This window comes from Culex quinquefasciatus, chromosome 2 (genome assembly GCF_015732765.1).
Source record: "Culex quinquefasciatus strain JHB chromosome 2, VPISU_Cqui_1.0_pri_paternal, whole genome shotgun sequence".
Classification (NCBI taxonomy): Eukaryota; Metazoa; Arthropoda; class Insecta; order Diptera; family Culicidae; genus Culex; species Culex quinquefasciatus.
Genome location: NC_051862.1, coordinates 69,196,625 through 70,221,365, shown reverse-complemented (window position 1 = coordinate 70,221,365; position 1,024,741 = coordinate 69,196,625). Strand labels below are relative to the sequence as shown.

At 37.1% G+C, this 1,024,741-nt stretch overlaps 29 protein-coding genes, 2 long non-coding RNA genes, 12 other non-coding genes and 2 pseudogenes across 61 annotated transcripts; 24 read left to right on the top strand and 21 right to left on the bottom strand.

The window, feature by feature from the left end:
* Positions 1 to 7,195: 7,195 nt before the first annotated feature.
* On the bottom strand, positions 7,196 to 59,677 carry LOC6035933. Its single transcript, XM_038251205.1, has 10 exons — positions 58,851 to 59,677; positions 30,604 to 31,099; positions 29,425 to 29,539; positions 28,777 to 29,360; positions 28,492 to 28,719; positions 17,020 to 17,557; positions 16,825 to 16,946; positions 8,541 to 8,667; positions 8,254 to 8,474; positions 7,196 to 7,911 (listed from the first exon to the last, which is right to left on the bottom strand). The coding sequence occupies exons 1-10, from the start codon at positions 58,878 to 58,880 to the stop codon at positions 7,751 to 7,753; spliced, it is 2,622 nt and encodes an 873-aa protein (XP_038107133.1). The 5' UTR covers positions 58,881 to 59,677; the 3' UTR covers positions 7,196 to 7,750.
* LOC6035935 (ATP-dependent RNA helicase DHX33) lies at positions 10,633 to 13,378 on the bottom strand. Its single transcript, XM_038251206.1, has 2 exons — positions 12,863 to 13,378; positions 10,633 to 12,809 (listed from the first exon to the last, which is right to left on the bottom strand). The coding sequence occupies exon 2, from the start codon at positions 12,788 to 12,790 to the stop codon at positions 10,742 to 10,744; it is 2,049 nt and encodes a 682-aa protein (XP_038107134.1). The 5' UTR covers positions 12,791 to 12,809; positions 12,863 to 13,378; the 3' UTR covers positions 10,633 to 10,741.
* A 4,134-nt stretch (positions 59,678 to 63,811) lies between the features above and the next one.
* Positions 63,812 to 77,069, top strand: LOC6035932 (aquaporin-11). Its single transcript, XM_001845990.2, has 4 exons — positions 63,812 to 64,144; positions 64,219 to 64,341; positions 76,319 to 76,609; positions 76,672 to 77,069. Exons 1-4 carry the CDS (start codon positions 63,970 to 63,972, stop codon positions 76,866 to 76,868), a joined length of 786 nt encoding a protein of 261 aa, XP_001846042.1. The 5' UTR covers positions 63,812 to 63,969; the 3' UTR covers positions 76,869 to 77,069.
* A 3,015-nt stretch (positions 77,070 to 80,084) lies between these two features.
* LOC6035931 (sulfite oxidase, mitochondrial) lies at positions 80,085 to 91,830 on the top strand. The gene is made up of 4 exons (XM_001845989.2): positions 80,085 to 80,513; positions 84,813 to 85,009; positions 85,104 to 85,331; positions 90,532 to 91,830. The coding sequence occupies exons 1-4, from the start codon at positions 80,482 to 80,484 to the stop codon at positions 91,779 to 91,781; spliced, it is 1,707 nt and encodes a 568-aa protein (XP_001846041.2). The 5' UTR covers positions 80,085 to 80,481; the 3' UTR covers positions 91,782 to 91,830.
* Positions 91,831 to 91,907: 77 nt separating this feature from the next.
* On the bottom strand, positions 91,908 to 99,978 carry LOC6035930 (heat shock 70 kDa protein cognate 5). Its single transcript, XM_001845988.2, has 7 exons — positions 99,732 to 99,978; positions 99,412 to 99,449; positions 93,602 to 94,887; positions 93,333 to 93,542; positions 93,091 to 93,278; positions 92,892 to 93,032; positions 91,908 to 92,821 (listed from the first exon to the last, which is right to left on the bottom strand). The coding sequence occupies exons 1-7, from the start codon at positions 99,792 to 99,794 to the stop codon at positions 92,726 to 92,728; spliced, it is 2,022 nt and encodes a 673-aa protein (XP_001846040.1). The 5' UTR covers positions 99,795 to 99,978; the 3' UTR covers positions 91,908 to 92,725.
* Positions 99,979 to 105,604: 5,626 nt separating this feature from the next.
* On the top strand, positions 105,605 to 107,183 carry LOC6035926 (ras-related protein Rab-18A). The gene is made up of 4 exons (XM_001845984.2): positions 105,605 to 105,853; positions 106,165 to 106,332; positions 106,394 to 106,661; positions 106,720 to 107,183. Exons 1-4 carry the CDS (start codon positions 105,783 to 105,785, stop codon positions 106,813 to 106,815), a joined length of 603 nt encoding a protein of 200 aa, XP_001846036.2. The 5' UTR covers positions 105,605 to 105,782; the 3' UTR covers positions 106,816 to 107,183.
* Positions 107,184 to 107,433: 250 nt separating this feature from the next.
* Positions 107,434 to 120,177, top strand: LOC6035925. Of its 6 annotated transcripts, none has more exons than XM_038254895.1 (5): positions 107,441 to 107,591; positions 114,346 to 114,534; positions 114,868 to 115,452; positions 118,482 to 118,808; positions 118,866 to 120,177. In XM_038254895.1, exons 4-5 carry the CDS (start codon positions 118,498 to 118,500, stop codon positions 119,668 to 119,670), a joined length of 1,116 nt encoding a protein of 371 aa, XP_038110823.1. In that variant the 5' UTR covers positions 107,441 to 107,591; positions 114,346 to 114,534; positions 114,868 to 115,452; positions 118,482 to 118,497; the 3' UTR covers positions 119,671 to 120,177. The 6 variants fall into 6 exon arrangements, with proteins under 6 accessions (XP_001846035.1, XP_038110823.1, XP_038110822.1 ...); XM_038254894.1 differs by having other exon boundaries at positions 114,346 to 114,691; XM_038254893.1 differs by having other exon boundaries at positions 114,346 to 114,713; positions 114,871 to 115,452.
* Positions 120,178 to 130,065: 9,888 nt separating this feature from the next.
* On the bottom strand, positions 130,066 to 151,799 carry LOC6035924 (serine/threonine-protein kinase PAK 4). 2 transcript variants are annotated; one of them, XM_038253358.1, is made up of 6 exons: positions 151,627 to 151,799; positions 150,249 to 151,230; positions 132,410 to 133,094; positions 132,225 to 132,345; positions 131,894 to 132,165; positions 130,066 to 131,810 (listed from the first exon to the last, which is right to left on the bottom strand). In XM_038253358.1, exons 2-6 carry the CDS (start codon positions 151,055 to 151,057, stop codon positions 131,331 to 131,333), a joined length of 2,367 nt encoding a protein of 788 aa, XP_038109286.1. In that variant the 5' UTR covers positions 151,058 to 151,230; positions 151,627 to 151,799; the 3' UTR covers positions 130,066 to 131,330. The 2 variants fall into 2 exon arrangements, with proteins under 2 accessions (XP_038109286.1, XP_038109287.1); XM_038253359.1 differs by having other exon boundaries at positions 151,645 to 151,799.
* Positions 151,800 to 156,001: 4,202 nt separating this feature from the next.
* Positions 156,002 to 156,920, top strand: LOC119766051. The gene is made up of 3 exons (XM_038250418.1): positions 156,002 to 156,159; positions 156,471 to 156,522; positions 156,604 to 156,920. The coding sequence occupies exons 1-3, from the start codon at positions 156,002 to 156,004 to the stop codon at positions 156,838 to 156,840; spliced, it is 447 nt and encodes a 148-aa protein (XP_038106346.1). The 3' UTR covers positions 156,841 to 156,920.
* Positions 156,921 to 157,022: 102 nt separating this feature from the next.
* LOC6035922 lies at positions 157,023 to 159,553 on the bottom strand (annotated as a pseudogene).
* A 1,411-nt stretch (positions 159,554 to 160,964) lies between these two features.
* Positions 160,965 to 162,121, top strand: LOC6039125 (DNA polymerase subunit gamma-2, mitochondrial). The gene is made up of 2 exons (XM_038257330.1): positions 160,965 to 161,766; positions 161,824 to 162,121. Exons 1-2 carry the CDS (start codon positions 161,628 to 161,630, stop codon positions 162,105 to 162,107), a joined length of 423 nt encoding a protein of 140 aa, XP_038113258.1. The 5' UTR covers positions 160,965 to 161,627; the 3' UTR covers positions 162,108 to 162,121.
* Positions 162,122 to 162,139: 18 nt separating this feature from the next.
* Positions 162,140 to 163,732, bottom strand: LOC6035919 (annotated as a pseudogene).
* A 737-nt stretch (positions 163,733 to 164,469) lies between these two features.
* LOC119767663 (CWF19-like protein 2) lies at positions 164,470 to 166,343 on the top strand. Its single transcript, XM_038256729.1, has one exon. It carries the CDS (start codon positions 164,569 to 164,571, stop codon positions 166,309 to 166,311), a length of 1,743 nt encoding a protein of 580 aa, XP_038112657.1. The 5' UTR covers positions 164,470 to 164,568; the 3' UTR covers positions 166,312 to 166,343.
* Positions 166,344 to 166,415: 72 nt separating this feature from the next.
* LOC6041404 (cell division control protein 45 homolog) lies at positions 166,416 to 184,757 on the bottom strand. Its single transcript, XM_038253293.1, has 3 exons — positions 184,282 to 184,757; positions 184,042 to 184,215; positions 166,416 to 167,977 (listed from the first exon to the last, which is right to left on the bottom strand). Exons 1-3 carry the CDS (start codon positions 184,447 to 184,449, stop codon positions 166,607 to 166,609), a joined length of 1,713 nt encoding a protein of 570 aa, XP_038109221.1. The 5' UTR covers positions 184,450 to 184,757; the 3' UTR covers positions 166,416 to 166,606.
* Positions 184,758 to 184,901: 144 nt separating this feature from the next.
* On the top strand, positions 184,902 to 186,797 carry LOC6035913 (mitochondrial tRNA-specific 2-thiouridylase 1). The gene is made up of 2 exons (XM_038253592.1): positions 184,902 to 185,080; positions 185,718 to 186,797. Exons 1-2 carry the CDS (start codon positions 185,005 to 185,007, stop codon positions 186,770 to 186,772), a joined length of 1,131 nt encoding a protein of 376 aa, XP_038109520.1. The 5' UTR covers positions 184,902 to 185,004; the 3' UTR covers positions 186,773 to 186,797.
* Positions 186,798 to 186,804: 7 nt separating this feature from the next.
* LOC6035912 (transmembrane protein 165) lies at positions 186,805 to 198,556 on the bottom strand. The gene is made up of 5 exons (XM_038253591.1): positions 197,942 to 198,556; positions 197,010 to 197,423; positions 195,602 to 196,099; positions 187,522 to 187,810; positions 186,805 to 187,460 (listed from the first exon to the last, which is right to left on the bottom strand). Exons 1-5 carry the CDS (start codon positions 198,113 to 198,115, stop codon positions 187,372 to 187,374), a joined length of 1,464 nt encoding a protein of 487 aa, XP_038109519.1. The 5' UTR covers positions 198,116 to 198,556; the 3' UTR covers positions 186,805 to 187,371.
* A 3,072-nt stretch (positions 198,557 to 201,628) lies between these two features.
* On the top strand, positions 201,629 to 213,887 carry LOC6035916 (zinc finger protein 91). Its single transcript, XM_038252137.1, has 7 exons — positions 201,629 to 204,218; positions 210,386 to 211,036; positions 211,103 to 211,185; positions 211,245 to 212,188; positions 212,260 to 212,394; positions 212,458 to 212,557; positions 212,625 to 213,887. The coding sequence occupies exons 1-7, from the start codon at positions 201,834 to 201,836 to the stop codon at positions 212,668 to 212,670; spliced, it is 4,344 nt and encodes a 1,447-aa protein (XP_038108065.1). The 5' UTR covers positions 201,629 to 201,833; the 3' UTR covers positions 212,671 to 213,887.
* On the bottom strand, positions 208,975 to 209,965 carry LOC119766722. The gene is made up of 3 exons (XR_005277076.1): positions 209,887 to 209,965; positions 209,190 to 209,246; positions 208,975 to 209,118 (listed from the first exon to the last, which is right to left on the bottom strand). It is a non-coding gene; the product is annotated as an uncharacterized LOC119766722 (long non-coding RNA).
* A 1,549-nt stretch (positions 213,888 to 215,436) lies between the features above and the next one.
* Positions 215,437 to 216,791, bottom strand: LOC119766721. The gene is made up of 3 exons (XM_038252138.1): positions 216,358 to 216,791; positions 215,661 to 215,717; positions 215,437 to 215,590 (listed from the first exon to the last, which is right to left on the bottom strand). The coding sequence occupies exons 1-3, from the start codon at positions 216,772 to 216,774 to the stop codon at positions 215,495 to 215,497; spliced, it is 570 nt and encodes a 189-aa protein (XP_038108066.1). The 5' UTR covers positions 216,775 to 216,791; the 3' UTR covers positions 215,437 to 215,494.
* Positions 216,792 to 224,641: 7,850 nt separating this feature from the next.
* Positions 224,642 to 287,514, bottom strand: LOC119767962 (zinc finger protein Xfin-like). 2 transcript variants are annotated; one of them, XM_038258065.1, is made up of 4 exons: positions 287,288 to 287,514; positions 268,650 to 271,037; positions 224,883 to 224,939; positions 224,642 to 224,811 (listed from the first exon to the last, which is right to left on the bottom strand). In XM_038258065.1, the coding sequence occupies exons 2-4, from the start codon at positions 271,011 to 271,013 to the stop codon at positions 224,806 to 224,808; spliced, it is 2,427 nt and encodes an 808-aa protein (XP_038113993.1). In that variant the 5' UTR covers positions 271,014 to 271,037; positions 287,288 to 287,514; the 3' UTR covers positions 224,642 to 224,805. The 2 variants fall into 2 exon arrangements, with proteins under 2 accessions (XP_038113993.1, XP_038113992.1); XM_038258064.1 differs by having other exon boundaries at positions 287,293 to 287,514.
* Positions 226,830 to 233,368, top strand: LOC6035915. The gene is made up of 3 exons (XM_038258056.1): positions 226,830 to 227,739; positions 230,643 to 232,423; positions 232,493 to 233,368. Exons 1-3 carry the CDS (start codon positions 227,142 to 227,144, stop codon positions 232,814 to 232,816), a joined length of 2,703 nt encoding a protein of 900 aa, XP_038113984.1. The 5' UTR covers positions 226,830 to 227,141; the 3' UTR covers positions 232,817 to 233,368.
* Positions 235,857 to 236,987, bottom strand: LOC6035982 (nuclear pore glycoprotein p62). Its single transcript, XM_001845969.2, has one exon. The coding sequence runs from the start codon at positions 236,873 to 236,875 to the stop codon at positions 235,925 to 235,927; it is 951 nt and encodes a 316-aa protein (XP_001846021.1). The 5' UTR covers positions 236,876 to 236,987; the 3' UTR covers positions 235,857 to 235,924.
* Positions 241,649 to 286,582, top strand: LOC6050648 (kinesin-like protein KIF12). 6 transcript variants are annotated; one of them, XM_038258062.1, is made up of 11 exons: positions 241,649 to 241,934; positions 250,360 to 250,916; positions 274,398 to 274,578; positions 274,645 to 274,866; positions 274,932 to 275,072; positions 284,101 to 284,242; positions 284,341 to 285,160; positions 285,218 to 285,469; positions 285,525 to 285,698; positions 285,827 to 286,107; positions 286,337 to 286,582. In XM_038258062.1, the coding sequence occupies exons 2-10, from the start codon at positions 250,441 to 250,443 to the stop codon at positions 286,095 to 286,097; spliced, it is 2,679 nt and encodes an 892-aa protein (XP_038113990.1). In that variant the 5' UTR covers positions 241,649 to 241,934; positions 250,360 to 250,440; the 3' UTR covers positions 286,098 to 286,107; positions 286,337 to 286,582. The 6 variants fall into 6 exon arrangements, with proteins under 6 accessions (XP_038113990.1, XP_038113987.1, XP_038113989.1 ...); XM_038258059.1 differs by having other exon boundaries at positions 250,050 to 250,916; XM_038258061.1 differs by having other exon boundaries at positions 241,649 to 242,318.
* On the top strand, positions 278,825 to 280,083 carry LOC119767963. The gene is made up of 2 exons (XM_038258066.1): positions 278,825 to 279,300; positions 279,414 to 280,083. Exons 1-2 carry the CDS (start codon positions 279,130 to 279,132, stop codon positions 279,546 to 279,548), a joined length of 306 nt encoding a protein of 101 aa, XP_038113994.1. The 5' UTR covers positions 278,825 to 279,129; the 3' UTR covers positions 279,549 to 280,083.
* A 6,695-nt stretch (positions 287,515 to 294,209) lies between the features above and the next one.
* Positions 294,210 to 313,507, top strand: LOC6032357 (ubiquitin-like modifier-activating enzyme 1). The gene is made up of 6 exons (XM_001842930.2): positions 294,210 to 295,460; positions 303,014 to 304,066; positions 305,199 to 305,450; positions 305,521 to 305,829; positions 306,047 to 306,417; positions 312,143 to 313,507. The coding sequence occupies exons 1-6, from the start codon at positions 294,552 to 294,554 to the stop codon at positions 312,555 to 312,557; spliced, it is 3,309 nt and encodes a 1,102-aa protein (XP_001842982.1). The 5' UTR covers positions 294,210 to 294,551; the 3' UTR covers positions 312,558 to 313,507.
* Positions 313,508 to 316,838: 3,331 nt separating this feature from the next.
* On the top strand, positions 316,839 to 336,526 carry LOC6032361 (E3 ubiquitin-protein ligase sina). Of its 2 annotated transcripts, XM_038254562.1 has the most exons (4): positions 316,839 to 316,902; positions 316,975 to 317,054; positions 335,593 to 335,756; positions 335,818 to 336,526. In XM_038254562.1, exons 1-4 carry the CDS (start codon positions 316,863 to 316,865, stop codon positions 336,278 to 336,280), a joined length of 747 nt encoding a protein of 248 aa, XP_038110490.1. In that variant the 5' UTR covers positions 316,839 to 316,862; the 3' UTR covers positions 336,281 to 336,526. The 2 variants fall into 2 exon arrangements, with proteins under 2 accessions (XP_038110490.1, XP_038110491.1); XM_038254563.1 differs by lacking the exons at positions 316,839 to 316,902; positions 316,975 to 317,054 and adding an exon at positions 328,048 to 328,150.
* LOC6050642 lies at positions 327,170 to 327,974 on the top strand. Its single transcript, XM_038254564.1, has 2 exons — positions 327,170 to 327,360; positions 327,420 to 327,974. Exons 1-2 carry the CDS (start codon positions 327,185 to 327,187, stop codon positions 327,889 to 327,891), a joined length of 648 nt encoding a protein of 215 aa, XP_038110492.1. The 5' UTR covers positions 327,170 to 327,184; the 3' UTR covers positions 327,892 to 327,974.
* A 22-nt stretch (positions 336,527 to 336,548) lies between the features above and the next one.
* On the top strand, positions 336,549 to 339,979 carry LOC6050650 (E3 ubiquitin-protein ligase TRIM37). Its single transcript, XM_038254559.1, has 4 exons — positions 336,549 to 336,775; positions 336,877 to 337,513; positions 337,569 to 337,670; positions 339,473 to 339,979. The coding sequence occupies exons 1-4, from the start codon at positions 336,619 to 336,621 to the stop codon at positions 339,951 to 339,953; spliced, it is 1,377 nt and encodes a 458-aa protein (XP_038110487.1). The 5' UTR covers positions 336,549 to 336,618; the 3' UTR covers positions 339,954 to 339,979.
* Positions 339,980 to 347,709: 7,730 nt separating this feature from the next.
* On the top strand, positions 347,710 to 354,021 carry LOC6032363 (E3 ubiquitin-protein ligase Siah1). 2 transcript variants are annotated; one of them, XM_038254560.1, is made up of 4 exons: positions 347,710 to 348,174; positions 351,907 to 352,100; positions 352,163 to 352,988; positions 353,738 to 354,021. In XM_038254560.1, exons 1-4 carry the CDS (start codon positions 348,046 to 348,048, stop codon positions 353,948 to 353,950), a joined length of 1,362 nt encoding a protein of 453 aa, XP_038110488.1. In that variant the 5' UTR covers positions 347,710 to 348,045; the 3' UTR covers positions 353,951 to 354,021. The 2 variants fall into 2 exon arrangements, with proteins under 2 accessions (XP_038110488.1, XP_038110489.1); XM_038254561.1 differs by lacking the exon at positions 353,738 to 354,021 and adding an exon at positions 353,531 to 353,721.
* Positions 354,022 to 357,120: 3,099 nt separating this feature from the next.
* On the bottom strand, positions 357,121 to 913,307 carry LOC6032364 (matrix metalloproteinase-2). 2 transcript variants are annotated; one of them, XM_038251685.1, is made up of 6 exons: positions 912,181 to 913,307; positions 817,272 to 817,373; positions 817,005 to 817,213; positions 361,280 to 362,301; positions 361,061 to 361,220; positions 357,121 to 358,708 (listed from the first exon to the last, which is right to left on the bottom strand). In XM_038251685.1, exons 1-6 carry the CDS (start codon positions 912,412 to 912,414, stop codon positions 358,342 to 358,344), a joined length of 2,094 nt encoding a protein of 697 aa, XP_038107613.1. In that variant the 5' UTR covers positions 912,415 to 913,307; the 3' UTR covers positions 357,121 to 358,341. The 2 variants fall into 2 exon arrangements, with proteins under 2 accessions (XP_038107613.1, XP_038107614.1); XM_038251686.1 differs by lacking the exons at positions 817,005 to 817,213; positions 817,272 to 817,373; positions 912,181 to 913,307 and adding exons at positions 703,802 to 703,971; positions 765,834 to 766,625.
* On the top strand, positions 782,696 to 789,488 carry LOC119766638. Its single transcript, XR_005277025.1, has 3 exons — positions 782,696 to 782,855; positions 789,209 to 789,323; positions 789,386 to 789,488. It is a non-coding gene; the product is annotated as an uncharacterized LOC119766638 (long non-coding RNA).
* Trnar-acg lies at positions 817,431 to 817,503 on the bottom strand. Its single transcript has one exon. It is a non-coding gene; the product is annotated as a tRNA-Arg (tRNA).
* Trnal-uaa lies at positions 819,813 to 819,896 on the bottom strand. The gene has a single exon. It is a non-coding gene; the product is annotated as a tRNA-Leu (tRNA).
* Trnal-uaa lies at positions 833,528 to 833,611 on the top strand. Its single transcript has one exon. It is a non-coding gene; the product is annotated as a tRNA-Leu (tRNA).
* Positions 863,653 to 863,734, bottom strand: Trnas-cga. The gene has a single exon. It is a non-coding gene; the product is annotated as a tRNA-Ser (tRNA).
* On the top strand, positions 864,656 to 864,728 carry Trnar-ucg. The gene has a single exon. It is a non-coding gene; the product is annotated as a tRNA-Arg (tRNA).
* Positions 873,960 to 874,032, bottom strand: Trnar-acg. Its single transcript has one exon. It is a non-coding gene; the product is annotated as a tRNA-Arg (tRNA).
* Trnar-acg lies at positions 886,208 to 886,280 on the top strand. Its single transcript has one exon. It is a non-coding gene; the product is annotated as a tRNA-Arg (tRNA).
* Positions 913,308 to 914,751: 1,444 nt separating the features above from the next.
* On the top strand, positions 914,752 to 914,833 carry Trnas-cga. Its single transcript has one exon. It is a non-coding gene; the product is annotated as a tRNA-Ser (tRNA).
* A 203-nt stretch (positions 914,834 to 915,036) lies between these two features.
* On the top strand, positions 915,037 to 979,909 carry LOC6032379 (beta-glucuronidase). 4 transcript variants are annotated; one of them, XM_038253478.1, is made up of 9 exons: positions 915,037 to 915,225; positions 945,475 to 945,583; positions 949,731 to 950,025; positions 950,084 to 950,773; positions 950,836 to 951,008; positions 974,987 to 975,215; positions 975,503 to 975,679; positions 979,375 to 979,513; positions 979,580 to 979,909. In XM_038253478.1, the coding sequence occupies exons 1-9, from the start codon at positions 915,144 to 915,146 to the stop codon at positions 979,765 to 979,767; spliced, it is 2,082 nt and encodes a 693-aa protein (XP_038109406.1). In that variant the 5' UTR covers positions 915,037 to 915,143; the 3' UTR covers positions 979,768 to 979,909. The 4 variants fall into 4 exon arrangements, with proteins under 4 accessions (XP_038109406.1, XP_038109408.1, XP_038109405.1 ...); XM_038253480.1 differs by lacking the exon at positions 915,037 to 915,225 and adding an exon at positions 916,169 to 916,568; XM_038253477.1 differs by lacking the exon at positions 915,037 to 915,225 and adding an exon at positions 923,578 to 924,017.
* Positions 975,307 to 975,388, bottom strand: Trnas-cga. The gene has a single exon. It is a non-coding gene; the product is annotated as a tRNA-Ser (tRNA).
* LOC6032382 (zinc finger HIT domain-containing protein 3) lies at positions 979,827 to 983,620 on the bottom strand. The gene is made up of 3 exons (XM_038253481.1): positions 983,487 to 983,620; positions 980,162 to 980,319; positions 979,827 to 980,098 (listed from the first exon to the last, which is right to left on the bottom strand). Exons 1-3 carry the CDS (start codon positions 983,555 to 983,557, stop codon positions 979,893 to 979,895), a joined length of 435 nt encoding a protein of 144 aa, XP_038109409.1. The 5' UTR covers positions 983,558 to 983,620; the 3' UTR covers positions 979,827 to 979,892.
* Positions 983,621 to 984,510: 890 nt separating this feature from the next.
* Trnar-ccu lies at positions 984,511 to 984,583 on the top strand. Its single transcript has one exon. It is a non-coding gene; the product is annotated as a tRNA-Arg (tRNA).
* A 6,900-nt stretch (positions 984,584 to 991,483) lies between these two features.
* Trnap-cgg lies at positions 991,484 to 991,555 on the bottom strand. The gene has a single exon. It is a non-coding gene; the product is annotated as a tRNA-Pro (tRNA).
* An 18,910-nt stretch (positions 991,556 to 1,010,465) lies between these two features.
* Trnas-cga lies at positions 1,010,466 to 1,010,547 on the bottom strand. Its single transcript has one exon. It is a non-coding gene; the product is annotated as a tRNA-Ser (tRNA).
* Positions 1,010,548 to 1,024,741: the final 14,194 nt, after the last annotated feature.

Below are 1,024,741 nucleotides of genomic sequence, written 5' to 3'. Positions count from 1 at the left end.
AAATCTTTCCTTTTGAATTTCAAAAGATTCTTTCTTTTCCCCTGACATACACACATTACATTTTTGAAAATCCACACCAATATTTCTATCATCTCAAAAGATAGAAGTAATGTGTTGAATTTTTTTTTATTGATGTCTTTGTGAGGGGAGAGTCCAAATAGCTCTACATCCGCATTGACTATTTCTTATGGCTGATTTCTGTTCTTCTTTTGCTTTTCCTACCACCTGTCCCTTTTTTGTCCTTGTGAAGGGATCATCTATCCATCTGCATAGACATTCTTTCTTTTAATTTTTCTTCTTATTTTTTCATATTTTTCATTGTTTTTTCACACTTACTATCAGTCTTTGTGCACTCCATCCGCATTGACCTTTTCTCAGCTAGGAAAATATTTTAATTAGTAGTTAAAATCAAAGCCGGGTATCGGGGTATGCTACAGTGGCGGAGACTGGATGTGGATAGTGGTAAACCAGAACTGTAAAATAGTGTATTAATTGTACAATTCTCGAGGATTGTCTAATTACTACATATAATAACCTTAGTCTGGCAGCCGCTACATAGGTCATCCTTGTGGCCGAGTTGGTTATCTCATCAAATCAAATCAAACATTAATAGATTTTGATTAATGTTTGACTAAGTTTATCAAAAACAAGCCTTACCCGGCAAACTTCGTCCTGCCCTTGTTTGGTTTCCTGACGTTTCTTGCTTGTTTGCTAATTCAGACTCCTGCATTTTTTTTTTAATTTAATAGGCAATCAGCCAGTTAAATTTAACTAAAATGGGGTCGCAAAACTCGATTTTGATGTTAAAAGTAAGAAAATAAAAGAATCGAAAAACTTTTTTTTTGTTCATGATTCGATTATCCGAAGTTTCATACAAACCTTCGGATAATTGAGTCTGGTCTGTAGGGGAGAGTGGGGAGACTTGATCCCCTTTTTTTGTATCGCACATAACTCTTTTTCTTTTTGCATGAATTGAAAGCTTAAACATTCATCTATGTTTGGCTAGTAAGGGTATTTCATCAGATTAACTCTTCGAATCATGCCAAGCGTTTTAAAAAAATATTTTAAACCGGCATTTTAAAAATCTTAGGGGTAACTTGATCCCTCTTTCAACATTTTGAAGAAATCTTAAGCAAAATGTTTCTTATTCATCCAAACTTTTAATTTTCTATGAGTTTCAGCAATTTCACATAAAACCTGTAAACGTGTTCAAAATATAACAAGTTTAGTATGTAAAATATTTAAAACTTAAAATATTATTTTTTAGACCAAAATTAAGCATGTTTACAAAAGCTGGAAATTTTTGTTTACAAAACTTTTGAAAAAAGTTCTAACTGCAGAAAGTTATGTACAACTATTTTTTTTTTTTCATAAAATTATTTTTATTAGGTCCTTTTCGGTACTGGGACCTGGTTAGGACCGAGTCGGCTTTTGTAATTACAAAAAACTTAATAATTACAGAGGATCTTGAGTGTAAATGTTAGTGGGAGGGGAGCCGATTACCCGCGGCCTACTCGGGGTTAGTAGGGAAGGGATTGATGTTAAAGACAAGGCATGGGGTGGGAAGGGGGATTGTGTAGGGGTCTTGGTTGGCTCTGCTGGCCTTTGCGTTTTGTCCTCAGCCGCAACTCGGTGTCCAGCTGCTGGGGCGATCTTGCTTTGCTTCCGGTGCAACCAGAAACGACGGCTTTGTGTGAAGGCGAGTTATACTAACTGGAGGAAAACTAACTGAAGGAAAACTAACTGGAAGAAAACTAAATAGATATTTTGGAATCTGAGAGGAACTGATAGATAGGATAGAGAACATCAAGGTCTAGTTGAGATAGTGCGTCTCGCATCGGGATTTCTGGTGGTCTTCCTCGGGCCCTGAGGGTATCTTTCAACTTAATTCTGTGAGCCTGGTGATCTGGACACGCCCATACGAGATGGTCGATGTCCTGATAACCCTGCCCACAGTCGCATAAGTTCGTATCACTCATGTTGATACGGTAAAGATGAGCCTTGGACGAGTAATGGTTCGACATAAGGCGGGACATCGTTCTGATGAATCCACGCGTCAAGTCCATTCCCTTGAACCAGGCTTTTCTTTGCACCTTAGGTCGTATGGAATACATCCAACGTCCCTTGGTGTCGTCGTCCCATTGTTTTTGCCAATCCAGGAGCGCACGCTGCCTCGGCAAACCGTAGCATTCTTGTAGGCTAATTGGCCTTTCAAAAATGTCTCCACTCTCAGCACCCTTCTTGGCGAGCAAGTCCGCTTTCTCATTACCCGGAATCGAGCAATGAGCGCGGACCCACACCACCGTGAAGGACTGAGCCGCCAGGTTGTTTAAAGTCTTGCGTATTTCCGTGAGGAAAAACGCAGACTCCCTGGTCGGCTTCAGAGACCGGATAGCCTCAACAGAGCTAAAGCTATCGGTGAAGATGAAGTAGTGATCAGGTGGCATGGTCTCGATGATTCGCAGTGCGCAGTAAACCGCGGCTAACTCTGCGACGTAAACCGAACTCGGGTCCTTCAGCTTAAAGAACAGCTGATAAGATTCATGATAAACACCGAAGCCCGTACAGCCGTCGAGCTTGGAGCCATCGGTGAAGAATCTGTTGTTTGGAGGAACATGGTTGTACTTTGATGCGAAGATCGACGGTACAACTCCCCGCAGAAGATGGTTTGGGATACCGCGAGTATCGGCTTTCATGGACGTGTCGAAGCCAATCAGGTTGCTGCTGGTTAACGGAGGCGTGCGCTGTACCGTTGTGCTCGGGCTCCACTCCCACGATGACATAAAGTCATAGTATCATAGCATGCGCCGAGACTCAACGTGAAGGTTCAGCAACGTTTCAAAGTTGTCAATTACCAGTTTATTCCTGTAATCACACCGGATCAGGAACCGGTAAGACAGTTCGTAGTAACGAGTTCGCAGAGGCAATACTCCCGCCAAGACCTCGAGGGTCATGTTGTGAGTTGAGTGCATGCATCCCAAGACAATGCGAAGACTTCGGTACTGTATCCGCTGGAGAACCAACAAGCGTGATTTCGCAACTGACTGGAAGCAGAAACTGCCATATTCCAGCACCGAGAGTATCGTTGTCTTGTACAGTCGAAGCAGGTCAGAAGGATGAGCACCCCACCGGTTGCCAGAGACACTGCGCAGAAAATTAGTTCTTTGCAGGCACTTTTGCTTCAGGTAGTTAATGTGCTTCCCCCATGTTCCCTTTTGATCGAAGATGGTACCCATGTACATGAAGTGGTCCGACTGCTCGATAGTCTTTCCCGAGAGAGAAAGATTGAGCTGTGCCGGTTCATGCTTCCCTGTAAAAACGACCAGTTCCGTCTTCGCCGGAGAGAATTCAATACCCTTTTCAACTGCCCAATGGGCCAAGTTGTTCAGGGTATCTTGCAAGGGTTCTAGCAGATCGACTTCCTTCTTGGCAGCGATTGAAACCACTGCGTCATCTGCGTACTGTATAAGGGTGCAGTCTCCGGTCAAGCAATCATCGATGTCGCTGACGTAGAAGTTATACATGGATGGGCTAAGGCGTGAGCCTTGTGCCAAACCCATGTAACTTATCCGGGTGATTGCCAGATCACCTTGCACAAAGTGCATGTGTTTTTCTGACAACAGGTTGATGAGGAAGTTGCACATCGTCGGATTGAGACCGCTCCGCCGCAGCTTTACTCCCAACACATCGATGGAGACTGAATCGAATGCACCCTTGATGTCTAGAAAGACAGAAGCCATTTGCTGTTTCTTACCACGGGCTATGTCGATCCCTGTGGCCAGCAAGGCTAGACAGTCGCTTGTTCCCTTGCCTCTCCGGAAGCCATACTGCGTGTCAGACAGCAAGTGCTCTCGTTCCATCCATGGTTCGAGGCGGTCGAGGATCATCTTCTCCAGCAACTTGCGTAGACACGACAGCAAGCTGATTGGACGATACGAGTTGTGGTCGGACGCCGGCTTACCGGGCTTTTGAATGGCAACCACCCGGACCTGTCGCCATTCGTGTGGAATTACGTTCTGCTCCACCAACGTGTTGAACAGTTTCAACAGACGCTGCTTGGCGACGTCCGGAAGATTCTTCAGCAAGCTGAACTTGATCTTGTCCGACCAGGAGCAGTGTTGTTGCCCGTCAATAGTGCTATGGAGAGCTCTACCATCGAGAAGGGAGGATTAGAATCCCTCCCATCAACAACGTCGAATGATGGTTGTGTCGGCACCGAGTCCGGGCACACCTTCTTGGCGAAATCCAATATCCACTTGTCCGATTGTTCCACACTCGTTCGGAACGGAACCTCTACGCATGGCCCTCGCAACGCGCCACAGAGTGCTCATGGACGTATCTGCTGGTAGTCCTTCAACGAACTCCCGCCAGTACATTCGCTTCTTCCGCTTCAGAGTATTACTGTACCTGCGATCAAGAGCTCTATACCTTTGGAAGTTCGCTGGGGATCCACACTTGCAGAAGTCCACATAAGCTACAGACCTGGCCGTCGAGAGATCCGTACACTCCTTGTCTCACCAGGGAAGTGGAGGGCGCGTTCGGATGTATGGTCCCGGGACGGGTTTCGTCTGAGCTTGTACCGCACTGTCATAGATCATATTAGCCAGAAACGCATATTCTTCAAGCGGTGCCAACCCAGCTCGCAACTCAACTCCAATGGAGACTGCCTCCGCGTACTGTTTCCAGTCGATATTTCGCGTCAGATCGTAAGGCATCTCCACCGTTGTCGATTGTTGTGGGCCATGGCTAACCAGAATAGCGATCGGCAAATGATCACTGCCACGAGGATCTTGAAGCACGTTCCAGTCACAAAGAACTGCCAGACTGTTGGAACAGAGCGACAAGTCGATGGCACTCGCCTTCGTACCGGACGTAGTTGGCGTTGGTGGTGTTGCAATCCGCGTAACTTGCTTGTCCCTGTTTAGGAGGGTCTGTCTTGTGACTTCCCCACTCGGTGCTGTGAAGATTAAAGTCACCCAGAACCAGTCGCGGTGCCTGCAACAGCTCAAGCATATCCCACAACTTTTGTCGAGTTAACGACACCTGTGGGGGAACATAGACGGACACAATGCAAATGTCCAGTCCTCTGATCCTGGCCTGTACTGCGACTGCTTCGATTCCTCCTAGCTTCGGGAGCGTGACCTTTCTAAAAGTGTGGCATTTCCTGACACCAATCAGTACGCCTCCACCTCTATTTGGCCCTACCCTGCTCTCTGTGATGATGTTGTACCCCCGGAAAGCTGGCGTCTCATCTCCGATAAGAAACGTTTCGCTCAGCGCAAACACATCACAGTCTCGTTCGAATGCGAATTTTTGAAAATCGTTTAACTTGGGGGTTAAACTTCTACAATTCCATTGTAGGAAGGAGATGCCATTTTTCGTTTTTGGTGTATTACCCATCAAAGGAAATGAACGACAAGAGGGGCATCGTGGTAGCAAGCTGTTTCCCGATGTGTCTAGCGAGAGGCTCAAACCGCTTTATGATTAAACGCGTCGGTTCACTCACGAAAGAGCACAGCCATTCCACGATTGTGGAAAAAGGAAGGACTCCTTTGAAGGCATCGGTGATCGGATTCGGTTGAGGAACCGGTTTTAGGGGGATCTTTGGCAGCTTGGGAACGGGCTTCAGCGGCTTGAGAGGTATTGGTGCCGGCTTCGGAGCGGGCTTACCTGACGGACCGAAAGGAAAATCCTCCTCGAAGTTCAACGAGTCACTTTCCTTACCCTTGCCGCCAGCGGCTATGTACAACTATACTAAAGAAAACTATGTACGAAAACCCAGTCCAATTAATGAATCTTGAGGCTGATTCCAGTGACTGTAAAAAATGCAGGGATCAATTCTCCCTTAACGCACTTTTTTAAACAATTGCTTGTAAAAATAGTATGACGATAAATTTAACATCAAATGCGTAAGGGTTTTGGAGTTGATAAGTTTATCAAACAATTCATGTAAATAAAATATTTTTGTGAATAATTTTGAGTGTTTTCTATACCTATCAAAACAATGAAAAAAAGATCTCTTGGAAGTTTTTTGCAGCTCGTTTTAGAAAAATGTGTGTAACTGAATCTAAACATTTTTTTTTCTTTTTTTTCTACAATGAGTTTTAGTGAATTTCGCACAACTTTCTAGAACAAAGCTAATTTTTTACCCACATGCTGACGAGATACAGGCTTGGGATCAGGTGTCCCCGGGGATCAAGTCTCCCCACTCTCCCCTATTCCGTTTCATTGTGACTTTGGAAATAAAAAGTTTGTTTTAGTAAATATGAGTGAAGGTATAAAATGTAGATGAAGATTAATTTTCATGTATTGGAAACACTTTACATTCAAATCAAATCCAAACATTTTCTTGTGAAATAAAGAGAAAAATACTAAATTGTGGAAATGAAAAAAAGTAGAATACTTTAAAATAATTTTCAAGCATGAAAAACTTTTCAAAATTAGATGTTAAGCAATAATATTGACTTTTAGAATTAAATATTGAAATCCATTATATTGAAAAGAAAACCCTCATTTATGTCAAGATCAAGATCAAATTAATTGCACTTTTGATCAAAATTTCTATTTTGCGAGACAATTTCTCATCACTTTGATTGCTCAATTGCTAATTTGAAAAATAATCCCGAAACACGTAATTAATTTTCAAGCGCTGTAAAAAAAAAACAAACGCGCCGAGTCACTTGACGTTTATACCTATTCTAATCGAAGGCTGACGAAACCCAAGCGAGAAGCGAAGGCAAATAAAGAACAAAGGCTGGCCACCAACACCACCAGCAGCGCAGCCAGTGATGCCAGAAAACTTTCCCAATAAATGCCACTTTTCGTGAGTGTTCGCTTAAAATTTCGTCACAAATGGTAGGCAGACACAAAAGAGCGCTGGAAGAAAAAATAGCTCAGCCGTTAATAGACATTACGTGGGGCTCAGTGCATTCTCGTCAATGAATCGTTATTGATTTGAAACCATTCTTTGGATGAAATTTGTATTAATTTTGTAAACGTAATATTTCAGTCAGTTTTAGCATTTTTTCTATTTTAAAGGTAAAAATTATAGAAGATGCCTCTAAAGCCGGACTACCAAAACTAAACCAACTTGTTCGATTTTCGTCATTCTTGTGTCAAAGTTGAAAAAGAAAAGAAAAACACCTAAACTTTTACAGGACTTTCTTTCAAATTTATCAATGATGAGTTCAAGCGATTTTGTAATCATACTTTTTTCTGTGTTGGCTAGTCTTTTATTTTTGTTTTCATTTTCTTTGTTCACCTGCAGAACATGTTTTCTCAAGTGGCTTAACACTACACCGCTTAAAAATAGTGCTTAGGCGCGCAATCACCAGAGCGCTTACACGTACACTTTTGGTTGTTGTTGTTTTTTTTATTATTTTAATACCGTTTTGTTGCAGTTGTTTTTTGTTGTTGTTACATAGAAAAAATCAATGCTTATCGAGTAATTTTGTTTGTTTGTTTAACGCTACACGGTTTGTTATGTATATTTTTTTTTATTGGTATATATTTAATGCTAGGTAATAAAACGCAAACCAAAAAAAACAAACATTCATATCGTCATGAATAAAAAAGACATCGGACACATACCCAAAATCAAAATCAAGTGTTTTATCACGCGCGCGCACACACACATACACTTGAGAAAATCTTACACCTTATAAATTGCTGCTGTTGTGCCACGCCTACTAAGACAGCGGGCGTGGTCAACGCATGTGTGCTATTGTTCTCTCCTCCTCTTCCTTCTCGTCTAAGCCACACGTTCCATCGACGAGCTCAGCTTGCGGTCATCGCGCTGTGCCAACGTGTCCTGGAGAACGACGACGACGAGCGGGACACTGCCGAGGACCATGCACACGCCCATGCAGTAGAAACAGACCTCGTAACCACCGGACAAATCCCGCAGGAGACCTATTGTGTGTTTGGAGAGTTGTGGATGTGTTTGTGTGTTGAACAAGTGTGTCATTTTTTGTGTTTTGAGTGTGTGTTTTTTTTTTAAAAATAATTATTTTCATATGCAATTTTAAGGTTAGGTAGAAACGTGACGAGGTGAAGGCGGAAGACCACGGGCGAAGATGGCGGACGAACGGGCGAATACGGAACACGGAAAGAGAAAGAAAGAGAGAGAAAACACAACGATACAAATCTGCTCAAGTGCTGAAAAGGGAGAGGGTGTTCGATCGAAGACGGGACGTTCTTTTCCGTTTGAGAATTGAAATTGGTCCACGTCCGCGGATCGAAACGGTTAAAAACCTGCTAGTGGTGGCACCGAGATAGCACCAATACTCTGAAACATCCGCACCAGCCCGTAGCTCGAGCTGATCCGGTCCGTCCCGAAGAGGTCCGCCAGAAGCACCGGCATCAGCAGGTACCAGCTGCCCAGGCACAGTCCGTAACAGCCGGCGCTGACGGCGATCACGATCCACGCGTCGGACGAGGCGATCGTCAGCACGGCCGTGCCGGCTCCCAAAATACTGCAATCATTTATTTGAATACTTTAATGAGGAATAGGACAATAGGGAAAAATAGAATAACCTTACCAAACAATGTAAGCCTTCTTCCGGTCGAACAAATCCAAATCAGAAAGCCAGCCGAGCGTCAGGCGTCCTATCAAATCAAGTGCGGCACTCACCGCCACGAGATAGCCGGCCTCTGTTTTGGTGTTACCTAGGGAAAGAAATAAAACAAAATAGAAAGTTTAGTTGCACTCAAAATAGTGTTCCCCACATAGCAGCATGAAAATTCAGGTGGCAGTCAATGTTTGGTCCAAAACAACGTTTTACAGGAATCATGCAACTAACACAGTGCATTACCGTCAAACCGACTCGATTTCCATGCAGCCTACCCTCACACAACTACACGCAGAAAAATGTTTTGTAGAATCAGCCTGTACAAGGTTTGATTCAACAAAATATTTTGTTGAATATAATCAACAAAAACTTTGCATTGATTCAACTCTCGAATTTTGTTGTTTGAAATCGGTACATTTTGTTGAATTAAAGCGGTATTTTTGTTGAGTCTACTCTCATATTTGTTGATTAAATTTTGTCAGAAAGTGCGTTCAAATCCGATTTTTGTTGAAACAACGATGTTTTTTTTGTTGAAATAATTCCGATTTTTTTCAATTTAAGACTAGTGATCTATTTGAAACAACAACAAGAAATATATTGAAATAATTATTTGCATTATTTATTGTAATTTGTATTTTTGATGAGTATATATATGTTGCATGAAATTTCTGCCTGAAAATTTGAAGGCATGGTTTGCAGTCAGCTGTTTATTGGTTTGCATGAAATTCATGGAACACCCGAAGGGACCATCCACAAACCACGTGGACACTTTTTTGGAAATCGCAACCCCCCCCCCCCCTCGTGGACAATTGTCCATACAAAAAAAAACTTTTTGTATGGAGCGTGGACGCCATACCCCCTAAAGTGTCCACGTGGTTTATGGATGGTCCCGAAACTGAAAAACTGATACGGAAAAATTTCGCACACCTTTTCATGCAACAATGTGGTGAAAAGTTTGTTAGTGTTAGTTGAGATGATTGAGAGGTTACATGAATTTCCCGTCTGAAAATGTTTTCGAGACTTGCCGATCACAATATACGATATCTTACATGTTGAAGGAAACATCGGTAGACAAGCTACTACAAACGAGTATAAGTCGAGCCAAAACATATGCGCCAGCATTCTCGCGCCAGTATTCGAAGCTCAACTTGACAACTTGGCGACGAAGCGTCAAAAATCAATGCAGTGTGATTTGTTGGCGATTTTTCGGTTTAAAATTCATGCTGAATCGACATATTTACGAAGATGAAAATAACGTCCAGCCATAAAGTAAAACCTATACCTTTCTTTAGTAAGAAAGGCAAAAAGTAAATCGTTCTAAAAATTGTTCGGGATTGCCGATCGATGTCAAATTTGTTTCAGATGCTCACTCATGGTCTGTACTATGAATGTAGGAAGAAATTTCGGATAAAATTAGAAACGAAAAATGTTGGCGAAGGTCACCAGGTGGGCTTTTACCTTTTTTTAGAGATTTTTTTTTCTTATGTTAGGTTAATCAAACGGCCCTAACTCCAGAACCATTTTATGAATCTGGATGAAAATTTGGGAGGTTGTAGAGCTCGAAAAGCGCAATTTTTGAGATGTATAAAAGATATGAAAATGAAAAATTTGGAGCATATTTTCATTTGAAAACTGTGTATTTTATTGAAAAGTCTAGCCACATCCGAAAACAGATGGATATTTCGAAATTTGAGCGGCAACTCGCCCAGGTGCAGCACATTAGCTTTCATCTGCATTTTGAAGAATCAAAATCGGATTCAGGGGAGCTGAGAACGACGCGACACAAAAGTTGGCAAAATTTTACCACACACGAACATCACTCGATCTCCACGGAATTTATTTTCTCAAAATTCTAGGGTTGGAGATAGGCGAGTTCCGTCAAGATGAATCGATAGAGCGTCGAAAATCAATGCAGTGTGATTTTTTGGCGATTTTTCCGATTAATATTCATGCTGTATCGTCTTATTTACGAAGATGAAAGTGACGTCCAGCCATAAAGTAAAACCTATACTTTTATTTAGTAAGAAAGGCAAAAAAAAAACAAGAATATCAAAACGCATCCTTATGATCGAAAACAACTTTAGTTTTATTGCTACATTTTTAAATGTATGTATCCGCCGCACTTTTATCCTTGACATCAAATGCAAATAAAAAGATTAGTCCGCCCCTTCTCACGCCGTCCTTCCTCCTTGTGCCACCTCACTGTAACAGCTGCTACTGCCCCGGTTCCCTCCGCACGTGATCCGATCCAGGAAGGTACAGTGCGGCACCACTTCCCCCACCCACTCCGGTTCGATCTCGCTGATCGTTCGCAGGTAGTTCGTTCCGGTGGAGACCAGCTCGGTGAAGAGTAGATAGCCGGGTCGCGCTCGGCCGTGAATCACGCTGGCCGGGTGAATTCGGCACCGGGTGCGATTGGCCAGCGTAAGGTAGCTGTTGTCACGCTGCAGTTCGGCAATGTTGCGGTACAGCCCGGTCAGCAGACACTTGACTATGGGGACGGGATCGTTGCCGCAGGACGTGGGGGGGAGTCCAAGGGATCGGCAGATGTTGGCCAGCTGGGTTCGGACGGCAGCGGCGTGGCTGAGATTGCGCTCGAGCAGGAAGTTGTCGTGGCACCAGCGTTTGGGTTCGTCCTTGGTTTTGAACTCGTTGAACACGTTCAGAAGTGTGACGTGGTCGCCACATTTGGCGTGGAACTTGGCGTGGGCGGTCAGGACTTGTTCGCGCTTTTGGCTGGTGTTGTAGAAGACGTTTTCACCGGAGAGCATTGCGACGATCGTGAGAGCTTCTTCGAGGCAGCCGTAGTCGGTGGCGCTGAGCAGGATTTTGGCGTATTTTGGGTCGAGTGGGAGTTTGGACATTTTGCGACCGAGGGTGGTGAGGGCGGGTTGATCTACGGACATGATCGCGCCAAGAGCTTTGAGCTCCTGCATGGCACTGGTCAGTGCGTCGGCAGGAGGTTTGTCCAGGAAGTCAAAGTCGCGACAGTTGATGCCGAGGGCGAGCAGCTGGAGGGTTGACGAAACGACGCTGCAGCGGAGAATTTCCGGCGTGCTGGTAGCAGCCATTGCTTTGAAGTCTTCTTTCGAGTAGGTTCGGTAGCACTCGCCGTCCGCCGTACGACCGGCTCGACCCGTTCGCTGCCAAGCTTGGGCCCTGGAAATCCAGGTCACTTTGAGGGAATCGATTCCGGTGACCGGATCGAACGTTCGCACCTTCACCTTGCCACTGTCGACGACGTACTTTATGGCCGGGATGGTAATGGACGTTTCGGCAATATTCGTCGCCAAGACCACTTTCCGCGTGAAAGGCGGTGCCAGCGCAAACGGATCCTGCTGGCTGTTCTGGGACATAGCTCCGTACATTGGAACCACGAGCATTCGCGGCAGGTCACGATGGTTGATGGCCTTGGCCAGCCGGCGTACCAGGGCGGTCGCCGCTTCAATCTCCTCCTGACCCGTCAGGAACACCAAAATGTCCCCGTCGTCGTTGCAGTTTTCGTGAATCTGGAAAATCGTCGTAATGACCGCTTCCAGGTAGTTCGTATTGTCCATCGACTGATAGACCTTCACCTTGAAGTTGCTTCCTTGCAGGTGCATAACAGGGCATTTATTAAAATATTGTGAAAAATGGTCCACGTCCATCGTGGCCGACATCACAATCACCTTCAACGGTACCAGCATCTTCCGCCGGGTCTGCTGCGCCTTTTTCACGATCCCAAACAGCACATCCGTCGCAATCGTCCGCTCGTGTGCCTCGTCAAGCACAATTATGTTGTATTTCTTGAGCAGTTGATCGGATAACGCCTCCCGGAACAAAATTCCGTCCGTCAGATACTTTATCTGCGTGTTTGCCGACGTCGCGTCCTCAAAGCGAACCGCGTACCCAACCACATCCCCCACCGAACATTCCTGCTCCTGGGCAACCCGTTTCGCCACCGTAATCGCCGCCACCCGCCGGGGCTGCGTAATCCCAATCATTTTGCCCTCGCCCACACCGTCCTCGTACAAGTACTGCGGAATCTGGGTGCTCTTCCCGGAGCCCGTGTCACTCAGCAGAACGAGCGTTTGATTCTTCTGAACCGCTTCGACGATCTCGCGCCGGACGTTGGCGATCGGAAGCGACTGCCGTTGAGTGGCCAGACGGTTCGGCTGCTTGAAGCCACCGCCGCTGTTGTTGGAACTGTTTGGGCCGCTCCCGGGGTAGGCTCGTTTCATCGCGAAATTGGTGCTTATCCTGAGAAAGGGAATTGTTATACCAGCGGCCCTTCGTCGCGCAATAAAACTTACCTTCTCTCTCTTTAATCACGATGAAAATTTGTTAAATTTCGCACGAACATCGAAAAACACGACCGCCCCCGTCAGAACAATGAAAACAGATGAAAAGCATGGCACGCAATTTGACAGAAAAAAGAAAGTCAGAAAACGTTTTTACTGAAATCTGTCTAGTTTTGTTTCAGAGTGTAATCAATTAGTGCAAACACAAACACATTCGGTGGCGCCATCTAGCAGTTCAGCTGAGATTTTTTCTTTCCGATTCAGCAAAGACGCAATCGAGAAATGTTGCATGCAAGCATGTAACTTGTACGGAGTGAACAACCATCCGCCTCCATCGCATTTCACAGTGTTCCTGGAGACGGACATGATTTACAGCGTTAATCCAATGTTGGTGCAATGCTCGTCATTTTCCGCTTTTGTTAATACATAGTAATATTTTTCAAACGATTTTTGTCTAGTTTGCTTGAAAAATTGCGGGACCGTGGTGTAGGGGTAAGCGTGGTTGCCTTTCACCCAGTCGGCTTGGGTTCGATCCCAGACAGTCCCGGTGGCATTTTTCGAGACGAGATTTGTCTGACCACGCCTTCCGTCGGATGGGGAAGTAAATGTTGGCGCCGGTCTAACCTAAAGGGTTAGGTCGTTAGCTCAATCCAGGTGTAGGAGTCAGTTCGAATCCCGGGGTGGATGGAAGCTAAGGTGTCAAAAGAGGTTTGAAATTGCCTCAACAATCAAGCCTTCGGACACTTAGTTTCGAGTAGGAATCTCGCAATCGAGTGTAATTTGATTTGAACGCAAACGCGAATAATTTGATTTGATTTGAAGTGCAACCAGCTCAAATAAATTTTAAATGGCATTCCTTTGCGATTGAAATGTTGAGGTCTATTAAAAAATCATTTGAATTTCAGTCAATTTTTGAAGTACAGTACCACATTACTTAACTCCATGTTGCACGCACACACTCTCACTTTTAATTTCGCGATACCTTTTTTTTCGTTAAATCTTCCTTTTTTAAAAAACCTTGCATTTGCAATGATTTTTCCATTTAACATTTAATTGAGATTTTGAAATTCTGGCTTAAAATTTAAATTTTCATATTTTTTAGGAGTCTTGACCACGACCAGAGTTGAGGGAAAAACTTTATTTAAATATTTGCATCGCCCTTACCAAAACATATTTGTTTTCAGAAATATATGACACATTCTCCATTTTAATTATTTATTCGTTGTTTTATTGTTCCAATCGTCAATCACAGCTGGAATAACAATAAGAAATGTTTATTATAACTAAAACATTACTAAATCATTTTGCATGAAGACATAAAGGGTCGAAATTGATTTTTTTCACTCCGTTGCAACGTCCCGGAGAAATCGATGTGGCAAATGGAAAGTTCGACTTAACACATGTAGCCCCAACGGGGTCAAAAAAGTTGGAAATGCATTTTCACCGTCTCATACAACACTTGGAAAAAAAGTTGGAAATGCCTTTTTTATTATAACTTTAGTTAGACGCATCTGTTTTAAATCTACCTTGTTGGAGGTGATTTTTGACATTCTTCCGGATCGAATGCAACAAGAATCATCCAAATCGGTTGAGTTTTCGCCGAGATACAGCCGGATGAAGTTGCATTTCCAACTTTTTTGACCCCCTTGGTGCTTCGCGTAAGTTTTGACCCCGTTGGTGCTACAAGTGTTAAAGCGGGACCACGCGGTCGCTTCTTATAAATTGAGTTGTTTCCATGTATTTTAGATTTTGTATTCTATACATGCAAATAACTCGTATAGGCATTTGGACGGTGTTAGCTCTGCCGAGCTTCGGTGACCCATTTCTACGCAGGCTAGCCGTGCGCGAGGTACCTCAGCTTGAATCGACAAGCCCCGCCCTAAAGATCGTTTGCATCAATCGGATTCAACCGTTATTTTGAACAACCGAGCCCTTGTCAATTGTAATGCAGAAAAATTAATTGACAAGACAATATTTTTTCGATGGATCAACTATGGTCCCCTTGGAACGAGCTGTCCTTTCCTGTCAAGAAGGGCCGCAAACATATTTTTTTCAAAATTGATTTAACACTGGAACGCCCAACGCATGTCCAACTTACACGGACGCCCAAGCCTCCCAAAAAAGGTGGAACGGTAACTTCAACTCGCTGGTTCTCGGGCATTACTCAACCAATCGGGACGATTCTTGTTTCCAGTGATTTGTTAGAACTTCCTAGAACTTCGCAGAACTCAATTTGATCTAATCTGTAATTACTGCGACAGAAAACATCGTTCCACTTTTTTTAAAAACGACTGCCTCCGCGGAATTTTTGGCGATTTTTTTTACACTCGAAAAAAAAGTCGTTTTTGATCGCAAAAATTACAGATTTGATCAAATTAAGTTCTAGAATCATCTAGACATCCTAACAAATCACTGGAGAGAAGAATCATCTTGATTGGTTGAGTTAGGCCCGAGAACCAGCGAGTTGAAGTTACCGTTCCAACTTTTTTGGAGCCTTGGGCGTTGGAATGTTAAAAATCGATTTCAAATCCCTTGCGTCATTGTACTCAGAAAAATATGCTTTATCGTTGTGAACAATAATTTTCTGGTCAAGTCAAGTAAAATTCGTGTTCCTGAGTCAATTTCACAATGGAGCGCTTCCATTCGAGCAGTTTTTACTTTTTTCTACAATGTATTCCTTAGACTGGTTGCAACGCGGCTCTACTTTGTTCTATCTGTTTCATTTTTCTAATAGAACTGAAACAGACCACCCGCAACGCGGAGTTGCAGTTTTATTTTTCGAGCAGTATTTTGAAACCGGAATAAAACTGCTCGACGAGTTTGTTTCAAACGTGAGACGATTTGGAACTGGAATAGAACTCAGTTTCAAAAAAAATCAGATATATGGAGATATCCACGTATTCTTACACACACACTATGATGCTGTGTTGATAATCATACGCACACAATTAAAAGCATTTTTTTGAAACAACATTTAGATCAGCGCGTTGCGAGCACCGTGTTCTAGTTTCATTTCCGCCAGTTCTAAAAATTTAAAACTGCTCGCAATTTGAAACAATTATAAAACTTCGCGTTGCAACCAGTCTTATGGGAGAACTTTCATTTCTACCACTTGAATCGGGTGCTCCATTGAGCACCCGCAGTCGAGCAGTTTTTGACAGTTCGCTCCATAAGAAATACATTGTAGAAAAAAGCAAAAACTGCTCGAATGGAAGTGCTCCATTGAAGATTTTCTTTAACTTTTTTTTTAAAGGGTGTAAATGGATGAAAATAAACATTTTTATGCAAGTTTCTATTTGGGAATTGACTCAGGAACACGAATTTGATAAAATTATCACCAGAAAATGGGATCTAAGGGGTGCCCCGAGAAAAAAATACTCCCTAAAAAATCACAAAAGGGATGCCTCAGAGAGCATTCTTTAATTGCGTAACGAAGTTGGAGGGGAAGGTGTGGTCGGTCCATGTTTTTTTTTTTATTAATTTGTATGGAAATTTTGTAAGGAACCATCCACAAACCACGTGGAAACTTTTTTGGTAATCACAACCTTTTTGATTATTGGGTGTTTTTTAATAGCCCTGACTCAAGGCGGTTCCAAAACACCCAAAAAGCAAAAACTGGAAATTTGGTTTATTGGACCTTTAAAAAACTCCAGATATTGTTTCACTAAAATGCCATTAACTCCCTTCTGGTTGAACCTATTGGGATGTTTCACCCTTCATTTTGTTGCATTTTTCAGCCCTTCAAATGCATTTTGTGTTTTTAAATTTAATTTTCTTAGTTACAGCCATTTAAAGATTTTTGACGATTTTTGACCTTCAAACTTTGTGTCCCAATTTGCCCCACTTTCCATTGACCTAGAGTGGTCATATTTTGGCCAGATGCAGATGCTCCGCTTCAGGTAGTAGAGGTGGTCTCGCTCTTAAAAATAAAACCTTCTGACCATGTTTCCAGAACCCCAAAATCCCTCACTCACCTGCAGAGATCGCGTACGCCGGCAGGTAGTAAAGCATGTACGGACATCCGACCGACATCAGCCCTACCGACAGGCACATTAGGATGAACGTTGCATCCTGCAGTAGTGATATGTCCAGGTATCTGGAGCGGGAGCGGGAGAAGATGAAGCAATGTTAGTATGGCTGTAGTTCTAAAGTGTGCTCGGTATACTCACTGGCTAATCTTCGCCAGCAACCCATTGCCGTACTCCTCAAACTCCTCGTCCAGGATGTTGGACACGGGCGTCGGGATGATCATGCTCTTGCTCAGACCCCGGTTGTTGTTGTGGGACAGCGAGGAAAAGTTGTTGCTTCCGTTGCTGATGCTGCCGTTTGCGTTGTTTTCGATGGTTCCAGTGCTGCCAAAGTCACCCCCACCGATGGTCAAATCCAGCAGTCCAAGGCCACCCCCGGTCGGCACCAGCTGTTGCTCCGCAGGTTCGGTCTTGACCGGCGGCCTCGAGTCCTTGAGCGAAGACTGCTGCGGGTGGAACCGGTTCCGGTTGATCCGGCTGCCGCGGTGGGAATCGAAACCGCTGCCACTGGCACTGCCGCGGTTTCTGTACACGAACGTCGAATCGGTACTGAGATCTTCAACCGAGTGCAGAATGCTACAGCTTTTGATCGATGCGATCGGCTTGAGGAAGATCGCGTTCGACACGATATCTTTCAGTTCGTCTTCACTTTCTTGAAGCGTTTTGTCCATGACGTTCACTAGAAAAACGGAATGTTTGGGGCAAAGAGAGGGGGAAAGGGGCGCACCGGAAGCAGCGGCAGCATAAGAGGGGGTGGTGAGGGGACAAAACATTCGTAAGATTATCGACTCATTTGGGCTCAAAGTTCAAGAGTTCAGGTAGTTTTGGTTGGTTCTGTTTTTTTTTTTGCTCTACAGAGTTGAAACGCATAACGCGTAACGTTTTCTGAAAGCGGCGGGACTTGATTCGCGGGACAAATGTTCATCTTTTTTTTCACTGCCTGACCAAAGGAGGAATTGCATTGCTCTAGAAAGTATCCTTGGGAACACGTGTTCCTAGATGAGGCGCGCGACAAAAACTTTTACCCGAAACGATGTTTATCTGATCTTTTCCTTTTGTCGCGGACACTTAACGTCGAACGGACCAACGAAACCGACTTAACGATTTGACGACGAAGCGTGACTTATACCGGACCGAGTGTAAACGGCGACGTTCGATATTCCGAAGGGAAGGTTCCCGCTTCGCGCGGCATCAGGTCTTTTTAGGAACGCGACGTTCCGCGGCGAATTAACCGATTGAAAAACTTGCAAGTATTTATATAATATGGATTTCATGTGGTGATATTGAACTCAATAGGAAAATGAAACGGAAATGGTTGTGCATTTAAGGGTGTAAAATGACAAGAACTTAGGGTAGTTTAGAAAATTAACAGCATTTCAAGATTTAAGTAATGCAACTCTCATTTTTGCCAGTGTGTGTGCCAATATTTAAGAAATAAATTTGTAACTGGCAAATGTGCGAGCTTTACAAACATAATATAAATTATATTTTTTTGGTAAGAGTGCATCTTAAAGGGTGGCGTACTTTTGTTTTACTTTCCTGTTTGTTCAGATTCATTGGGATTTTCAAATTTATTCATCAAACAACTGCAAAATATTAACCCATTTTAAACAGCTGATTTAATTAAACACAAGTTATTCAAAAAAGTAACCTATCCTTAAATCATTTTCAAAATGGATAGAATTTCCAATGTCCATAGGTAAAGGTATTTTTTTTATTAACCGCAACTTTAATTATTTGGTTGTCGGTGCCTCTATATCTATAGGATACAAGCCTAACCCGACAAACTTTGTTCTGGCTTTTTTCGTTTGTTGACGTTTTAGCCTTTTTGCTTATTCAGTCTCCTTTGATCAAAATTTGGTTTTACTTAACTTTTTCCATACAATTAGCCTTTGCTCTGGAATCGGTTCCAGAGTGGCCAAAATGTAAATTACAGTCGACTCTCTGGTTGTCAATATCCAAGGGACCGTCGAGGAAGAGAATCATCAGTTTACAGAACGATGCAAAATGAAAACTCGATTGAAAATATGTTTTTCTTGGTACTCAGCTATGGAAGAGAATCATGGCAACGTCCAGCAAACAAAAACAAACTAATGTCAAATACCCTTCAAAACTTCGTTTCGCAAAGAAAAATGTCTATGCAAGCCATGAGATAGTGACAATATTGACAACCAGAAGAGATTTTTAAAGCAAACAGAATCCAAGGGACTGTCGAGGAAGAGATCCTTCAAGCAAGAGAAAATACCGAGGAATAAAGCCAATCGAAGTATGCAGTTTGAAGGGTCTGAAGAATTCATCGATAGATAGAGCAATATTGATATCGAGAAGATCGACAGCCAGAGAGTCGACTGTAGTTCGACGCCAACATTTCAAAAAGCATCATGTACAAACCATGCGTTTTGAGAAAACCGCATTTGAATGTTGAGCATCCATTTTCAATTCCCATTTTAATATAAAAGTAAAATAAGATGTTCTAATAAGAACAAACGATGAAAAACGTTGCTTTTATTGATATTTGATCATCCAAATTCAATAAAACATTATTTCCGTAATTTTATTTGAGAAAAACAAACATAACTTCTTTTGAAATCACCAACGTCTATATCACCCTGCTGTCATTGAGGGCCCCGCTTTGTTATGATTCGTTTTTCTTCGCCGAATGTACATGGCGCTTTTTTCTTGTTGCTTTTTTTTCGTCACGAGGTTCATGTAGTCTTTGACAGGTTGACAGGGCTATATAAACAGGGACTGCTGATGGCAGAGATTTTGTTTGTAACTTTATTTAAAATCATGATTAAACAGACTTAACTGAAGTAACTTTTGGTCATTTTTGGTGGAGAGATAGCTTATTAGGAGTACTTTCAGAATATGCAATAATCCAGAAAGTGTCAAAATGTACATGATGCCTTTTGAAATGTTACCGTCGAGTTAGCGTATAAACAATGCAGTAACAAGCGTACAGGGTGGCCACCTCGGGAAAAAACCGGGAAAACCGGGAAAAAACCGGGATTTTTATCAACCGGGAGAAAACCGGGAAAAACTCGGGAATTCGACTGAGAAACCGGGAAAATATTTTTAGTTTATATAAAAATTGACAAAAGCCTCTTTAACCTTCCTACGGTATTGGGGTCTTTTTCGGCCTTTTTGAAAATTAAATTTGCCATAACTTTTGCTATATACATGCTAAAGCCTTGAAATTTTCTGACATTAAATTTATAGTATAAATACACATTTCACAAAACAAACAAATCTTGGACGACCCCTAGGGGAGCGTCCATAAAAAAAGTTACTTTAAAGGTATTGGGGTCCTTTTCGACCCCAAATTTTAAAAAAATGTCAAAAATCCAGTTTTTGACCGATTCCGGTTCTTTTGGTCACACATGAAAGCTTAGAACGTCCCCTTTCCGAAACCGACCTGGAAACCCGGATTTGGTCACTGTGGCCACCGGGAACCGGCTACAACCGAAACATGACCTTTTTGAGACCCCAACTTTGACGACCTGTATCTCCGGCAAATTTCAACCAATCAGGATGCTCTGGGTTGCATTGGACAGGTATTTACCTGTACTTTGACCACAAATATTAATATCAGGGCCAGGTGACCTACCGGTTCCGGAAATCCGGAACATCCGAAAAGTTCATGTTTTACTGTTTTTCACATATATGTGATACCAATACTCTCATGATAGTTGAAATTGATCCATGAAACTTACTAAAAACACAATACACGATTGCCAGAACCACTCTGGAGTGTTAGTGGCCACTTGCGGGTAACCTGGAACCGGTTCCCGGGTACCCGATGAACGGCCAACTTGACTTTTTTGGTGAAAACCCATCATGTTGCACATCAAACTCCATGAAATTGAAAGATATGTCCATCTTTGGTAATACCGTTGTTCACTGACCCATTCTGGCCAATCTGGAGCCGGTTACCGGTGGCCCCTTGGGGACACTTCCGGAATATGAGAGAAACCCTATCATCCGACATATCAAACTTCATGAAATTGAAAGATATGTCAATCTACGGTCATGCCATTGTTCCCTGATCCATTCTGGCCATTCTGTAACTGGTTCCCGGTGGCCCTTTGGGGACATTCCCGGAATATGAGAGAAACCCTATCATCCGACATATCAAACTTCATAAAATTGAAAGATATGTCAATCTACGGTCATGCCGTTGCTCGCTGATCCATTCTGGCCAATCTGGAACTGGTTCCCGGTGGCCCCTTGGGGACATTCCCGGAATATGAGAGAAACCCTATCATCCGACATATCAAGCTTCATAAAATTGAAAGATATGACAATCAACGGTCATGCCGTTGTTCACTGACCCATCCTGGCCAATCTGGAGCCGGTTACCAGTGGTCCCTTGGGGACATTTCCGGAATATGAGACAAACCCTATCATCCGACATATCAAACTTCATGAAAATAAAAGATATGTCAATCTACGGTCATGCCATTGATCGCTTATCCATTCTGGCAATTCTAGAACTGGTTCCCGGTGGCCCCTTGGGGACATTCCCGGAATATGAGAGAAACCCTATCATCCGACATATCAAGCTTCATAAAATTGAAAGATATGTCAATCAACGGTCATGCCGTTGTTCACTGACCCATCCTGGCCAATCTGGAGCCGGTTACCAGTGGTCCCTTGGGGACATTTCCGGAATATGAGACAAACCCTATCATCCGACATATCAAACTTCATGAAAATAAAAGATATGTCAATCTACGGTCATGCCATTGATCGCTTATCCATTCTGGCAATTCTAGAACTGGTTCCCGGTGGCCCCTTGGGGACATTCCCGGAATATGAGAGAAACCCTATCATCTGACATATCAAACTTCATGGAATTGAAAGATATGTCAATCTACGGTCACGTCGTTGTTCCCTGATACATTCTGGCCATTCTGGAACTGGTTCCCGGTGGCCCCTTGGGGAAATTTCCGGAATGTGAGAGAAACCCTATCATCCGACATGTCAAACTTCATGAATTGAAAGATATGTCCATTTTTGGTAATGCCGTTGTTCCCTGAACCATTCTGGCCATTCTGGAACTGGTTCCCGGTGGCCCCTTGGGGACATTCCCGGAATATGAGAGAAACCCTATCATCCGACATATCAAACTTCATAAAATTGAAAGATATGTCAAGTTACGGTCATGTCGTTGTTCGCTAATCCATTTTGGAAATGGTTCCCGGTGGCCCCTTGGGGACAATCTCGGAATATGAGAGAAATCCTATCATCCGACATATCAAATTTTATGAAATTGATAGATATGTCAACCCAAGTAACATTTTTTCCAAAAGTTCTACAAGAGCTCTTCAAGATAGCTACAGTATAGCAGTTTGGTCCGCGGTAGGATAAAATTCTCTTCAAAACTTCTTCAGAAATTTGGAAGAGCACTTGAAGAGAGTTTTATCCTACCGCGGTCCAAACTGCTATGCTGTAGCTATCTTGAAGAGCTCTTGTAGAACTCCTGGAAAAAAATGTTACTTGGGAAGTTACGGTCATGCCGTTGTTCGCTGACCCATTCTGGCCATTCTGGAGCTGGTTACCGGTAGCCCCTTGGTGACACTTCCGGAAAATGAGAGAAACCCTACTATCCGACGAATCAAACTTCATGAGATTCATGAATATGTCAACCAAAGGTCAACGAACAATTGCATGACCGTAGGTTGACGTAGTTTTCAATTTCATGAAGTTTGATATGTCTGATGGTAGGGTTACTTTCATATTCCAGAAGTGTCCCCAAGGGGCCACTGGTAACCGGTTCCAAATTGGCCAAGATGGGTCAGCTAACAACAGCATGACCGTAGATTGACATATCTTTCAATTTCATGAAGCTTGATATGTCGGATGATAGGGTTTCTCTCATATTCCGGGAATGTCCCCAAGGGGCCTCCGGGAACCAGTTCCAGAATGGTCAGAATGGATCAGGGAACAACGGCATGACCGTAGATTGACATATCTTTCAATTTCATGAAGTTTGATATGTCGGATGATAGGGTTTCTCTCATATTCCGGAAGTGTTCCAAGGGGCCACCGGTAATCGGTTCCAGATTGGCCAGAATGGATCAGCGAGCAACGGCATGACCGTAGATTGACATATCTTTCAATTTCATGAAGTTTGATATGTCGGATGATAGGGTTTCTCTCATATTCCGGGAATGTCCCCAAAGTGCCACCGGGAACCAGTTACAGAATGGCCAGAATGGATCAGGGAACAATGGCATGACCGTAGATTGACATATCTTTCAATTTCATGAAGTTTGATATGTCGGATGATAGGGTTTCTCTCATATTCCGGAAGTGTCCCCAAGGGGCCACCGGTAACCGGCTCCAGATTGGCCAGAATGGGTCAGTGAACAACGGCATGACCATAGATTGACATATCTTTCAATTCCATGAAGTTTGATATGTCGGATGATAGGGTTTCTCTCATATTCCGGAAGTGTCCCCAAGGGGCCACCGGTAACCGGTTCCAGATTGGCCAGGATGGCTCAGCGAACAACGGTATTACCAAAGATGGACATATCTTTCAATTTCATGGAGTTTGATGTGCAACATGATGGGTTTTCACCAAAAAAGTCAAGTTGGCCGTTCATCGGGTACCCGGGAACCGGTTCCAGGTTACCCGGAAGTGGCCACTAACACTCCAGAGTGGTTCTGGCAATCGTGTATTGTGTTTTTAGTAAGTTTCATGGATCAATTTCAACTATCATGAGAGTATTGGTATCACATATATGTGAAAAACAGTAAAACATGAACTTTTCGGATGTTCCGGATTTCCGGAACCGGTAGGTCACCTGGCCCTGATATTAATATTTGTGGTCAAAGTACAGGTAAATACCTGTCCAATGCAACCCAGAGCATCCTGATTGGTTGAAATTTGCCGGAGATACAGGTCGTCAAAGTTGGGGTCTCAAAAAGGTCATGTTTCGGTTGTAGCCGATTCCCGGTGGCCACAGTGACCAAATCCGGGTTTCCAGGTCGGTTTCGAAAAGGAGACGTTCTAAGCTTTCATTTGTGACCAAAAGAACCGGAATCGGTCAAAAACTGGATTTTTGACAATTTTTTAATGTTTGGGGTCGAAAAGGACCCCAATACCTTATGTGTGATTTTTTTTTTAATATCAAGGGAAGGTTAATGTACTCAATATGTTCTTTTCTCAAATAGAATATTATTCCTGTTATTCTAAATGAAGACTTCGCGAAAACTATGTTTGAATTTGTGTAATAGATTGTGTATAGAATGCTTCTTGGTTATGGATGATTTTTCTTTTGTATCCTATGATATTTTTACATGTACATGTTACCCTGGGAGTACCACGAGCGGTTTCAGGTGGTCCGGAAGACAACCCCGTAATGGCGGACATATGTCCCAAACTAAATATTTAACAGACAAAAAATATAAAATTGATTTGAAGCAACAAACTAACAACCATATTTAGGGTGCAGTGAGTTACGGGTGAATTAAAAAATATTTAAATGATAAACCTATAATTTGCATTCGTTAAGCAATTTTAAGAATTTGAAGTAAAGTTTGTTGTTTTTTTTTTCTACGAATATTTGTTTCAAATTTACAAATTGTGCCAACTACCATATAGGTATTCAAAACATTCGAAATGTTAGTAAAAATATCTTATGTTTGAACGAAGTTGACTTTATAGCTGTCGGCAACCATTGCTGGTACCAATCACTAGCGTTTTCCTTTTATCTACAAGGAGCTTATGTTTTAAAATTTGGATATTCTCAATTCGACCTTTCTTTGCTAAAATATTAGTTTTGCATAAAATTCAAATCAGGATTTTTTTTTAAATTTAAAGATCAAGATTTTTCTTTCAAATAGTCACACAAAATACACTCTTTTAAATATTTTTCGTGGCCTCAGCAACAAAAGCATGGATCAAAAATGTTCAAAATTTAAAGCAGTTAAGAATTTTCTCAACCATTCTTTTTTTAGAGATAAAATAGAATTATTCTTTATTGAAAACAGCTACAACTTCTGAAAAGTACTATTAAGTAGAATGTTTAAATCTAAAAACAAAACAGTTCTTGAAAATCTTTTGAATGTATATTTTGAGCAGTTTAAAAAATCTCTGTTTCAAAAACAATTCGTCCGTCATCAGAAATTTACATTTAAAAAAAATAATATGGGATATGTATGTAGAAATGAAAAAGTCAATGAAAATTTGGTTTACAAAAGGAATATCTCTGAATTTATTGACATTTTAAGTAGATAGTTTAAAAGAAATAAAGAAATACATTTTATTTTGAAGATTTACTAAGAAAACCGATTTAAAGAAACGACGTTGTTTGGCCTATCCAGTACAAGTAAAAAAATTTTTTTTTTTTCAACAATATTTAATTTAGCATTGAAACACATTTTTAACGACATTTTAAATGCTTTATAAAATTCAGGTCTTAATCAAGCATCAATTGAAATTTTCACATCCGTGCAAAAAAATAAATAAAAAATATAAAAAAGCAATAGTCTCAACATTTGAATACAAAAAGTTTTTAAAATGCATTTTACACTAGTTCAGTTATTTGGCAATCATTAGTCTTCAAAAAATGTAAGATTTAAGGAAAACAAAAATGTCAAAGAAAAAAAACTTTTTAAGATACTAAAGATCGACCATTTTCAAAAATTCAAGAGACTACCCTAGTAACATTTTTAAACTTACTGGTTTTATCATGGTTCTGACAACCCTCATACGACCTAAATAGGCTTTTATGGCCTACTTAAAACCTAAAATGTTACTAGGGCATTAAATCAACCCAAACATGCTTAAAATGATTCTAAACGCAAAAGAATGCACTTTAAACAGATTTCAGCTGAATGCACTCAAATTTCCATTTTGATGTTTTTTGAAAAAATATGTTCAACTTCAACTTTCAAGGGGGGTACAAAAACTTTAAATAAAATTTGTATCAGCCTTATGTGTTGTTGAAAAAATCGCACAAAGGTAATTTTTTTTACGATTTTTAACATTTTGTGTTTGAGGTTTTATAGAACTTTTTTTCAGTAAAAATTATTTTCGAAAAATTCCAAATTTTATTTTTTTCCCATCAATGTATGTATGAATTTACCAAAGATAATAAATCGATAAAAAAAGTCTCAAGGTACTGATTTTTTTACATTTGTATAGCACTTTTCCTGCACTGCTGCCAAAGTGCATACATTTTTGTTTGGACTAATGAAGCGAAAAGACTTAAAAAAAAGTACTCACATAATATAAGCCAAAAAATAATAATTAATTAACAGAAATTGATAATTCTAGGAAGAATCTTTCTTCTTGAATTCACAAAAACTTTTTTCAAAGAAAATTTATGAGCATTTATATAAATGTTGATATCAATGTATTTTTGCAAATCTTTTCTTGTAAATTCCCTTTTCTGCTTTCTAATAATAATTCATGTTATTCTAAAAATAAAAACTTTTTTATTTTGAGTTTGTAAAATCTATAGAGCATGATGATGAAAAATCCCAATCATTAAGGAAATTAGAGGTTTGGATTGAAACAGATAAAAACGGCTTCGTTTACAACTTACTTTCTTTGTTCTCAAGATATTTGAAAGGAATTCTTTAGAAATTCAAACTTTGAAACAAATTTATGCGTTAAAAAAGTATGTTAATAATAACGTTAGCCTGAAAAACATTGAAATTTGGTTTAAAAACATTCCAGAAAATTTCTTCTGGTATCGGGAGAAAACCGGGAAAAAACCGGGAAATTGAAAATCGAAATCTAGTGGCCACCCTGAGCGTACCGATCCGTTGTTCCGTATTGAATTGATTCGCGTTCGAATCTCTTAGAGCAGGGATGCCAATTTTCCGTAGAAGGAATTTTTAAAAAGTGATTTTGTTTAATTTTGTTAGGGATTTTCGTGAGATTTTTTTCGGGAATACGTGTTGTTTAACTGGGCTGCTTTTTGACTGGGCCGTAGCCCAGTTAAAAAGCAGTAAAACGTCAAAAAACAAAACAAACCGAAACGACCGAGGGGTTAATGGATGCAAAAACCATGTTCAACAAATAAAAAATCTTTTTTCATACTTTTATTAAATATCATGTCATAATTAAAGAAATATAAAGGTGAGAATTGTAAATACATTTGAGTAACTTATTATTTTTTTATTTCATCTGAAAATATTATGCATCGGTGGTACCCTCGTTATTTTTCGTTCAGCTCAGTTAGCGAGCAACATTCGGTGACTGGGCTACTTTCTCAACCCAGTTACCAAACAAGTACTGTATTTTTAATTGAGTGATAAGATTATTTAATTCGTTGGCACTGAAGTGAATACCTCATTATTTTTTCCCTAATTTTTACTCTAAGAGGTTGTATTTCAGTAGCTGTAATTCCAAACTTTAACCATTTTGAAACAAAATTGAATGAAAATGTTCCGATAATATTTTATAAACTCATGTTATTTTATTTTTTTAATTGTTTTTGACATTGACTGTTGTCTCCAAATAAAATCCATTATCATTCAGTAACATTAATTGTGCCAACATTTCGAAGCATCTGAAGCATTCACGCATTGTAATCACCCTTTTTCGTATTTAAATTAAGATAAAGTATGTCAAAAAATATTGAAAAAATCTAGAAATTTATCACAAATTTTGTAGGTTCCTTAATTCTTTTTTTTCAATTCCAGTCTTTTGCACTTTTCAAGATTTTTTTATTTTTATTTCGAACTGATTAAAAAATAAATTAATGAAATGAAACTGATGCAAGTTGGTAAAGAAATCAAACCAAAACAAAACCAAAATAAATTGATTACAAAGTCAGAAAAATTTGGTAGTTACACACATGGTTCAAATCTCCCGCAAGCTGTATGCAACGCGATGCACATTCGGCAGATCGTTTATACCGATTTCATGTGTCTTTTTTATCTACTGTCGTTACGAACAGCCAAGATATTTGATCTGCAAAAAATCTAAAAAAATTATAAGCAATTTATTTTCAGCGAAAAAGGTGGGATACCCTTACTGGTATGAGTTTTTATTTGATTTTTGAATGATTTTTTTTGTACTGGACTTAACTCGAAAACGGCCGAAACTTTATCCCTAACCTGTTGTGAGAGGGGTGACTTGGGAGGACCTGCTTCCTTCCGGAAGGGAGAGGAACACAACCTGCTATATTGATTCCCGACTGTGCGTACCGCAACTCGAAATTAGGTGTAAGCTGGTGGAACTTAAAGAGTCTAACGTGGAACCAAGTAAACCTAACCAATCGCACGATGCAGATGAGGAGCTGATCACAGACTTAAAAGGTTGACTGAGAGCTAATCCTAACGGCAAATTGAACGAATCGAACTGAAGTTAATAAAGCAATCGCGACCTACACCTTGAAGAACTGTTCAGCTCTACCTTGTTTAGTGCTGCAACTGAAAGCCAATTGAATTACTCTAATCGATCTCGCCTATCATTTGGATGGTTGCTTTTTGAGGTCCACAAGAGATTAAGGCATACAGGGATCAAACACGGTAACGATGGTAAGAACACGACATTCACCACCCGAGAACCTTCAGAGTACCCCCAGGGGTGACCCCGACAGAGTTCCGGTGAGTGAGTGTTCTGCTTGCGGAACTTCCCGAACTTACCGAGCTTGCTGTCGATCGCGTTGGCGCGGTTCTTGTCACGGATCGCATCATCCAGGAACAGATCTTCCAGACAGCGACGGCTCAACTGATCCTCGGACGAGCTCAGGTGGCCGAGGTTCTCCTTAAAGTCAAACCGAGTGTCTCTGGATTGAGCGGGTTTCTTCTGAGCAGAGTCGTCCCAAGGGCGGTACAGGGCACCGGAGACGCAAACGTGCAGCATGCAACCACCTGAAATTTGAACTCGTAAGACATTGCTTCTTAAAGGGCAACCTTGTCCAAACTCACCCAGAATCAAAATGGTTCCATGGAATCCAAACGAATGGATGAGCCGTTCGATCAGCGTTGGGAAGATGAAACTCCCAGCGGCCGTCCCGGATATGGTGATCCCGTTGGCCAGGGCTCGTCGCTTCTCAAAGTATTGCGACACGATAACGATTCCCGGGGTCGTCGACAATCCTCCCCCAATCCCCGTCAACACTCCAAACGTGAACAGCAAATGTACCAAACTCGTTGCAAAGTAGCTCAATGCCAGACCCAGACTGCAAAAGACCCCGCCGGTGATGACGACCACCCGACAGGAGAACCGTTGACACAGCGCACTCGAGACCGGCGCCAGCGCCAAACACAGCGCGGACAAAATGGCCGGAATCCACGAGGCGGTCGTGGCCGACGAGTCGGGAAAGTTTTCCATAATCTCCACAAACAGCACGCCGTACGACTTGACCAGTCCCGCCACCCAAAACTGCACCGAAAAGGCCCCGAAAACGATGACCCATCCGTAGCCCCCGTCCGGCGGACCTTCCTCCTCTTCGTCCCTGCTGCTCGGTTCGGTGGTAACCCGTAGCTTGCGCTTCAGTTGTTGTTTCTCTCTGAAATGTAAATATCAAATCATCAAGAGTTCGATGCATCCACGTGGTCAAAAGTGGTACGCACCTCTTGCTTCTAATCTCACGTGACTTGGCGATCAACGGGCGGGCAGTTAAGCTCGACACAGTCAAAAGATTGTCGTTGTCGTCCTCGTCCAGTTCGGCGGATAGTTGCGGTTCAACTGCGGGAGGAAAACGTGGGTTAAAAACAAGAGATTGAGACTTCTACGAACATAATCCAACCATGACACCCCTTGCTTTTTCAAACGTGGGTGCGCATTAGCGTGGTTCACGTTTCTATGAAAAAGACAAAAGTTGTTATTTTGTCTTGCATCAACCGGAATTTCGTTCTTTTATGTCCCCAGAAGCACTCCTGAAAATTTGAGCCCATTTGGTAAGGTCTAGGAGCTCCAGTTTTAATTTGAAATTTATATGGGATTTTGATTTATTTTCCATGGGAAACTATCTTTTTTTACATTGTATTAGGATTTTTTTTTTATAAATCGATGAAATTACTTGATTCTTATAGTAGGAGATAGGTTTTGAACTGGGGAACAACTTTGTAGAACATACCAACATGCTAGGAAGTGACCCTTTAAAGATACAGATACTTTTAGATGGTGGCTGGCCCCTTCAAAAGCCACCATCTAAAAGTAACTGTATCTTTAAAGGGTCACTTCCTAGCATGTTGGTATGTTCTACAAAGTTGTTCCCCAGTTCAAAACCTATCTCCTACTATAAGAATCAAGTAATTTCATCGATTTATAAAAAAAAAATCCTAATACAATGTAAAAAAAGATAGTTTCCCATGGAAAATAAATCAAAATCCCATATAAATTTCAAATTAAAACTGGAGCTCCTAGACCTTACCAAATGGGCTCAAATTTTCAGGAGTGCTTCTGGGGACATAAAAGAACGAAATTCCGGTTGATGCAAGACAAAATAACAACTTTTGTCTTTTTCATAGAAACGTGAACCACGCTAGTGCGCATGGTTGCATAAGATGACTCCAAAGCATTTATAGGCGAAAAGGATAATCGGACTTCTTCTAAAAGTTTATGAACTCTGATTGTATATCGCAAAATACAATGTTTCTTCAATGATTTAGATGATTGGTGAAATTGACTTTGAAATTTCTAACAAAGATTTAGTTTATGGATGGCTCCCCAGTAATTGAAGAGTTTTAAAACAAACTTTAAACTAATCTGGGGAATGATAAATATCACGCAAAAAATTTCACACTTACTGCCATGTGGCTTGCTGGGCTGGTAGCAAAGGTCGAACGCCAACGACGAGGGTCGCAACAGGGTGTTGTTGTTGTCCTTGAGCCCACCCGCGCCCTGGCCCTGGGCAGTGTGCAACGGAGTGCAGATGAGCGTACTGCTGAGAACTCCCGTGCCCGGGTACGAGTCCCGTTGCTGCCGGTCCAGGAACGCATCCGGGGCGTTTCCGCCGCCACCGGCCGTAAGCAGCGTCCCGTTGGCTCCGATGCCACAGCCACCCACGCCGAGGACTCCACCGTCGACAATTCCTCCGACCGGGGCCGATTGGATCGAGAACAACGAGCCGCTGTTGTCGCACTCGGCCAGCAGGGCCGCGTTGAGTGGGGCCCGGCAGTGGTCCGGCATCGACGGGTGATACACGGCGTGCAGGAACTTGTTCTCGTACTTTGGCGCGATCTCAAGCTCGTCCGAGATGAGGCTGTGCGGCCTGTCGGGTTTGTCGAGACAGACCTCCGATGCCTGAGATTAGATGAAAAGAAAAGAAATTGAACATCATGAATTAATTGACAAACGATTGAAAGGTTTTGCAGCATTATAGAGCTATTCAAAAGCAAAAAAACACAGATTCTGATCTTTAAAAAAACATTGAAAATTTATCAGATTTCATTTTGAAAATTCTTTTAAAAAGTAAACGTAGATCTTAAAGAGTTCTTTTAAATTTCTATTTTTTCTAATTTATCCTCATTAAAACCCTCTACTTTTCTGAAGTCACTTAATCCCCTTCCCCCTTCCCTAGAAACAGATTTTCAACAATTCGGTATCCGGAATTCAGTACATTAAATTAACATTTAGCACCTTGCGTCTCCATCAAAATTTACTGGGATCTCATTTCGGTGCAGAAGCATGGTAGTTTTAGTTAGGTTGATATACCGAAATCAGATTTTTTTTTCGGTCGTATCTCAGAATCCTGTTGGGTCGGAGGACGTGTTACGTTCCATACAATTTTTTTTTTGAATAGTAACGACAAACATTCTGAAAAATCGTAGAAAAAAAAATTCAGCTGTGAGTTGGTCCCGAATGCTTGACATCAGCAAATGTGATTTTCTAATGATCTATAAGTGTATTCAGCTATTTTTTAGAATGGCTTAGTATTTTTCGTTAAAAGTCCAAATTGGTTCAATCGGTCCGGTGATATTAGCAGTTGAAAAAAAAATCCCAAAGATCTAAAAAATGGGCTATTTTTGGACCACTCTAATCACAAAAAAAATAAAAACAGTTTTTATTACCTATTTTGATCTGAACCCTACTGATTTGACGTGGAATCGCTGATTTATATTTCATGAAATCTGCTGATTTCACAGCAAATAGTTCTATTTATTAAATAGACTCGTAAAAAGTCTTTTAATAAAAAAAATTGCGCTTTGGTCACTGAAGCGTTTTTTGTTTTTAACATCATTGACGTTTAGGCAAATTTTCCCAGGCATATTCCCAAATCGCATTTAAAATTGAAATGCAAAGCGCCAGCTCCTGGTACGTCCAAATAAAGCTCAAATTTTGGATTTGAGCTCAGTACGCCCACCGGAACCAGCCCCTCTATGCCAGAAAAAAAGGTCATTTTAGTTACATCCTAATGTTTAAGCTTACAGTTACAACTCATGCAAAATACTCATTGAAATACCGTCAGTGGGGGTGACATTGGGTCTGGAGTGAGATTAGTATTTTTTACGGATTTTACCATTTCTCTGGTTCTTCTGAATTAAACTAAATTCTGTTGAAATTTAGGCACGTTTTTGGCCAAAAATGACCTACTGGAATTGCTCGCCAAAGTACCTAAATGTTTGAAATTTTTTACTTCAAACATTGTAGCGATTCTCTCGAACAAGAAACACTGTTGGATGACTTGTTATGACCCTATATTTGTATTTGTGCATCATTTTAGTTTCAATTTTCAGTTAGTCCATTTTCAAACGATTGGCATCTATGGTAGAGTTTATCAAATTCCACCATATTATGGGAAAATGTAAGTATGGCCGTTGCAATTTTTTTTGAAGGGGCATAACCTCTACTCTGACCAAAGTCAAGGGGGGGGGAGGGCAAAAAAATTAAAAAAGTATAAAAATTGAAATTACAAGCCATGGTTTCAACATTTTAATGAAAAAAGTGTTTTAAAATGCATTGTACACCTGTCCAGTTGCTTGGCATCATTAGTTTCCTAAATATCTAAGTATTGAAGAAAATTGATTTTTTTCGATTTTTTTTTTCATTTTCTACAAATTAGACAAAAACACAAAATCTATTGGAAATTAGAGAATTACTTTTAAACTTGCGTTTTGTTCGGCGTTTACAAAGCTTTGTTATGCCCCTCAAAATATTATGGATCTGTATGTATGATGCTTCAATTATGAAATTTGTGAAAAATATTTGGCAAAATTTAAAAATATATGTTTTTTACATGATTTACTATAGAATATTTAAAGGTGAGCATAAAATAAAATTGATTTTAAAAAATGGTTTTGTAATTTGATTTATGTTAACGGTGCATATCAACCAGGGCTTTTGCACCGAGATGTTACTAAAATTTTAGTATTTTGAAAACTACGAAAACTTCGTTAGTTCGACAATTTTGGAATAAGAAGACAACAACTTCCTTGGTTGCTGTGCACTCTTAAGCGGTGTATGCACATCGGAAGGAACCGGTCAAGAAAAATTTCAAATGGGCAGCAGCGGCAGCTAGAGCAAGCCAGAGAGGGTGAAGAAAAGCCCCAAGAAATCGCTCCCTCTCCTTTGTTCTGCTGTTCGTAAAGCCATTTCTTGACCCCTTTCCTTCCGATCAGCGTACTAGCCTTTAAATCGATTTTTCTGTATGACTGATTTACCAAATAATTGCATGCATTTTTTACATTCCAAAAGGATGGATCGCTTTCTCTTAATCATCGATTTCAATTACTCCAAGTCTGCAACCATCCTCCAACGAAGCCTGATGCTCTCCTGTCGGTATTATATGCAATTATCGATTAGTCTGCTGCTCCGTCAGGTTTCCAAACCCACCCTTTTCTCTCCCCATTTGGTTTGCAGGTGGGTGGTATGGTTGGCTAATGGTTTTGTTATTCCCTGCTTTTTTTAGGGAGCAACCTTGGCAGTGAAAAGTTTGTTTTCCCGTGTACCACCCCTTAACGGTACATAGTACATGCTATATGCTATATAACCATAAACTGTGAGAAGAAATCCAAGATAACACAGTGCTTTGGCAATTGTCCTGCTTGCCAGGACAGAACTCCTGTAGCGGAGTACAACTTCATGAACATTGTATTTGGTAACACTGAAACTGCAAATGACATTATCAGCATGGGTTTCCCTGCGTGTTATGCAACACAAAGCACGAGATTGTGAAATTGTCGTTTCAATTTTCCATCGAAGGTTGGATCTGACATTAAAAGTTTAATCAATATGTTTGATACGTCAATCCTATGAAATGTGTAAGGCGTGCAAGACAGATAGATTGTGCACGTGTGCTGTTGATTTTGCTTCGTGCTTTGCTGACTAAGGAAACTTTCTAAACTGTGAAATCAATAAAACCATTTTTTTCTGCTCATCATTCTCACGTTTGATCGATGAGGCATGCAAACTTTGGTTTGTTTTTTTTTTCTCTTCTCGCAGCTAAAACAAGTTTTTTCATCACAAAGTTTAAAAAATGTCATGCGAATGCACGTCAAGATATCAATCAGCTTCAAACAAAGTAAATGTTCTACTGAATAATGCAGCCCGGAGATTACCATCGTTGTTTTAGATTAGTCACAACTAAACAAATTCTTTTTATGCATTTCGGTCTTTCCCTTAATTCAAACAAGTCCAGGTCACGCCATCGGCATTTTTCATCCTTCCCACTGCTGTCGATTCATTTGCATGCCCCGATGCTTAATAATGTCGGCCAACTTTTGCGGTTATATTTGAGCAGACAGCCGCAGACAGGACCATAAAATCCTATTAGCGTGACGAGGCTTTCATTCAGATTCCGTTTCGTTTTTTTGCGCCGACTACATTCAAAGGAAAATGCCCAAAAGGCATTTAAAAAAGTGCGCTGATTTGTCACAATGGAATTCTTTTGTTGAATTCATGACAGATTATCTTGGGCCACCCTTTTGTTTGCTTGAGAGGGGCTTTTGCTTCAAATAGTTGAGGAAAAAGCTCATTATAATGAGCTTTTCATCGTGCTGGTCATGCAAATTCAAATGTCAAGTCAAAACATCACACAAAACCTGCAAAACCACCCGTCTCCATTAAAACACATTAATCTGTAAACATGTTTTATGCCAAACATTTAATCAGAAATTTGCTTTAATCAACAAATCTTAGCCTTGACCTTCCAGCAGGATGTGTATCTGGCGGCATTAGACAATCTTAGCATTTCGAATAAAAAAAAATGAGCATCACGTTCTTTTTCCGTCCGCTTTTGAACGGCCTAAGGGCAGAAGTAGCATGAAAGTAAAAGCCTACGCAAAGATTACTGATTTATTCACGTAACAGTTTAAATAGAATGAAACCAGTATATTTTTTAAATAATAAAACAGTATTGAAATACAGTATGTCAACAATGTCTTTATTTTCTTACAAAAAATTCAATTAAAAATAATAAATGTCACCACTATCTGGGACAAGTTTGGACAAATAGGCCAATAAGTATTCAAGACTAACATTTAATGCTCAAAAGTTTTGAGATATTTTTTAGTCTTTGTCAAATGTAAAATGTTAAAAGTTTGACAATATTTTTAGCAGAACAGTTTTAAAATTCCACAGAAGTCTAGTGAAAAAATGGACAAAGGTTGATTCGCAGCACAAAAGCCAATTAAGCAATTCTGTGAAATCGGCCGAGTTTGTGCATTTTTATTTTGGGACCATCCATAAACCACGCGGACACTACAGGGAGGGGGGGATGGTGATTATCCACGATCCATACAAAAAAAGTTTTTTTTTGCATGGACAATTGTCCACGAGGGGGGGGGGGGGTGGGTAACAGATTCCCAAAAATGTGTCCACGTGGTTTATGGATGGTCCCTTTTCGTAGTTTTTTATTTGGCTCAAACTTTTTGGGGGCCTTCCTTTTGATCAAAAATACCATTTTGTGTCATTGGTTCACCCATACAAGTCTCCATACATGAGAGCAACACAAAAATAGCAAGAAGCTTAAACAAAAACGACCTCACTCAGTTTGAAACATTGTAACATTTTAAAAGAAATGAAGTCCTACGTTACTTAATTGAATAAACAAACAAATATACCTTCGGAAACAGTAAAAGTAAAGTAAATCTTTCCCAGTTCCTGAGGGGAACACCCGTGAAGAGTATCGGGGTAGGCATTTACAAAGCGGATTCAGTGGCAGTTTTTAACTCAACTAATGTTAACATGTTAAGGTAAATGTTAACTAAGCAATCAAACCCAGAAGAGAAACGATCACCAGCTGTGTTGGTTCGAGCAGGGATTTGAACCCCGATCTAACGCTTACGAGGTGGAAGCGTTACCACTAGGCTACGTGACTCGGTTGGCGAAAACAGCATGAACAGCACGGTGCGGAGTCTTGCTTTTTCGAAAAATGTGGTTTTTGCGAAAATCGACTCAAACTACCATTGCGGAGTCATGCTTTTTCGAAAAATGTGGTTTTTGCGAAAATCGACTCAAACTACCATTTTTTGGACCACCTTAACACGGCGTTGGTCACCCTAACGGCCAAAAAAAATACGGGTCTAATTATTTTTTCGAATCATGTTGTTTTCGTGGGGAATTGCTGTATAATTTTGGCAGCTGTCCATACAAAATTGGTACGTAAATATTTGAAAATCTGTGTCTTTGAAGGAATGTTGAGATCGATTTGGAGTCTTCGATAAAGTTGTAGGTGTTAATAAGATGATTTAGAAAAAATGGTACAACTTTCATGTTTTCAAATAAACTATTTTTCACAAAAATTCAGGTTCTCAAAATCCATATTTTCAAAAAATTATATTTACCGTATTTGGTAAAGTTAACCGAGCTTTTAACTGCTGAACAGTTCGGAAAACTGAAAAATTTGTTACAGATTCAAATGGAGTATTGGCAATTGCCGGGTCCGGTGGTTTAGTGGTTAGCGTGGTAGCTTCCAAACCCCAGTATGGCCTGGGTTCAATCCCAGACGGACCCGGGGGCATTTTTCGAGACGAGATTTGCTTGACCACGCCTTCTATCGAATGGGGAAGTAAAACGTCAGTCCATTAGCGTAAAAGAGGTTTTGAGTGACTCACCACACATAACCTTCAAAAAAAAATTGCAAAATTGCATTCTTGTGCAAAGTCAAATTTTAGGAGGATCTGTCTAAAAGGGGAGGTCACAAACAGAAACTATTATTTTCACTTGCCTTGGTCATAACTCGAAAATTGTCTTTTTAAAGAGATTCAAACATGACTAATTTGAATGGTATTTTTTTGGGCAAAATGATATGCTGTCCCTTTGACTTGGGGTAGATTAGCCAAGGTTACGTCTTATTGAATAGTTATCTTAGAGTAAACAGATAACAACTCCTTTCATTTACTATCCGTTAAACAAGATTTTTGTATATTCCAAGAAACATCGCCATCAAAGAAGAGAAAGTATACAACAAACAGATAATCACGAAATACCATCTCCTTTATAAAGCCGAAAAAAGACGAAAGTCCGAAGACAAAACAAGCTTTTATGTTAACGCGATTTTTCCCCCAAAGTCGTCTGATTGCGCAATGAATATTTAATGCTGTTTGGCAAAGTTGCGTTGCAAACAAGACAGAATAAAACAAAACTGAATATAACAAAACCACTTCTCAGGCCATCGTCGGTTAAAGCTTGAAGTGAAAATCATTGCGACTCACCACCCAACGCCCACCCACGCCTGTCTTGGATATTACGTAATCCCAGTCCTTCCCTTTTTTTGTGCAGGTTGGATCAGCCCGCTAATATAAGCTGGTTTGCTTGTTCCTGATTGTCTGTCACCAGCGTCGTCGTTGGCAATGAAAACGTCGGCAGCAACAGTGTTCCAGTAAAAATAAACTATCTGGTTAGTGCCGTGGTTAGGTCTCTTACTGAAGCAAAATATTGAAAATATTAAAAGTTACGGCTCGATCGGAACATTTTATGGTCATTTCGAAGTGTATAAATAAGATGTGCCTAAGATGTATGCTCAATCCATTCAGGTTAAGCTGTAGACCTAGGATGGATTCATTTCTCGACTTGTTTGAAAAACGATGAAAATTTATCGAATTTTCAATTGTTAACCACAGTAAGCATTTTGAGTGCATAATAAAATTCGTAATATCCAACTTTGGAAATTAAAAAAAAGAAAACGAAAAAAACAATAATTATTCTTGATTTGATTATTTTGGAGCGAGGGGGGGGGGGACACAAAGTTTAAAGAATCAAAAACGTCAAGAAATTTTAAAAAAGCCTATGACTTAGGCAAAACTTAATTTAATTTAAAAAAATTAAAATGCATCTGAAAGGGCTTGAAAAATACAACAAAATCTTGGGATAAGCATCCCGATTGGTTAAATCTAAAGGGAGGGCAGCGAATGACCAAGAAGGTTAAAGCTGCCAGAAATAAAGGAATTAACAACAACAACAACAAAGGGGGTTGTCGGCATTTTAGTGAAAAAATAGCACAATTTTCAAACTCAAATAAAAAAGTATTCCATCCAGATATCAACTCGATTCGACCTGCAGCTTGTAGAGGACATCTGGGACAACCATCTTAGACTGAGAACGTAAAACGTTAAACATTTTTATGCATGTTTTTATTGTGAAATTGTCTCAGGAACACAAATTATCACCAGAATATGGGATCTGAAGGGTCCCTCGAGCAAAAATTTACAACCAAAAAATTCACTAAAAGTGTCTATTTAATATGTTGAACTGTCTTACCCAAAGCGTTCTTAGTCTCAGATGGTAGTCCCAGATGTCCCCTACAAGCTGCAGGTTGAACCGAGTTGATATCTGGATGGAACATTTTTTTATTTGAGTTTGAAAATTATGCTATTTTTTCACTAATATGCCAATAACTCCCTTTAGATTTAACCAATTGGAATGCTTCTCTCTGCATTTTTAAACCCTTTCGGATGCATTTTAGATTTTGAAATTTAATTGAATTTTGCTCAAGTTATAGCCTTTTTAAGATTTTTGACGTTTTTGAACCTTTAAACATTGTGTCCCGATTCGCCCCACTTCCCGTAGACCTAGAATGCTCATATTTTGGTCAGATGCTAGTTTCATATGTTCAAACAACCCCTGAATATTTCAGGCAGATTGCTGAGGTCGATGCGAGATGGGTATGCTAGATGGGTAGATTAAACAAATCCTGATGTCACAGTCTATGGTTAATAATCAACCAATGAAGTCCAATGGGACCTTGTGACCGTGTTCCATCAGTTTAACAATTCATGGCATGATCCCTGCCAAAGTAACGCGACACAGTCATCTTTTACTTTTTACGTTTTACCCTAGCTCTAGCCTTTGCCCGGAGCTTTATATAGGAAATTGAATCGATGAAGATTAGAGACTGTGCGTCGAAGTGAACGGAACCAGCTACACCCACAATTTTAGGAGAGAGTAACCTACTTTTGCTGATGGTAAACCATTAACGTTCAACATTCCAACAAGGACACTCAAATCAAAGATCCCAACCGGAATGGGTTCAATATAAAATAAATTTTCCCTTTTTCCGTTTTCCCGTCCAAGGTCAAGCCAATTGCGTCAACTGATAGGATCCACCATCATTACGGATGGATCCCATCGAATAAGCTCTATATAGCATTGCTGTGTCAATCGAATCGTTCGCCGACATTTCGATGCCACCCGAGCAGGACGACACCACCCACCAGGGCAGGACAATGAATCACTCGAGTTCCTGCAATAGGTCCTTCGTGAGCTATACATTGCGTTCCCATTTGATGAGGGTGAACCGTAAAAGAGCTCCTCTGAGCTGGAAATGTGAAATAGTGAAATAGTGTAGTCAGTATAATGTGATTATCTTGTTAGTTGGCGGAATTGGGTATGCGATTGCGTGCATTGGTGTTTACGGGTTTTCGTGGAATTGGAGCTAGCTCCGGACTGTATTGCCTTTCCGCTGGCTGACCTTTGGGCTGATTCGTGGGCCACGTTTGAACGACGCTTTGGTAACGGATTAGAGCTGACGCTATAAGGAGATTTGTTGAATCAAAATAAGTTATAAAAAGGAAATGGGAGCGTTAACTCGTTTCCTGTTTTGCATCTTCAAGTTCAAAATAGATTTATTTCTTCCTTTTGAGAATTGGGATAAGTTAATAAATTGTTGTCGCTACTTTCCTCAATTTATACAGCATTTTTATCCACAGAAACAACATATCCAGCCTTCAGAAGTTCTGAAAATTGTAATGTGTGCTTACAAAAACGTACCCTTAATACATACAGCAGGCCAAATTACAGGACTTGTTCTCAGAACGTGTTTTTTTTTCAGAAAAGTTTCCTTACAATGTCCTTAACATAATTCTTCATACAGAATTAAGTTACATTAATAACAATCTAAGAAATTGAAAAAAACAGTGCGAAATTACTCACTGTCAGACCACGTCTACTGACTACGAATTTTCACAAATATTTTAAAAAAAAGTATTCCAAGTTTTTGTACTCCCCTTTCAATATTGATCAATAAAAATCAAGTGACTACTAAAAATACAAATTTTCAGGAAAAAAAACTTTTACAATTTTTTATTATTTACTGTATCACGTTTTTTTTTTGCATGTGGGTCATTCTTCGCCAACTCACACAGCAGTTGCTCTAAACTCTCTTCGCTCTGTATGGAATTTTGCTCAAAGGGTTAATTTTGGTCTTTGATCTCGAATCCAGGGTCCATTTTTCGAAATCTCATGACGGAAGGGTGGTTCGACTACAGTTTGTCTAGGAAACAGTTTGGCCAATGTTTGACAGATCCAAACGCGCTGGACACCAACCGCCCTTTACGCCCAGCAAAACTGGCAGTGTTGCAAGCGCAAAACATACGTTGCCAGTGTCTATTTATTTTGCATCGGCCAGTCTGTTTCCCTTGGACAGTCTCTAGGTTCGACCCCTTCTTATTTTGAACATGTGAAAAAATGCATGTTTTTTTAATTTGCATCCTGAAATGGTGATAGAGGGTGACGATTCTCGAGATTTTAAATTTCCCGGGAAACGAGAGTTGAATTTGGCCATTTCCCGGGAATTCCCGGGACCCAGGAGTTTTTTTTTTCAAGCATGCCAATAGTGCTAACGATTTAAAAGGGAAAGGTCATAAATTTGTTTCTTTACAATGAATTCAGTTACAATTCATTCATACTTATTAAAAGAAACGTTTATTTAAGTAGTCTCATTATTTCAAGGAACTATTTCAACCTTTAGATTTTTTTCTGAATCTGCAAATACAAGATCGTTTTTTGAGCTTTTTGGGACTCAAAATTGTAGTTTAAAATGTTTACGAGTCTTGATTCGCACAGAGTGATTTTTCAAAAGTTGCACAAGCTTGTTGCATTAACTTGTTATTAGATTTAGCAAGTATCGGAATTTTTGCAAAATTATACATAACAACTCAAAACAACAATTTGAAATTGATTTTTTTTTCATGGTCAACTGAAAATATTCATTGAAGAAATATTTACCTTTATCAGGAAACCCCGAATGTTCACAATTGGCGGAACTTAACAAACATTAAGGCAGGGGTGACCAAAGTATGTGGCCCGCGGACCCATTTTGAACGATCATGTAAAATGGCCCGTTGACCACTTGTAAAGTGATTTTATACTTTTAATCTGTGAAACTAATAAATTTCGTCCAAACATTTCTTAAACATGTTTGGAAATGTTTAAAATACGTTTAAATTTGACGTAGGTAGAATTTGTAATAATTGCAAAAATATATGTTTTTCATATTAATTTGAAAGTACAAATAACCCTTTTAATGAACTGACCCTCAAACTAACTTTGTACAAAGAAACCTTCCCTCGGGATTTGAACTCTTGACAGTTGGACAACGAATCTGATAAATACCATCTGATTCAGGCAGACAAAATGATAAATTGGGGAAATAAGACTGTTGCAAATATTTTACAATGCTTTTGTCGACTATCCCTCCCTTTCCTACACTATGAAAAATTGGCTAAATAATAAGGGCAAAAACTATTTTTTCAAAATATTTTAAAATATTACTGAAATAGCTAAATTCAATTGAAATGCATGCTTCTGCGCTTAGAATCATTTTGAACATTCAAAACTAAATTTAATTTTAGTAAATTTTCGGTGAAGTTTTTTTTGATACATGTTTTGTTTCGTCGAATCTTACAATTTTTTGAAAATAATGATTTCAAATCAACTTGACGGATGTTTACAACATATTCTAACATTTTTCTCAGTGAAATGTTGAAATTCTTGCTCTCAACGATTATTATGTTGATACACCTAATTCAAAGATAAAATTACGCCGTTCTATAAATTGTTCAGATTACATGCCACCATTTAGGAAATATAAAAAAAAAACTTTGAAATTTTAGTGAAAACACAAAAACATTCAATCAATTTTTTATTTTCAAGTGCCTAAAACAATAAAAAATCAACAATAGTGATAGAAAACTGTTTTTTTAGTCTTTTAAATAAACATAATTTAATGTTATTAAATAACCTATTTTATGAATTTGGCCCGCAAACTCATTTGAGCTTCAAAATTGGCCCGGCTTCCAAAAACTTTGAGCACCCCTGCATTAAGGCCATCTTTACAAATTGCCAGAGATTTTTCTCACAATATATATTCTAATATTGAGGTTGATGCGAAACACCACATGACTTATTGACATCAAAAATGAAATTGCTATGCTCGAGAGAGGATATGGAAATTGAACTTTTAGAAAAGGGTTATTCCTATTACAAATAATAATAATAAAAAAAAGCTGTAACTGCTCAGTATGCTTTAAGGTAAAATTGAGGGTTTAAATTCTTGGGGCTTCTCTTTAGTTATTTGAACATTCGACAAGTTAACCTCCAATGTTTTAAACCATTTCGAATTTTTCGAATGTTTTTCTGATTAGTTTATAAAACTTTGCTTCGATATTTATAAGTATACAATTTCCCGGGACTCTCAACCAAATTTTCCGGGAAACGAGAGGTCCAAAAATTGTCGATTTTCCGGGAAATTTTTCCCGGGAATTCTCGCTCGATAAGGAAATTTGGTTTCAAAGGGATATGATATGCGTGCAGTGCGTGGCCGAATGGTTACGCTGTCCGCTTTGCAAGCGGATGATTCTGGGTTCGATTCCCATCTGCTACAACCTTCCATCGGATGAGGAAGTAAAAATGTCGGTCCCGGCCTTAGTTGTTAGGCCGTTAAGTCATTCCAGGTGTAGGAGTCGTCTCCGTGCCATAAGTACAAACAACACACCAAACCAAGCCTACTCCGGTGGAATCGCTGGCGGCGGTTGGACTCGCAATCTGAAGGTCGCCAGTTCAAACACCGGGGTGGAAGGTTCCTTGGAGTAGACAGAGGTTTGGGTGCTCTCCCCATTCAAGCCTTTGGACTCCTAGGTTCGAGCAGAAACTTGCAATAGAGACCACAAAAGACCCGGGGGTCGTTAATGTGTGGATGGTTTGATTTTGATTTTTTTGGATATGATATGAAATTGGATGCCGATTTGATGCCGCACTTAGAATTCAGGAAAAACGTATTTTTCATCGAAAAAAGTACACAAATATAGTACCAAAAACTCTGCAATTTTTCGTTGTAAAAATAAATGAGACATTTCATTTTATGGGAAATTTAATGTCCTTTTCGAATCGACAATAACCACTCTTGGTTATAATTAATTTTTTCATTCAGACCTTTTTTTTATTTTGAAATTTCGTATTTTGTAGAGTTATTTTTTTAGAGTGTAGAAATGTTCTGCAAAGTAGTACAAAAGTTTTAATGTGAAATTATAAGGGGTTTGAAGACGGAACAAAAGGAAGCGCAAAAAGTTACTCTTTCAAAACCTTTTTTTTTTGTAAATTCGCGATAACTCGTGATAGTTACAAGCAAACCCTTCAGTCACCCAATGTTTATACATCATTATTTATTGTAGTTGTCTGCTCTACAACTTTGTTAAACATAATTGCACTCTAAAAAATAACAATGCAAAGTTACAAAAAATGCAAAATTTATTTTTTTCAATTCAATTCAGTTTTTATTCAGTAGATAATCAATTTACAATGTGTTTAACTATTAAGCATAATAGAGTTTTGGAGGTCCTTTCAGCTATGTGTTGATATAATTTGTCTAGTGACACAATTGTTCATTACTAAAGGGCTAATCAAAGGTAGGAAAAAGTTCTAAAAAGGCACGAAAACGGGTTAACATTTCCCCCGCGAGAGCGAAAAACTCTGGCAGGGTAAAGAGGTCATCTCCGGACACCGCTGCTTGTTCCGGAACCGTACCACCGCTCGCCGCGGTCACGCTTGCGTAAGAACCTCCCCAGCCGGGAGGAAACGCTGGAATATTCCGGTCGGCCGCGCCTTGTCCAGTTGCAGGAACGGTTGGTCTTGATCTCGGAGGTGGCCGGGTCGCTGGATGCTTCTTTTTCTTCTTAGCCTGCTCCTCGAGGTAGGCCTTTCTCGCGGCACAGCCGCGGAAGTTTGCTGTATGGTTGCCATCGCAGTTCGCGCACTTGACACGAGACCGTTGCTGCTGAGCGTCGCTTTCACTCAGCCTTGCTTTCTGGGGAAGTTTGCACTTCTCCGTGAAATGCATTTCACCGCACTTAACGCAGCGCGGTTGGAGGTTGCAGTTTCTTGAGCCGTGGCCGAATTGCTGGCAACGGTGGCATTGGGCTGCGTCCGTCGAGTTCTTAGAAAAGTACCTCCAAGTCACCCAGAAGCCATCCAACGTTTTTATCCGCCGGAGGTCCTGAAGCTTAACGGTACCACGGTCGAAGTAGAGTAGGTACAGCACGTGAGTACCCGTCACCGTGGTCGTTCTTGAGAGCACCTTGATGTCCCGGGGGTGAACTTTAGCGTCGGCAAGGTGTCCAGCCAGTTGGTCCACTGGCCGATCCATATAGCCTTGCAGAACTATTTTTGTCGGAACTGTTTCAGCCGAGTCAAATGTAAAGTACTTCACGTTGTCACCATCAACACTTTATCATAATTAGCCCTTTCCAACGTGATCACCTGCACATTCCTCTTCCCGATCTTCAAACAGTAGGTTTGACCCTCCAATAGCTCGTCCACATGATCTGCTAATGTGTCGACGACAAATATAGGCGGAGGTCTTCTTCCCTTCGCCGCAGTTTTGCTGTTGGTTGTTTTCTTCGACCCGCGTGCTGGATCGTCGTCGTCGTCGTCATTACTGCTGGTGCTGCAGTCGTCTTCATTGTCCTCATCATCACCACTCAGCGGCTCGAACTCGTAGCGTGTGGGGACGGGGGTGACGGGGGGAACACCGGAGGCCTGCCGGCCTACCTTAGCTGTTTTCACACGTAGCTGGTACGGGCTGCGATAGTGTGGATGCAGCTTTGTTTTGTCAATGCCTTCCAACGCTGTCGCCGCGGTGGAAGGCTTGATTTGACTATTGGCCGGATTGTTTTTAGTAATCCGGCCAGGAGACGGGTTCCGCGAGGTCCCCGGTGCTGCACTCGAGTTGCCATGCCTAGCACCACGCTTGGGCATCTCCGGGCGGCAAGTTCGCGAAGAAACACTTCACCCGCGGCGTGAAAATCTCGAAAATTATACGGAGCACTGAAACTTTGTTATGGCTGGCTCCAACGTAGGTAGCCCGATGAAAATGCAAAATTTAAAAATGAAAAATTTTGTACCAAATGAAAAAAAAAATACCTTTCTGGGTTTATACAGATTCAAAAAGAACCGTTATGGTTGTGACTATGGGTCAAAAAACGATACACTTCACGTAATTTCTTAATAAAAAAAAACCGATTTAATATCAGCAGCGGTGAAATTGAGCCTTTCTTACAAAATGATGAAACTCTGACAAATATATTGGTGCAATTAATTTTTGAGAAACATAATGATACCACCCAGTGAGAATTTGACGTAAAACTTCGAAACTTTGTAGGCTTTGTTTTTGCATTTTGGGTGTTTTTTAATACCCCTGACTCAAATCGGTTTCAAAAACATCCAAAAAGCAAAAACTGGAAATTTTTTTTATTGGACCTTTTCAAAAAAAAAAAACTCCAGACTTTCACGCGCTGCGTAAAACGCGTAAGCGTAAATGTGCTGGAGTTTATACGTTTATCTTTCGAAGAAAAACGAGCCTTTTTGGTTAAAACTGAATTCTTTTAATTTTATTGTGTTATCTGTAAAATAGTCCAAAAAATACCTCTACAAATCTGCAATATAAAAATTGTGGGTTTTACGAGCGGTTTTCCAACGATGGAAGACACAATTTTGACAAAGAACTTTGTCCTAAGGTTTCTATACGTGGTGTCAATCCAAAATTTTCGCGAAGCGAAAACGTTACGTGACGAATTCCCCTCTCGGCAAATTTCCCCTCTTTTTGGTGCACGCTGGTTGGATGAACGAACGTTTCCCAATCAGTCAATCAAGAGACGTGAGATTGATGTATCTAAATTCACCCCCACTCCACCTCATAATTTTCGGATCGTCGACGAGCCAACAAAACGAGGCTCGGTCGGTCCCGAAAATTCATTCTATTGCTGGACGTCGACGAGAACACATCAGAAGCAGATGGCCTGGAGGTCCGAGAGCAGATGGCTTGGAGGCAAGGACCAGCTGAGACATGCCAGTCGCGGGAGTCGATCTTTGGAACTGGCCACCACCTGGACTGGAGTGGCCGGAGGCCCCAGGGATGTTCCGATGGGGGGACATTTTCCGGACCGTAAGAGTTGGGGCAATATGGGTATCAAACTTTATGGTTTTTGATACCGGACATGAAATTTGACATTTTGGCAGTAGTGGCCACAATCCGGAGTGGCCGAAGGCCCCGCGGATGTTCCGATGGAGGGACATTTGCCGGACCGTAAGAGTTGGGGCAATATGGGTATCAAACTGCATGGTTTTTGATACTGGACATGAAATTTGACATTTCGGCAGTAGTGGCCACAATCCGGAGTGGCCGAAGGCCCCGCGGATGTTCCGATGGGGGGACATTTGCCGGACCGTAAGAGTTGGGGCAATATGGGTATCAAACTTTATGGTTTTTGATACTGGATATGAAATTTGACATTTCGGCAGTAGTGGCCACAATCCGGAGTGGCCGAAGGCCCCGCGGATGTTCCGATGGAGGGACATTTGCCGGACCGTAAGAGTTGGGGCAATATGGGTATCAAACTTTATGGTTTTTGATACCGGACATGAAATTTGACATTTTGGCAGTAGTGGCCACAATCCGGAGTGGCCGAAGGCCCCGCGGATGTTCCGATGGAGGGACATTTGCCGGACCGTAAGAGTTGGGGCAATATGGGTATCAAACTGCATGGTTTTTGATACTGGACATGAAATTTGACATTTCGGCAGTAGTGGCCACAATCCGGAGTGGCCGAAGGCCCCGCGGATGTTCCGATGGGGGGACATTTGCCGGACCGTAAGAGTTGGGGCAATATGGGTATCAAACTTTATGGTTTTTGATACTGGATATGAAATTTGACATTTCGGCAGTAGTGGCCACAATCCGGAGTGGCCGAAGGCCCCGCGGATGTTCCGATGGAGGGACATTTGCCGGACCGTAAGAGTTGGGGCAATATGGGTATCAAACTTTATGGTTTTTGATACTGGACATGAAATTTGACATTTTGGCAGTAGTGGCCACAATCCGGAGTGGCCGAAGGCCCCGCGGATGTTCCGATGGAGGGACATTTGCCGGACCGTAAGAGTTGGGGCAATATGGGTATCAAACTTTATGGTTTTTGATACTGGACATGAAATTTGACATTTCGGCAGTAGTGGCCACAATCCGGAGTGGCCGAAGGCCCCGCGGATGTTCCGATGGGGGGACATTTGCCGGACCGTAAGAGTTGGGGCAATATGGGTATCAAACTTTATGGTTTTTGATACTGGATATGAAATTTGACATTTCGGCAGTAGTGGCCACAATCCGGAGTGGCCGAAGGCCCCGCGGATGTTCCGATGGAGGGACATTTGCCGGACCGTAAGAGTTGGGGCAATATGGGTATCAAACTTTATGGTTTTTGATACTGGACATGAAATTTGACATTTCGGCAGTAGTGGCCACAATCCGGAGTGGCCGAAGGCCCCGCGGATGTTCCGATGGGGGGACATTTGCCGGACCGTAAGAGTTGGGGCAATATGGGTATCAAACTGCATGGTTTTTGATACTGGACATGAAATTTGACATTTCGGCAGTAGTGGCCACAATCCGGAGTGGCCGAAGGCCCCGCGGATGTTCCGATGGAGGGACATTTGCCGGACCGTAAGAGTTGGGGCAATATGGGTATCAAACTTTATGGTTTTTGATACTGGACATGAAATTTGACATTTCGGCAGTAGTGGCCATAATCCGGAGTGGCCGGAGGCCCCGCGGATGTTCCGATGGGGGGACGTTTGCCGGACCGTAAGAGTTGGGGCAATATGGGTATCAAACTTTATGGTTTTTGATACTGGATATGAAATTTGACATTTCGGCAGTAGTGGCCACAATCCGGAGTGGCCGGAGGCCCCGCGGATGTTCCGATGGGGGGACGTTTGCCGGACCGTAAGAGTTAAGGCAATATGGGTATCAAACTTTATGGTTTTTGATACTGGACATGAAATTTGACATTTCGGCAGTAGTGGCCACAATCCGGAGTGGCCGGAGGCCCCGCGGATGTTCCGATGGGGGGACGTTTGCCGGACCGTAAGAGTTGGGGCAATATGGGTATCAAACTGCATGGTTTTTGATACTGGACATGAAATTTGACATTTCGGCAGTAGTGGCCACAATCCGGAGTGGCCGAAGGCCCCGCGGATGTTCCGATGGGGGGACATTTGCCGGACCGTAAGAGTTGGGGCAATATGGGTATCAAACTTTATGGTTTTTGATACTGGATATGAAATTTGACATTTCGGCAGTAGTGGCCACAATCCAGAGTGGCCGAAGGCCCGCGGATGTTCCGATGGAGGGACATTTGCCGGACCGTAAGAGTTGGGGCAATATGGGTATCAAACTTTATGGTTTTTGATACTGGACATGAAATTTGACATTTCGGCAGTAGTGGCCACAATCCGGAGTGGCCGAAGGCCACGCGGATGTTCCGATGGAGGGACATTTGCCGGACCGTAAGAGTTGGGGCAATATGGGTATCAAACTTTATGGTTTTTGATACTGGACATGAAATTTGACATTTCGGCAGTAGTGGCCACAATCCGGAGTGGCCGAAGGCCCCGCGGATGTTCCGATGGAGGGACATTTGCCGGACCGTAAGAGTTGGGGCAATATGGGTATCAAACTTTATGGTTTTTGATACTGGACATGAAATTTGACATTTCGGCAGTAGTGGCCACAATCCGGAGTGGCCGAAGGCCCCGCGGATGTTCCGATGGGGGGACATTTGCCGGACCGTAAGAGTTGGGGCAATATGGGTATCAAACTTTATGGTTTTTGATACTGGATATGAAATTTGACATTTCGGCAGTAGTGGCCACAATCCGGAGTGGCCGAAGGCCCCGCGGATGTTCCGATGGAGGGACATTTGCCGGACCGTAAGAGTTGGGGCAATATGGGTATCAAACTTTATGGTTTTTGATACTGGACATGAAATTTGACATTTCGGCAGTAGTGGCCACAATCCGGAGTGGCCGAAGGCCCCGCGGATGTTCCGATGGAGGGACATTTGCCGGACCGTAAGAGTTGGGGCAATATGGGTATCAAACTTTATGGTTTTTGATACTGGACATGAAATTTGACATTTCGGCAGTAGTGGCCACAATCCGGAGTGGCCGAAGGCCCCGCGGATGTTCCGATGGAGGGACATTTGCCGGACCGTAAGAGTTGGGGCAATATGGGTATCAAACTTTATGGTTTTTGATACTGGACATGAGATTTGATATTTCGGCAGTAGTGGCCACAATCCGGAGTGGCCGAAGGCCCCGCGGATGTTCCGATGGGGGGACATTTGCCGGACCGTAAGAGTTGGGGCAATATGGGTATCAAACTTTATGGTTTTTGATACTGGATATGAAATTTGACATTTCGGCAGTAGTGGCCACAATCCGGAGTGGCCGAAGGCCCCGCGGATGTTCCGATGGAGGGACATTTGCCGGACCGTAAGAGTTGGGGCAATATGGGTATCAAACTTTATGGTTTTTGATACTGGACATGAAATTTGACATTTCGGCAGTAGTGGCCACAATCCGGAGTGGCCGAAGGCCCCGCGGATGTTCCGATGGGGGACATTTGCCGGACCGTAAGAGTTGGGGCAATATGGGTATCAAACTTTATGGTTTTTGATACTGGACATGAAATTTGACATTTCGGCAGTAGTGGCCACAATCCGGAGTGGCCGAAGGCCCCGCGGATGTTCCGATGGAGGGACATTTGCCGGACCGTAAGAGTTGGGGCAATATGGGTATCAAACTTTATGGTTTTTGATACTGGACATGAAATTTGACATTTCGGCAGTAGTGGCCACAATCCGGAGTGGCCGGAGGCCCCGCGGATGTTCCGATGGGGGGACGTTTGCCGGACCGTAAGAGTTGGGGCAATATGGGTATCAAACTTTATGGTTTTTGATACTGGATATGAAATTTGACATTTCGGCAGTAGTGGCCACAATCCGGAGTGGCCGAAGGCCCCGCGGATGTTCCGATGGGGGGACATTTGCCGGACCGTAAGAGTTGGGGCAATATGGGTATCAAACTTTATGGTTTTTGATACTGGACATGAAATTTGACATTTCGGCAGTAGTGGCCACAATCCGGAGTGGCCGAAGGCCCCGCGGATGTTCCGATGGAGGGACATTTGCCGGACCGTAAGAGTTGGGGCAATATGGGTATCAAACTTTATGGTTTTTGATACTGGACATGAAATTTGACATTTCGGCAGTAGTGGCCACAATCCGGAGTGGCCGGAGGCCCCGCGGATGTTCCGATGGGGGGACGTTTGCCGGACCGTAAGAGTTGGGGCAATATGGGTATCAAACTTTATGGTTTTTGATACTGGACATGAAATTTGACATTTCGGCAGTAGTGGCCACAATCCGGAGTGGCCGAAGGCCCCGCGGATGTTCCGATGGAGGGACATTTGCCGGACCGTAAGAGTTGGGGCAATATGGGTATCAAACTTTATGGTTTTTGATACTGGACATGAAATTTGACATTTCGGCAGTAGTGGCCACAATCCGGAGTGGCCGAAGGCCCCGCGGATGTTCCGATGGGGGGACATTTGCCGGACCGTAAGAGTTGGGGCAATATGGGTATCAAACTTTATGGTTTTTGATACTGGATATGAAATTTGACATTTCGGCAGTAGTGGCCACAATCCGGAGTGGCCGAAGGCCCCGCGGATGTTCCGATGGAGGGACATTTGCCGGACCGTAAGAGTTGGGGCAATATGGGTATCAAACTTTATGGTTTTTGATACTGGACATGAAATTTGACATTTCGGCAGTAGTGGCCACAATCCGGAGTGGCCGAAGGCCCCGCGGATGTTCCGATGGGGGGACATTTGCCGGACCGTAAGAGTTGGGGCAATATGGGTATCAAACTGCATGGTTTTTGATACTGGACATGAAATTTGACATTTCGGCAGTAGTGGCCACAATCCGGAGTGGCCGAAGGCCCCGCGGATGTTCCGATGGAGGGACATTTGCCGGACCGTAAGAGTTGGGGCAATATGGGTATCAAACTTTATGGTTTTTGATACTGGACATGAAATTTGACATTTCGGCAGTAGTGGCCACAATCCGGAGTGGCCGGAGGCCCCGCGGATGTTCCGATGGGGGGACGTTTGCCGGACCGTAAGAGTTGGGGCAATATGGGTATCAAACTTTATGGTTTTTGATACTGGACATGAAATTTGACATTTCGGCAGTAGTGGCCACAATCCGGAGTGGCCGGAGGCCCCGCGGATGTTCCGATGGGGGGACGTTTGCCGGACCGTAAGAGTTAAGGCAATATGGGTATCAAACTTTATGGTTTTTGATACTGGACATGAAATTTGACATTTCGGCAGTAGTGGCTACAATCCGGAGTGGCCGGAGGCCCCGCGGATGTTCCGATGGGGGGACGTTTGCCGGACCGTAAGAGTTGGGGCAATATGGGTATCAAACTGCATGGTTTTTGATACTGGACATGAAATTTGACATTTCGGCAGTAGTGGCCACAATCCGGAGTGGCCGAAGGCCCCGCGGATGTTCCGATGGGGGGACATTTGCCGGACCGTAAGAGTTGGGGCAATATGGGTATCAAACTTTATGGTTTTTGATACTGGATATGAAATTTGACATTTCGGCAGTAGTGGCCACAATCCAGAGTGGCCGAAGGCCCCGCGGATGTTCCGATGGAGGGACATTTGCCGGACCGTAAGAGTTGGGGCAATATGGGTATCAAACTTTATGGTTTTTGATACTGGACATGAAATTTGACATTTCGGCAGTAGTGGCCACAATCCGGAGTGGCCGAAGGCCCCGCGGATGTTCCGATGGAGGGACATTTGCCGGACCGTAAGAGTTGGGGCAATATGGGTATCAAACTTTATGGTTTTTGATACTGGACATGAAATTTGACATTTCGGCAGTAGTGGCCACAATCCGGAGTGGCCGGAGGCCCCGCGGATGTTCCGATGGGGGGACATTTGCCGGACCGTAAGAGTTGGGGCAATATGGGTATCAAACTGCATGGTTTTTGATACTGGACATGAAATTTGACATTTCGGCAGTAGTGGCCACAATCCGGAGTGGCCGAAGGCCCCGCGGATGTTCCGATGGGGGGACATTTGCCGGACCGTAAGAGTTGGGGCAATATGGGTATCAAACTTTATGGTTTTTGATACTGGATATGAAATTTGACATTTCGGCAGTAGTGGCCACAATCCGGAGTGGCCGAAGGCCCCGCGGATGTTCCGATGGAGGGACATTTGCCGGACCGTAAGAGTTGGGGCAATATGGGTATCAAACTTTATGGTTTTTGATACTGGACATGAAATTTGACATTTCGGCAGTAGTGGCCACAATCCGGAGTGGCCGAAGGCCCCGCGGATGTTCCGATGGGGGGACATTTGCCGGACCGTAAGAGTTGGGGCAATATGGGTATCAAACTTTATGGTTTTTGATACTGGACATGAAATTTGACATTTCGGCAGTAGTGGCCACAATCCGGAGTGGCCGAAGGCCCCGCGGATGTTCCGATGGAGGGACATTTGCCGGACCGTAAGAGTTGGGGCAATATGGGTATCAAACTTTATGGTTTTTGATACCGGACATGAAATTTGACATTTTGGCAGTAGTGGCCACAATCCGGAGTGGCCGAAGGCCCCGCGGATGTTCCGATGGAGGGACATTTGCCGGACCGTAAGAGTTGGGGCAATATGGGTATCAAACTTTATGGTTTTTGATACTGGACATGAGATTTGATATTTCGGCAGTAGTGGCCACAATCCGGAGTGGCCGAAGGCCCCGCGGATGTTCCGATGGGGGGACATTTGCCGGACCGTAAGAGTTGGGGCAATATGGGTATCAAACTTTATGGTTTTTGATACTGGACATGAAATTTGACATTTCGGCAGTAGTGGCCACAATCCGGAGTGGCCGAAGGCCCCGCGGATGTTCCGATGGGGGGACATTTGCCGGACCGTAAGAGTTGGGGCAATATGGGTATCAAACTTTATGGTTTTTGATACTGGACATGAAATTTGACATTTCGGCAGTAGTGGCCACAATCCGGAGTGGCCGGAGGCCCCGCGGATGTTCCGATGGGGGGACGTTTGCCGGACCGTAAGAGTTGGGGCAATATGGGTATCAAACTTTATGGTTTTTGATACTGGACATGAAATTTGACATTTTGGCAGAAGTGGCCGAAGGCCCCGCGGATGTTCCGATGGAGGGACATTTGCCGGACCGTAAGAGTTGGGGCAATATGGGTATCAAACTTTATGGTTTTTGATACTGGATATGAAATTTGACATTTCGGCAGTAGTGGCCACAATCCGGAGTGGCCGAAGGCCCCGCGGATGTTCCGATGGGGGACATTTGCCGGACCGTAAGAGTTGGGGCAATATGGGTATCAAACTTTATGGTTTTTGATACTGGACATGAAATTTGACATTTCGGCAGTAGTGGCCACAATCCGGAGTGGCCGAAGGCCCCGCGGATGTTCCGATGGGGGGACATTTGCCGGACCGTAAGAGTTGGGGCAATATGGGTATCAAACTTTATGGTTTTTGATACTGGACATGAAATTTGACATTTCGGCAGTAGTGGCCACAATCCGGAGTGGCCGGAGGCCCCGCGGATGTTCCGATGGGGGGACATTTGCCGGACCGTAAGAGTTGGGGCAATATGGGTATCAAACTTTATGGTTTTTGATACTGGACATGAAATTTGACATTTTGGCAGTAGTGGCCACAATCCGGAGTGGCCGAAGGCCCCGGGATGTTCCGATGGAGGGACATTTGCCGGACCGTAAGAGTTGGGGCAATATGGGTATCAAACTGTATGGTTTTTGATACCGGACATGAAATTTGACATTTTGGCAGTAGTGGCCACAATCCGGAGTGGCCGAAGGCCCCGGGATGTTCCGATGGAGGGACATTTGCTGGACCGTAAGAGTTGGGGCAATATGGGTATCAAACTTACTGATTTTTGATACTGGACATAAAAAGTTGCATTTGGCCATTATCTGAAACTAAGCAGTTAAAATATATTGCTTATTAGGCAGGAAGTAATAAATAGATTACTGCGATGCACATTTTTTTGTGCCACTGCGAAAATCTGTTTCTGGAAATTTAAAATAACTATCTCGTAATCATTAAGAGCCCTGTAAGGGTAGTTTTTAATGTCTGCTGTTCAAATTTCCTTTACTGCCGCCGATTGCTTGCAACAGCCTTGCAAAAAAAATTCCCGCATCTTGGTAACTTTCGGGTGGTGAAGGAAAGTAAATTGATTTCACTTCGATTTCTATTTCAGCTCCACTTGCAATTTCCGTCCCCTTAGTTCGATAGGACGGTTATTATAAGGGGGAAATTTGGACCGGACATTCTAATCGAAAATTTCAACAAACATCTTGCAAAGTTCTTTGTCATACTGGTCATGTGTAACATAACCACCTGCACCTTTTTTAAGAGCGGATACAAACATCGTACAAGTATTTCAGAAAAAGAGCTCTCAAAAATTAGGCTTTTAGTTCCGGGTTTCGGGCCAAAATGCAATCCAAAGACCGCATCAAAACCTTCAAATTAGTACCTAAAAGGATTTTTTTCTGGGACGATTCCCCGCTGTGCACGATTGATTTTTTAAAGATTTCCTTAGACCTTAAACCTTTCTTTTGTAAGAAAGGCAAAAAACCACTTTAATAACGTCGAAAATCTTTTGACGTAAAATTGTTTTTAGAAAGTTTACTAACATTTTCCCAAAGTATGGTGGAATTTGATAAACTCTACCTTAAATGCCAATCCTTTAAAAAATTACCCAATCTCACCCGTTAGAGGGGGTGACATTGGGTCAAATGAAATATAAATTATGCTCAAATACAAAACAAAAACAAGTCACCCAACAGTATTTCTTGTTCGAGGGAATCGTGTTAACAATAGTTTTATCAGGGTTTTTTTCAGATACTTTTCGAGCAATTCCAACAATGTTAATTTTTCGAGAGGTCATTTTAGGTCAAAAACGTACCTCAACTTTAGACAGCTGCCAAAATGACGGGATTTGTTCTAGGAACGATATTTTTACAACTAAGTCATCTTACAACCCTTCCAACAGAATTTAGTTACATGGAGAAGAACCTGAGAAATGATAAAAACCGTAAAAATCACTTTGACCCAATTTCACCTCCAGCCCCACTAACGGAACATTAAATTTCAAAACAAAATGATATGTCCCAAAAATATACAGTTGCGTAACAAAAAATGGCAGAGATTTAAAAAAATGTGTTTTTTCGATGAAAAATGCGTTATTTCGGAATTTAAAGTACACAGAAAAAAATCAGTTTACATAATCGTGAATTTTGTTCATGAATTTGAGAATAACGAAAGAATTTATCCATGCGTATATTGCATTTGCACTAAAAACATCCTTCATGGTTATCAAATTCTTGAACACAATCCACGATTTCGATTCGATTTTGACTTGTATCCGTGTACACCATCAAATGTTCAAAACTAGAAAAGATCGAACCACTAACACTAACTCTTTACAAATGGAATTACTGTATAAATATGAAGGTTTCCAGCAAGAGCGTGTTTTGCGTACTAATGGAGACGCCTGGTACTAACAAAAATTTATTTAAAAGAAACTTTTTTTACAGTTTAGATAAATCTAGGGAATTGCAAAATATTTCGATTTTTTACATCCAATTTTCACCGATGTTGAATATCCCGTCCGTGTGGATCAATCGGACCGCGCACTGGACTCACAATCCAGAAGTTGATGGTTCGAATCCCGCAGAGAACGCTCTAAAAATTCTAAGTGTAAATATGGGTATCCGGCGCCGTCGTTCTGTGCCGTACTCAAGCACTTAGGAGCCCAGGGTGGCGATGTCCTTGTGGTTAAAAGGAAGACACTAGTGGTTGATACTGGTAATGGTGGCCGACAGCAATAAAGTCAATTTTGTCGTTTTTTGAATATCCTGAGGCATACTTTGTCTTTATCAGGACCTGGCTAATGTTTATGTCAGAAATAGGTTTAACTATGATGTTTTAAAATAGTATGCAAAAATAGTCAGAAATTGACCCGGAAAACTACTACTTCACAAGGTTATTTTTCAATTTCAATTCGGTTTTATTAGTGAATAATCATGTTACAATTAGTTCATTCGCAGTACATAACAGAGTTTTGGAGTTCCTTTCAGCTGTGTGTTAAATCTCAATCCATTTTGGAACGATTATTGCTTATGACTAAGAGATTACCAAAAGTAAGAAAAATTTTAGAAAAAACTTACTGAAATTGCAAAGGAAAGGGGATAGAAATAGAAAAAGCTTAAACTAGATCACAGTTTTTTTTATCTACGCTGAGTTGCCCGCTGGAACCGTACGCTGTCCAGCTGCAGGAACGGTTGCGCTCGTATTCCGCTGAGAAGGGTGGGATGCTGCTGCTTTCTTCTTCCTCTTTTCCTGCTCCTCGAGGTACGCCTTGCGCGCGACGCATCCGCGGTAATTACCGGTATGGTTGCCGTCACAGTTGGCGCACTTAATGCGCGCCTTGGTGTGCTCTGCCTTGTCCCCAAGTCCGCCTTGCACGGCAGTGCACACTTCTCCGAGAGGTGTGTTTCACCGCACTTCACGCAGCGGGGCGGAGGTTACAGTTCCGCGAGCCGTGGCCGAACTTCTGGCAACGGTGGCATTGCGCTACGTCCATTGGGTTTTTGGAGTAAAACCGCCAGTTTACCCAAAAACCGTCCAACGCCTTAGTCCGTCGCAGGTCTTGGATTTTGACGGTGCCGCGGTCGAAGTACAACAGGTACAGAGTGTGCGTACCTGTGACTGTTGTCTTGCGCGAGAGCACTTTTATCTCCCGTGGCGTCATTCCGGCACCCGAGAGGTGTTCCTTCAGGTCGGCGATTGGGCGGTCTTGGTAGCCCTGCAGGACTACCTTAACCGCGGTCTTCTCAACTGGATCGAATGTGTAGAACTTGAAGTTGCTACACTTCAGTTCTTTCACCACCAGGTCGAAATTCTTTTTGTTGAAAGTAATCACTTGTACTTTCGATTTTCCAATTTTCAGACTATATTGGAGGCCTTCCAGCAACTCGTCAACATCGTCCGCCAACGTATCCAAAACAAAAATTGGAGGTGGTCGCCGTTTCTTCGGAGAATTATCTTTTTTTGTCGTACTACCTTTTTTGCGTGCACGTCCATCGTCGTCGTCGTCGTCGGTAGTGGTGCTACCGTCGGTTTTGTTGTTGTTGGTTTCCTCGTCACTCAGTCTCGCGAACTTGTTACTGGTGGGAATGTTGGCGGATGTTGATGCGCCACCGGTCGACAGATTGCCGGAAGTACCTGAGCGGAGTCTGCTTCTTATAGGGCTGCGATCCTGGACACGGTAATTAGCGTGCAATAACTCCGGATTGAAACCATCAGCGCACACGCTCCCTGCGCGATGGCGGACGACGCGGCGGCGTTGTTTTGTTTACCTTTTTGCACTCGGCCGGTAGACGAACTTCGCGGGTTTTTCGAGGCCGCACTCGAACTGCCACGGCCACGGCCGGCCTTCGGCATGCTGGTGGAGCAAACTCACGGGTAATCACGGTCGATTGCGGCGGAAATTTCGAAAAAACTTTTAGAGCTCTGAGCACTTAACTGCTGCTTGCTCTGGAGGATACACGCAGAAATGATTCACAAGGTTATGAAATTATTTTGCCACGTGTTCTCAGCCCAGTCGTATTTATTATTTATCTTCCTTTTTTATCCAGATGCGCCTTTGCACAGAGATGTAATTTGGCTGAGTTCAACAACCAGAAGCATAAATTGACCTCTCGTCCGAAACCCCAAAAGCGGGACCAACCAGGAACCATACACACGGGAAGGGAATGTTATTTCCGCTGACGCTGGCTGACAAATCTAGGGCACCGCACACAAACAACGGCAGCCTGCAGCGCATTGCGACATGAGTTCGGAGTTACAATTCGAATTGCATTTCCTTTTTTTCTCTGAAAGTGTGCAGTTCATTACTTTGTTTGGTCGAGAACAATGGCTGGTTTTCAGAACGATGTTTTTCGTTTACGTTGAATAAATTTGAATTTTGGATTTTTTACTGCATGTTTTATTCATGTTGGTGTATTTGAATTTAATGGCAGAAGTTTGTATGTTTGATGCAATCTGATGAAATCTTTTCAAACATCTTGTAATGAATTCCACAAAAAGGGCCAGTCGGTCATGTGGCAGACCAATCCAGACAGAAAGCCACAGACAAAGACAGACAGATAATTTATACAAACTGTGCGCACAGGTCACAGATCTGCGATGCAGATGAAACCCATTTTCTCCAGTCACCTGACACGGTCTAACTATCTGCTCAAATAGTAATGCAAATTGACTTAGAAAACCTTGATGGAACCATTTTGTTATTTTGTACAATTTGTGCACGAAATTAATTTGTATTTTTGTTGTTGTTGCGGAGAACCCACTTACCTGGAGATTCCACTCTTTTGGCAAAGACATTTTTCATAGATTGATGTAGCGAACTTTCCGTTTTTGAAACTAGGTTTCATTGGATTGCTCTGTGGCGTGTGTCGTCTGCGGCCGAAATGTGTTGCAGGGGCACTTGCACCTCGGGATGGCACAATTCTCCGTGTGCGAGGGTGTGTGTGTTTGTAACTCTGCCTTCCCCTGAACTTATGCAATCACGCGTTCTTTGTCCGACGTACGACCGATCCTTGTTACTTTGAGTTGGGTGAATTTCTACTTTACAAACTAATTATTTTATGCTAGTTTGTGAGATTTTTGGTACCAAAATGGTACCAAAGTGACTTTTCTTCACGAAATACTAACACCTTTTGCTAAGTTATTTCCTTATTTCACTACCGACGAATACTGCTGCGACAATTGCTTATTAAACTCCTAGTAAAATTTGGTCTAGTTTTGTCCTATATAATAGGAAACAAATTGCGATGACTGCTCCCGACTTTGGCCACCCGTGTTACCCTTTTTATTATCGATTTTCCACCCGCAATGGTGTCGTCGCCTCGCACACACACACTCTTTTCTAATCTAGCTAAATTTTCCTAACTTTGCTGCGACGATTTCGGAAAGATACGGATCCCTCCCTGGATCCGGCGGTTCTTCGGCGAATTCAGCGGCTTAGGGAAAAAATCCCTTTCCGGAAAGGCCTTAGGTAACAGAGCACAAAAAGCTTTTCTTCCACACTTTTTTTTTAATCCCTAGCCTATTACAGAAGAGAGAAAAAGTTCGCTTGCGATGCAGCACTGACGGTGGCAGAAATGAAAATGGTCAATCGATGTGGCGACGAGAGAGCCTTCTCCAGGACGAGTTGGAATTTTCCGAGTGAGATGGAAAATTTGGACGGTTTTCCCGCGCGCTCCCACTCTGACTCACACGTGTTTGCAAGAAATGCATCGACTTGCGGGTCCTGCGCGTTGCGTTTGTTTTTGTCGACATTGGACGCGATTATAGCAGGCTGTGCCATAAAAAGTCCTACTGCACGAGGTGATTTCTGCTTGTAAACACAGCACACGTGCCCCTTTGTGCCACGTGAGCCGAGATCGACGACCTCGTTATCAAAAAGGAAAAGTAAAACTAACCCAAAGTCCCCCAACAAAACCTGAAACTTAACCTCAATCGCTCGGTTTTTCCACCGGTTACGCAACGGCAACCGCTTCCGGGTTGGGCAAGGTCGTTCCGGGGCAATGCATTTATAGCAAGCTCGCAGACGTAGAGGGGACATTGACCTCGGGTCGACCTTGACACAGTCTTGCGTAGATTGTTCTAAATTTCCACAACCTCCCCCCTAGGGTTATGTCGTGTATCGTAAGAGTTTGTTTCTTAGGATTTTTGTTTTATGTTTTTGGTCACATGATGCGTTTTGCTCAATGGGTGTTGCGTGCGTAGAATAGGTGGGCTTTTGCATGAGTTGTCGTATTATTGTAGTACGGCACGATGTGAACGGAAAATGACGCAATCAAAATAGAAAAATGCAGATTATCACATGTTGCCATGCGTCTCAAAATTTCAGATCAGATCTTGATGGAGGCGCGTGGTATTTTGTGATTTGATTGTCAACTATAGTCATAAAAATGCAAAAAAATATGTATTTCTGAAACTGTAACTGATGAATCGATTGTAAACTATTATGGATACATTGTACTTTGTTTGATTTGCAGTTAAGTGAGAGCAATTCTCTAGCTTCTCGCAAGAATTATCGGATGAAATTTTGTCCATCGATTCTTTAGTAGACATAAAAAATAGTAATTTTGCATAATTTGTTTCTCCATCTCCATACAAGTCTCCATACTCACTTGGAAGTTGTCCATACAAAAAGAAGGAAGGGAATATCAATGTAGTATTATCCTTTTCGATTTTCTTCACTTTTTATGTTTTTGAGGACCATATTTACCAACTATTGGGCTATACTACCCCTGTTCGCAAAAATGACCTATGAGCAATTATCTACGAAATCGATCTTTATTTTAGAATTTTAATTTTTGTAATTTTTAATCCGACTGAAACTTTTTTTTATTCAGATAAATTTGGAATTTGGTAATTAACTGACTCATGGCGGTTTCAAATACACCCAAAAACAAAAAAAAAATAATATTTGGGTAAATGGAGCTAGAACTCTAGAATTATTGACAAGTTTGAACTGAGGAAACCCGGAGTCAATGATCCGATTTACAATGTTAAAATATGAAAAATTCGGGAAATTTTCCGATCTTTTCGAAAACAATATTTTCAAAAATTTTAAATCGAGACTAACATTTTAAAGGGCCAAATATTCAATATTACGCCCTTTTTAAATATTAGACATATTGTTTTCGAAAAGATCGGAAAATTTCACGAATGTTTCATATTTTAACATTAATGAAACCAAGTAACCATCCAGCACTAAGTAAAGTCATTAATCAGCAGTATATTGGCACCGCGCTATTACTTATGAGTCATCCAACAGCATTTGTTAATGCAAATCAGCACTGATTCAACAGCACAGTCAATAGCTGTTATAATACTGATTTAGAGCTACGCCTAGCAACACTGTCAATATTATCAATCAAACTGGCAACAGGATTCTAATGTTGAGTGAAGAGTGAAAGAGATAGAGAACAAAGAAAAACAAACTTCTCGCTCACTCGTAGTCTTGTACGAAAGTTGCAGAAATTAGCAGCAAGTTTTTCTTTTTGGATAAGTTTTTACTCGTTTTTTCACAAGGTTTTTCATGTAAGTACTTGAAATAATTGGATGGATTAAAATTTTACAGAATTGCATTATTCATTTTCAGCATCTTTTAAACTCACCCGTCATCATGAGGAAGAATCTAAAGCAGCCGTTCCATGGAACTGTAGAAAACCAGCTACTAATTGTGGCAAGCACCCTCCGTAAGATCTTCAGCGTACTTATGATGGCCCGTGGGATGCCCGGAACCTGCAAAAGAGTCAAGAAGGGAAGTTTGAAGTTGCCCACAACATCGGATTCACCATCGAAAGCTGAGCCTCGCAGCGCGGCAAATACGACATGATCGACAAAGCGTTTGATCTTAATAAATTTGCCGCGAGGCTGTAGGTAATATTTGTAGATATTGTTTACATTAAGTAATTTGTTTAATATGAAATAAATAAATTTAAATGTGTATAATTAGTAAAGGAAGTAAATTGCGTCGAAGCAAACTAAAAAACGTTTTAATCATGATAAAGAACAAAATACACCGAAAAGACCTAGTCTGAAACAGTAAACACAAGATGCTTTAAAATCGCACTTGAAAATTGCTTCTTACTTAGCCGTGAGGATACGGGCTCAGGACCACCACCACAACAGCGATGTCAACTTCCATAAATACTCCTTTGCACGAGCATCCATCAAACCAACATCACAAAACAGGTCGGCAATGCAGTTAAAAACAATCCAAAACTAGAACTTTTGTTTTGCTCTCTGTTTTTGTTTTTTTTTTTTTTTTTTTGACATTTTCCGCAGGGGTGGACAGAAACAGTCGAGGCCAGCACTAAACCAGCCGATTAAAATCCAACTGTGGTCATTATTCAGCACTATAGTAGCTGTTAGTGCTGACGTTAAAACTGTTCAGCTTATACTCGCAGCTGTAACAGCGTATTAAATGCCGATGTGTGGCTGAGTTTAAGTGCTGGATAGTTACTTGGGTTGTAAATCGGCCCATTAGTTGCTGAGATATCGACATAAGAAAACGGTTGGTTGTTTGAATGAGTCTTAGAAAACATCAATTTCCCTGTTTTTAAACACTTGCATGACAATATCTCAGCTACTAAGGGCCGTATCAACAAAGTTCAAAAAAGCAAAATATAGAGAGTTTTCTCAGCACTTCAAAAATATATTTTTTAAACTGGGCAAACATGTACACTAATTCAAAAAAATGAAAAACTGCGACTATTTAAAAAAAAGTAACCTAAAAATGGCTTTAATTTGAAAACGGTGCACTTTATCAAAATTTCACTAAAGTACTTTTTGATTGCAACCTGTGCAATCGTGTGCATATTTTTCGGTTCACGAACTCACATCCAGACACGCGCACAGACATTTGGTCAGAATTTGATTCTGAGTCGATAGGTACATGTGAAGGTGGGTCTGCGAGGTCGAATAAAGAAGTTCATTTTTCGAGTGAAGGTGCGGTTTTAGTAATTTAAATTGAATTTGCAAATAATTGATCGAATTTCTGTAAGGAGATTTTTTTTCAATTCAATTTAAATAATAAAAATATTTTTATCAACAAGAAAAAATCTTCTTGGAAATACTATTTCAGTCTAGAAAATTGATATTTTGTGGTAGATTTTTTCAGAAAAATATTCAAAATCTTATTACAAATTTCTTTTTTTCAGTTTGAGCCTTTGCGCATCGCTCGAATATATGTCTGCGCAAAACACAATAATTTTTCTGTAGCTGACTACACGTGACTCTTCACGGGTTCTGTGCTGTACATACACAGAAAAAAATGTAAATTTGGAAGCTGTAATTTTGGAAGGTTGAATATTGCCTCTTTTATTATATAATTTTACCTTAATTTAGACTGAAAAAGTGACATTACACCAGAAAAGTGGTAAAATTACACATTTCCAGAGGTAAAATTACACCTTTTTTCGGACATAAAAGATGTACCCCTTCCCAGATGTAATATTACCATGATTTTTTTTTCTGTGTAAGACGATGCAAAAGACTTAAATTCCTCAATGGGCGCATATGTAAAACCAAACGGTCATACCACTTAAAGATAAATAAAAATAAACGCATGTTCTGAACATGTAAAGAGACAACAATATGAGTTCGCGAGTTAATTTGGTGTGCGTTTAAGCTTGGCCAAGGTGTTCTCTTGCGAGCATGTTCTCTCGCGATCATCAGAGAACGCGGCTCAAAATATGCGCACGATCGTCACTCGCCTGAGTATACGATCGCGACTTGCTGCGATTTATTTTTATTCGCGCTCAACTCGTTCAAAGTATCGGACTACTTAGTCCGCCCGTGGCTGGCTTGTGTCGCCAATCGACTTTTGATCTTTTCACTCAAATTATTTCGATTCCGAAATCCCGGACCATTCCGGAGTGCCACATTTCCGACGATGGCCATCGAACAGCTTGGCTTCAGCGTGTTCTTCATTGCGCTCACCTGCTTCCTGGCTTCGGCGGCACGTCGCCTCAACGACAAATTGTCCAAAGATGGTCTAGTGAAGGAGTTGATCTTTGAGGCCATTGCGGCCGCCGAACTTTGCGGCTGTTGCTTCGAGCTGATCATCGGTACATAGAAGCGCATCAACGTTGAAGAATTTGGTGAAGAATTTGTGCTAAATTGTGATCTGATCTTCTTCCAGTGGCGGATAACTTTGGCGTGGCCACGTACGCCGTGTTCCTTTTCACGCTGACCATTTGGTGGGGTCGACAGTGGGGCAATGCCACGGCCTGCCCTTACACCTATATGGAGCAGATCGTGCAAGGTATGTTTTCAATAAGGGGGGGGGGAGAGGTGTAGTTACACAACAATTTCGCAAACATGGTGAAGCAACGTGAAAGAATTTGAATTGTCAGTACGATTTGCGGAAACGGGATGTGAAGAAAGTGTAATAAAAATAGTACAGAATGAGAAGATTCTGAATTGCAAATTTGAGAGAATGAGAGAGATTTTCGCGTTGAGAGTTATAAAATTTTCTCTCTTACGAATTAACTTTAATTTAGTGTTGGTGCGCTACTGAAGCAATCATGATTGAGAGCAACATGTCAAGCGTGTAATTGTTGTTGTTATTGGAAAGATCTTAACAATTAATTGATAACAAGTGAAGAGCATTTTCCGTCAAGCGTGAAGCGAATCGAGACAGCTGTTTTACTCATGTTTTGAACAGTATATTGTTTATAGGTTTCGAATTGAACAGACACAGAACAACCACTATGTTGAAGGAACCAACAAACGTAAACCTAAACCTTTCAACAAACTGACTGGTTTAAGTCTCGGATTAGTTTTCAAAAAGCCGTAAGAGCCATTGGTAAACAAAGTCCTTTTTACATTGGTATTCGACCTACTTATGAAAAATTAATATCAAAAACGCTCGAGATTGTTCATCTACACGTCCTTCAAGTGCCCCAAACTAAAAATAATTGAAATTTTGTCTCATTTTCGAGAAAAACGAAAATTAGTGTAAGAGGTCACGGTGGCTCTTACGGCTTTTTGAAAACTCACCCGAGAAGTGAACTTTTTAATTAATAGATTGTATAAATATTAAAGGAGGAACAATGTGTCATTACATCGTACACCAGGCCTGCCCAACGTCCGGCCCGCGGGCCAGATCCGGCACGTGAAGCCATTTCATCCGGCCCGCGACGGCTTTTCAAAATAGTTCTATGACCGGCCCTTAAGGCTGTTCATGAAATATTAAATGAATAAATTAACTGTCTGAAATAAACAAAAAAAGCTCGAGATCAAATTTTAACATATTGATACAACATTCTTTATGTTTGAATTTAATTCTTATAATTTCTTTATTGATATTTTTAAACTGAAAACTTGTCCATTTCGTAAAATTGTGAAATTTATGAAAAAACTTGGATTGTTGTCTAAAAATGTACAAAAAGAAACTAAATTTAAATATTTTTCAGTTTTAACTGTGTTTTTTTTTTCAAATTGTAGTTGATTTCTATTTTCTATTTTTTAAATAAATATGTAAGCAAAAACTAATGTATTTTCCAGAACAACTTTTCAGTTTAAGAAAAGCTTTAAAATGCTAATTGTTCATACTGAATATAAAAAAATGTCTCAAAATGAGTCAAGCAATAAGGGAGCAAAAAATATATTTTTAATAAACTTTGAATTTGAAGGATAGCGAAAAAAAAATATTTCAAATGACTAAAAAAACACAAATTTCAAAAAGTAAAAAAATATAATCATTTATTTTTTTACTTTTTTAAATTTGTTTTTTTTAAATCATTTAATTTTTTTATTTGAATAAAGGTGCACAACAACGCGAAAAGTTTTTTTTTGTAAAGGATATTCGAATCCAAATTTCGTTTGAATAAATTTCACTATGTGTCATTATTTTTTTATATTGGAGTGTTGAGGAAATTAAAATTACAAAAAATGCAACGACCATAAAAATTACAATGTTTTTTTTTTTAAATACTATATCAAGGCATTTAATTGTACTATACAATTTTAAACAAACAAAAATTGAAATAAGTTAAATAAACACATTTTTGAAAGTTATCTTTGTTTTTCATTCTTTAAATCAAGATATATGAATCCTATTTGCAACACTAGTTCTTCTATTAATTTACTTTAAAAGAAAACTATTTTTTTCAACTTTTATCAAATATTAGTTCCGGCCCGCCACTGTTTTAGAAAAATCAGATCTGGCCCGCAAAGCTAAAAGGTTGGGCACCCCTGTCGTACACCAATTACACTGCCGCTCGAAGCTAGTCCGTCCCATATGTAATTTCATCAATTTTAAGGTAATGATGTAGTTTGGTTCGAAATCATGTAAACTATCAGAAACACCTATAAGATGTAGTACTTTAGAAAACCGGAGAAAATCCACTTTTTCGTGAAATTCTAACACGTAGCCTTATGGGCGGGACAAATTTAACAGGCGTTTTTCTCGGCATGCTGTTTTTACATATGGGACGGACTCGATTATAGCGGCAGTACAGCTCCTTAAAGGAGTTTCAAACTGAAATCGAGTGATACAAAGCTTAGTAGGAAATGAGCAAGCCAGTTCCATCAAATTAGTTGTTTAATTAGTGGAAATCGTCAAATTGGATGGATTAGAACCGATGCATGCATAAAAGTAATATTTGGAAAAAGTACTCTTCAGAAAAAAACGTATCCGTTCACACAAAAAAATGTTTTGTAGAATCAGCCTGTACAAGGTTTGATTCAACAAAATAATTTGTTGAATATGGGTAATTCAAAACTTGTTTTCGTAAAATCGCAATAACTCGTGATGTTTATAAGCAAACCCCTTATGTCTATAAATCAAATTTTTTGTAATTGTATGTTCTACAACTTTGTAGAATATTGTTATACTCTAAAAAATAACCCTGCAAAGTTAGAAAAAACACGAAGTTTTAAAATGAAAAATTTTGTTCTAAATGAAAAAATTACCCTTCTGGGTCAATGTAGATTTAAAAAGTACATTAAATTTCCCATAAAATGACATGTTCCCAATTTTTTTACAGTCGAGTAACGGAAAATGGGAGAATTTTTTAAACTTTTTTTGTGGTTTTTTCCATGAAAAATACGTTTTTTTCGGAATTCTGAGTACGCCACCAAATTTAGCATCTAATTTTAAATAAAAATCCCTTTGCCACCAAATTTCTATCTCATCACCGTTTCAGGCTGCAAATTATTTCGCATGTTCAAAAATGGAAGGGGCCGTCCGTCACGAGATATCAAAAAACGGACCTCGGATTCGTAATCAGGGACAAAAGTTACCCCTTAGAACAAAGTTTCACACAAATCGAAGAAGGGTCGGGGCAACTGCTGTGTGAGTTGGCGGAGAATTACCCGTATAATCAACAAAATTTTGCGTTGGGTCAAACCTTGGTCCTTCTCAATCAAAGTCTTTCGCTGTTATGAAAAAGGTGCATTGACAATTGGCGTTGAATTAACAAAAATCTTGTTTTTCAAATCAACAAAATGTTTTGTTGATTCAAACATGCCTTATTTTTCTGCGTGTTGATATTTTAGCATAACATGATTTTCAATATTTCGTGGTTCTCAAATGACGAAAAGGACTACTTTTCTCTACCACAAATAACAGAATCGAAAAGAAATACTTTTCGAGCAACAAGCGTGTTATTGTCTTTTTTATTTTATTATTCTTTATTAGATAAAGATTTTCAGCCGGCGGCTGGTTCAACTCTTTGTTATTGTCTTTTAGATACAAGGACTGGAATGGATACTGAAGAGTGAACTTTTTGGCACTTGTATCGAAAAGTAAAACTTTTATTGAAAAGTTATACTTTTCACCACTGTTTTGATTTTAACGGTGAATTTACTACACACTTAATTTTTTTACCGAATTCGGTAGTTGAAAAATCGGGAAAGTTTAAATCGGTAACCCATCTGTCAAAGTGAACAAATTTTTACCGAAAATCGGTTGTAGGATGAACAATAATGAACTTTATTACCGAATTTCGGTAAGTTTTTACCGAATTCGGTACTTTTCAGATTACCGAACTGTTCAGCAGTTGAAATTTCGGTAAACTTTACAAAATTGGGTAAAAAATCTATTTTTTTTTCAGCACTCGTCATATTGTTCCAACTCGGCGATCGTCGTTTGATAAATGTACCGTCAACTGGGGCGAAGCGGGACTACAAAGCTTCAAATTTGGAAAAGAATGCATACATTTTGTTGGTCTAACCGAAACCACTCAAAAACATCAAAATATTAGGCAGCAACAACATTGCTAAACCTGCTGTCCCAATTCACCCCAGATGAGGGTATAACTTGTGCTAAAAATAAACTTGCTTTTTGCAACTTGTTGCATAATTTACTATTGCATTGAAAACAAAATACCATCGGTTGTAAACAATTTAAAATGCATTGTTCAACACATAACATACGGGGAAAAGACGAATCACTTCAGAAAATAAAATATTCATAGAGTTTATTGATATTTTCTATTTTTTATCGTAGCAAAACTGTAAGTAACAATGTGCAAAGTTTATTATGATAAGTTTTTTTTTCAACATGTCGAAAATTTAGTTTTTGGATTACAAACAATTGACAAATGTCTCCATCATGTCGGTCCCGGCCTTGGTTGTTAGGCCGTTAAGTCATTCCAGGTGTAGGAGTTGTCTCCATGCTATAAGTACAAACAACACACCAAACCAAGCCTACTCCGGTGGAATCGCTGGCGGCGGTTGGACTCGCAATCCAAAGGTCGTCATTTCAAACACTGGGGTGGAAGGTTCCTTGGAGTAAAAAGAGGTTTGGGTGCTCCATTCAAGCCTTCGGACTCTTAGGTTCGAGCAGAAACTTGCAATAGAGACCACAAAAGACCCGGGGGTCGTTAATGTGGATGGTTTGATTTTTTTTTTGTTAAAACTGTCTTGTACACAGTGAAAAAAATGGTAATATTATACCTGGAAAGAGGTACATACTTTTATGACAGAAAAAAATGTGTAAAACCTCTGAAAATATGTTATTTTACTACTTTTCTGACATTACACGTAAACGGAAAATTACATCATAAAAGAGGTAATATTCAACCTTCCAATTTCAAACAATTTCGTACTGTGTATTACAAGAAAAAAAAATGTTACAGAATATTTAAATGGTTTAAAACAACAACTGTTTACTAGCCTGTCCCATTTTGAGGTCATGTCGAGGAATTTCAGGTGCTCACTTCTTAAATGATAGATTATGATGTTAGGAACAATGTTTTCTTAGACAAGAAAAAATAATAAAATACTTTCTCGCACCCCCTAGTCGATTTACTGAAAAAAGTCACTTTTTTGAACAAATTTTCTAAAATCGCTTGGAATCAATACAAAAACTGTTTCGATCAGGTGTGTATTATCTTCAAACGATAGGTTTTTGTCCATAGATTAAGATGCACTATCAATATTGGACCAAAATTTAAGTTTTTGGACTTTCCCAGGCGGATTTGTGTCGAAAAAATCGCATTTTTTCGAAACTTTTTTCAGAAATGTTCATTTAATTTAGGGTAGCATATTTTTCCCAGTAAAACCAATACATGCAGCTTGTAGGAAATTTCATGGCGAACATTTTTCCCTCTGAGAAAATGCAATTTCGACACTCCAGAGCCGAGATATTTGAGTTTTAGTGAGGAAAAAAGTGCAAATTTTCAAAATTTCTCAGAATTCAGAAGCAAGGCCTACTAATTACACGATGTAGCAAGCATATGTCTCAAAGGTCAGGGTATGCTTTTTTATAGTAATTTTGGCCGCTGAATCCGAATCTGAAATCAAATTTCGTGTAAACAGTGATGTTTTGGAGCTACACCCTTTTGGAATGCTATTTGCGTGTTTAAGAGGCAGTTTTTGTAAATGCTCGGTTTGTTCTAGAGGTCGTATCGAGGTGCTCCGATTTGGATGAAACTTTCAGCGTTTGTTTGTCTATACATGAGATGAACTCATGCCAAATATGAGCCCTCTACAACAAAGGAAGTGGGGTAAAACGGGCATTGAAGTTTGAATTTTCCGAGGATTTCGAATATGACAAAAGGAGACTAAAAAGTGCCGCTATGGATGCCTACAGGACAATAACTAACGTTGTAAAATGTTTATTATAGAAAAATCGAAAAACTATGCGAAAAACTGCGATTGGCCAAAAAGTTATTACCGTAGGCTTATAGTCCATGAAATTCCCTAACTTGGTGTTGCTGGCTGTTGCAAAAAGATATTGAGGTTTAAAAAACCATTTTTTACAGTAATTTGCAAAAGCTATGAGAAAAAGTCAAACCAATCCTGGATGTCTATGGCTCATTTTGAAGTGCTTCAAAAGACCTTTCGAATGCATCTAAGAGAGTTGGAATTGATGAAGTTTTACGGAAATGCGAGCAATTTTAAGATTTTTTATGTTTTTTTCGACCTCAAACTTCAAAGCCCGTTTTACCCCACTTCCCTTTGTTGTAGAGGGCTCATATTTGGCATGAGTTCATCTCATGTATAGACAAACAAACGCTGAAAGTTTCATCCAAATCGGAGCACCTCGATACGACCTCTAGAACAAACCGAGCATTTACAAAAACTGCCTCTTAAACACGCAAATAGCATTCCAAAAGGGTGTAGCTCCAAAACATCACTGTTTACACGAAATTTGATTTCAGATTCGGATTCAGCGGCCAAAATTACTATAAAAAAGCATACCCTGACCTTTGAGACATATGCTTGCTACATCGTGTAATTAGTAGGCCTTGCTTCTGAATTCTGTATCGGACCGAGTGTCCGAGCGGGATAACTGTGATATTATGCACTGGAAAGATAACACTTGCACATTGATTTTAACTGCTTTTATTTATTACATTGACACGAGTACTGACTGACACAAGCACAAGCACAAACCCAAGCACAGGACTATTGGCTGCACAACTGACAACAGAGCACAAGCATAAGGAACACTGACTAATGACTGCACAATACAAAAAAGACCCCGCGACTGAACAAGCTCAGGCCGTTAAATACTAAGATCACAGAACTGCGATCTACCAGTGCCCTAGGTCGTGGTCGAAAAATGTTATACAAAACATCAGGTGTCAAGCGTTACCGCTACCTGAATGTTTTGGATAACACACCGCGTGTGCTAGACCATTTACCGTTGTCGTGAACTTGACATTGTTCATGACAAACAATAACTGTAGTCTATGTAGGTAAGCGACTTAGGGACGCTACATCTCCCCTTCCTTAACAGCTTGAAATTAATCTTGAAGAGATTGATTTCAAGTAGATAGTTGTAGGTTTTTGGTAATATATTATAATTTTTCCTAACTTTACGTTGGTCCTTGCTACCTCAGGGATGACTTCTTGGATGTCTTCCGTCTCGCGATATGACTCTGGGGTGTCTTCGGGGATAATCACGGTTGTCCTGGCTGCTTCGATGATGTACGTCTGAGCTGTATTGACGATATTGACTCTGTTGTTCCAACCGTTGACTTTTCGCTGTTAAGTGTTCAATCTGTTGTTGATGCCATCTCTTGTTAAACTTTTCGTATCTCGATACGGTATGATTGAACTTCCATTAGTTCATTAGATCAATTCTGTCAAGGCAAACACTGCCAAAAATATGTTCATGCAACCATTGCCAAAATAAATGCAGTCTAAGTTCATTGCATAGCCGCTAATAACACTCCGGTTATTAATGAATAAGGCGCAATCTAGGAGCATCATCTCCCAGTCGCCGTCGTTTAAATCGTATGTTGATACCGTATATATTTGTCTTTCCAACGAGATTCCATCGATCTCTCATCTTGCCATTCTCCTTGCCACAATCTAGACCATCAGCTTCGTCAACATCCGTGGTAACACCATACAACATTGAGTAACATTGAAGATCACCAATTTCCATCATCTAGAGTAACGCCAAGGACCCTTCGTTGTCCTATCTTGAAGACCCTAGCGTCATTGATTGAGAAGATCACCACCATCTGGAGTAACGCCAAGGACCTTTCGTTGTCCTATCTTGAAGACCCCAGCGTCATTGATTGCGAATGTTGAAGTTTGAAGTTACCTCTGCTCCCTAGCAGAGTGGATTCCGCTCTCTGAGGACTGGCTCAAAATTCTAAACCCTAAGTTTTTTTTTGTTTTTATACTTTGAATTGCTAAGCTGCCTTTTTTTTTTAATTCGCAGAATTTTTTTTAAATATAATGATTATTTAAATATAATGATTATCTCTACGAATTGGCTAAGCCCCATATTTTATTTTTAGGTGGCATTTAATTTTGATTGACTCTCAATTTGTTTTTTTTTGAATATTTTATAAACAAAATGATTGGTTATTTTTAAACCATACTTATATTATTTTTTTTTTCAATCATTTTATTTATCGCTCTTCTCACAGACCTCTTACATTCATCTTGCATGCATACAGGTTTAAATTGAATGATATTAAATTTTGGTGAATAGAATAGTCCGAATCATTTACTGGCATCATTCAATTTATATACTTACATAAATGATCAGACCGATCATTCTCCCTATGACCCCGAAAAGTTGGTAGTAGGTGTGCTGAAAAGAAAAGTCTCAAGCAAAGGGAAATTCTCGCATTCAAGCATATTAGTATAAAATGCAATGTTTTTTTTATATTATTATTATTTTTTTAACATGATAAAACTCAAATTCTTCTTAAAAGTACTAAACGAATTTACATCGTAATCGTTTTCATTGACAGCGTACACATTGTTAGCGTGTGTGTCATCAAGTAAAAATATACTTTGAAGAGCATTTTGCTAACCCTTTTTTTTAGTAAAGGATTGAACCTAATGATGAAACCATCGATAGGCAAATCTTTAAAGGCATATTTCATTATGCGGGTGAGTTACCACAATACAGATTAATTTTTAAAATCCATATTGTGAACGTGATAATAAGAGTCCACATTCATGAATTAAGTTATAAAGAGCACTGCGCTTGAGCGACCATTATGTTTAATCAATCACTTCATTTTAAAATAAAATATCCTTTTAATTTCAATTTTCATTCGACATTTTTCGATAATGTGTCCAGTCCAAATTATCAAAACATATTTAGCTTCCTTTCATACGAAATCTTTTGAAATCTTCAAGCTTTTGTGAGGATTGCAATACATTTTGACAATTTAAACTTAAAGGTTTAATTTCTTCAATTGAATTTGAGTTCTCTTTTCTATCACCATAACTCAATGATGATATCGACCGAGAGTTGAATTTATCTGTATGATATTGTTTTATTTTTTTAAACGTTCTGACTTGTTCCAAGGCAATAGGTTTCGTTGTTTCAACCCATGCAATATCACTTTCTATGATCTCATTGGCATCTTTTGGATTCAATTGGCTTTCAAAAACGGTATCTTTTAAAGTATCAAATTCCAAGACAACAACTTGTTCTTGATGGACTCGATTTTGAATTTCCTCAGTCGTTTTCTGATTAAAAATCCATTGAGGAATAATTATGTTTGAATCGTTAGTCTCAGCATAAATCTTTGTTAAATCATAAATAATTTCTTTGTCATCTGATTTATTATATTCTTCTTTTAAATAATCAGACGAAGTTGCAACATCATCATTTATTTCATTTATTTGGGTCAACTGATCTAATTCTTCATTAACATTCAAAACTTGAACTTCAATTTCACTGTGTGTAGTATGTTCAACCGCAATATTCTCTTCAAATAGATTGTCACCTTTCCATGCCGCAGTAGTAAGCAGAAAACTCAAATTTTCACTCGATTGATCTGGTTCTGTATCTTCAGTTTCTAAATCAAATTCATATCTTGTTTCACTATTTTCAGCAAGTTCAATGTGCTCATCGTCATTTGAATTTGAAATATCTATTATATTTTTAGACTCATAGCTTTGATTAAAATCGTCAAGACTTTGCACTAGTTCTGACTCTTCTGTTACAAAAACTGAACAATTATCTGAATAATTTTGTGAATTATACTGATTGTCCATTTGTTGTTGACTGAAATTATCATTTCTGTTATCAAACCAGTCTGAACCATTAGTCTGGTTGTTAAAATTGCTATCATTAAAATTTTGAGACTGGTTTCTGTATTGCCAGTTTGGGCGATTTTCAAAATTTTGAAATTTGTTGTTTTTCCTCCCATGATAATATGATCTACTGTTTGAGTTTGAATTAGAACTATAGTTATAATGGCGTTTGTCAAATGATGTACATTCACCGTTAAAATCATCTGAGTGATAACGAATTGCATCATCGTAATTGTCATTTGTATAATTTTGTTTCATTGCTGAACTGGTATTAATTGCTTCAATATATTTGCACTTTTTGACTAATTCTGCAACTAAGTCTTCATAATCATCAGCTTGGATATTTGCTGCAAGTTTCACAACATTGTAATCTCTCAAACCTGAGATAAAATATAATTTGAATTGTCTATTTGCATAGACGTTATTCCCAAGCTTTTAATAGAAGCATGAATTTTGTCAGCCCTCTCTTTATAATCTTCAAAAGATTCATGATGCAATTGCTTTAAACTATAAACTTGCATGATAATCTGCTCCAGACTTAATTTATCTTCAAAGGCATTTTTCAAAGCTTGTTTGGTTTCATTCCAAGATTCTTTAATTATATTGTCAGCTTTATCTAGCGCTTTCCCATGAAACTTCATGCGAACTACTACAAGTAATTGATGTTCCCAATTAACGTTGGCATTATTTTCATTGCCGTGAGCAAAAATGTCTATAAATGCAATAAAATTTTGTAGATGGTCAGGAGATCCATCAAATTTTGGAATGCAAATTACTGCCTCTTTCAGATCAAACACCATTTTGTTATTTTAAAATTTAAAATTGAAATTTATATGCGATGCATAACAATGAACATTTTATTCAAACACTTTTACTCAACGAAATAGCTTTGAAGTACTGACTTCTCCATCAAATCATCAAACACTATTACTTTTTTCACAAAAATCAGAACATAAAACTAAAAAGTACTTACCATGTTATTAATAGAATGATGATCATCCTCTCGTGGTGGCCTGCCTCGCTTACGGATGAAATCGTCAAAGTCGTCGAAACAGCAACACACACATTCACGAAAAACGGTCAAAAACAATACTCAGTTCTGCGTGGTTCTAGAATTCACGAGTAGTACACCCACACACTTTTGCTTCCTTGTATCTACTAATCGAAATCGAGTGCTATATCAATTATTACTTAATTCAGTCAGAAATGGCGTTTTCCTTTTTCCTAGCGGTTAGTTTCCGCTGTCACCAGATGTATCGGACCGAGGGTCCGAGCGGGATAACTGTGATATTATGCACTGGAAAGATAACACTTGCTTATTGATTTTAACTACTTTTATTTATTACATTGACACGAGTACTGACTGACACAAGCACAAGCACAAACCCAAGCACAAGACTATTGGCTGCACCACTGACAACGGAGCACAAGTATAAGAAACACTGACTATTGACTGCACAATACAAGAAAAAAGAGACCCGACTGAACAAGCTCAGGCCGTTAAATACTAAGGTCACTGAACTGTGATCTACCAGTGCCCTAGGTCGTGGTCGAAAAATGTTATACTAAACATCAGGTGTCAAGCGTTACCGCTACCTGAATGTTTTGTATAACACACCGCGTGTGCTAGACCAGTTACCGTTGTCGTGAACTTGACATTGTTCATGACAAACAATAACTGTAGTCTATGTATATTAGGTAAGCGACTTAGGGTCGCTACAATTCTGAGAAATTTTGAAAATTGGCACTTTTTTCCTCACTAAAACTCAAATATCTCGGCTCTGGAGTGTCGAAATTGCATTTTCTCAGAGGGAAAAATGTTCGCCATGAAATTTCCTACAAGCTGCATGTATTGGTTTTACTGGGAAAAATATGCTACCCTAAATTAAATGAACATTTCTGAAAAAAGTTTCGAAAAAATGCGATTTTTTCGACACAAATCCGCCTGGGAAAGTCCAAAAACTTAAATTTTGGTCCAATATTGATAGTGCATCTTAATCTATGGACAAAAACCTATCGTTTGAAGATAATACACACCTGATCGAAACAGTTTTTGTATTGATTCCAAGCGATTTTAGAAAATTTGTTCAAAAAAGTGACTTTTTTCAGTAAATCGACTAGGGGGTGCGAGAAAGTATTTTATTATTTTTTCTTGTCTAAGAAAACATTGTTCCTAACATCATAATCTATCATTTAAGAAGTGAGCACCTGAAATTCCTCGACATGACCTCAAAATGGGACAGGCTACTGTTTACTTTCCCCACGCACAGGTGAGGTCAACTTCCGCGAGGCTGCCCTCAAGATCTGGGCCCAGCTGATGGGCGGATGCTGCGTGTACCGTTACGTGCAGCTGTACTGGTGGTTCGAGTTTGCCGAAACGCACGAGGGCCGTGCGTTCGAGGAGTGCGCCGCCGATCTTAAGGTGAACCTGTACCTGGGCGCGTTCATCGAAGGATTGGCCACCCTGTGCTGCCGGCTGGCGTCGAAGGTCATCTCGGAAAAGGACGCCAAGTTTGGAGCGTTCATCGATTCGTTCATCGGCACTAGCCTGGTCGTGTTGGGTAAAGACATTTGACAACAGTTTTGACGAACCTTTAGATAACTAAATTTCTTTAATTAACAGCCTTTAACTACTCCGGAGGATACTTCAACCCGGTGCTGGCCACTTCTCTGAAGTGGGGCTGCGCAGGAAACTCCGCCCTGGAGCACATCATCGTCTACTGGCTTGGATCGTGTGCTGGTGCCGTGATTTCGGTGCCCCTGTTCAAGATGGACAAGTTCCGTAGCATGTTCCTTGCGGATAAGGTTAAATCGGAGTAAGAGGTCCAGAAGCCGAGGATGAACTTACGAGTCGAAATTCTAGTCATCTCTGTCGATAATTATGTTCGAAACATTGTTTATTTATTTGAATTATCCTTCTGTAACAATCCCTTCCCTTTACGATGTGCATTTCCGTCCCTAGGTGTTAAATGTTGACGATTTTATCTTAATAAAGAGAACGATTCGAAAATTCGAAGAAAAGACAATCGTTTTTATTTACAATCACCAAGTTTACCGAGCCATCTATGTGAAGCATCTCGTTATTATTATTTTCTCTGTTTTTGTTGAAAGGATGAGATTTCGTAAAAAATAAAAAAATATTGAAATTACAAGCCAGAATTTCAACAGTTCAATGAAAAAACCATTGGAAAATGCTTTTTACACCCGTACAGTTGATATGCAATAATTAATTTTCAAAAAATTAAATATCTGACAAAAACAAATTTTTGCATCAGTTGATTGCCCTTAAATTTCCATTGAAAATGTGAACTTTTTTGAAAAAATTTGGATCGCTCAAAAATTCTGCAAATAATTTCCATCTGAATTATAAATTTATTGGAAACTAAGTACGCAAGTTTTTGGTATGAAACCAAAAAGGTTCAATTAAAATCTAGCCTCAAAAAGTATTGATAGAGTTGCCAGATCTTCGATTTTTTAGGCTTGTGTGGATGGTTTTCAATTTCGTATCCAACGATAGGTCGGATAAAAGATCCGGACACAGTTTTCGTTTAGATTTAAGTGAGTTCCGGGTTAAAAAAGGACATAATTGTCACTAAAATGGTCAAAACTCGAGACAGGGTTGCCTGATCTTCAATGTTTCAGATTCGTTGGCAAGGTTTTTCAATTACCCAACCAACGATGGGTTGGATAATGGATCCGGACGAAGTTTACATGCATTTAAGTGAGATCCGGCTTCAAAAAAGTAAATGAACACCACTTAAGTGGTCATCACGTGGGTCAGGGCAGGGTTGCCAGCTCTCCAATGTTTTGTACTCGTTGGAAAGGTCTTGCAGTTACCTATCAAATGGTATATAACATGATGATATTTGTAATGATTTCCGCCTATTTATCTAACATCCGGATATTTGCGAAAACACATTTTTATACATAACTTTTAAACTACTTATCGAAACTTATTTTTTTTGGAATGCGATCTATGGGACCCTATAAACCGAGTCAAACGCGACCGTTTTGACCTAAATCGGTTAAGCCAGTGCTTAGAAAATTGAGTGACAATTTAGGTAACACTCAGCCGGACAGACATTTCAGTAAAAACATTTCAAAAGGGCGAAACCTACGGTCCTGCCGTTTCGGGAAAATCAACATTCAAAATTTTGCAATTTCGATCAATTCCTATTTCCACAAAAAAAAACATGAAAACCATCAATTTTGTTCAAACGTAATAGAAAATAGCAATAATTTCATCATAGAGAGCAATTTGAAATTAATTAAGGTGTTTTTGCTATTAAAAATTGAGAAAAAGAAATTACGCCTTTTTGGAGAGCGTGCCTATATTTTCGCCCCACCGTATTCGCCACCCACTCAACCAAAACAAAGGTTTCGCCAGTCAAGTTACGCCACAAAGCAGAAGTAAACAACAGATTCGCCCTTTTGTGTTTTGTTCATTTTTCGGGTTTTTAAAGAAAAAAGTGGTGAAACAACTATTTTATCATTGTGAAACGTTACAGTCAGTGATAATACAGTGATATTTGCAACCTCAGTGATAAAAAGTTGGTCTAGAAAGCCTTTATAAGGAGTCCGATTCAGGCCAAGACTCGTTAAGTCCCCGCCGGAAGTGGGAGACATGGCAGCTGACGACTAGGCCACCCCGCGACGCCACCCTGCCTTCTCAATTTTTGCATAGCTTCAATGGTTACGGAGGCGATAATTTTGTACGGCATTCCTCCTAAATCTCCCTACACTAACTTTTTGTCCTGCAACTGCTCGACCCAGAATCCCCGGATGTTCCAAGAACCGGTGAAATTAAAATGTTATGTATTTAGGATCATACAAATCTGTGTTTCTTGTGGAATTGTGTTCAGAGACATCAGAAACATACATTTTTTTCACTAAATTATAACGAAAATTTAGTGTTTCTAAATATACGGAAACTCAATTTGGTTTGTTTTGATTGATGTTGTTGATTAGCCCTTTTGTTTTTTGCTTGTAAAACTACGAATTTTCGGAATTTTGAGATGATGGAGGGTGTTTTAGAATCAGTTTTGTTCGCTTAATATGATTCTGACAAAAACTCAGTTTTTTTTACATCTGAGGGTTTTGCTCTTTTGAAAAGTTGTCACTAATTTTTTCAGTTTTCGATTCTGTGACGATAGGTACACATGAAGGTGGGTCTATTAACTAAGTGAAGATGGAAAAGATGTATTCAATACTTTAACAAATCCTACGAAAGGCCAAAATCACGCTTAAGACCAGTCTCGTTTTATCAAAGCGTGAAACATGATTTTTTTTAAATATCAAAATTCAAAAAAAGCAAAAACTCGCATAAAAATTCCCATAAAAAATAATTGCTTTCCTTAATGTTAGGACTAAACCAGTGACTCTAATTTTGGAGAGTTGTTTAGGACCCCAAAAGGAACAGAAAGATTGCTGTGCTTGAAAAACGATTCTGACACCCTACTGTCGTTACAAGTAATGCTATGAACAACAACATAAATTAAATGAGAAAAAAAAGTTTGACATTTGTTTTAGATAAAACCCTGCGCAGAGGTGTTTTTGCCTTTTGAACGGTATGAATATTTTTGATATGTTCCTGCCGTATTCAACACGAAGAAACTAACACTAGTACTAAGCTCTGATTAGGCAGCACCTTACCATGAAACGTTGTCGGGTAACAGTAACATATTAATTTCTGCTAATTTATATGACCCAATCTCCCAATTTCACTTTCTAGAACAAAGGTCTCCCCTGTTGATGGTACTCTTATGATCTTTAAAGAATTTTATTTTATTTACTTAAACATTTGAAACGGTGAATACTGGACTTAAATTTGAGGTACCAATACAAATGTATTCTCAAGTGGAGCTTCCAGAAATAACGAATACTCTGTATAAACAAAATAATTAATTTATATAAAGTTGAACAATATTCCAAACATAACAAAAAATAAATAAGTTTTTTTTAAATTAAACATTTTGTGTTACCATTTCTGGTCGACCCATTCTCGAACTGTTGTCTTATCAAATCAACCAAGTGAAAGTCATTCGTTCGTCATATTTATCGCCGCTTGAGGTGTTCCTTTACCCAGCTGGCAGTAATCTTATCATATCTAGCTATTTTTACTTCGCGGATTTATCCCTTCTGACAAGTTCGATTGTACCTTCAATTTAAACATTCCATAACATCGGCTGATTGTGAATTTTTAAATTTTTGGAACATAATTGTGCCTTTACTGCGCATTTTCGCAGGCTTTTTTGCGGTCCAAGAACTGGTTTTCTGTTTTTAATGCTGAATTCGTCTTGATGCCGGGCACTGCCTGTCTTTGTGTTTGTTAAATTGATACGGTTCAGTTCAGCAAAAGCTAAATTTGTACGCGTAGAGTGGCCGTGGCCACAAACATCGATTCCAGTGTATTGCGAGAGGCCAGCAAGTGAAGATGTTGTCGCGAAGTGTGCTCCATTTGGCCAGGTAGGTTTGTTTTGTCGCACGTGTCCGGTTTCTCCGGGGGTATGGACTGATAGTCGAGGGAAGTCAAGTGATGTTTACCACACCATCGGGAGATAATCCACCTCGTTGAGTGCGTATATGTGAGCTTCGATGATGCAGCTAAATGTGTGAAGAAATTCGCGAAAAAAGCCGGATTGTGTTGAACAATGTTGTGTTTGGGCATTAGATAGACTGCTTACGCAAACCGAGGTCGTCACTATTTACGATCTTCAGAGAACCCTGCGAAGATCTTCAGTGATGCTAATAAATTTGCGCCGTTGCTGTTGTTCAACTGGAACATAAAGAAATTTAAAAAAAAACCTAAATAGTCGTTTCTTTGCTAGCAACAACTCGATGCGATTAGTTTTTTTACATGAAATATATTGCCCACTACTTCCTAATCCCGCCTCTAGACGGATCACGATCTATAATTTCTCCAAAAACAATTTATAAACCAATTAACCAATTAACGTTAACGTGAAGACTTCCATCATTGTTATGGTTTTTCGCTCAAAGATATAAATTTTGCGTCGCTTTCAATATTTTGACAAAATTCCTTCAACAAGTTGTTTGGGATAGTGCCCTACACATGCTGATTCCTTTTGGTAACGATTATCCCATTCCTTGTAAAGTTATGGAAATCGTCATTAATCAATGATTGCCAACTAGGACGTCAATGACTGTGCCACAAAATTATATAAATTTTGAAGCACAATTGATTTCGATCAAAAATTCCTTCAGTGGCTTCAAGATGGCAACAACCGGCAACCGGCATGCTAATTCATTTTGGTGCTGAAATTCGTTAAATTGAATTTAATACAGAATATTTTATAGTGATAATCAAATTTCTTTGAAAATGATCAACGGCTTCACCTTAAGCATGTATTGAAACAAGAAAAGTAAACTTTTTTGTTGAACAAAATGACCTCCTTATCATTAGATTTTTTTAATCGAAAAAAGGCATTAAATTGTTAATCTTGGAATGAATTTACCAAATGATCTTGGATTTAAAAAATAATAAATCACTTTCAAGTAGTTTAGGGACCATCCTAGAGCTAAAAAATAAAAAAAAATCGTGATTCGATTACACGAAGATTACATTATCCGTGATTTTTTTCCAAGATCTTCGTATTACACTGAAAGAAAGGCACATGGCAATATCACATGTTTTACACATGAATCTGCCCCATACGACTTGGCATATGAACGTCACGTGAGAATCAGATCGAAAACATCCATCGCGTAACACGGCGAATTCATATGAAAATCACGTTAACTTCAAGTGTCATCACACATGAGTATGAAAAGAAAATCTTATCCAAGTGTAATGAAAATCACGTTAGCTTCACGTGTTCCTTCACATCATTATTAAGTGAAATTTTTGTCTCTTTTTTTCTCGTCAATCTTAATAAATTGTGTTTACAAAATTATGTTTTTTTTTTAATATTTTTATTCAGTTTTATTTCACATTTCCGAGCCACTTACAATTTGGAAAACACAAATAAAAAAATCCAAAAACACTCTTGAAGTTGACAATTGACCTTGATTTGATTTCCCTGGAGTTAAATCCGCGCTGAGATCCAGCATTCATTGGTGAATTTCTGATTTCCTGTAAAAATATTAGAAATTATCTGTTAAAACATTGGTATTAGTGGATGACAATGTAGTTAATACTTACCATGATTTTTGGAACTCTTTTTATTTTTTTCGGTACAAACACTTTCTTTACAGCAAAATTTTAAAAGAACCTGAGAAATCTCAGACCGTTCTTCTTGCTTGTCGCCATCTTACTTTGTGATTTTTTTCGCCAAAGATGTCTAAAGCCATAACACGTAATTTTAAAGTGAACTCCACTTGAAAATCAAAGGATGAGTCGAATGGGGCAAATCGATGTTTATTTCATTTGAATCTAAAGTGAACATCATGCGAAAAAAGGATGGAAGGTTTTTCGCTAACGATCAGCTGATTTCAAATGATTTCCACATCTATCTGACATGAATAATATGTGTAGGTCAAAGGAAAAGCATGTGAATTTATCGTGTTGATTTTTTGAGACACTCACGTGAAATAACACTTGAGATTACTATGTTGGATTCTTTCAGTGTATACCGAGTCTGGACTGTGTTAGGGGAACTATACCCTTTCTCAGCCTATTTCTATTATCGGCCTATCAGCACTTTGATCATAAATTATAGCTTTCTTAAAATGTGTAATAAATAAGTAGTAAATAGCTCAAATGAAAGTGAGCAAGCAACTCTCCATTGTTGATACATTCGAAAATGTTGACATGCATACAAATCTGGAGTTTTTTTTTTAAAGGTCCAATAAACCAAATTTCCAGTTTTTGCTTTTTGGGTGTTTTTAGAACCGCCTTGAGTCAGGGGTATTAAAAAACACCCAAAAAGCAAAAACTGAAAATTTAGTTCATTGGTCCTTTTAAAAAAAACTCCAGAAATGTTTATTTTCATCCATTTAAGGCTCTGGAAGGCATCATTCCAAATCGGCCATTTGGCGGCCATGTTTGTTTTAGAAAAACATTCAAATCTTGATTCAGAATGTTTCAATAAAAAATGGGTTTCTATTTTTTCATTTCAATTTACTATTTCTGGACCCTGATTAAAGAACCATTATTGACAGTCATTGCCCCAAAAGTGAAGGACACCTTCTACGACCTTAAACCATTAAAAAAAATAAGTAAAAAAAAAATTAAGAAGCTGCCTAAGGAAACGAACATGGTTTTCAATAAATTTATTTAATTCGAAGATTTTTTTAACTTTTTTTTAAAGGGTTTAAATGGATGCAAATAAACCTTTGAATGCACGTTTCTATTGTGAAATTCACTCAGAAAATCGAATATGATAAAATTTTCACCGGAAAATTTGATCTAAGGGGTCTCCGAGCAAAAATGTACAACCGAAAAAATCACTCAAATAAAAGGTATCTATTTAATATGTTAAACTGCCTTACCCAAAGCGTTCTCAGTCTCAAATGGTAGTCCCAGATGTCCCCTACAAGATGCAGGTCGAACCGAGTTGATATCTGGATGGAACACTTTTTTATTTGAGTTTGTAAATTATGCTATTTTTTTCACTAAAATGCCAATAACTCCCTTTAGAATAAACCAATTCGGATGCTTCTCCCTGTATTTGGTTGCATTTTTTAAGCCCTTTAAGATGCATTTTGAATTTTGAAATTAAATTGAATTTTGCCTAAGTTATAGCCTTTTTAAGTTTTTTGACGTTTTCGAATCTTTAAACGTTGTGTCCCGATTTGCCCCCCTTCCCGTTAACCTACAGTGCTCATATTTTGGCCAGATCCTATTTTTATATGTACAAACAACCCCTGAAAATTTCAGGCAGATTAGTGAGGTCCAAACGACGTCCCATACAAAACGGTATGCCCTGTTCGTGGATTCGCTCTTAGAGTGATTCAAATGGATATAATTCCCCTTCCCCTAAAAAGTTATATTATGACTAAACTGCCGCTCTAATCGTGTCCGTCCCATATGTGAAAAAAGCAAGCCGAGAAAAACGCATGTCAAGTTTGTCCCGTCCATAAGGCTACGTGTTAGAATTTCACGAAAAAGTGGATTTTCTCCGGTTTTCTAAAACAAAGTACTAAATTTTATTGGGTTTTCTGATAGTTTACATGATTTTGAACCAAACTGCATCATTACCTCAAAATTGACGAAATTACATATGGGACGGACTTGATTTGAGCGGCAGTAAATGTTTCATAAATTCAGTATAATTTAAGGCCATTGCTAATTTTATTTTAAGTTTTTGTCCCTTCCCCCTGAAAAATCTTTTGTGCACTGTTTCAATTATTTACATTGTTTACCGTATAGTTTTATATTTTTAAATGAAATCTAGCTCTTTTAGACTTTTGGCAAATTTTGAATTTTTGGACTGCAGATACAGAAAACTTTATAAAACACTTGTTCATAAGTTAATAGATACATGTTTTGTATTAGTATGTATAATGCTGTAATATTGTATGAAGCATTCTGTGATACCTTTTGCTTTAAAATTTTTATTGTTGGGCTTGAAATTTGAAATTTAGTTTTAGACCTTGACCTGAGCCGAAGGACAAAACCCTTATATAAAGTTTTTAGCAGCCTAAATATTAATTTATTTTTGTAGTAACTTTGGCAAGATTATGAAGTGTTTTCAACAGCTTCGAAACAACTGAAACGATTACCAAAATTACAGACAAATGTTAGGTAACATGTTGCACGCCTGATTGATGCATTATATATTTGCGTTATTCTTTTCATTTCAGATTTCATCCTTCGAAATCGGTTACAAGTCGCGTGGTGCATCATAATTGGCTCAAAGTAAACATAAGGTCTGCTAGTTACGACCACGGTTCGAGCTCACGTAGCCAATCAGATAATGCTGGAGATGGCCATGCTTTTTCAACTGCCGCCACCGTTATCGGTGGATCCTTACTAACCTACCTCATTGTGAAGAAACTGAGTAAGTTCAATCTATCAACTCGCTGTAGAGCCTCATCTAAGAAACACTAACCCCTCAAATGACCTGCCCATAATCACCTCATTTTATTACGCAGAAGATGACTCGGCAAAAGTGTACGCCAAACAGGTGGTGTCCCCAACAAAAGACATTCACCAGGCGCACAACGAGCTGCGCAAAGACCTGCCCGTGTACGCGATGGAAGACATCCAGAAGCACAACTCGCCAGCCTCCGGTATTTGGGTGACGTACGGTATCGGCGTTTACGATATCAGCAGTTTTGTGCCAAAACATCCCGGCAGCGATAAGGTCATGCTGGCGGCAGGTAGGTTCTTTGTTTATTAGTTAAGCAGTAGGAACAGGCAAATATATGGTTTTTAAAGTTGTTTGCTGACCGAATCTTTGATTACATTTGCTGATCGAATTCTTGAGATCCCACACTGAATATTCACTACGTTTGAGTGTATCCCAGACATTTTGAAATTTAAATCTATCTCGAACCGGGGTCTTTTGAGATTTCATTTTAAACACTGAGCAATTCTCTACGAAATCGTTTTTTTTTTGTTCAATTTTAATTTTTGTATTTTATAATCCGACTGAAACTTTTTTGGTGCCTTCGGTATGCCCAAAAAAGCCAACATTGGTTTGTCCATATAATTGTCCATACAGATTTGGCAGCTGTCCATACAAAAACGATGTATGAAAATTAAAAATATATATCTTGAAGGTATTTTTTGATCTGTGTCTTCGGCAAAGTTGTAGGTATGGATACAGACTTCAATGGAAAAAAAATACACAGTGAATTTTTTTTGGTGATTTTTTATTTAACTTTTTGTCACTAAAACTTGATTTGCAAAAAAACACTAGTTTTTTTTTTATATGTTTTAGAGGACATCAAATCGACGTCGTCGTTATTTTTTACATTGGACTTAGGACAGTAGTCAATATGGAGACTTTTATGTAAAATTGTCTGGAGAATCGATTCCCGTATTCGGGTTTTGAAAATTTTGACGTTTAGAGGACTTTTCAAAAAAACAGTTTCAGTAAATGATTTTTGTATTTTTTTAGGTGAGATGCTCCATCCTGCATTTTTCATGAGTCTTTTTGTAACATCTTAGGCTATCTTCACAAAAATTTTGAACGAAAAAAAATCGTGGGCTCCCCCTCAAATTTTACTTTTAAACTTAAAAATCAAAAAATCTCATAAAAGTTGAGTGTTGTTTTCTTTCAGTGTATTTTTATCAAAAAGCCCGTCAAATTTCCTACAAGTTTGTCTTTGACCACTTTTTGATACGATGCAACGGCTTCGAGATACAGAAATATTTATATTCCGAATTACAAAAATATTTAAAACACTTACGCCCTTCTCAAATGTCATTATCGTGTGGTACTGGCTCCATATACATAAAAATGGCTTATATAAGCGTAGGATAACATGTCTACAAAGTTTCATTGAAATCGGAGAGGGTCGGGTACAACCGATTCCCTATTTGGTTGGATTTGCTCATATATAAAGTGACAAAAATGCACGGAGTTTTTTCGGTTTTTGTTGAATATCTCAGGATTGAAATCGAATTTTGGGGATCTGTGAAGGTCAAAAGGTGAGCCATTGTGAGCTGCACAACATGGCGTTCTTAACTCAATTTGGCCCAAAATGCACGTACGACAAGTTAGCACGATGGCGACGAAATGCCAACTTTTCAGAAATTTCCAGGTTGTGCAAAAAATCTTTGACCGAGTTATGATTTTTTTTTAATCAATGCTGTTTTTTCCAAAAATTGAAATATTGGTCGCAAAAAATATTCGACTTCATTTTTAGATGTAAAATCAAATTTTCAATTAAAAAGTATTCAAGTAAAATTTTGATAAATTGCACCGTTTCCATTTTTAGGTGACTTTTTTGAAAATAGTCGCAGTTTTTCATTTTTTTAAGTAAGTGCACATGTTTACTCACTTTTGAAAAAAAAAAATATTTTTGAAAGAGCTGAGAAAATTCTCTATATTTTGGTTTTTTGAACTTTGTTGATACGACCCTTAGTTGCTGAGATATTGCCATGCGAAGGTTTAAAAACAGGAAAATTGATGTTTTCTAAGTCTCACCTAAACAACCCACCATTTTTTAATGTCGATATCTCAGCAACTAATGGTTCGATTAACGATGTTCACACACCCAACACATGTCCAACTTACACGGATGCCCATGCCTCCAAAAAAAGATGGAACGGTAACTTCAACTCGCTGGTTCTCGGGCATAACTCAACCAATCGGGACGATTATTGTTTCCAGTGATTTGTATGAATGTCTAGATGATTCTAAAATTTTGCAGAACTTGATTTGAACAAATCACCTTTTTTAAAAAGACTGCCTCCGCGGAATTTTTGGCGAATTTTTTTTTACACGCGAAAAAATCATCTAGACATCCTAACAAATCACTGGAAAGAAGAATCACCTTGATTGACTGAGTTATGCCCGAGAACCAGCGAGTTGAAGTTACCGTTCCAACTTTTTTGAAGCCTTGGGCGTTGGAATGTTAAAATATGAAACATTCGTGAAATTTTCCGATCTTTCCGAAAAAAATATTTTTAAACCAAGACTAACATTTTAAAAGGGCGTAATATTGAATGTTTGGCCCTTTTGAAATGTTAGTCTTGCTTTAAAAATTTTGAAAATATTTTTTCGAAAAGCTCGGAAAATTTCACCAATGTTTCATATTTTAACATTGTAAATCAAACCATTAGTTGCTGAGATATCGACGTTAGAAAATAGTGGGTTGTTTGCGTGAGACTTGGAAAACATCAATTTTCCTGTTTTTAAACCTTTGCATGGCAATATCTCAGCAACTAAGGGTCATATCAACAAGTTTTAAAAAGCAATTTATAGAGAATTTTCTCAGATTTTCAAAAATATTTTTTTCAAAAGTGGACAAACATGTGCCACTAATTTAAAAAAAAATGAAAAAAAAACCTAAAAATGGCTATAACATAAAAACGGTGCATTTTATCAAAATTTCACTCAAGTAGGGGAGAGTGGGGAGACTTGATCCCCAGGGAGACTTGATCCCAAGCCTGTATCTCGTCATTGTAGAAAACAAAGAAAAAAATTAAAAAATGTTTGGATTGAGTTACACAAATTTTTCTAAGAAGTGCTGCAAAAAACTTCCAAGAGATCTTTTTTCTTTGTTTTGATAAGTATAGAAAACACTCAAAAATTATTCAAAAAAATATTTTTTATACATGAATTGTTTGATAAACATATCAACTCCAAAACCCTTACGCATTTGACGTTAAATTTATCGTCATACTATTTTTACAATCAATTGTTTAAAAAAGTGTGTTTAGGGAGACTTGATCCCTGCATTTTTACAGTCACTGGAATCAGCCTCAAGATTAAATAATTTGGCTGGGTTTTCGTACATAGTTTCCTTTAGTATAGTTGTACATAACTAACTGCAGTTTGGACCATTTTTCAAAAGTTTTGTAAACAAAAATTACCAGCTTTTGTAAACATGCTCAATTTTGGTCTAAAAAAAAAATTAAGTTTTTAAATATTTTACATGCTAAACTTGTTATATTTTGAACACAAACGTACAGGTTTAATGTGAAATTGCTGTATCTTATAGAAAATTAAAAGTTTGGATGAATAAGAAACAGAAACGCTTAAGATTTCTTCAAAATGTTGACAGGGGGATCAAATTACCCCCAACATTTTGAAAATGCCGGTTTAAAATATTTTTTTAAAAAGCTTGGCATTATTCGAAGAGTTTATCTGATGAAATACCCTTATCAACCAAACATAGTTGAATGTTTAAGCTTTCAAGTCATGCAAAAAGATCATAGTTTTGTGAGAAATTGACAGAGTTATGTGCGATACAAAAAAAGGGGATCAAGTCTTCCCACTCTCCCTTACTTTTTGATTGCGAATTTGATTTTACATTGAAAAATGAAGGGTGAAAAAATTTTGCGACCAATATTTCGATTTTTTTTAATCAGTATTGATTAAAAAAATTATAACTCGGTCTAAGATTTTTTGCACAACCTGTAAATTTCTGAAAAGTTCCCTAAAACATATCAGAAAATGAAAAAAAATTAAAATACTTTTTTTTGCAAATTAAGTTTTACCGACAAAAAGTAAAATAAAAAATCTCGAAAATCAAAAAATACGTATTATGGATACGTATTATGAGTTTTTGTAAAAAAAAAGTTAATTAAAAAATCGGCATTTTTTTCCGTGTACCAATTTTTTCTCAATAGTCCTCAACAATAGAGAGCCTATATGGAGAGGCGAAATGTTACTCTCAGGGTTCCAATCGAACTGTCAAATCGGGGTTCCAATCAAGTAACAAGATCATGCAAGAACAAGGTCAGAATCAATTTAGAATAATTTTGAGCAGAAAAATGAGATTAACAACATTCACAAACATTGTAAAACTGTTGTTTTTATTAAAATGATAGTTTTTGTTAAGTTTGTGCTAGTTCAGTACAACAAACGTGCCAGCACAAAAAATATACTACAAGTTTTTCAACCTTAAATTTGAATGACTTTGGGTGTTTAAAATTTCTCCCAGAACATTTCATTTCCCTATGTAGGTCCCTACTCAACAATACCTACAACTTCGCCCAAGACACCAAATTGATCAGAAAAATCCAGAGTCTCGGCCCGAAACTTCAAACACGAACAAAAGCAGCGAACCGAAGATTGGCAATGACGTTTTGGAATTTTGACAGTTTGGAACGCATGAATTACCCCATTATCGGTTTCCCACATGGGTGATGTGGAAATTGTTGCACATGGTTGAAGTTGGGAATTTTGCAACTGATTTTAATTTATGCTAAATTTCAAAATTTAAACACGAATCTACAGCAAATCGATGTGAAAACTAAAGATACATTAAAGGCACGATGATTTGATGTGCAATCTTAATTAGAATAGCGATAAAAGAGGTTTAAATTGAAAAAATAATAATAAAACAAATTCTGGTCTGGAATTCAACGAAATTTTGTCTGTTTTGGAAGACTTAATGTTATTGCACAATGGTTATAGATTTTTTTTACAAAAAAGTAAATTTTTCGGTTCGTCCACAAACAATCCCATGTTTGTAAACAAACGACGCCATATTGCCAATGTTGTTCGGTAGCTCATATCAGGCCATCGCCGGGGCCCTGGAAAAATCACTCAAAAGTTAGAGCTGTTTGAATATTTTCGTACCATTTTTGTATGGACAGCTGCCAAAATTTTATGGAGACTTGTATGGGTGAACCAATGACACAAAATAACTTCTTTGGTCATAGGGAAGGCCCCCACAAAGTTTAAGCCAAATTAAAAAAAAATACAAAAAAATCCATTTCCAGTTTTGGTAGAGAATTGCTCAGAAGAACCTTGCGTCTCCTTTGAAATATCGCCTTCTGAAGTAGGTAATCTATAGAGGTGCATGGTAGTTCAAATGAGCTTACCAGCTATATTATGGCTTGAATATTTCTATGTATATTTTCTGCAACTTAACTAATTCCCTTGAACCAATCTTCCAGGCAGTGCCATCGACCCATTTTGGCACATTTACCAGCAGCACAACACCAAGGAAGTGCTCACGCTGCTCGAGTCGTTCCGCATCGGAAACCTGAAGGAGGACGACGTGATCAGCACCAAGGACCAGGACAACCCGTGGGCTGGGGAACCGAAACGCCACCCGATCCTTCGGGCTGCCACCGAACGGCCCTTCAACGCAGAGCCCCCACCGTCCATGCTGGTGGACAGTTTCCTAACGCCGAACGAGCTGTTTTACGTGAGGAACCACCTGCCGGTGCCGGAGGTTGACATTAAGGAGTACGAACTGGACGTGGAGGTTGAGCTGAATGGGAAGAGCAAGTCGTTCAAGTATGAGGACCTGAAGAAGTTCCCGAAGGTCACCGTAACGGCGGCCATCATGTGCGGCGGAAATCGACGCGGCGAAATGATGGAGGTCAAGCCGATCAAGGGTTTGCCGTGGGGACCTGCGGCGGTAGGCAACGCCCAGTGGAGCGGGGTGAGACTGGTGGACGTGCTCAAAGCGATGGGTGTTGAGTCGGACGAAGTGAGCCACGTGCAGTTTGAGGGTTTGGACACGGATCCAACCCACACGCCCTACGGGGCGTCAATTCCCCTGTCGAAAGCGATGGATCCGCGCGGCGATGTGATCCTGGCGTACGAAATGAACGGCCAACCGTTGAACCGGGACCACGGCTACCCGGTGAGGGTCATCGTTCCGGGCGTCGTGGGCTCCCGTAACGTCAAGTGGCTCGGACGCATTATAGTCTCCAAGCAGGAGTCCGGCTCGCACTGGCAGCAAAATGACTACAAATCGTTCAGCCCAAGCACCGACTGGGACACGGTCGACTTCAAGAGTGCTCCGGCGATTCAGAACATGCCGGTCACGTCCGCGATCTGCAGCCCGGCCAGCGGAGAGAAAGTCAAGGCGGAGAACGGGTTCGTCACCGTTAAGGGGTACGCGTGGTCTGGCGGTGGCCAGGAGGTCATCCGGGTGGACCTTTCCGTGGACGGTGGAAACAGCTGGGTCGTGGCCGATTTGGACCAGGTCGAGAAGAATACCGGCCGAGGACGGCACTGGTCGTGGTCGCTGTGGACGGCGAAGATTCCGGTGAAGCCGGGGCAGAAGCTGGAGATTTGGTCCCGAGCGGTGGATGATAACTACAACGGGCAGCCGGAGACGTTCAAAAACATCTGGAACCTGCGGGGAGTTGTTGGTAACGCGTACAGTCGCGTGAAGGTCGAAGTGAAGTGAGATTTGTTGAATTGTGAAGTGATTTATTAAATTTTATTAATCATAAAGATGTTGTTTTTTTGTTTAAAGATAATCCGTGCAACTTCGTAGAGCTTCATTTTCTTTCTCAAATGAAAAATAGCTTTGTCGTGTTAATGTTTTAATCTTATTTTATTGCAATAAAACGACGATACCTCCTTCAGGCGACATTTTCCTTGTTCGTTCATGCGCCTCAGAGCAGTTATCTACAATATTCATTCACTTTACAATACATCATATTTTTCTTTTCTTTTTGAATCTTTTTTTCAAACGAGTAAATTCGTTTTTGTAATAAATCATTGGTTTTCAGAGTCGAAACATAATAAACACTATTCGATTAGCTTCTCTTACCTACCAAGCCGCAAAGTCCTGCTCTTGCGTGCCACCGACAGGATAGTGGGGAGATTTTCTAAAACGAGCCTTGTCTCCTCTGAGTCCTTCTCCCATCACCCACATAACTATCAATCGGGGGGAGCGGGGTTGAGAAAGTAAAGGGTTAACACGCGCGGAGTTGCCTTAATTGTGTCGGTTGTTCCTTTCTATCAAATGTTGTAAAACAAACACAATGTTACATTCGTTAAGTTTTGAATCAAGCTAGGGAGGGCTGGTTGAAAGCTGTCTCTTCTCTTTTGGGCTGGTACAAGGAGTAACTTAATCACTAAAGGCTTCCAAACAAACAACTCTTCCTACTACAAACTACTAGACTTGGTTTGTTGAATAGCAAAATCCAGTCAAAAATGACGTTTTCCTTCCGCGCGTTAGATGCATTCCGGTACTAGCGGCCACTAGTTCCAATTGTGTGTGTCTTTGTGGTTTAATGTGTAGTCTGGCGAAATTTAGCTAACACTATGATGTCTACAACTATTTTTACAGGGTTTTGTGTTTTTGTTATACTTGTAGAATTAAGAGGGGGGATGATGAGTTACTTAGTTCTTGTTCTCCTTCTCCTTCTTCTCGGCATCTTCGCTACTGCTGCTGCTGCTGCTGGAACTGCTACCGCTGCTTTCGCGCTCCGAAGCCATCTGCAAATAAACGTCGAGAGAGATAAGCTTCATGATGCTCCACTTCAAGCCAAACCTCGTTTTCACTCACCTTTTTGTACGCCATCTCGAACAGCTTCAGCGAGGACTGCTGCAGGGCACCGACGGTCTTGCGGATCTCCTCCGGATCGGCTTCGTCCTTGTTGGCCAGAATTTCCCGCACCTTGGTGATCTCCTCGCGCAGTTTGTCACACTGGAAGTTTCAAAAAGAAATCAGTAACGCTCTTGACAATAACTGCCATTCGACTCACCTCCTCCTTGGGCAGCTGATCCTTGAACTCCTCCATCTTGGATTCCGTGTCGTGCACGATTCCTTCCGCCTGGTTCACGGCCTCGATGCGGTCCTTCTTGAGCTTGTCGCTCGCGGCGTACTGTTCGGCGTTCTTGACCATGTTTTCGATTTCGTCCTTGCTCAGACCGCCGGAAGATTGAATCACAACTGAAAGAACTCGATTAGTCACCTGTTTTTCTTCCTAGTTGAGCCAAAACTTACTCTGCTGCTCCTTGCCGGTGCCCTTGTCCTTGGCCGAAACGTGAACGATACCGTTGGCGTCGATGTCAAACACGACCTCAATCTGGGGAACGCCACGCGGCGCCGGCGGGATTCCAACGAGCGTGAACGAACCAAGCATCTTGTTGTCCGAGGCCATCTCGCGCTCACCCTGGTGCACCTTGATCTCAACCTGGGTCTGACCATCGGCAGCTGTGGAATTGAAACGGGTTTAGAACAAACTTAGCTAGAAGAGCATTAAACCAACTCACCAGTCGAGAAGACCTGCGACTTCTTGGTGGGAATGGTCGTGTTACGGGTGATCAAACGGGTGAACACTCCGCCAAGGGTTTCAATTCCGAGCGACAGCGGCGTCACATCGAGCAGCAGCACGTCGGTAACGTCACCAGCCAGCACACCACCCTGAACAGCGGCACCAACGGCCACAGCCTCATCCGGATTCACGGCACGCGACGGCGTACGGCCAAAGATGTCCTGCACGGTCTGTTGAACCTTCGGCATACGGGACATTCCACCAACGAGCAGAACCTCTCCAATGTCCGACTTGGCCACCTCGGCATCCGACAGAGCCTTCTGGCACGGACCAATCGTGCGCTTGATCAAATCTCCAACCAGCTGCTCCAGCTTAGCCCGGGTGAACTTCAAGTTCAAATGTTTCGGTCCAGAAGCGTCCATCGTGATATAAGGCAAGTTGATATCCGTCTGCACCGACGACGAAAGCTCGCACTTGGCCTTCTCCGCCGCTTCCTTCAGCCGTTGCATCGCCATCGGATCCTTGGTAATGTCCACGCCCTGGTCCTTCTTGAACTCCTGCACCAGGTGATTCACAATGTGGTTGTCAAAGTCCTCGCCTCCCAGCAGCGTATCACCATTCGTAGACTTGACCTCGAACACGCCCTTCTGAATCTCCAGAATCGAAATATCAAAGGTGCCACCGCCCAAATCGTAAACGGCAATGATCTTGTCCTCGCTCTTGTCCATGCCGTAAGCCAACGCGGCCGCCGTCGGCTCGTTGATCACACGCAGCACGTTCAACCCGGCAATTTGCCCGGCATCCTTCGTAGCCTGACGCTGCGAATCGTTAAAGTAAGCCGGCACCGTAACCACGGCATTCTTCACGCTCGTGTTCAGATAAGCCTCCGCCGTCTCGCGCATCTTCATCAGCACAAACGCACCAATCTGGCTGGGCGAGTACACCTTACCATCACCGCCCTGGACCCAAGCGTCCCCATTGGAAGCCTTGGTCACCTTGTACGACAGATTCTTCAAGTCCTTCTTGATCTCAGCATCGTCGAAGCGACGACCGATCAACCGCTTCGTTGCGTAGAACGTGTTCGCCGAGTTGGTGACGGCCTGGCGTTTGGCCGGCATGCCCACCAGCCGCTCGCCGTCCTTGGTGAAGGCCACGTGCGACGGGGTGGTGCGCGCACCCTCCGCATTCTCGATCACCTTTGCGGCCTTGCCCTCCATCACGGCCACGCACGAGTTGGTCGTGCCCAGATCGATACCGATGACAGCGCCCTTGACCGTGTCAGACCTGTGCGCGGGGGAAAGAGTTTAGATAAGTATTATTTTTGGTTTAAAAAAATACAAAAACAGCTTGAGCGTGGTGGATCAACCCTACATTATTTAAATTACGTAGTTTTGAAACTACGGCCCAATTTTTATTTATTCTTGCTGAAAATACAGTACATGATTGGTAATTGGATCGAGAACGAAGCCCAGTTACCGAATGCTGATCGCTAACTAATATTTTTCAATAAATAATAAAAACAAGACCCTTTTGGTGTAGCTTCGCTAAGAATCAGTGAAATTTAACACATACAAGTTAAACCATAGCAAAATTACCATAATTTGCGGGTTCAGAAAACTTTAAATGCCAATTGATGCCCCAATCACAAAAATGTGCAGCCAACAGTTAAACAAAATAAGCTTTTACTAAATAAGCTAAAAAACTAAAGTAGTTGATGTCAGTAAACTTCTCTTCTTCAAAGTAATATCAAGTTTTAAATGAAATAAATCAGTAAAGTGTTTGGCATTGGCTCCAATATTAAATTATTATTTTATTTTAAAAAAAAACTCTCGACATTATTTGTAGAGTTTAAGTCTATCTGGATCAAAAATTTCATTCAGTTTACTTTATAATTTTTTATATTCTTTCACGTGATATTTACAGTTGACTCACAGAAGAGCAAAACTACTTTCAAATGCAGTTTTGTATAGTTATTTATCATGAATATTAGATTTGAAGCTAGTTTTTACCTTTTGGACAAAAGTCTAATAAAAAGTTTATTCATTAAAAATAGATAAAAATCATTTTGTGAGAAATGTCAACCGCAAAAAACTACAGTATAGTTTTGAGTCCCAGGTTTTGAGTCCCAAATAATGAACTTGCGTGGTCAATTCGGTAAGCTTATACAACAAGTATAAAAAAAACACAAAGTAATGAGAATCTCGATATGGTAAGTAAAATTTAAGTTTTATTGAACAACCATGACTAAATGTACTTGGGTTTGTTTTATTATTATAACAATATCAAGTTCCTTTCAAATTATTGGCAACACAGCAGGGCAATTCCAGCTCAAATCAGGATTTTTTCTGGTACTTTTGTACCCGTCCCTCTCCGATTTCAATGAAACTTTGTAGACATGTTATCCTAGGCCTATATATACCTTTTTTGTGTATATGGAGCAAATAGCACTCGAACATAACATTTGAGAAGGGCGTAAGTTATTTAAATATTTTTGTATTTGGCAATTTAAAAATTACTGTATCTCGAAGCCGTTGCATCGTATCAAAAAGTGGTCAAAGACAAACTTGTAGCAAATTGGACGGGCTTTTCACACTGAAACAAAAATACAAGCCACTTCTATAAGATTTTTTGATTTTTAGGGGTTGAAAATTAAATTTTAAGGGGATGTCACGATTTTTTTTATTCAGGTTTACGAGCTTCGTCGGAGGATGACAAGAGCAAACCTGCGCATCCTCTTGCGACAAAAAAGCTAAAAAAGAAGAAAAATCCAACGAGTTGGTCGTATCCCACAATTTCTCTGCCGGCCAGCGGGTATTGGATTGGACCACACACACATGTCACGATTTTTTTTTTTTTCATTCAATATCTTTGAGGAAATAGCCTAAGATGTTACAAAAAGGCTGACGAAAAATGCAGGATGGTATGTCTATCCTAAAAAAATACAAAGATCATTTACGCCGGGACCGTGGTGTAGGGGTAAGCGTGATTGCCTCTCACCCAGTCAGCCTGGGTTCGATCTCAGAAGGTCCCGGTGGCAAATTTTGAGACGAGATTTGTCTGATCACGCCTTCCGTCGGACGGGAAGTAAATATTGGCCCCGGACTAACCTAAAAAGGTTAGGTCGTTAGCTCAGTCCAGGTGTAGGAGTCGTCTCGCTGGGTCCTGTCCTGGTGGAGTCGCTGGTAGGCAGTTGGACTCACAATCCAAAGGTCGTCAGTTCGAATCCCGGGGTGGATGGAAACTAAAGTGTAAAAAGATGTTTGCAATTGCCTCAACAATCAAGTCTTTGGACACTTAGTTCCGAGTAGGAATCTCGCAATCCAGAACGCCAAGGCAATGCAGTAGAGCGAATAATTTGATTTTGATTTGATTTACTAAAAACGATAGTGGGAATCGATTCCCCAGACAATTTAACATAAAAGTCTCCATATCGACCATCCTTGTGAAGATACAGCGGTTTTAAAATTAAAAATGTTGAAAAAGGGTTTTTGGTGGTTTTTGGCGATTTCTATATGACAGACTTGATTTTTCAGTCTCGAAAATATTTTTACTGGAAAGCTCGTCCAATTTTCCACAAGTTTGTCTTTGACAGCATTTCAATTGGATGTATGGGCTTACAGATATAAGTATGAGTACATTTCTCATAACTGAAAATAGAATATTTTTTTCAGTGTGGTAGAAACCTGGATAGTAAATAAACTTACGTAAACAGTTTAAGTAAATGATGTTTGTATATTTTTAGGAGAGACATACCATCCTGCATTTTTCGTCAGTCTTTTTGTAACATCTTAGGGTATTTCCTCAAAAATTAAAAAATCTAATAAAAGTGGCGTGTATTTTTGTTTCAGTATATTTTTTTCCAGAAAGCCCGTCCAATTTCCTACAAGTTTGTCTTTGACCACTTTTTGATACGATGCAACGGCTTCAAGATAAAGTAATTTTTAAATTGCCAAATACAAAAATATTTAAATAACTTATATAAATAGCAAAATTCATCTCTCGATTTCCGGGAAATTGAAAATCTCCAGAATCTTCACTCTCTATTTGGGAGCGACTGGTTAAGCCCACGATTGGCATTAGGTGAATGAAATTTGTATGAAAATTACAATGGGAAACCTGTCATTTTTCCTTTTTGAATTTACAAAATTCATGTTTTATTATTTTATGAAACTCACACCCTAGAAACTCGTAGAAGTACATATAGAGCTGGACAACTCTTTCGAAGATGATATGATGATGCTAAAGTGCGTCACAAAAAAAGATACAGAGTTTTCAAAAGCGGTGTATTGAAATAATCAGTGCAACTCACATTTTTTATCAACATTGCCAGAGGAAACATGAAACACAAAACCAACATGATTGTTCTTATATTTTGATGAACCTTACTTTAAACCGTTATCAAGAAAAATTCAGAAGACATATTTAATTAAATTTCACTCCAATTTCTATTATTTATCATAGTTTTCGAAAGTTTCCGCTTGACTTGAGTGGGTTTGCATAAAAGTATGATTTTTACCGAGGATTTCGAATTGTCTCTCTTGAACGCTCTATAACTTCTGTAAGAAGCAATTTAACACCATACTGTTTTCGGGAGAGTTCCAGGGCTATACTTCTACGGTGTAAGTTTCATAAAATAATAAAACATGAATTTCCCAAGTTTCCCCATAGTAGCTTTCATGCACTTAAGACTGTGATATTCTGGTATTTTAATGATATTAAAATCAATCTTATTTCATCCTGTTCACGGGAGACATGCTCCATCTTTATTCGTCCAACACTGACTCACTCGTCTCACGCCAGCTGCGCACTACTACACTCTCAGCTATACACGCTTCCAGCGGTCTACCTAAACTGCACTAATATTTAGGATGCCACATCCTCCCCTTACTAAAATATTAGCAAATATAAAATATATAAACAACAGTTTAACAATTATATAAAATCCATTTTCGCTACCACATTCATTTGGAACCCCGCTCGTAGTTACAGGCTTCAAGTTCAAAGCGGGGTTCCAAATTACTGTGGGCTTAACCAATTGCTCCTGAATTTTGGGAGGTTGTTTGTGGCCCTAAAAGAGACCCAAAAAATGTGTTGCTGAAGAAATCAACTTTTAATTCCAGTCACCAGGAGCGGGTACTGCTCGAGAGGTTCCAAATCTGTTGCCATTGCCGTTGAATTAGCGGCAAAAAATTGCAGAGAATACAACACCTCCTGGCTCCAGTCAACCGAGGAAAAATCAACCAGCAGCAAAGGATGAAGGCAGTATTGACCTGTTTTCTCCACAAGAACTTATGAACATTTTCGTCAAGATGACAACAGCTTGAATTATTCAAATTAAAAATCTAGGAAAAAACCCATTTAAAAGGAATATTCTGATGGCAGGTGACTAGATTCAATAATTGCACTAAACAACTTACAATAAACTAATTATTCTTTCGACTTTTTACATCAATAACTTGTAATAATTGTCATAATTCAGCAATGATTAAAAATAACATAAAACCATTTTTCTTCCCTAAAGAAACCGTGATTTAAATAACATCACGCAATCTCTCTAGAACGCATGCGGCAGTCGACCTTGAAAACATGCTTTCTGCCTGCCGCAAGCATAGTAGCCAGAGATGGGGTGTTACATAAACCAACCATCGTCAGACTGAGAATCTTCATCGAACGAAACTTCTTGGCCGATCGCTCAAATGATGATAAAGATTCAACTCACAATCCTAAAGAACCACATTTCACAACCCACTATCAGCCGCTGTCTCTTGAAGTGATAATTTCCCAGTCATTTTCCCAGCAGGTACTTACTTGAGTCGGGCCTGCAGGCTGTTGCCAAGGACTCCTCCCTAGAGTAAAGAGAAAAAGAGACATTGCATTCATTATCGGTTCCGTGTAACATCCGACCCCGGGTTCAAAGTTTAACCCGGAAGCCCCTTCACACTGGAAAGTGCACGAAACATGGAAGCAACTCCCGAAAGTGAAGAAAGATTACACAAGAACTTGCGATTCCTAACCTCACTTTTGTACGGAGATTTACTTCCATGTTCCTCCAACTAGACCGGGGGAGAGGCCGATTTTCAGTTTCGGCCTAAACGGCGTAAATCAAACAGAAAGCCCTAGAAACTTACATTCTGCAGCAGCGACCGGTTCTCGGTCAGCGCTCGGGACACGAATTTGGCTGCCTTCAACATGGTGTTTGCACGGTTTCACGCGTTTTTCTTCACGAAATCACGTTTCTGGAAGGCTATGATGCAATTATTTGGAGAAACTGATGAAACTGGCCCGCAGCAGCACAGACTTTTTTGACAGCTCACGCCGCGCACACACACGCACAACCGATTCTCTCGAAAGTTCGGAACGAAGTGAAATGAATGAATGAAATTTGCTTGCTTGCCGGTGGTCTCTCGCGTCAGTGCTGTCAGACAGATTTTTCTTTTGCAGATTTGCTTTGCCCAGGTGGTATTTTTTGTACTATCCCTTGAGTGTCCTATAAACAAAAATAAATCAAAATTCATTTCAAGACTTTTTTTAATAGGTCCTATAAACAAATCTAGAGTTTTTTTTAAATTGCTATTGTTTTTCATATGTTTATAGGACCTATTCAAACAAAACTCTAGAAATGTTAACACTGAGTGTATCCACAGACAAAGTGTATCCCACTTACTCCGATGGACATTGACATAAGGTGTGAAAGGGATACACTTAATGTTTGCATTTGTTTATAGGACCTAATGAAAAAACGTTACTTAATCTACCTTTAATGCTGATATGCAGCTCGAAAAGAATGCGCTACTTTTCTTGACCGCGTTCCTTCCGTTCTGCATACCCTACTTTAAAAACTACTTGTACAGTAAAAGCATAGACTAATCAAAGACTAAACACTTCAAACAAAATTTAATCATTTAAAAAAGTATGAATCATGTGCTGTGAACACTTTATGGTTTTAGGCAGGAGGGCGACATCTCTATCTCACTACAGGCAGCTCGACCGCAGCCATCACAAGCTGTCAATTACGGCACCAGAACAAAAGGAAGCTGTCATTTACGGCACCAAAACAAAGCCAGAACAAAAGATCAGCTGTTCATTACGGAACCAAAACAAAGCAACTGCGCACATTGAAAAAAAAAGTACAAAAACTGCAGGCATAAAATGGAAAGAAACTGATTATTTTTTTGATGTAAAACTTTTACCAAAATTTAAATTTAAAAGTTGGTGTATGTTTTGAGGTGATTTTTTTTGCAATTTATGTGCAAAATAAACTACTAAAGTTAAGATCATTAAAAACACATCTAGCCAATGACCCCATTTAAAGTTGTACTTTTTAAATTGAATTGAAACGTTTAACTTAACTACTGTGTAATTTGGCAGTAATTCAAATTTTAGGTTATAAAAAATATTGAAATAAATATTACGCCTTCCAGCTATTCCTAGAGTTTTGTGTCAATCAACCGAGGCAGTTAAGTCATTGAGATTGTCTTTAAAGGTTCCTGGCTCGAATCTCGTAGTTGAAACTTTTGAGTTTTTTTGACGGGTTATTTTTTTCTAATGAGCTCGAGGGCATAATCAAAGAGTATTGAAAATAGAGCGCGGACTCGGAACAAATTTCCAATAAATTCATGGTACCAACCAAAGGTACAACCGTAACGCCTTTGATGAGGCGTTACGAGTTTGAGGCGTTATGGATTTTTTTTGTTGTGACTATTTTGATCTTAGCAATCCCACTTGATTTTTTCAAGTTGACAGTTCCCTTGGATTCGAGGAAAAAAACATTGTTTTATTTTGTACGACGACACGGGTGAATATCCGGGGAACCTTGCCGATACAGTTCTTTGTGAGCCAAGTTCTTTCGAGAACCGTCCGGGTACCCGGACAAACGATCCTCGGTGTTCACTGAAAAATCGGAAAAAAATCGTTGAAATTTGTGTCCAGTTGCCAGATTCGAGCCCGCGGTGACTCGATGCTGCTACGAGGCGCTCCATACGCTGGGCCACTTCTAGGCCCCGAAGAAGATCCAGGAGTCTAAATTGAACTGTATCTCGTGTAGGTGCTTGCTCGCCAACTACAGTAGATCATCATCCAGGAGGAAAAGATGAATTGTTGAGGATATTTCAAGAGTGATATTTTGACTAAAGTTGTTCCGTTTCTTTACCAGCTTCAGGTCAACACGAACGAGTCAATCGGCACATGAAGGTTGCCAAGCGCCATAGATGGCATCGATATAAAGGCGCCGTACAAGTGGTAATCGGGACAATTGTATGTTCCGGAGAAGTTTTTCGGCAAGCGAGTTCCATCCAGTTGCGTCTGCTGAACCGGCGGAGGTCATAAAGAATACGATCCAAATCTTGGGTTAACCCGATGTCCCCAATGTTGTTTTGGACATGTTGACAGTGAATCACACCCCTAACGAAGCGAACGGATTTTAACACAGTAAAATTCCGATGAATCCGCTTGAAATATAGAAAACCCATCTGAATTCAACCGAGTTTTATTATTTTTTTCTAAATTAACAGCCGAGTTTCAACGTTAAGATCGCCTTCAACTTATGCAAATTACGATATAATGCTTTATCAACCAGTCACCTATATTTGCCAATAAATCAAACTCTAGTTTTGTTCAAAACATCTAACTGGAATCTCGCTTAAGATTGCACGCAGCCAGAAAATCTTCCCACAAAGATCGTTTATTTGTTGTTATTTTTGTGAAGTGTCCAGTACAGCTAGAAAATTTCATGCCATATCAACATCTTCTTTCATGTTCGACTTGCTCATTGGAATAGTGTGGCAAAGCTTGGGCCAACGGTGTAGATTCCATCTGAAAAAAAAACTCCAAGAAGCGGCGAGCTGGTTCGTACATGAACTTGGGTCGAACCGTGGACTGCAAAATCTGGAGTCGATTCCTAGACTCGATGTTCTGTTGGCAGAGCACGTCAGAAGTTCAGGGAGGAGGATGTAACGTGCTGGCCACACGATCCTGAATGCCGAATTGCACAATTTCTGCTCGTGGACTTTGGTCTGGCGCAAGACATTAGCAGGCGACGGGACGTGCCGTTGAAGAAAGTGCCGGCTAAGGACCGGTGTTGACACTGGCGCTGGGGACGAGGGGAATCAGCAGGGTCGTGGCCCAGCAGAAGCAGATTAAGCTAGAAGCAGACAACCTGGAGAACTGTACAACACCGGCCGGTACGGAACCAAGCGGAACCGCCTGTGGTTTTCAAAACGTATTTGAAGCAATCCAACAAAGTTCTCGAATATTACCAAAGATCTCTACAGTTCGCTGGTCAAGTTGACTGTTTTGACAGTTCAATTTAAAGAGAGTGAAAAATTTTGACAGAGGGAAACGTCATCAAAACCGTAACGCCTCAAGTCACTGAACAAAAATTGGTAACTCTCATTTTAATTTTCCAGAATGCTGCGATGTGTACCGTGTGTACCGCGTTATGGGGTCAAAAATAAATAGCCAGTGTACCCTCTCATTTCCCTTCTCCCTGGCATAATTCTATCGGCCACTTCGAGCTGTGTTCGCTGAGTCCGTAAACGGTACCATTATTCTCACGGCTCGATGCCATGATTTTTTCGGACGATTGCTGCGAACATAACTACATCCCGGCACCGAAGACCAGAATTGGGTCCTAAAATGAAGCTTAGATTGCTGATATTATTGTTTACAGCGATAACGCTTATTTTTCTGAGTACAATGACCATTTGAACGACCACAAAGAGTTTAAAATGGATTTTTAAATCAATTTTGAAAAAATAACGTCGCGGTCCTTCTTGACAGAAAAGCTCCTACTTGACAGCTCGTTCCAAGGGGACCATAGTTGATCCATCGAAAAAATGTTGTCTTGTCAAAAAAAAAATTTGCATTAAAATGAAAAAAAGTGATCAGAAATGGTTTTTAATCGTGTTTTTTACCGTTGTACATACAAATTGACATAGGGCTTTAGTACCCAATTCCACAGCCGGAACAAGTCAAGTCCGGGTAGTCCCAGAAATGGCAAGATACTAGGTGTAAGAAGACAATTACGACTGCTTCTGGCTTCTGGAAATTCCCAATCTATTGAAGACGAAAATCATGATCTTTCTACCCAAACTACCCCTCCGCCGTCTAGAAGATGCATGCCATGAAACAATCTTTCTCAAGAATCATAAATATTGGCCGTGACCATCTGTTTCTTTCAGCTCGCTTATGTAAACGCCATAAATAAACTATTGTTGATGAATTAGCATTTGTTTCAAAATAACGTTGGAAATGATCATCTTACACAATCGTGAAAATTCCGACTGCTTCCAGTGGTAGTCATTAGCTAATAGCTTGTTTTGCCAATCCGTTACATGTCTTGTAAAGCTTTACAGGAGTTATCAACGCTGCTGGGCAGTCACGGAACAAATTCCCTTTTGGCTCTGTTTGGAAGCAGGATTTGACTCTGGAATAAATTATCAGCCATTTTTAAACGTCGAAGAAAGTAACACGCTACCAAATTAATAATTATACCCTCAATTTGACTGTGCCGGCATTACAACAGATTCCAACTTATCTGACTTTGAACGGTTTCCAACAGTTTCGACTTTACAAGAAATGAAAATCAACAAACAAAAGCAATATTTCTATGGTGTCGACTTGTAGTGTGAGGAAAACCACTGTGATAAAAAGATACTGTGATGAAAATATATGCGCAAGACGCTAGAGAAGTGCAAAATGCGCAATATAAAAAAAATAGTTTGTTTTTACTGTGCGAAGTTTGCGCACGATATCAACCCCCAAGATGGCTGCCTTTAGCATTCTTCTGGTTTTAGGCTTGGTTTTAGGACTAAATTATAAATTTTATAACATTATAAATTTTATAACATTTTTTAATCGGCGTGCCCTAAGGATCAGTGCTGAGCCCGACTCTCTACAACATCCTCACCTCCGACGTGCCGATGATCGATGGAGTGTCGTACGCATTCTTTGCGGATGACACTGCATACTTGGCATCGGATAAGGACCCGAAGATCGTCGTCACCCACCTCCAAGCGGCACAGAACAACCTCGAGGAGTTTCAGCGGAAGTGGCGCATCAAGCTGAACGCTGGGAAAACCCAGTCCATCTTCTTCACCAGGAGGCGTGCTGTTCGGCACCTTCCCCGCAGATCGATCAGCGTCAACGGCCAGCCTGCGACGTGGGACGATGAGGTCAGGTACCTGGGTGTGGTGCATGACAAGAAGCTGAAGTACGACAAGCACGTGAACAACATCATCGAGAAGGTGGATCGTTCCACCAAGGCGCTCTACTCCCTGCTTAATCGGCGGTCGAAGCTGAGTATTAAGAACAAGTCGCTCGTGGTCAAGTGCATCATCCGTCCAATGCTGACCTACGCTGCGGCGGTCTGGGGCAACTGCGCCAAATCGCACCGTAAGCGACTCCAGGTGAAGCAGAACAAGCTGCTCAAGATGGTGCACAACTTGGACCCGTGGTACCCGACCGACGATCTACACGAGCTGGCCGGCGTCGACACCATCGACGCAAGCATCGAAAAGGCAACGAGAACCTTCAGGACTTCCTGTGGGATGTCAACGAATCCGCTCATCGAAGCACTCCTCCGTCAACAACTGTGATATTAGTCTTAAGCCAAACATAGATCTAGGGTTTTTTCTCAAAATTTATTTTCCCTAAAAGAGCACGCAGCTAGCAACATCTAAACATAGAAACATGTACCCTCCCTGTAAAGGCTTATGAATTGATCTCAGTTGAAAGGTTCTCCAAATCTCTGAATTGCAAATGTAACATCCTGGAGCAGAACTGTGAAATTCTAATAAACACCAATTGAATTGAATTGAATAACATTTTTTAATAATGTTATGAATAAAATTTTTGAAACAAATCTGATTGTACGTTTTATCTGGTCACACTGCCATGACCCATGTGGCGAACTTTACGTTTGACATTTCACGGTCACTCACACACCTGGATGAACTCAGAGAGCGCATGAATTCGGTCTCTCACACCCACGATGAATCATTTGTTATTTATAAAAAACGTCAGAGCCCATCTGTGTGTGCGGATCGAGTTTGTGTTCTGAAGAAAAGACGGCACAAAAGTTTTTGAAAAAATCGTGTTTTTTAAGTTCTGTCGCGTAGTTAGATTCGTTGTAAAATAGTCCGTTCAATTAGTAGAAAAGCAAGTTCTGTGTGTTTGTCAAGATGCAGCAGGAAAATATTCTAGCGACGTTCAAAATTCTAATAATAGGAGAGAGCGGTGTCGGAAAATCTAGGTAAACATTCCGGAGGGAAAGATCATGTTTTTCTTATGCCTCGCGTTGCATGCTCCCGCTGGTATGATCCAGTTCTTTCTATTTTAAGAACTGCACGCATCGAGGAAGATGATTCGTTTGTGTTCCATCAGCTGATGCAATCCGGGAGCGTCGCAACACGCAATAATCGATCTTTATCGAAGAGACAAATCCGTCCTTGACAAAGTTCACTCTTCCGCGATGATGATGACATTGTGACGACGCAGTTTTGTTGATAGTTTTGATCATATTTGGAGCCGCTTCAACTCGCTCATCCATTTGCTGTGTTTCAGCTTAATGCTAAGGTTCACCGAGGACGATTTCGACAAAGATCAGGCTTTAACGATTGGAGTGGACTTCAAAACCAAAATCGTAGAAATTGACAACGTAAAAGTTAAGCTAGCCATCTGGGACACGGCAGGACAGGAACGGTTCCGGACACTGACCCCGAGTTATTACAGGTAATTTGAGAGGTCACGTGACTTTAAATGTTTGAACTAAATTTCATGGAATTCTTTTAAGAGATGCACAGGGCGCAATACTCGTGTACGACGTTACGAAAAAGGACACCTTCCAGAAGCTCGAGTCCTGGCTGAACGAGCTGGAAATCTACGGCACGCGGAACAACATGGCCAAGATGATTGTGGGCAATAAGATCGACTCGACGGACAGAGCGATAACGCGGGACGACGGCTTCCGGTTCGCCAAGAAGCACCGTACGATGTTCATCGAGACCTCGGCGCGAACGAACGAGGGCGTGCGGGACGCGTTCGAGGAGGTGGTTCGGAAGGTATTGCCACATTCAATATGTTGTAAGTTGGTGCTTAGGTCTCCTATTTTGATTGCAGATCATGGAAACGGACGGCCTTTGGGAGCGCAACGACTACGGTGATTCGCTAGATTTGAACAGGGGAGGAGGACAGCAATCCGGGTGCTCGTGTTAATGATACCGCGAACAAAAGTTTAATACCCGAAAAAACAGGAAAACCGGGGAACGGGCCATAAATATCCCCCTTTACTGGATTATTCCGAATCTATCATATTCGTAGAACTCGCCGGGGTTAAATGATGAAAAAATATGAGTGATTAGCGGAATGATTGATATTTTTTATATATCTAAAATGTATATCTAACAATGATTAGTGTAGAGTTTAACATAAAATAATTATTGATCAAAAGGTGTAGCTTAGTTTTATTTATTTGTAAAATGAAGCGGAAGTGTAGCCTATGCTTTACGACTACTATTGTGTACTCTGTAACAATCGGTTTTGTTGGTGAATAAAGTAAACCCGCAGCACTAAGCTTACTTCAATAGACAGTGTTTTGTATTATTCTAAAAAATTACATGGAGACGCATAGTCCTCAAAATATTATGAAACACCACGCGTCTCCACAACCATCTGTTTTGAGGACAGCATGAGAGAGAAACAGTGGAAAACTGCTCAATTCAAAAAAGGACAACAGAGAGTTTTTACCAAAGTTTTTACACACTTTCTCTCTCCCACTGTCTCTCGGTGAATCGTGCCGATGCCGAATCACCAAGAATTGAGTTGATACGAAAGTCAGTCAGTACCCTCCGAGACGTTACCAGCAACGGTGCATACATTATCACAGTACGGACCGGGAAAGTAGTGAAACCGCGGACAGTCAGGATTCGGTGAGAGAGTAGAGCGTAAAGAGAGGAATTTCCATCTGTGCTCTCGCCGGTCGGTGTGTGCGTGTAAGTGGCGAGAAATAGTCGTTTACATCGTACGATGGGGTAGATTTATGCTTAGGAAAATTGAACTGTTTTCCACTTGGCACCAATAAGAGGAAATTTTACCCATTTTAGGCCATCAAAAAATTCTCTATTTGGAGAGCATCTTTAGAAATTTTGTATGGATTAAAAAGCAAACATTCCTTGAAGTTTACTGTTTTTGAGAGCTGTATCGATTAGTTCGACTGAATTTTACGCATTCGACCAACCAGTTTTACTAAAATGGTGAATTATTAAAATATCCCGATCATATTTTGCGATCTGGACCACTGGGCAACAATTTCTTATTTCTGGAGCAACATTTGAAAGGGGCGGTACGACATTGCTCTTACGGCCTTTTATTACACGCGTTTATGCTAAATACGCACTTCGGAAGGAACCGGTCAAGAAAAATGTCAAATGGGCAGCAGCGACAGCGATAGCAAGCCAGAGAGGGTGAAGAAAAGTCCTAAGAAATCATTCCCTCTCATTTGTTCTGGTGTTCGTAAAGCTAATTCTTGACCCCTTTTCTTGGGAGGTGCGTATTGGCCCTTAAATGGGACGAAAGGCCGTAATAGCTCCAGATTTGACTATGATGATTAAAAAAGGAGAACAGCATATATTTCAAGTCCAGGGTTGTTACGGGAGAGTCGAAAAAAAATCCGCGCCAAATCCGCGCCGACCTAAATTCCGAAACCGCGCGAAATCCGCGCCATATAAAAAAATATCGCGATCAACATTAAAGAAATTTTATTTTTTAATGAGGAAAAACTAATACAGAAAGTATTTGATAAAAAAAAAAACTCGGTTTATGTTTAAAAGCTCCAAAAGAATGAAAACAATAAATCCATTTTTAAAAATACCTAAAGAGACGGTAGAAGCAAAGGTCATGAAAAAATCTTCAAAATAGAAAATACAATATTTAAAAACGTAAAAATTTAACTTCAAAAATATAAGCTCAAAAATAAATCCAAATCTAAAATTATAAGTAGATAAAATTTTAAATTTCGATAGTCTAAAAATTCAAAATCTACGAACTTTTATACAGTTTTCAATCCAGAATCCTCGCTAAAATTTCACTACGAAAGAAATTTAATTTCCGATATTTAAAATATTGTCTTCTCATCATTTCAAAATCTCTAACAGAAAAAATGACTTCAAAAATTGTGGCATTCAAGAATTTAAGAATTTAATTAAAAGCTTAAGAATACTAAAATTAGATTTTTTTGTTGTTTTCTATATTGTTTTGAATTTGTTATTTTTAGTTTTTAAATTTCAACTTTTTAATTTTGATTTTTTAATCTTCAAATTTTTGGTATTTTGAGTTTCAGATTTCTAAAATTTTGAATTTAGAAATTTCAGATTTTTAAATTGAAATTTTAGAAATTTCGAACAAAAATTAATATGTATTTTGATTTTTTGTTAAAATCGAAAGAACTTCAAAATTTTAATGAAAATAAAAGTCAAAGCAACTAAAAACAATCTAAAACGCATTTTCTGCATGTTTGTCAATACTTAGGTATTTTGGAAACTAATGATTGCAAAACAACTGGACAGGTGTATAATGCATTTTTAAACACTTTTTTCATTCAAATGTTCAAATCGTGGCTCGTAAATTCAATTTTAATTTCCCATTTTTTTTTGCCTCCCCCCTCGACTTTGGTCAGAGTTGAGGGACATAAACTTCAAAAATAATTGCAACGGCCTAAAAGTATTAAAACAAAAACAAGTTTCGATTGTTTGAATTTCAGAAGCTTTGAATGTTCTGATCTTTTTATTTTCGCCAAGAATGTTAAAATCTTGAAAAAAAAATATTTCTACGATTAAATTCCATCTAAAATTTTAAAGTGGAGGTCAGCTTCTGTTACGTTCAATCAAGCTCATATTTGGCGCCCACCAGAACAAGCCCCAAAAATAGTTTTGTTACACATTCTAATTTCTATATCTTCGGGAAAAGTTTGTAATATTTGATTTACAACGTTAAAAATTTAATAAATTCAGTATAAAATTAAAAATAAATAAGGTTCAAAATCATTACTCAAAACATAAAAGAAATGAAATATTCAGAGCCGGAGATGTTAAGAAATGACAAGAAACATATAAAAAATAATTTCTACATAATCTTCATCTTCATTTTTCCACGTTTCGTACTAAGAAAATACAAACAAACATTTTCAGAAGAAAATTCAATTAATAAAAAATATGAAATTCTTGCACTCAAAGGAAAAAACAAATTATCGTAATTCCTGACAATATTTTTCTTAATAACTTGAAAGAAATTCTATCTCTCTCAATTAATTTATTTATCAAAATTGCCATCCGCGCGAAATCCGCGCCTGAGCAAAATTAGCCAGCAAATCCGCGCCAGATCCGCGCTATCCGCGCGAAACGCGCCATCCGCGCGATCCGCGCCGTCCGTAACAACCCTGCAAGTCAACAGTTACAGATTTCAAAAAACTTTTTCAAAATACAAACAATTTGTTAAAAGTGGTTAGAAAATAAAGAAATAAAATCAAATAATTAAACTACCAAAGATACCGGTTGATTGACACAGAAATAAAAATAAACTTCAAAAACGTTTCCAGCTTTTCTGGCGCGTTTTACCTTATGAGCAATTTCAGCTCAAATCAGGAATCTTTGTACCCGACTCAAATCAGGAAACTTTGTACCCGACCCTCTCCCATTTCAATGAAACTTTTTAGACATGAAATCCTAGGCCCATACAAGCCATTTTTGAGTACATGCAGGATTGTTACGGAAAAGTCGAAAAAAAAATCCGCGCCAGATCCGCGCCGACCTCAAAACCCAATCCGCGCGAAATCCGCGCCATATAAAAAAAATCTCGACAAACATAGAAGAGAGTAACATAATGAATAAAATTTTAAACGAAAAAAGAATAATACAGAAAGCATTACTGATCCGTTGATCAGTTGTGGATTCATATCCCACCAGCACCAAGTGGAACCTTTTCTGCCATTTCTGAAACAATATTAACATTTTTTGTAACACTTTAAATATCGTTGCTTTAAAAACAAATTCAGGAAAAAAATTGAAATTCAAAAATTAAAAAAATTTAAAACCCTAAAATAAATAACCAAATTATAAAATCTAGGGATTTTGTACTTGATAATTCCCACCAAAATTTTACGCTGGAAAATCGAAACACGAAATTTATTTTATTTTCTTCTCTAAATTTCTCTAAACTAAAATACGACTCCGAAAATTTAATAATTTAATAATTTAATAATTTAATAATTTAATAATTAAAAAATTTAATAATTTAATAATTTAATAATTTAATAATTTAATAATTTAATAATTTAATAATTTAATAATTTAATAATTTAATAATTTAATAATTTAATAATTTAATAATTTAATAATTTAATAATTTAATAATTTAATAATTTAATAATTTAATAATTTAATAATTTAATAATTTAATAATTTAATAATGTTATAATGTAATAATTTAATAATTTAATAATTTAATAATTTAATAATTTAATAATTTAATAATTTAATAATTTAATAATTTAATAATTTAATAATTTAATAATTTAATAATTTAATAATTTAATAATTTAATAATTCAATTATTCAATTATTTAATTATTTAATAAATTAATAATTTAATTATTGATTAATTTAAAAATTCAATAATTTAAAAATTTAATAACTTAATAAATAAATAATTGAATAACTAAAGAACTTTCATAAAAAAATAAAAATTTAAGAATAAGAAAAAATCCATGTTATTTTTTTAAAAAAATTTCAATGTGAGAATTTAGGATCGTTTTTGAGTCTGCATGTTTTGACAATTTAAATTTATGAATTCTATTTTTTTTTTTTGTTTAATTGAATATGTAAATTCTGAAATTTTCAATTTTAGACAGAGATTTTAGCAGATTGCTAAGTGGATTTCGTCATGTTTTGATAATTGGGAGTAGAGCCAATTCCACCTAAATCAGAGTGGCAACAGAATCTTTGAATTTTTAATAAACCGCAAATTTCGAAATTTAAATATAAGATTGAAAAAACTTAAAAAATCTAAAAAGATCTAAAGCTTTTTGAAATTCTGAAATTTTTCGAATTTTGTAATTTTGAAATTGTAATTAATATAATCGCTCAATATTTATTGTTTGCTATATTAAAAAATGGCTTGGATACTTTGGAACCTGTACAGATCTAAAAAAAAATCTTAGGGTTAAATCCAATCCGGAACATACCCTAAGAATCATTTTTGTACATACTTATGTTAAAATCTTTGGAAAAAGTTTAAAATATGAGTCAGAAGATAAAAATTAAATGTATCGTGTGAATAATTATAGAAAAATATTTAAACCAGGTCAGCAAATCGACGTCGTCGTGCCATCTTGTCGCACCCGCCATTTTGACGTTCCGAGAAAAACGCGTTTTAATGTTTGACCTTGAATATACAAAAACGAGAGCACGCAATGTAAACAATAACAAACACGTTTTGTTTGGCTCACCATTCTGTGCATTGTCCCAAAGTTTGGTTGAAGTTGGTTGCTGGAGTCCCGAGTTATAATTACAAATGTTTACGGTAGTCTAGCATGTACGTGCGACAAACGCATCCTGACTTTCCTGGCCTGAAATCCCTTTGGCCTTTTGTCGCACTTACATCAATTTTCATGGAGTGACAAGATAGCACGACAAGATTGAAACTACTTTCATATATAAAGTGACAAAAATGCACGGAGTTTTTTCGGTTTTTGTTGAATATCTCAGGATTGTAATCGAATTTTGGGGATCTGTGAAGGTCAAAGGCATTGTGAGCTGCACAATATGGCGTTCTTAACTCAATTGTGTGTGTGTGTGTGTGTGTGTGTGTGTGTGTGTGTGTGTGTGTGTGTGCAACCAACCAAACGGGACCACGCGGTCGCTTCTTACAAATTGAGTTGTTTCCATGTATTTTAAGATCTACACATTCTATACATGCAAATAACTCGCATAGGCATTTGGAAGGTGTTAGCTCTGCCGAGCTTCGGTGACCCATTTCAACGCTGGCTAGCCGAGCGCGAGGTACTTCAGCTTTATCGACAAGCCCCGCCCTGAAGAACGTTTGCACCAATCGGGTTCAAACGTTATTTAGAACTTCCGAACCCTTGTCAAATGGACAAGGACCCAGCGCGTATATAGTTGATAGCAACAGTATACCTATTTCCAGTCATCGCTCACCAAGTCGTCGGTTAGCATTTTTGCTTACCAATTCAAAGGACGGGGGATCGACCCCGACTCGAGCGACTTTGATTTTTCGTTCATGTTCAGGGTTTCAAGATTTATATTTCCTATACTTTCTCGTTAGGAGCAGATGGGAATCGAACCCAGGACCATTCGCATACAAAGCGAACACCGTAACCAGTCAGCCACGGCCGCTCCTCATGGCGTTCTTAACTCAATTTGGCCCAAAATGCACGTACGACAAGTTAGCACGAGGGCGACGATATCCAATTACATCAAAATGAATTATAGTTCAAATCATAGTTGAAAGGAACTCCAAAACTCTATTAGCTTATAAGAAATACGGAATTGTAAATTGATTATTTACTAATAAAATAAATTGAATTGAATTGAATTGTACTCAAAAATGACATTTGAAAAGGGATTTTGTAATTTGAAAATGACTGTAACTCAAAGCTGTTGCATCGAAAAAGTGGTCAAAAACTAAGTTGTAGGAAGTTGGACGGGCTTTCTGAAAAAAATACAAGTCACTTCTATGAGATTTTTCAATTTTTAAGTTTAAAAATTAAATTTTAAGATGATATCGAGGAAATAGCCTAAGATGTTACAAAAAGACTCAATATAGAGACTTTTATGTAATAATGTCTGGGGAATCGATTCCTACTGTCGGCTTTTGAAAATTCTGACGTTTAGACCACTTTTCGAAAAAAAACAGTTTTAGTAAATGTTTTTTGTATTTTTTTAGTAGAGACATACCCTGCTGTTCGAAGCTAATCCGTCCCATATGTGTTTTCGTCAATTTTGAGGTAATGATGCGGTTTGTTTCAAAATCATGTAAACTATCAGAAAAACCAATGAAATTTAATACTTTGTTCTAGAAAATCGGAGAAAATCCACTTTTTCGAGAAATTCTAACACGTAGTCTTATGGGCGGGTCAAATTTTACATGCGTTTTTCTCGGTCTGTAGTTTTTACATATGGGACGGACTCGATTAGAGCGGCAGTACCATTCTGCATTTTTCGTGAGTTTGTTGAAACATCTTAGGCTACTTCCTCAAAAAATTTCAACAAAAAAAAATCGTGACATCATCTTAAAATTTATTTTTTAAACTTAAAAAATCAAAAAATCTAGTAGAAGTGGCGTGTATTTTTCTTTAAGTGTATTTTTTTTTTAGAAATCCCGTCCTACTTCCTACAAGTTTGTCTTTGACCACTTTTTGATACGACTTTGAGTTACAGTAATTATTTAAATTTTAAAATACAAAAATATTTAAATAACTTACGCCCTTCTTAAATGTCATTTTTGAGTATAATAGGCTCCATACACACCAAAATGGCTTGTATAGGCCTAGGATAACATGTCTAAAAAGTTTCATTGAAATCGGAGAGGGTCGGGTACAAAAGTACCCGAAAAATCTGATTTGAGCTGGAATTGATGTCTTATGAGAATTTGTCTTTGAGTTTCGGTCTGAATTTATGGATGAAATTTTAACTTCGACATTTAGCCCCAAACCATCACAATCGCCCCCCACAGTACGGTACATACCACCCCATAAGGAGCCATCATACGCCACTCTCTATATCGTAGAGCCGTGAAAAGGGAAAACTTTTTCCAGAGTTGATTCGTTCATACAGCAAGGCAGAATTAGTTCGTGCAGTCCATCCAGCGAGAAGGATGGCATAATATCGGCATCCAATTAAAAAGTGTCAAACAGGAAAATGAGTGAGCACTACTGCTCTCGTGTCTCGTATTATTGAAAGTTGTACAATAATTGAATTTCCGCTTCCGCCGTGGTGGAGGGTGAAGATAAAAGTGCAATTTTCCACGGAGATTTTTCCACGTCGTCTGTTTTAAGCATCGAAGTTTAGGAATTTTGAATGTAGATAGGATTGTGTGCATTCGTGAGTGTGTGTTTAAAATTGCGCAAGAATATCCTGGGGTGGCGTTTCGTATCGCGATTTCGTGTGCAATTTTTTGCGGAAAATCAGTGTGCGAGAGGAAAGGACGATTTTCCGTCATCCTTTTTTCCTCGACTGTTGCCATTTTGCATTCCAGCAGTGTCGTCGTGGCCAAAGTGGCGAGAACAAGTCCAAAAGTTCAAAAGTTGTGCTGCAACATTCGTGAAAAGTGTTTCTACCCCTTGAAAGTGGGTCAAATGTTGGATTTATACTCGGCGAGGAAGCTGTAACAACCGGATTCGCTAGATTTAAGTGCCCCCGGAGTGTATTTTTGTGTGCCTACAGAAAACGTGTCTGCATTAAAAATTTACCAGAGCAAACACACAGACACACACCATCCGCCCAGATTTCGACGTCGACGGACCATTTTCCAACCACCCAGACTCCATTAATTAGGTGAGGAAAAACCACCCTCTGCAACATCGCGCACACACACACACACAGAGAGAGACACACGTGTGCGCACGTTGGAACCTTCTCGGTCCTTGGGCTCCGACTTCAACAGGAGGAGGCACTTGCCAACAAGGATTGCCGGGCCGGCGGGTGAAGCAACAACAACAACAACAACAATTGCCTCCCCCTCTTACGTCTCGGGTGGAAATTTTCGGCCTGCAGCAGTACAAGTTCACGTTTGTTAGTGTACGTCAACAACTTCAACGGCAGCAAGGATAATAAGGACAAAGTAAGGCGTCATAAATAATTATTCTATGTTTTATTACAAAGCAAAAAAAAAGACGATATTTTTAGGAGAGATGAATGTGACTTGAAAGGGGATTTGCTTGCATTTAAATTTGAAAAAAATATTTATACTAGTTTTTTTCATTGCCAGATCCTTGCGCAAGTTTGGGTATACATAACATTGAAGTTTTGAGCACTTCTAAGCCCTAGTAAAAAAAGGTAGGCGTCACACCTCTTTGCGCCCCAGACGCCATTTGACACTTCGCATAGACGCCCTTACTCCCATCACGTCACTAAGAGTATAGAGCGTGTGTGTTTGGATGGCCGTACCGCCCTTTTTCAAATTTGATTCCACAATTCTTGCTAAAAATCAAATTTAGGTAGGATATTACGGTAAGACAATAAAGTAGGTATCTAAAATATCAAATTTCTTGTCGTCTGTTTGTCAACATCTAAACATTTCTTCCTGAGGGGTTTTAATTTGAATTGTCATCTTCCCAACTAACAGTTGGATACAATTTGATTTTAAATGTGATTTTGCGGATATGTTTCTTTTTGAGAAAATTCTACAGTTTTTCAGAGCTGACAGCAGAAAAGTGGTTGGAAATAGGATGGGGTAAATTTTCGGCCGAAATATTGATGTTTGGTCATATTTTAAACCCTTCTCGCCGAGAGCAAAATCGTGCTTTTTCGCTAAGTTTCAATTTTAAGCAAAAATGTAGTGGTGATCGGGTGCAACCATGGATACGGTTAAGTTTATCATTAAGTTAATCGTGATGTTTAAGTTATAATTTAAAGGTTGCTTTATTGGTCCCCTGAAACAATCAAGTACATCAAAAATAACAAAAATAAGGGATATGGTTTTGAGGAATCTACCTGTTGTGAAAAAAGTTGAATTAAAATGGGTATCGACCGGATTTAAAATCATCATATCGGTCAGAAAAAAACCCTTCCTTAGATAAAGATTTTCGAATATTTACATACAATTTTTGTATGGAAACTGGATAGCGGACAAAATTGTATGAAGAGTTTTATTTACGAACCGACGGTGTACTCTAAACGTAAACCAATACTCAAAGAGGTTATGAGTCGGAAGGAACGAAATTTCTGCATTTTTCATGTAAAATCAAATTTGTAATCAATATGATGTCTTCTCTTCTCTACGAAATCGGTCTTTTTTTATTAATTTTAATTTTTGTATTTTTTAATCCGGCTGAAACTTTTTTGCAAATCAAGTTTTAATGACAAAAAGTGAAATTAAATATCATCAAAAAAAATTTACCGTGTATCATTTTTTTTCAGTGTAATCCTTATCCATACCTACAACTTTGCCGAAGACACCAAATCGATCAAAAAATTCTTTAAAATTATTCAGATTTTTGAATTTAAATGCATCATTTTTCATCATCATCTGCCAAATTTGTATGAAAAAATATATTGACAAACTAATGATGCAAAATGGCTTCTATGAGCATACCGAAGGCACGGAAAAAGTGTTAAAAAAAATCATTCGGAAATTACTGAAAACTTTTTCTTAACGAAACATTTGGAATATAATGAATGACCTTGTGGTGTAATAAAAGAAGCAAGTTTAAGTTTTGAAAAAGTCCAATCTCTGGGTTTGAAGTTTCTCAAATTAAATTTATTAAAAAATACATTTCTTACACCCACAATAGAAGGCCGAGAGAGAATAGCTTTACCAAAATCAAATGGTAGAATAAAACTCTCACGGTCACGAGTGAACCACCACGAAATAGTGTTCCTATAGTTCATTGAAACAGTACATCCATGGCTTAGGGGGCGTTCTTTTATTATGTAACGCAAAAAAGTGAGATTTTCGACCCTCGTAACAAAATTTTCATACGCATTTCATAGATTTTTATGAAGCCGAACACATTATTCGGAATGTTGAAAACGCCACAAAATCGGCTGTCCAATTTTACACAAAAGTCCATTTTAAATCAAATTTCCAAATCACCGTTTCAGGCTGCAGATCAGGGTTTGGATCACAATTTGTGCATCCAGAATTCTTGGGTGCTCCGCTTTATGTGAAAACAGCGATTCTGGCTTGTTTTGGTAGTATCAACAGTTCCACCAAATTCAAGCATGACTAGAAAATAATGATTTCAATTTGGCACTTTTTAGAGGTGAAATGACCCTAGCATTAATACAAACCTCTTCAATTTGAAAGCTCTTCCTGGTAACCGACCTATAATGCCACCCTTCAGTGGTCTCCGCCCATTATAGTGTACAAGTGTCAACCTTAACCTTTACCCTTACCCTGAAAAGAGAGTGCAAACATAACCACCAGGCCTGTCTACCGACCGGCCACAGGCTCAGTGGTCCAAACCGAATATGAAACCCACCCACGCAAAATTGACTCACCGCGCCGGGACAATAAAAAAACACACAAGAACACACTGCGGTAAATCATTTGCACATGAAACGGCCATTAGCCTAGTTATTTGGCTTTTGCCACTTCCCCATCATCAGTCACCAACAACCATAGAGTGGTCGCGTGTGTGAATTTCTTTCCAATATATTTTTGCACACCTCCTTCCGGTGTGAATCCTCTGCAAACCATTCATCCCGAACGGTTCATCCTTGGATGTTGCATGTTGTTACCGTTTTAGCGACTATTTTTAGACCGAAACTTGTGGTGCGGTACTAAAATAAGCTGGAAGTGCTTTTGTCCAGGACAGCTCGTGCGGTAAACGGGAATGATTTAGAGTGGCAGCACAACCGTGGGATGGGGGTGACTTTGAAAAAAATAATCATTTGTGGTAAATGTTGAAAGAACCAACTTTGAAGTAAGATCGACACTTGTACTTTTGTAAAGATGGATCCAAAACGACTCTAATCAACAGTACATTGCGCAATTTGATGGTAATGAAACAGTACACTATTGTCGCGAATACTAGCACATTTACAGGCAGTTATGATGTTTGTGGCCTCCCACAACGCTGTCACATCCACGTTCAGAACAACCACGCTTATATCGATGTGTATTTAATTTTTTTTATTTCCCACCAGCTCAGCGTCCGCGCAAATGACGTCACCCAAGACTTGCCCGGCCATTGTCACCAGCAGCAGCAGCAGCAGCAACACGGCCAGTGCCAATCTCGTCGCCGCCAACAACTTCCAGCAGGGCGTTCCATCTGCCCTCACGGTATCGCATCGCATCCTGCGCTCGCCATCGCACGAGAGCTTCTCCACGGACCTGTCGCTGATTTCGATCTCCGTTTCGTCGATGGCGTCCGAGGCAACCAGCGTGCTGAACCGGTCCAGCTGCAGCCTGCTGACGAAGACGATGGAGGACAAGCTGGGCAATTTGTTGATCAAAGATGCCAAAAAGAATCGGTTCGTTGAACTTAAATTGGTGTGACTTGGTTCTTATTTGGTTTTTTTTTACTGCAGATCCTCTACCATAACCGAGCGCTGGACCGAGAGTAACGATCTGATCCGAAACTGTGCCACGTTGTCGGCCGCGCTTGGCATTCACAAGAGTTTCAGCACGACCGACATCTACCAGCTGCCGTCCGATCAGCATAACATTGGCGGGAGACTGTCGACCTCCGAGCTGGCCCTGACGTCATTCCAGAAGGCCGGCTACCTGTTCGATCATCCCCGGCTCGATCACACATCCCGTTCGTACTCGACCTGGGTGGCCGTGGGCGAGCTCGCTTCCACGTCGCAGTTGCCTTCGCCGCACGGTGGCCAGTCCTCGAACCAGGTTCCGACGATCTGCAACTCCACTCCGACGCCCAGCTTCACCGTCTCGGACCTGATCAGCTCGGTCAACAAGAAGATCCGCCAGAACTACATCCGGCGGCGACTCTACACGACCTACCGTGCCATCGAGCGGCTCTCCCAGAGCGAGTTCAACCTGGACCGACTCGAGGCAGCGGCTTTCGCCGCCAGCAATTTCAGCAATCCCGGCCCGACCGAACTGCTCGTCCCAACCACCCATGCCTCGGCGTCGCCCATTAGCGGTAAGTCGGCCAATGTCGAATCGAGCCCAGTTACGACCGGCTCGGCCAGTCCAGCTGCTGCAGGCACTTCATCGGCCGCCAAAAAGTCCAGCAGCAAATCCAAAAAGAACCTAACATTCCTGGACATCGAGAGCGAACGGGGCAAACCGCTGTCCAAGTACGAACGCCACATGCTGATCTTCAACTGGCTGCACACCATCGACGACGCACCGCTGGAGATCGAAAATTGATCAACACAAACGACGCAAACTCTTGATGTTTAAACTCTTCTTTACTGTTACCAATGAAAGTGAAAATTAAACCAAAAACAAATAAAAGTATTTGATACGCGCGCGCATACGTAGAGTAAATTATACCTAGTCGTACTTAGTATAGGATGAATTATATCCAAACCAAAAACAAACAATGAGAAAAGAAAAGCTTTTGACCTATCGCGGCTTGAACAGAACAAATTTAACAAAACAACAAAAAACGTAGTAACAAAGCGCTGGTTATTTTTCTATTGATTTAGTAGGTTAGGCGAAAACACTGCAAAACTGTTTGATGCTGTGTAACAATAGTATAGGATAAATCGTTCTATATTTATCTCATAATCATCAGCCATCAGTCGCCCCGTTTTTGAAAACAACAGCAAAAAAAAAAAAAAAACTTTTTAGAAGGGCCTACGCTTTTTAGGGAGTGACCTATTTTTGTATATCGATTGTTCGTGGAACTTGTGTTGAAAAGAAAATAACAACAACCAAAAAGAGAAAAAATATATGAACATGAGCTCGGTATAATACCGTTCATAAAAAAAGCAATTTTGTTGGAAAAAAACAATACCAGTATTCTAGAGATTATTTAAAAACAGTTATGAAATTCAAGTGCAATTTTTGCTGTAATCCAGTATTATGATAGTTTAGTTAAATCTCACCTATCAAAGTACTTTACAAACACCTGTAGAAGGACCAAAGTTTATTTGTTATTTAAAGTTAATTTATTCAAAATCCTTTCCAGTTTATCAAAATTCGTAATTTTTGTTGTCGGAATTTCAAAATACTAGAGCGCTAGGGACTCGCTTGAAAATTTGGGTTTTTTTTAATATTTTGTATGAGGGATAGTAACCCTATCAAAAGATGTGAGCACTTAGGAGATATTGAGTTACTTTATTGAGGCCAAATCTCAGATATTTTGATCTGATCAAACATGCTGAAATACTTACGGTGTTGTAAAGTAATGGGAATTTAAGTGAAATTTGTAGAAAAGGTTAGATTTGAGGTTAAGATAAGAATTTAGGATGCAACATAAATTACTGTTTGACGATGATTCAGGAGCTTTTTGCGGTGGGCGAACTGAGCCCAAATCCCAAATTTGAACTTGATTGGACGTAACAGAAGCTGGTCCTTTGCATTTAAATTTTAAGCGGATTACGCACTTCGGAAGGAACCGATCAAGAAAAAAAACAAATGGGCATCATCGGCAGCCCAAGCAAGTCAAAGAGGGCGAAGAAATCCCCAAGAAATCGCTCCCTCTCCTTTGTTCTGCTGTTCGTAAAGCTTTTTCTTGACCCCTTTCCTTCCGATCTGCATACTAGCCTTTAAGTGGGATTTAACCCGTAAAGATAAAGAAATTTTACCTTTAACATCACTGGCATTACATCATCATTATATGTAACTCTAGCTCAAATTTTCTGGCGAGTTTTTAGAATCATACTTAGTACAATAAAATTTCGGTTGATACGCAGAAAAAAATAAACATTCTAATTTTCTGTATAGAATCGTTAAAAAAAAGACTCGGTTAAAGAATCAAATTTGCATGGTTGCTCCTGACAGAAATAGAAAGTTGATTGAGAACTTCTCAATCAAAAGTATGCATAAAAATACAACGAACATCAGAAAAGAATAAATTTTTTTTTTTTTTTTTTTGGGAGGGTGATCCAGCCGCACATCGTTGATGTCGAAACCTCTAAACTGGGCCCTCGTCCTGTCACGTCCGTCAGTAGTCTTGTCGTACATTACAACTAGAATCAGATCTGCCAATGAATTAGTACACTTCGACCAAATAAACACTGACGCTGTATGGATCTGACTCTACAATAAATGCACAGTTGTGTGTTATTCATAAGTCCAAAATGTTCAATTATTCATATAAGTCCAAATTTTCATTTGCGGATAACTACCTAACTTGAATTGAATACAAGATTTAAAGCAACCTATTCGAAAGTTACTCTTATCTCAAATCCCCGACATTTTAATTATTAACCAAAAAACGTTTCTTTTAAAACCTGTCTGGCTTCTTTTAAAAAACAAAAAAAAAAAAATAACAGTTGTTATTTTACAAGTCGTGAATTGAAAAAGAGACGACCATTTGTTCGTCAGAATTCCAGTAGATCCTCGATTCGCAACAATGGTCGATACAATCATAATCCGACAACCGTTAGTTCAACAGATCAACGAATTTAGTCCGATATCATTTCACTATAGATTGATCGAGACTCTATGGAAATTTTGACAAATCAGGATGGTTTTTATGCTACTTGAATGAAAATCACCGATTCTGATAGAATTACTAAATTCACTGTTACTAATTTTGTCCCTAAATAACTAAATGCAAAGTAAAAAAAGTTGATATTTATAGTTTAAATCCTAAATTCTACAAACACTATTTTTTTTTAAACCCGCATCCTAACCTGACACCCACATTAAGATAGGGAAAAATCACATATGTAGCGGTTCATTGTACAAATGTGATATTTCCACTATCAGAGAACCTCCTTGTCTCGATGACAGCTTACCGGCCATCGATTAAGCCCTGAGACTACGCCAAAGTGGGTTCTCGCAGCATGAAGTGGTGTCCATGTGTAAAAATGGAAGCTTCAGCAATATACTGAACACTTCGATTTTAATTCCACATCGAATCAAATCATACTCTTTGCCAAACAAGCATCAAACCTATGACACTCATTATGACAAAGCCCAGGGAACATCAGAAAAGAATAAATTGAAATTCAAAACTATTTTTTTCAACGCTGAGCTTGTTTTTTTTTCATCTCAGGTCCATACTCAACCAAAGACTATGAATTATTAAATGTAATTCTAAATAATAATTTTATTTTATTTACGAGCACTCAAGTCTAACACTCCTTGTAAATGCAAAAAAAAACATTACTTGTTAACTTACATGGTTTTGCAGTAAACTAGAAAAACGTACAAATGCCAAAATAATCACATTTCAACTGTTCGAAAAGGGCCAAACACTTTCAAGTAATTGACAGTTTCCAGTTAGAGAACCAGATTCTTCCTTTCAAGTGCAACAAAACAGAAAAAAGATTTCTTATTTGTTTAATTTATAAAAGGTACACTACATACAGAAACATTGTAAAAAAATAAACAAATAAAAAAATCTTTATTTATTTTCAAACTCTGCTCTAAACTAATTCCAACAGAATACAAACAAGGAAAAAAAACATGTCAATAAAAAGCAAAACAACGCGTAAGTGTATTTTACGAAGCATCAGATCTAAACGTACTCACAAGTGTTCTGTCTCGAACTCGGTCACGAATTTGTGTAATTTTCTTGCAAATCAATGTGTTTGAAACATGTAAAATAAAACGAAGAAAGACTCCAAATAAGTATGGAAAAGCACGCAGTGAAAATATATAAATGTGGCTACAAATAGCGTCGACAATGACTTCCAAGTGAGCAGCAGCGGAAGGCCTACGAGTTTGGTAACAGGTTGAAAATTAACATGACGTCCGAGCAAAAGAAAAACAAAAAAGCAAGCAGCCATTTCTTTAGCAGAGCAGCATTAAATTATGCCGAACCTAACTGAAAGTCTATAAGAGGAGAAAAAAAACTTATTCTGATGGTGAAAATTATGGTATAATAAAATATGAAAAAAGTATGACTTGTTGATTTTTTGGTTGTATCACTTGCTTTTGGAGAATCGTTAAAGACTTCAATCTTCTTTACTTGGACGCTCGAAAATGTAAAGGTTCGTTTGCGTTTTCGGCAACCCCGTGATAATCATCGTCAACAACGATGCTTTAATGCTCACATTACGATCGTCACGATCGAAGTGACCGTCAAACGCACACGAAGTTGAATCGAACGAAACCAAGCTCAGCAATCTAGCAACCGCCCGCGACTCGAAGGCAAATATGCTCGCTCTTTCTTTCTCTATCCACCCCTTTCGTATGTTGTGTTGCGCGGATGCCAGCTCTGATTTACTATAGCGAGAGTCAAATGATTGTGTTAGTGAATTTGCGTTGCGTGCATTCGTGTGTGAATGCGAACGAAGCGAGATATCCACACGCGAGAGTGTGTTAGTTTGTAACAAAATTTACACGCAGACATAGGCAAATCGAGTAGAATGATTCGTCTGTCAAAATCAGCTGTGTCCTTTGTTCTACCACGAGCACGTGGTTAACAGCTGGTTTTTACAGACGATTGGTCTACTCGATTTGCCTATGTCTGCGTAAAAAAAGTGTAAACAAAATCAGCTGCTTGAAATTCAACCAATCACAATCGTTCAAAATCAAAACAATACTTCCAGAGCCGTACCTTGGGTCCACGGCGCCCTTGGCGAAGCATCAATTTGGCGCCCCTCCCAAATTTACAAGAAATTTGAAATTGAGGTTAATTTTCAATGATTGCTTCAATGAGTTTTGATTTTATAATTGCAATTGGAGACCTTAATATGGTTAAATTCAGAAACACAGTTATTTATTAATTTTTATGTTTAATTTTTAAATAATATTAGACAGGTTGATTTGAAAATTCATTGTGGGAATTGCGTTGACTGAATCTTTCTCAGATTTCAGAACACGATAATGAAAGCTAGGTTTTGTTTTTTATTAATTTATTTTTCAGATAAATGCACAGAATTTAACTATAAATGTTGCTTTAATTTGTTGGCAAATTTGATATTTTTTCTAAGCCTGTATAGATCTGATCTAGTATTAAATTTATTGTATAAGCAAAGAACTTTACCGGATTCGTAAAATAATTAGTTGATTTGGCTTTGGATTTCATTTTGGTGCAATTAGAAAAAAATTTGGCAAAAATATCAAGATAAGACATTTTCAAGAAATTTTTATTCATTTTAAGTGATTCGCCCATACGAGGCTTAAGAATATTTATCATAATTTTATATTTATAATTATATTTTGCATTGATTGTTTTGATCGGTATATTTTTAATTCATGATATTAACTTTTATGTTTCAGAAAATTATTTTTGTAAGAAAAGCTATATCAATGTTTTCAAACCTTGAAAAATTTTTTTTTTGTTTTTAACTGAAAAAAAAGAAGTTTGAATGGTTTCTCATTACCAAAGCTTTTCAGACGATTAAAAAAGTAAACAACACCGGTTAAGCTAAAACTGAAAAAGTGATGTTTAGAGCATTTTGTGTGCTCTGAAAAATATTTTTTTTCTTGAAAAATAATGTTGGTCTTATTAGTGAAAATTTAAAACAGTTTTCCTATTTCAAAACACTAGTATTTTGAAAAAAGCGTAGGCAAATTTCAATGCACGAATTTGCATTTAAAAGCGGTTTATGCACTTCGGAAGGAATCGGTCAAGAAAAATTTCAAATGGGCAGCAGCGGCAGCGAAAGCAAGCCAGAGAGGGTGAATAAGAGCCAAAAAAAAAACGCTCCTTTTCCTTTGTTCTGCTGTTCGTAAAGCTGGGGGGGGCGACATAAACTTTGAAAAATATTTGCAACGGCCTAAAATGTAAAAATAATTCCAATTTCAAAGAAGCTCGAAATATGACCATCATTTTTGGCTGATTGTGATTTACATCCAAATTAAAATAACATATAGTTGTAAATTTTTGTAGTCTGGAAGGTATTACTTAAACTTCTTTATACAATGTTCCAAACTTTAATGCTGTATTCATTTTGAGAAGCTCTTTTAGAACTCCTTGAACTTTCTGCCACTTGAGCGCCCCTTCCTTGATAAAAAAATAAATTTTCAAAAACACTTCGGTAGAAATATTCATATAATTGATTTTAACGCACCCAAATCATATTCTTTATATTTTAAACCAAATTATCTAGTTATTTATAGTTCTACTTTATAATTTGGCACCCATTCTGTTGCAAATACCTAATGAGAATGTTATAACTGACATGAAAATTTTGTACTATCATCGATTTCGGCGCCCCCCAAGGGCTGGCGCCCTTGGCGGTCGCCAACTGCGCCAACCCCTAGGTACGGCGCTGAATACTTCAAATACAAATACTAACACAGAATGATGGTGTGCGTAAGAGAAACCGTGGAGATCTCTATTCGCTACTAATGTCGAATAGAGTAATCTACGTGCGTATGTATTGCGTGTACGTACACGAAAAAAAAGTGAGGTTAAATTTTGTCCGGCCAGCAAAATCAAATGGTGCTCTAGTGTGCGTAAGTGAAACGTCATAAAGCTCTATTGTCAGAAGCCCTGGTTTGTTTGCTCATAGAGATCTCCACGGTTTCTCTCACGCACACCACGATTCTGTGTTAGTATTTGTATTTAAAGTATTGTTTTGGTTTTGATCGATTGTGATTGGCTGAATTCCAAGCAGCTGATTTTGTTTACACTATTTTTACGCAGACATAGGCAAATTGAGTAGACCAATCGTCTGTAAAACCAGCTGTTTACCACGTGCTCGTGGTATAACAAAGGACACAGCTGATTCTGACAGACGAATCATTCTACTCGATTTGCCTATGTCTGAGTGTAAATTTTGTTACAAACTAACACACTCTCGCGCGTGGATATCTCTATTGTGTACTTATTTTACAATTTTTAATCAATTTTCAATTTGTACCGGAAGAGTGCACGATTTTTAACACAAAAAAAATCTTTAGGTAGAAAAGTGCATGATGTTATGTTATAGGCATGACCAAAACGACAAATAAATTTGTTGCAGCAGTGGAGCAAGATCGATGGCCGATTGGATGAATTAAGAGGGTGAAGCATTGTGTGATTTTTCAGGATAACTCTTTTGTGATGGTGATTGTTTTTGAAAAACATAACTTAATCCACCCTGGTTGGAGCCTTCCTTACATTAGAGGTTAATGCTATCCAAAATAGACACAAAAGGGCGGATTGTTCAGAGTTCTATCAATTTGGCTGAATATTCATGCCATCAGATTGGGTAGTCAGATGTTCATAATCCAGGGCACTTATGTGCTTACAACTTATGATAGGGATGTCAGATCTCCAATCTTTTGGGCTCGTTATCCAAAGATACGTCGCATGATAGATCCAGACAACGTATGCATCAACATATCTGAGATCCGGCTTCCAAAAAGTGCTTAAATAACACTTGAGTGCTTATAACTTGCGATAGGGTTGTCAGATCTTCAATATGTTGAGCTCATTGGAAAGGTCTTTTGATTACCTATCCAACGACAGGTCGCATGACAGATCCGGACAACGTTTTCACCAAGCTTCCAAAAAGTGCATAAATAACACTTAAGTGCTAATAACTTGTGATAGGGTTGCCAGATCTTCGATCTTTTGAGCTCATTAAAAGGGTATTTTGAGAACCTTTCTGAAAATGTATAATATGGTGAATTCTTTCAAAAATCACCCTTTGTACCTGGGTGCTGAAAAGACAGAATGCGTAACGTGATTTCCGAATGATCCCCACTGCTCCTCACTAATACAACTGAACTACAGCTGTAAACATAAACAAAGTAGAAGGCTTTGTTCAAGCTCAAGCGTGACATTTTTTTTGCTGTTGAAGTGACTCGTTTTGAAACATTTTGGATCTGATGATACATATTAAAGTTTTCGCTGACAAATTAAGTTCTTCGTGCTTTTTTTGTAGACTAAACGATGGGTGGTTAAAAGAGTCCTTCTTTGTTTTTAACGTGATGAAATATTGCGTCAGAAGTGGGGGAATTTCGTGAATCAGAAAAGCAACCGGATGGAAGTTACGAGATTATGTATCTTTGAAGCGCAGTGATAATACAGGAGTAAGATTATTCAATGTTATTTGGCAGGTGTCATTCACAGTTACTGATAATTCGTCTTAAAAAATTTGTAAACATAGGTTTTGAGTGAGACATAGCGCTTATGGAAATGTTAGCAACGAATTAAGACAATCTCGATTTCATCTCTTTTCTTAAGACTGACTCAAAAGCTCGACGCCCTCGACTTTTTTATTCCTGACAAAATAAATTATAGATCGATTACAATACTTGCCAATTCATGGCATCATTTTCCAAACAGTAAATTGGTTCCGCTTTGACAGTTCTAAATTGAGGCCGCTTTGCGGACAACTATTCTGCACCCAGCTTTGTACAATCTTCCCAATTTTGATAAAATTGTTTTTTTAGCATAATTTTTGAAGTACTTAACTAAACTTTATAATTTTGAAAGGCGAGCGAAATCGGTTGAGCCAATAGAGATCTCCACGGTTTCTCTCACGCACACCACGATTCTGTGTTAGTATTTGTATTTAAAGTATTGTTTTGGTTTTGATCGATTGTGATTGGCTGAATTCCAAGCAGCTGATTTTGTTTACACTATTTTTACGCAGACATAGGCAAATTGAGTAGACCAATCGTCTGTAAAAACCAGCTGTTTACCACGTGCTCGTGGTATAACAAAGGACACAGCTGATTCTGACAGACGAATCATTCTACTCGATTTGCCTATGTCTGAGTGTAAATTTTGTTACAAACTAACACACTCTCGCGCGTGGATATCTCTATTGTGTACTTATTTTACAATTTTTAATCAATTTTCAATTTGTACCGGAAGAGTGCACGATTTTTAACACAAAAAAATCTTTAGGTAGAAAAGTGCATGATGTTATGTTATAGGCATGACCAAAACGACAAATAAATTTGTTGCAGCAGTGGAGCAAGATCGATGGCCGATTGGATGAATTAAGAGGGTGAAGCATTGTGTGATTTTTCAGGATAACTCTTTTGTGATGGTGATTGTTTTTGAAAAAACATAACTTAATCCACCCTGGTTGGAGCCTTCCTTACATTAGAGGTTAATGCTATCCAAAATAGACACAAAAGGGCGGATTGTTCAGAGTTCTATCAATTTGGCTGAATATTCATGCCATCAGATTGGGTAGTCAGATGTTCATAATCCAGGGCACTTATGTGCTTACAACTTATGATAGGGATGTCAGATCTCCAATCTTTTGGGCTCGTTATCCAAAGATACGTCGCATGATAGATCCAGACAACGTATGCATCAACATATCTGAGATCCGGCTTCCAAAAAGTGCTTAAATAACACTTGAGTGCTTATAACTTGCGATAGGGTTGTCAGATCTTCAATATGTTGAGCTCATTGGAAAGGTCTTTTGATTACCTATCCAACGACAGGTCGCATGACAGATCCGGACAACGTTTTCACCAAGCTTCCAAAAAGTGCATAAATAACACTTAAGTGCTAATAACTTGTGATAGGGTTGCCAGATCTTCGATCTTTTGAGCTCATTAAAAGGGTATTTTGAGAACCTTTCTGAAAATGTATAATATGGTGAATTCTTTCAAAAATCACCCTTTGTACCTGGGTGCTGAAAAGACAGAATGCGTAACGTGATTTCCGAATGATCCCCACTGCTCCTCACTAATACAACTGAACTACAGCTGTAAACATAAACAAAGTAGAAGGCTTTGTTCAAGCTCAAGCGTGACATTTTTTTTGCTGTTGAAGTGACTCGTTTTGAAACATTTTGGATCTGATGATACATATTAAAGTTTTCGCTGACAAATTAAGTTCTTCGTGCTTTTTTTGTAGACTAAACGATGGGTGGTTAAAAGAGTCCTTCTTTGTTTTTAACGTGATGAAATATTGCGTCAGAAGTGGGGGAATTTCGTGAATCAGAAAAGCAACCGGATGGAAGTTACGAGATTATGTATCTTTGAAGCGCAGTGATAATACAGGAGTAAGATTATTCAATGTTATTTGGCAGGTGTCATTCACAGTTACTGATAATTCGTCTTAAAAAATTTGTAAACATAGGTTTTGAGTGAGACATAGCGCTTATGGAAATGTTAGCAACGAATTAAGACAATCTCGATTTCATCTCTTTTCTTAAGACTGACTCAAAAGCTCGACGCCCTCGACTTTTTTATTCCTGACAAAATAAATTATAGATCGATTACAATACTTGCCAATTCATGGCATCATTTTCCAAACAGTAAATTGGTTCCGCTTTGACAGTTCTAAATTGAGGCCGCTTTGCGGACAACTATTCTGCACCCAGCTTTGTACAATCTTCCCAATTTTGATAAAATTGTTTTTTTAGCATAATTTTTGAAGTACTTAACTAAACTTTATAATTTTGAAAGGCGAGCGAAATCGGTTGAGCCAATGCCGAGAGAATCCAGGGCAATTTTTGATCAACATCCCAGACAGACATTTGCTCAGAATTTGATTACGTGAAGGTGGGTAGGTATTCAAATAAAGAATTTAATTTTTCGAGTGATTTTAAAGTTTTTTCTCATTGAAGTGAGGAAGGCAAAAAGCTATTTTGTTTGATTTCGAACTCTAAAATGATCTCATAGATTAGGCAAATCAATTATATTGTAATTTTTCTAAAAAGTTTAACCAGGATGGGTCATGTGAAAATAAGTGGAGTAGGATTGTGATATTTGAAAGAGAAATTCTCTACATAATTATTCTATATCCTTTATTTAAAAATCTTTCAAGATTTATGCAATACTAACATGTTTTAATGTAATAACTTTTTATAAATTTTGCAATCTTGAATGATTAGCGATTACCTTTTTACAGCCGCTAACGTTTAATCTGTAAAACTAGCTTTAGGTATATGCTAACTATTTTTGTAGGGTGGTCACGATATCCAGTGACTTTACTGCTTTTTTAACTAATTCGCAAATAAAACAGCAAAACTACGGGACATCCTTAATGACTCCCTCCGCATATTTGCTTAAGCTGTAACATGTAACTTTTATAGGCTTAAACATTTAAGTATTTTCAATACACCGTTTAATTCTTCGTTGAACTGATCTCTTTTAAATAAATTCTTTCGCTGCCATTCGGTTCCTGTGATTATGTTTAAATCTGTTTCTTTTCCATTGAAAATCAGTCCAATTGGTTTCTGTTTTGAGAGTACTTGAGAGTCTGGAAGTTAAAAGTGTTGCTCTGATATGGGCCTACACGTTGGAATAACTTTTGGAACACAATAAATACTAAAGGGGAGGGGGTTGAATGGTCTTTACGTTGCGAGACTAAAAGATAACTTAAATATTATCGTAAAATACGGCCAACCAGGCGGAGCTTGGATCATAATTAACGCTAAAGAATAATACTATGTTTCGCGTGTTTTAAAAACAGATAACGTTTACAACTTAAATGTGGGATTACACACAGTTAAAACAAATATAAATGGCAAACAAAAAATAGACCGTTTGCCCTTTGAAACTCTGCATCAGGTTGAACGTATGCAAGTGTTAAGTGGATTTCTACTAAATACTGCTGGAATGTTTCGTTAAGATTCATCAGTTTCGTAAGAAGCTAATGATTTCTGGTACGTGGGTGGTCGTGATAACCGCAACGGAATCACCGAAAAAGTGGAGAATTGGGGGTGAGTGCAACTATTTGCTAAAAAATGCTGTCAGATTCAAGGGCACTTTTTCTATACTAACTCTTTCTTTCTTCATAACATCTTCAGTTATTCTCTCTCTTAAGGCATACAAATTACGAGTAAGGCAAAAAAGCTTTGCTTGCAACATTTAACTGTTAGAGTAAAGTAGTTATTTATTCTCTTGTAAAATGCAAGCGTTTCGTTCGTTGGATCGAACGCGAGATTTGAATCCACACGATATGAGTAAAAATAGGGTCGTAGATTTTGTTTCGTTAGATTCGCTGACTTTTCGCCTTACCTATGTACACAAATCAAAATGGTCATGCTCACCCCTCAGCAATTGCTGTGCCTCGCGCCGCGCATCAACGGAACCAGCAGCGACGGCGGCCCCGCTTGACGCAGGAACGGATGCGCGAGCAGTTCCGCAGCGGTAGCCCGCTGTACGGGATCCCGCACGAGCATGCGGTCGAGGAAGTTCTGCAGCCGGCTCGACACCTTGTGCGAGTTCTTCAACTTTGGCGGCGGCATGTCCCGGATTCGGCGCATCGCCTGCAGCGGTGGCTCGTTGAAGAACGGCGGCTCGCCGTCGATCATCTCGATGACCATGATTCCAAGCGACCAGATGTCCACCTCAGGACCGTACGGAAGCCGCGAGATGACCTCGGGCGACATCCAGTACGGCGTGCCGACCAGCGATTTGCGCTTGGGCAGTTCCTGCGAAACTTGCGCGCAAAAGCCGAAATCGGACAGCTTCACCCGCCCATCCGAGGCCAGCAGGATCGAGTCCGATTTGATGTCCCGATGGATTACTCCCTTGATTTGCACAAGACATAGAACAAAGAGACACAAATAAACATCTTGCTATCGAACAACAGACACACAATCGCCAAACATACCTGTGAGTGCAGATAGGACAGCGCCTTCAGGCACTGCTTGCACACCGTTGCGATCTGCTCTTCGTCCATCCGCGAGTGGGTCACAATGTCGGTCAGCGCACCTCCCTCGAGGTACTCCATCACAACCCACAACTCGTCGTTCACGAGGAAGCTGCTGTACGTCTCGACGATGTTCGGGTGGTGGTAGTCTCGCATGATAACAACCTCATTGAACAACAACTCGCGGCGCTGCTGCTTCCGCAGGTCCATCTTCTTGACGGCCACTTGACGACCTGCCGGAAAAAGTTTCTTCAGTTCATGTCTCTACCTCATCAAAGAAATCGTCACTTACCAGTCGACTTATCCGTTGCGATGCAAACCGTACCGGTAGAACCTTCTCCGATCTTGGTAAAGTTCTCCAGGTTCTCCCGAGGATCCCCGGCGGAGACCACCATTTGCAATGCAGCGCGGAACTAAAATTACACAAAACGTCAGTAAATACATCTCTCCTAACCTCCAAGATCAAAGCCCCCTCACCTGCTCATGCGTCAACCGCTGCTCCGTCTTCGTAGACCCGGGTCCACCCTGCTGACTGCCGCCGCCCATCTGGACGGACGAGGTCGTACTTTGCGCCACCGAGATGTTGCCTCCGCTCGAGCTGGAGGCCCGCGAGTTGGCCTTTGTACTGGGATTAAGGTTGCTGTTGTTGTTCAAGCTATTTACACTCTGGTCGTTGTTCATGGAACCCGCGATCGAGGCAGGCGATGGCATCTTGTGGGGCATGTTGGGATGGTGGTGGTTCGGGAACTGGCCGGGGCCGTTCATGGGCGGATGGAGAGGACCGGGACCGCCGGGTGCTTGCTGATGATGGCCTGGGTGTTGCTGCTGCTGTTGTTGCATTCCCGGAGCTGGTCCACCCATGTGATTCGGATGGTGGTGGTGGTGGTGATGATGGCCAGCGGGATCCATATGGGGGGCTGTCATGCCGGGCTGGGGCTGTGGCATCTGGCCACCGTGCATACCCTGGTGGATGTGGTTGGTCACCGGCTGTTGGGCGCCGTTATTGAAGTTAGGCTTGTTGTGCAACGGGGGTGGACCATTGCCATGCTGTTGTTGTTGCTGCTGTTGTGGGGGGTGTCCTTGGGCTGGGAATTGTCCAGGGAAGCCTTGCTGCGGGTATCGCATTACGCCGTCCGATCCGGTGGGGGAGGATTTTTGTGATCTGCAAATAAATATTAGAGTTTAGTTTTAACTTTTATGATTCTGTAAAAGGAATTTTCGAAATGACCAATCGATTTGATGACAACTTTCACGACTCAATGTTCAATTCAAGTCACGTTCATTTCTTCTCCAACCTACATCGTCCAGTCATTTAGCATTCATGCGACGTAAAAATGCTTTTGCGTATTCGCCTGACCAACAACTGAATCCAAAAATGCCCAGTTAAGATTCAATTATTAGTAATATACCCATTTTAATGCCGCGTAACATTAGTCTTTGTAGAATTCCATCAAACCCAACGATTTGAGCCTGTAATGTAGGGCAAGTATGCGAAGAAATCTATTATAAAAAAAACTCTAGCAGTTTTTCCAGACCCAACCCCCATCAGTTGCTTCAAAAGGTAGCAAAAGAAGCTAAATGAGCTCAATTGTTTCGCCGCCCTCGTCGCGACTCGATTTTACAACTTTTTCTCTCGCTACATGACGACGACGACGACGAGCTTCGAAATCATTGAAGCGTGTGTCGTCTTTCTCGGCTTCAAAACTAACACCCGAGTTTGTTTGAAAACTTCCCCCCAGACGGCGAAACCGTAATATATTCAGAGTCAATTTTATCAATTATATTTCACTGTCACGTCAGGTGTGTGCACTGCCTGGAAGCACTGCTGCTGCTGTTGCTGCTTATGTAGGGCTTTAGGGTAACGAATTGTAATTTGAATGGTTGATCTAATTTGGGGGCACGCGATCTCTCGGTTTAATGTGCCGCGGCAGGTTTTCACTTTCGTGGAACGGAACTGTTTGGTACAGTTGGACGAAGTTTAAATCATGTATTATTTCAAGGTTGCCTTTAGATTCTCAAAAAAAAAAATCAAATTATTCGCTCTACATCATTGCCTTGGCGTTCTCGATTGCGAGATTCCTACTTGAAACTAGGTGTCCGAAGGCTTGATTGTTGAGGCAATTGCAAACCTCTTTTTACACCTAAGCTTCCATCCACCCCGGGATTCGAACTGACGACCTTTGTATTGTTAGTCCCGCTGCCTACCAGCGACTCCACCGAGGCAGGACCCAGGGAGACGACTCCTACACCTGGACTGAGCTAACGACCTAACCTTTTTAGGTTAGTCCGGGGCCAACATTTACTTCCCGTCCGATGGAAGGCGTGGTCAGACAAATCTCGTCTCAAAATTTGCCACCGGGACCTTCTGGGATCAAACCCAGGCCGACTGGGAACCGTTTAGTTTGATAACATTACTTCTTTTGCTTTCTTGTTCAGAATTTTTGCCATATTCCGGGTTTTCATCGTCAACGTTGGCGTTGATCAACGGTGTTTATTCTTTTTTTTTGGTTTTCTAGAGTTTTATGAAGAAAGAAAGCTTTTTTTTCATAAATTAATTAATTGGGAAACATCTTAAATAGATGTACACTCAAACCCCGATGGTTTGACACCAACTTAAACCCCGATGGTTTGACACCAACTGTTGTCAAACGAACGGGGTCACTTTTTAGTTTGACACCCCTTCTACACGGAGTTCACACACACTATCAAACGTTTGTTTTGCTAGTGTGCGTGAGCGCTGTGTAAAAAGTGACAGTTCGAGCTAAACATTTCATTAGGGCACAAAACCAAAAACCTCCAAAAAATCCTCAACTCTGCTTAAATGCTTCTTAATTTATGTTGATTTGTGCAATAAAATTCATAATTTAAAAAAAATCTCGTTATTGGGCCCTTTTAACTTTCCAACTGTTGTTCATAATGGGCCCTTTCTAAATGCAATTTCGAAGAGAACTCGAGCCAAACATTTCATTAGGGCACAAAACCAAAAAACGGGATTCGAGGAAATCGCTGGCAAAAAGTGGACAACTTGTTTCAATTCCTATTTAAAAAGAAAGCTTGACTGGTGGTATTTTTACTGATGATACGATAAAACACATCATTATCCTCAACTCTGCATTAATGCTTCTAAATTTATGTTGATTTTTGCAATAAAAATCATAATTTAAAAAAAATCTCGTTATTAGGCCCTTTTAGCTTTCCAACTGCTGTTCATAATGGGCCCTTTCTAAATGCAATTTCGAAGAGAATTAAAAGGGCACTAAAGCGCTGTCACCGGATTGTTGTTTTGAATGATGTTAACGGGCCCTTTTGTTTAGTAAGAAATAATGAGGAATTCAGTAGAAATTTTGATTATTGGTGAAGTTTTGTGATCGAATGGTGTAGATAAGGTATGTGAAACATAAAAATTCTTCAAAAGTGTACTGAACAGCAGCCGCGGGCCGTATTAAATATTGTATTTCGACGAATTTTTTTTCCTGCAGAAATCCTTGGTGAAACGTAAACCAAACTTTGTTTTGAAGTGAATTAGTCTTAAGAATGTATGAAAAGTTCACTTAATAACATAGAAAGTTCCTTAACCACGAAAAACTAACAAAAAAGAAAAGGGCACAATTGAACTTTTTTTCTGGTTTGGAGTGAACATTGTTATGTGCCCTTTTGTTTTTTTTTTTTGATTTTTTCAATAGGAAATTGTTTGCTATCAATCTGATTCTTGGAGGGCATGTAGGGAGTGTAATAATGAATGGAATAGTGGAATAATCCTAAATGTTTACGTTTTGGTTTTGTGCCCTAATGAAATGTTTTGCTCGAACTAAAAGGCCACTAAAGCGTTGTGAAAGTTGTTTTGAATGATATGGACCCTTTTGTTTAGCTAGAAATAATGAGAAATCCAGCGGAAATTTTGATAATTGGTGATGTTTTGTGATCGAATGGTGTAAATAAGGTATGTGAAACATAAAAATTCTTCAAAAGTGTACTGAACAGCAGCCGCGGGAACATAACAAATAATATTGTTTTTCGACGAAGATTTTTTCTGCAGAAATCTTTGGTGAAAAGTAAATCAAACTTTGTTTTGAAGTGAATCAGTGTTAAGAATTTATGAAAAGTTCAATTTATAGCATAAAAGTTCCTCAACTACGAAAAACTAACGAAAAAGAAAAGGGCACAATTGAACTTTTTGTCTAGTTTGGAGTGAACATTTTTATGTGCCCTTTTGTGTTTTTGATTTTTTCAATAGGAAATTGTTTGCTATCAATCTGAATCTTGGAGGGCATGTAGGGAGTGTACTAATGAATGGAATAGTGGAATAATCCCAAATGTTTACGTTTTGGCTTTGTGCCCTAATGAAATGTTTGGCTCGAAATGGCGACATTTCTCAAAGATCATGATTATTCGAAAATGTCTACGATAAACATATTAAATGATTTACAATAACAGTGAATATTATGGGTTTTATTTTCTTCGACATTCAGTTTTGGATGATCTTTTCACTAATTATAAAAGTATTGTTTAAATTGCAACAGAAACGTTTTTGAATCTTATTCAAAAAAGTTTTAAATATTTTTCATTGGCGCAAAGTTCAGTAGAAGGTTAAAACTTTAACCGTATCCAATAAAACCAACTTCCGTTTTGATGCAAACTCAAATGTATCATCGGCCCAACACCTAAAAAACAAAAACTTTGACAGGTCAAAGTTTGCGCCAAACCACCCCCTATTTGTCACAGCATCAATCTGAAAGTCTTCCACCCACGCGCGTGTGACGACAGCTGTTTTCACGTGTTTGTTTGCTTGCTTCCACATTTTTTTTTGTTGTTGTTGTGTGTGCGGTTTGTTTCGTTTTCATTCCCATGAGACTGGAATTCAACCGACAACAGTAAAGCGCAAATCTTATTTATGTTCTTCGTTAGGGTGGCTTTCTGTGAGGAATCGTATGACGATTTTTAGTGAAATGTTTTGTATACTATTTTTTTAATTGTTTCGTTAGCAAATTAAGCAATTTTCAACAAAATAACACTAATTTAAAAGAAGTTTCCTGAATACGTTCAAATTAGCAAGATCTTCCAAAAATTAGTATTTTGTACATACACCCTATAGTGGCAGCGGTTCCAACAGTTCAAGGTAGAGTGAAAGTGCACTGCTGCTGCTGCTGCTTGTACGTACTGTACGGCATTAAAAGGCAGCGATTAAACTTGAGCTTGGTCGAATCGTCACCATGGCAGTAGCAGGTTCGTGACTTCCACCTTCCATATAGTGTGGCTTTGGCTTGGGCACGGGGCTTTATTTGTGGGAACTGGCGCGGCTATTATAATATAAAATCAATCAACCGTTGATGTTTGGTATTGATGTTGAAAGGCCAGCAGCCACATTACAGTACACCACCAGAAGTCAGGTTGTTTGGTTCGGCGGGACAATAGTTTTGTGTTTTTGTGGAAGGGGAAAAGCCAACCAAGGGAAATGGCCCACAGGGAAGGAAATGAGAAAACGAAAATAAACCACGAAAATAATTATTTAGACGTGGGGCTCTGTGCGTAACAGAAGACGGTAGGGGGATCGTTCGTCAGGTTGGACACGGACGGCTCGGTTGGCTGGGCGGTATCGTTTGTCATGTTTTGACCGTAATGGGACGACAGATCCATTCAGCTAACCAACCGTTTCATTTTTCTTCGCTTCGTTTTCATTGGCTTGGCTTGTGGGGGCGGTATGGAATTTGATGTGAACTCACATAAATCTGAAATGTTTAGTTGGTTGTAAATCTTTCCGAATGAAAACGTGCATATTTGGGTGAGCGATGAATCCCAAAAATGTTAAAAACATTAGTTTGGAACTTTTGTCACGAGCATTAGGGTGATTCGTTTTGCGAAAAGTTTCAGGAATCGGTTTGTTTAATCCCTTTGTTTCGTTCATTTTAGATAGTCTGAGATAAAAAGCTAAAAAGTCTGAAATAATCGGTCTCAAACAGGTACCAAGCTTAATTTGGCTTATGGTCAAATCTTACACAATTAACATCTATTATATACGCGTCGATTTCCTAAAAATGAGTCATTTGAACCCAAGTCTGATACAAGTTATACTTTCCCCTAATTTCATTGTCGGCCAGCGGTAATGGTTACACTCACAATCTTTAGTATATTTTTTTTTTTATTTTTTATTCATAACTTATTTTTATTAGGTCCTTTAGGTGCTACGACCAGGTTAGGACCAAGGATCAGTTTAAAAGTAAAAAAAAACCATTACACTCCATACTTGGAGACCATGTAACTGACGAGGGTTATTTGGTCCAAGCGGGTCTTGCAGGTTTTGAACCTGCCGATGTACTCGGAGAAAATGCCCCACAGCTCAGCAGAACTGTAGAGCACCTTGGCTGCTTCCTGCGGGGCGAGGGCGATCCTTCGATTTTCCGTCCGGAATTGCGCCCGGCAGCGGAGGGAACTCGGCCGGTGTGAACGCCGGAACTGCTGGACTCTGCTTATCCGCCTTCCTTGCCGGCGGTTTCGGTTTCGACGCCTGCTGGCGCCTCTGGATGAAGTCCGCACGCTTGGGACAGCTGCGGTCCGTGAGCTCCACAGCAGTTGGCACACTGCTTCGACTCTGCTTCTTGAACTTTGCACTCGTCCGTCTTGTGGGGACTCCCACAGTTGTTGCACCTCCCCTTGAGGTGGCAGTTCCTGGTTCCATGACCCAGCTGCAAGCAGTTCCTGCACTGGGTCACGTTCGGCCGCTTGTTCCGGTAGGCCTCCCACCGGATGATAGTGCTTGCCACAACATTCATTGCAGAGAGCTTCTGCAGATTGGTGTATCCCTACAGATTGGTGTATCCACGGTGGACTTTTCCTTCCGCGTGATGACATGCACCTCCAGCGCGTCCAGCTTGAGATCTCTCTTTAGCAGGTACATGACCTTATCCGGTTTCAGTTCATCAGGCAAACCACGAAGAACCCGCTCCGTCGTTCGTGGGTGTAGGATTCCAGTTTCTTCCTCTTGAGGAGCTCCATCAACTTGTCAAAATCGTTGACAGCGAAGCAGGTCACCTTGCTTCCAAATCAGGTTAGTTTGTAAAACGGATCGAAACCAAATTTACAACTTTCCACTATCGCCACGAGCTTGTAAAAATCCGTGGTGTTCTTCACCAGGTGGTTTCTTTTGTTTACTTGCCGACTGGCCGGGTGCTGGAACCGCGTCTCCTCCTCCTGCTTGGCTGGCATTGTTGTTATTTTTGTTTTCCGCTAGCGGGCTGAACTTGTTGTTGAGCAGATTCTGCTCACCTTTCCTTTTCCGGCGACAGCTCCGGTGACCTCAGGGGACTTCTTCCGCTTCCGATTTCGTGGATGAGTTGAAAGTCATCCGTCTCGGAGGTCTCTTCCACCTCCATCTGTCAAACAACGCGAGGCACGCAACGTTGCCTTTAGCGCGCACGTCACAACACGTTTGCTCTGATCAAGCTGTCGGCGATGAATCCAAGATTCAGATTGATAGCAAACAATTTCCTATTGAAAAAAACAAAAACACAAAAGGGCACATAACAATGTTTACTCCAAACTAGATTCAATTGTGCCCTTTTCTTTTTCGTTAGTTTTTCGTAATTGAGGAACTTTCTATGTTATAAATTGAACTTTTCATACATTCTTAACATTAATTCACTTCAAAACAAAGTTTGATTTACGTTTCACCAAAGATTTCTGCAGAAAAAAACTTCGTCGAAATACTATAATAGTTACGGTCCCGCGGCTGCTGTTCAGTACACTTTTAAAGAATTTTTATGTTTCACATACCTTATCTACACCATTCGATCACAAAACTTCACCAACTATCAAAATTTCCGCTGGATTCCTCATTATTTCTAACTAAACAAAAGGGCCCATAACTATCATTCAAAACAACAATCGGGTGACAGCGCTTTAGTGCCCTTTTAGTTCTCTTCGAAATTGCATTCAGAAAGGGCCCATTATGAACAACTGTTGGAAAGTTAAAAGGGCCCAATAACGAGATTTTTTTAAATTATGAGTTTTATTGCGAAAATCAACATGAATTAGGAAGCATTCAAGCAGAGTTGAGGATAATGATGTGTTTTATCGTCAAAAAAAAACTTGTAAAAATACCATCAGTCAAGCTTCTTTTTTAAATAGGAATTGAAACAAGTTGTCCACTTTTTGCAAGCGATTTTCTCGAATCGCGGTTTTTGGTTTTGTGCCCTAATGAAATGTTTGGCTCGATTTCTTCTTGAATGTCGGCAAAACTTTGAGATTTTAACAAAATAGGATTTTATTAGTCAAACCTTAACCCAGATAACCCTAAACCGGAAGTGTCCTGGGGCGTGTGAAACCATTTCCAATCGTAAAAACACAATCAGTGAATCCGTTCCACTTAGTTTAAACGGGGACCCGCCGCCGTTGAAGTGTGCAACCTACCGTGAACAACATCTTCTGAGCTGCGCGATTGAAGATGTTTCAAATTTATAAAATTTTACTTCCGCTGACAACGCCGTGCACAACTCATCATCACCGCCAACAAATCAAATCATAAATCGTTATCTCGCGCCCAATCGAAATGAGTTGGCGTAAAGTTTTGATATTGGGATTTAACACGGTGTAGTTCTCGGTTTACATGAATTACGATGGACCCCCCCAGAGAGAGATCGTTCACACCTCGTCAAGCTGTCTGCAAGGTTTCGTCAAAGTTTGCGAGTTGCTGATCGTGTTGTGAGAATTTATCGCGTATCGCGTCAATATCTGGTTTACGGTTGTTGCGTCAGACCTTCGAATCGCTCATCATCATCATCAGGACAGGTTATTGAGCATTTCATTTGATAATCCGTGGCTGACCGCCAAGGTCGCACGCGATTTTATCAAAACAACAACAAAACGACTTTTAACAAAGTGCCAAAACATCATCCCCCTGAACCGCAGCAGCACGTTTTCGCCCAGATTGTGTTGGGTGATGGAAGCCTTGCAGGTGGAGGTATCCAAACAAAGCCTCGATTTGAGAAAACAGGTTTCCTTAGCCATCGACACGGCCAGACATCAGCGGACCCGCCGGGGGGGAAGCTAACGTAATCCACACACGAGGCCCTGCAAACATTTATTTTGCCAGCGAATGTGAGTGTTTGGGTTTGTGTTATGTTGTAACTTTGGAGCTCCACAAATGGATAGTTGTAGTATGTGGCCGAAGTAGCGTTGGATAAGAAAAACGTGAGAATTTCAGACCACCTGAGATGTAGGACGAAGTTTCGATTATATTCTATCTGAAATATTCAACTATTTCTTCGAAAGCTCTTTGTATGACATTGCAACTCGGAAGGCACAGCGACGATCTTCTTCATAGTATCGCAGCCGGGGAGGCATATGAACGACTACGAAGTAAATAAATCTGCAGAATTTCCATCAGAAAAATCTTACAAATGTCTGCTAACATGGAAATTTTCAAATCAATTCTCTGAAAAAGAGAGTCACACGAACCAACCTCTGATCTCCACAGTGAACTACATCTATTCATCAATGATTGAAAGTGTTCCACGACATACCATACGGACGCATCTCATCATAATGTATGCTATCAGCTCGAGTCAAGTGGCTCAGATAACAAGTTTGCATTCATAGCTACAGAGAGCTAGGCCCTTAGATAACAGTCTCTCAATCTGTGCGCTGCGTCGCCACGTCGACGAACAGGTATTCCACAAAGGCAAAGTCAACAGAAGGCAGGTACTGACGGGCCATAAAGAGGGCCCTCTCGCTGCCTGCAGAGAGGAAACAGGAAGTTGATATTTAAATTGTGCTATTTTCCGTTTTTTTTTTCTATGTCACTCTCGCTAGCCAATCGAGGGGGGCCCTACCCGAGTCTTGCCTCTGATATGTATAGCAAATCTTGGTGGCACGCCGTGGAGTGGGCTCTTTTTTTCTCTACTTGTAGTTTACAGCTATCTGCCGTTTTTTTTCTATTCACTTCCAGCGTGATGCACTTTTACCGGCGACTCCCTTCCTGTGCCGTCGCGTCCAGCTCTGGAAATAGTGTCGTTCGGTGGCATACTGTGGACAACTTGGAAGACTACTTAATGTTTTCTAGTTTCAAAAATTTCAATTTAAGATAAAACCGAATCCAAATGACTCACGAAACACACAAAAAAATCTAATTGAGTAGATTTTATCAAGGTACAAAATAAACTATGTCACCACAAAAAAAGAAGCAAACCAAAATAACTTTGGACGTTTCTTTTTGCTTCCACAACAAGCAGTTTTCCCCCTTTCCCCACAGTGAGTCTATAAACATTTGGCAATGGTAATTAAATTAGACAAGTTGGGTTTACGCACGACCGTAAAAAAAAACCGGAATGTTTGCCAATAGTTGAACTTCGCCGAAAAGGAGATTGAACTACAGGCTGTTTTACTATTAAACGTTCGTTGTGGGAAGTTTATTGCGTCTGCATTTGGGAAAGGGGTTTTTTTTTGTTATACGGCAATAAAATTAAATGAGCAACTCTCTACGAAATCGGCCGATTTCGACCATTTTTATTTTTTGTATTTTTTGATTTGACTCAAACTTTGTGGGGGCCTTCCCTATGACCAAATATGCTATTTTGTGTCATTGGTTCACCCATACAAGTCTCCATACAATTTTGGCTGCTGTCCATACAAAAATGGTACGTAAATATTTGAACAGCTGTAACTTTTGAGTGAATTTTCTGATCATTTGTGTCTTCGGCAAAGTTGTAGGTTGTTGAGGACTTTTGAGAAAAGGTACACGGAATTTGAGGATTTTTTATCAACTTTTTTCACTAACTCAATTTCCATATTTGATTTTTTGATATGTTTTAGGACAAAATCCGCCTTTTGAGCCATAGAAACATGGTCAAAATCTGCCGCCGAGTTAGAATTTTGAAATAGTGATTTTTGAAAAATCGAGTTTCATGCAAAAACAAATTTTAAATTATTTAATGCAAAATTATTTACAATCGAGCCATATTTTTGATAAAGGGCTCCGTTTTCTAGATATAACCGAAAGTTTTTTTAGCGAATATTTGCAGTTTTTCAATTTTTAAAAATAGTGACCATGAGTGACCATTTCTAAAAATATTTTTGAAAGTTCAGAAAATTTGCTATAAAATTGTCTAAGAGACATTGAAGATTGGACCTTGGTTGCTGAGATACAGCGGCTTAAAGAAACACGAAAATTGAAGTTTTCTAAGTCTCACCCTAACAGCCCACCATTTTCTAATGACGATATCTCAACAACTAATGGTCCGATTTTCAATGTTAATATATGAAACATTCGTGAAATTTTCCGATCTTTTCGAAAAAAATATTATGAAAATTTTTAAATCAAGACTAGCATTTTAAATAGGCGTAATATTCAATGTTTGGCCCTTTTAAAATGTTAGTCTTGATTTTAAAATTTTCAAAATATTTTTTTCGAAGAGATCGGAAAATTTCACGATTGTTTCATGTATTAACATTGAAAATCGGACCATTAATTGCTGAGATATCGTCATTAGAAAATGGTGGGCTGTTTGGGTGAGACTTAGAAAACTTCAATTTTCGTGTTTCTTTTTCTTTAAGCCGCTGTATCTCAGCAACCAGAGGTCCAATCTTCAATGTCTCTTAGACAATTTTATAGCAAATTTTCTGAACTTTTCAAAAAAATATTTTTAGAAATGGTCACTCATGGTCACTATTTTTAAAAATTGAAAAACTGCAAATATTTCGCTAAAATCAAACTTTCGGTGGCTATATCTAGAAAACGGAGCCCTTTATCAAAAAATATGTAATGTACTTTTCGATTGCAAATTCAATTTTGCATTAAAAAATAATGTCAAACTTGTTTTTGCATGAAACTTCAATTTTTTCCAAAAATCACTATTTTTTCAAAAATTCATAACTCGGCGGCAGATTTTTTGACCATGTTTCTCTATGGCTCAAAAGTTGCGGATTTTTGTCCCCTAAAACATATCAAAAATCTCGAAAATCAAAAATACGTATTTTGGGAAATTGAGTTTTGAGTGAAAAAGTTGATAAAAAATCCTCAAATTTTTTTCCGTGTACCTATTTTTCTCAAAAGTCCTCAACAATACCTACAACTTTGCCGAAGACACCAAATTGATCAGAAAATTCACTCAAAAGTTACAGCTGTTTGAATATTTACATACCATTTTTGTATGGACAGCAGCCAAAATTGTATGGAGACTTGTATGGGTGAACCAATGACACAAAATAGCATATTTGGGTATAGGGAAGGCCCCCACAAAGTTTGAGCCAAATAAAAAAATACAAATAAAATCCATTTCCGGTTTTGGTAGAGAATTGCTCAAATACCTTTTTGTAAGAAAAGGTGAAAAGGCTAGTCCAGTAAGAGTTGCTTAGATGGATGATTTAAGCATTTTAAACAGAATCGAAACTTAAGGAGTGTGAGAGTAGTAAACATCGCAGAGAGTAGAACGATAGTTTTATTAGGTTTTGTTCTCTGTTTTTATGCAGAGTGAACAAAAAGTTGACTTTATGTTAAGGGTATGGAATATAGCATGATCTGAAAGTAATTTTGGTATTCGTCAGAGGCGACTCGTCCACCTGTTCAACCTGTTCATTGAACAGGTAGCCAATTTCAAGCGGATATTTTTTTTTATTTATGTGCCGTGGTGCTTTTTTAACCAGCAACATACAATTTCCATTTTTTGTTTGAATATACGTTAACAAAATCAACGCCCTATGTTCAGCAGCGCTGCATGCACCGAAAAAGCTTTGGCCCGCCACCCTTTACTCTTTTACAACCCACCAATACCAAAGCGAGCCAGCCTAGCGGGCCACGCGTAAATGCTCGTCGCGTTCAACACCGACCCTTTGAACGTCTGGGAAAAAATCTCCATACAGAAAAAAATCAACACATGTAAAGAGCTTCCTATTCATACGCAGCGGCAGTATCGATGTGTTGGTAAATCTGGTTCAATCTGAGAGCGTGAACTGACAGCATTTTTGGGAGAGAGCGAAATGCCACCCCCACCCCAACCCCCAGCCGACTTAGCTCGCTCAGCTCTCCAGGGAGCTGCATGCAAAAGGTAAACAAGCCAGCGCGTTGAGAGCATGAATAAATGAGAGAGCGCGAGAGCACGACAGATATTGCTCTATATTTGGCGCACTTTTAGGCATCAGGCTGTTTTGCGCAGACTGGTGATGGCTTGTTTTAGAACTGGAATGTTCAACTGCGCGCGTTGAACCTTTTCGATCTTCTTGGTTACTAGTGGATTCTTGCTCTACTGGAATGTCATGTAATGTTAAGTTTAGATAGTGTGATTGATAGATTGAATTGAAACAATTGAAAGAAAAAAGTACTGTGCTTTTCCCAGCATTAAAATTAGAAGCATTAGGACACATTAGAAGAATTATGACAGTAGATCAGGGAAGGGTTTTAAGCACCTTGTTTTGCAAAATATCAAAGGTGCTGTGCTACTGAGTAGATTCAACGATGATCGTTATTTTATTTTTCGGATGGTTCTATTTAAAGCGGATGCAGTCCTAAAAAGTTTAAGATTTGATGCCATTAAATGCTCCAAAAACGACTGTGTTTATTCAGACTGTAGTCCCGGTTCACTCTAGTTGTATATATTATTAGAACGATTCTTAGCGAAGCTACACCAAAAAGTCACTTTTTTCAATTTCCAATTCGAATTTTTATATAAAAAATTTCATTTTTATTATGATTTGAAAATTGCAGTGTTCTTTAAATACGTTTTCTTACCCCAAACGCCAAAAATATTGACCAAATAAGGTCTGCAAGCCCATGAATAGGAGAGGACATTTTTTTCATAAAACTGCTCCTTTCGTAGTCCCGTCACGGAAAGAAATGGCTGGCAAAAACTCAAATTTCAACCAATTTGTTCAGTCCAAGGAGCAAAAGATTCGTTTTTCAATTTGTGATAATGTGTAGAAGAGCAAAAATTAAAAAATAATAAGCTAGCAAAACTGTAGCGATTTTCTTGGTGTGCCTTTTTAAAGTCCAGGTTTACGATGTTGTCCCGTCACGCAAACGGATATGTTTTTTTTTCTGAACATCCTGATGAATACTTTTAAAATTCAGTATAATATTCAATAACTTCCCTTGAATTTTGATAAGGATGGCAGAGCGATTGCTCTATTTTTCCACATTCCCCACGCTAATGATTAAGTCTTAAAAATACATTTTAACGAGATAAAAAAAGTCTTAAACATAATTTTAATAAATTATTTGCATAAACAGAAATTTATAATAGTATAAAAATAATAAAACGTAAAAATAAAAGCCATTCGAAAGAAAAAAGCTTTAAAATTTTTTTTAACATTGAACAGGTACTTCATTCGGGCACGAGTCGCCTCTGGTATTCGTCTAATCTTCGGATACTCCAATTTTATCATACCACACTCATACACATTTCTGCATTTTTTTATGATCCAATCCGTTTGCTGAGTTTACTTTTTTTTCATTTCAATGTATCTGGGAGTTTTTTGTGAACATTACAAAAGCCTAGAACGTCCAAATACTTTCTGGAATAAATACTTAGGTATATACTGCCACATCGCGTAAATGTCCCATATGCGTTTTCATTGAATTTGAGTTATTGATGCAGATTGATTCAAAATCGTATGCTCTTTCAAAAAAGCCTGCAACATCCAGTACTTTGTTCTAGAAATCAGGAGGAAATCCAGTTTTTTTTTTCGCGAAAGCTTAACACGTAGCCTTATGTGTGGGACAAACTTCAAATAATTTAATTTAATGGGTTTTCTCGGCTAGCTGATTTTGCATATGGAACATTTATGCAAACATGGGCAGTATACCGCAGTAGCATGCAAAAATCTACACTTACGGAGGTATTAGATTTTGGCAAACAAAAAAATGCACTTTTTGACAATTCAGGGTGGCCACCAGATTTTGATTTTCAATTTCCCGGTTTTTTCCCGGTTTTCTCCCGAGGCCAGAAGGAATTTTTCCATATAGTTTTAAATCAAATTACTATGTTTTTTATAGACTGACGTTAGTATCAAAATACTTTTTGAACGTATACACAACGTATACCTTTCGTTTTGAGAATTACATAAATTATTACTGGAAAGCAGGAAATAGGATTTACAATGTATCAAATAGGTAAAAAGATTTGCCACATTTATTGCAAATAAGTTATGCACGGACATAGAAAAAGAAAAAATAAACATGTTTTGATGTTTTAAAAAGTTTGAGCAACACAAAATGGTAAGAAATCAATTGACTGTGCTGCGATTTTCTGAACAACACAACCGAAACAGTCAAAATTGAGTTAATATTTTTTAATAAATTTTCAGATGAGAATTAAATAAAACCCAACAAAACTCAACTTTTATGTTGATGTAGTACCTATCCACATAAAAGTGACTGTTTGTATTGAAATGACTATTTTGCAGTAGAACTCTGAAAATATTGTAATTTTAAAATATCTGAAAATTTTATTTAAAATTTAAATTACAGTTTTAAAACAAATTTTGCAAGAAAGATATTTCAAGTGTTTTGAATTTGAACACAATTTGATAGGCATTTATCTGTTAAAAGATTCCCAAATAACTATATAAAAATATCTTAAATACCAAATATTTCCGACATTTTAAAATTATACAAAAGTACTCAAATCTGTTTTAATAACACAAAGACAATGTTTCATAGCAATTTGTCCTTAATAATTTGTTAGACTGAGAAAGCCAAAATCATCTTATAAAATACTACTAAAAACAGATTTTGAAATTCCACCAAATGTTTTACAGTAAAATTGTGTACAGTCCAGACTCGATTATCCGAAGTTTCGATTATCCGAAATATTATCGAGTCTGGACTATATTATTATTTTACGGCGCACATCAAGTAGAGCTTTTTGCACCACGCTTTTCGGATTTAAGTATCTTAAAAATTATGGGAACTATCGATATGATTTTTATTCATCCCCTGAAGTACTGTCTACAAAACAAATAAAGCAGATTTTTACAATTTTTACAATCATATTGTTGAAGGGTTAAATCCGTAAGTTTGACAATTTTGAAATAAGAAGGCAACAACTTCCTTGGCTGCTGTGCAACCTTAAGTTGATATTGAAATATATAATAAAATTAAACGGATGAATTTAGTCAATTGTTTATTGTGCTTATGGAATTCAATACTTATTGAAATAAGATTTCAAAAATCATACGGCTGAGTAAATTTTCTATTGACACGCGAAATTGATCGGAATATTGCAGCTTATCAAACATTTGTTTTTTAAATCGGGTCCGGTGGTTTTTTAAATCGTGGTTGCATTTCCCCAGTTGGCCCCGATGGCATTTTACGAGACGAGATTTGTCGGAATGAGGAAGTAAATGGCCCAGGCTTAACCAACTCACTGCCAAAGGTCGTCAGTTCGAATCCCGGGAGGATGGGAGCTTAGGTGGAAAAAGAGGTTTGGATTACCTCACTGTTTTAAGCCTTCAGACATCTTGTTTTGCCATAGCCATAGCGCCAAGTCTACAGCATGACCTTGAACAATTTATTTTATTTAAAAAGCAAGTTCACCGAAGAAAAATATCATGGAATACTCAACAGAAGAAAATAAAACCAAAGCCTAGTAGCTTGAGTCTATTACACAAAATAGTATAATATTCTAATAGAGAAAAGTATACATTGAATTCATTTAAGAGGAATTTGTCGAATTTTAACTAAACTTAAAATATTTTCCCGGTTTGTCAGTCAAATTCCCGAGTTTTTCCCGGTTTTCTCCCGATGGAATAAATTCCCGGGTTTTTCCCGGTTTTCCCGGTTTTTTCCCGAGGTGGCCACCCTGAATTCAGTAACAACATTTCAAAAGGGCGAAACCAACAATCCTGCCGTTTCGGGAAAATCAACATTCAAAATTTTGCAATTTTGATCAATTCCTATTTCCACAAAAAAAAACGTGAAAACTATCAATTTTGTCAAAACGTAATAGAAAATAGCAATAATTTCATCATAGAGAACAATTTGCAATTAATTAAGGTATTTTTTCTATTAAAAATTGAGAAAAAGAAATAACGCCTTGTCAAAGAGCGTGCCTACATTTTCGCCCCACGTTTGACCCAGAATCCCCGGATGTCCCAAGAACCGGTAAATTCCGTAGTAACAGTTCAATAGAGCTTTATGACGTTTCGCGTACGCACACTAGCGCACCATCTGATTTTGCTGGCCGGACAAAATTTAACCTCAATCTTTTTTGTGTACGTACACGCAATACATGCGCACGTAGAAACCTCTATAGGGCGAATCTGCGTTTGTAAACAAACAGTCTATCCCTTTTGCTCAAGTGACAGTTCACGTCAAGTAAGAGGGGGATAGACTGCTTGTTTACAAACGCAGATTCGCCCTATTAAACTGTTACTACGGAATTATGGACCTTCATGTCTAGATTGTGAAACCATACCAGGTCCGATACTACAATAATTGAAATTAAAAAGTTATGTATTTAGGATCGTGGTGTAGGGGTAAGCGTGATTGCCTCTCACCCAGTCGGCCTGGGTTCGATCCCAGACGGTCCTGGTGGCATTTTTCGAGACGAGATTTGTCTGATCACGCCTTCCGTCGGACGGGAAGTAAATGTTGGTCCCGGACTAACCTAAAAAAAGGTTAGGTCGTTAGCTCAGTCCAGGTGCAGGAGTCGTCTCCCTGGGTCCTGTCTCGGTGGAGTCGCTGGTAGGCAGTTGGACTAACAATCCAAAGGTCGTCAGTTCGAATCCCGGGGTGGATGGAAGCTAAGGTGTAAAAAGAGGTTTGCAATTGCCTCAACAATCAAGCCTTCGAACACCTAGTTTCGAGTAGGAATCTCGCAATCGAACACCTAGTTTCGAGTAGGAATCTCGCAATCGAGAACGCCAAGGCAATGCTGTAGAGCGAATAATTTGATTTGATTTTTTGTATTTAGGATCATACAAATCTGTGTTTGTTGTGGAATTGTGGTCAGAGACATCAGAAACATACATTTTGATCAATTTTGAGGAAAATTCACTAAATTAAAACGAAAACAGTAACAGATTCCCAAAAAAAGTGTCCACGTGGTTTATGGATGGTCCCTTATGTAAACTATCATTTGAGTGAAAGGGATACACTATTGTTTGCCCTTTTGAAATGTTGGCGCCATATACTTGGCTGGAGAGGTATACGATAATGAATTCCGCTTTACTATTTGAAATATTTGAAGCATTTTTACTAGCCAATGAGATTGATTTTTATAGCTTAGATTTTAAAGCTTGTCGTCGTCTTGCCGATAAAAGGTTCGATTGGTCTTTCAATTGTCTCACGTCTTCACGTCCGAAGACAAACTGTACCCCTCCAAAAACTTACCTGTTGTTATACAACATGCCCCCGTCCGTCATCACGTTCATCGGATTCGCGGGATGGTTTCCGTTGGTGCCGTTATTGCCAACCGGATTCGTTTGCTGCTGCTGTCCAGCCGTCGCAGGCGCCGTCACCACATTCCCATTCAAATGGTGATGGTTGTGCGACCCCACCGGCTGATGCGGATGCTGGTGGACGTGGTTCTGCTGGGGGTCGTAGTTGTTGTTGAGGTGGTTAAATGCTGCATTTTCCCCAAACGGCTGCTGCTGCTGCTGCTGCTGATGGTGGGGATGCGGGTGAGGATTTCCGGCGAAATGTTGCTTGGCGGGTACGGGAGGGAAGTTGTTGTTGGGTTGGGTTGGGAACGGCGATTGGCCGCCACCGAGGTGGAGCGGTTCTTCCGGGACGGAGGGTGGAACGTTGGTGTTGGCGCGCAGTTCACCACGGCGGACTCGCGGTGGACTGGAGCTTCGCAGCGAGTTTGAGCGTGCTACGCTGGAGGTTTTCGGCAGGACCAGTTTGCCTGGTTCACCCAGGCTGCCGGTGGTGGAAGCTGCGCTAGAGTTGGGGTTTTGACCGTGTGGCCGGACGATCGTTTTGAGGTCCAGGATTTCCGTGGGAGTGATTTCCGAGGGATCGATTAGGGGAAGGGGCCGATTGGTGGACTTGAGAATTTGATTGTTGCCCACGATTGAGGCCCACTGTAGCGGCAGACCCACATAGCGACCTTCGCGTTTGTCAAACCCGGTGTGGACACGATGCTCAAAGTTGCTCGGGAACGAAATTTGCGGCTTTTTCTTCTTTTTGGAAAACATTTTCAGACCATTCACGGTCGCACTTTAGTGGCAACGAATTTCTCGCTCTTTTCAAACACTGCCAACTGAACCAATTTTGACGACGAGCCCCATCCAGTGGCAACGACACGGCGCGACGCGTGTTGCGGTGACGGAATATCTTCGTTTCTCCGTTATTCGCCACTAGCTGAGAACTAAATTAAATCGATTAGCCACGCACAATGACAACACCTTCTACGCCGTTAGTTGCCAACTTGGGCTTCGTTTAATCACCAGGAGATTCTTTAAGACAACCAGGCATTAGCAACCGATTCGGAATTCTTCCAGCAGCTGCCGGATCACAACAACCGCGGGGCCACTCTTTGTTATTTTTTCGGTCAACACACTGCGCTGCTGCGATTCGCGTTTACTTTTTTTTTGTTTGCGCACCAATTTCCACCAACACAAGCGCACAAGCCAACAAGTTGTCAAACACTTGTCAACACACACACACGATCACAAGAAAGCAAAAAAAAGGGAGGAAAATCTTCAACTCAGCAAGCTGGCGATGGCCAACAGAAATTCCATCTTTTCGACCCCAAATCACGCACGATTCACGTAAATTCTACCCCAATCACGACCGCCGGACCGCCCGTGTCACCCGGAAGCACTTTTCCGCCCGAAACGCGATCTCTTTTGCGGGGAATTTCGTCGAAAACACGCAACGATTGGGACCGATGGACTTGATCCGCTCGCGACTGTGGCAGTTTTGAGTTTTATTTGCGATCTTCTTCTTCGGCTGTGCACGCCAGCGCCGACTTTTCACCTGATGGTCGGATTTGGAAGGGCAGTTGGCATTTCGGGGTTCCCGGTGAAAAAGTGATGGCGAGGAGTGGGACACGGAAAAAAAAATATTTTTTTATGGCTGAACGCTAATGATTTGAGAAAATCGAGAAAATGTTCTTTTCACTGGATCTAGAAAGCCTTATTAAATGTTTTTTAAATTTAAATTAAACTAGCATTCATAGCAAAACAATGCAAAAGGTACGTTTTGGGTTTGTAAACAAAGAGTGTGTCCTGCTCAGCCTGATCTACAATAGAGATCTCCACGGTTTCTCTCACGCACACCATCGTTCTGTGTTAGTATTTGTTTTTGAAGTATTGTTTTGGTTTTGAACGGTTGTGGTTGGCTGAATTCCAAGCAGCTGATATTGTTTACACTTTTTTACGCAGACATAAGGCTTTCTAGTCAGAAATTTACCAACACATTCAAAGTATGTTTACATGACAGCTGGACGTTTGTTTGCATCAGGTTTCCTATCTCTTTCTAGCAAAAGTTTTTTGTCAGGCGACTTCTAGCTGTTTTTTTTGACTGACTGCCCGATATGTCAGCTAACATACTTCGCAGGGCTGTGACAGCTACAGCTCGATCATTGTTTGCATCAGGACACTGTGACGAGGAGTTCGTCATTTTTGAGTTAATTTATATTTTTTTCACTGGGCCTAGAAAGCCTTATTCGCGATCAAAAGCTCAAAAATTCCGACAGATGGCGCAAAGCATCGAAGAATGACGATTCAAATTTTCGCTGTTCGGTTACATAGGAATGCAAACTTAAAATTGAATTTACAGCTCATAGAACAACTTTTGAGAAAAAAATCAAGTAGTACGATTGTTAACTCTTTGCCCTCTATAAATTAACGCAATAAAAAAAAATTGAAAAAAAATAATTTTGAAAAAATAATATTGTTTAAAATGATAGAGCATCAAAAGTTAACAAAGTATCAGCTCGAATTTTTGCTCAGAAGTTGTTTTGAACGCTGGAATTTAACAAAACAGAATTCGCATACATAACCTCAAAGGGCGGAAATTTCAATCGACATTCTTCGCTCTGTTCTGCTACTCAACACTAGGTGTCGCATGTCGTTTGGCTCTTGAACGGCAATAGGCAAATCGAGTAGATCAATCGTCTGTAAAAACCAGCTGTTTACCACGTGCTCGTGGTAGAACAAAGGACACAGCTGATTTTGACAGACGAATCATTTTACTTGATTTGCCTATGTCTGCGTGTAAATTTTGTTACAAACTAACACACTCTCGCGCGTGGATATCTCTATGGAAAATCTCAGAATAGAGTTATCTACGTGCGCATGTATTGCGTGTTTGTACACGAAGGGTTTTTAGGTTAAAATTTGTACCCGCCAGCAAAAACAAATGGTAAGCTAGTGTGCGTGAGATTGGGCTTAGATAGCTCTATAGAGATCCCCACGGTTTCTGTCACGCACACCATGATTCTGTGTTATCTCCGTCATCCCCACCGCTAGGGCAGCAAATTTGCCACCGAAACAAGCCCACCGCGGGGGGCAAATATGGGTTTTATCATTTTTTGCTCTCGTTTACCTTCAAGATCAATAATTATAATTATTGATTCATGCCTAGAAATGCTAAAAGTTTATTAAACTTTTCAATCCTATTGAAAATTTCAAAGAATTTCATTTTTCAAAAATGTCGAAAGTGCAATTTGCTACCCGATTTGATTCCCACCAAATTTGCTCTCGAGTTTGCCCCCAAGTCTCCCACTGCGCGTAGCAATGCAGGTATCAAATTTGATCTCAAGTTCATCTGTAGAAGAAAAATATGTGTCGGTACCTAGGTCGGTACCAGTCGGGTACTCATTTTCTGATACCCGACAAATACCGGCAAGCCGGGGGCAAAATTTTGAATGCATGTTTCGGAGATTTTTGTATGTCTGCTCTTGTGTATGATTCAAAAATTCAAAGATTCAAAAATTCAAAAATTCAAAAATTCAAAAATTCAAAAATTCAAAAAATTCAAAAATTAAAAAAATTTAAAAATTTAAAAGATTCAAAAATTCTTAAATTCAAAATTTTAAAATTCAAAAATTTTAAAATTTGAAAATTCTAAAATTTTAAAATTCTGAAATTTTAAAATTCTGAAATTCTAAAATTCTGAAATTCTAAAATTCTAAAATTCTATAATTCTAAAATTCTAAAATTCAAAAATTCAAAAATTTAAAAATTCAAAAATTTAAAAAATCCATAATTCCAAATTCAAAAATACAAAAAATGCGTTTTAAAACTTATAATTTCTTTTTGATTTTTTTTATTCTTTTTTTTTATTTTCAAGTTGTTTTTTTTTATTTTTATTTTATTGTTTTTAAAATATTTTTAATTTCTTTTATTTTACTTTTTTTTATTTTTTTTTGGTTTTTTTAATTTTTTGATTTTTTTTTAAATATTTTTTTTATTTTTTGAATTTTTTTTTAATTTTTTTTATTTTTTTTATCGTTTTATTTTTTTTATATTTTTTAATTTTTTTTTCATAAAAAAAAAACAAATCAAAAAAATGTTTTTTTTTCCGTGCATCATTCAAATTTCCGTGCATCATTCCATTTGGCACATTAGCAAACCAGCAGAATATTGTGAAGGCAGACAAAAATCAAAATACGAGCGCAACCTGTCAAAGCCTGTTGCGCCACGGGCTGATGTACACGCTTACGACAAACCATTCAATTATTATATGGCGCAACAGATTTTTTGCGGAACAGAAGAGATGCGCACTTCGGTTTGGTGGTGCGCGGATAATAGTGGGTAGCAAAAAGAAATTCCGAAGCACTGAGAGCAAATATGCTACCGCGACAGGTACCCCGTCGTCGGGTACCCCGGTGGGTTGACGTCGGGTGCAAATTTGATTTGCTTCGAACTGTCACTTTTTACACGGCGCTCACGCACACTATCAAAACAAACGTTTGATAGTGTGTGTGAACTCCGTGTAAAAGGGGTGTCAAACTAAAAAGTGACCCCGTTCGTTTGACAACAGTTGGTGTCAGACCATCGGGGTTTGAGTGTAGCTGTTACAGCCTCGGTTACTGCAATGCGAAGTATGTTGGCTGATATATATGTTGAATATGATATACCGGAAGGTCAGCAAAAAAACAGCTAGAAGTCGCCTGACCTCGCGCCTGACAAACAACTTTTTCTAGGGTTATGCAATGTTTGATAGATGATAGCTTGAAAAAAAAAAATCCGGAAATGATTATTTAACAATCTCATGAGAGCAACATTTGAAAGGGGTGGTACCTAGGGGGGTGACACTTCGGTGCTGCCGGGTCTGAAACCTTGAGCTCGGAGCCAGCACCGAGCTGGAACCTCGCCTGGAACTTTGGTACATAGTTTTAGCTTGAATCTGTTCAACCCATTTTTACGTGCACTGTGCTGTTCAACTGTAATTTAAAACCAAAACAAAACAAACGGGATTTCTTATGGCGGAATTCTCAAATAATTTTTCAACAATTTCACGTGGCGGCTTAGGAGGAAAATTTCTTCACAAACGATTTTTTTGGTCGGCACGGAACTCGGAACAACCTGGGCCTTCATCGACTAACTGGAGTTGGTGCCCCGCTGCCGCTGGATTCCCGATCCGGGCACTTTAGGAATAGGACCCGGAGATATTTTTGTTTTGAATCAGCTACCACCGGCAGCACCTCCGTAACCTGTTTTGTCCCAAGGGTGGAAAGCTTGGCCGAAACCAACGAGCAAGGATGACAACATTGACATCGTTTCGGAAATGAGCAACTCGTACATGGTTTCGTTGGAGGATGACAACAAAAAGGCATCACTCTGCCGCTTTTCAGTGCTTTTGTAATCCCGGCGACTAATCTTCGGTAAACCTTCTGGACGTGGTTCTGACCAGCATCAGCAGCATCCGTACTAAACCGGGAAGCGCACGCGGGACGAACACGGGAAGCGTACCTTAGACATCGGCACCACCACGCGCAGTCTCGGCCACGCCACGGCCTACGAATGAACCTGCACCGCCGTCAACGGCAATGATCTGCTGAAGGCGATCGCAGCTGTACGAAGTTCTTGCGTCTGCGAGAGCCACCCACGTCTTCAGTAGTAAGGGATCGCAAGAACATGTGGCTCACGTGGCGTGAGAGTTAAATTTTTGACATCTACCCGGAGCAGATGATCTACGATACGGAAGAAGATCCGCGAGTAAGCACCAAAAAGGACCAAGAACCCACTTCTTGGTGGCCCGAAACGTGCTGGCTACGGACGGTGTCCGGGTCAACCGTTGAACGGGTGGTTCCGCAGGAAGTTCCGGAAGTTGATGCGGTACTGAAGTATATTGAGAACGCAACTGAGGAACCCCAAGATTTCTCATTCCCCTTTTCTTCCGGCGAGCAGAACGCGATCCCACGAGCTCGTGGACATGGACAGAGACAGGAAACGGCGGCGGATGCGCCGAATAAAGAGACGGCATGCGGAAATGGTTTTAACAAAGGCGCGCAGGCTCGATGGTGCCCACTTTTGGGAATGTTCCGCCATTCTTGAGAAGAGAAGTTCCGGGAGAAGCGAGTTTTGCTGAAGAATTACGATCGAAAGAAGAGAAAAAAAGGAGACAATGGAGCAGGTCCGGAATGGGTACGTGAAGGCAAGAGGAGAGCAATAAAAGAGGGATACGAGAAGAAGCTACGTATCTGAAGGTAGAATAATCGGTAGTTTGTTGTAATAGTCTTTTTGGCTAAAAGTTCTCTTTAATAACAATTCTATTTTATTTTTTGCAGTTGATACTGACGGCGTCTGACGCTACTGATCTCGTCACTGTCCACGCAGGGTTCGCTAATCACCGTCGATATGCCTGTGCTAACTTCCTGTACGTGCAGAACTCGCGCTTGACACTGGAGATCGGCATGCTGCTGGACGTTCTGTTTGACGAACTACGACGACTACGAAGAAAGCGACGAGTTCTTCGCGAACCTGCAGATGAACGAACTGTACGCTTCCAAGTCAACTTATGGTAACTGGCACTGTGCCAAGTAATATTCCACCAGGCACTAAGATCTGAAGGTGCTGGAACCGCATCTGGTTTAGAATAGCAAGAGAGGGGCGGACACAAGCTGGAATTAACCGTTGCAGGATGTCGATGCAGGATATAAATAAAACAGGTTGGGTTTTTTGGGGATTGTTTTATTGAAATTTACACTCATAACAATACTAGTCATCACAATACTAGTCGCTCACTGCCGATTGTGTGACGCGTTTACTAAATTGATTCATCCCGCCAAGTTGCAGTTACACATTTTGATGACCTTTACATAAGCATAAGGGGAAGATGTTAAGCCACATTCCTTCCAGGTAGGTTGGTCCCTTGATCTTGGCATAGTACAGCAGATAGGCCAGAGATTCGCCCACGGCCTTACGTACTCCGTCGTGGAAGTAAAACTTCACCATGGACACCATTAGACGAACCACCTCTTTGGCGTAGTTGGCAAAACCGTCCTTCAGCTCGCTGGCGTAACAAACCGACATTTCTTTGTCCTCGATTCCGGCCGTGCGGATTCCTAACTACTGCTGTTCACCCAGATTCACAAACTGCCAGTTGTTGTCCCATTCCACGTTCTGCACCTCGTCGTTGTCTAGCAGGCCCATTTCAGTTTCGTCGAGGCCGTCCTCATGACCGGTCCCATCACCAGTGATAAATACTGCTCGAACTGTTTGTCCAATATCTTGCAGATTCGCGCCCAGGCTGAAATCAGATACGACGTCTGGAGATCATCGTCCGGCAGATCTCCCTCGGTGTGGGTCTTCAACAGCATGCCCATCACATTCGACGCATCGGACATTAAACTTTTCCGCACCCACAGCCAGTCAACCAACTAGACGCATTCGAAGGTCTTGTCACGTAGCACTACGGTAGCAGTCGCAAATCGCCGTTTTGTATGATCATCCGGTCATAATATCCGACGGAATCCTTCTCCACAGTGGTGGTCAGAATCGCCTCCATGTAACGCTCGCCCATGTAACGCACCACGTTTTCTTAGGACAACTTGGGACAATCCTAATCCTTGACCAGAGTCGCTCCGGCGTGAGCCTGCACTCGCGAATTTTGCACATCATCGAGAGCAGACGAGGGATGAATTGTTCGTGAAACTTCTTCTCGAAGACCGGCGCGAAGTCGGTGTCCAATCCTTGGTTTCCATCTGCTTGTGGCTACCCTAGCTAGCACAGCGTGCCGTTGCTTCCAGTCCGGACTATTCAACATGTTTGCAATGTTTCCGGCAATGTGCGGAAAAATGTCCACTCCGCCAATACCTACGCCAAGCGATCCTACGCTGACTTGCCTATCATATTGTTGTCACTCGTGTTATCATCGGCGGTCTCATTTGACACGGACCACTTTTCGTCGTCCTTGAGTCGTCATCTGCAGCACCAACGGAACCAACGACGTCAAGTACTTTTCCACCCTCTTGCGCACCGTATCCGGGGCATTCTCCAACAGTGAAACTATCACCTCGTCGATACTTTCGGCCGGAACCATAATCACCCGTGGCAACAAATCACCAAACTGACGATGAACGTTATCTTCCTTGTCGTGCAACAGAAAAAAACGCACCGACGGCGCAAACCGCCTGGAAGCGCACCTCTGGATCGGATGAATGGTCCAGTTATTTGACCAACATTTGCTTATCAGGCTGCAGATGCTGATCCTGCTGGTTGCTGAAGATTCCCGGCACCGACGAGAAGATTCGCTGAGCCGATTCCTGAAACTGGACTGTCGGGGCACTCCCACTCTGGAACGGAAAGTGCAGAAACTCTGGCCACGGGTTGCTACCGTTGTTGTCGATCAGGTTGCGTGCCACCTCGGCAACGACCTCACAAATCTTACGCAGCAGGTCAGTTAATTTTTTTTGTGCCAGGCGGCGTTTCTTGGCCACGAGCTTTTGAATTAAATTTTGATGTTTGGCAATTTTTCTTGATTCGACAAAAAAAAACAATAACAAACACCACTTTTCTGTCGCGACTTGGGTGACGTTCAATACGTCAAAATTTGTACACACTCAAAACCGATTACCAAGATTTTTGATAAAATTGGTTCGGAGCTCAAAGTTCTGGCACGGAGCCAGAACCGCGCCCGAAACCTTGAGTGGCACACTCTTGGGTGGTACGATATTGCTCTTAAGGCCTTTTTTATACCTGTTTAAATGGGACGAAAGCCGTAAAGGTAAGAACAAGATTGTCCGTCAGGACTGAACGCAAACGCAAAATTTTGCGCCTGTCATCATAGCCTGCCAGTCATCGACCATTGAACAAAGCAACCCCTGCAGATTGTTCGACTGACAGTTGATGGAAAAATCGAACTGGCACAGCGTTCTGCGTTCATCACTGCGTCGAACGGACAATCTTGCTCTTAGCTTAAGAGCAATGTCGTACCACCCCTTTCAAATATTGCTCTAGATCTATCCAGGTTTTTAAGCGAAGATGGCGTTCGAATAGAGTTATCTACGTGCGCATGTGTTGCGTGTACGTACACGAAAAAGATTGAGGTTAAATTTCGTACCGGCCAGCAAAAACAAATGGTAAGCTAGTGTGCGTGAGATCGGGCTTAGATAACTCTATGGTGAACGTCCCAAATGTCAAAATCGCGCAGTAGCACCAACATTAGAAAATAAAATGTGGATGTCATACATGGCACACTTTCTTCGTAATGTTGGCACCACTGCGTGATTTTGACATTTCGGGCGTTCATCATTCGAACTTCATTTTCGCTTAAAAATCTGGATAGCGATCTTTTATTGCCGATGTATTTTGATTATGCTAGAGAACTTTTATAAGGCTTTCTAGTCAGAAATTTACCAATACATTCAAAGTATGTTTACATGACAGCTGGACGTTTGTTGGCATCAGGATTCCTATCTCTTTCTAGCAAAAGTTTTTTGTCAGGCGACTTCTAGCTGGTTTTTTTGACTGGCTGCCCGAAATGTCAGCCAACATACTTCGCAGGGCTGTGACAGCTACAGCTCGATCATTGTTTGCATCAGGACACTGTGACGAGGAGTTCTAGAGTAAATTTTCAAAAGGTCCTATCTGCAAAATCCTCATTCTGAGAAATTTCACGTCGAAGTTTTGTTGAACATTTTTAAATCCCATTTAAACACGGTTGAGTATTTTTCAATTCTAAAAACGCCCAAATGGACCTAGCATGATGCTTTTTAAGTGTATTTAACAGGAATAATCAAAAGTCTAGTTTAAACTGATTTCTGAAGCAATTTGTTTCATACGACCTATGAGTGCACATAGGACACGTTTTATAGGTCAAATTTTGCACATAGGACTTAACACATTGGACCAAACTCGTGTAGTATTGCACATTGGACTTTTCAAGATTAAATTTAAATCCTGATTTAAAAATAACAACTTTTTTCAAATAAATATGATCACCCAATCCTCACGCAACGTGTAGGTAACAGCTGATTGATAGCATGAAATGTTTCAATGCTTCCAGTGCGAAAGAGAGAAACCGTTAGGACAGAAAAAACAACCAATCAGCGCTCTCGTCTGCATCTGTCAGATAGGTGCTGACAAATCAACCTATACGGCAATGTAAACATTCTTTGCCTGGGTGCGGATAGAACTTTGAATAGTTTTCAAGCTTTTGAATGTTTTTTTTAGATTATTTTCCAATGTGGGGCTAGATTCTTGTTGCAGAGTGATTAATTAGAGTTTAGGTGCTGGCCGGAACGAGAAGACGAGCTGGGGACTGCAGGAGTGTAAACAGAAAATGAGCAAGCAACCACTTGGCTGTCGCTGGTAAGTTGAATTTGTTGGATTGCGTGATTCGAGTTTCGAGTTAATTAGGAATTTTGGTTTTAGGTGTCCTGAAGGCGGTTCGCTGTGGCAGTCAAATGGGTAGAGACTCACTCGTCGTCAGTAGTGATGGAAGTAGCAGCAGTAGTAAGAAGGACAAGCACCGGTCGAATGGCGAGTGGTACGAGAATAAAGGCCGGAATCGGCACTCGATCCGCGATCCAGGGAAAAGGACCGTCATTGGTACAAGCACAGATCTTCGTCGGGTAAATCGTCGAGTGCGCTGTCCTCGAAGCACCACCGCAAGGAACGCCACCGAAGGCTGTCCCCTTGGCTGTCCCACTCTTCGTCGTCCTCGGATCGGTATCCGCACAGTGGAGCAATTAGCCGGCGAGAATCGTTCGCGAGTGTTACGGAGGACTGTCTGCGGCATCGTAAGCGTACCAGCTCCGGTGGTTCCGCCCGAAGAAGATAAGGTGTTAAGTTTTGACCAACATTTTTTTTTGCCAAATTTGGTATTGTTAGTTTAAAAAGATGTAAAATTTTTATTTCGGTAGTTACTAAATAAAACAGAAAAAGAAACAGATTTGGGAACATAGAATCAATAATTATTGAGAAAGGATTTATTGAGGAGCGATTTGCGAACGGGAAGGTTCCCTTGAATGATTCCTTGACCCTTAATCTGGACCAAGGTCACACGCTCTCCTGCCGATACATGATCAACCCGTCGACCTCCAGCGAGTTCATGTACTAGGTCCAACGTCAGCGCAAGATTTGGTGGATGCGGTACGTGTGTGATCCGGGCCGGTTCTTCATTTCGGACCCCCACCAGGACGCGGACACGCGCGTTTAATCCGTCGCCATCAAGAGTCGCCTTGGCGGAGAGGAACTCACGCTAGAACAGCTGGAACTCTTTCCGACGGACGCCGCCGCCCTCGAGGAAGACCTGGGGGACTTTCGAATCAAGGAGGGCCGAACCAGCAGTAAAAGGATACGGCCCAGTATGCTGCGGCTGCGTCAGTGCGTTGAAGTGGCCACGCTGCAGATCGTGTTGGATGCGTTTGAAAGTGGCGGCGATGCAAGCGTGAGGATTCACCGCAAGCTGACGCCGTTCAAGTGTGGCATCGTGTGTCTTTCCGACAGTAAGTACTGCGTTCTTGTTTCTGATTTGAGTTGTAACTGTCTTTCTCGCTTTCCAGACCCCGCCCTGATGCCGGAGTTGCGTGACCTGGCCAAACACCTGTGCAACGTGCTGCGCAAAGCGAACCTTCCCGTGCTCGACTGCTCCAAGCGTAACGGCGGTCGTTCCCCGGCCAAACAGCTGCACCACCTCGACTCGATAGCCGTCCCGTACTGCCTGCTGCTGCGCGACCAGTGTCTCCAGAATGGCCTCTTTCAGCTGCGGTCCCGCGACACCACCCTCAGCGAAATGATGCACATCTCGGATTTACCGCAATATTTATTGAAAATAGTAACAAGTTGAGTTTAATAAATACAAACACACGCAAGCGCAAGCTTAAAAGAAATCGCACAGGTATTGTCTCACGTTAAAGCCGACCATCTTGCCGATGTGCACGATAAAGGTCATTCGTACGGTGCACTGAAGTCGCGCACTGCCGTCCATGGCGGTTCCCTCGCCGGAGGCAAAGTTCAGGAACTTGAGATGAATAAGCGTTGAGATTTGCGCCAGCAAGTTGCACGTCAGGCCGACCTTCTCGTCCAGAATGGCGTAAAAGATGGCCAACAGCCGGTCGATGGTGAACGCCTTCGGTCCCAGCTGGGTGGCCATCTTCTCCGACACCTTGGCCTTTGCGTTGACCGACTGGAGGCGCTTCTACTGCTTGCCGTGATATTTCATAAACAGTCGTTTGTCCTCCTTGGCAGGGTTGTGACTCGCGAGGTACGCCGCAATCAGCAAGAACTTGGCGTAGAAGGGCAGTTCCAGGTTTTGCGCCAGCCGCTTCATCGTTTGCATCTACTCGACGGATTCCGAAGAAGTCTGGCCGTCGACGGTGATGGGACGTAGCATCTCCTGGTTGACGTTCCGCATGCGCATGAAGATTGTCCCGAGGGCAAGTTTCAAGGTTTTAGAAATATTCCGCCAAAGCCGGGTCACGTCGTCCGCGGCAATCGTCCCGTCCAGCATCGGTTCGCAGTACTTGTGGAAGCACTCGAGCGCAACCAGCTGCAGCTCCTTCAAGTCGCGACACACCTTGAAGAACACGTTCAGGAAGATGTTGAGGTAGTTTTCGAAGAAATCGGGCGTCAGCATCTCCACAATCTTCAGACGCTTATCAATTTCCTCCTCCGACAATTGGCATGCTTGTAGGACCTAAAAAGTACAACCAATCAGTATCACAAATCGCCCAAAAACATCCAAAATAACCCTTACTCCAACTCAATCCTTAATTGCTCCCGCACCGCCTCGAAATCGTTCATCAGAATCACCAGAATGTCCTTCTTGCTGTACTCGGCCACAAACAGCTTCACTACCGGCGCGAGCCCCGTCCTGACAAAGTACTTTTCAAACGGCAAATCCCACACGAGCACCACGCACACGTTCAGCCCGGTTACCTCCGGCAGTCGCAGCAACATTGGCAGCACGTTGTGGTCCATGTCGCGCACCCGTTCGGCGTTCTCCAGCACGACGATGTAGCTTCGCGAGGGCGACAGTCGCGCCAGATGGACCACAAAGTCCTTCATGGAATCGACGCTGGCCAGCGAGGCGTACCCGTTGGCCGCACACGGGACGTGACCGGTCAGCCGGTTCAGAATGGCCTTCGGCGAATCCTCGTCCCTACGGCGTCCTTTCGCACGATGCAGTTTCATCCCGGGCGCCACACATCTGGAATGAAATATGAAATTAAACGCAAGAAACTCTTTTTTAAATTTAATTATTAGCTGCCAAAACACAGTCATCACCTTGGTCATCACATTATTTTCTAGGAAAAACTTACCTGGACACAAGTATTCGGCTTATGTTAAGATTAAAGCACTTTTAAAACCAAAAAAGCAAATGTAAACAACTGAAAAGCCGCAAACATGAAAATTCCTATGTGAAAGATTGTTTACCTTGTCGGATAGGATGATTTTCCATGAACCTATCTGACAGATAAAAAAAGGAGCCGCCGGAAAAAAGGAGTTCGATTCACACAAGTCTGACAGATGCGTACGAGAGCGCTGATTGGTCGATGTTCTCTCCTAACGGTTTCTCTCTCTCGAACTGCAAGCATTGAAACATTTCATATTATCGATCAGCTGATGACTACACGTTGCGCATGGACTGTACAAACATGAAGATTGCAAAATATTTTTGTTTCAGAGTTTCATAAAAAACGACTTAACAAATTAAATAAAAATCATGCACCTTGGTAATTTTGATATGAGCGTATATGCATGATAATTGAAAAATGATATAAATGGATCATAAGTTGAATTGCTAAGGTTCTATGTGCACGTTTGACCCAAATGCACATAGGACTCCCACGTGGTAAAACGACCTATAATTATTTGGTGTAGAATTTATTGAGAATCGTTTTAGGTTGTTTTGTATTTTATCAATAACTGAAAAAATAAAAGGCTTTTAATAAATTGGATCAGCGGAAAGTGTTGTTTTCGGCTTGCAGAATTTCATGCAATAAATAACTCAGTTTGTTTACTTTTGTCGCATAGGACCTTTTGAAAATTTACTCTAGAGTTCGTCATTTTTTAGTTAATTTTTTTTTCACTGGGCCTAGAAAGCCTTATAGAGTCTGCAGATGTTTACCAATTCTGCAAAAGAAATTTCTGCTTGTCATTAAAATTTTCTTTTCCAGTGGGGCGCACTGTTTGACAGAAACTGATTTTTGTTTACCCCGCGGTTTGTTTGCATCGTTTGCCTTCGTTCGTTTTTTTTTCTGCATCCTGAACATCCGCAGCGATCACCGGGTTTTTCCCTCCTGAATATGGGTTCGTCCGACAGCGATGATTCCGACGAACGCCGGCGCCACAAGAAGCAACGCAAGAAGGAGAAAAAGTCCAAGAAGCCAAAGAAGGAAAAGAAACACAAGAAAAAGAAGTCCCACAAGAAGCGGGACCGCCGGAGCAGTGGCAGCAGCAGCAACAGCGAAAGTGACCGGTCCTTTGGAGGGCGTGATGAGTGGGTGGAGAAGGTGTTGCCGGTGGCGGAGTCGAAGCAGCTGGAGCAGCAGCCGAAGGTTGAGCGGGAGGATTGGATGAACTCGATGCTGATACCTACCTACAGCAAGGAGGTGAAAACGAAGGAGGACAAGAAGCCAACGGAGCAGTACGATCCGAAGACGAGCGTCCGGGAGTTGAACCCGCACTGGAGAGATGGCGGGAGTGGGTTGCCTAGCTTCAGGAGGCCGGTTGATGACGATGAGGACGATGATTATGGTGGAAGACAGGCGTTCGCGAGGGAATCGGCTCCGGGTAGGGATTCTGGAAGAAGTGGCGGTTGGCGGAAGCACCAGGAATCGCGAGATGTCGCTCCTCGGAAGGCTGAGGTTGATGTTGTGAAGCCTGCTGAAACGCCTTCGGGTAATGACGGGATGTTCCTAACGGATCAACAGCTCAATGATTTGGGTGCCAAAATTATAAAAGCAGAGATTATGGGTAACAATGAATTCGCCGCTAGTCTTAAAGATAAGCTAGAAAAGGCCAAAGCTTATAGAGCTCAGGTTAAAGACAAAGACAAGCACGAGCAAGGAAATGCACCCAAGAGAAAGGACGATCGGGAAGAACCGGAAGTGCACTTTACTGCTAACAAGAGAGAAAACGTCGGCCACAATAAGAAACAGCGGAAAATTGATCACCTTCTGCCGGGCGGAAACCTGGCGGACAAGTTCCGCTCGGAACGCTTCGAAAACGACAACATGGACGCGCAGTTCTTTAAAACCTCCGCCAAGCTCGATCGTGAAGCGAACAATCTGGAGAACATCTTTGACCACGGCAAAGCCAGTTCTTCGACCTCCGGTCAGTCCAACGAGGAAAAGATTGCCAGGGACATGAACAAACAGGCCCGCGTTCAAGCCGACTGCGAGCGGTGCTTAAATTCGTCCAAATTTTCACCAGATTTCGTCATCTCAATGGGAAAGAACGTATTTCTGGCCGTTCCAAGCTGGAAAGCCCTCCAACCCAAGCATTGCCTAATCGTCCCGGTTGGCCACTACGCCGCCCTAACCCTAATGGACGAAGACGTCTTTCAGGATCTCCTGGACACGTGCAAAGCCCTAAAACGCATGTTCGCCGACCACCGCCAGGAAGTGATCTTCTTCGAAACGGTCCGTTACATCAACCGAAGTCCGCACGCGTACGTGCAGTGCGTCCCAGCTGACAACTACGAAATGGCGCCGTTTTACTTCAAGAAGGCGATCCTCGAGTCGGAAACGGAATGGGCCATGAACAAGAAGCTGCACAACATGCAAGGCTTGGAGATTCGTCGAACCGTGCCGAAGGGGCTGCCCTACTTTTGGGTCAACTTCAATCTGGAAAGTGGCTTCGCGCACGTCATCGAGGATCAGGAGGAATTTCCGGTGACGTTTGCGTCGGAAACCATCGCCGGCATCTTGGGGTTGGACACGCGCGATTGGCGAAAGCCGGGCCGCGAGAACAATCCGAAGCAACGGGTGAAGGAGTTTCTCGAGTGGTGGAAGGAGTTTGATTGCTTGACGAGGACGAAGGAGTAGGTACCTACGAATAAATGTGGCGAATTGAAAAAGTTGAACTTTTAAATTCGATAGAAATGAAAGAACTTTCTCAATTTTTCATAGCACAACGGGAACTCTTGCTGTTTACCTAGATTTAATAACGCTATATTTTCTTCAGAAATTTTGTATATGTCGTGCGCACGGTGCAATTGGTTTATCGATAAATATTGTAAGTCAGGTGTAAAAATTGAAATTACTGGTAAAAACTAATCTCTAAACGTCAGTGTACCCTAAGCTTACATCTAAACTGTACTCATCCACACAACAAAACAGCTCAGCTCAACAGCACGGTCATCGCGTCCAGAAATTTAGTGCAGTCCGACTGGCGGATCTGGATGACGGACGTTTCGAAAAAGTCCTGGCTAATTGTGGACCCACTCTTTTTGGCCGCCTGGTCGAACGCCTTCCCGAAGAGGCTTTTGCTTTCCTCGCAGACAGGCGGAATTCCGACCAGCAGCGAGACGCCCCGGGCGAGATCGATGGGTGCGACCGCAATCAGCGGCAACTCGCGCGCTCTCCGGTTGCGCGACACGGCCACGTGACCGTTCAGCAGAAACCGGGCCAGCATGATGAGTCCGTAGGGGCAGGTGAAGAAGGGAATTTCCTCCTGCAGGATAAAGTACAGAAATGGTCCTGCGGAGTAGACGGCGTGCATCTCGAGCGAGCTCTGGACCTGCTTGAAGATCGTCGAGAGCAGCGTCTTGCAGATTTCAATTCCTTCGTCCAGAATTTCCTTGTTGCTTCGCGAGAGGGCGTCCATCGACTGTAGAAAGCACGTCTCTGGCGTGCGGTCCTTCTTGACCGACTCCAGGATGGCCAGCATCGAGTACACGTAGTCGGCGGCTGAGTATTTGTTCCGGTAGCCATACTGCAGGACGAACGAACCGTACACGATCTCCGGCAGATGGAACTTGTCGGCAAACTTTTCCATCTTGTCGTGAAACTCTTTCCGCAAAACTAAATCCATCGCGTTGAACGTTTGCTTGGCCTGCACCAACGGCAGTCCCATGTCGACCAGCAACTCATGCATCACCTTTTCGCCCTTGTACGTCCAAAGTTTCATCTTACACGCCGGATAGATTGAATACTTGAGCGAATCCAGCACGCTCCAGTGGCGGTAAAGCGCCAAATGCAGATCGTTCTCAAACAGAATCTTCACCGACGTCTGGATGGCCTGGTCGGTGGCTTTGTTCGTGAGTCGTGACACGTGCGGTCGCATCTTCTCCGTGAAAAACGTATAAGCTGCACTGTCAATCTTCCCCAGCAGCAACTGTTCCGTCACACCCACAATCGCCCACCACAGCAGATCGATCGAGTCTTTCGAAAGGTGCCAGGCCAGCTCGAAAATGTTCAGCGCCGAACTCGACCCGTAATAGCTAAACTGGGTGTAATCGAACAGCTTCTGATTTCGCTTCTCCTCCCACTCGCGACGCTGGCGCCGTTTCAGCAGCTGTCGCTCGATACGCTCGATGCGGTTCCGTTCCCGGCTGGCACCGGCGCCTCCGCCACCCTCCTCATCATCCTCGTCGCTGTTGTCCACCGCATCATCGTCTTCGTCGTCGTCGCCTTCGTCCTCGGAATCCTGGAAGCAGGTGTCAAAGTCTGGAATGCCCTCGTCGGGGTTCATCTCGCCGAGGATGCAAATCTATGGAAAGGGAAAGGGTATTGAATTTTCTAGAGTTGTTTTTTTTTTTTCTTTTTTTTTCCTATCTATGGGTAATTCTCGTATGTGTTGAGCAAAGTAGTTGTGGAGCTATAACCACAGAATAAAGTGTCCTGAGGATTTGTGAACCAAAACTTCTTAACATGGTGCCTTCTCTCTGATGGATAATTTGAATAATTTCCCAAAACGAAAACTCGGAGCTTAGAGAGTTATCTACGTGCGCATGTATTGCGTGTACGGTACGTACACATACACAACCCACTTCAACGAATCATCTCTCTGCGGTACAACTTTACGCAGTAGGCCTGGCCGCTTTAAATTTTTTTTTTAATTTTCACTTCAATTCAATTGGTGTTTATTAGAATTTAGCAGTTCTGCTCCAGGATGTTACATTTGCAATTCAGATATTTGGAGAACCTTTCAACTGAGATCAATTCATAAGCCTTTACAGGGAGGGTACATGTTTCTAAATTTAGATTTTGCTAGTTGCGTGCTCTTTTAGGGAAAATAAATTTTGAGAAAAAACCCTAGATCTATGTTTGGCTTAAAAACTAATATCACAGTCGTTGACGGAGGAGTGCTTCGATGAGCGGATTCGTTGACATCCCACAGGAAGTCCTGAAGGTACTCGTTGCCTTTTCGATGCTTGCGTCGATGGTGTCGACGCCGGCCAGCTCGTGTAGATCGTCGGTAGGATACCAGGGGTCCAGGTTATGCACCATCTTTAGCAGCATGTTCTGCTTCACCTGGAGGCGCTTGCGGTGCGATTTGGCGCAGTTGCCCCAGACCGCAGCAGCGCAGGTCAGTATTGGACGGATGATGCACTTGACCACGAGCGACTTGTTCTTGATGCTCAGCTTCGACCGCCGATTCAGCAGGGAGTAGAGCGCCTTGGTGGAACGATCCACCTTCTCGATGATGTTGTTCACGTGCTTGTCGTACTTCAGCTTCTTGTCATGCACCACACCCAGGTACCTGACCTCGTCGTCCCACGTCGCAGGCTGGCCGTTGACGCTGATCGATCTGCGGGGAAGGTGCTGTGCAGCACGCCTCCTGGTGAAGAAGATGGACTGGGTTTTCCCAGCATTCAGCTTGATGCGCCACTTCCGCTGAAACTCCTCGAGGTTGTTCTGTGCCGCTTGTAGGTGGGTGACGACGATCTTCGGGTCCTTATCCGATGCCAAGTATGCAGTGTCATCCGCAAAGAATGCGTACGACACTCCATCGATCATCGGCACGTCGGAGGTAAGGATGTTGTAGAGAGTCGGGCTCAGCACTGATCCTTGGGGCACGCCGAAGGGGATGTTGTGGACGGAGGAACGCTCGCTATTCACCGTTACCGTAAACGACCGATTTGTCAGGAACGACTCGACGATCTTGACCAGGAACGACTGGAGGTTCGAGCGGAAGAGCTTGTAGACCACGGCGTCCTGCCACACGGAGTCGTAGGCCTTTTCGACGTCAAGAAGGATCATGCCGGTCGACTTCCCCGCCAGGAAACCGCGCTTCACCATCTCCGAGATACGGGCGAGTTGGTGCACCGTTGAGTGCCCCGGCTTGAAGCCGAACTGCTCGTGTGGGATGAGTTGCTCCGTCTCCAGGTGACGGTTTATCCGGGCGAGGATCACCCGTTCCAGGAGTTTGCTCAGGCTGCTCAAAAGGCTGATCGGGCGGTAATTACCTGGGTTGGTTATGTCCTTGTTCGCCTTTCGGATGGCGATCAGCCTGGCCGCTTTAGTGCTTGGGATGTTGCAATGCATTGTAATGTCCAAATTTCTAAAATTTGAAGATCTAACCACTCGGTCAAAAGTTATTAGCACATTGTGGAGCCAAATTTGAGATATTTTGATGAAAATGATGTCCGGATCTTGGTCAGCGAACGACTGGACAACGCGTACCATAGGTACATTATGTACCGTAGGTATAAAATAGACCCACCAAGTGGTCCTTTAGCCTCTTGTCCTGTAACTCCGATACCCTGGCCTCCCCGCGGTGCTGGCCGGGATACTAGTAACCATTGCAGAGATCGGGTAACCAACCCCCGGTGGAAACTTTGGTAGTATGCTGACAGGGTAAGGGGGGCTCCACCCTCTTCGGAGGGTGAAGCTGTACCGTTAGGCTTCGAGACAAAAGCCCCGTTACGGTGTCGAGAGAAAACCGCAGCTGGGTCCCGGAAGCTGCAAGGTGGCAGCCCCACCCCGAGACTAGGTATTCGCAGCCCTGGTTAGGCGGCATACCGAAGCAAATCACCAACTCAGAAAAACGAAAGAAGAAATTCAGGACGGATTAATCGGCATCAGACCAGGCGATGTAAAAGGACAACGATTGGAAACTCGGTACTTGGAACGTTCGAACTCTCCAAGATCCTGCACGTGCTGGCCTTCTTGCCCGGGAGCTGCACAAGCTGAACGTGCATGTGGCCGCCATCCAGGAAGTTCGATGGCCCGGTCATGGAGAGCGAGAATTCACGGCGGTGGACCCCATCGCCAACACCTCTTTCAAGTACCACATCTACTACAGTGGCGGCGAAAAGGCGATGCACGGAGTCGGTTTCGTAGTGATTGGGGATCAGAAGAACCGAGTCATCAAGTGGAAGGTGGTGAATGACCGGATCTGCGTGTTGAGAATAAAGGGCAAATTCTTCAACTACAGCCTGATCAACATCTACGCTCCGACGAACGACAAGCCCGATGACGAGAAAGACGCTTTCTACGAGCGTCTTGACAAGACCTATGGAGAGTGCCCAAGACACGACGTGAAGATAGTCATCGGAGACGCAAACGCGCAGGTCGGAAGGGAAGCCTTCTTCCATCCTGTCATCGGCAAGGAGAGCCTTCATCCTCGCACGAATGACAACGGCCTACGTTTGGTCAATTTCGCCGCAGCCAGAGGAATGGCTATCTGTAGCACCTTCTTTGCGCGCATGAACATTCGGAAGCACACCTGGCGACACCCGAATGGCGAATCGTGCACACAAATCGATCACGTTTTGGTGGATGGTCGACACTTCTCGGACGTGATGGACGTCCGATCGTACAGAGGACCGAACATCGACTCTGATCACTTCCTGGTAGCGTGTAAAATCCGAGCTAGGCTGTCGAACGTGCTGACCCCGCGGACTGCGAGGATAGCGCGGTTGAACGTCCAGCGCCTCGCGAGCAGCGACGTTGCTGCAGAGTACAGTCGGAAGCTCGACGAGCGGATCAACGAGGACGCGCCTACGGGTAACCTGGACGAGCAATGGGAGCCCTCCAGAGCATCGTCAACACAACGGCTACCGAAGTGATCGGCACGACCAGAGGACGCAAACCCAAAGGGTGGTTTGATGCGGAGTGCCAGCGAGTGACGGACGAGAAGAACGAGGCCAGGAAGCGTATGCTCGTTAAGGGTACGCGCCGAAACTGTGAGCGATACAGTGAGTTGCGAAGAGCAGAGAAACGAATCCACCGCCGAAAAGAACGGGAGTACGACGAAACGGTACTTGCCGAAGCGGAAGCACAGTACAACGCGAACGATAAGCGGAGGTTTTACGCGACTGTCAACGGTGTAAGAAGGAAAACCACGCCTTCCCTGTGATGTGCAACGACACGGAAGGCAACCTGTTGACAGACAAGACTGCGGTGGCGGCTAGGTGGAAGGAGCACTTCCAGCAGCTGTTGAACGGTGAAGCACGAGAGGGAATCGTCGAGGACAGGATACACGTTGAGGAAGATGGAAAAGCTGTGGACCCGCCTACGTTGGAGGAAGTAGCTAAGGCTGTTAAAGAGCTCAAGAACGGGAAATCCGCGGGAAAGGACGGACTTCCGGCCGAACTTTTCAAGCACGGGAGTACGCGGATGACCGAGATTCTGCACCAAATCATCCTACGCATTTGGTGCGAAGAACAGCTTCCGACCGACTGGTTAGACGGGCTCGTCACCCCAATCTACAAGAAAGGGCAAAGACTCGATTGTGCCAACTATCGAGGCATCACAATCCTCAACGCAGCGTACAAAGTACTCTCCCGCATCCTGTGGAGCAAGCTGAGACCGATGACCGAGACCTTTGTCGGCGAATACCAGTGCGGTTTTCGAGCGGGTCGGTCAACGACGGATCAGATGTTCACACTGCGACAAATCCTCGACAAGTTCCGGGAGTACAACCTGCAAACACACCATTTGTTCATCGACTTCAAGGCGGCGTACGATTCGGTCAAAAGAAACGAACTTTGGAAGATTATGGTAGAACACGGCTTTCCGGCGAAGCTTATAAGACTGATTCGTGCAACGCTCGACGGAGCAAAATCAAGCGTGCGAATAGCCAACGAGACATCTGAAGCTTTCGTTACGTTGGATGGATTGAAGCAGGGCGATGCTCTCTCGAACTTACTGTTCATCATAGCGTTGGAGGGTGCTGCGCGAAGGGCAGGCGTGCAAAGAAACGGAACACTCATCACTAAATCGCACATGCTGCTTGGATACGCTGACGACATCGACATCATTGGTATCGACCGTCGTTCAGTGGAGGAGGCGTTCGTCCCTTTCAAGCGGGAAGCTGCGAAAATCGGACTGACCATCAACACTGCCAAGACCAAGTATCTGGTCGCTGGCAGAGCGCGTGGCAGTGCAGGTGATGGTGTTTCGGAGGTGGAAATAGATGGAGAAAGATATGAGGTGGTGGATGAATTTGTATATCTTGGTACACTCGTGACGTGCGACAACGATGTGAGCTGCGAAGTGAAACGGCGGATTAGTGCTGCAAACAGGGCCTTCTACGGTCTTCGTAGCCAGCTAAGGTCCCGCAGCCTAAGGACGCCTACGAAAATCACGCTGTACAGGACCTTGATACTCCCTGTAGCTCTTTACGGTCACGAGTCGTGGACGCTAAAGGAGGCTGACCAGAGAGCACTTGGGGTCTTCGAGCGGAGAATCCTGCGTTCTATCTTCGGCGGCAAGCAAGTAGGAGACCGGTGGCGCAGGCGCATGAACTTCGAGCTGTACCAAGACTACAAACATGCTGATATCGTAAAAGTCATCAAGCACGACAGGCTGAAGTGGGCTGGACATGTAGCCAGAATGTCGGACGAGCGGGCGGCTAAAACGATATTCAGTAGCGAACCTGGACGGGGTCGTCGGCTTCGTGGAAGGCCTCGTACGCGTTGGCTGTGTGCAGTCGACGAAGATGCAAGAGCGGCCAACATTGTGGGCGACTGGAGACGAGCGGCCCAAGATCGAGCATCCTGGAAATCTTCGATTAGTTCAGCGTTGGGTCGATAGACCTGTTGCTGATAAAGTAAAGTAAAGTAGATGTCCGGATCTAGCGTCAAAAATTATGAATACTAATACATACATACAAAAGTTCTCAAAATCAGACATGGAGTGGTCCCCACGTAGGGGATGCTCGTAAGGACTCTGATGCCAAATATCAGCGCATTTAGTTGAAAACTGTTCCAAGCGTAAAAACTTATCAACTGTCAATATTTTCTAATCTAATCTAATCTAATCAGACCCTAGCGCAGCCAATCTTTCGAAGGGATCCTGGAGAGTGCCTTACACAGAAAAAAATAATGTAAATTTGGAAGCTTTTATTTTGGAAGGTTGAATATTACCTCTTTTATGATGTAATTTTACCTCAATTTAGACTGAAAAAGTGACATTACACCAGAAAAGTGGTAAAATTACACATTTCCAGAGGTAAAATTACACCTTTTTTCTGACATAAAAGATGTACCCCTTCCCAGATGTAATATTACCATGATTTTTTTTCTGTGTAGGTTAGATGACGCCTAGCACTCTTCTTGTCATTTATTAACATTTGTAGTGCGCCATTGCATTGAAATGCGTTGAAACATCACAAGCGTTAAAGCGGCCAGGCCTACTGCGTAAAGCCGTATCGCAGAGATGACTCATAATTGGGTTGAGTTTGAGCACTGAGTGTTCGAACAACAACACAATTCTGAATCGACAGGGGAGGAAGAAGCGTGGGGACACACCACCATACGCTCCGAGATTTGATTGTATTCGTTGGGAGCACCATGCTAAGAAGGTTTGGTACACCGGGACCCTCTGGGATGGGACATTGTATGTATTCTCACGAATGCCCTGGACATTATTTGCCGTGGTTATAGCGCCACAACTCGCTCTCTGTAACAGTATTCCTAATTCCAGTCCACGCTCACCAAGTCGTGGTTAGCATTTTTGCTTACCAATCCAAAGGACGGAGGATCGAACCCCGCCTCGAGCGGCTTTGATTTTTCGTTCATATTCATAATTTCAAATTTATGTGTTCTAAACTTTCTCGTTGGGAGCAGATGGGAATCGAACCCAGAACCATTCGCTTACAAAGCAAACACCGTAACCAGTCAGCCACGGCCGCTCCCTTTATCAAATGTCAATATTTTCAAAAAAAAAAATTTCTTCAGCAGGTTGTTCATAATAGTACCCTACATTTTGGTAACGATTATCTCATTCCTTGTACTGTTATGCAAATCGTCATTAATATTATGCTGATTCATTTTTGTGCAGTTGAATTTAATACAGAGCATTTTAGAGTGATGGTCAATTTTCTTCGAAAATGATCAACAACGTCACTTTACTCGTTCCTACAACAACATGAATTAGCCAGAAATAAGGACATGTTCGTTGAGGGCCCTCGTAGCGCGGTGGTTAGCGGCTTCGGCTGCCGATCCCTAAGTTGCTAAGGGGCGCGGGATCGATTCCCGCCTTATCCTCCTGGCCTTCTATCGGATGAGGAAGTAAAACGTCGATCCATTTGCGTAAAAGAGGGTGACTCACCACACATAACCTTCGGACGCCCAGAAACTTGCAACAAAGACCACAAAAGACCCGGGGGTCGTTAAAGTGGATTACTTTGCTTTTTTTCGTAGGGGATGGTCCAGTGAACACATTCCAGAAGAAATTAGGTTTTTCCATTCAACCCTCAAGATTACCAAGACGAATCTTGATCTACCATTTTCTTGCCCTACTAACACAATTACCCCATTTCAAGTGATGCTTGAAAGAAATTCTGTATCGACAGGTATACTGCCGTTCTACGCATAATTGTCCCATGTAATTTTTGGGCGATTCTGACTTTTTTATCATTTTTAAGTTTAGTTTTACGTATATTTTCAGAAAAACACATAAAATATAGTACTTTGCTAAGAAAATCATTGAAAACAACTCCAAGTCTATTTGTCCTATCGTTGAACTTCTACGCATAATTGTCCCACCAAGTATTTTCTATCACACAAACATGAGTTTTACGCTAGGTTTTACGAAACATTTTATCTTGTTTGCCTGTCTACCTGCAAGAGGATTACGAGTAAGGGTGATAAAATGTTAACCGGGGTGATTAGGGACATATAGGGCGAATAGGGACCCACGGGACAATTATGCGTAGAAACACAGAAATCGATCGAAAAATTTCAATCGCGTTTTCTCAGTTGCCCTTTTTAGAACATGGGACATATATGCGTAGAACTGCAGTATAGAGCGATAAATTCGATGCCTGATGAGTCTGCAACTTCAAATATCGTACTAACATTCCTACCTGCAGGGTTGTTACGGAGAAGTCGAAAAAAAAATCCGCGCCGTCCGAAAACCCAATCCTCGCCATATTAACAAAAATAATTTCGCGACAAACATACAAGAGACTCTCTCTCTTGAAGAGAGTTTATTTTTTTTTATGAATTAAAAAAAAATATTTTGGAACAAAAATCAAGAGATCCATCAAAAGGAACACAACAATCACAAACGATTAAATAAAATTGTATTCAATAAATGCAATTTTATATCAAAAATAGCCGCATGAGGCCGAATCTCAGAACGTAGAATCTTGAAATGCCGAAAATTTTATGGACAAATTTATTATTGCTAAGATGAAGTAAACCAGAGGGAAAAGCCATAACTATAATTTTGGCAAAAAGAGAAATTCTAAATATGAATTGAAACATTTTGAAATATAAATATGAAAAATAAAAAAAAATCAAAAATTTCTGGAATGAAAATGATTATAAAATTTATACATTTCAAAATCTTAAAAAAATATAAATCTAAGAATTTGAAAATTTAAACACATCAGTTCGTACTTGATGATTCTCGCCAAAGAGTAACTCATAAAAATTGAACCACCAAATTTGTATTATTTTATTAAGAATTTAAGAAATTGAGAATTTAAGAATTTAAGAATTTAAGCATTTAAGAATTTAAGAATTCAAGAATTTAAGAATTTAGGAATTTAAGAATTTAAGAATTTAAGAATTTAAGAATTTAAGAATTTAAGAATTTAAGAATTTAAGAATTTAAGAATTTAAGAATTTAAGAATTTAAGAATTTAAGAATTTAAGAATTTAAGAATTTAAGAATTTGAGAATTTAAGAATTTAAGAATTTAATAATTAAAGCATGTATTATTTGTTGTTCTCTTGGTCGTTTTTAATTTTTAGAATTTATCATTTTTGACTCTTTAAAATTTCAAATTCTTAAATCAAATTTGAACTAATTTGTTTGAATTTTGAATTCCAACATTTTTCTAGTTTCGAATTTTATTTTTTTAATTATAAAATTTCGTATATTTGAATATTTGTATTCTAATTTTTAAATTTTCAGTAAAAAAGACTATAAAAAAACAAAAATATTTGTAATTTCCGAATCTTTGAGTTTTGAATATTGTAGCTTTCATTTTTGAATGTCTTGATCTTTTATTTTTTCCCCAAGAAATCTAGAAAAAAAAACCATTCGATGGGGTGGATTTTACTACAATTCAACGGCGAAGAGCCAGCATCCGCATTTGAGCACAGTACGGCCACGGAAACAAGCCCCAATAATCATTTTTCTTACATCCTGGTATATAACTTCGAGAAAAGTTTGAAAAATGATTCACATGATTGAAATCCTTTATAAAATAAACAATAAATAAGGTTAAAAAGAACGACACTCAAAACTCAAAAGATATATTCAAAGCCGGTAAAAATTAGTTGAGTGTAGTAATAAATTTGTTTAAGAAATCCTCATCAATACATTTAAAAAATAATCTCGTCATGAAGATTTTTTTTTTAAGTTTTTTACTAAGAAAATACAAACAAACATTTTCGGAAGAAAACTCAATTTTGTTTCAGTAACAGAAATTGAAGCAAATTAAAAACAATCCCTGATTCCCTGATAATACTTTTCTTTATTACTTGAAAGTAATTTTATCTCTCTCAATTATTTTCATTATTAACCAAATTTCACATCCGCGCGAAATCCGCGCCTAAGCAAAATGAGCCAGCAAATCCGCGCGAAACGCGCCATCCGCGCAATCCACGCCCTCCGTAACAACCCTGTAGAGACGAATTAAAAACGCGTGGACTGTAATTTGCGACTGGTTTATTCTCTTGCCGTCTCTAAACTGTACTGGTTGTTCGTGCTGTGTGTTAGTGTGAGTGTGTTGTAAAAGCGGAAATGCACTGAATCAAAATTTCTGTCTTCTAGCTGTCAATCGCTGCAGGGTTGCCAAATGCGTCCCAACATCCTCCCCCGCCAGTGGACATCCGGGAACCTCAACCGGCTGTCTTCTCCTCTGCTTCGTCGTCGAGTGGGAGCACCGCAACCTTTGCCGTCGACCGCTTGTAAACTCCTCCTGCTGTCTTTACCGTCACCACGCGAGTGACTCCGTCTTGCCCGGGGTGGACCTTCACAACTCGGCCGAGCCTCCACTGCAGCGCCGGAACGTTCTCCTCCTTGAGCAGCACCAAATCTCCTTCCTTGACGACAGTGTGCTGCTTGTTCCACTTCTGCCGCTGCTGCAGCTCGGACAGGTAGCCCGCCGACCAGCGTTTCCAGAAGTCAGCTCGCATCTTCTGCAGGTGCTGCCACCGTGTCAGCGTTCCAGGCTTGAGTTGATCGTACGCCGGCTCCGGGATCGCGTTGAATGGGCGGCCAATCAGCAAATGACCGGGCGTGATCACGTTGAGGTCACCCGGGTCCGCCGTCTACGGCACCAACGGCCGCGAGTTAAATATGCCTTCAATCTGCGTTAGTAGTGTGGACCATTCCTCTTCTGTCAGCTTCGTTTCACCTGCGTTCCGCTTGATCAGGTGCTTCGCCGACTTCACGCCGGCTTCCCACAAACCTCCTATGTGCGGCGACCGTGGTGGGATAAAATGCCAGCGAATTTCCTTGGGCAGACAAAACTCTTGAAGCGCATCCTTCGTCAGCTGCTGCGTCAGCAGCGCGTACAGTTCGTGGAGCTCCGAGCTGGCTCCAGCAAAGTTTGTGGCGTTGTCGCTGTAAACGTCGGAGGAAGGCCGCGACGAGCGACAAATCGGTGCAAGGCGGCAATGAAAGCATCCGTCGTTAAGTTTGACACCAGCTCGATGTGGATGCACTTCGTCACCATGCACACAAACAATGCCACGTACGCCTTGCAGTACACTGGTTTGCGCGGGTGCCCCTTGCGTACGTAGATTGGTCCAGCGAAGTCAACGCCCACTCGTTCAAATGGGTAGGCCTGGGTCACTCTGTAGCTGGGCAAGTCTCCCATGAACAGTTTGGTCTCCGATGGGTTCACCTTGAAGCACCGTACGCACTTCCGCAACCTTGCGCGGATCGCGTTTCGTCCGTTCAGGATCCAGTACCGTTGCCGCAGGACCGATAGAGTTCCGCTCGATCCGACGTGCAGATTCTCCTCGTGGACAGCTTGAACCAGGATCGCCGTTACTGGATGCTCGGCAGGCAGTATGGCCGGGCACCGCTGCTCGTACGACACGTTGGCGTACTTGATCCGTCCGTTGACTCGTAGAATGCCGTAGGTGTCGACCCACGGGTTCAAGCTTCGTAGTCGGCCAGTGTACCTCTCGTTCGGCTTGCCTTGCTTCTTCAGCACTTCTTGGATGTCTGTCTGCATTCGTTGCTGCTGGACCATGTACACAATCGAGCGCAGCGACGATCGTAGTTCGGGTATGGTTGGGTACTTGTCGTTGTCTCCGTACGTGGATCGCTTCCGGGTCTTGTTGCAAAAGCGAATCACGTAGGCTAGCACTCGTTGTAGTTTGCGGAACGAGCTGAACCGTGTGAAGATCCTGTTGTAGTCTTCTTCTTGTTCGTCGGTTATCACAACGGCTGCAACTCGTACTTCGGATAGTTCGACTACGATGGCCATCTCGTCTTCTTGGTAGTCGTTTTCTTCGAGGAACCCGCCATGGAACCAGAAGCGATTCCCAATCAGCGCTTCCGGAAAGAGTCCTCGTGAGACGAGGTCTGCGGGGTTGGCGCTGCTTCGCACGTACTTGTACTCGTAGTCGGCCCTCGGGGTAAGCTCGTGGATTTCGGCAACTCGGTTTGCCACGTACGTTTCGAGCTCGCTTGGGGACTTGGCCAACCATCCCAGTACAATCGTCGAGTCGCTGTACAGCACCTTCCGAGTGAATTTTACCTTGAGTGCTTTCATTACCCTGGACACCAACCTTGACATCAGCCGGAAGCCGCACAGTTCGAGTTTCGGGATCGTCTCTTTGGGCGCCAAGTGCGACTTGCTGCAAGTAGGCTACTGCTGTGTTGTCCGCCAGAATGTTACGCACGTAGACGCACGTGCCGTAAGCTTCCAGGGATGCGTCCGAAAATGCGTGCAGCTCCAGGGCCACCTTGTGTGGCACGATGACTCGGCGCTCGATCTGTACCTCCATCAGCGCTCGCAGTCCTCCACGAAATTTGTTCCATAGCACCTTGCACAGTTGCTTTTGTTGTAAGCACCTTGCACAGTTGCTCGTCCCAAGACACTTTCTTTCGCCAATACTGACGCAGGATCAATTTAGCGGTGACACAAACCGGTGCTTGCAGACCTAGCGGGTCAAAAGATCTGGCAACTTCCGACCGGATGCGACGTTTGGAAACCGGTTGAGTCAAGTCAGTGAGAGCGACGCGGAACAGCAGTTTGTCACTGGTGGGGTTCCACAGAATGCCGAGAGTCTTGATCATTTCGTTCACGCCACTCAATTCGAATGACACTTGCTTCTCTCGTCGTTCGTCTGGAATGGTGTCAAGAAACTCGGCGGAATTGGAGCACCACTTGTGGAGCTCGAAGCCTTTCTTCTCCAGCAGCTCCTCCAGTTCGTCGCGCGCCAGCAGCAACTCCTTCAGTGTATCAGCACCCGCAAGTGCGTCATCGATATAGAAATCGTTCTCCAAAATCTTGGCAGCGCGAGGGTAGGCTTGTCCTTCGTCTTGGGCGAGCTGTTTCAACGTGCGGGTCGCCAAGTATGGCGCTGATGCCGTCCCGTAAGTGACGGTCAACAGTTCGAGCGTTTTGAGTGACTCGGAAGGGTCCGTTCTCCAAAACACACGTTGAAACTTCGTGTGGTCGGGGTGCACCCGAACCATTCTGTACATCTTCGAGATGTCCGCCGTAAACACGTACGGGTACGTCCGGAATCGAAGGGCGATATCGAATAACGGATCTTGAATGGTTGGACCGACCATCAGGGTGTCGTTGAGCGAGAGTCCGGAACTCGTTTGTGCCGAGGCGTCAAAAACTGTGCGCAACTTGGTGGTGGACGAACTTGGCTTCAGTATGGCATGGTGGGGCAGGTAGTACCCACCATCTTCCTCCTTGGACGGGTCGATTTCGCGGCAGTGGCCGAGGCGCACGTATTCTTCCATGAAAGCGCAGTAGGCCGCCTTCAGGTCCGCGTTCTTGGCTAGTTTCTTCTCGAGGTACGAGAAGCGTTGTAGTGCGTGCTGCTTCGAGTCGCCGAGTTGACTCACGTTGCCACGGAAGGGAAGCATCACGACGTAGCGACCGCTCGGGTCACGGCTGTGGGTCTGCTCGTAGCACTGCTCGCATGCCGTCTCCTCCGACGACATCCTTGAAGCGGTCGGCACCGCCTCGGATTCCCAGAACCGTTCGACGAGGTCGTTCAGCTCAGCGTCTTGGACCGCCACGTTGCAGCGGGTCACTTCGTACTTCCAGCTCGTGGAGTCGGCCAGGCCACCGACTACCCATCCGAACACTGTCTCCTGCAAAAACGGCAGGCTCTCTGCCAGCTTGACCTTACCAGTTTTCAGGAGACCGAAGAATTGGCCGACGCCAATCAGCATGTTGAGGGCGGTAGAACTCCGGATCCGCTAGCTGCAGGCCGGCGGGTACCGGCCAGGTAGAGATGTCGATGTTCTTCGCAGGTATGGTTCCAGTGATACGGTTGATCACCAGACACTCCAAGTTGCTTGTGTAGACGTTGTCTCGGGACTGCACGTTGATGTGCACCAAGGCCGTAACCCTGGTCGTTGAACCATCCACACCTTTGACGTCGACGTTCACACTTCGTCGCTTCAGTCGCAGTAGCGACGCGACCTTCTCCGTACACAGATTCACTTGTGAACCGCAATCTAGCAGTACGCGGCAGGGCAGGGCCTTGCCACCGTCGTCGAGGATGTCCACAATCGCCGTGCAGAGAAGCGCCCGTTGCTGGTAGATCACACAGGAGGCTGTGACCGCCGTCGTTCCGGCTGGTCCTGCGCTCGGCGTAGCCGTCGTGGAGTTCTGCGTGGATCGTGCAAGTGGCTGCTCGACAGCGACACCCGTTTCGTTCAGATGTAGTGTAGAATGGTGCCGCTTCTTGCAGGCCTTGCACGTCTTCGTCGAGGAGCAGCGACGCGTAATGTGCCCCTTCTTTAAGCAATTGAAACAAACTCCAGTTTGCTTCGCCTTCTCGTAGCGCTCCTTCGGATCCAGCTTGAGATATTCGCCGCACTCGTGGTTCTGGTGCTCCTGTCCGCAAAATACGCACCGGTACTCGACCGACGCCGCCAGGGACGATGCCTTCAGTGCGGGAATCTTCGTTGTCTTTGCTGCGACAGGCTTCTTCTGCTTGTTGTCAGCAAGCTCGATGCGTTCCAAAACTTGACTCCGGGTTGTGAGAAACTTCACCGTGTCGGCGTAGTTCGGAATCTCGCCGTGCTCGATGCTTGTCTCCCACACTTTCCTCGTTTCGATGTCAAGCTTCGACGCCAAAATGTTGACCACCAGAATGTCCGCAAGGCCAGCCATCGGGAACTCGTGGAAGTTCAAAGCACTTACGTGCCGTTTGCACCCGTCCACCAGCTCACGGAGTTGTTTACCACTTTCAGATGTCATCGGTTTGAGGTTAAGTAAACCGCCGACGTGAATGTCAACGATCCTCCTCTTATTCTCGTATTGCTCGGTCAGTTCCGCCCAAGCAGCAGCAAAGTCGCTGTCGTTGATCGTTTGCTGGTCGATTGACCCAACGGCTTCTCCGACCAGGCACTTGTCCAAATGATAGAGCTTGGTTGCTTCTGACTCGCCGGGGTGCTTGCTCATGACATCCGTGAAAATGGCCTTGAATTTGTACCAGTTTTCTGGCTTCCCGTCGAAAGATGGCAGCGGCGTGTGGAGAGAAGATGTCGCTTGCACTCGCACGGGTTGGGCTGCTGCCGGAGGCTGGGGGTCCGGTTCTTGTTTGACCCCACGCAGTAACTGGCAGACCTTGGCCCGAACGAAATTGTAATCCGCTTCAAATTCGACATACTTCTTCTCCTGGTCATCCGCTTCCGCTGGCTTGGCCGCGTAGATCTTATTCTGGAAGTGGTTGAATTCCTCGTAGGCTGCGTCAATCGTCTTCAGCTGGGTGTGCAGGAGGAACTCATCCGGAATCGTTTGGTTTTGCGTGTGCTGGCCCAGCACGTTCTTAATCCGGGTGATTTTTCCTTTCACTGCACCACGTTGTTTCACCAAAATGTCGAACTCTTCCGCCATCTTTCTTCTCGATTGTTGCAGCTCTCCGATCGGCGTACTAAAAACTTCCAATAACGAACTGTCCGGATCTTTCACCGGAGTTGAGAGCATCTACGCCCATCCAATCGACCGGGTCCTTGTCCGTTCCTTTCGACCGAAACTACTACGAATATCCGGCGAAGTAGGACCAAAAAATGTAGAGACGAATTAAAAACGCGTGGACTGTAATTTGCGACTGGTTTATTCTCTTGCCGTCTCTAAACTGTACTGGTTGTTCGTGCTGTGTGTTAGTGTGAGTGTGTTGTAAAAGCGGAAATGCACTGAATCAAAATTTCTGTCTTCTAGCTGTCAATCGCTGCAGGGTTGCCAAATGCGTCCCAACAAACCCTGTACCTGCCACTGCAACTCCTTGGTAGGGCACCGGTATTGACTAAATCTTCAGAGATCTTCAGATTTTACACAGTGAAGATGATTAGCTCCCACTATTCATCTGTTGGTTCATTGTGTAAATGTGTAACCTCTGGTGATCCGTCAATAACGGAGTAGCAGCTCATTGGCAGTCATCCATGCTCATGTTCATGTTGGTTCTAAACATGTTATAAAAGTTTACCTAAAGAACCTTAGCAAAGTTTGTGTTATTCTTTTAATCATTCCACAAATTAAGTAAGGGCTCGAAACTCACTTGTACGAAGAAAATGTTGAAGATTAAAAACAATATACAATTCGAAATGTTCAGTGTAAGAACGGGCCTTGACCTATCTTAATGCACCAGGCTCCCGACGAACACGCACTGCCCTTACAACCTTGCTCTGAGTCAGTACGAGCAACACGCTAGAACACGCTTTGGGTGGGGTTCATTGGAAAACTGATTTCAGCTATATATTTTCATTCACAGCACTCTCCATATAATCTCTCCGGATCTTCGGGAGCTTTAAAGATTGGTATACTGCCCACCATTGAAAAAACGGCTAATATCCACTTTTGACAAAAACGAGTTTTTAGCACCAGGTGGTAGAGGATGTTCCAACGCATCTTCTGGAACTTGAATTTTACTGAAATAGTGTTCAAACCAAACTAGCCTAGCCGAAATAGCCTTGATGGGGATTTTGTGACAGACACTAAAACGCGTTTTTCTCGGAATACTTGATTTGGCATAATAGCCGAATTTTCAATTATGGGCAGTATAATAAGCGTACTCTAATCACTGGCACAACATGACGAGAATCATCCACACGAAATGCCATAAAAGAGGAGTTAGAGCAGATGCATGTCTGTTTGTGAGTCGGAATATGATTCAAAAGGCACAACTTATCAGTGATAAGAGAAGATCTGTCTCACCTGCTGATCGCTGTACACGTTGCAGATGTCGTACGGCCGGTGGGAGTCGCAAACGAAAAACACCACGTCCGGTTCCGGCTGCAACAGATCCACCAGATCGATGCAACCGCCGCAGTTGACCAGCAACACAAACTTGACGTCGTCCTTGTTCTCGTTGAATGCCCGCACCATACCCTGCATTATTGTATCGTATTGAATTTTTCAAGTCGATTTAAATGGTCAGCACTGATTGCCACCTACCATGATGCCCATGATGGGCACGATCGAGTACAGCATGTTGTCATACTTGAACAGGGCCTGCAGGATCTTGCTGGCGCAGATGGCATCGATGTCGTAGTTCACAATGACCAGGATGCGCTTGCCAATCAGCCGCTGGTAAAATTGTGTCCTCAGATCTTCCACGAACATGGTGGCGGCGCGGTACTCCGTTAGCGGTCCGAGCTGCACCTGCCTGCGAGGGGGGCACACGACAATGGTCCACACGCACAATAGTGGAGCAGCACACACTTGCACAATTCAATCACACACACGGAGACACATTTGGACGGGTCAAATTCAGCGCGCTACAGCGGCAACTTGAGCACACAACGATGGTTTACACTTTTATCTTACTTTTTACACTTAAAACTATTGATTTACAATAGAAAAATCCACTTTCCTCGAGGCAATAGAAGCGCAAAACTCGCCAAGCGCTTGTACGAAAAAAAAATATAAACAATCTGATCGCGCGCGCAATTTTGAAAGATTCAAACGTCAACGCGTGGTAACATGCGTTACTTGCGCTACGATTTGTCATAACGGTGGCAGTTGACCTAATCGAAAGTACCGTTTTTTGTTTACTCTCCTCACGCTTGACAGCTGTTTACTGTTGTGTAACAGTAGTTTGTGTACTCTCTGTAGCAGGATCGTTGTGATTGCGGTTGTATTCAAAATCCATGAATGGGTTTTACACCAGAATGAAAAATGTTTCGAAGGGTCGTGGTGGGTGTTTCCGGCGGTGTCGATAGTGCCGTTACGGCGTATTTGCTGAAGCGGAAAGGTTTGTGTAAAATTTAATTGTAATGTGAATGCAAATAATACATTAAAGAATATTGTGAAATAATTAAAGACTTCAGTATAAATTTCTAAAAGAACTAAATAACATTTCGAACTTTTTCTGGGAAAAATGTTTAAAATGGTAGTAGAGATAATGCCTTCAGGATGACCTAGACCAACCTGGAACAACTTGATAACCTAACTTGATAATTTTTTAATATATATAAAATTAGAATAAAAGTTTAGTTTTTAACAATTTGGAACTCTTTTGAGATATGTTGGACCCTCCAAAGTGTCCTGCAATTAAAAATCTTGGAATCTTCAATCGCAGAATTATGATTTTACTAGGATGTCAACACATTTTCATGTTTAGTGGGTCTCTTCGGCATCAATTGTTGACTATTTGAAATTGCTGAAATCTTTGAAAAACTTTCGACATGTTCTGGAAACTCCAGAGTGTTCTGGAATACAGATCTTGAAGTCTATTGACGTAATAACACGGCTTAACCAATATTTTGATTTTGGTTCACTTTATTAAATTTGCCATTTTAAAAAACTTTATTTTAAGACATAAAAACATTTTGAAAACATCATTGATTCAATAAAATTTATTCACCCTTTTAAAAAAAAATCCCACGCAGGTTTCGACGTTCGCGCCGCCTTCATGAAAAACTGGGACCTCATCGACGAGAACGGGTACTGTTCCGGCGAACAGGACTGGCTAGACGCGCAGAAGCTGTGCCGCCAGCTGGACATTCCCCTGGAGCAGGTCAACTTTGTCAAGGACTACTGGCTGGAGGTGTTTGGGAGCTTCCTGAAAGACTACAGCGCCGGGATAACGCCAAACCCGGACATACTGTGCAACCGACACATCAAGTTCAATCTGTTTTACAAGCACGCTCGCGAACGGATGGGCGCGGACGCGATCGCCACGGGTCACTATTGCCGAAGCAGCTTTGGGCCGTTTTTGGAGAATTACACCGAGCAGGACAGAGTACGACTGCTGACCGGCGTGGACGAGATCAAAGACCAGACGTTCTTTTTGTCCCAGATTGGGACGGAAGCGCTGCGTCGCACCATGTTCCCGATCGGTGGGATGATGAAGCGCGAGGTTAAGGCGTTGGCTGCGGAGGTTGGGCTGGAAGCGTTTGCGAAGAAGAAGGAGAGTATGGGCATTTGCTTTGTGGGGAAGCGGAGCTTCCAGGACTTTATCGGCGAGTACATCGAGAGTAAACCGGGTGGGTTTGTGGACTTTGAGACGGGACGGGTCGTGGGCGAGCACAAGGGACTGCACCACTGGACGGTTGGCCAGAAGGCCAAGATTGGAGGGTGCTTGAAGCCGTATTTTGTGTTTCGGAAGGATGTTGAAAGGAATGTTATCTATCTGGTGGCTGGAACGGATCATCCGCTGCTGCGGACGGACATGGTCTTCGCCGAGGATCCTGTTTGGTTGAATCGGCCGGACGATTGGGTGCGGGGAGGGGTTTTGAGGTGCCAGTTTAGATTTCAGCACACGAAGCCGTTGGTGGGCTGTAGCGTTATTGAAACGGACGGCCACAAAGTTTTTGTAAAGTTGGATGAACCCTTGAGGGCGATCACCCCCGGCCAGTATGCTGTTTTCTATCGAAATGAAGAGTGCTTTGGAAGTGCAAGAATTACGAAACCTGGTCCGTCCATGGTTTACAGCGATCGGTAGCATTTGAAATAAAGTCAAACTTAAACAAAAAATCAAATTTACCAATTATTTCTATATTTCACAATTTTATATCTTACATTCTGTTTCTAAGCACACAATCTTCAAAGAGCATTCAACTTGTTGGACTTCAAGACAAGAAACCGGCAATGATAAGTTTCCTTTCTTCGTTTCCTAACAGAGCTGTTCAAAAAATGGTCGAATTTCAGTCAGAATTGCTACTCAATTGTTTGTCCAAAAAACCTAAAAAACACGATTGATTCTAACTTTACTTTCCTTAAAATTCTGAACAACAGTTTCTACGAAGAAGCGGTTTACAAAAATGCGTGATTTACTCTAGCTTCTTGCTTCAAACTACGTCCCTGCTTTTATTTTATTTTTGACCAAAACTGAGGCTCTTTGAGTCAGTTCAGTCAAACACTTCTACCCTCCAAATCAAACAACTCCAATCAATTTGTGTGTGTGTTTTCAATAAGGTTCATTAAACTACGGCAACAAATGGATGGGTGGTAAACTATGCTTGAATAAAGGCGCGCGCCAAGATGAGGCATGGTACAGTGGAACGTTTTCTTCTTCAATAATCCAGGGGGGGAGGTCAAACCTTACGGAACGTTAACTGGTTCCTCTTCGGGGCTGAAAAACAGCGCACTCACGGCAAACAGTAGGAACACGACGCCACCGATGAGGGTCACTAAAATAAAACCATATTTTAAGTCAGCAAGTTTCAAAAACCAATTAAATATCCAACTCACCAGTCCTCACGGAGATCTTCTGCGCAATCATGCGCCCGCCGATGACGGCCAGCCCGGTGCAGATGGCGTGCCCAATCACACCGCCAATGATGACGCCGTACACGTTCTCACGGGCCGCCAGAATGATGGTGGTCAGCTGGGACCGGTCGCCCCACTCGGCGAGGAACGTCATCGTGAACGCCTGCATCAGGATTCGCAGCAGCAGGTTCCACGCGCTTCGTTGGTTTTTCTTGCGGATGATGCCCGTTTCGGCGTCCTGGATCAACGTGGCCGACGCTTCCTTTTCCATCTGCGGATGCAGTGGGAAGAAGAAAAAAACACAGTTTCGAACATTTAGTTAGAGCAGGCCGTTCAATTCGCTTGGGTTAGGCACGGATTGGCTCTACAGAAGGCTTGCGCGGATTAAACAAAACAAAACTTGTACAAAAGCACGTGGCAACTAAAAAGCAAACTTAAGTTGAACTAAACATTTGAAAAAGCACATGAAATAATAAAAAATTAAACTGAGGAAGGAGTTTAAATAGCGGCACCGGAAGTGTTTCAGCTGTTAATGTGAAGGAAGTGTGTGTCTGTGGTACGCGTGAGTGCATTGTGGTAGAGAATATAGCATAATAAAACATAAAACAAACAAAAAACAAATTAAGGTTTATTTTAAACATTTATATGCGAATCTTTTTTATTTTTTTGTTAATATAAAAACTTATGAAGTAACAATATGTTGATCCCCTTTTTAGGATACAAATAAACAGTTCAAAAAATTTCAATAATTAAACAAATTTCACACGTTTCAATCGTCAAAACTTTCATCAAACATTTTTGGAAATATTTAAAAAAACATTCAAGTTTGACTTAGGTAAAATTCTGTAATAGTTGCAAAAATATAAGTTTTCTTTATTAATTTGCAAATCATGATGACCCTTCTATGAATTGGTCCTCAAACTTTCATTGCACTTCCTTCGGGATTCGAACTCATTACAGTTAGATGACGAATCCGGTTGACTACCAACTGATTTAATCAAACAAAATGTGGAAATCGCAGGATCAAGTTTGTTGCAAATATTTTACAAAGCTTTCGTCGATCAACCCACCCCTCCCCTATTATTAAAAATTGGCTCGAAAAACCAGAAGCAAAAATATATTTTCAAAAACTTCAAAACTTAACTTACTTAAGTAAAATCAGCTGAAATTTATGAAATTATGTTTGTTTTGTGAGCATGTTTGGGTTTATTAAAAATAATTTGAATTTTAGTGAATTGATTTTTCATTAGCCACACTTAACTTATAGATAAAATTACGCCTTTAGATAAATTGTTCAATTGTAATTTCACCATTTTCGAAATATAAAAACAATTTTTTATTATTATTTTTTTAAACACAAATACATTCAGCTTAAAACTTTTTATTAAATGCCTGAAACAATAAAATCGGGATTGCCACAAAAGGCGATAACTCAAAAGGCGAAATCTCGAAAGGCGAAAATTCAAAAGGCGAAAAAGTAGACCCACCACGCTAGGCGAAATAGCACAAAAGGCGAAATGGCTCAAATGGCGAAAAAGTATTATTTGATTAGGATTCCTCCTTTCTTTCAGACAATGAAGTACGAAGTGTAAACAAAAAATTCATCTTGCTCGTTCGAGGATGGATTGTTTGTTTACACATCTACACTGAAATAAAAAAAAGTACGACATTGCTATTAGGGCCTTTGGTCCCATTTTAACGCGTGTAATGAAATGCCGTAAGAGCAATGTCGTACCGCCCCTTTCCAATGTGTTCCAGTTATTAAGTAATAAAAAAAACCCAATTACTAAATGAGGAAAGGAGCCAAAATTCCTAGAATTTAGGAATTTGGTACTTTTTTTTTATTTCAGTGTAGAGTATTTTTAAAAGGTTCTATAAGCTATTGGCTTTCATAGGTTTATTATGTTTATAATCGGATTGATAATTGGATGTAGACATTTAAAAATGCTCTAGACTTCGTATTTGAACTTTTACTTGGTTTGGTTGATCTATAGTTTTATTGTGTAATGTTTATGCATTTTTAATTCTGAATCTTGATCATTCGAGTATGGGCAACGAACACACGACCTCTGGAAGTCCAGTACGCTGCTAGTTGAAACCCCTACGGTCAGGATTTCGAGTGAGCACTTTGCTCTTTAAGGGAATCTGACTTTGACGTGCCAAATAGTAATCTAGAGGCTTTGTTTTGATCTAAAAAATTGTTGACAAATCTGTAATAGCTAATTTGAAAAAAGAACGGGAATATTTGAGGAAATGCTTTATAAAAAATACATTTAGCGAAAAAATACCCAAAGTACGCGACCCTCGGTGCACACGGCCACCTGGCGCGTACTTTGGGTATTTTTTCGCCAAATGTGGTTTTCGCCTTGTGTGGTTTTCGCCTTATGTGGTTTTCGCCTTTTGAAACATTTCGCCTAATGAATTTTCGCCTTTTGTGATTTCGCCTTTCGAGTCTTCGCCAAACGTAGGAGACTCAATAAAATCAACAATACCGACAAAAAACCCGATTTAATCCCACCAGGGGTGAGACAGAGCCTTTCTTACTAAAGAATATAACTTCTCTCAATTCACAACATCGACTTGATACAAAAAATCTTATGATGAAAGCAAGGTATTATTAATGATGTGTTTTCTAAAAGAAATTGAAAACACAATTTTCACCTATCGAATATTTTTAATCGTACAAATTCACACACACCGCGGTTTTGGTTTTCTAGTTTTGGTACGAGCCCAAAAACCGAACAAAGCAGGCGCAAAGCAAAACCGAGTTAACCGCACAGCCATTCAGCGTCTACGAAAGTGAGAGATTCAGAGATAGATATTTTTACAACCGCACCACTACACACTCAATCGCAATACCTTAGGTAGATAGCCATTGGCGTCGCGAGCATTGAAAACTTTGAAAACGATATAAAGCTTAGAAGCTTCGAAAGCTCCTATTGGAATCCAATGAACTCTGTTTAATAAAGCGACACGACAAATGAAGCCTACCTAAAGGCGATTTTAGGAGCAAACGGGAAACAAATTGATTGTACCCGGATGAATGTCCTATGTCAAAAAAGTTTGTGCATAAACATTGGACAGTTATGCAAAAACGGACAGAGCAAAAGAAACCGAAAAGCTACGATATCTTACATGTTGAAGGAAACATCGGTAGACAAGCTACTACGAACGAGTATAAGTCGAGCCGAAACATATGCGCCAGCATTCTCGCGCCAGTATTCGAAGCTCAACTTGACAACTTGTCGACTTGGCGACGAAGCGTCGAAAATCGATGCAGTGTGATTTTTTAGCGATTTTTCGTTTTAAAATTCATGCTGAATCGACATATTTACGAAGCTGGAAATGACGTCCTGGCTTAAAGTAAAACCTATACCTTTCTTTAGTAAGAAAGGCAAAAAGTAAATCGTTCTAAAATTGATCGGGATTGCCGATCGATGTCAAATTTGTTTCAGATGCTCACTCATGGTCTGTACTATGAATGTAGCAAGAAATTTCGAATAAAATCAGAAATGAAAAATGTTGGCGAAGGTCACCAGGTGGGCTTTACCTTTTTAGGCATTTTGTTTCTTATGGTAGGTCAATCAAACGGCTCTAACTCCAGAACCATATTATGAATCTGGATGAAAATTTGGGAGGTTGTAGAGCTCGAAAAATGCAATTTTTGAGATAAATAAAAGATATGAAAATGAAAAAATTGGACCATATTTTCATTTGGAAACTGTGTATTTTCTGGAAAAGTCTGGCCGCATCCGAAAACAGATGGATAATTCGAAATTTGCGCGGCAACTCGCCCGGGTTCAGCACACTAGCTTTCATCTGCATTTAGGAGAATCGAAATCAGATTTATGGGAGCTGAGAACGGCGCGACACAAAATTTTGCAAAATTTTACCACATACGAACATCACTCGACCTCCACGGAATTTATTTTCTCAAAATTCGAGGGTTCGAGATAGACGAGTTCTATCAAGGTGAATCGATAGAGCGTCGAAAATCGATGCAGTGTGATTTTTTAGCGATTTTTCGGTTTAAAATTCATGCTGAATCGACATATTTACGAAGCTGGAAATGACGTCCTGGCTTAAAGTAAAACCTATACCTTTCTTTAGTAAGAAAGGCAAAAACGTTATTTTGTGGATTCTATTATTTTGAATTGACATTTTTTTAAATTTATTTAATTAAATTAACGTTATTTATTCTTTTAAAAACCTTTTTTTTTGTAAATTTGGCCCCCAAGCTTATTTTAGCTTCAAATTTGGCTCGACCTCCAAAAACTTTGAGCACCCCTGAATATGTATGTAAAAAATATCTATTTCTGACTCTTTTGGTAAAAATAGAAACTATATAAATATGTTTTTATTGAAAAGACCTTTCCAACGAGTTCAGAAGATCAAGCAAGTTATTTATGCACTTTTCGGATGCCGAATTTCAGATATTTTGATGAAAACATTTTTCGGTTCTATAATTGGACCTGTCGTTTGATAGGTAATCAAAAGACCTTACATAAGTGCCCTGATTTATGAAGATCTGACTACCCAATCTGATAGTATGCAGGGTTGTTATGGGAAAGTTGAAAAAAAAATCCGCGCCAGATCCGCGCCGACCCAAAGCCTAATCCGCGCGAAATTTGCCCCATATAAAATAATAAATGCGCGCAAACATAGAAGAGAGTAACATATTGACTCATTTTTTTAAACGAAAAAAAAAAAATAACTCAGAAAGCATTTGGATCAGTACCGTTAATCAGTTGTGAATTCAAATCCCACCTGCACCAAGTGGAACTTTTTTCGCCATTTCTGAAAGATTACTAGCAGTTGTTGTAACACTTTAAATATCGTTGCTTTGAAAACAAATTCAAAAAAAAAATAAATTCAAAAATTTAAAAATTTAAAAACCATAAAACAAAAAAATAGCAAAATTTTAAAATCTATTGATTTTGTACTTGATAATTCTCGCCAAAATTTTACTCCGGAAAATCTTAACACGAAATTTCTATTATTTTCTTCTCTAAATTTCTCTAAACTAAAATATGACTCCGAAAATGATCCGAACTAAGAAAATGGTAAAAATTGAGGTATTTAATAATTTAATAAAACAATAATTTAATATTTCAGTTATTTCATAATTTAATAATTTAATAATTAAATAATTATATAATTAAATAATTAAATAATTAAATAATTAAATAATTAAATAATTAAATAATTAAATAATTAAATAATTAAATAATGAAATAATTAAATAATTAAATAATTTAATAATTAAATAATTAAATAATTTAATAATTTCATGATTTAATAATTTAATAATTTAATAATTTAATAATTTCATAATTTAATAATTTAATAATTTAATATTTTAATAATTTATTAATTTAATAATTTAATATTTTAATAATTTATTAGTTATTTATTAGTTATTTATTATTTATTTATCTTTATTAATGAGCTAACAGCCGAAGGCTGGTTCAGCTAGGAATTTATTAGTTTAATAATATAATAATTTAATAATTTAAGAACTTTCTTTAAAAAATAAGAATTTAAGAATTAAAAAAAAATCCATGTTATTTTTGTAATTTTTCAATGTGAGAATTCATATAACTTTTTGCGTTTTTGAGTTTGCAAGTTTTGGCAAATTATGAATTCTAATTTTTTTTAAATTGAATATGTAAATTTTGAAATTTTCAATTTTAGACGGAAATTTTAGCAGATTGCTAAGTGGATTTCGTCATGTTTTGATAATTGGGAGTAGAACCTATTCTTCCTGGATCAGAGTGGCAACAGAATCTTCCAATTTTTAATAAACCACAAATTTCAAAGTTTAAATTTTAGGTTGAAAAAAATTAAAAATTCTAAAAAGATCTAAAGCTTTTTGAAATTCTGTAATTTTTCGAATTTTGTAATTTTGAAATAGTATTTATTGTTTGCTATATGCCTTGGAACCTTTGAAAGCCTGTACCGATCTAAAAAAAAAAATCTAAGGGTTTAATCTAGTCCGGAACATACCCTAAGAATCATTTATGTACATCCTTATGTTTATATCTTTGGAAAAAGTTTAAACTATGAGTCAGAAGATAAAAATTAAATGTATCATGTGAATAATTATAGAAAAATATTATTTAAACCAGGTCAGCAAATGTTAAAAAAAATGAGTTGTAAAGTTATGTCAAAAAAATTAGAAATTGATGTTTTTGCACTCGACGAAAAAGATTGAATTCATTTAATTGCTTATAATATTTTCCTTTGTAACTTGAAAGAAATTCTATCGTTCTCAATTATTTTATTTATCAAAATTGGTATCTGCGCGAATTTCGCTCCTGAATAAAATTAGCCTGCAAATCCGCGCCTGCCGTAACAACCCTGGGTATGAATAATGTGTCAAATTGATAGAACACTGAAAGGTCCGCCCTTTTGTGTCTATTTTGGATAGCATTACCCTTTAAATGCGAGGAAGGCACCAACCACCTTTGGGTGGATAAAGTAACGTTTTTCGGGGAATATTGGTCAGATACACTTTGGCGGGACCGGTGGCATTTTCGAGACGAGATTTGTCTGATCGCGCCTTCCGTCGGACCGGGAAGTAAATTTTGGCCCGGTCGTCTCCCTGGGACCTGTCTCGGTTGCGTCCAACTGCCTGGTATGCAGTTGGACTCACATTCCAACGGCCGTCAGTTCGAATCCCGAGGAGGATGGACCTTTCCAACGACCCCAAAATATTGAAGATCTGACAAGCCTATCAAAAGTTATAAGCACTTAAGTGTTATTTATAATCTTTTTTGAAACCGGATCATAGATATTTTGATAAAAATATTGTCCGAACCTACCATGGATAAGTTATCAAAAGACCTTGCCTATGGGTCAGAAATATTGAAGATCTCAAGAGTTTTTTTTTCTGAAAAGGTTCTATAAGCTATTGTGTTTTATATGTTGAAATATCTTATATAAGCCTAAGATAACATGTCTACAAAGTTTCATTGAAATCGGAAGTACACTCAATGCCCTCAAGGATGTTCCGAAGGTTGGCCATTTACCGAAATGTGATACATAGTTTGGGCAAGATTCAGAGTTTTCGATGGCGGGAATGAAAATAACATTTTGACGGATGTGGCCACAACCAAGAATGACCGAGAGTGATGATACGCCTGGGGGGTATTCAGGGAACCATGCAAGTTAAGGCAATACTGGTATCGAAACGCGGGTGGTTTTCGATACCGAGCATGAAAGTTGACATTTTGCTGAAAATGGCTACAACCGAAAATCGCAACAGGGATGATTTGACGAAAGGACATTTACGGAACATTGTAAGTTCAAGCATCGCGGGTATTGAATGATTTTCGCTACTGAGTATTAAAGAAAATACATTACGACATAATTTTGTAAAACCAACGCCAAAGCGTTCTGGTCATGTCTGTAACATAAGCAATATTTCGTAGTTGGTGTGAAGGTGGGCGGTTCTTCGCTGCTGCAAACAAGTGAGAAATGCACGTCCTAATATTTTTGTACTGCACCAATCTTCGACTTTAATTGATGTCGAAGCAGTTTAGGATGATGCATGATTTTTTTTATAACATTTCTGCATAGTGTGCTGTGTAGGTGTTTACTAAAAGGTCCCAAGGAAGAACGGATTAATTCACAGACATTAACCCTTAAAGGTTGCACTATGAAAGGATATTATTTGATCGATGTAGCCTAAATGAGGACAAGATAAAAATGAATTCGTGCACAGTAAAAAGGGGTGAGAGAAAGAGCAATAAGCTGCAAATGCCAATAGAAATAGACAATTCCAATGTGTGTAGATCTATGAATGGTGTGTGTAAGAAGTGTCAATGCTTGAGGGGGACATGGTGGAGAACAAAAACAAAACAAAAATGATTCACTGCTGGGTGGGTGGAGTGGAGATAGAATCGAATGAAACATAAGAAAGGCGAACGCAACAACCAAAAATTCACACCGCGCGGGTTAGAAAAGAAGGAAGAACACATGTGGCTTGTGGTTGGTTGGTGTTTGGTGGTTGTCTACATCTAACTCTAGCTTTCGCTGAGCGCATTTAGTCTTCGCTAACCCGTTTGCTTGCGCCGTTCGAACCGGCCTCCGAGACGTCGTTCGCGCATCCTCCTTCGCCCGTGGTGATGGTTCCGTTGGCGGTGGCGCCCGCACCGACCGCTCCTCCGGCCACCCCAGACCGTGCCCGGGCCTGCTGTTGATCCATGACGATGGCGTTGAGACTTTTGGACGACGCATGCTTACTTCTAGTTAAACTATTAATACTTCTACTATCACTGAGATGATGACTAGCGAGATGGTGATGATTCGAGGAGCCGGCAGCGGCCGCGGCCGTGTGGTGGTTGAGCGCGGATGCCGATGCGGACATGCGAACGGTGGGTTGGTGGTGGGCCAGTTCGGTGGCCCCGTTCGAGACGAGCGAGTGGATCGATCCGTTGAGGGCGCTTCCGCCGCCGTTGGGTCCCATTGGGGAGGTGGTACCACCGCTGCCGAGGTGCTCGTTCAGCGGAACCAGTTCCACCGTTTCTTTGCGGCTTCCGTTGAGCGAGCGCATCAGCTGAACGACGACGCGTGGAGAAAACGAGTTCAGAGTGGTGTGGGAGGTGCGCGGAAGAACAGGTAAAAATAAAGTTTAACTTTGGTCATTTTGGCTGCTAGTGAGCTTTGGGGTGTGCTGAAGGATTCTTGGAACTGGGACGGAACTTATACGGGACAGAGGCTTTGAAGAACTGAATTTAAATAATTAGTAAAACAGGAAGACGAACCCAAATCCTAGAAAATGTCTTCAGACTGAAAGCAACAAATGAGGAAAACACAATTACAAAACATTTACCCAATTAGTTACAAAAACATTAACTTGATGACGAAACCATTTTATACACGATTTACAACTTTCATCAAATTGCTTCAAACATATCAAAGTCGGATTGACCAGCGCAGATTCTGTCCACGCGTGCCACCATTCTCGTCACTCTCATCGGCATTAGGCACTACAGCAACACAGTTAATTGTTCGATAACAGTTCGTCGATGATTCCCTCCTTTCCTCCACCGATTTTGCGCTACTTTACTATCTCACGTAGCGCGCGATTATATCAATGAAACACGAAATGTGATAGATTGGGCTGCAACACTTTATCAGCAACACGCTCTTATTTTTGGGACGCGCTTGACTCATCGTGGAATCATTTTAGAGACCCTTTTTTGCTGTTGCTTAGAAGGTACAATTTTGAAAAAAGGGACAGAAAGGGCACACAAAGCAACGGAAGTTAGAAAGAAAATATACAAAACAGGAAGAAGTCAAAAAATAAATCATTTAGCAAAACATAAAAGAAAATTTGGTTAGTCACAACGGAACGGAACAAAAGGAACCAGTCCTTAAAAGATAACGGGATGTCGGAGAGAGAGAGAAATAGGGGAAGGGAAGACGCAAGCAAAAAAGAAAACCAGAGTACAAAAAGGCCCTACCTCGTCCTCGCGTTTCCGCAGATCCGACTGCACCTCCTCCAGCTCTTCGGCCGCTTCCGTCGCCGACATGTAGTAGCCCTCCTTGAGCATCTTCAGCCCAAACAGGGCAAACAGCGCCGTCGAGATGTAGTACGTGTAAACGCGCGGAATGATGGTGGCGGCCATGCCGAACACCGCCGACAGCACTGTCATCAGGGCCAGGGCGGCGATCGCACCGGCAAACACCGTCAGCCGGGGATGCCGCATGGCCATGATCGCCGCGATGAAGAACGTCTTGTCGCCCAGCTCGGACACGATAATCACCGAGAAGGACGCGATGAAGGCGTGCATGAAGCCCACGTCCGACGAGAGGAGGCCGCCGCCGGCGGAGGACTTTTTCTCGCCCGGACTTCCACTGCTTTCGACGTTGGGGTTCTGGAAAGGAGCAATCGAGTGGAAACGGAGATCGTTAGAAAAAACATAGATAAAGTTTGTCGTGCTAAAGGTTAGTTTTGTGGTCTCTGATCTCAAATTCCAGATCCGTCCTCAAAAGGTTTAGGAAATCCATGGCGCATTGGTTGTTTTGAAAATGTAATCTAGATTTCAAAGATTTGTTTGATGTCGTATGCTCCCGCAGTCAAAGAATAATCTTTTCAATACAAAATCTGCTATCTCTGTTGGTCGACTAAGCAAGTACTCAAGAGAGTGCTTGTTTCCAAAGCAGTAATTTGTACTGATTTGTGCTGCTTTCATACCCGCAACACACTCATCACAATATCAAACAGAAGAGCTCTAACTCCTGTTCTGTTTGCCCATTGCTGCGTTCGTGACGCCAGCAGAAGCTTTATCTCAGGGGCATTGTCGTTCATTGTCGCCTGCCTGATGTCAACTACACCCTCTCCCCAATCTGCCGGAAGACCTTCATGTGAGGTGATAGTGGGCAACACACTTACGCTCAACTCCGTCACCATCGAGATGTCCTCCTCGGGCATCTTGTTCGCGCCGACCCCGGCCGTATCCAGCAGGCACAGAAGCATCAGGTAGAACACGCAAAAGTACGAGCAGCTGACCGCCGCCTGGACAATGTTCCGCAGCAAAAACTTGTTCATAATACTTTTGCCGGACATGATGACTTTTTTTGATTTATTGCTATATTTATTAACTTTATGTAACTAAACCGATCAATATCACAATTAGTGGGGGTGACTGCTTTACAAAAACACTGTCGTCGTGGGGGCTTTTGTTGCCAACAGCCCTTCTCCAGCCCAGTTGCACTTGCTCAAGGTGAAGGTGGTGGTTCGTCACTGGCTCAATCTTTGTATTCCGGAGGAGCCTCCTCCAAGTTTAGAACGATGACGCGAAACAAACGCACTATGTACACAAAACGACGGGTCGAATCTCTGTGGTGCTCGGAACTCCGGATTCCCGGCAACAACCGCGGCGGTCGACGTGTGGCAAGCGAATATTAAAAGTGCCTAATTTGCAGAAAAGTTTCTTGCTCCGTGTTCTGCACCAAGGCAAAAGTTGAAAAATGACGACGACGACAACATTCGCGCGATGACGTTTATCGATGCTCTGTTGACAGTTTCGGGTTACGGAGGGGGGTTTGTGGATTAGGTCAACTGCAGGCGTTACAGCGCGTTACAAAAATAGGTCACAAAGTGACTGAAAATAGGGTTTTTCCTCAAATTTTCTGATTGTTTACACCCTTACCAAAAATCATGATTTTCTGAGTTCAATATACCACTTTTCATACGATTTTTTGAGTTCAGGTACTACAATAATAAAAATGGTTATAAGGGTTGAACTCGATAAATCATATGAATAAAACATGATTTTCGGTGAGGGTGTACTGAGAAATTTAACGCACCGATCGGAATTTTTCAACCAGATTTTCATAAACCATCAGACTGATCGGTGCGTTACATTTCTCAGATTGTTTCTAGTCCCAACAGGCATGCCAGATTTTGAAGATTTTCGGGCACATCACAAAAACGCAACTTGATGGCAAAATAATATTTTACAAATCTGTCTTTGACAAAAGAAGCAAAACAATGTTATCTTTTTCATGAGTAATTCATTTAATTAAAAACCATCGAACAATACGTTTGAGCATTGAGCCTGTGCTCGAAAATCTTCAAATGTGGCTTCCCTGAGTCCCAATGTAAAATCTATGATTTTTAGTTCGAATACGAATAAATCGTAAAAGTAAGTTTTTTTATGTTTTTCCACGTAATTTTGCCTTGATTTTACCCGCTGAAGGCTAGTACGCTGATCGGAAGGAAAGGGGTCAAGAAATGGCTTTACGAACAGCAGAACAAAGGAGAGGGAGCGATTTCTTGGGGCTTTTCTTCTCCCTCTCTGGCTTGCTTAAGCTGCCGCTGCTGCCCATTTGATTTTTTTCTTGACCGGTTCCTTCCGAAGTGCGTATACCGCTTGAATCTGAATCTGCTCTCACAATTTAGCCAAAGTAGCAAATAATCGATTTGAGGTCATATTTTGAGCTTTATGTAAAGTTATCGTATTATTAATAATTTCGAGAAAAATTAGAATCCTGCGCTTCAATTAATCGCCGCAGAAAGATACCGTCGCAATGTAAAAACCTATCCAGATTTTTAAGCGAAAATGGCGTTCGAATGATGAACGCCCGAAATGTCAAAATCACGCAGTGGTGCCAACATTACGAAGAAAGTGTGCCATGTATGACATCCACATTTTATTTTCTAATGTTGGTGCTACTGCGCGATTTTGACATATGGGACGTTCACCATTCGAACGCCATCTTCGCATAAAAACCTGGATAGAGAAGGCATGAGAGTAGGCTTGGACAAAAAAAAATAAAACATGTTGATTGTCAATCTGAAAAAATCGTAGGAATGTTTGTTGCTGGCTTTCGATTGCTTGTAGATTTAAGCTGACTGATGTTCGGTGACGGAATCTGCGGTTCTGCAACCTTCGCGGCCGGCTCGGTGGTATCCGTACCTGTGCTGGAATCTGCGACCTTCGCAATAAGCTGTACCGTACCGTCGAATCGAGGCACTGCAGGTGTTGTAGGCTTCGTCGGGCAAAAAAAAATTTAAAAAAAAAACGAAAAACCATTTTTTGACACTTTTTTTAATAGGGTCCTAAAGCCTGATAAGGCTTACTAGGCCCAGTGAAAAAAATATAATTTTACCCAAAAATGACAAACTTCCCAAACAAAGCTCGAGCTGTCACAGCAGTGCGAAGTATGTTGGCTGACATATCGGGCGGTCATTAAAAAAAACAGCTAGAAGTCGCTTGACAAAAAAAAAATGCTAGAAAGAGATAGGCAAGCTGATGCAAACAAACGTCCAGCTGTAATGTAAACATACTTTGAATGTGTTGGTAAATTTCTTACTAGAATAAATAGGGCTTTCTAGCTTTTTAAGGCTAGTACGCAAATCGGAAGGAAAGGGGTCAAGAAACAGCTTTACGAACCGTTTATGTGCAGAAGAACTCTGAAAAAATCTATATGCAAAACAAATAGCATCAATCATGATATTTATTTCAGTGTAGGACTAGGTGTAGGACCTTTTCTGTCAAGAAGGACCGCAAGGTTTTTTTTTTTCAAAATGGAGCACCCGCAGTCGAGCAGTTTTTGACAGTTCGCTCCATAAGAAATACATACACACAAAGAAAAAATACTCATAATTTAAAAAGATCGTTCGTTGGATTAAAAGTTCGCGTTGGTGAATATTCGTAGAAAGTTCAAACTTTTTAATCTCTAACGCCACCAAACACCCAAGCTTTATTCTTACCCATTTCGGTCGTGAAACAGCTGCAGGTCCTGCAGGAAGCTGCAGCCATGGCCTTATCCTTTTGAAAACCAACTTTCCCCTAATCTCCCAACCTTGTTCCGCACCCGCACCCGAGCCCGCACCATCCTCTTTCGATGGTTTCCGCGTCCAAGTCCTGGCACCGGAATCACCAAAACGTTTGTTTACATTCTGGTTACACGAGAACGACAAAATGAAAGAAATTTTACAGTAGAATTAAAAGTGGAAACTTTTAAATCAGTGAGCAATGAGATTTTCAAAAACTGCAGCAGTAAAAGTTTTCATTTTCAAAACAAGAAAAAAACTTTTAATGTAGCAAATTTTAACAACTTTTTAATTCTAAAGTAAGTTACTTTTGTCATAACCGTAATATTTTTTTGTGTGAGTAGAAAAACACAAAAACTGCTCGAATGGAAATGCTCCATTGATTTAAAAATCCATGTTAAGCTCTTTGTTGTCGAACAAAGTGTCACTGTATTCTGAAAAATAGGCTTTATCGATGTAAACAAAAATACCAGCAATCTTAGCTTACTTTAAGAACCAATTGGGTCCTTAAATTAATCTTAAATTTGTGATATTATTGATCAGAACGATAAAGCATATTTTTCTGAGTACAATGACCCTACAGGCCAACAAAATTCAATTCTAATACTTTTGAAAATTTAATTTTCTTTTTTGCCACCATTTTGGTACCGCAGACAAATAACATCCTGCAGATTTCTGCAAAACTCTGCCATCCCAAAATCAGCAAAGACACAAACCCTCTGGATGGCGTTCTTTTGACAGCGCTGCACTTTCCCGCAGGGCAGCAGCAGCAAGCCGTCAAGCGTAGAAAAAAAGAAGAAGAAGACAATTCGCTGCTCGGCCATCAATTCTCTACCCCGCAAAAGTTTATAAGTTTTGTTCGGTGGAAAACGTGAAAATTGGCTTGTTTTTCGCGTTTTCCGGTGTTTTCGAGCCGATGTTCCGTCGCGGCCGCGTTCCCCGCCGGTGTTGAGCGTAAAATTCGGTGCTTTTCGCGCGCGCGTTCACCGTAAATCGTGTTTCGATGGAGCAACCCGAAATAGCCGCCGTCGATGATGCTCCTGCCCTCCCGCCCTCGTCCAACCGGAGCAATAGCACCAGCAGCTCCGAAAGCGGAAGCAGCAGTAGCGGTTCCAGTGAGTCGAGCCAGGAAGTGAACGACGATGGGGGACAGCAGGGAGAGGAGGGTGGAACGAATGGCCGGAGCAGTTCGGCTGATTATCCGGCTGTGATGCCGCCCCCGCCACCGGCCGTCAATACGCTGTGCAGGATTTGTATGTGCGATCCGGCCGAGGATGGTCGAATGCTGGAGTCGTTGTTCCGGACGACGGTCGACTCGAAGACGCTGTACGCGATGTTGGTGACCGTAGTTCCGCTGGGGCAGGGCAACAACGACGGAATGCCGGACAAGGTGTGTACGAGCTGTAAGGGGAAGTTGGTGCAGGCGTACAGGCTGTACGAGACCTGCGTCAAGAGTGACGAACGGTTGAGGAAGTTGTTGCAGCTGCAGAACAGTGCCGGAGGAGTGCTGATTAAGCAGGAGATTATCGATGAAGACGACGAGGACGTTGAGTTGGCCAATTTTCAGCTGTACTGCGATGCGCAGGTGAAGAAGGAGGACGAATATGACCAGGATTACCTGTTTGATGGAGGGTTTTATGGGGTTGGATTGGCCGCGGCGCATTACAACACACCGAATTTGCGCATTCAGTCGGTGCACAACGGGCCGGAAGTGTTGGTGCAGCTGCAGGAAGGTCTTGATGCGCCCTCGCAGCCAGCTGTGGAGTGGGACAAGTATGTGAAGGTGACCCCAAATGGCCATCACTGCATTCTGTGTGGAAAGGACTTTAAATACTTTAGCTACTTTAAGCAGCACGCGATCGCCCAACATGACCCGAGCAAGCCCCACAAATGCCACCAGTGCAAGTACACGTTCAAGACGGAACAGCGTCTGTTTCTACACATGCGAACCCATCTGGAACAACAAGCTGAAGAACTTCCTCTTGCCGTTGAGCACGCCGAACTGCCCGAACCGGAGCTGGAAATCGAAGGAACGCTCGATCTGGACCAGTCCGAGGATTCCATCGTTGACGACGAAAGCGTTTCCATTTCGATTAACCCGGACAATGGCGAGAAAATCTACACCTGCCTGATCTGCCAGAAGCAGCTGACCACGCTCCCTCTTTACCGGCGCCACCAAACGGTCCACACGGTCCGTGGCCGGCCATTTGAGTGTGAAATCTGCCACTACCGGTTCGCGATGAAGTTCAGCTACAACGCGCACATGCTGCGCCACGAACAGGGCAAAGACCCGGCCCAACCTGCGGCCTACAAGTGTGCCGAATGTCCGCAAACGTTCGTCCGGCGGAAGCTCCTCAATCTGCACGTCGCCGTGAACCACGAAAAACCAACCGTCTATCTCAACCGAACCGCCCCGGCAGCTATCCTGACGAGCAACATCTCCGAGGGACGCGGCGGCCACGCCTGCCCGATTTGCTCGGAAACCTTCAACCGCGAGTCGGTCCTCAACAATCACATGAAAATGCACGAACTCGAGGCGGCCCAACTCAAGCACTCGGAAGTGTGCTACATCTGCAACGTGTGCGGCGTCGAGTGCGAAACGCGCGATTCCTTCACCACCCACATCAAAACCCACGGCGACGACATTGCCCTCGAGCACCAGAACAACTCGATGGACGTGGACGACGATGACGACGATCCGGCCATGCCGCCGACGCCCCAAAACGGTGCCACCGATCCGCTCAGCACCAGCACACCCACCTCCAAGCCCGAACCCAAGTCCGGCGTGCGGTGCGAGCTCTGCTCCAAGACATTCCCGTATGCGTGCAACCTCAAACAGCACCGGATCATCCACCACTCGGAACTGAAGCCGCACGAATGCCACATCTGCCACTACCGGTTCGAGTACGAGGGCACCCTGATGCGCCACATGCAGAAACATTCCAAACAGGAATTGAGTGCTGCCGCGGCCGCCACCAACACCCCAACAACCATCCCGTCTCTTCCCCAACCCGAAGACCCGATCGTGGCCCCGGCCGGCGCTTCCCTCGTGTTCAAGTGCAAACTGTGCTCGGCACGCTTCCAGAAGCAGAAATCGATGACCTGGCATCTGAAAACGCACCGCTCGATCGTGGCCGCCGGCGAGGACAAAGAGGCGAGCCCCACCAAGGAGCTGGGCAGTCCGCTGTCGCCCAACTCGGCGGCCACGGCGTCTGCGAATGCGTTTGCGGCGCGGTTGGATTTGAAGCCACAGCAGCCCCAGCCGACGTCGTCCTCGTCGACGGCATTGCAGCAGATTCAGCAGCTTCAGCAGGCGGCATTGCGGGGAATGGCTGCTGCTGCTGCTGCTGGAGGAGCCAAGATGTACAAGTGTGGATACTGTCCGCAGGTGAGTTGGAACGAAGGAAAAAGGGTGTTTTTCTTTCATAAAATATTTTAAAATTAAAAAAAGCCTGAAAATTTCTAAAATTTTGAAGCAGAGTAAACCATAAAAAAATGTGCCATTGCAAATTTGAATTTGCTTGTAAAATTCTCGACTTTTTTATTAGGTCCTATAAACATATGAAAGACAATAGTTTATAGGACCTTTTCAAAAAAAAAACTCTGGAATTGATTTTTAAATTGGGTCCTAAAGCCTTATGTAAATGTTTATGTACAACGGTAAAAAACACGATTAAAACCCATTTCTGATTACTTTTTTTTCATTTTAATACAAAAAAATAAATTGACAAGACAACATTTTTTCGATGCGTAATATTGAATGTTTTTCCCTTTTGAAATCAAATGTTAGTCTTGATTTGAAAAATTTAAAAATATTGTTTTTGCAATTCTGTCGTGAAACTACTTACTTTTCCTGTCATTCTTGAACGACGAAATAGCCTACTTTTCTGTACTAAAAACAACAGAATCGAATAGCAACACTTTTCAAAATAAATGCTGAAAAGTTCTACTTTTCAGCACTGATATAGGTGCTGAAAAGTTGAACTTTTCAGCACTTGTTTCGAAAAGTAACACTTTTCAACATTTTATTGATTTAAACGATTTATTGACAAAATACATGAAAATTCGACTTAAAATTTCACTCAATGGGTGTTTTTTGAAATAGCGAAAAATGTTGTATGGAACTCGTTGCAAAACTTGATTTTTTCAGCACTCGTAGTATTTATCCAACTCGGTGAACCTCGTTGGATAAATGTTCGACTTGTGCTGTAAAAATCCTCTTTTTGCAACTTGTTGCATAAACTACTATTTCGAAAAGATCGGAAAATTTCTCAAATATTTGATATTTCAACATTGAAAATCGGACTATTCAGGGTTGTTACGGGAGAGTCGAAAAAAAATCCGCGCCGACCTAAAATCCGCGCAAAATCCATGCCATATAAAAAGAGAAGAAATTTTATTTTTTAATGAAGAAAAACTAATTCAAAAAGTATTTGATTAAAAAACTCGTTTTTTGGTTAAAGGCTCCAAAAGAATGAAAACAATAAATCCATTAAAAAAAATCCTCAAGAGACGGTCAAGGGTCATGAAAAAAAATCTTAAAAAAATATAATATTTAAAAACCTAAAAATTTAACTTCAAAAATATAACCTCAAAATTAAATCAAAATTTAAAATTATAATATGATAAAATTTTAAATTTCGAAAGTCTAAATATTCAAAATCTAAGAATTTTTATACAGTTTGTAATCCAAAATCCTCGCTAAAATTTCACTCCGAAAGAAATTTAATTTCCGATATTTTAAATAATGTCTTCTCACAATTGCAAAATCTTTTACATAAAATTAGACTTCAAAAATTGTGGAATTCAAGAATTTAAGAATTTAAGAATTTAAGAATTTAAGAATTTAAGAATTTAAGAATTTAAGAATTTAAGAATTTAAGAATTTAAGAACTTAAGAATTTAAGAATTTAAGAATTTAAGAATTTAAGAATTTAAGAATTTAAGAATTTAAGAATTTAAGAATTTAAGAATTTAAGAATTTAAGAATTTAAGAATTTAAGAATTTAAGAATTTAAGAATTTAAGAATTTAAGAATTTAAGAATTTAAGAATTTAAGAATTTAAGAATTTAGGAATTTATTAATTTAAGATTTTAAGAATTTTAGAATTTTAGAATTTTAGAATTGAAGATTTAAACAATTTAGGATTTTAGAATTTATAAGCTTAAGGATACTAAATTTTGGGAATTTTCTTTTCTACATTGTTTTAAATTTGATATTTTTTAGTTTTTAAATTTTGACTTTTTAATTTTGATTTTTTTTAAATCTTCAAATTTTCGATTACCCAAATTTTTGGTATTTTGAATTTTAGATTGCTAAAATTTTGAATTTCGAAATTTCAGATTTTTTAAATTACGATTTTAGAAATTTTGAACAAAAAACATTAGCATATATTTTGTTTTTTTTGTTATTATAAAAACTATTAAAATTTTTTTTTCGAATTTTTGAATTTCCGAAGCTTTGAATTTGGAATGTTCTGAGCATTTTATTTTCGCCAAGAATGTTTAAATTTAGAAAAAAAAAATATTTCTACCGATTAAATTCCATTCCAAAATTCGAGAGTGGATGCCATCTTCTATAACGTCCAATCAAGCTCATATTTGGCGCCCACCAGAATAAGCCACAATAATAGTTTTTGTTACACATTCTTATGTCTATTTCTTCGGGAAAAGTTTGTAATATTTGATTTACAAAATTAAAAATTGAATAAATCCAGTATAAAATTAAAAATAAATAAGGTTAAAAATCATTACTCAAAACTCAAAAGAAATTAAATATTCAGAGCCGGAGATGTTAAGAAATGACAAGAAACATATAAAAAATAACTTCTACATAATCTTTATCTTCATTTTTCGACGTTTCGTACTAAGAAAATACAAACAAACATTTTCAAAATTGCCATCCGCGCGAAATCCGCGCCGTCCGTAACAACCCTGAGTTGCTGAGATATCGACATTGAAAAATGGTGGGCTGTTTGGGTGAGACTTAGAAAACATCAATTTTCCTGTTTTTAAACCTTTTCATTGCAAATATCTCAGCAACTAAAGGTCGTATCAACAAAGCCCGAATAAGCAAAATATATAGAATTTTCTCAGCTTTTCAAAAATATTTTTTTCAAAAGTGGGCAAACATGTGCACTAATTTAAAAAAATGAAAAACTTCGACTATTTTCAAAAAAGTCACCTAAATATGGATTTAACTTGAAAACGGTGCACTTTATCAAAATTTCACTAAAGTACTTTTTTATTGCAAATTAGATTTTACATCGAAAAATGAAGTTAAAAAATTTTTTCGACCAAAATTTCGATTTTTGAAAAAATCAGTATTGATTAAAAAATTCATAACTCGGTCAATGATTTTTTGCACAACCTGGAAATTTCTGAAAAGTTGGCATTTTATGTCCTCTAAAACATATAAAAAAAAAAAAAAAAAATGTAGTGTTTTTTTGCAAATCAAGTTTTAATGGTAAAAAGTTAAATAAAAACGTTACTTAATCCACCTTTAGGTGATTGGTGCCTTCCTCACATTCATAAAGTAAAGACACTACACATCCTCAAAAAAGTGTATAAATAACACTTTTTTTTATCAAATTATCTGAGATCCGGCCTCAAAAAGGTGCATCAAAAACACTAAAGTACTCATAACTTTTAATAGGGTTGTCAGATCTTCAATCTTTTGGGCTTGTTGGAAAGGTCTTTGATTACCTATCCAACGATGGGTCGCATGATAGATCTGGACAACTTTTTCATCAAAATATTTGAGATCCGGCTTCAAAAAAGTCTATAAATAACACTTAAGTGCTAATAACTTTTGATGGGGTTGTCAGATCTCAATCTTTTTAACGCGTTGGAAAGGTCTTTCAAATACCTTTCTAATAATGTATAGCATGGTGGGTTTTCTTACAAAAACCACCCTTTTTACAATCTCCCAACGTTTAGCTAAAATCGTTTTTTTAACATTACTTTTGAAGTACTTTTCTAAACTTCATAATATTAACTAGGGTCTTGTGGGACCCCAAGACGGATCGAATGAGACCAAAACGGTCCAAATCGGTTCAGCCAGTCCGAAGAAAATCGTGTGCATATTTTTCGGTGCACGGACTCACATCCAGACACACGCACAGACATTTGTTCAGAATTTGATTCTGAGTCGATAGGTATACGTGAAGGTGGGTCTACGAGGTCAAATAAAGAAGTTCATTTTTTGAGTGATTTTAAAGCCTTTCCTCATTGAGGTGAGGAAGGCAAAAAATCACCAATTTTGTTTACCGTGTATCATTTTTTTCAGTTTAGTCCATATCCATACCTACAACTTTGCCGAAGACACCAAATCGATCAAAAAATTCCTTCAAAAGATACAGATTTTTGAATTTTCATACATAATTTTTGTATGGACAGCTGCCAAATTTGTATGGAAAATTATATAAACAAACTAATAATGCAAAATGGCTTCTTTGGGCATACCGAAGGCACCAAAAAAGTTTCAGTCGGATTAAAAAATACAAAAAAAAATTGAATGATCGAAATCCTAGAGAACTGCTCAGATGTAACCTTTTTTTTATACAAAAATATGAAAACGGTGCAATTTTCCATGATTATAAAAAAAAACCTTTTCGATTGCAAATTCAAAACCCGAATTTGCAGTATTTTTTTTATTATGATTTGTTTTTTTTTTTGCTGCGCAAAACTATAGGTCCCTACGCAAAACTTGTTTAGAAAAAAAGAAAAAAAAATAGAACCCGTGACAAATTTGGTTTTCAGTAATTTTTGGTTTTGAGTGGTTCAAAAAACTGAAATAAAAAAAAGTAACTTTTTTAAAGGTGCTAACAAATGTTTCAAAACTTTTTTGTTTTTACGTAAGTGAGAATGCTCTGTGTTAGTCGTTTAGGGAGTGTTCTTTTATTACGTAACGCGAAAAATATGACTTTTAGACCCCCTCTCCCCCCCCCCCTCGTAACAAAATTTCCATACAAATTTTAAAAATTTTGTATGGAGCGTAACACGGCCTCCGACCCCCTCCCCCTACTGCGTTACGTAATAAAAGAACGCTCCCTTAGTTTTGAATAAAAAAAAAGTAATTTCTTTCATTCTTTCCAAATAAAACTGTACTGTACTGTATATCGTTTACAAAAAATGTATTTCATTACAATAAATGCAAATTACAATTCATTAAAACAAAAACTTCATCTTCATGCTCCACCTGCTCCACCTCCGACAGCTCCAATCCGAACCTTGTCCTTCAATCTCCCGTAGAAGGACCGAATGAATCCGATAAGCAGCGATCAAATCTGAGGAAGATAAACGTAAAACAAATAGGTTAGAATAAATATTATCAAACCGTGTTACTTAATACAATTACCTCTGTGTTACCAAAAAGATTTGGTTTTCCAGTCCTGATAGGTGGCGAGGTTTCCATCTGAGGAAAAACAAACACAAAAATAAAAGAGAATAAAACCAGCTATAACAAACTAACAACAAACTACAAAGCTACGCAAAATTTTGAAAACATGCCAAAAATCTTACTAGACTACTTTTCAAACAGACTCAACAATAAAAAAAATAGCAACCAACGAACAAACGCAAAAACTAGTTAAATACTTTGAAAATACTGAAAATTTAGAATATCGCAATCTCAGCAACCGTGGTAAACCACGGTTACCGAGACTTTGACAGTTGCCAAAAGTTTCAACTTTGAAATTTGGATTAGCGGACAATTCCTCGGTTGGAATTGTCGCTGGATGTGCCAAAATAATGTTTTCAGGGAGAATTTCGATTCCCGATGGTAGATCCAGCGGAGTCGAATCCACCTCAGGTAGGTCCAAATCAATTTCAAGAGGAATTTTGATAGCCGAGGTTGGATTCGACTCCGGCGGATCAACCACGGGTTGGTCAAAATAGTTTTGATTTGGAATTTGGAAAACCCATGATGGACCCGGCAGTGCCGGATCCACCACGGATTCGATCGAATTGCTAGGAACGAAATAGTTAGTGAGTGAATTTTGATCTGAGAGTGATTCCGTTTCCAGAACCACCCCAGCAGGTCCGAAATAATAAACCTGATTAGAGGTCCAATCGTCGAGTGGTTCCGTAACCGGGATCGCTGCGAAAGCGAGTTCCGCTAGCGATCTCGGTTCGTGAACCACTGACGCGCGGTCTAGCTCGTTGAGCCGCTCGAAATAGGCCACTGCGAGTTCTGCCAGGTCATCGTCATCGTCCCGGATGCCCGATTCGACATCCGGGTCATAGGCCAGGGCTGGCCGGGGCCGCCAGACACCCATGCGGTGCGCTAGAAAGAGAGAAAAGAAATTGCGAATTAGAAATAGTAGAATACGACCGTACGCCGCCATCTCCAGTTTGGGAATGAGGGGTTTGGTAGGGGTGCACTCGGGTATATACCTTTTCGGCTTGTTGATTCGTTACCAAGGGGGGCGTTGCCAAGCGCGCGCGCAGCTATTTATGTTTTTCATTGCTCACGCATAGCAACGGGCGGTGCTTTGGTCGCGGTATGCGTTGCGCTGTGCGTTGAAATTTTGACGGGATTTTTTGGTTTTGCAGAAACTGGATTCGGAGGATGCTTACTACCAGCATTTGAAGGGTCATCGAGTCCGACCGGCGACCGACCCGCTCCAGCCGGATGAAGAAACGCCCCCGGCCAAGAAGAAACGGTCCTGGGTTCGTTCGGGCGAGCACCACAAGTGTCACCTCTGCCAGAAGGTGTTTACGTTCCGCAGCCAGCTGCAGCAGCACACGGCCCTACATCATCAGCCGGGCAAACCGTACGAGTGTGGCAAGTGCCACTACAGTTTCGTGCACAAGCTGAACCTCAAGCGGCACGAGCTGACCCATCTGGAAGAGGAGCGCGTGTCCGCCGAGGATGATCCGTCGATTCAGCTGCTCGAGGACGAAAGCTTCAACGCGGAGGAACTCGCCGAACCGGACGAGATGAGTCCGGCCGTAGTCGGACTGATGCCGGTGAATCGTGGCGGCGTCGGCAGCGAAGCCGGTGACAAACAGTCCGGCGAGGGCGTTGGTCCACCAAAGAGAAACAAGTGTGTCGTCTGCGCGGCCACCTTCCAGCGCGAGGACCAGCTGATCGAGCATCTCAAGACGCACATCGAGCGGATGAAGGTCACCAAGCAGGAGACGCAGTCCGCCAAGAAGATACTCACGGACGACAGCGACAAGAAGTGCAAACTGTGCGCGAAGGTAACTTCTTCATGTAGCTCTGGCTGACTAGGCGAGGTTCTCTAACGTTATTCTTTTTCAACTCAGGTGTTCAAGTTCTCGTGCCAGCTGAAGCAGCACATTCAGATGCATCACTCCAAGGATAAGCCGTTTGAGTGTAACATTTGCAGGTTGGTTTCGGGCGCGGTGCGTTGCGTTTCAGAGTCGCTAATTTAGCCCTTTCCCACAGGTATCGGTTCGAGTTCAAGGGTCACATGCTCCGTCACAAGGCCAACAACCACCCGGACGAGCTTGCAGCCGAAGAGGCCGACGCGGACGAGCTGCCGGCGAAGATCACGACACCGACGGTTAACCCAGATGGGTCCGAAGTGTACCAGTGTCCGGTATGTCCGATGAACTTTGTCAAGCAGCGCTCGCTCACCTGGCACCTGAAGACGCACAGTGGCGCCGGCAGCGGCCGGAAGATCAAACGGGAAGACGGCGGTGGTGGTGGCATTTACCCGTCGGCGTCGTCCTCCTCCTCGACGGGAGAAGTCTTCCAGTGCCGGGTTTGTACGCGGTTGTTTAACGATGCGTACGAACTGAAGGCGCACATGCTGACGCACGCTGGCAGTTCCACCAGCTCCAGTGGCCAGGTCATCGAGGCCGACCATTCGCTGTTTGGATCCGGGCTGGACATGATGCTGCAGGACTTCCCCGACACGATGGAGGACACCGATCCGCTGTTTGACGGCTCGAACCTGGAGTTGGTGCTGGAGGACAACTTTGACCATGATCTCGACTTTAGCATGCGCTACAACCAACCGCAAGACACGTCGTCGTCGCTTCCACAAACCAGGAGAAGTCTTCCGACCGGCGGCATTGCTAACGACAGTTCCGTTTACGACATGGCCGAACCGGGCGCCTCGACGACACCGGCCAAGGGCAAAATCGTGTGCGAGCTGTGCAAGAAGGATTTCCTGTACTCGTGCAACCTGAAGCAGCATATGCAGCTGCACCACGCCAAGGAGAAGCCGTTCGAGTGCAAGATTTGCTTCTACCGGTTCGAGTACAGCGGCCATCTGGTGCGCCACATCCGCACGAACCACGACAACCAGCAGGAGGACGCCATCGGGGACGCGATCGAGCGGAACTTTGTGTGCACCTTCTGTTCGGAGCTGTTTGAGCAGAAATGTAAGTGCCGCTGAACTAAACCCCGCATGTCTTGCTGTTTGTCACTAATTTTATTATTTCCTCCTGAACAGCACAACTTAACTCGCACATCCAGACCTATCACAGGGGCGAGAAGCAGTTCAAGTGTGACTTGTGTCCGGCGTCGTTTGCGTACAAGAAAACGTTTGAAAATCATCGCGAAGAGCACCACTCGATCAAGCCCGGTGGTAAGAGCTTTAAATCTTCAACAGACGCAAACCTTCATCTTCAAAAAAAAAAATCTCTTTCAGAACCATCTGCCGCTCCGTTTGTTGCTGCCGCAGTCGTTGCACCGCCGCCCAGTGTTGCCAGCGGTTCCGCCAACTTTTCGTGCAATTTATGCAAGAAGACGTAAGTTTCAACATTCTTTGGCGAACTCGTCCCACCACTAATCAATCTTCTTTTCAATTTTCCACAGGTTCAGCTCGGCACAAAAAGTGGACAACCACGTTTGCTTCCAGTGAGACGGCGCAGAAGGAAGCCTTACTCACATCCCAAAATCCCAGATTTAAAACCTTGCAAGAGAGATTGAATTGTTAACGTAACGTAATTACTCCCACTCACTCACACACAAAAAATTACAAAGAGATCCGTAGATTTGTAGCGCAGCAAGTTTGCTACCAAGTAACGTAAAATATTCACACTACAGAACAATTTTCTCAGTACGTTAGAACGCGCGTTAGCAAGCGCACCACCACCACAGATCAAGTTAGAAAGTCTCCCACAACCGCGTGTTGTTGAATAGTCGAATATTGGTAAGACAAACAGTGTTTAGTTGCTAGCAGGGAGGATCGTGCTATGAAACACTTTGAAAGGAAAAAAAAAAAACAAATCGATCGTCACCATCCTCCTGGAAGTACTCCTCGTTTAGGCATTAGTTGAGCAGGCAGAACAAAGCAAAGAAAAAAAAAACAAAGTTCTGTTTTACTAGTAAAACCCGTAGATCGTAAGCCATATTAGTGTTTATTAGTATGTATTTGATTTTATCTATAGATAAGTTGACTTGCATTGAACCCACATTTTACATGAAATTACTGCAGGCAACCCCTTCCGGCGGACCAGAGGCGTAGCAAAGTCGCAAAGTCTTTCCCAAACAAGTTGAGCCAGCCAAAATGACGGAGAAAAAGTTTAATTTATGTTTACGAACTTATCACAAACACACCCACGCAGAGTATTACGTCTAAGTTCATGCAACAAAATAAACCTTTTAATACATAAATACAAAACAAATAATGCTAATTTCCCACCACCCCCTCACCGTAGGTTCTAGGAGCAAACGTTCTGTCGCACACTGAAATCGTTATTTATATTCACCCAATCACAACAAAAACACACACACACACATTTTAACAACCCAGCTTCGAAAATTTAATTTAATGTCGAAACCGTAAACGAGTTACAAATTTTTAATTTAGACTCTTTGATTCGTTTCTTTTTAAAACAATGCGTTCTAATTTTAAGTTTTTATTCGCGCTACTGCACCATTCACATCAGTTGTAAGCTTTCGATTATAACTTATGGATAGCGAATTTGCAGAGAAGGAAAAAAAAGTAAAAAAAAAACATTTACGTTAAGGACAAATAAATATGCTATTACTACCTAAATACTGAACAACAACAACAGCAACAGCAAATTAACAAAATATAACATTAACCGTTGAAAATACACACTCTGACATCAAGATTATTAAGGCAAACAGATTAAACTATTATATAATATATATATAAATAAATCATTGTACGACAAAAAAACAGTGTGTTTTAATTTGAAAAGAACATTAAATTTTAATTGTTGATCAGACTATTGGATCAACACTCCTAAACTGGCACTTATTTTGAGTACAGTGCCATCCTTACTGCCATGCTTACTAAAAAATACACTCAAACCCCGATGGTTTGACACCAACTATTTAGTTTGACACACCTTTTACACGGAGTTCACACACACCACCAAACCGACGACCAAACTAGCGACCAAACGTTTGTTTTGATAGCGTGCGGTTTCGATCAACAATTTAGAAGAGAAATTAATGGTACGTTCGTTTGATGGCTAGTTCGGCACTGAGTGCCGCACTCAGAGCTGTCAAAGTGTTTTTTTTTTTTTTTTTTTTGAAGAAACTCGCGCTAGTTCCGCACGAGTTTCGCCGGCATCTTGGAACTGAAACTCTAGAGAGTTATCTCCGTGCGCATGTATTGCGTGTACGTACACGAAAAAAGTGAGGTTAAATTTTGTACCAGCCAGCAAAACAAATGGTGTGCTAGTGTGTGTGAGATCGGGCTTAGATAGCTCTAGTGTCGCACTCGATATTTTTTCAGTTTCATACGAGTTCCACGCACACTAACAAATGTCGTTCGTTTGAACCGAAACTGGCACCCGACGAGTGCGGCACTCGTCGGTGCCACTTGAAATAAAGTCGTGTTGCCAAAAGCGGGAGGGCACTGTAATAACAAAAATGACTCCAGAAACAATGAAAAACTATCAAACTTTTTTTTTTAAATCCAATTATTTTTGTTTAAGACATTTTATACGAGTATTATGTACCTTATCGATAAATAGTTGTGCTTCATTTTAAATTTTTCTATTTTTAATTAGGTGATCAAAATTTTCCATTTATAATATTGCAGATTGCAGCGATTATTAGACAATCGTGCAACTTGTGGAAAGCTCTATACAAAAGTGCACACCAGAACTACAGCAGAAAAAAACTATCTAAGACACACGCCCTAGTTTGAAACTGTTCTAAAGTGTTCGAAAGCAACAAAGCTCAGTCGAGACACGCACCACTCTAGGCGAGCGAGGGGGAGAAGGGGTAAGATTTCAAGTGTGCAAATATTTGGTGTGCAGTTATGATTTGCAAGGGTGGAGAATTTGGTGCAAAGTGTGCAATATTGAAAATACCAATAGTTTCCTAATTTGGTTGGCTAATTGGTGACACTTAAAGAAATTAATTTTCATCGATTCGGTTTCTTTATAAAAAAAAATGTTTTTTTTTTAATTATATCTAAACAAGATTTTACACCTTGAAAATTAACTTTTTGGTCCTTTAAAACTTTTGAAAATGGAAAATAAAAAAACTCAACAAAATTCAACTTTCAGTTATTGAAAAAATTGTTCTTATATGTACCTATTTTTTCCTGAAAAGTCCGAATCAGTCGTTTATTTTTGAATAAAAAAAGTAATTTCTTTCAGTCTTTCCAAATAAAAACTACTGTATATCGTTTACAAAAAATGTATTTCATTACAATAAATGCACATTACAATTCATTATAAACAAAAAAAAAATCATCTTCATGCTCCTCCTGCTCCACCTCCGACATCTTTAACCGAACCTCGTCCTTCAATCTCCCGTCGAGGACCGTATGAATCCGATAAGCAGCGACTGATCTGAGGAAGATAAACGTTCAAAAATAGGTTAGAATAAATATTACCAAACCGTGTTACTAAATACAATTACCTCTGTGTTACCAAAAAGATTTGGTTTTCCAGTCCTGATAGGTGGCGAGGTTTCCATCTGAGGAAAAACAAACACAAAAATAAAAGAGAATAAAACCAGCTATAACAAACTAACAACAAACTACAAAGTCACGCAAAATTTTGAAAACATGCCAAAAATGTTACTAGACTACTTTTCAAACAGACTCAACAATAAAAAGAACAGCAACCAACGAACAAACGCAAAAACTAGTTAAATACTTTGAAAATACTGAAAATTTAGAATATCGCAATCTCAGCAACCGTGGTAAACCACGGTTACCGAGACTTTGACAGTTGCCAAAAGTTTCAACTTTGAAATTTGGATTAGCGGGCAATTCCTCGGTTGGAATTGCCGCTGGATGTGCCAAAATGTTATTTTCAGATAGAATTTCGGTTCCCGATGGCAGATCCGACGGAGTCGAATCCACCTCTGGTTGGTCCAAATCAATTTCAAGAGGAATTTTGATAACCGAGGTTGGATTCGACTCAGGAGGATCCACCACGGGTTGGTCAAAATAGTTTTGATTTGGAATTTGGAAAACCCATGATGGACCCGGCAGTGCCGGATCCACCACGGATTCGATCGAATTGCTAGGAACGAAATAGTTAGTGAGTGAATTTTGATCTGAGAGTGATTCCGTTTCCAGAACCACCCCAGCAGGTCCGAAATAATAAACCTGATTAGAGGTCCAATCGTCGAGTGGTTCCGTAACCGGGATCGCTGCGAAAGCGAGTTCCGCTAGCGATCTCGGTTCGTGAACCACTGACGCGCGGTCTAGCTCGTTGAGCCGCTCGAAATAGGCCACTGCGAGTTCTGCCAGGTCATCGTCATCGTCATCATCCCGGATGCCCGATTCGACATCCGGGTCATAGGCCAAGGCTGGCCGGGGCCGCCAGACACCCATGCGGTGCGCTAGAAAGAGAGAAAAGAAATTGCGGATTAGAAATAGTAGAATACGACCGTACGCCGCCATCTCCAGTTTGGGAATGAGGGGTTTGGTAGGGGTGCACTCGGGTATATACCTTTTCGGCTTGTTGATTCGTTGCCAAGGGGGGCGTTGCCAAGCGCGCGCGCAGCTATTTATGTTTTTCATTGCTCACGCATAGCAACGGGCGGTGCTTTGGTCGCGGTATGCGTTGCGCTGTGCGTTGAAATTTTGACGGGATTTTTTTTTTGTTTCGCAGAAACTGGATTCGGAGGATGCTTACTACCAGCATTTGAAGGGTCATCGAGTCCGACCGGCGACCGACCCGCTCCAGCCGGATGAAGAAACGCCCCCGGCCAAGAAGAAACGGTCCTGGGTTCGTTCGGGCGAGCACCACAAGTGTCACCTCTGCCAGAAGGTGTTTACGTTCCGCAGCCAGCTGCAGCAGCACACGGCCCTACATCATCAGCCGGGCAAACCGTACGAGTGTGGCAAGTGCCACTACAGTTTCGTGCACAAGCTGAACCTCAAGCGGCACGAGCTGACCCATCTGGAAGAGGAGCGCGTGTCCGCCGAGGATGATCCGTCGATTCAGCTGCTCGAGGACGAAAGCTTCAACGCGGAGGAACTCGCCGAACCGAACGAGATGAGTCCGGCCGTAGTCGGGCTGATGCCGGTGAATCGTGGCTATAAAATCACTCGAAAAACGAACTTCTTTATTAGACCTCGTAGACCAACCTATCGACTCAGAATCAAATTCTGAACAAATGTCTGTGCGTGTGTCTGGATGTGAGTCCGTGCACCGAAAAATATGCACACGATTATCTCCGGATTGGCTGAACCGATTTCGACCGTTTTGGCCTCATTCGATCCATCTTGGGGTCCCACAAGACCCTAGTTAATATTATGAAGTTTAGTAAAGTACTTCAAAAGTTATGCTAAAAAAACGATTTCCAATAAAGTCCGGAAGATTGTAAAAAGGGTGGTTTTTGTAAGAAAACCCGTCATGCTATCCAGGTTTTTAAGCGAAGATGGCGTTCGAATGGTGAACGCCCGAAATGTCAAAATCGCGCAGTAGCACCAACATTAGAAAGAAAAAAGTGGCTGTCATGCCATGGCACACTTTTTCCGTAATGTTGGTACCACTGCGTGATTTTGACATTATTTATCAACTTTTTTAGGCCGGATCTCAGATATTTTGATAAAAATAAGTCTTATTAAACTCTTTTTTGAGGCTCTGTACACTGAAAAACCCAACACAGCAAGTTCACATGCTTTTTCACGTGAGCTAATCCAAAAATTAACACAATGAATTAACATGCTTTTCCTTTGATTTAGACATGACTTTCATTATAAATGCACGTGAAAACCGCGTCAGCTACACCCATCTTGATCCACTCTTTTTCCATGGGATATTCATCCCAGATTCACGTGAATAATTCGATTCACCCCAATTGACTTTTCCTTCAGGTTTCAAGTGAATTTCACGTTACTATCGAATGTTTTGATGTTGAAGTTCAAAATGAAAAAATAGTCTAAGTGAAGATGGCCACGCACATTAAATCTGAGTTAGAGCTCCCGCGTTTAAATTTGATTATTCGCCAGAAAAGAGGGTTTTTTTCGCGAAATTGTGGCAGGATTATTTCTAAAACTATGGTAAGTATTTTCTAAATATTTCTTTGGACATGAATTTATGCCTAATAGGGTGGTCCAAATCTGGACTTTTTTGGGGCTACCCCCTGAAATCAAAGATTGACCCATCACTAGGCTAAATTCCAAATTTGAGCTCATTCTGACCACGGGAACCCCTCCCTCCAATCGTTTGAAGTTTGTATGGGAAAAATCGTCAAAATGTATGGAGAAAAGCAACTGTTTTACTTTTTTACCTGTGGAAGGCGCCATAGTTAACCGATACTTACCATTTCTCAAATGTAGAACCTTCATTATATTTAGAACAACTTTCCCGAAGACACCATATTTTTAGGATTTTTTCCCACAAAGTTCTTAGCGCCCAAAACTGACCATTTTTGCGCGGCTAGCTGTAAGGGGCTACCTAACAACGATGTTTAATTCCAATTCGTACACGCACGTGCTCTCTCTCAGATTCAAACTCTCTCACGACACGAGCTTGCTCGCCTGCCTGCCTGTTTGCCTACAAGCGCGCGCTGTTACTCTGCTAGGACTTTTATCGTCGTCGTCGTCGTTTTCGTTTGCTATCTGCTGCGCTGGGTTCCTGGCATGTTTATTATAATTTTCAACTAAATTAGCAGGTTTATTTTGAGATATATTTAGCATATAAATTCTTAGATTATGTCAAAATTGAAAAAAAGTGCACTAACAAAATAATTTGAATAAAATACTTAGGCCTTGGCTTAGCCTCGTTTAAAAAATTGAAGCAAATGAACAGGATTTGTTCGTTTTTCCGAGCATTACAAGCAGTTGTTCGTATATGCTCATTAGAGAGAATGATTCAATTATTTTAAAAAATCTTCAGGTAATACAAATTTTGTTTTTTTTTACTCTAAATATCATCCGACCATTTCTTGTCCATTCGAAGGCGATTTGATTACAGATTTCAAACTAGCTAGCTCAACAATCTCTATTTTTGAGGCTTTTCTTTTAGACATCGTTGCACTTTTTGGATGTTTCGGAATCGTAAACTTCTAATAATCGTCAAAGGCAAAATATACCGCAATTTGTTGTAAGGAAATTTTTTATATTTTCGGCAGATAAAAATATTTTGTATGGAATGAAAAATAATCGTAATAATCATAGGGCTACGAAAAAACTTCAAATGTTTTCTTTTTAAGCTTGTTTGATAGTACCGTAAACTGGGGTCAATCGGGACACATGGGGCGAATTGGGACAGCAGTTTTAACCATGTTGGAGCACAATATTGTGATTTTTCTGGTTGGTTTCGGTTAGAACAGACTCAGACCAACAAAATGTGTACATCCATTTCCATATTTAAAAGCTTTAAGTGCTCTAAAAACTGCTGTCCCTATTCAGACTGTAGTCCCGATTCGCCCCAGATTACGGTATACAAAAGTGGAAAAAACAGTTCCCAAAATCGATGAATTGTCTAAGTGTATTGTTCTTCCTGAAATCTATACTTGACTAAGTTGAAAAAAAGTCTTATATTTTTTTCTAGAAGAGTTAAAATCCCAGCCTTGAGTTTGGTATGATACCAAAACTAGAAATAAATTTCAATTACGACAAACGACGACGACGACAAACGACGATGACGACAAAAGTCCAAGCAGAGAAACAGCGCGCGCTTGTAGGTAAACAGGCAGGCAGGCGAGCAAGCTCGTGAGAGAGTTTGAACCTGAGAGAGAGCACGTGCGTGTACGAATTGGAAATAAACATCGTTGTTAGGTAGCCCCTTACAGCTGGCCGCGCAAAAATGGTCAGTTTTGGGCGCTAATAACTTCGCGGGAAAAAATCCTAAAAATATGGTGTCTTCGGGAAAGTTGTTCTAAATATAATGAAGGTTCTACATTTGAGAAATGGTAAGCATCGGATAACTATGGCGCCTTCCACAGGTAAAAAGTAAAACAGTTGCTTTTCTCCATACATTTTGACGATTTTTCCCATACAAACTTCAAGCGATTGGAGGGAGGGGTTCCCGTGGTCAGAATGAGCTCAAATTTGGAATTTAGCCTAGTGATGGGTCAATCTTTGATTTCAGGGGGTAGCCCCAAAAAAGTCCAGATTTGGACCACTCTAATGCCTAACCATTTTTTTAATCATATTTCCAGGGAATCACCGTCTGCTTCTCGCACCGCTGCCTCAAAAATTTTGAATTACCTGCCTAAGATTTTTTTTGGGGATGATGACTGACCCCAACGAGGCATGATTATGATGGTCAACGAGGATCCGGAAATGTCCAAGGAGACCCGTGAGAGTCCCGGTGTGTGACGCAGGAGCACGGTTTGCTGCTCATGCGGAGAGCATTTTTTTGTGTGAAGTGTGAATGAAAAAGTGAAGTGTATGTGTATTCTCGAAGAAGTCTAACAGTGTAATATATATTAGGAAATAAATGAAAAACTAATGAATAGCAAAATGCATTTTTTTTTTCAAAACATAAATAAATAAAGATAAATAAGTCTTCACTTGAAAAGCAAATGAAAAACATTTGGTTTAAATGTGAAATCCATTTCATTTTCATAAGAATCTCTTATGAATATCACGTGAAACGACACATGGAACTAACGTGAATTTCATTTGGTTTTAACATGCAGCGCGATGAAAATTATCTATGTGATTTACACATGACATTCCCAAGCAAAGTGGTATGGGGCAGATTCATGTGTAAAACATGTGATATTACTACGGGCCTTTCTTTCAGTGTAGTGAATTGGAGCCTAACATTTCAAAAGGGCACATAATTTTTGTCAGTGCTGTTAAACGTTAATTAACGTTAACGCGTCCGTTAATCGTTAAAATTAACGAGAACGCGAACGGAGCCTACGTTGATCTTAACGAGAACGCGAACGGAACACGTTAATTAACGCCGTTAATTAACGTCGTTAATTAACGCGTTAATCCTTCTGAGGCCCCGACTTTGAAGGCCTGTATCTCTCAAACGGTAACATCTAGCGGGTTACTTCCAGTTGCATTTTACGGGCATTAACTGTGACTATGAGTTCCCGGTGAGGTTATTTGTCCAAAGTTACCACCGGTTCCGGCAACCCGGAACATCCGTCAAGCATATTTTTTTAAAGCTTTTGTCATTCAATTGACATTTGAGCCAATGTTATGAAACGTTGTTTGCAGTACATAGGTACACTGACTACCTTGGGCAGTTCAGGGCATCTGTGGCCACTCCGGAACCGATTCCATGGTACCATGCAAATGGTTCCGATGATTGTGATGTTCAAAAGTCGACATGTTGCTTATCAAATTTAGTCAAATGAAAATCATTAATAATCTATTATAATGCCGGTGCCCTTTGACCCGATCGGACCAATCCGGAACCGGTTACCGGTGACCGGAGGAAGTGTAGTGAGTATAGGAAAAGTCCTTTCATGCGACATATCAAACTTTATGAAATTGAAAATTATAACCAATGAAGGCCAAACTGACGTCAACAGGGTTGATCCTTCCGGAATCGGCCATTGGAGGCCACAGTGCTTCCCCATCGCAGGTACATCGCACGCCTGCTACCAGCAAACCTTATGGAGCCAAAAATAAAATGACATTTATTTGGACTGCTCGCTCTGTGTTACTTTGTGGCTATACACTTGTATTGGTTGGCTGGTTTTAAAATCATTGACAGAACATTCGGAAGTGGTTCCGTAACGCAATCTAGGAGGCCTTGAACTAAAAATCAGGCAAATTTGACAATTGACGTAATAAACAGCAACTACTGTCTCTTTGATTGGGTTTCCATGGTAACCGGCGAGATGAGAGTGTCAAACCTAAACAATTCAGCTGGCTACTTGGCCTACTTGGATGCAGTGCAATGGGACTCCAACTGCGTACCATCTTGTAGCCTACAAACTGCAAGCGCACTGGAGTTTAAAGGCTGGTCAACCGGAACCAATACAAAAGTGTAAGTGTATATTTCCTGAATAAAATAAAAAATCTACATATTGAATCATAAGGCATCGACATGCATCTAAGTGGACATAATTTTCAATTTCATGAAGTTTGATATGTCGCATGAAAGGACTTTTCCTATACTCACTACACTTCCTCCGGTCTCCGGTAACCGGTTCCGGAGTGGTCCGATCGGGTCAAAGGACACCGGCATGATAATAGCTGATTAATGAGTTTCATTCCACTAAATTTGATAAGCAACATGTCGACTTTTGAACATCACAATCATCGGAACCATTTGCATGGTACCATGGAATCGGTTCCGGAGTGGCCACAGATGCCCTGAACTGCCCAAGGTAGTCAGTGTACCTATGTACTGCAAACAACGTTTCATAACATTGGCTCAAATGTCAATTGAATGACAAAAGCTTTAAAAAAATATGCTTGACGGATGTTCCGGGTTGCCGGAACCGATGGTAACTTTGGACAAATAACCTCACCGGGAACTCATAGTCACAGTTAATGCCCGTAAAATGCAACTGGAAGTAACCCGCTAGATGTTACCGTTTGGGAGATACAGGCCTTCAAAGTCGGGGCCTCAGAAGGATTAACGCGTTAATTAACGACGTTAATTAACGGCGTTAATTAACGGCGTTAATTAACGTGTTCCGTTCGCGTTCTCGTTAAGATCAACGTAGGCTCCGTTCGCGTTCACGTTTAGGTTAACTTTTAACGATTCCGTTAAGTTAAACGTCGTTAATTTAAACGTTTAACAGCACTGATTTTTTGTAAACAATAGTGCATCCCTTTCACTAAAATGACAGTTTTCATAAGGTGTGAAAGGGACACACTCTTGGTCAAAAAAGTTATGTGCCCTAATGAAATGGCAAGCACGAATTAACTTTATGAATGTAAGGAAGGCACCACCCACCTAAGGTGGATTAAGCAACGTTTTTTTTCAATGAGCGGATCTTTTGAACGGCTCTTTCGCTCTTTTTAAAAATTTTGATGAAAGAACTATTTTAAAGCGTGGTGTGATTGTTTAGTTTTTTGCCTTCCTCACCTTACTGAGGAAAGGCTATAAAATCACTCGAAAAACGAAATTCTTAATTTGACCTCCTAGATCTACCTTCATGTATACATATCGATTCAGAATCAAATTCTGAGTAAATGTCTGTGTGTGTGGTGGGATGTTGATCAAAAAAATTTGCACTGGATTATCTCGGCACTTGCTGAACCGATTTTGACCGTTTTGGTCTCATTCGATCCGTCTTGGGGTCCCACAAGACCCTAGTTAATATTATGAAGTTTAGTAAAGTACTTCAAAAGTTATGTTGAAAAAACGATTTCGAAAAAAGTTCGGAAGATTGTAAAAAGGGTGGTTTTTGTAAGAAACCCCGTCATGTTATACATTTTTAGAAAGTTATTCGAAAGACCTTTCCAACGAGTTCAAGAGATTGCAGATCTGGCAACCCTATAAAAAGTTATAAGCACTTACGTGTTATTTATGAACGTTTTAGAGGCCGGATCTCAGATATTTTATCAAAAACATTGTCCGGATCTATCATGCGACCTGTCCCAACGACAGGTAATTAAAAGAGTTCAAAAGATTGATGATCTGACAACCCTATCAAAAGTTATAAGCACATAAGAGCCCTGAATTATGAAGATCTGACTACCCAATTTGATGGTATGATTAATGAATCATAGAACACCGAAAGGTCCACTCTTTTGTATCTATTTTGGATAGCATTACGCTCTAAATGTGAGGAAGGCACCAACCACCTAAAGGTGGATTAAGTAACGTTTTTAAAAACTTGTTCTATCAAAGTCTTAGTTAAGATCTGGAATATGATTAATATACAAAATCCGACAGATTTTTCAACGTTTTTAATGGGTTTTAACGAGCATTTCCTTAGCTTGTTACACTTGCCCCACTTTCCCCTATTTTGAAAACGGGTCTCAGATATTTTGATAAAAATATTGTCTGGATCTCGGTCTGGATTTATCATGCGAATTATCGTTGGGTAGGTTATCAAAATACCTCATCGATGAGCCAAAAAGATTGAAGATCTGTAACCCCTATTGAAAGAAATGAGTAATGAAGCTTAAATTGTTAAACGCGAGGTTAAACGTGTTAAGGGGAAATGATGCAATATTCAATATATGAATGAGAGGAAGGCACTAACCACCTAAAGGTGGATTAAGTAACGTTTTTATTTAAGTGAGAATGCTCTGTGATAGTCGTTTACATTTCTGGAGCTTTTTTTTTTTTTTTTTTTTTTTTGAGAAGGTCCAATAAACCAAATTCCAGTTTTTGCTTTTTGGGTGTTTTTGAATCCGCCTTGAGTCAGGGGTATTGAAAAACACCCAAAAAGCAAAAACTCAAAATTTGGTTTATTGAACCTTTTCGAAAAAATCTCCAAAAAAACTCCAGATTTGAATAAAAAAAAGTAATTTCTTTCATTCTTTCCAAATAAAAACTACTGTATTTCGTTTACAAAAAATGTATTTCATTACAATAAATGCAAATTACAATTCATTAAAAACAAAAACTTCATCTTCATGCTCCACCTGCTCCACCTCCGACAGCTCCAATCCGAACCTCGTCCTTCAATCTCCCGTCGAGGACCGAAAGAATCCGATAAGCAGCGATCAAATCTGAGGAAGATAAACGTAAAACAAATAGGTTAGAATAAATATTACCAAACCGTGTTACTAAATACAATTACCTCTGTGTTACCAAAAAGATTTGGTTTTCCAGTCCTGATAGGTGGCGAGGTTTCCATCTGAGGAAAAACAAACACAAAAATAAAAGAGAATAAAACCAGCTATAACAAACTAACAACAAACTACAAAGCCACGCAAAATTTTGAAAACATGCCAAAAATCTGACTAGACCAAGGACTAGACTACTTTTCAAACAGACTCAACAATAAAAAGAATAGCAACCAACGAACAAACGCAAAAACTAGTTAAATACTTTGAAAATACTGAAAATTTAGAATATCGCAATCTCAGCAACCGTGGTAAACCACGGTTACCGAGACTTTGACAGTTGCCAAAAGTTTCAACTTTGAAATTTGGATTAGCGGACAATTCCTCGGTTGGAATTGCCGCTGGATGTGCCAAAATAATGTTTTCAGGGAAAATTTCGATTCCCGATGGTAGATCCGGCGGAGTCGAATCCACCTCAGGTAGGTCCAAATCAATTTCAAGAGGAATTTTGATAGCCGAGGTTGGATTCGACTCCGGCGGATCAACCACGGGTTGGTCAAAATAGTTTTGATTTGGAATTTGGAAAACCCATGATGGACCCGGCAGTGCCGGATCCACCACGGATGCGATCGAATTGCTAGGAACGAAATAGTTAGTGAGTGAATTTTGATCTGAGAGTGATTCCGTTTCCAGAATCACCCCAGCAGGTCCGAAATAGTAAACCTGATTAGAGGTCCAATCGTCGAGTGGTTCCGTAACCGGGATCGCTGCGAAAGCGAGTTCCGCTAGCGATCTCGGTTCGTGAACCACTGACGCGCGGTCTAGCTCGTTGAGCCGCTCGAAATAGGCCACTGCGAGTTCTGCCAGGTCATCGTCATCGTCATCATCCCGGATGCCCGATTCGACATCCGGGTCATAGGCCAAGGCTGGCCGGGGCCGCCAGACACCCATGCGGTGCGCTAGAAAGAGAGAAAAGAAATTGCGGATTAGAAATAGTAGAATACGACCGTACGCCGCCATCTCCAGTTTGGGAATGAGGGGTTTGGTAGGGGTGCACTCGGGTATATACCTTTTCGGCTTGTTGATTCGTTACCAAGGGGGGCGTTGCCAAGCGCGCGCAGCTATTTATGTTTTTCATTGCTCACGCATAGCAACGGGCGGAGTTTTGGTCGCGGTAGGCGTTGCGCTGTGCGTTGACATTTTGACAGGATGAAAATAAAAGAAACAGAAACTGGATCCGGAGGATACCTACTAAATACCACATTTTAAAGGGTCATTGAGTCCGACTAAGAAGAAACGCTCCTAGGTTCGTTCCACGAGTGTCACCTCCACCGGAATGTGATGGCATACGGCCCTAAATTATAAGGCGGGCTAACCGTACGAGCGAGCGTACGAGTGTGGCAAGTTCAGCTTCGTGTACAAGCTGAACCTCTGGTGGCCCGGCTGACCCGCCTGGAAGAGGTGCGCGTATCCGCCGATCGAACTGCTTGAGGACGAAAGCTTCCACAGGTACCGGTTCGAGTTCATGGGTTTAATCGCAGAGTTACACCGTCTGTCGGCTCATGCTCCGCCACAAGGCCAACAGATTACAAGTTTAATGAAGAAACTTTTACTAATTTTTGGTGGATTTTATTAGGAAAACCCTATGAATACATGTGGAGTTTTTTTAAAGGTCCAATAAACCAAATTTCCAGTTTTTGATTTTTGGGTTTTTTTGAAACCGCCTTGAGTCAGGGGTATTAAAAACACCCAAAAAGCAAAAACTGAAAGTTTGGTTTATGGAACTTTTTCAAAAAAAAAACTCCGGACATATTTACGTTTACTGCCAGATTTATTTTAGTGAGTTAACCCATTTACAATGTTTAGCTAGATTTTTTTCGATTGAAAAATCTACAACACGCAGATTTGTCTGTATACATCTGCTGGCAGCTCTGATGGCGTTTGCATTTTTCGTTCCTTTCGTCAGTCGCGTCTGACAACCTGTTGCGTGTGGGACGCCGTTTTCATTCGAGTTCGGTTCATTCATCTTTTTTTTACATTTTTGGTTTCGCATCATTTTTTTTGGTTGCGTTTTGATGTTTTTTGATTTTCCGCGGCCGTACCGATTCCAGCGCCTAGTTCGGAGTGTATTTCCGGTGACCGGGGGCATGTGGAAGAAATTTCGAGACCGTTTTGAGTGAAGAGAGTGCAGATCGAGTGTGAAATTTGGAATAACATTTTTTTTTTGCTTCTTGGGGTGAGAGGAGAAATCGCCGTCGTGGGTCTCGCAAGAAATGGCGACTTCGGCTGCTGCTGCTAAGGCAACGACCAAGATGAAACCAACAACAACAGCGGTCGGGGGTGCTGCGGGGTTTTTAACCGGCGGAGGTGCCGATTTGGGACCGCGGAAGGCTCCGATCGTGTCCGCCGGAACGGATCAGGACGAGCTGGACATGTTCCTGAGCGAAATTACGGTCCAGTTTGACGACGAGGTGCAAACGCTGTACGTGGGCCCAGTTGAAATAGTGGACGATGACGAGAAGAACGGCAAGAAGGGACCGCCGAAGGGAACTTCCGGCGCTGTTGCGGCAGGACCCGCCAAGGTTCAGCACCAGGGGAAGGTAAACGATGACGTCACGAAGTCGGCGACGAAAGCATCGGACGCCAACGGAGCAGAAGCGGTCACGGCAAGAAAAACAAAGCAAGCCGAGGAGGAAGGGGTGGGTGGTGCTGGTGATTCCGGTGGGAGGCAGGAGGAGAGGGTGGCCAAAGAGGTGGATTCAGCAAATGACGGCCGTCCCCATCGTTTGACAGAAGCAGTGGCAGCAAGCAGCAGCAGTTCTGTTGTTATTGATCCGAAAAACGATGGAGAAAATTGCCAGACAGAAAAAGGTGAGCGATTTTTGAAGTTTTTCAAAGGCTATTTGGGTTGTTCAACCTTGGTGAAACATTTTTGAGGCGGAGGAATGTTTAATAAAGTGGTAGGAAATTTCAATCGTAACGTTTTGGGTCATCTATGTTACTAATTAAGTGGCATAAGTTGCGAAACATTACATAAACAGTGCATTGGGAGGGTCATTTTGCTGCAATTATCCTGGAAAAATGTGTGACAACCTCTATCATGCATCACTTAAACCAGCCTTCTTTGCCAAAAAAATCAAAAACAACTAAAACATTTTAAAAAGCAACAATTTGAAAAATGAGCACACGAAAAAATTTCCGAGCCAAATTCAAGATGGAGTCGCACGGTTCTTTTAACGCACCAATACATGCACACGGCAAACATCACCTCTTTTTGGTGTTGCTCTTCTTCGCGCGGGTTCGTTTTGTATGTTGGTTTCAGGTCAGCAGGGTGAGAAATTGTGTCTGGACCACGACGAAGGTGAGGGATGAAGGATATTGTTGTTTTTGCGTTTCTACCTGGGGTGGTTTCACCTTGTCCAGGTGTAAGAGCGTTCCCCTCTTGTTGGTGTTTGTGGTGAAGCTGCATTTAGGATGACGTTGCGTCAAAAACCACGGGACTCCATGTTGGTAATTAGAGAAAAGTTAATAAAAAACGAAATTACATGAGTTTTCAACCTACAATTTTTCATTATTTTACCTCATAAACGTGTGCGTGACTACCGTGTCTACGTACATTACGTTAGCTCAATTTAATTGCATAAAATGAGCTTGGGGTAAGCAGTGGAAAACGCACGGTCGTTTTTGTGAGTGTGACGTGTTGCCTTTGTGTTGTTTCGTGACAGGGGGTCTTGCTTGAATAGGGAAGATAATTTGTGTGAATTATTCTTTGTGTCTGATTTTCGCTCTATCCATCGAGGAGGCGGTGGCGTCACAAAAATCGAGTTCGTTAAAGCCAGGGGAACAGCATCTAATTCGATCGTGCCTCTAATGTTGGCATATCATCTCACTTTAACGCTAAATTACAGTTCATAAAAAGCGTTTTCATCTGAACTAAACAGTAATATTGAATGTTTGGCCCTTTTGAAATGTTAGTCTTGATAAAAAAAAATGAAAATATTGTTTTCGAAAATCGGAAAATTCCACAAATGTTTTATATTTTAACATTGAAAATCGGACCAGTTGCTGAGATATCGACATAAGAAAATGGTAGGTTGTTTGGGTGAGACTCAGAAAACTTTTTTTTTCTGTTTTTAATCTTTGCATGGCAATATCTCAACAACGAATGGTCGTTTCAACAAAGTACAAAAAAGCAAAATATAGAGAATTCTCTCAGTTTTCCAAAAAATCAAAAATGGGCAAATATGGGCACTAGGGGAAATATACCCTTTCTAATCAAACACCTATGTTTGTCATATGAAGAGTTTGATGCTCGATTAAAGCTCCAAAAAGACTATTTAGGCTATAAACTTACCAGCAACAGCACCGCCTCAAGTAAGCACGCAAATTTATGCCGTTGACTGGCCAAAAAGATCAAATTTAATGCACTTTTGATCATAATTTCTATTTTGCGAGACCATTTCTCATCATTTTGGTGGCACACACATCCACACGCAAGATGAGAGGTTAATATCTTTTCACTTGCGCTAACGATTTAAATGCGCTCAAGATATAAAATTGCTTCCAACTACCGGCAACATGTTCTTTTGCACATTAGTTAGTCACTCACTTGAAAAATAATCCCGAAAAATGTAAATAATTAGCTAGCGCCATAAAAAAAAACAAACGCGTTAAGTCTTTTGACGTTTCAGTTTTGACTTCCCATTCCAATCGAAGGCTGAAGAAAACCTAGAAGCGAAGGCAAATAAAGAACAGAGGGTGGCCACCAACACCACCAACATGGTGATGCAGCGCCTGTTGTAGTGAGTCACTGATGCCAGGAAATTTTCTCTAAAAATGCTACTTTTGGAGTGTTTGCTTAAAATTTCATCAATTTTGGCAGCACTAAGCAGATCCAAAAGAGCGCTGGAAGAAAAGAACTAAGCTGGAAATAGGAAAATGGGCGTAGCCTAATGCACTCGACTCATTAGAATGCATTTTGGAAAGATTTTTTTTTAAATGCTTGTAATAGGAATAGCAGAACTATTATTAAAAGTGAAAAAAAAAACAGAAATGTTAACAAAAAGTTTCTCTACTCGTTGGTGTACTTGGTGTACTCCAGATCATTCAAACACGACCGCTTATTAGGCTTAAAATGGGTATATTTCCCCTAATTTAAGAAAATAATAACTGTGACTATTGAAAAAAAAGTTACCTAAAAATGGCTATAACTTAAAAACTGTGCACTTTATCAAAATTTCACTAAAGCACTTTTTGATTGCAAATTCGATTTTACATCGAAAATGAAGTTGAAAATTTTTTGCGACCAATATTTCTATTTTTCGAAAAAAAATTAAAGATAGTGTTTTTTTTTTGCAAATCAAGTTTTAGTGACAAAAAGTGAAATTAAAAATCACCAATTTTTTTTACCGTGTATCATTTTTTTCAGTGTAGTCCATATCCATACCTACAACTTTGCCGAAGACACCAAATCGATCAAAAAATTCCTTCAAAAGATACAGATTTTTGATTTTTCACATATCATTTTGGTATGGACAGCTGTCAAATTTGTATGGAAAATTATATGGACAAACTAATGAAGCAAAATAGCTTCTTTGGGCATACTGAAGGCACCAAAAAAGTTTCAATCGGATTAAAAAATACAAAATAAAATCGAAAATCTATTCTATTGTTTTGAGATTGTTGAGTATGTAGTGCAGTAATGCTTGTGTCCCTCAACGGAAAAATACCCGCAAAGTGTATTAATGATTTAAAAAAAAATCTTTTTTTTTCAGATCTGATAGAACCTACGCTAGAAAAGACACCCGCCAAGGTCGCGTCCATCGCACTTGCCGCAAAGCCAACGGCCATAATCTCGCCAAGCACAAAGCGCAAATCGCCGACGCAACCGGAAGAGGAAGAACCAGCTGCACCCCGAAACCCCACCACCCACCAGTCGCAGCGAATAAGCAAGCGACTAAAGTTGACACAACCAATCAAGGAGGAAGCCATCAAATCGGCACCACTTCCGGAGAAAACCGAGCAGGAAGATCGCACCGAGTCGATCGGCGAAGAGGACAATCCACCGCCGGAAGGTGAGCTGATCGTGCCGGACGTGCTACCTGGGCAGCCACAGCAGGAGGAGGAGGAAGAGGCGCAGGTCGTGTACGAGGTGGTTGTACCGTACGACAAGGACTCCTCGCCGGCCGGAAGCGATAGCGGGATTGAGAACGAAGGCGCCGAGCAGCTGAGCAAGGCTGCTGTGTTGGAGGTGCTGCCAGCACAAGAAGAAAACGACGACGACGGCGAGACTGTTGTTGAACACATTCCAGAGGATTTGACTGAGCAGCAGGAGAGCGAGAATACTCAACAGGAGGAGGAGGCCCCGGATGAGGGTAAGGGCGGTCGCGTGATCAAGTGCGCGAAATGTGTAATGTCCTTTAAGCACGTGTTGTGGTACAAGAAGCATCTGATGAATTACCACGGGATCGATTTGAGCAACATTGCTCACTTTCTGTCGAACCTGCAAACGCTGGACGAGGGCATCCAGGGTGGGGAGGGCCAGGACGATGTCGAGGAAGAGTATGCGGATTTCCAGCTGGAAAAGACTGGCCAGGAAGAGGGCGAAACAGTGAATGAAACCGAAAAGACTGACAGCAGCCAGCAGCTACAAGCGGATGGCGTCGCTAGATTGCGTCAAGAGCAGGAAGCAACTCCCTCAACTCCGAGTCCCAACACACTGCAAATGTACCCGGAGGTCAAGCTGTCGACGAGTGGCAAGTCCAAGCAGCAGCAGCAGCAACAACAGCAGACTCGACGACGCAAGGAGAAGCATGTTCCCATCAACGCGGACGCCGATATGAAGATCAAGCACGAGTTCGTGGCATCTTCGCCGGCTTCGTCGACGATGGTTCAGTCGGACGAATCTGCCAGCGGTTCGCAGCCTTTGCTCGACAACGTGTTTGTGGTGAAATATCTTGAGCAGGCAGCATTCATGGCCGGAGCACCCAATTCGAACGTCCTGCTCGGGTTGCCCGATGGCCAAGGAAAAAGCAACAAGCAAAACTCAAAACTGGCCGATCCGCTGGCGACCGATGGCTCCGAAGACACGGACGGGTTAACTCCGTATGAGCGGGCCAAAATCGTGACCTTGCCGACGGAAGACGGGCCACAGTTTACCTGTACCGTTTGCGAAGCGGTCTTCGACGAGCGTCAAGCCGCCCAGGATCACGTCAACTTCGTCCACAAGGACGTGAAGCGGCGCAGCTGCCCCCACTGTGGTCGCACCTTCACCCAAACCGGAGATCTGACACGACACGTGCGCATCCACACCGGCATTCGGCCCTTCAAGTGTCCCTACGAGGGCTGCTCGTTGGCGTTCATTTCGTCCGGCGATCTGCACAAACACGTCCGCCGCCACCAGCAGAACGTCCCGAAGCCGCACGTTTGCGGCACCTGCGGCAAAAGTTTCGAGCGCAACTTTGACCTCAAACGGCACAGCTCGATGCACGCGATGGACGATCCGAACTTTACCGGGTTTGGCTGCGAGCTGTGCGGGAAGGTTTTCGCTCGGAAGGTAAGTTTCGAACAAGTCCAACTTTTCCGTTTCGTGTTTTCATATGCTCCTCCTCTCTCCCCGTTCCAGGACCAGTACCGCGCCCACACGTACCGCCACATCGGCTATAAGCCGCACAAGTGCCAGCAGTGCGGCAAGAGCTTCTCGGACTCGTCCAACTTTGCCAAGCACCAGAAGACACACGAGATGGACGGGCTCATCCTGATCTGCGACCACTGCAACAAACCGTTCAAGAACAAAACTGGCATCTCCAAGCACGTGCTGCACTGCAAGTACAAACACAAGAAGCAGCAGGACGGAAACGCGGAGAAAACGCCGCGGAAAAAGTACGTCAAGAAGGAGGTCGATTCGTCGATTGAGATTGGCGAGACGAGCCTGCAGGCGCACTGCTAGGGCGATCGAACCTGCTCTCGTCCCCTCATTTTTTTAGGTTTTATCAGAGCACAGTGTGGAGCAGCTTACTTAATATAATTTCTCGGTTTACTGTCGGTGGTATTTTCCAACTTTATGTTTTAGTTTTAGGTGTGTGTTTTTTGGATTGATTTTTTTCTCCAAGCTCGCATATTTTGTATTTATATTTTTTTTCTCGATATAAAAAAGCAAAATCTTAATGATACGATCAGCAATAAATGGATATTTAATGAGGAAACCGAATCATGATATACGCAACAATTTCCAAGAAATGTAAAATTTCCCTGCTAAGGCATCTTTTACTAAGTTAAATATCATTTCCTAATCGTATAAATAGCGCAGAGACAAGAACACATAAACAAAAATAACTACATCATGAAAACAAACATTATCAAGTAGAAAGTACTGGCAAACTCTAAACAGCACCCGCACGTTACAAAAATTGACATGCTGAAGTTGGGAAACATATGTGGAAATACAAAGTAAAAGTAGTGGTTTATTCTTTGTAGTAATAAACGATCATTAATCTAAAAAGCGAAGGTCTTTTAATTTTATAAATATCACAACAAAACCAAAATCATTACAATATTTTAATCAACCTTCTGCTACCAATTTTGTACCGTTTTCAAAAATGATTTTTCATTACTGTCCCAGCTACCCTAGAGGTTTTTTTTTATTAAAATCAGAAATAAAAAATAAATAAATACCAACATAAACATTATTCAACTGCTTTCTAGTCTGCTTTTCATTGCAACTTTCGTTATATTTGTGAAATCACGATTGTTGAAATTTGCATTTATCTTGATTAGTTTATGTTTGTTTTTGGTGGTATTTGGCCTACTCTACCTCCTCCTATCATTACATTTTGCCTATCTAATTTTTTCATGTTTTTACAGTAACTTTTTCAATTTTTTGCATGTTTTTCACATTTTCTGCTATAAAATGGAACCATTATCATTTAAATTGTAAATGAATGCGTAGAGGCATAGTCTGGGGCACTAGAAAAATTACTGCATACTTCTTTTTACTTAAAATATAGGAAATGTTAGTAAAAAACGTTACTTAATCCACCCTTAGGTGGTTGGCGCCTTCCTCACATTAAGGGTGCTATCCAAAATGCAAAAAGTGCATAAATAACTCTGAAGTGCTTATAACTTTTGATAGGGTTGTCAGATCTTCAATGTTTTGGAAGCGTTGGAAAGGTCTTTTGAATACCTATCCAACGATACGTCACATGAGAGATCCGGACAGCATTTTCATCAAAATATCTGAGATCCGGCCTCGAAAAAGTGCGTAAACAACACTTAAGTGCTTATAACTTTTGATAGGATTGTCAGGTCTTCAATGTCTTGGACGCGTTGGAAAGGTCTTTTAAATACCTTTCTGAAAATGTACAGCATTACAAAAATCACACTTTTTACAATCTTCCGGACTTTTGCTAAAATCTTTTTTTTAGCATAACTTTTGAAGTACTTAACTAAACTGCATAATTTGATCAACATCCCATCACACACACAGACATTTGCTCAGAATTTGATTCTGAGTCGATAGGTATCTATATACGAAGGTGGGTCTAGAAGGTCTAATTGAGAAGTTCATTTTTCGAGTGATTTTAAAGCCTTTCCTCAGTAACGTGAGGAAGGCAAAACACAGCCAAAGTTGACCCCTAAAAAAATTACATTTTTAAAAACATTGGCAAAGTCACATAAAACAAGTCAAACTTCCAATCCTAAAATTTTCCAAAATTTTAAAAGTTCTTCTTTCCAATGCTTTTTGAAAACCAAAATTTGGTTGAAAAATTGATTTTTGGCGATTTTTTTTTAAATCGAAGCCCGTCTAGAGGCGGGGTTGGGTTGTAGAGGGTTAATGAAAATTTTAAAGTTGTATTAAAATTGATTTTATTTATTTATTTTTTAAATATATTTTAGAAAGGGTGACACAAACTTTGTAAAAGTGTGTAATTATTTTTTTTAAATTTTGTGCAATCCTTAAGGATTTTTCGAAAATTATTCCTCCAATTTTAATAAAATTTCCATATAAATATTTGATGAAAATTACTCTTTTTAACCTTTCTGTAAGTTTTTTTTATAGTTTTTTCTTACTCTTGCTAGTGCCTTAGTTAAAGAAATAATAGTTCCTAAATGGATTATGATGCAACACACAGCTGTAAGGAACTCCAAAACTCTGTTATGCACTTCAAAATAACTCATTGTATCTTGATTATTCACCAATAAAACCGAATTGAATTGAATTGAATTAACCACATTTAAACCTGTTACGAAACGTGTTCGAATAGGCATAAACTTAACCTTAATTTCCAGGAATTTTAAAATCACTTAACGTGAAGACATCCATCATTGCCAAGATTTTTTGTTCAAAGATATAAATTTTGTGTCCCTTTCTTGGTCCCTTTCAATATTTTGACAAAATTTCTTCTACAAGTTCTTTATAATAGTGCCCTGCACATGCTGATTCCCTTTGGTAACGATAATCCTTGCAAAGTTATGGAAATCGTCATTAATCAATGGTTGCCAACTAGGACGTCAGTGATTGTAGCACAACATTATATAAATTTTGAAACACATTTGATTTAGATCAAAAAAGTTCCTTCAGTGGCTTCAAGAAGGCAAAAACCGGCACATGCTGATTCATTTTGGTGCAGAAATTCGTTAAATTGAATTCAATACAGAGCATTTTAGATCGATGATCAATTTTCTTTGAAAATGATCAACGGCTTCACCTTAAAGATGCAATGATCATCTAAAATAAGTCCTTGGGCTACAAAAAATAACCTCGCGGGCCACGTTTGGCCCGCAGGCCTTACTTTGGTCACACCTGGGTTAGGTCGTTAGCTCAGAACAAGGGTAGGACTCGTCTCCGAGGGTAAAAACCTGCCCCGGTAGGGTCACCGATCGGCACTAGGACTCACAATCCAAAGGTCGTCAGTTTGAATCCCGCAGGTGAATGGGAGCTTAGATGTATAAAGAGGTTCGGATTCTTCCCAAATTAAATAACAGTTCCGTCACTGATTAACATTAGTTTATTGGATAGAAACGTTGACGAATGCAAGAACTACTTCCGCCCCTAGAACTAGTTGTCATAGTAGGTAAGCCGGAACGACCGTTCATTGTCCTTCCGCAGCGTGTCGTGCATCTTGCCGATATCCTCGAGCCGGTTCGCGATTCCGGACGTCGACGATTCGATCCACTGCAGCGAGTTCATGTGGGCGTTCAAAATCTTTCCAATCTGCACCAAGGGGTCACTCGGATCGGAGTACTTGTTGGACTCGTTGAGGTGCTCGATCACTTCCTTCAGGTCCTCGGACATTTGCTTCAGCTGCGAGTCCAGCGTTTCCGCCATCGAGTACGTCTGGCCGCGCTCGATGTCCACCTGGACGATTTTCGAGAGTTCTTCTTCGAGCGGGATTATGCACTCTTCGAGTTCCGTGTGCTGCGCGGTAATGAATTCCAGCTCCTGTTCCATGGCGACCTGTTCGGCCTTGACCTTGTCGACAGCATCGTTGAGAGCGATGATTTTTTCGCCATTTCCAAGAAGGAGTTTGTCCCAAGCGTTGACCTGAGTGGCCTGGTTCGTAAACAGCTTCTCCTGCTCCTCCAGCTCCAGTGTCCACTTGTTGATGAACTCTTCCAGCTGGCAAAAGTTGAGCTGCTGCGCACCGGAAACCGCCGTCGACTGGGTCGTTTGAGTTGTCGTGGTCAAATTGACGGCCGGTTGGGCCGCGGAATCTGCCGGTTTTGGGGCCGCAAAACTACCCAGCGTAAGTTGGCTGGTCGTGGCCGCAGGAATCGCCGCCGTTGCAGGGGCCACCGGTGCAGCTGTAGGAGCATTAGTGGCGGCCGGAGTAGCCGCTGCGGTGGCGCCAAGACCACCCCCGAAGGACAGCGTCGGAGCGGAAGTTGCCGTGCTGCCGAAGCTGAAACCGGTGCTAGCGGACGATGCCGCAGGGGCGGCGGCTGGAGCGCCCAGTGTGGGGGCAGCTGCCGCGGTGCTGGTGGCAGGAAGACCGAACGTGAAACTCATTGCTGGATGTGCTGGTTGCGGGACACCGGAGGAATTTTAAGCGCGATTTACTCGTCGAAGCACCACAAACAGAACAAACGTTTTCCGAGACAGAAGAGTCGTGAAATGTCAAACACAACAGGGTGGTTCGTAGAAACAAACAAAAAAAAGGTTCATATCCAATGAGCAATGATTCTTGCCACAGAGGAACAGATGAGCGATGAGCTAGTTAAATAACATGGCACAGCATGTAATTCCATCGTGCGTCTATTTTTGGCATATTAGCACATTCAAGCTTTCAAAGTATTTCAATTAAAATAGTGAAGATCGGCGATTCTTGTGGAAACAGGGCCGAAACCTTAATCTGTAAAACATATAATATTTGGCAGGTTATTGATTCGGTCCTACAACAAACCACCCACTTTAACGTACAGATTGAATCCAGGGTGGCCAATCAAGTCGGGAAATCGGGAAAGTCGGGAAAAAGTCGGGAAAATGTGATTTTTTGTCAAAAAGTCGGGAAAAGTCGGGAATTCTGAGCATACTTGTTTGAAAATTATTTTTCAACTTTTGAACAATTTTAAAATTGAAGTCACTCATTTCTGCTTTAGTAACTTTCTTTAAATTTAAGGTTCTTTTGACTATTTCAATATATTTAAGTATTGAAAAGCTGTTTCAAACATTCAAAATCTTAATGAATATTGGGGTCTTTGACACAGATTTTCATAATATTTTTCTATGAATCAAATGATCGCTATTATTTTTTGTTCATTAGACAAGAGGTAAAGTCAATGAAAATCTAATATAAAAATAAATTCTAATAGATTCTATTTAATTTTGTCACATAAATTGAATATTTGAAAACAGATTCCAAATTGAATGTGGCAATGTTTTTTTTTTGTAAATATTATTAATTGTTTAACTAAATTCATTAAGTAATTTAAAATATGTATTTTTTCCAAATGTTACCCTTGAACTTTTTTTTGTAAGTATGGGTAAATTACCTACCATAAATAAAGCTTTATTTTCAGTTTTCGGAAAACTTAACTATCGCATAAAATCCAAAATAGAAAAAAAAACTACGTTTTTAAAACATAAAGAAAATTTTGAAATTGCAAAAAAAATCAAGGAAATTTTGAGTTTTTTGCAATCAAATTGTTTAAAAAAATAGTCTCATCAAACATTTTGCTTAAAAAAAGTGGGAAAACAACAATCATATCAAACTGAATTTTTATTGAAAAAACAAACAGTTAAATACTGACCACTAGATAATTTAGCATTGATTAGAAAATTCAATATCAAAAATTACAAAATTAAAAAGGTAACTTGGCAAAAACGTTTTGTTATGAATACCTTGACATTTTTCTAAATCCTTTAAATGAATAATAACAGCAATTATGTTTGAATCATTCTTTGATTTAAAATGATGATGAAGTTTAAAAAATAGGATCGAGATTTTAAGTTCAGTTATCTTTAACTTTTCGTCATTTCCAGTTGAAACGAAGTATCAAAAACTATACGTTTGCCAATTTAAAAAATAACATGGAAGTTTTAAGTATTGTTGAACTTTCGATTATTTTCTCAAAGACTAATTGTTTGTGTTTCTACTCTGAATCATAATAATGAAATTCAATTTTTGAAGTTTTTTTATTTGTTGGTTAATTTCTGTAATTACAAAAATGCCTATATTTGGATTTTTTTTTAAATTCATTGAGAATTTTTTTTTCGGTGGTTAATATTGACTTTTTTATAGAAAGTTTTTTGTTTGAAATCATTATTTAGATAACAAATGCCTATTATTTGAGCATTCTGGAAAAGTCTGGAAAAAAGTCGGGAAAAAGTCGGGAATTTGAAAATGGAATTTGAGGTGTCACCCTGAGATTGTCAAGTCTTGACAATCTGTACTTTAACGCCCCATAGATTTTTTGGGGTTTCTATTTCAACTTTCTGTTTGAACCTAGGAGTCGGAAGGCTAGAGCACTCAACTCTTTTTTACTCCTCCTTCCACCCCAGGATTCGAACTGTCGATCTTTGGATTGCGAGCAATTGCGAGTCCAACCGCCGACGAGCAGGAGCAGGCTTGGTTTGGTGGGTTGTTTGTACTTATGGGCAGCGGTAAACGCACTTCATGAACCGGTCAAGAAAAAACAACTGATTTTAAATTTCACTTCAAAAATAAAAATAAGTTTTAAATAATCCGATAATCCTAATAACTTAAGTCTCTATAATAGAAACTTTCGGATGATTTCTCTTTACAATTTTTCATAAAATCTTTTCTTCAAATACAGATTACACTCAAACTCCGATGGTTTGACACCAACTGTTGTGAAACGAACGGGATCACTTTTTAGTTTTACACCCTTTCTACACGGAGTTCACACACACTACCAAACGTTTGTTTTGATAGTGTGCGTGAGCGCCGTGTAAAAAGTGACAGTTCGTCACTTTTTAGTTTGACTTTGACCAACCGATGGGGATCAAACAAACCGGGGGTTGAGTGTTCTGTAAAACCAAAATAAAAATCTGAAAAATGCTCATTTTTAGGATTCTATGACAATTTCCGGAATTCCATTTCCCGGAATGGACATTATCCGGAATGGACGTTTTCCGGAATGGTCATTATCCGGAATGGACGTTATCCGGAATGGACATTATCCGGAATGAACGTTATCCGGAATGAAATTTCCCGGAATGGACGTTTCCCGGAATGGACATTTCCCGGAAAAATGATGTTTTTTTTATATTACCTGATGTGACAATGAATTGGTTTGACCTAGTCACATTTAATGAACTCGATATTTTGACAACAATATGAATGATAAATACATGAATGATAAAAAAGAAAGTGAAATGTTCGGACACGAACAATAGAAGCAAGCGTTGACTACTGAACCAATACTTTATTAACCACCACGAGATGTAACAATGTAGATCGATAGATATTAGACAAACACTAGATGTTTTAACATTCTTTCAATGTGATGTTATGTAAGAATTTTCCTTTCTTTTGTTAATCAGTTGACTTTTGTGACTAAATTCTTCCAAATTTTACCATAAAGCAGAATGATTATTTTCAAAGAAGGGAAAACCTCTAGAAAATAAAAAGCTTTCAGAAGATCAAAGTACAATGTGTATTTTTTTGAGGTTTTCCCTTCTTTGAAAATAAAATCATCACTGTAATGTTAAATGTTATTTATTCTTGCCATAAAAAGTTTTTTCTTATATTAAATGTAAAAAACTTTTACCTATACAACGATTTTGTTCCAGAAATGCATGGTAGTATCAACAACTTTTTAACTTTTAAATTAAAAAGTTTGAACTTTCTACGAATATTCACCAACGCGAACTTTTAATCCAACGAACGGTCTTTTTAAATTTGGAGTATTTTTTCTTTGTGTGTACATTGATTTTCTGAATGCTTTTTTTTAGAGGATTTCCCTTCCTTAAAAAAAATCTTCTTTTTAGTGCAGAGTTCCTTAACCAAAAACTAGTTGAAATTTAGTAGAATTAACAAAAAAAGGGAAAATTCTTACATAAAATCCCATTACTTTGATAAAGGATCGTGTATTTTTAAAGAAGGGAAAATCTCAAGAAAAAAAGCTATCAGAAGATCAAAGTATAATGTGTATTTTCTTGAGGTTCTCCCTTCTTTAAAAATCCACGATCTTTAATCGATGTGATGGAATTTCGTGTAAGAAATTTCCCTTCTTGGGTGAAGCAGTTGATTTTTGTGACTAAATTCTACCAAATTTTATTATAAAGCAGAATGATTATTTTCAAAGAAGGGAAAACCTCTAGAAAATAAAAAGTTTTTCAGAAAATCAATGCGTAATGTGTACTTCCCTGAGGTTTTTCATTCTTTAAAAATACACTCAAGCTATTTGTTTTCTTGACAGGACACATTACACATTGATTTTCTGAAAAGCTTTTTATTTTCTTGAGGTTTGCCCTTCTTTGAATACCAACTAAAAATTGGTAGAATTTATTCACAAAGTCAACTGACTAACAAAAGAAGGACAAATTCTTACATAACAAAACATTGAAAGAATGTTAGAAACATCTAGTGTTTGTCTAATATCTATCGATCTATATTGTTACATCTCGTGGTTGTTGATAAAGTATTGTTTCAATAGTCAACGCTTGCTTCTATTGTTAGTGTCCGAACATTTCACTTTTTTTTATCATTTATGTATTTAGCATTCATATTGTTGTTAAAATATCGAGTTCCTTCAATGTGATTAGGTCAAGCCAACGGGGTACAAACTAAATAATTCTTAACCACAAGTAAGCGAGTAGGCAAGATTCCATTCATTCTCATATCAGGTAATATAAAAAAAAACTAATTTTCCGGGAAATGTCCATTCCGGGAAACGTCCATTCCGGGAAATTTCATTCCGGATAACGTCCATTCCGGATAATGTCCATTCCGGATAACGTCCATTCCGGATAATGTCCATTCCGGAAAACGTCCATTCCGGGAAATGGAATTCCGGAAATTGTCATAGAATCCATTTTTAGATAACTGCTTCAGATTTAATCCTTCTTTCACAGGAATCTTGTTCTAAAAAAAATGGCTTTTTTATAATCAGGTAACTCAAACTAGTTTTAGTTTTGCGCCATTAAAATTCTAGTTCCACGTGTTCGTGAAAAACAGTAAGTTTGCTCCGCTTAGATTTTATAACACCTTCCACAGGACATTTGCATGGCGGTGCCGAGTTGTATACGTGTTCGTATCACCGACCGGACACAGGACGAACGGTAAAAAAGCAGCACGAATCACACGAGTGTTGACCGTTGGCCGAACCGGACGTGTTTTTCTATCTTGAATCCTCGCGCAGGTTGCGCCGCGCCTTGAACAACCTGTTGTTAAAATTCGTGAAGATCTCCTCATTCCCCTTTTCGAAAGTGTGGTTGGTCGGTGGAGGTTGCGTGTCCTTGTCCTCACACGCCCCGGTGCGGCGCAACTGGACACGCTATAGGTGACCACGTGTGCGTGTGTGGTGGAAGTCCTTTTTATGGCAGTACACTGCACTGTCTGTCGGTCATTCTTGAGTAATCGTTCGCGTAGTACGGATCAACGGTAGGTTTTCCATCCGAAAAAAAAAACATATTTCCTACCAATACAACACAAAATAAGGATAATTGTGTGGTCCCGAAGGGGAACGAGGCAGTAAGCTCAAGGTTGAAGGAAAATATCGTTACACGGTTGAAAATGTGGCCTAGATAGTGCTGCCGAAGTGAGGTTAAGTGCATTTCATAACGGATTGCATACATTTAGGGTGTCAGTCAGTGTGGAAAACCCCGATGATGTGTGGTGCCGGCGAATGAATTTTTGAAGCACGGAAGAAAAAAACCCTTGACAAATTAGTGAAGTGAAGTTGAAAAAGGAAGTGGCGGAATCAGTTCGACTCCGATTAGCCTAAATACGTTAGGGCTACTTTGCTGTTAGTTGAACCAGGACGACGTAAGTTTTCGAGGGTGGGTGGTGCAAGTGTACCTAATTATTATTCAGATTTATGTCGGCTGATTTCCTACTTTTTGGTTGCATACCTGATTGGATGTCGCACTGTGTGCTGCTGCTTGCGTTTGCGTTCTTTTGAAAGATGTTCTTAGAGTTTTGGTTGTTTTTCTGTTGTCCCGAACTGTATTCAGAACTGTCACCAAACTAAAAAGTAAAAATTGAATTAATTCATAAAAAAAACTGTTGGGTTATACAGTCCAGATTCGATTATACGAATCATAATTATTATTTTTATTTATTATTTTCTTTTCCTTATCATTAAATTCGAATGTCAATTCCTAGTTAAATTAATCAATTCCTAGTTAATGATTATCTTTTATATTACCAAATGAATATTATAGTTTTTTTCACAACCAACAGGTTGGCCGCCATCTTGGATTGAATATTCCAAATTACATTGATAGATTTTTGGTGTTTTTTAGATTTCAACGTGATTTGAAAATTTGTTAATGCTGTTGCGAATGTTCTTGTAGTTAAAAAGGAAGACACTAGTGGTTGTTACTAGCAATAGTGGCCGACAGCTATAAAGTAAACTTCGTTTGTTGTAAAAAAAAATCGAAGAACTTCAAATTGGGTGAATTGGGTACTAAAGCCCTATGTAAATTTTGATGTACAACGATTAAAAACACGCTTAAAAACCATTTCTGAACACTTTTTGTTATTTTAATGCTAAAAAAAAGCTGACAACACAACATTTTTCGATGGATCAACTATGGTCTCCTGGGAAAGAGCTGTCAAGTAGGACCTTTTCTGTCAAAAAGGACCGCGAGGTTAATTTTTTAAAATTGATTTAAAAATCCATGTTAAACTCTTTGTGGTCGTACAAAGGGTCATTGTACTCAGGAAAAATAAGCTTTATCGATGTAAACAATAATATAAGCAATCTAAGTTCACCCAACTAATGGAAAAATCGCACGATTCCTCATGTAGTCTTCTTGGAAGTCTTTGTGTTGGTATTGTTCTATTTTTTTTATTAGTAAATCAATTAATAGCTACACTAGTTTACAACATTTCCGACCTTGGCAATAACAATTTCCGTGGGGCAACAAAAACTGACTTAAATTGAAATTATCATTTACAAAAGTTGTAAAATAAATTTTAAACCATTCAGAATAAAAACTTTGTACAAGACTTTTTGAGCCTTTGTAAATCAAATTTAAGAAGTGGTTATTTACAAACAAACTGGAAATAAAAAACCAAATGTGGAAGTTTAATGACTAAGTTATAGGGCCGAAGCAAATATTTAAAAAAGTTTTTGTCCCTCGGCCCTGGCCGAGGTCCAAGGGGGGGGGGGGGGGCAAAAAAAAAATTTAAATAACAAGCCATAGTCTTCACATTTAAATGAAAAAAGTGTTTTAAAGTGCATTTTACACTAGTTCAGTTGTTTTACAATCATTAGTTTTCAAAAAATCTAAGATCTGACAAAAACAAAAATTGTATCGAAAAAAAAGATTTGGCATCGAAAATTTTCAAAAGATCTTAAGATTTTTTAATAAACCCAAACATGCTAAAAATGATTTTAAACGCAGAAGAATGTATTTTAATTTGATTTTAGCTGGTTGCACTTGAATTTTCATTGAAATTTTGAAGTTTATTGTAAAAATTTTTTTTGCCCCCTGATTTTTCGGGCCAATTTTGAAGGGGGGAGGGGGGGTGACAAAAACTTTTAAAAATATTTGTACCAGCCTAACCGATTAAATAAAATAAATGTAATTTGCTGGAATATTTCATCCTTTTTTTCCTACGACATCAAATACACGATTAAGGCACATCTATCTTGCATCGAATTCATTAACCTTGCTGAAAGATGACAAAAATGATGATTTTGAAGATGAGATTTTTGCATATATGTAACCAGCATCGGGATCAATTATCAGCTTTTTATACCAAGGGAGGTGGGGCAACTCAGCCTTGAAATTTGAATAATCTAAATTTGATATTAAATAAAATACTGTTTTTTCGAACTAAAAAATCGCCAAAAATCTATTTTTCAACCAATTGATCTCTAAAAACGCATTGGAAAGAAGAACTCATAAAATTTTAGAACATTTTAGGGATGGAAGTTTGACTTTGGCAATGTTAAAAAAAAATTTTTTTGGGGGGCAATTTTGGCTGTGTTTTAAACTTACATTTTCTATGTTTTAGGTGAAAAGAATGTAGTAATTTTTGTAGTGTCCCAGACTATGCCTTTACGCATTTTTTTTCAATTTAAATGATAATGGTGCCATTCTAGAGCAGAAAATGTGAAAACATGCGAAAAATTGTAAAGTGATTGTCGAAATATGAAAAAAATAGAAAGGCAAAAACTATAGTTTTTTTTTGAATAGGTCGTTTAAAAAAACTCTAGAAATGTAATGATAGGAGGTGGTAAAATATGCCAAATACTACTAAAACAAAGATAAGTGCAAATTTAAACACTAAAAATAAAACAAGAAAAAACATAAAACAAGAGAAGTAAAGTTTTTTGGTGGAACAAAGGTTGCCCAAAATGACCTCCTGAACACGGTAAAATTAAAAAAAAATCGAAAAAAATTGGCCAGCTGAATGTTAAAAAACAGTTGATACGTATATAAAACAAAAACTAACTAATAAATAAGTTAGTAGGTAGGGTTTTGACTTTTTGCGTTTTGTTAGGAAAAGTTCCTAATGCTCTTCTACGTACCTATAAAGATATTCTTTCTATTCACAGAAGAAACGAACTCCGCTACCTTTCCTGGTCGAAACCTATTTTGACTGTCGACGTGAACTCTTATGTTGTGTCTCGTCGCACCAACTTATTATTTACCTACTAATTTGAATAAATTACCGCCGTCAGAAACCATTCTCGGTTGGGTTGTCGTAGAACCTGGTTTGGGTGTTCCAAAAATAAATAGGACACAAGTCACCACAAAATGTCGACTGCATGTGGAAGAGGACACAAAGCCGTTCGGAAATGACCTTCCCGAATGACAGGGGAGTTGAAAAGGATTGTGGGACCATCTCATCGAGTGATTGATTCCCTCTATCAGAAATCAACCAGACAACTCGCCACCGCGTTGACAACAGCTTATTTGGGCAAGAAATTGTTAATTACTCTCTATCATTAGCGGGTCAATCTAATTGGAGTTGTTCTCGAGGTTGTCCGTTACTAGTGGTTGACATGATATTTAACCCACAAAGATCGCCAATGGTGCAATGGAGGTCGACCATGGTGAGGTGCAACAGTGAAGGTTGTTTGCGTAGCATGACTAAAATTAAAAAAAAAATGGATGTCACACGAAATTAAATTGACCAAGGAGCAAACGTCATTGAACGAGAAAATGGAGCTTAGTGTTCAGTGTCTGTGGCTCTGTTACAAAACAAACTGTAATTAATTTGTCTATCATGCTTTTTATCACATAATCTAATAATTGGAATAATTCATATCGTGACATTTAAATGGATGAAATTGCTTTAATGCGTTTTGTCTTTCAATTACAGCAGAAAAAAAAACGTAGGTGATTCTACTGGTTAATTCAGTAGGTCAAATAAGCATTCCAAATAGATACATCGCAACGGGTTTTCGGTTAACGATAGGTCTTTTTAATTATACACTTGCAATGGTTTTCAAACAGTTTCAAGCGAAAAGGACAATTTAACTAATGATTTAGAAAAAATAATGATGTAAAGTTGTGGTCGTCCAAAAATCAACAAAGAAAGATTTAGTGAAAGTCTCGGATTAGTTTTCAAAAAACCCTAAGGGCTATTGGTAAACAAAGTCCTTTTTGCATCGGTATTCGACCTACTTACAAAAAACCAATATCAAAAATGATCGAGATTGTTCATCTTCACGTCCTTCAAGTGCCCCAAACTTAAAATAAACGAAATTTTGTTTCATTTTCGAGAAAAATGAAAATTAGTGTCAGAGGTCACGGTGGCTCGGTGGCTTACGGCTTTTTGAAAACTCACCCGAGAAGTGTACATTTTCTAAATCTTCTAATTTCATAGAATATTTATAAAATATCTTTAAAATAATCCTTTTTTCAAAACGATGGGTGCATGATAGTTTTAAAAAATAGTTGTTTTCTACGTTTACAATGTATAATATTAATTTAAAAACGATAGTGAAACCACCTCAGTGATTGGTGCCTTCCTCGAATAAATGCAAGCAAAATGCTATAAAAGCTTGCTGCCATAAAAGCTGAGGCTAACGAGCTTTTTTGCTGCCACCTATTGAAAATTTGAATAACGTTCAACCCCCATCGAACTCAACCCCCATCGAACTTCAACCCCCATCGAACTCAACGGCAATACATCCGGGGTTTTCGGAACCAACGGTTTTCCCCAGAAAAGCATCAAATTTTCCTAAGCATGCTATGAATGCTTGATGAAAACCGCGGCGCCACATGTCAAACAGCTACCATGTGATTGTAAAATTTGCACCATAACAGTTCTTTTTTCTCATTTGGAGGTTCAGAATACAGCTGAATAGTATCCTGATCACCATGAATGATTATTCTATGGTTCAAAAAGTAATAAAAAGTATTTTTTTATAGGCGATGCTAGTCCACGTGGTAGCTGTTTGACATGTGGCGTCGCGGTGTTCATCAAGCATTCATAGCATGCTAAGGAAAATTTGATGCTTTTCTGGGGAAAACCGTTGGTTCCGAAAACCCCGGATGTATTGCCGTTGAGTTCGATGGGGGTTGAACGAATCGACCTGGTCTCTTTGGGAAAGTTGTTCTCCAGACGATTCCGCTCATTTCTGGCCACCCTAGAAGTTTCTACATGTTTTCCACAGGCCTGTAGGAGCGAATAAATGAAAATTCAAAATTTCCTATAGTAATTTCCATGTAAACTTGAACCCGCTTGAGACAAGCCAGTTTTCAACCAAATGAGCTGAAATTTGGCGTGAGAGTTCCTTTGGGTATGTCCTACAAGGGGAACCACACCAGAACTTGATCTGAGAACTTTTAAAAATCCGTACCCACCCTAGTGTGTATGTGTGTGCGTATTCCCCTTGGTGCTCAAAATTCTTGCCAAGTTTTCTCGGCACTGGCTGATCCGATTTGAGTCAAATAAGTTGCATTCGATCCGGTTTGGTGCTCCATACTGCACTATTGAATTGTTTGAAGATCCGATAATTAGTTCAAAATTTCCGTATAAAAAAGTGTCAGAGTTGCGAATCGGATCTCACATTAATGCATGTTAACTATATCCAGACCACTCATTCGACCCATCGTTAGTTAGGTTATCAAAAGACCTTTCCAACTAGTCCAAAACATTGAAGTTCTGGCAACCCTGTCTCAAGTTATGATCACTTAAATGATATTTATGTACTTTTTTGATGCCGGATCTCACTTAAATGAATGTAAACTATGTCCGGATCCATCATCCAGCCCATCGTTGAAAAGGTCATCAAAAGACCTTTCCAATTTATTACCACTTAAGTGATATTTATGTACTTTTTTGATGCCGGATCTCACTTAAATGAATGTAAACTATGTCCTGATCCTTCATCCAACCCATCGTTGGTTAGGTAATCAAAAGACCTTTCCAACGAGTCCAAAACATTGAAGTTCTGGCAACCCTGTCTCAAGTTATGACCACTTAAGTGATATTTATGTACTTTTTTGATGCCGGATCTCACTTAAATGTACACAGCAAAAAATCAGATGGTAAAATCGCATGCAAAAGCATGCACATCACCTTCGTCAAAATAAACACTTAATATTACACACTGCATTTACAATTTTTGCAAACACAAAAAAAGTTGCAACCGACGGGATTCAAACCCAGCACCAACAGTAAGGACTGGCGCCTTAGCCCACTCGGCCATCAGACCGATGAAAAGCTGTAAGGATAAACGCATATATGAGCTTGACATTTCAGTCAAGTAGGTTTCCCATACTGATGGGCTACATATTTCAGGGTGTAATATTACACATAATTTCATAAAATAATGCAAAGTTTATTTTACACCTAGGCCTTTTACACGCAGCTGGATTACTACTTTTTTAGCTGTGTATGTAAACTATGTCCGGATCCATTATCCAACCCATCGTTGAATAGTTCATCAAAAGACCTTTCCAATGAGTCCAAAACATTGAAGATCTGGCAGCCCTGTCTCAAGTTATGACCACTTAAGTGATATTTATGTACTTTTTTGATGCCGGATCTCACTTAAATGCATGTAAACTATGTCCGGATCCATCTTCCGACCGATCGTTGGTTAGGTAATCAAAAGACCTTTCTAATGAGTCCAAAACATTGAAGATCTGACAACGCTCAGTCTCAAGTTATGACCGCTTAAGTGACATTTTTGTATTTTTTTATTGAGAAACAAGCCTTACCTGACAAAGTTCGTTCTGCCTTTTTTCGTTTGTTGACGTTATTGACTTTTTTGCTTAATCAGCCTCCTGTGATCAAAACTTAATTTTAACCTTTCCCATACAATCTGCAAATTTTCCAGAATCGGTTGTAACTTATTGACACTCACGAACTTACCATACGAACCCAACGCAACAAAGAGCACCTCGATCGGACGTTCCGTGTTGAATTGATTCGCGTTCGAACAAAACTGAACTTCTCCCATTTTTTAGTATGTTATGTAAAAATGTCCGGCGAATCCGATAAAAATATTTCCAGACATAGGTCCAGACTCCGTCAAAACGGCATTTTAATGTTTCATATGCCCTTTTCATATTTTAGTCTAGATTTTTGAAACTTCTTATTATTTTTCTTTGAAAGACCAACTTATCACCTTTCTTTTGCGTCTAAGACAGCTGAAATCGGATAAAATGACGAGGAGATATGATTTTTTGAAAAAAGTGTTTTTTTTGCGAAAATCGACGAAAATTGCCATTTTTCAGACCACCCTAACACGGCGTAGGTCACCCTAATGGCCAAACAAAAAAATACGGGTCTAATTAGTTCGGCCAGGGAAACCCCAGAAAAATTTTGAGCTCGATCCGAGCACTTTTGTTTTTTTCCATGCTGTTTTAGTGGGGAATTGCTATATGACTTGTAGAAAAAAATCATGTTTACACACATTCTCACAGATATTTGCTCAGAGACAAAAAGGAAATAAAAAATTGTAAGAAAGGTATTTAAATAATCATTTCAATCCAAAGTGGTCAAAGAAGTATTTTGGAGCTTTGATGTTAAAAGAACATTTCTAAAGATTTATTTTTTGCTTTTCAGGTGTTTATTAAAACCGCTTTTTGTCAATGTTATTCAAAAACTCCCAAAAGGCAACAAATAAAAAAATAAATGTTTATTGGACCACAAAAAAGGCATTTGTCCAGTTTAACATTTTTACGGCTACACATTAAATTATATTTTCATGACGTCAACTATTTTCAATAATGATGTTAATCATTATTGAAAAAAAACTTGTTTAATGCAACATACAAATTATGTTTATGCTAAAAAAATAGAATAAATATTTTAAATTTTTAGTTGCAAATATTTTTTGAAGTTTATGTTAGTATCTTATAAAGTAACAAATTACAAATCAAAAAATACTATCAGATATGCTCAGGATAATTCACTAAGGCTTAGCATAGCACTGTTTGCTCAAATCGATTTAGTTTCTCCTATTGCCCCCTCCTTACCACCATCGTCAAAATCATTCACTAATTCATTCGACGCGATTCGGAACATGCACACAACGATTAATCATTCAAATTTTTCTATTGTACCCACCACATTCAGGTGTCACTCACATCGTTCTACCGCGTGGGTTAGATTCCGCACCGCGCCTCCATCAACGTAATTGGCCTTTCGCGGGGGACACAACAAACCCAGAGAGTTTGGAAGCCTGGCTATCTCCCTAATCGCCTCGTAGCCAGGTGTGATTAGGCAAACACAACAAAATTAATGTGCTAGACAAACACACGTGTAACACGTGTGTGTGTGTGTTTGCTTGGGGTGACAACGACCATTGCTTAATGCTTCTGGGAATAACAAATAAGTGACCAAGTGAACGAAATTTTGCTTTTTTTGCTTCCATCACTACTGCTAGGTGGATTAGTGGCCCCCTTCTCCCTCTCCCAAATGAGTGGTTGTGGTTTATTTGTCGTGAGATTCAAGTGATAAACGCGCAATGGTTTACAAACCGCCAGGGACCTCCTCGTCGACGCGGACGACCACGCGGAGTCCACCGTCGTCACGTGGCCAGTCGCCAGCGTTCCGCAGCGCGTTCGGCGGAGGTTCCTTCCGCAACGCGAAATCAGTGACCAATCTGAACAACTACCGCGACAACAACACCAACACCCGGAACGTCCGCGGTGGTCGAGGTGGTCTGGGCGGAAGTGTCGAGTCCTTCGCAAATGGTCGTAAAGTGAACAATATCCTCAAGGGATCGACGAGTAGTTCGACCGTGAAGAGGTCGAACAGTTTGAACAACAACAGTAAGAATAACAACAATCGGTCCACCAGCATCGAAAAAATGAATAATGGACTTTACCGTGGCCGGAGTCCGCTACGGAATTCCATGACCAACCTGCAACAACAACAACAACATCATCATCAACCGCCAGCCAAGAATCAGCCGTTCCTGGTGCGGTCCAGAGGAAATGAGTAAGTACCTGTATTCAAACAGTCACGATACTGGTTGGTCATTAGCGGGTTTAACGTATTTATCTAGAATGGGATATCTGGCGGGGAAGTATGGAACTCACAAAACGGTCCAGGTTTGACCTTGACATTAGTTCGTATTCGTCACAGAGACGTGTTTTATTTCGACGTCACGCCCTTAAAAGCGTGCGTTAATAATGTTTCCTCCCAAAAACATGTCCGCAGTAATGGAAAACGGATCGATTAGACGGACAATCAAATCTGCCATAATGGCGTCTCGACGTGAAACGTCAAACACACGACGCGTTTTATAGCAAGTGCCATATTGTTAGAGCGAGTGATTTCAAGCTTGCTTTAAAAAGGCAAATTTCTAGCAAACCTAATCCTGTGAACATGGTTTTCCTCCCCTCTAGTAATTAAAGCAGGTATAAAACATGCCACCAGAAATAGCTGTAGTGGCGTGTTACGCGGGCATTTTTACACTCAAACAACCCTATTCTAAACTATATTCGCCCCCAATCGTCACCTCCGTCGGAGCTGGACTGGAGGGTTACTGACCCTCAGTCACTTGCCAGAAGTGGTTGTGAGGTAGAATTTAAATGAGTCGTGCGAGAACGACCACGGTCCAGACGTCTCATGCTGAGTTGGTTCTTCAGTAGCAGCGTCGGTCCAGGAAGTGATGGATAACCAATTGGAAAATCCAAAGGAGTTATCTCGACATGAAATGGAGACCAGTGTGACTTTTTTCACGACATTTCAGCAATTCTCTACGAAATCGGATGATTTTGTCCATTTTTATTTTTTCACCCATACAAGTCTCCATACAATTTTGGCAGCAGTCCATTTAAAAATGGAACGTAGATGTTCGAAGATCTGAAGCTTTTGAAGGAATTTTTTGATCAATTTGGAGTCTTCGGCAAGTATTGATGAGGACTATTCAGACAAAAATAGGTTCACGGAAAAAATGCTTCTTATTATTATTTTCACAAAAACTACATTTTTCAAATTCCTAAATTTGTTTTCGAGATTTTTTATATGTTTTAGGAAACAAAAACCCGCAACTTTTAAGCCATAGAGAAGTTTGGTAAACATGTTGTCGTCGAGTTACGAAAAAACTAATTTTCATACATAACATTTTTTTTGTCCTCATTTTTTAATGTTAAATTGAATTTGCAATCGAAAAGTAGGGGCACTTTGATCTTGAATTACAGCTTTCATAAAAAGTGTTTTTGACTATTCAAAAGTAATAAATAGCTGAGCTCAAATAAAAGCGAGCAAGCAACTCTCCACTGTTGATACATCTGAAAATGTTGATTTAATAGCGAAAAACGGCAAAAGTGATGAGAATTGGTCATTATGTTTTCAATTATGAGCAATGTAATTAGCTTATACCTGTAAGCCAATACATCCAATTGAAATGTGGTCAAAAACAAACTTATGGGAAATTGGACGAGCTTTCCGGTAAAAATATTTTCGAGACTGAAAAATCAAGTCTGTCATAAAGAAATTGCCAAAAACCATAAAAAAAAACTTTTTTTTCAGCATTTTTATTTTTAAAACCGCTGAAACTTCACAAGAATTGGACTTAGGACAATGGTCAATATGGAGACATTTGTGTAAAATTGTCTGGAAAATCGTCTCTCGTGTTCGGTTTTTAAAAATTTTGATGTTTAGAGCACTTTAAAAAAACAGTTTCAGTAAATGATTTTTGTATTTTTTTAGGTGAGTTTCTCCATTCTGCATTTTTTGTGAGTACCATCTTAGGCTATTTTCACAAAAAAAACTAATCTAATCTAATCAGACCCTAGCGCAGCCAATCTTTCGAAGGGATCCTGGAAAGTGCCTTAGGTTAGACGACGCCTAGCACTCTTCTTGTCATTTATTAACATTTGTAGTGCGCCATTGCATTAGAATGCATTGAAACATCACAAGCGTTAAAGCGGCCAGGCCTACTGCGTAAAGCCGTATCGCAGAGATGATTCGTAATTGGGTTGAGTTTGAGCACTGAGTGTTGATCACTTTTTGATCAGATGCAACGGCTTCGAAATACAGCAATATTTAAATTACGAAATACAAAAATGTTTAAAACACTTACGCCCTTCTCAAATGTCATTATCGAGTGTAACTGGCTCTATATACACAAAAATACTTATATATGCCTAGGATAACATGTCTACAAAGTTTCATTGAAATCGGAGAGGGTCGAGAAAAAAGTACCTAAAAAATTCCTCTTTTGGGCTGGAATTGCTCGGAAGAAAACCAAACCAACCAACTCAAACCAACTGGACGACAGAGCAATTTCTGCGTGTGTTGACCCCACGACGACGCCAACAACACCAAAGTGGGGTGACCACCGCACTCGTATAGGACGCCGCGACGCCTTTCCAAGTTTTTCCCCAAGTGGTCGCGTTGTTGTTGACCTTTGTTCGTTAGTCCTTTTTCGTTCGTGAGCAAACCGGAGCTCTATGATTAATGCTTTACCATGGGTGGTGTCGGTGAGAGCACCTCCACCGTGAGTTGTAAAAGGATTCGCTAGGGGGAAGTAAGTGAGTAGGAATGAGGAGTCGTGCGGACAATGCTGAATTATTTAAACCAAAGTAAATACAACTTTGTAGTCGCAATCTCCCGCTTTGGGCGCAGGTTGCGGGTTTGTTTACCCGAAGTGGAACGATTAGCATACCAAAGTGTGACTAATTGGTTGAAGGTGCAGGAATTACTTTCCCCATGGGTGCACATTTTTTGTTTTGTGAGAAATTTTCTTATGTTTTTGGTTTTCGCCGTCATCGCCGTCAATTTTGAAGTCGGCCTTACTGAAAAAAGGAACTTTTTTGAACAAACTTTCGAAAATCAATTTGAATTCATACACACAAAAATCCAAAACTGAAGTTGCTCAAATTCAATTGCAATTTTATTAACGGAACTCTTTAGTAACACTGTTGCTTCAAAGTCTAGAACAGTTAGAACTAGCATTAATTTTTGGAAGATTTGCCATTTTCTGTGAATATCTGGAGCTCAAACATCTAAACTGCATTTTTGGCGTTTACTCTAAACTTTCTGACAGAAAAAAATATTTATGGTAAACTTTCCTACAAAATAAATCTATTAAAACTTTTGAAAACAGTCAACTCTAAAATAAATTGGAATTAAAAAAAACACAACTTATTTTGAACAAAGGTTCGCTCAAACAAAAAATACAACAAAAAAATTATTTGCGAAAACGTTTCAATTGAATAGCACTGTTTTAAGTTAGAGTCACTACAGTTTTTTTTTTATTTTCATGCTTTTAACATCAAATTCGAGTTCTGTAATCCCATTTGAGTCAAATTTGAACAGTTGATTGCATATTAATTAACAAAATGTATTTTTTCACTAGTTAATAAAAGAGCGTCCAATTTCTCGTCCCGAGAAAAAAATCCCGGGATTTCCCGAAAAAATATATTTCCTTTTCCCGGAGAATTTCCGAAATTCAAGCGGAAGTATGGAGTTTTTTTTTTTGAAAAGGTACAATAAACCAAATTTTCAGTTTTGAGAAGCAAAAACTGGAAATTTGGTTTATTGGATCTTTAAAAAAAATTAAATATTTTATAGTTATTTTTGAAATGAAGCAGAAACCTGGCCTTAACGATCGATTTAAATATAAGTTCAATTTGCTCACTCAAAGTCACCTTAAAAAAAAAGAAAAAAAAGAAGTAAAAAATATATAAATTTTTTTTTAAGTTCCATTTGGCTTCGTGGCGCGATGGTTAGCGGCTTCGGCTGACAATCCTTATGTTTCTCTGGGGCGCGGGTTCGATTCCCGCCTTATCCTCCTGGCCTTCTATCGGATGAGGAAGTAAAACGTCGGTCCATTTGCGTAAAAGAGGTTTTGGGTGACTCACCACACATAACCTTCGGACGCCTAGAAATGAGCAAAAACTTGCAACAGAGCCCACAAAAGACCCGGGGGTCATTAAAGTGGATTGCTCTCTGCTCTTGGTTAACCGAAGAGACATTTTTCCAATACCTTCGGATAATCGAGTCTGGACTGAATTTAATTTGTTTATAATATTATGTTTCTTTTCACTAAAATCTTTTTTAAAAAATAAAAAAGGTGAGCATTGAAAAGCGGACAAGATTAATTAAATTCCACTCAAAAAAAATCCTACATAAGACTCCTCGAATTTTAGTGCGTACCCGATTCGGGGTGAACAACCGCAATTTTCTTGAAATATTCAACTTGAAGAAAGCAAGCTCACTCGATACGCGCGTTTCCCGCTTCCAGCAAATCAGTTACGAAATACTAAAAGCTTCGGTACAATTACTCAAAACATGTCGTCGGTGTGTACTTGTACTTCGCCGTTGGTATGTATATGATACACCTGAACCCATTATCTGCACACCAATATGTGTCGTCATACACCTGGCCAGCACGAAGGATTGATATTGAAATGTATAATGGGGGTTATCGATTTTCCAATGCTGCCACCCCGATTGCCACTCCGGTGGACCCTGGCCGCCCGGCATCCAGGTTAATAGTGTTAACCACAGGGCTCTCTTGCATGCCAAGCCGTTTCGTGCGGACATGTCGTTTCATAAAAAAAAAAATGTAAGGATGACGAAAAAATAGACGATAATTATGAGGAATTATCTCCCTCCCGAAATAACACACATCTGGACAGTGTGAGGAGGGAAAAGCTTTTAAGTTTATTTGTCATTTCACATTATAGCAATTGGCGTTAGAATCCTATGACACACATTTGCTTGAAATTGTTTTTATGAATTGACCCAAAAAGGACCATCCCACGAGCCTTGAAAGTGTTTTCAAACATTTGTGACGACATGCATCCCGAATTATTAATGCATTAGCGCGCGCGTAGCAATACATCGCCACCGACATTCCCGATATTACAACACGTGTTTCCGGCGACCAATTTTTTTGAAGGGGGGGGGGTGGGGGGGGGGGGGGAAATCATGTCCTATGTGCGGCTTCTTATCGGGGTCGATGCAATCGAGCCAACAAACAAATTTGAAGGGTTGTTCGGCTCTTTGCCCGTGGATAAAATCACGGCGGGCATTTTGTTACATATTGTGTGGTGTGGCCAGCAGTCGATAGAATAATTGCCTACACGATACTTTTGGATGTGGGTTAGCGGGCCGGACTGGGGACATAACTTGACACGTTTCACAACGAAATCGGGAACTGAGGAGCATTCCGAAGCGTTAAAGCTAATACGAAATATTATCGGAAACAGTGTTTTAAGTAAAATTAAAAAAAAGATTGCTTTGCAGACTAAAAAATTAGAACTATCAAGCCTAGAAAAACATATAATTTAAGAACTCAATAATTCAAGATTTTCATAATACAAGTACCGTCATCAGGGGTGACATTGGGTCTGGGGGTGAGATTGGGTCATACAAATTTCAGCATTTTTGTATGACCCAATCTCACCCCCATACCCAATGTCACCTCTGATGACGGTACATACGAATTCAAGAATTTAGAGTAAAGAAATTAAAGAATTTAAGAATTTAAGAAATTACGAATTTAAGAATTTAAGAATTTAAGAATTTAAGAATTTAAGAATTTAAGAAATTAAGAATTTAAGAATTTATGAATTTATGAATTTAAGAATTTAAGAATGTAAGAATATAGATTTGGCAACCCTGTCTTGAGATTATTTTTTTTGCTATTTTCAAGAAGAAAACCATGGTAAAGCCATCGCGAAAAGGATTGATTGTTGGAAAACCTTTCAATGAGTCATGTCTGTCTGGAGCAACACTTGAAAGGGGCGTATAAGTATTTTTACAACTGGTACTTTTTGTAGAGACAATGGAAAACTTTATTCAACAACATAAACAAAAATATCTATTGTTTTCCCCTTCGAGTTTTTTGCTAAAATTCTGGAGTTTCAAGAACACTCAAGAAGTCAAAATGGATATTTTGTTTATTGGACATATAAAAAAACAACTCCAATATATGGGGATATTATTTTTCATAAAGAGCAGTTCTCTACGGAATCGGTCTTTTTTCTTTAATTTTAATTTATTTATTTTTTTAATCCGGCTGAAACTTTTTTGGTGCCTTCGCTATGCCCAAAGAAGCCATTTTGCATCATTAGTTTGTCCATATAATTTTCCATACAAATTTGGGAGTTTGATTTGCGATTCCTTTCCGTCGGGTCGTGTTTTTTTTTTCGCGATCGTCGTCGGTGTGTTTTTCGTTTTTTTTTTCGCGTGCGTGTATGTGTGTAAAGGTGCGGCTGGCTCTGGTTGTCATCGATGACAATTGAGTCAGTCTGATTTGCGATGCCTTTCGGTCGGGTCGCAGGGTTTTTTCGCATTCGTCGTCGGTGTGCAATAACAACAAAACCTTATCATACCATTTCAGCTCGATAAACATCGTAACTCGTCGTTCGCTTCGTTAATCAGTACCCCACTAAACATGAATCATGTAAAACTCTTAGGCTGGATTTTCATGGATTATGCAACGACATCGAGAGCACGAGCATCGAACCAACTCGATGCTCATGGCTTGCGTTACTTCATTTAGCTTGGACACAAACCCAAAATCGACTTTCCGGAATAAGGAACACTTGCATGCAAGTTAACGAAGGATGGAAAATGACATATTCAAACGTAAACAAAGCAGCATTGCGCGGCGGTCGGAATTCCAGCACAATTTTTGAAATAAGCTGATGTTGCTCAATAAATAATTTTCAAAAGGTCGTATGAGTAGACTAGCGTCCTATGGGTGATACTGGAATTACTAAAATGGCCATAACTCTGCGAAAACTCAACCAATTTGCTTACTTCTTTGTTAGTTGGACTCGTTAGAATGTCTATTTTCCAAAAATGACCCTCAGAATCAGGAAATAATCAGGTGGGCGGAGATATTCCGGTGAGACACTGGGTAAACAGGGTCAAACATTGTCATTTTTGGGTCTCACACAATTTTGTTAACAGAAATCGTGGTAAAAATACAATTTTTCATGTTACGATCTTGGTTCTACCCACAGAAAGTGCTGACCATGGATTTTGAACCACCGGGGATGTTCCGGATTGGGCGGACATGTTCCCTACCCTGGCGGAACCGGTCAAGGGACGGTCAAAAATAAAACTATTTCTATCATGGCAATATGGGTGTCAAAGTTCATCATTTTCAAAATCGAGCTCATCAATGATCCCCAAAACCACTTTTGGACTGATCTGGCCACTTTGGGACCGGTTCCCGGTACTCCAGTGAAACCCGGAATATGACAAGTTACGGAATTTGCAAAATATAGCTCATCTATGATCCCCAAAACCAAGAAATTTAAGAAATTTAAGAAATTTAAGAAATTTAAGAAATTTAAGAAATTTAAGAAATTTAAGAAATTTAAGAAATTTAAGAAATTTAAGAAATTTAAGAAATTTAAGAAATTTAAGAAATTTAAGAAATTTAAGAAATTTAAGAAATTTAAGAAATTTAAGAAATTTAAGAAATTTAAGAAATTTAAGAAATTTAAGAAATTTAAGAAATTTAAGAAATTTGAGAAATTTAAGAAATTTAAAAATTTTAGAAATTTTAGAAATTTTAGAAATTTTAGAAATTTAAGAAATTTACGAAATTTACGAAATTGAAGAAATTTAAGAAATTTAAGAAATTTAAGAAATTTAAGAAATTTAAGAAATTTAAGAAATTTAAGAAATTTAAGGAATTTAAGAAATTTAAGAAATTTAAGAAATTTAAGAAAAATTTAAGAAATTTAAGAAATTTAAGAAATTTAAGAAATTTAAGAAATTTAAGAAATTTAAGAAATTTAAGAAATTTAAGAAATTTAAGAAATTTAAGAAATTTAAGAAATTTAAGAAATTTAAGAAATTTAAGAAATTTAAGAAATTTAAGAAATTTAAGAAATTTAAGAAATTTAAGAAATTTAAGAAATTTAAGAAATTTAAGAAATTCAAGAAATTTAAGAAATTTAAGAAATTTAAGAAATTTAAGAAATTTAAGAAATTTAAGAAATTTAAGAAATTTAAGAAATTTAAGAAATTTGAGGAATTTAAGAAATTTAAGAAATTTAAGAAATTTAAGAAATTTGAGAAATTTAAGAAATTTAAGAAATTTAAGAAATTTAAGGAATTTAAGAAATTTAAGAAATTTAAGAAATTTAAGAAATTTAAGAAATTTAAGGAATTTAAGAAATTTAAGAAATTTAAGAAATTTAAGAAATTTAAGAAATTTAAGAAATTTAAGAAATTTAAGAAATTTAAGAAATTTAAGAAATTTAAGAAATTTAAGAAATTTAAGAAATTTAAGAAATTTAAGAAATTTAAGAAATTTAAGAAATTTAAGAAATTTAAGAAATTTAAGAAATTTAAGAAATTTAAGAAATTTAAGAAATTTAAGAAATTTAAGAAATTTAAGAAATTTAAGAAATTTAAGAAATTTAAGAAATTTGAGAAATTTAAGAAATTTAAGAAATTTAGAAATTTTAGAAATTTTAGAAATTTAAGAAATTTAAGAAATTTAAGAAATTTAAGAAATTTAAGAAATTTAAGAAATTTAAGAAATTTAAGAAATTTATGAAATTTAAGAAATTTAAGAAATTTAAGAAATTTAAGAAATTTAAGAAATTTAAGAGATTTAAGAAATTTAAGAAATTTAAGAAATTTAAGAAATTTAAGAAATTTAAGAAATTTTACAAATTTTACAAATTTTAGAAATTTTAGAAATTTTAAAAATTTTAGAAATTTTTGGAAATTTAAGAAGTTTAAGAAATTTAAGAAATTTTCGAAATTTAAGAAATTTAAGAAATTTGAGAAATTTGAAATTTAAGAAATTTATGAAAATTAAATTTTATAAATTTTATAAATTTTATAAATTTTATAAATTTTATAAATTTTATAAATTTTATAAATTTTATAAATTTTATAAATTTTATAAATTTTATAAATTTTATAAATTTTATAAATTTTATAAATTTCATAAATTTTATAAATTTCATAAATTTTATAAATTTAATAAATTTTATAAACTTTATAAATTTTATAAGTTTTATAAATTTTATAATTTTATTTATTTTTAAAATTTATAAACCTTGAAAAAAATATAAATTTAATAAATTTGTTATAATTTCATGAATTTTATAAATTTAATAAATTTTGTTTGCATTTTTAATTTTATATATTTAGATAGATTAAATAGATTAAATTAAAAAAAATGAAATATTAGATATTGAAGAAACAATAAAATTTAATTTTATATTTGCTTTTAAAAATATAAACTTTTTTTTATAAATAAGAATTTAGTGTTGTAAAAATGTGATATTTGCATTTTAGAATCTATTTTTGAAGCCAACGGAGTCAAGTTTCGATGCGACTTTGATTCCGGCTTCTGAAAATTCCAAAACCGGCTTCCCGCTCAACTCCACTAGCTCCTCCTTCGCACACTTTCGGATGTTTTGTAAAGCGTTAAATTATTGAATTTATGCTCTTTGTTAATCCATTTTGATTTATTCCTCAATATTTTGAATAAGTTGAAACGTTTTAAAATTGGCAAAAAAGTTTTATTTTTGACTGACCCACCAACTTGATCCGTTCTCAAGGCCTACTTTTCCGTTTTCATCGCCATGATTTCATCTTCTTTCTTTAGCTGCCGTCCTTTTCCTCAGCAACGGGCAGGCCACCCCACCTCCAATGGACTTCGAATTATTCCCCTGGAACTCGCCGATTCGTTCGACGTTTCCATTGACCACCTTCAACTTACTTCGGAACGTACCTATAACCTGGTATTATGGAGCGTTGCACAGGATCTCCTTCACTGCATGAGTCCCTTCTCATTCCTATTCCCTTCAGCATCGTAAACAAGTCCAACCCGAACGTTGCTTCATCGCAAAAGTAGTGAACGCATGTCGTTCCCGCACCACCTGGTTATTTCTCGCCAGCGATCTGGGCGACAGTGCGGGCGCGATCATCATGGTATTATTGTTCACTCTGGAGCTGCTCATCACGGCCAGAAGCTGACAGCCTTTGCCTTTCCGGTTACGTTTGAATCTTTCTTCTTGCCGGAAAAGCACGAACATCGATCGAATCCTTCTTGGAGCCGCCTGCCCTCTAGCCAAAAGGTCTTCCAGCTCCAACATTGCATGGCTCGGGTTAAATCTGCAATATCATGAAGCAATATTTGATTAAAACTGATTGCGATTAGCCTGTGAAGTTGTGTATGCTTACCTTTTTCAAAATTTGCGCACCAAACCGCCTTTTTTTATTTTACTAAGACGACTGCGACCAACCGAAAACAAAATCAGCTGTTTTTATTTGACAACACAGATTTATGACAGATCGTCAAGTTTCGTCAAGTTTCATTTCCATCTCGTTCGCAGCATTACAAAGCGTTAGTATGGGTTTGTGTCCAGGGTGCCGCTGTGATATGAAAAAGCACTGGACGAGCATCGAGTTTCAATGCACTGACATTTTAGCAAAGCATGGTCGTGAGTATGCTTTCGATGTCGGTCGTCTTAAGATGCTCGTGCATCGAAAATGAAAAGTAGGAAAATCGAATTTTCGCGACTTTCCGGCAATAAATATTTGTTTGTATTGTTTATTATACATTAAAAAATCATTTTCAGTCATTTTGTGACACAACCTGATTGAAAAAACTGCGTTTTCGTCCAAATCTGACCACGAGCATCGAAAGACGCTTTCGATGTCGGTCATCAAAAAATCCATGAAAATCCACCCTTAAAAACATCTCAATTAAAAAGTCAGACTGTTAAATCCTTCATCATTTAATTAAAAATAATTTTGGTTCTATCTTTCCACAGCCGGCTGTCTAAGATTAAACCATTTCAATTAAAAGTTAACAGCCGATAAACGGAAATGTCTCATCCGCAGCATCCGATTGCTTGCCTTGAGAATAAAACATAATACCTTCAACAAACACTATGATTTTGGGTCGCATCATCATCTTCTATGATGAATCCTGACCAAACACCCTATCCTGCTAACAAATTTTCAGGTTCCTGGCGCTTGTGGGGTGTAAGCACAGAGTAAATCAGCTGCCCTAGTAGCAACCTGCGCTAACTAACATTCCCGTCCCTTAAAATCGAGATCTACAAACTGACATGGCGGGCGCCGTTGGTGGCCAATGACTGTTACCTATTCGCAACTGATCTAGCTTTAGCAATCATGGTGTTTTATCTTTTCAGCGCATTCATACATGCTGTTGATAAGGGAATCACCACTAGATCGTCGAAGCATATAATCAGTAGTGCTGAAAGGATATTACGGTTCTGTTCAGCAACGGAGGGGCAACCATGGGTGATCTCTCATGCTCATGCTCATAATTTTCCATACAAATTTGGCAGCTGTTCATACAAAAATGATATGTGAAAATTCAAAAATCTGTATCTTTTGAAGGAATTTTGTGATCGAGTTGGTGTCTTCGACAAAGTTGTAGGTATGGATATGGACTACACTGAAAAAAATGATACACGGTAAAAAAAAATTTTGGTGATTTTTTATTTAACTTTTTGTCACTAAAACTTGATTTGCAAAAAAACATTATTTTTATTTTTTTATTTTTTGATATGTTTTAGAGGACATAAAATGCCAACTTTTCAGAAATTTCCAGAATGTGCAAAAATCTTTGACCGAGTTATGATTTTTGAATCAATACTGATTTTTCAAAATCGAAATATCGGTCGCAAAATTTTTCAACTTCATTTTTCGATGTAAAATCGAATTTGCAATCAAAAAGTACTTTAGTGAATTTTTGATAAAGTGCACCGTTTTCAAGTTATATTTTTAGGTAACTTTTTGAAAATTGTCGCAGTTTTCATTTTTAAAATTAGTGCCCATGTTTGCCCACCTTTGAAAAAATATTTTGAAAAGCTGAGAAAATTCTCTATATTTTGCTTTATTGAACTTTGTTGATGCGACCCATAGTTGCTGAGATATTGCTATGCAAAGGCTAAAAAACAGGAAAATTGATGTTTTCTAAGTCTCACCCAAACAACCCAACATTTTCTAATGTCGATATCTCAGCAACTATAGGTCCGATTTACAATGTTAAAACATGAAACATTCGTGAAATTTTCGAAAAAAATATTTTCAAAAATTTAAAATCAAGACTAACATTTCAAATGGGCGTAATATTGAATGTTTGGCCCGTTTAAAATGTTAGTCTTGATTTTAAATTTTTGAAAATATTTTTTTCGAAAAGATCGGAAAATTTCACGAATGTTTCATGTTTTAACATTTTAAATCGGACCTATAGTTGCTGAGATATCGACATTAGAAAATGTTGGGTTGTTTGGGTGAGACTTAGAAAACATCAATTTTCCTGTTTTTTTAACGTTTACATGGCAATATCTCAGCAACTATGGGTCGCATCAACAAAGTTCAATAAAGCAAAATATAGAGAATTTTCTCAGCTTTTCAAAAATATTTTTTTCAAAGGTGGGCAAACATGGGCACTAATTTAAAAAAATGAAAAACTGCGACTATTTTCAAAAAAGTTACCTAAAAATGACTATAACTTGAAAACGGTGAACTTTATCAAAAATTCACTAAAGTACTATTTGATTGCAAATTCGATTTTACATCGAAAAATGAAGTTGAAAAATTTTTGCGACCGATATTTCGATTTTTTGAAAAAATCAGTATTGATTCAAAAAATCATAACTGGGTCAAAGATTTATTGCCCATTCTGGAAATTTCTGAAATGTTGGCATTTTATGTCCTCTAAAACATATCAAAAAATAAAAAAATTAAAAATAGTGTTTTTTTGCACATCAAGTTTTAGTAACAAAAAGTTAAATAAAAAATCACCAAAATTTTTTTTTACCGTGTATCATTTTTTTCAGTGTAGTCCATATCCATACCTACAAGTTTTAGTAACAAAAAGTTAAATAAAAAATCACCAAAATTTTTTTTACCGTGTATCATTTTTTTCAGTGTAGTCCATATCCATACCTACAACTTTGTCGAAGACACCAACTCGATCACAAAATTCCTTCAAAAGATACAGATTTTTGAATTTTCACATATCATTTTTGTATGGACAGCTGCCAAATTTGTATGGAAAATTATATTTGATTAAAACTGATTGCGATTAGCCTGTGAAGTTGTGTATGCTTACCTTTTTCAAAATTTGCGCACCAAACCGCCTTTTTTTATTTTACTAAGACGACTGCGACCAACCGAAAACAAAATCAGCTGTTTTTATTTGACAACACAGATTTATGACAGATCGTCAAGTTTCGTCAAGTTTCATTTCCATCTCGTTCGCAGCATTACAAAGCGTTAGTATGGGTTTGTGTCCAGGGTGCCGCTGTGATATGAAAAAGCACTGGACGAGCATCGAGTTTCAATGCACTGACATTTTAGCAAAGCATGGTCGTGAGTATGCTTTCGATGTCGGTCGTCTTAAGATGCTCGTGCATCGAAAATGAAAAGTAGGAAAATCGAATTTTCGCGACTTTCCGGCAATAAATATTTGTTTGTATTGTTTATTATACATTAAAAATCATTTTCAGTCATTTTGTGACACAACCTGATTGAAAAACTGCGTTTTCGTCCAAATCTGACCACGAGCATCGAAAGACGCTTTCGATGTCGGTCATCAAAAAATCCATGAAAATCCACCCTTAAAAACATCTCAATTAAAAAGTCAGACTGTTAAATCCTTCATCATTTAATTAAAAATAATTTTGGTTCTATCTTTCCACAGCCGGCTGTCTAAGATTAAACCATTTCAATTAAAAGTTAACAGCCGATAAACGGGAAATGTCTCATCCGCAGCATCCGATTGCTTGCCTTGAGAATAAAACATAATACCTTCAACAAACACTATGATTTTGGGTCGCATCATCATCTTCTATGATGAATCCTGACCAAACACCCTATCCTGCTAACAAATTTTCAGGTTCCTGGCGCTTGTGGGGTGTAAGCACAGAGTAAATCAGCTGCCCTAGTAGCAACCTGCGCTAACTAACATTCCCGTCCCTTAAAATCGAGATCTACAAACTGACATGGCGGGCGCCGTTGGTGGCCAATGACTGTTACCTATTCGCAACTGATCTAGCTTTAGCAATCATGGTGTTTTATCTTTTCAGCGCATTCATACATGCTGTTGATAAGGGAATCACCACTAGATCGTCGAAGCATATAATCAGTAGTGCTGAAAGGATATTACGGTTCTGTTCAGCAACGGAGGGGCAACCATGGGTGATCTCTCATGCTCATGCTCATAATTTTCCATACAAATTTGGCAGCTGTTCATACAAAAATGATATGTGAAAATTCAAAAATCTGTATCTTTTGAAGGAATTTTGTGATCGAGTTGGTGTCTTCGACAAAGTTGTAGGTATGGATATGGACTACACTGAAAAAAATGATACACGGTAAAAAAAAATTTTGGTGATTTTTTATTTAACTTTTTGTCACTAAAACTTGATTTGCAAAAAAAAACATTATTTTTATTTTTTTTTATTTTTTGATATGTTTTAGAGGACATAAAATGCCAACTTTTCAGAAATTTCCAGAATGTGCAAAAAATCTTTGACCGAGTTATGATTTTTTGAATCAATACTGATTTTTTCAAAAAATCGAAATATCGGTCGCAAAAATTTTTCAACTTCATTTTTCGATGTAAAATCGAATTTGCAATCAAAAGTACTTTAGTGAATTTTTGATAAAGTGCACCGTTTTCAAGTTATAGCCATTTTTAGGTAACTTTTTGAAAATTGTCGCAGTTTTCATTTTTAAAATTAGTGCCCATGTTTGCCCACCTTTGAAAAATATTTTTGAAAAGCTGAGAAAATTCTCTATATTTTGCTTTATTGAACTTTGTTGATGCGACCCATAGTTGCTGAGATATTGCTATGCAAAGGCTAAAAAACAGGAAAATTGATGTTTTCTAAGTCTCACCCAAACAACCCAACATTTTCTAATGTCGATATCTCAGCAACTATAGGTCCGATTTACAATGTTAAAACATGAAACATTCGTGAAATTTTCGAAAAAAATATTTTCAAAAATTTAAAATCAAGACTAACATTTCAAATGGGCGTAATATTGAATGTTTGGCCCGTTTAAAATGTTAGTCTTGATTTTAAATTTTTGAAAATATTTTTTTCGAAAATTTCACGAATGTTTCATGTTTTAACATTGTAAATCGGACCTATAGTTGCTGAGATATCGACATTAGAAAATGTTGGGTTGTTTGGGTGAGACTTAGAAAACATCAATTTTCCTGTTTTTTAGCCTTTGCATAGCAATATCTCAGCAACTATGGGTCGCATCAACAAAGTTCAATAAAGCAAAATATAGAGAATTTTCTCAGCTTTTCAAAAATATTTTTTTCAAAGGTGGGCAAACATGGGCACTAATTTAAAAAAATGAAAAACTGCGACTATTTTCAAAAAAGTTACCTAAAAATGACTATAACTTGAAAACGGTGAACTTTATCAAAAATTCACTAAAGTACTATTTGATTGCAAATTCGATTTTACATCGAAAAATGAAGTTGAAAAATTTTTGCGACCGATATTTCGATTTTTTGAAAAAATCAGTATTGATTCAAAAAATCATAACTGGGTCAAAGATTTATTGCCCATTCTGGAAATTTCTGAAATGTTGGCATTTTATGTCCTCTAAAACATATCAAAAAATAAAAAAATTAAAAATAGTGTTTTTTTGCACATCAAGTTTTAGTAACAAAAAGTTAAATAAAAAATCACCAAAATTTTTTTTTACCGTGTATCATTTTTTTCAGTGTAGTCCATATCCATACCTACAACTTTGTCGAAGACACCAACTCGATCACAAAATTCCTTCAAAAGATACAGATTTTTGAATTTTCACATATCATTTTTGTATGGACAGCTGCCAAATTTGTATGGAAAATTATATGGACAAACTAATGATGCAAATTGGCTTCTTTGGGCATACCGAAGGCACCAAAAAAGTTTCAGCCGGATTAAAAAATACAAAAAAAAAAAATCGAATGACCGAAAACTCAGAGAATTGCTCTAAAGATAAAGCTCATTTGTATGAGCACAATGACACATTTTTGAAAAATTAACTTCGCGGCCTTTCTTTACTGAAAGTGTCTTGCTTGAAAGTTCTTTCCAAGGGGACCATAGTTCATTTATCTTAAAATGTTGTCTTGTTAATTTCAACTTTTGCATTAAAATATATTTGGGACCATCCACAAACCACGTGGACACTTTTTTTGGAAATCTCAACCCCCTCGTGGACAATTGTCCATACAAAAAAAACTTTTTTGTATGGAGCGTGGACAATCGGCATACCCCCCCCCACCAAAGTGTCCACGTGGTTTATGGATGGTCCCTTTATTATAATAAAAAAATCTTAAGTGTTGTACATAAAAAAAAATCCAGATTTTTAAAAGCGAAGATGGCGTTACGAATGGTACACATCTGAAATGTCAAGATTGCGCAATGGTACCAACATTAGAAAAAATCACACTTTTTTGTAATGTTGGTACCACTGTGTGATTTTGACATTTTGGGCGTGCACCATACGTAGCGCTTCAAAATGTGGATAGGGCTTTGAGAACCTAAAGGAGCAACAACTTCATAATAATTAAGGCTACCAACTGTACGGATTTTTTCCTTACCATACGGATTTTCGAACCTCTTCGCGGATTTTTAACAGGCCGGAATTTTTGTAGGGAATTTTACGCATAATACGGATTTGTACGGAATTTCAACAGCTTTTTAATCATTGAATTGCTTTTTTGATTTGGTCGAAGCTTTTGTTAACTATAAATTTTTATTTTTCTGTGAGTTTGATTTAAAAAGAGAGAGTTTCCTCAATTCAAACTTGATTATCAATAATTCTAGAGTTTTTGAACTATTGTCTTTCATAAATTGATAGGACCTTTTTTTTAAAAAAAAACTCCAGAATTGTTCTTTTAGAAATTCCTTACTAAATCTATTTATCCATTTCCTAAATTTCTAAAACTTGTGAAAACATTTGAACATTTGAATTAACAAATCTAGGTCCTATAAACTGTTGTTTTTCACATGTTATAGGACCTTTTCAATAAAAAAAAACTCTGGAAAAGTGTTCGTGAAAACACTAAGAACGATATTATTCTTAAAAGCAAACTTGACATTTCGTAAACTTTTAAACGTTTAGCAAAAAACAAAATAAAGAACATAATGATTTGATCAAATTACGGTTTATTTTATGAATACTTTTAAACGTGCAAGTCATAAGCACTCTGATAGCATTTTGTGAAATTTGTTAGCTGTAAAAACGACACAGTTTTGTATTTTTAATTCTTAAATTTATTAAATTTAATTTATCTAAATAATTCATGGACAGTTTTTGTTACACCATGGTGTCATATCGGCAAAGTGTACGGATTTTTGCTCAGCAAGAGTTGGTAGCCTTAATAATAATAAATTGTTCCAAATAGTAAGAAAACCATCATTCACGTGAGTGATTTAGGTTATTTTTTTTTATTTATAATTCTTTTAAATTTAAGTTTGAATGATTATGTCTTTAGAAGGGGTTGTTATTTTGCCTTCCTCACTGAGGTTAGGCTATTATCCTGCTCTAAAAATGAACTTTTTGTATTATTTTTAAACTTTTCCCAGGACGGAATTTGAAAAAGAAATAAGTTTAAACACAACATTAATCATTCAAATGGAAAGTCATCGAAATAACAAACATCTTGATCGTTCCAAAAAAGAAATCTCTTCCCATAAAAGTTTATTCCCTAATGTTCAAGCTACTCACGGTATACTGCGCGCACTCCCGCTCATGCCGGTCCAGCATATCCGGATCGCCAAAGTGCTCGTTGCAGTTGTAGCAAACCAGCGGGTTATTTCCGCTGTGCTGGCGCATGTGCAGCACCAGCTTGTACCGCTCGCCAAACTGCTCCTCGCAGATGTCGCACGTCCACTGGCCGGCAAAGTGCGTCTTGACGTGCCGCGCCAGGGCCATCCCACGGCTGAACGACTTTCCGCAGTACTGACAGTCGCGTAGCAGGGCCTTTGAGGGTGCTTTGTGCGCGACTTGGCGATGTTTTCCGAAGCGGCGGTGGTTGATGAACTCGAGCGCGCAACGGCCGCACTCGTACTTGCCGCGGTGGGTGGCCGCGTGGTCGCAGAGAGCTTCGCGCGAGAAGAAGATGTCGGCGCAGTAGCGGCACCGGAAGTGATCGAGGGTTAGCTGGGGATGGGCGCTGGTGAAGTGTTTTACGAGCGAGGTCGGGGAGGGGAGTTCCTGGGAGCAAATGCTGCAGGTGAAGGTTCCACTGGGGTGGGGTTTGGACTTGCGGGTGCGGAAGATTCGCTTTCGCTTTGGGGGGTCGCTGGTGGGCGGGGATTTCCGGTGGGTTTGGAGGTGAGTTTTGACGGATGCAAGCGTTTCGAATGCCTTGAAGCAGGTTTTACAGCTGTACGGGTGTTGTTCGCTGTGGTGTTTGGTGGCGAATGGGATCAGCGGGGGTAGATCGAGCTGGCCGAGCAGTTTGACAATGCCAACGCCGTTGATTTTTCCTTCGGAGAGATCGCTGGTTACGGTTGGGGCTTGAAGTGGCTGTTTTACGACTGGCTGAGCATTTGAAACAGGATGGAACGTGGGGATGCTGATCATGTTGTCGTCCGTTGTCTCGTCTGGAGAAGAGTCCTTAAGCGCAGGAGGTCGTGCACTGCGGTGAGATTTCATGTGGGTTTTGAGGATGTCCAGAGATTGAAACGATTTGAAGCACGTCTTGCAGGAATAATCTGATACTGATGGTATATTCGGCGTGATTTTCGGTTGACTCACTAGCACTGTTGGTTCAACCACGATAGGGGCTAGAGGCGGGACTGCTTTCAGTTTGACCTGCTGTGCTGGCACGATCTGAAGCTTGGGCTCGACCACATTTTGTGTGATTGGTACAATTTTAACAATAGTTTGTCGAGTGATGGATTCCGTGGTGGGTGGTCTTGTCAAAAGTACCTTATCTGGATGAACTTTAGTGTTGTGAAACCACCTCATGCCCGTGTTTGTGAACCTCAACGGGCAGTATTCACACTGGACCGGCCTCCTCAGCGTGTCATGGAACCGCAAATGACTGTTACAAGTGACAGATTTCTCGAACTGTAGTTTACACACCTTGCAGCGCAGCGTTGCCGGGTTCTTGTGGGTCATCACCAGGTGCGCTAGCAAGATGTTGGGCGTACTGAACAGCGTATTGCACAGATAGCAGTACCGCTTGACCTCTTCGGCGAGTTCCGCCCGCGTCTTTTCGATGTACTCAACCATCACTTGGCCGGTACTCGGGTCGGTACTCTCCAACGGCATCATTACCGTTGGTTTACCTTTCGACTTTTCTTTCGCAACACTTTCAGAAGAAGACATTGATTGCAGCTGTTCTGGGGCAAGCTGCAGCGTTGCTTCTTCAACTTTAATCACTGTCTCCAGCGGATTCAACGTAACGTGAAGATCTTCAACATCAACCTGCGCCTTTTTCTTCCGTTTGCTACCCTTCACAGGCTTCCCCCCAGCCGAATCTTCCTCCAGCGGTCCCAACATGGCCGCCAGCTCACTCGGCAGCTCAATCGCATGCCCTCCGTTCTTCTCAAACCGAACGCCCTCCAACGTCTGCTTGTAGCGCAGCGTCTTCAGCATCAGCTGGCCCGCCTCAAAGTGCTTGTGCACAGTCAGCAGAACATCCACCTTGGCCGTACACATCTCACACACGTATTCACCTCCCTTCTCTTCGTCAAAGTACGACTCACCAAACAACTCCTTCACCACCTCCTCGATCGTGCACTCCTGCGTCAGCGGCGAATCCTTGTCCAGCATTTCCTCCTTAATTCTAACTTGCGCGCACAAACAGCAACTCTCAATCTCCAGCACCAGATCGTCGCGGAAAAACAGCGTTGGCTGGCGGTACCGGGTGGAAACTTTGTCCTCGTCCGGATCGAAGCCCAGAAAATGCATGTTGCAAACGACGGCCGCGGGACCGAGCACGTCCACCTCGGGCAGGAGCTCGCTGGTGCCCATTTCGATGCAGTGCTTCCAGCGGGTTTGAAGCAGTTGGTCCGCCGGAAAAGGAGCGATCCACTCCTGGAGCAGGTTGCGGCAGTGGGGGACGATACAGCGGGACATGGTGGGTTGGTTTTGCTGGATTGTCTGAAAAAAAAAATGAATAAAAAAAGATTGTTTTCAAACAAAACAAGTTGGTTGATAAAGAAAGCAACAAACTCTAAACTGTTTTAAATATAATGTCTAGTGACTGCAACGCAAATCTTCACAAGTGACGAACCTATGAGCGATTGTGTGGAATTCTAAGACGAGAATTATCCAATGTGATGAATGTTAGCTGTGATTTTTCACGTATTTGTTATCAATCGTTTGCTTAACTTTTTCAATTTCTTTATGGTCGCGTTTTTCAATGTACACTAACGCGACTGCCGAAATGCTAAGATTATTTTACATAGAAAATATACCTCAATTTTCTAAAATTGAAAATTAAACTTATTTAAATTGAAAATTCGATTTTTTTAATGACAATATCTCGAGATTACAGAAAAGTGCCCTTGAGATTAGAATATCGCATGAATTGTGGCTCTTTCAAGATATTGTGGATTTAGTTAATAGCTGGATTTTAAATATTATTCTTTCTTGAAAAAAGTTTCATTTTTAACCACATGATCACCCCTAATTCTGGCTCTATGCCGCCATCACGCGACCGCGTGCTCCGTTTTTTTTTTGTGTCAAAGCTGCAGCTGGATGATGAGACGAAGTGAGAGGGGAAGAGGTTTTGACATTTTTATACCTGCATCTGGCCCGCCGCCTGTTTCGTCGGTCGTTGAGTCGACGGTCGTTTCCAACGACCGAGTCCAGCAAGGTACTGATCGTACAATATTTGAGTTTTAAAATTGCCTTGAAATAGCTGTGACTTTTGCCCCTAGAGACTAAAATTAATATTTCGAAAACAAAATATGTTTATTTTTAAGAACTATGAAATTGCTTAAAACATCGTTTTTTGCCTTCCTCACGTTACTGAGGAAAGGCTATAAAATCACTCGAAAAATGAACTTCTCAATTAGACCTCCTAGACCCACCTTCATGTATACCTATCGACTCAGAATCAAATTCTGAGCAAATGTCTGTGTGTGTGGTGGGATGTTGATCAAAAAATTGTCACTCGATTATCTCGACATTGGCTGAACCGATTTTGTCCCTTTTGGCGTCATTCGATCGGTCTTGGGGTCCCATAAGTCGCTATTAAAAATTATGCAGTTTAGTTAAGTACTTCAAAAGTTATGCTAAAAAAACGATTTTAACAAAAGTCCGGAAGATTGTAAAAAGGGTGGTTTTTGTAAGGAAACCCGTCATGCTATACATTTTCAAAAAGGTATTTAAAAGACCTTTCCAACGCATCCAAGACATTGAAGATCTGACAACCCTATCAAAAGTTATAAGCACTTAAGTGTTATTGACGCATTTTGGATGGCACCCTTTAAATTTGAGAAGGCGCTAAACACCTAAGAGTGGATTAAGTAACGTTTTTTTCTTAAATTTAGTCCAGAATTGCTACATTAAAAAACTGACTTTTGAGGGTTTCTGATTGTGAAAAAAAATCTTGTTGGAGGTGTATTAGACTACAGCAAACAAACTCGCACTTTTTCGTGTTTACTAGTTTGCCAAACTCGCTAACATTGCACAATGTATGCAGACTGACGTTTCTGCAAACAAACAAACTAGACAAACTGTCAAAAAGGGCGAATTTGCTTGTTTGTTTCCATAGCCTAATATCCCCTTTAGATTGGGACGACCAACTACTTTATGGTAGAGGAAAAAATCCAAAAATATTCCTAGAGAGTTAGATTTTCAAAAAACACTCTTGTGCCTAACTTGTCGCAATTTTTTGTGGGAAAAGTCAAACAGCTGCCAAAATTGCATGAAAACATGTATGGACGCGAAATAAATTCTTTGGTAATAGGAAAAGTACACACAAAGTTTAATCCAAATAAAAAATAAAATACAAAAAATAAATTTCCAAGAAAATGTTCATTGTTGGGAGAATTGCTCTGCTACATTTAATCCGAATGATGTTGAATGATCTCCGCCAAGGCTGGGTAAACGGTCTTTAATTGACAGGCAAAAATGCCATGGAATACGTACCTATTGTTTTTTTTTTTTTGTTTTTTTTTTTTATGATGTTTCGATAAGTAGTTTAAAAGTTATGTGTAAAAATGTGTTTTTACATATATCCGGATGTTACAAAAGTGACCAAAAAACAACTCAAGTCCCAGTATGTTATACATCGTTAGTAAGGTAATCAAAAGATGTTTCAAACGAGATCAAAACATTGAAGATCTGGCAACGCTGTCTCAAGTTATGTCCAGTTAACCCTTTACAACCCAACCCCGCGTTTAGACGGGCTTCTATCTAAAAAAAATCACTAAAAATCTAATTTTCAACCAATTTTTGATGTTTAAAAAGCATTGGAAAGAAGAACTCATAAAATTTTGGAAAATTTTAGGGTTAGATGTTTGACTTGTTTTATGTGACTTTGACTTTTTTTATTTTCGTTTTTTAGGGGTTAACTTAGGCTGTTTTTTACTAACATTTCCTAAAAAAAGAAGTATGCAGTAATTTTTGTAGTTTCCCAGATAATATTGCCATTCTAGAGCACAAAACATGAAAAACAAGCAAAATGGAAAAGTAAAGTCACAAACATGAAAAATTAGAAAGGCAAAATGTAATGATAGAAGGCAGTGGAATAGGCCAAATACTACTAAAAACAAATATAAATTAAACAAGATAAATGCAAATTCAAATACTAAAAATAAAACAAGAAAAATATATAACAAGAGAAGTAAAATTTTTCGTAGTTGCTCAAAATGACCTCCAACCAACTATGTTCGAATCCATCATCCGACCCATCGTAAGTTATGGTACGTTCGTTTGAACTGAGTGCCGCACTCGTCGGTGCCAGTTTTGGTTCAATCGAGCGTCAACTGAAAACGAAATAAGTAATTAATTAATATTGAGTGCGGCACTAGAGTTTCAGTTCCAAGATGGCGGCGAAACTCGTGCGGAAATAACGCCCGTTTCTTTAAAAAAAACACTGACAGCTCTGAGTGCAGAACTAGCCCTCAAATGAACGTACCATTAGTTACTCAAAATACCTCTCAAATGAGTCGAAAACATTGAAGATCTGGTAACCCTGTTTCAAGCTATGAACACTTAAGTAATATATGTTATTTTCAGAAGCTTTTCTTTTAAAAAAATCATGTCACCCATTTTTGGTATGGAGTGAGGAAGGCAACAACCACATAGGTGGATTAGCCTAGTTTTGTTTAGATAATTTCGTCGCTGCTAAAGAATTTGTGTGAAGAAAACTTGGGATACCATTTTTTCGAACTTAAAACAATTTCAAATCAAAGTTTTCTTTCTACTATGTAAAACGAAATTCGGCTTAATAATTACCTGAAAAAAATTAGTCTAATATTTTTCAATTCATCTCCCTCCCCCTCCCAGTCGCGGCAGCATCGACAACCTGGAAAACATCACCCAGTCTTCGAACGGCAGCGGCAGCTCCGCCCCCGGCACCCCCGAGGACAACATCAACGTGGTGGTCCGGGTGCGCCCCCTGAACGTCAAAGAGTCACGCAATGCGGACGACATGGTGGTGCAATTCCCCGGCAACGGACAAATTCTGGTAAGAGTTTAGGCGAGATTCGATTTTGAATCGTTTAACAAATTTTTTTTTTTGTTTTGGTTCTAGTGCGATGGAATTCCGGCGGCCCCCGGCGGTGGTGGCCAAAAGTCAAAGCTCTTTTCGTACAACGTGGTGTTCGAACCGGGCGCCACCCAGGACGATGTGGTGGAGTATTCCGGCGTGAAGCGATTAATCGAAATGGCTATTGAAGGATTCAGCTGTACGGCGTTCTGCTACGGACAGACGGGTTCCGGGAAAACCCACACGTTGACCGGTCCACCGGAACTTGTGAGTGATGAGCGGAGAGGGGTGGTGAGTTCAACGGAATTAATTTTAAAATTTGAATCTTGCAGTTCTATGGGAAACCAGACCCGCAGCACGAATATCATGGGCTGGTCTTTCGATCCTTCCTGTACCTGTTCAAGCTGCTCCAGGAGCGAAAGGACACCAACTTTGTGCTGAAGGCCTCGTTCCTGGAAATCTACAATGAAAAGGTAGCGTATGTTGAAATTAGAATGCCTCATGAATGTTGAATCATGTTGAATGAGCAATTATATCTATCTCTTGAAAGCAAACACAAGCCAAGTCATGATCCTGCCGTTATGACCACCCCAACTGGCACAATGTCTATTCTTAGCCACAGATAAACAGACATCATCGACCATATCAGTTGTCTCCGTTGAGAACGAGCGCAATCTGTTGGCCGATCGAATGAACAAAAATGTCAAACACGATAGGTCGATTGTGGCATTCCGTGGAACTTATTCGACTTTAAAGTGACCGTTATTTTTAATCAAACAAAAAAAACTACATGTCGCGTCGTTCAGTCTGTGCCATAATTGTATTACAATATGGGAAGGTCAAATGACGCAGCGAGTCACACCGGAATCGTGATCAAAAATTGAACGCCAATCCAAGTCCTGTCGAGCTGAGGAAGAAAAATGAACTTTGAAAAACAAAATATGCAGATTAGATCGAAGCCCCGCCACCACGTGTGGTTCAAGGAATAAATTAATTAAAGTTTAATATTTAATTGTCGCACTCGAATGCGAGGAACATTCCAGTCGATTTGCGGACTCGGAACGCAAAAGTGATGGATTGGAAACGCCTTTGCACTTGGAATGGACAGCTGCTGCAAGCGGACAGCGAAGCAATTACGACTGTCCGGCTATGATTCTAACGTTCTGATTACCGACTCGGCAGAAATGGCGTTGTAATTGTCTGGTTCTCGGTCGATCGATTTTGCTGAACTTGGCCGTAGTGTAGGTTCGATGATTGCGATGGTAATTTTTACTGTTCGATTTTTCATGATGATTGATAAATAAATTATATATCCGGAGGAATTTTATGCAGCTTATTATCGTAACATTGTTAATAATGCAAAAACTAAACAATCTCGACTACAAACCAAAAAGAATAAGCTAAAAATTATATATAAAAAAAAAACTTTGTATTAAATTCAATTTTGAAAATTTTGAGAATTTTATTTAGCAGGAAAAACGCTTCCAGTTTAGACTATCAAACCAAATTATTTTAATAAATCAACAAAAGAAAGTTGCTCGTCAAATTTGATTTGATGAAAAAAATTATTTAATCGTTTTGCCTTCCTCACGTTACTGAGGAAAGGCTATAAAATCACTCGAAAAATGAACTTCTCAACTAGACCTCCTAGACCCACCTTGATGTATACCTATCGACTCAGAATCAAATTCTGAGCAAATGTCTGTGTGTGTGGTGGGATGTTGATCAAAAAATTGTCACTCGATTATCTCGACATTGGCTGAACCGATTTTGTCCGTTTTGGTGTCATTCGATCCGTCTTGGGGTCCCATAAGTCGCTATTAAAAATTATGCAGTTTAGTTAAGTACTTCAAAAGTTATGTTAAAAAACGATTTTAACAATAGTCCGGAAGATTGTAAAAAGGGTGGTTTTTGTAAGGAAACCCGTCATGCTATACATTTGGCTGTCAATTTTGTGCTTCAAATTTTCTTTCAATAAATATAAAAAGTACTTAATTTTGCCCTTTTTTTGGCAATATCCGGTGGAAAACTTGGTGGTCACGGACAAGCGCTTCAGCAGTTGTATCCAGCGGAGCATTTGGAACAAAACCTTCTGGAATTTCGAAAAGGAGTTTGTTGCAGATATCGAAGCAGCGTCCCGGCTTCAAATGGAAAGAATCATCATAATCAAGATTGTCCAGCAGCAGCAACTTCATCCGGTTCACTTTGACGGAGAACGGTGGAGTCCGTCGGCAACGTCACCAATCCCAGTCAAACGTCGTGGTTGGCTGTTTTAAGTTTGTTGAAGGGAGGTCATCGGATCGCAAGTTTATAAAATCGGACAACTCCCGGAACTCAAATGAAGCTGTCTTGAAGCATTTGGTGAGCCCGTTCTTTTTTATAAAACATAAAACTCTCTCACTAATATTCTAACATTCGCTCAAACCACTCAAGACAACCACGCCAAATTACCATTAAATACGCGGTAGGGTGTTCCCTTGGTCGTTCGCTGTGAGTTGTGGATTGCCTGCTTCTCTAATGAAGGTTCGACTGAGGGGGCATGCTTATTAATTTCTCGTCGCTCCATACCCTCAGTGACGTGATGGGAACAAGGGCGTCTATGCAAAGTGTCCCTACACCCGCTACAAATTTCCGGCACTTGGGGAGGGAAAAGGGGAATGATTTTGATTTATGTGCCGGTGTTTGTAGCAATAAAATTCGTGCAAAAAACTTATGCACGTGGGTGTACAGATTATGGAGTAAAAGATGATCGAATTGTTCACCTAGCGCTCACATGTGTTCCAGGACCAAGTTGCCTGCGGGTATGGGGATCATACATACATACATACATACAAAACCCGTCATGCTATACATTTTCAGAAAGGTATTTAAAAGACCTTTCCAACGCGTTCAAAACATTGAAGATCTGACAACCCTATCAAAAGTTATAAGCACTTTAGTGTTATTTACGCACTTTTTGCCATTTTGGATAGCACACTTTAAATGTGAGGAAGGCGCCAACCACCTAAGGGTGGATTAAGTAACGTTTTTTTTTATCTTTGGACGATCTAATAACGCTTTCTGAAATGTTAAACATAGAAAAATATGTAAATAAGCATATTTCTTCGCGCGTATTTTTTCATCCGTAGAGTGTTCTTTTATTACGTGTCGCAAAATGTAGGATTATCAGTAATCTCTGAGAGTTTGTGAGGAACCGTGTATTACGTGTTGGCTTTGTATAGAAAAATGCCAAATTAAAAAAAATCCGATAAAGTTATATGCAGTGTAATTGCCCAAATTTTTAAATTTTCTTGAAATTTTCCGAGTTTCAATTACTTGCCTTTTTTGTTACCTAAAGTATGCACGCAGACTCTCAACAACTGTCAGACAAACGAACATGGACAATTGTTCATAAATCATTCAGAAATGCCGTTGCTCGTTAGCAGTCAAGATTAAAACCCCTGCATCTACTAATAAATCTAAAAGGCATATTTGATATTTACTGAGTATTATACTTATTTTAGAAATATTTTGAAACATTTACTAAAATAATTGTTGATCTCACAATCATTTTTAGCTTTAGAGAGAGAACCCCTCGTGATTCCGGATCTTCAAATTTCAAACTCATTTTTATAAATTCGGATGCGTTTTACGATAAAATATACAAACTGTCAAACAATCAACAATCACCTCTAACGCCCAGAGCTGTTTGCTTATCGTAAAAATAGTAAATGGCTTAATTTTGGTACTATAATGCAGGAAATACTTTACTTTGACCCACAAACATCGAATTGGGGCGATAAAGTAGAATTTGAAGTGGTGCACCAGAGCACCATCAGGAAGATGAGCAACTTTTTTTTAAACCTCAAAATCTCGTTTTCTTCAAATCTATTCGTTCATTTGATTGAAAACGCTTCGAAATGTGTTAAAAACTACTAAATTTTTGCCGTAAGACCATATTTCTGAAGTATTAGCTACAAATTCTAAAATCTCTGCATTTTCAGGTTTCTTTGATTGGCTCATTCAAAAGCCAAAAACAACCATTTTCATGAAAAATGAGGAGAATAATAAAACTATCGTTTTAATAACAATGTTTTGTATTGTTTATGAATAGTCAAAACGTATATAAACTTTTGTTTAGATAAAAATAAGCATTTTCTGTAATTTAGAAAAAAGTGCTCCCGAATATTTAGTTGCTCATATTGTGGTTTTTGAAATAAATCGAAATAACAGCACGAGTGTTTTTCATCTCGCGAAGCAATTTTCTGTTGTTTCTTTTCTGAGTGTACCTCAAATGTCACACGCGATACCAAAACAAAATTTCGCCGCGGCACCTAAGAGGAAGAGGTGCCAATGAGCTTCTTGTTTTTCTTTTCCACCTCTTTTTTTGACAACATTGTGCCCTATCAAACATTTCGACGGGGTAGTGCGAAGAGGGATACCGAGTTGCCAGAAAGTGTCATTCTGTTGCATCCTACTGCTTGTAGCGCACGCGTTTGTTTTGATTGGAGTGGGTGGTTTTGATTTTCAGTTTTTTTTTGTATTTTTAACATGAAGTGTATGGTTGTTGGGTGTGGGAGGACACGGCGGACTGATCCCTTGCTCAGCTTTCACCAATTCCCGAAGGATCTGTGTATCCGACGTGCATGGATCAGCTTTTGTGTGAACAGCACGGATGAAGAACTTCACTTCAATGTGAAAGGCAGTACCCGCGTTTGTGAGGTAAGTTTCTCTGAAGAAATATATTTTTTGTAGAAATTTAACGCAACAAGAAAATTAAGACAAGGGGTTGAAAGAAACAGTATTCCAATGATTTTTTTTTCTTCAATTTACAGATCCATTTTGTCGACGGCAATGCCAAAAACTATACAACCGGACCCATTCCGGATGAGCTTGGAGCAGAAAATAATGAGAACGTTGGAACACTAGTTTCCCGGTTGCGAGAGAAAGTGGTGAAATTGGAACAGTAATTTTTTGTAATTATTACTGTTTCCTGCTGAAAATTACTGAGTATTTTGACAAAGGGGGACATAGGGGACATTTGCCGAACCATACGGGTTTTGGCAATATGGGTATCAAATTCATCATTTTCGATACCGGACATGAAAATGGCCATTCCGATAATGGTGGCCACAACCTGGGGGACATTTATCGAACCATACACACAAGATTCATCCGCCTACGATTGAAGACATATCATCCACGAAAATCGAGAAAAATGAAGTTTGATCTTCGTTTGAGTTGACTGATTTTGTTGTTATCACTTTTTTATTTTAAACGGTTTTTGTTACTGATTAAACATGAATTAAAACATTACTTGAAATAAAACCTTCATTTAATTATTTGAAACATAAAATTCTACCCATTCTGACAACACTGCCAAACGCGATGGATGATGCCCTGTTGTAGTTTTTTGTCTACGGTGTCGACTGAGCATCTGTCAAATTTCGCTGGTTCCTGAGCTGGTTTCAAAACAGTTAGCGAGTCGGCATCTCTTCCTCTTAGCGCGGCACCAAACTGAAATGTCGCCAGTTGAGCTGCGACAAGATTCGCGCCGCGTCTTACACGGAGCATAGAATCGATCTCGAAAATCTACCGGAAATCGTTCTGTGACCGTGGATTCAATCATCCGGATGGACCATTTCATGATGTCTAGCTTGGAGAGGACAATTACGGCGCTTTTGATTTTCAAATTGGTGGCTGGTTCTTCCCATTTTGACTCTATAGAGCTTATTCAATCGATACCCGCAGCATCCCGCATCAGCAAAACTCTCCCGGTGAGAGGACACAACGGACCGGATTGAGGTCCCTCGACAATGAGACCACTTATTTTTGTTTTATTCAGACGGAAATCCATCCGTAATCAGCAACTTAACCAAGACTTTTTCCCTTCTGCGTCTTTTTCTGAAGCTGGAAACTAACTGAACTTCATAAATTACCCCAAATGAAACAGTTATAGTGGTAGTATAGAACTAAAAACCAAAATTTTAAACAATAATTTAATCTAAAGCGTTCCATTTCCTTGGCAGATCAGAAAAGATCAGCCACATTTTTCTAATCATCCAAAGCCGTCAAAACAAAAAAGCAAACACACTGATTCAAAATTACTTAAACATGCTTGACAGATATTTCGCGACAGAAAATCGTCGCGAGAGTTAAACTTGCTCAATTCGGTTTAGTGCCGCGGCGACAATATGCCTAGGTGGTGCTCTGGTGCACCAAATGAAAAAGGTTGAAAACACTTAAAATCGGTCCAAACTCACAATGTTATTCACAGGGGTTCTTGTCCAAGGCTCAAATGGTAGCAAAACATTTTTTGTTTCATAAAATTCTGTGTTTGGTATTTTTTACGGGCTTTCGAAAACAGATCTTATTTATTTCCCTAAAATTGGCCCATTTTTGTTTACATTTCACACTGTAACTTTGCTTGTGCTTAACCAAATTTGATGAAATTTGGGAAGATGTTAGTATACATTCTACATGAACACCTGCAACTTAAAGCACCATGAAAAGTTGTGTCAGTTCCGAGATATTTGAGTTCAAAGTTTTGGTGCTCTGGAGTAACCATGGGCGGGAGAGGGTTAATAAACGATACCTGTCAACTAGTGAAAACGTTTTCTAAGCTAACGCATCCTTATTTTTATTGCTGAATATCGTGAAAAATAAATCAAAATCTAGTAGTGTAAAAACTTAAGATCAGTGCCATTTTCATGAAATTAAAAATGTTTTTTTTTTATACTGGAACTGACTTATTAATGGAAATAGATTTATTCGTGAAAGGGGATCAATTTTGAAAACAAAAATCTTACAGCATAATTCAGTAAATTCAGAAAAATATCTTACGATCTTCAAGAAGGTAGTTCAACATATCTGAAAAAAAAAAAGATTTACGAATGTTTTGCTCTACATTGTAAATTTTGACAAATGTTCGACTTTTTTTCGATTTTTCAACGATTTAAAGCAAAATCCACACAAGGTACCGTCTACTGGGGTGAACCGGGACTACAGTCTGAATAGGGACAGCGCGTTTTAAATCACTTCAAAGTTTCAAATTTGGAAATGAATGTACACATTTTGTTGCTCTGAATCTGGTCTAACCGAAACCACTCAAAAATATCAAAATACATATTGCTAAAACTGCTGTCCCAATTCGCCTCAGATGACGGTAAACACCTAGTTTCGAGTAGGAATCTCGCAATCGTGAACGCCAAGGCAATGCTGTAGAGCGAGTAATTTGATTTGATTTTGATTTGGTGACATAGGATAGAGTTGATAGAGTTGGATTTCCAAAAATTGTATAAATTTAATGTTTACAGAGTTATACAATAAAATTTAAAAAAGGCTTTGGGAATTCGGACGATGTCAATCATTGTCTGTTAAGGTTTCCCGCGACAGATAACGGACGACGAAACAAAAAGAAACGCCAAAAATCTATGACTTCTAGCAAAAGGGCCGTAGTGTATCCCTTTCATGCCAGATGTAAACATCTTCTAGCGTGAGCAAGGCACACTCTTTGTTTACAAACGGCCCATTTGCATTATTTTGCTACACAGTAAAAAAATTCTGTGTAAAATCGCATGCAACATCACCTTTGTGAGCAAAAGCATGTAATATTGTATGAGAAAACGTGTACACAAAAAGCATGTACAAAAGAAAAATAATTAAATTTTGCACACCCCAAAAATAACATCAATCTGGTGAGAGTCATATCCAGATTACCAATTCCGCGCTCCAACCATCTCGGCTATCTCGCCGCTGTATATTTAGTTGAATCAACACCGATGTAGCTGTACGTTCCCCATACATCGTATACAGTTAATTCAGTAAACGACGTACGGGAAACCTACTGGTACATCGGCGTAGAACACAGAATTTACAAGACGGTGAGATAGCCGAGACGGTTGGGGCGCGGACTTGGTAATCTGGATGTGACTCCCACCAGATTGATTGTTATTTTTGGGGTGTGCAAAATTTATTTGTTTTTCTTTTGAACATCATTTTTATGTACACGTTTTCTCATATAATAATACATGCTTTTGCTCACAAAGGTGATGTGCATGCTTTTGCATGCGATTTTACCATCGGATTTTTTGCTGTGTAGAACTTATATAGACAACGGACAACGTCCAAATTTCCAAAACCTTTTTTTCGAAATACACTCAAACCCCGATGGTTTGACACCAACTGTTGTCACCCTTTTACACGGAGTTCACAAATACTACCAAACGTTTGTTTTGATAGTGTGCGTAAGCTTCGTGTAAAAAGTGACAGTTCGTCCATGATTTTATTTTAACCCCTTCCCGCCCAGAGCAAAATCGAGATTTTTCGCGTTTTTTTTTCATTAATCATAACGTAATGATTCGAAATCCGGACACTTAGTACCATATTATTTTTGTTATAGCTGGCAAAAAATCATGTAATAAGTTGGAAATGTAGAAATGTCATGAAAATTTAAATGACTTGTTGTGCTTCGAATCCCGGACACTGTTAAAAGCTGATTCGAAATCCGGACACTTTTGCTTCGAATTCCGGACACTCGATTTTGCTTATGAATCGCTCAAATTTGGACTGGAATGTTAGTGAATGGCATTTTTTAGGTCTCAAATAAGCTGTTAACATCAAAACAATTGATAGTTTATATAACAATTTGCTAGAATTTAAGGAAATCAAAAACATAAATTTCTGCTTTGTCTTCCCGGTGCTTCGGACGCCTATGAAGTATTTCCGTTGAAATGTTTCGCATTTTTGGAAAACTTATAATTTTATTTTATTTAATTGTTTTGGCATTAACTACAGCGTTCAAACAAACTTTAAATGAAAGTTGATGTTAGAATTCATCAAATAACACAGTTTTGACATTCATAATGCGAACTTATATCCAAACAATAGATAAAACAAGTTGAAGTGTCCGGGAATTCGAATCATGACGTTAACTGGATCAACCGAATTTAATGAAATTTTTAGGTTTATAAGTTAACATTCTATATAAACTAATGCAGGTTGAACCATGTTAAGCAAATACATGGTTGCAGCGAAATTTGATTTTAAAGACAACAATAAGTGGTGCACTGAAGCAACCATGGGCGTTAGAGGGTTAATAGATACTAATAAAGATACTTGTTCCGGGATCTTAAGTTCGAAATCAAATCAGGCTTTCAATTTTACATAAAAGTTTCTATGACACCAAATTTGCAAATCATCACTATATCAAACTGCACACTATTGAAAACAAACAAGGATTCGTGGTCAGTGACCATAATTACCCCTTAGGACAAAGTCAAAGTCATGAAGTTTGAAAGTTTGGCAGCACTGCTATGCCATAGCAAAACATAAGAAGAATATGATGCAATATAATTTAGATCACTTCAAACATCCATTTTTCAACGGCCAGGTATACCGCGTTAAGATTACCGCAAAGATGTGTCGTTATTTTTCTATAATCAAGTTAGAAATTGACAATGATTTCCTAGAAAAACGAATAATGAGTTTCCTAAAATAAGTAACCCTACTTCATAATTGCAGGTAATCGACCTCCTAAACCCGGGCACCGCCCGCAAACCGCTCGCCGTCCGGTGGTCCAAGAAGTCGCGCGGTTTCTTCGTGGAAAATCTCTTCACCGTCGACTGCGAGGAGTTGGACGACCTGCTGGCGGTCCTCGAGGAAGGTACGTGTGTGGCACACCCCTTCACTTTGACGAGATTTAAATTGAATTTGTTGCATTTTTAATGCGATTTAAATTAAATTTTCTTTTCCTCGTTTTAGGTATGCGGAACCGGTCCGTGGGTTGCCACTCGATGAACGATTACTCGTCGCGCAGCCACACGATCCTGACGGTGCACATCACGTCGGAGCAGCAAGCCGAAGGCGGGGTGTTTATTTCGAAGCAAGGGAAGATCAATTTTGTCGATCTTGCTGGCAGTGAGATGACCAAGAAGACGCATAGCGAGGGGAAGACGCTGGAGGAAGCGAACAACATCAACAAGAGCCTGATGGTGCTAGGGTATTGCATAGCTTCGTTGAGCGATTCGAAGAAGCGCAGCGGTCACATACCGTACCGGGACAGCAAGTTGACCAAGCTGTTGGCGGACAGTTTGGCGGGAAACGGCGTTACGCTGATGATCGCGTGCATATCGCCGGCCAGGTCGAACATTACGGAGACGCTGAACACGCTGCGGTACGCGGCACGGGCCAAGAAGATCCGGACGAAGCCCATCATTGTGATGGACCCGAGGGAGGCGTTGATCCTGAGCTTGAAGCGGGAGATTGGAGCGCTGCAGGTCGAGAACGATCATCTGCGATCGGCGCTGAATCTGCAGTCGGAGTCACAGGAAATTAACAGCCAGGTGGACTTTTTGGAGCGAAGACCTATTCCGCGGACGCCACCCAAGCTGGACCTGGAGAAGTTGACCGATATGGAGGGTGGTGAGTTGAAGGACCTCGTTAAGGTGTACATGCTGGAGAACCAAGCCCTGCGCCAGGAAAACTCCGAACTCTACTCAACGCGGGAAATGATCATGCGCGACCAGGAGGTGGTCTGCCGGGAGAACGAAAGACTGCTCAAGAAGCTGGAGGATGTGAATTCGTGCGTTTCTCAGAGACCATCGCTCGGAGCAGAGCTTAATATCAACTCTCGTTTCAGGGTTTGCTGCCGGTCGCCGATTATTCCGGCTAGGCCGACCTTCTCGGCGGAGATGCTCAACCTGTCCGCCAGTGGGGAGGACATTTCGAACGTTTGGCCAGCGAACGCGTTGAGCGTTAGCAGCGATAGCATGGGGAGCGTTAGCGGACGGTACAAAAATCATGAATCGCTGGATGGGCGCGTTTCGGCGAATGAGAACAAGATTCCCGAGCTGCTGCAGAAGGAGCTGGACAAGAGGCGGATTGGGGATAGGTAAAGTTTGTGATTTGTGTAGTATTCCAAGGATTAATAATTCTTATTTTCGCAGCATCACGACGATTGCCAACAATCTGAAGCGACACAACTCGTGGGAGAACAATCGCTCACCGGTCGGGACCAACAGCAGCCAGATCGTAAGGCTGGCCTCGCGGAAAGGTTCCGCCGACAGTCGCCACTCGGACCAATCGTCGCAGCGGCGAACGTCCCAAACCCGGATTATAGAGTAGGTGGTTTATCCTTAAAATGCTTCCAATTAAATTCGCAAACCTTTCCCACTGGCCACTCTGCGAGAGATTCTCAATTTTGAATTTTGTGAATCTTCCTCCCTCCTCTTCCGTGCACGCAACGCAGCATTAAACCCGCCTCGTATCCGTACGCTTCCGACTCCGGGCTAGGGCTGGGCGCGTCGGCTTGGTCCTTGGCGTCCCGAAGGCCCCACAGCAGCATCGTTGGCGATGTCAAGCAGTCGTCGCCGCTGCTGCTGCTGCGCAAACAGAACAACCATTTTCTGAACAAAAGTCGAAGCACGGACGAGTCGGGCGATCTGCTTCCGCTGATGAAACGGAACATCTTTGGCAGCCTGGTGTCGCTCGACGCGGACGGGAGCTCGTTCCGCCGTTGACGGTGAAGAGGTAGAGCACGCGACTTCCTCTCTTTGCCTTGTAATTTTTAGACTCGCTCGAATGCATGCTGTTTAGCTATTAGAGTGTAGACAGATTCAATCGGCTTGCACGTGGTTTCGTCTTTGAAAATTTTAAAATTCCGGAGAAATTTTACAACAATATTGCTTGAATAGTTGCAAAAATATATGTTACTCTAATACCAAACTATAATCGCAAATAATATTTTCTTTCTTTTCAGCATGATCAGCTAAATCTTCGGCAAAATTTTAACGAAGGAAAACTCGATTGGATCTTTACAAAACAAGCAGGGATAGGAGTAAATAGGATAGGAATGATGTAAAATCTGGTAGCTAATTGAGAAGGATTTGTTTGCGGGAAATGTGCAAAAGTATTATTGTAATATTGTTCTTAGTAAAGATGAGCACATTATGTTTAATGTCACACAACAAATTAATAAAAAAAATCATCAAGGGATTATTAGTAATTTTCTACACATTAATTTGATGACATTCTTTATAATAGTTAGTTTTTTTTGTGAAATTTTCATGTTTGGTTGGTAAAAAGTTTAAGTCACGGTAAGTTTTTTTTAAACCTCGAGCTTAGGTTGATTACCAATCAAAATTTTTGCTCAAACTGATTAAGTTTTTTTAATTTCACAAATTGCAATGAACTTTACTTCCAATTTAGTAAAAAAAAACGGAATCGACGTAACACTTTATAATGTGGCCCTCTTATACCTTGCGGTTTCGTTAACGGTTCCACAGGCGTGTATCGTTCTTTTTGCGACAAGACTCCGCCTCTCGGGTCTCATAAGTGTGAAGGTATAGCACGGGCACCAAAAACCTATATTTACAATTAGAATTTTCAGTTTAGTTATCCCCTAATAAAAAAAAACAGCTGGTAATTTTTATTTCAATCTTAATTAAATTAACAATCCAACAAAACCGGTTGAAGTTTTTGTTTATTAAAAGGAATTTAGTTGGGTACCCAACGTTCGGGACTGCAGGCTTTAGGGATTATTTTCAAGACCGCCAAGTTAAGGCTATTTTTATGTTTAAACATTTATTTATATGATAAATGATTTTATATTTTTTTTAGTACTGCCTTAATTCAGTCATTGATTTTGATTAAGAAAGTTTTTCAATCCCAATTTTTATTTAGACTTATTTTAAAAACAATCATCACTTACCTTACCTTAAACTTGGATAACTGAACGATCAATTTGCAAAATCGGCGTCCGGACAGTATTTGGACCACTTCCAATCACTTTTAACACAAACAGGTAAAGCTTTCTGCACGGCAGATTTAAATTTAAAAAGCTAATTTCACAGATTTACAGGGTACAAAAAGGTTTAATTTTGTATGCTGAACGCACCAGCAACATAAAGGTAAACACATATTTTGACAGCACGACTTAACAACATTGGCAAGGTTGCCAGAATGTCAAATGATTTTGGTGAGTCGAGAGTCGACTTTGAGGTGGTAATACACGCGCATTTCAATATGCTCTGCTTTGGGTGATATTTACACATCTAAAGTTGTTTAAGGTCCAATAAAACAAATTTCCAGTTTTTGCTTTTTGGGTGTTTTTTTTAAACCGCCATGAGCCAAAAAAAAAAAAAAACTTAAGACATTTTCGCATATCTAATCTAAAAGAATGTGTAATGTTTTCAGTGTTTTTGGAAAATTGATTCAAATTTTGCAAAATTTTAGCTCAATTGAATCACTAGAAATCTAGAGTACTTTTTCAAAAGGTCCTATGTGCAAAAACCTCAATCTGAGAAATTTGATGACAAAGTTTTGGTGCACATTTTTAAATCTCATTTAAACACGCTTGGGTATTTTTCGATTCTGAAAACGCCGAAATGGGTCTAGAGTTATGCTTTTCAAGTGTGCAACTCGGGATCATATAAAAGTTAATATTACACTTAGTTCTGAAGCAATTTGGTTCATACAACCTATGAGTGCACATAGGACACGTTCATAGGACAAATTTTGCACATAAGACTTAACGCATTGGACTATATTCATGTGGCATTGCACATAAAACTTTATGAAATAAAATTTAAATCTCGATTTAAAAAACAATACTTTTTGATAACAGTGTATGTCCAACCCTCTCGCAACGTGTAGGCAACAGCTGATGAAGAGCATGAAATATTTCAATGCTTCCAGCGCGTGAGAGGAGAGAGAAACCGTTATAACCAATCAGACTTCTGTCAGATGGGTGGCGGGTAGGATAATTTACGATGTTAAATTAACCAATGCGCCAATGTAAACAATGATTATTGTTTACCTTGGCGCATTGGATATTTTGACATGGAAAATTGTTCTATCCGCCTATCATGCTGTGAGCGCACATACTACTGTTGTGTTTAATTTTTTAAAGCAATAGCAATCAATGTACGGTCGAATACAGGTGCGTTTTTTAAGGTGAGATTGTACATCGAATAAAATAATTTCAGCAACTGCAAAGCTTTTAGCTTCATTGCGTCAAAAATTAAATAGGACCACCGTTCGATCTTGCGCTGCGCTTGGCGTGAAAGGGGACGGCCAAGGGCTGTCGAATCTGGTACCTGGACGTCGAGGATGTCCTCTACATCGACGTGGTCCTCTCTGGTCGGCCCTCAATGACTCTGTTCTCGTGCATCCCGGCGTTGACATCGCGTGCTGGTATCACGGCTGGTATCAAAGCTACAAACATGAGATTTGTTTAATCACGCCTTCCGTCGGACGGGAAAGTAAATGTTGGCCCTGTCTAACCTAGAGGTAAGGTCGTTAGCTCAGTCCAGGTGTAGGAGTCGTCTCCCTGGGTCTCCTGCCTCGGTGGAGTCGCTGATAGGCAGTTGGACTCACAAATCAAAGGTCGTCAGTTCGAATCCCGGGGTGGATGAAAGCTAAGGTTTAAAAAGAGGTTTGCAATTGCCTCAACAATCAAACCTTCGGACCGCCTGACCGGGTTCGGGGAAGTAGCGATCAATGAAGTATCATGTCCACAATTGAACGTTGTAGCGTTTGAAGATTTCGTTTGTAAATTTTGAGTAGAAACCACAAAAAATGTATTAAACTTAATTTAAATACCATAAGAACACCCCTCTTTGGGCCACTAAACGCACCGCATTTCCTCGCCCTCACACACACAAACGGCGATCAAGGCAAAAACACGACCACACGTTCGTGGTGTTTCCGGCCAGTTCGAGAGAAGGCGAGAGAGCGCACGAATGTAGGCCGTGAGCGAGAGAGGAGAACGACGGGATCGCGAGAGTTGCTGGTTGTTCGGCACGTCGACCGATCAACTCGGTCAGTTGGTTCCAGCCTAAGAAAGCAACCACACGCGTTTATGCGAATCGTCGCCGAAAAGTAGAGTTCGAGTGGAAAGTTTGGAACGTCCGGCCCGCAGGCCGTCTCTGTTGGTGCGAGGTCAAGAAAAAGTCAGTCGGCGAAGGTCGCCGAATCTTCGGCTGCCGCGATCCACTCAGTGCGCCGGATTTTCTTCTGGAACCGGTTCCGGCTACAACCGAACCCGGGAGTTGGCCGTGCGGCTGGAGGCCGCGACACGTGGCCGCGGGGCAACCCGACTGCACCTGGACGGCGTGGCACAGTAGAAACCGGTCGCCGCGTGGCCGACCCGACGAGGCCGCGGAGCGGTGATGGAAGAGGCGGAGAAACTAGGCCGCGGAGCGGTGATGGAAGAGGTGGAGAAAGGGGCGAGGAGCGGGTAGAAAACGTGCAGTGAGACGTTGAGGAAGAGAAGGCCATGAGAAATGGACAAAAATGTGCTGCGATGAAGGTCGCGAAATAAAGATGTTGTGGGGCAAATAGCCAATTGTTGGTGTTGTTATTAGAAAGAGAGATTTTCTTTTGTTACAATGGCGCCCAACTAAAAGACCCACACGGAAGAGCTAGTCTAGGAAAAAGGCAATTGTCTAGAATTGTTCAATGTGTGATCGATGAGTTTTGAGCCATAAGCTCGTTCAGATCGAGAATATTTGTGATTGGTTTGGGTAGGAGGAAAAGGGGCCGTGCCAATAATTTTGCCATCAAGATGGCGCTCAAATCACTTCTGGCAGGACTCGCTGCCGTATTGGGCTTAGTTAAGTATAAGGTTTTTGTACAATTTTGATCTGGCGAGCAGTAGAGGCTCGCGTACCTCAGTTTGGTTAAGGTTTAGTTGCTTCGGCAAACACGATTTGTTGCATTTTGGCACGGTGCCCAAGAGAAGAGAAGGACTGCGAGTTTTTTGCGAGCTACTGTTCGAAGCTCGCAAAAAACTCTGCTTTTGCGTTGGGGTTGTGTAGCGTTTGAAGATTTCGTTTGTAAATTTTGAGTAGAAACCACAAAAAATGTATTAAACTTAATTTAAATACCATAAGAACACCCCTCTTTGGGCCACTAAACGCACCGCATTTCCTCGCCCTCACACACACAAACGGCGATCAAGGCAAAAACACGACCACACGTTCGTGGTGTTTCCGGCCAGTTCGAGAGAAGGCGAGAGAGCGCACGAATGTAGGCCGTGAGCGAGAGAGGAGAACGACGGGATCGCGAGAGTTGCTGGTTGTTCGGCACGTCGACCGATCAACTCGGTCAGTTGGTTCCAGCCTAAGAAAGCAACCACACGCGTTTATGCGAATCGTCGCCGAAAAGTAGAGTTCGAGTGGAAAGTTTGGAACGTCCGGCCCGCAGGCCGTCTCTGTTGGTGCGAGGTCAAGAAAAGTCAGTCGGCGAAGGTCGCCGAATCTTCGGCTGCCGCGATCCACTCAGTGCGCCGGATTTTCTTCTGGAACCGGTTCCGGCTACAACCGAACCCGGGAGTTGGCCGTGCGGCTGGAGGCCGCGACACGTGGCCGCGGGGCAACCCGACTGCACCTGGACGGCGTGGCACAGTAGAAACCGGTCGCCGCGTGGCCGACCCGACGAGGCCGCGGAGCGGTGATGGAAGAGGCGGAGAAACTAGGCCGCGGAGCGGTGATGGAAGAGGTGGAGAAAGGGGCGAGGAGCGGGTAGAAAACGTGCAGTGAGACGTTGAGGAAGAGAAGGCCATGAGAAATGGACAAAAATGTGCTGCGATGAAGGTCGCGAAATAAAGATGTTGTGGGGCAAATAGCCAATTGTTGGTGTTGTTATTAGAAAGAGAGATTTTCTTTTGTTACAACGTTCAAAAAATTCCGAGCTTCACTTGAATTTTGAATATTCAAATTGATGTAAGTGCGACAACTGGCCAAAGGGATTTCAGGTCAGAACATGTTTGCACACGTTCAGGCCCGACTACCGCAAAAAATTGTAATTGTTACTCGGGACCTTAGCAACCAAAATCAGCTGTCGAGCTTAAGTATAGCCCCTAAACTACTTTAAATTGATTTAGTAATATTGAATCTAAAATGGCGGTTATGAAATATTCAAAAAAAGGATTTTGTAATTTAATAATCAACTATTTAGATAAGATTAAAAGGGTTGATTGCAGAACTCGAATTGAAAGTAAAAAAAAATAAAAAAAAAACCAACCAAAATTGATAAAGAAAAATCAGTTCAGTCAAACAAAATCTAGAACAAACAAAATCCTGCGCATCGAGTGCGTCGCATAAAGCTATCGTTGCTGTTCTATCCTTACCACGTAGATACCGTTTTGGAAAATTGTCCTTTCTGAAAATGGCCGCTACAAAAAAAAATCTTTTTTATGGAACGTGGATGATCTCAATACCCAGCACTCTTGAAGTGTCCGCGTGGTTTATTAATGGCCTGCTACGGTTATTTGTTTTTTTTAGTCTTACAAAACACATAATTTATTATTAACGTCATACTTTTATAAAAAAATCCTAAATAACAATTTAGTTTATAACTAGGTTATCATTCGGGAAATTTGATTTTTTTGGTGAGGTAACCATTCGGGTAAATGTAAATTCGGGAAAACGACAGTTCGGTAAAATGGCCATTCAGGTAAATGACATTCGGGGATATGGAATTTTCGGGAAAATGATTTTCGGGGATGTGGAATTTTCGGGAAAATGATTTTCGGGGAAGTGGCACTTTCGGGGAAATGATTTTCGGGGATGTGGAATTTTCGGGGAAATGATTTTCGGGGATATGGGATTCGGGAAAGTGGGATTCGGGGATAAGGGATAAAACCGTTTCCATGTATTTTTTAGATCTGCATTCTATACATGCAAATAACTCGCATAGGCATTTGGATGGTGTTAGCTCTGCCGAGCTTCGGTGACCCATTTCTACGCTGGCTAGCCGAGCGCGAGGTCCCTCAGCTTGAGTCGACAAGCCCCGCCCTGAAAAACGTTTGCATCAATCGGATTCAAACGTTATTTAGAACTTCCGAACCCTTGTCAAATGGACAAGGACCCAGCGCGTATATAGTAACAGTAACAGTATTCCTAATTCCAGTCATAGCCTACCAACCAAGTCGCGATGGCCTAGTGGTTAGCATTTTTGCTTACCAATCCAAAGGACGGGGGATCGGAACCCCGACTCGAGCGACTTTGATTTTTCGTTCATGTTCAGAGTTTCAAGATTTATATTTCCTATAATTTCTCGTTGGGAGCAGATGGGAGTCGAACCCAGGACCATTCGCTTACAAAGCGAACACCGTAACCAGTCAGCCACGGCCGCTCCAATTTATATTTTAATTATCCATTATATCTTTAACATAGGTCATTTTGATGTGAGCGTATGTGCATGATGATTAAAATATATTTATAATTGCTCATAGGTCGATTTGCTACCGTTCTATGTACACGTTCGACCAGAATGCACATAGAACAACCAGTTGGTAAAATGACCTATAACCATTTTGTTTAAAATTTATTGAGAATAGTTGTAGGTTGTTTTGTAGATAAATATTATATTTAAAAATATAAGAGTTTCAAGAAATCGGGTTAGCGGATAGTATAGTTTTTAGTACACCGAATATAATGCAATAACTAACTCAGTTTGTTTACTTTTGGCGCATAGGACCTTTTGAAAAAGTACTCTAGAAATGAAACACAGACGTTCAAGCAGACTTGCACCCGAGCTTGCACCTCAAAATTATAAGTGTAAAGTGATTTGTGCTCTCATTTGCTGCTTCGCACGTGCTCACGCTCAACTTAAAAACAAAAACACGCTTCACACACACTGAGAATAGACGGGCGAGCTGTCACGACAGCAGCGCCATCAGCGCCGGGTGAGTGGATGCCGAAACAAAATTGCATTTGAAATAACCGTTTTTGGAGGACGATGGTTCGGCACTCGAGTGTCCCGTCTGTTTGTCTGTGATAAAAGGTTTCTTTTCCAATTAAAAGTAAAATACTTTTTATCAATACAACGATTTTGTTCCATAAATGCATGGTAGTATCAAAAACTTTCCAACTTTTAAATTGAAAAGTTTGAACTTTCTACGAATATTCACCAACGCGAACTTTTAATCCAACGAACGATCTTTTTAAATTTAGAGTAATTTTTCTTTGTGTGGATGCTTTCTTTCAAGAAGGACCACGAAGTTAATTTTTTAATATTGAATTAAAAATCCTAATTTTTTATGTACAACGACAAAAAAAACACGATTAAAAACGAGCTTTGGTCAAGGCTTTGATCCATAATCAAATCCATAAATTTTAAGGTGGGTTGGTTTTCTTTGGCTTAAGTGTCAGTCCATACCACCGTGCACGAAAAATAAGAGTTAGTTCTACCCAGTTTTGGGTTGATGCCAGTTTGCTTGCAGTTTTGATTTGGGTTGATTTCAGTTCAGCGCCCGTTTCTTTTCTTGCAGTTTTAATTTGGCAAGGGTCGACATTCGATTCGCATGCCAGGGTTGCCACAGTTTTTGCACACTTTATCTGTATTTACATGGGCAAAAGTTTGTACTGAGTGCAGTTTAAGCTGTACTTTGCCGATTTTGATCATTTTATAAAATCTATAGATGGATTTTATGATACTTTTAGTGCTGTTTAAGGTTTTTGAAATGCTGTTTAGCATAATCTTTCAACTAAATGTTTGAAAATTTGAAGAATAAACTGACTGACAGCTGTGTGCGGCAGATTTGTGCACACCGGACCCTCTTTTGCTGCACTTGCTTGACATGCTTGCGGATTTCCTGCCGTCTAACTGGCAACCGGGCGCCTGTGCCAAAAGTGCAACAAAAGCCGCCGCTTGTTCTCGAACTCGACGTCGGATTGTGTGCTGCAGCTGCAGACGGAGTGCGAGATTTTTGTGTTTTTTGGCCAACGCCGGTTCCAAGCGGAAATTCCCCGAGTGTGCTTCGATTCCGTGACGTGTGCTTCCGGGTGTTAAATTTCCGGTGTGGATTGCTGATTGTGAGGAAGAGACGGGCTTTTGGTGCGGATTTTTGCGGTTTAGTTCGGACTCTGTTCCGTGGGTAAAGTGTTTAGTGTGGCGCAGGTTCCAGCGGGCTCGGACTGGTCACGGCCTGCGAAGGTAGCAAGTAGCAGCAGCAAAATTTCGGCTTAATGTCTAGTGGTGAAGTTCGTGAGAGCAGCTGCGCCGTCGAACCCCCAGCCGCCAAGAAGCGGAAACTGCCGCCCTCTTCGTCGACTTGCCCGGAGGAGGTTGGGGCAGTAGTAGGAGCAGCTGGTGGAGTGGTAGAGGAAGGTGGTGCAGAGGCAGTAGTCGACCAAACTTCGCAGCAAAGACAGCAGCAGCAGCAGCAAAAGTCAGAAGAGGCAGCAGTTGAAATGGCGACGTCGACGGCAAACAACAATGGTTCGGGTCCGGAAGGTGGTTCCCAGGCTGGTGGTGGCAACCAGGACATCGACGAGGGTCTGTACTCGCGCCAGCTGTACGTGCTCGGCCATGACGCGATGCGGCGGATGGCCAAATCGGATGTGCTCATCTCCGGCCTCGGCGGGCTGGGCGTGGAAATCGCGAAAAACGTAATCCTCGGCGGGGTCAAATCTGTCACTCTGCATGACAAAGCGCTTTGCACCGTGGCCGATCTGTCGTCCCAGTTTTATCTGACGGCGGACGATGTTGGCCGGAACCGGGCCGAGGTGAGCTGCCACCAGCTGGCCGAACTCAACAACTATGTGCCTACCAGTGCGTACACCGGGGACCTCACCGAGGACTTCCTGCTGCGGTTCCGCTGTGTGGTCCTCACGCTGACCGCCCCCGCGGAACAGCACCGGATCGCCGAAATCACCCATCGGCACAACATTGCCCTCATCATCGCGGACACCCGCGGCCTGTTTTCGCAAATCTTTTGCGATTTCGGCACCAACTTTACCGTGTACGACCAAACCGGAGCGAACCCCGGTTCGGCGATGGTCGCCAGCATCACGTCCGACCCGGAGAGCATCGTGACGTGCCTGGACGAGAATCGGCACGGCTTCGAGGACGGGGACTACGTAACCTTCACCGAGGTAAGCGGATTTTCTGTGTGCTGCGCGAGTTGTTCCGGAAGGCTTCGTTTCTTGTTTTTTTTTCGCTTTCCCTTCTTTTCTTGTGACTCATAACGAAATTAAAAGCGATGACGAAAAATGGTGCTGCGCGCGATGTGCGGTGATGTGCGTGTTTTGAGAGGGGGTGAACGGAAAATGGTTCACGAAATCACGGAAAAGTTTTACGGGGAATTTTAGGCGTGATTGCGAATTCTGGTGAAATGCTTTGGAGCTGATTAAATAGGTTGGAATTTAAGTTTGCTGCAAAATGTGTGAGAAAGGTGATAAGAAGACGATAATCAAATCTTTCTCGCTTGTGAATTGTTTCGGAAAATTCTAGAAAAGGAAACGAAGCTTAATTCAACTTACAGTGGTTTAGACCTTCTTTACATTTTGTTGAGTTTTTTTTGCTGGTTTTAATTAGTCAAGATGTAAACCTTGGAATATTCTTCAGTAAATTTGTGGTTATTTTTTAAAAGGTCCAAAGAGCCAGTTGTAAAATAGCTTTAAGTTATTTATCAACACGTCCTAAAAATGCTCTTTTCTTTACTGAAAAATAATTAAAATTTGATAGTTTTTGAAAAAAGAATGAAATAAGTGTCGGAGGACGCAATTGTTGTTACGACGTATTGCGAACTAACCAAAGAATAATTAAGTCTGAAGGAGCTATTACACTATGGCAAACAAACAAACTCGCACTTTTTTGTGTTTGACAGTTTGCCAAACTCGCAAACAAAGCCAAATGTTGGTTTGTTTGTGAGTTTGTTTGTTTGTTGTAATAGCTCCTTGAGTATTTAAGCCCATCTTACGCAGAGTATGGGAAGCGACGCCGATGACAAAGACGCTTTCTACGAGCTTCTTGAACGCGAGTACAGGAAGTGTCCTGAACACGACGCCAAGATTGTCATTGGCGACTTTAACGCTCAAGTTGGCCAGAAGGAGGAGGAGTTGAAACCGGTTATTGGGAGGTTCACCAGCAGACGAACGAGAACGGCCTACGAATCATCGATTCCGCTACCTCCCGAAACATGGCCATACTTAGTACCCTCTTCCAGCGCACCCCCCTATACAAGTACACTGGGAGATCCATTACCATTACCTGGTTGTGGCAAAGCTGCGCCAACGCCTGTTCGAGGTCAACAAGATCCGGTACCCGCAGCGGTGTAATCTGGAGCGACTCAAGGAGCGTGAGGTCGCTACCCAGTACGCGTGGGAACTCGAGGCTGCGTTGCCTGACGAGGGTGCGCTCGCCGAAAAACAGCAGCGCGGGACAAGTGGCTGCTGCACAATTCCCGTGGGAACAAGGACTCGTACAAACAGTCGCAAAGACGGCAAACCCATCTCTTCCGGGATAAGAAGCGCCGACCGGAACAGTTGGAATGCCAGGACATGGAACAGCTGTATCGCTCCAATGAAACGCGCAAATTCTACAAGAAACTCGGCTGGTTCCGGAACGGCTTCATGCCGCGGGCCGAAATGTGCCGAGATAAGGACGGCGGAATCTTGACGGACCAGCGTGAGGTAATCGAAAGGTGGAAACAGCACCTTGACGAGCATCTGAATGTCCCAGAGGTGGAGTACCAGGGCGACGGGGGAAACGACATCAGCGGTGGACCCACGATGAGCAGCGGGTAAGGTGTGGAACTCATCAAGATGGGTCCATGACAAGTTGGCAACCTGTCTGCACCAGCTGATTGTCAACATCTCGGACACAGAACAGCTACCGGAGGAGTGGAAAGAGGTAGCCCGATCTACAAAAGGGGGACAAGTTGGAATGTGAGAACTATCAAGCCATCATTATTTTCAACGCGGCCTAAAAAGTGCTGTCTCAGATCATCTTCTGTCGTCTGTCGGAGCGAGCAAAGGATTTCGTTGGGAAGTACCAAGCCGGTTTCGTGGAGGGAAGATCGACGAAAGACCATATATTTTTGCTACGCCAAATCCTTCAGAAATGTCGCTAGTACCAGATCCCGACGCACCACCTGTTCATCGATTTCAAAGCCGCGTACGGTTAGGTTGACCGCGAAGAGCTATGGAAGACCATGCACGAGAACGGCTTCTCCGGGAAGATGATCAGACTGGTGAAATCAACGAATCGTCCAAGGGACTGCGACAAGACAACGGTATCTCCGGCCTCTGTTTCAACATTGGGCTTGACCGACGACATTGACATTGTCGGCAGAACGTTCGAGGAGACTAGGAGGTACACGGAATTGAAGCGGCGAAGACGAAGTATCTGCTGGCAGGAGGAACCGAGTCCCTTAGGACTCGCATAGGACCGAGCGTGACGATCGACGGGGACGAGTTCGAGGTCGTGGAGGAGTTTGTGTACCTCGGATCGTTGGTGACAGCAGAGAAATTCGGAGGCGCATCATCACCGGTAGTCGTGCGTACTACGGACTCCACAAGACCCTACAAAGTACAACGTGTACCATGTACGAAACGCTGATAAGACCGGTCGTTCTCAACGGGCACGAGACGTGGACGATGCTCGAGGAGGGCTTTCGAATCAATCGAAATGAGTGCATCGAGATCTTAACTCAATTTTTGGAAGTTCCTGATTATTTCAATCTAGATTTTAAAACATTTGAGAATGGGCTGTTTTAGACATTAGACATTTTCAATAATTATTATTGATAAAAAAAACTAATTTGTTCAACATACTAGCCAACGTTTCAAGGAACAAGATGCCTCAAGTTTGCCCAAAACACTCACGACCGTGAAAAATCGCCATTTCTACGGCGAGATGGTTGAGTTGGTGATGAACGAGCGCAAAACGTAACGCGCGCCGTCCAGCAGCAAAAGCAAAAGTTGTTTGCGCGAGCTCCACTCCAACACCTCAAAACACTCTAGGAAAAATCGCTCTGCAGCAAAATTGATGGCGGTGGTGGAAAGGAGGACGAGCAAATTAGGTGACGTCATAGAGGAAAAATAAAAACTTAAAATTGTTGAAAATCAATCGTAACTTGGGGAGAAGGTGTTGCGTTGGGTGGGCTTCCTTCACACCGACTTACTTGCCCACCTCTTTGTCTGAGGCTGAGCTGTCTTCGACGAAGAAGTGTGTTACGATCGATGGCGGGTAAAAGCTCAGACATACAGTTGCGAAACAAGTACTTGCCGCGTAGAAGCATTGTTTATTTTTCTGGTGCACTGTTGTTGCCTGGCTGGCTGAGCCGAGTTTATTGGCACCACAAGGCCAGACGCAAAACTGTTCAATTAAATTTAGGGCTGTTGAAGGTTGCTTTTTAAAGAAGCTTTAATGGGGTTTTTTATAAGATTAAATTTGAGCAATTCAAATGGATGAATGTGATTAGGTTACTCAAGGTTTTAAACGTACTTTGAAAACACAATTGATCAACATTTTGAATGTTTTAGAAGTCTATCAAGTATTGATATTCATATTTCTGTTAAACGATTGTTAAAACCAATTAGCTTCTGATGAACTATGAGATCATATCATCTTACATAAATGGTTAAGATAAATTCTTTGAAATCTTGAAATTTCGCAATATGTACTTACCTAATTCTAAAAGAAATGCCTTCCAAATCAGTACTTTTTCAAATTTTTAAGTTTTATTCATTTTTCTTATTTTTTTTCAATGTTCATGTTTCTTAAATGTTTACCTCATTTTTTTTCTGGATTTATTAGGTTTCAACAAAGAAATCGGTCCTAAGGGCACTGTCTGTCTACAGTAGAGGTGGGCAAACTGCTCTTTTTTATGAGCCGCTCATTTTCGTTCGCCGCTCTTTTGAACGGCTCTTTAGCTCTTTTTCAAAATTTGTATGAAAAGGTTTTTTTTTTAAGAATCGTGTGATTTTATAAGTTATTTCACATTGGACTTTTATAAATTATTTGATAAAAAAAAATTAAAACTGAAAACGAGAAGATGCCCTTAAACCATAGGTCTTGGTGGTCTCTATGTTAAAATTTTTTACTCGAACCTAACTATTTATTTTAAAATTGCGTTTAATTCTGCAATAATAGAACTAATGCAGATACTATTTTTGGAGATAATATTCTGTGACCTCTTTTCTACATTCTGATTTAATCGATAAAGTCTATTAACGCTAAAGTTCAATCGGACAAAATGATTTATATTTTTTTCCAAATGTCTAAACTATTCAGTAGATTTTTGGTAATATTGAACAACTTATGCAATTTGAAATACTCATTTGTATTCGGGTAATGCTTTAATATACAATCAGTTGAACAATGAAAAGTTTTTTTTTCAGTTCGTTTAGAAAATCATTTACTTTTGGGATTAATTTTTATAAGCATTGAAATATTTGAAATTGCATTTTCAATTTTCAAAAGTAAAGTTTATAGCAAAAATCGTACCATCTTGAAACGGTTCTCCCAAAAGACTGGAGTTTAAAAAAGCACCGCGGTTCTTTTTTTTGTGAGCCACGGCTCGTTCGCTCTTTTCAGTGAACCGGCTCTTTGAGCGGTTCGCTCTTTTTTTGCCCACCTCTAGTCTACAGTATCGGGGGGACATTTACCGAACCTTACGAGTCTAAGCACTATGGGTATCAAAATTCAAGGTTTTTTTTTACTGGACATGAAAATAGCAATTTCAACAATGGCAGTGGCACAAGCTGGAGTGGCCGGTTCCCTCATGGAAGGTTCCCCCGGAAACCGTACGAGTTCAGAAAAAAAGGGTATCAGAATACATGGTTTTGAATAGTGGATAATATCCACAAAAATTTACATTTCAATTGTTGGCCGATTATTTAAATTTTAATAGCTTTTTGCAAAGTTCTTTGTCTTGTTGTTTATGTGTAAACCTGCACTTTTTTTAATTTAATTTTAGATTTTTTTTCTTTGAATTTTAGATTTAGTTTTTAAATTTCTTTCATTTTTTTAAATTTTATTAGTTTATTTCAGATTTTTTAAACTTTTTTTTTTATTTGAAGACATTTTTTGAGGATTACGAATTTTTTACTTGAACAATTTTGGAAATTTTCGATATTTTTGTAATTTCTATAAAGCTAAGAACAAGATTGTCGGTGTGCAATAACAACAAAACCTTATCATACCATTTCAGCTCGATAAACATCGTAACTCGTCGTTCGCTTCGTTAATCAGTACCCCACTAAACATGAATCATGTAAAACTCGTAAAAACATCTCAATTAAAAAGTCAGACTGTTAAATTCTTCATCATTTAATTACAAATAATTTTGGTTCTATCTTTCCACAGCCGGCTGTCTAAGATAAATCCATTTCAATTAAAAGTTAACAGCCGATAAACGGGAAATGACTCATCCGCAGCATCCGATTGCTTGCCTTGAGATTAAAACATAATACCTTTCAATAACACTATGATTTTGGGTCGCATCATCATCTTCTATGATGAATCCTGACCAAATACCCTATCCTACTAACAAATTTTCAGGTTCCTGGCGCTTGTGGGGTGTAAGCACAGAGTAAATCAGCTGCCCTAGTAGCAACCTGCGCTAACTAACATTCCCGTCCCTTAAAATCGAGATCTACAAACTGACATGGCGGGCGCCGTTGGTGGCCAATGACTGTTACCTATTCGCAACTGATCTTGTTTTGGCAATCATGGTGTTTTATCTTTTCAGCGCATTCATACATGCTGTTGATAAGGGAAACACCACTAGATCGTCGAAGCATATAATCAGTAGTGCTGAAAGGAGGGGCAACCATGGGTGATCTCTCATGCTCATGCTCATGCTAAAGCTAAGAACAAGATTGTCCGTTCGACGCAGTGGTGAACGCAAAACGCTGTGCCAGTTCGATTTTTCCATCAACTGTCAGTCGAACAATCTGCAGGGGTTGCTTTGTTCAATGGTCGATGACTGGCAGGCTATGATGACAGGCGCAAAATTTTGCGTTTGCGTTCAGGTCTGACGGACAATCTTGTTCTTACCTTAAGGCCTTCAAGAGCCTTCCAGTAAAATAAATATAATTTAACCCAAAAATGACGAACTTCTCGTCACAGTGTCCTGATGCAAACAATGATCGAGCTCGAGCCGTCACAGCCCTGCAGCCACGATTGAGGTTTATCGATAGTAACATTTCGATAGTAATTTCTCGATGATGATTCGTAATTTGGTTACTACAGTTCAGACTCGTTTATCCGAATCCTCGATTATCCGAAGTTTCGATTATCTGAAGTTTGACTATCCGAAGGTTTGTGAGGGACTTTGGATAATCGAATTATAGACAAGAAAAATCGCATTTTGTTTTATTTATTATTATTTTTAACTTTTATAGCAGGAATTAGACTATGGCAAACACACAAATAAACTCGTACTTTTTGACATTTTGCCAGTTTTGTCTGCTTTGTTTGTTTGCCTGCATCTGTTCGTTGAAACGTCAGCCTGCATACATTGGGCTTTGTTTGCTAGTTTGCCAAACACGAAAAAGTGCGGTTTTGTTTGTTTGTCATAGTCTAATACCTCCTTAAGAGTGCACAGCAAACAAGTTGTTGTCTTCTTATTTCAACATTTACAGACTCAATCCTGCTACAATCTTGTTGTAAAAATAGTCAATAAAATAAAAATAGTCGTTTTACAAACAGTACTTTAGGGGATGAATCAAACAAAATATTGATGGTTCCCGTGGTTTTGAAAATACTAAAAATCTTGGTGCAAAGGCTCTGGTTGATGTGCAAGGTTAACATTAAATGCGTGTTCTGCGACTTGAATGTAATCAAATTTTATCAGTTGATTGCCTATTAAAAAAACAAAATGTATTTTTTTAAATATTTCAGCAAATTTTTCGACGATTTCCGAAAATGTTGTTCAAATTTAATTCAAAATATTCCAAGCGCCTTGTTGTAAAAGCAAAAATACATCTCAGTTAGTTTTTCGAAAAGAAGTTTGTTGAAATAAAATTTTGTTTGACAAGTATATTTGCTGTCATTTAGAACTGGGCTGTCAGTTACGGTTGGCAAACTAGCAACCAGATTCTGTTTTGTCACTAATTCTGGTTTGGTAAATTTTAACTAAAATTTTATCTAATTTAATCTTATTTTGCATTATTTGAAACACGAACATTTCTTTGAATTATTCAAAGAGATAAACTGAATTTATTTTTGTGATTTTTTTGTATGCTGCTCATGCTCGATCCTTGATTTTTTGTATTGAAAAAAAAATAGAAGTTATTTGAAAATTCGTATTCAAACTAAACACGTTACAACGAATCTTATTCGCGCTAATTTTTACTCAGTTCTGCCTGGCCGGCGAGAAGGAGAGTAGTGGAAATACTGAATTATAGATTTTCCCTTTTTCTATTTGCATGAACTCTTTGTGTTGGCATGCTCTTTCAGTCAACACCATGAATTAAATAATTTGTTGTTTAGCTTTAAACACGTCAACAAGTAGGAAAACAACAACAAAAATCGATAGACAATCCATCACGACATCGCGCACACACCTTCTTCAAATGTATGTTTCTGGGTAATCCAATAGAAAGAGAGTGCTATTATCTGCAACTAAAACGGCATTGCGTGACACCAATAACTGGCCAGTTAAATAATGACCTGTTTCCTTTTCCCCCCTCTCCAGGTCGAAGGCATGACCGAGCTGAATGGATGCGATCCGATCAAGATCAAGGTGCTGGGCCCGTACACGTTCAGCATCGGCGACACGTCCAAGAACACGGCGTACGTGCGGGGTGGAATCGTGACCCAGGTCAAGATGCCCAAGCAGATCTCGTTCAAGCCGCTGGCGGAGGCGGAAAACGCGCCCGAGTTCATCATGTCGGACTTTTCCAAGTGGGACCACCCGCAGAACACGCAGCTGGCGTTCACCGTGTTGGGCCGCTTCCAGGAGAAGAACGGCGGTCGGCTGCCCCGTCCGTGGAGCGTTGAGGACGCGGCGCAGTTCGTCGAGCTGTGCAAGGAGCGCGCCAAGGAGCTCAAGGTGGAGGAGATCAACGAGGGCATGCTGACTACGTTTGCCAAGGTCTGCTCGGGAGATCTGTGCCCGATGAACGGGGCGATCGGAGGAATTACCGCGCAGGAGGTCATGAAGGCTTGCACTGGGAAGTTTACTCCGATCTACCAGTACTTCTCGTTCGACGCCATCGAATGTCTGCCGGAGGGTGGTTTGACCGAGGAAGAGTGCGCCCCGGTTGGGTCGCGTTACGACGGCCAGATTGCCGTGTTTGGGCGCAAGTTCCAGGACGTGCTCGGCCAGCTGAAGTACTTTATCGTGGGCGCCGGTGCAATCGGGTGCGAGCTGCTGAAGAACTTTGCCATGATCGGGGTGGCGTCGAAGGAGGGCGGCGAGATCATCGTCACCGACATGGATCTGATCGAGAAGAGCAACCTGAACAGGCAGTTCCTGTTCCGCCCGCACGACGTGCAGCAGCCCAAGTCGCGGGTCGCGGCCCTCGCCGTCAAGCGCATGAACGGGGACATTAACGTGACCTCGCACGAGAACCGAGTCGGCGTTGAGACGGAGAAGGTGTACGACGATACGTTCTTCGAGCGGCTGGATGGCGTGGCGAACGCGCTGGATAACATTGACGCGCGCATCTACATGGATCGTCGCTGTGTGTATTATCGCAAGCCGCTGCTCGAGTCGGGCACGCTGGGAACCATGGGCAATATTCAGGTGGGTTTGGTTGGTGAGGTTTGTGAGTGAGGAGTTGATCCTTTTTTTAATGATGCACGAATAGAGTGGAAGGTTGTAGAATTTCTTTTCAGCGATTCACAATGTATAGAGGAGTAGGATGAATCACGAGCTGACGCCGCGGAATTTCTAGAAGAAACAACGAGATCGACGACAACGAGTGAAGGAAGGAAGGAAGACTCTTCCAACAAGACCCCCAGGAGATCATCATCTACCATCAAGACGAAGAACAATAGATCTCGGATCTATAAATAGACGCACAGCTCCGTGATAGCAAGGTCGATTGAGCTAGTTAGGGTATAGGCTAAGATAGAGGACAAAGAATAAAAAAATAAAATAAAAAAACAAGATCGACGAAGAGCTAGTCGGATTCTCGGAATGGTTAAAGCGGAAGAAGCTGCAGCGGAACATAGCAAAGACAAAGTTTATGGTGGCTCGAAGTCATGCTGGCCGAAAAACTGAACTTCAACGAACACAACAATTACACTTTCAGGAAAGCAGCACGAAAGTCTGGAGTTCTTTGTAGAATTAACCGCTACTTAACAGCAATCGCTGATCGCTCCACACTTTTACTACTGTTTATCGATGCTGTGCGAAACGGCTACTTTAAAAAGTCCAGAGCAGAGATCATCCTTGGATGTGATCGACTGACGCCGAGACGAAACATGCTGGAATGTACAACACACTTGCCTTTGTTTTTTTGTGTGAAGGAAAGGATGATACCACATTACCTGATGTATGAATGATTTCCATGGGCATGACACTAGAGGACCTGGCGATCTCAGATTGCAGAACTGGAGGAAAGCGCGTACGCAGAACTCGTTGTTTTACAAGTTGTCAAACTGTACAACCAGCTTTCAGAGGCTGCGTTGATAATGAGCAACGTAAACTTATTTAAAAATGGCTACTAGCAGTTTGTAAGGCAACGGCCGTCGGCATAGCAGTGGAGGAGGTCCGTTGGTCTCCGACAAATGATGAAGAATAAAATCTGAACTATGCAACAAGACGACGATTGAAGTTCAATGCAGTAAAAGATGACAAAAAAGGATCAACTCTTATTTTAAGACAAAGTCACTGTAAATTTACCATAACACAAAAACCCTTTCCACTCCAGGTGGTCGTCCCGTTCCTGACGGAGTCGTACAGCTCGTCGCAGGACCCGCCGGAGAAGTCGATCCCGATCTGCACGCTGAAGAACTTCCCGAATGCGATCGAGCACACGCTGCAGTGGGCCCGCGACATGTTCGAGGGCATCTTCAAGCAGTCGGCCGCGAACGCCGCCCAGTACATCTCGGATCCGACATTCATCGAGCGCACGCTCAAGCTGCCCGGCTGCCAGCCGCTCGAGGCGCTGGAATCGGTTAAGGTTCGAGTCTTGTCTGGATACTTTCGTTGAAGGGTTTGCTGATCGATTGTTTTTTTTCCCCCCTTGCTAGACTGCCCTCATCGACGAGCGTCCAAAGTCGATCGAGGACTGCGTCAAGTGGGCCCGGTTCCACTTCCAGGAGCAGTACGCGAACCAGATCAGCCAGCTGCTGTTCAACTTCCCGCCGGACCAGCAGACGTCCTCCGGGCAGCCGTTCTGGTCGGGGCCGAAGCGCTGTCCGGAGCCGATCCCGTTCAACGTGGACAACGCCATGCATCTGGACTACGTGTTTGCGACGGCCAATCTGCGCGCGGCCGTGTACGGAATTCCGCAGCTGCGAGACCGTGCGGCCATCGCCGGCCTTGTGAGCAAGGTTCAGGTAGGTTGAAGAAGCTTCGAATCTCATTCCTACTTATCCATGGGACGCGGACGGAATCCCTCGTCCGGCGTCTACTATTAGGGTAGGAACAGCAAAGTGTTTGCGGTCAATTAGCTACAAACTGCTCGCTACGATGGCGTTTGTACCAACCAAGCTGCAAAACAGTGCCTCATCCTGAACTCAACACCATCTAATCATCGAAACCCCCCTCCTGCAGGTTCCCGTCTTCGTGCCGAAATCGGGCGTCAAGATCGCCGTTACGGACGCGGCCATGCAGGCCGAGGCCAACGGTGCCAGCGGCGACGAGCTGGACAAGGACCGCATCACCCGGCTCCGCGACGAGCTGGCCTCGCTCGGACGGCTCGACTTCACCGTCACGCCGCTCGAGTTCGAGAAGGACGACGACAACAATCTGCACATGGACTTTATCGTGGCGGCGTCGAACCTGCGCGCCGCAAACTACAAGATTCCGCCGGCGGATCGGCACAAGTCGAAGCTGATTGCGGGCAAGATTATGCCGGCCATCGCGACGACCACCTCGCTCGTCGCCGGCTGCGTGTCGCTCGAGCTGTACAAGCTGGCGCAAGGGTGAGTACGGCGCAGAATTGGGAGACTTCTCGCTTATTATTTCAAAAGGTCCTATGTACATAGGAAACCCATGGCGCATTGGTTGTTTTGAAAAAGTAATTTAGACTTAAGGAGGTTTTAGACAAGTGTTGAAACTTTTTTTTTTCATGCAAAAACGTCTTTTTTAAATTACTTATAACTCGTCAGGGTTACCTCGAATCGTTTTGCGGCCTCCGACAAAGTTGTTTTTCGTAAAATTTCACATAAGAATCTCACACTTGACAATGACCCGATACATTTAACGGCACTTTTTGGTGGAATATTGAAATTTTGGCTTTTTTCCATACATTTTTGAGAATTTTCTCATTTTAATGGTGAATAGCAGGGTTGTTACGGACGGCGCGGATCGCGCGGATGGCGCGGATGGCGCGTATCGCGCGGATCTGGCGCGGATTTGCTGGCTAATTTTGCTCAGGCGCGGATTTCGCGCGGATATCAATTTGATAAACAAAATAATTGAGAACGATAGAATTTCTTTCAAATTACAAACAAAAATATTATTAGGAATTAAATAAATTAATTCTTTTTCGTTGAGTGCGAAAATATCAGTTTCTAAGAAGTTGTTAATGAAGAAAATTTTGTTCTAAAAATTATTGATTGTTTTTTTTTCTTACTATGAAACTTCGAAATAATCTTCAAGAAGCGATTTTTTTAATGTATTGAGATTTGTTATATAAATTCAACATAACATTACAACTCATTATTTTTAAAACATCTGCCTTACAATTCAAATAAATATCAAATTTTATTAAAATCAAAAGAACAAAATTCGAAAAATTACAGAATTTTAAAAATTTGAAGCTATGAAACTTTTTAGATTTTCTATGTTTTTCAATATAAAAATTTAAATTTTTAAATTTTTGGTTTATTAAAAAAAACAAAAATTCTGCTGCCACTCTGATTCAGGTACAATTGATTCTACTCCCAATGGAGCACCCACAGTCGAGCAGTTTTTGACATTTCGCTCCATAAAAAATACATTGTAGAAAAAAGCAAAAACTGCTCGAATGGAAATGTTCCATTTGAAATTTCAGAATATATTACTGCGGGCGTTAATAATTAGAGTTCACGCGCGGTGATACGTCCGCAAGATAATGGTCGCATGACAGCCGCATGACAACCGCAGAACAAATTTTTGGTTGTTGTCAAAGGTTGCCTTGAGTTTCCAGCTGACTTTTTGGAAAATAATCAAAACAAACCAAGTTGACAGCCAAATCAACGCATAATTTCAGTTCAACTTGCTGATTTTTACACTGCGGTAGTTAGGCGGCAATAATCTCCTGTCACTCACAGCGATGGAGAAACGTGATTTTATCTCGCAATAAGCAATACATATTCAAATAATAAAAAAATTAGAATTCATAATTTGAAATTGTCAAAACTTACAGACTTAAAAACGTAAAAAGTACGAATTATTAAATTGAAAAATTACGAAAATGTTACAATTGATTTTTGTTATTTTTTAATTTTTAAGGAAAGTTCTTAAGTTATCAAAATATATATTTTTTTTAAATTTATTAGATTATTAAATTATTTGATTATAAATTTTTTAAATTTTTAAATTATTTGATTATTATATTATTAAATTATTAAATTATTAAATTATTAAATTATTTAATTATTAAATTATTAAATTATTAAATTATTAAATTATTAAATTATTAAATTATTAAAATTATTAAATTATTAAATTATTAAATTATCAAATTATTAAATTATTAAATTATTTTTTTGCCATTTTCTTAGTTCGGATCATTTTCGGAGTCATATTTTAGTTTGGAGAAATTTAGAGAAGAAAATAATAGAAATTTTGTGTTTCGATTTTCCAGAGTAAAGTTTTGGCGAGAATTATCAAGCACTAAATACCTAGATTTTATAATTTGGTGATTTTTTTATGGCTTTATTTTTTTAAAATTTTCGATTTTAATTTTTTTTCTGAATTTGTTTTTAAAGCAACGATATTTAAAGTGTTGTAAAAAATGCTAATATTGTTTCAGAAATGGCAAAAAAGATTCCATTTGGTACAGGTGCGATATGAATCCACAACTGATCAACGGTACTGATCCAAATGCCTTCTGTAGGGGAGATGGGGTAAGACGGCCACCCTAAGGGAGAAGTCTAATAAAATTTACACAACAGATTATTTTGATCTCAAATTACGTACATATTGTTCTACTACTAGTCCATTATAGAAATGACATAAATTAGTTAGTCTAAAAACCAATTTTCAATACTTTTCAGGAATTTTAAAAATATAATTGAAATCGTATATATATGAAATACGCGGGGTAAGACGGCCAGTGCTATAAATTAACTTAATAACTTTGCTAAATCCACCCAAATTCCTACAAGGATGGTTGAACAGACTTCTCTGAACATCATAACTATTTTGGTTGAAAAAATCAGGTTTCAAATGTGAAGAAAAATGCTGTTTAAAAATTTTCATATTTTGGCTCAGTGAATTTCATATTATTGCGACCACATTTTATGAAAAACTGTGAATTTTTACTACAAAACAAACACAATTTGATGCAAAATAATTAGTTTGTGTATTTTGATTAGAATAAGTAAATCAAAATTATGTAAACAATATTAAATTAGCGATTTTTATGAAAAGTTTGATAGGATTTCATACTATTCAATGAGTTTTGCTATATCACAGTAAAGAATGTTGTCGAAACGGTAGTTAACAGCATTTTGATTAAAAATGGATAGTTTTATTGAAAATGCGTTTCCTTATCTACAAATATGTCATAATAGTCAAAAACCGTCAAAAATATAACCTATATCAATTAAAATCTACAAATTACGGGTGGCCGTCTTACCCCGGAGGAGGTGGCCGTCTTGCCCCAAATAAATTATTTTTTAAACAATTTTTGTAAATAGCTCATCGCATTTTCTAAACTTTTTCGAGGGACATAATCTAGGGAAAACTTCAATTTAACATGAAAAATATTTGAAGACAGGAAAACATATTGTTATCTAACAAAATGCCTAAGTTGTAATTCATGAAAATTACATCCAGTTTCAAGTTCAAAAATTATTTGTTTATTTTGATCTATTTTTATACTATTTCAAACAATATTTTTGGCAAAGGTGACTCCATATGCATTATTTAGCATGAGGAACAGTATTGCTAAACATTTTAGTAATATTCATTAGTATACTTAGTAAAACAGTGGGGTGGCCGTCTTACCCCGCCTGGCCGTCTTACCCCCAGCTCCCCTATTATTCTTTTTTCGTTTAAAATTTCATTCATTATGTTACTCTCTTCTATGTTTGTCGCGATTTTTTTTATATGGCGCGGATTTCGCGCGGATTGGGTTTTGGGGTCGGCGCGGATCTGGCGCGGATTTTTTCTCGACTTTTCCGTAACAACCCTGGCAATAGCGACCCTGAAACCTTCACCGATTTGGCTTAAAATTGACACAGATACTTATTTTTACCTTAATAATCTAGCCAGGTGCTCTATCTCTTAAGATTTTTTTTTTTAATTTGATTTTTTGCCTTCCTCACCTTACTGAGGAAAGGCTATAAAATCACTCGAAAAATTACATTTTTAATTAGACCTCCTAGACCTACCGTCATTTATACAAATCGACTCAGAATCACCAGCTGATCAAATGTCTGTGTGTTTGGATGTATGTAGACATGTGTACCAAGGGATGCCATTTTCCTCAAAGGCGGTGTCTGTATAATCTTGACAAAAAGTCTGTAGGTAGTCTGATTTTTCACTCGTTTTTTTTATTGGATTAGAGATCCATACTACCCTTATTATCATGCCAAAAGCATTATGTATTATGAAGGCAACATTTTTTTTTGAAAAATGATGATGCAACATTTATTTCTAGCATTCTCTCCAAAATAAAAAAAAAGAAAGAGAAAAATGTTATTACGTAACAATTCAAAAAATTCAAGGAACAACTATGAAGAAAACTAAACCTCAAACCATTTTTACTAAATTTTGAAACAAAAATTATCACAAAATGCGTAATCATTACAAGAATGTTTTTTTTCCAAAAATTTGCAAAATATCTTTAAACTTTAGTAATATTAAGATTTCTCATGTTTAATGTCTTATTTTGTGGTCGAGCCCACATGTTTTTTAAATTCATTTTTATTTAGAGGTGAAAGAGAAATTCTACCGCCCTCGTTAAATCCTCATAGTTTTTTTCATATTAAATACAACTTTAAAACAAAACTATTTGTTGCGGACCAACTTTTTAAGTCTAAAATAAAAACAACAACAACAATATCGGTGACATCCAAGCTTTATTTCATCAAAAAAAAAAGGCAGGTTACAGTTCATTGGTAAATGTCGTCACACCCCAAAGCTCCTTCAATCTCCCGTCGAGGACCGAATGAGTACGATAAGCAGCGATCAAATCTGAGGAAGATAAACGTAAAAAATAGGTTAGAATAAATGTTACCAAACCATGTTACTAAATACAATTACCTCTGTGTTTCCGAAAAGATTTGGTTATCCGGGTTTTCCAGTTATGATAGGTGGCGAGGTTTCCATCTGAGGAAAAACAAAACAAAAAAAAAACAGATTGAAAATAAAAGAGAATAAAATCAGCTATAACAAACAAATAACAAACTACAAAGCCACGCAAAATTTTGAAAACATGCCAAAAATCTCACTAGACTACTTTTAAAACAGACTCAACAATAAAAAGAATAGCAACCAACGAACAAACGCAAAAACTAGTTAAATACTTTGAAAAAACTGAAAATTTAGAATATCGCAATCTCAGCAACCGTGGTAAACCACGGTTACCGAGACTTTGACAGTTGCCAAATGTTTCAACTTTGAAATTTGGATTAGCGGACAATTCCTCGGTTGGAATTGCCGCTGGATGTGCCAAAATAATGTTTTCAGGGAGAATTTCGATTCCCGATGGCAGATCCGGCGGAGTCGAATCCACCTCAGGTTGGTCTAAATGAATTTCAAGAGGAATTTTGATAGCCGAGGTTGGATTCGACTCCGGCGGATCCACCACGGGTTGGTCAAAATAGTTTTCATTTGGAATTTGGAAAGCCCATGATGGACCCGGCAGTGCCGGATCCACCACAGATTCGATCGAATTGCTAGGAACAAAATAGTTAGTAAGAGAATTTTGATCTGAGAGTGATTCCGTTTCCAGAATCACCCCAGCAGGTCCGAAATAGTAAACCTGATTAGAGGTCCAATCGTCGAGTGGTTCCGTAACCGGGATCGCTGCGAAAGCGAGTTCCGCCAGCGATCTCGGTTCGTGAACCACTGACGCGCGGTCTAGCTCGTTGAGCCGCTCGAAATATGCCACTGCGAGTTCTGCCAAGTCATCGTCATCGTCATCATCCCGGATGCCCGATTCGACATCCGGGTCATAGGCCAGGGCTGGCCGGGGCCGCCAGACACCCATGCGGTGCGCTAGAAAGAGAGAAAAGAAATTGCGTATTAGAAATAGTAGAATACGACCGTACGCCGCCATCTCCAGTTTGGGAATGAGGGGTTTGGTAGGGGTGCACTCGGGTATATACCTTTTCGGCTTGTTGATTCGTTACCAAGGGGGGCGTTGCCAAGCGCGCGTGCATCTATTTATGTTTTTCATTGCTCACGCATAGCAACGGGCGGGGTTTTGGTCGCGGTAGGCGTTGCGCTGTGCGTTGAAATTTTGACAGAATTTTATTTTTCTTCCGACAGATTCAACACGCTGGAGCGCTTCAAGAACGGCTTCATCAACCTGGCGCTGCCGTTCTGCACCTTCTCGGAGCCGATCCAGGCCAAGAAGCAGACCTACTACGACAAGGACTGGACGCTGTGGGACCGCTTTGAGGTGCAGGGCGAGATGACGCTGAAGCAGTTCCTGGACCACTTTGAGAACGAGCACAAGCTGGAGATTACGATGCTGTCGCAGGGTGTCTGCATGCTGTACGCGTTCTTCATGGCCAAGGACAAGAAGGCGGAACGGCTCGCGCTCAACATGTCCGAGGTGGTGCGGCGCGTCTCGAAGAAGAGCATCGAGCCGCACGTGCGCGCCCTCGTCTTTGAGATTTGCTGCAACGACTCGGACGGGAACGACGTCGAGATTCCGTACGTGCGCTACATTTTGCCCTAGGTGATAAAAAGGAGAGATAGGTAGTGAGCACACAGACACACACACACACAACTACACTTACACCTACACTGAGAAGTAATTTTTAAGAGTGCAAACACTAACACACACCGCACACTGGCGAGAGTTTGAAGACTCCAAAGTGAGCGAACACCCCGAATTCAACAATCCTTTCTGTTTTCTTTCCTGCAAAATAAAAGCGATCTGGTTATCCAAACTGGAGTTTCTTCCCTCAAATGATTTGTGTCTCAAAGTCTGTCCACTTTGTTTATTATCTCTAGTGTGATATTGAAGTCAAGTCACTCTCTCTCTTTTAACAAGAAAATCTATTTATCTTTCACCCAACTCTGCTGGGACATTTTGCATTGCTTTCTCTTCGGCGCGCTGCCCAGTTTTAAATTCATCATCGCTGCATTAAAATCTTTAGAAAATTGCGCATATTTTGATTAGCCACACCCTCCGCTCCAACCAGCAAGATAAATCAACCAATCGAATCGGTTATAGTTTTAGACGACTAAACAGAGGGGAGAGAATCAACAAAACAAGGCATTTCAAATGTGTGTTGCTTACTTTAGAATAAACAAAAAAAAAACAACACACACAACGCAACACTCTTTTTTGGTCTCTGTAGTAGATTGAGCGGAAGGAAACGTGCAAGATTAAAACAATATTAATAAACCCAGAAATGTGTGGAAAAGTGAAAATCGTGAACGTAACGAAAAGAAGAATCGAGCTGAAAGACGTTTGGCGCGTGCAGGCATATAACTAAAGCAAAATTGAATGAAGAATTATTAATTTTTACTGAATGATAAATGAGTAGTTATAAAAAAAACAAACACAGAAAAAGCTATGGTAGCACCTTAATGCAAGATGGAAGAGAACAAATGTGAAACGGAAACATTGAATTTGCAAATAAATTACATGATCATGAAATTTGACAATTTACTGCAAAATTTGTTTCTTTTATCGGGTTGAAAGTTGAGAAATCTCCACTGCTGAGTAGCGTTAAAAGTGATGTTTGGGGGTAAGTATAAGGTCCCTTTGATTCTGTTACAATATACGGAATCCCGTTTTCAGGAAAGGAAGTTATAAAAAAAAGAATTCCGGACGTTAAACGGAGTGACTTTAACGAAGTATAGTTGATTTCGTTAGCTTTCCTCGGAAAATTTGGATTTTTTGTTTATTCCAGATAGCTTTTTGTCTCGAAAAAGATATTTATTTTCAATAGAGTAATCTACGTGCGTATGTATTGCGTATACGTACACGAAAATAAAGTGAGGTTAAATTTTGTCAGCCAGCAAAATTAAATGGTGGGCTAGTGTGCGTACGCCTAACGTCATAAAGCTCTATTTTCATCTAAAATATCAAAAACCATGGTTCGGTAAATGCTCCCCCGACGGAATATCATTTAAGGACACCTGTCCAGGTAATGGCTAATCATGTTAAAATGACATTTTTTATGCCCGTGTAGAACCCATTTTGGTCAAACTATATTATTATTATTGTTTACAACGATAATGCCTATTTTTCTGAGTACAATGACTCTTTATACGACCGAAAAAGATTAAATATTGATTTTTAATTTAAGAGCGAGTCCACGAACAGGGCATACCCCTTTGAATTGACGTCGTTTAGACCTCACCAATCTGCCTGAAATTTTCAGGGGTCGTTTGTACATATAAAACTAGCATCTGGCCAAAATATGAGCACTCTAGGTCAACGGGAAGTGGGACAAATCGGGACACAAAGTTTGGTGGTGGACTACCATCTGAGACTGAGACCGCTTTGGGTAAGGCAGTTTAACATATTGAATATACACATTTACTTTTAGTGAATTTTTTGGTTGTAAATTTTTGCTCGGGGGACCCCTTAGATCCCATTTTATTATGATAATTGGGTACTAAAGCCCTATGTCATTTTTTATGTACAACGGTAAAAAACACGATCAAAAACCATTTCTGATCACTTTTTTTCATTTTAATGCATAAAAAAATAATGACAAGACAACATTTTTTCGATGGATCAACTATGGTCCCCTTGGAACGAGCTGTCAAGTAGGAACTTTTCTGTCAAGAAGGACCGCGCGGTTAATTTTTCAAAATTGATTTAAAAAACCATTTTAAACTCTTTGTGGTCCTACATAGGGTCATTGTACTCAGAAAAATAAGCTTAATCGCTGTAAACAATAATATCAGCAATCTAAGCTTCATTTTAGGACCCAATTTCTGGAGCAACATTTGAAAGGGGCGGTACGACATTGCTCTTACGGCCTTTCGTCCCATTTAAACGCGTGTAATGAAAGGCCGTAAGAGCAATGTCGTACCGCCCCTTTCAAATGTTGCCCCAGATTTTATCATAATCGTGTTCCTGAGACAATTTCACAGCAGAAACATACATAAAAATGTATATTATCATCCATTTTAACCCTTTAAAAAATGAAAGATAAAAAAATTAAGAAGCTGCTTTTTTCTGGTGTCATCTTCTAGTATCCTTGGAAACGAACTTGATTTTCAATAAATGTGAATCAAAGTTTTTTTTAACTTTCATTTTTTAAAGGGTTAAAATGGATGAAAACAAACATTTTTATGCATGTTTCTAATGTGAAATTGTCTCAGGAACACGATTATGATAAAATTATCACCAGAAAATGGGATCAAAGGGGTCCTCTGAGCAAAAATTTACTACCAAAAAATTCACTAAAAGTAAAAGTGTCTATTTAATATGTTAAACTGCCTTACCCAAAGCGGTCTCAGTCTCAGATGGTAGTCCCAGATGTCCCCTACAAGTTGCAGGTCGAACCGAGTTGATATCTGGATGGAACACTTTTTTTATTTCAGTTTGAAAATTATGCTATTTTTTCACTAAAATGCCAATAACTCCCTTTAGAATTAACCAATTGGGATGCTCTACCCTGCATTTTGTTGCATTTTTGAAGCCCTATAAGATGCATTTTGAGTTTTGAAATTAAATTGAATTTTGCCTTAGTTATAGCCTTTTAAAGATTTTTTTACGTTTTTGAACCTTCAAACTTTGTGTCCCGATTTGCCCCACTTCTCGTTGATCTAGAGTGCTCATATTTTGACCAGATGCTAGTTTTATATGTACAAGCAACCCCTGAAAATTTCAGGCAGATTGGTGAGGTCGATGCGAGATGGGTATGCTTTGCTCGTGGACTCGCTCTTAATAATTTAATTTAATTTAAATATTGACCAAACTTGTATGGTTCGAAAATAGTCCCCACCAGAACATTCCCTGCGGACGTCGGCAGTTCCAGACTGTGGCCAATATACGAACAAATTGGTCCCAAGCCATTGCCCGGAATCGTTCAGCTTCCGCCGACAACCAACGAGATACCGATGAGCCTTGCAATTTGGTCCTAAAATGAAGCTTAGATTGCTGATATTATTGTTTACAGCGATAAAGCTTATTTTTCTGAGTGCAATGACCCTTTGTACGACCACAAAGAGTTTAAAATGGATTTTTAAATCAATTTTGAAAAATTAACCTCGCGGTCCTTCTTGACAGAAAAGCTCCCACTTGACAGCTCGTTCTAAGGGGACCATAGTTGATCCATCGAAAAAATGTTGTCTGGTCAAAAAAAAAAATTGCATTAAAATGAAAAAAAGTGATCAGAAATGGTTTTTAATCGTGTTTTTTACCCTTGTACCCAATTTCCTTTAAAAAAGTGTGAAAATTAACTCAGTCAAGTGGCATTGCCACAGTCGACAGTTTAGCAGTTTTTGATGTTTTAGAAGCAAACTGTTGACTGTTGTTGGAAACTGTTGTGTAAAATTGTTGAAAAATCTCGGTGAAAATATTTTAAAGTGTGAGTGTTTTACACACTAATACACTCAAACCCCGATGGTTTGACACCAACTGTTGTCAAACGAACGGGGTCACGTTTTAGTTTGACACCCCTTTTACACGGAGTTCACACACACTACCAGGCGTTTGTTTTGATAGTGTGCGTGAGCGCCGTGTAAAAAGTGACAGTTCGTCACTTTTTAGTTTGACTTTGACCAACCAACGGGGTACAAACTAAAAAAGTGTCAAACGAAAAAGTGACCAACCACCGGGGGTTGAGTGTATTCGCTTTTTTTAATGTCAACGTGTTCGATCGAACTAAACCCTAGCGATTTAGCGTTCTTCCCAATAAGCGTGTATGTTTTGTTTTGACAGAATCCGTTTCCCGCCGTTTAACCTTTCGTCGGTTCATTGCGACTTTCCGCAACGTGTTTTGTCTTACAGTTGCCACTTCCGGCCAGTATCCGAAGAACCCTGCTAAAAAGTGATCAGTAATTGTCGAAGATGTCCCGTAGGCTGGCCAAACTGCGCGCCAAAGCAAAGGGTTAGTTACCAGCTAGGGTGGTTCTTGGTCATGGTATCTAATTTTATTTGATTTTGTTTGAACTTTTTGCAGAAAATTGGCCTGATGATGACCAGCAGATGCATCAGCAGTGGACAGTTAAAGTGGAAAAGGCGATCCCAGGATCCGTGAAGGTAGGAGTTCGTTTTGTTTATACTGTTATCGACTTTATTGTACAGCATGTACGGCAGTTTCATGTCAAACCAACAGGATCAAAATTGAAATTTCATTTATTTTCTCCAAATGTTGGATTCCCTAAAATTTGAATTACTATAGATAAAGTTAGATTTCCAGTTGTCGGACAACTCGAATAAAATCCAAATGTTTTTCGTTCTAAATGTTAAAATGGAAAAACTGTTTTACGTATTAAAAAAAAAACAAAACTTAAAATAAATAAAAGAAAAATCAAAAAATGTTGGTTAAAACTGGATGTTTCATTAAACACTAAAATTAAACATTCAAATCATCAATTCTGACAAGTCGATAAATCAACAATGATTAAAAAAAATTACAAAATTAAAAAGGGATCCTTGACATTTTTAAAGGGAAATCCTAGATGTTTTGAAAATTATTCGGAAGAACAATAACGGTAGTAATCATATTGAAACATAGATCTAGGGTTTTTTCTCAAAATTAATTTCCCCTGAAAGAACACCCAGTTAGCAAAATCTAAACGTAGAAATATGTATCCTCCCTGCAAAGGCTTATGAATTGGGTACTAAAGCCCTATGAGCAGTTCTCTAGGATTTCGGTCATTCGATTTTTTTTGTATTTTTTAATCCGACTGAAACTTTTTTGGTGCCTTCGGTATGTCCAAAGAAGCCATTTTGCATCATTAGTTTGTCCATATAATTTTCCATACAAATTTGGCAGCTGTCCATACAAAAATGATGTATGAAAAATCAAAAATCTGTATCTTTTGAAGGAATTTTTTGATCGATTTGGTGTCTTCGGCAAAGTTGTAGGTATGGATACGGACTACACTGGAAAAAAATGATACACGGTAAAAAAAATTTGGTGATTTTTTTATTTAACTTTTTATCACTAAAACTTGATTGGCAAAAAAACACTATTTTTAATTTATTTTATTTTTTTATATGCTTTTGAGGACATAAAATGCCAACTTTTCTGAAAATTCCAGGTTGTGCAAAAAATCATTGACCGAGTTATCAATCCTGATTTTTTTCAAAAAATCGAAATTTTGGTCGCAAAAATTTTTCAGCTTCATTTTTTGATGTAAAATCAAATTTGCAATCAAAAAGTAGGGGAACAGCATCTAATTCCAGCGTGCCTCTAATGTTGGCAGGTCAGAACTTTGACATTTATTTAAAGCTGATTAAAAGCGTTTTCAACTGAAATCGAGTGATAAATAGCTCAAAAAGAAGTGAGCAAGCAAGTTTCTATCAAAAGTTTTGCAAAATTAGTTGTTTAAATAGTGAAAATCATCAAATTGGATGGAGATAGGAGCGAGTGCTTAACATGCCAAACATACGAGAATTTCCCCTACTTCAGTAAAATTTTGATAAAGTGCACTGTTTTCAAGTTAAATCCATATTTAGGTGACTTTTTTGAAAATAGTCGAAGTTTTTCATTTTTTTTAAATTAGTGCACATGTTTGCACACTTTTGAAAAAAATATTTTTGAAAAGCTGAGAAAATTCTCTATATTTTGCTTCTCCGGACTTTGTTGATACGACCTTTAGTTGCTGAGATATTTCAATGCAAAGTTTAAAAACAGGAAAATTGATGTTTTCTAAGTCTCACCCAAACAGCCCACCATTTTTCAATGTCGATATCTCAGCAACTAATGCACTATGGGGTATTTCCATATAAGCGAGCGGCCAAAAATATTTTTTGCTTTTTTGTGACTTTTTTGTGTTGTTTGTACTTAGTATAATGAAAACAAATGAATTTTGATATTTTTCCAGAAAATAAGTTTAATTTTCGATTTTTTCATATATTTGAGGCCACATGCATTAATGTGGTGAATTTTAATATTCTTGCTCTGTCTATTTGATGCACGGAATGGCGGTTTATGCTATGTTAAAGTTTCTGATTTACGTTCAATCTCCCTCCCCTTCTTCTTGAGTTAAAATCCACCTCTCTTTGAAGACCCCCTCCTCCAATCAAAATTTGATTTTTGCGGTGTTTTAGAATTTTAGACGGTTTATTTTATGGAACATTGTATGGATTCTCGTCCACGTTTTTGTTGATCCACTTGCAAATTCACGTTTTCCACGATAAATTCTTCTAAATCAAAATCACTATGTAACCGATTGTCGTTAGATTACCTAAAATATGAACTTCTTCTATGGGCTTTTGTATACCTCGTTTTGAAGCTACAGAACAACATGCGTAGTTTTCCCTGAGTTGATCATGTGACGGTTCTGTAATGTTGTAATTCTTACAAATATACTCGAAAGTAGTTCTCACGTTTTCAAAATAGTGCTTCGTTATATCGTACAGGGACACTACGGTATTATTATCCATACTTTCAAAAGAACACAACAACGAACTGATATGAATATTCGACGAATCGTTTCTGTAAAATACTTAGAATAGGAATTTCTAATTTTATTAAACGTACCTAAGTACCAACAAAGTCATGAATATCAAACCATTTTCAAAACATACATAGCAGGTACGTCATTTCTGCTTCCGCAGGTAAATAATGTGATTTAACCAAGCGTATACGCGAAATCATTAATTTTCATGCATGAATCAAAATGTTCAAAATGGCATACATCAAAAAGTGCACATAAGTGCACTTTGAAATTTGGAGACAAGTTAGGACATGGTTCAAATTTTAAGCTACAAATTTTTCAGACCGCACAAATGCACACAAAAAAAGTACTCCATTAGCAAAGTTGAAAAAAAACTAAATTTTGAATAAAAATCCATCTTTTTTGATTTTTATTATTTTTTTTAGCCTGTAAAAGTGTGTTTTGTAAAATGTTATTGAAAAGTTGAATCAATTACTTTTCTGAATATATATATAATGATGCAGGAAAAAATACATAAACAGCTACACAATACAACTATGAAAAATAATCATTTTTTTGTCAAAAAACATGTTTTTTCTTACCATTTTCGCCTTTGAAGGTCTGCAATTCAGTGAATTTTGAACCTACAACTTTCAAACTCTGGATTTTTCTTAGTTAGAATGTTTATTTTCGAAAAAAATACCAAAAAAATAATTAGAGTATGTCGGTTTTTCGATTTATGGCCGCCTGAAACCCCATAGTGTAATGGTCCGATTTTCAATGTTAAAATATGAAACATTTGTGAAATTTTCCGATCTTTTCCAAAACAATATTTTCAAAATTTTCAAATCAAGACTAACATTATAAAAGGGCGTAATATTGAATGTTTTGCCCTTTTGAAATGTTTGTCTTGATTTGAAAATTTTGAAAATATTGTTTTCGAAAAGATCAGAAAATTTCACAAATATTTCATATTTTGACATTGAAAATCGGACCATTAGTTGCTGAGATATCGACATTGAAAAATGGTGGGCTGTTTGGGTGAGACTTAGAAAACATCAATTTTTCTGTTTTAAAACCTTTGCATTGAAATATCTCAGCAACTAAAGGTCGTATCAACAAAGTCCGAAGAAGCAAAATATAGAGAATTTTCTCAGCTTTTCAAAAATATTTTTTTCAAAGTGTGCAAACATGTGCACTAATTGAAAAAAATGAAAAACTTCGACTATTTTTAAAAAAGTCACCTAAATATGGATTTAACTTGAAAACAGTGCACTTTATCAAAATTTCAGTAAAGTACTTTTTGATTGCAAATTTGATTTTACATCGAAAAATGAAGTTGAAAATTTTTTGCGACCAAAATTTCGATTTTTCGAAAAAATCAGTATTGATTAAAAAATTCATAACTCGGTCAATGATTTTTTGCACAACCTGGAATTTTCAGAAAAGTTGGCATTTTATGTCCTCTAAAACATATCAAAAAATAAAAAAAAAATAAAAATAGTGTTTTTTTGCAAATCAAGTTTTTGTGATAAAAAGTTAAATAAAAAAATCACCAAATTTTTTTTACCGTATATCATTTTTTTCCAGTGTAGTCCGTATCCATACCTACAACTTTGCCGAAGACACCAAATCGATCAAAAAATTCCTTCAAAAGATACAGATTTTTGAATTTTCATACATCATTTTTGTATGGACAGCTGCCAAATTTGTATGGAAAATTATATGGACAAACTAATGATGCAAAATGGCTTCTTTGGGCATACCGAAGGCACCAAAAAAGTTTCAGTCGGATTAAAAAATACAAAAATTAAAATTGAAGAAAAAAGACCGATTTCGTAGAGAATTGCTCCTATGTAAATTTTTATGTACAACGGTAAAAAATACGATTAACAGTCAAAACCCGAAGCCTGCAAAATGCGTTACAGTAAATTTTCGCAGGCTTGGGAAATATGCAAAATAGCACCAAACTTCAATGTTTTATAGTGTTTTGGAATCGTCAGAATGTCTACTTTAAGGAAAAAATATAAAAATTGGTGGATTTTTGGGCGGGGCTCGGGGGGGAGGGGATGAACGAAAAAATATCCGAGCAAAATGCGTTACAGTAAATTTGTAAAATTTATATCTTATGCAAAACATGACCAAAACTCAAAGTTTTATAGTGCTTTGGAAAGGTCTTCACATGAACTTTATGTTAAAAATATAAAAAGACTACGTTTTCCATAAAGTTTTACTAAAAAAGTTAAGTAAACATTTATTGTTCTATATACTAATATCAGTAAGAGAATAAAAACATGACTTTTCATTAGAAACATAATCATGCGACATATCTAACTTCTCCAAATTTCATGAATAGTCATTCTGCAACAAAATTGAACCGATTCAGCTGAACCGGTTCACCCAACCGGTTCAATAGTTGTACCGGTTGAACATTTCTGGCACAAAATGTATCATGCGACATGTCTAACTCTTTCAAATTGCCTGAAAAGTCATTCTGTAGCAAAATTGAACCGATTCAGCTGAACCGGTTCATCCAACCGGTTCGATAGTTGTACCGGTTGAACATTTCTGGCACAAAATGTATCATGCGACATGTCTAACTCTTTCAAATTGCCTGAAAAGTCATTCTGTAGCAAAATTGAACCGATTCAGCTGAATCGGTTCATCCAACCGGTTCGATAGTTGTACCGGTTGAGCATTTCTGGCACAAAATGTATCATGAGACATGTCTACCCAACCGGTTCGATAGTTGTACCGGTTGAACATTTCTGGCACAAAATGTAGCATGCGACATGTCTAACTCTTTCAAATTGCCTGAAAAGTCATTCTGTAGCAAAATTGAACCGATTCAGCTGAACCGGTTCATCCAACCGGTTCGATAGTTGTACCGGTTGAACATTTCTGGCACAAAATGTATCATGCGACATGTCTAACTCTTTCAAATTGCCTGAAAAGTCATTCTGTAGCAAAATTGAACCGATTCAGCTGAACCGGTTCATCCAACCGGTTCGATAGTTGTACCGGTTGAGCATTTCTGGCACAAAATGTATCATGAGACATGTCTACCCAACCGGTTCGATAGTTGTACCGGTTGAACATTTCTGGCACAAAATGTAGCATGCGACATGTCTAACTCTTTCAAATTGCCTGAAAAGTCATTCTGTAGCAAAATTGAACCGATTCAGCTGAACCGGTTCATCTAACCGGTTGAAAAGTTATGCTTCCTTAAATTCTTTAATTTTTTTAAATTATTAATATTCTCTAAATTCTTAAAGAATTTAAAGAATTTAAAGAATTTAAAGAATTTAAAGAATTTAAAGAATTTAAAGAATTTAAAGAATTTAAAGAATTTAAAGAATTTACAGAATTTAAAAATTTAAAGAATTTAAAGAATTTAAAAAATTTAAAGAATTTAAAGAATTTAAAGAATTTAAAGAATTTAAAGAATTTAAAGAATTTAAAGAATTTAAAGAATTTAAAGAATTTAAAGAATTTAAAGAATTTAAAGAATTTAAAGAATTTAAAGAATTTAAAGAATTTAAAGAATTTAAAGAATTTAAAGAATTTAAAGAATTTAAAGAATTTAAAGAATTTAAAGAATTTAAAGAATTTAAAGAATTTAAAGAATTTAAAGAATTTAAAGAATTTAAAGAATTTAAAGAATTTAAAGAATTTAAAGAATTTAAAGAATTTAAAGAATTTAAAGAATTTAAAGAATTTAAAGAATTTAAAGAATTTAAAGAATTTAAAGAATTTAAAGAATTTAAAGTATTTAAAGAATTTAAAGAATTTAAAGAATTTAAAAAATTTAAAGAATTTAAAGAATTTAAAGAATTTAAAGAATTTAAAGAATTTAAAGAATTTAAAGAATTTAAAGAATTTAAAGAATTTAAAGAATTTTAAGAATTTTAAGAATTTTAAGAATTTTAAGAATTTTAAGAACTTAAAGAATTTTAAGAATTTTAAGAATTTTAAGAATTTTAAGAATTTTAAGAATTTAAGAATTTTAAGAATTTTAAGAATTTTAAGAATTTTAAGAGTTTTAAGAATTTTAAGAATTTTAAGAATTTTAAGAATTTTAAGAATTTTAAGAATTTTAAGAATTTTAAGAATTTTAAGAATTTTAAGAATTTTAAGAATTTTAAGAATTTTAAGAATTTTAAGAATTTTAAGAATTTTAAGAATTTTAAGAATTTTAAAAATATTAAGAATTTTAAGAATTTTAAGAATTTTAAGAATTTTAAGAATTTTAAGAATTTTAAGAATTCTACGAATTTTAAGAATTTTAAGAATTTTAAGAATTTTAAAAATTTTAAGAATTTTAGGAATTTTAAGAATTTTAAGAATTTTAAGAATTTTAAGAATTTTAAGAATTTAAAGAATTTTAAGAATTTAAAGAATTCAAAGAATTTTAAGAGTTTTAAGAATTTTAAGAATTTTAAGAATTTTAAGAATTTTAAGAATTTTAAGAATTTTAAGAATTTTAAGAATTTTAAGAATTTTAAGAATTTTAAGAATTTTAAGAATTTTAAGAATTTTAAGAATTTTAAGAATTTTAAGAATTTTAAGAATTTTAGGAATTTTAAGAATTTTAAGAATTTTAAGAATTTTAAGAATTTTAAAAATTTTAAGAATTTTAAGAATTTTAAGAATTTTAAGAATTTTAAGAATTTTAAGAATTTTAAGAATTTTAAGAATTTTAAGAATTTTAAGAATTTTAAGAATTTTAAGAATTTTAAGAATTTTAAGAATTTTAAAATTTTAAGAATTTTAAGAAATTTAAAATTTTAAGAATTTTAAGAATTTTAAGAATTTTAAGAATTTTAAGAATTTTAAGAATTTTAAGAATTTTAAGAATTTTAAGAATTTTAAGAATTTTAAGAATTTTAAGAATTTTAAGAATTTTAAGAATTTTAAGAATTTTAAGAATTTTAAGAATTTAAAGAATTTTAAGAATTTAGAGAATATAGAAAATTTGAAAAAATTAAAGAATTTAAGGAAGCATAACTTTTCAACCGGTAAGATGAACCGGTTCAGCTGAATCGGTTCAATTTTGTTACAAAATGACTTTTCAGGCAATTTGAAAGAGTTAGATATGTCGCATGCTACATTTTGTGCCAGAAATGTTCAACCGGTACAACTATCGAACCGGCTGGATGAACCGGTTCAGCTGAATTGGTTCAATTTTGCTACAGAATGACTTTTCAGGCAATTTGAAAGAGTTAGATATGTCGCATGCTACATTTTGTGCCAGAAATGTTCAACCGGTACAACTATTGAACCGGTTGGATGAACTGGTTAAGCTGAATCGGTTCAATTTTGTTACAGAATAACTTTTCAGGCAATTTGAAAGAGTTAGATATGTCGCATGCTACATTTTGTGCCAGAAATGTTCAACCGGTACAACTATTGAACCGGTTGGATGAACCGGTTCAGCTGAATTGGTTCAATTTTGCTACAGAATGACTTTTCAGGCAATTTGAAAGAGTTAGATATGTCGCATGCTACATTTTGTGCCAGAAATGTTCAACCGGTACAACTATTGAACCGGTTGGATGAACTGGTTAAGCTGAATCGGTTCAATTTTGTTACAGAATAACTTTTCAGGCAATTTGAAAGAGTTAGATATGTCGCATGCTACATTTTGTGCCAGAAATGTTCAACCGGTACAACTATTGAACCGGTTGGATGAACCGGTTCAGCTGAATTGGTTCAATTTTGCTACAGAATGACTTTTCAGGCAATTTGAAAGAGTTAGATATGTCGCATGCTACATTTTGTGCCAGAAATGTTCAACCGGTACAACTATTGAACCGGTTGGATGAACCGGTTCAGCTGAATCGGTTCAATTTTGTTACAAAATGACTTTTTAGGCAATTTCAAAGAGTTAGATATGTCGCATTCTACATTTTGTGCCAGAAATGTTCAACCGGTACAACTATTGAACCGGTTGGATGAACCGGTTCAGCTGAATCGGTTCAATTTGGTTACAAAATGACTTTTCAGGCAATTTGAAAGAGTTAGACATGTCGCATGCTACATTTTGTGCCAGAAATGTTCAACCGGTACAACTATCGAACCGGTTGGGTGAACCGGTTCAGCTGAATCGGTTCAATGTTGCTACATAATGACTTTTCAGGTAATTTGAAAGAGTTAGATATGTCGCATGCTACATTTTGTGCCAGAAATGTTCAACCGGTACAACTATTGAATCGGTTGGATGAACCGGTTCAGCTGAATCGGTTCAATTTTGTTACAAAATGACTTTTCAGGCAGTTTGAAAGAGTTAGACATGTCGCATGCTACATTTTGTGCCAGAAATGTTCAACCGGTACAACTATCGAACCGGTTGGATGAACCGGTTCAGCTGAATCGGTTCAATTTTGCTACAGAATGACTTTTCAGGCAATTTGAAAGAGTTAGATATGTCGCATGCTACATTTTGTGCCAGAAATGTTCAACCGGTACAACTATCGAACCGGTTGGATGAACCGGTTCAGCTGAATCGGTTCAATTTTGCTACAGAATGACTTTTCAGGCAATTTGAAAGAGTTAGACATGTCGCATGATACATTTTGTGCCAGAAATGTTCAACCGGTACAACTATTGAACCGGTTGGGTGAACCGGTTCAGCTGAATCGGTTCAATTTTGTTGCAGAATGACTATTCATGAAATTTGGAGAAGTTAGATATGTCGCATGATTATGTTTCTAATGAAAAGTCATGTTTTTATTCTCTTACTGATATTAGTATATAGAACAATAAATGTTTACTTAACTTTTTAGTAAAACTTTATGGAAAACGTAGTCTTTTATATTTTTAACATAAAGTTCATGTGAAGACCTTTCCAAAGCACTATAAAACTTTGAGTTTTGGTCATGTTTTGCATAAGATATAAATTTTACAAATTTACTGTAACGCATTTTGCTCGGATATTTTTCGTTCACCCCTCCCCCGAGCCCCGCCCAAAATCCACTAATTTGCATATTTTTTCCTTAAAGTAGACATTCTGACGATTCCAAAACACTATAAAACATTGAAGTTTGGTGCTATTTTGCATATTTCCCAAGCCTGCGAAAATTTACTGTAACGCATTTTGCAGGCTTCGGGTTGTACAGGGAAATTTTTTTCTTCGGGTCTTGACTGTTAAAAACCATTTCTGATCACTTTTTTTTCATTTTAATGCGATTTTTTTTTGACAAGACAACATTTTTTCGATGGATCAACTATGGTCCCCTTGGAACGAGCTGTCAAGTAGGAGCTTTTCTGTCAAGAAGGACCGCGAGGTTAATTTTTCAAAATTGATTTAAAAATCCATTTTAAACTCTATGTGGTCGTACAAAGGGTCATTGTACTCACAAAAATAAGCTTTATCGCTGTAAACAATAATATCAGAAATCCAAGCTTCATTTTAGGACCCAATTGATCTCAGTTGAAAGGTTCTCCAAATCTCTGAAATGCAAATGTAACATCCTGGAGCAGAACAGTTAAATTCTAATAAAAACACAATTGAAAAATAATCATATTGAAAAGCGTTTATTGATCAAAAATTAATAAGATTAACCCCGTCGCGCTCAGAGCTAAAATCGGAAAATGTTATCAAATAAAACTCGTACACATTTTCACCAAGATACCTAAGCAGTGCACTTGCCCAAGTGTGGCGCAGATTATCGAAGTTTACAAACATCAATGCACAAAATGTGCATTGATGAATGAAGTCGAGTGGTTGAGTCACAGCATTTAGTTTCCGATTGGCGCGCAGTGACTCAAGTCGAGCTAGTGATGACTCGCGACGAAGATAAGCTCCAAAGTTCTACCAAAAAGTGCACCAAAGCTGCCTGTCCGCACAAGAAGAAAGGATGCACGTGGATGTTTGGTCCGGCCGAGATGGAGCTGCATCTGCAGGAGTGCAAGTTCCGCCCGTATCGGTGCATCGGATCGAAGCTTAAGATTCTGTCGTGAGTAATGTTCTGTTCTTTGTGTGTGGAGTAAGAGTGACTAGAGCATTTTTTCGTAGGTGTGGCTGGCAAGGCATTCATCACCAGATTGAAGATCATCTGCGCGAGGATCACGAGTTGGGTGAAGTCTTCAGTCACTACCAGGAATCGTGGATGCCATTCTCAGAGTCCAAATCTCTCGGCGGAATAAAGCTGGTGAATGCGTTCAGCAAGCACTTCCTGTTTTACTACGTTTCGAATGTTTCTGCGAAAATGGCTTATTTTATGATCATCTACTTTGGCCGGAGGGAGGACGCCTACCAGTACTATTACGAGTTTGATATTCGATCCAAAGATGAGAAAGATTTGCGCCGTATCAAGTTTGTGGAACATTGTGTGGCGGATTGTGACAATTTAGCTGCAAATATGGCGCAGGAAAAGTGCGTTGCAGTTTCGTTCAAGATGTTGAAGCACTACTTGCATGACGGGAAGATTCCGTTTCGTTTTATTGTCAAGAAAGTTGGGAAGCGAACGTCTTCTTCGAGGGAATGAAATGTGCGTTTGTGCAACATGTTACTATTATCGGAGAGGTGAAGTATTACAAAAGCTTGTTAATAAAAGCAAAAAACCAATAACAATATTTTTTTTTATTCTATTAAATTTTCCTTTCTTTTAATATAAGGGCAATGCGTGTTCGTTGGGAACCTGGTGCATAAGATCGGTCAAGGCCCGTTCTTACACTGAAAATTGCGAATTGCGAATTAAATTTTCCTTTCTTTCTACCACCATAACTGAAAGAAGAAACTTTTTGGTATGTATTATACAGTAGATTTACCTTTACTATCTATGTTTTCAATCTTCACTTTTTCTTCAAACAAGTAAGGTTCGAGCCCTTACTCAAATTATGGAATGATCAAATAATTAACACAAATATTACTATTTTTGGTTAGTTTGCAATACGTCGTAACAGCCATCACGACCTCCGATACTTATTTGATTTTTTTCTCTGATAAAAATCAAATTTTCATTATTTTTCAGTAAAGAGCATTTAAACTACGTGCAGATGAACAATTCTAACCATTTTTTTTTATTTTTTAGTTCGTACCGAGGTTCGTACATTGTTCGGGAACCAATCGAAAAATGGCTTTGTTTACAACTGGCGCTTAGAACCTTTTAAAGCCTAATCCGAGTATTGTACTTTTGCTTATTTTTTACAAAATGCCTAGGACCAAAAAATTTAAACAACACACCGCGACAGAAGAAATTGCAAAAGATAAACACGATCCAACACTAGGAAAGATTTCAGGAAGACAATACACACACAGTAAAATAACAACTAGTTTTTGAATTCAAACTAAAATTAAAACAGTTTTTGCTTTGATGAAAGTTGATAAGCACACTTTAAATGGTCAGGCACTTAAATCAAAACCTTCGCAATGTACCACCTCGCACTGACTCAGAGCAAGGGTGAGATGTAGGCGTAAGGGCAGTGCGTGTTCGTCGGGAACCTGGTGCAAAAGATCGGTCAAGGCCCGTTCTTACACTGAAAATTGCGAATTGCGAATATTCATCATTTCAAATATCTATGTTCTTAACTTTCTCGTTGAGAGCAGATGTGTGACTATGAATACAAAGAGACAAGTTATTCCTTTTAATTCCTCTATATATTTTAGTATCTTGACAGATACGTATTTCGGCTACTACTTGCAGACTTCATCAGTGTTCTGTTCTCGTCTCTTTGTATTTATAGTAATGCATTCTGCTAAAACGCTCAACCAAACCACAAAGCAGATGGGTATCGAACCAAGAACCATTTGCTTACAAAGCGAACACCGTAACCAGTCAGCTACGGCCCCTCCCATGAACAGCGACACAAAAGCAATGAAAATAAACATGAAAAAAAATCAAGACTGCACGTCTCCACATTTACGAATTTACGAGCAAAGTCTCGGATGCCAGTTGGTTCGGTTTTTTTTCTGACCAAAAGTATATGACTGGGCTTTTTTTTGCGCGACCCCTCCAAAATTCAAACCGCTGAATCTTTTTTTGTTGTGAATGAATTTGGTTGAAATTTTAGGTAACATTCTGAAACTATCTAAAATTAAGTGGGAGATATCATCAAAATAGTGAGTGTCGGTCAAAATCACATTTTTAACGAAAAAGTCAATAACTTTGAAATGATAATAAGTAGCTAAGTTTTTCGAAAAGCATCTGAAAATAGACATTACGAAATACTTATGCTGAAAATTTCATGAAGTTTGGTCGAAACACGGGCGAACACCAATAATTTGAATTTAAAGTTAGGTTTGATAAATCTTCTAATGTAATATACTTTTGACCAGTACTCTGCCGTTCTATGCATAATTGTCCCATGTTCAAAAAAGTGCAACTGAGAAAAACGCGATTAAAAATTTTCGATCGATTTCTGTGTTTCTACGCATAATTGTCCCGTGGGTTCCTATTCGCCCTATGTGTCCCTAATCGCCCCAGTTAGCAGTTTATCACCCTTATTTGTGATTATCTTGCTATACAACTGGTAAACAAGACATAATGCATAGTAAAACTGATGATTCCGTGTAAGAAAATACTTGGTGGGACAATTATCCGTAGAAGTTTAACGATGGGACAAACAGACTTGCGCCAAGTAGCACTCATAACTTGTCGACTGTTGAATAATAGTTAGACAGCTGTTTTGGATCAACATACGAGAAAAAATGTCAACGTTAGTTACATATCAGTTTGTTTCACTACTTGTATAACTGACTTATGTAACTCATGAGATGTGTGCTATACAAGTGTTAAAACACAGTCAACTTCACTCTTTTCTAACTTTTACACACAACATAGGCAATATGCACTCGCTCCTAACTCCATCGAATTTGCTGATTTTCACTATTAAAACAATTTATTTTGGAACACTTTTGATGGAAACTTACTTGCTCACTTCCTATTGAGCTATTTATCACTTTATTTTACTTGAAAACACTTTTTATGAGCTGTAATTGAACGTCAAAGTGCTGATATGCCAAGATACTGTTTCATCTGCAATGTTTTACTCGAAAACAGTTTGTTGAATAAAAACAATATTGCACTGTTTGTTTCACTGCTTATCTTACATTGTCATGTGACGGCATCTTCTAAAAAATGGGCGTGGCCAACCATTCTATAAATAACCTTAGGTTTTTTCGCTTTGTTACACAAATGTTATCGGAGAATAGATTATATAACTGATGCTCAACATACATATTCAACTTGACATTGCGTGTTGTTAGGTGGTGTAAATTTGTACATGAGGAATTTAGAGTTTCAAAAATGTTTATGTATTGAACATTACAATAAATTAAATTGTTGACCGATTCATTTGTGAACACATCGCTGGTAAAAGCTACAAAAATTATCAGCTTATGGAGTTCATGATAGAGAAAACAACAAATTGAAATGACACCGATTTTCAATGTTGCTCCGTGGTACGGTAATCGAAATGACAGTTGAAACGGTTTGTTATAACAAAGTTATATATTGGAGTTATAAAACTGATTTGAAACAAACTTATATAACTTCAATTCCAATGACAGCCTTCGTTGGAATTAAGTTCTTTAGCTAACAAAACAGACAGCAGCCTTCTTATTGACGCTTGGGCCAGCTTGTTTACTATGAAGCCCCGTGGAGAGATGTGGAAGCGCGCCTGGACCTGCCGTGGAGATAACAACAAATCGTCGAAGTCATCGGATCGAATCTTGGGACAGAGGAAGTTCATCAAAAAAGGAAAATCTAAAATTTCTCCATGCAGGGATTTTCTCACTAATCACATGCACTCCATGATTGTTTTTCTTTTTTTTAAATTCAATTTCGAATTATTTTAAATGAATCTTGCAGAAACAAGCGTACTTTTTTAATTAGCTTCGTCGTTGACTACAATTCTAATAAGAAACGTTTGTTTACATGTAAGTTAGTCGCCGGTTAGATAGCTGTTTTCAATCTAACTTTCCTTTCCAGTGTGCGCTTTGATTTGACAGCACAGCCGTAAACCACGCCCCTTTTTTTCGTTGAATCTCTTGTTAGATGGCACAGTGTTGTCAAATACAATTATACAACTTACTCTGATAACTTGGATCTTTTTCTGGCAAGTTATACAACAGAAAAAAGTGCGCTTTTTCCAGTTCACAGGAGTTGTAGAACAAGTTGTGACAACAAGGCGGATTGGTTATACAACCAGTTAGGAAATACGTTTATCTGACAAAGTTAGCCTTATGTTTATTATTGTCCATTTGTTTTCTTTCTATCTTTTTTCTTTCATGATTCTCTTATTTCTCAACGCTTTTCCACTCTATTTACTAATTGATGCTGCTGTAACAAACTGTCTGTTTTCCCTTAATTTGGCAGCGATGTCAATTTTGTTTATCTTTATTTATCTATTTGAATAATTGTTCATTTGCCCTATAAATTTTCCTTATAAAATCTAAGCTTGTTTGTTGCCTCTATTTATTAACTATTGTTAATTTCTTTATCTACTTCATAAATTACTATCTTTCTTTTACTATTGATTCTTCAAATAGTATATTTCTTTCACTGTCCATTGTTTTCAATCTTCACCCTTTTCTTCAAACAAATGAGGTTCGAGCCCTTACTCAAATTTTGAAATGATTAAAGAATTAACACAAATATTACTATTGTACTTTTGAAAAACTTGTATAAAAAGCTTAGGACCAAAAATTGTAACAAAACACCGCGACAAAAGAAATAGCAACATATAAACACGACTCAACTCTAGGAATGATTTCAGCAGAAAACAATACACAGTAAAATAACAACTAGGGGAAATCTACCCATTTTAATCCTAATAAGCGGTCGTGTATGAATGATGCTGGATAATCTAGAGTCTCCCTTGAATTTTACTAAAACCAAGTACACCAACGAGTAGAGCAAGTTTTTGTGAACATTTCTGTTTATTTTCACTTTCACTAAAAGTTATTCTATTTCTTTACCAAGCATTTAACAAAAAAAATTCCCAAGGGTATTCTAATCGAGGCGAATGCATTGGGCCACGCCCATTTTTCTAATATCGGCTTAGTTCTTTTTTTCTTCCAACACTCTGTCGAGTGTTGCCATTTGCGCTGACAGTTCAAACGAACACTCACGAAAAGTGGCATTTATAGGGAAAGTTTCCTGGCATCGCTGGTTGTGTTAGTGCTGTTGACGGCCAGCCTTTGTTCTTTTTTGCCTTCGTCTCTCGCTCGGTTTTCTTCAGCCTTCGATTTGAATGCAAAGTGAAAATTGAAACGTCAAACGACTTGGCGCGTTTGTTTTTTTGATGGCGCTTGCTAATTTATTACATTTTTCGGGATTATTCTTCAAGTGAGTGCCTTACTAATGATCAAAAGAACATGTTGCCGGTAGTTGGAAGCAATTTCATATCTTAAGCGCCGTGAAAAAGTAAGCGAAAGTGAAAAGTTAATTTTGGCGATATTCATTAAGCGTTTGAGGGATTCTCGTGTGTGTCACTGTGTGTGCCAACAAAATGATGAGAAGTGGTCTCGCAAAATACAAATCAGGAGTTTTTTTTGAAAAGGACCAATAAACCAAATTTTCAATTTTTGCTTTTTGGGTGTTTTTTAATACCCCTGACTCAAGGCGGTTCTAAAAACACCCAAAAAGCAAAAACAGGAAATTTGGTTTATTGGACCTTTTCAAAAAAAAAACTCCAGAAATTATGATCAAAAGTGCATTAAATGTGATCTTTTTGGCCAGTAAGTGGCATACATTTGCGTGCTTACTCGAGGCGGTGCTGTTGCTGGTAAGTTTATAGCCCAAATAGTATTTTTGGAGCTTTAATCGAGCATCAAACTCTCCATATGACGAAGATAGGTGTTTGATTGGAAAGGGTAGATTTCCCCTAGTTTTTGAATTCAAACTAAACATAAAACAGTTTTTGCTTTAATGAAAGTTGATAGGCACACTTTAAATGGTTAGGCCATAGACTAATTAAAGACTAAACACTCCGAACATGTTTTTCAAAAAAATATGACTCATATGCTGTGAACCGCGTGAACCACGTTGAACCGCATCGGCTTACCCCCCGTATGACAGATTTCCTTGGCCGCACTGCCTTTTTCAATTTTGCTTTGTGCTGTTTTGCGCGCGCATCGTGTTTGTTTTTGTTTTCGCATCAGCTGGACGGTGGAATTTTTGTTTTTGTTGCAGAACTCCTTCGATTATTATTCAAACAAAATGGTAAGATTTAAGTGTTTTTAAATGGCACAAGATCAGTTGAGTAGTTCAAACTCTTCTTGCGATATGAGGATTTGAACATATTAACCAGATTTTCCTATTTTAAGCGAGAAATTTTTTGTCTCTTTCCAGGGAATTCGCTGTCATGTCCTTGACCACGCCCGTGCACCGGCCTCCCAGATAAATGGAGCGGGGTCATTCGGTGCCCACTACCACCAAAACAAGTTGAAGGAACTTCAGTTGGAAAAGCAAGAACTGGCGGAGAAGAAATGCTCGAGGGAAGGCGTGAAATGACCAGGCTGAAGAGTGCCGTTAACGTTCAAGGACGTGTGCAAGAAGAAGGCTTCCCTACCAACGTAGACCCTGCCACCGAGAAGAACCGCATCCGCGAGGGGAAGGCCCGACCTGGGGCTACCGCAGCCAAGTCGTCGACTGTATTTATGTGTATGTTACTGATGTACATTTGTGGTTAAGTTTGAATTGAAAATATATAAAATTTACAGCTTTTTGTCGATGTTTTAATCAAATATGCCGTTTGTCCCGAGCTGTTATATTAGAACCTGGTTTTAAATTCCTTAGCCACAGAAATGTCTTTTGATGACCGTGACTTAGTAAAATACAATCATATTGTTACAAGTCTTTTTCATTTTGAATTTGATTGTAATGATGATTGATCTAATCAACACTCTAGACATCTTTTTTTAGCTTGAATGAACTTTTCGATTGAAAATTTAATTGATACTAAACAACTTAGAGCTATATCAGTTGGAACCTTGGTTGGAAATGTCCTGTAAGGTGGAGTTAGATAACATGCTAACCAGGAGGGCTTGCGTCTAAGAAAAGCTGCAGCGTATCCTGGTTCCGATCGTTTCAAATACGTTCGATTCTACGACTTTCCCCGGGGTTCCGTGTACCGGAACCGGAAGCTTTCACAACGACCACCATCGTGTTCATTCCGGCAAGCACACAAGCCTTTTGCAATCGTTGCTCTCGCGTGCTTAATTTCTTTTGAAACCGGTATTCGGAAGTACCAACGGATGTTACATGACCGAATGCAGCACCTGCTTATCAACCCGGAATTGATGCCTAAAGGCCAATTGTTCCATCGGAGATTTATTACGAAATCGACGGAAATAGAAAGCAACATTAAAATTCAATTAAAAAAATATGGCGATCAGCCTGAACAACCTGTCGGTCGTTCCGGTTCTCCAATATTATTGGGATGGCAAATGCATCCTCAAATAAATCGAATGTGTGTGTTTGTTTAGATTCACCAATCAAAACAAAAACAAAAAAAAGAAACATCAGAAAATCGTCAGTGGAGCCAGTTCTTGACATTTTGATCTTTCATTTTTGACAGTGAACCGGCCGTGCCGAGGGGTCATAAAAAGGTTGAGTCATGGTTCAGATCCCACTGTATAGTCTTTTATTAGTCTATGGTTAGGCGCTTATACTTACATCAAACCCTACGTAATGTACCACCCCCGGCCGAGTTAAAATGCGTAATCGGAAAAGAAGGTGTGCATGCCTGGCACGAACACTCAAAGCGTGTTCTAGCGTGCTGCTCGTACTGACTCAGAGCAAGGGTGAGATGTAGGTGTAAGGGCAGTGCTTGTTCGTCGGGAACCTAGTGCATAAGATCGGTCAAGGCCCGTTCTTACACTGAAAATTGCGAATTGCGAATCTCATATGGGACAATTATGCGTAGAACGACAGTACTGTACATAAAAAAAAGTTAAATTTCTATCTCGACCGACGTGTTACACGTTTCAACTCCTCTTGGTTTGTTTATTTAGTAATAAAATTAACATGTTATCTGGTAACACTGAAACCTCACCGAACTCAACCTACTGCGTGCCTTCCGATCAACGATGATAAAGGAAAAACAAAATTTATAACTGTTAGCGAGAAAAAATATGCCGAAAAATACGATAAATCCTGCAGGACAACCGCGTGGCCCCGCCATCCGCATTCGACTCAAACCAACGATTCACTTAAATATTTACAAATTAACAAAACTTCCAGCGCGTCGGCGTCAGCATGCCACCCATCGCGCAAACCAAGTCCCCCTGCCCGAACAGATTGCGCGGATGCACGTGGACGTTCACGCCGTCGGATATGCCACTGCACGTGACGGAGTGCAAGTTCCGGTCGTACGGCTGCATCGGCTCCCAACTGAATGTTTTTCGGTACGTTTCTTCGATAGAAGGTGGTAATTTAAAATTTGAAGTAATTTGATGATCGTTTTAGGTGCGACTGGACCGGAATGCAACACCAGATCGAGGATCACCTGGTGAACGATCACGAAATGGGCGAGTTGCTGAGTTACAACCAGTGCTACTGGATCGTGTTCTCGGAGGTCACTCCGTTGAGCGGGGTCAAGCTGGTGGACGCGTTCAACAGGCGCTTCCTGTTCTATACCGTGTCCAACGTGACCCTCGGGATGGTGTACTTTGTGCTGATCTGCTTTGGGCGGCGCATCGAGGCTCGCCAGTACTACTACGAGTTTGAGATTCGACCACAAGAGGGCGACGGCGTGCGGCGGATCAAATTCACCGAGTACTGCGTGTCGGATTGCGAAGATTTGGGCAAGGTTATGGCGGAGGAGCGGTGCGCGGCCGTTTCGTTCGGCAAGTTGAAGCGTTTCGTGCACGATGGCATCGTTCCGTTTCGATTTATTGTTAAGCGAGTGGAGAAGAGGAATGAGTTTTAGACGAGGGTTTAGTTTATGATCGGAGTCAGACAAAACAACAAATCTAGGGCAGAAATGCAGAGGAGTAGAAGAAACAATCGTTTCATTTATACACATCTTCGCCACTGTACGATACGATATCGTAAACATTGATTTATATGACACGTGCTTAAATGTAGATCTGTAGAACAAAAGTTGCTTCATGGGTTGAACCATTTGCTATAATATGTATCTTGGAGCACACATATACGATCTGACCTGAACAATAAAATTGAATTCTTTGACCATTTCAAAGCGAGTCTTTGTTCTATAATCGTCTTGTCTTGCAGTTTGTTGTTTGGTGTAATTAGTGTTTCAAAATGACCTCCAGCCCAAACCACGCGACTCTCCACAGCCAGGAGCTGGACGAGCGCAAATCCCTAGCCTTTAGCTGGTTCATGGGCATAATCAACGTGGACGACCTGTTCGCTTGTGCCGTGTGCCACAGTCGGGTCGACACCGAACATCCGCTGCACTGTTTGTAGACCTTTCGAAGTATTTACGAAAATGAAGGGATTTGTTGATAAACCTCGAATAATTATCAACAAATCACTTCATTTTCGTAAATATTTCCAAAGGTCCCGAGTGCTCGAAGCTCTTCTGCGGTGGCTGTCTCCGCCAGTGGTACAGCTCCCGGAACGCAACCCAGCGTTGTCCGTGCTGCCAGCGGGCACTCGGCTCCGAGCAGTTCATCTACTGCCGGGTGTACCAGGAGGTCAACGAAATGATCGATCGTCTCCCGTCCAAGCTGGACGAACTCATCCGGCTGATCAATCAACCGCTGCGAGTTTGTGCCCACCACGGCAAGGAACTGCTCCTGTTCTGTGAACCCTGCCGCGAGTGCCTCTGCGTCAAGTGTCTCTTCGGCGATCCCCACCGCGCTCACCTCGAGCAGGTCTCGGAACTCCAAGAGGCACGTCAAAAGTTTCAAGCCATCATCGATTCGGAGAAAAACTTCCTCGCTGAGCGACTCTCGACCCTGTCCAAGATGAGCAAACGGCTCGAGTCGAACGAGCACGATATGGTCGAGGAGAACGACCGCATCGTGGAGAATGTCAACTGGGCGACGGAGCAGATCGTTGAGAAGCTGCGCGATGGGCTGCACGATCGGATGAGGCAGCACGTGGAACCGGTCAAGGCAATCGCCCAGCAGCAGTACGCCGAGGTGGAGGATGTTATGCAGCGGGCGGTGGAGTTGAACAAAGAGGAAACTTGGTGAGTTTGTGGGTTTTTACGAAAACCTTGATGGAGCATCACAGTTTTATTACAGCGCCACCGTGATGATGGAAACGTTTGAGCTGGCGGATATGATTAGAAAAATGCACTCTGAACCGCTGCCGCAGGCACAGGTGCCGAACATGGAGTTTGTCAAGTAAGTGGATGTTTATCTTTTAATTGAGTACAGTAGGTTAAGTTAAAATTGTTTAAAATATCTTCCTGAATTAAGAAATTGAAACTTGAAACCTTGTCTAAAGTAATCAGCATTCAAGAGAAGTCTCGATTATCCGAGGGTTTGTATGGGATTGCGGATAATCGAATCAAGAACAATTCTTTTCCGCTTTTTTTTAAATTTCTTACCTTTAACATCAAATTCGATTAAAAAATTCTAAATCTCTTTAGTGTAGTTAGTTTAGAAGTCATACCTAAACTAGACAGTCAAAAATAAAACAACGATTTTTATAAATCGAAATCGAAGAAATCATCAAATTTTAGAAAATTTATGGGTTAAAAGTTTTACTTGTTTTATGTGACTTTGCCAATGTTTTAAAAAATGTAATTTTTTAGGGGTCAACTTGGGCTGTGTTTTTTACTAACATTTCCTATATGTTAAGGAAAAAGAAGTATGCATGGTAAGGAGAGGGAACGTTTTCTTGGGGCTTTTCTTCACCCTCTCTGACTTGCTTGCGCTGCCGCTGCTTCCCATTTGAAATTTTTCTTGACCGGTTTCTTCCGAAGTGCATACCTTACAATAAAAAGGACAATAACATTTTAGGCTTTATCAAAGCTGTCACAACCGCTATAAAACCTATGAGCCAAAACCAACATTAAAAACCCTTAGTCGTTACAAACTCTCCAGAACCTTGATAAACCCCACTTAAAACCCAAAAGGACCTCCGCAAAAGGTTTTTACGGCCTATTTATAAAACCTACATAGGTGTTCAAGGCTTTTCAACTGAATCCTAACAACATCCTCAAAGCCTTGATAAAACCTTTGTTAAAAATGACATTTCATACGTCTTCAAACGTCTTATGCCAAATAGGTTTTATTTTGGCAAAAATAAGTCTTCGTCTTGCCAAATGAAATTATGGAGATGGTTGTCAAAAATGGCGATGGTAATTAATGGATATTAGAGGTAATCCAAATAATTTGAAAGCTTATTAATTGATGGCTCAAATTCAGCGGCGGTTGAAATTTTATTGATAAATGTAGGGGAGAGAGATCCAAAAAATTCAACTCCCTTCATCAAAAATCAATATTTTGTAAATAGCGATTGTCCACGCTCCATTCAAAAAAGATTTTATTTTTATGGAAAATGGTCACGATGGGGAAGGGGGGTGAGATTTCCAAAAGTGTCTACGTGGTTTGTAGATGGTTCCAAACGAAACTAATTTTGAAAAAAATAGGCAAAGTTTTGACTTAAAAAAAAAACAGTGGCTGTTATGCCATGGCACACTTTTTTGTTGTTCAGTAAAAATCCAGAGTTTTTTTTAAAAAGGTTCAATAAACCAAATTCTCAGTTTTTGCTTTTTTAGTGTTTTTGAATACCCCTGACCCAAGGCGGTTCTAAAAACACCCAAAAAGCAAAAATTCAAAATTTGTTTTATAGGACCTTTTCAAAAAAAAAAAAAAAAAAATCTAGAAATGCTTTTGAGACTGAAAACTCATGTTTTACGGAAAATATTTATATAATTAATAATTTACGATTCGTCGACTGGTGTATCTTATCAGTTAATTAAATATTCCTGAATTTGCCCGGCGGTATGATACAATTTGAGTACCTTGATAAGCCGCGCAACATGCTCCGTACGTGTTGTTGTTCAAATGATGTTGGCAAACTGTTGTTGTATTTGACTTGTGTGGTGTAGACTTTGCTTATTTGTTTCGCCGTTGTGCTCTCTTGCCTCAAAAAGGGTTACCATATTTAACTGATACCAACATTCTCCCCGTTTCAGTCCCATCACACCTCCGTTCGTGGAGCTGAGCTTCCTGATTCGGGACTTTTCCCAGAAAATCTTCCTTCTGCGCCGAACCCTTTCGGAGGAACAGTCCATCGAGGGGTTCACCTTCCGCCTCAAGGGCCACCAGGATCTGGACGAAAACGGGAACGAAGTTATCAAGCTGTCCCTGGTAGTGGTAGATGGGTACGACGTGCATGACGTTAAGGTTATCTGCTACCCGAAGCAGGGCACGACGGTGGAACCGCTGGTCCGGCTGATGGACTTGAAGCTGAACGAGGACAATACGGTGCTGGAGTTTTCGGATTTTGTGTCGATGGAGGGCTTTCTGACGGAGGTAACTGATGTGCTTAATTTGCGGATCAAGTTCAGGTTGTGGGCCACGTACTATCACAAGTGTGTCCACAAGGATTGGTACATCGGGAGATTGTCCGGGGTTGAGATGAAGCCCAAGATGGAGGGAAGAACGCGTTATTGATGAAAGTTTCAAGCGAAAATTAATTTTATGTGACTGATTTTTAAAAGTAAGTTAACTGTGTTTTTTTTTGTAATCTGAGAGCTGATTGTATAATAAGATAACCAAGTTGTAAGAAATCTGTGTCGTTATACCAATAAAATAATTTGAGACATCAGCTGTGACATAAAAACCTCAGTTCAACGGCAAAAACAAGCAATTTAGGGTATTTTCGGCCCCGTTATCAGCTGTAAAGTTGGTAGCCACCAAGCCACTTGTCCGTGATAATATCTACTACATCTAGTGATAAGACCATCTTCCCCAAGCCCGTACCTCCTCTGTGGGTGATTGAAAATCAAGCTACCGAATTTCTAACCGAACATTCTGTCACATGATCGTCTTTAAACGATGATGTCAGCGTGTGTTGTCGTAGGTTCTAGGGCCCGACCTCAGCTGAGAAATTCCCTGGGAAACCAGAATGTTGTGTAAAATGAGTTTGTTTGAACGAGATTCGGTCCATTATTCTATTGGGAAGTTCGGTGGCAGTAGTGGGGACGGGTGGTTGTTCGTGATCGTCTTTTTTTGCTTTTTTGCCTTCCTCACCTCACTGAGGCAAAGCTATAAAATCACTCGAAAAATGATATACCTTCACGTATACCTATCGACTCAGAATCAAATTCTGAACAAATGTCTGTGGGGATGTGTGTGGACATGATTTTTTTCCACACGATTATCTCAGAACTGGCTGAACCGATTTTGGCCGGATCTGCCTTATTCTGTTCCTTTTGTGATCCCCTAAAACCCTATTAAATTTTATTCTGTTTAGTGAAGTACTTTTAAAGTTATGCAATGAAAAAGATTTTTTGTAGCTACTAGAAAGGGTGATTTTTGCCTAACCTCAAAGGCCGGGTTTTGCTTACGCGCGAGAGTCGCGCAGCATGCATATCGCCTGGTTGCCACATTGCATAAGCAGTGTCTGCGTCTCTTCTGGAAAAAGTCTGTATTAATTATGTTGCTGAATACATCATTTTGTCTCGACAAAGATTTACAAGAACTTTTTACTGAAAAATACAGCTGGGTAATTCTCCGCCAACTCACACAGCAGTTGCCCCGACCCCTCTTCGATTTGCGTGAAACTTTGTCCTAAGGGGTAACTTTTGTCCCTGATCACGAATCCGAGGTCCGTTTTTTGATATCTCGTGACGGAGGGGCGGTACGACCCCTTCCATTTTTGAACATGCGAAAAAAGAGGTGTTTTTCAATCATTTGCAGCCTGAAACGGTGATGATATAGAAATTTGGTGTCAAAGGGACTTTTATGTAAAATTAGACGCCCGATTTGATGGTGTACTCAAAATTCCGAAAAAACGTATTTTTCATCGAAAAAAACACTAAAAAAGTTTTAAAAATTCTCCCATTTTCCGTTACTAAAAAAATTTGGAACATGTCATTTTATGGGAAATTTAATGTACTTTTCGAATCTACATTGATCCAGAAGGGTCATTTTTTCATTTAGAACAAAAATTTTCATTTTAAAATTTCGTGTTTTTTCTAAATTTGCAGGGTTATTTTTTAGAGTGTAACAATGTTCTACAAAGTTGTAGAGCAGACAATTACAAAATTTTTGATATATAGACATAAGGGGTTTGCTTATGAACATCACGAGTTATCGCGATTTTACGAAAAAAAGTTTTGAAAAAGTTGGTCGTCATCGATCATGGCCATTCATGGTCACCCGCGACAGATAGTCAAGGCTAAAAACCCAAAAATAACATGTCTAACGGCAAATCGTGTAACAGGCCAGGTTTTGATGAATCTAGGCTAAATCGACCCTGCTGAGTCCGAATATCGCGGTCACGAAGCCCGATTCCTTAAGGGACGCGAGATATTCAAGATGGCGACCAATATGGCGGCTATAAAGAGAAGTCAACAATATCACAGTATGAAGGTTGTCGACGTGTTGATTTTAACTAATTTCGGGTCGCTGAACCCGAATATGACCATGAAAATCGGTCACGGCGATCCAGGAGCGTGTAATCCAAGATGGCGTCCAATATGGCGAATAGTGAATCTTCAAGTATTTTTAAACAACATGTAACAGGCTTGTGACCGATCAAATTTAACTAATTTGGGGTCGCTGAACCCGAATATGACCATGAAAATCGGTCACGGCGATCCAGCAGCGTGTAATCCAAGATGGCGTCCAATATGGCGAATAGTGAATCTTCAAGTATTTTTAAACAACATGTAACAAGCTTGTGACCGATCAAATTTAACTAATTTGGGGTCGCTGAACCCGAATATGACCATGAAAATCGGTCACGGCGATCCAGCAGCGTGTAATCCAAGATGGCGTCCAATATGGCGAATAGTGAATCTTCAAGTATTTTTAAACAACATGTAACAGGCTTGTGACCGATCAAATTTAACTAATTTGGGGTCGCTGAACTCGAATATGGCGACCAATATGGCGGCTATATACGGAAGTTAACAATATCACAGTATAAAGGTTGTTGACGTGTCGATTTTAACTAATTTTGGGCCGCTGAACCCGAATATGACCATGAAAATAGGTCACGGCGACCCAGTAGCGTGTAATCCAAGATGGCGTCCAATATGGCGAAGAGAGAATCTTCAAGTATTTTTAAACAAGATGTAACAGGCTTGTGACCGATCAAATTTAACTAATTTGGGGTCGCTGAACCCGAATATGACCATGAAAATCGGTCACGGCGATCCAGCAGCGTGTAATCCAAGATGGCGTCAATATGGCGAATAGTGAATCTTCAAGTATTTTTAAACAACATGTAACAGGCTTGTGACCGATCAAATTTAACTAATTTGGGGTCGCTGAACTCGAATATGACCATGAAAATCGGTCACGGCGATCCAGGAGCGTGTAATCCAAGATGGCGTCAATATGGCGAATAGTGAATCTTCAAGTATTTTTAAGCAACATGTAACAGCCTTGTGACCGATCAAATTTAACTAATTTGGGGTCGCTGAACTCAAATATGACCATGAAAATCGGTCACGGCGATCCAGCAGCGTGTAATCAAGATGGCGTCAATATGGCGAAGAGAATCTTCAAGTATTTTTAAACAAGATGTAACAGGCTTGTGACCGATCAAATTTAACTAATTTGGGGTCGCTGAACTCGAATATGACCATGAAAATCGGTCACGGCGACCCAGGAGCGTGTAATCAAGATGGCGTCAATATGGCGAATAGTGAATCTTCAAGTATTTTTAAACAACATGTAACAGGCTTGTGACCGATCAAATTTAACTAATTTGGGGTCGCTGAACCCGAATATGACCATGAAAATCGGTCACGGCGACCCAGGAGCGTGTAATCCAAGATGGCGTCCAATATGGCGAATAGTGAATCTTCAAGTATTTTTAAACAACATGTAACAGGCTTGTCACGGCGACCCAGGAGCGTGTAATCCAAGATGGCGTCGACAACTTGAAGATTCTCTCCCGCCATATTGGACGCCATCTTGGATTACACGCTCCTGGGTTGCCGTGACCGATTTTCATGGTCATATTCGAGTTCAGCGACCCCAAATTAGTTAAATTTGATCGGTCACAAGCCTGTTACATCTTGTTTAAATATACTTGAAGATTCTCTCCCGCCATATTGGACGCCATCTTGGATTACACGCTGCTGGTTCGCCGTGACCGATTTTCATGGTCATATTCGAGTTCAGCGACCCCAAATTAGTTAAATTCGATCGGTCACAAGCCTGTTACATGTTGTTTAAAAATACTTGAAGATTCACTATTCGCCATATTGGACGCCATCTTGGATTACACGCTACTGGGTCGCCGTGACCGATTTTCATGGTCATATTCGGGTTCAGCGACCCCAAATTAGTTAAATTTGATCGGTCACAAGCCTGTTACATGTTGGTTAAAAAATACTTGAAGATTCTCTCTTCGCCATATTGACGCCATCTTGGATTACACGCTCCTGGGTCGCCGTGACCGATTTTCATGGTCATATTCGAGTTCAGCGACCCCAAATTAGTTAAATTTGATCGGTCACAAGCCTGTTACATGTTGTTTAAAAATACTTGAAGATTCACTATTCGCCATATTGGACGCCATCTTGGATTACACGCTCCTGGGTCGCCGTGACCGATTTTCATGGTCATATTCGGGTTCAGCGACCCCAAATTAGTTAAATTTGATCGGTCACAAGCCTGTTACATGTTGTTTAAAAATACTTGAAGATTCACTATTCGCCATATTGGACGCCATCTTGGATTACACGCTACTGGGTCGCCGTGACCGATTTTCATGGTCATATTCGGGTTCAGCGACCCCAAATTAGTTAAATTTGATCGGTCACAAGCCTGTTACATGTTGTTTAAAAATACTTGAAGATTCACTATTCGCCATATTGGACGCCATCTTGGATTACACGCTACTGGGTCGCCGTGACCGATTTTCATGGTCATATTCGGGTTCAGCGACCCCAAATTAGTTAAATTTGATCGGTCACAAGCTTGTTACATCTTGTTTAAAAATACTTGAAGATTCACTATTCGCCATATTGGACGCCATCTTGGATTACACGCTCCTGGGTCGCCGTGACCGATTTTCATGGTCATATTCGAGTTCAGCGACCCCAAATTAGTTAAATTTGATCGGTCACAAGCCTGTTACATGTTGTTTAAAAATACTTGAAGATTCACTATTCGCCATATTGGACGCCATCTTGGATTACACGCTCCTGGGTCGCCGTGACCGATTTTCATGGTCATATTCGGGTTCAGCGACCCCAAATTAGTTAAATTTGATCGGTCACAAGCCTGTTACATGTTGTTTAAAAATACTTGAAGATTCACTATTCGCCATATTGGACGCCATCTTGGATTACACGCTCCTGGGTCGCCGTGACCGATTTTCATGGTCATATTCGGGTTCAGCGACCCCAAATTAGTTAAATTTGATCGGTCACAAGCCTGTTACATGTTGTTTAAAAATACTTGAAGATTCACTATTCGCCATATTGGACGCCATCTTGGATTACACGCTCCTGGGTCGCCGTGACCGATTTTCATGGTCATATTCGGGTTCAGCGACCCCAAATTAGTTAAATTTGATCGGTCACAAGCTTGTTACATGTTGTTTAAAAATACTTGAAGATTCACTATTCGCCATATTGGACGCCATCTTGGATTACACGCTCCTGGATCGCCGTGACCGATTTTCATGGTCATATTCGGGTTCAGCGACCCGAAATTAGTTAAAATCAACACGTCGACAACCTTCATACTGTGATATTGTTGACTTCACTTTATAGCCGCCATATTGGTCGCCATCTTGAATATCTCGCGTCCCTTAAGGAATCGGGCTTCGTGACCGCGATATTCGGACTCAGCAGGGTCGATTTAGCCTAGATCCATCAAAACCTGGCCTGTTACACGATTTGCCGTTAGACATGTTATTTTTGGGTTTTTAGCCTTGACTATAAGACACGGACGACGAAACAAAGAGAAACGCAAAAAGTAACTTTTTCAAAACTTTTTTTCGTAAAATCGCGATAACTCGTGATTTTTACAAGCAAACCCCTTATGTCTATATATCAAATTTTTTGTAATTGTCTGCTCTACAACTTTGTAGAACATTGTTACACTCTAAAAAATTACCCTGCAAAGTTAGAAAAAACACGAAATTTTAAAATGAAAATTTTGTTCTAGATGAAAAAATGACCCTTCTGGGTCAATGTAGATTCGAAAAGTACATTAAATTTCCCATAAAATGACATGTTCCAAAAAAATTTACAGTTGAGTAACGGAAATTGGGAGAATTTTTAAAACTTTTTAAGTGTTTTTTTCGATGAAAAATACGTTTTTTCGAAATTCTGAGTACGCCATCAAATCGGGCGTCTAATTTTACATAAAAGTCCCTTTGACACCAAATTTCTATCTCATCACCGTTTCAGGCTGCAAATTATTGAAAAACACCTCTTTTTTCGCATGTTCAAAAATGGAAGGGGTCGTACCGCCCCTCCGTCATGAGATATCAAAAAACGGACCTCGGATTCGTGATCAGGGTCAAAAGTTACCCCTTAGGACAAAGTTTTACGCAAATCGAAGAGGGGTCGGGGCAACTTTTCCCGATTTCGTGTGAGTTGGTAGAGAATTACCCAGCTCATAAGACATTGTTTACTAAGACTAGGGGGACAGCATGCAATTCCATCATGCACCTAATGTTGGCATATCAGCACTTTTAAATTCAATTACAGCCCCCCTTTTCTCCTTTATTTTGGAGATTTTGTTAAAAAAGAATTGAAAGTTGCTGTTCTGATAAAAACAATAATTATGAAAAAATAAAAAAATAAATAACAAAAAACTTAATAAAGAAATTAAACAAACTCAAAAATTAATTTGAAAATACAACCTATAATACAACATTAATGTGAGGAAGGCACCAACCCCCTTAAGGTGGATTAAACAAACTTTTTTTTTTTATCAAAACGGAAACCTTCTCAAGTCATAGCGGATCGAAAAAAAATGAAATTGAATCGGGATTTTTTCCTATGTACCTATGTATTATTTTTCAGAAAAGTCTTATCATATCTAAAAAAATAAAAAAAGGTCTAAAAATAGATAATTTTCTTTGTTGCATTTCTGAGACGAATCGATGACATTTTTGAAATATTTCTATCAGCCCAAAACATTCAATTTTTAACATTAAAAGTTGGGTTAATAGCTTACGATTACGAGATATCGTTAGTTGAAAATTTCAGAAAATTCCTTCTCAAGATAAAGAATTTCATACATTCTCATACCAATTTTGTATGACGATCCCCAAAATTTTGTGGTGACTTGTATGGAAAAAAAATAATGCAAAAAGACCCCTGTTTGCGATTCCGCTTTAAAACTGTCAACTTTTCCCGTCCTACTGGAGACACGAAACGGCCTGGAAAATTAATACCTTTCATTATCAGTGAAACGGGTGCTGAACTTTTCGACACTAGTATCATTTTTCAATATTTTTGTTTTGTTTTGAACGGTGAATTTACTAAACACATGAATGTTTGACTTAAAATACCATTCAAGAAGCGTTTTTCGGAATTGCAAAAAAAGTTGAGAGCAACTCGTTGCAAAACTAGATTTTTTCAGCACTCGTCGTATTTATCCAACTTGGTAAACATTGTTGGATAAATTGTACACAGAAAAAAATATGTGAATTTACTCGACACGGAAAAAATGAACCATATGTAAACTCAGTTTATGTAAACTTGAGATTCGACGTAAACGGTTGAATCACACGTAAAATCATGTTTTAACGTATAATTGTTGCAAATTTACATCAAATTGCATGTAAATTTAAATGTTTAATGACGTGCAAAAGTGTTGCACCATAAATAATATATTTTTTTGTGTGTACGACTCTTGCTGAAAAAAATCTACTTTTTGCAACTTGTTGCATAAACTACTATTTTGACATGTTTCATCTAACTCAAAAAATACAAAGAAAAGGCAATATGCGAGATCTTAGAGAATTTATTTTTGAAAATCGAATTTCGGCAAAATTAAAAAATAATCTTTTCCAAAATCTCAGAGAATTGATTAGCCGGCATGTTAGCGTGGCGCGCATTTCGTTTGAAGATATCGGCCGGGGGTACTAGTTAGTGTTCGGGTTCTGCCACTGATAAGATAATGATTTTTGCCGAAATCTGCCAAATCTGCGAACGGCGATAAGATAGTTCGCACGAAATGGGCTTAACATTTTTGTATTTGGTTTTTAAGGTTTGCCTTTTCGAAGTCAGTTTGAGGGCGGCAAGTGAATCAGAAAGATGTGCCTATCTGCGTAATAGATTTACAAAGTAGACCTCAAATCTCAAATATTATGTTATTTGAACCTCGCGGGGGAAAGTTATCGTGCCAACAAGTTAAACATTCGCCCGGTTCCGACCAATCTGCTGTTCGACTTGTAGTGAGTTCTAAGCGTGCGCTCATTCAGATGGGCTTGGCCAGTTCTGCCGGCAATATAGATTACGTTATGCTATTTGAATATTTGCCTTGAATCATCGTCGCCGACGAAGTCTCAGCACAGAACTTGAAGAGGCTCCCAGTCGGAATAGTGCGCCAAGTCGCGATGGACGTTGAAAAGTTAAAGTGCGTGCTGTGCCGGAAGTTTCCGGATGGAATGGTTTACGAGTGCAACAGGCAGCGCCATATCGGGTGTGAATCCTGCGTCGAGAAGCTCAACGTTAAGCTGTGTCAGGTAAGACAGGTGGATCTCCGGAAGTGAGTCGTGTGAGGATAATTTTGCCTGGATTTAGGTTTTTTAAAGGTTTGGTTTGGCGTCGTGATAAGTTTTGTGTGTTATCAACTCAATACTGTTAAGCGATATTAATGTTGCTGGAAAATCGTTGGAGTTTATATAGAGTGATTTAAAAAAAAGGACTGATTCAGGTTCAGGAATCATAATTTCAACGATTGTTTCAATATATCATTCCATCACAAGTTTTTAATCTTGTCCACAGTCGCCAAATTTTAAAAATGATAAAGAATTGAAATTAAAAGAAGATTTGAAAATCTGCTATTTCTGGAGTTTTATTTTGAAAAGGTCCAATAAACCAAATTTGACACATTCTCCGGCAATGTACACCTTAGGATGAAATTTTGAAAAGCGTGTATGAGCTATTTGGATATTTTTCTTCGATTATAGACTACTTGAAGCTTCAAAAATCATGATTTTCATTGATTAATCATTTGAATATCATTTTGTACAAGTTGGTTAGGTTATGCATCAATTCGTGATAAAATCATCGTTTCAAAACATTTTTCTAAAAACTCCTGGTTTTCAGCGAAATAAAATCCAAAAAATACTCTTTTGATTGCATTTTGTAGGTTTTTAGTTGTACTAAACGGAAATGTCATGGGTTTGCAGTTTATCTTAAGTTGAGTATTTTTTCAAACTAGTGTAAGTTTACCATTTTATTGCGTTGCAACGTCACGAAAAAGGGACATATGTTTATGTCAACAGAAAACTAAACATTCAATCATTTTGATATTTTGGATGCTCTTTCTACTTGGAAAGAGCTTCCAAATGCAACCTAGAGCGACTAAATTGCTTGTCTAGATCCAAAGTTACAACAGGTTTAAGTTTGCGTTGCAACGTCACGAAATTTTAAATCATATTGGTCACATGGCAAAAAAGGTGTATGCGTAGTTGGTTGTTGAAGATAAAAGGATACTAAATATTATATATTTTTTATATAATGTTTCCGAGCTTATTTACAGAAGAATTGTACACGGGTCATTCACAAATTCCGTCACATAAGTTTGTATACAACAGAAAAAAAGTATTTTGTGAAACTTGTTGAATAAATCAAACTAGACCGAAATTCTTAAACTTTCAAAAAAGTAATCACGTGGTTACTGGATGGCCCCTTTATGATAAATTGATTTACGTGAGGGTTTATTCTAATACAACGCAACGTTTTTTTTATCCCACAGCCTTTTGTAAGTTACAGTGAAATTCATTAAACAATAAAAATCACGTGATTCGATTGTTTTTTTTTTTAATTTTGTCACTCTGTTGTTGGACGAACCCTTACTTAAATAAGTTGTATGCAACGTTTAGTTGTTCGCAATTAAAAATGGTATGTTGCGCAGGTAAACAGTTTTATTATTTCCTCAAATTTATTTTAAAAAGCACTAGAGTCAACCAAATAAGTTACGTTGTTTGCAGATCACCCCTTAGGGGCCATCAACAAATATGGGCACTTTATCTATAAATTTCAGCTCTCCTGAAAACTTGAAGCTCCTTACCTCTCTTCTAAAACTTCCACGTGTTTTGTGAATTGCCCAAACCATTAACATATTAAGGGAGCGTTCTTACATTACGTAACAAAACATTTATATTTTTAGACCCCCTCCAGCCCCTGGTAATATATTTCCGATACACTTTTTTTGTATAAATCCTCGAACCCTCCCTCTCCCTCTTGATATTACGCCGTTACGTAATGCATGGACGTCCCGGATAGAAGACGGGAGAGTGGGGGGGGGGGTGTCCTTCGTGATAATGGAATAATACAAAAAAGTACTTTGAAAACGCTTTGGAAAACTTCGTAAATCTTACTGCTACGGTGAAAGCGGTATAGGGGGAGGGGGGGGGGGTGTCTAACATGGGCGGGCCAATCAATTTACATGTCCTTGTATTGTCTATTAATGTCTTATAATAAAATTTTAATCTTCAATTATAAAACTAACAAAAAACTATGATTTATTTTGAAACTAGAATTTCGTGACGTTGCAACGCAACGAAAAACCCTGTTTTTAAAAACAGAGCGTTGCAACGTCACGAAATGTAAGTGGTCTTTAAAAATCGAGGTTTAGTTTTTTCGAAAAACTAATGATTGCATTCGATTTGTTGGCCAATTTTACACTAAAAATAGAAAAAGAACTCCAAATTTGTCGTTTAACAGAGCAGAGTTAATGGCGAAACATGAATTGGGTCAGGATTGAGAAAAAGTCACGCGTTGCAACGTCACGCTACCTATTCCCCTCTCAAACATAGAATATTCACTTAAAATAATGTTTGAACATTGTTTCTTATAGGAAATTTAATGTACTTTCCGAATCTGTAATAACATATGTACCTTTTTGATGTAATTTTTGAGTTACAGCCGAAATACTGAAAAAAGAAAAGTCAAAGCGTTGCAACGTCACGGCGGAATGTGTCATTTACAGTTTTTGCTTTTTGGGTGTTTTTGAAACCGCCTTGAGTCAGGGGTATTAAAAAACACCCAAAAAGCAAAAACTAAAAATTTGGTTTATTGGACATTTTGAAAAAAAAAAAAAAAAACTCTGGAATTTGACTTTTTTTTACATAGGACTATGCTGCCCATGATCGCATAAATGTCCCATATGCATTTTCATCGATTTTGAGTTAATGATGCAGTTTGGTTCAAAATCTTGTGTTCTTTCAGAAAAGCATATAACATCCAGTACTTTGTTCTAGAAATCAGGAGGAAATCCAGTTTTTTCATGAAAACTTAACCCGTAGCCTTATGTGTGGGACAAACTTTAAATGCGTTTTTCTCAGCTTGCTGTTTTTGCATATGGGACATTTATGTGAACATAGGCAGTATTGCCTTTTATATTCTAACAGCATTCTAGCAGAAACGTTCCATGGGTCTAGCAGGATTCTGACAGAACCAGCTCTGCTAGAATATTTCGTGACTGGGCGGGGCAAAGGTGCGCACTTGTTATAGAGTCAATTTTACGTATTTACAAAAATGAAGTGAAATCATTGAAGTTTTAGAAAGTTATTAGGAAAAGTCACTTTTTTGTCATTTTGATCGGAGTTTATAAAATAAGGATCTTTAAAGTTTATAAAATAAGGTTTACCAAACTTCAGGTGTTTAGCCTAGCCTTTTTATTTTTATTTTTTGCCATCATTTTTCCTAAAAAGAAATTTACCGGGCAAAGTGCGCACTAAAATGTCCATACATTTTTGCATGAAAAAAAAATGCTTTGGATAGCTTTTGATTTTGATGGTATTGATTCATGTTTCATTTAAATCAAAACAAAAACATAAACAATAACATTGCGCGAAACCTCATGTCAAAGTCAGAGCTGCCAGATGATGACATTTCGATCTGTATTTTTTGACAGTGAACCGGCCGTGCCGAGGGGTCATAAAAAGGTTGAGTCATGGTTCAAAGCCCACTTTGTAGTCTTTTATTAGTCTATGATCAAACTCCATGGTTCTTGATACTGAATGTGGCCATTGTCATTTCGACAGCGGTGGCCGTTTCCGGTGCGGAACATTTACAGAACCATGCGAATTTTACGGGTTGTTGCTTTATGTTTTATAATAACAAATTGACACAAAATTGTTCCAAGTTTGTGAGTGTCTCGAATTTTAAGAAATGACAGTTTATAAATTTTACTTTTTTTTAAGTTTTTAAAATTTATTATTTTTTATATATTTCCCCATCTTTAGTGCTCCGAGTACTTTGACCGCAAAGCCTCCAACCCGATCGAGAACCTGGTCAGGCAGAGCACCAACAAAGTGCCATGCCCGTACAAAAAGGCCGGCTGCACGTGGCTCTTCGGCTCGTCCGACATGCGATCCCACCTGGAGGAGTGCAAATTTCGGCCGTATCGCTGCATCGCCTCCAAGCTGAACGTGCTGACGTAAGTTTTGGGTGATTTTCGGGGGTGATTCATGGTTGACGTTTTGGTGGTTGTTGTTTCAGTTGCCCTTGGGAGGGAATGCAGTTCCAGATCGAGGATCACCTGATGGAGGATCACGCCAAGCTGGGAGAACCGTTCACGTACTTCCAAGAGTCGGAGATTCCGTTTTCTGAACAGTCGTCCAAGGGAGGAATCAAGCTGGTGGACGCGTTCAGCAAGAAGTTTCTGTTTTACTTTCTTTCGAGTGCCAAAGCCAGGGTGGCTTACTTCATGATCGTGTACTTTGGGAGACGCGAGGAGGCTCGTCAGTACTATTACGAGTTTGAGATTCGATCGAAGAGTGATTCCGAGCTGCGGAAGATTAAGTTCGTGCAGAATTGCGTGTCCGACTGTGAGGACTTGAGTCGTTGTATTGTTGAGGAAGACTGCGTGGCCGTTTCGTTCAAGACGATTAGACACTTTTTGCACGAAGGTACGATCCCGTTCCGGTTCATCGTCAAGAAGAAAGATGACGAGCCCGGAAAGGAAGGCCGCGAGCGTAAGCTCTCCGATGGATCCGTGACCAAGCCGAACAAGCCCCGGCCGACGCCGTTCAATTTTTCCGAGAAGGGTAAGCTCAAGCCGAACCTGAGACGAAGCACTTCCAGTGGAAGCTTCTCGGGCGGTGGAGGGCAAAGTGGTCCTGGAAAGTCCGGTGGGGCTAAAAAGGCATCGGAAGAGGCACCGTCTCGAAAGACCTCGGCACCGGCGCAGGTGGGCACGTCAGGCGTTCAACGATCGCCGGAATTTTCCTCGATCAATCGAATGGGCGTTAGCGGTCAGGACTCTCCGATCGTGCACCAGGAACCGTGCCCGTTGCTGACACCGTCGATCAATCGTCTCGATGCGGTGAGTGAACTGGAGTCTGAATTTGTTACATTTTGAGGTGGTGGTGGATGATAAGCTTCATTGTATCGTCAAATTGCGTTGCTTTTGTGAATGTCTGAATTACATGAATGGTGGTTTTTTTTTGTGGAAGGTTATGGAAGCTTTCCGAGTCCGAAATACCCGTTTAGCCCTTTTTGATCTGTAGTTTAAATACTTTGCATAGAACAATAATTATTATCACATTGGAATGATCTATCGTTGCGATTAATTTTCGACAGGTGAGCCTGACCATTTGACACAATGTTTGATACAGTCAATTCATCGAAAAAAAAAAAAAAAAACAAAATAAAGTATGATTAATTATAGTGTTTATGAAAATCCAGCGACTTAGAACAACCATTTTGCTTAGAATTCTTAGCAGATCATGCGCCTCCATTGCAAAGCACAAACAATGGAGACACGTGGTCTTTCGTAGATTTTTGTCCTGTGCTTGTTATTCTGGTGCTTCATTTACCATTTACCAGTGTCTCCCTCTTTCTCTAATCTGTCTTTCATGTGGCCAGTTTTGGCCAAACTAACGGCACCCACACACAAACCCTCCATCAATCTCTCATGATAAACCAAACCCACCGCGAGTAAACCAAATCAAACAAAAAAAAAAACAAATACTGTACAAAAATAAACAACGAAACCAAACCAAAATAAGTTAATACAACGAACCTTTTACCTTTCTTCTGGTGCCAACCGGCGGAAATGGTTTGTGGCTGCAGCCGCCCTCGTACATGGCACTGACGAGCACCGATTTCCGGCAGTCGACGAGCGAGCACAGCCCGGCGGTCGTGAACAGGCCACCGCCCGGCGAGTGCAAAACCACGGCCAACGTGTGCCGGATGTACACGCAGCCGTACAAAACCAAGGACGACCGGCTATACCTGCAGCGGTATCCGACCGATTGTCTGAGCAAGCCGGTGTTCCGACGGTAGTGTGATGTTGTTCTTGTTTTTTTGAGGATGTCGACTTTTTTTTCAATAGATTATTAAGGTATTGTAACAGATTTGGGTGTGTACATCTTTGTCCGAAACTCCCTTAGGATTCCGCGTGATCCGTGATATTTTTGCCCTTGGCCGTCGATAGCTGTGCCAAGAGCATGCCCAGATATGGAATGCTGCTCGATAACTGGGCTGATTGATAAATTACGAGGGGTTATTGCAAAATATTATTTTTAATGAAAATAGCCAAGTTTAAATAACTCTGATATATTTTCTAACTTAAATTTCTGTGACTGCACGGAGACAAAAGAGTTCCCAAAATCGTGAACAAGCGTTCATGAAAATGGGAATCACGAACTAAGTATTCAAATTTCATGGTACGTTTTTCAAAATCGTACCATGGGATTTGAACAGTTTGTTCGAGGTTCCCATTTTCATGAACACTTTGGCAACTCTTTTTTCTCCGTGTGTGACATACAATTTCGCCAAAACTTTAAAAAGATTTTTTTAATTGAAATTGACTTATGTTGTGCATTTGCTTACCCCTCGGTCATTTTGCTTTGTTATTGTATTTGACGTTTGACAACTTTTTAATCGAGCTGTCAAATCGCAACATGGAGTTAAACTTTATGTGCAGTTGCTGTGAAGCTTACCAAGGCTTTTCAAAAAGTTGAACTCCATGTTGCACGCACACACTCTCACTTTTAATTTATCGATAGAGATCTCCACCGAGATCTCCACGGTTTCTCTCACGCACACCATCATTCTGTGTTAGTATTTGTATTTAAAGTATTGTTTTGGTTTTGAACGATTGTGATTGGCTGAATTCCAAGCAGCTGACTTTGTTTACACTTTTTTTACGCAGACATAGCCAAATCGAGTAGATCAATCGTCTGTAAAAACCAGCTGTTTACCACGTGCTCGTGGTAGAACAAAGGATACAGCTGATTTTGACTCTATTGCAAGTTTCTGCTCGAACCTAGGAGTCCGAAGGCTTGAATGGGGAGAGCACCCAAACCTCTTTTAATCCAGGGAACCTTCCACCCCAGTGTTTGAACTGACGACCTTTGGATTACGAGTCCAACCGCCGCCAGCGATTCCACCGGAGTAGGCTTGGTTTGGTGTGTTGTTTGTACTTATGGCATGGAGACGACTCCTACTGTACAAAAATAAACAACGAAACCAAACCAAAATAAGTTAATACAACGAACCTTTTACCTTTCTTCTGGTGCCAACCGGCGGAAATGGTTTGTGGCTGCAGCCGCCCTCGTACATGGCACTGACGAGCACCGATTTCCGGCAGTCGACGAGCGAGCACAGCCCGGCGGTCGTGAACAGGCCACCGCCCGGCGAGTGCAAAACCACGGCCAACGTGTGCCGGATGTACACGCAGCCGTACAAAACCAAGGACGACCGGCTGTACCTGCAGCGGTATCCGACCGATTGTCTGAGCAAGCCGGTGTTCCGACGGTAGTGTGATGTTGTTCTTGTTTTTTTTGAGGATGTCGATTTTTTTTTCAATAGATAATTAAGGTATTGTAACAGATTTGGGTGTATACATTTTTGTCCGAAACTCCCTTAGAATTCCGCGTGATCCGTGATATTTGCCTTTGGCCGTCGATAGCTGTACCGAGAGCATGCCCAGTTATGATATGCTGCTCGATAGCTGGGCTAATTGAAAAATTACGAGGGGTTATTGCAAAATATTATTTTAAATAAAAATAGCCAAGTTTAAATAACTCTGACATATTTTCTAAGTTAAATTTCTGTGACTGTGACATACAACTTCGCCAAAACTTTAAAAGGATTTTTTTAATTGAAATTGATTAATGTTGTGCATTTGCTTACCCCGACCGAGGGTCATTTTGCTTTGTTATTGTAATTGACGTTTGACAACTTTTTAATGGAGCTACGGATTCGAGTGGTAGAAATGACAGTTCTCCCATAAGAAATAGGAATACATTGAAGAAAAAATCAAAAACTGCTCGAATGGAAGTGCTCCGTGGATGATTGATCCAGACATGGTTTTATACAGATATATGAGATTCGGCTTTAAAATAGAACTTAAATATTACTTGAGTATGTATAACCGGGAATAGGGTTGCCAGATCTTCTGAGTTTTGGACTCATTTGAATGGTCTTTTGATAACCTTTCACCTGATATTTTTGAGTTTCTTGTAACCGATCTTATGTGCGTGAGAGAGGAGTGCCATGCTCCTTTCTGATTTTTTTCTCTGTTTCTTTTGGTGTAGATTCTTCCATCACTACACCTCTTGTGTTTGAGGAATTTGCAAACCTCTTTTTACACCTAAGCATCCGTTACACCTAAGCTTCCATCCCACTCCGGGATTCGAACTGACGACCTATGGAATGTGAGTCCAACTGCCTACCAGCAACACCACCGAGACAAAATCAGGAACAGACGCCTACACCTGTAGTGAGCTAACGACCTAACCTCTAGGTTAGACCGGGGCCAATATTTACTTTTCCGTCCGACGGAAGACGTGATCAGACAAATCTCGTCTCGAAAAATGCGTACCGGTGGGATCGAACCCAGGCTGACTGGGTGAGAGGCAACCATGCTTACCTCTACACCACGGGTCCCAGTCCTAGCACATAATTTTTACGCAGGCCTAATACGATCAAAGCTTGTCTTGCTTCTAAGAGAGCTCCGGTGAGACTGGCTTCAGTTTTTTTTTAAATTTGCTCAGAATTAAATGTCTGATCGCCACGAAAGAGCCATGTAGAGCAGCGATTCTCAACCTTCCCCTAGGATGTCAATCAAGTAGGCCCGGTACCCCCCTTGAGAATCGCTGATGTATATGTATAAACAAAAAGATGTATATGTATAGACAAAAAGACTGCATTTTTTTTAAATCGGAAAATTTCTATTTAAGACGAAATTAGGTACTTTATAAATGTGAGGAAGGTGAATGGAGCACTTCCATTCGAGCAGTTTTTGCTTTTTCTACAATGTATTTCTTATGGAGCAAACTGTCAAAAACTGCTCGACTGCGGGTGCTCCATTGGTAACTTTTTTTTTAAATATTTATTGGGTAATATGGAACCAATTTGCAACCAAAGATTACTTTATCTACATAATTATTAGTCTAAGGTTGCAAATAATAAATTATCTGTGATCTTTTTGCAGTAAAACACTTATCTATTACAATTGAATTTATTTATAACTATCAAATACCGCTACAACCAATTGTATAAAAGAAGTTCTTCAGTTTACTTGAATCAATTTAGCATAACTTATCACTTAAAATTTCAAACTAAATCAATCTAATCGAGGCCGCGAGTGCAAGCAAGTTCATAACAACTTACCATAAAATTAAAGAAACTCAATTTGCAAACAGTGTTTTCTTCGTTGTGGTTGAATATTGATATTTTTTAATTTAATAATTTATTCACTTCAGTCTAAAACCACAATCTCTTCCTCAGTGTTTACAAGTCAAATTTCCCTAACATTACATCCGTATTCATCGCGCACACGTATCACAGTGGGGGCCCGGCTGAACTTATTGGAATATGAAATTAAAATTTTGCTTTACTACTTAGGCTTACAGTTTCGTTAAAGTACGTGGTTTGATTTTTACATGCTTGCTTTTTGAGACTTTTTTTTAACCATTGTGTGAAGCGTTTCTGGCGCTTAGATTATTTTGCTTTTTTTACAGTATTTATTAAATAAAAATAATTCTACGCAAATCTTTTTAAGGAAGCAAAGGGTTAATTCACCGATTGCATTTTTTTTTACTTTATTTAAGGCAACAAAATGTTTTCTTCGTGGGTTCATGAATATTTTATTTTATTTATTATGCTTGTTCGATTTCGATTTAAAATTTCTTTATTTATATTTATTTTATTAGGTATTTGGGATGTTTCTTCTTTTCTATTGCTGCAATAAATTCTAAATTGTGTTTTTTATCACTTAGGAGTCAAAAAATGTAGTGTTAATGCTAGTGGTTGTCAAGATTTCCCTTCGAATTAGTGTGGGCAGCTTCGAATGATAAACACATTTTGGAATATTTTATTGCATATTGGATGATTTTTTTTTGAATATTTTTTTTTAGTTTATTTATTCAAAAAGTGTAAAGGGACCGAAGTGGAATGCGCTTTTGCTAATACTCCTTCTTGTGGCAGTGATCAGTTGAAGAAAGTAGAGAGCTTTGAGGAATCTCCGGGATAATCTTGACGTTCGAAAATGGTGAGCACACTCTCTAAGATTGATGTTTTATTTCATTTCATTTAGATAAAAAAGGCTGGTGATGTCATGAAATTGCATAATCGGTGTAAAATTGCAAACTTTGTGGTCCCTGTATTAATTAGGTTTACAATCTATGGTGGAGTTCGTAGCACTCCTTACGTCCCTTTCAACTATCCTAATAAACCCTTAATCTAGCTACAACTAGCAAGGCAGTTAGCGCAAAGAAGCCCAACTTAGTTCGGGGACCCAACCCACCCACCCCGCTGGTGATGACGTCCTCCTGGTCCTCGGTCGTGACGTCCACCATCGGTTCGCGCACCTTGTGCTGCTGGCACTTCATCCAGTGCGGGGCGGACGGGTGCGGGTCGGCCTGGTCGACGCTCATCCGCAGATCGTTGAACCGCCAGTAGCCCTTGCCCTTGAAGAAGTACGTCTTGCCGTCCCGGTACTGGAAGGCGGAGTCGATGTTGTAGCCGACGCCCTTCCACATCGACATGTCCCGCGGGTAGTCCAGCTCGACGTGGTTCGCGTCCTCGTCGAATCTGTTTCAGGGGGAAAGAGGGAAAAATAGAAGGTTATAATAGCTTGTTTGGTTCAAGATTTACAGCTTTTTGAAGGATAAAAATGAAAATGATTGATTTACAATTTTATCATTAATTTCATTCTCATATCGTAGTCCAGGCCATGAATGAGTTTCTACTACAAATTTGCAGCAACACGAAATTAATAATTAATAAATTTGAATTATTTGGGGGGGGGGGGCGCAGTAATAAATTTGAATTATTTTGGTTATTCTCAAGTTTAGGCACAATTTTCACAATTTTCGAAACACCAGCTGTCAAAATGCTTATGTGAAGGGTTAACCCTTCGGAAGTCGCGTGTTTTGGCGTTTCATAAAGTGTCCTTACAAAATGTCTACAAAGTACACGTACGGGACTGCCGGTTGGTTAAAATCGTGGCCCCAGAAATGTGTCATTGAATAATCTACTCATCAGATTTTAACTGCTTTATTTTTGTCTTTCTAACGAAAGAAAGGTATAGGGTTTGGCTTGGTCATCAAAATTCCATTGCAGAGCGACGTTTTGAGGTTAACGGTGCACATCAACCAAAGCTTTTGCACCCAGGTTTTTGTTACAGACATTTTAGTATCTTCAAAACTACTGAAAATGTGGCTTTTTTTTTGTAAAAAATGTAGAGTATTTTCACAAAAATGCTATTAAAAATCGTTTTCTATCCAAAATTTCTGATCACATATTGCAAAAAAACATAAAATTGTATACAATTTAATATTGTGAAAGCAACGAATATTAAAAAAGCTTATAATATTCAATCCATGAGTAATGCATGATCTTTTGATACCCATATTGCAAAAATTTAAAATTTGAGTCTTTTTTCAAAAGTACGTGGTTTTATGAAAATGGTGAGTATTATCACACAAAAAAACAAACACAAATCACAAGTCGATATCTCTGAGAAATTTGATTACCCTTATTGCATAAAACATTTCATGTAATTTCAGTATTTTTTCGAGGAAACGTAGTTTTGTGATAATTCTTAATATTAAAAATAAATCTATTGCTGTTGAAATTTATGCGAAATTACCGATCATTTGATTGCCATAATACATAAACATCAAATTTGCATTTTTGTTTTGGGTATCTACATACAAAAGGATAAAGAGCAGAGTTCGGTAGAAAAAAGGGACTATGAATGGACGGAGAGGATACTCGAAATTACCGAGAGTACTTTACTCGTGGGTTCATTTTCCAAATAGTTTGTCCTTCAAAAATTAAGTGTCAGTACCGATACTCGAACCCAAGACCTAGTGACTAAGTGGCGGTAATTTGGCCACTATACGGAATGAACTGTTTGAATGAACGAATGAACACGATTTGTTGTTGTTGTAAGCGCGAGAGATCTATAGAGGAGAAAAACGTGACGTCAGAATTGAACTCAAATCACTCAAAGTTAATTTTTTGAGTGACTTTAACTGATTGACAGCTACACTGTCCCCAGTTTTCTATGAAAGTGAAAAGGGGGCGAATACTTTATGAAAATCATTCCTTTCAAAATTTTAGCCTCAACAATTTGTCGCGAGTTAATTTTCTCCTCTATACTCTCACCAAAAAATACTTTCCTCTCGTTTCTATTCGGAAGGACTATCTGCTTGGTCTTTATGTTTGGTTGTAGTTTTGTGAAAATTTTGAGTTTTTTTTTTTTTTCAAATGATACTACTATCGACATTTTTGATCAGTTGATACCCATACATCATAATATAAAAAATGTAGAGTATTTTCACAATATGTTTGTGAGCGGCAAATGCGCGGGTCAATATGCCGAAGGTCTTGGGTTCGAGCTTCGGTACCAAGTTCGGTACTGATTTTTTTTGAAGGGTGAACTTTTTGTAAAATGAGACCACGAGTAAAAAACTCACGGTAATTTCGGGATTCATCCTCTCCGTCCGTTCACAGTACCTTTTTTCTATCGAACTCTGCTCTGTATCCTCTTGTATGTCGATGCCCAGTTCTTGGTGTAGCATAATAATTTGAAGCCAATAAGCAACATTGAATGAGTGCGACCCCTTCCATTTTTGAACATTCGAAAAAGATGTATTTTTCATTAATCTGCAGCGTGAAATGGGGATGATATGCCTTTTCAAATTATTGAAATAAACGTCTTTTTTCGAATGTTAAAAAATGGAACAGGTCGCCCCTCCGTCAAGAAAGCTCGGATTTGTGATCAGGGATAAAAGTTACCCCTATCACGCAAATCGGAGAGGGGTCGGAGCAACTGCTGTGTGAGTTGGCGGAAATTGTTGTAATAATGTCAACTGCATTCGATCTAAATTTCTGTTCAAAAACGATGTTTTTTTTCAATTCTAAATTTCTACTAACCTCCAGTACAGCCGCCCACTGTACAGGTACGTCCGGTTGTTGTAGCTCCACACGAGGGCCGCATCAATCCGCTCGATGCTCTCCGGCAGTCCCAGCGCCGTCAACGGTTTCGGGTAGCCCGGCTCCGGATGTCGCGAGTTGAAGACGTAGTATTGCTTGCCTGAAATAACGAAGTGATCAGAGCTTGTTTGAATGACCCCATTCCCAAGGATAACTCACCGACGAAGAATACAATCTTGTGGTGTTTGTTCTCGTACACCGAGTCGATCCGCTCAAAGTCCCGCGGCAGCCCGTAGAACATATCGCTGATGAGGGCCGGCGGTCGGTGGTGCAGGTCGTTCTCGAATATTCGCCAAAGGTAGCGATCCTTGAAGATGAACAGCTCGTTCCGGATCAGCGTGATGGCGTCGTAGCTGGTGTCGCACGGGTTGGGGCGGGTTGGGAGGGGAGGTCGCGTTGCCGGGTGGTTGTGGTGGTGATGGTGGTGGACCTTGGTCGGGGTGGGGATGTGTTGGGGGTGGTCCGTTCCGACGGGGCGTGGTTTGTCCGGGTAGTAGACTCGACGGCGGGGGATCTCCGTGGTGGTGGTTGAGGTGGGGGTGGTTTTGTACGGATTGTACGGATTGTTCGGGTGGAGTCCCTGCCAGGGGTGGCCGGTTTGGTTCTTGGACGGGTAGTAGCGGTGAGTTGGAGGTCGTCGTGGGGGAGGAAGGGTTGTAGTTGTAGTGGTCGTCGTTGTTGGTGTGGTATGGCGTTCCGGATTGTGGCCGTAGGTCTTCTTCTTCGGTCCGTAGATGCCCTGAATGCCGTGACGGTCGTCTTCCGGAATGGAATCTTTCCCGCGGTAAGACACGTGGTGCCACGGGAACATAATGGCCTCCTTAACCGATGAATGACCCAAACCCAGCGAATGTCCAAACTCATGAACCGCCACGTCAAACAACCTTGTCCCATCCGTCCCAAGTGGTTCGTTCAACAGCCAGGTCTCCTCCTCGTCAAAGTGGGCATCACCGCCGATTCCACTGCCCGGGTAGAAAGCATGGGCCAAGATCTTCCCCGGCCCGTCGAACCTATATCCATCCCCGTGGAACTGACGTGCAAACAACACCTGAATGTCCGCCTGGCTGCTGTACACCTCGCGGAACGAAATGTTCGCATTTTGGGCCCAAAGATCCAACGCTTCGTGCAGAACCCGGCGTACCTGCCCCGCGTCCAGGTCGGTCATCGATTGGTTCACCAAGCTGGAACGAGAGAGAGCCAGAGGGAAGGAAACAAGGTTAGAATCAAATTGCTCGGGCGTTTAACTTTTGATGAACCCCAATAAAGTTGCGAAATGGATCAATTTAGAGCAGGACCCAGGAGCAGTTGGAAATCAAACATCGCCGAGCACGCGATGAATAAATAAATTTATGAACATCAGAGAGAGAGAGAGAGAGAGTTGCAGCATCAGCGCGCGCGTTTTCGGTGATTGCACTCCGAAGGCACACGTACAGACACACATACGCGAGTGCAGTGACGTGGAGAATATTTTCCTCTCGCTGTGTGTGTGTGTGTTTTGGGATTTGGTCAATTTGGGAAGCGCCATGTGAACACAACGTGCAATGCAGCAGCATCCAACAGCAAACACCAGCGACCAATGATCTACTATCACAGCGTATACAGTGCGGGCAGGTTTGTAGTCCAGGACATTGGACATTGCATAAATAGCTTGTAAAGCAATCACGGGGCAATAACTTGAAATAAAGTTGAGAATGGCCTGAAAATGTTTTTGCCTTCCTCACTTTACTGAAGAAAGGCTATAAAATCAGTCGAAAAACGAAATACTTAATTTGACCTCCTAGACCCACCTTCATGTATACTTATCGACTCAGAATCACATTCAAATGTCTTTGTGTGTGGTGGAATGTTGATCAAAAAAATTTTAACTGAATTATCTCGGCACTGGCTGAACCGATTTGGACCGTATTGGTCTCATTCGATCCGTCTTGGGGTCCCATAAGTCGCTATTGAAAATTACAAAGTTTAGTAAAGTACTTCAAAAGTTATGCTAAAAAAACGATTCTAGCAAATGCCCGGAAGATTGTAAAAAGGGTGGTTTTTGTAAGAAACCCTGTCATACTATACATTTTTAGAAAGGTATTCAAAAGACCTTTTCAATGAGTTCAAAAAATTGAAGATCTGACAACCCTATCAAAAGTTATAAGCACTTAAGTGTTATTTATGAACTTTTTAGAGACCGGATCTCATAAATTTCGATGAAAACGTTGTCCGAATCTATCATGCGACCTGTCGATGGATAGGTGATCAAAAGACCTTTCCAACGAGTTCTAAAGATTGATGATCTGACGACCCTATCAAAAGTTTAAGCACCTAAGTAATATTTATGAACTTTTTAGAGGCCAGATCTCATATATTTCGATGAAAACGTTGTCTGGATCTTTAATGCGCCCTGTTGTTGGACAGGTGATCAATAGACCTTTCCAACGAGTTCAGTAAATTGCAAATCTGACAACCCTATCAAAAGTTATAAGCACATAAGTGCCCTGAATTATGAAGATCTGACTACCCAATCTGATGGTATGAATAATGAATCAAGTTGTTAGAACACTGAAAGGTCCGCCCTTGTGTATCTATTTTGGATAGCATTACCCTCGAAATGTGAGGAAGGCAACAGCCATCTAAGGGTGGATTAAGTAACGTTTTTTATAAGATTTTAATTAACGGGCTGAAATACAAGTTGACTTACACTTGACTTTGGACATAAATTCCATCCCAATCCGAAAACGTAAAATAAAAATAAATAGTTTTGTTAAATGGATAAAGATTTATTATGTCCAAATAAATCTGTATTACAGCAGGACAAAAATTCAGTTTGGATAATCGATTCACTTTTTTAACCTTTTTTGATGATAGATGACTCCAGAAAATGTGTATTCCTAGATGGTGGGCAATATGGCGGTGTTAGAATATTGTTTTTTTTTTATTTAGTAGTGGAGCAAGCAAATTAACGAAGAAATTTACACATATATAAGCAACGTTCTTTTGAAACATTGACATCTAAATTATTGGGTTATCGATTTTTATCGATTTTTATTTCACTACACTCAAATCACAGACAATCTGTACTTAAATCGTAAGTCTATTTTTGATTAAACTTTTTCAAAACTTTTTTTTTTCAATTGCGATTTGCCGTGATGAAAACATACAAATCCATAATGTACATATTTTTTTGTGTAATTGTCAGCTCTATCACTTTGTACAACATTAATACACTCTACAATAAAACTTCTTTTATTGTTTTGCAGATTCGAAAAATACATTAAATTTATCTTCTAATGACATGTCCTTCAATTGATTACAGTTCAATTACGGAAAATAATTGAGGTTTTAAAACCAATTTTGTATTTTTTTTTGGATAAAAATACGTTTTAGCAATTCCGTCTTTTTTTATTCATAGCTTTTTTTTATTAGGTCCTTTTGGTGCTGTGGCCAGGTTGGGACCCCTGCAAATCCGTCTTGAAACTACTTAAGATTAATAGACTGTGACAAACAAACAAACAAGCACTTTTTGACAGTTGACAGTTTGCCTGAAACGTCAACTTGCATTAGGGTGGTCCAAATCCGGGGTTCCTCGGGGCTTCCCCATGAAATCAATGATTGGCTCATCATTAGGCTAAATTCCAAATTTGAGCACATTCTGACCACGGGAACTTCTCCCTCTAATCGCTTGGGGTTTTTATGGAAAAAAAATCATCAAAATGTCTGGAGAAAAGCAACTGTTTTACTTTTTTACCTGTGGAGGGTGCCATAGTTATCCAATTCCACCTCTCAAATGTAAAATTAAATAAAATCATTAAATTTAGACCAACATTCCTTAAGACACAATGTATTTTTAGGATTTTCCCGCGCAGTTATAAGCGTTCAAAAATGAAAATTTTTGTGCGCCCAAAAATTCAGGGGGGGTAGCCCCGAGGAAGCCCGGATTTGGACCACCCTAACCTGCATACATTTTGTTTTGTTTGTGAGTTCGGCAAACTGTCAGACACGATAAGTGCGAGTTTGTTTGTTTGTCATAGTCTAATACCTCCTCTACTTTCCTGTCATTCTCGAACAACAAAACGGCCTACTTTTCTGTACAAAAAAATAACTGATTTAAAAAGTCATACTTTTCGATACATGGGCTATAAAATCTACTTTTCAGTTCTGAAATGGGTTCCGAAAAGTTGAACTTTTCAGCACTTTTGCCGAAAAGTAATACTTTTCAATGTTGTGTTGATTTTAATGGTGAATTGACTTAACACATGGACATTTGACTTGAAATACCATTCAAAGGGTATGCTTCGAGGGGTCCTCGAACGTTTTGAAAAAAGGGAGCTGGTTTTAAGATCATTGTTTTTTTTCAAACAAGATGAAATCCATACTACGACCCTGCCATGTATAAAGCATCTGGGTCGCTTCTATAAATCGTCATCAGGCCAGGAATATTATTCTTCCTCACGTTTTAGTTTGTCCACTATCATTTTTGTGTTGTGTCGGTGTGTGTTGATTTGATATGGTTCAGTCCTGGTGGTGGACAGCAATAGTGTTGAAATTGTGTGCCCGGTTTGTGTTGTTTGCCATGGCAAAATCGATGTTGGCGGGCTTAATTGGCTCTGGAATTGCATCAGTGCCATTTTTTGTTCACTAACAGTTATGTTAAAAGGGGTTGTTCTGCTGGTTTATTGCAGTGTCGCGACGAAATCGGTTGATTTAAATTTAAATTGGTGTTATTTTCATAGTTTTTGCTGTATGATAGATATTTTACCGGGTAAATTTTTTCAAACATTGTATTGGAATCTTAATTGAAATCGCAATCCAGAACACAAAAACGAAATTGAATCGTCAAAACGTTCCTTGTGGTCTGCAAAACTGACCAAATTAGACCAAACTCGCAATTCACTGGATGATTCAACCACAAGAGTCCACATTCCATGCTGATGCTGATGGTCGTGGTTACACTCCACATGTGGTGGTCAATTTATTTGCGGAATAAACTGTGCTGCTGCTGTAGCTGGAATTGAGCCCTTTTGCATCGTCATTTCCCAGTGCGGTCGTTAATCCGCCGACGACAAGAAGGACGGTTGGTTAATTATTTAATACAAACGGAACAGTTACCCTGTGCTGGCTGATCTCATGCTCCATCCCGAAGGCAGTGGACAGATTACAGCTAATTTTTCATGATGATGATTTCCATACAGTGTAGGACATCGTCTTGCAGATTTTCCTCAGCCTCTTAATTTCCCCACAGACATCACAGTTTTATGCTGATATGCTGATGGTGCATCACAAAAGCTAGCAGAGGAAAAGCAATAAAATTTTCCTCATTTTCCCACACACTCAAACATACTCACATTCGTATCGAGAGATGGAAAATGCTTCCCGGTTCACTAGAATTTATTTGAATTCTTGTGTCTCATTTGCATCTGGGGTAGGGCAGGGCAGGGCAGTCGTGAAAGTTTGGTCCGGTCGTAAAGGGAGCGGCGATGACATTTGCGAAGGAGCATATTTTACGGGCGAGCCATTAAAATTATTACAATAAATTGCTTCCAAATGTGTTTTGTCATCTTCGGGCGGGGGGAATTATCGACCGCATCTCTCGGGGTCGTAAACAGCCTGGACAGAACATTAGCAACATTGTTGTGGATGTTGGGGGTGGTAGTGATGCGCGGGAGATAACAGATTTGTGAACATTGGACAGATTGTTCAGTTTTTTTTTCTTTGTTGATCCATGAATTAAGCGAAACCAAACAAAAATAGACCAGCAAAAACCAGTCTGAGTATGTCGCTCAATTATATAATAATTGTATTTTCGATAAACTTTAGCATCGTTTCCAGTAACTTTAAACTAGCTTGAAGTATTTTGACACAATTAGCAGTCAATTGGAACCATTTTCTCATAGAATCCAAACCACTTTAGGTCTAGTGATTTAATCATGACAAACTCTGTAAACCATTGCGTTGTTGCCATAAGGTATACTTTGTAAAATTTTACGATATTTTCATCTACATTATTTTCAGTAGACCTATCTTCACTCAATCCTTATTCTAAAAATATTTTTTCGGTGAATTTTGAGTTTGAGAATGAAAAACGTTCAAACAGTGATCAGTCACTCAGAATTGGTCTCTTAATGTCATAGTTTCGTATTTCAAGGTAGAAGGTTTCTTAATGCAAAACAAGTTTGAGTCTCAGTCCCTAAATACTGCGTGAAAATTTACTTTTATTTTTACTAGGTGGCAGTGCGTGGCCGAATGGTTACGCTGTCCGCTTTGTAAGCGGATGATTCTGGGTTCGATTCCCATCTGCTGCAACCTTCCATCGGATGAGGAAGTAAAATGTCGGTCCCGGCCTTGGTTGTTAGGCAGTTAAGTCATTCCAGGTGTAGGAGTTGTCTCCATGCCATAAGTACAAACAACACACCAAACCAAGCCTACTCCGGTGGAATCGCTGGCGGCGGTTGGACTCGCAATCCAAAGGTCGTCAGTTCAAACTCTGGGGTGGAAGGTTCCTTGGAGTAAAAAGAGGTTTGGGTGCTCTCCCCATTCAAGCCTTCGGACTCCTAGGTTCGAGCAGAAACTTGCAATAGAGACCACAAAAGACCCGGGGGTCGTTAATGTGGATGGTTTGATTTTTTTGATTTTGATTTTACTATTATCACAGTTTTCTACACAGCAAAATAATCATGGTAATATTACATCTGTCAGAAAAAAATTGTAACTTTACGTCTGATTTTTTTTTATGTCACTGCTTTTCTGATGTAATGCAACTTTTTCAGTCTAAATTGAGGTAAAATTACAACATTAAATAGGTGATAAATCAGCAATTCCCCACGAAAACAGCATGGAATGAAACAGAAGTGCTCGGATCGGGCTCAAAATTTTTCTGAGGTTTCCTTGGCCGAAATAATTAGACCCGTATTTTTTTGTTTGGCCATTAAGGTGACCTACGCCGTGTTAGGGTGGTCTGAAAAATGGCCATTTTCGTCGATTTTCGCAAAAACAACTTTTTTGAAAAATCATAACTCCTCGCAATTTCAACCGATTTCTATTGCGTATAAATGAAAGATGATAAGTTGACCTTTCAAAGAAAAATAGTGAGAAGTTTCAAAAATTTAGCCTAACATTTGAAAAGGGCGTATGAAACTTGAAAATGCCGTTTTGACGGAGTCTGGACCAAAGAGCCTATGTCTGGAAATATTTTTATCGGATTCCCCGGACATTTTTACATAACATACTAAAAAATGGGAGGAGTTCATTAACAGAATTCCGAGATATGATTTTTTGAAAATAAAATCCGTGTTTTTCGACGCGCCGCGCGCAAAAACCGGAAAATTACGTAATCGGCAAAAACAACTTTTTTCACTAAAACTACGATAACTTGAAAATTTTAGCGATTACCTATATTATTAGGGTACCAAAATTTTTGTAATTAAAAAACGCAACTTTTGGTACCCAGACATGTACTAGGATGTTTCATTCAAGCAAAACAGTTCTCAGAATGAGGCAAACCGAGGTTCCCCTGATAATTTTACATGGAAACCCAAAATATGACCAAAAATCGATTTTTCGGCACTTTGGGTCAATTCTGAGAACAGATTCAGTTTCAGGGGCCAAAATTACATGGAAAACATATATTTGGACAATTTTCGAAATTCGTTAGGGTGATCCCAAAAGGTTTTCCATTGAAAATTAGACTTTTTCAAATGGTGATTTCTCGAGTTTAAAGAAAAACACCCTTGAGATTTTTTCAGCGTTTGTAGTGCTGAATCTCCTCTTTCAAATGTAACCTGGCGCTTAAAATTTGGCTAGCGCCTTTTCGAGATATTTAAGTTTCAAATTTGCATCTTTTTAAGCATAAGCATAAGCATAGGTGCCCACCCGCAGTTGCTACTCCGTTATTGACCAGGACCTCCAGAAGTTACATCCACGAGCCGTGGAAGATAAGTGGGAGCTATCTTTCCTCGCTTCGCAACTTCTCAAAGGCCCCTATCATGCTGATCAATACCGGCGCCGGCCACGACCAGTGGTAGGGTCACGGGAAAGTGGATGGGAATGTTAGTCCGATACTTGAGTGATAGAGACCGCCCAATCGACTGCATCTCCGACAAAGTATCACATGAGTTTTGAGGGGGTTAGTAGATAGGTATGAGGTCAGGATTCACGAGTGGCAGTGATGTGACCATGAGCATTTTGTTTATCGGTTGAAAATTTTAAATCTTAGGCAGCCGGCTGCGGAAAGATAGATAATTGATCATTTAAAAAGTTTTTTTTTATCGAACGCGTGCCAGCCAAGCAGTAGTGCTATGGGCTGGATTTATCAGTATATTTTTACTATTTTCAATTTAGATAACGCGAGCAAATTTCAAAAATAGTAAATAAATGACGCTTTACTCTTCATAAAATCGATCGATGCCACTTGGAATAAATTTTTACGATCATTTACGATGAAAATTATCGCGAAAAAACAGGACTGCGCGTCCCCAGAAGCACTGCACTTATGATGTCCAATAAGTTATAATAACCACTCACCCAAGCACACAAACAGCGACACAAAAGAAATGAAAATGAGCATGCAAAAACAAGACAGCGCGTCCGCGTGGTCAGTGCACTAATCAGTTTCAAATTTGCATCTTTTTTACCTTAAATTCGCTGTAACTTTTAACCCTTAAGTCCAAATTGACTTGTCAAGAAATAAAAATGTTTGTTTTTTAGAGCTTTAAAAGTGCTTCGAATACCACTTTTCTCTAAAACATAACCCAGAATTGCCACGTTCAAAAAACTGATTTTTGAAGGTTTGCTCAGATGCTTTCTATAAATTTGGTCGTAGAAGGCGTAGATTACGAGATAAAATTTTGGTGTCTTCGACAAAGTTGCTTGGATTGGCAAGCCCAACAACTTTCTACAAGACAAAAGAAAATCCCAAAAATATTCCTGAAAAGTTAGATTTTCAAAATCACCCTAATAGTGAACCAGCCTAATTTCCAACTAAACCAAAAGTTGCCCCTTTCTATATGCAACAACTCTTCTGAAGACACCAAAGCTCCAAAACTTCATCATTTTACGGAAAATCCATTTTCCACCTAATTTTGCGATCTGGACCACTGTGCACTGTTGTCTTCACAAGAAAAAAGTTTCAACCTTGTCGCGCTATCTTGACACACCCTAACAATTGATGAGAGCGACAACTGGCCAAAGGGATCGCGTTTGACACACGTACAAGGCCGGCTATCCGTTCTAACTCCTCTTTTCGAAGAACTTGTTTGGCATTTCGCGTAGATGTTTCCCAGCATGTTGTGCCAGTACACTAATTAAGTTTATCTTTAATGCTCCCGAAGACCCTGGGAGGCTATATTGTAAACCAAGTGAGATATAGGGTTAGAACCATTGAGTGCACTCAAAGAGCTTTTAGAAGTTCTTGTTGAGAGCTTATGAGAACAGTCACATGAAAATATACCTGAAGTCGGTTTTTCCAATGAATTAATGTTTTCTACTCATTATTCAAGCTAAAAACAAGACGTTTTTAACTGGCAACAAGCATAGCATTACTTTAAACGTAAATGCCAACTAGAACAAGCTGAGTGCCGTTATGAAGAGTTCTTAGTGCCGATGCACAAAATGGTCAGCCAAACAAAACGTGTGTCTTATTGTTTACATGACGTGCTCTCATTTTTGTTTATTCAAGGTCAAGCGTCGCTTTGACTCCAAATTTCTAAACCATCACCATTTCAGACTGCAAATGATTGAAAAACATGTTTTTTCGAATGTTCAAAAATGGAAGGGGTCGCACTGTCCCTCCGTCTCTTGATATTGAAAAATTGAGCTCGGATTCGTGATCAGGGACAAAAATTAACCAAAGACAAAGTTTAACGCAAATCGAAGAGGGGTCGTGCAACCTTTTCCGGTTGCATGTAAGTTGGCGGAGAATTACCCATAAATAATAGTTTGTTGCATGAAAACAAAATGTTATCTTGGAAAGTTTTCGAGAAATAGAATTTATTTATTGGTATTTATATTTGATTTTGGAGTACTTGGAGATTACTTCCATTCAAATCGAATAATATTTAACTGAAAATGCTTTTCGAAATTCAAACTCTGGTAGAATTCCCTGGGCCTGCAGGTATAAAATCAATTCAATGATTTTTCAGTGCCATGTGTTTTTGTATCAGAATGATTGATTCAAGAAATAGAAATAGTATAGTTTTCATCATAAGAATCAAATTCGTTCGAGTTCGAAAAGTACTCAACTACACAGATTCCGACTACGACTCTGACTCCACAACCCTGATTTTCTTCAAACACTTCAAATGCTACCTTATAAGTGAAATGTTTTAAGTTTGCACACTTGTGTTTTTTGCGGTTTAGTTACATGGATTGGACCGATGTTCCAGGAATTTGATAAAGCCTAGTACAACAGATAGGTGGCCTCTTTCCCTTTTGCCAACAGGGTAAAATTACATCGGAAGTGTCCTCACTTCTACTGCTGAGGTCGTCTTTTCATGGTTCGTTTTCCTTGGAATTCTGTTAATTGGCACTTGAACTGCAGCTCTTTGCATACACCGTAATCTGGGGTGAATCGGGACTACAGTCTGAATAGGGACAGCAGTTTTTAGAGCACTTAAAGCTTTTCAATTTGGAAATGGATGTACACATTTTGTTGGCCTGAGTTTGTTCTAACCGAAACCAACCAGAAAAATCAAAATATTGTGCTCCAACATGGTTAAAACTGCTGTCCCAATTCTCCGCATTTGTCCCGATTGACCCCAGTTTACGGCACACCAGTTTCATTACACATTTTAGGGGAAATAGTACAACCTTGGGGGTGACAGTTTCTACAAAAAAAAAATTGTCAACTTGATATTTTTAGTATTTTTAAATTTGTTAAAATCAAGTTTTGAAATCATCTATTAAAACCAAGCATTTTGAAGAATTGAGAAATCGCACAAGAACCAAACTACACCCAACCTTCCCCTCAGTTAAAGTGACTCTGTAAATTGACTCGAGGTTGCATCTGAAAAAAAACCTGCAAAATTTTAAGTTTCTCCCCTTATTTGGAAAGTAAACGTTGGATGTGAGTGCTAAATTATCGAGGAAAACGGCAAACCCACCCCCTGCCGGCAAGGTCGTAAAGGGAGTAGCAACGGTGGAGCGTCTTGCTTTTAATTGAAAATTAACAAAATTATGACTCTCGTTTGTCAGTGTTTTTCAGTGCCGATGCGTTTCACTGGTGACAGGTTCAAGCTGGGCTTCCTTGCGCCGGAAAGAGCTGGGAAATGTGAAATTGGCTTTGACGTGATGAGGGTTCCTTGTGGGAGGATGACGACGATGACACTGTAGAGTAATTCGGTTTGCAGAGATGTTGAGGAGGGTCGTAACTTGGACCAGGTTTCAGTTTGATAAGGTTTTTGGAGAATGGAGAAAGAACTTAGTGTGTTAGTTTATTACTTATTAGTTTTTTTAATCCGGGACATTTGATTTAAATAAACGTGACTATTTTTGATGATTTTCAAATACAAACATTATTTAAATTGTTTATGTTCTAACTATTTTATCATTGACAAAATAAAATTTATGACATGATAATATTGATTGACATTTTACGACCAAATTACGCAGTTGCGCCTCACGTTGATAGTCGCCATAATCGCTAAAAGTGTCCATCGGTCATAATTTGCGATAAAACTGATTAATGATCGATTAAGGCAAATGCTTTTATGCTCAAACACACCCATCCACGCAAACACACTCAGCCACTATCATTTATGTCATGTGAAACATCCCGCTTTCTCGCTTCCACGAAATTTCCCACTTTTCCGCAGCACTAGCAAAGTGAAATTACTCAACGTAGAAAACACGCGCTCGGCGCAATAAAAGCGCGAAATTTTAAGCTCTCTCTCTGTCTATCTATCTCGTCCCGTCATGGCATTAAAGGGATGATCGTTTTTCCTTCCTCTGACGCGCGCGGACTCTGCCACGTGGAAAACACTGACGCCACCCACCAGCCACCAATTTCCCCATTTCTGCTGGGCTGCGTTCATCAGAATGCATGATGTGCACACAAGGATGTGCGATGTTGGACGTGCGATGCAACGTGTTTGCTGGCAACACTGGTTTTGTGTTTTTGTTGCCATTAATCCGATTTCAGTGTGAAACTTTTGTGCCATTTGGTAAAAAAAATAAAAATGTGTAAAAAAGACTTGGAAACTATCCGTTTTATTGACTGGTTAGTATTTAAGGTGTTGAAATAGTTTTCCGAACAAATTAAAAGCATATTTTGTTAAGTGTTTGAACGCACACAGCTTTATTAATGATGAAACCATGAATAGACGAGAAAGTTTACCTCCCCCTGGTCCGTGGAAATGTGCGGAAATGCGCCGCACTATGGGCCATCTCCATACAAACAGGCGGCCAAATTATTTTTTTGCTTTTTAAATGTTTTTTTGATACAAATTTAGGTAATTGTATGGTATTGAAATGATATACGTCGATTTTTATGACTTTTCATGTTTTTCAATAGTTGATTGTTTATAATAAATAGTCTTTTCATACATTTGCAAGTGAAACAGAATTGCATATATATTATATTGCAAGTTTATATTATTAAATTATGGATAAGCTCCCACCCCACTTTAAGGACACAACCCCTCCCTCCTCTTTCTTTCACCCCCCCCCTCTCCTCCTCCCCACCAACAAATTTTTGTTAAGCGTAATAAATTCATTTTAAGTCAAATATTTATTATTTCCTGTTGTGTGTTTCTTTTTGTGAGTCCATGCCGTATAACTTGAGACCACCCCCTCCCACCCTTATGGGCATAAATTGCGAATATTTTAATTATTAAATCAAATAACAGAAAAATTAATTTTATCCACAATATTAATTATGAAGTAAAACGATAAAATACAAACCATATTCTTAAAATTCATTTGATTATAGAGTTTGTGACAGCTTCAGGATATGTTAAAGGTACTTTTTATGATGTTTTGTACTAACCAACATAGAACTTAAATGTGGATCAGTTTCATGGATTGATCGCAGAAATTCATCATGCTAAGTCAACATTTTGCTGAATACTTTTTCGGTATCAAACTGAGATTCTCCAGTTTCGCTTGAGAAACTTCGGTACGAATACCTTATTTTGACTAAGGTACTCAATTTTAAATGTAGGCAACAGAAAATTCCAATAAAGTCATTTCGAACTTCTTGAAACCAGGTATTGATTTTTGAAGCGACGATGCCCACGAAGTAGGTAGCAAAGCAAGTGAAATAAACGGGCGCATATGTAGATTGCAGCAAATTTTGATAAAACGTAAATGTTCAAAATGGCATATCTCCGAAAACGCAAAAATCGCAGGCTGGAAATTTCAGCAATGTTAGATTATAATCCAATCTTTCAAGTGATCTTAGTTTCATGTTTAGCATCGGTTAGCAAAAAAGTACTCGATTAACAAACACAAAAAATATGATTTGTCAAAAAATGCTCCAATTATTCGATGAAAACTTCAGTTTTGGTTTGGAAACAACATTTAATCTATTAATAGTTTCAAAGCTTATCTCATTGCCTTTCCAACGATGTATATTTGTCCTAATAAAACATTTAAAATGGCTGAGCTATGTTAAAATTAAACAATCAGCCTTTTTACGAAAAACGCTTGTTTTTACTCCATTTTTGACTTTCAGCTTGCGTATCTCCGTAATGAACAAACTTAGAGCTTTGAAAATTTGGATTTTTCTTAGTTAGAATGTTTACTTTCGAGAAAAAAATACCAAAAAATATTTGGAGAAGGTCACTTTTTTGAAACTTGGCCACCCAATGTACCATAGTGCGCCGGCAGTGAAAAACGTCACTCATCAGCGTGTCAGACAAACACAGATGAGTGCTGGTTTAAACGGTGCGGTAGAAATACCTATCAACTTTAAAAGAGAGCAACTTTTGTTAGTGTTCAATCTTCTAAAAAATCCGATTTTATTTTTAATTTCTATGTTTTTCGATTCGGCTAAAATCTTGTGGTGGGGATTTCCCGTGAGCAATGTCGATATTTCACATAATTGTTTCGTCTAATACATATACGTATACGCTGGGAAGGGATTCATCCGTGCAATTTGTTGAATTTTTTTAGATGTATGATTTTTTTTATGTTTTGAATGTTTAAAAAAATTAACAAATAGTTACTGATGCAGAGCAGTGCAATAAATTTGAAATAGAGAAAAATGGTGTTTATTTTGTTTTACAATAAGCCTTGATTTTGAAACTGACAAAATCTCGGCAACTATTTTCTGATTGTCAAAGTTCAAATATTAAATCAAGCCTAACTTTTTAAATTGCTAACCAACCATTTTTTGACTAGTGACAAGTTTGTGAGAAATACCGCTTTACACATTTCAGAAAAGTTGTTTGGCATACAATTTCACATAAAAAATCAAATCAAATTATTCCTACTCAAAACTAGGTGTCCGAAGGCTTGATTGTTGAGGCAATTGCAAACATCTTTTTACACCTGAACTACCCCACCCACCACGGGATTCGAACCGACGACTTTTGGATTGTGAGTCCAATTGCCAACCAGCGACCCCACCGAGGCAGGACCCAGGGAGACGACTCCTACACCTGGATTGAGCTTACGACCTAACCCTGTAGGTTAGACCGGAGCCAACACTTACTTCCCCGTCCGACGGAAGGCGTGGTCAGACAAATCTCGTCTCGAAAAATGCCACCGGGACCGTCTGGGTTCGAACCCAAGCCGACTGGGTGAGAGGCAACCACGCTTACCCCTACACCACGGCCCCGAAAATTTCACAGAAGAATCTCTTAATTCACAATTTTTTGACACCCACTCTTTTGGCGAAAAACTATGTTGACTTTATAGCTGGAGTGTAATAATGTTCTACAAAGTTGTAGAGCAGACAATTACAAAAAATTTGATATATATATTAGGATGTAACAAAAATGACTTTTTGGTGGGCATTCAGGGGTTTGTTCCGGTGGGCATACTGAGCCTAAATCCCAAATATGAGCTTGATTGGACGTAACAGGAGCTGGCGCTCCGCCCTTCAATTTTAAATGGGATTTAACCCGTAAAAAAAGATTTTTTCAAAAATGTCACTTTTTGAGGCATTTTGGCCACCAATGCGTTTACCAAAAACATCACTAGCGTGTAGGCCAGATCCTTGCGCTTCTTTTGGTTTATATAACATTGACATTTGGAGCACCCTGGAGCTCGGTACAGGCCTTCAAAGTTTGGCATTTTTTCGAAAAATCGGTCCCGGCAAAAAAGATATGCGTCGCGCCTCGCGACGCCCTAGACGCCATTTGATTTTGCCGGGGCAGATTTTTCGAAAAAATGCCAAACTTTGAAGGCCTGTACCGAGCTCCTGGGTGCTCCAAATGTCAATGTTATATATACCAAAAGATGCGCATGGAGCTGGCCTACACGCCAGTGATGTTTTTGGTAAACGCATTGGTGGCCAAAATGCCTCAAAAAGTGACATTTTTGAAAAAATCTTTTTTTACTGGTTAAATCCCATTTAAAATTGAAGGGCGGAGCGCCAGCTCCTGTTACGTCCAATCAAGCTCATATTTTGGATTTGGGCTTAGTATGCCCACCGGAACAAACCCTTGAATGCCCACCAAAAAGTCATTTTTGTTACACTCTAATATATATACATAAGGAGTTTGCTTAAAAAACATCAACAGTTATCGCGATTTTACAAAAAAAAGTTTTGAAAAAAATACTTTTTGTGTTTCTCTTTGTTTCTTCGCCCGTGTCTGTCGCGGGTTTTTTTTTCCGTAAAATCACGATAATATCAAAATATATACCAAATTTTTTGAAATTGTCTGCTCTACCACTTTGTAGAACATTACAACACTCTAAATAATAACCCTGCAAAGTTAGAAAAATCATGAAATTTTAAAATAAAAAAAATTGTTCTAAATGAAAAATGATCCTTCTTGGTCAAGGTAGATGCGAAAACTACATTAAATTTCCCATAAAATGACATGTTCCAAAAACTTTTACAGTCAAGTAACGGAAAATGCGAGAGTTTTTAAAACTTTTTTAGTGTTTTTTTCGACGAAAAACACATTTTTTCGGAATTCTGAGTACGCCATCAAATCGAGCGATTCATTTTACATAAAAGTTCCTTTGACACCAAACTTCTATCTCATCACTGTTTCAGGCTGCAAATTATTGAAAAACACCTCTTTTTTCGCATGTTCAAAAATAGAAGGGGTCGTACCGCCCCTCCGTCACGAGATACCAAAAAAAAAAACGGACCTCGGATTCGTGATCAGGGACAAAAGTTACCCCTTAGGACAAAGTTTCACGCAAATCGAATAGGGGTCGGGGCAACTGCTGTGTGAGTTGGTGGAGATTTACCCAGCTTCTAGCCACTATTGCTAGTACCAACCACTAGTGTATTCCCTTTATCTACAAGGGCTTCGCCGACCTGGACTGCTTAGTGCATGAGAGTATGGAATTTTCCATACGGTGCAAATTATTGAAATATACAGTCCATACTCGATTTTCCGAAGCCTCGGTTATCCGAAGTTTCGATTATACTAAGTTCGATTATCCGAAGTTTTGTATGGAACTTCGGATAATCGAATCACGAACAATTCTGTTTTTTTCAATTTTCTTATTTTTAACATTAAAATTGAATTCTACGACCATATTTTAGTCAAATTTGAATACAGTCGACTCTCTGGTTGTCAATATCCAAGGGACCGTCGAGGAAGAGAATCATCAGTTTATAGAACGATGCAAAATGAAGACTCGATTGTAAATATTTTTTCTTGATACCCAGCTATGGGAGAGAATCATGGCAACGTCCAGCAAACAAAAACAAACTAATGTCAAACACCCTTCAAAGCTTCGTTTCGCCAAGAAAAATGTCTATGCAAGCCATGAGAAAGTGAAATTATTGACAACCGGAAGAGATTTTTAAAGCAAACAGAATCCAAGGGACCGTCGAGGAAGAGATCCTTCAAGCAAGGGAAAATATCGAGGAATGAAGATAATTGAAGTATGCAGATTGAAGGGACTGAAGAATTCATCGATAGATGGAGAATTATTGATATCGAGAAGATCGACAGCCAGAGAGTCGACTGTAGTTGATTGCCGTTTAAATAAAAAATGCATTTTTCCAATAGTTGATCTCCGACACTTTGGCCGCCATCTTTATTACTTTAGCGTAGTTTTCTGCCGTTCTACGCATTACTGTCCCATGTTCAAAAAAGTGCACTGAAAAAAACGCGAAACCGATTTCTGTGTTTCTACGCATAATTGTCCTGTGGGTTCCTATTCGCCCTATGTGTCCCTAATCGCCCCAGTTAGTAGTTTATTACTCTTATTTGTGATTCTCTTGCTATACAACAGGTAAACAAGACATAATGCTAAGTAAAACTAATGATTCCGTGTACGAAAATACTTGGTGGGACAGTTATGCGTAGAAGTTTAACGATGGGACAAACAGACTTGGTGTTGTTTTAATGAGTTTCCGAACAAAGTACCAGATTTTATGTGTTTTTCTTAAAGTGCACATCAAACTAAACTTAAAAATGTCATAAAATCAAAATCGTTCAAAACTGACATGGGACAATTATGCGTAGAACGGCAGTTTAGGGGTCATAATTAAGCTCAAAAATCAAAAATAAGACAATACAATTTTTTTTCATGATTCGATTATTTGAAGCGAAAGGCCTTCGGATAATCGAGTCTGGACTGTAAAGCTAACCGTTTTCAGATTGTTTTCTAGAATTAAGATTTCTGCTATTGAAGAAGTGGAGATGACGAGCTTTGGAGCAGTATCAATAATAGTCATAATTCATCGGTAGGGCGTCCAATTTTCCCGGGTTTTGAATTTCCCGGGAAACGGGAAAAATATTTTTTGAATCCCGGGAATTCCCGGGATCCCGGGAAATTTTTGAATCAGTAATAAAATCTATGTTTCATTATATTTGTTATGTTTTCAAGCTTAAAATCATTGAATTAGCTTAATAATATCAAATGGTTATAATCCTCACTTCAATCTAAACAAAGACGACAGTTTTAAAATAGCCTAAAAGATTTTTTTTTGTCTTTGTGGTGTTTAGGATTTTATATCAATTACTATTTTTAATTCCAGTATGATTAATCATTTTTTAATTTGCGAATCAAATTACATAATTCTTTTTTTTGAAATGGTCCAATAAGCTTTTGTTTTCCATATGTTTATAGGACCTATTCAAAAAAACTTTGGAATTCTTTCATATTTTTTTTCTTTTATATATATTTTATATGACATGACTAAAACAGCTAGAAAACAAACAACGACAATAAATAAAATGATACCAGTCAATGTAAAATTTTAGATAAGTTTTGAATTCATTGTTTTATATAAAACATATTTTACAAATTATCTTCAAGTTACTACCGCCAACCGAGGGAAAATCAGAACTACAGTCTAAATAGGTACAGGAGATTTTAGAGCAATACATTTGGAAGTACAAATTGTTTTGTTCAGTTACTGTTTCAACCGAAGTAATCCAAAACGTCATGCAAATATTTTTTGCTTTAATAGCTGTATTTATTCGTTACATTTGTACGTATTTGCCCTGGATGCCGGTGTTTGATTATAAATAATTTGATATGAGATCATCGGGACTGGCAACACCAGCCAGCAACAGTCAACTGTTCGGAGCTCCTCAAACTTTTCGATTTTTTCGCCGTAATTAACAGTGTTTACCCGCGAGTTTGCTGCTCCAGCATGCCAAGGGCCAGCCGTGGCCGAGGCAGTTCGAGTGCGGCCTCGAAAAACCCGCGAAGTTCATCTACCGGCAGAGTGCAGAAAGGTAAACACACCAACGCCGCATCGACCGCCATCGCGCACGGGAGCGTGCCCAGTGACGTCACCGATCCATCGTTTTTACACGTGTCATACCGACCACGTGAGTCCCCAGTACGGACGAGACAATCGACCCGGGCATCCGGAAGCACTTCCGGCCAGCAGCAGCAGCAGCAGTCCACCAGCACTACGAAAACAACCACTTCCAACGTTCCCACCAGCAACGAATTTGAGATGCTGAGTGAAGATGAAAACAACACCGCCAGTGACAGCAGTAGTGCTAGCGACGACGATGACGATGATGAACTTGCGCGCAAGCAAGAAAAGAAGAAAAAATGCAACTCTCCGAAGGAACGACGTCCACCTCCAATTTTTGTTTTGGAAACGTTGGCAGACGATATTGACGAGTTGCTTGAGGGACTCCAATATTGTCTGAAAATTAGTAAAACTTCAGTGCAAGTTATTACGCACAATAAACAGAATTTCGACCTGGTGGTGAAGAAGTTGAAGTTGCGAAACTTCAAATTCTTCACATTTGATCCTGCAGAGAAGGTCCCAGTGAAGATCGTCCTTCAGGGATATCCGGACCGCCCGATCTCCGACCTGGAAGAACACCTGACGGGCGTCAAGGTTAAGCCTCGAGAAATAAAGGTGCTCTCGAAATCAACTACGGTGACAGGTACGTACACCTTGTACCTCCTGTACTTCGATCGCGGGTCCGTCAAAATTCAGGACCTACGGCGGATCAAAGCACTGGACGGCTTCTTCGTGACGTGGCGATTCTACACGAAGAATCCGGCCGACGCAGCGCAATGCCACCGCTGTCAGAAATTCGGACACGGTTCTAGAAATTGTAATCTTCCGCCCCGGTGCGTAAAGTGCGGTGAGACCCACTTCACCGAAAGGTGCAATCTTCCGCGGAAAGACCAGCTGGGGGAAAACGCCCAGCAGCACAAAGCGCGCGTCAAGTGCGCGAACTGTGGTGGAAACCACACGGCGAATTTCCGTGGCTGTGCCGCGCGGAAAAAGTACCTCGAGGAGCAGGACAAGAAGAAGAAAGCGCCAGCGTCCCGCCAACCTCCAAAGACTTCGAGCACGAACGCTGCAGCAGCTGGCGGCGGAGCGGTTCCATCGACCAACCCAGCGTTCCCTCCCGGTTGGGGAGGTTCGTACGCTAGAGTAGCCGCTTCTGGGAGCGGTACTTCACCGGGACAAGCAGACGTTACCGGAGATGACCTCTTCACGCTTCCCGAGTTTTTCGCTCTTGCTGGAGAGATGCTCACGCGCTTTCGTGCCTGCCGGAACAAGGCAGAACAATTCCAAGCTCTTAGTGAGCTGATGATGAAGTACATCTACAACGGATAAGCTGCCGTGTGCAGCGTAGTTTTTCGACGTCAAAAGACAAAACATACTGTGATCTAGTTTTAAGCTTTTCTATTTCAATCCTTTTCCTTAGCAAATTTCGAAGGTTTTTTTTTAAATAATTTTTCCTTCTGTTGACAAATCCATTGTTAGAATATCCAATTGCATCAAAATGAACTAAAGTACAAATCATAGTTGAAAGGTACTCCAAAACTCTATTAGGTTATAAGAATTACGAAATTGTGAATTGATTATTTACTAATAAAAACTAATTGAATTGAATAAAAGTTAATTTCTATTTGATATGAGATTGTTTTTTTTTTTTTAATTTAAAATCGAAAATATACGTAAATATATCCAGTTTTTCAAAAAAAATAAAATAATAGAGAAAAAAATGTAAAGCACTAGGCATTTTGCGGACCTGGTAATTCAAATTATAATATTTTTTCCTCAAATGGGTCATTCCATCTGAAGCGGAACAGCATTTGAAAATTACCCTCTCCGATCCTGCTCAAATTTGGCAGGGCTGTTGATACTATCAAAACATGCAAGAATCCCGAATTTCATCCAAATCGTACCACCCCCTCAATTTTTGTACCTCCCCAAAAAATCGACTTTTTGACGATTTTTGACCAAACCTCCTAGTTTCAAACGACGATAACTCAGGAACCACAAATCTTAGAGGGTCGGTCTTAGACTCAATTTTGAAGGAAATTGGACATAGAATCCATTTCCGTGATCAAAATTTAGATTAATTTATGTTTTCTACCTGTATTGCGCAATTGAAAACTTTAAACGGCCGTATCTCAAAACACCCCAACTTATTTTTTTTATTTGACCTCACCATCGTGTTCCCCGGCCAATTTAACATAAGAATCACTTATCGACAGAAATGAATATGTTTTGTTCCAGAGATATCGAATTTTAAAGTTTTGTGTTTTCGAGATTACCTACATTAGCTTCATTCGCCGCATCTGATAGAAGCACACAGGCGGGCTGATCAATAACTGCTACCTGGTCATTTATTGAAATAATATTTCATCATAAATAATCTTTATCAAATTGGGCAAAAATTAACTGTATAACACTGTAGGAAACTGGAGTTTAATCGCGAATGTTTATCTGTTAAAAAAAATGAATGAAGTGAATTTCTGTGCTAACCCACAGGACAGAGCAATAACGACACACAGTAAAGGGCAGAATTGGATTCCGATGCAAAATGCAATTAATTTTGTTAGTAACACTGAACAATAAGTGCACGATACATTATTGAGTTAAAAATATGAATTAAAATGAATAAAATTTGTTGGTTTGTTGTACTCTAGTGAAGGACGATCGCAAGGAGTAGCAAAAGGATTTCTGTAAAGTATAAAACTGAAAAATGTAAGAAAATCACAAAGTTTGATCTGCTGCAAAGCGGCTAATTCCCCAAATTTTGTTGCGATGATTTCGACATCGTCCGAACAACAGTGTTTTTTTTCTTCTGTCATTCTTGGATTCTTGGAACACAATACGGCTGTTGTCCTCACGTATAAAGGATTTTTTTTTAAATAAAATGTACCTTGACCAAAATCATCTTTTAATCAAATGGAGCTGGCTCACAATATAAAAATTGATTTAATATGATCAATCTTTTAACCCATAAATGAGATTTGCCAAATTATGGTAAAGTGTCAATAATAAACTATAATAATAATAATAATAAAGCAGATTTTGGGGTTTTTGCTGAATGGTACTATTTTGCTACCGCCCATGATAAAGGCCCTAGTCATGGCCTCGGAGGTTCTCTAAAACGGTTAGCAACATGTAAATAAACGGTGCATTCAAAATAACCCAATAAATATTTTTTTCACATAAATAGATTGATCAAGGTAGGGGAACAGCATCTAATTCCAGCGTTCTTCTAATGTTGCCATATCAGCGCTTTGGCATTCAATTACAGTTGATTAAAAGCGTTTTCAACTGAAATCGAGTGATAAATAGCTCAATAAGAAAGAAGTGAACAAGCAAGTTTCTATCAAAAGTTTTGCAAAATTTGTTGTTTAAATAGTGAAAATCTCGGGTGAGTTTTCAAAAAGCCGTAAGAGCCACCGTGACCTCCGACACCAATATTTGTTTTTCTCCCAATTGTAACAAAATTTCATTTTTTTTAGTTTGGGGCACTTGAGAGACGAGTTGATGAACAATCATAAGCATTTTTGAAATTTGTTTTTTCGTAAGTAGGTCGGATACCGATGCAAAATAGGCTTTGTTTACCATTGGCAATTACGGCTCTTTGACTTAATCTGCCAAACATACGAGATTAGCCATTTGAATAAATATTTGCGTAAAATTATAAAAAGATAAATTAAATTAACTATCTCCCAGAACACCAGGTAGCAGTTATTGATCAGCCCGCCTGTGTACTTCTAGCAGATGCGGCGAATGAAGCTAATGTAGGTAATCTCGAAAACACAAAACTTTAAAATTCGATATCTCTGGAACAAAACATATTCATTTCTGTCGATAAGTGATTCTTATGTTAAATTGGCCGGGGAACACGATGGTGAGGTCAAATAAAAAAAATAAGTTGGGGTGTTTTGAGATACGGCCGTTTAAAGTTTTCAATTGCGCAATACAGGTAGAAAAATAAATTAATCTAAATTTTGATCACGGAAATGGATTCTACGTCCAATTTCCTTCAAAATTGAGTCTAAGACCGACCCTCTAAGATTTGTGGTTCCTGAGCTATCGCCGTTTGAAACTTGGAGGTTTGGTCAAATTCGCCAAAAAGTCGATTTTTTGGGGATGTACAAAAATGGAGGGGGTGGTCCGATTTGGATGAAATTCGGGATTCTTACATGTTTTGATAGTATCAACAGCTCTGCCAAATTTGAGCAGGATCGGAGAGGGTAATTTTCAAATTTGCACTTTTTCGTGCACAGTTGAGATGGAATGACCCAAATGCCAATTTAATGCTGAGATTTGCTGAATACAAATTTTAATTCATTTTATTGTTCTACTATTTTCACAACCAAATCTGAATTTCCAGACCAAAATATGATTTTTTTTCAATTTCGGGAATTCCCGGGACAAATTATAGAAAATCCCGGGATTCGGGAATTCCCGGTTTAGGAAAAATCCCTGGATTTTTGTCCTGGGAATTCCCGGGATGGACGCACTATTCATCGGTTTTTCCTTGTCACTCATTTTTTTTCGCGATACTCCACAGTAATCAATCATTTTAAATTTTTTTCGTCCTTCTCTGCCATACTTTTCCACTTCATAATCCGTATATTTCATGGCATGCTACTTAATTTTCCTCTAATCTGATTGAATTTGTTGCGCTTCCTCAATCAAAAAAAAAAAAAAACTTTTCAACTGTCATATTTCGAACCTTTTTTGTCTCTCCATAGACACGCAGTTTCTCTCCCTTTCTTTCCTTATTTGAATATTTAAAATAGTTGCATGTTTTCTGACACCAACTCATCCAATTTTGTTACCTGCCTCACAAACACACGTGTGTGTGTGTGCGTGTGCATCAAGAACATTTCAATAAATTGGAAAGTTTCTCTTTCGCCCCTTTCACTCGCACCCACATCCAAACATTTCAACATTGTGTATGAAATCCCATCGCAAAAAAAGCAAACAAACCTGGGCGGCGGCAGCGGGAAGTGAATTCATATTCGTGTCACGAGTTTGCACACTTTATATTTCACCACGTTAACACAGACACGTGCAGCATCCAACCCTTCACCCTTCGGCCACCCACACATCCAGGTTATGATATGATGACCCTTCGCTTGTTTGGGTTTTTACCTTCGTCAAAGCACGTTATTACAGGTATCCGGTGTTGGTGGCAGGAAAGAGAGAGAGAGAGAGAAAAAAAACAGGACGACCAGGTCAACAGAAAGGTGAGGGAGAGAGAGACAGGGTTTCAAATCAAACTGTCCTGCCGGTATGGGCACTTTTTTTTTCTCCTTCTGCCACTTGATTTGAATGGTTTACTGTTTTGGGTCAAGAATCTGAATCTGGATGGATTTAGATGTTGGATTTTCATAGAAATTTAAATTTGTTGAACTATTCATTTCTCATTTTCTGATAGATTCGCAATTCAAATTAAATATATCTAAATTCTTCGTCTATATTATGTGAAGAAAATTGTTGTTAAACTTGAGTTGTTATTTTCTCAAACCATACAAATATTGATAAATCAAAAGTTCTTAAAGTGTTTATTAACCTTATCAACTTAAACAAAAAATACATTCAAAATGTTTTAAAATTAACTTAGTTATTTATACAAGCACTGCTCTAAAGTGAATTGAAAATGTTAGATCCAAGATGGCGGCCAAAACGGCGGTATATTGAAAGCATGCATTTGAGAATGTAACTGGCAATCATTCACTAAAACTTTACTATAATGGAGTCGCAGGACTAGGTTGTGATACTGAATGCAAAAAAAAGAAAAAAATCGGATAATCGAGTCTGGACCAGTGTTGTTAAAATATCAAACTATCAGCTCCTAGCAACTAACGTCATGATTCGAATTCCCGGACGCTTCGAAACCCAGACACCTCATCTTGTTTTATCAATTATTTGGATATACGTTCGCATTATAAATGTCAAAATTGGGTTATTTGATGAATTCTAACATCAACTTTCATTTAAAGTTTGTTTGAACTCTGTAGTTAATGTCAAAACAATAAAATTATAAAAAATTATAAGATTACCAAAAATGCGAAACATTTCACGTGAAATATTTCATAGGCGTCTGAAGCAGCGGGAAGGCATAGCAGAAATTTATGATTTTGATTTCCTTGAATTCAAGCAAATTTTTATATAGAATATCGATTGTTTTGATGTTAACAGCCGGATCTATCATGCGACCCATGGTTGGATAGGTAATCAACCATTCCAACGAGTCCAAAAGATTAAAGATCTGACAACCCCATCAAAAGTTATAAGTACTGTAGTGTTTTTAATACACTGTGTTTTAGCCGGATCTCAGATATTTTGATAAAAATAAGTGTTATTTATACACTTTTTAGAGGCTGTGTAGTGTATTCACTTTATGAATGTGAGGAAGGCACCAACCACCTAAAGGTGGATTAAGTAACGTTTTTATTATGCTTTTTATGATGCATTCTCAACATTTATCGAAAATCTTGTATATACCCTAAAAAAAATACACATTTGAAGTTTGAAATTGGAAATCTCTATTGATTTAAAAAAATGGCATGTTATGAAAACTCTTCTTTTTCTTATTTGTTAACATAACAAATATCCTTTTAATGCCAAATAGATATTTTCATAGTATGTTTTTTGTATCAATAAGATTAAAAAATTCATCTCTTTCTCGGTAAAAAGCTTGTCATTGTATTTCAAGTTTGCAAAATAATAAATCTGATATATTTAAAAATGGAAAAATTCGGGCATATTAAAAAAAGTACAACACAAACCATGGGACTAAGCTACAGATATAATTATGCCAAAGGTTTTCAAAGGTCTAGAAATAAGAAAAAAATCAATTGGGTACTAAAGCCCTATGTCAATTTTTATGTACAACGGTAAAAAACACGCTTAAAAAACATTTCTGATCACTTTTTTTCATTTTAATGCAAATTTTTTTTTTTGACAAGACAACATTTTTTCGATGGATCAACTATGGTCCCCTTGGAACGAGCTGTCAAGTAGGAGCTTTTCTGTCAAGAAGGACCGCGAGATAAATTTTTCAAAATTGATTTAAAAATCCATTTTAAACTTTTTGTGGTCGTACAAAGGGTCATTGTACTCAGAAAAATAAGCTTTATCGCTGTAAACAATAATATCAGCTATCTACGCTTCATTTTAGGACCCAATTAAAATAAGTTTATGTTTTATGTGTTTTTCCGATCTGTGACCTGGCTTAGATCTTGCTAACACTTTAATTAAACAGTTTAAATAATTCAATTACAAAAATATATCGTTTGATTAATGATTTTTTGAAGAAAAATCTCCAATTATTAAAGCCTCTAGATTTTCTGCATACCATCATAAATACCAAATTAGATTTTTTTCTACTTTAAAAATAGGATGGCCAGAAAAAAGACCACATCCATAGAGGAGAGTGGGGAGACTTGATCCCCTTTTTTTGTATCGCACATAACTCTGTCAATTTCTCACAAAACTTTGAATTGAAAGCTTAAACATTCAACTATGTTTGGCTGATAAGGGTATTTCATCAGATAAACTTCGATCGAATCATGCCAAGCGTTTTAAAAAATATTTTAAACCGGCATTTTCAAAATTTTGGGGGTAATTTGATCCCCCTTTCAACATTTTTAAGAAATCTTAAGCAAAATGTTTCTTATTCATCCAAACTGTTAATTTTCTATAAGTTACAGCAATTTCACATTAAACCTGTACGTTTGTGTTCAAAATATAACAAGTTTTGCATGCAAAATATTTTAAAACTTAAAATTTTCTTTTTTAGACCAAAATTGAGCATGTTTACAAAAGCTGGTAATTTTTGTTTACAAAACTTTTGACAAATGGTTCAAACTGCAGTAAGTTATGTACAACTATACTAAAGGAAAATATGTGAGAAAACCCAGCCCAAATATTTAATCTTGGGGCTGATTCCATTGACTGTAAAAATGCAGGGATCAAGTCTCCCTAAACGCACTTTTTTAAACAATTGATTGTAAAAATAGTATGACGATAAATTTAACGTCAAATGCCCTAGGATTTTGGAGTTGATATGTTTATCAAACAATTCATGTATAAAAATATTTTTTTGAATAATTTTTGAGTGTTTTCCATACTTATCAAAGCAAAGAAAAAAGATCTCTTGGAAGTTTTTTGCAGCACTTTTTAGAAAAATGTATGTAACTCAATCTAAACATTTTTTTTATTTTTTTTCTTTGTTTTCTACAATGAGTTTTAGTCAATTTCGCACAACTTTCTAAAACAAAGCTAATTGTTTTACCCACATGCTGACGAGGCACAGACTTGGGATCAAGTGTCCCCGGGGATCAAGTCTCCCCACTCTCCCCTACGTGATTTTTTTTATTTGTATTTTTTTCAAATACCTTATTCTTATGATAAAATGACACAAATATGGACATGCTTGTACAGTTTCTCAGTTAACAGAAAAGATCTACTAAAAAAATGAATATTTTAACCGTCTTTAAAACCATGGAATAACTGTTTAAAAACAATTAGTAGAAATATTCTTAAATATGCTATAATAATGCTCAAACAAATATGCGGAATGCTTGGAAGATCGAATGAAACTTTAGTGTCCGGTTTCATTGGTTTGAGCCTAGAAAGTTACAGATCAAAATTTAAACAATGTTTTTTCAAGTTTTGATAACCAACTTTCATTTTTTCTTGGCATCCACAAATTTCTCTAAATCACACTACTAAGTAACTTTCTCGGGATTTGTTTTCATGAAGGCTGCCGATGTTTGCAAAAATAAATAACCAACGCAGGGGCCTACGATGAGGAGGCCCCAAAAAGCATCACTGCCAGCGACAGTGTCCAGCAGCTGTGCGAAGTCGCTGATAAACACCGAGTGTGAGAGGTTTTGAGTGAGAAGTTTTTTTTTTACGTTTTCAATATTTTCCACTATGAGTTTGCTCGACGTTTTTTTTTGTTGTGCTGTTTGCTGTCATATTGGAAAGCACTTTTTTTTCTGACACTAACAATCGTACCGGCTATAGTTGGAAGTAGAGGGCTTCATTTTTGGGCACAAATTTTATTCCAATTTTTTCCCCCTCCCTGCAAATCCATCGCAGCTTGAATGCTTGAAGCTCATTGCTGCCAAACTCCGCTCTAACTCTCGGACAGTTTTCCACCCAGCAGTATCATCCACTCGAGTAGTGTGGTGTCACAACTTTTTGCAGAAACTGCTGCTGCAGCAGCCAGCAGAGAAGAGCAGTTTGCTCGTTTCGCAAAACTGTCCAAACTCTGTATGAGCGGCAACATGTCTACCGTGTCACAAATGAATGTAATTAAAATTTACAAAATTAAAATACTACCTCGAGTTCTTCCACCCCGGACGTGAAACTCCACCGTTTTGAAGCATCCCTTAACGTGGTTGAGGTAAAATTGTGAGGTTCATTCCCATGGAAAACGGAAAAGTTTCGCCAGTTATAGGTGTACCCACGTATCGTTGTGTTTAACTTTGTCGCACGGCGCTGTTCGTCGGTTTTTCACACCCACCGGAAATAGATCGGCAAATATGGCGGTGAATCGTTGGGGCTTGTGCCACGTGGTGGAATGGAAACCACGAGCGTGTTTGCACACATTCACTCCTTAATTGACTTATCTGCAGAGGGAAATATCTGCTGAAGAGGTGGTGGTCAATTTGATTGTTTGCAGGGGTAATTTGTTGGAATTGGTTCAGAGTTTGATATAAAAATAATAGTTTATGTAACAAGTTGCAACAAGAAGAACTTTTCAGCACGAGTCGTATATTTATTATTTGCTCTTAACGTAAAATTGTCTGAGGAACTCAGTCAGTCTGTTCCTTATTCAATTGTTTTTTTTTTTTCAAATGATCCAATTAAACATTTCTTGGAAATAATCGTTGAATCTACTTTAATTTTGTTGATAACTTCTTCTTAATGTTCTTTTAGACAAATCAAAGCTACATTATTTTTGAGCTCAGATCATTTCGTTGTGATCTTGTCACACGGGCAAAATTGATTCGACAGTGTTGCCAGTTCTTTTTTTTTTTAAATATCATGCTTTTCGAAAACTGGAAAAAGAAAAAAAAAGTTTTAGTCTAATAAGCCATCGAAATGTACCGTACTGAAGTTTCGATACTGTGCACCAAATTTAAAATGTAGCCACGAAGTAGCAGTTTTTTTCAACACGAGTCGTACATTTATCCAACGAAGTTCACCGAGTTGTACAGATAAGACGAGTGCTGTATAAGTCAAGTTTTGCAATGAGTTCCATACAACATTTTTTGCATGTTAGAAAAACACCCTTTTAGTGGATTTGTAAGTCAAATGCTCATGGTTTTTTTTTGTCAATTAACCATTTAAATAAAAAAAAAAATGTTGGAAAGTATAACTTTTCGAAACAAGTGCTGAAAAGTTCAGCTCAATCGAAATCGGAAAAAATGCCCAAACCCCTCTTCGATTTTCGTGAAACTTTGCTTTAAGGGGTAATTTTGGTCCCTGATCACGAATCCGAAGTCCATTTTTCGATATTTCGTGGCGGTGGGGCGGTACGACCCCTTTCATTTTTCTGGTTTTTTACTAAGACACGTTTTTCAGTGATTTGTAGCTCGCAACCGTGAAGAGATAGAAATTTGGTGTCGAAGGGACTTTTGTGTAAAATTAGACGCCCGATTTGATGGCGTTCTCAAAATTCCGAAAAAAACATATTTTTCGCAAAAAAAAAGTTAAAAATAGTTTTAAAATCGCTGCCATTTCCCGTTTCTCAACTGTTAAAAATCATGAGAAATTCCTTTTTTCGGAAATTTTTTTCCGATTATGAAATAACCCAGAAGGGTAATTTTTTCATTTAGAATAAAAATTTCCATTTTAAAATTCCGTGTTTTTCTAACTTTGCAGGGTTACATTTTAGAGTGTAACAATGTTCTACAAAATTGTAGAACAGACAAAAACAAAAAAAAATGATAAATAGACATAAGGGGTTTGCATGTATTCTTCACGAGTTATCAGAATTTTTCAAAAAAGTTTTTGAAAAAGTTGTGATTTTCTAAATGAAAAAATTACCCTTCTGGGTTATTTCAGAATCTAAAAGTACTTTAAATTTCCAATAAAATGACATGTCTCACGATTTTTAACAGTTGAGTAACGGGAAATGGCAGTGTTTTAAAACTATTTTTTAACTTTTTTTTGATGAAAAATACGTTTTTTCGGAATTTTGAGTACGCCATCAAATCGCATACAATTCAGTTCTGAGAAGTATAACTTTTCCGCATTTTTTTTAAAAGTGTTACTATTCGATTCTGTTATTTTTGGTACATAAAAGAATCAAGAACGACAGAAAAAGTAGTTTCAAAACGGAATTGCCAAAAATAAGTTTTTGTAAGTGTCATCCAATTAGCCTTTAATTTTCAATTTTCAGATAAATTATAAAATGAACAATACAGTCATGCCCCGGTTTTGCACTGACCCGTTTTTGATTCGTTCAGCTGCCTCGGTTAAGCACGGTTCATTGCTTAACTGAAGCACAGAGCTTATGGGATTTTGGCTATATGGGAGACATTGGCTTTAATCGTATGAAAAATAATATTAACATAAAAAATATAGTGTTTTGGAATCGGGATGAAGCTATCGATTGTACTTATAATTACATGTAAATTTTCACAAAAATACATACATTTCCTGTATCTATAAAATGCAATGTTTCTCGAAAAAATACTCAAAATCAATGTTATTGTAATGTGGGTATCAAATGATCGGGATTTTTGATACATTTTGAAAGTTATATTTTTTTAAATACTGCAAATTTTCACAAAACTTTGTATTTTTTGAAAAAAACTTAAACATTTAGTTTTTTACAATATGGGTATCACACGATTGAAATTTTTCATACATTTCAAAAGTTATAACACAATTTTTTGAAAATACTCAAATTTTTCACAAAACTACGTATTTTTGATAAAATGCTCAAAATTTCAGTTTTTCACAGTATGGATATCAATTGATCGAGGTATTTAAATAAATTTCGAAAGCTTTAAATATTTTTTGAAATTACTGAAAAAGTCACAAAACTACGTATTTTCTATAAAAATGCTCAAAATTTCAAAATTCATTACATTCGAAATGTTTGAAAAAAAATCCAATCATTTGTAACCCAACTGAAATTTTTTGTGTTTTTTTTTCGAAAATACATAGTTTTTTGAAAATTTTGAGAATTTCCAAAAAATGTTGTTATTACAATCCAAATGTATGAAAAAATCCCGATCATTTGATACCCAGATTGCAAAAAAACTGAAATTTTCATATTTCTTTTCGAAAATACGTAGTTTTGTGAAAATGTTGAGTATTTTCAAAAGATTGTTATTACATTCGAATTGTATAAAAAAATCCCAATCATTTCAAACCAATGTTGCAAAAAAAACTGAAATTTTTAGTATTTTCCGAAAATATGTAGTTTTGTGAAAATTTTCAGTATTTAAAAAACAAAATGTATGACATTCGGAATGTATGACAAAATCATGATCAGTTGATAGTTGATAGGAAAAAATGAAAATGATACATTTTATCAAATAAATATGTGCGTTTCCATTTTCCAGTAAAAAATAATGTTTGGAAATTTTGAACTAAAAAAAATCAGAACCCCGTATAACAAGTTTTGTCCGAACTTCTTTTTGGCACAAAAGGTGCAATTTTATGTCTGCTTAAACATATTATAAATCACAATACGAATTATGGTTTTTAAGAGGTTTTTAAGAGAATTTTATTTTTTTATTGAGTGTACCTAAGGGTGACAGTAAAAAATCGACGTCATGGATGCCCCATTAGGAAAAATAAGTAACTATGAAAATTTTTAGTGAAATCTGTCAAGATTTATGGGTTGCTATAGATCGTTAGAATTGTAAAAATCTCATCATGCAAAATGTCTTTTTTAAATTGCTAATAACTCGTCAGGGTTAACTCGGATCGCTTTGCGGTTTTCGACAAAGTTGTTTGTCATACAATTTTACATGAGAATTTCACTCTTGACAATGATTCGACACAGTAAACGCCATCTTTTGGTTGAATTTTGAAATGTAAACAATATATTTTGTATTTTTTTGCCTTTTTTGAGTTATTTATTACTTGATTTCAGTTAAACCACTTTTAGTAGCTACAGTCAAACGTTAAAGTGCTGATAAGCCAACATTAGGCTTCTTCCTTATAATTGATATTGATCCCAAAATGAAAAATAATTAAAGCATAAATAAGATCGCTAACAATCGTTTCACGAACCGTTCCAAAACCATAAACCAAAATTCAAAATAACAACGATTTTTTTTCTGTCCCAAAGTGGGTGCCACTTCTCACAGCTAACAAATTTTTGAAGAACGAAATAACTTTTTCATCGCCCGCGCATTTTCATAATTTAGTGGAACAATTTGCTCTCGGACTGGTGGATTTGCTTGGGAGCTTTTTACTGCGGTGAGCTTTTTTTTACATCCCGGCGATCCAGTTCCGGGGCATCCGGCTTAGAGAGGGACAGAGAGCAGAGCGCTATTTATTCAAATTTAATGCAATTTATTCGCTTTTGGGTGGAAAACTTGTCTTTCCCGTGAGGAATGAATGGTGGTGGTGGGGTGTTAAGGGGGTGGTCACACAGTGAGTGGGGGAAACCCCCAAAAGTTTAGATACGATTTAGCGCAGTAAGTATTATATTTTGGAACAAATTGGATTGCAAAGTTTGGAGGTGGGGGAGAGTTTTGTGGGTGGGTGGAAATGAACTGACAACGATTTGTTTGCAAAAGTTTTCTTGGGTAAAATGGTGAAGTCAACAAATTGTTGTGGTTTCCGAGTGTCATGTCGAAATTAAGGACGTCTTGTTTATGATGGAGTCTCATGGCTCTAGTATAATTTGAAGGATTTGTTGTGTTTTTTAAATCGTTTCCCAGATCCACTTAGAAATAATCAAATTTTATTCTAGTCTCGATTTGATAATATTTTTTTTTATTTTTTCTAGCAATTATACATACTTCCGTTAAATCTTTCCCATTATTATATAGAGTGAATGATGCGTACCTGCAAAGAGACAAGAAAAATGTGTTTAATAATCAGATATTTTGGTTAAACTTTACTTAATACTACAATTTAAAATACACAAAAAAGTTAAACATGAACTGTGTTGTCTTGGTCGAAATATGATCCCCCAAAATCTTTCAAAGCCATCTTCTGTGAAAGCTTTTCTTGGCGGTTGTACACCTTTTTCTACAATGAAACCCAATACAGCTCGCACTCACACGCACGCACGTACCTTTGCTGTTACTTTTTCCCACAACCAAAGAACACTTTTCTCCCAACTCCCTTTGTCTCCTCCCCTGAAGGTGCAAGTGTTTGCAAGCTTGTAAGATAATTTTCCCAAACACTTTCTTTTATCGCTTTCACTCGAGAAAAGCTTCTGTCTGCCGCCGCCCCGAGGAAGGAAGCAAGCTCTCGTGGGAAATTCTTGCCCAGTTTGTTGCCAAGGTAAGTGAAAAAGAACACCAAAGAACGCACACATTCTGGCCGGCGAAGAAAATTGAGCAGAAAAGTACATAATCATGCAAGCAGTCGGATGGGGGAGGGTGTAAGATTAAAAAGGAATTATTAACACGTCTGTCCTGGTTGCTTGCAGTGTATTTTGCGAATGCACAGAGAAAATTTTACGGTTTCGAAAATTGTTATGCATTGCATTTCCCACCGTGCACCACCACACCCCGCTCGAACAATGCAAAAAGCAGTAGGGTTTTGAAAAGAGGATTTCTTACTTAGGTTTCCCCGCTGGCAGTACAAAACAGTAGTGCAGAAACGGAACATATACTTCAAAGTGCAAATTTTCCGAAAAGAGCTTCCGGGCACTGCACTTTGAACAACAGACAGGCAGAGCAAACAGAAGTGTAAGCAAATCACGCTTCTCTCTCTCTCTCTCTGGTAGATATTTCTTCTGCTCAACTAGGAGAAAGCTTGAAGGGGTTCAAAGTTTGGTTGGTTGGGATTTTGGAAACGGTACATAAATTTTGCAGGCGATTTGGAACAAGAGCTTCCAGGTGAGAGTTGAACTTTGTTGTTTTGGGCGCAATGTTTTCTGATCGGTTGTTAGTTGCTTTGTGATAACCGGTTGAGTTAATGTGTCTCAGAATTTCAGAGAGGTTGTGTTTCCAAATAATATAAAGGTTTTGTTTAGATGTACCGATGTACTCAATGAAAATGTTAGTGCATGTATGTCTAAAATTCATTGCTTTTAATTGCGATATTGCCCTTCCTTCAAAATCCAAAAAGTTTCAAAATTTAATGAAAGTAGTCTGATTAGCTAAAAATCATTTAAAATTGATTCTTTGCGTCATAAATCATACTTAGCATGTTTGGTTTCGATTAAAAATAATTTGCGTTTTTATGTGGCCACAAAATGTTTTTTTCGAGAATATAAAATGGGTTTCGTTGGCTCTTAGATTTTATAAGGTTCAATGATAAGCTTTCATCTTTTTTGAAGATTTTCTAAAAAACTTTTTTTTCTTTTAAACACAACTTTGCAACTATTTGAACAAAAGACTTTCTACAGGTTGCATTTTATAGAAAATTGTCCAAGGAGTTCGATAAAAATATAATTTTAACCCTTGAATGCCCCTAATATTATATTTTAACGTTTTAAGAAAAAAATCAGCTTTGGCCAATTCTCAATATTTTTATTTTGTTTATTTTATCACCAACGTGTTCCCCGGACAATTTTACATAAGAATCAATGTAAACCTCAAACTAAAATGAACTATTGGCGAAAAACAGCGATTTTACTGAAAAAGGTTGATTTTGTGCAGCACTCTGTCCTATGAATTAAAATCCGAAATAAGTTTCTCACATATAAAAACCGAACTATGTGGGATTCATCCCTTAGTATTGAAAAGTACACCATGTACTTTCGAGTGTTGCGCAAAATCAAACTTTTGCCTTCCTCACTGAGGTAAGGCTATAATCTTTCTCTAAAAATGTACTTTGTATAAAAACGTCGTAGACTCACCTTCATGTATCGACACAGAATCAAAAACAGAACAAATGTCTGTGTGTATGTGTGTGTACGTGTGTGTGTATGTGTGTATGTATGTATGTATGTGACCAACAAACTAGCTCATGTTTCTCGGCACTGGCAGAACCGATTTGACCCGAACCTGTTGCATTCGATTTGGTTTAGGGTCCCATAGATCGAGTTTTATGCAGATTGAAGTTTCGATAAGTAGTTATCCGGATATTCGATATCCGGATCTCACTTAAATGTATATAAACTATGTCCGAGTCCATCATCCGAACCATTGTTGGTTAGGTTATCAGAAAACCTTTGCAACGAGTCCAAAATATTGAAGATCTGGCAACCCTGTCTTGAGATACGTACACTTAAGTGATATTGATGTACTTTTTCGATGCCGGATCTCACTTAAATGTGTGTAAACTATGTCCGGATCCAGCATCCAACCCATGATGTTGGTTAGCTTATCAAAAAACCTTTCCAACGAGTTCAAAACATTGAAGATTTGGCTACCCTGTCTCGAGATATGGTCACTTAAGTGACATTTATGTACTTTTTTGAAGCTGGATCTCATTTAAATGTAGGTATATAAACTATGTCCGGATCCACCATGCAACCCATCGTTGGTTAGGTTATAAAAAAACCTTTCTAATGAGTTCAAAACATTGAAGATTTGGCTACCCTGTCTCGAGATATGGTCACTTAAGTGAAATTTATGTACTTTTTTATTCCGGATCTAAAAAATAGATGAAATTTTTGTACAATTCCATCATATCAGCCATTTTTGGTAATAAGTGAGGAAGGCTCCAACCACATAGGTGGATAAGTTAGTTTTTTTTTCAATAATATCGCTGTATCTCGTCAATCGTTCGTTTTAGTTTGAAGTTTCCATTGTTTGTTATGTAAAATTGTACGGGGAACACGATTGTGATAAAATAAACAAAATAAAAACATAAGGAATTGGTCAAAACTGATTTTTTTACTTAAAACGTCAAAATATAATATTAGGGGGCATTTAAATGCAACCTGTAGAAAGTCTTTTGCTCAAATAGATGCAAAGTTATGAATAAAAGAAAAAAAAGTTTTTTTGAAAATCGTCAAAAAAAGGGCAGTGCCAAAAATAGAGGGGTAGTCCAAACAGTATCAAACTTGGGATTTCTGTTAACTATCGATCAAATATAATGATGAAAATATGTTATTATAATAATAATATGTTTTCCTCTTTTTGAGGTTTTAGACATTCAAAGTTTGAGACATTCAGAATTTCTTTGAAGTTAATCTCACAAAGCTTATGGAAAACCTTTAAATATTTTTTGTCAGTAGAGACACTTATTTGAACGGCCTTAAAGTGCATGTTTTTAATCTTTCGACATATACATTCTATATTTACCAATCCAACCGATGAAAATTATGAATTTTCCAATGTTACAATAAATAATATTGTCAAATCGTCCAACGGATTACAATTAATAATATCGTAACAACAAAAATGGTTTCGTTAAAAAATGATCGCGAAAGCTACCGTTTTCCTTTTTAAAGAGTTACTAATTTATACTAACGACTTTCAATGTCAGCTTCTTTTTAAAATCAAGATCTGATTTCACACTGCATAACATAATTTTAAATTAATTTCACTCTAACAACATCAACCCCAAAAGCACAAAACCAACCATCCTGAAATTAACTCGTTCCACGAAAAACAAAAGTTATACTCAGTGAGTTTTGACGGCTTGATCGGAAGCAGTCTTCCGCACTTAATAAACATAACCACCAACGCCAGCAGCAGCAGCGTATGTAAATATTGAGGTTGCAAAACCTCCCCGGTTGGATGCCACAACTTTGCCCGAAAGTTATTGACATTTTCTCTTTATACTAAAGTGCCTTTGTGCACCAGTTAAACTATGTGCAACAGTAATTTACATAAATTAAGAAAAAGTTTCAAGTTTCGTTTTAATTAAGTCAAGCTGCTTTTAAAATCAATCAAGCAAAAATTGCAACAAAAAAATTGTTCAAATTTATACAAACCAACTTTTCGTCAGCTACTGTACCCCAGCAAATCGATAAAACGAGAAAATCGCTGAACGGCAAAAACTGTAAACTGAAACTGGAGGGTAAAAAAAGTCTTAAATCTGTTTACGATAGCAGAATTGAGCGTGTTCATCTTTGGAGCAGCACACAACCAACAGTATCGAATTTTTCACTCCGTCTCGTTGCGCGCTGGGATAAAACAAGGGCAGCTTAAAAAAATTCTTCACCATGATACATAAAACATAAGATAAGTGAATTGAGCGAGTCTGTAAGCGGAAAAGCGGAAGCTGCCAGCCACCAAACAAAAGGACTTCTTTTCCGTTTTTGGTTGGCACTTTTGGAAATATCTACTGTTGGTGCTGGAAACGTAAATGCTCTCTTGAACATGCATAAGTGTTTGTAGACGTTGGTGTGCACAGTTGAAAAAAAAGTTTAAATTTTGAGATTCGAACCCAAGACGAACAACACTCGCCTACTCGCCTAAATTTATTTTTAACAGTGTCATCCAAGCAAGTACACAAAAATACTCCAATCCTTTCGATTTTCCCTATGATTGCTGCTGCAGGCGAGCAAAAGTGGAGCAAATGGGCCGGGATTTCGGGGCACTGAATTGGAGGGCTCATTTTTTATTCAATCATATTGGCAGCCAAGAGGAGCAAGATCAACCAACCAAATCAGCTACCAAAAAAAAAAAAAAAAAGAGGAAGAAGTCAAAATCTTGTAGGCTTATCGGAATTTTCCCTATGGTTTCAACCATCGAGGACGCCAAAGTGGCTGCCTTGCTCGTTTCTCCATAGTTTGGATTTTATTGTAAGATTGGGAACTGAATTTTTCAAGTGGAATGCTTTTATTTTTTGGTAGCTTTCGGGCAAATGTTTGCTCTGCCGGTAGCTGGGTTTGATTCCTTCTGGGTGGCCCAGGTGACGGCAGGTGTGAATTATTTATGCCGGGTTTTGATCTCGACGTAAGAGGGCAAATTTCCCAGCGTTGAATTTTGAAGGTGGGAGTTGGATTTGTTGAATTTAACCAACTTTTATTAAAATTTGCTTGCCAAACAGTCGAAATTTACATTTTTTTTTTAAATTTTTGGCGATAAATGCAATTTTATCTGCAAGAATCGAATCATCACGTAATTTATGATATTTACAATTTTGAGTCTATAGTCTATATAATCAATCATTACTCTCAATCTTGTGAAAAATGTTTTTTCGTGCACTCGTGGAAGTGGCTATAGAGCAGTTCTCTCAGATTTCGGTAATTCGATTTTTTTTTTATTTTTTAATCCGACTGAAACTTTTTTAGTGCCTTCGGTATGCCCAAAGAAGCCATTTTGCATCATTAGTTTGTCCATATAATTTTCCATACAAATTTGGCAGCTGTCCATACAAAAATGATGCATGAAAATTTAAAAATCTTTATCTTTTGAAGGAATATTTTGACCGATTTGGTGTCTTTGGCAAAGTTGTAGGTATGGATATGGACTACACTGAAAAAAAAGATACACGGTTAAAAAAATGGTGATTTTTTATTTAACTTTTTGTCACTAGAACATGATTAGCAAAAAAACGCTATTTTTAATTTTTTTTATTTTTTGATATGTTTTAGAGGACATCAAATGCCAACTTTTCAGAAATTTCCAGGTTGTGCAAAAAATCTTTGACCGAGTTATAAATGTTTGAATCAATACTGATTTTTTAAAAAAATCAAAATATTGGTCGCAAAAATTTTTCAACTTCATTTTTCGATGTAAAATCAAATTTTCAATCAAAAAGTACTTCAGTGAAATTTTGATAAACTGCATCGTTTTCAAGTTTAATCCATTTTTAGGTGACTTTTTTGAAAATAGTTGCAGTTTTTAATTTTTTTAAATTAGTGCACATGTTTGCCCACTTAAAAAAAAAAAAAAATTTTGAAAAGCTGAGAAAATTTTCTATATTTTGCTTTTTTGAACTTTGTTGATACGACCCTTAGCTGCTGAGATATTGCCTTGCAAGTGTTTAAAAACAGGAAAATTGATGTTTTCTAATTCTCACCCAAACAACCCACCGTTTTCTAATGTCGATCTAATGTGATGTTAAAATAAGAAATATTTCTGAAATTTTCCAATCTTTTCGAAGAAAATATTTTCGGAATTTTTAAAACAAGAAAAACATTCAAAAAGGACATAATATTGAATGTTTGCCCTTTTGAAATGTTAGTCTTGATTTAAATTGATTGCAAATTTAATTTTACATCGAAAAATGAAGTTGAAAAATTTTTGCGACCGATATCTCGATTTTTTGAAAAAAAAATCAGTATTGATTCAAAAATTCATAACTCGGTCAAAGATTTTTTGCACAACCTGGAATTTTCTGAAAATTTGGTATTTCATGTCCTCTGAAACATATCAAAAAATAAAAAAAAATTAAAAATTGTGTTTTTTTTTGCAAATCAAGTTTTAGTGACAAAAAGTTAAATAAAAAATCACCATTTTTTTTACCGTGTATCATTTTTTTCAGTCCATATCCATACCTACAACTTTGCCGGAGACACCAAATCGATCAAAAAATTCCTTCAAAAGATACAGATTTTTGAATTTTCATACATCATTTTTGTATGGACAGCTGCACAAATTTGTATGGAAAATTATATGGTTAAACTAATGATGCAAAATGGCTTCTTTGGGCATAGCGAAGGCACCAAAAAAGTTTCAGCCGGACTAAAAAAATACAAAAATTAAAATTGAAGAAAATAGACTGATTTCGTAGAGAATTGCTCTATAATTAGTGTCCCATTTTGGAGTCATGTCGAGGAAATCTAGGTGCTCACTTCTAAAATGATAGATTATGATTAGACTAGATGATTTTTCACGATCAAAAATTGCAAATTTCACGGGGACCTTAATTTCAAAACACTAAATCTCACGCATTTTTCGTGGATCGTGATTCTTTTTAGAATATTAATGAAAATCTTTGTTTTAATCACAGAAATTTATTCGTTTCTATTTTATCATTTTACATTTTATTGAATTTCAAATCAAAGCAAGATTTTACAAAAATCAGAAACAGAACAGAAAAGAAAAATAGGTAGTATTTTTTACCATCGTAAAAATTTAACAGGACAACAGGGAAAAAAATGAAATACTTTTAAAAGGTGAAAAAATCCTTTTCATTTAATATTGAATCAAACAAAGCTCGAATCTTTTAATATATATTTTTTAAATTTATATAAAATTGCAGTCAACATTTTATCATAGTGAATGAAAATAATACCTAATTTAGTTACTTTCCTAAGAAAAAATAAAACAAAACTAAACAATTTGTTAAATAAAGCTTATCAATTGAAAACTAATTCAATTGATTTAAAAAGTCTGTAGAGATGATGTATTTATTATGTGTATTGATATATTTATTATGCTATTTCAAAAAATGATTTGAGAAATTCTCAAAATTTTACGAATTTCAATCGTGAAAATTTGCTAACTCTTATTATAATGTTAGGATCAATGTTTTTTAGACAAGAAAAAATATAAAAAAATCTTTTTTGAACAATTTTTCGAAAACCGATTGGAGTCATTAAAGATATTCTCTCAGGCGGGTTTATGTCGAAAATAGCATTTTTTTTTGTTTTTTCAATGCTCATTTAATTTAGGGTAGACCATTTTTCCCAGTCAAACCAATGCATGCAGCTTTTTGGAAATTTCAAAATGTTTCTTTCAGAAAAAAAAAATGCAATTTCGACACTCCAGGGTCGAAGTTGAGTTTAAGTGAAAAAAGTGCCAATTACACAACGTTGCAAGGATATTTCTTAATGGTCAGGATATGCTTTTTTACAGTAACATTGGCCGCAAACTCCGAATCTGGAATCTAATTTCACGAAAACAGTGAAGATTTGGAACTCCACCCGTTTGGAATGTTACTTCCGGTTATCATAACACTGGCTGTACAGGTCAGATCGAACTCATGTTTCGATCAGTGTTAGAAAACTTTTTAGATAGTAAATCCAATAAATAAAATTAAAGCTGAAAACAACAAGTGCCTCAATGATGACAACTCTATTCTAATTTTTTTCTCGAACGAACACTTCAAGTTTAAAATATCCATTAGAACAGTAAATCATTTTTTGTTGCAACCCTGCAACTTTTAAGTCATAAAAAGGTAGTGTTACAATAATTTTCCGCTGATTGAACGTGCAATGAACCAGAATGCATCTTTTCTCACACAATCATTCCAAATCTAGCGAAGCGAAAAAACGACACTTCAAGTTGCTCACCTTATGCCCCTGCCCACTGAGTGACGTCAGCTCACAACATTCATCATAGTGCTGTTTAATAACATTAAACATCCGTTCATTTCCTTTTCCCCCTTTTCATCACGGACTGAGTCCAGGAAAAAAACCCTGCAAGTTTTACGTGTAAGATGATGTTGAAACAGAGGACCTCCACCCTTAACCCCCTCCCACCCACCTTTTTTTCTGTAGCCATCCTACATGACACGTGGGAAAGTAAAGTTAATAGAAACAGACAGCAAGATTGCAGCAGCATCTCTGCCTCTCCGGTGTGAAATCATGCACAAGAAAGTGTGGCGTTGCAGGGATTCCCATAAGCAAAATTGTGATTTTCTCAACCGAGAGGAAGGAGTTCTCAAAAACGCGTTTTAATGTTTGACCTTGACTAAACGAAAAATAAAGCACGCAATGTAAACAACAACAAACACGTTTTGTTTGGCTGATCATTCTGATCATTCCTGCAGTTTGGTTGAATTTGGTTGCTGGAGTCTCGAGTTATGAATATCAAAGTTTACAGAAGTCGGGCATGTACGTGTGTCAAACGCGTTCTGACATGAAATCCCTTTGGACGGTTGTCGCACTTACAGCAATTTTCAGGGTTTGTCAAGACAGCTCGACAAAATGATTCTTTTTCTATGCGAAGAGTGACAACAATGCACGGAGTTTTTCATTCGTTTTAGGAATGAAATCGGCTTTTGGGGATTTATGAAGATCAAAAGTGAGGAAATGAGTTCATAATTGAGAGAACCCCTGCCCGACAGCTCGTCACGCAGTAAACTTTGTGATGGAGAGTTGGACCTCCGGAGATGGCTCTTCAAGCCGCTGCTCTGGGAATCCCCTGCAGTTTTGGGGGGCCTGTCGTTCCGTACAGCAAGTGGAAGTGGAGCACCGACGCATAAAAATCCGTACAGCTAACTAACAAAATTATAAATTAAATTTCGTAAAAAGGCATACGGCAAAAGATTTTGATTACATTTCTTATAGCCCCATGGTGTGATGGCACTGTTTTATGGCCTGTCAGGAAGGGTGGTGCCATCGTCTTGCCTCTTGCTACATGGCAGCAAACAGGATCCATTATAAATATGGTAGAGGAGTTTCTCTCTTCCTCCGGTCTTCCCCGGGCAGCCAAGGTTGCAAAAATGGTTCCTGATAGATGATGCACTATACACAGCATTCCGGACCCGAGCGCCGCCCGGCCAAGAACTGAGGTATCAAAATGTAATTTTCTCTGACGTTAAACTTTCATCAACGTTTCTAATTTCCTCTGAATATCTCAGGGCCCGGGATCTCTTCCTTCTGTTGGGTTGAAGCAACGACAAAACTCCGGAAAACATGCAGGATGCTGCTTCTCGGGACATTACAGTGTTGGAAGGAGGGGGACATGCCAGGCTGTTTATTGCTTCTAAGTGCAATGGAAGCCTCAGCTACAGGTGCGCTAGCTGCTTTTACTTCTTCTTCGATGGGATACGATGCTTTATGGGCAGATAATAGTAGCAACATTGTGTTCATCGGTGTGTGGTTTGAGCTTGAGAGATCTTGTTGTAACACTTTGTTGTGTGGTCAAGATGGCCAAGACGTCATTGTTAGCAAATGGATTTGCTCGTTGAGATAAGTTAGATTGAGGTGGAATTGCTAGTGGAATTAGCTGACTTTTCTGGCTATAAATTTACATATTATTGATGTGCAATTTAAAAGTACATACAGTTTATTCAATTCAATTAGTTTTTATTAGTAAATAATCAATTCACAATTTCGTATTTCTTATAACCTAATAGGGTAATTCTCTACCAACTCACACGAAATCGGGAAAAGTTGCCCCGACCCCTCTTCGATTTGCGTGAAACTTTGTCTTAAGGGGTAACTTTTGTCCCTGATCACGAATCCGAGGTCCGTTTTTTGATATCTCGTGACGGAGGTACGACCCTTCCATTTTTGAACATGCGAAAGAGGTGTTTTTCAACAATTTGCAGCCTGAAACGGTGATGAGATAGAAATTTGGTGTCAAAGGGACTTTTATGTAAAATTAGACGCCCGATTTGATGGCGTACTCAGAATTCCGAATAAACGTATTTTCATCGAAAAACACTAAAAAGTTTTAAAATTCTCCCATTTTCCGTTACTCGACTGTAAAAATTTTGGAACATGTCATTTTATGGGAAATTTAATGTACTTTTCGAATCTACATTGTCCCAGAAGGGTCATTTTTCATTTAGAACAAAATTTTTCATTTTAAAATTTCGTGTTTTTCTAACTTTGCAGGGTTATTTTTTAGAGTGTAACAATGTTCTACAAAGTTGTAGAGCAGACAATTACAAAATTTTGATATATAGACATAAGGGTTTGCTTATAAACATCACGAGTTATCGCGATTTTACGAAAAAAAGTTTTGAAAAAGTTACTTTTTGCGTTTCTCTTTGTTTCGTCGTCCGTGTCTGTCGCGGGTGACCATGAATGGCCATGATCGATGACGACCAACTTTTTCAAAACTTTTTTTCGTAAAATCGCGATAACTCGTGATGTTTATAAGCAAACCCCTTATGTCTATATATCAAAATTTTTGTAATTGTCTGCTCTACAACTTTGTAGAACATTGTTACACTCTAAAAAATAACCCTGCAAAGTTAGAAAAACACGAAATTTTAAAATGAAAAATTTTGTTCTAAATGAAAAATGACCCTTCTGGGACAATGTAGATTCGAAAAGTACATTAAATTTCCCATAAAATGACATGTTCCAAAAATTTTTACAGTCGAGTAACGGAAAATGGGAGAATTTTAAAACTTTTTAGTGTTTTTTCGATGAAAAATACGTTTATTTGAATTCTGAGTACGCCATCAAATCGGGCGTCTAATTTTACACAAAAGTCCCTTTGACACCAAATTTCTATCTCATCACCGTTTCAGGCTGCAAATTATTGAAAAACACCTCTTTTTTTTCACATGTTCAAAAATGGAAGGGGTCGTATCGCCCCTCCGTCACGAGATATCAAAAAACGGACCTCGGATTCGTGATCAGGGACAAAAGTTACCCCTTAGGACAAAGTTTCACGCAAATCGAAGAGGGGTCGGGGCAACTGCTGTGTGAGTTGGTAGAGAATTACCCAATAGAGTTTTGGAGTACCTTTCAACTATGATTTGTACTATAGTTCATTTTGATGTAATTGGATATTCTAACAATGGATTTGCCAACAGAAGGAAAAATTATTTTAAAAAAACCTTCTAAATTTGTCCCGCCCGTGTGGATCAATCGGACCGCGCACTGGACTCACAATCCAGAGGTCGCCGGTTTGAATCCCGCGGCGGGCGCTCTAAAATTCTTTGTGTAAATATGGGTATTCGGCGCCGTCGCTCCGTGCCATACTTTCAAACACTTAGGAGCCCAGGGCGGCGAAGTCCTTGTAGATAAAAGGAAGACACTAGTGGTTGGTTCTAGCAATGGTGGCCGACAGCTATAAAGTCAACTTCGTTCGTCTAAATTTGCTAAGGAAAAGGATAGAGATAGAAAAGCTTAAAACTAGATCACAGTTTGTTTTGTCTTTTGACGTCGAAAAACTTCGCTGCACAAGGCAGCTTATCCGTTGTAGATATACTTCATCATAAGCTCACTCAGAGCTTGGAATTGTTCTGCCTTGTTCCGGCAGGCACGAAAGCGCGTGAGCATCTCTCCAGCAAGAGCGAAAAACTCGGGAAGCGTGAAGAGATCATCTCCGGTAACGTCTGCTTGTCCCGGTGAAGTACCGCTCCCAGAAGCGGCTACTCTAGCGTACGAACCTCCCCAACCGGGAGGGAACGCTGGGTTGGTCGATGGAACCGGTCCGCCGCCAGCTGCTGCAGCGTTCGTGCTCGAAGTCTTTGGAGGTTGGCGGGACGCTGGCGCTTTCTTCTTCTTGTCCTGCTCCTCGAGGTACTTTTTCCGCGCGGCACAGCCACGGAAATTCGCCGTGTGGTTTCCACCACAGTTCGCGCACTTGACGCGCGCTTTGTGCTGCTGGGCGTTTTCCCCAGCTGGTCTTTCCGCGGAAGATTGCACCTTTCGGTGAAGTGGGTCTCACCGCACTTAACGCACCGGGGCGGAAGATTACAGTTTCTTGAACCGTGTCCGAATTTTTGACAGCGGTGGCATTGCGCTGCGTCGGTCGGATTCTTCGTGTAGAATCGCCACGTCACGAAGAAGCCGTCCAGTGCTTTGATCTGCCGTAGGTCCTGGATTTTGACCGACCCACGATCGAAGTACAGGAGGTACAATGTGTACGTACCTGTCACCGTTGTCGATTTCGAGAGCACCTTAACCTCTCGAGGCTTAACCTTGACGCCCGACAGGTGTTCTTCCAGGTCGGAGATCGGGCGGTCCGGATATCCCTGAAGGACGATCTTCACTGGGACCTTCTCTGCTGGGTCAAATGTGAAGAATTTGAAGTTTCGCAACGTCAACTTCTTCACTACCAAGTCGAAATTCTGTTTTTTATGCGTAATCACTTGCACCGAAGTTTTACTAATTTTAAGACAATATTGGAGTCCCTCAAGCAACTCGTCAACATCGTCCGCCAACGTATCCCAAACAAAAATTGGAGGTGGTCGTCGTTCCTTCGGAGAGTTACACTTTTTCTGCTTTCCTTGCTTGCGCGCAAGTTCATCATCGTCATCGTCGTCGCCAGCACTGCTGCTGTCACTGGCGGTGTTGTTTTCTTCTCCACTCAGCATCTCAAATTCGTTGCTGGTGGGAACGTTGGAAGTGGTTGTTGTCGTAGTGCTGGTGGACTGCTGCTGCTGCTGCTGGTCGGAAGTACTTCCGGATGCCCGGGTCGATTGTCTCGTCCGTACTGGGGACTCACGTGGACTGTATGACACGTGTAAAAAAGAAGGATCGGTGACGTCACCGGGCACGCTCCCGTGCGCGATGGCGGTCGATGCGGCGTTGGTATGTTTACCTTTCTGCACTCTGCCGGTAGATGAACTTCGCGGGTTTTTCGAGGCCGCACTCGAACTGCCACGGCCACGGCCGGCCCTTGGCATGCTGGAGCAGCAAACTCGCGGGTAAACACTGTTAATTACGGCGAAAAAATCGAAAAGTTTGAGGAGCTCCGAACAGTTGACTGTTGCTGGCTGGTGTTGCCAGTCCCGATGTACATACAGTTTAGAAATATAAAATAATCCAAATTGTCGACAAACTCAAAGAATTCAAGTTTTTCTAGAAACAAGTACAATCATCCCACAGATTCATAACACCCACAAATTCGGAACTTTTTTGTGATAATTTGTCAATAGCATGCCAAATGCAGCTTTTCTCTCGACCCTACTATTTTTAGGACCTTTATTTGGACATTCTCTTGCTATTTCACTAGTAAAAGTAGTACTTTTTAAACAAAAAACTTCACTTCAAAACTACAGAGCAGCAAAACACTGCCACAATTGTGCCTCCCACAATTGTGGAACACCTGAATTTAACTGTTATTTTCACAAAAAAAAAAGTTATCAGACCATGGATAAAACATTACTAAGCTAGAGTTGCACTGGTTGCAGTGTGTGAAGTCATTATTTTGTAACAAATATGTACTACTGGAGAGATCCAAAGTTTGTTTACATCCGTAAGAAAAAAGTGTTCCGAATTTGTGGATTTCAAGGGTCAAAGTTTTTCTTCAAAAACTTGATAAAAAAGTTAAAATTTACAGTTGTTCGATGCAGCATTCGAAAGATCGCATAAAAAGCTTTCAAATGAAGGTAAAAACGAATCATCAAGTTCAATAGTCGATTTTCTATGATTTTTTGAACATTGGCCGATCTGTAAACTGTTCCGAATATGAGGGATGACTGTAGTACTTCTTGGAAAATCCAAACTTTATTATCACCACCACTGGATTACACCACTTTAACGACCAAGGCGAGTCGTTCTAAGCTGCCATAACGCCTAATGATGGCGCGTTATTTTCCCGATCATTAAAATTCCCTCCGCGGGCTTGCAAATTCTGCTATCGGAAACCGATACCGTGCGCCAACCTGACTCTCCATCTGACTTTGGTTTCAAAAACCCCGTCTCAAGAACCACCACCATCCTTACCCTCAAGCCGTTCGCGGGGACAACTTTTAATTAGACAATTAATTTGGCAATTAATTAATTTAGCCAGGCATAATTTGTGTTAATTTAAGTTTGATCGTTTCGCCGTTTTTAACGGCCGTGAGAACTTGGATTAGAGCAGTCCTCCCAAGTCAATTCGAAGTCAGGACAAGTTCTTGCCCCGTAACAATGTTACATTTCCTGGCCATTTTGGGAAGAGCTCCCCCACCCCCCTTTAAAAAGGGATGTTATCGCTTGAGTTGCTTTAATTGAATAGCGCGAGTCGTTCTCTCCTTCTCCTCCGGGGGGGAAAAACGTCTGAACCGGAAAAGTGGAATTTGGTGCAGCATCCACGTGCAGTGCTGCCAGAGATGGGTTCGGAAGGGTCGGGAAGGGCGCGCGCGCAGAGGAAAAACAATTTTACCGTTTATGATTTCCGGCGGCGAGGAGCCCGGGGTTCATTCCGGGTTTTATTGGTCCCGGGTACTAATTTACGAGCTTGCCAACGTTACGATGGCTGGAAGAGAGGACTTTGTTGTGAAACCTTTTGGGAGCACAATGTTGTTTACCGTGAGGGTTGTTAAATGTGATGGAAAAGAGGTAAAGGTTGGTTGATGTTTGAGGTGTTACACCAAGTAGATTATGGGTCATTCCATCTGAAGCGGAACAGCATTTGAAAATTACCCTCTCCGATCCTGCTCAAATTTGGCAGGGCTGTTGATACTATCAAAACATGCAAGAATCCGGAATTTCATCCAAATCGGACCACCCCCTCCATTTTTGTACCTCCCCAAAAAATCGACTTTTTGGCGATTTTTGACCAAACCTCCTAGTTTCAAACGACAATAACTCAGGAACCACAAATCTTAGAGGGTCGGTCTTACGCTCAATTTTGAAGGAAATGGGACGTAGAATCCATTTCCGTGATCAAAATTTTGATTAATTTATTTTTTCTACCTGTATTGCGCAATTGAAAACTTTAAACGGTCGTATCTCAAAACACCCCAACTTATTTTTTTTTATTTGACCTCACCATTGTGTTCCCCGGCCAATTTTACATAAGAATCACTTATCGACAAAAATGAATATGTTTCGTTCCAGAGATATCGAATTTTAAAGTTTTGTGTTTTCGAGATTACCTACATCAGCTTCATTCGCCGCATCTGCTAGAAGCACACAGGCGGGCTGATCAATAACTGCTACCTGGCCATTTATTGAAATAATATTTCATCATAAATAATCTTTATCGAATTGAACAAAAATTGACTGTATAACACTGTAGGAAACTGGAGTTGAATCACGAATGTGCTCAAAAACAATGAATGAAGTGAATTTCTGTGCTAACCCATAGGACAGAGCAATAACGCGCACAGTAAAGGGCAGAATTGGATTCCGACGGAGCGAGCAGGAAAATGCAATTAATCTTGTTAGTAACACTGAACTTGACCGAGCCACGTAGCCCAGTGGTAACGCTTCCGCCTCGTAAGTGGTAGATCGGGGTTCAAATCCCGGCTCGGACCAACACAACTGGTGATCTTTTCCCTTCTGGAATTGATTGCTTAGTAAAGGGAAGGTAATGTATCGTCACAAACTGGACCTTATCACGACACCTTAGGGAGGCGACCTATGGAATGTTAACATTAACCTTAACATGTTAACATTAAGTTGAGAATAAAACTGCCACTGAATCCGCTTTGTAAATGCCGGCCCCGATACTCTTCAAGGGTGTTCCCCTCAGGAACTGGGAAAGATTTAATTTTTTTAGTAACACTGAACAATAAATGCACGATACATTACTGAGTAAAAAATATGAACTAAAATTTATAAAATTTGTGTATACGTTGTACTCTAGTGAAGGACGATCACAAGGAGCAGGAAAAGGATTTATGGAAAGTATAAAACTGGAAAATGTAAGAAAATCACAAAGTTTGATCTGCTGCAAAGCGGCTAATTCCCCTAATTTAGTTGCGATGATTTCGACACCGTCCGAACAACAGTATTTTTTCTTATATCAATCTTGGATTCTTTTAATTAAATGGAGCTGGCTCACAATATAAAAATTGATTTAATATGATCAATCTTTTAAATCATAAATCGGATTTGCCAAATTATGGTAAAGTGTCACTAAAAAACTATAATAATAATAATAATAAAGCAGGTTTTGGGGTTTTTGCTGAATGGCACTATTTTGCTACCGCCCATGATAAAGGCCCTAGTCATGGCCTCGGAGGTACTCTAAAACAAAAACAACACGTAAAATTACCCAATAAATATTCCTTTCACAAAAATAGATTGATCAAGAGAGGGGAACAGCATCTAATTCCAGCGTACCTCTACTGTTGCCATATCAGCGCTTTGGCATTCAATCGAGTGATAAATAGCTCAATAATAAGTGAACAAGCAAGTTTCTATCAAAAGTTTTGCAAAATTTGTTGTTTAAATAGTGCAAATGAGTAAATTGGACGAAACTAGGAGTGAGGACTTAACCTGCCAAACATACTAGAATTTCTAGGTATTAGCTATATGAATAACTATTTGCGTAAAATTATAAAAATATAAATTAAATTAATCATCTCCCAGAACACCAGGTAGCAGTTATTGATCAGCCCGCCTGTGTGCTTCTAGCAGATGTGGCGAATGAAGCTGATGTAGGTAATCTCGAAAACACAAAACTTTAAAATTCGATATCTCTGGAACGAAACATATTCATTTTTGTCGATAAGTGATTCTTATGTAAAATTGGCCGGGGAACACGATGGTGAGGTCAAATAAAAAAAATAAGTTGGGGTGTTTTCAGATACGACCGTTTAAAGCTTTCAATTGCGCAATACAGGTAGAAAAAATAAATTAATCAACATTTTGATCACGGAAATGGATTCTACGTCCAATTTCCTTCAAAATTGAGCGTAAGACCGACCCTCTAAGATTTGTGGTTCCTGAGTTATTGTCGTTTGAAACTAGGAGGTTTGGTCAAAAATCGCCAAAAAGTCGATTTTTTGGGGAGGTACAAAAATGGAGGGGGTGGTCCGATTTGGATGATTTTCGGGATTCTTGCATGTTTTGATAGTATCAACAGCTCTGAGGGTAATTTTCAAATTCGCACTTTTTCGTGCACAGTAGAGATGGAATGACCCTTATAGCTTATCGCTGTAAGTTTAATAAAGTGTTTATAACCAGTTACTAACTAACTATTTTTGAAGATAAAGATTGTTATTATGAGAGGTTCTAGAGATTTTTCGAAAAGATCCTTTAAACTATAAAAATCTCTTAGCTTATGAGACGAATTTTTCAAATATGTCAATCAGAATAAAGAAATAATAGCTTTTCATGATTTTTGCCTTAACAATATTTCTATAAATATTAACTACAAATCCAGTGATACTTTGGCTCGTGCCTCGAGTTGATTAGGCTCCAATTCGAGCCAAATTGACCAGGGGCTAGGGTCAAAATTTTCAATTGAAATACACCGATATTTCTTGCCAGTGTTGCTAGTTTCCAAATAGTAGTTTATGCAACAAGTTGCAAAAAGAGGATTTTTTCAGCACGAGTCGTACATTTATCCAACGAGGTTCACCGAGTTGGATAAATACGAAGAGTGCTGAAAAAATCAAGTTTTGCAACGAGTTCCATACAACATTTTTTACAATTCCAAAAAAACACACACTGAGTGAAATTTTAAGTCAAATTTTCATGTATTTTGTCAATAAATCGTTTAAATAAAAAAAAAGTTGAATAGTGTTACTTTTGAATGCCGAAAAGTAGAACTTTTCAGCATTTATTTTGAAAAGTGTTGCTATTCGATTCTGTTATTTTTGGTACAGAAAAGTAGTCTATTTCGTCGTTCAAGAATGACAGAAAAAGTAAATAGTTTCACGATGGAATTGCAAAAATGTCCTTTTAATATTCAAATAAGGCTGGTGCAAATATTTTATAAAGTTTTTGTCTTCGGGACCATCCACAAACCACGTGGACACTTTTTTGGAAATCTCAACCCCCTCGTGGACAATTGTCCATATAAAAAAAAACTTTTTTGTATGGATCGTGGACAATCGCCATACTCCCCCCCCCCCCCTAAAGTGTCCACGTGGTTTATGGATGGTCCCTTCCCCTCCTTCAAAATCGGGCCGAAAAATCAAAAGGATTTTTTTTTTCAAAAAAACTTCAAAATTTTAATGGAAATTCAGGTGCAATCGTTTCGCTTCGCTAGGAGACGGTGATTTAAGAGGATTCCACCTGAACCAGATTTTCACCACCAGGACAGTCGTCCATTGCCGGCCGCTCCCATCTCCACCACGCACCACGAAAGGGATTCGGAAGACGGGAAGTGTTTATGCTCCACTTTTTTTAAGGGGACAAGGGAAAATCTCCACGGTGTCTCCAAGTAAGTGTCGCTTGGAGTTTGACGGGTTTTTTTCAATTCAATTCAATTCGGGTTTATTTGTGAATCATCAAGTTATAATAAGTTCATTTAGGTACATACCAGAGTTTTGGAGTTCCTTTCAGCTGTGTGTTACATCGTAGTTCAATCGGAGGCATTATTACTTATAACTATTGAATAGACAAGAGTAAGAAAAAGTTTTTAAAAAACTTACAGAAAGAGTTTGACGGGTTCTGGTCTAGAATATGCTCTAAGCAAAAGTTGCGGCCATTGGCATAGTGTGTTTAAGGGTTTTAGTTTTATTCTCAAGGTAAGCAATCCGATGCTGCTCTAGAGACATTTCCCGATTATGTCAAGTGAAAGGTAAATTTTTTAAAAGGGTGAAAATTTATTCTCAAGGCGAACAATCGGATGCTACTGAAGAGACTGTTTTAATTTAGCTGATAAAATTTTAAAATTGTTAAAATTGATTCTTACACAGCCGGTTGTGGAAAGATTAAATCATGTTGATGGTTAATTATATGCCATATAACAATGAAACTCAGAAAAACTATCGCGTTGATTATTCTGAGGTGTTTACTGATTAAAAATTTATTATATGTTAAATACAATCCGGATGTCGTAATCGTAATTGTAAGCAATCAAATTCATTCAATGGAATTTCAAGTGCAATCAGTTATAATCATTTTTAAATGCTTTCCCTTGCGTTAAGAATTATTTTTAGTGTATTTGGGTTTATTAGAAAATCTTTTGAATTTTTGTTAATTTTTCAATGTATAGTACCGCAAAAATATTTGATATTCGCTAAAATTTTTGGTTTTGTCAAATCTTACATTATTTGAAAACTAATGATTGCAAACAACTGGCCGAGTGTAAAATGCATTTTTTGCAATTCCGTCGTGAAACTTCTTACTTTTCCTGTCATTCTTGAACGACGAAATAGCCTACTTTTCTGAACCAAAAATAACAGAAAAGTTCTACTTTTCAGCATTGAAATGGGTGCTGAAAAGTTGAACTTTTCAGCACTTGTTTTGTTATACTTTGGAACATTTTTTTTGATCGAAATGATTAGTTGACAAAATACATGAACATTTGACTTATAATTCCTTTCAAAGGGTGTTTTTCGGAATTGCAAAAAATGTAGTATGAATCTAGTTGCAAATCTTGATTTTTCAGCACTCGACGTATTTATCCAACTCGGTGAACCTGGTTGCAAAAATGTACGACTCGCGCTGAAAAAATCTTTTTTTTACAACTTTTTGCATAAATTACTACTAAAACATTTTTTTTCAATCAAATGTTGAGACTATGGCTTGTTATTATTTTTTTTCGCATTTGTATCAATTCGATTTTTTGTGAGGATGTATCTTAAAAACAAATTCCTCGATTTTCAAAATTTCAGTAAGAAAATTGTAGTTAATTTTCTCTGCTTTTCACCTTTCGTTTTTTGAAAATGCAAAAAAAAAAGAAAAGAAACCGAAATTTAATACAAAAATAAATAAATAAATTTTATAAATTTATTTTTTTTAAGTTGCGTCTTTTAATTACAAGAATTTTGGTACCCAAACATCTATAGTTCATCGCTGAAATTTTAAAGTTATCACAGTTTTGGTGAAAAAAGTTCATTTTTTGCCAATTTCGTCATTCTTCGGTTTTTGCGCGTGGTGCGTCAAAAAACACGGATTTTATTTTAAAAAAATCATATCTCGGAATCCTTTTAATGAACTCCTCCCATTTTTTGATTATTAATTTTGAGCCCGATCCGAGCACTTTTGTTTTTTTCCATGCTGTTTTTGTGGAAAATTGCTGTATAACAGTACGTTTTAATAGAAAATAAAGTACTGTTCGTTTGTGAAATCGACTTTGCCTTTAAAAATTATATTTAATATTGTTTTGAACACATTTTTTCCAAAAAATCATAGCTCCTAAACCAGACTTTGCACTATCACATACTTTTAGTCCCCTAAAACATATCAGAACATAAAAAATAAAGTTTTGTGTACAACTTTGCCGAACACACCAAAATGATCAGAAAATCCATTCTCAAGATTTTCATATATTTACCTACCCTTTTTTGTATAACCTGCCCCAAAATTGGATAGAGACTTGTATGGAAAACTGAATTATTCAAAATTGCTTATTTTACGTAGGAAAGTCATGAACTAAGTTTCATCCGAATCCAAAAATGAAAAAATTAAAAATCGCGGACAAAGTTCTGTTTTTTTTGAAAATAGTAATTTTTCAATGAAATCTAATAAAAGGTAACTTTACCATTATTTTTTAATGTAATATCAAATTTCCAATAAACAAAAATCAAATGAGATTTTGATATAGCGCACCGATTTCAAGTTATTGCCATATTTAGGCAACAATTTTTTAAAAGTCGCAGTTTTGCAATTTGTAAAAATAGTCCCCATGCCAATTTTTGAAAAAAATATTTTTCATGCATGTTTACATTTTACTTAAATTGTTCATAACAGAATGAAGGAAAAAACAAATTTCGACCCATTTTTTTGATAAATCACTATTGTTTCTACAAGATCATAACTTTTAAACAAATCATACCTAATCAAAGCTTTTTCCGATTCTGAAGTTTGCTGAAAAGATTGCATTTTATGTTCCCTAAAACATATCGAAAACAAAAATATAAAATTGTGCCGCGAAACCAGTAATCAACATTGGTTCAAATCGGTAGTAAATGTTTTTTGATTCAGCGTTTGAAAAAAATATAAAGTGTACAGAATTCAGTAAAACTCTGATGCATTCACAAATTAAAAATCAAAACCAAATAGCTTGTCAACTCTGACTGAACCAAGACATCGCAAGCAAGACATCGTCTAATCTTTCTAATTACAAAATAATCTCCTAGTTCCAGACTCGAAACAGACACAAACTCACACAAACACCGTCAAACGAATAAATATTCTCATTTTCCCTCCCCACCTCTCGGTTCAAAACTTCATCTTGGCGTCGTCACAGAGTCGCGCGCTCCGGGTGGAATCACGGTTGGAAAACTGAAAAGTTAATTACGTGGAATGATATTGAATAATTTTACGGTCAACTGTTTCGTTTTCCCTCCTCGCGTCGTCGGTGGGATTTCATCGCATCCTGACGGTTCCTGCAACGGTTCTAACGCTGCTTCTGCCACAGGGAGAAACTTGATGATCTCATTTGGCCATCGTTGTTGTTTTGCTCCCCCCCAGAAGCACCTTCAGCTTCTTCAGCTACCTTTGCTTTCGCAGAACTGTGTACCGATTCATCTGTGATTCATGGGTCATTTTTGCACTGGGAGTTATTCTTTGGGAGATCTTGTTTATTTGAGTGTTGATATTTTGTTTACCTCACAGGTTGATATTTGAAAGTAATAATTTAATCATTTTTTTTTGGAAATTTATATTTTAAGTTGAACTAAATATTAAAATTGAGTTAAACAAAACTTCCAACACTAATTTCCCAAAGAATCACTCCGGTGTCCACCGGCTCCACACTGCTCTAATGAAGTTATTCCGGAGTTCCGGCACGTCCGGGGATTCCCGGCTATAGCTGGTTGGCTGGCTGGTGGTCGCTGCAAATCGCTCGCTCACTCAAGGAGGTTGTGATGATTCAAATAAGCATCACACCCAGGTTGAGTGAGTGATCGACGGGCAGATGAGGCTGGCTGAGTTGAGCTGGGCTGGGCTGGTTGTATATAGGTGGAAGCCGGAGAGATTGAGTTGAGCACTTAAGCAAACATTAATGAGCTTTTCCGATGCAACAGTAGCAGCTGAAACAGGAACAGTTGTGGGTGGGTGGTTGGTTTGCTAGACAACGGGAGTGTGGGCGGATGAAATCTCGATCTCTTATAATTGAATGAGGGGGCAAACTTTGTTTCCGGCATTAATTATAAATAACGGACAGATAATTTTAAACAGCTTTTTGCTCGCAGCAAAGTGGCAGCTTTCGAACTGGTGCACGTGGGTTTTTTTCCTCTCTTCCAATGAATACTGTCGATTGAACTACGTGGGAACGTTGAATGGAATTCTGTATTCGGTTCAGAAATAGTTGTGCTTCAACAAAACAAAAGTTGTGTATTATTGATATAAATTATTGAAACATTCTATCTTTAATTAACATTTACCCAACCTGACGGTGGTTTCAGCTTGAAGCGGAAACTATGTAGCAAGAGTGGGACTTTGCAAAAGTTGCATCCATTGAAAACAAAATTATACAATGAATGCAGCGCGAGTTGGACTTCAAATGAAAATGTATTTTCCCAGCGTCACTATTCATATCAGAGACTTCCTGCACATTGTTGTTCGTTAAGGTTAAATCAGGATGATAGAATGATTTTTTTTAAAGTATGCTATGACCTCCCTCCTCAAAATCGGCACAAAAATTCAGGGGACCAAAATATTAAATTAAATAGTAGGGGAGAGTGGGGAGACTTGATCCCCTTTTTTTGTATCGCACATAACTCTGTCAATTTCTCACAAAACTATAAACTTTTTGCATGAGTTGAAAGCTTAAACATTCATCTATGTTTGGCTTATGAGGGTATTTCATCAGATTAACTCTTCGAATCATGCCAAGCGTTTTAAAAAAATATTTTAAACGGGCATTTTAAAAATGTTAGGGGTAACATGATCCCCCTTTCAACATTCTGAAGAAATCTTAAGCAAAATGATTCTTATTCACCCAAACTTTTAATTCTCTATAAGTTACAGCAATTTCACATAAAACCTGTACGTTTGTGTTCAAAATATAAAAAGTTTAGTATGTAAAATATTTAAAAACTTAAAATATTATTTTTTCGACCAAAATTAAGCATGTTAACAAAAGCTGGAAATTTTGTTTAAAAAATTTTGAAAAAGGTACAAACTGCAGTAAGTTATGTACAACTATACTAAAGGAAACCATGTATGAAAACCCAGCCCAATTATTTAATCTTGAGGCAGATTCAAGTGACTGTAAAAATGCAGGGATCAAGTCTCCTAAACTCACTTTTTAAACAATTGATTGTAAAAATAGTATGACGATAAATTTAACATCAAATGCGTAAGGGTTTTGGAGTTGATAAGTTTATCAAACAATTCATGTATGAAAAATATTTTTGAATAATTTTTGAGTGTTTACTATACATATCAAAACAAAGAAAAAAGATCTCTTGGAAATTTTTGCAGCTCGTTTCAGAAAAATGTGTGTAACTCAATCTAAACATTTTTTAATTTTTTTCTGTGTTTTCTACAATGAGTTATAGTTAATTTCGCACAACTTTCTAGAACAAAGCTAATTGTTTTACCCACATGCTGACGAGATACAGGCTTGGGATCAAGTGTCCCCGGGGATCAAGTCTCCCCACTCTCCCCTATAATAAATTTCAATATTTTAATCACTGGCGTGCACAGGGTGGGGCAAGATAAGGCATTTGCCTCACCACCCTTTGAATTTTGTTCTAAATTTGGTCAGAAGGTGTCCATAAACGACGAAATTTTCAAAACGCTCATTTTTTCCCCACCTATTTAGAAGATCATCCTCAAATCATCCATATGTCACGCAAACATCTACTAAAATTAACTGACTCTTTCTCCTATGTCACAATTTCTCACGCACGATCAAATTCCCCTCCCTGCCCCAATTTTTCTATAATTTCTAACTTTATTTAAGAATGTATTTAAGGAGGTATTCAACTTTGACAAACAATCAAATCCCCACTTTTTGACATTTCGCCTGCTTTGTTTGTTAGCTTGCATTAAATCGCAAAAACGTCGCCCCCGGTGGTTGGTCACTTTTTCGTTTGACACTTTTTTAGTTTGTACCCCGTTGGTTGGTCAAAGTCAAACTAAAAAGTGACGAACTGTCACTTTTTACACGGCGCTCACGCGAACTATCAAAACAAACGTTTGATAGTGTGTGTGAACTCCGTGTAAAAGGGGTGTCAAACTAAAAAGTGACCCCGTTCGTTTGACAACAGTTGGTGTCTAAACACCGGGGTTTGAGTGTAATTGTAATTGATATTATCTTTGGAGAAAAGTTGTGAAATCGATTGGAAACTATCTATAATTGTACATTTAATAAAGTCAGTTTTTGCCTTTTTATCAATTTATTAAAAAAAGTTTTAAACAAATAATTTACAAATTTGGAGTCACGGTTCACAAATCATAAAAAGTACCACAGTATTTAAGAAAAATAAATTTATTTGAGTCATTCCAGGTCAATTGAGTACACTTTTGGATTCGACCTTCACCGATTTGGACAAAACTTGGAGGAAACGTTAACAGAAATCCCAAGTTTGGTGCTGATTGAATCATCCCTCTATTTTTGGCACCGCCCTCTATTTTGACGATTTCTAAAATCTTTTTTTCTTTTTAATCATAACTTTGCAACTATTTGACCAAAAGACTTTCTACAGGTTGCATTTTATAGAAAATTGTTCAAGTAATTCGATAACAATAAAATTTTAAGCCTTAAATGCCCACTCATATCATAATTAAACGTTTTAAGTATTAAAGTTCAGTTTTGACCAATTCCTTATATTTTTATTTGTTTTATTCTTTCACCATCGTGTTCCCCGGTCAATTTTACATAATAATCAATGTAGACGTCAAAGTAAAATGAACTATTGGCGAGGAACAGCGATTTTACTGAAAAAAGTTTGATTTTGTGCAGAACTCTGGTCCTATGAATTCAAATCCGAAATAAGTTTCTCACATATAAAAACCGAACTATGCGGGATTCATCACTTTTTGTTGAAAATTACACCATATACTTCCAAGTGTTGCGTAAAATCAAACTTTTTTCAGTGAAATCGCTGTATCTTGCCAATAGTTCATTTTAGTTTAAGGTCTACATTGATTATTATGTAAAATTGTCCGGGGACCACAATGGTGATAAAATAAAACAAATAAAAATGTAAGGAATTAGTCAAAACTGAATTTTAATACTTAAAACGTTAAAATATAATATATTCACGTAAATTGTAAAACTGTGAGAAAACTGCAATTATTTTTTTGAAATGAGGTGAGTTTTTTTTATTTTAGTATCTTTTAGTTTTTTAAAATATTTATGCATGGAAAATAACTTACATAGCCTACATTCCTGAAAAAAAAAACTCACAAATCCACATAACTTCTCCCATATTTCTGTCAAAAATTTCGCAGACAATCATGCAAACAGAGGTAAACTTTTCACCCTTCGCGGGAAAAATAAAGTTGTCTCTTTGGCCTCCAGCGCGGTTGTTAACTCGTGCTCAGCTTTTTCTTCCCCACGTGAGCAAGCAGACGAGCACAAGAAGTTGGCATTTTTCTCAAGCCAATTGCAAAAAAAAAAAGAAGCCGTGTCTCCAGGGAAGGATAAAATGTTCGAGGGTATGTTTTCAAAAGGGTGAAGTTTTAAAACGTATTGAAATGCGTTACGATTTAAGCTTTCATGATGAAAATATGCATGAGTTTTGAAATTGAAATTCGTCACTTCAACAAGATGACACAAAAATAAAAAGACTGGCAGCACAGGGAGCTCGATTCAAAAAGTCTCAACATCTTCCAAGAAGATGGCTGACTCTGAGTGAGAGAACATATCTTTCCGGTACATATGCAAATTGAATTACGGATAAGCTGCATATGACAAGTGTATAATTCAGCATAGAACATATTTGCAATTGTTCCACGTTTGATGTCGGACTGGGGGGAAAAATGCATGTTTGCATGCTGGCATGATAAGACTATTAACTTTCTTGCTTCGCTTTTTACGCTTCTGCAAGCAAATTTAATGCCCTCTTGAATTTTTCAAGCCACACTACAGAGCTGCATCAAAAGTTCAATTTACTTTTCCCTTCTCCCTTTTTTCCCAGCGCTTATCTCCAACAAGAACATTACCTTCACTATGTTAATTCGCACCATTTCGGCCTAAAGTGAAGTTTTTACGTTCCGCCATAAAGCACACATACAGTAACAACCCCCCCCACACACACACACACACAGACACAAAAGGCCACACCACAACAACAAGATAACACACTTGCCGTAAAATGACTCTGTTGAGAGCGAACAATTTCCAAACCTAGACTTTTCGCGCAACCCACCGCGAATTAACATCATGTTATACCAGTTGATGATGGCGGTTATAAATTTTCCTGTTCGCTCTCTCTTTCTCCGCTTTCACTAGGAAAAGCCCCCCCGGAAAAGCTTTCCCATCGCGCACACCGCAAATTTTCACCCCACAACTACTTCTACTTCGAGGGGGGAGGGGAAAATAATTCATCATTCCTTGAAAGTGGCCACCCACATCGCAGCGCTGTGTTGCTTTAACGTTTTGGGGTTTTGGGATTCTTTTTTTTCCTGCACTCTCTCATATTATATATTCTTCACTTCACTTGAAGGGGGCTCAAAGGAGGGAAAATATGGTAAACTTTTCTGCCGAAATGATACCGGTAGAACAGACACTTTGAGTGTTGAACTTTGGGGGCCATCGATGGTGGTTGAACACGACTTGAGAGGATGTGAACAGAGTTTTTAGATACTGTTTTTGAAAAAAAAATGTAGACTTGGGTTTAAAAATTGTTTAATTATAAAGATTATGAATTATAACATTTTTTGTAAACATACACCCAAAACTGGCAGCGCTAGTCCGAGAGAATGATGGTCTCGAGTCGAGAGAATAGTGGTACCATTCACGGACGCAGAGAACACAGCTCGAGATGGGCGATAGAACTATTCTCTCGAGGTTCATTTGCAAAAAAAAGTTCATCCGTCAAACAAAAAACCTAAAGTGTCGACAACAGGAATCGAACCAGAGACCTTTGATAAACCAATCCAATGACTTAGCTGCCTCGGCCACCACAGCTTGCTGAGCAAGGAGAAGTCAGAAGTCGATGTATGACACTTGTTGGAGATTTATTGATTCAACTAACGAATGAACTCATTTGTTATGATGGTGTGAGTTGGTACCATTATTCTATCGATTTTGGCACTGAGCCCTCAATAAATTTTGAGAGAACGATTATCTCGACTCTGAATTTTGGGTGTAAAACATAATATTAACATATTTTTTTACGTTACTAATATTGTGGATTTAGCTGGTTGAATTTTCCAGTATCTTCTCACGGTAGTTGAAAACGGTCGTGGATAGGCTTAGGGGTGCCCAATTGGTGTGAAAGAGTTAAATTGAAATAAAAATTATGGCTGACAATTGTTATCTTCAATCACTTCAGCATCATTTAAAAAATACATTCCAACAATTTTTTTTTATCTTGTTGGCAAAATATTATTTATCATGAAAAAAGTTTCGTTTTTTGTTCTTGAAGCATCCCTAGTTCTGGCTTGATGCCGCCATTATGCGGCCACGTGCTCCGTTTGTTTGTCAACAAAGTTGCTGCTGGATGGTGAGACGAAGTGAGGGGGAGAGGTTTTGACATTTGTAATCCCGCAACGGTGCAAGGGGGGCTAATCGGGAATCCAATCTGATTAGGGACAGCAGTTTTCAGAGCACTTAAAAGCTTGAAATTTGAAACACTTATTCTTTGTTTTGTGTCTGTTATCTCCAAAACTAATAAATCGGATTAATTTTTTTTTATTCAGATTTGGCCATTGCACATATTTTTCAAACTTTATGTCAGCACCCCTTCCCCCTTTTCAAAGTCGGCCTGAATAATAAGGGGACAAAAAAAATGTTCGAAAATTTCAAATTTCAAGTTCAAAATTTCAATGAGAAATAGTGTTCAATCAACCGAAAACCATTTAAAATACATTTTCCTGCGTTTATAATCATATTTAGCATGATGCATTTTCATGAAATACTAATGTGCATCCCACGATAGGTTTATTTTTCGCGAAAAAAAAAATTCTGACAATACATCGATATTTTGAAAACTAATGATTGGAAAGCAACTGGACGCGTGTAAAATGCATTTTAAAACACCTTTTTTATCCAATTGTTGAAACCTAGGCTTGTAATTTCATTTTATTAATTTTAAAATAAAATTTCCAAATGATACTTTAATATTAGGTGTGTAATCCAAAAACAATATGTTTTAAAATGGTAATTTTGCTTGTTTCAATATATGAAATCGAATTAAAAATTGATTGATATGTTTTTAGAGTGTAACATTTTTTAAGAAGTCCTAAGCAATATCTACAAATTTGCCGAAATCAAGGTGATAAGAAAAGCTTTTCTTAAATATTGATTTTAATTTTTAAAACACTATTTTTTTTAAACGCTCAAATGGATGACAGATGTGATGGCACAAGTTGGGCAAAATTTATTTGGCAGTGTTGCCAAAATTTGAAAAAAAAAATCAAAGATAATTTAAAATAAAGTTTTAAATTTTTTAATCGACCGCAACATTTGAAAAGGCCTTATAAAACATCTTTTTGACTTCAAGGCTGACAAAAAAAAGTTTTTTTGATTCAATCTTCAACGGCTGTTTTGCAAATTTGCTGAAAACATTCAGATTTTTCAAAAAACAATATTTCTAGAGATTTGTTGTTGTGCTTTTTCAAAAAGTGACTTTAATTAGAAAAAAAGTCTACAATATAAAATTTTGTATAACTCAATCAAAAAGTTTGATTACATTAAATTTTACATCCAAAAAATAAATCTAAAAGATTTTCGAATCATTTCCAAATTTATGTATAATTTCGAAAAATTGACAACACTACCATTTGAATTTTGAATAACTTGTGCCGACTTGTCATCTAAAATATATCCAAAATATTTGTTTAATGTTGTTTTGCGCAAATTTGAAAAGTCATGAGCAATAATTGATCAGAAAACCAAATCTCAAGATACAGTTGTATGAATGCTTCAATAGCCACCAATAGTACAGCAGCCAAAATTGTATGGAAAAACTAATGATGCAAATTGTTTCTTTGCTCATAGCAAAGGTACACATAATTTTTTATCAAAATGAAAAAAAAATATCATCGTAGTCTCAGTATATCTCAGTTGATTAGTTTTTCGAGGTTTTTTATAATAATATTAACATTTATGTTTTGGCTCTTACTCATATGATTTAATTCAGAAGGCGAACATTTGTTGAATTTTTTTTTATTAGATCTTTTTATTGAAAAAAAATACAGTTTCTATAAATCAGTTCTCTTTAGTTTTAAGATAAATTTTGATCTCAGTGTAAATCTTTGCTTTATAAATATTGAGTTAAATACCTCCCAGTTTAAACTTTTCTGATCGGGATTTATTGTTCTTTAACAAATAAGCACAATAAACCCATCACATTACGCTCGTTTTAGGCCTTCCACAAACTGGCAAATATTGTACCATTCTGTACAGTAAATCGAACCCTAAACCTACTCATCGAAAGCCAAAGGTTGAACCACTTTTTTTGCGGTTGACTTTCTGACTTTTAGCCACCATTACGGGATTAGTGGGTGCGCCCTCCAAACCCCTTTTATTCCACCAGAAGTGCTAAAATATTGAAAAGGATTTAACTTTTAATTATTACTCGAAACTTGCCCCGCAAAAGTCAGTCTGTTCTGGCTGCCTGCTGTTTCTAGGTTTGTGGGGGTTTGAGTTGGTCGCGCCCCAGCTCCCGGACTGATTTAATGAGAAATATTTTCCCGGTGATTATGTGATGAAATTATAAAGTTTTTCCCCTGTAGGGTGATGACGGGGGAAACGGTTTTTCATTGGCACGCGATAAAATAGGTCCTACAAAAAGTGAGAGAGAGAGAGACACACAGACACTCGTCGCATACTTTTGGCCAACTGTTTACGACGCGGGTCCTTGTGTTTGCCGCCGGATAAAACTTTGGCCAGGAGCGATGAAGATGGCCCTCGTCGGCCGGATGGACTCGAAAGGTTGACGATGCTTACCTGGTGGAAGGAGAAAGAGAGAAGACGGAGGGAGTTCCGGAATTAGTTTGTGGAAAGCTGCTTGAAAATTTGTTTGCATTTGCTAGATAAGTTGCTCGAGCGGCTCTTCCCCTTAAACCCCCGTTGCAGGCTTAGTGGTGGAAAATTTCGTGAGTATTACAATTCCACGGTCGGGTCACGGGTTGGGAGGCGTTACTTGGGTGAACCCAACGGGCACAGTGTTGGGAGGAGGGATGGAGTTTGTTCATATTGTGGAATTTGAGGGCTTAGCGGAGCTGTTTATTGCATTTGGGTGTGATGGCACGGTGTGGTTAGGAGAGTAAATTTGTTTAGGGATGTGCGAGGAAAATGAATTGTTGAGCGACCAAGCGTCTCCTTGAAAACTTTACGGTTTGTTAGTTTTGATGGAGACGCGTGGTTGATGAACAATAAACATTCAGTTTGAAAATCTTGTTAAACAGCTAATTTAGTAAGGAAAAAACGTAAATTCTAAAATTGCCGAAATACTAGATTCTTCAATTTAATTAAAAAAACGGGATTGATTTCCAAAATATTTATACAAATATTGGTCATTCATTCATTAATTGATCACGCGTCCGACATCTACTTTCACCAAATCTGCTCTTATTTGGCATGGGGTTGTTTTTGCTTCAAAAACAAAGAAGTTTGATTACATTGGAACAGCTACGCATCCGTGACACCTCCCTTTTATTTCTAAATTGTTTGAAAAACCTTCTTTTTAAAATTTAATTTCTAAGGGAAAACATAAAACAGAATTGTTGAATATTTTATGTTTGTAGTTTAGAAGGTCAATATGAGTCATTTATGTTTACCTTTTAAAAAATGAATTACTCTGATTTAGAGTTTTTGCTAGTTGCATTCTAAGTATTTGTCCTTGTTTTTTTGCATATTTTGAGTTGAAGGTTGTGTTTTGATTTTTGCGAATTTTGTTGAGTGTTGCAGTGGTAAATCACCATCAATATTTAATTTTTTTAAATCCAATAATTCAAGCATATTTAATCTATCGTTCAAAAAAAACTTTGTTTCTTTAAGGTCTCGTATTGTGTTGGATTTATTAGTTAAGTTTATCAAACATTAAACTTTTTTTCATATATTTTAAGACTGAATTTTTCATATCGTATTTGACATGAAAATTTATGTTTTTTTTTCATGAATCGTAATTCAACTGAAATAGTGTTTCAAGCCTTTTTGTAAAACATTTTGTTTACAATTTTGAAACAATATTCCTGTAATTTGAAATTTTGATGTTTTTCTCTCCCGGCGTTGTGACAAAAACTTTGATTAAGAATTTCAATTGCTTTAACATGAACCTTAATTTGTTGCGCTTAACATGAACCTAATTATTAAAAAAGTAAACTTCTATACAGGAAATTGTATTTGAACACATTCTCCGTTGATCGGTTTTCAAATTCTGGTTTTTATTTGAAAAAAAAAAGTTTTGTTTCCTGATTTTTGAGGACATTTTTATTAATTTTTTTAAAGGCAAATAAATAAACAATTAAAAAATATATTGCCAACCATGGCTTAAACTTTGACAATTTTTGTCATAACAGACGTGTTGCAAAAATAAATTTCCATAAATAAAAGTTTTTTTCAGATTTTTGTAATGTTCATTATAATTTTAATAATTCTAAAGATGAGTATTATGGTTTATTGTATTATTTGCCTTTCTAACTCGTTTTAGGCTGGAGCAAATTTTATTTTAAGTTGTTCTCCCCCTTCAAATTCACCCTTAAAAAGAAGGGGGCAAATTATCAAATTTTTAATGGAAATTTTAGTGAAATCAACTGAAATCAATTTAAGTACATTCCCCTGCTAATAGAATATCTGTTAGCATGTTCGAGGTAGTTCAAAAATAATTAATAATCTTGCAATGTTTGAAAACTAATGATTGCAAATCAACTGCATTTTCCAATGGTTTTTTCATTGAACTGATGAATTCTGGCTTGTAATTTCAATTATTATATATTACCCCCTCCCCTCGACCTCTGCCAGAGTCAAGACAAAAACTTTGGAAAAAAATTGCGTCAGCCTAATCTCTTTCAAATAAACTAAATTTTTTATTATTTTTTGTGCGAATTGTATTTCGTGCCTTGAATGCAAACGTTTTGAAATACAATTGAAATAATTAAATTAAAATGTTTTTTCTTTTATTTAAAATACAATTGTTTATTTCTAAATCCTTAAAAACTGTTTTTTATGAGACTGTTTATTTTATTTAGAAAAAAATCCATACCCTTGAAGAGTATCACAAAATGCTCCATGCATTCTAAAAGTTATGTTATTCCCAAAAAATGCAGAATATCTAGCATGATTGAAAATATATTTTTTTCTTCAATATTTGATCTTTTTCTGACCTGTGATTCAAAAATTAAAGATTCGTTAAATTTGGGTTTGATTTGATTAAAAATGCTGGAATAAACGTTTATCCAAAACTCCAATAATATTTAGCAAAGCAAATTTTAAATTCTTCAAATGAAAAGTTGTCATTGTAATATTCATTGCATTAAAAATAACGTTGAAACATCAACAACTTTTTTTGTTCGATAGAAAGAGTCTAAACTATTTTAATAACATTCACTAAAACATCCCAACTTTCCAACAAACCATCTTCCGGAGTAACCTTCATAATCTTGGCTTCCTCAGCGCATGAACTAGGACGGTTCATTCTTCAGCATGCACCTTCCTGCAAAAGCTGAGCCCCGTCAATGCACAGTGGTCCAGATCGCAAAATTAAGTGGAAAATGGATTTTCCGAAAAATGGTGACGTTTTGGAGCTTTGGTGTCTTCAGAAGAGTTGTTGCAAATGGAAAGGGGCAACTTTTGGTTTGGTTCAAAATTAGGGTGGTTCACGATTAGGGTGATTTTGAAAATCTAACTTTTCAGGAATATTTTGGGAATTTTTGTCTTCTAGAAAGTTGATGGGCTTGCCAATCCAAGCAACTTTGTCGAAGACACCAAAATCTCGTAATCTACGCCTTCTATGACCAAATTTATAAAAGCATCTGAGCAAACCTTCAAAAATCAGTTTTTTCAAAAGTTAATTCGGAGCACTTTTAGAGCTCTACAAAACAAACATTTTCATTTTTGACATGTCAATTTGGACTTAAGGGTCAAAAGTTACAGCCATTTAAGGTAAAAAGATGCAAATTTAAAACTTAAATATCTCAAAATGGCGCAAGCCAAATTTTAAGCACTAGGTTGCATTTGAAAGAAGAGATCTAGCACTACAAACGCTGAAAAAATCTCAGGGTGTTTTCTTTAAACTTGAGATATCTTCATTTGAAAAGTCTAATTTTCAAGGAAAACCATATGGGACCACCTAACGAAATTCGAAAATTGTCCAAATATATGTTTTTCCATGTAATTTTGCCCGCAGAATCTGAATCTGCCCTCAGAATTGAGCCAAAATGTCAACAAATCGATTTTTGGTCATATTTTGGGTTTAAATGATAATTTTACATGGAAACCCAAAATATGACCAAAATCGATTTGTTGACATTTTGGCTCAATTCTGAGGGCAGATTCAGATTCAGCGGGCAAAATTACATGGAAAAACATATATTTGGACAATTTTCGAATTTCGTTAGGTGGTCCCATATGGTTTCCTTGAAAATTAGACTTTTCAAATGAAGATATCTCAAGTTTAAAGAAAAACACCCTGAGATTTTTCAGCGTTTGTAGTGCTAGATCTCTTCTTTCAAATGCAACCTAGTGCTTAAAATTTGGCTTGCGCCATTTTGAGATATTTAAGTTTTAAATTTGCATCTTTACCTTAAATGGCTGTAACTTTTGACCCTTAAGTCCAAATTGACATGTCAAAAATGAAAATGTTTGTTTTGTAGAGCTCTAAAAGTGCTCCGAATATCACTTTTCTAAAAGTTAACCTGAATTGCCACGTTCAAAAACTGATTTTGAAGGTTTGCTCAGATGCTTTTATAAATTTGGTCATAGAAGGCGTAGATTACGAGATAAAATTTGGTGTCTTCGACAAAGTTGCTTGGATTGGCAAGCCCATCAACTTTTAGAAGACAAAAATTCCCAAAATATTCCTGAAAAGTTAGATTTTCAAAATCACCCTAATCGTGAACCACCCTAATTTTGAACCAAACCAAAAGTTGCCCCTTTCCATTTGCAACAACTCTTCTGAAGACACCAAAGCTCCAAAACGTCACCATTTTTCGGAAAATCCATTTTCCACTTAATTTTGCGATCTGGACCACTGTGCAATGTGGCAAAGTAATTCCATTATCGTATCAACGTAGGAGACGGCTGCAGCACCAGCACCACAACCAACGAACCAGCAAAGTGCATATAGCGATGTGTGTGCACTCTCGAATTAAGCACGCTCTCTGTTCTGGATGCACTTTTCACGCGCGACTGTGTGAAAACCCACTGTATGTGTGTGTGTGTGCTTTTGTGCAAGAAGAGGGCAAACATTTTATAGTTTTAATCCAGCTCATTGCACCTTGGAACAGTTTAGAGAGGGTGTGTTTGAACATGTGTGTGTGTGTGTGCACTGCGTGTCTGCGGTGCTTTTGTTGTGTAAACATAAACTGTGGAAAATATTCAGTGAAAGTTTGCTCTTAGAAGGTTATGTAGCACTTTGATAAGGTTTTCCACGAAAATTCTTGAGTTAACAAAGTTTGAGGTATACGTGCAATTTCCGAATTTTTATCGAAAATTTCTTTCTGAACGTTTCGACAGGGTTTATTTATTGATTTTTTAACTATACAGTTCAATTAGGAGCTACCAAAAATTAGCCACTTAATTATTATGAAAACTTACTAATTTCAAGCAATTTGCGTACCTCTCTCTCTCTCGTGTTTAGAGCACCTCTAATAAACGGATTAAAGATCTAATCCAAACGGTAGCCGCGGCTACCAAAGAGATTACAACAAAGTCAGTAGAATATTATGGCATCACCCGGCGATGAAATGCCATAGCTAAGGAAATTTCCAGTGCGACCATTACCCACCACCACCATCAGATTTCCAATTCAAATTATCGCGGTCTACATCTCGAGACGAAAGGTAAACACGCCGGCACAATCAGTTCATCTACTTCAGTGGTATTCAAGCTGAAAATCATTATTCAGTTATTTTAAAAGTCCTGAAAAAATGGATTGAATTTGTTTCTATATATTCTTAGACAAAAATAACTCACAAATTATGAAAATCATGTTTTAAATTGATTTCATTAGTATTTATTTTGAATAAATATACGATTTTATAATTTCATTTGTGTTTTGAAAACTCTATTGGTTACAAAATGCTTTATATTTTATTCTGAAAAAATAGAATTTCTTAGATTTTCTTTCTCACACATTTTTCAGTAGCGTTTGGTACGGTATGTTCACGCATCCTTCCTCCCCTCTGAATTCTGTGAAATGGGAACTTTTAATTTTTGTAAGGCATTCTCGGGTGTATTTCAGAGGTTTTTCAATAAAAATCACTGCATTATGAGATGCTTCGGAGAATTTTCAACTAGAAGAAGATAAAATTTGTTTTTAAATCGTATTGTTTTTGTGTTTTGCCTTCCTCACTGAGGTAAGGCTATAATCCTGCTCTAAAAATGAACTTCGTATAAAAACGTCGTAGACCCACCTTCATGTATACATATCGACTCAGAATCGAAAACTGAACAAATGTCTGTGTGTATGTGTGTGTGTATGTGTGTGTGTATGTGTGTGTGTATGTGTGTGTGTATGTATGTATGTGACCAACAAACTAGCTCATGTTTCTCGGCACTGGCTGAACCGATTTGACCCGAACTTGTTGCATTCGACTTGGTTTAGGATCCCATAGATCGAGTTTTATACAGATTGAAGTTTCGATAAGTAGTTCAAAAGTTATGTATAAAAATGTGTTTTCACATATATTTGGATCTCACTTAACTGTATGTAAACTATGTCCGGGTCCATCATCCGACCCATCGTTGGTTAGGTTATCAAAAGACCTTTCCAACGAGTGCAAAACATTGAAGATCTGGCAACCCTGTCTCGAGATATGGCCACTTAAGTGATATTGATGTACTTTTTTGAAGCCAAATCTCACTTAAATGTATGTAAACTATGTCCGGCTCCACTATCCGACCCAACATTGGTTAGGTTATCAAAATAACTTTCCAACGAGTCTAAAACATTGAAGATCTGGCAACCCTGTCTCGAGATATGGCCTCTTAAGTGATATTGATGTACTTTTTTGAAGCCGGATCTCACTTAAATGTATGTAAACTATGTCCGGATCCACCATCCGACCTATTGTTGGTTAGGTTATCAAAAGACCTTTCCAATGAGTCCAAAACATTGAAGATCTGGCAACCATGTCTCGAGATATGTTCACTTAAGTGATATTGATGTACTTTTTTGAAGCCAAATCTCACTTAAATGTATGTAAACTATGTCCGGCTCCACTATCCGACCCGACATATGTTAGGTTATCAAAATACCTTTCCAACGAGTCTAAAACATTGAAGATCTGGCAACCCTGTCTCGAGATATGGCCTCTTAAGTGATATTGATGTACTTTTTAGAAGCCGGATCTCACTTAAATATATGTAAACTATATCCGGATTCACCATCCGACCCATCGTTGGTTAGGTTATCAAAAGACCTTTCCAACGAGTGCAAAACATTGAAGATATGGCAACCCTGTCTCAAAATATGGCCTCTTAAGTGATATTGATGTACTTTGTTGAAGCCGGATCTCACTTAAATGTATGTAAACTATGTCCGGATCCACCATCCGACCCATTGTTGGTTAGGTTATCAAAAGACCTTGCCAACGAGTCCAAAACATTGAAGATCTGGCAACCCTGTCTCGAGATATGGCCACTTAAGTGATATCGATGTACTTTTTGGAAGCCAGATCTAAAAAATAGATGAAACTTGTGTACAGCCATTGTTGTGAGGAAGGCTCCAACCACATAGGTGGATTAAGTTAGTTTTTGGAACACAATTCGATTTTTGTTATGGAAAAAAATAATAATCTTAAGAAAAACCTGAAAGTAAAAAGGAAAATAAAAATTTAAACTTTTTGAGATAAAATGACTGTTTTGGATACTGCCGAAATATGAAAAAAATATTGTATCATCAAATTTACAATTTTTAAAAGATTTATAAAAAAAATCAAACTTTGACTTTAGGGGTTTCAACTCAATGCTTGAAATGGTATCTGTCACTGAATGGGCCTGTTCGATATTTCAAAGAAGATTCTCTCAGCGATCATTTCCAGAATCGAAATTAGATCGCTCACACACAGCGCCTACCACGATCGTCACTGCTCAGTGACTGTCGGTGAATACAAACACAAAGACAAAACGAACGAAAAATGAGCACCACTCAAGCAGCCACCCGAACGTGCTCTTTCTCTTTCTTTCGTTTTTAAGTCTCTCGCTTCTTTGTGCTCGCTGGGTGGTGACAGAGGTCATTTGAATGCGATCATGGGAGAGATGATCGGAATCTCTGTAGAATATCAAATGACCGTTCTCTGTGCGAATGTATTTCTAAAGGGAGGTCAATAATCGTGTGAGTGACTTTGCGTAGCACCCATTCGTTTGTGTGTGAAACGAACGAAAGCAGAAAGTCAAAATCAGGTTGCCATGGTGAAGACGGTTGGAGTGTTTTGTCACCTATCACAAAAAAAGTCAAAATTCCGTAAGCACTGATTTTCAATTATGAAACAGTCATACTTTATAAACAACTAATTACCTATTTTGAATAAAATGTGTTATGTTGGCTTTTGACTTGAGACAACAACTTACTTTTCCATTTTTCGGTATAATGAAATGTTAAAAATAAACTTAAATTGTAAGGTTAAAAATAGCAAATTGATTTTGCTTGTTTCAGTAAAAAATGCATCACTTTTTTTTTTTCAAAATATCGTATCTAGAAATCACTGCTCTCTTGCAAACTCCAAGCTTCAAATCAGCATCCTGAACCAGCCCACGAACACTCTGTGCCCCGTTCGATAAGAAGCCCGGGCGCCACTTCAGCAAGAACCGCGTCGCACTTGACAATCGTCTTATCAGCTCCATTTGCTGCCTCCTCGTCGTCGTCCTCGACGTTGTTCCTCCAGACAAACCACATCGCCTTCGTTGCCAGTAACACCAGTACCGCCCTCCGACGAAGAAGATCTCTATTTGCTATTGTTCTTAGGAGACGAAACCATCGTCTACCTCCCTGGAGAATCTTCAACGAACCACCCTCTCCCCTTCCAGTCTGGCAAACATAACCACAATCCCTGCGAGGTCGGAAGACTCTCTTGTGTGTGTGTGTGTTGCTAGCTCACTCTCTATAGACACACTAAACTACTTCACAGTGAACGAGGGCGAAGACTCTGCGCCTTCGTCGCAACCAAGAAGCTTTCAGCGCCGTCAACGCGCCCCACCAGAGCAACAGCAGAACCAAACAAAAGTCAGCCACAACGAATTGACCTCGGACAACTTGTTCCGGATGGCAGCACAGCCTTGGTCCGTCCTCCTTGGTCAATCTTTGCCAAGCTGTTGAAGCCTGAGAGTTGGAAGATCCTCAATGGCTTCGAGGAGTTGCGAGTAGCTTCGAGTAGCTCGAAATTTTGTACAACACCAGATTTTTGGACGACCCTGAAGATGATCGAATTCCGGGATCGAAAAGTCGGTAGAAGTCAACTTTGACGGAATCTCTGTATCCTTACATCTCCCCAAAGTAACACAGGTTCCTTACCTCTCAGAACCGACACCAGAGTGGGGCAAGCTTTGTTTGAATTTGCAAGCAGTGCGTTGTGCTCCTCTCTGGAGCCACCACTTCCATTTTCCCCAGACAAGGAGACCCAAATGAGCCGGGCGGATCAGCAACTTGACGAAATTGGCTTTTCGGGGGAGAGAATTTGCATTCCAAATCGCACACACAATAGGCGAGACACAACACTACTTGTATTGTCCAAGTTCGAAGTGGAATTCCGTGCAATTGCAACTCTTCCGATGGGAGGTTATTTTTTTTCTCTCGTGAGGATGAGAACAATCGAATCACGAAATGTGGCAGCACACAAAGAAAAGTTTTGCTGGGAGCATTGGCTTTTGGAGACTAGTGAGAGTTCGATGCAAGTGGTTATTGTAGTGACTGGGCTCGAATGGATTGCAATTACACTCTGTGTACGGACGACACACTGATTTCGATTTCGAATCGGCTTAAATTACGTGCCGGACGTGACTGGGAACTTTGCGGGTCGAAGAACTTGCTTGTGGGAAGAACTTTTAGCTTGTGGAAACGAACTTTAAGAGATTTTTTATTCTTAAAGATAGACAGGATTTTAACGTAGTATTTTTCAGCAACTTTACTTTAACCAAACATTTATGTTTCTTCAAAATTTGATGTTTGAGAAAATAAATTAGATTAGGAAGCTTATTAAATTTTTTTAATAAAATAATTTTATTTATTTATTCGATTGAAATATTATCCCGAGCGGACGAAAATAGCTTGGGAATAATATTTTGATATTTGAAAATACTAGGCCAATAACATTTTATGTTATTTATAACAAGATCTGTTATTCGCCGTTATGATTTTTTTGTGATTGGATTGTTATTGTTATAACAGACTAATAACAGTTTTAGTTATTATTCGAACAAATCTCTGTTATTCTTTTGTCTTATTTTAACAACTAATCCGATCATCCCAATAACAGTTGGAGTTATTGATTCATAACAAAAAATGTTATTCTAAAGTTGTTTTGGCTTTCAACCAATATCAGACCAATAACAAATTTTGTTATGATAACATAAACTGTTATTTAACTCTTTTGCAAAAATTGGTTTTTCAAGAAAATTCCATAACACTTTATGTTATTTTAACAGTATTTGTTATTGAAACGGCATGGATTTTGTTATAACCGTCTGCCCGGGATACTTAATATTAAACTTTACTAGTTTTTTTGCCTTCCTCACTGAGGTAAGGCTATAATCCTGCTCTAAAAATGAACTTTTTATTAAAAGCTCGAAGACCCACCTTCATGTACACATATCGAATCGAAAACTGAACAAATGTCTGTGTGTGTGTGTATGTGTGTGTGTGTATGTATGTATGTGTTCAAAAATCTTGCCAAGTTTTCTCAGCACTGGCTGAACCGATTTTGATCGAACCAGTTGCATTCGACTTGGTTTAGGGTCCCATACATCGCTATTGAATTGTTTGAAGTTTCGATAAGTAGTTCAAAAGTTATGTATAAAAATGTGTTTTCACATATATCCGGATCTCAATTATATGCATGTAAACGATGTCCGGATCCATCATCCGACCCATCATTGGTTAGATAATCGAAAGACCTTTCCAACGAGTCCACAACATCGAAGATCTGGCAACCCTGTCTCGAGTTATGACCACTTAAGTGATATTTATGTACTTTTTTGAAGCCGGATCTCACTTAAATGCATGTAAACGATTTCCGGATCCATCATCCGACCCATCATTGGTTAGGTAATCGAGAGACCTTTCCAACGAGTCCACATAATTGAAGATCTGGCAACCCTGCCTCGAGTTATGACCACTTAAGTGATATTTATGCACTTTTTTGAAGCCGGATCTCACTTTAATGCATGTAAACGATTGTCGGATCCATCATCCGACCCATCGTTGGTTAGGTAATCAAGAGACCTTTCCAACAAGTCCACATAATTGAAGATCTGGCTACCCTGTCTCGAGTTATGACCACTTAAGTGATATTTATGTACTTTTTTGAAGCCGGATCTCACTTAAATGTATGTAAACGATGTCCCGAACCATCATCCGACCCATCGTTGGTTAGGTAATCAAGAGACCTTTCCAATGAGTCCACATAATTCAAAATCTGGCAACCCTGTCTCGAGTTATGATCACTTAAGTGATATTTATGTACTTTTTTGAAGCCGGATCTCACTTAAATGCATGTAAACGATGTCCGGATCCTTCATTTGACCCATCGTTGGTTAGGTAATCGAGAGACCTTTCCAACGAGTCCACAACATTGAAGATCTGGCAACCCTGCCTCGAGTTATGACCACTTAAGTGATATTTATGTACTTTTTTGAAGCCGAATCTCACTTAAATGTATGTAAACGATGTCCGGAACCATCATCCGACCCATCATTGGTTAGGTAATCAAAAGACCTTTCCAACGAGTCCTCATAATTGAAAATCTGGTAACCCTGTCTCGAGTTATGACAGATTAAGTTATATCTGTGTACTTATTTTTCTGGACATAAAAAAGAATAGCTGAAATATGTGTCCGAACCACTCATATTACTTATTGTTGGTAAAAAGTGAGGAAGGCATCAACCACATAGGTGGATTAAGTTGGTTTTTTATTTTGGTTTAGATTAGTTCCTCAAATGAAAACAAAGATCTCTTAGCACCACTACGTAGTAAAAAAAAGTTTGATTTTGGAAACTTGAAAATTTTAAATATAAAGATGTAATGCGATGCGATTTTACAACATATGTGATGTAAAACTATAGATGTAAATTCACACATTTTTTTATGTGATTTCAAATGTTTTTTTTTTAAATTTGTAGATTACATCAAAAACTTGTCTTTTTACCTTGTTTAAAAAGCGTCTCTCAGACAGTAGAACACAGAAAACATTGTGTAGAACTAACTCTTTTATGATGTAATGTTACCTTAATTTAGACAGAAAAAGTGGCAAAACACAGAAATAGTGGTGAATTTACACAATTTTAGAGGTAAAATTCCAATTTTTTTGGACATGAAAATGTACAATGGGTAATATTACCATGATTTTTTTTTGCTATGTAGTGAATGTCAGTGATGGACTTTTTCATCTCTGTCAACATATTATGTTAATGGAGGGGAATACAAATTTAGGAAGGTTGCAAAAATGAAGCTCGAATATTTTTTCTTTTTAGATGTAATTCTACCTGTATTTTTGTGAAAAATTCCTATTGTTTTTTCGAGGAAATATTACACAGTAATATATTAACATTTTTCAATTTTTAATATGTAGAGCTACCCAAATGCTGATTTTTTTGCTGTTCACATTTCACTATTAAAATATAAGTCTAACTGTATCTTTTTCAGTCAAATTTGATAAGAATTGTCTATATTATTCGCAAAGTTTTTTAAACACTCAAATAAAATAAATATGAACGTATCACCAAAAATTTCTAATGAAGATTAAATGTTTTTAGCTATATAACATTCGCCGTTGCTTTGAAAAAAAAATTTTGTTTTTTGTTGCCAATAAGTTCTAGAGCTCCATTTTGTTCAAAATTAAGTTCTGCTTCCACACTTAAGTTTCATGACCCCCTCCATAACAAAGGCTCCTCATTTTCTCAAGTCCATCACCGTTTTAAGACCCTCAGCTGTTCACCAAGAAAAGGAAAATGAAAAAATAACATAAAAAATCAATCGCCCTCACATTTTCCGCTTTTCCAAACGTTCACCACCACCACCATACTTTGTTTCCGAGTGAATAAAAGTCAAAACTAATAAAACTTCGAGTTGCACGTCGCTTCGTTCCTTCCCTTCAATCTTCACCAGTGTAGGTGTGTCCGTGTGTCATTTCTCTCCTCTTCTGGTTGGGTGGATGGCAGTTGCACACAAAACTACATTGATACAATGTAACCACTTGAACGATCCCGGGTCCTCGCCGGGTTTCCTTGCAGCAGAAATGTTTGTGTATTGGCAAAAGTGCACCAGCTCGTTAAAAGTGTGCTCGCACAAAGGAGGGCGGTGTACGTGAACTCACATTGCTGCGAGCATTTTTTTTAACGACAAAATTCGTGGGAAAATGCACCCGGTAATAAAATCTGTTGCACAAAGGAAACAGGTTTGGCAGGCGGGGAAATTCTGATAAAGTTAAAATGTTGTGAAAAAAGCTTGAAATAAGCGTTAAAACCAAAACAGTTTTGTTAAGAACCCTGAAGAAGCCAGAAAGTCAGCCGAAACGTCAATCTGTTGAAATTCGATTTCTAAAAAAAAAAATCATAAAACAATTCAAACAAATCCAGGCAAAAACTCAACGATGATCAAACCGCAGGACGCTTTTTCCCACACAGATTTTCACACCTAACCGATTCTTGGGCAAACTTTGCCGCCACCAACTGAACCTCGGGAGGATTCGTCGAAATGAAAAAGAAACTCCCCCCAAGGATAAGCCTTATCTGTTGGTTTTCATCGCGTCACGACCACCCCTATATTTTACCTGGTTGGGATTCTTATTGGCATTTTCTCTCTCTTTTTCTTGCAAAACCGTTTGAAATGTGTCTTGAAGGTTTGCGTTTCGGCTCAAGGTGTGGTGGGATTTTGCTCAATGTGTTTTTGTTTTGAAATTCTTCTTTCCTTTCAGAACTTTCTAGTAAGATTTTTCAAAATGATTGAAGCGCGAAAAAAAAATAATCTAAGAAAAATGATTTCCAAACATACATCAAAACCTTTTGGGAACGGTCTCTCGAATTTAAGGCTTACTTCTGTCCTGTTTTCCTAAAAAAGGATAGTGTTTGTTTAGGGCCGAAAGTGTTGCTATCACAACAATCGTAATGGATCTGGAACGATGTGAGTGTTGCGCTTTAGTGTCTTTTCAACGAGTCTAAAAGTTTGAATATCTGGCAATCCTGTCCCATGTTATGGTCACTTAAGTCACTTAGAATTTAGTGTAGATTTTTTTGATTGAATTTATAGTAAAATTTTCAACATATTGGACTGAAATATTTATTTATAAATGGGTTTCCCTCAATGTTTTGTATCGAAAAAGGGCAGTCGTCAAGTCGTCAAGTCATCAAGTCGTCAAGTCGTCAAGTCGCAAAGTGTATTTTTCATAATTTTGAAAACATTTACCATCAAATTCTGAAAATCGATTTTCTCAAAAAGTACTACTTGGTGAGCTGATCTGTTTGAAACGCAACTATTATTAATTGATAACTTCCATCCGTAATTAACGATGCTTCATCGAACGAACAACTATTCGGAACTCGTTCGTCAGGGATAGAACCCATGTAAATTGATCAGTTTTTTCCTACGAAAAACTTCCTCCTGCTCAACTGGCGAGAAAACCTGTCATCAGTCCCACATTAAACCATAATTCGCTCTTCTCGTCGTTTCTCCGAAGTTGAGGGCGTTTCTCACCGAAGCAGTTTAATCATTTCTGATGACAGAGAAAAAACCCTCCGGTAAAGGGAAGGAATTATTTTTTTTCCAGCGTTCACTTCACTGTCATCCCGCAATGCCGATTACACAATCCCCGGGGATGGGTGGGGCAGCTTCCGTGGCCAGTCTGTCATCGACCTCCGAAGTTCCCTCCGGCCCCCAGAACACGCGATAACAAATGGGAATTTATTTTTAATTGAAAAATGTGTTTGTTGAGTCCTGGTTGCGCTGGCCGTGGCCAAAGCCACGTGACGTCCAAGGATTTTTGCACCGTGGAACCTCTTGCACCCTGCCAGATAACGGAATTAATTCCATTGCAATCACGCTGCTGGACTCGGAAAAGGGAAGGGAACTAGCCACGGCGGGGTCTCTTCTGAAATTCAATCCCTTTTCGAAAGAGGATTAAATCGTTTTTCCACCTGGCCGCATCCCCGCCCCACCCCGCTTCCGTGGGTTGGACACAGAACACCTGTAAACGCCATGTTGGCCATCATGTGCGGGGCCGCGGCTTTTCCAGGAGAGAATCGAAAGCGGTCCGAAATCGATCAATGCCGACGTGCAACCGATACCACCGGCGAGAGCTTTTAAGTCCTTCTCGTAAAACACTTGTGTGTCGGGGAAACGCGCTGGGAAAAATACGACAAAAGCGAACCACACACAGACAACCCGCACACTTTCATCAGGATTAAATTTCTTCGAAACGCACTAAAAACCGCTTCTCCCACCCAGTAATTCCCGCGCTCTTAAGGAGGATTTGCCAACTGAAGGGAAAAAGTTTTTCCTCCTTCTTGCAAGATCTGTGCGGAAAGTCTCTGCGAATCGATTTCCGCCATCGAAACCATTGTCAATATTGTCCTTTCTCTACTGCCAAGTCCGCCAAGACGAAGAAAATGAGGACGGTTTCAGTCGAGCGGAATTTAATTCATTTCATTTTTCCGTTTCTGGCAACACTGCTCCGCCGCGGGGACAGATTTTGATTTCTTTGGGGTTTGGCTTGAGACAAGTATAGAACTGGGGAATCAACTTTCGGACGATTTCGATTGAATTATTGGAAATTTAAATTCAGGGATCAGCATTTTATAAATTTTCAGATAAGGCCGTTGCAAATATTGTTCAATGTTTACGTCGTCCCCCTTCAAAATTTGTCTGAAAAATCAGGGGGAAACAATTTTTTTTCAGATCTCACTTAAATGTTTGTAAACTATGTCCAGAACCACCATTCATCCCATCGTTGGTTAGTTTATCGAAAACGAGTCTAAAACATTGATGATCTGGCAACCCTGTCTCGAGATATGGCCACTTAAGTGATATTTATGTACTTTTTTATTCCGGATCTAAAAAATGGATGAATTTTGTGTACAGATATTGTTGGTAATGAGTAAGGAAGGCTCTTACCACATAGGTGGATTAAGTTAGTTTTTTTTAATTAAGAAGGTTACAAAAACATTTAAAAATCAATTCTGCCCACCTTTTCCCCACTGTGCTCATCAAACCCACCCCCCCCTTCGATGACGGTCGATGAGTCGAGCAAAGTAGCGAGATAATTGCCAATCATCCGAAACTCAAACCAACTTTTGGCACACTTTTCTCCGTTCCGTCTCACGCAGCAACCCAAAAATTTCGCCAGCAAAAGTTTTTTTTTTCGTTTCGCCAGTTTTAATTTCGCTTCTTTTTAAGAGTACAATAGAAGGGGATGTCTCCTCTGTCAATTTCTTAGGGTAGAAAGAGCAAAGAGGATGGCGAATGCTGACCTACTCCATTGTCCAGCTGTGACAGATCGATTGAATAATGGGAAATTGGTTCCGTATCAGGAAGCTGTCAAACTTTGAGAGCATTTGCTATCTCTTCAGCAGCGATATTTATTAGAAATCAGTGGAATGACAGATGCCGGAAAAAGCATTGGAAAAGTTTGGACTTCTTATCTAAGTTTGCCATGATTGCTTATTAGAAGAAAATTATTATGAGAAAGGCCAACTAATCGAAACGTTTACTTTAGCAGATCAGCGCTGTCGTGCTCCATTGTCGCACGTCGCTTTGTCGTTCCGTTAAAAAACACGTTTTAATGTTAAACTTTGAATAAACAAAAAACAAGAGTACGCAATGTAAACAATAACAAACACGGCTGTCCATTCTGTGCATTGTCCAAAAAATTCGGTGGAAGTTGGTTTCCGGATTACCGAGTTACAATCGAAAAGGCTGGGCATTCACATGTGACAAAACGTCATCTGACTTAAATACCCATTCACCTTTTGTCGCACGTACAGCAATTTACAGGGTGTTACAAAATAACACGATCAGATCACAACTGCTTTCTAGGGGACCATCCATAAACCATGTAGACCCTTTTTTGGAATCTCAGACCCTTCCCCCTCGTGGATATCATCGACATTTCCAAACTAAATAAATATTTTTTGTATGGAGCGTGGACAATCGCTGCTCCTCCTACAGTGTCAACGTGGTTTATGGATGGTCCCTTGCGAAGAGTGGCATCATTGCACGGAGTGTTTATGGTTTCTGTTCAATATCTCAGGAAAAGTCAAAAATGAGAATCATGTGACCAATTTTCTACCCAAAAAATCGCGACAGTTTAGTTTTAAAATTCTCAAGTTCTAGATAACGTACATTTTGCGATCAAAAACGCCTCCAATCTGTTTCAGCCAAGAGTTGCAGCTTAGCGTAAGCGTAAGCCAAGAGTTGCAGCTTAGCGAAAGAGGAAAAACTTTGAAAACAACATTTTCAAGCGATATTTTTCACAGTGCCAAAGTTCAATTTACCTTTCATCGCATTTTAGTTTACAGAAAAATTTCCTTCGCAATTTTCCAGTTGGACGCGTTTCATTCACCATCATTGCCGAGGACATTAGGTACTTAGTACTTCCATCAGTAGTGGACAAGTCCTCGAGTACAACTCGGAAACAGAATGATGGTGAAAACTTTTCCAAAAGCTCTCGCACTGTTTGCCATCAGCACTTTTCCCATCCAGTGTGTATGTTCAACGTCTTAAAAGATCGTGTCGATTCTTGATGTTTCGGGAAATTGCCCCGGTTTGGACGACCCAAAGAGCCAAAACACAAAGAGTGAAAATAATCTGCAGAGTTTCTTCTTTTTTCTCCCCCGTTCCTGATGTTGATTTATGAGATTATTATTTTTCTTGTCTTTCAACTTGGAAAATGAGCGCAAACTTGGTGGGGAAGGAAAAACTGTGTCCATCTTTGCTCGAAACCTCAGCGCGCGTGATGCCTCACTTCGAAGAATTCGACTTGGGTTCAATTATAAACTTCCTCGGAAAATCGAACCAGACGACCAATTCATCGGAATCCATTATCGTGGAAGATCGCAAACATCTTCTTGACTTTGATGTCCCGAAAAGACGTTCGCTAATTTCATTAATCTCTTTTCCAATTTTCTCCAACTTTGCGGTGCCCGGTCAAATATTTGTCCAAAACCTCTCTCTCTCGTTTCGGAATGGGCTCCACGTGGCCTAGGCACAATGTGGACAAGGAAGGCCCTCATGATGTACTCAATCAACAAACCACACCAGGAACACGGAACGAGTTGAAGTTTTGTGGGGCTACAATCTCGAATCGGGCAGGATGTTTTCAGAGAGGGACAGGGTGACAACCTGTTTCATTTCATTTTACCTAAATAATAATACAGAACAACTTGGAAAAACATTAAACTTTTTTACTACTCTAAAACTAAAGAAACAAAACTAAGCAAGTCGTCACCATGTCAGTGTAAACACCAACATAATCAGGGAAAGTGAATTCCGGCCACATGATTCAGGGGCGTCTTGTTGACCGTTTCACACCACAAAAGCAACTTTTCGCTTCCATGTCTTGACGGAAATGGAACAGTTGTGGGAAAAGTTGGCTAAATTTTGGCAAGGGTTGTTGTTTTTGCCGGGGGTTGTGTCCATCGATGGGAAAGACTGATTACCGACTGATTCGACTTTGATTGATTGCCCGGTTTGTGTTGGGCACACTTTGCGGGTTCCGGTTGATTGAAGCGTGGATTTTTGCCAGATTTGTTTGTGTTTGAGTAAAGAAGTTTGTTATCGACTTGAGGTCTTTGCAAAAGATTTGAACAATCTTAAAAAAAAAACGTTCAAGCATGGTATGCTGACCCCGAATCAAAAACATAACTCAACATTAGCGATTGCCTCAGTCAAGATTTACTTACCAAAAATAAACAAAAAAGCTTCCTCCGAACACAACGATTCCAATTTACAGAAACAACCTTTACATCGTTCCATCGCCGACACCTTGCACAAAAACGGGAGGTAAAAAGAGGTGAATATCTCCGGTGGTTATCCACAAACCAGCCAGCGCTAGGGAAGGATCTTGGTATTCGCCCTGAACCATCGTGCAGGAACGTGCCTTTCCCGACACAGGTACAACGCTGCTGCTGGTTAAAAAGTCTGTTTGTGCGCATAAAGAGATCACTGCCACTTCCTGGCTGGGCTGGGGTTGAACTACTAGCTTTATGCAAAGTATGCACGAGGCACTGTGAAAAAAGGATGTGAACGGGCACTTTTATGACCATCATTTCCATGCAATGCATTCATGCAAATCTTCATCAAATTTAAAGGTGTCCATAAAAAAATACTTTCAAAAATTTAGCCATGTAATGTATTTGAAGATTTGAAGATATTTTAAGATCTTTCCAAATGTTTTAAGTTTTTACTTTACTAGCTGAACCATGACTTGATGAGATATTGTGTAATAGTAGTGTTTAGTAGTGTTTCACGTGGAGAAGCAATGAGCTGATATTTGGCATGAGAGTCCCTATGGGTATCCTCTACTAGGGGAACCTCGGTTTGCCAGATTCTGAGAACTTTTTTGTTTGGATGAAACACCCTAATAATTATCTTTTCAGCAGTTTTATTTTTGGTGATGATAATAAGGCTATTTTATCACTATAGAATACAGGTAAACTGAGTATTTTCCAAACAAAATTACGAAATCAAAACGTGAAATGCAGCAGTTTTTCAAACAAATAACAAATAACTTTTTTCTCAGCATTTTGAATAATATGATGATTTAAAAAAAATCTGAAGCGTTGTCAAACAAATTTTTACCGTATAATTTTATAATATCGTCACTTGACGTTTTATTTTGATATAAAGTGAGATTAAGAATATTCGCAAGTTAATTGAACAGCGTAGTTATTTTCGTTCGAGTAGTCCTCCTCATTTTTTTCTCTGTTTTTGATTTGGATAATGGAATACTGAATGAATTCTTGGCTTCTAAAAAAAGTAAATGTTTCTCAGTTCCTGAGGGGAACACCCTTGAAGAGTATCGGAGCAGGCATTTACAAAGCGGATTCAGTGACTCAGTTTATTATTCAACTTAATGTTAACATGTTAAGGTTAATGTTATCATACCATAGGTCGCCTCCCTAAGGTGTCGTGATAAGGTCCAGTTTGTGACGATACACTACCTTCCCTTTACTAAGCAATCGAATCCAGAAGAGAAACGATCACCAGTTGTGTTGGTCCGAGCCGGGTTTTGAACCCCGATCTACCGCTTACGAGGCGGAATCGTTACTGTCGCAGATAAGGCGTGTGCAGAATATTGTTTCGTTGAATAATTATATAATATTTTATGATTTGTTGAAGATCGTATAATATTTTAGAGAAATCTGGAATAACCACTTTAAAATGTTAGTACCGAACATCTCTTGGTAAGTCGACATCCACAGTCGACACCAAGGTCGACACGCACGCTGCGAGAGCAACCTTGTTCTTGTTGTTCGAGTGTGAGTGAATGGGCTGGGTCGAGTGTGTCTGCGCAACGCGAAGTATTGGTGATGAAAGAAGAGAGATGCAATGTGAGAGCAATTACGTTCGTGTGCTCTCGGGGCGATCAAGCTGGAGAAAGTTCATGCATCTTGAGAGAGGTCTTCAGTCTCGTGTTTAAAGTTGAAACGAGTGGTTAGTTTTATGCGGAGGGTGGTGGGAACATAAAACTTAAAAAGAATTTTAATCGCGAGTTTTGATGCGCCATTAGATTTAAGAAAACGTTTGAAAAATTCGCTTAGGTTACGACAGTAGCCTGTCCCATTTTGAGGTCATGTCGAGGAATTTCAGGTGCTCACTTCTTAAATGATAGATTATGATGTTAGGAACATTGTTTTCTTAAACAAGAAAAAATAATAAAATACTTTCTCGCACCCCCTAGACGATTTACTGAAAAAAGTCACTTTTTTGAACAAATTTTCTAAAATCGCTTGGAATCAATACAAAAACTGTTTCGATCAGGTGTGTATTATCTTCAAACGATAGGTTTTTGTCCATAGATTAAGATGCACTATCAATATTGGACCAAAATTTAAGTTTTTGTACTTTCCCAGGCGGATTTGTGTCGAAAAAATCGCATTTTTTCTAAACTTTTTTCAGAAATGTTCATTTAATTTAGGGTAGCCTATTTTTCCCAGTAAAACCAATACATGCAACTTGTAGGAAATTTCATGGCGAACATTTTTCCCTCTGAGAAAATGCAATTTCGACACTCCAGAGCCGAGATATTTGAGTTTTAGTGAGGAAAAACGTGCCAATTTTCAAAATTTCTCAGAATTCAGAAGCAAGGCCTACTAATTACACGATGTAGCAAGCATATGTCTCAAAGGTCAGGGTATGCTTTTTATAGTAATTTTGGCCGCTGAATCCGAATCTGAAATCAAATTTCGTGTAAACAGTGATGTTTTGGAGCTACACCCTTTTGAAATGTTATTTGGGTGTTTAAGAGGCAATTTTTTGTAAATATTGCTCGGTTTGTTCTAGAGGTCGTATCGAGGTGCTCCGATTTGGATGAAACTTTCAGCGTTTGTTTGTCTATACATGAGATGAACTCATGCCAAATATGAGCCCTCTAAGACAAAGGGAAGTGGGATAAAACGGGCATTGAAGTTTGAATTTTCCGAGGATTTCGAATATGACAAAAGGGAAACTAAAAAGTGCCGCTATGGATGCCTACAGGACAATAACTAACGTTGTAAAATGTTTGTTATAGAAAAATCGAAAAACTATGCGAAAAACTGCGATTGGCAAAAAAGTTATTACCGTAGGCTTATAGTCCATGAAATTCCCTAACTTGGTGTTGCTGGCTGTTGCAAAAAGATATTGAGGTTTAAAAAACCATTTTTTACAGTAATTTGCAAAAGCTATGAGAAAAAGTCAAACCAATCCTGGATGTCTATGGCTCATTTTGAAGTGCTTCAAAAGACCTTTCGAATGCATCTAAGAGAGTTGGAATTGATGAAGTTTTACGGAAATGCGAGCAATTTTAAGATTTTTTATGTTTTTTTCGACCTCAAACTTCAAAGCCCGTTTTACCCCACTTCCCTTTGTTGTAGAGGGCTCATATTTTGCATGAGTTCATCTCATGTATAGACAAACAAACGCTGAAAGTTTCATCCAAATCGGAGCACCTCGATACGACCTCTAGAACAAACCGAGCAATATTTACAAAAACTGCCTCTTAAACACGCAAATAGCATTCCAAAAGGGTGTAGCTCCAAAACATCACTGTTTACACGAAATTTGATTTCAGATTCGGATTCAGCGGCCAAAATTACTATAAAAAAGCATACCCTGACCTTTGAGACATATGCTTGCTACATCGTGTAATTAGTAGGCCTTGCTTCTGAATTCTGAGAAATTTTGAAAATTGGCACTTTTTTCCTCACTAAAACTCAAATATCTCGGCTCTGGAGTGTCGAAATTGCATTTTCTCAGAGGGAAAAATGTTCGCCATGAAATTTCCTACAAGTTGCATGTATTGGTTTTACTGGGAAAAATAGGCTACCCTAAATTAAATGAACATTTCTGAAAAAAGTTTCGAAAAAATGCGATTTTTTCGACACAAATCCGCCTGGGAAAGTACAAAAACTTAAATTTTGGTCCAATATTGATAGTGCATCTTAATCTATGGACAAAAACCTATCGTTTGAAGATAATACACACCTGATCGAAACAGTTTTTGTATTGATTCCAAGCGATTTTAGAAAATTTGTTCAAAAAAGTGACTTTTTTCAGTAAATCGACTAGGGGGTGCGAGAAAGTATTTTATTATTTTTTCTTGTCTAAGAAAACATTGTTCCTAACATCATAATCTATCATTTAAGAAGTGAGCACCTGAAATTCCTCGACATGACCTCAAAATGGGACAGGCTATTACGACAGTTACCACTGGGCTACGTGGCTCGGTCTTGGCTTCTGGCATCTACACATTTTTTAAAAGATGTAAAAATGAATAAAGGTGTAATTATTTTCGAGGTATTAGAGAACTGCTCTACTAAGTTTTTGATAATGCATTTTTCTTCGCTGTTTTGAATACTTCAATACAAATCAGCTAGAATTAGGCCATCTCAAATTATGCAAATTTTGTTTTTAGATTTACGGCCAAAGTACCGAGTCATGCAACAAAAAGTATAAAAAAACGCAAAATAAAAATTACGATTTTGCCCAAAAAAAAAAAAAAAAACAGAATTTAAAGTATTTTTGAAAATAATATTTTCATACAAGTTAACTCTCTTTGATCTGTAGGTCTTTCTATTTTCAAATTAGTTTTAGAGCTTTTATACATTCCATTTTAAATTGCTTTTTCTTGTTTGCAAATTTGTTCCATGTTTTTAGAAATATGGAGACAAAATTTTTAAATAGATTTTGTATTTGGATAATTCATTTTTTTCGGGAAAATTTGGTTATTCAGGCTGAAAATTTTCAGAACTATGTAACTGTGGACATCTAATTATGTTTGAAATCTCATCTACCTCTTGTCCAAAACCTAAAATAAAATAGAATAATGAAAACTTATACATTGATATCGAATGACTTTATAGTGTTTTTTTTTCAGTTTTTCAGGTTTTTCCTTATAATTTTCTATATTGTTTACCTGTTATGCTGTAAAATGAAATCATTAGATCTGAAACAGTTTCTATATTGCAGAAATACGACGAATCTTAAAAAAAATAAGTTTTGCAACAAGTTCCATGCAACATTTTTTGCAATTCCGAAAAACACACTTTGAGTGGAATTATAAGTTTATGTTTTAGATAAAAAAAATGTTGAAAAGTATAAATTTTCTAAACTAGTGCTGAAAAAATCAACTTTTCGGCATCCATTTCAGCATTTGTTTTGAAAAGTTTACAATTCGATTTTATTATTTTTGGTACAGAAAAGGAGTCTTTTTAATCGTTCAAAAATGACAGGAAAAGTAAGTAGTTTCACGACGGAATTGCAAAAAACTGTTTTTTTTTTCGGAAAAATTTCACCTTTGAATGCTTAAAATTTGAAACAGAGCATATTATTAAAAAAAGTTACCTTTAGTAGCAAATTTGTTTTCGTTTTCTTCCAAAAACCATATTTTTGAAAGAAAATCATATCTTCAGTTCCAAATTTTGCACCATCGTTTTTTATAAACTTCAGCGCTATAGATGCATTTATCCCCTTTAAAATAAATTGTTTAAATCACCAAAACAAATTGCAATGTTCTAGATAATGTACTTCTTTATCACCATGAAGCATGTTTTTATAACTGTGTCACCCGTGAAGAATCGTTTCTTGCCCTTAAACCGGTCGTATGTCGGAGACAGACACAAAAAACAAACGCTTTGTTTGCCCACCACTTGTTACTACTAGCTGCAATCTGCTCGTTGTAACAAGAATTCTTGAAGGTTATTTACTTCCTTTTTTAAGGGTAACGGGTTTCAAATTACGCGGGGAGTGTGTACGATAAATGGCCCATTTCTTGGCATGCATTTAGGAAGAAATATCACACGTGGCCACGTGGTAAATCTTGCAAATTGCATTGTTAGTCGACTGATGCAATGCAGTGTCGCCAGTTTCTTGATTTTTTTGTTTGTAAATTGTGATAAGCTCAATTTTAGCCCTTGAAAAACGACCACAATCTTCATTTTCATCAGTAATGAGTTGCCCATTCCCCACAGGATGTGCCCAATTTGGCACAGAAACTTTGTATTGTTTTGAAATCATGTTGTTTTTTTATGGCAGTTGCTGCTGCTACTTTTTATGATTTCCCTCGTAAACGGACGGGAACGCGCTTTCCACCTCACAGGGCACCAGTTTTAAGGGCTGGTGGGACCTTCCGAGCCGAGCGCCCGCGGGGACAAATTAATTTCGGACATCGTTATGGGGGTCACTTTATGGCGGTCATTTGGTGACAACTCGTTCAAGTTAGAATCATCTCCAGTTTCTCGATTTAAGTTGCTTTAAGGAGGGTTTAAAAATAACAAACGACAAATTGCCATCAGGTCGCAAATGTCATCACTTTGAGTTTTTCTTCCCCAAAAAAGTCACTCCTTAGCTCACCGGGAAAAGCTTGCGAAACGATTTTTCACTCGAAAGCTTCGCCAAAGGAACATGGGAAAATCTGCATATAAAAAGCAAACCGAAAACGGAGAACACATTCGGCAACATTTGGGTGAATCCAAGCTTCAGAGAAAAAGCAACAGGGGAGCCGAACAAAAAAACACACACAGAATAAATAGAAAAGTGCAATTCTAACAAATGTGAAAACATGTCAAAGGAGCCCCAGCAAACAGACAATACAGTTTTTTTGCTGCTGTTGTTGTTGCGAAGCACTTCCGGCGCGAATTTCGTTTGCAGATTCTTGTGCTGCCAAAGGGCCAAGGAGGTTCGCGAAAATTTGCTACGGTTGGCGGTCTGAGCTAGGAGAAAAAATGTTCACCTTTAGGGCACGATGCCATACTTTATTCAGTTGGCTACGTTTGGGGTATGTTTCTGTTGTGTTTGCAGAACCCCATTTTGAAATTAGATTTATTACTTTAGCCTGTGCATATGATCATGTCTTTCAATATATTATTGAATTAAAATAATTTTATTATATAGCGAGAAATTGTAGCAATACTTTATTTTTTTTTATTAAATTCATTTAAACTTGTTTTTTTTGGAAAGCTTTCAGTGCATTTTAAAGTAAATTAAAAGAGTAATTATCTCCATTTTTAAGATGTTTCTTTGTATTCCATAAATTGAAAGAAGCTACGTCCATACATTCCTTATGTCAAACTAAGGTATTTTGCATCAATAGTTTTCGCATACAAGTTTCCATACAAATTTGCGATTTTGTTATGCAAAATCGGTATGCGAATATTTGAAGATTATCTTAGGGGAGAAATTTTCTGACCGATTTGGTGTTTTAGTAAAGTTTTAGGTTTATTAAGACTTTTGCATTTTTTGACAATTTGTACTTTTTATAAATTTAATGAATGTTTTGGTAATTTTTTTCGGAAATTGATCAATTTTTTCAGTTTTTTAATATTTCACACAAAAAAAATCGGCCCCACAAAAAAAATCGGAAGGCTGAGAAAAATGAAACCATTTTAAAATTTTTCGAGCCTACGAATTGATATATTTTCAAAGTTTGCAAACCAACCGTAACCCTGTGAAAAAAGGTTTTTTTGCATTTTGATAACTTTAGTTTTTCTAGGCAACCTGGAATAGACATTAATTACATATACATGACGAAATCCAGTCTGCAACTCCCCAAGGTCCCCACCGCCACGTGAATGCGGAAATGCGATTGTGAATTTAGATAATTAATTTTTTTGCATATCAAATTTGACGCATATTTGCTTAGTTTTCTTTCCTCAAAATTCGATTATCCGAAGTTTCGATTAGCCAAAGATCGATTATCCTAATGTTTGTTTAGGACTTTGGACAATGAAATCAGGAAAAAAATATTTTTTTTTGCATTTTTTTATTTTCTTATTTTTAACATCATATTTGAGTCCTGCAACTCAATTTTAGACAAATTTTAATGGTTGATTGCCAATAAAATAAAAAAAATCAATTCTCCATCTCCGCCATTTTGGCCGCCATCTTGGATTTAAAAATTCTAAATCACTTTAGTGTAGTTTGTGATTCAATTATCCGAAGTGATATTTGGCCGAGTCTGGACTGTACTACCGAATGAATTTGGCAGATTTGTGCTGGCTTAATAGATGGTATTTTTTGTGCTCTTTAACAAGTGCAAAAACGAGAATCGTAGATAATGGTAATTTTTGTGCAAGTTTTTTTTTTGTAACTACTTTTTCTGAGAAGACTTAATTAATCAGAAAATCCGTTTGAACTCTTAGATTTTTAAATATTTTAATAGCCCTTTTCTATGGATATTGTTGTTCCACACACCAAAATGAGTTGGAATTAAAAAACGGACTGCATTATCAGGTTCACAAACGATTTTTTATTTATTTTTGGAGCTTTGGTGTCTTCACAAGGGTTGTTTCAACTGTTAAAGGGAAACATTAGGCATCGTTAAAAATTTAAAATTTTGATTTGGCTAGCAATGAAATAAAATAATTTTGATTATTATTAATGTTAAAGGTAACGTTTTTAATTCAAGTTTTTTAGCAACATTTATGTTTAGCAAAAAAAAAAGTTTTTGGTAGGGTACTCGAAGATAATAAATGATTATCAACGCAGAAAAATGCATCATCAATAGTTCTAAGTTGCTTCAAGTCTGTTTTCATTGATTTTGTTTTGTTTTTTTTTGTATTTTTTTTATCTTTGAGATATTTTTTAGATTTTTAAAGTACTTTCTGTGCTTTTTCGAGATATTCGATTTTAAAAATTCATTTTTTAACTTCAAAATGTCTTTAACTTTTGACTCATACGCCCAAATTTATTTTATCAAAAATGAAAATGCTTGTTTAAAGAGGATTAAAAGGGCTCAGAGCAATGACTAAATTTCTATTCTCAAAAACTTATCTCTGAATTGATATGTTGGTGTTTACGCCAAAGTTTCTTGAATTGGCATGTTAAACAATTTTCTAAAATAGAAAATTATTCTCAAAAATTTTCATGGAAAGTTAGATTTAACACTCAAACGGTCGGGAAGTCATTTGACTCGTATTTTTTTTCTTAAAAATCTCATAACTTTTGGTAGAATTGATCAGTTTTGATGCTTTCGGTTGCAAAAGATCCAGATTTGTCTATATTTTTAACTGCCAGGTGGGGGAAAAATATGGTCCATTTTTACCGAAGATATTCTGGATTCCGTTGGGGTACCTCGGCCCTCCTATTTGGGTTTTTGGTCAAAATAACAACATCTATTCCATAGAACAATGAGTTGATTTGGAATGGTCGAAAAGTGCGCGTCGTGGCCGTTGCGTCGTCTTCTTTCCGCCATATTTTCGTGTTTTTTCGGTTCTGTCCAGATGATTCTGTGCGCTCAGTTTTGCAGAATCTGACAGTTGATTTGGAACGGTCGAAAAGTGCGCGTCGTGGCCGTTGCGTCGTGGTCGAAAAGTGCGCGTCGTGGCCGTTGCGTCGTGATTGTTTTGTTTGGTTGTTTTTTTTTTTGTTATATCTTTCCACAGCCGGCTGTCTAAGATTATAAACATTAATGAAACTTAATAACAATTAAACGGGAGTTGTCTCATCAGCAGCATCAGATTGTTTGTCTTAAGAATAATACATCACCAAACAAGACTTATTGATTTTTGGGTCACATCATCATCTTCTATGATGAATCCTGACCATTACCCTTTCCTACTAACAAATTCCCAAGTAGAAGTAGTTTTTCCGGTACACGTGGGGGTGTGGATATCGTATAGAACCCACCTTTGGTAGCAACCTGTGCTTACTAACATTCCCGCCCCATCCCCTCGAGATCTACAAACTGACATGGCGGGCGCCGTTGGTGGCCAACGACTGTATCCGGCTCTAGTTTTGATGATCTTGATGTTTTATCTTTTCAACGCATTCATACATGCTGTTGATAAGAGAAACATCACTAGATCGTTGATGCGTATGATCAGTTGAGTTGATAGGGTATTGCGGTCCTGTTCAGCAACGGAGAAGGACAACCATGGGTGGTCTCTCATGCTCATGCTCATGCTCAAAATAACAACATCTATTCCATAGAACAATGTCGGAAATGATGCAAAACTTCAAGGCATCATTCTAATACACCATCCTGCGAAAATAATTGAGCAGTTCTCTCAGATTTCGGTCATTCGTTTTTTTTTTTGTATTTTTAAATCCGACTGAAACTTTTTTGGTGCCTTCGGTATTCCCAAAGAAGCTATTTTGCATCATTAGTTTGTCCATATAATTTTCCATACAAATTTGGCAACTGGCCATACAAAAATAATGTATGAAAATTCAAAAATCTGTATCTTTTGAAGGAATTTTTTGATCGATTTGGTGTCTCCGGCAAAGTTGTAGGTATGGATATGGACTACACTGAAAAAAAAATAATACACGGTAAAAAAAATTGATGATTTTTTTATTTAACTTTTTATCACTAAAACTTGATTTGCAAAAAAAACGCTATTTTTTTTTTTTTATATGTTTTAGAGGACATAAAATGCCAACTTTTCAGAAATTTTCAGGTTGTGCAAAAAATCATTGACTGAGTTATAAATTTTTTAATCAATACTGTTTTTTTCAAAAAATCGAAAAATTGGTCGCAAAAATTTTTCAACTTCATTTTTCGATGTAAAATTAAATTTGCAATCAAAAAGTACTTGGGTAAAATTTTGATAAAGTGCACCGTTTTCTAGTTAAATCCATTTTTAGGTAACTTTTTTGAAAATAGTCGCAGTTTTTCATTTTTTTCAAAATAGTGCACATGTTTGCCCACTTCTGAAAAAAATATTTTTGAAAAGCTGAGAAAATTCTCTATATTTTGCTTCTTCGGACTTTGTCGATACGACCTTTAGTTGCTGAGATATTGCCATGCAAATGTTTAAAAACAGGAAAATTGATGTTTTCTAAGTCTCACCCAAACAGCCCACCATTTTTTAATGTCGATATCTCAGCAACTAATGGTCCGATTTTCAATGTTAAAATATGAATGATTCGTAACATTTCAAAAGGGCCAAACATTCAATATTATGCCCTTTTAAAATGTTAGTCTTGGTTAAAAAAGTTTGAAAATATTTTTTTCGAAAAGATCGGAAAATTTCACGACTGTTTCATATTTTAACATTGGAAATCGGACCATTAGTTGCTGAGATATCGACATTGGAAAATGGACTTAGAAAACATCAATTTTCCTGTTTTTAAACCTTTGCATGGCAATATCTCAGCACTAAGGGTTGTATTAACAAAGTTCAAAAATGCAAAATATAGAGAATTTTCTCAGCTTTTCAAAAATATTTTTTTTCAAAAGTGGGCAAACATGTGCACTAATTTGCATAAATAAAAAACTGCGACTATTTTCAAAAAAGTCACCTAAAAATGGATTAAACTTGAAAACGGTGCACTTTATCAAAATTTCACTAGAGTACTTTTTGATTTTAAATTTGATTTTACATCGAAAAATGAAGTTGAAAAATTTTTGCGACCAATTTTTCGTTTTTCAGTATTGATTCAAAAATTCATAACTCGCTCAAAGATTTTTTGCACAACCTGGAAATTTCTGAAATGTTGGCATTTGATGTCCTCTAAAACATATCAAAAAATAAAAAAAAATAAAAATAGTGTTTTTTTGCAAATCAAGTTTTAGTGACAAAAAGTTAAATTAAAAATCACCAACATTTTTTTTACCGTGTATAATTTTTTTCAGTGTAGTCCATATCCATACCTACAACTTTTTCGAAGACACCAAATCGATCAAAAAATTTCTTCAAAAGATACAGATTTTTGAATTTTCATACATCATTTTTGTATGGCCAGCTGCCAAATTTTTATGGAAAATTATATGGACAAACTAATGATGCAAAATGGCTTCTTTAGGCATACCGAAGGCACCAAAAAAGTTTCAGTCGGATTAAAAAATACAAAAATTAAAATTTAAGAAAAAAGACCGATTTCGTAGAGAATTGCTCAATTTACATAGTTAAGTTCTACGAGGCACCGGAGCCGGTTCCATATGGGCACCAATCGACATCAGCTTAGTGAACCGTTTCCAGTTGGATCCTGTTCCAGTGCCTAAATAAGGGTCAAATGACTACCCGAGTGTTTGAGTGTTAATAAAACACCCTAATACATAATGTTTAACTCAGCCAAAAGTTGCCCCTTGTCATCTGCAACAACCTTTTTGAAGACACCAAAGCTTCAACAAAACTTCACTATTTTTCGGAAAATCCATTATCCGCTAAGTTTTCCGATCTGGATCTGGATATGATGCAACATATTTTCTTTGGTCCCAGTAAAAAGTAGAAATTATGTTAATTTTTGTTCAATAAAATTAAATCAAACCATTGAGAATGTTTAATTTTGTGCTAATGCCAACGATTTTCAAACTTATACTGTCTGTAAAATACTCAATGACATCAAACCACCCTCAAGGTGCTGCTACTTTGACATAACTCAACGCGAAAAATTCGCACACGCAAGCCACATTAGCAGGGCAACATTAACCACGCAGCGTATTCTCCTGATGACATCCCGACATCCCCGGGAAAGTGGGACGACGACGTGAACCCGCCGCATTTATTGGTTTCGTAGCGACTAAGTGGTTTCGACGCTTTATTGGAAATATGTTACGGGGCGCACACACCAGCCATAAAATATGCTCGTTAAAGGACGACGACCACCTTAAGAAAACGAAGGAAAAAATACTTTGGAGAAAAATGTAAGATTTTCCGATGTGTACTTTTGCCTTCCTGCAGCAAGTCGTGGCAGTGTGCAATAACGGTTACTTTTTTCTTACTTCCTGTTAAGGTGCGATGGGCGGTGGGTGGAAATGTTGCTGGCAATTTATTTTCATCGCGTTCGATAAGAAAGTGGTGGCGCGGCGTCAGTGGGTGTTGCTTCCTGTGGCAACCCGCGAGGAAACGAGATGACGAAGACGTCGACGTCGAAGATGATGGTGTGGTGATGGTTCATGGCTGAGATGTTTACAGTATGTAAAAAAAGTATTTACACCCCTTGGGCACTATGCACATTTTGTGATGAAACATGTAAAAAATTTAAAGTTTGACAGGAACCTAGTACTACGTTTTGTTCAGAAACTCATGCCAAACATTTTGCTACAAAAAGCTCATGAAAAGATGATTTCTATAAAAAGTTATATAACAAATACTATTACGAAAATAAAAAAGGTGCAAAAAAAGTTTGTACACCTTTCGAAAAACTAACATAAATAATGTTATTTGTTGACAAATCACCATAAATCCAGTCTCCCAACTCCAAATAGGCATCCTTGACTGATTAAAAAAATAATTTGGATTGAATATAAAGTTTACTAACTACTTAGTATAAAAGTTTATATAACTCTGGAAATTCTATATAAAACTTATCTAAACTTAATTTTGCAAACATTTAATTCAACTAAATGTCAATATATTACCATAGAATTGCTAAATAAACATTTTGGAGTGGGTATAACACCGTTTTGGGGGGTATTTGTATCGATAGAATAGATTTTTCGTTGGAATTTCGTACCAACCCGGAATTACGTCGTCGGAAAATCCGCCAGCATCTGAACCGGTCCTCAATTCACAAGTCAACCTATGTGGCATCAGAAAGGGCATAAAATTTCCGATCTTTTGATACCCATACATCCAGGTTTTCTATAAAACCCACGTTTTTAAATACCTAAGCAAAAACGTTGTTATGGTTTCGTTTGAGCCACCTGTCAAAAATGTATGGAATTTCGTAATTTTTGTTCTCGTGGATCAAACTTACTTTTTGCCCAGGTATTTAAAAACGTAGGTTTTAAAGAAAACCTAGATGTATGGGTATCAAAAGATCGGAAATTTTATGCCCTTTCCGATTCCACATAGGTTGACTTGTGAATCGTGGATCGGTTTGGATGCCGGCGGATTTTCCTACGACGTAATTCCGGGTTGGTACGAAATTCCAACGAAAAATCTATTCTATCGATACAAAAACCCTCAAAACGGTGTTATACCCACTCCAAAATGTTTATTTAGCAATTCTATGGTAATATATTGACATTTAGTTGAATTAAAAGTTTGCAAAATTAAGTTTAGATAAGTTTTATGTAGAATTTCCAGAGTTATATAAACTTTTATACTAAGTAGTTAGTAAACTTTATATTCAATCCAAATTATTTTTAATCAGTCAAGGATGCCTATTTGGAGTTGGGAGACTGGATTTATGGTGATTTGTCAACAAATAACATTATTTATGTTAATTTTTCGAAAGGTGTACACACTTTTTTGCACCTTTTTATTTTCGTTATATAACTTTTATAGAAATCATCTTTTCATGAGCTTTTTGTAGCAAAATGTTTGGCATGAGTTTCTGAACAAAACGTAGTACTAGGTTCCTGTCAAACTTTAAATTTTTTACATGTTTCATCACAAAATGTGCATAGTGCCCAAGGGGTGTAAATACTTTTTTTACATACTGTATGTTGCGTCTAGAGAGCTTTGTGAGTTGGGATGGGCATGGCACGCTAGGAAACAAAACTTTTTTATTTAAGGTTGAAAAGTGTTATCTTCTATTTTCTTTCAATCATATGTATGATTTTATGGTCATTATTGATATTTCTTTGTTCCTCTGTGGATTTTTTTTGAAAAAAACTAGAGGAGAAAAAAATTAATATATTTTTTAATCCCTGAAAAATATTTGCAACGGCCTTAATATATCTTGTCAAGCTCAATCATGATTCAAAAATAAATAAATAATAAAAAAGGTTGTCCGAAAAGTTGAAGTAACAAATTTCTGTAATGCTCAAATAATTAATATCTTTAGATTTTTTTTGACGACTCTGAGTATACAAATTATTAAAATTGACGGCAATGACAATCATTTTTTCCCAATGTGCCCAAATGCACTTATCATGACGCTTAGGTACCCAATTTCCCCCTCTCAATAGCATTAGCGTCAATTGTGGCGCTCGAGGGCACCCACCTCAACTCCCTGGTTGGTTCCATATTAACTCACGAAATTTCCTCGCCTAATGCGCCGCTCCGATGAGTGATTTCATCGCCAAGCCAACCTCACGAGAATTGTATATTTACCTGCAAAGAGAGAAAAAGAGAAAATAAAAAGTTATTTCCAGTCAACAACGCCGGTGCCAAAAAATGAAAGTTGGATATGATATCGCCAAAAAAGACACAAAAATAAAACGCAACTGCACTGAACTCGAAATAATGCGAAAATAGAGTCAATTTTGGGGGGTTGCAAAAAAAAGTTTCGAGGGGAAAACTTTTTCGCCAATGCACCACTTTTTTTCTGGACGCGAGGAAAATTTCCCAGTGCTGCCAGTAAACTTGAATTAGAGAGCAGGGCCAGAAGTAAATGTGGCATTTCATCCAGCTCGTTTGAAGTTTTTTTTTTCCCGGGACATTTTCCAGCTTTTCCGAGTCGTCACTATCTGCTTTTCTCGGTCTCGGAATTATTTACTTCTTTGAAGGGATTTTTTTTTCTGGCACGTCAGCAGTGGTGCCATCTATCTATATCGTTGCGTCGAGCAACTTCTTGGCTTAACACTTTCTGAACGACTCTTATCTCGAGTATAATGCCTTATTCTTGGTGTGGTTGGTTGGTGATGCCCTCTCTGTGTGAAAAGTTTGGAGGACCTGCGCTGGAGGGTTAAAGAAGTGGTGTTATTCAAGGAATCTTGGCTAGTTGCAAGAAGAAAAAAAGGTGGAAACAGGTAAATAAGGATCTGGAGCTTGAAAATGGTACAAATTTATCTGACTGAGAGCCCTTTTGAAGAGGGTTGTCGATATTGATCTTTTGAGGTGTTTATTGAGTGACTGTGGCTTGAAAAGTGGTTTCAATAACATTATTTCAGCTTGAATCTTTAAAAGATTTGAAGATTTTTTTCTCTTAAACAAAAATCTTTAAAACAAACTCCTCCTGTACAGAATGCCACGGCTCGTTAATATTTGAAATTTAATATTTTCTCGAGCTCAACTGCCAACCGAGGGAGAGGCCACTTCTGTTGAACTGTCATAAAATGCCAGCAAGCCTGCCGTTGAGCTCGGAACAAGGGGTCACCTTTTCACCTGGACCTAACCTCATAACTCAATTCAATTAAGTGACTTTTACTGGAAGAAAGCAGCAGCTGGCGTCCTCTGGGGGAAAGGTGAGGTTTTGGGTTTGGGTTACGCATGTGGTGACGGTGTAGCACAGGTGTATGTGAAAATAACATGAAACAAGGTTATGTTTGCTTTAAAAAAAATAGTTTCAAGACGGTACAAACTTAGTCACCCCATGAAAATTAATAAAAATGAAATTAAGTTTCTCTTCTTTCTATTATCAAATCAGACATTTAATGCTATTGCGGTTTGCAAGAACATCATCCCAAGCATAAACGAGTGTAGAACACATGCACCCACTATCATGAAAACATGGCGTTTTATTCATATATCTCAAAACACCCGGCAAAGAGCTGTACGATTTTGCGGCAAACTGATTCTCCACCAGCAGCATGTGCTTCATAAATATGAACTCAATTTATTTTAATTTATTTATTGAAAAAGCTCTCCTTCCTCAAAATGCAGTCGTTCCTCAGCCTCGTTGCAAATTTTCTTCAGAACATTATTCTAACATAAAAAAGCATCCTTCTTTCAAACACAATCTTTGAGCCTGTGCGAGATCAATCGAACACCAATAGCTTGATGATGATGATTGTGCCTCATTCCCGGGAAACGCGCCCAAATTGAATGCTCATATTGGAAAATGAATGGGAAAAACTCCTCACCCTTTCCTTGGAAAAGCCAGCCGCCGTTTAATGATGTTATATTTTCACCGTGATTTTTCAATTGATGTTTTGCTGGGTGCTTTTCCAGCGGAGCATAAATTTAATATAATATATTCGAACCTGATCAATCGTCGACCGATTGACGAAAATCAAACCGGGCTCAGCTTTGATTGCTAATGAAGAACCTTTGTGTGGGGGCTGCGTTTATGTTGTTTGTGCCTTGATTTGTGCAAATTGAAGGCAGAGCGTCGTTTGATTTGTGGAAATAACTGGAGGAAAAAATGTATTCAAAACAGAGATATTTGAATAGATTCCTTAACATATTTGAGAGATGAGCGTGATTTTAAATAATATTGAAATTTCAGCATTAAATCTTAAAATTTTCAAATCATTAAATTCTCAAATCTTCAAATCTTCAAATTTAATCTTCAAATCTTCAAATCTTCAAATTTTCAAATCTTCAAATCTTCAAATCTTCAAATCAGCAAATCTTCAAATCTTCAAATCTTCAAATCTTCAAATCTTCAAATCTTCAAATCTTCAAATCTTCAAATCTTCAAATCTTCAAAATGAAGTTTTTCAAAATAGTAGATAGTAGTATCCTATTCTAATAGGTCAATTCTCCACCAACTCACACAGCAGTTACTTCTCTTTGATCTGCCTGAAACTATGTTCTAAGGGGTAATTTTGACCACTGATCACGAGTCCGAGGTCCGTTTTTTAATATCTCATGCAGCCTGAAATAGTGACGGTTTCAGGGTGGCCACCCAAGTCGGGAAAATGGAAAAGTCGGGAATTTGCCTAAATCCACAAAAAATCGAGACAAAGTCAGGAAATAAAATAAAAACAAAAAAGAAGTTTGAATTTAATTTACGAGCCATGGTTTCAACATTTGAATGAACAAAGTGTTTAAAAATGCATTTTACACCTGCCCAGTTGTTTTGCAATCATTAGTTTCCAAAATACCTAAGTATTGACGAAAATTTATTTTTTTTTTGAAAAAGTTTTGGAATTTCATAAAAAAATCAAAATGCTTTTAATCCAGCCCAAACATGCTAAATATGATTTTAAATGCAGAAAAATGCGTTTTAGATTGTTTTAAGTTGATTTTATTTTTGCAAAAAATATGTTTTTCCCCCTGATTTTTCGGACCAATTTTGACTTACTAACTTAAAATTTTAGGTTACTTTCTCTATATCCACATTAAAAATTCTAATGAATATCGGATGCATTTGACACAAATTATCATGCTATTTTTTGAATCAAACGATTTTTAGTTTTTTACTTTATCAAATTAGAGGTAACTTTTAACACAACAACAAGATTTATAAAACTAATACAAAAGTAGATTTAAACAATTATGGCAAGGGTAAAGCTATGACTCTTTTTCACATTCACTGTGTTTTGCCTTCCTCACTGAGGTAAGGCTATAATCCTGCTCTAAAAATGAACTTTGTATAAAAACGTCGTAGACCCACCTTCATGTATACATATCGACTCAGAATCGAAAACTGAGCAAATGTATGTGTGTATGTGTGTGTGTATGTATGTATGTGACCAACAAACTAGCTCATGTTTCTCGGCACTGGCAGAACCGATTTTACCTGAACCTGTTGCATTCGACTTGGTTTAGGGTCCCATAGATCGAGTTTTATACAGATTGAAGTTTCGATAAGTAGTTCAAAAGTTATGTAGAAAAATGTGTTTTCACATATATCCGGATCTCACTTAAATGTATGTAAACTATGTCCGGGTCCATCATCCGACCCATCGTTGATTAGGTCATCAAAAGACCTTTCCAACGAGCTTAAACATTGAAAATCTGGCAACCCTGTCTCGAGATATGGCCACTTAAGTGACATTTATGTACTTTTTTGAAGCCGGATCTCACTTAAATGTATGTAAACTATGTCCGGATCCACCATCCGACCCATCATTGATTAGGTTATCGAAAGATCTTTCCAACGAGTTCAAAACATTGAAAATCTGGCAACCCTGTCTCGAGATATGTCCACTTAAGTGATATGTATGTACTTTTTTGTTCCGGATCTAAAAAATAGGTGAAATTTTTGTACAATTCCATCATATCAGCCATTGTTGGTAATAAGTGAGGAAGGCTCCAACCACATAGGTGGATTAAGTTAGTTTTTTAATAAGTTTAAGGAAAAAGATTCCAATTTGTATTTGTAAATTGTTTTTCTGAGTGTGGCAAATTTGTTTATTTGTTTCACTTTATTCATTAAGCCATATCAAATATGTTTTCCAAATGTTTCCCTTGAACTTCCTTTGTGAGTATGTTTTTCAGTTATCGGATCCAATCGTTGTTAGTTTTATGAATGATTAATGGACATTCATTAAGCCATATCAATTATTTTCCATTGAACAAAGTTAAATACTGATCAAAATTGGATCTTTGTAGAAACTTGTTATAGAATACCTGAATATATTTCTAAATTCTTAAAAAAATAATAACATTGTTCATGTTTTGAGCGTTCTTTGAATTAGAAAAATTTTAAATTATATCTTTGACTTTTTGCCATTTCTAGTTGAAAGTATTAAAACTATACGTTTGCCAATTTCAAAAGTAAACATTAATAGGTTAAGTATTCTAAAGCATCCTGTTATTTTTCAAAGACTGATTGTGTGTGTATGTGCTTTCATTTTAGAAGTTGTTTTTTCGGGAATTTGTTGTTAAGTTGCTTTATTTACGAAAATTGTAAATTATTCTTTTTGATGGTTGATATTTACTTTTTTATAAAGAGTTTTTTGTTTGAAATCATTCTTCAGATAAGAAATGGCAATTCATTGACTTTCTGGAAAAGTCGGGAATTTGAAAATGGAATTTGAGTGGTCACCCTGCTGTGATGGTTTGAAAATTTTGTATCAAAGGGACATTAAGTTAAAATTGGATTTGATGGCATACTCAGAATTCCGAAAAAAACGTTTTTTCATCCAATAAAATCCAAAAATTGTTTCAAAAATTACTGCAATTTTTTGCAACCTGTTTTTTTGGCATATCATTTTAGGGAAATTTAATGTACGTTTCAAATCTGCAATAGCATAGAAGGATATTTTTTATTTAGAACAAAAACTTTGCAGAGTTTGTTAGGAGTGTAACAATCTTCTACAAAGTTGTAGAGCAGGCAATTACAAAAATGTTGATATATAAAAGACATGGGTTTGATGTATAATCATCACGAGATTCACGAGTTAACGCGATTTTACGGAAAAATGTTTTGAAATATTTTTTTTTTGCGTTTCTCTTTGTTTTGTCGTGTGTATCCGTTGCGGGAGACCTTGAACGGCCATGATGAACGACGATCAACTTTTTCTAAAGTAACAAAGGGTGAAATCAGTATTTCACAGAGTTTAGCTATGACCGCTTAGGGAAAATTAAACATTTGGTCTAAGAGATAAAATCATTTCGAACTGTCAATAAAATCTAGTAATGCTAAGACAAATGATAGAGAGTTCCATGAACATATCTATGACTCATTGATGTTCTAATGAATCTTTGAGAGAGATTCTTATCATCGTGAACACCACGTCAAACTTTCATCGGTAAAGCAAACCCGTAAAGTAAGCGTTACATTTTGAGATAATTCCAACTCAAGATTGTTGTAAAACATTTGCAATATCTGTTAGTAAATGTTGTCAAACTTAAGTTAAGCTTGCTTGCCCAGAATTCCATACCCAGCAAACACCATACAGCGTGAGGTAGGCTCCACACTGAAAAGCAATTTTCCATCAAGACTCTCCCACTTCACAAAAGCAAAAGCTCCCACTCAAGTTCTGGCCGGGCGGCGGCGGCGGTGGCCACCACCTTTGTGTACCCGGAGTACACACCAGACCAGTTCACTCGAAATTCGTTTGACCTCAAGCCATATCGGGGGCGGGTAAAACTTTGACTTCTCTCCAATATCCGGATGTTTTGCTCCAGGAGCAAAAAGGAGTTGCTGCTGCATCATCATCATCGTGTTCAAGGTGGAGTTGATCTCTTGCCAGGTATCTGTGGTGCTCGTGATGAAGGTTGTGTTTTCCGAACCCCGGCGAAGTTCATCCCAGTCGATTGGCAGCAAGACGGCGGACAGACACCTTCTGGCAGTGGCTCGATATCGGAGTCTTCTGACACAAGAAGAAGCCTTCCGGCGGGTAAAACCAAGTAGCGATATGCAATAAATCAGGGCGAGCCAGAAAAGAACAAGATTGAAAGTTCAGGAAGTGGCACAACCCGGCGGCGGTTTCGGTGTTGGCACGTGGTAGATCTACGAGAAAGCGGACACGTGACCAGGGTTGGGAAAGGTTCGCCAATTGAAAGCTGTTTCCCGGGTGAGGACCGTTCCCATCACTGTCGGTGTACAGAGGAATCATGCAGGTGTACGAGCAGCAGCAAAAAAGAAACTCCAACAGAAAGGTCCGTGCCTTTAATTGGATTTTTCTTGTGGCTTTTCTGCAGGCACCTCGGACGAGTTGGGGGGCTGGCTCAAAATTCCGTGGAATACGAGAGCATTTTTTTCGCTCTCGCTCTTAACCATCCCAAAGGATTCCCGCTGAAAGCTTATCTCCATAATGGGATCGTTTGAGGCAGGTTAGAGACGATTTATGCTGATTCCTTGACGGTGGCAGCAATTGTGCTTGATTGGTCAGATTTTTGCCGGTTTGCAAAGGCGGAATTGGCACTGAGGTGCAGCGAGCTGGTTGCACCTGTGGATTAAGTGTTGTCTTAGAGGGAAAAAGAGAGAGAGGAAAAAGGTATCGCTTAGAAATGCTGAAATCCAGTAGTTTGCATTAGCTCGCTGAGCAAATTGGAAGCTTGAATCAAAGGTTAAAACATACATTGCTGAGGAAAAAGAATTCAAAACTTTGAGCTTGAGAAGTATGACTTTTTGCGACTTTGAAACTTTGAATTTAAATGTATTTTTGCAGCTTCGGCACAACAAAATCAAGGTATGAAACCTTATCACCTCCAATCATCTAATGAAGTATCAAAAATTGTATGGCTTAACAGGCATTAGGCATTGATCCTTGAAAGCTTTAAAAATTTAGCACATTGAATCTTGTAATATTTTGTTGTACCCTGTCAAATTGTTTGCTTTTTTTTGGGAGAGTAAGACAATAACAACTTAAGGTATAGAACATGGAAAATCATTCGATCATTTGATCGCGTTATTCATGTGATATTCTGACTTTAAATTGAGGATTTTTTTTTTCGCTGAAAAAAAGCTGTACAACCGAATTCATTCGCATTCGCATGGAAATGGTGATCTTAGCGGGTTGCAGACTGGATTTCGTCATGTATGTGTCATGATTATCCATCCCAGGTTGCTTAGAAGTTGATTAAAAGGAATTAAAACCAATTCTACCAGGACAGGACAGCCAGCACCATGAAAGCCATCCATTGCCGGCCGCTCCCATCTCCACCATTCACCGGGGTAGGAATAAGGATTAAGAGCACGAGAAGTGTTGATGCTGAACTTACTTAGAAAAAGGTAGCGAAACCGCAGTACTGTACAACCGAATTTTACAAAAACTGAAAATATTTTTAAGCAAACTTAACTATGTTTTTAATGTAAATAAACACAGGGGAACGCATTTTGTTCAAAATTTGAAGTTTTCTGAAAAAAAATTTGCCCCCTGATTTTTCAAACAAAACTTTGAAAAATATTTGCAACGACTTTAATATAACTAGAACTTTGGGAAAATGTGGGCCAATTTCATCAAGGATTATTTTGGCCATGAAGTATGGTCTTTGTACCAACACTTTTATGAAAAGTGAAAAAATTAAAGGTTGATTCTTTTAATTATATCACCCCCAAGGAAATCAACAATCGGTTCGAAATTTTTTTGAGTGTCTAGGGGAAAATTTTGACCAATTTGTCAAGGACATTATTTTGGTCATAAAAAGTGGTATTTATACCAAAACTTTTTTAAATGGAAATTTTTTTTAAACTTGATTTTTGAAATTAAAATGAAAAATTTGTTTTTTTGTTAAATTTTCATAATGCTAGAACTTTCAAAGTTTTTTTAAGTTTACTTTTTTGGTTACTTTCTCGCTTAGATATTTTGCATGGTCTCTGTTAAATTTTACATTTCTTCAAATGTTGAACAAAATTTGTAGGCCGGCAGCCAATGCATTGCATTGCAATGTTTAGTAATTTATTTCAGCATTTAAAAATGTGTAATATTTAATTTGAACCAAGCCAAAACACTAAAATTTTATAACTATCGAAAAATAAGCAGACAATATCAAAATTAGTATTTTACTACTGCAAAAAGCATATCTCACCAACACGAAATTGAGTTAATGAGAACATGTTTAACTCAGTTATCGCATTTTGTTGTAATAATTCGGCAATTCCATTTGAAAAGAGCCTAAACCGGAAAAAGTTCTCCGATATGGATCAAAATTTGTCTGGGGTTTCTAGGCCAAAATAATATTTAAGTCCCGTGTTTTTTTGTTTGGCCATTAGGGTGACCTACGTCGTGCTAGGGTGGTTCGAAAATATGCAATTTTTGTCATTCATATCTTCGCGTCATTTCATCCAATTTTAGCTGTCTTAGACGCAAAAAAGGGGATTAGTTTCAACAAATTTAGCTTAACATTTGGAAAATTCGTATGAAAACTAAAAATGGCGTTTGACCGTGTCTGGACCAAAGAGCCTATGACTGAAAATATTTGTATAGAATTCCTCGGAAAATTTCACATAACATACCAAAAAATTGGCGATGTTGAACCAAGGGTTTCCAGCAAGGCCTCAGACTGGCAAGTAATTAATAATTACTTTGATTTTTAGCTGGTAATTAGCTAATTCTTTAATTACTTAGTAATTCATGGTAATTAGAGTAATTTAAAGTAATTAATTGGTAATTAAAGTAATTTTTGAGTAATAAAAGTAACTGATTTTTTTTTAAATTGTACTTCTTCAACGAAACTATTTACTTTTTATTTATAATATATAAAAATAAGAGTGAAACACAAAGATTAAAAAATCCTGATTCTGTATGTGGAAGGCCTTTTTCACCATTGTTCTCTCCTAAAACTCTCTTAAAATTTATTTTCATCATGTTGTTTATCGAAGCTGATTAACAACAAAAGGCCACGTTATATTACCCAGTGAAAAATGTTTTGTGAATCCGCAATCTATTCATTTTTATTAGGTAATTAGAAAAATATGTTTTTTTGCAAGAAATAAGTTTTTTATGTATTTCCTTCTAATAGGCAGTCAAATTTATTTGAAGTTTATGTGGATCAAATATTTAAAACCAAAAGGTACTTAATTATCATTGATATAAACAAAGTTTGCAAGTGATAGCCATTTAAAAATCAATAAAAATAAAAAAAAATATGTTTTTTTATATTTTTTCATCATCTGTAGAAATTGACAGTCCTGTAATATCTCTCTATTAAGAGCTAAGATATTTTCCCGTAAATTTTCCAAATATTTCTGAGACAAATGTTTCAATGTTAAAAATCAAACTCAGTGAAATTAAAATCGACTAATATTCAAGTGCAGAAATTTAATCCAATGTAAATGTCACATTCCACATTATCCGTATTTTCAGTAACAGATTTTATTAATTTGCTTGAGAAAAAAAACATGCAAAATAATGTCACACTTAACGTTATTTTGATGAATTTCAAAATTTTCAAGAAGAGACGCTGCAAAGATTCATCAAAGTTTGTGTTTGGCTTGAAAAAGCAGGGCGACTTTTTTCAAACAACTTCTATATTTTAATGCCATTCGACTTCCAATAAACTGAAAATATTATTAAAATTCATTTCTTGCTTTTATGACAAACACGACTTTTAAAAACTTCTTTTGCAATTGATTGATAAGGGTTCGGTTGAATGAAACTTGAAACATAATGGAATTTCGAATCAGATAATGAACAGGTTAAATTGGCCATGAAACAATTATTATTGTTCATATCTAGAGTTTTTTTTTGAAAAGGTCCTATAAGCTATTGTGTTTTTTATGTTTATAGGACCTATTAAAACAACTCTAGATGTCGATTGAGCTACTTATTTTTACCAGATAATGGGATGATTAAATATAAATGTCAATTTTATAATAAAATTAAACAACTCCAAATTTCAAACCAATTAACTCGCTGTAGGATACAGTAAACATCACTCAAAGTTTATATAGCTATTTTCAATAAAAATTATACGCGAAATTCACAATATCTAGATTGGTACAAAAAAAAAGTAAACAGCATAATTTTTGAAAGAGCTATCGAATGAGCAATTTATAAATAATTTGGTTTAGAACCGTAGAAATGAATACTGAAATTAAATGTTTTTTTTTTATCGTAGTGAATAGTAATTAAGTAAATTATGTAATTAATAATTTTGGACCAGTAATTTCAGTAATTAATTGGCAGACTGGCAAGTAATTATCGCTTCTGGAAACCCTTGTGTTGAACCATAGGTTTCCGAAATATGATTAAAAAAACTGAGTTTTTCGACGCGCCACGGCAACAGGAAAATGATGAAATTGGCAAAAATTAACTTTTTTCACTAAAACTGCGATAACTTTAATATTTCAGCGATGACATATACATGTTTGGGTATCAAAATTTTCGTAATTGAAAGACGCTCAGTTTTTATTTTGAAAAAAAAAAAACATATTTTGGAAACGTACGGTTCAACATCGCCAATTTTTTTATGTTATGTGAAATTTTCCGAGGAATCCTATACAAATATTTTCAGTCATAGGCTCTTTGGTCCAGACACGGACAAAACGCCATTTTTAGTTTTCATACGACTTTTTCAAATGTTAGGCTAATTTTTTTGAAACTTCTTACTATTTTTCTCAAATAGCCAAACTAACCACCTTTCTTTTGCGTCTAAGACAGCCAAAATTGGATGATTTTATTTAAATGGTGTTTGCGAAAAATGACGAAAATTGCCATTTTTCGAACCACCCTAGCAGGATTTTTGAGCCCGATCAGAGAACTTTTTTTCGATTTAGGCTCTTTTCAAATGGAATTGCTGAATTTTTAATAACAGAATGAATTATTTTCGAACAAATCTACGTTATTATTTTGTATTATTACAACAGCTAACCTGGGTGATTTAATGACAAGTTCTGACCTCCTGACAATAACAGAAAATGAACTTTCACAGTTCTTTTCAACTGCTCGGGCCAGTTTCACTTCCGAAGGTTGTTCAATAATTTGTGATGATCAAATCATGAAAAAAATCTTTTCATGTTTTCGAGCTTAGCGCCAACTATTTGCTCGGTACCGCAACAAGGTCAAAAGAATGATGACCTGGAAACCCTTTAAAAATCAAATTAAAATCAAATTGTTCACTCTACAGCATTACCTTGGTGTTCTCGATTGCGAGATTCCTACTCGAAACTAGGTGTCCCGAAAGCTTGATTGTTGAGGCAATTGCAAACTTCTTACACCAAAGTTTTCATCAACCCCCGGGATTCGAACTGACACAGGGAGACGACTCTTACACCTGGACTGAGCCAACGACCTAACCTCTAGGTTAGACCGGGGCCAAAATTTACTTTCTCGTCCGACGGAAGGCGTGATCAGACAAATCTCGTCTCAAAAAATGCCACTGGGACCTTATGAAAACAAACCCAGGACGACTGGGTGAGAAGCAACCACGCTTACCCCTACACCACGGGTCCCGGCTCCCCCTCTCACAATATACCATAAACTTAGAGTGTTCTTTCAAAATATCACAAAAAAACGTTATTAAATTTTCATTGTTTCAAAGTCATCACAGTATTGCCAAATATCATTATTTCACCCATTTCATGAAAATCTTCTCAAGAGCGTAATGATTCCTTTCTGGTTTCGACTATTATTCACCATGAAACAAGTCTTAAACCGGCACAAAATGAGCATAATGATGATGAAAACCGCACGCAAGAGGCCGTAGTACACGCTTCGTATCATCTGCTGCTCAAACAACCACGATGAATCTCTCCCCCTACCCGGAAGCATATTCTTCAACCACACAGGATCTAGACCTGAGCTGGATGCCAGGCCAGGCCAGGTAGTGCATTAGCATCGTGATGAAATTTTCTGACGAGTGTACGGAATAACAAGCAGCATTCTTCCCAACCAAGAGAAGATCTCTACAAGGTATCCGGGAGTGCCTGAGGCAACTGATACCGAGTCCTCAGTACATCATCATAGCTGGAAGGATTCCCCGTGATGAGTCGGAACAGGCTGAGATTAGTTCGGATAGCAAACAGGCACGCAGAAGGTTCGGGGGAAAGAAGATGTTAGGTGCGTATTGGAAAGTGTTGCAAGTTGTGTTGTCTGGATTTTGCCCCGGGTTGAACGATGCTTCACTTTATTTACAGTTTTGTGGGTTGGATCGACGAACGACTTCTTAAAGTTGTTCAAGTTTTAATGATTGCATGCCGCTAAACGGCGTATAATACCCATTTCCGCAATTTAAGTCAACGGTAATGGAGCAAAAGTTTTGCCCATCCAATGCAAACAAAAAGCCAATAAATATTATTTGCAGCAACACATACACACATATATCGGGAAAAGTGCTTTCAACGGGGAAATCCCACCTGCAACACATGGGAAGCGTGATAACATCACATGAAATTATGAACTAATTCTTCAATAAACATTTGCGCCTATTTATGGCATCCCCTAATGTGAAGCCAAGCACACACCTTTCCCAGTCGTGTCTCTCGACGCGTTGTGCCAAAATGAACTGGTGGGAATCTACATTCCGGCTGCAAAAACCGGGTAGGACATAAATCATTTCGGCACAACACGTTCTAATTTGGCGCTTTTTCGGGTTCACACCCTCCAACTGACGTTACCCGGTGCCAATTTACTCGCTCGCCCCGGTATCGCTGAATGGTGCTAAATCGAATATTTTTCGGGGTAAATTGTATAACTTCACAAAAACTAATATTTTTATGTTTTTGACATCAAGTTTAACAAATCCATCAAATATTACACCAATATTTCAATTGAATCTTGTTCCACAACTACCAAACCTCTCAGTCTGACTAGGGGTGCTGCTGCACACACACGTGATAACCATGTGGATCTCTGCTCAACGACGTGGCCCACGTACGCAGCAGAGTGCGGCAAAACATCGCCAATTCAGCCAGCCAACCTGCCCTGCACCTGAGCCTGTGAGCCACTCTGCCTTTGATCTATAATTGCATGTTTTGTTTGCTCGTCGTGCGACGAGCGAGGAGTTGTTTTGGGTGGAGCAGCAGCAGCAGATTCAAACAGGTTGGTCTCATCGGCGTCGACGTCGACGTCCACCACCGGGTTTTAGCTGCTCTCCGATATTGCACTTTCGTCGTGGGGGCTGCAAAAAAGGGTCCTGCAAAAACCTGTCCCAAAGAGTCATCGGCGACGCCGTGTTAATTGCCCGACTTGTCTTCTCTTTAATACTGACTGGAGTGCTGCACACGTGCACCTCGACGACGGTGACGACCAAGCAAGGACGTGCTCAACAAGTAAGGTGTGTTTGTGTTTTTTTAAGGCTACTCTTTCGCAGTGTCACTTTTTAGTCAGGTTGGTGATAACAAGACGGTTTTGCGTGTTAACAGGAGAAAGCAAGCGCGTCTTTTGAATTTTTCTTTAGATTTTATGTGAACATATTTTGGGAAAAGGAGGCAAAACATCACACATCATAAAATTTTAACAAATATTTATGAAAATAAAAAACTATTCTTTTACACAAATATTTGATTTCTGTTTTAGGAAAATTTCGATTATTTTACTACACAGTTGAAGAAGGAAAAAAATGGGTAGTTTTGGCTCTAAAAATTGGTAAAATTTGCCTATTTTCCAGTGTCTTCCCAAAATTCCCGTCTACATTCAGGTAAAATTACATAACAAATGTTTACATTACACCATTTCGACGTTGTCGTGATCTCTTGTCGCACCCGCCATTTCGACGTTCCGAGAAAAACGCGTTTTAATGTTTGACCTTGAATAAACAAAACAAACAAATTTTGTTTGGCTGACCATTCCTTGCATTGTATCGAAGTTTGGTTGAAGTTGGTTGCTGGAGTCCGGAGTTATAATTACAAATGTTGACGGTAGTCTAACTTGTACGTGCGTCAAACGCGTTCTGACCTAAAATCCCTTTGGCCAGTTGTCGCACCTAGGTATATCAATTTTCAGCGAGTGAAAAGAAAACACCACAAGATTGAAACTACTTTTATATGAAAAGTGACAAAAAATTTCGGAGCTTTTTTGGTTTTCATTGAATATCTTAGGATTGAAATCGAATTTTAGGGATCTGTAAAGATCAAAAGATGCGGCATTGTGAGGCTGCACAAAATCATAAACTCAATTTGGGCCAAAGTGCACGTACGACAAGATAGCACGACGGCGACGATTTGTAATGTATTTTTTTTTAGACTGAAAATGTGGGAAACACTGGAAAAGAGGCAAATTTAACCATTTTGACTTCCTCACTTAGGCTATAAATTGACTTTTTGTTAAATGCTTGAAGACCCATTTTCATGTATACAGAGGGGTTGGATAAAATGATCGTGACAGGCAAATTTTTGTCAAAATTCAAATGCTTATAACTTTGCGAAAATTTAACCAATTTAGATCATTCAAGAAGCATTTGAACGGAAAATTATTCTAGTTTTTGAATATATACTGGAACAAGGTAACGGCTAAGCAAATCATAACGGTTTCAGCCGATTAAAGCTTGTGAAATTTATTGTTCATGACGATTTTTGTTCTAAATAATTTTAATTTTGAGTCAACTATTTAGGAGTATCTAAATGAGTGCTTTTGTGCCAGGGTAATTCTCTACCAACTCACACGGAATCGGGAAAAGTTGCCCCGACCCCTCTTCGATTTGCGTGAAACTATGTCCAAAGGGGTAACTTTTGTCCCTGATCACGAATTTGAGGTCCGTTTTTTGATACCTCGTGACGGAGGGGCGGTACGACCCCTTCCATTTTTGAACATGCGAAAAAAGAGGTGTTTTTCAATGATTTGCAGCCTGAAACGGTGATGAGATAGAAATTTGGTGTCAAAGGACCTTATATCGTCGCCATCGTGCTAACTTGTCGTACGTGCATTTTGGGCCAAATTGAGTTAAGAACGCCATATTGTGCAGCTCACAATGCCTCACCTTTTGACCGTCACAGATCCCCAAAATTCGATTTCAATCCTGAGATATTCAACAAAAACCGAAAAAACTCCGTGCATTTTTGTCACTTTACATATGAAAGTAGTTTCAATCTTGTCGTGCTATCTTGTCACTCCATGAAAATTGATGTAAGTGCGACAAAAGGCCAAAGGGATTTCAGGCCCGGAAAGTCAGGATGCGTTTGTCGCACATACAAGCTAGACTACCGTAAACATTTGTAATTATAACTCGGGACTCCAGCAACCAACTTCAACCAAACTTTGGGACAATACACAGAATGGTCAACCAAACAAAACGTGTTTGTTATTGTTTACACTACGTGCTCTCGTTTTTGTATATTCAAGGTCAAACATTAAAACGCGTTTTTCTCGGAACGTCGAAATGGCGGGTGCGACAAGATAGCACGACGACGTCGATATGTTAAATTAGACGCCCGATTTGATGGCATACTAAGAATTCCGAAAAAACTTATTTTTCATCGAAAAAAGCACTAAAAAAGTTTTAAAAATTCTCCCATTTTCCCTTACTCGACTGTAAACAAATTTGGAACATGTCATTTTATGGAAAATTTAATGTACTTTTCGAATCTACATTGACCCAGAAGGGTCATTTTTTCATTTAGAACAAAATTTATCATTTTAAAATTTCGTGTTTTTTCTAACTTTGCAGGGTTATTGTTTAGAGTGTAACAATGTTCTACAAAATTGTAGAACAGACAATTACAAAAATATTGATATATAGAAATTAGGGGTTTGCTTGTAAACATCACGAGTTATCGCGATTTTACGTAAAAAAGTTTTGAAAAAGTTACTTTTTGCGTTTCTCTTAGTTTCGTCGTCCGTGTTTGTCGCGGGTGACCATGAACGGCCATGATCGATGACGACCAACTTTTTCAAAACTTTTTTTTCGTAAAATCGCGATAACTCGTGATGTTTACAAGCAAACCCCTTATGTCTATATATCAATATTTTTGTAATTGTCTGTTCTACAATTTTGTGGAACATTGTTACACTCTAAAAAATAACCCTGCAAAGTTAGAAAAAACACGAAATTTTAAAATGAAAATTTTTGTTCTAAATGAAAAAATGACCCTTCTGGGACAATGTAGATTCAAAAAGTACATTAAATTTCCCATAAAATGAAATGTTCCAAATTTTTTTACAGTCGAGTAACGGAAAATGGGAGAATTTTTAAAACTTTTTTAGTGTTTTTTCGAAGAAAAATACGTTTTTTCGGAATTCTGAGTACGCCATCCAATCGGGCGTTTAATTTTACATAAAAGTCCCTTTGACACCAAATTTCTATCTCATCACCGTTTTGGGCTGCAAATTATTGAAAAACACCTCTTTTTTCGCATGCTCGAAAATGGAAGGGGTCGTACCGCCCCTCCGTCACGAGATATCAAAAAACTAACTTAATCCACCTATATGGTTGGAGCCTTCCTCACAACAATGGCTGTACACAAGTTTCATCTATTTTTTAGATCCGGCTTCCAAAAAGTACATCGATATCACTTAAGTGGCCATAACTCGAGACAGGGTTGCCAGATCATCAATGTTTTGGACTCGTTGGAAAGGTCTTTTGATAACTTAACCAATAATAGGTCGGATGGTGGATCCGGACAAAGTTTACATACATTTAAGTGAGATCCGGCTTCAGAAAAGTACATAAATGTCACTTAAGTGGCCATATCTCGAGACAGGATTGACAGATCTTCAATGTTTTGCACTCGTTGGAAAGGTCTCTCGATTACCTAACCAACGATTGGTCGGATGATGGATCATCGTTTACGTGCATTTAGGTGAGATCCGGCTTCAAAAAAGTACATAAATATCACTTAAGTGGTCATAACTCGAGACATGGTTGCCAGATCTTCAATGTTTTAGACTCGTTGGAAAGGTATTTTGATAACCTAACCAACAATGGGTCGGATGGTGGATCCGGACATAGTTTGCATACATTTAAGTGAGATCCGGTTTCAAAAAGGGAATCAATATCACTTAAGGGGCCATATCTCGAGACAGGGTAGCCAGATCTTCAATGTTTTGGACTCTCTGGAAAGGTCTTTTGATAAGTTAACTAACAATAGGTCGGATGGAGGAACCGGACATAGTTTACATACATTTAAGTGAGATCCTGCTTCAAAAAAGTATATTAATATCACTTAAGTGGCCATATCTCGAGACAGGGTTGCCAGATCTTCAATGTGCCGAGAAACATGAGCTAGTTTGTTGGTCACATACATACATACACACACACATACACACACACATACACACAGACATTTCTGAGTCGATATGTATACATGAAAGTGGGTCTACGACGTTTTAATACGAAGTTCATTTTTAGAGCAGGATTATAGCCTTACCTCAGTGAGGAAGGCAAAACGGACCTCGGATTCGTGATCAGGAACAAAAGTTATCCCTTAGGACAAAGTTTTACGCAAATCGATTTCGTGTGAGTTGGTAAAGAATTACCCTTATATAAGTTTGTTTCAAGTCAGTTTTTATAACTGCAATATACAACTTTGTTATAACAAATCTTTTCAGCTGCCATTTTGCATATGCATGTTCAGTTATATAAACTGTTCTCCGATAACATGTGTGCAACAAAGCGAGAAAACCTAAGGTTATTTATAGAATGGTTGGCCATGCCCACTTTTTAGAAGATGCCGTCACATGACAATGTTAGATAGGCAGTGAAACAAACAGTGCAATATCGTTCTTATTCAACAAACTATTTTTGAGGAAAAAAATGCAGATGAGGGAACAGCATCTTGGCATATCAGCAATTTGACGTTCAATTACAGCTCATAAAAAGCGTTTTCAACTGAAATCAAGTGATGAATACCTCAATAGGAAGTGGGCAAGCAAGTTTCTATCAAAAGTGTTCTAAAATAAGTTGTGAAAATCAGCAAATTGGATGGAGTTTGGAGCGAGTGCTAAACCTCCCAAGCATGTGAGAATTTTTCCTATGTTGTGTGTTAAAGTTGGAAGAGAGTGAAGTTGACTGTGTGTTAACACCTGTGTGGCACAAAACTCAACAGTTACATAAGTCAATTATACAAGCAGTGAAACAAACTGTTCTTTAACTAATGTAGAGAATTTTTCTCGTATGTTTATCAAAAACAACTGTCTAACTATTATTCAACAGTCGACAATTTATGAGTGCTACTTGGGAAGGGTATATAAGGTATTAGAATTCTTTTCGATCCCAATTTTAAAAAAATCACAAAAAAAAACAGTTAATGATCAAATCCGATTCTAATGATCTTAAATAAGAGCTTGTCCCCTAGGGTGGTCCAAATCCGGGCCTCCTGAAAGCAACGATTGGTCCATCACTAGGCTAAATTTTAAATTTTTGAGCTCATTCTGATCACGAGAACCCCTCTCTCTAATCGCTTGAATTTTATTTTGAATTTTATACATACTCTGCTAGGCTCTTAAATGGTTGAATCTAGTTTACCTGTAAAGAGAAGAAAATAAATGAATAAATATTTTGTTTTTTTTCTGATTTTCACGATTTTTGTGAGTTTAAATTTAATCCTTGATTTAATAAATGTAAACTCATACGTTTTTTCCATATTAAAAGTAGACAAGCATAATTTTAAAATCTTCCCACTCCACTTTTTTTTCTAAACTAATAAACGTTTTAGTCATTTTCCAAAGGATCACAAAAAAAGTTGGATTTCAAGCCGATTGAGCATCAAAATGTGCTTGGATGCGCCCTCTTTTACTTCAACATTCCGTCATTGGCTTGACGGTAAAAAACAGCTCAAAAATTTCAGAAGGTTAGTGTGGCGTTAAAAAGTATCGGAGAGCCTATATTGCGAAGGTTGCGATGCCCTCGATTGGTAAAAAGGTTCCAATCCTGTTAAAACGACGGGGTCGCACACTTTGGGACGGGATGGGACAAAATGATTTTTTACGGTTTTGTGGGAAACGGTGTGTGAGGAGTGAGGTTTTCATGAAAATTATTTTTTTATTGTTAAAATTCATTTTGAATTTAATAGAAATTGGTGTTGAAGTTTATCACTAATCCTTTTTTCAGATAAAATCCCGTCTACAAACACCGTCAACTAAAATCCCATTAGATTATGAGGAAAAACCTCCCCCCCTAAAAAGGACACTCTCGGTCTATCTCTTTTACACATTCCGCCCCCTCTCTAATGTATCGTTGCGGTAAATGGTTCAAATTTCCTATTTACGATTGGATAGACACCTTCATAATCGGTAAATGGATATCCGCCTAATTTGAATTCAATCTTTATGCGTTCGTGTGAGTGTGTGCGTGCGCATATGTGTGAGTGGGTTCAGGTCATCCCCACCAAAGGGGGTAGGGACATAATATTTTTCGGGTTCGTTTGGTTTCCCAGGGCCAAATCCGGAGAGGGTTGGAAAAAGGGCAAATTTTCCTAATGGGCGCACAATGGGTCGCTTTTCCCAGGGTCGGATTTGCTCGCAAAACTTTGCTGCCCCGGGGGTTTAATGCAATTTTGAAGGCACACACGCACGTTCGGCTTGGGGAAATTTTGTTTTTCTTGCTGACAGGTGGCAGCAGGTAGAAAATTTAAAGTTTTGCTGGAAGGGGTGTGTGAGCCTAAGAGTCGAGGCATTTTCTGGTAGGTAATTAAATTAGAAAGTTTGACAGCTTTGAAGGTATTCGGGATTTGGATGAGATGAGGGTGAGCCAGACCGGATCCATGTTTCTTCGAGGAGAATTTAGAGGGAAAAGATGAAAAGAATCCGGTGAATTAGCATGATTGGTTTTGCGAGTTTTGGGAAGGGATTTTTTTTGGCCAGAATTTTCAAACACCTATTTCGGGAGTGCGATAGGTGTTTAATTAAAATTTATTATGAGATTGTTCAGACTTTGGCATGATTTTTTTTAACGTAAATGTAATAAAAAGGATTAAAAGTTATGTATTTATTCTTTTTGGAAAAAAAAATCGGAAGATGGAACTCAATTTATGACAATTTGAGCTATTTCAAAACCTTTCTTCAGATTCTTCTCATGAAAAATATTTTAAAGACAATGGTTTCAGTAAAGTTACTAGATGATATAATTTGTAAAGTAAATGTTCAAACAAGTAACAAATTATATTTTTTAAATAATTAAACTTTCCCAATTAGTCACGGTATTTTTTCCACCTACAAACACCATTAGTTCGACGCCAAACTTTGTCGATGCCATCGATTTTCAAATACACAAAAAAAAAGTTCCCAATGTAATGAATCAAGGGTGTTTCGCAACCATTAAAAATACTCCCATCTGACTCACCTCAAACTAAACGAAACAACTTTCCAAGTGTCAACTACTTTCCCGGAGTTGCTTTATACATGTCAGAGTAAAAAAAATAAAACTTTTCGAAAAAGGTTAAAACAAGGAAAAAAACTAGACCCAACACCCAATCGATACCGGTACGGACACAAGTTTCCTGTAGGTTCTGACCAACTCTTGACAGGGCACTGCATGCAGAGAAAAACTGCTGCAGAGCATTATGAAACAAGAGGTGCAAGTGGTGGACCATGAGTTGTGGACATAACTCAAACAGGAAATAAAACTTTGTCTGGCCAGGAAGTAATCAAGCGGCGTTGGCATATCGGAGGGAAAGGGTTGATTATGGGTTGGAAATACAAGAGTGTATTTTATTTTCAAGAAAATCAAATCGATTTAGATCATAACAATGCAATGCTCTGTACTAGGTATCCCACAACGTTCTCTCTGCTCAACGCAGATATTTGATTTTTCCTTGAAATCTCAATAACAATCGACGAAAAAGGATCAAAACGGCTTAGGCGCCATCACCGGACCAAAGCCAATTCCACCCTCATCCCCGTTGATGAGATTTATCCCATCAGGATTCAATATTGGCCACAACCAAAATTAAAACTCCCACTGCGATGGCCTCCAGTTGCCCAGCAGGGTTGCCAGGCTCGATTACGATAAAACCAATTCCATGTAATGGTCCGACCATAATGACGAATCCTACGAGCTTTATGGCGGGGCATAACAATCTAGAGAGAGTGCCAATATGGTTTAGAATCTATCCGATTGGGGTTTGTCTAGAACCCAGCGGGACGCCGTAATTAAAACGAAGCTTTCCAACAAAAGCTGCTCCGCAGTGGTTTGCTCGAATGGAGATTAAACGAGCAAACGATCCAGACAGATTTAACGATTATTGATAGTGTGTTATCATGTTTTTGCGAAAGTTTGATACAAATTTTCACACAGTCTGGACGCTCGTTCGGTGTCACGTGCCCTCCCGAAACGCACCCACCGGAAATACGCCAATGCAGCAGAAAAGAAAAGCTTTCATAAGCATAAATCTCGTCGCAGCATTTCGCAAACCAGATAAAATGAATGTTCTTCTACATATTCATGTATTCCCCCCACCTTGCCCTCAGGGATGCCGGGACGCTTCCTGGTTTGTTGATGACCTGCTCCCAGCTTCAGGGACCGCTCAGGAAGAAACCAGCAGGTCGTCGTCGTCGTCGCAAATCTGGTTTTCTTGGAAGATTTGTTTTTTTTTTTTCTCTTGCTCAGAAGAAAGTGGTTCTTTTGTTTCTTGTGGGATATTCCGAGCGTAAGGAAGTCTCGTGGGTGGGGGAAGAAAAAATCTTAGCACATTTCGCATTTTGCTCGTTATTGTCACATGGTTTTGGGATTGGGGGGCCACCACCCACGTATTAGGAAGCTAGGGGTAGGGTTGCGAATCCTTTCTTGGACTTATTTTTTTCGAAGTATTATATTTTTCGTAACATTTGGCTTTGGCCTATCCAGTTTATTTATGGCTTGTTTTTCACATTTCCTAATATAGAACGATACCATTATCATTTATGGGCAGCGAATGACCGAAAGGTTAAAGCTGCCGGAAATAAAGTAATTAACAACAACAACAACATTATCATTTATATTGTAAAAACATGCTTAGAGGCATAGTCTGGTACATAACGAAAATTACTGTATACTTATTTGCACATAATATAGGGAAATGTTAGTAGAAAACAAAGCCAAATTTGACCCCAGAAAAAATGACAGTTTTAAAAACATAAAAAACATCAAGTCACACTTTCAACTTAATAAATTTCTTAAATTTTAAGAATTCTTCTTTCCAATGCTTTCTAAAGATCAAAATTTGGTTGAAAATGGTTTTTGGCAATATTTTTAAATCGAAGCCGTCTAATGGCGGGATTGGGTTGTACAGGGATAAATTGTATTAAATTCATAATGTTATATGATTGAAATTGCGATAATTACGTAGTGACATTTCAATAGGGCAAAACCTTGATTGTAAATAAGCAGTGCAAATATTGTTAAAACAAATGCGAAATTACATTTGAAATACATCTGTTGTCAACTTATTTTCCCAGACAACAGACGTTTGGGCTCGATTCTTCCCTTGTGTAAATCATTGCAACAGTTTTTTTAGTTGTGGCAATCCGTTTGTGGCGCTGCAGTCGCTTTGCCCTGACACATTGCCCGCTGTCAAAATATCGCTTTCCGCCTACTTTCATTTTGTTGGTTTTCAACGTTTGTAATCGTTTGTTCTGGTTCTGGTGTTTGAGGATCGCTTGCACTAGAAATCCGGTGGGGGAATCTATCGCGCCGGGGAGAACATTCAAGATTCAGGCCTTTGGTACGGCAACGAGGGTTCGCCGGAAGTGGCGGCACTTGAAGGTGGGGTGGGTTTCGAGGGCGTTGAAGAGATTGATGCCTTGGAGGTGAGCATTTCAATGATCGTGGTAGCTGGTTTGTCGGTTCCAGAGATAATCTTCGGAATGCGGTCGTTTGGGGCCAAAACGTTTACGGGGTTGGCCGTGATAATAGCTCTTGCTGACGGCGCCGATGACATCCAGACTTTACCGTGTCATACCTTGCTGTTTTTCCTTCTTCGACAGTTCCGGATTGTTTCGGTTCTGGTTCCGGATCTTTTATCCTCCAAGAAACGCTTGCCCATCCTCCCGATTTCCACCGGGTCTCCTCCTTCTTTTCGCTCACCTCTGTTGGTTTTGTTTATAAACACAACCAGCAAGAATTTGACAGCCTCAAGCGCGGCCTTGGTTGCTGTGTTTAAAAAAGCATCAGATTAGACTATTTTTTTAATATTGATAATTAAATGAATAAAAATCTTCCATGTGCTAGTAAATCGTGTTAATTAGTAATTAAAGTAGATTTACTATAGCATAAAAACATAATCTTTACCTTTTTTTTCGAAAAATTGAAATAATATATTTTTTTAAACATTTTTGGGTGATGCATTTTCAAACACACCTTCTCAGAAAACCATCATGGCTGCTTTAAAGAGTGGCAATAGGCTAACAGATGGCGCTAGTAGATTAGCAGGTTGCGGCAGCCATGTTTTTACACTATTTTCAAATTATTTTGTTCTAGCCGCTACGTCTGTTGTCTGTGTTATTTTGAAAAACAATTTTCTGCGGTGATAATCACTTTTGCATGATTGAACCAGTTTTTTGAATGTTTTTTTTTTGTGATATTCCCATGTACATTACAGTGACCAAAGTTAAGTTTTTAATTAATAAAAAAATGTAAATCTTCTAAATAATGCCTTTTTTATTGCTATTGTTTTTTAAATGTGTGCTTTGGTAAATTATCAACTTTTGAATGTTTTAATATAAAAAAACATCTGTTATGAACCCAAGGTGGGATTGTGTTGTTTCATCTTCTCGAACTATGAAAATAGGGTGTTTTGTAAATGTTTTCACAGAAAAATCTCTGGACATTTTAGAAAATGGGAAAAATATTTTCTTTTAAAATCAATTGGACTTCACAATTGAGAGTAATAGAACTATTTTAATGTGTTAAATATATTATGTTTATTATTTAGATTTTTGGGAATTTCTACAATATATTTATTCATGAACTGAGAATGTGTAATATTTTTTTTTCTTTTTTTGATACCTCGTGTTGTACAATCAAACTCTGGAATCAATTTTATAAATGGACAAATTAAATTAATCATGAGCAAAATTTGATTCATTTTACAGCGATTTCTCAGAAACATCACACGACGATTGTGTTATTTTTCGAGAAATTTTAAGACTCGAATGAACAGATTACTTAAGAAGGTTGAAAAATATAGTGTTGCTCGAAATTGCTTCTGTATTTTGCCGAAAGAAGCCATTTTGCATCTTTAGTTTGTCCTTATAAGTTTCCTTACAAACTTGGCAGCTGTCCATGCACAAATGATGTATGAAAATTCAAAAAATATGTATCTTTTGAAGGATTTTTTTGATCGATTTGGTGTCTTCGGCAAAGTTTTAGGTATGGATAAGGACTACACTGAAAAAAAATGATAAACGGTAAAAATTTTAATTGTTGATTTTTTATTTAGCTTTTTGGCACGAAAACTTGATTTGCCAAAAAACACTATTTTTATTATTGTTTTATTTTTTGATATCAAATACCAACTTTTAGTTATAATTTTTTGAATCAATAATGATTTAAAAAAAATCGGAATATTGGTCGTAAACATTTTTCAAATTCATTATTCGATGTAAAATTAAATTTGCAATCAAAAAGTACTGTAGTAAAATCTTGATAAAGGGCACCGTTTTCAACCCAAGTAGCAAGAAAAACATCGCTTTTTATTTTTTTGTTGAAAAATTGCTGCACAATCGTTTTTATAAGTTAATTATTGAACTAGTGTCATAACAATTTGTAATTTGTTCAAATTTTGATCAAAAAACCATTGTTAAACATGGTTGTGTAACATAAATGTCAAATCTAGCAACGGATTACGAAAAGTTCATTTTGAAGTTTATTCTGACTTAAATGAAACATGCTTGTAGAACTCGGAGAGCAAAATGACATTTGCAGACATGATGTTTCATTTCAGTTTGCTAAACATGATAGTAGTAGATTTGACCTTTGGCTTCGGCTGGGATTTCTCGTAAACAAGTTGTTAATGTATAGTTTGTCTTCGTGTTTTAAAAACTGAGAAAGAACATGTTGACGAAACAAGCACAGATAGTTCTAGAAATAGAAACAGCTTATGTTCAAGGGAAGTTTTAGCAAACTGTTAGTGAACTTGGTAAAAGCTAGATGACCGCAGACTTCTAATTGACGTTTAGGCCAGCTCATCCAACATAAGCCCTCGTGGAAAGATGCAGACGCGCGCCCGGACTTGACATTTCGAGGGTTCGATACTTGCCGTGAGGATTCTTCATCAGAAAGGAAAACTGAAAATGCAGCCACCGGGGGAACCAGCAGCAGAGTATATAGCAGCAAGCGATGTTGATTAGTACTCAAAAATTGAAAAAAAAAATCTCCAAAAGCATAATAATGAAATTGAATGATTTGTTTTTGCTGATATTTTTATTATCCATCGTATCCCTATCAAAACTGATAAATCACAAAACTAGTATTTAGAGTATCGTAAAGTGACATTACTTACAAATAAAGTTTACAATAAAGATAAATATATTTAAAGCGAAAACTTGGGACGTATACTATGAAAAGCCTCTTTAAATTTCTTGTCTGCCACGATATGTTCTTGGACGATTCTCAAAACGTTTTCCTAACTAAACTTCTGAATCTTTAAGGCAGGATGTTGTTAAACGGTTCTAACAACGTTCACCAAACCCTATTCAGAATCTTATAGTCAAGAGTTCTTATGACATGTTTAACAAACGTTCTCTATGCAAGGATGATTTGCATTTGCAAAACTAACTTAAACCACGCACATTTCTGACGGATGAAGAGATATTCAACAACAGAAAAACGTGCGCTTTTTCCAGCGTTCAAGAGTCCTCAGGGACGTTGGGAAAACATAGTAAACGAGTTCAACAAGCAGTTCGGAAATCTCTTGGCGAATAAAGTGTGCTACTTGGGAAGTTAAAGCCATTTTTAGGTAACGTTTTTGAAAATAGTCGCAGTTTTTAATTTTTTTTTAAATTGGTGCACATGTTTGCTCACTTTTGAAAAAAATGTTTTTGAAAGGCTGAGAATATTCTCTTTATTTTGCTTATTTGAACTTTGTTGATACGACCCCCCCCCCCCTCCCCCCGAAATTGCCAAACAAGTGATTAAAAACAGGAAAATTGAAAATTGAAAGTGTCCACAAATTTCAAAAATATTTTTTTTCGAAAAGATCGGAAAATTTTACGAATGTTTGATGTTTTAACATTGTAAATCGGATCATTAGTTGCTGAGATATCGACATTAGAAAATGGTAGGTTGTTTGGGTGACACTTAGAAAACATCAATTTTCCTGTTTTTAATTACTTGTATGGCAATATCTCAGCAACTAAGGGTCTTATCAACAAAGATCAAAAAGGCAAAATATAGAGAATCGTCTCAGCCTCTCAAAAATATTTTTTTCAAAGGTGGGCAAACATGTGCACAAATTAAAAAAAAAAGAAAAACTGCGACTATTTAAAAAAAAACGTTACCTAAATATGGCTCTTGAAAACGGTGCATTTTACCAACATTTCACTAAAATACATTAATTTTGATTGCAAATTTGATTTTACATAGAAAAATGACCTATATTTCGATTTTTTTTATCAGTCTTGATTCAAAAATTCATAACTCGGTCAATGATTTTATGCATAACCTGGAAATTTCTGAAAAGTTGGCATTTGATGTCTCCTAAAACATAAAAAAATAGTGTAGTTTGGCAAATCGATTTTGTATCTTCGGCAAAGCTGTATGTTCTGAGTTTTGGTTTTAAAAAACGTATAAATTTTGTTGTGAACTTATATATTATTCGACTCTGCTGGGCCAGACAGGAATTGGAACTTTAAAAGCTAGAATTGTTTTCAATGATCGTGGAAATTTTTTCAACAACTGAAGGCGTTAAAAAAACTAAATTCGGATGACTTTTTTTTAGTCCAACACAGCGCCCATCCCCCTAGCTTAGCAAAGCACCGCCAGCTGACTTGTGGACTCGTAGTATCCCATGCAAAGAATCGACTTTGCAGCATAAAAGTGTTCCTTCGTTCGTTTTGCTCTCACGGACGGATCGCATAAATATCTATGTATGGTCCAGCTACAAGGTCCAGCATCCCAAACGGCGGCGGAGGTGGATGCTGAGTGCTGCGCTTGGTTGCAGAATCTTGATGACGACGATTTGCTAGGTCCGAAAATAGCTGAAATCTCTGGGTCGTTCCGGATTGGTAGCGTCGTCTTTGGAGAAGTATAATTCGTCTGGTTTGATTTTCTACACGTTGAGTTAACTTTGAGGAGTCGTCAGAACAAAATGCCTTTTTCAAATAAAACCTAAGTTAAAACATTTTTGAGTTATAAATTTTGGAAAAAGGAATTTTCATGAATTGAACGAAATTGAGTTAAATAAATTTTGTGTGTAAACCAGTTTCTGTGAATTGTCCCAGCATTCAGGATGGCCAAACTGAAGCTGCAGCTGCAGCAGATACGGACTGCGTCCAGCTGGTGACTGACCAAGCGAGAAACCTTCTCGACGAGGTTTGCACAGCCAAAACTGCACGGCAACACACACGAACGTACAAGCTCGTTCACGTTGCTCACATAACCCGGTTTTGCGTCGGATTGGTTTCGGTTTGCTGGCCACACCGCAGTACTGGGATGACCTGTCGATATCAGCGATTTGCAGCCAGTTTCGGACTGGACTAGGTTTGGGGATTTGGTCTGACTGCAGGGTGGCAACTCGAGTTGACAAATTGTGCAAAGTAGATATAGTGAAAAATCGAAAATGAGAATTGGGTCGTCACCGTGCAGGCGACGGAGCAGGTCAGGGCTAAATTGGTTTGGTCAGCATGTGTGGACATCGATCCAGATGCAAGAGTGTTCACTTCTGGTGGACGAAGGAGTGTGAAACTGGAAGCGATTAGATCGGTTCAACTGAAGCAGTTACTACGATAGAAGATGAATACTTGGAATAGGGAGTTTTAGATTGAGGTTTTGTTAATAGGTTAGATCCTTTTAGAATGGCTTTTTCGTTGATTTTTGTTCAAGATGTAAGGTTGACATCAATTTCTGTACCTCCTGTTTCACAAATTGACTTATTATATTAAGAATTATGATGTAAATATTCCCCAAAAGAACAAGCATTTGATTCCCGCAAATAACTCCCCATCATACTCAGATCATGAAAACAACTCCCAAAATCATGCCCTTTATTGCGAACCTTTCCTCGCGGCGTGACGCCCGTTAAAATGAACTGTGTCGTTCGGTTAGGCTTCCGGTTCCGGAGTTCCTTGCAAGAGATAACGCAAAGCATAAAAATGAAGGCAAAGTACCGAGACTTCACTAAAGGAAGAGCATGAGCAAAAAATCTCGCGTACGCCTTTCGTTCGTTGAATTTTCATTGCCTCATCATCATAATCATGTTGCACCACACATACACACACACAGCGAAATGGCAAGAAGACGCCGACCTTAAGGACCTTCGTATGCAGTTCTCCTCCGGGATCGCACAACTCACGCTTTGCTGAGGTTTTTCCGGAGATGAGATTTTGCCTGCGCTTGCTGGCCACCCTGGGTGCAAGATTGCCGCAGCACCGTGGGACATTCTGGAACGGCTCTAACAGGGGAAGAAGTGTCACCTTGCAACGGTTCAGGGTGTTACTGATGTTGGGAGGTAGAGGGCAGAAAATTGAGTGGCCTGTTTCTGAGGTTACGTTTGCGAAGATATATTTGACATCAAATGCCAATTTTTCAGAAATTTCCAGAATGGCCGAAAAATCTTTGACCGAGTTATGGTTTTTACTTTATTATATTTTTACTTTATTTTTCGATGTAAAATCGAATTTGCAATCAAAAAGTACTTAAGTTTTCACTTCGCATCGTTTTCAATTTATAGCCATTTTAAGGTACCGTAAACCGGGATGACTTTGATAGGATTTCAATTTGTTTTTAGAATATTTTCCAACAGGTATGGTTTTTATCAAGATTATTATTTTTAAAACATGTACTGCGGTAGCCACAAAAAGTCCATGCACTATTTTCGAAAAAAGATTTTTCAATAGTGTTTAGAAAAAAAGTTACGTTAAAAATTCTTAGATTTAATTCCGGGATGACTTTGATAGTCATAGTTTTTCTTGTTAAAATCAGATTTAAGATGTTCAAACTTTATTTGTACGTTAAATGTACCATCATTAAAATAGTTGATATAGTTTTTATGAAAAAAAATCATTGTTTATATTTAGTTTACTAAGTTCATAAGCTTTTTAACAAAATACATATAAATTTTAGGTAAAATTGTTAAAAAGTCGGAATTTTGCCAGAAATTTGTTATAACTAGTTTTGTTTATGAAATAATCGATTTATATTGCATTTTATACTGAATTCGAAGCACGAATCACAAGTTTTCAAATTTTACATGAAATTAGTTCAACTGAAATTGCCTTTAAATTTGGAGATTTTTTTTAATTGTGTTTCAAAAACACAAATTATTTATTATTTACAAACTTATTTAAACTTTTTTTTTGGAAAATTGTCCAAAGAATCCGAAAATGCATTCCGTTTTCCGATACAAAATCATGTTCATTGAGAAAATCATGACACTTTGAAAAGTTTAAAATAATGACTTTCATTATTATTTTCTTAACTATAGTTAACTAACTTTTTGAACTTTTCAAAATTTTATGAAAAGTTCTTCTTGAGGTACTTTGAACACTTATCTACCACGGTCATTATGTTTCTAAACCATTCCTAACGTATTTCAATTGTACTCTTCATTTTGCGGAAAAATCGCAAACCTATCAAAGTCACCCCGGCTATCAAAGTCACCCCGTTTTACGGTAACTTTTTTGAAAACAGTCGCAGTTATTCATTTTTTCAAATGAGTGCCCATGTTTGCCCACTTTTGGAAAAAATAATTTTGAAATGCTGAGAAAATTATTTAAATATTGCTTTTATGAACTTTGATGATACGATCCTTATATGCTGAGATATTGCCATGCAATGGTTAAAAAACAGGAAAATTGATGTTTTCTAAGTCTCACCCAAACAACCCACCATTTTCTAATGTCGATATCTCAGCAACTAATGGTCCGTTTTACAATGTTAAAATGTGAAACATTCGTGATCTTTTCGAAAACAATATTTTCAAAAATTTTAAATCAAGACTAGCATTTCGAAAGGGCGTTATATTGAATGTTTGGCTCGTTTGAAATGTTAGTCTTGATTTTAAATTTTTGAAAATATTGTTTTCGAAAAATCGGTAAATTTCACGAATGTTTCATATTTCAACATTGTAAATTGGAACATTAGTTGCTGAGATATCGACATTAGAAAATGGTTTTTTACCTTTGCATGGCAATATTTCAGCAACTAAAGGTCGTATCAACAAGGTTCAATAAAACAAAACATAGAGAGTTTTCTCAGCGAAAACTGAAGTTGAAAAATTTTTGCGACCAATACACAATACAATACAATACAGTTACTAAACTGTAAAATTTTTTGGAACATGTCGTTTCAAGGATAATTTAATGTACTTTTTGAATCTACATTGACCCAGAAGAGTATTTTTTCATTTAGAACAAAAAATTTCATTTTAAAATTTCGTGTTTTTTCTAACTTTGTTGGGTTATTTTTTAGTGTGTGATAATGCTCTACAAAGTTGTCGAGCAGACAATTACAAAAATTTTGATATATAGACATAAGGGGTTTGATTATAAACATCACGAGTTAACGCGATTTTACGAAAAAAAAGTTTTGAAAAAGTTACTTTTTGCGTTTCTCTTTGTTTCATCGTCCGTGAGCAACATTTCAAAAAAATAAAAATCGTAAAATCGCGATAACTCGTGATGTTCATAAGAAAACCCCTTTTATTTCTATACCAAATTTTTTGTAATTGTCTGCTCTACAACTTTGTAGAACATTGTTACACTCTAAAAATAACCCTGCATCGTTTGAAAAACACGAAATTTAAAAATGAAAAATTTTGTTCTAAATGAAAAAAACCCTTCTGGGTCAATGTAGATTCGAAAAGTAAAATAAATTTCCCTTAAAATAACATGTTACAAAAATTTTTACAGTTGAGTCACGGAAAATGGCAGAGTTTTAAAAACTTTTTTAGTGAATTTCGATGAAAAATACGTTTTTCCTGAATTCTGAGTACGCCATCAAATCGGGCGCTCAATTTTAGTAAAGTCTCTTGGACACCAAATATCTGTCTCATCACCGTTTCAGGCTGCAAATTATTGAAAAACACCTCTTTTCTCGCATGTTCAAAAATGGAAGGGGTCGTACCACCCCTCCGTCACGAGATATCAAAAAACGGACTTAGAATTCATGATCAGGGACAAAAGTTACCCCTTAGGACAAAGTTTCATGCAAATCGAAGAGGGTTCGAGGCAACTGCTGTGTGATTTGGCGGAGAATTATCCCCATACAATTTTGGCAGTAAAAGACCATCCGTAAACTACGTTGACAGTTTTTTGGGGATTTGTAACCCACCCCCTCCTCCCCTCGTGAACATTTGTTCATACAAAAAACTCTTTTGTATGGATCGTATACAATCGCCATACCCCCCTACCCTAAAGTGTCCACGTTGTTTATGAATGGTCCCTAATCAATGGTAAATATTATTTGAAAATCTGAATCTTTTGAATGAATTTTCTGAACGCTTTGGTGGCTTCGGCAAAGTTGTAAGTATTGATAAGGAGTATTTAGGAAAAAAAAGTTAAATGAAGAAAAAGTGGGTTTTTAATTGACCTTTTTAAAAACAGCGAGTTGAAATTATTTCAGAGATTTTTTTTGAAATAAACCACATAACTAACATAACTTTGAAAAAAGGATCATTAGTTTCTGAGATATTGATACTTGAAAATAAAATGCCGTTTGGATGAGACTTATGAAACTGCACATTAGTTTTTCTTTTATTTGCTGTATTTAAGCAAGCAGAGGTCCATGTTCATTGTCTCTTAGGCAATTTTATTGGATTTTTTTTTCAACTTTTCGAAGAAAAAAAAATGTTTGGGAATGGACAGTCATGGAAAGTGTTTTAAAAAATCAGTTAATATGAATCCGTAAAGAACTTTGCGACTGTAAATCATTAAAAGCTAAATTTTTGTTTTCTAAAAAACACATTTTTATTTAAAAAATATTACTCGGTGGCAAATATTTTTCGCATACTTTTCTGTGGCTCAAAAGTTTTTTTTCTCTTGATATTAAAAAAATTATAAAAAAAAACGGATTTTGGAAATTGAATTTATGTGACAAAATGATGAAAAATCACCAAATTAAATTCTTCCAACAGGTACAGACTTTCGAATATTTTCGGCACAAAATGGCTTTTTTGTTCATAGGGAATGCCAAAAAGTTTAGGTGGTACTTAAACGAAAATAAATTAAAATAAATTCTGTGCCAATGAGGCATGATTTAGAAGTTAATTTTGCGATTGATGGGTGTAAGAGATTAAATCTTTACAATATTTTTTTTATCTGGTGTAGTAAATTAAACATAACCCCTTAAAAAAAGCCCAACTCTTGTTTCGAACCATAAGTTGGGTGGCAGGGTTTGGAGCCTTGACACAAAATGCATTATGCATGTTGGGTGTATATGTGTCTGATGTGTTTCTTCGTTTATGCTCCTGGGGAGAGGTACAAGCCTTGGAGCTAACAACGTTGCAAAACAGCGAACACACAGTATGCGCACACACACACACACGACCTATGGCTGCAAGATATGCAACGTCTGCTACATGTGAAATCTTCCTCCACCCTTCTTTCACCCAAATCTCATGCATGTCTAATGGTTGCACACACGTGTGTGTGTCATACTGCGGGGGTGGAGGACACGGACCATGTGTCAAGAGCAACGAAGAAGAAGCAGCTGCCTCCTGTCAGCGAGGATCCGTGCGAAGGGAAGAAAGAATGAAGACGACGATTTTCAAGACTTTTACTTTGTAACGGAGCTTTTTCCCACCCGCTCCCTCCTCGTGGCAGTCGTAAATGTTTGGCCATTTTTAGCAAATTTTGCAGTCTCTTAGCGCGGCCAAGTGGTGACAAAGTGCAGCCAGGAAGAGTGCTTGTGGTTTAGTGGGGGAGAAGATCCGGACGACGACGACGACGAAGAAGGAAGTAAAAATGGCCGGAGATTGTTCTACCTCATCATCAGGTTCCATCACCGCCGTCATCAGCTTTGTCATTGTTATCATCCTGGGCTGGGAAAACTGCTCGGGACAGACGATGCATTTGCATAAAGCTGAATGTTCATAAAATATTGCACATTTTTCATTTTCGCACACAAAGAAGGTTAGACAAGATTGGTGGAAAGGGGGAAAGGATGGGATAGTTTATCTTCAGTTGCGTGGAAACATAATCGCAATCTGGGATCTTGAATTTGCAACTATTAAAAAATGACGAAGATTTACTAAAAACAGCACTGATCTGCATTTTTGAAACACGTTTTCTTGAAACTTTACATCATTTGCTTATTACTATCCAAATTATTCAATAAGATGCTATTCCACCTGCCAGCGGCAATTCAAATGAGAAGAATTTCCATCCAATGCCCCAAAATACATTGCTCATTTTGAAATGCATTTTTACAACTCATTTCTCCTCTCCCCCTCCGTTCCCTCGATCCAACTGTTCAAGAAAAACAAGCTTGTAAGTGTGCCCGGCCTGAAAGCCCCTCCCCAAAGAATAACACTTGTTATTGTGCATGTTGACGATGGCACGTGCACGTTTGTGTGTGCGAGTGTGATGTATGCAAAAGGGATTTCCCATGAAAGATTCATCTGCCGTTCAAACGATTGCCTGTGGTTCCAGGATAATCGTTGCTTCCTGTCCTGGCCCCGGATGGGAAATCTATGCCCGGATGCGATTTAATATCCTGGCGGAGAGAAAACTTTTCCCTCGAAGCACACAAACACTCAGACACACCGGACTGGGAGGGAGGACCATAATCACCGAAATGCTGAAACCAAAACCAGAACCAGAAGAAACGATCTGGAGAGAGAGATTGTTTTCCAAATATACAATCTTGCCAAATGGGCCACGTGGAACGAATTCTGGAATGCTTTTTCTCGACTTTTTCACACACACACACACACTTTGGATGGTTGGTCTTTGGACGATTGGACGAGGATTTGCGCTGCCCCAACCCCACCAACCCCACGTGGCGATTTTGGGGGGTGAATTGGGGAATTGAAAGACAAAGTACAATGCAGATTGCTATCGGAGATTTGTAACTCTCGGGGGTTGTTTGTTCTTCACTCACTTGCTCGATTGTTTGTTCTGGGGCACTCGTTATGGATGGATGGGAAAAAGTGAAATTGTTAAAGAAGGTGGAAATTCTCGCCTGGATTTTCGATGAATTGTGGACCATTTGACTCTGACTGATAGAATTTGTAAGAAGCTGCTGAATCGATTCGGTACCGAGCCACGTAGCCTTGTAAGCGGTAGATCGGAGTTCAAATCCCGGCACACAAGTTGACCTCAATTGACCTTTAAGAATAAAAAAAGATCTAGCTTTGCGATCGTACTTTTTGCCTGTGTTTTGTGGACTAAATTTGGTCAAGGATGACATTTTTTACAGGTTTCAATACCCCATTTTTGCTCTCTTTAGAACTGAACCAAGTGCAATTTTGACCCTTTTCACATAAAATGTTGCTTGTTCCAGTCAGGCTACTTTGACCCGTACTTTTATCAGGTTAGAATATCACTTCAGTGGTCATAACTGGAGATAGGAATTGGACCTTAAATTGAGTCGAATTGACAAAGAGTTCATTTCTTGGGCAGCATTATTGCCAGTGAACAAGTAAATAAAACAATAAATTTTCTAATTAATTAACGATCATTTGACATTTATAGAGAAAACTAATTCATTAAGTATCAGAGTACACATTAAAAAATATCATGGTAATATTACAACTGGGAATTATGTAAGAAAAAATGTAATTTTACCTCATGTATAAATTTACCACTGTTAGTGTTTTGCCACTCTTTTATCACCTCAATCTATAGTAAGAGGGGTAATAAACCTTCCAATTTTACACATTTTGTTTACTGTGTATTCATATTTAATCTAATTTTAGATGTGATTTTTTTCCCAAGCAATTATAGTGTTATATTGCCAATTGATGCTTCATAACTGTTTTATCGATGCATGCCGTATGTTTAAAGGTGCCATTTAGCATCAATATTTTTTTCTTACAAGACTCCATACTAGGATAGTTCACGGATAAATGAAAAAGACAAAAGTGTTAAAATTTGTTTGCATTTACCGGAATTTTAAACTTCTATGACCCCAGAAGCTACCCTGAAAATTTGAGCTTATTTGGTTAAGGTTTAGTAGCTCCAGTTTTGATCTGAAGTTAGAATGGAAATTCAACAAAATTAATTGATTTATTTTTCATTTTGTAACTCTTCTTCAAGAAAGTTTTCCTCAGATTCAGCATGGGGTTAAGTGTGATTGAGATGGCACAGACAATCGGAAGTAGTTTTGGTCTCGATATATTGAATATTGTACAATTTACGGGCTGGTTTGGTTTGTTCATGTGATTTGAGTGGAAAACAAGTGAATTTTGCGCGTGTGGATTTTCGAAGGCGGCTGAGTTTATTTGAAGAAAAGTTAAGTTCATAGGGGGAGGGCGGTTTTCTGCTTTTAAAGCACCGACACAGGGTTGAAGTGCCCCACAAAAGTCGACGTCGCTGTCATCTTCATCGCTGCAATTTGGTGAGTTCGTTTCATGCTTTTGTCTTTTTGTAATTTTTCATTTCATTTTCGTTGTATCGCTGTTTAGATTCGATTGTGAGAAGTGGGACCTCGCGGTTACTTTGCATCGTGTTTTTCGGAGCCTTTTATTTGATATTTTATGTTTCATTTATCTTTTATCATCGTTGATCGGAAGGCACGTCGCCGGTTTAGTTCGTTTAAGTTATTGTTTTAATTTCATCACAATTGTTTACGCGGTGTCCTGTTTTCTTTTTGTTTAAATTCGTTGATCGTAATAATTTGAGTTGGAAAAGAGTCGCTCGATTGAAAAGTTTTTTTTTCGGCTTCGTTTCGGGCGCGTTTTTGGAGGTGAAATGGGATAATTGCGGGAGAGGAAGAATCCCGAATGTTCATGCTGACATTTAGGATACACCTTTAGCGCGTGTTTTTGAATTGTTTGATTCGATTACCTCGCGGTTACTCTGCAACGTATTTTTTCGGAGCTTTTATTTTTTGATTTTTTGTCATAAGACCTTCTTTTATCATCGTTGATTTGAAGGCACGCCGCCTTTTTAGTTCGTTTAAGTTATTGTTTTAATTTCATTACAATCGGTTACGTGGTGTCCTGTTTTCTTTTCTATCGATTTGATGAAGAGTAGCGTCATTTATTACTATTTTTTGAAATTTGCTCGCGTTATCTAAATTGTACAAACAGTAAAAATATACTAATAAGTCTAGCCCATAGCACTACTGCTCGGTTGGCACGCGTTCGATTAAAAAAACTTTTTAAATAATCAATTATTTATCTTTCCGCAGCCCGCTGCCTAAGATTTAAAATTTTCAACCGATAAACAAAATGCTCATGGTCACATCACTGCCACTCGTGAATCCTGACCTCATACCCATCTACTAACCCCCTCAAAACTCATGTGATACTTTGTCGGAGAAGCAGTCGATTGGGCGGTCTCCATCACTCAAGAATCGGACTAACATTCCCATCCACTTCCCCGTGACTCTACCACCGGTCGTGGCCGGCGCCGGTATTGATCAGCATGATAGGGGCCTTTGAGAAGTTGCGAAGCGAGGAAAGATAGCACCCACTTATCTTCCACGGCTCGTAGATGTAACTTCTGGAGGTCCTGGTCAATAACGGAGTAGCAAGTGCGGGTGGGCATCTATGCTTATGCTTATGCTTATGCTTCTTCAAGAAAGTTTTCCTCAACCCGATAAAATATTATCATTTAAGAGATTTCTTGTTGGTTTTGATCCGGGGAACAACTTTGTACAACATCGCAAAGCACTTGGAATGGATCTCGAAAAGATACAGGTTAACTTTTTGAGCATGTTTTGAATTTTAGCCGAAAAAAGTAATTTCCAAAAAACATCCTGAATCTTTTCGGGATCAATTTCTAGCACTTTAAAATTCCGGTTGGTGCAAACGTAATTGAAAACTTTTGTCTTTTTTATATGACTGTGAACCACGCTTCTCCATACCTTGTTAAAAAATGAATCTTTTGTGAAATGATCTGCCCTTTTCAACTTTTCAAGAGTATCTTTTTGAATGGGCTTGAGAAACTTATTTGATCATTTTAAAGTGCTGACTAAAATTTCAAAATTTGGAAATATTTTTTTTATTGAAAGAACAGAAAACCTCACAAAAAAATCAACATTTCAAATCTAATCAGCAGTTAATTAGATATCAGATTGAAAAATGAGGAAATAAGGCACTGAAAAAAAAAAACATTACTAACAAAATTAAAACATTGCGAGGCTGTATCTCAGCAACCAGCAGTCCAATCAACAATGTCAAAGAATGAAAATTTAAGAATTTTTTGCAGCTTACGACAATACGAAGCCGCTGTGCTCTCTTGTACTAAGCTTGCTGGTTTTCCTGTCTAGTTAGCATAAGAGGCATCGAATAGTTTTCGTAGGGGTGCTTTTTCTTCATGATGCTGTGCACTAGCCTGGGTCAAAAAAATTAAAATTGCTCAAATCAAAAAGTATATGAGATTGCCCGAAAGAGAACTCAAAATGGGGCCTACAGCCCAAATTTCAGCCCATTTGGTTGAAAATTGGCTTGCCTTGAGCAGGAACAAGTTTAGAAAGGAATTAACCCGTAAAACTTGAGCAATTGGGTACATTGCTCTGTACAAGTCTGTTGTTGAAATTTAACGACTTTTGCATACCATGGGGTTCAAGGGGATGGTCTGGGAAACAATTCCTCTGAAGGGTGCAAGATGATTCGAGGCCTCTAATCTTGCCTAGAAGCAGATTCCTTCCGGCGTCGCCGAAATTCTCATGGTCCCAGCAAAATGTACAGGGATAAATCAAAGCACGCTAAGAAGGCTGCCTCGATCAGAGGACGCCACATGTCAATCAGCCACCACGTGGCAGGAGGGTATGTGGAAATTGGAGTATAAAATAATATTTGACGTTTATAAAGTGTTTTTGCACAAATAGCTGACTAAATAAAATGTTATAACATTGACAGAACCTCTTTTAAAGCCAAAATTGGAGAAACCCTCCTGCCACGTGGTGGCTGATTGACATGTGGCGTCCTCTGATCGAGGCAGCCTTCTTAGCGTGCTTTGATTTATCCCTGTACATTTTGCTGGGACCATGAGAATTTCGGCGACGCCGGAATAAATCTGCTTCTAGGCAAGATTAGAGGCCTCGAATCATCTTGCACCCTTCAGAGGAATTGTTTCCCAGACCATCCCCTTGGACCCCATGGTATGCAAAAGTCGTTAAATTTCAACAACAGACTTGTACAGAGCAATGTACCCAATTGCTCAAGTTTTACGGGTTAATCTCTTTTTCAATACAACCATATTAAAAAAACTATGATATCATTTAAAATAAATAATCGGCTTGTTACAAAACTTCAGTCAAGTCTCACACCAAAAGAAAATAATGTATCATTTTTCGCATGTTCAAAAATGGAAGGGGTCGTACCGCCCCTCCATCACGAGATATCAAAAAACGGACCTCGGATTCGTGATCAGGGACAACAGTTACCCCTTAGGACAAAGTTTCACGCAAATTGAAGAGGGGTCGGGGCAACTGCTGTGTGAGTTGGTGGAGAATTACCCAACATAGTTTTGTTTCAACGAGGAACTTCATTTTTTCACGACCAAGCATCATCAGTTAACTTTAATGCGCACCTCAACGAGGTTATTTTCCACGGTTTTTAGCTGTTCGTCCCTCCGCAACGCAACGAAAACTTTTACCCTGTTTCCGGATCTCCGGAAAAAGTGTCCCCGCTGTTCAACATGCTCCAAACAAAGTTGGCCCAACTTTCCGGGGGAAAAGCGGAAAAGTTTTCCCGCGCACTTTGTCGTCGTTGCTGGCTTGGTGTGGGAGAAGTAAAAGGGGGTTGCAATGCAAAACGTGACAAGTGTAATGCGATGTAACTTTCGTTCCCTTCCGGTTCACATTTCAATTACATCCGGTGGGAGGTGCATGCATGCGCTGTAGGGGACAGGGGGCGGGGGCACAAATCACAACTTCATTCACTCAGCCCCGCAAGCAAGTTTAGCAAACATGGGAAATCACTTTTCCTGCAGGGCAGTTGCTTCTTCAGAAGGGAAGGAAAAATTCGTTCCAGCATCGAACTGGGATGACTTTTGCCAAGGACTCGGTCAATTTCCCTGGAGGGCTGATGACTTGCTGCTGCCTTTATTCCAGTTATTGGACGTGTCCTGGGCAGCGCCTGTGGCATTTCGTTTTCGTCTTTCCCAGCTTTGAAAGGTGGACTCGTGCACCTTGGCCGAAATTCCAAGCCCTGACGAAACTAGTTTTCTTCCGAAAGGGGAGTTCAGGGCAAAGGTTGTTTGTCAAAAGGATACATCGGAAAACTTTCGGATCAACCTGGGGAGGACTTTTTTGTGCGTAACATTTTCGGACGACAGGTTTGGTGGATGACTTCCCGGAGGTTACATTTTGTTCAACTGGAGGAATATTCGTCTGGTTTTTCTTTAAAGAAGGATGGCTCCGTGAAAAGTTAGGAAATGGATTTTTTCTTTAAGAAACTTCTCAATTAGGGCCAATGGGAGTCGAAAAACGTTACTTAATCCACCCTTAGGTGGTTGGCGCCTTCCTCACATTTAAAGGGTGCTATCCAAAATGCAAAAAGCGCGTAAATAACACTTAAGTGCTTATAACTTTTGAAAGGGTTGTCAGATCTTCAATGTTTTGGACTTTTGAATACCTATCCAACGATAGGTTGCATGAGAGATCCGGACAGCATTTTCATCAAAATATCTGAGATCCGGCCTCGAAAAAGTGCTTAAATAACACTTAAGTGCTTATAACTTTTGATAGGGTTCTTTAATGTTTTGGACGCATTAGAAAGCTCTTTTGAATACCTATCCAACGATAGGTCGCATGAGAGATCCGGACAACGTTTTCATCAACATATTTGAGATCCGGCCTCCAAAAAGCGTATAAATTACACTTAAGTGCTTATAACTTTTGATAGGATGGTCAGATCTTCAATGTCTTGGACGCGTTGGAAAGGTCTTTTAAATACCTTTCTGAAAATATATAGCATGACGAGTTTTCTTACAAAAACCACCCTTTTTACAACCTTCCGGACTTTTGCTAAAATCGTTTTTTTAGCATAGCTTTTGAAGTACTTAACTAAACTGCATAATTTTTAATAGCGACTTATGGGACCTCAAGACGGATCAAATGACGCCAAAACGGACAAAATCGGTTCAGCCAATGTCGAGATAATCGAGTGACAATTTTTTGATCAACATCCCACCACACACACAGACATTTGCTCAGAATTTGATTCTGAGTCGATAGGTATACATGAAGGTAGGTCTAGGAGGTCTAATTGAGAAGTTCATTTTTCGAGTGATTTTATAGCCTTTCCTCAGTAACGTGAGGAAGGCAAAAATCATTGGTATTATGAGTTTTTTTTAGTAGCACAACTATAATAATGCTTTATGTAAATGCTTCAGATTTGTTTAAAAATAAAAAGATTTTAAAAAAAAACAAAGAATTAATTGTGGAATTCTTTCACCTCCTAAAGCTACAAACAACCGGAAGTATACCACCACCCCCCGCTACCGAAAAGCTCACGCTAATGTCTTTTCATTTTCTCAGAACGAATTTCCCCTTCTTCTTCTGCTTCGCTTTCGCTTATCATCGCCACCATCAGCAGCAAGCTTCCGTCTTGTCTACAGGAGCACACAAAAAGAACTTTTGATGTGACTGCTGCCGGAAAAGCGTCACGAAAGCGTCGCACGAAGCAAAAAGGAAAAAATAAAAATTTCCTCATGCTGCAATCCGGGTGCGCACTCCGGGAGCGAAAACAATTAACTGTTTTCAACGTTCAATTTATCACAAGTTGATAATTTGGCTGATATTTTCGTCTGGGCCCCAAAAAGGGATTCCTTGGCCACGTGGTGGACGTTTTATGGTTATTTTTTCCGCTTTTTATCGAGCGTGGCTAAATTCGGCGAGCTCGTCTCGTCTTGTGGAAAATGAAGAAGAAAAAGGAGACTCTCATTCGGACGTGGGGTGAGGGTGGAAAAGTGCTTGACGAGATTGTGTTATCAATTTGGTAAATTGTTTTTCTTCTTTTGAAAGAGACTCTCTCGTTTTGCGGGAAATGGGCGTGTTCCTTGAGGGGTAATTTTGGTTGAAAAATGGCTCTTACTGGGAATGGTGGAGTGATGAACATTTTTCACCCGGAATTGATCCAGGGTCAATTAAGCAACGCGCTGGGAAGGTTGAGGTATAATTAAAGATATTTAACTTTGTAGCTTTTTTATGGCATGGTGTGAGTTTTTAGCATGCCTTAATATATTTCTAAATTTGATATGCACTCGTATACAAATCAAATCAAATGTTGGCCAAAAACAGTTTGTTTAAAACCATGCCAATCGCTTCAAATTTTAATCCTCAACACGTGACAATGATCCTTCTGCAGCTTTTTATTTGTTATAAAAATCAGGAGGATAGAGAAATGAATTGACGGACTTGTTTTGCTGTTTATAATTATTCATTTTTTGAAGACAAGTGCTCTAGTTTTGTTAAAATTTATTTTGTAATGTCTTCCGTTTTTATTTGTTGGATGTTTTTTTTTGCCAGTAAGAATTCTTTATTTATTTTTCGATTTTGATTTATATAAAATATTCAGTTTGCCAAGTTATTTTAATTTTTTTGTATCTGGTAAAATTGTGAATATAAAAATAAAAAATAAATGAAAATGCTTTTTAAAAACCGTTTAAAGATTTACTTTAAGCAAACAAAAAAAAACACACACTGAGAAATGTTGTTTTTGTAAGGATTCTTTACTTGAATAAAATCAGAAAATCTGGTTTATCTAAATCCATTGTTTGCTACAAGATTAGAGACGCATCGGAATAACAATCAATTAGAAAAAAAAACAAAATAAAATAAACGTTAAATAAGCTAAACAACTTTTGTTGTGGTCGTCAATATAAAATTATTCTATTCTCCTGAAGGTATCTGGGTTATTTTCTAGAAATTCGTAATTATTTTTTCGAGATTTTTGATTTTATTTTGTTTGATTTGGATGAATTTTGTTAATGCATTCCCTATGCCAAAAAAGCTATTTTGCATATATTAAAAAAAGCCATCGAATACCTGATTCTTAAGATGGGATTTTCTGATCGATTTGGTGTCTTCAGCAAAGTTGTAGTTTTAATCAAAAAATTAAACTGTAGCGAAATTTTCTAATCTATTCAATAAAAAATATTTTAAAATTATTAAAATCCAGCTCAAATCTTGAAAAATTGAGCTTGGTACAAGTAGATAATTTTCCTGATTTCATAGTTTAGACCGAACTATAACATTATTGCAATATTTTTCCAGAAGATCTTTGCCTTCAAAAAATATTTGCAAAAAAAAAAAAAACGAATATAAACCAAAATGTTTACCTAAAAGCAGGTTTTTTCTTAAAAAGTACATTTGATCAAAAAAAAGTCAATAAATTTTTATTGCAAAGTCATGCTTGTTTTAAAAAATATTTTATTTGTCCAGTTTTCAGATTTTTTCCAAGCAAAAACACATTTTTATAACATTCATATCTCCTAAACCAGACTTTGCACCATCGCAAACTATGGCTCAGCAAATGTCTGTCTAGTCATCTATTGACAAAATAATTTCAGAAATTAAGAAATCCTTGTTTTGGAAATTTAACTAGTAGTTATAAAAAGTTATTTAAAGATTTTTTTTCTGATTTCCTATTTTTTCCGAAAAGTCCTAATCATAGCCAATAACTTTATGTAATATTACTCAAAGAAAGAGGTAATATTCAACCTACCAAATTTTCAACATTCCAAAAATCAACTTTTTTTTTCCTGTGTAGGAATTCATGGCAAAAGTTTCATCCGAATAACAAAAAGGATTTTTTTTATTAAATCGCAAAAAAAAGATGTGAAATCGACAAGAACTGCTCATCAGGATTCGTAAAGGAACATGGGAAAATATTTTCTCGACATTTTCATTTGTTAAATTCCCAAAAATCTGGATCCGGAGATGTATTTATAAAAATAAGGTGATTATTGGGAATAATCGAAAATATGGTCAAACTAAAGTTCAAAAATCATTTCTAGATTTAAATCGAGTTTTTTCAATTTTTCAGTGTTTATATAATGAAACCTGGGTGAAATTGTCTGGTCTTTTCAGTATAAATGATAAAGAATTTTAATGGGTGTTTCCAGATAAAAAAGCGTATTTTACGAAAAGAGCAAAAATTTTCAAAAAAAGTTATAAATTTTTTTTTTAAGAAAAATTAGAAAATTTTCACGACAGTGTCATTTTTTACCGTGAAGATTGAGTCAATAATTGTCAATAATTTAGCATTTAATGTTCTTTGAGAACACAGATAATCTTCTTTTCATTCCTCAACACTGTTCAAAATGTACACAGAAAAAAATGATGGTAATATTTATCAGGAAATGGTGACAGATTTTGTGTCAAAAAATGTATAATCTTACATAAAAAATGATAAATTTTCATCAGTTTCTGGTGAATGCTCATCAGGTTCACATTTTTTCGGTACACAGAAAAAATACTGTAAATTTGGAAGCTTTAATTTTGGAAGGTTGAATATTACCTCTTTTATGATGTAATTTTACCTCAATTTAGACTGAAAAAGTGACATTACACCAGAAAAGAGGTAAAATTACACATTTCCAGAGGGAAAATTACACATTTTTCCTGACATAAAAGATGTACCCCTTCCCAGATGTAATATTACCATGATTTTTTTTCTGTGTAGTCAAAATCAAACCATTCACAGTCACGACCCCCAGGTCTTTTGTTGTCCCTACTGCAAGTTTCTGCTCGAACCCAGGAGTTCGAAGGCTTGAACGGGAGGGCACCCAAACCTCTTTCTACTCCAAGGAACCTTTCACCCCAGGGTTCGAACTGACAACCTTTGGATAGCAAGTCAAACCGCCGCCAGCGATTCCACCGGAGCAGGCTTGGTTTGGTGTGTTGTTTGTTCTTATAGCGTGGAGATGACTCCTACACTTGGATTGACTTAACGGCCTAACATCATCCGAGGTCGGGACCGACGTTTTACTTCCCCATCCGATGGAAGGTTGAAGCAGATGGGAATCGAGAACCCCATGATCATCTCCTTACAAAGCGGTCAGCGTAACCATTCGACTAAGCTTGCTGCGATTCTTAACATTGTTGATGGAATCTTCACGGTCAAAAATTGAATGGTTGAAAAAATAATCACTTTTTCAATAAGGCATTTGGAAACAGACTCACCGTTAGTATCTGCTTTATTAGTGTTTGTCATTTTAACTGTTAATTGCTTACCAGCAAATAGAAGAATAAAAACAATATAATAGTGGAAAATTTGCTGAATGAGGCTTATTACTTAAATAAGGTTGGTCAAAATTTTACTTAGAATTAGTCGGTAACGTATAAATTTCTAATTTCGTTCAAATTTAAAATAAAGAAAATTCAACACAAATGTTTCAAACCGTTGTTTCAAATTGTGTTACGTGCCACAGTTTCCTTCCCCTTCCCTCTCCTCTGCTCGCGAAACAGAAACATGTTACAATCCTATCCCTTTTCCACCCACACGTGTCCTGTCCTAAAGGAGGACGCTCCCACACACACACACAATGGTGGGCGGACGGACAGACGGATCACCCCGAAAACCTAGAGAATTATTGCGGTTCTCCGCCGGACAACACGAAGGGGCGCGCGGAAAACACAACAAAATTGAAAACCTCCCTGCCCCGCACAAACTGGTTTGCGCTGCTGCTGCTGTCGCCCTCTGGGGGGAAATTGAAAATACGAAATAAAAAAAAAGCTTGACTTTTGCGGGGAGCAACGATGTGTGGGTGTGTGCTTCGCGTGTTTTATGTTTTTTAAAGTATTTTTTTTTCTGAGTGTGTTTGTGCTCATCCTTTTCGCAGAAATTGCATCAAACGGGGGGCAGAAGGGCTGTTGAAGGGGGTTTGTGTTTGTATAAACATAAACATATTCGTTGCATGACGAGAATGGACCTCCCACGCTTCGCTGACGTGCGGCGAGAAAAACTTTGTCAGTGTGTGAGCGAGTGTGTGTTTGTTTGTTGGTGGGGAAGCGCGAGGATTCACCAAATTCTGAATGTTTTGAGCTGCGCTATTGTAAGGTTGACTCCCTGGCTTTGGCCCGAAGGCCAGTAATTGCAAGTATGTGGGAATGTTGGGGCAGGGTGGTCCTTGAAAGCTTTATATTTAATTTAAAAAAATATTAAATTTCATTTGAAATTTCCATATTTAAGGTAACCATTGCCATTTCATGTCTGCGTAAATTTTCTCAAATTGTGTGCGTTTGTTTTGACAATGCCATTTCACTTTTCCTTTTTCAAAGTTCCTTTGTTTTTATTTCCAAAATTTTCCGCTTTCCACTCTAACTGTTCGTTATATAGTAGAATCTCCTTCCCCCACTCTCTTCTTTTGCTGATGGAAAATGGATTTGTACAGCTGACTTAACGAGGTGGAAAATTAAATTTTTATTTTCGCTTTTTTCTGTTTTTGTTGATATTTTGTCGTTTTTTTCTACCCGATTTCGTTACTGTAACACATTTACGCAACGAAAAGCAAAAATGGAAAAAGAGGTTTTAGTTGGCTTAAAAACATTAAGCCAACTAAAACTACACATTTCGCACATGGGAAAAAATGGGCCAAAAACTAGCGAAATGTGGTGATGGTCCAGGGGTGAAAAGCAGGTTAGTTTAATATGATTCTGCCTTTAGATTGGCTGGCAAAAGGTTACGTATGGGAATTTTGGGTAAGCGAATATGGTAACAAGTGTTGCAAATTAGTGATAGAAAAGCTATCATTTGATTATCTCTGCACCAAAAACATCCGAGAGTATAGCGGCCGTCACTGTAGCTTGTGAGATCTCTTCTTGTGTCTCGTGATTCCCAGCGATGTCATTCTCTCTCTATCACTCCTTCCGTTTTCCTCGACTAGGCGCTCTCACCGCTGAGTCTCTCAATCTCTCTGAAAACTGCAATGAGAAAATGCGAGATGGCGATTAGGAGCCGACCACGCATGACGTCCCGTTAAACTGCGTTTACAAAATTGGTTTTGTAGCGGCTTTTGTGGTTAAACGCTGTTGCGGTAGGATGATCGTGGAAGCGGGAATGAGAGAGAAAGGAAAAAAAAAAAAACGTTCGACTATGTTCAGCGCTGAGAGTTTCAATAAGGAGAGAAGAGCAGTTGTATTTGAGACATGAATATTCAGGCGGGATAATTGAAGTTGCTGAGAGCTGATATTTTGATATTTTAACAACCCTGATGGTAACAGTTCCATGATTAAACAGATCGAGTTGCTAGTTTATAGAATGCATAGCCAAGTGATGGTGCATGCAGAATTAAGTTAAAAAATTAATGTGATTTTGCACTGAAATTTTACCAGGCCAATTCTAAAACAATTTACTAGTAGAGCAATTCTCTGAGATTTTGGTCATTCGTTTTTATTATGTATTTTTTAATCCGGCTGAAACTTTTTTGGTGCCTTCTGTATGCCCAAAGAAGCCATCTTGCATCATTAGTTTGTCCATATAATTTTCCATACAAATTTGGCAGCTGTCCATACAAAAAATATTTACGAAATTTCAAAAATCTGAGAAAAATCTTTAAAAGAATTTTTTGGACCGATTTGTATGGATAAAGACTACACTTAAAAAAGTAAACTCGGTAAATTTTTTTGATGATTCGTCACTAAAACTTGATTTGTCAAAAATCACTTTTTTCTGATATGTTTTAGGGAAAATCAAATGTCAACTTTTCAGAAATTTCCAGAATGTGCAAAAATTTTTTGAACTCAACTTTTTTTTGTTGGAAAATTGTGTTCATTTGATACTAAATAGCAAAGAATACATTGTAAAACATTGACTGTACCTTGTGAAAATAGATAAAAAAAAATCGGGTATTCAATTTTCAATCAAAGTAGGCATCTTTGGGGGTCAAAACATAGCCCTCATGAAAATTTCAGCAAAATTGTTGCAGATTTGGCGATTTTGTAGAACTTAATGGCAGTCTTCGGAAAAAAATAAAATTACAAATTTTCAGCCGAAATCACATTTTTTAAATTTTATTTTAAAGAACATTCTTATCAGCTAACACTGGAACGCTCAACACATATCCAACATACACGGACGTCCAAGCCTCCCAAAAAAGTTGGAACGGTAACTTCAACTCTGTTTATACACCAAAATTAATTTGAAGACATTTAGTTGTATCATTGCTGTGCTATTTGAAGTTAGCAGTTTCAAAAAATGGGTGCCACAGTATCTCAACACTACTTTGCTCAAATCGGCTCAAATTTTGGGTGAATACTCATTGAACTAGTTCTGTGTGCGTAACAAAGGCCGATTTTCGAAAAAAATATTTTTAAAGAGATAATTTTTTTTTTGATTTTGGAGTTTTGTTCGAGAAAACGCTCACAAATAGTACCGTCAGTGGGGGTGACTATGGGTCAAAAAACGAAACACCTCTCGAAATTTCTTAATAACAAAAACAATTTAAATAACATCGAAAATCTTTTAACGTAGATTTGTTCTTAGATAGTTTACTAACATTTTCCCAAAATATGGTCGATTTTGATGAACACTACCTTAAATGCCAATTGTTTGAAAATTGACCCAATCTCACCCCTTAGAGGGGGTGACATTGGGTCAAATGAAACTAAAATGATGCTGAAATACAAAGATATGGTAAAAAAAGTCATCCAACAGCGTTTCTTGTTCGAGGGAATCGTATTGACACGCTACAATGTTTGAAGTGGAGATTTTCAAACACTTGGGTAGTTTTCGAGCAATTCTAACAAAAATATTAGAAAAATGATTTTCGAGAGGTCATTTTGGCCAAAAACGTACCCCAACTTTAGACATCTGCCAAAATAACAGGATATGTTTTAGGAACGAATTTTTTTCAGCGAAGTCATCTTAAGATGTCCCCTACACAACCCTTTTAACAGAATTCAGTTTCATTGAAAAGAATCTGAGAAATGGTAAAATCCGTAAAAAATCATTTTGACCCAATCTCACCCCCCAGACCCAATGTCACCCCCACTGACGGTACGTTCGTTTAAACAGCCAGTGCCAAACTCGTCGGTGTCAGTTTTGGTTCAATCGAACGTCATTTGACAGTATGCGTGGAACTCGCATGAAACTGAAAAAATATCGAGTGCGGTACTAGATTTTCAGTTCCAGGATGGCGGCAAAATTCGTGCGGAATTAGCGCGAGTTTCTTAAAAAACACTTTGACAGCTCTGAGTGCGACACTCAGTGCGGAACTAGCTCTCAAACGAACGTACCAAAAGTTTGACAGTTAGCTTTGCTCATGGCAAAATTTCAAGCTTAAATTTTTTCTTACTCAGTTTAAACATGAAATATCGCCATGAATCTTTCAAGAGTGATTGAAAATCATCTTTTATGAGGATTTAATAAATTTTCTGTAATATTAAATTATGTTATTTTTTTCGTGTATTGAAAATTTTCAATAGCGGTGACAGTCCTCCCAAAACTACACCAAAATCGCAATCATTGCAGAGAACACGATAACAAGCAAGCAAGTTTCAAGTTCATGTACCATTTCATAGCCCATTTGGGTTCCGGCGCTGCCAGCCCAAGAAACAGACACTTACACGAACATTCCCAGAACGACCGTGTAAAGTTGGCTAATTATTAAAGCAATATTACCGCACACACACACACACACAGTCACAAGTACACACGTTCACACTTACACGCGTGTTACATTTTGAGATACTGCCAAGAAAGTGTCACCAGCAGTAAAAGCTCGTCCTCGTCGTCACCATAAAAGCTTTTCCTATTTCACAAGAACGGTGAGAGGGGGGAGGGGGGGGGCTCATTCTCATGCAGTCTCATGAAAATCGAAATGTATGTGTGCGAGGCACGTGTGTGTCGTTGTAGCAAATTCTCATTACTTTCACCCCCTGCTCACCTCGTACCAGACTAATCACGCACCGTATTTAACGTAATAAACATTAAATCTAAATTAGATATCTTTGCTCATCGCCGGGACTTTAGCGGGGGGGATCCAGAAGAGAGTGCGGTGCGTCTATTGCGTCCAGGATCATTTCATCCTGTTCTACAGCAGAGTAGAGTGCGAACGAACACACATTTGAAATAACACTCCGAGGTTGGTCCTTCAAGCTGATCCTGGCAAGTAGGTTATAGCCTACCACCAAGAGTACAACTTTATAACCTGGCAGTGAGAGTGGATTTTATGAAATGTGATACAATGTGTCGTGTCCCATTTTGTCTCCCACCACCAGCCAGGTCAGGCAGAGCGAGAGTGAGTTCGCAAAATGCTGCTGAAAGGACACCACCATGAGGACGCCGACGAACGGTACAAATTGAAATTTAGAGATAAATTATAATATTAGCAGCCGTGGCCGGGTCGGGTTGGGCTGAGCCAGGGATTGGCAGTTGACGCCATGCTTTTGGGCACTCGGCTCTACACTCTTCAGCAGCAGCAGCTGGATGATGCCCTAATGTGTTTCTATCCCCGATTTAGAGCCACCCCCACCGGGAACAGATGAACCGTTGAGCTCCCTCTAGGGCGAACATGTATAGGGAGCACATTCCCGGGAATGCCAGAACCGAGAGCCGGGCCGGCCAAAGTGTGAGTCTGCATTTATTGCACGAAATGATAAAAGTGGCTGGGAATGCAACTCATTTTGAGCTTGAAACCGAGCTTGAACTATTTTTTGTACGCACGGAAAGGTTCGAGACTCTTTAAGGGGAATTTAATGGTGGTGCAGCTGTCGATATTTTAACAGTACCAAAATTCAAAATTTGAGATAGCAATTTTAATACGCCGTCGAAATAATTATGAAATAAAAGTGTTTTTTTTATTTCTCTAAATAACATGATGTGGTGATCTCGGTCACCCTTAGCAACTTTTATCAGGATCTGCCCTAAAAGCAAAATCGATACAATGGCGTAGGGTCCGTGTCCCTACATTGGGCCTACACGGAAAAAAATCAATTCTCGAAATCGTAAATTAAATTCACGAATGCGAGAACCACGAAGTTATTTTTTCATGAGTAGTAGTCTGTGTAGTACCTATGTTCCGAATCGGACAGGAGAGCAGTTCTCTGCGAAATCGGTATTTATTTTAATTTTATTTTTTGTATTTTTTAATCCGGCTGAAACTTTTTGGGTGCCGTCGGTATGCCCAAAGAAGCCATTTTGCATAATTAGTTTGTCCATATAATTTTCCATACAATTTTTCTGTGCTTTTTTAATTGCCAATAGTAACGTATTGTGTTCATTCATTCAGTCGTTCTAATTTTCTTAACAATAAATTACTATAATTGCTGTCAAAATCGGTACATATTATTGAAACTATGCCTTGACAGCTGTTTCGAAGCTTTTGTTCTCTAGACTCCACAATTCCATCTGAAAGAGTTTTGTTTTCAGCCGTGGCACATTTTTCTGTTTGCACTGATATTTTGTTTTTTTTTTTAATAAAAATTTATGATACTCAAAAACAAATAAATTTTAATTTGCGTTTATTAGTATTATTATTCCATGTTTTACTAAATTTATCACAATTGCACTATATTTCCTTGAATTTTATAAATTTTAACTGCTAAAATGAATTCTGGCAAAATTATGTAAAAATCAAATGTAGAATGAAAAGGATTCGATCGTTTTATTGCGGTGTAATGGTATAGAAATAATTTAATTGTTATAAGTATTATTTTGTTGCTCCCCTCCCACTAACATTTACACACAAGATCCTCTGTAATTCTTTAAGAAAAATGTCGACTCGGTCCTAACCAGGTCCCAGCACCGAAAAGGACCTAATAAAAATAATTCTATGAAAAAAAAGTATTATTTTGTTGAATAACATTGATTTTTCCAACATCTTTGTATTTTCCAAATAAAAGAATAGAAGCTTCGAAACAACTTGTTGAGTTTTTATAGTATTGTGATATTTGTTTGATTTATTCTCATAATACATTGATATCTCTTATAATTATTAACATTGATTATACATTTTTTAACCATATATGATTATATTTCAAACGCCTAATCCCCCCAAAAAACATACTAACCCCTCTCAAAAAATATCCCAGGACCTTCATATATTTTATGGACTGGATGAGGGAGTCGTGGATCGCCTGGCCCAAGTCACATGAATGTCATTGTCTATTTAATCATATCATAACAAATGGTTGGATAGAAAATGATAATCTTTTAAGGTCCTTAAGATATAAGTCGGTTACTAACCAAACCGTCTCAGTTGAAACATACTGTGGTCATGGCCAAGTCCTGCCAAGACGGGGGTACTAATACATACATACATACATACATAATTTTCCATACAATTTTTCAGCATAATATATGAAAATTAAAAATTTGTATCTATTGAAGGATTTTTGATCGATTTGGTGTCTTCGGCAAAGGTCTAGCTATGGATAAGGACAACACTGAAAAAAATTACACACGGTAAAAATTTTTATTGGTGATTTTTATTTTCACATTTTGTCACTAAAACTTAGGGCGTCCAATTTTCCCGGGTTTTGAATTTCTTGGGAAAATGGGAAAAATATTTTTTAAATCCTGGGAATTCCCGGGATCCCGGGAAATTACTGAAATTTATGATTTTATCAGGGGAAGGTGGGGCAAGACGACCATATGGGGCAAGAGGAACAATCGCTTGTACGGTCGTAATTTTTACAATTTTGATTATTTCCAGTATGAGGAATTGTTGCTAACAATGCAATTAGCTTATTATACAACCACATAACCATTAAAACGACATAAACGCCACGGGGCATAAGATTTAATGAAGTTTTTTTTTCCAAAACCTTTGTTTTCTTATAATATTTGGAAAGTACAAAATAAGGCTTAGGGTTCGTTTTAAGGCTCATTTTATCAAAATGCTATTTTTCCTAGATCAGTAGTGTCCCTACCAATGACTTGCCCCTTTTATAAAGTATGATTTAACCTGTACTTAAAACTGATAAACAATTGTTAAAAAATAATGTCCATGCAAAATAAAGTGATATTATGAAAATTTCCTTTTTTTCATCTAAGTTATATTTTTTTTTCGTAAAAACGATCAAATTTTTAGTGAAATATTAGTATATAAGTGGAACAAGATGATTATAAAAAATCCGAAAGATTTTTAACGTTTTTAATGAGTTATAACGAGCATTTCCTTAGCTTGTTGCACTTGCCCCACTTTCCCCTACATTTGTTATGTTTTTCAAGCTTCAAATCTTAGAATTAGCTATATACTTATAATCAGTGATAATCGAAAAAAGACAGCAGTTTTTGGATAACATAAAAAATAAAAATGTTTTTTGTTCTTCGTTGTGTTTTGGATTTGAAAAGGAGCAGATTTTTTTTTAATCCAGTGTGGTAAAACAAATTTAGTCTCTTATACATATATTTCCATTATTTTTTTATGACATGACGACAGCAAATATTATACCAGTCAATGTAAAACTTTAGATAAGTTCAGAATGTTTATAAAACATATTTTACAAATAATCTTTAATTCACTACCGCCAACTGGGGAACATTGGGACTACAGTCTAAATAGGTACAGGAAGTTTTAGAGAGCAATAAATTTGGAAACTTTTAGCACAGACAAACAGACGTAAATCTCTTTTTAATTCCATCAATCAGGAATAAAACGGCTGATTTGAATTTAAACTTAGTTCTCGGATTATCCACCAGAATAGGATGGCGCTGCAATCAAGGCACACTTTCAAATGACGTTTAAGCTAGCGCGCCAAATGTTTTGTTTTTTTTTTTCTGCTGCTACTTGAGTGTGAGGATGGACCAGTTTAGAGAAGATTGGTCGGTGGAATTTTTGGATCCGGACCCGCCTCCGGGTGTGGATTCCGCTGAATGGTCTGTTGAGCATTTAGATAATCCTCAATCCTTCCCGGCCGAACCGTTAGAAGAAGAGACGCCGGATTGGTTTGAAAGTTTTATCACAAAACACGAGCTGCAGGATGAAGATATGCCGGATGCGAACTGCGGAAGTCTACTGCTAGACCGACACGAGCCACTGGACGAAGAAATGCCGGAAGCTACGAGTAACGATTCCGGTGTTCTGAACATCGGAAGATTCTTAGGCAATTCCAACAACGAGACGCCGTCCCATTCAGCTGATTTTGTTATTTCATCCGTCGGCGTTGGTAAATTTCAACTAGATCTTGAATGAATGCAATTAGAAACTGAATTTGGTCTACATTATAGATGGTGTACCCCAACTTGACCAGGTGAATGGATTAGGCAATGCAGTGTCCACCGGAATCGCCTCGCCAACCTCGAGCACGCAAGAGACCGCGAGAATCTTAACTCCGTCGTGGTTCTCAAATCCGGCCTTCGTGAATGACGCGGTGTCCAGCGATGGCAGTTGCGCGACCCGGCCGACTTCGAGGACGCAAGAGACCGCGAGAATCTTTACTCCGTCGTGGTCCTCAAATCCGGCCTTCGTGAATGACGCGGTATCCAGCGATGGCAATTGCGCGGCCCGGCCGACTTCGAGCACGCAATAGACTGCGATAATCTTAACTCAGTCGTGGTCCTCAAAACCGGCCGTCATGAATGACGCTGTGTCCAGCGATGGCGATTGCGCTTACCACGATTTCAGCAACTCGGTACTGACAACCCGGCCGACCTCGAGAATGTTGACTCCGTCGTGGCCCTCAAATCCGTCCCTCATGGATGAACCGGTGTCCAGCGATGGCAATTGCGCGACCCGGCCGACTTCGAGCACGAGTCTACCTAGTTATTCGAATGCTAAGCCGTTCATATTATCAATAATCGGATTAGCGAATTGTCTCTGTACATAAATGATTTTTCACGTTCAACGCCGAATCGCCGATGTTGGTCTCCAGGAAAGCTGGATGGCAGAAACTGGCCACTGGTAAGGTTGAAGATGTAGGTATAGACCGTCGACATCAAGGTCAACCTGGTCTCAAACGATTATTTAGTTGCTTGCAAGTGGACTAAATTGCTTGCCGAGAAGGTAGCTTAACCTCACGCCAAGAAATTTTTTATTTAAACTCATGACCAATTGGTGGGCATTGTTCACAAACAGCGCAGTAATACCCAAACCACCCTCAAACTGGTGCATCTTTCCATCAACCTATGCAGCCTACACGAATGTTTCCTCGGCAAGATTTACCTAGTGCATGGCCGCAATCGGACGCGGACGTGGACCGTCTGCGTGAGTTAAGAATTTGAACTTCTTGCATTCTTCTCACATGTTGGTAAACAAATGTAAATGTTAGTAAACAAATCTCCCTCCTCTCACTACAACAAGAGTGACCGCGTTCACTCACACACTAACCAATTCTCATATACAGTGATGCTTACTGCTAGTATTGGCCACCAGATCGAGCTACTAGCTAACCTTTTTCCATTTTTTTGTGATTGATGGATTTTCGTTAAATTTGTTCAATGATTTACGTCTGTTTGTCTGTGCTTTTAGGTATGTACCAATTGTTTTGTTCTGTTTCTGTTTTAATCGAAACAAATTAAAAATCAAAGTATTGTGCAAGAAAATATATATCTGAATCAGCTGTCTTCATTCGTCCCAATGGGTTCCAGATGCCAGTGTTTATTGAATAATTAATAAATTAATTTTTTGTTTCAATTTTTAAATTGACTTCATAAATGTACGCACCCAGCTTTTAAAAATATTTAAAACTTATAGAAAATATTTAAAGAGCTAGGCATTATGCGGATCTGTAAACTAAATTTTGAACAATTTTCTCTAATAAGCCAATTTAATGCTGATATATACCAAACACAAATTTGAATGCTTTTAAATTCTAATCGATTACTAAGTATTGAACTGTTCATATTTTTTCACAATCAAATCTGGATTTCCAGACCAAAATTTGTTTATATTATTCAATTTTGGGGATTCCCGGGACAAAATATGAAAAATCCCGGGATTCGGTTTTGGAAAAAACTCGGAAATTTTTAACGGGAATTCCCGGGATGGACGCACTACTTAAACTTGATTTGCAAATTAACATTATTTTTATCTATTTTTTTAAATTTCTGATGTGTTTAAGGGGACATCAAATGCCAAATTTTCAGAAATAAAATCGAATTTGCTATAAAAAGTACTTTTGTGAAATTTTGATGAAGTGCACCGTTTTCAAGTTTTAGCAATTTTTAGGCTAACTTTTTTGAAAATAGTTTTTGAACTTTGTTGATACGACCCTTAGTTGAGATATTGCCATGCAATGGTTTAAAAACAGGATAATTGATGTCTTACCCAAACAACCCACCATTTTCGAATGTCGATATCTCAGCAACTAATGGTACGATTTATGATGTTAATATATGAAACATTCGTGAAACTTTTCAAATTTTTCGAAAACAATATTTAAAATATTTTTTTTAATCAAGAATTTCAAAAGGTCTCAGTAAAACTTCAGTGCAAGTGATTACGCATAAAAAATGAATTTCGACTTGGTGATCAAGAAGTTTAAGTTGCGAAACTTCAAATTCTTCTCATTTGACCCTGCAGAGCAGGTTCCAGCGAAGATGGTCCTTCATGGATATCTGGACCACCCGATCACCGACTTGAAAAAAAAACCTGACGGGCGTCAAGTGGCGAGAGATAAAGTTGCTCTCGAAATCGATACCGGTGACAGGTACGTGCACCTTGTACCTCCTGTACTTCGATCGTGGGTCCGTCAAAATTCAGGACCTTCAACGGCACTGAAGGGCTTCTTTGTGTCACCGCTGTCAGAAATTCGAACACTGCAATCTCCCTCGCCAGACCAGCTAGGGGAAAACGCCCAGCAGCACAAAGCGCGTGTCAAGTGCGCCAATTGTAGTGGAAAGCACACAGCGAATTTCCGTGGCTGGGCCGCGAAAGAAGAAAGTGCCAGCGTCCCGCCAACCTCCAAAAATGTGAGCTCGACCGCTGTAACAGCTGGTTAGAGTAGCCACTTCTGATGTTACCGGAGATGATCTCTCTACGCTTGCTGAGTTTTTCGCCCTTGCTGGAGAGATGTTCAATCATACCTGTCAAAATTCCTAGCCTCAAAATTTTGTCGCGGGTTGATTTTCTCCTCTATTCCAAGCTCTCAGTGAGCTGATGATTTCGACATCAATAGACAAACCATACTGTTTTAAGCTTTGTTATTTCTATTCTTTTGCTTAGCATATCTAGAAGGTATTTTATTATTTTTTCTTCTCTTGCGTCGCTATTTATAGACCACGTTTTCCACGTTTTCTCCATCGAAACCGACTACTTTATCGACTTTATTTTGCTGGGTAAGATAGGACGCCGTCGATTTTTAGACGATGACTCAGCACTTTTTCACTCTTTCACTTTATAAAACTAGATGGCAGCACGATATAACGCCACGTCCCTATTGTTAGAATATCCAATTACGCCAAAATGAGCTAAAGTACCAACCATAGTTGAAAGGAAATACAAAACTCTATTAGGTTATAAGAAATACGGATTTGTAAATTGAATATTTACTAATTAAATTGAATTTAATTGAATTGAATTTCACTTAGATCGGAATCTTAGAACAGGATTGTCAGATTTAATGATTTTTATTTAATATAATGTTGTATATGGATTTAGTTTTCTCATGTTTTCCTCATTCAAAAGGTTTTTAAAATTTATTTTTCTGAGTTAGGAGTAGATAGGAGTGCAAAATACCGATCACAACGAAATGAACCTATTGACTTTTCATGCTTGACTGCAATCTATTGGTATTCATTTCCATTTCCAAACATTTATCAGTCGAATAATTTGAATTTAAAATTAGCTCAACTCTAAATTTTCCGTTCATTTCCACTCTCAAATCATAGGAAGAATAAGGGAACACATCGGTATGTATGGGCGGCAGCCTTTCCAACCCGGTTTGGCATGACGTCATCTTCACACTAAAGCCATCCACACACATAACAGCTAGAAACGAAAGGCAGCCATATTTGGCCAACATGATTGAAGCTCTTTGCGCGATTCTAATGAGCAACGATCGTCCCACTTGAATGCGAAAACTGCAAAAACGGTGGCAATTTGGCTCGATGACCAACCAGCCTGCAGAGCCATCGTTGGTGGATTGTTTGAACGGCGTGGTACAAGCAAAAGTGAGGACCCACAAGTGGTTAAGGTTTTAGCAATTAGATTCGATGGGTTTGTACTTGAAATGATATTGGGGACTTTCCTAGGTAGTTCTGAAGCAACATTTTGAATGCAGATCAATTTACTAATTGATGAAAATACACTTGGATTTTTCAAATTTTAAATTTCTACAGTCTCTTTTGTTTTGACAAACATATTTTTTCCTCGCCAGAATAGTTTTGAGCGCGAAAGACTGCTTACTTTAAAAATGCTTTCACTCTTTGCTAAACTGAGACCTTCTTCCAAAAACCAATCCATCAAAATCAATTTCAAAACCAGGCAAAACCAAGAATTCACATCCCCGTCACTCTCAGTACTTTGCGAATATATCCCGATGTTATTTCCCTGCAGTCTCCTCAGCTTTCCCCTCCCGTGCACTAACCTACCTTCAAGATTTAATGGCCGACATGGAAAAAGAGATGAAGACGTCGAAAAAAAGATCTATAAAACCAACCTAATGAAAACTGACATCCCAGCGACGACGACGACGTTTCGGCTTATCGTCGTTCGGTGGAAGGTGCGGAACAGCTGTGGAACACGGCGGCATCTAAAAATACAGCAACCTGCGCTTCCCTTAAGGTCCCCCCTCACCTTAAGGGACCACCTTCCACCGTCTCAACATTTTCGGTGATTTTCTCTCCAAATTTGAAGATTATTCAAATTTGGCCACACTGTGCCACCGTGGTAGGTTCTTTTTTCACGGAGCCTTTTCCCCCCGAAGGCAGAGAAGGTCTCGTGTTTGTGTGTGAGTACGCGTAGGGGTTGCGTTTTTCATCGATCCTTTTCCCAAGAAAACGCTCGCCGTTGAAGACCCTTTCAGGCGAGATGTGCGAACATGGCGTTCGAGGAAGGGAGGTTGGTCTAGCCATCAACCGTTAACCGATAAAGTCAGGATTAAGGTTTGCGCTGGTATCTGGAAGGAGGAGGCGGTTCCAGGGGCAGGGCACTGGGGGCATGTTCCGAACCAAGACGACAACGACCGCCCCGGAGCGTGGTGTTGTCCCGGAAGGACAACGACGGCGAAGAGCTTTATCGATGTGCTTGGTTTACGGCGGTCGACGACTTCCGTATTGCGTGACTAGTGAAAAGTCTCTGTGGAAAAAATGCTTGCACAATTATAGTTTAAAGTAATGTTAATTTGAATGTTTTGAAATTTGTTGCAGCTTTTGATCTCATTTAAGTCAAACATGCTTTACTGATGTGAACCATTTTGTTATCTTCAGAAAAATGATTCTGCGAATGGATCAAATTTAGATATTCTAAATGTTTTTTACCCTTAAAATAAACTTATAATTTTGCATTCTTTTTTTAATTTTTTTAATACCTTTTTAGCAACTTAGTATTTATTAGTCGTTGTAAATGCATTCAACATTGAACTCTACATTAAAAACTTTATTTTCGAGCGGTTTTTGATCTTTTCTTAGGTAGGTATTTCCGATTTTTTGTTTGTTTCGGTTTCTCTTAGGTATGGCGAGGTTTTTTCAAATAAAAAAGCAAAAAAACAACCTGAAAAAGAATTCAAAGGACTGGAAATAGTCTTTTTTTCTTTATTCAAATTGTAGAATTCCATTCATAAAGAATATATTCTATCGTTATTTACAGATATTTCTTAATAAATTCTTCCATTTTGTTAGACAATTTTTGTTTTTTTTTTTTCGCCAGAAAATGCTTCAAACATTTCATTCTCAAGTTAATAGCATTTCAAATGAGTTCCTGAAATCATAACAATACAATTCCAATTAGGCCGTTGCAAATATTTTTCAAAGTTTATGTCGCCTTCAAAATCGCTTTGAAAAATCAGGGGGCAAACAAAATTCAAAAATTTTAAGGAAATAGAAGTCTAACCACCTGAAAACAGTTCGAAATGCATTTTCCTGCGTTTAAAATCGTATTTAGCAGGTCTGGGATCGATCAAAAATATTTTCCATTTTTGTGGAATTTCAATTTACAGCACCGCAGAAAGTTTTTTTTTCGGCGAAAAAAATATCTCTTCAATACCTGGATATTTTGAAAACTAATGATTTCAAAATAACTAGGCAGGTGTAAATTGCACTTTAAAACACTTTTTTCATTGAAATGTTGAGACCATGGCTTGTTATTTCCTTTTTTTTATTTTTTTTACTCCCCCCTCGACCCCGACCAGAGTTGAGGGACATAAACTTAAAAAAAATATTTTCAACGGCCTTACTACAAAACATTTGTTACACAGTAAAAAGTGTGTAAATTTGGCAGGTGTAGTATTGGAAGGTTTAAATAGTACCTTTATTATGATGTAATATAACCTCAAATTCAGACTGAAAAGTGGCATAAAATCGAAAAAGTGGTAAATTTACACATTTTCAAATGGCAAATTACACATTTTTGCTTATATAAAAATGTGCTCAATTCCAAACGATATTTTACATTGTAATTTCCACATGGTTTTTGGAAATGTCTGGGCTAGGGCGTCCAATTCTCCCGGGTTTTGAATTTCTCGGGAAACGGGAAAAATATTTTTGAAATCCCGGGAATTCCCTGGATTACGGGATGTTTTTTTAACAGTCATACAATCTATATTTTCATTATATTTGTTATGTTTTCAAGCTTAAATCATAGAATCAGCTCAATTATATTAATTGGTGATAATCTACACTTCAATCTAAACATAGATGACAGCTATTAAATAGCTTAAGGGGTTACATAAATGTAAATCGGCATTAATGTCAGAGGTTGATATGAAAACACATTTAAACTTCTTTAAATCTATTTTCAAGACATTAAAAGATATATTTTCATCTATCAACAAAATAAATTTGAAAACTTTTGGTTGTACCATTGCCGAGATATAACAAATTGGAGTTGGCAGTTTAAAAAAATGGGTGCCATGATATCTCAACATTACTTTGACCAAATCGGCTCATAATTTTGGTGAAAACTCGTTAAACTGGTTCCGTGTGCCTGACGAAGGCCGATATTCAAAAAGTTTATTTTTAAATAAGATAAAAATATTTTTAATGTTTTTTATATAGAAGCAAGAGAGCTTTTGTTTCTTGCATTTTTCAAATATGCAAAATTCAAAAATCGGGCATCGTCATGCACACGGGAGGTCTTGTGATTCTTCTCCCCAATTTCAGCCAAATTGATCCATCCTATCTTGAGAAAAAAATGTTCACAAAGTTTAACAGTTTGCTTTGCGCATGGCAAAATTTTGTGCTTAAATCGTATCTTACTCAGTTTGATGATTAAATATCTTCATAAAAATTTCAGGAGTGATCATCTTTCAAGTGGGTTTGATAAATTTTCTGTAATAAGTTTTTTTTGTTTCATTTTCTGCATGTATGTAACCCCTTAAAACAATTTAATAATATATATTTTTTGTTTTTTTTTATTCTGCTTTGGCCAACTGGGGAAAACTGGGACTTAAGTCTTAAGTTTAATATATTTTTTTCCAATTTTTAAAATAATTAATATTCATAAATGTAATAACCAGTCTCTTAAAAATATAGAAATATTTAAAGCACTAGGAATTTTGTAAATCTGTAAACTCAAGTTTAACAATTTTCACTAATAAGCCAAATTATTGCTGATATATGCCGAATACAAATTTTAATGCTTTAAAATTCTTATCGATTATTATACATTCAACCATTAATGTATTTCTACAAAAAAATATATCTCCTGGCCAAAATTTGATTTTTATTTTCAATTTCGGGAATCATAAAAAAATCTCGGGATTCAGAAATTCCCGGTTTTGGAAAAATCCCGGGATTTTTGTTTCGGGAATTCCCGGGATGGACGCACTAGTGTGGACAGGGTTGATAAAAACGTTTGTACATGACTGAGCACTTGTTAACAATTCAAATAAATGAATCATGGAAAACCATCGCATTTTTATGGAATGATGACTGCAAGTTTTATTAGCTATTTCGAAGGTTATTTTTGCATTTTTTTTACCAGTAAACTCTCTCCTCATAATAATTTAAAGAAGTTTTTCAAAGATATGCCGATAAAAAAAGTCTGGCACAAGCTTAAAATTGTTTTTGAAATTCAGACAATTTGTTCATCTGGCATACCTGGTTATATTTAAACAAATTACTGTATTTTGTTGGTATTTTGAGAAAACTTTACATGATTACAGCCATCTTACGATTTTCAAGTTTTATTTTTAAATAAACATGTGATTCCAGCGAGTATAGTTATAGCTCTAGAAATACGTTTTTTGAAATCGAGTAATAAAAAGCTTCATAAGAAAAGTGCAAGCAAGTAAACAGTTTTGCAAAAAAATCGAAAATATATCATTTCTGTATAGAACCACTTCCTCGTTGAGTGGATAGAATTTTCACAGATTTCCACGAAGGAAAAAGGACGTACGCAGCGAGAACAAACCATGACGGCGCATAGGACAATGATGATGATGATGATGATGAAGATGATGATGACGGGAAATGTGAAATATTTTACGATTTTCGGGCTCTGCGGCATAATATTTTGCTTCCGCAGACAGCGCACACACGCACCGAAGAGTCTCCGCCCGAGGAGTATCTTCCGGAGTGCGTTCCGAAACAGAGGTAAAAGGAATTTTGGACCCGTGACCGGGTCAGGTTTGAGGGATAATTTGTAAAGGGCTTTTTGATAGGCTTAAGGGGTTATGTTCTTGTCATTTTATATGTTTTGCAAGTTATTTGAAGAATTTTGTCTTGAAATAAGGACAGAATATTTATATCAATTTCAAACTCAAAATTACATGTAACCCTTCATAACTCCCTGATTTGTAACCCGTCAGCGTTAATTTAATAATGGCGTCTCTTGGATGGTGTTAGCGCTAGGTGTCACTTTGAATAACTTTGATAACAATCCCTAAACAAACCTTATACTGATAATTTGTGTTAGCACGTACGAGTGTCAATCAATCAACCGCACAGACGGAACTTAAATCCAGCCCCGTCGATTGACACGTGTGTGTCAATATGTCCACGTGTTTCAGTGGTTGGGTCCAGCACAGAAGACACGTTCGCTGTGTGGTTGATTTATGTCTAGCGGTGTTGTTTGCACGAATAAACTTCTTGCAAAGGTAGTGGGGGTCAGGAGTTGAAGGTGTCAATCATTGTGTTTAATTTTGGATAAATTGCTGACATTAGAGAAACATAATTGGTGCTTTTAAGAAGATTTCTATTCAATAATCTACTTTAAAAAGTTAATTTGCATAATTAAAAACTATCTCTCAATGATTTTACTTCAGGAGTTGAAAGATTACTTTAAAAAAGTAATGATTAGAATTTTATTTGTGGGTCAAATTAGGCATGATAGACATTTTCTGCACAATACTTTATCATTTTGAAAACTGATCACTTAAAAATTAATTATTTTGAAAACTAATGATTGCAAAACAGGTAAATGATTTATGTTACCTTTTTTGCCCTCCCTTGTTTTTTTTCTGAGTCAAAGGACTTCGAAAAATATTTGCATCAGCCTAAGCTTGCCATTGATGACAAAATATCAACTTAGGGTGAAACGGGAAGGCAGCGCCATTTAAATTCCACAACTCGAGTTTTAGGAAGCAATTTTATGGAAAATGCCGTAGCTTAAAAACATTTTGTCCGTTGCAGTCTATAAGCATTCAGATAGCAAGCAATTTATTGAGCTCAGATATAAAATTAGATTAACACTGGAACGCCCAACGCATGTCCAACTTACACGGACGCCCAAGCCTCCCAAAAAAGTTGGAACGGTAACTTCAACTCGCTGGTTCTCGGGCATAACTCAACCAATCGGGACGATTCTTGTTTCCAGTAATTTGTAAGAATGTCTAGATGATCCTAGAACTTTGCAGAACTTAATTTGATCAAATCTGTAATTTCTGCGACCGAAAACATCGTTCCACCTTTTTTTAAAACGACTGCCTCCGCGGAATTTTTGGCGAATTTTTTTTTTGTACGCGAAAAAAAAAGTTGGAACGATGTTTTTAATCGCAAAAATTACAGATTTGATCAAATTAAGATCTGTAAAGTTCTAGAATCATCTAGACATCCTAACAAATCACTGGAAAGAAGAATCATCTTGATTGGTTAAGTTATGCCCGAGATCCATTGAGTTGAAGTTACCGTTCCAACTTTTTTGGAGCCTTGGGCGTTGGAATGTTAAGCAGAAGTTGTCCAAGAACTGGCGTCCCGTTTCACCTTAAAATAAAATAAATTTCAGATTATTCGAAACTTTTTTGACCATTTTAATTTTTTTTTGTAAATGCGACGAGATATTTTTCAAATATTTCAATAGCTTAGCAGTATGCATGCCTTATTATTCCACACAGGAAAAAAAATGATGACAGATTTTGCTTCAAGATTTTTTTTTATTTTACCTCTGAAAATGATGATTTTCCATCAGTTTTTTAAGAATTTTCATCAGGTTCACATTTCGACACATGTTTTAAGTAATATTACACAAAAAAGAGATATAATATTCAACCAACCAAGTTTTGAACCTTCCAAAGCCAACCGTTTTTTCTGTGCACAAAAAAATATAACCGATATTTTCTTCGTAAAACCATCTTATTTTTTTGCTCAGCATTGGAGTGGATTAGTACGTCCGTCCTGGACATTCCCGGTTTTTTTTTTATAATTTGTCATGAAATTCAGATTCAGCAGTGGCAAAGATGACAAATTCAATACTTAGTAATCGATAAGAATTTAAAAGCTTTTAAATTTGTAATCGGCATTTATAAGCATTAATTTGGCTTAGTTGGGAAAATTGCTAAAATTTTAGTTTTGTAGATCCGCAGAATGCGAACGTTTTGAATATTTTCTAACATTTTAGTCATGTCATAAATATATAAGAAACAAGTATTCATAATTTTATTTAATTTGAATCACACTGGATATAAAATTTTAGTCCATTTAAAATTCATAATACTACAAAAAATAAAAAATCAATCATCATTTTTTTAAAGCTATTAAGAGATGTCGTTCCTGTTTAAATTGAAGTCTACCAATTAATATTATTGAGCTTATTATATGATTTAAGCTTGAAAAAATAACAAATAAATGAATGAATGAATGATTTTAGAACTGTTTCAAAATTTCTCGGGATGTCAAAAATATTTTTCAGTTTCCCGGAAGATTCAAAACCCGGGAAAATTCCCGGGTCCAAACATTCAAAAATATTTTTTTAAAGGGCTGTTTCCAAATACTGCTTCTATATAATATGATATTTTATAAGCATTAAGTTAAGGAATCATCCATAAACGACGAGGACATTTTTTCTTATTATCATTCCCTCCCTTCCCCTCGTGGTCAATTTCCATACAAAACAAATCTTTTTTGTATGGAGTGTGAAACATCGCGCAACACGTGGTTTATGGATTGTCCCTTAATTGTCATAAATTGAACTATTATTTTTAATTTTAAAAATAAAGGTCTGATGAGCTTCTACCGAAATAGCATAAAAAGTTTAAAGTTTACTTTATTACACATTTTTCCTATAAAAGAATTAAAATTGTTATAAGAACTAATTTGTGATCTTGAAAAATATGTACATTTTCACTTGAGAAAAGATATTTTTTTACATTTTCAGTATGCCAGTATCCACAAAAATATCAAAAATACATAATATTGTTTGGAAAAACGAATAAATGACAAAAGGTCGACAGACATACGGTTGAATAGACAAAAGGTCGAAAGCCTAAATGTCGAACGGGAAAAAGGTCAAATTGACAATAGTACGAATATATAAAAGGTCGAAAGTGGACAAAAGGTCGAATGGTCGAAACATCAAAATGACAAAGGGCGAAAAGTTATGTTTTTAATGTTTCAATCATTTATTTTTAACATTAAAAACAACCCGCCTGTATGGATTCATTGGCGGTGCGTTAGACTTGCAATCCAGAGGTTCAAATTTCGTGTTTTTTTTAACAGAATGGAAAAACTCACATAATTTTTACAGGAAATATTTTTTTAAAGAACTGTTCATGTTTGAAATAATGGACTCACATTTTTTAACATTCAAGAACAGATTGTTTTTAAAGAATTGAAAACAAATAACAGTTATGTTACAGAAAAGATTTTTTAAGAATGGAAAAATGCTCAAAAATCTTTTAGAAGTCAGACTTGTTTTTCTTAAAAAAAAGGACTATTGATATTTAAAAGAATAAAAAAACACATTTTTTACCAGGATCTAGATCAGGTTGTTTTCAAATAATGAAAAAAAAAAAACATATTTTACAACCAAACTCACAAAATATTTAAGAAGTCAATGAGACAAAATCACATACCGTCAGTGGAGGTGACATTGGGTCTGGGGGGTGAGACTGGGTCAAAGTGATTTTTCACTGATTTACCATTTTTCAGATTCTTCTCAATGAAAGTGGAATTCTGTTAAAAGGGTTGTGTAGGGGACGTCTTAAGATGACTTCGCTGAAAAAATCTCTTTCTTAGAACAAATCCTGTTATTTTGGCAGCTGTCTAAAGTTGAGGTACGTTTTTGGCCAAAAATGACCGCTCGAAAAATCATTTTTCTAATATTTCTGTTGGAATTACTTTTGTTTTATCGAAGTTCTGGCCATTCGACCTTATGTCTTCCGACCTTTTGACATACCACATAGCTGGTTTATGTTACCTCACCATACTTCCATACCATATAGGTGGATTGTGTTACTTGTATGATTAAAACCATAAGGATGAGAAAAAATAATATTTCTGACAAGAATTCCAAATTTAAATTGCTCTGAAAATGTGCCAACTGATCTTCTTTTCCACAATTTGCAGCTCTCAGTAAAAACATTCTTTTCATCTGAATGAAATCATCCAATAAAGGCCAGAGTTCTCTCCTCCCCTCTTGGGAATGACATCAGAAATGCTACCAATGCAAGGAATGGGCATGTTACACTTCAAACGAGCATCCAGCAGTCAGTGTATTATCTACCTGGTGAGACTTGGTGAAGAGTTATAATCGTATTATGCTAATGCCTATTTATGTTTGTCTTCCCTTTGTGTCAAGTGATAAAATTAGAACAAAAAAAAATGCTTCCAGTGTTATCAGAATTTACATAATCTTTCGATTGATCAATCAATTTCAATTTAAACTCGTTCTCTGAACAATTCCACTTTACGTTCATTACGATAATTTGAAAGGTAAAATGTGGCAAGGAAGAAGAAGAATTTTCCCATTCGGTTAACCACAGCCGGTTGCGGTTTTCGCTCAAGTGCACATGATATTGATTCCAACCCCCCGGAGAAGAAATTTCCCAAACCCAAGACACACTCTCAATTGACTGCTTTGTGGTTTGCCACACCAGGAAAATCATCATCTTGTTTCGACAGTTTTCAGCTGGTTCTGGTCGAATTGTTTTCCGGTTTTACAAATTCCCTCTTGCTTCCTTTTTTTTACTTTTCGGGATACCTGAAGTGGTTGGTTCTGTGTGGGGGAAGTATCCCATAATTGGTCTTCAAGGAGCCTTCCCCGGTCGAAGTCGACCATCGATTCTGTGCATACCTGGAAATAGAAGAAAAGGAGAAATTGGTTAGTTTACTGCTGGAGACAGTCGAGTTATTTAAATCTTCGGGGAAAGTTCCACTCAAACGCATCGGCATCCGGCGAACCGTGACTGTTTCCGGTTCGTCGGTGGAAATAACTTTGACAATTTGGGTGGAAAATGGTTAGCCCAATTGGAAATTAACTTTGATTTTAGAATTAGGCAAAATAAAACTAAAAATGTTCATTAAAAGAACCAACCCTTTAAAACTGGATGGTAGTGTGGGGGGGAAACAATTTTGCAAAGAATTTCACTTTCCACCACCCTCGAAAAAGTGGGGCTGAGGAACATTTTGCGGTCAAGTGGAGCGGAACGCCACCGCAGCATTTTTTGCGCGCTCCACCAGTGGAAGGCCCTTTTTCCAATCAGCCTCCACCTCCGCATGCTTTAAGCTATCGATCTAAGTTTAATCTTCCCCGGGAGTGATGCTGGAAGGAGAGTATACTTTAAATTTAACCTGTTCATCCTGCCATCACAGCTCCCCCACCTTGGTTGCGATGGCTTTCGAAAGGGCACGTTTTACATGGTTTATAGATTTTGAGGGAGATTTTTTTTAATTAACGGATTTTGCGCATGGTTGGCAATGCGAAGCTGTTAATTTGTTGTGGTTCTGGTATTCAATTAATTTTTTTTTTTCGAAAAAACCACAGCGTGTCGAAATCAATTAAATTGTACAGCTTTTTCTAGTTTAACCTATAGTTTCTATCAAAAATATGAAAAAATCACTATTTACTGTCACTTTCCGAATCATAACTAATTGTTAAGTTAATCCATAGTTTCAAAATCAAATCCACTGTTTATATATTTAAAAAAACGGCAATTATTTTTAAGTCCAAGAAAACATTCAAAAACTGTAAACTAATTTGATTTGAACGTTTGTTGAATTTGAAATCTGAAGTTCAGGTTTTCATGCAAATAAATATGGGGCCAAACTAAGTTTTCAACAAATTTTGAAAAGTTTCAAGTTTCAAAAGTTAGTTAACTCTGATTATCCAAATATTGATAAACATGATTTTTTTTAAATACTCTCAGTGTCATGGTTTCTGTGACTTAACATCATAACATAAGTTACAGTTTTCAAGTGTTATTGAAACAGAATTCAAAAATATCTTAGATTTTTATGTAGTGAGATGAACACGATTCTTAGCATATTTAAAAAAGTCAGTTATTCATTTTTTATGGCAACAAAAATTGATTTTATATGCATAACTAATATTATTAATACTACTAACTAACTAATATTATTAACTTATGTACCAATGAACTTTACTAAAACTTTGTATTCTCTTAACATATTTTATTATAATTGTTTATGTTTATAAAAAGTTAATGGCCTTTGTGAATTAAACATTGAATTGTAAAGTTTTTAAATTAAACATTAAAAGTAACCATGCTTATATTCAATTTTGAGTAATACATTTATTTTGCTTTCTTTAAGGCTAAAATTTAGACTATTGAATAGCCCGGGTCAAAAAAATTAAAGTTGCTCAATTTAAAAATTATATGAGATTGCCCACAAGAGTACTCAAAATGGAGGCTCAGGCCAAAATTTCAGCCCATTTGGTTGAAAACTGGCTTGCCTTGAGCAGGAACAAGTTTAAATGGGAATTAACCCGTCAAACTGGAGCATTTAGGTAAATTGCTCTGTACAAGTCAGCCGTTAACAAATGACGATTTTTGCATACCATGGGGTCCTAGGGGATGGTCTGGGGAACAATTCCTCCGAAGGGTGCAAGACGATCCGAGGCCCCTGATCTTGCCTTGAACCGGATTCATTCCGGCGTCGCAGAAATTTTCATGGTCCCAGCAAAATGTATAGGGAAAAATCAAAGCACACTAAGAAGGCTGCCTCGATCAGAGGACGCCACATGGCAATCAGCCACCACATGGCAGGAAAATAACTTCAAATTTGGCTTCAAAATTACATTAAGGTGTTTTTGATCAAATATCTGGTTGAATAAAGTGTCCTAGAAATAACAACACCACTTAAAAGCAAAAAATGATGATACCCTCCTGCCACGTGGTGGCTGATTGCCATGTGGCGTCCTCTGATCGAGGCAGCCTTCTTAGTGTGCTTTGATTTTTCCCTATACATTTTGCTGGGACCATGAAAATTTCTGCGACGCCGGAATAAATCCGGTTCAAGGCAAAACCAGGGGCCTCGGATCGTCTTGCACCCTTCGGAGGAATTGTTCCCCCGACCATCCCCTAGGACCCCATGGTATGCAAAAATCGTCATTTGTTAACGGCTGACTTGTACAGAACAATTTACCTAAATGCTCCAGTTTGACGGGTTAATTCCCATTTAAACTTGTTCCTGCTCAAGGCAAGCCAGTTTTCAACCAAATGGGCTGAAAGGAGAATGGGCAAATTTGTATGGGAGCTGGTCCAAGGATGTACACGAACGGGACCAACTTTTTTCGAATGATCTCGCCGAGACATGAAAAAAAGTCTTCTGGACCAACTCTCTAAACCCCGGGGTTCAAAAGTTACAAGTTGTTGAAGCTTGAGCATTTTGGGTTAAAATGTACAAAAATCGTATTTTGCTATTTCTAAAATCATTCATAAAATCTCTGTTTCATTATGGATTTCGATTTTCTTGACTTCATTCGACGCGTATCAGCAAAAACTATGAGTTCTGATATGTCTTAGCATGATTGAAACATGATTTCTCTTGTTTTTATCCGTTTGAACCGTTTGTTCAAAAGGCATCCCATAGAAACAAGTCGAAACTTGAAGATTTTGAAACCGGGTCCAACCCAGACTGCTTCAGTGAGTATGGAAGGCTTCAGTGTAATGTTGTAACAACTTATTGGGATGGTCTGAGTCATCCGAGAACTCCTTGGAGTTAAGACCGGTGAGTCTACCGCCGTAACAAGCAAGATGTCGGCGGTTTTTGACCACGGACCATACCCGCATGGCTTCAGTGAGTATGGTAGACTACTATGCTGATGTGTTGGAGTGTCCTGGGTTCTCCTAGGACTCCCTGGAGTTAAGATCTGAGGGTCTACTACCGTAACAAGCCAGTGGTCGACGGTTTATGACCCCGGAACATACCCGCATAGCTTCAGTGAGTATGGTAGACTGCTTTGCTAATGTGTTAGGATGTCCTGGGTCATCCAAAGACTCCCTGGAGTTATGATCTGTAGGTCTATGGCTGTTACAAGGACTCCCTGGAATGGTCCAGAACATCCCAACATAACAGCAATACAGTCTGCCATAATCACTGAATCTTTGCGGTTATGATGCGTGGTTAAAAATCATCGATCTTTTTCTTGTTACAGTGACCCAAATATCTAAACTCCAGGGAGTCCTAGGATGACCAAAGACATCCCAACACATTAACAAAGCAGTCTACCATACTGTTTGAAGCTATGCGTGTATGTTCCGGGGTCAAAACCGGTCGACATTTTGCTTGTTACGGTAGTAGACCCACAGATCTTAACTCCAGGGAGTCCTAGGAGAACCCAGGACACTCCAACACATCCGCATAGTAGTCTACCATACTCACTGAAGCCATGCGGGTATGATCCGTGGTCAAAAACCGCCGACATCTTGCTTGTTACGGCGGTAGACTCACCGGTCTTAACTCCAAGGAGTTCTCGGATGACTCAGACCATCCCAATAAGTTGTTACAACATTGCACTGAAGACTTCCGTACTCACTGAAGCAGTCTGGGTTGGACCCGGTTTCAAATCCTTGAAGTTTCGACTTGTTTCTATGGGATGCCTCTTGCACAAACGGTTCAAACGGATAAAAACAAGAGAAATCATGTTTCAATCATGCTAAGACATATCAGAACTCATAGTTTTTGCTGATACGCGTCGAATGAAGTCAAGAAAATCGAAATCCATAATGAAACAGAGATTTTATGAATGATTTTAGAAATAGCAAAAATACGATTTTTTGTTCATTTTAACCCAAAATGCTCAAACTTCAACAGCATGTAACTTTTGATCCCCGGGGTTTAGAGAGTTGGTCCAGAAGACTTTTTTTCATGTTTCGGCGAGATCTTTCGAAAAAAGTTGGTCCCGTTCGTGTACATCCTTGGACCAAATTTGCCCATTCTCCTTTTGGCCTGAGCCTCCATTTTGAGTACTCTTTCGGGCAATCTCATATAATTTTTAAATTGAGCAACTTTAATTTTTTTGACCCGGGCTACTATTGAAGTTACCGCTGATAAAAAAACTAATAAAAAACGTACATGGAAATGGGGTGGCTTACTTCAGTCCATATTTTAAAAATAAAACTCTTGAGCCAAGACGTACCATTTGAGAAATATTTGAAAAATATATAGACATCCTATCAATCTAACCCCCGTTATTAGATTAAGTATGCAAGTAGAAGACGAAAGACGTATCGGCCAAGATATTAAAATATGTAGCGGAAAAAAAATTAAAAAGGGTTGAGGTTCTCGACCTGATTTGATCCCTTAGGAAAAATCAATCATTTTTGCATTCTTTGCATTCTTAGACAAAAGTGTCCAACTTTAAATTTCACATTATGTTCTCACTCTTAACCAAATGTTCACTTAATTACATCACCTGAAAATATTGCCTTTCTCCTCTCTCTAAAAATGTGTAAAATTACCACTTTTTCGTTGTAACCCCATTTTTTCAGTCAAATTTGAGGTAAAAGTTCATCCTAATAGAGAAAAATTCCTTTTACACCTTCCATTTTACACCTTCCTAAATTTATGCAACTTTTTACTGGACATATTTTTTTTCTTCAAACATTCTCATACTTCAATTCTCAATAGCGATTCCTTAATCTTAAAAAATTTGGCTCAACATTGGCAAAGATGCTAAATTTAGCATTAGAAATCAAACCAGGACACCTAGAATAAAAAAAACTCATTTCTCTTGTCACCCTACACAGCAAAAAATCCGATGGTATAATCGCATGCATAAGCATGCACATCACCATTTCAAAAAAGTTTGAAATTTTAAACAACTTTCTCAAATATCATCAGTTGAAAAATTAAGGAACTTAAGAGGATTATTTATTAAAGTTTAAAAAAAGTTCAACTACTGACTTAGCTAAATTCAATTAAAACTTATCATTATTTTTTAAAAGTTTTGTATTTTAGGACCACAGATCGGTAAAAGTTCAGGTTATTTTTTTTAAACTTATAATTTTTTTTTAATAGAAGCATAACTGTAATTATTTATGTATGACGTAAAATTGTGAGATTTTTGTGATTCTTCCGTTCCGAATTGTTTGAAATAAAATTTGAAATTTTGATAATTGTAAATGAAATTTGTATCCGTATCAAGAAAAACTCTCGGAGGATTTTTAATGTTGACAGTTGTAAGGCTATAGTCCATAAGATTGATTTGTCCCTCGCTGTTACCGATTTAATTTTGATGATTTTTATTTTTGTAAATATAAATCTTTTATTAATCAGTAAAAGCAAAGAAAATGTTCTTTGCTCCAAAATCAATGAAACAAGTTACAACTATCTGAAGCATTTGATAATTTTATAAAAAAAAGAATTGACGGCGGACTACGTCGCAACATTGTGTTTATTGACACATGCCATGTTTATTGGAAAAAAATCTTGCATACGTTGTAGAAGTACTGTGAATGCAAATACTTTTAACTTATTTGCACACACACGCTCCAAATAAAAATCCCAAAAAAAGCATCATTAGTTTCTGAGTCAAAATTTATAAATGGGTAATTATCTACCAACTCACACGAAATTGGGAAAAGTTGCCCTGACCTCTCTTCGATTTTCGTGAAACTGTGTCCTATGGGAGAACTTTTGTCCCTGATCACGAATCCGAGGTCCGTTTTTTTCTATCTCGTGATGGAGGGGCGGTACGATTTGATATTTAATGGCGTACTCAGAATTCCGAAAAAACGTATATTTCTTCGAAAAAACACTAAAAAAGTTTTAAAAATTCTCCCATTTTCCCTTACTCGACTGTTAAAATTTTTGGAACATGTCAGTTTAAGGGAAATGTCATGTGCTTTTCGAATCTACACGGATAGAAATCCGGTCCGCAATACCGAAACCAAATTGTGTTGAAATCGAGAACATCGTTTGTTTTCGATTTTGTTTCAAATGTTTTCAAAAACGACAACATTTTCATCACTTTCGAAACATTTTGTTTTCGAAAACGCCCCTCGATTTCCTCAAAGTTTTTTCAAGCGTAACAACTGTCAAACGCAACCCAATTCCACACGGACGACTGTGAGTGCGACAGTTTGTTTATGTTTGTTTTTTTTTCGAGTGCTGGCCAAAAACTTGGTGCGCGTTGGAACCGGTGGCGAAAGTACCTGCCCTGCCCTCCAGAGATTGTTCCGCCGACACTGAAGCCTGCTGTTCCGGCGATTCCGGAGGGCCCCGTGGCGATCGCGATGACCGCAAGGAAGGCTCATGCAAGGACCGACCGACCGAACGCAGCTGGCCGGTGTATCGGACAAGAAGGGAAATGTTGGTGCTGAAACTAGCGGCGTTGAGGTTCACGGAGCCCGGCCCCTAGGTAGGTTACTCTTAAGCCAAAGTGGACACGGACAGCGGAATCGAAAGAGGACGGATTCGGGCTTCGCACCACGAGTAGCGTCCAATGCCATCAATTCGTGCTTCCAAAAAGTGTAGTAAGTTTGCGACGCTACCTCTTCCAGATGGCAGATCGCGCAGATCTGCTTACACAGAACCACGCTGACCCGCCGAATTTATCACGAGGCGAGACGTTCCACGAAGCTGCGCCTCCTCCTCCTCCTCCTCCTCCTCCTCCTCCTCCTCCTCCTCCTCCTCCTCCTCCTCCTCCTCCTCCTCCTCCTCCTCCTCCTCCTCCTCCTCCTCCTCCTCCTCCTCCTCCTCCTCCTCCTCCTCCTCCTCCTCCTCCTCCTCCTCCTCCTCCTCCTCCTCCTCCTCCTCCTCCTCCTCCTCCTCCTCCTCCTCCTCCTCCTCCTCCTCCTCCTCCTCCTCCTCCTCCTCCTCCTCCTCCTCCTCCTCCTCCTCCTCCTCCTCCTCCTCCTCCTCCTCCTCCTCCTCCTCCTCCTCCTTCTCCTCCTCATCCTGCTGTAGGGGCCACTTTCACTGCATGATTCGTAATCGATCGATCTAATCGACCTTCATTCGCCACAGGCTCCGACACCGACCTCTTCCACCAGAATTGAACCACGACGACGGGCCGGGCGGCCAACATCATCCGCGTACCAATCTGGGTTGTTGGACAATAAGGCGCATCTACCAAAATCGAGCTCCGTCGGCATCCTGGAAGCGATCTCGGTCAAGCTCTTCGGTCGTGCGGAAGGCGCTGAAAACCCACACTCACTTTGTTACACTCTACCACCACCACAAAACACTTCTTAATTTCTTTAATTCTATTCTAGTTCTATTCTAATTTCTAATATTCTATAATCACAAATTCCTAAAATTCTCTAAACCTAAATATCGGAAATTCTTAATTATAAGATTCTTAAATTCTATAATTTCAATATTCTTAAATCCTTAAATTCTTAAAACCCTAAATGGTTAAATTCTATAATTATAAAATTCTAAAATTTTAAAATTCAAAGATACTAAAATTCTAAAATACTTAAATTCTTTTTTTTTAATTCTAAATTCTTAAGTTCTAGAAATTTCAAAACTCTTAAATCATTACATTAAATTGTAAAATTCTGAAATCCATGAATAATTAAATTCTGAAATTCTAAAATCATAAAATACTACAATTCTTAAATTCTAAATTTCTAAAATTCAAAAAAAAAATAATTCTAAAATTCTAGAATTCTAAAATATTAAAGTTCTAAAATTTTATAATTCTAAAATTTTAAAATTCTGCAATTCTAATTTCTGAAATTCTAAAATTTAAAAATTCTGCAAATTCTAATTTTCAAAATCCTAAAATTCTCAAAACCTAAATATCGGAAATTCTAAAATCTAAAATTCCAAATTCTAACATTCTAAAATTCTAAAGTTCTAAAATTCTAAAATTCTAAAATTCTAAAATTCTAAAATTCTAAAATTCTAAAATTCTAAAATTCTAAAATTCTAAAATTCTAAAATTCTAAAATTCTAAAATTCTAAAATTCTAAAATTCTAAAATTCTAAAATTCTAAAATTCTAAAATTCTAAAATTCTAAAATTCTAAAATTCTAAAATTCTAAAATTCTAAAATTCTAAAATTCTAAAATTCTAAAATTCTAAAATTCTAAAATTCTAAAATTCTAAAATTCTAAAATTCTAAAATTCTAAAATTCTTAAATTCTAAAATTCTAAAATTATAAAATTCTAAAATTCTAAAATTCTAAAATTCTAAAATTCTAAAATCTAAAATTCTAAAATTCTAAAATTCTAAAATTCTAAAATTCTAAAATTTAAAATTTAAATTCTAGAATTTAAAATTCTAAAATTCTAAAATTCTAAAATTCTAAAATTCTAAAATTCTAAAATTCTAAAATTCTAAAATTCTAAAATTCTAAAATTCCAAAATTCTAAAATTCTAAAATTCTAAAATTCTAAAATTCTAAAATTCTAAAATTCTAAAATTCTAAAATTCTAAAATTCTAAAATTCTAAAATTCTAAAATTCTAAAATTCTAAAATTCTAAAATTCTAAAATTCTAAAATTCTAAAATTCTAAAATTCTAAAATTCTAAAATTCTAAAATTCTAAAATTCTAAAATTCTAAAATTCTAAAATTCTAAAATTCTAAAATTCTAAAATTCTAAAATTCTAAAATTCTAAAATTCTAAAATTCTAAAATTCTAAAATTCTAAAATTCTAAAATTCTAAAATTCTAAAATTCTAAAATTCTAAAATTCTAAAATTCTGAAATTCTAAAATTCTAAAATTCTAAAATTCTAAAATTCTGAAATTCTAAAATTCTAAAATTCTAAAATTCTAAAATTCTAAAATTCTTAAATTCTAAAATTCTAAAATTCTAAAATTCTAATATTCGAAAATTCGAAAATTCGAAAATTCAAAAATTAAAAAAATTAAAAATTTAAAAATTGTAAAGTTTAAAAATTCCTATATTCTTAAATTCCTAAATTCTCAAATTCCTAAATTCCTAAATTCTAAAATTCTTAAATTCCTAAATAACTAAATTCCTAAATTCCTAATCTCCCAATTTCCTAAATTCCTAAATTCCTCAATTCCTAAATTCCTTAATTCCTTAATTCCTAAATTACTTAATTTCTTAATTCATAAATTCCCAAGTTCTAAAATTCCCAAATTCTTCAATTCCCGAATTCCCAAATTCTTAAATTCGTAAATTCCCAAATTTCCAAATTCTTAAATTCCAAATTCTCAAATTCCCAAATTCCTTAATTCCAAAATTCCTAAATTCCCAAATTCCCAAATTTATTAATTCCCAAATTCCCAAATTCCTAAATTCCCAAATTCTTAAATTCCCAAATTTCTAAATGCCCAAATCCTTAAATTTCCAAATTCGCTGGTTCTTAAATTCAAAAATTCTTCAATTCCCAAATTTTCAAATTCCCAAAATCCCAAATTCCCAAATTCTTAAATTCCCAATTTCCCAAATTCCCATATTCCCAAATTCCCAAATTCCCAAATTAACAAATTCACTAATTTCCAAATTCTCAAATTCTTAAATTCCCTAATTTCCAAATTCCGTAATTCTCAAATTCCCAAAATTCCCAAATTCTTAAATTCCCACATTCCCAAATTAACAAGGTCACTAATTCCAACATTCCCAAATTCCCAAATTAACAAATTCCCAAATTCTCAAATCCCCAAATTCTTCAATTCCCAAATTCCCAATTTCTTATATTCCTAAATTCTCAAATTCCTTAATTCTCAAATTCCTAAATTCCCAAATTCTTTAATTCCCAAATGCCCAAATTCCTAAATTCTCAAATTCCTAAATTCCCAAATTCCCAAATTCTCACATTCCCAAATTCTTAAATTCCCATATTCCTAAATTCTCAAATTCCTTAATTCCCAAATTCTCAAATTCTTAAATTCCCAAATTCTTAAATTCCCAAATTCACAAATTCCCAAAGTCCCAAATTCCCAAATTCTCAAATTCCCAAATTCCTAAATTCTCAAATTTCTAAATTCCCAAATCCCCAAATTCCCAAATTCTCAAATCCCCAAATTCTTTAATTCCCATATTCCCAATTTCCTAAATTCCTAAATTCTCAAATTCCTAAATTCCTAAGTTCCCAAATTCCCAAATTCTTAAATTCCCAAATGCCCAAATTCCCAAATTATAAAATTCTCAAATAACCAAAATCCCAAATTGCCAAATTCCCAAATTTCCAAATTCCCAAATTCTTAAATTCACAAATTTCCAAATACCCAAATTCTTAAATTCCCAAATTTCCAAATTCTCAAATTCTCAAATTCCTAATTTCTTAAATTCCTAATTTCCAAATTCTTAAATTTCTCAATTTCTAAATTTCCAAATTCTCAAATTCCCAAATTCCTAAATTGTCAAATTCCTAAATTTCCAAATCCCCAAATTCTTCAATTCCCAAATCCCAAATTCACAAATTTCCAAATTCCCAAATCCCCAAATTCTTCAATTCCCGAATTCCCAAATTCTCAAATTCCTAAATTCTCAAATTCCTAAATTCCTAAATTCATAAATTCCTAAATTCTTAAATTCCTAAATTCCTACATTCCTAAATTCTTAAAATCCCAAATTCCCAAATTCCTAAATTCCCAAATTCTCAAATTCCCAAATTCCCAAATTCCCAAAATCTCAAATTCCCAAATTCACAAATTCCCAAATTCTCAAATTCTTAAATTCCTAAATTCCCAAATTCCTAAATTCTCAAATTCCTAAATTTCCAAATCCCCAAATTCTTCAATTCCCAAATCCCAAATTCATAAATTTCCAAATTCCCAAATCCCCAAATTCTTCAATTCCCGAATTCCCAAATTCTCAAATTCCTAAATCCTCAAATTCCTAAATTCCTAAATTCATAAATTCCTAAATTCTTAAATTCCTAAATTCCTACATTCCTAAATTCTTAAATTCCCAAATTCCCAAATTCCCAAATTCCTAAATTCCCAAATTATCAAATTCCCAAATTCCCAAATTCCCAAATTCCCAAAATCTCAAATTCCCAAATTCACAAATTCCCAAATTCTCAAATTCTTAAATTCCTGAATTCCTAAATTCCTAAATTCCCAAATTCCCAAATGCCCAAATTCTCAAATTCCCAAAATCCCAAATTCCCAAATTTTCAAATTACCAAATTACCAAATTCCCAAATTTCCAAATTCTCAAATTGCCAAATTCTCCCAAATTCCCAAATGACAAATTCTCAAATTCCCAAAATCCCAAATTACCAAATTCCTTAATTTCTAAATCTCCAAATCCTAAATTTTCTAATTCCGATATTCCCAAATTTCTAAAATAACATAATATCAAGTTCCTAAAATCACAAATTCCCTAATTTTGATTCGGGATTCCCAGATTAAGAAAATCCCAAATTCTCAAAAACTCCACATTCTTTAATCCCCAGATTCCCATATTTCCTGATTGTCAAAACACTAATTTCTTGTTTTTCCATATTCCAAACAAACATACACACACACACACACACACACACACACACACACACACACACACACACACACACTCACACAAAGATTAGTTTATTAGTGAATGATGTATTTTTTGCTTCAATAAATAAAAAAAACGAATCAACTGTTTTACTGAACCAAAAGAAATATCCAACGGTCAATTCAAAAACCAAAACCAACGGTCAATTCAAAAACCGATTAAACCGTTCGGGATGGCTGCGTGCTTTTTGTTTTGCCAGGCGTCACCAACCGTGACGACTCAAAATCAACAACATTGTTCTCGATTTTGTTGCAAATGTTACCGGACGACTGGTCGACAACATTCTGAAACGAATTTCAGAACGAATCGAGAACAATGTTGTCGATTTCCCGGACAGGATTTCTATCCGTGTACATTGACTCAGAATGGTCATTTTTTCATTTAGAACAAAAAAATTTGTTTTACAAATTTCGTGTTTTTTTTCTAATTTTTCAGGGTTATTTTTTAAGAGTGTGACAATGTTCTACAAAGTTGTAGAGCAGACAATGAAAAAAAAAAAATGATACATAAACATAAGGGGTTTGCTTATAAACATCACGAGTTATCGCGATTTTACGAAAAAAAGTTTTGCAAAAGTTATTCCTTGCGTTTCTCTTTGTTTCGTCGTCCGTGCCTGTCGCGGGTGACGATGAACGGCCATGATCAACGACGACCAACTTTTTCAAAACTTTTTTTTTCATAAAATCGTGATAACTCGTGACGTTTATAAGCAAACCCCACCATTAATGCTTCGATATTTTGAAAACTAATGATTGCAATACAACTGGGGAAGTGTAAAACGATTTTTGAAACTCTTTTATGGTTAAAATGTTTATACCTTGGTTTGTTATTTAATTTATTATTTATTTTTTGCGACTTTGGCCAGAGTAGAAGGATATTAACTTTAACAAAAAATGGTACGGCCCTTATTTATAAAAGTCCAATGTGAAGTAACTTATAAAATCACACAATTCTTAAAAAAAAAAACCCTTTTCATCTAAATTTTGAAAAAGAGCGAAAGAGCCGTTCAAAAGAGCGAACGAAAATGAGCGGCTCCTTAAAAAGAGCAGTTTTGCCCATATCTATTGTTTTGTGATTTTTTAGCAGTGTTGGAATTTTTTCCTCCGTTCTCGGGCCGAATTGCCCGGGAACGAAAAGTAGGACGAATGATTTTTAGCAATGCTGAGTTAACTTTTGATCTTAAATTTGCAAGAAACACAGCGATTTTTAGTGTCAACACGGTTTATACAATTTCTAAAATATTCGCTCAGAAAAATTAAAACCATAATCCCACACACGTCAGCGCAAAAGTCCACTCGCACAATCTCTTCAGCGCCAACAACACAATTTCAATTATGTTTATGCAAATCAGAGGGGTGGAGAAATCTTCCTCCTTTCATCGCCGCTGCATATCGCCATCACCGCCAGTAAAACTGTCAGTAGGAGGAGGAGGACAACACAACACAACATGATACAATCTCCCAGTAATGGCCGAGAAGCAGCTTCATTTATCTGGGTGCTGGGCGTCAAAAGATAAAAAAGTGAGCTTTTTGAAAAGATATCTGGTTGGTGGGATGTCGGGGGTTGCAGCCAAAATGTGTTAGTTCGCTAAACGAGCGAGATATTTCAAAGTCAAATTGGATGAAATAGAAATGCAAATGCTGGTTTTTTGCTCTTGACTCTTTATTTTTCGCCGTCACTTTGAGAGGCGGAAGGGTTGATTGAGGGGGGCGGAAGTATAAAGCACAAAAGCTCTCACATTACAGAACAGAAAGAAACGCGGAAGCACGTGGGCGGTTCAAGGAGGGTTGAATCTATTTTCGTCCTGTTTCGTTTCTATTTTCGCCCTATTTTGAACCCAAAATAGGTGCTTCCACTATTCCGACAACAGTTACACACTGGAATTCACACGAGGACTCGTTGTGGCCTGTCATGGCACATGATGGCAAGCAATACTGTATGTCATGGCTCGTTAGTATAATAGAAGCTTCTAGGGGGAAAAAACTCTTCAGTAGCGAACTAGTTGCCAGTACCCCTCACTAGAATTTGATGGTGGAAGCTCAAGGATAACAACGAAATTGTGTGTGTTTTTTGATAATGCAATCTTCAAATCAGTTCTGGAGTTGATTCTAGGATTTTGCTTCTCTTCTTTCTTGAATTTTAGCAAACTTAAAAAAAAAACCGACATGAACAGATTAAATTAGCGAAAAATCTTCCTTCCACGCTTCATCCTTGTTCTGGCCGGAGGTAAAAAGGATGCATTTTCTCACTGGGAATAATTGCACCGCCGAGCGAGCGCCACGTGCAAACATTGCAATCCTCCACCACGGGGAACCGAGGTGAGGAAGGGCACAATTCCAGGGAAAAAACAGAAAATTTGCAATTCCAAAATGCGCTGTCTGAATCTGCTTTTTCGCAGTGAAAGGATATTCTGGTGGGACTTCTGAGGAGTTCGATCTAGGGACCTACATAGGGAAATGAAATGTTCTGGGAGAAATTTCAAACACCCAAAGTCATTCAAATTTAAGGTTGAAAAACTTGTAATGCACAAACATAACAAAAACTACCAGATTATTATCAACAACAGTTTTAAAATACTTGTAATTGTTATAAGTCTCGTTTTTTTGCCAAAATTATTTCAAATTGATTCCAACCTTGTTCTTGCATGATCTTGTTGCTCGATTGGAACCCCAATTTGACAGTTCGATTGGAACCCTGAGAGTGACATTTCGCCTCTCCATATAGGCTCTCTAGTTCGATCAAGATCAAGGCGGTTTAAATTATTCCGATTTTTGTGGCGTCGAGGTGGATTTTAAGGGTTAGAAACAACTGTAATGACGGGTGAAAGATCTTACTAGCTGAAAAAAAATAACTGTCATAAACAATTGAATAGTCTTAACCTCTTAATAATTAGATAAATCTTATTTAAAATATTCTCTTCAAAAATATTTGACAGAAACGGTCAAGTTTCAATGAAAAAAAAAAAAAAATGATTAAACTTATAATTATAAATCCATTTCAAATTTTTGATACAATTTTAGGCTTCTCAGTAGATAACTTTATTTATTTTCATGAAACCGTATAAAAAAACTTCAAACACACACAATCACTCCTTCACACAAAGGTGTTACATAACTCAAGATTTTGTTGCCAAAAGATTTGCAAAGTAAACTCTTTCTATCACACCCTCAAAAACAAGGCATAAATCCCTCGTTTCCAACACTCCCCGCCACAAATCTCATCATTTAAATATTCATATCCTTCAAACGTTATGTAAATTGTAAGCAATAGGCAGCTCCGTGATATTCGCGAAGCTTTTCCTCCTTCGACTTCCTTGGGAAATCTCCATTCCGCACCCTCAACTCGTGGAAAAAGTAAGCTTCGTCAGCACAATAAACGACCACACGCCCAAATTGGGGATGAATACCAAACAGAAAGCTAGATTTCCAGGATTTACCCCTTTCTTTTCCCCTCACAACTTTCAACAATGTGTTTGCCGCCAGAATAATTGCCAAGAGCTTGAGGGTTCAAGGGAGCTTAGGCAGCGTGTTTACTTTAGTGGTTGCACGCCAAAGTCTCAGGCACTCTTAACCGGGTTTTCCGCGAAAACGTGCTGATTCGCACAAATTGTTACGCAAACATAAACGCACAAAAGTCAGATAATTACAACCACCCTCTTCACCCACCCCTTCAGCTTATGCCAGCGAGCCATGAATTTATAATAAATCTGAGCTAATTTAGACCTCCGATTTAACCGCTCGCTAATCAGAGTATTTTATGCTTGTTTTGCCACCAATTAGAGCTGGGAGCGCTGCCATGACCTCCCCCCCACCCCCTTCATCCTCCCATTCCCCCTTATCAAACTAGAGAGGCAGTCAATAAGCAGCTTCGTTTTAGGGGTAGGGGAGGATGGAAAATTTGAAGCATTTTAGAGGGGGTGGTTTCGGTGTCAACCTGGAGCTGCACTCTCGCGTAATTCGTTTTCGATCCCGCACAGATGGCAGCCAAAATGCATGTGGTTTCGCGAGCGCGCTCTTTTCTAGTTTGTTATGCCGTGCATGTGGGTGTGTGTGAGCTTTTCAATTAATTTGATATCATTTTGATTGAAATTGCTTCCACCAACAGGGTACCGCGCAGGAGGTTGCTCTCCTCCCAGGTGGATGGGTTTTGACTCACGTGAGTGGGTTGTGTAATTTTGGCTCGAATTGAGTGAACCATGGTTTAGGGTCTGGTGGGAGAGTTTCACAAATTGTTTTGCTAAAATATTGTTTAAGACTAACATTTCAAAAGGGCAAAACATTCAATATTACGCCCTTTTAAAATGTTTGTCTTATTTAAAAAAAATCGAAAATATTTTTTTCGAAAAGATCGGAAAATTTCCCAAATGTTTAAAATTTTAACATTGTAAATCGGACCATTAGTTGCTGAGATATCGACATTAGAAAATGGTGGGTTGTTTGGGTGAGACTTAGAAAACATCAATTTTCCTGTTTTTAAACACTTGCATGGCAATATCTCAGCAACTAAAGGTCGTATCAACAAAGTCCGAAAAAGCAAAATATAGAGAATTTTCTCAGCTCTTCAAAAATATGTTTTCCAAAAGTGTGCACTAATTGAAAAAAAAAAATGAAAAACTTCGACTATTTTCAAAACAGTCACCTAGAAATGGATTTATCTTGAAAACGGTGTACTTTATCAAAATTTCAAAAGTACTTTTTGATTGCAAATTTGATTGAACATCGAAAAATGCAGTTGAAAAATGTTTGCGACCAATATTGGGACCATCCATAAACCACGTGGACACTTTAGGGAGGGGGTATGGCGATTGTCCACGCTCCATACAAAAAAGATTTTTTTTGTATGGACAATTGTCCACGAAGGGGGGGGGGGCGGTTACGAGACTCACAAAAAAGTGTCAACGTGGTTTATGGATGGTCCCATTTCGATTTTTTGAAAAAAATCAGTGTTGATTCAAAAATTCATAACTCGGTCAAAGAGTTTTTGCACATTCTGGAAATTTCTGAAAAGTTGGAATTTTATGTCCCCTAAAACATATAAAAAAAAATAAAATAGAGATTTTTTTTTTTGCAAATCTTTTAGTGACAAAAAGTTCAATAAAAAATCACCAATTCTTTTTACCGTTTATCATTTTTTCAGTTTAGTCCATACCTACAACTTTGCCGTAGACACCAAATCGATCAAAAAAATTCTTCAAAAGATACAGATTTTTGAATTTTCACACATCATTTTTGTATGGACAGCTGCCAAATTGGTATGGAAAATTATATGGACAAACTAATGATGCAAAATGACTTCTTAGGGCATACTGATGGCACCAAAAATGTTTCAGCTGAATAAAAAACTACAAAAATTAAAATTGAAGAAAAAGACCGATTTCGTAGAGAATTGCGCAGGAGTCTTCGCCCAAAATTTCAGCAAATTTGGTCCGTCCCATCTCGAGATATCGTGGCACCCGTAAATCAACTCGGTGTTTAGAAAAAACGCTCAGAAAGTTAGACAGTTTGCTTAGCGCATGGCAAAATTCTAAACTTAAATCGTCTGTTTTTTTTTGTAAAATTCTGTTAATCAATTTTATTATATAATATCTTCATAACACTTTCAACAGTGCTTGAAGATCAGTGGGTTTCATAAATTTTCTGTAATATGAAATTTTGCGATTTTCTACATGTATGTAACCCCTTAAAAAAAACATTTTGCTTAGAACACACTTTTTTTTAAATTTCAACCGTGATTCAGTCCTGGGACTACGCATGCTCAGGTTTTATGTTATACTTTATCACACAGAAACAGATAACAAGTTGATTACTTATTAATCGATAAGAATTTTAAAGCATTAAAATTTATATATCAGCTATCATTTGGCATATTAGGGAAAATCGTTAAAATTTTAGTTAACATAATGCCTAGCGCTTTAAAAAAATGATTTAATTTTACATACACAGCAAAAAATCCAATGGTAAAATCGCATGCAAAAGCATGCACATCACCTTCGTCAAAAAAGACACTTAATATTACACGCTGCATGTACAATTTTTGTAAACACAAAAAAAAGTTGCAACAGACGGGACTCAAACCAAGCACCTACAGTAAGGACTGGCGCCTTAGCCCGCTCGGCCATCAGACCGATAAAAAATGGAAAGGATAAACGTATATGTGAGCTTGACATTTCGATAAAGTAGGTTTCCCATACTGATGGGCTACATATTTCATGGTGTAATATTACACAGGATTTCATAGAATAATGCAAAATTTATTTTACACCCAGGCCTTTTACACGCAGCTGGATAACTACTTTATTTGTTTTTATTTTTAAAAGCGTTTTTATTATATTTACGTATTAATAGTAGTTTATGCAACAAGTTGCAAAAATAGGATTTTTTCAGCACGAGTCGTACATTTATCCAACGAGGTTCACCGAGTTGGATAAATACGAAGAGTGCTGAAAAAATCAAGTTTTGCAACGAGTTCCATACAACATTTTTTGCAATTCCAAAAAACACATACTGAGTGAAATTTTAAGTAAAATTTTCATGTATTTTGTCAATAAATCGTTTAATCAAAAAAATGTTGAAAAGTGTTACTTTTCGAAACAAGTGCTGAAAAGTTCAACTTTTCAGCACCCATTTGAGTGCTGAAAAGTAGAACTTTTCAGCATTTATTTTGAAAAGTGTTGCTATTCGATTCTGTTATTTTTGGTACAGAAAAGTAGGCTATTTCGTCGTTCAAGAATGACAGGAAAAGTGAGTAGTTTCACGACGGAATTGCAAAAACGTATTTTTAAGATCATGAATTTGAAAAATAATCATAAAAAATTATATTTCATCGAATTAAGACAGCTGTTGATTTTTTTTCATAGTGTTTTGATTGACTTTATTAAAACAGGAACAGAACAATTAGTACGTACACTGATTTCCAAATTTATTGCTCTAAAATCTCTTTTAACTATTCAGAGTGTAGTGTCGATTTTCCCCAGCTGGCAGAAGTAACTCAAAGATATTTTTATAAAATATGTTTTATATATAATTTCTTTTAAACTATTTCTATGATTTTAAGCTTGAAAACATAATCAATACAATAAAAACATAGATTTTATAACTGTTTAAAAAAATTCTCGGGATTTCAAAAATATTTTTTCCGTTTCCCGGGAAATTCAAAACCCGGAAAAATTGGACCCCCTAGCGCATCTTATCGATTTATGTAAAAATATTGTTTTTTAAAGTTGGCCTACTTCAGCCCGGAAGCTTAACCTGAAATAACCAAAACAAATCAAAATATTTACCAAGGCATGGCTAAACAGCTGTCATAGTTTACCTTATGTATCGAGCTTAATTCCACTTGACAGAAGCCTTAAACACATTGTTTTTCATTACTAATAGCAAAAATTTACGCTTTTTAGATTACATTTTTGAAATAAGGGTACATCTTTTTATTAATAATTATGAATTCAGACAAACAGGTTATTTCAGTCTTACTAGTTTTGGGCAAAATTAAAAAAATAACGCGAAATAACATTGTTTTTTAAGATAACTCATGAATTTGCCATAATAATGACAAAATATTTTAGTCTATAAAGATTTCTTTTTTGCAGGATATCGAGTTAAATTTGATTAAACTTTTTAATAGATATTTTTTAAGAATAGTTTGTCAGCGATTTTCACTTAATTTTTTTTTAATCAGTCCATTTTATTTTATAATTTCAAAATTTTGTAAATAAATAGTTTTATTATTTTGCTCATATTCAAAAGGGTCATTTTAGGCATTTTTTGTTTTATTAAAATCCAAACTTCTCTTGTCTTATGTTTTTCTTCATAGAATTTGTTTTTGGAATTTGTATATGCATTTATCAAAAGTAGGGGATATTTGAAACGCGGCCAAAGTAAACCCAAACTTTTTTTTTCAAAGCATTGGCAAAGTCCCTTAAAACAAGTAAATTCATCGAACTCAATAAAAGCTAGGCTGGATCAAAATATTATGAATCGAGATGCCCCATCGCAGATTTATAGGTTGAAAATTGCGTTTTTTTAATTTGAAGTTTTCGGGTTTTTTGTACGGATTTTTAACTGAACTGTCCTAATAGGTGGATCAATCATCAAAAAATATTATATCTTTTAGGAGAAAATAGTCATACCTCTTGAACCTTAAGCCTAATGTTTTGAAAATCGAAACGAATCTCGATTTACAAAAGATATTCCACTTTGAAGATATCACTATTTATGCAAACTTCGGGCGACCTTGGTCTTCTGTGACCATGTATGTTGGTTTTTAAACGTGGTCTGTTCAAATCTGTTCAAAATACGTTCTAAAAATCAAAAACGAGTTAAAAACACAATTTATCGAAACAATATTTTTACTTATACAGATTCTTAGTCAGGCCTTAAAACCACATATTTCAATCAAAATGTTTTTTTTTTGCAAAATTTTTAATCAAAGCTCGTTTGCAGTTGGGGTGTGTCTTGGAGAGATAACTGAAAGATTTAAATGAGAGTATATGTTTTCACTGAAATGTAACAAGTTTCAATGAATCTTTCAGATTTAGATTAGATGAAGATTAAGAAAACATGAATTTCGTACTGTTTTAAAGGTGACGTTATGTTTTATAATATAATTGTAATGTTCGAATGGGTGTGATACTATGGATCAGAAAAACAGTAATTTACCAAAGTTTTAAGATCAGAAAATAAATATTTTTAACTAAGATCTTTCCAATAAAGAATAACCATTGTAAAGCTCTACACTCTACCCTAACTAATTTAAATTCAATCAACTTCTTCGCCACTTTCCCCAACCTACCTTCAAACCCACTTTAACCCCGCATAGAAAAAAAAAACGCTCCCGTCGTCACCAAATTTTGGTCCAGACCAATTTCGATGCCAACTAACAACCGTCGGTACATCACGTACCGCGGGTGCACCCAAACCCTATTATAGAGTTGCATCAGCGGCGCACCGAATTGAATTGCCGTTTCCATTTTGCCGATTTAATCCAAAATCACTACCAGTCAACCATCGCACTAACTGAACCCGCGGGGCAATTTGGCAATTGATGCACGTGGGTTCGGTTTGACAGGTTGATTTTTTGTTTTGATTTAGATTATTTCGTCGGATGAACTGATCGACAACGCTGTCAGGAAAGCAACTCACTTTGGACGTGACAGTGCGTGTTGTTTGAATTGAATGGTGAACGTTTGTAACATTTCAAAACTGATTTTGATCGGTGTGTGGTTTTTTACTCTTTGCTCTGCAACGACAGCTGCTGATGGATTCTGTCGAGCGCTGATGCAAGTTGATTGGCGTTTTGGGAGGTTTAGCTAAGTAATGAAATGTTCGTGATATGGACTGGTATCAGGCTTTAACTTTTATTTGAATATCTGAAATTCTAAGGACATTTCAGAGTGATCGAAAAATAATTAAATTATTAACAGGCATGTTGTTGCACTTTGATTTCATGCATATCCAATTTCGTAAAACAAAAAGCCAATCAATTTTCTTTTTCGTCCTTGCTAAAAGCTGATGCAAATGTCACAAGCTGAGTGCATTTCGATGTTACTTTAATTTGAAAAAGATAAAAATAATTCACTGTGACAGTAAGTCCGAATCGAACGTGCATGTGGCCATCTGTCCCAATCAGTGCGGTGCATCAATCCTCAACCCGATCGAAGGATAATGAAGTTTGATCAACAACAACAGCAACTATCGATGCCAGGACACAAAAAAGGACATACGCTGGACCATCCAGCGCTCGCCGGGCAACCCCCACGCAGCTCAAGTAATAAACGATGACGTTAATGTAGTAATTAAATTTTATTGCTGTGTTAAATTCACACAGCCCAGCTTCGGCTTTAATTAATTAAACCGATGGACCATGAGCTGTTTCAGACATTTGCGATGGTGGCGCCATCTCCACCCGCCCAGCAAGCAACGTTCCATCAGATGGCAGCACTGTTTCGCTGCGCTGGGTTGGCAACAATGTCCGGAATCATTAATATTATCACAGGCTAAACGTGACTTGCCCCTTCTTTCAAAAAATGAGTGAAGAAGAGCGGGAAAAAAACTTCCGGATCATGCTGAGCTGTCCTGGGGGCGGATATTGGATTTTTATAATGTTTTTTTTTTCGTGCTGGGAGATGAGAACTAAAATTTTAAAAGATGCTACATTGTCCTGGTTGTGACAAGGAGAAACACAAATCATTTTGGAAGACAGCGTATTGTCCCGTTGAAATTCAGTAGCAAATTACTTTCTGCGCTGGAACATCTTGAAACATCGTCAAAATAAACATTCATTAAAAAATTTCCAAAATTGACCCACTCCAGCAATGCTTTCAAATCGATTAACTGCACTGTCGAAAGTGCTATGTTTTCTGCTTTAAGGCTTAGCTGTCCAAAACACACAAACATTTAGTCCCCCCCTCCCCCCTCCGTCCCATGTTCAGTTGGTCTCTTGGATATTCGGCGGTGTGGCTCTCCCAGAGCCTCGAGCTCCTTTTCGATTGCGGGCCAAAAGTCGAGCGCAGCGCTGCATAAATTACCAGCAACAACTTTAATCCCGATGCCACCGGTTGATAACGCTTGGCTGTAGGGGTTCTCTGAGAAATTTTTAAACATTTTCTGGATATTATGCGGAGGTTTAACAGTTTAATTTTGGAGAATTGAGGCAAAATTTAAGTTTCTGAAAATTCGTTTGATTTAAATTCTGATGTGCGAATAAATTTGAAAGTTTCATCAAGATATTATAGGACTCAGGTGAACTTTAAACGATTTATGTGTGAAATTTGCAAAAAGTCTTAATTTTTAAAACCATATTTTTTAAAGTGCCGTATTTTGCCAATTATCAGAATCACATTTTGGGCAAACATAAAAATTAATTTTAAGAATTGTACGGTTTTCTTTTCATATTAAAATTATGAAAGATTAATTTTTGCAGCTTCTGGTCAAACCTGAATTTATTTAATAGTCTGATGATTAAATACCGAATATCTCTTTGTTTTCATTAAGTTATTTTATGATAGACCAACACAAAAAAAAACTACTAATAATTCCTGGTGACAGAGGCAAGCTTATGGGAAATTTCCGGAAATAATATTTTTGAAACACAAAAAAATGGTCAAAACTTAACTTTAAAATCAAAGAATCTTATAGAAGTGTCGTGTACTTCTCTTTCAATTTTTTTTTCAAATGGCTCTGACTACACTTGTAACGGCTTGGAAATACAGCAAATTACAACAATATTAAAAAAAAACATTCACCCTTCTCAGATGTAATACTCGACTGCAACTGGCTCCATCTACACAAAAATGGCTTATATATGCCCAAAATAACTTGTCTACAAAGTTATAAATACCTGCAAATAAAATAAAATCTGATTCTAAATAATGTAAAGACCGATATTAGAAATGAAACCGTTGATATATAAAAAAATCATGAATTCCTTGGAATTTAGCATTTAGCATATATAAAGTCTAGTGTTTTTTGATTCTTCTGTCTCCGATCATTGAAAATTGTCTAAAATCAGAAAATAAGACAAAAGCAAAATAAAATATGCAAAGCCTTATTTTAAAAATGTATTAGACTGGTACATAAAAAAAAACATAATTCAAAATTTCAAGCCAGCTTCTCAAAAATTCCAAACAAAAAGTATCGCAAAATGCTTTAGAGCAATCCTCTGAGATTCCGGTCATTCGATTTATTTTTGTATTTTTTAATCCAGCTGAAACTTTTTTGGTGCCTTCGGTATGCCCAAAGAAGCCATTTTGCATCATTAGTTCGTTCATATAATTTTCCATACAAATTTGGCAGCTGTCCATACTAAAATAATATCTGAAAATTCAAAAATCTGTATCTTTTGAAGGAATTTTTTGATCGATTTGGTGTCTTGGGCAAAGTTGTAGGTATGGATACGGACTATATTGGAAAAAACTGATACACGGTAAAAAAAATGTGATTTTTTACTTAACTTTTTGTCACTAAAACTTGATTTGCAAAAAAACACTATTTTTATTTTTTTTAAAATTTTGTAATGTTTTAGATTTCATCTTATGTCAACTTTTCAGAATTTTCTTGAATCGGCTAAACATCTTTGACCGAGTTATGATTTTTTGAATCTTTACAGATTTTTTCAGAAAATCGAAATATTGGTCGCAAAAATTTTTCAACTTCAGTTTTCGTTTTGAAATCGAATTTTTAATCAAAAAGTACTTTAGTGAAATTTTGATAAAGTGCACCGTTTTCAAGTTAAAGCCATTTTTAGGTAACTTTTTTTGAAAATAGTCGCAGTTTTTCATTTTTTAAATGAGTGCCCATGTTTTCCCATCTTTGAAAAAAATATTTATGAAAAGCTGAGAAAATTCTCTAAATTTTGCTTTTTTGAACTTTGTTGATTCGACCCTAAGTTGCTGAGATATTGCCATGCAAAGGTAAAAAAACAGGAAAATTGATGTTTTCTAAGTCTCGCCCAAACAACCCACCATTTTTTAATGTCGATATCTCTGCAACTAATGGTCCGATTTACAATGTTAAAATATGAAACATTCTTGAAATATTCCGATCTTTTCGAACACAATGTTTTCAAAAACTTAAATTTAGACTAACATTTCAAAAGGGTGTAATATTGAATGTTTGGCCTGTTTGAAATGTTAGTCTTGTCTTGTTTTTTTATGAAGAGTAGCATTCGAATAAAAATAATAATATTTCATTATTTTTATCATATTCTTGAATGTTCAGAATGTCGTTAGTTATGTTTTTTTCTGCAGCCTGTCAAAAAATTTGATTTTTCTCGAAAAAAAAATAACATTTATAAAAAGATCGGAAATTATATGCTCTTTCTGATGGTGTATTTAAAAACATGCGAAACATGGATCGCCAGTTGAACCAAAGTTTTGTAAAATTAAGTTTAGATATGTTTTACATGTAATTTCCAAAGATCTATAAACGTTTAAACTAACTTAAAAGTAAACGTTACTTTCAGACCAAATTCTTAAAAAATCTTTTCAAAATTACTGTTTTGGGGTTTTACCCCTAGATTATGATATGTACAAACTTTGTTTAATGTTTTTTTTGCATTTTTGTAAGTATTTGTGATTTGCTAGAGAGTTTAGGTGTGAAAGTATTTTTATCAATCTTGGAAAATAAGATAAACTGCAAACTTAAAAAAGGAGTACATTCATTCCTCATATTCGAAACGGATTACAGATCGGCAAATGTTCAAAAAATCATAGAAAATCGATAGTTGAACATAATGATTTGCTTTTAGCTTCATGTGAAAGTTTTTCTTGTGATCTTTCGATTGGTGCACTGACCGATGGTATTTTTTTTTACGTTTTATATACATTTTTTAAAGAAAAACATTGACCTTGAAATTCACAAATTGGGAACACTTTTTTCTTACAGATATAAACAAACTTTGGATCTATCCAGTATTACATATTTGTAACAAAATAATGACTTCACACATTGAAACCAATTAGACTCAAGCATAGTGATGTTCTATACATGGTCTGATAACTTTTTTTTGGGAAAATATTAGTTAGATTCAAGGGTTCCACAATTGTGGGTGGCACAATTACATCTCGCAATTATGGAACAGGCAATTTGGAGGCAGTGTTTTGCTGCTCTGAATGAAATAGTCTTGAAATGAAGTTTTTTGTTCAAAAATTACTACTTTTACTAGTGAAATAGCAAGAGAATGTCCAAATAAAGGTTCTAAATATAATAGGGTCGACAGAAAAGATGCATTTGACATGCTATTGACAAATTATCACACAAGTGTTCCGAGTTTGTGGGTGTTCCGAATATGTCGGATGAATGTACTTTGTACTTAAAATACAATTGCAGTGGCTTAGAATTAAAATTTGGTGACATTCGGTCAGAAACCAATTTATTCATGCCTATTTGAAGTAACGGAATCGAAAGTGATATTCCCATACAAAATTAGCTGAACCCTACAAAAAAAGACTTTTGGAAGCACACAATCGAATTTTATAGGAGCAAACTTCGAAAAACTGGTAAAAAAATCATTCAAAAAAGTTACCTTCAGGTGATTGGTGCCTTCCTCACATTCGTATAGTGAATACATTCAAAATTGATCTTTTTGATAGTTTTTGTCAAATTTCAAAAATATAAGAATTCTTAAAGAATTGGTCTAGTTGAAACTATCCAGTCACACAGTCCGCAGTCCTAACCTAGGACGACTCTTCTCATCGTGGCTTCGTCCTTGTTCCCCCTTCCCGATAGAACAACATTGCGATAAGTATCTCTCCTGCAAGCTGGCAAGGACCGAGATTCGGACCGAGCTGCTCGCAGAACCTAGGATTATTGCACGCGATTGCTAATTCTGAGCGAACCACCACCACCAGTCGGTGAAGTGGCCTCGGGCCATTTGGTCGTTGAGTATGCTGCCTGACAGAGTTCGGATTCGATATATGAGTGAACTGCTGCAACCGGGAATTTTCGACCCCCCCGGGGCGGGAAGTTTTTTTTCCCCCGTCGAAATGGTGTGACATTTTATGGCCATGACGAAAGGTGCCTTCGGGTGCTGGTGTTTGTATGTGGCTACTGCGCCTGGTGGTATGCAAAACTTAAAGTTTAGGGGGAAAGCCACTTTAAAAAGTTTGAACTTTTTTTTATCGATACCCCTTGACAAAAAAAAAGAGGAGAACGTCGCCGACGAGCACACATAAAAGTTCCATCCACTTTAACTTGATTGCCTGGCGGGGGGAAACTCGGGGTGAGAACGGCTTGTACCTTTTTTTGGCCCATAAAAATGGCTCGCTCGGTGTGTTTGGCAAACTTTCCCCGGCGTGTTTCTGCACACAGTTGCTGGTCGGTTCGACACGTCAAGAATTGGCCATAAAATCTAGAACGTACAGCAATCTTGGGACCATCGAGAAAGGAAGAACGGTGGGGTTGGTGGGATTATTCTTGGTTTTCTTGCTTAATTAGCATTAGAATGTAATTTAAATGTTTAATGTTTAATGTTTAATGTTTAATGTTTAATGTTTAATGTTTAATGTTTAATGTTTAATGTTTAATGTTTAATGTTTAATGTTTAATGTTTAATGTTTAATGTTTAATGTTTAATGTTTAATGTTTAATGTTTAATGTTTAATGTTTAATGTTTAATATTTAATGTTTAATGTTTAATGTTTAATGTTTAATGTTTAATGTTTAATGTTTAATGTTTAACGTTTAATGTTTGATGTTTAATGTTTAATGTTTAATGTTTAATGTTTAATGTTTAATGTTTAATGTTTAATGTTTAATGTTTAATGTTTAATGTTTAATGTTTAATGTTTAATGTTTAATGTTTAATGTTTAATGTTTAATGTTTAATGTTTAATGTTTAATGTTTAATGTTTAATGTTTAATGTTTAATGTTTAATGTTTAATGTTTAATGTTTAATGTTTAATGTTTAATGTTTAATGTTTAATGTTTAATGTTTAATGTTTAACGTTTAATGTTTCATGTTTAATGTTTAATGTTTAATGTTTAATGTTTAATGTTTAATGTTTAATGTTTAATGTTTAACGTTTAATGTTTCATGTTTAATGTTTAATGTTTAATGTTTAATGTTTAATGTTTAATGTTTAATGTTTAATGTTTAATGTTTAATGTTTAATGTTTAATGTTTAATGTTTAATGTTTAATGTTTAATGTTTAATGTTTAATGTTTAATGTTTAATGTTTAATGTTTAATGTTTAATGTTTAATGTTTAATGTTTAATGTTTAATGTTTAATGTTTAATGTTTAATGTTTAATGTTTAATGTTTAATGTTTAATGTTTAATGTTTAATGTTTAATGTTTAATGTTTAATGTTTAACGTTTAATGTTTCATGTTTAATGTTTAATGTTTAATGTTTAATGTTTAATGTTTAATGTTTAATGTTTAATGTTTAACGTTTAATGTTTCATGTTTAATGTTTAATGTTTAATGTTTAATGTTTAATGTTTAATGTTTAATGTTTAATGTTTAATGTTTAATGTTTAATGTTTAATGTTTAATGTTTAATGTTTAATGTTTAATGTTTAATGTTTAATGTTTAATGTTTAATGTTTAATGTTTAATGTTTAATGTTTAATGTTTAATGTTTAATGTTTAATGTTTAATGTTTAATGTTTAATGTTTAATGTTTAATGTTTAATGTTTAATGTTTAATGTTTAATGTTTAATGTTTAATGTTTAATGTTTAATGTTTAATGTTTAATGTTTAATGTTTAACGTTTAATGTTTGATGTTTAATGTTTAATGTTTAATGTTTAATGTTTAATGTTTAATGTTTAATGTTTAATGTTTAATGTTTAATGTTTAATGTTTAATGTTTAATGTTTAATGTTTAATGTTTAATGTTTAATGTTTAATGTTTAATGTTTAATGTTTAATGTTTAATGTTTAATGTTTAATGTTTAATGTTTAATGTTTAATGTTTAATGTTTAATGTTTAATGTTTAATGTTTAATGTTTAATGTTTAATGTTTAATGTTTAATGTTTAATGTTTAATGTTTAATGTTTAATGTTTAATGTTTAATGTTTAATGTTTAATGTTTAATGTTTAATGTTTAATGTTTAATGTTTAATGTTTAATGTTTAATGTTTAATGTTTAATGTTTAATGTTTAATGTTTAATGTTTAATGTTTAATGTTTAATGTTTAATGTTTAATGTTTAATGTTTAATGTTTAATGTTTAATGTTTAACGTTTAATGTTTCATGTTTAATGTTTAATGTTTAATGTTTAATGTTTAATGTTTAATGTTTAATGTTTAATGTTTAATGTTTAATGTTTAATGTTTAATGTTTAATGTTTAATGTTTAATGTTTAATGTTTAATGTTTAATGTTTAATGTTTAATGTTTAATGTTTAATGTTTAATGTTTAATGTTTAATGTTTAATGTTTAATGTTTAATGTTTAATGTTTAATGTTTAATGTTTAATGTTTAATGTTTAATGTTTAATGTTTAATGTTTAATGTTTAATGTTTAATGTTTAATGTTTAATGTTTAATGTTTAATGTTTAATGTTTAATGTTTAATGTTTAACGTTTAATGTTTGATGTTTAATGTTTAATGTTTAATGTTTAATGTTTAATGTTTAATGTTTAATGTTTAATGTTTAATGTTTAATGTTTAATGTTTAATGTTTAATGTTTAATGTTTAATGTTTAATGTTTAATGTTTAATGTTTAATGTTTAATGTTTAATGTTTAATGTTTAATGTTTAATGTTTAATGTTTAATGTTTAATGTTTAATGTTTAATGTTTAATGTTTAATGTTTAATGTTTAATGTTTAATGTTTAATGTTTAATGTTTAATGTTTAATGTTTAATGTTTAATGTTTAATGTTTAATGTTTAATGTTTAATGTTTAATGTTTAATGTTTAACGTTTAATGTTTCATGTTTAATGTTTAATGTTTAATGTTTAATGTTTAATGTTTAATGTTTAATGTTTAATGTTTAACGTTTAATGTTTCATGTTTAATGTTTAATGTTTAATGTTTAATGTTTAATGTTTAATGTTTAATGTTTAATGTTTAATGTTTAATGTTTAATGTTTAATGTTTAATGTTTAATGTTTAATGTTTAATGTTTAATGTTTAATGTTTAATGTTTAATGTTTAATGTTTAATGTTTAATGTTTAATGTTTAATGTTTAATGTTTAATGTTTAATGTTTAATGTTTAATGTTTAATGTTTAATGTTTAATGTTTAATGTTTAATGTTTAATGTTTAATGTTTAATGTTTAATGTTTAATGTTTAATGTTTAATGTTTAATGTTTAATGTTTAATGTTTAATGTTTAATGTTTAATGTTTAATGTTTAATGTTTAATGTTTAATGTTTAATGTTTGATGTTTAATGTTTAATGTTTAATGTTTAATGTTTAATGTTTAATGTTTAATGTTTAATGTTTAATGTTTAATGTTTAATGTTTAATGTTTAATGTTTAATGTTTAATGTTTAATGTTTAATGTTTAATGTTTAATGTTTAATGTTTAATGTTTAATGTTTAATGTTTAATGTTTAATGTTTAATGTTTAATGTTTAATGTTTAATGTTTAATGTTTAATGTTTAATGTTTAATGTTTAATGTTTAATGTTTAATGTTTAATGTTTAATGTTTAATGTTTAATGTTTAATGTTTAATGTTTAATGTTTAATGTTTAATGTTTAATGTTTAATGTTTAATGTTTAATGTTTAATGTTTAATGTTTAATATTTAATTGCTCAAAACTCGACCACACCGCACTATGGGGTTTCAGGCGGCCATAAATCGAAAAACCGACATACTCTAATTATTTTTTTGGTATTTTTTTCGAAAATAAACATTCTAACTAAGAAAAATCCGGAGTTTGAAAGTTGTAGGATCAAAATTCACTGAATTGCAGACCTTCAAAGGCGAAAATGGTAAGAAAAAACATGTTTTTTGACAAAAAATGATTATTTTTCATAGTTGTACTGTGTAGCTGTTTATGTATTTTTTCCTGCATCATTATATATATTCAGAAAGGTAATTGATTCAACTTTTCAATAACATTTTTCAAAACACACTTTTACACGCTAAAAAAATAATAAAAATCAAAAAGATGGATTATTATTCAAAATTTAGTTTTTTTCAACTTTGTTAATGGAGTACTTTTTTTGTGTGCATTTGTGCGATCTGAAAATTTTGCAGCCTAAAATTTGAACCATGTCCTAACTTGTGTCTAAATTTCAAAGTGCACTTATGTGCACTTTTTGAGTTATGCCATTTTGAATATTTTGATTCATGCAGGAAAATTAATGATTTCGCGTATACGCTTGGTTAAAAGCATATTATTTTACCTGCAGAGGAAGAAATAATGTACCTACTATGCATGTTTTGAAATTGATTTGATATTCATGACTTTGTTGGTACTTAGGTACGTTTATTAAAATTAGAAATTCATTCAAAGAGAGGTGGATTTTAACTCAAGAAGAAGGGGAGGGAGATTGAACGTAAATCAGAAACTTTAACATAGCATAAACCGCCATTCCGTGCATCAAATAGACAGAGCAAAAATATTAAAATTCACCACTTTAATGCATGTGGCCTCAAATATATGAAAAAATCGAAAATTAAACTTTTTTTTGGAAAAATATCAAAATTCATTTGTTTTCATTATACTAAGTACAAACAACACAAAAAAGTCACAAAAAAGCAAAAAAAATATTTTTGGCCGCTCGCTTATATGGAAATACCCCATGGTGCACCGTGCAAAAGAAAACTCATAAGAAAAAAACTCGCCAGGCTGTAAAACTACTAAGGAACGATTGCCAAGTCCACACCGAACCCCCATCTCACGGTGGCCATTCAGTTTGACCTCCGCCTTGGCCATTGGCCACGCGTGACGTAACTTTTCTTCATCATTTTTTCCTTCTTCTTCTTCTTCGGGACACTTGGCAAAGCTTTTAGTGCCTAACTTGTTGAATTATTGATTGGAATGGCTTTTTCGGTGGGAAGTGGGGGGACGAGACCCGCACCCATCTAGAGAGAGTAATGTGTGTTGTCCAAGTGTTGTAATCCGTTCGGTAAAGTTTGTAGAGGGGGACTTACAGTCGGAAATGGCTTTTTGGCTGACTCTTCAGTTCAAAACGTACCTGGAAGAAGAAAAAGAAGGAGAAATGCGACACAGGATTAGTTTTGGAGAGCTTTTCTGGGGATTTCTATTTTTGGGGTGGGAATAATTGAAACTTTGAATAATGGATAGGCGACTGTTTATTAGTTTTCCAATGTTGAGTTCAAAGTTTTCTTTGTGAGAATTGAGTTGAACAAGCTGGAAGTTGTAGTTGAAGTCAAAGTTTTCGGGATAAAATCAGGACTGCATTCAACTTGGTGCTACTTCCGACATAATTGAAGCCAAATTGCACGTTCATTAATTTCCATCTTCACATGCAATTCCAGGGTGATTTCATGGGGTAAATTGGCATTTATCCTTCTGGGACAGTTTCAAGGGCAATTATTGGCAGTTGACCCTAATGCAACTTTCGAAACAATACAGTGAAGTATATCCGAAAGTCTGTTTCGGATACCGGAAAGTACCACTCGGATGGACATTCTCCAGGAACTAACCAAATGAAGGTAGGAAAGTCCACCCCCTTCCGAACCATCCAGGATGTTGGAAGAAGCTTGAAATGGATCCTTTTCCGGGCCCGGCTCACACACACTTTCTGGTCTCGTTTCCCCTAATGATGATTATTATTGTTATTATAATTGTAAATGCTTCGCCGGCACCTGACACACACACTCACACACGTGAACATGATATTATTATTCGGAAAAGCTCGGTTTTTCGGTCATGTACCAGGACCAGAGATACAGAACATTCAACCGTGCATTAGTTTCCTTGTAATGTCATCTCTCGGTGGGGTTCTTGGCAAAAATTGCCACCCGATGCTCTCGTTTTAGGGTGGTCCTAAACTTTTGAACTTCCATAAATTAATGTATATTTTTCACCCAATCTTTTTTTAAACTTTTAAAAGATTTCAATAAATTACCAAAAACATTCGAAGTACCACCCTAACATTCTTACATTTGGAGTTTGGTGCGTTTGAGCATGACTTTCCGATGTGCAAATGGGGTTTCAGCAGGTGGAAAATGGGGGCTTCTCACTGGGAAACAGAACACAACACAACAATCCCGCATCATCATGTGGTGCCAGTACCAGGGAAAACTGGAAAATTATTGACCCATGGGTTGGAGCTCATCACGTTCTGCTGAATGGTCCGTTGTTCCTTGATGGTCTACCTGCATGGAGTTCCCGTGCCAGAAGTGTTGCTAGGTCATTTGGTTATGATTGTGTGTGGTGTCGATGCATTTCGTGTTTTGCGAGAAGAGAATTGTGGAATAGTTGGGGATCAAAAAGCAGTTGGATGTTTCTTTACAGAAAAAAATGAATGTTATTTTACAATTTTACAGTAAAAGTTGAGTAAGTAAATGTTTTTTCATTAATAAGTCATTGAAACTACGACACATAAGAAGCCTTTTACAAAACTTTAAGAACTTTGGTTTGATAATAATGAATTAAGCTGACTCTAGCAATACGTTGAATGTACATCGTTTACAAAAGATTTCAATCTTATTGAGACTGACGAAATATTTTTAGAAATGCCATTCATTGCGATATAATTGTATCTATGCATTTAATTTATGCCAAAAGACGGAAATATCATTCTTGCAACAAGTCTTTTTATTGTAGAATAAAAAAAATATAAAAATTGAAATTACAAGCCATGGTATGAACATTTGAATGAAAAAGTGCTTTAAAATGCATTTTACATCTGCCCATTTCTTTTACAATCATTAGTTTTCAAAATATCCAAGTATTGAAGAGATTTTATATTTTCGCCGAAAAAAACTTTTTGCGTTGGAATTCCACAAAAATTGAAAATATTTTTGATAGATCTCAGACATGTTAAATATGATTCAAAACGCGGGAAAATGCATTTAAAATAGTTTTCAGTTTATAAAATATCTGTTTCATTTAAAATTTTGAAGTTTTTTGAAAAAATATTTTTTTGCCCCCCGATTTTTTCGGAGCGATTTTCTGATTCAAAAACATGTTCATTTAGAAAATCATGACACTTTAAGGGGTTACATACATGTAAATCGACAAAAAAGTCAGAGGTTGGTTGAACACACACTTAATTTTATTTAAAATCGGATTTCAGGGCATTAAAACATATATTTTTACCCATCATCAAAACAAATTTGAAAACATTTGGTAGTATCATTGCCGAGATATATCTATTTTAAGTTAGCAGTTTCAAAAAACGGGTGCCAGGATATCTCAACACTGCCTTGACCAAATCGGCTCAAAATTTTGGTCAAACTGGTCCTGTGTGCATGACGAAGGCCGATTTTCAGTTTTTGATTTTTTTTTAAAAAGCAAAATTTCCAAATCAGGCTTCGTCATGCACACGGGAAATGTGTTGAGAGTCTTCAACCCAAATTTTAGCCAATTTGGTCCATCCCATCTCGAGATATAGTGGCACCTGTAAATCAACTCGGTGTTTCGAGAAAAAATGCTCAGAAAGTTTGACAGTCCGATTTGCGGACGGCAACATGTTGAGCTTTTAATCGTCTCTAACTTTGTTTTATCATGTAATATCTTTATGGAATTTTCAGGAGTGATTGAAAATCATCTTTTAACCGGATTCAATAAATTTTGTGTAATATGATATTTTGTGATTTTCTACATGTATGTAACCCATTATGAAGTTTTAAATAATGGCTTTCATCAACACTTTCTTTAAGATAGTTAACTAACTCTATAAACTTTTCAAAATTATATGAAAAGTTCTTTTTGAGGTACTTTGAACACTTCTCTACCACGGTCAGTATGCTTCTAAACCTTTCCGTACGTATTTTAATTGTACTCTTCATTTTGCGGAAAATCGCAAACCTATCAAAGTCACCCCGTTTTACGGTATAGATAAACTATAGATTAGAACTCTTTAAGACTTTTGGGTTTTTCAAATATGACAATTTTGTTAACGAATTCTAACATGTTACATAAACTATGCATGGAAATTTGAATGTGTTCCCAAACCAAACATTTTGAAAACCTTGTCAAAAGCAGTATCTTATTTTTGGTAATTTAAATTATTGTATTGAGAAACAGATGTTACTTTAGCGTTCATCCGAAAATTTTGACAATATTTTTCATAATTTTCCTTTTTTTTCAAACATTTAAACTTTTTCTTAATTATTTAAAAAAATTACAATAGCTATCAAGACTGCAGTCAATAAAATCATTTGTCTTCTATTGAACATGTTCGGAACTTTACTGAATTGAAAATTAAAATGAAAAATAGTTGACTTTAACATCTTAAATTTAAAATAGTTACATTTGTTCATGTAATTTCTTAGTAGCTCTTATGCAAAATAGAAATCTCTCAACATGATTAAGATGAAAGGGCAAAAACAAATAATTTTGTTTGCATTTTACATTGAGTCTTGATCATAGTCAATCAAACCACAAATACAAATATCTTAACAAGTTAACGTAATGCATATTTTTAAATAGCAGTATGAAAATGTTTTAATTTAATTTTATTTTATTTGCTTATTTGAAACCAAAATATGGTAATTTGTCACCAGTTATTCCTGATATTTTTTTTTTCAGAATCCAGTATTTTTTTGAAGCAATAAACACATTCAAATGCTTGTTCATTTCATATCAAGCGGCACACTACTTTTATTAACCTGCAAATGAGTCAAATCAAATAATGTCCATGATATGTTTTTTTTTGATTTTTTTTTGCATTTTAGAACCAAAACGACATCTTCTCTCTACACTACTTTATCAAATGTTTGAATTATCTTCAAAATATTAAACCTATTAAATTCCATCAAAACTCTCTTATGGTAGTCCAACGAGGCTTTTCTTCACCTCGAAGTAAAGAATATTGATTGATAATAAATCTTTAATTAAATATATTGTTAACAATATTGAATTTGAAATATGATAGAGAGGGGAAACGCATTTTTACCAGATAATTTCACAATTCTGTTGAAAAAGTGTAAAAAATATTTTTTGCAATTCAGTCGTGAAACTACTTACTTTTCCTGTCATTCTTGAACGACGAAATTGCCAACTTTTCTCCACCAAAAATAACAGAATCGAATAGCAACACTTTTCAAAATAAATGCTGAAAAGTTCTACATTTGACTTATAATTTCACTCAATGGGATTTTTTTCTGAAATGCATAAAATGTTGTATGGAACTTGTAGCAAAACTTGATTTTTTCAGCACTCGTCGTATTTATCCAACTCGGCGAACCTAGTTGGATAAATGTATGACTTGTGCTGAAAAAAATCATCTTTTTGCAACTTGTTGCATATACTACTATTTTACTTTTTAGAAGGTCAACTGTTTGCAAGTATTTGTAACGAACATGTTATTAAGAATAAATATTAGTTTTTTGTTGTCTGAGTTATTTTACGTGATTTTTTTCAAAACTGATTAGTTGGCATAGTCAAATTAGCAGCTGGACGTCATTTGGCACCCATACCATTAATTTGGCTACCCTTGATTTAAAAATTCATACTTTATTCCCCTGTTTGAAACCGTTACCAAAGCAACCAAGGATTTAAATTGAATAAGACCCAACCATCGTACGCATCGGTAACCTACTCCGATTGACAAAAAGAACAATGTATTGAGTTATGTTACGCTCACTTTCGACATATTACCCTTACGCGGTGGTCTCAAAGGACGGCTTCGTATACCGTGACCGTAATCCTCGATTTATCCGCTTGGGCGTCCAACGAACCAAGACGTGGCCGTAAAAGTCACGCACGTACCCTCTTTGAAATCCTCTCTTCAATCCCCAAGTACACGGGTATTGGCAAAAGGGTTTCAAGAATTGTGTATTTTTTCTCTTCTTCGAATGAAAATCGAGTACACATCATATCCTGTATTGGGGATATAAGCTTATCAGAATCCGCACTCTGATCTTCCGCTCTGAGCCACCGATGTTGATGTTATCACGAATCGGGAGAGATATTGCCTTCTTGTAACGACTACCGAATGATGCAATTTCGTGCCAGGTGGAACGTACCCTTCGGGGCCAGGTAGAAGATGCCTCTTGATTGTTTTTCACCCGAAAAGAAAATAAGCCATATTTTTCATTCACATGGCTCAGAAGAAGTTTCGGGCGAAACGGCAACAAGCTGAGTGACGGAGTTGAAAAGCAGGCGTAACAAACACTTCTCCCCTTTCCAGTTGGTTCGGTTTTGGGTTACTGGGCCAATCAGATAAACGCGGACGCAGGGTGACAAGGTGGAGGCTTCCGGTTGAATTTAAAGCAAAACGGCTCACGTGAGAAACCCCGCGGGTTTGAAAGCTACAGTGAGTTGTCGTGTGGCTATGTTAAAGACATGACCAGAATCTCAACGCTGCGCCGTACTGAACAATGTCTCACTGTTTTCTCACATTTAGTAGCTCTTTTCCCTCCCCCCCGTTAAGGTCGAAAGGTGAACACGTGCACATTGTGGACGTGCCATCACCCCGGGAGTGACAACGGTTCCACCGACCTCCCCCTCTTGAACCTCATTCCGCGTGTTTACCTGGAAGATTCGTCGCGAGGAGTTGTTCACGCGCGGGAAGAACCAACATCCCGATATTATTTATTCAAGGCTTATCCCCCGGCTTTCAGATGAAGGTGAAGCTGTGTGTGTGCGGTTTTGTGTGTGACGGGGATACGAAGGTAATGCAGATGTTAGCTTCACTGAAAAAGTATTACAAAAGCTTGCGTGTCGACGTGTGTGTGTGCTTTGAAAAAGTGATATTTTGATAAGGGTAATGTTCTGGTGGTGGGAGGGTTACAATGTCTGTGTAGCTACACACATATACATTATACATTTATCTTGATGTGTTTCCTAAGTGAGATTCAATATTTTGCCTTCCTCACTGAGGTAAGGCTATAATCCTGCTCTAAAAATGAACTTTGTATAAAAACGTCGTAGACCCACCTTCATGTATACATATCGACTCAGAATCAAAAACTGAACAAATGTCTGTGTGTATGTGTGTGTGTATGTGTGTGTGTATGTGTGTGTGTATGTGTGTGTGTATGTATGTATGTGACCAACAAACTAGCTCAAGTTTCTCAGCACTGGCTGAACCGATTTGACCCGAATCTGTTGCATTCGACTTGGTTTAGGGTCCCATAGATCGAGTTTTATACAGATTGAAGTTTCGATAAGTAGTTCAAAAGTTATGTATAAAAATGTGTTTTCACATATATCCGGATCTCACTTAAATGTTTGTAAACTATGTCCGGATCCACCATCCGACCCATCGTTGGATAGGTTACCAAAAAAACTTTCCAACGAGTCCAAAACATTGAAGATCTGGCAACCCTGTCTCGAGATATGGCCATTTAAGTGATATTTATGTACTTTTTGGAAGCCGGATCTCATTTAAATGCATGTAAACTATGTCCGGATCCACCATCCGACCCATCGTTGGATAGGTTATCAAAAGACCTTTCCAACGAGTCCAAAACATTGAAGATCTGGCAACCCTGTCTCGAGATATGGCCATTTAAGTGATATTTATGTACTTTTTTGTAGCCGGATCTCACTTAAATGTATGTAAACTATGTCCGGATCCACCATCCGACCCATCGTTGGTTAGGTTATCAAAAGACCTTTCCAACGAGTCCAAAACATTGAAGATCTGGCAACCCTGTCTTGAGATATGGCCTTTTAAGTGATATTTATGTACTTTTTGGAAGCCGGATCTCACTTAAATGTATGTAAACTATGTCCGGATCCACCATCCGACCCATCGTTGGATAGGTTATCAAAAGACCTTTCCAACGAGTCCAAAACATTGAAGATCTGGCAACCCTGTCTTGAGATATGGCCTTTTAAGTGATATTTATGTACTTTTTGGAAGCCGGATCTCACTTAAATGTATGTAAACTATGTCCGGATCCACCATCCGACCCATCGTTGGATAGGTTATCAAAAGACCTTTCCAACGAGTCCAAAACATTGAAGATCTGGCAACCCTGTCTCGATATATGGCCATTTAAGTGATATTTATGTACTTTTTGGAAGCCGGATTTCACTTAAATGCATGTAAACTATGTCCGGATCCACCATCCGACCCATCGTTGGATAGGTTATCAAAAGACCTTTCCAACGAGTCCAAAACATTGAAGATCTGGCAACCCTGTCTCGAGATATGGCCATTTAAGTGATATTTATGTACTTTTTGGAAGCCGGATCTCACTTTAATGTATGTAAACTATGTCCGGATCCATCATCCGACCCATCGTTGGTTAGGTAGTTGAAAGACCTTTCCAACGAGTCCAAAACATTGAAGATCTGGCAATCCTGTCTCGAGATATGGTCACTTAAGTGATATTTATGTATTTTTTTGTAGCCGGATCTCACTTAAATGTATGTAAACTATGTCCGGCTCCACTATCCGACCCATCGTTGGTTAGGTTATCAAAAGACCTTTCCAACGAGTCCACAACATTGAAGATCTGGCAACCCTGTCTCGAGATATGTTCTCTTAAGTGATATTTATGTACATTTTGGAAGCCGGATCTCACTTAAATGTATGTAAACTATGTCCGGATCCACTATCCAACCAATCGTTGGATAGGTTATCAAAAGACCTTTCCAACGAGTCCAAAACATTGAAGATCTGGCAACCCTGTCTCGAGATATGGTCACTTAAGTGATATTTATGTACTTTTTTTATTCCGGATCTAAAAAATAGATGAAATTTGTGTACAACCCCATCAAATCAGCCATTGTTGGTAATGAGTGAGGAAGGCTCCAACCACATAGGTGGATTAAGTTAGTTTTTGAATGAAAATGGGTTTATTTTGGCATCTAGGTTGACAAGAACTTATATTCCAGGCACGTGCAAGTTCAACGTGATTAGATATGTCAAACCAAGATAAAGGCAGCTTATCGGAAACTGATATGTAAATATGATACTCATTCTTCCTTGTGAGACTCAGAATCCTTTAAAAGCTTTAAGCTCATGCATAAAATGTGCTCTTTCTACAGTCCAACCCTCAGAGACACTGGCACCACCGCAAATGAATGTGATATTAATATGACAATCAAAATGGGATTTAGCACGTGAAATGGATACCGTCACATGCACAAGAGACAACCACCCAGCACACACACACGAACTCATCCTGAAAACTAGCACCCAGACCAGACGCGTATGACAACGATGATGGTGAAAATGTGACAACTAAAATGTCGGAACTTCCTCCTTCTATTCTGTAAGGGAGCCGCATCCGGGGCTCGGCCCATTGCAATTGTGGCCAATTGTTTGAGTTGGGTGTACTTTGGTGGTTTCAGCAGAGTGTGTTGACTGTTGCTAAGAGAAGCTAGTTTTAGGTTATGTTTAAGTTCTTTTAAATAGTTTGTCTTAAATTCGATAAATTACATAAACTTTAACTGTTTACATCTGTTCATGAGGAACAATATACGTAAAATTCCATTTTTCAGAATTAAAACGGACAGTTCCCCACCTGTACAATTTTCACCTTCGAAGTGAACCTCCGTCAAGGGCCATTATCCGCAGCCGAAGCGGGTAACAATTTGTCATTTGACGGCACCACCAGCATTCTCCTCTAACCGGGTCCAACCACGGTCCTTTCACACGCACTTTCCCGCACATCATCGCAAGCGTTACAGGGACACGCGCGTGTCCTCTTCAGGTTGGTGGGTTGACGACTGGCTCTGTCTAATGTCCCAGGGTCATTTCGACCTTCAACTGGAAAGCGAGTAATGACTGAGGTTCTCTGCGCTGAGGATCGGTGGGAAACCCTTTCGAGCGATGACCTGCCTAGGGGAGAGGGAGCTGTTGTGGCCTTTTATGATTTTTTTAGTAATCAAGATAAACTGTTTCCTCCTAACTCTTCCAAATTTAAGGAACGTAAACTTCTAGACCAGCTTAGAGCATCTCACCCTAACTAACCATGGTTCAAGCCCCGACTTTTCCCCGGCAAATGGCTCGTGAAAGCAAGCATGAGAGCCCGTGTGAACCTTGGAGTTGAAAACCGGTGTGCCACGTGCCAAATTACCAGGTCTTCTAACTGGTTGTCTTCAAGGCTCGCGGCAGGCTCGTTGCTTACTGTTTGCAGATAAATTAATCAAGTTAATTTGTATATCTAGAGCACACCCACACACAAACATAGCAGATGGGTGGTTTTACAATGGAAAATGATTCTCCCACAAGAGATATGACCCCTAAATGAGCTTATGTTAAAATGATTTTAATTTATAATGACTGCATGGAAATCATTTAATCCATGGAGAATTCGGTGAAGAAATGATATCACCCTTATTTTGGTATCAGTATTTCGACGCCGTCGTGCTATCATGTCGTACGTCGCACTTTGACGTTCGGAGAAAAACGCGTTTTAATGTTTGACCTTGAATAAACAAAAAAGAGAGCACGCAATGTAAACAATAACAAACACGGTTTGTTTGGTTGAGCATTCTGTGCATCGTCTTGAAGTTTGGTTGAATTTGATTGCCAGAGTCCAGAGTTTTAATTGCTAATGTTTACGATAGTAGAGCTCGTATATGTGTCAAATGCGTTCTGAACTGAAATCCCTTTGACCAATTTTCGCACTTACAACAATTGTCAGGCTGTGTCAAGATAGCACGACAAGATTGAAACTTCTTTCATATGAAGAGCGACAACAATGCACGATTTTGATTGACATCGAAATCGGATTTTTCCTAAACCGGAAATTCCTGAATCCCGGGACTTTTTATATTTTGTCCCGGAAATTCCCGAAATTGAAAAAAATGTCCTGGAAAATCAGATTTGGTTGTCGAAATAGATTAGATATAGAATCCTTAGTGATCGATAAGATTTGAAAAGCATTAAATTTTTTTTTCAGTATAAATCAGCATTCATTTGGCTTATAATGGAAAATTCCTAAAATTTTAGTTTAGTCATCCGCAAATCAATTTAAATATTTTCTATTAAATTTTATAAATTTTTGAAAAGACGTGTACCATAATTTTAAATTTAAAAAAATAACATCATGTTTAATAATTTTCCATCAAACACCGGCATTTCGACGTCGTCGTGCTATCTTGTCGCACCCGCCATTTCATCGTTCCTTGAAACACGCGTTTTAATGTTTGACCTTGGATAAACAATAACGAAAGCACGCAATGTAAACAATAACAAACACGGTTTGTTTGGCTGACCATTCTGTGCATTGTCCCGAAGTTTGGTTGAAGTTGGTTGCTGGAGTTCCGAGTTATAATAACAAATGTTTACGGCCAGTTGTCGCACTCACATCAATTTTCAGACCAGATTGAAACTACTTTATGTATGTATGTAAAGTGACAAAAATGCGCGGATTTTTTTCGGATTTCGTTGAATATATCAGGATTGCAATCGAATTTTGGGGATCTGTGAAGGTCAAAAGGTGAGGCATTGTGAACTGCACAAAAACAGGACAAATGTATCAAATCAAGAGAGCTGTTTAAGCAAAATGAGTTGCATGTTTGCTTAATGTTTTGATTTTTTTATTGATTTTGATTAAAACAGGAACAGAGCAGAACTGTACTAGTCTCTTACACCGATTTTCAAATTTATTACTCTAAAATCTTCTGTACCTATCAGACTGTAGTCTCGATTTTCCCCAGGCGGTTGCGACTCATTGATTTTTTTTGAAAAGGTCCAATAAACCAAATTTTCAGTTTTTGCTATTCGGGTGTTTTTTAATACACTTGACTCAAGGCGGTTTAAAAAAACTCCCAAAAAGCAAAAAAACTGGAAATTTGGTTTATTGGACCTTTTCAAAAATAACTCCAGATTTGTAAAAAAAATATATAAGAAAAAACTTGTTAACTTAAACAAGTAAACATATATTTATAAGAACAAATTTAATTTAAATCACATTGGATTAAAAATTGTGGTGTCAGGGTATTTGTCCCTATTTTGGGCCTACTAAGCCGAGCGCACTTTTAATTTGATGTATTCTCAAAGGCTGTTATAGGCAGCCTTGTTTTTATTACATGAATAAGTTGGTTTTTTAATGCTAATGCTCTTACTTAATCCCATTTTTGACGAAAATACTTTATATTACTGTATAAGCCCGTGAAACTGAAACATTTTTTGTCCCTATTTTGGGGATATTGTTTCTAGCAAACGACCTTCTTTGTACACATTTTTGGCCTACCTTCTGATTGATTGAAATCTCGAAGCACGTGGCGAACTTTTTTGACGTACGGGTTTGCCCCAGCTCGTACAGTAAAGCCGCACAAATTCGGTCGACAAACATGCTCAATCATTGTGATGTTTTAAGTCACAAATCAACATTAGAACGATTGATTTCACTTGCATTACGTGCATAATTAGCGTGGACATGATTTATATCATTCTTTACGAGTTTTAAACATAATTAAACATTTGTTGCGTAGCCAAACAACAAGCCCGTAATATGCAAGAAAGGCTGTAACTTGTGAAAAGCGCACACACACTATCACAATTTGTAGAAGTGTCAAATGGACTGAATATAGAGCCATACTCTCCGAAATGGACGAAGTTATTAATCAGTTATTTTATTGATTTGGTGGCAGTTTCGTGATTGTTTTTACAATGGGATTGTGCAACCCACCATTAAAAACATATCGCCGGTGGTTGGAGATTCGGGGGACGGCTCTCATTCGTGTGCTGAGCGATGAAAGCCGGGCCCTGAGTGTCAACAAGCCGTAAGCAAAAGTGGTGAAATTTTTCGACCTAATGGGCGACTAGCGATTTGCCAAGAAAAAAGTGAAGAGTGCAATTTTTATTGTTTTAATTCTCATTTAGGAGGAAAAAGTGAATAATTATTGCCCACCAAAATGAAGATAATGACTGCACGTGTCATTATCAAGTGGCAGATTCCTGCCAGATTTGATGAAATGCTAAATTTCGTTGAATTAAGTTTGGTAGACCCAAAATAGGTACTAGGCCCAAAATAGTTACAAATACCCTATCTCAAAACTACTATCCTTGTTTAGATTGAAGTATAGATGATCACCAATTTAATGTATTGTGCTTATTCTATCATTTTAAGCTTGAAAAAAGAGTTAAATATTTCCTGGGATCCCAAGAATTTCCGGGATTTTTTAAAAAACTATTTTTCCCGTTTCCCGGAAAATTCAAAACCTTCAAAAATTGGAGTTCTTGTTACAATTTAAATGCTTTCAAAAACCATTCAAATGCGTAGTTTGCAACTGTTCCATTTCACAACCAAATTTTAATATCCAGACCAAAATGTGTGATATTATGATTTCGGGAAACCTGGGGCAAAATATATATAAAAAAACCAGGATTCGCCCGGAATTTTTTTATTCCCGGGATGGACGCACTGATCAATAGTTTTTAGATATTTTGGCAATCAAAAATTGATTGTTATTAATCGCAAAAAACATTTGTTGAGCCTTTTGAAAAGTTAATCTTGAGTTTGAACCTTTGAATTGAAACTGACATTGCAAAAGGGTCAAATATTCTATATTAACAACATTCGAATAGTCTTGGGTTTGAATTTTCCAAAATATTTTTTTTAATGGATCATAAAATGTAATAAATTTTATTAGTTTCCGAGATATCGTTGTTTGAACATTTAGTGCTGTTTTGATGACACATCAAATTTATTGTTTCTGTATATTTGAGTGGCCGTATCTCTGGAACGAACAGTCCAATCTTCAATGTTTCTATTAAAAATTCACAGGAAATTTTCACAACTATTGATTTTTTTTCTGAAATGAGCACCTATGGGCACTCTTTTCAAAAAATGATTAAAATGATGATTTTTCTTCGAATCAAACTTAAGTGGCTATAATTCGAAAACGGTGCACTTTTTCAAAAAATGTGAAAACTATTTTTCTATTGTGAATTTGAGGTTGATAAAAATTATGTTAAATGATGAACAATTTATTTTTACTTTTTATTGAATATGTATTAGTTTTGATTATTGATATTTTATATAAAAGTATTTTTTTGAGAGTGTAGCTATTTTTCCTCAATAGTCCTAGCCAAAACCTGAAACTTTGCCGAAGACATGAAATCAATCAGAAAATGTCTTCTCAAGATACAAAATTTAGAATATTTAGTTACCATTTGTGTATGGACTACTGTCAAAAATGTATAGAAACTTATTGAGGCAAAAGGGGTGCAAAGTAGCATCTTTAGTCATAATAATGAAATCTATTTCTGGTTTTCACGGAGAATTGCTAATTTGCTGCGAGCACTCCGAAAAAAAAAAAAACTTTGGTCCGTTATTTGAAATTTCTCAGAGAAAATCATATTATTAAGAGACAGAGAATGATTATCAACTTTTATAGAACTTTTTTTTGCCAATTTGTAAAGTTTTTTAATACAAAACATTATTCGCAAAATCCATCTGAAAATAAGAAAACAAACATCAACATTGCCATCATTATTTTTAGGAAAAAATTTCGGATGCTTTTCAAAAACAGTTAAATATTTCAAAACATTAGCCCCTTTTTTTTCTATCAAATTCATTCGAAAGCAGCGTACTCCTCGTCAATTGCCCATTTTATCACCGCCCCGAAATCTCGCTTCCATCTACAGTTCCGTACTCAAATCTCCTCTTATCACTCACGGAATCTTTAAAGCTCGCTACTCACGACGATGCCGAGTAGCAGCAAAAACTGATGTTAGAATCCTGTGGGCCAATGCCAGACCTTCCACAGACAGTTGTGTGTGTGTTGGATCAGAGTCAGCTTCCGCACCCCTTTTTTCCGTAATCCTTTCTGGCAAATGAACATCTTCGTTTGGATTGCCACTGCCGCTAGTGTTCCTGGGTGAGAGCTCTTCTTGGCAATTCCAGGCTCCAAATCCCCAAGCGACACACCCCCCACTCACACATGCGAATACATTGCACACATACCGGCTGCGAGGCCACTTGGGTGCCATACAAACCAGCAGGAAAAATCCCCAAAGAATTCCCAGAATGGCCACAAAAGCGCCACTATTCCGAGAGATAACAGCAAAAAAAGCTAGTTTTTCCACCCCAAAGTGGGTGGATGGGATCGTTCCCGCCCCCCACCAAGTTTGACCCTTTTGGGGCCGAGCTGCGCCAAGTCACATATAAATCGAAAAATTTATGCTGATTTATATATAATTTAACCATTTTCTTGATTGCGTTAGACGCCACGTCGGAGGAGGAAAAGTTGGCGCGCGGAAAAGCTTTTTGATCTTGTTTTCCTCGTGGGAAATTGACACCCGAAAGCTTCTCCAGCGGCACAACACTGCGAGGCAGCGAGCAACAGGAGGGGGAGGGGGAAGGAAAATCGGGAAAAGTCATGTGCCTTTTGACTTTATGGTGTTGTTGGCGACCTGGCCTTTTGACCCAGCTCCCACCGGGGGATGAGGGGGTGGGTGGACGAATGTGAAATTGAACGATGGCGGTTACGTGACCTGGAAGTTTACCAACCAATTTTCATTTGGCTTCGGTGGACCATTAGTGGGTGGGCATTTGCGGGTGGAACAAGTTTTCCTTTGGTCTGGGAAATCCTTTTCGGCAGGAACTGGGCTTTGGAGGGTGGGTGCGAAAGAGTTGAGTTGAGTTTTTCACATTGTCGAAAGGAAGAAAGCACAGAATTGCACTTTCTACAGAGATTGACCACTAACAGCCCGTATGAACAACTCTGTAATGATACTTTGATAGACTTGGAAGTGAACATTATCGCAAGAAGGTAATTTTATGGCAGCATAATGAGAGTCAAATGCAGTTTAGTTTTTTTAAGAGGATGCAGCTCAAAAAATTGAAGAATAACTTAAAAATTGAAAAAAAAAAATAATTGAGCAGTTCTCTACGAAATCGGTCTTTTGCCTTCCTCACTGAGGTAAGGCTATAATCCTGCTCTTAAAATGAACTTCGTATAAAAACGTCGTAGACCCACCTTCATGTATACATATTGACTCAGAATCGAAAACTGAACAAATGTCTGTGTGTATGTGTGTGTGTATGTGTGTGTGTATGTATGTATGTGACCAACAAACTAGCTCATGTTTCTCGGCACTGGCTGAACCGATTTGACCCGAACTTGTTGCATTCAACTTGGTTTAGGGTCCCATAGATCGAGTTTTATACAGATTGAAGTTTCGATAAGTAGTTCAAAAGTTATGTATAAAAATGTGTTTTCACATATATTTGGATCTCACTTAACTGTATGTAAACTATGTCCGGGTCCATCATCTGACCCATCGTTGGTTAGGTTATCAAAAGACCTTTCCAACGAGTCTAAAACATTGAACATCTGGCAACCCTGTCTCGAGATATGGCCACTTAAGTGATATTGATGTACTTTTTTGAAGCCGGATCTCACTTAAATGTATGTAAACTATGTCCGGGTCCACCATCCGACCCATTGTTAGTTAGGTTATCAAAAGACCTTTCCAACGAGTCTAAAACATTGAACATCTGGCAACCCTGTCTCGAGATATGGCCACTTAAGTGATATTGATGTACTTTTTTGAAGCCGGATCTCACTTAAATGTATGTAAACTATGTCCGGATCCACCATCCGACCCATTGTTAGTTAGGTTATCAAAAAACCTTTCCAACGAGCCCAAACCATTGAAGATCTGGCAACCCTGTCCCGAGATATGGCCACTTAAGTGATATCGATGTACTTTTTGGAAGCCGGATCTAAAAAATAGATGAAACTTGTGTACAGCCATTGTTGTGAGGAAGGCTTCAACCACATAGGTGGATTAAGTTAGTTTTTTTCTTAATTTTAATTTTTGTATTTATAAATCCGGCTGAAACTTTTGTGGTGCCTTTGGTATGCCCATAGAAGCCATTTTGCATCATTACTTTGTCCATGGGTAATTCTCCGCCAACTCACACAGCAGTTGCCCCGACCCCTCTTCGATTTGCGTGAAACTTTGTCCTAAGGGGTAACTTTTGTCCCTGATCACGAATCCGAGGTCCGTTTTTTGATATCTCGTGACGGAGGGGCGGTACGACCCCTTCCATTTTTGAACATGTGAAAAAAGAGGTGTTTTTCAATAATTTGCAGCCTGAAACGGTGATGAGATAGAAATTTGGTGTCAAAGGGACTTTTGTGTAAAATTAGACGCCCGATTTGATGGCGTACTCAGAATTCGAATAAACGTATTTTTATCGAAAAAACACTAAAAAGTTTTAATAATTCTCCCATTTTCCGTTACTCGACTGTAAAAATTTTGGAACATGTCATTTTATGGGAAATTTAATGTACTTTTCGAATCTACATTGTCCCAGAAGGGTCATTTTTCATTTAGAACAAAATTTTTCATTTTAAAATTTCGTGTTTTTCTAACTTTGCAGGGTTATTTTTAGAGTGTAACAATGTTCCACAAAGTTGTAGAGCAGACAATTGCAAAATTTTGATATATAGACATAAGGGGTTTGCTTATAACCATCACGAGTTATCGCGATTTTACGAAAAAAAGTTTTGAAAAAGTTGGTCGTCATCGATCATGGCCATTCATGGTCACCCGCGACAGACACGGACGACGAAACAAAGAGAAACGCAAAAATTAACTTTTTCAAAACTTTTTTTCGTAAAATCGCGATAACTCGTGATGTTTATAAGCAAACCCCTTATGTCTATACATCAAAATTTTTGTAATTGTCTGCTCTACAACTTTGTAGAACATTGTAACACTCTAAAAAATAACCCTGCAAAGTTAGAAAAAACACGAAATTTTAAAATGAAAAATTTTGTTCTAAATGAAAAAATGACCCTTCTGGGACAATGTAGATTCGAAAAGTACATTAAATTTCCCTTACAATGACATGTTCCAAAAAAATTTTCAGTCGAGTAACGGAAAATGGGAGAATTTTTAAAACTTTTTTAGTGTTTTTTTCGATGAAAAATACGTTTTTTCGGAATTCTGAGTACGCCATCAAATCGGGCGTCTAATTTTACATAAAAGTCCCTTTGACACCAAATTTCTATCTCATCACCGTTTCAGGCTGCAAATTGTTGAAAAACACCTCTTTTTCGCATGTTCAAAATGGAAGGGTCGTACCGCCCCTCCGTCACGAGATATCAAAAAACGGACCTCGGATTCGTGATCAGGGACAAAAGTTACCCCTTAGGACAAAGTTTCACGCAAATCGAAGAGGGGTCGGGGCAACTTTTCCCGATTTCGTGTGAGTTGGTAGAGAATTACCCCCATATAATTTTCCATAGAAATTAGGCAGCTGTCCATACAAAAACGATGTATGAAAATTCCAAAATCTGTATATTTTGAAGGAATTTTTTGATCGATCGATTTCCGATCTTTTCGAAAACAATATTTTCAAAAAGATTAAATCAAGACTAACATTTCAAACAGGACAAACATTCAATATTGCGCCCTTTTGAAATGTTAGTCTTGATTAAAAAAACGTTACTTGATCCACCTTTAGGTGGTTGGTGCCTTCCTCTCATTTATAGTGATTCCAACCCCCCTAAAGTGTCCACATGTTTATGGATCTCCCCTAATGTTCGCAGCACCTAAGAGGTCCCAATAAAAATAAGTGATGAGTAAAAAAACAGACTACCTACAGACTTTTTGTCAAGATTTTACAGACATGGCCTTTGAGGAAAATGGCATCCATCTACACGGCTTTTTCGTGGCGATCAGACCCGACCAGTTGAGGTTATGTCAATTCAGACCATTTTTAAACTGCTTGTAATTTAAGATAGGTAAGTCAGATCTTGAAAATTCTTACTCCACCTTATAGGTCTTCACATATGCGTTCTAAAAATATATAAAATGTGAGGGTTTCATGAAAAAAACACCCTTTTTACCATAATTTTAATTTAATATGAAACAGTTTTTTCAACATAACTTTTTAAATACATGATAAAACTGCATGAATTTGAATAGCAACTTAGGGGACGTTAAGGCGGATCGATTAAAACCATTCCGGCCAAAATCGGTTGAGCCTGTGACGAGATATTCCAGTGACATTGATTTGGTACACACGTCTACATACAGCCAAACACACAGACATTTGCTCAGTTGGTGATTCTGAGTCGATATGTACAAATGAAGGTAGGCCTTCATTTTCTGAGTGATTTTATAGCCTTTCCTCAGTGAAGTAAGGAAGGCAAAAATGAAAGTATTTTTTTCGAAAAGATCGAAAAATTTCACAAATGTTTCATAATTTAACATTGAATATCGCACCATTAGTTGCTGAGATATCGACGTTAGAAAATGATGGGTTGTTTGGGTGAGACTCAAAAAATATCAATATTCATGTTTTTAAACTTGCATGGCAATATCTCAGCAACTAAGGATCGTATCAACAATGCACAGTGGTCCGAAACCGAAATCTAGCGTGACAAAATTGATAGCGGCCACACGTTAAGATTTAGAGCTTTGGTGTCTTCGGGAAAAATGATCAGGGTCAATAGAGGCATCTTTTGGTATGGTGGGCATTAGGGTGGTCCAAATTTTAGGGTGGTTCAGAATTTTTTTTTTGGCGGGATGACGAGATAGCGCTTTAGAGTCTTCAGAAAAGTTGTAGAGAACACCATTCTGAGCAACTTTGCTGAATAGCACAAAGTTCTATCTTCAAACGGGAAGTTTCTAGAGCCATTTTTGTAATTTAGGTTGAAGTGTTTATGAAAAATGAGTTTTTTGAATTTATCAACTCAGGCTTGTGTCGAAGCGAGTTGGTGTCTTCTAGACATTTGTAGAGCTTATCAAAACACACATTTATCTTCCAAGAGAGTAAAAATCGGACCTTTAAAACGAAAGTTATAGCCAAAATACGACAAAAAAGACGCCATTTTGAAATGTGAATAACTCGAAAAGGTGGTGGAGTTTGACCTCACTCTTAAAAGCATCTGAAAGTACACATTTTAGAGTACATTTGCTGAAAATATCTCGGGGGTCTTTTTTGTTTAACTTATTTAATCTCAATTTGAAAATGAGCATTTATTAATCGTTTTTTGCCCATAACTTTTGATAGAATGGCAATGTTCAAAAAAAAAAAAGAAAATATAGAGAATTTTCTCAGCCCATTTAAAAATATTTTTTTAAAAAGTGGGCAGATATGAGCACTAATTTTAAAAAATTAATAACTGAGACTACTTATAAAAAAAACTTTCCTGAAAATTGCTATAACTTGAAAATGGTGCACTTTATCAAAATTTCACTGAAGTACTTTTTGATTGCAAATTCCATTTTATATCGAAAAATGAAGTTGAAAAATTTTTGCGACCAGTATTTCGATTTAAAAAAAAAACTGTATTGATTCATAAATTCATTATTTTATCAAAGATTTTTTGCCCATTCTGGAACTTTCTGAAAAGTTGATATTTTATGTCCCCTGAAAAATATCAGAAAATGGAAAAAGTGTCTTTTTTTGCAAATCAAGTATAATGTTTTTAATTTTTGTCAGTTTAGTCCTTAACCATACCTACAATTTTGCCGAAGACATCAAAGTGATAAAAAAATTCCTTCAAAAGATACAGATTTTTGAATTTTCACATATCATTTTTGTATAGACAGCTGCCAAATTTGTATGGAAAATTATTTTTTCCATTATTTTTACCGAAGGCACCAAAAAAATTTCAGCCGGATTAAAAAATACAAAAAAAAAAATCGAATGACCGAAATCTCAGAGAATTGCAAAAATCCTGAGAAAATGCAAAACCCGTAAAAATCATTTTGACTCAAACTCACCTCAAAGACCCAATGCCACTCCCACTGACGGTAATCTGCCAAAACTTGTGGGTTGTACTGTGAATAGTTTCGTATTTTCCTCTAAAGAACTGGGAAAGATTTAGCGGTTCCAACTACAAGTTTTCAGAATATATCGGCTCTGACTTCGGGTTCTCAAATGTACGCAACTCCAACAAACCAGGATGTGTCTCCGACTCAAAGATCTTGTTAACAATAATTGAAGAAACTTTCTAAGTGCATTTTCCTAAATGCACTCAATCTGCATGCTAAACTTTCACTTTGCGAATTGTACACCCAAACATTCCTGTTGCAACATATTGATTAGTTGCCCTCCAAATTGGAAAATGATTCTTCGTTGGTTCAAAACTTGACCCCACGCTAGTGGGGTGCAATTCGATTTCCTCTCCCTTCCCGGCGGGTTACATTCGCCCTCCCCCCTCACCCTAAAACCTCCAAACTCGGGCATCGCGGTCAAAACGCGAATGTGTCCGATATTTTGCCAGCCCGTGGCCACCGCCACATGCCACGGCGGGGAAATGCTCAATGTTGTTATGGCCACTGGTCACCACCACCATTCGGAACGGAAGGCACGGACCGATGTTTACGTTGTTGGTTGCCACGAATTCCCAACCCCTCGGGGCATGACCACTTTCCATCGGGAGGAGGAGCAGCGGGATTCCACGTGATGTGCACATGCGGTTTCACATTTCAATAGTTTCGCGGGGTGGCCGCGGACTGGCATACACATTTGGTGGTTGTTCCGGAACCTGGTCTCGAACACCCCCCCCCCCCCCCTCTCCCCTTCTGAAATTGGGAACGATTTTCGGATTTCACAGTACGGCCAATAAGCGGTACCGCGCCAGTGTTGAGATAATCATCGGTTTCGGAATTCGCGGGCCCGAGTTTTGTTTGCTGACTAGATAAATGAAGTGAAATTCCACACCGCCACGTGGGCACGTGTCCCTTTAGTTACGACTGAGTGGGTTCGGAGCGATCGGATTAGTAGGGGGTGGTGGCCGAAAAACTGATTGATTATTTTTGTATAATTGAAATGTTGAATAGATATCAATTTCTATCGATAGATCATTAAAATCACTCCAATGCAATTATTTGAAATGTCACCTTTATTCCAACTTCCAAGAATCATTAGTATCAATCATTAATAATTAATTCCAACAAACACTATCAAGAGCTAAAAATAAACTTCCAAGAACAAAACCTCCACCACACTCCCCTACCCACACACACAGAGCAGATGGCGCAGCATCGATACAGCCAAAAGCCGATAAGTACTCCCACGCGCGCGTTGAGGCCTAAAATGGTAGTCCCGCGTTTCAATGTTGCACCTGGCTGCACTTGCAGGTGATTACCTGGCAGAAGCCTCCTGCAGCGCTTATCGAGTAATTATTGGGGATTAACACGAGCGTACTTGCGTAATTCTGGTGCTGCAGATCGAAACGGTTCCCGCGATTTTTATTTTCACTTGTGATAATGGTGGGGATGACTTTTGATATCAATTTATAAATATGCAAAATAATGAGTAATTTTGAAAATGATTATACTCTTGATTGTAAGTTAATTCATTCTATAAAAATGGCATTTTATCACGTTACGCAGGCAAAGCAAAGTTTTAATTTGGATTTCATTTGCCCAAATAATTTATTTTTCCCTCCTCAAATTAAAACTCTTTATTTGACATAATAATAATCACTCGAGACTGTGTTCCCACATTTATAGATGGTCTTTCAAATACAGTCATGCCTCGGTTGACATTGGCTATAATCAATAAACCATCCAAACATTAAATAATGATAGTATTTTAGAATCGGGATGATGTCAGTTATCCATTACAATTCAATTATAATTACCATTAGATTACATGAGAATTTTCATAAGAATGTCTTTTTGCCTTTCTTACAAAAGAAAGGTTTAAGGTTTGCTTTTGGAAAAACGCTTTTTTCAGAAATCTAAAAAAAATCGTGCACGGCGAGGATTCGTCCAAGGAAAAAATCCTATTACTAAATTGAAGGTTTAGATGCGCTCTTTCGATTGAATTTTCGCCCGAAACCCGGAACTCAAAGTCTGATTTTTGAGAGCTCTTTTTCTGAAATACATGGCCGATGTCTGTATCCGCTCTTAAAAATTGTGTCTTCCATCACTGGAAAACCGCTCGTAAAACCCACAATTTTTAAAAGCCAGATCTGTAGCCGTGGGGTCGGAGACGAACATTTTATTTTTCGATTCACAATTTTCGACCAGTAAATGTGGTCAAAGCCATTTTTAGAGGTATTTTTGGACTATTTTACAGATAACACTATCAAATTTAAAGAATTCAGTTTCAAACAAAAGCCATTCGAAAACATGCGCCATAAACTGTTTGGGCCCAAAATTTGAAGCTTTTCCAAAATGTATTTCCAGAGATATAGCGATTTTAGTGTTTTTCGTCTTATTTTTACCCTATTTTTTCCTATTAAATTTTTGGATTTATACAAAATCATATACTGAACATCAAATTCAAAGTCCCAGCCCATTCTCGTCTTATTTTTACCCTATTTTTTCCTATTAAATTTTTGGATTTATACAAAATCATATACTGAACATCAAATTCGAAGTTCCGGCTCGTTCTCGCTCGAAAGCTCGACAAGTCGTCAAGTCGAAGCTTCAACGCCAGCGCTTTTACGCTTGCGCGTTTTACGTTGGGCGTGAAAGTGTTCTTTCTGGCTTCTCATAATTGATCGACAAAGTGCAATAGCGATACATATTTTTTTAATCATAGACTAACATTATAGACTGAGTACCCTTTATTTTTTTTCTAATAATGTCAATCCAATATGTTTTTCTTAATTAAATTTAAATGTCTTGCGACAAATAATGTACCTGTGAAATAAAAAAAATTGCATTTGAGGTTTAGCCTTAAAAGATTCGAAGCTTTAGGTAAAATTCTCACTGGATGGTATCATTATGTTTTTGAAAAAATAATTGCACCAATATATTTCTCGGAGTTTCATCATTTTGTAAGAAAGGCTCTGTTTCACCTCTGGTGATATTAAATCGGGTTTTTTCTTCTATTTTGAAAATGCATTTTTTCTCGAAAAAATGCTTAAAATGAATTTCCGGAAATTTTTTTTTAGCAAAATGGGTATCAAATGATCGGTATGTTTTCATACATTCCAAAGTAGTAATACAAATTACTTACTTACTTTACTTTTACTTTTGTTGGCGCTACACCATTAGCTTGGCCTGCTGCACGATTCTCCGCCAACAAGCTCGGTCCATGGCTGCTTGTCTCCAGTTTTGCGGGGCACCCACTCTCTCCAAATCGTTCTCCACTTGGTCCACCCACCTCGCGCGTTGCACCCCCCTACGTCTTGTTCCTACCGGCTCCGACACAAACACCAACTTCGCAGGGTTGATCCTCTGGTTCCGCTGGCTCAATTGCTCGGGTCGCTCCGGCATCCTAGCAACATGACCCGCCCACTGCAACCGTCCAGCCTTCGCGACCTTCCGGATGCTTGGTTCGTTGTAGAGCTGCGCAAGCTCGTGGTTCATTCTCCGCCGCCATCCGTCGTTCTCAAATACGCCGCCGAAGATGGTCCTGAGCACTCGACGTTCGAAGACGCTTAGCGCTCGTAGGTCCTCCTCGAGCATTGTCCACGTCTCGTGCCCGTAGAGGACGACCGGTCTTATCAGCGACTTGTAGATGGAACACTTTGTATGTAGGGAGAATTTTCGGGACCTTAGGCTCTTGTGGAGACCGAAATAAGCACGACTTCCAGCGATGATGCGTCTCCGAATTTCCCTGCTGCAGCTGTTGTCCGACGTCACCAACGATCCGAGGTACACAAACTCCTCAACCACCTCGAATTCGTCACCGTCGATTGTAACGCACGGTCCAATGCGAGCCCTAAGGGACTCGGTTCCTCCTGCCAGCAGGTACTTTGTCTTCGCCACATTCACCCTTAGCCCAACCTTTTCTGCTTCCCGCTTCAAGCCAGTGTACGCATCAGCAACCGCCTTGAGCGTTCTGCCAACAATGTCCATATCGTCGGCGTAGCATATGAATTGGTTGGACTTGCTGAAGATCGTGCCCCGCATATTGAAGCCCGCTCGTCTCATAACACCTTCCAGTACCACATTGAAACAGAGGCAAGAAATCCCATCGCCTTGCCGAAGTCCCCCGAGTGAAGGAAACGAGTCCGATTCCGCACCCGAAATCTTCACACAGCACCGAGCACCATCCATCGTCATTCTGGTCAGTCTTATCAGCTTCCCGGGAAAGCCGTTCTCGTCCATAATTTTCCATAGCTCTTCGCGATCGACTGAGTCGTACGCGGCTTTGAAGTCGATGAATAGGTGGTGCGTGGGGACTTGGTACTCGCGACACTTTTGGAGGATTTGTCGCACAGTGAAGATCTGGTCGGTCGTCGATCTCCCCACGACGAATCCGGCTTGATAGCTTCCAACAAAATCCTCTGCTATTGGCGATAGACGGCTGAAGAGGATCTGGGAGAACACTTTGTAGGCCGCGTTGAGTATTGTGATGGCACGGTAGTTCTCACAATCTAACTTGTCCCCCTTTTTGTAGATCGGGCATATCACTCCTTCTTTCCACTCCTCCGGTAGCTGTTCTGACTCCCAGATCCTGACTATCAGACTGTGCAAACAGAATACCAGCTTCTCCGGGCCCATCTTGATGAGTTCCGCACCGATACCATCCTTCCCAGCCGCTTTGTTGTTCTTCAGCTTCTTGATGGCATCCTTAACTTCCCTCAACGTGGGAGCTGGCTCCTCACCTTCTCCTGCCGCACCGATGTAGTTCTCTCTTCTGCCGTCTTGGACCCCTGCCTCTGTTTCTGCGCCATTCAGGTGTTCATCGAAGTGTTGCTTCCACCTGTCGATCACCTCGCGCTCGTCCGTCAATATCACTCCATCTTTATCCCGGCACATTTCGACTCGCGGCGTGAAGCCTTGGCGGGATCCGTTGAGTTTTTTGTAGAACTTGCGCGTCTCGTTTGAGCGATGCAGCTGCTCCATGTCCTCGAATTCCAACTCTTCGTGGTGGCGCACTTTCTCCCGGAAGAGCTGGTGCTGCTGCCTTCGCTTCTGTCCATACGCCTCCTCGTAATCACGGAGATTGTACTGCAGCATTGCCCTCCGTGCTGCATTCTTCTCCTCCAAAATCGCTCGACACTCCTCGTCGAACCAATCGTTCCGTCGTCCTCGTTCCACAAATCCGATGGTGCTTTCCGCTGCGTTGGTGATGGCTGCCTTGACGTTCCTCCAGCAGTCCTCGAGGGGAGTTTCCAACAGCTCACCCTCCCCTGGCAACGCAGCCTCCAGCGAATGCGCGTACCGGGATGCGACTTCCGGTAACTTAAGCCGCTCCAGATCCAACCGCGGAGGGCGGCGGTACCGAACGCTTTTCGCCAGGGAAAGTCGTTGGCGCATTTTCACCATCACCAGATAGTGGTCCGAGTCGACGTTGGCGCCGCGATAGGTCCTGACGTCGATGATGTCGGAGAAGTGTCTACCGTCGATTACGACGTGGTCGATCTGCGATTCCGTTCCTTGTGGCGATCTCCAGGTGTACTTGTCTCGGAGGTTATGCTGGAAGCAGGTACTTCGTACGGCCATATTTTTGGAGGTGGCGAAATCGATCAGTCGCAGGCCGTTTTCGTTCGTGCGTACGTGGGCGCTGAACTTTCCTATCACCGGTCTGAATTCCTCCTCCTGGCCAACCTGAGCGTTAAAATCTCCGATGACGATTTTGACGTCATGTTTTGGGCAGCTGTTGTACGTCCAGTTCAGCTGCTCGTAAAATGCGTCCTTGTCGTCATCGTCGCTTCCTGAATGCGGGCTGTGCACGTTTATGATGCTGATGTTGAAGAAACGGCCCTTAATCCTCAACACGCACATTCGGTCGGTGACCGGGGTCCACCCAATCACGCGATCGAGCATTTCACCCAACACTATAAAGGCTGTCCCGAGCCTCTTTTTCTTGCCGCGGCTCTGGTAGATTCTACAACCCAATCTTTTGTACTCTCGTACCTCCTCCGCGCCTATCCAGCAAACCTCCTGCAACGCTACGATGCTGAACTTGCGGACCCTCAATATGTCGGAGAGTATGCGGATACTCCCGTCAAATCTGAGAGACCTGCAATTCCACGTCCCAAGCTTCCAATCGTGGGACCTCGTAAGAAGTCCAGTTCCGTGCCGATTGGTCCGGCTCGCATCGTGTGCTTCCTGCACTGGTGTTTTACGGCGGGTTCGTGTGGCCTGCACCAACCCCCTGTCTCGCCGGAGGACCATCGTGCCGGTACTGTTTAGAGTCCCACGCCGACACAGGGACTTTCACTCAGCCGCCCCTAACCTGGGGTACAGACGCTGTTTCGAGCCGCCCCTAACCTGGGGAACAGACGCTCGGAGGGGGGGGGGGTCAGCCAACTATAACCTGCAATGAGCCGCCCCTAACATGGGGAACAGACGCTCATGAGGGGTGGGAGGCTGAACACCTGGTTTTCGAGCCGCCCCTAACCTGGGGAACAGACGCTCGAGGGGGGGGGGGGGTCGTTGGCGACACTTACCGCTTTGGTGAGCCGCCCCTAACGTGGGGAACAGACGCTCACGTGGCGAGAACGGGATCAACGACTCACAATTCCAGGCCGCCCCTAACGTGGGAAACAGACGCTTGGTGGGGTAGGGAGGGGGGGTGCTTTAGGCGCGTACGTGGTACGATGGACTCTTCCGCCAACTTCTTTGTTATTTTATTTAATTTTTTTTTTTCCAAAAACTTAATCACTTTTTTTTTTTTAATTTTTTTTTCCACCGCCGGTTCCGATTGGACCCACTGTGCACTACTTTGCGCTTTCTCTTCTACACACAGTTCCCGCATCACAGACGACGACGACGACACCGGCCTCGCTTTGTAGAGGTCGTGCTTGCAGTACACGTTCCTGTACACACAACACAACACAATACCCGAAAACAGCGTTGGCGACGACGACGATGCCTTCACGCTTCTTTTGTTACACTTCTGCTGCCCGCGCGAGACCGAGATTTTTGGCGAAATTAATTTGCTAATTTGCCTTGATCACGGCAGTTAAAACGTCGGGTTTTCACTAATCACGTATCGAGCACTGGTTCACACGCGGATTGGACGAACTTCGCGGCTCACTGACACGGATTACGTCGGTTAATCGATCTTTTTGGTGGGACCGGTCGAGAATACCGCTGTGCTCTCGTGCACGCACACCTTCTGCAAATTAGGTAATACAAATTAGGTTCTGTAATACAAATTAGGCCGTTGCAAATATTTTTTGAAGTTTATGTCACCCCCTTCCCCCTCCCTTAAAAAACGGTCTGAAAAATAAGAGGGCAAACAATATTTTTTCAAAAAACTACTAAATTTTTATGCAAAAAGAAGTATGATGAACTGAAATTAATTTGAAATGCATTTTCCTGCGTTGAAAATCATATTTAGCATATTTGAGATCGAACAACAATATTATTTTTTTTTGTAAAATGCAAAAAAAAATCGTCAATACTTTGATATGTTGAAAACTAAAGATTGCAAAACATCTGGGCAGGTGTAAATTGCATTTTAAAACACTTTTTTCATTCAAATGGTGAACCCCCTCTTGACTTTAGCCAGAGTCAAGGAACATAGACATCAAAAAATATTTGCAACGGCGTAATTGAAAATAATCAAAATTTTCACAAAAATACGTAGTTTTGTGAAAATTTTGATTATTTTCAATTACGCCGAAAAAATACTCAAAATTTCAGTTTTTTACAATATGGGCATTAAATGATTAGGGTATTTTTTTCATAAATTTCGGTATTTTTTTCATAAAAAAGTATAAAAATCTACATTACGAGCCATGATTTCAACATATTAATGAAAAACTAACTTATAAGTATAATCCATCTATGTGGTTGCTGCCTTCCTCACTTTTTACCAACAATGGGTAATATGAGTGGTTTGGACACATATTTCAGCTATTTTTTTTGAATCCAGAAAAAAACGTACACACATATAACTTAAGTAATCATAACTCGAGAAAAGGTTGCCAGATCTTCAATGTTTTGGACTCGTTGGAAAGGTTTTTCGATTACCTAACCAACGATGGGTCGGATGGTAGATCCGGACATAGTTTACATACATTTAAGTGAGATCCGGCTTCCAAAAAGTACATCAATATCACTTAAGTGGCCATATCTCGAGACAGGGTTGCCAGATCTTCAATGTTTTGGACTCGTTGGAAAGGTTTTTTGATAACCTAACCAACGATGGGTCGGGTGGTGGATCCGGACATCGTTTACATACATTTAAGTGGGATCCGGCTTCAAAAAAGTACATCAATATCACTTAAGTGGACATATCTCGAGACATGGTTGCCAGATCTTCAATGTTTTGAACTTTTTCGATTACCTAACCAATGATGGGTCGGATGGTGGATCCGGACATAGTTTACATACATTTAAGTGAGATCCGGCTTCCAAAAAGTACATAAATATTACTTAAGTGGCTATATCTCGAGACAAGGTTGCCAGATCTTCAATGTTTTGAACTCGTTGGAAAGGTTTTTTGATTACCTAACCAACGATGGGTTGGATGATGGATCCGGACATAGTTTTCATGCATATAAGTGAGATCCGGATAAATGTGAAAACACATTTTTATATATAACTTTTGAACTACTTATCAAAACTTCAAACAATTCAATAGCGATGTATGGGACCCTAAACCAAGTCGAATGCAACCGGTTTGATCAAAATCGGTCCAGCCAGTGCTGAGAAAACTTGGCAAGAATTTTGAACACATACACACATACACACACACACACACATACACACACACAGACATTTGTTCAGTTTTCGATTCTGAGTCGATAGGTATACATGAATATAGGTCTACGAGCTGTATTTCAAAAGTTCATTTTTCGAGCAGGATTATAGCCTTACCTCAATGAGGAAGGCAAAACGTGTTTTAAAACGCATTGTTGTAAAATATCTAAGTAATGACAAAAAAATTATTTTTTTGTGAAATATAAAATTTTTGCGGTGCTGTACATTGGAATTTCATAAAAAATCAAAACAACAAGCCCAAACATGCTAAATATGATTATCAATGCAGAAAAATGCATTTTAGATTGTTTTCAGTTGATTAGACTTCTATTTTCATGAATATTTCGAGGTTTTTTGGAAAAAAAATTTTGCCCCCTGATTTTTCAGACCAATTTTGATGGGGGGCTAAATAAACTTTGAAAAATATTTGCAACGGCCTTATTTTGTAAAAAAATACTAATATGTTCGATATGTTCACAAAATATACATATGCAGCAATTTCATTTGAAAAGGGCACAACCGATAATTACCCGTATTTTTTTGTTTGGTCATTAGGGTGACTTACACCGTGCTAGGGTGGTCCCAAAAATGGCCATTTTTGTCAATTTGGGCAAAAAAACATCTTTTTCAAAAAATCAAAGCTGCACACCATTTCAATCGATTTTGAATGTCTTAGATGCAAATGAATGGTGATTGGTTGGCCTTTTGAGGAAAAATAATTTGAACCGAAAAAATCAGCCAAACATTTGAAACAGTCGTATGAAAACTTAAAATGGCGTTTTGACCATCTCTAGACTAAAGAGGCTATGTCTGAAAATATTTTTTCGGATTCCTCGGATTCCTAACCACTTTTCATTTGCATCTAAGACAACAAAAATCGTTTGAAATGGTACGGAGTTATGATTTTTTAAAAAGATGGTTTTTGTGAAAATCAACGAAATTTTGCAATGAATTTTAGAATCTTCATTATCTTGTCGTTATCAAATAGCTTTTCAACTATTTCGTTTTTAATATTATGTTTACGTCAGTTTTATTTTGCTTTAATGACTAGCTTGAAACAGGTTAGTTTAGCTGAATTAAACTTTTTACAAGATAATTTTAGGACGCATTTTGATTATTTTCTCTAATGTATTGATTTTTCAATATTTTTCAATGAAAAAAATCAAAAATGATGTTTTTTGACATGTTAAACTAAAAACAAGTTTGAAAGCTTTCCTGAATTTCAGAGGCTGACAAAGATTTTTTTCTAAAGGTCTGCTTTACCAAAAGCTTTGCACAGATAGCTCGCTGCCAAAGAGTTAATAATTCAGATAAATAAGGCATAGTAGGTGCAACATGATAGTTTTTTTGTATTACAAAAAATAATGCAGAATTTTGTAAAAAAAAATTCCAAGAGCATTAAAATTTGCTCCCGTTTTCCCACATTAATGTCAATTCCGCATCCAAATCCCTAGCAATCATTAACTTCACTCGATTGACCGCTTTGCTTTCACACTCTCACTTGTTGACCTTTCCCTTAGATGAAAGAAAGCAATATTCGGAACCAACATTGACTGCGAAAAGGCTAGGCCCCGAATCCGATTTGTCATCACGGAGGCACAATAATCAGTGTCAGAGTCCCCTCTTTAAGCCCCGTTTCCCAAAAGGATTCACGCTCCAAGAATCTGTGAGTGTGTGTCTGCGGTATTGATTTACGATAAGGAAATACGAGTCCCCAAGCACACACACACACACACATACGCAAACCCATTGAGGGATGAAAAAAAATGAAACACTTCGTTACGAAATAGATAAATCACGCTTCGATCATTAGTTCTCGTTTCTTATGATGAGTTTGTATGTGTGAGTGACTTTTCTCGCTCTTGTCTTCTTTTGAGGGCGATTTGTTCGACAAATGGCAAGCAGAAAAGGATGAAAAAAGAGAATTTTCCATGATATTTTGCGCAAACGGGAGCTTCCAATTTGAAAGTCAATTTGAAGCAAATTTTGGGAATTTATTTTTGTCAGAAGTCGAGCTTGGAAAAAAATCCCTTCCCAAATTACAACCACTCACGAGAAGAGAGGGTGCTGAACATCAAAGCAAATTCGGCAGTCGGCGTGTGTGTGGATCCTATTTCACGAGCCTGACGAGCGAGTCATGCAACGTCATTTACATGCATGAGTTGCTCGCGACGGGGGGTTGGACGGGAGGTTATAAAAATGGCGCCAAATTACCATTTCATTTTGGCGGGAGATGTCTAACGAGCACCAGTTACCATCGATAAAGTGATGCTACTGAAGTCGCTGGATTGATGTCTTACCTGTAAAGAAAAGAAGAAAGGGAATGTTTAGTCAAGACAATGGACGGAACAAAATATTTTCAATAAATCGACTTGATCTTGTCGTAAGTCGCTTATTGACATTTTGAGAAAAAAAAACGCATTTTACTGAATAAACAAATAAACACGCCTTCTGCATTGTCCCAAAATAAGGTTGGATTTGATTGCCGGAGTTCCGAGTTATAATCAAAAATGTTAACAGTAGACGTGCTGGCATGCACGTGTGACGAAATCGCCTTTGAACAAGATTTCTTTCGGTCAGTGTCGCAATTGCATGTTTTTGTACGATTTAGTTGGAACTACATTTCATTGAAAAGTGTCAACTTTGCATGGAGTTAATACGATTTTTGTTGAATATCTTAGGATTGATGAAACTGTTATGGTAATCTAATCTATTCTGCTTGATAAACTTTGTCAAATCCAAGAACAATCCAAACAGCTCAACTCCTCCTCATACAATCCCAAAATTCACCATAATTGAATTCATAAGCCTTCGGTGTGACAATCATGGGTGTATGCATGCTTGATTGATAACCAATTGTGTGGCAGCACGTGGTGCCTATCTGTCTGCCGAGGTCCCACTATTCCTCGAGCAAGGACCTCACCATACCATCGACCAGCTTGCCGAGCGCTCAAGTCGTGTCGAAATTTCGAAAGTCCTTGTTCCGAGAACACCCGGCGGCACTGACAGTGGCAACCACTTCAATTAATTTCAGATTTAAAATTTATATTCGCTACCTACACGTAACGCTCGATGCGGTTCTCTAGGTGCAAGACCACACGGTATAGAGATTCATCCAAAAAGGGACGTCTCTTGAGTCGCTGAAATTCAGCCAGAACTGGCAGCCGCCTCTCCAGAAGGACACCTTTTGCGAGTGCCACTGCAATGTTCTCTAATACAAGCCGAAACATTCGCACCCAGAAAGGCCAGGACGTGACTCCGACGCGTCGTCGGTGGAAAGCTGCGACGCCATCCGTCATACACGGTGAGGATCCTCATTTGGTGTGGGGTGGCAAGCAGGTGGTTGAACATGGCTATGGGTGGTCCTCCTCTTGGTGTGACGTGAGAGATTTGCACGGGTTTTCAAGGGTGGTGAAGAGCTGCAGTAGCTCTACCGAGCAGCTGATGCAAGCATCTTGTTCTGAGACCTTGAGGCTCGAGCTTTCGATGGTGGGTTTGCAACAGTGTGGGAAAGTCACAGTGATTAGGGTGGGTCACCACTTTGTTTCATCTTGCCTTGATGAAATGACCACATAATAAAGCATCCTTTTAAATTGTAGAATAATATTACCACAAAAAAACTAGTAGAAATTTACATTATTTTTAAATTAAGAAAATCTAGTCGAAATAATATCTCATCAATGATAGAATCAATACTTTTCCATTTTAGATATAGCGTCCTCTAAAATTCAAGTTAAAATTTATTGAAAAATATGGACCTTCCATTGATCCCTGAACTCGCTGAATCTCTAGATAAGTTTCTCTAGACGAAAAATCATCAAGTTCTAGGAAGTTTAGTTAATTGGTTGTTTTCTAAATGTATTTTTTTCTTGGGTCAATTTTGGCTGTGATTTCCACTAATATTTCCTATATTTTTTTTTGTAAAAATAATTATCTCATCTCGTATGAAGTAACTTTTGCAGCGTCCCAGATTATGCCTCTACGCATGTTTCTACAATTTAAATGATAGTGGTATTGGTATCATTTTAAAGTAGAAAAAAGGAAAACAAGCAAAAAACTGGCTGCATAATTACGAAAAAACTAGAACTAAACAATATAAATGCAAATAATATTACTAAACATAAAACGAGAAAAAAAACAAAAAAAGTAAAGTTTTTCCTAGAACAAAACTGGCTAAAAATAACCTCCTGAATACGAAAAAAATAAGAAAACCGCAAAAAATTGCATTAGAGGGTTAATTTGTTTTGATTTCTAAAAGTCAACAAAAGATCATCAGACTTTATGATGTCTTTAATTAACTCTGTCTTCGATTTAATTAATTTTTAAGCTTATTTTGAATAAACCAAAAAATAAATTGAGTAAAAAATAAAACTTTGAAATTTAACATCTTATTTTTTGAAACTTAATATTCAAATATGTATTCAATCATTTATGGTGACGGTCCAAATACATAAAAGACAAGTAAAGTGAAGTTTTTCTCAGAACCAAAATTGATAAAAATGACCTTCTGAAAACATGAAAAATTATGGCTTAAAATTTCTAAAAGTCAAATCAATCGATTGTAAGATTTTATGTTTTCTCAAATTTACTTTGTAGGTACATCAATATAATTTATTTTTAAAGGTAATTAAAACAAACTAAAAATAAATTATACCAAAATCCTTAAATTCCAATTCTTATTTTATAACATTAGGGGAGAGTGGGGAGACTTGATCCCCGGGGAGACTTGATCCCAAGCCTGTATCTCGTCAGCATGTGGGTAAAACAATTAGCTTTGTTCTAGAAAGTTGTGCGAAATTGACTAAAACTCATTGTAGAAAACAAAGAAAAAAAATAAAAAATGTTTAGATTGAGTTACACACATTTTTCGAAGAAGTGCTGCAAAAAAACTAACAAAAGATCTTTTTTCTTTGTTTTGATAAGTATAGAAAACACTCAAAAATTATTCAAAAAAATATTTTTCATACATGAATTGTTTGATAAACATATCAACTCCAAAACCCTTACTTATTTGACGTTAAATTTATCGTCATACTATTTTTACAATCAATTGTTTAAAAAAGTGCGTTTAGGGAGACTTGATCCCTGCATTTTTACAGTCACTGGAATCAGCCTCAAGATTAAATAATTTGGCTGGGTTTTCGTACATAGTTTCCTTCAGTATAGTTGTACATAACTAACTGCAGTTTGAACCATTTTTCAAAAGTTTTGTAAACAAAAATGACCAGCTTTTGTAAACATGATCAATTTTGGTCTAAAAAAGAAAATTTTAAGTTTTTAAATATTTTACATGCTAAACTTGTTATATTTTGAACACAAACGTACAGGTTTAATGTGAAATTGCTGTATCTTATAGAAAATTAAAAGTTTGGATTAATAAGAAACATTTTGCTTAAGATTTCTTCAAAATGTTGATAGGGGGATCAAATTACCCCCAACATTTTGAAAATGCCGGTTTAAAATATTTTTTTTAAAACGCTTGGCATTTTTCTAAGGGTTTATCTGATGAAATACCCTTATCAGCCAAACACAGTTGAATGTTTAAGCTTTCAATTCATGCAAAAAGATCATAGTTTTGTGAGAAATTGACAGAGTTATGTGCGATACAAAAAAAGGGGATCAAGTCTCCCCACTCTCCCCTATATTTGAATATGTATCGGATCATTAATGGGCCAAATACTTTTAATATTAAATGACAAATATTCTATCTGTTTAAAAAACATGTTTTCCAAGGTTTCAGGTTTATAAAACCCTCTTAAATGTTTTAAATTGTTGAAAATATATTTTGATTTTATTTTGACGCCATATTATAAATTTTTGAAAAAAAAAGTTATTTTTGAAAATATCGAAATTTCATACAAAGAAATAACCTTATTTTTTGTGTAAGATAGAATTTGCAATCAAAAAGTACTTTACAATTTTTTTGACAAGCGGTCCCGTTTTCAAAATATGGCCACCGAAAGCTGATTTGGCAAAATAATTGCATGTTTTCTATTTTTGTAAATATTGACCATGAGTGATCATTTCTAAAAATATTTTTTTTAGTTCAGAAAAATTGCTCTAAACATTGTCTTAGAGACATTTAAGGTTGAACTTCTGGTTGGTGAGATACAGCGACTTAAAGAAAAAGAAACAGGAAAATTGAAGTTTTTTGAATCTCACCCAAATAACCCACCGTTTTCTTATGTCGATATCACAGCAATTAATTTTGCGATTTACAATGTTAAAACAAGAAACATTCGTGAAATTTGTATGATATTTTCGGAAAAAATAATTTCAAAATTTTTGAATCAAAACTAACATTTTAAATGGGCCACACATTCAATATTACGCCCTTTTGAAATGTTAGTATTGATAAAAAAAATGTTGAAGAGAATTTGTCAGTTTTAAAATTACTGATAAAAAAATTACTATGAAAACATCGAAAAAATATTTTCTTGTGCAAGTTTGAAGCCAGTAGTGGAAGGTGAGGCAAGAGCAACAATCGCTCGTACGGCCGTAATTTTTACAATTTTGATTATTTCCAGTATGAGGTATTGTTGCTAGCAATGCCATTAGCTGATTCTACTACCACATAACCGCCAAAATGACGTAAATGCTACGGGGCATAAGATTTAATGAAGTTTTTTTTAGAAACCTTTGTTATCTAATGGAAAGTACAAAATAAGGCTTAGGGTTTGTTATAAGGCTCATTTTATCAAAATGCTATTTTCCTTGATCAGTAGTGTTCCAACCAATGATTTAAACCCATTTGAAAGTTTGATTTAACTTTTGGTTATTTTTGTTGAGAGCTTTTAAAAAATCTTGTTCCGGTGGGGGTACCGTAAGGATTTTTAGTATCGAAAAAATTGCGAATTGCTGCAACAACATATTTTATTGGGAAATAAATACAAAAATGTTTTTAAGAACTGATAAACAATTGTTTAAAAAAAAATGTCTATACAAAATAAAGCGATACTATGAAAATTTACTATTTATCATCTAAGTAATTATTTCTTTCGCAAAAACGATCAAATTTTTAGTAAAATATTATTATTTAACCTAAAAATGTAAGAAACGTTTCAAATACATTCTAATCTGATGTTTCAAAGTGATAGCAGTTCACTTGTTAGCAAATTAACATGTTGTTTCATGCATTGTTCCTCTTGCCCAACGGATTGTTTGTCTTGCCCCACTAGTTGAGTAGAACGTACGGAAAATCAAAAATTTTGAAATCTTTTTTTAACATTGAAAAACAGGATTTTTTCAAAATTTGTTCTATCAAAGCCTTAGTCAAGACCTGAAATAAGATGATTATGAAAAACCCGACAAATGTTTCAACGTTTTTAATGGGTTTTGACGTGCATTTCCTTAGCTTGTTACACTTGCCCCACTTTCCCCTACGTTCATGTTTCATGTTGTTTTCATTAAATGATAAAGGTCAAAATAAATATCCAATAAAATATTCATGAAGAACAAATGAATATTTCTGCTCACATTATTTTGCAATTTTTGCATTTTGTTTTCAATACTGAATGCCAATTTAAATTCAAAATATCTTTTAAACCCTGAAAAAAATTAGCAAATAAAAAAATCTTAAATTATTCAATTTTAGTATCCATTTTGTATCAAATATTTATTTATTTTTCTTCAAAAATAAGTATTTTGGAACCACATAACGTCATGATTCGAAATCCGGACACTTAGTACCATATTATTTTTGTTATAGCTGGCAAAAAAAATCATGTAATAAGTTGGAAATGAAGAAATATCATCAGGATGTAGTATTAAGAGTCAGTTTTAAGAGAATGCATGTAAAATATGTCATTTCTAACAATTTTTCATCAGAATTTGAAAATTAAAATGATTTGTTGTGCTTCGAATCCCAGACACTGTTAAAAGCTGATTCGAAATCCGGACACTCTATTTTGCTTATGAATCGCACAAATTTGGACTGAAATGTTAGTGAATGGCATTCTTTAGGTCTCAAATAAGCTGTTAACATCAAAACAATCGATAGTTTATATAAAAAATGGCTAGAATTTAAGAAAATCAAAAACATAAATTTCTGCTATGCCTTCCCCATGCTTCGGACGCCTATGAAATATTTCCGTTGAAATGTTTCGCTTTTTCTGGTAAACTTATAATTTTATTTTATTTAATTGTTTTGGCATTAACTACAGCGTTCAAACAAACTTTAAATGAAAGTTGATGTTAGAATTCATCAAATAACACAGTTTTGACATTCATATTGTGAACATATATCCAAATAATTGATAAAACAAGTTGAAGTGTCCGGGTTTCGAAGCGTCCGGGAATTCGAATCATGACGTTATAAGAAAACATGGGAAGAATTTTTATGAATTTTGAGAAATTAAGCTAATTTTAGGCAGCAGCTAGGATTATGCTAGGATTATGAGATACATTCTAAAAAAATGCTTTAAATTTGAAATCCTTGAATTTTTTGATTTATTTCCTATCCCTCTCTCGAAATTGACTAGTTCTTCAAATCAAATGTGAATAAGTGAGCGCTTTTGCTCTAGGGAAAAGATGTTATTTCAAAATATAGTGGAAAAACTAAAATTATCGAAAAAATAGCAAACACATTTGTTTTTAACGATTTGAACTTTTTTTTAAAGTTTTTTTTTTTCAAAGTTAAAATAGACAGAAGACCGATACATTTTTTTTATTCTAAGGAAAATTTCAACATTGTTCTCAAAATTGAGAGTGGTTAATCAAGAGATGAAAGATAAACTTTTAAAAGTAAAATGGTACCATGGTAAATTGTATAACTGTAATTTGGGGCCATTTTGTAAAAAAAAGTATTTTTTAATTACATTTTTCGTCATTTTCATATAATCACGTTAATAAAATAAACAACAACATAGTTAGTTTTTTCCTTTCCTACAATATTTTTATTAAAAGTTCATTAAAAAAGAGCGGCGTTTTTTAAGTTTTGAAAAGATGGGAATTGATGATTTCTTTGACATAATTTCATCAAATAAAAAAAATGTCTTAAAAATTGCGAAATTTTAAAAAAAGTAAGAACCACCCTAACCACATTCTTTCAACCATACTCCGAATACTGTTTAGGCTTCCCAACGCCATCATCGCTACATGAACTACACAAACTACACTGTCGCTTCTGCTGCTGCTTTGCAGTTATTATGTCAACAGCATCCTGGTCCAGAACACCCCCCACGCCATGTCACCACCATTTCCAGGCCGTCGACGTGGCGTGACCTAGCCGGTGTTCAAAGCGGCCTATCCCACGCGTCATCGTCGTCCCGGATTTCTGGGAGATTCACCTAAAAACAAAAAGAGAGAGAGAGGTGATGACATGTCACTTTTCCTGACTCCTCGCTCTCTAGGTTTGGGTCGCGTGTATGTTTATGATGTCCGGAACCAACGTCAGCGGAACTACACGAGGAGGTCATAGGACGCGCCATCGTTGTTTTTTTGGACCCGGGTCGTTCAGATTTGCGAGGGATGATTGATGGATCAGCAGAGAGGGGGTCGCCCGGTGGACGCACAGATTTTCATTATCTCACGCGAACCATGCAACGCGTTGAAGGACCTCAATTTTGGGGAACCCCAAAATTGCTTGGGTGTCGTCGCAAGACTCCAAAAACGCCAATCAACCTCATTGTCCCCGTAACGACGACGCCGGGCTCTCCTCTCCGACGATTGCGGATTTCTGGTTCCATCGGCGAATCTAATCATCCAACCATCCGCAGCTGTCAATGGTTCAGCCCACGACCAGGTTTTGGCCAATTTTCGTCGCATTCCGTGGCGTTTCGGTGTGATTGATGTTACAACGGAATGTCCGCGAAACATTCGCGTCGGTAGACTGGCTCTTGGATATTCCGGCGAAAAGCTATTTGGAATACAACGCGGCGTAGATTCCGAGAACGTCGTCATGCTGATTCTAGGGGTGCGGGATTTCGCCACCGAAATGTGGCGAAATGGAAATGGTCGTGAAATACAAATCCGCACAGCGCGTTTTGGAATCGCAAGTCGAGGTATTTGGGATCACCTGTCGTCGTTGTCGTCGCAGTGGCAACATAAAAATTCAGGGATAAACGGAGGGACGAGGATTTCTGCGAGATTTGGGTTAGGTGCACGGTAGAAAAGTTAGAAAACATGGACTGATATGGACTTACTTGTCAGAGAAACTTATAAAAATGTTTGTTCAAACCTTGTCAACAGTGCTCATCCAGATGGAGGTTAGATCCGCCTCTGTTGTTTTTTACCTCAACTAGAAAGTCAGTTTCAAATTCAACCACAGTTCAGTCCTTCAAAAAAAAAAAAAAAGACTATCAACGGGTTCATTGGCACGTGTGTGGCGTCCTTTTGCCGAGTTGGTGGACGTGCAAAATGTAAATTTGGGAACGGTAGTTTGTTACGTGGGCTGGAAAGCGCGCGAACTTTCCGGCACTTACAGCCTGTAAGCCGCTAGTTGGTGGACGCTAAGCCGGAGTTAGGACCGATTAAATCTCTGTGTGTCACCGATTTGGGTGGGTGTGCACGTGAATGTGTTATCTGGAGTTACAGATGTGGGAGGATTTGTTGAATGGTTGGTGTCAAATTGCAGATGCTGTGATTTTTTTGTTTGTTTTAATAGAATTATTTTATAATTGAAGATAATGGTAAAATCTTCAGTAAGAGAATATTTAGAAGACATTTTCTTGTGTATGTTTTGCTTGTAATGGAAATTTATAACTGTACCTGAAATCGTTTTTTTTTTCAACTTTAGAAGAGATTGAGTTCTGGTAGAGGTCATTAGGTTGGAAAAGCTGATTTAAGATCAAGGACAGCGTTACCATTTGGCCAAGCCTGCATTTTCCTCTTGGTATTGTCTTAACCTCCTAAATAGAATCGACGCCATTAGGTCTATTCCCGTATTTGCAGAATTGCAGATTTTCTGCAGGTTCTGCAGAATTCTGCAGCCAGCTTAAGGGGTTACATACATGTAGAAAATCTCAAAATTTCATAATACGGCAACATTGATAATTCCACTGAAAAGATGATTTCCAATAACTTCTGAAAGTTTCATGAAAATATTTCATGATTCAAGTGAGTAACTGACGCTTTAAGTTTGAAATTTTGCCATGCGCAAAGCGAATTGTCAAACTTTGCGAGCGTTTTTCTCTAAACACAGAGTTGATTTACGGGTGCCACGATATCTCGGGATGAGATAGACCGAATTAGCTGAAATTTGGGATAAAGATTCTCAAGACATATCCCGTGTACATGACGAAGCCCGATTTTTAAATCTTGTTTTTTTTTTAAGAAAAATACAAAAATTAAAAACTAACGATTTTTAATGCGAAAAACTTGAAAAATATTTTTAACTTCTTTTAAATAAACTTTTTGAAAATCAGCCTTCATCATGCACAAGAAACCGGTTTAGCAAGTCTTCACCAAAATTTTGAGCCGATTTGGTCGAAGCAGTGTTGAGATATCGTGGAACCCGTTTTTAGAAACAGCTTATTTCAAATAGCTTAATTTCGGCATAGATACAACCAAATATCTTCAAATTTGTTTTGTTAAAAGTTGAACATGTATATTTTAATGCCTTGAAAACAGATTTACAAAAAATGTAAGTGTGCGCTCATACCAACCTCTGACATTTTTGCCGATTTACATGTATGTAACTCCTTAAGTCACTTTTTGCTGCACGTTCCCATACTTTTCAGTTCGCTTTTTTGAACTCTCTATTTTGCAGAACTTCTGCAAGGAGAGAAGCCGCGAAACTTTTGCCTGGGTAGCGTGTTCAAGTACTTTTTTTGCATTAGTGTACACAATTGAGTGGGGTTTTTAAATTATTTCAAAATATTAAAAAAGGGTTGATTAAAATAGAAAAGAAAAGAAGTTTGCCTCTAGAACGGGGGAATCATTATTTTATGCAACTCTACATTTTATTTTAAAAATTAAGCATGCACAATTTATTGAATATCTAAAAATGTATTGTACTGAGGTAGCAATTATATATGAAAAACAATTCAAAAAAATTACGACGGGTAAATAGTTTCAAAAAACTATTGTAAGGTTAAAAATTGCAGGTACGTTTAACACATAGAATTGAACAAAAAAATACAAACAATGATTTTATTAACCATTCTGTTATGGGACCATCCATAAACCACGTGGACACTTTAGGGGGTATGGCGATTGTCCACGCTCCATACAAAAAGTTTTTTTGTATGGGCAATTGTCCACGGGGGAAGGGGGTTGAGATTTCCAAAAAAAGTGTCCACGTGGTTTGTGGATGGTCCCTATTTAATTACGTACATAAATACATGATAAAATTGCAAAATGTTTCAAAGATTATTTATTCAGGATAACATAAATAAAACTAAGCTAAAATCCAAATAATTATAATTATATATCCATGCAGCAAAATAAAAAAATAAATGAAAAATTAAAACAAAACTGAAATTTCGATACTCGGAAATGAACAAATTCAAATATACTAATATTAAAAAAAAACTAATATTTCCATTTGAAAAACTTAATAAAATATATCAGATATTTTAGAAATAAGTATCTGCAAATATTTATATCAAATAATCAATAAATCAAACATTCAAACCTAAATTTTGGAATAAAAAAACATAATTTAAAAAAATCTAAAAGCTCAAAAACTAAAAATATTAAAAGTTCCGAACATAAAAGACAAATGATAAAAAAATTAAAAAAATAATAAATTTAAAATAAGTTTAACTTAAAAATTTCGTTAATCAAAAATATTCAAAAAATAATTTATAAACATTAAATAATTTGATCTCTATTTTCCGAAGTCCTCTTTTAAATTTCACATCTCAAAATTTGAGTTTCTTACCAAAAATGTGACTTTAAAAATTTATGATTGCGGCAAAAATGGCGGCATTTAAGAATTTAAAAATTTTAGAAATTAACTAATTGAGAAATTAAGAAGTTAAAGAATAAAAGAAGGGAACAGTCATAAACCACGTTGACAATTTTTGAGATTTAATGTTTTTTACAGAATTTTAAGAATTTGAAGAAATTAATAAAATTAAAGAATTTTAAAAAATCTAAGAATTGAAATAATTTAAATAATTTAAAGAATTTAAAGAATTTAAAGAATTTAAAGAATTTAAAGAATTTAAAGAATTTAAAGAATTTAAAGAATTTGAAGAATTTAAAGAATTTAAAGAATTTAAAGAATTTAAAGAATTTAAAGAATTTAAAGAATTTAAAGAATTTAAAGAATTTAAAGAATTTAAAGAATTTAAAGAATTTAAAGAATTTAAAGAATTTAAAGAATTTAAAGAATTTAAAGAATTTAAAGAATTTAAAGAATTTAAAGAATTTAAAGAATTTAAAGAATTTAAAGAATTTAAAGAATTTAAAGAATTTAAAGAATTTAAAGAATTCAAAGAATTTAAAGAATTTAAAGAATTTAAAGAATTTAAAGAATTTAAAGAATTTAAAGAATTTAAAGAATTTAAAGAATTTAAAGAATTTAAAGAATTTAAAGAATTTAAAGAATTCAAAGAATTTAAAGAATTTAAAGAATTTAAAGAATTTAAAGAATTTAAAGAATTTAAAGAATTTAAAGAATTTAAAGAATTTAAAGAATTTAAAGAATTTAAAGAATTTAAAGAATTTAAAGAATTTAAAGAATTTAAAGAATTTAAAGAATTCAAAGAATTTAAAGAATTTAAAGAATGTAAAGAATATAAAGAATTTAAAGAATTTAAAGAATTTAAAGAATCTATAGAATTTAAAGAGTTTAAAGAATTTGAAGAATTTAAAGAATTTAAAGAATTTAAAGAATTTAAAGAATTTAAAGAATTTAGAGAATTTAAAGAATATAAGGAATGTAAAGAATTTAAAGAATTTAAAGCATTTAAAAAAAATAAAGAATTAAAAGAATTTAAAGAATTAAGATAATTTCAAGAATTTGAGAATAAAAATACATTTTGCCTCGTTTATGTAAATTTTGTTTTGTTTGCGAGTTTGCCGCAAACAAGTTTTTGAGTTTGGGAAACTGCGAGTTTGTTTGTTTGTCACAGTATAATACCTTCTTTATTTAAAAGTTCAACAAAATTGCATTAAATCTGTTCGGTTCATATGAGTACCCAAGTAACCACAAGCACTTAATTGAAGTATTTATTCAGTACTAAATCAGCACCCGAATACTTTGAAGTAGTAAATAAGCTTTGCGAATGCCTCAAAGTACCAAAACTTTGCAGCATTACAACTGGCATTAAATCACCATTTACGACCTTGAAAATGTGCTTCAAAGCATTTGATGTTTATCAACAAAGTAACCCATCCATACGGGAAACATTTCAGTCAGTCACGCTGTTATTGACTTTTATCCTTCTCCCGTTATACTGTTCCAATAAGCGTACGGGCTAAGGCGCATTTCCCCCAGTGTGCAACAGTTTTATTTTTGCGTGAACTGGGTTCAATTCCCGCTGACTGAAGTGTTTTGTTGTTTATTTTTTTTGTAGAAAACTGCAGCCTGTAATTAAGCCAAATGCACAAAGGACATTATCAAAAATTCTCTGGTAAATTGAATGACTTTTCTCGCAAGCAAAAAGCTGTTTTCCGGAAGTCTGATACACTTTGTGAAATTTTGCCAACCGTGGACCAAGCACTCCTCGGAAAAACAGTTTAGGTTAGCCGTTAGCCATTACTTGTCCCGTTTAACCCCAACGAAACGAAACTATTGGCACTACGCCCCCCGGGGCATGGCCTTCCTCTAACGTGGGATTTCTGCTCCAGCGCCTCTGACGAGACAGGAGAAAACGGGACCGACGTTTTACTTCACCATCCGATAGAAGCTCAGTGGATAAGGCGGGAATCGAACCCGCGTCTCATAGCATCATCGGGATCGGCAGCCGAAGCCGCTACCCCTGCGCCACGAGACCCACACCCGTTTAACCCCAAGCCTTCCGTAATTGATTGTACTGTACTTGACTGGATGGCCGCAATTTGCTGAGTGACTCGTCAATAATTTTCGTCCAACAAAATGACAATGGGTTTTTCTCATGAACCAGAAACTCGAAACAGCAGAAAGAAAGTCTTCCTTAATGTTCGATGCATCATCCACATCGATTAAAACTTTCAAAACAAACACTCATTTCAGAATACATCAGTTGGCTGGCGCGCATCCTGGAGATCGACGAGAAAAATGCAAGAATAACATCAAAGTGTCACACTCACACATGAAACGCAACAGGAGAAAAAAAAACAAAGGAGGCCCACCACCAAGTGTGTGGAGCAGCTAGCTGTCCTTTTTTCCCCCAGCCTTGACGTCGATAAAGCAGTTTTTTTTGTTCGAGCTTTCGGTTAGGCATTAAATCGGCATCACTGTGCGCCACTTGAAATATTTCTCAAGGGAAAAGTGCTGATTTAATGTTTTGAAGCATTATTTGCTGGTATTAAATGCCAATATAATGCTGATTTAATGCCGCTATTTAGTGCCTCGCGGTTACTTGGGTAGTGCTCAGTGCTCCATCGTTTTTTCGATTTAATTGATTCGCCATCCGCCAACATCCCCATCAGGAACGAGTTCCATATGCTGAGCGACGACGAAGAAAATAACAACTCTGACGGTAGCAGCACTACCGACGACGACGACGACGATGATGGTCGAGCACGGAAAAAAGTGCCGACGTCAAAAAAGAACAACTCTCCAGCGGAACGTAGACCACCTCCAATTTTTGTTTTGGACACGTTAGCGGACGATGTTGACGAGTTGCTGGAAGGCCTCGGATATTGTCTGAAAATCGGTAAGTCGGCAGTGCAAGTGATCACACTGACCAAAAAGAACTTCGACCTGGTGTTTGAAGAATTGAAGCGTAGCAACTTCAACTTCTACACATTCAACCCCGAGAAGCCCCCTGTTAAGGTCGTCTTGCAGGGTTATCAAGACCGTCCGATCTCCGACCTGAAGGGTCACCTTTCGGACGCCGGAATAAAACCGCGGGAGATTAAAGTGCTCTCGCGCAAGACAACGGTAACAGGTACACACACACTGTACCTGTTGTACTTTGACCGCGGCACTGTCAAGATCCAAGACCTGCGGCGGACTAAAACGTTGGACGGTTTTTGGGTAAACTGGCGGTTTTACACCAAGAACCCGACGGACGTAGCGCAATGCCACCGTTGCCAGAAATTCGGTCACGGCTCGCGGAACTGCAACCTCCGGCCTCGCTGCGTGAAGTGCGGTGAGTCACACCTCTCGGAGGCGTGCGCACTGCCACGAAAGGCGGACTTGGGGACAAGGCAGAACAAACCAAGCCGCGCGTAAAGTGCGCGAACTGTGACGGCAACCATACCGGCAATTACCGCGGATGCGTCGCGCGCAAAGCCTACCTCGAGGAGCAGGAAAAGAGGAAGAAGAAAGTGTCCCACCCTCCTCAGCGAAGTACGAGCGCAGCCGTTCCTGCAGCTGGACAGCGTACGGTTCCAGCGGCAAACTCAGCGTTCCCTCCTGGTTGGGGGCGTTCGTTCGCCAGCGTGGTCGCTGCCGGTAGCGGCAGTACGGCCCAGCAAGAAGTCACCGGGGAAGATCTCTTCACCCTGCCGGAGTTCTTTGCTCTCGCAGGGGAGATGATGACGCGGTTTCGGAGCTGCCGGAACAAGGCAGAACAATTCCTGGCCCTTGGGGAACTGATGATCAAACACATCTATATTCTGTGATCTAGATATAAGCTTTCCTCTATCCCCTTTCCTTTGCAATTTCTGTAAGTTTTTTTTATAGGTTTTTCTTACTCTTGCTAGTGCCTTAGTTAAAGAAATAATTGTTCCTAAATGGATTATGATGCAACACACAGCTGTAAGGAACTCCAAAACTCTGTTATGCACTTCAAAATAACTCATTGTATCTTGATTATTCACCAATAAAACCGAATTGAATTGAATTGAATAAACAAAAATGTATTCGAAATTTATTAAATCAAAAGAATTGTGCATTTTTAAGGTTCACAAAAACAATTTGTTTTCATGATACAATTGTTTGTTGGGGTATCAGCAGTGCTGTAATTTTTACTGACTACTAGTTAACATATTTTATCAGGTTAAAATATTAACACTAAACAATAACAAAATCGCTATATCATTCGCATAAATGAACTAAGCATGAAATCATTAGCATATAAAATCATTCTCAATAAAACCAGACATGAAAAAAACAACCATAAAATCCATCGATTCAAAATATCCAAACGACCCTTCAAAAATAGAAATTTTATTTAAAAATAAATATTAAAACATCAAATTTATTGATAAAATGCAGTACAGGAAAAGACCTATTATCTCTTGACCGTCTGATTTGAGAACACACATTTAATCAAATAAACACCATTAAAGCTACTTCCCCCCTTTTGTCATATCCAACTCTCAAAAACACAGCTAGTAATCTGTAAGCAACCCGTACAATTCCGAAAATGAGATGTTCCAATCCGTCCAACTTTCCTCAGGGATTGTTATAGTTTATTTGTGGTCTTTTGGATTCGTCTCTCTCGCTTGGTGTGACCTGATTCAAATCCTTCTGTTCGAATGTGTCACTCTCAAAAGTACCCCCGAATGCTGCTTTTGGAATTTGTTCACAAATAGCACCCTTCTCCATTGTTCCAGCACAGGAATATTCGTATAGAAAATAAAGATAAAGATATGGTCCGAATCAACCCACACACACACACACACACCCACGTGCAGGGAACACAGGAGCGGGGACACCACACTTCTGGTTCCGGTGGTTTGAACTTGCTGTCGGGGACACATTCTAACGGTTTTTTTTGTCTCCTCCCGAGAAGATGAGTTTGGAGTTTGTAGGAAAAACTAGGTTAGGGAAAACTCAGCAAGTGGAAACAAAAATGTTTGGAAAAACCCCGCAAACGAGACCACATTTGCGGGGACGGAAGCTCTTGGCCACAAATGGCAAACCATTTGGAGGGTAGGTGGAAGGAAGAAGTTTATTTTCACGGTTCCGGATTTGGAGATAGAGAGCACACAAAAAAAAAGTTCCTCCTCCGACTTTTCGTCGTTACTCGCAGATGTCCTTGTTCCATCATCTGTTGAAGTGCGCGAACCTAAAGAAGAAAAAAAAAACGAAAAAGTCCAATAAGAAGGAATGTCCTGTGTGTGTCCTCCTCCTTACACTATACCCACTCATAAATTCCTCCACCGCCCAAGTATCACTCAATCATCCCGGTTGTGGTCCCAAGACCCATTTGGGACGGGACACATTTGCCAGTTCCAGCGGAGCGCAACCGAAAGAACCAGAAGACACTGAAGAAGGGTTATATACATAATTTATCCCTGGCCCCAAGGAGAAAGGATATTTCTTAGCCCCGAACAGGACACTTGAGTGACATTCAAGAAATCTATAAGGACACGCGCGGAGCAGGGAAATTGAAGGCCAAAAGACGGGAAGAGGAGCAGAACCATAATCCGTAGTGAATAGTATGTGCACATGGTGTGGTAAGGTTGAAGTATTTTCACCCTTCAGATGTTGATATTTCTTGGTCTTCTCGGAAGAGATATTGGACGGACACTAACGATGAACTTGTTTCAGGTTCATATTTTCTTTGGCGAGGGAAAAAAGCTTTTTGTCATTTTCTTGGAAGAGCGAAAATAGTACGGTGAAATGGTGGAAAATTAAAATTTAAAATAATTTAAGAGAGGCTTTTGGGAAGAAACAGATTGGATTGCTATGTTCAATTGTTAGTCAACTGAAATGAATGCTGAAGCATTGAACTTTTCAATATTAGTATCGAAAGTAACAGAGCAATTCTTTACGAAATCGGTCGATTTCAACCATTTTATTTTTTTGAATTATTTTATTTGGCTCAAACTTTGTGGTGGCCTTCCCTACACAGAAAAAAAAATGTAAATTTACCCAACACTGAAACCATGTTTTGAATGTAAACATGCTCAATGTAAATTTGAAATTCATTGTAAAAAGTTGTATTGCGTTTAAAGAGCCTTCATGTAAAATTAGATTGAACGTATCTTATGAATCTCATGCGAATAGATTTTTTATTCCTGTCAAATGATGAATTTGAAAATCTGAAAAGCATGTATTTGAATATTAAATGTAAAATTTGCTCAATGTAAATTTTTTAAAAGCGTAAATTTCAATTCAAAGAGATTGTTATTGCCAATGACAGTTCATTATTCATGATGCTTGCGAGGAAGAGTGCAGGAATGTTTTGAAGTTTTCCTAATTGTAAAAGTGGTGTTTTTAGTGATTGGAGATTGAAGTAAATGTCGATTGTTTACGATTGACGATCACGTCGATTGTTTACGATTGGAATTATCAAACTGGTAAGTTGAGGCGTTCATTTGCAGGTGCCGTCAGGAGCAGCACCAAATTTTAAAGATCTTGAAAATTATATCTGTATTTAGAAATTGTGATTGCACTTACAGAATAATAAATAAATGCTGGTACAGCTGTTGTTGCTGCGGCGTCGCAAAGATCTGGCGTGTTGGGTTTCCGGTAAGCCTGCCGGGAAGCGGCTGCTGACGATCTTTGCTGAGGCGTTGCGCCTGCGGCTGCGGCGGCGGGTACTTGGGAATGTCCGTTTTCCAATCTCGACCGACTGGATGGTGGCGTTCGTCGGCGGATTGTACGGGAACATGGCATCTTCGAATCCCCGTACGAATCGTAGTGATCGTCGTAGGGCGATTGCTGTTGATGGAGCTGCTGCGGATGCGGTTGAGCCTGCTGGATCGGGGCCTGCTGTTGGGGAAGATGCGACGGAGGCTGCTGCGGAATCATCTAAGCTGGTTCGAATAGTGATGCTGCTGAACCGGTCGCTGGTCCAACATTCGCTCCGGAACTCCACCTACTGGTAAAATAATTGCGTTGTTCATCTTGTTGCTCTGGACACTTCCCGACAGCGCTCCTGCACTGTTGCTGTTCACGACCTGATCTCCGGCAACACCTCCAGGACCAACCATCGGCAAACCACCCTCGTTGGTCTTGTTCCTGGTCTGGTTATTGAACTGCAGTGACGTGGTCACCTTGCTGTCACTACCTCTACGATCCTTCTCCTTGCTACTCCTCTGGTTCAACAGCTTCTTCTTGATATTATTGTTCGCCATCCTGTCCGAGCTGTACCGACTTCCGTCGTTACGACCATCCCGATACTGACCATCGTGCTGCTGCACCTGTTGATCGTACTCCCTCTCCATGCCACCACGATCGTGATCACCCCGACGCCGGTCAGCCGGCGGCCTCGGACGACCTCCACCGGTCCGCTCATCGATCGCTCACCGGGACTGCCGACTGGTGCGGCGCATGTTTTGGCTAGAGCGCGGCTTGCCAATGCTGTCACTGCTGTTGTTCATGCCGCCGACGCCACCGCCTAGCTCGGGGAATTCCTCTGGCCGCGGGAGAGACTTGCGCGGACGTGTGTGCTTTTTCACGTTGTTCGACTTGGAGTACACGTCCTCGTCCTCCCAGTTGCGAGTGTACTTGTTGGGACCGCGGCTGGAGGGGAATTCCAGTTAAAAAAAAAAAAACACTTTACAACAAACTTCCTTCCAAAATACTCACGTATAATGCCTTCTCCTGCGCACCCTCGGCGGACCATCCTCGCTCCGGATGTCGTATCAGTTCCGCCCGCGAATTGCCACTTCCGAATGGTCTTCGAAGCCATCGACTTTTCCACTCCCTTCCGTCCTGCACTGCCATGACTTTTTTTCTTATGTAATCTGTCAGTCTGGCCAGTTTGGCACGTTTGATGAGAAGACTATAGTTGACCCACTCCAGTCGGGTTTATTTCAGTATAACAGTTTTGATTCAAACGTTACGGATTTTGTTTACAGATATATTTTAATAGAACGTTACAACTTTAGTATTGCGCAATTCTCACTAACTTGGACTTCGCACTAAATTATTGCTATCGATCGCACTATTGCGACTTGTCAAACTGGCTTGGGAAATTTTAACATTCTCAAAAAATGATCAAAGCGAAAAAAAAAAAAAAAGTTTTTGTCCTAGTCAACTCAATCAGAATTCTGAAACGACTGAAACAATTAGAATCGTTTACGAAATACGTTTCAAACTAACCCAGTCACGGCATTCTAGCAGGATTCTTACAGAATTCTAGCAGAGTTTACTAGATTTTTGCCATCATTCTGTAAGTTTCCTGCCATCATTCTCACAGAATTCTGGCTCAAATGCAATAACCGGTTCTGGCAGAAGCCGGTGAAATCAACCGGTTTTGTTAGAATCCTGCTAGAATTATGCTAGATCCATCTGACAGGCTATTCTGCTAGAATGCTGCTAGAATTTTGCTAGAAATGTTCGGTTTAAATTTTTGTGAGAATCCTGCTAGAATTTTGTCAGAATTTTATTGCTGAAAATATTCCAGCAAAATAAAAGCTGTGTTTTGTTTCACACGAAATTTATTTCTATTTGTATTGCAAAATTATTGCACTGCACTCAGATTCCTTGCAATACCAACATAGAGGCAGCTGTTGTTCTTCCGAGACAACTGTGTTGTTCAGTTATCCGATCTGCACGAGTTGAGAAGGTTTTTCCTTGATGCCGAGTATGAGGAATCGGAACTCCCAGTTCCAGGCCGGATTGTCGCCAGTACCGCAGAGCCACATCTACAAAGAGAACCAGAGAAGGTCGGTTAAACATGCGGAGAAGTAAGTTGAGGTCATCGCCATAATGATTGAAATTCGTAACAGGTGTCGCAATTTTCGGAGTGGATGCTTACCTGCGAAGGGATTTTGTAATTTGCCAGCAAATCATAGGATTCCGACCTCGGTTCCGATGGGATTTTAAGATTGTCATCGGAGCTCGAAATAAGAAAATGGCCGCCGGTGCATGGGATGTTTGCCCAGACGGACACCCGTTTGCGGCCACTTTTGAAGCCCCGTGACAGCGATTTGGCCATAACATGACTTCTGCGATTCTGCTTCCGATTGGTCCCACAAACTAAACCAAGCAGGTTTTCGACGTTGATGTTGCTCCCGAAAAAAACGTGCTCAAATGGTCGAGGTAGAATAAAACGTGTGAAAATTGAACTTGTTGAAACAAGAACTGAACCGGTACAAGGCCAGCCAATCAGCGAGCAGTTTTTCCTGTAAGAAAATTCATACAAAATTCTAACAGAATTCTGACAGGGCTGCTAGAATGATTCTAGCAGGATTCTAACAGAACCAATTCTGTAAGAGAATCTCGTGTCTGGGAAACAACCGGTTCCATCTACGCATCGGTTGTTGCGGTTGAAACGGAATTCGTTAACGATTCGAATTTAATTCCGTTTCAGAATTCCGATTGAGTTGATATCAATGAATTTATGAAAATAATTTTAGTACTTATGGTTCACGTCTTTACCGATATGTGTTAACAAAATTCATAATTTTTAAAAATATTTCAAAAGCCATAAATAAACGTTAGTCTACAATCGATTTATAAAGTTTTTTTTTTCGATCAACATTAATTTTTTTTTGGAAATAATTTTGTTCGCTGCTCGATTTTTTGAGTAAATTTTGAGGGGATTGGGGCCCAAAACTTTAAATTAATTTGCAGAGGCCTTAGAATTATCTTATACACGGTGTGTTTGTCCAGAAACATTAAGATACAAAAAATCGACAAGTCGCATATTTGGCACCATGAAAGATGGGATCTTTCCTTACATTTTGCGGTGTAAATCAAAGTATTTCGTAGAGGTTATAGGGCAATTTTCTTTTTTTCAATTCGGTAGATTTATGTACATATCTATCAAATTTCTTATGAAATATCTTTGAGACACTCTTAACTACATATTTGAGAAATGTTTGATTTACAATTTAGGTTTCCGTATTGCCCAATAATAAGAGATATAAGGTTTTAAATATGAGACTTTTAAATAAAACAACTTAATTTTAATTTGGTTTTGAGGCAATCATGGAAAAATATCAAATAAAGTTTATTTTATCAAAAATCATTCAGGGCCTGTGGATTGTTTTAACCCTTACCATCCAGAAAAAAATCGCGATTTCAAAATCCAGAGTTTTTTTTTCAATAGGTCTTATACACATATAGGACATATAGGAAGACAATAGCTTATTGGACCTTTTCAAAAAAACTTAAGAATGAATTGGGTCAATCGTCTACCGTAGTCTTTGAGGGAAAAAACGCCGCAATACCCGTTCTTGAAAAAATGGCTTTAGAGCCCTATTACATGTTCGGGATGAAGAGTCTGTAGCATTTGTCTGAAAAATTTTCCATGGTACAGACTTTTCTGACAGCTGCTCCTGTGTATAACAGTATACCAGATCATCGACAGCCAAAACGTCAGAAGTTTAATTTTGCGGCCACGAAAACACCTCAAAAAGTAAGGTAAGTGATTGTGAAATTTTAAATCATTTGGAAAAAAAACCTATTAAATAATTTTGTTCTCCCATTTTCAGATCCCGAACATGAAGTGGTAATCTTGTCCATCACCGTGGTGCTGGGAATGCTCGACATCTGACAAGGTGTTGCTGTGTGCCGAACTCAGCCCGGGAGAGAAAAGGTTTGCCCGGCAAGTGCCGCATCGACATCGACGGGTACCTCATCGAGATCGTCATCTGTCTGATGAACTGATGATGTCCTTCGAACAGCCCGGGACACGTAAGTCATCCGCGCACAACTTTCGTCGTCATTACACAAAAGTGCATTGACCTCGCCCTCAACTCGTTTAACCAAATGGACAAATCTTCCCTCGGACAAGCGCCGAACAAGTTTACCACCTCACCCAAATCAAGGACGACACCCGTGACGGACTAGATCAACGACGGAAACTAGTTTCAGGAACGGCTGCGGTTTTAATGCACAGGTCACCGTCGTGCGCTACCAGGAGGAAAGCTGTCTAAGCGAGGACCTCATCGGACTGGATCTGTTCACCGGGTAGCCGATGAAATAATTCGATCAACTCGATCAAGGGTCAACAGATGACGATGGGAAAACAAATCGTGAGTACTCATTCTTGGAATTACGTATTTAAATTGTCATTTTTAGCCAAAGATTCTCTCACCTCGTTGAATTTAGAGTTCGATATACATTTCAAAATATTTGAATGTGTATGCTGCCCGCAGTACCGCATAAAACCAAATATTATGAAATTTACATCGGATTCTAAATTCAACGAGGAAAATTTTTTTTTGCTTTGGTAAATTTACATCGATTTCATCGGAAAATTACATGTTTTCAAAGCCCTTTTTGTACCACACGTTTAAATCGGATGGCATGTAAATTTACAATGAATTTGATGTAAATTCGCATCATTAATGACGTGCACTTTTGGTACATCATAAATGATGTAAATTTACCCGATTTTTTTTTTCTGTGTATGACCAAAGAAGCCACTTTGTGACATTGGTTCACCCATACAAGTCTCCATACAATTTTGGCAGCAGTCCATACTTTGTAATGGTACGTACATATTCGAAAATCTGTATCTTTTGAAAAAAAATTCTTATCAATTTGGTGCCTTTGGCAAAGTTGTAGGCATTGATGAGGACTGTTTAGAAAAATAGGTACACTGAAAAAAATCTAGTCAATTTTTTAATCAACTTTTTTTCCACAAAAACTCTTTTTCGCAAAATTGGTATTTTTTGATTTTCGAAATATTTTTTTATGTTTTAGGGGATCAAAACCCGTAACGTTTGAGCAATAGAGAAGTACGATCAATTTTTTTATCATTCCAAAAGGGCATAATATTGAACGTTTGGCCTTTTGAAATGTTAGTCTTGCTGCAAAATTTTTAAAAATGTAGTTTCTGAAAAAAATTGATAAAAAAATCTGATTTTTTTTAAATAAATTAGAAATTGTCATTAAAAAAATAAAACAACTGATGATATTTTACTGAAATCAAACATTCGGTGGCAATATTTTGAAAACGAGGCACTTTATCAAAAAATCTGTATCAAACATTCATAACCCGGTGGCAAATTTTTTGAACATTTTTCTCTTTGGCTGCATAATCAAAAATTTTGAAAATCAAGAAATACCACTTTGAGTAAATTGTCGTTTTGTGAAAAACGGTTGATTAAAAAATATGCATGATTTTTTTCCGCGTACTTAATTTTTCTGAAAAGTCCTCATCAATTCTTTACGAAATCGATCCTTTTTTTTTAGTTTAATTTTTGTATTTTTTAATCCGGCTTAAACTTTTTTGGTGCTTTCGGTATGCCCAAAGAAGCCATTTTGCATCATTAGTTTGTCCATATAATTTTCCATACAAATTTAGCCGCTGTCCATACAAAAATGATGTATGAAAATTCAAAAATCTGTATCTTTTGAAGAAATTACAAACTAATGTCGATATCTCAGCAATTAATGGTCCGATTTTCAATGTTAAAATGTTTACGAAAGCAATATTATCAAAAAAATATATCAAGACTAACATTTCAAAAGGGCAAAACAATCAATATTGCGTGCTATTGAAGTGTTAGTCTTGATTTAAAAAAATACTTACAACTTAGCCGAAGCCAACACATCTTTCAAAGTATTCATTTAAAAGATACAGTTTTTATTAATTTTCATTTATCATTTTTGTATGGACACTAAAATATTAAAATACTAAAATACTAAAAAAACTAAAAACAATTCATTTCAAATAATTTCATCAATATTTTTGAAACCAAATTAAAATTTTCCATTGATATGTTTATTAAATTTCATGGAATTTTTTTCATTTTCAGATAGCTTATAAGCCCGTAACAGAAGAAAGTGTAATTATAATTGCTATAACTATATTAAATAATCGATTTTACTTAAACTATTATTCAGGTCAATCCACATTCTACGAGGCTGTAGCTAACCATCCCGTAAAACCCTTTGTGGTTAGGATCTCTACACAGCCGCCATCTTTGTTTGAAAACCCTTTACTGCCCAAATTTTTTTCGAGTATTTTTATTTTTCACGTGTTCAGGAGGTCATTTTGAGCAACTTTTGTTCTACGAAAACTTTACTTCTCTTGTTTTATCTTTTTCTTGTTTCGTTTTAAGTATTTTAATTTGCATTTATCTTGTTAAGTATATGTTTGTATTTAACCTATTCTACCACCTCCTATCATTAAATTTTGCCTTTTTATTTTTTTTTTGATGTTGTTACAGTATTTTTTCATTTTTTTGTATGTTTTTCACATTTTTTGCTTTAAAATGGCACCATAATCATTTAAATTGTAAATAAATGCTTAGAGGCATAGTCTGAGGCACTAGAAAAATTACTGCATATTTTTTTACTTTAAGTCTAGGAAATGTTAGTAAAAAAAACAGCCCTTAAAAATGACATTTTTAAAAACATTGGCGAAGTCACATTAATCAAGTACTTCCAACCCACATAGTTTTTAAAATTTAAGGGTTCTTCTTTCCAATGCTTTTTAAAGATCAAAAAAAATGGAAAATGGATTTTTGGCGATTTTTTTAAACGAAGCCCGTTGGGTTGTAGAGGGATAACCTTGTCTGTTTGGAGGTGTGTAGTGGTCTTAATCGTGTTCAGAGCCCCAAGCTTAGTTAAATTTGAGTAGTCGATTGCAGGTCGCATAATACCCTTTATGTTTAGGGTTTTCTATACAGCCGCCATCTTTGCCACCATCTTGAATGTCTTGCGTCTCTTTGAAAATACCGCTTATTAACCTTTAAATTTGGATTCAGCTGGATCGATTTAGTCTAATTCATATTTGTTGATGTTCTTTGTTTGACAAAAAAAAATATATCCCAAAATCACAATTTTATGCTTGCTTCCCTTAGTGGCAATACCAGATTAGGCCCTTTGGCCATGTCGAATGGAGACCACTTCAAAAAATGCTAATAACTTTTTGGGGTTAACTCGGATCGTCTTGCACTCTTCTACAAAGTTGTTGGGTATTAAATTTCACATAAAAATCTTGGCAGTTTGGCAAACTTTGGACACTCGCAACGCCGCCTACAGGGAGTATTACGAAACTGTGCCGTTTCTCCAAACATTTTGACGATTTTTTCCCATGCAAACTTCATGCCCGAGTATCAATGGGTTAATGTTGACCGATTTCGCTCAAATTTTGCACAGAGGCTTAGAATACCCTAAGGATCAGTTTTCGGCTTGTGGAGCTGGGGGTCATTTTTTCTGGGCACCCTAGTGGACAGCTGCCAAATTTGTATGATAATTATGTGGACAAACTTATGATGCAAAATGGCTTCTTTGGGCATACCGAAGGCACCAAAAATGTTTCAGCCGGATTTAAAAATACACAAAAAATCGAATGACCGAAATCTTAGAGAATTGCTCATATGACTTTTTTACAAATTCACTCAACTTCAGGGTAAAACAATATTCTTTCCTGCCAACACACAAGCATGTCCATATTCGCTCAACAAGATGTTTCAAGAAGCTAAGAGAGGTTGCCAAAAAATAAGGTTCGACCATTTCACACATACAAACACACCAATATCCAGCCAAACGTAGACGCCAGCATTCAGGAAATTGGTTCAAGTGGCCTCTCGTCCTCGCACACGACGATGATGACAGTGATGATTCCCCGTGATGATGATGATGATGATAGGACCAAGTACAAATATTTCGCCTGCGTGAGTCCAGCTCTGTCTGGCTGGGGGAGAAAAAATGGACGACCTCTTGGCCAGCACAGCTGAACAGCACCGAGTTTGGCCTGGACATGACGGGGCTCTGGGTAGGATGGATATAGTTTTCGGTCACCACAGGAATTATAATGGAAATCATAACAAAGGATGGATTCAGGGGACCGATGGGGGTGGGTCTGGAAAAATAATGATGGAAAGACAGCAAAGTGGCAGCAATTCGTCAAATGTGAGAATGTTTGCGGACCGAAACATGAGAGACAGACAAACACAGTGGGAATGGTTTGAAAAATTAATTTAATTTAGGGGAAAAGCCACGACAAGTTGGGGGGGGGGCGAGGGCAGGAGGAAAGTATCACGAAAGGAAAAAGTAATCAAATGTTGAATGGATGTGTGGATTGGAAATGATGGAGAATAATGTGGGTGGGCTCACACAGGACAATGGTCATCAAACATTCACCAGTAGTAGTAGAAGGGAAAAAAGGCACAAAGCTGAATAATTTCCACATTACGAGACAAATTTCCAAAGATATGTCTCGTTTGAGTTATCGGTTTGCTCGTTATTTGTTCGTTATGCTGGTGTGTTCTGGCACAGGTTGGACTTTGTTGCAAAGGAAGATTGTCAAATGGGTTGTTTTCATGAGACTCAAATGATTCTCATGATAAGTTATATATTTTAAACTTTCAAATTAAACAAATTGATCACTGCTGTCTACGATTGCAACGCTCTGTATTTTTAATGAACCAAAAGTTATGTCTCACCTTTTGATAGGGCTATGTCTTAAGTCAAGTAAGCACCACTTGACACCTTACCCGCAAGGAGCAGCTTTTCGAAAAGTTGCTGCTTTCCTCTCTCCCTATTTTAACAAATTAAAAATTAATCAATTCGAGTTCATCGTGATGCCATCATAATGGCTGTTCCTCTCCAGTGGGAACTTCGGTATTTAGAACAGGGTGGAGCAATTCTCTACGTTTTCGCAAATTGACTATTCATTGCATCTCATATTACTTAATTTTAAAAAAATCATTAAGGGCAATTCTCTACCAAAACTGGAAATTATTTTTTTTATGAAAATACAAAAAACGACATCTGGGATGCCCTCTGACTCGATTCCTTGGGCAAAATAAGTATCTGAATAAATTTTGAGCCAAATCAGTTAAGGTTTAAGAGTAGCTTTTTATCATGTGGAGAAATTCACAAAAATGCATGAGAAAAAAATTGTTTCAGAATTATTCTGCCGGGTGGCGCAGGTCTCGTCCAAAATTGTCCAAGTATGAGATTCTTGTAGGAAATTTAATTCCCTACAACTTTGCCCAAGAGTTCAAAACGATCCCAGTTGATCCTGATTTTTGGTGATTTTTTTAGAAAAAAAAAGTATCTAAGTTCCAGGTCAACTGAGTATACTTTTGGACTCGACTTTCACCGATTTGGACCAAACTTGGAAGGATATATCTATGGATAGTAAACAGAAATCACCGCCTTTTTTTGACGATTTCCTAAAAAACTTTTTTTTTCTTTTAATCATAACTTTGCAACTATTTGAGCAAACGACTTTCTACAGGTTGCATTTAATAGAGAATTGTCCGAGAAATTCGAAAAAATAAAATTTTAACCCTTAAATGCAGTAAAATCGCTGTATCTTACCAATTGTTCATTTTAGTTTGAGGTCTACATTGATTATTATGTAAAACTGTCCGGGGAATACGATGGTGATAAAATAAAACAAATAAAAATATAAGGAATTGGTCAAAACTGAATCTTAATACTTAAAACGTAAAAATATTATATATGGGGACATTTAAGGGTTAAAATTTGATTTTTATCGAATTCCTTGGACAATTTTCTATAAAATGCAACCTGTAGAAAGTCTTTTGCTTAAGTTTTTGCACAGTTATGATTAAAAGAAAAAAAAGTTTTTTAGAAAATCTTCAAAAAAGAGAGCAGTGTCATAAATAGAGGGATGGTCCAATCAGCACCAAACTTGGGATTTCTGTTAACTATCAATAGATGAACGTTCCCTCCAAGTTTGGCCCAAATCGCTGAAAGTCGAGTCCAAAAGTGTACTCAGTTAACCTGGAATGACGTTAAAATAAATTTGAACACCTTACACCCAAAGAAAAATATAGCTCAAAATCTGCAACAGTGGATTTGCTGCAGAAAATGTCACAATTTATAACATTTTTTGCAGCAAGCCCGTAGATCATTTTTGCCCGCGTGTACACATTACAGCGATCTGCAGTTCTCACTAACACATATAATGCTGGCCCGTCCCCGAGCAACACTCCAAAGAGAAGAATATGTTGATGCTCTTTCACTCTCATTTCATCAAGCGTCCATGGCGCGGTGGTAGCGTGTCGGATCAACAATCAAGAAGTTGGTGGTTCAATCCTCATTGTGATAAGGGTTTTTTTTGTGAAATACAACCAAAAAGCCGTCGGTAATGTCGATAATTGTCGGTAACGGGCAAAAATGTCATACCCCTATATCGCAAAAAATGCATGAGGACAGATTTCATGCAGAATCTGATATACTTTCATGCAACCATGCATCACAATCATGGGACCGCCGGTTGGGTGTAGGTCTGATTTCAACAAGAAAAACTATGACTTTCAAAGTCACCCCGGAATTCAAAATTAGAATTTTCAATGCAACTATTTTTAAAATCTAATCTAATCTAATCTAATCGAACACAAGCGCAGCCAGTCTGAAGAAAGCATCCGGGAAGAACTTATAGTTAGATTACGCCTCAAGATCCTTCTTGTCATTATTAATGATTGCAATACTTTCGAGAACCCCCTAAGTGTATTACACTCATTAAAGCGGCCCGGCCTACTGCGTTGCATTAACCGCATGAGACAGATTCTATGAACGGATCCCACATTTCATAGAACCATCAGGGGAAGAAGAAGAAGCCGGGGACATACCGTACCAACCGGTTCGAGTTATTTATAGATTATAAAGGTGTGTGGTGTGTAGGGGAATCGTTGGGGAAGGGATTGTTGTATTATATAGTAAATGACTTGTGACATTATTTCACCGGAAAAAAAAAACGGAATCGACGTAACACCTTATAATGTGGCCCTCTTAAACCTTGCGGTTTCGTCAACGGATCCACAGGTGTGTATCGTTCTTTTTGCGACAAGACTCCGCCTCCCGGGTCTCCTAAGTGTGAAGGTATGGGCACGGGGAGAGGGCACCGAATACCTATATTTACACTTAGAATTTTTTGCGTCCGCCCCGGGATTCGAACCGGCGACCTCTGGATTGTGAGTCCAGTGCGCGGTCCGATTGATCCACACAGGCAGACCACCACTACGGATTAATTCATTCACGAAGTATTAATCCCTTGGTGGCCGAATGGCTAGAGCATCCGACTTCCAATACAAAGGTGTGAGTTCGAATCCCACCTGATTCTATGCGTTTTTTGTTCTTAAAGTTCATTCGAAAAATTTCAAGGAGACCGGTCGGGAAACGAACCCTGAACCTTCCGCTTATGAGGCGGGAGCCGTAGCCATTAAGCCACGGGCCGGTCTCAATGCAACTATTGTTTGAAGCACTATTGAAAAAACTTTTTTTTTCAAAAATAATGAATGGACCTTTTGTGGCCTACCCCAGTATATGTTTCAAAAATAATAAACTTGAAAAAAACCTTAACAGTTAAAAATATTTATGAATAGTCTTTATGACAGTGTTTCTCAACCTTTTGCGATCCATTCCTCCCTTAACTGATTTGCAAGAACTTCATTTCCCCCCCCCCCCCCCTTATTTTTAATTTACTGGTATCAATGCACAAACATAATTATTTTTTTAGGTTTGTAAAAAGATTACAGTTTTCATAACAAAAAAAACTATAGAAGGTATTTGAAAACGTTTTATTTTAATTAAAAAAAATGAAAAGCCACTATTCTGAGCTTCTTTTTGTTTGAATTTCAATAGAAAATACAATTATAAAATATGTACAAATATTAAACAAAATTAATAATTATCTGCGGCAAAAGACAGATTACTCTTAATAATGTAAAGAATTCAAACAAACTTAAATAATATTTGAAAAAAAAATTGTCAACTGCCAATTATTTAATAAAACATTCTTGTTAAAAAGTGTACAAAAATCTCACATAAACCAGCAAATCTGTCCCAAAAAAATCTGCTTGAGTCCAAAAAACACAAATACCTCAGAAATATTAAAAAAATCATTTTATTGTTTCAAGAAATGTCAAAATTCACAGAACTTTAATAACTATTTTTTGGGAAAAAACTAATGTTGTTATTACTAATCAAAGAAACTGAAAGTTGCAAAGAATGATTCAAATAATGATTCAAGACATTGAATTTCTATTGAACCCTTATTCCCCCCCTAGAATGGCCAAATTCCCCCCCAGGGGGGAATTCTTCACCGGTTGAGAAACACTGCTTTATGAAAACCTACAACTTTGATCAGAAAATTACAAAAATTACAGTACAAAAATTTTGGGTATGACACATTTTTAATTTAAAAATAATTTAAATTGAGTTTTGTGTGAGTTTGCTAAAAGTGGATAAATCATAGATATTTTCTAAATTGATACATAGATCTACCTAAACATACGTTAAATACGTTGATCTATTTTAAGTAATGTGCTTTGTGGATTTCTTTTTGCAACTTGTTTCATAAACTACTATTTGCAGGATTAATTATTTTTATGTTCGAGAATCATTACAATATTCAATGTAAAAATTATGACCACCCTAGCCAAAGTAAGTTCAACTAGCTGAGAAAATTTACCGCCTTGGCTAGCTGCTGGTGGTTAATGAAAAATGAACATTAATTAATTAGCATTTCACAAGTGGCAAAAGTAGCGGAGCAAACTCCAGACAGTGGGGAGACCCGTCCCAGAATGGTGTAATAGTGGAAAATCCACTTTCCTCTGCTTTCCAATGTGATTTTCCTCGACCAAACTTCCCAGAGCGAGGAAAACCCCACCCAACGTATGCTAGCTGTCGACTTAATCATTTAGCATGAATCTTCTTCTCCGTGTGTCACTCTGGTCGTTTTCCCTCCCGAAAATGGGTGCCAAGCGACATCATTAAAACGACATAAAATGAACTCCAAGGATTTTGGGTGGTGGCACCAGCGAAAAAAAAAACCCCCGTCAAAAAAGAAGAAGCAGCCAAATCCTGAAGACGCAAAGACAAGGACATGCACTTATCGTCATGTTCAATTATAATTTTAATTTCAAGAGACTTTTAAGGCCTCGCCTCGCACAAGCACTCTTAAGGGCGGGCTCCCACCCCCTCCTCACTTTTTGTGCATGTCAATTTTAATGTTGGCATGTGAAGCATGTTTCGAGTTGACGTCGACGACGACGACGACGCCGGTGATGGTGGCTATTTTTAGGGATGGTGGCCAATTTGGCGTCGAGCCTGCACTCCTCTTGGAAGCTCTCCAAGCGGGATGCAACTTTTTTTTTGTGATGGATGAAAGGAAGCTGGCAGAGAAGGGGTTGTTCAGTTGGACTCTTGTTTTTTGAGTGGGATGCTTTTCTTTTTTTTTTGTGTGTCTTTTGTGATATTTTTGGAAGAGAAAAAACTCGTATGAGTTTTTGAGAGCCTTTTGATGGATGCTGCTGCCATGCACAATGGTAATGGAAATTTTAACAGAAATTCAGAGGTTTTTATGAACAAGAAACAATTATTTTAAGGGTTAGTTGAGGGAAACAGTTACAGCTAACATCTTAAACCTTTCAAATTTATTAACAAATTGCGATCGTAAAATCAAACATAGTAGGCCAATCTACCATGTATAAATAATTTTCTACACCCAAAGTTAAAGAACGAGGGGATAGTCCTCACGAAAAGAAACGTGAGGAAAGCGCTTTATTGCGAGAGTATAGTCCTCTCGCGTGTTCATTCGTTCATTGGAACAGTTCATCCTATGGGTGGCTTATATGGACAAACGACCGCCACTTAGTTACCGAACCATGGTGGCCCATACGGCAAAGGCACGGTTCAATATGCCGAAGGTCTTGGGTTCGAGTCTCGTTACCGGTACTTTTTTTTTGATAGATGAACTTTTTTGGAAAATGAACCATGAGTAAAGTACTCTCGGTAATTTCGGGATTTATCCTCTCCGTCCGCACACAGTACCATTTTACTACTGAATCGTGCTCTTTATCCTCTCGTATGCCGATGCCCAGTTATGGGTGTAAGTATTTAAAGAATTTTCAGTTTTTATTTGCTTTTTTTTCTTTATTGCTAAGTTTCCAAACAAATTCAGGCACATTATACGATGTAAAGGTTCTTTTCGTTAAATCTTTCGAAAGAATTTGTTGATCAAATTTAGATCAAATTTTGACACACTATCGTTCGTTTACTCAGGAAAATGTATTGGTGCCAAAAGCTTTTTCTGGAAAATATTTTAAAATAAAATGTATTCGTGCAAGGCATTGCAATAAGAAGGGTCTTGAAGACTTAATTACTTAGCTTAATGTTAAGGATGGCAAAAATACACCCAAAGTTAAAGAACGAGGGGATAGTCCTCACGAAAAGAAACGTGAGAAAAGTGTAATTTTGCGAGAGTAAAGTCCTCTCGCGTGTTCATTCGGTCATTGGAACAGTTCATCCTATTGAGTGGCTTACATGGACAAATGACCGCCACTTAGTCACCGAACCATGGTGGCCCATACGGCAAAGGCACGGTTCAATATGCCGAAGGTCTTGGGTTCGAGTCTCGGTACCGATACTTTTTTTTATAGATGAACTTTTTTGAAGATGAACCCATGAGTAAAGTACTCTCGGTAATTTCGGGATTTATCCTCTCCATCCGCACACAGTACCATTTTACTACCGAATCGTGCTCTTTATCCTCTTGTATGCCGATGTCCAGTTCTGGGTGTATAAGATCTTTTGGACCTTATTTTGTGTAAAAAAAAAACAAATTGTAATAAATATTAATTTAAATGATAGACATTTTGCATGAAAATTGTAATCATACTTGAATTAATTATTGTTATAAACTTAAAAAAAATCTACATATCATTTGTATTTTCATCAAATCCATTATTTAAGGTGTAAAAATCTTTCTAATCTAAACAGCAAGGAATATTTTGAAAAGTTTTGAGATTCAAAATAATTCAAACTTTCCGAGAAAAATACTTTCAAAAGCACACGATTGAGAGCAATGCTCTACGAAATCGGTTTTTTTAATTTTATTTTTTGTATTTTTTAATCCGGCTGAAACTTTGTTGGTGCCTTCAGTATGCCCAATGAAGCCATTTTGCATCATTAGTTTGTCCATATAATTTTTTTGAAGGACATTTTTGATTGATTTGGTGTCTTCGGCAAAGTATTATGTATGGGATAAGTGAAAAAAATTATACACGTTCAAAAAATGTGATTTTTAATTAAGCTTTTAATCACTAAAACTTGATTTGCAAAAAACAACTTTTCAAAAATTTCCTGGTTGTGCAAAATATCTTTGACCGAGTTATGAATTTTTGAATGAATTCTGATTTTTTTCAAAAAATCGAAATACTGGTCGCAAAAGTTTTTCAACTTCATTTTTTGATGAAAAATAAAATTAGCAATCAAAAAGATCTTAAGTAAAATTTTGATAATGTTTACCGATTACAAGTAAGGGATTTTTTTAGGTAACTTTTTTGAAAATAGTCGCAGTTTTTATTTTTTTTTAATCAGTGCAAATGTTTGCCCACTCTTGAAAAATATATCTTGAAAGCTGAGAAAATTCTTTTTATTTTGCTTTTCTGAACTTTAATGATATGACCCTCAGTTGCTGAGATATTGCAATGCACAGGTTTAAAAACATGAAAATTGATGTTTTCTAAGTCTCACTCAAACAATCCACCGTTTTCTGATGTTTATATCTCAGCAACTAATGGTCCGATTTTCAATGTTAAAATATGAAACATTCGAGAAATTATCCGATCTTTTCGAAAACAATATTTTCAAAAATTCTGAAATCAAGACTAACTAATCAAGACATATTTCAAAAGGGTTAAACATTCATTATAAGGTCATTTTAAAATGATAGTCTCGATTTAAAAAAAAATGAAAATACTGCAAAATTACAAAAACACGCCATTTTAAAGTGAAAAAAAAAATCTTAATGAAAAAATGGCCTCTATTGATTATTGCAGATTCAAAAAGAATATAAATATTCTCATAAAATGACATGTCTCACATTTTTTGACGGTTGAGTAACGGGAAATGGTAGCGATTTTAAAACTTTTTTTAAGCTTTGTTTATGAAATCCATCAAACTGAGCGTCAAATGTTACACAACAGTCTCTTTGAAACCAAAGTTCTATCTCTTCACGGTTTAGAGTTACAAACCACTGAGAAACGTATCTTAAAAAATTCAGAAAAATGAAAGGGGTCGTACCGCCCCATCGTCACGAGATATCGGAAAATGGACCTTGGATTCGTTTTCAAAGACAAGGGTTTCCAGCAAAGCCTCAGACTGGCAAGTAATTAATAATTACTTTGGTTTTAAACTGATAATTAGGTAATTCATTTATTACTTATTTAGTCATGGTAATCAGAGTAATTTAAAGTAATTAATTGGTAATTTTACAATTTTTTGAGTAATTAAAGTATTTTTTGTTAAATTGTACTTTTACAACGAAACTTTATTTTTTATTCTTAATCTATTTTAAAAGTATTTTTTTATTTCAAATAAAAGTGTCTCAAAAAAAACTCCTCTAAACTTTATTTTTAACATGTTGTTTAGCAAAGCTGATTAACAACAAAAGGCAACGCCATGACACATTACACAGTGAAAAATGTTTTGTGAAACCAAAATCTATTAGTTTTTATTAAATAATTGTAAAAATGTGATTTTTTTCAAGAATTACATTATAATTGATTTATTTTTCTATGCTTAGGCAGTCAAAATTATTTGGATATTATGTGGATCAAAAATTTAAACCCAAATGTACTTAATTATCGTTGACAAAGGCAATGTTTTCTAGTGATAGCCATGTAAAAATCAATCGAAATAAGTTTTTTTTTTAGTATTTTTTCATAATCTGCAGAAATTGAAAGTCCTGTGATGTCTCATTTTTAAATGCTAAGCTATTTTTCTGAAAAAATTCCAAATATTTCAGAGACAAATGTTTCAATGTTAAAAATCAAACTCAGTGAAGCTAGAATCTACTAGGGTAATTCTCTACCAACTCACACGAAATCGGGAAAAGTTGCCCCGACCCCTCTTCGATTTGCGTGAAACTTTGTCCAAAGGGGTAACTTTTGTCCCTGATCACGAATCCGAGGTCCGTTTTTTGATATCTCGTGACGGAGGGCGGTACGACCCTTCCATTTTGAACATGTGAAAAAGAGGTGTTTTTCAATAATTTGCAGCCTGAAACGGTGATGAGATAGAAATTTGGTGTCAAAGGGACTTTTATGTAAAATTAGACGCCCGATTTGATGGCGTACTCAGAATTCCGAAAAACGTATTTTCATCGAAAAACACTAAAAAGTTTTAAAATTCTCCCATTTTCCGTTACTTGACTGTAAAATTTTGGAACATGTCATTTTATGGGAAATTTAATGTACTTTTCGAATCTACATTGTCCCAGAAGGGTCATTTTTCATTTAGAATAAAATTTTTCATTTTAAAATTTCGTGTTTTTTCTAACTTTGCAGGGTTATTTTTTAGAGTGTAACAATGTTCTACAAAGCTGTAGAGCAGACAATTACAAAAATGTTGATATATAGACATAAGGGGTTTGCTTATAAACATCACGAGTTATCGCGATTTTACGAAAAAAAAGTTTTGAAAAAGTAACTTTTTGCATTTCTCTTTGTTTCGTCGTCCGTGTCTGTCGCGAGTGACCATGAACGGCCATGATCGATGACGACCAACTTTTTCAAAACTTTTTTTCGTGAAATCGCGATAACTCGTGATATTTATAAGCAAACCCCTTATGTCTATATATCAAAATTTTTGTTATTGTCTGCTCTACAACTTTGTACAACATTGTTACACTCTAAAAAATAACCCTGCAAAGTTAGAAAAAACACGAAATTTTAAAATGAAAAATGTTGTTCTAAATGAAAAAATGACCCTTCTGGGTCAATGTAGATTCGAAAAGTACATTAAATTTCCCATAAAATGACATGTTCCAAAATTTTTACAGTCGAGTAACGGAAAATGGGAGAATTTTTAAACTTTTTAGTGTTTTTTCGATGAAAAATACGTTTATTCGGAATTCTGAGTACGCCATCAAATCGGGCGTCTAATTTTACATAAAAGTCCCTTTGACACCAAATTTCTATCTCATCACCGTTTCAGGCTGCAAATTATTGAAAAACACCTCTTTTTTCGCATGTTCAAAAATGGAAGGGGTCGTACCGCCCCTCCGTCACGAGATATCAAAAAACGGACCTCGGATTCGTGATCAGGGACAAAAGTTACCCCTTAGGACAAAGTTTCACGAAAATCGAAGAGAGATCGGGGCAACTGCTGTGTGAGTTGGCGGAGAATTACCCATAAATAATTTTCTAAGTATTTAAAGAATTTTCAGTTTTTATTTGCTTTTTTTTCTTTATTGCTAAGTTTCCAAACAAATTCAGGCACATTATACGATGTAAAGGTTCTTTTCGTTAAATCTTTCGAAAGAATTTGTTGATCAAATTTAGATCAAATTTTGACAACGCTATCGTTCGTTTACTCAGGAAAATGTATTGGTGTCAAAAGCTTTTTCTGGAAAATATTTTAAAATAAAATGTATTCGTGCAAGGCATTGCAATAAGAAGGGTCTTGAAGACTTAATTACTTAGCTTAATGTTAAGGATGGCAAAAATACACCCAAAGTTAAAGAACGAGGGGATAGTCCTCACGAAAAGAAACGAGGGGAAAGTGCAATTTTGCGAGAGTAAAGTCCTCTCGCGTGTTCATTCGGTCATTGGAACAGTTCATCCTATTGAGTGGCTTACATGGACAAATGACCGCCACTTAGTCACCGAACCATGGTGGCCCATACGGCAAAGGCACGGTTCAATATGCCGAAGGTCTTCGGTTCGAGTCTCGGTACCGATACTTTTTTTTATATACATATATAATATATATATGGATGAACTTTTTTGAAGATGAACCCATGAGTAAAGTACTCTCGGTAATTTCGGGATTTATCCTCTCAGTCCGCACACAGTACCATTTTACTACCGAATCGTGCTCTTTATCCTCTTGTATGCCGATGTCCAGTTCTGGGTGTATAAGATCTTTTGGACCTTATTTTGTGTAAAAAAAACAAATTGTAATAAATATTAATTTAACTGATAGACATTTTGCATGAAAATTGTAATCATCTTTGAATTGATTATTGTTATAAACTTAAAAAAAAATCTAAATATCATTTGTATTTTCATCAAATCCATTATTTAAGGTGTAAAAATCTTTCTAATCTAAACAGCAAGGATTATTTTGAAAAGTTTTGAGATTCAAAATAATTCAAACTTTCCGAGAAAAATACTTCCAAAAGCACACGATTGAGAGCAATGCTCTACGAAATCGGTTTTTTTAATTTTATTTTTTGTATTTTTTAATCCGGCTGAAACTTTGTTGATGCCTTCGGTATGCCCAATGAAGCCATTTTGCATCATTAGTTTGTCCATATATTTTTTTTTGAAGGACATTTTTGATTGATTTGGTGTCTTCGGCAAAGTATTATGTATGGGATAAGTGAAAAAATTATACACGTTAAAAAAATTTGATTTTTTATCTAGCTTTTTATCACTAAAACTTGATTTGCAAAAAACAACTTTTCAAAAATTTCCTAGTTGTGCAAAATATCTTTGACCGAGTTATGAATTTTTGAATAAATTCTGATTTTTTTCAAAAAATCGAAATACTGGTCGCAAAAGTTTTTCAACTTCATTTTTTGATGAAAAATAAAATTAGCAATCAAAAAGATCTTAAGTAAAATTTTGATAATGTTTACCGATAACAAGTAAGGGATTTTTTTAGGTAACTTTTTTGAAAATAGTCGAAGTTTTTATTTTTTTTAATCAGTGCAAATGTTTGCCCACTCTTGAAAAAAATATTTTGAAAGCTGAGAAAATTCTTTTTATTTTGCTTTTCTGAACTTTAATGATATGACCCTCAGTTGCTGAGATATTGCAATGCACAGGTTTAAAAACATGAAAATTGATGTTTTCTAAGTCTCACTCAAACAATCCACCGTTTTCTAATGTTGATATCTCAGCAACTAATGGTCCGATTTTCAATGTTAAAATATGAAACATTCGAGAAATTATCCGATCTTTTCGAAAACAATATTTTCAAAAATTTTGAAACCAAAACTTACTAATCAAGGCATATTTCAAAAGGGTTAAACATTCATTATTAGGTCATTTTAAAATGATAGTCTCGATTAAAAAAAAATGAAAATACTGCAAAATTACAAAAACACGCCATTTTAAAATGAAAAAAAAAAAATCTAATTGAAAAAATGACCTCTATTGATTATTGCAGATTCAAAAAGAATATAAATATTCTCATAAAATGACATGTCTCACATTTTTTGACGGTTGAGAAACGGGAAATGGTAGCGATTTTAAAAATTTTTTTAAGCTTTGTTTATGAAATCCATCAAACTGAGCGTCAAATGTTACACAACAGTCTCTTTGAAACCAAAGTTCTATCTCTTCACGGTTTAGAGTTACAAACCACTGAGAAACGTATCTTTAAAAAATTGAGAAAAATGAAAGGGGTCGTACCGCCCCACCGTCACGAGAAATCGGAAAATGGACCTCGGATTCGTTTTCAAAGATTGTTCATAGACCAACCTTACCGCTTATAGTAAAGTTTCACGAAAATCGAAGAGAGAGAATGAGCCCGTTATGTACCTGTACAGTTGAATTCTAGATGCCAATTTGCTTTAACTTTGCTCACCTGAAAATAAATGGAAAAAAGATATTTTGTTAGAATTTTCAAGTGGTGCATGTAATACAATTTATAATTTACAAAGTAGATGGCATATTAAAAGACAACCTTATACAATATTTAGTTCCAGACAGCCTTTCCTGTTTGGAATTCCCAGATGAAAACTCATCTGATTTAGGGGCTCAATAATCCAATTAAAACAAGAAAGAAAGCGAGTCCCATCAACCTTCCCACCTACCTTAACCGCATATTTTTCCCGCTAAACCGCTGCTGCTTGGGCTCAATTTTCCCTCATAAAATAAGCATCATGTTCGCCAGCAGAGAGCGAATATCCCTCTATCTTCCACGCACTTACATCGATTACATGCCTGCGAATCTTCACTCTTTCTTTATAAACAGTGAAAAAGTTTAATTCAAAAGAATGCAGTTTGTTTTGTTTTTTTTTTTTTATTATGGCTAGAATTTTAATTTTTAAAGATATTTAAAGAAAGTGGTGGATAAATATTTTTGTTTTCAAAATTGGATTTTATACTGTTCAACTCCTAGCGTCACAAAAAAAAAGGTTCATTCATTCGTTTCATCTTCGGTCATGCATAAATTCATAACCTGCCCTGCCTTGCCCTATCCGTGGCCGTGTGATTGTTATTGTTTTCGATAGTCTACCCAACATTGAGATCCTACCAGGAAGGGGATCTCTAAGCAAACCTGTTTGTTTTCTTTGCGGGTTGACATCTGTATCATTTGGCCAGGATTTTTTTTCAGGTTGGAGCGATCCGGAATCCGATAAATTTGTTATGAGTTTCTTTTGATTATTTTGGAAGCTTTTTATATTTGATGAATTCTTTACTGTTTGTAGAAGCTCAGCCAAGATATATATTTGTGACCATTGTATTTTTTCAGATAAATTGTGTAAGATTTTTACAAAAAGTGTTTTTGGAATGAAACTCCCTCCTATTCATTCAAGATACCAATTTCCTTCATCTAGTTTCGTGTTTTCCCACCGAATCAACCCCCTTCATGTTGACCCAGGCGTCTCTCCGGTGGGGGGAGGTGAAAATGTCCACCGTCATCGTGACCCCCCGTGTCGTGGTTCGTGTTCCGCACACGGTAAACTTTGTTCTGTTTCAATCTTCCCGCATAATCTGACACAGATGTACAGTATGTAAAAAAAGTATTTACACCCCTTGGGCACTATGCACATTTTGTGATGAAACATGTTAAAAATTTAAAGTTTGACAGGAACCTAGTACTACGTTTTGTTCTCAAACTCATGCCAAACATTTTGCTATAAAAAGCTCATGAAAAGATGATTTCTATTAAAAGTTATATAACAAATACTATTACGAAAATCAAAAAAGGTGCAAAAAAAGTTTGTACACCTTTCGAAAAATGAACATAAATAATATTATTTGTTGACAAATCACCATAAATCCAGTCTCCCAACTCCAAATATGCATCCTTGACTGATTAAAAAAATAATTTGGATTGAATATAAAGTTTACTAACTACTTAGTATAAAAGTTTATATAACTCTGGAAATTCTATATAAAACTTATCTAAACTTAATTTTGCAAACTTTTAATTCAACTAAATGTCAATATATTACCATAGAATTGCTGAATAAACATTTTGGAGAGGGTAGAACACCGTTTTGGGGGTCTTTGTATCGCTAGAATAGATTTTTCGTTGGAATTTCGTACCAACCCGGAATTACGTCGTAGGAAAATCCGCCGGCATCCGAACCGGTCCACGATTCACAAGTCAACCTATGTGGAATCAGAAAGGGCATAAAATTTCCGATCTTTTGATACCCATACATCCAGGTTTTCTATAAAACCCACGTTTTTAAATACCTAAGCAAAAACGATGTCATGGTTTCGTTTGAGCAACCTGCCAAAAATGTATGGAATTTCGTAATTTTTGTTCTCGTAGATCAAACTTACTTTTTGCCCAGGTATTTAAAAACGTAGGTTTTATAGAAAACCTAGATGTATGGGTATCAAAAGATCGGAAATTTTATGCCCTTTCCGATTCCACATAGGTTGACTTGTGAATCGTGGACCGGTTCGGATGCCGGCGGGTTTTCCTACGACGTAATTCCGGGTTGGTACGAAATTCCAACGAAAAATCTATTCTAGCGATACAAAGACCCTCAAAACGGTGTTATACCCACTTCAAAATGTTTATTTAGCAATTCTATGGTAATATATTGACATTTAGTTGAATTAAAAGTTAGCCAAATTAAGTTTAGATAAGTTTTATATAGAATTTCCAGAGTTATATAAACTTTTTTACTAATTAGTTAGTAAACTTTATATTCAATCCAAATTATTTTTTTAATCAGTCAAGGATGCCTATTTGGAATTGGGAGACTGGAGTTATGGTGATTTGTCAACAAATAACATTATTTATGTTAATTTTTCGAAAGGTGTACAAACTTTTTTTGCACCTTTTTTGATTTTTGTAATAGTATTTGTTATATAACTTTTTATAGAAATCATCTTTTCATGAACTTTTTGTTGCATAATGTTTGGCATGAGTTTCTGAACAAAACGTAGTACTAGGTTTCTGTCAAACTTTAAGTTGTTACATGTTTCATCACAAAATGTGCATAGTGCCCAAGGGGTGTAAATACTTTTTTTACATACTGTATACGAATTTAATCCACGTAAAACGACTTCCGCAACCCGACTGGGAAAACACCGTTCTCGGAGGATATTTTCCTTCTTCTTAGGTCTTCATAAGAAGAAGAAGCAGTAGCACTGCCCCAGAGTACATCAACTGGGCAAACCCCGTCATCCAGTGTGGGCACCGTCGTCTTCAGGAAAAGTGACTCTCCAGGACGGAGTGAGACCACAGCTAGAGGGTCATTTTAAGAAAATTGGATTCGGAGCAGCATGCACCCGGTCCAGAGTGCATCGCGACCAGGGTTGGGGGACATGGCCGGGCTTTTTTTTATGTTTTGCCTCAGACAGATAGACATGGATGTGGTGGATCTTTCTGGGTTAACCCTGGACAGTTCAAACTCTTTTCTAGTTACGCCATTTATAATTTCTAAATCAATTTTATCTTAAAAAAACAACAAAAAATAAGAGATTTATTTTTTACATTAAAATTTATACTCATAATTTCCGAATAATTATAAGTTAGTTTAACATTTGTCGTTACTTGAAGTATGCTTTCGCAACTGAATTTTCCTTGATGTTAATCTTTCACTAAATATCAGCGTTTCAAATGAGTGATAGAAAAGCTATCAATTGATTATCTTTGCACCGAAAACAACAGAGAGTATAGCGGCCGTCACTAAAGCTTCTAAGATCTCTTCTTGTGTCTCGTGATTCCCAGCGATGTTTTTCTCTCTCTATCACTCTTCCCCTTTTCCTCGACTAGGCGCTCTCACCGCTGAGTCTCTCAATCCCTCCGAAAACTGCAATGAAAGAACGCGAGATGGCGATTAGGAGCCGACCACGCATGACGTCCCGTTTAACTGCGTTTACAAAATTTGTTTTGTGGCGGCTTTTGTGGTTAAACGCTGTTGCGGTAGGATGATCGTGGAAGCGGGAATGAGAGAGAAAAGGAAAATGTCAATCGCGAGTGTGTAAACTATGTTCGGCACTGAGATTTTCAATAAGGAGAGAAGAGCAGTTGTATTTCAGTCATGAATTTTCAGGCGGGATAATTGTAGTTGCTGAATAAGTGGTCTTTTGTATAAAATTTTGACGAAGATTGTAATGTTTATGTATTTTTTGTAATAAATTTTTTACAGTTCTGAGGATGGCCGAAAAAAACGAGTAGGCCGAAACGTAAACAAATTAAACGCAGCATAGCATAGCATAGCATAAAAATATCAATCAAAACCCGTAATCACAAAAAATAACGGTGATCGAAAATCGTCAAAATCAAGAGAGCTGATAGTTATTTTGATATTTTAACATACCTGCTAAATATCATAAGATGCTAGATATTTACATCAATGCAATGTTGAAACATAAAGATTAATAAAACGATCCCAAGTATGGAACTGCATAGAAAAAGCAGCACACAAGCTTTTATCATTACAAATTTTTATTTTAATTCAAAAATTTATTTCACTGTTTTCCATTTTTTGCGAATTGTCCTTATTTCCTTATTTGTCAATTAAAAACTTTTTCTGAAACTGTGTAATATTATATTTTGTCGTTATTTCTCTTCAACTGGAGGCATGTTACAATTTTAGCATATTGTTTAAGAAAATGAAAAATGGTTTCTATGCATTGATCTTTATTCAACTTAATCTTGATTTAATTTATTTGTATTCATTACCTATTTTCTATCTCATTAAACAATTTTAATAAATAAAATTATCATTATTTTTAACCTTGATTAAAACCTGCCGTTTGCGTTGTTTTAATGTAGCCTCATTTTTTGCAAAGGAATATTATATTATGTAAATATTTTATGAAGCTTATATCGTTTGTCTCTGGTCCAAGAGGAGAAACTGCCTTATTCAATTTTAAATTGATTTTCATTGATTGAACTTCTAAATTCAATGAAATTTTTGAGTTATGTGAAGAAAATTAAGTTCTTCCATTTAAAATACGTGAAAAATCAGAATGAATTTTATGTTGTTCAAAAAACTTAAAAATTTCAATAAATTTATACGAGCAATAGACTTAAATCAATCAAAAATTGAAGAAAGGAGCGGGAAGCAACCTAAATTTTAACAATATTTGCAACATTTGCAGATGGTTTTTTTTCAGAAACAATGTTTACATTCAAGGCATGTTATGAATTTACACAATATTCAAAAGCATACAAAGCTAGCTATGCATTGCTTATTATTTAGCTGATTTCTGATTAAATTTGTTTGTTTGTATTTTAATTTATTTTCGATCTCTAAAAAAACAACATTATTTAAAAATTATACCGTTATCTTCATATTTCCGAACAAACACTAGAAAAAATATTTATATAATTTTATACTTCTAAAATCAGTAATTAAATTGACTTGAAGTAAAATTAATTCAAATAGAGGCTAGATCTAACCATCATTTTTCTAACATGTCAATATTTAACTTTTTGGCTGTGTAATGTTGCCAATATATTGACAGAAAAATTTTAAAATTAAAATGTTACTTTAATTTCATTTTATGAAACCAATAATAAATTTTTGAGCTCAGAAAAAAGGCCTTAAATTTTATTTACATTTTGATTAAGAATCATTCCAGTATTATTTTTAGGCTGAGCAAAATCTCTTGAAAAAGATATAAAAAATAAAACAATAATTCCCACTATCGACAAAAAAAATTACCATATTTGCCATAACAAGCAATGGTCTCAACAATGAATGAAAAAAGTGTTTTAAAGTGCATTTTAAATCTGCCCAGTTGTTTTGCAATCAATAGTTTTCAAAAAATCCAAGTATAGAAGAGATTATTTTTTTTCGTCAAAAATTGAAAATATGTTTGATGGATCCCAAACATGCTAAATATGATTTTAAACGCAGGAAAATGCATTTTTTATTGTCTTCAGTTGGTTAGACTTCTATTTATTTTAAAATTTTGAAGTTTTTTGAAAATAAAATTGCCCCCTGATTTTTTGAATCAATTTTGAAGCGGGCGACATAAACTTTAAACAATATTTGCAACGGCCCTAATAGAAAAACAGATAAATTTACAAAAACTATCCAATTGAACGAATAATAGAAAAACATAAAATCTTAAGAAACTATCCCTTGTTTGATTCATTAGGTTAACATAAGTAACTGTCCCAATTTTGAGCCAAATTGGTGAAGGTTTAAGGGTCGCTTTTTATCGTTGAAGTTTGTATGGGAAAAATTTAAAAAAAATATGGGGAAAACGCAAAAAATTTCAAAATTTCACCAAAAGGTGGCATAAATGTATCGAATCAATGTCAGTGTCAGTGACAGCCTCAGTGTGAGAGTCTTATGTCAAATTTTATGACAAACAACTTTGTCCAAGACCGCAAAACGATTCGAGTTAACCCTGATGAGTTTTGTATGATTTTTTTTGTATTTCACCTTAAACCGATTTGGCTCAAAATTGTTACAGTTACTAATTTTTCCTAAAGATTCGATCCAGGGGGTATGTCTTATGAAGCTTTTTTTACTGTCATCCTAATGTATAATCATAAATATTTTCGTTAACATATTTTCTAATAAACCCAAACTCGATTTTTTTTTTTAAATTCGGTAATGCTTTCAATTTAAAAAAAAAATGCGAATTCCAAATCTACAGGAGCTTTGAAATAAGTTTAGTTTACCTGAATAAAAACTTTGTCAAATGTAATTAAAGAAAATTATTTTTTTTTTAACGGAAAATTACACCATAAAAAATAAAGTTTTCGATTTTATTTTTTAATGGATTATTCCAGTTTTTATTAAGGTTATTTCTTTCAAAATCTCGGCAGTTGAAGGTTTGGTTCTCCCCAGTTCCGGGTTATCTGTCCTGAATTTTTCCCATGAGTTTTCCGGAAGGAGCATTTGATTGCAGCATTAAATTGGATTCATCACCCTTCCCAGCCTCTCAATTCTCGCCAGACAGACGACGAGGTGGGAGAAAAACCCAATTTGAATTTTGATTAATTTCTTCAATTTTTTTTTCGGTGCATCTGTATCCGAGTTAAAAGTAGCAAACAGCAACATTTTCCAATTTATTTCCGTGTGTGTGATGGACTAATTAAAAATATTTCCGCTCATAATTCATGCGTCTCAGTGGGCATCAGTGCAAATTTGTGTACAAACACATCGATGATGTTTTTTTTTATTTGCCACCCACACATACACGTGTACATTTGTACTAACAATTTCACGATTGAATAGTTTGTGCCAATCGGCGTCAATTGATTGATTGTTTGCATTCTCGCGCGAGCGCCCCCTCTCTCTCTCTTTGAATGTTGTTCTTTTTGTTGTTGTTATTTTTGCTGTTAGCACCTATTATGCAATCAAAGCACATAAAAAGGGTTAAAGGTTGTATTTTTGCCAGAAAAAAATAAAATGTAGAAAAAAAATGAAAAGGAAATTTTGCCTTTCTAAACAAATTTTAATCACCAAAACTATCAAAGATATGAAATTTGAAAACCTTAAAAAAATATGTAATCACCTTGACAAACTCACACAATTGTGCTACCCACTGAAATGAGTGAGGTTCAAGCTGCAGTTGAACTTTTTTCGATCGACCTCACTCACAATGTTTAAAATTACGCCCAATAGTCGAGAGGGTGGTTGAAAATTTACACAAAACTTCGGTTCAAAACCGGGGAGCCCGGGCATAATCGAAAATTAATCGAGACAATTATGGGTGTGCCATTATTATTATCCGTGTGGGAGTGGGGTAAATGGGGGCGGGCCGCAATCTGGCGCCGATTTTAAATTGAGGGATTTTTGAGCAGCAAAAAAAAATATACTGGTACTGGTAGAGGAAGAGGTGTGATTATTTGATCACATTTTATCCGGTGAGTGGATATGCGAGGGAGTGGATTTGCAATAACGCTAATGATAAACACACTTTAAGCGCAATTTAATGGTACAGGACGGCGTTTGATATTGGTGGCATCGGTTTGTTTAATTTATGTTATTCTAGCAACACTGAGTTGAAACTTTAAAATGTTACATTCTATTTATGTGGTTATTTAATTTCTTCTTAATTATGAGATAAACACAATTTAACATAAACAACATGATTCAGCATGTGTGTTTAATAAAATTGTTGATAAAAAAATAAAATAATAACGTACAAAAGAATTGAAAAGATTTTGCATGATCAATACCTAGTGGTTTAATTTTTCATTTCATTTTTATTTGTAGCAATATTTTGTAGTACATTTTAGTGTGGTTTTTTTGTGATATGGTGCAGCTTTAAACTAGAATACAGAAGTTAAAAAGAACTGCTGCACGATTGAAGATTTTATTCGTTTTTTTTATTGTTTGACGGAGTCGAGGGATTTGAGTCAAATATAATTTAATTTGTACAAAAAAGACGTGATTTTCAATAATTTGTAGCCAGAAATGGTGATGGTTTGGAAATTTGTTGGAATAATTACTTTGATTCTAAGCTGGTAATTATTTTCAAAAATTCATTAATTACTTATAAATTCTTGGAAATAAAAGTAATTTATTGGTAATATAAGTTATGTTGGAGTAATTAAAGTTTTTTTTTTCTTAAAATTGTACTTCTTCATAATTTTTTTTTAATTTTTTAATACCGTAAACTGGGTTAATCGGGACACATGGGGCGAATTGGGACAGCAGTTTTTACCATGTGGGAGCACAATATTTTGATTTTTTTGGTTGGTTTCGGTTAGAACAGACTCAGTCCAACAAAATGTGCACATCCATTTCCAAATTTAAAAGCTTTAAGTGATCTAAACACTGCTGTCCCTATTCAGACTGTAGTCCCGATTTGCCCCAGATTACGATATAAACTATTATAACAATTTTTATTTTCAAATAAGAGTGTCACACAAAGATAAAAAAATGCTTCTGTACACGGAAAAAAAAAGTTGAATTTTGGAAGGTTGAAAATTTGGTAGGTTTAATATTACCTCTTTTTTTGGGTAATATTCCATAAAAAATGTGTAAAAATGTGAACCTGATGAATATTCATCAAAAACTGATGAAAATTCATCATTTTCTGGGGTAAAATTCATCATTTTTTTAGCCACAAAATCTGTCACCATTTCCTGATGAATATTACCATCATTTTATTTTTCTGTGTATGTAGGAGTCCTGATTCCCCTTAGTTCTTTCCTTTAACTCTCCTCAAATGTATTTTTAACATGTTGTTTTGTGAAGCTCATAAACAACAAAAGGCAACGCCATGATATTTTACCCAGTGCAAAATGTTTGGTGAATCCAACATCTTTTCATTTTTATTAAATAATTTAAAAATTAGAATTGAAGTTTATGTGGATCAAATTTTTAGAACCATTAACATTAAAATTGATAATTATTAGGTGTCAAGTTTAAAAATTCCTTGTGGAGGCAATGTTGACGTTCAATCGTCTATAAAACGATTTTCAATGTGTTGACATGAAACTTTTGTGAAATATTCTGCTATTTTCAATGAAAATTATATGCGAAATTCAAAGAATCCAGATTAAAATAAAAAAAATGAAATAAGACTTTGAACAAAAGTTCTGTCGGTCCTTTGCTTGGTATTGATTGGTTTTATTCTATTTTATTTTATTAAGATTTATTTTTGAAAGAGCTATCGAATTTCAAATCTACAATAACACAAAAGTGTTTTGTTTTTTTTTAATAAAAAACATTTTGAAATTTCTTATTTTATTAAACTTGCAGGGCATTTTTAAAGTGTAACATGTTGTGTCAGAAACGTCAAAAGTATCAGTACTGAAAACTATTTAATATTTCTCAAAAAACTTAGATGTAAGATCAAATGTAACAATGTTACACTCTTAAAAAATAACCCAGCAAAGTTAAAAACACGTAATTTTGAAATAAAAATTTATGTTTCAGATGAAAAAATTACCCTTTTCCCTTTTTTCCTTAAAATGACATGGACATAAAAGCCCCTTTGACATCAAATTACTATGTCATCACCGTTTCAAGGTGCAAATTATTGAAAAAACACCTCTGTCACGAGATATCAAAAAACGGACCTCGGATTCGTGATCAAAGACAAAAGTTATTCCTAAGGAGAAAGTTTCACGAAAATCGAAGAGGGATCGGGGCAACTGCTGAGTAAGTTGGCGGAGAATGACCTTTATAAGAAAGATTATTGTTTTTTCACATAAACTTATTTTGGTTATTTTTCTTACTTTTAAATTAATATCACAACTTTCAAGTACAACTGTTGTAGTAATTTTTGAAGGTTTAGGAAAACGCTGAAGATCTAAATTGAATAACTTTCCTTCTAAACTTTTATTTAATAACTTTCTAATGTTTTAATGTTGTTGAAATCACGCCCCAAGAGGAACGTTTTGAAATCGAATTTATAATAAAATATTTTCAGTTTTCCATTTAAAATCAAATCAAAATTTTAATTATTTTAAAGCCGTTAAATATTGGGGCTCCCCATTGGAAAAAGTTGTAAATTATCATAATACCCAAGTAACATTTTTTCCAGGAGTTCTACAAGAGCTCTTCAAGATAGCTACAGCATAGCAGTTTGGACCGCAGTAGGATAAAATTCTCTTCAAAACGTCTTCAGGAGTTTGGAAGAGAACTTGAAGAGAGTTTTATCCTACCGCGGTCCAAACTGCTATGCTGTAGCTATCTTGAATAGCTCTTGTAGAACTCCTGGGAAAAAATGTTACTTGGGTAGTAGTTTATGCAACAAGCTGCAAAAAGAGGATTTTTTCAGCACGAGTCGTACATTTATCCAACGAGGTTCACCGAGTTGGAGAAATACGAAGAGTGCTGAAAAAATCAAGTTTTGCAACAAGTTCCGTACAACATTTTTTGCAATTCCAAAAAACACACTGAGTGAAAATGTATGTCAAATTTTCATGTATTTTGTCAATAAATCGTTTAAATCAAAAAAATGTTGAAAAGTGTTACTTTTCGAAACTAGTGCCGAAAAGTTCAACTTTTCAGCACCCATTTGAGTAGAACTTTTCAGCATTTATTTTGAAAAGTGTTGCAATTCGATTCTGTTAGTAGGCTATTTCGTCGTTCAAGAATGACAGGAAAAGTAAGTAGTTTCACGACGGAATTGCAAAAAATAGTTTTCACGAATTCCTAGCTATTATGCAGAAGCATGAGTGTTATTGTGTCTTCAGCATTTTGTGCTTTTTTTTGCTTTAACTCCCTCTTCTACATTCACCAAGCCAGAGCGACAAATAAATATATACACCTATGCGCTTAATTTTTTCGGCTTTGGCTGAACGATTTTGTCCGGATTTGTTCCATTTAGTCCAATTTCAACTCGGTCTATAGCCTTGCAATGAAAATTATAATATTAAAATAAATTGTTCAATAGTTATGCAAAAAACACTTCTGGTTTATATTAAAAAAAACAATGATTTTCAAATGACCTCTTCAATTTCAGCTCGAATGTCGTAAACCAACACCTTGATTTTCAACCTCTTGTGAGAATTAATGGAAACTATCTTCCAACGAATAAAATTTTGAGTTTATGCTTTTTGGATCTTTTGAATAATCCTGATCAAGGTGGTTTCAAAAATACCCGAAAAGCAAAAGATCAGAATTTTATTTATTAGGCCTTTAAGAAGAACTCCAGAAATGAAACAGGAAGTTTGCAATTGATATTGTGAGAAAGGCATCAAGGGCTTGAATAAAGATTTTTAAGGTCCAATGAACCAATTTTATTTTTTTTTTGGTTTTAGGTTGCTTTTGAATCCATCTTTAGTAAAGATCAAAATCAAATCTCAAAAATCAACCAGACATCTAAGCTGCCCACGTGGGTTTTCGATGGCCCATAATGACAATTGCTGTTCAAACCAAAACTAACTTAACTAAAATCGAAATAAAAAATTCTCAATCAAAACACATATTCGATGATTTCTATCAATTTCCGTGCATTCATCAAATCGCTTCGTAAAGTGATGTGTTATTTTTGTGCCGAGTTTCAACGCTTTTCCCTTTGTCTTCAAAGACCAAATCACGCAATCCACCCATCAACCTCCACTCCCTCCCACCCTCACAAACACACACGAATATATGATGTATCTTCTTTTTTTCCACACCGTTTCGGAAATCGGATCGATTGGCCGGGAGAAATCGGCCGGAAATGGGCAAACCGTCGACCCCGCGTCAAACCCCGCGCTGCTGCTGTTTATAGCGTTATGGGGTTTGATTTGATTTTATTTGATTTTTGTTACCGGTTTGTGGTCCTTTCCTCACTCCCTCTGGAGCTTCAACAATGGTGGAATCGTCTCTGAATAAAATATTTTGCCGTGTTTTTTCGAGTTCGCGGAAGTTGATGATTTTGCGGTTTGGCAAATTGAAACGTTTTGTTTCGAAAAGAGTTTTATTTTATTGCCTGTGACACACATTTTACGACCGATTTGGCACATTGTTACCAAGTGCAGTTTGGAGTGTAGAGGTAGTGCGTTGAATAATGCATTAGAAATCCCAACCATAAAAGTTCGTTGTTGAACATTGGTTTTTTATTGTCCCTGAAACATTTTGTAGTTTGTAAAATTCAATGTTAAAATTGAAATAAATTTTAGGAAAAAACTGATTGGTTCCAAAATAAAATAAAAATATTATTTTGACAAATTGAAAATACGTATTTTATAAAAATTTCAAACCACAATTAATATTAACATTTATAACACTTGCGGTATTTTCTATAAACTGTCGATATGAGAACCATGAAACGAAAGAACTTGACATCAATATTTCAACCATAAATATTCATTATCACCGATCAGTGGGTAGATTGTACCACTTTCAGCTGCCAGCTTCGCGGTACCACACAATCAGTGCCAAATATTTGTCTAGTTATCGAAACAAAACCAACACGCACATATTCCAAAATTTCCACGATTTTCCGCGAGTCAAAACAAACTCTAACCCTTTATTCTATTTTCCATACACCGCCGTTTCCATTGAATTCCCACCCTGGTGGTGGCTTTTCCACGCAGGCGGTGTCACACAATCGTGAATTGGTTCCCGGAAAATTCCCCCTTCAGTGACATGGGGCATTGTCGTTACACACACCCACACACTGACGGCGCTCCAGGTCTGATTCCGAAATGATTCAATGATTTTCTTGTTATTGAATATTTTATGGTCCCATCACACAAATGCTGCCTGCCAAACCGAAAAAGCCCCCCCCCCTCCCCCCCTCCAAACTTTCAATAGGGAGAGAGGGTTGAGGAAAAGTCGAACCACCAAAAACGACCTCGCGCCCCCTCTTCCCCCTCATAACCCCTTTTTGAATAGGGTTGAGGGAGAGAGCGAGACGGAATAATAGGAAAATATTTCGACATGAATAATGTGGTTTTGTGTCAAAACCCGGCAGCCAGCCAGCTAGAGAGCAGCAGGTCCTTTCCCAAAAACCACACCACTTCACAAAAAGCAAGGTTTTGGAGCTCGCAAAAGCTTTCACTGGGAGGATACTAGTGTGTGAACGTGTGTGTTCGGGAGCTTTGTGTTTTGATTGTGTGTGTTGGATTTGAGGGAAAATATTGAAAACCACAGTTGGAAAAACATTTTTTATCTCAGAAATTGAATTAGAATTTTCAGGAACTTGTTGAATTTGTAGGAATTTGTGTAAAAATGTGAGAGTTAAAGAAAATCTGTTAGACTTTTTCGTTACATGATGCATTCTTTCGAACTTTAAGGAGTTCATGAAATTTTGCTGAATTAAAAAATATATTTAATGCATTTGCCTAAATTATTTCTGCAACCTTTGAATATTTTTTTTTTCAAAAAAATGCTTGTTTGTTTTTTTGAAATTAAGCAATTTTTCAACAAAAGATATGTATTTCTTCAAAAGTGAATTAGATTAAAAAAAACATTTCTTTGAGTATTTTTACTGTATTATAAATCAAGATTTGATTGATTAAGAATCTACTACAACATTTCAGAGATTCAATCATATATCTACAACCCAACCACGATCTAAAAATTCACAATAAAAAACATTTTTCAACCAATATTTAATCTGTGAAAAGCATTGGAAAGCAGAATTCTTAAAATTTAAGAAAATTCGAAGGTGACTTCGTCGCCGTCGTGCTAACTTGTCGTAGGTACGTTTTGGGTCAAATTGAGTTAAGAACGCCATTTTGTGCAGCTCACAATGCCTCACCTTTTGACTTTCACAGATCTCCAAAATTCGATTTCAATCCTGAGATATTTTTTTTCATAAAATTATTTTTATTAGGTCCTTTTTGGTACTGGGACCTGGTTAGGACCGAGTCGGCTTTTGTAATTAAATTTGACTTAATAATTACAGAGGATCTTGTGTGTAAATGTTAGTGGTAGGGGAGCCGATTACCCGCGGCCTACTCGGGGTTAGTAGGGAAGGGATTGATGTTAAAGACAAGGCGTGGGAAGGGAAGGGGGATTGTGTAGGGGTCTTGGTTGGCTCTGCTGGCCTTTGCTTTTGTCCTTAGCTGCAACTCGGTGTCCATTTCCTGAGATAATCAACGAGATCCGAAAAAAATGCCGTGCATTTATGTCACTTTACATATGAGAGACCCTAGTAACATTTTAGGTTTTAAGTAGGCCATAAAAGCCCGTTTAGGCCGTATGAGGGTTTTCAGAACCATGATAAAACCTGTAAGTTTAAAAATGTTACTAGGGGAAGTTTCAATCTTGTCGTGCTATCTTGTCACTCCCTGAAAATTGATGAAAGTGCGACAACTGGCCAACGGTATTTCAGGTCAGAACGCGTTTGACGCACGTACAAGTTAGACTACCGTAAACATTAGTAGATATAACTTGGGACTCCAGCAACAAATTTCAACCAAACTTCGGGACAATGCACATAATGGTCAGCCAAACAAAACGTGTTTGTTATTGATCTGAAGTAAGTCTGGAACATTAAACAATTTACTCTGGAGAATTGTAATTTTTTACAACTTCTTTTAGAAAAAATCCCAAAATCCTGTCAAATTTTTCTATTCTTAAGTTTTCAACTTTGTAAAACATCACAAAGTGCTAAGAATTGATCCCGAAAAGATGTATTTTGAATTCTAAAACACGAAACAAGAAAAATATGAAAAAAGTAAAGTAAAGTTTTTCGTAGAACAGAAGGTGCTCAAAATGACCACCTGAACAAGGGAAAAATAAATAATCGAAAACGAACAATATTAATGTCTAGCCAAATTTAACCCAAGGCTGTATTTTTTCATAAGGGGTTAAATACATGTTGAAAATCACAAAATTTTATATTATGGAATATTTGATGAATCCACTCAATAGATGATTTTTAATCAATCTTGAAAGTTTCATAAAGATATTTCATGATTAAACTGAACAGACGATTTAAGCTCAAAATTTTGAAATGTGCAAAGCGGGCTGTTAAACTTTTTTGGGTGCCACGATATCTCGAGATGGGATGGATCAAATTGGCAGAAATTGAGGTGAAGACTCTCAAGATGTATCTCGTGTGCATGACGAAGCCCAATTTTTTGAAATTTGCTTTTTGAAAAAATACAAAAATCAAAAACTAACGGTTTTTTATACGAAATACATAAAACATATTTTATCTTTTTTTCAAATAACCTTTTTGAAAATCCGGCTTCGTCATGCACACAGAATTGGTTTAACGAGTCTTCACCAAAATTTTGAGCCGATCTGGTCAAGACAGTGTTGAGATATCGTGGCACCCGTTTTTTGGAACTGCAAACTTGAAATTTCTGTATCTCGGCAATGATGCAACCAAATATCTTAAATTTTTTTTGTTAGTAGGTGGAAATGTATATTTTAATACCTTGAATATTTGAATATCTGTATTTGTGAAATAGATTTTCCGATTGATTGGTGTCTTCTGAAAAGTTGCAAGTTATGATTCGTACTGTTTAGAAAAAATGGGTATCGTAAGCTGTGATGGCATTGATAGCCGGGGTGACCTTGATAAGTTGAAGTTTGTCATGGATTAAATACAAATAGAATGGTGTGGAATCATTCTGAGCTTGGTAGAGCAGTGTTCAAAGTACCTCCAGATTTTTTAAAGAGTTATTCACCCATAATTATGGTAGGATTGAAAAATAGCATCAAATAAACACTTTCAAAGTGTCTTTTTCTGAAAAATATTACCTTTTTTCACCAAAACTGATTTTGGTGGAAACTGAAATTTAATTATTTTTTTTTGTGAAAAAATCTATTTCGATTGAATTTTGACCAATCGTTTCACATTTTATTATTATTATCATGTGTTAAATGAATTGTAATTAAACTTACTAAATACACATTTAATTCTATTTTTTATTTTTTCTTCAGTTTGGCAATCGAAAATGACTTAAAACATTTTCTGATGAGGTGTACCGTTTTAAGGTTATATGTATGCATTTCTTGGTAAAATGGCTTAAAGAGTTTTTTTTGTTTCGATTTTTTTCAAAAAATCAAACTTTTGTGAGATGTACTGTTCTTTCAAATATATTTTATTTTTATTTTAAAATTTACCCCAAAATTTGAAAATTTTAAATGTTTTGAAGAACACCGATGAAATAAGTTCAAAAAAAGTCCAAAAAAATGTCTGCCTGCTGAATCTAAATGTTCAAGTAAAATAGTTAATTTCATTCAGGTCATTAAAATAATTGAAATCAGATAAATAAGTTGATGTTAAATTAATTCAGTAAAATTGAAGTAAGTTAACAACCAAAAAAGTAATTTTGTGATTTTTTCTAGAACTGAATTCTGAACTCCTAGATAATGAGGCCGAGTTAGTTGAGTTAAGTTGATTGTAGTGAATTGAAGTCAGTCGAAGATACTTTAAGTCAGATGCAATTAGTTGAATCACAAAACAATAGTCAGTCATTATGTTAGTTGGAATTTGGCAAATTTGTTGAAATCATTAAGTAAGTTGAATTGTTTGGATGTTTTTTTGCCAGAGAAAGGTTGTCAGTTGAAGTTTGTTAAATAACCTAGTGTTTTCTAAAGTTTATGTTTATGATTTAGAAAACAAAAAATGATATTAAAAATTCAAAACGTTAAGTCAAAAACAACCTAATTTTGTTCAGTGCCCAACTAGCCAGAGATTCGAACGTTGACAGTACATTGTGTCCAAACCAAAACTGAATTGAAAGTTGAACAGAGGAGTGGGAAACACACACACACCTTCTTCTCCACCCCTCTATCATAGAGGGAGGTGGTTATTGTCCACAAAGGTACAACTTTTTTTGCGGTTTTGAGTGGGGTGGTTTGAAAACTTGCAACAATGAATGGTTCTGGTACCCAGTCTCCGCAAAAGGTAAACCAGGGTAGATTGATAATTAACTGCGGAGAGACCAAGACCCAAGGGAAGGGGGCCGGTTCGAGACAGACCAAAACTATACCAGACGGAGAGAGGACAATCAGCTTTTGTCATTATCATTATGTTTGCGGAAGAAGGGGGAGGGGGGAGTCCTTTGGAGATTTTCCTGGTGAGCAGAACATTCAGTTGAATACCACACGCTTGGAAGATCATTAAAAACCACAACCGTTTCTGCCGGAGATTGTCAAGATAGAGGGAGGACCCTGGGGGACAAACCTGGTAAAGTGTGGAACTTTTGGAGGATTTCAAAACTGTTGACATAGGTCGGAGTCTTGGGATTGAAATAGTTGGAGCTTGAGTTGGAAAATCTGTTGCTATTTAAAGAAGAAGAAAGCTGCGTAAAATTTTCTTTTTTATTTGTGAATTAGCACAGAAATTGAAAGTGTTTTGAAAACTTTTCAAAACATCAAAAGAAAACACTAAGAACACTAATGACTTCGCTAAAGTTCCTTAACAGCTAGCTTTTCCTCTTTAAGTGTGCTGTTGACTGTGCATATGTCATACGAAAAAAGGCGCAAATGAGTCAACGTCAATTTGTACAAGTGTGCGAGTGTGTGTGCTTTAGTTTTTCCTTTGCCACTCTGTCGTATCAAACCCCGACAGGCTGCCGCCGCCGTTTGCAGAACGGATCCGGGAAATGCGTAGGCTGATGACGATAATGATGAGCGCGTGGGTGTGAGTGTGACGATGTGTGTGTGTGTGTTGAGTGGAAAAAAGGACTCGCTTAATGTAAACAAACTGTGCCATTCTAAACAGGCATGAGTGCTCCTTTTATTGTAGTTTGTTGTGTTGTGTGGGTATTTGGTATCGTAAACAGTTGCATACATGCTAAATAAAAAAAACTATTTTCATCAAATTCAGAAATTAATCAAAATTTGGGTAATTCTCTAACAACTCACACGAAATCGGAAAAAGTTGCCCGACCCCTCTTCGATTTGCGTGAAACTTTGTCCTAAGGAGTAACTTTTGTCCCTGATCACGAATCCGAGGTCCGTTTTTTGATATCTCGTGACGGAGGGGCGGTACGACCCCTTCCATTTTTGAACATGCAAAAAAAGAGGTGTTTTTCAATAATTTGCAGCCTGAAACGGTGATGAGATAGAAATGTTGTGTCAAAGGGACTTTTATGTAAAATTAGACGCCAAATTTGATGGCGTACTCAGAATTCCGAAAAAACGTATTTTTCATCGAAAAAAATACTGAAAAAGTTTTAAAAATTCTCCCATTTTCCGTTACTTGACTGTAAAAATTTTTGGAACATGTCATTTAATGGGAAATTTAATGTTCTTTTCGAATCTACATTGACCCAGAAGGGTCATTTTTTCATTTAGAACAAAAATTTTCATTTTAAAATTTCGTGTTTTTTCTAACTTTGCAGGGTTATTTTTTAAAGTGTAACAATGTTCTACAAAATTGTAGAGCAGACAATTACAAAAATTTTGATTTATAGACATAAAGGGTTTGCTTATAAACATCACGAGTTATCGCGATTTTACGAAAAAAAGTTTTGAAAAAGTTGGTCGTCATCGATCATGGCCGTTCATGGTCACCCGCGACAGACACGGACGACGAAACAAAGAGAAACGCAAAAATGACTTTTTCAAAACTTTTTTTCGTAAAATTGTCTGCTGTCTTGTCTGCTCTACAATTTTGTAGAACATTGTTACACTCTAAAAAATAACCCTGCAAAGTTAGAAAAAACACGAAATTTTAAAATTAAAAATTTTGTTCTAACCCGAGCAGACGGAAATAACTTGGGAAGGTCAGTTTTTGATATTGTGAGAAGATCGAAATATGTTATTGGAATGATCGGATTAGTTGTTAAAATAACAAAAATCAATGACAAAGATTTGTTCGAAAAATAACTTAAACTGTTATTATGTTGTTATTGCAATAACAAACCAATAACACAGAAGGAATCATGAAGGAATAACAAGATTTGTTATTTTGTGCGGAGAGGTGGAGCAGCATAATAACAAAAAATGTTATTGAACTGGTATGTCTCCATAACAAAAAAAGCTATTGTTTTGGTTTATTTGTAATTTGCAAATAAACCTGCAGTTTCCATAACTCATCTGTACTAGTCAGGGCTGCAGAGTCGGGTATCTCCAAGCGACTTTGAATACAACTCCGACTCTGGATGCAGGATATGACGTTCAGCTCTCCAAAAATACCCGACTTCACAGATTCCGACTTCAAGTAAAAGTTGCTGAAAATTTGATGAATCCGATGCAGTCTCCGAGGTCTCACTCCAGCTCGAACTTCAACGTCAGCTCCGACTTCCTGACTCTTTGAAAATAATAACAGTTTTTGTTATTCACAGTTCAAAATCTCTCAATAAATAAATCAATTCCTTTAGGGAATATAACAAAATTTAAAAAAATGAACTCTCAAAAGTTAATTTTATCGGATTAATTTCAGCTTGAAACCCCATTTCATGGTGAAATAAATGACCCCGATGAAATTGGTCAAAATTATTTCATAGTTTTAGCCAATTTTAGTAAAATCCCTTAGGGGGTATATCAAATAATTCAAAGAATCAACTTTGAAAATTTCAACTTTTTAGAATAATTTTAGCTTAAGGACCCCATTTCATGGCCAAAATAATGACCCTGACGAAATTGGTCAAAATTATCCCATAGTTCTAACCATTTTAAACAAAGTCCTTTAGGGGGTATATCAAATAATTAAAATATCAACTTTCAAAATTTTAACTTTTTGGAATAATTTTAGCTTAAGGACCCCATTTCATGGCCAAAAAAATGACCCCGACGAAATTGGTCAAAATTATCCCATAGTTCTAGCCAATTTTAGCAAAGTCCCTTAGGGGGTATATCAAATAATTAAAAAAATCAACTTCCAAAATTTCAACTTTTTAGAATAATTTTAGCTTAAGGACCCCATTTCATGGCCAAAATAATGACCCCGACGAAATTGGTCAAAATTATCGCATAGTTCTAACCATTTTAAACAAAGTCCCTTAGGGGGTATATCAAATAATTAAAAAAATCAACTTCCAAAATTTCAACTTTTTAGAATAATTTTAGACTAAGGACCCCATTTCATGGCCAAAATAATGGCCCCGATGAAATTAGACAAAATTATCCCAAAGATCTAAACATATTTAACAAAAGAAATAATAATAACAGATTGTGTTATGGACACTTAGAAACTTTTCCATTTGTGCAATTTTTAGTAATTTTATTTCTAAGTCAGTATACCGAACGAATAACAAATTTTGTAATTAGGAGAGTTTTTGAAATGTATAGACACATTCCGCCGTGACGTTGCAACGCTTTGACTTTTCTTTTTTTAGTATTTCGGCTGTAACTCAAAAAATACATAAAAAAGGTATATATGTTATTACAGATTCGGAAAGGGCATTAAATTTCCTATAAGAAGCAGTGTTAAAACATTATTTTAGGTAAATATTCTATTTTTGAGAGGGGAATATGTAGCGTGACGTTGCAACGCGTGACTTTTTCTCAATCCTGACCCAAATTATGTTTTGCCATTAACTCTGCTCTGTTAAACGGCAAATTTTAAGTTCTCCTTCCATTTTTAATGTAAAATTGACCAACAAATCGAATGCAATCATTAGTTTTACGAAAAAATCAAACCTCGATTTTTAAAGACCACTTACATTTCGTGACGTTGCAACGCTTTGTTTTTGAAAACAGGGGTTTTCGTTGCGTTGCAACGTCACGAAATTTTAGTTTCAAAATAAATCATAGTTTTTGTTAGTTTGAACAACTTTAGGTTAAGATTTTATTTTAAGACATTAATACACAGTACAAGGACATGTGAATTGACTGGCCCGCCCATGTAAGACCCCCTCCCCCCCTCCCCCTATATCGCTTTCACAGTTTCAGTACGATTTACACAGTTTTACAATGCGTTTCAAAGTAAAAATAAATATTTGTATTATTCCATTATCACGAAGGACCCCCCCCCCCTCTCCTCTCCTCTATCCATGTAATGGGACGTCCATGCATTACGTAACGGGGTAATATCAAGGGGGGGGGTCCAAGATTTACAAAAAATGTATCGGAAATGTATTCCCAGGGGGTGGAGGGGGTCTAAAAATATAAATGTTTTGTTACGTAATGCAAGAACGTTCCCTTAATCTTTTAATGGTTTTGAGCAATTTACAAAACACGTGGAAGTTTTAGAATGGAAGGGGGAGCTTCAAGTTTTCAGGAGGGCTGAAATTTATGAATAAAGTGCCCATATCGTGTGTTGATGGCCCCTAAGGGGTGATCTGCAAACAACGTAACTTATTTTGTTGACTTTTGTGCTTTTTAAATAAAATTTGAGGAAATAATAAAACTGTTTGCCTGCGCAACATAACATATTTAATTGCGAAAAACTAAACGATGCATACAACTTATTTAGGTAAGGGTTCGTCCAACAATAAAGTGACAAAAGTTTGTAAAAAAAACAATCGAATCACGTGATTTTTATTGTTTAGTGAATTTTAATGTAATTTGGCCTACGTAAGGGTGTGGGATAAAAAAATCGTTGCGTTGTATTAGAATGAACCCTCATTTAAATCAGTTTATCATAAAGGGGCCATTCAGATACCACGTGATTACTTTTAAGAAAGTTTTAGAATTTTTACCCCTGGTCTATCGGTCTATTTTGATTTGTTCAACAAGTTTCATAAAATACCTACTTTTATTCGAGTTGCATACAAACTTTAGTAACGGAATTTGTGAATGACCCATGTACAATTCTTCTGTAAATATGCTCGAAAACATTATATAAAAAATATATAATATTTAGTATCCTTTTATTTTCAAAAACCAACTACGCATACACCTTTTTTGCCATGTGACTAATATGATTTAAAATTTCGTGACGTTGCAACGCAAACTTAAACCTGTTGTAACTTTGGATCTAGACAACCAATTTAGTCGCTCTAGGTTGCATTTGAAAGCTCTTTCCAAGTACAAAGAGCATCCAAAATATCAAAATGATTGAATGTTTAGTTTTCTGTTGGCATAAACAACTGTCCCTTTTTCGTGACGTTGCAACGCAATAAAATGGTAAACTTACACTAGTTCGAAAAAATACTTAACTTAAGATAAACTGCAAATCCATGACATTTCCGTTAAGTACATCTAAAAACCTACAAAATGCAATCAAAAGAATAATTTTTGGATTTTATTTCGCTGAAAACCAGGAGTTTTTAGAAAAATGTTTTAAATCGATGATTTTATCACGAATTGATGCAAAAATTAACCAACTTGTACAAAATGATATTCAAATGATCAATCAATGAAAACCATGATTTTTGAAGCTTCAAGTAGTCTAGAATCGAGAAAAAATATCCAAATAGCTCATACACGCTTTTCAAAAATTCATCCCAAGGTGTACATTGCCGGAGAATGTGTCATAACATTTCCTCTTATTAGCGTGTTATTAAACATTTTCAATATAATATCACTTCAATACCAAATTTTGTTATTTTATCAGAAACTGTTATTATTTTTTCTTCTTGAAGTTGAACTTCAGGATAAAATAATAACACTTTTTGTTATTTTAACAGGATTTGTTATTGAAATATTATTAATTTTGTTATTACCGTCTGCCCGGGAAATGAAAAAATGACCCTTCTGGGTCAAAGTAGATTCGAAAAGAACATTAAATTTCCCTTAAAATGACATGTTCCAAAAAATTTTACAGTTGAGTAACGGAAAATGGGAGCATTTTTAAAACTTTTTCAGTGTTTTTTTCGATGAAAAATACGTTTTTAGGAATTCTGAGTACGCCATCAAATTGGGCGTCTAATTTTACATAAAAGTCCCTTTGACATCATATTTCTATCTCATCACCGTTTCAGACTGCAAATTATTGAAAAACACCTCTTTTTTCGCATGCTCAAAAATGGAAGGGGTCGTACCGCCTCTCCGTCACGAGATATCAAAAAATGGACCTCGGATTTGTGATCAGGGACAAATGTTACCCCTTAGGACAAAGTTTCACGCAAATCGAAGAGGGGTCGGGGCAACTGCTGTGTGAGTTGGCGGAGAATTACCCATTTAAATTTATTTTTAAAATCAAAATTCAAGATCTGTTTGAATAGCAATTGATATAAAAAAAACTTTAATGAGTTTAAAGATGAGTTTAAAGAATTTTAATAGAACTATCTTATATAATTTTTGTTAAAATTTTTGAATTAAACATACCATCTGAGCAATTCTCTACGAAATCGGTCTTTTTTCTTCAATTTTAATTTTTGTATTTTTTAATCCGGCTGAAACTTTTTTGGTGCCTTCGGTATGCCCAAAGAAGCCATTTTGCATCATTAGTTTGTCCATATAATTTTCCATACAAATTCGGCAGCTGTCCATACAAAAATGATGTATGAAAATTCAAAAATCTGTATCTTTTGAAGGAATTTTTTGATCGATTTGGTGTCTTCGGCGAAGTTGTAGGTATGGATACGGACTACACTGGAAAAAATAATACACGGTAAAAAAAAATTTGGTGATTTTTTTATTTAACTTTTTATCACTAAAACTTGATTTACAAAAAAACACTATTTTTAATTTTTTTTATTTTTTGATATGTTTTAGAAGACATAAAATGCCAACTTTTCAGAAATTTCCAGGTTGTGCAAAAAATCACTGACCGAGTTATGAATTTTTTAATCAATACTGGTTTTTTCAAAAAATCGAAATTTTGGTCGTAAAAATTTTTCAATTTCATTTTTCGATGTAAAATCAAATTTGCAATCAAAAAGTACTTTACTAAAATTTTGATAAAGTGCACCGTTTTCAAGTTATAGCCATATTTAAGTGACTTTTTTGAAAATAGTCGCAGTTTTTCATTTTTTTAAATTAGTGCACATGTTTGCCCAGTTTTGAAAAAAATATTTTTGAAAAGCTGAGAAAATTCTCTATATTTTGCTTATTCGGACTATGTTGATACGACCTTTAGTTGCTGAGATATTGCAATGCAAAGGTTTAAAAACAGGAAAATTGATGTTTTCTAAGTTTCACCCAAACAACCCACCATTTTCTATCGTCAATATCTCAGCAACTAATGGTCCGATTTTCAATGTTTATATATGAAACATTTTTGAAATTTTCCGATCTCTTCGAAAAAAATATTTTTGGAATTTTCAAATCAAGACTAACATTTCACAAAGGCCAAACATTCAATATTACGCCCTTTTAAAATGTTTGTCTTGATTTGAAAATTCCAAAAATATTTTTTTCGAAAAGATCGGAAAATTTCACAATTGTTTCATATATTAACATTGAAAATCGGACCATTAGTTGCTGAGATATTGACGATAGAAAATGGTGGGTTGTTTGGGTGAAACTTAGAAAACATCAATTTTCCTGTTTTTAAACCTTTGCATTGCAATATCTCAGCAACTAAAGGTCGTATCAACATAGTCCGAATAAGCAAAATATAGAGAATTTTCTCAGCTTTTCAAAAATATTTTTTTCAAAACTGGGCAAACATGTGCACTAATTTAAAAAAATGAAAAACTGCGACTATTTTCAAAAAAGTCACTTAAATATGGCTATAACTTGAAAACGGTGCACTTTATCAAAATTTTAGTAAAGTACTTTTTGATTGCAAATTTGATTTTACATCGAAAAATGAAATTGAAAAATTTTTACGACCAAAATTTCGATTTTTTGAAAAAACCAGTATTGATTAAAAAATTCATAACTCGGTCAGTGATTTTTTGCACAACCTGGAAATTTCTGAAAAGTTGGCATTTTATGTCTTCTAAAACATATCAAAAAATAAAAAAAATTAAAAATAGTGTTTTTTTGTAAATCAAGTTTTAGTGATAAAAAGTTAAATAAAAAAATCACCAAATTTTTTTTTACCGTGTATTATTTTTTCCAGTGTAGTCCGTATCCATACCTACAACTTCGCCGAAGACACCAAATCGATCAAAAAATTCCTTCAAAAGATACAGATTTTTGAATTTTCATACATCATTTTTGTATGGACAGCTGCCGAATTTGTATGGAAAATTATATGGACAAACTAATGATGCAAAATGGCTTCTTTGGGCATACCGAAGGCACCAAAAAAGTTTCAGTCGGATTAAAAAATACAAAAAAAATCGAATGACCGAAATCCTAGAGAACTGCTCATCTACAATCTTCAATTTGATAGGAATTCAAAAGATAAATCTGCATAAATTCTGCTAGTAAAAATAAACAAAGGATTTAAAGCAATCCCTAAACAACGCTAAGCCTAAAATTTCCTCTAGACGATTATTCCTAAAATGTCCACCCTTTTTCCCGTGGCAAAGTTAAGCTCAACAAACCCCACGTGTCTAGCGCACACATCGCTGTCACACAACTTTTTCCCACACATGTCAGCATCACTTTACACACCCACTCCCACTCAGCCACGAGTGAACAGAACAGTGTGGTGTGTATTCCGTCTCCGGTGAGGGAGGAAAAATTAATTTCAATTTTCATCCGTCAATCGAGTTCAATTTTAATTTTCATCCTGCTTTTTTTCTCGCTCCTCCAGCTCGAAACTCTCTCCAGGGTCTGCACTTGATCTTTCAATCTTAATTAAAACAAAAGTCAATGGCTGAGTTAACTCGCTGACAGATTGAGCGTTTGAGGAATGTGTGTATGATTAAGAAGCGATTGAGCTCATGTAGGTCAGAATTAATTGGATGGCGATGGTGTGTTAGGTGAAAATTACCTAGCAACACTAATCGCGACTGCAAATTGGAAATCCGATATCCACACTTGCACACGTTGCACCGTCTTCTCAATTTTCCACAAATTGAAGCAATTAAGGGATAATGAAATTAATTGTTTGCTTTCGAATCTGAGGCAGGGGAAAATTAAACTTTTTTCGAAATTTTTTTAAAGCCCGTTTAAAAAAACTCTTCATCGAAAAAAAAAACACGAAAATAGTGACCGACTTTTCCCATTGATCCCAACTACTCTCACATGTTGAACCATTTTTTTTTTAGAATTCCATTGTTCGGGAGTGAACGTGAATTCAGCATACTGTGCGTGTGCTGTGTGAACATTTTTATCGCTAAATTCCACGATGAATGGCCATTATGACGGTTGATTGTTATTGTATTAGCCCAGGTGGTAGTAACGTCGAAAACTGTGGAAATTTATGGAACTTTTTGGGGTAGTTCATTGTGAACAACCAACTGGTGGCTCGTTTCGGTTGTGAAGTGGGTTTGGATTGTTTTTGCAGCAAAAAAAAATGTAGTGGTTGCATTCTGTTTGATTTTATACTACGTTTACATTGCGTTTTTGGTTTTTTTGTTTGAGCAAAGAAACTTTTTTATTTGATTTGTTTGATACATTTTTGAAAATCTGTCATTTGATTGCATTCATTGATTTGAACTTGAAAATTTGTCCATCCATTCCTTATGTCCATAGAAGTCATTTTGCATTTTTGATTGGTCTTTTCAAAAATGAAAAATCTTAATGTTAAAAAATAGCAATATGCTCATATCTTTGCTCTTTTGTGTCATTCAACTTTGATAAGTCTGCTCTTATTCAAAATTTTAACAACACGCCTAACATTCAAAATTGCAAAAATACCACATATTTCCATTTTAAAAGTTATTCTTGATTTTTACAATGCATCTGTTCAAAGAAACTACACAAAAAATGCTTTTTTATGTTTTAAAATGAAATCTTGCAAATTTTTCATTCAATTTAGAGTGCCAAATAAACATCAAATAAAATAAAATTGTATTTTGAAATTCCGAAAAGCTCGATATAAATATCAATTTTTCAATTCAGTTTTATTGGTGAATAATCAAGAGTAAATAAGTTCTGTAGCTGTACATAAAAGAGTTTTTTAGTTCCTTTCATCTGTGTGTTGCATCATAATCCATTTTGGAACATTTTTTTTTTTGACAAAAGCACTCTCAATAATAAGAAAAAACCTACCAAAAAGCCCAATTTTAAAATGCAAGAATCTCAGAACTCTGCTTTTTTGAAATGTTTGTCATTATTTTATAAGTCCTTACTCATTTGAAGCAACTTCTTGGAATGAATTCATTCAAAATAACTCTTTTAAGAACTCTTAAAACGTTCACCCAAAAAAGAATTTTTAGATGTAACAAGTTTCAAAGTATAAGAACTGACAATCAGATTTTTATGAAAATACTTTAAAAATTTAACTTACAACATATGATATTAAATGACGTTTCGGATTATATTTCACAACATAAGAGGATTAAGTGCAAACTACTAAAATTAAAAAAGACGATTTTAGAAAATTCAAAAATGTCCTTAATTTACAAAATGACACAACATTTTGCAACAAATTTCCTTGCTTAAAGTATTCATTGTAAGATAATGAAATTCTTTCAAAATGTGGTATCTTTTGGAATATTATCAAATCTTCATAAATTAAAATTCAAATTTAAAGAAATTTTAATGCAACACTTATCTAGTAACTTTGCTTCACTCATATGGCAAATTTAAAAAATAATGTTTTCAAAAGAAAACACCGAATTTTGTGAAAAGTAGAATGTTTTACACTGGAAATTGTAATATAGTTTGTGCCTAGAAAACACCAAAATTTGTGAAATTTTGAGCATTTTACTCTTAAGACTGCTATTAAGTTATAATCTGCACAAAATTTTACGTCATTTGAATTTTATTTTGCACGCTATGAAAATTTGAGTTTATTCATAAATAGTTACTTTGTGAAAACTATAGTATTTTATATTAAAAATCTGCCACACTGTGAAAATCTATACAAAAAATAAGGGTCACTCACACTTAAAATTATGAAAATTTGCATATTTTTTAAAATGCTGTGATTGTGATTTTTTTATACTTAACGGTAAAAATCTTATTTAGTGCAAATCCATTAAAAAAGTGCAAAGTTATCCAAAATGCAAATTATGAATTTTGTATAATTTCAAAAATTAAGTAGGTATTTTATAAATTTTATGAGAACAAAATCGAGTTTTTAGAAGAAAATGTAACAGAAATAAACAAAAAATCACAATTTTTTAAACATTTTTAGATTGTTTTATCTAAATCAGATACAGTTATGCCCTGGTTTTGCACGCCTCGGTTATGCACTGCCCCAGTTTTAGTTCGTTCAGCTGCCTCGGTAAAGCACGGTCCAGTGCTGAAAATATTCACAAATTACGTATTTTTCTTGTATTTTGAAAATATAATGTTTCTCGAAAAAAATACTCAAAATTATTGTTATTGCAATATGGGTATCAAATGATCGGAACTTTTCATACATTTCGATTGTAAATTTTTTTTTGAGATACAAACAATTTCACGAAACTACATGTTTTTGAAAAAAAAAACTCAAAATTTCAGTTTTTGACAATATGGATATCAAACGATTGGCATTTTTTCATATATTTCGAAAGTTGTTACACAATTTTTTGAAAATGCTCAAATTTTTCACATAACTACGTATTTTCGAAAAAATTATCAAAATTTACGTTTTTTACAATATGGGTAACAAATGATTAAGATATTTTAATAAATTTTGAAAGCTATAACATTTTTATAAACTACGAATTTTTTGGAAAATATTCAAAATTTTAAATGTTTGACTATGTTATGGTTATGTGTGGTGAGTCACCCAAAACCTCTTTTACGCAAATGGACCGACGTTTTACTTCCTCATCCGATAGAAGGCCAGGAGGATAAGGCGGGAATCGAACCCGCGCCCCATAGCAACTTTGGGATCAGCAGCCGAAGCCGCTAACCACCGCGCCACGAGGCCCTCACGAATATACCGTAATCCGGGGCGAATCGGGACTTCAGTCTGAATAGGGACAGCAGTTTTTAGAGCACTTAAAGCTTTTGGAATTTTGGATCATTGTTGGTCTGAATCTGTACTAACCGAAACCAACCAGGAAAATCAAAATATTGTGCTCCAACATGGTATAAACTGCTGTCCCAATTCGCCCCAAGTGTCCCGAGTGACCCCAGTTTACGGTACGTAGTTTTGTGAAAATTTGGAGTATTTAAAAAAAAGTTGTTATTACATTCGAAATGCATGAAAAAATTCCAATCCTTTGATACCTATATTGTGAAAAACTGAAATTTTGATCTAATCTAATCTAATCTAACACAAACGCAGCCAGTCCGATGAAAGCATGCTGGAAAGTCTTGTGATTAGATTACGCCACAAGCACTTTTCTTGTCATTATTAATAATTGCAGTACATCCGAGAACACCCGAAAATGTATTGCAAAAATTAAAGCGGCAAGCCCTACTACGTTGTGTTTACCGCAGAGAGGATTCTGAGAACGGATCACATTTCACAGAATCTACAGGGGAGGAAGGATGCGTGGACATACCGTACCAAACGCTCCTGTTTACAGTTTCATAAGTGTTTTGTATAATGTGTTAAGTGTAAAATATAGTGTGGTTATATAATCAATTAAATATAATAATGCAATAAAATGATCATTTAATCAAATCCCTTCACCTATATATAATAACCACGCAGTGACACAAAAGAAATGAAAATGAGCATGCAAAAACAAGACAGCGCGTCCCCGTGGTCGGCGCACTAATCTGTGAAAAACTGAAATTTTGAGTATTTTTTTCAAAAATAACTAGTTTTTTGAAAATATTGAGCATTCTCAAAAAATGTTGATTTGACATTTCAAATGCATGAAAAATTCTCGAGCATTTGATACCCATATTGCAAAAAACTGAAATTTTGTTTTTTTCGAAAATACATAGTTTTGTCAAAAAATTTCTGTATTTTCAAAAAAATTGTATGACATTTGAAATGTAAGAAAAAAACAAGATCATTTGATACCCATATTGCAATAACAAATATGTTGAGGTTTTTTTGAGTAAAAAATTAAAAAAAACGTTTGCATGATTTTTCATTCGATTATAGCCAATGTTTCCCATATAGCCAAAATCCTATAAGCTCTGTGCTTCAGTTATGCACGCCTCGATTATGCATCCCCCATATGCGGTGCTAAACCGAGGCATGACTGTACCTATAATGTTCAAACCGGTTAGTGCGGAATTCTTCAAGTTTGGTTTTTGGATCTAAATATGGTTGGGCTTTTGCTTTATTTTTGTTAAAAATGGAAACAATAATTGAAACTAATTACAACTAATTTGAAATTGCTTAAATCTGAACGTCCCATTGTTTCAACTAATCCCCCACGTGAGACATTTGTCTGAACAATTATTTACTCTAAGAATTCTGGCACTTCTTCCTCAAATTCCACTACAATTCCCAAATCCAAACAAAACTCCTAATCCCTATCCCTCAAACTGACAGACATATCGAATAACCCTAGGCAGGCCAGCTCGAGAAAACGCGTCCTAATGTTTGCCCAAAGAAGAAAAAATGACGACTCCGACGACGCCATCAATTGCCGAAACCCCCGTGTTCCCCCGAGAATCCACCCCGGGAGCATCAGCTGGCCAAGTTTATTTGTTTTCACTTGGCTCCTCCTTGCGTCTAATTCGACTCTTTGGCTGACTTTGGCAGACTCTCGCTCCAGGCCATGACGCTCGCGTTGGTAAACAAAACCTAGCACTCAATCAACGACGCCCCGTCACGGGCCACGTCCTGGCCGTTCGCTTCCGGAAGTCCTCGAAATGCTGCGAGGAAGATTTTTTCTCGGAAATGTCCCGTTACTGGTGTGGATGGCATTCCAGATTAATTCCACTATTGACACGCCGCTTTTACGGGGGGCCCATCTTGTTCCGTCATAAATTGGGATCATTTTTCTGACCCTTGTGACCCCACTCCACTCTGGTAGTTACGGCTGGAAGACAAAGGGATTAACCCTTTCGAGGACTGCTGCTTGGAATCATTACGCGGAACTTGCAAAAATTTCACGTAGAACAGCTCTCAACGAGAGTGCACGCACACTACCAAATACGAATCAGTTGAGAGAGGAGAGCGAAAAATGAATGCTCGCGACGAACGGTAGACGCGTCGCTGTTGGCGCAACGGTTGCGAAGAGCGACACAAAGCAAAATGAAAATCAAGCAAGCGCAGCAATGTGGGCTGGTCGAAAGTTGCTGAGCTAAAGACTCTGGGTTCAAGTCGCGTGCTAAAATGTAGCTTTAACGTTACAGAATACTTCGAAACTTTTTTCACAGACTCTAGACAGTATCTGGAACTTGGAGGGTCAACTTCAACCCAACACAGACGGTGTGGGAAAGTGAAAAATCGGCTTAATTGTAGATGATCCGTTTCCTTCCGATAGCAGCAGCCATATTCAAAGCTGTTTTTGCCTCTGCTTCCACCATCTTTCCGAAGAGGCAAAACCCAGCTCTTTCCAAAGTATCGAATAACTTTCAATCATTTATTCAGTTCTAATTGATTACAGTTTTCTCGTTTTGGGTTTGGTCCGTTGCGAAACTTGGACGGGAAAGGATTGACGCCCAGCCATGATCAATGATGAATGTGCATCCACATTGGACAAATAGAGCCGGTCAGTTGAAGTCGTCCGCCAGATGAAGACCGAAGGGCCAACCGGCTGTTTGCCCAACTATTCTCTGTCTTGATTGATTAAATTGATCTTCGGACCAAGCTGCATGATGATGGAGAATGACGAGAAAGAGTTTTGCTCTGGTGCCGAACGTGATAATTGAAAGAGCTCGGTAAATTGAATTCTGAGCAGCTTTGTCGGCTAGTGTGAGTGAGCGTCGTGTTTTGATAACTGACAGCTGTGGGAGTCGTCTGACAGAAGTAATTGGCAATTTGGATCAAAATTTCAACCGAACGGAGCGAATCGGAGCCGGTTGAAAGTTTGTGTGAGTTGTCCCAATGGATGGATTAGGAAAATTGCAAAATGCAACACTCTTTGATTGATGTCAATTTGAGTTGTACGACTGTGACGGGAGTTGAACCTGAGATCATTTCTTATTATTTATAAGAAGAGCACAATTAGTAATTTTAAATAAAAAATATGCAGTTCCACTTTTTCAAACTGTAAAACACATTGATCAGTTCAGTGGCTTCCACTAAAAGCCCCTCTAGATTATTCAAGCATTATGGGATCCAACGTCGAACAGCACCCGAGATTGTAAATCACGTTAGTCTGCGTCAGATTTACGTAAATTCACACGGCAAACTGACTCACACCGGCTGATAGTCCCGCTCCAATCGCACTAATTGGTGCTTCCACTCTCACCCACACAAACAAACAAGCAGAGCCGACCAAGAACCGACAATCTCATCGAAAATTAAAAGCAATTTCAATCAATTTCCGTCCGCGTTAATCACGCGCTTAATTCCCCCGGAACGGAAATGTGACACATGGCCAGATCGACCCCGCAAAAGGGACCGGACCGGATTTGGGATTTGGCAGGAGAGGGTCCAGCCCGCAGAGCGAAGCGGAGATCATGATTCAGCGATGGACCGCAACTCTCGAAGGGCTGTGGGATACCGCAGGTCGAACGGCAAAGGGGCTGTTATTTATAAAAATTCCCAAGGTTCTTGGTTCTTTAGTCATTATTGTTTTAAGACCAATACTACACTGAGCTTTTTGTTGACTTGAGCCCGCTTCAAATATTAGTTTTGAATTTCAATTTCTGATTCTATTTCTATTTGAACCTGTTTCTCAGCAAATCGAGATCCAATCTTCAACGTTTCTTAGATAAATTTATTGGAAATTTTGAGAACTTAAAAAAAATGATCAGACTTGTGCATCCATAGTTACTAATGCAAAAAAAAAAAAATCCCCAAGAATCAAACCTTATAAAATTTCTGTTAAGAGTAATTCTTCCAAGGCTGAGCGAATTTTCAGATAATTTCAATTGTGGAATTTATGATCTGGATGACACTTTGTGTGTACTTTTTCTAATAATTTCGCATCATTAGTTCGTCCATACAAGTTTTCATACAATTATGGTCCTTGAGCTATTTTACGACTATTAGCCAAATATGAGCAAAATCGTTCAAATTTTACTTATTAATACTCGAAGATGATTTTTTTTTGTGGGAAAAATCTAATAAAATGTATGCTGACCCAATTTTCGATGTACAGTATCGCAACAACTTTGTTGCGTTAAAATGTTTGTTTTCCACAAATCTATTTTTTTTCGAAAACTAACTCTTTGCATTAGCCTAATCTGTTGATTATTTGAAATAAGGCCGTTGCAAAATTTTTTGTTAAGTTTATGTCCCTCGGCTCTGACCAAAGTAGAGGGGGAGGGAATAAAAAATATATGAAAATTGAAATTACAAGCCTAGGTTTCACCATTTAAATGAAAAAAGTGTTTTAAAATGCATTTTACAGGCGTACAGTCGCTTTCCAATCAATAGCTTTGAAAATATCGAGGTATTGACGGAATTTTTGTTTTCGCAGGAAAAAATCTTTTCGTGGGACTGTACATTGGTATTTTATGAAAATTTAAAATGTTTTCAAACGAGTTCAAACATGCTAAATATGATTATAAACGCGGGAAAATGCATTTTAAATGGTTTTCAGTTGATTAAACTTTAATTTTCATAAAAATTTTGAAGTTTTTCAAAAAAAAATTCTGCCTCCTGATTATTCAGGCCAACTTTGAAGGGAGGGGGGGCAACATAAACTTTGAAACATATTTGCAACGGCCTAACTTAAAAAAAAACAAATGATCCGCTTGTGTCACTTTTTTCTTGGCTCCCTTCTGTCCATACAAAAAGTCTATTAAAATATTTAAAAATCTCTTTCATTAAAATGGATTTTCCGAGCGATTTTTCTAAAGAAGTTTTTTTTGAAAAAAAAAAAATTATTTTGAGATTAAACATACATCATATTCAGCTAATAAATTAGTTTAAAACTGGGTACAGTTTACCCAAATGAAAATAATGAGAATAAAATGGTTTATTAATTATTTCAGTTGATTCACAAAAGTTCAAATTTATGATGATTTATGATTTATGACCCCGTGAAAAAAATGTTTTTGACTAATTAATTTTTTTATTTCAATAACTTCTGGAGTGACTTGGAAAGCCACACTGTTTATAATATGTTTTTTTTTTTAAACAAAAGTATGCGAAATACTTCATTTTAGCCACATGACCCATAATGAGAAAACAAACACAATTTCAATTTCAAAATGAATTATGAACCAGGGTTGCCAGATTGTCAGATGAATCTGGAAATTTCAGACTTTTCAACTGTCAGCCAGATCAAAGATTAATCATTATCGTAGCCATATTTTGGCAGATTTTTCCGGACGGTTTTATCAAGAATCGACAAATTTGAAAGTAGATATTTACTTAAGGGGTTACATACATGTAGAAAATCACAAAATTTCATATTACAGAAAATTTATTGAATCCACTAAAAAGATGCCTTCGTCGGCACACAGGATCGGTTTATCGACTATCGAGTCTTCACCGAAATTTGGACAACGCAGCGTTGAAATATCGTGGCACCCGTTTTTTGAAACTTTTAACTTCAAATATCTTTAACTCGGCAATGATGTACAACCAAATGTCTTCTAGTTTGTTTTGATAATAGATAAAATTGTATATTTTAATGCCCTGAAAACAGATGTTCATTAAAATTAAGTGTGTGCTCACACCAACCTATGACTTTTCTGTCGATTTACATGTATGTAACCCCTTAAATGAAAATAAAAAAATATTTTTTTTGAGGCCAAAAAATCAAAAAAAATCTGAATTCTACTTTTTAAAATTGATTAATCTCCTCTCTCCATTAAGAAATTTTTAATTGAAAGATTTTCGTTTGCCACATATTTCCAGATTTCTGATAGCAGGCTTGACCGAATGGTTACGCTGTCCACCTTGTAAGCGGATGATCATGGGTTCGATTTCCATCTGCTCCAAGCTTCCATAGAATGGGAAAGTAACACGTCCGTCCCGGCCTTGGTTGTTATTAGGCCGTTAAATCAATTCAGGTGTGGGAGTTGTCTCCCTGCTATAAAGACAAACAACACACCAAAGCAAGCTTGCTCCAGTGGACTCGCTGGCGGCGGTTGGACCCGCAATCCAAAGGTCGTCTGTTCGAGCCCTGGGGTGGATGGTTCCTTGGTGTAGAAAAAGGTTTGGGTACTCTCCCCATTCAAGCCTTCGGACTCTTAGGTTCGAGCAAAATCTTAAGCTGAGAAATCCTAGCAAGCTTAGAACAAGAGAGCACAGAGGAATTGATACATGTACTTTGTACAACGTACAGTCCCAATGATCATACGCTACTAATTCATCTCACGGAAAGCGTCCCTAGCAGCATTGTTTGAGAAATTTATCTAATTAGCTGGAAATCAAACCGTTTGTTTGATTTCTACAAACTAACTCTCTCAACTAAATCAACGAGAAAGTTTTCCCCAGAAAACACAATAGAGGAGAGCAGAAAAGCTTCCCCAAAGCTTGACGAAGATCGAAATTGACTGTTTTTGGCACTCCCACACACTCCACTGCTTGGCTGGTTGACTGGCTGGCGTGAAAACTTGCCAAGAATGGCTCCTGGCGGCCAGAGTAAACTAACTATTCCTCCGCAAAAATGAATGATTACTGTTTGCCAAACTCCTCGCCACGGAAAAACTTTCAATATCGACTCTGGCAGCGCTCCTCATATAAAGTTGTTTGCGTGCCAGTGTCAGTGTGTTGGATCAAATTTTCGCAATTTTTCCTTCTCATCATCAGGGTGTGTGTGTGTGCGTTTTGTGTGCAACCCTTTGGGCGATCTGGGGACCTAAAACCCCTGACACAGACCCACACACATGTACACGAAAAGAAGAACTTCAGCCACCCGTAATCAATCGATTCAACCAAGGAGAGGGGGTGGGTGGATATGGCGGGAACGGATTTATCGTAGTCGATAAATCATCCCCCAATCCGGTGAGATTTTTTTATGCTCTCTCTCGCTCTGTTCACAAACACCAACACTGCGAAAGAGCCGCTCTGTGATTGATTCTCGGTGATTTCTGTGTGTGTGTGTGTGTGTGTGTCGAGGTGGTGGTATTTATTTTGGGAAACCGATTGCTTTTGAAAGTGAGTGTGTGTGTGCTGATGCTGATGTGGTTTTTAAATTTAATATTTTTACGCAAACGGTCGGTGGTTAAAGTTTATTGAGAAGAACCACAAAGTGGTGTTGTGAAATTCATTAAATGCTTCAGCAAACAAAATAATTGGAAAATGACCTCGAAAATCTCATACAAATGGTGTTATTTGGAATTGCAAAAAATGTTAAATGCAACTCATCATCATTTTGCCACTTGCTGAATAAACTACTATTAAGAACAGATTAAAAAACAATGTGTGGTAATTCCTCTAAAAAGGTGCAAAATTATCATTTTTGCCTTTCTAACTAAAGAAAGGTATAGGTTTTACTTTATGGCTGGACGTCATTTTCATGTTCGTAAATATGACGATTCAGCATGAATTTTAATCGGAAAAATTGCCAACAAATCACACTGCATCGATTTTTGACGCTTCGTCGCCAAGTCGACAAGTTGTCAAGTTGAGTATCGAATACTGGCGCAAGAATGCTGGCGCATATATTTTGTGGCTCGAGATATACTCGTTTGTAGTAGCTTGTCTACTAGCCCGGGTCAAAAAAAATAAAATTGCTCAAATCAAAAAGTATATGAGATTGTCCGAAAGAGTACTCAAAATGGAGCCTACAGCCCAAATTTCAGCCCATTTGGTTGAAAATTGGCTTGCCTTGAGCAGGAACAAGTTTAAATGGGAATTAACCCGTATAACTTGAGCAATTGGGTACATTGCTCTGTACAAGTCTGTCGTTGAAATTTAACGACTTTTGCATACCATGGGGTCCAAGGGGATGGTCTGGGAAACAATTCCTCTGAAGGGTGCAAGATGATCCGAGGCCTCTAATCTTGCCTAGAAGCAGATTCATTCCGGCGTCGCCGAAATTCTCCTGGTCCCAGCAAAATGTACAGGGATAAATCAAAGCACGCTAAGAAGGCTGCCTCGATCAGAGGACGCCACATGGTAATCAGCCACCACGTGGCAAGAGGGTATGTGGAAATTGGAGTATAAAATGATATTTGACGTTTATAAAGTGTTTTTGCACAAATATCTGACTAAATAAAATGTTATAACATTGACAGAACCTCTTTAAAAGCCAAAATTGGAGAAACCCTCCTGCCACGTGGTGGCTGATTGACATGTGGCGTCCTCTGATCGAGGCAGCCTTCTTAGCGTGCTTTGATTTATCCCTGTACATTTTGCTGGGACCATGAGAATTTCGGCGACGCCGGAATGAATCTGCTTCTAGGCAAGATTAGAGGCCTCGGATCATCTTGCACCCTTCAGAGGAATTGTTTCCCAGACCATCCCCTTGGACCCCATGGTATGCAAAAGTCGTTAAATTTCAACAACAGATCTGTACAGAGCATCTAAACTTGTTCCTGCTCAAGGCAAGCCAATTTTCAACCAAATGGGCTGAAATTTGGGCTGTAGGCCCCATTTTGAGTACTCTTTCGGGCAATCTCATATACTTTTTGATTTGAGCAATTTTATTTTTTTTGACCCAGGCTATTGTCTACCGATGTTTCCTACAACATGTAAGATATCGTAGCTTTTCGGTTTCTTTTGCTATGTCCGTTTCTGCATAACTGTCCAATGTTTATGCAAAAACTTTTGTGACATAGGACATTCATCCGGCAACAAACAATTTGTTTCTCATGTGCTCATAAAATCACCTTTAAGTAGGCTTCATTTTGTCCTGATTTCGTAAGTGTATTTAACAGAGTTCATTGGATTCCAATAGGGGCTTTTTAAGCTTCTAAGCTTTATATCGTTTTCAAAGTTTTCAATGCTCGTGACGCTAATGGCTATCTACCTAAGGTATCGTGATTGCGTGTGTAGTGGTGCGGTTGTAAAAATAGCCAACTCTGACCTTCTCACTTTCGTAGGAGCTGAATGGCAAGCTTCCCTGCACTGTGCGGCATACGCGGTTTACGTGTACCTCGGTTTAGCTTTGCGCCTGCTTTGTTCGGTTTAAGGGCTCGTACCGAACCTAGAAAACCAAAACCGCGGTGTGCGTTGTCACTGGTGCATGGGAAGCTTTATATGCTCACGTTTGTGATAAACGCTTGTTTGATTAAGATTATGTACGATGAAAAATATTCTTTTGGTGAAAATTGCTTTTTCAATTTCTTTTCGAAAACACATCATCAATAATAACTGGCTTTCATCCTAAGATTTTTTTGTATTATGTCACTTTCTTTTGTGCTGACGTTATAAATAAACAATGTTGATGTTATGAATTGAAAGAAGATATATTCTTTTGTAAGAAAGGCCCTATCTCACCCCTGGTGGCATTAAATCGGGTTTTTGAATGTAGTTTCTCTTATTCCACATAAGTTTAAATAAAATTGCATTGAAAAAGACATTTTCCAACCAATTTCTTTTCATAACCAATATACACAAATTGAAATGATCTCATCAATTTGCAATCATTTGTTAAATAAGTTCTATTATGACTTCTCTTCATTTCCTCCTCCGAATTCAAAGTCATTTCCGGAGCCAAAAAAATAACGTACTTTTGCGTTACTTTCTTGGTTCCACTTCGTTTTCCTTTCTCCCATTCACAGGGTTGTTACGGACGGCGCGGATCGCGCGGATGGCGCGGATGGCGCGTATCGCGCGGATCTGGCGCGAATTTGGTGGCAAATTTTGTTCAGGCGCGGATTTCGCGCGGATAGCAATTTTAATAAATAAAATAATTGAGAACGATAGAATTTCTTTCAAGTTATAAAAAAATATTATTACCAATTCAATAAATTGAATCTTTTTCGTTGAGTGCAAAAACATCAATTTCTAAGAAGTAATGAAGTAAATTTTCTTCTGAAAATTATTGATTGTAAAAATACAAAATACGAAACTTCGAAATAATCTTCAAGGCGCGTTTATTTTTAAAACAATGTATCGTAATATCTTATATAAATTTTACATTATTTTTTAAACATTTGCTTACGTGGTTTAAATATTTTTATATTATTATTCACAGGATACATTCAATTTTTTATCTTCATAATCATATTTTAAACTTTTTCCAAAAATATAAACGTAAGGATGAACATAAATGATTGTTAAGGTATGTTCCGGATCGGATTTAACACTTAGAATTTTTTTTAAGCTCAGTACAGGCTGCCAAAGGTTCCAAGGCATTTTTTTAATATAACAAACAATAAATATTGAGAGATCATATAAATAACCAGTTTATTAAAATCAAAATTACAAAATTCCAAAATTACAGCATTTGAAAAATTTTAAGCTATGAAACTTTTTAGTTTTTTAAATTTTTTTTTAATCTAAAATTTATATTTCCGTCTAAAAGCGAAACATAATTTTAAAATTAAAAAAATAGAAATCTGAAGTTCAACAATTTGAAAAATTCAGAATTTACATATTCAAATATACAAAGAATAGAATTCATAATTAGAAATGGCCAAAACTTACAGACTCAAAAACGCAAAAAGAAAGACGAATTACGAAAAAAAAACATTGGAAGCAATATTTTTTTAATTCTTTAAATCCTTAATTTTTTAAGAATGTACCTAAATTCTGTAATTATTAAATTATTGAATTATTAAATTATTAAACTTTTAAATTATTAAATTATTAAATTATTAAATTATTAAATTATTAAATTATTAAATTATTAAATTATTAAATTATTAAATTATTAAATTATTAAATTATTAAATTATTAAATTATTAAATTATTAAATTATTAAATTATTAAATTATTAAATTATTAAATTATTAAATTATTAAATTATTAAATTATTAAATTATTAAATTATTAAATTATTAAATTATTAAATTATTAAATTATTAAATTATTAAATTATTAAATTATTAAATTATTAAATTATTAAATTATTAAATTATTAAATTATTAAATTATTAAATTATTAAATTATTAAATTATTAAATTATTAAATTATTAAATTATTAAATTATTAAATTATTAAATTATTAAATTATTAAATTATTAAATTATTAAATTATTGAATTATTAAATTATTAAATTATTAAATTATTAAATTATTAAATTATTAAATTATTAAATTATTAAATTATTAAATTATTAAATTATTAAATTATTAAATTATTAAATTATTAAATTATCAAATTATTAAATTATTAAATTATTAAATTTTTAAATTATTAAATTTTTAAATTTTTAAATTATTAAATTATTAAATTATTAAATTATTAAATTATTAAATTATTAAATTATTAAATTATTAAATTATTAAATTATTAAATTATTAAATTATTAAATTATTAAATTATTAAATTATTAAATTATTAAATTATTAAATTATTAAATTATTAAATTATTAAATTATTAAATTATTAAATTATTAAATTATTAAATTATTAAATTATTAAATTATTAAATTATTAAATTATTAAATTATTAAATTATTAAATTATTAAATTATTAAATTATTAAATTATTAAATTATTAAATTATTAAATTATTAAATTATTAAATTATTAAATTATTAAATTATTAAATTATTAAATTATTAAATTATTAAATTATTAAATTATTAAATTATTAAATTATTAAATTATTAAATTATTAAATTTAGTTATTAATTTTATCTAGTAATTTTTAGTAAAATTTTAGAATTATTACAATTTAGATTTCGAAATTTTGCGGTTTTTATATTTTATTGGTCTTTAGTTTTTGAATTTAAAATTTTACTTTTCTCTTGAATTTGTTTTCAAAGCAATGATATTTAAATTGTTACATCAACTGCTAGTAATCTTTCAGAAATGGCGAAAAAGGTTGGTGCAGGTGGGATTTGAATCCACAACTGATCAACGGCACTGATCCAAATGCTTTCTAAGTTATTCTTTTTTGTTTTAAAAAAATAGTCATTATGTTACTCTCTTCTATGTTTGTCGCGAATTTCTTTTTTTATATGGCGCGAATTTCGCGCGGATTGGGTTTTGCTTCGGCGCGGATCTGGCGCGGATTTTTTTTCAACTTTTCCGTAACAACCCTGCATTCAGTCAAACCGTTAATTTACACTAATCTTAATTGACTCGTGTAATTATTCTTCCTTAGCCACTTCCAGCAACCAGTCCAGCCGAACGGGCGCGCCCCGGCAACGTGTAAAAGGCACGTGGACTACCGTGGCAGCTTCCACCTTCGGGAAGGTTTTTTTCCCCTACTTCCGAAAGCGAAACAACCCATAAAGGGGTGAGGTGGGACGATCTAATTATGATTATGTGTGTTCTTTCGAGGTTTGCCAGGTTGTTACTGTGTGTGGTCGGACGTGGTGCCATAGTGATTGAAATAAGGAAAAATGCCTTATTTTTTATTTGAAGGATCCACTTTAACCATGAAAAAGCTTGGTATTTTGACAAAAAATCGTTTTTATGCCCAAATCATCAAATTTCACCCACTGTGCGCTCCTCCGGCAACGGCCCGCCCAACAGTGGATGAAATTAAGTTTCGGAATGAATTTTACATGCGTACCTGAGCCGTTTTCGCTACATCCTACTTCCTACTAGTTGGTGGACCAGCAAGACGATGAATTGTCTTGATCTACTCTCATCGCTTTTTGTGCATGGTTCTCCAAGGATTCCTGGGAGGAATTCGCGGCCAGAGAGTGGAACGATATTTATGTGGTCATAACCACTGGGTAATGTCATGAATAATTTAGTTATCATTCTCATTTGGGGAATGAAACAGTTTTGTTATGCTGTAATTTTGGTAGCAAAGTAAGAAAAAATGTTTCTAATTTTGCATCATTTCATTCGGATTGTACTTCAGGTTTTTCACACAAGCAGTACTTTCACACACTTCATCTAATGATCACTTTAGATTTTTTCCTTTCAAAAAGTGCACTTTTCTTCAAACTCTTCCCAATCAAGAAAAAGTGAAAATTTTCGGTGACAGCAACATGCTCTCATCATTTACCACCCCCACCTCTTTTCACCGTACAAGTTGAGAGCTTAAAACGACGACACGTCATGCTGCGTGAGACAAAAGTCACACAGAAAACCCCCTTAGAAGTCGTCGACTTTGGAAGGAGGAACAATGAGGTTCACAAATAAATATGTAAGAATTTAACAAGCCTTGTCACGGGGTGGGAAAATGAGTCGTTATCTGTTTGAGAGATGTGTCGGATTTGAGTCGAAACAGTAACAAAACGTTTAATTTTTAAAGGTTGAATATCACCTCTTTTTCAATGCATTTTAATTCAATTTATATGGAATATATAAAATTACAAATAAAAAGATCCACTTTTATTTAGCTACATTTCCCAGTGTAATATTACCATGATTTTTCAAACTGTGTAGTATAGTGACATTTGTCATGAATTTAAAGTAAAATTTAAGTTTACAATGTTGATGTTTACAGTGTTGATTCAAAACGGAATACCGAATTTATAGATATGGCAGCACGGTTATAAGTTATAACTATTTAAGTTTTATAAATCAAATCTGTCATTACTAAACGATTAACTTCAATGAAACTGATTTCCATATTTTCTACAGTTTTCCACTAACAAAGTTATAAAACTTGATAATATGACAACCCTGTTTAAAAATAAGACCACTAAGTATGTATTTAGTATTTTCAGAATGTTTTTAGGGCTCATTTGTGTACTTTGTAGTTAAGAGGTTTTAATACTTGTTCAGACTTTTACTTCAACAAAGCATGAGTCAAGAAAAAACATTGTAAAAAAAATGTATGACAGTCTTGCCATAAGTTCATTGATAAAATTACTATTAGAGTTACGTAATGCTATTAGGCAAAGCGTGTTGTCTTTTGCTTTATTTCTTTGAAAACATTGTATAAAATTGGACTTTTTTGTCATTTTTTTCATCATCACGTTAAAAAATAAAATATTAATAAACGAAATTATAATTTTAGATTATTTTTTGTTTGTTTTATAGATCATCACTAGGTTGAATTTACACTATTTTGCGGAAAGCATAACATTGGTAAATTTCAGTAAAATTTTGAAAAAAATTAAAATTTTTTGAATTAATACCGTAAAACAGGGTCACATTGAAAGGTTTGAGATTTTTCGCAAAATGAAAAGTGGTAGAGAAGTGTTCTAAGTACTTCAAGAAGAAGTTTTCATAATATTTTGAAAAGTTCAAAGAGTTAGTATAACTGTAATAAAGAAATTTTTTGAGGAATAGCACTTTTTTCATATTCTCAAAGTGTCATGTTTTTTTTTTCAATGAAAATGAGTTCGAATTAGGAATGCGGATATCCGCATATCCAGATATGTGAATATCCGGAAAATGATCCATGCGGATATCATTCAATCTGAAGCGTAACAGCATTTGAAAATTACCCTCGCCGATCCTCCTTTTGCAGGGCTGTTGATACTATCAAAACATGCTAGAATCCCGAATTTCGTTCAAATCGGACCACCCCCCAATTTTGGTAACTCCCCAAAAAATCGACTTTTTGGCAATTTTTGAGCGAAACCTCTATTTTTAAACGGCGATAGCTCAGGAATCACAAATCTTAGAAGGTCGGTCTTAAGCTCAATTTTGAAGGAAATTGGACGTAGAATCCATTTCCGTAATCAAAATTTCGATTAGGATTAAGGTAAGAAAACTGTATTGCGCAATTGAAAACTTTAAATGGCCGTATCCCAGAACAGCCCTGTTTTTTTTAATTAGACCTCAACAGCGCATTCCCCTGCCAATTTTACATAAAAATCACTTATTGGTAGAAAGGAATATGTTTCGTTCCAGAGATATCGAATTTTAAGGTTTTGAGAATTTGAGATTACCTAAATCAGCTTCATTCGCCGCAACTGCTAGAAGTACACTGCGCTGATAATGTTTTTTTCCAATTCTTTTGGCAGTTTTTCATTAGAAGAAGATATAAATTTGTTTCCAAATAATTTTTTTTAATGTGTTTTTGAAACACATTCCAAAAAAATCATCAAATTTATAGGCATATTTAAAATTTCGTATAAAATTTCATAAAAAAAGTGAAAACTTTTTATTCTTGCTTTGAATTTAGTTTGAAATGCAATATCAATCGAAACTATTTTCAAAGAATAATTGGAAAAATTCTGACTTTTCAAAAAAATACCTAATTTAGTGAAAAAGCATAAAAACTAAGTAAATTAATTGAATGATTTTTTTTAACTATAGCAGCAAACTAAGTGATGGCACACTAGACGTAAACAAATTTAAAAGCACTTTAAATCATGACTAAACAAACTATTACTATCAAAGTCATCCCAGAATTCAAAATAAGAATGTTCAAAGCAATTATTTGTTCAAACACAATTGAAAAAACTTTTTTCCGCAAATATTATTTAACCTGACCAGTTGTTTAATATTCACAAAATAAATTGAAATTCTATCAATGTCACCCTGGTTCACGGTAATTAAAAATTACAAAATACAACAAATGTTTCATCCACAAAGCCTTTTTATGTGAATTATGGTAGTTTTTAATAGAAAGGCGTGATATAGCGTTTTAAAAAAAATAAACATGCTTTGAAACAATTGTTTAAAAGATTCACTAGAAAATTAAGGCTATAAATACCTAAAAAAATATGTTTATAAGAATTAATCTTATCGAGATAAATGATCCGGAATCATCGAATTTCTCTTTTAAGCTAAAGCAGATTAAACGCCTTTGTTTGTTTTATATAATTATAAAGTTATTTAATCAATTCAATTCAATTATAAAGTTATTTAATCAATGTTATTCTACATTCAGTAGATACAGTCGACTTTCTCTTAGTCGATATCACAGGGATCTTGGTTGTGGAATTGAGTGACTGAAGTAAGCTATTAGAAGGGTCTGAAAATTCCATTCCTTTAAATAAATATTTGATTTTCTTTTGAAACTGAAGTAAGATTTAATAACAAAACAAATTAGAAGAATAAACCTTGTTTGATTCAATTTTAAATGTTTGCCTTATAATATTAATTTTAGTCTTTAAAACCAGGCCAAATCAAAAGTTCTCTCAGTCACATGAAATTTTCAAGATATTTGATTTGGTTGCATATAAAGTTTTTTTGCTTCTTGATTTTTGACTGAAACTTTTGAAGTGGGAGATGAAAACTGTTTGGACTTTAAAAGCCTTTAAAAATGTCGAAGAAAATTCAAGTTAAAGTTAAAACAAAGAAATTCAGAAAAGATTTTCAAATAGTATCACGTTAAAAAAGGAAAAAAATGTATAGTTTATTTATAATTTTGTTAAACAAAAAACATACAAACGTATTTTATGTGTTTTTTAATGTGAAATTTTGTGTTTTTAATTTTTTTAAGCGTGAAAAATCACTAAGCATATTCACCACAATAGTTGAGTGTCCCAACTATCAAATGGAAATTCGTTATATTTTGTCATGTTTAGTTTGTTGCAAACATTTGTGTAGGACGCCTTAATGGTTTTTGCAACTTATTTGTAGAAACTACTAATAATTTTGATGGTTTGGTTTAATACAAATGTGTTAACATTAAATATAAAAAAGCATAAATGATAATTTTGAAATCATTTTAAAAATAAACAAAATTCAGTAGCCAATTCCCCCATTAAATAATTTTCTTTCAACTCGAGCTCCTAACACCGACATTGAAAATGGGCCCTCCCTCTCAAGGCACGAAGATTTCAACTCGCACACACTTGTAAATAATTGCGCTTGTTTACATCTTCATTCGCATGCACGCCTCTCTAGACGCAAGTGTGAGTAATGAGCACGTGTGTGTGTCTGTGTGCGGATGCCATTTTTCACCAGCCTAATAACTTTTCCCAACTTTGACGCACGTGCTTTTCGCGGAGTTTCTGTTGTTTTGTTTATTTTTCGTTGCCCTTGTTATTGTTGTTGCTGGTGCAGCCACTTTTCATTCGCGTTTTTTTTTTGTCACAAATGTGTCATGTGGGGAAATTTAAACGTGACTGCTGGTGAAAATTTGTTCGAAAAATTTTGGCAAGTCTTTTGTTGAAGTATTTTTCAAACATTTTATTTTGAAATTTGAATAAGCTTTGTTATGCTCTCAATAAATAAATTGAAAATAAAGTAGAAGATTTCCGGTGAAAGCAACGTTACAAAATGATTAATATCAAGTGGTTCTCAACAAGCCGGAAAAAATAAATCCTTAGAAATCATGTAAAAAATTGCAAGCTTACCCTTCGAGGGCACGAGTGCGAGGGTGACACTTTCCTTCCCGGGGCCAAATCAAGACGTATGTGTGGACTAAATCGTTATTATGGCCGTGTCATGAATCGTGGGATTTGTAGATCATTATTTTCAACAAAAGATGTCTTTTTTGGCTCAAAGAAGAGAGGGAGGTAGGCTTGACGTCGGAAATCTCGAGGCTTTTCTGGGGGCTTGGGAAATGGAACACGCAATTAATGCCGGGAATTTTTTGGAAAGATTTATGACTTTTTTCTCACGTGTGAATTGGAGGGTAATAATATTGCTGACTTTCACATGTGGGATTTTGATATATGATTTTTAATGCTTTTCATGTGAGAAATTCGTCGCTTTTTCAAAAAGTAGCTTACCATCTTGATGAGATATGAGCAAAACTATAATTTATCTTACCTGAAAGTAAAGGAAGAAAATTCAAGGTTAGAATTTATAAATCAAAAGTAAAAGCAATCGACATGAATTTATAATATATCTTTGAACATAAAAATATTTCTAGAAAACTATAAAATTGTGTTTCAAACGTATTCTCAAATGAATTTTTAATAATTTGACATGAACACAGAAATCTTGATGGACATTTAATTTTGGTACCATCAAATCATGAAAAGCATTAACTGGAAGGGAAAGCTCACTGCGAAACCTCTTCCAGGGTGTTTTTCTTCTTCACAATGCTTTGCAAATAATCTCAAATTAATTAAGATCAAGTATTCTTTACAATAATCTTCCATAAATCATTTCCCACCTAAAGTTCCGATTGAATCCTTTTTTATCCCTGAATTAGCAGCACACCCGTCAAGCCTCGTACATTTTCATTATCTTCCCGTCATAAGCCAAGGACGACGTCGAAAATCTGCCCGAAATATTCTTCCAATCCTGAACTCATAAATCCTCGTACGCACACGTAACACCAAGGGTTAGAAGAGGAAGGGAAATGAAACTGCCTTCCCTAATTCATAATAAACCAAATAATCATCTATAAATTATATTATGCCCACCCCCAAAATCGTCTCTGGAAGGACGGGGATGGACGGAGAGAAAACTCTCGGAAAATCCCTGCTTTATTATAATAAAATGTTTATCGCTCATCCCGTGTAGATCCCGTGCTTCCACTTGAGTGCCGGTCGGTTATAATTCTTTTTGGCACTCGTCCTTAATAAGGACGCGTCCTTCGCCTTAATCACACACTCACTTCACTTTACCAACACGTCCTTTCCCGGGAGAAGTCCTGTCCGACTGTCTACCCAGCGACCCCCTCCCCCTCTTAATGTCATTAAGTGTTGCGGGGGAAAGCCAACACTATCCCCTTGGTTGGTCCCCCCCAAACTCCGATTTCAACGTGTGTCATCCCCGGTCGTCGAGAATACGCGCCGGAATTACATTAAGAGGCTCAAGGAAGGAAATCCGAGCGACCGGAATTAATTACCAACTCTTCTCGGGGAGAGCGAAAAAAAAAGTTTCCTCGAAAAGGTAGGATACGTTGGGACGTGCCCCGGAAACACCCATAATTCTTTGGTTCCACCAACCCACACACGTGGACAGAGCGGTGAGTCCTTCTCACACGGATATTAACTTCCGCTGTCTCGGAAAACATCCGGGAGCAAACTTGGCACTGTCACCGTCTATGTGAGGAGTACAAGGTGTCGCTAGGAGTGGCCTCTCATAATGGGAAGTTGTTACAATAAAATCATGCACTTGATACAAGTGGTGGCGAGAGTGTCGGATTAATGTCTTTTGCGGGTGAAAAGTACATAACAGGAATGAATAGTGATACTTGGAGCATTAATCATTGCGATTTTGCAGAGTGTTTTTAAGACTGAAAGTAAGACTTTTTTTTTGCTTGCGAAATAAGACAGAACACTCAAATCGCCTTCACCACAACAACCTGATTTTGACATTCTGCTTTCGTTCGTTTCACACATTAACGAATGAGGGCTACGCAAAGTCACTCACACGGTCATTGACCTCCCTCTAGAAATACATTCGCTCAGAGAACGGTCGTTTGACATTCTACCGAGATTCCGACCATCTATCCCAGGACCGCATTCAAATGACTGTTGTCGCCACGCAGCGAGCACAAGAAAGAGAGACGAATAACGAGAGAAAGAGAAAGAGCACGTTGTCTCGATCGGGCGGCTGCTTGCGTCACCCGACCGTCGACAAGCAATGACGATCATAATAGGCGCTGTGTGTCAGCGATCAAACTTCGTTTGCGGCAATTATCGCTGACAGAAAGTTCTTTCAAATATCGAGCAGTCCCATTCGGTCGATGGTTCGACATGATCTTGATTCAAGCCTTTGGACGCCTACACAGCAAAAAAAATCATGATAATATTGTATTTGGGAATCAGTAAATCTTCTACGTCAGAAAAAAAATCCACCTAAAAATGAGTAAAATTTCTACTGTTTCGCTGTAATGCATCTTTTTCAGTCTAAATTGAGCTAATATTACATTATAAAAGAGAAAATATTAAGCCTTCAATTTTTTTACTGTGTGTGGTATGCCATAAATTGTCCATGTATATTTATATTTTTCAAAAATATTGTTTTGAATAGTGTTTAAAAACTTGTTCGTTGAAAATTGATATTTAAAACGACGGAATGACTTTGATATTCACTGTATTAAAAAATCTGTCTGAAAGTGTGCTTATTAAATGAGCAACTCTCTACGAAATCGGCCGATTTCGACCATTTTTATTTTTTGTATTTTTTTATTCGACTCAAACTTTGTGGGGGCCTTCCCTATGACCAAATAAGCTATTTTGCGTCATTGGTTCACCCATACATGTCTCCATACAATTTTGGCTGCTGTCCATACAAAAATGGTATGTAAATATTCAAACAGCTTTAACTTTTGAGTGAATTTTCTGATCAATTTGGTGTCTTCGGCAAAGTTGTAGTGTAGGTATTGTTGAGGACTTTTGAGAAAAAATTAGGTACACGGAAAAAAAATTGCAGATTTTTTTATTAACATTTTTTTACTAAAACTCAATTTCCCAAAATACGTATTTTTTGATTTTCGAGATTTTTTGATATGTTTTAGGGGACAAAAATCCGCAACTTTTGAGCCATAGAGAAACATGGTCAAAAAATCTACCGCCGAGTTATAAGTTTTTGAAAAAATAGTGATTTTTGGAAAAAATTGAAGTTTCATGCAAAAACAAATTTAACGTTACTTTTTAATGCAAAATTGAATTTGCAATCGAAAAGTATTTTACAGATTTTTTGATAAAGGGCTCCGTTTTCAAGATAGAGCCACCGAAAGTTTGATTTTAGCGAAATATTTGCAGTTTTTCAATTTTTAAAAATAGTGACCATGAGTGACCATTTCTAAATTTTTTTTTTTTGAAAAGTTCAGAAAATTTGCTATAAAATTGTCTAAGAGACATTAAAGATTGGACCTCGAGTTGCTGAGATAGAGCCGCTTTAAGAAAAAGAAACACGAAAATTGAAGTTTTCTAAATCTCACCAAAACAACCCACCATTTTCTAATGACGATATCTCAGCAATTAATGGTCCGATTTTTAATGTTATTATATGAAACATTCGTGAAATTTTCCGATCCTTTCGATAAAAATATTTTGAAAATTTTTAAATCAAGACTTACATTTTAAAAGGGCCAAATATTGAATTTTACGCCCATTTAAAATGCTAGTCTTGATTTAAAAAATTTCAAAATATTTTTTTCGAAAAGATCGGAAAATTTCACGAATGTTTCATATATTAACATTGAAAATCGGACCATTAATTGCTGAGATATCGTCATTAGAATATGGTGGGCTGATTGGGTGAGACTTAGAAAACTTCAATTTTCGTGTTTCTTTTTCTTTAAGCCGTTGTATTTCAGCAACCAGAGGTCCAATCTTCAATTTCTCTTAGACAATTTTATAGCAAATTTTCTGAACTTTTAAAAAACATATTTTTTAGAAATGGCACTCATGGTCACTATTTTTAAAAATTGAAAAACTGCAAATATTTCGCTAAAATCAAACTTTCGGTGGCTATATCTAAAAAACGGAGCCCTTTATCAAAAAATCTGTAAAGTACTTTTCGATTGCAAATTCAATTTTGCATTAAAAAGTAATGTCAAACTTGTTTTTGCATAAAACTTCGTTTTTTTCCAAAAATCACTATTTTTTTCAAAAATTCATAACTCGGCGGCAGATTTTTTGACTATGTTTCTCTATGGCTCAAAAGTTGCGGATTTTTGTCCCCTAAAACATATCAAAAAATCTCGAAAATCAAAAAATACGTATTTTGGGAAATTGAGTTTTAGTGAAAAAAAAGTTGATAAAAAATCTGCAATTTTTTTTCCGTGTACCTATTTTTTCTCAAAAGTCCTCAACAATACATACAACTTTGCCGAAGACACCAACTTGATCAGAAAATTAACTCAAAAGTTACAGCTGTTTGAATATTTACATACCATTTTTGTATGGACTGCTGCCAAAATTATATGGAGACTTGTATGGGTGAACCAATGACACAAAATAGCTTCTTTGGTCATAGGGAAGGCCCCCACAAAGTTTGAGCCAAATCAAAAAATACAAATAAGATCCATTTTCGGTTTTGGTAGAGAATTGCTCAAATGCATTCTCTCAATATTCACTCATCGCCAACTTGGATTTGAAATTTTCAAATCACTGTAGAGCATTTTTGTACCCATATTTCCGTAGTAACTTTTCAAAAGAGCGAAACCTTGGACGTAAACAATTAATCTATACCACTTGCTCTAGTGACCGTTCGACGTTGTCGTGATGCATTGAAAGCTGCACAAAATGGCGTTTTTAACCAAATTATTTGGCGTTATTTGGCCAAAAATGCACGTGGACAAGATAGCACTACAAAGACGAGTTCTCATTGAGTAAGAGTGGATCCTTTGAGAATACATCAAACTCAAAGTGCGCTAGGCTTCGTAGGCCAAAATAGGGATAACTACCCTATTTCTTTTAAGACTTTAGCTTCGGACTGCCGGTTTGTTGAGATAGGAGGCAGGAATTTGGTTTAAAATCTCAACAGAATAATATTTGTGTTCTTAATGTATCTAAAGCATATAAATAGCTCTCAAATTTTACTAGAATAGACACAAAAGGTTGAAAAGCATCTGTCAAATCTTCAAAAATATACTTCCACTAAAGTGTCTCTTGTGCTCTTGGTCACGAGGCAAAGCCCTCGCTTTCATCTCGGTGCACTTGATCTTGAGCTCGGAATAAGCGAAGTTACTGTACCAGCATCTTGCTCAAAGCTGAGAGAGTATTTCGCAGATTTGCTCACCTCTGAACTCAGCCTAGTTGGCTTGAGACCATTCGTAAGACAGAAGAGCCGACCGACGATCCATCGTCTTGGTTTGGGGGGTAAAAATCCGTAAGAAGCACCCAAACGTGAGCCGTGTGGGACGTGACTTGGGTTATGCTTGGAATAGATATTTTACCAAGGGAGAATGTTGTCCTCTTCGGAGAAAGAAGGTTGTGAGGACTTTCCATATGGAAGGTGAACGTCCCTGTTTTTGAACTACTTAATAGCTTTATACACGAAAAAAAGCAATTCTCGAAATTGTGAATTAAATTTACGAATGCGAAAACCAGGAAGGAATATATTCACGTTTATAGTGCAAATACATCATACTTTTAAAATACATTTCTTCGTGATTCTCACATTCGTGAACCAATTACGAGAATTGTTTTTTTTTTCTTTGTATTGTTACTCGCTCTTTTTGCGAAAAGAGGAAGAACTACCCTATATTTCTTGGAACAATGTAGGTCAAGTTACCCTAAAATCCATCTTCCGCTAATATTTCCGGAAAAGGGACACCCAAGTCAGTAAAACTAAAAGAAGTACAAGAAGAAGCGGAAACCTTCACGAAACAAAGCGCACAGAAAAAATGAGTACACATTCACACTGCATGTCTGACGAGCTCATTACTGACGAGCGTGTAAACACTGGGCTCCTTCTTCATGCTCTTCAGTCCTATTTCCTTGATTGTGTATGTTCAGCACACACTACTGCTCTACAATGCTTCATTGTCTTCTAATGGTAGCAACCCATGTGACTCTGTAAGTGTGTGTCTTTTTCCTCCCAAATGAGGATGTCATCTTCCATCAAATCCGGAACATAACCTCCAAAAAAAACGTGGAAATAAGCTCACAAACCGCGAAACCGGTGTCATTTATCTTCATTTGGGACACACGAAACATGTGTGAGCGTGTGTTAGTGTGTGTCCGTGTCTATTGTGAGATAGTGCTTCGTACAAGGACATTTCGGGGTGCCCTGCCTAGCCTAAGCAGTTTCTTTGTCTTTGTAGTGCCCTTGTGAGCCGAGGTGATCTATTTTTGTCATGATGAGGGAAAACCGCTCAATTTTTCCCGTGTATGTGGCGTGACGAACGCCATCGCCGTCAGGGCGGATGGTCTTGGATCGTTAATTCACGAGGGAAATCAGCTGCGAGCGGCTATTTCTGCTGAAAGGAGGCGGTTTCGGAGAATTGGTTAGATTAAGGAGGAGTTTGGACATTCATCAACACGCAATTTTTACAAATATTTCAATTTTTAGCTCACCAAACTACCCCATTCAATTGGTTCAATTGTGCTTACCTGTAAATAAGAAGAGAAGAAGGTTTGTTAGGAATCAATGATTTATTTGTGATTTACAATATTTTGAAAACTAGCAATTTTATATAAAAACCATAAAGTTGACATATCGACTCAGAATTAAAAACTGAACAAATGTGTGTGTTTTAGATTGTTTTTACATATTGCTCAAAATAATTTAACATGGCTGTCTCAGCACGGGCTGATCCACTTTCGGCCGGGTTGGTTTCATTTAATCCATCTTGGGGTACTAAAAGTCTCTGTTTAAAATGAAAAAGTTCAGTTGAGAACCTACTTCATAAGTCATGCTAAAATCGAATTTGAAGAAAATCCGGAAATTATTGAAAACGTCTTTTAAGCAATTGTCCACCAAAATCGGACATGTCATTTTGTATCTTTGGTTCATCCATACAAGGCTCCATACAATTATGGCGACTGTTCATACAAACATGGAACTGAAATATTCGAAAATCTGTATCTTTTTTGATCGATTTAGTGTCTTCGGCAAAATTGTAGGTATTGATGAGGACTATTCTGAAAAAAATATTCATTTTTAAATATTTTTTTTGCAAAATATCAATTTCCCAAAATCCATATTTTTAAATTTTGAGATTTTTTTTGGTATGTTTTAGGGGACAAAACCCATAACTTTTGAGAAAAAGAGAAAGAAAAATGTTACCGCTGGGTTATGATTTCCTGATTTTTTTTAATAGCAACTTAGGTTAAACAATATTTTAATGTTAAAAAATTGGAAATTGATCAATTCCTTAGGTAAAAATATGTATCTGTGCCAAATTTGAACTAAATCGGATCAGATTTAGGGGATTTGCATGGAAATTTTTGAAATTGTGAATGGAGAAGAGCAGAAATTTCGATATTTTTGACATAAATTGTAATGCTCTGCAATTTTGTCGAAGAGTACAAAGAAATCGGAAATAATCCTAAAAAGATATAAGCAGTTAAAATTAGAATGTAGACAATTTTGCTCAAAATTTGTACAGATGCATTCATAAAATTCAAATAGAATCGAGTGAGGGGGTATTTCTAAAATCCATTTTTTTTGTAACACTAATGGACATTATTTGAAGCTTAACTTATAGGATACTGATAGACTTACTAAAATATCCAATTATTATCTTTTTTTATTATATCGCTGATAATAAACGATAACGTATTTTTAAAATCTTTCTAAAATCATTAATTATTTATTTAATACTGAATTTTTAATAAAATAACGTTTCTTTTTTTGAAAATACTTAAGTTTATAAAATTTACAATACAAATCGGTATAAAACGAAGCGAATATTTGTATGCGTTTTCAATTTATTAGAGTTTTATACAAAAAACTTAAATATTCAAAAAAAATATCGCATATTATTCAAAAATATTCAAATTTTGAAAATTCGCAAAATGAGTACCAAACGAAGCAAAATTTGATGTACATTTTCAAATTAATAGTCTTTTTTGGAAAATGCAAAACAAATAAAAAAAACACTATTTTTTCGAAAATACTCAAATTTTTATAATTTGAAAAATGGGTATCGAACACAGTAAAACTAGGCATGAATTTTATTTTTTTTATTTATTTTTCGCTTTGGAAAATACTGAAATTTTCACAAAATACGATATTTTTTCAAAATTTAGGGAAAATTTTGGCTTGAACATTAAAAACTCTTATAAAGTATTAAATGCATAAAAAACTTTGCTTTCGAAATTTGAGTATTTTCAAAAAAATACGGTACTTGTGATTTTTTTTTTTTTGGTATTTTCGAAAAAAGTAAACATTAATATGGTGAAAGAGTATAATAAATTTCGCTTCGTCTGATATTCAAGTTTTGAAAATTTTAGTATTTTGGAAAAATACTAGTTTTTTTTAACTCTTTTAAGTGAAAAAGCATACAAAATTTCGCTTCGTTTCAAACCCATATTTCTCATAATAATAATTAGAAAACTATTGGGAAAAATTGTGTTTTCTGAAAATTTTACTATTTTCCATAAAGACCCTTATAATTTGAAAATATATAACAAATTCCGCTTCGTTCGCTACCCGTATTCCAAATTTGAGAATTTTGGAAAAGCACAGTATTATTTTAAATTTTAGTGATTGAAAAAACTATAAAAAATGAAAAAGTAAACAAAATTTAACCTCGTTTTTTTTTAAGTAGTGTCTTCCTTTTAACTACAAGGATTTCGCCGCCCTGGGCTCCTAAGTGTTTGAGTACGGCACGGAGCGACGGCGCCGGATACCCATATTTACACAAATAATTTTTAGAGCACCCGCCGCGGGATTCGAACCAGCAAACTCTGGATTGTGAGTCCGGTGCGCGGTCTGATTGATCCACACGGGTGGGACTAACAAAAAAGTTGAAAGGTTCTCCAAATCTCTGAATTGCTAATGTACCATCCTGGAATAGAACTGTTAATTTCTTATAAAAACACAACTTGAAATTGAAATTGGAATTAATGATGAACAACCTCGTTCGGAAGCATTTTAAAATTGTTTAGACGAAATTCTGACTGTAAGTAATGTAAAGTGAATTTTATTTTAATATTTTGCCTTTTGATTTTTTTTTTGAAACTTAAGAAAAGTTCAATCAATGCATTTAGTTTTTTTTACAATCATGCATGTATTTCTTTACTATTTTCCAAATGTATCTGATCAATGATTTGTTTTCCGCAAGATTCCTTTGGCACAAACAAAAATAATTATTTTTTTAATTTAATGAAAGTTCACTATTTGTTATTCTGGACTAACATATTTCTAGAGTTTTTATGAAAAGATCCCATTTTTTTTCTTTTTGGGTGTTTTTAAAACCGCATTGAGTCAGGGGTATTCAAAAACACCCAGAAAGCAAAAATATGAAAATGTTGTGTATAGGACCTTTTTTTTGAAAAAAAAAATAATCAAGATTTCTAGATTTGACGCAAAAGCCTTTCTACTAATCTTTCAAAGAAAGTGCAAGGTGAGCTACGCCACCTTGTATCAGCCAAGCGAATTAGAGATAATTGCGAAATAATGAATGAAAAATGAAACCACACCACATCGCTCACTCCCACCTCCCACAAAGCAGCTCAGCCCAGCTGAAGGGTAAAACCCTCTACCTCCTCTAACAGTTAAAAATGCTATCAGTTAAATTACGTTTCCCTTCCCACAATGTTGGCTCACTTTTTTCTACTCTTTTCCCCAACGAAAGCTTCTCCATCAGAGTTAAAACCACTTTGCCCGAAAAAGCTTGTCTTCGTCGCACCTCGTCCTTAAACTTTTTCGATGTTTGGGTGGTTTTGAGGGGGTGGAAAACCACTGACAGTAGGAGACGACGTTTATTTTTTTAAGGATAAAGCTTCGACGAAGGGGTCACACCGGACGGGGGAGGAGAGAAACCCGATTGTTTGCTCCTCAACCAAACAGGGCCGGACAGAGACGGAATGGCGAGCCATTTATTCTTTTGGGGTGGAAAATTCGCCCTCCGAGCAGAAACAAATGGGAAAATGAGAGCCACAAACGGTTTGCCTTGCTAGCTCGGGGGGAGGGAAAATGGGAAGGAAAGCAATTCTTCTAATGAAATTAGTAATGCGATATTAAAAACCTGTAATTTAATATTCGTTTCGAGGTCTGGGAGTGTGCGCGAGTTGGATTCCAGCTCTGACGATAGCACACAGTCTGTACCAAGAGAAAAGTGCGCAATAATTGCTCATTTCGGATCAGTTTCTTGGATTGTTTGGAGATTTCCTGGGGTGAAACACACCAGCTGGGGATGTTTTCTGTTGGAATGGATTTCATACAATGTGGGCAGAGGTTTTAATGGATGATTGATTACTAAAGTTGGAAGATCAAACAGTTGAAACTATTTGTAAGATTGACCAACAATTAGTTCAGAAATCTAATCATGCGTTCAAGCTATGAAGTCATAATAATCCAAGGCCCTCGGCAAATCATCTTTTAGGTAATGATATAGATATCTTCCGGCACATGATAAATTCATTAAACTGATTAGTGTAGATCCGATCATTTTCCAGCTCACAACCGCCCCAAAGGAATTCTTGGTCTAAAACGTCGGAATTCACACGGTTGGGCACATTTCATCACCACCACTCTGCACTATCGTAAATCTTGGCCCGGTGTGCCATAATTGAGCCTTCCGGAAGCTGGTGGCTAATGTGGCCACTAATGGTCATGACATCTCCCCACCCAGATTGCATCGAGGAGGACGAGGAGATTGTCATTTCCCGGAACCAATTTGAGACACTTTCGAGCGGACGTTGAGTGGATTCCGGGGTCCGCTCACCCGGGGTCTTAATTAACTGAAAACAATTTATCGCTTCCTTATTATCATACAGATTGGAAATGTGCATCCTTCCTTCGGAACGGAAGTGGCTTGAGAGGACCGTTTTGGAATGCAGAACCGGGGCTATGGCGACGGCAGTTGTAATTAAAACAACATTCATCAATTTGATAAATGCCATCGCATTGGTTTTGGAGCAAAGCGATTCCGTGGACCATAGCGAAATGATATGAGGGCTGTTCAGAAATGACGATATTTTTGATAATTCTAATAGCGTTATTGCAATTGTTAGTCGAAATACGTGACCTGTTGTTGTTTCAAATGCTTTTCAAAATTCAAAAAATTAAAGTAACAAAAACTTAATTCTTGAAAATGTGTAATTTAAGCACGACCCCCATCAGGACTCTGTCGCATGTTCAATTTCCTTAATGAGGCTCACCAAGCTCGCGCTGGGTGTGCGTCGGACACTATGGCCAATTCCACTGAATCAGCGCATCCCCAACAGCACCCCTCCCCCGTGAATACCAAGGACTTCTTAAATGGACTCCACAAACGGTGCTGCTGCTCCAAACGGCATCGTCCTCATCGTCGTCGTCGGCCAACCAAACAATACGGAACCAATTAGAGCAATTTCAATCAGCTAAATTAGTCGTAAACTTTGTATTTAATTACTTTAGTCCAACGTTTTAAGAGGAGGACGGGGTGGCGATGATTTGGAGTCCTTGTCCAACCAGCTGCTGCTGCTGCTGTTGCTGGTCCTGGGTTATTGGTTATGATATCCGATGGTACGAACACACACACACACACATCAACCACCCCCTTAATTTCCCTCGAGTGGGAATTATCCTTTTCAAAACTACGCTCTATTGGCTATAAATTATAACATCGAATTGGTCAGTTACCGGACCACCTCCTCATCCCCCTCAAACTCTGCCGAAGTGCTAATCCATCCCCGAAAAAGCCACCGATCCAATAAATATCGGATCATTATCCCAACCCGCCCCCCCCCCCCCTCCCGCCATGGAAAGTCCAGTGACCGCAGAATCGATTCGAAATTGACCCGGAACCAGAAGTTCATTCCGTACGACCTGCTGCAGTCGGGGAAATGGCGCCGCTCTAATGCAATTAAAATCAATCAAAATCTATCCAAAGGTCGTAAATTTATTATTGGCTCCATTTCGTTGGTTCCGGATTGGACTTTGGGGAACAGTTTCCACGGGAACTGGAATCACTTGGAAGGAGATACCGGAAATCTGGGAATTGGAGGGGTCGGAAGTCAGTTCACTTTTAATTAAGAGCCAATATTTTTCCGGAGTGATGGCGAAATGGATCATAAAATGGACGATTTCGGAAGAGTGTCGTAAATTTGAAAAGGATTTTGGATATTTGGTCATAAAAGCATTGTAAATGTATGGTTAGAACTTAAGTTAAGAACTTATCACAAAAAAAAAACTAATCTACACCTTTCCTACAAAATTAAGCTGACAGTGAACAAAAAGTTATGGCTCAAAAAAAAAAAAAAAACAACATCCAAAGTAATGCTTCTCCAGGATGCCATTTCCTCGCCCCACTCAAAAATCGATCAACGCAGAATCTACCCTCGCGTGCCACCTTCTACTTCCGACGCATTTTCCGCCACCCTCTCCCCTCGATGAACGTTCATCCTCTGCGGTGGCAATTACTTCCATTTAATGGCAGGAACGACGACGACTCAAATTGCGTACACGAGTTCATTGAGAGTGATTAAAGTGGGGCACACGGTGGGTGTCGTTTAAAGTTTTTGCGGGGAAATTGATTAAGAAAATATATTTCCAGGTTTTCAAATAAAATAATTAATTTTGAGGTTTTTTTTGCAAAATGTCGTAAAAACAAGGCCATTGCATTTTTTTCAATTTTTGCCCATCCTCACGGTGTGTTTTCAAGAACAAACATTAGAAAAAAATCGGCAAGTCTGATATTTGGCACCATGGAAGAAGAGGGCTCTTTCCCGACATTTTGCGGGGTCCGGCGAAATATTTCGTTTTAGGATATTTCTTAAGAAACGTCGATGAAAAGTCGATGGATTCGTGTTCATATCCACAACTATTGTTAAAAGTATGCTTCAAGAGACTTTAAATAACATACTTGACCTCCAATAAAAAGTTTACAAACCAAATTTACCAGATTTCTAGTTTTGTTTAAAATTACCCCAAAATTCTAGCTGGTAACCGAATAAAAATCATTTCTTTGTTCAAACCAATACATTAAAATACAACAGCAGATTGCCCAGCTAAAATTCTTACAGAGTAGAGGTGGGCAAAACCGCTCTTTTTGAGGAGCCGCTCATTTTCGCTCGCTCTTTAAAATAAGACGCTCTTTTGAACGGTCCTTTCGGGGTGTACCCCATTTGGCATAATGGACATTTGGCATAACGGGTTTTCAAGATGGACGTTTGGCATAATGGACGTTTGGCATAATTGGTCCAAGACATCAGGGACGTTTGGCATAATGGACATTTGGCATAATGGACGTTTGGCATAATTCGTTCAAAACCCATCAAGGACGTTTGGCATAATGGACGTTTGGCATAATTTTTGCTAGCTTTTTTTTTGTTCAATTAGTATTTATTTTTTGTAAAGAATAATAATTTATAGTTTTTTTTCCTTTTTTCTAAGCAGAAAACTTTACTTTAAAAATGATTTTTGTTTTCAAGAAATCTAGTATCTTTGTCATTTTCTCCCAATAGATGTATTTTTTCCGTTTTTTTTTTCTTAATAAAGCTTTAAAATGCAATTTTTCATAAATATAAAATGCATTTTTTTTCATAAATATATAATATTGAGATTTGTCTTCTTTTGAAATATTTTGCAGCTAATTTTTTGTATTCAATTATTCATTCCTTTATTTTAAATTCAATTCAATTAAATTAACAAAGTGATGTAAGTTTTGCCAGTCTTTGAAATATAGCTATAAAGATTTTATACTGTTTACCCTTTTCCCTCCTTTTTCAAATTCAACCATGAACATTTTGCTCTTCTTTAACGAAATGCATTTAAATTTTTTAAAGCAATTTGCTCTTCTTTTATTTTAAAGCTAAAATAAGGTAAAATCTCTCAAAAAATTCGCAGCTTTTTTTTCAAAATTTTGCAATCATTGTTTTTATGCATTTTTTTCTTCTTTAATATTCATCCTTAATAAGGAGTGTACATTTTTTCTTTCTTTAAATATTTGACAAATGAGTTATGAAATTTTCCCTTCTTTTATTTTAAATTCAACTTTTAGAAGGGAAAATCTCTAAAAACAATACTTTTCGAATATTTGACAATTAACTTCGATTATGAAATTTTTTATAACATTTATATTTATTTATATAAAATTCATCTTATGGAAGGAAAAGTAAATTTGAAGACTCACATTTTGACACTCTTTAAATGTTTGACTATCGCAATATTTTTTATGTTTTTCACCTACCTCTCTTAAAAATAACATTTAATCAGCATTTATTTTTTTGGGCAGTTTTCCCTTCTTTAAGATTAGTATTGAATAAATGAAAGAAGGGAAAATTCCATAAACAACTTTATTGCAAAAATTAAACCAACAGAGAAAAAATGTGCAGAAATTATATAAATGTTTAAAGACAACATCTATAAGAGAATTTCCTTCTTCAAGTTAAATATAAAAAATGATGCAAAAAATTGAATAAAAAACTTAATTGCAAAATATTCAAAGAAAAGCAACATCGACATGCATTCACCTAAAATACAGGATCGAGAGTATAATTCCATCAAAATTTATAGAGAGCTCAATGCTAAACTCGATAGAATAATGGTACAAACTCACACCTGCAAAACAATAAATTTAATTAATTAATTGAAACAGTAAATCTGCAACAAGAGTCATACATCGAAATCTGACTACTCTTGTGTCACCAAGCTGCTGTGGCCAAGGCAGTTTAGTCATTGAGTTAGTCTATTAAAGGTCTCTGGTTCAGTTCCCGTAGAGAACACTTTTTGTTTTGAAGGATGAACTTTTTCTTGAAAATGGACTCGAGGGATTCTCTCGGTCATCTAGAACTGTGTTCTCTGTGTCTGTGAATCTTTCCGCTAGTCTCGTGTCGGATGAGTGCTGCCAGTTCTGGGGTTTCTTTAGATTAAATTCGAAAAAGAAGGGAAAAATGTGAATTTATTTAGAGATTTCCTTCTTCAAGTAAAATTTTGATCAAAAGAAGGGAAAATTGCATTATAAAAGCTCAATTGTCGAAAATTTGAAGAGGTTTTTCTCATCATGAATTTCATATAAAAGGGAAAATTTCATTTAAAAAATTACTGCTAATTATATTGAAAGGGGAAAAATCTTAAGCTAACAAGAGATATTTTCTTCTTTATACTAATTATTTAATAAAAATATCAAAATTTCATTGAAAAGATTTATTGTGAATTATTCAAAAAGGAAAGAATTGACTATTGGGGAAAAAATATAGAGATACCTAATTTTTTATAAAAAAAATGATAATCTCTTAAAGTAATATAAAAAAGGTAAAAAATATACATTTTCGTTCGTGAAAATGACAAATACTTAACCATAAAAACAAGCTGGTAATAATTATGCCAAACGTCCATTATGCCAAACGTCCATTATGCCAAACGTCCTTGATGGTTTTTGAACGAATTATGCCAAACGTCCATTATGCCAAATGTCCATTATGCCAAACGTCCCTGATGTCTTGGACCAATTATGCCAAACGTCCATTATGCCAAACGTCCATGTTGAAAACCCGTTATGCCAAATGTCCATTATGCCAAATGGGGTACACCCGTCCTTTCGCTCTTTTTCACAATTTTGTCTATTCTAGAGAATTGGGGGGTATTTTATGCTTTTCATTAAACTTTAAAAACGAAACACGAGAAGGTTCGCTTAAGAACAAAAGGTCTAAACGTTGGAATAATTAGATGTGAAGAGCACCCAAACTTAAATCTAGGATTTTGAAGAAAATGTCCATCAATTTTACGAAATTGCCATCATTTATGCTTAATTTAAACAAATTCTGGTATTTAATTTTGGGAAAATATTCTACCAAGTCAACTGGGGCGAATCGGGACATATGGGGCAAATTGGGACAGCAGTTTGAATCATGTAAGAGCACAATATTTTGATTTCGGTTAGAACAGACTCAGACCAACAAAACAAATCCATTTCCAAATTTAAAGCTATTTAATGCTCTAAACACTGCTGTCCCTATTCAGAATGAAGTCTCGATTCGCTCCAGATGACGGTAGTTTTTCGGAAAAAATTTCCTAGTTAAGCATTTTAAAACGCTCATATTTGTATTTGAGTAACTCTTCAATGGCTGTTAACGATCAGTTGTACAATGAACAAGTCGATTTTTTTAGAAAATCATTCACTTTTGAAGTTATTTAAATACATGAAAAAGTACACTGTGTACACAATTCTGACAAATGTTGATTTGTAAGCATTGAGAAATTTTAATCTGCATTTTCAATTCTCAAAAACAAGTTTTATGCTACAATTTGTTGGAAATACAATTAATAATATTTATAAACATAAAAATATACAAAGGCTTAGACAATAATGTCGATCTTGGAATGGTTCTATCAAAATACCAAAGTTTCAAAAAGAACCGTGGCTCTTTTTTGTGAGCCGTGGTTCGTTCGCTCTTTTAAGTGCAGTTCCTTGAGCGGCTCGCTTTTTTTTTGCCCACCTCTATAGAGCATTTTATTTAAAAGCTATTTATTACTCAAAAGGTTCCCAAAATTATTGTTAAATCCTTTGCCATATAACACAATGAAATTTTAAAACATTTTCAAACCAATCATATTGTAGAGAACAGTTTTTTGCACCATTTCCATTAAAAAAAAGTATTAATATTTTCATAAACCCAATTTCGTAACAAAAAGTCGCTTTCTCCAAAATTTCTGGATTTCATTCTCATTCAAACGATGAACGTTGCCATGCTATTTTTCGTACATTAATAAATAAACCAATATTTCTTGTACTTGAATTCTAATTTCGATTTATTTTTGAATTCATAAAAAAACATGATTTTTATTTGTAAAAAGTATCTATCTTTGAAATAGGTTTTAAAAATCAGTTGATAGTATGGTGACCAGGTAAAAACACTCTTTTTATGATTTGATTTAGCGAAAAATATCAGGAGAATTAAAAATATTATAGCAGCGCAAATATTTGAACAGAACGCTTTTTCCTATTTCCGACATGATTGAACAATTAATTTGAATAAAAATGTTTGAAAAACGATACTTTTTTACACTGAAATTCACGTTATCAAATCTTTCTGAATTATTAAGTGGCCAATGTTGTCTATTACATAGAACTTCACTGAAAAATATAGTTGCAATCTAAATTAAATTTACCCGTTTTTCTATTCGAATTTTCTCAAAAAAAAATTTTTTTTTAGAATACCCTTATTTAGTGCGTCCATCCCGGGAATTCCCGAATCCCGGGATTTTTTATATTTTGTCCCGGGAATTCCCGAAATTGAAAAAAAACATTGTTTGGTCTGGAAACTCAGATTTGGTTGTGGAAGTAGATTAATGAATACTTAGTAATCGAAAATCATTTTAAAACATTAGCAAATTTGTAATCGGATCATTTCAACATTTATTTGGCTTATAAGGAAAAAATATTAAAATTTTAATTTACTGATCCACAGAATGCTTAGCGTTTTAATTATTTACATTAAATTTTATTTATTTCATAAATATTTACGTTTAGTGATGATTTAAAAAAAACTAATTATTTTTCATCTAACATCGGCATCTGGAGCAAATTAGGACAATAGTAACGATTAAGAAAGCTGTTTAAGCCAATATTTTTTGCATAATGTTCTGATATTTTTTTTAATAAAAAAAAATAATTAATACACCGATTTTCTAATTTATTGCTCTAAAATATCCTGAACCTATTCAGACTGCAGTCCAGATTTCCTTCAGTTGGCGGTAGTGGCTTAAATATAATTTTTTAAATATTTTTTTTTGTAAAACATGACATTATAAACTGTTCTAGAATTTAACATTGGATGGTATCATTTTATTTGTTTTCGTTTCTTGTTTTTTTTTTTTACAGTTTCAATGAATTTCTTCAAGCATTAGAAGTCATGTCATATGAAAAATAAAAGAAATTTTGAAAAATTTTAAGATGATAAATATGAAAAAAATTAAATCACATTGGATTAAAAATTATGATTAAATCAAAATCCAAAGCACAGCAAAAAACAACAATTTTTAATATTTTTTAAACTAACTAAAAATCGCTGTTCTTGTTCAGATTGAAGTATAGATTATCACCAATTAACAGTATTGAGCTAATTCTGTATTTGTAAGCTTGAAAAACATAACAAATTTAACAAAAACGTAGATTTTATGACTGTTTAAAAAAAATCCCGGGATCCCGGGAATTCCCGGGATTTCAAAAATATTTTTCCCGTTTCCCGGGAAATTCAATACCCGGGAAAATTGGACGCCCTACCCTTATTATTGGAAATGTTTTAGATGAAAAAAATGGCTCAGCAATGTCAAAAAACCAACCAATTTGTGTAACCAGTTTTTGTAATGAGAAAATTTGAAAAACGAGTTAAAAAGTAAAAAATTACTTTTGTCACCATATTTTTAGAACTAAAAACAAATTTGCAAATAAAGGTACTTTACAAAAAAAATGGTAGCATGCATTGTTTTCAAGTTGTAGCCACATAAAATTCATTATTTGATAAAAACGTGACATGTTTCACCTGGCACCAAGCTAGACCATCTCTTAACATTTTTTATTTCTTTTTTTTACTTTTTTCCACGTTTAAAAAAGGATGATTTCTTTTGAAAATTGGCCACGCTGCCGAATGAATATTGATAAATTCGTGGCAAACTCAAAATATGCCATTTTTTGTCATCTAAAACAAAAAAAAACTAGAATATAATTTTTGCAACTTTCCGTGTACTTTATCTTAAAACCAATGATCAAATAATATAAATTATATTCAGTTTAATTTGTCTTGTTGAAATACAGTTAAACCTCGCATAAGAGCGCCTCGCATATGCAACTTTGCATATACGAGTCATTCCACCTGATTCGGTTTTGTCGCAAGAGTTGCATATGCGAGGTACAGGGCTTATGGGATTTTGGCTATATGGGAGACATGGCCTATATTGTTATAAAAAATCATCATAACTATGCAAATTTATAGTGTTTTGGAATCGTTATGAAGTCAGCTATACAGCTACACCAAATTTACAAGGTTTACGATGTTCTAGGTCATCCGAAACTTCCTAAAGTTAAGGCCTATGTGTTCACCGCCGTACAAGTATGAGGTAGCGATTGTGACTGTGGTTTTTGACCTCAGATCATATCCGGATAGCCTCAGGGAGGTTCAGGGACTAGTCTACCGATGTGTGGTGATGTTCTGGGTCTTCTGTAGAGTCCCGGGAGTTACGACCGATGGGTCTACCACCGTGACAATATAGAGGTCGGAGATTTTTGACCCCAGATCATATCCAGATAGCCTCAGGGAGGTTCAGGGACTAGTCTACCGATATGTGGTGATGTTCTGGGTCTTCTGTAGAGTCCCGGGAGTTACGATCGATGAGTCTACCGCCGTAACAAGATAGAGGTCAGTGGTTTTTGACCGCAGATCATATCCGGATAGCCTCAGGGAGGTTCAGGGACTAGTCTACCGATATGTGGTGATGTTCTGGGTCTTCTGTAGAGTCCCGGGAGTTACGACCGATGGGTCTACCACCGTAACAAGATAGAGGTCAGTGGTTTTTGACCGCAGATCATATCCGGATAGCCTCAGGGAGGTTCAGGGACTAGTCTACCGATATGTGGTGATGTTCTGGGTCTTCTGTAGAGTCCCGGGAGTTACGACCGATGGGTCTACCACCGTGACAATATAGAGGTCGGAGATTTTTGACCCCAGATCATATCCAGATAGCCTCAGGGAGGTTCAGGGACTAGTCTACCGATATGTCGTGATGTTCTGGGTCTTCTGTAGAGTCCCGGGAGTTACGATCGATGAGTCTACCGCCGTAACAAGATAGAGGTCGGAGATTTTTGACCCCAGATCATATCCAGATAGCCTCAGGGAGGTTCAGGGACTAGTCTACCGATATGTGGTGATGTTCTGGGTCTTCTGTAGAGTCCCGGGAGTTACGACCGATGGGTCTACCGCCGTAACAAGATAGAGGTCGGAGGTTTTTGACCTCAGATCATATTCGGATAGCCTCAAGGAGGTTCAGGGACTAGTCTACCGATATGTCGTGATGTTCTGGGTCTTCTGTAGAGTCCCGGGAGTTACGACCGATGGGTCTACCGCCGTAACAAGATAGAGGTCGGAGGTTTTTGACCTCAGATCATATTCGGATAGCCTCAGGGAGGTTCAGGGACTAGTCTACCGATATGTGGTGATGTTCTGGGTCTTCTGTAGAGTACTGGGAGTTACAAGCGATGGGTCTACCACCGTAACAAGATAGAGGTCCGTGGTTTTTTTCCTCAGATTCTATTCTGATTGCTTCAAAGAGGTTTGGAGACTAGTAAACGTATATCTGAAGATGTTCTACAGCCGGGACCGTGGTGTAGGGGTAAGCGTGATTGCCTCTCACCCAGTCGGCCTGGGTTCGATCCCAGACGGTCCCGGTGGCATTTTTCGAGACGAAATTTGTCTGATCACGCCTTCCGTCGGACGGGAAGTAAATGTTGGCCCCAGACTTATTAAAAAAAAAAGGTTAGCTTCGAGTAGGAATCTCGCAATCGAGAACGCCAAAGCAATGCTGTAGATCGAATAATTTGATTTTTTTTTTTTTTTTTTTTTGAAGCTGTTTTAGGTCATCTGTAGAGTTCCTGGAGTTACGGACAATAAGGCCGTAACTCCAGAGAGTCTCCAAAATTCCCTGAAGGTATCCGAATGAGTCTGTTATAAAACTAACGACCTTTGTCTTGTTACGGCGGTAAACTAATGGACCGTAACTTCTGGAATTCTTTAGAAGACCCCGATCATCACCACATTCTGGAAGACTAGTCCCTGAACTACCCTCAGGCTAAACGGATATGTTGTGAAGTCAAAAACTACCGACCTCTGCCTTTTAACGACGGTGATCTGCCGGCCGTTACTTCCAGAACTCTACAGATGACTTAGAACCTCCAACCTCTATCTTTTTGCGGCGGTAGACCCATCAGCCGTAACTCCCGGTACTCTACAGAATACTCAGAACATCACCACATCGGTAGACTAGTCCCCGGACCTCCCTGAGGCTATCCGAATATGATCAGAGGTCAAAAATCACCGACCTCTATCTTGTTACGGCGGTAGACCCATCGGTCGTAACTCCCGGGATCTTAAAGAAGAGCCAGAACATCACCAAATATCGGTAGACTAGTCCCTGAAGCTCCCTGAGGCTATCCGGATATGATCTGAGCTAAAAAACCATCGACCTCTATCTTGTTATGGCGGTAGACCCATCGGTCGTAACTCCCGGGACTCTACAGAAGACCCAGAACATCGCCACACATCGGTAGACTAGTCCCTGAACCTCCCTGAGGCTACCTGGATATGATCTGAGGTCAAAAATCTCCGACCTCTGTCTTGTTACGGCGGTAGACCCATCGACCGTAACTCCCAGGACACTACAGGTGACCCAGAACATCACCACATATCGGTAGACTAGTCCCTGAACCTCCCTGAGGCTCTCCGGATATAATCTGAGGTCAAAAACCATTGACCTCTATCTTGTTACGGTGGTAGACTAATCGGTCATAACTCCCAGGACTCTACAGAAGACCCAGAACATCACCACATATCGGTAGCCTAGTCCCTGAACCTCCCTGAGGCTATCCGAATATGATCTGAAGTCAAAAACCTCCGACCTCTATCTTGTTACGGCGGTAGACCCATCGGTCGTAACTCCCGGGACTCTACAGAAGACCCAGAACATCACCACATATCGGTAGACTAGTCCCTGAACCTCCCTGAGGCTATCCGGATATGATCTGCGGTCAAAAATCTCCGACCTCTATCTTGTTACGGCGGTAGACCCATCGGTCGTAACTCCCGGGACTCTACAGAAGACCCAGAACATCACCACATATCGGTAGACTAGTCCCTGAACCTCCCTGAGGCTATCTGGATATGATCTGGGGTCAAAAATCTCCGACCTCTATCTTGTTACGGTGGTAGACCCATCGGTCGTAACTCCCGGGACTCTACAGAAGACCCAGAACATCACCACACATCGGTAGACTAGTCCCTGAACCTCCCTGAGGCTATCTGGATATGATCTGGGGTCAAAAATCTCCGACCTCTATCTTGTTACGGTGGTAGACCCATCGGTCGTAACTCCCGGGACTCTACAGAAGACCCAGAACATCACCACACATCGGTAGACTAGTCCCTGAACCTCCCTGAGGCTATCCGGATATGATCTGAGGTCAAAAACCACAGTCACAATCGCTACCTCATACTTGTACGGCGGTGAACACATAGGCCTTAACTTGAGGAAGTTTCGGATGACCTAGAACATCGTAAACCTTGTAAATTTGGTGTAGCTGTATAGCTGACTTCATAACGATTCCAAAACACTATAAATTTGCATAGTTATGATGATTTTTTATAACAATATAGGCCATGTCTCCCATATAGCCAAAATCCCATAAGCCCTGTACCTCGCATATGCGTGCTTCGCATAAGAAACCCCCATATGAGTTGCATATGCGAGGTTTAACTGTATTATAGAAAAATATAAGTCTTAGCAAATTATATTTGATCAAATGTAAAGAAACCTATCGATGGAAGTGATAGTGGAAATTGAATTTTCCGAAAAAGGAGCAGTGTTGGAGTTTTTGGTTTCTTGGCAAGAATTGTTAGATATGGAATCAAATTTTGAGTTGGTTGAAACTCAGATAAATTAAAGCTTTTGGTGTCAAAAAATCTTGCTCTCCAAATTTTTTTTCGGGATTTTTGTTTCTTTTATAGGAAGTTGTTAGGCATGCCAATTCACGAATCATTGTCCAAGACACCAACATTTTATTTCGCCATCTGAGACTTATTTTCAGGAAGTACAATGCAATCAGTTTTTTTGTACGTAGCCTTTCAGGAATAAGTTCAAGAGAAATTTAATGTTGAAAGCTACGAAAAATAACATTTTCCTTTTTGAAAATTTTATATTGGTAAAAACTAACAAACTTAAATATCTCGAAAAGGAGCAAGCCAATTTTTATGCACCAGGTTGCATTCGAAATAATATGCCTGAGAAACTGAGCCTTAGTGCAAATATCGATTTGTGGCCATAATATTAGTTTCAATGACACAGTAAAATGTCACATACATAAAGAAAACATCAATTTTCGATGTTGTTGTTCCTAAAAGATGAAATAACATAAAATCCAGAGATAATTTCGTCGATTTTTTTTCTATTTTTGCAAAAAAATATAGAAATAATATGAAAAAGCAATTTTAGCAAAATATTTACCCATAGTGCCTTCCTTTTTCCCATTCACAAAAGGCGGGTAAAAATCCGACACAATCAATTACCATCGTTACCGGATACGGGTTGCTGCGTGGCCGGGGGAGTCGTCCTCTTTCAAAACCCGCACAGCCTCCCGTGATGTCTATTGACAGCGCCTGGAAAAGCGCGCGCAGAAGAGAACGGAGAAAAGCAGCGAAAAATAATGGCCCCGTGGAAAATGAGCACTTTGGGCGGGCGAGATTACGGCCACGTACACCGTAGGGGAGAGTGGGGAGACTTGATCCCCTTTTTTTGTATCGCACATAACTCTGTCAATTTCTCACAAAACTATAAACTTTTTGCATGAATTGAAAGCTTAAACATTCATCTGGGTAATTCTCTACCAACTCACACGAAATCGGGAAAAGTTGCCCCGACCCCTCTTCGATTTGCGTGAAACTTTGTCTTAAGGGGTAACTTTTGTCCCTGATCACGAATCCGAGGTCCGTTTTTTGATATCTCGTGACGGAGGGGCGGTACGACCCCTTCCATTTTGAACATGCGAAAAAGAGGTGTTTTTCAACAATTTGCAGCCTGAAACGGTGATGAGATAGAAATTTGGTGTCAAAGGGACTTTTATGTAAAATTAGACGCCCGATTTGATGGCGTACTCAGAATTCCAAATAAACGTATTTTCATCGAAAAAACACTAAAAAGTTTTAAAATTCTCCCATTTTCCGTTACTCGACTGTAAAAATTTTGGAACATGTCATTTTATGGGAAATTTAATGTACTTTTCGAATCTACATTGTCCCAGAAGGGTCATTTTTCATTTAGAACAAAATTTTTCATTTTAAAATTTCGTGTTTTTCTAACTTTGCAGGGTTATTTTTAGAGTGTAACAATGTTCTACAAAGTTGTAGAGCAGACAATTACAAAAATTTTGATATATAGACATAAGGGTTTGCTTATAAACATCACGAGTTATCGCGATTTTACGAAAAAAGTTTTGAAAAAGTTACTTTTGCGTTTCTCTTTGTTTCGTCGTCCGTGTCTGTCGCGGGTGACCATGAATGGCCATGATCGATGACGACCAACTTTTTCAAAACTTTTTTCGTAAAATCGCGATAACTCGTGATGTTTATAAGCAAACCCCTTATGTCTATATATCAAAATTTTTGTAATTGTCTGCTCTACAACTTTGTAGAACATTGTTACACTCTAAAAATAACCCTGCAAAGTTAGAAAAACACGAAATTTTAAAATGAAAAATTTTGTTCTAAATGAAAAATGACCCTTCTGGGACAATGTAGATTCGAAAAGTACATTAAATTTCCCATAAAATGACATGTTCCAAAAATTTTACAGTCGAGTAACGGAAAATGGGAGAATTTTTAAAACTTTTAGTGTTTTTTCGATGAAAATACGTTTATTTGGAATTCTGAGTACGCCATCAAATCGGGCGTCTAATTTTACACAAAAGTCCCTTTGACACCAAATTTCTATCTCATCACCGTTTCAGGCTGCAAATTATTGAAAAACACCTCTTTTTTCACATGTTCAAAAATGGAAGGGGTCGTACCGCCCCTCCGTCACGAGATATCAAAAAACGGACCTCGGATTCGTAATCAGGGACAAAAGTTACCCCTTAGGACAAAGTTTCACGCAAATCGAAGAGGGGTCGGGGCAACTGCTGTGTGAGTTGGTAGAGAATTACCCATCTATGTTTGGCTAATAAGGATATTTCATCAGATGAACTCTTCGAATCATGCCAAGCGTTTTAAAAAAATATTGTTAACCGGCATTTTAAAAATGTTAGGGGTAACTTGATCCCCCTTTCAACATTTTGAAGAAATCTTAAGCTAAATGTTTCTTATTCATCCAAACTTTTAATTTTCTATAAGTTACAGCAATTTCACATAAAACCTGTACGTTTGTGTTCAAAATATAACAAGTTTATTATGTTAAATATTTAAAAACTTAAAATTTTCTTTTTTAGACCAAAATTGAGCATGTTTACAAAAGCTGGTCATTTTTTTTACAAAAGTTTTGAAAAATGGTTCAAACTGCAGTAAGTTATGTACAACTATACTAAAGGAAACTATGTATGAAAACCCAGCTCAATTAATTAATGTTGAGGCTGATTCCAGTGACTGTAAAAAGGCAGGGATCAAGTCTCCCTAAACGCACTTTTTTAAACAATTGATTGTAAAAATAGTGTGACGATAAATTTAACATCAAATGCGTAAGGGTTTTGGAGTTGATAAGTTTATCAAACAATTCATGTATAAAAAATATTTTTTTTAATAATTTTTGAGTGTTTTCTATACATATCAATACAAAGAAAAAAAGATCTCTTGGAAGTTTTTTGCAGCTCGTTTTAGAAAAATGTGTGTAACTGAATCTAAACATTTTTCATTTTTTCTTTGATTTCTACCATGAGTTCTTTCTAGAACAAATTTTGTTTTACCCACATGCTGACGAGATACAGGCTTGGGATCAAGTGTCTCAAGTCAGCAATCTTACCAGGCATTAGGAGATCGGTAATTGACGCAAAAAGGTCGATTTCGGGACTCATTATGAGTCACAAACGTTAATTGCGAGCGACTTTTGGTGTAATTTTTCCGATTATTAATTGATTTACGGGGCGCTTTGGCGCCGATAAAATTGATAAATTTTTCGCTGGAGATGTGAAAAAACCGATTCGTGGCAGGTTCTTTGTTCCCATTTTTGCGTGGGGAAAAATACGAGTCCCGGATCCCATTGCCACTTCCTGATGTCTTTGCGCAGGACGCAGCCATAAAGTTCGTTCTCTGGAACAAAGACCCATAAAAGTAGATTCGCACGCAATGGAAGAACAAAAAATGCTTAGCTTGATCCACCTAACAGTCTCAAAAAACCCTTCTAAATCAATGAATGATTTTTTTCAAAAATATCGGTAGATTTTTTTGGAAATTTAAAATCCATAAGCAAAGTTGAAAACTTTTTCTCAATAGAAAATCAAATCGTTGCTGTTAGAAGCGAATATACGTAGAACCAGAGGGCGGAATCGACGATCGCGCTGACAAAGTTCCGATCTCCGGCTGCCCTCCTCCCGAAACTTTATGGAATCGATAAAGAGTTGTGAGCGGACATGTGACGCGATATAATGTATTGCCACGGGCTGGGTGGAGTTGCTACAAGAGTCGTTACCCTGAAGTGGAAAAGTGCCCATCATTAAATTGAATAATGGCTGCGCCGAGGATGTAGAAACTGAGTTGGAAATACGCACTTCCGGGGGGTTCAAGTTACACGTGACTACAATTAAATTGAATTGGAAAAGAACGTGCTACATTTTCCAGGAATATTGTCGAGCATGAAAACAGATTGTTTGAAAGACATTTAAATCTGACAACTCTTTCTTAGTTTTTGAAATTGTGACATGAGTTTCAATGTATACTTTAGATTCGTTTATGAATTTTCACTTTTCTATCAGTAATTTTGTGCACCGTATCAGTATTTTCTGGCTATGAAATCACTCGAAAATGAACTTCTCAATAAGACCTTCTAACCCACCTTCACGTATACATTGCCACTCCATCATTTTAATTATTTTTAGAAAGATATTTACAATGAGTGTGAGGTAATTTAATTCTCTATAACTTTGTTGAAGGGTCCAAGAAGATCCGAATTGCTCCTGATGATGTTTTAGCAATGCGATGAAACTACTTCGACTTATATGCTGAGAAATATATAAGAGGTACAGTTTACTAGGGTGAATCGGGACTACAGTCTGAATAGGGATAGCAGTTTTTAAAGCATTCAAAAGTTTGAAATTTGGAAATCGATGCACTTTATTTCTTGTCATGTGTCTGTTTTATCCGAACCATTCAAAAATATTCAAATATTGTACAGAAACAAGGCTAAAACAGCTGTCCCATTTCATCCCATGTGTCCCGATTCACCCCAGATGACGGTACAAAGAGAGTGCTGCTTAAAAAAACCAAAAATCAGGATCAACTCAGATCGACTTGTACCCTTTGACAAACTGGTAGGAAATTGAATTTCCTAGAACAATCACACACTTGCATCCTGAAACGATTTTATTTTTCCATAATTCCCTAAAGAATCGAGCCAGGGTTTATCCATATAGTCCTTTTCTATATTGTCACCCTTATGAGTTATCATAAGACCCTTCCAATGAGCCATAAAGATTGCAGATCTGACAACCCTATCCATAGTTATGACCACTTAAGTTTTGATTATGGGTCATTCCAGGTCAACTGAGTACACTTTTGGACTCGACCTTCACCGATTTGGACCAAACTTGGAGGGAACGTTTATCTATCGATAGTTAACAGAAATCCCAAGTTTGGTGCTGATTGGACCATCCCTCTATTTTTGGCACCGCCCTCTTTTTTGGCGATTTTCTAAAAAACTTTTTTTTCTTTTAATCATAACTTTGCAACTATTTGAGCAAAAGACTTTCTACAGGTTGCATTTTATAGAAAACTGTCCAAGGAATTCGATAAAAATAAAATTTTAACCCTTAAATGCCCACTAATATTATATATTAACGTTTTAAGTATAAAAATTCAGTTTTGACCAATTGATTATATTTTTATTTTTTTTATTTTATCGCCATCGTGTTCCCCGGACAATTTTACATAATAATCCATATAGATTTCAAACTAAAATGAACTATTGACGAGATACAGCGATTTTACTGAAAAAAGTTTGATTTTGCGCAGCACTCCGAAGTTCATGGTGTACTTTTCAACAAAAAGGAATGAATCTCGCATAATTCGGTTTTTATATGTGAGAAACTTATTTCGGATTTGAATTCATAGGACAGAGTGCAGTGCAAAGTCAAACTTTTTTCAGTAAAATCGCTGTATCTCGCCAATAGTTCATTTTAGTTTGAAGTCTATATTGATTATTATGTAAAATTGTCCGGGGAACACGATGGCGATAAAATAAAAAAATAAAATATAATCAATTGGTCAAAACTGAATTTTTATACTTAAAACGTTAATATATAATATTAGTGGGCATTTAAGGGTTAAAATTTTATTTTTATCGAATTCCTTGACAGTTTTCTATAAAATGCAACCTGTAGAAAGTCTTTTGCTCAAATAGTTGCAAAGTTATGATTAAAAGAAAAAGTTTTTTAGAAAATCGCCAAAAAAGAGGGCGGTGCCAAAAATAGAGGGATGGTCCAATCAGCACCAAACTTGGGATTTCTGTTAACTATCGATAGATAAACGTTCCCTCCAAGTTTGGTCCAAATCGGTGAAGGTCGAGTCCAAAAGTGTACTCAGTTGACCTGGAATGACCCTTATACACTTTTTTTTCTAGCCATATCTCAGATATTTTGATTGGAATGTTCTCCAAATCCATCATATCATGCTATCTATCGTCGAAACGGCAATTGAAATACATTTCCAAAAAAATGATTTTGAAAGGTTTGCTCAAACGCTTTCCCTAAATTTGTCCGCAGAAGGTGTAGATTGCAAGATAAAATGATGATGTCTTCGACAAAGTTGCTTGAATCGGCAAGCCCAAAAACTTTCTACAAGCAAAAAAATCCCAAAAAGTCACCCGAATCGTGAACCACCCTTATTTTCAATCAAGCCAAAAGTTGTCCCTTTCCATTTGCAACAACTCTTGTGAAGACACCAATGCTCCAAAACTTCACCTTTTTCGGAAAATCCATTTTCCGTTTGATTTTGCGATCTGGACCACTTTTCATCAGTCCCTTCCTCCAGGGTCGCCAGGTTGCCAGATAAATCTTGAAAATTGATGCTCCCTTCTTTGTGCCATTTTGAACAACTTACTTTTTATTAAAATGAATAATTTAATTGAAAATCAACAAATTTTGTAAGTGATTTTCTTAAATAAAATGTAAATTATACAATCAATTAAACCAGGGGTGCTCAAAGTTTTTGCAAGCCGGGCCAAATTTTAAGCTCTAATGAGTTTGCGGGCGAAATTCATAAAACAGGTTTTAAAATAAAACAACATTATTTTAATTTAAAAACTAAAAAAAATCAGTTGATGTTTTTTTGTAACTTCTTTTATTTTTTTAAATTTTTGTTGATTAAAATAATAGAAGACACAAACTGACTGTTTTCTATCACTGTTGTTGATTTTATTGTTTTAGGAATTTGAAATAAAAATTTGGTTGAATGTGCTTGTGTTTTCATTAAAATTTTAAAGTTTAAAACATGGTGACATGTAATCTGAACAATTTCTGTAACGACGGAATTTTATCTTTAAATTAGGTGTAAAGAAAAGTCGTTGAGAGCCAGAATTTCAACATTTCAATAAGCAAAATGGTAGAATATGTTTTAAACACCCGTCAGGTTGATTTGCAATCATTATTTTCAAAAATTGTAAGATTCGACAAAAAAAACATTGCATCGAAAAAAAACTAATTACCTTACTGTTCATCGAAATTTACTTCTATTCAATTTATTTTTCAATGAATTCGAACATGACCAAAACTCCATTCTTCTGTGTTTCATTCAATTAAGTTCAGCGAATTACACTTAAAAATCATTTATTTTTTTAAATATTTTGAAAAAATAGTTTTTGCTCTGATTTTTCTAATAATTTTTCATAGTGGGACTAAGCAAGGGTTGGTCGACAAAAGCTTTATAAAATATTTGCAACAGCCTTATTTCCCCAGTTCAACATTTTGTCTGCCTGAATCAGATGGTAATCAATAAGATTCGTTTTTCAACTGCCATGAGTTTGAATCCCGAGGGAAGGTTTCTAAGTGCAAAGTAAGTTTGAGGAACAGTTCATAAAAAGGGTCATTAATACTATCCAATTAATATGGAAAGCTTTTATTTTAGCAATTATTACAGATTTCTACCTAAGTCAAATTTGAACATATTATAAACATTTCCAAACATGTTTGAAGAAAGTTTTGTTGATATATGCAAGTTTCACTCACATTGAAACGTTTATTATTATTAAGATTTTTGAACTAAATATTTGTGTCGTAAAATGAGGATCAAAATATTATTAAACAAAACATAGACATAAATAACAAAAGTTAGAAAAAAAGTTAGCAGAAAAAAGATCAAAATAAACCTTAACCCCCTGAATTTCTGAAAAACATCCATTGAGTGAAATTATAAGTCGAATGTTCATGTATTTTGTCAATAAATCGTTTAAATAAAAAAAATGTTGAAAAGAAGTACTTTTCAAAACTAGTGGACCTACATAGGGAAATGAAATGTGCTGGGAGAAATTTCAAACACCCTAAGTCATTAAAATTCAAGGTTGAAAAACTTGTAGTTTTTCTTTGATGCTGGCACTTTTCTTGTACCGAACAAGCACATACATAACAAAAACTACCTGATTATTATCAACAAAAGTTTTACAATACTTGTTATTGTTATAAGTCTCGTTTTTTGCCAAAATTATTTTAAATTGATTCCAACCTTGTTCTTGCATGATCTTGTTGCTCGATTGGAACCAAAATTTGACAGTTCGATTGGAACCCTGAGAGTTACATTTCACCTCTCCATATAGGCTCTCTAGTTTTTGCAATTCCGGAAAACACCCTTTAAACAGAGCTATAGGACAAATGCAGCCTAACATTTCAAAAGGGCACACAACTGTTGTAAACAATAGTGTATCCCTTTCACTCAAGACAGTTTGCATAAGGTGTGAGAGGGATACGTTCTTGTTCACAAAAGTTTTCTGCCCTAATGAAATGGAATAATAAAAAACAAGCTTTTCCGTGAGCAAATGGATCACAACACCGCCTTATGGTCTATCTACAATCACTTTACTTTAAAAACTGCACATAGCTTAAGAATTTGAATTAATGGTGATGAATTTGATCTTTTACAATGGAAAAGTAATCAAACTAGAAATATGGTATGGTACGTATGGTTTGGAAAATTTCAAAATCTACGGTAGGTTGATGTTTTCATTTCAAAGGTAAACAAACAACTGCATAGTTGATTGTAGATGACGGCCGTAATTTGCGTACTTTTCTAAGTATCTATTTTACATTATTTAACTGTTCAAAGCTAAGTATTGGTATATAGGGGAACTATACCCTTTCTCAGCCTATTTCTATTATCGGCCGATCAACACTTTGAACATGAATAATTAAAGCTTTCATAAAGTGTTTTTGACTGACTGTGTAACAAATAGCTCAAATAAAAGTGAGCAAGCTACTCTCCATTGTTGATACATCTGAAAATGTTGCTTCAATATCAGAAAACGGCAAATGTGATGAGAATTGGTCGAACGGCTTAGTGTGATTAAAATAGGTATATTTCCCCTAGGCCATTACTGCCAGATAAAAAGGTCGAGATTTTTGCTCTGGTTGGTAGATGTTTTGCTTATCTACTAAAACTTGAATTTTACTTTGTTGATCAGCTTAATGAGAAATTGCCTTGTCGTGAATTTTGTGATGAACACTAAAATTCGTTTTTTCTCATTATAACACCTAAAAATATTGATAAAAATGACCGTGCAGCATGAAGTTTGGGGTCCCAAGAAACACGTGCACTTTGAATTTTTCAAACATATTTAGGTTTGGGTTTTGAAAGGTGGTAGGAATTGAACTCCGGACCATTCGCTTACCAAACAAACACCGTAACCAGTCGGCCAACGTAAATTTTCTCTACCATCAATCCTAGTACAGGCAACATAAAACCAACTCCATTAAACAATTTTTTCATAATCCCTGGGCACTTCTTTGCAGCCCGCAGCATCTTCATAAAAATAATCTCTACCCAAAACCGACGACGTACCAGCACCAGTGCTTCCCTCAGCAGGCAGCTGCAATGCGACGTCGCTAGCCCGAAAAAATAAAATCCATTTCCCATTTGGTGTGAATTTAGTCGCCGTTTTTTTATGTCGTACATGCGACCTAGTCACAGCCTCTAACCATCATCATCGTCCACATTTATATTTGGGTTCCATTTGGCGCACAATTTTTATGTTTATTAATATTGAATCAATAAATCACTCCCCACGGAGCCGCCTGGTATCGGGGCGTTTTATGGGGCGTATGTTTGCTCAACGGCGTGATTTGGCCAACTGGCGAGTTTGACACGCATGGGAAGACGTCTCATTGTGACGTTGGCGACTCTATCAGATGTTCGCACTAGTAGGAGGTATCGTTAAACTGATATTGGTCTTTGGTTTTATGTTAAGGTGATTGTTATGCATTTAACAAAACAGTAATACACTGTATGTTATTGTTTTCAAGTAGATTCCTCAAGTTTTCAGTTAAAATTTACAATTTTTCAAAATAATAATCATAGTATTGAAGAAGTTATGATAAAAAAAATCTTTGTTAAAGGATATTGAGTTCAATAGTCTAGAATCCAATACCCAGGCCGGCAGCGAAATTATGGGAAAGTATACTCGACTTCAGACTGGGATATTTCAGATAAAGTTTATCTTAGTTCAGGGTGTAAGGTTGTTATAACAATATTCAATAAAGATTTTCAGTGAAAAAATCTGATAAAATTATAACTTTATTGATAGAATTTATTGAAATTTACAAAATATTTCATATTAAAATTTGTTAAAACAATTTTCAGATTTAGTTCATCTGTTGGATTTTGATTTTAAAACGCACTAAATTTTACTGAACCGTCATAGAATTAAATTCTTTAAAAATAAATAAACCATACAGCAATAAACCCAACATCAGAGTTGTTCAAATCACGTTTTCAAAAACCAAAAAACAAAAAAAATCTCCTGAAGAGTCTTCCCCACCAGATAAGATTGCCCGGCACCCACGACGAGTGATGGCTTTTAATTAGTGAGAGATTAAAAAGGGACAACCCCCCGCCACTCTGCTGGTCTCTTTCTTGGTCAGCTCCAAAATCTACAGAAATGTAAATTATTTTCTGCAACACCCCCTCACGAAGAACAAAAAGACAGATAGCTTTCCGAGTGTTTGCACTGGAAATTCTGCGGTGGACCAACTAATTAGACAAGACGGTCGTCCTTGTTCCTTTTTTCAATTGGGCTTTTTGCAAGATTTCAAAACTCCCTTTTTTCGTCACCACAAATCCTTCGATAAGCGATCGCGGACACTTTTTCCAAGATAACGAAGGGTTTGAGAAGGGATTTGGACGATGAGATGAATTATCCTAACACTCAACTTGTAAATTTTCAAACATAAATCCTGCTGAAAAAATCAAAATTGTTCATCTTAAAAAAATTATAAAAATGGAAACTTCCCTCCTAAAATCCTCCACGAAAAATGTGTACCCACTTCCTGACCACGTGCCACGGCCATCGACCAGAAATCATTCTTATCACGCGCTAGAATCTTACCTTTTTAATAGAAGGACTTCTTTCAGCGGGTGTTCGTCCTCACAGTCTCGGAAAAGTGCACCATTTTCGAAACTTTTCACCAAACTCTTTAATGAGTTCGCAAGCTCTTTCCCGCAAAAGGGAACGTGACTCGTATGCTTATGGTGCGCCGAATTAAGCGATTTCCTTACCTGGAAAAAGATGAGAAAAAGAGGAAAAATTTGATGAGTAAAGAAAGCGTAGCGAGAAAAAAAAAATGTTTTAATTATGCCACCGGAGACTATGAGTTGTGGAAAATGCGATTAAATCGTTAAAAATGAACGCGGGTTTTTTTTTTGTAGGTGAAATGTTTGCAGAGGAAGTTCCTCGGTAGGCGAAACATTTCTCAGAAGTGTTTAAATTTGTGTTTTTTTTCCATTCGGACATTTTTTTACCCACGTAGGAGATAAGCAAAAAAAGAACCTCGAGGTTGGGAGGATGGGAGGAGTAAGTACTTATGCCGAGGTTCTTCCATTTGATTAATGCGAAGGTTCCAGTTCGGTTGGGTTGCCCCTCCTCTTGCTGCTAGCAGAGTTTGTAAAAAGCTGTAATGTTAATGGTTTTACTAAGCTTCCTGTTTGCTTTTTTTGCGAGTGGGGGAAATTTATGAAAATTGCTGAAGGCAAAAAAAACAATCTTCTTGCAAGTGGGAAGATTGAGATTAAAGAAAATTGGTCAAAACAGAATGAGATTGTTGAATAAATTAGTGTCACATTATTTAGAAAAAATAAGAGGTAGACTGAAGAAAAAAAAAGAAAAAGAAAAATTATAAAAGTTTCAAAAAAACTGAAAAACAAAACAGCAAACAGCTTGAAAATCCACGACCAAACAAAAAAAAGCACAGAAAAATAACAAAAAAAGAAACACTAATAGATTAGAACGTCAAAAACAGCAAAAGAAAACATAAATTTATAAAAGGTTTTCACAAAACATAATTCCAATAGAAATTGTAAATAAGCGATGCTTCATAATATGATATCAAACAACACAAAAGGAACCAAAAAACATAAAGGAAAAGTACAAAACTAACAAAAACCAGTCGAAAACAACAATAATGAACAAAAATAATAATTATTCGTCAAAAACAAACATCAGAAATCATCAGGCAATCAGCAAAAAAAAACTAAAAATACATAACAATCTAAAAGCAAAAAAAACTAATTGAAAACAGAACGGACCATAATGAGCACATAAGAATAAAACAGAATATAAAATAACATAAAAACAGAAACAAATAAGAAAAAAAATCAAAACAGGCTTGAAAATAAAAACAAAAAAAACCAAAGCCAGCAGGAGATATTAAAAAACAACAAAAAATCAACACACAACAGAAAAAACGTTAAAAAACAGTGAAAAATATCGATAAAAAAACATAAAAAATCAAAAAAAAATTTAAAAAAATACAAAGAAATAAAAAAAAAGTACTTACCAAAAGCAAAACAAACAACAGAAAACAAAAATTACAGTAATATTAAAAGCTATTTTCAATAAATGAAAACATCTTAAAAATAAAAAAAAGTATGAAAGAACACGAAATACAAGATCATAAATTTAAAAAAAAAATACAATAAAAATATGAAAACAGGCCAGAAAAAAATTAAGAAAATTAAAATCCAACAGAAAACATAGAAAAAAAAACAAAAAAGAACGCAATAGAAAAATAAACAAAGATCAGTAATGAAAAAAAACATAAAACCTCAGAGTACAGAACAAAAGTGCATGGAAAAGCAATGTACTTCTACATAAAAAAAGGAAAGAAAAAACTAAACAGACAACAAATTAAGGAGGAAACAACAAACTGAAATTTAAACAAAATAGCACTCAAAATAATAAATACATCAAACAATAGAAAAAGGTAAAGACAAAATATAAGAAACACAAAAACCATCAAAAATCTATAAAAAAAAAACAGCTCACAACAAAAAAAAACAGCTCTTGACAAACGAATCTCAAAGAATTGTAAAAAAAAACAACAGTTAACTATAAATAACAAAAGAAAACTATCAAAAAGCAGAAAAAAACAAAAATAAACGTAAAACATAAAGTAACATAAAATAAAAAAAGGAAAAATAATAAAGCTGACAAGAAATTTGAAAAAAGAAAATCCAACAGCAAAAAAATAAAAAAAGCACACAAAAAAAACACATCAAAGAATCAAAAACAACAGAAAAACAAAAAAAAAATAACAGCAAAAAAACTTGAATGAAAATATCAAAAGAGGCAAGAAAAATCCATATAAACAACAAAAACCTACAGAAAACATCAAAAATCAACAACAATAACAACAACAAAAATCATTAAAGCACTAAAAAAACAGAAAACCACAGATAACAGAAAGGTCTTTAAGAGAGCAGAGAAGAAAAATACTATTAAGAATATAATAACAGATAAATAAAACAAAATTCAACAGATAAGATATTGAGTTACACAAAAACGAACAGAAAACAATTCATAATAACACTGAAACAAAATAAAAACATAACATAAAAGAACAAATAACAAATAAAAAAATAAAAGTGTAGAAGAAAACGAAATAAAGTAACATAAAAGAGAAATAACAAATATAAATTAAAATATCAAAACAGGAAAACAACATCCATTAAAACAAAAAAAAAAGACAACAGAAAACATCAAAAATCAACAACAGCAAAAAAAAATCATCAAAGAACTAAAAAAACAAAAAACCACAGACCACAGAAAGGACTTGAAGCGATCAGGGAAAACAAAAAACTAAAGAAAATTAAATAACATATAAATAACACAAAATTTAACAGATAAGAGATTAAGATAAAAAAAACCACCAGAAAGAAATAGAAAAAAAAAACAGATGAAGAAAAAACTTGTAGAGAAGAACAGAAGAACAGAAGAACAGAAGAACAGAAGAACAGAAGAACAGAAGAACAGAAGAACAGAAGAATAGAAGAACAGAAGAACAGAAAAACAGAAGAACTTTTCTATACAAGTGTTGAAAAATTCTAAATTTATTTGCAACTGGCTGGAAAACTTGATTTTTCAGCACTAGTCAATACGATTTGTAACGAAAAATTCTTTTGCAGTTCCGCTGTGAAAATGTCAACTTTTCCGGTCCTTCTGGAGAAACAAACGGCCTACTACCTAACTACCAAAAAATAACAGATTTGAAAATCAATACCTTTTAGTACCAGTGCCGAAAAGACCTAATTTTAAGCTGAAAAGTTGAACTTTTCAACACTTGTATCGAAAAGTAAAATTTTTCAATATTGTTTTCTTTTGAACAGTGAAATTACTTTACACAATTCCATTCAAATAGCGGTTTTCGGAAATGCAAAAAGTGTTGTAAGCAACTCGTTGCAAAACTTTTTTTTTCAGCACTCGTCGTATTTGTCCAACTCGATAAAGCTCGTTAAATAAATGTACGACTCGTGCTGAAAAAATCTTGATTTCGCAACTTGTTGCAAAAACAACTATTTTGCAAATTGCTGCATAAAGTACTACTTAGTATGTTTGGACTGTTTAAACAATACAATATGTTGTGAAATATCCTTGCAAAGTTCCGCAAAATATTTTTTTTGAATACAAAAAAATACAACAATGCAACAAAATGCTTTATCTAAACCAGGCATTTGAAATGGTGGAAATTTTGTAATTTATCTGATTCTAGAGTATTGTTTGTAACATTTAAGTTATTCACTACTCTAGCTTAGCTATTACTAAAGCTATTGCATTCATAAGCTACTATTAACAACTCTTGTAAATTCATCCCCTAAAGTAAGCCACAAGTAAGTTTTCCTTCTCGACACTGCTCAAGCAGCGCGGTGAGAAATGATGACTTCCTGTGAGAGGTACTCGTTCAGCACTGCAGCACCGAGGAAATCACCCGAAACACCAGCCCAGGATGATGAGCATGTGCCATGGCATTTTCGTCGGATGCTTTTACTTTTAGTTGGCCACCGGAAGTACCGGATTCTTTGCAAGAGCCTTCATGAATTATTCACTGCTGGCTGCAGGTTTTGGGCTTTTATGGGTCCGGATTTTTGGCTAGCTCTTCCACCGGCATGAGTGATGTACTGTCCGAGACGAAAGAGGGCCACCTGCAACAACGCGGTGGAATTTTTGCTCGATAATTCCTCGGAATGTCGCCGTGGATGGTGTGTGGTCAGCACGGTGAGGAGTGCCTCAGCTGCTACCAGCCAGAGTATATATCCACTCAAATAAGGGAAAACGACTTGATTGACGTGACGTGGCGGCAGAATAATGGACACATTTGCGGCTTATCTATAAAACATGGTGGGAATTTTAGTGGTGAGTTGTGGCATATTTAAGGGATTGAAATTTTTTATTTTTTTATTTATTTTTTTATGCATATTAATTGTATTTTATTTTTTGTTAAAACTTCAACTTTCTTTGTTCAATTATTTCATAACTTAATAAATTGTTTGTAAGATGTTAAGTTTTTAGACGTTGTTGAGAAATACAATTTTCGAGTTTTTATTATTCATAGTCTTTTGACAAAACCAGTCTTACTGGTTTGTGCAGTTTTTCATTTCAGTTTGAAACTATCAATTTCTGATCCGGTTTCAGTTTGCAGTTGACAATTTGAAGTTTACAGTTAGCAGTTGGCAGTTGGCAGATAGGGTATTTTAACCAATAGTGGACCCCCTAGTAGAGCCGACGCGCATTTTTCTATTTTTTTCAATATTTTAAGCACATTTTCATAACCCTTTGTACAAAACAATGAAATCTTAAGTCTTTTGAACAATTTTGATTATTTGTTTCATCAGTAATTTGTTTTTTAACAGAAAGTTTTTTTGCAAGTTATGGACCCCCTTTTCCTATAGTGGACCCGGGTCCATAATCCGATTGTGGACTATTATTTTTATACCAAATTTAACCGATATTTGGTGATTTGATGTATGGTGGAGGTCTTATGATAGATATAATGATTAAAAGATGGATTTTCTATCATAAACAAATATGTTTTGTTTACAAATTTGGCTTAAAACAACAAAAAACCTAACAGACATTTAAACACAATTATTTCCGAAAAAGATCAAAGAAACCGTTTCAAAAACAACTGTAAACATTAAAATGATTAAAAGAAGTAATTTTGATGCATGTTTTTCATATCAATTACATAAAGAGCTGACCTAAACAAAACAAAAGATTTGTTTACAGTTGCTGATAAAACTACGCATGTTTATTTTCAAAAAAATGTTTTGTTATTGATTTATAATTATAAAATATCATTTCAAACATTGATTATAATGCTTCAATTAAGTACAATTAACAATAGTTTGTTATTAATTATGATTTCTTACGGCTTCAGCATTTTTGATACTTTTAACTTGAAAACAGCTATATTTATAATCATAATTGAAAAAAATATACAGTTAGGTTGAGTGCAACAAGCATTCATTTTATGTTTAAAAGAAACTTTTGCTTAAATACAAAGTTTTCTTCATTTTTGAAGATTAAATTAACAGGGGGCCACTTTTGGAAAAGTTAGGATTTTCGTAGTCCAATATTGGACCCCCCTAATTTTTGCTTGAAAATGAGCAGTTCTTCGCTTTATTTTAGAATAGTTCCTTATACTTACATTATTTCGACTTACTGAAGTTAAATAACCAGTCAAAAAATGATTGGATAGTTAATTCAATCATAAAATAGAAATTCTGTTTTGTTGTGAAAATGCTAGTGGCCATGTCTGATTTCAGATGTCGAACTCAAAACACTAATTTTGGCAAAAAGGACAATTCAATGTCAGTCAACATTGAGCAGTTCTCTCAGTTTTCGGTCATTCGATTTTTTTTGTATTTTTTAATCCGACTAAAACTTATTTGGTGCCTTCGGTATGCCCAAAGAAGCCATTTTGCATCATTAGTTTGTCCATATAATTTTCTATACAAATTTGGCAGCTGGCCATACAAAAATGATGTATGAAAATTCAAAAATCTGTATCTTTTGAAGGAATTTTTTGATCGATTTGGTGTCTTCGGCAAATTTGTAGGTATGGATATGGACTACACTAAAAAAAAATGATACACGGTAAAATTTTTTTTGGAGATTTTTTATTTAACTTTTTGTCACTAAAACTTGATTTGCAAAAAAAAACACTTTTTTTTTATATGTTTTAGAGGAAATCAAATGCCAACTTTTCTGAAATTTCCAGTGCAAAAAATCTTTGAGCGAGTTATGAATTTTTTAATCAATACTGATTTTTTCAAAAAATCGAAAAATTGGTCGCAAAAATGTTTCAACATCATTTTTCGATGAAAAATCAAATTTGCAATTAAAAAGTACTTTAATGAAATTTTGATAAAGTGCACCGTTTTCAAGTTTAATCCATTTTTAGGTGACTTTTTTGAAAATAGTCGCAGTTTTCCATTTTTTTAAATTAGTGCACATGTTTGTCCACCTTTATAAGAAATATTTTTGAAAAGCTGAGAAAATTCTCTATATTTTGCACTTCTGAACTTTGTTGATACGACCCTTAGTTGCTGAGATATTGCCATGCAAAGGTCTAAAAACAGGAAAATTGATGTATTCTAAGTCCCACCCAAACAACACACCATTTTCTAATGTCGCTATCTCAGCAACTAATGGTCCGATTTTCAATGTTAAACTATGAAACATTCGTGAAATTTTCCAATCTTTTCGAAAAAACTATTTTCATTTTTTTAAACCAATACTAACACTTCAAAAGGGCCAAACATTCAATATTACGCCCTTTTAAAATGTTAGTCTTGGTTTAAAAATTTTGAAAATATTTTTTTCGAAAAGATCGACAAATTTCACGAATGTTTCATTGTTTAACATTAAAAATCGGACCATTAGTTGCTGAGATATCGACATTAGAAAATGGTGTGTTGTTTGGGTGGGACTTAGAAAACATCAATTTTCCTGTTTTTAAACCTTTGCATGGCAATATCTCAGCAACTAAGGGTCTTATCAACAAAGTTTAAAAATGCAAAATATCGAAAATTTTCTCAGCTTTTCATTTTTTTTTTTCAAAGGTGGGCAAACATGTGCACTAATTTAAAAAATGAAAAACTGAGACTATTTAAAAAAAAGTCAACAAAAAATTGATTTAACTTGAAAACGGTGCAATTTATCAAAATTTCACTAGAGTACTTTTTGATTGCAAATTTGATTTTAATCGAAAAATGAAGTTGAAAAATTTTTGTGACCAATTTTTCGATTTTTTGAAAAAATCAGCATTAATTCAAAAATTCATACCTCGCTCAAAGATTTTTTGCACAACCGGAAATTTCTGAAAAGTTGGCATTTGATGTCCTTTAAACATATCAAAAAATATAAAAATTAAAAATAGTGTTTTTTTTTGTAAATCAAGTTTTAGTGAAAAAAAGTTAAATAAAAAAACACCAATTTTTTTTACCGTGTATCTTTTTTTTCACTGTAGTCCATATCCATACTTACAACTTTGCGGAAGACACCAAATCGATCAAAAAAATCCTTCAAAAGAATTTTCATACATCATTTTTGTATGGCCAGCTGCCAAATTTGTATGGAAAATTATATGGACAAACTTATGATGCAAAATGGCTTCTTTGGGCATACCGAAGGCACCAAAAATGTTTCAGTCGGATTAAAAAATACAAAAATTAAAATTAAAGAAAAAAGATCGATTTCGTAGAGAACTGGTCCATTGTTTTAAATCATGCTGAACATGCCAAATAAAAGATTTGTAGACAACAACGAAACTATTGGCACTACGCCCCCCGGGGCATGGCCTTCCTCTAACGTGGGATTTCTGCTCCAGCGCCTCTGACGAGACAGGAGAAACCGGGACCGACGTTTTACTTCACCATCCGATAGAAGCTCAGTGGATAAGGCGGGAATCGAACCCGCGTCTCATAGCATCATCGGGATCGGCAGCCGAAGCCGCTACCCCTGCGCCACGAGACCCACACCAGTAGACAACAACACGCTTCAAATTGGGATTTTATTAATTTTTCATCAAAAACCCTTCAGAGGGTCCACTATAGGAAAGGGGTCCACTAATGGATAACGTACCCTACCGGTTTTCAACTTCCAGTTTAACTGTTTAAGTTTTCAAAATCTGGTTTTCAGTTTTTAATCTTCTGTTAGTTGTCCCCTAGAAATTACTCGTTTTCTGATTGCACCACTATTCCGTTTGCCGAAATTGAATTTCCACCCAGATAAACATCGCAAACAAACTGCCCATTTCTCTCTCACTACAATGCACCAAAGTGACGAACATTCCAAAAACAACCACACAAAAAATAAAACTAAAATAAAATGAATGTCAACGACCGAAAACGAAATCACACTGCCCGCACACACACACACACACGCCCACACTCTGTACGTCGTCCTAACCTCAAAATAAAATGTTCGATAATTTGACAAACTTTCCCTGTCTGTTGGAATTTTCACTTCTCTACCAGCCCGCATTTTTCAATCAATTTCCCACACTCACCCTTTTTATTCCGCCCAAACTATTTTCCTCGACGTTCAACATGGAACGTCAATTTCCTGCTTTGCGTCGCCGACTGCAGTAGAGAACGAGATTTAGTTTTTTTCCGAAAGGGGAAGGGTTCCCCACCCACTGGCAACACTGCCATCTCGTGTGGCAGTTGAGCAATTTGCTTTATTTTGTTTCAATTTTCACTGCGTCGTGTCGTGGACTGCAAGAAAAAGTGGTGAGTTTGTTTTTCCAACCTCCAACCCGGCGAAAAAAAATATCGCGCCATCTTTTTCGGGAAAAGTTGTGTGTTTTCCCACGCCTTTTCCTCACGTAGTTTTCGAAATGAATATTTCATTCGCACTCTTTTTTTACGCTCATCTCAGCTGTTTCGATTGAGTTTCGTCGATAAAAAGGCAAAAAAAGCACAAGCGTGTGTCGAAGTGAAAGGAGGCCGTTAAATGTTTTTCACTTTATCTCCAGTTAGGTCGTGGAAAGAAGACATAAAAGTAAAGCGGCGCGTGTGGGGGTGGCAAAAAATCAGCATCGATTTTCATCGTAACTGGGAGGAGTTTGAATTTGGGCGGAAATCGGAGTGATGAAGCGTGCGAGTGTGGGAGGTTGTAATCGATTAAAAAATGGTGCACAGATGGCACTCTCTACGAGGTGTGAGAAAATTGAAATGAAAATTTTAGGAAATTGACTTTAAATTGCCACCTGTTGAGCTTTGGCAGGCAAATGAGAATTAAGTCTCATAAAAAATGACAAAAACGTGAAAGAAGTGCCTTCTTTGCATAATTCCTACATTGTTTGAAATTTATTTATTAAAAATCTCAGTTAATTTTAAAGCAGCACTGTGTTTTTTAAACAATTCACTAAGGAAATATCCTTCCCAAAGAAGGATAAAAAAACAAAATTTAACATATTTTTTCCATCTTCACCAGCTTGATTGCGCAATTCCTTCCTCATGAAAGCCAAAGAAAACGTCTGTTCCAAGGTGTGCAGCAAACAAGACGCCTTGTCTTGAATCCTCACCGAACAATCCCGGAAATCGTTAATCTTCTGCTGGTCTTCAGGAGAAACTAGTTCAAGACGGTCTCGAGAACGCGTCGCGCCCGCTCGCTCACCAAGATAGTAATTGAATTAACATAATCGGAAAAGCTGTCTGAGCTGGTTTAAAGGGGGAAACGAGAGAAAACCCCCGACTGTCAGCTATGGTTCTGAAGGGAAGAAAGGTTTTCCACGTCCAGTGGAGGGAAAAAGTAAAATAAATCACAATTTTGGGAGTCCTTGTCCGAAAGGGTGGAAAATGCAGATTCGGAAAACGTTTTGATTGATGGAAATTCCTTGTTTGACGGGGCACCAACAACGTGTGTGAGCAATCATTTTGATGTGATTGCTCACGGGATGATTAATTTGGAATTCGGAGGAGGCATGGTTGATACGAGGATTGAGAATTCATTGCTGTATTTATGGTTGATTAAAAATATGTTCAAATAAAGAAAGCTGAAAAAAAATTAAAATTGTTTTTAATGTACGACTAAGTTAAGAAACAAAGTGAAAACTAAAAAACTTAAATTTGAAATAAACCCAACTAAACATTCAAAATAAATAGTAGAAAAACACTTATTTTGTTTAACTATTTTCTTCTTTTTTTCTTTTTTTCTTCTTGTCTGCTTTTCATCTGTCCATCTGTACTTCTGTTCTTCTGTTCTTCTGTTCTTTTGTTCTTCTGTTCTTCTGTTCTTCTGTTCTTCTGTTCTTCTGTTCTTCTGTTCTTCTGTTCTTCTGTTCTTCTGTTCTTCTGTTCTTCTGTTCTTCTGTTCTTCTGTTCTTCTGTTCTTCTGTTCTTCTGTTCTTCTGTTCTTCTGTTCTTCTGTTCTTCTGTTCTTCTGTTCTTCTGTTCTTCTGTTCTTCTGTTCTTCCGTTCTTCTGTTCTTCTGTTCTTCTGTTCTTCTGTTCTTCTGTTCTTCTGTTCTTCTGTTCTTCTGTTCTTCTGTTCTTCTGTTCTTCTGTTCTTCTGTTCTTCTGTTCTTCTGTTCTTCTGTTCTTCTGTTCTTCTGTTCTTCTGTTCTTCTGTCCTTCTGTTCTTCTGTTCTTCTGTTCTTCTGTTCTTCTGTTCTTCTGTTCTTCTGCAAAAAATGTTTTTTTACTTTCTGATTGCACTTAAATTTCCATTGAAATTTTAAAGTTTTTGAGAAATTATTTGTTTTGCTTCCTGATTTTTCGGGCCAACTTTGAAGGGGGGGTGACAAAAACTATAAATGAAATTTGTGCCAGCTTTTTTTTATTCATTATTTCTAAGAGGTATTTCATTTTCGAATTCAGGAATTTTTTTGGTACTTTTGTAGCCGACCCTTTCCCAATTTCAATAAAACTTTGTAGACATGTTATCCTAGGCCTATATAAGCCATTTTTGTGTATATGAAGCCAATAGTACTCGAAAATAACATTGGAGGAGGGCGTAAGGTATTTAAATATTTTTGTATTTTGTAATTTAAAAATTACTGTATCTCGAAGCCGTTGCGTCGCATCAAAAAGTAATCACAGAAAAACTTGTAGGAAATTGGACGGGCTTTCTGAAAAAAATACATTGAAACAAAAATACACGCCACTTCTATGAGATTATTTGATTCTTAAGTCTAAAATTTAAATTTAAAGATGATGTCACAAATTTTCTTCGTTCAAAATTTTTGAGGAAATAGCCAAAATGTTACCAAAAGACTGGCGAAAAATGCAGGATGGTATGTCTCTCCTAAAAAATAACAAAAATCATTTACTAAAACTGTTTTTTTTAAAGTGGTCTAAACGTAAAATTTTTTTAAAAACAGTAGTCGGAATCGATTCTCCAGACAATTTTACATAAAAGTCTCCATATTGACCATTGTCCTATATTCAATTCTTGGGAAGATACAGCGGTTATAAAAATAAAGATGTTGAAAAAACTGTTTTTTTTTGTGGTTTTTGGAAATTTCTTTATGACAGACTTGGTTTTTCAGTCTCGTAAATATTTTTACCGGAAAGCTCGTCCAATTTCCCATAAGTTTGTCTTTGACAGCTTTTTGATTTATATCGTTTTTATATTTACGTAAGCAAATTTACTATCCTAGTTTCTACCACACTGAAAAAAATATTCAATTTTAGTTATTAGCAATGTAATGAAGCTTATATCTGTAAGCCCTTACATCCAAGGCAAACTTATGGGAAATTGGACGAGCTTTCCGGTAAAAATATTTACGAGACTGAATAACCAAGTCTGTCATATAGAAATTGCAAAAACTCCAAAAAATCGTTTTTTCAACATTTTTATTTTTTAAACCGCTGTATCTTCCCACGGATTGGACATAGGACAATGGTCAACATGGAGACTTTTATGTTAAATTGTCTGGAGAATCGACTCTCGAGGTCGGTTTTTCAAAATTTTGACGTTTAGACCACTTTTCAAAAAAACAGGTTTAGTAAATGATTTTTGTATTTTTTTAAGGAGAGACATACCATCCTGCATTTTTCGTCAGTCTTTTGGTAACATTTTAGGCTATTTCCTAAAAAATTTTGAACGAAAAAAATCGTGATATCACCTTTAAATTTAAGTTTTAGACTTAAAAACCAAAAAATCTCATAGATGTGGCGTGTATTTTTTGTTTCAGTGTATTTTTCAGAAAGCCCATCCAATTTCCTACAAGTTTGTCTTTGACCACTTTTTGATACGACGCAACGGCTTCGAGATACAGTAATTTTTGAATTACAAAATACAAAAATATTTAAATACCTTACGCCCTCCTCAAATGTTATTTTCGAGTACTATTGGCTCCATATACACAAAAATGGCTTATATAGGCCTAGGATAACATGTCTACAAAGTTTCATTTAAATCGGAGAGGGTCGGGTACAAAAGTACCAGAAAAATTCCTGATTTGAGCAGGAATTCCTCATTCCCATATTCATGATCATTTTTTTAATATTCTAAGAGGAATTAATTTCAATGTATCAAGGTTATTTCCTTTTTTGTAATTTTGTCAACTTTAATATTAAATAATATTTTGAAAAAAAAAACTAAGGTTAAGGTCTGGCAATTGAGAACATTCGGGTTTTACTGATAACTAGTCGCCATCGTGCTAACTTGTCGTACGTGCATTTTGGGCCAAATTGAGTTAAGATCGCCATTTTGTGCAGCTCACAATGCCTCAACTTTTGACCTTCACAGATCCCCAAAATTTGATTTCAATCCTGAGATATTCAGGAAAACCAAAAAAGCTCCGAAAATTTTTGTCACTCTACATATAAAAGATGTTTCAATCCTGTCGTGCTATCTTGTCATTCCCTGAAATTTGATGTAAGTACGACAAAGGGCAAAGGGATTTCACGTCAGAACGCGTTTGACGCACGTACAAGTTAGACTACCGTAAACATTTTTAATTATAACTCGGGACTCCAGCAACCAACTTCAACCAAACTTTGGGACAATGCACAGAATGGTCAGCCAAACAAAACGTGTTTGTTATTGTTTACATTGCGTGCTTTCGTTTTTGCTTATTCAAGGTCAAACATTAAAACGCGTTTTTCTCGGAACGTAAAAATGGCGGGTGCGACATGATAGCACGACGACGTCGAACTGATAGATGATCTTAAGAAGGAAAATAACAACAATAAATTGTTGTATTTAGTTGTTATTTATCATATTCAGAGGCGACGCGTGGCCAAAATGTTAACCTGTTCAAACAATCTTTTCAGTAATTTTAATGTTTTTTAGCTCAATGATATTTAAAAAAAATATCTTTTATACATAATAAAGAGAAATCAAATGTTGTTAGCAATATTGTTGTGAGAATTGTTGATCTTTTTTTAAATTACAGCAATGATCTTTCTTTAAGAAGTGTAAAATTGAAATGCTTTCTACATTGTAGTTTTCTATAATTAGCTTGTTTTGTAAATAAAACAAAGCTAAATAAAAACTTGAGGCGTTATCCAACCACAAGTTTTTCCCTGGAGTTTTCTTAAGAATGACTTCTCTTATGTTCCATTGGATTAGATTAGAGCAAAAATTATTCATTATTTTCAAATCTCACTAGCAAACATTCCGACTGATGACCATTCTTATCCTGAAATCACGTGCTCTTGTTTCCTGACCAAAACAATTAGGCCATAAAAATTTTATTTCACGTTTCTCTTCAAAATTTCCCTAAAAAACTAGAAGGAAAAAATTAACATTCATGAAAATTAAACTTGTGCATTCAATTGGACGTTTAACGTTTATTTTTGCATTGATTTTTCAAATGGGCTTTTTAAGCATATAAAAAAAATTGAATTGATAGTCACAAAAAAACAATAATTGCTATGCCATGCCAAATCTGAGATTTTTTGTCATTTTACTGCATCTCAAATCTCAGTATAAATCCATAAAATAAAATAAAAAACATCACTTTATAAAATTTTTCGAAAAAAAATTAAACTATCAAAACTCAAGAATTCAAACCAAGTAGACATTATTACGACAACTTATTTAAGCTTTATTTTGATTTTTGTTATTGTACAAATAACATGTAAAGGAAATTATTGTTTGCTTGGTAGGTTAAAGATTTTGTTCTATTTTCTTCCAAGTTATTTTGCAAATCTGTCGATGGACTTGCTTGCTCACTTTTAACTGAGGTATTTATTACTTTATTTCAGTTAAAAACACTTTTTGGAAGCTACATGCCGTTCTACTATTTATAACAATTGAAAAAGTTTTAGAAAAATATTAGAGCGAACACGCCAAATCGTCTTGGAATCATGAAACAGCCAAGCGCATTCGTATCCATAGAGCTCTCAATGAAAATCTAACGCGCACTGACAATCCTCCAGGGTGACCACTCAAATTCCATTTTCAAATTCCCGACTTTTTCCCGACTTTTTTCCAGACTTTTCCAGAATGCTCAAATAATAGGCTTTTCTTATCTAAAGAATGATTTCAAACAATAAACTTTTTTTAAGAACAGTTAATATTAACCAGCGAAAAAAAAATCACAATGATTTAAAAAAAAATCCAAATATAGGCATTTTTTGTAAATACAAAAACTAAACAATAAAAAAAAACACTTCAAAAATGGAATTTCATTATTATGATTCTGAGTAGAAACACAAACAATAAGTCTTTGAAAAAATAATCGAAAGTTCAACAATACTTACAACTTCCATGTTATTTTTTAAATTGGCAAACGTATAGTTTTTGTTACTTCGTTTCAACTGAAAATGACAAAAAGTCAAAGATAACTAAACTTAAAATAGCGTTCCTATTTTTTCAAAACTTCATAATCATTTAAAATCAAAGAATGATTAAAACATAATTTTTGTTATTATTGATTCAAAGGATTTAGAGAAACGTCAATCAATCAATTTTAATGTATCTAGTGGTCAGTATTTAACTGTTTTTTTTTTTTTTCAATGAAAATTAAGTTTGATGTGATTTTATGTTTTCCCACTTAGGCTGGTACAAATATTTTTAAAAGTTTTTGTCACCCCCCCTTCAAAATTGGCCCGAAAAATCAGGGGGCAAAAAAAAAAATTTACAATAAACTTCAAAATTTCAGTGAAAATTCATGTGCAACCAGCTGAAATCAAATTAAAATACATTCTTCTGCGTTTAAAATCATTTTTAGCATGTTTGGGTTTATTAAAAAATCTTAAGATTTTTTGAAAATTTTCGATGCAAAATCTTTTTTTTTTCGATACAATTTTTGTTTTTGTCAGATCTTAGATTTTTTGAAAACTAATGATTGCAAAACAACTGAACTAGTGTAAAATGCATTTTAAAACACTTTTTTCATTTAAATGTGAAGACTATGGCTTGTTATTTAAATTTTTATATTTTTTTTATTTTTTTGCCCCCCCCCCTTGACCTCGGCCAGGGCTGAGGGACAAAAACTTTTTTAAGTATTTGCATCGGCCTTATTTTAAGCAAAATAATTAAAGAAACAATTTTTTTCAACAATTTTGCAATAACTAAAAATTTCTTGGATTATTTTTTTGCAATTTCAATATTTTCTTTATGTTTCCAAAACGTAAAAAAGTTTTTCAATTTTGGATTTTAATCGATATTTAGGTTTTCCGAAAACTGAAAATCAAGCTTTATCTATGATAGGTAATTTACCCATACTCACAAAAAAAAGTTCAAGGGCAACATGGAAAAAAATATTTTAAATTAGTTCATGAATTTAGTTAAACAATTAAAAATATTCACCAAAAAAAACCATTGCCAAACTCAAGTTGGAATCTGTTACCAAATATCCAATAATGTGACAAAATGAAATAGAATTATAATTCTAAGCTGGCCATTATGCTCTATTTTTATATTAGTTTTTCATTAACTTTACCTCTTGTTTGATGAACAAAAATTAAAGCGATCATTTGAGTCATAAAAAATATTATGAAAATCTGTGTCAAAGACTCCAATATTCATTAAGATTTTGAATGCCTTTAACAGCTTTTCTATACTCAAATATATTGAAATAGTGAAAAGAACCTTAAATTTAAAGTAAGTTACTAAGACAGAAATGAGTGAATTCAATTTGAAAATTTTACAAAATATTACAAAATTATTCAAGAGTTAAATAATAATTTTCAATCAAGTATGCTCAGAATTCCCGACTTTTCCCGACTTTTTGACAAAAAATCATAAATTCCCGACTTTTTCCCGATTTTCGGCGGATTTTGGCGAATTCCCGACTTTTTCCCGACTTTCCCGATTTCCCGACTTGAGTGGCCACCCTGATCCTCCCAAGCAGCTGCCAACCTGTTCGGATTTCTCCATGCACGAGTTCCCATACAACGCATCCAAAAATACACAGAAAGACCCCCCTATTTGTACACGCTGGACGGTATGAATGTGGTAGTTCAGGGTGTGCATGAAAGCTTTTGGACAGTCGACGTAAAAGCGTGCAAGCAGGGAGCGAGCAAAGTTCAAAAAAGAGAGAAAGCTCCATATTTTGCTCTCTCCCAGCTCGTGTCTCGGCTCGCGCGCTTTTGGGTCGACTGTCCAAAAGCTTTCATGCACACCCTGAACTACCACATTCATACCGTCCAGCGTGTACAAATAGGGGGGTCTTTCTGTGTATTTTTGGATGCGTTGTATGGGAACTCGTGCATGGAGAAATCCGAACAGGTTGGCGGCTGCTTGGGAGGATTGTCAGTGCGCGTTAGATTTTCATTGAGAGCTCTATGATACGAATGCACTTGGCTGTTTCATGATTCCAAGAAGAGTTGGCATGTTCGTTCAATTATGTTGATGAACATATTTTAATTCTTTCTTCAGAAAGAAATCAAAATGATCACCTGTCCTATGAACAGGTTGAACAGGTGGACGCGACGCCTCTGATCATATTGATAATAATAATAAGCTATATTTTTACTTCACATAAATCTATGCTATGCAATGTTTTTACTTCTCAAAAATCTATTAACAAGTTTGTGCAACTTTTGAAAAAAATACTTAGTGCGAATGAAGATTCGTAAACATTTAAAACTACAGTTTTGAGTCCAAATAAGCTCATTAAACGATTTTGAGAGTTTTATCCTGCCGCGGTACAAACTGCTATGCTATCTTGAAGAGCTCTTGTAGAACTCCTGGAAAAAAATGTTACTTGGGAATAGTTCCTCAAAACAATCAGGCTACTTAAATTAACGTTTCATGGAGTGATTATTTATTAATTGTAACTGAATTCATTGAAAAGAAACAAATCTATTACTTTTCATATTTGATTATTGTTAGTTTTGGCATTGTCAGAAAAATTCCCGGGTCCCGGGAATTCCCGGAAAATGGCTAAATTCAACTCTCGATTCCCGGGAAAATAAAAATCTCGCGAATTGTCACCGCAGATTTTTATTTGATATTCTAAAATGAAAATTTGCTTTTAATTAGTGAAACTACAAGTTTTTCTCGAATAATTTACTTAACAAAAATACTGTGATACCGTCATCAGGGGTGACATTGGGTCTGGGGGGGATGAGATACCGTAAAAACCTGACTTCAAGTGGCTCACAAGTTTCTCCAAGGTTAAGAGCAAAACCACCCTTCATTATCCCCTCCTTAATTTCGTCGTCGTCACCAACTTTTCCACCAGGCGGAGGTCCTTTTTCGTATTTCGCCTTGTTTCGCACTTTTTTCCCTTTTCTCGCGGTCATTTCTCAAGAAATCAAGACTTTATAGCCCCGGCCCATAATCCAGCAACTTTGCACAATGGCACAAGTGGTTTTCCCCCCTCCCTTCACTTTTCCCCGCTCGGCTTTTCCTCTCGAAGAAATAGTGGGTGCCAAGAGAGGGGCAAGCTTTTGTTCTTGCGCGAGCTCAAAGTAACAAATTATCGCCTTGACTCAGCAGCTTTTTTGTCCCGAGAAGGGGAACGACAAACACACAAACCCTGGTTTCTCGCACTTTGTTCAGTTTTTCTTGGAAAGTTTTGCAGTGGAATTTTCCCTTTTTGTCATGTTTCTTGTTGCTGAGTTGCTTTTCTGTATTTTTTTTTGTGTAAATAATTTTGTGTTTACCTTCTACCTGTTGAAATTTCTAAAATTTGCATAAAAATATAAAATATTTTAAAGAGGATTTCAAACGTCAGATCAAAATTCTTTTGGAAGGCGATATTTAAGGTAATTTTACAAGTTCTTTTTTCAAAAAAAAATGAAAAGCGATAAACGTCCTCGCTGTCACCACTGTTAAAAGGATTAGTTTTCAGCTGGACCAAACGTCGTCGCCACTGAAGCTCAAATAACACGCAGCAAAAGTGGCGTGAAGCAACAAGACGAAAAAGGAAAAAAAGTTTCTCCGTACAAAAGCTCGTGCAACACAGAAAAAAGTGAAATTATCACGCTAATTAGATTTATGCCAGTGGAGCTTAATTACTGACCAACAGCATCCACGAAAGAACAAGAAAAAAACAACTTCTTTTTTGTTTGCAAGAGTCAGTCACTTGCTCTCCGAGGAAACAAGCAAAAATGTGGGTGAATTTCAAACGAGGAGACTGGCCTTATCCGCCACCCACGCGTAATGATGGCATTTTTTTTGCTCGCTTTTGGAATGTTTTACTTTTAAAAAAGACTTTTGTGCGAACCGTGACACCAGCTTAACGGAATAATGGGTGGCACGTAAAAGTAAGAAGAATAAAGAAAAAGAACAAACATTTTTCAGTAAGTAACTGTTACGGTACAAATATCCAAATACTTCGAGGAAAACCTCCCGGGGGCCAATTGTCCTGGGTCTGGGAAAAAAAGACTACAAACGCGAGTGTGGGTGGGAGTGATTTGTGTGCTTAAGAATGTGTCGGAGGCAAATAAAGGCCCGGGCTCACGACGAGTGTCGTAATTCGTTTTAATTGTCCTGAAATGTAAATAGCTTGTGCTGTGCGAAAAGTAAGGGGAATGAGCCAATTTGGGGGAGAATCAGCAGGCTTTCGAGGGGATTTAAGTGTCATTGTTTGAATTGCTTCCCTTCCAATAAAAATGGTACAAGTTTTTTCAAAGAACTGTATGAATCTCAATTCTATTATAATTTTCGTTTCAAGAACAAACTGGACCCAAACACCTGGCTGATTTTATAACATCTCCGACGTCCAATTTGTACACTTGAGACAAGAGTGTCGAAATCATCAAACTTCATGACTCATTGGAAGTTTTTATTCAACAACCCATTTTACATAGAGCGTCCAATTTCCCGGGGTTACTAAATTCCCGGGAAACGGGAAATTTTCAACAAATTTCCCGGGAAATCCCGGGAATTTCCGGGAAATTTGAAATATAACGAAAATATTCTGATTCTGTTTCTGATTAATATTTTGCAACAGAATTTCATAAAACATCAACTTTAATGGTCAAAATGAGTGTGAGGATCAATTAATGGCTTGACTGCTTGTAAAAAATCATGCAGCTTTGGGAAAATAAATGAATTTTCTAATTTTTTATACTGTATTCACTAACGTGCCCAGCTCATCGAGGAAGGTGGGGCAATAATATGGACGTATTGAAAATAACGTAATTTATGGACATACCCTGACCAAATTTAGAACAAATTTGTGAGAATTGTGGGGCAGTTCCCCATGTTGCACCACTCTGTGCACGCTAGTGGCTGTATTTCAAATCGTACCAAATCAAAAAAATTACATTAGTATTTTTTGCTGAGAAGTTTTTGGACAATGAAAATCTTTGATTCACAACAATAAAATTGCTTTTAAATTTGTGCCAGTGACCATAAAGCTGAAATGAAAAATAAAAAATTATGCAGAAATAATGTTTTTTTTTTATGGCAAATAATTTATTGCAGAACAAGTATTTTCAACTTGTGAATAAATAGATAATCATTGAGTTTGACTTAAAAATCTAATCTCTTGCGCTTTTTAACTTGAAAAACTTTTCCATGAAATCACAATTCAAAGTTTTAAATATTTAAAGCGAATTTTTGAAATATGGTTGCATTTTTTGGGTAAATTTCATGTGATACGTTGTTGTTTTTTTTAATGATTTTAATTATATGGTTCTATGGCCTAATAAGTTAATTACATTGAACTAATTTTCATAGTGTAAAAATGGTTGAAATTAAACGATATTTTTTCATATTTAACCCTCTGAAGACCTTGGTAGCTCACGTGCTTGATAAATTTATAACTTCAAAGAAGTAATTTCTCGAATATCAACTTTCAAACTTGTTCTTCTCCAACAAATGAATTCAATTTTCATCCAATTTGGTTAAGGTAAACAAAAATGTTAAACAAATCTGAATTTTGATCTTGGCTAGAAAAGAAATATCTTATTTTTAAATGATATAACAACAAATTTCGTTAAAATAGGTTTTCGAAAACAAAATAGTTAATATTCATACCATAATAGCGTAATTTGTGTTGCCCAACATAAAAGCACACAATATTCCTAGTTGTGAATGCTCCAGAAATAAAAATTATCTCCATTAAACCTTGACATGAAATTTACAGACAAGCCGATTAGTTTAATATGAACAGTAGATTGAAAGGAATAAAATCAAATCAGGTTCTCTAATTATCATTTATTGTATAATTTCAAATCATTGGTGCCAAAAAGGTAGGAAAATGTATACTTCCGCTTGTATTACGGGAATTCCCGGATAATTTAAAAATTTCCCGGGAAACAGGAAATATTTTTTTCCGGGAAATATTTTTTCCCGGGACGGGAAATTGGACGCTCTAATTTTACAATGGCGTCGGTAGCACGGTATAACACTCAGGTGACTGAATCTTGAGAAAGGGTTGCCAGATCGTCATGTTTTACCTGTTATCGAAATGCATTTTGATAAAAAATGCTTTTTGATATAAAATATGCCACCCAAATGACCAGGGTTGCCAGGTTCTTTAAAAACTTTATTGTCCAATTACATTCAATTACCTATTCAACGATGGGTTGCATAATAGTTCTAACATCATTTTAGCGAGCTTGGCGTCATAAAAGCACATAACAAACACTGAAGTGGCCTTTCCTTGAGGAGAGTTTTTCCAAATCATAACACATCGGAAAGGTCTTTCAAATACCTAACTAACGATTTAACAAGATATTCAAATCGGAATTTCATCAAAACTACTCAGTTCTTTAGTCATTTTTTTTTTTGTAAAAAACACTGAAAAAGAGGACGGTAGGGAAAATATACCTATTTTAAGCCTAATAAGCGGTTGTGTTTGAATGATGCTGGATAATCTGGAGTTTTCCTTGAAATTTAGTAAAACCAAGTACACCAATGAGTGGAGCAACTTTTCGTGAACATTTCTGTTTATTTTCACTTATATTAAAAGTTATTCTGTGAGCAACTTTCTGCGAAATCGGCCGATTTCGATCAATTTTATTTTTTGTATTTTTTGGTTTGGCCTTCCCTATGACCAAATAAGCTATTTTGCGTCATTGGTTCACCCATACAAGTCTCCATACAATTTTGGCTGCTGTCCATACAAAAATGATATGTAAATATTCAAACAGCTGTAACTTTTGAGTGAATTTTTCTGATCAATTTGGTGTCTTCGGCAAAGTTGTAGGTACTGTTGAGGACTTTTGAGAAAAAAATAGGTACAAGGAAAAAAAATTTGCAGGTTTTTTCATCAACTTTTTTTTTTACTAAAACTCAATTTCCCAAAATACGTATTTTTTGATTTTCGAAATTTTTGATATGTTTTAGGGGACAAAAATCCGCAACTTTTGAGCCATAGAGAAACATGGTCAAAAATTCTGCCGCCGAGTTATAATTTTTTGAAAAAACAGTGATTATTGGAAAAAATCGAAGTTTTATGCAAAAACAAGTTTGACATTTTTTGCATGCAAAATTGAATTTGCAATCTAAAAGTACTGTACAGATTTTTTGATAAAGGGCTCCGTTTTCAAGATATAGCCACCGTAAGTTTGATTTTAGTGAAATATTTGCAGTTTTTCAATTTAAAAAAATAGTCACCCATAAGTGACCATTTCTAAAAATATTTTTTTCTAGATGTTCAGAAAATTTGCTATAAAATTGTCTAAGAGACATTAAAGATTGGACCTCGGGTTGCTGAGAAAGAGCCGGTTCTAGAAAAAGAAACAAGAAAATTAAAGTTTTCTTATTCTCACCAAAACAACCCACCATTTTCTAATGACGATATCTCAGCAGCTAATGGCCCGATTATCAATGTTAATGCATGAAACATACGTGAAATTTTTCGATCTTTTCGAAAAAATATTTTGAAAATTTTTAAATCAAGGCTAACATTATAAAAGGGCCAAACATTGAATATTACGCCCATTTCAAATGTTAGTCTTGATTTGAAAATTTCGAAAATATTGTTTTCAAAAAGATCGGAAAGTTTCACGAATGTTTCATAATTTAACATTGTAATTCGGACCATTAGTTGCTGAGATATCGACGTTAGAAAATGATGGGTTGTTTGGGTGAAACTTAGAAAACATCAATTCTTCTGTTTTTTAACCTTTGCATGGTCATCTCAGCAAAGTTCAAAAATCAAAAAATATATAGAATTTTTTCAGTTTTTCAAGTATTTTTTCAAAAGTAGGCATACATGTGCACTAATTTAAAAAAAAAATGAAAACTGCGACTGTTTTCAAAACAGTTACCTGAAAATGGCTATAACTTGAAAACGGCGCACTTTTACATAATTTCACCAGAGTACTTTTTGATTGCAAATTCGATTTAAAATCGAAAAATTAAGTTGGAAAATTTTTGCGACCAATATTTCGATTAAAAAAATCAGTATTGAGCATGAGCATGAGAGACCACCCATGGTTGCCCCTCCGTTGCTGAACAGAACCGTAATATCCTTTCAGCACTACTGATCATAGGCTTCGACGATCTAATGGTGTTTCCCTTATAAACAGCATGTGTGAATGCGCTGAAAAGATAAAACACAATGATTGCCAAAACAAGATCAGTTGCGAATAGGTAACGGTCATTGGCCACCAACGGCGCCCGCCATGTCAGTTTGTAGATCTCGATTTCAAGGGACGGGAATGTTAGTTAGCGCAGGTTGCTATTTCGATCAAAAAATCAGTATTGATCTAAAAACTCATAACTCCGCCAAAGATTTTTTTGCACATTCTGAACATTTCTGAAATGTTGGCATTTGAAATCCCTTAAAACATGTAAGAAAATAAAAAAATGAAAATAGTTTGTTTTACAAAACAAGTTTTAGTGACAAAAAGTGAAATTAAAATTCACCAATTTTTTCACGGTGTATCATCTTTTTCCTTAGTAGTGTAGTCCTTATCCATACCTACAACTTTGCCGAAGACACCAAATCGATAAATAAATTCCTTCAAAAGTTACAGCTTTTTGAATTTTCATGTATCATTTTTGTATGGACAGCTTCCATATGTATGGAAAATCATAAAGACAAACTAATGATGCATTATGACTTCTTTGGGCATACCGAAGGCATCAAAAAGTTCCAGCCTGATTAAAAAAAGCAAAAAAAAAATCGAAATACTGAAATCTGAAAGAATTGCTCAAAAGTTGTGAATATTCAAAAAATGGTTCAATCATGCTAAAAATAACATCGAAAGAAAATTGATTTGAAACAAAAAACAGCAAAAAAAACTCGTCTTTAACAAATTTATTTCAAATCTTGGTTGGGTTGTTAGTGCCAACATTGAGTTTAAAAAAAAAACAATGATAGATCAGGCTACTGATTCTATTTAAATTTATAACTACAATCCATCCCAAGTAACATTTTTTTCCAAGAGTTCTACAAGAGCTCTTCAAGATAGCTACAGCAAAGCAGTTTGGACCGCGGTAGGATAAAACTCTCTTCAAATACTCTTCCAAACTCTTGAAGAAGTTTTGAAGAGAATTTTATCCTACCACGGTCCAAACTGCTATGCTGTAGCTATCTTGAAGAGCTCTTGTAGAACTGCTGGAAAAAAATGTTACTTGGGGCATTACTTTGTATTATGGACGAAAATTTCGAGAAAAATCAATCATTCCATTCCAGCAACTTTCAACTCTAAAATTTCCACAAATTCAATTATTCCTCCGAATCTTATCGAGCCTCAATCGTCTCAAACTCATTCGCCGATCTCCGCTTCGATTCACCTGAAAACGCTGAATGTTTAATCACGTTCACCGAAAAGTTAGCAAGTTAAATTCACGCGAAGCTCCAAGTCCTCGAACCTTGCTGTGCCAATTCCATGTTTTCCCTGTGATTCAAAAACAACAAAAAAAAAGCTCTGCCTTTTATGCTCGCAACCTTTTGAAATTGATCCTACCCTCACCGCCTTGAGAAAGCAACGCTTCGAGCCATTTTCAAGAAAAAGGGAAACAAAGCTCAATCGGGGCCGCCGTCGCCCTCCCAGGCTGAATTTTCCCGAAATCGTCTCACCGAGGCATTTCGCCCGAATTCGGCCCCCAAAACACTAAAGGTTTGTTCCGAATCCGAGCCAAGAATAGAAGATTGGAAAAATCTCCCCCGAGAGAGAGAGAGAAAATTCACCACCACCAGCCACCACCACACAGAAAAGGTGGGAAAACTGTATTCTTTATTATTCATTTCAATTCACCGGATGAATAAATTACCGGCAATTTGTTAAACGGCCGGCTTGGAGAAGCTCGCTGTGGCTCTATTTCGAGAGTCCAAATTTGGCGAATGTGTCTGCTGGGGATCACAATCCTTCTGGGGGTGGGTTTCGACGGAGTCGACGGAGTTGTGCAAATTTATGAGCTTCTCTGATAGGGCGGGAAAACAAGGAAAACGATTTAGAGTCGATTGATTTTTCCATTCTGTCGGGTTTTTTTGGAATTTGAGAAAAGAAGAAGAGTGGATGAGGAGAGTTGTTCTGGGGATATTCTATGACTTGGAAGCCAAGAAGCAGTTTTGAGGATGTGAAGAGTTTTTGGTTAGTAAAATGTGATGGAAGGTAGAGTGTTGTGAGTTTCATAGAACTTTGGCTTACATGTGAACTTCTTACAATAACATCTAGTATTGGTGACTCACCTGAAAAGAGAGAAAAATAAAACAAGTTAGTAATTTTCGACTTTAAAATCAATATCAAAAATATAACTCGATTTTTTCAGCACTCGTTGAATTTATCCAACTCGGAAGAGTCTGTTCAGAAAAGTGTACGACACGCTTTTCAAAATAAATCATTTTGCAACTTGTTGCATAAACTACTAATAATTGATTTTTTGTTTGTATAACATCTCCAACTCCTGTTTCGAATTTGCGATTATCCACTCGATTGATCAATTTCCCCATCCTCCTCTCATTTTACCGGAAATTATTCCAATTCCACAAACGCTCCGATTGCTCACCAGCTGGAAAACCACATAATCAAAATGATTATAAAATGTTAATCACCTGGGAAAAACAACAGTGCCAACTCCCAGCCAACCTCAACTATCTCTTTCCCTTCCCCTTCAGCCAACAACCCAATAAATGCATTATTATCGAGTGCATCGAAAACAAGCCGACCATCACCGGGACGGTGATGTCGTCGCCGTCACCCAGGCTGAGGCTGGATGTCCTCCCCCAACCCACCCTCGATTACAGATTCCCAGAAGCTGCTTCCCCTCCCAGACTGAGGCCCCCGGGTAATTCTGGAACACACACACAGAGGGAATATGAATATTATAACGATAACCAGGTTGAAACAATAACAATCACAAAAATCAAATTATGGCACGTGGTCCTTGAAATTTTCCAACTGGGAAGGGAAGGGTGGGCAATCGGTTTTTGATTAATGTTCCGGAGGCCATGTTTTTGACAGGAACTGCTGCTGCCGGGTTCCGGGGAGTTGGCCTGAGGGAGGGAAAGAACGCCACGCGAAACGACATTATGTCGTTTAATTAAAATGTAAATCGCTCAATTAATATTTTTATTCGATGTATTAAAAATCACTTATCTGTTTGTAATGCAAATTGGTGGCGCGCGGCGTAATGAAGTGGTTGTTTGGTAGAAGGGTCTTTTTTTTGCTCTCGTTCGGTTTTGAAATGAATTGATTAAAAAGCGATTTTGGGAGGAAACCATCCAGAGAAAAAAAAGCAGTTTTGATTTTTTTTTTTAAATTTTTCAATAGAATAATGTTTGCTCGGTTGCAGAACAATGCCAAGCAAATAAAAACAAACAAAAAAACACGAAAGCATAACCTTTTTTACACTCTCACTTCAAGGTTAAAACCCCGAAATTTTAAGATTATGTTTAGAGCTGTTTAGAGACCATTAGTTGCTGAGATATCGACATTTGAAAATAGTGGGTTGTTTGGGTGAGACTTAGAAAACATCAATTTTCCTGTTTTTTAATCTTTGCATGGCAATATCTCAGAAACTAAGAGTTGTATCAACAATGTTCAAAGAAGCAACTTAGTTTTAAAATGGATAAATATCTACGACTTTAAAAAAAAGTTACCTAAAAATTGCTTTAACTTGAAAACACTTTATCAAAATTTCACTAGAGTAGATTTTGTTTGCAAATTAAATTATGCATCGAAAAATGGAGTTGAAAATAATTTGCGACCAGTATTTCGATTTTTTGAAACAATCAGTATTGTTTCAAAAATGCATAACTCGGTCAAAGGTTTTTTGTCTGTTTTGAAAATTTCTGAAAAATCGGAATTTGATTGAGGTCCATATAAGAAAATAAAAAATTGAAAAATTATTTTTTTTGCAAATCAAGTTTGAGTGACAAAAAGTAAAATTAAAAATCACAAAAAATACCGTGTATATTATTTTTTTTTCAGTGTAGTCCTTATCCATAACTACAACTTTGCCGAAGACACTAAATCGTTCCAAAAATTCCTTCAATAGATACAGATTTTTGAATGTTCATAAATAATTTCATCATAAACCACGTGGACAAAAAAAAACATTTTGTATGGAGCGTGGACAATCGCTTCCACCCCCCTCCCCCCAAACTTTTCACGTGGTTTATGGATAGTCCCATAAAAAATAATCATTTAAGACTATTGAAGATATTCATAAGAATTACGAAATGCAGATAATAAAAACAAAAATTTACCTAATGTTAGAAAAAAATCAAATGGTTTAAAAAACAATAGATGTAGAAATCATATTTACTGAGCATCAATTACAATCTATTGTAAATTTGTGGAATTCTCAATAAATGCCAAAAACTTCTTTTAATGAAGTTTTGCCAGAATTTTATTTAAACGCCCAAATTTTCCTTTTGCTGCCATCTGTCCACCATCTGTTTGTTCACTTTTCTTTTTCATAATGGTGTTCACATTATTTATTTTGAACAGTTTATAGAGTACCGTGAAATTCCAATGATTTAGCCTTCAACGAGGAAGACTATAAAATCACTCGAAAAATGAACTTCATTATTCGACCTCGTAGACCCACCCCGTATACCTATCGACTCATAACCAAATTCTGAACAAATTTCTGTGCGTGTGTTTTTTTTTTTCGTCGGCTGTACATCGGCTGGATCTACCAAGTGACCTGGATGAGCAATCAAGAGATCTTTCCAAACAGATCAAAAGATTGAAAATCTGACAGCCCTATCAAAAGTTATAAGTGGGTAATTCTCTACCAACTCACACGAAATCGGGAAAAGTTGCCCCGACCCCTCTTCGATTTGCGTGAAACTTTGTCCTAAGGGGTAACTTTTGTCCCTGATCACGAATCCGAGGTCCGTTTTTTGATATCTCGTGACGGAGGGGCGGTACGACCCCTTCCATTTTTGCACATGCGAAAAAAGAGGTGTTTTTCAATAATTTGCAGCCTGAAACGGTGATGAGATAGAAATTTGGTGTCAAAGGGACTTTTATGTAAAATTAGAAAAAAAGTTTTGAAAAAGTTACTTTTTGCGTTTCTCTTTGTTTCGTCGTCCGTGTCTGTCGCGGGTGACCATGAACGGCCATGATCGATGACGACCAACTTTTTTGAAACTTTTTTTCGTAAAATCGTGATAACTTGTGATGTTTATAAGCAAACCCCTTATGTATATATATCAAAATTTTTGTAATTGTCTGCTCTACAACTTTGTAGAACACTGTTACACTCTAAAAAATAACCCTGCAAAGTTAGAAAAAACACGAAATTTTAAAATGAAAAATTTTGTTCTAAATGAAAAAATGACCCTTCTGGGACAATGTAGATTCGAAAAGTACATTAAATTTCCCATAAAATGACATGTTTCAAAATTTTTTACAGTCGAGTAACGGAAAATGGGAGAATTTTTAAAACTTTTTTAGTGTTTTTTTCGATGAAAAATACGTTTTTTCGGAATTCTGAGTACGCCATCAAATCGGGCGTCTAATTTTACATAAAAGTCCCTTTGACACCAAATTTCTATCTCATCACCGTTTCAGGCTGCAAATTATTGAAAAACACCTCTTTTTTCGCATGTGCAAAAATGGAAGGGGTCGTACCGCCCCTCCGTCACGAGATATCAAAAAATGGACCTCGGATTCGTGATCAGGGACAAAAGTTACCCCTTAGGACAAAGTTTCACGCAAATCGAAGAGGGGTCGGGGCAACTGCTGTGTGAGTTGGCGGAGAATTACCCAAGTACTTTAGTGTTTTTTAAAACACTTTAATTAGGACGAATCTCAGATATTTTGGTAAACTTAAGTGTTATTTATAGATGTTTTTGAAACAATGTAGTGTAACCACTTTATGAATGTGAGGAAGGCAACAATCAAGGTTTATGAAGCCCATCAATACTGGCTCGAAAAATGAAGGGCCAAAATAATATTTTTTCAAAATATCTCTGAAATTAAATGAACAACGCAGTTTCCTGCGTTGATAGTACTTTCCAGTAAGATTCAAACTGTTAAATAATATGTAGAAGTTTTGTGAAATTTCGATGCAAATTTTAATTTAAATAATTTTTTTGTCAAAATTATATTTTTTGAAAATGATTGTAACTGTACTTATGTATGTAACACGTTCAAAAACATTTTCCAATTTTTCAGAACTTTATGACTTTTATTACCCAGCTACAGGACCTGAAACTGGACAGAACGGAAAAAAATGGACAAAATTTATTAAATTTATTGTGTTTTTTTTTAAATATAATAAATCATCATTGAGTTTTTTTCTTGTTGAATAAATCATATATTTTAATGACAGCAAATGCCACCAAGTGACCTAATGTTACAAAAATGAAGTAACGCCTTAATCCACCTTAAGATGACTGCAGTCCATGGTGCCTTTCTCACATTAATGCAGGATTTTTTTTTCAGGAAAAGTCAGATGAGCAGTTCTCTCAGATTTCGGTCATTCGATTTTTTTGTATTTTTTAATCCGACTGAAACTTTGTTGGTGCCTTCGGAAGCCATTTTGCATCATTAGTTTGTCCAAATAATATTCCATACAAAAATGATGTATGAAAATTCACAAAACTGTATCTTTTGAAGGATTTTTTTGATCGATTTGATGTTTTCGGCAATGTTGTAGGTATGGATAAGGACTAAACTGAAAAAAATGATACACGGTAAAAAAAATTGGTAATTTTTAATTTAACTTTTTGGCACTAAAACTTGATTTGCAAAAAATAAACACTATTTTTATTATTTTTTTATATGTTTTAGATAGAGAGCCTGGAGCTTATTAGGAAACAGCCATCTCAAACCAAAAGTACCAATCGAAGCACGAGAACTGTCAAACGGAGGTACCAATCGAGCATAAGACAAAGGATGTTGCTCGATTGGTACCTCCGTTTGACAGTTCTCGTGCTTCGATTGGTACTTTTGGTTTGAGATGGCCGTTCTCTAATAAGCTCCAGGTTCTCTAGATTTAGGGGACATTAAAAACCAACTTTTCAAAAATTTCCAGATTCTGCAAAAAAATCTTTGACCGAGTTATGATTATTTTAATCGATTTTTTTTATAGAAATTTTGGTCAAAAAAATTATTCAACTCCATTTTCCGATGAAAAATCATATTTGCAATTAAAAAGTATCTACTATAGTTAAATTATGATAAAATACACCGTTTTCAAGTTAAAGCCATTTATAGGTTACATTCTTGAAAATAGTCGATGTTTTTTAAAAATTCTCTATAATTTGCTTTATTGAACTTTGTTGATACAACCTTATTTTCCATGCAAGTGATTGAAAAAAGGAAAATTGATGTTTTCTAAGTCTCACCCAAACAACCCACCATTTTTTAATTTCGATATCTCAGTAACAATCGGACCATTAGTTCATTAATTGAAATATTTTTTGGTTTTTAAAATATTTTTATTGAATTTGCTGGACAGGGATGGGCATTACATGTTTAATTGTTTGTTATTTGAAAGCTTTTAAAAAACATTTTAGAACATGATTTGTTTTAAATTTTCTCAAAAATGTCAATAAAGATTACAAATTCAGATTTTTGTCACCAGATATACCAAAATATCCGGTGTCAAAAATGTGTATAATGAACACATAAGTACTCATTACTTAAGTATCATGTCTCTTTTAGCAACACCACCCAGTTGGCTCATCTCAATCAACGCTTGATTGAATGCCCAGAAATTACCCTGAACTGCCCGCCCAATGGAAAAGCAAAAGAGTTATCATCCCAATTTTGTTGTGTAATACAAAACAAACTCCCAAAAAAAATATGCTAAAATTATGCCAAAGAGCCAATTTGTGGCAAAATTCCCCCTTCCCTTCGCTAGCCTGATGAACTCTAAACGTTCAAATTTGACACAAATCAGTGCCACTTGACACACCTGCCTCCCCTCCGTGCCCCTCTTTTGCCAGATTTCCTTTTTAGTGGTTTTGGGAATTTATCCCCTCTGCTCTATTTTGGGGATGATGGCTTTCCCCTGAAAAACCTCATCAAAAAGCATCATCACCAGTCAGCTTTTTTTATTGGGTGTCCTCCCCGGGAGTGACCGAGCCCTCGAACCTGTGGGATTGAGACCCTCCCCCTTTTCCATTCCATCAAAATTTTCCCGGGAAAATTGTCAATCCGGTGTGGAATTTCTGCTTAACACTGCTTGTGCACTGAAATTGAATGAATTAATAAATTTTGCAAACGCCGTGGCGCCACGATAATTAAGTGGGTATTCAAATTTGGTGCCCGCGATTTTTTTTTTGTTTTTGTTCGGGGGAAATTTTGTTTGTCCTTTATGTTTGGGGGTAGTTTGGGAAAATTCGTCAAGTGTCACCCTTAGAGAGAGGAGGCAGCCCTATTAGCAACTAATTAAATGAATACGGGTTTTCTGGTTGCGACCGATGATGGTTTGGCCCCACGTGCAGCACAATTTGGAAGCTCGTCATATTTTGTCAAGTGCCCGGGTGGGAAAAAGCCATTTACTGTGTGGTGATTGAGGTTTTTTTGTTAGGGGAGTGGGGGAGATACAGAGAGAAGGATCGCTCTAATTGGAGAGCTCAATTTTTTGGGTGCTGTGGCTAGCAAACAACTGCAAAAATGGGTAACCAAATGTTGGACATCAGTTGCAGCTGACATTTGAGGTTTTTGGGGGCGTAATTAATTGCTTTTTGTTGATTTGAGGGTATAATGAGCATTGAAATTATTTGTTGTTATACAGCAGGCCTTCCCAACGTCCGGCCCGCGGGCCGGAATCGGCCCGTGAAGCCATTTCATCCGGCCCGCGACGGCTTTTCAAAATACAGTCGACTCTCTGGTTGTCAATATCCAAGGGACCGTCGAGGAAGAGAATCATCAGTTTATAGAACGATGCAAAATGAAGACTCGATTGAAAATATTTTTTCTTGATACCCAGCTATGGGAGAGAATCATGGCAACGTCCAGCAAACAAAAACAAACTAATGTCAAACACCCTTCAAAGCTTCGTTTCGCCAAGAAAAATGTCTATGCAAGCCATGAGAAAGTGAAATTATTGACAACCGGAAGAGATTTTTAAAGCAAACAGAATCCAAGGGACCGTCGAGGAAGAGATCCTTCAAGCAAGGGAAAATATCGAGGAATGAAGATAATTGAAGTATGCAGATTGAAGGGACTGAAGAATTCATCGATAGATGGAGAATTATTGATATCGAGAAGATCGACAGCCAGAGAGTCGACTGTAGTTCTATGACTGTTCATGAAATATTAAATAAATAAATTGAATGTCTGAATTAAAAACCAAAATCTTGAGATCTAATTTTAACATATTATAACAACATTCTTCATGTTGTTGTTGGCTTTTCTATATTGAATTTCTAAACTGGTACAAGATAAAAAAAATATTCATTTCGTAAAATTGTGAAATTTATGAAAAAACTTGGATTGTTGTCTAAAAACATACAAAAAGACACAAAATTTAAATTTCTTTCAATTTTAACTGTGTTTACTTCAATTTGAAGTTTTTTTTCTATTTTAATTTTTTTTAAATAAATAAGTAAGCAAAAACTAATGTATTTTCCAAAACAACTTTTCAGTGATTAAGTTTTTTGTAATAAAGCTTAAAAGGCATATTATTCATACTGAGAATATATCGCTGCAAATATTTTTAAAATATTAAAATATGTCTCTAAGTGAGTCAAGAAATTAGGAAGCAAAATATATTTTTTTCATAAACATTGAATTTTGAAGAATATTTTATTTATTTTTTACAAATTGAAATTGATTTAATATATATTTTTACAATTTTTAAATTAAATGTGTGTTTAAAATCATTTTAAAATATTTTACCAAAGGTGCTCAACAACGCAAAAAGTTTGTATTATTTGTAAAGGATATTCGAATCAAAATTTTGTTTAAATAAATTTTATTATGACTCATTAGTTGTTTAACATCGTAGTGTTGAGGATTTTAAACTTCAAAAAATGAAACGACCATTGAAATTTGTTTTTTTTTTTCATAAAAAGAGCAATTCTCTACCAAAACCGGAAATGGATTTTATTTGTATTTTTTGATTTGGCTCAAACTTTGTGGGGGCCTTCCCTATGACCAAATATGCTATTTTGTGTCATTGGTTCACCCATAAAAGTCTCCATACAATTTTGGCTGCTGTCCATACAAAAATGGTATGTAAATATTCATACAGCTGTAACTTTTGAGTGAATTGTCCGATCAATTTGGTGTCTTCGGCAAAGTTGTAGGTATTGTTGAGGACTTTTGAGAAAAAATAGGTACACGAAAAAAAAAATTTGCAGATTTTTTTATCAGCTTTTTTTTCACTAAAACTCAATTTCACAAAATACGTATTTTTTGATTTTCGAGATTTTTTGATATGTTTTAGGGGACAAAAATCCGCAACTTTTTAGCCATAGAGAAACATGGTCAAAAAATCTGCCGCCGAGTTATGAATTTTTGAAAAAATAGTGATTTTTGGAAAAAATCGAAGTTTCATGCAAAAACAAATTTGACATTATTTTTTAATGCAAAATTGAATTTGCAATCGAAAAGTACTTTACAGATTTTTTGATTAAGGGCTCCGTTTTCAAGATATAGCCACCGAAAGTTTGATTTTAGCGAAATATTTGCAGTTTTTCAATTTTTTAAAAATAGTGACCATGAGTGAAAATTTCTAAAAATATTTTTTTTGGAAAGTTCAGAAAATTTGCTATAAAATTGTCTAAGAGACATTGAAGATTGGACCTCTGGTTGCTGAGATACAGCGGCTTAAAGAAAAAAAAAACACGAAAATTGAAGTTTTCTAAGTCTCACCCAAACAGCCCACCATTTTCTAATGACGATATCTCAGCAACTAATGGTCCGATTTTCAATGTCAATACATGAAACAGTCGTGAAATTTTCCGATCTCTTCGAAAAAAATATTTTGAAATTTTTTAAATCAAGACTAACATTTGAAAAGGGCCAAATATTGAATATTACGCCCATTTAAAATGCTAGTTCAGATTTAAAAATTAATCAAAATATTTTTTTCGAAAAGATCGGAAAATTTCACGAATGTTTCATGTATTAACATTGAAAATCGGACCATTAATTGCTGAGATATCGTCATTAGAAAATGGTGGGCTGTTTGGGTGATACTTAGAAAACTTCAATTTTCGTGTTTTTTTTTTCTTTAAGCCGCTGTATCTCAGCAACCAGAGGTCCAATCTTCAATGTCTCTTAGACAATTTTATAGCGAATTTTCTGAACTTTTCAAAAAAAAATTTTTTAGAAATGGTCACTCATGGTCACTATTTTTAAAAATTGAAAAACTGCAAATATTTGGCTAAAATCAAACTTTCGGTGGCTATATCTTGAAAACGGAGCCCTTAATCAAAAATCTGTAAAGTACTTTTCGATTGCAAATTCAATTTTGCATTAAAAATAATGTCAAATTTGTTTTTGCATGAAACTTCGATTTTTCCAAAAATCACTATTTTTCAAAATTCATAACTCGGCGGCAGATTTTTTGACCATGTTTCTCTATGGCTCAAAAGTTGCGGATTTTTGTCCCCTAAAACATATCAAAAAATCTCGAAAATCAAAAAATACGTATTTTGGGAAATTGAGTTTTAGTGAAAAAAAAGTTGATAAAAAAATCTGCAAATTTTTTTTTCCGTGTACGTATTTTTTTCTCAAAAGTCCTCAAGAATACCTACAACTTTGCCGAAGACACCAAATTGATCAGAAAATTCACTCAAAAGTTACAGCTGTTTGAATATTTACATACCATTTTTGTATGGACAGCTGCCAAAATTGTATGGAGACTTATATGGGTGAACCAATGACGCAAAATAGCTTATTTGGTCATAGGGAAGGCCCCCACAAAGTTTGAGTCAAATAAAAAAATACAAAAAATAAAAATGGTCGAAATCGGCCGATTTCGTAGAGAGTTGCTCAAAAGTAATATCAAGGTATTTAATTGCAATCTTCAAAAACAATAACTATACAATTGTAAACAAACAAAAATTAAAATAAGTCAATTAAACACATTTTGAATCTTTTCTTGGTTTTTCATTCTTAAAATCAAGATTTATGAATCTTATTTGCAACACTGGTTCTTATCTTAACTTACTTTAAAAGAACCCAATCATAAAAAAATGAAAAAAGTGTTTACTTTTTCGACTTTTATCACTTCTATCGGCCCGCAATTGCTTCAGAAAAATCAAATCTTCCTACAAATTCGGAACACTACAGATTGGAACAATTGGGAATTTTGAACATTTTCAAGTTATTTTATTAGAAAGAAAAGAATGCTTCAAAAATGTTTATAAAATTATAACAATTAATTAAGAACTTAATTTAATAAGTGGATAAAAATGTTGGAAAATTGATTGCGTAGATGGGTCATTCTCCGCCAACTCACACAGCAGTTGCACCGACCCCTCTTCGATTTTCGTGAAACTTTGCTCTAAGGGGTAATTTTGGTCCCTGATCACGAATCCGAGGTCCATTTTTCGATATTTCGTGACGGTGGGGTGGTATGACTCCTTTCTTTTTTTCTGGTTTTTTACTAAGACACGTTTTTCAGTGAGAGCCCAATTTGATGGCGTACTCAAAATTCTGAAAAAAACGTATTTTTCATCAAAAAAAAAGTTAAAAAAATAGTTTTAAAATCACTGCCATTTCCCGTTACTCAACTGTCAAAAATCGTGAGACATGTTATTTTATGGGAAATTTAATGTACTTTTCGAATCTGAAAAAAAAACCAGTGGCGTCATTTTTTTCATTTAGAACAAAAATTTTCATTTTAAACTTACGTGTTTTTTTTAACTTTGCAGGGTGTCATTTTGGAGTTAAACAATGTTGTATAAAGTTGTAGAGAAGACAAAAACAAATAATATCTGTCAAATGAAGAAACAAACTGCAGCAAAAAAATACAAAACTCCACCAAATAAATTCCAGCAACTCCGCTTCGTTCACAATCTCGCCCAAACGAACCATTAAGATAAGCTACTTCTTGGTTAACATCTTCATGAAAAAAATCCTCCCCCACAAGAAGCAAAAAAAAAATGTAGCCAAAAATAACACGCACATTACCACCTGACTGTCCCCAAACTCCAATCCCGGGAAAAATCCTCCCGGCAGGTCCCTTTTTCACCCAGCACGTCCCAAGGAAAACCTCACTTTTCCCACCCAACTTTCTACCCATAAACAACCGCAGCCACGTGGCTCAACCCAAAAAAGAAAGGGACATCCCGCACGTCGCGCACCTTTTTCGGACATAAATATTAAGGGGAAACATGATGCATGATCTAATTTTTCATTTTCCTCCGCCGTGTAAGTTGGTTGTTTGGGGGGGGGGGGATGTTCCAGCCAGTTGGTTCACCACAAAGTCACCGCGCGTGGCCACGGCAAGTGTTACCGTGGAATGCTGTAACGGACCAGGGTAGGTTGACCTATGTGGACTCTTTTGAAGTCACAATTTCAAATTAGTTTAAAATAGCTTCGGTGACCTTAAAAAACTTATTTCTTTAATTTTCTTCGCCACTGTTTTAAAGAAAACAACAAATTTTGCGCCACTTGACGTTCCAAATTCCTACCACCCATCCTTCCTTTTCTGCAGCAGGTGCCACGTGACCACCGGTACAAGAAACTTGTTCAAATCTGGACCAGAATAAGTAAGCAGAGGTGCGTAAGCAAAAGTACATGAATCACGTAAAGTGGGCTCCGCTGGGAAGAAAGAAAGCGGAAGTGGACCGCCGCCACCTTTTCTTGAGCGGCAGCAGATAACGAAAAGTAAATTATGCTTAAAATTTATGCATATTAAAACCGGTTGCGGTGCTTGGGGAACGGGTGCGACGCGGAATGTATCTTAATTTTGATGAAGGGCGAGCACCCGGTTGAGACACGGTGGATGGTGTTTTATTGCGGAAAACTTGGCAGGAAACGCAAAATTTTCTTGTTCAAGGCGCTTGCGAAAGGTGTGGGAGAAGCGAAACGTGATTTCCTTGTTTAAAAATGAAGCGATTTTTTAATTTCAAAAAAAGGCATATTTGGACTAAAAAATATATAAAAAACAAATCAGATTATTCGCTATATAGCATTGCCTTGACGTTCTCGATTGCGAGATTCTTACTCGAAACTAAGTGTCCGAAGGCTTGATTGTTGAGGCAATTGCAAGCCTCTTTTTACACCTTAGCTTCCATCCACCTCGGGATTCGAACTGACGACCTTTGGATTGTTAGTCCAACTGCCTGCCAGCGACTCCACCGAAGCAGGACCCAGGGAAACGACTCCTACACCTGGACTGAGCTAACGACCTAACCTCTAGGTTAGACCGGGGCCAACATTTACTTCCCCGTCCGACGAAGGTTTGATCAGACAAATCTCGTCTCGAAAAATGTCATCGAGACCGTCTGGGATCGAACCCAATTCGACTCGGTGAGAGGCAATCACGCTTACCCCCAAACCACAGGTCCCGGCAAATTTGAATTAAATTATCGGTAATTTTACCCCTTTGTGATTTTTCCAAAATATCAGCATTGAAAATCGGACCATAAGTTGCTGACACTATAAAATTATTAGTTGTTTTAGATGAGACTTCAAAAACATCAATTTTCCTGTTTTTAAATCATTGCATAGCAATACAGTACTTGTTCGGTAACTAGGCTGAGAACGTAGCCCAGTCCCGAATGCTATTCGCTAACTGGGATGAACGAAAAATAACGAGGGGACCACCAATGCATAATATTTTCCTGATGAAATGTACAATAAGAGTTGAACAAATTTATTTGCAATGCTTACTTTTCATATTTCTTTAATTGAGAATTGAAATCAAATAAAATCTGAAAAAAGATTTTTTATTTCTTGGACATGATTTTGGCATCCATTAACCCCTCGAGCTTTTCGGTTTGTTTTGGGTTTTTGACGTTTGTCTGCTTTTTAACTGGGCTACGGCCCAGTTATCGAGCGCCCAGTTAAACAACGCCCAGTTACCGAACAACAGCTGTACCGGTAATAACAAAATTGTTAAAATAACAAAAATTGTTATGGAATATTCTTGCAAAAACCATTTTTGCATAAGAGTTGAATAACATTTTATGTTATTATAACAAAATTCGTTATTGGTCTAATATTAATTTAAAGCCAACAACTAACAACTTTGGAATAACATTTTTTACTATGGAAGAATACCGCCAACTGTTATTGGGATGATCGGATTAGTTGTTAAAATAACAAAAAATAATAACAAAAAATTGTTCGAAGAATAACTAAAATGTTATTAGTCTGTTATTACAATAACAATCCAATTACAAAAAAATCATAACGACGAATAACAAATCTTGTTATAAATAACATAAAATGTTATTAGCCTAGTATTTTCAAATATCAAAAAATGTTATTCCCTCGTTATTTCCGTCTGCTCGGGTATCTCAGCAATTAAATGTGTTATCAAAAAAGTTCTAAAAAGCAAAATATAGGGAATTTTCTCAGCTTTTCAAAAACGGGCAAACATGTGCACTAATTAAAAAAAAAATTGAATAACTGCGACTATTTTTAAAAAAGTTACCTAAAAATGGCTTTAACTTGAAAACGGTGCATTTTCTCAAAATTTCACTACAGTACTACAGAAGTTTAAAATTTTTTGCAATCAGTATTAATTCAAACATTCATAACTTGGTCAAAGGTTTTTTGTCCTTTCTGAAAATTTCTGATAAGTTGGCATTTGATGTCCCCAAAAACGTATCAGAAAAAAATGCTGTTTTTGCAAATCAAGTTTTAGTGACAAAAGTGAAATAATAAATCACCAAAAAAAATTACCGTGTATCATTTTTTTTTCAGTATAGTCCTTACCCATACCTACAACTTTGCCGTAGACACCAAATCAATCAAAAAATTCCTTCAAAAGATACATATATTTGAATTTTCATGTATCATCTTGTATGGACAGCTGTCAAATTTATATGGACAAGCTAATGATGCAAAATGGCTTCCTTGGGCATACCGAAGGCACCAACAAAGTTTCAGCCGGAATAAAAAAATCAAAAATTAAAATTAAATAAAAAAAAGAACGATTTTGTAGAGAATTGCTCTTAGGTTGTCTTAACTGGAGGCAGGGTTGCCAGAACTTACAAGATTTGGACTCTTTGGAAAGGTCTTTTAATTATCTAACGAATAATGGGTCAGATGAAGCATCTGAATTTAGTTTACATACATTTAGGCAAGATCCGGCCTTTTAAAAATACATAAATAACTCTTAAATTGTCATAACGTGATACAGGGTTGCCAGGTCATTTAAGAAAATTGAGTCAATATCTTGCTACGAATCCGAATAAGATCCGAATATATTTATGAGATAAAACATTTTTAAGTACAGTTAAACCTCGCATATGCAACTCATATGGGGGTTTCTTATGCGAAGCACGCATATGCGAGGTACAGGGCTTATGGGATTTTGGCTATATGAGAGACATGGCCTATATTTTTATAAAAAAAAATCATATTAAGTATACAAATTTATAGTGTTTTGGAATCGTCATGAAGTCAGCTATACCGCTACACCAAACAATTTACAGAAATCCATATTTTTTTTAAATTTTTCAATATTTTTATCTGTTTTAAGGGCCAAAAAATCACAACTTTTGAGCTATAGAGAAACATGGACAAATTTTTCCCGCCGAGTTACGACTATTTGGAAATTTTTTTTTTTGTAATTTTTTTGGCTTTTCTTTTTCATGTAAAATCATAATAATAAAAATAAACATCAATCTGTTTTATTTTTTCGGTATTTTTCTGAATTTTTCGAAAAAAAATATTTTCAGGAACAAACGGAAAACGAGAATTTATCATTAAAAATTAAACTTATAATAGCAAATCTTGAAACGGTTCAATTTATCAAAAAATCTGAAAAATACATTTCGATTGCAATTTTAATTATACATTAAAAACGTTACTTATCCACCTTTAGGTGGTTGGTGCCTTACATACACTACACAGCCTCAAAAAAGTGTATAAATAACACTTATTTTAATAAAAATATTAAATATATTAATATTTAAAACTTATCCACCTTTAGGTGGTTGGTGCCTTACATACACTACACAGCCTCAAAAAAGTGTATAAATAACACTTATTTTAATAAAAATATTAAATATATTAATATTAAAAACACTTAAAACTTTTGAAAGGGTTGACAGATCTTCAATCTTTTGAGCTCATTCGAAAGGTCATTTGATTACCTATCCAACGATTGGTCGCATGACATGTTTTCTTACAAAAACCATCCTTTTTACAATCTTTCGAAGTTTAGCTAAAATTGTTTTTTAAGCATAACTTTTGGAGTACTTTTCTAAACTTCATAATATTAACTAGGCTCTTGTGAGACCTCAAGACGGACCGAATGAGACCAAAACGGTCCAAATCGGTACAGCCAGTCCAGACATACACACGCACAGACATTTGTTCAGAATTTGATTCTAAGTTGATAGGTATATGTCAAGGTAGGTCTACAAGGTCGAATAAAGAAGTTCATTTTTCGAGTTATCATTGAGGTGAGGAAGGCAAAACTAAAAATCTTATCGACTAAAATTTCTATTTTTTTTTAAATATGGGTGATTCTCTACCAACTCACACGAAATCGGGAAAAGTTGCCCTGACCCCTCTTCGATTTGCGTGAAACTTTGTCCTAAGGGGTAACATTTGTCCCTGATCACGAATCCGAGGTCCGTTTTTTGATATCTCGTGACGGAGGGGCGGTACGACCCCTTCCATTTTTGAACATGCGAAAAAAGAGGTGTTTTACAATAATTTGCAGCCTGAAACGGTGATGAGATAGAAATTTGGTGTCAAAGGGACTTTTATGTAAAATTAGACGCTCAATTTGATGGCGTACTTAGCATTCCGAAAAAACGTATTTTTCATCGAAAAAAACACCAAAAAAGTTTTAAAAATTCTCCCATTTTCCGTTACTCGACTGTAAAAAATTTTGGAACATGTAATTTTATGGGAAATTTAATGTACTTTGCGAATCTACATTGTCCCAGAAGGGTCATTTTTTCATTTAAAACAAAAAATTTCATTTTAAAATTTCGTGTTTTATCTAACTTTGCAGGGTTATTTTTTAGAGTGTAACAATATTCTACAAAGTTGTAGAGCAGACAATTACAAAAATTTTGATATATAGACATAAGGGGTTTGCTTATAAACATCACGAGCAATCGCGATTTTACGAAAAAAAGTTTTGAAAAAGTTACTTTTTGCGTTTCTCTTTGTTTCGTCGTCCGTGTCTGTCGCGGGTGACCATGAACGGCCATGATCGATGACGACCAACTTTTTCAAAACTTTTTTTCGTAAAATCGCGATAACTCGTGATGTTTATGAGCAAACCCCTTATGTTTATATATCAATTTTTTTGTAATTGTCTGCTCTACAACTTTGTAGAACATTGTTACACTCTAAAAAATAACCCTGCAAAGTTAGAAAAAACACGAAATTTTAAAATGAAAAAATTTGTTCTAAATGAAAAAATGACCCTTCCGGGTCAATGTAGATTCGAAAGGTACATTAAATTTCCCATAAAATTACATGTTCCAAAATTTTAAACGGTCGAGTAACGGAAAATGGGAGAATTTTTAAAACTTTCTTAGTGTTTTTTTCGATGAAAAAAACGTTTTTTCGGAATTCTAAGTACGCCATCAAATTGGGCGTCTAATTTTACATAAAAGTCCCTTTGACACCAAATTTCTATCTCATCACCGTTTCAGGCTGCAAATTGTTGAAAAACACCTCTTTTTTCGCATGTGCAAAAATGGAAGGGGTCGTACCGCCCCTCCGTCACGGGATATCAAAAAACGGACCTCGGATTCGTGATCAGGGACAAAAGTTACCCCTTAGGACAAAGTTTCACGCAAATCGAAGAGGGGTCGGGGCAACTGCTGTGTGAGTTGGCGGAGAATTAATTATATACAATTTAAAGAAGAAAAATCTTAAATTGGTCTAAGAAGATTTTTCCCCAAAAACATACAATAAAATTTGCGGATTTTAGGGATTTAAATTTTGGTGAAAAAATTTATTATCAATGATTATTTAATATTATTAAATGCTTAAATGATATGTTGGATCAAAATTGATAAAAAATTAAAGATTTGTTGTAATCAACAAATCAACAAACTGCTATTCGAGGGTTGAACAAGAATGACAATTATCATTATATTAGAAGAAAAGTACAAATTTTAACATAATTTGATATGTTATTTAAAATTTTACTAAAACTACTTGAATAAAATCCATTGATGACGTTCAAGTTTCCACCAAACTTCTCTAAATCAATTTTTTACCATTGCAAAATAAAGTCGCCCAAATAATTATATCTGCAGCTTCGATATCGATTTCCCGAGAAGAAGTCCAACTCTAAACACACAGTCCAACTCTTCCCAGCACAACAACACGCTCGCGCCAAAAACTTTCGCTGACAACCTTAACTTTTCCATTGCGGGCTCATCTTACCTGGTGCAGTGCGGGACTCCTTTTCCCGAAACTTTTTTTTTCGAAAGAAGAGAAGAGGGGGGGAGGAAAACTTTGCTCATCTTTCACTGCAAGTTTTCCTGGCCTTGGCTAGGGTAAAAGATCAATTGTTGTTCAGTTTAAAATCAAATGAATGAATGAACGCATTTAAGAAATAAGATTAATTATCTTCTGAAATTTTTAAATTTGATCGACAAATTTTCAGGAGAGAGTCAATCTTTAGCAATTTACCCTTAAAACAGAAGTTTTCTGCCTTCCAGTCGAATCCATTTCACTTCAAGTTCTAAGACCATCCTCTCGAAAAACTGAAATCCCCCCAACCCCCTCACTTTCCCGGGACTTTTCCACCCAGCAAAATCCCAACCCAACTCTGCTCAGTAGTTAGCGTTTGGCTTTCCGATCTCTAATTACTTTTCCACTGTTCAGCAGCGCGTGGTTCTCGTCTTCCAGCTACACACCACCGCCACCGTGTCTAGCTCAATTTTTAATTTAATTTCAACTCGAACTTCTCAACCAGTCCCCGGAGGGGGGAGGTTTGGAATTTTCTTTGTGACGCTGACGGAGAAATCGAATCGATCGAAATTGAAACCACCACCACCACCGCGGAGGAAACTCCCTCGGTTGACCACGGAAACCACACACGTGGGAAGGGATTTCCAGCTGGCGGACAGGTGCGCCCAACCTCAAACGTGATTAATCCCGGGGTCAAACGTCGAACGCACATCACGCCGTAATGGGAGTGGGCACAGAGAGAAAGAATCTTGAGTTGGTTTGGTTGCAACATGACTGCGACAAAATGACTAACTTTTTTTGTTACTGTGCCCCACCTGAAACCAATCAATGATACAAACGAGTCTACCTGAGCCTTTATCTACCTGTGTGTGTGTGTGTGTGTGACGTTATCATAACGTAACCCACCCGTGGCTAAACCGGAAACGGCTGGGAGCCAAATTTGTCGCACTTTTTGACCTCCCGGAAGCCATGTTTATGCGCTTTTGACGCCCCCAATTTGTTTGATTATTATTTAATACCCGCCGGGCTGATCACTCACAGAGTGTGCCTACATTCGGGGGTAAAGCTTGAGGAGTGGGACATCTGGTGGTGAAGTTGCGGGAGGGGGGGGGGGGAGAAACAATAAAACCAAACACTGAATGCCATGAATAATTGGAAATTGTTTTAATTAAATTTATACACACAAGCACTCACAATCTGAATTTGGTGTTCCCCTTGAAAAATGCCCCACTCCACAAACGTCCAGCTTCCGCAAACCTCTGAAAATGTGGATATTGTTTTAATGTGACTGTTGATGATTATGAGCGGAGGTTGTTAAGCAGATAATGGTAATTATCAATTGGAAGCTGTCCAATGCAACACAAATTACATTTAGTACTGGCGATTGTTGATGTTATTGTTGAAGGATAAAGCTCCAGGGGAAGTTAATTTTGGCACTTTTTTATCGATTGTGAAGCTGAAACCCTGTTATGTTGGATATAAAATTGCAAGGGGTCTCCAGCAGGTAATTTGAGCAAGTAATTCTGTACTTCTGGATTTACTGAGTAATTTCAGAGTAATCCTGGTAATTCTTAATAATCCCAGTAATCCTGGTAATTCTATGATTCTTTTTTGTGGAAACATACTTCGGAAAATAATAAAATAATAAAAAATAACTGTTACAAAGATAATTTCGATAAACCTTTCACAGAAAAAAATGATGGTAATATTCATCAGGAAATGGTGACTGATTTTGTGGCAAAAAAAATGATTAATTTTACCCCAGAAAATGATGAATTTTCATCAGTTTTTGATGAATATTCATCAGGTTCACATTTTTACACATTTTTATGTAATATTACTCAAAAAAAAAGGTAAAATTCAACCTACCAAATTTTCAACATTCCAAAATTAAACTTTTTTTTCTGTGTTTATGATTCAATTTAATGCCTATTAATTTTCATATAAGAAACCATAGTTATAGCTAGTACGGGATCATTCGGATTTTGAGTAAGTAATTCAGTGATTCCAGAATGACTTCGCAATTCTGCAGTAATTCCTGTAATTCTGGAATTACCTAGTAATTCCGTAGTAGTTCGTGTAATTCCATAGTTTCTCAGTAATTCGTGTATTTCCCATCAATTCAACACAGAAAATAAGGTTGAATTTTGGTATGTTGAAAATTTGGTAGGTTGAATATTACCTCTTTTTTTGAGTAATATTACATTAACAATGTGTAAAAATGTAAACCTGATGAATATTCATCAAAAACTGATGAAAATTCATAATTTTCAGAGGTAAAATTAATCATTTTTTTGACACAAGATCTGTCACCATTTCCTGATGAATATTACCATATATTTTATGTGAAGTAACTACTAGTAATACTTTAAAGGTAAATCGGCAGAATGCATTTTGCTTTTCCTTGATGCCTTTTATGGTTGTAAGAAGTACAGAGCGGATCCGGAATGTCCGCAGATTCGGATGTTCTCTTATTCAAGTGTATTCGGATGAAAAAGCACTCAAACGTCAAAATAAGTTGTCAAACGTCAAAATCAGTTGTCAAACTGATGTTTACCCCATTATTGGATGATTTCCAAGCAGGACGTCAAATTTTCTCAGGTTTTGAGTTTCCGGGAAAACGGGAAAAATATTTATATATTCCCGGAACGTTTTTGAAAAAGTCATAAAATCTATGTTTTCTTCATATTTGCTATGTTTTTCAGGCTTTAAATTTATAGAACTAGCTATATAATATTAATATCAATCTAAACAAGGATAACAGTTTTTAGATAACTGAAACAATTTTTTGTTGTTCTCTGTTGTGCTTTGAATTTTATATGCACCACATTTCTAATTCAAATTAAATAAGTATCTTATAAATATTTTTTTATTTATTTCTATATGACATGACTAAAACAGCTTAAAAATTGGTTTAAGATGGCTAAAAACAAAAATGACAACAAATAAAACGGTACCAATTCATGTAAAATTTTAGAAAAGTTGTGATATTAATGTAATTTCCAGGCCAAATAAAGATTTTTGTTTGATTCCGGGAATTCCCCGTACAACATATAAAACTCCCGGAAATTTTGTGCCGGGAACTCCCGGGTTGGACGCACTTTTGCCAAATAAGTGGTTTTGTGCGTTTGACAGCTGTCATTCGATCCAATTCCAAAGACTTTTCTTAATATGCTGGAAGCTAGGCAGTAAATCCAAGTTATTTTTTATAAATTAAAGCAATTCTGCGTGGTTTCTGGGAATCCCAAGTAATTCTGGGAAATCATAGTAATTCGTGACATATTGCCAGTAATCCTGGTAATTCCATTTAGATTGATTAGTTATCCTTGATGCTGGAAACCCCTTGTAAAATCGCTCGAAAAATGAACTTCTATAATACGCTTCCTAGACATAGGAACATGCAAATTGTCTAACTGTGGGAATGAGTTTAGAAAAAAATGCCACTCTAATATCTCGGTTCTGACTGAACTGATTTATGCCGGATCAGTTCCATTCGGTCCGGTTTGTGTTTCCATAAATCCGTTTTGAAAATAATTTAGTTTCGTAAGATGCTTTAAAAGTTATACACAAAATAAGAATTTGCAAAAAGGATGATTTTCACATAACCTCAACAGTTCGGGCTCGGAACAGATTTCGTATCAACATCATGAGTTTCGACCTCAAGCGGAAACATTTGGAATACAAACCTTTTTTAATGGTGTTTTGTTGTTGCCTGCATTCAGGCGCAATTGAATGCAAGCAGGAAGCTTTTGCAACTGATTTTGCAATCACTGAGGTGGTCTAAAAAATCTATTCTACTGATTTTTGTTTTTTTTTTGGTTCAGATAAAAAATCGGATTCTTTATTTCTTCCACTCCAGAGTCTCCCCAATCAATTATGTCAAAATCCGATAATTGTAATCTAGGATTTACTAACGCATAACTAAATCTCAACTCTAGGACCAATCCGAAGTTCCCAAACAACCAGAGACCTACTTCTAATCGATTGTTAAGCTTTTCCCTCAAGCAGATTTTAATAAATTTCACGCCTTATTGCGTTTGGCACACTTCACTTCGCTCCCGCCAGTACATGGAATCTCTCTCAACCCCAAGCGCTTGAAAAATTGGCTTCCCAGATTAGCATCGGAACGCCATCATTTGGCGTCCGGATTCAGTCCAGATCGCGCTCTAGTACTAAAAAAAACACGGACAAAAAATCAAAGCAAAAAGCGATTTACATTTGTATCGAATAAATTTACGCCTTCACGCCGACGGGTACTCCCTTGCCACCCACCCCCGCGTTGGGCGGACCATTAATCTTCCCGGAAGTTGGACCTTGCCGACTGTCAGTGCACAAAATTTCCTCTCAAACACGTCCCAATTCAACCCCTCGAAAAATGCCCATCCTTCATTCGGGCTTTTTTAGGCTTCAACCATTTTTCAAAATACGCACTTTATCAACATTATCAACCGGAGTGCGAGCCCCACCCGCACCAACTTGCCAAATACTACCGCCGGGGACCAACAATTTCGAATGCGAGAAGGACACTTGAAGATCTTGCTACCTGTCCGGCTACTGTTGTGGCATTTCCACTTCTTTGGAGCTGGGGCAATTTGTGAAAGTGGTAAGATTTTTGGGTGACTTTTGGCACGTGACTGGACTTTGTTTGATTGAAATCAAGAGCTGAGAGTTTTCGAGTTTTGTGCCCGAATTTAATATAATTAGGGGTGGGATAGTTTGGTGAGATAGATTGGTTTCTAGATTAAAGTTTCTGGCTTATTTATCTCAAGATTGAGTAAAATTTTTGGATAAACAGTCATAAAAACAGGGTTAAATTACATTTGATGATGCACATAAGTTTTGTGTCAGAAAAGTATGTAATTTGTCTTTGAAAATGTTTAATTTACATCTATTACATGTAAAGGTCCTTTTGTAAAAGGGAGCTAGCATTCTTGTTCTGTTACATTTTAATGATGATTTGTTTTACCATCCAGATTCACAGCTAAATTGATCTAACTTTATTTTCCGTCAATAATTGATTTTGCTATCTAGACGATATTTTTTTATTTAAAAAAAACTTTCACTAGAGATTATGACTCATTGAAAATTTTCAAAGCGTTTTAGTATGTTTAAACTTATTTAAATTTGTTAATATTAAAATATTCCGGGGTGACTTTAAGGGAGTCTGGCAACGCTGCCCTGTGGGCCGGTCGCGTTTGCTTCGTGTCGCGTGTGTTTTGTGAAAAATGTGTTGATTTTTGCAGTAGTTTGTGATTAATTCGGTGGAAGATTGATTCTAGAGAACTAATATCACGAATTGCATGATGGTTTTGTTAAAGTTAATCGATTGTTCCAGTTTTTCGCGATTTTTCATTTTGCTGATGGACGTGGGGGATCGCGCTACGCCACCCGGATGATTCAAATTGACAGCGGCTTCGAAAAGTGGTTGGGTGTTATGCTTGTGTGCGTGTGGCAGTGACTGGCAAGTTTCACAGACAAAGAGAGCAGACATTCTAGTTTGATTCTAATGTTATGGATATTAGTAAGAATTCGTTTTTTTCAACACCAAGTTCGGGCGGCAGAGTGATTTTTAGAGGTGCGGTTCGGTTTTCAACGCGCTTGTTTTGGTGGTCTGTGGTGGTGATTTGTTCAATCTGTGACGCCCGGCCGGATCTGGCACGACGAGAGTCGGAAGTCGTAGCTGCTCTCAACTGTTGTGTTTGTGTTCGAGAAAGGCGGCGTCGGTGCTGTGGGGTGTGTCGGCTGCATGCTTGGTGTTGGTGCACATCCTTGTGGCGCCTATCTGTGTGTACCCGTCGTGTCGGCCTTTTCACACACGCACGGGGCTGATACTGTGTATATTCATCGTTCTGGCTGGTTTCGGCTCGTTACACAGAGAGTGCGCTCTCACTCGCTTTTGCTGTGGAGGGATTCTGCGATGGAAATCAACCGGCAAGTGAGGCATGAGTGTTTTAAGGTAGGCTCGTTCGTTTTTCAGAATGTTTGTATACGTTGCATAAGGTAAGTCTCATTTTTCCTTTTTCTTTTTTAAATTTGTGCTATATTTTTTTGCTTAACAGTTTTTAATCTAAAAGTTTAAGTTTAATTGTAGTAGGATAACTTAACTGTAACTTAAAAATACTAACATCTCCATAAACCTGTTTTTTCGCTATAATAAATTTTTATCTTCTCACCAACAGAGAGCGAGTTGTGGCGCTATAACCACGGCAAATAGTGTCCAGGGCATTCGCGAAAATTCGATGTCCCATCCTAGAGGGTCCCGGAGCACCAAAACTTCTTAGCATGGTGGCTCCCAACGATTCGTAACTCAAACAAACAGGAACGTGAGCGGGGATCCCCACGTTTCTTCCTCCCTGTAGATTCAGAACTGTATTGCTGTTTGAACATTCGTGTTCAAACTCAATCCAATTCAACGAATCATCTTTGCGGTTAACTTTACGCAGTTGGCCTGGCCACTTCGACGTTTGTGATGTTTCAATGCATGTTAATGCAATGGCGCACTGCAAATGTTGATAATGACAAGAAGATGCTAGGCGTCAATCAACCTAAGGCATTCTCCAGGATGCCCTCGAAAGACTGGCTGCGCTAGGGTTAGATTAGATTAGATTAGATTAGAAATATTCCGGGGTGACTTTAATAGTCATAACTCTTCTTATTAAAATCAAAATCAAAGTGTTTAATTTTTTTTTAGGTGAAATGTACCATCACTAAGGTTGATGATATAGTTTTTAAGAAAAAACAGCAATGTTTATATTTAGTTATCTAAGTTTATAAGCTTTTAAATAAAATACATGTTAGTTATTCTCCGCCAACTCAAACAGCGGTTGCCCCGACCCCTCTTCGATTTGCGTGAAACTTTGTCCTAAGGGGTAACTTTTGTCCCTGATCACGAATTCGAGGTCCGTGTTTTGACATCTCGTGACGGAGGGCGGTACGACCCCTTTCATTTTTAAGCATGCGAAATAGAGGTGTTTTTCAATCATTTGCAGCCTGAAACGGTGATGAGATAGAAATTTAGTGTCAAAGGGACTTTTATGTAAAATTAGACCCCTGATCTAATGGCGTACTCAGAATTCCGAAAAAAAAACATATTTTTCATCGAAAAAATCATTATTTTTTTTAAAAAACTCTGCAATTTTTCGTTCCTCGACTGTAAAAAAATGGTACATGTCTTTTAAAGCATAATTTGATGTACTTTTCAAATCTACATTGACCCAGAAGGGTCATTTTACAGACAATTACAAAAAAAATGATATATAAACATAAGGGGTTTGCTTGTAAGTATCACGAGTTATCGCGATTTTACGAATAAAAAGTTTTGAAAAAGTTGGTCGTCGTTATTCATGCCTGTTCATGGTCACCCGCGACAGACACGGACGACGAAACAAAGATAAACGCAAAAAGTAACTTGTTCAAAACTTTTTTTTCGTAAAATCGCGATAAATCGTGATGTTTTTAAGCAAACCCATATAAATTTCAGGTCAATTGTTAAAAACTCACAATTTTGCCTAGAATTCGAAAAAAAAAACAGATTTTCTTTTGCAAAAATTATCGATTCATATTGCATTTTAACTGAATTCGAAGCACGAATCAGAAGTTTTCACATTTTATATGATATTTGTTCTAAATTTGACGATTTTTTGAATCATATTTCAAAAACACATAATATTTATTATTTACAAACATATTTTACCATCTCCCAGTAGAAAATTGTCCAAAGAGTTCGAAAATGCATTCCATTTTCCGACTCGAAATCATTTTCATTGAGAAAATCATGACACTTCGAGAATATTAAAATAATGCTATTCATCAACATTTCCTTCGTTATGCTTACCTAACTTTTTAAACATTTCAAAATTTAATGAAAACTTCTTCTTGAAGTACTTTGAACAATTCTCTACCATGGTCAGTATGATTCCATATTATTCCATACGTATTCAATTTGTACAATTCATTTTGCGGAAAAATCTCAAACCCTTAAAAGTCACCCCGTTTAACGGTACAAAGATTGAAAGACATCGGAATAGAAAAAAGAGTTCCCAAAATCGTGAACAAGCGTTCATGAAAATCGGAACCACGGAAAAAGTGTTCAAATCCCATGGTACGATTTTGAAAAACGTACCATGCAATCAGAACACTTTGTTCGTAGTTTCGATTTTCATGAACGCTTGTTCTCGATTTTGGGAACTCTTTTTTCTCCGTGTACATACATGTATATCGGCAAAAAAAAGTCAGAGGAAAGTATGGGCACACACTACAACTTTTTTTAATTCTTTTTTCAGGGCATTAAAAAATACATTTTCACCTACTAACATAACAAATTTGAAGATATTTGGTTGCATCATTGCCGAAATATAGCAATTTCAAGTAAGCAGTTTCAAAAAAACGAGTGCCTCGATATCTCAACACTGTCTTGACCAAATCGGCTCAAAAGTTCCGCGGCACCCGTAAATAAACTCAGAGTTTAGAGAAAAACGTTAATAACGTTTGACAGCCCACTTTGCGCATGGCAAAATTATGAGCTTAAATCGTCTCTTACTCAGTTTAATCATGAAATATCTTCATGAAACTTTCAGGAGTGATTAATAATCATCTTTTGAGTGGATTTAACAAATATTCTGTAATATAAAATTTTGTGAATTTCTACATGTAAATTATATTTAAACAGCATGTTTTTTAGTAATGCAGTATTTCATGATCCCGGTACGAGAATTGAACTCACGATCTCTGGATTGGAAATCCAGCACGCCACTGATCGAAACCCATCTTCTCAGTATTCCCACTCTTTAATCTTTTATGGATCTGACTTTGCTGAGCCAGACAGGAATCGAACCCATCGCCTTCCGCTTACAAGGCGAAAACTGTAACCTCAAAGAACTGCTCATTTTTGAAAGAATTGGAAAAATACAAGTAAATATATAATATATAAGGCAGTTGCAAATATTTTTCAAAGTTCACAATGCTTTTTACAGGCGTACAGTTGCTTTCCAATCATTAGTTTTGAAAATATCAAGGTATTGACGGATTTTTTTTCCCCAAAAAAATTTTTTTGTGGGACTGTACATTGGTATTTCATGAAAATTTAAAATGTTTTCAAAGGAGTTCAAACATGCTAAATGGGTAATTCTCCGCCAACTCAAACAGCAGTTGCCCTGACCCCTTTTCGATTTGCGTGAAAATTTGTCCTAAGGGGTAACTTTTGTCCCTGATCACGAATCCGAGGTCCGTTTTTTGATATCTCGTGACGGAGGGGCGGTACGACCCCTTCAATTTTTGAACATGCGAAAAGCGAGGTATTTTTCAATAATTTGCAGCCTGAAACGGTGATGAGATAGAAATTTGGTGTCAAAGGGACTTTTATGTAAAATTAGACGCCCGATTTGATGGCGTACTCAGAATTCCGAAAAAACGTATTTTTCATCAAAAAAAACACTAAAAACGATTTAAAAATTCTCCCATTTTCCGTTACTCGACTGTAAAAATTTTTGGAACATGTCATTTTATGGGAAATTTAATGTGCTTTTCGAATCTACATTGACCCACAAGGGTCATTTTTTCATTTAGAACAAAATTTGTCATTTTAAATTTTCGTGTTTTTTCTAACTTTGCTGGGTTATTTTTTAGAGTGTAACAATGTTCTACAAAATTGTAGAGCAGACAATTACAATAATCTTGATATGTAGACATAAGGGGTTTGCTTATAAACATCACGAGTCATCGCGATTTTACGAAAAAAAGTTTTGAAAAAGTTGGTCGTCATCGATCATGGCCGTTCATGGTCACCCGCGACAGACACGGACAACGAAACAAAGAGAAACGCAAAAAGTAACTTTTTCAAAACTTTTTTTCGTAAAATCGCAATAACTCGTGATGTTTATCAGCAAACCCCTTATGTCTTTATATCAAAATGTAATTGTCTGCTCTACAACTTTGTAGAACATTGTAACACTCTAAAAAATAATCCTACAAAGTTAGAAAAAACACGAAATTTTAAAATGAAAAATTATGTTCTAAATGAAAAAATAACCCTTCTGGGTCAATGCAGATTTGAAAAGTACATTAAATTTCCCATAAAATGACATGTTCCAAAAAATTTTACAGTCGAGTAACGGAAAATGGGAGAATTTTTAAATCGTTTTTAGTGTTTTTTTTTTTTGATGAAAAATACGTTTTTTTCGGAATTCTGAGTACGCCATCAAATCGGGCGTCTAATTTTACATAAAAGTCCCTTTGACACCAAATTTCTATCTCATCACCGTTTCAGGCTGCAAATTATTGAAAAATACCTCGCTTTTCGCATGTTCAAAAATTGAAGGGGTCGTACCGCCCCTCCGTCACGAGATATCAAAAAACGGACCTCGGATTCGTGATCAGGGACAAAAGTTACCCCTTAGGACAAAGTTTCACGCAAATCGAAGAGGGGTCGGGGCAACTTTTCCCGATTTCGTGTGAGTTGGTAGAGAATTACCCAAATATGATTATAAACGCGGGAAAATGCATTTTAACTGGTTTTCAGTTGATAAAACTTTAATTTTCATAAAAATTTTGAAGTTTTTCGAAAAAATATCAACATAAACTTTGAAAAATATTTCCAACGGCCTAACTGAGCCAAAAATAAATATATTGAAAGCATGAATAAGTACTCGCAATAAGTCCTAAGAAACTGTATGACAAACTCAAAGAAATATTACGAAAACATGCATGTGTTATATTTATTAAAATAAACGAATATAAAATACTTTGCAATAGTTCCACTTATGATATTTGTTTTTGAACTGAACAAACAAATATTTATTTTTTTATACAAGAATATAACAAAAACGAATGAAAATTTGTTTAGAAAAATGCTCAAATTTAAAAAGAATTTCTCAAGTTCTAAAGAAGAAAACACTAACAAAACTATTACAGAAACAGAACAAATGTTTGCGGGAAGAATGGACAAAACTCACAAAAATATTTAAGAAGTGACAAAAAAATATGAAACTTTTACTTTTTTTTACTTTTTTCCCTGATCATGAATCTGAGCTCCATTGTTTGATATCTCGTAAGGGAGCGGCGGTATGACCCCTTTGTGTTTTCAATAATTTCAAAAGGACTTTTATTTAAAATTGGATGCTTGATTTGATGGCATGCTCAAAATTCTGAAAACCAATATTTTTCATCGAAAAAAATACAAAAAAATGATAATTGCTTCCATTTTTCGTTACTTGACTGTATTTTTTTTTTAGGACATACCATTTTATGAAAAATTTAATGTACTTTTTGAATCTGCAATAATTCAGAATGGTTTTTTTTTTCATTTAGCACACAGTTTTTATTTTGAAAATTTCAGATTATTTTCTTACTTTGCAGAGGGTGATGTGCAGAAGAAATATCGAAAAATGGAGCTTGGATTCATGATTAGGGACAAAAATAACCTCTTTGGACGAAGTTTTTGTGCTTTTATTGGCACTTTTTCTGAATATCTTTTTCATTCTTTTAATTATAATTTTGCAATTATTTTATTATGTCATTCTAGATATAAATTAGTATTTTATCTAAAGCTTTATAATTTATCGTTATTTTATTTTCAAGCCTAGTGTTCTCCGGACAATTTTTTAAGTTCAATCATTTGAAGAAAAAAACTTGACCTGATACGTCTGTTGTATGTGCTCTCAAATCCAGATTCTAGCTCAACCGAGCCAAGTAAGGGTAGTTGGAGTAAGGTTTAAAAGCCGAGCAAAATTGACTTCCTAAAATATTGATGAATTTATTGAATTGATACACCGGTTCACCAATCAGCATGTAGATTTCAAGTCCGGGCCGGAAGTGGTGCCAGCAAAACCGGTTCCAAAACGTCGAATTATTTTTTCATGTTTTCAATATTTGCACGATGGTGATGAGAGGGAGGGGGGAAGGCAATGTAGAAAATTGGAAATATTTTTCGGTGTTAATAATTCAACCCGGGAATGGGGGTAAATTGACCGGGTTTTTCGCGAGATGGCTGAGTCCAGTTCCGGTAGCGGTGGCGGTGGTGGTCATGTTGTATTTGACCAGAGGTTGGGGGACAAATTTATGGAGCGCTATTAATTGGCTCTGCTGTACGGGGCGAGGGTTCCACCACCAATCGTTGCGTAAATAATTCGGGCTAAACGTTAGTCATTTCATGCGTTGGTGGTGGGGTCTGGAGGGGGAGGAACATTTTTGGTGTGGGAAAATTATAATAGTGAACAAGTTGTTTAACGTGTTATTACTGGCACCATAAACAGCAGAATGAGTGTTTTTGTGCTGGAATGGTAATTTTTGTTGCGAAATTAGCCATTATAAGCATTGTTACTAATTGCCGTACATGTTGGCTGTAACACATAATGGAATGTGGGCTAAATAATTGCATATTTTAAGTAGACAGCAAAGTTGTATGCAATATTTGTTCAAAACAAGTTTATTTAATGTTAATCTTCATTAATTTTTAGTATTTTCATATGAGCTGTTGGATTTTCGTTATGTTTGCAAGAATTCTCATTTGTTTTAATTTAAATTTGCTCCAAATTATCCGCCCTGTTTGCTTAAACTCCATCACCACAAGCACACATCCACACACACACCCACACTTAACAATTGTACCATTAATTTTCACCCTGGCGCAAATGATTGAGCCAAACGGAAAAAGTATGTCCCACGTACCAGCAATTAATAATGAATGAAATTAATTTCGAAACGCGCGCAATCGGAAATTGATTGCGTTGAACTACTGCCCCTTTTTCTCATGAACGTGTGTGTTTTCCAGTTGGAATTGTTGATTATTATTATTTGCTGTACCAGAGTTGTGATTGCTGTGATTTTCAGCCTCTCACCTTTGAAATGGGGACAATTTATTCGCGTTGCACTGGCAAAAATCTTTGAAATTCAGTAAACTCATTTTTAAAGTATTTTCAAAGTTTTTCTCTAATTTTAATCAGTTTTTCAGTTATCATCAAATTCAACCCCCCTCAATTACAGTCACCCTGAAACAAACGTACTTAATTTAACTTATGCGCGTGTGTTTGTATGCTTGTTTTCCCAATTTCCGAGAAGTTGCGAGTAAATTCGAGTCAGGCCAGCCAAACATAATTCATCTGTTTACTTTAGACCACAGTGGCAAAAGTTGATACTTTCAGCAGCAGCGATGGGATCAAGCAACAGTTTTGGGTTTGAGTTTTGAGTTTACCACCGAAATTCAATTCCACTTCTAAAACGGGGTTTTGGGGAAGTGGTGTTTGTCATTCATGAATGTATTAAGTTGGTTGGCAAGTCGTGCTGTAATCAAGTTGTTCGTGTTGAAGCTTATGTTGAAATAAGATATTTTTCCAATTTCCATAATAAATTATTTTATTGAAAATATTTAATCACGTAAACATTCAAATCTTCAAATGCTTGAATTTTACAATCTTCAAATTCAATCTTCAAATTTTCAGATTATCAAATTTTAAAATTTTCAAATTTTCAAATTTTCAAATTTTCAAATTTTCAAATTTTCAAATTTTCAAATTTTCAAATTTTCAAATTTTCAAATTTTCAAATTTTCAAATTTTCAAATTTTCAAATTTTCAAATTTTCAAATTTTCAAATTTTCAAATTTTCAAATTTTTAAATTTTCAAATTTTCAAATTTTCAAATTTTCAAATTTTCAAATTTTCAAATTTTTAAATTTTTAAATTTTCAAATTTTCAAATTTTCAAATTTTCAGATTTTCAAATTTTCACATTTTCAAATTTTCAAATTTTCAAATTTTCAAATTTTCAAATTTTCAAATTTTCAAATTTTCAAATTTTCAAATTTTCAAATTTTCAAATTTTCAAATTTTCAAATTTTCAAATTTTCAAATTTTTAAATTTTCAAATTTTCAAATTTTCAAATTTTCAAATTTTCAAATTTTCAAATTTTCAAATTTTCAAATATTCAAATTTTCAAATTTTCAAATTTTCAAATTTTCAAATTTTCAAATTTTCAAATTTTCAAATTTTCAAATTTTCAAATTTTCAAATTTTCAAATTTTTAAATTTTCAAATTTTCAAATTTTCAAATTTTCAAATTTTCAAATTTTCAAATCTTTGAATCTTTGAATCTTTGAATCTTTGAATCTTTGAATCTTTGAATCTTTGAATCTTTGAATCTTTGAATCTTTGAATCTTTGAATCTTTGAATCTTTGAATCTTTGAATCTTTGAATCTTTGAATCTTTGAATCTTTGAATCTTTGAATCTTTGAATCTTTGAATCTTTGAATCTTTGAATCTTTGAATCTTTGAATCTTTGAATCTTTGAATCTTTGAATCTTTGAATCTTTGAATCTTTGAATCTTTGAATCTTTGAATCTTTGAATCTTTGAATCTTTGAATCTTTGAATCTTTGAATCTTTGAATCTTTGAATCTTTGAATCTTTGAATCTTTGAATCTTTGAATCTTTGAATCTTTGAATCTTTGAATCTTTGAATCTTTGAATCTTTGAATCTTTGAATCTTTGAATCTTTGAATCTTTGAATCTTTGAATCTTTGAATCTTTGAATCTTTGAATCTTTGAATCTTTGAATCTTTGAATCTTTGAATCTTTGAATCTTTGAATCTTTGAATCTTTGAATCTTTGAATCTTTGAATCTTTGAATCTTTGAATCTTTGAATCTTTGAATCTTTGAATCTTTGAATCTTTGAATCTTTGAATCTTTGAATCTTTGAATCTTTGAATCTTTGAATCTTTGAATCTTTGAATCTTTGAATCTTTGAATCTTTGAATCTTTGAATCTTTGAATCTTTGAATCTTTGAATCTTTGAATCTTTGAATCTTTGAATCTTTGAATCTTTGAATCTTTGAATCTTTGAATCTTTGAATCTTTGAATCTTTGAATCTTTGAATCTTTGAATCTTTGAATCTTTGAATCTTTGAATCTTTGAATCTTTGAATCTTTGAATCTTTGAATCTTTGAATCTTTGAATCTTTGAATCTTTGAATCTTTGAATCTTTGAATCTTTGAATCTTTGAATCTTTGAATCTTTGAATCTTTGAATCTTTGAATCTTTGAATCTTTGAATCTTTGAATCTTTGAATCTTTGAATCTTTGAATCTTTGAATCTTTGAATCTTTGAATCTTTGAATCTTTGAATCTTTGAATCTTTGAATCTTTGAATCTTTGAATCTTTGAATCTTTGAATCTTTGAATCTTTGAATCTTTGAATCTTTGAATCTTTGAATCTTTGAATCTTTGAATCTTTGAATCTTTGAATCTTTGAATCTTTGAATCTTTGAATCTTTGAATCTTTGAATCTTTGAATCTTTGAATCTTTGAATCTTTGAATCTTTGAATCTTTGAATCTTTGAATCTTTGAATCTTTGAATCTTTGAATCTTTGAATCTTTGAATCTTTGAATCTTTGAATCTTTGAATCTTTGAATCTTTGAATCTTTGAATCTTTGAGTCTTTGAATCAAATCTCTTTCCCTCAAATCTCGGGATAGAGCATTTCTAAGTTTGACTTCAATTCCTTTTTGAAGATTTTTTGGCAAGAGTGAAAAACCATTCTTTTTTAACCAATAAAACTAATAATCAAAATGACCGCATAGTAACTGGCTGACCAAACTCCACAAAAAAAAACCGAGTTTTAAAAAATCAATTTATTTTTTTCCTCCGTAATCCCACCATCGCGATAAAAAACAACAAAAGCTTTTGCAAATGCAATTTCCACCAGCGTTCTTTTTATTTGTTCAGTGGGTTTGCATAATACCAAGTTTTCGGACTCAGCCAGTCATCCTCCCAACCAATAACAATCAACCTCAAACACACTCATATCCATTCAAACACACACACACACACACACTCGAAAACTTGTCAGCCCAGCCAAATGAAAAATCATAAAACCTCGTTATGACAGCCAACGACCATCAAAATGTTCGCCAATTGTCACATAAAACAACCACCACGAATTCGTTCTGACGGCCACCAGAGAGAGGGCATCCCACGTGATAAGGGGGGGAGGTCTCGAAACCTACACGTCTGTCTGACTGTCTGTCCGACTCCGTCTGTCTGCCAACCCTTTACCCACTTTTGTTCCGTTCAGTTCCCATATTTGGAGGTCGTTAGTAGAAGGCAGAGGCAAAAGTTCAGTGCCAACAGACAGTTTTCAGTAGATTTTCTGTGAATAGTGCGGGGAGAAGATACGAGGCATCCTTCGAAAAGTGGCGCAAAAAACGGCGCGGGAAAGAGTTTCATAATTGCCAGTAGCTTGTGTGCCACTACTAATGCGAAAGACTAGGCTGGGAGAGATGGGGGAAACTTTTGGGCGTGTTAGAAATGAACCCAGGGTGGGACAAGTGGGGTAAAGTGAAAATAAAACATAATTATCAGAAAATTTAATTTGAAAAAATGGTCATGAAGAAACAATTTTTAATGCTACAATTTCCAAAATTTGCTGTCCGGAGTCGATCATCTGAAGGCCTCGCAAATTTGGTTTCTCTTGATAATCGAATCTTCGAATAATACAATCCAAAAACATTTTTTTTGCAATTCCGTTGTGAAACTGTCAACTTTTCCTGTACTTCTGGAGAAACGGAACGGCCTACTTTTTCCAACAAAAAAAAAATGGAAAATTAATACCTTTCAATACCAGTGATGAAAAGTTCTACTTTTCACCACTGAAATGGGTGCTGAAAAGTTAAACTCTTCAACACTTGTATTGAAAAGTAACATTTGTCAATATTATTTGGTTTTGAACGTTGAATTTACTAAGCACATGAAAGTTTGACATTAAATTCCATTTAAGATTTAAGAAGCGTTTTTTGGAATTGCAAAAATGTTCAACTCGTTGCAAAACTTGATTTTTTCAGCACTCGTCGTATTTATTTTTGGAATTTGACACTTATCTTGACGACAAATTTAATTAACATGCAGGAAATAAACGTTTCACGTTTACAAATCAAACCTTGTTTTTGGGAATTACAGAAAATGTTGTATTTAACATAAACTTCTAATTCCGTTGTCTTTATTATGGTCGTTGAGTTGAAATATGATCCCAACAATGAATTTTTAAAGTCTGGGTACAAAAGTCTAAGTTGTTGTAAATATTTAAAATATTTATTTAGAAACAACAGACAGTCGAAGATTGACTAATCTGAAGTCACTGAACTTAAAAGCACAAAAATTTTTTTTTACTTATTTGAACTATCGAAACATTGAATAATCGAAGGTTGGCAAAGTCACATAAAACATGCAACCCATATATTTTCTAAAATTTTAAGAGTTCTTCTTTTCAATGCATTTTAAAGATCTAAAATTGGTTGAAAAATGGATTTTTGGCGATTTTTTAAATCGAAGCCCGTCTAAAAGCGGGGTTGGGTTGTAGAGGGTTACATTTATTTTGAATAAAATTTACAAAACACTAATTGAAGGTGTAGTGCAGATTTGAAAAAGCATGGCAATTGAATGACAAATAATAGTAGTTTATGCAACAAGTTGCAAAAAGAGGATTTTTTCAGCACGAGTCGTACATTTATCCGTTCACCGAGTTGGATAAATACGAAGAGTGCTGAAAAAAACAAGTTTTGCAACGAGTTCCATACAAAATTTTTTGCAATTCCAAAAAACTCACAATGATTGAAATTTTAAGTCAAATTTTCATGTATTTTGTCAATAAATCTTTTAAATCAACAAAATGTTGAAAAGAGTTACTTTTCGAAACAAGTGCTGAACTTTTCAGCATTTATTTTGAAAAGTGTTGCTATTTGATTCTGTTATTTTTGGTACAGAAAAGTAGGCTATTTCGTCGTTCAAGAATGACAGGAAAAGTGAGTAGTTTCACAACGGAATTTCAAAAAATAAGTTTTCAAGTAATTTTGAACAATTAGATTTGCTGGATTGATGTTCAAAATGCCATTGAAAATATCTTTTAAACTCAATTGTTCAATTGTTAAAGTAACCTTATAAATTTGCAGCAGTTTTAATCGATTTGTTTTTCATTTAATAACTTTCAGTAAATTACAACCATTCTTGCCTTCCTCACTGAAGAAATGCTTTAACCCTTTTAAGCCTGATGGGTCATATTGACTCAAAAATCAAAATTATCTAAACCTGAAAGCCTAACATTTTCGTAGAATCCTTAAAAGACGATTTTCCAACATTACCGGTAATTTTTTTTTTATTCAGGCCTTAATGGATAAAAATAACTCCGAAAATAAACTTCTTAATAGGGCTTCCTATTTTTTATAAATTTTCACAAAATCATAGCATTTGCAAATATCTCTGTATGTGTGGTAGAATTTTGATCATAATAACTCGGTTATCTCAGTTCTGGCTAAGCCGATGTTTGCCGGGTTAGTGTCATTCGATCCGTCTTGGGGTACCATAAGTATTTATTCAAAACGATTAAGTTTAGGTAGTTAATAAAAAAGTTTTTCGTAAAAAATACGATGTTTACTAGACCTGGAAGATTATTTTTTGGTTTTTGGAGGAAACCCCGATTAAAGATCTGACAACTCTATCAACAGTTATGAGTACTTAAGTGATTATTAAACACTATTTTAAAGCCTTTAAATCTAAGATACTTTGATGAAAGTGATGTCTAGATCCATCATGCGACTCATCGTACGATGGGTAATCGAAAGACCTTTCTGAAATGCAATGAATTTTGAAGATATGACAATTCGTTTCAATAGTAGGAGTACTGAAATTAACCCTCTTATGCCCCATTTTTGGTCATTTTGAGCAACTTTTGTGCTACGAAAAACTATACTTCTCTTGTTTTATTTTTAGTATTTGAACTTGCATTTATCTTTTTTAGTTTATGTTTGTTTCGGATAGTATTTGACTTACTCTACCACCTCCTATCATTACTTTTTGCCTATCTAGTTTTTTCACTGTAAAAGTCACTTTTTGAAATTTTTGCTGTTTTTTTTTACCTTTTAAACTATATACTATTTAAATTGTAAAAAATGCTTAGGGGCATAGTCTGGTACACTAGAAAATAAATGCATACTTTTTGCACATAATATAGAAGAAATATTAGCGAGAATCCCATCCAAAGTTGACTTCAGAAAAAATAACAGTTTTTTAAACATGGGCAATAAAACAAGTCAAACTTTCAAGCATTAAATTTTCTTAAATTTTAAGAGTTCTTTTTTCAATTTATTTTAAAGATCAACAATTGGTTGAAATATTGATTTTTGACGATTTAAAGATCAAAGCCCGCCTGGAGGCAAGGTTCGGTTGTAGAGGGTTAATTTTGAAATAACAAAAGGCCGAACTTTGCTATATTGCATAAAATTGCTATATAAATGTGAGAAAGAAACGTTCCTCAACTACTTTCCCACTAAAAACTATTCAACAGGTTCCCCACTTTACCCCACACCCGCCTAATGTCCAGCAACCGGGACCAAAGTTTAGAAACGCGTTGCGCCGCGGCGAACTTCAAATTTCTAAAGAGTGAGAGTAAACTCCCACGGACGACCTCGCCACCACCATAAGAAGTGCGCGCTTTCCCAACACCCCATCGCCTTCCCTTCTTTCGTCCGCTTGTTTTCCACTCCTTGGTTATGGTTAAGCCGCGGAAAAACTTTTCCATTGCTTTCGTCGGTATAAACTCGACGCGCGGGGAAAAACTTCCCCATCTACACATGATATTAAATCGTTTTTTTTTTTCTTTTTGGGAGGTTGGTATAGAACGGGTTTCGATTTGGGGACGGAACGAGGGGTACGACATTCTTTTTATGACCTAGTGAAAACAGTTATAAATTTTCCACTTCAGCCCCAGTGCAAAAAATATACGATGGTACAAAATTCGGTTTTTTTCCGGAACAAGAGTAAGCAAAAAAAAAAGAACGAAGTGTAACACTCACTTGGGCTGTCATTTGTCAAAACGTCCGGGGTGACGGCGGCGGGGCTCGGATTCCGGGAAACCGGACCCGGAGAGTGTGCGCCGCTAAGCCCCCCGACCATCAAGTTACGGAGGGTACTTGCGATGGGCCATAAATTTTCGGTCCCAACGATAAACGCTCGTGTCTGGGATTAATATTGTCCTCTTCATCGTGTTCGGAACCGTCGTCAACACTTGTTCCGGATCACTTGGCGTCCACTTCCGGTATCACACTCTGCACTTGCAACACTTGGTTCTCGCTTCCGGTCCGGGCTGACCTCCGGGATGCAACACTTGTCACTTGTGCGCCCACTAATCACCACTAAACTCAAACTGGTGGCCACCAGAGGGCTTTCAGCACAGGTCCTCCCTGCTAAGGAATCTCCAGTAGAACCTGCTGCTGCGACCTGCTTCGGCGGGACCTGGCCGACAACTAAATTTATAATCAACTGCTGGACCCGGCCTTGCCTCGACTTCTGGCAGACTCCGGTGGTGGCGCCCTCTAGCAGCAAGCCCGACGACGTCCCGGACAATTGTGGCGCTTCCGAACCCGTTCTGGCACAGTTTTGAGGCAGGCCGGAACAGTCCGAAGTCCGGACGCTCTCCCTCTCGCACTCACTCGCTCTCTCTCGCTCAATTCCAACCCTGGACGGCGCGAAATTCCGGAACACTGCTCTTCCACTCTCCACTTGACAGCTGATAAGGACGCGCCAACCCCCGGTTCGAAGCCCCTGTGACAGGGCTGAACCAAAGCTGGACCGACCGTTCCGACGCTCCAGACTGGTCTGGAGCTGTGAGCAGTGAAATTCTTGGAATTTGGCATTCTCCCGGAAGAACGCAGCCAAACACGAAGCTAAAGTTGCCGAAGTGATAGCACGCAAGAGAGGGAGAGAAAGGACGGAGAGAGCGAGAGAGTTTTTCTTTCGTGATAAGGGGAAGTGAGTGCTGGGAGAGAGTGAGTGTGTTGAAGGAGAACTCACTTGGTTGGGGGTGGTTGGACGCTTTGAAGGTTTATGGGAGGAGGGATGGGAATGGACGCTGTCTTCGAGTCAGCTGATTATTTTTTGTGGTTTTTGGGGGGATTCCGGAGATTTCCTATTTGAAAAAGGTTAGGCTCTATTTGAGTGCAGTGAGCGTCCAACATTTCATTGTGGTGACACGGAACGAATTTCTTGACTCGAGTTTAAAAAAAAAGCCGTTAATTTTTGAAAAAGCCAAAGTGTTTGCTACTTGGTTATAAACACAAAAAAATGCGAAAAAATCTTGTTCCGGTAAAAAAATGTGGTGGCCTTTATATTGAAATTTGCAAAAATTCAAAGGATTTTTGAATAAACCCAAACATGCTTAAAATGATTCTAAACGCATGGATTTTAGTGGACTGAGAGATTTTGGTCGTAACGTGGTGTTTTAAATGAAGAATATTTTAAATAATTTCTATCACAATGATATCCCAAAAAACGAAAAGTTTTTTTTTATTTTCAATTGAAATACTGGAAAACACTCTTTGAAGAGAATTTTTCAACTGAACGTTTGTTTATTAGCTTAAATGTTTTTTGTCATCAAGATAAGAGTGGAACTCCAAAATAGTATCCAAACATATTACTTTTCAATAAAAGTGCTGAAAAGTTGAACTTTTTAGTCTTCAAAAGGATGCTTAACAGTACTCTCCAGTGACGTTTTTTTGTTTGATGTTGGGTAGTAGGCCGATCGAGATTTACAGGAAATGTAAGTAAATTTGCAATTGAAATGCAAGAAAAAATCATTAAAATGGTACCGTAAAACGGAGTGACTTTGATAACCGGGGTGACTTTGATAGGATTGCGATTTAACGGCAAAATGAAGAGTACAATTAAAATAAGAGTACAATTAAAATAGAATCATACTGACCGAGGTAGAGAAGTGATCAAAGTACCTCAAAAAGAACTTTTCATAAATTTTTTAAAAGTTTAACAAATTAGTTAACTATAGTTTAGCAAATGTTCATGAAAATCATTATTTTAAACTTCTCAAAGTGTCATGATTTTCTCAACGAACATGATTTTGAATCGGAAAACGGAATTCATTTTTGGATTCTTTGGACAATTTTCCACTAGGAAAAGAGTAAATAAATTTTTAAATAATAAATAATATGTGTTTTTGAAACACAATTAAAAAAATCTCCAAATTTATAGGCAATTTCAGTTGAACAAATTTCATGTAAATTGTGAAAATTTGTGATTCGTGCTTTCAATTCAGTATAAAATGCAATAAAAATCGATAATTTTATAAACACAACTAGTTTAAGCAAACTTCATGCAAAATTCCGACTTTTTAACAGTTTTACCTTAAATTTATAAGTATTTTGTTAAAAAGCTTATAAATTTAGACAACTAAATATCAACATTGATTTTTTTTCTCAAAAACTATATCAGCTACTTCAGTGATGGTACATTTAACGTACAAACAAAATTTGAACATCTCAAATATGATATTAACAATAAAAACTATGACTATTAAAGTCACCCCGGAATTTAAACAAAGATTGTTTAACGTTACTATTTTTCTAAACACTATTGAAAAAACATGCTATCCAAAATAGTGCATGGACTTTATGTGGCCTACCCCAGTACATGTTTTAAAAATAATAATTTTAAGAAAAACCTTACCTGTTGAAAAATATTCCAAAAACATATTCAAATCCTATCAAAGTCACCCCGGTTTACGGTATATTAAACTGACATATTATGAGCAAATTGTATGCAGTTTTTTTTATCATCCAGAAATTACGAGCCATTCTTAGGAAATACACTTTCATGTAAAAGAAAAAAGAAACAATGAAAATAATCCAGCAAACATTTTCCGACTTGATCCCAGCGAGGGAACTCATTTTCCCCTCCCAAAACCCACTTCGTTTCATTATGCACTACCCCTCTCATTCACTCACCTCCCACCACCCTGCACTCATTCTCTCTCACCATTTGAGTGCCAACTCCTTGGAAACACACACTTGAGATCCCTATCCAGTCGCCAAAAAAGGATTAAAATTTACTCGCGGCGGCTGGAACCCAGAACCTTGACCATGGCCCGGCGCTAAAACACAGCTCCTCGTCTTGGATCAGACCGTCGCGACACTCACCTGTAATTAGAAGAGAGAGAGAAAAAAAAGATAGGATGTAATATAAATTTTATTGGGAAGGGGAAGAAAGGGGATGGCAACTAATTCGATTGCGAATCGCACACCCTTCCAAACATAAGCCCTCCGCCACCAGACAATCAATTTAGGCAGATTTTGGCAACTTTTGATCAGGGCTGTGGAATCGGGTCATATTTCAAACGAATCCGACTCCAGCTTTCAACAAATGTTTGGCTCCGACTTCACATATTTTTAAACGTTTCAAAAGTTAGTTGTCTATTATTTTTAAACATTGATAAATAGGATTGTTTAAATACTCTCTAAATGTCTTGTTTTTCTCAAAGAAAACAAGTTCGAATCACAACACGGAAAAAAAGTTTCTAGGTTACAAGTTTTATACGGTATTGAAACAGAAATCAAAAAAATATCTCCAGTTTTGAAGGCATTTAAAAAAAAAGTTTTGTAAGTAAATTTGGATTCATTTACTTAAAACAAAATTTTCACTTAATGATTGAAAGCAAATAAATTTTAATATTGATTTCTTGAATTTTTAATGAATCATTTTTAGTCCTAGCCTTAATGATCGATTTAATATATAAATTCAATTTGCTCACTTTCATGCTGACATTTATAAGAAGCACAGTGACCATCATGGTCACCATGTTTTTTTAATTACAATTTTAAAAGAAACATTTTTTTTAAAGCTCCATTTTTTTAAGACGTACATGGACATCACGGTTGAAGGATGAAGGAAATTATTATTGCAAATTAATGTTTCCAAAAATTGTCTTCATGAAAATGACGCTTAAAGCGTCCTTTTCAAATATCCGTGACCCATAAAATATTTTTCCTAGGCATTTTGAAAAATTTCTATATATTTAAAAGGAGCTCCTGCTTGACCGAACGAGGGGCGTTTCATGTAAAATGAATTAGCATAAGCTCCCCGACCTTTCACTCTTCCACCCCTCGTTTTGGAAACAATGAAACCAGTTGTTATTCGGAATGGGATGAATGTGAGCCGGCTGCCTGCCACCCTCGCGGTGATTGTTGACGGGGTCGTTGGTGTGGCCCAAAATCGAGCCCGATACCGAGGCTTATGCTTTCGATTCGGAAAATTCCAGGCCTTTGTAAGAAAATTCGGGAGGGATTTTGGACCACCTTCGAACAGCAGCAGCAATGATTGAAATATTCATGGCCAGAAGAAGAGAGCTGCGTGAGTCTGGCAGAGTGACCTGTTCAGAGGCTGATGATGCAGGAGTTGGGGGAGGAATCGAGAGCATTCGGTTGAAAAGTGTGAATGATTGTTTAGGTGATGGTGTGATGGGAAAATATTTTGAAAATTTCGACCCGTTAAAGTTCTGGGAGTTCTGAGGGTGGAGTGAAAGGCCCTCGTGAAATTTGTTGGCCCTGGTCAGAGCACGGAGGCGTTGAAGCGCGATGGACCGAGCTCATCAATATTTTAGCACTGATTTAGAGTGAGGTTGAAATGGCAAAGGGCATCGCTCACTAAATTCCAAAACGTTTTACGATTACCGATACTGAATGATTTTATAATTGACGTTTTAGTAGTAAATTTAGGAATAAGAGCTGTGGATTTATGAGACTTAAACTTTTTAGGTCCAAATATAGCCAAGAATTTTAAAGATTGTTATATTTCGATTAGTAAAAGTATAAAGCAAAGTTTTTTTTTACGTAACTTAAACAAATATTAATGTTCAAAAGAGAAAACTGTACAGTTTTTGTTTATTGAGTCCCAACTTAGATTATCTTCAAGTTTATATTTTCATAGTTAAGTCCCCATTTTTTGCAAAATCGCTATGATTTTCTAGCATTTGACAGCTCCATTTTATGCATTTATCATGTAGTGATTTATAGCTTGAATTAATGACGACTCCAAAACGCCAACAAAAGCGGGCAAGTTTTCAAAGTTTGTTTGCGACCGCGTTTAGAAACCTAAAAAAATCAACATTCATCGTGAAAATTTAAGAAGCTGCCTAGGGAAAAGGAATTTTGAGATAATTTCATGACATTTGAGTAGTCTACATTTTTTTACATTTTTTTTCGATTTTTGAATTTTCATTTTTTTATCTGGATGAAAATTTGTCCATGCATTCCAAAGTCCAAGTCATTTCCCATCTTGAGAAGGGACTTTAAAATTAATTTGGTGTCTTTGGCAAGGTTGTAGGTTATGATTTCGCTTAGTGAATTTCGTGATTCGTGAAATTTTAAGATTTCCTTGGACTAACGTGGAATTTACCTATTTTTTCAAAACGTAGCTTAGAAATAACAACATAATAATGACTTCATCCATGAAGATTTTTAAAATATATTTATTAGTTTTCAATTGAAAAGCAATTGGAAGAATTGTTAGCAAAACATACATTAACATAATTTTTTTACAACTTTTTTTTACAAAATTCGGCTTTTTAACCAAAACTTTTTAAAATAGACCATGTAAGTATTTTATGATAAGTTTTTGAAAGATTGAAATTTTTTTTTTGATTGAATTGGTTCAGTATCAATTTTTTCTGTGTTCTGTTTAATTTTCACGATATTTCATTATTTGGGTGAATGTTCCCGTAGAAGTTTAATAAAAACATCTTTTTTGTTTGTTTTGTTCTGCTTTCGAATAAAAATTTGAAGATTTTGACACAGATTAAATTATTTTTGGCTCCTGGTTTTTAATTCAAAAAATATTTTAACCGGGAAAAATTTCATAGAAATTTCGAGTTATTTTAATCATTTTGGTTGGACAAGATTATTAAATCTTGCTTTGATATGAAATTCAATAAAATGTGAAAAGATAAAGTAGAAGCAAACTATGCGAAAACTTTTTAGCTATCCGACTGATGATATTAAAAAAATCATTTCAATAAAGGAGAATACGCTTGCCCTTCATTTCGTTTCAAAATATTTATAGAGTCCATTCATAAACCACGTGTGTTTTTTTTTTGAAAATTAGAAAAGATTTTGTTTTTTTTTTTTGTGTCACGTTCAAGTTAAGTGAAAAAAATTATAAGATCGCATAAAACGAAGTTTCTGTAATTTGTACATAAGATTTTCAGGGTTATTATAACATTTTTCACGATTGGCGAAATTTCCGTGAAATTTGATTTTTTGAAATTACAGTCTCCGTGAAATCTGCAATTTTAAACGTGAAAAATCACTAAGCCTGATTATGCTTAGAACATTTTGGAGAAAAAATGTACAGGGGAAAAATCCGATTATTTTATTTCACTCTTTATCACTAAAGGTTAAATTCCCAAAATACATTTTTGTTTCAGGGGACTAAAAAAAATCTTCTAGGCCATAGTACTTGATGGTGCTTAATCTGGTTAAGGACATTTGAATTTTTGAAAAAAAAATTATTAAAATTAAAATGATTGGTTTTAAAACAATCATTTTTTTTTAGGATTTTATTTTTCATATGCCGAATAACACAAAAATAAAATGTTTTTTATTTATTCGATATTCTTGCAATTTTTTAAAAATCTTATTGATGCGAATAAAACTTACAATTGAAAAGTACTCTACAACTAATACTGACTAGTAGGGGAACTATACCCTTTTTCAGCCTATTTCTATTATCGGCCTATCAGCACTTTGTTCATAAATTGAGGCTTTCAAAAAGTGTTTTTGACTGTTCCAAAGTTATAAATAGCTCGAATTAAAGTGAGCAAGCAACTCTCCATTGTTGAAATATCTGTAAATGTTGATTTAATAGCGGAAAACGGAAAAAGTGATGAGAATTGGTCAAACGGCTTAGAGTGATTAAAATGGGTATATTTCCCATACTGATTTTTAAATGAAAAATGTGCTCGTTTTCAAACTTGGGCAGTTCAAGTTTGATTCAGAAAAATAATAATCAGCTTATTTCATTTTCAAAACAAAAATCATTCAAATTTGTCTAAGAAACCTAGGAAAGTCTTTTCGATTCCTGAGATACAGCTACTCAAATCGACGTCGTCGTACTATTTTCACACACTCGCCATTTCGACGTTCCGAGAAAAACGCGTTTTAATGTTTGACCTTGAATAAACAAAAACGAAAGCACGCAATGTAAACAATAACAAACACGTTTTGTTTGGCTGACCATTATGTGCATCGTCCCGAAGTTTGGTTGAATTGCTTGCTTACAAATGTTCACGGTAGTCTAACTTGTACGTGCGTCAAACGCGTTCTGAACTGAAATCCCTTTTTCCAATTGTCGCAATTACATCAATTTTCAGGGATTACAAGATTGAAACTACTTTCATATGTAAAGTGACAAAAATGCACGGAGTTTTCGTTGAATATCTCAGGATTGAATCGAATTTTGGGGATCTGTGAAGGTCAAAAGGTTATTGTTAGCTGCACAAAATGGCGTTCTTAACTCAATTTGGCCCAAAATGCACGTACGACATGTTAGCACGGCGGCGACGAAATGTAAATTAATCAAAAAATATGTTCATTAATTGGCACCCTAACAGCACTACCCGATACCTCAGGATTAAAAAAACTAATGATAATGATCACGCACTTTTGAAATGTTAGACTAGGTTTTAACGTGAAGACTTCCATCATTGTCATGATTTTTGTTCAAAGATATAAATTTTGCGTCACTTTCAATATTTTGACAAAATTCCTTCAACAAGTTGTTTGGAATAGTGCCCTACACATGCTGATTCCTTTGGTAACGATTATCCCATTCCTTGTAAAGTTATGGAAATCGTCATTAATCAATGATTGCCAACCAGGACGTCAATGACTGTGCCACAAAATTATATAAATTTTGAAGCACAATTGATTTAGATCAAAAATTCCTTCAGTGGCTTCAAGATGGCAACAACCAGCACATGCTGATTCATTTTGGTGCTGAAATTCGTTAAATTTAATTTAATACAGAATATTTTATAGTGATGATCAAATTTCTTCGAAAATGATCAACGGCTTCACCTTAAAATATCATTTTTTTTCTCTCTTTACACGAACCTTGAAAAACATTGTCCTTAAATTTTTACTGAAATAAAAAAAACGCTTTTATACTGCTTCATAATTGTTTAAACAATCCTAATAAATTAAGTTGCATGATAAAGCGTTGATTTTTCAAAAATAAAAATCATTTTTTATTTAAAAAAAAAATATATAAATAGAAACAACAACGAACAATTCTAAATAGATAGGAAATGTCAAAAAGTTTTCCTTCAACTGTAACTTCCATATTAAGAAATCATCTCATTATTAATCCAAACAAAACTATTTTAAGCTAAATGTTCCAACCCCCACCCAAATCCTCAATGTTTGTAAGTAACTGCTACCTGCTGCAGCTACTTGTGCCAATCTACCCGGAAATTGACTGCGCGACCCCAAAGAAAAGTCATTGTGATTTCAACTCCAGCAGCAGCAGCAGCAGCAGCCTCAACACACAATACCTTCCACAGTTTGCCGTCACTGCTCGCTGAACCGTGTGTGCTGCCAGTTTGAATATCCTCACCAGTGGCTGAAAAACCGGGGAAAAGTCACACAATTTCTAAAGCCTCCGCCTCTCGCCATGAATTAGTAATCATCCATCGTTGTTCGCAAGGTCCCCCTCCTCTTCAAAAATCCACGTGTCCCGATTCACCCCTTTTGAGCTCACTTTCAAATCGCCCTCCCCTTTCCAACCCCTTCCGGATTACATACAATTCAATTTTGTTACCACACCGTCGTTTGCTACTCGAAATTTCTGCACATACTCCCCCACCAAAGGTGAAAAGGGAAGGGTGGAAGGGGCGTCGCGACGCCCTTCACCCCACCCGTGCTGGGTGTGTTTGTGTAGCGAATTTGGGCTCACGAGGATGAATGGCGCAGAGAGAGAGAAAAGTGCACCTTTTACCAGGTGGTCTACCGTGAATAGTCTTCAAAGAAACACACACGTGGATTCACAAAGGGGGCAGGTGGAAAGGGGGAGGTTTAAGGGTGGATTGGACTTCATTCATAAACTATAGCCAGCGGGCGGAAAATCGCTTCGCCGCTGTGTACACTGAAATAAAAAAAAAGTACCAAGTTCCTAAATTCTAGAAATTTTGCCTTCTTTTCTTATTTAGTAATCCAAAAAACCCAATTACTGAATAAGGAAAGGAGCCAAAATTCCTAGAATTTAGGAATTTGGTACTTTTTTTTTATTTCAGTGTACGTAGGTGTGTGGGTGTGGGAGATGTTTGCTCAGGACTTTTTTTTATTCCTATTTTCAAGAAAATGCCACTGAGAAATGAGAAGGTGAGTTGATTGTTTGGGAGCAGTGGCGTACTTAAAAAATATACTAAAAATGTTAATTTTTACATTATTTTGGGAAATATTTATGTAAATATCCAAAAAATGCATGACATGAAAAAATGTGATAATTGCAAACAAATCGAAGAATCTTCATTTCCATGGTTAAAGATCTTGATAATAAAAATATTATAATATATGACAGCAGCATTTTTCAACAGGTCAATGTTGATTTATAAAATATTACTAAACAAATATATTATTTTAACAAAATCTGTTATTTGAACACATTTAGATGATTGAAGCCTAAATCACAGTTATTTTAAAAAATGTCAGATTTTACCACAATTTTCATCATAAGTTTAGCGACTATCATTCCACAAATTTCGAAGAAGTGATGACTTGTTATAACAGAGTTGCCAGATTATAATGTTTACAATTTGTTGGAATTGTATTTCAAATATGTATAATCAAACGATATTCCTACTTTATGTTGAAGTAAACTTGTCGGACAAGGGGATTTTGAGCATTTTGCAAGTTTCTTACTTTGGGACCACAAATCGAAAATAAGACGTGAAAGGTAACGAAACAAATATTTTCATAAATTCCTTGATATTTTGCAACTTTTTGATAGACATTAGACTTAAAATTCGAAATTAAGTTTTTTTTCCATTTTGTCGCACAACAAAAACAGAAAAAAATACGACAGCGACTACAAAATAGCGTTCAACATTCATATTACAAGCCTCAGCAACTTTTGGACCGTTTTATAATGTTGAAAAGTACAAATGTTGTAAAATCTTGCAATCTGAGAAGGTATTCGGGTAATTCTCCGCCAACTCACACAGCAGTTGCCCCGACCCCTCTTCGATTTGCGTGAAACTTTGTCTTAAGGGGTAACTTTTGTCCCTGATCACGAATCCGAGGTCTGTTTTTTGATATCTCGTGACGGAGGGGTGGTACGACCCCTTCAATTTTTGAACATGTGAAAAAAGAGGTGTTTTTCAATAATTATTTGCAGCCTCAAACGGTGATGAGATAGGAATTTGGTGTCAAACAGACTTTTATTTAAAATTAGACGCTTGATTTTTGATGGCGTACTTTTCATCGAAAAAAAACCCTAATTTTTTTTAAAAAATCCTCCCATTTTCCGTTACTGGACTCTATTTTTTTTTTTTTTTTTGGAACATGCCATTTTTAGGGAAATTTAATGTTCTTTTCGAATCAACATTGACCCAGAAGGGTCATTTTTTACATTTAGAACAAAATTTTTCATTTAAAAATGTTGTGTTTTTATAACTTTACATGGTAATTTTTTAGAGCATAACAATGTTCTACAAAGTTGTAGAACAGACAATTACAAATTTTTTGATATATAAACAAAAGGGGTTTGCTTATAAAAATCGCAAGTTATCGCAATTTTACGAAAAAAAAAGTTTTGAAAAAGTTGTTTTTATTCTTGATTTTTTTTTCTCTTGATTCGATTATCCAAAGTGAAATTTTTCCGAGGCTTTTGGATAATCGAGTCTGGACTGTAATAACATATGTAAATGTTGTTTGAAAACTCAGGCTAAAAAATAGATTCTAGTCCTAATCCCTTTTTAAAGAGAAAAAAAAGTTAATTGTAAAAACTTTTTCAAAGACCGTTCACAAATTTTCCACAACTTTTTGCGGTTCTATACAAAGAAAACTCACAAATCTAAACAAATGAATTCACGACGAATTAACATGTTAAAAATGAATACAAATGCAGGTGAATGCACTTCAAATTGTTTTTAATTAGTTACACATAAAATTAGATAGTTTTTTTTTTTAAATTTTCGATTAAAAACATTTCTATCTCTGGATTTTTGGACTGTTTCATGAAAGAGAGGGGGGGAGGGCGCCAAAAACATTGAAAAACATTTGTAAAAAACTTCAAGATTTGAAAGGAATTTTAAGTCTAAAAATTAAAAAAAATCCAAACAGCATTTTCCTATGTTGAGTAGATATTTTTTTATTTTCTTTGAATTTCCGATGTACAGCTTTATTTTTATTTTTTTCGTCACAATTTAAAAATGTTGGAAACTAATGATTGCTCAACAACTGAACTGGTGTAAAATTGATTTTAAAACAATTCTTCTAACAAAAAGTTTAAACCGTGGTTTGAAATCAATATTTTCATATTTTTTTAATAATAAAATATATTCTTCTAGAAAAACTATGTATAGTTCACTGTGCAAAGTTCATATTTCTATTTAGATAAAATATAATAATTAAAAACTAATTCATAAACATTTTTGGGACCAATACACGAAAAAAGACGAAAACAAAATACAGACATCATTTTGAATAAATGAACCCTAGATAATAATAAAAAATTACCTTCCTGCTAAATTTGCATACATTCCGAGACCATAAAATTCGTTTAAATCATGTCAGAACAATCATAAAAATTAGTAAAATGTTTTGTAGTCATTATTTTAGTCAGAAAAACAAATGAAGAATTTCGACTCTTTATCAAATTTAACAGATAAAAAAGATTCAAAATTTATACAGTAACAATTAAAAAAAGGTCTATAACAAAATCTATAAAATATTATCAATAAATGATTCAAACATTTGGTCGCAAAATTGATAAAATGTTTAAGAATATTCTAAATTAAAAACGAACGTATTTGACATTTGTCGTTGTAATGAAGTTCAAACAAAAATTAAAAGGTTATGCTAATTTTGTTCTTTCGCATGAAAAGCCCAAAATAGCCTATTGGGCATATAAATTTATTTTTTCTTTGATACAGGTAATTCGAAGTAAACGTAACTAAAAAATGATTGAAATTTGTATTAAAGCATGATCACATTAATTTCAAAGAAATATAAAGATTTATGAACTTTGATTTTTTGACAAAAGTGCCTAATATCTTGGAAAATGATGTTTTGAGACTATAAAAAATAAGAAATAGTAAAAACAATTGTTTGGATCCATTTATTGATCAATTTTGATCTCAATTAAAGTGACCTACGCCAATGCTCTGTCCATGATCACTTGCCAAAGTTTTGCCCGCCCGTCCCGGTTGCGGTTCATTTCCCGACACACTAAAGAAGACTATAGAGAAACCCACCCACTCGTTGCTGTCTCAATAGGCCAACCCTCTGGCATGGTGTATGTTTAAGTGAGCGAGAGCAAGCCACAAGTTTGCTTAAGAAATTTCCAACAATTGTGCAGGAGATTTTTCAAAAGACTTTGATTAAACTCCAACTTCCGGCTATGTGGCTAAGGAAATTTTGTCGTTTTCTTGGAGCCAAAGTGGAAAGGGGGGGAACTCATGTAAAAGCACTCACCTGCACCAAGTTTACTTTTTTCAAATAAAGTTGATGGAAGAATGCTAATTTGACTGAAACAGGATTAAATCAAAACAAATGCTCAATTTAGCGATCAAAATGGCTTTCAGAAATGTAAACAAAACTTGTACCGATACTAAGCGCACAATAAACCACCAAAATTGGAGGGAGTATATTGAACATCTGGTTTAGCGTTTACATACGTGAGGTTAGACGGATATTCAATATATGTAGAGAAACACAGACTGGCCATCGTCTGGTTTGCATTTGAAACCGCCCCCTTGTGGTCGCCGGTGTTTAACCACTGTTTATTATCAGCACAGTAAATTGGTTTAGGGCCGGTTGTTTGGATGTAGGGCAGATAAAACTAGTGCATACAGTTTAGTAACTGTAATATTGGATGTGTAATTTTGAGAACAGGAAGGATGATAATGCTAAATTGAATTTCGCTCAAAGTGGAAATAATTTTAATTACGTTAGTAAGTTTGAGCACAGCTCACTGCCAAACTAAACCATCAAAATTAGATGAGTTACCTATTGCTTCGTATGAACTTCTGGTAGCAAATTGGAATTGCCGAAAAAGACAACGCACCTGAGTACAAACATAGTTTTGAAGTTGACACATGGCCCCTTTCCATCATGAGCTCGAGCTGGCATAGATTAGATGGGACATTATGATGGTTTAATAACCTTCAACTGACTAATAATCCTTGATAAAAATTAAAAATCCAAACTTTGACATAGGGAGTTATTTGTTTTCAAATTAGGAAAACAAAATAATTTAACAAACTGTAAATGAAATTTTGTGATTCTAATAATAAGATTTTTATCTTTCAGGACTATTCTGAAAAAATAGGTTCATAAAAAACCTTTTTTGACGACTTTTAATATTTTTTTACAGAAAATTCATTTCTTTAAATTCGAATTTTATTCATTTTTGAAATTATGTTATGCCGAGTTATATTTTTATGAAAAATATGTTTTTTGGGAAAAAATACATTTCAGGTAAAATTTAAAATAGCAAACGAAATACTTAACAGATTTTTTGAAACAGTGCACCCTTTTCAAGTACTTGAAGATGAATCGAATTTTTTAAAATAGTGTCCATGATTGTCCATTCCTGAAAAAAAAATCGAAAAAATCGCCTACGAGCCATTGATGATTGAACCTCTGATTGCTGAATGCAGCAAATAAAAGAAAAAGAAACAAGAAAATCAAAGCTTTTAAAGTCTAAAAAAACCGCCAAACATTTTTTTTTTATTTTTGCTTAAATTTTAGTTTTTTTTTCAAACAAACTTTTTTTGTTTCAAAAAATCGTTATACGGCGGAAACATTTTAGTCCATATTTCCTTATGGCTCAAAAGCTGCGGTTTTTATCCCATAAATCATACAAAAAAAACATCGGATGATTGAAAATCGAATTTTTGTAAATAAAAACATATTTTTTAAATCGTAAAAATAATTCCGTGTTCCCTTTTTTAGAAGAGTCCTCATCAGTACTAACTTTGCCGAAGACACCAAATAGATTAGGATAATTATTTTCAAAATTCTACATTCTAAAATTTTGTAACCTAATTCTTGAAATTTTAAAAATTTGTTAATGAAAAAAAAACAGATAATTTAATTTAATTTTTAATATTGAAAATTGAAGCAGTCGTTCCCGAGTTATCGGTGATCAAAAAACAAGATCTAATTGAACAACTTTGAGAAAATAAATTTTTTCTGTCATTTTTTTTCTATTTTTTAGATTTTTTGTTAAATTCAGTAAAGTTTTCCGAAATTTAAACTGCTGAACTGGGTAAACTTGAAGTTACCGAATTCGGTAAAAACATACCGATATTCGGTAATGAAGTTGATTATTGTTCATCGTACAATCGAAATTCGGTTTTTTTCATTTTTACTGATGGTTTACCGATCTAAACTTTATCGATTTTTCAATTACCGAATTCGGTAAAAGCCGTTTCCCAAAAATGTTAAAAAATAAATAAAACTGCGACTTAAAAAGTTTCCAAAAAAATATCTCTATCCTGAAAAAGATGCACTTCATCAAAATTCTACTAATGAACTTTTGGATAGCAAATTTGATTTTAAGTATTTCCTTTTTTTAATTGATTGACCTGCTTTAGATTTTTTGAAAATGTCTATTTATTTCAAAAAATCATCAATTCAAAAAAGTCAACAATTTTTTTCCCTGCCCTTTCTAGAGTTTTCTGAAAATATGACATTTTATGTCCCCTTAAACATATTTAAGATATAAAAATAGTAGTTTTCGGCAACCACACACTTAGTTTTTTTTTACCGAATTTGGTAGTTAAACAATCGGTAAAGTTTAGATCGGTAAACCATCTGTCAAAATGAACAAAATTTTACCGATTTTCGGTTGTACGATGAACAATAATGAACTTCATTACCGAATTTCTGTAAGTTTTTACCGAATTCGGTAATTTTAAGTTTCTCGAACTGTTCAGCAGTTGAAAATCCTGTAAAATTTACCGAATTCTGTAAAAAATATAAGTGTGATTGTTTAGTGACAAGAAGTTGTTTTGTAAATCAGCAAAACATATTTTTCAGTCAATCATTTGTAGCCCATATTTAAACCTACAACTTGGACAAACTAATGCAAAATGACGCCTTTGGGAACACGCAAGTCACCAAATAAGTTTGAACTAGATTAAATAAAAAATACGAAAACAAAATCGAATGGCCTTGAAGAATGGCTCAGATACAGATTTTCGAATTTTTGTATGGATAGCTGCAAAAATTGTATGAAGATTTGAACGGGGAAACCAATTATGCAGAGTAGTCTTTTTGATCATAAAAAAACGGAATCGACGTAACACCTTATAATGTGGCCCTCTTAAACCTTGCGGTTTCGTCAACGGATCCACAGGCGTGTATCGTTCTTTTTGCGACAAGACTCCGCCTCCCGGGTCTCCTAAGTGTGAAGGTATGGGCACGGGGAGAGGGCACCGAATACCTATATTTACACTTAGAATTTTTTGCGTCCGCCCCGATCATAAGGGTTGAAAAATTACGTCCACCCCTGTCACGCTTTTTCCCTATCCCTTTAACATGGGCTGTTATAAAAACCAGACCCCCTCACCCCTTCCACCTATTCTTGGATGTAATTTTTGAACGAACCCTAAGGAACCTCCACGAAGTTGATATTAAAAAAAACTTTTACTAAAAGTGATACATGATATCGATGTTTGAAATAAAAAAAATAAGATAAAATTAACGAAAGGACAGCAACAAAAGTTTAAATGAGAACACACGAAGTTACACATAGTTAAACATGGATAAATTTCCAATCAACTGAACGAAACAGTAAGGGTTAATGAGATGCAATCATCTTTCCCATCACATGCAACCCTGTTCCATTCTAATTCGAGCGGGAAAGTCTAACCAATACCAACCTCTCAAATCAATCTAAACAGTTTTCTATCAAAATCTAACTCATCCAACTATCGCGCACAACACTTCTCCCCTTTTCTTGCAGTCTGTCCTAAAATTACTGTCCTTGGGACGCTCCGCGGGAATCGCGAATCTGCACTCCACGGTTATTCCGGGAAGAAATAGTTTTGTAATCTCGAGCAAAAACCCCCCGAAACTAATCGTCCCAACAGGTCGGAAAATTTCTCAACTTTTGTCACCGGACGAGCTCGACTCAGGATCGCAGGAAACTTCAAGGGTCATGCGAACGTTTGAAACTGCAGTCGCGAGGTCTTTAAGTTTAGAACGAACTAAAACGGGATAGTTTTGCGGCGTTTCAAGTTGAAAGCGATAGGTTTATGTGCGGAGGTTGGTACCAGGCCGGCAGGATTCGTGGGAGAACTTTCGGGCGAGCTGCGCTGCCGATAGTTGTTTAAGGCCAGTTGTCTAATGTCGGTGCGTTGGGCAGGAGTTGGCGCATGCCCCCTTTTGAGAACTACACAGAGTTGGGAAAAACGGTATTTTCAGAGAGTTTTTGAAGTTTTTGAAAGCTGCTCATGTAAATTTATTTTAAAAATATCAAAAAGTTTAACAAAATTGTTATAGTTGAAAAATATTCAAGAATAACAAAAAAATAGAAAATTCTCAACCCTGACCTCCGGAAAACCAGCTGATTATTCAATAGTTGCGAAAAGGGGGATGGAGGGAGGGAAAACTAGTCATTTGTTTAGTTTCATTTCACACACCGAGCAAACGATACTATTATTCATTTCCGGGGATTCAATTGGTGTGCAGGGGTTTTACATTTCCAGCAGTTATGTTTATTGTTGTTCGAGGTGAAAGCATTTGAAAAGGTGTTTTCGGGGAAACGAAACTTTTCCGGTTTCATCCAAGCCAGCTTCTGTAGAGGTGAATAGTTTAACTGTTCTAGCGCCTCTAGTTTACGTTCCTAGTTTTTCCTAGGGGTTAGTTTTCCGATGGAAAATAGTTGCCGCTATCAGGAGGGCATGAAAATGAGGGCGAGATATTTCGGAGGGGATTTTCTCTGGCGGAGGAGGGGGTCGTCTTAAGACAACCCCCGAAAATTTGAACCTTTGTCATGGATGTGTGTGTATTTGTTGGAATATGTGAGGCCGTGTGTTTACAGCTAATTAAATGGCAATTAACATTTGAACTTGAAAATTTCAAAAGAAGTCTGTTAAAAATGAGCAATTTTATTTATAGAAAAAAAAACTCAGCTATCAGTTTCTAATAGAAATTAAAAATATGTCAAAATTTTGAATTATTTTAATGTATTTTCAGCCATTTCAAAAAGTTACTCTTGATACTAAAATATCAAAACTATTTTTAATGAAGTTTCATTTTCAAACTCAAAATCGAATCAATAATATTAGATATACATATCACGAGTTGAATAATGTGAGCTTTTTTCCTAGCACTTAGAAAAATATTTTTTTACAAAATGTACCAACAACCAACAGTCCAATAAATAATGTACAAAAAAACAACAGCTTTTCAAAAATATGTGTTATACGGATGCATTGAAAACGTTAAAGTGCAATAAATTGCAACAACAACAAAAAAACGAAAAAATTCTGAAAAAATAATAAAAATGAGTAAAAAGTAAAAAGTAAAAAGTATAAAGTAAAAAGTAAAAAGTAAAAAGTAAAAAGTAAAAAGTAAAAAGTAAAAAGTAAAAAGTAAAAAGTAAAAAGTAAAAAGTAAAAAGTAAAAAGTAAAAAGTAAAAAGTAAAAAGTAAAAAGTAAAAAAAGTAAAAGTAAAAGTAAAAGTAAAAAGTAAAAAGTAAAAGTAAAAAGTAAAAGTAAAAAGAAAAGTAAAAGTAAAAAGTAAAAGTAAAAAGTAAAAAGTAAAAAGTAAAAAGTAAAAGTAAAAGTAAAAGTAAAAAGTAAAAAGTAAAAGTAAAAAGTAAAAGTAAAAGTAAAAGTAAAAGTAAAAAGTAAAAAGTAAAAAGTAAAGTAGTAAAAAGTAAAAGTAAAAAGTAAAAGTAAAAAGTAAAAGTAAAAAGTAAAAAGTAAAAGTAAAAGTAAAAAGTAAAAGTAAAAGTAAAAGTAAAAAGTAAAAAGTAAAAGTAAAAAGTAAAAGTAAAAAGTAAAAAGTAAAAAGTAAAAAGTAAAAAGTAAAAAGTAAAAAGTAAAAAGTAAAAAGTAAAAAGTAAAAAGTAAAAAGTAAAAAGTAAAAAGTAAAAAGTAAAAAGTAAAAAGTAAAAAGTAAAAAGTAAAAAGTAAAAAGTAAAAAGTAAAAAGTAAAAAGTAAAAAGTAAAAAGTAAAAAGTAAAAAGTAAAAAGTAAAAAGTAAAAAGTAAAAAGTAAAAAGTAAAAAGTAAAAAGTAAAAAGTAAAAAGTAAAAAGTAAAAAGTAAAAAGTAAAAAGTAAAAAGTAAAAAGTAAAAAGTAAAAAGTAAAAAGTAAAAAGTAAAAAGTAAAAAGTAAAAAGTAAAAAGTAAAAAGTAAAAAGTAAAAAGTAAAAAGTAAAAAGTAAAAAGTAAAAAGTAAAAAGTAAAAAGTAAAAAGTAAAAAGTAAAAAGTAAAAAGTAAAAAGTAAAAAGTAAAAAAAAGTAAAAGTAAAAAGTAAAAAGTAAAAAGTAAAAAGTAAAAAGTAAAAAGTAAAAAGTAAAAAGTAAAAAGTAAAAAGTAAAAAGTAAAAAGTAAAAAGTAAAAAGTAAAAAGTAAAAAGTAAAAAGTAAAAAGTAAAAAGTAAAAAGTAAAAAGTAAAAAGTAAAAGTAAAAAGTAAAAGTAAAAAGTAAAAGTAAAAAGTAAAAAGTAAAAGTAAAAAGTAAAAAGTAAAAAGTAAAAAGTAAAAGTAAAAAGTAAAAGTAAAAAGTAAAAAGTAAAAGTAAAAAGTAAAAAGTAAAAAGTAAAAGTAAAAAGTAAAAAGTAAAAAGTAAAAAGTAAAAAGTAAAAAGTAAAAAGTAAAAAGTAAAAAGTAAAAAGTAAAAAGTAAAAAGTAAAAAGTAAAAAGTAAAAAGTAAAAAGTAAAAAGTAAAAAGTAAAAAGTAAAAAGTAAAAAGTAAAAAGTAAAAAGTAAAAAGTAAAAAGTAAAAAGTAAAAAGTAAAAAGTAAAAAGTAAAAAGTAAAAAGTAAAAAGTAAAAAGTAAAAAGTAAAAAGTAAAAAGTAAAAAGTAAAAAGTAAAAAGTAAAAAGTAAAAAGTAAAAAGTAAAAAGTAAAAAGTAAAAAGTAAAAAGTAAAAAGTAAAAAGTAAAAGTAAAAAGTAAAAGTAGTAAAAGTAAAAAGTAAAAGTAAAAGTAAAAAGTAAAAAGTAAAAGTAAAAAGTAAAAAGTAAAAAGTAAAAAGTAAAAAGTAAAAGTAAAAAGTAAAAAAAGTAAAAAGTAAAAGTAAAAGTAAAAAGTAAAAAGTAAAAGTAAAAAGTAAAAAGTAAAAAGTAAAAAGTAAAAGTAAAAAGTAAAAAGTAAAAGTAAAAGTAAAAAGTAAAAGTAAAAAGTAAAAGTAAAAGTAAAAAGTAAAAGTAAAAGTAAAAAGTAAAAAGTAAAAAGTAAAAAGTAAAAGTAAAAGTAAAAGTAAAAGTAAAAAGTAAAAAGTAAAAGTAAAAGTAAAAAGTAAAAGTAAAAAGTAAAAGTAAAAAGTAAAAAGTAAAAGTAAAAAGTAAAAAGTAAAAGTAAAAGTAAAAGTAAAAGTAAAAAGTAAAAAGTAAAAGTAAAAAGTAAAAGTAAAAGTAAAAAGTAAAAAGTAAAAGTAAAAAGTAAAAGTAAAAGTAAAAAGTAAAAGTAAAAAGTAAAAAGTAAAAGTAAAAAGTAAAAGTAAAAAGTAAAAGTAAAAAGTAAAAGTAAAAAGTAAAAAGTAAAAAGTAAAAGTAAAAGTAAAAAGTAAAAGTAAAAAGTAAAAGTAAAAAGTAAAAGTAAAAAAGTAAAAGTAAAAGTAAAAAGTAAAAAGTAAAAGTAAAAGTAAAAGTAAAAGTAAAAAGTAAAAGTAAAAAGTAAAAAGTAAAAGTAAAAGTAAAAGTAAAAAGTAAAAAGTAAAAGTAAAAAGTAAAAAGTAAAAGTAAAAGTAAAAAGTAAAAAGTAAAAGTAAAAAGTAAAAAGTAAAAAGTAAAAGTAAAAGTAAAAAGTAAAAGTAAAAGTAAAAAGTAAAAGTAAAAGTAAAAAGTAAAAGTAAAAGTAAAAAGTAAAAAGTAAAAAGTAAAAGTAAAAAGTAAAAAGTAAAAGTAAAAAGTAAAAGTAAAAAGTAAAAGTAAAAAGTAAAAAGTAAAAAGTAAAAGTAAAAGTAAAAGTAAAAAGTAAAAAGTAAAAGTAAAAAGTAAAAGTAAAAAGTAAAAAGTAAAAAGTAAAAAGTAAAAAGTAAAAAGTAAAAAGTAAAAAGTAAAAAGTAAAAAGTAAAAAGTAAAAAGTAAAAAGTAAAAAGTAAAAAGTAAAAAGTAAAAAGTAAAAAGTAAAAAGCAAAAAAGTGGTCAACTGTCTGTCAAACCCGAAAAATTGCGAGTTTGTTTATCATAGCCTAATACCTCTCTAATACCTTAACTCAACTGACGATTTCGCACACCATATCGAACACTCGAAGAGTACAATCTCCAGGGGTTTTCATGTCCCCTTTTCAAGAAAAAAGAGCCCACTCCAAAGTATTCGTGAACTACTACAAGTGTCCACTAGTTGCCCTTTTATTATCACCATCCCATGGTGCGTTCTGTTACACGATCAGACATGGAAACTTCTCATTTTACTCAGTATTTTGTCGTGTGATGAAGTTCCAATACCATCGTTGAGTTTTTTCCATTATCATCGTTTTTAAGTGATTGAATATTGTTTGATAATGAGTAACTATGAATAATTAAAATTTTCAGTGGATTTTTTTTATTATGAAACCTTTACGAAGTTGTTCAAGTTTCAAGCAAGTCAAACCTTACAAGGTACATCTCACTCTTGCTCTCCTTATCAAATGCCTCCACTCAATGCAACCGATTGCACGTCACACCATAAAATAATATTTGAACCAAATGGTGACAAGCAATTGCCATTCCTCATATACATATCACAGGGGTGAGCAACCGCCCTGCAGGGAGAGCTGGAGGAAGGCAGTAAATAAAAAGAAGGACTTCCAGCCCTCCAAGGATCGTCCGTCCGACGTCGTTCAAGAGTCATGGGCAGAGGACATCCTAGTGTGGGGGGGGGAAACACATCCGGACATTGTGGCGCCAAAATACTTGTTACGCATTTTATTACTTGAACGTCGTCCCCGCACTTGTGGAAGTGAGCTTCAAGTTCGTTGGAGGGGGTTGGCCTTAAGTTGGCATTCCCAGCAACGCGTTGTGACCAGAGAGGTTGAGGGTTGTTGGAGCGGCAGGGTTCATAAAGTCTGGACTGCAAATCATTTACCACCCTATGCACAGTGAGTGGTGCTGCACATTGAGTAACTTTTTGCCTGTGCTGAACGTCGATGGGCAGTCATTTTGAGGGGTTTCAGAAGAAGGAGTTCCGAGGAAATTGCTTTATTGGAAAGATCGTTGGAAGTGTACAGCAACGGCACATCGTGTAAAGTTGGTCCCCTTCGGAGTCTGAGTCAGTATCATACAAACACACTCACACGCTTGATGATGAAGTTTTATGAGGACACGTGATGGAATTGTGGATGCGGGTGATGGTGAAAGATTTCCTAAACATCAGTGATGTTAAGGACTTTAAATTAGTCAAATGATCGGTTTCGCACTTCTTTGATGTCTTCCTTGGAATGTGACTTGCTATCTTTAGGTTCAATTTCAAAACCAGAACAACAGTTCGCAATAAATTCATCAACCTCGACGATTTCAATCCAACACCCTCATTTTCGTGAGCTTTACAGCAATCGATTTCAACCCGCCCACGCACTTTTCCCAACCCGCAGGCAATAATTCTTCCAATCAATTTCGGGGTGAAACTTGTTCCATAAATTTTGGACCCAAATATAACAGGGCAAACAGAAATGTCACGCGGAAGCTGTGAAAAGCCTATTCGCCATAAGGTTGGTACCTCTTTTAGTTTGAGGATGCGACGAATTCCTTTGGAACAGGGTGGCCACTTATTTTTATTTCTTGTAAAAAATTACAGTTTTGAAGAGACATTGAGAAAACATAAAACTATTTACGTTTGCAAAACCAGGTTGACTTTTAAAATTTATGCAAATAGTTTTTAAGAGATTATTTAATTTAGACCTTTTTAAATGCTTATCTAATTATTAACTTTTTGTGAAAATTCAGTTTCCTGGTTTTTTCTCTGAAAGATTTATTTTATCTAAGAAACTTAATCATAAACATTTCCTTTAAATAAACAATATTAACGAATAACTACCGTAATGCTAACGCGACAGTTTATAGCTTCAAAAACACTTTTTTTGTGTTTTTGTGTTGTGATGAATTAGTCTTCCAAAACCAAAAGCAGCAAAAACAAAATGAGCAAAAAATAATAATAAGGAAACATTTCGAAAGCCACATAGAATATACATGAGCGTACAAAAAAACATTCTAACATTCAATATTACGCCCTTTTGAAATGTTAGTCTTAATTAAACAAATAAATGAAATATTTTTATTTTTTGACATGTCAATGCGGACTTAATGGTAAAAAATACAGCCATTTTAAGGTAAAAAAATGCAAATTTTAATATCTCAAAAAAGCGCAGGCCAAATTATAAGCGCCAGATTGCAAAGGGGAGATCTAGTACTTTCAACGTTGAAAAACCTCAGGAGTATTTTTATTTAAATTCAAGATATATTTGTTCGGAGCGGACTGTAGATTTTGCACTCAACTGCCGGCGGACTTGGGGAACCAGTTTGGGAGGGTCGGAAGTGTCGCAAACAAACAAACACTAGATGTTTCTCTTCACTAATTTCTATTTGCTACTAAAATTAACTAGGTAAAAGATTTTCTAGCGTTCCGACCGGTTCGGTTGCTTGCTACGAACTTGTCTCGACGCACTCACTTCTGCTCGCTGCTCTTCGTTGCGCGCCAAAATTCTCTCGCACGACCGTCCCTGATAGACTGGGGTCCATTGGTCGTGCGATTCGAAGCGTTATCTACTCGAAATCGATCTTGTCCTGCCATTTTTGGTGCGATTGTCGAGCGTTTTGATCGAATGTCAGAGGCGACATCCGTAATTTTTGTTTGAAAGAGTAGGCTATGCAATTTGGTGATAGTGCATTTTTTTTCAAGTTCTTGAAAAAGATTATACTCTAGAAATATTCACAACTTTTTTGCAAAATAAGTGCAACATTCAGTGATATTTGGTGATTAATAGAACAGCAATGAAATTTTTCCAGGAAATGGAATTCACGAAGCTGGGAAGATCTAGTGAAAATATCTACAATGACGAACGAAAACCCGCAGAATTTGAGTGGCTATCAACGAACAACAACGGACCATCCAAAACACTGGGTTAGTTTGTTTCAAAACAAATATCTTTCTGTCTCTAACTTTTTCTCAATTTAATTTTTCAGACTTCAAATACAACTTCACCATGCTTACCAAGAAATCAGCAAGAAACGCAAGAAACGACGCGATGACAAACACGCAGCAAGCGCAAGTGCTGCCAGAACAACAAATTTTTCTACGAGCTGGCGCTGTCAGGCTCGAACATATTCATTTGAAAATGTATCATTTTTATGAGAAAAGTGTATGCACCCTAACGAAATTCAAAAATTGTCCAACTATATGTTTTGGCGTGTAGTTTTCCCGGCTGAATCCGAATCTGCCCTCAGAATTGAGCCAAACTGTCAAAATATCGATTTTTGATCATATTTTAAGTTTTTATTTTGAATTGTCATTTAAACCCAAACTTGGTCTTACCAAGCAAAATATTTTCAAAAATGGTCACTCATGGTCACTATTTAAAATCTAAAACTGCAAATATTTCGCATAAATGAAACATTCGATGGCTATACCCTGAAAACGGGGCCCTATATAAAAAAAATCTGTAAAGTACTTTTCGATTGCAAATTAAATTTTACGTAAAAATCAGGTCAAAAAAACTTATGCATAGAATTTCGATTTTTTTCCAAAAATCACTATTTTTCCAAAAAAAAATTACTCTGCGACAGATTTTTTGACAAAATTTCTCCATATACCATAAGTTGCGGGGTTTTGTCCCCTAAAATCTGAATTTATTTTTATTTATTTTTTACATTCTAAAAATATTTTGTTTTACTTTTAAAAATAAATTTATTCGATATCTAATCAGCTTGTTTTTATTATTTTGGAATTTTTTACTCTTTGTCCATTCTTATTTTTTTTTTATATTTCTTGCCATTCATTCTAATTGGGCCATTACAAATTTAATTTCAAGATTTTCCTAAATAATCGGGGGCCATTATTTTCAATAACTGGAAAAACTTGTTGAATTAATAATAAACTATTCAGGGTACATTGTATAATGCTTCATTTCTCTGTTTTAATTTTAAAATAGTAGTTTATGCAACAAGTTGCAAAAATAGGATTTTTTCAGCACGAGTCGTACATTTATCCAACGAGGTTCACCGAGTTGGATAAATACGAAGAGTGCTGAAAAAATCAAGTTTTGCAACGAGTTCCATACAACATTTTTTGCAATTCCGAAAAACACCCATTGAGTGAAATTTTAAGTAAAATTTTCATGTATTTTGTCAATAAATCGTTTAAATCTAAAAAATGTTGAAAAGTGTTGCTTTTTGAAACAAGTGCTGAAAATTTCAACTTTTCAGCACCCATTTCAGTGCTGAAAAGTAGAACTTTTCAGCATTTATTTTGAAAAGTGTTGCTATTCGATTCTGTTATTTTTGGTACAGAAAAGTAGGCTTTTTCGTCGTTCAAGATTGACAGGAAAAGTAAGTATTTTCACGACGGAATTGCAAAAAAGACTTTTTTTTAACATTTTTAACAAATTTTGAATTTTTAGACCATAGACTAAAATGTTGTAGTTTTTTTCATGAATTCATTGATATTTCGCATTTTTTGGTAGCAGCATAAAATTTTGAAAAAAAATAAACAGCCTTAACTTCGGAAGATAAGATTAAAAATCATTTGGAAGGAAGCCATGCTAGATATATAGATAAATTTGCATTATACAGATTTTTCGATCAGTGAGACGCCAGCCAGCGACAAGTTAAGACGTATTTTGCTCGTGTTGTCATCTCGCGTGCTTGGAAGTTTTTGACAGATGGAGGTGGAGGAATCCTCCGAGGAGGAAGATTTTCGTCCCGTCGGCGGGAATCGGAAGCGGAAGAAGTCCAGCGAGGTCACTGGAATCGGCATCGAAGGAGAAAAAGTTGAGAAGACCCTGCTCAACAACAACAAGTTCAGCCCGCTAGCGGATAACAAAAACAACAACAATGCCAGCCCAGCAGGAGGAGGGGACGCCCCGGCGGTTCCACCACCCGGCCAGTCGGCAGGTAAACAAAAGCAACCACCGTTGGTGGTGAAGAACACCACGGATTTTTACAAGCTCGTGGCGATAGTGGAAAGTTGTAAATTAGGTTTCAAACCGATTTACAAACTAACCCGATTTGGAACCAAGGTGACCTGCTTCTCTGTCAAAGATTTTGACAAGTTGCAAGAGCTACTTAAGAAGAAGAAAGTGGAATTCTACACCCACGATCGGCGGAGTGAACGAAATCATCGGGTGGTTCTTCGTGGTTTTCCTGATGAACTGAAACCGGACGAAGTCAAGTACCTTCTGAAGAGGGATCTCAAGCTGGACGCGCTGGAGGTGCATATCATCAAGCGGAAGGAAAAGTCCACCGTTGGCGAAACTCCGTACATTGTGGTCTTCCCCAAGGGATACACCAATCTGAAGAAGCTCTCTGCAATGAAAGTTGTGGCAAGCACTATCATCCGGTGGGAGGCCTACCGGAACAAGCGGCCGAACGTGACCCAGTGCAGGAACTGCTTGCAGCTGGGTCATGGAACCAGGAACTGTCACCTGAAAGGCAGGTGGAACAACTGTGGGGGTTCCCACAAGACGGACGAGTGCAAAGTCCAAGAAGCCGAGCCGAAGCGGTGTGCCAACTGCTCTGGAGCCCACGAAGCCACGGACCGCAGCTGCCCTAAGCGTGCGGACTTCATCCGGAGGCGCCAGCAGGCGTCGAAACCGAAACCGCCGGCAAGGAAGGCGGAGAAGCAGAGTCCAGCAGTTCCGGCGTTTACGCCGGCAGAGTTCCCTCCGCTGCCGGGCGCAGTTCCGGACGGAAAATCCAAGGATCGCCCTCGTCCCGCAGGAAGCAGCCAAGGTGGTCCCCGAGACGGTGGAGCCACGGAGAAGGAAGCCGGGGAGGTACTCTACAGTTCGGCTGAGCTGTGGGGGATATTTTCCGAGTACATCGGCAGGTTCAAGACCTGCAAGACCCACTTGGACCCGCGTCAGTTACATGATCTCCAAGTATGGAATTTAAGGAGTTTTTTTTTGTTATTATATATTGTTTTACTGATCCTCGGTCCCAACCTGGTCACAGCACCTAAAAGGACCTAATAAAAATAAGTTAAGAAAAAAAAAAAGATTTTTCGATCCCAAAAATCACAAAAATCTGTATATATATATTTTTTAAAAAAATGATTAAATTCATGAATATTGACAATTTAGTAGTTGAATTATGCTTTAACATATGGCAGTGCGTGGCCGAATGGTTACGCTGTCCGCTTTGTAAGCGGATGATTCTGGGTTCGATTCCCATCTGCTGCAACCTTCCATCGGATGAGGAAGTAAAATTTCGGTCCCGGCCTTGGTTGTTAAGCCGTTAAGTCATTCCAGGTGTAGGAGTCGTCTCCATGCCATAAGTACAAACAACACACCAAACCAAGCCTACTCCGGTGGAATTGCTGGCGGCGGTTGGACTCGCAATCCGAAGGTCGTCAGTTCAAACACTGGGTGGAAGGTTCCTTGGAGTAGAAAGAGGTTTGGGTGCTCTCCCCATTCAAGCCTTCGGACTCCTAGGTTCGAGCAGAAACTTGCAATAGAGACCACAAAAGACCCGGGGTCGTTAATGTGGATGGTTTGATTTTTTTGATTGATGATTTAAAATCATAAATCTGATTTTTTTTATGTTTTTTTAAAGAAAATGCAGATATCCCATTAAATAATCTGGCATCGTTGCCAGTGAAAAAAATTAAATAACCAAAGTAGCATTTCTAGAGTTTTTTTTAATAGGTCCTATCAACATATGAAAAACAATAGCATTTAGGACATTTCAAAATAAACTCTGGATTTTTACTTTTTTGGATATTAAAAGTTGCGTCTTTTAATTACGAAAAGTTACGAAACGCAAAAAGTTTAGGTCATCGCTGAGATTTGAAAACTTATCGCAGATTTTGTGAAAAAAAATATTATTCCCTTTTTTGTCATTTCCATCCCCCACTCCAGCTTTGAGCTAGTTTGAAGCACTTTTATTTTTTAACTATCATATAATCTGCTGTATGCCTTTTTATGTCGCCACCCTGTCTGCATTAAGAAATTGTGATTTCCATTACAAAACCTCCCCAAATTCACGAATCCATGTTGATGGAGGTATTAACCCCGCCGCCTCAGACATGGGCCAAACTAAACGTCTCACCCTCAACCACGTGTGTGACGAAAATTGCCTCCTCAAAAAGGGGGTTAGTAGAGCGCTCTATCCTCGACGGGGGATGCCAAAGCCCAAAAGTGGTCACCACCGCTGCGTGCTAAAGTGACAGCTCAGCAGCAGCCTAAATTTAGGAGCGTGTTTAAGGTGGTGGGTGGTGGGGGGGAAGGGTGTGAAATGGGGTCAAACGTGGATGTCTTTCAATTGAAGAGGGATGGCGAAGGATTTTACGGGACGATCTAATAAATTTTCCAACCGAAAGAAAATCGGGGGGTTGACGCTTTGTGCAAATGAAGATCTATGAATGGGTTCTTACCGCGAGAAAGTGTGTCAAGTGAGAAAATAACGATGAAAATAAAATTTATTTGAAAATGGATAAAGTATGATTAGAAATACAATAAATTAGTTTTGGAATCTAAAAAACAATCTGCACTCCACCATGATTAAATTATAACAAAATTATACCACATTTAGCTCAACGATCGCTACAATTCGTTTTTTAAAGCAATTTGCCCATAAAAACGACAGCAAAAAAAAATCTAAGCTAAATGACCCGTCAATGCTCTCGTTTTTAACGCACTCAAACCAGAATTCCCTCAAGCGGAAGATACAATGAACAACCAATTCTCTCCGAAGGGCAGCGGCAAAAAGATGCAAAATTCGCGAAACGATATTTTTATGCAAATTTTGAGTACTTATTACGAGCTTGCAATAAACCCCCTCACCCCGCTTGCAAGCTGATCCTTTCAACTCCCCACATCCGGGGAAAAACCTTCGGAAAAATCCACCGTCCACCAGGCTGAAGAGCGCAATGAAAAAAATTACACTCAGGACCGGAGGTTTCGACGCCGCCCCGCTTTCATGATAACGATAATGATGATGATGATGAACATATTTGAATCTACTCATTGAACCCCTCCACCCCCGACTGACACAGTTGTGGATGCTGTAAAGCTTCTCGATTTCATCAACAACAACGACCACAACAATCTTGTATCGCAGGCAAAGAGTGCGAAAGTTACAATAAAAAAGCACGCAGTAAAGCTCGTCTCACCCTCTGTGGGGTGTAATCGCAACACTCTTTAATACACTTTTCATTGTAATTTTACAGTGTTTTTTGCGCAATTTTTTATTCCTCTTTTGACATCAATCTGGGGCGTGTCGCAGGAGATAAACCCCGTGATTGTTGTAATCAGAGGTCTGTTCGACAAATGTTAGGTCGCACTGATGAGATGTGAAGTACGTTGAAAGTAAATAAAAACAAATATTGAGAATAAATTGATTTTTTAGCAAACTTCTTGAATGTCACATTCTTGTTTCTTGTTTCTTGTTTCTTGTTTCTTGTTTCTTGTTTCTTGTTTCTTGTTTCTTGTTTCTTGTTTCTTGTTTCTTGTTTCTTGTTTCTTGTTTCTTGTTTCTTGTTTCTTGTTTCTTGTTTCTTGTTTCTTGTTTCTTGTTTCTTGTTTCTTGTTTCTTGTTTCTTGTTTCTTGTTTCTTGTTTCTTGTTTCTTGTTTCTTGTTTCTTGTTTCTTGTTTCTTGTTTCTTGTTTCTTGTTTCTTGTTTCTTGTTTCTTGTTTCTTGTTTCTTGTTTCTTGTTTCTTGTTTCTTGTTTCTTGTTTCTTGTTTCTTGTTTCTTGTTTCTTGTTTCTTGTTTCTTGTTTCTTGTTTCTTGTTTCTTGTTTCTTGTTTCTTGTTTCTTGTTTCTTGTTTCTTGTTTCTTGTTTCTTGTTTCTTGTTTCTTGTTTCTTGTTTCTTGTTTCTTGTTTCTTGTTTCTTGTTTCTTGTTTCTTGTTTCTTGTTTCTTGTTTCTTGTTTCTTGTTTCTTGTTTCTTGTTTCTTGTTTCTTGTTTCTTGTTTCTTGTTTCTTGTTTCTTGTTTCTTGTTTCTTGTTTCTTGTTTCTTGTTTCTTGTTTCTTGTTTCTTGTTTCTTGTTTCTTGTTTCTTGTTTCTTGTTTCTTGTTTCTTGTTTCTTGTTTCTTGTTTCTTGTTTCTTGTTTCTTGTTTCTTGTTTCTTGTTTCTTGTTTCTTGTTTCTTGTTTCTTGTTTCTTGTTTCTTGTTTCTTGTTTCTTGTTTCTTGTTTCTTGTTTCTTGTTTCTTGTTTCTTGTTTCTTGTTTCTTGTTTCTTGTTTCTTGTTTCTTGTTTCTTGTTTCTTGTTTCTTGTTTCTTGTTTCTTGTTTCTTGTTTCTTGTTTCTTGTTTCTTGTTTCTTGTTTCTTGTTTCTTGTTTCTTGTTTCTTGTTTCTTGTTTCTTGTTTCTTGTTTCTTGTTTCTTGTTTCTTGTTTCTTGTTTCTTGTTTCTTGTTTCTTGTTTCTTGTTTCTTGTTTCTTGTTTCTTGTTTCTTGTTTCTTGTTTCTTGTTTCTTGTTTCTTGTTTCTTGTTTCTTGTTTCTTGTTTCTTGTTTCTTGTTTCTTGTTTCTTGTTTCTTGTTTCTTGTTTCTTGTTTCTTGTTTCTTGTTTCTTGTTTCTTGTTTCTTGTTTCTTGTTTCTTGTTTCTTGTTTCTTGTTTCTTGTTTCTTGTTTCTTGTTTCTTGTTTCTTGTTTCTTGTTTCTTGTTTCTTGTTTCTTGTTTCTTGTTTCTTGTTTCTTGTTTCTTGTTTCTTGTTTCTTGTTTCTTGTTTCTTGTTTCTTGTTTCTTGTTTCTTGTTTCTTGTTTCTTGTTTCTTGTTTCTTGTTTCTTGTTTCTTGTTTCTTGTTTCTTGTTTCTTGTTTCTTGTTTCTTGTTTCTTGTTTCTTGTTTCTTGTTTCTTGTTTCTTGTTTCTTGTTTCTTGTTTCTTGTTTCTTGTTTCATGTTTCTTGTTTCTTCAATTGAATTTAGCATATTCAATAAACATGTAATCACATTTTATGACACATTTTTTGCTCCGATAACTACTCACATTTGATCAACCACGAGTAATCTTATCACCTTTATCGTTCAGAAAAAAAGCATTCCACACACGTCGCATTTGTAAAACAACCTCATTTTCAGTATCAAATCTTGTGACGACCATCAAGGAAAATTCCCATCAAATCGCTGCTGCTGGTTATGCGATCCTTCGTCATGTGCGTGACAGGTCGTGTAGTTTTATTTGACAGCTCTTTTTTCCCCAAACCCCCCAACTCAATTCTTTTTTATTGCCACTCTGATGGACCGTGCGAGATTTCTTCCCACTCAATGGCCATTTATGTCACGGGGTTCAAATGGGATTTCCGGGATTAATTTCCTTTCGGAAGTCGAATAACAAAAAAAAAATAAAGAAGCAAAAGGTGTGTCCGGTTCGATTGAGGGGTTTTCTCACACGAAAGCTTTTAAACTTGTGGAAAATGTCAATCCTTTTAATTTTTTGACACTGCTGCTGCCATCTCGAGTCGGGTCGTAACTTGGAGCGGGTTTTCCTTTTCCAAGTGGCAATTTAAAAGTGTTTTTTCTTCTTGACTCACCCCTACTCTAACAAGGGTGTTGATGGTCACCTCTACACTCTGTTGAATTTTGAATAAAAAATAAAAAAATTGAACTTTTGACAACAATCTTAAACAACTACAAAAGTATGTTTACTGAACGATATAAAAATACATTTTATCATTAAGTCATTTAATATTCTATAATATTGTTATAACCATTGCCCATATAGTATGATCATTATATGGGAAATTGTAATAAAATGGTTATCATGAAATTGGCGGTTTGCAATGGTAATCATAAATAAACTGTACTATTATCAAATGGTTACCCCAAAATAAACATTGTTCTATACTTTTAAAACTCAAATTACGCATTTAAGAAATTGAAAACCCATTGCTAGAAGTGTAATTGTTTGATTTCATATGGTAATCAAATGGTAATTGTATGGTAATCAAAGGAACCGTATGGTTTATAGTACTCACATGGTTATTTTTTATGCGGGACAAAAAATTGAATCAATAATTGTGACAGGTTGATGCATTTTTTCCGAAGATAGGCAGATAATTTTCCCACGATTTCTTTAAATTAAGATTTTTTCTTTGCCACCGAGTGTCTAGAATGACCGGCCACATGTTGAACCCATTTGCTGGTCCAGCAAATAATGGCCAGGAACCCCCTTTCCGTTGTTCGACATATGTGCCATCATCAGCAGAGCGCCAGGGCACCACTCTAAAATGGGATATCCGTTTCCGGAGCGGGGGGTGAACGGACCTCTTTCGATTGACTCCGAAAGAATATAGTGAATCTCCCACACCATCGTGGTCCCATCCATCCATCCAAAGTGGACATCATGTTTTTCCGACTTCTTCTCTCAATGACTTACTTCTTTTGCCTTTAGTTATGTTCACAGTTGAAAAGTGTAAATTCAAAGTTTACAATAATTTTCTCATATTTTATTAAATTATATTGAATTTTTAATTTGTTTTTTTTTTCTGTTTATCAGTGCTCTAAATTTTCTCAAATTGTTTCAACAGTGCACCGAATGGCCACTATTTGCGCACCATGACTGTTAGTTTCTTTATTTTTATTAATCTAGCAAACGTGATGCCATTATTCGGCGTTGTTGCATGCTCCTGCAGCTTTTCGAGTGAGTTCCGTTCCATTATCGACATCCCATCGCATGTAACGGAAACTCTGTCCACCGGGTTTTGTAGATCTGGCACAGCGGGATGTGGCTCCTGGCACTGCATGCGATTGTTTTTTTTTTTTATAGTGGGAGGAGTGACACATTTCGTTTGGACAAACTTCCTCTCTAAATTGTTTCTCATACATTCGCTTTAACAACGTTTTAATTTTATCAGAAGTTTGAGATTGTTCTATTAACATTATAAAATTTATATTTGAAAATCATATATCGCTAAGATTAAAAAAAAATTATATCAAACACCAAAAAAAATACTGGAACATGTGGAGCAATCAAAATCTGCAGGTTTCCAGTCACAAAAAATGTCAACCCTCACCAAAGAAAAGTGGTATTAAATTATGAATAACTCCACCACACGTACACGTGACAGAACAAACCGACCGATTAGGAAGTTTTGCGGCAATTTTTGACAAATCCCACCTGAGCTACCGCTCAGGTTCCGGAACAAGTCGGAAGCAGCAAAATCTCCTTTCCCCATTTTTGAGCAGCTGAAAATTGTCCAACCTCAAGCCAGACCCGGGAAACTCCGGGGGCTTTCAGGTGAGCGGACTATTTTGACACCTAACATCGTGAGGCGTTTTGCTGGAAAAATCTGTCGACAGTGAATGGTAAATTTTTGACCAAGGAAAAGTATCATTTTCATACAGGTTTTATAGACCTTAATTTTTTTGAAGAAAAAATACTTAATGCAAGTTTAAAATATCTACCTTCTGAAATAAAAAAATTAAAACATTATTTTTGGAAGATTTCAACGATTGACTTTAAATTTAATTTTATTTTTTCTCTCTGAAAATAAAAAAAAAACAAAATATAATAATTCAATAGAAATGAAACCGAAATCAACTTTCTAAGGACCCCAACCCAAATGACGAGACACGAAGGTGAAATGTCACAAAAATTCAACCACTTGCATGTCGTATGTTTGTCGGCGGAGTTATTTAAAGAAAAAGCGAAAGAAAAACTTTGTGGGTGAAAGCATGAAAATATTTTGCTGGATTTTAGCTCCCCTGTTGGTGTCCAGAAAGTTTTGCGACGTGTCTATTTGAGGCACTTCTCCTCTGAAATAGAGCAAATCGGGAAGTGGACTACAGAAGAAAATTAAAAATTATTTGTCTGGAGGAGGGATAGGCAGTAGAGCAAATTGCATTTTTTGTAATGATTTCAAGGACACATATGATGTATTTGTGATTATGATACTATCATTTTTGCTTAAAAAAAGGAAAAAAAATAGTGCGTTGCTTGTATTATAATTAAATTTAGCAGTCGAGTCTGGACTGTAAAATAAATATTTCAACTCCTGTAGAACATAACAAACACATTCGTAATGCTTTGTTAAATGCTTAACACTAAAATAATCCAGATTTAAATAGGATGTTCACTTATTTTATGATATCATTATAAACTATCAAACCAAATTCACGAAATATTAAAATTAAAAAAATAAACAATTGTAAATCATCTTTTAAGATATTTCATATCTTTTCCCGTTACTTTCTGTAAAAATGTTTTTTACAAAAAAATAATTCTATTATATCGATTGTTTTACTGCTGTTGAACAGGTCATATTCGATCACACAACATTTATTAATAATCGTGTTCTAGTCGAAAATATTATTATACTTTACAACAGGGCTGTGGAGTCGGGTCATATTTCAAACGACTCCGACTCCGACTCCTCAGATTAGCTGACTGACTGGCTTTCTCAGATTAGCTGACTCCGACTCCGACTCCGGCTCCGGCTTTAAACAAATGGTTGGCTCCGACTCCGACTCCGACTCCGGCCTACCAACTCTAGTCGACTCCGACTCCAGCTTTCAACAAATGGTTGGCTCCGACTCCGACTCCGACTCCACATATATTTAAATGTTTCAAAAGTTAGTTAACTATTATTAGTTAATTATTTTTAAATCATTGATAAGGCCGATGCAAATATTTAAAAAAGTTTTTGTCCCTCGGCCCTGACCGAGGTCAAGGGGGGGGGGGGGCAAAAAATAAAAAAATATAAAAATTTAAATAACAAGCCATAGTCTTCACAATTAAATGAAAAAAGTGTTTTAAAATGCATTTTACACTAGTTCAGTTGTTTTGCAATCATTAATTTTCAAAAAATCTAAGACCTGACAAAAACAAAAATTGTATCGAAAAAAAAGATTTTGGATCGAAAATTTTTAAAAAATCTTAAGATTTTTTAATAAACCCAAACATGCTAAAAATGATTTTAAATGCAGAAGAATGTATTTTAATTTGATTTCAGTTGGTTGCACTTCAATTTTCATTGAAATTTTGAAGTTTATTGTAAAAATATTTTTTTTTGCCCCCTGATTTTTCGGGCCAATTTTGAAGCGGGGGGTGACAAAAACTTTTAAAAATATTTGTATCAGCCTAAATAGGATTATTTAAATACTCTCTAAGCGTCATGTTTTTCTCAAGAAAAACAAGTTAAGTAAAAGTAAAGTAAATAAACGGAAAAAAAGTTTGTAGGTTTCAAGTTTTTTACGTTATGGAAACAGAAATCAAAAAATATCTCTGTTTTAGAGGCATTTTGAGAAGAACAGTTTTGTAAGTAAATTTGGATTTATTTACTTAACCTAAAATTTGACTTTTTTTTCAAAGCTAATAAATTTAAGTATTAAGCTGTTATTTTTGAATGAATAACTAAAAGAAACCTGACCTTGATGATCTATTGAACATAAAAATTCAATTTGCTCACTTTCAGGCTGACATTTGTACGAAGCACAATGACAGGCACCTTGTTTTTTAAATGACAATTTTGAACGAATTTTTTTTTAAGATGATGCCATGGGCATCACGCCATCACGGCTGAAGGAGATTATTATTGCAAATCAATGTATCTAAATAATTTCTTCGTGGAAAGGACGCTTAAGATGTCATTTTCAAATTTCTGTGACATGGAAAATATTTTATCGTGGAAATTTTGAATTTATTTTAATTTTAAAATTTTATAAATTTTAAAAAGGAGACGCACGATACTTCGTGAATCTTCACCTGAAACGAAGCTTTATGGGTGATCTTGCGCCTCCATCAAAATATATGAAAAAACTTAAAATATAATAAAAAAAAACAAATATTCACTAGTAAAATATTTTCTAGGTCACAAATATTTCATTTTTTAAAGGTACATTGATTTGTAATGATTATCACCTTCCGTCATATTGGCGTGGGACATACAGTATGACAAAATTCGTACCTGTTGATAATATTTTGATTCTGTTTTATATCTATAATATTTGAAAAATAAATTAAAATCCTATATTTTTTTCTATACATTTTTAATTAGTTCATTTTTGTACTGAATTCTTGAGATTTGTTCAACAATAATTTGCAACGATATCAAAATAGTTTACCTAAAATCAACATCAACATCAACAATCAATGATTATTTCAAATTTGTTGCAACTTCTTTTGACATTTTTTGTTAGTTTCAATTATTTTAAATGCAACACTTTGATTTTCTTGTACTCAGTTATAAACAAAATGCGCATGTTGAGTTCCAAGTAAGACATTTTTATTATTGTTGATTATTTGTTACAAAAGTTAAACTGTCAGTGACGCTTTTTCGATCTGCAAAAACAGTGATTATTTTTAATAATCTTTTTAGGTACCTCGTATTTTTTTCAAAAAAAAGATTTAACTGAAAACCTCTAAGACATTCGCTATCGAGTAAAAGATGACTTTGTGTGTACTTTTTCAGAAATAACTGGATGAAATTTGGTCAAATTCGAATTGAAAGGGCACATAAATATAGTCTGACTACATAACCAATATTTTTTTATTATTTTTTGAATTATGATTTTACATACTTGGGTAAGAGGTTATCATTTAGTGATTATAGTGTAATAACCCAATTAGAGCTTTTCAATCACAATAAAAAGTTTCAAAAACATATCGGCATCTGATAAATCAATTAAAAATATAAGTTGTTTTGTAAACTAAGCTGTTATATAGGAAATACTTAACAATAAAAAACATATTTTTTGTTGAATTTAAGATAACTCCGGCTCCGACTCCGACTCCGGGTTATCAGAAATTTTCGGCTCCGACTCCGACTCCGACTCCAGCTCTTAAAATTTAGCCGACTCCGGCTCCGACTCCGACTCCAGCTGTTCGAGTTTTGACGACTCCGACTCCAGGTCCCCAAAAAGACCCGACTCCACCGACTCCGGCTCCGACTCCGACTCCGACTCCACAGCCCTGGTTAATATGTTGTTTTGGTAAATTAGCTCAAATCAATTTCTAATGCATTCCCCAGCGTTTAGAATCATTTTTAGGATGTTTGGGTTTACTATAAAATCTATTGATTTTTTAAAATTAATTTTCAATTTACAGTACCACAACATGTATTTTTCGCTAGTTTTTTGGTTTTTGTCAAATCATTTAGTTTTTTTTTAGTTTTTTTTTTAAACCGGATTGCGTAGATGAAAAATCGGTAAAGTTTAGATCGGTAATCCATCTGTCAAAATGAACACAGTTGTCGTTAAAAAGATCTTAGTGTGAAAAGATTGCTAAACAACTGAACTAGTGTAAAATGCATTTTAAAACACTTGTTTCATTCAAATGATAAAAGCATTGCATATAATTTTATTTTTTATTATTTTTTTAAGCTTGTTCCCCTTCTTATTTCTATGTTTGTGACATAATAATAGAAAGCTCCCTTATCGTTCACAATCGATTGTAGGGGAAATATACCCACTTTAAGCCTAATAAGCGGTCGTGTTTTAATGATGCTGGATAATCTGGAGTGTTTCTTGAAATTTACTAAAACCAAGTACACCAACGAGAAGAGCAACTTTTTGTAAACATTTCTGTTTGTTTTCACTTTCACTAAAAGTTATTCTACTTCTTTTAAAATCATTTGAAAAACATATTTCCAAAATGCATTCTAATCAAACGAGAATTCATTGGGCCCCGCCCGTTTTTCTATTTTTTGCTTAGTTTTTTTTTTACTTCAAGCGTTCTTTTGGGTCTGCTTAGTACTGCCAGTTGTAGTGAAATTTTAAGCGAACACTCACGAAAAGTAGCATTTATAGAGAAAGTTTCCTGGCATCACTGGCTCACTCCAACAGGCACTGCTGGTGGTGTTGGTGGCCACCCTTTGTTCTTTATTTGCCTTCGCTCGATTTTCTTCAGCCTTCGATGGAATGGGTAGTCAAAAGTCAAACGTCAAAAGACTTTGCGCGTTTGTTGTTTTTTTTTCTGATGGTGCTTGCTAATTATTTCCAATTTTACATAAATTTGTATTGGTCTTATGAACAACCGCCATCAGGGGTGACATTGGATCTGGTAGGTGACATTGGGTCATACAAATTTCTGCATTTTTCTCACCCCAAGACCCAACGTCACCCCTGTTGACGGTATCAATAAAAAAGTTATTTGAAAGCACACCAAAAATTATAAAAAATGATGATAAAAATGCTAAATTTATTTCTAATTTGTTATTTTAGTTATTTTCAAGTGCATTTTGAGTTGATTATAAAATAAACTGTTGATTTTAGGCAAAATTTCTGAAGTACTTCTTGATTTCAACCGTTTTTGACTTCCTCACCTTACTGAGGAAAGGCTAAAAAATCACTCGAAAAATGAACTTCTTAATTCGACCTCGTAGACCCACCTTCACGTATACATATCGACTCAGAATCATGTTCTGAGCAAATGTCTGTGTGGATGTGTGTAGGTGGGCGGACAAAAAAATTTCACTCGATTATCTCCGGACTGGATGAACGGATTTTGACCGTATTAGTTTCGTTCAATCCATCTTGGGGTCCCATAGGTCTCTATTTAAAATCAGCAAGTTTAGTTAAGTACTTCAAAAGTTATGCTAAAAGAACGATTTTGGCGTATGTCCGGAAGATTGTAAAAAGGGTGATTTTTGCAAGAAACCCTATCATGTTATACATTTTCAGAAAGGTATTAAAAAGACCTTTCCAATGAGCCCAATTTATTGAAGATCTGACAACCCTTTTCAAATGTTATTAGCACTTAAGTGTTATTTATACACTTTTTGGAGGCCGGATCTCAGATATTTCAGTAAAAATTATGTCCGGGTCCATCATGCGACCCATCGTTAGTTAGATAATTGAAAGCCTTTCAAATGAGCCTAAAACATCAAGGATCTGACAACCCTATCAAAAGTTATTGGCACTTAAGTGTTATTTATATACTTTCTGAAGGCCGGATCTGAGATATTGTGATAAAAATATTGTCTGAATCTTCCATGTAAACTTTCGTTGGATGGGTTTTTTTTATCAGACCTTGCCGATGAGCCAGAAAAAATGAAGGTCTGTGAACCCTATCAAAAGAAATCAGTAATAAAATTGATTTGTTAAACATGTTAAGGGAATGTTGCTATTTTTACTGAATGTATTGACTTTATGAATGTGAGGAAGGCACCAACCACCTAAAGGTGGATTAAGTAACGTTTTTATATAAAATAATAAATTGAAATATAACTTGAAAAAAAAGACAACAAAATAACTTATAAAATGATTACAAACTGTTTTTTTCTCTTACAAAAAAAAATCTAAAAAGACGGTTAAAATGTCGAAAGATTACCATTCAAAAGAAATAAAAATAGCAAACATCCCAACTACCCCATGAACATGTGCACCTTCAGCCCCTCCATTGAACCATCCGGACTCCTGATGGCTTGTCTCCAACTCTTTTGGCCAGTGCTACGCTGTGGTGGCATCCTCACCCGGGAGGACAGTCAATTCTTGTTCGGGAAGATCCAGAAAAACCATCACTCAGGTAAGAATCTTGGCTCGAGATAAAAATGCACTTTGTCGAAGAAAGGAACTAAATTAAAAAAATAAGAAAAAGAAATCTCTGGCGACGTCGGTGTGACGTCAAGCAAGGCTTCCGTTTTGTAGCGTTGTGTGTTTTATAAATAATTGAATCCAGTCGGGAAATGACAAGTCAGTGCCAGGTCGAACGAATTTGTACCAATCGTCTCCCAGTCTGCAGGTAGGCCTCTCGGCCAAGATAAAAATAACGTCGCTGGATGTTTCTTTTCTGTGGCTTCACCGCGCTGATGGATGCAGTTTAGTGAAAGAGATAAAATTATCACCCACTTTTGCCTCCTTGTTCGGAAAAGTCAAGGTGCAACCGTTGAATGTGCTTCTATCGCTGGAAACTAAACGATCAATTGTATAAACGCCTGAATGTAGACTAAGGTGCTCAACTGCTCGAAATAGATTTTGGTGGAGGTGCACGGTCGTTTACGTTTGAGTTTGCTCGATTGAAGTGTATGTGATCGTCTGTGCTGCATACATTTGGGCGATTAACAATGCGTTTGTCGCAGGTTTCTAAAAATTATTACACAGATGCCAAGAGAACGAATTAAATAAAAAAAACAACACAAAAACCTAACTTTTCTCAAGGAAAACATCGCTTGAGCAATTCCTTCGAGGCTTCGTTGTCGTTGTCGTGCTGAGCAAACCCTTTCGGGACCAGTTACGTGCAACAGGGCATTCCAAAAGACCGTTGTGTACGCAAAAGGGCGCCCATACGTTCAACGTGACCACGACACGTGACGGTGTGGCCGGAAATTGTGAAATTGTGCCTCCCCCTTTTCTTTTCTTTGCAGACACTTTTGTTGGGAAAGAAAGAGGAAACTTTGCGCTATTTATAAGCGGAAAAGGACATTCAACAAGTGGCAATTGCTGCTGAGGACAGGTTTCCATGTGGAAATGTAATTTTAGAAACTTTTTTCCAGACTGAAGGGTGGAGAATTTAAGTAGCTTCTAGCGTTTTTTTATTAGTACAAAATATTCTAGTATGCTTTGTATTTTGTAACTCTTTTTTAATGTGATCTCTAAAATCAAATAAATAAATTTATCATCATTATTACTTTCAATTTGATTACAGAGGGTTACTTCGGCTTCTACACATACAGAATCAATGTCAATTTCCGTGGCACTTTAGCTAATTGCCTTTTCCTGGGGGTCCTTTTCAACAACAGCAACAGGAACCTTCACATTTGGACCCCAGTGAATGTTACTCTCTGTGTCTCTCTCTCTCCACAAACCAAACCTACCATCAATTAATATCGCATCTGATAAATACAATGTAGCACCAGATGAGTGCTGCCAGGGTTGGGAAGCTTAAAATTAAATTATAATTTGAGTATATAATTTAATTCTAACAAATATCAACATAAAATAAGAAAATAACAAGTAAAAAATCCAAGCAAATAAAATCACTAACAAAATTCGAAGTTAACCTCTCTGAACTATTAGCACCAAATTACTTGTAATAAGTCCGGAGGCTCCCGAAAATTGGCCGCACAGGCCATCTCCAGCCAGAAACGGAGGAGGCGGAGAGCCACCCTAATGGGCCACGTGGACGGCAATAAGGCACAATGTTATTCGAGCCTTAATTGATGAAGTGCTTGCGTGCTGCTGCTGCTGCTGGTGGTGCTTCCGGTTTTGGCCTCTCTCTCTCTCTGAACCCGAGGAATGTGAGTGAAGGGATGGGCTGGCAAAAGACACTTTGGACGCTTCCGGTGTCCCCCCGGTGATGTCGTGGTCAGGACGAATGCGCGTATTACTCTGGTCCTGGCGGATGGACCTAGTGATGGTGCTTTTTCCACGATTGATGTCTTCCTGGGTGCCTCGTGCTGGGCTAGTGAATTTTGGGGGGGAATTTGGATACAGTTTCGAGTCAAAGTTGGCACAATGGGACAGTTTCGGGAAGGTTTAATTAGAAGATGGTAGTTTAAAAAAATAATACAACTGAAATAATATGAATGTTAAGAAAAAAGGCATGTCATAAACATTTGAATTATATCCTTAAAAATAATTTTCATAACAGTGCACTTCAATCATATCCAATTGTACCAAGATTTAAATAACCAATATTTAAGTATCTCTAGAAACTACTGGAATTATCGATGCAAATTTTGTTAACCTATTTTAAGCATTATTTGCAATATTTAGCATTATTTATCTCTCAACAAATAATGCTTAAAATAGGTGAACAAAATTTTAGTCTCAATAAAAAAACAAGCTGAGAAAGAAAAAAATGGTTTTGCATAAACATGATTAACCAAGAATTTAAATTTGAATCTAAATTTAAAAAAATCACGATAGAAACTTTATTTCAAATATCAGGCCTGATTGTACTTTTTTTAATGCTTAATCCTAAAATAAACATTATAACAATCACGTTACTGCCAAATTTTTCAAAATATCAATAAATTCATAAGAATATTGATTAATGTAAAGTATTTTCTCTATATTGTTTTTCTTGTTATACATACTGTAAATTTTTTTTTAACAATATTTGTTTTGTCTCAATACATTTTTGGAAAATTTTAAGAAAAGAGGCGTCAAAACTAAATAAAAAAAAACAATGGTTTCATTATATAATTTTTGCTGTCGTATCAACATTTTCGAAAGTAAAGATTGATTACCATTACAAAAGTAAAGAAATTAAAAGTAATCTGTATCCATAAAATTAACATAATTGATTAATTTTATCAAATATCAAATAATTTGAGTTTACCAAAAAAAATCTTTACAGTCCAAATTATTTATCAATGATCCAAAATGTATTTAAAATATAAACCACATCAGGGATCTTTTAAAAATGGTTTTATATGTTTTTATTTTCTTTCGAAATTTAAAAGTAATCAGAATATTGTTTGCCTCCTGATTTTTTTGAGAAGTTTTGAATATCCGTAAGAAGCCACCGCGAAATATGGACAAAATCATTTTTAACTGAGATTTCATAACTCATAGCCAAAAATTGGGTTTTTGGCACTTTTCAAATGTTAGGTTTGATTTTTAATTTTTGAACATATTTCAGTCGAAAATTTATAAAATTTGCACACTTATTTCATAATTAAACATTAAAAATTGTTGATATAGTAAAAATTTGAAGACAAATTGAAAAACATTTGAAAATTTAATTATTTAAATTTCACGACTTCGCAATGCCTTTTATAAAGAATAACCTGAGTAACAGTTGTCAATTTACGAAAATTTATTTATTTATTTTTTTATTAAGGTCGTTGCAAATATTTTTCAAACTTTATGTCCATCCCGAGATACAAATTTTCGAATATTTACACTCTATTTTTGAAGGACAACTGGCAAAGTTGTTTTGGACAAACCAATGATAAAAATGCCTTCTTCGGTCATAATTCCATGCCCTTCAAATAATTTCAGCCAAATAAAAAAAAAATCTAATGAAATCAATTTCCGGTTTTCTTGCTCAATTCTTTTTGTTTTGATTTTGAATGCGTTTTTAGGCCAATGCAAATATTCAAAAAAGTTTTGTCTCCTTGCCAAGTTCGAGGAGGGGCAAAAAACATTTAAAAAAACAAATATAAAAATTGAAATAACAAGCCATAGTTTCAACATTTGCATAAAAAGGTGTTTTTCGAAAGCATTTTGCACTAGTTCAGTTTTTTTTGCAATTATTTTTCAAAACAATGTTAAATTTGACGAAAACAGAATTTTCTGCCTAAAACAAACTTTTTGCGGTGGATTCTGAACGCATGGGAATACATTTTAATTGATTTCAGCTTATTGCTCTTGAAAATTCATTAAAATTTCGAAGTTTAACAAAAATCTCCTCGATTTTTCGGTGCGGCTTTAAAAATATTGCAAATGACTTGTTAAATTTTGTACGATTATTTAAATAAAATTAGAAATCAAAAAAATAAGGGATTCCAAATTTGCATTTCTATGATATCAATAATCAGAAACAATTTTTGATGTATAATAATAAAATAATCAAACTTAGTTAACTTGGTTATTTGACTCACATTGAAAATTATTTGTTTATTTATCCGGTTTATGACATTAACTTCATTTAAGCTAAAAAGTTAATTTCAAATTTCTGTGTGTCTCATGTATGAAATATCTGATTTTTTATTGAAATACATTTTAATTTCAATAGCGGTTCAATAGTGGTAGTCCTTCGAGGTTCTCACATTCGTGAACTTAATTCACGATTACGAAAATTGATTTTTTTTCTGTGTAGGTTTCAATATTTGGATGAAAAAAGTGTTTTCACACGCGTCTAGTTGCTTTCCAATCATTAGTTTTTAAAAAAAATCGATGTATTGACGGAAATTTTTTTCCACGAAAAAAAAACATTTGTACTTCATGAAAATTTAAAATATTTTCAAATGAGTTTAAACATGCTAAATATGATTATATACGCAGGAAAATTAATTTTAACTGGTTTTCGGTTGATTAAACTTTAATTTTCATTAAAATTTTGAAGTTTTTCGAAAAAAAACGTTTGCTCCTTGATTATTCAGGCTGACTTTGAAGGGGGTTGGCGACAAAAAACATTGAAAAATGCAAATAATTTTTGAAGTTTATATCTTTCAACTCTGACCCAAGTCAAGAGGAGGGAGGGGGAGCAACAAAATTAATGAAAAAGTTTTCAAATTGAATTTGCGAGCCACGGTTTTAACATTACAATGGAAAAAGCGTTAAAAATGCATTATACACCTGTCCAGTGATGTTCCAATCATTAGTTTTCAAAATACCTAAGTATTCACAAAAAAGTTTTTGATAAACATTTTTTTGGGATGGCTGCCTTGGTAATGTTTGACTAACATTCCCTGTTTTAAAGGCTAATTATGTAGTTTATTTTATTAACGTGACTTTGACCTAATTTAAGGCTAATGAAGAATGCATATTTGTAATGCCATGGAATAGATTTAAATGACCTTTGTTTCAATCTGAAAACATATGAATACATTTAATAGCATTCAAATGTGCAACACTTGCAAAACAAAGAAAAGTAACAGGAAGTTGCTGATGGATCGCTAGCAGGATAAAAGAAAAACCAAACAAGTTAAAGGCATATCAAAATATAGTAAAAGTTAAATTTTTCGAACAACAAAAGTTGCTCAAAATGCTCTTCTAAATATGGGCAAAAAAATAGGCAGTAGAGGCATCATTATGAAAACCTTAAATCCCACTGTTCTTTCCCCGAAGCAACAGCAACCGCTTGGCAGTTTTCGGCCTCGAAGTCCGTAAAATAGGTTAGTGCCAAAGGAAATCTATCACCCAGCCTTCGAAGAAGCAACCGCTGAGGTGGTGGTGGATCATCATTATCGCCATTGTGGGGAGTGGAGGAAAAAACAGCCCCCTCCGAGGAAAGTTGACCCTGATGCTCTCTTTCCTGGCCAGCCAAACACGAACCAACGATTCTTTACGCCCCCCATCTTTGGTCGTTTTCCCTGGCAAGGGAGCGCAGAGCGATGGGAATTTGAACTTAATTGTAGCTTTATTACATTTTCAGGATGCTTTTAGAGAAAATGGGACGGTGGGAAACTCGAGATTCGTCCTGCAGTTCTCAGCAGGAAGTGCTTCTTGGAAATGAATTATTTCACCACGTGGCCATCGAAGACGGCTTCCGTTGGACAGGACAGCACTGTCTTGGCCAATCTAGCCAGCAAACGGGGAGAAATCTCTATATTAGATGAAGTTGTGTTCTAATTACTGCTTGCGCGCTGTAAGTTGATTTTCTGTCGATAATTGGAGCCACTTTGGTGGCACCACTCACCGACTGTGTCTGGATCGGAAATTTGTCAATCGCGCGCTCGCCCGGTTGATTGTTTCCTCAAGAAGAAATGCTGCAGCCAGAGTGACAAGTGCAAAATTATCGTCGAAGCAGAAGATTGCTGCTGCTGCTGCACCACCGCTCGCGATAGCGTAATTGATTGTTTATTGCTTTTTAATTAAATTAGATATTAAATGAATTGAATATCGCAATTGAACTTTCCGAGGAACTCAATTTACGCATGGCGGAGCTGCCGGTGACAGTATCTCAGTGGTCGGGTTGATTGACTTGGTGGGTTTTGTTTGGGGGAGGAAATTGTCTTGAAATGTAAGCGGAAGATTGGCAGCTGAAAACTTAAGAATTACACTGAAAAGCTAATGATTAAGCTTAACAAATAAACAGCCAAATAACTCAACAATTGAACTACTGCCCGAGCAGATGGAAATATCGTGGGAATATTTTTTTTTGATTTTTGAAAATACAAGTCCAATAACATTTTATGTTATTGATAACAAGATTTGTTATTCGTCGCTATGATTTTCTTGTTATTGGATTGTTATTGTAATAACAGACTAATAACGAATTTAGTTATTCTTCGAACAAATCTTTGTTATTATTTTTTGTTAATTTAAAAACTAATATATTTTAACAGTATTTGATTTTAAAAAGGCATGAATTTTGTAATTACCGTCTGCTCGGGAACAAAAGAAGACTAAATATTTGCATAACAGTTGGCAACTCAACTTACACCTGAAAGAACTGAATATTGGGCTTAAACAGAACAACTCAAGACGAAATTAATAAAAAACAGACAATTTTAATTTCAAACAGAATACGAACTAAACAAATGATCAAATGAATTAGTGAAAACATAACTGCTGAACAGTTTAAATAATAAAATAAATAAATAAAACTTAATAAACTGCATACTGAAGTGAAAACCAAGGTTGTTAACGATAACATTATCAAGGCTCGATAACGATAACGATAGTGCTACCGTTATCGGGGTTATTCTATCGGCGACAATTTTATCGCCGATGATGGACGATAACTCATTTTTTTGTAAAACCGATTAATTCTACGATACCATCTTCAATTTTCAATGCTTTCACTAAGAATATATTTTTTCAAAATCTGGTAACTTTCATAGTAAAATATATTCTCAAAATTGTTCACAAGATACATTTTTTTCGAAAATACTCAAATTTTCAAGGAAATCAAAAAAAGCGCAATTTTGCATGCTTTTTCACAAATCACAGTATGTTTTTGAAAATACCAATATTTTCTAAATATGCAATATGGGTATCAAACGAAACGAAATTTTGTATTCATTGTTCCCTTATTAGAGGTTTTTTTTTTTTGAAAAACTAAAATTTGCATCAAATACCGTATCTTTTCTAAAATACCCAAATTTTCAAAATATGCAACATGGGTATCAAACGAAGCAAAATTTGGTTTGCTTTTTCACATGAATATAGTTTTATTTTTTTGGGAAAATATAATAATTTTCACAATTAACCGTATTTTTTAGAAAATTCTAAAATTTTCAAAATATGCAATATGGATATCAAACGAAGCGAAATTATGTATGCTTTTTTGACTTTGTTAGAGATTTTTGTGAAAAATTCTAAAATTTTCACAAATCACCGTATTTTTGAAATTTTTAAATTTTAATAGTGTGCTATGGTTTGCTTTTTCACATTTAAAGAGTTTTTTTGAAAATACATTTTTTTCACAAAATATCGTATTTTTTTAAAGTACTCAATTTTTCAAAATATGCAAAATGGATAGCAAACGAAGCGAAATTCCGTATGTTTTTTTTTCACTTTATTCAAGCTTTTTATTGTAGAATATTATTTTTTTTTTCGCAAAATACCGTATTTTTCGAAAATATTTTTTTTTCTATATTTGCAATATGGGTATCAAACATCGCAAGTTTTGTATAATATGAAGCATACACAATTTGAATGTATGTATGAAGCACGCATTATTTCGCTTCGTTTCATACCTATAATGCATATTTTGAAAATTTGAGTATTTTCAAAAAACACGGTAATTTGTGATTTTCAAAAAAAAAATCTCTAATAAATTGAAAAAGCATTGAATCGAAATTTTCAATTGAAACCCATATTGCAAATTTTGAAAATTTGGGTAATTTCGAAATGATACGGTATTTTGTGAAAATTTGATTTAGTATTTTCCAAAAAAACTCTAATAACTTGAAAAATCATACCAAATTATGCTTCTTTTAATACACATATTGCAAATTATGAAAATTTTATTTTTTTTAAAAAAAATACGGTATTTTGCGAAAATTTTAGTATTTCACGAAAAATACTTCATTAAAGTTAAAGAAACATACAAGATGTTGCTTCGTATGGGTAATATTGATGCAAATTATGTAAATTTTAGTATTTTCGAAAAAAAACGATGTTTTGTGAACAATTTTGAGTACACATTTTATTTTGAAACTTACTAGATTTTCAAAAAATATATTCTTAGTGAAAGCATTGAAAATTGAACATTATATGGTTGAATTAATAGATTTTAGAAAGATTTTAAAAATATGTTATCGTCCATTATCGGCGATAAGATCGTCCCAACGTTTTTAATCGATAAAATTATCGTCGATAATATTATAGTCTGACGATAACGATAATGGTTATCGTTTTCGTCAGACGACAATATTATCGACGATAAATTTATGAATTAATAGGGAGCGTTCTTTTATTACGTAACGCAGTAGAGGGGGAGGGCGATCGGAGGCCGTGTTACGCTCCATACAATTTTTTTAAAATTTGTATGGAAATTTTGTTACGAGGGGGGGGGGGTCTAAAAGTCCGATTTTTCGCGTTACGTAATAAAAGAACACTCCCTAACAACCTTGGTAAAAACATCAAATAAATGAAAATGAAAAGCTGAACAACTATAGACTTAATAATTGAACAATTAAAAACATAAAATTGATCAACTGCAAAATCGGCTGTTTGACTAAAAAACTGAGAACAGAAAAGCAGAAGAACAAAAGAAAAGAAGAACACAAGAACACAAGAACACAAGAACACAAGAACACAAGAACACAAGAACAGAAGAACAGAAGAACAGAAGAATAGAAGAACAAAAGAACAAAAGAACAAAAGAACAGAAGAATAGAAGAACAAAAGAACAAAAGAACAAAAGAACAAAAGAACAAAAGAACAAAAGAACAAAAGAACAAAAGAACAAAAGAACAAAAGAACAAAAGAACAAAAGAACAAAAGAACAAAAGAACAAAAGAACAAAAGAACAAAAGAACAAAAGAACAAAAGAACAAAAGAACAAAAGAACAAAAGAACAAAAGAACAAAAGAACAAAAGAACAAAAGAACAAAAGAACAAAAGAACAAAAGAACAAAAGAACAAAAGAACAAAAGAACAAAAGAACAAAAGAACAAAAGAACAAAAGAACAAAAGAACAAAAGAACAAAAGAACAAAAGAACAAAAGAACAAAAGAACAAAAGAACAAAAGAACAAAAGAACAAAAGAACAAAAGAACAAAAGAACAAAAGAACAAAAGAACAAAAGAACAAAAGAACAAAAGAACAAAAGAACAAAAGAACAAAAGAACAAAAGAACAAAAGAACAAAAGAACAAAAGAACAAAAGAACAAAAGAACAAAAGAACAAAAGAACAAAAGAACAAAAGAACAAAAGAACAAAAGAACAAAAGAACAAAAGAACAAAAGAACAAAAGAACAAAAGAACAAAAGAACAAAAGAACAAAAGAACAAAAGAACAAAAGAACAAAAGAACAAAAGAACAAAAGAACAAAAGAACAAAAGAACAAAAGAACAAAAGAACAAAAGAACAAAAGAACAAAAGAACAAAAGAACAAAAGAACAAAAGAACAAAAGAACAAAAGAACAAAAGAACAAAAGAACAAAAGAACAAAAGAACAAAAGAACAAAAGAACAAAAGAACAAAAGAACAAAAGAACAAAAGAACAAAAGAACAAAAGAACAAAAGAACAAAAGAACAAAAGAACAAAAGAACAAAAGAACAAAAGAACAAAAGAACAAAAGAACAAAAGAACAAAAGAACAAAAGAACAAAAGAACAAAAGAACAAAAGAACAAAAGAACAAAAGAACAAAAGAACAAAAGAACAAAAGAACAAAAGAACAAAAGAACAAAAGAACAAAAGAACAAAAGAACAAAAGAACAAAAGAACAAAAGAACAAAAGAACAAAAGAACAAAAGAACAAAAGAACAAAAGAACAAAAGAACAAAAGAACAAAAGAACAAAAGAACAAAAGAACAAAAGAACAAAAGAACAAAAGAACAAAAGAACAAAAGAACAAAAGAACAAAAGAACAAAAGAACAAAAGAACAAAAGAACAAAAGAACAAAAGAACAAAAGAACAAAAGAACAAAAGAACAAAAGAACAAAAGAACAAAAGAACAAAAGAACAAAAGAACAAAAGAACAAAAGAACAAAAGAACAAAAGAACAGAAGAAACGAATTTTCGTAGTCAACATTTTTTAGATTTTATTTTCATCATTTTACAAATTTTTGTTTGTTTAGTTGTTCGAATATCAATGAAATGGATTGTAAATAATTTTAGATTTGTTTTTGTTTTCTGTTCTTATAGACCAACAAACATAACTTTGGCCATTTCCAAATCCGTTGCTTTTGCAGATTTGAAATCATTAAATTCATTAACTACCAGCACTAGCGAGTGAAAATCGACTGAAAACGATACTAGTTGCTCAATCTTCTGAAAACAATATCAACGAAATAAAAATGTGCTCATAACAACTTGTTCACCTCCAGAGAAACAAGTCCTGGCACTATTCTCCGATATCCCAGTCAAGTTAAGTGGATAACCCTCAATTTGAGAATTTTGATTGTGTTTTTTCTTGAGTAATTCAAATTTTATGCAATTTTTTGATTAAATTTTCTTTCAAAATTCTTATTTTGATTACGAATTTTAAACAAAAATTCCACAAAATACTTAAGGGTTAAGAAAAGCATTCAAACTCTGTCATCTGAAACCCCGCACAATCGTGGTTTTCCAGCAAAGCTGCAAGCCGAGCTCCCTTTCAAAACGTTTCATGGCGAGAGAGAGGGAATGCTGTGGAAAAATTGAAATAAAATGTTTATGCAATTGATTGTGAGCGAGCTACACATCGGGCAGGGGGTACGAAACCCCATTATTGTGTCCGGATTCCCGTTGTTTCGACCTCCCCCCGGGTGGGGAATAGTTTGGTGTTGTTTTCCACTCAAGCCAGGAAAAGCTGGAGGAAAACCTCTTGAAATGACCCCCGACCGAGGAAACCCAGAGGCGGTTGCACAACCATCACATTCACAAATTCATCTACCAAACCCCGCCGTTCCTCCCTCTTGAAACCGAAGCCCCCTTCAGCAGTGGCTTGGACGGGGGCTGCTTTGCATTCATAACTGGAGTCCTGAAATGGTGGTATTCGAACCACCCGATGCTGATTATGACATTTCAAGTTGAGATATATATCCGATTGAAATAAATGTCACCGGAAAAGTACCATTTTCCCTGGCTGCTCGAGTGCTCGAGCTGTGAGGGTCACAGACAAGCGACAACATTTCGTTACAAACTTGCATGAGGTGCTAGAAAAAAATCAAACTTGCATGCAAGTTAAACCAGTTGAAGCTGCGACATCTAGTGGAGGCTAGTGCAAGTTAGCTCTGATTGTCTCTGGTATCGAAACAAGGGACAATTCGACAGACTACGAGCCTTGAGGACAACCACACCATCAGGACAGGTGCGATGGAGTGTGGGCAATATCCATTGAACGAGTATTGGTAGTACATGTTGTTGACAGGTGGGATCGGGGTCTCCATATTTCTGCACGAATTTGTCGAGGCCTGTGATGAGACTGATGTGGTAACGGTAATTATGGGCACAACTTTGAAGGCTTGGGTAGTTGAGCGGGCCTGTGATTGATCTGGAGTGGATAGTTTTGATTAGGGGGAATAACAAAGAACTTTGGCTCAAGCTTTGAACAAAGAATTGTAAGTACCCATTTATTTCCAATATAATAAATAACCAAATGCGAGATGTAAAATAATCTAGTATTTCCAAAAGTCTCGAGCAGAACACACGGATAAAAAAGAATTCCCAAAATCGTGAACAAGGGTTCATGAAAATGAGAACCACGAACAAAGTGTTCAAATCCCATGGTACGATTTCCAAAAACGTACCATGGGATTTGAACACTCTGTTCGTAGTTCCCATTGTCATGAACGCTTGTTCTCGATTTTGGGAACTCTTTTTTCTCCGTGCATCTGATGGATCTCGCAACAATTTAAAATTCTCAGCGTAAAAAAAATCACTAACCCTATAGTAATTAGATAGCAATCAACCCGTCCCAACTAACTCACCTCCATGTAACGGTGTGGTGGTCCCACTTCTGGCCCTGGATCACGAACCTCCGCTGGCGGCGCCCTCCGTTCCGGTATCGGCCCGACAGGCTGTTCGACGCCAGAAAGTCGTTCGACCCGGCCAGGTCGGGCGCCCCGCACCGAGGCCGCCGCAGCAGCTCCCGCGTCTCCCCGTCAATCTTCCCCGTCGGTTCCAGGTTGGCAAAGGCCTATCGAAAATGTTATGTTGTAACGAAAATTTTGAAAAGTAAGATTAGATGTTTTTACCTGTAAACTTTTCACTGCTTCACTCAGCTGGTCCATTGTCCGAAGGTTGCCAGTTTCAATGTTCGATTTGGGCAGGTAACCAAACTCCATTAAATAATTTTGCTGAAAAGAAATAAAGAAACAAAAATCAGTATTTAGGTTAGACAAAAAAGTATCGAGCGATCCTGCCAGGAGTCGAACCTGGAATCTTCTGATCCGTAGTCAGACGCGTTATCCATTGCGCCACAGGACCCGGTTGAAGCAATGTGAAGTAACGGTACTCTGACTCGGCACAGAGAGAGCGAAAATGCTCTACGAATAATAAGTTCTCTTCTAACCGACACAGTCGAACAAGCGGCATGAGTTGTCTCACGCGCACATGCGCAGTTCGTGCTAGTAGAAGTGAACGTCGGATGAATTTCTGTGAGCAGCGTTCATCCATAACGGTGGGTCTAAAAATAGAACCGAATGAAAACGACGGCGAAGGGGAACGATTCGAGCGTTTGGACAGTATTGTTGTTTTTCAAGGTTAAGTTAAACCAATTGATTGCAATTTTGCTCTTTTTTCCTTCTTTTTTAGGAGGGATTTCCAGAAAATTTTATTCAGCGGAAAACTTTACCTTTTGTTCTGTTTTATTTCATTATAAGAAACAGATCCAAGATCTTGACCAAAATGCCGGTGATGAAATATTTTAAAAATGCATTTTATATAATAATTCTAATGAAACATCAATCAACCGCCAAAATTTGACTAAAATGGAGTTGCAGAACTCAAATTTTATGTTAAAAATTAAAAAAACAAACGGATAATCATGTCTGGATTGTACTTGGATTTCATTTGTTTATTTTCTGACAGATTTTTGGCCTAATCAACATTTTTGGCAGGTTAAGGTGAAGCCGACAATAATTTTCTAAAAAAAATCATCTTCACTCCAAAATGCTCCTTATTAAGTTTAATTTTACGATTTTTTGTATTTTTGAACTGAATCATATTTTTTCAATTCGGTTTTATTGGTGTATAATCAAGATACAATAAGTTCTTTTGAGGTACATAACAGAGTTTTGGAGTTCTTTACAGCTGTGTGTTACATCATAATCCATTTTGGGACAGTTATTGCTTGTAAATAAAGGTGTCACCAAGAGTAACTTTGGCTGAGTACTATGCCTCTACGCATTTTTTCACAATTTAAATGATAATAGTGCCATTTTACAGCAGAAAATGTGAAAAATAGGCAAAAAATTGAAAAACACACATTTTAAATACTAGAACCAGTTCCAATTTTATTATTTGAAATTCTTTTCGTGGTTACTTTAGCAGACATGACAAAAATCAGTGTTTTTTGAAACTGTTTTTTTGCAGGCAAATAATAAAGGAAATGAAGATTACTATTTTTTTTGTTAAATGCCACACATAAATACAGTTTCCTGGTCATACAATAAATCTCAAAAACATATTTGATCAGAATCTTTAAATATTTCGTATTGTTAAATATATTTTCAAATATTTAATAATTCAAACAAATAACTTCAAATGCAATTTTGGTAGCAGATTAGTGGTAAACATTTATCTAAGAACTTATAATTTGGTCTCAAAGACATGGAAAATATTTATAACTATCATTGAGATATTTTTTGGATATAATTTGATGAAAAATTCATTTGTGTACTCGGTGATAAATTATCACATTTCCGTTACAGTTACTCTATATGTATGAACAAAATAAAAAAGCTGTTTTTCGATATTTTAAGTATTTTTGAATTTTCAAAGGCTCCAATAAATATAAAAATAATGCATTCAGTTTCAAAGAAAATATATTTTTTAAAGGACTGCACTATTTTAGATAAGACAAGTACAAATGAAGTGATGGTAACGATGGATTCATACAACAATATTTTACCACGTTTGATTTTTAAAGTGTATTTTTAATTCCCGCCTTAGCATTCAGTCCATACTCAATTATCAGAAGCCCTTGGAAAAAATTTACTTTGCATAATCGAATCATGAGTTTTGTTTTTCTTTGTCTTATTTTTGATTATTGTGCTTAAGTATGACTCCTGAACCACTCTAAGAAGATTTAAAATTGTTAAATCCAAGAAGGCGGTGATGAAATATTTGAAAAAGCGTATTTTAATTTGATAGGCAATTGACTACTCGACTAAAATAAGGTCGCAGAATTTGATTTTGATGTAGAAAGTAAGAAAATAAAAAAGTAATTATTTTTTTGCTCATGATTCGATTTTCCGAAGACCCATACAAAACCCACGGTTAATCGAGGCATCGAATAATCGAGCCTGGACTGTATTTAGAATTCATCAATCTAGTTAGATCATGCGTAACGGTTCATTCTATACACAAATGATTCATTTTCTAGTTCAAATTGACAAACAACACAACCGTTTGTTCATGAAATATTTCAAATTAATATTCCAATTAGAACTCGAAGGCCAGTCCCACACACACTCCAACAAAGCAACCCCTAATTTGGAAAATTCGTGTTACATTTTACCACACAAACCCCTAGCACCTCTCATCACTCTTCACACGTTCAAAAAATGAGGATGTGTCAGAAGTGGGGTTCGAACCCACGCTCCCTTACGGGAACCAGAGCTTAAATCTGGCGCCTTAGACCGCTCGGCCATCCTGACTTCGTACTGGGAGGGTGGTTCATAGCGGTACTAGAGCGCTGCTTTCCTCCTTCCGTCAGAGCAGTTCAAGTGGTCCGGTGGTACCGCTGTAAAGAAAACGGTGGGAGGTGGGAAAACTTATTTTCATTTTCGCTAGCAAGTGGGAAAATTTTGTGCCGTCGAAGGGGTTGGCTGATTTATTCGGCTAAATTTATGGCTTTTTTCGGGGGAGGGAGCGATAAGGCGAGTCTGAGGGTCTAAACGCAAATAAAAGATGATTTAGTCGACGGGAAACGAGAATCGCTGAGTCACATCTGAAAGAGTTGGGAAACCCCTTTAACTTTTTCTGCAAGTTAGTAGCCGTTGAAGTCGTCGCGCCATAGTTATTAGTTTCCAAATGGGGCAGATAGACACAACGATGAATTCGACGCACCCTCCTCACGATAGTAGGAGGTTCTCGAGACGGTTGTGTCGTAGTCGCAGTCGCAGTGGTCAATTACGCGGGGCAGACGTAATAAATTAAGGTTCTTTATTGAATCAATGGCGATTTAGCGGAATCATTTGTCGAACTTCAAGGGGGGTTGTGAAGTTGTTTTGACACTGGAAATTGTTGAGATTTGAACTTGGTCAACTTGTAACCTCATTAATTCAGTACAAATCGTGTAATCTTTGTTTTGATTTATAGTTCGATGCAGCTTGGCTGTTCTTTTGTTCAATAAAGTCCGGGAAAGTGTATTAACCTCACAGAAACCCTTTATTATCGCCACAGAAGCTTTTACTCTCTCTTTCTCACATGTTAAACCGTCTTCGACCGTCAAGCTAATTTATAGTCACTCTTTCGCTAGTTCTGGTCAAAGCAGTTGAGTGAGACATTCTTTCTTTCTTTTTTTTTCTTTCCCCACCCTCAATCGATCACAATTTGTTCTCACCGCAACAGGTCAGACCGGCAATTCGATTATGAATGGTGCCACATGGTTTGACGGGAAAAAATATGCTTAAGGTGAAGCCATTGATCATTTTCAAAGAAAATTGATCATCACTATAAAATATTCTGTATTAAATTCAATTTAACGAATTTTAGCACCAAAAGGAATCAGCATGTGCCGGTTGTTGCCTTCTTGAAGCCACTGAAAGAATTTTTGATCTAAATCAACTGTGCTTCAAAATTTATTTAATTTTGTGGCACAGTCATTGACGTCCTAGTTGATTGATGACGATTTCCATAGCTTTACAAAGAATAGGATAATCGTTACCAAAAGAAATCAGCATGTGTAGGGCACTATTCTAAACAAGTTGTTGAAGGAATTTTGTCAAAATATTGAAAGTGACGCAATTTTTTTTATCTTTGAACGAAAAATTATGACAATGATGGAAGTCTTCACGTTAAGTGAAGACCGTTGTGGAAAGTGATTTGAGGAATCCCCTGTTGCTAAATAAAACAGGTAGAAGTGGAAGCTTTCTGACCGAGGATGTTTGATGAACGATTTTTTAAATAAATGGGTCTGCAAAATTTGTGCGAAATTATAAAGCTGTTATTTTCCCGATCCTTCTTTGATTTCCGTGGAACTCCAAAGGGTAATTTTAGCCCCTAAATAAAAAAAATAGTTTTAGGTTTGGTTTTTCGGCTTTCAGTCATATAGCAGTGAAAACAATGTATTGTTTCAATTTCCGACGTTTCGGAAAATTTATTGCCTTTTTCAAGGATTAACCAAACCCAAAATTGTAGAGTAACAGTCGAGAGCATAACTACTAAAAAGATATGGAGATAAAAATTACAGGCCATGGTTTGACAAGCGAGCAATTTTTTTTTTAACTTTTTGTCACTAAAACTTGATTTGCAAAAAAAAAACACTATTTTTAATTTTTTTTAATTTTTTTATGTGTTTTAGAGGACATCAAATGCCAACTTTTCAGAAATTTCCAGGTTGGGCAAAAATTGTTTGACCGAGGTATGATTAATTGAATCAATACTGATTTTTTCAAAAAATTAAATAATGGTCGCAAAAATTTTTCAACTTCATTATTCGATGTAAAATCAAATTTGCAATCAAAACGTACTTAAGTGAATTTTTGATAAAGTGCACCGTTTTCAAGTTAAAGCTATTTTTAGGTAACTTTTTTGAAAATAGTCGCACTTTTTCATTTTTTAAAATTAGTGCACATGTTTGCCCACTTTTGACAAAAATATTTTTTAAAAGCTGAGAAAATTCTCTATATTTTGCTTTTTAGAACTTTGTTGATACGACCCTTAGTTGCTGAGACATTGCCATGCAAAGGTTTAAAAACATGAAAATTGATGATTGTCAAGTCTCACCCAAACAAACCACCATTTTCTAACGTCGATATCTCGGCAGCTAATGGTCCGATTTACAATGTTAAAATATGAAACATTCGTGCAATTTTCCGATCTCTTCGAAAACAATATTTTCAAAAAAATTTAATCAAGACTAACATTTCAAAAGGGCCAAATATTCAATATCACGCCCTTTTAAAATTATAGTCTTGGTTTACAAATTTTGAAAATATTTTTTCGAATAGATCGGAAAATTTCACGAATGTTTCATGTTTTAACAAATGGTGTGTTGTTTTGGTGAGACTTAAAAAACATCAATTTTCATGTGTTTAAACCTTTGCATGATAATATCTCAGAAACGGAGGGTCATATCAACAAAGTTCAAAAAAGCAAAATATAGAGAATTTTCTCAGCTTTCATAAATATTTTTTTCAAAAATGGGAAAAATGTGCACTTATTTAAAAAAATGAAAAACTGCGACTATTTTCAAAAAAGTTACCTAAAAATGGCTTTAACTTGAAATCGGTGCACTTTATCAAAATTTCACTGAAGTACTTTTTGATTGCAAATTCAATTTTACATCGAAAAATGAAGTTGAAAAATTTCTGTGACCAATATTTGGATTTTTTGGAAAAATCAGTATTGATTAAAAAAATCATAACTCGGTCAAAGATTTTTTGCACAACCTGGAAATTTCTGAAAAGTTGGCATTTGATGTCCTCTAAAACATATCAAAAAGTGAAAAAAAATTGAAAATAGTGTTTTATTGCAAATCAAGTTTTAGTGATAAAAAGTTAAATAAAAAATTACCAAATTGTTTTACCGTGTATCATTTTTTCAGTGTAGTCATTATCCATACCTACAACTTTACTGAAGTGACCAAGTAACCCTCGTCAGTTACATGATCTCCAAGTATGGCGTTTAAGGAGTTGTTTTTTGTTATATTTTAGTTATTTACCGATCCTCGGTCCCAACCTGGTCACAGCACCTAAAAGGACCTAATAAAAATAAGTTATGAAAAAAAAAAACTTTGTGTAAGACACCAAATCGATCAGAAAATTCCTTCAAAAGATACAGAGATTTGAATTTTCATATATCGTTTTTGTATGGACAGCTGCCAAATTTGTATGGACAAACTTATGATACAAAATGGCTTCTTTGGGCATACCGAAGGCACCAACAAAGTTTCAGTCAGATTAAAAACTACAATAATTAAAATTCTAAAAAAAACTAACCTAATCCACCTATGTGGTTGATGCCTTCCTCACTTGTTACCAACAATGGGTAATATGAGTGGTTTGGACACATATTTCAGCTATTTTTTTTAGGTCCAGAAAAATAAGTACACAGATATAACTTAAGTTGACATAACTCGAGACCGGGTTGCCAGATCTTCAATTATGTGGACTCGTTGGAAAGTTCTTTCGATTACCTAACCAACGATGGGCCGGATGATGGATCCGGACATAGTTTACATACATTTAAGTGAGATCCGGCTTCAAAAAAGTACATAAATATCACTTAAGTGGTCATAACTCGAGACAGGGTTGCCAGATCTTCAATTATGTGGACCCGTTGGAAAAGTCTTTCGATTACCTAACCAATGATGGGTAAGATGATGGATCCGGACATCGTTTACATACATTTAAGTAAGATCCGGCTTCAAAAAAGTACATAAATATCACTTAAGTGGTCATAACTCGAGACAGGGTTGCCAGATCTTCAATATTGTGGACTCGTTGGAAAGGTCTCTTGATAACCTAATCAACGATGAGTCGGATGATAGTTCCGGACATCGTTTACATACATTTAAGTGAGATCCGGCTTTAAAAAAGTACATCAATATCACTTACGTGGTCATAACTCGAGACATGGTTGCCAGATCTTCAATTATTTGGACTCGTTGGAAAGGTCTCTCGATAACCTAACCAATGATGTGTCGGATGATTGATCCGGACATCGTTTACATGCATTTAAGTGAGATCCGGCTTCAAAAAAGTACATAAATATCACTTAAGTGGTCATAACTCGAGACAGGGTTGCCAGATCTTCGATGTTGTGGACTCGTTGGGAAGGTTTCTCGATTACCTAACCAACGATGGGTCGGATGATGGATCCGGACATCGTTTACATGCATTTAAGTGAGATCCGGCTTTAAAAAGTACATAAATATCACTTAAGTGGTCATAACTCGAGACAGGGTTGCCAGATCTTCGATGTTGTGGACTTGTTGGAAAGGTCTCTTGATTACCTAACCAAGGATGGGTTGGATGATGGATCTGGACATCGTTTACATGCATACAATTGAGATCCGGATATATGTGAAAACACATTTTTATACATAACTTTTGAACTACTTATCGAAACTTCAAACAATTTAATAGCGATGTATGGGACCCTAAACCAAGTCGAATGCAACTGGTTCGATCAAAATCGGTTCAGCCACTGCTGAGAAAACTTGGCAAGATTTTTGAACACATACATACATACACACACACACACATACACACACACACACACATACACACACACACACACACACATACACACACACAGACATTTGTTCATTTTTCGATTCTGAGTCGATATGTATATAAATATCACTTGTATATGAAGGTGGGTCTTCGAGCTTTTAATAAAAAGTTCATTTTTAGAGCAGGATTATAGCCTTACCTCAGTGAGGAAGGCAAAAGACCGAGAATTGCTGAGAATCAGATTCTTTCAAAAAATCGAAATATTGATCGCAAGTTTTTTTCAAATTAATTTTTCGATGATTTTTCGAGATTAGATTAGATTAGATTAGATAAGATTAGATTAGATTAGAATTAATTTTTCGATGATCGAATTTTCAATCAAAAAGTACTTAAGTGAAATTATTATAAAGTGCACTGTTTTCAAGATATAGCCATTTTTAGAAAACTTTTTTGAAAATAGTCGCGGTTATTACTTTTTTTTAAAATTAATCCGTAAAATTTTCCAATCTTTTCAAAAACAATATTTTTTTAATCAAGACTAACATTTCAAAAGGGCGTGATATTTGGATCTTTTGAGATGTTAGTCTTGAATAAAAAAAACAAATTTTCCGTAATCAGCGGATCATTTCGAGCAACTTTTGTTACACGTAAAACTATAATTTCCTTGCTTCATGTTTGCTTCTGTAATTTTTAATATTGATATTTGCATTTGAGCCGCTGCAATATTTTTCAAAGTTTATGTCTTCAATATTGGCTCAAAGGCTAAAAAAAAATCAGTGGCTAAAAATGATTTTATTTTGAACTTCAATTTTTTTTTAAAGGAAATAGTTGTGTAATCAACTGAACATCATTTGAAGTACAGTTTCCTGCTTTGATAATCACTTTGAACATGATTGAAACAGTTTGAAAATATTTTGATTTTTTATGAAATGTTGATGTACGATGTTCGATGAAGTTTTTTTACTCAACATTTTTTTTAAAGCACCTGAACTGATGAATGCATTTATCAACACTTTTTTCATTAAAATGTTGAAACCAAGGCAAGTAATTTTAATTTTCTATTTTTTTAATGCCCCTCGACTTTGGCCAGAGGCAAGGTACTTAAAATTTAATTGCAATTCAAAATCAAAATTACGGCATATTTGTTTTGACTTCAAAGGAGGATGATAACTAAAACCACAGTCAACCCCAGAAAACATTACTGCTTTGAATACATAAAATAAGTCAAATTACCAAACTCCTGCTTTTCAATTAAAAAACGTTGTTTTTTCAATTAATTTTTTTCACGAAAATCAATGAAAAATTTGATTAGAAACGGTTTTGAAGCGTGTTTTTTTTACCGTTGCACAAACATTTTACATAGGGATTGAGGTTCCTATTCTATTCTAAGTTTATGCATTTTAGATCGAACGAGGTTTTTCATCATCTATTTATAAAATGAGAAATTATTTTAAGCTGCCTCATCAATGTACACCAAATCTGTATGAATCAAATTCCACTGAGTTGTACTAATCCTTCACGCACAGAACTTGACCATCGATTCGCAACAACAACCAACCCAAAAACAACATCCACCGTCGACGGATCGCATCGTGAATCCCCAAACAAGAAAGCTTCCTCTGCGCCCGTGGAGTGGCCACGCCGTGGCCGTGCCATCATGGCCTGAGAAACGCATCCGGTCCGGGGTGGGGGAGGTTAGCGGACACTTCTACGTGCCGCCAACTGCAGTCGCGTGAAAGCCTGCAATAAACAGTACGTGACCTGGGGGACGTCAACGAGCATGAGTGTTTGCCTCGACGGCGGCGGTCTGCAACTCCCTGCCACTGTGGAACTGGAACTCTATTTCTGCGCACCGCAGCACTGGACGAATGAATCAAAACAATAATATTTAAGGTGGATGGTGGTGTTTTTGGAATTTTTAAATTTCGTTAAAATCAAAGCGTTTGTTTAAAATCTCTTCCATTAAATTATTTTTAAATTAATAATACATAAAGCTAATTAAAGTTCATCATAAAGCTAACAATACCGAAATAGAGTCATCAACTCCACACAAAAAAAAAACAATCTTTTCTATAAAAAAGCATGTAGTTCCGCACCTGCCGTTTTCAGGGCAGGAATCGAGACCTCGAAGGCTTGTGGAAACGATAAACAACAAGTGATTATTCATCGACACTTGCGTTGACGGTTTTCGAGGGGCTTACATTGTGTTGTAAGCGAGTTCTGCATATGACGCTCTCGATGCGATATGAAAAGCCCACTTCTAGAGAGGTAGTTTTTGAACAGTTTTCGACTGGGATGGATATGGAGGCCATCGAATGTGTCATTTCCAGGTGGTTTGATTGTCGTAAGCTATGATTTCTGAAGGACACTTAAACAATCCCTAATCAAGCCTCATTACAATCAAGGATTAATGAGTGAATTTGATTGAATATTTAAAATGTTGTTTCTTGTTTCTTGTTTCTTGTTTCTTGTTTCTTGTTTCTTGTTTCTTGTTTCTTGTTTCTTGTTTCTTGTTTCTTGTTTCTTGTTTCTTGTTTCTTGTTTCTTGTTCCTTGTTTCTTGTTTCTTGTTTCTTGTTTCTTGTTTCTTGTTTCTTCGAATATTTTTCCACAGCACAAATCTCATCTCATTAATAAAACGAAGCGTAATTGCAGCAATTAGCACTCAATGTGAACGCCTGCAAACAAAGACAATCACTCTCTACCAAAACAGAAAACTATCACCAAACTATTTTTCCAATAAACAAACCACTTTATCTTTCGTCCACTGCGAACAAACTTGCCCAATAAAAGCGAATCGCTGCGCATTTATTCCATTACGATTATTATTGTAATCCAAACAAGTCAACACTTTTTTTTCTCATCGTCTTCTTCTCATCATCAACGGGTGGCACCGCGAAAGGGAAGAAAAGCCACCCCCACTTTTTCGTCTTGCTCACCGCAAATCGCCTTTTTCATGCTTTATGGTGCATGTCAATGGAAAGCGCGCGAACGAAAGAGTTGCCTTTCATGTTCACGTGGGAAAAACGAAGTTCACTTGAAAGGGGTTGCATGTGTGGGGGTGGGAGGAGGTTGGCAAAAAGGAAAGAAGCTATTAGTATAACAATCCTTTACACGTGTGAGAGGGCCGCAAGGAAGCTAGCTTTTCTAGAATGAAAGAAAAGTGCTTTTCTTTTATTTTGACGAACACATGAGCTGGAATGGAAATGGGTTTTGGGGGAAAGGGTTTTCCTATTGATGAGCACTTCAAGTGGATTGACTTTATTCTATTGTTACAATGATTGGTTTGTAATAAAATCAACGAAGAAAACAGTTTAAAGTTTTTTTTTGTTATAACTAAAGTATACGTTTTTTGGCGTTGAATTTTTATATGGAGGTTAACTCCTCCTTTGGACCTCAAAGGAGAAAAACTTTAAACAAAACAAGTCGCTTTTCTTAAATTTCCATGACTTTTTTTTGAATTTCTGAAATACCACTAAAAAGTTCTTTCTTGATGATCAAATTCCTCACCATTCCTAATCCATTCGTTGGACGTCGTTCAGAAAACAACTTTCCCAAAGTCCATGCATGCGATAAAAATTTATTTGCCTTTGTGTAGATTTGGTTTGGACTCTTTTTTTCGGGGATAGAGAAGCCCCATTCATTGATGGTGGTAAAAAGATGGGAAAACTTAGCTAGTGAAAAAACTGCAACCAAGAAAAGAGGGACTTTGCTTCATTGCGAAAAAAAATCGCACTTTTTTTCGCAGATTTCTCTTGATCGAAAGTTGTTTCCTTTATACAGGATTTTGGTCAGGAAAAGTGTGAAATTTAGGGTAAGTGTTGGTTAATTGATTTCACGTTATTTTTTTTTTTAATTATTCTTGAAAATTTATTTTGGATTATTCAAAATAACATTTTAATGTTATTTCATTCAATACTGTTAGTTAAAAAATGTCAAACTATCCCTTCGCGTCAAGTTTCGAGTACAGCGATTGACGCGAAACAGTTTGCTTCTTTTATGACTTTCGGGAATAACGAGCTTTTATTACGGGCCACCGGCGACAAATAAACACACAAAGAAAACGCACTAACCTCCCATCACCACCCACTGAGAGGAAGCTCGCACACACACACCCAAAACACAAAAAAAACGTACCAGACAAGTGTTTCTTCCCAAACGCGTATAAATCGAAACGAGGTGTTGATTTTACTGCTTTACGAGGGTATTGAACTGTGGTGCTATCTATCAAACTATTTTATGACGTGAAAAGAGGTGGGAGGGAGGGAAAGAAGCTTCAAGCTGGTGGATTTCTTATCGATTTTCGTTACTGGGGGAGATTTGCACCAAGAGTTAGTTTCTGAGCAATAAAAATAAACCGTGAAGCGCCCTTAAGGGAAATGGCGATCAATGTAATCGAAACTGCATTCAAACCCAAATCAAGATGTATGCAAACCCAGAGTGAAGATTTTCCGAGCAACTGTGCAGCACAGTGTGAATGCAATTGAAAGCTTGTTTGTCTCCCAGATCTTGGGAGGGCAAACTGCATTCCAAGCCCAGATGCCGTGCCGGGATGTTTATTTTTATCACATCCCTTTAGGGCTTTTGATAAACCTACGGTGGATTTTGCAACAGGACAGGGATGACAGATTTCATTTTCATGTTTTTATAGTTCATTGAGGAGTATTTAATTTGTTAAATTATAAAACAACTTTTCCTCAAAATTTGTTGATTTTTGATATTTCTATCAGCAATTCCCCACTAAAACAGCATGATTCGAAAAAAAAGTTCTCCGACCGGGCTCAAAATTTTTCTGGGAGATGCTTGGCCGAAATAATTAGACCCGTATTTTTTTGTTTGGCCATTAGGGTGACCTACGCCGTGTTAGGGTGGTTCGAAAAATGGCAATTTTCGTCGATTTTCGCAAAAACCATGGTATGTGCACTTTTTTCAAAAAGTCATATTCGATTTAAGCTGTCCTAGACGCAAAAGAAAGGTGATTAGATTGGCTATTTGGGAAAAATAGTAAAAAGTTTCAAATATTTAGATTAACATTTGAAAAGGTCGTATGAAAGCTTAAAATGCTGTTTTGAAGGTCTCGGGACCAAAGAGCCTATGCCTAAAAATATTTTTATCGGATACCGCGGAAAATTTCACATGACATATCAAAAAATGGTGAAGTTATGTCGTTGATACTCTGAGATACAATTTTTGAAAATAAAAACTGGGTTTTTTGACGCGCCACGCGCAAAAATGGGAAAATGACGAAAACGGGAAAAATCGACTTTTTTCATTAAAACTGCGCTAACTTTAAAATTTCACCAATGACCTATACATGTTAGGGTACCAAAATTTTCGAAATTAAAAAACGCAACTTTTGGTACCATAACAACTATAGGTCATCGCTAAAATTTTAAAGTTATCGCAATTTTAGTGAAAAATATGATTTTTTCCCATTTTCGTCATTTTCCCATTTTTGCGCGTGGCGTTTCGAAAAACCCAGTTTTTATTTTCAAAAAATCGTATCTCTGGGAAAAAATAAAAGTTACTCAAATTTATTTACAACGCTTACTTTTCATATTTCTTTAATTGTAACTTGAAATTAAACAAAAGTTTGAAAAAGCTTTTTTATTTATTGAATATGATTTTTGCGTCCATTAACCCCTCGGTCATTTTGGTTTGTTTTGGTTTTTTGACGTTTGTCTGCTGTTTAACTGGGCTACGGCCCAGTTATCGAGCACCCAGTTAAAAAGCAGCCCAGTTAAACAACGCCCAGTTACAGAACAACTACTGTACTGCCATTATGCGGAGAAAACAAAACAACAGACCGGTCCAGTCATATCCACAAACAGAGCTAAACATTTTGGACAGCATATTTTTCATCAAATGCTTTTAATCAATCAATGTTAAACTTGAGCATTTTTTTCACTAAAAAAAATTTAAAATTGTTTACACAATCTCAATAATCATAAATTCTCCTATAATTGGCAGGTTAAGCACTCGCTTTTAGCTCCATCCAATTTGCTGATTTTCACTATTTAAACAACTTATTGCGTAAGACTGTTGATAGAAACTTGCTTGCTCACTTCCTAATGAGCTATTTATCACTCGATTTCAGTTAAAAACGCTTTTTATGAGCTGTAATTGAACGGCAAAGTGCTGATATGGCAACGTTAGAGGCACGATGGAGTTAGATGCAGTTCCCCTAGTTAGGATGATCACACAAAAAAAGTCTCCAGAATCAATTTCATGTTTTTGTACTTCAACATTAGGGATGGCCGAATGCTTTTTCACGCAAAGTAAGTATGGAGAAATAGTAAGGTTTGGTTTTAGTATATCTTGCATGCAATTGTAAGCAGCCATTTCAGTATTGTAAACTAAAATTCTGAGCTTAAATAAGTTAAGAAATGTATTACAATTTTATTGAATAGCATGGAAAAAGCTTATTTAAATCATTTTGTATATTTGTTGTTGATTGAAAGTAATCTTATGCTGTTGATTTTTTGTTCAAATATGATTTTAAAAATTCTTTGGCGAAGAAATTGATGAATCCACTTATGTGGATATGTGGAGCAAATCTTCACTTCTTGTTATTTTAAAAACTAACTTAATCCACCTATGAGGATTAAGAAACTAACTTAATCCACCTATGTGGTTGATGCCTTCCTCACTCACATATGAGTGGTTTGGAAAAAAATAAGTACACAGATATAACTTAAGTGGTCATAACTCGAGACAGGGTTGCCAGATCTTCAATGTTGTGGACTCGTTGGAAAGGGTTTTCGATTACCTAACCAACGATGGGTCGGATGATGGATCCGGACATCGTTTGCATACATTTAATTGAGATCCGGCTTCAAAAAAGTACATAAAGATTTGAGAAGCAGATTATTATTTTTAAATTCCTCTCAAAACCAATTTATTCAGTAAAATATCCAAGAGCATTCACAAGCTAGTGACAAATTTTCTCACTGAAAAACATAGAGATTTAGTTCGCCAAGTTGCGGTTGTCGTATTTTCGAGTTACAATAGAAAATGTAATACAGTAGTCGGGCATTCACATGTGACAAAACGTCCTCGAACTAAATGTCCATTGGCCATTTGTCTTACGATCAGATCGCCACTGCTTTTTTTTTATGGAGAATAACAACAATGAACGAGGTTTTTTGCGGTTTTCTACAATGAACTTTCAAGCTCCGTTATTTTTGGTGATGATAAGTAGGCCAAATTGTCACTAAAGAATGGCACGAATAGTTAGTGTTATCAAAACGGAGTTGCATTACGTACTCTTTGACAATCGAGTGTTTTTCTTTCAATTTGCCACCACTGACGAATGTAAGGAGGGCGATTGCAAATCCAAAGACCTCCCTCACCCCCTTCCGTTAGTAACGCCCAGGGCTTAAGTGACAGCCATAATCACATCGGCGAGATCTTGTTACACAAAACATGCCACGCAAACGACTTTATTATGCTTGTATTTTCCTCGCTACTTTGTGCGAGTTGTAAGAATAACATCGATGTGAAATGTGTTGTTTGTGTGTGTGTGTGTGTGTGGAAGGATGCGCTGGAGGGTGAAAATTTCCCTTTTTTTTCCTTCCAACTTGATGCCAATTTGCTTACATCCCACACCGACAAAATGCGACGAGTACGACAATCAAAAGGATGCAATTCAGCAAAGACTAAGGGAGAGGAAAGATTGAGCCAAGAAAATGTCGTTGAGATGCAATAAAATTGGAAATAATAAAAATGAATGGATGTTTCAGCAGTTTTGTTGTCAGTTGGTGGGAAAAACGATTGTAACGATCATCGTTGTAATCAGCAGCAGCAGCAGGGAGCAGGGTTTGGGTCGTAAAAGTGAAGATTTGCAAATACGAAATAGTTTGAAATGCGATTTCTGATTGGATAAGATTTTTGAAAAGTAACCGATTTTAAATTTATTGCTCAAATTTTTAATCTTTTTCGCCAGTTCAGAATATTGGTTTCAAAAACTGCCTAAATTTGAATTTGATAGTCTGTCCCTGTCACCAACTCGTTATTTTCAAAAACTTTTTTTGTTTAACTTGTATAGAGACTAATAGGGAATGCAGAGGGATCATGAGAATGTTTAAAAGCATTCAGATTGCAGAAAAATGTTACGAACTTTTTAATCATGCATTTTTTTATTGTATTATTCATGTTTAACGTTGTACCAATTGATTAATAATAACTCTCAAAAACTTTTCCAAGTGTAATTTAAAATTCAAAAAAAAAAAATTCCACAAGTAACTGTCATAATTCTACTACACGTCACTTCTCACACAACTACGTGATTCCAATGCCAACAGTTTTGTGCAAATATTTGCTACTGTAATCCAACCACACAGCAGTAACGGAGAGCACAACCAACTCCAAATAAGTCAAACTTTAATGAGCTGTGCGGTCCCCCCTCGCACCCATTTCAGCGCTCAAATGGAGCATGGCGCCAAAGTCGAACCAACCCAAGCCGGAACGCAGAACTACTCGCGGAACATGGTACATGACTCTCGGCGGCTGGAGATCATGTCGCAAGTCGGGTATGACTTCCGGCCCCGGAAAACTTGTTGACGATGACGGGTGCAAACGCGTCAAACTTTTCTCATTTGTGCGTGATTCTTGGTCGATTGGAATTGTTTGTCTGCGCTTGCAAGCAGTGATTTGAATAGTAACAAGACTTTGAACACTGCATCGTTTGTTGTTGGACTGAATTTGATTAGAATAAATTCGCAGTTGAGTGCGTTACATGTCAAAAGTTTAACCATTCAACTCTTCAACCAAAGTACCGCTGCAACAAAATAACCCCAAACCCCCCTTCGAGGGGAGAATTTTCCACCGGAAATGAGACCCCCCCGGAACCACCGGACCACCCTCCGGCACCAGTAAAGGCACCTGGTCAGAATGGCCGAGCGGTCTAAGGCGCCAGATTTAAGCTCTGGTTCCCGTAAGGGAGCGTGGGTTCGAACCCCACTTCTGACACATTCTGTAACTTTTTTGCTGCCCCGCTGCTTGGTGTTGTGAAGTTATTATTTTTCTCTGTTTTGTTTTGATCGCTTGTTTACTGTTCACTTTATGGTGGTATTTGTGGTCACCGGTGAACTTGGAGTTCATCAAGTGGTACAGATGTGTACGTGATAACGTGGTTTGTTTACGTTTTTCATCGCGTAGCAAAATTATTGAGGAGAAGTTTTGTTGATTTTACGCTGTTGCATTGGTGAGCATGTGTTGTGGACTGGAAATGAATTTGAAATTAAAATTGATTTGTGTGTGAGAGGAAGAGGTCGGAATACATTCAAATGACTGGGGAAAAACTGTAAAAGCATTTCTCAGACACAGTGAAGGCATGAGGGCTTTTGTTAATTTGATTTGGTTAACCGCGGTGGATTTTCTTGAAATAATTCAAACTGTCAAAAATCCACCAAAGCATCTACCGGTGGATACTTTTCTACCACAGATTTTTGAGCGATCAATGTGGTAGATGCTTTGGTGGATTTTTGACAGTTCGAATTATTTCATGAAAATCCACCGCGGTTAACTAAATCAAATTGACAAAAGCCCTATGGTGTGCTGCATGCGGAACGACTAGACTGGGATTAGACAGCTCAGCAAAAGTTGAAAGTAATGAAAGTAATGTGACATGTGTTTATTCTTTTGTGAAGCAAACAAAAAGTCTAAAATTAACATTTACCTCTAAGATTTTTTTATTTCATTTAAATGGCAATCAGGCCATTTTTAAACATTTTTTTCAAAATGCATTTAAAAGAATCATAAATTATGGATGCTGATGACTTATTTTACAATAGCAGAATCTAATAACGTCATGATTCGAATTCCCGGACGCTTCGAAACCCGGACACTACAACTTGTTTTATCAATTATTTGGATATAAGTTCGCATTATGAATGTCAAAACTGTGTTATTTAATGAATTCTAACATCAACTTTCATTGAAAATTTGTTTGAACGCTGTAGTTAATGCCAAAACAATAAAATAAAATTACAAGTTTACCAAAAATGCGAAACATTTCAACGGAAATATTTCATAGCCGTTCGAAGCGCCGGGAAGGCAAAGCAGAAATTTATGTTTTTGATTTTCTTAATTTCTAGCCATTTTTTTCACAAAATATCGATTGTTTTGATGTTAACAGCTTATTTGAGACCTAAAGAATGCCATTCACTTACATTTCAGTCCAAATTTGTGCGATTCATAAGCTAAATCGAGTGTCCAGAATTCGAAGCAAAAGTGTCCATTTTAATTTTTAAATTCTGATGAAGAATGGTTCGAAAAGTCATATTTTGCATGCATTAAAACTGACTGTTTATACTAAATCCTGATGATATTTTTACATTTCCAACTTATTACATGATTTTTGCAAGCTATAACAAAAATAATATGGTACAAAGTGTTCGGATTTTGAATGATGGCGTTATGCATCTAAAAAAATCTGCTTATTCAGGTTATAAATGAAAAAACTGCTTGATATACAGAAAATTGTTTATAAAAAATCACTAAAAAATTTAAATGACAATAAAGTACGGAAAGTACGGTTACAAAAACTTGAAATAAAATTAAAACCAGCCTAATCAAAACACAGCAAAAAATTGTGTAAATTTGGAAGGTGTAATTTTAGAAGGTTGAATATGACCTCTTTTATGATGTAATTGTACCTCAATTTAGACTGAAAAAGCGACATTGCACCAGAATAGCGATAAAATTACACATTTTCAGAGGTAAAATTACACATTTTTTCTGACATAAAAGATGTACTCCTTTTTAAATGAAATTTTACCATGATTTTTTTTCTATGTAGCAAACTAATTTTTAAATGCCCAATTGACAATCTTTCTTAAAATTTGTAACAAGTGTTTCAAATTTTACAAATAAAATAAAAAAAATAAATAATTGAAATTACAGGCCACGGTTTCAACATTTGAATGAAAAAAGAGTTTCAAAATCATACACCCAAAATTCAGAATCGAGATAATCGTTCTCTCAAAATTTATTGAGGCTCAGTGCCAAAATCGATAGAATAATGGTATCAACTCACACCATCATAACAAATGAGTTCATTCGTTAGTTCAATCAATAAATCTCCAACAAGTGTCATACATCGACTTCTGACTTCTCCTGGGTCACCAAGCTGTGGTGGCCGAGGCAGCTAAGTCATTGGATTGGTTTGTCAAAGGTCTTTGGTTCGATTCCCGTTGTCGACACTTTTGGTTTTTTGTTTGACGGATGAACTTTTTTTGCAAATGAACCTCGAGAGAATAGTTCTATCGCCCATCTCGAGCTGTGTTCTCTGCGTCCGTGAATGGTACTACTATTCTCTCGACTCGAGACCATCATTCTCTCAGACTAGCACTGCCAGTTTTGGGTGTAACACACACAGAAAAAAGTCATGGTAATATTACATCTGGGAAGGGGTACATCTTTTATGTCAGAAAAAGGTGTCATTTTACCTATAGAAATGTGTAATTTTGCCACTTTTCGGGTGTAATGTCACTTTTTCAGTCTGAATTGAGGTAAAATTACATCATAAAAGAGGTAATATTCAACCTTCCAAATTTACATCCAAATTTCTGTGCATCTGTCCAGTTGTTTTGCCTTCATAAGTTTCTAAATTATCGAAGTATTGATGAATATTTTATTTTTGCTAGAAAAAAAATTGCGGTGATGTAGATTACCCTTCCATAAAAGTTCAAAATATTGTTAAACGAACCCAAACAATCTAAATATGGATAACAATGCAGAATTGGGCATTCGAGATTGATTTCAGTTGATTAGACTCCTATTTTTATCGAAATTTTCAAGTTTTTTGAAAAGAATGTGTTTTTGGCCCATGACTTTGAAAAATATTTGCAACAACCTTAAGTATAATTTTTTGATGGAAATTCATTAATAATTTTATAAAACAAAACAAATACCTACGATCTACTCATTGTGAGACAAACAAAGATTTGCATGAAAAATTAAATATTTTGTTTAATTATATTTGGTTAACAATTCCTTAAAGGCATCTTCAATAAACATCTCCAAATATTTACCTTTCGTTAATGTATGTATTTTTTTTTAATTGAAAATAATAGATTTTTTTTATAAAACATAACAACATACTTTTAGAATTAAATTTAACCCTCTACAACCTAACCCCGCCTTTAGACGAGCTTCGGTTTAAAAAATCGCCAAAAAATCATTTTTCAACCAATTTTTGATCTTTAAAAGCATTGGACAGAAGAAATCTTATAATTTTAGAGAATCAATGGGTTGGATGTTTACTTCTTGAGTTTTTTTTTTTTTTTTGAAAAGGTCCAATAAACCAAATTTCCAGTTTTTGCTTTTTGAGTGTTTTTGAAACCGCCTTAAGTCAGGGGTATTAAAAAACACCCAAAAAAGCAAAAACTGAAAATTTGGTTTATTGGACCTGCTGAAAAAAAAACTCCAGACTCGTTTTATACGACTTTTCCAATGTTTCAAAAAATGTAATTTTTTAAGGGGTCGAGTTTGGCTATGTTTTTTACTAACATTTCCTATATTTTAAGTAAAAAGTAGTTTGCAGTAATTATTCTAGTGTCCCAGACAATGCCCTTTTTTACAATTTAATTGATAATGGTGCCATTAAATAGCAGAAAATGTGAAAAAAATGAAAAAGTGAATGTAAAAACATGAAAAATTAGATAGGCAAAATGTAATGAAAGGAGGTGGTAGAATAGGCCAAATACTACCAAAAACAGACATAAACTAAACAAGACAAATGCAAATTAAAATACTAGAAATAAAACAAGAAATACAAAAACATAAGATAAGAGAAGTAAAGTTTTTTGTAAAAAAAATGGTCAAAATGATCTCCTCAACACGAGAAAAAAAAAACGAAAAAAAAATTTGGGCAGTAGAGTGTTTGCTTTGCAGAATTTGAAAATTATAATCAAGGGGTTTGTCAAAAAAGTTATAACAAAAGAAATAATTTTTTTTTTTGCAAAATTTCAAATGGCTTTCAAAATATTCAAACAAAAAGAATAAACAAAAGATTGCACTCTTAGATTTGTTTACCGAATTCGATAAAGTTACCGCATTTGAACTGCTGAACAGCTCAGTGGACTAAAAATTACCGAATTCGGTAAAAACTTACCGAAATTCGTTGATGTAGTTCATTATTGTTCATCGTACAAGCGAAATTCGATAAAATTTTGTTTATTTTGACAGATGGTTTACCGATCTAAATTTAACCGATTTTTAACTACCGAATTCGGTAAAAAATGTAAGTGTGTATGTTGAAAGTTTACTCAAATTCAATTTATTTTTAAACAAATCATAACATGCTGAACATGATTATTAATGTAGGAAAATATTCCTAAATTGTTTCTAGCTGAATTAGAAATATCATTAAAAATTTTAAGTTAAAAAAAACTTTTTTTTACCATTGATTTTTTGGCCCATTTTGATGGGCTATTTGCAACAGCTTTATTGATAATTTTAATGTTACAAATTTCTACATCACGAAGAAAGCAACACAAAACTAAAATAATTTAAGCGTTTATGATAACTCTAAATTAATTTCAGTTGTCGGTTTCAGCAAAATGAAATCTCTAACTCTAACAAAAATATTTTTTTAAAGAAAATAACAATGTTTCTGTTCAAAGTTCTGACCAATTTTTCAATGCAAAAAGCTAGAATTTAATCTTGAAATAACTTAAACTTATGCTCAGTAATCAAAATTGTACCATCATATTTTTCGTAATGGGAATGCAACTTAACACAATTTAGAAATCATCCACATCTCTAAAATGGTTTACCAAAGCTTCTTATAAAACATTGTCGTGTGCCTCTATCTCGATAAAAGCTCCGGTGCCATTTTTCTCCTCGAAAACGTTTTCACCATTAATGTAAATGGGTGACAAAGTGCATGTCCTAATCGCGATCTAATATATAATTTAAGCTGCTCAATAAATTTCCGATTAGCGAATTGGTTTTACCTCTCCCCTCACCCCCCGTCCTTCTTACCACTCTTTTCTTGCAACAATTCCATTGAAATGCTATTTGCAAAGTGGAAAGTGCGCCACTTACCAGTATAGTTCAATCTCGCTGTTTTTTTTTTGTGCAACCTCACCCCCTATGAGCTAGAGCTTTCTTGGCGCCAACTCCGGAGAGTAGTGCAAATGGCCACTTCGCGATAAGAATCCCTTCTCTACAGCAACAGCACCGCCACCGTTGAATTGGGTTGAATCGTCCTTCACGCTTCCATCAAGCTCAACTCAGCAGCAAATGTCGATCAGATCGGGGGCCAGCTGGCCACTCTGACAGACCACACAGACGGACAGGTCCTTAATCCGACAGTTTTATCTCGCGCAAACCGTAACAACCGTTCAAAGCGGGAGCGTGTCTGGCTTCGGAGTTGGTTTCGAGCGTCAATTCCGCAAATTGAACAGCTTTTGAGTTATGACGATTGACCCTTATCAGAGTGGAAACTGTCAGTCAGTCGTTGCGGGCAATCGTTTAAGACCAGAAGGTTTTGAAATGTTTCTTCAATAAATAGATTTTTTTTTTCTTAATTTAGCTTTAGTCAAGATTTTTACAATTTTTGGGCGTAAATCATTGAACGCTATTTTGGGATTATTCCATCGTTACCGTTGACGAATTAAATCTAAATTTATGTTTAAAACTTTCAAAACGTTTCATAAAAAAAATGTTTTAATGCAGGGATGCTCAAAGGTTTAAATTTGAAGCTTATATAAGCTTGTGGGCCAATGTATAAAAACGGTTTATTAAAAAAAAAGTGTTAAATTCATTTTTAATGGGCAATTCACCACCAACTCAAACAAAATCGGAAAATGTTGACCCGACCTCTCTTAGATTTGCGAGAAACTTTGTCCTACGGGATATTTTTGTCCCTGATCGTGAATTCGAGCTTCATTTTTCGGTACCTAGTGACGGAAGGGCAGTACGGCCCCTTCCATTTTTGAGCATTCGAAAAAAGGCATGTTTTTTTTTCAATAATTTGGTGCCAAAGGGACTTTTATGTAAAAAAACCCCTGATTTAATGGTATAATCATTTTTTTCATTTAGATCAAAATTTTTCATTTAAAGATTTCGTTTTTTTTTGTAACATTGTTGGGTTAGAGGATTTAGAGTGTAACAATGTTCTACAAGAATGTAGAGCAGACAACTGCAAAAATTTTGATTTATAAATCCAAAGATTAAAAGAAGTTGGTCGTCGTCGATCATGGCCGTTCAAGGTCATCTGCGACTGACACGAACGACGAAACAAAGAGAAACAAAAAAAGTAACGCATGGGAATTGTAACAGATTTTGTGTCAAAAAAGGGTAATTTTACATGAAGAACTGGTGAAGGGTGAAGTTTTCATCTGTTTCTGTCGAATTTCATTTATTTACCTATTATAATAATAATTATTTTAGGTAGAATTACTCAAAAAAGAGGTAATATTCAACCAACATTTTTTTTTAAATCTGTTGTAAGACACAAAACATAACAAAAATATCAAGATAACTGGTTCATAATCTAACATAACTAAATAAATGAAGATTAAATTGACACATTGCTATAGCTGTTTTGGGTGCTTTGCTTATTTTATTGAAATGAATTCATTTTTATTTTTCATATCGTGTTTCAGAATACAACAAACTCTGTAGACTTCTCTTTTTTTATTAAAAAATGGTTTGCTTACAGAAAAACAACCAAAGTTCACCAACAACTTTTTTTAAACAAAATTACAAAATGCAAGTCAAACTACAATTCCAAACGCTTTCGAATGAATAAGTAAACCACTTAAGAGGCAGTATTTGTAAATTCTGCTCGGTTTGTTCTAGAGGTCGTATCGAAGTGCTCCGATTTGGATGAAACTTTCACCGTTTGTTTGTCTATACATGAGATGAACTCATGCCAAATATGATCCCTCTACGACAAAGGGAAGTGGGGTAAAACGGGCTTCGAAGTTTGAGGTCCAAAAAACCTAAAAAATCTTAAAATTGCTCGCATTTCCGTAAAACTTCATCAATTCCAACTCTCGTAGATGCATTTGAAAGGTCTTTTGAAGCACTTCAAAATGGGTCATAGACATCCAGGATCGGTTTGACTTTTTCTCATAGCTTTTGCAAATTACTGTTCAAAATTGTTTTTTTTAAAACCTTAATATCTTTTTGCAACAGCCACCAACACCCATACTCCCATAGGTCAAAAGATAGGTAATTATTTGGGCTATAAGCCAACGGTATTAACTTTTTGGCCAATCGCAGTTTTTCTCATAGTTTTTCGATTTTTCTACAACAAACATTTTACAACGCTAGTTTTTGCCCTGTAGGCCTCCATAGCGGCACTTTTTGGTCTCAATTTTGTCATATCCGGAATCCTCGGACAATTTCCCGTAAATTAGAAGTATTGGAGTTGTAAATTTGATTGGAAAAATTGCCATTAAGAATGAATTAAAATATTTTTTAACAATTTGTTGGATTAGGGGTAAAACAGGTTTTCGCCTACTTGATACAGCATTTGACGTATTGATCATAGGGTAAACAAAATCTATTTCTTTTTTCAAAAATGTTTTTGCCTTCCTCACGTTACTGAGGAAAGGCTATAAAATCACTCGAAAAATGAACTTCTCAATTAGACCTCCTAGACCCACCTTCATGTATACCTATCGACTCAGAATCAAATTCTGAGCAAATGTCTGTGTGTGTGGTGGGATGTTGATCAAAAAATTGTCACTCGATTATCTCGACATTGGCTGAACCGATTTTGTCCGTTTTGGCGTCATTCGATCCGTCTTGGGGTCCCATAAGTCGCTATTAAAAATTATGCAGTTTAATTAAGTACTTCAAAAGTTATGCTAAAAAACGATTTTAACAAAAGTCCGGAAGATTGTAAAAAGGGTGGTTTTTGTAAGAAAACCCGTCTTGCTATACATTTTTAGAAAGGTATTTTATAGACCTTTCAAACGCGTCCAAGACATTGAAGATCTGACAAATCTATCAAAAGTTATAAGCACTTAAGTGTTATTTATACGCTCTTTGGAGGCCGGATCTCAGATATGTTGATAAAAACGTTGTCCGGATCTCTCATGCGACATATCGTTGGATAGGTATTTAAAAGAGCTTTCCAATGCGTCTAAAACATTGAAGATCTGACAACCCTATCAAAAGTTATAAGCACTTAAGTGTTATTTGCGCACTTTTTCGAGGCCGGATCTCAGTTATTTCGATGGAAACGTTGTTCGGATCTCTCATGCGACCCATCGTTGGATAGGTATTCAAAAGACCTTTCTAACGCGTCCAAAACATTGAAGATCTGACAACCCTATCAAAAGTTATAAGCACTTAAGTGTTATTTACGCACTTTTGGAATTTGGATAGCACCCTTTAAATGTGAGGAAGGCACCAACCACCTAAGGGTGGATTAAGTATCGTTTTTTAAATTAAAATTACAATTCCAATACTTCTAACTTACGTGAAATTGTCCGAGGATTCCGAATATGACAAAATTGAGACCAAAAAGTACCGCTATGTAGGCCTACAGGGCAAAAACTAACGTTGTAAAATATTTGTTGTAGAAAAATCGAAAAACTATGAGAAAAACTGCGATTGGCCAAAAAGTTAATATCGTAGGCTTATAGTCCAAATAATTACCTATCTTTTGACCTATGGGAGTATGGGTGTTGGAGGCTGTTGCAAAAAGATATTAAGGTTTTAAAAAAATCAATTTTTAACAGTAATTTGCAAAAGCTATGGGAAAAAGTCAAACCGATCCTGGATGTCTATGGCCCATTTTGAAGTGCTTCAAAAGACCTTTCAAATGCATCTACGAGAGTTGGAATTGATGAAGTTTTACGGAAATGCGAGCAATTTTAAGATTTTTTTATGGTTTTTGTACCTCAAACTTCAAAGCCCGTTTTACCCCACTTCCCTTTGTCGTAGAGGGCTCATATTTGGCATGAGTTCATCTCATGTATAGATAAACAAACGCTGAAAGTTTCATCCAAATCGGAGCACCTCGATACAACCTCTAGAACAAACCGAGCAATATTTACAAATACTGCCTCTTAAGACCACTTATGTGATATTTATGTACTTTTTTGAAGCCGGATCTCACTTAAATGTATGTAAACGATGTCTGGATCCAACATCCGACCCATCGTTGGTTAGGTAATTGCAAGACCTTTCCAACGAGTCCAATATTTTTCTAGATCTAAAAAAATAGCTGAAATATTTGTCCAAACCACGCATATTACCCATTGTTGGTAAAAAGTTACCCATTGTTGGTAAAAAGTGAGGAAGGCATCAACCACATAGGTGGATTAAGTTAGTTTTTAAATTGATTTAAGCTGATTGCAATGAAATTTTTTTTGAAGTTTTCTTTTGAAATATTGTTTGCCCTTATTTTTCGAACCGATTTTGAAGGATGGGGGGAGGGTTGGAGTGACAAAAGCTTTGTAAAAATTTGCAACAGCCTTATTCCTCCAATTTCAACATTTTGTCTGCTTGAATGAATCAGATGGTAGTCAATCAGATTCGTTATCCAACTGTCAGGAATTCGAATCCCGAGGTGGAAGTTTTCTTATTGCAAAGTGAGTTTGAGGCTCAGTCCATTAAAAGGGTCATTATGACTTTAAAGTTATTATTTTTATGTACTTAATGTTTGCTATTATTACAGTTTTCTACCTAAGACAAATTTGACCGTTTCATAAAAATTTCCAAAAATGTTTGATGAAAATTTTGACGATATTTACAATTGTTCCAATTAGAAAGTTTTTTGATGATTTTTTTTTTTCATAAAATGGGGATAAATAGAGAGAAATAAATATTAGAAAAATAGCCAATCCATTTTGTATGATTATTTGTTTTCTTGAGTTTTATTTCTGTATTGGTACAATAACTCATAAATAATATACTAAAAATTATTTGTACCATGCTCAAGCTTTCAACTTTAGCAATAGTATTGACGTGTGGCAAAAGATGTACCGTCGATTGAAATACTTTGTACCAATCCCTGCCCGAGAGCGAGCAGATGCGTCCAAAGTCCAGTAAGCTGACGGTATCGCGCACTGTATGCAAATCTAACTTTGACACCACCATTTGGGTTGGGGTGGGTCAGAGTGCTGTTTGCAAGAACTGAACCGATTTTACAGTTTTTCTTGGTTCTGACTAATTTGGAGGTTATTTCGGGCCAGATTCGAACACGCACCCGTTTTCCACGAACGACGAAGAAATGCACGGTCGTGAGAGTTGGTAGATCATGTGGAGATCACTCCCAACAGGATGGGCTAGAGGCGGTTAGTATTTTTAGATTGGAAAATTTTTCAACGCTAGATAACGCTTCGAGTTGAGCGCGGCGATGATCTTGAGTCAGTTGATGGATGAATGGATGGTTTTTCGGGGGGTTTACGGGGAATTGGACTCGGCTAAGATTAGCTCGACGAAAAGAGATATTTTTGGGCGAGGTTCATTCACTGAAGTGTGGTTATCAGCTGACGTACAGATGCGGGGATGTTTTTAGCGATTTATGGGTTTTGACAAAGTAGATAAAAAGTGGAATGTGAAATGCATTTGAAGTGATGATTTTAAATTTCATTTTGAAAATGAACTCACTATGACCTACTTCCCTACTGACCACCATCCAGTTCAACTCATCTTCCATGTCACAATGTCGCTCATATTTGAAAACATATGTCCGGTCATTAGCGTGCTTTACAAGTTTTGCTTTTGTCGGTCGCCCAGTCACCGTCTGATGTTAATCAGCTGCCATAATTTACATGTTACAGCAGCCAAGTCGAGTGCCAAACAACGCCATCGATTGCTTCATTTAGTATTCTACTGCTAGGTTGCTGTATGGTCTGTAACATGGTACATAATTGAATGCATTCAGGTTTGCTTGTTTAAATCTGTGTCTAGCTATTTATTACGAATTTAGATATGTTTTCTTGAGATTTTCCCTCCCATCTGAAGTCGACAAGCTATTAGGCATTAAACGTAGCAATTGCATAATCTTTTTAATGAGTTTTTTACTCTCTAAGTCTTTGAAGTCAGCGAAGAAACAGAAGTTCAATGAAGTCTATTTTCCCCGCTGGAACCTCTAGTTTTGTTACACGGAGAGAAATTCGTTTGGACTTAAAATCACACACTCAAAGTTGTACATAGTAACTTTTCAAGAATATTTTCTCTGTGGTTCAAGTCTAATGAAACCTCATAATCTCCCTTAGGGTAGTGCACCATACATTTGTCATCGTGAAGTCGACGCGACTGCACCAAATAATGACCTTTTTGTACTGCTGGCACCGCTCATCGCGCTTCTTCGTTTCATCCCTTTTCGACGATTTCCATCTCGTTTTCATTCATGAAAGAGTAATGTTTTTAAAGACGCCCTCGAGCTCGACTCAAACCTCTCGCCGAACGACTAATTGAACAAGTGAGAAGGAAATCCCTTCCAAAAGATTTAATCTGAGGGTCTCCAGCGGTTTTGGATCACATTTAGGGGAAATATACCCTTTCTAATCAAACACCTATCTTCGTCATATGGAGAGTTTGATGCTCGATTAAAACTCCAAAAATACTATTTAGGCTATAAACTTACCAGCAACAGCACCGCCTCGAGTAAGCCCGCAAATTTATGCCACTTACTGGCAAAAAAGATCAAATTTTATGCATCTTTGATCATAATTTCTATTTTGCGAGACCATTTCACATCATTTTGGTGGCACACACATCCACACGCAAGATCAGAGGTTAACTGCTTAACGAAAGTCGCCACAATATCTTTTCACTTGCGCTAACAATTTCAAAGCGCTTAAGATATAAAATTGCTTCCAACTACTGGCAACATGTTTCTTTGCACATTCTTAAGTCACTCACATAAAAAATAATCCCGAAAAATGTAAATAATTAGCAAGCACCATCAAAAAAACAAACGTGCAAAGTCTTTTGACATTTCAATTTTGACTACCCATTCCAATCGAAGGCTGAAGAAAACCGAGCGAAGAGCAAAGGCAAATAAAGAACACCAACATGCTGGTGCAGCGCTTTTTGAAGTGAGCGAGTGCTGCCAGGAAACTTTCGCTATAATTGCTACTTTTCGTGAGTGTTCGCTTAAAATTTCATCAATTTTGGCAGCACTAAGTAGGCCCAAAAGAGCGCTGGAAGAAAAAAAAGAACTAAGCTGAAAATAGAAAAATGGGCGTGGCACAATGCACTCGACTGATTAGAATGCATTTTTGAAATATTTTTTTTAAATGCTTGTAAAAGGAATAGCATAACCTTTAATAAAAATGAAAATAAACAGAAATGTTCACAGAAAGTTGCTCTACTCGTTGGTGTACTTGGTATTAGTGAATTTCAAGGAACAATCCAGATTATCCAGCATCATTCAAACACGACCTCTTATTAGGCTTAAAATGGGCATATTTCCCCTACGATGATCAACTTGAGAATGAAAAGAAAGCATTTTACTCTCGTTTCAACTCGAAAATGTCGCATACTCTGAACATTTCTTCCGGGGGCATTCGGCCGTTTGGGTGATAATGGAGCGATAAATAAAAATAAATTTAACATTAAGCCGATCGTTAGCGATAGTGACGGACGGGCGAACGGCGGCGTGACCCATTAATGGACTTTGTCGCGTTTGAGAGAACGAGAACGTCGATTGGAAGATGATGAAAATGGTTGAGATTTTATTTTGGGCCCGGTCTAATCGGATTTGTTAGATGACGGCAGGTTTTGAAGTGGGACCGGATCGGATACTTAGCCATGGTAATATGAGACGAAGTTGAGTTGAAAACACACCTGGAAAAGATAGAGAAAAAAGAAGTATATTAATAGGTGATTCTGTTAGTTTTCAATCGAATCAAATTCAAATAAAAATTAAAGATTGGTTTAGGTAAATCATAGTATGAGCATACTAAAATTACATAAGAAAAGAAATAAAAATTTCATTACTAAAACTTACAAATTTCCTCACCGTCGTGCTAACTTGTCGTACGTGCATTTTGGGCAAAATTGAGTAAAGAACGCCATTTTGTGCAGCTCACAATGCTTCACCTTCACAGATCCCCAAAATTCGATTTCAATCCTGAGATATTCAACGAAATCCGAAAAAAAACTCCGTGCATTTTTGTCACTTATGAAAGAAGTTTCAATCTTGCCACTCCCTGAAAATTGATGTAAGTGCGACAACTGGCCAAAGGGATTTCAGGTCAGAACGCGTTTGACGCACGTACAAGTTAGACTACCGTAAACATTTGTAATTATAACTTGGGACTCCAGCAACCAACTGCAACCAAACTTCGGGACAATGGTCAGTCAAACAAAACGTGTTTGTTATTGTTTACATTGCGTGTTTACGTTTTTGTTTATTCAAGGTCAAACAATGAAACGCGTTTTTCTCGGAACGTCGAAATGGCGAGTGCGACAAGATAGCACGACGACGTCAATTTGAAGAAATTATTTCTGATCGTTATGTAGTTGCATTGATGTCACGTAAACTCAGGGGAAGTTTGTAACAAAATGATCATCGTTACCTCACTCATAAAAATGGAATCTCCCAAATATAGTTATCTTGGCAATCTACAGCATCCGTTCGATCGATATTGATAAAAGTTCAGATTTCAGATAAGAGGTCCAGTTGGTCTCCTGGACAAAGTGATATCAATTGAACGTTCGACACCTGGGATCAAAACCAGATACAACCGCATCTTCAAGCCCTGATTCGCCAGCTCAGTATGGTACTTCAGTTATTATGGGTGCTAACAGTAAAAATCCTGACATCCTACCATCCGTGCACAATTTCTACAGTGTTGTGTATGAAGATTATGTCAGGAACGATTTTTTAAAAAACGGAATTAATGAATTTTAATTGAAGTTGGTGGAAATGAAAAAAAAAACAAATATCATTCAGAACTTAAACTTCATTTTTTTTCTAGCTAAAAAGCGTTTATTTGAGTTTATGTTATAAGCCCATATTACTTGATTTTCCAACTCGTTTGTTGCTCTTTCAATTACATCTTCATTGTGATCTTGTTATCAGTCTGTTAAATCTCAAAAATAGTCTTTATCGCTCAAATTATCACCATTTTCAGCATCCACGCCAAAACTGGTACACTCCAAGTTCTCGATTTCCGATAAGACGATTCAACGGTACACCATCCTAGGTGGATCCGATCCAAACCAGAATATCGGAGATCAATTCCTATCGCATCTGCCTGTACTAATTTACCCAAAATTTGATGGTATTTTGGTGACAATGGATGCAAACAGAAATTCCTGACATTTACTGGCCACTTACAGCTGAGTTCTGACAGTGTTGTAAGGGGTGACTATGTCTGAAAAGGGACATTTTTTTTATTCGTTTAGTTTAAAATGTTCAAGCTTTACAAATAACTAAACCCAATTAAAAAATCATAATATGATTTTTTGTGAGGTGAGATCTCAAAATAAAACATTCTACTCTATCATCTTGTTAAAAATACTTTATTTCACACTTAACAGTCAGTTATCCAAATGTTGACAAATTACAATCAGTTCCTGTTGAACTACTTTAAAATGGACCAAAGTCTGTACCCTGACGGTACGCGTTCAATATTTAAATCACACCTTTATTGTTATCTCATTATCAGTTCGGAACTTTCCAAAAATAACTAGCCGAAACCGATTGCAATTGGTATCGATAACATCTTCCTTCAAGATTGAATCTCCTAAAGATGATGTTATATGTTTGTGGTGCCCATGTCTTGAAGGAACATATAATATTTTTTTAAATAGGTTTTTGGTGCAATAAAGTTTTTTGTCATTCTTAAAATTTAGAAAGGTTTCAGTTTAGGAATCAATTTTGTTGGTTTTTGGGTATCTGTTAACCCCTCCCCCCCTCACAAACTTATGGGAAATTGGACGAGCTTTCCGGTAAAAATATTTACGAGACTGAAAAACCAAGTCTGTCATATAGAAATTGCCAAAAACCACAAAAAAAAGTTTTCTTTCAACATTTTTATTTTTAAAACCGCTGTATCTTCCCAAGAATTGGACATAGGACAATGGTCAATATTGAGACTTTTATGTAAAATTGTCTAGACTCTAGAGGATCGATCCCCACTACCGGTTTTAAAAAAAATTGACGTTTAGACCACTTTTCAAAAAAATAGTTTTAGTAAATGAATTTTGTATTTTTTAAGAAGAGACATACCATCCTGAGCAATTCTCTACCAAAACCGGAAATGGATTTTATTTGTATTTTTTGATTTGGCTCAAACTTTGTGGGGGCCTTCCCTATACCCAAATATGCTATTTTGTGTCATTGGTTCACCCATACAAGTCTCCATACAATTTTGGCAGCTGTCCATACAAAATATGTAAATATTCAAACAGCTGTAACTTTTGAGTGAATTTTTGATCAATTTGGTGTCTTCGGCAAAGTTGTAGGTATTGTTGAGGACTATTGAGAAAAAATAGGTATACGGAAAAAAATTGAGGATTTTTTTATCAACTTTTTTTTTACTAAAACTCAATTTCCCAAAATACGTATTTTTTGATTTTCGAGATTTTTTAATATGTTTTAGGGGACAAAAATCCGCAACTTTTGAGCCATAGAGAAACATGGTCAAAAAATCTGCCGCTGAGTTATGAATTTTTGAAAAAATAGTGATTTTTGGAAAAAAATAGAAATTTCATGCAAAAACAAGTTTGACATTATTTTTTAATGCAAAATTGAATTTGCAATCGAAAAGTACTTTACATATTTTTTGATAAAGGGCTCCGTTTTCTAGATATAGCCACCGAAAGTTTGATTTTGCGAAATATTTGCAGTTTTTCAATTTTTAAAAATAGTGACCATGAGTGACCATTTCTAAAAATATATTTTTTGAAAAGTTCAGAAAATTTGCTATAAAATTGTCTAAGAGACATTGAAGATTGGACCTCTGGTTGCTGAGATACAGCGGCTTAAAGAAAAAGAAACACGAAAATTGAAGTTTTCTAAGTCTCACCCAAACAGCTTACCATTTTCTAATGACGACATCTCAGCAATTAATGGTCCGATTTTCAATGTTTATACATGAAACAATCGTGAAATTTTTCGATCTCTTCGAAAAAAATATTTTGAAAATTTTAAAATCAAGACTAACATTTTAAATGGGCCAAATATTGAATATTACGCCCATTTAAAATGCTAGTCTTGATTTAAAAATTTTCATAATATTTTTTTCGAAAAGATCGGAAAATTTCACGAATGTTTCATATATTAACATTGAAAATCGGACCATTAGTTGTTGAGATATCGTCATTAGAAAATGGTGGGCTGTTTGGGTGAGACTTAGAAAACTTCAATTTTCGTGTTTCTTTTTCTTTAAGCCGCTGTATCTCAGCAACCAAAGGTCCAATCTTCAATGTCTCTTAGACAATTTTATAGCAAATTTTCTGAACTTTTCAAAAAAAATATTTTTAGAGATGGTCACTCATGGTCACTATTTTTAAAAATTGAAAAACTGCAAATATTATGTAAAGTACTTTTCGATTGTAAATTCAATTTTGCATTTAAAAATAATGTCAAACTTGTTTTTGCATGGAACTTCGTTTTTTTCCAAAAATCACTATTTTTTCAAAAATTCATAACTCGGCGGCAGATTTTTTGACCATGTTTCTCTATGGCTCAAAAGTTGCGGATTTTTGTCCCCTAAAACATATCAAAAAATCTCGAAAATCAAAAAATACGTATTTTGGGAAATTGAGTTTTAATAAAAAAAATGTTGATAATAAAATCCTCAAATTTTTTTTCCGTGTACCTATTTTTTTCTCAATAGTCCTCAACAATACCTACAACTTTGCCGAAGACACCAAATTGATCAGAAAATTCACTCAAAAGTTGCAGCTGTTTGAATATTCACATACCATTTTTGTATGGACAGCTGCCAAAATTGTATGGAGACTTGTATGGGTGAACCAATGACACAAAATAGCATATTTGGTCATAGGGAAGGCCCCCACAAAGTTTGAGTCAAATCAAAAAATACAAAAAATAAAAATGGTCGAAATCGGCCGATTTCGTAGAGAGTTGCTCATCCTGTATTTTTCGTCAGTCTTTTGGTAACATTTTAGGCAATTTCCTCAAAAATTTTGAACGAAAAAAATCGTGACATCACCTTTAAATTTAAGTTTTAGACTTAAAAATCAAAAAATCTCATAGATGTGGAGTGTATTTTTGTTTCAGTGTATTTTTTTCAAAAAGCCCGTCGAATTTCCTACAAGTTTGTCTTTGACCACTTTTTGATACGACGCAACGGCTTCGAGATACAGTAATTTTTATATTGCAAAGTACAAACATATTTAAATACCTTACGCCCTCCTCAAATGTTATTTTCGAGTACTATTGGCTCCATATACACAAAAATGGCTCATATAGGACCAGGATAACATGTCTACAAAGTTTCATTGAAATCGGATAGAGTCGGGTACAAAAGTACCAGAAAAATTCCTGACTTGAGCTGGAATTGCTCTCACTTTAACATTCACCAAACACCAATCTTTACTGAAACAAGATCGACTTTTCAAAAGTGTTGATTTTACATTTCATTTTTTGATTTCCAAATTACCGTAACTAATCAAAACCAACACAAATGCTCGCAAAATCTCTTGCTTTTTTCAATTATTTTTGAACAAAACAAATGCAGCACGTTCTGTTTTAAGTTTGAAAAACTCAACTAGCCAATATTGAGGTTAACTTGAGTTTATTTTCTCTCTGTTAAACCAATAGTGTGCCAATTCCCTCAAAAGTGGGCCAATCTGGTATCGGGTCAATCTGCGGAATGCTTCCAGCCGATTTACGCGTTTTTTTTCCTTAATTTTTTCATGTTGTACGTGCCTACCAAAGTTGATAAATGATTGAAATTGGAAGCGTTGCGTGAATAATTTACGATTCGATATCATTTTTCAGAGCTAGTAGCTAGTATATTTGCTTGTGTCATAAAACTTTGTGTTGATTCTGGGCATATGTGTTTGTGTTGCTGGGTAGAATTGGCCAAACATGAACTAGAGGACAACTTTATCCGCTTACATTTGATTTTTTGTTAGTGAGAAGTTTTCTGAAATGTTTTGATGATTTTTTTAAAGTTTTTTTTGGAAATGTTTCACTGTTTATTTTCTACTTTAATTTTCATTTTTCCAAATTACTCCTTTTTCAAACCATGTTCAACATTTTTTTACAATTTATTTGCCCCCAATAGTTTCTGACCCGTTTGGGCGTGAACTGTCCCCGGATGGTCAGCAGATTCCCCTAGGGAGAGGATCGATGACCACCAACCGCACTCTTGGACCGTTGGGCTACCGCCTGGTCGTCAATAAGTCATCATCTGATATTGACGCTAGGGTGGTCTATTTAAAGAACTCAAATGAAATAATTTATAAATCAATGTTATTTTTTTAATTTTTACATTTGAAGACAATGTGTTACATGATTTTCACAGTAAAAAAAATAATTGTTTTTAACACTCCTCCCCCAAAGATTCAAACGGTAGAACAACACCGGAGGCCATTTTTTTTTGTATGATTTTTGTTTTCTGCCCAACGAATGATGATGGTTCACGCGGCGCTACGAGTTTTGAATAAATGATTAATGGAACGTCACCCAGACCAAGGGGCCTGGAAGGACAGCGTTAGTTAGGAAGCGGAGGAGGGAGGTAAAGTTTTTGAATCAATCGATGCGTGTCATCCATTGTATCGATAACGAAAGACCCCCGGGAACTGGGAGCGGCCTTCGTCCGGTATTGCTTTCGGGGGAACAAGAATTTAAAGCAAAGTTTGTGGAAGAATAATGGTGGTGCAGGAAGCGGATATGAACTCGATTAAACACTTTTGAGAGGTTTTTGTGACAAAGTTTATGATTGATTTTGACTTGATGGGCCTTTGTTAGGTGAGGAATTAGTCATATTTAAATGTTTCCTGAAAAACCTCATTTCAAATGATTTGTAAAATAGAAAAAAATGGATGTTTAAGGTGTTAGAAATCAAAATAGTAATCTTCAACTGTGAAATAATGGAAACAATTTTTCAAACGTATGCTTCCTCGAAAATTACCATCAGCTCAATAAATCACAAACGCAGCTCACGTGAACAAAAACTGATTGGTTCCCCTTAACACACCTCACCTATCCTCAATAAAACTCCCCTCCCCCATTCCACGTGCCATAATTGAATGATGAGCCGATATTGAAACGACAAACATTTGATTGATTATTAAAAATGCAATATTTTTATCCGACCCCACCCCACTGACCTCCACCCCCCAAAAAAGCAGTAAATTTTCCATTCGACCAAGCCCACCACCAAAACAAAGCGCACACCACAGGTCATGGATTAACAACCTCCCTCCCCTTGACAATTTGTACCGGGTGATAATCGGACCACCCACAAACAAAACCCGCCATGACCTGGTCGAGGGTGAGGTTTACCCCCCGCACCCTTCACCCTCACTTGCACCACGTGATAAGGACTGTTGATACAGCCCTGGCCCGGCAGTCGATCAGAATTGACGCACTTCATGTGAGTTCGAAACTCACACACATATCGAACGGTGCATACGGACACTCAGTTTCATTTTTGAATAGTTGTGTAATCCTTAATTTAAATTGAAAGGTATTTATTATTCTTAACGACAAAAACCAGCAACATTTTCAAATATTTCAGAAAATTTCAATTATTAAGGAATTTTGGAGAATGTTTGATTGTGATAATTATGTCCATTTAAACTAACTAAGATATGGAGTAAAAAGTTTTCAGTTATGAGGAGTTAATGTTACCTTAGTTCATATTTATAAGATAAAACTACAAAAAATACCCATATAAAATTGCAAATTTATACTGAATCAGATTATGTAAGTGAGTCAAAGGCAAAAAATATGTCAAAATGCTCATTTTGTTAGCACACAATATATTTTGTAAAAGAAACTTAAAACAAAAAAGGCTGGTCTGATTTTTGGCTAAGAGAAAAAAAAGCTGTTTTCTGGCATGTTCTAGAGTGAATTGAAATATTTCTTCAAGATGTCCAAAGCTACTTTTTTTAAAACATTTTTATCATTTTTTTAAGTTCATAAAAAAGATCGCTGTCTAAAGCCAACTAAAAAATCGTAACCAACCTTAGAAAAGACCCAGCCCTTTCAAAATGTTACTTTTGATTCTAAAATTTTGATAATAAAAGTTGCAAAGTTCCTAAAATATTATATAAAAATGAGTTAAATTTTTAACGAATGCAAATTTGATTTTACATTTAAAAATGATTTTTGAAATATAGTTTAATAATATTTTCCATGTTTCCATAAAAAACCCTGTTTACATTCAAAATGTTTTAACCCTCTACAACCCAACCCCGCCTTTAGACGGGCTTCGATCTAAAAATTCTAATTTTTTTCAACCAATTTTTGATCTTTGAACTCTTAAAATTTTAGGGTTGGACGTTTTACTTGTTTTATGTGACTTTTCCAATGTATTTGGGTAATTCTCCGCCAACTCAGTCTGTGATTAACAGAGCAGCGAGTCAGACGTGCGTCCCTCACACACCAAAGAAGTGCTAAAAAGTGCAAAAAATGCCTCACGGCAAGAAAAAGAGGCGGTCCTCACCAGCAGGATCAGCAGATTTGAAAAAGTTAAAGAATGCCGAAGCGCTACCTGCAAAGCCAGGCAGTTTGAGCAAGGACGCTCAAAATTCGTCTGGAAACCAGTTCGCTACCCTCCCTGTGGACGTGAGCGAGAAGGAAGAATTTGAACGACGGGAAAAGTTGTCACTCATTTTTGTGAAAACATCGTCATCGGACTCGGTTCGAAAGTGGCTGACCGGGTTTATCAAATCTGGTGCTTCACGAGCTTCCATTCGCTTGTGTGCCGATGGACTCAAAATTCTGCTACCTACCAGAAATTACAACTACGTGCGGGATTTCCTGAACAACACAAAGATTGAATACTACAGCCATGACGATCCAGGTAAACGACCCATGAAACAGGTCCTCCGAGGCCTGTACGACATGGATGTGAATGTGTTGAAAGAAGAGCTCAAATCTCTGAAGTTGAACGTGATCGAAGTCTTCAAGATGAAGAGACACAACAAGGACATCAAGTATCGTGATCAACTGTACCTGGTTCATCTCGAGAAAGGATCGACAACGCCTTCTGAGCTGAAAGCAGTTCGGGCTATTTTCAACATCATCGTGACTTGCGAACGTTATCGTCCAGTGCACCGTGACGTGACACAATGTTCGAACTGTTTGCAGTTTGGACATGGTGGAAGGAACTGTTTCATCAAGAGTCGTTGTGCAACCTGCGGAGGTGAGCACAAAACTCAAGCTTGCAACACAATCAACGAGAACATCGAAGCGAAATGTTTCAATTGCGGCGGCGACCATTCTACCAAGAATCGAAGCTGCCCAAAACGAGCTGAGTTTGTAAAAATTCGGCAGCAAGCGACGACGAGGCACCAACCAAATCGTCGCAAAACACCACCAACTTTCACGGACGTGGATTTTCCTGCTTTGGCGTCACCTGGAGCGGAATCTGTTCGAATGGTTCCAAACCTGCAGCCCTTGCCGTTGAATCAGCGGCAAAAAGTTGCAGAGAATACAACACCTCCAGGCTTCAGTCAGCAACCGAGGGAAAACCAACCAGCATCAACGGATGAAGGCAGTAGTGACCTGTTTTCACCACAAGAACTTCTGAACATTTTCATCGAGATGACAACAACACTGCGTGGTTGCAAAACTCGTGCGGAACAAGTAAGAACGCTTGGAGGATTTATCTTAAAATACAGTTCGTAGTTTACTTGTTCTAATGATTTTGAATATTTCAAAGAATTTTTATTTTAGTTTTAAGTTAGGATTAGTTGTTAAAGTGATTTTTTTTTCGTTTCTACCCAAAATGTATTCGATTAAATGCAAAAATGTAAAACAATTTGAAGTAAATAAATGAATGTAAACAGTTAATAAAAAAAAACGAAAAATACAACAAAGATGAAGAGCATTTAGCCATACCACTTAGAATGTAAAAGAAATGTAATTAATATAAGAATGTTCAATAAAGACATATTTAATTTCAAATTTCTCCGCCAACTCACACAGCAGTTGCCCCGACCCCACTTCGATTTGCGTGAAACTTTGTCCTAAGGGTTAACTTTTGTCCCTGATCACGAATCCGAGGTCCGTTTTTTGATATCTCGTGACGGAGGGGCGGTACGACCCCTTCCATTTTTGAACATGCGAAAAAAGAAGTGTTTTTCAATAATTTGCAGCCTGAAACGGTGATGAGATAGAAATTTGTTGTCAAAGGTACTTTTACGTAAAATTAGACTCCCGATTTTATGGCGTACTCAGAATTCCGAAAAAAACGTATTTTTCATCGAAAAAAACACTAAAAAAGTTTTAAAAATTCTCCCATTTTCCGTTACTCGACTGTAAAAAAATTTGGAACATGTCATTGGAAAATTAAATATACTTTTCGAATCTTTGCAATGTTATTTTTTAGAGTGTAACAATGTTCTACAAAATTGTAGAGCAGACAATTACAAAAAATTTGATATGTAGACATAAGGGGTTTGCTTATAAACATCACGAGTTATTGCGATTTTACGAAAAAAAGTTTTGAAAAAGTTACTTTTTGCGTTTCTCTTTGTTTCGTCGTCCGTGTCTGTCGCGGGTGACCATGAACGGCCATGATCGACGACGACCAACTTTTTCAAAAAAATTTTCCCCTTAAAAGGGGAAATTGAAGTGCAAGCAACAAAAATCAATTACAAAATATGTCTCTGCTTTTAATACCCGTTTTTTTAATGTTTGGGTCGAGTAACAAGAAAAATTAAAAATATTTACATCGGTCTTATAAGTTTTATATAAAGTAAAAAAAACCGTACTATAAACTTAAATTTTCGTGAAATTTAGGCAGGCCTAAAAAAATCATATGGAAACAGTTACATTTAAATGTTGCTACACAAGAAAAAAATGATGGTAATTTTCATCAGGAAATGGTGACAGATTTTGTGTCAAAAAGAAGAATGTAAATTTCCACACTGTGCTCCAAGGCTACGCCCATACAGTTCCGTGGGGATTTGGGAGGGGATGTTTTTGTTGTTCACTAGTGGTAAAAGGGCAGGGAACCCATGCGACTTTTAAAAGTGAACGGATTATTTTTGGGAGATTTGGAATGGGGGTTAGAGGAATTTCATCGGGCCGATGAAAATGGTTGAATGCGTAATGTATTACATGATTTGGATGTTTGAAAGTGTAAATGTGTAAATTATCAAGATGATTCCAGGAAGTTGTAAAAAAAAAGCAGTAATTTAAAATATAAATGCTCCAGATGGTCCCCATGCTGTTTAAGTAAAATTCGTTAATTTAAGCGTTTTGATCATATATGGTATGAGGAGATGATGTGTTACAGGAAAGGAATAGGAAAAGGAATAATATGAACATTTAAATAAATCATATAGTCAGTAGATAAGTTTACGTGTAGACATTTAATTTGAAATAATTCCAGGAAGCTGTAAAAAATAAAAATAATTGTAAAACTAATACTTTAGATGGATCCACAAATTAAACAATAGAGACACAAGAAAAAAAAAGAGCAAAACAAAACAAAAAATAGTGCAATCAGCTGAAATACTTAACACGCATTCCCCTGCATTGTAATATTTTTTGACATGTTTAAAATTTTTTGAGTTTAAGTAAACTTTCAATGTGCAGTATCGGAAAAGGTAAATTTCTTTGAAAAATATTTTCTTGAAATCTTCGTTTTTTTTTTATCTTGTAATCATTAGTCATTAGTTCAAATCTGACTACCTTGAAAAATATTTACATCGGCCTAAACTAGAAACTATTTATTCCATTTCTTAAAAAGATAAGTTTCATTAAAAACCATACATCCCTCTACAGAACATTTTATTAAAACATTAAAAAATAGTTCCAAAATTAAAACAGATCAGTTTTCAAATTATTTCACATTTACTTACTCTGCTAGGTTGCGATACAATCGATTTTCACTAAGCTCAAGCAAATTCAAATGTCGTCGACATGAGTTGTTCCTATTTGCTCAAATCTGTTATTAAATCCAACAGAAGTTTTACACAATTAATGGTTTTTAATGCAACTGACTGTACAGAATACCGCACTTTCCCGGCCCGGCGTGCTTCAAGCTTTATTATTATTATCAATATATTAATATGTTATAGCGGTAATCAAAAACAGGAAATTGATCAATTGGCATTATTGAATTGCCGGGGCGAAAAACTTTTTCGGCGATGACTGTCGGAGAGTTTTGCGGTTGAAACCGGCCGTCAAAACAGCACCAACGGTTTGATTCGGCGAATGGTGAAGCTTGTAATTTGGGCCCAGGTGATAATTCAATTCCGAGGGTGTGCGCACAGCTTGATCCGCCGATGGCTAATTAGATTTTGAGATATTAATTAGGATTGGAGTTTGTGTGTGACGGAGACACGTGTGGGGATGTGTGTTGTTTTCCGGAAAGTTTCCCGCGAATCACGAACAAGTGTCGTTGTTAATTATTTGAATTGATAGCTTTTGGTGGGATATGGGGAACGGGGGTTGGTGGTGACGTACCGGTTTTGCGAATAAAGATTTGGCTGACAAGTGCTAATCAGTTGTGGTAACTGGAAATCAGTCGATAGATGACTAATCAACATTTTGTTGTTCTGTAGAACTGAAATTGAAAATTAGCAAATTTATATTTCAACTGCCACATGTGGTCCAACTTCTTCTCATGGTGGAAGTGACTGACATGTGACAAAGTCACTCGCCTTAACCAGCCAGATGTGAATAATTACGAGTGAAAGCGTCCAAAACCCGTCACCGAATTCACCGTGAACTTCGGTAAAGCAGAAATGCCGGAAAATCCAAAAATACCCCACTTTTAAGTGTGAAAATTATCTCCCGCACGCTAAGTGAAGCTGCTAAGCCGCTACTAAGAATAGCCGAGAGTGATCTCCACTGCTCCCGTTTAGCATATGCTCTAGAAATCATCCTCAATTAACGCACAAGTCACCGTGGCCACGAGGTTACGCCGTCGCCGTCACAGAGATCTCGTCAGAGATCTTGAAAGATAAGCTCGAAGATCTCGGGTTTAAGTTGCAATCACATCTACTGGGGAGTGTTTTTAGTTGCGCCACAGTTTCAAGCAGTTGCAAAGAGAAAACGATCTTCCCAACGGGGACACCCGCCGTCCTTTGGGTTTTGAAGGGCTAACCGCATTGGGGTTAGTTCTTTCCAGCTCTGTTGGGAACAAATTTTTGCATCCCCAAAATCATCATCAACAATGTACGGTGTAATTGCAAATTGCGTTCAACGTTGCGATCAGCAATTAGTTTGCACAACAAGCTGCTAAAAAGCAGCAGCTGCGAGTCATTTTCCCAATATGCAGTTACATAAACTAATTAATAAAACTAATGAGAATGGACCAGGATTAGGCGGGAGGCGGCCCGCTGCAGTTTGCGATTGCAAAATTGCACTCTGCTCGTGTTTAAATGGGATGCAATTTGGTGATGGTAAAGGGTCACGTAAAATACTTTCAGCCACTTCCATTAGCATTGAATTTTGGACAGAAGTTCTGAAGCCAATTTAAAACATTAAACATTAAACATTAAACATTAAACATTAAACATTAACCATTAAACATTAAACATTAAACATTAAACATTAAACATTAAACATTAAACATTAAACATTAAACATTAAACATTAAACATTAAACATTAAACATTAAACATTAAACATTAAACATTAAACATTAAACATTAAACATTAAACATTAAACATTAAACATTAAACATTAAACATTAAACATTAAACATTAAACATTAAACATTAAACATTAAACATTAAACATTAAACATTAAACATTAAACATTAAACATTAAACATTAAACATTAAACATTAAACATTAAACATTAAACATTAAACATTAAACATTAAACATTAAACATTAAACATTAAACATTAAACATTAAACATTAAACATTAAACATTAAACATTAAACATTAAACATTAAACATTAAACATTAAACATTAAACATTAAACATCAAACATTAAACATTAAACATTAAACATTAAACATTAAACATTAAACATTAAACATTAAACATTAAACATTAAACATTAAACATTAAACATTAAACATTAAACATTAAACATTAAACATTAAACATTAAACATTAAACATTAAACATTAAACATTAAACATTAAACATTAAACATTAAACATTAAACATTAAACATTTTTGGTTTTAAGTTTTCATTGGGAACCACTGCCTCAACTGCCCTTTGTTTTGATTTAATTCAACGCTCACTCTAAAAAAGTGCTCAAAACATCAAAATTTGTGCTGGTTCGCATAATTCCGATGAACTTATGAGAGAGCCCACTAGGGAGTCCTGAGCTCATCGGTACAAGAGCACCCAGTGTAATTTCAATGTACACAATTTTTGAGGATCCGGACAGTGAATTATGCCAACTTGCTCCAGATGTGACGATTCAATTGCGGGCTTCCAGGTCTCGAACCGAAGACTTGTTTCAACCTTTACCGATAAAGTGGGTGGTTTGATCCACTGCACTGACCACGGTTGGTTGATAATTGATTTCCACAAAAATAAGGTGAAAATCAAGTCTGGATCTAAAAGTAGCATCCGCATCGAACCGCGAAGAATAGATCTATTTGCGGAGGTAATTGACGATTCCAGCGAAAAAGTGCGAGCTCTTTTTGAAAACTCTGATATGAATGATGATTGACAGGGACGGAGATGACCATGCGGGAGTTTATTTGTGACAGAAACTGCGTTATCAATGGGCTTGAAGTAGTTAGTTGCAGTCACATTTTTTCTTATTTTCTTGCTAGAACGCAACCAAGGTCTGTAGAACATGGGCTGACGATGCTGATATTGAGTCGAGTAGAAAAAAATGAAGATTTATGAGCAAGGCCTAACGAGATAAGAGAGACAAAACAAGTGGATGGATGGCAAACACTTGAGAGACAGACACTTGAAAAACTATCAACGATGTTTAGATTTCAATTATGAGCAAATTGGTACAGATTCAATGGTTTGGCACTTGAGAGTTTGCTTGCTCTATTTATCGAAACTAATTGCAATGCATGATGATGATGATTTGACTGTTCCTTATTTTAAAAATTCAAACTTCAAATTGTTATTCGTTGTTGTAATTTTTATGTTATTGGATTTTTATTGTAATAACATACATATAACGCTTTTAACTATTGTTCGAACAAATCTTATTCTAAAATCTGTATTTTTGGTTATTTTGATAACTAATTCTATCATCCCAATAACAGTTGGAGTTATTCTTCCATAACAAGAAATGTTATTCCCAAGTTGTTTTAGCTTTTAGCCAATATCAGACCAATTACAAATGTTGTTATGATAACATAACCTGTTATCAAACTCTTATGCAAAAATGAATTTTTCAAGAAGATTTCTGTTATTTTTACACTTGGTATTTGTAATTGAAATACTATGGATTTTTCTATTACCGTCTGCCCGGGCATGTTCATTATTTCAAACATTTGAAATGTTTTAACAAGTTGCAAAAAGAAGGTTTTTTTTCAGCACGACTCGTACAATCCGAGTTGGATAAATACGACGAGTACTGAAAAAAAATCAAGTTTTGCAACGAGCTCCATACAGAATTTTTTACGCAATTCCAAAAAAAATGAAATTCTAAGTCAAATGAACATGTATTTAGTCATTACACCGTTTAAATCAGGGGTGCTTAAAGTTTTTTGAGGATGGGCCAAATTTGAAGCTCAAATGAGCTTGCGGACCAAATTTACAGAATAAGATGTTTAAAAAAAACGTTTTTTTATTTAAATGAGTAGAAAATACATTTTTTGTAATTCCGTCGTGAAACTACTTACTTTTCCTGTCATTCTTGAACGACGAAATAGCCTACTTTTCTGTACCAAAAATAACAGAATCGAATAGCAACACTTTTCAAAATAAATGCTGAAAAGTTCTACTTTTCAGCACTTGTTTCGAAAAGTAACACTTTTCAACATTATTTGATTTAAACGATTTATTGACAAAATACATGAAAATTTGACATAAAATTTCACTCTGTGTGTGTTTTTTGGAATTGCAAAAAATGTTGTATGGAACTCGTTGCAAAACTTGATTTTTTCAGCACTCTTCGTATTTATCCAACTCGGTGAACCTCGTTGGATAAATGTACGACTCGTGCTGAAAAAATCCTCTTTTTGCAACTTGTTGCATAAACTACTATTTCAGTTGAAATTTATAAAATACTTTTTTCAACATTTCCGTTAATAAAAAAAACAATATAAAATAAAACAATAATATGACTAATAATTTAAAGAAAACAAAAAATAGCAGTTTTTATACGTATCGTTGATTTTATTGATTTAAGCATTTAAAAAATGTTTTTCACTGAAAATACTTCTGTTTTCAATAAAAAATAAAAATAATTTTATCATTCCAAAATAAAAATAATTTTATCATTCCAAAATGGTCAAATATAATCTACATAATTCATGTAACAGCGTTATTTTAAGTGTGACTAATAAAAAATCGTTGAGAGTCAGAATTCAAACATTTCAGAGAAAATGTAGAAAATATTTTAAGCACCCGTAAAGTTGAATTGCAATCAAAATTTTCAAAAAATGTAAGATTCGGCAAGAAACATTTTTGCAAAAAACATGTAAAAATGCACAATGCACAAAAAAAATCAAATTATTTTGGAATAAACTAGAACATGCTCAAAATGATTCTAAACGCAGAGAAATACATTTTAAATTGATTTCAGATGATTGAAGTTTTTTGAAACAATATTTTTGCCCATGATTTTCCGAGCTCATTGTTGATAATGGGGGGAGAGAAGGAATGTTGAAAAAAAGCTTTGTAAAATACTTGGAATTATTCCTCCGATTTCAACATTTTGTCTGCTTAATCCTGAAAGCCAGAATTTTCAAAAATGTTTGATGAAAGTTTTGATTATATTTACTGGAAGATTAGCATAAAAATGTTTAAATAAACACTCTTTTAAAAAAGTATAAAATCACGGGCCATTTAACATGATAATTCAAAACGGGTCCGCGGGCCACAATAAATCACCTCGCGAGCCACTTTTGGCCCGCGGACCATACTTTGGTCACTTTTCTAAACAGTTCAACTTTTTAGCATCCTTTTCTGTGCTGAAAAGTAGATTTCTTCAGGATTAGTTTTGAAAAGTGTTTCTATTCGAATCTGGTATTTTTGGTAGAAAAAAGTAGGCTGTTTGGTGGTCCCGAATGTCAGGAAAAGTAAGTAGTGTCACGGTGTCACGACGAAATTGCAAAAAATATTTTTGTATCATGAGATATTGTAATACGTATTCTTTGTAAACGTTTTCAACAAAAAAAAACAGATTATTGTTATTGATAAAATTTACTGGCGTCTATGTTTAGGAAAATTGGAAAAATATTTCATTTTATTGTTTATTAAGTTTTTTTAGAAGGCATGAAAACCAAAAAAATATTCCTGAATAGTTAGATTTTATAAATCACCCTAATCGTGGACTTCCCTAATTTTCAACTAAACCATACGTTGTCACTTTCCTTTTGCAACAAGCCTTCTGAATATACCAGAGCTCCAAAATATCAGGAATTTTCCTAAAATCCATTTCCACTTAATTTTGCGATCCACTGTGTAATGTTGATCAAATAATTAGGGGAACAGCATCTAATTCCAGCGTTCCTCTAATGTTGGCAGGTCAGAACTTTGACATTCAATTTAATCTAATTAAAAGCGTTTTCAACTGAAAGCGAGTGATAAATAGCTCAATAAGAAGTGAGCAAGCAAGTTTTTATGAAAAGTTTTGCAAAATAACTGCTTAACCTGCCAAAAATACGAGAATTTCCCCTATATGTTCAAATAATCATACTAACCTTTCGATAAGAGACACGAATTCTCTAATTTTCTTTTGTAATATATTTCGAAGTTACATAGAATATTACAACTCATCACCCATAAACAAAAACGAAATTTTCTTCGCAGCCGGTAGGATTCGAACCTACGCTCCCAGAGGGAATCTGATTTCGAGTCAGACGCCTTAACCACTCGGCCACGACTGCTGCTGTGTTTACTTGATTAATTTTTTGCACCGAACGGTGACCCATTTTTCAAAACCACTTTTTGCTTCGTTTTCCTTTCCATGCCTCTAGCTTGTCAGTAAACGTGGTCATAATCTTCAATTAGGAAGAATATGGATGGTCTTATATACACGAGTGTGTGAAATTTTTGGTTTGCTATCCCCTCGTATTTGGTCGCTTTGTCAAAATATGATACGATGTCATGCTGTGGGAATTTCTTGGTGACGTGATTGACGTGTTGTTCTACTTAATTTCTCATGAGTGAGTTTTTTTAGTTGCGTTCGCTACTTTGAATAATTCTAAGTGAGTTCGAAATTGTTATTACAGATGGCATTAAAGTTATGCAAAATGCTTATATTTTCAGAAGTAACATTTCAAAAGGGCGAAACTTCAGATGTAAACAAACAGTCTATACCACTTGCTCTAGTGACGGTTCACGTTGAGTTATCATTTTAGGCAATAATCTCAGAAAAAGCAATTCTGTACTTTTTGAGCTTCTTTTCACCATGTTTTAAGTAAATATGAATTTAATAAGAATATTTTTTTGGAAGAATTTTTATTCAGAAAAAATCGAACAAGAATCCATCATGAATTCAATAAGAATTTTAACCTGAACTCTCAGAATTCTTTAAAACAAAAAATAAAAATAAAACTTGAATTCAAACAAACCATTCATGATCAATTTTAATAAATTTTAAGATTTAAACGTTTTGTGTTATGTACACTGAAGAAAATATGCGAAATAAAAGCGACATTTTAAACCACACAAGAAACGTGGCAAATTACTCATACCTATACTAAATGCATACTATCATTAAACGTAATGACTATGAAAATTCCCTTATCAACCTGGAATTATCCAGCAGGTGACCAGGGGCGTTAATTTCCACCCTAATCATAAGCGGCCGTGTGGCCTAATGGAGAAGGCGTCGGACTTCGGATCCGAAGATTGCAGGTTCGAGTCCTGTCACGGTCGACTGGAATCTTTTTTTTGTTGATTCTAAAAACAAACTCTTAATTTGTTCTTCTTGTCACAATTCCCTTTTTTCTGTCTGAAACCCTCATAAAACAATGACGAAAGGATCGCTAAAGTTTAGAAAAAAAACTACCCAGCATGAAGAAAACACCGAAAATTAGGATGTCATAAAACAATCACAACGTTTGTTTGGAATTCTATCCCATTTTTTTGCAGCTTGTTACCACCAAAGCCAACAGCGGCAATTTGTACAATGCGTCTGATTGCATTTTGGGTGAACGTACATAAATAAACAATGTGACTTTGTCCTATTTTTTCTTCTTCAGAACCTTGGTTCTATACCACGTGCCTTGGTTTGATGCAAAGCAGGGACGGGAAATTGGAAAAAAGAAATATTACACTGTCGGTTGAAAGATTCAAGAAACTTGATTAAAATTATTTGACTCTATGACTATTAATGAAATTCAAAATTCCATGAAAAGATATTTCTGAATTTTTTTATTTCATAATCTTATTAGATTCTTTCAAATTTCCCTTTAACTTGCATGCTCCCTAGAGCGTAACATCCGGACCCTTGACTTGAAACACCCAGTAAACGAGACGGGAAACAATGTTCATTCTTGGTTCTTCGTACTTTTACTTCTTGTTCACGCATTTATCATATGGCTAAGGAATACATTCTCCCTCTTCAGTTTTCGTTTCGCCTTCAGTTTGTCTTGCATGATTTTTCAAGTCTTTTACAGTTCTGAAACGAAAACCTTTTTGAGCGATCTGCTGTCACTTTGTGGTATTCTGGTATCAACCATAACTCAAATACTTGAGCTACTGTTGTTCGTCCTTCGTATTCTGAACCTACTTTACTTTACTAGATTTCCCTTTTGAAAAACAGGATGGTTGAAACGTACCTGAAAAGAGAACAAAATAAACAACGTAAGTCAGAATTAATACGCTTTTAAAATATATATTAAATAAATTATTATAAGAGTATTTTTGACAAGTAGTTAAATGTTTCAATAATTTTAATTTATAAAACAGGCATATTTAAGGTTATTATTTAGAAACTTCGATGTTTTTTGCATGGATGTAATTTTTTCAACGTTTTAACATATTTTTGTTATGCATCAATCGATTTGAGCAACTTTTATTTTTTGTCCATATAAAATTGTACGGAAAATTTAAGTGCGCACACTTGTCCCATAAAAATATATCTTTCAGATTCCAAATTTACAGTGCTTTTGTTGATTGATGCCCTTTTTAAGAGTTTTATAAAATTTTATATTGTAGGCTATTTCATGCTAAATTTAAAATGAAAAAAATATCTATTAAAAAATTGCAAATACTCGCTAAAATGTTAGGATTAAATTCAAGGTGAATAGTTTGCTCTTTTTTCAAAACATTTACATATGTTTATTCATAAATATTGATTTAAGAGTTGGTTGAGATTAGGAGAATATGAATTTTTTTTTTTTTGTACTTTATATTTGACTAACAAAGGTATATTTTAAAATAAAAATAAATAAATGTTTCTAGCAATTTATAGGAGTACATTCACATATTTTTTTTACAACTTTTTGTATGCACGTACATTGAAAATAAAACCAACATTTTCTGAGATCAGGCGTTTATGTTCAGATCTAGAAATTTAATATATGAAACACAATAGCCTTCAATATTTAAAAAAAAACTCATGAGTTAAAAAATGAGAGTTTATTAAGCAGGAATAAAAGTAAAATTCAACAGAGAATAGTTACAGATTTTGTGTCAAAAGATATCATATTTACATCAGGAAAAGGTTCACATTTATACACATTTTTTTAGGTAAAATTACTCAAAAAAGATGTAATATTCAACCAACCAAATTTCAAATATTCTAAAATGCTACTAATTTCTGTGTAGGTGACACTGAGAAACCCCATTTTTCACAATTTTGAAACTTTAAGAGGCGGGATCTCATCAATTAACAGTCTAATTAAATAACAAAGTATACAAAGAATAATTGTAGAAAAATTTCAGTTTTTCGATTTTTTTCCGGGGTGCACATTCTTATTGAAATATTTTTAAATTGCAAAAAAATATAAATTATCGAACAAAAAATTTAACATTCCTAAACATTTTCCTACAACTTTATCTTAGACATTTTGAAGTGTTCAGAAATTTCCGTTATCGAAACGTCAAAAATACACGGAAAAACGTCAATCCCCGAAATCGTAAATTGTGGTAATGAATTTGAGAACCACGAAGGTACTCAAATTCATGCACACAATTAACGCTTATGAGGTTATGTTGAAGTTTTTAAAAGAGGTTTTTTTTTTTATTTTTTTTTATTAAATATGCTGATTGAAACAGTTTATTGACTTCACTCTGTACATTTATGATCAACAAATTTTGTGGCCAACATAAATATTGTTGATTCTGTGAAAACAGTCCCAATAGTCACGCACCAATTGGCCCTCATGTCTCTACTGATGGAACCCACTTGATTATCCGGAACCCAAAGCCCTTTTACCCAATGACATTTTAAAGAGTCGTCAAACGTTCGTCATCTTCAAACTTCACTATTGTAGTTCTGCGGCTAGGTCAACGAAACCTTACAGAACGCAACTAAGCGTACCGAATCGCTAAGTAAAGTACTAATTCCAAACGCATAAACATTCGTCATTTCTTGCCCATTTCTTACCCGGCAGTCGTCTTTTGAACCCTTCCCGTTGCTTTGGCGATGCTCAAACGAATGAACTTTACGACTTGTTCTCAACGCACTATGTTGTGAGCCCAGAGACCTTAAGCAGCAGTCGTTGTAATTTGACACTTGCTTTTCCTGCCCCAGACGCAAACATATGTTCGACTGTTTTGATTTCCAGACGAAGTTCGACCGATCGTTGGAATGCCGAATCTTGGGCGGATTTAATTACTCGTAATACTGGCATAGTTCAGCAACTTTAACAGTTTCGAAACACTCCAATCTCGGCTCCATAACTCACCGGCCCAAGACGGCATGAAATAACTTCATAAATCACAAACACACACACTCTCACCGTTTGAAGGCCAGTCCAAACCAAGGTGGAGTAGGGAATAAGGAGAAGGAGGTTTGCATAAAACGGAAGCCACCAGCTTGGAGCGCTTCCAGAGTTTGAAAAACAAGATTACTTTTAAAATGAAAATATCTCCTCAGGTTACAGCGCAACGTACAATAGGCAGCCACCTTATGGAGAGTTCATCGTCGTTTTGTTGGCAGTGTTGCTAGTTTTGAGAAAATTTATTTTGCGATTAACTTTTAATCTTTCGATTTCGATTAATTTTTCGATTCCAACCCCGATCCCAATCCCAATCTCAATCCCAATCCCAATCCCAATCCCAATCCCAATCCCAATCCCAATCCCAATCCCAATCCCAATCCCAATCCCAATCCCAATCCCAATCCCAATCCCAATCCCAATCCCAATCCCAGTCCCAATCCCAATCCCAATCCCAATCCCAATCCCAATCCCAATCCCAATCCCAAACCCAAACCCAATCCCAATCCCAATCCCAATCCCAATCCCAATCCCAATCCCAATCCCAATCCCAATCCCAATCCCAATCCCAATCCCAATCCCAATCCCAATCCCAATCCCAATCCCAATCCCAATCCCAATCCCAATCCCAATCCCAATCCCAATCCCAATCCCAATCCCAATCCCAATCCCAATCCCAATCCCAATCCCAATCCCAATCCCAATCCCAATCCCAATCCCAATCCCAATCCCAATCCCAATCCCAATCCCAATCCCAATCCCAATCCCAATCCCAATCCCAATCCCAATCCCAATCCCAATCCCAATCCCAATCCCAATCCCAATCCCAATCCCAATCCCAATCCCAATCCCAATCCCAATCCCAATCCCAATCCCAATCCCAATTTTTTTTAAATTCATTTCTAACAAACTTGCCAACACTGCATTCAACTTCAAATCCAGTAGCTGTTGCAACCAGTCGTAGAACACACAGAGAATCTCCTTCTGGGTTACACATCGGAGGAGAAACGCGTAAATCTAATGCTTTTCCTGTGTAGTCACTCCTGCTGGTGTTTGCTAGGGCACGGCAGGGTTCCAAACCATTCTCCGTCCCAAGAAGTGACCAGTGACTCTCCTTCTCGCCCAAAACTCCCCTAAGTCGAACACCTTTTCCAAGAGTGTTTATTTAGTTCGCATTGTTGGTTGGCTCTGTCTTTTTGGGTTATCTTTTCCCCTTTCCAAGTTTCGAAAGAAACGCGACTTGTTGCACACGTGTCCCTTTTCTTCCACTGTGGATGCAGGACAAACCAGAAGATGATGGTCGGGGTCTTATGATGGTGGTTTTACGGTGTGTTTCTACACGTTCTTCCGACTGGCTGGGTGACAATCCTAAATATGATCCTCGTTTTCTTTAAATTTAATACAAACAAACCATAAATAATCTGGCAGAAGGAATGTGACAAAGTCCGTTTCGGTTTTGAAGCTGAAAGTTGTTAAAATTGAAGACAAAAGAAAGGATGACTTATCTCTTCAGGATGATCTTAAACGGAGGGAAAGGTAAGGTCTTGTAGAATTTGTTGGAAAGTTTATTATTTTTAGAATCAAGTGTAATAGATTTCCTTAGAATTCAACTCCAGCATATTATTTCTGCATACTTTGACATAATTCGACTAACATGTCTCCATTGAATGGGTCTCGTGGCGCAGGGGTAGCGGCTTCGGCTGCCGATCCCGATGATGCTATGAGACGCGGGTTCGATTCCCGCCTTATCCACTGAGCTTCTAACGGATGGTGAAGTAAAACGTCGGTCCCGGTTTCTCCTGTCTCGTCAGAGGCGCTGGAGCAGAAATCCCACGTTAGAGGGAAGGCCATGCCATGTCTCCATTGAATACTAAAGCTGTGTCAAATTATATCACACACACGCTTCATCCACGTAACGCCAACCCTGACAGCTCTAATTTCTTTGTCGGCTGCAACACGAGACAAAGAGACAGCAGCACCAGTCGAGCCACCACATCAACCAACACCTGGGAATGGCCAAACATAGACCGCTTGCCTCTCCCATTAAGCCCGGCAACCGTCAGCAAAATTTGAATACCCATTCAACACCAGCCAGGTCACCGACTCCACGTGCCGAAACTGGCTACCGAGCACAAAGAAGGGCTTGCAGATCCGTTTGGACGAGATAATCGCGAGCGGAAATTGTCTAACCTTTAGTCACCTGCCTTGGTGACGTCAGGGTTCATGACCAACGCGAGATTTAGGGCAAGCAAGACCTCCTTTCAACGGGTTGACCACCTCTTCGTTGATGAGTTGAGCGTGAGTTGATCAATTATCCTCACTTGGGTATCATCCGATGGGATTCCGTGGAATTCCCACCGGTCCCTTTCAGTTTGTGGTGGGTGCACTGAGAAAATTAGTTCCGTAAAAATCACCGTTGAATACTGCCAAACCCATGCCATTCTATGAAAGAATGACTGAAGTTTTCACGATATCACGAATAAAAGTTCATGACAGCAGGAACACTTTTCTCCGTGTCCACTGACCGTGACTAAGCTGAATACGTCCTCCCGGTAGGAATTTTCTACGGTTGTTCACCACAGGTACGATTCCGCGATGACACATTTGCAGTTATTAGCCATTTGTCTTTGTCAGTCAGTTTGATTCCGACCCCCGAAGGTCCGGAACAAAAAACGACCGTGACAGACCCATGCGCAGCATCCAGTCCGGCTGCACGTGGTCAACCTTAACGTGTTTGGACCTGACCTTTCTCAATATCTCTCAAGAGTGCATGTGTATTCGGGTGGGCAGCGTTGGATCATACTGCCCAGGGGACATCCGTCAAGGGAACGCGGCTTCGCCGCTGGGATGAATCTCGTTACTGGGAGCACTGTGAGAAAAATTTGGATGTTTTTCTTAAAATTGGCAACTCTTGATTTTGACAGGTCGCGTGTTAAAACACTTTCAATAAAGTTGGCAACCTTGACACATTAGACCTGTCAAAAAATCAGTGTTGCCAGCAATCAAAAAAGCCTCCACAAACATTTTTTAGCGTGCCCACCTCGATGAAACGGCTCATTTTCTGACATCTCATTCGCGCTCACGCCCTGCTGTCTGATTGTTTTGTTGTTGTTTGTGTTGGTAAATAATCGCTGCAAATGCAATAAACATGACGTCTCCTGGGTGGACGTACGACACAGTCGTCGGCGAAGTAAACAAAGCGTTCGCGAAGGGACCTTGCAGGTGATGGGATTTAGAGCGATGAGAATGACAGGGGGCGATTGTGTTTGAGACCCGTGGTGATGGCCGGTGGCCACCTAGCGAGGAGATCATGGGATGACAGACGGAAATGAAATAGGGATTTTGATGGGTAGGGTGGGTTTGTGTGGGGTCTAAGTGACTTCAAAGCATTACATTAAGTACTTAATGGGTTAACAGTGCTGGTGGCTGTTAACATACTACGTAGAAACCATTTTTTAACTCTTGTTTCTTGTTTCTTGTTTCTTGTTTCTTGTTTCTTGTTTCTTGTTTCTTGTTTCTTGTTTCTTGTTTCTTGTTTCTTGTTTCTTGTTTCTTGTTTCTTGTTTCTTGTTTCTTGTTTCTTGTTTCTTGTTTCTTGTTTCTTGTTTCTTGTTTCTTGTTTCTTGTTTCTTGTTTCTTGTTTCTTGTTTCTTGTTTCTTGTTTCTTGTTTCTTGTTTCTTGTTTCTTGTTTGTGTTATAAAATTTTATATGAAACTAGATGCTAAAATCTTATTCCCTCACATTAACTTTACTTAAATTTGGTTTTATTTGAAAATAATGCAGAAAAAAAAATTGAAATAGTTCTGCTAAAAAATAATAATCTTGATTGTCAAAAACTTATACTAGCACAAAATCTCATAAGTTTAACAGGTTAAGGATTAAGGATAAGAATTTCTGCCTCGAAAACAACTTATTTTGCAAAATATTGTATTTTTAACTTTTTTTCTCACTTCCTACTAAACATGTCACTTTATCACTTGATTTGAAATTAAAAAAACGCTGAAATTAAGCTTCACAGTTCCTGAAAATCTGTGATTTTGCCACTTTACTGGTGTAATGTCAATTTTTTAGTCTAAATTGAGGTAAAATTACATCATAAAACATGTAATATTCAATCTTCCAAAATTACACCATTCAAATTTACACAATTTTTCACTGTGTATCATTGCTCAATTAAATTAAATGCTGTTACGCTGTTTTGAATATTTTTTTTTGCATTTTTAATAAAATTGAAAAATCAGATTGGAAATTGAATTTACACTTTACAGATTTTCAAAAATTCATTTAAAATTCAAAATTCTCTTCAGATACCAAATTGTGACAGCGACAAAATTTAAATGCTGTTACACTCATTGCAAAATAGTTTATAATTACGCATGATGTTTGGATCATTTATGAACAAGCAAATCATAAATGCAGAGGTATATATAGGAAAAATAAAAAATACAAAATATTTAATCATTGGAGTCATTGAAAATTTATCCTGCTCTTCATGCAAAATGCAAAATTAATTATCTGTACTTTGCATTTAAGGAAAAGGATGAGAAAGCCTGATTTATTTTGCAAAACAAATTAAATTCATTGTTGATCTCATCCAGATGCAAATATTTGAACATGACTCACTTCGGTTTGATCCCATCTAAATCAAGTCATCAGACCAGACAATCTTCCCCAAACAACCACCAAAATCCCACCGAATGTGCACTCAAGAAAAATTCCTTCCCTGTGATTCGCAATGACTCAAATGCAGTTAACCCTTGCCCAATGTGTGTTTGGTTTGCCGATCGCTGACCCGGCCATTCTTTACGTGCTGGTAAAACACACAAATTCCAACAAAACACCACCCCAGACTTCCGTTGACGGGCTCCCGTCAATGATCTCGCACGACCAGGCAAATTAGCATTGTCTAATTGGCTCTGGATAGTCGGCAGACCGTGTCCAGATGTTGCACATGGAACGGGATGAGTTCAGCATTTGATCCCCTGCCAGGCCTCGGCTTCTCGGGTGAACTCACGAGACTTGAGATGACTAATGGGAGACTTGCTTCTGCGGTTGAATATCTAGAATGTGGGATCCTTGTTTCGGGGTGAGCGAAAAATTTCAGATATTTCGAGCATCCAGAGCACGATAATTGATGGTTTACCGGCGCGAATTGTGCCACGGCACGTGGGTGGATGAAAAAAATGTGTTTTTTTTTGTGAGAAATTTGGGTTAGTAGAATATGACGCGTTACAAAAGATGACCTGCATTTTTGAAGAAAAAGTGCGTCAGCTGACGTAAATGTGCGCAAAAGCAATGAAACAAAAATATTTAAAAGTTCAAGAATGCTATGAAAATGAGAACCAACCCGAGTGTAAGAAATTAAGTGGAAGTATTTTTTTTTATTTTATTTATTAACGTGTTCCTTTTTCCGACAGGATTTTTTTTATCCTAATCAAAGATTTTTCTTAATCTGCAAAGAAAAAACAAATCAAAATAATTCATACAACCTACAACCAGCTCTTCTCAAAACCCACGTAGTAATCCTCTCTCTTGAAGTCGTAATTCTGCGTCCTATTCCTGGCTTACTTTCTCCCGCCGTCAGCAACTGACTCAGTGCCACGTGCCGTCTTACAGCATCTTATCCAGGCTGATCTCCAACTGGGAGTATTTCTGCATCTTCATGAAGTTATTCTCACACTGCATCGATGGCTGGCGGCGCCGCGGGGCGACTACATAAATTAAAGTCTGATCGCGAGGTATTAAAATAAAAGATAATCGAAAAATGAAAATCTGCTAAGAAAACTGAATGTCTCGTAACTCGACCCGGTTGAGATTGCTACTGCTGTTGCTCGTGTATTTATAGGCAGCGAGTAGAAGAAGAAGAAGTCATCAACCAAGACCCGTTGAACCATGCAGGAAGAGTTTCAACACTGAGTATTACGCGTGAAGATCGGAAAGTGATTGGATCGTCAGCACACGTTTCTTGATTATTTGAGGAAGGGCTTTTGGAAGGGGCGACGAAAAGTTCTGATTTATTAGCTGGAAAAAAAGAAGACACAAACCTTTTCCTTACTGCAGTACAATTTTCTCGTCTGACTTATGGACGGGACTGTTGAGTTATTACCGTAGAATGTCAGTGAAGCAAGACCGTCGCTAAATGATGTGGGGAAAGGTTGACACTGCGATATATTCTGCAGGCATAGCATCTACGAGTAATAAAAAAGTTTTGCTTCGGTGCGATCCTGCCAGGAGTCGAACCTGGAATCTTCTGATCCGTAGTCAGACGCGTTATCCATTGCGCCACAGGACCCCTTTGAAATAAGGTTTAATTAAAAGATTTTAGATACACCCCAGTCAAATCAATTCGAACACGGAACCGGTTGTTGCGTTTGAAACGGAATTTGTATACGATTCTAATTAGATTCCGTTTCAGAATTCGGATTGATTTGACTGGGACATTTTAAAGCAATCGTTGACCGCCATACTTTTCAAAAATTGAAAAAAATTATTAGCATAAAACAATAATGGTATTTATATCAAAATATGTTATAAGTTTGAAGAAGGCTGAGAAATAAAAAAGGAGCAGATGAATTTGCTTTTATCGTCATAACAGCTAATTTCCATTTCGAAAATGATTGACTTCACCTCCGTGTACGCACGAGTGCAAGCAGCAGTCAAGTGCTCAGTGCTCCATCGTTTTTTCGAAAATTTTCGCCGTAATTTACCGTGATTAGCCGCGAGTTTGCTCCAACAGCATGCCAAGGGCCGGCCGTGGCCGTGGCAGCTCGAGTGCGGCCTCGAAAAACCCGCGAAGTTCGTCTACCGGCCGTGTGCAAAAAGGTAAACAAACCAACGCCGCGTCGACCGCCATCGCGCCGGGGAGTGTGAGCGCCAAAGGATTCGACCCCAAGTTACTACACGCTAATTACCGCGTCCAGGATCGCAGCCCTATTAGGCTCCGTTCAGCTACTTCCGGCAATCCGTCGACCGATGGCGCTTCAACATCCGCCAACATTCCCACCAGTAACAAGTTCGCGAGGCTGAGTGACGAGGAAAGCAGCTACAACAACACCGACGGTAGCACTACCGACGACGACGACGACGATGGTCGTGCACGGAAAAAGTGCCGACGCCAAAAAAGTAATTACTCCAAAGGAACGACGACCACCACCAATTTTTGTTTTGGACACGTTGGCGGACGATGTTGACGAGCAGCTGGAAGGCCTCGTGTACTGCCTCAAAATAGGTAAAGCGTCAGTGCAAGTGTTCACATTTGACCAAAAAAACTTCGACTTGGTTGTGGAGAAATTTAAGCGTAAAAACTTCAAATTCTACACATTTGACCCCGCGCAGAAGACCGCTGTAAAGATTGTCTTGCAGGGGTACCAAGACCGCCCGACCTCCGTCCTCAAGGAGCACCTCTCGGGTGCCGGAATAACGCCGCGAGACATAAAAGTCCTCTCGCGGAAGACAACAGTCACAGGTACACACACACTGTACCTGTTGTACTTCGACCGCGGCACCGTCAAGATTCAAGACCTGCGGCGGACTAAGGCGTTGGACGGTTTTTGGGTAAACTGGCGGTTTTACTCCAAAAATCCGACGAACGCAGCGCAATGTCACCGTTGCCAGAAATTCGGCCACGGCTCGCGGAACTGCAACCTCCAGCCCCGCTGCGTGAAGTGCGGTGAGTCACACCTCTCGGAGGTGTGCGCACTGCCACGAAAGGCGGACTTGGGGGAAAACGCAGAACAAACCAAGCCGCGCGTAAAGTGCGCGAACTGCGGCGGTAACCATACCGGTAATTACCGCGGATGCGTCGCGCGCAAGTCCTACCTCGAGGAGCAGGAAAAGAGGAAGAAGAAAGCAGCAGCGTCCCACCCTCCTCAACGAAGTACGAGTGCAGCCGTTCCTGCAGCTGGCCAGCGTACGGTTCCAGCGGACATCCCAGCGATCCCTCCTGGCTGGGGGCGATCGTTTGCCAGCGTGGTCGCGGCCGGTAGCGGCAATGCGGCCCAGCAAGAAGTCACCGGGGAAGATCTCTTTAGCCTGCCGGAGTTCTTTGCTCTCGCGGGGGAGATGATGACGCGGTTTCGGAGCTGCCGTAACAAGGCGGAGCAATTTCTAGCCCTCGGGGAATTAATGATTAAGCACATCTATAAAGGATAAAAAACTGTGATCTAGTTTTAAGCTTTCTCTATTTCTATCCCCTTTTCCTAGCAAGTTTAGTAAGTTTTTTTTTAATTTTTCTTACTCTTGGTAACACCTTTATTTACAAGCAATAACTGTTCCAAAATGGATTATGATGTAACACACAGCTGAAAGGAACTCCAAAACTCTGTTTTGTACTTCAAAAGAACTTATTGTATCTTGAACTTGATTATTCGCCAATAAAACCGAATTTGAATTTGAATTTGAAATGATTGACTTTCTCGATGACATCGCTTGACATTTGAATGGCGATTGTGTTCTTTACACTGCTCTTTTCAATGGAACAAACAGCTTTTAAAGATTCTTCCAAGAACTCATAACTCATTCAAGCATCTCTCTCTCTCAACAAGAAAGAAGGCATCCAACTCCACACAAGGAAAAACATAAACAAAACTCCAACCACGCGCTTTCCTCGCCAGACTGGAACACACATAAGTTACTGAAAAGTACAAATGAAATGCCAGCACGTTGCACATCCCATCAATGCAGATTATGAAGCATAAAGTAAGATTAGAGAATGAAAAATTAAGTGGGATTCATTGTCGAGCTGTGAGCGCATCGCGTCATCCTCCTCAGCAACTTCTTCCTTTTATTGGATTGCATCTTCCTCGGTTTCATCATCATCAGTCCTCGTAACTCGTAGGGGTCCCTATGTTTGGACAGACGTATACTCTCTTAATTTATGGGACCACCCCCGGAGTTCAATTCTGGCCAGGATTTCGTAACGTTCAAACTAGATATTTACATTGCTAATGCCGAAGTGGATCTCCCACTTCATGTTTGAAGGAGTGATTAGAATACATTTTCCCTCGAAAGTCTTTCCCTTCGACATCTGGGAGTGTTCAGTTCCGTTCATCAATCATCGGAGCTGGATTCCCGGAAAGCGAACCGATACATCAATTAGAATCGACACTCAGCGGACTGTTTCAACTGCTGCGTTGATCTGTTGGCCGGGGTCGCTGTAGCCAAAGATGGATTGCTGACATTGACAAGCGTTCTCCGGGCAAGTTTAAGTGTTACGTAAGTGAATTGTGCAATAAGTGGCTACCTACTGAACTGATTTACTTGCACTCAATCTCTCTGTAGTACGGGGTACAAACTTTTATTATTCTGCTTGATTACCATGACACGACTACTGTGGCGATAGTGGGTTGTACTATAATATGGGACTATGAGATTGTTGTGGAATGCGTTGCCTCAATTACTTTTGTCACGAATTGGTCGTAAGGTTAATTTACGCGCTGAAAAATTGATTTTTTATTATTTCTACAATTTTTCTGCTTAAAATTTCGAAACACTAGGCTCGACTAGATTTTCAATTGAGTTTTATTTAAACCCTTTTAGCCCTGATGGGTCAAATATGACCCAAATTTCAAAACCTTCAATTTTCGTATGGTCATAAGTAGGGTTAGTGAAATGTTATGTTTGTGTAAAAATGTAACGATTTTTCTCAAAATAATTAATCAAACTCAAAAAGGAACAAAAATAATCTTATGAACTACTGTAAGCGAGTGAATATCCTGGTTTAATAGAGCACCGGATTCGAGTGATAGAAATGACAGTTCTCCCTTAAGTAGAGTTAGTGAAATTTCACGATTTCGCGGACAGCGTGAAATTCGCGAAATGTGTCTTTTTCCGCGAAATCCCGTAAAATTTTATGTTCAATTACTTATATAGGGTTAGTGAATTTTGAAGATTTCGCGGAAGGGTGAAAAATTCTTGAAATTTATCAATTTTCTCAAATCACTTTTTTTTCAAATCACTTCATAATAAATATTTTTTATATTTTAATTCGCTGTAGTACAAATTTTACTTCTATTTTATTCAAAATGTATGATTTCAAAAGAAATTAAAAGAATCAAGCTTTGTTTTATTTAAAATAAAAAGAAAAGTATTTTTAATCTTTGAAATCACATTTTTAAAACTTTTCAGATTTTTTTCTGAGTCCTGTTTATTTTTAAAAATATTTGATTATTTGTGTGAATAATTCCCTAGAAATTTAAAAAAATACATTTTTTTGTTTTCTGTTCATATTTTGAATAAAAATTCCGATTTCGTAACAATTTATAATATATTTGCCTATGGATTTTAAATTCAGTTTTTTTTTAAAAGAGAGATGAAAACCTCAAAAATTATTGTGAATGGTCTAAATGTTGAAAAAAATTTCAACTATTTTACATATTTTGGATGGACAAGATTGTAGAATCTTGCTTTGATATGAAATTCAATAAAATTTAAATTGATAAAACAGAAGCAAATCAGCGAAAACTTTTTAACCTTTTTTTAGTTGAATATTAAAAAAGCAACTCAATAAAGATATAAAGAATACACAGAGGGCATGCACATTTTGTTTCAAAATATATGTTGAGCCCATCCGTAAACCAGACGGTTTTTTATAATTAGGAGATTTTTTTTTGTCACGTTCACGTTAGTTTATTAAAGAATAATATAGGGTATTTGTCCCTATTTTAGGCCTACTAAAGCGAGCGCATTTTTTATTTGATGTATTCTCAAAGGCTGCTATAGGCAGCCTTGTTTTTATAACATGAAAAAGATGGTTTTTTATTGCTTATGCTCTTACTTAATCACATTTCTGACGAAAATACTTAATATTTCTGTATAAGCCCGAGAAACTGAAACATTTTTTGTCCCTATTTTGGGGATATTACTTCTAGCATACGACCTTCTTTGTACATATTTTCGGCCTACCTTCTAATTGGTTGTAATCTCGAAGCACGTGGCGAACTTTTTTGACGTACGGTTCAGCCCCAACTCGTACAGTACAGCTGCTCAAATTCGGTCGACAAACATGCTCAATCATTGTGATGTTTTAGAACGATTGATTTCACTTGCATTACGTGCATAATTAGCTTGGACATGATTTATATCATTCTTTACGAGTTTTAAACATAATTTAACATTTGTTGAGTAGCCAAACAACAAGCCCGTAATATGCAAGAAATACTGTAGGTTGTAAAAAGCGCACACACACTGTCACAATTTGTAGAAGTGTCAAATGGACTGAATATAGAGCCATTCTCTCCGAAATGGACAAAGTTATTAATCAGTTATTTTATTGATTTGGTGGCAGTTTGGTTATTGTTTTTTCAACGGGATTGTGCAACCCACAAAAAAAACATATTGCCGGTGGTTGGAGATTCGGGGGACGGCTCTCATTCGTGTGCTGAGCGATGAAAGCCGTGACGCTGAGTGTCAACAAGCGGTAAGCAAAAGTGGTAAAAAATTTCGCCCTAACCCAGTCACGACGTTCTAGCAGGATTCTAGCAGAGTTCTCACAGAGCTGGATATTCTTACAGCATTCTAGCAGAAATGTTCCACCGTTCTAGCAGGATTCTGGCAGAACCAGCTCTGCTAGAATATTTCGTGACTGGGAATGAGCAACTAGCAATTTGCCATGAAAAATGTGAAGAGTGCTATTTTTATTGCTTTATTTCTAATTTAGAAGGGTAAAGTAAATTATTCTTGCCCACCAAAATGAAGATAATGACTGCACGTATTATTATCAAGTGGCAGATTCTTGCCAGATTTGGTGAAATGCTCAATTTCGTTGAATTAAGTTTGGTAGACCCAAAATAGGTACTAGGCCCAAAATAGGGACAATGAAGCATAAAAAGTAGTTTCTGTGATTTTAACATATGATTTTCAGAGTTATTTTAACATTTTTCACGTTCCGCGAAATTTGCGTGAAATTCGGTATTTTGAAATTGAGGTCCCCGTGAAATTTGCTATTTTCAAGCGTGAAAAATCACTATGCCTAGTCATAAGAATCATTTTCTCATCATTAACTAAACATTTTTTTTTAAATTCAGGCCTGAAGGGTTTATTTGAAACAACTCATGCCTGGTCTTGTCAAGGATTAGTATGAGCAGTGTAGAGCACAGACTTAAACTTTTTAAATCTGTTTTTTGGGCATTGAAGTATGCATTTTCAACTGTCAACAAAATAAATCTAACACTGGAACGCCCAACGCATGTCTAACTTACACGGACGCCCAAGCATCCAAAAAAGTTGGAACGGTAACTTCAACTCGCTGGTTTTCGGGCATAACTCAACCAATCGGGACGATTCTTGTTTCTAGTGATTTGTTAAAATGTCTAGATGATCCTAAAATTTGGAAGAACTTGATTTGAATCTGTAATTTGTGCGACTGAAAACATCGTTCTACCTTTTTTTAAACAACGATGTTTTTGATCGCAAAAATTAAATCTAGATATTCTAACAAATCGCTGAAAAAAAAACCATCTTGATTGGGTGAGTTATGCCCGAGAACCAACGAGTTGAAGTTACCGTTCCAACTTTTTTGAAGCCTTGGGCATTGGAATGTTAAAGAAATTTGGTTGCATCATTACCGATATGTAAGCTTTTTGAAGCTCGGGATATCTCAACACTGCTTTGATCAAATCGGCTCAAAATTTTGGTGAAGACTCGTTAAACTTGTCCCGTGGGCATGGCGACAACAGGTTTCGAAAAGTTTAATTAAAAATTATAAAATTTTATGGATACAAATTCTGCATGTATGTTACCACTTTATAAGTAAAAAAAGTTTTATAAATGTTAAACAATAAAAACTTTTGCTGTTAATTTTTTGGTAAAATTTGCTTAAATTTCAATATTGCGTGAAAGTATTGCCAGATCATCTTGAATTTTGAAATTAAATTGAATTTTGCCTAAGTTACAGCCTTTTTAAGATTTTTGACGTTTTTGAACCACTAAACTTTGTGTCCCGATTTGCCCCACTTCCCGTTGACCTAGAGTGCTCATATTTTGGCCAGATGCTAGTTTGATATGTACATACAACCCCTGAAATTTTCAGGCAGATTGGTGAGGTCCAAACGACGTCCCATACAAAGGGGTATGCCCTGTTCGTGGACTCGCTCTTATACTGTCAACTCTCTGGTTGTCGATTTTCTCGATATCAATATTGCTCCAGTCAATAAATTTTTCATTCCCTTCAAAAAGCATGCTTTGATTTTCCGTCAAATTTTCCGTTCTATGATTTGATTTCTCCCGTTCTTGACGGTCCCTTCAATATCGACAACGAGAGAGTCCACTTTTAAATCATTAAAATCTTCTACCCAATGTCGAACATCTAATCTTTTTCGAACAATATTTTTATCAATATTCAAATCATCGTTTTTTTATCGTTCCTTAGATATAATCAAAGTTCTTGTCAAGGTTTGTTCCAAATGGTCAGCAATCACTGAAAAAAAATTAAAGTATAAAAAATAGTGATAAAAAATACTGTGTGTTTTTTTTTAATTCCCAAATAACATTTTTTCCAATGGGATATTTTTGCAATGGCCCAATCTGAAAATCATTTTTCCTTGATTTCAATTCTTTTCTATGCGGGTAATTGCGGGAAATCAGAAAAAGTTGCCCCGACCCCTCTTCGATTTGCGTGAAACTTAGTCTTAAGGGGTGGTACGACCCTTTCAATTTTTGAACATGCGAAAAAAGACGTGTTCTTCAATAATTTGCAGCCTGAAACGGTGATGTCATAGAAATTTGGTGTCAAAGGACTTTTATGTAAAATTGGACGCCTGATTTGATAGCGTAGTCAGAATTTCGAAAAAACGTATTTTTCATCGTTAAAAAGACTTCAAAAAGTTTTAAAAAATCTGCCATTTTCCATTACCCAACTATACAATTTTTTGGAACATATCATTTTAAGGGAAATTTAAGTACTTTTCGAATTGACCCAGATAGGCAATTTTTTCATTTAGAACAATAATTATCATTTTGAAATTTCGTATTTTTTCTAACTTTGCAAGGATATTTTTTAAAGTGTAACAATGTTCTACAAAGCTGTAGAGCAGACAATTACAAAAAAATATGTGTAAACATAAGGAGTTTGCTTGTAACGATCACGAGTTATCGCGATTTGACGAAAAAAATGTTTTAAAAAAGTTATGTTTTCTGTTTCTCTTTGTTTCGTCGTCCGTGTCTGTCGCGGGTGATGATCAGGCTTAGTGATTTTTCACGCTTAAAAATTGCAAATTTCACGGGGACTCAATTTCAAAAAATCAAATTTCGCGGAACGTGAAAAATGTTAAAATGATTCTGAAAATCTTATGTTTGAATCACAGAGACTATTTTTCATGCTTCATTATACATTATTCTTCAATAAATCAAAAAATCTTTCATAAATTTGAACGTCACACAAAAAAAAAATCTCCGATGTTCAAAGAAGATTCCACCTAGTTTATGGATAGGCTCTAGATACATTTTGAAATAAAGTGTAGAACATGCGTATTCTCATTTATTGAACTGCTTTTTTTATATTCGACTTATAAAGTTAAACAGTTTTCGCTGATTTGCTTCATTTTATTGAATTCCATATCAAAGCAAGATTTAACAATCTTGTCCAGCAAAAATGAGTTGAATAATTGGAAATTTTTTGCGACATTTAGCACATTAACATTTTGCGAAAGGTTTTCATCTCCCTTTTCAAAGTTTCAATTTTCAATAAAAATATAAAAAAATAATATAGCTTGTGACGAAATCAAAATTTTTAATTCAAAATGAAAACAAAAACGAAAAAAAAGTATTTAACTTTCACGGGAATCATCCACCCAAATAATCAAATTTCGTTGAAATTAAACAGGACTCAGAAAAAAATGTGTAAAGTTTTAAAAAGTTGATTTTAAAGCTTTCATTTTAAGTTGAATAAAACAATGCACGATTCTTTTAATTTCTTTTGAATTTTATAGCTTTCAAATAAAATAGCAGTAAAATTGTTATAACAGCGAATGAAACTATTACTAAACTGAGTAAATTTCTAAAAACACTGAAAAATCAGAACAATTCTTCAAATGGTTCGTATCAAGCTTTACAATTGAAAACTTATAAAATTTACATAAATAGTCTGTTTAGATATAATATTTATCATGTTGTTATTTTGAAAAACAAACATGATTTGATAAGATTAATAAATTTCACGAATTGCACGCCGTCCACAAAATCGTCAAAAATCACTTACCCTATGTTAGTAATTGAACAAGGGTATTCACTCACTTAATTCTACAGCAGTTCATAAGATTATGTGTATTCCTATTTGAGTTAGATAAATCATTTTGAGAAAAATCGTTACAGTTTCACACAAACATAAAATTTCACGGGATTTCACGGAAAAAGCCAAATTTCCCGGAATTCACGCTTTCCGCGAAATCGTGAAATTTCACTAACCCTAGTGATGATGAACGGCCATGATCAACGACGACTTACTATTTCAAAACCATTTTTTCGTAAAATCACGATAATTCGTGATGGTTACAAGCAAACTCAATATGTTTATATATTTTTTTTTTAATTGTCTGCTCAACAATTTTGTAGAACATTTTTATACTCTAAAAAATAATTCTGCAAAGTTAGAAAAAACATACAATTTAAAAATTTATTCTGTTTCAATGCTTGTCTTGGGGATTTTCTCAATCAATCAGAAATAATTTTGAAGGCTAGATGGTCAAAATTAAATGGCGGCAAATAAGAAAACAGTTTTGTTTCACAATTTCACTTTTCACGGCTTTATCCCAACATTTAATTGTTCGATTTTCAAAGTTCAGTCATGAAATATTTCGAGAATTTTAAATTTTAACTTTTGAGAAAAAAATATTTTGGTTTGATTTTTGTCGTCCTTTGCTATTCTAAAAATTTGATCGATTTATAATAGGATTGATAAAATAAAACAACATTACCTCTAAAGTAGCAATTGATGAAAATTCTCTTCGTTTATTTTTATTATTTTTGATTCCTATATGATTTTGCATGTATCCACAAATCCACAAGTCATTGCCATTGTTTGGCGCAACCGTGAACAACCCAAAAAAGTCAACAACATAACGGCACACTACATCACGACACAAGTGATTCGCCAAAAAAAATTCAGTCATCATTAGTGGGAGAAACCGCGTTTCAACAAACTTCAAACGCATACGATACCGTAAACATTCATGAATAATGCGGAAACACTGTTTCAAAGAGACAGTTGCGGACTTCCAATAAGAAGAATTTCCAACAAACATACGCCGCACAGCAATTTGAATGAAGAATTTTGAAAAGTTCTATTTTTAGGCTCGCCTCTACCTAGGCAAAGCGAATACGAAGCAAAACACTCAATGGTTCAATTGAGATTCCAACAAAAAACGTAAAAAAGCCAGGAGGAAAGAAGTAAAAGAGCCGACAGATTTATGACAAAACCAAAACTGGAAAATATAAGCTGAGAAGCCGGTAAACGAGTTAAATGTGCGTCAAGAGTAGCCGCCGGCAGGCAAAACCCAGTGAAGATTAAAAATAGTTGAACATTCGTGCTAATCTGAAGTTCGATCCGACAGTAGGGTAGTGGGTCAGCATGTTGGACTTGTTGGATAACGCTGAACGGCAGAACAATTTTTCAAATGAGCATTTGTGCTCCGGAACAACTTTACCATTGAATAACTGTACAATTGAACAACTGTACAATTGAACAACTGTACAATTGAACAACTGTACAATTGAACAACTGTACAATTGAACAACTGTACAATTGAACAACTGTACAATTGAAAAACTGTACAATTGAACAACTGTACAATTGAACAACTGTACAATTGAACAACTGTACAATTGAACAACTGTACAATTGAACAACTGTACAATTGAACAACTGTACAATTGAACAACTGTACAATTGAACAACTGTACAATTGAACAACTGTACAATTGAACAACTGTACAATTGAACAACTGTACAATTGAACAACTGTACAATTGAACAACTGTACAATTGAACAACTGTACAATTGAACAACTGTACAATTGAACAACTGTACAATTGAACAACTGTACAATTGAACAACTGTACAATTGAACAACTGTACAATTGAACAACTGTACAATTGAACAACTGTACAATTGAACAACTGTACAATTGAACAACTGTACAATTGAACAACTGTACAATTGAACAACTGTACAATTGAACAACTGTACAATTGAACAACTGTACAATTGAACAACTGTACAATTGAACAACTGTACAATTGAACAACTGTACAATTGAACAACTGTACAATTGAACAACTGTACAATTGAACAACTGTACAATTGAACAACTGTACAATTGAACAACTGTACAATTGAACAACTGTACAATTGAACAACTGTACAATTGAACAACTGTACAATTGAACAACTGTACAATTGAACAACTGTACAATTGAACAACTGTACAATTGAACAACTGTACAATTGAACAACTGTACAATTGAACAACTGTACAATTGAACAACTGTACAATTGAACAACTGTACAATTGAACAACTGTACAATTGAACAACTGTACAATTGAACAACTGTACAATTGAACAACTGTACAATTGAACAACTGTACAATTGAACAACTGTACAATTGAACAACTGTACAATTGAACAACTGTACAATTGAACAACTGTACAATTGAACAATTGTACAGTTTGATTACTTTTGAAAATGAGTCATTAGTCCCAAAACTGCATCCATCCTCCACGAGGCCATTAGCATCTCCAAAACAGTTTGAAAAGTGTGACTCAGGTGCCACTCTTTCTCTTGCCCAACCAAAGCACTAAATTAGCACTACTGCTGCCCCAGTCGATGATGGCGCGACGAAATAAGTATCCAAAACAGGCACTTTTGCTCGCGACGCCCATAATCAAACTCGAAATATGAATAATAATTCGCACACGCCAGTGTAGTGGCTTGTTTGACATCAAAACACGACGACGGGTCCAATGGCCCCTGAGATGGTACGCAGCTGACAGACGGTTTCTCGATTTCCGAGGCAGTTTTACACGAACTGGTTTGTAATATTTTGCTTGGCGACGATTTCGTAAGTTGGTGTATCCCTTGGTGGAGCATTTGAAGTTTTTGAGTTATTCAATTGTACAGTTGTTCAATTGTACAGTTATTAAATGGTACAGTTGATTAAGATTGAGTTATTTGTTTTTTTTTGTGGTTATCGAATGCCAAGGCTTTAAACCAGAAGCCGCCATTGACCGCGTCCCGTAACACGTGCTTTCGTATGTTTTGGGTCTTCAACGTTTGCTTGATCTTTCCTCTTCTCTGTTTGCTTCTTCTGCTGCTCAAATACACTGCCACAAGTCGCACCAAACACACATTTATCAGCCGGCTTTCGTCAGTTTGTTTTGGTTCTGCTCAATCTTTAGCGCTGCCAGAATATGAGCTTGCTGTGTCGAAAATAGATCACCTGGCAGCTTGTTAGTAAAACTGGTATTAACAGGGTCCTGTGGCGCAATGGATAACGCGTCTGACTACGGATCAGAAGATTCCAGGTTCGACTCCTGGCAGGATCGCTTGAATCTTTTTTTGTAGTGTTTTCCTCTAAGCATCATTACAATCTGTCAACCGTCAATAAAGCAACTGTCAATCAAGAGTTCGTTATCAATCGCTAATCAAACATTTCCAACCATCATACACTCTTCCACGAATAACAATGAACACCTCTCTCTCGCTCTGTAATTCGAAATCAATGAACTGTGCAGCGAAGCTCATTCGAATTCAATGTCGTCGACTAGGGCCGCCGCCGCCACCACGTGCTACAAACATCCTTTAATTATTGTCAACTCCATAGGGGGATGGCGTCGCTATTTTTAGACCACATTTTCCACTTTTGCTCATCGAAACCGACTACTTTATCGACTTCATTTTGCTGGGCGAGATAGGAAGCCGTCTATTTTTAGACGATGACTCAGCACTTTTACACTCTTGCGCTTAAAAAAACCAGGTGGCAGCACGATGTAACGCCACGTCCCTATTTGGAATGGCTGGCGCCAGCCGTTTAGGTGTGGACCATTAAACGAAGAGAGGAGGACGAGCGCGAGCGGCCCTTTTTGGTGTGAGTTTCACTGTTAAAATTGCGAGTTTGAGTGGAAATTAAATGGGGGTAAAACGGGACACTGTTTGCAGAATTCAAGAAAGAATACATTTTAAAAATATACTATAAAATAAAAATCAAAAACAAATAGAGAATAGATCAAAGAGAAAAGAGAAAAGGGAAAAGAGAAAAGAAAACAGAGAATAGAGAATAGAGAATAGAGAATAGAGAATAGAGAATAGAGAATAGAGAATAGAGAATAGAGAATAGAGAATAGAGAATAGAGAATAGAGAATAGAGAATAGAGAATAGAGAATAGAGAATAGAGAATAGAGAATAGAGAATAGAGAATAGAGAATAGAGAATAGAGAATAGAGAATAGAGAATAGAGAATAGAGAATAGAGAATAGAGAATAGAGAATAGAGAATAGAGAATAGAGAATAGAGAATAGAGAATAGAGAATAGAGAATAGAGGATAGAGAATAGAGAATAGAGAATAGAGAAAAGAGAATAGAGAATAGAGAATAGAGAATAAAGAATAGAGAATATAGAATAAAGAATAGAGAATACAGAATAGAGAATAGAGAATAGAGAATAGAGAATACAGAATAGAGAATAGAGAATAGAGAATAGAGAATAGAGAATAGAGAATAGAGAATAGAGAATAGAGAATAGAGAATAGAGAATAGAGAATAGAGAATAGAGAATAGAGAATAGAGAATAGAGAATAGAGAATAGAGAATAGAGAATAGAGAATAGAGAATAGAGAATAGAGAATAGAGAATAGAGAATAGAGAATAGAGAATTCAAGATTCAAGATTCAAGATTCAAGATTCAAGATTTAAGATTCAAGATTCAAGATTCAAGATTCAAGATTCAAGATTCAAGATTCAAGATTCAAGATTCAAGATTCAAGATTCAAGATTCAAGATTCAAGATTCAAGATTCAAGATTCAAGATTCAAGATTCAAGATTCAAGATTCAAGATTCAAGATTCAAGATTCAAGATTCAAGATTCAAGATTCAAGATTCAAGATTCAAGATTCAAGATTCAAGATTCAAGATTCAAGATTCAAGATTCAAGATTCAAGATTCAAGATTCAAGATTCAAGATTCAAGATTCAAGATTCAAGATTCAAGATTCAAGATTCAAGATTCAAGATTCAAGATTCAAGATTCAAGATTCAAGATTCAAGATTCAAGATTCAAGATTCAAGATTCAAGATTCAAGATTCAAGATTCAAGATTCAAGATTCAAGATTCAAGATTCAAGATTCAAGATTCAAGATTCAAGATTCAAGATTCAAGATTCAAGATTCAAGATTCAAGATTCAAGATTCAAGATTCAAGATTCAAGATTCAAGATTCAAGATTCAAGATTCAAGATTCAAGATCCAAGATTCAAGATTCAAGATTCAAGATTCGAAATTTGAAAGAAGTGAAAAGTAGTCAACACGCAAATTTTGCAGACATAGCAAAAACGAAAATTTTAAATCAATTATTATTTTTTTCATAATCTTACCCAACATTCCCCCTTAAACCATCCCTACAACTGAACGCGAGTCCAACTTGGAACATTTCGAAAATTTGTTCATCGCCGCATGCAAATCGCATGCAAATGTGCATTCGCGAAGGAACTTCTTCACAACACAGCCACCGGAAGGCCGTCGTCGTCGTCTTCGTTTTGTTCTGCATCTTCAAAACACGTGGTGAATCCCAAAGCGACCCTCTTCTTGAAATGCACCGTATCGCAGAGAAACGGAATTTCCTCAACCCCTTAATAGAGTTCAAACCGAGGGAGGAAGTGTGCTGTTCGACCTATTGCATATTTATTTAAATTATTATCGGTGCTAAGCAGTGCGGCCAGCACACTTGGTATCCGTTTTTGTTGTTGTTGTTGTTTGTTTCAATTTGGTGACTTTTGTTTCCTTAGGGATTTTCCTAAACACCAGTTGGGGAATTTGAAGGCAAAGTTGAGGACTTTTTGTGGTTCCACTTGAATGACGCGAGATTAGCAGTGTTGCCGAAATTGCTGTTTTAGTTTCAAATCTTTTTTTCAATAAGAACTAGACAATAAAATTTAAACCAAATTTTTGGTCGAACTTTATTAAATTGGCTGGCAACACTACCCACTCTCACCCCTCTAACTCCAACTAGAGACTTTTAATTATTCTAGTGCAGTTTTTAATTAATTTTTCTGCTCGACTGCGTCCCACCCGAAAGCTCCCCACCGGAGGTCATCCTAAAGCTTCCCCTCCTTCCTCCACCCAAATAAGTTTTTCCATACGCCACGATGGCCATCAGCGATTCATAGGACCACTTTGTCCGTGTGGCCTGGCCATCGGAGCAGCAGAGCCATTCCTCGAAATTGGTCTCCTCGGAGGCAATAAAAATTTGCACTCTTTGTGTATGCAAAGGAGGGAATTCCCTCCTCGTGCCGCCCCGTGGCCGCTTTCGGGAACCGTTGGTCTAATGTGCAAAGTGCAACGGCCAACGGCGTGGTTGGGTGGGGTGACTTTGGACTGGTGATTTTTGAAGAGCAAAAACAAGAAACAAGAAACAAGAAACAAGAAACAAGAAACAAGAAACAAGAAACAAGAAACAAGAAACAAGAAACAAGAAACAAGAAACAAGAAACAAGAAACAAGAAACAAGAAACAAGAAACAAGAAACAAGAAACAAGAAACAAGAAACAAGAAACAAGAAACAAGAAACAAGAAACAAGAAACAAGAAACAAGAAACAAGAAACAAGAAACAAGAAACAAGAAACAAGAAACAAGAAACAAGAAACAAGAAACAAGAAACAAGAAACAAGAAACAAGAAACAAGAAACAAGAAACAAGAAACAAGAAACAAGAAACAAGAAACAAGAAACAAGAAACAAGAAACAAGAAACAAGAAACAAGAAACAAGAAACAAGAAACAAGAAACAAGAAACAAGAAACAAGAAACAAGAAACAAGAAACAAGAAACAAGAAACAAGAAACAAGAAACAAGAAACAAGAAACAAGAAACAAGAAACAAGAAACAAGAAACAAGAAACAAGAAACAAGAAACAAGAAACAAGAAACAAGAAACAAGAAACAAGAAACAAGAAAATGTACAAAGTCACCCTCACTAAGCATAGCTCCAAATGCAACTTACTATTAATTGTTACGGTCAGAAGTTCGCTTCACAGCTCGTTGTTTGCGCCTTCCCGGGACTATGGAGAGGAGCTATCAGTTTGTTCTTATTAATTTGAGCCCCGGTTCGTGACTTGGTCGTCCTGGAGTCCGACTGGGACGTCCGGCGGGACCCGGGAGCATAATTCCCAATCTTAATTGTTTATCCTTCGCAGAAGATCGCCTCACTGGGACTGAGTGCACTGCTGTTTATGAATCTTAATGGACTTTGATGGAGTTGCTTTGGTCACATTTTAATGGGTTGTTGTTGTTGTTGCTTTTTGTTTGTTGAAATGAGATTGCTTGTTTGGTCAGCTGGATATAGTGGCTGACCAGATCAGGGGATTGCAAGGTGGTTTTAGGTGAAAAGTAGGTCAACTGACTTGGTTTGAGCCATTTTATTTAAAAATGGTTTTAAAATTAGTTTTTTTTTCTTAAATGTGGTAATTTAATTACTCAAACCACTAAGGAATAATTATAATAGCATACAAAATGATAAACTCAGTCAAATTTATGGGGATCATCCAATGATAAGTACACATTAGGCCACCAATACTGCCCCATTAAGCCAACTGCAATTATCATGAAACACGACACTTTAAACAACCTTTTAACAATCGTAGAAGACGTCCCCGTCCCATTCAACAGGCAACTCACTCGGTCTTTATTCCCTTTATTCGTGTCTGCCACCAGTAAACATGAAAATAAATCTTACAAAGTGCATTTAAAGCGAAAAAAACCGAACACAAACCATTCAATTACCGTCCCACCAGCGACACCATCTGTGTCCGCCCCACTCGTTGACAAATGTGCCATCGAGTCGTCCCCTTGGTCAGCCCTTAAGCTTCACGACTTCACCATCCAATTAATCCAAAGTCGGTATCATTGAATCCATTTGTCTTCTCCCCCCTCCTTCGAGACGACGACACATTCATCATTGCAAGACCCGGGACTCTGGGTCATCGATTGAATTGTGTTATAATTGCCATCTGACTTGGTCCGAAAGTTGGGGAAATAAATTTATTCTACCCTCTGTAGATTGTTTGGTGGCAATCCCTGTGGGCAACTCTATTAGGATAATCGATTTATTTGAGACAGGACTCAACCATCGAAAACAGAACAAAAATTGAAAAAAAAAAAAATACAGATTGAAACTAAAAAATGCCAAAAGAAAGGTCACGAGAGGGTTAACTCGACCTCATCACAAAGTGGACAGCAATTGCCAAAGTTGCTCGTCGTTTTCCCCACCCTCCCGAGCAATGTCTCGATTGCTGTCCTACCAAATAATTTATGATCGATGAGACTACAAACGATATGATGGTTATTCCTGAGTAACAAAAAAAAAAACTTTATGGAGGTGTGCTGGTTAGCCACGAAAAAAAAACTGCTGGTTCGCTCAACTTTTAAAGCCATCGTTAACGCCATTTAATTCAATTTAACGATCTTTTGGTGGTTGTTATCTTTACGATCTCATCGAGCTGCTGCTGAGGAAGAGTTGCGGTTTTAACTGCCAGGAATGCTAATTTGTGCGAGTGAGCGCCAACGTGTGAAATAAGCGCATACCTTTTAGTTTTCATTGATGCGAGTGGTCAGCAGATGCAACCTCGATATAGTCACGTTTCAAATTCTTGGTACCTTATGTCGATTCCGAGAATAAGCAGTAAAAATGACGCCTAACAAGTGCAGAACGTTTAACTGTTTCTGATTTTAAGGTTAATGTTTCGAAAATTTGTTGAACTGAATTATCAGGTTGAAACACTTTTGGCTATTATTTTTTTCTTCATCAAACAGCTCTTTATATCTTTTTATCAGACTTTTTAAAACAGATTTTCAGGTATATATAAACCCTTGTAATTCAAATTCTAAAATAAATCATATCATTCAAAACGGTATTAGAAACTTTAGTTATTCATAATACATATTTTCATGAAATCTTTCAAGTCGTGCCTTTTTTGTAGGTACGATTTGCCCAAAAATTACCTTACCGAAAATAACACAATTTTTTCAGCAATCGTTATCTCGTGTTGAAAAAAACTCATTTGGAAACTTGTTGCATAAACTAAAAATTTTACTTAAAAATGATACATTAATGGATTTATTTATAAAGCTTTGCATCTAATCGGAAATGAGGAATGTACATTGAATTATACTTTTAATAGAACTAAAATAGAGCTAAAAGATTCATTGTGAACATTTTCAGAACTTATATTCAGCTCTCAGCTTTTATTTACAATCAATCACTAAAGCAATAAAATGGTTTCAAGAGTTTTCATTTATGTGGTAAAAAAATGAATAATTTTACATATTTTCAGTGTAGCTATTATAGCTTTATAAAATCGTAATTTTTCATTTCGGTTTTATAGATAAATAATCAAGATATAATAAGTACTTTTGCAGTACATAACAGAGTTTTGGAGTTCCTTTCAACTGTGTTGCATCATTATCAATTTTGGAACAATTTTTTTTTTTAACTAAGGCACTAACAAGAGTAAGAAAAATTATTTTAAAAAAAAACATGGCAAACATGGGCACTCGTCAGAACATCATAAATTTACTTATTTCAACGGAAAATAACCCAAACATGGCTAAAATGGCTCTTTCGAATTCATCTTGTAAAAAGTCCCGGTCCTTTAAAAAAAGATCCCATAAAAATAGAAAAAATACAGGCTTTGGAAAATAAATTTTTGTTAAAACGGTCAGTAAAAAAATGCAAATTATATTCGGAGTGTAACTGTTTTACATGATTATTCTCATAAAACACTTAAACTTTACGGAAGACAGCATATCGAACAAAAAAATAGCTATCCCCTGAAATCAAAGATTGACCCATCACTAGGATAAATTCTAAATTTGAGCTCGTTCTGCCCACGGAAACCCCTCCCTCCAATCGCTTTAAGTGTGTCTCGTCAAAATCGTCAAAATGTATGGAGAAACGAAACTGTTCCAGATGTCTACCTAAAAATATGGTGTCTTCAATTTTTTTGTTCAGGAGGTCATTTTGAGCACCTTTTGTTTTACGAAAAACTTTACTTCTCTTGTTTTATATTTTTCCTGTTTCATTTTTAGTATTTTAATTTGCATTTATCTTATTATTATCCACCTCCTATTATTACATTTTGCCTATCTATTTTTTGTTTTGTTTTTACAGTCACGTTTTAATTTTTTTGCATGTGTTTCACATTTTCTGCTATAAAATGGCACCATTATCATTTAAGTTGTAAAAAAAATGCGTAGAGGCATAATCTGGGACACTACCCGAGCAGACGGAAATAACTTGGGAAGGTCAGTTTTTGATATTGTGAGAAGATCGAAATATGTTATTGGGATGATCGGATTAGTTGTTAAAATAACAAAAATCAATAACAAAGATTTGTTCGAAGAATAACTTAAACTGTTATTATGTTGTTATTGCAATAACAAACCAATAACACAGAAGGAATCATGAAGGAATAACAAGATTTGTTATTTTGTGCGGAGAGGTGGAGCAGCATAATAACAAAAATGTTATTGAACTGGTATGTCTCCATAACAAAAAAAGTTATTGTTTTGGTTTATTTGTAATTTGCAAATAAACCTGCAGTTGCCATAACTCCTCTGTACTAGTCAGGGCTGCAGAGTCGGGTACCTCCAAGCGACTTTGAATCCATACTTTGAAGACAACTCCGACTCTGGATGCAGGATATGACGTCAACGACGACTTTAGCTCTCCAAAAATACCCGACTTCACAGATTCCGACTCCAAGTAAAAGTTGCTGAAAATTAGATGAATCCGATGCAGTCTCCGAGGTCACACTCCAGCTCGAACTTCAACGTCAGCTCCGACTTCCTGGCTCTGTGAAAATAATAACAGTTTTTGTTATTCACACTTCAAAAATTCTCAATAAATAAATCAATTCCGTTAGGGAATATAACAAAATAAAAAAAAAGAACTCTCAAAAGTTAATTTATCGGATTAATTTTAGCTTGAAACCCTATTTCATGGTGAAATAATGACCCCGATGAAATTGGTCAAAATTATTTCATAGTTCTAGCCAATTTTAGTAAAATCCCTTAGGGGTATATCAAATAATTAAAAAATCAAATTTCAAAATTTCAGCTTTTAGAATAATTTTAGCTTAAGGACCCCATTTCATGACCAAAATAATGACCCTGACGAAATTGGTCAAAATTATCCCATAGTTCTAACCATTTTAAACTAAGTCCCTTAGGGGTATATCAAATAATTAAAAAATCAACTTTCAAAATTTCAACTTTTAAGAATAATTTTAGCTTAAGGACCCCATTTCATGGCCAAAATATTGACCCCGACGAAATTGGTCAAAATTATCCCGTAGTTCTAACCATTTTAAACTAAGTCCTTTAGGGGGTACACCAAATAATTAAAAAAAATCAACTTTCAAAATTTCAACTTTTTAGAATAATTTTAGCTTTAGGACCCCATTTCATGACCAAAATAATGACTCTGACGAAATTGGTCAAAATTATCCCATAGTTCTAACTATTTTAAACTAAGTCCTTTAGGAGGTATATCAAATAATTTAAAAAATCAACTTTCAAAATTTCAACCTTTTAGAATAATTTTAGCTTAAGGACCCCATTTCATGGCCAAAGTAATGACCCCGACGAAATTGGTCAAAATTATCCCATAGTTCTAACCATTTTAAACTAAGTCCTTTAGGGGTATATCAAATAATTAAAAAATCAACTTTTAAAATTCAACTTTTAGAATAATTTTAGCTTAAGGACCCCATTTCATGGCCAAAATAATTACCCTGACGAAATTGGTCAAAATTATCCCATAGTTCTAGCCAATTTTAACAAAGTCCCTTAGGGGTATATCAAATAATTAAAAAATCAACTTTCAAAATATCAACTTTTTAGAATAATTTTAGCTTAAGGACCCCATTTCATGGCCAAAATAATGACCCTGACGAAATTGGTCAAAATTATCCCATAGTTCTAGCCAATTTTAGCAAAGTCCCTTAGGGGTATATCAAATAATTTAAAAATCAACTTCCAAAATTTCAACTTTTTAGAATAATTTTAGCTTAAGGACCCCATTTCATGGCCAAAATATTGACCCCGACGAAATTAGACAAAATTATCCCAAAGATCTAAACATATTTAACAAAAGAAAAATAATAACAGATTGTGTTATGGACACTTAGAAACTTTTCCATTTGTGCGATTTGTGGTAATTTTATTTCTAAGTCAGTATACCGAACGAATAACAAATTTTGTTATTAGGAGAGTTTTGAAATGTATAACATTTCCTCTTATTGGCGTGTTATTAAACATTTTCAATATAATATCACTTCAATACCAAATTTTGTTATTTTATCAGAAACTGTTATTATTTTTTCTTCTTGAAGTTGAACTTCAGGTTAAAATAATAACACTTTTTGTTATTTTAACAGGATTTGTTATTGAAATATTATTAATTTTGTTATTACCGTCTGCCCGGGTAGACAAATTACTGCATACTTCTTTTTACTTTAAATATAGGAAAGGTTAGTAAAAAACACAGCCAAAGTTGCCCCCAAAGTTGTCAGTTTTAAAAACATTGGCAAAGTCACATAAAACAAGTAAAACTTCAAACCAATAAATTTTCTTAAGTTTTAAGAGTTCTTCTTTTCAATGCTTATTAAAGATCAAAAATTGGTTGAAAAATTGATTTTTGGCGATTTTTTAAATCGAACCCAGCCTAAAGGCGGGGTTAGGTTGTAGAGAGGTAAAGAAGGTTTTTTTTTTTTCATAAAATTATTTTTATTAGGTCCTTTTCGGTACTGGGACCTGGTTAGGACCGAGTCGGCTTTTGTAATTACATTTGACTTAATAATTACAGAGGATCTTGTGTGTAAATGTTAGTGGGAGGGGAGCCGATTACCCGCGGCCTACTCGGGGTTAGTAGGGAAGGGATTGATGTTAAGGACAAGGCGTGGGAAGGGAAGGGGGATTGTGTAGGGGTCTTGGTTGGCTCTGCTGGCCTTTGCGTTTTGTCCTCAGCCGCAAGGTAATGAAGGTTCTACATCTGAATTGATAAATTTTGGATGACTATTGCGGCCTCCACAGGTGAAAAAATGAAACAGTTGCTTTTCTCCATACATTTTGACGATTTTTTCCCAAACAAATTTTAAGGGGTTACATACATGTAAATCGACAGAAAAGTCAGAGGTTAGTGTGAGCACAAACTAAATTTTATTTAAAATTTGTTTTCAGAGGAAATAAAATATACATTTTCATCTATTATCAAAGGGTAATTCTCTACCAACTCAACCCGGGCAGACGGTAATAACAAAATTGATAATATTTCAATAACAAATCCTGTTAAAATAACAAAAAGTGTTATTATTTTAACCTGAAGTTCAACTTCAAGAAGAAAAAATAATAACAGTTTCTGATAAAATAACAAAATTTGGTATTGAAGTGATATTATATTGAAAATGTTTAATAACACGCCAATAAGAGGAAATGTTATACATTTCAAAACTCTCCTAATAACAAAATTTGTTATTCGTTCGGTATACTGACTTAGAAATAAAATTACCACAAATCGCACAAATGGAAAAGTTTCTAAGTGTCCATAACACAATCTGTTATTATTTTTTCTTTTGTTAAATATGTTTAGATCTTTGGGATAATTTTGTCTAATTTCGTCGGGGTCAATATTTTGACCCCGATGGGGTCAAGCTTTTGAAATGGGGTCCTTAAGCTAAAATTATTCTAAAAAGTTGAAATTTTGGAAGTTGAATTTTTAAATTATTTGATATACCCCCTAAGGGACATTGCTAAAATTGGCTAGAACTATGGGATAATTTTTACCAATTTCGTCGGGGTCATTATTTTGGCCATGAAATGGCGTCCTTAAGCTAAAATTATTCTAAAAAGTTGAAATTTTGAAAGTTGATTTTTTTTATTATTTGATATACCCCCTAAGGGACTTTGTTAAAATTGGCTAGAACTATGGGATAATTTTGACCAATTTCGTCAGGGTCATTATTTTGGCCATGAAATGGGGTCCTTAAGCTAAAATTATTCTAAAAAGTTGAAATTTTGAAAGTTGATTTTTTTAATTATTTGATATACCCCCTAAGGGACTTTGCTAAAATTGGCTAGAACTATGGGATAATTTTTACCAATTTCGTCGGGATCATTATTTTGGTCATGAAATGGGGTCCTTAAGCTAAAATTATTCTAAAAAGTTGAAATTTTGAAAGTTGATTTTTTTAATTATTTGATATACCCCCTAAAGGACTTTGTTTAAAATGGTTAGAACTATGGGATAATTTTGACCAATTTCGTCGGGGTCGTTATTTTGGCCATGAAATGGGGTCCTTAAGCTAAAATTATTCTAAAAAGTTGAAATTTTGAAAGATGATTTTTTTAATTATTTGATATACCCCCTAAGGGACTTTGTTAAAATTGGCTAGAACTATGGGATAATTTTGACCAATTTCGTCAGGGTCATTATTTTGGTCATGAAATGGGGTCCTTAAGCTAAAATTATTCTAAAAAGTTGAAATTTTGAAAGTTGATTTTTTAATTATTTGATATACCCCCTAAGGGACTTTGTTAAAATTGGCTAGAACTATGGGATAATTTTGACCAATTTCGTCAGGGTCATTATTTTGGCCATGAAATGGGGTCCTTAAGCTAAAATTATTCTAAAAAGTTGAAATTTTGAAAGTTGATTTTTTAATTATTTGATATACCCCTAAGGGACTTTGCTAAAATTGGCTAGAACTATGGGATAATTTTTACCAATTTCGTCGGGGTCATTATTTTGGCCATGAAATGGGGTCCTTAAGCTAAAATTATTCTAAAAAGTTGAAATTTTGAAAGATGATTTTTTTAATTATTTGATATACCCCCTAAGGGACTTTGTTAAAATTGGCTAGAACTATGGGATAATTTTGACCAATTTCGTCAGGGTCATTATATTGGTCATGAAATGGGGTCCTTAAGCTAAAATTATTCTAAAAAGTTGAAATTTTGAAAGTTGATTTTTTTAATTATTTGATATACCCCCTAAAGGACTTTGTTTAAAATGGTTAGAACTATGGGATAATTTTGACCAATTTCGTCGGGGTCATTATTTTGGCCATAAAATGGGGTCCTTAAGCTAAAATTATTCTAAAAAGTTGAAATTTTGAAAGTTGATTTTTTTAATTATTTGATATACCCCCTAAGGGACTTTGTTAAAATTGGCTAGAACTATGGGATAATTTTGACCAAATTCGTCGAGGTCATTATTTTGGCCATGAAATGGGGTCCTTAAGCTAAAATTATTCTAAAAGTTGAAATTTTGAAAGTTGATTTTTTAATTATTTGATATACCCCTAAGGGACTTTGTTAAAATTGGCTAGAACTATGGGATAATTTTGACCAATTTCGTCAGGGTCATTATTTTGGCCATGAAATGGGGTCCTTAAGCTAAAATTATTCTAAAAAGTTGAAATTTTGAAAGTTGATTTTTTTAATTATTTGATATACCCCCTAAGGGACTTTGTTAAAATTGGCTAGAACTATGGGATAATTTTGACCAATTTCGTCAGGGTCATTATATTGGTCATGAAATGGGGTCCTTAAGCTAAAATTATTCTAAAAAGTTGAAATTTTGAAAGTTGATTTTTTTAATTATTTGATATACCCCCTAAGGGACTTTGCTAAAATTGGCTAGAACTATGGGATAATTTTTACCAATTTCGTCGGGATCATTATTTTGGTCATGAAATGGGGTCCTTAAGCTAAAATTATTCTAAAAAGTTGAAATTTTGAAAGTTGATTTTTTTAATTATTTGATATACCCCCTAAGGGACTTTGTTAAAATTGGCTAGAACTATGGGATAATTTTGACCAAATTCGTCGAGGTCATTATTTTGGCCATGAAATGGGGTCCTTAAGCTAAAATTATTCTAAAAAGTTGAAATTTTGAAAGTTGATTTTTTTAATTATTTGATATACCCCCTAAGGGACTTTGCTAAAATTGGCTAGAACTATGGGATAATTTTTACCAATTTCGTCGGGATCATTATTTTGGTCATGAAATGGGGTTTCAAGCTAAAATTAATCCGATAAATTAACTTTTGAGAGTTCTTGTTTTTTTATTTTGTTATATTCCCTAACGGAATTGATTTATTTATTGGGAATTTTTGAAGTGTGAATAACAAAAACTGTTATTATTTTCACAGAGCCAGGAAGTCGGAGCTGACGTTGAAGTTCGAGCTGGAGTGTGACCTCGGAGACTGCATCGGATTCATCTAATTTTCAGCAACTTTTACGGAATCTGTGAAGTCGGGTATTTTTGGAGAGCTAAAGTCGTCGTTGACGTCATATCCTGCATCCAGAGTCGGAGTTGTCTTCAAAGTATGGATTCAAAGTCGCTTGGAGGTACCCGACTCTGCAGCCCTGACTAGTACAGAGGAGTTATGGCAACTGCAGGTTTATTTGCAAATTACAAATAAACCAAAACAATAACTTTTTTGTTATGGAGACATACCAGTTCAATAACATTTTTGTTATTATGCTGCTCCACCTCTCCGCACAAAATAACAAATCTTGTTATTCCTTCATGATTCCTTCTGTGTTATTGGTTTGTTATTGCAATAACAACATAATAACAGTTTAAGTTATTCTTCGAACAAATCTTTGTTATTGATTTTTGTTATTTTAACAACTAATCCGATCATCCCAATAACATATTTCGATCTTCTCACAATATCAATAACTGACCTTCCCAAGTTATTTCCGTCTGCTCGGGAAATCGGGAAAAGTTGCCCCGACCCCTCTTCGATTTGCGTGAAACTTTGTCCTAAGGGGTAACTTTTGTCCCTGATCACGAATCCGAGGTCCGTTTTTTGATATCTCGTGACGGAGGGGCGGTATGACCCCTTCCATTTTTGAACATGCGAAAAAAGAGGTGTTTTTCAATAATTTGCAGCCTGATATGTAGACATAAGGGGTTTGCTCATAATTATCACGAGTTATCGCGATTTTACGAAAAAAAGTTTTGAAAAAGTTACTTTTTGCGTTTCTCTTTGTTTCGTCGTCCGTGTCTGTCGCGGGTGACCATGAACGGCCTTATGTCTATATATCAAAATTTTTGTAATTGTCTGCTCTACAACTTTGTAGAACATTGTTACACTCTAAAAATAACCCTGCAAAGTTAGAAAAAACACGAAATTTTAAATGAAAAACTTTGTTCTAAATGAAAAAATCAAGAAAAAATGACCCTTCTGGGTCAATGTAGATTCGAAAAGAACATTAAATTTCTCATAAAATGACATGTTCCAAAAATTTTTACAGTCGAGTAACGGAAAATGGGAGAATTTTCGGGCGTCTCATTTTACATAAAAGTCCCTATGACACCAAATTTCTATCTTATCACCGTTTCAGGCTGCAAATTATTGAAAAACACCTCTTTTTTCGCATGTTCAAAAATGGAAGGGGTCGTACCGCCCCTCCGTCACGAGATATAAAAAAACGGACCTCGGATTCGTGATCAGGGACAAAAGTTACCTCTTAGGACAAAGTTTCACGCAAATCGAAGAGGGGTCGGGGCAACTGCTGTGTGAGTTGGCGGAGAATTACCCCAAAACAATTTTGCCAAGATGTAGCTATTTGAAGTTAGCAGTTTCAAAAAATGGGTGCCACGATATCTCAACCCTTGACCAAATCGGCTCAAAATTTTGGTGAAGACTCTTTAAACCGGTCTTGTGTGCATGACGAAGGCCGATTTTCAAAAAAACTTATTTAAAAAAGATAAAAATATTTTTGTGTTTTTCATATAAAAAATCGTCAGTTTTTGATTTTTGTATTTTTTTAAAAAGCAAAATTTCAAAATCGGGCTTCGTCGTGCACACGAGATAGTTCTTGAGAGTCTTCACCCCGATTTTCAGCCAATTTGGTCCATCCCATCTCGAGATATCGTGGCACCCGTAAATCAACTCGGTGTTTCGAGAAAAACGCTCAGAAAATTTGACAGTCCGCTTTGCGCACGGCAAAATGTTGAGCTGAAAATCGTCTCTAACACAGTTTAATCATGTAATATCTTCATGAAAGTTTCAGGAGTGATTGAAAATCATCATTTTAGTGGATTCAATAAATTGTCTGTTATATGAAATTTTGTGATTTTCTACATGTATGTAACCCCTTAAGCGATTGGAGGGAGGGGTTCCCGTGATCAGAATAATCTCAAATTTAGAATTTATCCTAGTGATGGCTCAATTTTTGATTTCAGGGGGTAGCCCCGAGAAAGCCCGGATTTGTACCAGCCTAATATAGATGCAATCATATTTTGCGTATAATTCTATTCGATCGTTTTACGAATTTTCACCTAAAGACTATCTCGTCATACCAGCTTGAATCATCATGACCACATTCATTAACCATTATGGATACCCTTACGAAACAGTATCCTGACATTGTCCAACTGGAAGTAAGACGGCCTCCACCACAGTTAACAATGTCTACATCAGAACGAAATGCCTTCCACCGAGTGAGTGTGTTAATTTGAAACAGCTAACTTGCCAAGACCGTCCTACAATAAGCAGTTTGGCAGCGGTGAAATATGCGCGTGTCTTGTATTTTTAATTAACTCCTCTGAAACGTCAGCCATTACTCCAGGCTGTCAACCCGTTTACGGGTGTCTAGTCCAACGGAGTTGTGAAAGTATATACACTCAACCCCCGGTGGTTGGTCACTTTTTCGTTGGACACTTTTTTGGTTTGTACCCCGTTGGTTGGTCAAAGTCAAACTAAAAAGTGACGAACTGTCACTTTTTACACGGCGCTCACGCACACTATCAAAACAAACGTTTGGTAGTGTGTGTGAACTCCGTGTAAAAGGGGTGTCAAACTAAAACGTGACCCCGTTCGTTTGACAACAGTTGGTGTCAAACCATCGGGGTTTGAGTGTATTGCCGAGCAGAAGATCTGCGCTCAATCACTGTGTATTGACAACAATAACCTCATCAATCGCCCGCTCTTCGAAAGACTTCGAAGATGTGCTGTCACTAATACTCGAGATACTGAGCCAGACGGCAGCCCTGGAGTAAGTGAGGTTAGGTCACATCAATCTGTCAATACTGCGTCCAGAGTTAATTAAAAACGTTGTTTAACTCTTTCAGTTGAAATGTTGGAGCAAACGAAAAAAAAACCGAAAGTGTTTTCAACTCCATCTCAAATTAAGCATTCAGAAAGGGTCCCAAGCGTTTCATGAATTAAAATCCGGCGTCCCTTTGCATCCGTTTTTGACGGATTTGAGGGAGTCGGTCGCAGTAAAAAAACGGCGTCAAACTACAATGAAATTGAGCATGCATAATTAAGTGTGTACCTACCAGCCACAACTGGCGGTCAGCATTTCGTGTGTGTGGTTTCATTAAGGAGTTGACAGGAAAGGGCTGGCGTGTTTGGAATTCCAAAAAAAAAAAAATAACTTCGAATACCTTTGAGGCGGAGAATGTGCAAGTTTTCGTTGCATGGATGGTGGTTTCACGGTTGAACACCTTCATAATTTTCAAAAATGAATCAACTTTATTTTGTACAAAGGTTTACAAAATTTCATGAAAAAAACGTGGCATTTTATTTTATTTGCATTCTCTTTATTTATGTCAAATTGCGAATTTAAAATTTAATTGGTTAACACTTAGAATTTCCTATCACAATTCTTTAAACTACGAAGCAAATTGTGAGAGTAAATAAACCGCCTTTTGAAAATAATTTTTAAGAGGCAGTTTTTGAAAATATTGCTCAATTTGTTCTAGAGGTCGTATCGAGGTGCTCCGAATTGGATGAAACATTCAGCGTTTATTTGTCTATACATGAGATGAACTCATACCAAATATGAGCCCTCTACGACAAACGAAAGTGGGGTAAAACGGGCATTGAAATTTGAGGTCCAAAAACATGAAAAATCTTAAAATTACTCCTATTTGCGTAAAACTTAGTCAAGTCCAGGATTGATTTGACTTTTCTCATAGCTTTTGCAAATTACTATTAAAAAATTTCATGGAATATCAGCCTACGGTATTAACTTTTTGGCCAATCTCAATTTTTGGCATAGTTTTTCGATTTTTCTGCAACAAACTTTTTACAACGTATTGGAGTTGTAAATATGTTTGAAAATAAAATAGCATTTAAATTGAATTAAAATATTTTTTAACAATATGTCGTTTCCGGGGTAAAACGAGTTTTCGCCTACTTTATACAGCATTCGACGTTTTGATCGCAAGTTCAATAAGATCTATTTCTTTTTTCAAAAATGTTTTATTAAATTATTTTTTAATCAAATTTACAACTCTATTACTTCAAACCTACGATAAATTTTCCGAAGATTCCGAATATGACAAAATTGAGACCAAAAAATGCCGCTATGAAGGCCTACAGGGCAAAAACTAAAGTTGTAAAATATTTTTTTATAGAAAAATCGTAAAACTATGAGAAAAACTGCGATAGGCCAAAAAGTTAATACCGTAGGCTTATATTCCATGAAATTACCTATCTTTTGACCTATGGGAGTATGGGTGTTGTAGGCTGTTGCAAAAAGATATTAGGCTTAAAAAATCAATTTTTAGCAGTAATTTGCAAAAGCTATGAGAAAAAGTAAAACCAATCCTAGATGCCTATGGCACATTTTGAAGTGCTTTTAAAAATCTTTCGAATGCATCTAAGAGAGTTGGAATTAATCAAGTTTTACGCAAATAGGAGCAATTTTAAGATTTTTCATGTTTTTTAGACCTCAAATTTCAATGCCCGTTTTACCCCACTTCCCTTTGTCATAGAGGGCTCATATTTGGTATGAGTTCATCTCATGTATAGACAAACAAACGCTGAAAGTTTCATGCAAATCAGAGCACCTCGATACGACCTGTTACACATTGGTGAAAACTCGCTCTTAAACATTGAAAGTATGTAAAATAAAAAAGATAGTTGTTATTATTTTAAGAAAAATAAAATTTACAAGCAAAAAATTTGTTTTCAAAAGGCACGTTTTCAAAATAAAGGCACTTTATTTGCTGCATTTTAAGACTTTGAAAATTGAGTTAAAAGTTGCTGAGTTTAAGTATTGCAGTGAATTGAAATTGAAAAAAATAAAAATTCTAAACATTCCAAATTAGCCTTAATTATTCAAACTGACGAAACCCAATTTTCAATGTTATTTTTTCAAAATGAATTAGTTTAATAGAGCAAAAGTAATGGTTTACGCTCGTTATGCTTAATTTTGAAGTCATCGAAATATTTTTTTATTTTAAGGTCAGAAAATTTCAGAAAAATTTCATGTTGATAATATTGAAAATTGGACCAATAGTCTGTAGATGAAAAAAAAAATCGGGATACATGAGACAGTTTTGACACAAGTTTTTGCTTTGTTTGCACAATAATTTGAGATTTTAGATTAGTTTATGTTTGAATCAAAACAGAGAATAAGAAAACAGGTTAATCGACCCTAATTTTTTTTATTTGCTCTAGAAACTGTTCTTCTTATTCATACTGTAGTCCTGACATGCCTTAGTTGACGATAATAGGAAAACACTTAGAAAATGCATATTTTTTCATTTTATGTTCATTGCAATGCTTTAACTCAGCATTTTTTGTCAGGCTTTCAAAATAAATTGTGGAGAATTTGATTTCAAAAAATATTTGCTAATGACATAATAAACCTTGAAGGATAATGTTTTTGTTAATTCATTACTTTAAGCAAAGAGATTTAACGGTTTGTTAGAAATTGCAACAACAACATTTCTTATCAATAATTTGCATTAATCGCGGTAGAAATTAGTTATATTTGTCCAATCGATCATATTTCAACATTTTTTTTTTTTTTTTTTCATAAAATAGAATATTCTCTGACCCCATTAAACCTTTTTTGCAAATTCAAATTTTCACTAGATACTTCACTACTTCACTACTTGAGAACACTTAAATATCAAACTTTCTTTCACAAACAACTCACCCTCTTCCAAAACACATTCCGTTTCATTTTATTGTGTGGCCACAAGCCGCCCTCCATCTGGCGGACAGCGCTGGTCATCGCAGCACGACTGACAGGACAGGAGGCTTGGCCCCCTAAAATGTCCCAGCATAAAAAATATGATGATGACGACGATATGATGGGCCGCGTCTAATGTTGACAGAATAAAGAAGTCCGCAAACAGTGCCAGTGGTGAACGCGTAAATGTGTCGGAAGTGCCCCGAAGCCACCACCCTCACCTTTAATGAACGAAGGGAAGAGCGACCTGATGATTCAGAAAAAGAAGGGGGACGTTCACAGATTACGTACTTTTTTATATTTCACTTGGTTTCAGATTTTTTTCGTGATAATTATGTTATTTAAAGTGAAATTTCGAAGAATTAATATTAATTCTACGTAATTCTGAAACAACCCCAACAAAAATCGAACTGTCCCTCCTAGCTCGGCAGATTCTACCTTTGCCATGTGGTCACGAGCCGTTCTGGGCGCGACCCCTCAAGTGGAAAGAGATATTAAATTTCCCTAAACTGACATGTGCTCACCGTGAAGGTTGCGTACGCACCAGGGGAAACCATAATCGAGGGAGAAAAAGTTAAGGTTTTAATTAATTGACGCGCGTGAACTTGAGCTTTCCGACTTTCGTGCACCTAAAAGGTGTGCATTAAATATTTATTTCTTTATCATGATGGGGGGTTATTGCGGGAGCGATTACTACCTTTCGGAATGGACTTCTTTTTAAAGGCTTTGCGTGAAAGTATCTAGTTTTACGCAAGGACGTCGTAAAAAAAGACATCTTGAGCATGTTGAACCGTTTGACATAATTGGGGAGATGTTTTGATTGCTACGCACTATTGTGGATGGATTCGGCCTCGACCCTAACATGGAAAACACTTTTCCAAAGTTTATATTATTTCCACTTGAGCAAAAACAAACATAACCAAATGGTGGCGAACCTTGCTCCAATCGTTTATTTTGAGAGGGACATATGCGGTCCATCCCACCCAGAACCACAGTCAAGAGTGACGCTGAGCAGCATCTCTTCAAATAAAACATATAAACTGAAAGATTCTCGATTCAACCAGAGTGATACAATGTGCGTTTATGTTGGGGGATCTCACCGTGAGTCATCCATTTGGATGTACGAATGGTTTTGAAAGAAACACCGAGTGGGACGGATTGCATCATGAAAGCGATCAGCTCATTAGTGAAATAACGCCCAAATGTGATGCTAAATGAGAAGAATGGGAGAGCATGCAGGATGGAGGCATTTCCGGTGAGGGGTTATGTTTCATCCTACATAATATTCGTGTAAAAATATCGAATCAAATTCCAATTTTTTTAATTATTTTATCGTGTTAATTTTGATTTTTTTTATCGTTTTTCCCAAGTCAATACTCCCAACACGCCTGATTGCAAAACTGCAATTGCAGAGAGATACTATTTCCAGTATGAGTCATTGTCCAGCATAATAATTAATGATGGGAAACGAAGACATATCGTGAGGAAAAGCGAGATCGCGATACGCGCCGGACACTTGTGACTTGCGCAAACTGTTGCGTCGATGGAAATTGCAACAGCCAACAACTGTCCTGTATGTTTGTCGGACGAGGCACTTACAAGCATAAATCATAGTTAATACAAAGCCGGCATCACCCTGCGTGGACGAGTCGACACCGTGGTTTGGCGAAGGTGGCGCCTCGATCACTCAATGTGTCGTGAGAATGAGCAAACGTAGTGTGGTAACGGGTAATTTTGTACCGTGAATTATTCGATTTAAAGTCAGAGGTGCTCAAATGTTCTACTAAACCTTGAAAGATAAAAAATAATTAGTTAAAAAGGCAAAAAAAATATAAAAAAGCAGTAAAACAAGTATTAACAACAAATTTAAAACATAACCTTTTTTTAAATAAAAAAAAACCTCATAAGGTATTAGGGTCCTTTTCGAATTCCGGTTCACTTGGTCTCAAATGAAAGCTTAGGATGCTTCCTTTCCAAAAACGACCTGGAAAAACGGATTTGGTCACTGTTGCCACCGGGAATCTGCTACAACCGAATAATGACCTTATAGGGACCTCAACTTTGATGGCCTGTATCTTCGGCAAATTTAAACCAACCAGGATGCTCCGGGTTGCATTCGACAAGTATTTTCCAATACATTGACCCAACAATTAATATTAGTGCCAGGTGACCTATCGGTTCCGGAAATTCGGTACATCCGAATATGCGATACAATTACAATTAAAATTGATCCATAAAACTACACGATTGCCAGAACCACTCTGAAGTGTTACTGATCAGTTCCGGATAACCTGGAACCGGTTCCCGGATATCCGGTGAACGACTAACTTGACTTTTTCTATGAAACCCAATTATGTTGCACATAAAACTTTATCAACATCACATGTGCGATGGTTGATGTGTACTCTTAATAATTGTGTTTATCAAAAAAAGACAAACAAAATTAACAATGTTTTAATATCATTATTGCTTTATTTTTCTTGAGCCCCGTTTACCCATTCTGAATATAATTTCTGACAATTGTTTCTAAGCCGTATTGAGGAATTGTATGACGTTTTTAAAATTGAAAACAAATCGTAAACCTAGTAACGTCAACAGAAGTTACCCCTGATTATGGTAAAAGTTCACTCATTTGAAACATTAGTGATACTATTTTCATATTTAGGAAAAAAAAATAAAAAAGTTAACTTTTGGATTACTAAGCAAAAAATTTACGAAATACAGTTTGCTCTTGTCAGCATTTTTTTTTTTTTTTGATTAAAAGTATTCTCAGTGTCATCTAATTAGTTCTAAATTCAATCTTGTGATATTTCGGAATCAATTGGTTTGAATTTGAAAGCTAAAAAAGAAACAAAAAGAAAAAAAAGTGCCAAAATAAGTGTTTAAGCTATTTAAAAAAAAACTCTTGACTCTATAATTTATAATTACATCTAAAGAAAATAGCAGATAGTTTCACAAATTTCATTTGAACCAACATTTTCCAAGATACAGTCCAAACTGGATTATCCGATGGTTTATATGGGACTTCAAATAATCGAAACGTGATCAAAACATTTTTATTCGTATTTTTTTTATTTTTTGTTAAATTTGACTAGTTGATTGCCTATTAAATAAAAAAATGCATTTTTTAATGTTTCATCAACGCCATTTTGGCCACCATCTTCAATTTAGAAATTTTAAATCACTTTAGAGTAGTTTAAAAGTCATACTTAAGCCACAGAGTAATCCAGAGCGCGCAGTCCGAACAAAAGCCATCGAATTTTGTGGCTGCGTTACGGTTGTTGTTGTTGGATTTTCGTAACGGTAGCAGGCGTTATGTTTTTTCAGGCGTTATGGTTTTGAGCAAAAGTTTTTGAATTCTATCTAGTAGCCTGTTATCAAAAATATATCACCTGTCAAATTTTGTTTTGTTTTGCACAAGTCGAATTTGTCGGCGGGACGCGTAAATTTTCTCTTGTCACTTGTGCCACTTTCGGATTCCGGACCTGGGACCTCTTATACGATAGCTGGGAGGTCCACATGCAACACGCCATGGAAAGGGAAAGGGGAGGGGGAGTTTACTTGCCTTGGAGTTGTGCGGAGTTCTAGGCCGATGAGCAGTGATGCTGTGCTGCTGAAAGAAGTTGCCTTTAGGCCTCTTCTTTCCTGGTCCCGGTCATCGCGTAACGAAACGAAACACTCGCGGTTTAATTTAACACAAATACACGATAACAACAGAGAGAAGTGATAACAACTTTTCCGCACTTAGACAAAAGTCTAAACGGTACAAGTTACACTAATCGAATTAAAATATGTCGCGCCGTGATCATCGTGACCGTTAGTCACTGCGTTCCTGTGGAGACTAACTGATCAGATCAGTCCCTGAATGGTTGTTGGCTCCTATCCCCAACCCTCGAAGATCTTTGAGCCTTTATCTCAGTCTTGCCATGGCCTAGCTACCGAACAGCCACTTGGTCGGAATGTTTTAAAAAAGTGTCAACTTGCGCAGTGGAAGAATCCGGATTGCAAGGCAATGTTTTAAAGAACCGTGAGAACAAACTCCCGTCACCGGGGCTTCGGGAAAAGTCAGTTTTCAAAGTAGTGTTCTGAAGTACTTGGGTAAAAATCCCACATCACGACACCTCTCCGATTCCGACACCGGCTCTGGCTTAATCAACACTTCTGGTCATTAAAAGTAAGCCAACTCCAACTCGGAATTTACTACTGGTGACATGCAAAACTGTTTGATCCGACTTTCCTATCTGCATCTCATTTTGCTGTTGTTTTTTCGATTTAACAAAACGTTGAGAACATTACATGCCCTGCCTGAAGCGGCTCGGAAACACGTCCTTCTACAGTTTGGTCTCGAAATACCTTATTCGATATTTATTGGAAAAGAAACAGATTACAGTTCGAAAAAGTTTTGAAAATGATGAAATTCCAACAAATTGAGTAATGTTTTGAATTTCTGACAAGGCAAACTGTCATTGAAAAACGTAACGCATTTAAAAATCCAGTGAACTAAGATTGCTGAGATCTTGCACCTCATGCTAAGGTTTTTCTGAAGGGGGGATGTACCACGATGTACCGCGTAACGCAACCATAAATTAAATGGCAGTGCTCCCTCTGGGTTACTCTGTGCTTAAGCTCAAGAATCCAAAATAAGACAAGGAAAACAAAATATTTTGTGATTCGATTATCTGAAGTTACGATTATCCAAAATGAAATTTTGCCAAGGCCTTTGGATAATCGAATCTGGACTGTAGTGCGAGTTAAAAAATAGAACTAATTAAACGACAATAAGAAAACCACTTTTAACCAAATTTCAACTTTAAGAGGATGTTCTCAACAACCAACAGTTCGTTAACAAAGTCAAAAAGGAAATTTTTAAGGAAATTTCTCCAGCATTAAAAATATAGTTTTGCTGGTAAAAATTATTAAAATAACAGAAAAAAAAAATTGAAAACTTTATTTAAAAAATGCATATTATAATTTTCGATTGTAAATTTGATTTTGCAATTAAAAATGAGTTTTAAAATTGTGTTTGTCAATATTTCAGTTTTTTCCATTTTTTAATTAATGACTTTGGTACCAGATCATGCAACAGCCTAAACTTTAGAACAAGAGATGCCCCTTCAGCCCCTTTAAAAAAATCAAAAATAAACAAAGGAACTTTGTGAATCTAACATTTAGTTATAAAAAGGAAAAAAAATCAGTTTTTTCCGTGTACCTGTTTTTTTCATAAATATCTTAGGTATTCTCCACAATTTTGCTGAAGACACCAAATCGATCAAAGCCCGTTAAATTGCAAGGATTTTTTTAAAGAAAAACCCGATGGTTTAAAAAAAATACACAAAGAATGCATCGATAAAGTATCATCCAAATAGAAAATATCTGGAGTTTTTTTTAAAAGGTCCAATAAACCAAAATTCCAGATTTTGCTTTTTGGGTGTTTTAGAAACCGCCTTGAGTCAGGGGTATTAAAAATACCCAAAAAGCAAAAACTAAAAGTTTGGTTCATTGGACCTTCTCAAAAAAAAAAAAAAGCTCACTCCAGATATATAAAATTTAACACCTCGAAAAGATGTTAATATAAATTTTTAGACAATTACTCAGAACTTTTTTTTAATTGTTGTCAAAATTAAAAAAAAAATGTCGTAGGGCAGCAAATGACCAAGTAGTTAAGACTGTTAAATGTAAAAATATTGATATAGTGGAATTTTGGTATACCAAAACCAAAATAAAAATCAGAAAAGGGCTCAATTTCTTGTGTCTTACTGCAAATCGTGTAACAGGTCAGGTTTCGATGGATCTAGACTAAATCGACCCTGCTGAATCTGAATATCGGGGCCACGAAGCCGGATTTCTTAAGCGATATTCAAGAATATCTTCAACAATATCACAATATGAAGGCTGTCGACGAATAGATTATAACTAATTTTGGTTCGCTGAACACGAATATGAATAACAATCGGTTACCGGTACCTGCCAAGAGCGTGTTATCTAAGATGGCGTCCAATATGGCGATGGGAGAATATTCCTGAACTTAGTGAATTTATGCTGAAATATTTTAACTTAAAAAGGGTTTTTATCAAGAATGGCGATTAAGAACCACCGACTCGTGCAAAAACCTAGCTCACAGTAGATCCCGTAAAAGTGTTGCAAAAAGACACCCGTGGTCCATAACTCCGGCTCCAGCTATAAATTAAAGTCGTAATCGCGCAAGATGCTTAGAACGGAGCCCATGGGGCATCGGCAGGTCGTCGAGGTCAGGCACTAGAATGGACGGCGCGCATCCAAAGTTCTTTATATGGTGCCAAGATCGTGCATTGCGCAGAGACTATGCTGTAGAACCCGAGTACAGATTGGATCTAGTGGGAACATCGGCTAATCGCTCGTTACTTGGTGGTACAACACTGATTGGTGATGAAATCACTCATGACTGGGTGACAAATTACCGGTTGTTGGGGCCAATTATTGGAAGTGGCCATCACACTTTAAATTGTCGTCAATTCAGTATTGTCTCCTCTTGCAGTGGGTGATGAATCATGAGAATTTTCACTGACGATTCTAACTTTCATGCAGCTTCCAGTTTTCAGCTGCAAGCCGGTCTCTGCGATGCAAATGTTCGGTGTATGTTTTTGTAGACCAGATGCGTTTCATTCAGACGATTCTGGAGCTATAAATAATTCACGCAAACGCACACATCGTCCAGCAGCAGCAGCTCAGGCTGATGATCTTTCGCCGGCTTTTGCTCATTCCTTCACTCTCATTTGGTGAGCATTTGGTCAGTTAGAACTCACCAACGTTAGAATGAGATGGAATGAGCGGAAAGGAAAAGGTCAATCTTAATTGAACCAGAGCCAGGAATCATATACATATTCTTGATTATAACTTTGATGGACTCTGATGTGATGTGATGCATTCGGTAGCAATCTCTCTTCACTCATATGGAAGAAGTTTTCGTAGCTGTCATAAGAGAGGTTTGTATTAGCTAATGTTACAGGAAATGCTGGAATTTTAACATTGTTGCTGAATTTGATGAATTGCATCAGCTTAAATGTTTTGAGGGTTGTCTTAGCGATGGATTTCAACGAAAACAACCTTTTTCAGATTCTTCTTCAGGAAATACATAAAAGAAAATGTCAGCAAATTTATTCAAATTCAACAATGATCTTAATACTACACTTAACAATATCTCCACCATTAAACCTACACACGAACTCCAAAAAAAAACCCTCAAACTCACCACACTATCATCGTAGTCCCACGAGCTTCCTCCACCGTTCAGTTTATCAGCTGACTGCGCCGGCAGGTACGGCTTGCCGCAGCATCCACCAACAAAAATAACGATTATTCCACGAATCAGGAATCCACTTTGGATGCTACTTCTGCTTTTGTTGCTCCAACATCTTCCCGGCTTTCGCCCACCTTCCGAAGAGGTGCCATCATGACCCACCATGACCACTGATTTATTGCACATTATACCTGGTGGCTTGACCGATTTTTTTTCGTAAGCCCTTTGCTTCCTTTATTCCACTCTCGCGAACTTCTTCTGCTGAAGACTTCGCTGAAGATCTTCCTTCCTCGCTGTCGCACGACTTCTCCAGATTCCAGATCAACTGGTCACATCACATCCTAATTACAAGCCACCGTCGAGACACGATTCGCACATTTTGTAGGCTCGTACAGCTTCTTCGATTATTACAAAGACATTTTTTATCACCACTTGTAGGCTTGAACGTAGAACTCGCCGAAGGACATCAGAACTGCTTGAAGACCAGGAAACTCGGGAGGGGAAGGCGGCAGAACTCTGGCGTCGTCGGGACCGGATTTCATTCACAAAATTCACGTGTTGACTCTGCGCAAACTCCGGAAATGGACTAAGAATGAATCATCATCACCTGGAAATTCGTTTGTTTACGAACGTCCTTTCGAATGCTTTCAACGGATGTAGAACTTGATTCAGGATCTTCAGGAACTCCCTATGTGTCACTATGAACACTTGACACGATTTCCACCAACTTTGATCACTTTGGTTGGACGGTAACGGATTCTTCACCATGAAAACATGAACTTACAGCACCCACAAACGATTCGCAGCCCACGATAGAGCACAATTAAAGGACACAACACAAATAACCACCAACAGCATGGCCACCGAGGGCGCAGGCGCGGATTTTGGAATCCGTTGACTTCCCCCTTTTGCCACAGAACGCACGCTTGTAATCATGAAAACAAACCGTTAATTACCAAAAAAAGAACATAAACAAAAATACCGAAAAAAATTACGATCGCTAGCAGCGATCCCTTCCGGCGACGACGACGACGCGCACCCGAGACGATCCGAATGAGAGTTCGACCAATACTGAAACAAACGCGGGATCAGAAGTGAACGCAACGGCCTGAAGACTTGAATAATGCTGCTGGAAAGGCAATACAAAAACATGCACGATCAACTTGGATCGCTGAAAAGTTCACTTGAAGTTCATGAGCTACACGTGGATGAACATAAATGAATGTCGGTAGGTGAAGGTTTCATCAAGGGATATCAAACTCCGACTCACAGAAGTTCAAACGGTACCGAATCAGGCTTTGACTAAGAAGTTCTGATTTCAGCAAAATTTAGTCGTTTCTCATTGTTGATGGGTCCAACGTTCGTTTTCTAAACGTAGTAGGTGCCAAGATCGTTGCGGATGACTAGCACTTGCGTAGGCAGGATTCTCCGGAAATTCACCTCATTCTGCAGCTCTGAAAAAGTAAACGAAATTAAATCGATGTCTCACTCTCAAAACTTGTTCTTTTTCACAAACAAAAAACTTCGTTGAAGAAACGTTGACGCACGTGTTGCAAGATCGTTCACATCGCAGCGTTGTCCCAGTGGTACACACAGTTTCTTGTAACTTCTGATAAGAACGCACTGCTTGCAAGCGGAAAGCATATCGAGAGATAACGCAACGCAACAAGTGGTTGTGGTGCAACTCCATGCAGGCCTTATCACAGCCGGTCCTCCAACAGTTATAAACCCTACCGTCCAGACGCCTGCTCGACCCCGAGCCAACCCTGCTATGTTTGCTCAACTCTTGACCCGGTCTCCAACTCGAAGGATTCACGCTGCAGCCACCGTCCGCAAGCTTGTAGCAGATTCATCATCGTCAGACGACCTGTCCTCTTCCGATCTGAATGCGCGCCGTCTGGCGTGGGTGGATCCTTGGATCATTTCTCCACGCTGACGTTTCGTGATCTGTTTACTATCTTCTGCACGCTGCGCCCGTCTCAGTGGCAAATGTCAATGTTTGTTTTGAGCGGTCTCAATTTCCACTTGTCAGAAAAGCAAGGTTTTCTGCCCAGCGCGTTGATTGCTTGGTCAACACGCGATGATTGAACGCTGATAGAGTGAAGGTCGCTGTCATCCCCGAGATGCAACAAGTAGTGGATAGCTGCGAAAAAAACATGCGCCAAACCGGGCTTTGTGTCCCATCTACGGTATGGTATTTGCTGTTCAAGAATATCCGATTTTGTCGCCGACAAACTCACTTGCCCGTAGAAGGAAACTTGCCCACAATGTTCTTGCTTTATCTTGTTCTCTTTTTGCTGCAGCGACACAGAATGTTACTTTCGATTTTCGCCTCCTCCCGGTTGACCACTTTGACAGTTTTGTGTTGTGTGTTTTCACGGCTTGCTTCGTTGCGCGTGAACTGCTCGATCGAACGCCGTCACCAACACCAGCGTCGCGTTTGAAAATAACATCACCGCCTTCTTCACGAGTCATGTCCAGCTGGAAGCTCCGATAGCGTTTCTACCCACTCAGCTCTCACAAGCAGTCGTGGCCGAGTGGTTAAGGCGTCTGACTCGAAATCAGATTCCCTCTGGGAGCGTAGGTTCGAATCCTACCGGCTGCGCACCTCTTTTTTGTCGGTTATAGCCGTGGGAGCCACAGTTGACTTCACAGCTGATCGGTAGGGGTGACATCTGTGGGAATTCCGTGCAAGTTTGCTATAATTTATGGCACAGCTTGACAGACGCTGAATCAGCTGACCGCACGATGTCACCAATACACTCTCAACTCCAGCTGTGATGTAGTGGGTAATTTGCATACGCTGTGTACTAGCGCCCGCCACCTACAGTTCTAATCCGGTCGGGACTAAGTTGAGTTTATGGTTTTTTCGCGTCTCCGTGCCATGATAACGTGACCGGGGAGTGCCGTCGCTGATGTCAGAAGTGGTTCGCCGGAGGCTGTCCAGCAGCTGGTGGCAAGTGCAGGTGCTTAATCGGGTGCTGCTTTGGATTGATGGTAAGTACCGCACAATAAAGCAACAAAGACGGCTACTTTGCGATTAGCGATGGCTCGCGTCAACCTTGAAATTGTAAACAAACCCGGGGCGATATCAAATTAATGCGATTTGTTTACAATCACTGCTCCTCCTCTTACCGGGGGTTCAAGTGCCTTCTCGAAGTACCCACTTCTAAGCCGGTGCCCGGCTTAATTGAGGTTAATTTAAATCTTATTATTGAGCTGTAAAAACAAAGTGTCACTTGGGAAAGGAAATACCCCTATGGCTGGCACGGAACAAAAACGACCCTTTTGTCAAGTCACGCCGGGGCTTTCTTCGACCCACGTCGACGGACTTCGTCCAATGACCGCTGAACTTCCTGCTCCGGGGCGATTGGTCTCAATTATGGCCAAGTGCAGCTTGTAACGCTCACAGTAGGCGTTGAGAAACGCTCAATTTGTTACAATTATGACAGCTACCATGTTGTGGGAAAATGCTTGTTTTGCTTGGCGAGGTGAAAATTGGGCCACGCCAGTTACGAAAGTTACAGAATGTTGCAAAACATTGGTTTGTTTACACTTTGCTGCAGCACGATGACAACACTCTGCTGTACCCTTTTTCGGTAGTTATCTGTCACAACGGCTATTATCTGTCAACTCTTCACTATCACCATGATTTTTGTTTGTTTACACATTGCCCTGCTTTGCCGGTCCTCTTTTTGCTGTCACCCCTGTCAGCTCAACTCCCTTTTTTACCGCCTTGTCTGTGGTGGTGGTAGTCAAATCAAAACAAATTAGAGTTGCGCGTCGCGCTATCTCCGTCTTCGTTGTCCTCTTTCTGTTCTCTTTCTTCCCAACACCACACAACCATATCGCACCGAGGCACGTATCTCTTGAGCTCTTGTTTTTGTTGTTATTGTTGTCATTTACCGCGGCCTGCTTTGACGGGTGCGGCGATGGTTCTATCCAGGCAGTTGTTGCCCCGTTGAACACGCCGCTGGACGTCGTCGTGCGGATGTGCAATTTCTGTGTAGTTTCTTGTGTAGTGACGACCCCCTCGAGGTTCGGGGAGATAGTGTCGCGGAGTCGGTCCGTGGTATAAAAGTACTAGTTCTTGGCCGGGAACGGCTGAGTTGGGAAGGAGTAGTTGGTTGGAGTAGTTGCTTCCAGTGATCCTGGAAGAAGCTGTGAGTTGGTGCAGGTCGTGAACTCGGAAGTGGGCGTTTTGTGATCATTTGATTAGCGAGTGGCGGGTATTTTGGGGAAGACGAAGAAGAATTAGTAATTTGGCTCATCGTGTTCTTAAGTAGAGTTAACAGCTGATCCTATGGCGGTTTGTCGGCGGCATGGTAGCCGTGGTCCGGGTAAATATCTATTTAAATGTTAAATTTGCTGTCAATTCTATCAGTCAGTTATTAGGTTATTCGTGAGATATCTGATTGTCTGTGAAATGTTTCGCCAATTTCTTTTGACGTGTCATATCTTTGAATACATTGAGGTTGCTAATGGGTAAACAGCCGGGTAAACACAGCATTTTGTCATAACTGTTGACCGTTGAATAATACAAGAAGCCCGAAAATTTAATGTTTATACATCTGAAATTGGTTTTAGCAATACTAGCACAAAACATTTGCATTAAGTTTACTGTAAAATGGACAAAGCCATCGAAGTGAAAGACGTTTTTTGTTTGCTATATTTATGGATTTTTTTACTTTTTAAATTATGAATATCAAGTTTTTTTTTTGTCAGTTCAGATTATGCTTTAGTACAGCAGCACCCACTCAGACAGCATAAAACAAATACCACCATCCAGTGAGTACCTGAAGTTCTTTTGTTCAAATTAAGTAGCTTTGTCCGTCAGGAATCAACTAGCGGTAGACCGTCCAATTACTGACAGTAAATGAATCTGACGACTTTGAGAATAAATGTGTTCTGTACAACACGCGAATTCTGATTTCAAAAGAAAGAATCCGATTTTGAAAGAGCAATTCCCGCTCAAAACAGGATTTTTTTCTGGTACTTTTGTACTCGACCCTCTCCGATTTCAATGAAACTTTGTAGACATGTTATGCTAGGCCTATATAAGCCATTTGTGTGTATATGGAGAAAATTGTACTCGAAAATAACATTTGTGAAGGGCGTAAGTTATTTAAATCTAAAAATTTCTGTATTTCGAAGCCGTAGCATCGTATTAAAAAGTGGTCAAAGACAAACTTGTAGGAAATTGGACCAGCTTTCTGAAAAAATACACTGAAATAAAGATACACGCCACTCCCAAGTAACATTTTTTTTCCAGGAGTTCCAAAGAGCTCTTCAAGATAGCTACAGCATAGCAGTTTGGACCGCGGTAGGATAAAATTCTCTTCAAAACTTCTTCAGGAGTTTGGAAGAGTACTTGAAGAGAGTTTTATCCTACCGCGGTCCAAACTGCTATGCTGTAGCTATCTTGAAGAGCTCTTGTAGAACTCCTGGAAAAAAATGTTACTTGGGACTTCTATGAGATTTTTTTATTTTATGTTTAAAAGTCAAATTTTAGGGTGATGTCACGATTTTTTTTCGTTCAATTTTTTTGAGGAAATAGCCTAAGATGTTACAAAAAGACTGACGAAGAATGCAGGCTGTCTCTCCTAAAAAATACAAAAATCATTTACTTAAACTGTTTTTTTTTTTATTTTTTTTTTTAAAGTGTCCATATTGACCATTGTCCTATGTTCAATCCTTGGGAAGATACAGCGGGTTAAAAAATTAAAATGTCGAAAAAATAGGTTTTTTGGTGTTTTTTTTTGCAATTTCTATATCACAATCTCGTCCAATTTCCCATAAGTTTGCCCTACTCAAAAATTGGCTCCATATACACACAGCAAAACATCCGATGGTAAAATCGCATGCAAAAGCATGCACATCACCTTCGTCAAAATAAACACTTAATATTACACACTGCATGTACAATTTTCGCAAACACAAAAAAAAAGTTGCAACCGATGGGTTTCAAACCCAGCACCAACAGTAAGGACTGGCGCCTTAGCCCACTCGGCCATCAGACCGAAGTTAAGCTGAAAGGATAAACACATATATCAGCTTGACATTTCGGTCAAGTAGGTTTCCCATAGTGACGGGCTACATATTTCAGGGTGTAAAATTACATAAAATTGCATAAAATAATGCAATATTTATTTTACACCCAGGCCTTTTACACGCAGCTGAATTACTACTTTTTTAGCTGTGCACACAAATGGCTTATATAGGCCTAGGATAACATGTCTACAAAGTTTCATTGAAATCGGAGAGGGTCGGGTACAAAAGTACCAGAAAAATTCCTGATTTGAGCTGGAATTGCTCAAAAGGCACCAGGATTTTGACGCTAGTATGTGCTCGAACATTCTTAAACAACATTATATAGACCTTTTGAAAATTCCAGAAGAAAAAACATAAATGTTTCACTTTTTGAAATTTAAAATCTGTCCAATAGTTGTTGATATATTATTATCTGAATATTGGACGCTATCCTGTTTGTTTTTCTCTCCGTGGCTACACAGCTTAAAAAGTAGTAATCCAGCTGCGTATAAAGGGCCTGGGTGTAAAATAAACATTGCATTATTTCATGCAATTTTATGTGATTTTACACCCTGAAATATGTAGCACTGATGTATGGGAAACCTACTTGACCGAAATGTCAAGCTCATATTCGTCGCCATCTTGCTAACTTGTCGTACGTGCATTTTGGGCCAAATTGAGTTAAGAACGCCATTTTGTGCAGCTCACAATGCCTCACCTTTTGACCTTCACAGATCCCCAAAATTCGATTTCAATCCTGAGATAGTCAACAAAAACCGAAAAAACTCCGTGCATTTTTGTCACTTTACATATGAAAGTAGTTTCAATCTTGTCGTGCTATCTTGTCACTCCATGAAAATTGATGTAAGTGCGACAAACAAAACGTGTTTGTTATTGTTTACATAGGGGGATGGCGTCGCTATTTTTAGACCACGTTTTCCACTTTTGCTCATCGAAACCGACTACTTTATCGACTTCATTTTGCTGGGCGAGATAGGACGCCGTCTATTTTTAGACAATGACTCAGCACTTTTCCACTCTTGCGCTTAAAAAAACCAGGTGGCAGCACGATGTAACGCCACGTCCCTATTGCGTGCTCTCGTTTTTGAATATTCAAGGTCAAACATTAAAACGCGTTTTTCTCGGAACGTCAAAATGGCGGGTGCGACAAGATAGCATGACGACGTCCATATATGCGTTTATCCTAATAGTTTAAAATCGGTCTGATGGCCGAGTCGGCTAAGGCGCCAGTTCCCAGCGGTTGCAACTTTTTTGTGTTTGCAAAAATTGTACATGCAGTGTGTAATATTAGGTGTTTATTTTGACGAAGGTGATCTGGTGTGCTTTTGCATGCGATTTTACCATCGGATTTTTTGCTGTGATTTATCTCAACAACTGTTGCACCAATCTGAAATATGTTATAAGCAAATTTATAGGAGATTTTCAAAATCGAAAATTTCTGCTTAATAGTTTCCGGTTTAATATGTGATTTAAATTAGTGCGTTCAATTTTCCCGGGTTTTGAATTTTCCGGGAAACGGGAAAAATATTTTTTTTAATATCCGAGAATTTCCGGGATCCCGGGAAATTTTCTAAACTGTCATAAATTTATTATCATATTAATTTATTATTTATTAAATTTTCTATACAGTCATAAAATTAATTTTAAGAACGCTAGGAATTTTGGCGATCTCTATACAAAAATTTTAACAATTATCCCTAAGAAGCCAAACTAATGCATATATATGCAGAATAAAAATATGAATACTGTAAAATTCTTATCGATTACTTATAGTATTCAACTGTTCATCAATTTCCACATTTATTTATTTCATTTATTCTTAGAGGTCAAAACCTCCAACTTAGCCAAAGACGTCGAATAGTATTTTTTTGAAAACCTTTATTGGTAATAGAAAAAATAGTCACAAAGTTTCAGTCACATTAAAAATATACAACACAAAAAAAACAGTTATTTGTTGTATTGCTCACAAATTAAAATTTAAATTTCGTATGCACCCATATTTTTCGTTTGTTAACGTGATTTTTTTTTAGTTTGAAATAATATATGTTATTTTTTTATGGAATTAGCGTAGCGTATGGAATTACATAGATTGTAATTTGTCTTATTTAATTAAAGTTGTATTTTTAACACATTTCATGTTTGCGTAAACAAGTTCTTTTTTGTGTTTAAGTTAAAGACAAATTAGAAAAAAACTAAGCCAAAATTTTTCATGGTAAAAAAACAAAATTTGTCCTGTCTTCCGTTGTTCAGAAATGATGTATTATATGCATGGATCAATTAAAAATTAAAATATTTTAGTAGTTTAGAATATTGTTTTGATCACAAAATTGTTTAAGTTTTATTTTTTCAAATTCTGCCCTAGTCAATACAAACTGAGAGAAGAGAAATTTTTTTTTTTTTAATATTGAAATGCTTAACCCAACTCCCCTTTTCCTAAAGATTCATGTAATGTCTCTAATCTGTAGACTTTCAAACCAAAATTTGTAAAAAAATACTGAAATCCTGAGTTTTTTTTCTTTTTTTTTTTTTTTTTTGAAGAGGTCCTATAAACATATAAAAGACAATAGTTTATTGGTCCTTTTGAAAAAAAACTCTACAATATTAAGAGTGATTTGCAAATAGAGCACTATTTGCAAATTATAATTAAGGAAACTATGATTTTTAGAAGTGTTTTCCTTGAAAACAAATGTTTTTTAGCAGTATTTTATGATCCCCGTGAGTGTATAATGAATAAATAAGTAATCAATTTTTTGAAGAGTAAAGGTTTTGGCAATTATGATTTGAGTGAGTTCAATTTCCAGGCGTCCAATTTTCCAGGGTTTTGGATTTCCCGGGAAACGGGAAATTTTTTTTAAATCCCGGAATCTCGGAAAATTTAGGAAACGGTCTCAAATTCCATGTTTTTATTTTATTTGTTTTATTTTTTTATGCTTAAAATCAAAGAATTAGCTCAATACTTTTAATTGGTGATAATCTACACTTCAATCTAAACAAGAATAGCAGTTTTTAGATAGCTTAAAAAAATAAAAATTGTTTTAATTTTTGTTCTTTGTTTGACTTTGGATTATAAATGAAACACATGACATGACTAAAAAAAGCTTTATTTTTTTTTAAACAGCGCCGACACCAAATAAAGTGATACCAGTCAATGTAAATTCTAGATAAATTAAAAATTTCATGTTTTATGTAAAATATATTTTAAAATTTATCTTTAAATCACTACCTCAAACTTGAGAAAATCAAGACAAAAGTCTGAATAGGTATAGGAGAAAAATCGAAATTTTTTGCAAAAAATGGCTTAAACAGCTGTTTTACTTTGTTACTTTTGTCCTGATGTTCTCCAGGTGGCGGTGTTTGATTAAGAAAATATAAAATTAAACAGAAAATATGTGAAACGCTAGATATTTTCTGGAGTTCTAAACTAAATTTTTTACAATTTTCCGTAATATGCCAAACTAATGCTGATATATGCCGAATACAAATTTGATTGCTTTATAATTCTTATCGATTGTTTATTAAGTTTTCGAATGTTATTTCTACATCCCAATCAGAATTACCAGGCCAAAATTAGTTTTTTCTCCATTTCGGGAATTCCCGGGACATGATATGAAAAATCCCGGGAATTTTGTCCCGGGTATTCCCGGAATGGACGCACTAACGATGTCCCATTCCCGAGGGTCCCGGAGCAGAAACACTTATTAGCATGGTGATCCAAACCAGTAATTGCCTAAAATCAAATCTCGGAGCGTATGGTGGGGTGTCCGCACGCTTTTTTCTCCCATGTAGTTTAAGGATTGCGTTGAACACTCCGTGCTCATACTCAACCCACTTCAACGAATTATCTTTGTGGAAAACTTTGCGCAGTAGGCCTGGCTGCTTTAACGTGGGTGATGTTTCAATCCATTATATTGCTATGGCGCACTACAAATGTTAATGAATGACATGAAGAAGGTCTGGCGTTATCTAACCTAAAGCTTTCTAACCCTGTAAAAGATTGGCTACGCTAGGGTTTGATTAGGTTAGATTAGATCAGTGGAGGTGGAAGCTGCCTAAGATCGAGTCCTAAAATAATTTTAGTCCAAAATTGGCATACGATCTGATGGGCCTATCTTCTACACGGCAAAAGTAAAACAAAACAAAATATTTAAAAGAGGTAGAAGAGTAATGAATTATAAGGTGAGATTTTTATGAGTAGACCCTGGTGCCTGTATTAGAACTCAATTAATTAATTAGTTTTTACTCGAAGCATCAACCGGGGGTGCGTGTATTATTTTACCAGTAATGATGATGTTGATTGTTATCTGGGAACTCGATTAGTGCGCTGGCACACAGTATAGTAGTACTACACTTGGGAACATTCTCATTGAGTACAATTAATTCCGTGGCGAGTAAAACATGACAAATCAAATTCTCATCATGGGAATTATAAACTCACCTTAGTTTTTTTTTCAGCAAGCTGGACTGCGATGTCAGTGATGATTATGTGAAGGTTTTATTGATTTTATTCTACTTCAAGGCTCTTCAAGTTTTCCATTGGAAAAGGTCAGGGCCGATTTTGCTCAACTACGATTGGTGCAAACTTATCATTTTATGCAGTCTGTCAGAGCTTGCGCGCCGTATTTCAAGCTATCTGGCCAATATCAACAGCACTCCAAATTATAGGTCACAGCTTACTGATGACGCTGCAGCTGATGCAACACGTTCGTTATCAAAGTGGGAAAAGATTTATCAATCGATATCGATCCAGAGTGTGGTGGGCTTTGCGCGGTATCACAGTTTAGCAATCTCAGGCCAAACTCCTAAGTACATCAGTATGTATGAGTTCTGAACAAAGACACTCAAAGCCGATGCGCGTGAGGCTACAAAAAACGCCGATAGATAAGAATTTCAAGTATTTCTCGAGGCTCCGGGGTCTACCAATGTAGGTGCTTGCCGAACGCGCCACCACCGTCGACGTCGTTATCAACCAAACCAGTCAGGGGTTCTGAGGGGTAATTTTCCTTATATTTGTTTTTTTTTTTTTTGTAACTATTTTTTAAATTATGTATTTTTTTCTTTCAAATAGTTAATTAATAAATAAACTTTAAAATATTCAAAATTTTTGATGTTCTCACAGAAAAACAGTTTAAGAACCTCTGCCCTAACTGCTCCCAAAGTTTTGTCACCGCCACGGTTAGGTCAACGTCGCCGTTGAACCCTTCCCGCGGGGTGCATCCAACTCAGCACGTGGCTTAGTGTAATCTCAGTCCCTCAGAGCTCTGACCCAGTTTAAGCCATGAACAGTGAACGCAGTTCGATTCCCCGCCTGGAACACGGCGGAGGACAGCACCTATTACAGGCGTACTCAAGTCGCTTACACTACGCCGCTCGCGTTGTTGTGCTCTGATAACAAACTTCAAGTCGAGGTGACTTTCGTGTTTGCACGATAGATAAAAAATACACCTGTGTAAGGCCGTTCTAATCGCCGCTCGTTCGACCATCGTTCCCGATCATCATCGGCAGTTGTTGGTTAGTACGGCGTCGCGACGCGTTGTTTTTTTTTCTTTTCGAGGAGAAAGCTGGTGTCTACCGCGAGAAGATCCTTCATGTCCTGAACGTCGCGATGATCGCCGAGATGGAGACGACGCGGCTGCTGGAACAGCAACAGAAGCAGCAACGCAATCGGCGGAGACGGTACGAGAAACTCCGCGAGATTCGTCACAACCACAACATGAGACTGCTGGTGTCGCTGCTGATCGGTAAGGGAGTCCGAGACTGTAATTTAAAGTGCATTGCTTGGAGCCACGTGGCTGAGAATTTGTTCTAACGTGAATGCGGCAATTACAGCAGTTTAGTGTGTTCAAGATCGGGCAAGGAGTTCTACTTGAGCAGCAATAGCAGTGTGGGCTCAAGTGATAAGTTCCTGAGCGCTGATACGCGGACTGTGCGGCCGCTGCTAGTTGGTATCAGTGGAAGTGAAGTGGAGTTATTCTGTTGTTATTGATGTTGTTGTTGTTGAAATCTGAGGTGCGCGCGCCGGCGTCGGATTGCGATGAATGAGTTCGTTTTTCGACATTATCGATTGAAGAAATGCATAATTTTAATTCGTGCATTTAACAATTCTGTACCCAAACTGGAAATGAATTTTATTTGTATTTTTTTTATTTGGCTCACACTTTGTGGGGTCCTTCCCTATGTAGAAAGATGCAATTTTTATCATTGGTTCACCCATACAAATCTCCGAGTGAGTTGTGGCGCTATAACAACGGCAAATAGTGTCCAGGGCATTCGTGGAAATACAATGCCCCATCCCAGAGGGTCCCGGAGTACCAAACCTTCTTAGCATGGTGCTCCCAACGAATACAACCAAAATCACGGAGCGTATGGTGGTGTGTTGTTCGAACACTCAGTGCTCAAACTCAAGCCAATTGGGTACTAAAGCCCTATGTCAATTTTTATGTACAACGGTAAATAACACGATTAAAAACAATTTCTGATCACTTTTTTTCATTTTAATGCAAACAATTTTTTTAACTAGACAACATTTTTTCGATGGATCAACATGGTCCCCTTGGAACGAGCTGTCAAGAAGGAACTTTTCTGTCAAGAAGGACCGCGAGGTTAATTTTTCAAAATTGATTTAAAAATCCATTTTAAACTCTTTGTGGTCGTACAAAGGTTTATTGTACTCAGAAAAATAAGCTTTATCGCTGTAAACAATAATATCAGCAATCTAAGCTTCATTTTAGGACCCAATTACGAGTCATCTCTGCGATACAGCTTTACGCAGTAGGCCTGGCCGCTTTAACGCTTGTGATGTTTCAATGCATTCTAAGGCGATGGCGCACTACAAATCGTCGCCATCGTGCTAACTTGTCGTACGTGCATTTTGGGCCAAATTGAGTTAAGAACGCCATTTTGTGCAGCTCACAATGCCTCACCTTTTGACCTTCACAGATCCCCAAAATTCGATTTCAATCCTGAGATATTCACCAAAAACCGAAAAAACTCCGTGCATTTTTGTCACTTTACATATGAAAGTAGTTTCAATCTTGTCGTGCTATCTTGTCACTCCCTGAAAATCGATATAAGTGTGACAATTGGCCAAAGGGATTTCAGGTCAGGATGCGTTTGACGCACGTACAAGTCAGACTACCGTAAACATTTGTAATTATAACTCGGGACTCCAGCAACCAAATACAACCAAACTTCGGGACAATGCACAGAATGGTCAACCAAACAAAACGTGTTTGTTATTGTTTACATTGCGTGCTCTAGTTTTTGTTTATTCAAGGTCAAACATTAAAACGCGTTTTTCTCGGAACATAGAAATGGCGGGTGCGACATGATAGCACGACGACGTCGAAATGTTAATAAATGACAAGAAGAGTGCTAGGCGTCATCTAACCTAAGGCACTCTCCAGGATCCCTTCGAAAAATTGGCTGTGCTAGGGTCTGATTAGATTAGATTAGATTAGATTTGGTTCACCCATACAAATCTCCATAATATGTAGGCAGCTTTCCATACAAAAATGGTACGTATATATTCGAACATCTGTAAAGGAACACTTTTAAAGGAAGTGGCGAATGACCTCTCTAGGTTAAAGTTGCGTTAATAAAATAAACAACAACTTTTAAAGGAATTTTCCGATCAATTCGGTGTCTTTGGAAAAATTGTAGGTATTGATGAGGACTGTTCAGAAAAAATAGTTGAAGGAAAAATAAATCTTGTCAATTTATTATTAATTTTTTTTTTTTTACAAAAACATAATTTCCCATAATTGATATTGATCCTTGCACTGTGACTTGGATTTTGCCCGCAGTTAGCTGAAAAACAAGCGAGCACTTTGATCATTTTTTAGGAAATTTAAATTTTCCCAAGGCAGTTGGACAAGTCGCAATAGTGCGATCAATAGCAATAATTTAGTGCGAAGTCAAAGTTAGTGGGAATTGCGCAATATTTCTGATTTTTTTTTGTTTTAAGGGACAATAACCCACAATTTTTGAGCCATAGAGAAGTATGGTCAAAAAAATTGCCGCCAATTTATGATTTTTTGGAAAAATGGTAATTTTAGAGAAATTAAAATTCATGTCATATTTTTTTTATGTTAATTTTTTTATATTAATATTTTAGCTTAATATTTCTGTTTTAAAATTAAATATTTTTTACTGCAAGTATATGAAAACTTTGAGTTGTGATTTCATGAAATAATGTTTTAATTGAAAAAGCACGAGAAGATAGATCATTAAGCAAAAAATAATGATTATATATTTTTTAACAAGCGGAAACCTGTAAAAATTGTTCTTTGAAAAGTTATTTGTCGTGAAAAACATATTTTTTGCATTTTTTGCCTTTCTTACTAAAGAAAGGTATAGGTTTTACTTTAAGCCAGGACGTCATTTCCATCTTCGTAAATATGTCGATTCAGCATGAATTTTAATCGGAAAAATCGCCAAAAAATCACACTGCATCGATTTTTGACGCTTCGTCGCTAAGTCGACAAGTTGTCAAGTTGAGCTTCGAATACTGGCGCGAGAATGCTGGCGCATATATGTTTTGCTCGACTTATACTCGTTTGTAGTAGCTTGTCTACCGATGTTTCGTTCAACATGACATAGGATATTCATCCTGCTACAATCAATTTGTTTCCCGTTTGTGTGTGTGTGTGTGTGCAACCAACCAAACGGGACCACGCGGTCGCTTCTTACAAATTGAGTTGTTTCCATGTATTTTAAACTCTCATTCTATACATGCAAATAACTCGCATAGGCATTTGGAAGGTGTTAGCTCTGCCGAGCTTCGGTGACCCATTTCTACGCTGGCTAGCCGAGCGCGAGGTACTTCAGCTTTGTCGACAAGCCCCGCCCTGAAGAACGTTTGGACCAATCGGATTCAAACGTTATTTAGAACTTCCGTACCCTTGTCAAATGGACAAGGACCCAGCGCGTATATAGTTGATGGTGGTAACAGTATTCCTAATTCCAGTCATAGCTCACCAAGTCGCGATGGCCTAGTGGATAGCATTTTTGCTTACCAATCCAAAGGACGGGGGATCGAACCCCGACTCGGGCGACTTTGATTTTTCGTTTATGTTCAGTGTTTCAAGATTAATATTTCCTATACTTTCTCGTTGGGAGCAGATGGGAATCGAACCCAGGACCATTCGCTTAGAAAGCGAACACCGTAACCAGTCAGCCACGGCCGCTCCTTACAATCAATTTGTTTCCCGTTTGCTCCTAAAATCGCTTAAAAGTAGATTCCATTTTTTCGTGATTTCATAAGTTGATTGAACAGGATGCAATTTGGCGCCCTCAGCAGGGCCCAAGAGAAACATTGCATTGCTCTATAACTTGTTCCGTTTTGATGATTCTTTCCTTTTTCTAGATGATGCTACGTTTCTGGGTCGCTGTTCGTTTTATGCATCGCTAGCATACAATGACCGGTGTAATGGTATATCAGGGTCCGGTCTGAGTTAGAAGTAAATATTTTTTGATCGCTGCGATAATTAAATTTATTGTGGCCGGAGTGCTATTTATTGCCAAATCATCAAAAAATAAACCTGCAGTAGGGGTGAAATTAGGTCAAAATTGATTTTTTATGGACTTTGCAATTTCTCAGTCTTTTCAATGAAACTTGATCCTGTTTGAAGGGTTTTGTAGGAGACAACTCAAATAACGTTTTCTGAAAATGTCACATTCTTTATATGTACGGTTAAACATATTCTTTTGGTGAAAATTGCGTTTTTTATTTCTTTTGGAAAACATATCATTTATAATACTTTGCTTTCGTTACGTTATAAATAAACAAAGTCGATGTTATGAATTGAAAGAAGTTCTATCATTGTTATATTCTTTAGTAAGAAAGGCTCTATCTCACCCCAGGTGGGATTAAATCGGGTTTTTTTATTTCAGCTTTATCTGGCAATGTTAATCCTCACACTCATTTGGATCATAAAAGTTGCTGTTCTATACAATTTTGTTGCAAAATATAAATTAGAAGCAGGATCAGAATAATTTTCGATAAATTTTAAATTTCCCCGGAAATTGGATGAAAATTTCCCGTTTCCATGGAATTTTCCGTATCCCTGGATCCCCGGGAAATTGGACGCTCTAGAGAACCCTTGTTTGGCATACCTGAAATTGGACTAACATTCTTGAAATTTGGGATATTTTTGACGTAGACTTACATCTTTGTCGAAGGTACTGGGGTGTCATTCCAAAAAACCCGGGCCGAAGGCCCTGGATTACTGCGTCATCCGTCAAACGCTTATATCTTCCTTCCCTCTAATCGAATCGACACGATTTATGTGCCATTCGATTCGAAAATTATTCAGCAATTTGCTATAAAACTTTCATTGTTGGCAAAATAGTTTAACTATTGAAACAATTGAATGTTTTAAAATGTTTTCAAAATGCAGAGATTTTGCAAGCAAAATGAGCGCTTCCCACTCACGGACGGGAATGTCAAGTACCTATTTTGAGGGAAAATCATCCGAGCAACGCGACCGAGTGTCGGTCGCGAAAAAGGAGGAAGTAGAGGGCCGAAATCATACATAAGAACGCGCGCCAGAGCCCATTCCATCATTCACGTCTCAGACGTCGGACCGGCAGCAGCAGCAGCAGCAGCAGGAAAGCTCAGCCCAGAGCAGCAGCAGCAGGAGAGAGACCAGAGCAGCAGCAGCAGGAGAGAGCGACCAGAACTGGAAAAGAAGTGCGCATCGCCTTCTCGTCGTCACCGTCAGCCAGTTGCCTCTCGATGGCCGGACCGTTAGGATCTTTCGTGGTTGCTGTGGTTCGGAGGTGCTTCAATCCCCATCCCTCGTCCCACCCGGGACGAGGCATCAACAAGATGAGGCGCGCGCCTGCTGCCTTCCGCCGAAAAGCCTCTCGTGGGTCAAGCCTTGGTTGTTAAACAATCGGGACATCCAACTAGCTCGTCGCATTCGCGGCGAGCGCTTCTGAAAGATTTACGTCTCATCAAATTCTAGTGTTGAAAGAGTTGCCCTCGTCCCACCCGGGACGAGGCAGCGAGCTAATTTGAATTTAAATTTCTGGAACAAATTTTGGTCTTCGGGGGCGACGGATTGCACAGCTTTCTGAGGCTGCTCTCGCCCCCAACCCCTATGCCCCCTCTTCCCCTCCCACCATTCGGCTCGCTAAAATTCCTTCGTCTCTTTCTTTCCTCTCTTTGCCGTTCGTTCGTCTTCTTCGACGGCCATGCCTCACGATCTTGAGCAGTTAAGTGAGGAACATGATCCAATTTTACTCGAGGCTGATTCGTTTGGGGATATTTGTGCCACAAAAGTTTCAGAAAATGGGATTCAAACATTGTTTGTTGTTGTGTATATTTCGCCAAGTGCAACATACAAACAGAAAATTTCTTTCTTGATCCTGAATTTGTTCTGGTATGCAAAGCAGGACATCCGCATTGTTGTGTCTGGGGATTTTAACATTGATATCCTCAAACCGGAAAATTTTAAATTTGTTGATTTTATGAATTATGAAAGAGTACCTCAAGCTTGATCTGCTTTCCAATCCTTTGGGCGCACATGCCTTGACCTTGTTTTTGGTAGAAATGTTCTGACACAGCCACGAAGGTATGTTTCGTATTTTAGTTATCATCGGCCGATTTTGACTTTGGTTGATGCACCAGCCTAATATAAATTTCGCACCACAATCATTTGCAAATACTACACGCTTTCCTAAACAACTTTGTCGGTTTCGCATCCATCAACAACGCCAGCACCTGCAGCATCCACCGCGGCCTATCACCCATCTGGACAGAACATCTCCCGGCTGCAGCATTGCGACCAACGCCACCATCCAACTCTAATCGGTCCTTTTTAGGGCCACCAATTTTCTCACGTAAGAGTTCTTCTTGTTCATCATTCCCACCAAACACTACCACCCCGAAATAACGCCCTTAGCTGAATTCCATCTCCCATTCATGATCATATTCCGTAAATCTATTTAAAGAATATAGCTAATTCTTCAAATTAATATATGGAAAACCCACATGTCCACATATCTAAATTTTACGTAAGTCTACGCCATTCCGGTTATGTCTGTGACATAACTACTTTGACTTTTTATTTAGAACGAACAAGTTTTAATAATTTATTTTTTGGCTTTGCAAAGGTTTGTGGGATGTTTTTGTGCCTCCCACAGTTGTGGAACACCTGAGTTTAATTGATATTTTCACTAAAAATTTATCAGACCATGTTTAAAACATCATTAAGCTTGAGTTTTATTGGTTTCAGAGTGTGAAGTAATTTGATTGTAAAAAATATGTACTTCTGGAGAGAAAAAAAAGTTTGTTTACATCGTAAGAAAAAAGTGTTCAGAATTTGTGGATTTCAAGGGTCAATGTTTTTCTTTAAGAACTTGATATAAAACGTAAAAATGTACAGCAAGTATATAATTCAATCGAAAGATCGCAAGAAAAGCTTTCACATGGAAAAAGCAAATCATTATTTTCATCAATTATCGATTTTCTATGATTTGTTGAACATTGCAGATCTGTAAACTGTTACGAATATGAGCGATGACTGTAACCGGATCGATACTGCGTAGGTTGAACATTTTTATTTTACCAAATACAAAACTATGTTATTGTGAGGAAGGCTTCAACCACCCTGTGGTGTGTTAAGTAAAGATTTTTCACTAAAACTGCGATAACACGATAACTGCGAAGTAAAGATTTTTCACTAAAACTGCGATAGCTTTGAAATTTTAGCGATGACCTATACATTTTTAGATATCAAAAGTTTCGTCCTTCAATAACGACAATTTGAGTGCCCAAACATGTGTAGGCCGGTAAGTTACATATGACCTTTTCAAATGTTAGGCTAGATTTTTGAAACACTTAACTATTTTTCTTTAAAAAAAAGCGAAAAACCTTTTGTTTGCGTATAAGACAGATAAAATCGGTTGAAATTGCACAGATTTCACTTCTCTTTGATACTATTCTGCGCATGCAATCAACATATTTTTTAAACTTCGAAAATAATACCATCACAAATTTAGTTTTTTTCAACTGAAATTGATCTATTAAATCGTAAACATTTCTGTCTGTACCAGAAATTGCTTCAGAAACCATATCAGCAATCTTAGTTGTGTTTATCCAGCCTGTTTTTTTTGCATCAGTTGATCAAATAAACTTTCATACCAGCGTAGACTACAAACAGTTACATTGTATTAATTATTGAGAAATGTTGCTACAAATGACTGGTGGGGACCTCCCCTAACGCTAATCTACTCAATAAAGTCAAAATTTTAATCAAATAAACACGCACTTCTCGGAACCCCGTCAACGGTCAGTATGTATAGTCGTCTTAACGAATATCGGCAATGTTTGTCCAACCAATAAAGGTTTCCGCGAGGCTCATTCGCGCCGTTGCGGCCCACTGGCGGGTGATAATGTTGTAAACATTCCCCCCACAGGCCGGGCCGGGCGTTCGTCACCAGGCTAATGCCATCCGATGTTGCTGCTGCTTTGCGTGTATGCTAAGTAGAAAGGTGGTGCGGTTGTGGGGTGAGTAACTCATTCACTCTGGGGTTCGATCGGTGATAGGGTGGCACAGTGGGATCGTCTGATGTAGAGGTGGGCAAAAAAAGAGCGAACCGCTCAAAGAGCCGGTTCACTTAAAAGAGCGAACGAACCGTGGCTCACAAAAAAAGAACCGCGGTTCTTTTTTTAAACTCCGCTTTTTTGAAAGAATCGTTTCAATATGGCATGATTTTTGTTATAAATATACTTTATTGAATTTCAAAAAAAATGTAGTATTAAATTTGTTTTTGAGAATTGAAAATGCAATTTCAAAAAAATCAATGCTTATAAAAATTAATCCCAAAAGAAAACGATTTTCTTAACAAAATGAAATAAACTTTTCAGTGTGCAACTGATTGTTCATTAAAGTAAAAAACTTTCAAATTTTAATCAAAATAGAAGTCTCATCCACTGAAAACAATTAAAAATCATTTTGGGATCGATCAAAAATATTTTGATTTTTGGTCAAATTCCGTTGCACAGTACCTAATGCAAAAGTTTTTTTTTCGGTTTAAAAAAAGTTCATCAATACTTCGATATTTTGAAAACTTATGATTGCAAAAGAACTGGGGATGTGTAAAATGCATTTTCAATCTCTTTTTTTTATTAAAATGTCTTGCTTTTATTTTTTTTTTGACTTTGGCCAGATTTGAGGGACATAAACTTCAAAAAATATTTGGTATGGCCAAATTTATAAAAGTCCAATGTGAAATAACTTATAAAATCACACGATTCTTCAAAAAACCCTATTCATTCAAATTTTGAAAAAAGAGCGAAAGAGCCGTTCAACGATCCACACTTTGCGTAAAGCGATTTAATTTGACATGGAAATTTGTATGGAAATAATCTTTTTTTAATCCAGCGTGAAACGCTATACTAAAACCGGATTCATATTCGGTTGCGCTGAAAGTTGCTCTACAACACACCCAATACACCCAAGTCACTTCGAAAATGAACTGCAAAAATTAAAGAGACCAGACAAATTCTGCGAACGGCTCACATTACACAGATTCAACAGGACAGGAAGGATGCATGGACTTACCGTATCAAACGCTCCGAACCAGTTGTGGTGTGGTGTGAAAGTGTACATTTAGCCTGCAATAAGATTTTATGGGGAAGGTGGTGGAATTTGGAAATTGAAGTTGAGGAAGGTAGGATAAATATTCCATTTGATCCAGTTTGATAGTTGTAATATAGGGGTGTGAATTCATCTCGCAAAAAATGATGAAAAATAAACCACAATTTTGAAGGCTGTTATTTTTTCAAAGTATTAATTTCCCCTCTCCTTCATAAGTGACCCAAAAAATCAGGGGATGTATTTTTTTCTAAATAGGGGAAATATACCCTCTCTAATCAAACACCTATCTTCGTCATATGGAGAGTTTGATGCTCGATTAAAGCTCCAAAAATACTATTTAGGCTGTAAACTTACCACAGCACCGCCTCGAGTAAGCACGCAAATGTATGCCACTTACTGGCCAAATAGATCAAATTTAATGCACTTTTGATCATAATTTCTATTTTGCGAGACCATTTCTCATCATTTTGGTGGCACACACATCAACACGCAAGATGAGAGGTTAACTGCTTAACGAAAGTCGCCATCAATATCTTTTCATTTGCGCTAACGATTTCAAAGCGCTTAAGATATAAAATTGCTTCCAACTACCGGCAACATGTTCTTTTGACCGTTACTTAGTCACTCACTTGAAAAATAATCCGGAAACATGTAAATAATTAGCAAGCGCCATCAAAAAAACAAACGCGCAAAGTCTTTTGACGATTCAATTTTGACCATCCATTCCAATCGAAGGCTGAAGAAAACCGAGCGAGAAGCGAAGGCAAATAAAGAACAAAGGGTAGCCACCAACACCACCAGCAGCGTTTGTGGTGTTGTCAGGAAACTTTTTCTATAAATGCTACTTTTCGTGAGTGTTCGCTCAAAATTTCATCAATTTTGGCAGCACGAAGCAGACCCAAACGAGCGTTGGAAGAAAAAAAAACTAAGCTGAAAATAGAAAAATGGGCGTGGCCCAATGCACACGACTGATTAGAATGCGTTTTTGAAATATTTTTTTAAAATGCTTGTAAAAGGAATAGCATAACTTTTATTAAAAGTGAAAATAAACAGAAATGTTCACAAAAAGTTGCTCTACTCGTTGGTGTACATGGTTTTACTAAATTTCAAGGAACACTCCAGATCATCCAGCATCATTCAAACAAGACCGCTTATTAGGCTTGAAATGGGTTTATTTCCCCTACTTCAAAATGTTAAAGAACTTTTTAGTGGAATCAGTTAATAACAATTTAAAATGTAATTTAAATAATTTTCAACATATTTAAGTTTGTTTCAAAAAGTTTTCAATTCCACTAAATTTGTGATGTACAGCACTGCAAAAAAGTTTTTTTTAACAAAAAAAACTATTTTTTCGACAAAACTCTTTGAAAACTTTATGATCGCAAATCATCATCACTAGTGTATTTTCTATCAACTCTTTCGTTGAAATGAAAATAAAACTTGCGAAAACAAAATTTTCGCATAATGCTAGTAGAAATTTTACTCAGCAAATTAAAAAAAAATCCCGATTTGTGGGGATTGCAATTTTTCTTCTTATTTCGGCCAAGCTTTGATTTTTAGAAAAAAAAAACTAGATTTTTGATGTAATTTTTTTTTGTGAAATTTTAGTGGGGGCCATTGCAAATTTTATTTCAATTCACACATAGACATCGGATGAATAATACTTAACTGGATTTTATTTTCCTCAAATTACCATTTTTTCAAAATATTTTTCTTAAATTTTTACAGTCATGCCTCGGTTTAGCACCGCATATGGGAGATGCAAAATTGAGGCGTGCATAACTGAAGCACAGAGCTTATGGGAATTTGGCTATATGGGAGACATTGTCTATAATTCTATGAAAAATCACCCAAACATCAAAAATTTTTAGTGTTTCAGAATCGTGATGATGTAAGCTATCCATTGCAATTATAATTACCTGAAAATGTTCATTAAAATACGTATTTTCCATTATTTTTAAAATACAATTTTATCTCGATTTTTTTAACAGTTATATTGTCTACAAAACTACGTATTTTTGAAAAAGTACTCAAAATTTCAGTATTTAACAGTATATTTTTAATGATCGGGATTTTGTCATACATTTGTAAAATAATAACACAATTTTTGAAAATACTTAAAAAACCCAAAAATTTGTATTTGAGCAATTCCATGTCAAATAGGGAATCGGTTGTACCTGACCCTCTCCGATTTCAATGAAACTTTGTAGATATGTTATCATACGCTTATTTAAGCCATTTGTGTGTATATGGAGCCAGTTAAACTCGATAATGACATTTGAGAAGGGCGTTGAAAATGTTGAAAAAAGGTTTTTTGATGGTTTTCGGCAATTTCTATATGACAGACTTGATTTTTCAGTCTCAAAAATATTTTTAACGAAAAGCTCGTCCAATTTCCCACAGGATTGTCTTTGACCACATTTAATGAGCAATTGTGATTAGCATATATCTGTATGCCCATACATCCAATTGAAATGTGGTCAAAGACAATCTTATGGGAAATTGGACGAGCTTTTCGTTAAAAATATTTTCGAGACTGAAAAATCAAGTCCGTCATATAGAAATTGCCAAAAACCATCAAAAAACCTTTTTTTTTTTCAACATTTTTATTTTCAAACCCGTTGTAACTTCACAAAGATTGGACTTAGGACAAAGGTCAATATGGACAATTTTATGTAAAATTGTCTGGAGAATCGATTCCCGTATTCGGTTTTCGAAAATTTTGAAGTTTAAAGCACTTTAAAAAAAAAAACGGTTTCAGAAAATGATGTTTGTATTTTTTTTTTTAAGGTGAGTTGCTCCATCCTGCATTTTTCGTGAGTCTTTTTGTTACATCTTAGGCTATTTTCACAAAAATTTTGAACGCAAAAAAAATCGTGGGCTCACCTTCAAATTTGACTTTTAAACTTAAAAATCAAAAAATCTCATAAAAGTGGAGTGTTTTTGTCTTTCAGTGTATTTTTTTCGGAAATCCCGTCAAATTTCCTACAAGTTTGTCTTTGACCACTTTTTGATACGAAGCAACGGCTTCAAGATACAGCAATATTTAAATTACGAAATACAAAAATATTGAAACCACTTACGCCCTTCTCAAATGTCATTATCGAGTGTAACTGGCTCCATATACACAAAAATGGCTTATATAAGCGTAGGATAACATGACTACAAAGTTTAATTGAAATCGGAGAGGTAACTAAAAAATTCCTGTGTTGGGCTGGAATTGCTCAATTCGAAAAATTATAAAAAATTTCAGTATTTTACAATATGGGACGCAAATGATCGGGATTTTTTAATACATTTCAAAAATTATAACACTGTTTTTAATACTCAAAACAGAAAAAACACGCATTTTCGAAACAAAAATCTGTTATGCATTTCGGAAGTAGTAACACTAAAAAAAGTATTTTTAAATACTATAAATACTTTACACTTTTTTTTAAATTCTCAAATTGTTCACAAATTTACTATCGCACACACAAATTATTTTCGAAAAAGTACTTAATTTTTTAGTCAGTTCAGTTCAAACTGAAATTTTTAGTATTTTTCGGAAATACATAGTTTTATCATATTTTTTATTTTTTCAATTATTTTTTATTTTTTCGAAAATACGTAGTTTTATGATTTTTTTTTTGTATTTTCAAAAAGGCCATTGCAAATTTTATTTCAACATTAGTTTAAACTTTCAAGGAAAAAACATGTAAAATCGCTCTGCATCGCTTGGAGGTGGTGATTTTAGCGGATTGCATACTGAATATCGTCATGTTTATGCGATGATTATCCAAGCTCAAATTGCCTACACACCAGACTCACATTCCCAAATTCAGTGAAATTTACTGAATTCTGCACAACTGAAATTTTCAGTGAGCGAAAATTCACTGAAATTTCAGCAAAGTTTGACAGCCGGTATCCTCAAGTAAGTTTCGCTTAACGTTGGACGGGTTTTTTTTTCGAAAGTTTGAATGTTCTAAGTAGCCACCCTTGGTGAGTTGTAACAAAAGTTTGTATTGTTATTTGAATTCTTTGTGTGTGAGTGTTTTTTTTTTTCTAACGAGTTATACAAATCTTGTAAAGTTCTTAAATTCAACTTGCATTCAAAACTTCCGATCTTCCGATTCTTGGATTCAACAATATCAGTCTATGTCCATCTGATGCTCGCTAAGTTCGGCAAAAAATGGGAGTATGGATAAAAACACCCCCATCTGTGTATTAGGCCTTTTGTGATAATTTTTTCATCCAAATTGAAACATTTGGCTTGAATTTCGAAGTTTTGTTTTTTTTTTATTATATTAAATTTTTAGTTTGAAGGACGTGTTGATGAACAATATCAAGCTTTTTATATTTGGTTTTTCGTAAGTAAATCGAATACCGATCGAAAAAGGGCTTTGTTTACTAGATTTTTATGTACAATCCCATCTTCGCAATACAGGGGTCGGCGCGTATTTAGTAAACGTTTGGCAAAAATAGGCTGATCTCACAAAATCAGTAAAGTGGTTTCTTCATCCGCTTATCTTCCTTCTCCGATGGTGACTTCCTTGTTCAGTCCAGTTCACCCGTTTTTTTTTAATTTTGTAAAGCAATAATCAGCATTCTATTAAAAGGAAAAAAAAGTTTTAATTTATGTTTTTGGCGTCCGTCAAACAATTTCAACAATTCCACATCAAGTCACGCATAGACATCGAATCAATAATACTCTTAACTGGATTTTATTTCCTTTAAATTACATTTTTTTAAAGTATTTTTCTTCTATTTTTACATCAAATTTTATCCACTTTTAATCCCTCCTACAATCCACCATGCGACTCCACCGCAGCTGCTTCTCCCCCAGTACAGGCTTCAAACGTAAACCGCCACACACATTTTTTCCAATACACAGCCGGCATTCTAAGGCCTCCCCCCCCTCTTGCTCGATAGATTTCCATCGACTGATGGTAAACCACTCAGCCAGTCACCCATCTTAGTAGTCAGTTTCAGTTCTAGTCAGTCACTCGCGGCGCGCGGTAGAATTATGCTACCAATCGCAGCAGTCGTTGCACCAAGTCAACTTGACAGGATTTCGCGCGTTCAACAGCATCGACGGCCACGTGGAGTACCTGCTGGAGGTCGACCATGCTGCCGGTGGTCAAGTTCAGGGCACTCAAGTTAGCAAGTCGATTCTGTCATCTTAGCATAGTTCCTCTTCGGATTAGAACAACTTTTTGGTACCAACCGAGTGCAGTGTGTTATTGATTTGTAGGTCGTCGCGCGGACCAAAGATTGCGGTTGCGGTCCACGTGGTTGGTCGGCGCGGAATTAGGCGGCTGGTGATGAAGCCATTAGCCGCCGTCTGGGGAATGGTACGCCGGCGGCCACGCAGGATGGCCGCACTTTCAGGTGTGTAGGATTGGGGGATGACCCCACTTTTTTGGGCGGGGACGAAACACTTTAAGGTGCAAGGTCATGCGTTAAGGTGCGTGAGGCAAAGCAAACATAAAGTGACGAAACATTAAAATTTAATGTGATTACATGGGTTTTGCTGTGAATTGTGGTGATAAAAATGTGTGACACGAAGAGGAGGGGCCCTTGACAGGTTGGAAGAGGGAGGGCGAGAGGAGAGTGCCCTTATCAGTGAAATTGTATCGAATAGCTGATTCTAGGGAAATGTAGTGTAGTGGGAAAACAGGGATGACGCAGTGTGAATCAATGAAGGAAGTTTCACTCCTCGATTAAACGATGTTCGATGAATAATGTCTGGCTGCGTGTTTGTTTTGGGGTGAAGGTGTTAAAAAAGACATGATTTGAGTGCATAAGTGATCATAAATAATTGGAAATGCACCCTCTACTGACGATAATAGTTTTTTTCTTCTTTAATTTTTGTTTTCTAATATTGAAGATGAGCAACTAGTAATGTTTTTGCAAAAAAATCATTCCTCCATCCATGGTTTGATATCATTCAAAATTCAAATTCAAATTATTCGCTCTACAGCATTGCCTTGGCGTTCCTGGACTGAGCTAACGACCTAACCACTTGGTTAGACCGTTTGATAGCATACGAAACATATTTCGTAAAAAAAAGTAAAATTTCGTGACGTTGCAACGCCGAATTATGTAATTTGAATTTTTTGTTTAAGGCTAAAGAAATATTTGAAAATCTGTATCTCGGGAAGGGCTTTTCAGATCTATTTTGGTGTCTTCAGCAAAGTTGTAGGTTATGATGAGGGCAAATCAGAAAAAATAGTGGCATACTAAAAAAATACAATTTTTAAGCAGTTTTTCACATAAAGTAAAATTTTCAAAAACCGAACAAAAAAAAAATGTTTTAGTTCGTAGTCTATTTTCAAAAGGGCGAAGCCTTTTATGTAAACAAACAGTCTATCCTTCTTGCTCTAGTGACAGTTCACGGTGAGCAAGAGTGGGATAGGCTGCTTGTTTACATCCAAATTGAATAGGGGTCATTCCATCTGAAGCGGAACAGCATTTGAAAATTACCCTCTCCGATCCTGCTCAAATTTGGCAGGGCTGTTGATACTATCAAAACATGCAAGAATCCCGAATTTCATCCAAATCGGACCACCCCCTCCATTTTGTACCTCCCCAAAAAATCGACTTTTTGACGATTTTTGACCAAACCTCCTAGTTTGAAACGACGATAACTCAGGAACCACAAATCTTAGAGGGTCGGTCTTAGACTCAATTTTGAAGGAAATTGGACGTAAAATCCATTTCCGTGATCAAAATTTAGATTATTTTTTTTTCTACCTGTATTGCGCAATTGAAAACTTTAAACGGCCGTATCTCAAAACACCCCAACTTATTTTTTTTATTTGACCTCACCATCGTGTTCCCCGGCCAATTTTACATAAGAATCACTTATCGACAGAAATGAATATGTTTTGTTCCAGAGATATCGAATTTTAAAGTTTTGTGTTTTCGAGATTATCTACATTAGCTTCATTCGCCGCATCTGCTAGAAGCACACAGGCGGGCTGATCAATAACTGCTACCTGGTGTTCTGGGAGATAATTAATTTAATTTATCTTTTTATAATTTTACGCAAATATTTATTCAAATGGCTAATAGGGGAAATTCTCGTATGTTTGGCAGGTTAAGTCAAAAGCCGTAATTGCCAATGGTAAACAAAGCCTATTTTGCATCGGTATCCGACCTACTTACGAAAAACAAATTTCAAAAATGCTTAAGATTGTTCATCAACTCGTCTCTCAAGTGCCCCAAACTGAAAAAAATTAAATCTTGTTACAATTGGGAGAAAAACAAATATTAGTGTCGGAGGTCACGGTGGCTCTTACGGCTTTTGAAAACTCACCCGAGATTTTCACTATTTAAACAACAAATTTTGCAAAACTTTTGATAGAAACTTGCTTGTTCACTTCTTTCTTATTGAGCTATTTATCACTCGATTTCAGTTGAAAACGCTTTTAATCAGCTGTAATTGAATGCCAAAGCGCTGATATGGCAACATTAGAAGAACGCTGGAATTAGATGCTGTTCCCCTACCTTGATCAATCTATTTTTGTGAAAAAAATATTTATTGGGTTATTTTGAATGCACCGTTTTTCACGTGTTGCTAACCGTTTTAGAGAACCTCCGAGGCCATGACTAGGGCCTTTATCATGGGCGGTAGCAAAATAGTACCATTCAGCAAAAACCCCAAAACCTGCTTTATTATTATTATAGTTTATTATTGACACTTTACCATAATTTGGCAAATCTCATTTATGGGTTAAAAGATTGATCATATTAAATCAATTTTTATATTGTGAGCCAGCTCCATTTGATTAAAAGATGATTTTGGTCAAGGTACATTTTATTTAAAAAAAATCCTTTATACGTGAGGACAGCAGCCGTATTGTGTTCCAAGAATCCAAGAATGACAGAAGAAAAAAAACACTGTTGTTCGGACGATGTCGAAATCATCGCAACAAAATTTGGGGAATTAGCCGCTTTGCAGCAGATCAAACTTTGTGATTTTCTTACATTTTTCAGTTTTATACTTTACAGAAATCCTTTTCCTACTCCTTGTGATCGTCCTTCACTAGAGTACAACAAATCAACAAATTTTATTCATTTTAATTCATATTTTTAACTCAATAATGTATCGTGCACTTATTGTTCAGTGTTACTAACAAGATTAATTGCATTTTGCATCGGAATCCAATTCTGCCCTTTACTGTGTGTCATTATTGCTCTGTCCTGTGGGTTAGCACAGAAATTCACTTCATTCATTGTTTTTAACAGATAAACATTCGCGATTAAACTCCAGTTTCCTACAGTGTTATACAGTTAATTTTTGCCCAATTTGATAAAGATTATTTATGATGAAATATTATTTCAATAAATGGCCAGGTAGCAGTTATTGATCAGCCCGCCTGTGTGCTTCTAGCAGATGCGGCGAATGAAGCTAATGTAGGTAATCTCGAAAACACAAAACTTTAAAATTCGATATCTCTGGAACAAAACATATTCATTTCTGTCGATAAGTGATTCTTATGTAAAATTGGCCGGGAACACGATGGTGAGGTCAAATAAAAAAATAAGTTGGGGTGTTTTGAGATACGGCCGTTTAAAGTTTTCAATTGCGCAATACAGGTAGAAAAAATAAATTAATCTAAATTTTGATCACGGAAATGGATTTTACGTCCAATTTCCTTCAAAATTGAGTCTAAGACCGACCCTCTAAGATTTGTGGTTCCTGAGTTATCGTCGTTTCAAACTAGGAGGTTTGGTCAAAAATCGTCAAAAAGTCGATTTTTGGGGAGGTACAAAAATGGAGGGGGTGGTCCGATTTGGATGAAATTCGGGATTCTTACATTTTTTGATAGTATCAATAGCTCTGCCAAATTTGAGCAGGATCGGAGAGGGTAATTTTCAAATTTGCACTTTTTCGTGCACAGTTGAGATGGAATGACCCGGGAAGTAAAAACGAAAAATATTCACGAAATAAATAATATTTTTTTTAGATTATAGATCCTTCAAAAATATTGAAAAAAAATATTTAAACCCTTTCCGGCCTGACCCAAAAACTGAAATTTCCTAAACAATAAAAAAATATTATAAAAGCAGAATTAATTTTGCAAGCGAAAAAACATTTTTTTTTTTTCGATAAAATGCGCTCTTTTTCGATAAATCGCGCAATGGTTAAGTTACAGTCATTTGAATCAAAATTAAAAATGTATATTTTATGAAAAAGTTTTTATATATGAACATTTTTTAAGTATTTTTAAGGAAGCTGCGAAAATAACATACAACTTTCATTACACAAACTTCGAATTTTTAACCGAATTCGGTAGTAGAAAAATTTGCAATGGATAGATCGGTAAACCATCTGTCAAAATTAACGATTTTTTTCTGAATTTTTATTGCACGATGAACAATAATGAACTGCTTTAACGAATTTCGGTAAGTTTTTACCGAATTTGGTAATTTTCAGTTTACCGAACTGTTCAAATCTAAATGTGTGGACATTGAAAATCGGAAATTAATTGCTGAGTGAAATGCAAATAATTAAAATTGACGAAAAATGTGTTTTATAAGTGTTTCCAATCAGCCTTTATTTTCAAATGATAATAGCTCGGCAACTTCAAAATTTCCAAATCTTTTCAAGTAGGTTAAGCCACAATATTTAGACAAAAATAAGCTCACGGAGAAAATCCACTAAAATTTAAATTCTCTTAACATGTTTTTGCTTTATTTTCTTAATATTTAAAAAAAAATGTTGGATGTAAATAAATTTGCAATCGGCATAGGATTTTTTGAATATTAAAAATTGTTTCAATTTAAAAACTTTTTTATTAAGAGCAATTCCAGCTTAAATCAGGAATTTTGCTGGTACTTTTGTACCCGACCCTCTCCGATTTCAATGAAACTTTGTAGACATGTTATCCTAGGTCCTATATAAGCCATTTGTGTGTATAACATTTGAGAAGGGCGTAAGTTATTAAAATATATTTGTATTTTGCAATCTAAAAATCAATGTATTTCAAAGTCGTTGCATCGTATCAAAAAGTGGCAAAGACAAACTTGTTAGGAATTGGACGGGCTTTCTGAAAAAAATACACTGAAATAAAAATACACGCCACTGCTATGAGATTTTTTGATTTTTAAGTTCAAGAGTCAAATTTTAAGGTGATGTCACGATTTTTTAATGTTCAAAATTTTTGAGGAAATAGCCTAAGATGTTACAAAAAGACTAACGAAAATTGCAGGATGTCTCTCCTAAAAAAAACACACAAAAATCATTTACTTAAACTGTTTTTTGTTTTTGAAAAGTGGTCTAAACGTCAAAATTTTTAAAAACCGATAGTGGAAATCGATTCGCCAGACAATTTTAACATAAAAGTCTGCATATTGACCATTTTCCTATGTCGAATCCTTGGGAAGATACACTGCCCATGTTCGCATGGTGACATCACCTTAAAATTTGAATTTTTATCTTTAAAATAAAAAAAACCCTATATAAGTGGCATGTATTTTTATTTCAGTGTATTTCTCAGAAAGCTCGTCCAATTTTCTACAAGTTTGTCTTGGACCACTTTTTGATACGATGCATCGGCTTTGAAATACAGTAATTTTTAGATTGCAAAATACATAAATATTTAAATAACTTACGCCTTTCTCAAATGTTATTTTCGAGTACAATTGGCTCCATATACACACAAATGGCTTATATAGGCCTAGGATAACATGTCTACAAAGTTTCATTGAAATCGGAGAGGAATTGCTCTTAAGGGAAAGTTTTCTACATTTTTTTAACTTTGCTGGATACAGAGAAACATACTTTTGAAGCTTAATTTTGCCACAAAAAAAACAGTTTTTGTCAGTGTCATCTAATTAACCTTAATTTTTCAATACTCGATTTCTTGGAAACTATTGGTTCGATTGTCAATGTTCAAAAATGAAACTGTAGTGAAATTGAAGATTTTTTGAAAGTTTAGAATCAAGAGTAACCTTTTGAAAAAGCTAAGTACATTTTTTTTGAAATTTTCAAAAGTGGCGCAATATTTTGAAATTATTTTTTTTTTGGTTTGAAGAAAACAGAAAATTTTACAAAAAAAATCATTATTTAACATTCAAAGTTGAACCAATAGTTTTGAGATATCACGAGTTTAAAGCTTTTTAGATGACAGTGAGAAAAAATATTTATGAAGCTGTTTCGTAGCAACCAGCAACCCAAAAAGTAAAAAAAAACAGAGAATTTTAGGATTTTTTCAGTTTTTCAAAAAGCAGGGGTGCTTTTCCACGTAAAGTATTGTTAAATCGCATAAAACTGAAAAAATCACAAAATGCTTATAACTTGAAATCGCAGACTTATTTTTATGTTTTGTTTGACAATATTTTCGATCTCTTCAAATATTTTTATTTTTAAATTCAATTCTCAAACACAAAATCGATCAGCAAATAAGTTTTCAAGGTACAGATAATTGAATGGCAATTTTATATGACCCGGCACGCAAAATTATAACTAGAGTTGTATTGAAATACTAATGATGTAATATAGCTTCTATTGACACAGGAAATGCATACATAAAATTTTATTCCAATCAAAAAAAATCAAAGATGAATCGATTTGTGAAATTGTGAAGTTTTGACCAGATTCAAAAGATAAACTAAATAAATGGCTTAAGAAAAAATCAATAATTATTCTTTTTATTTTGTTTTCCACGGGGTGGTTTTCCTTATCACGAACGACAGAGTTTTCCAGTCCCCATTTGCGTAAAAAATATCTACTGAAAGTTTAAACATTATAAACCACACACAGTCAATATGGGGGAGGCAATCCGATACTGTGTAACTCACACTTTATTATCACTGAAAACTAACAAAATTCAAACGAAGCTGCCAGCTGATGGGTTGCATTTTCCCCCGAAGTTTGTTTGGCTTCACGTTACACTGCTACCCTCCCTTCCAGTTTAGGAGCTTCCCCCCAGTTCCATTACAGTCCACCGCGGTCAAACCAAGCTAATATTGATTCAGCTGGCGATGGGCCACGTGTACGGCTGGTTGGTTGAGGTGTTTATGGTCGTTCTTCTGTGTTTACATGTAAAAATCAAACTTCTTCTGCTCCTGAAGACCCAGTTTGGAGGTATTTCTACGATGATGGTTGATTTGTTTGGATTGGATTTTTATTGCCCAGTGTCCCCAGTGGGTGTTTCCCCCACTTCTTGCCCCATGGATCGAACTTGTTTACATCAAGCTTCTCAGTTAACCCTCTACGGCACTTTTTACCCGTTTTTTTTATTTTTCTTGATTACATGTATATCCATTTTACAAACTCAAATAATTATCTTTTGTCTGTTTGCAATCATTAACCTAAAGGTTTTCTAAAGAAATAATATTTGTTTTATTTTTTCAAAACTTTTCATATTCAAAATTGGAAAAAAATGATTTTCGAGCAATTTTAAGATCGAAATCTAGAGACGGGGATAAGTCCTAGAGGGTTAAATCAGATCGATAGTAGAACATGAGCTGTGAGGGTGCTACTTACTTACTTACTTACTTACTTACTGGGAATAATCGATGTAATCTGGGGATTTGCCTAGTTTTTCATGTGTTTCATCAAGGTTTTTTTTTCTTTTCTGATTTGGATTATTTGCAGCACTAACCTTCCTGATTATGGGAGCAATCGGTTATATGGTCAACACAGTATTTGGAGCCATGTTTACTAACGGTACGGAATCTTCAACGGTGGGGCTGCTGTACCCTGTGTAAGTATTAATTATGACTTTTTATGATAACCGGAAAAAATAACAAATATTCAATAAATCTGTAATTGTTCAACATTATTTTTGGCTAGAATCATCATCAAACACCTTTAAAAAATGATTCTATCAAAACTAATACTGCAACGTAGGTAAATAAAATTTAGATTTTAAATTTAAATGAAATGTTCGAAAATGTTTAGCTATTCCACGTCAAACCAACAGCAGGAATAAAATCGAAAGTGCTCTAAACTTACTTGGACTTTTCCAAGGATTCCGAATATGACAAAATTTCTTGATACACAGAAAAAAAATGTGAAAATTTGGAAGCTTGAGTATTACCTTTTTCTTGATGTAATTGACCAGAAAAGTTGTCAAACTACAAATTTTCAGAGGTAAGATTACACTTTTTTTGACATAAAAGACCTCTTCCCAGACGTTGTTACAAAGATTATTTTGCTGTTTGGTCCACAGGGTCAAAATTTACGGTGATAAAAGTTTGTTATAGAAAAACCGTAAAATTATGAAAAAAAAAACTTTCTTACTATTTTTACATTAGAGCAATTCTCTACGAAATCGGTCTTTTTTCTTCAATTTTAATTTTTGCATTTTTTTAATCCGGCTGAAACTTTTTTGGTGCCTTCGGTATGCCCAAAGAAGCCATTTTGCATCATAAGTTTGTCCATATAATTTTCCATACAAATTTCGCAGCTGTCCATACAAAAATGATCTATGAAAATTCAAAAATCTGTATCTTTTGAAGGATTTTTTTTTATTTAACTTTTTATCACTAAAACTTGATTTGCAAAAAAACACTATTTTTATTTTTTTATTTTTTGATATGTTTTAGAGGACATAAAATGCCAACTTTTCAGAAATTTCCAGGTTGTGCAATAAATCTTTGAGCGAATTATGAATATTTTAATCAATACTGATTTTTTGAAAAAATCGAAATATTGGTCGCAAGGGAAGCGGCCGTGGTTGACTGGTTACGGTGTTCGCTTTGTAAGCGAATGGTTCTGGGTTCGATGCCCATCTGCTCCCAACGAGAAAGATTAGAACACAGAAATTAGAAATGATATTTATGAACGAAAAATCGAAGTCGCTCGAGGCGGGGTTCGAACCCCCGTCCTTTGGATTGGTAAACAAAAATGCTAACATTTTCCAATGTCGATAGCTCAGCAACTAATGGTCCGATTTTCAATGTTAAAATATGAAATATATGTGAAATTTTCCGATCTTTTCGAAAGCAATATTTTCAAAATTTTCAAGAATAACATTTCAAAAGGGCCAAACATTCAATATTACGCCCTTTTTAAATGTTAGTTTTGGTTTAAAAATGTGAAAATATTTTTTTCGAAAAGATCGGAAAATTTCACATATATTTCATATTTTAACATTGAAAATCGGACCATTAGTTGCTAAGATATCGACATTAGAAAATGATGGATTTTTTGAGTGGGACTTAGAAAACATCAATTTTCCTGTTTTTAAACCTTTGCATAGCAATATCTCAGCAACTAAAGGTCGAATCAACAAAGTTCAAAAAAGCAAAATATAGAGAATTTTCTCAGCTTTTCAAAAATATTTTTTCAAAAGTGGGCTAACATGTGCACTAATTTTAAAAAATGAATAACTGCGACTTTTTTCAAAAAAGTACCTAAATATGGATTTAACTTGAAAACGGTGCACTTTATCCAAATTTCACTGGAGTACTTTTTGATTGCAAATTTGATTTTACATCGGAAAATGAAGCTGAAATTTTTTTCGACCAATATTTTGTTTTTTTGGAAAAAATCAGTATTGATTAAAAAATTCATAACTCGCTCAAAGATTTTTTGCAAAACCTGGAAATTTCTGAAAAGTTGGCATTTTATGTCCTCTAAAACATATCTAATAATAATAAAAAATTAAAAATAGTGATAAAAAGTTAAATAAAAAATCATAATTTTTTTTTACCGTGTATCATTTTTTTCCAGTGTTGTCCGTATGGATACCTACAACTTTGCCGAAGACATCGAATCGATCAAAAAATACCTTCAAAAGATACAGATTTTTGAATTTTCATACATCATTTTTGTATGGACAGCTTCCAAATTTGAATAGAAAATTATATGGACAAACTAATGATGCTTTTTTGGGCCACCAAAAAAGTTTCAGTCGGATTAAAAAATACAAAAAAAATGAAAGACCGAAATCTGAGAGAACTGCTCATTAGTTATATTTTTGGTCCGATTTTGGCAGAAATACTATTTTTCAATGATTTTGTTAGGCCGTTGCAAATATTTTTTGAAATTTATTTCCCTCGATTCTGACCAAAATCGAGAGGGGGGGGGGAGGGCAAAACAATAAAAAAAAGTATAAAAATTGAAAAAACGCGCCATGGTTTCAACATTTTAATGAAAAAAATGTTTTAAAATGTATTATACACCTGTCCAGTTGTTTTGCCATCATTAGTTTCCAAAATACCAAAGCATTGACGAAAATTCAATTTTTTAGAAAAATAAAATTTCTGCGGTGCTGTGCATTGGAATTTCATAAAAATTCAATACATTTTTAAACAAGCTCAAACATGCTCAATATGACTATCAATCCAGAAAAAAATGCATTTTAGATTGTTTTCAGATAATTATACTTATATTTCCATGGAAATTTTGAAGTCTTTTTGATTTTTTTGGCCCCTCGATTTTTCAGACCAATTTTCCAAAAGGGGGGCGACATAACTTTGGAAAATATTGCAACGGCCTTATCAGAAATCAAAGTGTTTCAATGCATTTGATTCTTTTTCATACAAAAAATATGGAAGTTATGCGTACCAAGGTTGTTAACGATAAAATAATCGAGGCTCGATAACGATAACGATAATTCTATCGTTATTTCGAAAATTCTTTCGGCGATAATTTTATCGCCAACGGACGAGAACTCATTTTTCAAATCTTTCTAAAATCGAATAATTCAACCATATCATGTTAAATTTTCAATGCATTCACTAAGAATATTTTTTGAAAATCTTGTAAATTTCCAATTAAAATATTTTGCATTCTTTTTTTGCAAAATTTTGCAAGCTTTTTAATTTTTAAGATTTTTTAATTTATTAATTTTTTTTCGAAAATACTTAAATTTGCACAAATTACCATATTTTTCGAAAATACTAAAATTTTCAAAATATGCCTTATGAGCATGAAACGAAGCGAAATTGCGTATGCTTTTTTTTACTTTATTAGAGATTTTTTTTGTAAAATACTTAAATTTTCACAAATTGCCGTATTTTTCGAAAATACAATTTTTTTAAATATGTAATACGGGTTTCAAACAAAGCGACATTTGAATAAGAATAAAAAATTTCAATGCGTTTTGTTCCCACATTGCATATTTGCAAATTTGAGTATTTTCGAAAAATAGGTATTATGTGAAAATTTTGGTATTTTCAAAAAAAACTCTAATAAATTGTTGAATAAGCATTAAGCATACATAATTTAAATTCATTTGATACTCATATTGCCAAATTTTAGTGCTATCGAAAAAACGGTATTTTGTGTAAATTTTAGTATTTTACAAAAATACTTGAATAATTAAAAAAAAAAACAATTAAAATTTCGCTTCGTTTGATACCCATATTACGATTTTAAGAAAATTTGAGTTTTTTTGAAAAATACGGTATCTTGTGAACAATTTTGAGTACATTCTTTGAAACATTCTAGATTTTTAAAATACTATATTCTTAGTGAAATCATTGAAAATTTAACATGACATGGTTAAATTAATCAATTTTAGAAAGATTTCAAAAATGAGTTATCGTCGATAATCGCCGATAGGATTATCGAAATAACGATGGGTGGGCTTTGCCCCCCCCCCTCACGAAGTTTTTGGAAGACATATGGGAGAGAGGGAAGAAGAATAAAATTTCTTCTTCAAGCCCTCCCCTCCCCGAACACAAATTCTGGCTACACTCCTGGTACTAGTAATTTTTTTTTTAATTTTAATGTTTCAGAGATTTTGTGAACCAGAAGTTGCATAAACTTGGCATAAACCATATTTTGTAGACTTCAAATATTAGATCAAAATCAACAAAACAGTAAATTTTATCTTATAGTAAAACTTGATAATTCAATAACTATAAAACCACCTTTTCTTCTTTTCCTCCCTTTCCCAGCGAGTCCGAAACCCGCGAAGCGAAAAAGCTGGACGGCATGTGGAACTTTGTCCGCTCGGACAGCTCCAACCCGTCGCAGGGACTGCGCGAGAAGTGGTTCAGCGACGATCTGGCCAAATTCCGGCCCACGATAGGGATGCCCGTCCCGAGCAGCTACAACGACGTCACGGAGGACGCCTCAATCCGGGACCACGTCGGAACGGTGTGGTACGACCGGAGGTTCTTCGTCCCAAAGAGCTGGCAACTTCAGCGGGTCTTTGTGCGCTTTGGGTCGGTGCATTACGATTCGATTGTGGTGAGTTGGAGGTTTTGCGATTTAAGTTTTCTTGGTAACTGATTGAAATCACTTTCAGTGGATCAACGGCCAGCAGGTCCTGAAGCACGAATTCGGTCACCTTCCGTTCGAGGCCGACATCAGTCAAGTTCTGGAGTACGGTAAGGAGAACCGCATCACCGTCCTGTGCGACAATGTCCTGCTTCAGGTCACGGTTCCGCAGGGCAAGATCGTAAACTCGCCGGTTGACGGCGGCGTCGAACTCGTTCAAACGTACACGTTCGACTTCTTCAACTACGCCGGCATTCATCGGTCGGTGGAGCTGTACACCGTGCCGCAGGTGTTCATCCGTGACGTTGTGGTGAACACCGACTTGGTCGGGGACGAAGGCCACATCTACTACACCGTGGAGAGCAGTTTGAACAGCTCGATCGCAGCGGACCTGCAAGCAACGGTTAAGATCTTGGACAAGGCCGGGACGGTGGTCGGAGTTGATACCGCAACGGGGGCTGAGCTTAAGGGGGTGGTCATTGTGAAGAATGTCAGGCCGTGGTGGCCGTATTTGATGCACGAGGAGTACGGCTACATGTACTCGATGGAGGTCACGCTGGAGGGGAAGTCCAACGAGGCGTTGGAGCCTGTGGGAGAGATTTTCGATGTGTACAGGATGAAGGTGGGCGTGCGGACGCTGGAGTGGAACAATACTTCGTTCCTGATTAACGGGCAGCCGATTTACTTCCGCGGGTTCGGAAGGCATGAGGATTCCGATGTGAGTTTGAACTTATTTCGTATTTGAAAAATATTCAGTTTTCATCATTTTCTTATCCGTAGATTCGCGGCAAGGGCCTGGACTACGCCCTCCTGACCAAAGATTTCAACCTGCTCAAGTGGGTGGGCGCGAACGCGTACCGAACCTCGCACTATCCGTACTCGGAGGAGAGCATGCAGTTTGCGGACGAGCACGGCATCATGATCATCGATGAGTGCCCCAGCGTTGACACCGAGTGAGTAGTACTGACATTAACTGCTCTGGTTCTTTGGTGGAGATGGAGGGTGATTCACTGAGGTGATGTGATAACGGCAATTAATTCACACCTTTGGGAAGAACGAAAAAAGAGTGAATGACGTCTTGGTTCTTCCGTGCAATGCTAAAACCGGTTTAGTGTAGTTTGCTTTTAATTTAATTGAAGCAAAATTAGAGGTTTTAGTGATCTGCAGCAGGTTACTCCACTAACCTGCTAATGAACAGAACCGAGAGCAGGATAAAGGTGATTTTGAGCACATAGCAAATTTCATACCCAGTTGTAAGGGGAATGCACCTTACATCGTTTACCACTTTAACGATTGAATGAATTTCAGAAACGATCAATATCAAATGAAACGATCACGATTCACATCAACCGTTCTGATTCTTGCGAAATATATATATGAGTCATGGTTTAACCCGAAAAGACCTGTAGTTCCTAAGAATATTTCTCATCCTGTCTTGACTTTATTAGCTTCTATTTTAGTCTGTTTAGCTTTGTTAAAGTTAGAGCCCCTTGAAAATTTTACATCGAAATAACTACTTTTCGACTCGAGAATTTATACCTAAGCTCTACTGTAACCCAGGGCCGTGCACAGGATTTTCGAAAGGGGAGGGTTTTCTCGAAAGGGGCGCATGGGGTGCTTGTTTAGATTGCGAAAGGGCGCTAACAGTCAATCTTTAAACTCAATAAATAATACTTTGGTATATTTTACATATATTTTGCTGGTTCGAATCCCGCGGCGGACGCTCTAAAATTCTAAGTGTAAATATGGGTATCCGGCGCCGTCGCTCTGTGCCTTACTCAAATAGGGCGGCGAAGTCCTTGTAGTTAAAAGGAAGACAGTGGTTGGTCTAGTACCGGCCGACAGATATAAAGTCAACTTCGTTTTTTTTATATTTTACATTGGTGCAACAGGAGACTACATCTTTTGAATTGGTGCTGCAAATCGTATTGAATAGCACCATGAAGGGGGGGCGTTAATTCGGAGTTTGAGCGAATTTGAGATTTTTGCGCAAATGAGAGTTTTGGCGTAAATCGGAAGAGGCCGTTCACTTGTGGAGCGTAAAACGGGGTTTTAGTGAAGAAGTGTAGCGGTAATTGCTCAAAACAAGTTTTCATAAGTTTTTTTTTTAAATATTAAGAGTAGTTCTCTACGATTTCGCAATTTTTTTTCACGATTTTTAGCTTTTCATTTTTTTGATTTGGATGAAACTTTGTCATGCACCATACATTCCATATGTCAAAAGAAGCACAATTGCATAATTCGTTTTTCTATACAAATGTCCATACAATTCTGGGGCCGGTCATATTATTCATCTGGTTTAGGAGATATGATTTTTTTGAAGAAAAAAAAACGTAAAAGTGGACAAAAATTGTTGAAGCAATTTTGTTAACAAAATGTACCGTTTTCAGGTTAAAGCTAATTTTAGGACTGCATTTTCAATTTATTTTGGTTTTTTTTCAAGAAAATTTTGTACAATTTTCTCTCTGAAACTTTCAAATCGAGCAATTTGTTTCTGAGATACACAATCTCAAAGAAATCAAATCGATGAACTTGATTTTGCTGCCCATTTTTTTTTCGATTTTTTTTAAATTTTTCCCTTGTTATTTTGAGCAACTTTTGTTCTACGAAAAAGTTTACGTCTCTTGTTTTTTGTTGTTTTTGTTTCATTTATAGTTTTTATATTTGCATTTATCTTGTTTAGTTTATATTTGTTTTTAATAGTATTTGGCCTATTCTAGCACCTAATTTGTCATGTTTTTACAGCCAATTTTTCATTATTTTTTTGTATGTTTTTATTTTTTTTTACTCTAGAACAAACCATTATCATTTAAATTGTTAAAAATGCTTAGAGGTATAGTCTGAAACAATAGAAAAAAGTACAGAAAATATTAGTGAAAAACACATCCAAGAAAAATTTTCATTTTTTTAAACATTGGTAAAGTCAAATAAAACAAGTCACACGTTCAACCCTAAAAAAATCAAATTTTAAGAGTTCACCTTTCCAATGCTTTTTAAAGGTCGAAAATTGGTAAAAAAAAAGATTTTTGGCGAATTATTAGATCGAACCCCGCCTAGAGGTGGGGTTGGGTTGTAGCTGGATAAACTGAAAGTGTTCAACTGATCATAACTCGGAAACTACTGGTTTTCAATCGACTTTTCTTTGCATTCCCTATGTCAAAAGAAGCAATTTTGCATCATTTGTTTTTTCATGCAAGTCTCCATACAATTTTGAGGGCTGGAATGGGTATGTAAACGTATGAAATTTTGTATCTTTGGACGGAATTTTCTGAAAATCTGAAAAATTAGATAAGAAACTTCATTTTTGGGTCAAACATTTGAAACAGATTTTTTGAGTATAAAAAATTAAAAAAGATAATTTTGAATATATTTCTATCGATTCCTTGACTTTTCTGAAGAAACGTCCTAGAAAATCGATAAAAAGTAACAAAGTTGCTACAGGAAACAAAGATATATTTCGATTTACCCCAGAAAATGTTCCGAAAAGGCACCTCTCTCATAAACAAAATTTAAAAAATGATAAAATAATTAACATATTAAAAAAAATACTATCAACGCCTGAATAGCACCATACAAATGATGAAAATATTTTGAAAATTAGATTTCAAAGAAAGTTTCACAACACGTAAAAAAAAATAATCAAAAAAAAGTTAGCTTAAGCAACATAAAAATGATAAAAAGTTGCGCCTTGTGATGAAATAATTTTTTTAAATAAAACAATTTGACTACCTTTTTGAAAATAAAATTTCACTAGAAAATGAAAAAAGTAGAGCAACATAAAAAAAGATCAAAGATAAATATTTTAAAAATAGGATTTTACCAGCGGCGTTTTGTTGATAAAATTATTTGACTATCGGCGCTCCTCAAGCTATAAAGACTATTCAAAATTAGTCAAACAAAGTTTGCCAACCGGCACAAAAAATTGTTGTAGCTAGAACGCTAAATTTTTATTTTTTTATGTTACCGTACGCCAAACTTTGTTTTGCTCTTATTAAACAGTCTTTATGTTGCTAGAGGGGCGTCGATAATCAAACTATTTTTTGTTGAATGTTTTAATTTTGTCATAATAGAGTAGTGCGGTGCCTGTGTGGACGCTCAGTCCTGTTTTTTCGTGTTATTTTCCGTCTCTTTTGTGTCGCTGTTCGAGTGCATGGGGTGATTGGTCATTATAATTAAATAATGGCATCAGTAGTGCGGTGCCTGTGTGGACGCTCAGTCCTGTTTTTCGTGTTATTTTCCGTCTCTTTTGTGTCGCTGTTCGAGTGCATGGGGTGATTGGTCATTATAATTAAATAATGGCATCAGTAGTGCGGTGCCTGTGTGGACGCTCAGTCCTGTTTTTTCGTGTTATTTTCCGTCTCTTTTGTGTCGCTGTTCGAGTGCATGGGGTGATTGGTCATTATAATTAAATAATGGCATCAGTAGTGCGGTGCCTGTGTGGACGCTCAGTCCTGTTTTTTCGTGTTATTTTCCGTCTCTTTTGTGTCGCTGTTCGAGTGCATGGGGTGATTGGTCATTATAATTAAATAATGGCATCAGTAGTGCGGTGCCTGTGTGGACGCTCAGTCCTGTTTTTTCGTGTTATTTTCCGTCTCTTTTGTGTCGCTGTTCGAGTGCATGGGGTGATTGGTCATTATAATTAAATAATGGCATCAGTAGTGCGGTGCCTGTGTGGACGCTCAGTCCTGTTTTTCGTGTTATTTTCCGTCTCTTTTGTGTCGCTGTTCGAGTGCATGGGGTGATTGGTCATTATAATTAAATAATGGCATCAGTAGTGCGGTGCCTGTGTGGACGCTCAGTCCTGTTTTTTCGTGTTATTTTCCGTCTCTTTTGTGTCGCTGTTCGAGTGCATGGGGTGATTGGTCATTATAATTAAATAATGGCATCAGTAGTGCGGTGCCTGTGTGGACGCTCAGTCCTGTTTTTCGTGTTATTTTCCGTCTCTTTTGTGTCGCTGTTCGAGTGCATGGGGTGATTGGTCATTATAATTAAATAATGGCATCAGTAGTGCGGTGCCTGTGTGGACGCTCAGTCCTGTTTTTTCGTGTTATTTTCCGTCTCTTTTGTGTCGCTGTTCGAGTGCATGGGGTGATTGGTCATTATAATTAAATAATGGCATCAGTAGTGCGGTGCCTGTGTGGACGCTCAGTCCTGTTTTTCGTGTTATTTTCCGTCTCTTTTGTGTCGCTGTTCGAGTGCATGGGGTGATTGGTCATTATAATTAAATAATGGCATCAGTAGTGCGGTGCCTGTGTGGACGCTCAGTCCTGTTTTTCGTGTTATTTTCCGTCTCTTTTGTGTCGCTGTTCGAGTGCATGGGGTGATTGGTCATTATAATTAAATAATGGCATCAGTAGTGCGGTGCCTGTGTGGACGCCCAGTCCTGTTTTTCGTGTTATTTTCCGTCTCTTTTGTGTCGCTGTTCGAGTGCATGGGGTGATTGGTCATTATAATTAAATAATGGCATCAGTAGTGCGGTGCCTGTGTGGACGCTCAGTCCTGTTTTTCGTGTTATTTTCCGTCTCTTTTGTGTCGCTGTTCGAGTGCATGGGGTGATTGGTCATTATAATTAAATAATGGCATCAGTAGTGCGGTGCCTGTGTGGACGCTCAGTCCTGTTTTTTCGTGTTATTTTCCGTCTCTTTTGTGTCGCTGTTCGAGTGCATGGGGTGATTGGTCTTTATAATGAAATAATGGCATCAGTAGTGCGGTGCCTGTGTGGACGCTCAGTCCTGTTTTTTCGTGTTATTTTCCGTCTCTTTTGTGTCGCTGTTCGAGTGCATGGGGTGATTGGTCATTATAATTAAATAATGGCATCAGTAGTGCGGTGCCTGTGTGGACGCTCAGTCCTGTTTTTCGTGTTATTTTCCGTCTCTTTTGTGTCGCTGTTCGAGTGCATGGGGTGATTGGTCATTATAATTAAATAATGGCATCAGTAGTGCGGTGCCTGTGTGGACGCTCAGTCCTGTTTTTCGTGTTATTTTCCGTCTCTTTTGTGTCGCTGTTCGAGTGCATGGGGTGATTGGTCATTATAATTAAATAATGGCATCAGTAGTGCGGTGCCTGTGTGGACGCCCAGTCCTGTTTTTCGTGTTATTTTCCGTCTCTTTTGTGTCGCTGTTCGAGTGCATGGGGTGATTGGTCATTATAATTAAATAATGGCATCAGTAGTGCGGTGCCTGTGTGGACGCTCAGTCCTGTTTTTCGTGTTATTTTCCGTCTCTTTTGTGTCGCTGTTCGAGTGCATGGGGTGATTGGTCATTATAATTAAATAATGGCATCAGTAGTGCGGTGCCTGTGTGGACGCTCAGTCCTGTTTTTTCGTGTTATTTTCCGTCTCTTTTGTGTCGCTGTTCGAGTGCATGGGGTGATTGGTCATTATAATTAAATAATGGCATCAGTAGTGCGGTGCCTGTGTGGACGCTCAGTCCTGTTTTTTCGTGTTATTTTCCGTCTCTTTTGTGTCGCTGTTCGAGTGCATGGGGTGATTGGTCATTATAATTAAATAATGGCATCAGTAGTGCGGTGCCTGTGTGGACGCTCAGTCCTGTTTTTCGTGTTATTTTCCGTCTCTTTTGTGTCGCTGTTCGAGTGCATGGGGTGATTGGTCATTATAATTAAATAATGGCATCAGTAGTGCGGTGCCTGTGTGGACGCTCAGTCCTGTTTTTCGTGTTATTTTCCGTCTCTTTTGTGTCGCTGTTCGAGTGCATGGGGTGATTGGTCATTATAATTAAATAATGGCATCAGTAGTGCGGTGCCTGTGTGGACGCTCAGTCCTGTTTTTTCGTGTTATTTTCCGTCTCTTTTGTGTCGCTGTTCGAGTGCATGGGGTGATTGGTCATTATAATTAAATAATGGCATCAGTAGTGCGGTGCCTGTGTGGACGCTCAGTCCTGTTTTTCGTGTTATTTTCCGTCTCTTTTGTGTCGCTGTTCGAGTGCATGGGGTGATTGGTCATTATAATTAAATAATGGCATCAGTAGTGCGGTGCCTGTGTGGACGCTCAGTCCTGTTTTTCGTGTTATTTTCCGTCTCTTTTGTGTCGCTGTTCGAGTGCATGGGGTGATTGGTCATTATAATTAAATAATGGCATCAGTAGTGCGGTGCCTGTGTGGACGCTCAGTCCTGTTTTTCGTGTTATTTTCCGTCTCTTTTGTGTCGCTGTTCGAGTGCATGGGGTGATTGGTCATTATAATTAAATAATGGCATCAGTAGTGCGGTGCCTGTGTGGACGCTCAGTCCTGTTTTTCGTGTTATTTTCCGTCTCTTTTGTGTCGCTGTTCGAGTGCATGGGGTGATTGGTCATTATAATTAAATAATGGCATCAGTAGTGCGGTGCCTGTGTGGACGCTCAGTCCTGTTTTTCGTGTTATTTTCCGTCTCTTTTGTGTCGCTGTTCGAGTGCATGGGGTGATTGGTCATTATAATTAAATAATGGCATCAGTAGTGCGGTGCCTGTGTGGACGCTCAGTCCTGTTTTTTCGTGTTATTTTCCGTCTCTTTTGTGTCGCTGTTCGAGTGCATGGGGTGATTGGTCATTATAATTAAATAATGGCATCAGTAGTGCGGTGCCTGTGTGGACGCTCAGTCCTGTTTTTCGTGTTATTTTCCGTCTCTTTTGTGTCGCTGTTCGAGTGCATGGGGTGATTGGTCATTATAATTAAATAATGGCATCAGTAGTGCGGTGCCTGTGTGGACGCTCAGTCCTGTTTTTCGTGTTATTTTCCGTCTCTTTTGTGTCGCTGTTCGAGTGCATGGGGTGATTGGTCATTATAATTAAATAATGGCATCAGTAGTGCGGTGCCTGTGTGGACGCTCAGTCCTGTTTTTCGTGTTATTTTCCGTCTCTTTTGTGTCGCTGTTCGAGTGCATGGGGTGATTGGTCATTATAATTAAATAATGGCATCAGTAGTGCGGTGCCTGTGTGGACGCTCAGTCCTGTTTTTTCGTGTTATTTTCCGTCTCTTTTGTGTCGCTGTTCGAGTGCATGGGGTGATTGGTCATTATAATTAAATAATGGCATCAGTAGTGCGGTGCCTGTGTGGACGCTCAGTCCTGTTTTTCGTGTTATTTTCCGTCTCTTTTGTGTCGCTGTTCGAGTGCATGGGGTGATTGGTCATTATAATTAAATAATGGCATCAGTAGTGCGGTGCCTGTGTGGACGCTCAGTCCTGTTTTTCGTGTTATTTTCCGTCTCTTTTGTGTCGCTGTTCGAGTGCATGGGGTGATTGGTCATTATAATTAAATAATGGCATCAGTAGTGCGGTGCCTGTGTGGACGCTCAGTCCTGTTTTTCGTGTTATTTTCCGTCTCTTTTGTGTCGCTGTTCGAGTGCATGGGGTGATTGGTCATTATAATTAAATAATGGCATCAGTAGTGCGGTGCCTGTGTGGACGCTCAGTCCTGTTTTTCGTGTTATTTTCCGTCTCTTTTGTGTCGCTGTTCGAGTGCATGGGGTGATTGGTCATTATAATTAAATAATGGCATCAGTAGTGCGGTGCCTGTGTGGACGCTCAGTCCTGTTTTTTCGTGTTATTTTCCGTCTCTTTTGTGTCGCTGTTCGAGTGCATGGGGTGATTGGTCATTATAATTAAATAATGGCATCAGTAGTGCGGTGCCTGTGTGGACGCTCAGTCCTGTTTTTCGTGTTATTTTCCGTCTCTTTTGTGTCGCTGTTCGAGTGCATGGGGTGATTGGTCATTATAATTAAATAATGGCATCAGTAGTGCGGTGCCTGTGTGGACGCTCAGTCCTGTTTTTCGTGTTATTTTCCGTCTCTTTTGTGTCGCTGTTCGAGTGCATGGGGTGATTGGTCATTATAATTAAATAATGGCATCAGTAGTGCGGTGCCTGTGTGGACGCTCAGTCCTGTTTTTCGTGTTATTTTCCGTCTCTTTTGTGTCGCTGTTCGAGTGCATGGGGTGATTGGTCATTATAATTAAATAATGGCATCAGTAGTGCGGTGCCTGTGTGGACGCTCAGTCCTGTTTTTCGTGTTATTTTCCGTCTCTTTTGTGTCGCTGTTCGAGTGCATGGGGTGATTGGTCATTATAATTAAATAATGGCATCAGTAGTGCGGTGCCTGTGTGGACGCTCAGTCCTGTTTTTCGTGTTATTTTCCGTCTCTTTTGTGTCGCTGTTCGAGTGCATGGGGTGATTGGTCATTATAATTAAATAATGGCATCAGTAGTGCGGTGCCTGTGTGGACGCTCAGTCCTGTTTTTCGTGTTATTTTCCGTCTCTTTTGTGTCGCTGTTCGAGTGCATGGGGTGATTGGTCATTATAATTAAATAATGGCATCAGTAGTGCGGTGCCTGTGTGGACGCTCAGTCCTGTTTTTCGTGTTATTTTCCGTCTCTTTTGTGTCGCTGTTCGAGTGCATGGGGTGATTGGTCATTATAATTAAATAATGGCATCAGTAGTGCGGTGCCTGTGTGGACGCTCAGTCCTGTTTTTCGTGTTATTTTCCGTCTCTTTTGTGTCGCTGTTCGAGTGCATGGGGTGATTGGTCATTATAATTAAATAATGGCATCAGTAGTGCGGTGCCTGTGTGGACGCTCAGTCCTGTTTTTCGTGTTATTTTCCGTCTCTTTTGTGTCGCTGTTCGAGTGCATGGGGTGATTGGTCATTATAATTAAATAATGGCATCAGTAGTGCGGTGCCTGTGTGGACGCTCAGTCCTGTTTTTCGTGTTATTTTCCGTCTCTTTTGTGTCGCTGTTCGAGTGCATGGGGTGATTGGTCATTATAATTAAATAATGGCATCAGTAGTGCGGTGCCTGTGTGGACGCTCAGTCCTGTTTTTCGTGTTATTTTCCGTCTCTTTTGTGTCGCTGTTCGAGTGCATGGGGTGATTGGTCATTATAATTAAATAATGGCATCAGTAGTGCGGTGCCTGTGTGGACGCTCAGTCCTGTTTTTCGTGTTATTTTCCGTCTCTTTTGTGTCGCTGTTCGAGTGCATGGGGTGATTGGTCATTATAATTAAATAATGGCATCAGTAGTGCGGTGCCTGTGTGGACGCTCAGTCCTGTTTTTCGTGTTATTTTCCGTCTCTTTTGTCGCTGTTCGAGTGCATGGGGTGATTGGTCATTATAATTAAATAATGGCATCAGTAGTGCGGTGCCTGTGTGGACGCTCAGTCCTGTTTTTTCGTGTTATTTTCCGTCTCTTTTGTGTCGCTGTTCGAGTGCATGGGGTGATTGGTCATTATAATTAAATAATGGCATCAGTAGTGCGGTGCCTGTGTGGACGCTCAGTCCTGTTTTTTCGTGTTATTTTCCGTCTCTTTTGTGTCGCTGTTCGAGTGCATGGGGTGATTGGTCATTATAATTAAATAATGGCATCAGTAGTGCGGTGCCTGTGTGGACGCTCAGTCCTGTTTTTTCGTGTTATTTTCCGTCTCTTTTGTGTCGCTGTTCGAGTGCATGGGGTGATTGGTCATTATAATTAAATAATGGCATCAGTAGTGCGGTGCCTGTGTGGACGCTCAGTCCTGTTTTTCGTGTTATTTTCCGTCTCTTTTGTGTCGCTGTTCGAGTGCATGGGGTGATTGGTCATTATAATTAAATAATGGCATCAGTAGTGCGGTGCCTGTGTGGACGCTCAGTCCTGTTTTTCGTGTTATTTTCCGTCTCTTTTGTGTCGCTGTTCGAGTGCATGGGGTGATTGGTCATTATAATTAAATAATGGCATCAGTAGTGCGGTGCCTGTGTGGACGCTTAGTCCTGTTTTTTCGTGTTATTTTCCGTCTCTTTTGTGTCGCTGTTCGAGTGCATGGGGTGATTGGTCATTATAATTAAATAATGGCATCAGTAGTGCGGTGCCTGTGTGGACGCTCAGTCCTGTTTTTCGTGTTATTTTCCGTCTCTTTTGTGTCGCTGTTCGAGTGCATGGGGTGATTGGTCATTATAATTAAATAATGGCATCAGTAGTGCGGTGCCTGTGTGGACGCTCAGTCCTGTTTTTCGTGTTATTTTCCGTCTCTTTTGTGTCGCTGTTCGAGTGCATGGGGTGATTGGTCATTATAATTAAATAATGGCATCAGTAGTGCGGTGCCTGTGTGGACGCTCAGTCCTGTTTTTTCGTGTTATTTTCCGTCTCTTTTGTGTCGCTGTTCGAGTGCATGGGGTGATTGGTCATTATAATTAAATAATGGCATCAGTAGTGCGGTGCCTGTGTGGACGTTCAGTCCTGTTTTTTCGTGTTATTTTCCGTCTCTTTTGTGTCGCTGTTCGAGTGCATGGGGTGATTGGTCATTATAATTAAATAATGGCATCAGTAGTGCGGTGCCTGTGTGGACGCTCAGTCCTGTTTTTCGTGTTATTTTCCGTCTCTTTTGTGTCGCTGTTCGAGTGCATGGGGTGATTGGTCATTATAATTAAATAATGGCATCAGTAGTGCGGTGCCTGTGTGGACGCTCAGTCCTGTTTTTTCGTGTTATTTTCCGTCTCTTTTGTGTCGCTGTTCGAGTGCATGGGGTGATTGGTCATTATAATTAAATAATGGCATCAGTAGTGCGGTGCCTGTGTGGACGCTCAGTCCTGTTTTTTCGTGTTATTTTCCGTCTCTTTTGTGTCGCTGTTCGAGTGCATGGGGTGATTGGTCATTATAATTAAATAATGGCATCAGTAGTGCGGTGCCTGTGTGGACGCTCAGTCCTGTTTTTCGTGTTATTTTCCGTCTCTTTTGTGTCGCTGTTCGAGTGCATGGGGTGATTGGTCATTATAATTAAATAATGGCATCAGTAGTGCGGTGCCTGTGTGGACGCTCAGTCCTGTTTTTTCGTGTTATTTTCCGTCTCTTTTGTGTCGCTGTTCGAGTGCATGGGGTGATTGGTCATTATAATTAAATAATGGCATCAGTAGTGCGGTGCCTGTGTGGACGCTCAGTCCTGTTTTTCGTGTTATTTTCCGTCTCTTTTGTGTCGCTGTTCGAGTGCATGGGGTGATTGGTCATTATAATTAAATAATGGCATCAGTAGTGCGGTGCCTGTGTGGACGCTCAGTCCTGTTTTTTCGTGTTATTTTCCGTCTCTTTTGTGTCGCTGTTCGAGTGCATGGGGTGATTGGTCATTATAATTAAATAATGGCATCAGTAGTGCGGTGCCTGTGTGGACGCTCAGTCCTGTTTTTTCGTGTTATTTTCCGTCTCTTTTGTGTCGCTGTTCGAGTGCATGGGGTGATTGGTCATTATAATTAAATAATGGCATCAGTAGTGCGGTGCCTGTGTGGACGCCCAGTCCTGTTTTTTCGTGTTATTTTCCGTCTCTTTTGTGTCGCTGTTCGAGTGCATGGGGTGATTGGTCATTATAATTAAATAATGGCATCAGTAGTGCGGTGCCTGTGTGGACGCTCAGTCCTGTTTTTTCGTGTTATTTTCCGTCTCTTTTGTGTCGCTGTTCGAGTGCATGGGGTGATTGGTCTTTATAATGAAATAATGGCATCAGTAGTGCGGTGCCTGTGTGGACGCTCAGTCCTGTTTTTTCGTGTTATTTTCCGTCTCTTTTGTGTCGCTGTTCGAGTGCATGGGGTGATTGGTCTTTATAATGAAATAATGGCATCAGTAGTGCGGTGCCTGTGTGGACGCTCAGTCCTGTTTTTTCGTGTTATTTTCCGTCTCTTTTGTGTCGCTGTTCGAGTGCATGGGGTGATTGGTCATTATAATTAAATAATGGCATCAGTAGTGCGGTGCCTGTGTGGACGCCCAGTCCTGTTTTTTCGTGTTATTTTCCGTCTCTTTTGTGTCGCTGTTCGAGTGCATGGGGTGATTGGTCATTATAATTAAATAATGGCATCAGTAGTGCGGTGCCTGTGTGGACGCTCAGTCCTGTTTTTCGTGTTATTTTCCGTCTCTTTTGTGTCGCTGTTCGAGTGCATGGGGTGATTGGTCATTATAATTAAATAATGGCATCAGTAGTGCGGTGCCTGTGTGGACGCTCAGTCCTGTTTTTTCGTGTTATTTTCCGTCTCTTTTGTGTCGCTGTTCGAGTGCATGGGGTGATTGGTCATTATAATTAAATAATGGCATCAGTAGTGCGGTGCCTGTGTGGACGCTCAGTCCTGTTTTTCGTGTTATTTTCCGTCTCTTTTGTGTCGCTGTTCGAGTGCATGGGGTGATTGGTCATTATAATTAAATAATGGCATCAGTAGTGCGGTGCCTGTGTGGACGCTCAGTCCTGTTTTTCGTGTTATTTTCCGTCTCTTTTGTGTCGCTGTTCGAGTGCATGGGGTGATTGGTCATTATAATTAAATAATGGCATCAGTAGTGCGGTGCCTGTGTGGACGCTCAGTCCTGTTTTTCGTGTTATTTTCCGTCTCTTTTGTGTCGCTGTTCGAGTGCATGGGGTGATTGGTCATTATAATTAAATAATGGCATCAGTAGTGCGGTGCCTGTGTGGACGCTCAGTCCTGTTTTTCGTGTTATTTTCCGTCTCTTTTGTGTCGCTGTTCGAGTGCATGGGGTGATTGGTCATTATAATTAAATAATGGCATCAGTAGTGCGGTGCCTGTGTGGACGCTCAGTCCTGTTTTTCGTGTTATTTTCCGTCTCTTTTGTGTCGCTGTTCGAGTGCATGGGGTGATTGGTCATTATAATTAAATAATGGCATCAGTAGTGCGGTGCCTGTGTGGACGCTCAGTCCTGTTTTTCGTGTTATTTTCCGTCTCTTTTGTGTCGCTGTTCGAGTGCATGGGGTGATTGGTCATTATAATTAAATAATGGCATCATTAGTGCGGTGCCTGTGTGGACGCTCAGTCCTGTTTTTCGTGTTATTTTCCGTCTCTTTTGTGTCGCTGTTCGAGTGCATGGGGTGATTGGTCATTATAATTAAATAATGGCATCAGTAGTGCGGTGCCTGTGTGGACGCTCAGTCCTGTTTTTCGTGTTATTTTCCGTCTCTTTTGTGTCGCTGTTCGAGTGCATGGGGTGATTGGTCATTATAATTAAATAATGGCATCAGTAGTGCGGTGCCTGTGTGGACGCTCAGTCCTGTTTTTCGTGTTATTTTCCGTCTCTTTTGTGTCGCTGTTCGAGTGCATGGGGTGATTGGTCATTATAATGAAATAATGGCATCAGTAGTGCGGTGCCTGTGTGGACGCTCAGTCCTGTTTTTCGTGTTATTTTCCGTCTCTTTTGTGTCGCTGTTCGAGTGCATGGGGTGATTGGTCATTATAATTAAATAATGGCATCATTAGTGCGGTGCCTGTGTGGACGCCCAGTCCTGTTTTTCGTGTTATTTTCCGTCTCTTTTGTGTCGCTGTTCGAGTGCATGGGGTGATTGGTCATTATAATTAAATAATGGCATCAGTAGTGCGGTGCCTGTGTGGACGCTCAGTCCTGTTTTTCGTGTTATTTTCCGTCTCTTTTGTGTCGCTGTTCGAGTGCATGGGGTGATTGGTCATTATAATTAAATAATGGCATCAGTAGTGCGGTGCCTGTGTGGACGCTCAGTCCTGTTTTTTCGTGTTATTTTCCGTCTCTTTTGTGTCGCTGTTCGAGTGCATGGGGTGATTGGTCTTTATAATGAAATAATGGCATCAGTAGTGCGGTGCCTGTGTGGACGCTCAGTCCTGTTTTTTCGTGTTATTTTCCGTCTCTTTTGTGTCGCTGTTCGAGTGCATGGGGTGATTGGTCATTATAATTAAATAATGGCATCAGTAGTGCGGTGCCTGTGTGGACGCCCAGTCCTGTTTTTTCGTGTTATTTTCCGTCTCTTTTGTGTCGCTGTTCGAGTGCATGGGGTGATTGGTCATTATAATTAAATAATGGCATCAGTAGTGCGGTGCCTGTGTGGACGCTCAGTCCTGTTTTTTCGTGTTATTTTCCGTCTCTTTTGTGTCGCTGTTCGAGTGCATGGGGTGATTGGTCATTATAATTAAATAATGGCATCAGTAGTGCGGTGCCTGTGTGGACGCTCAGTCCTGTTTTTCGTGTTATTTTCCGTCTCTTTTGTGTCGCTGTTCGAGTGCATGGGGTGATTGGTCATTATAATTAAATAATGGCATCAGTAGTGCGGTGCCTGTGTGGACGCTCAGTCCTGTTTTTCGTGTTATTTTCCGTCTCTTTTGTGTCGCTGTTCGAGTGCATGGGGTGATTGGTCATTATAATTAAATAATGGCATCAGTAGTGCGGTGCCTGTGTGGACGCTCAGTCCTGTTTTTCGTGTTATTTTCCGTCTCTTTTGTGTCGCTGTTCGAGTGCATGGGGTGATTGGTCATTATAATTAAATAATGGCATCAGTAGTGCGGTGCCTGTGTGGACGCTCAGTCCTGTTTTTCGTGTTATTTTCCGTCTCTTTTGTGTCGCTGTTCGAGTGCATGGGGTGATTGGTCATTATAATTAAATAATGGCATCAGTAGTGCGGTGCCTGTGTGGACGCTCAGTCCTGTTTTTTCGTGTTATTTTCCGTCTCTTTTGTGTCGCTGTTCGAGTGCATGGGGTGATTGGTCATTATAATTAAATAATGGCATCAGTAGTGCGGTGCCTGTGTGGACGCTCAGTCCTGTTTTTTCGTGTTATTTTCCGTCTCTTTTGTGTCGCTGTTCGAGTGCATGGGGTGATTGGTCATTATAATTAAATAATGGCATCATTAGTGCGGTGCCTGTGTGGACGCTCAGTCCTGTTTTTTCGTGTTATTTTCCGTCTCTTTTGTGTCGCTGTTCGAGTGCATGGGGTGATTGGTCATTATAATTAAATAATGGCATCAGTAGTGCGGTGCCTGTGTGGACGCTCAGTCCTGTTTTTCGTGTTATTTTCCGTCTCTTTTGTGTCGCTGTTCGAGTGCATGGGGTGATTGGTCATTATAATTAAATAATGGCATCAGTAGTGCGGTGCCTGTGTGGACGCTCAGTCCTGTTTTTTCGTGTTATTTTCCGTCTCTTTTGTGTCGCTGTTCGAGTGCATGGGGTGATTGGTCATTATAATTAAATAATGGCATCAGTAGTGCGGTGCCTGTGTGGACGCTTAGTCCTGTTTTTTCGTGTTATTTTCCGTCTCTTTTGTGTCGCTGTTCGAGTGCATGGGGTGATTGGTCATTATAATTAAATAATGGCATCAGTAGTGCGGTGCCTGTGTGGACGCTCAGTCCTGTTTTTCGTGTTATTTTCCGTCTCTTTTGTGTCGCTGTTCGAGTGCATGGGGTGATTGGTCATTATAATTAAATAATGGCATCAGTAGTGCGGTGCCTGTGTGGACGCTCAGTCCTGTTTTTTCGTGTTATTTTCCGTCTCTTTTGTGTCGCTGTTCGAGTGCATGGGGTGATTGGTCATTATAATTAAATAATGGCATCAGTAGTGCGGTGCCTGTGTGGACGCTCAGTCCTGTTTTTCGTGTTATTTTCCGTCTCTTTTGTGTCGCTGTTCGAGTGCATGGGGTGATTGGTCATTATAATTAAATAATGGCATCAGTAGTGCGGTGCCTGTGTGGACGTTCAGTCCTGTTTTTTCGTGTTATTTTCCGTCTCTTTTGTGTCGCTGTTCGAGTGCATGGGGTGATTGGTCATTATAATTAAATAATGGCATCAGTAGTGCGGTGCCTGTGTGGACGCTCAGTCCTGTTTTTTTCGTGTTATTTTCCGTCTCTTTTGTGTCGTGTTCGAGTGCATGTGGTGATTGGTCATTATAATTAAATAATGGCATCAGTAGTGCGGTGCCTGTGTGGACGCTCAGTCCTGTTTTTTCGTGTTATTTTCCGTCTCTTTTGTGTCGCTGTTCGAGTGCAGAGTGCATTATTGGCAAAGGGAGCGCGTGGTCGTAAAAAATATTCGGAGTGAAAAGTGATTTTTTTTTTTTGTGTGCCTTTTGTTTCGCATTTTTATCGTGTATTGTGTGCTGCGAGGAGAAGATTACCCTCTGAAAATGCAGCGTCATCAGTGCATAATTGGCAAAGGGAGCGCGTGGTCGTAAAAAATATGCGGAATGAAAAGTGATTTCTTTTGTGATTTTCAAAGCCCTTCCTATATCATCGTTGATCGGAAGGCACGGCGTCGGGTGGATTGTGTTTAAATTTTTCGAATAAGGTTTAATTTTTTTTTTGCGGTGAAAAGGCCAATTCTATATAATGAACGAAAGACGCACTGACAATTTGGATCGTTGAGTTAATAGTGGAGCAAAATAACTGTGTGTGAGTGATATTGTGTGTTAACCAGAAAGACCTTCCCATAGCATCGTTGCTCGGAAGGCTCGCCGACGGGTCTGTTATGAAAGTCCTCCCCATAGCGTCGTAGCTCGGGAGGCATCGAAAAGCCAATACCTTATCCCACTAACCCAAAAAAAATTAATCACGTGATGCTTGAAGGAGATGCTGTGGATTCAACGGTCTCAAGCGGTATCAACAAGTATATAGCGAAAAACTGTGTGCTTGATGAGTCTGCAACTTCAACTATCGGACTAACATTCCTCCCTTTCGTTGAACTGCAGGCTTCTTGGGAGGGCGCCGGTATTGACTAATAAAGTCGGGGTCTTCAGGGGTTAAACAGTGAACGGATGGTTGGCTCCCACTGATCATTTTTGATTCATTGTTTAACTTCAGCTGATCTGTCAATAACGGAGTAGCAGCTCATTGGCAGTCAACCATGCCCATGCTCATGCTCATGCTCATGCAATGTTTTAATTTTGTCATAATAGCGGTTCCAGTAAAATCTTATGTTTAAAATATTTTTATCATTTTTAAGCTGATTTGGGCACTGATTATTCAACTTTTTTTTCAATATTTTTACCATTTTTTTCCCACTCATAAGGGCGCCTCCAGTAAAACTTACATATTGAGAATTTACATACAAATGTTTACGTCATAGTGGCGCCCCCATTCCATTTTCCATATCGAGAATTTGCATGATTTTTTTAAGTCGTAGGGGCGCCTCAAATCAAAATGTTCACATCGAGAATTTGCATTTTTTTTTTAGTCATAAGGGCGCCTCCAGTCAAATTTACATAAAAAATTTGTATGATTTTTTTTAAAGTCGTAGTGGCGCCTCCAATTAAATTTTCATAATTTTCATAAAAATGTTTTAGTCATAGGGGCGCCTCCAGTCAATTTTCATAATAAGAAATTGTATGATTTTTTTAAAGTCGTAGTCACGCATCCATTAAATTTTTCATAGCGAAAATTTTCATGATTGTAAGTCGTAGGGGCGCCTTCTGTCAAATTTTTGGTATTGAAAATTTGTTCTAAAAAATTTAAGTCACAAGTTGAATTTTCATAATAAGAATTTGTATGATTTTTTTAAGTCATAAGGGCGCCTCAATCCAAGTTGCCATATCGAGAATATGCCTTTAAAGTCGTAGAGGCGTCTTCAGTCATATTTTTTACATTAACATTATTTTTTTTAAATACATATTAAAAAAAATAATTCATAGGGGTGCTTCCAGTCAATTTTTCATATCCAAAATTTGCATGATATTTTTAAGTCGTAGGGGCGCTTCCAGTCAAATTTTTAATGTTGAGAATATGTTTAAAAAAAATTAGGTCGTAGTGGCGCCTCCAGTTAAATTTTCGTATTGAGAATTTTCATAAAAATGTTTCATTCATAATTATCATAGGTCACATTTTCATAATAAGAATTTGTATGATTTTTTTTGAGTCAAAAGAGCGCCTCCATTCATTTTTTCATATCGAAAGTTGGCCTGATTTTTTTAAGTCGTTAGGGCGTCTCCAGTCAAAATTTTATATTGAGAATTTGAATTGGAAAAAATTAAATCGTAGGGGCGCCTCCAGTAAAATTTTCATAATTTTCATAAAAAAATTTTAGTCACAGGGGCGCCTCCAGTACAATTTTTCATATCGAGAATGTATGAATTTTTTGAAGTCGTAGGGGAGCCTACATTCAATTTTTTATATCGTGAATTTGCATGATTTTTTTAAGTCGTAGGGGCGCCTCCAATTCAATTTTCATATCAAGAATTTTCTTAAAAATGTTTTTGTCATAGAGGCGCCTACAACCAAATTTTAATATCGAGAATTTTCATGTTTTTTTCAAGTCATAAGGGCGCCTCCAGTCATTTTTTAAAATATAATTAATTTTTTTTTAATGTCGTAGGGGCGCCTCCATTCAATATTTCATATGAAGAATTTGCATGATATTTTTAAGTTAAAAGGGCACCTCCAGTCAAGTTTCTATATTGTGAACTTTTATTTAAAAAAAATTAAGTCGTAGGCCTCCAGTTAAATTTTCATGATTTTCATAAAAATGTTTAAGTCAAAGGGACGCCTCCAGTCAAATTTTTCATATCGAGAATTTGCATGATTTTGTTAGGTCGTAGGGGCGCCTTCAATTCAATTTTCATATCGAGAATTTTCATAAAAATGTTTAAGTCATAGGGCGCCTCCAGTCATATTTTCATAATAAGAAATTGTATGATTTTTTCAAAGTCGTAGGGACGCATTCATTAAATTTTTCATAGCGAAAATTTTCATGATTTTTAAGTCGCCTCCTGTCAAATTTTTAATATTGAGAATTTGTTTAAAAAATTAAGTCGTAGGGGCGGCACCAGTTAAATTTTCATAATAAGAATTTGTATGATTTTTTTAAGTCATAAGGGCGCCTCAATCCAAGTTGCCATATCGAGCATATGCCTTTAAAGTCGTAGGGGCGTCTTCAGTCATATTTTTACATTGGGAATTTGTATTTAAAAAAAATTTCTCATAGGGGCGCTTTCAGTCAATTTTTCATATCAAGAATTCGCATGATTTTTTTAATTCTAAGGGGCGCCTCCAGTCAAATCTTTAATGTTGAGAATATGTTTTAAAAAATTAGGTCGTAGGGGCGCCTCCAGTCAAATTTTCATATAGAGAATTTTCATAAAAATGTTTCATTCATAGTCATAGGTCAAATTTTCAATATAAGAATTGGTATGATTTTTTTAAGTCATAAGAGCGCCTCTAGTCAAATTTTCATTATAAAATTTGTATGTTTTTTTAAGTCGTAGGGGCGCCTCCAGTCAAATTTTTATATGGCATATTCGTACTGAAAAAAATTAAGTCTTAGGGGCGCCTCCAATTAAATTTTCATAATTTTCATGAAAATGTTTTAGTCATAGGGGCGCCTGCAGTCAAATTTTTCATATCGATAATTTGCAAGATTTTTTTAAGTCATAAGGGTGCCTCCAGTCAAATTTTCATAACAAAATTTGTATGATTTTTTTAAAAGTCGTAGGAGCGCCTCCAGTCAAATTTTTATATTGCATATTCGTATTGAAAGAAATTAAGTCTAAGGGGCGCGTTCAGTTAAATTTTCATAAAAATGTGGTAGTCATAGGGGCGCCTCCAGTCAAATTTTTTATATCGAGAATTTTCATGGTTTTTTCAAGTCATAAGGGCGCCTCCAGTCAATTATAATAAAATTAATATGATTTTTTTAAAGTCGTAGGGGCGCCTCCATTCAATATTTCATTTCGAGAATTTGCATGATTTTTTTAAGACGTAGGGGCTCCTCCAGTCATATTTTTATATTGCATATTCGTATTGAAAATAATTAAGTCTAAGGGACGCGTCCAGTTAAACTTTCATAAAAATGTGGTAGTCATAGGGGCGCCTCAAGTCAAATTTTTTATATCGATAATTTTCATGTTTTTTCAAGTCATAAGGGCGCCTCCAGTCAATTTTTATAAAAAAGTTAATATGATTTTTTTAAGTCGTAGGGGCGCCTCCATTCAATATTTCATTTCGAGAATTTGCATGATTTTTTTAAGACGTAGGGGCGCCTCCAGTCATATTTTTATATTGCATATTCGTATTGAAAATAATTAAGTCTAAGGGACGCGTCCAGTTAAACTTTCATAAAAATGTGGTAGTCATAGGGGCGCCTCAAGTCAAATTTTTTATATCGATAATTTTCATGTTTTTTCAAGTCATAAGGGCGCCTCCAGTCAATTTTTATAAAAAAGTTAATATGATTTTTTTAAGTCGTAGGGGCGCCTCCATTCAATATTTCATTTCGAGAATTTGCATGATTTTTTCAAGACGTAGAGGCGCCTCCAGTCAAATTTTTATATTGCATATTCGTATTGAAAAAAATTAGGTCTTAGGGGCGCGTCCAGTTAAATTTTCATAAAAATGTGGTAGTCATAGGGACGCCTCCAGTCAAATTTTTTATATCGAGAATTTTCATGTTTTTTAAAGTCATAAGGGCGCCTCCAGTCAATTTTTATAAAAAAATTAATATGATTTTTTTTTAAGTCGTAGGGGCGCCTCCATTCAATATTTCATTCCGAGAATTTGCATGATTTTTTTAAGACGTAGAGGCGCCTCCAGTCAAATTTTTATATTGCATATTCGTATTGAAAAAAAATTAAGTCTTAGGGGCGCCTCGAGTTAAATTTTCATAATTTTCATAAAAATGTTTTAGTCATAGGGGCGCCTCCAGTCAAATTTTTCATATCGAGAATTTGCATGATTGTTTAAGTCATAAGGGCGCCTTCAGTCAAATTTTCATAACAGAATTTGTATGATGTTCGTAAAGTCGTAGGGGCGCCTCTATTTAATTTTCCATATCGAGAATTTGCATGATTTTTTTAAGTCGTAGGGGCGCTTCCAGTCAATTTTTTATATTGCATATTCGTATTGAAAAAAAATTAAGTCTTAGGGGCGCCTCCAGTTAAATTTTCATAATTTTCATGAAAATGTTTCAATCATAGGGGCGCTCCAGTCAAATTTTTCGTATCGAGAATTTGCTTGATTTTTTAAGTCATAAGGGCGCCTCCAGTCAAATTTTCATAACAAAATTTGTATGATTTTTTTAAGTCGTAAGGGTGCCTGTTTCAATTTTTCATATCGAGAATTTGCATGATATTTTTAAGTCGTAGGGGCGTCTCCAGTCAAAAATTTATATTGCATATTCGTTTTGAAAAAAAATTAAGTTTTAGGGGCGCCTCCAGTTAAATTTTCATAATTTTCATAAAAATGTTTTAATCGTTAGGGCGCCTCCAGTCAAATTTTTCATATCGAGAATTTGCATGATTTTTTAAAGTCGTAGGGGCGCCTTCAGTCAAATTTTTATATTGCAAATTCGTATTGAAAAAAAAATAAGTGTTAGGGGCGCCTCCAGTTAAATTTTCATAATTTTCATAAAAATGTTTTAGTCATTAGGGCTCCTCCAGTCAAATTTTTCATATCGAGAATTTGCATGATTTTTTAAAGTCGTAGGGGCGCCTCTATTTAATTTTCCATATCGAGAATTTGCATGATTTTTTTAAGTCGTAGGGGCGCTTCCAGTCAATTTTTTATATTGCATATTCGTATTGAAAAAAAATTAAGTCTTAGGGGCGCCTCCAGTTAAATTTTCATAATTTTCATAAAAATGTTTTAATCGTTAGGGCGCCTCCAGTCAAATTTTTCATATCGAGAATTTGCATGATTTTTTAAAGTCGTAGGGGCGCCTTCAGTCAAATTTTTATATTGCAAATTCGTATTGAAAAAAAATAAGTGTTAGGGGCCCCTCCAGTTAAATTTTCATAATTTTCATAAAAATGTTTTAGTCATTAGGGCTCCTCCAGTCAAATTTTTCATATCGAGAATTTGCATGATTTTTTAAAGTCGTAGGGGCGCCTTCAGTCAAATTTTTAAATTGCATATTCGTATTGAAAAAAAAATAAGTTTTAGGGGCGCATCCAGTTAAATTTTCATAATTTTCATAAAAATGTTTTAGTCATTAGGGCGCCTCCAGTCAAATTTTTCATATCGATTTGAAAAAAAATCTCTTTGGCATTTTAGCAACATAGCTAAAAAAAATCGGCCCTTCGGGCTGAGGGGCGCATGGGGTGTAACTAACTTAATTTGCCAGGGGGGGGGTTGAACCCCTAAAACCCCCCCCCCTTGTACACGGCCCTGCTGTAACCACTTTCTGTCAAATTTTAACCGTAATATTTTTGACAAAGAACTTTGTCCTAAGGTTTCTATATGCGGTGTCAATACAAAATTTTCGCGAAGCGAAAACGTTACGTGAAGAGTTCCCCTATCGGCAAATTCCTTCCCTCTAAATGGTGTACGCTGGTTGGTTGAACAAACGTTTCCAATCACTCAATTGACCTATATTTATAGATTCTTCGTTTGGCATTTCACGGAACGAAGAAATCGTGTTGGCGAATGAAGTAGGAAGACAGACGTCGTAGGAACGGCAAAACGAGAAAAAAAGTGTGATTCGCTGGAGCCCGCGCCCCTTTAAACCCGCTTGCCAATTTTGCCGCAATATAAGTAGCCACACTTCGCTCACGCAAGTCATTTCTGAACAAGTACTCGAAAAGACCACATCGGAACGGCGCAGCAAAAGGAGAAGGAAGTACACCATCCGCCGGCCACCGAAATAGTTCTGGCTACCTCTGGCAGCTTTTCTCGATGACTGCACCTAACAGGCGAGGCAAAGACCTCGGAAAGAAAAGTGCCAAGCGGCGCCTGCTCTACAGGACATCACCGCATCTTCAAGATGATCACCTGCATCGAGCACGCTAGCGAAAGGCGATCATGGCCATGAATATCGTGTAACGCCTGGGACGCAAGCTGTATGTAGGCGAAGGTTAAACGAAGGAGGAATGGCTCTAAAACAGTAAACTTAAGCCCACAGTAATTTGTAACCCCGCGATGAACTTGAAATCCTGTACGATCCGGGTGCCAAATGAATTTGGTCTGAAACGGCCCTTTTCAGGGCCATAACATTTACAACTTTTTTTTTCAGCGTTTTTTTGCGCTTTTTAAATATGATATGCGTCCATGATTTTTCAAAACAAGCAATTATTTCCCGTTTTTACCCCCGCAAATCGTATCTCGGAATATTGTAAACATAACTTCTCCATTTTTGTATATGTTATGTAAAATTTTCCGAGGAATCTGATAAAAGGGTATTCCTCCGCCAACTCACACAGCAGCAGTTACCCTGACCCCTCTTCGATTTGCGTGAAACTTTGTCCCAAGGGGTAACTTTTGTCCCTGATTACGAATCCGAGGTCCGTTTTTTGATATCTCGTGACGGAGGGGCGGTTTTTGAACATGCTTAAAAGGGGTGTTTTTCAAAATTTGCAGCCTGAAATGGTGATGAGATAGAAATTTGATGTCAAAGGGACTTTTATGTAAAATTAGACGTCCGATTTGAAGGCGTACTCAGAATTCCGAAAAAACTAACTTAATCCACCTATGTGGTTGGAGCCTTCCTCACTCATCATCAACAATGGCTGATATGAAGGAAATGTACAAAAATTTCATCTATTTTTTAGATCCGGAATAAGTAGACAAAGTACATAAATATCACTTAAGTGGCCATACCCAGACAGGGTTGCCGATCATCAATGTTTTGGTTTCGTTGAAAAGGTCTTTTGATAACCTAACCAACGATGGGTCGGATGGTGGATCCGGACATAGTTTACATACATTTAAGTGAGATCCGGCATCCAAAAAGTACATCAATATTACTTAACTGGCCATATCACGAGACAGGGTTGCCAGATCTTCAATGTTTTAGGCTCATTGGAAAGGTCTTTTGAAACATGAGCTAGTTTGTTGTAGTTACCCAAAAAAAATTTCAGACATAGGAGAAATATTCCCATTTTAATCACTCTAAGCCATTCGACCAATTCTCATCACTTTTGCTGTTTTCCGCTATTAAATCAACATTTTCAGATACATTAACAATGGAGAGTTGCTTGCTCACTTTTATTTGAGCTATTTATTACATTGAAACAGTCAAAAACACTTCATGAAAGCTGTAATTCATGATCAAAGTGCTGATAGGCCGATAATAGAAATAGGCTGAGAAAGGGTACCATGATTTTTTTTTACTGAGTAACTAAAAAAACGCATAAAAAATATATTACATGTTTTTTTTACATATTGCTAAAAAATAGTTTAGTCTGAATCTCAATCACCTGAGCTCCCTTTTATCAAATCAATCTTTTTCTAATAACTCTAAATCATTCTTTCTCGTCCCCTCCCCCCCTCCCCCCGCAGAAACTACTCCCAGATCCTGCTGGAGAAGCACAAGGCCAGCATCGAGCAGCTGATCCACCGCGACCGGAACCACCCGAGCGTCGTGATGTGGTCCATCGCGAACGAACCCCGCACCGGCCAGTTCGCGGCGGACGCGTACTTCGAGGCCGTGGCCAAGTACACGCGCGCGCTGGACCCGTCGCGTCCCGTTACGGCGGCCATCGCCGTCGGCGTCAACGACGACCGGGCGGTAAGTTTCGTCGCTTGCGGCGCGCGCCTTGCGTTGAAGTCACTCGAAAAAAAGAAAATTAAATTGCGAGAAGGTTGCAAAAAAAGAGGTGCGCAGCCGGTAGGATTTGAACCTACGCTCCCAGAGGGAATCTGATTTCGAGTCAGACGCCTTAACCACTCGGCCACGACTGCTTGGATGAAGATGGGACAGCCAACGGCGCTTGTGGCTGTGTTGGGTTCGGGATGACGGAAGAAGAGTTCATTCGATGAACTTATTTTTGAGTGTTTTCTTTTTCGTTCTTGCAGGCAAAACATCTGGACATCGTCAGCTTTAACCGGTACAACGGTTGGTATCAGAACGCCGGCAAGCTGAATATGATTACGAACCGGGTCGTGGAGGAGGCCAAAGCGTGGAACGAAAAGCATAACAAGCCGGTGTTGATGTCCGAGTACGGGGCGGATACGATGGAGGGATTGCATATGGTGAGTTGTTGTACTTTGGAAGATTTAACCTTAAGGTGAAGCCGTCTATCAATTAGAAGGAAAATTGATCATTGCTTTAAAATTCGCTGTATTTAGTTCAATTTTACGAATATATGCAACAAAATCAATCAGGTTAACACGGGGCCGTCCATACTAATCTGAATAACCTTACTAATCAGTTTAGGGTGTTACTTAAACATTACTTGATTCAATTCAACATATCAATCGCCTTCGTTGAAGTAAGAAAAACTGATCCGACGTAACGATATTTGAGCAGCGTGCATTTCTTCATCCCTAAAGCGGACGTCAATTTTCATGCTGCTGGTGTTGGTAAACTCTGTTGGATGACTGATCGAACTCGACAATGATGCAGGAAAGCACTTTCTTAACCTATTCTTAAACTTTTGTGAGGTAGGGTGCCAAACCGTAAGAAATCAGGTATCCTACCCAGGTTTAAAAAATCCCAGTTCATTGTAGAAATCTTGATGTTTTGCAAACAGCCGCGATTTGGCAGCCGAAACCATTGTCGTAAAGGCGGTATCACTAGTCTGAGTGACGATTCCTGGTAATATAATAGGAACATTACCTAAAAGTAATGAAATTCATTTCACGTGTCGTTTTCACTTCCCTGAACTCCCTCACCACCACGTCTTCAACCGACTTTTTAAGCCTTGGTGGCGCGTTCCAGAACGTACTCAATTTCATGCACCAGCTTCTCTCTCAAATTTTGCACGAGCCCTTCCATTCTTTGTTTCCACAGGAAAAATCCTGTTGTCCGGGATTTGTTTCAGTTGAGCCACTCCTTGACGAATTGCTGAAACGTCATCCTTTACTTCAGTTTGATTATCCGACATGCACGCTGGAGAGCTAAACATTCTCGGACCTGCTGTTGAACTGATACTTAATGGGTTTGTAGCTTATATCCGATTTTTCACCCGATTTAACACTAAATCAGGGTGGCCACCTCGGGAAAAAAAAAACGGGAAAACCGGGGTTTTTATCCACCGGGAGAAAACCGGGAAAAACTCGGGAATTCGACCGACAAACCGGGAAAATATTTTAAGAGTCGTTAAAATTTGACAAAAGCCTCTTTAATGTATTCAATATGTTCTCGGGTGAGTGTTCAAAAAGCCGTAAGAGCCACCGTGACCTCCGACACTAATATTCGTTTTTCTCCAAATTGCAACAAAATTTCTTTATTTCTATTTTGGGGCACTTGAAAGACGTGTAGATGAACAATCTTAAGCATTTTTGAAATTGGTTTTCCGTAAGTAGGTCGAATACCGAGGCAAAAAAGACTTTGTTTACCATTGGTTCTTACGGCTTTTTGAAAACTAATCCGAGTGTTCTTTTCTCAATAAGAATATTATTCCTGTTATTCTATTTGCGAAATCTATGTTTGAATTTATGTGATAGACTCATGCTTCTTGGCTATGGATTTTTTTTTCTGTTGTATCCTATGATACTTTTACCAGACGAATTTGTTTTTTTTTAATAAAGCAAAATGTTTGCTCTACCAGCGGTTCTCAACCTGGGGTACATGTACCCCTGGGGGTACCACGAGCGGTCTCAGGGGGTCCGGAAGACAAACCCCGTAATGGCGGATATTTACCTCATCTTTGCTAAAATATTAGTTTTGCATAAAATTAAAATTATGATTTTTTTGTAAGTGGAAGATATGGATATCATGGTACGAAAACAACATTACAGTAAATATCTCTCTAAATTTAAAGATCAAGACTTTTCCTTCAAATTGTCACACTAAATACACTCTTTTAAAATATTTTTCTTGGCCTGTATCTCAGCAACAAAAGAATGGATCAAAAATAATCAAAAAAGAATGCTGTAAAGAATTTTCTCAACCATTTGATTTTTTAGAGGTAAAATATAATTATTTTTTAATTGAAAATAGCTACAACTTCAAAAAAGTATGTGTAGTTTGTTAAAATCTAAAAAAAATATAAAAATTCAAAGAACAAGCCATAGTCTCAACATTTGAATGCAAAAAGTGTTAAAAATGCATTTTACGCTAGTTCAGTTGTTTTGCAATCATAAGTCTTCAAAAAATGTAAGATTTGACGAAAACAAAAAAAAGAACGAATAAAAAATAAAGATCGAAAATTTTCAAAAAATCAAAAGATTATTAAATCAACCCAAACATGCTTAAAAATGATTCTAGACGCAAGAGAATGCATTTTAAATTGATTTCAGCTCATTGCACTTAAATTTCCATTAAAATTTTTTTTATAGAAAAAATAAATAATTTTTTGTCCCCTGATTTTTCGAGGCAACAAAAACTTTAAATAAAATGTGTACCCGCCTTATGTGTTGTTGAAAAAATCACAGCAAGATATTTTTTTAATTGTTTTTACCATTATGTGTTTTGGGTTTTTTAGAAAGTATTTTTTATTAAAATTATTCTAAAAAGAAAGTTTCAAGGTATCGATTTTTTTACATTTGTATGGCACTTTTCCTGCGCTGCTGCCAAAGTGTATACATTTTTGTTTAGACTAATGATGCAAAAAGACTTTTTTGGTTAAAAAGAAAGTACTCACATAATTTTAGCAAAAAAAAATCACAGAAATTGATAATTCTTGGAAGAATTGTTCTTTTTGAATTCACAAAACCTTTTTTCAAAGAAAATTAACGAGAATTTACATCAATGTTGATAGCAATGTATTTTTGTAAATCTATTTTACAAAATTCATTTTTTTATAATTTATCTTATTTAAAAAAATAAAAACGACTTTTGATGAAAAAACCAAATAATTTGAAAATTAGAGGTTTGATTGATAACAGATAAAAACGGCTTCGTTTACAACTTACTTACTTTTTACTCAAGATTAGAAAGCTTTCTTGAGGAATTCAAACTTTAAACCAAATGTATGCGTTCAAAAAGTATGATGATATTAACGTTAGCCTAAAAAACATTGTAATTTGGTTTAAAAACATTCCGGAAAATTCCTTCTGGTCCCGGGAGAAAACCGGGAAAAAACCGGGAAATTGAAAATCGAAATCTGGTGGCCACCCTGCACTAAATTAAATTGGGCGCTTTGCAAACACCGAGTGAATGCCAAGCTGGAAGTACGCCAACAAAAATCTAAAATGCACTTTTCTATAACAGACGTCATAGGTACTCAACTTCAATAAATTGACTTAAGTAGACGTGAATTCGGTATTTTCTAAATGGATTCCTTGCAATCTTCTTCACGTTCATGACACGATACCATCCTGACACTGCGTGGCTCGGTTTGCTGTAATTCCTGGTCTTTTAAACCACTTTATCTTTTAAGGGATGAAGTCCTTTGTTGGAAATCCAAATTGTTTTTGGCTGATATATGTCAAAATTGGTTCATTCTTCAAATCAGATGCTCTTGCTTGCTCCTGTATTAATTAAACTTAAACGGTTTCATGAAATGGAACGATTGTGGGCTGGACATCAACGTCGTCAAGATGGGCTGACCCTGTATGTATGTAGTCCATTTCTTCAAGAGTTACCTCAATCCCCAACGGAACCGTACCAAACCAAACTCACGAGATCTCCTTCCAAAATCTGTCTTTTTCGGTTTACTTCATTCTTTGCTTTGATTTATGTCGTATTTACAGCCGTGCTCATTGACATGAAACAAAGCAAACATTGCAGTTCATTTCTCAACGCGTGCAAACCCATCTCAACCCCCCTCGTTTCTCCGCAGCTCCCCGCGTACATCTGGTCCGAGGACTACCAGTCGCAGGTGTTTAGCCGGCACTTCCGCGCCTTCGACGACCTGCGCCGGCAGCAGTTCTTCATCGGCGAGTTTGTGTGGAACTTTGCCGACTTCAAGACGGCCCAGAGTAAGCCCCGCCTTCGTCACTCCCAGCAGGACGCCGAAGATAATCCAATTCTGCTTCGACTTACAGCGTACACCCGGGTCGGGGGCAACAAGAAAGGAATTTTCACCCGGAACCGGCAGCCCAAGGCTGCGGCATATCTGCTCCGGCAGCGGTACCACGCGCTAGCCCAGGAACTGGACAAGAGCACACTGCCGGGGGATCTGTTTCTGTACACGGCACCGGACGGAACCGAGGTCGGCAAGAGCGAACTGTAGAGCGAACACGGGCATTTCTTTGCAGTATTTTTATTTTCGTAGCGTTTTTACTGTGTAAATATTAAGGAAATTGAAAACAAATTTTATTGCGCCAAAACCCCAATAAACTTTAGTTTCGACTCGATTTACGAGTTCAACAGAGTTTGGTCGTGTGTTTCATTTGCGTTCGCGGGTTCCACCACCCGCAGGCACTGGTCGGCGAACTCCACAAAGAGGGGTTCCATCATGGCGACGCGGACCGCCTTCATGGCATCGGGGGCGGCGTCGATTTCTTGCAGGAGACGTCGCAGGTGAGGGTTGTAGAGCAGGTCCTTGAGCGGGTCGGAATGTCCTGAAATGAGAAAAGGTGTTATTTAAAAAAAACTTTTTTGATGACAGAAAGATAAGTTCTTACGAAGTTGTTCCAGCATGGCGGGGTCCACCGTGTCGACGGTTGTGTAGAGGTAGGTTCGCTGGGGCTGGTTGCGGTCTTCTTGGATCAGAGGGGAATCAGTCTTTGGAGGTGCTTCGCAGGGCGTTTCCTGGTGTGATTTGTAGCACGCGAGGGAGCAACTGTAAACAAGAATTAAGATGATTTTTTTGAAAATTATTATACGCTTTTGGATTTCTTACAACAATTTTATAAAAATTGTTTAATTCAACTCCTATTTCATAAGTCAATGCAATTTTATATATCTTATATATGGAACCATCCACAAACCACGTGGACACTTTTTTAGGAATCTTTTTCAAATTTGACTAAAATGAGGTTGCAGAACTCGAATTTGATGTTTAAAACAAGAAAATGAAAAAAAAACGAAAAAAGGCCCTTACAAACATTCGGATAATTCAACTTCGGATAATCGAGGCTTCGGATAATCGAGTCTGGACTGTAATGACTCTTAGCTTTAAGAACAATGTAATTACAAAAGCCGACTCGATCCTAACCAGGTTTAAGTACCGAAAAGGACCTTATGAAAATAATTTTATGAAAAAAAATCTTAAAGTGGTAGATTCTTCAATTCTGAAATTCATAAATTTTTCATTATAAAATTAAAATTCTGAAATTCTGAAATTTTTAAATTTTTAAATTTCTAAATTTTTAAATTTTTCAATTCTTAAATTTGTTAATTCATCAATTCTTTAAGTCTAAAATTTTCAATACTTCAATTCTTATTTTTTTTAATTCTTCAATTTCTAAATTTGTCAGTTTTTCAATTCTTCTTTTTTTAAGTTCTTCAATTCTTGAAAATTTCAATTCTTTAATTTCAATTTATAAAATTTTAAATTCTTCAATTTTTAAATTTTTCAACTCTTCAAATATTTATTTTTTCAATTCTCTAATTCTTCAATTGTTCAGTCCTCCAGTTCTTCAATTCTTTATTTTTTTAATTCTTCAATTTTTCAATTCTCAGCTGAAATTCTAAATTTATATTTTATATTTATTTATCTTTTGTTACCTAAAAAAATAATCTCAATACTTCAATTCTTGATTTCTTCAATACTTCAAATTTTTAATTCTCTCAATTCTTAACCCTCTACAACCTAACCCCGCCTCTAGACGGGCTTCAATCTAAAAATTCGCCAAAAATCAATTTTCCAACCGATTTTTGATCTTTAAAAAGCATTGGAAAAAAGAACTCTTAAAATTTTAGAAAATTTCAGGGTTGGGATTTTAATTTGTTTTATGTGACTTAGCCAGTGTTTTTAAAAATGTAATTTTTTTAGGGGTCAACTTTGGCTGTGTTTTTACTAACATTTCCTATACTTTCAGTAAAAAGAAGTATGCAGTAATTTTTGTAATGTCCCAGACTATGCCTCTACGCATTTTTTCGCAATTTAAATGATGATGGTGCCATTCTATAGCAGAAAATGTGAAAAACATGCAAAAAATTGAAAAAATGACTGTAAAAACGTGAAAAAATTAGATAGGCAAAATGTAATTATATTAGATGGTAGAATAGGCCAAATACTACCAAAAACAAACATAAACTAAACAAGATAAATGCAAATTAAAATACTAAAAATAAAACAAGAAAAACATAAAACAAGAGAAGTAAAGTTTTTCGTAGAACAAAAGTTGCTCAAAATGACCTCCTGAACACGGGGAAATTAAATATTTTCGAAAAAAAAATTTGGGCAGTAGAGGGTTAAATTTTGAAATTGAAATTATAAATCTATTTACTTTTTTATTTTTTATCTTTTGTTATCTTAAATTTGTAAATCCTCCAATTCTTTAATGCTTTAATTCTTGCTTTCTTATTTTAGTCTTCAATTCTTCAATTATTCAATTCTTTAATTTTCAATTCATAAAATTCTAAATTCTCCATTTTCTTAATTTTTCAATCGTCAATTCATCATTTCTTTCATTCATCAGATTTTCAATTTTGCAACTCTTTAAATTTTATTTTTAATTCTTTAATTTTTCAGTTCTTCGATTATTTTTTTTTAATTCTTAAATTTTTCGATTCTTGAAATTGAAAGTTGAAACTCTAAACTTATATTATTATAAAAATATTTGTCTTTTGTAACATAAAAATTTTATTTTCAGTTCTTCAATTTTTCAATGTTTCAGTTCCTAATTTCTGCAATTCTTAAATTTTGAAATTGAAATTTTCAGCTTATTTTTTATTATTATTTGTCTTTTGTTACCTTAAATTTTAAAATTCTTCAATTCTGTAAAACTGCAATTCTTCGGTTCTTCAAATTTTCTATGAAGCTGAAAGTTGAAATTCTATATTGTTATTTTTATTTTAAATTATTTGTCTTTTGTTACCATAAGTTTTAAAATTTGTTAATTCTTAAATTCTTGAACGCTTCAATTTATCAATTTTTCAATTCTAAAATTTTTAGATTCTTCAGTTTTTTAAATTCTTAATTTTTTTAATTTATCAATTCTTCAATTTTTCAATTCTTAATTTCTTCAATTTCCAAAAATTTCTTATCTTATTTTTTTTAAATTATTTGCTTTTGCCTTAAATTTTTAATTCTTCAATTTAAAATTTATAAATTCTTCAATACTTGAATTCTAAATTTCTTTTTTTTTGTCTTTTGTTACCGTCATTTGGGGGCGAATAGGAACAGCTAGTTCGGCCATGTTTTTGCACTATATTTTGATATTGTTGTCTGGTTTCTGTTAGACCAGACAAAAAAACTACAAATCTAAATTTTGAATTATTTAGTTAGGTTTTGAAAGCTGTAAGTCAAGACTTATAGGAAAAATTCTCATATGTTTGGCAGAATAAGCACCTAAGTTCATCCGATTTTCACTACCGTCATTTGGGGCTTCGGTTAGACCAGATTCAGAGCAACAAAACGTGTTCATTCATTCCCAAATTTGAAGTTTGTAAGTGCTCTAAACGTGCTGCCCCTATTCAGACTGTAGTCCCGGTTCACCTCCGTTATTGGTATTTAAACAACTCTAGCAAAACAATGCAAAAGGGCCGTTGTGGATTTGTAAACAAAGAGTGTGTCCTGCTTACGCTAGAGGATGTTTACATCTGACATGAAAGGGACACACTCTTTGTTTACAAACCCATAACGGCCCTTTGGCATTGTTTGGCTAGAACTTATATCTGCTGATAGAAACTTGCTTGCTCACTTCTTATTGAGCTATTTATTATTCGATTTCAGTTGAAAACGCTTTTTATCAGCTGTAAACGAACGTCAAAGTGCTGATGTCAACATCAGAGGCACGATGGAGTTAGATACTGTTCCCATATTAAATTTTGATCACTTACTAGGGCACTTCACATGTTTTGCACTTATATTTCTTCTGATTTTCGTTACAAATCGCGCACTTAAGCTCCATGCTTCCGTTTGTTTTGGTGGCTATCTTGTTAATAAACAGATAGCTGTTGTTGGTGCACGTGCACTGTAGCGGCTGTCACGTTGCCATAAAATTCATGTTTACCAACAGTTTCGACTGTGGCGTTACCACAGTTGATTCATTTTTATTATTTTAGTATTTTTAAGAAAAGATTTCTTTAATATTTGAACTATTTATGAGTTTATTTCAATTCAATTAAAATGGTTGATTACTTTTGACCGATCCAATTTCAAAAATAAGCAAATTTCAACTTAATTTTACAATCGCCTTCAAAATTCCGCCATAATTTCAGTGCTTGTTTCCGAGCATTGCCAGCAGATGTCACCACCATACGGACGCTTCTAAAAATATACTCGCACTAATACTAACAAAATCAACCTTTACGAAGGGGAAAAACAAAACATGCACGAACAGGCAAACATCGGACGATTATTTTGGTGACGTTGCTGGCCTGTGTACGTTGGCGGTTCACTTTTGCTTTCGAAAAGTTGTAAATTTGGCTTGTTCTGAGCGATTGTTTAGTTGTCATGTTTTGTTTTATGGATAATATTGTTGTGTTTTGTTTGTAAATAGTGAATTCGATATAAAAAAGTGAAATTGTTTGTTTTTTCAAGTTTTAAATCTTTTGCTTCGGGAAATTGATAGGATATAAAGCAAAATTAATCAAATTTTACCAATTATTTATTAATGTGTATGATTAATGAAGAAAAATCACAAAACAATCATAAAAAATTAACTCAATATTATACTTTCGCAACAGTTCAAAAAGTTATCAAACTTGTTTACGAAACATTCACCTCAAACAAAAAAAAAAAGTAGTTACAAGTGAACCCCAACACACCAATACACACTCCTCCTAACATTTTTTCACCTCACGCATACACCCAAACGGCGACCCGATTTCAAATGTGACTGTGGGCGAGCACTTCACTACCGCCCCAGTGGCCTAATGGACAAGGCACCGGCCTCCTAAGCCGGGGATTGTGGGTTCGAGTCCCATCTGGGGTAACCTGACGTTCTTTTTTACCGACCAGTCCGAGGGGCGTTTGACGTTCACTGTGGTTGACTTTGACTGACTTGGACTAGAATCGACTTACGTTGACCTGATTTGTTGGTCTGAAGGTTTGGAGATTTGATGATCTCTGAAGGTTTTTGAACGTTTTCTGAAAGGTTTGTAAAATTCCAAGACATGATGAACTCTGAAAGAAGTCTTCCTAACCCACTTCTCCCCCATCATACTCAAACCATGAATGAAATACAGTTATATCCAAAGACCCCAAGACGCCAAGTCTCCAACATGTTAAGCCAGCTTCTTCGGATCGCCACGGTCAAACTCTTCACATCCGTCCTTTTTGAAGTGCCGCTATAAGGTCCATAGTTAGGACCCCACCGGTCACGTCACTCGGTGACGTTTGTTGAGCGCCCATTATACAACCCCGTAACAACTTGGGGTTTGGAGCTTCGCTCTAGTGAAAGGGGCTTTGCAAATCTGTGAGAGACATTTGTGCGCCAAATTTGGAACCGGCCTCGACGGCCGGGTAGCCAAATGACCAGTCAGCGGTGGAATTTGGCGAATCGGTACCGTGGAATTGGGTAAAAGTGAAAACTCTTCGTATGGTTGTTGTCTCTGCTACCTGTGTACCTTAGCTAAGACGCATCATTCAAACTCCTCTCCCTGACCGGTACAAAATGCGTGCAATTTTTGCGTCACCTTCCTCCTTCCGAAGAGTGTTGTTCCACACGGTGCGTTCAAAGTGTTCCAAGTTCCACAAAACGGTGTCTGTTCGCCCGCTCTCTTTTCGCGAAGTTCACGATTTGCGTCATTTTATTTCCCACATGTGATGATGCTCCTCCCCGCCAATTCGGGGGCAATCTGCTGCCTCGACCCATCATCACGTTCGACAAACGACCTACCTGTGGGTGAATTAAGAAATTACACCCCTCTCCCACCACCTTCTTTCCTATACGTGGTTTGTGCCAATGAATGTTCAATTGGCAATTGAACTTTCGCTTTCGTCGCGGCAAACGAGGGTCTTATTTTTGGGGGTCTTTTTTGCTGCAGAGGTCTGAGGAATTTTACATTAGTGAATTTTCCTTGAGAGAAGAGTTACGTTTTATTTCACTTTTTATGATCATTAATACCAGCTACAAATCTCAGAATTAAAATAGCTAAGACACAGTTGAGGTTGTTGTCCGGGCTGTCTTTTTATGGGTTCTGATTCTAAAAATCCATGCAATCAGCATGTGCATGACTCTAATTCAAGAGCCAAACAATAGCTGGCCATCACACTCTTGCTGGCCTCAACACTGCAGATTTCGTTAAAAAGATACCTGTTGTCTCTGAACTTGCAAAATAGTTCTAGCTGTCAAAATGTTTATGCGCCCTTTTCAAATGTTGCAACAGAATTCGTCGTGAACGTGCCATCTTGTTGTACGTCGATTTTGGGCCGAATTGAGTTAAGGACGTCATTTGTAAAACCATCAATTTCTCACCTTTCGACCTTCACAGATCTCCAACATTCTATTCCAATCCTGAGATCAGAGGTGTACAAATATCATACTCTTAGTTTTATTTTTCTTAACTTATTTTTATTAGGTCCTTTTAGGTACTGTGACCAGGTTGGGACCGAGGATCAGTAAAACAATATATAATAACAAAAAAAAAATTCCTTAAATTCCATACTTGGAGATCATGCATGACATGTTACTGACGTTGGTTACTTGGTCCAAGCGGGTCTTGCAGGTCTTGAACCTCGGAGAAAATCCCCCACAGTACTCGGAGAAAATCCCCCACAGCTCAGCCGAACTGTAGAGTACCTCCCCGGCTTCCTTCTCCGTGGCTCCACCGTCTCGGGGGCCACCATGGCTGCTTCCTGCGGGACGAGGGCGATCCTTGGATTTTCCGTCCGGAACTGCGCCCGGCAGCGGAGGGAACTCCGCCGGCGTTAACGCCGGAACTGCTGGACTCTGCTTCTCCGCCTTCCTTGCCGGCGGTTTCGGTTTCGACGCCTGCTGGCGCCTCCGGATGAAGTCCGCACGATTAGGGCAGCTGCGGTCCGTGGCTTCGTGGGCTCCAGAGCAGTTAGCACACCGCTTCGGCTCGGCTTCTTGGACTTTGCACTCGTCCGTCTTGTGGGGACCCCCACAGTTGTTGCACCTGCCTTTCAGGTGACAGTTCCTGGTTCCATGACCCAGCTGCAAGCAGTTCCTGCACTGGGTCACATTTGGCCGCTTGTTCCGGTAGGCCTCCCACCGGATGATAGTGCTTGCCACAACTTTCATTGCAGAGAGCTTCTTCAGATTGGTGTATCCCTTGGGGAAGACTACATTGTACGGAGTTTCGTCCACGGTGGACTTTTCATTCCGCTTGATGATATGCACCTCCAGCGCGTCCAGCTTGAGATCCCTCTTCAGAAGGTACTTGACCTCGTCCGGTTTCAGTTCATCAGGAAAACCACGAAGAACCACCCGATGATTTCGTTCGCTCCGCCGATCGTGGGTGTAGAATTCCACTTTCTTCTTCTTGAGTAGCTCTTGCAACTTGTCAAAATCTTTGACAGAGAAGCAGGTCACCTTGGTTCCAAATCGGGTTAGTTTGTAAATCGGGTTGAAACCAAATTTACAACTTTCCACTATCGCCACGAGCTTGTAAAAATCCGTGGTGTTCTTCACCACCAAAGGTGGTTGCTTTTGTTTACCTGCCGACTGGCCGGGTAGTGGAACCGCCGAGGCGTCCCCTCCTCCTGCTGGGCTGGCATTGTCGTTGTTTTTGTTATCCGCTAGCGGGCTGAACTTGTTGTTGTTAAGAAGGGTCTTCTCAACTTTTTCTCCTTCGATTCCGATTCCAGTGACCTCGCTGGACTTCTTCCGCTTCCGATTCCCGCAGACGGGACGAAAATCTTCCTCCTCGGAGGATTCCTCCACCTCCATCTGTCAAAAACTTCCAAGCACGCGAGATGACAACACGAGCAAAACACGTCTTAACTTGTCGCTGGCTGGCGACTGAGTGATACTATACTCTTAGTTCTCAACGACTACAATTATCATGTTTGAAAACTCATGCCCCAAATATCACTAAGGGAGCAGAGGGTAAGACGGCCAGGCGGGCTGAGACGGCCACTCCACTGTTTTACTAAGTATACTAATGAATATTACTAAAATGTTAAGCAATACTGTTCCTCATGCTAAATAATGCACCTGGAGTATCCTTTGCCAAACCTATTGTTTGGAATAGTATAAAAATAGCTCAAAATAAACAAATATTTTTTCAATTTGAAACTGGATGTAATTTTTATGATTTACAACTTAAGCATTTTGGTTAGGTAACAATATGTAATACTTTCTTTAAATATTTTTTCATGTTAAATTGAAGTTTTCCCAAGATTATGTCCCTCGAAAAAGTTTAAAAATGCGTTGTGCTGTTTGCAAAAAATGTTTTATAAAATAAGTAATTTGGGGGCAAGACGGCCATCTCCACGGGGGGTAAAACGGCCACCCATAATTTGTAAATTTGGTTTGATAAAGGTTGCATTTTTGAAGGATTTTGGACTGTTAAGACATATTTAAGACATATTTGACATACTTTCGATAAAACTATCAATTTTTGATCAAAATGCTGTTAGCTGTCGGTTCGTCAATATTCCTTACTGTAATATAGCAAAATTCATGGAATAGTATTAAATCCATTCAAACTTTTAATAAAAGTCGCTAATTTTATTTTTTTTACATAGATTTACTAATTCTAATCGAAAACAAACCAGTTTATTTGCATTAAATTGAGTATAATCTTATCGCCGTTAATGGACGATTACTCATTTTTAAAATCGACGTAATTCAACCAAATCGTGTTAAAATTTCAATGCTTTCACCAAGAATATTTTTGTCTATAGTTAGTATTATAGTAAGTTTCAATGCATAAATATTCAAAAAAAATAACAAAATACAGTATTTTTTCAAAAGTACTCTAATTTTTAATGTTCGCAATATGGGTATCAAACGAATCTAAATTTTGTATGCTTTTTTACTTTATTTGAGTTTTTTTTGTTGAAAATATTAAAATTTTCACCAAATACCGTATTTTTATTCGAAAATACTCAAATATTTAAAATTTGCAATATGGGTATCAAACAAAGCGAAATGTTGTAAGGTTTTGCAAATCATCACAGTTTTTTATGTTAAAAACTAAAATTTTCACCGAATACCGTATTTTTTTCTAAAACACTCAAATTTTCAAAATTTATTAAATGGTTATCAAACGAAGCAAAATTTTGCACGCTTTTTCACTTTATTAATGTTTTTTTGGAAAATACTAAAATTTAAGAAAATACAATAAGATTCGCTTCGGTATCAAACCCATATTGCAAATTTGAAAATTTGAGTATATTCGAATAAAGATACGGTATTTTGTAAAGATTTTAGTATTTCAAAAAAAAACTCTAATGAGGTGAAAAAGCATACCAAAATTTCGCTTCGTTCGATAACCATATTGCAAATTTTGAAAATTTGAGTATTTTCGAAACAATAAGGTATTTTGTAAACAACTACATTTTCAAAGAATATATTCTTAGTGAATGCATTGAAATTTAACATGCTTTGGTTGAAATAAGTCTATTTAAGAGCGAGTCCACGAGCAAAGCATACCCATCTCGCATCGACCTCACCAATCTGCCTGAAATTTTCAGGAGTTGTTTGTACATATAAAACTAGCATCTGGTCAAAATATGAGCACTCTAGGTCAATGGGAAGTGGGGCAAATCGGGACACAAAGTTAGAAGGTTCAAAAACGTCAAAAATCGTAAAAAAGGCTGTAACTTGGGCAAAATTCAATTAAATTTCAAAATTCAAAATGCATCTGAAAGGGCTTAAAAAATGCAACAAAATGCAGGGTAGAGCATCTCAATTGGTTGAATCTAAACTTTCTTTTTTTTTAAGGGTTAAAATGGATGAAAATAACCTTTTTTATGCATGTTTCTATTGTGAAATTGTCTCAGGAACACGAATATGATAAAACTATCATCAGAAAATGGGATCTAAGGGGTCCCCCGAGCAAAAATTTACAACCAAAAAATTCACTAAAAGTAAAAGTGTCTATTTAATATGTTAAACTGTCTTACCCAAAGCGTTCTCAGTCTCAGATGGTAGTTCCAGATGTCCCCTACAAGCTGCAGGTCGAACCGAGTTGATATCTGGATGGAACCCTTTTTTATTTGAGTTTGAAAATTTTGCTATTTTTTCACTAAAATGCCCATAAATCCCTTTAGATTCAACCAATTGGGATGCTCTACCCTGCATTTTGTTGCATTTTGTAAGCCCTTGAATTTTGAAATTAAATTGAATTTTGCCCAAGTTACAGCCTTTTTACGATTTTTGACGTTTTTGAACCTTCAAACTTTGTGTCCCGATTTGCCCCACTTCCCGTTGACCTAGAGTGCTCATATTTTGGCCAAATGCTAGTTTTATATGTACAAACAAACCCTGAAAATTTCAGGCAGATTGGTGAGGTCCAAACGACGTCCCATACAAAGGGGTATGCCCTGTTCGTGGACTCGCTCTTAATGTATTGATTTAAAAAATGAGTTATCGTCCATTACCGGCGATAAGATTATCGTCGGGATAATTTTATCGTTAACAACCTTGATTGTGACAACTTGCCAAAAATAATTTTAGTCTGAGGCCGTTTTGTCACTCTTGGATGCACGTTTACTGATTACATTTTTATTATAATTTAGAACTCCGACAATATATGCAAATTATTTTTGAAACAGTGCACAGATCGGTCAGCCAAACAAAACGTAGATAATTGGTATTATTTACATTGCATGTTATTTGTTTTGTTTATTTGTTTCGTTTTCCGACAAGTTTAACTTTTTACGATTGAAAATTCGATCAATGATTTTCAAGATGGATATGGATAGTTCTCCGCCAACTCAACGAAATCGATATGCGTGAAATTTTGTCCTTAGGGGTAACTTTTGCCCCTGATCACGAATCCGCATGGCGTGGCTGGAACAAAATATTTTAAACTGAGATACCCCATCGAAGATTTTTACGTAGAAAGTTGTGTTTTTACCGGCCTGAATTATAATCTTTATTTTCTATCGGTGGTTTTTGATTTTTGGTACGGATTTTTTAATTGATCTGGCCTTATAGGTGGATCGATCTCTAAAAATATGTTTTTATTAAATTTGTAGGAAAATCTCTCCCCTCTAAAACGCTTTTAAGGGTTTGTTAACCCGTTTCGAGTGTCAAACGATATTCCAGAAAACCATATTTTGGCTGATTTTTGGGTAATATCGGTGATAATGGTGATGGTATGGAAATTTGGTGTCAAAAGGACTTTTATGTGAAATTGGACCATCTGTAAAGCGTCCAAATCTTGATAATCATGACCGGAATTCGAAAATGGGATCCTGTTTGGTAACAAGCATCCATTGAGTTGAGCTCAGGTTAGAGTTTAGAGTGTTCAAGAGACTGTTGAACTTTACTCGCGATGACGTACGACCAAATAACCGGTCATAGGATTTCGATGAATTAGAACTAGTTCACCAAGACCCTTCGCATCCCGATGTCTTCGGAAGGCATTTAGAAAGGTTCAGCTCGCCTCAACCTCAACCTCGAAGCGGATCATGCAAATAAGCTGGTGAAAATGGCAAAAGGGGCTCAAACGCGTGCGAAATATGTGGCGGTTCGCAACGGGGTCAGTCAACCTCTCCGAGTTGTTTTCGTTCGGACCTCCAACGGTAGCCAGGTTGGAGCCAATGCTGGTGAAACTCGATAGTTTGGTTGAAACATAACCTCTCGAAATGGTTGGCGCTTGTGATTGAATTTCTTCTGGATCACGTGACGCACACCACAACATTCCAGGTTTCGCGCCAAATTTCATGCAAAAGTCGACAAAAAAGTCAACTCGGGCTCGTCCGGGAATTGAACCCGGGACCTCTCGCACCCGAAGCGAGAATCATACCCCTAGACCAACGAGCCAGTTGAGGTGAGGGGAAATTCCAGCCCGTCCAGCGCTGCTCGCTCGACAAGACATGTTCGAACGTGTTTGGCAAATTGTCATTTCTCCCGCTCTTTCTTTCCGTCGGGCTGATTTTTGCCGATTTGGAGCGCGGCGAACACGTGGTTGACGTCACGCTGACTGACTGAGCCCGAAACGGACGCCGATGATGGTTTGTTTGATTGGTTTGGTCACTTTTGGGCAAGATTTCACTTTTTTACCGTTTTGCGAGCGTAGGGATGCGTGTGTGCGTGTGATACACAAGCTTGATTTTGGGAATTTGCTCGCGAATAAGGAATATTTGCCCCCTCCCACGCCCTCCCACGTTGTTTATGGATGGCCTTTTATCAACAGTTTAAAATTATTTTCAAGTTTTTGTTTTTTACTTATTTCAGATTCCAATATATATTTTCAATTCCAATTAGATTGTGTTCATTTAATCAGAAAATATCTTATTGGATTTTATGGAACTTGTCAAGGTCGGACATTACAGAATACACTCAACCCCCAGTGGTTGGTCACTTTTTAGTTTGTACCCCATTGGTTTGACAAAGTCAAACTAAAAAGTGACGATCCGTCACTTTATCCAGGTTTTTAAGTGAAGATGGCGTTCGAAATGGTGAACGTCCGAAATGTCAAAAATTGCGCAGTAGCACCAACATTAGAAAAAAATTGTGGCTGTCATGCCATGGTACACTTTTTTCGTAATGTTGGTACAGTCGACACTCTGGTTGTCAATATCCAAGGGACCGTCGAGGAAGAGAAGCATCAGTTTACAGAACGCTGCAAAATGAAGACTCGTTTGCAATTAGTTATTTCTTGCTAACCAGCTATGGTAGAGAATCATGGCAACGTCCAGCAAACAAAAACAAAGAAATGTCAAACTCCCTTCAAAGCTTCGTTTTTCAAAGAAAAATGTCTACGCAAGCCATAAGAAAGTGAAATTATTGACAACCGAAATAGATGTTTAAAGCAAATTGAATCCAAGGGACCGTCGAGGAAGAGATCCTTCAAGCAAGAGAAAATATAGAGGAATAATGACAATCGAAGTATGCAGTTTGAAGGGACTGAAGAATTCATCGGTACATGGAGCAATATTGATATCGAGAAGATCGACAGCCAGAGAGTCGACTGTATCACTGCTTAATTTCGACATTTCGGGCGTTCATTATTCGAACGCCATTTTTGTTTAAAAACCTGGATACTTTTTAAATGTTTGGTAGTGAGTGTAAGCTCTGTATATAAAGGGTGTCAAACTAAAAAGTGACACCGTTTCAAACCATCGGGATTTCAGTGTACAGTCCAGACTCGATTATCCGAAGGCCTTGGCAAAATTTCAATTTGCATAATCGAAACTTCGGATAATCGAATCACAATTTTGTTTATTTTTGTCTTATTTTAGATTGTTGATCTTAACTACTCAAGAGTGATTTTTTTTTAAATCTAAGATGGCGGCCAAATCTCGAGTTATGACCACCTAAGAGATATTTATGTACTTTTTTGAAGCCGGATCTCACTTAAATGTATGTACACGATGTCTGGATCCAACATCCAACCCATCGTTGGTTAGGTAATTGAAAGTCCTTTCCAACGAGTCGACAACATTGAAGATCTGGCAACCCTTTCTCGAGTTATGACCACTTATGTGACATTTATGTACTATTTTGAAGCCGGATCTCATTTAAATGTATGTAAACGATGTCCGGATCCATCATCCGACCCATCGTTGGTTAGGTAATTGAAAGACCTTTCCAACGAGTCCAGTATTTTTCTAGATCTAACAAAATAGCTGAAATATTTGTCCAAACCACGCATATTACCCATTGTTGGTAAAAAGTGAGGAAGGCATCAACCACATAGGTGGATTAAGTTAGTTTTTTGAAAAAAAAAAAAAAGATTTTTGAAAAAAAATTAAATCTCATGCAAAAACTAAATTCACGTCATTTTGTAAATGTAAATTGAATTTCCAATCGAAAAGTACTTTATAGATTTTTTGAGAAAGGGCTCTGTTTGCACGATATGGCATCCGAAAGTTTGATTTTGGCGAAATATTTGCAGTTTTTCGTTTTTTTTAAGTAGTAGGTAATCATGAGTTCTGAAAATATTTTATACAATTGAAGTTTTCTAAGTCTCATCCAAACAACCCGCAATTTTCTAATGTCGATATTTCCGCAACTTATGGTCCGATTTACAATGTTAAAACATGAAACATTGGTGAAATTTTCCGATCTTTTCGAAAAAACATTTAAAAAATTAAATCAAGACTAACATTTTAAAAGGGCCAAAAATTGATTATAACGCCCAACCAGGGGTCCAATCTTCAATGTCTCTTAGACAATTTCATTGAAAATTTTCTGAACTTTAAAAAAAATGTTTTCAGAAATGGTCACTCATAGTCACTATTTAAAAAAAAACGAAAAATTGCAAATATTTCACTAAAATCAAACTTTCGGTGACTATATCTTGAAACAGAGCCCTTTATCAAAAAATCTGTTAAGTACTTTTCGAGTGGAAATTCAATTTTACATTTAAAAATTACGTTAAATTTGTTTTTGCATGAAATTTCGATTTTTTCGAAAAATCATTATTAACAAAAAAATCATAACTCGGTGGCAGATTATTTGACCATGTTTCTCTATGGCTCAAAAGTTGCGGGTTTTTGTCCCCTAAAACATATCAAAAAATCTCGAAAAAAATGCGTATTTTGGGAAATTGATTTTTTGTGAAAAAAAAAGTTGATTAAAAAATCTTCTTTTTTTCGTGTACCTATTTTTTCTCAACAATAGAGCTATCTACGTGCGCATGTATTGCGTGTACGTACACGATGGATTTTTAGGTTAAAATTTGTGGTTGCCAGCAAAAACAAATGGTAAGCTAGTGTGCGTGAGATCGGGCTTAGATAACTCTATACCTACAACTTTGCCGAAGACACCATTGATCAGAAAATTCACTCAAAAGTTACAGCTGTTTGAATATTTACATACCATTTTTGTATGGACAGCAGCCAAAATTGTATGGAGGCTTGTATGGATGAACCAATGACACAAAATAGCCTCTTTGGTCATAGGGAAAGCCCCCACAAAGTTTGAGCCAAATAAAAAAATACAAATAAAATCCATTTCCGGGTTTGGTAGAGAATTGGGTACTAAAGCCCTATGTAAATTTTTATGTACAACGGTAAAAAACACGATTAAAAACTATTTCTGGTCACTTTTTTTTCATTTTTATGCAAAAAAGTTATTGAAAAGACAACATTTTTTCGATGGACTAACTATGATCCCCTTGGAACGAGCTGTCAAGTAGGACTTTTTCTGTCATGAAGGACCGCGAGGATAATTTTTCAAAATTGATTTCAAAATCCATTTTAAACTCTTTGTGGTCGTACAAAGGGTCATTGTACTCAGAAAAATAAGTTTTAGCGTTGTGAACAATAATATCAGCATTCTAAACTTAATTTTAGGACCCAATTGCTCAAGTTGTTCCCTGACACTACAAGAGACAAGAAACTTTTTTGTTAAAGCAGGTGTCCTTTTTTGAGTTCATAAACTTTAGATCAAAGAATTAAAAAAAATATTTAAATTTGACTTGCTTCAAAGTATTTGAAAATATTAATAATTTACCACTAACTCTAGATTCCACCACCTGGAAGCCTGGAAGCAATTGACCGGAAAAAATGTCCCACAAAGTGATGTGACAAAAAGAGTTCGCGCTCTCCTGCGCTATGAAAATCTAAAATTTCCCCTATTACTCCTTTAGCTCAGTAACTCCAGTTCAGTTCACTGGACCACATGCAATATTCTGGGAGAGGTAGTTGTGGGTGGGTGGTTATCTATTTTTATGACTTCAAAAACGCCACAAAAGCCTCCGCTGAATGGGTGTTGTTCAAAGTTTTTTTTTTGTTCAGCTTTTGATTTTATTTTCAATTTATTTATCAGCCTCGGGTTCGTCGTTTTGGAGCACTTCTGGGCGAGATAGAAGAGGAGGTGACAAAAAGTGGTTAAGCCTGCACATTGAAAAAGAACAAAAAATAATGAAAACAACATCGATGAACAATGAACAACAAAGAAAGAGTTGAAGCCTAGGTTGAAGCGCGCGTTGGAGTATGACGGAAACATCAATGGCAGTTGTGGCAGCTTGCAGCATCCAAAACTGGACCATTTGAAGGCGGGAATCAGCTTTGAACCCGTTCATTGAGTTGAAAGTAGGCCTTTAAATGACGTCAATTCGTTTCAACTTTTCTGTTTCTCATTGGGTAACTACAATCGCTTTGGTATATTTTATGTTTTACGCTGGTTCATGAATTTACCCTGTTTGAAAAAAAAAGTCAAATCTTAAAATGTTCTAATCATTGAATCTTGAAATAATATAGAATTTTTATTTGAACATTTTAAAACGAACAAAATCTTAGAATACATTTAAACTAGTCACGTCGTGTTTATCAAAAAATCAAACTCAATCAGCTTTTTTTGACAAACCTCTTTTCCCCAGAGCATACCAATGTGTTGGATGATAAAAATCAACCTAATTATCCATCAAAGTCGTAAAACTATAATGCCTTTCTCTCCAAACTAGACCAAAAGAACAAGTCATCTCGGAATAATGGGCTCTTTTCTACATTCTTGACATGCTGCAGTTTTCCCTCTCTCTACTAATAGAACAAGTCCCACTCGTGTACGGTCCATAAAATCCAAAATGTGACTTGATTTGGCCAATGCCCGCGTACGTTTTGATGAACCCCCCCTGCTCCCGAAAATTTCCCTCCAAATTCTTTGCGTCCCCAAGTCACGAACCATACCCGAGTGAGAGAGACAAATCTATTAGAAGGACACACGTTCCGCACTTTATCATAGGGGGAGAAGGAGGCTTGGCCCATAAAACCATCGATGACACGGTCTCCTCTTCACGGCACGCTGGCCGCGGCCAAAGCGCCAAACTGTCGAATGTTCCGCTTCCATTTCTCCCCTGGTCCACTTCTTCGTGCTCTCTGGAGGAGTAGAGTTCGCAAATTGATTATAAACTTAACACCAACAATCGGGCCCAAAATCAGCGGACATGTCCTGAGGAGGGGAAAGCCGGTTTTACATGGTGGCAACTTGAACAAAATAAAATTTAACTTTAAATAGGTTTTAGTATTTTTGTACTCCACAATTTCTGAAAGTTGAACTTCTTAAAGATTTTGTATTTCTTTAAAATCTTGAATTTCTTGAACTTTTTAAATTACTTGAATTTCTTACAATTCTGAAAAATAATCGTGATTTTATTTAAATTATTATTATTTTTTAATTTCTTAAATTTTAAGAATATTTTACATATTTCTAAAAATCTTGAGACTCTTGAATTTCCAAAATTTCTTGAATTTATAAAATTTTTCACAATTCCTGAATTACATCAATATCTTCAACATGAAATATCTTGGATATTTGAGCTTCTTGATTTTTTTGAATTTCATTTCTAAAAAAAACTAAAATTCTTGATTTTTTTTTCAATTTCTACAATTTCCTGGATATCTTAAGCGGATCTAAAGTTTCTTAAAATCCTTGAATTTAATGCATTTTTTTAAATTCTCTAAGTGCTCAGTCGTCTCAAACTTTTTGAATTTCTAAAATTGATTATAAATTTCATAAATTCAAGGGTCCTGATTTTCGGTTCAATTTACAGAAACCACTCACTCATTCGTCGCCTACTCAAACCCGCTAGCAATCATGAGCGAATGAGACTCGCAAGCAGCCAGCGAGTGGCCCGAACTGTTCACTCAGCGAACAAATACATCGTGAAAATATTTGCCTACTCCGTCGCTCGACGACACTCATACACTAACATGCTCAGCGAAGAGCCATTCTCACAAAATGCCAGCGCGGCAGTCTTTTTGTCTTCACGCCCTCAGTTTGCCATCAATTTGATTTTTTCTTGGTGGAAGTTTCTTTGAAAGGTGAATAAAATGTTATGAAACCAAAATAAATGCACAATTTACTTGATAACTTTGATTTTAGGCAACCCAAATCAATGAGTCTAACGCAGCGCATCAGAGAAAAATTGTTTTCAGTTCAGAATGATCGGAGACGATCAGCCTGCCTGAGCCGTTCGGAGACTGAGCCGATCAGAGAGAGAAGGAGAGTAGAAGAGAGAATGTTCGGGAGCGAATGGTGTGAAAGTGACAAACGGTGGGAATTCATCAGGGCAGTATCGCGTCGCCTGCTATTTGTGCTCGCGAATGGAGTGGTTGATTTTGAGCAATCAGGACCCTTGCATAAATTCTTGATCATCTTGAATTCCTTGTTTTTATGTTCAATTTCGAGAATTTTATGAAATAATTATGTTTCTTGAATTTTAAAATTTATTAATTTTTTACACACAAAAAATTATTGACATTCTTGAATTTTTGGATTATTTTTTATGAATAGAATTTTTTATGTTCCTTGCACAAACACATTAATAAATTTTTCGAGTATTTTTGAAATATACAAAAATGTTTTCATCAATTTATTTTTAGAACTTTTGAATAAAGCAAATTGTTATATCTCATGAATATTTATTTTTTAATTTTCAGTTATTTGAATTTCGTGAGTTTTAGAAAAGTCCTGATTGATTTCTTTTGTATCTCAATAAAATGTTTAAAATATAGAATTAAAAACAAAACATTTTGTTTTGAATTTCTTTGTCATCCTGAATTTCTTTTTTTATTAATTTCTAGATTTTTTTAATTTCTTGCCTTTCTTACACTTTTTTAAAATGAATTTTCTTAGTTGAACTGAAAACAATTTTTTGAATATTTTTAGGAGTAAAAATTTCTGCATTTTCCAATTTCTTAGTTTTTTCTAATTTATTTCTAAAATTGAAGATAACGATATGTATTCTTAAATTCTTGAACTTGTTGAATTTGTAGATTTTGATTGAATTTTTTGAATTTTGTTTATTTTGTATGTTCCTTGAACTTTTTTTAAAGTTTTTTTTAATCTTGAGTTTTTTTAAATTTTCTTGATTTCTTATAAATTTACACACTTTTCTTGAATTTATAGAAATAATTGTTAAAATTTCATGAATTTAATGTTTTTCGATTTCTGGAATTCCTTTCAACTTCAAAATGATAAAAAAAAAAACATTTATTACCTAAACATAAATAATCCTAAATTGCATAATCTTTTTAAATTTTTAGAATTTCTGGGATTCTGTTAATTAGGCTTCAACCATTAAGTACGTCACGCTAAAATCAGCCAAAATGTCACACTTTCTCAGACCCCCCTACCCCCCTAGAGCGTGACTTACTTTATGGATGACGCCTTATCGGTCTTCAGATTTTTGTATTTTTTGGTCTCCCTGATTTTTTTCAGATATCCTCAATAATTTTAATTTTTAACAAATGCATTCGATAAAAATCTGATTTCTTGAATTTTGATGTTCATGTTTTTTTTTGTATTTCGTGAACTTTAATGATGAATTTTCTTAATTTATTTTAGTTTAATTAATTTTCTTAATTTCTCGATTTTTTAAGGTTTTAAGAAACAAAGTTTTTGGATATTTTAAATTTTTGATAAGGAAATTCTGAAATAATTTTTTTTTTAATTTCATGTTTTTTTAAATTTTTAGACCTATAAAAAACTGAATTTCTTTAGCTTTAATAAATAATTTCCTAATTTGATTAAACTTTTTGAATTTCTAAATTTTTAAATATTTTCGGAAGATTTAAAATTTCTTGAATACTTTTTATTTTATTTCTTTTACCTCTTGAAAAAAATCTGGTTTTTCTGAAATGTCTTCAATTTTAAGTTTTTTTTCAGTTTCACAAATTTAAGAAATTTTTGGATTTCTTAGGCTTCTATGAAAATAATTTAATTTTTCTTCACAGTCACTTTCTTCTTCTATCATTTCTTATTATTTTCCATTTATTCATTTTTTAATTTCTCGAATAACTTTATTTTTTTGCACTATCAACAAAAATAGTTGGTCGATTTTTTTAAAATTTCGGTAATTTTAGGAAGTTAAGTTCTTGAATTTATTGAATTTTCTCGAATATCTTATACTTTTCAAATTTCATTGTTTTTTTTCAATTTTGTTGATTTCTTGAATTTTGGTTTTTTTTTAATTTCTGGAATTGGTTAATTAGTATGATTTATCAACGAAAATAATTTCTGGACTTAATTTTTTATATTTTTGAATTTCGCGAAGTTTTGGTAGTCATGTTCTTGAACTTCTTGAGTTTTCTTTAATATCTTAAACTTTTGAATTTTATTGATTTATTTTTATTTTTTTTAGATTTCTTGATTTTCTTGTTTTTTTATTTGTTGAATTGGTTGATAAGGTTGATTATCGTGTTTGTTTTAGTATTCCATTAACACATAAAGTTCTTTGAATTTCTAGATTTTTTTGAAGTTTGAATTTCGTCAACTGTTTGAAATTGTTTTGTCTAAACTTCTTGATTTTTTAATAAAAAAAAAACAAATCGTGAGTTTCCTAAAATTTTTAAATAGTTTTTTATGGTTTTTGAAATTTTTGATACAAGAATCAAACTCACGTCCTCTGGGTTGAAAATCCATAAATTACGTTCATGATTATCCCTCGAGCTTAAAATTCTCTCAACAGCAAAAAGAAAATCTCATATTTTTGTTAAATTTATCTAAACTAAAACTTATTTAAATAGTCAAAAACAAAGAAAATGTTAATTCCAGTGAAAAGTGCTACCGTGTGCCATCATCGACTTCTCGAGCACTGAAAGCTTGGGAAATCTAGAGAGGAGTTAAGACTTGTGACCGAGAGGAGGGGGGCACCACGTGAAAGTGTGCCCCCCTCCTTTTCGAGCGATATACTTTCGGTCGTCGGCCGTCTTTTCGTGAGCCCGCGTGATCTGGGCGCTAAAACCAAAAACCTTCTTTAGCCAGCAAAGACACTAAAAAGTGTAGGGCAGTAGAATTTCAGCGCCTCTCAAATTTCCCCCCGTTTTCCTTGAGCTGGACCAGAAAAAAAACGCTTTAGTTTGGAAAGAAAACGGACATAAAAAAAACTACGCGAAGAAAAGTCTTCTTTCAACCCAAAAAAAGGAAAGGGAGAGAAATGCCCAACATAATTTATGGCTTCTTCAATTTTTGTTCGATGGTCGGCTTTTCCACACTTTGCTTGCCGATGCTGTTGGTGGCTGGTGGAGGGAGAAGGTTTCACAGATTTTCACCCCGTTAAAACTTGATGGGAAAATCTGTCAGCAGGGCTGGGAAGAAGGGGAGAGAAAGTCGGCTTGATGTCTTAACTAAGTTCGAATCGATGAGTTTGTTGGACCACTTAGGAAGTTGGAATGCTTTTACTTTAATTAATGTTGATTCGTATATTACAAACAACAAAAAAATAAAAAAATAAATTCAACCACTTTTGTTTTTATTTGTTATTGAATTTTTCTTTGTCAACCAAAGCTACGCTCAAAGTCCATTTATCACTTTCCCGCAATGGATTCCAACAAGTTTTCAGACGATCATCCATTCCAATACAGTAAACGTGGCAAAGTAGACAACAGCGCAGCAGAATCCAATTCCACCCAAAGTAACTTTAGCAGCACATGCAAATTTCCCCCCAAAAAAAGGCGACCCATTTTCGTGTAGCCTTCCAGGAGAAACAAAATAAAAAGGAAGAAAAGTCCAACCAGCGCCACCATCAGCGGAAGAGGGCTCATTTTTCATTCCTAAATCCATTCTCACCCCGTCGAGGACGACGACATCACCTAGTTAATGTTGACCTATGGCATCACATTACGGCCGCGGTTGCCGCTGCTGCTGCTGGGTTTTCGGTATGTCACTGCTGCTGCGCCACTCCAACTGAGCAAAAGGGTAAAAAAAAGCCAAAAACGGGTCTGCAAAATTATTTTTTAACTGCAGTCATTTCATATTCACTCCTGACAGGTAAAGGACTCATGGGCTGTTGATGGTTTTCCACGGCCCAGCCCCCCCCAAATCTGAGCATTTTCCAACTTTTATTTGGCAGGAGGTACATCACAGAGCACTGGTTACACCGGCAATCACCATCAACTAAAGTACGGGAGGGATTTGGGAGGGAAATGTTGAGGGAGAAAATCATAGTTACTTGTACTGTAATAGTTCATCCTTCCACCTGTTTATACAAGAGGATATTCTAAAGAAAATATGACATCTTTTTTTTATTCGAAAAGAAATCAAACAAAAATGTGTGCAAACATAATCATTTATTTGCAAAAGTAAATAATTTCCATCGATTTTATCGATTAATATTGCAGTCCAATTGTCATTTGTTATTTTAATTGGATTATCTGTTCAGCCATACTATATGTTTGTTTAAAAGTATTTTGCATACAATGGCCATACGATATGTTTGTTTAAAAATATTTTGCAGACAATTTGATGTTTTTAGAAGACATTTTACATTTAAGAGCGAGTCCACGAACAGGGCATACCCCTTTATATGGGACGTCGTTTGGACCTCACCAATCTGCCTGAAATTTTCAGGGTTTGTTTGTACATATAAAATTAGCATCTGGCCAAAATATGAGCACTCTAGGTCAACGGGAAGTGGGACATATCGGGACACAAAGTTTGATGGTTCAAAAACGTAAAAAATCTTAAAAAGGCTGTAACTTGGGCAAAATTTAAAAAAAAAATCAAAATTCAAAATGCATCTGAAAGGGCTTAAAAAATGCAACAAAATGCAGGGTAGAGCGGGAGGGAGTTATTGGCATTTTAGTGAAAAAATAGCATGATTTTCAAACTCAAATAAAAAAGTGTTCCATCCAGATATCAACTAGGTTCACCTGCAGCTTGTAGGAGACATCTGGGACTACCATCTGAGACTGAGAACGCTTTGGGTAAGGCAGTTTAACATATTAAATAGACACTTTTACTTTTAGTGAATTTTTTGGTTGTAAATTTTTGCTCGGGGGACCCCTTAGATCCCATTTTCTGGTGATAATTTATCATATTCGTGTTCCTGAGACAATTTCACATTAGAAACATGCATAAAAATGTGTGTTTTCATCCATTTTAACCCATTAAAAAATTAAAGTTAAAAAAAATAAGAAGCTGCTTTTTCTCTGGTGTTATCCAGTATCCTTGGAAACGAACTTGATTTTCAATAAATGTGAACCGAAGATTTTTTTTAACTTTGATTTTTTAAAGACTTTTACAGCATTTTTAAGACTTGTGACGTTTATGAACCTTAAAACTTGGTGTCCCGATTTGCCCCACTTCCCATTGAACTAGAGTGCTCATATTTTGACCAGATGCTAGTTTTATATGTACAAACAACCTCTGAAAATTTCAGGCAGATTGGTGAGGTCGCTGCGAGATGAGTATGCTTTGCTCGTGGACTCGCTCTTTAAACACTTATAATTCGTGAAAAGAAGAGATTTTTTTTCCATTTTATTATTATAGTTGAAAGTATGCATTAACAGTTCAAGATTTTGTCAATGATTCAAACATGATTTTTTAGTTAAGGATATCCAATTGATATAAAATATTTTTCTTTGGTTTTTTAAGCATATTTTTTGTTACTCAGGAAAAATCTATTTAATCTTCTTGGTTGTTTTCTACCTTTTTGTGATAAATTTTCATGAACTTCATTTAATTTTTCTCTTAGAACAAATTGATATTTTATTTCCAGGTTAAAAAAAACAATAAAAATAATCGTATTTGTTTTCATACACTTTTTAAGAACTAAAAGCTAAAACTGGACTAAAAATTTTGGGATTTCGATTACATTTTTGGAACAAGTTTTTATCAACAGCATTTTTTGCTCACGAAAATTTAAAATAAAAATATACCTGTTCTACAAATCAATTTCAGTGTAATTTATAAACCTGTTGTTAAAAAAATTGCAATGCCATACATAATTATGTAATATTGTACTATTTTTAATCATTTTTATTAAATCTTTTTAATTGGCCGGAATAACCAATAAATCAAAATTAAAGCATAATAAGTTTGTAGCATTCATAGCTGATTTACTCACATTTTGTTTTTTTTTTTTAATTTTCTAACTTTTGACCTAAGGCAGTATGGCTGTTGGAGGCTATTGCAAAAAGATAAAAAGTGTTTATAAATATCATTTTTTAAACACTTATTTGAAAATGTTATGAGGAAAAATATAGCTAAGCTTGAAAGTTTATGGCACATTTTAAAGTGCTCCAAAAGACCTTTCGAACGCAACTGAGAGAGTTGGAAAAGATGTTTAAAGCTCGTTTCACCCCATTTCCTTAAGTTTCTATGGGGCGCGGGTTCGATTCACGCCTTATCCTCCTGGCCTTCTATCGGATGGGGAAGTAAAACGTCGGTCCATTTGCGTAAAAGGATGAATTTTCATAATTTATTTTAGTTTACTTAAATTCTCGATTTTTTAGGTTTTAAAAAACAAAGTTTTTGGATCTTTTGAATTTTTGATAAGGAAATTCTAAAATAATTGAATTTTTTTAATTTCGTGATTTTTTTTTAATTTTTAGACCTATAAAAACTGAATTTCTTTAGCTTTAATAAATAACTTCCTAATTTGATTTAACTTTTTGAATTTCTGAATTTTTTAAGAATTTTCGGAATATTTAAAATTTCTTGAATATTTTTTATTTTATTTCTTTTACCTGTTGAAAAAAATCTAGAATTTCTTGAATGTCTTAATTTTTTTCCGGTTTCATAAATTTAAGAAATTTTTGGATTTCTTAGGCTTCTAAGAAAATAATTTAATTTTTCTTCAAAGTCATTTTCTTCTTCTTTCATTTCTTATTATTTTTCATTTATTCATTTTTTAATTTCTTGAATAACTTTATTTTCTTGCACTATCAACAAAAATAGTTGATGTTTTTTTTTGAAATTTCGTGAATTTCAGGAAGTTAAGTTCTTGAATTTATTGAGTTTTCTCGAATTTCTTAAATTTTTCAAATGTCATTGATTTTTTTCAATTTTGTTGATTTCTTGAATTTTTGGTTTTTATTTTTATTTCTGGAATTGGTTGATTAGGTTGATTTATCAACAAAAATAATTTCTGGACTTTATTTTTTATTTTTTTGAATTTTGAGAATTTTTGGTAGTCATGTTCTTGAACTTCTTGAGTTTTCTTTAATATCAGAGATCCAGCCTCCAAAAAGTTTATGAATAACAAAAAAAAAAAGTTCGCTCTTCTGCTTTGCCTTAGCGTTCACGATCGCAGGATTCCTACTCGGAGCTAGGTATTCGAGGGCTTAATTGTTGAGGCAGTTGCAAACCAACTTTCCAACAATCCAACTGGGATGAGAGGCTACCGCGCTTCTTAAGTAACATTTTAGGCTTTATAATAGCTGCTACAACCTCTATAAAACCTATCAACTAAAACCAACATTAAAACCTCTTAGTTGTAACAAAATATTTAAAAATGACCTTTTATACGTCTTTAAACGTCTTATGCCAGACAGGTTTTATCCTGGCAAAAAATAGTCTTCGTCTTGCCAAAGGATATAATGAAGATGGTTGTCGATAATGACGATAATGAAATGATTGGTATTGGAGGTAATTTAAATAATCTCAAATTCAGCTGCGGTTGCAAATTTATCGATAAATGGCGATAGAGCAAAACAAAAACCAGCTCACTTCATCAAAAATATTTGTTTTGTATAATAAAAGTTTTCCATGATTTTTTTTATTTGCAATTTTTTGCAGAAAAATGGTCAAATTACTTTTAAACTTCAATGGCTATGCTAGCGATGTCAGAAATTCATCATAAATGTGGGATTCCATATCAATGCTTTTTCTTTTTTTCTGCCAAGATGGCGGTCAATCATATTCAATCAGACCACGCGTTTAGCACCATATTTAACATTATTGCGTTAAATGCTTTTTCAGGAACTTATGGTTTCAAGGAAGCTTTTTGCATGCCTAATGGCACTTGGCAGCTACTACCATCCGGTTTTCAGGTTTATTTTTACCATGGCTAGTTGGTTTAAAATCTGGAGTTTTTTTTGAAAAGGTCCAATAAACCAAATTTCCAGTTTTTGCTTTTTGGGTGTTTTTAGAACCGCCTTGAGTCAGGGGTATAAAAAATTACCCAAAAAGCAAAAACTGAAAATTTGGTTTATTGGTCCTTTTCAAAAAAAACTCCAGAAATGTTACTTGGCTTACCACTGCACCACCGGTCCCAAACAGATCAAAATCTAAAGATCCAAATAAAAATGTTTTTATTGCAATTTTGTGTCACATTTTTATTTTCAACCAAATAAAAAATTTAAGGATTTTAACATTTAGACTTATCAAAACTTATTTTTAATGCTACATGCAAACAATGATTGAAAACAGTTGCAAACTTTTGGTCACAAAACTTTGGTCGTAAGAAAAAGGTAAAAAATATTTTAAAAAATAAATAAAAAATTGTCCTTCCATAGAAAAGCGATAGCGGTAAACAATAATATTTTCAATGTTTTAAATTATTTATGTTTGGTGACATAAACTTTGAAAAATATTTGAAACGGCCATACTCTGTTTACAAATTTAAATTTTAAAATAATAAACAATTGATTAATTAATTAATTGAGCACAATCAAGTTTGAAATCAATGTTTCTGTATTCAGTTTTTTCATTGAGATGAAATTTGTTGGTTTTGGTATACTTTGTTTTTGTTTATTTATGGGAAATTAATTCTAAACTTTCTTTATTTCCCCAAAACCGAATCTTAGAACGGTGAGGGAGAAAACTTGGTCAAAGTGGCACTAGTTTTTTTTTTCTCTCGGTGGCCTACCGCAAAATATAGCGTGAAAATAACTATTTTCGTCGCATAGGACTAATTCGTGTTACTCGATCACGAGGAGTTTGGTGAGCGATTTCCTCCTCCATATTTTTCTGCCTCACCCAATTTCAACGCCGAGAGACGTATTATTGCAATTACGATTGTTGTTTTCCACAGTAAAGCCTTTTGGGTTTCATGCTCAAAATTGAAGCCTATTGCGCCACCAGAATTGGCTCGTAGAAAGGTGAAGGGAAGAAGGGACTGCACGAAAATTTTCCCTCACTTTTCCTCCCTTGGCACCAGTAGCATTAAACATGGATGCAATCATAAATTTGGTACCCTTCGACCTCCCTCCCCCCTCTTACAAGTCCTCCCAGTATGAAATTGTTACTTTCACGGAAAGGACCTGCTGCAAAGAAGTGTCCCTGCGGCAAAATATTCAACCAGTGACGTTGTGGCTGTTTCTGTGTGTGTGCCCTCACTTTTTGTGGCCCTTTGCTTTTGGTGTGACGAGTTATTACGTGAACGTGATTTTTATTTGAGCTAATAAATTTGCAACAATCTGCGCCTAACCCCGTTTTAAGGGGGGAAGCGTTGGATTTTGTCGAGCTAATGGAGTCAAAAAGTGGCTTTTATACCCTAAGACTAAGCGGAGGGAAAATCTTCATCTGCATATAGCAACTGCGGGTTGGGGATTTGGTTTGGGGAATTTTCAATTTGATAATAACTTTCAATATACTTTGAACGGTTTGCATGCAAGCTACTGGGATCGGAGATTTGCATAATTCATTATAGGAATTTGCTGGTGGAATTTATTTTCTGTTAACTTCCATGAATATTCGTACCACTGATAAATAATGAAAAGCGTTGATCACCAATATAGTACAACTGTCTTTATTGTCATATTTGTTTAAATTATTACATGAACAATTCATCAAATAAATCGAAAATGTATTTCATTTGTATTATTTGCTTCGGCAGAATTTTTTTTGGGTTTCGTGGTTTCACGCCAACTCCCCCTCCCCTATATGGCCACGCGGCTTTTTTCTCAAGGTGAAAAATCTAAAAAAAAACGAAACTGGTATTGATTTATAAAAATCTATCCACAAGGTACATTTTTTTATAAACATTTTATTGAAATGGTACAGAAAGTAAAAAGATTCTGTTAACATAACTTTTTCACTAATACCGAACAAAACAAGAAACTTAGTAAAATTTATGTATCCAAACATTGACTTGGTTATAATCAGAAGGCCACAATAATTAAGTTGGAATGTAATGGAATGCATCCAAAATTTAAATGCTTTAAGAATTAAAGCTACTTTATTATTTAAACAGTATTTATGATTTAATTAGGTTGCGATTTCAAATATTTTCATAACATTAAACCAATGTAACGAATCAAAATTATCAAATAAAAAATGTGAAAAGTTTTGTTGAGGATTTTTTTGGGAAACTGTCTAGTCATCAAAGTTTTATGTTATTATTTATTTTATTCCAAACATTCATTAAAAATCCAAACCAATCCAACTAAATTTGTTTAATAAGCATGAAGCTTATCCATTGATTACTTGTTCTCTAAAAGTCGAGTTGTATCATTTTATCTCCATACAAGATTATACACAATTTAGAGGCTGCTGTACATACAAAAGTTATATGAAAATAATCAAAAAAAAAAAAACGATTTCGTTTCTTTAGAAAAATTGTAGGTTATGGCTAGGACTTAAAAAAAGCCAAAGCTTTAGAAAATCATTCTTTTAGTCAGGGATGGAAAATTGTTTAAGATTATGATTTGACTTTTTTTTCTTTCAATAAACCCTTTTGTGACATTAGATTGAATCTGCCATCGAAACGTAGTTTTGATAAATAAAAAAAATCATGTTTAAATTTGCAATTGATTTATTTTTATATTATTTTAAAAATAGCTATCTGAAAGATCAGGAAATTATCAGGATCAGGAAAAGGAAAAATAGTTGGAACGACGTTTTTAATGCACAGATGACAGATTTTATCAAAACGTGTTCTGCAAAATTTTAGGATCATCTAGACATTCTTACAATTCACAAAAAAAGAATTGTCCCGATTGATTGAGTTATGCTCGAAAACCAGCGAGATAAAATTACCGTTCCAACTTTTCTAACGGTTTGGAATGTTAATTTATGTTGATCTTGAACGGCATTGTATTGAAATTAATTTTACAAATTGATATCGCATGGGTGTTGAAAAGTTGAACTTTTAAGCACTGCTAAAAGTATTTTTTTTTATTTTTTTTTTGTTTTGAACGGTGAAATAACTTAACAGATGATTGTTTGACATAAAATTTCATAAAAACTCGTAGTATTTACCCAACTCGATAAACCTCGTTGGATAAACGTACGACTCCTTCTGAAAAAATCTTCTTTTTGCAACTTGTTGCATGAACTATTATTTTCAGATAATCTTTTATAGACACTAAATTTACAAATCATATTTAGTCTTTTGCCTTGTTTCAAAATCTTATATATATATATTGTCAGCAAAATTATTTTTTAAATTGTTTGAAAATATAAATATCGCAGACTGCATATCTACTTTTGAAAAAAATCCAAGCGCAACTTTGGCTGCAACCAACAACATAAAATGGAAATTTTGTTTGCATTTTGTCCCGGTACGCATATTTTAGTGAACCCTAACTTTGGATGCTGTTCCTTCATTATTTAACAGCTCTTAAACTTTTGTAGGAAGGAGTTACATGTGTATTGAAAAGTGATCATTCGATAACAGGTTCAGAGTATTTAAATGAATCTTCAGCAATACATAAGTAAATATTGAATTGAAAATATTGTGACATTGAAACAAAAGTGATAATTCAAAACACAATAATTGTATGCTTTAAAACTGTATCCAGAAATGTATGCGTATAAATAAACTAAATGAGCACATTTTTTTTTATTATAGAAAAGGCTTTTCATGGTTTTTTTGAGTCGGATTTCGGACCCCTTCCCACCATCCCTAAGGAGGCCACGTAGTTTCTGCACGACCCCTTGTAGTGTAAATCTATCGAAAATTGCGTGTCGTTTAAACCCTTACAGCAAATTATGAAAATTTCAGTCAGTTAATGTTTTCAAAGTCTGTTGTTTGTTTGAATAAGTTCAATTTAGGACGTCACAGTCGGCAAGGTTAATATGGGTCTAGGGGTGCGATTGGGATGTACATTTTTTCTGCAAATCGTATTTCGATAATGATTAAAAATCGTATTTCGATCATGATAACGGTCGTAAATTATCGTATTTCGATAATGATTACGGTACACATACCGTTGTCGTCCCCTAGACTATGCAATTATCGGCAATAATTTTATCGTTTAACAACGTTGAAACAAATTTATTCTTAAATTTACATTAGGTCATCAACTTGTTTCGCTGAGATTTTCATTCATTTAAAAATTAAAACAAATCTTTAAAAAAATATGTTAAAATTAATGTTCTTAGAAAATAATTATTTAAGGTTGAACTTATTTTCTTAGTTTTCAAAAATTCTTTGATAGAGATTAGGAGGAAATTGCAAACTTTGAGAATATTCTAAATAACTTTTGTATAGATCATTACTTATTCAGATTTATTTCTATATATCCAGGGTTGCCAGGCTGCCGGATAAATTAGGGAATGTCAGATTTTGAAGCGCTTGACAGAATAAAGATTAACCATGATCTACTCCTGATTCTGACAGATTATGTCAGATTTTCAGGTTTTTGGCGATTTTGCTATAATTTTTGACCAAAATTTATGTGCCAATTACACAATTCTTTAGTCTATGTTATGTTTACAAAGTTAAATCTTGTTAAGATGCAAATCAAGCCAATCAAAACTACAAGAATAGTTACAGGTTGACAAGTTTAACATGTTTTTTTTAAACAAAATTGGCTTTTTTCAGCCCTGTCCCATTTTTTAAATTTTGACTGGGCAACCCTGCGATATACCTTCACCAAGACAAAACTAAAATGAAAGCCCTATCACAATCAGTAATTACTGATTTTGATTTCTAAAAGAAATCTTAAAGAAACAAGTTAGTGAACCAGGGATTGAGTTTCAATATTTTGTATAATTTGTGTTGTTAAATAATTTTCCTTTAATTACATTGTGTCAATTTGCCTTGTAAAACGTTTAGATAAGACAAGCACATAAAAACGAATACCTTGACCATAAATAAACATCAAAAAAGTTCCGCAGCCGGTAGGATTCGAACCTACGCTCCCAGAGGGAATCTGATTTCGAGTCAGACGCCTTAACCACTCGGCCACGACTGCTTCTTGTGAGAGGTGAGGATTTTTACCAGTTTTGTTAGATATTTTAAGAGCTGATAAACAACCAATCATTTAACTAGTTTTGAGTACGTTTTACTTTTTTATAAAACATGAAATATTGCTAATCAGCAGATTTACCACACCGCATATGTTGACAAAATTTTAATCAGCACTTTGATAAGCCCTTTTGATAACCAGGCAATGAATGAAAGTCAGCCCCGTGACGACGTCGGTTCGTCTGTTGTCTCCGTTTGACACACCCTCCCCACGTGCGCACACTTTTATGGCGCTAATTTGGTGTTAAGTGAATGACTCATCAAACCGCGAGCGCGCTCCAACCAGCAGTGGCAGGATATTAAAAGGCTGTAAAAATTTTGTGGTTTTTCTCAAGCCCCTTTTCTCGACGACAGCAGAAAAACTTGCCAACAAGAAGAGTGCATTAATAATTTAAGAAGAAAAAAATTAAAACAAATGTGACAATGGTGCGGCGAAATAAAGCAAAGAGCAAGATAAACTCCACTGAAAGGGTAGGAGATTGTGCGTGTGACTTGTTTAAACTTAATGAATTTTTCATAAAGTATGATGCGGCTGATTATTATTGGTCATGATTTGTGCCGATAAGCGAAAGCTTCTGTTTTGAGAGTGCGCTGCTGGTACGCGGGAGAAGTAAAAATTTACTACTTGCTCGTGTTTAAACTTGGTGCTGCGACAGCCAGCAGAGCAATATGCTGATGCTGATTCCACAGCATCCCTGGCCAATTGCAGATCAACATATTTTCAACCCTTTCTGCCATACTGTTTAAGCTGAAAAAGGGGGATAATCAGACAATTGGAATGGGAAAACGCTTTCCCCCAATCGGTAACAATTGACTGCGCACAATGTTGACACTGATGGACAGAAATTAAAAAAAATAAAAATAAAAATATTAAAGATATAAAAAAGGACTAAATTAAATAACCAATTAAATTTTCGTGTTCCTTATAAAGTAAGGTTCTTATTAGACTTATTGGAAATTAATTGAAGTTTGAATTATTTTTGTTTGATTTTCAATTATTTCTGTCATGTTTGTTATCTTCCAATTAGAAACGTTTTCATATAAATTCTAATCGGATTTTATTGTTTCATTTGGTAAACTCTACCTTCCAAAATCGTGTTGAAATTAGATTATAAATCAGACAGATGATTTTAGCAGGAATTATTACTTGTTTGTTCGCTCACACTTTGATCTCATAGTTTTTGTTAAATTATTAAAATTAAACAATTATATTGACTAATAACAATGTGTTTGAAGAACTTCTCAGGATTAACGAAAAAAAATGCAGAACCTTGATTTGATATTATCTTCATTGTCAAAAATTTGCTTGCAAAAAAAAACGCAATGGATGCTAAACGTCAGAAAAAATCTTACAATGTTGTTTTGTTTATTAAATGAGGTTAATGTTAACAAAAAGATTATAACCCCTTACATAGTAGAAAACCGTTTGTGCAATTTTGTGTCACTTTACAACATTTTTTGGAAAATGAGGATTTTTCTTTATTTTTTCTCAAATTACTTTAAAATACGTTTTTTAAAGCAATCACAACTATGGAAAATATGGTTACGCTGTTGAAACTATTGATTTAAATTTTTTAGTTTGCATGGAAATTCTGTCTGTTGTTCACATTATTATCTGTTTCTTTTCATTGGTGTAGGCAAATCTGTTGAAATGTAGCGTTTGTTCAGTGATAGTTTCAAAAGGTTTAAGAACATCTTACACAGTTTTAAAAATATTTTTGATTAAAGTTATCGGAATCGAAAATTACTGAGTTGTCGTTGTCGCAAGAGAGCACACAAGTGACGATATGATTTTAAATTATTTTTTTTGCGAGTATATTGTAGAGATTTCACGACTTCAATGGTATTTAAATAGTTTTCTTTTTTTTTTGAGTATTGGTTTTGATGATAATATAGTTTTCAGATTTTGTTTCCAAAACATAACAGCTTCATAATAAAAGCTTTTTTCCATATATTTTTTCAAATTTAAGGCATTTCATGATGAATCTCTAGCTGCAGAGTATCTTTTCGCAGTTTTTCTTGGTGATGGCTGATGTATTTCTTTTCTAATCTAATCAAATGAGATATAATGGTAATGGCTGATGTCATTCGAATCTGTAAAATTAAAATAAATCACAAAGAATAAATTTTCATTGCATGATTATTTTTCTTCTAATCAATCTTATAACTCGCTGGAATATCTCCTGTTTACGTTTACAATGAACTGCCAATCATAATAAAAAGGATAATTTTCGACCGAAAATACATAGTTGAACTAATAAAAAATATTTAACTGGAGTTAACAATTCACTCCCGAAAAAAAATATAATTTGGAAAATCAACGTTGGGATTGTATATTTATTGATAATCAGAGCAAGTGATTTTCCACGACAAACAATCGAAATTTCTCGGGCACACAAATTACAAAATATTTTAATTTCACTGCGTGTTCACGGCACCCTAAAACTGTTTTAAATAACCCAACAATTTGTTATTTCAACACATTTGTCTAGAGAAAAAGCAGAATTTATCCGAAAAATGTTGTTTTTGGTCTTCTGCTATCAAAAAATGCTTTTTGAAGATAAAAGCCTCTTTTGACATTGTTGATTGGACGCAGTGCTTGCGAAATTTCGACATTGTTTGTGATAGCTGACAGAACACTCCAATCGTCTTCACCACGACAACCTGATTTTTACATTCTACTTTCGTGCGTTTCACATACAAAGGAATGAGTGCTACGCAAAGTCACTCACACATTCATTGATTTCCTCCAGGAAAAAATCGCTAAAAGAGCGGTCGTTTGACATTCTTCCGAGATTTCGATCATCTCTCCAATGAGAGCAATCATATGACTTCTGTCACCACGCAACTTACACTAGGAAGAGAGAGAGACAAAAACGAGAGAAAGAGAAAAAGCACGTTGTCTCGTTAGGGCGGCTGCTTGAGTGGTGCTCATTTTTCGTTCGTTTCGTCTTCGTGTTTACGTTCACTGACCGTCGCCAAGCAATGACGATCATGATAGGCGTTGTGTGTCAGCGATCAAATATCGTTTTGGGAAATGATCGTTGACAGAAAGTTCTGTCGAATATCGAGCAGTCTCATTCAGTCATAGATCCCTTTTCAAGTCTTGATTGGACGGCTGGTTGCTAATATATTTTAGCCTCTTAATTTTTGTTTTTAAATATGAGTAGTTTTTGTGTCATCTTATTGTTGCTCATTTTTCAATGATTGGTTCGATTTCCAATGTTAAGAAATATTGCGCAATTCTCACTAACTTGGACTTCGCACTAAATTATTGCTATCGATCGCACTATTGCGACTTGTCAATCTGGCTTGAGAAATTTTAATTTTCTCAAAAATGATCAAAGCGAGCCGATGTTGCTCACCTGTCAATCGCAATTTTAAAGTGCGAATGTCCAGTTTGGTGGAAACTGCGACTGGAAATGAAAATAAAAAAAACTGCCGGTTGCCTAGTTTTTGGACATTTTGTTGTCAAAAGTGCGAGATAAAAGTGCAGATCAAATCCTAGTTACAGTGCAAGGATGTGCAGTGCAATAATACTTTTGATAAATTTTCTGCACTTTTGATTATACCATTTACTCTTGAATTTAACATTACTCTTGAATTTAACATTTCGAAATTCGAAATTTTTATACAGAAAACGGAACACTTTATCACAAAATAAATAATTGAAAAAATAATTTTACAATTTACTATGATTGTTGAAATTTTTGTTGACATTATTTTTTTTTTTAAATCCCATTTTATCCTAAATCTTATTTTTATAATAATCACAATTTTGTTAAAACATGATAACTCCTGTAAAATATTGTGCACCATGCTAAGCTTAAGATCAAAATATGCCTTTTGTGAGTATTCACATGTCCATTTTGTAGCCAGGTAATTTGCAAATTTGTTGCTGAGCAATTCTCTACGAAATCAATCGTTGTTTTTAATTTTAATTTTTGTATTTTTTAATCCGGCTTAATCTTTTTTGGTGTCTTCGGTATGCCCAAGAAGCCATTTTGCAGCATTACATGTAATCCGTATAATTTTCCATAAAAAATTGGCAGCTGTCCATACAAAAATGATACATGAAAATAATAAATCTGTATCTTTTGAACGATTTTTTGATCGATTTGGTGTCTTCGGCAAAATTGTAGGTATGGATATGGACTACACTGAAATAAAATGATACAATTCAATTCAATTCGGTTTTATTGGTGAATAATCAAGATACAATAAGTGCTTTTGAGGTACATAACAGAGTTTTGGAGTTCCTTTCAGCTGTGTGTTACATCATAATCCATTTTGGAACAGTTATTGCTTGTAAATAAAGGTGTCACCAAGAGTAAGAAAAAAAAACTTACTAAAATTGCAAGAGAAAGGGGATAGAAATAGAAAAAGCTTAAAACTAGATCACAGTTTTTTATCCTTTATAGATGTGCTTGATCATCAGCTCCCTAAGGGCCAGGAATTGCTCCACCTTGTTACGGCAAGTCCGAAACCGCGTCATCATCTCCCCTGCGAGAGCAAAGAACTCTGGCAGGGTAAAGAGATCTTCTCCGGTAACTTCTTGCTGGGCCGTATTGCCACTGCCGGCAGCGACCACGCTGGCGAACGATCGCCCCATCCAGGAGGGAACGCTGAGTTGTCCGCTGGAACCGTACGATGACCAGCTGCCGGCACGGTTTCGCTCGTACTTCGCTGAGGAGGGTGGGACGCTGCTGCTTTCTTCTTCCTCTTTTCCTGCTCCTCGAGGTAGTTTTCCGTGCGCTGCATCCACGGTAGTTGCTGGTATGGTTACCTCCGCAGTTGGCGCACTTGATGCGCGCCTTCGTTTGCTCTGCCTTGTCCCCCAAGTCCGCTTTGCACGGCAGTGCACACGCCTCAGAGAGGTGTGACTCACCGCACTTCACACAGCGGGGCGGGAGGTTGCAGTTCCGCGAGCCGTGGCCGAATTTCTGGCAACGGTGGCATTGTGCTGCGTCCGACGGGTTCTTTGAGTAGAACCGCCAGTTTACCCAAAACCCGTCCAACGCCTTAGTTCGCCGCAGGTCTTGAATTTTGACGGTCGAAGTACAACAGGTACAGGGTGTGTGTACCTGTAACTGTTGTCTTCCGCAAGAGGACTTTTATGTCACGCGGCGTTATTCCAGCACCCGAGAGGTCCTTCTTGAGGCCGGAGATCAGGCGGTCTTGGTACCCCTGCAAAACAAACTTAACGGCAGTCTTCTGCACGGGGTCGAATGTGTAAAACTTGAAGTTTTGACGCTTCAATTTCTCCACAACCAGGTCGAAGTTCTTTTCGTCAAATGTGTAAACTTGCACTGACGACTTACCGATTTTCAGACAATATCCGAGGCCTTCCAGCAACTCGTCAACATCGTACGCCAACGTGTCCAAAACAAAAATTGGAGGTGTTCTACGTTCCTTTGGAGAATTGTTCTTTTCTGGCGTCGACACTTTCTTACGTGCACGCCTGTCATCGTTGTCGTCGTCGGTAGTGCTGCTACCGTCGGTGTTGTTGTTTTCTTCGTCGTCGCTCAGCATCTGGAACTCGTTCCTGATGGGGATGTTGGCGGATGTTGATGTGCCACTGGTCGTGGCACCGGAAGTACCGGAACGGGTTCGCACTGGTGATCTCGGAACGTATCCGGGATGTAGATACTTTTGTCGATTCCATCTGCGCTCACGCTCCCTGCGGACGACACGGCGTTTTTTGTTTACCTTTTTGCACACGGCCGGTAGACGAACTTCGCGGGTTTTTCGAGGCCGCAATCGAACTGCCACGGCCACGGCCGGCCTTTGGCATGCTGGAGAAGCAAACTCGCGGGTAATCACTATCAACTACGGCGAAAAATTTCGAAAAAACGGTAGAGCACAGAGCTCTTGACTGCTGCTTGCTCTCGTGCGTGCACGGAGGTGAATAAAATGATACACGGTTAGAAATGTTTGGTTATTTTTATTTTGACTGTTTTTCACTTTTTTATTTTCCGATTTGTTTAAGGGGACATCAAATGCCAACTTTTCAGAAATTTCCAGAATGGGCAAAAAATCTTAGACCGAGTTATAAATATTCGAATCAATACCGATTTTAAAAAAATGAAATATTGGCCGCAAAATCTTATTTTTCGATGTTAAATCAAATTTGCAATCAAAAAGTACTTTAGTGAAATTTTGATAAGGACACCGTTTTCAAGTTAAGTTCATTTTTAGGTAACTTTTTTGGAAATAGTCGCAGTTATTCAAGTCTTAAAAATGCTGAATAGTTGATTTTTATATTTTGCTTTTTAAAATTGTAAATACTACCCTTAGTTGCTGAGATATTGCCATGCAAGGTTTAAAATCAGGAAAACTTATGTTTTCCAAGTCTCACCAAGCAACCCACCATTTTCTAATGTCGATATCTCAGCAACTGATGGTCCAATTTTCAATGTTAAAATTTGAAACATTCATGAAGTTTTCCGATCTTTTCGAAACAATGTTTTCATTTTTTTGTATAAAGCCTAACATTTGAAAAGGGCCAAACATTCAATATTTCTTCCTTTTTCCTACAATTGTCTGGCACGAATCTAATGTTAATCACATGACGAGTAAATTGAAAAAGTTGAGCATTTTTGTATAATTTTAATGTATATCTACTCGGATTTGGCTTCTTGTTATATGTAGTTGAATATTTATTATATTTGCAATGTATTTCTGCAAAACATTGACGTAAAACTACACGTTCTAAAAATGCTTTATTTTGTTATCTTTCTTTCGCTTTTATACTTTGTTGGTTCACTGTCAAGACCTCGACCTGCTAAAAAAAGTGTTTAATGGATTTGAGCTTTTTAAAAGTTTAATTTTGACTCATCTATTTTCCCACAGTGCCCCTAAAACCCCGTCAATTTGGCAGTGGAGTTTTGTGGTTCGAGTGTCCTAAACCTGGGAATCCTTCCGGAGAAATCCCTGCCCTTTAATTCAAAACTATTTCGGCCTGGTGCTACCGTGTCTCATTTTGTGGCTGGGGGAAAAGAACTTGTTCGATTTTGGAAACGACCGGCAGGCACCACACAGGAAGACGATATGCCATCAGAGGAGGATAATACACCACTAATAAACGGTTTCCGGTCGATTGCGTTGTGAACGGGGTCTGTCCGTTGAACGGTTGATCCTGGCAATTTACCTTCATGAAATTGACAGTTTTTCAGTGAGCCACAATGGCTGCAGGTGAGATTTGGACTTTTGGATTGAAACTAATGGGGCATGTTTTGGGAGGAGAGTTTGTCGTCTAGGATTTTGAAACATATTTGGCGGGGTTTTAGAGGGGATCAGCCTCCTGCTAATGTGTTTATATGAAGAGCAATCAGGAAGCGATTTACTGAATGGAAGGGAACGAAATCCTTTCGAATTTTGATTTTTTTTTTCAAAAATACTTAACAGTCGAAGTTCATCTTACCAATTCACAATTTCGTCATGCTACTGGCCAGATTTCCCTGTCGGTTGAAATCCTTCTCACGCATCACGTCCATCCTTTGGGAGGGAGGCCCAACACTGCGACATTTTGCCACTACTTGTCATTCATGAACGAGATTCATTCACTTCCACTTTTTCACTATCTCCGCAATCCTTAAGGAGTCTGTGTTTCATGGCATCACGGAACCACGTGACTTTCTTCGAAATAAGCAGCAGCTAATATGTGAGCATTTGGGGTGGCCAGTTTCTTGAATTTCCGTAGCAAAAGTCAGTGAAAAGTTAATAGATGAGTCGACACCATGCTCAATTTCCAGTGCAGCTAGTTCCGTATGCATCACCAGACCCATCCATCGTCAAAGTGTTTTTCTTTTCTAGAATAACGAATCAAGGGCCTAGTGTCCTTTTGAGGACACTTTTCCCCTTCAACTCTCTTTTGCTATAGTAGGAAATCAGGCCACGCAGCTGATATAAATTCTGCTGATGGGTGGAAATTAAATTTTCGTGGCTTGCGAGATAAAAACAACGCAAACATAGGAACAATGGGAGGGAATTCCACCAAGTGATTAGTTTTTCCTCATTCTTTTGTGGAAAATTTGAATAAAATGAGTGGAAAAAATGTTGAAAGTCATTCAGCTTTTTGAATGAAAGTCTCCCTTCCCTAATTTTCCCCACCACTTTGGAAAATGGAAAAAGATGATGGAAAACTTAAAACAGGCCACCCGGAATGACGAAAAACGACGTGTGATGACTCGAACTCCTTTTTATTTACCAAGCAAAAACCCCAAATTTTACCACGCTAATGTGAGGCGATATTTTCCGAGCTTTTCCAGCGTTTGGCCCACATTTATTACTCATCCCACCCACACAACACACAGAGTTTTTAAGTGGGGTGCCCATTTCTGCGTACCAATTTTCCCACCCCGGCCGCTCAAAAATGTGTGCGGCAGAGGCGTTAATAAAAAGTGATAGTTTGTTGAAATTGTTTTCCATCTCCTGCCAAACAACGGGGAAAACAGCTCTATTAGAAGTGGGGGCGTGCAAAACGTGATTGACGGAAACCATTTTCGGACGGTTGGTTGGATGAGCCACAGCAATTTAAAGCGCGCTTGTTGACACGTTTGGAAAATTAAAACAAAAGCTTTGTTTGATGAAACGCGATTTTGCCATTTATGGTACATTTAAAATCGAATGAATTTTGTGTTTTCAATAGGAAAAAAAACTCATAGACCAAATTTGGTGGATAAGATAAAAACATTATCAATCACTTTTGAAATATTGAATTTTTGAGTTCCTTCAAGTTTTAGAGTCACTTTGTTCAAACTTCAACATTATTCGAACATTTTTTTTGTAAGAATCAAATCAAAATCAAATTATTCTCTCTAAAGTATTGCCTTGGCGTTCTCGATTGCGAGATTCCTACTCGAAACTAGGTGTCCGAAGGCTTGATTGTTGAGGCAATTGAGCAGTTCTCTACGGAATTGGTCTTTTTTCTTTAATTTTAATTTTTGTATTTTTTAATCCGGCTGAAACTTTTTTGGTGCCTTCGGTATGCCCAAAGAAGCCATTTTGCATCATTAGTTTGTCCATATAATTTTCCATACAAATTTGGCAGCTGTCCATACAAAAATGATATGTGAAAATTCAAAATTCTGTATCTTTTGAAGGAATTTTTTGATCGATTTGGTGTCTTCGGCAAAGTTGTAGGTATGGATATGGACTACACTGAAAAAAAATTATACACGGTAAAAAAAATTGGTGATTTTTAATTTAACTTTTTGTCACTAAAACTTGATTTGCAAAAAAAACACTATTTTTATTTTTTTTTAATGTTTTGATATGTTTAAAAGGACATCAAATGCCAACTTTTCAGAAATTTCCAGAATGGGCAAAATATCTGTGACCGAGTTATGATTTTTTAAATCAATACAGATTTTTTCAAAAAATCGAAATATTGGTCGCAAAAATTTTTCAACTTCATTTTTCGGTGTAAAACGAATTTGCAATCAAAAGTATTCTAGTGCAATTTTGATAAAGTGCACCGTTTTCAGGTTATAACCATTTTTAGGTAACTTTTTTGAAAATTGTCGCAGTTTTTCAATATTTATAATTAGTGCCATGTTTGCCCACCTTTGAAAAAAATATTTTTGAAAAGCTGAGAAAATTCTCTATATTTTGCTTTTTCGGACTTTGTTGGTACAACCCATAGTTGCTGAGATATTGCCATGCAAAGGTTAAAAACAGTAAAATTGATGTTTTCTAAGTCTCACCCAAACAACCCACCATTTTCTAATGTCTATATCTCAGCAACTAATGGTCCGATTTACAATGTTAAAACATGAAACATTGGTGAAATTTTCCGATCTTTTTGAAAACAATATTTTCAAAAATTTAAAATTAAGACTAACATTTCAAAAGGGCGTAATATTTAATGTTTGGCCCGCTTTAAATGTTAGTCTTGATTTAATTTTTGAAAATATTTTTCAAAAGATCGGAAAATTCAGGAATGTTTCATGTTTTAACATTGTAAATCGGCCCTATAGTTGCTGAGATATCGACATTATAATATGGTGGGTTGTTTTGGGTGAGACTTAGAAAACATCAATTTTACTGTTTTTTTAACCTTTGCATGGCAATATCTCAGCAACTATGGGTCGTATCAACAAAATTCAATAAAGCAAAATATAGAGAATTTTCTCAGCTTTTCAAAAATATTTTTTTCAAGGTGGGCAAACATGGCACTAATTATAAATATTAAAAACTGCGACAATTTTCAAAAGTTACCTAAAAATGGTTATAACTGAAAACGGTGCACTTTATCAAAATTTCACTGAAGTCGTTTTGATTGCAAATTCGATTTTACAACGAAAATGAAGTTGAAAATTTTGCGACCAATATTTCGATTTTTGAAAAATCTATTAATTCAAAAATCATAACTCGGTCAAACATTTTTTGCTCATTCTGGAAATTTCTGAAAAGTTGGCATTTTATGTCCTCTAAAACATATCAAAAAATAAAAAAAAATAAAAATAGTGTTTTTTTTTGCAAATCAAGTTTTAGTGACAAAAAGTTAAATTAAATATCACCAATTTTTTTTTTTACCGTGTATCATTTTTTTCAGTGTAGTCCATATTCATACCTACAATTTTGCCCAAGACACCAAATCGATCAAAAATTCTTCAAAAGATACAGATTATTGAATTTTCACATATCATTTTGTATGGACAGCTGCCAAATTTGTATGGAAAATTATATGGACAAACTAATGATGCAAAATGGCTTCTTTGGGCATACCGAAGGCACCAAAAAAGTTTCAGCCGGATTAAAAAATACAAATAAAATCGAATGACCGAAATCTCAGAGAAATGCTCAATTGCAAACCTCTTTGTACACCTAAGCTTCCATATATAGATTTGTGGTCATAACCTTAGACTTCAATTCTGACTTCATGGTTATTAATAAAATATTTGGATATTTTTCGAATTTCATTACAATTTTGAAAAAATATCGTCGTAATATTTTTAAAATGTTTCAAATCTATTAGAAATCAAATAATTTGAATTAATTAAAAAAAAAAGCTAAATTCAACTACATTTAAAAGTAATATTGATTTCAAACTTCAAAACGGTGGTCGCATCATTTGTTATAAATCTGCATCGAATTTCAACCAAATCTGCATGAAATCTGTTCTCATGATTCTTTGTGATATAGGAGTTTTTTTTTACAATTTTGCCCATTAAAAAACATATTGAAACGAGGATCAAACCAGGAACTTCTTAGTTGGTAATCCAACCCGATTATATACGGTCTTGACGCAAAATCTGATTTATAAGGAAGCGTTCTTAAATTATGCAATTCAAAAATTTGGACTTTTGGTCCCTCCCGTTACAAAATTTCCATGTAAATTTAAATTAAATGTATGAGCGTAACACGGACCTTCCTCCCAACTTCATTACATAATAAGAGAATGCTCCCTAAATTAACATTTTTGGTAGCAAATCGATTATGTCACATTTTGATACAGTTTTTTTTTTCCTTTGGCTGATGACCAAATTCTTAAATTATATTAAATTATATTTGTTTTGGTGAAAGTTTGTGTGCATTTTAGACTTTTAATTGGCTTTATTGGTTCGTCTATACAATTTTGGCTACCGTTCATAGAAAAAAATATTAAAATATTCAAAAATCTGTATCTTGGTGACTTGGATTTCCTGATCGATTTGCTGTCTTCGACAAAGTTGAGGATCAATGATCTTAGAAGTTTTCAGGATAAAAAAAAATGAAAACGAGAGGAATAATATTTTTTTCAATTGTACCTTTCGCACAGCAAATTCAATTACGCAAATTTACCATTTTTGGAAAATTTCATTTTAAATTTGTTTTAGATGAAAAAATGTTATTTTTTAGCTATTGCACAAGATGGTTAAATTTAGTTAGGCAGAGCTGCCAATTAAAAAAAATGATTTAAAAAAAAGGTCGAAAATAGCAGATATATGTATTTAAAATTTATTTTAAAATGAAATATCATATTTGGGTAATTCTCCGCCAACTCACACAGCAGTTGCCCCGACCCCTCTTCGATTTGCGTGAAACTTTGTCCTAAGGGGTAACTTTTGTCCCTGATCACGAATCCGAGGTCCGTTTTTTGATATCTCGTGACGGAGGGGCGGTACGACCCCTTCCATTTTTGAACATGCGAAAAAAGAGGTGTTTTTCAATAATTTGCAGCCTGAAACGGTGATGAGATAGAAATTTGGTGTCAAAGGGACTTTTATGTAAAATTAGACGCCTGATTTGATGGCGTACTCAGAATTCCGAAAAAACGTATTTTTCATCGAAAAAAACACTAAAAAAGTTTTAAAAATCCTCCCATTTTCCGTTACTCGACTGTAAAAAATTTTGGAACATGTCATTTAATGGGAAATTTAATGTACTTTTCGAATCTACATTGTCCCAGAAGGGTCATTTTTTCATTTAGAACAAAATTTTTCATTTTAAAATTTCGTGTTTTTTCTAACTTTGCAGGGTTATTTTTTAGAGTGTAACAATGTTCTACAAAGTTGTAGAGCAGACAATTAAAAAATTTTGATATATAGACATAAGGGGTTTGCTTATAAACATCACGAGTTATCGCGATTTCACGAAAAAAAGTTTTGAAAAAGTTGGTCGTCATCGATCATGGCCGTTCATGGTCACCCGCGACAGACACGGACGACGAAACAAAGAGAAACGCAAAAGTAACTTTTTCAAAACTTTTTCGTAAAATCGCGATAACTTGTGATGTTTATAAGCAAACCCCTTATGTCTATATATCAAAATTTTTCTAATTGTCTGCTCTACAACTTTGTAGAACATTGTTACACTCTAAAAAATAACCCTGCAAAGTTAGAAAAAACACGAAATTTTAAAATGAAAAATTTTGTTCTAAATGAAAAAATGACCCTTCTGGGACAATGTAGATTCGAAAAGTACATTAAATTTCCCATTAAATGACATGTTCCAAAATTTTTTACAGTCGAGTAACGGAAAATGGGAGGATTTTTAAAACGTTTTTAGTGTTTTTTTTTCGATGAAAAATACGTTTTTTTCGGAATTCTGAGTACGCCATCAAATCGGGCGTCTAATTTTACATAAAAGTCCCTTTGACACCAAATTTCTATCTCATCACCGTCATGTTCAAAAATGGAAGGTCGTACCGCCCTCCGTCACGAGATATCAAAAACGGACCTCGGATTCGTGATCAGGGACAAAAGTTACCCCTTAGGACAAAGTTTCACGCAAATCGAAGAGGGGTCGGGGCAACTTTTCCCGATTTCGTGTGAGTTGGTAGAGAATTACCCATTTGCAAAAAATCTCAAAACATAAGTTTTGATATCGTACAGCGTTTTCAAGTTATATCAGAGCAATTCTCTGACATTTCGATCATTCGATTATTTTTAAATACGGCTTAAACTTTTTTGATGCTTTCGGTTTGCCCAAAGAAGCCATTTTGCATCATTAGTTTGTCCATATAATTTTTCATACAAATTTGGCAGTCCATACAAAAATGATGTATGAAAATTCGAAAATCTGTATCTTTGGAAGGAATTTTTTGATCGATTTGGTGTCTTCGGCAAAGTTGTTGGTATGGATAAGGACTACACAACAAAATGATACACGGTAAAAAATTAGTGATTTTCATTTTTTGTCACTAAAAACACTGTTTTTATTTTTTTCATTATCTGTTATGTTTTGGGGGACATCAAATACCAAAATTTCTGAAATTTCCAGAATGGGCAAAGAATCTTCGACCGAGTTATGAAGTTTTGAATCAATATTGTTTTTTTTTTTAAACTTCATTTTTCGATGTAAAATCAAAATGTCGATATCTCAGCAGCTAATGGTCCGATTTGCAATGTTAAATTATGAAACATTCGTGAATTCTTTCGATCTTTGAGATATCGACATTAGAAAATGGTGGGTTGTTTGAGTGAGACTTAGAAAACATCAATTTTCTTGTTTTTAAACCTTTGCACGGCAATATTTTAGCAACTAAGGGTGGTGGAATCAACAAAAATCAAAAAAAACAAAATAAAGAGAATTTTCTCAGCTTTTCAACTTTTTTTTTAAAAGTGGGCAAGCATGGGCACCAATTTTAAAAATTGAATAATTGAGACAATTTTTAAAAAAGTTACCTAAAAATGGCTATCACTTGAGAACGGTGC

Bases quoted from the DNA above. Each gene is read 5' to 3' on its own strand.
- LOC6035935 (XM_038251206.1), bottom strand. From the start codon at position 12,790: ATGAAACGAGCCTACCCCGGGAGCGGCCCAAACAGTTCCAACAACAGC.
- LOC6035933 (XM_038251205.1), bottom strand. From the start codon at position 58,880: ATGTCTTTGCCAAAAGAGTGGAATCTCCAG. The intron at 31,100-58,850 runs GTAAGTGGGTTC...ATCTAATCTCAG, and splicing joins CAAAAGAGTGGAATCTCCAG to GCATCGGAGGTCTGTCTCGA. The intron at 8,668-16,824 runs GTGAGTGAGGGA...TTCTTTCCCTAG, and splicing joins GGCGTACGCGATCTCTGCAG to GTAACACCAAAACAGAGGCC.
- LOC6035932 (XM_001845990.2), top strand. From the start codon at position 63,970: ATGGCCATCGAACAGCTTGGCTTCAGCGTGTTCTTCATTGCGCTCACC. The intron at 64,145-64,218 runs GTACATAGAAGC...ATCTTCTTCCAG, and splicing joins TTGCTTCGAGCTGATCATCG to TGGCGGATAACTTTGGCGTG. The intron at 76,610-76,671 runs GTAAAGACATTT...TTTAATTAACAG, and splicing joins CACTAGCCTGGTCGTGTTGG to CCTTTAACTACTCCGGAGGA.
- LOC6035931 (XM_001845989.2), top strand. From the start codon at position 80,482: ATGTTGTCGCGAAGTGTGCTCCATTTGGCCAG. The intron at 80,514-84,812 runs GTAGGTTTGTTT...TTTTCATTTCAG, and splicing joins AGTGTGCTCCATTTGGCCAG to ATTTCATCCTTCGAAATCGG. The intron at 85,332-90,531 runs GTAGGTTCTTTG...CCAATCTTCCAG, and splicing joins TAAGGTCATGCTGGCGGCAG to GCAGTGCCATCGACCCATTT.
- LOC6035930 (XM_001845988.2), bottom strand. From the start codon at position 99,794: ATGTTGAAGGCAGCCAAATTCGTGTCCCGAGCGCTGACCGAGAACCGG. The intron at 94,888-99,411 runs GTAAGTACCTGC...CCCCGCGCACAG, and splicing joins AGCCTGCAGGCCCGACTCAA to GTCTGACACGGTCAAGGGCG. The intron at 92,822-92,891 runs GTGAGTGAAAAC...GTTTATTTGCAG, and splicing joins TCGAGATGGCGTACAAAAAG to ATGGCTTCGGAGCGCGAAAG.
- LOC6035926 (XM_001845984.2), top strand. From the start codon at position 105,783: ATGCAGCAGGAAAATATTCTAGCGACGTTCAAAATTCTAATAATAGGA. The intron at 105,854-106,164 runs GTAAACATTCCG...GCTGTGTTTCAG, and splicing joins AGCGGTGTCGGAAAATCTAG to CTTAATGCTAAGGTTCACCG. The intron at 106,662-106,719 runs GTATTGCCACAT...TTTTGATTGCAG, and splicing joins TCGAGGAGGTGGTTCGGAAG to ATCATGGAAACGGACGGCCT.
- LOC6035925 (XM_001845983.2), top strand. From the start codon at position 118,498: ATGACGTCACCCAAGACTTGCCCGGCCATTGTCACCAGCAGCAGCAGC. The intron at 118,809-118,865 runs GTTCGTTGAACT...TTTTTACTGCAG, and splicing joins AAAGATGCCAAAAAGAATCG to ATCCTCTACCATAACCGAGC.
- LOC6035924 (XM_038253358.1), bottom strand. From the start codon at position 151,057: ATGTTTTCCAAAAAGAAGAAAAAGCCGCAAATTTCGTTCCCGAGCAAC. The intron at 132,346-132,409 runs GTGAGGGGGCTT...GTGTAATTTTAG, and splicing joins AGCGGTTGACGCATGAGCAG to TTCCGCGCTGCATTGCAAAT. The intron at 132,166-132,224 runs GTAAGTGACGAT...TTTTTCCGGCAG, and splicing joins CGCAACGGATAAGTCGACTG to GTCGTCAAGTGGCCGTCAAG.
- LOC119766051 (XM_038250418.1), top strand. From the start codon at position 156,002: ATGATCTACGATACGGAAGAAGATCCGCGAGTAAGCACCAAAAAGGAC. The intron at 156,160-156,470 runs GTATATTGAGAA...GGGTACGTGAAG, and splicing joins GAAGTTGATGCGGTACTGAA to GCAAGAGGAGAGCAATAAAA. The intron at 156,523-156,603 runs GTAGAATAATCG...TATTTTTTGCAG, and splicing joins AAGAAGCTACGTATCTGAAG to TTGATACTGACGGCGTCTGA.
- LOC6039125 (XM_038257330.1), top strand. From the start codon at position 161,628: ATGCTGCGGCTGCGTCAGTGCGTTGAAGTGGCCACGCTGCAGATCGTG. The intron at 161,767-161,823 runs GTAAGTACTGCG...CTCGCTTTCCAG, and splicing joins CATCGTGTGTCTTTCCGACA to ACCCCGCCCTGATGCCGGAG.
- LOC119767663 (XM_038256729.1), top strand. From the start codon at position 164,569: ATGGGTTCGTCCGACAGCGATGATTCCGACGAACGCCGGCGCCACAAG.
- LOC6041404 (XM_038253293.1), bottom strand. From the start codon at position 184,449: ATGTTCGTGGAAGATCTGAGGACACAATTTTACCAGCGGCTGATTGGC. The intron at 184,216-184,281 runs GTAGGTGGCAAT...ACAATAATGCAG, and splicing joins TGCCCATCATGGGCATCATG to GGTATGGTGCGGGCATTCAA. The intron at 167,978-184,041 runs GTGAGACAGATC...CCCTTTCCATAG, and splicing joins ACGTGTACAGCGATCAGCAG to ATTTGCATCCTCGGCGAGAT.
- LOC6035913 (XM_038253592.1), top strand. From the start codon at position 185,005: ATGTTTCGAAGGGTCGTGGTGGGTGTTTCCGGCGGTGTCGATAGTGCC. The intron at 185,081-185,717 runs GTTTGTGTAAAA...AATCCCACGCAG, and splicing joins GTATTTGCTGAAGCGGAAAG to GTTTCGACGTTCGCGCCGCC.
- LOC6035912 (XM_038253591.1), bottom strand. From the start codon at position 198,115: ATGTCCGGCAAAAGTATTATGAACAAGTTTTTGCTGCGGAACATTGTC. The intron at 196,100-197,009 runs GTAGGGCCTTTT...GTCGTCGTTCAG, and splicing joins TGCGGAAACGCGAGGACGAG to CTGATGCGCTCGCTCAACGG. The intron at 187,811-195,601 runs GTTAGCGAAGAC...CTGCATCCGCAG, and splicing joins CGAACGGCGCAAGCAAACGG to ATGGAAAAGGAAGCGTCGGC.
- LOC6035916 (XM_038252137.1), top strand. From the start codon at position 201,834: ATGGAGCAACCCGAAATAGCCGCCGTCGATGATGCTCCTGCCCTCCCG. The intron at 212,395-212,457 runs GTAAGAGCTTTA...AATCTCTTTCAG, and splicing joins CCACTCGATCAAGCCCGGTG to AACCATCTGCCGCTCCGTTT. The intron at 212,558-212,624 runs GTAAGTTTCAAC...AATTTTCCACAG, and splicing joins TGCAATTTATGCAAGAAGAC to GTTCAGCTCGGCACAAAAAG.
- LOC119766721 (XM_038252138.1), bottom strand. From the start codon at position 216,774: ATGAAAAACATAAATAGCTGCGCGCGCGCTTGGCAACGCCCCCCTTGG. The intron at 215,718-216,357 runs GTTTATTATTTC...GTTTTTCCTCAG, and splicing joins ACGATTGGACCTCTAATCAG to ATGGAAACCTCGCCACCTAT. The intron at 215,591-215,660 runs GTAATTGTATTT...TATCTTCCTCAG, and splicing joins ATCTTTTTGGTAACACAGAG to ATCAGTCGCTGCTTATCGGA.
- LOC6035915 (XM_038258056.1), top strand. From the start codon at position 227,142: ATGGCGACTTCGGCTGCTGCTGCTAAGGCAACGACCAAGATGAAACCA. The intron at 227,740-230,642 runs GTGAGCGATTTT...TTTTTTTTTCAG, and splicing joins AAATTGCCAGACAGAAAAAG to ATCTGATAGAACCTACGCTA. The intron at 232,424-232,492 runs GTAAGTTTCGAA...TCCCCGTTCCAG, and splicing joins GGAAGGTTTTCGCTCGGAAG to GACCAGTACCGCGCCCACAC.
- LOC6035982 (XM_001845969.2), bottom strand. From the start codon at position 236,875: ATGAGTTTCACGTTCGGTCTTCCTGCCACCAGCACCGCGGCAGCTGCC.
- LOC6050648 (XM_038258062.1), top strand. From the start codon at position 250,441: ATGGTTTACAAACCGCCAGGGACCTCCTCGTCGACGCGGACGACCACG. The intron at 285,161-285,217 runs GTGCGTTTCTCA...CTCTCGTTTCAG, and splicing joins AAGCTGGAGGATGTGAATTC to GGTTTGCTGCCGGTCGCCGA. The intron at 285,470-285,524 runs GTAAAGTTTGTG...TTATTTTCGCAG, and splicing joins AAGAGGCGGATTGGGGATAG to CATCACGACGATTGCCAACA.
- LOC119767962 (XM_038258065.1), bottom strand. From the start codon at position 271,013: ATGTCCCGCTGTATCGTCCCCCACTGCCGCAACCTGCTCCAGGAGTGG. The intron at 224,940-268,649 runs GTGAGTAGCTTG...GTTTTTCCTCAG, and splicing joins GGGAGTGCGCGCAGTATACC to ATGGAAACCTCGCCACCTAT.
- LOC119767963 (XM_038258066.1), top strand. From the start codon at position 279,130: ATGAAGTGTATGGTTGTTGGGTGTGGGAGGACACGGCGGACTGATCCC. The intron at 279,301-279,413 runs GTAAGTTTCTCT...TTCAATTTACAG, and splicing joins GCAGTACCCGCGTTTGTGAG to ATCCATTTTGTCGACGGCAA.
- LOC6032357 (XM_001842930.2), top strand. From the start codon at position 294,552: ATGTCTAGTGGTGAAGTTCGTGAGAGCAGCTGCGCCGTCGAACCCCCA. The intron at 295,461-303,013 runs GTAAGCGGATTT...CCCCCTCTCCAG, and splicing joins ACTACGTAACCTTCACCGAG to GTCGAAGGCATGACCGAGCT. The intron at 304,067-305,198 runs GTGGGTTTGGTT...TTTCCACTCCAG, and splicing joins GAACCATGGGCAATATTCAG to GTGGTCGTCCCGTTCCTGAC.
- LOC6032361 (XM_038254562.1), top strand. From the start codon at position 316,863: ATGTCCCGTAGGCTGGCCAAACTGCGCGCCAAAGCAAAGG. The intron at 316,903-316,974 runs GTTAGTTACCAG...AACTTTTTGCAG, and splicing joins ACTGCGCGCCAAAGCAAAGG to AAAATTGGCCTGATGATGAC. The intron at 335,757-335,817 runs GTACGTTTCTTC...TGATCGTTTTAG, and splicing joins TCCCAACTGAATGTTTTTCG to GTGCGACTGGACCGGAATGC.
- LOC6050642 (XM_038254564.1), top strand. From the start codon at position 327,185: ATGACTCGCGACGAAGATAAGCTCCAAAGTTCTACCAAAAAGTGCACC. The intron at 327,361-327,419 runs GTGAGTAATGTT...ATTTTTTCGTAG, and splicing joins TCGAAGCTTAAGATTCTGTC to GTGTGGCTGGCAAGGCATTC.
- LOC6050650 (XM_038254559.1), top strand. From the start codon at position 336,619: ATGACCTCCAGCCCAAACCACGCGACTCTCCACAGCCAGGAGCTGGAC. The intron at 337,514-337,568 runs GTGAGTTTGTGG...GTTTTATTACAG, and splicing joins TTGAACAAAGAGGAAACTTG to CGCCACCGTGATGATGGAAA. The intron at 337,671-339,472 runs GTAAGTGGATGT...TCCCCGTTTCAG, and splicing joins CCGAACATGGAGTTTGTCAA to TCCCATCACACCTCCGTTCG.
- LOC6032363 (XM_038254560.1), top strand. From the start codon at position 348,046: ATGGACGTTGAAAAGTTAAAGTGCGTGCTGTGCCGGAAGTTTCCGGAT. The intron at 352,101-352,162 runs GTAAGTTTTGGG...TTGTTGTTTCAG, and splicing joins TCCAAGCTGAACGTGCTGAC to TTGCCCTTGGGAGGGAATGC. The intron at 352,989-353,737 runs GTGAGTGAACTG...TTGTGGCTGCAG, and splicing joins CGATCAATCGTCTCGATGCG to CCGCCCTCGTACATGGCACT.
- LOC6032364 (XM_038251685.1), bottom strand. From the start codon at position 912,414: ATGTGCAATAAATCAGTGGTCATGGTGGGTCATGATGGCACCTCTTCG. The intron at 362,302-817,004 runs GTGAGTTAGTTG...CTCTCGTTCCAG, and splicing joins CACCACACCGTTACATGGAG to CTTGGTGAACCAATCGATGA. The intron at 361,221-361,279 runs GTGAGTTATCCT...TCGTTATTTCAG, and splicing joins CAAGATTGTATTCTTCGTCG to GCAAGCAATACTACGTCTTC.
- LOC6032379 (XM_038253477.1), top strand. From the start codon at position 923,882: ATGATCGCCGAGATGGAGACGACGCGGCTGCTGGAACAGCAACAGAAG. The intron at 950,774-950,835 runs GTGAGTTTGAAC...TCTTATCCGTAG, and splicing joins GAAGGCATGAGGATTCCGAT to ATTCGCGGCAAGGGCCTGGA. The intron at 951,009-974,986 runs GTGAGTAGTACT...CTCCCCCCGCAG, and splicing joins TGCCCCAGCGTTGACACCGA to AAACTACTCCCAGATCCTGC.
- LOC6032382 (XM_038253481.1), bottom strand. From the start codon at position 983,557: ATGGAGCTTAAGTGCGCGATTTGTAACGAAAATCAGAAGAAATATAAG. The intron at 980,320-983,486 runs GTAAGTGATCAA...TCTTGTTTACAG, and splicing joins AAAACATGTGAAGTGCCCTA to TTGCTCCCTCGCGTGCTACA. The intron at 980,099-980,161 runs GTAAGAACTTAT...TTCTCATTTCAG, and splicing joins CGCCATGCTGGAACAACTTC to GACATTCCGACCCGCTCAAG.